The 881,950-nt window shown below is 37.2% G+C and overlaps 4 protein-coding genes and 1 long non-coding RNA gene across 16 annotated transcripts; 2 read left to right on the forward strand and 3 right to left on the reverse strand.

Annotated features, from left to right (window-relative positions):
- Positions 1-26,441: 26,441 nt before the first annotated feature.
- On the forward strand, positions 26,442-32,333 carry LOC136011132 (uncharacterized). Of its 2 annotated transcripts, none has more exons than XR_010611221.1 (3): positions 26,442-26,531; positions 29,161-29,272; positions 32,209-32,333. It is a non-coding gene; the product is annotated as an uncharacterized LOC136011132 (long non-coding RNA). The 2 variants fall into 2 exon arrangements; XR_010611222.1 differs by lacking the exon at positions 32,209-32,333 and adding an exon at positions 31,695-32,194.
- Positions 32,334-120,367: 88,034 nt separating this feature from the next.
- KCNMA1 (potassium calcium-activated channel subfamily M alpha 1) lies at positions 120,368-616,877 on the reverse strand. 6 transcript variants are annotated; one of them, XM_065670697.1, is made up of 28 exons: positions 616,025-616,653; positions 483,272-483,436; positions 382,942-383,003; positions 321,678-321,771; positions 317,633-317,744; positions 290,719-290,794; positions 286,242-286,317; positions 284,336-284,506; positions 282,600-282,691; positions 269,115-269,225; positions 267,081-267,186; positions 265,537-265,619; positions 263,562-263,631; positions 261,651-261,806; positions 249,236-249,345; positions 242,905-242,973; positions 230,054-230,140; positions 222,820-222,896; positions 185,548-185,641; positions 174,172-174,295; positions 170,898-171,122; positions 167,560-167,752; positions 144,274-144,387; positions 140,897-141,027; positions 131,979-132,173; positions 130,367-130,485; positions 128,366-128,590; positions 120,368-120,480 (listed from the first exon to the last, which is right to left on the reverse strand). In XM_065670697.1, the coding sequence occupies exons 1-28, from the start codon at positions 616,334-616,336 to the stop codon at positions 120,459-120,461; spliced, it is 3,471 nt and encodes a 1,156-aa protein (XP_065526769.1). In that variant the 5' UTR covers positions 616,337-616,653; the 3' UTR covers positions 120,368-120,458. The 6 variants fall into 6 exon arrangements, with proteins under 6 accessions (XP_065526769.1, XP_065526768.1, XP_065526770.1 ...); XM_065670696.1 differs by having other exon boundaries at positions 120,368-120,483; XM_065670698.1 differs by lacking the exon at positions 120,368-120,480 and adding an exon at positions 616,731-616,877 and having other exon boundaries at positions 126,191-128,590; positions 616,025-616,239.
- A 72,214-nt stretch (positions 616,878-689,091) lies between these two features.
- Positions 689,092-803,740, reverse strand: DLG5 (discs large MAGUK scaffold protein 5). Of its 5 annotated transcripts, none has more exons than XM_065670702.1 (33): positions 803,386-803,740; positions 762,840-762,908; positions 750,717-750,882; positions 745,700-745,843; positions 744,236-744,419; positions 740,502-740,761; positions 736,503-736,815; positions 731,220-731,450; positions 728,400-728,584; positions 727,633-727,758; positions 726,761-726,893; positions 723,764-723,891; positions 720,057-720,232; positions 719,479-719,582; positions 718,646-718,738; positions 716,751-717,770; positions 713,918-714,056; positions 711,988-712,132; positions 711,383-711,504; positions 711,089-711,178; positions 709,640-709,808; positions 705,724-705,886; positions 704,686-704,819; positions 703,889-704,053; positions 703,330-703,513; positions 702,259-702,407; positions 701,780-701,950; positions 698,714-698,910; positions 697,858-698,001; positions 697,536-697,663; positions 696,602-696,711; positions 694,688-694,797; positions 689,092-690,951 (listed from the first exon to the last, which is right to left on the reverse strand). In XM_065670702.1, exons 1-33 carry the CDS (start codon positions 803,687-803,689, stop codon positions 690,848-690,850), a joined length of 6,060 nt encoding a protein of 2,019 aa, XP_065526774.1. In that variant the 5' UTR covers positions 803,690-803,740; the 3' UTR covers positions 689,092-690,847. The 5 variants fall into 5 exon arrangements, with proteins under 5 accessions (XP_065526774.1, XP_065526773.1, XP_065526776.1 ...); XM_065670701.1 differs by having other exon boundaries at positions 711,988-712,135; XM_065670704.1 differs by lacking the exon at positions 803,386-803,740 and adding an exon at positions 763,486-763,531 and having other exon boundaries at positions 711,988-712,135.
- An 18,087-nt stretch (positions 803,741-821,827) lies between these two features.
- POLR3A (RNA polymerase III subunit A) lies at positions 821,828-860,221 on the reverse strand. The gene is made up of 31 exons (XM_065670710.1): positions 859,616-860,221; positions 858,949-859,084; positions 858,026-858,163; positions 857,335-857,506; positions 855,845-855,999; positions 854,689-854,928; positions 853,512-853,674; positions 853,196-853,332; positions 852,552-852,655; positions 851,764-851,905; positions 851,119-851,259; positions 849,821-849,890; positions 849,127-849,254; positions 847,546-847,684; positions 845,289-845,453; positions 844,801-844,973; positions 843,650-843,761; positions 842,989-843,107; positions 840,699-840,836; positions 838,869-839,039; positions 838,094-838,207; positions 833,020-833,106; positions 832,858-832,940; positions 830,556-830,726; positions 829,845-829,938; positions 829,647-829,739; positions 829,045-829,209; positions 828,201-828,365; positions 827,742-827,873; positions 826,178-826,310; positions 821,828-822,538 (listed from the first exon to the last, which is right to left on the reverse strand). Exons 1-31 carry the CDS (start codon positions 859,657-859,659, stop codon positions 822,390-822,392), a joined length of 4,173 nt encoding a protein of 1,390 aa, XP_065526782.1. The 5' UTR covers positions 859,660-860,221; the 3' UTR covers positions 821,828-822,389.
- Positions 860,222-861,074: 853 nt separating this feature from the next.
- Positions 861,075-866,677, forward strand: RPS24 (ribosomal protein S24). 2 transcript variants are annotated; one of them, XM_065670711.1, is made up of 6 exons: positions 861,075-861,197; positions 861,764-861,973; positions 862,429-862,539; positions 863,405-863,422; positions 865,560-865,595; positions 866,492-866,677. In XM_065670711.1, exons 1-4 carry the CDS (start codon positions 861,090-861,092, stop codon positions 863,408-863,410), a joined length of 435 nt encoding a protein of 144 aa, XP_065526783.1. In that variant the 5' UTR covers positions 861,075-861,089; the 3' UTR covers positions 863,411-863,422; positions 865,560-865,595; positions 866,492-866,677. The 2 variants fall into 2 exon arrangements, with proteins under 2 accessions (XP_065526783.1, XP_065526784.1); XM_065670712.1 differs by lacking the exon at positions 863,405-863,422.
- Positions 866,678-881,950: the final 15,273 nt, after the last annotated feature.

Below are 881,950 nucleotides of genomic sequence, written 5' to 3' on the forward strand. Positions count from 1 at the left end.
TAATGGGAGTTACCCTGCACTGTACAATAGATCAGTGGAAGAGCAAAGGAAGATAAGTCAGAAAACCCCTAGAGAGCAATGTTGATTTAAAATATTTCTTTTCTCCTATAATAACTTTCATCGCATCTTATACATTACGAAATGCCTGATTGAGTTAATTTCCTGCATTGTAAAATAAAGCCATAATTATCATTACTAAGTGTAATTAACTGTACATTTGATCACTGTGAAGAATAGAAGACAAATACAGCATGAAAACACTTTAATATCATAATTACTTGTCCATTTGTATTGACCTTGATAAATATATATGCTAAATAATTTGATTTAATATGTTGAACTATCTTGAACTTTGCCTATCCTATGCTGATTGCCAAGACCTAAACTTTTCTAGGAACATTTTTGGCTCAAGACCTTTTTTAATGGCAGCCTGTGGCAAGGAATGAAAACAAGCAATCATGTAAAGTTATTTGGGACCACTTAATAATGTCCACCATTTCCTAGACTTCTACTTTCTAGTATTTTTTTTTAATCAGTTTATGTTTTTAATCTTTAGATTTGGGAATTCCAGTGGTAAATCTGTTTCAACAGAAATTGAGTTGGAAGACAGTCTTTGCTGGAGAACAAGAAGGAAATTAATGCTGTGCTATGCAGCAATAAGTCACAACATTGTCAAACAGATTCTATAGGTTAATGGAGCAGCCTTAACTGCAGCCCAGAGTGGAGTTCCTAGTTTTACTGGTCTGTTGAGGACCCTTGATACCAGCACTGGTTGTTTGGCTAGTGAAAAGAAATAGAGTTCCAAAGTTTTTGTGGCCTTCAAAATGTCAGTCTTAGAAAAAGCTTTCCCCATTAAGCTTCATAAATTTAAGATGGGCCAAAGCTTGAAAGACTTCTTTATACTAGATAAAATAGATTGGATCTTTTCTTCTTTGGGGAATTAAGCATTTTTGTCTGCATTGATTAAAGAGTCTAAATTCAATGAGATTGTTTGGGAAATGAGCTAATTAATGAGAAAAGATTTCAGGATTTGGCACTTTTGTACGAATGTCATGGACTTAATGGGATTATTGACCAGGGGAGAGGTTGAGGGACCTCACCATAGGCATTTTATGTAAAAGAATCCATTTAACTTGTCTCTAGAATGAAACTGCTGTGATGATTTCTGAGATCTGCCTCTTGTTCTGGTCAGGTGCCATTTCTTTTTTCTGCAGCATGGTTATAGCAGCATTACATGTATTATTTTCTGGTTAGATCAGAATATCACTGATTCTCAGAAGCATCAAATGTCCACTTTCCCTTGAGATCTGGTAGTGATGCAGCTGAGGTTTGGGGTTCTTTGTTTTGGTTTATTTCTATAACAGTCACTCCAGTAAGTGAAAGTAGACATTACAAAAAGATTTCAATGAGAAGCATCTGGATGGACACTAGTGGGAAATCTGCCAAGAAATGGGTAAGCAACTTACTATGATGCTGGACTATTTCCCGTGCTCCCTCAAAGAGGTTGGTTACCTTCTTTAATATAATAAAGAATGAAATGGTTAAATACATCACAGTTTTGCCAATAATAGGTGTTGGTGTATAAGTCTAACTGGCAGTCAGACTGCCCAGGTTATTGATTTTACTGTCTAATGGCTGAAAGAGATGTTATCTTGATTAATTAGAAGTCAAAAACAAATGCATCTTGCTGCTGTTAGATCTCCTGGCATTTGCTTTCTTTTTTTCCTCCCTCGCCAGTGTTGTTGTACATGTTCCTTTAAAATGTTTTGAACTAAAAAGCTAGCAAGGTCAGCAGTATACAAGCCCTAGTGACTTTATTTTAGCTGTCAATGAGTCCTTAAAGCATACACTGATTTTGGTGGTGGACAGTAGTCTTTTAAAGCATAAGGTTATTAATTTAACCTCAAGAAATGAAAATCCGGTAGGCTATTATTCTTAGTGCTCTTGAAGTAACTTATCACCTGGTTATGCTAGTGTGCAGAAATGCTGACATGCTATCTGAGTATTAATATATTTACTGATGGTTTTACAGGAAAAGATAATTTTCTGTTTTGGAATATTTAGTGTTCTGCAAAGGTGTTTAGTGCTTTATGTGAACAAGCTTTATAAAGACCACTGCAACAGGGAAACAAATAAGGTAGACAGTTTTCTGTAAGCTATGCTGAATTATGATCAGAAAGAAGAAAGAAAAAATTATATCATAAGGGTAAAAAAAATCTAGGGTTAGTCAGCAATAACAAAACCTGTAGAGTTATAATATATCATGTTAATTATTACTTTCTGGTGGTTTACATGCTCTCAGAATGCCAAGAACTAAGGAAAAAAAAAAAAAAAACAGAAATCTTGCTGCATCTTTAAACAATTTACATCTCTCAGAGTTTACTTCAAGCACATGAATAGTCATTTGTTTTTACTGTAGTTTATTTGTGTTTAATATGAGCATGATCTAGACCTAAAATTACTTTACAAAGGGTACAGAAATAGAATGTATTGCAGATGCTTTATGAATCAAAATGAAAATGCCATGTTTGCATTTCATAACTTTATAAGAGATGCTTTTTGTCTGATTCCAAATATTGTATACAAGCCATGAAATGATAGAATAGTTTGGGTTGGAAGGACCCTGAAAGATCATCTAGTTCCAACCCCGTGCCACAGGCGGGGACACCTTCCACTGCACCAGGTTACTCAAACCCCATCCAGACTGGCCTTAAACACTTCCAGGGATAGGGCATACACAACGTTTCCAGGCAACCTTTTCCAGTGCCTCATCACTCTCACAGTGAAAAATTTCTTCCTTATGTCTAATGGAAATCTTCCCTACATCAGTTTAATCCCCCTTGTCCTGTCACTACATGCCCTTGTAAAAAGTCCCTTTCCAGATTTCTTGTAATATCTCCTTTATGTACAACTTAGCTTTGTTGAACTTCACGAGGTTTGCACAGGCCCACCTCACACGCCTGTCCAGGTCACTCTGGATGGCAGACCTTCCCTCCAGCATGTCAGCACAATTGGTGTTGTCAGCAAACTTGCTGAGAGTGCACTAAATCCACTGTCCATATCACTGAAAAAGGTGTTAAACAGACCAGTGCCAGTACCAACGCCTCAGTGACACCACATTGAGGCCTTGACAACAACTCTTTGAGTGTGATCATCCAGCCAGTTCCTCATCCACTGAGTGGTTCATCCATCAAATCCATACCTCTCAAATTTAGAGATAAGGATGTTGTGTGAGACAGTGTCAAAAGCTTTGCACAAATCTATGTAGATGATGTTGGTTGCTCTTCTGCTGTCCACCAATGCTGTAACCCCACTGTAGGGGGCCACCAAATTTGTCAGGCATGACTTTCCCTTAGTGAAGCCATGTCGGCTGTCACCAATCACTTCCTTATTTTCCATATTCCCTAGCAGAATTTCCAGGAGGATCTGCTCCATGAACTTGCTGGGTACAGAGGTGAGACTGACTGGTCTGTAGTTCCCTGGGTCTTCTTTTTTTTTTTTTTTTTTCCTTCAAAATACTAAGGACAGATTTCATATCTTTTCAAAAACTTGAGAATACCATAAATGCAGTAGCTTTCTGCTTACAATAGTGTGTAATATGTTATAGAAAAACGAAGAGCACTGACAAATTTTGCTTCATCATCTGCTGAGTAGATGGTTTACATGACTGTTTCTTCTTACTTTCTCCATACTATTTTAGCAAACAATTAATCTGTTTATCGGGTTCTTAATTCTCTCCTCTAGGACTTGTTGTCATGAAAGATAGTGTCTAAAGAATGATGGCCTACAGCACTGCAGAATTTATAGATGTGGAGTGGTTTAAGTAGCCAATTTGTAAAGCTTCAGGTTCAATTTATGTGCTATTTTTCTTGTGGACTTTACCTAGAAAAAGCGTAAAGTGCACAAGACTTCAGCTCAACTACATCCCCCACTTTGCTTGGTAACTTGGTGTTCACAGAAAAAAAAGCAGGATCCTGTTCATTCCAAGCAAGTAACTGCAGTTGTTTCCTGAAATAAGGACATAAGTGGACAGGATGTAAATCAAGGCAGCCCTGTGGTCATTTTAATTGACATTCTTACCGTTTATGCAAGTCCATGCCACTTCTTACCATAATATTGAATGAAATGAGAAGTTACGACAGCAGCTGTAACAACCATGGCCAGTTCTGGTTCTAGACCTGCTGGAATATTGACCTCAATTTACAGTACAATTTAAATAAATTTAGTGCTGCCGTTAGCTGTCAGATTGAAGGCATTGGTTAGCAGGTTTAGGTAATGGTAAGATTAGCTATCTTGCTATGTACTACGTGCCTTGTTTCTGACCTGAAAGAGCTTCGTCTAGGCAGGGTATTTTTTTCTTTTATTTCAAGACTACCTGTAAGAGGGTGCCTGCTAGTACCAGTTATAATGCTTAGTCCTGTTCTGTAAAAACTGGACTGAAATTCACTTTATATCCGCTTTACATAGTATATATACAGTATGCGTATGGTTGTTTCCATCCAAAAGAGATATTTAACCCTTCCCCTGTTTAGCAGCAACCACTTCCATTTCAAATTATTTGACAGACAAGAAACTGAACTGGAGGGCAAATTAATAGATATGGAGGAGTGGTGAGAGGCCAACTCTGGTCTCTGTGTGAATGGGACCCAGATCTGTTAAGAATTGTCAGATAGTGTTGCAGTATAGGTGTTCCAGAAAAAGCTGTTTAAAAACACATACACACACAAAAAGATGTAAATAAACCCCTTACAGTTACCATAAAATATTTAATATATATACTTTGTATATATATAAAATATTGAAAAATGGAAAAGAGCAACTGTGTTTGGGTTAGGTGGTGCAGAAAGCCTTATACCAGTATGGCAAGGGGACTCAGGGCCTGAACAGGTGAGCATCCAGGACACCATGCTGCTTTAACATGATCCTGAGCTCCAGTGGAGGTGAGAGTGTTGTATTGACCAGTATTTCCTTTCCTATGGCATTTTGCCTCATTTCCACAATGTCTCCCCCTTACAGCAGTGCTCCTGATTTTCTTGTTCCAAAGTTAAAAATTTTCCTGGGCAATGTCGCCTTCCATTTGTGGAATAAAGGGAAAGAAAATGTGTAAAATACTGATTTTTGGAAGTTTACATGAGGGAAAATACAAAGCCTTTCTTATGAGTCTTAGAATGGCTGTCAGAGGCTTGCCTCAGCTGTTAAGAAGGGCTCGCTAGTGCAATCGAGTTTGCTCCATCTGCCACAGCTTTGAGTGACAGCTATGGCCCAGTGCACATCCACTGAAAACTAGCATCAGGGACTGACATACAGTTTGATAACATAAGATGCTTAGGTTTTTTGGCTCAAGTGAGATGTTCAGAGCTAATAGCCCTGTGAGCAGAGTTTCAGCTGTGATCTGTACCTTGAGATATCGGTTGTGTCTGGCTCAGGAAAAAGGGGAAAGAATGAAAGCTTATTTCTAGAAAGGTTTCCGATGAGCAGCATTTGTCATTGAAGGGGAAGATGGGTATAATTAGCTTGTCAGTCTACTTTGGGCTGAGCTGGCTTTCTGTGGTAAGAAAGATGGACTAACTGCCAGAAGAGCTGACAGGCAGTCGATAATGCAGCAATTAATGTCATAAATAATTCTGGAACCAATTATATCAAAATGGACTCCAAGCTTTAAAAAGGAACAGAATTCCCTTATTCTTCCTGCTAACAGCAAGAAGCAGCTTTCATTTTTCTCTGTAATTACTTTTCATTGTATATAGCAATAAAGTAGGGCTTTTCTGTCCATATTTAAAACTTGTCTTTCTTGCCTTCCCCCCGCCTCCTAAATACTCTTTACCCCATAGGACAACGTTATTACAGCAGATCTTCACTGAGGTGAATGTATAATCTTTTCACATGGTTGTTACATGATAATTTCTGCTGTACCTTAAATGATTAAGAGCCAAGTTTTCTCAAATGTCATGGACAATGACAGCAGAAAGCACCAAACAATGGCATTTGGAAATAAAGGCATTTGTAAAATAAATTGATTTGTCTTATTATTTTAAAGGTTGCTCTGACTTGCTTACACTGAACTTATTGATTTTTCTTTTTTTCCTTCCCTTTCCTTGTACAGTTACAGCTACAGAATCTGAGCCAAGCTATTCCCTTTATACTGCAAACACAATTCAGAACAGCACTGTGAGTTAATGGGCATTCTCTTACAAAAGACACCAAGTTGCAAACACTCTCCAGAGTAATATTCTCCTTAGCTGTTTCTCCATGTGCTGTAATACAGATGTAGATAACACAAAGCCTGAGCCTGTACTGGCAAAACCCCCACAGTACTGCTTTTGCTAATGTTCTTTTCTGTAGTCTCATCCACTGCTTAAGGAAAAAAAGAAAAAAAAAGGACTGTAGAAGTAGTAAATTACTGTAGCATTCATTCACAGCTTTGTTCAGAGCCTGACAAATGTTTCCAACTTTTCAACTATGGTGGCATTTACTCCTGGGAGGTTGGAGAAAACAGTTCATGAAGTTCCCACTGTTTTAAAACTGGAAACATCTGTTGGTGTCACATGCAGTTCGTTGGCTGGGTCCAGGAGTAAAGAAATCCTGCAGCTGATCAGGTCTCTCCCTAGCAGTAGGTGTCAGTATGGTGAGTGGTAATTACAACAGAGGGTTTTAGAGGACACACAATAATTAGGCCAGCTAAGAAAAACAGAAACGCTGACATTTACCATACTTAAAACCAGAAACATGGCTGCTGTGTCTGTACATTGTTTCAGACCATGACAATAGAGCCATAATTAGTTAAGTCAAGATTTGAAGGAGCAAAGGCTTTTAGATTTTGGATATACAGCTCGCTGTTTTAGCAGAAAGAATAGGAGAAAGAGTGAGAGCGATCTGTGGTGTGCAAAGCCCAGGCGTGCAGCAGTGTAAAGCTGGGAGAGCTGGGTTCCTTTCCAAACCCTGCTGCAGCGATGCTGCTGAGTGACGGCTGGGAAATCAGCATGTCTGTCATCGCAGTTTCCTCATGCCAGAGGGACAGAGAATGCTCACCTCACGAGGGTGGTGTGCATATTAACGCCTTCAAGGTCTTTCTAAGCATTTGGAGATTGTCTGTAGGAAAGGGTGATAGAAATTCAGTATTACTGAGGGAAAAGACCGTCTGTTTCACATCTCATTAAGAACTATATCCTCTTTCCACTGTGCAGCCCAGCAAAGCCTGAAAACAAGAAGCTGTGTTTAAACAATACTACCTTAATAAAACTACAGTATATAGAAACTAAACATAGTTTTGGCCCAAATGACATATCTTTCAGAGATCACGGGGGTTGTTGCAAAAAGGTAGTGGTAAGATTTTGGTGGAATCTTTGCAGGTTAGCTCTGTAGCCCTTTAGTGGTCTTACTGTCATAATTTTCTTTGTCATGCTTCTGTATTTCTAGGGAAAGTACTTGACTATCCTAATCCTCACATAATTCAGTGCATTCTTTCTCTTCAGTAGAAAGGAGGTTTCTATACTTTCCTTGTATTCATAAGAACGATTAGAAGCATAAAGGTAAAATCAGTTTGATCTAGTCTGGAAAGAGTGGTCTAGCAGGTAATCTCACTGTTTTCTCTGCAGAACAAATCTTGACCTCCATACAGGGGAAATTCAGTTCTATGGTGAAGTGGACTTTATAAATAAGCCAAGTGACTTAGCATGAAATGGCAAATTCAGTGAGCTCAATTTACCCACCATCATCTGCAAAGCTACTCCAATAATTCTGCTTTTCTGTTCTAACTTCAAGAATTCTGCTTTTCTTTTCTAACTTCCAACATCATTGATGCTGTTGTAAGAATGTTTTGGCTAAGTGCGCAACTACTATGTTTAAAACTAAGAAATTTCCAGTTCAGAACTCACCAAGAGCAATTAATATTACCTAAGATTTCTAGTATCATCGCTTCTAATAAAAATACAGGAGTTTTTATTTTGTTCTTAAATAGTTTTAAATTACATTTCTTTATTAAGTATATTTTAATGATTCTTAAAGAAAGAAGTTAAAATACTGAGATATTTCATAGTCCTGAAAGGCAAATGCAGGGTAACCTAATGGCAGTGCATACTTATATTTTGCTGCTTCTTTATCCTCTAAATGCCTGAAAATAGCACATTGTAGAGATGAAACGCAAAATCCAATGACCCCAGAACCCTGGTTTAGCTCAAGATGGGACATATTATCTAGTTTTATTCTGTGTGTGTCAGGGTGTTGTATGTTTTCATCTGTTGCTTGAAGTTACACATTAAAATTCCAAGCTCTTACAGCTATTTACTACTGCCACCATTGAAATCATAATACTCATTATGACTTACTGAATTCACACTGATAATACAATAATGACTGGGTTTTCATTGTGAACTAGCGCAGACACCTTTTTGGATTAACCTTGGGGTATTTAAAAAAAAGATAGTGCCCTGTGTCTTAAACACAAATGCAGCAGCAGTGGTCTTAGTGGAATAACACAACACAGAGAAACAGGAAAATGGGGAAGGGCCAAGAAGTCAACTTCAGTAGGTAGATGAAAGAGGCTCACAGACATCAATATAATTGATGTGATTTTCAGCTACTGTTTTTTTTTTAGTGGCTGGCTGATTTACATGATCATGTAAATTTTTAAACATACTCCTCCTCTTTCCTTTAGGTCTAATGAGCTGCCATTCACATCAGAGTTGGGTTTCCTCTGCCTTTTACCTCAGGACCCTCTTTTGCTGCAGCACTGTTTGCATTTCTTAGATCTTGCTTGTCAGAAGGGCCCAGCACGTCCAAACAATGACAGATTTTTCTGAAGCTCAGTTCTCTATCATGCAACTAATTAAGAAACCAGGCTGATGGTGGGCAGAGGATGGAAGGGAAGGGGGATAGGGGATGATAGATGAGAAAAAGTCTTACTTTTCAGTGTATCTAGATCTTTGAAAACTGGTTGTACATATCACAGATGTTAATTCTGGGAGTTTGAAAACTTTGCCTTTGCTAGAGACTTAAATTGGAAGTGAGGGAGTAATGCTGTTTTCTTGGAGCACGAGCTCGAGGGGCAGTGCCTTCGTGTGAGCTTGTACAGCACTGTTTCTGAAGGGACATTTCTGAATGACTTTAATAAAAACAGTAAATAACACAGCATGAGTACACAGGATATGAGTTTCTCCCTAGCACTTTTGTTATTGAGAGGAGTGTTTTATCTTCTGTGTTGTCTCCAGAAGTCAGGCTAACATACATTTAGTTTTAAAGCATCTATCATACTTCATGGCTTTGGTAGATAGGCCTGCTTAAAAATATTTTGGTTCTTGGTATATATTTTCTTTACTTTTATGAATCTTTCTAGATCAGTTACTGAAATTGCAGGAAACAAATCAAAGAAAAAGAGGAACACAGAACAGGTTAATTTAGAGTGTCCTAGTTACTCACAATAGCAAAGCCTAGTATGTACCATAACATCAGCAGGTTGATGAACCTATCTGTGGCTAAAACAAGTGGGAAAATAAGTCTTGCTGAAGAAAAAGAAAAGGGAAATTGAGGCAAGTGTGTATAGTGCTGTCCACTGCAACATACAAAGACTGTTGTCTGTCAAATACCAGACTTTGTTTCAGCTAACTTATGGGGCATGACATTAGTATTTCTGTTGATGCTGATGGTATAGGCTCTTCAGAGAGCTGAGGGAATCATATTATGAAATGCTGCAATTTGTTTTCTTTTACACAATTCTTGAGTAAAGACGATGGACATTTAATTTACTCTTGCTATGAGATTACACATCCTCACCAAACTCTGCTCTTAATTTTAGGTTTGTAATTGCTTTGACTTTCTTGGTCGTTGAAGGAAAACTTAAAAATTAACCAATCTCACACCTATCCACAAGATCCCATCTAATGCTGCTAGACAACTTTTAATTTTTTATTGTTTGTTTTTGAAGAGGACTAACCACAACTTGAATTCTTGGAATCAGCAGTCCTGCATTTATCTGGATAAGAAGCAATGTCAGCTTGGATGAAAGATGAAAAGGATAGAATCTTGAGAAAATCTTAAGTCTGCTTATGGCAGAGGAATCTGTTGCTCTGAGGTAAGACCTAAGTGTGAAGCCACACTGGGACCTGGAGACCTCGTACCTTCTGGAACTGAAAAAACCCAAAGACAGTTAGCACAGTCAAAAGGTATACAAAGTGCAAGAGAGTGATGCTGAGACTGTCTTTTCTCATTAAAAGTAGAATCTGTTGATAATATAGTGCTAGCTACCTTTCTCTCAAGAGATGCAATGCTGTTCTAAATGGAAGAGTCACTACAAGAATTAGGGCACCCTGAAAATATACTGATGTTATCTTATCCAGTTCCTCTTCAGAGTGGAAGGTAGAAGGGTGTTAGGTTACTATCCAGACTATTTAAACATTTTCCTTTCAGGGACTTTTGCAGCATTAGTGCAGATATACAGTAATAAATTTGAATTTCACCCATGTTTTCTCCTGAGGTGCCTTTTTTTCTTGGCAGACTCCAGGTGAGGTTAATTGCTCCTGATTCAACATTAGCAGAATTAAGATTTCTCACCTCCTGCTGATGGGGTTCAGTTTCTTTCCTTCAGTTAATGTGTCAAACACCAATTCACCTCCCTCTCTCCTTACCCTCCCCAGTAACTAACTGTGTTGAAATGCGTAGGACAATAAGAGAATACATTGTATAATCAAGAATGAAAAATAATATTATCTACCACATTAAATCATAGCCAAACAACACAGTTATAATAGAAATACCTTTTCTATGTCTGATCCACTAACACATACTTAGTCAGATAACAAATAACTTATTCTTGGAGAGAGTGCCCTGGATTTGATTTATCTGTGAGTGTAAGTAAATATGAAAAGGCTGCCAAATCTGCCTGTATAAATCTCAGCTATCTCAAAATGTCATGTCTGGGAGAAGTGAAAAATTAAGAAGGTGTTTCTGTCCTAATAGGGTATGGAGACAAAAGGTTCTGCTTTTAATTCTTGGGGATACTGTTTCTCTGGTTGATACCTGGGAAGAATTAAAGTAGAGCTGGGAAAAAATACATATATATGCTGTGCCAAATTCTGGTATTATTTTTGCTGATGTAAATCTGGAGTAGATCCACTAAAGACTCTGGAATTAGTCTGGCTTTGTCCCAGTGTAGCTGACAGCAAACTGAGAACCATTCAAATTAATAATGGTTAAATCTCAGCATTGTTCGGAATTTTCATTTTGGTTATAGTGGCTATTGTTTGTTTGAACAAATGGAACAAAAAAAAATCATCTGAAGATACTTATATACTGCTGCACAAATGAGACTAGAAAGAAGACTGGGCCAATGTGAAAATGAAGGGTAAGAAAGTATTTTCTGTAACCATTGTTTGCATATGTGTATTCTTGTCTGGCAACACCACATCACACTTAAGGGTCCATTTAGACAGGAAAGAAAGAGGAGGCATGCAGGGCTGGATTACACCACTTTAACTCGAGTATTAAGTAGTATCACAATCTAGGCATAAATCCTGTCAGTTTCTGAATTACCACCTTTGCTATTTCAAAGTCTTTGTATTTCTCTCATTTAATTCACTGGACATCACTGGAGTTACTCCTGACTTGTACCAGGGTGGTGAATGTCAGAATTAGGCCCTGCTTGGGTTGGTGAACCGGATATTCTGTGTGACAAAGTGAGTCAATTAGCTTGAAGTACTTGCCAAGCCTCAGTTCATCTGGGATTCAAGACAGTTTGTTACCTCTGAGGTGGGTGTTTTAGTTGAAAGTGTCATCCTACTCAAATTCATTAGATGAAAAGTGAGTATCATCTTACATTACATAAGTTCAGCTGGAATGTATACAATGTCAGCAGTATGGGAGAGGAAAACATGTGTTGAATACATCTAGTGTGTCTTGGGTCTCTGAAGGTCACTCCACTAAAGTAATATATAGTGCTAGTGCTAGTGGCTCAAGGTCAAGTCAGCTTGCTTTTCATAATGCATAAACCCGAAGCTCTCTCAGACACCAATCATCTGACCTAAACCTTGGAACAAATATTTTACTAAGTAAATCAGTGAGCATGCTGGCATTTCTATTAACCTTCAATGCACTGGTGACAGAAAATGAATAATGATGAATAATAACTCAGGCCTGTAAATCAAGCTTAGCATCAGAGGAAAAAAAAATAAAAAAGAAAAAAAGAAAGAAAAAAGGAAAAGATCCGGTATACTACCATCTGCTGAGCTGGATGAGCCTGTAGGGAGAAACCCACAACAAAGGGAAATGCGCTCTCTCCCTCTCACAGGAGTTCCCTGGGCTTGAAAGTTGGGGTGAGATGGAGGGGGCTATGCAGAGACTGGTGAAGGAAACACTTGAAAGTGAAAAGCTGAATGTACACAAACTGCAGGGAGTCCATGTAAGAAGTGCATAGTTACACAAGGTGTTAGGATTGTTTGGCAAGCCTTGAAATGGATGAACTCTTTTCTTCTCCTCCTCTCGCACTATCTGACTGTCAGAGTTTGTCTGATGGTAGATAATAGACCTACAGTAATTTAGCAAGGCTGAGGAGCTGCTTGTTTTTTTTAACCCAGTACTCCTTTATTTCCTTTTCTTCTGTTTTTCCTTTCAGTTATTATGCTGCTGGTTAGGGTCACCATAGCCACACAGTGGCCTTTTAGACCATAAAGTAGAAAAAAGATGAAACTCTATCTTCTACCCCATGATGTTTTTAAATGGTTCAGCTTCATTCAGAAGTGCTCTGTTTCTCATATTGATTGGCATTTTAGTCAGTCTATCTTTAGACAATATAAATGTGATCATTAATTTATTATAGTTTTTTACAACGAGGGTTTTTCCTACCCATGTTGTTTAAATCACAAATTTGCTCAGAATACACACACACACACACACACACACACATATATATATATATATATGTATTTAAATCCTTTCCAGCTGGGAATGCATTTGTAATGGATTGTCAGGTTGGAGACCCTGAGCATACTTTGTGCCCCTGCTACAAGAGGCAATGGGAATAAATATAGGGAGCAGAAGCATAGACTGACGTTCGCTTTCTGCAAGATCACAGCAGAAGGTAAACTTAGCACTTATTATGGGTTGGTAGGAAGAATGTAACAAACTTCTGGCTAAGCTCACTTTGTGACTATGCTTCAGTCTGCTTTGGAATCACAAAAAACCCAAATCAACCAAATCTAGCCCAGATATGTGAGGAAGAGTGAAGTCTAACTCCTGCGAGGATAAATAGAATTAGGAGCTTGAGTTCACATCTCTACTTCCCTTTTTGTCAGAAATGAATGTAGAGTTTGAACTTTTCAAAGAGTAAAGGCATTCTTTGCCTTCAGGACTTCAGTCTGAAATGCAGGCAAGAGCCATCCATGACTTTCAGATTCATATCTGATTTCAGACTTGTGAGCAGTCTTTGTCAGAAAAATCCCAGGTGCTTGAATCTAGTGTTCTTTTGGATCATTTCTCTCTTGACCAAAATAAAAATGAATGTATTGTTCACCAGCTGGACTTGTGTTATTCCCAACAATTGTTTTTAAATTATGTTCCCAACTGGATAACAGTAACATGATAACACCGCTTACAATGCTGTCACCATTAACATTATAGACAAAAATTGAGCATGTCTACACTGTTCTAGAAGTACTTTGTTGGTATATGTAAAATTCTGTCTGGAAGCAGCTTCTACTAATTTGGGTTCTTTTTCTTCTACAGAATTGTAATTGTATGAATCTTGTTGCTGCATCTGACCTCCAGAAGGCTTCCTACTCAAAAAATTAATAATCAATTAATAATGCTTGTTGTAATCCTGATGCAGTAAATCCAAATTAACTTCTGTAATATGTTTTGCATTCTTAAACTAAAATGTACTTTTTGATTCAGTGCTTTCTGAGTAAATTGAAAGTACATACAAATACAAATCTTTTGTGTGACTCTTGACAAGCAGAGAGAATCAGGTTGAATTCTTTGCACTGTGAAGTCTCTTCTCTCTTTAGTTACCAGCCAATTCTCATTTGAGGTCCGATGCTTAATAGAATGTGTGAACTATTGACTTTCTGTATGGAAATTTTTAACAAATGAACAAAAGAAGGAAGAGTGAGCTGCTCCACCAGTATCAAAGACTAAATGTAATCAAAGTCAAAATCTATAGAAGTTGCAAGATACTTTACTGGTGTAATTAGAAAGACTGAATGATAGTCTTGGTATAGTAGACTACCAGGGGGAATCCTACAGTTTTACATGTCAGATGCTCACAAATAGAAGCCTTCTTAGCTGAGTCAGTAGAACTTTTCATCTGTCTTTCCTGTTCTGGTTTAGGTATGTTGCAATTCTGTATTTGCCCTTTTGCCAATAATGCAGTAAGATCTTCATTTTGAGTGGTGAACTGCAACATCAGGCCCCTAAAATGCATACATGATTTGCTAAACAGTACATATGTGTCAAAGGACATGTAAAACTATGTAAACCTAATCTGGATAATTAGTGAACCATATTATTGTCATGTTCAAGGGTAACAGGGACTGTCTACCTTGCTTCTGCACACCAGCTTTTATTTCAGATTGGCTGCCCCTTGATTTCCATTGGCAGTAAATATCTATTTCCATTACTGTCTTTCCCAACCTCCAAACATTTTTTCCTTATAACTTTGCCTGTACTTTCTTGTTCATGCCTCCTATGATACTAACCTTCATAATAGCATATTACTTTTCAGACTAAAGTCTAAAATGATATATGCACTACGATATGAGTAAAGCTGCCTTACTGAAAATGTATTAAGTAGTTCTATTTACTATCTCTTTCTGGAAACTTCCTTTGCTGTCAAATATTGCTAATAAGTTGCCAGAGATAACTCTTGCTATCAGCATTTAAAAAGTTTTATCTCTACTGCTTCTGTTTTGTAACTCAGATGTTGCCGAGTGAATGGCAAAAGTTGCTATTTACAATATTTTTTGCATCATCTGTCTGTTCCTGAAACTCTATTAACCTACACAGATGAGATAATAATATAGCCTAATTTCACATATGAATGAAAAAGTCATTCAGTCATAGACAAATTTGTTTGCTAGATGTATTTTTAGATATCTCATTTTAATTTTATTTCACCTGCAGGGGTGATAATGCATGGAGAAAACAATGAATGTGGTTATGTCAGCTTCCTTTGTTTGCTTTTGCTTCTAACTATTTTGCTATCACAATCTATTATAGGCCACCTATTTTTTGTAGATCAGTTCTGCATGTCTATAAATTTTGCATTGTAGCATTGACGTATGGTAAAACACACCACTACCACATCAGGTTACGGATGGAAGCCAGGAAAAGTTGCAGCAAAGGGAAGCAGTCACACACTAAATAATGGTGTATTCACCAATAAGGATGGACATCAGTAGTAGCTGACTGGAAGATGACTCCTGGCACGATGGAAAAGGTAAAATACTTCATAGAGAAGAACAAATATTATACAGCTCCAGTTATGCACATAGGGAAGCAAGCTGCACCAGATCCTAAGCATGCCACCTGTGAAAAGATGCAGCTTCAAAAGCAGCCTTTGTATACCTGAAGTTAAGTTGGTTTTGAAGCAGGTGCCCTATGGGTAATACCAGCTATTTATAACATAGTAGGTGAGTCAGTTTATCTCCACTGGCATAAAATCATAGAATCATAGAATAGTTAGGGTTGGAAAGGACCTCAAGATCATCTAGTTCCAACCCCCCTGTCATGGACAGGGACACCTCACACTAAACCATCCCACACAAGGCTTCATCCAGCCTGGCCTTGAACACCGCCAGGGATGGAGCACTCACAACCCCCCTGGGCAACCGATTCCAGTGTCTCACCACCCTAACAGGAAAGAATTTCCTCCTTATATCCAATCTAAACTTCCCCTGTTTAAGTTTTAACCCGTTACCCCTTGTCCTGTCACTACAGTCCCTGATGAAGAGTCCCTCCCCAGCATCCCTATAGGCCCCCTTCAGGTACTGGAAGACTGCTATGCGGTCTCCACGCAGCCGTCTCTTCTCCAGGCTGAACAGCCCCAACTTCCTCAGCCTGTCTTCATACGGGAGGTGCTCCAGTCCCCTGATCATCCTCGTGGCCCTCCTCTGGACTTGTTCCAGCAGTTCCGTGTCCTTTTTATGTTGAGGACACCAGAACTGCACACAATACTCCAAGTGAGGTCTCACAAGAGCAGAGTAGAGGGGCAGGGTCACCTCCTTCGACCTGCTGGTCACACTCCTTTTGATGCAGCCCAGGATACGGTTGGCTTTCTGGGCTGCGAGCGCACACTGCTGGCTCATGTTCATTTTCTCATCGACCAGCACCCCCAAGTCCTTCTCTGCAGGGCTGCTCTGAATCTCTTCTTTGCCCAGTCTGTAGCTGTGCCTGGGATTGCTCCGACCCAGGTGTAGGACCTTGCACTTGTCGTGGTTGAACTTCATAAGGTTGGCATCAGCCCACCTTACAAGCATGTCAAGGTCCCTCTGGATGGCATCCCTTCCCTCCAGCATATCAACTGGACCACACAGCTTGGTGTCATCGGCAAACTTGCTGAGGGCGCACTCAATCCCACTGTTCATGTCAGCGACGAAGATGTTAAACAAGACCAGTCCTAACACAAATCCCTGAGGGACACCACTTGTTACAGGTCTCCAGCCAGACATCGAGCCATTGACCACAACTCTTTGTGTGCGGCCGTCCAGCCAGTTCTTTATCCACCGAGTGGTCCATCCATCAAATTAATATCTCTCCAATTTGGAGAGAAGGATGTCGTGTGGGACAGTGTCAAACACTTTGCACAAGTCCAGGTAGATGACATCAACTGCTTTACCCTTATCCATCAATTCTGTAGCCCTATCATAGAAGGCCACCAAATTGGTCAGGCAGGATTTCCCCTTAGTGAAGCCATGCTGGCTGCCACCAAGCACCTTTTTGTTTTTCATGTGCCTTAGCATGCCATCCAGGAGAATGTGCTCCAAGATTTTGCCAGGCACAGAGGTGAGACTGACTGGTCTGTAATTCCCCGGGTCTTCCATTTTCCCCTTCTTGAAAATGGGGGTTATATTTCCCTTTTTCCAGTCGTCAGGAACTTCACCTGACTGCCATGATTTTTCAAATACGATGGCCAGTGGCTTAGCAACTTCATTCGCCAGCTCCTTCAGGACCCGCGGATGGATTCCATCAGGTTCCACGGACTTGTGCACGTTCAGATTTTGAAGATGGTCTCGATCCAGATCCTCTCCTACAGTGGGCCCAAGGTCTTCATTCTCACAGTCCCTGCGTCTGCCTTCTAAGAACTGGGTGGTGCAGTCAGAGCCTTTGCCAGTGAAGACCGAGGTGAAGAAGTTATTCAGAACCTCAGCCTTCTCCAAATCCTGCGTAGCCAGCTCTCCCGAAAGCTTCCTCAGGGGGCCTATTTTGTCCCTAGCCTGTTTTTTGTTTGCTACGTACCTGTAGAATCCCTTCCTGTTATCCTTAACATCCCTGGCTAGGTTTAATTCTAACTGGGCCTTAGCCTTCCTAACCTGGTCCCTAGCTTTCCGGACAACATCCCTGTACTCTACCCAGGCCGCTTGTCCTTGCTTCCATTTTTTATAAGCCTCTTTTTTCCTTTGAATTTTCCTCAGCAGCTCCTTATCCATGCAAGGAGGTCTCCTGGCCCTTCTGCCGCACTTCCTTCTAGTTGGGATGCAGCATTCCTGAGCTTGTAGCAGGTGATCCTTGAATATCAACCAACAGTCTTGGGCCCCCCTGCCCTCCAGGGCTATATCCCATGGAACCTTACTAAGCAGGCTCCTGAAGAGGCCAAAGTCTGCTCTTTTGAAGTCCAGGGCAGTGAGCTTGCTGCACGCTCTTCTCACTGTCCTGGGGATCTCAAATTCGACCGTCTCGTGATCACTACATCCAAGGCTGCCCTGGAGTACCACATTCTCAACAAGCCCTTCCCTGTTGGTGAGCACAAGGTCAAGCATGGCACCTCTCCTTGTCAGCTCCTCTATTACTTGCAGAAGGAAGTTGTCTTCCACACAATCGAGGAACCTCCTGGATAGGCATACCTAAACCCTTAATTGAATCTCATGACTCATAAGCTGTGGAATATAAGAGAAAGCATGGAAAGCCCAGTATTTCTGTCATTGCCAAAATACTGGATGTTTAAAACCAATTTGGGGTTGTTCAGCCTGGAGAAGAGAAGGCTCCAGGAGGACCTTATTGCAGCCTTTCAGTACATCAAAGAGGTCTATAAGAAAAATAAGAGAGACTTTTTAAAAGGCCCTGCTGTGACAGGACAAGGGGTAGTGGTTTAAACTAAAAAAGGGATGATTCACAGAATCACAGAATCACAGAATCCCAAGGGTTGGAATGGACCTAAAAAGATCATCTAGTCCAACCCCCCTGCAAGAGCAGGGTAACCTACAGTACATCACACAGGAACTTGTCCAGGCGGGCCTTGAATATCTCCAGTGTAGGAGACTCCACAACCCCCCTGGGCAACCTGTTCCAGTGCTCTGTCACTCTTACAGTAAAGAAGTTCTTCCTGATGTTAACGTGGAACTTCCTATGTTCCAGCTTACACCCATTGCCCCTTGTCCTATCACTGGATATCACTGAAAAAAGCCTAGCTCCATCATCCTGACACCTACCCTTTACATATTTGTAAACATTGATGAGGTCACCCCTCAGTCTCCTCTTTTGCAAGCTAAAGAGACCCAGCTCCCTCAGCCTCTCCTCATAAGGGAGATGTTCCACTCCCTTAATCATCTTTGTGGCTCTGCGCTGGACTCCTTCAAGCAATTCCCTGTACTTCTTGAACAGAGGGGCCCAGAACTGGACGCAATATTCCAGATGCGGCCTCACCAAGGCTGAGTAGAGGGGGAGGAGAACCTCTCTTGACCTACTAACCACTCCCTTTCTAATGCACCCTAAGATGCCATTTGCCTTCTTGGCCACAAGAGCACATTGCTGGCTCATGGTCATCCTCCTATCCACCAGGACCCCCAGGTCCCTTTCCCCTTCACTACTTTCCAGCAGGTCAACCCCCAACCTGTACTGGTACATGGAGTTGTTCTTCCCCAGATGCAAGACTCTACACTTGCCCTTGTTAAATTTCATCAAGTTTCTCCCCGCCCAACTCTCCAGCCTGTCCAGGTCTCGCTGAATGGCAGCACAGTCCTCTGGTGTGTCAGCCACTCCTCCCAGTTTTGTGTCATCAGCAAACTTGCTGAGGGTGCACTCAGTTCCCTCATCCAGGTCATTGATGAAAATATTAAACAGCACCGGTCCCAGCACCGACCCCTGAGGAACTCCACTAGTCACAGACCTCCAGCTAGATTCTGCGCCATTGACCACAACTCTCTGCCTTCTTCCTTTCAACCAGTTCTCGATCCACCTCACTACTTGATCGTCAAGCCCACACTTCCTTAGCTTATCTATGAGGATGCTGTGGGAGACAGTATCAAATGCCTTACTGAAATCAAGAAAAACTACATCTACCGCTCTACCATCATCCCTCCACCTAGTCACTTCCTCATAGAAGGCTATAAGGTTGGTCATACATGACTTCCCCCTCATAAAACCATGTTGGCTGTTCTTAATGACCCCCTCATCCTTGATATGCCTAGTGATGGAGTCAAGAATAAGTTGTTCCATCATCTTTCCAGGGATGGAGGTAAGGCTGACCGGTCTATAATTACCCGGGTCCTCCTTCTTGCCCTTCTTATAGATTGGTGTGACCTTTGCCATCTGCCAATCCTCAGGCACCTCGCCCGTTTCCCACGACTTACCAAAGATGATGGAAAGTGGCCTAGCAATGACCTCCGCCAGCTCCCTCAGCACCCGTGGGTGCATTCCATCTGGACCCATCGATTTACAGATGTCCAGTTTGCATAGCTGATCCCTAACCCAATCCTCATCTACCAAAGCAAACTCCTCCTTTGTCCTGACTCCTTCTGGGGCTATAGAAATCCGGGGCCCTCGGGGAGAGTCTGCAGGAGTAAAGACAGAGGCAAAGAAGGCATTCAGCACCTCTGCCTTCTTTATATCCTCTGTCTCCAGGGTACCCACTTCGTTCAGCAGTGGGCCTATATTGCCTCTTGTTTTAGTTTTATTTGCTATGTATTTGAAGAAGCCCTTTCTATTGTCTTTAACCCGACTAGCAAGATTGAGTTCCAAGGAGGCCGTGAGGAAGAAATTTTTTACAATGAAGGTAGTAAAATACTGGAATAGGTTTCCCAGAGAGGTGGTGAATGTGCCATCTCTGGCGATGTTCAAAGCCAAGCTGAATGTGGTTCTGGGCAACCTGATCTAGTTGAAGATGTCTCTGCTCATTGCAGTGGGCATTGGACTAGATGATTTTTGAAGGTCTCTTCCAACCCAAACTATTCTGTGATTCTGTAAGAAAATTAAGTCAAAAAGAATGCTATAAACCAACCTCCTCATGCCAAACCCCGAATGTGCAGAATGAGTAATAGTCAATTTCTAAACTTTGGCTGAAGTCTTTGTTTTATTAAAGGTCTGTTTCATGAAGAATATCACAACCTCAGAAAAAGACAGCATCAGAGTATTCCACTAAAATGGATATGTGAAGACTACTTTCAATAGAGAACTTAGTAACCTGAGAAATTTCATAGCTAGCTGTTGCATTAATATACATACATTTTGCAGGTCTCTTTAGGAAAAATTAGCCTTATCTCAAAGGGAACATCACTAAACATAATTCATTCTGTCCTTTCCTACATCATGACTTGCCTTTTGTCCTGGGTTCAGCAGTAGCAGTCATTTTTCTCCTTCTTAGTAGCTGGTGCAGTGCTGTGTTTTTGACTTTCAGCCTGGGAACAGCGCTGATAACACTGATGGTTTTGGTTGCTCCTCAGTAATGTTTACTCTGACCAAGGGCTTCCCGAGCCTCATGCTCTGCCAGGGAGGAGGGGAAGCCGGGAGGAAGCAGAGACAGGACACTTGACCCAAACTAGCCAAAGAGGTATTCCATGCCACAGCACATCATGTCCACTATATAAGCTGGGGCAGTTACCCGGAAGGGTGAGATCACTGCTCGGGTCACGCAGGGTATCGGTCAGCGGGTGGTGAGTGGTTGTATTCTCTTCCCTTGTTATTTCTGTTATCATTATCATTGGTGGTAGCAGCAGTGGTTTATGTTATACCTTAGTTACTGGACTGTTCTTATCTCAACCCATGGGAGTTACATTCTTTCGATTCTCCTCCCCATCCCTCTGGGGGGGTGGGGGGGGGGTGAGGAGTGAGGGGAGGGGAGGGGAGAGAGTGAGTGAATGGCTGCGTGATTCTGAGTTACTGGGTGGGCTTAAACCACGACACCCTTAGAGAAGGCAAATGTAAGCTTGTATATGTTAGGTGTCTGATGTTGACCATTCCCAATAAAAGCCTGACAAATTAGTTTTCAAGTCCTAACTTGATTAGTAAACCTGTAAACTATTCTTTTACTTTTCTGAACAGAATAGAAATCACTAAACAAAGACTAAATAAGCTCAGAAAAAGGTTAATAAAACAGGCTGTAAATAAGAGTTTATATTATTTTCTCTGTACTTAATTTAGCTGTCTCATGTTTCTTTCCTGAGGTTGTTCACTACTTTGGGGATTTTTAAATTTAATTTTGTGCCTGATATGAATTATGGCTGAAAATAATATTTCAATTAATATACCATCAACAATAAATAGTTTTATATTTGTCTTAATAGTAAAGAATTTAAAGTGGTTTACTCAAGGTTTCACAGTAAATCCATACCAGAACCATAAACTATTAGCTGCAAACTATAATGAAGAAATTAAAATGCTGTAAAAAGGGAATCCCAGTTTGCTTAGGTGGGAAGTACTTGGCCTGACATCTGTGGTATTTTTTTTCTTTCTGACCCAGTTTTTGCAGTTCTATGCATTTACACATGCACCCCCAAATGAAAAAAACAACAAACCAACAAACCCACATGTATTCAAGATGAAGTTATCATGCATAAATGAGCGCACTTACATGTTTTTTAAAATTTAAGGAAATTGCCCACTAACCAGCTGGAGTCAGAGAAGGGCAAAACAATCCACAGTAATTAGTATTTCCTCACTAATTTACAATGGGACTCTATCAATTTAAAAATGATGGTCTGGTGTTTGAGGGGTGATCAAGGGGTGGACTTGACCATGCACACTATCATGCAGTTTATTCATGAATGTAAAACATGTGCTGCAGTTAAGCAAACCAGGCAGTTAAAGCCTCTTTGGTATGGAGGACAATGGCTAAAATATAAGTAGGGGAGGCCTGTCAGACTGACTATATCGCATTCTCACAAACCTGCTAAGGCAAGCACCATGCACTTACAGTGGTGGAAGCAAGCGCTATGTGCTCATAGTATTGGAAGCAACCACCTGATAGTTAGAAACATATGCTGTGTCCCATGCCACTGCCCAGAACATTATCCTGGCCCTTGAAAAGCAAATCTTATGGTGACAGAAAGAAGTCAGACAACAGGACTCATTTCTGAAACAACCTCATAGATGCCTGGACAGCTGTGCTTTTTGATTTAGTGTGAGAATAATGTTGATAACACACTGACATTTTAGTTGTTGCTGAGTGGTGCTTGCTCTAAGTCAAGGACTTTTCAGTTTCCCATGCTCTGCCAGTGACAAACGTGCACAAGAACCTGCGAGGGAGCAAAGCCAGGACAGCTGACCTGAAATAGCCAAAGGGGTATTCCATACCATAGAACATCATGCCCAGTCCATAAACAGGGTGGATTTGGCTGGGAGCTGCCGGTCGCTGCTGAGGGAGTGGCTGTTTTTTTTAATGCAGATTTTCAAGCCCCCACTGTGGGATTTTTTGTGCATTGAAATGTTCAAAATATAACACACTTACAAAGAAGACAAATATTTGCTTCATAACTGAGACCTTACAGGTGGTTGGGAGTACATCTACCTCATGACTTAGATATTGAGAAAAAACATTATTTTGTTCATGTTACCTGGCATAACTCTCTTTAAAGAATCCATAAGTGTTAATGTTTGGATAATAGTTGTTGTACATAGTACCTGAAGAACCCAAAATTGATTTTTCCAATATGAGAATCATGGGCTGGCTTTAATATTAGGACAGAAGAGAAAATAAGTGTCCTGTGATGTTGTGTCTACCTAGTTTGCACATTTGAAAATTCCCATATATATTTTTTATCTTCTAGAACATCTACGTACTCTCTGAACTCTCAAAATAAAATGCAGGTACCCAGACCTCAATAAGCCCTGACCCACATAAATGGTAGCTGGAATTTTCTAAAAGTACTTTCATTAGTAAACAGTGGCTTCTTCTTTAGAACTGATTGGTCTCTGATAGATAGCCCTGCAGTTCGTGTCACAAATAAATGATTGGTTCTTCAGCTATTTCACATGTCCTTACAGACAGGCAAATGTGATATATGGCTTCCACAGACATCTCAATGAACATAATCATGATATCACAATCTATCATGTTACACTAGTATATGTTCGGGTCACATAATTTACTGTCAGTGGTGCGAGGATTAACAGGACTAAATTATATGGATGCTGCACAGAACAGTTTGGGTGCATTATGCTGATGCTTTGGACTTTAAAATGTTAATATTGCAAATGAAAGGTACACTTTGTGTACCATAAATCTAAGTGTCTATTCTTCCTGTGTGCTCAATAAATACACTTCTCATCAACTTTTAATTATGCTGTTTGCATTATTCTGTCCTGAAGAGGATAACACTGTGTAAATCATCCACTTCTATGGTACAGTACAACATAAGTTTAGTTAATTAAACCATACTTTTTATTAGTACTTGCACTTCCATTTTGTAGAACTGCTGGGAAAAAAATAATATAGAGAGATTTTTATTTATTGCAGCTGAATGTAAGATGGCATTATAAAAATTTAACAGGGTTAGATGTGCATATTGCTGTTGCCTGATAGCTTACTTTCAAATATACAGTCTCGAAAACTTACAGTCTAACTGTGGGAAAATTCTTGAACAAGTTGATTTTCCCACAAAACCACTTCAGTGTATTTTATGGGTGGTATTACTGTAACTGAATCAGGTATATGCTTATTGATTCACACAATTTCTTATATTAACTCACTAAAGAGAGATTTCTCTCACAATGAAATTCACAGTTAGCGGAATTAAGAGATCCTTTCTGCTCTTTTAAACTTTGAGTTTCTACATTTTTATTGGACCCATTGCCACCTCCTGTTTTTAAAAGTACGGTTTCCAGAGAAAAAGCATTTTACAGTCCAGTGTAGGTGCCAGTGCAGTGGGGAGTCATTTCTGTTTGAGGATCATAGGAGAGGCCATGATAAACATGAAAAATAGTAGTAAAATATTGTGTAACATAGTATAGTTTCATAAGAAGTATAAATACCATAGCAGCTATAACTCTCTTGGAATTAAAGTCAGCTTTGGGTAGAGTCCCTAGTATTTTCTGTTCAGATGTAACAAAAATTAAATAATTACTTTAAGCTTCTAAGTACAAGTGCCCAGAGAGGAGATATGACATCATGAGACTATTTCTTCTTGACACAAAGACACCATCATACTGCCAATAGTTATTCTGAACTAAACACTTTGAACTACTTAGAACTTACTGCGCCAGCTTGAAAGTCTAAATAAAAAATTTTCAGAGAGATTTTACCTGCAGAATTGTTTGAAATTAAATATATATTCAGGAGTCCCTTCCTTGAAGCCAGTTTGCACCACCTACAGTGTATACAATTACATAGTGTGCTTAGTTGAAAGTACAATAATGCTGAATAGGATGGAGAGTTACATTTTGTGCTCTATATGTTCCTTTCCTTATCTCAGAAGGGTACTAAAAAGTCTCAATAAAATAACAACTTTCTAACATCAAATTACAATAGTTTTAATTGCAAGAAAAAACATAAATTGAGAAAAGATGAGTTGCGGAGGCATATTCCTTGATATTATTTCAGAGTCTTCACTGTCTTTTTAGGTCAGACTTTGCTTTTTTCTGTATTTTTGACTTCCATACATATAAAAGGGGCTAGGTATTAGTGTAAAGTGTACTAGGACAGGGAGTTATTTCTATGCATTTTTTTTCTCCTTTGCTAGAGCTGCCTCAGCATGCTTTGCTACATGGTAGGTTACAGCCTGGCGCTATTCACAAAACCACAGTGACATTAGCTGGTTTCTTCCATGTTTGTTTGATTTTTTGCACAAAAAAATATGTGTTTTTAGTTCGTATGGTGTCATGAAAGCACAAGGACATGAAAGGAAAGGGAAAACTAAACAGCAAAAGCACTTAGAAAATTGGTGAGTTTTAGGGAAGCTTTTAGGTGCTTATAAAGAACTGAAAGTCCCTAGGAATACTGGCAGGATATATGTTTGATTCAGTCTAAAACAGCATAGAAAGGTTCTTTAGTTAAGAACAATAAAAGCTGGGGTTTTTTTCTTAACTACTCCTGAGGCAGTTAAGAACCCTGCATATTTTTTATACTCCTCAGGGTGACTCTGTTTTATTGATGGAGTGGACTCCTCTCTAACCCCAGCGTACACTGTGCTGTGGCTAACATCAGCCTGGCCTGGAGCTCTGAATCAGCATGCCTGACTTTAAACACAAACAGAAGTGCTGCAGCTTGCTGCAGCCTATGACATTTACTCACATTATTATCACTAGCCAGAAAGGGTCATAGGAGGGAGAAACTGCTCTTTCTTTTGACGGTGGGGAGGGAGGCAGTGTGCCCCCTGAGGCAGACGTTTCCTCTGTAATGGATGCCAGCTGACCAGGGCTGCTTGGTGATATTCTCCAGTCACAGAGCACCTACAGCTTTGATTTTGCGCATGTAGGGTTGGTGTGTTGGGGTCTATGATCCTGAAGCAGCGGTTGTAGGCTGAAGTAAGATGATGTAAATGAGCCTCTGCAAAGCAGCTTTACTTTCTCTCTCATCAGTATTTACAAGCCTCCATTCCATTTCAGGGGTGTTTGAAATATACGTGAAATGTATTTTCCTTCTACAGACTGCAGTTAACCGAAATGATTCAAGAAAAGTGGTTTCTTTCGTAAAGTGACTGGGATACCTTGAAATATCAGAGGTTCTCTCTGAGCAAGGACAGTCAGCAGTATCCTCGGGGGCCATGCTTGCGCCATGTTGAGGACTCGATCACCATGTACAGGGAGTGTCAGACTTCACTCTGAAAGCAAGTGCTCAGGGTTACAACTTAAGCAGTGAGATTTTCTCTCTGTCCTACACACATACATGAGCACATTCATTATTTGTATCAGCAGAGCTGGGATTTGGGGATCTGGAGAAAGTGAGACTGAGGAGTTAAATCCTAACGGGGATTGCAGGGCCTCAGCTGGAGAATCTCCACAAGCTTGGAGCAATCAAACGCAGCTGAGGCCAATTTAAAACAAAGCAACAACAGAAAAAAATAAAACCTCTCTGTTCTCATTGCAGGGGGAAATGGGGATTTGCAGAGCTCTTCTCTGAACAATAGGTCTAATGGTATAAAAGACATGCTTGGAAGTTATGCTTTTATAAGCACATTAAGGTATGTGATGTGTAGGATGTCTATGTGTGCAAGTGTGTGAAACTAAGTGCATCTGTTTGAATAAGAAACCCAGAAATAAACATGTAACATCATAAGAGTTTTTCATTGCTTAATCTGAGTGCCATCTGATACTTCTTATGGTGGCTATTTTCTGTCACTGCCATAAAATCTGAAGGACGAGTGAAAAAGGACATCAGTCCTTTTTCTTCTTTTTCTTTTCTCTTTTTCTTTAAATATGTAATTTCTTTGACAATGAAAGCCCTCTTGTTTTGTATTAGGTTTCTTCAGGATGTTAAAATTTAGATTTTCTTTTTTTAATTTTGCTATTTGAATTTCCTATAAGATTTTATGAGTAACTCATAATTGCATTTAGTAGCTTTCTTATGTAGTTACTGTATTTAAGGTTTGAGCTTTGGTAGTTTAAAATCAGTCATGTAAATCAATAGATATGCACTTTTTTTTTTTTTTCCCTCTATGAAGTGTCTCTACCAGAAGTAGCATATTTATATCAATATTTATGGCTAAGTGCCTTTTAATCCCCAGTGTTTTACTTATTTAAAGTTTGCCATTTCTGCTTGCACTAATGTCAATATACTGATTTGTTAATGAAAAGCGTGTAGTAAATCTTAACACTAAATTTTAATTGGTCATTTCAGCAGTTTGAAAGAAAAGTTTCAACTTTTTTTTTTTTGTGGGGAAGGGACTTGGGGTTTTGTTCATTTGTTTTGCTTTTTCTCTGCTTCCAGATAGGATAAGATAAGCCTCAAGCGGTTATATTACCAGCTGTATCATACCATCTTACACTATCTTAAAATGCCATGCATATATCTGGTGTCATTGTAGAAGAGAATTCAAATTTGAGTATCATGTTAATTGCACTCAATGGGAATCTACATTCCTGATAAAATTACAATTTGCATTCTAACTTTTTCTTCTTTGTTTTTTAATTATTTTTAAGGAAAACCTCATGCTACATTCATTCAAAGCTTTCTGAAGCTTTGTTTTTCCTTAGAAGATGTCCTAGATTTTATTCTTTAATGTTGTTCCTGATTTATTGAATGTCCATGTTTCCCTGGATAGTACCATCTTTTGAGTTATACATCATCGAAGTGACTCATTCCGATGATGTATTGCATTAATACATCATCAAAGCGCCTTGCTCTGCTGTTGCACTAATGATATGTTAGTATAATACATCATCAGAGTGAACTGCACTGATGATGTATTACTTAGACGGTGATGGCATTCTGTGAAGAAAAGGTTGAGGAGTAGGTTCAATACAGTCACAGGAGAAAAATTAGTCAATACAGAGTATAACTGTTTCCCTGGTAGTGATGCTGATGCTAAATTAGCACCATAGCCCCTGATCTGTACCCTTGCAGAAACACTGAGACATGCATTATCCCGGAAAGAGGAATGAATTCTGAACACTCAGCTAAAGGATTTTACAGAAGAGAGGAGAGGTGTAACTACACATATCACTGGAAAGCTAAAGGTTATACATACAGCTATAATTACTGGCTACTGAGAGATCGAATGAATCAAACAGGGCCAAAATAGGACCAAAGTCTACATATGTTCAGAAGCTACCTCTGGTGGAGAATGTGGCACACAGGAAAACGGAGATATAAAGGCTACAAATATGCTGTCTGAATTAAAATAGCTGCCAGTTAGAAACCTCTAACAGAGATACTAAAATATTCTGAGGTATCTAGGAAGTCTATGCCATAGTATTAAAAAAAAAAAAAAAAGCCAAACAAATATTTAATTGCATACTTATTTTAGTCATGTCATGTCAGAATAACAGGCAGAACTTGTCACTGCCTCAGTGCCGTTTACTCTCATGAGCTCCATGTGCACTTAGAAGTGTTGTGGTTTAACCCCAGCCAAAACCAGGACACCAAGTTAGGTGTGCACAGCTGTTATACATTGAAATTAAAATGTGTTAAAAATTCTGGTCTTTAAGTTGCTTAAAATTTTGTCAGAGGCTAGGGGGAGAAAATTCTGTATGTGTGTGTATGGCTTGGACAGACTTCTGTGAAGTCAGACTGCTATGATGGTGTCTTTCTGAAAGTGATGTTTTATATAAATCACACTTCACATGATTTTACGTGTATGTATCTATCTCTTCAGGTTTGTTTTTGTTTGTTTTATTATACAAAATTGCTTGCTGTCCTTGTTCTTTTTGTTTAACTAGGACTAACGAGTTACTTGCTTTCTTACTACTGGGGTTTTCTGACTTCAGAGAGGGCAGTTCCTTTTTTCTAATCCTGGTAGTGTTAGAAGATTCCCAAAATGATGTCTGGAAGAAGATGCCAGAGCACCTACTTTCTGAGTTCACTTTCCAGATGGAGGTGAAAATGATACTGAAATGAAGCTGTCAGGGTTGTAGAGAGTAGAGGAAAGATATTATACCTGGATTTATTTAATACAAGGGACAGGCTGTGACATACTTTTCTAAGTAAGAACAAAATATAATACAGGTACAGAAAGGGTTGTGGCATGGTGTTTACATCCCCACAGACCTTGCTTTCCCATCTTCTCCCTCATTCTCTAACTCCCTTCTTAATTTTGGGGGGTATTTTTTGGCTTCCTCCATTATTTTTTTTTTTTTTCATCTGCTTTGCAGCCAGTGCCACCTGGGCTTTGTGCCTAGTCATTCCCTGTGCCCCATTTCCCACCCTGAGCAGAGCCTGGGTAGGCCTGCCTCTGTGATGTGAGGGAGCATGCAAGGCCCATAGGTAAGAGTACCCTTCGTGGTAGGGTCTGTGCATGGTGTGGTGCAGCTCTCCTTGCTCCTAAACCTTGCTTTGGCTGGGCTAGCAACATGTTCACCTCCTGGGCTGGGTAACTTTCAGCTCTGAAACTGTGGGAGAAATTTCCCTTGTAATCACAGATTCCCCTCTATCATCATAGAGATGATTCCCATACTCACCATTGCCCTCCGTCTCCTTAATAACAGACCAAAAAAAAAAAAAAAATTAAGGGGCTAGCACTGCTTTTGTCTATGCAAGCAGCTTCAAAGAGTGGTAATGCAGCGAGGGGGGAAAAAGCATGCCATTGAGGTGAAAGGCAGTGTGTGTCCATGCCTCCTGACAGTGTGAAGGGGAACACTTCTGCTTGTCTCAGCACTCTCCTAACAGAACTCTTTGAGGACTCCTATTCTTGGCTGTTTCACATAGTGTAATATAAGCTTCCAAACCAGCCCTTCTTTCTTCCATTTCTCTCCTGATCATCTGTCTTCTAAGACTTGAAGGAAGACAGGGCAAGAGCGGTTTAGATACCCTTTTGGTCTCTCTCTCTGTCATTTTCCCTTTTATTCTCCCCTTTTCTTCTATCTCATTTGTTTCCAACTTCTGCTCCAGCTCTTTCTTTGTATAGGTGATTGCTTTAAACTTGAATTATGTGGCCAAGATACACTTTAGATATCAGTCGGCTTTAAAAAAAACACCATATTGTACCAGTTCTTAAAAAGCCACAATACTTTGTGGCAGTATTCCCAAGATATTTATCGATACAGCAAGTCATTGTTTCTCGTTACTTTCAAATATTACTAGACTCTGCTCTGAGGAGCCGAAATCACTGTTTCAAGCTTTTATTTGGAAATGAACACTTCAGAGCTACTCAATATTTCTATCACTACTGCGGCTATTTTCAGAACAGATCTGTTCTGACCCTTTACAGTCTTTTCATAAGAAACAGAAAAATAGAAAAGATTTTTTTTTAAATATCAGGAAATTAATGAATTTATTTTGTGTCCACAGATTTCTCATGTCACTCTTTGACAAAATAAATGTGATGGTGTTCCATGAAATGCAACAGAAAACTGAAATTTTTTTAAATCTATGTTTTCAGTAATATTTTCAGCATTCAGATTTAGTATCTGATTTGTCATGTTCCGTTTGTGGAGTTGCACTAAACTCAGGTGATATTGCAAACACCAAGGAATATTTAGGAAAACTGCAGATACCATGAAAAGTAACAAGGTTCACACTAGGTATTTATAAAATATTAGGAAGCTTTTTCCTGAACCTGTTTGCTTGAGTTCTGTATCCTAATTAGTGATAATGACTTTTAATTATATAAGTACTAGAAACGTACCCATTGGAACTGAACAAACTAAGCCTTAGTTTTAATGTGCTCATACATAATGTGTTTTTTATCATCTAAGACAATCTGCCATAACACAGAACAAAACAATATGTTCTAATTTTTTTTTTTTATAAATAAAGCTTGCTTTCTTTAAGATAGAAACTGCCAATTGCAGAAATACTCACATTGTTCATAATTCATAAACAATAAACACTCTTTCTGGCAGGCTGCCATGCAGTTCCTTTTCTGTTCAAGGTCTAAACTGTGAATGAGAAATGATGTGAAAGTTACAAATGGTATGGCTAAGGGACCTGGCAGGGTTTGAAGTGATATTGGTACCAATCCAAATCCATGTTAGATTAGGCTAGTTCAAAGATGTAATACAACTTACTGGAAGTGACTATATCAATGAAACGCAAAGTCAAATATATAGTAGTCTTATTGCCATGTGGTAATGACAGAAAATCATCTGAGGCTTTTCTCATTTCTGCCTTTAATATGGCTGTGGAGATGCAGATAAGCACTTGTGTGTCTGGATTTTAAACGGTTCAGTCTTCAGTCAGCTTTATTTTTATAAGGGCGATGTTGCATAAAATGAAACTTTGGGGGGAAAAATGGGGAGGGGAGGTGGAGGGAAGGGGTTAGGCACTCGACATGCCAGATCTGGCAAACTGTTGGATGCTCATTGCTTTGAACCTGCAAAACTGGTCCTTCTGAAACAATTTGCTTTCGTTCTCCAGCCTCCTCTGGCCTACCTTGCTCACAGCTGTGGCTTAGGATCACCTATGGTGTTTCCTTCTTCTTCTGCTTGCCCTGCCAGCACAAAGGGTATATCCTTTTTGAAATGAGTACCCCAGACTGCCTTATGTCATGTGAACATCATGCTCAGGCTTCTTATGTGGCTAGTAGGTTGGTTTTCCTGTGCCAGGAATCCCCACTTATTTCTTCCTGCTCTTTCATGGGTGGGGAGGTGCTAACCATTCAGGCTTTTCTATTTGGCAATATCCATGTAGAAAGTAGTCAGATTCTGGGGGAAGGACCTTCTTTTAAAAATGTTTATACTTCTGACAGGGGGTCAGCATGTCACAGTGCTCTCATAGCCTTCCTGCACCTGAGTGCTTGTGATGGTCCACTGTTAGAGGTCTGCTAAAAGAAGAACCAGCGCTCTCATTTTTTTCTGCAATGGCTTGGTTTAAGGAAGTTCTAGCAGTTTCTTTCTCACGCTGAGAGTTTTCCTTGCTATATTTTCTACAGCCTGTTGCTACACTATAGTGGTATCTTTGCTTGATCTGTTTTTCTGACGCTGCACAAAATATGTTTGTCTCCTCAGAGAGAGTACCTACAGTTTACTGAAGTTCATACACTTAGTGAATTCTTTTCAAATGAATTAAGAATCTAGATGCTATTTTTGTTCAGTTTACCATCTTTATGCAGAATTAGTACATCTCTCAGATGCAATGTCTGCTAACTCTCCCACTTCTGTAACCTAATCACCTCTTCTTGTATAATTTATATACTGAAACTGTAATTCTCCATTGATTCAAAATAAAAAAGGCCATTAATTTTTGTCATCCTGCTGTTTCAGAAATGGTTTCTTACATTGACTAAAGGCCTGAGCTGAAGTTCACTGAAGTCAGTGGAAGTCTTTCAGCTGACTCTTAACAAGCACTGTACCAAATTGTAAAATGCAACTCTTTCTATGAAATAAACAACAGCAAAAAACTTGTTCAGATCATCGGTAGAGTGCTAGGGAGAATATCGTATTTGTATCTACACTTGCATCCTCCACCAGGAATGTTCCTCTTGAACTGCAGACTGCAGTATAATGAATCAATTATCTGATTAAAACAAAAATCATTAATATGCAATTATGACAGATGTCAGGCCATTAATATGTAAATATTAATAAGCTCCCTGAAAAATTGTACATATGCAAGAAGGAATCTTTAAATATGAACATCCCACTGTGTTTGCTGAACATAAGGGCAGGATGTTTCTAATTTGGTTGGGGAAAATAGCAACATGTATTCCAAAATAATTTTTTTGGTTTACCAGATACACGCTCCCAGGAGTGAACAGTGGGCTGTGATGTGTATAAATAAATAAAGTCTTTATGTATCTCAGCATTCCAAAACTTAAAATGTTTACTTAAAATTGGCAAACTGATATAAATCTGAGAGTCCTTCAAGCTATGATAACATAACCCCCCCAAAAAACTTGTTCAGTTAAGAAGCTGCAGTTCTTCACCAACCTAACTAATTTCACTAGTTAATGACTCATTACTTAGCAACCTGGATTAACTGGTGTTCTCCCATCAATCATTATTTTTTTCATTCATTGATCACTTTGTTAATTCATTGCATAGTAGCATAACTAGACTCACACTTTAACTACTTTTAAGATAACCTATGCAAATTAATTATTTTCTGAGTTAATTACTAGTTAATTTCCTTGATAATTATTCACTAGATTATTTTCTACCTTAAAATCATTATCTATTCTTCAGCTAATAATTGTATAAACTATTTTCTCTGTTAATTTTTAACTAGACATCCCTCATTAACCATTAAATAACTCCATCATTGGCATATTTGTTTCAAACCTCAGTTTAGCTATGTCTGGGCTAATTTAACAAATTTCATAATTCTATTACTGGGGCCCCAATCCTGCTTTGAGACACACTGTGGTTATTTCCTCAGTTGGACTGATTCAATATCAAAGAATCATAGAATGGTTTCGGTTGGAAGGGACCTTAAAGATCACCTAGTTCCAACCCGCTGTCATAGGCTAGGACACCCTCCACTAGACCAGGTTGGTCAAACCCCATCCAGCCTGGCTTTAAACCCTTCCAGGGATGGGGCATCCACAACTTCTCTGAGTGACTTATTCCAGGGTCTCATCACCTTCACAGTAAAGGATTTCTTCCTAAAGTCTAGTCTAATTCTATCCTCTATCAGTTTTAAGCTATTCCCCCTTGTCCTATCCCTACATACCCTTGTAAAAAAAACTCCCTCTTCAGGTTTTTTGTAGGCCCTCTTTAGGTACTGGAAGGCTGTTCTAATGTCTCCACAGAGCCTTCTCTTCTCCAGGCTGAACAACTCCAACTCTCTCAGCCTGTCTTCACAGGAGAGTTGTTCCAGTCATCTGACCATCTCTGTGGCCCTTTGTGGACTCACCTAAGTCCATATTCCTCTTGTGTTGGGGACCCCAGAGCTGAACGTGGTACTACAGGTGAGGACTCATAAGGGCAAAGTAGAAAGAGAATCACCTTGCTCAACATGCTGCAGTACCTCTCCAAAAGAAGTTGACTCCTTAACACTAACATTGAAGAGTCATCGTGGTTATGAAACATTAGTTTATATTAAAGGGTTTTTTTGGTTTGTTTGGTTTGTTTTTGTTTTACCAGAAGAATAAGCTTTAAATGGGCTAAACATGATTTTCTAAACTCAGAAAAAGACAATGACTAAGCTGCTTGCTTTCAGAGCTGGTGGCTGATACAAGACAGAATGCAGCAGAGAATAAACTCAAACATGTTGTATGTTAAACACAATTGCTTGAAAATCGATTATTTTAATTTTTTCTGAATATTTTCATATTCCCACTACTAAGGTTTTGTAGGAAAAAGTATTATTTTAGTTGCTATCAATTTAATCTATTTATGCACATATTTGTGTATATATTAAAAAGATAAAAAATAGAAGCAAATGTATATACGTTAGAGAGAGACTAAGATGCATTTTCTTTTCCTCCACAAAACTGAAAACAGAAATGTATCCATAGTGTTTATGGCCATTTTGATATCAAATGCAACTATTGTAAAATTTAAAACTCAAATTATGACTACAACATTCTTGTTTCTTTCAGAAAGCAAAATAGGAGCATGCTGTGTATGTCATAATGGATGTTCAAAGCATAGTATTTTCTTACGGCTTCACCACTTGAATAAATTCAAGTATAATAAGCTTTTAGATTGCCTTATGACAGCAATTGGCTTTGCAAAGCAGCAATTTCATTCTTTGATTCGGGTTTACATCAGTATCTAAATCATGACGTGGACCTGATATCATCCTCTTTCATAGTATCATAGTACTTGGTCTAATAAAGAATATCTTATTTCAGTCACTAATATTACAGCAGGAAAAACAAATGAAAACATAACTCTCAGATATATCTTTGTTAACAAAAGAAAAAAAAAAAGGAAACACTAGGTGTATAAAATAGTATTCTAGAAGAGCAAACTAATTTGTTAAAAAAAAAAAAGCACATGCATCAAAGGAGCGTGACCAACAGGCTGAAGGAGGTGATCCTGCCCCTCTACTCTGCTCTCGTGAGACCTCACCTGGAGCATTGTGTGCAGTTCTGGTGTCCTCAACATAAAAAGGACACGGAACTGCTGGAACAAGTCCAGAGGAGGGCCATGAGGATGATCAGGGGACTGGAGCACCTCCCGTATGAAGACAGGCTGAGGAAGTTGGGGCTGTTCAGCCTGGAGAAGAGAAGGCTGCGTGGAGACCTAATAGCAGCCTTCCAGTACCTGAAGGGGGCCTATAGGGATGCTGGGGAGGGACTCTTCGTCAGGGACTGTAGTGACAGGACAAGGGGTAATGGGTTAAAACTTAAACAGGGGAAGTTTAAATTGGATATAAGGAGGAAATTCTTTCCTGTTAGGGTGGTGAGACACTGGAATTGGTTGCCCAGGGAGGCTGTGAGTGCTCCATCCCTGGCAGTGTTCAAGGCCAGTTGGATGAAGCCCTGGGTGGGATTGTTTAGTGTGAGGTGTCCCTGCCTATGGCAGGGGGGTTGGAACTAGATGATCTTGAGGTCCTTTCCAACCCTAACTATTCTATGATTCTATGATTGAGCATAAAGTACTCCTAGATAACATAAATACTTCAAAAAAAGTATTATTTATTACTTTTAAGTATTTTTTTATACTTATGAAGCACCATTTGCCAGTAATAAGTTGCTAACTGTTGTTATAAATGGCAAATAGTTCTACCTGGTGCTGGCCTTTCATCCCTCAACAACTGGCTGGTCTAAATATGAAGCATGGTATACACCTTCAACATTCATCAGCAGTCACATCACCTGTGATGGATCTTTTAAATGTTCAGAAAAGGAATCCTAGTATGTCTACATGTCAACTAGGGCTTCAGTGTCAGAGATATCTCTTGGCTGTGAAGAAAAAACTGTTACAAAAGCATACACATTGACACACATCTCATTAACTGCATATCTAATGCAAGATTATGCAAGAAATTACCTTCCTGCTCTTAAAGACGCTCCTTTTTGAAGGTAAAACAAACCATGAAATTAGATGATAACAAGGTTAAGATTTATACATTTAATCCCTTATAGGAAAAGCTCTGGATGCATTACAGTCAGAGGAATATGGTCTTAAGATAGCTGATATAACTAGGAGAATATTAAAAAAAAAAAGGGGGGGGGGGAGAGCTAGTAATGAAGTAGCATAAAAGGTAAAATCCTAAAACCTAAACAAGTTGGAAATTAATGAAATTACTTTAGAAAAACAGGCTTCAGTTATGAAAAAAAATCCATAAACAGCCTATTGGCAAAAAGGATCTAATTAAAGATTTTTGTAACGGGAAATAAAACTAGGGAAAGTAAATGAAAAGATGAAAATGCAAAGACAAAGTTGAATTCCATCTGTGGACAAATGCATTAAAGGGCAAATTAATTGCTAAAATTAAAACTAATTTGGTAGTTACAAAGCCAATACTTTTTTTTTTGCATTCAGGTTGTCTGCAAGCAGCTTCTTCAATCTTTTAACATGCAATGATTTTTAAGCAGAGTTTTGATTTTCTAGTAAACCCTGTTTTACTTAAGCTCCTGTGTCAAATTTTTGTGACACAATTTTGATATTGTCAAGTTATCTGACTCCATGGAAAAAGCTTAGCACTTGGACAAGAAGAGCGTACTGGATCACATGTGTCATAAAGAAAATCATATGAAACTTCTGGTAATGAATCTCCACACACCATCCTGAAATGTCATACTTTATACTAAGATACAATATTTCCAAGCAAACAAATCTCATCACAGCTTTGACATTACAGGCTGAGCGCCCATAGTGTGTTACTGTTTCTTTAAAGACTTTTCCCTTGCATGATTTATGGCATAAAATAGTTTCCCCAATACGTATTGGAAAATGTAGCCTTAATGTATTGGTCTTGCTCTCCAGGTTCAAGTAGATGGACAAAGTGGCATTTCAGTATCACCACAGTCAAGGATTATAGCTAAAATGAAGAATTAGGACTATCTAAATTTATATTATTCATACTTTTCTAAATGATGTTTCTTTCTGCTAACAGGTTTCTCTCATATGGTCTTGCACTAGATTTTCAGATGTATATAATCATCTGCAGTTAAAATATCTAGTAATATTTTCAGGTTTTCATTTTATTGTTACCTGCTAGGATTTATGTGTAACTTAGGAAGAAATTATTTGTTTATGTTGTTATTTATTGCTTCATTTAATAGTTGACAAAAGAAATACTCTATCAGACAATCCAAGCCAAATAATTTCTTAGGCCAAAATATCATGAGTCAGTACTGAATGTTGTTCTTACTGGTAATACAGAACTACTGTTATTGATACCATTACTGACTGCAGAATGCTCTTCATGAAAACTAAGATATTCACATTTTGACTTTTGAGTGCTTGATTTCACATCTGATTGATACAGCTGAAAAAAATAACATACCTGATATGTGCCTATAAAGATACCAAAGATGATAAAAATATTTCTGGACTATAAAGTTTCTCATATTCCTTTAATTTCAAGAATCAACAAGAGAAGTATTATTTACTTTGTTACAGTGAAGTTTATAGGAATAATAACGATGAGGATTTATTTTTTTGTATTATTTATGTGTATTACACAGATTTCTGTTAGCTGTAAATTGAAGCAGGTTCAGAATTATACTTTTTCATATTTGTTTTTTCTAAGCTGTTACAGCTACAATGGAATAAAGAGCAATAAACTTTGTGTGGTGTAACTGATTACATATTTCCTTGTTAATCACCTACATCTGGAATAGAGGACTTTTAGGAAACTGAGTACATTCAGCTGTTGTTAGCAAGTCTGAAAGTACTCAGCTTCTAAAATATATCACTTCAGTAAGAGTAAGAAAGGTAGGGGTCAATTAAGCTAGAAAGCTTTTGTATATCAAGCCATGGTCAGACAGGTAAAACAAAATGCCTGACATCAGCAGCTAGACATGAAAGTCTGAAAGAAAAGCCATTGTATATGAGTATTCCGATTGAAGTTTGTTGCAAACCAAAATATAGAAAAATATATTTTTTGTATTAAGTGGAATTGTTTTGATAATAAGAGTATTGTTTACTTTTTGGGCATGTCTGAGAAAACTGGACAAATATTGTTGATGATTTTTAAAAATTTGAAAAAGGTTCAGGTCAAAACTAAACATAGACATTAGTCTACAATGTATGGCTGTAAGCTGCATTTATTAAAGACTGGTAACACTACACTTTGTTATTATGAGATATGGAAATAGAAGAGACAGATAGTATGTTCCACTTTGGATTGCAAGTCTGAGAGCCACACTTGACCTAAAAGATGCTGTTAGTTGTAAATGAGTATCAGATCTTTTGGGCTTAGGAGTTCAAGGCAGACAGATATTATGCACTCTTGCTGTATCATTCCTTCATGTACTTTTGTGTTCAGTAACCAATATTTTTTTTAAATAATATCAAAGTAATACTGAAATGGCTGGGTAGCATGAAATTATATAAATTTCACAAATATTTCCCCAAAATATTTTCCTGGGGAGGAAGGGAAAAAGCCATGTTAATTGAAATTGAAATATGTTTCTGTCTTATTATTTGTAAGGTAGAATTCTGATTTACTACTTTGAAGAAATAGCAGTTTTCTTGATCTAAATTAAAAATAACCAAACTAAAATGGTCCTTGATTTTTTTTTTCTTATATTATAGAAAGCTATGGAAAATTTTATTAAAAGTAAAGAATTTATAATATAAACCAGACACCTACTTCTCAATATTCTTCTCACATGCTTTACTCCAAATTTTTATATTCTTTTTTTCTTTTTTTAGAGGGGAAAAAATATCTGTCTGGCCTAAAACAGATACTTTTGTCTCTATGGCATGTTGTGTAGACTTGATTAACACTAAACTGTTAAGTCTTTAGGGTCAGGGTAGATTGTACTAGAAGCATGACAAGTAGTTAATGAATTTGCATTGACTAATCCATACAAAGCTAAAGATTTTTCTGCCAGGATTAAAGTCTAAAAAGAGTAGAATACACTATTTGATACATTATCTTACATTGAATCATACTGTTATTGGACTTGAGAGTAAGGAACTATCTTATTTTGTCTCCTTACGTAGATATACAAGTGTTTTTTGCTATGACACTGATGTATAGTCATCGCACTAAGAATTCATTTAATCATCAGTAATGTCCTGTTGTAATCCCTTTATGTATGGTATATGTACTTGTAGTAACTGAGTAAATCCTGAGTTTTGCATTCACTTTATAATAGTTCCTGCTATGTAGCCATTGAGAACACAGTGTGGAGTCAGAGAAGCATGTTCCAAATTTTGATCTCTGCCTTCAGTTTGAACCAAACCTTCAGAAGACCTGGTGATGAAACATATTTTAAACTTTCAGATGCTGTCTAGATATATGATCGAAACAGTTGCTGCTTCTTTAAACTCCCGCAGCCTAAGTGAAATGAATACTCAGTGATTATGTGATATTTCAGGAGGTAGAATTTGGTGAAAAGAACTGTTGGAATGCTTTTTTCAGGGAAATAAGGCATGCTAGTCTTGTCAAAATGGTAAGAAGAGGTAGGGCAAGGCCTTGGTTCTAAAGAAGATAAAGGGATTAAGAAAGATTTCTTATTAAGTTTTGAATTAAATTCCAGAGACTATGCAAAATAAGCAGGTGAAGAAAAGCAGCATCCTTCCGTAAGGGGTATTCATTTAAATGCCAATAAAGAAACAACAGTTCACAACAGCAATAAATACATGAAGGGAGCACAAGAGGGGACAGATAGGTCAAGATATTATCCTTTAACAGGTTTTTGTTTATTTTTAAAAGGTGATTGATTTGCAACATAAATAGTTGACAAACTGAGGTACTCATCAGATCTAACATTGCACCTTTAAATAGTGACATATCTGCTAGTTCTGTTTCTAAGAGGAGAGTGAAAAAAAACCCATAATGAATTTGCATTGAATGTTATTTAAAAAAAATTCACACAAATTCTTAGTTGACATCTTCAGTAGATCCAGTTGTCTGTGTTATACATATGAATTTCTATGTAAATAAAGCAAAATTCCCAAGCAACGAAACAAAGTTATTTCTTTGTTTAAAAATATATCCATATTAAAAATCAAGGTGAAATACATTTCTTATAAAGGAAACAGGTGATTTCGTTGGGAGTTTTGGTTAAATTTAGAAGCTAATAGCTTGTTCATTCTTTAAGAATATTTCTTAAGGAAGAACATGAATTATATAGATTACAAGATATCGTAATATTCAGAATCAAGTCTTTGGGTTTATGGTAGTTAAATAAAAAAGTAGTGCTCAAAAAGAATAAGATATTAGGATTTGCTAGGGAAAAATTAGAAAGGAAACTGAGAAGTTATAATGCTGCTGTACAAATCCAAAGTCTGCCTGCATTTTTAGCACTGTGTGCAGTGCTGATGTTTCCACTTTAAAAAAGATGAAGTAGAATTAAAGAAACTTCAGGGGAAAAATGCAAACCACAGTCACAAAGGACGGAACAATTTTCATGTGAGATAAAACTAAACTGAGTGGGGATTTTCAACCTGGAATGAGAAAAATTAAAAGTTGTGCAGAGAGAAGAATATGAAAAAATCTTGTCAAATTGTTTCAGACTTAGAAAGATTAGTAATTATTCACTCTCCTTTCCAATATGAGACTGAAATTCCATCAAGTGAAAGAAATGGGTATAAATCAAAATTATTTCTATTCACAAAGGAAACTTAACCGGTGGAACTTCTTTGCCACAGGCTGTTGTAACTGCTTGAACTACATGTGGCTTTTAAAAGCTACCTGAGAACAAGAAAGAAAAGCTCTTCAAATTCTATGATGTCCAACAATGACAATTCTAGCTCAGGGATTTGTTGGAGGTTGGAAGAATATGATGGAAAGATATTTATGTGCTGTGCATTATTTTGAGAGAATGGTAGTAAATGTGAGTTACTTGATTATGAGTCCAGTTCTTTTTTCCTTTGACATGTAAAAGAACAGGTTCAGATTCTGTGAAAGATTATCAGTAATGTAGTCCCTTTATTTTGTCTTGTCTCCCTTTTAGAAGATAGCTACATCTTTTAGTTCAACTAGTAAAGTTTGGGAATTATTTTGTTGTCAGGCCTGAGTCTAATTTACTGCATATCCTGAAGGCACTGCACAAGTAATGTCTAGTAACATCTAAAAAGCTTCATTTGGCTCAGTATTGCTAAAATATCTAGAAAAATAATATTATAATATAAAGGCCAAACCTTAGTTCATGAATAATATTGGCCTATAAGAGAAATGGAAGGTTGTAAATTAATATTTAGGGCACATACTTCAAACATGGAGAATGCTAAGAGTGATTTACCTTACTAGTAAAGCTGTTGGCTGTGTAGATTATATTCGTTATTAGCACTTGTTATAGCTATCTCAAGATGAATCTCACAGGCTGACACCAACCATTTGGTTCCTGAGGTGAATATGATCATACAATTCTTGTAAATAATATTCACGTCTTCAGGCTTCATAATTTTTATCAACTCTCTGCTGTAAACACCAGCCACCTAATTCCATACCACATGGTACATCACAGTGCCTTTAAATACTTTCACATCTGCTGCAGCTTTTTTATCTGTGTACAGATATCTGTGACTTACATAAAGATAAATCCAATTATAATTATTTCTTCAGAGAGAACTTTACCACTCCCATCACACAAGATCCTTCTTAGCCTCTATTATATGTGTGCTCCTCAGTTTCCTATTCAAGATTGTGTAAGTCATCCATGCCAAATGTTGTCTTTCTTTATACTTCCTAAACGTTAGAGTTGGTTTTGTTTATTTTTCTTTTTTTAATTCCTACTTGTGTATATACTTTGTGAAATCATTATTTACACATTGCTTTTTTCCTCTGTTTTGTCTTTTTCTTGACTTAAAATAATTTGCAAATCTGAAATGTCAGCTAGTACAGTGTACTGGTTTAAAACTTATTTAAGTTAATTTTCCAGGTTAATGTTTGGGGGATTGCAAGGAGAATTAATTTTACCTATGGAATTTAGAAGAGGTATCATTTAGTTTCATGGGATATTCAAAATTCTTGGGTATTCTTCCTTTGCCAGGATGCCCTTCCTAAGATTCTGTAGCTATTTCTTCGAGAAGAATAGACAAATTTGTGTAAAAAGTGTTGTGCTGCATCAGAGCACTACAGATAACATTGCTATTTTCATTCTTTTAAAATATATATAAAGTTGAGGTAAATGAGGTAATGATAATGGTGCTCCATTAATCTTCTGGAAGCTCTAAAGGGAAGGAATACTCAGAAGCGTAGTGGTGGAAACAAGGGAAGTGGTGCACTACTTAGCTTTGCCATCAGATTCAGAAAGATTTCTGTGTTTAACCCATGAAATGCTGTAGTTTTTACATAAATATATATAGTAGCTAAATAATTTTTGAGCATATCTGGTTTCCAGCTATAGAAGATCTTTGGTGAATAATCGCTTAACTGGGAGATCATATCCATACCTTAGTTTAGTGTGGTATGGCATCCTCAATACTGGGACATAGAGAGAATAACTTTAAGAGCATTATATGCCCTGTTATGTTCCACATGGTGGTACTAGTGATGAAGGCTGTAGTTCCTGTGGCCTTGCATGTCCCCTTTGTGCATCCTGTGTTTAAACACTCTCTGTAGTTTAAAACATATTTACAATGTGTCAGTCAATGTCTGTTATGTGGTGCAGACTTTATGATTTTGTATTAATAAACATGCAAAAAGACTCCTACTGCTTTCATGTATGGAAAGCTATTATCACATACTTTAAAGACAAACATGCATTCACACTGCTTATAATATTATTGGTTTGGGGTTTTTTTCTGTAGTTAATCAGGCAGCAAGAAAACAGGGAATTCTGCATTAGATGCTGGGAAACTGTGAAAGTACAACCAAAAACTTCCTTTGGCATATTACTTTTCACTACCTCATATACCACTTCTACCAGTGGAAAGGAAGTCCATCTTGATTCGCAGCTCTTGTCTGTAGCTCCCTTACTTAAGGTAATCAATAGCTGTTTAGCCCCACAGATCAATGGTTATAACACAGTTGTAAACATAGGCACAGGTAAGTGTGGACATCTTAAGTTCTTATTAAATCTAATCTAAATGGGGCAAGGCAATGCAATTATATTCAAAACCGCATTTGTTCTTTAGTTTCAGTCATTACAATCACTCGTTAGCTGACCCATCACTACAGGCCATAGTAAAACTGTAGCTATGCAGAATGCAACCAGCTGGGGTTCATTAAATAAAAAGCTTCACATTATCATGTCAGATAGCTTTTCAGGTTGCTTTGTCATTAGGGAAAACATCCTTACAAGGCAGGTAGCACAGCAGTTGAACAGATGACTGGCAGAGCTTGGAGAACCTGCTTGAAGGCTTTTAGCAATTACTTAGAGCTGGTCAGCTACAGCTGACCTAATCTACTTATTTGCACCAGTCTGCTTTGCAGAGAAGTATGGCGAGTTCTTATCACGGAAGCTATAGTGTTCATCAACACAAAAATATTAGAAACCTCCCTAAAATCTTTTGGTGCTGTTCTGCCTTAGCAGTTGCACACTGGCAGGTTACTGCTGTAGAGGTTTAAGTCTGTTGTATGATGGAGGAAGCTATGTGAGAATGTGTAAAGGGTTACAAAATCAGTCATTACTGCAGTTAACCCTGAGTTACAGAGTTCTTGTGAAGTTGTTTGCGTGCATTGTACCTTTCTGGGGTGCTTTGCACAAGTATGCGTTTGGCAACAAGGACAATGTGTAAGGAAGCATGCAGGAAAAAGTTTAAAAGGTAATGGAGTTTGGTTTTTGGATCTTTTTTTTTTTTTTCGATGTTTTCAAGCATATACCAAATATATCTTGTTAAAGAATAACTGATACTGTCTTGGTGGGTACAGTAGTGAGCTCTTAAAACTTTTGCATTATAAGTGTGCACTTATGGAAGTACACACATGTTAAATGTACTGGAATTTTTTATGTTGAGATTCCCACCAGAAGAAAGGCATTAGAGGTACCACTGAATGTAAGGCTGCTCTGGATACCCTCCAGAGATCCGAAATCAGTCTCTGGATCACTCTGTGGGAAGAGATGGATACTGTCAGAGTAGAATTGATTTAAGACTTTCTTATCCTCAGAGGCAGACAATCCTGTAGGGTTTTGAACCACCCAAGCACATTAACACCCAAGCACATAACGAGCAACAGTTTACATACTAAGCATTCTTGTCTTTACTAGAGATTTATTTAGCTAATGGGTCTCCACCCTTGCAGCCAAGTGGCACTAATGAAGTAAGTGGCTATCTGCCTGTTTGAGCTTGCTTTAAAGTCATGCAATTAGGGTAGGCACTCTTGTTTATGCTTGTGTGGTCCATGTGTCTCCTAGCACTGTTATTTTGCAAATGAAAGAAACCTGCATTTACACCTATACAGAACCTTTGCAAAGCAACCTCTGTAATGCTGTGACTAAGGATCCAAGAGGAAAAAAAGTATCTTCACAGCATGATAATAAAGCTACTGAAGGTCAAATACAAGAAATTTGCTTGGTGTAAATGGGAATTGTTAAGGAATAGTTCATACATAGCTTTTGTTGTTGTTGGGTTGGTTTTTTACATTATGGGTTACCAGGTTGCTTTCAGAGTTCAGTGAAGATCTTACTTTGGAGCAAAATAGCATCATTGTCAGTACTAGTTCATTAATATTATCAGGGTGAGGTAATTTCTGTTGGCCCCAAATTCTCTTAGTCAGAAGGATTAAAAAGAAATGGTCTTAATTTTTTTTTTTTTTTTAATTTCACTTTGCTACTAGGCAGTTTTATTTCTAGTATTTATATCATGACTTACTGGGGCATGAATATGCCTTTGAATATACCACACATTCACTAGCTGTGGTGTACAGTGTAGCATGGCAGAGAAAATGCACACGGATATTGGTAGAAAATAATTATGTGGATTTTGCCACTTGACATCAAACTGTAATGAATCTAGAAAAACCTCCATTGTAGATCTTATTAGTTTTTAGATACATCATGGCATCTGTTCAAGAGAATAGAAAAGGATTTCATAACAATGCTATAAGAGGAAGCTGTATTATTAGAAGAATGAGAAATTTTAAAACAAATGTTTAATGTGTGGGCTTGCAGCATCATTTTACTTTTAAAACTAGGGGTTTTTTTTCAGACCTAACTGATTGCGTTTGCTTGCACTGTTTTGATTGTGTGCCCTTTACTTTCTTCGTGCTTTATGAAAATATGGTATTGCTAATCTAGGCTGAAATTTTTCTGCTGTATAACTCGCCATACTTAATGTGAATGAACCAATGCAAAAGAAGCTGTTTTAACTGTGTGCTCCTTTCCTGAGAGATTTCAGTTCCAGAAGTGTATCGAAGTCAGAATCCCAAATGCTTAAGTTTACTGCCTCTCACTTTGTTTACTGTTTTGGCATATAACTATAAAAAGAAAATTAAATTTTCTTTTGATTAGACTCGGGTTTTTAAATTCTAAATGACTTTGGGGAAGTTTGCAGGCATATGTACAGAATTAATGCAAACCAAGAAAAAAGTGGAAATATTTGTTTCCTAGTGGAAGTCTACATTGCCAATGTATATGTGAATTTATAGTTTTACATACAAACATGGTGAATTTGTAACTCAGATTAGTTAGTCTGGTACTTTCTGAATAGTGATTCGAAAGGGGAATGTATTTCTCTTGGTCCATCAACAAGTTTGCTGCTGCTATTCATCAGTTCACACGAACTGCCAAAACCGATGTCTGCCTTGCTCTCCTTATGTCTAATGTACTTTCTCTGTAAACTCTGGGGATTATACCAAGCTTTTATAACTGAGAGCATGGCATAGCAAGTGAAGAAAGCAAGGGGAGAAAAAAGAGATTAAAGCTTCTTACTAGGACACCAGGACCATTGCTCATCATCAGAGCTGTCCTTGTGAAACGGTGATCCTTCTAGCAGCCCTTGGAAAGTCATACTTTGCTACTAAATGGAAAACAACAATTATGCTCTGATGGATGTTCAAGATTACAACATTTTTTATTCTCAATTTTTACAGTTTCAAATAAATGTCTCCCTTGCTTCCTGCTGCCTTACTTCTCCCAAAGATTACATTCCCATGAGTGAAAGAAGCCCTTATGAATGCTCACAAATTTGCTAGACTACATATGTTATATCTTTTTCTGATATCATGAGAAGTCAATATTTCATTTACATCTCTTTCCTCTGAAAACCACATCTCCTTCATGCTCTCATTTTCTGAATTTTAGAATCAGGGTGGGTTTTTCCAGCTTGATTACTTACCTTTGAATAAACTCCTTTGTCTTATCTTGCTGGTTTTACCTTTTAAGGTTCCACTCCTACTTATCGTTTGCAGTTGATGCTTCTGCTCTTGTTTCACAACTAACATTCTTGGAAAAAGTAACATATCTCTATGATACATTCCTCATAGAGACCAATTGCTACAGCTCCACCGCTATGCACCCATAATTTTCTGTTCTCAGCCCATGCTACTGCTTTGAAATTTCTCTACCTAGAATTTACTGACTGCTCAATGAAAAATATGGTCGAGATGTAGACATCTGAATAACTTAGGTTTAGTTTTCAGGTCCTGCATATGTTTTTGATGGACTAGACTAAAATCATAGATGGGAATATGCTGTACACTATAGTTATTAATTAATTCTTAGGTGTTTCCTGCCTACACTGGTACCGAGAGCCTTAAGTAAGATCTCTAAATTCTGTATTGAATGCATGGGAAATATCAGGAGTCTCATTGCAGCATCTATAGCACACACACCCCTGAATGAGAACAGAAAAGTATAGGAAGTTCAGAAGAGAAGAGTGCCTGACTTCCACGGAGATATGAATCTCCAGAAGGAATACATATGGAGATGTCTTAAATCCTTTGGGTTACAGAGGAAGAACAACCTTTAAAATTATACGCATCCCAAATGTTGGCGACAATAGTTTCAAACCCCTTTTCCCACCTTCACAGAGTTTACCAGAATCTCCCAGTCCTTAGCCCTGCATAGGATTTCCTAGCCTGTAGGCACCCTCCTGGCCCGAAGTATACAGCACCTGTTTTGTATAATCACAGATCCGTTAGTGCACTCAGTGAACATGATCCCTCAGTCCTGAAGGCTTAATGGTCACATGTGGCAGAAGGTGTCAGGTTTCAGTTCCAGCCTCTCTACAGAGACTACCCTGTGTAGTGGGCAGGTGAAATTTTTCTTTGCTTATTGTTATAAAAAACATTCAGTAGTGCAAAACTAAAACAAAACCATGGATGGAAGCCTTGATGGTTCTCTTCTGATAATTTTTTTAATTAAACAAAACAAAGAAATTGTGATGCAACCTATGACTGTAAAAATACATTTGTTTCCCTCAAGGAAATCCCCATTGTAGGTGTGGTCTACAGAGCAATACAGCTAACAGATTTTGTGTTTTAAATATTCCATGGGTTCAGATGAATTGGCTGCAGCTGCAGTGGTGGTAGTTTGCAATTACTCTGTATGCATTTATAAAATCATAGTATATTGAAAACGATGTACTTACATATTTGAAACTTTGTCCTGTTTTGGTTTGGTTTGGGGTTTTTTTCAATTATTATTATTTTTTAATGGTCTTTGTTAACATCTCATGATAGATGTTTAAACAAGGATCAAAAAATATGACATAGAAGTAGGATCACTGTGAGAGCGGGGCATGGTTTTAAAATGTCAATGCTAATTCAGAATGAGTTTTGAGTACCATGAAGAACTGATCTCAGGACAGGAAAGACTGGTGGGATTTGCAGGTCTGATGTGTTACAGTATGGTGATAGGAAATAAGCACTATAATAAGTTAATATGAACTCTACTAATTTCCCTCAAGTAGGTAGTAATTTTTCTTTTTTGGTATTGTAACAACCTTTTACAAGTCTGGATTTGATGGTGGTGTTATCCTTTTTGTTTGCTGGTTTTACATCAGAACAAGGTTGGTTTCAATGGAGTATCTCCTGATTTATATTACTGAAAGAAAACTTGTTTCTTATGCAAAATAAAATTCATGTGCTATTTTTCACTTTCCTGATATTGCTGTTTATTCCATGTGGTATAATTTTTTCATTAATTTAAAAATTTCTCCTTCTTTTATCCTTACATGTGTATTTATTGATAGATTTTTTTTCATTTCTTCAGAGATATTGGAAAAATATCTAGAAGTCTTCTATTTCAAAAAATCCTTCAGTTTCCTTTTCCTGCAAACAGTTAAAACCACAAACAATGAGTAAGAAAGAAATACTGAAAAATGCATACAGACAGATTCTATAATGGTCTCTCAATATTTCCAAGATAATGGAGTTGTTAGTTCCACATTAGATCATGCTTCCTTATGAGAAGTCAGTACAGTCTGTCTATTGCCATGAGATCATGCATTGATAGTTCTTTTAATACAGATATTTTGAAGTCTGTGTTGCTACACAGATTTCTGTTTCTGTTCTTGCCTAGTAAGCAGCATCCATTTTCTCCTTGTTTTACAGACCCCTTTTGCTTACTTTATTGACTTCGTGCTTTTATGAGAATCAGCACAGCTTTAATGTAACTAGTAAGTCTGCCATTAGGGACTTGATGGAAGCCCTCCTCAAATTGTAAATAAATTATACTTTATGTACAGCCATTACCATCTTTCTCTAGAGGTTTCAATGGCTCCAAGCTTTTGTGGTATAGACCATATCCCTTTAGGCAAGATACTCCTTCAGGATATTTTCCTTCAGGCATGATATGCTGGTTGTAGTCATTACAATATTACTTTGATTATTCTCTAAATTACCCCTCATTACTGTACATTTTATTTGCTTTTCTCATTACAGATGTAAACACTACATGTCTGTTGTGTTTTCAGTCACCCTTCCATTCAACTCTTTAATATATAGCTTCTCTCAGTGATTTTTGATGGAAATAAAAAAATAAAAACAACCACATTTCTAGCTATGCACATTAAGGGAAATTAGAATATGGTTTGTTATTTAATTTAGCATGCTTAAGTAACTAGTTAGGCACAACAGTATATTAAAAGGCGTCTTTATGTCTTTGTTGGGAAATATTATGAAAGAGTCCTTGCTGTATATCTTGACTGTCAACTGGCCTGGTCTCTGTCAAAACGATAATAAGAGAAGTAAATTCCAGAGGTGAAGGGCTTTTGCTGAGAATTTCCCGTCAACATCCCCTGACATTTATGTTTAGGGACTCAAGTGTTGCAGCTGACCTCAGCTGTCACGGTGGAACACAAGGGGAGAAGTAGGTTACTTAATTACAGTCATTCAAAATGTTGCCAATGCTTAACAAGTTCTCTGTTATGATTCCCATTGGGTTACGCTATTTCATGGACATGAACACTATTGTCTGTTACACCACATCCTATGGGACCATATGAGGATTTATTATGGAGAGTAAAATTTGTATGACTGCATGTTAGGCTGACATATTCAGAAAGTTCTTATGACTTCATTTTTAGGTCTTTTTAATATAAGAGTTACACTCCCCATACATTCACATACCAGATACATTTCCATCAGGACCAGTCTATAATTTCTCCACTTTTTTTAACAGAACTCTTGATGATTCACAGAAATTTGACTCTCCATTTTAAAAGCTCCCCTTTCTTCAATGGTCTGAAGAACATTTATGAGTGTCAAGTGTTCCTCATCATTAATTTTTCATCATTAGTTTTTGTAAACTCATAGGTTAATCTTCATTTCCAACAATCTTTTCAATGAGTGTCCACATATAATGTTGCTTATATTCTGTTTCCACAGAAGACATTATTCCCTTGAATATGATTTAGTGCTCCAAAGAAGTAATGAAAACAGATTTTTGGGAAAGTTTGCTCTTGCTTTGGAGTACTTTGGGATTTATAAAATTCACAGGAACTATAATTTTTTTCTGTGAAGTAAAATAAATGAAATAGTTGCTCCTGTACACTTATTTTCTCTCTCTCTTTTTTTTTTTTTTTTTTTTTACTTCAGTACTTGATTGTGATGAAATTTCTCAGGAGTATTAGCCATATTAGCCATACTTTTAGGAAGAAAGAAGAAAGTACCAGAAAGCACCATGCGAAATTTCTATATAATTGTTGTAATGCTGACTGAGCCCCACTTTGGATGTCAGACCACACAGCTCATAACACTTTAAAAATAACAGCTAATTATTGAGAGAGATCATGGACAGTCAATAAGCAGCAGTGGTGGTCATGAAAATACAGTCCAAACTAATCCGCGAGATAGTACCACAGTTCTCTCTCTCACAGTTGAAGCACTTCAGTAGTTGATGGAGTTTCTCCTCTAAGCAAAGCTGGGAGCTGTGAAAGATGAAGATATACCTCCATCATCATCAGAAATTTCTGTGTGTTATCCCTTATTTTTGGTTTATTAATTTATATTAACTTTATTTGGATATACCAGGATGCTGACAAGCTAAATTATGTTGTACTAAGAATGTCAGAATAGATCAGCTATGATTTTTCCACTGTCTTTCTGTGACACAACAAATCCTTCCTTTTGAACCTTAAGGTATACCCTCCCATGACAAAGAAAATGTGTGCTTTAGCCCTTATGATTCTGAAAGACCAATTTTTGAAGTGTTTGAAGGGGCTACATATAGCATCTTACTATCTTTTATTAGGCACTGTGTTGTTAGTATGTCACTTAGGTTGAACATCAAGATGAAGAGAACATTCAGTCTCTGTTTGCCTGGTACTATCACTAGCACCTTGAGGAAATTTTGTTTGCCACATGGGCACATACTTGATAAAAATACAAGGTCACCATAAACTGGTTCTTCAAGATGCTATGGTATTTATAGTTCTTCTGCCCCCACTGTAAGGCTTTGAGGGCTTCATTAGCAAAGAGCTCTGAATTGAGACAGAACTGTGAAAAAGTAAAGAATAATAAAGGCTTTTGATACCTTCCTATGGAAACTAACAGACTTAAGCAAATGTATAGTTCTGAAGAACACTATTTGTTTTAAAAACATCCTTTTTCCTGGTCAGAACTTTTATTCTTTTTGAGTCACAATTTTCATAGAATTTTCAAGACATTTGTGAGGCTTGTAAAAATTCAGGTTATGGGACAAAAATATTCCAATGTTACTCCCGCAGGCTGAGATCTTGCTCACTGGAGAAACCTGTTATATGAGATGTGCTTAATGATTATATCATCTCATAAGAGTCTGAAATGGCTATATAAGAGAAGCAGAGCTTTTTTCTTTACTCCATAGAAACTCTAATAAGCTGCAGCCTTTCTTCCTATTTTTTCTGACTTGCCATCTCTCTATCTTCTGGTAGTCCTGAACATAATTTAATTTCCATTCCTGAAGGCTTTTCAGTCTGTGGCAGTACTTCAGGATCAATGTGACTGTTGCAGGTAGATGATGTTTGGTTTTAGCTTTCGATGGATGTATGTAGATTATTATGCTAATAATTTTAGTCTACTTCTTTGTCTTTTTAGTTTGCTCTCTTTTGCAAGCCTCACAAATGTTCTACAATTATTAAAAAAAAAAAAAGTTACGTACTTAAAATATGGTTCTTGTTGCTAAAATCTATTTGCTTTCATTATAGAGGATCTTGCTAAAGGGATTATCAAATGTTTACACACACATACACATTTATACATGTGTGTATAGAGAAAATTATTGTTTAGAGAACTTGTTTGGTGACTTCAAAGTAAAAACTGACATGCTTTTGAAACAGAACTCTAGATTTGGGGTTTCTGAAGCAAAAATATATTCAAAATTATTTTTGTTAAGAATATTTAAACCTTTAAAGTCAGTTCAAGTTTTTAAGGAAGATTGGATATCAGTCTTAAACGGTGTCGCTTTGGAGGAATTATGTACTACTGATTTTTTTACTATTATTTTCTGAATAGCAACACTGCTTGAATAAGAACTTTATATAAGCATATATAAAGTATCATGCCAAGAGACACATTGTTTGCAATATTTTTCTCCAATAGGCATTCTTTACAGCTTCATTTTTTAGTTTTTGTTTGATCTATGAGGGGATAGTTAGTAATAATTGCAAACTTTATTTATACACAAATATCAGGAAAATATATTTCTTTTCTCACTAACTCTTCTAGTTGGTGAGGGCACTATTGGAAATAAAATTAAAACATTGTCTCCTGTTAGAGACAGTAATTGTCATCACTGATTATGAACTACCCAGAAGAGTTCCTGCCTAACAATCAGGAAATGACTCAATTTTGATGTTATCTACACTTGTTAGAAACCTGAAAAAAAATGCCTCTTCACTATTGTCTTCCAAGATTCATGTGGTATCACAAATTCAAGTTTCTGTCTTGTTGGAACTAATGCTTATTGCGTTTAGTGGGAAAACACAACTTAAAGAATATCAGCTTTGTTTTTCGAGTTATTGGAATTTTAATTTGTTTGCCTTCCACCCCTCACTTTTGAGAATGCTCTACCATCATGTCAGCTTTAATTTGAAGGTAGAAATAGATTATTTTACCCCATTATTTTTTGGCTAACTTTAAGTAGAGTTTCAATCATCATATGAAATGAGAAAGCTCTTAGTCACATTTCAGAATTAATCTGTAAAATCCTGTCTTTCCCCATTTTTTTTTCTCATGAATGCATGTACTGTCAGATTAGGAAGTAATTCAAGATTAGTGAAACATGGTCAGATTGATTAACAACCAACAATTAAATCATTCCCCAGTGAAAAACCTTAATACTTTTCAGTTCTTGATATTCGGTTGTATAGCTCTGGTACCTCAGGTTGCCACCAGGGACACAGGGATTAGCATTAGCTGTACTTTGTCAAACTCCAGCAAAGCATGCTGGAACACCATGGGCAATATATCTGTAAAATCTCTCCAGAGAATCTTTAGTGCAAAATATTACTGTAAAATATATATAAATTATAATAATATATTATTATCTATTTAAATGGAAATTTTATGCTGCAATGGTAAATTTTTACTCAAATAACAAATTCTTACTTCGCATGAAAGCAATCTGCACAGGGTTACTGATGTGTATGTACTTTACCAAATTATGTAAAATAATGAGCACTTATGTGCACCTTTTTGTGCAACATAGTCATTGTAAGAGCACGACTGTCAGCTGCTGTAGAGAAACACAAAACCAAAAAATCCACAAAAATAATAAAACGTAATGGTGAAAGAATTAGAGTAAGCACTGCACATATGACTACATATGATACAGCACTAATAAGTTGTTTAGAGCACAGACTGAGAACTTCAGGAGGAATTCTAACATTCTGTATATTTCTGTTTTAAGATTTGCTTTCATTGCAAATACTACTGGGAATTCACTTAAAATGTCAGTATCTCCTATTTGAGGTTGTATGCGTGTGTAACTTTAAAATTTTCACTGCCTGTTGAATAAAACTAGAATCAAGCACTGAAATATTTAAATGTATTCTATATTTTCAAACTGGTGCATTTACAGTTCAAAGCCTGCTAGATTTGAGATATAGCAATAGAAGTCTTTTGCACATACAACACAGCTGGCATTGTGGCAGCACTGCAAACTTTGTCTGACCTGTCAACCTCTGGAGGGCATGATGCTCAGCAGCTGATAAAGTGCTGTATGCTGAAACCAAAATTATGGGTTCTAATGAACCTAAGAAATGTTGCTGTCTTTGAAATGTAACTCCCTGACCAGTGAGAATTGGGCTGTTTTCGCAATATTGAACAGCCACTGGATGATAATGACCTTCAATAGCTACAGCTTGGGGCTAGATTTGAGTTTGATACTAAGAGGTGAAAAGCTTTCAAACTCAGTACCAGTCCCTTGAGCTATTTAGTCCTTCCAATGACTTATGTCTTGGTAAATATAAATCCCCTTTGTCCTCATCATGCTTGTTACTCTGTAGCAGGTTTTGTAGTGGCGTTGTATCGTATCTTTATGGTAGATTTTCTGTAGATTTGAACCCTATTCCATCCTCATTAATATAATTTAAAAAAACCAAAACAACAAACCACAAAACTGACCGACCGACCGACCAACCAACCAACCAACCAAAGCCAGTGCTCTTGGAATGAGGATTTCTTTCAAAGTCCACCAACATCAATTAACTCTGGCTTTGCTGGGTTTTGAGCCTTCAGTGAAAAGAATTTGGGCAGCTGCATTTTTCTTCATGCGCAATCCACACCTCAAGCTCAGTGTTGCAGTGCATATTTCTCAGAAATCTAACTGGTTAAAGTCAACTCTCTTGCTGATATTGTGTATATCTTTAAAGCAATATGGGCATGAGTGGAATAAAGAAAGATAATCTCTCCATTTTACTAGGAGCTCAGATTTTCTCTGTAATATACGTAAAATATTCTGCCCAGGATTCTTCTTTCCTCATAACTTCTGTCTTCCTCTTGATTGAGTAGGTCAATAACGTAAACTGATAAACTGCTGAGAAACATGGTGTGGACATGAAAACTTTCATCAAGCTCATCAGTTTAGAATGGCCTCAGGTGAAAAGCATATATATGTACATGTTTATACGTGTTTGCTTTTTATTGACTATTCATTAAAAATTTTCATAATAAGGTACATACCCTGGTATTTTGAGGGACATAATGTGACATTAAAAGCTATAGCTTATCTTTAAAGTAATGTTCATACTGAATATATCTTTTCCTTATCTGGAGTAGAACCCACATGTGTAGGCTGGCATGTATCAAATAGTTTTTTCTTTTGAATATTTCCTTCACTTCATTTATATATATATACGTATATATATATATAAAAGCACTGGCTGATTATTACTGTATTTAGACCATACTTTATCTCTGCACATTCACTCACTTAAAATAGTGTCCTCTTACAAATAGATTCATTCAGATCCCTTCAAACATAGCATGGCTTAGAATATGTATTTACATTGTAGCTGATTGTAAAGAACCTAGTAAATTGCAAGCATTCTTAAATTAAGAATATAAACCATAAAACCTTGTGTGCCTTTGTTGTTGTGCTTTAATTCTGTTAATCGCCCTAGGTAAAGATTAGCTGCTGTTGTCAATTTAATTCAGCTTCAAACAAAGCAACAAGGTCACTTATTTTTTTTTTTTTTTTTTTTTTAAGCAAACAGGATTGAGTTGTCATGTAGTTCTAATAGGCAGCACAGGGAATCATTAGTGCACCTCAGCTCCCTGACTGATGGGCATTTCACTTCAGTCATCTGACTGAGCACTAGTGGCCCAGTACTATTGACACTGTGTCAGAGCTGAGAGAAGATGCCTTAATCGGCTCAGACACTCTCTGCATTGATTTGACAAGTTGCTGTAATGACCTTCTTGTTTTTCTGAAGGATTACTGTTTACCATGGGAGGTGGTGCTGAGCGCATGTGCTGGATTGTCATGGAAACTATTATTGTTGCATCTTGATCCCATTAATGCTGTGGTGTGTGACACGGATATGAGACACTGAAAATTTCAATGAAGTACATTCCACCTCAATAATACTAATCACTGAACATTCATTACAAAATTTGCAGCTAGTTCTGAGTAGCTTGGCCAACAGGAATTAAAGGACTATGGCTGCTTAAGGCCTCTTCCTGCCTTGTCTGGGTATTGTACAAGGCCTAGGTAGATTCTTTACTTTCAAGGCAGAATGTAATACTGTTTATTTTTTTATTTGTTTGTTTTCTTCTCTAATTTTTGCTCTCTGACTTATGCAATTTGCCAGTAATTTAGTGTACTTCTGATTGTAGAAAGCAATAACAAAATCAAGATGGGAAGAAAATAAATAAACTTTATATTTGAGACATATATATTCATCATGGAAAAACAGCATTTTGAGGAGGAGAGGGTTAGGTGATGTATTAAACATTTTCTGGATCATACTGAGAGTGTAGCTTTAAGATAATGGCAAGTGGAAGCCATATCTCACACCTTACGACTCTAAATTTTCCCTTGTTCAGTGCAAGCAATTTTTTCTTAGCCATTTCCTTCTTGTATTTGCTATATGAATGTGTAACCTTTACTACCTCTAGAAATTAGTTTCTTAGTACACCACATTTGGGAACAGGCTGAAACAAGCATGGCTCCACCCGTCATTTAGGTAAAAAGAAGTGAAAAAGAGCCACTGATATGAAGCAAATAGTTCTAACAGGTTGGTCTGTAAGACATGATATCTGATTTCTTGGAAAAGGTAGTATAGCAGCCTCCCTTGCAGGCTGGATCTAATGATTAAGCTGCAACAGAAGTGGTTGTTCTGACAAATTTGAACAATTTCCTGTACATTGATTTTTTTGATGAGAAGAAAAAAAAATCCCCAAAGTTTTTATGTGAAGAATCATCTTTCATACATGGCTTAGTAATTGGGAAATATTGTTTGAAAACATGTCGATAGAAGATGAGCTCTTAGCTAGTGGCTGTGAGCTGCGAATGAATGAATGATGCTATAGAAGTAGCACTTTAGGAAAAGGGGTTTTATTTGAAAATTAAGAATTATTTCAGTTTTAGTCTTCACTCTTCATCTTACATGTTGCAAGGCTACCCAGGCTAAGGATCTGTTACATCTTAAGATATCTGTCTGAATGAGAGGTTGAAATCAGTACCTAACTGCAGTAATACCTACCATTTCTCTCCAGTCCAATACACAATCATCCAGCCATCAGCTCATAGTTTGGCTTATTGACAGATGTGTCTTATTGACTTCCTTGTTTAACCTAATGAATAATGAAATGCCTTTCACAATATCTGAGAAAGTACTGAGTAATATTTCCCACACCATGCAATCGGTTTTCATCTGATCACACAGTCATTAATATTTCTGCCTTTATTCTACATTTTCTTGGCAAGGCATTGTCTCACTTTCTTGGCACTTCATTGCATGGTACAGTGCACCGAATGCTCTTTGTGGCATTCTCCTTTAAGAAAGATGTGCAAAAATCACAGGTTTTGAAAGATTTATTTCTCAGAACAAAAACTAGGAAGGTTTCCCAGTAACATCATCTGGAATCAAAAATACAAACAAGCCTATTCTGTCAAAATGTTTTCTCCCATTGATTAACTATTTGAAATGCTGTTATAAAGTCAAAGGCGGTTATGATTACATTTCCTTTTCTATGGAGACGAATAAATCATTCACAATTATAGGATGCCCCAAAGTCTTTTTAGAAGAGCTATTCTTGAGAGGCAGAATATGTGTACCTGTATTCACATTTATAGTTATTTCTTGGTGGTCTCTGGGGCCATTCTTAATGTGGCAAATGGGCTTTTTTACATCAAGAAAATTCTTTGGCTTACTTGAGCTAGGTTAAGTTTATAAAGTGAGTTCTGCCTTAGAAAATATTTGTCAGATTCAGATTCTGAGCTTTTGTTTGGTTGGAACTTCCCAATACTCCTTTGCAATAATGAAAAAGCTTGATAACAGTAGTGTAAACATAATTTAGCAAAGGCAGTGAGTAAGCTCTGGTACTAGTCAGGGTCTGACTGTAAGGAAGCACTGCCCTTATTGCTTGATGTTCACAGGTGCAGAAGACTGCTTGGTTCCATTACATAGAAGAAATTATCTGACTGGGACAAGAAAAGGTTCCTTTATATTCTGCATTCAGACCAATGTATGGGCAGTTGCTTGTTACATAAAACTGAAAACTGAATCCAGGAATTCTACCTTCCCTGATCCAAGCAAAACTGCAATTTTTTTTATGCCACACACACTTAATTGCTTAGTAAAACACAGCCTTATGCTGTCAACATTGAATAACCAGGCACTAAATAAATACAATTGGTAGTATTCCATATTTTAAAATTCTTTATGGGTTAATCACATGCATTTAGAAATGTATTTATGTGTAAGATATATATGTATTTAATGTACTAATTAAAATGTGTTTCTGTATAGTGAAGTCAGGAAAAGACAATATATGTACTATGCTGAAGTAAATTATGTGGAGTTCAGTTAAATATTAAATTACAGACTCCAGAAAATATTCACTGTAAAACTGCTAGTAGACAGTATGTTGTCAGCTGTATCCATATTGCATTACCTGTAATTCAAATTGAAGACTGAGTTGATGCTGAATTGTTGCATCACTTTGAATTGAAACATATTTCAAAGTGATAACTCAGCATAATTGAAGAATCATCAGAATGTTGATTTAGCAAATAAGGATACTACATGCAGCCAAAATGGCACTTAATTACATTGAAATTAGCAGTGTTATCAGCCTTTTTGTTTGTTTCCCAAGACATACTCTTGAATGAGATGCTCTAGGCTAAAATGAAATATTTAAACTTAATATTTTTTTGCTTGCCTATCTACTAAAACTTGCCTTGATCTTGCTCAGGAAGCGGATGTTTTTACATTTGGAAGCAGCTTTTCCTGCATGCTAATTTTGTGAGACTTCAAAAGTAAAGGCATTTTTGAGGCCTATTCTGTTAAGATAAATCAGTGTGCCCCTAACACTAAGTTGCTGTTTAACCACTCAGTGTGTTTGTGTTTCACTTTAATAAAAATGCAAGGCCTAACAGATATTATCAATCTTTTTTGACGCAGTCCCTTCAGAATCGCTATTAAAGTGCTAAGCATCCAATAAGATAAGACTCTTTCCTAGTCAAATCAAATTCTTAGGTTTTAGATGCCAAAAGGGAAAATCTTTGTGTGACAATTTTTTCCCTAGAATGTTGGTCTTCTGTCCTTTTTAGAAAAAACTTGATTCTTTTCAAGGATGCCTCTTTATTCTCTGTTTGTTTTGGGATTTTTTTCCTATAAGCAATATGCACAGCTGAGTTATGTAAAATAGTTTCATTTAGAGATTAATTTTAAAATCCAGATTCGAAGATCAATAAGATTATATGCTGCATCTTTAAAGTCTGCCTCAACCTTCTCCTTGTAGGCTTCCATGGTGATGCTTGGTATCGAGAGGAGAAAGTGGGTATCTTTCCAATTAAAACTGCCAGTAGTGTTGTATAACAGTCTGGCCTGAAACTACATTGGGGCGGCATGGCTCTAGTATATTAGAAGACTCTTGTAATTTAAACTCAGTTTAATAAACTAATGCATAATGAATTTCTTTACACATCGAGTCCCTTCTTGGGGAGTTGGTGTCTATGCTTGACCAGAATACAGAGATTTGGAACCACCAGATTTCTGCTGCCATTTTAAAGCCAGTATTTCTATGACCAGCGTTGTGTGGAAAGACTAGTCTGTGACCGCTAAGCACTAATCTTAGAACTCCATACCTCATAAACTATCTCTAAAAGTTAACAACTGAAACTTCAGGATGGATCTGTTAAGGAGAGGCAAGGTCTGGGAAAACCGCAAGACAAAGTTGTTCAATAAGCTTTCTTATTTATCATGGTATTTCTGCCCTTCATACAATCTTGCTGTTACCACAGTTTAAAATCATATGAAAAAAAAAAAAAAAAAAAAGCACTGGTGAAGGGTTTGGTATTCTTAGGTACAAAGTGTGAACTTTGAGGCTTGGCTTACAAAGAGATAACTTGACACTACATGCAAAGTAAGAGAAACTGCAAACAGACCAGCTGCTGCTCTGAATGTGAATGAGTGTGGAAGATGAAAAGATTATTATTCCTACAATAAAGATGTGAACTTGACTGAATGTGAATTGCAACCCTTTTTTTTTTTTTTTTTCCAAAATGTGCTAAAAGAGTTTGTGTGTTTAAAAACAAACAAACAAACAAGCCAAATTTTTTTGAGCCATGAGTCAGGTCTTGCATTGGTTGTGTTTCACTTGCCATGTCTCAGGTGTTGTAAAGGTGTGCTCTAGCTTAGAATAGTCTTAAAAGACTGTTATTATGCCTGTATTCATGGGGCTATTCCATTTCCCCTGATGCCCTTTTAAAGCATGATCAGCCATAACGTGCCAGTTTTTGTGCCACTGTAAAGATGGTAAGAACAAAAAATAGGCCACTAGATACTAAGTCATTTCTGTTTGTGATGAGATACATTAGACCATATCTGCAGTCGGACTGTTTATGCAGTTAGAATCAGATTGGAGAAAGAACTTAAAAATGTAGAATGATTAATCAGTTTTTACTGGCATGGGCAGTGGGCTACTTGTTGTAATTTCACTAGCCATTTGAAATCATTATTTTTCTCTGTAATATATAATTTCAAAGGGCCAGACTATTCAACATGAAACCACAGACAACAGAGGTTTTCCAAAATAAATCTCTCTTGGGGTATTCCAGAATTTGTGTTAACTGCAATGACTAGTCCCAGTTTGAATAACTGCTTGTTGCTAGCCAACCACTGTAACATTTTTTTTCAGGAGAGATTTCAATAGGTATTTTTTTCTAGTTTCTTCCTGAAACTGGTACCCCCACGTTTTCAGTTGGAAGTTCCAGCTGATGGTCTGGTAGCATTAAAAAATTCCTTATACAAAGATTAAAATTTTTTGCAGTATTTCACAATACATGAGATATAACGATAATTCAAGCAGAGCTGCACACAGAATATTTAATTTAATTGGTTCTGAATTTTCTTTTATGATATTTCCTCTTGTTTCTCATAGCAGGGTACCAAATAATCTCAAATTAAAATCTTACCAATTTTCATTTTGCTATTTGCTATCTAGTATCCTGCAACTATCCAACTTTTCCAAGCTGAATAACTATGAATTTTACCAGTTTTCAATGGATGTATGTTCCATCATGCTGCTTAAAAGCTCTGTTTCTGGTTTGTGAATCTTGCGATTCCATTCAGTTGTACTTCGGATGTGGCAAAACCAAACAATACTTCATATGAGGGCATCCTATATTGTGAAGTACAAACAAGCCTCAGATCTTCCAAATAATTTCTTTAGGTTTAACTATTATTTTATATTAATTGCACTTAATTTAGTAGTCATAGAAAAAAAAGAATTTCCCAAAGACATTTCTGTTGAAGGCAATTGGGAAAGTACAAATCTGTTAGCAGTCAGGTGGAGCTCTTGGAGAGTAAAAATGCAAGCAATTACTCCTCTGAATAGTTCATTGAAAATGTAACTTTTCTGTCACACTGTCCTGGGTTCAGCAGTAGCAGTCATTTTTCTCCTTCTTAGTAGCTAGTGCAGTGATATATTTTCATTTTTTTTTGGCCTGGGAACAGAGCTGATAACGCCGATGTTTTTCGTTGCTGCTCAAATGTTTGGTCTGGCCAAGGACTTTCTGAGCCTCATGCTCTGCCAGGGAGGAGGGGAGGCCGGGAGGAAGCAGAGACAGGACACCTGACCCAAACTGACCAAAGAGGTATTCCATACCACAGCACGTCATGCCCAGGATGTAACGGAGAGTTACCCGGAAGGGCTGGGACTGCAGGGTTGGAGGAGGTATCGGTCGGTGCTCTGCTGGGGGGAGTGGGGCGAGTTATCGGTCGGCTGGTGCTGAGGTGTTGTATTCTTTCCTCTTGTTATTTCCTTTATCATTGTTATTATTGGTGGTAGCAGTAGTGATTTGTGTTATACCTTAGTTACTAAACTGTTCTTATCTCAACCCGTGGGAGTTGCATTCTTTTCAATTCTCCTCTCCATCCCTCCAGGAGCAGGGGGAGGGCAAGAAGTGGGGGAGTGAGTTAACAAGCTTTGTGGTTTGGGTTTAAACCACGACACACACTTAAAGCACTTGTTTAGATAAGGGGAGCTGGACAGCGGGTTGGGGTTTTTGGTTTGTTTTTTTTTTTTTTTTGTTTGTTTGTTTGGGATTTTTTTAAGGAGATAATATAAATAAATTATTGTTTGTGGTTCTACCAGACCTGCCATAATTAACATTGCAGTAAGGCATCATTTTACGCAGCCACAGGGAACAGACCAAGGTCTCCCTGTGTCTTTTGCTACCATACAGTACAATTACATAGCAATGCATAGCACTAAAATAATGATACTCTACAGAGCTTTATTTTTGCCTTTTTTTTTTTTTTTCAAAATGATGGTCTTTTTTGTTCAAGTTTTTTTGATTCCTTCAAGGCACTTGGCATTTTTCTCTAATGCAAAGGGGCAGCACAAGCAATTTAACTGCAAAAGCTTATGTACAACTGTGCATCCACAATCTGGACTGTAGTTCAGCTTGTACCTTTATGACACAGCTTCTCAGGTTAATTTTCATATGTCATTAGGGTGAATACAGTGTTGATTTTCTTTCAGCAGGACACAACATGCCATTTTGTCTTCTAGCATTTGGTTATTTAAACCTAAGCTTTGACCATACCAACAGGTTCCAGAAAGTAAACAGGAGTGCACTCCTGAAACAGCAGTTGTGCTGTGTTAGTTGCCAGCATACATGGTAAGTGGGACATAGCTTAGGTCCCTGGGTGATAGAGGCAGGTGAGAATGTATTTGGTCTTTAGCAGACTGTCCACAGCTGTGGCTGTCACTACAGAGAAGGGAAGCACATGTGCTACCTCATGTTAAGGTAACTCTTTTGTATATGCTACCTTTGCTTCTTCAAGCAGGAGACCTCTTGGTAGAATAATCTTTCAGGTTGCCAAGGGTCTGCTGTAACTCTTTTTTAAAGCAAGAGTATCATTCTTGTGGCAGCATTCCTTGCGTGACTTTACCCTCTCATGTCAGTGTGAACTACTAATAGGTTCATCAAACTCAAGATGAAGTTTGGATTGTTTCAATCCATATTTGTGTTATTGCCTTTGCTTGCATGCTTTTGAGAAATTGGAAAATTTGTGTTGTTTTCTTATTCCATCCTTTTGCAAGATTCCTTCTCAGGTCATTCAATCATATTTTACATATGGTAAGGATTGCGTTGGTTTTTTTTTTCCCTTTAGCTATATGTTTAAATAATACTATTTGATTTATTAATTTAAATGTCTCGTTACTACATTGATCTGTTTCCTTTGCTATTTTTCCATTTTGTTTGTTGCTGTGTTTCCTATTGAATTGCCTGATCTTCATAAGTTAGCAGCTCTCTCTTTCAAAGTCTCCTTTGAGAATATTTTCAACACTTTCTAATATTCTAAATTTCTGAAGAGCAAACTGGCTTAGATTAATGTGGTATACAAGCACATTTTGGCAGGACTTTGAATTTTTTTGTGGTGAGAATAATTTTGGTGACTTTTCTTTAGATATGTCTATATACTGCACAATCTAGAGAACAGACATTGTCTTATCATTTTGTGATAGGCCTTTCACATTTTCTGTTGCGATGTAGCAGCCTTTAGAATTTTTGTATGTATTCTACAGAGCAAAGAGTAGTATACCTGTCAGCAAGGAAAAGAAAAGAGCCTTTGCTGATACTGCTGCTTGTAGTTCATCACATTGTATCACAGAAAATGTTATTCATTGATTGTGCTGACAGTGGCAGTAAATAGAGCTAAGTCTGTTTTACATTGCTGTTGAGAATGCATATCTCGTAACTCTTGATGCACACTCTTGACTCCAAATTACTTCTCCTTATCCCCTTCCCCCATTTAAACTAAACATGTTTTTCTATTTCATTATATAAACATGAATTAATACAGAGAGGCAATGAGAAGTCATTTTTATTGCATATTTTTTCAACATGCAAGTCTTCGACTTCTTAGTAAAAATTAACTACAGATTCCATTTCATCTGTGAAACCTGTTATAGATTGCATTATTCACTCAATTGATTGTAACAGTTGAAACGATTACCATCTGTGATCTAAATATATGTTTATATTGGAATGCAGAAAGTATTTCATTATTAATGACTTCTTATAAATCCAACTCTCATTTAGATGACAATCAGTTCACTTCATGACAACCAGAGTGTGTTCCAGTTCTTGGTTGTGTTTGATCATTGTGTGCAAGCTGCAGACTCATTTAAAATGTCTTTCATTAAGGCATACAGATGTGCATTAATCTTGCATTTTTCTAGGTAGATCATGTGTCCATGATAGATGTAAAATTGTACACAAAAATAATCATGGCAAGTTTTGTAAAGGGCTATGATATATTGCATTTTAATCAAGAGGGGAAGAAGCTTTTACTTTGCAGTAGTTGGAGTAACAGCTCATGAATGTGACTTCTCAAAGTTGTGGAGACCCACTGTCATTTATTCAAACAAGTATTCTGTCAAACAGAATTCTTGGAGGTTTTTTTGATAAGTAAGGACCAGTAAGTGGTCTATCTACTAGATGGATTTTATAGTACTATAATTTTTGTTTCTGGGTGTCTGCCATGCTAATATATGTTTATTCATTTTTAAAAAGTCAGGCAGAGCTGGTAAAATGTACAGGGCATTTCCTCGTCCCTTTTTCTGATACCTTTGCAGCATTGTAGAAAACTAAAGAGGCTGGGAAACTGCATATATCTTATAGCGGTTGGAAGTGTTTCCAGTTGCCAATAGGTGTTATAATGCCTTACCAACATCTTTGAAGCTGTCTGTAGTCAGAAGCGATGCAGGAAGAAAGAGGGTGCACTGATGGAATCATCATGCTCATGCTTAACTGAGTATTCCTTTTGGAGCGCAAACATCTAATAAATGTAAGGTGAGTCTTTGAGGATCCTAGGCTGTACTAAAGCTTGATACTGCACTTTCATGACTTTCAGCAATTTGTTTCTGCCATAAGTAATGAATCCATTCTTTACCATTCTTCCCTAAAAGATTTGCCAGTTCTTTATTACAACTCCTGTAATTGCTCACTGTAACTTAGGTTCAATATTGTATGTTTTATAGTAAGAAAACCTGCTGCCCCTCCCCCTCTAATGAATGCCAGAATTACCATAAAGCTATGCCCCATGAATAATGTATATAGACCAATTAAATGAAACTACTGCATTAGTTCTCCAGGGACATATCTGGTGGAAATGGCAATCTTGTAGGCAATGGCACTATGTTTTGACACCTGAAGCTAACCACATGTAGCTACTTGTAATGTTTTGAATCCTATGAATTTATACCTTTTGTCTTCAAGCAAATGTGATTATTATAATTCTAAATTATGAGTGCCTGAATTTATTTCTTTGCATTCTTTGAGGCTGTAAAATAACTTAAACTTTCAAATTTCAGTGCAAAATAGTGGGCCTCGCTCATTTTGGATTCACTTTGGAGAGAGAAGTAAAAGTCCAACTCAGTTTGACAGTGAAAAGACATGTTGACTTGATATCTCCATCTGAATAAAAACAATGCCTTGAAAACAACAGGTTCTTAAAAGTTTTACTGAAGATGACACAATCACGGTGAATCTATTCCTCTGTGAGTGTGAGTCCATCACTGGTTGTAAAATGGTACAGATGTGTAAAGCTACAGCAGCCATACAACTGTAACAGTAAAACGAGCACAAGCGCCGAGACATCCTGTTCACTGCAGCCTTGCCTGCTCTTCTCCAAAAAGGGTGCAGAAAGAAATCCGTGCTGCCATGGGACTTCCAGTCTTGAGCAGGTAAGTCTGTTCAGCATAGCCTTACTTAACTGTTCATATCCCCAAGCTTCTAAGAACCTATGTCTCTTCATAAGCTTAAAATCAATTTGTTCTCTCAAGAAGACATCTTGAGATGAAGAGCTGAAATTCAGTTTACTCATAGCTATTAAACCACATATGGTGCTTTTTAGAACAGCCAATAGACAGAATAGTCCAAGGTGTAATGTTCAAAAAGTGATTAAGGCATTTAGGAACATAACTGACACTAAAAGTCTATAGGATTTACGCTCTTATACGCCTCTGGCACTTGATTAAAAAAATCCAATTTCACCAGATAGTACTCTGGACTGTTACTGGGACTTAAGTTCTGCTGATTCAGCTATGACCTGCTATTGTGGACCTGCTGTTTCACCTCTCTCTGCAACTCTCATCCTATCTTGGCCTATATAAGCAGGAATTTTCAATGACCTCTGGAGTTACACCATGCTATGGAATGTCCATATATCCCTGGGTCTTTCTTTTGAAGAGACCAGCTTTGGATTGCACAGTTTCATAAAGTGAAGACTATGTCATAGAATAGCTTTATGATGGGTGCAGCATGGACCTGCATTTTGATTGTAGCATCTGAATAAAGTTGCAATTCAAACAACAATATTGTCTTTCTTCATGAGATTAAGATGCTTTGATTGCTCTGTGAACATGAAGACATTGATTTTATTTGGTGGGATCATTTTAATTAGAGCTAATAATTTCTTTTTATCCTTAAACTTTTTATGCTTTGTGTTCCATTACTGTGCTAGTGGTCTATAGATTCATAGTCATACAGAGGAATATATCTTACTTGAGCATTAATTCAATAATGTACACATAATGGCATATAAAGTACTTAACCTCATGGCCACTACCTTGAATTTAGCTCTGAGATTACTGACAGAACCTAATAATCATCTGACAGTTCTGTGTTGGCCTATATGAAAACTGGTGATTGAAGCCTAAGTGGTCACATCGCAAAAAAAAAAAACCCACAAAACCAAAACTGCCATCTTCTTGTGCTGCTCTGAGAATACACTTAACCTTGAACTAGAGATACGTTAATAGACTTGTTTGCATTTTTCCTTCATTCACACTCCCTGGTCTTTGCAATAGCATTTTAAACCCCAAAGCCTTAAGTCGAAGAGTTTTCTCCCTCTGCCATGTTTTCACAGCTTCTAGTGCCACAGCCACTATTCCTACCTAGTATCTGCAATAATTTGAGTAGCTGAACATGGGTCTTATCTTTCCAGCAGTGCTGTTCAAACTCACAAGTAAATACTTTGGGGCATTGTTTCTGTTGCTGCATAGCAGCTTCAGCAGTCAGCAAATGATCAACACATGTGTGACATAATATGCTCATAATGGCAATTTGAGAAGAATTAACCAGGGACTAGAGGTTGTCACCTCTTTCAGAACATTAATTGAGAACTTTGTGGAATAATTAACTGCACATAACTCAAATATTGGCTAAAAACCTTAAAAATGGAGAAGGGGGAGTAAACAAACAAACAAAAGAAGAAAACAAACAAAAAGAATCACCCCAAAACAAACAAAACCCAAACTCAAACCAGAACCAACAACAAAAACCAAAATCAAACTGCCAAACTGTATACCTTCCTAACAGAAGGTTGTCATAGGAAACTGCTCAATTTAGCTATGACCCACATACATTACATGCTCAGTTTCCTCTGCAAAGGTCTTTCATGAAACAGGGAAAATATTTGTGCATAGTTTCAGCATATTAAGATAACCAGGAATTCTTATTTTTTTTCTCAGAATAACAAGAGATGACACTACTTCACACAAATCCTAACCATCCAGAAATCATCTGAAGCCCTGATACACCTACTGTTGGGAGCATAGCTATGTCTTGTACTTAAAAACAGAAGAGTTGCATATGCAAAGTTCTTACAAGTGACTCAGAACTCTAGCTTATTTTCCTCTTCACAAGCACTGAGCCTTAAAAGCAGTTGTGTAAATACTAGCATTAGGAGAAGATTAAATATTTGAGCGTCCTTGTTAATTGCAACTTTTGATTAAGCTTTTCCTTGGCTTTGGCACCTACAAGATCAATTTTGTTTACATCCTGAGAAATTTAAAAGGTGTATATGTATATATATGCACACACATATATACACATACATATATATGTACATAAAAAGAACCAGTAACATCAATGTCATTATTAGGAGAAGCCTGATGGAATGAGCATCAGGAAAAGGGAATTTTGGAATCTCTCTTTTTGTAGATACTTTCTTAAATGAAGGAGACAAAGCAAACTATCAACATTTAGATTAGTTGCTGTGTCACTGTTGTCCTTTTAAGAAAAGGGAAGTTGAGAGAACTCAGGTGCAGAACTATATCCATTTATTCCTTCTTCATAAAGCAAAAAGACTACATTATTTCAAGGAATAGGAAGTTAACTTTATTTTCCAGTCAATGAGTTGTTATCAAATAATCAAGCTATTCTGTTGTATATTATCTTCTATTTACGACTTTTGTGTGGTTGACCATAAACCCATTTTCCCCACAGTTTTCTTTACTGGAAAGGACAGCAAAAGGCTATTTACATTCAAATTATACATCATAAAATGAAGGATATACAACCAAGCAGAAAGCACGTTTTAGTGTATAATCTGTACCATTGCACCATATACACCTTGAAAATCACATGCTGACATTACTTTCCATTCTTTACATAAATATGTACTCTTGTGTTGATAGTTCCTCTCACAGTCTATTTTGCCAGAGTTCAGGTCTGCCTATAGATTATTGTTATTGATGTTACAGCTTTGCTGATCAGAAACAGTTGGTTATTTTTTCCACCAATTAACTTTTTTCAAAACTCAGAAAAGCTAAATACAGTAATTAAATGTAATAATTAGAAAGCCTTGCATAACAAGCAAGACTTTTAAGATTATTAAATAGCTGAATGTGAGCCTGATAGCCTGCTTAATTAATCGCTAAACTGTGGAACAACTGCAATTCCTATGTCAATCTAGTCTCTTTTATGGAAGTGATTTGAGTCAATTACTAATGAAATTGAGAAATTTAGAAGCAGCTTTCTGACTTTCAAGTGACAGGGCTCATATTTAACTCAAGAAATGTGACAGTTAATGACAACATGAAAGTACTGTGAATTATTTGCCAGATCATGTGAGAATTACAGCGTCAAGCTATTGAAATAGCTCGTAGCTGATCAGTGTGAAAATAAACAGTCATAATGACATATTCAGAAATCTATGATGCCGCTTAAAATATGAGAGTCTGTCTGAAATAAAACAGGGACATAATCTAACAAGTATAACAATAATATTTCAAGAATTCTCATACTTTGCCACATAGAGAAATTTACTACTGTTCATATGGTTTTACTAAATCAATTACTTTAAACTGCCAAAGTAGGTTCATGGCTAATTCTTCTTTTTTAATGTAATTAACATGCTAACTCTTAGTCAGTTACTTGCATTTAAATGATTCTGCTGTGGAATTTGTTTCCTTAACTTTGCACTTCAAGCCACACTTTAATTAATTAAAACTTTGTGCAGATATAAAGAGACAGTTGTGTGTTAATGAAATATCAGTTGAAAGTGAGGTAATCAATGATTAATTTAATTGAGGTGCGTATGAGACAATACTGCTGTATAATTAACTGAAAACCACATAACACATGCATATTTAAATTTTCATTAATAAGTTTGTTAGGAATTTTAGATCATGTTGTTTTATGGAATTATATGAGAAGTTTAAAATTAGTGTTTGTCAGAGGGATTCTGAAATACACATTAAATGCAGTCCTGAATCATTTTGACAATTACGTAGCAAATTCAGGCAACTGGAGCCACAGTAAGAACGACTTTACCTTCTTGGAAATGAGATACAAATCTGAAGAAGATTTCTTTTAACCTCTGAGGGTCAGATATGTAAAAAACCCTGTGAGACAAAGTTACATGTGAGAAAACATGTTCTACACTTGAAAAATATGCCTTAGAAAAGGTTATGAATAATGGAAGTATTTTTGCAATTCCACAGCTAAAGCTGGATCATCCCACTAACATGCTGTTCAGGCACCCTACTTATTAAGGACTATGTTCTATTAATATTGATGAAGTTATCTCATTTGCTCATTTTGAATGATTTTTTATGAAAATTTACCAATGAATCTACTATTTAAAGGTGCTGTTAATTTGATACATTTGCTAAACTTTCAGATTCCAAATGAATAATATTCTTCCTGTTTCCTGTATGCTCAAAATTCATTATGCTTTGTGTTATTAATGATTATTTGACCTAATAGAGACTATTATTAGCAAGGTATTTCAAATCCATAAAGTTTTATAATTAAAAAGAGAGTCTCTTCTTCAGATATTCTAATCATATTCTATCTACCAAATATTCAGCACAAAATCTTGACTTTCTGAAGGACTTCTTAAATTAGGGTACAAATCTGACTCTGAGACTCAGAGTCCCTAAGTTAAAACTTAATTATTGTATATTAACAATTGCTAATTAAGAGTTTTACAAAGTTCATGAAGAAAAGTGGTGTTTTTCGTAGCAGCACCCAACCGTAATTAACAGAAGATTGAAATCATCATGAATGTCTTATACAAAGCACAGTCCCTGTTTTAGATCCATGTCAGATTTTTGAGTTAATGTGCATTTTTTTCCTTGCTTTAGGGGAAGCACATTGATAGCTATTCTGTTGGGTTTGAGGTGGTTTAGGGGTGGGGGTGGGGGGGTGGGGAGAGTTTGCTTTTTTGTTGTTTTTTTTTTAATCAGGAAATCTTGGAAAATCTTGGGAACATGTAGTCTTAAGATCATCTAGTTCCAACCCCCCTGCCATAGGCAGGGACACCTCATACTAAACCATGTCACCCAAGACACCGTCCAGCCTGGCCTTGAACACTGCCAGGGATGGAGCATTCACAACTTACCTGGGCAACCCATTCCAGTGCCTCACCACCCTTACAGTAAAGAACTTCCTCTTTATATCCAATCTAAACTTCCCCTGCTTAAGTTTTAACCTATTACCCCTTGTCCTGTCACTACAGTCCCTAATGAAGAGTCCCTCCCCAGCATCCTTATAAGCACCCTTCAGATACTGGAAGGCTGCTATGAGGTCTCCACAGAGCCCTCTCTTCTCCAGGGTGAACAGCCCCAACTTTCTCACCCTGTCTTCATGCGGTGGGTTCTCCAGTCCGCTGATCATCCTTGTGGTCTTCCTCTGGACTTGTTCCGACAGTTCCATGTCCTTTTTATGTTGAGGACACCAGAACTGCACACAATGCTCCAAGTGAGGTCTCACATGAGCAGAGTAGAGGGGCAGGATCACCTCCTTTGACTTGCTGGTCACGCTCCTGGGATAATATCTATGGAATACCAAACTTTGTTCCATCTTTTCATTGCTGATGCTATGCATGAAAACCTAATGCTAGCATAACTTTTCTTCCATATAAACTAAATTTATTCTCTGAGATAAAACAAGGCATCATACCTGGGGGAGCTTGTTTTAATGCCTTGTAGCACCAGGGGGACATACTGCTCCTGTTGACCCATGTCAGAACAGACTTTTGCACTAGTCTTAAGATCTGTGTGTATTTACCTCTTTCTCATGAAGCTCATATGGTATAACTCAAATGCTATCAAAATAGTGACTTGTAGGTGGTGTTTCTTGTTTCTGCTTTCAAAGCAGCATTCATGTTCATTTCCCTTTTTCAGGGCTTGATGGTCCACTTAGTCTCTGTTTCTAAAATTGTCCTCCTTTTGCTTCTCATCCCAGGAAGAAACTCCCTGTTTCTAAAGTATCATGCAGAAATGTGAAAAAAATGTTTAAGGGGGATGAAAAACTGAAAATTCTGTTATTCTAGTATTCTTATCTCTTTATATGATACATATTTTCTTGTATAATAACTGTAACATACCTAGAGCCTCATAAGACCTTGGTACGGTTAACTTTCTTAATGCTTATTGCGGTAATACAGTAGGGCCTTCCCAATCAGGTCAGCCCATTTGGTTAACACAAATAGACAAATGCCTTTTTTGTAGCTCTAGCACATGAGAGCATGAGGGCTATGGAGGAAAAGAAAAAAAAAAAAGAAACATTCTTCAATTTTCTTACTTTTTAAGCTTAAGGACAGAGACATGACATTAGTCCAATTTACTGGCTATAAAACTAAATTAAATCAATGCTTGAAGCTTTACTTGAATATGCCTCAAATTCAGTTCATCTACCATTATTGAAAAGTATCACATTTATGTCTTAATAATTCTTTACACTAGAGTGCTATTAATGCCACCATTATTATTATACTTCCCTATCTTCGATATATTATAGCTGTTAGAATTCAAGTACAAAAATCAACGAGAAATTTGCATTTGATGTAAAATATTCTAATCTATCACAATTAATTTCCTTCCCTGAATTATGTTAATTATCCTCTTCCCCACCTGGGAAGAAACCTCTATTGCATTCTTGCCTAGATTTAGATCTGAAGCTGGTTCCCTGGGGTGCAAATCTTTGATAGAAATTCCATACTTACTCTCTCTTTTCTTCTGTCTTTTGTACACACAGCACAGTGAGAAATATTACATGAAAGGTTTGATTTGACCAACAGTTTTTGAATACAGAAGATATCTGGTCATCTGTTAAATAAAAAAACCCACAGCTCCCTCGCTTCTTGCCCATGGGCAATTAAGCTGTACATATGCAATTTCAAGATTAAAAGCAGCACTGAAAACCCACTCGTGATTGGCTGCTCAACAGTTTATACACATCTAAAGTAATATCTGAGATGCAGTTTTGTTTCCTTTATTTCAAAAATTAACTTATGTCCTTCTTTTTCTAGCTTAAGGAAAACTCATCCCTCAAAGTCCTAGAAGCTCTTATTTATTGAGAAATTATTTTAGATAAATTATCAGTTATTGTTTGAGGATCAACACTCCTGTCAGTGAAAACTTGAATTTATCATAAGGACATTTCCTTTAACGTGTTGAGAACCAACATCATTCTAATCATTGCTGACTTTCCCAGAACTATCCCGAAATCTTAGAGTAACAGAGTTCGCACCAGTTCCACCATTTGCACTGTTATTTGTTATCTCTATTTTTTTACTTTCCCTTGTGAATTTTGCTTAAGGAGTCCCTCTTTCTGCCCTGTTCCTCACACCTGACTGATGTCATGGTCTTTTCAGTTTAAAACACACTTCCAAATTCACTGAAATCTTTATAGATAACACTTCTTCTCTCCTTCAATTTTGGTCACAGAGATGAATCTCATAGTGCATGGTCATGAACCTTGGCCAGTCTGGGACCTTGAAAGAGGTATATGTAGCAATGCAAAGAGATCCATTGAAAAGAACAGTTCAATGCCAGGTCTGTAAAAGTGGGATTTTAGTCTAAAGGTTTAGGTTGGTTATATATCTGCCTCTCTGCCCATTTTTAACAGTTTATTTTCTTGATTATATGTTAACACCGTCTGCAGACAAGAATTATTAATGCCAACATCTTCTCAAATCCAGAAGTTTCTTCTAAATTGACAGCCAGGAAATGCACATTATTTAATATTCTTTCTCACTGGCTTGTAGTCAGTATGAAAGCTTTCTAGTGTAATTTGTTATTTCCCTTTTGTACACAGGATCTGGAGAAATTTTATAAAGACTGGTGAAATGTCATCACATCTCTCACGAATCTGGTGAGTTTATGAAAGCAAAATGCAGGACAAAGTGACTCTTTTGACTGCAGCAAAAAATAAAAAGAGGAAAAATCTATTTTTTTTTTTAAATATAGTTGTACTAGAATGTGTTTTCTTGACAGTTTTGTGTTTCTTAAACTATCATTTACAGAGAGTCACAGGTTCAGAGGCTAGTTAACACAAGAACTGTTTTGCCAAGTAAGATTCTGCTAGGTTTAAAGTGGCCAAGTGTTATAGTACATAACTAGTTAGCTCATTCATTACAGTGATTATGTAGTTTTGTACACTTTCCTGACCTTATTTAGTTGGTTTGTCTGGGGGTTTTAACTTAGCAAATAGCAGATAACTACAGAATAATTAATCTTCCTCTGGGATTCATAGCAGTTGCATTTTTGAGCAAGGGAAATGATTGCTAGTAACCTACAGTGAACAGATTCTTGTGTACTTTACCTGTACTTATACACTTAATAGACAAAATATTAGACAAATAACAAAAAGACATGGCTTTCGCTTAAGTGGTTTTCCCTGGGTATCCTTGCATGTATCTGAAGTTCATTGAAATAAAAAATTCTTCTGATGGCACCTTGATACGGCTCGAACACTACTGGGGTGGGTAAGTGATATAAGGACTAGACATTTCATCCTTGTTGGAATACGTTTGCATTAAATTAAGAGTCTGGGGGACTCTGCTCTCCCTCTGTCAGAGGAGCCTCAGCCTCACTTACACACAGTGCAAAGCCCACGGCTCCACATACTTGCATTTGCAGCATTCTTCACATGCTCAGGACTATACTTTGAATGCTCGAATCACAATAGACTATATTCAAACAGTACACAATAAAGAGTATAAGAAATTGTAAGGTAAGCTGTGAAATATGAAAGTGATGGTGTGTTTCCAACTGTTTTGATGATGATTCAATTTCAAAATACATTAAAGGGCTATGAACAAAAGAAAAGGAACTCCAAGCCACAGCATACTAGCAATACTAGTAATGCCTTGTTCTTGTGCAATTTTGAACCCTTTAAAAGAATATTTTACTAGCTTAAACAGGCTTTTCATGGTCATGATACTGGTTTGACAGTGAGGCTTAGCAGCCAGCTCAGAACTGGCTTCATAATCATGCCCCCAGTAACAGATCTGGTAAGGAAGATGTTGACTGGTGATTTCAGTTGACTACTTTTTCACTTTGAAAGATATTCACTAGACACATGAAGGGAAAATTGCAGCACTTGAAGCTTTTGCATTAAAGACTTTGAAACACCAACTATATTTGCAATTCATGTTTCAAAGCATACAACTGTTGCTAACAAATAAATGTGGCTTATTTTTACATATTAATGCCTTCAATCATCTCTTTACTTTTGGGTGGAAATGAAAAATACCTGGAATTCTTTATTCCTGGAGCATCAAGAGTTGTTGTGAGAGAATGTGATAACCATGTGGGAGGTGACCAAAGATGTATTTTAATCCAAAAATAGGATCACATTCTCCAGAGAGTAATGAAATCAATTTTAATTTGTGATGGAAAAGTACCTGTGGAGATACTGTACTCTGTCGCAATTTCTTCTGTTGATACATATTACATATGGTAAAGGGCAATGCAATTGCATTGGTGCTGGTATATCACAGCACACTAGTAATTTCTTAAGCAGGTGCAATGCAAATATTAATCAGCAAGACGATGGAGAAGACATTATTGTGGCATAAAATCAGTGTTAACTGTTCCTTGTTTATGGCAGTAAGTTTATTTACAATGAATTTCTATATATGTATGATATATAGCTCATAAAAGATGTGGAAAATTTCTGTGCCAAATTGTTTAAAATGAGCTAGCTAAGACTAATGCAGCTGCTTCTGGAATATATGTTTGAACTTGATGTCAATTAAGAAGAAAACAGAAAAACTGGAGAAGGTAAAAGTTAATGCTAGACAAATGACTAAAAGATTAGAAAATACGCCTTATAGCAAAAGAGTCTTTTTAGCTTACAGGACTATGACTAAAAGACTGTCTGATATCATTTGCAACTATATCAATGGGAAATAAGTTTGGTAGGAGCTGCAATGTTCCTCAGTTTGTTAGAGTTTCAGCTCTGATCAGAACAAATTTTCCTATGCAGACTAACTGCACAAGTAGAATGAGAATCACCGAACATGAATTCTGTTTATTTATTTATTTATTTGTTTTTTTATTTAATAGTAGTCACTCAGACTGCAATACATTTTTCATACTGAAAAATTAAAATACTTTCCCAAATGTCTGAGTTCAGTCAAAAATTAGTTTAGGGAAATCTCAGGGAAGGGTCTGCAGTCAGTGTGGGAACACATGACATCACCAATGTCCAGAAGGTATAAAGGTGTCAGAAAACTGAAACTGGCAATATGCACTGTGTTTCAGAATTGCTCAGTTCGGAATTACTACTCCTCTCATTTAAAGCCAGAAGGAAACTAGTTGTGCTCTGGGATTCTTCTTCACTTCTCATGACCTTATCATCCCACATTACTTGGACGGTTGGTAAATTGTTTCTTAAGTTTTCCACTAAATTTTGGTGCATACAATTCATCCATATATCATCTCAGATACTCAGGCAGCAAAAGTGTGCCACTGTGTTCTGCACCACATGCATGTGAACCAAACTCTGTGTGATAGATCATGCTCAATGCTTGTGCTTGGTTGTCCAAACACCAGCTGGTTTTGAATTGCCAATCTTATCTTGAAGAAACATGTCTTGTTCAGTTCAGAACCAGGTAGCTTATCTATCTCACCTCTAAGACTGCATGTCAACCTGAGGTCTGAAATGAAATGATTTCGGCGCTATCAGATCAATTTGCTGTGGGCAGCCCACATCACAATACCAGCACATATAATTCAGCTGGCTTTGGCAGTTTGCTCAGGAGAGAGCTAGGCCTACATTTGCAGGAGCACTGAATTATTTCTTCTCTCTGGAGACGGAGAGTCAGAAAACATCCCTTCAGGTCAGGGTTGAGGACTCAAAAGGAAGCCAGCAATGAGGCAGCTAAATTCTACTTCAGTATGCTGGGCATTCAAGGCTAAAACAGTGAAGGTCAGGAGGCTAATCTTCTCAAAAAAACAATGATCATTGAAACTAATGTGACACATCCAGCGGTTGCGTGTGGCTTCCTGATTATCCTATGCAATGATTGCTTTCTCTTAGAGTCCTCTCCTTTTGTGGTAAAGAATAACATTTATTCTGTGAGAATCCAGAGATGTGGTTGATCAGCTCAAGAGTTTTAATTTTCCATTTAAAACACAAATATATTGCCCTTCACAAACATTTCATGCTAAGGACATGCATTAATTTTTTTTGTTGACATTTATCATGCATGTAGCAAAATAGGTAATATATCATTTTCTTTCATTACTGACAAGCTTTACTTTTCTTTCTGTAGCAATAAAAAGCAGGTTTAGCAGTACATCTGTCAAAATATTTACCTCCTAGGCCACCAAATTTAATGTCAGTATCTGCTTAGTATTTTAATTTCTATGTTATCAATACGAGAGGAAACCAGATGACAGTATGACAGTACATTATGCATCTCAAAAGTTACAATAAAATAAGTTTCTATTTGGGACACATCTTGGGGTCTCTCCTTAAATGTTTGAAACTAGTAAGTCAGATTGACAATTATCATAATGCTTACAGGACTGATGTATCCAAGTTCTACGTTTCTTTAAGGTACACATTGGTATTAGTGCAGCAATTTTCAATGACCACTTTTAATTTGAATCAGTGTTGTGGTTTATTCCTAGCCAGTAACTCAGAACCATGAAGCTGCTCACTCACATCTCCCATTTTTTCCCCCCAGTCTGGGCAGGATGGGGAGGAGAATAGAAAGAATGTAAACCCCATGGGTTGAAATAAGAACAGTCCAGTAGCTAAAGTATAATACAAACCTACTACTACGAATGGTAAGGGAAATAACAAGGGGGGAGAATATAAAACTAAATAGGGAAGGAAAAAAAAAAAGCAAGAAACACAAGTGCTGCACAACACCATTGCTCACTACCCACAATAACCAGCCTGACCCAAGCAGTGATCTGGGCATTCTGGGTGACTTGGCCCAGTTTATATAGGGGGCATGATGTGCTGTGGTATGGAATACCCCTTTGGCTAGTTTGGGTCAGGTGTCCTGTCTCTACTTCCTCCCAGCTTCTTGTGCCCCTCTTCATTGGCAGAGCATGAGAGACTTGATAAGAGTAAGCATTACTTAGCAACAACTAAAACATTGGTGTTATCAGCATTGTTCCCAGACTAAAGTCTAAGCACAGCACTGCACCAGCTACTAGGAAGGAGGAAAATAACTGTTACAGCTGAATCCAGGACAATCAGGTAAGTAGGTATGTATTGACAGTTGTCAGGTGAATTGGTTCTGTTTGGTTTTTAAACCCAGGTGCCATGAGTTGCTCTCAAACCATAAACAGGCACATAAAAAGGTTCTCAAAAATGTTAATAATTATCATTCTGTTACTCAAGTTCTGCAGAGAGATTAAGGACTGAATAACTCCAAAGAGGCTGAACTTTTTTCTGTCTCTCCTTTTTTCCAGGTAAGCCTGACAAAGCTGGTGAAGTTTGGTAGGTTAGCTGAAACTCATTTGCTAGCACCATCTCTGTCTCCTGCTGTGAACAACAGAACTGCCCTTTTGCAGGGGGATATATTTGGTGTTTTTCTACAGCTTTAAATGTAATTCACATGTGGGGTATGTCTATATGGGATGGGGGAGGAAGGATAAAAAAAAAATCACAGATTTTTTCAAGTGCCAGAGATGTTTTATGAAGGAAGCATTATGGATGCTAGATGGTTAGAATTATTTTGTTAAACCCCCATGTGTCCATCTACCCCTCCCCTGTTCTTATTATCAGCTCTGAGGTAGTGAATATCTATTCTTCTTCCACTTTCCCTCATTCTCTCTGACACCTTTCACTTATCCACATACATTGTTGTCCCCATGGAGTTTCTCATCTTGTAAAAATGACACTTTCAGGGATATGACTGTAGAGGCTGAAATGTTGATTACCTAGCATTAATCATTCCTGGAAATACCACTCTCTAAAGATGCTAGTCCTCTGGTGTTTGTGTAATACACATTGAGAGGGTCAAACTGATAGGGTGTGTGAGAGGACATGGGACAGGGGAGGAAGAAAAAATACATATTTACTCTTGGCCATTTTGACATTGATTTATCCTTTTGTGGTCACACTTTAAAAATATTGTTGACTTCCCACTACAGTTAATTAGTTAAAGGAGTCCTCATTTGGTGGTGCTCTCCACTGGTATCATTAATATGTAATGAAATTTACCCTTGTGCCTTTACTGTCAATGTTTGAAAGCACATCTGCAGGGAAAGCTTTATAACATCAGTCTGGAATTCTACTTCCCTCTCAGCTGCTTCTCTCCATATTGATGGCATACAGGATAAACAGAACAAGTTAATTTGTAATCTTAGATAGAAAATGATAGCTGCACTGTTTCTGTCATTGAGCATTCTGCCAGTTTAAACAGCTGATTAGTCAGCTTCTGTGGAATCGATCTGAATCAGTTCCACCTGCATGCACCCACCAGGAGCCACTTTATTGTAAATCAATCATTCTGAAAACATCTCACAAAGGGGCTAGTTCTCACTAACAAGCCATCAATTTAAGCTGTCTGTCTGGAGCGCTCTAGAAATTAGAAGTGCAACAAACATTTATTCTAAAATTATGGAGAAGTTGTAATTTTTTTAAACCACAACCCATAATTATTTGGTGCTAGTGGTGATTTTCTTACCCTTTTTTTTTATTTTTATTATTTTTTATTGACATGTATCAGGTCACTTTTCAGACATTCCAAAAGCGTGGGTGCTTTTTTGTAGGAAAAAAACAATAGGTTGGGAATTTTAACAACAATGGATGGAATGGATGGCCTTTATTACTAGAAGGCAACATTAACAGTAACTCAGAGACTTTATATCCTGCCCTTGTGCCCCTTGGGTGTTAAGATTGATCCCCAGAGTCAGAGAACTTCTCCTTATTCTTTGACATGATGAATTGCTAAATTTTGCCCGTGCAGAGAGTGGGTCTTTCAGTTGGCAGTGGTTGGAGAAGCTGCCCCAGGGGGGAGATACAGATATATGGCTTGGTCTCCAAACTCTTTCTTTAAGACACTTCATACTATCCTAAATAAAAGAGAGTGGAGAAGGTATATTCTACCATTTATTTATTTATTTTTTTATTGGCCTGTCTGGGCATTTCACTTATGTCAACAAAAAAGCTGTGAGGATCATGTTTTCAGGTTGAGTGCATTGTTTAGAATCTCTGGAGTCTTATTCAGCTTGAGAAAAAATATGGCAGCACTTAGTTTGCAAGGTATGGTGTAAAATACTGTGTACAACATTATTCTGTGTAATTACATGTTGCCACATGATTTCATTGTCAACACTGTGTCTGATTACAAGGTAAATTGCCTAGTTACCAGTTTTGATTCAAAGCCTCTCAGAGACTTGCATATTAAGTAAGTGTCCTGATTTTGGAAATACAGTCAAAATAAAAGTTCAGGGAGACCTCATGTGATTGTATGGAAACTAATTCTGTGCTGAGATTACGCTGGGCCTGATCTATCTTTGACTAACCTCAGCTGAACTCCTGTTACATATTCTCTCATTTATGGTAGGGAAGAAGCTGGTGAGATATCTCTTATCAAATAGTGTAGGGTATTTACAGCAAGTTGGAGCTTCAGCTTCTCTGCCTTGCAGGGTTTGAATGTGAGGGGGTTTCATGCATTTAATATGCGCGTATGTTTCCTTGTCTTTCAGTCCACATGCGTGACTTCTGCGGTTAGTCTCTCTAACCAGATTTACACATTTTAAAAAGTGATAAATATGAACAAGGCAATATCAGCTGGTAATCCATATTATATTTTGACTCATTTACTATATGGATGTCAACCAAAATGTAACATGTTACTAATGAGAAGTGAAGCATCAAGAATTTATGTAACATGTCTCTTACACGTACTTTAACACTCATTTTTGTGTCAATTGGATGTCAGTGAAGGGACAGGTTGTGCCTCCAGATTAAAGCTGCCAAAAATGGCAATGATCCCTTTCCCTTTCTGAGGAGAAATCCTGCCTTTCCTTGCTCACTGGTCTTATGGGCTTCTCTTGGGAAGTGTCTTACCTTCTCCATTGCAAGAATTCCCTTCAGAAATGTGTTAGAAGAGAGATAAGTGAAAGCTGTGCATCTGCCTTTCCCGAGTCTTGTCTCCCTTTGGCTTTTAGGCCACTGTAACCATGTTGTTAGGTAATGCACTTGAGATGCTCTGAAACTGTGTCAGGATTGATATTACTTAAATTTGGAAGCTGTGCCAGGGCTCGTCCATTTCTAATCCGAGTCATCAAACAAGAGAAACTGCTTTGGTAAGTAAGTGAGCTGCTTCCGGGCTGATGGAGTACAAGGTACAGGAGGATTCTCTTTCCTGTATAGTAAGTTCCCATGCAACTTTTTTGTTGTTAGGGCTTTCTCACCTTTCTTTAAAGGAATTTAATCTATCTTTCTGGGCTAGCTTCTTTTAAATGAGACTCCTGCTCCTCAGCAGACTTATGCTATCTTCAGGTAGAGCAGGTCCAGCTGTTGGCTGAGTCTGAAAGCAAAGTAGTCTGTATTATCTGGTGAAGCAAATATACTTACAGAAAATGTAAGTTAAATCCTACATGTGCCATAATAACTTCAAATACCTAAAAAATTATACTTACAAATAATAGAAACTTCTAATTAACAAATACTTATAATTAATAAAACCTGACTATACTACCCTGATTCTTTGTGAAAATGTCTTCAGAAGTGTCTGAGAATTATAGTGAATATTTCATTGGATACTAAAAATCACAGCTCTACAGAGGCACTGACATTCTGGCTCCTGAGATAATATCATGCTATAAACACCTGGTCTGTGTCTAGGGCTCCTAGGATTTACAATAGAAACATTAACACATTATTGCCTATGACTAAGTTTAGTTTTTCAGCTCACAAAAAAAAAAATGCTGCCAATAATCTTGTAGTAATCCCAGGGTAAAAGAAATGGTCAAAATGGAAGTCTGGGACAGTTATGCAATCCAAACAGTACAGCAGAAACATACGCAAAGCAATTTTAAGCAGTGCAATTCTGATTCTGAAAGTACAGGACAGGTTAAAGAAAGCTAAGCTATGTACATAAGCACAGGCTTAATAAAGCAAACTAGTGGGAATGCTGATGTATTGGTGAAACCTTGACACAGACTAGTTTGTCCAGCTCTGGTATCCTACTGGATATCCTGCAAGACAAGAATGTATTAATGGGCTGTTATTGGTAGTTCTGCAAATTATCTTTGGCATGGTGTGTGAATTATGTAGTGACTTTTCAGTGCTTACAAGGATCTTGTTTCTCTTTGTGCTCTTTACAATAACGCAAATGCATTTGAGTATCTCCTTAGTTATCTTCAGCTAATTAGGACTTTACTCTGTGTCCTTTGTTAGTGCTGAATGCTTTGCACTACTTTGTTAGTGTATTTTTACTACTGCCATGCTGCTAGTTAGTAAGAATGTTGTGCTCAGGGGTACAAAAAAAAGGTACAATTTTATTTTTATTTTTTTTGTAAATGACAACTTTCTAGAATGTTTAAACTGGAAGATAAGGAAAAGTGTAAGCATAGTTATTTTCAGATAATTTCATTATCATAGGAACCTGAGTTATCATAAACTACAGTTGTAATGTCTGCATTAGACTGATAATTGTAAATGCAACAGTCAAAAATATAATGAAAATTATATGTGGTAAAAATAAACTTTATTAGAAAGAGGTGTCATTAGGTTATTGAGGGAGATTGTTGGTATCTGTAGACATCTAGTTCATAGTGGCTACTTCTGAAATCTGATTTGCAAGATCTGTCTGGAGCCTGTAGTCTGACCCTAGTGATTGTCTTACTGGCTGTGTTTCACTGCATTTCAGGATTAATTGGGACAACTGAATGCAGTGTAATATGCAGAGCCATCTATCTTCCTTTCCCCATCAAATAGTTGACGCAGTATGGATATTTTTCATGCTTTTGATAGGAAACGAGTAAGGAGGTGACTAGCAAAGACAGAATAATGTGTATGATGAGGCAGTATGGTTTTATAGAGCAGAACAAGTTGCATTTTCTTTGGGACCCTGTATGCAAGATCCCACTGTAGGATGTGTATGCTGGCAGTCTGCAACACTGTGCAGATCTCTTGAGACATCAGAGATCTCTGGCGTGACATGTTGACCTATCTAACATAAAGCGAAGCTCTGGGTACATCTGCCATTCCAACAACTGCCAAACCCTTGAAAAGCTGCATTAACCAAAATAAAAAAAGCTCAGAAGTGCAAGGAATTGCATTGCAGGCACAGTGAAAAGTTATTAGCATGACGATAGCTTGTGCACAAGGGATCAAAGGACTGAAAACCAAAATCAGGTTCATCTGTTCGTGCCAAAAGGAACCAAAGTAGAAAAATCACGAATTTCTCACTGCGTTTAGTATGCAAGGTGTATGTTCCTTTGGTTGGCCTGCTCAGATTTCCAACATCTAGACTGAAATAATTTCCCTGAATGTCCCCAGACACTTAGTGAAACAGTGCAAAACTGCCATGATTTTAATCTATATTTATCCATATTTTTGCCTAGTCCATCAATGATCCAACACTTTCTGTTGTAGCTCATCCACACCCTAACTGCATATGTAATATAGCATTGAAAGTATCTCCATTATGTGCCACTTGGGGCTTTGTATTTATTAAGTTGCAGCATCAGTTGTCAGTTTGCAAGCAAAATAAACTATATTTACTTTAAACGCCAATTCTGCAAACTCAACTTGGGAACTGGGAATAAGAGTTTCTTTTTGGAATTGTATTTTGACCCAGGCAATAAATGTTGAGAACTGGCAGAAATTTCCATAGCTCTGTGCAAGCAATTCTCTGGTCCGAAGTCTAAATAGAGAAGACATGTCAAAGTCGTATGGATTATGTGTGCACTAAGAACGATTGTGCACTAGTCACCATAGCGTTTCAGAGCCAGTTGAACTACAATAATAAAAAGTGCTAAAATATACGTGTATCGGTCAAGTGAACAGATATAATTCAGGATACATGTGCAAGAAGAGATAACCCAACCCAGCTCTGTTATTTTGATTGAAGTCCTCTATTATATTCATGTGAGCAGCTGACATAATTATAAGGGGTAGTGCCAGGAGGGACGGGGGCAGATTTAAACCGGCCATCGTCGGACACTAACTGTCATTTGCAGAGGTGAGCGGCTCCAGACAGGACCCTTCAACCCCGGAGCGAGGGGAACCCCGAATGCGCAGGAACCTCAGTTCTGAGCGGCGAGAGCCCCCGCCAGGCCTTGCCTAGGAGCCGGCAGCTCCACCGAGGACAGCCGGGACTCAGAGCGGGCGGAGGCAGGAGGGACGGCCCCGGCCTGAGCGGGGAGAACCCGCCCAGGCGAGCGTGGTGAATAAGGCATGGAGCGGCGGCGAGAGCCAGCAGCGAGGAAGGTTGGGAGCGTTCTCTTCGGGGTCCGGGGCGTTTTGTGAGCTCTGCTTTGGCTGCTCCGGCCCTGGTAGCGTCGGCACCAGACAGAGCCGGTGAGAGAGGCGGCAGCGCAGAGCTCCGGGTGCAGAAAGTGCCTGCACCGGTCTCTTGAGGCGAGGGTGCGCAACGGACAGGGCTGCGCTCGGTGCGCGCTGGTGGAGGTCCTGCTGCAGCAGAGGCTGAGCTGCGGGGAGCTGTCAGTAGACTGCAAGATGTAAGGGGAGCTGGACTGCTTGCTCCAGGCCCAGACTGTGTAGGGGCCACCAAACTCTGCAGGTGTCTACCATAGCACATACAGAAAATGAGGAGGAGCCTTGGAGTTACTAACAAACAGCAAAAAACACCAAAGGAGGAAGAGGACAATTAAAAGCAAGGGGCTTCCTCCAAAATCCAGCATCCCCACCCAGAACCGCTTTGGAGTTCTGCAGGGGGGCTAATGCACCAAATAAACAACCAGCTGATGCACCAGTAAAGAGGATCTCTACTGGTGCCTCCAGGAAAAAGCAGCGAGTTATTGGAGGTGACTGCTTTAAAAGGCACAGAGGCACCCATCTGTTGGCCTGACCCAGTTTCAAGGAGGTGTGTTGCCTACCAGGGGTTTGGATCAGTGATGTAGCTGAGAGGCTGCCTGGCCTAGTAAGTCCCGCTGATGATTACGTACTCTGGTGGCCCATGTGTGTGTCACTTCTAGTGACATAGACAGCAGTAGCCTGTGAATCATTAAGAAGGACTACAGAGCCCTGGGGAGAGGTGGCTGGGGACTCAGGCTCAGTTTTTTCATCAATGCTCCAGGTCAAAGGGGAGGACCTTGGAAAGGCCATGCGGGTTTGGCAGGTTACTAAATGGTTAGAACGGTAGTGCCATAGTCAGGGGTTTGGTTATTTAGAACATGGGACTCAATTTGGGAAGGCAGGTCTACTGGATTTTGATGGAGCTGGTCTTGACAGAAATGGGAGAGAGGTTTTGGTAGGAAACTTGCCAGGCTGGTCAAGAAAGTTTTAAACTAGATGTGTTGGGGAGGGAGGCATCATTCCATCCCAACACTCCCAGTTGCCAGCACCTGTAATAAATACTTGGAGTGATGCAGAGCTGTTTCAGCTGCTCCAGCTAATGAGTCAGCTTTGTTTGGAGCTTGGCTCAGATGCCTGTATACAAATACCAGTAGTATGGGGAATAAACAAGAGGAATTAGAGGTGTGTGCATGTTTACAGGGATATCATTGGCATCACAGAAACATGGTGGGATGGCTCCTATGGCTGGAGCATTGGAATGGAAGGTTACAGGCTCTTTGGGAAATACGGGCCAGGCTGACGGGGAGAGGGAGTAGCTATTACAGCAGTCATAGGCTGGAGAATATGGACCTCTGTCTGGGAACAGGTGATCAGTCAACAGAGAGCTTGTGGGTTAGGGTGAAAGGGAGAGCAGCCGTGTGAGACATTATTGTGGGAATCTGTTACAGACCTCCTGATCAAGAGGACTCTGTGGATGAAGTGCTCTATAGATAGGTAGGAGCACCTCACGCTTGCAGGCCCTTGGGGGGACTTCAACCATCCTGGTATCTGTTGGAGGGATGATACAGCCCAGCACAAGCAATCAAGGAGGTTCCTCGATTGTGTGGAAGACAACTTCCTTCTGCAAGTAATAGAGGAGCCAACAAGGACAGGTGCTATGCTTGACCTCATGCTCACCAGCAGGAAGGGGCTGGTTGGCTACAGAGCAGCCTGGGCTGTAGCAATCATGAGATGATTGAGTTCAAGATCTGCAGGACAGTGAGAAGGGCACACAGCAAGCTCACTGCCCTCGACTTCAAGAGGGCAGACTTTGGCCTCTTCAGGAACCTGCTTAGTAAGGTTCCATGGGATAAAGCCCTGGAGGGCAGGGGGGGTCAAGACTGCTTTTTGATATTCAAGGATCACGTGCTCCAAGCTCAGGAATGTTTCGTCCTGGCTGGAAGGAAATGTGGCAGGAGGGCCAAGAGGCCTCCATGGATTCGTAAAGAGCTGTTGAGAAAATGTAGAGGGGGGAAAAAAGAAGCTTATGAAAGGTGGAAGCAAGGACAGGTGGCCAGGGAAGAATAGAGGAATGTTGTCTAGTCAGCTAGGGACCAGTTAGATTTAAATCTGGCAAGGGATATGAAAGATAATGGGAAGAGCTTCTATAAGGATGTGGCAAATAAAAGACAGACTAGGGATAATGTGTGCCCTCTCCTAAAGCTAACAGAAGAACTGGCTACTCTGGATTTGGAGAAGGCTGAGGTTCTGAATGACTTCTTTGTCTCAGTCTTCGCTGGCAAATGCTCCGACCACACCACCCAAGTCTTGGAAGGTAGTTGCAGGGACTGTGAGAATGAAGACCTTAGGCCCACTGTAGGAGAGGATCAGGCTTGAGACCATCTTAAGAACCTGGAAGTGCACAAGTCCGTGGAACCTGATGAAATCCATCCGTGGGTCCTGAAGAAGCTGGCGGATGAAGGTGCTAAGCCACTGTCCATCCTTGGAGCAGATTCTCCTGGAAAGCATGCCAAGGCGCATGAAAAACAACAAGGTGCTTGGTGACAGCGAGCATGGTTTTACTAAGGCGAAATCCTGCCTGACCAATTTGGTGGCCTTCTATGAGGGGGCTGCAGAACTGATGGATGGAACAAAGCAGTTGACATCATCTACCTGGACTTGTGCAAAGCATTTGACACTGTCCTGTCATGGCATCCTTGTCTCTGAACTGAAGAGACAAATTTGATGGATGGACCACTAGGTGGATAAAGAATTGGCTTGATGGCTGCACACAAAGAGTTGTGGTCAGTGGCTCAGTGTCCAATTGGAGACTGGTAACAAGCGGTATCCGTCAGGAGTTGGTGTTGGGACCGTTCCTGTTCAATGTCTTTGTCAGCGACATGGACAGTGGAATTGGGTGCACACTCAGCAAGTTTGCAGTTGACACCAAGCTGTGTGGTTCAGTTGATACACTAGAGGGAAGGAATGCCATCCAGAGGGACCTTGACACCCTTGAGAGGGGGGCAAGGTCCTACACCTGGGTTGAAGCAATCCCAGGCACAGCTGCAGGTTCAGCAGAGAAGAGATTCAGAGCAGCCCTGTGGAGAAGGACCTGGAGATGTTGGTTGGTGAGAAACTGAACATGAGCCAGCAGCGTTCACTCACAGCCCAGAATGCCAACCTGGGATTGCATCAAAAGGAGCGTGACTAGCATGTTGAAGGAGGCAATTCTGCCCCTCTACTCTGGTCTTGTGAGACCTCATTTGGGGTACTGTGTACAGTTCTGGTGTCCTCAACATAAGGACATGGAGCTGTTGGAGCAAGTCCAGAGGAGGGCCACAAGGATGGTCAGGGGGCTGAAGCACCTCCTGTATGAAGACAGGGTGAGAAGGTTGGGGCTGTTCATCCTGGAGAAGAGAAGGCTGCGTGGAGACCTCATAGCAGCCTTCCAGTATCTGAAGGGGGCCTACAAGGGTGATGGAGAGGGACTTTTGATAAGTGATTGTAGCAACAGGACAAGGGGTAATGGGTTCAAACTTAAGCAGGGGAAGTTTAGGTTAGATATAAGGAAGAAGTTCTTTACTGTGAGAGTGATGAGGCACTGGAAGAGGTTGCCCAAGGATGTTGTGAATGCTCCATCCCTGGCAGTGTTCAAGGCCAGGTTAGGCAGTGTCTTGAGTGACATGATTTAGTGTGTGGTGTCCCTGCCCATGACAGGGGGGTTGGAACTAGATGATCTTAAGGTTCTTTCCAACCCTAACTATTCTATGATTATGTATTGGTTTAAGCTGAATTTCTGTGACTTAGTCAGTGTAACTGTGATTGCCTTCAAGTCTGTGAAGTAAAACTCAGCATTGACATGAATGATGATCTGAATTACACTACTTGATCATTTATAATGATCATTTATAATGATCAAGTAGTGTTCAAGACCAGGTTGGACAGGGCCTTGAGCAACCTGGTCAAGTAGGAAGTATCCCTGCCAGTGGCAGGGGATTGGAATTAAATGATCTTAAGGTCCTTTCCAACCTGTCGTGGTTTAGACCTTGCTGGTAACTCAGAACCGTGCAGCCGCTTGCTCACTTGTTCCTTTTCTCCACTCCAGGCAGGATGGGGAAGAGAATTGAAAAAATATAAACTCTGCAGGTTGAGATAAGAACAATTTAATAACTAAACTAAAATAAAAATACAGTGATAATAGAAAGAATACCAATAATAATAGGAAATAACAAGAGAAAAAATGAAAGAAAACACAAGTGATGCGCAATGCAGTTGCTCACCACCCGCTGGCTGATACCCAGCCTGACCTGAGCAGTAATCTGCTTTTGTGGGTAATCCCCCCAGTTTATATACTGGGCATGGCATGCTGTGGTACAGAATTACCTACCCCTTTGGCTGGTTTGGGTTAGGTTTTGTGTCTCTGCTTCCTCCCTGTGTCTTGTCCCCCCTCTTCATTGGCAGAGCATGAGAGACTGAGAAGTCCTTGTTCAGGTAAGTGCTACTTAACAACACTAAAACATTGGTATGTTATCAGCATTGTTCTCCAGTAGACTAAAGTCTAAACACAGCAATGCACCAGCTACTAGGAAGGAGAAAGATAACGTACAGCTGAAAGCAGGACAGGACTGTAACCATTCTATGATTCTTACAGCGTCTTTTTTGATCAACCAGCACTTGATAAACTTACCAGTGCTATTCACATCCTGACACATTTTGATCTAGACTACTACTGTCTAGCATATGTAACTATTTATTACAGTCTGTATTTTAATAAATTTGACTTCACATGGACCACTTTAACATCCCTTTTGCACTGTACTCATAACAGTGTTGTGTGGTTTAACAGAACTTGGGCTTAAGGCTGAGGAATTAAAGAAGATACGATAAAGATGATAGAACAGAGAATAAGACAAAAAGACTGAAATGTTTAATTTTAAAAGGGCACCAAGTGCTGTCTTTAGAAGCTCTTCTCTCATATCCTTTGCTTATATTACAAATCTGAATGTAATAAACATCTATGATGGAGACTTTCACTGAAGAACTTCAGTTTCCTTATTTGAGAAAAGTTTGGGTTTTTCTTAGGTCTCAGCCAGTAGGGTTTTTTTATGAGATGGACTGCTCGCTGTATTAAGAAGCAAAGAAACAGAACTGATCTTGCGAAGCTTTGTATTTCTGTTATTTACTGATATAATGTTATTGGACCAAATGCAGAGTTGTGTGTGAAAAGGAATAACTGCTTAGGCATCCAGCCCAACACAGCAGTCTACAAAAGACTACTCTAGTAATTACAAAATATATTGGTCTCACTAGCAAGAACAGCAAGACTGATCAATCCTCCTCAGCAATGAAAAAATCAGTCTAAACACTAGTATGACAACAATGTATAGTTTGGGACCTAGGAAGGGCAATGACAATAACAATAAAAATCCTCATTTATGGGGCACTTTATCAAACAAACATCTCAAGGCACCACACAATAAAAAAAAACAAGAAAATGAAATAAAACAGAGCTGTGGGTTTGATTGAAGGGAAATCATTGATCCTTATTCCTAAAAGCATAATGAAAAAAAAAATAAAGCCCCTTCATCTCTTGAGGTCTAGCATAAAAGCTAGAAATCTACTTCAGATGTCTAGTACTAATATCCCGAAGACAATTTCTTTTCTTGCTGATTCTACATTTGTTCTGGCATGGCACAGAATGGGATGCCTGAAACAGTATATTGAAACTGATTTGGAGAGTGTGGTTATTCATTATTATAGAAATAATGCCTTAAATTTGAGGAACAGTGCAAGAATTTAGCTCAGATAATTTCTGAGTCTTTAGCTATTTTCTCTCCTTGTTTGATGTGCCGCTTTTTCTTTGCTTCAGATTCATGGAGGCGGCTCTACTATTATGATGTGCCAATCACAAAACTGTCCCTTTTTTCTGCTTTCCTAGTCCAAAGCTGGTCCGGTTGATATGCTGGAGGGAAGGGATGCCATCCAGAGGGACCTTGACACACTTGTGAGGTGGGCTGATGCCAACCTTATGAAGTTCAACCACGACAAGTGCAAGGTCCTACACCTGGGTTGGAGCAATCCCAGGCACAGCTACAGACTGGGCAAAGAAGAGATTCAGAGCTGCCCTGCAGAGAAGGACTTGGGGGTGCTGGTCGATGAGAAAATGAACACGAGTCGCCAGTGTGGACTTGCAGCCCAGAAAGCCAACCGTATCCTAGGCCGCATCAAAAGGAGCGTGACCAGCAGGTTGAAGGAGGTGATCCTGCCCCTCTACTCTGCTCTTGTGAGACCTCACCTGGAGTATTGTGTGCAGTTCTGGTGTCCTCAACATAAAAAGGACATGGAACTGCTGGAACAAGTCCAGAGGAGGGCCACAAGGATGATCAGGGGACTGGAGCACCTCCCGTATGAAGACAGGCTGAGGAAGTTGGGGCTGTTCAGCCTGGAGAAGAGAAGGCTGCGTGGAGACCTAATAGCAGCCTTCCAGTATCTGAAGGGGGCCTATAGGGATGCTGGGGAGGGACTCTTCGTCAGGGACTGTAGTGACAGGACAAGGGGTAACAGGTTAAAACTTAAACGGGGGAAGTTTAAATTGGATATAAGGAGAAAATTCTTTCCTGTTAGGGTGGTGAGACACTAGAATGGGTTGCCCAGGGAGGTTGTGAGTGCTCCATCCCTGGCGGTGTTCAAGGCCAGGTTGGATGACGCCTTGGGTGGGATGGTTTAGTGTGAGATGTCCCTGTCCATGGCAGGGGGGTTGGAACTAGATGATCTTGAGGTCCTTTCCAACCCTAACTATTCTATGATTCTATAAAGTTCCTTTCTGTTGATACTGGAGTTCCTGTCCTGCACCCAGCCAAGTGATGCAATTATGTCTGTGAACCCAAGTACAAACCTTTTTCTGTTCATTCTTCATATGTAGAAGTAGGCACACCAGAGCCTGTGTTAGTTTTACTCTTGGCAGATATACCAGGTGAAGATACTTAAATACAGAAAATACCACTAATGATTGATTCCACTGTCCACCAGTATATGAGTTGGGAGGAAAAAAGTTCTAGTAGTATTTCTTGTAAATTTCTTCCAATTTTGAGTGAAGCATACATTACTCAATGGGGCTTTCAAAGGTAAAATATATATATATATATATATGGAAATCAGGGGTTTGATGCTGCTTTATGTTTTGATATCACAAGCAAATTTCATTATCTAAAAAATATACAACCTTTAAGGATTTTTTTTAATCCAGGTTGTTTGTTTTTCTCCCCTGGGAAAATCTTGAATTTTGAAGCCACAGCTGCTGACATACTAGCTGTTTGCATTTATGGATACTTCTCATAAATCCAATGGGATAATAATAATAAGGATAATTTTGTGACATAAAGATAGCAATGACATTTTTTTTTAATTTTAATTTTCAGTTAGTTGTGATTTTAAACTTTAAAGCTCATGCAAATAAGCTAACAGATAGCAATAATATCTTGTAGTACTACTGGTGGTAGATTACTGTTGCAGGAATCCTATGGGTTCCCTACTGTAAGTGCTAGAAAGCGTGCACCAACATCTGTTGCGAGAACCCTGAATGGAGTTAATTGTAATTATTTTGTTGTTTGGAGTTTGAAGTAATGAATAATAAGCCTTCCCCAAATAGAGAATATAATTGTTTGCTTTTTCTCCCTCCACCCCACTATCTTAAAAGTGTAATTCCTTGCACTGGTTTTACTGGTTCCATTGATAAGGATATACTTGATCTGTAAGCTCCTGAAAAGTGTGTCAGAACCAATATTTGATACTTCTTCTGTGTGTAAGTTAGTATTTATTTTACTGCCACTGATGTCTAGGAAGAGCAATTCTGTATTCAGACAGAAAGCAAATACTGTTCCTGGACATCTAAGTCTGTCCCATTCATGCTTTTAGACAGCATGGACACTGTCTCACCAGGAGCTGACACAATGGGAGCTGCAACTGTATCCTCTGTCCATGGCTCAGAACTCTGAAATAGATATGCTGTAAGGAAAAGAGCTAGAATGAAGCTCTGATAAGTAGTACCTCCAGAATGGCAATAGGAACAATTATAGAGCTTCCTGCAATAGCAAATTGAGACCAGTGAGAAAGTAGATACTTCACAGCTGAGTTCAAGTTTCTAAATTTTACAAGAAGAGTATATGGAGTTCCTTGGCAATGACCCCAAAGGAACTTTCATCTTCTCTTCAGAAAACCAAGAGCATGTTTCCTTGACAGGTCGCAACTGCTGAGGCAGAAATTAAAGGTTTGTTGGCTCAAAGCCTGCGCTTTGTGATCTTCAGTACCACGAAGCACAAAGAGACAGACAAAATTGGCAGGATGCTGAGTCCAGGCACTGCCACAGATCTTGTACTAGATTTTATGCATCCTGATCACACAAAATCAGCCAAACCAAAATTGAGTCAAGTGCTCCCTGAGGATGAAGTTCAGCAGATGTGGCTTTATATCTCATTTGTGATACCAGTGCAGCTGGAAATGCCTGTATTCTAACCAACTGCTACAAGCTTCCCATGTGCCTGTCCCTCAGATGCAGCATGGATTGGCAACCTATGAAAACCAAACTTTCAAATTGTTCAGATGGCTGTCTCAACCCTGAGCTGATTGACAAAGAAGCTGTAGGAGTCTGCCAGTTCTTGAGGGAAAAAAAAAGAAAAAAAAAACAGCTCTCATTCCCATGCTCAGTGGGATGTCTATGTCAAATATCAGGTGCAATGAATAAGTAATAAGCTCAATAGAGCTTTCCATCAATATCCTTTTCCTCAGGTTCAGCACTCATTGACAATTCTCCCATGTTTGCTTGAACAATCTGTTATCTTCAGTTATCTTTATTTGTGTGAACCCAGACATTGTGTAAAAAAGATACCAGGTGAACAAAGGTGTCTGTAAAGTCATCACCACTGATTAGTTTTATAAAACTGATCAGTCCAAACTGCATTAACTCTGTTGTGTGAATTCTGAGCAGCACAGTTCAATCCTAGAAATTGTTCACTAGAAACAGAAGAGAGATGATTATGCAGGCAAACAGTGCTTATGCCAGATGGCGGTCTTGAAAAAAGAAGGTGGTGATCTGCACAAGAAGTACATTCTTTTGTTTAGCAATATAAAGCAAACCCTCATACAGAAAAAAACTTATAAATAGGTTTGACTTCTCCAAATTTGAAAATACCTTTTAGTTCTATAGATATTAGCCGTACTTGCAAAAGAGCAAATGTATTTTACTAAAGGTAGTAAATAAATATGAGTTTTTTTCCCCTCATCAAGACAATTTAATCTCTAAGCAATTAATTTTTCCAAAAACTTTTCTTTTTACTCAGAGCATGCTGTAAAATACTAATGCTTGTGGCTTTCAGCAAGTTTGTAATAAGCTTCTCTTAAAAAAGCAGTTGAATTTTATCTAATTTGAGCTCAGTGGAAAATCAGAAAGGAACAGATTCCTAAGTGTATTTTCCATGAGTTTCAAATATTCATTGAATTCAGTAAGCATTCATTAAATACCCTTGCTGGAATACTAGTCACCCTCAAGAAGTACTTTGCTGACTGTGTGTACCAATAGTTGGAAATTTTACCTCTAGATCCTCTTCTGATCAAAATACACTAACATGAACAAACTTCTATTAACTTCAGTAATCTGTTAAAGGAATTTTGTTGTGTTTCAGATCTCTGAAGGGGCTATTCTCTAGCTCTGCATTGCTGCAAAAGTTCCATGGAGGTTTGTTTAGAGCATGGTCAGAACCATGGCAGGTATAATAAGAAGAGGTGCTCTCAGGTTCTTGCTGAGGCAGAATGATCATGAAGGAGCAAATGCTGGTCTACCTGGATGTCTTATTTGGCTTAGCAATGGTGGAGCCAAAATACTGACAAGCAAAAATCAGCCTGCATAAGCATGAGATATCAGCTGTTTTAGAGGTGATGATTTGTTTGTGTGTTTGGGTCTTTTTTGAATTTGCACTGGGAAAAAATAACCAGCACTTCACTGAGGAAGTCTTGTATAATAAAATTCAGTTTGACAAAGTTCAGCCTGAGGCAGAAGCCTGACTCAATTTTCAGTCATACTTTACATTATTTTCTTATGTGTTTACAGTTAATATACCTTCTTGTGGCTCACAAGTTATCACCTCATAGGACCATCAGGAAAAAAGACCATTTTTGCCCCATTGGGTTTGATGGAGTTGTGTAAACATGTGGTGTTGCTTTTTACAGTCATTCACATCCTGCCGTGGTAGTCACACTAATCTGTTTGGCTGGAGAAAGCATCACAAATTTTCCCTCCCTTGAGAAACAAAACAAAAATTAATAGATCTAATATTGTTCATATTTAGTGATGGCATCGTCAAAGACCTTTTGGGCTTGAAAGAGAGCATGTGTGCATGCAACAGCTTAATCAGAAGTCCTTTCCATTAGTGATAGCTTAAATATGAAAGAGTCCAAGGGCTTTCTGGCCCAAAAGAGGGAGCTGTCTTATATATGTTTTGAGAAATCTACATTTTAATAATCCCCTACTTTGGAAGGTAGAGATCCTTTAATAAGTGATTTTAATTAAAGAAAGACTTCTACTTAAAACTTTATTAATGTCTTCCTTTAACACACCTCATTTTGCAGCATATTTTAATGACAGTGAAACATATATGCAATGTTTATGATCTGATTTAATGCCATTTTTATATGAGAAAGTTATTAAAACATTAATCATGTTGCCTGTAATGAATTTCCTGAGAAGAATCACAGGAGCAAAGACCCAGTCAGAAAGCTGTGGCTCTTTAATGTAGAAATATTTATTGTATGATGCTATTATGCTATTAAATTTATCACAGGACTAATCTTTTAATTCTTTACCAAGGCCTATATGGGAGGAATGAGATTCTGACTAGGTGCATACAATACATGGGACTCTGCATTTGCATTTGAGTCTTACATAAAAACTGTATCCCAAAATGTTTCAAGGAGTTGAATACAATTCAGCAAACTGACTACAAAGCAATGAATGTGTTTCAAATTAATAAATTGCCATTTGCATGTACAGTTGATAGAACAGTTAAAGAGAGGATATCTAAGCAGTAGTTGCTGTGATGCATGGCATACCTGTGAGAGCAGCCACTCGTAGTTTGTGGTTTAAAAGCCATGAGCACAGACTCTGGGGCATGTGGGTGTAGCAAGGAAGAGAGGAATGGAAAGCCGAAGTATCGAATTATCTAAGAGTCCTTTGATCTTTCCCCAGGGAAGTGATGTATTCCCCAACACCGGACACACTTAAGGTACTGGGATGTGTAGTCTAGGTCATGATTTGTCTAGAAAAAATTTGAACCAGGTGATCCTTGAGGTCCCTTCCAACCTGGTATTCTATGACTCTAGAAACAAACTCCCATAATTTTTGTAGCTTTAGTTAATACCAGGAAGTGTCACCACTGGCACCAGTATAGAAGAACCAATAAGGGGAAAGAAGGATGGGTGTACACCAAGAAGGAAATTTTGTATTTATTTATTTATTTTTATTTTTTTTTTAATGCATCGATCCAACAGAACCTGTCAGCCTGCAGTGATGGCAAAGATACAGAATATGATAAAGCTTGGTAACCAGCATGTGTGATTGAACAAACCAATGAAGAGATAACATTTGAAAGCTTTACAGCTTGGAAAGCTGTTAGCAAGCTGGTGTCCCCTTCATCATTTTTAATTTTACTTTTACTGCCCTTCATTTGCTTTGACGGGTTGATGTTGCCATGGTGCAGTTGAAATTCTCATAAAAGTGCTGTTACCCTTTCAAGATGGCTATTTTTTGCTAGGGTTTATACCACATTTTATAGTTATGTCAGAAGGTTTACTTGGTTTATGAATTCTCTAAGCTCTGAGACTGCTCTAAAAACTCTGGGTTGCAGTTCAGCTTTTGCCTTTTAAATTGTGAGATTTAACAACCACTACATCTATGTGTTATATCCCTACATAATTAGAAAACTCATTTTACATGTATTATTTGTTAATAAGGGTAAATAGAATTTTGGCTTGTCCCTCACCACTTTGATCTGTAGTTTCTTTAACAAAAAATAAGTCATCTTTTCTGACTAAAACTATGAGGTTCCTTTTTTATACTAATCCCCCAACTTTTAAATTATTTATCTCATCTGGGAAAATAATTTTAAAAGGTCTTTCTACTCCCTATGAAATACCATACCCAGTGTTCACAGAGATACTCTCATGCTTGCAGTGGAAGTTGATTCATGTCAGATGTGAATTGGTCCCATGGTGCTTTTTGCAATCACGATTAATTTCCCCTTTGCTTGCTCTGTAGCAATTCAGGTTAAGAATCTATGGAGTGAAATTCTTGCCAATGGTGTTGTGAGTTAAACTGTTTGCAAGATGTTTTTGAAAACCGTACACATTCTGATAAACCTGAAAGCCTGTTAATCATTAAGAACTGTGCTACATAACCCCTACTCAGTGTGAACAGCAGACCAGTTTCACAACTTGAGTGGAATTTTAGGGTGGGCAAGGAGGGGAAGGGCAAGAAGAAACTTTTTTAGACCTTACATTAAGGCCTTGATAAATTGTTTAGGAAAGATGGGCAGTTGGTGAGATTCGTTCATGAATTACCATTTCTTTTATTGTTTTGGAAGAAAAAGTTAAGTGCACTGTAGCTGGCTTTCATAGAAATACTGGTGCTAAAGGAAGGAAGGAAAGTTTCAGACACAACTCTATTGAATTGATATTTATTGCCTTCAGCGCAATTAGAAGCAGAAATCAGAAGCTCTGATTTTGCTGTCTCTTCCGAAAAGCTCTCATGTAAGGCTCTGAATACTAAACAGTGTCATTAAAGGCAACACAATCCAATCCAGAGATGAATGCAAGTTGCGCCTGGACGTAATTTTTTAGATAATTAAAGTTTGTGACCTGATAAGACCTGGTTTGGTCCAGTTGGCACTAACATCAAATTAAATGAGCAAGCACTATTTATATGTCAAATAATGGTTAACAAGCAGACTGACCCAAAATTGGCATCTCACTACTACAGGTAATATCAAGTTCATCAGTTCTTGTAAGTACCTTGCTGGAACACTGTGTTGAAGAGAAACAATTAGATATAATTTAATGACATTTTGTGAAAATTAAAAATCTCAGATAACTACACCTCAGGAGACCTACACTGTACAATGTGTAGTCCAGCTTTAACAGAAAAAAACAGCTATTATTAGTGACTTTCAAAGCTTTGCTTTTATTTTCTTCTACTTACCTATTTTACACTATAGTGTACTTACCAGTACTGGCATATACATATATTTGTATATAGTACAAGGAGTGTTTCTTCACATATGACTGTGTTATAACCTCTAAGCAATAGGAGAACTCGGCTGGGGTTTTTTTTCTGGATTTGTTACACACTGAAGTAGTTTCCCCAAAATTTGAATGATAAACTTAAAACTTTGGAACTTAAAAGAAAGCTTGTATTTGGAAGAAAACCCCAAAATAATAGAAAATTACATATAGGTGTATGAGTCATCCAGCTATAGATTTGATAAGGTCATCTGATTAAGGAACTTCTATTTGCTCCCGTTTGCACTTATAATTTAGGAAGGAGTGAAAGGGAAGTGAAGAACAAATGTACTTGATTCAAAGGTATTATTACAGCACTAAGTATTTTTTTTTTTTCCTCCCAACTTAATAGGTTTGTTCCCATAACCCTTGTCAGCATCCCCTGCAGCTCTATATTGTTATTTTATTTTAGCTGAATGACAGTTTAAATGTTGTTGTAATAATGATCTGTCTTTAAAACTGGTATCATTTTGGTTTGGTCTCTTGTTAAATACTTTCCTCCTTAATTACCTTTTCATTCAACCAGAAGACTTACAATGGCAACCACAGCACAGCTTAAAAACAGCTCATTGTATCAGTCACAGACTCTCATAATGGAGCACCTTAATAACAGCAACTTCTGTACTTCTTGAAGGCACGAGACAAATTAGGTTCAAAGTCCATTATTTGAACAAGGGTATCTGACTTATGGCAAATCTATCTGAAAGAGTATTGTAGAATTGTATTTTATCTTTAAGAAATGTGTTTTCTAAAAGTAAGATATTTACTTCTGTTGAAGTAAAGGATTTAAGCAGAAGAATTTCTCTCTAATGTTTGTTGACTCATACTAGAATGATGAGATAGAGCAGAGCCATACATCAAACAACCAATGTGAAAAACTTAGCGTTGCATTTTATTTCAGGAGGGAAGGCTGAGCACAGAATGCCCAATGGTTTTGCCAGAAGCGTACTCTCTCTTCCTTATTTACCAAGCTATATAGACACTGAAGAAGGTGACAGCACTCTTAAGCTTTTAATATAGCTGGAATTTATGGATGTACGCATTTACTTTTTCTTCCACAAAGAACATCACAATGGCAGTCCTGGAGACTGCATTTCTCTAGCTCTGTAAAAATGTATTTTTCCCAACCACAGTTTTAACTGATGTTTAGGACTGTTGCATGTCCTGGGGAGACAAATGCATCTTAGTCTGTACAAAATAGAATAAGCATTAGATTTGAAGATGGATGATCAGGAGACTGGAGCACCTCCCGTATGAAGACAGGCTGAGGAAGTTGGGGCTGTTCAGCCTGGAGAAGAGAAGGCTGCATGGAGACCTCATAGCAGCCTTCCAGTATCTGAAGGGGGCCTATAGGGATGCTGGGGAGGGGCTATTCGTCAGGGACTGTAGTGACAGGACAAGGAGTAACGGGTTAAAACTTAAGCAGGGGAAGTTTAGATTGGACATAAGGAGGAAATTCTTTCCTGTTAGGGTGGTGAGACACTGGAATCGGTTGCCCAGGGAGGTTGTGAGTGCTCCATCCCTGGCGGTGTTCAAGGCCAGGTTGGATGAAGCCTTGGGTGGGATAGTTTAGTGTGAGGTGTCCCTGCCTATGGCAGGGGGGTTGGAACTAGATGATCTTGAGGTCCTTTCCAACCCTAACTATTCTATGATTCTATGATTCTATTCTATGATTCTATGATTTAGGTGAATAATGGCTTTCTGAACAAATTAAAAATATTTTGATGTCTGTTGCGTTGGAGCATGAGGAACAAACAGGTGTAAAATGAACATGGCCATTACATATGTCATGGTCTGCAGTTACAATGAGTTAGTCTGTAAGGTACATGGTAAATTTTGTGGAGAATCGTCTAGAATATGCCAGTAAACACAATTTCCAAGTTGCAAAGATCTTCATAAAGATTACAACCTAATGTCTAGCACTTTGAAACATTCCATTAAGTTACTTTCATTAAGTTTATTTATGGTGGTAGAGGCTCTTTCCATGTTGTAGAAATGCTACCACAACAATTTTTGAGTGTTTATTGTTACTTTTTGAGTAACCCCTTTCTCAGAGAGAACTAAGAGGTCTGTTGTTTTAGCACATTTGGATACTGCCAATTTAAGTGGATCTGTGATGTTATTGGCATAAGATTACTTCAGTAACTAAATATTTTACAATACTAAAGCTTCTACTGGGATCCAATATCAATAATATAATTCAACACAAAAGAAAGTATATGGTATCATGATGAGGATAGAGGCAACATCATTGTTGGAAAAAAATATTCTCTAGGAAATATATCACTAGCGTTGATTTTCCTTAAAAAACTTCACAAACAAAGCATTATATTTGCCATATTTATGATATAGACCTCATCTTATGCTTTAAAAGCATTCTGTCAACCTCATCCATATTAACTGAATGTCTCAGTATTGTAAATGGCAAGATTAAGATCACAGCAACAGCCAAACATAGCGTCGGCTCTGCTAGATCTAGCCTTCTGTTTTATGTGCATATGGATGCTAATGTAGTAGGCCTCCGATCTGGAGATTTATACACTGGAAATAATGATGCTAGATTTGCTTGTTTCCCCAAAATATATGCTTCTCTGGGTTGGGACAGTGTTAGAGATTTTTGAGTTGATCAGAAGTACAAGTGTTTATTTTGCATGTTTTTGATAGGCTGCTGTAAACGAAGAGTAGGTTAGTCCAAACAGTAAATACAAGGAAATTGTCCTATTTAATTTTTTAATCCAAATTTGTTACATTTCTGAATCCTGGGATAGTAATTTTGTTCTCAGATTTTCCTCTCCAGCTTCTATTGTATTTTGAAGTGTCTGGTTTTATATCCAAGGTTTCTCAGGACTGGAGTTCGGGGATCCTGGGAGTGTGTTTCAGGTGAAGATCTTTTTCTTGGAGGAAATTTATCATTAATAGCTGGGTGGATTCCAGTGCAGCTGAAGTGTCTGATACCAAGGTAAATGACATTGCTTAAAAATGATGGCCATGAAATGCAAGTACATTGCAAGTCACTCAGCTGCAGAGTCTTGGAATAAGAGCACTGCAGAGCTGATGTATGGACTGATGTTGCCATTTAATGTGGTTTCCCAGCAAACCTTTCATAAAATTCATGACTGTAGCTGACCTCTGTTACTGTGTTCCTCTTAGGGGAAAAAAAAAAAAACGGCTATAACCCAGCTCTCTACAGCAGTGCGCTGAATAGTGATGTGTGATGTGAAGCAAGGTGAGGGGAATCATGTGCACTTCACCACAGACACTAGAGGTAAGCCTGTAGTCAAACAGTTGATTAAATGTCACAGCATATTCGACAGTCTTCTGGGCTGACAGGGCTCTATTCTGACCAGCTTCAAACTAGGAGACTGATTCAAATAACATTTTCAACCAGCTTAAACCAGATTTACTCCATTGCCAGTGTTGCTTTACACCTATAAAGGTAAAAGCAGAACCAGCCATCAGCTTCCAGTGGGAAACATACAGCTTCTTTATGTTATTATTTCTACAAAATACATGACAAGACACTGCTTATAGTATGTCACTTTTGTGTTAGATAGATATAGTTATTTGGCTTCTGGTTTATGCGTGGCTATGAGTGCTGATGTTTCCTGAAATCAGCAGTTCTGGCCTGTCCTATAAAATCTTAGCTTCTTGTGTAAAAACTGGTGTACTATTTTTTTCACTTCCACTATAGCTTACAGCCAAGGGACAGTTTGCTGATGTGTGTTAATGAATGCAACAGCAAGCTGAATCTGAGGCAAAAGGACTGGCTAACGTGGTGATGCCCGAGCCACCTCCAGAGAGGGCAAAACACAGTGCAGATGGTGAAAAATGTAATAGTAGAGGTGCTTAGGTACCATGAAAATGCAAAAAGAGGCAAATAGTACCTAGTCAAGACAGATGGCATATTTAAAAGTGAGGGGAGAGAGATGCTGAAGAAGCACTTGTTTTCTTCCTTCCTCTGTGTAAAATGGTATGTCAAAATCTACCTCTCATTTCTACTTCCCTGTTTTTCAATTTCTCACCATCCTCAGAATACTTTAAATTATGAGAGCTGAGAAGGTATAGTCTTTCATATATGATTCCCATGTTTTGGGAAATAGAAAATTGACAGTTACCAGTACACACCTTTGTCACTATCACCAACTAAGAATAATTTAGCCTTCTGTTCCCTCAGATCAATTAATAAACAGATGTGTACATAATACTTTCATTCACACGTGAATCTCTACCTTCCTGGTGAAAACCATTTGTGAATACGAATCAGTTGTGTGATATTGATACCCACACTATCACCAGAGCATGCCACATAGCATTTGTTTCTCTAGGAGTTTGATGTATTAGTCGCTAAAGGTCTGCAGCACAGTTGAGAGCAATTGCTTTTTTCTCCCTAACTCCACCCTGTCTCTTCCAGTGCATGTGGATGTAATGAGGAGGATAAGGCAGGAAGAAGATGTAGAAAAGAGTATGTTCCCTTTGAGCATGTTCCCTTAGAGGAAAGGAGTATCTCTTGTTCTAGTTCAGTGATAATGAGTTAATGACATAGGATTTGCCTATTGGACAACGTGCCTGAAGCTTTTTTCAGATTAGCTCCCAAAGTTCTCCCCAGTAGTGATTTGGCAATATGCCATGGTAACTGCAAGTAAGAGCTTCCACAGTTCTGTCCCATTTCTAGTCCAAACAAGCTGTATGTATAGTAATATGGTGCAATAGTGTAAAAAAATTTACAATATAATTTATTTTTTTTTTTTTATTCTAGCTCTGTCTGTGTTGTATAGTCCCTGCCTGTTTTATTTACTCCATAGCTATTCTCGTTTTGTAGCTATTTCCTTTTGCTTGTAGTTCTAAGGTCAGTCAAAGGACAAGATGCTCCTTCCAGAGATGAATTGTGAACATGAACAGGTAGACTGTGTAAATGCTTCTTTTCTTCTGTGTCATTCTGAAAACCTAGCATGGGGGAAAATAAAACCAAAAAAGTCTCCTTCAGCTCAGAATTTAGGTCCTCAGATTTTGAGGTTGACATTGTTCCTTTGATACCTCTCAGTAAATTACAACAAAATAGTTGCAAGGTGCTCCATTTCAATGCTCATAATAAGTTGTAATTCTCCAGGTTGAAATTGGGATTTTTTGCAGCCATTAGAATGTTTGGGACAGAGTAAATTTTTGTTTTCTCTCTTGCTAGATTTTTTTTCAATAATTTAATTTCATTGTTTCTATTTTTAAAATGGTGTCTTGATTCATAAACAATATTGCAGACTTTGCATCATGCTAGCATCATCTGTACTTTGCTAGGACGTTAATACAAGTGTTAATGGCTACTATTCAAAATATTTGCTCTGTAAGATCAGAGGATTTTAATATCCAGCCAGAAAAATTGATTAATAGAAAGAGTAGTAGTACTACAGTCAGGTCCTCTTTCTTTCTTCTTCCGGACAATGTAAAAGCGCTGGTGGTGCTTAATGCCTTCATTCATAAGCAGTTACAATAAGTCTTTAATTATTTCTGGCATATGTCCTTTACATTCAAAGCCTGTAAATCTCAATGGGCAAAGGGTAATATGTCTTAACAGGTTACACCTCCCAAAGGATTTGTTGACTGACATCAAAATTGTTTCCCCTCCCTCTCTTCTGAGTGACAGAATGGCAGGTGTGAAGTGATGGCAGTGTGCTGTAATAATGTGTCAAAAGACCTTAAATCAAGACTAATGTGGCTTCAATGATAAGCTCCCAAACGTTTGTATGGCAGAAAATGGAACTGTAGGGCAGATTCATCTTGGGACTATTATATCTTTGCACTTCCTAAAAGCGCTTTTTAGTTAGGGTCCTTGGATGATTACAGGGCAGAGGTTTTAGAAGTGTTTCTTCTTACAAAGTCATCAGGAGGAGAAAAACATTTCTATGCTCAGTACTGCAAAATGAAGAACTTACATCTAGTGGGTTGTTCACACAATGATCTTTTGTTATAAATGTAATCCAGAACCTGAAATAGGTAAAAATATACTTGTTTCAGCAGCTACTGGTGATCACTCCTTTGAACAAAACGCAACATTTAATGTTTGAAGAAACAGTAAAAAGGCAATTAGCATAAATAAGGGTGAATACACAGATTCATGCAAGCTGCTTCTGATGTACAGTTTGTAGAGAATTTCCTGACTACAGGGAAACTTAACTCACAGTCAGAAACATGATGTGTCATTAAATCTCCCATTTTATTCTACAAGAGTGGGTCTTCACATATATAGATATAAAAAAAAAATTAACAAAATAGCACAGAGGCTGCTGAAGTCCATTCAAATTGTGGTACAAAAGGATCCTCAAATTCTGCATAAGAAGTACAGCAGTGGTCTGAATTCTGCCCTAAGGGGCAAACAGATGTTCTCTGACCTTCCCAAGGTTTCCGATCAGGGCCTTCCTCTTCAGTTTCTGTATTTGAGGGTAATTGAGCAGAGTACCTGAGAGTACAGAGTGCAGATTTTTGTGTACAAAACTCAAAATGCTTTTGCATGTCGTTACATCTCTCAAGACAAGAAATTTTGCATTTATTATACAGGTTTAGCCAGAATGTTATGAATTTTAATGAGGAAAAAATGGCAGTCCTGTTGATTATTTCTCTTCTTTGGAAAGCAATTTTTGTGCATTAAAACTGTAGGGCATTTTAAGCTAATCATTATCCAGAGAACTTCATGCTGAAAATTTACAGAAACCCGGCAATTGGATTTTTTTTACATTGTGCATACTAGTAATAGCTTTTCTGTGCAAAAAAAAAAAAAAAAAAAAAAAAAAAGCATATATGTTATTTATATATATATAAACAAACAGGAAAATTGTTTTATGAAAGGTAAAAAACATAAATGTGGAAAACCAGGTATATTTTTTTCCTAGATTTACTACTCAGCATTTACACAGGATGCTAACAATAGATGGAACACCACCACTGTTTCACAAAAGATGCGAGAGACCATATTGAAAGGTGCTGGCCAACCCAAGCTAGTTGGAACTGAATGAATGTTATAGTAACATTGTGTCAGTGTGGGGTGCGTATGAAGGTTAAATGAGAAACTCTGAGTATAAACACCAAACAAAGGGAAATTACTGCTTTGGGCTTTGACAACGTTCACTACGGGGAAGACATGAACTATGTTGGCAGGGCAAGTGGGAGAAACTTAGGATAATTCCTTACGTGCCATTCCTGAGCTCTGAGAAAACAGAGGTTTTAGGTTATCAGGCCTCTCTAAATAAATTAAACCAAGATAAAACAATTTAAGATCTTTACTTAATGCTTAATGCCACATTAATGTGTGGCCTCTTGGTTCAGTCTCAATTTGCTCAGTGATAATTAGCTAAGACAAGAGGCACAGAAGGGCAGGTCTTTATGGAGTATTGCAAAGAATTTTGTGCTTCTCTGAAAACAGCATTGTTCAGGTGTCTTGTTTCCTTGAAGGTTTGTATGTGTATCTTTTAATTAGTTTTCAGCAATATGATGACAAGATACTGGAAAGAAAGAAGGGCTTATATGATAGTACTACATTCTGGCTCAGAAGAAAAAAAACTTATTGCCCTGTGGTTTCTGGGAGTGCCCAGAAAAGAGTTCTGTTGCAACTCCAACTGCCTGCTTTGGTAGCTATTCCTAATGAAACAGGTATGAAAAATACAGGATAGAAGGCATGCCAACTCAGGCAACAAATGAATAAAATAAAATAAAGTAACCAACCAAAAGGGAAGCTGATAGAGTCTCTTTAAATGATAATTGTAGGTCAGTTTAAGAAGAAAAATTACCCTCCCAAAATTACTGCTGACTGACAGCAAAGTAATGGTCATGGCATCTTTGGAGGAACCTGCCTTACCTACCTTTCAGTGCACAGCTAGGAGCTATTTCTGACAGAAGGGAGTCTAGGCATAGAAAGAGAAAAGAGCTGGTTCCAAATTTTATTTCACATGAGTGAAACTGGATTTCTGGGAAGGGAGGAAAGGGTCATGGGCGTAAGTTAACACCAAAAGTGAAATTAAGCACAAGCAGTATGAAAAATTAAGACTTCCTAAATTATTGCATAAATCAGTCGGCGTGAAGGTACGAGTAAGTGGAAGAACATTTCCTTTTCACCATGCAAACACTTAAACTGAAAAAAGGAGTTTGAAAACTTTTCAATTTCTCTCTTTTTCTTTCTTTACCTTTAAAACTAAGTCCTCCTTATCAGGTTTGTGAATAGCAATAATAATTGAAAAAAAAACCCAAATCCTTTGTTTTTCCTTAAGAAGCTTGTGTGTGTGTGTGTGTTTTGAGGGTGTGAGAGCTGGTAATTTCGTTTGATTGTCTATTTTTTTACATAAAATACTGCAAAAATATTCACTATGGTGAAATCTCAACCCTCCACCCAGGCAGTCTTTGCAGGAAATGTTTTCATTGGAAAAGTTGGTAAAATACAACAATATTCTTAAGCCTCATTTTTCCTCTGAAGCTTTACTTAACCCTTATGCAATAAATATAATCACTGAAGTGAGAAATGGACCCTTTTAATAAGGCTTTTACCTACACAACTTAACGAAACCTAAACAAATGGTATTCCTGCCACTATGTTGGTTGCATGTGTGTTTATGTATACTATGAAAGCAAAAGAAATACTTTTCATACTTACAGATTTATTGTTCTGTGGTAATTTCCAAACAGCACTACAATGTAAGCAGACAATTCTTTTTAAGAACTGCAATTTACTGGCTTTCTTCTTTACATGACTAATGATCACCAGGAGGGGCTTCATAGTAGCTTGATTTGTTACTAGATCCAGAAAATATGTGGATTTGCCTATGAGGACAATGTTTTCATTTTAAGCTATGTTTACTTTTATTTGACTCTTTTTTTTTTTTTTTGTTTTGTTTTGTTTCTATGAAGAAAACTTACATCTCTGACCTCTGACACTGGCTAACCCAGGCTGTAGGGACATGCAAATGGAAACTTCCTACATCCAGGTGTTAATTTAACAATAGTCAAATCCCTGCATGCTACTCTTGTCCCTCCTCTTTTCTAATTCTAGTGAATTTTGTGCTTTATAAAATCAAGCTATTTAAAATATGAATAAATCTGTATGCAAGCCCACCCTCTTCCCCACAAATACAAAACTGAATATGAATGTCAGAACTCGTGCACATGCCTACTTTCTATATGAGAGCATTCTGCCTATCTGGAGAAGTGATTTGACTTTTCTGCATTGCAGTAGACCACTGTCATTAACGACAGGGGTGTCATTTTGAAGTGATCTGTGAGGCAGTAGAAGCTTTGAAGTTGAAAGATAGAATAGACATGGATAAATTGTGCTCTGAGTATGCTGCTATTGCACCATTATTGCTGGCAATTATTTCACCAAGTGACATATCTGATAAAAAGTCATCCGCCTTGCTGTGGAAAGAAACCAGTTTGCTGAAGCACATGGTAGATCTGTCGATTTTAGAAACTGACAAAAAGCTCATTAGTTTTGGCCTGATCATTCTGCAGTAATCTTTAACTCTTCTGCATTGTTTCCCCAGCTCCTTGTGTTTTCAGTTAGTTTCCTTTTCCAAGATAGCACTTTTGGTTTTCTGTTCTAATGTTTATCCATTTGCTCTCTCTTCTCTATACCACTTTCCTCAACACATCCCTTCCAAATGATGTTTTTCATATGCTTCCACTTTCTCTCACCCCTTCCTTAACGGTCTTGAGCAATGTTTATTTCTTTGTTGGTCTCATAAAGTGGGGCTTTTACAACTTTTTTTTTTTTCTTTTAATCTGCAGAGCATATGAAATCTAACTTCTTCAAGTAAGTAACAGCAGATTCTAGGTAATTAAATTTCAGCTTTAATTTTAAGTAAAATGTGGAATACGGACTTGTTCCTTCAGCTGTGTCCCAGGGGCTGAGTTCATAAGTGGATTCATATTGTGGGGCTCCACCTTAAGTAAAGACTTTAAATAGGGAGAAGCATATACAGCTACTGCCAAAATTCCCACAGGAATTTATTTATATTGATTACTCAGATGATGATATGTCTGTGATGGAGAAAAGCGAACAGGAGCATGCAAGCAGGAATCATTTAGATAAACTATGTGATTAAGACAAAGGTAAGTGAAACTACATTTTTAAGTGTGTAGGGTAAAAGGGTGAGATAGAGGACCATAATTTATCATCAGATGTTTTTATATGACTAGCAAATAAAAAAATAAATAAATAATCCAGTGGATGTATAGCAAGAGAACAATTACATTCTTAGAGGATGAACCGTAAGTACACTAGAAAGAACTTCCTTTTCACATTAAAGGATTCTGAGAAGGTGGCTCCAAAGCATAAGTTTAGAGGAACAGAGGCATGGAAAGTATAGAGGTCTTTTAGGGTTTAGAGCTTTTTTTTTTATTTCTAAACTGAAGGACAACTGTTTTTAGGACAGAAGCTGATGTTCTGTGCTTCAGTTATTATATTTTCCTGAATAGGTGAGCTGTAAAAGAATGTGGCCTCAAGCCATCCACTTTACGAAAAGGTGTTGCATCATGATGCATTTGAACTGGTCTTCCATGAAGGGGTCACAGAGTATGTGGCATAGATTCGTGCCACCTAAACTCAAGTGTCTCAGATAGCCAGTTACATTAGGCTCCCTTCACAGACAATCAAGATTGATAATCATCCTCAAAAGGCAGTTTATGTTAAATAATGGCTGTTTGCTGGAAAGAGCATGGTCCACATACTTATTAAGCATGCTAAAGGTACTATGAAATGAAACAATGGTAGAGTTAATGGAGAGCAACCACAGCTTTTGGACAGTGCAATAGGCCTCTCTCCAACAGCATAAGCTTTACCAGGATTGTGTTACTTAGTCCGGAGGATTTGAATATTTGAAGTTTTACAGACAGTATTATTTTTTATCTAAATTAATGGCCTCAGTCTAATCCTTATAATTGTGTCTTCCCAGCACTTATAACCACAGGTTGTAAGTTATGCAGGTTATAAAGGACAGGTGATTTAATTGGCTGGAGAATCTCAGTCCCACTAGGAATATGCCTCTAGGTCAGAGGTGTATTTAATGAGAGGACTGCTGGAGGATGATGAGCTGATCCTGCAGCCTCCAGCAGCATTGACTTGATGACATGAGACTCTCTAGAAAATAATAAAATCCAGCTAATTACAATGTAAATTGTACTGCAGATTCAGCTATTATGACTGAAAGCACTTCTGCTGTTTTGGAGGGGGCCAGGCAGTTGTATCAAAGTGCAGGCCAGGTATAAACTCTCTGGTGGTTACTGTGTAGCGCACCACAAGGTTTGAAAGGGGAAATAGGCATAAAGCTTACATTCGTTTATTCTAGGACTCATATCCTGTGCCAGCTAAGGTGGAAAAGATCCTGTTTTGTAGATGGCTTCTCTGTATTCTTCAGGGGTATCCTAGTGGTAGGAAATAGTAATACAAGTATTAAAACTAGCACATGCAACTAAGCTGTCTCTTGAGAAAAATGCATTTCAAAATATGTATAATATCAAGTCTAACTAGAAGAATTTGCTGGGTAACACTTGAATGAGTGAACTGTTTACAGTTTCTCAAGACTCAGAAGAAGTTTCATATATGAAATAATATTTTACAAGTCTTTATTGTGCCTTGAATTTTAAACCTCTGTGGAGAGTCTAAAAAGACAAAGATGTTGGAAATAAGAGTTTCTTCTTCCAAGCAGGAAAAGAAGTGGAAACTTCAGAAAATAATAATAAAATGTGCTCTAGAGTGTTCATCTCTCTCCAGAACTTCCACTGGGACACTTTGAACTCACTCTCCCACTGACTGTAAGATCTTTTTGACAGAGACTGAAAGTGTCTGGTTACTGGACACTAGTGTCTAGTTGCTGGAAATAAATGGGAAAGCAAAACCAGGCAAAGTACACCCAGAGGCAGATGAAAGATTTTTGCATAATGGATGTTCTGAAAATATGTTATAATAATATATGTGTGTTTTCAGGCCTGGGGCCCAGGAGAAGGGGAATTGGAATATTTTTTAAAGAGGCCAGTCAAGTACGTATAGCCAGAAATCATGCTTAGGACCTAGCTTAGCTGCAGAAACAGTACATACTTCAATTCCTCGTGGATACCTAATTAAGTTTTCTCTTAACCAAGACTGCACAAAATCTTTGCTTATGAAATCTGCCTATGTTATTTCCCATTTTATTATGTTTGGATATTGTTTAGCTATTTGCCCCTTCCCTTCTTTCCCCAGTTTCACTCACAGCTAAAGTTTAATGTGTATTTTGAAGGCTTAGGTCTTTGTACTAGCTTATGAAACAGCGAGGCACAGTGAACTCGCTGTATAAAAGAATAAAGATCATATTGAACCATTACAGAAAACAAAGAAAGTCTGAATATTAATTCAGAAGAATGGAGTTCATAAAGGCCAGCATATGGCAGCACAGTTGCTTTTTAAGAATAAGCTCTGGCTTCAGAAATGGGGCTTCTACTTAGAAGAAAGCTATGAGACAGATGCGTGACAGAGGATAGACATGAAGCTATCACTTTCTGTATTTTCTTCTTTTGGTCCCTTGATGGGGATAGTAACAGGTTTCAATTGCCTGTCAGTCACAATTCTTGAAGAGGATGTGGAGGGAGGGAAGAGCCATGATCAAAACCTGCATAATTTTAGCAAATGCTCACCTTGAACGCACAGCTCCCTTTCTTCCTATACACTGTCAGATTTTCTCACTTGATTTCACTTACATTTGTAATTTATCTATCTCCTTGGGATACAATTACATAATGCATTCTTTCTGGTAGCAAATCCAGGCTAAGAAGATGCAGGACCCAGCCATGCAGCCTTTCCCCAGACTCTGCAGATGTAGTTTATACACAAGAGAGCAAGCCAGGTAACAAGCAGGCCTAGCAAAGGGCTGTGGATGAGAAATCATGCTGTTGAGTTGGGCCCGAAGCCTCTCTCCTTCTACGCACCCTATGACCTGAGCAAGATGCACAGGTAAGTGCCTCACATCTCGGCTTGCTTAGTATAATTCTAGGACAGACTCCTGTCTAGGAGTAACTTCTCTTTTGCACTGAAGGACAAGAGAGGTCCCATTGAATATGAGTATCAGGATTCACTCATGTTCTTTGTCTGCCTGCCACGTAGCTTTTGAGGCAGCAACATGTCATACTTTCTGAGGCTATTCAGCTACTTCACTATAAGTTATATTACAGCTCTTATATATATCCTCAAAAGAATAATGTGGCAGTACCTGATGATAAGTCCTTTATTTCAGTAGCAAGTTTCTTTACTTTTATCTTTCTCCTCATTCATTTTTTTAAACCTGTTCAGGTCATAAAGTGTCTCCGTAGTTGTTGAAGACAAATACTGTGGCAGTCACAAAATATTTGAGGCCCTCACACTCCTCAGTTACCCTGCTAGCCTGGTTCTGCATTACAGTATAGCTGCATGCCATAGTGCATGTCATCAGTGAGGTCCTCCCAGTTACCCAGCAAAGAAAGTTATGCTGTTAGAGTGAGGCTGTCTTACTGAGTCCTTCCCCTATGCTAGCTACCTTTCCAAAAGAGAAAAATTGTTTAGTCAAGTTACAGGTGTGGTAAACAGACATTTAGCTGAAAGATATATGTAGTTCTTTTTTGTATATACAGGTAGATATATATGTGTCTGTAAAAAAAAAAAAAAAAAAACCCACCACCAAAAAAACTCCAAAAACCAAGCCAGAATGACTAAATGACAAAATGCCCTTTAGATATATTTACAAAGAAGCAGAGTAGAGGTTCCGATGCCCTCTACCAAAAGTTTTTGCTACAAAAAAAATCAGTGCTGTGAGCCCCATAGTGTATTACAGAAGAAGAGTGGTCAAAATTATCCTCATGACAAGGCTTAACTACATGACTGAGAAGAACCACATTAGCTTTAGGTAACTCTAGGGCCTATAGCGCAGGTGGTGGGCTATCTGTCACCTGCTATAATGCCAACTAATATCTTTTATATCGTTATTGTTATATTCTTTGTATTTAAAGACTTTTTCAATGATATTCTTTATACTTAAGAGCTCAAGGCTGCAGGATTAAATTGATTTATGATTTTTTCAAAGAAGTTATGAAGTACATAGCTGTAGCTAGGCTATGCAAGTCAATATTGATTAAAAGCAGGGGTTTTATATCTGCACTGCCAACCCATCTGACACATACCTATTCCTCTAACAGAGTCGCACGTATCAGTGATACAGCCCACTATCAGCTTTTGCTCAACAAACATCCCACCACTAAACAAAACAAAATAAATCTACAACCCTACAAAAAACACTCAGCTCAATTTTAGCTACTGGAGTCTATATACACATATTTTTCACCTCAAGATGCCTTCTTGTTCTGTCTTTTTTTTTTATTAATTTATTTAAAATACTGTGTCTCAGTCCATTCTGCTTGTATTCAAGGTATTGGGAAAGTGAACTGATTCTACATAAATCTTAGCTTTCCAATTTTCATTGTTCCCTGATGCTCTCTGGTTTAGTGCCATCAACTAATTTCAGCACATACACTGCCCACACCTGTTTAATTGACTTTTTTTTCCTTTAAACTGTAAGACCTAGGAAGGAAGCAGAGTTCTTCCATGGTCTAGGAAAAAAAAAAAAATAAAATAAAATACTGATAACTTTTTGAAAGCAGTTCATTATGTCACAATATTGTCATCCCTACTTGTGTCATTAACTGAGTTCAGTGCTGCTGGTGAAATTTGTGAGCTTGCAAAGATGAAAGCTGGGATGGCCATAATGCATAATAACAGTTAATTGTTTAAGGACCCATGAAATCAGATCTTTGATTGCCTTTCCCTTACTACTTAGAAATAGGCCTGAACATTCTCTGCCTTTGAAGTGAGGGAAGATTTACAGTCTTTCTTAAAATAGCTTTTTTTTTTTTTTTTTCCCAGATGGGGAAACCAGGTGGGTTTGTGGTGAGGAAGGACCACAAAGAGGCTCATTTTGTGGAGAGAAAGGGGTGTTGTATTGCTATATAAATGTGGCAAATGTTTGACCTTGCCTTTGGGCTGTGAGGCAAAGGTTTGTTTCACAGTTCCTCTGCCCCTCAACGGCACTCCTTTAATGCACAAAGCTATGCTTATAAAATAACTTTCCTATCATATATTTGTAATTAAAATAAGCAACAAAATTTATGTTTATCATCATATACAGCAAAAGGCAATTGCATCTTTATTAAAGTATTGTGAAAGAATAGCAGGACTGCCTTATATTCTAGAAAATATATGAACAACCTGTTCATTCACTGCAACTGCTTGCTACCATATCATTTTGGTGGAACTGCACAGGGTGCTACTCAATCTAGCCTTTGTACTGTGAGTAACAGGGCTGTAGATACACAATAAAATAGCTTCTTATCTTAGCTGTTCTAGAGCCAGGTTTGATCTAAGTGTTTTTGACAGCAAGATGTGCCATCTAGGAGTCAAGGCCCTAAAAAAAGCGTGTAGTGACATAAATGCATAGATAAAAATATACATGTCCAAATGCACACACATATATTAATGGAAAATTATTACCTCTTTTGTGATATGGGTCTTTGTGCAGGGAACAGGCACCTGATTAAACCTGTGATGAAGAATCATCTTCTCATCTTAAAATGGGTACCTGGTCGTGGTGACTTGCATGGCTGTCATTTGCTTGTTAACATTCTCCTTCAGTAATTAGAAGTCAAGCCAACTAATTAGTGCTTGATATCACAAAGGGATGAGGTAAAGTAGTGACATCTAAAATAGACCTAGTCTCCATCTCCGTGCAGATTCACTAACATAGAGTAGTCCTTTCATTGACTTATTCTAGACAGACGTCGTGGTTCTTATGGCACATAAATTCCCTTCCCCAGTGAAAGTATCTAAGGACAGCTTTGACAGGTTTACTCCATGAGGGCTGGACTAGTTTTCTTCACTGACGTTGATGCTAAGCCAGTTTATTACACAGTTCTCCATTGTCTTGCACAAATACTGTTATACATTGATTTGGGTCCCCCTGACACCCAACACCCACCTTCGCCTGCTCTGAAACACTCTTACTTGCTTAGAAAACACCACTGTTCCCATTTTATACCAGGTTGTTTGCATCTGTTACCTCTGAGTTAGGACCAATTAACTATATATACTTTTTCGGCTTTTTGGTGCTTAACTGAGTCTCTTGCAGTGCTCGCTGTTCTGTACACAACATGAATCAGAATCAAATGAAGTTTATCATACTGTGGTTGTTTACAAGTCACTGTGGTGGTGTTGCTGCACAGAAGATTAATGTCAACTTTAATGACAAGGTTATTTCAAATAGCAGAATGCCAGCCACATGCATGCAATCTTACAGACTCCAAAAGGAGACTAAGTTTTATTTAAACTTAAAACTATACATTTACATGTAGGATTATACGTGGTTCATGCATTGCAACAGAAGCAGCATGGCCCAAATCTTGCAGATAACATTCAAATGTACTCGTGAGAGATTAGAAAAACTGGACTGCTTAGCAAAATTATCAGTCCATTATAACGTGAGCTGTCAAAGTTAAAAGTGCCATGAGATGCTCTGTTCAACTGTATAAAACATCTAAATTATACCAGATTGTAATTGTATTTGACTATATAACTGGTGTTTAGGTGATGTCTGTTGTTACTGCAGAATTGTTCACTTACAGCCCTCACAGCATCCTCCAGAGCAGCTGATATTAATTATTATTAGGAAGGAGGTGATTCTGGAGAGTGATCAAGAGAAAAAGGCAGCTGGATTAGTCTTAATTCAAAGTATTAATAGCACTGGTTTCGTGTAAAGTATTATTCATGACTTGGTGATACCTGTTGCATAACTGTATGGGACCCAGTCTGTCACAAATTAAAAAAAGAAAACACGGCAATCTCTCCTTCTTTTAGAACACAAATACATAAATTTTAATCTGAGAAAAATACAAAATGAAACCATGTACAAGTTATGTACAAACCCTTTTTACAGGACAATATATTTATCACTGGATATTACATATGACAAAGTCAGGTAGATCATTTCTGAGCACCAGCAGTTGTTCTCTCTCACCAACCCATAATAGTAAATGTAAAATGATGAAGTCATACTCCTTTTTCTTGATGAACTTATAAGTTAAGATGAATAGCTGGTTCTCAGTGTACCCGCCCTATTGCCACTCCAAAATTATAACTAAATAGACACATGTAGGCATCAAAATATATTGTATATACGTATTTGTGTGTGTGTAGTTTTTTTCCCTGAAGGCAGGAAAAAAAAAAACAACCTATCATCAGGCTTGAACTCTACGGAAATGCAAAAGTTAAAGTTATATCAACTTTCTTTTTTTGGACAGAGGTTAGATTATTTACATTGGCTAAGCGTGTGTGTCCCAAGCTATACCATGGCAGAAGCAGCATTTTTTACTGCTATTTAAGGAAAACTTAAGATAACTCCTGCTGACATTTTCATGTGGTTTCTGTTAGTTATTGTCCAGTCAACAAAGTGCTCATATGCCAGATTTTTGGTTTCTGAAATATCTGCTTTGTATTACATGTATTAAAATGCCTATATGTTGTGTTTAATATTTTTTCTTAAGTTACGAAGATCGCCTCTAAAGTGCATTGACTGAAGCAGTAAAAAGCTTTCTCTCAACCTCACTAAGGTTCTAATTAGATGCAGCATTACCATGTTTAGCGTCTTAAGTTAGATATTCTAAATTAGACCCAAAGTGATAAAAATGTATTTTATATTTTCTTCTTTCCCCCTACCCCTTCTCATTTTGACAGTTAACAGTTGTACACCATTATATAAAACAGATACATTAGACCAGCAGTCCTATCTATTAACTTCAGTGGAATTTACTTGGTTATAGAGACTACTGCACATTACAGACTATACAGTTTCAAAGTGGCTGCATGTTCTATCTCAGTGAATATCTGTGCAGAATAGATATATTACTTATATAAATATAGCTTTGATAAATGCTGGGGCAGAATTGTGAGTACTATAAGCCTACATACCATCCTTGGTAGTGGCCACAGCTGAACAGCTACTCCATTCAATTATTTCAGAAGGGGGCTGTACCCACACCTACTAGTATTGCTTAATACAAAAGTACTATGAATATTATGCTTGCTAACTGAGTATTAGGAAAACTGCTGTGTATATATAACAAATTAAAAAAAAAACAAACAAAAAAAAACTCAAACCAAAACAAACCACAAAAACTCTATCCCCTAAGACTATGAGTTTTCAAGCACCATTAGAATTAAAAAAATTAGAATTCAAAAGGTGCTTCTTCATGTTTTGGGGATATTGGTGGTTCATATGGCAGGGAGAGGAAAACAAAAGAAGGAATTCAAAGAACTTTCTCCTGAATTTTTCTATGCATCTGCCATTGACTTTTTGAGAGATATTCCCAGGCCAATCCACTGTAACACAGAGAAAAGATTTCTGTTTTTACTTTGCCTTGTTTGTCACCTTTCACACACTTGGGTATTTTGTTTAAGCTCATTTAAAACTAGAAATGAAAGGTGAGACACACACTTCTTTTGGTGCCAAAGAAATTTACAAACAAAATACCACTCACAAACACCCTGACCTCAACACATGTTCATTTCAAATGCATTGTGATTTAGAAGTTTTTACAAATCTGCTTCTTGATAAAACCATTTAAGCTCCTACTCTGTGTTTAACTTTGAGCCCATGTGAATCAGCTAGAACAGGCCAGTTGCTAACATGTTTATGAATTCACCAGTGAGCGACCAAGCAGTGGAAAGATGCATAATTGCCCATTTGTAAATTATTGCTTTTATTGTCATGCATTAATTTATGCATCCAGTTATTGCAGCAGGTGTTAGATGTACTTTACGCACACAGAAATCCCAACAAAACCAGTCCTCTGTGAATGAGAACATACTAGTACACATTCTCCTTCTACTCTACGAGGTCAAGAAATACGTATCTTCCTTACACTGGCCAAAACTTCCAACAAAATCAACAACTTTGCCCACCACCACCAAACAATCTATAATAAAAGGCTATAGACAAAATTTCTGTAGTGTCTCTTGGACATTGTATGCAAACTATTTTTCCTCCTTTCCACATTTGGCTGAGTCCAGTTAAGTCTTTTCAAACCCATGCTGCCTGAGTCATTGAGTGGTCTTTTTCTACAGAATTCAAAAGTGGGAGAATAAAATACCTTTAGTATGGCTAAACCTGACTTCTTGTACAGCCTGTAAGATGCTGAAGACTTATCAGCTCTTTCAAGACATCTGTGGGGCTTAATAAGGCTAGCTGGCATCCTAATTATCCTGAACCTCATGGCCTTCACCCTGGTGAAGCAGCACTGGCTTTCCCACCAAAGATGAACTGGAAACCGCTATGTGCTTACATTTGCTTGAGGACCTGTTGTGTTGTGTTGCTTTGCTCTCACCCCCCGTGCTTTCTCTACCCCATGTATGTTCCTGGCTTTTGGGCAAGTAGAGCTTACAAGGTTCCTTTGAGTTACAGGTAGAATAACAATGTTGTCCATGAACCTGTAACACTGTATAATTGATTATGCACTAGATGAAGGGATTCGTACTTCCCACCACATGTGCTTCCTCCTGATTTAAAAGAAGAGCTGTTAAAATGGAGGTGACAGGTTTAGAAAGTGTTTGCAAATCACAAGGAAATATTTGTGTATCTCTTTTTTTTTTTTCCATTAAATAAATGTGTTATATATGTAACATCTTAGAAGCCATAGTAAAACAGTCACATTGAGGCCTGAAAAATTGCATTTAGACTCTGAATATCTTATTTTCTTCACGCCTTTTGCTGTATTGGGCACTTGCCAAGCAAACAACATCCCATCGGAGGACAGTTTTGTCCTTTCATCTTAGTGCTCATGGGCTTCAGGAAACAAATTAAAAATAGCCATGAGACAGATAGGCAGCGGGCTTTCTGGCAGTGTGGGAGCAGGTTCATGGGTGTGAGGAAGGGGCCAGGAGCACACACCTGCTTCAGCAGTAAGAAAGGGTTCTGTAGAGTATTCTCAGTGAAACACTAACGTAGCTAACAGGAATGGAATGGCTGCTTTTTGGTCAAGCCAGGAGGAAACAGCAGATGCAATTCCTCCCTGTGCTCTCCTGTAAGTAAGTAAGAAAGACATTTTCTTTGTGTCTTTCTTCACCCGCCCCCCCACCCCAGTAAAAATAATGACCACCTTCTTATGATGACTCTGTATCAAATACATACACCCCCACACACACACTTATAGAAGCATGTTTATATCCACACATACACGTATGTGTGGATGTGTAGACATGCATATATGCAAATACAGAGACACATTTTATGCAATGCATGAGTTGCTAACAAAAATAACTGCTTAGCCTGCAATAATTGTGTATACAATTAATGAAAAAGCTGAAATTCCCCCACCACTCCCACCCCTGTTGTTTTTTGAGAAAGGAATAAGAATTATCAATAAATATCAAAAACTTACTCTACATCAGTTGTCACATGGTCTGCCAGCTGTTGCTTTGGCCACTTTCCCAGCTACTTGCCCTGGTGTAACTTCATACATTCAAAACCCAGATACTGGTGCTGGCCCTATTTTAGTCTTTAATGGCTAAACATCAAAGATCTCCAACAGGTTTTCTCCATGATCCTCCACCTAATTGCCAGAAGTCAGTCCTCTGTCTTTGATCATCAGAAAGAGGAGTAAGAAAAGATTACTGATTGCTCTTAGCTTTTCTAGAAATGGGAAATGCAGACTGTACCAGTTTCTCTCTCCCTTGCATGCTCTCTACAGGTGTTGTTCTGTCTTTCTATCATTACATACAGAACCATCTGTGCTGGGAGAAAGCATGAGTTGTATTCAAATCTTGTCCTGTATTTAAGTACAGTTGGCAGCGTGATATTTTTGAGTGTGATAGTTAAACTGGACAGAGACACACACAAACCTTAGCTAAGTAGGGGTGTTGTATTTGCTTCATTAGTATGCTTTATCCAGTGAATGCTCCCTTCTGAAAGAAGGACACAGAAATGGCACCGTATATGATTGATAAAGTGTAAGATACAATGTTTTATGTATGTCCCTACAATAAAAGACTACCAAGAAAAAAAAATAATTAAAAAATATTCACATGTGCTTGGTGAAGTTGAACACAAAGAAGTTCAAACATCCTCCTGTACTCAGGACCAGCTTTTTTCACTCTGGTTATAAGATGAATGCAGTTCATAAATGAAAAAGGAGCACTGACTTCAAAATCAAGGCTTAACATGACCCAACACAGAATCTGGATGTAGATTATAATGTGTCAGTAGCTGAAGCAGCACAGATCGGAAGAACTGACCAGAATAATCTTCTGGTTTGAGGACTGTGAAATGGGTTAAACATGGTCTAAATAATAATCAAAACCTGCTTAAATTATTTTGTTACTTTGTAGGAGAGCGAAATATTTTAAACAATCCAATTTTACAGCTATTGTATTAACAATTCTTGTATTGTCTTTAAATAGCTATTCTACAAAATATAACAACAAAGCAGTCACAGTCCAAGAAGTCACTCCAGAATAAAAAGTCTATTAGGTGTTTGTTAGTATGGTTATATTTGTACTGCAGCCAGTGAACAAACATTAAAGCTGAGATAGTTTAGCCTAAATGTTGGATTATATAGTGGACATCATTGTTTTCACAATAAATTGATCTGCTCTGTATTTGTTTGATTCACTGATATTTCTCTAATGATAATATGTTTTATTGTGGTGTTTGTTAAACAATTCTGCAAAATTACAAAGACAAAAGTTAACTTGCACAATGAAAATCTGTCTTTCCTGATGACTGTGGTTTTGGTCTAATCCTTGTTAATCCTTACCTTATTTTTTTTGTGTGTGTTGGTTTTGGGGTTTTTTTTTGGTCACACAACTGTGTTAGATGTAGCTAATTTGAGACAGAGAGAGTTAATAAATCATTTAAAACAGCAAATGCTTGGGTGGATAGATACTGCAGCACAGATATGAAACATCATATTTTTGTCTGATGGCTATAAAGCTTGTTGACAATGTTGTGAAACTGCTGACACAAAAGGCACCCATCAAAGGCCTTTTGTAAGTTATTATAATAAATACATTCATTAACTTTATTTTGATTTGGTTATTACTGTACTTTATGTGTGGTGTCCCAGCAAAGGAAAAAAATAAATTAAAAAAACAAGCAAAAACCAACTTCTAAAATAAGAAGTTACTTGGTTCAGGAATAAACTGAGAACAGCATGTTCTGAGATTAGAGAGCTGAGGCTAAACCAATTTTTAATCTTCAGCTGAACTCACCAAAAGGAGATTCAGTGTGCCTTTTACCAAGGTATGAGCTATCACCAAAGTGCAAAGATCTGGAGCTAAACATTTGTACATATCAGGAAGAATCTGAACCAATTAAATAAACATAATTGATGCAAGGCCAGCTGCACTTCTGAAGTAAGGAAGCAGCAAAAGATAGTAGATGTGAAGGTTTGTAACTTATGATTTCATGCGCTATTTATGCACTCTGGTTTAAAGCACTGTAATACATGGCAAAAGAAGAGGAATTGCCAAGCCTGACTTTTGGAAATTAGCAGCTGCTGATGGCTAATGGGAAGTGGAGTGGAATTGCCAGATTTGCCATTTATAGAAAGTGCTGCCTACGAACACATGATCTATATGGCACTCAGTTTAGAGTAGTGATGTTCACTAAGCTGGTGTTGCAGGCAGTTACTGAGGATGCTGGGCTTCTGTCTGTGTATGTGGGCACATAGTGTGGGAGCGGGGCACAGTGTGTCTGTGTGGGGTTATTGAACCTTAACATAACTGGCAATTAAGATGAGCTGTACATGGTAATAAAACAAAGGATATTTCAGAATGTTACATGTACAAAAATATGACTTTCAACTTTGAAAATAAATAAGTTCAGTTTATTAAGAGCTGGTGTCAATGCTGAACAAAATACACATCCTCCAGTAAAGAAACATTTTGGTGAACTGGTTTTTTTTTCTTTTTTTTTTTTTTTGATTTACTAAAATACAAGTTGGACCTTTTTTTTTTTTCTTCTTGTAAATATATCATTTGTCTCCCTTAATTACATGTCCTTATAACTGTGACCATCATTCTCCTTTAAGCCAAAGACCGAGGTTTGTTTTTTTAAATTCTTAGGAGTCTGGCCACATATGCAGGTTTTTATAAGGGAATATACTTGACGATGAAAAAAAAGAAAAATATATTTTTTCTAATAAATAAAAATAATTTAAAATGCTAGAGGCTATACATGACTAGTTGTGATTATGTTCATTTATAAATGAAATAGTTTCCAAAATACGTGGAAGCAATATTAAAGGCAGACAAACAATCATCTGTCTACTTTTTATTTTCCCATTAAGCTTGCCCTTCTTAACTTCTCCATCAGTTGTTCAGCATGTAAGAGGAATAAATGTCACATCACCATTCATGAAGTTTGTCAGGCTTTAAAAAAATAGTTCTGTCCTCGAAGGAGTCAACATTCATCTTCAACTTCTCTGATTGGTGGTATCAAGCTGCTTGTTGATTTATATTGATTGATCTGATTGGCCATGTGAGTGCTCATGGGCTTGATTTGAATGTTTCTGGGATAGGCATTATCCGGCTCATCTGTAAACCATTTCTTTTCTGCTAAGGAGCAAAATGGGTAGAGACAGAATAAGGAGGGAAAATTAGAGTTTTAGTTAGTGACACACATAAACACATAAACATTTGAAAAACAAAAAAAGGAGGGGGAGCAGTCAGTAAAGTTTACAGAGAAAAGGCGATCAATAGAAGGTGACTGTGACTAATTACTAGCAGTACAGTGCATTAGATTAATACATCTGAAAATGCTTTTTATGAAATGACATGTTTGCAGATTTAATAGTAGAAGCTAAAGAAAACTTCAATATGATTGTTTGTAGAATGTAAGATTTTTTTATGCTCAGGTGAACATCCTCTGATTCATTTATTGAAAGAATGATACAAATAAAGGGCTAAACTAAGAAGCCAGGGAGAGCAGATGGGATAAGGGGAATGCAGAAAAAAGCATGTGGGTCCACATACAGAGGAGCACCTGAAGAGTCACAGGCTACTCTGAACCATTTCAGCCTTGGGGTGGCCACTACCCTGGCTCAGAAATCATTCAGGAGAATGTAAAGAATCTCCTAAGCTGGTTCTAGAATAAATAGGGCTTGCATTCATGCTGCCCAATGGCAGCCTTCCTGCATGGGGTGGCCGTTATACTGCAACTCAGCAACCTGGCTGCTTGGGCACTGCTGAAATTTCCTGTTTGTGAAGTGATATGAAACATATCTGATGCTACAGATGAGGAGCTCAAGAGTAATCCAGAATGGTTTGGTTACAATATATGATAGCAAGGCAGACGAAGTAAGGTCTTAAAGGAAGACTGGAGCGGAAGCTGTTCCTTTTATATCTTTGGGCAGTGTCTTTTTCCATGAACATAGGAAGAATTTTATGGGACTGATTGAAGATGGGCTGGGAACAAAGTGGGAATGAGTGAGGATGCTGAGAAGCTGTGGCACTGCAGCCATTTCCTAGCTGCTTATCATTGTGACCACTATATTGTGTTCATATGCAGATGCAGATGCAGGACAAAAACTTCATAAAATTCACAAAAGAAAAAAAGAATTAAAATAATTTTCTTAAACCCTTTAAAAGGCAATTACTGCTGTCATTTCTTAATTACAGTTGGGAAACTTTACAAGATAGCACTATTCAGATTAGAAAGTTGAGGTCTCAGGGCAGTTTATGGCCATTAGGTGCTTGTGCTTTGACAAGCATTTGTGAACAGGGGTCTCCATTCTCACTCTCCTTCCCCATATTCAAGAGGCAAGTGGGCAGAAATGATTCTGCAGGTGGGATTCTACAGCTGGTTCATTTTCATTATCACATGCAAGGCTTATCATGTCAGAGCTGCTGCTCTTACACGTATGCACTACTACTCATGTATGCACCACTTACATGTATGCACTACTACTAATGCACTACCCAATGAGGGATCCAAAATGCTTCATAAGCTTCAGTGTCTCACATATATAATAAAACCTGCTGCTTTTGCTGACCCCTGAAATGCTGCTGTATCTGGGCTAGAATCTGGGCAGGAGTAGAAGGAATGCTCTTTTTGAATAAATAAATGAGTAAAACTAAGCAGAGCAAAATCTGCCTTGGAAACCCAAGGATCAAGCACAAAAGCTCAGGAGCTGAAGCCAAGAATAGAAACCGGAAGACTAGGAAGAATAAAGGACAAATATCCTGGCATAAATGCACAAAAATAAGCAACTAGCTTCGAAGTTAGGGCCTCTAAACAAGTGTATTTATTTCCAAAATTCCTTAACTTCTCAGTAATTTTTGTGCATATGAAATTTAACCACTTACTTGTACCTGATATGGATTTTAAGCACCTACATATAACACCCTCACTTCCCAACAACAAATCCCAAACTTGTGGGCGTTTAATACACCTTTTGTATTTTTTCAATATATGTTACCTGTGCTTATAAAAATAATAAAAAAAAACCTTTTTAAAAAATTTGAATTTAAAAAATGAATTGTATCAATTTTTAGTGGCTTATTACTGAAATTAAACAAAACTACTGTATTATTTTTCTTGTGATTTTCTAAAATGTATTTTACATCCCACTCATTTACGATCAGGGTAAATATTTCCCTGCTCCCTTAAAGTTGCCCGAGCCTGAACAATATTCATCCTGCTATCTCCCTCTCTCTCTCTCTCTCAGTCTCCTTTACCTATTATAATTAAGTTCCCTTTGATTTGAACAGATTGGACGATAGGAATTCATAATGTTACATCCTGCACACTGAAGCTAACTGATTAAGTGCTTTAAATTATTCTTCCTGACAGAATGATAAAGTTACAATCTGTTCAGAGATGATCTACAGCTTGCCAGACTCCTACTGCTTCTTTCTACATTCATTTATCTTTTTGTCAAGCAGTTAAAAAAAAAAAAGGGGTAAAAAAAAAAAGAAAAAGCAGCGCCTCAATTCCATAGATCTTTTAAAGTAATCAGAACATCTGAATTATTAATGAGACTTTAAGGGAATGGTTCCTGATGGGGGCTGGTTTAAGAAAGGTTGTGGAAAAAAAAAATAATCTGGGAATGTGTACACATCAAAATAATTTCAGCTCCATTTAGAAAACCATTTAGTTCAAGTGTGACACATGAACCATTATGCATTTGAGGAAACCAATTTTATGTGATCTACGATTAAACTAACCTTTCAGAGAGGTGTAAAGTGTGATGGTTATCATGTTTTAAAAGCCTTGCAAGATCATATAAACAATTTCAAACTAACAGTTTTCTAATGGTTTGTGTTTAAAATGATTTTTAGGCAAGTTAAGCACTGTGAACTTTTATTTCTACCTTTTTTCTTTTAACATATGGTGCACAAACTTTCCTTACAAACAGAACTTGGTGCAAGTTAATTCAATCTCATAACAAGAAAGGGAGAACGGTGTGAATGTTAAGGATCAGAACTGCCCCATTTCTCAGCAGCCAGTGTAAAAGCACTTCCATCTTCCCTGTTTTCCCTGCAATTTTCAAAACAAGGCAATTATGTATATGTTAATCTTTACAATGAAACTCATATCCAGGGAGCTGATCTTTAAAAAGACACCATTAGGTCTCTTTATGCCTTTCCCTAGCAAGTAATATAGACAAATAATAAATGCAGAAACTGGTAGATTCGAATTCATTTTGGTGGTTGAGTTTTGGGTTTGGTTTTTTTGTTGTTGTTTTGTGTTTTGGAGGTTTTTTTGGTTTTTTTAACAGTGCTGAAACCTTGATCCAGGCATTAGCATCTCCAGCATCAAATGCTTGGACCCAGCTTTACACCTTTCCTGTTCCTTTTCTGCTGTTAAAATTGTCTTTGACCACATTATGATGAATCTCCTGTGAAAGATCATTGACCTCTACACTTACCTTTGAAATCTGAGTTTGACACTCCTCATCTTTACTCTTGATCACTAAGATATTCTCTTGCCATTTACTAAATGCCCTTTGTGAATCTCTTACAGACTTCTCAGTCTTTTTTCATATGCTCACAGTCTGACTTTGACATGTCTTCCAAAGTCTTTGCATGGACTTCTATATATCTTAAACAAACTACCTACTCCTTCCTTTAAATCAGTTCAGAAAACACTTTTCCAAGTCTTTAAATATTGCTATATTCTCCAACTTTTTTTTTTTTTTTTCTCTGTCATGTTCAGTCTGTTTCTCTCCCTTTTGGCATACATGCATATGGATCCTTACCACATAAGTTTCTACATTATAGTGAGAATAGGCATAGTATCTGGTGGGTGCGGTTTTGACAGCATAATCAGAAAGATGTTGGAACGGCTAAGTAACTTAATGCATCAGAAAGAAGAAACATTTACTTTCCTCTCAAACACCTATGTTTGCAATAAGCTATCAGCATCCCAGTACGGCCATGAAGGTGCTAAAGGCTTCAAGCTCTTATTACACTTACACAATTAGCATCTTGTGTAAGACTGTTGCCTGCAGCATAAAAAGATATAAATAAATTAAACGATCGGAATACAGACTTCTTCAAGTTGCATAAGACTCTAGCAATTCTTTCCAACAGATCTGTTGTTTTGATGCTTTAAAATTTCTACCACAATTCTGGACCAAGTAATCACATTTTAATACATGACATTGTGAAACACCCTCTCTTCTGAGCAGAGGTGAAGAAAGTACTAGCTAAACATGCCACAAGGATTTTACTAAATCTGTATTCTCACCATAATACCTTACAATTGTTTTAAGCATGCATTTTTTTCTTTTGTGACACTTGCACTTTCAAATGAGTCTGTATGTGTTTGTATGCCTCCCCCTCTCCACATAGGTAGCTTGTTTATAGCTAAGCTGAAAATTCTCCTATGCAATTTCTTCCTGTATGAGAAAAAAGTAATGAAAGTTTCTCCACCACCTGCTCAGCAATTCTTTATTGCTAAATGTGTATTTTACGTGTAGCAGGCAGTAAGTAATTTGCAGGGAAAGAGAGAAGAAACTATCCTAACTTTCTGTGAAGGTCTTTATTTTGCTCCGAGGCAACTATTTTTGACTTGCTCTTGGTGATTCTTTTATTTATTTTTTTAGACTAGCAAAATTCTTTTAATAATGGAAATTTCACTGGAAAATGCCTGATTCTGCCACTTTAGTCCAGTGGCAACCCATGCCAAGAACCTTAAGTCTTTCTCGACAGAGTTTTGTGTCAACACTCAGATCAAAAAGTTACTAAGAACCTAGTTTCCATTGTTAAAACCATGCCGGGACTACTGTAAGTAGCAGCACCTCCTTTCAAAGCTCTAAAACATTATCTCTTGATGCTGCTTTTACACTTTCAAAACCTAACAAGGGTAGTTACTAGGAATGTTTGACTTGGGATAGGTTTCTGAACAAATTGGAGATTTCCTGTGACTTTTCAATATAAAAAAAAAAAAAAAAAAACAAACATAACATAGCTGATTTGATATTTGATTCTTCTACTTGTAATATCCAACCTCCCAATTTCATTAGTATATCCATATCAGGAAATCTTCATCACAGTAATTAACTATTTGATCAATTTGATGTAGTTAGCAGTGAAATTGCACATTGTATAACTAAAAAGTTACACAATTGCATATTGTATAACTAAGGATTCTGACTTCAGGACAGAAGACAGGAGAATCAGAATTTAACACGATTTTAAGAGTTAAGATTTGCATCCATATTAGATATTCCCCTTCTGTTGCTTACAAAGTAGACAAGTTGCTTCTCTAATGTACACTGTTTATATTTTTTCTGTTTGAGCTGCACAGTTATAGAAATACTATTTATTTGGATAAAATCATTACATAGTGTGTGACAAGTGGCTTTATATTATCACCCTTCCTCCTTCTGCTAAATGGAAAACAGATAAAACATTAATGGAAAAGCATTTTGGTGTCAAAGCCATTAACATTCTTCCAAAATGCATAACTGCTCTTGACTATCTTCAGTCAATATTGCCAACATAAAAAGATGCTCATGAACTTACACGGGGGACAGGGGAGTAAAGAGGGAAGGGAGGAAAGGAATTGGAATGAGGAATGGGAAATAAAAGTAATGTCTGTATGAGGGTAGGCATCTTCATTGAGCAGGAACCTGGGTGTTCACAAAAGGACACGTGCAATTAGAAACGCAAGCAGATGAGAGGGTAAAAAAATAAAACAGGGTTGAGCAACAGCAGCAGCAGCAGCAGCAGCCAGTTTTACTTCTGGTTTGGAGGGAAAAAAGAGCAAAAGAAAACCAACAAAACAAACAAACAAACAAACCAACCAATAACTGAATAAAGTTTGTAACTATTTTTTTTTAATTTCACAAGTTTTCACAAGGACAAAGTTATAGAAGGAAACCCACAGCAGTTGCTAGGTCATGCAGAACCATTAATTGTCATACCTTGGCCCATTCTATTCATCCTTGTTGCACTTTAGAAAAAGAAGTAAGCTATGTAAGTTTTACAATGCTTTTAAACTGTCATATTTCCTGTTGAGCACTTTAACTGGCACATCCTTGTAGTAATAAATATTCTTAGGGCAAAACATGATAACTTTCTTTGAGAAAAGAAATACATGAATTTGTCTTTAGGGTGAAGAGCAACTGTAGTAGACTCATTTGTGGGGGAGCATCCATAATTTGCAACGTAGTTCATTGATAGGACATACAGCTGCATTTGAATGCACATACACATATGTACTGTACTCCAATCATTATGCTTAACACTGCACAGTGGTACTCTCTGCAGCCCACTTAATATGGTTCCAGGTTTTGTCAGTAAAAGTGCTTGGCTTCATTGTCAATTCACACAGCAAGCAAATCTTCAGAATTATCATGCTTGGGAAGGGAAGGGTAGAAAACAACACTAACCATAAAAGCACCTTGCCTGGGTTGGCAGTTAAAATGCTAACCATTCCCACATCCAAGTATTTATGCCTTGTCTGCATGCTTTCTTGCTGGGTAGCCAGGGAAGGTGGCACGTGTTTCTGGCCTCCCTACCCTGTGAAACTCTTCATACCAGCTAGACGTAGTTCTGTGTTTCAGAAGGTTGGCATTTGAAATTCAAAAACCAAGCTTGAAGTATCATTTCTATGATTATCTAGAATAGGTTCCTGTTCACTACTGTATTTAATTCCCTGCCACAGTTTTTGTTTGTGATTGCTGAGAATCTGCAAGAACCAAATTCTAGCAAGTATCTAGAACATGATGCCTCAGCACAGCAAATATTTCCACCCCAGCCCACTTGGTTTGCCCATTAGCTCTCTAGAGCACAGTGATTTTTTTTCCCAAATGGGAAAGACCTTAAAGGCACTAAGTTGTCTTCCCCTGTCCTCCGTCCTGGCATGCACCTGTTGAAAAGAACCAGCTAGAACACGGAGCAGGATTTCTAGAGGTTCTTCACATATTAGGACTCTTGTTGGAAGATTTATACCACTACTCTATCTTGGAAAAGTTAAACTACCATCTGGGGAAAGGAACAAAGTCACTTGAGATCTGATACTTAAGCATAGAAAAATGCTTGCTCTTTTCTGAACATTATTTATTCTGTACATAAGGTGACTAATTCACCTTTTAAAGACGTAAAATTCCCACAAAGGCAGTTTTTAATGACTTACATCCAATATTTATGATACATATGGCTTTTTATCCCAAATGTCAAAAGTGAAAGAAAATATAGCTATTCACGTGGCAGTATAAATAGACAGAATAATAATTTAATATGCAATTAGATTCTTTCTAAACTTAAATTAAACCATTGGAGTTTTACAACTCCATGCCCAGACAATTTCAGTGTTAAAGGGAAAAGACACTATCTCCAAAAGGCTACTATTTTAGAGAAAGTCCTTAAATAAGCAGGAAAGTCCCTGATGTTGCTTTGGTATAAAGCAGGTGCGTAGCAATTATCTATACGAGTGTAAGCCCTATACAATATAAGCTTTAAGAGTGAATAATCAGTAGGGATTTTTCTTTTCCCAATGGGTTAGTTTTATAAGCTTCAAATAAATTTAGCAAGTCCTGTAAATATGAATATAAAAAACCCTACTGAAACATACATCAACACTTCTGCACTAAATTACTTTCTTTGTGTGACTCTGACATCAAGAGCAAGTGTTCATGTTAAATACACTCTATTTTCTCATATGTAGAGTAACTGCAGTGAGTTATTTATGTTTTCAGTGTGCCTATGGATTTAGAAACTTTTTTCTCCCCTAGCATCATAAATAACTTTTGGTCCGTCTGCTTTGTTGCTGTTGTGCTTAAGGGTTTTATGGTGGTGAAATAAAAATGACAATCACATGCACACTGTCATACATATGCAAAATATGTGTACAAAAAGGGGAGAACTCCATGGGAAAATGGGGAACATTACTGCTGGAAACATTAACTGGGGAGAATGGGTGGTGAATGCAAGTTTCACACACAGTGGGAGCAGGTAAATGTATCAAAGTCTATCTTCCTGCACATACTTCTGTTTTTCCCGTGAATCCCTGGTCTTGGTGCGATTCGGTCGGTTTGCTGTTGATGGGATGGAGTGAACTGATGAGCTCTTCTTGCTGGAAGAATAGGAGGAATGGGAGGAATGAGAAAGACTCGCCCGAGACTGGCCAGCATTGTGGTCAAATTGCATCAAACAGAAGATCAAGTCTGTCGGCACAAGCTCAAATTCATATGGCGGGTTTGTGATAACGTAACTGTAAAGAAAGGAAGAAAGAGAAAAAGAAAGAAAAAAAGAAAGAAAAAAGAGAGAAAACAACTTTAGATTTGTACTAAAAAAAATTCTTCTAAAGTTATCTCATGAACATTTACTCAGATTTTTGCATTTCTGTTTCCTTCAGTGTGTATCTAATTTCAGTTCACACAATACTCGTTATTATTTAGGACCTTCTTATGTCAAATATCTCTTTTTCCATGTTTTCTGTTGCACAAACATACTGTCTGAGTACGATGTTCTTTCTTCAGGTGAATCATGTCATGATTTTTCAGAGAAGACACCATACAAATCACATTCCTTTCACTAGTTGCACCATAATGCAATGACTGTAGCAAACAGATTTACATATTGACAAAAAACAGTAACATATCCATCAGCAATGGTATTTAAAAGAATGGCTGAAATGCAGGGATGCAGTTATATTTAAATACATATTTAATAGATATTCAATAAATAAATACTGACAGTAGAGCAAAGAATATAATTATTTGTTTGGATTGTGACTGTACATAAAACAAATTAAGTAAAATATATCAGAAAATTTGCGGTAAGCTTAATTTTGTTCATTCATTCAACATGTCAATTCATTACCTCAAAAAGCACTTATTAAGAGAAATCTACACATCCAAGAATCCAGCATTGTTAAGTATTGCCAAGCCTCAAATAAAAACCATCTATTTCAAGAATCCCCACCTCCAACTAACTCCCTTTGAGGGTAAGAAGGGCTTATGGACCCTGATGCTAAATTTTTTCATGCATGTGAAAAACACATTTGAGCAAGCCAATGGGCATTTTCTGTCCCAACAAGAAATGAGTAAAAATTGATCACAAAGCTCACAACTTCTCTTCAAATTAATTCAGTGCTGGTAAGAAATCTGCTTAGCTGCCTCAGGGACAGAAGTCACTTATTAATCCAACAAATAATCCCAAATATAGCAAGTAGAGTGTAAATCTAACCTGAAAATAATTTTTTCTACCCAATTTGTCCAAATACTTACAGAAGAAACTGATCTGGTAGGCTGCAGGGTTTTTTATTGCCATGTTCACCCAATAATTATGCTTTTTGTAGAGAATGAAACAGCAACAGATGGTAGGTTTGCGATAGTTCTGGTATGGGTCTGTGTGTGTATTTCTAGGGGGCACTTAATTAAGACACATTTCAAGTAAGCTGCTAAATAGCCTCCAGTCTGAAAGATGCAAATGTGTCTGCTCTATTAAAAGCACTGAGGTCAGCCTTGGTGCTACCAAAGTGAAAATACAGCCTAGCAAGAGAAAGGTTTCCATTAACTGGAAGAAATTATGATCAGATACAGATAGTACCAAGGGGAAACCCAAGGGAGTATTTTTTGAGCATTCAGAAAAAAGAAAGTCTAGCTACTAGAATCTAAACTACTATCCAGTAACTTACAGCTGATTAGATAAGCAAACTGAAGTCCTTTCATTCTATGCAAGCACTGCATAGCATCATAAATCAAACAGAGAGATAGATGTTCTGAAAATTTGCTTTAAATTTTTTTGTTAAAATTAGCTGAAAACATATGCTATGACAGCCAGCCTAAAGCTGTCTTAAGCTTAAACTGAGCTCTTAAACTCAGCTGAGGAGTCATCATTAAGTCCTCAAACAGTTAGCTTTTGTGGCAAAGTTATGTAAAAAATAGAGAAAGCTCTTTTTTAGATTTATTACAGGCACTGGGACCTTCCTCACTCAAAGACTGAAGAACAGTGAAGCAGAGATGTTCTGAAAGACAAGACTTACCGTTTGGTGCATTGGCTGGGAGTACTTAGATGTGCATCCCTTAATCGATAAATTCCAAAGCAAAGCATATTGTATGTTTTCAATGCTTTACAAAATAGATCTCCGTAACAACCTCCATCCTAGAAGAAAACAAGGAGAGGAAAAAAAAGAGAAAAACACTTGGGTTTTTTTTCATTTTTCTTTGTTAACACAATGCCAGGGAACAAGATTTTCAGTATAAGCCTGTACAAAAACGACAATGTATAGACAGTCTGTGGTTTGTAACGAACGAGAATCTTTTACTTGAGAAAAAGAGTAATCTAAAATGTTTTATTTCAAATAAACAATGATGTAAAGTGATAATTATTTTGGAGATCCTTGGTCCATGAAATGATCGTATATTGGGAAGACTGAGTGGTTTGCTTTAGGCTGGAAATACAAACTTTGGTACCAAACAATACATATTCTACACATGACATTAAATGTGGTATTAAGATTTTTAGTATTTTAGACCCTTTTTTGGTAGTAGCCATACTGTCATCTAGACAAATTTGTTGGGAAGCACAACAGAAATTAGAGTTCTGAGGGGTTAAAAGGGAAATAACATATCTCCCACTGTGAAATAATGATGAAATGTATGTCATATTTCACAAATAGCCTAAAATACTTTGATTAGAAAAAAAAATAGATTTCATAGTTTGTATATTTAAAATATTGATTCTTAAGTAGTAATAAGTGTTACTGCATTCTGCCTTCACCAATGTAGTACAACTGAGGCCCTGGCAAAACAGCATTTGAAGAACTGATATTGCTTGCTTTATTTGTGAAAACGTAACACTGCTGCCCAAGTGTTCTGATGAGCTGTTAGTCTCAGCTATGAATGGACTTCTACATGAACTGAAAGGCTATTTATTTCTGTGCATCCTCTTCACCCCCAATCCTTAAACTGGGATTTCGTGTCATTTCTATGAGGAAGGTCACTCCATTCATTTTGAACAGAAATGGTGAACACAAGGTTAATTTAAGAAATATCAAATCCTGCATCACCATCAAAGTGAAGAGAGTGCTTTGGGATTTGACTCAAGATTACAAGATTTGGTCCAGAAAACATTTCTACATACCTCTTTATGCCAATGCACTGTTTTTTAAGATGGTTTGTTTATTGGTTTGGTTTGGGATTAGGTTTGGGTTTTTTCTTTATTTCATTCTTAGGGTAATGGAGTCAAAATGCAAAAAAAAAAAAAAAAAAAAAAAGAGGATTTTGCAAGAATGCTACTTCATCCAGAAACTCAACAAAAACTTAACAAAGGTATCAATATTGTTCATGTTTACAATAGGTTACTGTTAGAATGGTTACATCATCTAAGTCATAAGATTCTATATGATTCTGTTCTAAGTCAGCTCATCTATTTCTAGCTGACAACTAAGAGCCACAGGATTTTCTGCAGGAAATATCCAGGCAAGGAGTCTGGGAACCCATATAGCTTCTAAAAAAGCATAAGAGCAAAGCTGGGCTCTATTAAATTAAATAATAGAAATTATACACTAATTAAGATAGATTCTTAATTCAGTCTGAGATAAAACAAATAGATTGCAGACCAGCCTTGGTCCTACATTTCCCTCGTGATCTTACCCCTAGGTCTGCAAACGGCCCATCATACAAAGCCAACTGAGCAACTCGACACCTGTCCCTGTTTGCAAGTGTCTGGGGCGTGCTGTAACCTCCTCTCAATGCATTTTCCTCAGCAATCAGTGCTTCCAGCTCTGGTGTGGCTCCTCCTGTTACCAATGTCCGTATCAGTGTGAGGATATTGTCATTGAAGTATGTCTGCAGAGATAAAAGAAAGCTCTTTAAGCAAACACCATTAAAGTCACAACTGAAGACATCCAAATTACAACTTTTCTGTGTTTCTGCTGTTTAAAGTTCTTGGCTGTCTCTTCAAATAATTTTATACAGAAAGTGAAAAGACAGCAGACTCCAATTACTCTATTTTCTTCTATCCCATTAGGCTCCTATACTAGGTCCTTCTTTTTAAACACCAATTCAGGCTGATTTTTATTAAAGTACAAAAATTTGAATGATTTATGTTTCCTATAATTGGTGTTAGTAGTGATGCAATGACTGCTTTCCTTCTCATTGCCTTCATGTCTAATAATGGGCTTTAGGACATGTAATTGTAAAATTCAGACCACATTTAAAGCTTACACAGACTAGATTGCCTTTTTACTCTTGTCACCAATTCGTTGGGGAGCTGCCTTTGTGCTGCGAATGTCATTACTTATTACTGTGGCTGGACTCTAGCAGTCTAACAATGTATTGTACTAAACATCTTATTACGAGACTTGACAGTGTTCAGACATAAGCATGTATCAATTAAACATCTTGAGTTCATCCCAGATACATGTACGATGAGTCTGGGATCCTGGTGGTCCTTTTAAAAAACTCTAGGGTATAGGGTAAGTGTGGTTTATTAGGGAAGATTTACTCCATACTGACATTTTGCCAGCATCTGTAGCATTGCTGGTCTGTCATGCAAACAATGGGTATTTTAAATATTAATTTAATGCCAGATGAATGACTTTCAAGTTCATTTAAAAGTATACTGGTATAGTTCAGAGACACTCAGTTAAATATCCGCAGTGTAATGTACTGGTCAAAAAATACCTTTTATTTTTGTTGTTCATTCAAAAATGAACAAAAAGAGGAGACACCATCACTTACAACATCACTAATGTCTGTTTTCAGAAGCTTTGCAAGCATGAGGGACATGTAAGAAGAAAGTGGGTTCACTGCAAAGTACACAGGATTGGTGTTCGTGGAGTTGTGGATTCCATTATTAGATTTGTGACTTTTGTTGAATTTAGGACTTGGAACAAATGTCTGTAATCCAGTCAAGTAAAAATGAATAGTGAATTCTCAAACAGCACTTGTTTTCCAAAGATAATACTTTTTAAATAATATTTTTCATTAAATTCATTCTTCTATCCATGTAAAGTAATGGTATTTAATACATGGGTAAACTAAGGTACAGGTTGAAATATTTCATCCTGAGATCAAAAAGAAGAACGGGCTTCCTATCCGTGTTACTTTGATATTCTTTCTTTGTATAATGAAACCAGTTCTATTGTTTACTTGAGATGACAGATAAAAAGGGTAACAATGTTTTTTCATTGTTACATTTAAGTTTCATAACTTCAAGCTTTTCTGCTTATTTACATATATGCCATTCACCTGTTGTCTAACTTAAAATTAGAGGAACCTACTGGTATTTTTATACATGCCCTAAAGCAAATATTTGCGTCTCATCAATTCCATTTATTTTAGCTTAGCCTCGGTAAGGCAGTACATATTTTAAATACAAAGTGTAGTGTAAAGAGTTGTCTGACATCAGCAGGTGTTCAGGAAGATTCAGTTAGTCTAAACCAACAGCTAATCTCAAATCAGCTCTTCCATTTCTGAATGCACTGTGTAACAATTCAAGTGCAATACTCAAACCTTCCTTAACATATAGAAAAATCAATGTGATCCCTTGCAGGAATGTAAGTCTGGAGTGATTACATGACGTTTAACAGGAATGGCCACAGTGAGAGAGAGAAGACATTCAGTCATGATTGTTTATTCTTCAATTACTTCTTCCTTGACATCCCTGAGGTGTGAATCAGTTGCCCTCTTTGACAACACTTCTCACTGCGCTATACTTTTCCAACATGGAACTACTCAGAATAAAAAAACAATATTGGCATTAAGTTTAGTCTCTTTTCTTAGTCTTTGTCAGCATATGCTATATACCACTCAGAACTAAAATAATTAGCACAATTCCTTTGCTCCTGCACTTAGGCAGTAATGTTGCTTCACATCAATTTCATGGATAGAAAGCCAAATTCTGCCAGATCTAGATGTTGGAGGCACTGCAACTCTAGAAACTGGAAGAGCCCTTTCAGTCAAAATGTGCTTCAACGTATTCTATATGGCACTTACTTAAAGCACACACCTTCACAAAAGCATGCTATTATATACAATAGTCTCTTTTATCATGCCTTCCCCACTCTTTTATTCAGTATTTTTGATTCTTTTTCTTCTCTGAGTAGTGATATTTACTATTATTCAAAGAAAGCTTTTTTCAGTTTTACATCTTTAAGATAGAAGAACATGAAAAAAAAGTAAAGCATATCATAGAATCATAGAATCATAGAATAGTTAGGGTTGGAAAGGACCTCAAGATCATCTAGTTCCAACCCCCCTGCCATGGACAGGGACACCTCACACTAAACCATCCCACCCAAGGCTTCATCCAACCTGGCCTTGAACACCGCCAGGGATGGAGCACTCACAACCTCCCTGGGCAACCCATTCCAGTGTCTCACCACCCTAACAGGAAAGAATTTCCTCCTTATATCCAATCTAAACTTCCCCTGTTTAAGTTTTAACCCGTTACCCCTTGTCCTGTCACTACAGTCCCTGATGAAGAGTCCCTCCCCAGCATCCCTATAGGCCCCCTTCAGGTACTGGAAGGCTGCTATTAGGTCCCCATGCAGCCTTCTCTTCTCCAGGCTGAACAGCCCCAACTTCCTCAGCCTGTCTTCATACGGGAGGTGTCCCAGTCCCCTGATCTTCACTGGTAGATTTTTCAAGACTGGTTTCAATGACTATGGCATGAAATGTTCTCCTGCTCTAAGACTGATGGATGCTGGTTCATGCAAAATAGCCTTGTTTTATAAACTGCTGACTGCTTGGCAAAACAGGCAAAAGTCTAAAATAGTGCTAAGAATTTTATTGCTCGTTAGGAGGTATCATTAGGCCAGCATTCAGTTTTCCAACTCTTTATCTTCCTCTTTATCCTGTAATTCAAATTATATCAAATATAGCCAGAATCCAAGATATAAACATATATAGTTCATCTGAATTTTGTGCTATGCAAGTTCACAACCCTTATAAATCCAGTTGTAGCTCCATAGAGCATGATCTACTAAAAAATTATACTGTGGCCATATTGCTCATTTTACTACATATCTCATATTAAACCAAGAAATGAAATCAGCAGTAAAACACTGTATCAAGTCAGGCACCTGTCACAAATTCATTAATACAAATATAATAAAATACCCCCTTCCTCAAATCCCAGTGTAATTAAGATATAATGGGCCCGATTCTGACATGTCATGTGCCAACCAGGAGTAACTCTGGGAGCCATACACTACTATAAAACTGATGCAAATGAGAAAAGAATCAGGTCTATTGTCAATGGAACAGAATGCTGTCACTGAAGAAAGGCTTCCCACTGCTAGACAAATGTTAAGGCAAAGCTGAGACAATTATTAGCAAAGGATGCAACATTTGTCTTGGAACAATGGTTTCATCTGAGTTTCACACCATGACTGATGTGAATGTCACCAGTGATGAGTAAGTGCAGCCAAATTATGGGTTTTGGGGTTTTGCCATCTATGAGTGAAAATATTCCAACTTTCAGGACAGACTGCTCTGGCATTGCAACAGATCAGAAAACATCCAACCATAAGCAAGAAAAGATGGGTGAATTAGAAAGGTGTAACTTGTCACCTTCTGCTGAATAGGGTTGCTTTCTCCTGTACTAATACACTCCCCAGAAAAAACCCAGCTATCCATAATTTCGATTGTCACAAAAATCAGACTCCTCTCATTACCTCTTGCCAGTTTGGAACTGGGGAACACTGAAAAGCAGAATTAGTTGATATCCATTTCCTTTAGAATAATAATACACTGAAATTAATTTGAGAGTGATCTTCTACTTGCTCTCTGGGATGGTACATGGCCTCGATATGCCTGTACTTGTAAGAAGCTGATCTACAGAATGTCTTTGGAAAGGGGCTGCTGTACTTAAAGTAACAAGACACTTTCCAGTGATGGTAGTAAATCCCTTTTGTTGACTGTAAAATTATAACTAAAGAAATACTTGTTCAATGCTGCCATTAACTGAGCCCAACACTGGACGTCTGTATGACATCGCTATGATCAGCATCCTGCATAAGAACGTGAAGTAAGAGTTGTCTAAACACAGAAAAAAGGAAATGCATCATAGACACTGAAACTGGGTAAATAGCAAGGAAATTCTGACATAGATATTTGAGCTAGCAGTGCCACCTAGCCCATGCTCCAGAACTGTAGCACAACTCTTTCAAATGTTTCAGGCATGCTTTCCCATTTGTTCAATCATTTCTAAAGTATAATTATCAGAGTGCTTATGTTTTGCAGTTAACGTTGTCAAGTCTTTTAAACTAATTGGTCTTTTGCAGAAAATTTAACTGAAAATTAACACATCTTTTAATAACATTGCTTTAACTTTAATAGCACTTTGACTTTCATTTAGAATTACTTTTAAATTATCATTTCCAAGTCATATCTGCCATTTTTTTCTTGTGTTTTTTGAGGTTTTTTATGGTTTTCTTTTAAGAAGACACCTCCTCCAGTACATTTGGTTTTTAACGTTGCTTTCAAACAAATACTGTGACTTGGTTTTCTTTTACAGTTGGAGGAATTCTGTTGAATGAATGATTTATATCCAAACCTGATGGACAACTGAACTAACATTGCTAGCTTATACCAATAACAAAACAACATTTGAGACAGAATCAACAGCAGAAAACAACAGCATTTCACGGCTTGAAAATCCATTGATTCTCAAGATACTGTTCAAGCTTTAAAGAAATTTGGGACACTTTAGATTACAAGATTCTGCTTGCTATGACCCTTAACCAGCTTGCATAAAAAATAGTCTTGTTTCTAAATGTCCATATCAGATATTAGAACAGTTTCTTTTACGTACAAATAAGACTGTAAGGATCCCTGAGGGCGAAGTCTTGAGTAATGGGTATACTGAAAAGTTATTTTTAACTAACTGTTTTAACTTTGTCTTCTACTCTGTGCTTCCGTTTATATGAAGAAAAAATAGCATTTAGTATTATGGAACAAAAATTAAGTCCTAAAGTTCTAGCACAAGGAAGTAAATTCTAGGATATGGGAAGCTAAATGGTATAATCCATTTCTGGAGATCCTTGCCTCTAACAGCACCACTCCAACAGTATATCAAGTTTATTATCAGCAGTATGCATGGGAGGGATGCCAACCTGCCAGAACTTCAGTGGTTCTCATAGCCTCAGTGCCAAAAGGAATAACAGAAAATCTTTGGCTCTCAGGTCAACTGTTCAAACTTTTGAAGGTACTGTTGATAAAACTGGTTCCCTTGCATGCACAGGATTTTCTTGAATACCTATCATCTCAACAAGACCCAGAAAAGGAAAAAGTACTTCTCCTCAAAAATTTGCTTCTCTTAAGCTATCCTATGTAATGTAGCTTTCTTATAGTGGAAGATAAACCTTTTACAAAACACTCACATTATCTAAAAAAAAGCTTTCAATCCCATGTTTTGTAGTCCCATTCAATTTGGTAATGAGAATGGGCTTTGCTTTTCAAGAGTGGCACCACCTGGAGACTGAAGAACTACATGTACTCTTTCCCTGTGTTTGAGTATGCTATGAGAAAACAAATATTAATATTCATGTCTCTGATGCTAGTAGACATCTCTTCAAACATATAATAATGATTAGCAGGTGCTATTTAACAATAGCCACTGCCACGCTTAAAACATGAACCGTGCCTACAGTCTTCACAGAGAGTACAATAATACACTTTAACCAAAGCCTGGAGAGGCCACTATTACCAAGTCATCAAAAAGACAATGTCATTTTTGAGTTCATTATTATCTTCAGAGCAATGATCTTTGAACTGCCATATTGTGAATCATATGCTTGCGGAATATATCGCTTTTCCCACAGAGGACAAACTGTGTGTAGATAGCAGGTAGACAGCATTTTGTAAAGTAAACCTCATAGCTTTTAATGCTTGAAATAAGAAAACGAGGCAATTTCAAATTTATACTATCTAATACTGTCATCTTACAGGAAATAATGCTAAACTGGAAGAATATAATGATCTTCAGCATTCAGTTTTGAATCAGAAAGTGACCAAGCATTTTCTAATCTGTGATTTAAAAGTAGGGTATAGTCTACTACTTCTATATTAATAAAATTATATGAAAGAAATAAATAATTCAACACTGATCAATACTGTTGAATTACTATTATTCAATAACTGAACACTTTAAAAATATTTATCATTTAATTTCTATTTAATTATAAATTTATAAATTAAACTATAAATTTATAAATTAAACTATAAATTTAATTTATACTTTTTTTTTTTTTTAATTACATCCATATGTATGTTTCAAATTACCTGCAAGTCAGAAAGACACACACTGAGTATGTGGGTATCATTCTATTTTCTAATCTTTCTTACTGCAGTTTTACTATAAAACTACACAACTGTAAGAAGAGATTCATTCTTAATGGTACAGTTCATGCATTGCATGTCTGCACAATTAATAGAATGAAAGCATGACTGTAAGTCTCACAATTTAGTTAGGATTTGGGCTTCAGTTTGCCAGTACTGCCTCTGAATGAGGTAGGATAAATAGAAGCTGGTCCCTAAAAACAAGAGTACTCTAGGGGAAAAAAAAAATAAAAAAAGAAAGAATAATAAAAAAAAGAATAATTAAAAAAAAGAGGTAATATAGTGCAAGTAGATTAGTTTGTGTGAAAAACACTCTTCCTTGGAGAAGTGAAAGGAGAATACACCATTCCCATAAGAATAGGGATAGTAAAGGGAAAACATTTCACACATCTTACACTTTCTGAAGGGTCAGGAAGAATTGTACTTTTCCAACTCTTTACTAGGCCTTTGAGGAATGAAAGAAAATAACACTGCCACCGATCAGCGAAGCGGTGAAAGAAAAGACAAAATGGTGAACAATACTAACTGACTGTACCCTTGGCTTGTCTTCTTGATTAGTACTTTCTCCAAGTTAGAATTTTCTACTCTTGTTATCACATTTAGTTCTCTGGCTTCAGGCTGCACTGCCCCTGATATATAATATGACCACTTAGATGTGAAAATGTCTGAAAAAAAGACTCTGCTGAAGAAAGGAATTGCAGATGTGGAGGGGCATGGTGTCAAAAACTAAAAGTTAACAAAAGCAAGCAAAACCTAAAAATATTGTGAGGATCATGCAATGAGCTCCAAGTAAAAATTTTTTAAGACATTTTCCAAATATTTCTTATTGCCTCACTACTGTTTACATGATATACCTTTGCACAAGAAAGGAATGGTGTCCACAACATTTTACTCTCTTTTTGTGGTGATGCCAGTGGCAATCAGAAGAATTAAGCTTACTTTTTCCAAGATTCTGGAAGTGGCCTACTGAACTATTCATTCAGGGACATTAATTTAGTTAGTAGTGTGAACAGATAAACAACTTTCATTTTAACAATTCGGAACATATTAAACTATTCCCATTTATAATGTGAAAATGCTAAATATTTTATATACAGAGATTTTAATTAGAGAAGGTACAGAGTTTAAGTGTTCTTGCTTAGGCTTCCTGAATTTGCCACGTATGCAAAATATGGCAAATAACATTATAAAAAAAGTATTTTCTGAGTTCATTGCAAATTCTAGACTGCATTAGAATAAAAATTCATCAGTGTAGGCAGATACTATTCATCTGTAGATGGAACATGTGAGTAATAAGCAGGGAATAGATGTATAAAATACAGATACATAAATATGAAATATTAGTATTAAATAATAAAGATCACTATCATTTTTTCTTAAAAGCAAAAAGCTTCATCTGAATTTAGGTGAAGGCCAGACTTTGCTCCGTCAAGGAAATCTGTTTGCTCACTTCTAATACTGTATGGGGTTTACAGCAGATGATTCCCATCACTATAGAATATTCCTTGGAGAGCCTATGCTCAGATTTTCAGAACACTATGTTCTTGCTACATCTAGCATGGCACAAGACTGGTTTGAAAACTTAACCAGTATGAAGCAAGGGAGGATGAAAAGGAGTATGACTGAGGCGTTTGCTTTGAAACTGTATTATGGCGGCAAACCGAAAAGCCTAATGTAAATGTAACCAAAGGCCACCATCTGCAGTTTCTGGCATGCACTTACGTTTTGATTCACAAGATAACTCATATCAAAACGATAGATAACTTCTCTTCACACAAGTAGAGTTCATGTGATGTGTACAATGGCTTGCATAAAGTTCTATCACTGTTCCCATACTCACAGCATTGCTCATGGCTACAGGAAATTAAAAGCTTAAAACATGGTTGACGCTGTCTGACATAAACGGTAAAAATAGGGACTAACATACTGAATTTGGGTCTGGTTCTCAAGAGGAAGAGACAACATTTTTTGGAAAATATTATACTCTAAAGCCTGACATGAGACTTTCTGATTTTAAAATTGTGGACTCATGTTCATCTTATATACCTCAGTTGTTCTAAGGTCTCTGTGTCCAACCAAAAAAAAGCCAAGTTTAGCTCTGAAATTCTCTTGACATCTAAGAGAAAAGTGTCTTTTCCCAACAATCAGTGGAATAGGGACTACACTTTCATACTCTTTCACAATAAGTCTGATGTAAGGGAATGAAAAAGGTTTTGTTTGCTTACTGCGCTCATGAGAGAGTCCAACACACTGACAGCAAATGCGGTTCCACATGCAAATGGCTGCGTGAGATACAGTTCTGTGTCTGGATCATCATCATCATCTTGGTCCAAGAACTGAACATTTGAATCATTTACTGAAAATAATAATAAAAATCAAATCATAAGGTGCTTCTGGGTCACCAGCATGTGACCTTACACATTACACAGTCAGAAAGAAAAAGAAACAGCGTATGTCTGGAAACACAGACTTGTGTCTTTGACGTCACTGAAAATGAAATCAAGATGGATGTGAAAATGTGCATTTAAAAATCTGTTGATTATTATCTTGCTCGTAAGAAGTGACTCTCTTGTTCTTAGGAAGTGACTACCTCTTTGCCGTAAAAGTAGTTTCGTGGCACCAACTGCCTGCACTCAAAATGAGATACATGATGCTCTCTTATATATTGAGACAATCTTGGTATTGGTTGAATACAGTGGCTAAGGCTGTATATATGTACAGTGAAATGTTATCACAAGATACCAAGAACCCCATTGTAAAATAAAGGCTGTGCGTAAAACTCTGATATGGCCCACAGGCACCTGTTAAATATGCTGCTGTGATTCTTACTGGGGTGGTGTTAATGCAGTTACAGCTCAAAAGAGGATAAACTGTCCTGTTAACGTGCATCTATCTGAATGAATGAGCAATACTCCAGCTATTTTCTTGCAGCACTGCCTTTTGTTCAAATATTTGTCTCCATAACTTCAGTTCCTGAGCCACAAATTCTGCATTAGCCAGTGTGAATCTACATCAGGTTGTTTTAAAGAAAAAGCCCAAATAAAGTAATATTTGTCATTTAGACTTGCTCTGGTATTTCACTGTCATAGTTAAACTCTCTGCCTTCATCTCATTCCACTGAAAACAGTTGTTTCCTTGATATCAGTGTATCAAGTGTATCATATTTCATTTAATACTTCATTTCCATATTAGTCCTCCTGAGACATGAAAGCACAGACTGCTTAGTTATGCCACTGAAATACCCTTTAACTTATTAAATGACAAATTAATTTCAGTTCCCATGCAAAGAAAGCAAATTAAAAACTTTTTCAGCATTCGAAACTGCACACATTGACTGTGTTCTGATTCCCATGTGAACACATCTCCTGAACCAGCCAGTGAGCTTTGAAAACAACATGAGAGCTGCCTTTAATTTGATCTGGTTTCAGCTCTGGACTTCTTAGGTTAGAAATCCTTTTGCCTTCTATTCAGATCTTCCTTCCTATATAGTTTAATTTTCTATCCACTCCTTTTCCAACCTTTATATATTACTGTGTTTGCAGTGCTTAGCTTAGAAAACACGAGTAACTATAGATAAAGTCTCACAAATAGCTGCCTAATGGAGATGAGAATTGTTAGTTTCCATTTAGAGCACTATTGAGACAGTACTTGGCCGTGATAATTTAGTCAGGACCTCAGCTGAAGTAGGATTTAAAATTCCTGCCTCCCCACTCCCTGATGTAACCATAAAAACATAACACTTCAGTATTGTAAATGGAGAACTGTTCTGCCCCAGAAGTCAGAAGAATTTCATCGTAGCAAACACCAATATCCATAATATTCCTTTCTTTGTACAATGGCCATCAATTTATTCTCCAAACTCTTGAGCAAAATAGTATTCAAGAGCCTGATGTACCATTTCAAAATGTACTTTTTGAAGAGCTTGTGCCTTAGTTTAATGTGCTAGTTGACAGTAAGGCACTACCGTAGCATTTGTTTTCCACTTTTATCTGGCATACCAATACCTGACTTTGACACTAGCTTGCTAGCCAAGCGTGGTGTCAGTTTCCAAGCTGCTACAAATCTAACGTGAATTCTGTATGTGTGATCTCATCCTCAGTATCTTTATCTTTCTGATGCAAGTTAGCACTCTAGGATTTCTACTTAAAATCTCTGGGTTAGGTGAGGTAGGCTCAAACATATGGTGCTGCGTCACAGGAAATGCTCATCAAACACTGCTCACAAAAGCTGGTGAGAGCTCTCTTTATTGAGAGGGAGCAACACAGAAGCTTTCTGCTTTTTTACAGCTTCAAAACTTGAGCTTCTGAGAAAAGGCCTACTTTCCACAATAAACAAACAAATAGCTTAAGGGAAAATATGATGCTTCGGGTGTGTGTTCTGATATCTTTTACTTCTTCTTGGACTTCCTGTGGAATTGCTAAGGTATGTCCACCAAACTTACAACAGGTTGAGGTAACGAAAAGAGAAAAAGAAAGAGAGAGAAAAGGAGAGAAAAATTGGTGGAGGGGGAGGGAAGGCCCAGGAGGTGGGGACCCAGGCCAAAGAAAATGAATTGGTGAGAAGGTGCTATGGAAACAGCCGGCAGGTCAGACGAGTGTGATCAAAGGTTTACTGATGCTGCGTGAAAAAAAAAATCATTAAGAAAGGCCAGAACAAGACAGTCAATTTCAACCAGAACCACAAATAAAACACATTCAAAGCAGTGCCATGAGGGTAGCCCCTCTGATACAGCCAGATAAATAAAGGAAAAGCTGATGACAGTAAAAACAACAACAGAAAATAAGACAGTGATGTGAAGGAAAAAGGCACTCTTACCCAGTTCAGTTATCATTAGAATGTGGGTTCCACTGTTTTTTTCCTGACTGATTGAAACCAAAGGCAGAAGTTTGCCAGGCTTAGCTAATAAGTAAAGTATTTAGGGGGAAAAGAAAGTACAGAAAGAGAATAAAGTAAGGGAAAAAGACAGGTAAGGCTCTAAAAAATAAAACTGAAAAAGAAAATAAAAGGACAAAGGACCACAAATCAAGTTTGTATTTGCCATGAAAAAAACAGAACAGCTTCTGCACTTCACATCACACCACTTGACAACATAAATACCCACAGCTAGAGTGGAAATCAGAGCCTGGTTACCTACCATCATCGTATTCTCAGGAGTAAAATGTCTCATGCTATTATACAGAGTTTGGTTACACATGATTAAACAGTTCTGGACCATGAAGAAATAAATAAATTGCCTCTTACTATTGATTAAATGCACAGGAAATGTCTGCTCATACTTATTGTGGTTTTTTAAATTTTCTAACCTTAGTCCAAATACCCCTGCTTATTTGTTGCACTATGTAAAAAGCATCTCTGATAGAGTGTTTATTTAGGAAAATGCAGAAAACCCAAAGGAATGAGAGAACTATATTTCATTAATTCAAACAAAAAGTGAAACAACTGTTACTAATTTTTTGTTAGAGAGAGTAATTCAAAATAGTTATCAGAAGAGAAAACAGCAGCATGAGATACAGTATAGGTAACTTTCCTGAGACTGCATAACAAGAAAAGTGGTAATAGATATCAGAATACACATGAAAGGGCAAACACTAGCTTTCCTTACCTAGCTCTGTTATAATAGGGATGTTGGCTCCTGTTGTAATGGAGGGTTGACGTAAAAGGCCATGGACTGGACTGTTGTCTGGAGATGACCTATCCATCCCAGGGGGTGTAAAGCCTAAATGAAAAAAAAAAAATAGAAAAAAGTTTACATAGGACAAATTATATTAAAAAAATCCCCGCCAACCAAGAATTCGTGAATTCTCTATCTCTATATTCCACCCTCCCCCCCCACCCCCGAAAAGTATAGAAAAAAAATTTTCATTTTAAACCAAACTTGAATTAATTTTCAACAATTATTTCTTCAAAGCATAATATTTCACAAATATGCAGGTCATTTCTACTGTGAGATATCTGGTAGCTAATGGAGAAACTAAAATTTATTTTATTATCCTAGGTAGCCTTTGTATCAAAACATGCAAAATGGAAAGAGTAATGATTACTTAAATAAAAGCAAAAAAATAAAGACTTCACTATTAGAGTGGTTTAATTTTGTCCTATTAGTATATTAAAAAATCCTGAAATAAGCACCTTTCCTTAAATCTCAATTAACATTTTAAAGAAAGAGTGTTGTTTATAAACAGTAGTATGACCACAAGGAACAGTTTGCTTTTATTGGTAGGTTTTAGGTTTAATCAACATGCAGGATTTAAAATTTTCTAACTGTTTTCCAGGAGCAATAGAAACCATACATAGTTGGTGGAGGTTTTTTTATTTTCAGGTGTACCATAATACACATTTTTATAAGGATTATGATTATAGGAATACTGGGATGGAAGGGCCCATTCTAACAGAAGGAAAAAAAAAAAGAAAAAAGAAAGGATAGGATGGAAAGAAAAAGACAGGTTTTCAAAATGTATGTAAGAGGAATGCTTGCAAAGAAACTAGAAAGAGTTTTATACCTTTGGGGATGTAAAGAAAACAGAGGTGGTAGAGGAAATATATTGGCAGGCACTCAAAGGAAAAAGAAAGATCTGGAGAGCAGCAAGGTTCATCTCTAAAAAAGACTGTGTTTTCATCTTGATTATCTACGCAGTTTGAAATGGTGTTCTTGACACCTTTTTTTTTTTTTAAGTAAAAAATATGCAGGCAAAGCCCTTTGGAGTTTGATTGTAAGTACTGAAAAATAGACAGTTACACAAAAGCCCATGCAACAGTTGGACTGGAAATTCACAGTTGAGACTAATGCATTCCATCTCCCTTGTCCATTAAAGCTGCAGAAAGCATGTTTATTTAATGTCATTATTGCAGAAGTGATGGTAAAGATAGAGTTTGACTTTAGAGTTTGACACAGATCAATGTCAAGGCAGCATTTTTAAGCAAATATTTGTCTGCTTGGAATAGCATTGAGCCAAGCTCACTGGAAAACACACATTTCTGAGAAAGTATTCTTTTTTGCCACATTATCACTGAGTTCTTTGATTTCACACCCAACATCATCCAGGGACAGACTTTTGATTCTCTGTCATTACTGGTCTGAAACAGTTTTGAATTCTCCATATACCAATTCTAAATTAATCACAGCCAAATTAACTTCTGATGTAAATTCATTATCTTCTTGCAGTATGGAAACTGTTTCATTGTGTTAAATTAATTTATGCATTCATTTGCTACTGAATTCAGAAGAAGATAATATGGTATTATCTATCTCTTTTACCTTTCTTCAGTTTAAAGACTAATTTACAAACCAGGAAATCTCTAAACTAAACTGTAGTTGTTGACATGTGGTACTGGTTTCATAATGTCTGAGAGATTTATGGTTCTTCTCCTGTTGAATTACCATCACTTTTAAACTGCCCCTCATCAAGACAAACTATAATGACCACTGGATCTGAACCTCTTGGTTTAATTTATAAGTAATAAAATTAGAAAGAACCACTGAGAAGAGAGACCCTCCAGAAGGTAGCATTATGAATTTCTTTCTGACTGTCATGTGAAAGCTAGATACAACATGAGGACTGTAAGAACAGGATAAGTAAAAAGGGAGTGAAAAGTTTGTGAAGAAATTTCTTAAGAGAAAAGAAGCGGATGTGGTATCTTCAACAGCTTGCAAGACAAAGACATCGCCATAAGTAAACCTAAGACAGCAAAGCAATTCTATTTAATATTACCAGTGCATATAAAATCTTTAGAAAGCAGAGTTTTTAGAGACAATTGGAAATGTTGTCAATTTGATGTCCATCATTTAATACTACCCCTTGTGCTGAAAATAATTGAATTAGACTGGCATGGTGATAGTGAGCTGCATTCCCAAATGGTCTAGGTTTGCAGATGTTTCCTTGTGCCTGGCACTGTGACTGATAGCTGTATTGGCTCTTTGAATGCTTACTTCTGCACGGCAGAGCCTAGGATTGCTCAGACACAGAGAGTCTAATGGAGTTCCTTCAGGCACCACATGTCATGTCTTGAGCAGTTAAAGTGGCAGGCCCAGTTGGGTCCTCTGCAGAATTACAAGTCAAAACAGCAACACTAAGACTTTTTATGTTCACTTATCTGAGAGCAAACTAATCTTTTTCTCATGTGCCCTAGGGGTTGTACTGCTGGGAGCACCCTTAGAGGCCCTGCTTCTCTCTTTTTCCTGAAGGCTTTTCTCTCCCCATCATAGGTTGCTTTCCCTAAAATATCTTTAAGTGAATCAGGCTCTTCAGATGTTAAGAACACATCAGTATTTTCCTACTAGGAAACTGAAGAAAGTTGGCATAACTGCATCTAAATGTTTAAGTCTTTCTTGCCTTCCTGCTACTGAAATGTGCACACACAGAGACGCACACACATGCATACTCTCCATCGAAGGCTATTTGTAGCCACCTCTCTCTAACCCTTCAAATATTTGTCTTTCTAGGATGGTGTTAGAAGATGGAAGTAAATGTGGCATTTCTGTTAGACACAGATTGTCAGGAGCTCTGTAATTGCACACTGCACACACAGTACATTCAGTCTGAAATGCAAGAAGCATGTTAAAGGGATTTTGTTTTCTCCTTGAATGAAAAATAGAGTCATGCCTTGATATTTTTCATCCTATGGTCTTGGAAGATGTGAGATATATTTGCTATTTTAATTTAATTTCCTTTCCTGAACTTAATTCAGACACCCCTACAAATCCACTTGTAAAAATATAAAAATCTTGGAATATTTTCAGATAAAGGAAAACAGGGGTACTTGGGGATTAATGTGCCCACATTTGGAGTCACAAAGCATCGTACACCTTCAGGCCACATTCCTGCTCCCAAGTCACAACATAAATTCTATACATAGGGACCCTTTTTTCCTCCAGGAGAGAGAGAGAAGGAAAAAAAAGTGCAGGAAAACTAACCTGCTTTATCAGAACTTTGGTTTAAAGGCATGAAAAACTACAAGTGACAGCTGTGCAGATTCAGTGAATGTGACATTTCTGAATTTCTTCAACTTGACAAGTAAACACCTTAAATCGGTAATGCTATATGCATAATACATGACCTGTATTTTGACATCCATCATCAAATGCTGACTTGAGAAAATACGGGTTTGTACGTCAAGGAATAGCACCCATAAAGCAGGGAGAAATTCAGGTCACAGGGTATTAGGAAAACTCTATTTCATTACAGAAGCTGAAACAAGCTAAGGCATCAGATTTAAGATCCATTTTCAGCTGTGAAAAGATTCAATTCTTCTGCACAGAGCATTCATTTAGAAATGACATGCTTTCCTCACAGCCTCTTTTCATTTTCCTTTTCATATTCCATTTTCTCCTTCAGTCCCCAAACCTTGTTCCATTAGCACTCATAAAAATCGTAAAACAGGGCTGATAGTTGTGATCTTATAACCACAGTGTCTCCTTGTTCAACAAACAACTGAGGGAGCTGTGGCTTCAATTGCTTAACAGGATCAACCTCAACAGTAAAATTCAAATGGCTTCTGCAAGCTTAACCACAGTTCCTGCATATGGAAATACAGTGACAGTGAGGGCCTTCTGATGAAGGGAATTCTCTTTGCAAACAAGTAGGAGGTAAGGTGCAGCAAAATCCTGTCAGCTCCTGCAGCCACTACATCCAATACTAAATTGCTGTAGTGGGCAAGCGATCGTCTTTGCATCACTTGGGGGTTTTTGTGGGTTGTTGGGATTTTTTGCCTCATCACTTATTAAACCGCCTTAAAAAAACCTTAGCCTGTGAGTTTTTTCTCACATTTGCCCTCTGCTTCTCTACCCCACCCCACTGCGGGGAAGTTCGGAAGTGACTGGGTAGGAAGGAGCATAGTTGCCAGCCAGGATCAATCCACAACCATTGGCTATAGTGATAAGCAGCACAACACAGAATCACAGAATTGTTTAGGTTGGAAAAGACCTTTAAGATCATCAAACCCAAATGTTAATGTAGCACTACCAAGTCCGCCACTAAACCATGTCCCTAAATGCCACATCTACACATCTTTTAAACACCTCCAGGAATGGTGACTCAACCACTGCCCTGGGCAGCCTGTTCCAACACTTGGCAACCCCTTCAGTGAAGAGATTATTGCTAATACCTAATCTAGACCTGGTGCTACTTGAGGTTATTTTCTCTTGTTTCTACCATTTGTTATTTGGGAGAAGAGAGGGGTACCTCACTACAACCACCTTTCAGGTAGTTGTAGAGTGGTAAGGCCTCCCTTATCAAATGACAAAGTGGCTCAGACTTAACAGGTAACAAGTACCTGTCCCTCTCTGAAACAAGATGCTGCTTAACAGTGGATTAAATATATCATAACTCTGAGAGGAATACAGGCTTTAGGCTTCTGATATGCTCAAAATCGGTGAGGACTGGCAACTGGGAGTTACTGCTTCCCTCCCAGCAGCAGCTTCCCTCTTTGAGAGGCAGGGACTTCAGTGCCCTAAGTCAGCTACCTGCTCTGAAGGAATTTGAGCCTTCTGCAGTTCTCTGCAGAAAGCAGCAGGTTCAATGCCTTGATTCTGTGCAAGGAAGTATTTCCTGGCTCCCTCTGGGATACTATTGCCCACACAAGTACGTGAAACAACCAAACAACTGCATTCCCTTCCAACCCTTGGGATTCTGTGATTCTGTGATTCTACCTCTTTAAGATGTCTCATCTTTGTGGAAGGAGAAAATTGTGGAAACTTCCTCCCCACAAGGAGGAAAGTTCTTTTGGAAGAGTTACTGGGGATCCAGATGCTGCCCATCTCAGAGCTCAGCAGGCCCATCTGGCTGTAAGCCCTCCTTGTCTCTTACAAAACACCACCTACAAAGTGATGAGCAGTACTGGGCTTTTGTGAGAGATGTGCCTCCCGTGCCTCCAGGTTGATCTGTGTTCCTCTCAGGAACTCAGGAGGACACTAACTATGGCTCAGCAGTAACATACATGTATTCTGAGAGACCCATTGGCCCTGTGATGAAGTTCAAAAGCAAGGAATGCTGCCATGGCTTAACAGGCCTTCTGTCCACTGAAAGCACTGGCAATAGTTACAGTTTGCCTTGCTCGCCTGTTGGTTGGAGTGACTGGCCTGATGGCCAAGTGATTTGCTGGTTGTGCTAGTTCACATGACTGAGTGACGTCTCATGAGACACAGGAAGGTTTGCTCTAGATAGCAATAAATATATTCTTTTATTTTGTTCAGGGGCCAAAAAAGGTTTCCTGGAGTTTTAATGCAGAGACAAATCTGGCTGTTTGATATGTACTTTCTGTTTCACTGACTTCACTAAGACAAGGCACATATTTTCAAACCAGATTTTTATGTTACATTTACAAAGTGTCTTCTTATCTAAAAGATTATAATGGATCCTCTTGATCCTCTTCACCTTCCCCTCTGCCCCTTTCCTTTTTGCCTCCCTTCCCTTTCAAAGATGCATGTTTTACTAAACCGAAACTGTTCAGGGAGAATGCATTTTCCCAAACTGAAAATCTACTTGGCAGACCTAAAGGTTGTGGCCTTGTCACTAAAGTGCCATGTAAATTGATAGTGCCCTTTAAATAGTACTGTTCTACAGAAAGGTGCCATGATATTCTCAGAGTAATGTACGCACTAAAGTCCTCAAAAATATAACTTTAAAAGCATACATACTACTAACTAGCTCTGGCTCATCTAAGAAGCATGAAACAACAATCATGTTTTGAGCATATATGAACAATACACTGGCGGTAAACTGAACACTCCCCCAAGTTATCATGCAGGAATATGGAACAAGGATTTTCATTAAGCACAGCCAACCAAAATGAAATAATTCTTTTTCTTACAAAAGGACCTCACAGCTATATCCCTTTGCTACTGTTTGCTGACAATGTCCATTAATATTCCAGTGAATTCAATTGAATGATAGACTATACTGTTATTCTCCAAAGTACAGCCACTTGGGTATACCTGGAAAGTTCAGCAGCAGTCATGCAGCTAAAGAGCTGCTGACATTCATGGGAATCTGTTACAACCATCCAATTTAGAAACAATTCTAACTTCAACGTCCCGTGTGGTCTGAAACAGAGAGTTGTAGCTTGTCTTCAGGACCTGGAAAACCTAAATTCTGGTTTCAGTTCTGACTTTTGCTGTAATTTGTGACTGAAGATCTAATAATCTCTTAGAGATTAAATCTCTGGAAAAGGAGAGGAATGTGGACAGCAGATGTGACTGGGTAAGCACCTACCTCTCTCAAGAGACCACAACATCTTCAAAGATGCTTGGCGCTCAAATACAGGCCAAGATAAATCTACAGAGAGTGGAGGGTGAAGAAGGATAGCTTTCTCAATTGTTAAAAACCCTTCAGTGCTTTGGGACTGGAACAAACCCTTGAGCAACCCCTGGAGCACTGATTGTTGACAGACAGTTACAGAGAACAAGCTGCCATCTTCCTCCCAAGAAAGCTGCCTGTGATTCTGGGGGATTTGGTATTGTGGTTTTTGCTTTGGTTTGGGGGTTAGGTGAGATTTTTTGGTTTGGTTTTGGGGGTTTTTTGTTTGTTTTTGGTTTGGTTTGGTTTTTTTTGTTTGGTTTGGGTTTGTTTGTTTTATTTTTTTGTGTTGTGCTCTGGTTTTTTTTGTTCCCACCAAATCTCATGGGGTAATTACCCAAATGATAGCTTTGCCGAAGTTCACCACAAGATTATACAATCCAAAGCTACCAAAACAAATGGGCTTTCTTTAATAAGGCTTTACAGAGCATAGCTTTGGTGTTCTCTTCTTACTGTTTGACTCACCTAAAGTGAGACAATATGCGGTTAGTAGCCACAGCACTTCTCTCATGTTTGCTGGAATAGAAAATTTATTTCTCTATATAGTAAATATTCCTGGCCAGTACTAGTCTGACGAGAACTTCCCACTCTCAGTGGAATCAAGCACAGTTATGCTGAATTTATTTTTATATTTCATAAAGGGAAAACAAAATGAAATTTTCTTTTTTTGAGTCTTCATCCTTAGTTTCTTTAGTGCTATGGTGATTTTGCAAAGCTCTAAGCAACTTTTTGCCTAGGTTGTTGATTTCTTTGGCCTCATATAAGCTATTTGTTTGTTTGTTTGTTTTCAGCCAATAAAGCCAAGGTTGAACTAGAACTGCTGTTATGCAATGCAGCCATCCTGTTTTATACACATCTGCCTTGGGAATGTAATATGTACTCTAGGAGTACATCAGTGACTTCTCATTCAGTCTCTAGTACATAAGCAAACAATTCTGAAAGTGTAAAACTACTTTTGAAAATAATTTCTTATTTTTTAAAGCACCATACGGCACAGAGAAAAGTAAATCACAGAAACCTATGCAGACAGGCATAATGGTTACAGCCAAGCAAACCAGGATAATTGCCTGAAGCTTTTAGGCTATCAAGAAGGGAAATTAAATATTAAACTGAGACACTCTGCAGGTTCTCCATTGTGCAACAAGGACAGGCCATCAAGACTTTATTGCCTGGCAGTTAGCACCACCATGTAGCTCTCTTTAAGCATCTATTTTCTGAGCCATCTCCAAAACCAGAGGAATTATTGGGTAATTCTCTAATTGAAAACACCTAGGACAACACACAGTAAAATACAAAGGACTTCTAGAATGCAGAGTACATTGGTTTCCATTCTTGCTCTAGTGGAAATTCATCTCTTGGTGACTATTCATTTATGCTGGTGGATTGCACCTCTGGGTATAGCACCTACTCCTAACACTACTGTCCAAGTGCTAGAGAGTAGTTTGGCTACTTCTCACATTTTTTTTTCTCATTCTTATTTTGTTCAGAAAGAACCACTAGAACTATAAAAATATTTGGAAAGAGAGAACAAATAGTAATGTGTTTATTCAGCAATTATTACGAACACTCTTAAATTCATAACAACATCAGCAATCATAATCCTTGTGGATTTGAGCCACTTTAATCACAAACTTCATTTCTTAACTGTCCCTACTCTTAATTTACCATTTAATAGCTTTCTACACTAGGTAATTCCAGGGCACAAAGTTGATAGCTTCTAAGTGTAGCACAGGTTTGCAGCTAAGAGAATTTAGTATAAAATGATAACAAATTCTTTTCAGTTTAATCATAAGTCAACCTTGCATATTTAGACCTCAAGCAAAAATAAATAAATATGCTGAATAAAACTTATCAATAAATTAAGCTATATTACCTAGTTCAGAGAGACAGGTATTCAATAACGACAAAAAAAAATGGAAAGCTCACCGTTAAAAATGACATATTGGCATGTTAGGCAAGACTCTACATTATGTCATTATATCCCACATTACAGTAAATAAAGTAAATTTTTCCTTAGTGAAAAAGGAAAAGGAAAGCCAGATGTCACAGTAAGTAATCAATAAAAATATTTTGATAAATAAAAGTAACAACGCTGTCCAACACATGATTGGCAACTACTGGAACATAAATTAAACAAATTTCCCATTGCTGCTTATGGAAAAATTATGTAGATTAGAATTTGATTAGGTTTATATCATGAGACTCAATTTGGACTTTTAATCTATTAAGCTCAAATAAATGAGGCATCTGAATAGCTCCCCTGAGCCGCAACAGTAATAACCACAGCAGTCATTATTTGCAACGTGTATTCCAACAATTTCTTTAGCAGACGATTCCACGTCTTTAAGTACAATTACTTTATAACTTCTACAAAAATTTCAGGTGTGTGCAGTGAGGAAATGGATACATTCAAAGTGCTTAAACAGACATTTTGTGATAATCAGCATCTGTCACTCTGTTCTAGCAATATTGTTTTTCCATCAACTTGGACTTACTTACGGTCGACTTCATGGTCTGTGTGGGCTAAACAATGCCATCAGACTTGTAAATTACTCAAGCTGGAACTGAGCTGGAAACCTATGGTAAAATGTCATTAAGTTCTCTATAGGCAGGGTCAAAACTAAAATCCCACATTCAAGGCTGTCTTGGGGATCAAAGATTTAACTGTGAAGGTTAAGGCCTCATTTTATCAAAGAAATATGAACTGGATTCCCAGACCTGAGCTCTGAGACAGGTTGGATTCAGATCAAGACCACCTCTAATTTATCTGGCAGGTATGCTCCATAGGCCTCCTGCACATTTCCTACGATCTAATCTATTTGCAAGTACCAAAAAGCTCCTCTTCCATCTTACTCCATTATTGTAGAATAGCAACTCTTGGCAAAGCCTGCCGACTAGAGGGCATATTCTGTTCATGTCCAGTCCTGCCAGATTTCACCAAATCTTGCCACAACTTCTTAATGGACAAGTTGTCATAAGAGTACAAGTGACAGAATGTAGGTTATTCCCAAAGATTAAACTTGTCATTTAAAAACTTCGGGTTTGATTAAATTCTCAAAGTAAAGGAATGCGGATTTTGCGTTCATATGTGAATATATTTTTTAAAGAGAGGTTTAATAAAGAATTTCCTTCTGGCATTAATGATTTCAACACCTCAAAGGTTCTCTGCAAGCCAACATTTTTTACCAGAACTCTAAACTGAAAACCATAAATAGGGGTGAAAAAAATCAGTCACGCTCTGTCACCCAAATACTGCCTTCTGTAACATACACAACTTCAGAGTAGCATGTTTGTTATAAACATCTTAGTAGGTATCATGTGTGAAAATGACTATCAAGTTGTTTTGAGCTATGCCAGTCTGCATAGCACTATCCCAATCAACATCAAAAAAAAAAACCATCCCAATCAAAAAAGCACAGTAAATCACTTGCACCCAGGTGCAATTACCACTGTGAGGAATGATAATTGCCTCAGGAGCATCTGTATACTTCTTCAAACAAAACCCTGCTGGTCCAGAAAGACAGCTTACTACATCCCTGCTGCAGTTTAATCTGAACCTTGCAAATAACATATGATGCCCAATTTGTAACAGGAATAAGGAAATGCCATTCTAGGGTTTGCAGTATATTTTCAAAACATATACATCATCCCATCAGCACAATTATTTGCATTTCAGAATTACTGTTATTGCTGGCCAGTATGAAAACCATCCCTGTTATGCACGATGAAGTAATAGGAAGGCAAGTATATCCAGAAAGTACTTCCATTAAGAGATGTCAACCCTCTGAATAAGCTTGTGTAGACACAATTGTATGAAGAACAGTAGCGACACTACTGGGAGCACCTAATTTGTAAATTTTGGAAACCTCTTTCGCAAGCAGTACAAAATCCAGAATCAAGAAGACAGAAAGCAACGTGATAGCTATTCCAGGGGGAAGCATATGCAAAGTATAGTCATATGTGTAAATAAATAGTTTGCTCAAAAGTATTGAGAAAAAAAGTATACATAAAACCAGTGAGATACTGCCTGTTCTTAAAAAAAGATGAACTTTCCATTGCTCAGCTTGCACTATTTTGGCTCACTGTTTTCCCTTTTTAGTGAATATCAATCTCAGAAAGAGAAAAGTAACTCACTATCATGATAGAATGACTCATTATTTTATTGGACTTTTGGCTGAAAAGGGTTTTGGTTTTTGCCTGCCTGTCATAGTTCAAATGTCTTTTTATATTTAAAGAAACACCAGCAGAAATGTCTCTACACCAGCTCCTTATTTATTTTACTTATATGGGATCCAAAACTCATTACACTAGCAGCCAAGCTGGTAAAGACAATGACAACAGTAAAATGCAACGCTGTGTTCCTTAAGTAGTGAAAATTAAGTGGTGACATAAAATAAATGCTGTGGTATCCAGTGCATAATAAAGTCATACTGAAAATGTCCAGCAAGCAGGGTTGGGTTTTTTTTCAGTTTTTCAGCATTATATTGACTACTTACTGTCATTCATGCATTTAAATATTTTTAAATGGCATAATCTCTATATATTAACACATTAACTTTTCTATCCATTATTACTTATTGGAGATTTAAATTGGTTGATAAAAAATAAAATGTTAACCTCCTTGTCTGAATTGCATGAATACCAAGATCAGTGGAAACAGCTGTCCTTTCAACTAGGGTTTTTGAATACTTCTGAGTGTCTTTAGCTCATTTCTTGTTATTTGATAGGATGCTAAGAATAAATATTCTAGATGTGGTTTTGGTTAGGGCTAATTTGAAATATAAATCTGCAGATAAATTTTAAGGCTTATTTACATTTGACACGGGAAAGCATATTGCCATAAAATAAATTAAAAAAATAAAAAATTCAAGATATATTCAAGATTTTAAGAAGCACCCTCTTTGCCTAATGCAGCCTACAGCTGTGCCGCTCCAAATGGAAGATATAGCCAGACAAACAAGAGCTTACATTGCCACTCAAAAAATGAACTGATGATTTAACTGATGAGTTAATAATAATGAAATTCTAAGATGTTGAGAAACCTGGGAAACAAAAGGTAACGTTGCACTTTTCAAGCAAATAAGTGGAGTCACTTCCCTCTCTTGCAGGGAGAGTATTTTGAAATGTACATTACAATCTATGTTGCGTAAGCACTTCCCAGCCTTTTTCTCCTGACAGACTTCCCATTGCTTATCAAAGAGTAGCTCCTGGTTTGACTCACTTGAGGATAGTTCTATGGAGAAACAAGTCAAGAGAATTACCTATGAGGAAAAGCTCAAGAAGGCACTGCTGTCCCCTGTCTCCCTTCACTGATCAGCAAGGGAGAGCAGAGAGATTGTCAATCCCCAGTCCATTCTCTCATGAAGACCTGAAGGAAACACTAGGTCCTTTCCACATTTCTAGCTATCAACTTGATCTCTATGGTTTGACAAGAAAAAAGATGAGAAGATTTCTTCCCTTTCATGAATTTTAGATGTCATACTAGGCTCATCAACACCTAATAATAAAATTTCTAAACAAAAAGCCTACAATTTTCTTTAGTTTTTAGTAAAATTACTGTAGGAGCTAGACACTAAAAATAAACAAGAGGAGTTGAGAATGGAAACATTACATGCCACATGTCTAAGAAAATGTTGCAAATAAGACTTCAAATCTCTGTTTAAAAACTCTATGAAAAACTCCTACTTCAAGGAACCTTTTCCAATATTTTGTGATAAAATTTGTTTTTTATGAACCCTAAAGAAGATTTGGTAGCAAGGAGCAGGCAATGAAATCAACTAGGATATAACTGGAAAAGGGGAACTATAAGTCTCATTTTTAAAAGAGGAGAACCCAGGGAACTACAGACCAGTCAGTATCACCTCAATGCCCAGAAAGATCATTGAGCAGATCCCCCTGGAAATTATGCTAAGGCACATGGAAAATAAGGAGGTGATTGTTGGTAGCCAACATGGCTTCCCTAAGGCAAAATTGTGCTTGACAAATTTGGTGGCCTTCTACAATGGGGTTACAGCATTTGTGGATAACAGAAGAGCAACTGAGCAACTAACATCATTGACCTAGACATCTGCAAAGTTGTTGACACTATCCTACACAACATACTTGTCACTAAATTGGAGAGGCATGGATTTGATGGATGGACCACTCAGTGGATAAGGAATTGCCTGGATGGTCACACTTAAACGGTTGTGGTCCACAGCTTGACGTCCAAATAGTGTCCAGTGATGACTGGTGTTCCTCAGGGATCAGTACCGAAACTGTCACTTTTTATCATCTTTGTTTGCAACATGGACAGTGGATTGAGTGCACCCTCAGCAAGTTTACCAACAACACTAAGCTGTGTGGTGTAGTCAACATGCTGGAGGGTAGGGATGCCATCCAGAGGGACCTTGACAGACTTGAGAGGTGGGCCTGTGCAAGCCTCATGAAGTTCAACAAGGCCAAATGCAAGGTCCTGCACCTGGATCAGGACAATCCCAAGCACAAATACAGGCTGGGAGGAGAATGGATTGAGAGTAGCCTCGAGGACAAGGACTTGGGGCTTCTGGTTGAGGAGAATCTTTACATGAGCTGGCAGTGTTCAGTTGCAGCCCATAAAGTCAACTGAATCCTTGGCTGCATCAAAAAAGGTGTGACCAGCAGGGCAAGGGAGGTGATCCTCTGCAAAAACACATTATAAGGAGCACAGCAGTACTGACTCTCAGTTTGCATGTACAGGTCAGTAGATACTGAAAAGTTTGGAAGGTTCTTGATAACCAGAAGTTACTAAGCTTTTAGAGACTGCCTAGTATGGAAAGCCTAGGCTGCCTCAAATGTAACTATGTCAAACTTTAAAATCAACAGGTCTGTCTTGATAAAAGAGTGCCAAGTATTTTGCTAGTTTTTACCTAAAGCTGTTGAAGTTCTGCAGCTCACTAGTAGATATTAGATTCTACTCTTCTATAGTGGGTATCACAGACTAGGATTTAGCTGGAAAGAATAAAGAACTAAAATCTAGTTTTCTCCTGTAACTTTATTAGACTGGTGGAATCTGCTGGATATTGATGTTTTGTATCTCTTCTACACTAATACAGAAACAGTGATATTGATCTCTGAATTCATGTATGTCTTTTTAAAAAAACAACCACCTTTATGCATATAAATAACCATTTATTAAACAAACAATGCATACTGAAGCAAAGAAAGATACCAGAATTATGCTCATGAGGCTGCCTGCTATGGTATTTAACTTTCAAACTATCTTGTAATCCTCTAATATATTATCTATATGTTCCATTTTCTTGAAGGTATCTTCATAATCAAGATGCTATCACAAGTATCGTGGGCATTGGAACTATTTTTAATTTTCATTTAAAGAGCAATTATAGAAAGACAGTGGATACACAAGATAATAAAGTAAGTGATTAGCAGCATGCAAATGACATAGGCTTAATGATAATACCCTATTCTATTCTCCAAAGGGAATGTTGAGAGAAACCCTTCCTACATGTGGTTGTGCAGCTAATGTGCCTCAGCCTACAATTACAACATTGCTGACACCATTAACCACTGAAACAACATCACTTCATGAAATCCTTGTTGTCTCATTAAAATGCAAAGGGTCAGGTAATTTACCAGCATTATGTGTCTACTTTTGTTGTGGGCAATTAGCAAGCATTACCCAGCATGGACTCCTATTGGGAAATAGTGAAACTGTGAAATATTAAAAAGGTTTTCTTATTTGATGGGAATTTGAAAGATTCACAACTATAACCTCAATATACCTTTGTATTCAAGGGACCATGAAGTACAGACCTTTTATACATTTAATGTCACCAGATTTTATGATTGGCTATTTTAGAAACTAAACTTCAAATTTTAAAAAATTTTATTGTATAATTAGATCTGGATATGTATCTCCTTCTGCAATGAAGAACTTTTAAAAAATATAGAGGCAAAAAACTGAAACACCTTACAGTTTCTTAAGGACTTAAAAACCAAATGGTTTCTTCAAAAATACGTTTTTAAAGTTAAACCAAAGAGATTGGTGTAGTACATTCCAACACCCATGTTCCCTTCCTTCATGCTAACTGAAGTCCCATATCATCATTTAAAGCAACCTTGAAAATATTCACTGTTGGCTCACATCTTGTCAGGGAGCAGAATGGTCTTTTATTCTTTAAATGGAAGTTTTGGAACATAAACCACATTCCAATAAAACTGAACAGAAAATTATGAATTCATTAAACTACTTTGGTATCTTGTGCTATATATAATATTTATATTCCAACTACTGTAAAATATGCTTTAATATCTTTAGGCAACTATAAGGACTTAAATATTTATAAAATGGCTGAAGATAAAGTATAGCTCTCTTGTTCCTACATACAGATGATGTAAGGCATGCAATCAAAGACAATAACACTTTCAACCCATTTGTCATCTTAAAGGAGCCTTTCAACTTCAGATCCCTTGTGTGCAATCTACATAAGAGTTGTTGCCTACACAGGCAACTCCAGAGGAGTTTGCTCCTTAAAAACTACCAAGAGTGCTATACTTCACATAAAACAGGGTTTTCTGAAAATGGAGACAAAACTATAAATTTGCAGGCAAAACAGCTCCAAGTGGGGCTTCAAAATACTGCTGTATTTATCTCTGGGACATCTGGGAACAGGAAGCATTTTGATTTAATATTTCATAACATAGAGGCAATTGCTTCCTTGCCTGGTGTATAATTAATGCTCATAAAAAGAGTGGGGTTTTTTTATTCCTCAGCATCAGAAATGCACAAAATAGTACACCATCATAATAGGGGGTTTGCTTTCAAGATGTCGCACAGCAAAGAATAATAAAGTAGAGCCACCATGAAATTATATCAGTCTTGGGATGGTTAAATATATTTATAGTTTAAGTGTGAAATCATGTGCTTGATGTACTGTACTATCTACCTCCTTTGCCTGGTTTTATCTTTCTCTGGCTGTAGCAGAAGGTATTATGAAAGAAGAAGAGAAAGAGACAGCTGTTAAAGCTTAAAGATATTTGGGCTAGGACCTTACAGCATTTCTCGAATACAGAGAAATTCTGTTAAAGAAATGCATCTCTCTAGCCATGCCCCAACACACTTTTAGTTTATAAGCCACAGAATTGAAAACCTCTTTAATAGTTTCTCTCTCCTCCTAGGAAAGCTTTAAGAGAGATAGGAAACTATTCTCTGTGTGTGTAAATTATGGCAGCTAATGTTAGTGTCCAGCTTCAAGAAAAATACAAGAAATGCAAATGGTGCTGCATGGGAAGTTTCCTGTCAAGGGTTTCTTATGAAGACTGGAAGGCTAGTAAGGTCCTAATGTAGATGGCTTCCATAGGACAGGAAGTGAAGTGAACAGCCTCTCTCCCATCTAGCCTCTTTAGTTTAAGCCCAAATCATACAAAGAAAGATTTACACATAATCTAACTTTACACAGGTGGACGGTTTTAGTGAAGTCAGAGAGATTTATTAACCTGTGTAACACGGAGCACGTAAGTTTTGGAACAAGCAAGGCATCAGATTGGAAACTTGCCAGGGCAAAGGCCATAGTTTATTCTTGTATATATCAGGACTATGACAAAAAGCTCTTAATCCCATCTAGAGCTACAGTGTGCTACCATAAAATAAATAACAGCTATCAGCTGATCCATCTAGTTCAGCAGAATAAGAAATTATGTGCAAGTTGAAAAAAGGCAATACTGAGTCATTTATCACAATGACCTAATCTTCAAAAATTTGATTTTTTTGTGAGCAAATGGTGATGTGGGACATGTGCTGGGAATGTAGGATACCCTTATCTCATTTTCCGGTTAACTTCATTAATCAGGATGGCCAGCCTTTGTTTAAAAAAAAATAAGAATGAAACAACTACAACAAACATTTCAGAATTCATTTAGTTAACAATCAGTCAACCAAATAATTTTTAATTGGATTATTATTTTTGGTCACTTAAAATGGCTGACGCTATCAAAAATACAAGGAGCATTCAAAACCACACAGAATAAAACTATCCTTAATCAGATGTAACCACTACACTAAACTATCAATAATGACAAACCAATGTCAATGCAAAATAGTTGCCATTTTTGTAAATGGGATTGGTAGGATTTATATTGTCTAGGAGAAAAAAAATTCTAAATATCTATATGATTTAAGAAATTCTGAGCTATCAAGTATAACAAGCATTCTACAGCCTAAATTACACTGTTTTGCAAAGGCACACAGGCATCTCAGTGTTGAAAAGATTAAAGTTAGTGTCATAACTCACTTTAGCACTTAAAAAAAAAATCCCAAGTATATGACTTTTTGCCAGCACCATTCATTTATTTATTTTTAATATTACATCTACATTTAATAGTCTACATTTACTTACATGCTTTCCTCACAGAGGTTAAGTAACTCCTTAAACTCTGAAATTTTTTAGGTGGCTTAAGTAGAGTTTGATTTTCTGTATTTGAAAGTGAGGCTCTTTATTTCTACATTTTCAGGTAATATAACAAATTAAACACAGGAAACGGTGCTGGAAGTGCCATAGAATATTGAATTCCGTAACAGTCTAAAAAGTAACTGCATTTATGATTATCAAACCCTGAAATCTTCTATATTCTGAAATCTTCACTTTAAAACTTCACCTTATGACCATAAAGTAAGAGCAGTAAGATTCAACATTCACCAACAAACCCTCCTTTGGGAATAAAACTATTGTCTTGAACTTATAACAAACATCTCCTACAACACACAGATCTCTGAAAATCACATAAAACCTTTGTTAACAAGGCATTTTAGACAATATCCTTTCCATTTGTTTAAGAATTTTCTCCATTTCCAATCCTGATACTACTATTGCTTTTACTTCTCTTTTGCTAACATTTCAGAAATAAAATGATCAAGAATTATTGATTGGTAGAGGTGAAAAAGAATATATTACCTGAAAAAAAAAAAAAAAAAGGAATGTAGATCTCAAATTTATTTTAATGAGAAATATTTTGCAGCAGATTGTGAGACTAAGTCCATCAAAAATTGTAATGAACTAAGAATTAATTAACAGATTGTGAAATAAAGCTAGTAAAACTGAGTGGCTAACTGTTCCTGTCCTTTCAACTGAAGTTTAAGCCAGCTCAAACAAAAAATAATGGTGAAGTCACAAGTGATTTTTAAAGGAACTGGATCAAATGAAACTAAACTTGTACAAGGTTATTTTAGCTTCTGTAATCTGTTACACTTTAAAGTCAGTGTGTAAAATTCTGAGTATGTTTAACTGATTTTATAGGATATTCCCCAGAAGAATCCTGCCACTGTGTAGGAGATGTATCACCGAGGAGTTCATCCCCTCTTTATTTTTTCTCTTTATTCTTTCTTGTTCGAGGAGGTATCATAAGTACTGTAAATGAAGGCCCTAAACAGATCTCTTGTGTTGAAATAGTTCCAAGGGAAAATTCTCGTAAGTTGAAGGCATTCAGAAAACAGCTGCAATTGTTACTACGCTGAAATGCATCTACCCTGCTCTACTGTGATCTGTCTTGTAATGTCCATGGAAAAAATGTTACTATAAGGCCTCCTGTTTCCGTACTTTAGACCTGCTTGGAGCAGTAAGATTGCTTTTCTTTATTGTTTAGTAAGTGTTTTTTAATGAAATGTACTGCTTTTATTATATAGGCCTCAAAGTAAGACCTAAATCACTATCCAATAAAAGAAAAGTATCAAGTTAGATGTCTGAAGTTACTACCAGAGGCTACTCTGGGACAGTATTTATAAATCTCTAAACAGTTAAGTATAATTATCTTTCTGCTTTTGGGGAAGAAAGCAAAATATGATTTTTAGTTAGAACTGAAAAAAAAATTTGTGTTGGGCTCTGTTCATCTGTAAAACAACAAGCAAAATTCCCACAGTGTATGACTGAAAGAAAATACAAGATTCATGAAAAATGAAACAGGAACAATCACTAGATGCTACTTGAAGAAGAAAGGATGGAAACATCAACAGAATGAAGGAAAAGAGAATTACTGGAGCTCTTCCAGCATAACTGCCATAACTGGTCTTTTCTCTGAAATAATTCATGATAAAATAATCTCACCTTGTATTTGAGTGGACAGAATGAGAATCAGGAATGATCAAGGGATAATAAAACAAATCTCCATTACCTAAGAGTGACCTTTTTTCTCCACCACAAACATACCTCTTTACAAACTCTTCTATGAAGACAATCATTCAACAGCTATAAGCAGAACTCCAAGATAAAAACAGGAATTCCCTTGTACAAATAGGACCTCTGACTGAGTTGACGAGTCATTTTCTGAAGAGGTAGGCCAACCTCCAACTTTAAAGCATTTTGTATCTCAGAAGCTGAGATGTCTTAATGCAAGTAATAGTTTGCTGCAGCTTCAGTGGAATGCACTTTGGCCTTTCTGTCCTTGGAATCTAGGTCTCCGAAAAGCAACAAAATGCCCCGATGACTTCCAAAAGCTCATTTTCAGGACACCAGAGTCTGCACACCAACCTCTGGCAAGTCTAAGGAGTTGCCCAGTCAGCTTTGAAATAATTCAATTCAGACAGCCATGAGAAAAAGCTTTCAAGAACACAGATCCATTTTGAAAGTTTCTTATTCTTTTTGAGTAGAAGTACACATTTTATGGAAATGAGACTACCAAATGCTTCCAGAACAGTTAGTAAGCTTTTCCTTCTAAGAAAAGCACCTTGTTTTCATTCACAGATTTGTATAGTCATGCTGTTGTCATGTATTGCTAGACATAGATTTGACAACACAGACAGTTTACTAGCATCTGCCCTGTATACTCCAGGTTCATTTATGGCTCTTGTCCAGAATTTATTCTTCTTTTTTGTGCCCTGGAACTCTTAGGGTTTTTTTTTTCATTTCTTCAGGAGATCAGGATGCAATCCTGGCAGCATCAGTTAGGATTCAAGGAGAGCAGACCAGAGTACAAAAGTGCTGTCATACTTCTTACAGAAGATCCAGATAATTAATGCTACCGGTCCAAAAGTCTGGGAATATTTTAACACTGTGAGACACTAGAAAGATTTTGCTCCTGCATGAAAACAGCTGTGTGTGTATTAAGTTCATCTTGAACTAGTAATGAGAAAATCCTTTGTTGATACAAACTAGATTAATTCAGTAGACTTTCAGCAGTTAACTTAATCCATTGGGAATTGGTGGCCATGTTGTTTTTTAATCAGGGAGCCTTGTTGTCATATGTCCACCCTCTTGCTCCTTTTACAAGGCCTTTCTTCTCAGTTCTGAGTTCAGTTGCTGGTGCAATGCTATGTCCTCGATTGGAAAAGGCATGTTTGGATGGATACAGAAGGTTCAGTGAAAGAAGACTTCAGTGTTAAAGTAGGTGACAAGGGTGAGGCTCTAGTGAAAAGGGAGTGAAATCCCAAAATCTGTGGGTTCTTTTTCTGCAACCAACTTAGAACAAAGGTGTTATAGATATGGTCGTGTACTTCAGCACTGGCCAATAATTGTGGCTTATCTGATGGTTAATACATTTGCATCCTGCTTTTTATGGTGCACTTCTTGTACTAATGTCATATTTTGTCTGATGATGGAGTGAAATAATTAAAGTAAAATCTGGAAATATACTTGTGCATTCAATAACCTATGACTTAAATGACTGTATTTTTTTCCGTTTTTCCAGAAGCATAAACCTAAATGATATATCACATTTTCATATGAGATTCCACTGCTTAATGACAATAGAATTATGCTAGCTATTTACTTAGAATAGCAAGGGTAAGATTACACTGTTAATTCACCTCACCAAAAACCTCACAGCATAGTCCATATGTTTCTCAGGCTGTTCACATACTTTGTTTTGTTTCTTCTCATTTCAACACCCTGTCAAAGGTCAACTGACATTCTTACACACACCCGGATTTTCTAATGTCAGTGTTTCCTGTGATCAGTAATAGAAGTCACATAAAAGAACAGTACAGAACACTCTTTCAAAGGATGGTGTTAGTGAGGAATGTCTTAATTCAAAATCATACATTCAGATCTAGAAAAATTCAGATTGGCAATACTTAAGGTTTGTACCAGCTGATATGTTAAGAATACTGTTATGTTAAATAAGGCAGAAACATTTAAGCAAAAGTAAAATGACAGCTTGCTCTGTAAACAAAGGTACTTAATTGCCAGTAAAGAGCTGTGAGGTGATTCTAGTATGCTGCTTCTTGACCAGCAAAAGTTGAATCACCTGATTTATACAACAGTCATGATAGCTGTGTCCACCATATGTTAAAGCTGCATTTCATAGACAAAAATGTCACACTGGATATAATTTCCAGTGAAGTTTGCGCTATCCACTGATCTAATTGCTTCTGACAGCCTAACCATTGTATTCAAGGTCTTTCAAGAAAATTTACTGTACTGAAAGCAATGCAACTAATACAGGAGTTGTGGATACTGTAAGCAGAGAATTTATTAGGAAGATAATTATCTTCTGAAGCAACTGGTTTTAGAAGAAAAAGCACTGTCCATATTCAGTGCTCACAACTAAAATTGGCGGCTGGTTTCCTGCCTTATGTTACACCCTTTTCCCCCAGAAAAGCTAAAGAAAGTGTCACCTTTTTTTTACATGCACACTGATATTTAACTGAAGAAATTTCCAAAATTTTTAAGTATGTGCTGATCTCTTGCGCCTCTTCTTCTCTGCATCAGCTACATGGAATATCACTGAAGGGATTTAGACCAAGGCCACAGTCTACACTTCATGACCTACAGGAGCTATGCTACAGCAGCAACCTGGATATTATATAAACACGGAATAATTCAGGCTGGAAGGGACATCAGAGGGTCTCTAGTCTGACTTCCTGCTCAAAGCAGGGTCAGCTATGAGGTCAGAGCAGGTTCTTCAGTGCTTTATGCAATCAGGTCTTGAATACCTCCAAGGATCAAGAATAAAAAAATGACAAGTGTTCATGTGGTGTACAAGATTCTTACCTTGCTCCCAGAAATAAAATACAACAGTTAAGTGTTGGAAATATCACTAACCTAGGAGCAAAGGGTGAACAAGGAAATTCTTTCAAACTGTTCCTCAAGAACAGGAAGGAAGGGAAGAAGGGGTGAGACAAACAGATTCTATGTCTTGGTTTTAATTACATACGTGATAGGAGACTGAGAGTAACCCACCAATAGCCTGGTAATGAAAATACACGTTTGGTTTTGAGATACAAAATTTCAAATCCAGGTCGAAATCAGCAAAACAAGAACCTCCACACTTGTCTTCCACTTGTGCAATGAATTTCCTAATCATGACTATAAGTTATTATAGGGTGAGCAAATCAGTCTCACACATTTTTAAGGGAAGAACTCTTAAAATCTGTATTACTTCCAGGCCACAGATTTGAAACTTCAAACACTCATGAGACTGAAAAACAGTTCCTTCTTCTTAATCTCTAAATCTATTTGTTATCCAAGAAACTATCCAACCTGACTTTGAAAATTTGAAACTTTTAGTTTCCTGGTACAATTTAATTCCAGTATTAAATTCCACAATTTTATTGCTAATTCTAAGAAAAAAAAAAAAATCCATCTTCAAGAAGTTTCCATACTCAAGAAGTTAACATTGCTGCCTCTGATTTTTGGCTCATAATTCCTATTTCCTGATTAGAGTGTAAAGAGGAAAAACTGAATTTAATTTTACTTCTTACAGTCCTTGCAGGGAAACTATCTCTAGATCAGGCTCACAGAGAAACTGCAGACCAAAGCACTACCCTTTCTACACCTACATTTATAGCAGGGCTTGATCCAGGGGGAATATTTACTGCAGCACCTAATAGGTTTATCAAAGGTAGGACTTCAGCTGCATAAGCTGAAAGACCCTTCAGGGATGAGAAGAAGATTGTTTTAACACTGGTGGTCTTTGCCAGGGTGCTTATGACTGCTTTGCAGCTGTTTTCAGAGGCACAGTTGGTGTAAAATGGCCTTTGGCTACCTATGAATCAGTCCCCTACTCTCAGCAAAGACTGAAGGATTTTGTTTAATGTCCTCACATGGGAGGAGTACATGTCAAACCATGGGAAAAAAAATCAGTTTTGAGTTAATTTTAATTGGCTTTTTGAGCAAGAAGACACAGGAATTGTAAACAAAACTTAAAATTCTTATTCTTTTTATTTTACTTTTTGGCTTGTACCACTGAGCTTTTTTCCTCTGTGGTTGTAATGTACATAAAGACAGAAGCTTCAGGTATTCTGAAGTGAGTATGAGTTAGCTTTGGCTATATGACAGTAACTGCCCTGGTAAGAAAGCCAAAGAGCAGGGCAGGGTGAGAAAGCAATGATTTTATGTGTGTATATATATATATATCTATATATATCTCTATCTATCTTAGGGAAATTTTTAAATGACAAAAAAAAAATCCAGTTTCACATTCATTTACTTTTCCTCTACAAGATGTGCTTTGTGATGTAGCAGAGAAACTACGTGACTGTCCCTTTAAAAGCCATCATACCAATCAGCAGGTTTAACTGTCAAGCAAGCTGATGTAGGGCTCTTTGAATTACTGAGTGAGGGATATTCTTCCTGCCAGGTCCTGTCCCCTGTAGGCACTGCAGAGAAGTATTATAGGGCAGTCCTTACCTTGGGAATTAGCCTGCAAGACCCCAATGCTGTCATCAAACTGCATAGATTTGATGTTGAGTGACGCCAAGATGCATTCCTTGTCCTGCAGCGAAGCATCATCAATATTATTCTGATTGGCTGACAGGATAACGCACATGTCGCAGAGGTTGATGTTGACAGCCCTTAAATCAGCCCGACTTAATGGCGTACCCTTCGGCACAGAGAAAAAAAAGCGGGGGGGGGGGGGGGGGGAGGAAAGGAAAAAAAGAAAAACAAATTAAAGATTGAGAAGGAGCTTTGGGAAATTATTTAACAAGTATCTTTTTTATGCTCTGACATTAAGCTGGTCTAACTATGTGCCAGGGAATAGGAGATGTGTGCTAATCTAAAGGGTAGTTGGTGCTGATGGCAGCATTTTAGGTTCATTCTCAATACTCAGTCAAGCTATTACTAACAAACAAGAAACAGGAATAATGCCAGCATTCTCCATCTCATCGGTGACTTGAAATTGTCTTGATTTAAGTTGCAACCTCTGGCTCTCTGAATATAACAAGGGGGGTGTTTTAAATGTCTATTTATCTACTACAAAGCCACAATGGTCTTGGGCAGAATAGCAATTTAAACAGAAAAGCATTATGTGTCCTACACATTTGAAATGCAATCAGTATAAAGCTATTTTTTTTCAACCTGAAGCAATACAGAGAAAAGGTTAATCCTTTTTACTGCATGTTTTTGATTCTTCTAGAAGGAAAACACACTGATCTTCGAAGTTGTGTGTCTAAACCCTTTGAAACAAAACCAAGACTTTATTTTAATGGGCACAACTCATGCAACAGTCCTTGTTTCCACAGTTCTCAATCAGAGACTGCAATAATTAAAATGTGGTAGTCTGTTTCATAGTTCATCATTAATACAACCGAAACATGACACTTAACCCATTATGTTTTGTTTAAAGATAACCCTTGCCTTTCACATCCAACATTCCACATCTCTATTTAGAGAATGTTAAGTTTATGTCAGAGGGGCTGCAAGGTCAAGGAAAAAAAAAAACACCTCTTCTTTTATGGAAGATAGATTCTGCTTGCTGCCCTACATGGTTTGGTATCCAAAGGTCCTAATGATGAGGAAGAAACTAAGCTGTCCCCTTGTCACACAGCAACTTTCATAAAACCAAGTCAAGACCCTAGTCTTCCATCTCCTGATCACTAATGGTGAACATCTCCTGAGCTCCACTGAGAGTGTTCAATGCAAAAATTAATCTAAAATGCACAAAGTGAAGGCAGAGCTCAGTTATTATTCAGTGATTGCCATCTAGTTCCAAATACCAGCCTGACTATTCCATGTTACTTTCAATAATTTGAGGCATGAAACATTGTGGAAAACAGTATATATCAAACAGATATGACTGAGTTATTAAGCACTCAAAACTTAGGATATGATTATTCCTGCCACCTTAATTCTGCCCTTTGTGTATGTACTGTGCAGCATGTGAAGGAAGATTCCTGTGGGGAAAAATAATATGCAGCCATGTAATTAATTAAAGACTTACTCCTAATGATTTTATGCAAAAGGACACAATTAAGGCTGCCTGAGGATACTTAAAACTGGCATTTGCCTACTTTTTAAGAGTTTAGTCAGCAGCTTAAATGCCATTTTTAATAGACTTTAAAAAAAAATTCCACCTTTCTTCAGAACAAATGTTTTTATATTCAGCTGTAACCACATCCCCATCAGATAGCAGCAGCAAGTTTTTCCTTATGAACCAAAGCACAGAGAAGTAGGAAATCAGTGTGTGGCCCCCCCTTTAACATGATTACTACCAGTATAAAACTTTAGTAGACTTTTAAATTAGCATAATTAGACCAGAATAATGCTGATATTTTTAACCCTATAACACCATTTTGAACCAGATAAGCTGGGGAAAAAGAAAATAAAGAAAAAGCAAGTCTGTGGTCTTCAGCCCTTGGTTACTGTGTAGGATACAATTCCTTTAATTATTCTGTATGTTTAAAGGTGCATCAACTATTTAAGCTGTTTAAGTTGAAATTAGTTCAAAACTATTCTGAATTTGCATGCAGATTCATTGGGGAATGTAAAGGTGCTGTACATTTCCTTAATGCATCTTCAGAATTCAGAATCAAAACTATACAAATACATATTATATACTTGGCAGCTTGGATTCTATTCTGCTCCACATTTCAACAGCATTATTAATTTAATTCTGATTTCTTAGTCTTTATCCTTCAAATTGACTGGAATTAAAAGGGATTGGCAGGAAGAGGAGGATATTAACTGACCAAATCTGATATTGACACCATTTTTGTGACAGCAGAGAATCTTGTGACACCATCTGTTGGATCAGTTTACAGAAAAAAGCCAAGGGCTAACACTAAAACTGCATTTACAGTAACAAAGACCTACAGCCTGAATTAATCAAAAAGTGAAGGCAGTCTTTCCATTCTATAGCTATTTTTCCACTTAATTTAGGTTACATCCATCATTGATTTATTTATTTCTAACTGCTGAAATGTAATTATGAAGAACTGGTAAATTTGTATTTTTTTCTTTCTGATAAAAACAATCTAACTTCACTCTGCAATGTACAGAGCATCCTCTTTTGTACTTATACCGTGTGCTCATTTCCCTCTTGCCTGCATCTCTGTAGATCATTTACAGCTGCAACCACCTAAGATCACGGGCTTGGAGGGCTTCATTTATTTGTCCTGGAGCCTGTCTACATTTTGGGCACATGACTGAATGATAATGATACACAGAAGAAAAAGGTCCTCTGAATTGTGGTTTTAGTGGCTGTCCCTACTAAAATCAATAGGATCTTTTCACTGATTTCAAAAGGCTCAGCTTTTTGTCATACTTCCATACTCGAGTATGGCAGTACCCTGAACTGGAATGCTATGGCAATATTCCCAATAAAACAGGCCGGCCTAAAGAAAGTTTTTATGAACATAGATAAATATTATTTAGATAGATTAACAATATTTTTTCCAAAGGTTTTGTGGGCATAAATACATAAATAATGTCATAAACAACTACTGTCACAACATCAGAACTGGCTACATGCAGTGAACTACAGTGAATGTTCAATATATAACACAGCTAATACATTTGATAGCAGCTGAAATTCATCCGAAGAGGATGACAAGGAACCAAACACTGTGGCAAATATCTTCTAACAAGGTCTCACAGGGCTCTGTTTTCACAGACACAGTAAAGGGAAAATCTAAGTCCTCAGGCCTGTAAGTAGACAAAAGTAAAAAAGCCTAAGATCAAAGTCAACACGAATCTGTCCAGTTGGTGTCCTAAATAAGAAAATATCAATAATATGGCTTTGGACTTACAGGCAAGATTGAAACCTTGGGGAAGTTATGCAGTGTTTCCCATTCCCTTCTCAGGTATTCAAGTGAACCCACAAACACAATATGCTTGAGTTCATGGTAGTGAAAGTTGCTGGCTCGTAATGGCATCACTAAATTTCTTAATCCAATCAAAGCAGACTTAACATCCCCAAATATGCAAACGACTACATGCCCACTTAAAACTGTCATCGCTGCTTCACTTCGAGTCTAAAAAAAAAACAAAAACAAAAACAAAAAGACAAGGGAAAAAATGAAACAAAGGGAAGCTTAAATCATATATTGAGTTTTAAACCAGAAAAAAACACAACTGTCAATATCATTCATGCACAAAGAAGTGGTTTAATAATAGCTGTTCATTTTACCCTTATTTATCCTTCATTAAATGTGCTCAGCAGAAGAAAATTTTGTTCTTGTTTGCAAATCCTTCAGTATTCAAGAAGATGTTGTACTGCACCAAATTCTGGTCCTATATATGTTTCTACATATGTGGATTAAGACTCTCATTGCAATTGAAGTACTCTGGATTTAGCCAGGAACAGAATTTTACCTACTATGCATTTAGCCACTAGAAGGATTACAGAAAAGAGATGCAAACCATGCCTTAGCTGATGAATCCCTGGGCTGGTTTTTTTCAGGACCAAGTTGACAAGCAAAATACGAGTGCCCAAAGATCTTTGTAGGGATTTGTGGTATTACACATATCTTGTGAATGGAGGACCATATTCTCTTAGTCAAAGTTCTTATTTTAGAACAAGCTGTGACTACCCTGAGAAGCAAAGAATGCTCAACAGTGCTCTGCTTTACAATGGAAGTCCTCCATACTGAGCTTCTCTCAGTAAGAAAAAGCTAGTGTGAAAGACTGTGATTAATACTAACTTTTCAGGTCTACTGGACTTCCTGAGTTACTGAATAGATAGAAGGAAAAAAAATATCTCATGGAGAACATTTGAATGACGCTCAGAATTATCTTCTTGTCTCAGTGACAAGAATAAATTTTGCACTAGTTTCATCAGTGGTAATGTCAGTTGAGCAGGCAAACTCAAACACCAAGGTGATGAAATAAAGTTATTCAGAAAAAATTACCTTCATTTCTGGAGCCAGTCTTAGCATTTTTGCACTCCACCAAGTAGCTGCAGATCCACTGACAGTAAATTGACAAGAAGTTGTACGCTCTGTACCATTACAAAGAAGCCTTGCCAATGAAAAAAACTAAACCAATGGTGAACTGCAAAATTTTTCCCTCACTTGTCCTCTTTCTAAATTATGGAAGCATGACAATGTGCAATAAAGATTGGAATATTCAGCAGAGGTGTTCATTATGTAAGAAGAATGGGAACTGATCAGAAGTTTTCTCATCAGTTAAAAAATACATCAGCTTTCTATTTCCCTGGGGCAATTAGTCTATCAAGAAAGTGGTCTTGGCCCTTTAAAGAGCAGAAGATGTGAGTGAATGCTCAAGTGAAGCATGTAAGTTGTCCCATGCCTCTGCCTACTGGTCTGGAATACTCACACTTTACAAGACAAAGACCAAGCCTTGAAAGAAATTATGTGAAAAAAATGTCACTCTATAGTCATTGATCTTTATGTAGCCACATACAGTTGACTGTATGTCAAAACAACTCTTACTACCTGATACTGCTGGAATCACACAGAGCCAAAATAGACTGTCAGCAGAAAAAGGAATTATTTTCAGATTGAAGCATTATCAATTATCAATTAGAAGACAACCTGGGAAATACCATAGTCTTCAAATTATGTAATAAATTGTACTTGTGTGGTCGGTAAGGACAACATTAAATTTGCATGGATATGAATGTAGACATAAATTGTGGACTGTGAATTTGTGCATAGAGGCATTTTGCTTGGCAGTGTCTTTATTGGTAATGATGCATGAAGCAGAAAGAACTTGGCCAGACTTATAGATTCATGGGCTAGGGAAAAAACTGACATAGCATCACCAAGAGATGATACATGAGGCACTCCACACCACCATTTTTTGAAAAACACTTTTCAAAGTGGGACAACACATAAAGGTTGTTGACTAAAATGTGCTTAGAGCATGAAGGCAGATATCGATCTCTGTGTGTTGCAAAGTACTGTGTAACAGGGCTGCCTCTCCTTGCCTCTTGATTACATAGAATCATAGAATGGTTTGGGTTGGAAATTACCTTAAGATCATCTAGTTCCAACCCTCCCGCCCTCCCACTAGACCAGGTTGCTCAAGGCCCTGCGCAGCCTGGCTTTGAACACTGCCAGGGATGAAGCATTCCCAAATACATATAAATGTATACTGTTTAAAGCTGTTCAGTCAAACTGTGTCACAGCTCAGTCTCTAGAATTTCAAATTTACTTGCTTGACTGTTTAAACAACAATACTGCAATTGCAGGCAATGTCACAGTTATTACAGAAATTCCTGAGGAGAAGTGGAGACAAGCTTTTAACCCCTGATTGCTAGAAAAAACTGGGGCTGTCACCATCAGCGGCTACACCATGCCACAGTGCATGAAAATCTGAGAGAGCAGGCTCAGGAAAAGCTTTATGAACTTTGACAAAGTGAAGATCCACCAGGGAGCTCATTTCAAATATCATCAGTTTTACGTATGAGATCTGGAGTGAGTTAGTTGCTACTCTTAGGTATGAGTACATGAACACAAGTGGCACAAACTTTAAGCAAGTAAAATAGGCTGTGATAGGCCTTCTAATTATTTGTAATGACTTGAGTCAGTTTGATGGTTTCCCTAGTTAAACAAATGAAACAAACATAGACTAGGCTTGCCATGCCATGCTAGAAAGGCAGAGCAGTAGTACTACTTACTCTAGCCTATTTGGGCACCTTGAAATGTTGGAAATTGAAGTTCTAAGAGAGTGAAATTCATATCAACATATAAGAGATAATGCAAAGCAACACTTGCCTATATTAGAGTGATTATTGATTTGTGTAAGGAGATAAATGGAGTATGCAAACATTTCAATATTTCCAATCTTAAACTTCTAAAGATTTAAATCAAATATGCAAATTTCAGCTTATGAAAAAGAAATTCTCTATTTTGGACCAATTTTTATTGTTGCTTTTGGCATACCGATTTATATAATCATAATTCTTTCACCAAAATGCTAGCTTTGGTTTCACCATACTGTTTCTGATTTCAATATGCTGGATTTAATGATAGTAGAGATTAATTTATTAATCCATTAGACATCAGTTCTATGGTTCAAATAACCTCTTTTCAAACACAACTTATCATTAGTACCTACCAAAATGACCTTTTCAATGTCCTTGGCTGGACACCAATGAAACATCCCTGTAGAGTCATATTTTTTCACATTGGCATCCATGTTGTCAATCTGCTCGTTGCCAGGAATTAACAAGGGGTCATGCCTGGGGAAAAACAAGTTGAGAACAACATAAGTGGAAAATATTATGAATTATGGATGGAAAGATATCCCAAGAGCTGTGTACAAAAAGGGATAAAAGTAAAAAAAATGAAATGTATTTACACTTGAATATGCTTTCAAAGAGGGTACTTTTAAACAAAAGATGAAAAGAAAATAAAAGTTAATTTTTACATTTTGGGTGCAGTTTTGAGGATTTTCTATACTCTTCCTACAGCAAAAAACATTTAAGCAGGGCTTTCTGACACCATCACAGCCATGAAAGACTTTTTTTCTTACCAGTCCCACCCCTCCGAAATATGTATCAGAGTTGCTATAGGCATCTGCAATGAAGTAGAATGGATAGGAACAGAGCCCCATGCTGACTGACTGGCATAAGTATGGAAAGCCAATTACTTGCTTTTACCACATACAACTTCTGACATGATGCTTTTCGCAGTAAAAGCTTTAACAGGCTGCACTTTAAATATTTTAGCAATTTGCCCAATCATATTTTGCTTTCCCAAACTGAAGCCCTTTAAAGATTCAACAGTATGTCATTTTAGAGCAGACTGACTAACAAATGCCCACATCTGGAATACATGATTTTAATACTAAACAACAATGTCCATTTTCTCTGACAACTCTACCTGTGATAACCTTCGAAGTGTTTTTTGCAGCAAGATTTTACAGGACAAAGCTTCTCAATGGAGAAGCAAATAAAAGACTTTTTTATCAACTTGCTCTCCAGCTATATAGTTACATCTAAGCACAGACACATACATACAGTAATTTATATGCTAAAATGTAGCATTAAGCTAAGTACTAAGTGACGCCAACACTCTCAGGTGTTACTGAGGACCCTGCAGTGACTGCATTATACAATAGCACTGGAAGAAGGGCAGTATTTACAAAGTACAGGATAAACTGACACTAAAATCTTAAAATTCAAAATGGGAAAAGACCTTTCATCTCAAAGATGAAAATATTTGCAGTGTAGGAATATACTAAGTACTCTGAAACAGGTATCCAAATTTTAAAGCAGTTTGCCTTTTAAAGCCAAAGAAAGGCATAATCTCTAATTCCATCAAGGTGATTAATTTGTGTAATTTTATAGCCACTGACTGTATATCCATCGAAATCAGTTGAAAATTCTCATTCATTTCACTGTCAACTCCACAGAAAGTGGCTTAAAAGAAGCTGAGAAACTACTAATACAATGTTCCATTTAAACCAGAACTTTGTTATGCTTTAGGAAAAAGCACTACACTACGTGGCAAAAGCATGTAATCTGGAGAAAGAAACACTGTGTTTTCAAAGTTTTTTACAGGCACTGAACATACGGTGAGTTCAGTGAGAAACAGTTCAGTGCATTTCACTATCAACCCACTGGCCACAGAAAAGCCTCAAGGGGATTATCCTAGGTTTAATAATGAAAGTCCATGTGTTTTTACTTTCCAGAAAAATATCTACATTCTGCATTCCCTTATTCTATTGATCACTAAGCTGCAGCCATGGTACTTTTGGCTGAGAGATAACTGTGATGTTCATAGGGCATTTCTTGACGCTTATGGTTGCATGCGATACAGTAAGATCTGCAACCATGGATACAAATCCATTTGAAGGTTGTACTAATAACATTCAGACAACTTTTAGTGGTGGTCTGTCGGAGCTATTTTTTCTGATGGAATGTGTTGGCTATGTGTTTCAAAATAAGAAAGATTGCCAAAAGGTCAGGAAACTTCAGGAGCTTCCACTGAAAAATGTTTTTCTTTCTGGTGTTTTTGTAGTTTTGAGGGTTTTTTCCTAAAGCTTTCACAAGACATTTCTCCACAACTGTTGTTGGCAGAGCACTGAAAAAAAAAAAAAACCAAAGTTCAGTGATCAAATCACCTCCTTTTCCTTTCAGAAATCAGATGCATCTAGGAAGCAAATTTCTCTCTTTCCATCTATAACATAGACTACATAAAAAACTGTAATACATCGATTTGTAAAAATGCCACGTTCCAATTTCTAATCATTGTTTCTTTTCTGCTGTGAGATTTAAAACTACATAGATCATCTGAAGCTTTCACACAAATGAGTATTTAGTAATACTCTAATCCTAGTCACAGAATTGATACAATTTGAATGGAGTCTTACAACAAAGGTGAGAACAGATATCTGATATCAAATTATGGTCAAGTGCCTTGAGGTCTCAGGCAACTTTTAGTGTGTGAGTGCTTAAAGTCTAGTGTAGGTCTCTTTTGGTTAAGGGCTTTGCATCCTAAAAGGGAATATTCAAAACAGCTTGTGCCAAAGATTAGAAATTTACCTCAATATTATATTTTCCAGTTATCCTAGGTTTAAATGGAAGTGTGCTATGGAAAGAATGAAGAATGTGAATCATCGGATATAACTCCCTATTGAAATTTTACGTAACAAATTATTATTTTTTTTTTTTTTTTTAAATAAATGCATGAACTGATTTGCAATATAATAACCTGGATCCTCTGCTTCACTCTTGGAATACAGCAAGTGACAGCCTTAAAAGAAGCAAACAGGATGGGTCACATAGCAAGGAAGCAAGCTAATAGATAATATTGTAGCACTTTTACTCTAGGAGAATGGATTATTGCCAGAGAAGGAAACTGTGATAAGATTAGCTATGCTTTCTGTTTCAGTCTGTTTTTTTTTTTTACATATGTTTTTGTTTACATATGTGTTTACATAGCATCTGTTTTTGTTAACATAGGTGTTTTTAAATTTAAATCTTCTGGGAAAAGCTATTATTTTAGCCTCTTTTTAATCTGTGATTTTCATTCTCAGTAAAGCGGTCCCTGAAGATGTCTATGGAGACTGAAAACTCTTTACTACTAAGGTCCAACTTTGCCCTCAAACGTTAGAAGAAATACTGGCTTATGTACTTAACTGGATTCATCTTTGGAGTTTTTAGGGTTTTTTTTTTAAACATGGTTATTTTACGAAGTAATATAGTAATAAAACAGCATTACCAGTTTGGATGCATATGCTCTCATTAATCTGACGATCTAAACCTGTTTTTCAAATACTAACAATTAATTAAGACAGACACACAGAGGCCAAGGCTGTCAAATCTGCCTAAGGGGTTTGGACACCCTCTTCCCATTAAAATTTATATTGCACAAAACATTACAGTTGTTGCCCTTAGAGCCAAATCACTGACTGAATCTTTCTAGAGCCTCTCTGGCCCCCTCCCCCTTGAAGATGGCCCTGTCAAGCCATGCTTGAGTCACATTGGCAGTTTACTGTGGAAATGCTTGTATTAGAGCTGCAGCCATTATGTTCTCCAGGGCTGTGAAGTCATATGTATGAAAAATTCAAATTATAGGAAGAAAATCACCTGCTATCAATGAAAATGCATAGTGGGTGTTTAGTTGTTTGTTTGTTTGTTTGTTTTTTAATTGAGATATTAGCTTTTATGGCTTGCAATCACCAAAGCATTTGGTTATTCCAGTTAGGGAAAGACATGCATGTATAGCATGCACGGGAGAAAAGGAGTAAAAGTTAAATTTCCTTCATCCATAACCCCAGTTTAAAAATAGCTTCTCTGGTTCTTATGGCAGATATTACATACACATGACTTGAAATGAAGAGCAAAATACAATCTTCTCTAGGTTTTGAAGAGCATATAATGCCACTTATGAGCAATTAAACTTGAAAATGATGCTAAATGCCATGCTACAGCTACAACCCCAAAAAGCCTGCCTGGAAGACAACAGCCTAAAGCAAAACCAGAAATCTCACTTCCAGCAAATCTATTGCAAGTAAGTCAACATTACATTTTAAAGAGCACTGCTTTCATAGCACACATTTATAACTACTGCAAACTTACTTGGACTTTCTGAGTCTGGAACTTCCAAATAGTGACTGGGGATAGACAGAACTGAAAAGACCATTCGGGCCAAATGCCTGCCTCATAAACGACTATTGTTTAGCATACCCTTGTATTCTGTCACCTTGTCTTCATCTTCGTTATCATTCATATGCAATTGAGCATGTCTTCATTATACCCTAACTGATGTGCAGTGGAACTGTCCCATATTCTGAACATCAGGAATAAAAATACTACATGACCAGTAGGGACCCTGGTGTTCTTTGAAAATAAACTGTAATCTCTTAGTCTTTGCACATCAGTAAAACAATGTCTTGGCTACATTTTCGTCTGCCCTCCAATAAAATTCTCCTTATATAAAATCAATGGCAAAATACCCCTGGGAACACCACAACTCTTCTTTAAGCTGTGTTCATTAAAGTCTGCCCTTATGCCTTTCTCAGGTAAGTATAATATATCTGGATTTGGCCCCAGAAAAACATGTTTAGGAGTCTCCTGCTCAAGATTCAATGTCTTTAAACTCACGTTGTGTACAGTACAGGAATTTTGAGTTTTCCTACCTGACTTTATGTGTGGATGTGTGTTTGCAAGTGTATGCACACACATACTTAATTTTAGGAGTAAGGCACGGGTTTGCTGAAGGTAAGTTAGGAATTGAAGACACACTAGAGAACGTCTTATGCCTTTGAAGTTTCTCCTACAACTACCCTAACAAATTGTGGCAATTAACATGCTGTTAGTGTTAGATGTATGCAGCCAGTGCAGGTGCTAATAATTGAAAAAGCATTTAGAGCTTTTACACCCTGGCTGAATATTTCATGATGTGCTGCATGTTTCACTATTTACTCAGTGGGCCTCTGTCACTTCAATCTTCTCTGACTGCTTTGACTGGTGCTATAAAGCTCAACCAAGATAGAGTGACGGCCTGTCACAGGCAAACTCCACTGACTCCAGCAGGGGACTAGCTGTGAAGGTTGTCACGACATTCTGATGGAATTCAGCAAATGTTTTGTGACTAATACACCCAACATTTGTCGGCTACCATTAGCCATTCCCTGTGACCCTCTGCAGTCTGTCTGGATGGCATTAAGTTGTAATGAGAATTTGTTGCCTATGTGTGTTACACTAATGACACTCTTACTGATCTTTCCTTTCACAGGTTAATCAGCAGTGAAATGTATAAGGATTCAGTGCCCAGATGAACCGAGCTTTAGAGAAGAAAATGCAGTATGACAAGAGAAAGAAAACCTGCAGTTTACTGTTATATGCTTTCATGTCATATTCAGAGGCTATCCTAATATTATCTATAATCTCACACTGTCTGACTTTTTCCCTAAATCTACAAAGAATACATCTAATGCAGTGTTTGGTACCTAGTGCCCTGTGCTAGCTTATGGGCTGAATTACACTGTTAAGAATACTAACAGTTCTCCTTCCTTCCCTCTTTATCTGCCCAGATGTCACTGGTGGTTTTTTCTAGCCTCAGAAGCCTTAGTGAAGGGTTCACATTAATTTATCCAGACTACTAAGGACATTGATCTAGAGCTGTTTACTGTAAGAATCTTGCTTGTGAAAGTATCTTGATACCTCAGGACATGCTCAGAATAAGGATCTGAAGTAAGACTACTCTCACATAGAAAAACAACAAAATAATTAACTTTGAGACTTTTATATGAGCAATTTAATGAGAGGGAGACAAGGCACACAGCCAGAGTGTCTTCTGGTTTTAATATCTCCCATTGGTATCTACTCAAGCTGCAGAACTATCAGTCTTTGAGGGGCAAGAGAATGTACCTGAAAAATACTTTTTCATTTGTAAAAACTAAAACCACAGTTAAGTGGCATCATAAAATATAGGAGGGTTTTTTTGCCTCTTGATGATGTGCCTCTAGATGAAGTGTGTAGCTTTTATACCTTATGATAAAAGCTACCACTTCTGCAAGTCAAGTTTAAATGTGGTTTAAAGCTAAAGCGTTCTTTCTTTCTAAGTGGATCTTCTGTTGCCCTGAACTTTATAAAAATACCTGTTGATTTCTACTGCTGGAAAATTCACCTTTTCTTTTCTGACACTGCTCTCTCATCTCACAAACACTTCTGCAAGATTTCACAGTGCTCTAAGAAAAACTAATACTGTTCTTATTCCCATGGTTTAAAACACAACCTCCAGTGGTAGCAACAGTCAGAGGACTATACTACCCCCTATCATTCAAACCATTCCATTCTATAACCTTGTTAAAAATCGGTCTAAGGTAACATAGCAACTACTGAGCTACTCCTGTTGCTCATGTTGGCTGCAATGAACTTGTAAAACAGAATCAGGAAGTGAAAAGTGCTACTGAATGCCTGCTGAGCTGCAGCTTAGTTATCATTGCATATTAGCACTGCATAAAATTAGTCTTGTAAATCCTCAACAAAGGATGCAAATTGTAGAGTACATCATAGAAATCACCACGGCCGAGGGACATAATTATAAACCATCATTATGGTTAATCAGTTAGCTTTCACCTCTTCAAATGTTACTTTCATGCCTGGTTTGGAGAGTCATAGAAAATCGTCAGATTGAACTTATTTTACCAGATTTTGCTTGAGAAATGTTCCCCTCTAGATCTTCCTGAAACCGAAAGCTCAGGTTCAGCTCATGAAAGGGCAGCAGTACAATGGCAGGGGCAATACAAATTCACCCTGAGTGGCACTAGCAGAAATGCGTGTATACATTTAAATGCAAGTAACTGGATGGGCAGAGGAGATAATGTGCACAGCTATTGTTCATATACTTAAAATATTATATCCAACTTGAAGAAAAAGGAAAGGAGGTTTCCCCTCAACTTCAGATAAATCTCATTAGGTTTCTGGAATCATATGCCAAAAGGGTCACTTTTTTCATGTCGCTTAGCTGGGTCTTGACAGTCTCTGAGCAACTTTTATAGTTTGGTTGGGAATTATTTTAGATCCTGGATCAAGAAAAATCCTCAGGCTTATGAAATTCTCCTTGGCAACACACTGAAAACCCAGCGTCCTCTGATGCCTCTGATTCTTATGTGATCAGGGACACTAATGATAATGACCCTTTGCTGAGTATGCTGTGTCAACTACACCACTACATTCAGAGTGGACAGGGACAAACTATGTTTGCTCTTCAGGCCCCTTGGGCCCTGTCATATGCTATTTGTTCTTGCATTAAGAGGTAGTTTGACTCAGCTGGGCTGACGTTTCCTTCAAGTCAGTGTATTCCACTCATGCAGTAGCAGCTACCAAAGCATTAAGTGCAGACTTGAGCCCCAGCAACAGTCCTTTTAAGTGGCTTTTTTGATTCATATCCAGGGCTTTTCACATGTTTACTGGTCATTCTGGAATCCAAAATGACACATTAAAAAAACCTAAACCAAAACAAAAACTAGCTTTGCTATTTGATATTCAGGCAGCATAGCCTCCTCATAGTTAACACGGCTGTTCATCAATAACATGCACCAAAACCTGTGACTGTGAGATGACGAACAGGTGACTTGATATCACTGCACAACATCAGATGCATCAAATGGTTTTAACTTTCTTCTCTGTCTCAGGAAGGAGACCTGATTTGTGATTACTCTGCTACTCACAGCTTTCCCTCATTTTCCTTCTACTTCCCATTTCAATTTTACTTTTCATTGTAATAGGATGTCCTTGTGTTCACATCACCACAGATGTACCAGTTTTTTCCTGTTGGAGTTTAAATTATTTTTAAATAATACCCATGTTCTTGTGGGTTTAATGGGACAGACTTCTGATGATGTAAACCAGATAGAAATACTAATGACAATGCAGAGCATTTTTCTAGTTAATTTGCATTTGTAGCTATAGTTGGAATTCAAAGGGTTTATTTCTGATTGCTTAGATTCTTCCACTATTGCATCAGTGTGATTCTGCTCATGTTATTTGATGTGATGCAGGATTCAGTTAGAACAGTGACTTTCTAAATGTGAATCAAGACCATCTGTGATGTATACAACAAACATTTGTATGCCTACCATCTATTTATTTCAGTTAGTAATATACTGGCATATAGAGACAATAACATCAAAAAGATTATACTGAAAAGATGTCTCCCCTCTGTCTATCTGGATGATATGTGTTACTACAGCTTTCTACTTACATGTGAGTAAACCCCCAAAACTCCCTCTTTCTGAGCAAGTCTAAATAAGCACCTGTCAGACCTCCTGTCGTGATGTCCCAGGGAATGTTTATGATATAGCTTCTGTCCTCTGTTCTACTCTGGTGATGGTAGAAGTCATAAAGTTTTATCCTATGCATAATACCCTCTTTCCTGATTTGCACCCCCACTGTGGAAAAAGAGCATTTTCAACAGTATCTTAATTGTAAGGCTGCTCAGAAAGTGATTCTAAAGTTACAACTCACATTATCATTTATAAATGAACTTTTCACATATTATTATAAATGAACTATTTCACTTTTTTATACACCCCAGACTTCTTGTCCTCCAGGCCCTCTCTAGGTCCCGGCCCATAACTGAGGAAAATCTGCAAACTAGCCAGCTGTTTCTGTGGGAGAAACAGGGGTGAAGCTCGCTTCAAAAAGGAGTTTTTAAAGTACATTTAGGAAAAATATTGTAAAGATAAATATCATCTACAGACATGACAGTGCTTGAGCTGATTTACCTCTTGTGTACCTCTTTAGCTGACGTACACTAAAGATTTTTGGGCAGGAAAGCAAGTACCTGTCACTTTAAGTAATTCACAAGGATACAAAATAGCAGATAATATAGCCCACCTTTGTTTATCAGAAAGGAGAAAATTACACACAAAGCTTAACAGAGTTCTCTTCTGATTCAATCCACTTTGTCTTATTTAGCACCTTAACCAAAGTTAAGTCAGTGTAGATAAAGTGTAAGACGAAGAGACAAGAGGCTGGGTCTGGGGAGAGGCTGAGGGTGCCAACACAGGGCTGGTGAATAAATTTAGCAGCAAGGGAGAAGAAGAAGAAAACAATGTCTGGATTTGGAAGCCTGGCAAGTTCTCCACTTGCTGCTCGGCCTGTGTTTAGCAATTCTGATGTGCTACTGAGCAGACAGCTCAGGCTCAGGACGACTACTCTCCCTCAGTCCCTCTTCAGCAGGCAATGAAAGCAGGCTCTACTTTGAAAATCTTCCCCCATCATGCAAACTGACACAGGCATGCTTTTCAAAAACCCACAGCCAATCTGTTGATCATTACTTATTTACAAAGGCCTTCAGGCAGAAAGTCCTGTAAAAACCATACTTGATACGGTATACACTAGCTTTTTCTGCTTGTGGAAAAAAGTACCCCTAAGGCTACCTCAAACCATCACTTTCTATTGCACATAAAATGTACAGTGTAACACTAAAGTATTTAATATATATGGTATAATATATCTACAGGAAAGGCATTTGTGTAGAAGTATGTTACCCTGTATTTCGTAATTTGATGTTTTGCTGAAGGCTATGACTTGAAAAAGCCTGCACCTAGTACAGAGGACCTGTCATCTCAGTACCCAAGAGCCAATAGAATAAAGAAGTACCCTTAAGCAGCAAAACTTTGACACAGCTTTGAAGCATATGAAAACAGTATAACTCCCCAGAATTATTATTACTCAAGATCAAAGAAATGAGGCATACTTTACATAGCAAACAGGGACAGCGTGTTCAGCTTGCTCTCTCTTCCCCTCTCTTTTTATTTCTTCTTCCCCAAAATTTGGATTTGGTGTGTGTGTGTATGAATCTCCCACATGTTTAAAACTTTAAATGGTTAAAACTATTAGCACTAGATAAGAAAACTGTCCAAAGGTAAGTAAATTGAAAACGAGGCTAGCATGACAACTGGCACCATAAAAATGAGAAGCTTGCCAGTATGTTCATTTTATTCTTCCTCATAAACTGTAAACAAGCATGTAAATCAGTGTCATATGGGCAAGGCTGAGCTAACAGGAAGGCAGAAAACTTTTAATGATACATTTAACAGAAGTAGATGGTCAATAGGAAAAAGAAACTAAAGCAGGGTGCATTTTCCTCTGTGAATCAATCTCACTTTTAGTTCTGTACTCTAAACAGAGATGAAGATGACTTCTAGAAGTCATGTCCTTGAATATACCTTATATTGCAGTAACAATAACCTGCAAAATGGATGCTTCTGTAACTGGCCAAAGAAAATTCTAGTCCGCTGACTGAAATACAAATAAGGGTATTACTTAGCTGTAGCCAGAATCGTTAAAGGGACAAAATAAATTTCATCAGTGATTTTATATATCGAAAGAACTATATATTCACATTATGTTTTTTTCACTTAACCTCTGTGACTACAGAGCAATTACAGGTATACATACACCCCAAATCCAAACTGCATGGATGTGTCCGTTTATGTGTATAAATAAGTTCGCATTTTTCTCTGTGAAATATATATATATATACATGTGCAGTGGAAAATATCTGCTATGGTATTTAGTTCTGGATACAACTACGGACTGAGGTTCCAGCCTAGCTATTTAGATATGCAAAACCAGAGCAGGAACGCCCTCCTTGTAGAAACTCCATGTCTACTCTCTGATCCTGCTCTGACTGACTTGAGAAGGCAAAAGGTGAAGCATCTTTTGCAAATGCTTTATTATTTTAATAGATTCCAATTCCTTGCTGCTTTTCTAGTTTTAACAAATCTCTTAGAGGTAGTTTGTCCTATGGAAGAAAACTCAATAATCATAGAAAGGCCTACTGGTAGAAAATAATACATACATAGCAACAGGGGGAAAATATCACTAACAAGATGATGTTTTCATCACCCACTTTCAGAGTATGTACTACCCTCTTAAAAATGCCTGTGTTTCATAATTAATGTGCTTTTAGCCTGACTAAAATTGCATTAGTTTTGAACTTTGCTTTGGCAAGTACATAGATTATTAGACTTTTTTATCAGTCTAAATCAATTAACAGAAATTTGATTTCAATCGACAGGATAAAAGGAAGGTAATATTCAGGTTCATTTTTGATTGTGATGATACATCTCACATATGGCCTTAAGTACAGAAAACAGTACTCAGAGGGAATCCAACAAAAAGAGAATTGCCTGAGGCAAACTAACCACATGAGTTCCCCTGATTGGTTAGTGCTATCATTAGTGCCACTGCTGTTTAAGAACTACACATGGACAGGACAGGGTGACAGCTAAGACTTTAAAGCCTATGTATTTTTCAAACAGCTTTTCAAACTGTTTTTTATGACAGAATTTTTTTCAGCTCTATCATTAACTGCTGACAAGCTGACAGAATAAATACTTCAGCCTTTCAGACACGATCTAACAATCTTTTTTTTCCATCCCCCTCCCCTTATTTTTGATGTAGGGGGAGGAGAAGAGCAAGGAAGGAAGAAAGGAGATGAAGATACAAGTTTCTTACAATCTTACCTCATCAGTTTGGGTGAGGAGTTGGGTGAATTTCGCATGCCTCCATTTCGCTGCTTTTTTTTGGGTGATAGTGTTGACGGCTGCTCATCTTCAACTGGAAATATAAGGAACTCATGAGATTAAGTACTGCTCTAAGTGCAATGTGAAATACTAGTGAAGTAGCAAAGAACACACACTCTATCTCCATTCACGCACTGATACTTCATTTTTAACATAGGCCCAACAGTAATAAAAATCAAATACATGTTAGTGAAAGAGACTGGTTTGAAGGAGAAGCAGGGAAGAATATCACGATTTTGAACACAGGCTTTCAAATTGGTTTCATACTTCAAAAACAAAGGAGAGGGGACAACATTCGAGTTATTCTTATGAGTTATTTTCAGTTAATCATCTGCACTACAGAAAAGTAGAATTAGTGCTCTGCTACAGTCCCAGAAAGACAAAGTACTAAAAGAGAAAGACAATGCTGCCAGCCTGCTTTTGCTAATGAACTAGACACCAGTTGGTTCTTGCTGCTCACATGCCAAACAATAGAGTCTTCACGAAGAGATGTAAAATATTCAATGCCTTGATGTTCAATGATTCAGTTAGTTGAGAATGTGAATGCAGCCTGCCATTGTGCAGAAATCTCCAGCACAAGTCAGACCTCATCATTCTACCCTTCTCACAAAAGGGAGTTTTAACAGGAGTGAACAGAATGAGGTTGAATGGAAGTGGGGACACAATACCTGTATAACAGAGGATGCATGTGTTATGCAATCTTTTAATGAAGATGAGGTGCATTTTCAATGACAGATCCAGATGTAAAATCACATACAGTTTTGCCAATCATAAACTACTCTTGGCTAACCTATGTCACAATACACACTGCTTAAAGAAGTGCAGTTTTGAATAACTCATCTGTAACAATTAACCATCATTTTTCCTGCTTCAAGATTTTCACTGCACTTGGTAATCTGCACATGAGGTTTGCATGTGCTATCAAACAGAATTATCTTATGCCTGCTTTCTCAAATTCATACTAACACTGAATTATTCAAATAAAAAGAAAGAAAAATACACCTCTTTTTTCATTCTATCGTTAACTGAAAACATGTACTAGAATATAATATAACTGATGCCTAGGAAGCTGTTACTTTAAAGCTAAAAGGAAAGAAATTAGTAGTAGTAGTAGTAGTAGCAGCAGCTATATTACAAGAGCTTAAGACGCATTAGCAATGCACAAGCAGAGGCTGGAAAAAAAAATAATTCTACCTGCAACAAGCTACACAGGAAGAACAACAAAACCTGTATATATGTCATCTACCCTGGACCTACATGGGAAGAAATTAGCACTATCCTTCTGCTATAACCCTCTTCTGACACTATTTTATTACAGGCTGCATTCTAGCCGTTATCTTGTCTGTTTGCCCAAGTTGGCTATGGCACTTCATTTTACCTTGTCAAGGCCAAAGGGCCGGGCTCTGAAAAAGCAGATGTGCTGACTTTTTAACCGATCTGATATCATTTAACACATCAAAATAACAGAAAATATCACAGAAGAAAAACTAAACAAAATTAAAAAAGAAAATGCCACCGACGTCCCCCAAGTGCCCCAAAGAATGGTGCAATGACTCTCTAATAATAAATTTTTTTTCACTAACTTAACTTTCTTTTCTTCTCAGGCACCATCCCCAAAGACAAAGCCATTTTCTTCACATCTGACTTTTATTTTTTTTCCAAAGTCAGGGTTCTATAGTGGAAATGCTTACTGCTGATTAGTCAAGTACCACTTTTTGTTTGTCAGAGAGATAAATAAGCCCATAGAAAATTCTCAAAAATATACAAATTGAAATTTTCTTTCTGTGACTGTTTGGATTAAGCTAAATCACTTCAGCAGTCAGCTATTTGTAATATGAAGCGATTATGCACAGAATTATTTTCTTAGTACTATTTTTCTATTTCTATTTCTACTATATTTATATTTCTATTATGATTATAACAAAGTACCAGAATACCCTCTGCAAATCACTCATTTGGAAATGGCCTAGTCTTTAAACTTGTCTATCAAAAAGTTATTTGTGTGCTATTCCACACAGACAGTATGTTGCTTTCAAGATATACACTGTTCTCTCTTGTTCTTTATAGGATATAAATATTCAGTTCCAATCTGATGAATCCACCACTTAAAAGACCAAAGAAACAAGAAACATGCAAAATGTTCCTTCCAGAAACCAGCTACAACTGATACGTTTTGCTCTCTTGGTAGTAAAAATTCTAAATTTCACTTAATTTAATCTACTTCCATGGGATTACAGAATGTTTGTTGACAGATTTAGTACTGCACCATAAGCAAAGTCTATTGTTACACCATTTTAACAGTTTAAGGAAAATATACAGCCATCAGGATTGTGTGCAAAATCTTAACACAAGTCAACTGTAGATGGTATTACAGACAGAAATATTTCCATGAACAATAGAAAACGCTGTTAAAAAAATAATTTTCCAAGTTTTCAGCTAGCTAGTCAGACTCCTGTCTGATTCTTAGATACTGCAAGTTAGTACAATAAAGATCTTTTGTACTGCATAGTCCAACATTCTTGTTCTCCAGTGTGGCCAATTGCTACCCTGCTGTCCAATTAAATACCAAAGTCTTACTAGTATCAAACAACCAGAATAACCATTTCTACAATTAGATTTCTAGCGGTCTGCATTTATTTTCATTACTGCATCTACAACAAATAAGCTCCGTCTTTTGATACATGCTTGTCATATCCAAACTATGCTATTGTCACCAGTTGCCTGGAAAAGTCCAAGGTTAATGTGTCTCATTAGTTATTATCTGTTAGCAAAGCCATCTGAGAGATCTCAATTTGTTGCTAAAGCAATGCCTTGATTAAGCAAGGAAGCCATTTATTCTCATTGCAGCAATGAAAGGTGATCTGTCTTAATCATATCACATCCAAACAATATTTTGTTTGGATGTGAAATTGGTGCATAGACTTTACAGGGCAGCTGCATATTAGAAACGCAGCTCCATAATAATGGGGGAAGGGAATCCATGCATCTGAAATATGTGAATGGTATATAATGGACACCATTACTTATGGCTTGGTTCCCAAAAGTGTTGCAATGATAACTCACAAGTGGCTTCTTAGTACTAAGTAGGATATAAAACATATTTAATTATTATCCTTCAGATACTCTTAGCAATTTCCTGCATATTTAAGGAAACAGATCTAACAGAATTTTTAGTAAAGCCATAAAAGGTCATTTTACTTGCATGGTTCTTTGTCTGCATTCATTTAAAATGGAGTCCCAAATTTGCTTGTTCATATGAAAGACAAGCATTTTTCAAAAATGATATATGACAACTCAACTCTGATGTTGTATGCTTGACCTAGTGTTTTTGTTAATAAGTCCTTGTGTTTAGTATTTTGACTTTTTATGCATGGTTTCCATTAAAATACAGTTATATCATGCAGACTTTTTTTTTTTCACCAGCTTTCATCAAAATTTCAAATAAGTTCAAGAACTGGACACAGAATTTTACAGAATCAGAACTCCAGCTTCTGAGTTCTAATAAAATTCAAGAGCTTGTTTGTGCATCCCTAAGTATAATAACACTTTATGTACTGTTGTAATAATCCACTGCTCACTTGTCTAACAAGCAAAGAATCTAACAGGTTTAAAGTTCGGGAAGACTCACTGCTAGAAAAATGTCAGGCGAGCCTAATGAGGTTTCAGATGCTTCAGTTTATACTGGAGTTTAATTTAAAAGTTACACTGATGTTTTAACATGTTTACTTATTCTTGTGTAAAGAGGATTCATAATTTCAATGACATAACATCCAGACAATGTTCTACGAATTGATTTAAGATGTGCTGGTAATTTTTACAGCCTTAATATGAAACTGAACATCTGTAACAACATATTACTTGACTTTCATCCTCATTTCATTTCTAAGGCAAAATAAAGGGAATGTCTTTCAGAAAGAGTCAACAAGTTCACAGCTTTTTTCTTTGTCATTTTGTTACTATTTTCTAAATAAATCTGTCTCCTTCACCACCTCTCCCAGGCCACCAGCAGAACATTTTACAGACGCTGTTTTTACATACCCAAAAGAGATAGGATTTGAAATAACATCTATGTTACTGAACATCTCAGGGACTGGAATACCTGGTAAACTCATTCTGCCTAGCATGTAAATGCTTCAGAGCAAATAAACCTTATGAAAGGTAAAGCACAAACCACCCAGAAACATTAGTTGACTAGCTAAATCAATTAACTTATTAATCACCACACCTGGAGAAATCCACATCTGGAAGCACTTAACAGAGCATTAGTAATGTCATAGTCACATTGAAAACAGACTGCAAGACCATGCACAAACCAATATGTATTGCTTTATGCATCCAGCTACAGGGCTACCTACGGAGATCTTGGTTCAACCCAGGCTTTTGGGAGTGGTAGCGGTATTTTACAGGCAAGCTGAGTGCCCTTTGCAATCTACAGTATGTAGATTTTCCTTGTTCAACAGAACTCAATAAGTTGTTGGGTAGGATGAGGCTCCCTTTACGGTTATTAACAAGTGGAACAGGTTCCGTGACTCCTTCAGTGGACTTGGCACCAACCAATGCATTAGCAGTTGCATTCTTGAATTGATATGAACATTTTGGGTAACTTGATCTAGCTGCATTCTTTACTTCTAAACAATAAGAAAAAGTTCAAATTAATGTCTTTGTATTAAAAATTATTTCAAACTACAAACATGAATCAGTTTTGATATTATGTGGAAATACAAACTTTAAAGCTTAAAGTATCAGCTTCTGCTCCTGAAATAAAGGCTTATTCAGCTATTTCAAGTTTTTTTTTCTAAAAATGCCTTTTTATAAAAGAATACTTATAAAAGTATTATTCCACAATATTATCATCTTTAAGCAATAATCCCATCCTAGGGTAAGTGTGTCTGAGGAAACACTTATTTCCCATGTGTTGATAAAGGCTTTGAGATTTACTAGCTGTGGAAGATGTTTATTCCTTTGAATCCACTGAAAATGACAGGGGAGGTAGAGGACTCTGCTGCTATTAAAATAAATAAAGAATCATGGAAAAAAGTAAGGCCAAGACTTCAAAATTGTGCAAGCATACTTATGGAATTAAACTGATGCTTAGAAGCCTACATAAAAGTTGTCGGGTATTCAGAAGTGCTGAATACTGTAAATTTCAGGAGTCACACATAGCACCTCTGAAAAGAAAGCTAATAAATTTAATTTCTAAATATGGATTTATCTTAAAACTGTGATTCTTAGTCTTCCATTACTAATATATCAAAGCTAATTAAACAAAGCAAGCCCACATTTTTATACCTCTAACAAATTACAAACTCCCTAAAAGACAATTACAAAATGCTTTTCTGGTAAAAATATGCAGTAATGATCTTCTAATGCTCGTTTCATTCTGAATGAGTATATTATAGAGAAGAAAGTATATTACTGATTCACTAAGACCTTATATTCTGTTATATATAATGAGGTGAGGAGGTTAGGTAGGGAGTAGTTCATGGACCGATAATCTTGCAGTATTACTTCCATGTGTTTCAATTGCCTTCAAATTTTCATGGAGAATTTTGAGTAGACAGTAGCTCCAAATTATTTGAGGAGGTTGGCATGGTTTTGGGCATCTTTATCTAATTTACCATCAGCTAGAAAGCTGTCTGGTAATGGGAAAGACACATACATAGCATCCACGTGCTTTCCATTTATGTTCAGGCACAAAATCTCTCTCACTCAAAAAAGAGTAATTTGGATGTACTTTTCGACAAGGTTCGATTATTTGGTGACAAAGTATCCATTCCCGTTCAATGATGTCTGAATTGATGGCATGCTACTGCTCTGAGTAAATACAAAAATCAGTGAAAACAGAACTAGTGTCTAACTCACAATGTTTTTCTGTTCTTTGCTAACAGTAGTAATGTTTAAAGTAGAATGATAATAATACCTATATATTAATAATAATACCTCATGAGAGTTCACATAAATTTTAAATCACTGGAGGACAGCATATATCTGATTAGCAAAATTTCCACAAAAATGCTGTGTATCATATTGGATACAATACTTGAAAATTATCAGTCTTACCTCGGAGTTACTGGGGGTTTGTCAAATCTTGAACTTCTATCTTTGATATTCCTCTAGTGAAACAATTTTCAGATGATAAAATGTCACTGCAGAAACTTACCTCCCTACATAAGTCACTGGTCAAGCATGTATTTGAACAGTTTGAAATACATCAATTTAGTTCTAGTTTTAAACTACAGACAGTAATATTTGAAATAATCTTTATAAATCTACACGCCTACATCAAAGTACTTTCACATACCATGGAAGAAGACCAAACCTATTAATAATGCTTATCCACCCTCCAATTAAGTTGTTTAAGAAACATCATAATCTTTTTACAGTCTTTTCTGGAGTACAATAAGTGATGGTTTCAGATACCAGACCTGACTATTAAGCACTAAACTTCCATAATAATGTATGGCTTATGGCATATTTCATGCAGATATAAGCAAGCTTTCCCAAGAATTTGTGCTTGCAGTGTCACAGCATGAGCCAGAACTAAAATACCTTGTCTTATAGCTTGAGCTTGGCATCATATTTAATAGCATCACATGATCTTGTTCAGCATGAAGGCAGACAGAGCTGCTTAAAATACATCCTACTTGCCTTTATTTTCAACAGTGTACATAGGTACTACCACTGAAAAGGAACACATTAAACACTGGGGATAACAGAATTGTCATTTTTGTCAAATTATTCCAAATTTAGAAGTTCTAATGACCAGTTTCACCCCAAAGAGGGTGAAATAACCTCCTGCCTTGGACAAGAGCTCAACTGCTTCAGAAGAAAATGGAAGAAGCCCCATAGTACAGGAGCATGGAGTACCCTGTTCACAGGACAAGTTTCTTTCTGACTCAAACAGTTTATGGCTTATGTCTTTTCACTGAATCTTGAAAAGCAAAGAGTACAGTATAATATCTAAATAACTTTGATAGACATAATTATCTCTTTCTCCATTCCTTTCATACAATTACATATTTTTTATCCTAGAAGAATAAAACTGGTTGTTCTAAATAGCCTGTCAATTTGTACATGAACACTGTGCCACAAACACATGCACGCCATGATACACATAAAACTACACATACCAGCACAGATGTGCAATTTTGAACACAAGAGATTACTATGCTTTCAGATTAAGCAGTATTATGCAACTCAGTGAGAAATACACCATCACTTCTGCAGATACATATTATAATATGCAGAACCTGAAACGGTTTTTATAGCACCCTGTTGTTCAGCAAAGGCAGTTTCTTTTTATTTATAATTAAAAAACTGATAGGGCGCTTGCACCACTACGTGGGCTGATTTCCACAGAAAACATATCTGGGAAACAAAGATTGCTGTTAATTTTACAGAACTAAATACATCCTTACATGCTGTCACTGCCTCACTTGGTTTGGCAACTGCCTGGACTGGGCTAATTTCTTGTACCACTATGCAATGTTAAACCACAACCTCCAAATCCACACGGATTCTCTTCCAAGTACGTGATGAGTTTAGCACCAGTAAATCCATTAAAAGAGAACTATTTTCTAGTCACAGATCAGTTTCTCTTTATCTAGTATGACAGAAACCTTTATTTTTAATGCAATTTTTTTCTGCCAAAGTTCAATAGAACTATTTGGGACACTTGTCATGTATCCATAAGGCATTATCATTGTTAACTGAGAACAGAAACAGTTACTGGTCATTTTGAGAGCAAATTTTGAATAGCTCTTTGAGCATGGCAAACAATAAGGAAGGGGATAAGAATAGAGAAAGAATAAGGGATTCCATGTTTTCACTAGTATTTCCTAATTGCACTGTGGGTGGACACTACTTACTTTTGGTAAATGCTGCACAGAACTTGCCCAAGAAATCTGTCAACATTAGACAGATAAAAAATCATATCTATAAAATGTGAAATATTAATGCAATTTATGTAAACATATTTTGAAGCTGTATGCATTCTTAATCCTTTCCCCCATGCTCAAGAACTTCCTTTCAAGCTCAATGAATATACACTTGCCTACAGTCTGTATTATGGAATCGTGTCTGTTTCTATTTCTCTACATTTTATTTATTATAATGAAGATATTTTTAAATACAATCTGCAAGTCCCTGAACATTTTTAAAACAACCAATATAGTTAATCTAATGCCTATGGCAATCTCTATTTATTCTTTGTGAGCATACACTTGCCAGAACTTTAAACTGGGCTGAGCTTTAATTTAAATGTAACAAGGCAGAATACCAGTACAGTGCTTTCAACAAAATGGCTGAAACTGGCTTCAGCATGATTTGCCTGGAAGGGAAGATGAAAATGTGTTTTAAAGGAGAAAAAAATATCCTGACCAAAACCAGACATTCTAAACAACCACCACTGATACCCACTGCTCCCTTCCTCCCCCATCTCTATCAGCTCCTAGGCTTTCAGCACCGTTTTTCGCCAGACACTAGCACAGTGTTTTCCTTCATAGTCAGCCATCAGCCAGAGCTGTCACTTGCAGATACTTCATTTTTGTTTCAGTCTAATTCATATTGCACTCCCTTAATCTCTGCAGTGAGTAATGTCATGCTGCTGTACAGATATGCCAGATCCAGCTCTAGGAGTATAGAGAGTGTTTTTAACAGTTAAGCTATCCTGGTTTGTAAAAATATTTTATTTCTCCCCCTACTTAACTGTTCTCTTTCTCCTCAGCATCTTCCCAGCTGACCTCCAAAGGAGCAATCACCATTCTGCAGTCTGGCATGTCTTCAATGAAGCTCAGCTTTCACATGGTCAGTGAAGACAAGCTGCAGCTTTGTATTACTAAATGCAAATAATCAATATGTTGATTGAGCTTTTGGCTACCAGAGTTCTTCTAATGGGAGTGACAGTGAGCATGACTTCCCTCTTTCAACGACAAGCCTGTTTAGGCTTTGCTACCTACCACTTTGTGAATCAGGCAACTGAAAATACCCACAGCAATTCCTTCAAACTGTCAGCTATTGCTGTGATTCCACCCAGCACTCCCTGTACAAGACAACAGATTAACCATTAGGCTAGATATGTTGAAAATATACAGCTTCAACCTTTCCCCAGCTAGCTCAGAGCAATATATAGATGATTATTTCAACCGTCAGCTGCCGCATAGACTTAAACCCCTGCACAATAACTCCTGGATTCATCTGCCCCTTGTCAAACTTGCACAGCTTTACTTTGAGCATACATAGTGTGGCAGTTTCACTGCGGATCTAGAATAATCCAGACGGCTGCTGTCTCTTTGTTAACAGGAAGCTAAACTGATGAGTTTGTAATGCATTTCTTATCAAAGGTAGTTTCAGGAAAGAAAATGTGGCCAATCAGTTTGGGTTGAAAATTAGCATAATCTTGAAATATAGTTTAATTGGAACATTTGTTACGAAAATAATATTATTCCTCCCCTTTAAGAATTACTTTATGCTAAAGAACTATTTCTTTAACAAATTTACTTGATTTTTTGGTGGTATCGGATGTAATGAAATCGTTGACTAGAAACTAGAATACAATGGTGCTTGATGAGACACAAGAATATTAATTTTAGAAACTGCAGAGCAGTGTTTGCTTGGTGTCTGGCAATTCAAATGAAACAAGATTGCTGGTTTTGTTTCTATGTGCATCACAAACTCAGGGAAATGCATTTAATTGTTTTTTCTTTATACAAAGAGAAACAGATATGCATCATCTCTGATACAGAAACATGTATCTCTACATATTAGCACCATTAGAAAAGCAGGTGAGGCTCACTGGCTTTTAGTTGTGGTGTGTGCCATCTGAAGCAGATAAGGAAATGGCAAAATTCAAGAATGTCAAGAAAACATCATCTCAATATTTTACAAACACCGAATGGTGCTTACATGAGACATGGTCTTTGAAAAAGTGCCACCCAAGAAACATCTTTTTCTCTTTTTTTCTCTTGTCTCAGGCTTGCACATTTTGGCTAAAAACACATGATATTGAATGACAAACGTATTGCCCTATTTATTTTTTTCTTTCTATTGGCATTCTATGCTATGCTTAATTTTTCATTGATAATACATGGTCTTTCAGTCTGAATTCTCTTCATGCATAAGGGATTGAAACTTGGCTACAGATATATACCTCACCCTTGCTTTTCCCTGAATGCTGTAAAAGGACAGTTAATAGAGCTGCTCTGATATTCTGTGAAACCATGATAAAGTTCCTGAGCTTTTAGGGTAATGTGTATATAGAATGAAAAACAGACTAGAAAGGTGTTTGGAAACCCAGTAAATTGTTAACTTGAGTCGTTGGTGAAAAAAAGTCCATTTATTTTTAGGGGTAGAGAAACCCCCTTAAACTACAGTAGAACTTAGATTATTTTTTTTTCCCATTGCTCCTTCAGTTTAATTCAAGAGCATAATTATTACAAATTATTTACAGAGATAGCAGTTGGTATTACTTTTCTATTATACTGACTTTAGCAAGATGTTGTTGATTCAAATTCCACTGAAGTCAGAGAAAACACATTGACTTCAGTGGACTTTAGATGAGGAACTGTTCATATCTCATGCTTCAGTGTGCAGAGCTGATAAAATGGAACAGGAAGAAAGTCCCACGTATACAGCATTTTACATTCAGTTGGGCAATTTAGAGAAGAAAGGCCTCAGATTTTATGGGCCTGGTTTCTTGTTCTTATACAGAAGTATATATACAATGTGACACGATTGGTATGTAACAATCACCTTTCCTTTCCTCTGACAAATGTGCACAGTAGATAAAAAGCTACTTTATTTAATTTCAAATCAAATTCTTATTTATAGACTAAGTCAAACGTACAATGAACCTTGAACCTATTTTCTGATTCAGATTTTCATATTCCCTCATACATTTTTCTTGATTTTTAGTCTCCATTCTCTATTGCTTTTTCAAGTTTATGATTCAGTCTGCAATTGTTTATTCAAGTCATTATACTGTTATCGGAAAACTGTCAAATGAAAAGTTAAGAAAAACCATCAGTAGACTTTTTTCCCCTCTGTCCATATAACTGTCCAATACAAAATACTATTTGGGTAAAGCAAAGTTTATTTTGGGAAAGAGTGAAGAAAGGGAGATGTGTCTAAATTGTAGAATTTAAAACAGAACACAGTTTGTGTTCATGGGGGTCTGTTTTCCAGACTAACATCAAAGTGAATAGAATTGACTGTCTTTTGAGAGTGCACTTTAGAGAATAAGGAAAGGCTAAGTCTCTCATTGGGTATGGTGAATGTAAATATTCTCTGAGTTAAATTTTAAATTCTGTTACTTTATTATGACAAGCTGTTCTGCTATCTGAACACTGAGGAGGAGGAACAGCAAAACACTACGCCTGTGAGTCAGAAAAGAGCTGGTCAGGTCCTGTGTACCCTACTGTGTCACATGCAGCTATGAACTCGTTTTAGAGCTCCAGCTGCTGCATCTATCAGAAGCAAAGTACAAAAGGATTGCTTAAAGCCACATGTTAACTTTTTAATAGAATACCTGATGATCCCATGGTTACAGAGGACTGGGAAATCTCTTGACTGGGATTTAGTTTTACCACTGACCTGTTATACAGCCTTGGGTTGCTCACTTGCAGTCAGTTCTCTTTTAACAGAGTTCCTCACTTACGGCTCTTGCTAAGACTCAAGCAACCAAATTAGCTGCAAATGTGGATGTTAATCACTCATTTTCTCAGATCTACCAGGTATAAGACGGTGTGGCTGCTATTACTGTTTCTAAAGTAAGTACACTTGGAACACATTCCATTAGAACATACTACATGCATATATGATGAGTAAATTATTATTATAGTGGTTTTTTGGTTTTGCTTGGTTCGTTGGTTTTTAATTTTACATGAAAATGTAGCTCTTTAACTGAAACATCTTTTTTATTTCTATGCTTCTTTTTTCTTTCCTTAAAAAAATAGGTGTCAATTTAAGAACATTGATTTCCTTATGAGTTGTCCTTTGACAGTTCCACAAGGCATGACATGTAAAGTCAAAAGGCCCATCTTTGGGGGATTCTTTAAGAGCAAGAGCAACACACAGCAAACTGTAGTGTTTCCATACCCATTGTTCTAAATTCAGTGCATTGTCATAGACCATCCTTGTCTCAATACACAGCAATCCAAAGTGTATTGCCTCAGAGAGGATTTTGACACCAACTGAAAGGCACATAAATGAAGAAGTTGCAGTGCTAGTGAGGGTAGACTGTAGTTACATCATTCTACCAAACTGTAGGGGAAATCTGTCCTGTTCTTACAAAGTAAAAGAAGTTTCCCCTGACTGAATACACTCACAATCTGATCAGTCACACTAAAACCAATGAAGTTCTCTATGTGGATTAAAAATAAGTTACTATTAAAAACATAAATTACAATAATTTGAAAGGCCACTCACCATGAACACTTTGCTGTTAACACTCACTTAGCTCCATTAAATTCAGTGGGGAAAATATATAATGCCTAGAAGTTACTAAAAGAAAAAATAAGCAGAGGAGTCCTTGGTGATTGCCCTACTCCTTGAGATTAGAAATCTTGTATTTACTGCACAGACTGTGTTCCTCAGATAAAGAGTATTTCAGTGCGTAGGGAAAGGCGTAAATATATGCCGACTTCTTTGGAACAGGACTCCACAAATTTCAGCTAGGTCTTGCTGCAGCTGTTTACTTCCTGTGAACATTGGGAAGTGTAGTTTTCATCCTACAGAAATCTAATTACAATTATTACTTTGTTTTTTGGTTCAAAGTGCCAATTTATCTCAATATCTTAAAAGTACACATTTCCAGTGTCATTCCAACCTGCATATCCTGAAACTTTAAACTGAAATAACCTTTACTCTATCTTGCTTATGACAAGTTTGAAAATAAATTTCTGATAAAAGTGTTTTCCCTTCCAAAAAAGACATACTAGGTCCCCGTGCCCATTTCCCTGTCAGTACAGCATTGTTGAGTAAAGACAAGATTTTCATAAACTTCTTATAAATCTAGGGGACTCTATTCTTAACTTCTAAGATTTTATTTTTTTAATTCTTCCTCTGCTTTGCACTGAGTTGTCATATTTCTGAAACACACAGTTTAGAAGACATCGCTCAGCATGGGGTTTTTTACTAGGTGGTTAATATGCCACCAATAAATTGGATGGGGGGGGGGGGGCTTCTGTTTGTTTGTTTGTTGTTTTTTTTTTACTTTAAAACTTCACTACCATTGAATTTCTTTTCCCTTTTGGTTCCTGTTTACCCTTATAAAAAAGGGTGTAGAAGTGTCTGTGTCTCTGAACAAGAACTGAAATCTTGACATTTAACTCTGGCTTTCTTATTGTCAGTCTTATCCAGCCTTCATCCACATCAGTGGAAAAACTTCCACTTATTAAATGTGAATAGGATGAGGCTCAGTGATCCCCAATATTCTTTCAGGTTCAGCTGTAATATTCCTCTGGGATGGAGGTCTTCACATGACTGTTACCTGTGAGGTCATAATCCCATTTTCATATGTAAAATGAAATGCTGTGCATGTTCACATACACACTGGTTTATATACAAGCGTTTGCACTGTATATACCTATTTGGAAACACTTTTATGCAATTAGAATGAGTCATCTGAAATATTATAAATATTTTTTAAATAAAAATGTTTCCTTGCAGTAGCCATACATAAAGAAGTTCTAGGAGGCTTTTCAGTCACTTATTTCCAAGCCAGCACCACCACCTGCTGGTTACACGGAGTTTCAAGCCCCAGTGCTGTGTTTGTCTTCAAATCTATACAGAAGTATATATAGAACACGGTTTTTCTGCTGCTCTTAAACGTAAATATGCTCTTGCTAGAAGACAGATTTTTAGTACACTGGTTGCAGTTTAACAATATTCTATTACCTAAAGTATGGCTTTCATAAAAGTGGGGAATGTTAATTGCTGACGAACTAATTCTCTTATGCAAAGTACAGTAAGTTAGAGGCTAGACATCCAAATTAATCAAATAGATTGAACCTGTTGTATTAAAACCCTTATTGTTACATATACTGGTTTTATCACTTAAATATACTTCACAACACTACAAAATCAGTATTTTTATTTTTATAAGTGCTCCTTACTTTAGTGAGTTCTACAATGTACTTCATTCTTGTAAAGCCCTGTTCTTCTCTGAACAAATGTATCCAAAAAAATATCACCTGGTATGTATGTTAATATAAAAACAACTGAGACATAAATAACTAATATTAAACCTATAAAACAATAGCAAAAATAGCGATAGCAACAAACGGAGATAGAACCTAATTCATTGCTATGAAAATTTAGGGAATTATAGCACATAACTTCTAAGTAAACAATGTCAAAACAGGAAGTAAACCAACACAATAATAATAATAAAAAAAAAAAAAGAAATGGAGATGTGATGTCTACGTCTATCTGAAAAAGAACCTGCAAAAGTATTAATAATCACATTGCTGCCAAAGCATGCAGCTCTTCGACTGAAATTGATTTCTATGGGGAAGCAAAGGATGGCAATATAATAAGGGTGGAAAATAAAGTGGTGATAACTAATAACAATGTTACTTACAAAAGTGTTTTGATCTCTACCAGAAGGAATACTTAAAAGGATGGATGTCTTTAGTAAAGATAATATTTTTCAAATAAAACCTAAAGAGGATCAAAACCTCCATACAAAATTAAAAAATGACTGTTATAAATTCCCTCTGATTATTTCTCCAATACTCAAAAATACTGCACTAATAACACTGAAATACATGCAAAAGTTAGGTTGAACTATTCATAATTATTTTAAGATGCAAACGCATGCCATCTCACATTCATCCTATGTGAGACTACAACAGTATAAGACTATCCAGACTAACAACTGAGAAGGAAAGCAACTACTACTTGATCTACCAAACTAAATGGATAGCCAGCTTTAAAAAAAATAAATAATTAAGTATCTTTTGTCCTTTTATTTTTCACTTTGTTACTAAAGCTACACAGAGATGTCAAGCTTGCTTAGTTCATGACAAGGACCAGGCAGATCTCATAGAGAGATCAAAACTCATGACGAGGTACAGCTTTTGAAAGAAAACTTCATCAAAGGTAAATGTATTGTGCTTCTGTTTTCATTAACCAAACCCTGATGAGAATATGGACGTTACCAGAGGAAGCAAAAGTAGCCTGACAGCAGTACCCTCACTCTTAGTAGTACACAATGCACTGAAACAAGAGGAGAGGAAACAAGGTAATGGAGCATTTTTGAGAGAGGATCTTCAAAGTGCTGAATTAGCCTCTCAGGTTGCTTAGCAATGTCCTGCAGAATGCTTGGTGTGCTCAGTGTTATACGAAGGAAATTACTTTGTGAGTATAAAATTAAATATAGATGATGCTCATTTTCAAAGCAGGTAGCATGATAAGGAGAAAGAAGACTGATTAAAAAAAATAATTTTGAAAAAAAACCCACTGAACTGTCAGCATTTCTGTTATAATGATCACACCAATTTCACAATAAAGTCCACAGTCACCTGGAAGAGGAGGAACTCTCTCCAACAAAGAGAAAATTGATATATAAGATTTCATAACATCTACAGGTCAGTTACTATCCTTTAAGTAACTATATCAAGCACAAATGCCACGGGATGTCAATATATTTAGAAATAGTGTTGCTGCCAGATGTTTTTAGAGTCAGATACTGAAAGCATCCAGAAATCTAGTGCTCAGGGGACACTGACAGCTGTCAAGAAAGTCATCTTTCAAAAGTGAACTGCTTGGAGCTTTACCTCTGAGGATTTTGTTTTGTCCTGCTTGAGGAGAAAGAAGAGGGCAGACAAAAGACTCATATGCTAAAGGCTGAGTAAAAACAAATGCATATTTTGATGTATTTTATATCCCTCACGGCCAGAACTCTAGGATACTGCTGAGGAAATCTGTGGGACCTAAGGGACAACTTCAGAATATTTCCTGAGGAGTATTTGGGGCTTGAGTATTGAGGCTGAATATATGAGCCTAGAGACACAATTCTTACAGTCCCTCAAACTACAATTTTAGATGTAAAATGAGCTTCGCTATCTATTTAGCATGAGAAATACCGGTAAAACTGTGTATGAATGAGCTGCAGCACTGAAAGATTCAATCAGCCAATCAGACCATTAAAAAAGCTTGGTCAGACAGTAGACATGATAACCCTAGAAATCCTGATTCCAAAAACAGTATGCATTTTCATTCATGTAGGAGATAGTCCTTTCAGGAATTACTAGCAAATAAAGGAAGGGAAAAAGAAGTTTCATAGACCATGCTATAATAAAAAATAAAACGGTGGTGATCAGAGGGGAGATCTAAAACAAAAATTAAAATACTCCCATGTTTGAAAAGAGGAGACAAATTTAGGTGTAGGGAGTTCTATGAACAGCAGAATTATACAATAATGGCATATTGAAGTGCACAGAGATGGTGCAAAATTCATAGCACATAAATCAATACGCAAAAGCCTCTGGTGCCAATGGGTTAAAAGAAGGCCAGTTCCTGTTCTTCCAGAATTTCAGACTGATGTAATATCAGAGAGATCTAAATTACACCATCACAGATCTTGGCTTGAATCTCCTCTGTCACTGCAATTGTGTGTTCATTTACTTCTCTTCCAAACATAACAAAAGGCTTTTGCTGAGTCATATAACTCTAAAAAGTGCATGATGCCTGTAAGTTGGACTCCAACGGGGGGATCTTGTCAAACAGCTAGGGTTACTGATTCCAGCCTCTGAAGATTCTTGCATTACAATTATCTGTGCTGAGACAGACGTCTGTCCCAAGTCTACTCCTCTCATTTCTACTATGTCTGAATGAAGAAATCAATAAATGTATCTTGTTACCCAGGGCGGTGAGACTCTTGACTAGAAACAATCAAAATATACACAGTGAAATGCTTTTTATATATCTACATTCATTTTTCCTTGGACAATTCTTCTAAGCTGTGTGAGGTGCAAAAAGTTCAGCTTTTAAGAACTATGGAAATACTTAGTATTTTACCAAATGAAAATGGATTTAATTTTCAGCAGATTGTTTGCACATAAGATGAATCAAAAATTACATTTGCATGTCTCAATTTACACATAACGTCATTCAAAATTTAATTTGAATGGCACTCTGAAAATGTGCAACCTCACACAATAAGATAAATATTTTTCCGTGGAATACCAAAAGCAGATCTTTGCTTCCAAGAGTTACTAAAATGAATTTTGCTATTTTGTTGCTCTCCCTGACATTAGAAAGCTTATTGGCTTTGTTCAGAACCAAGTGAAAAAAAACAGTATTTCATGCCAAAACCAAGACACGATGCAAGATGGCTAGGAGTCCAATTCCAGTATTAGTGAGAAATATTAGCATGTCATCTGAAAATTTGGGAAATGTTTCCCATATGTTGCAAAAGACACTATGTAGTGGAGGCCAGAAAAGTACATCCTGTTCTGTTCAGCACTGCATCTCACTTCTTTTCACCCTTCTGCTGCCTCATCATATGAATTATATTCATTTTCACACCCTGCAGTTCTAAATAAATACTGTATCACATCACTGCCACCCATCTTGTGATCTGACTGATCACAGAGAACTTGACAGTTCTTGCATGTTTTGGTAGATCAGGAATAATAGAGATAAAGCACAAATAAAATATCACTGGACAAATGCCTGTTAATGAAACATGATATCAGATTGCAAGTGTGGATTTTACCTCATGTTACTCATGGAACAGAAATAAGCATTATCACTACATTAGGCTCAAAACTTGTAATTGTTTTTATTCTTTGCTTGAAAAATCTTAGTTCTATTAGCTGATAAAACTTTCCAGCTAGGCAAACATTTATTTTGACTTCTAAACTACTGTCCATATGTCACAACTTCTGTTTTTACTGAAAGTCCAATCAGTACGTGCCATATAGGATCACGTAAGTACTGTAGAAGAGGGGCTAGTTGTAGAACAAACCATCTATATTGCTTGATGGCAAACGTGGTAGTCCATTCTGGCAGGAGTTTGCTCAAGAACAGAACTTCTATTTCTTGTTGCCATTCCTCCTCCATAGCACAGCTATGGTAATGTAAAATCTCTCTCCATATTGGCAGACATGCTGTGTCAGACAACACATAACACCACTGAGTCAGAGAGTGAAGATAATGTCAGGAACATGGCAATGGAGAAAGCAACATACTTAGTGCAAGCAGAATCTTTTATGCAAGAACAAACAAAGGAAATTTCATGACAAAGATCAAAGATGCTATAATGATTTTTTGGATTTCCTTCAGCAGCTCCCAACAGTAAACAAGGTCTACATTCTAATTAAAGTTCAGAAGCAGCTAAAAACTACAGATGATTTAAAAAATATTTTTTTCCATAAATCTAAAAAGGGATTCTTCTCTGCTGGTGCAGATGAACAGAAGCTATTCATACCCTCTTAGACAGTATCCTCTTTCAAAACTTCCCTAAATTAGACAGCGGCAAAGCAGTTTTAGTAATTTCTCCATTCCTTCTTTCGGTCATATACCCCATTTCACTTTCCTTTCCTCCTTGCTAAGTATCTATGACCTCACTCAACAAAGATCAGAAAACATGAAAATTTGCCTCTGCAGGGAAACAATATGACAAAAGGACACCCAGGATTGTATTCGGTACTTCAAAATTTAAGGAACTCAAAGCATTTCTTAGCACAAAATGTAGTATAATTGAGTATATAATTGAGTCTCTGGGACTCAACACTGGGATCTTTGCCTTGTGCCATTTTTGTTTCACATTTGCCTATATAGAATTTCTAGTCAAAATAAAACACCCAGATGAATTTTTAACCAGATGATGCTGGCCAAATCTTAGACAGCAATAACACTTTTTCCACCCTTCCTTTTCAGAATAATTGTACTATGCTAACAAGATCTGATCAGTATCAATGAAGCATGTGTGTGTGAGATAGCAGATGATAGGTTTCCTAAAATTATTGATAATAAGTGAATCACAACATTATAGCATACAGTAATATGTAAAATATCACAAGGAAATATATCATTGTATTATAAAAAGGAATGCTAACAGAAGCTGGTGAATAGTCTCAAACAGTAAAACTGAACTTTAACCTATTTTGAAGCATATTATCAACATATTTGAGAACTTACATACTAAAATAAATATATGCATGACTTCTTAAAATAAAACTTCCTCATCTGTTTGACTCCCTCCTGTCTACTTCAACATCAGTCAAAGAAAGTATACAGAACAGGTGCTTGTTTTGTGCCACTTCAAGTACCGTATATGGAGTTATGCGACAACAATTTCCTCTTTTCATGTAGCACATAAAAAAATCATAAGGTTATGTATCCTGGCATATACAAATACTTGTAAAGGTTCTAGGTACTCAGTAGAAAATATGATGACCTAGAAATATGCTTTGCAGGTTGCTTCTGGCTAAAAAAGCTGAGGGCTGGACCACTCTGCTGGACCTACACTGAACTTGACAAAAGCTGAAGACGTTTGGTTCTAATACAATGGACTCTCCTAGGTTAGGTCAGCTAAGCTGGTTGCTTCTGGCTAAAGTTCCAGAAGTACATGAATCATGTAATATGTACATTACTGGTGACACTAGCTAAGGTGATTATTTGCCTGATTAAAGGTATGAATATATTAAATATGCTAGGGGTCTCAATGGAATAATCAGAGGGTGGAGACAATGTGCTTGATTTTTTCCTTATTTTTCCTGTTTTAACACTGAAGGACACCAAAATCAATAACTCTCCCATACACAGAATCATAGAATCAAATGGGAAGGAAAAGACCTTTAAGATCATCAAGTCCAACCATTCCCCCAGAATTGCCAAGTCTACCACTAAACCATGTCACTGAAAGCCAAGCACATTTTAACTTGGTTTGAAGGGCTTTTATTGTAGTTTTTATAATATACTGTATTCCACTTTATATGTTTATACTATATTGTGGTCTGTTGATATTTCACTAAGCACCACCTTCTATACATTACAGTAACTTCCGTTTACATAAAATGTAGAGGATCTAGACCAGAGGACTTATTTTTCCATGAATTTGAAAGACAACATTCCAAGTCAGTGAACACATTTTTCCCTGAATTATGAAAGGATCCAACCACTAAGGATACCAACTGAAAAAAAAAAAAAAAGAAGAAAAAATTTATAGTATGAGAAGTACAGGCTTTATGAATCAACTGCTCATTTCAGTTTGGAATAAATTTGAAACAAACATGAATTACACATCAAAGTGTATCTGTGATTAGCATGAGGTGATAGCTTTCTGCTGCTATTGGTTCAATATTAAATTGAGACATTGCCCAATAACATAATTGCAAATTAGCTAAGACTCAAAATGGCAATCAAATTGGGGGACCTATCCTGAAAAGTGGTACTAACAACTTCCCAGCATCAATATGCTTCTCAATCCTGCAGCTGTTTTTAAAAGCTTCCTCCCAAAGGCACATTTAGAACTGAGTTAAATGCAACTTTGACTTAATTAACGTTTTAAATGATAATGAATACAATGTAGATTCATAGAAGGCATTTACATTGTGTTATAAAAATGATAAAAATTTAATAACTCTTTGTTAATAAGTTATGTCTCTCCAGACCTATAAAGCCTAAGGCAGTCAGCGCTGCAGTCTAGGATCTAATCCAGGTTCCTAATGCAGGTGGTATAAGGAGGCAGGAGACTGACTTGACATTTGACATTTGCTCTAAGCCTGCTCTGGATCAAGCCACTGCTTGTTCATAAATACTTTATTTCATATAGTAAAGGTCAGAATTTGGGCTCAAGGCAGAGCTATGACAGAAATGCTCAACCTGAAACTGAGCCAGCTCTGGCATCTGTCGCTTGAAATAGCTCAAAAACAGTAGAGAAGGAGACCTAACCGGCTAGCATCTATCCCACACCAAGAAGGTAACAGGAAGAATCTGCTGCCTGGTGGTAAGAAACTGTCATGGCGAGTTTCATGACAACCAGCCACACTCAGGAACTAAAAATGCAAACATAATTTCCATGTCACCTTGCATAAGACCCTCTGCTAAATTCACTCCACAGGATGCAGACAGCATCTTTTCTAGCTTGTCCCCATCAAAGCAAGCCACTCACCAGTCTCTTCCCTGTGACCCTGGTAAGAATCTCTACTCAACATAAAAGCCTAAAGGAATTAAATGCAGACTTCTTGATCTCTCCCTCCTCCACCTTCCCAATTCTTTAAAAGATTTGCTGCTAAACTTAGCAGTGCCTCCATCCCATGGTGATGTGAGTGTTCATCTTGTTACAGAAATCACAAATTGGGCAGAGCTCCCTCTCAGAAGTCTAGTAGAATATTCTACATCACAAAACTCACTGGAAAAGGTGTGTGCATCATTATTCATATTTTATGGTCATGAGTAATGAGTCAGATTATCTCATTTTTACCTTACTACTATCTGAAAAGGAGCAGCTTGATTTGCGGGGGCTGTTTTGGTTTTTTTCTATTCCTGCATTTCTACAACTATATACATCTATATGTTCATATTATATCCAAAAGAAAGTTAAATAATTTAGCAGCACTCAGGTTTTATTAAGATATAGAACAATATAAGGGATTCATTTTTTGAGTGTTGAGTCAAACTGCATACTAGAAGTCACCTGTTGTAAAATACCTATTGTAAAATACCTGTTGTTCCATGTTACATTCCCAGTGCCCCTCTAATTAATATTTATTCAGTGCCTGAAAAGGAAATAAAAATGTCCCAGTGCACTTATACATATGAAAAAATGATGGAATAAATACTTGGACTCTTAGAGGGAATATACCAACACAATTTGATCACTGCTTCTATGTCTACGCTAGCAGTGTAGAAAAAACATACAGTTGCACCAACGAAAGGATCACCTGAAGGTCTGCATATCAAGAGTGTGAGATAAGGCAGACAAATCAAAGGGCTGGTTCAGTGAAACCACTGTTCCACCAAGCAGTTCTTGAATGCTAGTTAAGAATGTGATCACATATATCGAATCAATTCATCCTATCGTCTTTAGTGGAAACACCTGCATACATCTTTGCACAATTGCCACAAGAAGAAGATGAGGCGAAGAAAGTAGGTTAGGTAGAATTGCAAATAGAAACTAAGCTTGAAAGTGGAAGAGTTAATTAGGAGATTTTCATTCTCAGAAAAGCAGATCTCATGGTATCTGGTGTCTGATTTGCCACAGGCTATGGAACCTCTATAGAACAGCACAGGCACCTCCTACATTGGGATTTTACTTTCCAATTGTTCCATTGCCTGATTTTATATGCTTCAAAACCCCACTGGTCAGGTTTGGTAGCAGCAGCTTTCTTAACAGTAGTGTATTCTGAGAAGATGGCTAAGGAAGGCAAGTTGGTTTTCTTCATTACCCACAACACCACAAACTACATTAAGATGTATTTCCAGCTGTACTTACTTGTATCGTAACTGAGTTATCTTAAATAGTATTTTCCCTGCAAAACTAAACATTAAAATATACACAGGTGTCCATTTTTACACTATTTTCGGTAGTTTGAAAGGGGACACATGCAGTCTTGTATAGTTATTTACAATAAACATCACAGCCATATCAATTCTCAGGAACACAACCCTGAAAAAATGGGAACTGATGTAAATGAATTAAAAATCTGTCATCTGAAAAGAATGAACAATATTTGGGACTAGCTTTACATAAATCATCATCCACAGAGTGTTTCACAGGCTTTTTATATTTTCTGTGGCTTTCAATTAAAAGGAACTTATTTGGTACTATGTCTCATTCTAATGTCCCACTTTCATTAACCTCATTAAAAAAAATCCAATCAAAACAAAAAAAAAAAAACCACCCCAATACCCTCCCAAAAAAATAAAAAAAACCCCAACAAACAAACAAACCAGCCTACACAGCATAATGCTGTACCATTTTCCAGTATACAGAGGTATACTTCTATAGTCATTCCATAGATGTAAACTGCAAAAAACATAATCTGATTATAATCACTTGTTTATGACCTTATCATGCCATCCCTAAGAGGTAACATCTGTCTTTCCTTTCCAAGCAGACCTGATCACTTAATTTACTCCTTCAACTTCTTCTTCCTCAAAACATTAAAGGTTTGCTCCTGGCTTTTTGTGCAGGACAAAGACAAGACAATATGACCACAGAGGGATCAGTGAGTTATATTAAAGAGAAAGGTGTTTATGCAGCATATGTGAAAGCAAGAATTTCAGAGCAAACGAGCATTTATCCCACTTGTGGCCACAACAGAATTCTCACAGCTCATAGAAATTGCGTAGTAGAAGAGAGTTAGTACCCCACCTTTCCCTATTCACAGTATTATAAATATAATGTAAATGGGATCATATTTATAGCTGGTTTGATAATCTCAAAGTCTCTAGCCACCACAAAATCCTGTAAAAGGGAAACCTCTGTTGCTAATGAGTAAAAATAAAATTCTAGCACTGAAAGTTATAGCTTGACAGGACACATATAGGCCCTTCCTGTATCTTAGCTCATCCATTAAAGCTAGTATTTCTTGTTGTCTTTGCTACTTCAGCAGAACTACAGAACTAGTAGGTCAGTTTTGTTCTGTAGGAAACCGAGGATATGGCTCTTGCATTCTAGAAGAAACAGAATGTAGGCTGTCTTTTCAGTCAACCAGGACTTAATAGCTTATCTAGAAAAGCCCAAGCATAATTATACAACTGATGAGCTTTAGATACACTGACCAATGTGTCTGTGTGTTGTGTTATGCATTCTTCTTTCTGGCTATATCAGTAAGTGTCATGTAATTTCAACTCTCATTATAGAATTTGTGGTTTTAATTTATAAACACATACAGGCAGAATCTACATTGCCTTGACCTAACTTGTTAAACCACATTGCCAGATATAGCTTCAGCACAGTGAACTTTAGTTCAACAGCAATCCTTATTCAAGATACCCAAAATGTTCATCTAATCCTGCAAAAAAATTTAGGTCCTTTGTGAAAGACTCAGCAGCTAACTTGCTTGCTCAGTATAAACCATGTGATGGCACTAGAAGACCAGATGGAATATATGGTTCTATACTGGGCCTGGCACACAGGTAGGTACATGCTTTGATTACTTCACCAACATCAAGATCTTCACATAAAGCTTCTTGGGACTATCAAAGCATGCCAAGGCATGTTTTTTCACAATCTGATTTAGATATCCCTGGACCTAGTATCAAGTATATCCTTGGAAGTTTAGATTCCCATGGCAGTGGGCACAGCAACAAGTTTAGAAAAGGTTTCCTTTTGAAATGTGAAATTTTGATGTTCGTGAGAAGCACAGCCATATGGTGATACAGAAACACAGAAATTAAATGGTTCAGGTTAAGATTCTGTCTGTATCAATTAATCATTTGAATGGCACTCCCCAAGACTCGGCACAGACATAAGCAGAAACATCACACTTATTAGTAACATAACTTCATTGTATAAACCACCCCAGGATTTTCAGTGGCTAAGTGTCTCTCATCACTGTAATTCACTCAAGACTCTGATGCAAAAAATGCTTGGATCATTTGACTCCCGTTCACGTAGCAATCTAATAAAAGCACCTAAATACTAAAAATTCTAGATACACAAAAAAAATTTCTATTTCCTTACATTTATAACGATCCTTTTTTTTTTTTTTTTCTCCAGACAACTGCCTATAAATACAAAAGCTATTTAATGTAATTATATTTATTCAAAATACGATTTTCATTTCCTGGAAGTGCAGACAACAATAAAATACAGAGAAACTTACCCATGGTAGAAAACACAATGCAAGTGTTACTTTCTCTACATGTTATACAATTAGTACACTAAATTCTGTGTACAACATTGAATATATAAATTGATATTTTCTACTTGACATCAGATTCTTATAAACAGCATTAATTCTTACAAAAGCCACTCATTGTTTCAAGAAGTTTCCTACAATGGTCTGTGATTTAATTTACCTTGAAAAAAAAAGCCTGCTTTTATAACCAAAAGTTAAAAAAAGAAAAAAAAAAAAAAAGAAGAAAAAAAAAAAAAAAAGGAGAAAAGAAGGAAATGCATTAAGCAATTGTAGAAGCAAGACAGCCCAACTGGGGCACCACGACCAAAGCAAGCCCTGTAATAGTATAATGACCTTTAATGAGTGTCTGGGGAAACAATACAGTCCTAGAATAAAAGACAAAGGGCAAAACCCATCATGGCTCCACTGACACTAATTCAAAATGATTTTCAGAACAACTAAAGAATGTAAGAGAGGTAATCTGATCCACCAATCTGACCTCACTTTGATTCTGGGGCCCTGCTGCTGCCATTTCTAATTGTCAAACACTCTACATTTCACATCTGCTCATATTTAATGAAAAGCTGACTCTCACCACCATTCTTTTGAGTTAACTAGCTCTGTCAAGATGGGCATCATAAGACCCCTGTACAATGCAAAGAAAACACACTGATTTCTATTGAAGCCCTGCCAGTGAAACGTTGCATGTGTGTATATATATTTTTTTTTAATTGGAAAAGAAAGGCTTATGCTGCTTTGCAAAGAGTGTGAATTGGTATTGATTTTCGTGCTTATTATTAACAGTCAAAGGTGACTAGTCTCACAAGGGGAAGAGTGAGATCTATTTTGATCTGATGAAGTGATGAAGGGGGGGAAAGGCCCTTGAAAGATAGCATGCTAAAAATCCTCAAGGCTGTCAATATCACTTATCCTTCAAAATACAACATAGATCTAACGTGTTTCCCCAAAGCATTGTTCTTTGGTGGAAATTAATACATTACTGTGGAGGTTTCTGGCTCAGCAGGCAACACAATCAAAAATGTTTACTTTATCTGCCTCTGAAGAGTCTTAAGTGAACTTGAAAGCTATGGTAAACCTACAAATTACGGTTTTCTTTCCTTGCCAAACAGTGCTAATGGCAGAAATTTTACCCATTTGTAGGGGACATATTCATTTAGCCCGGTCTGGTTGCTGTTAACACCAGTGCTGGGATCCAAGAACATACTCTCTGTACTAGTCTGTATTAATGCAAACTATACCAGGCACTGTGTTACTGAGGCTGTTAGGCTGTGTAAGTAACACTGCCTGCAGTAACTCTTAATCCAGGAAGGTTTCTTATCCACTTTTCTTAACAAAATGTGTTTTGCTATATTTTACTCTGATAAAGGCGATTCTAAAGGATAAAAACTCCTGTAACTCAAAATAGGACTTAAACTGGGAACAATCTGCCCTGAGGTGATGATACATGAGTTGCAACCAAGTGGATAGAAAGGACATTCAGAATGCTTATACACTTAGAAGATTTCTGGTAAAATTTCTAAGAAATCCTATTACAAGGAGCTTAATAGACACAGTCTTCAGATAAAAAATGCTAACAAGAATCATAGTATTGTTACATACTCCAAATTTGTGTCTGGAAAAATAGTTCAAATTTCAAAATAGCAAAGCAAAGTCCTTCACCCCTTGAACTATATGCTGCAGGACACATGGTATCAAAAGGCAACCAGATGCATAATCTACTAACTACATTATACTCTTAGTAGTGGAGGGCATTTTTATCTGCAATGACTTGTAATCTAAAGTGGACATGCTTCCTTATAAAATTGCCTAATATTCTTTATAGATGTATCTGAATAATGTTACAGGCTTTTTGTCATTTGGGTAGGGAAAGGAAAACAGCTCCTGTCCCAAGACATAGTTTTGCCTATTCTGAATATCTAAAGATGACAATAAAATAAAATAATAATAAAAAAATAAGCATTTTAATTAACAATGTTCCTCAATTGTTGACATCACACTGACAAATTAAACTTTGGGATCCCTAACATTTGCCCAAATGGTTACACAGAGTTTATCCAAGTTTTCTTCCTCTCAACTCTGATCTTTCAGAATAGGTTTTAGGGCATATTCCAGAATGGTACTGTCCTATGGGACAGATTCTACAGTTAATTTCAAAAAGTTTGCATCAGGAAGTTTGTATCGGACTAGCCCTTTTAAAAAGATACTATAAAAAGTACAACCATTTATGCAATGATTTCTGTGTTTTCAGTGTCAGATGGAAGGTCTTGCCTTATTGAGAATAAAGGGTTACAAACAAAACTGAAGATAACGGTAGCAGTCTAGAATAGAACTCCAGATACTACAATTCAGCTATGTTGTATCCTGTATATTTATTCACTGCCTATTGTATGCCATTCTAGTGCCAGCACTATTATAGCTGTTCACTTAGCACTCATCACAGATTTAGATACAGGCCTGTTCCACCACAGCAGCACTTATTATATAATTAATGACAATTTATATTGTATGAATTAAATAAAAAAGATGTCACCAGATTGCACTACTATGGTCCTGCATGCTATTGCAACAGCATGCTTCATAAAGAGCACACAAAGCAAAATAATAAATTACAGTTTTGTATTAATAATAAAACAGAAATATGAACACAGAGTTATATTAAAATTTGGGTTTGACTCTTTTAACAAGCATCAGCCCGGTAAAACTCACAGAACTATGATGCACGACACAAGACGGGGATGATATCACAGACACCACAGACATGGAACAGCATGTGTTGGTGTTGAACTTACAGGCACGTAAACTGGTGGAGCAATCATTAACAGAGACAGAAGAAAGTGGGAAGGCTCTCTCAAGGGTGTCCATGTTACTATGTACACTGCCTGACATGCAAGAGCAGTCACGCTCAGAGCGTCCGCAATCAAAACAACATGCCAGTTTCATTCTCTTGTAGATGGACATCTTGGCTATAACCATGTGTTGGATGGGAGGAGAGGAAGAGCAGCAGGTTAATGGCAAGGTTATATATATAACAAGGCAGCTGGAAGGTAATTTAAGGGATTTAATACAGGCCTTAGTTTTTGTTAACAGTCTTGACCCAGGAAAAAAAAATGCAATGAGATTATTGATAACACTTTGGCTGTACATTAAAAGTAGGGCAAAAGATAAATTGCTCTTTATTTCTGTTCAGTCTTATAAGGTGACCGCAGACATGGGGAAGAATAACTGTTTACAGTCAAGCGTTTGGATCAAAAAAGAACATAATAAGAGCAGAGAATCCTAAGGACATATTTTTCCCTTGGCACAATTAATACTACTGGGCTAAAAATGAAAGCAAAATTCTGAAGTTGCTTATCCATTAGATATTTTTGACCTATCCTGCTTCCTGTAAAATTAAACTGTATATATATATATATATGTATGTATGTATTTACATACAAAAGCACACATACACATATATTCTTACATACACACACTCACACACACATATACATTACACACATAGATACATATATATAAATATATTTATTCTTAAGCATATGCTAATAATTTTTTCTGTATTAAACTGTGCCAGGGAACTCCTTCATTGCAACAAATTACACATTACGAAAGAGTTACAAAACGTTCATAAATTTCTCTGAAAAATACATTGTATCTTCAGGAATTCAAATTAACTGATGACAGAGTACTAAAATTTGCCCATATAAGAGACACAACTAATAAATGATAAATATGCTTGACATTAAAATCAGTTCACAAATAAGGCATCACCAAAAGCACATAGAGCATTGGTCCACTGAAACACGCTGAACCAATCATTGGCATGTTTTCTGCTCTGGATGCAAAGGTAGATTAAAAACCAAATAACTGAATACAGCATTATGCCTAATTCCAAAAGGAGTGCCAGTTTAGAACAGAAGAGAATATTTTTATCCTTCGTCATCTGAATGTCCTTTTTAGAAATGTACAGCATCCTAGTTTATAAATGCATGTATAACTACCATCATGCAATTTTGTGTGTTACCTGAATCACAGGTATGTTTAGTCTGAAGAAGTGCAAAGGCCACTTAGATTGTTTCACTTGTTGCACTGAACCAACACTTTTGGTAATGGTTTAGATTGAACTGACTCAGTTGTACTAAAAACAAAACAACACTGACAGGCAAAAACAAAACCTTAAAAGCAAATGTAGAACAAAGGTAATGTTTCTCTGGCCTGTACCTTCAGTTTAGGTTGTCTTTCTGCATTATGGTAATGACATAAAATTTAAAATAATTTCTCTTTTTTTTTTTCTCTTTTTTTTTTTTTTTTTTCCAGTTTCTTAATGCCACAGTCACCAGGGAAGGAGGATTGAAATCTCTCAAATGGGTCAAGTCCTGTTGTTCTAAGGCCTTGATGACTTGCCATACAGTATATTTGTCAAGCAAGGGTAACATTATGATTGTGAAAAACAGGCATTGAGGGAGATGAATGAGTGATCTCTTCAGCAGCGACTCCATTCCTCTAAAACTTTGCTCACATGACTAATGCCATGTTCTTTTAGCATCTTAGTAGAGTTATCTTACAGCTGTTCAGAAACTCATCATGCAGCATCAGGCTTGTTCATTGCATGGTACATCATTCCTCAGAGCTTGGCTTTTAGAAAGAAGGTTTCCACTGCAGCTTTTGATGCATACACATTCAAACTACACAGAAAATTCAAAACAGCATTTGTTTTCCCATGTTTTCCCTCTGTCTAACTCTTCCCAACACATTCTTTAAAATTGAAAAGTTGGGTAGAAAAAGAAAAGTGAAATATGTTACCAAAAAGTGGAAGTCTTTCCGTTATGACTATTTCATTAGTTTCACATTAAGGAAATGAAAGAAAAATAACAGGCATTTGTGAGACAAGGTAACAGTAGGTGAGGTAAAAGGCAGGCCCATTTTGTTTTAATTATAGCTGTTTTGAAGGACTTTTTCCAATCAAATGCTGTAGCAAAACACACTGCTCAGAAATTCTCAACTATGTCATTGGTTAGTAACAGTCCCTGTTTTTCATTACTTGTAGCCATATCTTGTCAACAGTCAATAATAGGATAGGACGCATTTACAAAAATTAGAAGAAATTATCCTTAAAGGAAAAGAGGGTTGGGAAGAAAACTTTTAGTACCATTTTCATCAGACTTAAACCAATGAAGTGGGAAATTTAAGCCCTTCTTTTCAACAGGGGAAGGACTCCATAGCACTTCTCAAAAGCAATGCCCTTTCAGGGACTGTTTATAACTATTATTATCAGTTGTTCTGGAAATCATGCATCATTTTAATATTTCACATCATTAACATGCACGAAACAGGCTTGGACCTGGAAATATAATTAGCAGAAAGGACTTTCTATAACGGTTTCAACCAGTATATAAGCAACTGCATATCAGAGCAATACATTTAAAAAAAAAAAAAAAAAAAAATCCAAAAACAAAAACATGCTGTTACTATTCATTCCTTTTATACAGTCATTTTAACATTCATACCAAATACAATACTTATTTACTTTTAAATAAAACAAAACATGGATTATTAGTAGGGATGACTAGTGACAAGATCAAAGACAAGACAGAAATGATTTTAAATGGTTCAGCCACACACATACCATTCCCTACAAAAGTTCCATAAACACTAACAAAAAAATGGGAATCATCAGACAGACGGAGGACCTTAAGAACAGCCTCAGGATGGGTATTAAACTTATTTGACATCTGTAGCACCTGTATAAGAATCAACTCATTTCTATTCCTAGACATGTTGTGGATGTTAAACAAAACTGTTACTTGCAACTACTGAAAATGTAAGTTGGGACATAAAGAAAATTACTTCCCTATTTTTAAAGGAATGATAAATGATAAAAAAAAAAATAAAAAAGGAAGATTAGATCCTCCTACTTAGTATGGTGACAATCCAACAACATCTGTAAAATGCATTACTAAAAATATCAGGGGAAGTTATCAGTGATACAGAAATCAGACTACTTAGATAATTTGCTGACAAAACAAGGCCTATATGAACTAGTCTGATTTGCTAAAAGCAAAAGGAAAGCAAAATTTCTGTTAATTTTAAATAAATACTTTTAAAAACTTTTTTTTTCTTAGAAGGCAATAGCCTTCTAATGGGGAAGGAATGTGCTTTACAGGCCTAAGCTTCTGGCAGTACCCTGCTTTCTGATCTCAAAAATGTCAAAAAAGTCCAGTCAAAATTTCTAGATTGTCTGGATCAGAAGTGTTACTTAGAGTTCATAAACAGAAACAGGAAATATTTCCAGCTGCAAAAATAAGCAAAGGAAACTGCAGATTATTCTCTACCTAAGATGTCAAGGAACAGCTCCTTTTGTTTCTACAGCAAGCAGAACAAAGTATCCTTTAATCTCTGCTGTTTGGTTGGGGTTTGGTGTGGTGGTTTTTTTTTTTGTTTGTTTGTCTTATTGTTTTAGTTGTTGTTGTTTGGGGGTTTTTGGTGTGGGTTTTTTGTTTGTTTTTGTTTGTTTCTTCCTGTTTTTTGTTTTGTTTTGTTTTTTTGTTGTTGTTGTTTTTTCCTAACCATAGAGTCTACCCAATTCTCGTATTCCACCCATGACTACAGCAGTTTTCCTTGCGACCTCGACGGGAAGAAAAAGTAGATCTCCGAGGACATCTAGTGGATCTCTATGAGATAACAGGTGGTTAACAAGATGAACTGGAAGTTTCTTGACCAGCAGATGGTAAAAAAGGTCCCGCTACACTTAAAAATTGAAATGCATACAGTCTCATTTCAGTGCATTGAGTTCTCATGATACACACTATGAGTAAAATATCAGCAGCATTAAAGGACGACCAGACCATTCTGATCATCTCTTAGCAATGCTGATTAGCATCATGAGACTGAAATACCAAAATACTGAAAGGCCTTTCGCCAGCACAATTTCAGTTTCCTGAAACACACAGCAGCATGCTTTACCATGTTTGTGAGAAGTTAATTTCTGTTAGCACAACAGGCAAAGGTATCTCTCCATAATTTAATTTTTATGGACAACTTCAAGACCACCAAGTCACCTTGTCCAATATCTTGCAGTTTTTGCAAACAAAGACAATTCGTTACTTGCTTTCTATAATTAATATAAGTGCTGTTCTTTGTCAGAACTGTAGAAACAGCAGGTGACTTGAGTGGACATTTTGCCCTATTTTAGTAACTATAAGAATTACTCACACATTTTGATGTAATGGCACGTTTATAGACCAGTTCATTTTAATTTTAAAATCTGATCATGACCTTTCCTTCATTATCTTACAGAAGACTCTCAGTCAGTGTACTCTCAAAGGTAACTGCATTGCCGAACAAACTGAGGCTATTGGGGAAATGGAAAAAAAAAGTCAAAGCTACATGACCTTTTCTTTTTTAATGCTCTCTTAGCATTAAGTGTTCTTCTCTTTCTTTATTTAATACTATTTTAAGTAATGTCTCTGGTCCAGAAAGGCCTCGACATAGAAGCATATTTTAAATAAATATATTGCTCCAAATAAATCCAAATTATTTCCAGTATTTTGCCTCAAAGTCAATAGAAGTCATCATTTTATCCATACGGATTAGTTTCTTTCTGGTTTATTATTGATTCCTATAATGCTGACCTGTTTCACAACCTGCTTTTCTGTGCTGCCCCATATTTCTGCTTTGTCATTCTATTGGCTGAAAATAGATCTTTGGAGAAATTTCTGAATGCTTCCTACCACAAGAGGGTCTCAACCCTGTAGTGCAGTTCGCAGGCACCACAATAAGATAAATGGTAAATAATCATAATGAAGGCCATTTCAATTCCAAGATGGTTAGCACTTTATCATGCAGCTCCAGGAATATGAAGTTTTCCTTGATTCTTTGCAAGATCCTATGGTGTGTAGCTGAGAAGGAAAAATATCTCAACCCTGATTAAGACCTGAAGTGTTATCACATAGTAAGTTTAGAGTATCTGCTGAAAAGTTCAACAAACTTCATAACCTCACTTATTTAGAACAGCTGCAGTTATACAGTATGGTTAGCAGCCTCAATGTGGTTACAGTAATGCCTCACTGCAGGTATGAAATATTTGATCCCTCTGGCTCTTTGAAGGAACAAGCTCATGAAATCCCAACACTACCCTATAACCAGCACATCTTTGCAGTGCTTATATTTCTAAGTAGCAAATACTTTCCATGTCCCAAATGTTGTGTTTATTTAAATTATCATGACTGTATGCACAAGAAGTGGCTGATGAGAGCCTTCACAGATTCCGTACACTTTAAAGTGGTATCACTTAGATTGCCATGAAGTGGTCTATAAAGTTTATATTCTATATATAATAATGTAAAACTTTACATCATAAGTCCTGAAAAGTCAGTGTGGCTCTACTCATGTAATTAATTTCAAAACAAGCATGCTGGGGAAAACAGTCCTCGTAGCTTGTTTCCTATTGAAGATAGCTATAAGGTTTTTACATTAAAAGCTGGCCACACATTTGAATCATTGCCTGGCTTTCCCCCCATCCATTTTTTTTTTTTTTTTTTTTTTTTTTTGCCAATGGGGAGAAAGAGGTTAGATAAGGAAAGTAAAAGGCTGCTGTGTTGCTTTTTGTGTCAGCTATGCAGTGGAAAAGACAAAGTACAAAAAGAATTGAACACAGGTCTGACAAGGAGTTGCACTTAACCCAGCAAACAGTGCTGTAGTGTTAATTACTCCAGCCTAACTGATATCTCTAAAAATTCATGAGACATTGCTGGAATAATGTCAAGGAAATACTATTGCCAAGATCTCATTTTCAAACAGTGATAAAAAAATAAGTCTGTGGAAAAAGGGGGCAAAAAGGTGGAAGAGGGGAAAACTGCTGTATTTTCTTCAACGTCACCCTAATCTCCATTGGTGTAAACGATGAGAAACTTGTGGGTATGACGTCACTGCTACATGCAACATAAATAAAGAAAAGAACCAAAATACTGAACAAAAATACTCTCTGCTAGAAAGACAGGTTGGACCGCACTCTGGGCTACAGGGAACCCATTTTTACTCACAATAGATCACTATCAGTGTGAAGTTAAAATATAGTAGGGGCCGTGTTCCAAGGCAGCAAGAGGAAAAATAAATCAAAAGTTTGTCAATGATCATAGATTACAAGAAATTCCTTCAAACACATCAACGTACACTTGATATATGTTCCCTGCGGGGTTCAACACCCACGGATCACAGCAAGCACTGTCACTGGAAAAAATATATAGAGAATTAGACCATAACTGTTGCACAAAATGAAAGAAACAGGAAGAGTAGGTCATCCAGTTTAGAGGTTTCATCCCAAAGTGGCTGCATTTTATATAAATATATACATGTATTTGGCCCCTTGCTGCAAAAACTACAGTTAAATGGAATAGGAAAGAGATTGAAAACATTACAAAAAATCTTAACAATCTGTGAATAAAATTTCCACACAAGCACTTCTCTGGACAATGTGACATCAGCATTCATATTCATATTCAGGGGGTGGCATGGGTAAGGAGAAATGAATGGCAGAGAAACTGCAAAAGGAAACAAGGTTACTTTAATTTTCCCTGGCCTTGTAAAAATGCACTGATCTACCCTGTATTATTAATATTAGGCTGAACAGGTTTGGACAAACGGCTATGTAGGTCAGACTCAGATTTAGACCCCAACAATACCACAAGCTAATGTTCAAACAGTATCTAAACTGATGTGCAAGCTCAGATGCATTATTAAAGAATGTGTTTTTCAAGTGTCACAGGAAGCTGCATTAATGCCACCATAATTAAGTTTTCTTTCACATTTACTTTACCTGAGTGTGTCAATATATTTACATACAAACTTTCATTTCATCTCACACATTTTCCACATTCAGCTGCCTCTAATTGCTATGTTACTCACTAATTAAAATATATATTTATCATATAGGACTACATATACACACGTATGACTATTTGCAGTGTCTTTGAAGATAGCACTAACATACTAGCTGTTGACAGATCAGTTGACAGTTTCCTAATTCAGCAGCAAAAGAGTTTCTCAATTTATGCTTTATTTTGGTTAGACTGCATTTTTAAGACCAATGGTTTGTGTAGCTTTCAGAAGGATAACATAGTTAAGATTTTTCAAAAGTGATTAGTGATTTGAAAGCTAAAGCTAAGACATTTTATGTGAATAATAGACTGCACAAAGACTTACCTTAAAAAAAAAACAAACAAAAAAAAAAATCAGTCCAAGGAAAGGGATCTCAAGACTGTCATCAAAATTTGAGAGACAAAAATCACTAATTACTGTTGAAATTTTTCTTTTTTTTTTTTTTTTTGACAGAACTTTTAAAGCAAAACAATTGTATTATTGCTAATACAATTATTCCTACTAGCTGTGAGCATGCTTCTAAGTGGGAGCCTTTCTCGGCCACAATGACTGCTGCCAGCCATCATGGTATCTGTGACCACGTGTGTATGTAGGAAAGGAGAGGGGCGAATGCAGATGGGGGAGAGGGACGGGAGACAGTGAAAGGGAAATTTAAGATTTTACTCCTCCCACTTTTTTCCATTTTTCACCTGACTTGGAGGATTCCCTTCTTAGTGCTCAGTGCTCAGTGCTCACTGCAGCAGCTTTGAGAGCCGCCTCCTTCTTCTGCCTCACTAATTCCATCATTTTGTTTCTTATCTTTCCAACACCCTTTCATTTTTTTTGGACTAATACATGTGATCATGCTGTTTGGAACATTTCCAAACCCAAAAGTTGTCACTCTCACCTCTGCATGGCCTTACTGCTGGTAATATATCCATTGTGTTCACTGAGTCACAGGATACTATTTTCTCCCTGGTTTCCTAGTACTGAGGAGGTTTCATTGATTCGCATTAATGTACAATAAAGGGCTCTTACTCTTTATACTGTGAATTTCTGAATCCTATCTTATAATAGATTTCAATTAAAAGTGTAGATCTTGTATTAAAACCACAGATCTTTGGGAATTATTATTTTTTTATATATTTTTTTAAGCAGCACATGTGAAAAGCATATACTATGTGAAGGAGGAGAAAATACAAGTAAAAATTGTTGGGTTTTTTTTCTAGAATCTGATATGTTACCTGTATAAATTTATTGCTTTTTAATTGTTGGGTAATTTGGAAAAATAATTGGGTTTGAGAGTTTCAGGCACTCTAAGGAATCTGTAACTGGCTTTACCAGAACTTACTCAGCAGCCCTATTGGCTTTGCAGCAGTTCAAAGGTCACATTCTCACAGTGATAGACTGTTCCTCAACAATTTTTTCCAATATATTAGGCAATGCATACATTCCTTCCACATCAGGCATGCTTTCCATGTGCTTTGCTCTCGTTGAGGCTACTGGGAGAATAAAAACCATTTTCTGTCACTGGTTTAGCTGCTTTCTCTCAACTGTACTACTTTGATCCACACTCATGTTTTTCTGGGTGAGAGGAATTTGTTTAAAACCTCCAGTGACATATTCTTTTCTTTTTAAAATAATCTTCAAGAATTCATCAATTTCTGGGATTCCTTAAAGGCAGAGAATGTCTGCTTTAGGCTTGCTTTCATTCTCTAAGACAGTACAGTGATAACACTATGACTGGATCTATAAATAAGAGATTTCTCTTTTAAAAGTAATGGTAAAATACACATGATCAAACTCCTCTGAGATCTTTCAATTTACCTGATCAGCACTTTTGAACTGAATAAGCTTTTTCATGGCAGAATACCATGGAATGCCCATAAATATTCAGAAATATTAAGAAATGGATCCCTACATCCTTTTGATATCAGTATTACAAATACTCATAAGTCAAACACATCTTCGGACAAAACATGGTTGTGATAGTTCCTGCAAAAAGTCCTTTCAAGTATAGATAAATAAAATGCTAATTTCTATACATTTATAAATATACAAATGGGATGTCTGATCTCAATTCCAAAACTCAATTATTTCTTCATGCAAACCTTTCCAAACAATTTAAAAAGCTGCCCTGAGAACTTAATCATATTCAGCAAGACAGAAGTTTTGCACTAAATAGGAAACTACTGAAATTAATGGATTTCTGCCACTGGTAGAATGAGCACTGGTATGAATGAGAACAGAACTTCGCTGTTACATCACTCTTAACCCAGAAACCTCCACAATCTAGCTTGATTTACTTCTTCAGGTTTTGTTAGCTTTGGAATCTAATGGACTTTTAAATGAAAAAACAGGTGAATGTTGAAAAATACAATAAAAGTTTATGTACTTCAGAAATGCAAATGGAATTTATTATGTTGCTGTGCATTTACTTCTTAGCTTTTCTGTATCATGGTTTAAACATGTAAAGATAGATTCTTCAAAGCTGATCAGTTCATGAAAAGGAGAGGAAGGGAGCGATAGAAATATTACTTACGCCGTTTGCAGCCACATTTTTTTATCCTTTTGGGATCCGTGATGTCATCATGACAGGCCTTGCAATAAAAAAATGCCCTAGAGAGACAGAATGAAAATACTGACACATTTCTTAATCCATATAAATGAAATTAGTCCCACGTTTCCTCTTGCTGCAGTGCCAAATTAATGAAACATGCCAGCACTAATTTCCTTAATCTTTGAAAAGGTTTAGACATGTAAAGTAGGAAATATTTGCTACAAGACCATTAATTTCAAGCAAAAGACTCCAAATTAGTGTTTCTTTTAATATACTTCTATTTGAAAAGTAACTTGGAGAAGAGATGATAATTATGACACAGTGTATCAGTTCATTTGTCTTTCATCTTAGGAAAAAGAGCAATGAATTTAATCACTAACATATAAATATACATATATATTGAATGAATACACCAAAATAGGTATACCAGATGTTTTTTTCTTTTTTTAAAGACTGTCTAGCACCCTGGGCCAATTGTTCAGCCTGGCAACAAGTAGAATTTCATTTTGGATAAGAGAAGAGGTTGCAACAATATCAATGTGACAGTAACACATATGCTACTTCAAAAAAAAAAAAAAAAAAAAAAGGCCAAACAAAACCATAAAGGGAAAATCTACTCAAAACAAGTTCATAAAGCAACATCAAAATGAAACTGGAATAATCTTGATTCAAGCTATCTTTTCAGCCTTCATATCTGAATACAGCAGAACCGTTTAAATTCTGAACAGACAAAAGCCAAAATTTCAAACAAAAATATACAACTAACAAGGTGAGCCACCTAGGTTTCCATTTATTATTTTTGCTTATGAACTTCTCAGCCTCTCCTCATAAGGGAGATGTTCCACTCCCTTAATCATCTTTGTGGCTCTGCGCTGGACTCCTTCAAGCAATTCCCTGTCCTTCTTGAATTGAGGGGCCCAGAACTGGACACAATATTCCAGATGCGGCCTCACCAAGGCTGAGTAGAGGGGGAGGAGAACCTCTCTTGACCTACTAACCACTCCCTTTCTAATGCACCCTAAGATGCCATTTGCCTTCTTGGCCACAAGAGCACATTGCTGGCTCATGGTCATCCTCCTATCCACCAGGACCCCCAGGTCCCTTTCCCCTTCACTACTTTCCAGCAGGTCAACCCCCAACCTGTACTGGTACATGGGGTTGTTCTTCCCCAGATGCAAGACTCTACACTTGCCCTTGTTAAATTTCATCAAGTTTCTCCCCGCCCAACTCTCCAGCCTGTCCAGGTCTCGCTGAATGGCAGCACAGTCCTCTGGTGTGTCAGCCACTCCTCCCAGTTTTGTGTCATCAGCAAACTTGCTGAGGGTGCACTCAGTTCCCTCATCCAGGTCATTGATGAAAATATTAAACAGCACCGGTCCCAGCACCGACCCCTGAGGAACTCCACTAGTCACAGACCTCCAGCTAGATTCTGCGCCATTGACCACAACTCTCTGCCTTCTTCCTTTCAACCAGTTCTCGATCCACCTCACTACTTGATCGTCAAGCCCACACTTCCTTAGCTTATCTATGAGGATGCTGTGGGAGACAGTATCAAATGCCTTACTGAAATCAAGAAAAACTACATCTACCGCTCTACCATCATCCCTCCACCTAGTCACTTCCTCATAGAAGGCTATAAGGTTGGTCATACATGACTTCCCCCTCATAAAACCATGTTGGCTGTTCTTAATGACCCCCTCATCCTTGATATGCCTAGTGATGGAGTCAAGAATAAGTTGTTCCATCACCTTTCCAGGGATGGAGGTAAGGCTGACCGGTCTATAATTACCCGGGTCCTCCTTCTTGCCCTTCTTATAGATTGGTGTGACCTTTGCCATCCGCCAATCCTCAGGCACCTCGCCCGTTTCCCACGACTTACCAAAGATGATGGAGAGTGGCCTAGCAATGACCTCCGCCAGCTCCCTCAGCACCCGTGGGTGCATTCCATCCGGACCCATCGATTTACAGATGTCCAGATTGCATAGCTGATCCCTAACCCAATCCTCATCTACCAAAGCAAACTCCTCCTTTGTCCTGACTCCTTCTGGGGCTATAGAAATCCGGGGCCCTCGGGGAGAGTCTGCAGGAGTAAAGACAGAGGCAAAGAAGGCATTCAGCACCTCTGCCTTCTTTATATCCTCTGTCTCCAGGGTACCCACTTCGTTCAGCAGTGGGCCTATATTGCCTCTTGTGTTAGTTTTATTTGCTATGTATTTGAAGAAGCCCTTTCTATTGTCTTTAACCCGACTAGCAAGATTGAGTTCCAAGGAGGCCTTAGCTGTCCTAATTGCCTCCCTACATCCTCTAACAACTGTCCTATATTCCTCCCAAGCGGCCAGCCCCTCCTTCCATAATCCATAGATTCTCCTTTTCCACTTGAGTTTGCCCAGCAGCTCCTTGTTTAACCACGCCGGTCTCCTAGATCCCTTACTTGACTTCCTACTTATTGGGACGCTCCGATCCTGAGCTTGGAAGAAGCGGTCCTTGAATGCTAACCAACTATCTTGAGCCCCTTTACCGCCTAGTACACTTTCCCATGAGACTTCCCTTAGCAGTTGACTGAAGAGGCCAAAGTTGGCCCTTCGGAAATCCAGAACTGTGGCTTTGCTAGGTATTCTATTCCTCCCACACAGGATCCTAAACTCCACCATCTCATGGTCACTGCAGCCAAGGCTGCCATTGACCGTCACCACTTCGACCAAACCCTCCTTGTTGGCGAGTACTAAGGAGACTGAGGGGTGACCTCATCAATGTTTACAAATATGTAAAGGGTAGGTGTCAGGATGATGGAGCTAGGCTTTTTTCAGTGATATCCAGTGATAGGACAAGGGGCAATGGGTGTAAGCTGGAGCATAGGAAGTTCCACGTTAACATCAGGAAGAACTTCTTTACTGTAAGAGTGACAGAGCACTGGAACAGGTTGCCCAGGGGGGTTGTGGAGTCTCCTACACTGGAGATATTCAAGGCCCGCCTGGACAAGTTCCTGTGTGATGTACTGTAGGTTACCCTGCTCTTGCAGGGGGGTTGGACTAGATGATCTTTTTAGGTCCCTTCCAACCCTTGGGATTCTGTGATTCTGTGATTCTGTGAACTTCTAATCTTGTATCAAATGCCTCACCACTAGATGAAGCATAAGGAGAAATAAGGAAGTGAGAAAGGGTAAACATTTGACTGTATATAAGATTAAAACAAAATTCCAAAATAATAAATATGCATCAGACTGCTCATAGGAGAGTTTAATCACGCCTGTAAAATCAACATGTCATGTAAGGCTGCTATGACACACTTCATGAGGATCACACAGCTGGCCTCCAGCTGGACAGTTAAAGTTTACCAGGATTACTGGCATAATGAATTAAACATACTTTTTAACCTGCTGAAATTTCCCTCTACTTATTCATATTCAGGTTATGTCAGCTCCATGACTATCTTCCCAACCCCTTCTTACTGGCAGGAAGTGTTTCGCAATAAAAATTGTCAGTAAGAACCAACCACTGCAACCACCAATGAATTTTGCTGACAGTACTGGATGATTAAATTGCTACAGCAGTAGGGAGGTCATTGGAACAGAACAATCTACAGTCCAAAATATAAAAAGAAAAATAAACAATATTAATACACATCCTCTGAATAAACACAGCATTTGGCAGTTCAGTTAGGACAACCACTACTAATTCTTTTTAGATTAATAAGACAGCGTTCGCCACAGATGTAACTTTGTTAAAGGAAATCTTCAGATGTGTGAACTAGATACCCAACTCAAATAGTTACAAATTTATTCAAGTTATTTGACAGTTCTGCATAATGACCCTGGTAGTTAAGTGGCCCATCAGAAGAAAGGTAGCAGGTCTAGAATACAAGATACGGACCAGAAAATACAAAGTTAAATTTGCAGTAAGACCTGATTGAATGTCATTAATGTTTCTAAAACCAAGATAGAATGCAAGCTACTGAAGGAAGACTTAAGTCCTAAATGTAGCAGACATAATTTTCTAAGAAATTTCCCAAAACATTACTCTTTCAGACTGTGAAATTGTCTTAGGATTTCCAAGAAACAAAATGTAAAATGAAAAAGCCTTCTCTGAGCATTTATATACTTTGCTGCAGAAAGTTTCTGGTCTTTGTCTTGGGTTCAGCTGTAATATTTTGTCCTTCCTAGTAGCTGATGCAGTGCTGTGTTCCGATTTTAGTCTGGGAACAATGTTGATAACATACCAATGTTTTAGTTGTTGCTAAGTAATGCTTACTCTCATCAAGGACTGTTCAGTCTCATGCTCTGCGAGTGAGGAGGGGCACAAGAAGCTGTGAAGAAGCAGAGACAGGACACCTGACCTGAACTAGCCAAAGCGGTATTCCATACCACAGCACATCATGCTCAGTATATAAACTGAGGTGAATTACCCAGAGGGGCCAGATCGCTGCTCAGGTCGGGCTGGTTATTAGTCGGTGGGTGGTAAGCAATCGTATTGTGCATCAACTTGTGTTTATTGGGTTTTTTTCCTCTCCCCTTTTTTGGTTTCATATTCTCTCCCCTTGTTATTTCCCTTATCATTATTATTATTAGCAGTAGTGGTAGTTTTGTATTATGCTTTAATTATTGGACTGCTTTTATCTCAACCCATGGGGTTTACATTCTTTCAGTTCTCCTCCCCATCCTCTTGGAGCAGGGGAGAAGAAGGGAAGGGAGTGAGCAAGCGGCTGTGTGGTTCTGAGTTACTGGCTGGCTTAAACCACCTTCTAAAAATTCACCTTCCAGCAAAAAGAACACAAACCATCTCCAAGGAAATGAGAACAAAATATTTTTCAAACCATGAGCTGATGTCACAACATAAACAAGGAGAAGAAAACTGCCTCCAAGTTTTACAATTTCTCCCCAGTCCAACTGTGTTGAACATTAATCCACTATCACAAATATTCCTTCAGAACACTTCGTGACACAAATTAGACATAGGTTTCCTGTACAGATCACATTTTTGAAGTCCACTGCAGAACAAATGTCTTAAGGAATACGTTCCATCTCTTATGCAAAGTAGTCAAGACCAAACACCCGCAAGTGACTGCTGTAGTAAAATGATCCTTCAATATAATTGTGTTTAATATGCGGATTTGTAGCATATGAATTTCTGATGTTAGTATTAACATGTAAATTAATAAAGATAACATTCATAACTTTGCATTATATTTTAACACTACATTTTACATGAAGCTATTTAGCTAGACATAATTGTTTCTAGGTATAATTGTTTCTAATGCGAAATTACTGTTCTAAAAATGCAAAAGTAATTCTAGCAGGAAGAGTAATTGAACATTGCATGCTATATTTCATTATGGAATATGTATTTGATAAATAGTTTAAGCTTAAAGGAGCTGAAGTTTCTCTATTAGTATGTAACAAAAAAACCAGAAAAAAATAAATTCCTGGTATATAACATGTTTAATTGGCTTTATTTCCACAAACACCCCTCCCCATCCAAAAGACCTCAACTTCAGAACATTTTTTTGACTCTGATTCATAGCTCGAGGATGAAATCAACATTTTTCATACTGGTTTTGCTAGCTGAAACACATCTGATAATCACTTGTTTTGCACACAACAGCTAAGAAATGTGTTAAGGGAGTCAGCAAGTTTCTAAACAAAGCCTTCTGCAGAAAGCAGAGGAGAACTGGGAATTTTGTTTCAGCTTGATATTAGATAAAATATGCCAGATCAGTGATGTATAAAATTTCTCCAAACATATTAACTGGCTTTGAGCAACCTGGTCTAGAGGAAGGGGTCCCTGACTACGGCAGGGGGTTGGAACTGAATGATCTTTACGTTCCCTTCCAACACAAACCATTCTATTGAATTCTTGATTCTATGAACTTCTCTCTGTTAAAAATGCTGTGCTGGGTAATTTTTATTTACAGTCTGAAATAATTTCGTAGAAAGTGTAAAATGCCTTAGAAATGGGAAAAAAAAAAAAAAAAAACCCAAAAGAAAACCAAAAAACGGATAGCATCTCAGTAAAGGATTTTGAAGACAGCTCTCTATATTCAACTGGAGAAAAGCACCAGAGAGGAAAAGAGCTCTGTGCTGAAAGGCAGCATACTTGAGACAATGCTGGTTGCAAATACTCCAAAGATGGTGCTAGAAATATGAGAGTTCAGGAGCACTCCTGTGTTTTCCTGTATGTTTCACCTACCCCAAAACTACCTTAGCTCTTACAATAAAAATAGAATTCAAGTTCTCAGCAATTTCACTGTTTTGATGTTTTGAATTTCTTCAAATATTCATTGAAAACATGCATTGCTTAAATATTATTTTCACTGCAATTTAACTATAAGAACCTTAGGACTTTGTAAAGGTTAACATCTGAATATTTTATCATGCTAAGTAAAGGATTTAGTTAAACTATCAAGCTCAAGGAGAACAAGTAAAAATCAGATTCTTGATATCATAACATACAACAAAATTACAAATTATGAGGAAGCACTCAGCTGCAAGTATTCCTTTTTCTTAATCTTACAGATGTTGAATAATTATTTATTTTAAAAATTATTTTCTCACATTGTTCTTTTATTCCTATCATAATTCTAATAAACAAGAGTAAACACATTTGGTCCTAAATAGAATAGCATAAAACCCCCTTTCATTCAACCCAAATCTAACACAGCCAAGCACAATGAACCTCTGAAGTTGTCTGCAACAGTTGAGATATACTGCATGGTTGTAGTTTGATTTATTATGATGATTTATTGTTATAGAATATGTAGTTCCAGTAAAGAAAAATGACAAAAGCATAAATATTATTCTACTAATGAAGTTATGGAATGAGTAGTTTGCTCACATCAAATATTTGCTTAAGTCTATGTAAATAAAAAGTACTCTAAACCTGAAACTTGGACAAAACTGTAATCCCTGTCCTCTCTCAAAGTAATTCAATTAAGAAAAATTAATTATAGAGAAGTCAGATCAAAATATTTTCTAGAAAGACTCAGGAAAAAAAGCTTCTTCATTTCTTTTCATATCCACTGCAAAATTATTTCATTTCCTTGATATTTAGAGCTGTTAAGAAAACGGGTGGCACACATGGTTGCTTCACTAGAGTAGCAGCTCAATTCCCCCTGAGAATCTTTAAACAGATACTAATGAAAATCAGGTGTTTACATGCAAAGAAACAAAACCAGAAATTAAATACTATATGTTTAAATTTAAAAATTTAAATATATTAATTACCTTTTTACTTCTTTGGCATCACTTGCAATGAAGAATCCTAAAGTACCTTCTTGAATCTTGACATGGTTTCCAGGATTGATTAATATACTGCTCAGTGAAACAAGAAGAAAAACAACAAAACCATAAATTTAAATTACTTTTAACTGAATGTTCCAAAATAGCTTTATTTATAGGGGACCCACTAGATAGGAAAGGCTGTAAGGAAATTTTAAGCCATTCTTCCTTGAAATTTCCAATCGAATAACAGTTTCATATGCTTTTTACAAAAACTTAAGCTTGAGACAGTTGCATGTCTTCACCTATTATCACATCATTTAACTGTGTGCATACATTTTCTTATGCTTTTGCTTTAAATATAGACTATATAAAATAACTAAGCCTCTCAGAAATATGATGTGTGAAGCTGAGCATTTCAGCTTTCTTGCTCTGTCATGCAAAGTGGTGAAAAATTCACATTATGGTGAAAAGAGAAGAACCAGCAACCACCACTCAATAACAATACAAGATACCATTTATGAAGGTAAACCCATTGATGTAAACTTTTGCCAAATTCTAGTGAAGAAGAATGTTAATGGGACCCCTATATGGACACAAAATGTTATTGTTTAAAATAATAAATACACACATACACTCAAGGGGAATGGTACAAGACAACCAGTCACGACAGCTGAAAAAACATAAAATGAATAGAAAATTTTTAAATCAGCCATGGAGGAACAAAAATAACCCAACCACACTGACAGAACAGCCTCGGCTATATTCAATGATTGAAATTATAAACTGCTTCCAAGAAGTGAGGTACGGCATGCCTCTCTACGAATATCTTTTTTATTTTTATAATTGTTTAACACTAGATTTTAAGTAAGGTACTTTGCAAAGTACCAAGCTAAGTATGAATATACAGGTACAGATGTAAATATATTCTCTGATAATTTTCATTAATGTGTAAGACAACTAAGTTTTTTACTTGTTAAAAGTTAAAATTTGCCAAAATTTCTGTCATTTGCCTTTTATTAAGGCTTAGCCTTTGTAAGTCAAAATGACAAACATTCAATTTACAGTAAATAAAGCCTAACAGCAATTTAAACACTTGTGGATTTAGCAAAAATTGATTTTGGGGAAGAACATACATATAGAAATAAATAAAAATAAATAAAGCACATTTCTGAAGAGATACACATTATTAAAATGTGAAGGCAAAAAACCCTACAATGTTACTGTTAGGAGAGAAAATGGGTCTCAGCAGATCTCTTATTCAAGATGTTATTTATTACCTATACATAATAAATTAGTGTGACAAAAAAATATACCTGACACCTTTATAATAAGCAAATTGCTTTGTGTGATTCTATATGCTCACAGGGCCCTATGAAAAGAATATGCAGGCTGCAAAATAAAGTGCTCTTGAGTTAAGAACTTAAAGGTTGGTCATTGCAGATATAATTCATTATATAGACTTTATAATATGATTCTTAATTTAATAGCCACAAACTACTTTTTCTCACATTCTGGAACTTCATTCACTGGTGTTTTAATGCCATTACTCCAGCCATGGCTTCATGTAGCTTGTCTTTCTTTAAAATCAGCATCATATTTTTCTTATGTGTTTTTCTGCAGTGTTCATCACTATAGCATGCGAAAGATTCACAAATACATTATTTTACAAGAAGAATGAAGATATAGTATTAGCCCATTTTACAGATGAGAGATTAAGTCACTATGAGATATAGCAGCTATTACTTTGGGATGCCTACAGGCGACTTTTTGCAAGTATTTAGTATTGCACCTCTCCACATACATCTTCTAGGGACTTTTGTGTTAAGTAAGAATGCTTAGCCTTTCCAAAAGCCCAGCCTCTGGTTCCCAAAATAATAAACACTTAATCAGAGGTCATCTGTAAAAGGTTTGGATTAAATTATTAGCTCATTCTCACAGAGATATTCTGTGGCAGAGGCTGGAACAAAAAGAAAGCATTTACCCAGACATCCTTCCTTTTTCCTTCATTCACAGTTTCAAGCTTTGCAACAAAAAGGAGAGGAGAACTACAGAAAATGGAAGTCATCACCACAGAAAGCAGGTTCATCTAAACAGCTCACTTAAGTAGTATGTGATGGTGTAAATAACACCTACATTATGCACGCAGATAAATGGGATGAATGAAAGTTGCACAATTAAACTTCACATCTGGCATTTCTTTTCTTAGTCTACTGGGCTTAATAGTTGCACTTGCAACCAAAACATTTACCTAATGCACTTTTAAAATGCATTTTCACAGGTTTTAAAATGGAAAAAAACAGACAGGAAAAAAAAAAAAAAACCAACCAACCAAAAAAACCAAAAAAAACCCCACAAGAATTTCTTCATATGAAATCAATCATTCAAGTCACAAAGAGGTTGGAAAATTCAGAATCCCTGCACAATCTTTTGTCACTAGAGCCAATGCAGCACTTACTAGCTGCTGCAGAGATACCTTAACATCACTAAGGGAGATGAGACATACACTCTACCAGTATATTCAGAGAAAAAAGTTAAGAATGGCCTACGTAAGCCTAGATAAGACACTTCTCAAGAACCAGGAGAGAATCCTTCTGCCACTAACTCTCCAAAGTCTTTCTGCCAAAACTTTCTGTCATGTCTGTAACTTCAGCCATGTTTCAGTTTTCACTTTCCCCTTTCACTGTCTGCTAGTCCTTAGGCTGCATTATGCTGAGAATTTAGCTATTAAGCTTCTATAGATGTTAGTCTCATTTCTACTATGCTGTTCCTTCTAAAATATGCAAAGACTTGTAATATGGTTAGGGCTGGCTATTTTTCTTAGGTACAAATAGGTACTGCTCTGCCAGAAAAATACTTTCTTTGCCCTTATTTTGCTCTTTGCCCTTAATCACAGAAGTATTACAACTTTTCAGTGTAAACAGAATAACAGATTTCCTTACATGGACTCACCTCTTTTTTCCCCCTCATCCCATTCTTGGAGATAGATAAACTATACCAAAACAGTAAAAAAATACTACCTAAAGCTCAACAACCTAAATTTCACAAACTGAGGTAATCACTAGATATGCAAACATTCACCACCTCCTCAAATTTAAAATTTGACAGAATAATGAGCAAATTAAGCAGTTCTTTTAAGAGGCAGTGAACACAATCCTAAATCAGGAGTAACTGGCTCCATTTAGGATGTACGGTATCGTGACAACTATTTTGTATCTCAGGGGGTTCTGAGACACATTAAATCAATTCAGATGGGTCAGTGAATAGACTTTATTTTTGTCATATCTAATACTTCATTCACATATACTTATTTTCACAAATGCAATGTAGTGATAGCCACAAAATATAGATGTCATGGCAGCTAATGCAGTACGACCCTAGCAGCAGTCTTCTTTTGGGAATAAAAATGAATTTGCCCCATCATTGCTATTGGCAAAGAACTACAGCAAAAGCTCATAAAGCTTTAGGTTTACACACTGATATTTAACCAGAGAAAAATCACCAGCAATTTCTACTGGGTCTATATGGATTTATTACATATGCTGCTTATTAAAGCAGTAATTGAATTATTCCTTATGAGATGTGTAGTGTCATTAGCTAAAGTTATGCTTCAGTAAGCACTCACTCAAATATGTACAGCAAGGGAAATGTTTTGAGTTAAAAGAATAGAATATAGAGAACAAAGAGAAAAATATAGCAGCCTTATGAGCATTCCAAGAATAACGCATCCATCAGATACTGAGAATGCATATATCTGTTTTAGCAGCTCATGAAAATAATCAAATATATCCCCACAGTTGAGGCGATAAGTACATGGCAAAGTAAACTGGAGTTCTGAGTGAGAATGTTTCAGCTAATGTCTCATTTTTATGTATCTCCAAGGCTAGGGAGTTTTGCAGATAAAGGAAGATGCAGGAAAAGGGAAAAAAAGACAGAAATGCTTTAAATTTAATATTAATCTATATAGCTAATCCATACAAATTTTGTGACACACAATGGGAAAATGCTGTATTTTTTTATCATAAAGCATAATTTTATTTTTTTTTTCTTTTTAAGCTCCTAATTTAGCTCATGAAATTAAGCAAGGAATGCCAAATATTTTAAAAGTTTCTAAGTTTTTGAGCAAATTTTATAACATTTCTAGTTTAAGGTTACCTCAGAAACTAATCAGGTAATAGTAAGCCAAAAAAACTTTTAGTTATAATTTCCTTAAAAATTCCAGCTCCAGAAATATGCTCCTCAGGACAAAGCTTTTCATGACAAGTGTCACATTTCAAGATTAGCTTGCTTGCTTGCCCCTTCAAGCATGAACAGCTAGAACACATAGCAATTAAAGCCATCTAATTTGAATATGTGTAAATTAAATAGGATTTAATGTGTTTAATAGGAATTTAATGTACTTTACCAGCATAAACTTAGAAGTCAGTTCCAATACTCTATGTTAATACAACAACTTCTAAGCCAGCTGTGGAACGGAAAGCAGTTTGGAAACCTCTGCTTTACAGTTACCTGACAACTAGCAAAAGTTAGTTCATTTGTTCAGTAAGATCACACATCTAAGAGCAATGAAAATGTCACACATCAAAAATGTGAAAATCACCCTTGATTTCAATTGTACTCTCAGCAATCACAGAATGAATTGCAGAATGGCTTGGGTTGGAAGGGGCCTTTAAAGATAGCATGGTTTCAACTGCCCTGTCATGATCAGGGATATTTTTCAATAGAACAGACTGCTCAAAGCCCCGCCCAACCTGACACTGAACACTTAAACGCTCCAAAAGAATCAGAAAGAATAATATCTATACAGTTGAGACTGATTTTCCAGACTGACTGAAATATAAGCAGAAGAAGCACAAATGGGAATTAGTACACATTTGAGAGTTTTTAAGAAAATGAAAAATCCAAATGTGGTTAGAAAAATTCTAGACAAATGCTTATGGATCTCTTTAAATAGATTATTCAAATAAAAATTAAGATAGGACATAATGACTTTTCCATATGTCAGTGGACAATAGATATCTCTGACAGTGGGTTAATTTTGATCAATTTGCTTAATTGCTCGATTATATCTTTCTGATGCTTAAAGTATATATGCTACCTTCAGTAAAGTACAGATATATGTAACTATCTGTTCATCCATTCATATTTACCTGAAACTATCAGTGAACATGAGCATTGCTCAATACCTTTTTGATACTGCATGCATGGTTGGCTGCACAATACAACAATATTGTGACCTAGATAAAGAATACCATATTACATCTTCCCTTAAAGCATTAAGTGAGCGAAAGTTTTGATTACTAGTTGCAGGTCCATGTTTTGCTGCACTTCAAGATATTTGATGGAGAACCTGGTAGCTGGAGGTTTGAACTGTGGGCTGACACTTTGGGGCAGGACTATTCCCCCCCAACTAATGTTTTTGTACTCATTTCTGCTGTTGGGTAATTTTTATTTGCCTCCTGCTTCCAAGCATCATACATGTTAGACTCCAATTGTATTTCATGGGTTGAAAGAGCATTAGAAAGTTTGATGGCTGCTATATTTTCAAGTTATTAGAATATATAAAACATTATTTCTAATAAATTTTCAGTATACAAAAATCTCAGTAGGAGATGAAAAAAAAAAATCCTGTAGCTTTCGACAATATTCAACTATCTTCTATCTGAACTACATGGAGAAACAACCTATCAGAGTTAGTCTGAACCACCATGACACTGTATGTATTTACTGCTAGCCCTCTTGCTAAGTAACATGGCTTCACGGTTTGCTTTGCACAGCTTGAAACTGAGCAGGCTTCCATTACTACTGAAGTTTGTAAATGGACATAACTTTGAACTCTTAATTGTACAGTAGCTGACTCGCAGATTTGTATAACTGTCTGTATTCTCTGAAAAAAAAGAGGGATGTTATTAATATGGAAGGCTGCTTAAAGGTCTTAAAACTGTGCTGACAAAGGCATGTGGAAATGCTTAGCAAGTACAGAACAGACAATAGGCAAGGATAACATTTTAATAGCACTATGTGAAGACTAAAAACTGGAAGATACAGAAAATTAATTTAAGAATTTTCGTTGTCAGCAGCCTCAGTTATGTACTATTCTCATTTGTTCTTACTTTCAAGGTTACATTTTAGACAGCAGTAAAGGTGGGATTCATCTTATCTGACTTAGAATGGAAACTGCTTTCAAAACCTGCTTCTCTCTTCCCTTGCAATCATGCACTAAGTCTGGATAACTGAAAAGAGACTAGACATCTAACATTTAGATGGATAAAGTTAGGTAATATGAATCCCATTATCAATGAGCAATTGAACAGTTCATCCCTGCATCAAGGAAACTTGTCTGATTCAGTAATAATCCCTTTTTCTTTTATTTATATTTCCTTTCAGATCTACGGCTACCCTTATAACTGCCATCATCCTTGTCTAAAAAAAAATCAATTGCTGAATTAAATTAATAAAAAACAGCAAAATTTTTACTAAAGAAATTACAAAAGCCATAACAACTCCATTTTAAACCTTGTGGTAGATGTACTGTACCATTCCCCATGTGACTGAAACAGTAGCAATATCATCTAGTAATCAGGAAGATATAATATTGTTTAAGTACTATTAATACATTATCTAAACAAGACTGTGTGGCATTACTAACATAGCTACCACATTTTTAAATAAACCCAGCTATTATACTTGATTGTTTCATGCCATGCCCAGATGAAATCCACCACTATTAGCATAACAGCCTTTTAAAATGTATCATTTCATTTACACAACTATAGAATCAGAACTACAAAAATAGTTTGAGACAATATTTTTTGTTTCAGGGTATGTTTTGAAGTGGAGTGTGATGGTAGGTGCACAATCCCACAGTGGGAATTGCGTGCATACCAGCTTCACACTGAATTTAAGTCATAAGTATTGCTTCTTTCTTCTGGGCTCAATCATTGACATTAATTCAGATCCATATTGCTCTACACAGAAAAATCCAGTAAGACACTAAAAAGAATACAAGGCAAAAGACACAGTGCACATTACATGCTACAGTATTTTAAAGCTTAATTACTACAAGCATATAAAAGGTTGCTCCCAGGAGTTCTTTACAATAGAAACTACTAAGTCATGGTCTACAGGATATGCATGAGGTATTTTATTGGGGCATAGTCCAAACTACTTCAACGGTGCTGATAAATTCAATACAAATTATTCGTTCTGGTTCCAGAAGTGATTGATTATCAGTACAATGAAGGAGCACAATATACTTTATTCTGGGAGCAAGCAACTTCACTTGGTACAACACTTCTTCAAGTTGCTCATCATGCCAGCAGTAACATGCCTTCACCACAAGATAATATATACTTAAAGCAAGAAGCGAAGTAGAGGTGCAACAACTGCATATCCTTGAAGATGCTAAGTGTTGCAGTAACTTCTCTGCAGTTGGATCATCTCAATAATGCCAAACTGACAGGAAGCCACCTCTCTTTTCACACATCTACTCAGAAACCACAGGAAAATAAGACTAAAAAATAAATAAACATAACACATACAACACACTGAACAGAATAGACATGGAAATTAAAGTTTGGGGAGTATAATGAAGAAGGAAATTGAAATGTCTGGACAATGAAAACAGTCAGACAGTCTTCTATAAGTCAGTCACTGACAGTCAGACAGACTTCTATAAGCAGGTAGAAAAACAAAGCTGGTAGGGGTAAGAGAATTGAGGAGAGAAGAGGATATGTAAGAGCATGCCTTATTTACTTCATCCAAACCAACAGCAGCAAGATAGAATGTAGACTAAAGAGTGGCTCACAGCATGGTATACTAAAACAAAATGCAAAACATGCCCTCCCAAATTAAAACCAAAACTGAGAAACAAATACACTCAGTAACATCTTCATAAATGAGCTTAGTAAATGTCATAAAAATGTATGTGACACATATTAGAGACTATCCATGGCACTTTCACTGGAACAGTACAATAGCTTTAATGAGTACTGTGTTATGAGTAATTGGGCTCAAAACAGGACCAGTGACGCAAAGAATCAGGTCTTTGTTGCTAATGGAAGGTGAGACAAGAAAACATTAACTACTGTATTGTAAGACATGTTTTGAAGGAAGACTCGGGGAAAAGAAGGACATCAATGAAGGTGTGAATATGGAGACAAAATGGCAGCACAAGGGCTGGTAAAGACGAAATACACATCGTCACGATAACAGTACAAATGAGAAAAGAGATAAGGAGACGTTAACAGTAAAGTCTGCTTTTAAAATGCAACAATCTGATACACCAATGACTCCACAAAAAGGAGAAGATGAAAAGAAAAAAAAGCCTACAAAGCTACTGTTTTATTTTGTACTTCCTGCAAAGAAGTTAGTGCGTGAGTCACAAGAACCAATGGAGAGACAAAACGCTATTTTCTCTCCTCTTTGAGATTGGGGGCTCATATATAAATATACACACAGATATATATATATACACACACACATAGACAGATGAATATATATCTATATGCATATATGTGTGTGTATATACAGAGAAAGATAGACAAAGATGTTATCTTCCTGTGTTCTTGGCAAGGAATTAGTCCTGAAGTTAGAAGGAGTGGAGGTAGGATTGAGGTTGGAAGGAAAGGTAACGAAGAGGGCATACCGCTTTCGGCTTCTGCAAACGACAAGAAAAAAATTGCAAATCAAACACTTTGATAAGAAATCAACTGACACCAAAGCAAAAGCAAAAAAACCCCTTTATTTACAAGTCTTCAAGGCTCAAAGGTTTTTCTGCTGAGAATGAGAACAAATATATGGATAGACAAAGAGCAAATTTAACAAGAGGAGTAAACATGGGGTGCAGGAGGGAAGAATCCTGGTTAGGCTTTCCTTTTTGTTTACTCATGTGGAGGAAAAAAAAAGGGGGGGGGGGAAGGAAGGCAAAAATATTTCTAAAAGGAATTTCAGATAAAGAGTTTGAATGTCTGCATTTTGAACTGATTTTGTTTTTGCTATCTATTTAGTAAGTTTTGTTGGGACATTTTCAGGTTGATGTTCTCCATGTTCCTTTAGCATTTTTTCTACATAAGAAACAAAAAACACTCTACAAATGAACCAAGAAAGACCATTTTTTTAAGCTAAAGTAGTCTCAGAGAAACAAAAATGTATTTGAGAAGTGCTTCCTGGTCTTAATAACTGCTTATAATATTCCCAGATACTAATTAGATATCAAGGAATGGCTAACTCACACTGTGATCTGGAATTAACTGAAGTGCAGACCTCCATAGCTCATTAGAAACCCATTAAATTCAGTAATGCTTTCTAAACTCAAAGTTTTGTTTGATAAGTGAGCAGTAATTTAACCATTATTAAATATACAAATGTAAAGGTAGTAGAAAAGCTAATCATGGCTATTTTAATTAATCTTTAAGATAACTTGATGAGAAAGAGTTGCCTAAAAAGATAAGCATACTGTAGGTACTTCACCAATTATTTGAAAATGAGTTTGTATTTATCATATATACATCACCTATATTTAGGCTTGAAAACATTTAAACAATCTTGTAAAATCATAAATTGTTTATAATTACTGATCTAATACTGTGCAAAGTTGTTATCAAGGTCTGCTTACTGTTTTGTGTAGCTTTATTAGAAATCAGGAAAAAAAGAAGAAAACCCAGCTGCAAGCAGGAAACTCGGCTACTGCTAACTTATACATTAATATTAGCTTGGGTAGCATTCTGATGATATATAACTACTATTAAGCTCAAATTCCCTATGGCATTTTTAACAGCAATTGGCTGAAAATCAGAAAGCTTTAGAAAACTGGCATCTGGGAGACTGCCTGGGTGGAAAAATAAAAGAAAAAAAAAGAAAAAAGGTGCATAGGTAAAAGTATTTATGCTATTCTACATGTAAAGAAGACATTAACAAAGTCAATGAAAAATCTGCCATTGACTCAAAATGGTATTAGTATTTATCCTTAGCACCAAGATGAAAATTTGAAGAGGGGATTAGGAAACCTACAATGCCCTCACATTACTACTTTTGAGAGCTGCACACACTCCTGAAATCACTTCGTGCTGCTTTAGGTCTGAGTGCAAAGTGATGAAGGAAGATGAAGCTAAACTTAAAAGGCAACTCCTTGTGCAAGTGAAAAAAATCAGATACATAATTTACTTACATAGATATTCTGACTAGTACCAAAAATTAAACTGGTGGGAGAAAGATCTTCTTACCCCTTAGACAAAAACAATGCTTTGAAAATTTCCTCTGCTCCTGAAAATACTGGCCCTAGACCTGTCTCAGCTATTTCAGAAAATACTAGCTTTTAATAAAAGGGTCCCACCTAGATAATATTCTAAATTTGTATTTATATATATCATTGTTGCTCTAAATTGTAAACGATGTAAAACCTCCAAAAAGTTTTACAAAATATGAGTCTAAGCTATAATAAATAAATTAGCACATATCTACTGTTGGTCACACTCACAACACAAAAGCTAAAAGGGTACTCTCATCAGTTCTCCTTTCAGCTTTATGAAGAATTACCAATGAAGAACTTAAAATATGAAGTAGAATAAAATATTTCCAAAGTCAACACCAATATATATAATTGGCAAGTGAGATATTTATCTTTTTTGAAGACAGCTTGCACCTGTATACCATACTATTCCAAATTTTATCTTAGTTCCCCATCTTCTAATTTAATAAAGTGCACGGAAATGTGAGCATACCTAAGAAGTGAGAAAGTGAAGGTTTGTTCCATTACCTCTCTATTTAGACTAAAAGGCTCCACCTCAGAAAACCACAAATATGTAATTAAGATATTTGGGTTGAAGTGCACAGGAACAGGTAGAACAGCAAAGGTATGCTACAAGTAGCTCAGTGATACACCAGTGACTGTGAAATTATCACCGGTTAATAAAGCCAGAAGACATTACTGTGGATCAGGCTTATGAAAAATGTGAATATCTAGCTTACATGTTCTCCTCTTGTTACATTGTATTCACAAATCCAGCTGTTAACATCCCTTTTTTAATATTGTTTTCTGCAATTCTTAGGCTCTTTTTTTTCTACAAATTAATTAGTTGTGAACTGTTACCTGCGTAGCTTTAAGTAAGAAGTAATATAAGATTGTATCACATTGTGTTACTTTTTGTGGGATCCTCTGCATCACCTTGTGATTAAGAACTCAATCCAACTTCCACTGAAGTTAGTGCAAAGAATGATATGGAAGCCATGAATTATCTGTTATTACTGAAAAAGACTGTAATATTAGCACTTATGCAAGTAAATGACGATTGAAGTAATGACAACCTAAAGTTGGGCAATACTTCTTAGGAAAAAAATACAAAACAGAAAACAAATATTTTCTAATATTGGAAATACAAAATCTGACAAATAGTTCAACTGTTGTCACTATTCTATTTTAATTTTCTAGGAAGATATGAAACTGTTCAGAGACAGAAGAATAAATAATTTGCTTTACATTAGCTAATGTGGAGTGAGATCAGTAAATGGAAAAGTGTTTTAAGAGCGCCTGAGAGCTGGAAAAGTAAAAAAACCCAAATCCTTATATTTAAAAAAACCAAAACAAAACAAACCCCCAAAAAGATTTCTTAATCAGCATACTGTGGACAAAAATAATATGCAATAGGACATACACCACTTCACATATCACTTTAACATAGGAAAGAATCAAGCAAAACCAATGACAAGGTGTGGAAATACTCTTGTAAGTAGTTGTAACATGGTATTGCATTGCAATGCATGTCCCACATTGGTTTTATATATATATATTTAAAAAAGAAAAAATATAACATTTAATAATAAATATTAAAATGAACTTTCAAAACCTCAGAAATTGTGGCATGAGCTCAAATGACAGAATTGGTTCTCCTATGATGAGAAACAATTGCGAGAAACAAATTTCAGGTAATTTCTGGCCAAAAATAAGATGAACTAATATGTATAGATCCAGACTTACTAGAGTAGTACAGAATATAATTTTTGAAAAAAAAAAAAAAAAAAATTCAGTTAAGAGACAGCATTATCACATTTTTATTATATGTCCCTCTATATTTTGAAGATCAAATTTATAACTTTTTTTTTAATACAGAAGTCAATGTTGTATAAAGCACCAATGAACAAGCTGACAGAAGACTGACTACAGTGTTCATGTGGATTTTTATGCATCTTTATATAAAAAACCTGTAAAAAATACTTCTTTTCTTGTCTGTGAATCAGTACTACTAATAATGATTTTTTTTTCTACTTGGTTGAGGAAAGGGGTCAGCCAGTTGCTAATTTCAAGCTAATTTAATCATTTCTGGTTTCATGATGTTATTAAAATACGCACATTTTTGTCAAAACATACCATATACTGTTTATCTGATACGCTTTTTTTATCTTGTATCCTATCTAAATTGATTCTTTCAAACTCATTTCAATGAAATTATTATTTTGAGAATACACATAGCCATAACAAGTTTTGATCTCACATCTATTTTCCACTTCTTGATTTTCATCAAAATAAATAATTGGACCTCCAATTAAAACTGATACACTAGGAACAAAAACATTGAAGATTTTGTTTAAGTAAAAATGAATTGCACTTCTGGAGATGGGACTATCACTGTTCCCCCACCTTCTACTGAATGTTCTGACTTGAATTAAATTTAAAGAGGAATAGGGAAGAAACAAAAGCTTTTCAGTGCTATGTGAAATGGTATAACATGATGGCATGCTAATTATACTCTAAAATGTTTCAAAGGTATAAGTATAGCCATGTACATTCTGAAAAAAAAAAAAAAAAGCAGGCACAATTCTTGACAGTGCATTCCAGAAACATTTGTAGGCATTTGACATACCTGCTTTCTCGTTTTTCCGACTTATATTCTATGGCTATCATTAACAGCTTCAGTTTCGCAAACACCAGTCTGCAGGAAAAGAAGCAGCCAAAAGTCAGTCCTTTTTCACAACAAACATAACATACGTAGAGATCACTGCAGGATACATATTTTCTCTGGGAACTTACACTACAATATTTCCCATTTTTTTCATTTAGGTATACACAGAACATATATTAAGGTCTTTCTACTTTGAGGATATTGAACACATTATTTTCCTAAAAATATAAACTGATGAGTGTTGTAGTGTCAGACATAAGAACCAACACACTATGTTACTAAGTCCAGCCAATAATAACAAAAGTCATAATACACAACATAAAATTGCACTTGGCTATAGCTTTGGACATGTTGAGGAATATTTTCAAATCTTTGCTGGAATTCAGCCATATGTTGATTGTAGTGTGCACTCCTTAGAAAACAGGTACTTACTGAAGTAAAATGAGAGTACTATATTAGTAAGTCAATAATGCCCACTACTGTCACAGATGAAGAGCATGACTGGAAGCAATCTCTGACCAATATACGGAAAATATATTCTGATACTGTAATAAACACTTTGCAGTTGCAGAAGTCTGTACAAGTGACTATTTATTAAAAGAATTCAAGGGTGATACTCACAGACTTGCAGAACTGTGAAGTAGCACACCACCATTTGCTTCAAGCTAACAGACAATGTGAGAATAAACAAGAAACTAACCACCTTTTTTTAAACAACTAGAAACCACTTTCCAATTTTGTCATTGAATTGTATGCAAATTCAGTGCTTCCTGTTCCATTTATTTGTCACAAATTACTCTAGGGATCACATTTCTATAGATGGCATCTTTATATCATACACTAACTTATCCAGTGTTAAGTGCTTCTTTATGAACTTCCTTGTTTCAGCGTTATTAATATTTTTGTATAGATTTCAACAATATTTATATTTTTAATGCAAATTAAGCAATATCCTGCATACTCTGCATCAAGCATGCTTTGCAGAAAATAAGGAAATGGCTGCTGAATTCAGTTTCTATATCAGATTTCAGAAATCACTGTGATCAAGTAATTTCTGCTATTTCTTCAGAATATTTCTTCAGGACTTCTGCAAAGCATCTGACACCATCCAACACAACATCTTTGTCTCTAAACTGTAGAGGCATAAAGTTGATGGATGGACCACCAGGTGGATAAAGAATTAGCTGGATAGCAGCACAGAGAGTTGTGGTCAACAGCACAACATCCAACTGGAGACGGGTAACAACTGGTGTCCCTCAGGGGCTGGTATTGGGACTGATCCCATTCAACACTTTTGTTGGCAACATGGACAGTTGGATTGGGTGCGCCCTCAGCAAGTTTGCAAGTGACACCAAGCTGTGTGGCTCAGTTGATGCACTGGAGGGAAGAGATGCCATCAGAGGGACCTTGACACACTTGAGAGGTGGGCCAATTCCAGCTTTATGAAGCTCAACCAAGCCAAGCGCAAGGTCCTACACCTGGGTCAGGGCAAGCCCATGCACATCTACAGCCTGGGTAGAAAAATGATTCACAGCAGCTATGTGGAAAAGACTTGGGGGTGTTGGTTGATGAGAAACCTGAGCCAGCAGTGTGAGCTCGCAGCCCAGAAAGCCAACCCCATCCTGGGCTGTATCAAAAGAAGCGTGACAAACAGGTCGAAGGAGGTGATCCTGCCCCTTCTACTCTCCTCTTGTGAGACCTCACTTGGAGTATTGTGTGCAGTTCTGGTGTCCTCAACGTAAGAAGAACAGGGAACTGTTGGAACAAGTCTAGAGGAGGGCCATGAGAGTACCTCCAGAACTCCAGCCAATGTCAGAAACGGGCAGAAAAATTCCTGATAGTTACTGAATTCTCAATTAGCCCATCATATCCTACAAATGTCAGGCTCAGCTAACTTCCAGTCACACAAAACTGGCAATTATATGGACACCTTCTGTTTTCAACCTACAGATGCTGAGCACTCATGTATTGCTCAGGCACGAAAAATATTAAATACTCCAATAGTAGAATTCCATAGAATTATTACAAAAAAAAAAAAAAAAAAAAAGCTGTGATGCAAGTGGTTATCTGATCAAGTATAAAATGAGAAGTTTGTTAGCAAGATTCTGGGGAGTCTTGTTAAAATATTTGAGATGTACTTTACAGGTGTCTTTCTATATCATTACAAGCACTTCTACAATTGCATTAGAATTGCTGGATCTGAAGTATGCTACAGAAAAGCAGATGACAACAGAAATCAAGGGGATCAGAAACTGGAGATGCTAAGCAATGGAAAGCCAGTGGCCAAAATCTATCACATACATAATACAGAAGGCACTGACGGTATTGCTAAAAGTACTGGAAAATGTGCTCAAAAAGAGTACTTAACTACTATTACAGTTATTTCCACTTATGATATTGTTTATATTGGATGACTGTTGACTTATTATTTACAGCTCAGAAAGACAGTAAAAACTTTCATCATTCTTTGAAAGGATAAGACCCTAACAGGCCAGCTCAGAAATAACAGAAGAATGAAAAAAGTGCAGCTATGCCATGTGTGTGTAATCATGCAGATGTTTCTAGATCTGTGATTACTGTTTATCTTACATTGATGCAGAGCAGAAGTAACTCCACTAAAATCATGGAATCATTAACTTAATGGAAAGTGAACAATACCAATGAGGAGTTTAATTTACTAGATAGGATTTAATTAAGCAGGCAGTTCAATGTCAGTTTAGAATTTGAACCATAATCTCAGCTGTGAAGACACACAGAGTAGTACATAGTCAAGGTATGTTTTCCGGTCTATTCCCATCTGGCCAGTAAACTGAAACACAATTAAAATTTGTATTTTGTATGTTATGAATCACTGGCTACAAATTAATACTCATGGCGAGTCTCAGTGCATGAAAAATATTGTTCATGCTTACTGCCAAAACACTGAAGAATGCACTTTTTAATGTCTTAAGTCAGTCAGGAACCAACAAATATATTGGGGAGATACTTGAAACTGATGAAAAGCACTACATATAAACAGTGCCTGAAGCACCTGCATAGCAACACTTTCAGTGCACTTTAGTACTTCAGTAAACATTCCCCCTGATGTATCTGAATGCAATATACAAGTTTTGATCTCTTTTCTTTTGCTTTGCTAAATCACGATATGAGGCTATTTATTCTTTGAAGGCTCATCATGGGAAAAAAGCTCTTGTCCCCCAGGCTTTAATGATCTTCTGGCTGAAGGTTAAAATATACTAGCTTCCTGTCTCCAACAGGGTAACAGATGATGGAGGCGGGGGGATGGAAGCTGGCAGCCCTGTCATGTGCAGAAGCTGAGAATGTGGCATGGGTCTTCTAAGCACTTACTCTATAGATCTAACAAAGTTTTTGGCAATAATTTTCTTGTGAATGCCCACACAGGTGTGTAGCTGATCACACTAAGTTTGTCCACCAATTTCCCCTTCACAAACCAGTGCAGAAGATTTTTTGCTGTTCTTCAGGTCTTCTGGAAATCGAATAGCCAGTTTTTACAGTAATTAAAATACCTATGAACCAAACTCATTAATACACAACATCACATTACAATTTCCAATGTGCTTTAATTAATCTGAATTTAATAGAGTTATTAAACTGTTGGGAAATTTGAGATATTTTCTTTAATTTAAACTAGGAAACACAGTTAAGCCTCCAAATAATCAAATGCTTAAGGAGAGTTCCAAAGTTTAGAAATGCTTCTAGATGTCAATAAAACCCCTCTCTTTATCAATTATTTTATCTCAGCTCTACCAGCACAGTTAAATATATGTCAGCTATATGACAGAGTCTCAGTTGCATGTTTCCAAGAACTTTTATAGAAGCTTAGCTATGTTTGATAATGGTTTTGCATGAAGATTTAGTTTTCACGATTGTAGTTAGCATAAGCAGCACAAATTACCATTTTTCTGAATATAATTCAAATTTATAGAATGCATTATGACATTTTCTGTTTTAAGCTATTCAGACAAAGTTTTGTACTTACAGTAATGAACATTTTCCCTCAATAACCTACTCACAGTCTGGTTAACATGGTGGAGGGATGGATTGTGAGCATGTTGGTTTTACTAGCAAATTAAGACTGGGCTCTGTCATAGGTACATCCCAGAAAAAGATTTTTGAATGGGTAATATTTGTCTAACAGTTGTCTGTCCCTCATTCTTGTGCCTCATATGTTTCTGCTACTGTACATATCAGAAAAGGTGAGAGAAGTGTGAGGAGTTAAAGCAAAATCATTCTTTACAAAAGAGATATCTTACTTCTTCCTCTATTTCCTCCTCTAAGAATGAACTCTGCATAAGTGTTTCTATTAGTTAGTTAGGCAGCAATCACTTCAGAGTTGGTCTGTTTCTTTTTAAGCATTTGAACAGTCTTTAAGCAAAAGCTGTTCAAAAATCCTTCCTGTGTCCTTTTGATACAGCTGTAAAGCCTTAGACATTGTCTATTTAGATCTTAGAAAAGCATTTGATACTGTCCCCCATATCATTCTCCTGGAGAAACTGGCTGCTCATGGCCTGGATGGGTGCATTCTTCAGTGGGTAAAAAACATGGCTGGATGGCCAAGCCCAAAGACTGGTGGTAAACGATGTCACATCTAGTTGGGAACTGGTCACTAGTGGTGTTCCTCAGGGGCCAGTCTTAATACATTTACTGACAATCTAGACAAGGGGGTCAAGTGTACTCTCAGTAAATTTGCAGACAACACGAAGTTGGCTGGGAGCGTTGATCTGCTGAAGGACAGGAAGGCTCTGCAGAGCAATCTGGACAGGCTGGATCAATGGGCTGTGGCCAGCGGTATGAGGTTCAACAAGGCCAAGTGTCAGGTCCTGCCCTTGGGCCACAGCAACCCCATGCAACGCTCCAGGCTTAGGAAAGAGTGGCTGGAAACCTGCTTGGCTGAAAAGGACCTGGGGTTGCTGACTGTTGGCTGCTGAACATGAGCCAGCTTGTGCCCAGGCAGCCAAGTAGGTCAATGGCATCCTGGCCCTTATCAGAAATAGTGTGGCCAGCAGGACCACAAGAAGTAATAATCCTCCTGTACTCAACACTGGTAAGGCCGCAACTTGAATACTGTTCAGTTCTGGGACCCTCACTACAAGAGAGATATTGAGATACTGGAGCAGCTCCAGAGAAGGCAAACGAAGCTGGTGAAGGATCTAGAGCACAAGACTTGTGAGGAACGGCTGAAGGAATTGGGGTTGTTTAGCCTGAAGAAGAGAAGGCTCAGAGGTGACCATATTGCTCTCTACAACTACCTGAAAGGAGGACGGAGGGAGGATGTGGCTCTCTTCCCAAGTAACAAGTGATAGGACAAGAGGTAATGGCCTCAAGCTGCACCAGGGAAGATTTAAACTGGATATCAGGAAAAATTTCTTCACCAGGAGGGTGATCAGGAATTGGAACAGGCTGCCCAGGGAAGTGGTGGAATCACTATCCCTGGAAGTGTTCAAAAACCATGAAGATGAGCCCTTCAGTGACATAGTTTAGTGGTAGCCCTGGGGTAATGGTTGGACTTGGTCTGAAAAGTCTTTTCAAACCTAGCTGATTCTATGATTCTGTGAAATATGACTGTGTTAAACTATCTTGGACCACGCTTGTGGCCCCACAGAAATTATCATAGAAATCTTGTGCATACATATCTCTTATTCACAGAATCATTCTAGGACAAATATAAGGATTTTCAGTCTCTAGAAAAAAAGTTGTAGCACAGCTTATGCCATGCTTACATATGCTTATATGCTATATCCTTCAAAAACTCCTTTCTCATTACAGAATAGATTTATTCTTTCTGACATATTTCACTTGTTAGAAGTGGTTTGTAAGCAGTCCCACAGAGCTCTGGATGCCAGACTACTTATATGACTCTACTACATCTGTTTCAATTAATGAATAGTTTCCTTAAAATGGGACAAAAGCCAGGACGGTGACACTGACAACCACTATTCAAAAATGGGAATCATTAGAAGAAATGATAGGACAGAACTTATGAGTAAATAACTCAATTTAAATGGATTGCTGATGAATTTGTTCAATTTTTTCACTGAAAACATTTATGCTTTCATTTTCAATCACTTAATTTTAAATCTCTTTTGAAAACAGGCATTACAATGTTTGGAATACTTCCAAGCAGTGATTGCTTTAATGTTTATTTTATTGGATCCCATCTGATGTAGCAACATTAGGACTGCAGCAAAGTGAAAAGGCATCCTGCAGAAACCTTACATTTCACTTGAAAGAAGGCAAATACTTATGTATATTAATACGCATTTGTACTTACTCACACACTGCAGGGAAGGACAAACCCACAAAGGCACTAGACAGATATTCTGTATACATTTCATTTGCAACTCCTTCCAGGTAGTATTTCTGCCATGTATCCTCCTCAATCTAAAACAAAAAAAACAAACACAGATGCAGACTTCTGAGTAAAACCAAAAGCCTTCTTTAAAATTTACGAACAACTGCTTAAACATGAATCATTAGATTTTAATAATTAAGTCAGTAGACTGTTATGGCAATCAATATTGTTTTTTTACAGGATTTCCTGGAATGCCAGGAAAAAAAACAGTCTATGTAGTCAATAAACTAAGTATCCTATTTAAAAATAATACACTCCATTCTTGTCAAGCATATTCAGCATGAGGTGAAATAAGGTTGGAGACAGCTTGAGGAAAAAAGTTTCTCAATCTTCTCTTTCTGAAAATTCTCTGGTGCAATTGTTGCATTATGAAGTTATTTACATTTAAAACTATTTTTTTTCTTCTCTGCAACTATAACTATCAAAGAAATATGAGAAAAAATATTGAAAGAATTTCTTCAATGGTCATTAGTGCTTTAGGACAGATCATGAAAACATTTATCTTGTAATTTAACCATTTCTAATAGCTACACTTAATTCTTTGGGGGAAAAAAAAAAACCCAACAAAAAAACCCCAAACCCAACAAAACAACAAACTATTAGTTCCGCTGTTTAGGTAGCCCCATTATGGTCTTCATCATACAGAGCAGAAAATGAGACAGCATTGAGTTTAGACAGAATGAAAAAAGTATATTTTTAAAAACTATTGGTAGGGTTTTGCAAGCTACCTGAAGGGCTGAAGTACCAAATACCAACTGATTTCAGAAGGACTTAGATAAATATATGTATCTTAAACATTTCACAACTTCTCTTTTTCTGATATCCCCAGCTTTTCCCAAAGCTCAGCTTACATTGTGTAAAGAGATGACGATACTAATCCTGGAGGAAACAGCTGTAGCTAGGTCCAGTGAAGTGGCAAAAAGGATGCTTCAGGAACATCCATCCTCATAAATTACTGTAGGTGAGGCTCAAGTGCTTTAATCTACACTGCTGATCTTTCTTGTCTAAAGTCCTAGAGCCAGTGTAACGGCAACCAGTTAAGTATGAGCCACGTTATTTTTTTTCCATTAGACAGAAAACTCAGCATTTTAGAAATTCTTATCAAACAATTCAGTCCAGTAAGATAAACAACTCATTACATTAACATTTATTTTAAAATTAAAAAAAAAAAATTACGTTAAAGTAATAAGCGTGCTTCCTCCCGGCTTCCCGTGCCCCTCCTCAGTGGCAGAGCATGAGACTGAAAAGTCTTTGATAGGAGTAAGCATTACGTAGCAACAACTAAAAACATCAGTGTGTTATCAGCACTGTTCTCAGAGTAAAGTTGAAAACAGAGCACTGCACCAGCTACCAGGAAGGAAAAAAATAACTGCTACACCTGAACCCAGGACAATCCCCTATGTCAAATGCCTCTGATAATATTCAGTCAGTGATTTTAATGGTATGAAATGCCTTACAGTAACAAAACTTAGGCCTGTATATTTTTTCTGGTAAAAGTATTATGGTATGTTAGGAGGGGTGTGGGGTTTGTTGTGAATGTATATTCCAAAAACCAGTGTAACTGTACGTCTGTGTCAGTATTCAAGAAAATAAATCAATACATGCGATGTAAGTGCCCTGGGTAAAAGTGTCCAAAATCGTTTTTCAGATATTCAGCAATAAATTGAGAAAAGCATCTCTGAGCAAGAATTTATCTTTGCCTGTTGTGTCAAACCACAGCTGGTTTAAAACAGTATTAAACCAGCTGTAGTTTAAAACAGTATTAAAGCAACAGGTTCTTGCATAACAAAGAAATCTCATTATGTAAATTCAAAAAAGGATAAAAATTTAAGATGGGAAAAACAAAGCACATATGCTAATCACCAGGTCTGTGACCAACAATATACACTATGCATTTATAATGTATCCAGCAACTGGCTTCTGCCTCTTATATTTAAAAAAGAACCCAAGCCTACATAGATACCATTCAAGACTTTCTTATGGATACTAATTCTATTTTTCCTTTAATTGTTTTGTTTATATTGTTGTTTCAGTATTTGTACTTATTCTACTCTAAATTATGCTTCTAAACAAGGTATAATCAGATGAAAACGTTAATGTTTAACAAAACTTTCAAGCTAAATAATTGATATTTTTTAATTTTAAATTACATCTTTAGGAGCTTTTAAAATCTTATATGATTTACGAAATAACGTTATATGAGTACAAGCTGTAAAAGTAAACTACATTTTAAAAACAAAAGCTGTAACAGTTACAGAGTCCAATTAATTCCCCAAGGGTCTAGAATATATTTTTCTTGTTCCTTCTTAGACATTTTTATTAAACACTTTATATTTTCTAAAAATTTTAAGTTATAGTTCTGTATTCTATATTCCTACTCCAGGTCCACATCATGAAGCTCAGAAAATGTCATTAAATAAGGATTCTATAGAAATGCAGTGATGTTGCTCTTCTAATCCTTTTCCTCTTGGAGAGCTGCTTTCATTCCCACTTCCCCTGTCTGCAGTTCCATAAGTCTCTGCCCTTGACTCTGCCTCTTTATTTCTCTTCTCTACCATATCATCACCTAACATCACTCAAAATACCAACAGAACTGTTTCTCTAGGCTAATGTCCTGTATATCTTCCTATTTCCTTCTTAACTCTTTTATCCAAAAGGAAATATTAGCCTGCCTTGCTGACGTGTACCAGAGGATGTAGAGCCACCAACTGACAGTGCCTTCACTGATAAGAGTTCTTTTTCTTACTTCCCCATCAGCAGTGTTTCCACCTCCTCTTTCAGGCTCATAATGTGGTTATCTTCTTTGCCTGCTTCAACCCTGTAATTTATTCTATACTCAAATTGTACAGACCCCTTGTCTTCCTGCTAATCAGGATAAGCTGGGAAAAAAAAAAAAAAAAAAAGAAGTCTAAATCATGTTAGAAGAAAATCCACCTTTAAAAGCTTTAATAGACAGCAAGACCAGTTCCATGTCTAAGTAGCATTTTATGGACAGCCAGTACCAAAAAAGTGAGGGATGCAGTACCTACCAAGCCCACTGAGCAAAGCCAGAATTATATTATCCATTACCAAGAAATAAAGCAACAGCCACATTAAAAGGCTTCAAAAAGGGAATTAGAGCTTAGCCTTTACAGTGGCAGAAGCACATTGTCCTACCAGCATACACAAACGCTACAGCTCTGCTGATTGCCTAATTGAAAGAAGCATTTTCATACCACATCCATACACGGCTTGTATTAATCATAATAATGCTGAGCTTTCTGAATTCTTTAAAAACTCAAAACTACCTCCTCCCTGTCCGGTCCGCAGGTTGTTTAAATCACTCAAACTGCCTCTACCAATTCTGACATGTTTAGATCATTGTCTGGACAGCACAAAGTAGAAAGAAACGACAGTGTATTTTGAAATAATGAGTTCAGTTAGAAAAAATAATAAATAAATAAATTTCAGATCGTATCATTCACATGATAAATGTTATATTAAAATAAAATTAATATTGCTATACCACAGTATTAAATATCAATATTTCTTTTAGATGTTATGTTATAGCATAACATAACTTTCATTGGTATTTGGTGTGACACAAATCTCTCTGGGGAAAAAGGAATCCAGTTTTAAAAAATCTGAATTCCACAGCTACTTTTACAGGTCTTGCATAGTATTTTATGTAAGTCTGCATTGTTATACTACAGCCTGAGTATTAATTTGGGATTCAGCAATCTTTTCCCCACATTAAACTAGTCAAAAGGCACCCTTTCAAAAGAATGTTCTAAAGAACACAGGAATTGGAAACTTTTTAAGAAACCGGTGAAATATAAATTATAATGAATTTATTTTTTATACATTTCCTTCTCCTGTTGATAGGCTGCCAAGTAAGCAGTTGCTTTAGTTCTGAAGAAGTAAACAACTGCAAGAATAAACTGCAATATGGCGATGTTCCAAATCATACACTCCCTGACAAGTGGGCTGTAAACAATCAAGAGAAATTTCTTCCATAGAAATTGTTTCACCATTCAGAGATCATGTGGGATGCTAAAAGGGATTTGCATTGTGTTATTCTCCACCACACACAGAGAAGTCATATCACATTTTTTATAAACCTCTTATTTATGTGAACCTTGCAAATGTTGCTGATCAGCAACTCTTTATATACAGAAAACAGACAAAGTGCAGGCTTGGTAACAAATAAGCGTAATGATAGCAAGGACATGTCTGTAACTGATGGTCTATTTTGTGGAGTTTTCTTAGATTGACACCACCTGAAATATACAAATACATTATGTCTTTCTCCTTTCTATTTTCTTCTGTTGTTTTCTTTTCTTTTGGCAGATGGGGTTTATTTGGAGGAAGGAACTGCAGATCAGACCTATAGTTAAGTACCCACCGTTAGTCAAGGACCAAGAAAGAACTGGAAAAAACCAGTCATTCAGTAAGCAGTGATCAAGCTTCATAGATAATGGTTAATGTTAAATTAACCCTAATTAAGTTTTTGAAATGTTTAAGATCTATTATAGGATACCATGAAATGCTGATTAATGAATTTAAAGAATTGCTGATATATGGGATGCTATAAAATGTTATTATAAGATAACAATGAAAATAATGAGCTAAAGATGATCTTTGCATTTATCTCCATTTGAACGATGACATTTTCTCTGTGATTTCAAAGAAAGAGATGATCACCTGCCTGGTAGCTTTTGAAAGGGAATACCTGCTGGTCTCCTAGAAATGAAAAGATCATTAGGAACCTCTGGTGTTCAGTATTTCTTTTCCTTGAGTCTTGCAGTTTCCCCGGGTTTTAACAGACTAAGGTTTCACAGATAAACATATCCAGTTTCCCCCATCATACATGTCAGAAAAGTACTAGTTTCAAAATCCTTAAAGTGAGAAAAAAATGCTATAGGACTTACTGTGTTCTTGACTACTTGAAGCCTTTTTGATGATATTATAAACTCTGCTGCTGCAGCTAACCTCAAAAACTGAACCCCTAAACAGATCTGATTATTTTCCTTTAAAATAGTTAACCTTTACTTGGAGTGATTGTTGTCTGGATTTACTGATATTTATCTATATATTAAGAGCAAGTTGCCAAAACTTTTTAACTAACTGTTAACATAAACATTAAATACATTTACAAAATGGATGTTTCACATGTCAGTTGCCTGAAAACAATGGGGAAGAGTTAAATGTTATGTAAACTTTATAGAAGCAAAAAAGATCTAAATTTGGGTGAGTTTGGTTCAAGATGCTACTAATCAAGTTTATCACAAACATCATTCACTAGAACTATGAACATTATTTATCTGGTTAGTGACATCTATACCTTGCTTTTAGTCTACCTGAAAATATTACTGTGCTTACAAAGATGAAAACAACCTTGATTTAAGTTGAATAATGAAGAAAAAACACAATAGTTTCAATTTTATCTTTATAAAGACAAAGAACAATAAAAATTTAAGTTACACAAATCACAGCTTGGAAGAAAGGTAAAGAGAGTTTAGGTAACTTCCAAGTTCCTCTCCAGTACTATAAGACCATTGTTATCTTTTACTGACTATGTTGTGATAAGAGGAAAACAAGGGAAAATGTAGGCCTTCTATGTGAGGAAAACAAGCTCTGACTACCCCGGACAAGGAGAAAACTGAGGTACTCAACTGTTTTTGACTTGGTCTCCACCATCGAGTGCTCCAGCCACACTGTCCGAGTCACAGAAGACAAAGGCAGGGACTGAGAATAAAGAACCACCCACTGTAGTAAAAGATCAGGTTCGGGACCATCTAAGAAACCTGAAGATACACAGGTCCATGGAAACTGATAAGATGCATCCGCAGGTCGTGAAGGAACTGGTGGATGAAATTGCCAAGACATTATCCATCATATTTGAGAAGTTGTGGCAGTTCAGTGAAGTCCCTACTGACTTGAAAACGGGAAACATAGCTCATTTTTGAAAAGGGAAGAAAGGAAAACCTGGGGAACTACAGACCAGTCAGTATCACCTCAATGCCCAGCAAGATCATGGAGCAGATCCTCCTGGAAATTATGCTAGGGCCCATGGAAAATAAGAAGGAGACTAGTGACAGCCAACATGGCTTCACTAAGGGAAAATTGTGCCTGAAAAAATCTGTGGCCTTCTACAATGGGGTTATAGCATTTGTGGATAACAGAAGAACAACTCACATCATCTAGCTGGACTTGTGCCAAGTATTTGACACTGCCCTGCACAACATCCTTGTCTCTAAACTGGAGAGACATGGGTTTGATGGATGGACCACTTGGTGGATAAGGAATTGCCTGGATGGTCGCACTCAAACAGCTGTGGTCAACAGCTCGATGTCCAAGTGGAATCCAGTGACAACTGGCGTTCCTCAGGATCAGGTATTGAGGCCGCCACTGTTTATCATCTTTGCTGGCAACATGGACAGTGGACTGAGTGCACCCTCATCAAGTTTGCAATGACACCAAGCTGTGTGATGTGGTCAACATGCCAGAGAGAAGGGATGCCAACCAGAGGGACCTTGACAGCTTTGAGAGGGGGGCCTATTCAAACCTCATGAAGTTCAACAAGGCCAAGTACAAGGTCCTGCACTTGGATCACAGCAACCCATGTACAGATACAGTTTTGGAGGAGAATGGATTGACAGCCATGAAGATGGTTAAATAGGCTGAGAGCGCTGGGGCTGTTCAGCCCGGAGGAAGCTCCAGACATTATAGCAGCCTTCCAGTACCTAAAGGGGGCCTACAAGAAATCAGGAGAGGGATTTTTTTTACAAGGGCATGTAGAGATAGGGCAAGCAGTTATGGCTTTAAATTAGAAAAGGTAGATTTACATTAGATTTTAGGAAGAAGTTCTTAAGTGTGAGGGTGGTGAGACACTGGAACAGATTTCTAGTAGAAGCTGTGGATGACCCATCCCTGGAAATATTCAAGACCAGGCTGGATTAGGGCTTTGAGCAACCTGGTCTAGTAGAAGGTGTCCCTGCTCACGACACAGGGGATAGAACTAGATGATCTTTGTAGTCCCTTATAACCCAAACCATTCTAAGATTCTACATTATACTGCAATTGTGTCTCCTGGATAGTCATAAAACAAATTACCCACTGATTCAATAGCCTATGTGAAGAACAGATGGAAAATGACATAGTGTATCCCAAGAGAAGAAATATAATTTTCATCTGTATATTTTTTTTTAAGCCACAGTGCTCCTCTACTCTCCTCTATCAGTATATAGATAGAATGTTATTATCAGAAAATATATTTACATAATATAATAATTTCCTAGTGAGACATGGTAAAAGAGATACGAAAAAATGACGTACATCTTGCATGCACAACCATTAGTATTGCCAGAAAATACCTAAACCCTTAATGTACCCACCCCTATCCCCTGGCAGTATAATTATCAGGAGTAACATGAAAGAGATTGAGTATATCTGAACCTGATAGTGCTATATAATCTTTTCTGTCAAGATCTAAGTCTCACTATCAAGATAGAGAACTAATGCTAGAGCTGTAGTGTGACCTGGGAGCTTTTACTATATTTTGTAAGGTAAAACAGGGAAAGGATGATGGGATGTCTTTATAAATATTGAGGAAGTGGCAGAATGAAAATTCTTTTAAAGCACAATGAAAGCAGATATAAAGTCTGCTGCCTAGCATTGAATAAGCTCAGTTCATCACCACAAAGCAAAGAAAAAAGAACAGTAGAAATTCTTTGAGAATAATTTCAGATGCTTGGAAGATCATCCATTTGATTTTTTAGACATATATTTACTTTCGTAAACAACTCTAACTGAATAATAACCCCCCCAGAAAAAACTTACAGTAAATTAATGAGTTAATTCTATTGATTATCCCTCTAGAATAGTACTTGAACATTTTAGTTCTGTTGTTAAAGTGATCCTGCTTTATTCTAATGTCCTACATTTTTTCTTTTGCTCACCATGTGCATCCCATTATGCAGTATTTTGTCTAAGTGCATGCAATTCGGAAATTCTGAACAGTCTTCCCAAAATTATAAGGTTTGTACCAAAAAAATTAAATAAAGTGTTGTGTAAACAACATGAAAGTTGTTACATAGTTCCTTTCTAAAATACAGATAAAACTTACTCTTTAAAGATGCCCATAGGGCCTTGTAGAGAAATGTTTTACAAAAAAATACCTAGAAAATAACATCTTCACTGAAGAAATTTTCTTGAGCCCTTGCCAATCTGTTTTCATCTACTTCCAGATAACGCAGAGACTCCTGCCTCCCCCTAGGCTAAGAATGGTTCCAGGGGTTCCTCACGTTTAATCTTGCAATTCTCTACAGCATTGTGTGTATATTTCTACAAACACAGATGCAGATAAAAAGTACAGACAGAACATTCTTCGCTGGTGTTTGAAGAGAAGTTGTACATTGAAAGCAATATATTTTAAACATTTCCACATATTCACCTATAATGTCCTGTCAGTCCACCCAAATTTCTTGTGTGAATGTCTGGTTTTATTATGCATTTAGATACAGATACCAAATCTGACAGATAAGTAATTGGCTGAAAGCAGTTCACACATTCCTAACAGAGTGAAGCTTCTTAGATTTACATTCTTAATTAAATTTTCTTAAGTATTACAAATTATCAACTATCTCTTCACTCAGTTCCATCGTCTGCTTAAAGCATTATATAAAATTTTTTGCTCAGCAAACTATTCCCACAGTTCTCTCTGCAAGAATGTTTTTTTTTTTAAATTGGCATGAAAAGACCATGTTTTATAAGTAGGTAAGCACCTGACTGATCTAAATCTGTATGGCTTTATTGTGTCTCTCTTTCAGCCTGGACTGGAAAACGATGTAGTGGGAAAAGCGGGCATTGCCTATGTATGGGTGTGAGCAACAGCTGCCAAAAAAGCCCACAGAACATTCCAGCTCTCAAATTAGCTTAGAGGAGAATTGAGACTGCTCTAGATTATTTTTCAGATCTAGAATGAGGTGTACTGTCTTACCAACAGAGCAAAGACAAAACTAATTTGCCTGTGGACTTGTGTTACACTTGAGGATCACATTCCGCATTTTATTAATTTACACAACAATACTAACTCATATTGGCTTGCATGTTTGTACACAGGGACAATTCGACCACCTCTGCCTTTTAGTCCATTTACTTACTTTTTGCAATGTTTTTCATATGGACAGACTTCTGGTATACATCTACTAATCCAAACAATACAAAATTGCAGCATGGTATTGTATTTCCATCTTTTTCTAAGACTATGTAAATAATGAGTTCCAATTCTTTTATTAATAAAATAACTGTGCTATAAAAAGACTGGACTATTGAAATACAGTTTACAAGTGTAAAGGTTTTTTTTCCTTAACGTATCATTTGTTGTGCAATCTACCTTTCTTCCTTTAAGTATTTACAGAACCTCAGTCTTTTCGAGCTGATTTCCTTTTTGTCCAGTTTGGTGCCAAAGAGAACATAAAAGATTCCGTATGAGACTACATCACTAAAACCAAAAGGAAAATATTAGGAACAAATATAATATTTTGAGGTTTCTTAGTTTGTTTTACCCCTAATACTGGGCAGACTGTTTACATAAATCATTTTTGCCATAAAGTAACACATAATGAGTTAAATGTGTGCAATGTCACCATCAATCATGTTCATTTGTGTTTGACTGACCAAACATTTATGGCATGTTAAATCACTTTCTAATCACACTATGAAGGAGGAGTAACAAACACACATTTCAAGCTTTCTTCAAAAAATAAAGAAGTTTCAGTACATTTTCCTGGCAATCCCCTAACTTATGGGAGACTCCACTAATAATGTTTGCCCAAGGTGCTTATAAAGGCCTAACAACACTTAAATTCAGTACTATAAATGATAAGGAGTGGAAGTTCTTTTAGGGAATGGATAACTTTCTTTTCAATAGCACCCTCCTTAGCAATTCCAATCAATGTAGTTGCCCTCCTGCAATACGCTGCCAATACATACCAACTGCTCAGTAATACTTTTCTTTCAAGTACAGTTTTTTAGAGTGAGACAGCTTGGAGAAAGAATATCCTTTCAGCTAAATAATGAAAAAAGCCTTTTGTTGTTGCCAATTGAGTTGGGAGTCTCACGAATAAATATATCTCAGTTCTCATACATTTATTTTGCTTTAAGTTTAAATATACACAGAGATCTTTGGTAATTATGATACACATTTTTTTACTTGCCTGAACAATTCATTCTTAGTTAAGTGGAAGACATCTTTTTAACCTGTAGTAATAGAGTCTTGCAGTCTTTCAATGAACTATTTTATGGTACTTCATCTCCCTGAAGATGACATCTGAAGTAACACAAGTCAAGGTATATCTGCACACTGTCCTGTTTATAACTATATAGAATCATAGATACAAGAGCAAAACTGATATTGATAGCTTCCTCCAAATCAAATTCATTGCTATTTTTATGCTTACTCTGTGCGTATAGAAAGAATCAGATGTAATCTGAGTACAGCCTTGCAAAGTTGAGCTTTCATCTTAAAACTGTTAATTGCTGAGATAGTACAATCTGTCACTGTCCTGAAATTATTATAAGAATATCTTATACAATAAGAAAATACAGGAGAGAAGGTGGGTAAGATAATGATGTAAGTGGTTAGATATATTTTCTAGAAAGATGCTACCTTTACATTTGCAGTTTTTGACCTGTGTAAACATTTTACTTACAGATCTAGCCATAAATGTGTGCAGCTCTACTACAGTTCCTCTATAGCCAGACATTTGTACACTTTATCACTTTTTGAATCTCTTCATTTTCTCGCTGCAAGTTTAAAGAACTTGAATTATGACTGGGGCTTATGAAGATACCTATATATTTGGATGTCCTTGAGAGAAAACTGATCGCTTCTGATTTTGGAAAGATGGAAACTGAACAAAAGTTTCATGCCTACTTCTGATGTCAAGACCAAGTTCACAGAATAGGCTGCTTCAGTAATTCAGATACATAAGTGTGACTGTTACAAATGTTTGAGACTCCTGACAGTCTTGGGTTACTACATTAAGCAAGAGTGAGGGAGACCAAAATGAAGAGCAAGAATGAAGTTCGTAAGACATATAGTCTTCTTCTGGTGTACAAGCAGAAAGGATTAATGTCAAAATGATTGTATGATGATGAGTCATTGACAGCTCCCAAGTTTGGCTTTAATGAGCAAACCACTTTTTGTTGTTTTAGGTTTTGTTTTTTTTTTTTTTGTAGGTTTGGGTGTTGGTTGCTTGGGGTTTTTTTAGAACACGAAGATGTAAGCATCATGATTGCAGACAGTTACAATGAAATAATGGAAGTGCAGAGCCCAGGCTTGTTTCCATATTGAGAATTGACATTTTTTTTTACTATAATAGTCTGAAATATTTTTGACACACAGGAGTCTGCAGTCTCCAAAGGATACCTTAATAAGAATTCCAGGACTTCCTAAGAAGTAAATAGTCAGTGTCCTGCAATGACATGTGCGCTTCTATGAGAACAGTCTTGGCTTTCTCATCTGATGACATTAGGCTTTTTTTTTTTTTTCTTGCCTAATGCAAGAAAAGTCCATTTTTCCTTGCATGATGGAGTTAAAGTGGACCATGGCCTACCTTGTACTCCAGTGTTTCTCATCCCACTAACAACACTCATGGGATTGGAAACTTTATGTTTGGAATCAGTGTCGCAGAAAGGCCTGAGGAAGAAGGAAGTACTGACTCCTGCAATCAAAGCCTTGGTCCATTGAACTAGTACAGCTGTCACAGAGGTCTAGATTTAACTGGGCTAAAATGTTGCCATGTAAGTCCAAACAAATACACAAAAAAGAGAAACAAATACAGGAATGATGTTGTAGGAAGTTCAGGCTTCAGTTCCAACACATGTTCCTTTATTTACTCTCACAGTAAGAGGTCCACTAGCTACCTGATATGAAAGACCAAAATGATCAGTCCATTTTTCTGCGTACTTTGTTCCTATATGGGACATATATAAATCATATTTTTGTTTTAGCAGCAGGGTTTTTCTCATAGATAAACATGTGGTTTGTCTAAAATGAAGCAAAACACAAAACACCAGAAACATCTACCTAGAAATGGATGATGCTTTGAAAAGTCATATAAAAGCCAAACACTTGCTGAATAAAAATGAAAACATTAACTTGACAGAACCTGGCATAGTGCCCAATGTGCAGGAAAGAACTTTTGTATGGAAGCATGCACTGTATTTTTTTGTCTTACAAATTCTGTTAATGTGTTCCTATCTGTTCCATATTTGGTTCACATTCTTTACTTGACTCTCTGACAAACTGAATTGCAGACGAATACATTTTAATGAGACAAGACATTACCTTTATGAATGACCTCATAGAGAAGAGGTTGGCTAGCATTGTTGAAAGGCCTGGTGCCAGGCAGCTCTGGGCTATGAAACCAAGCTTAAGCTCAGCAAGACAGATTGCATCATCCCCTTCTTTCCAGTTCCAGCTTGGGATATTTAGCAGATGGGCCTGAAAAACAAGCAAACAAAATACCCCATAGATGAAGAACCAGAAATACTTCCTCAAATACAGCACAGTATTGAAGGACATATAAAGAGAATTATTTTCTTTGTTACTGTCTTGACTTTTTCTAAGGGGGCAGAATTCTATGCAAAAACGTGTTCCAATCTTACCTACTACAGACAAAATGTTGTAATTTTCAAGCCATATTCTGGCTGTGACACTCTGCCAGGCCCATCCTCACACCTGAATGAACCACAGAATGCTATGAAGTTTTCTTTCCTTTTGTATGTTCCTTTTACAGTACTTGGAGCTACTCTGACTGATAAGGCACATATGTAGTACACAGGAATCTAATATAACTTAGATTACAACTCATGTGAAGCTGCAAAACCTTTATAAGATATTGCTGCTTAATAAGGTACACATCATCCGCTGTCTTTCCTATTGTATTTCTGCCACCCTGAAGGACAGCACTTGACTTTATGAAAATCCAGACCTTTTCCTGAGACTGCTGTTTACAAGGATAGAATAAAGAAAACAGCTGATCAAGATACACCTCCAGTATTGACACTGGTCAGTTAGATAGCTATTAATATTGTTTGGTTATTGGCATAACTCTATCAGATTCTCTTTTCCATCTACCTTGTACATTTTTATAGACATAAGGAAACACAGAGGCCTTCATACTTGCTTCCCTTCATAAATGAACATCACAGTTGAGCACTTTGATAACAGCTATTCTTGAAGATGATTTCACTGGAAATACAAATGAAAAAATGCAGTATTTGAAATATCTTCCCTTCTGAACCTGTTTAAAGGACAGAAACACTTTGCTTTTATGCTATAAAGAGACAGGCTCCTTCTATTCATGTACAGAAAGAGGACAGCGCAAGCAACACCGATTTCTCTTGCTCTAGCCAAAGTTTACAGGTATAAGGAATTGTTAGCATTCAAACCTTCTAAGTCAAACCACGATCATTGTGTTTTTCACTGAATGAAGGGCTACTCAGTCAAGCTTTTTCTCCAGCACTGGGCAATGGTTGATGCTTTTAGAAATAACAAGAAGCAGGTCACATATGAGTAGTCTGCCCTCTGAGATATTCCTCCTAGCCTTATTAACCAGCAGTTTATGGGCTTTCTCACCTCAGGACTACATGAATTGACTTCATTGTGTTTAAAGACAACAGATTTACCATCAAAAATTTTGCCAAATTCCTTTCCAAATTGGATTTATAATTCTGATCTCAATAATATTTTTAGCAACAACTTCCACAATTTAATTATGTTTTATATGAAAAAACAAGTAATTGTATTTATTTTGCATCTGCTACTTGGCAAATTCAGGTCTACATTGTCGTGTTGCAAGAAACTAAAAAAAAATTGCCAAGAGTTATTATCTCAATGGAGTTTTACTGTGATTTTTTAAGTATCCACAAAAAAATTACTTCAGGTTACTTCTCTAGATGCCACCAATTCATCTTGGGTAGCTCTAGTATAATAAGCTGAGGAAAACTTAGAGAAGCTGAGATTTATCTGGATTCAACAGCAACTATGCACAGTGTAGTTTGAGAATTAGAGCCTAGACAATTAATTAATGCCTGGATTTTTATGAGGTATTTAGATTTATAAATAAAACTGAATTAATTTGTAAGTGGATTACATAACAAGGCTTATTATGATGGGATTTTTTTGAAAAATTGTGTATGAGTGAATGCAATGGAGCAAAAAACTCTGGGGAGAGACACTTGGTTATCAGCTTACCTTATTGTGATACTGCAACATCTGAGTGATAATTCTTATCTTCGGATGATAATTCTTTATGGAAATTACTCTAAAAATAAAAGAAGAAACAATTAAAATAACTTTGGTTAGTAAGATATTTGGATAATGTATTCCAATACCTCTACTTTACTGTATTTTCAAGTCCCACAATTAAAACTGTACCCTCTTATTCACCTGGCTGTTAAGCATACTGATTGAAGTCAGACTTATGCAATATTTACTCCTATACTAATTCAGTTAATAATCATTGGCTAATGCTAGAGAACATCAAACTTCAGGATTTATTCAGTTGAATGCTTGCTCTTATGGAATTTGCAGAAGACTTGTTTTAGCAATTCATTTATTTATAGTTACTGGACATTCATCATCATCAAAGAACTTAAATAATATTTTTTTTGTCATAAATCCACATGAAAATTATATGAATTTTTATGGGCTATTCCAGAGCTCAATACTGAAACTGATATCTGAACACTGAATTTATAGCATATGGGGCTACTTTCATAATCAGTAGCTTGCCTGCTTGCATTCGTAATTATTTAAACTAAGATATACTCAACTGTGTTCCTATTAAAAGTGGCTGTAAAGAAAAATGAGAAACTAGTGAATTGATAATGTGTTATGAAGAAAGGAATATGCATTTTTAAACTTAAAAAAAATTAAGAAAAATTAAAGACTGAAACGGGTCAAAATCAGCTCTGTATACAGAAACTAAAGATATACAAAGAAGATAAAAACAATCAAAACAAAAAATAATCTTAATTATTACGAAATCATCAGTCTCATAAGATGTGGAATGCCATAACTGTTTACACTGGTGTTTTGTAGGAATTATCTTGCAAACTCTCGTCTGGTTCATGCTTCAAAGTATATCAAAGCTAGAGCATAAAACAGATGAGAAAAGTTGTATGCATGTTTTTAATTGATATTATCTTTTGGAAGAGAAAAAAGTCTTCCTTCTAATTTTTCATTTCTTGCCAAATTAGTTAATTAAGCATTCAATTTTGTTTAATTAAATTAATTTAAATGTGAGAAAACACAAGAGAATTACACTTTTACATTTTATGACATTAAATATATCTATTAAGAATGCACTAATCTGCAACTAGAGTATTTTTAATGCATTTATATAATTAATGTCAAAATAAAGTTTCTTGCATCTCAATTTAATGTCATGTTTGGAAAATTAAATTAGGCATATTTAAGGCCTATCTCTTCCACAGACAGCCACGTCTCCTGTGCACTGTGAACTTTTTCCAGAGGAGCAATTTTATTATTTTTTTTTTCTTATTTCTCCCCTTCTTTCAATTCACAGCATGCAAACATCTAACAGGCCAGTAAAATTGGTTTATAGCACTGGCCATTTCTATATTAGAGATTTTTTAACAGTTAATTGACATTTTAATTCTAAAAAAGGAGAAACTGGTCCAATTAAAGCTAAGGGTTTAATACACGAAATAGAATGGCTTATGTATACTGTAACTAACTGCTGTCTATTGACAGACTCTTTAATTTCCTTCCTTCAAAGAGCATAAGGAGGAAAGCAGGACAGGATCTGGTGGCTCCAAATGTGTAAGTGCCTTGTCAATCAAAATAAGAATACTTGATCCTCAGTGTAAAAAAGGAGGCTGAAGCTAGGATACCACTGTATATTTGCCACCATGAAGAGTACACCTGTTCCCCAAGCTGCACAACTACTTGTAAGGGCAGATATATCACGGAGCAATGAGGTATGAACTGATTAAGGGTCATTCTGTCCCATTATTAACAGCAGCCCATGCAGCACATGGCATATTTGTGCAAGAACATAAACACATTCCCGTTCCCCTCATTTCTATGGGGATTGCATTCAGCTATGAATACTCAAACCCTAGATCCTGCAAAATGACTAACAGTACCAAGACAGCTAATCAGAGTTAAGAACCAAAAACCTACTAAAAACTAATGAGTTTACCTCATAATATTGGAGGCATCTTCAGCATCTGGGTCAGCGCAGTATTTATTGGCAAGGATTAGGCACGCATCTGCTGACTCTATCTGAGACACCAAAGAAAAGGCAAATATAAATAGCAACATCTCTTTCTAGCTCTTCCTTCATCATAAAGAACTAGGGAATTCAACATTGCCATCATAATTGCAAATGTTAGTTCTTAATACTGCTGATTAAAAATATTACAATGTGAGTTAATGTGAGTGATTATAACAGCTCTCATATACACATCATAATTTCTTGAAACTTGTTTATGATGTTCAGACCAGGTCAATAGTTCAGTTGTTAATGGACATATCTTTTGTAACCAGATACTGAAATTTAGACCCCCAAATCCATAGGAAGTTCCTGTTACATCAGTACAGTACTCCAAGTCCTGCAGCTTTGGGAATTTCAGTATCTTCCCATTAAAGACAGGAAGAGGTGGCTGAACTGATGATTTGGAATCTGAGCATCAGTTTTAGAAAGCGTGAGGAAGAGAACCGATCTGTTCACAGGACCTCTATGTCCTCACAAACCTTAGCTCTATTTAAACAAAGCAGATGACAAAAGTATTTTTCAGTGTATACAACTAAATACCAACACAAAAAAGGGTGCAATACAGAACACAAAATACCAACACACATGTTGGTAATTATGGCAAAACACTAATTATGACATTTATGGTTATAATTCAAACATTTTGCTCTGACAAAATGAAACAGTGTGTGTTGGATTACAAAAGGTTAAGCAATTTCTGCAGCCAAAACAGACAAAAGACATGATTTGTACTTCAGAAAGTGTTAACATTGGACTAAAATATTCTTGGCTAAGTAACCAGTTTACATTCGGGGTGTGTGTGTGTGTGTGGCGGGGGGGGGGCAAAGGGGAGGAGCCCTTAAAAGATAATGCTGTATCTGACAGCTTACTACCTTTTTTTTTTCTTTTAAGTTTCATGCTCTTCTTTAAGGGTACAAAATAATTTACCATAGAGAATTACAGAGAATAAAACAATCTCATGTAGCTACCAAAAATTTTAAATTGTTTTTGTTGGGGTTTGGGAAATTTTTTGCTTTGGTTTGGTTGGGGGTTTTTTTGGTTGGTTTTGTTTTGCTTTTTTTTCCCTCCCAGGATTCTAGACAATAGAAAAAGGGTTTGACAGGTAAAAAATTATTTTCTAATCATTCTGATGAAGGTAAGACAAAAACTTTTAAGCAATTACAGTGCTCTATTACATCAAATATTAATATAATGGACTCTTGAACTAAACCCAATTAAAAATTCACAAAGAATTCAATGACGTGGCAGACAATGTACAGTGATACTGTAGCTTTGAAGATCTCAGGATATAGGGAAAACAAAATTTATAAGGATACATATTATAATTTATTAGGTAAGCTAACAGAAATGGAAAAAGTGTCTTCTGGTGTTATAGTAAGAGGAAGTTTAGTGGAGTTTTTTTCCAAATAATGCAATGAATACTTCTTAAAAAGTCAATTAGCAGGAGAACAGAACAACAGAGCTGTTACCTTCACTCTTGCCAGGTCATGGGGATTAAGGACCGAACCCTGATAAAATTCCACCTGAGTGAAGTGTCGTTTAAAAAGAGCTTCCAGCTCAAGGTTAGGGGAGATACTGCATTGGGAAGATGAAAAAACAAAAGAGCAAGTGAGAAGTCAGTTTCCATATTTCCTTATTTATAAATTTCCTTAATTTATAAATCAACCTCTTAATTTATTTTAGGTATTCAGACTTCTGCTGATGCTTCTCCTGTGGTGTGAAACAGCATGCAGTACTCAAAAGACACACTATAACTGCTTTTACTTCCTTACTTCTGTCTACAGCACTTCTGGCCCACTTCATTGTGCTACTCTGCATGTTCCTCGTGTCAGTTTCTCACAGACATGGATTCAGAAGAACTGGTGCGACCACTGGGAAACATCCGCACACACCACTCACTCTCCACAGAAAGTCTCTAATAAGGCACGCATCCTCTGTATGTCCCCACCATTCTCAAAACAGCTAATTACATAAAACAACAGAGCTCAGTGCAAAATCACTGAAAGCTGGAAAATGAACAGTATAGGGATCCTGTGGGCTACATGAGCTACAATCAAAACAAACATAATTATGCTATGACTTTCTGTCTCATTGCATTTTGCCACGAACAAAGAGATTTCAATGGATCATGATCTATTACCCAATGTGGCACCAATCATGTAAATACCTTTTCTTATGCCACACATTAAATCAGAAGGAATTTGTTAGATATATAGTACGTGCATGAGATCTTTGTCATGCCAGATGCTAAATTTAGTAAGAAAATGAAACAAATAAATAAAGCAAATATTTGTCTGTGAAGGCACAGAAGAAAGCAAGCACAAACAAGCTGCCAGGTGATAAACTCTCTTCATGTTAATATGCAGTTTCCTGATGCCTACTGCCATGCATTTTCACTGCATAAATATGGATCTCTGCTTTCCTCTCAGTTCTTGTTATTATTTCGAGAGGGGAAAGAAGCTAACAGTGTTGTTACTTGAGGATATCTCTAGTTCAACTTGAAAGAACTAGGTAAAAAAATTGTGCAAGTGCTGCTGATTCTTAGTTTTTCAGCTTCCTTTGTTGAATCACCCAAAAATGATTTTTGAACTTTTTAATAATTTTCTTTGACAAGAAGTGGAGAACTTGCTGCCTAATGCAAAAATATTACTCATTTATAGCTTTCAACACTTCCAACCAGATGCTATTCCAGACCAGAAAAGACCTTTCATACCGTCTCTCTGACACATGGCTATTTCTAGAAGCTTCTCCCAGAGGCACACCTATTTGATGTTGTATTTCATGTAATGCAGAGCATACAAAAAACAGCAATCACCTTACAAAACCTTTCCAAATCCAACATCAGAAAAATGCAAAAGACCATGTGTGTGTAGCTATGCATACAGGGGTAAAAGAGCAAAACCAATTATCAGCATGAAAACAATTCCTACCATCACTGTATCTGTAATGTTATTTACATTAAAACTAAATGTGCACCTACATCTTTCATTTTATAAATATTCTGCTATATGAAATAAGCTTTTTTTTCCTAGGGAAACCAAAGATGAGAACATGTTTTCAGATAGCATAAATTCACAGGACATACAGTATTTTTCACTAATCTTACAGATTTTAACAATTTTGGTACTTTCACTAGAAATATTTCCCACTAAAGAAATTCTCACATATATTTCTTAGTATTTCCCTATTTTTTATTTCATAACACCATTCCCACTTCAAGTACATGTTTAGATATCTACCTTGCAATTGACATGACTGAGTCTGAAGTCTGCTTGAAACACCTATATTTAGCAATGGGTTATTAAAAAAAAAAAAAAAAAAAGGGCAGAAAACAACACTTTTTGTCAAAATATATTATAACAAAAGTAACCACAAACTTTAAGTTTATGGTAAGTCAAAGCTGGAAAGATTCTCTCTCTTAAAAAAAAATAATAAAAATAATCTGGTTTAATTTACTGAGTTTCAGAAACAGATGGTAAGACTAATCTCGAAAGTTTACTCACTTATGCAGAAAGACGATTTCTACGTTGACATCATCCCTATCCTTGTGCAGGAAGTCCTTCAGGAAGTTGGACACGCTTTCAAGTGTTATGTGACCACAGACAACTATGTGCCTGTTGCAGAAAAATCAGAGTTAATCTTGCAAAGAAGGTAAAACAAGCAAGCAAGAAAGCAGAGAAGGCAACTATAATTTATGTGCCAAACCAGAGTATTAGTCTCTTCTTGATGTTTCTCTAGATCCTATTCCAGAAGTCAGAGGAGGAAAATATCAGTTACAAAAAAATCATTTTGCCATTGCAAATACACATACACTCTCACCTGCAAAGACTACTATTAAACCATTTGCCCAAGCTATATTATACATTTAACAATAAGTGGCATCATTTATATATATGTTTATACACTGTATTAACCAGTCTCTTTCAAAATCATATTCTTCCGTTTTACACATCTTTCTCCACATCTTCAACTCCCCTAATGAGTTTCACTGTTTAAATTTTTGGTTTATGACATAATGAGAGAGCAAAGCTCCCTAAAATGATTTGATATTTGCCATGGTTGAAAGCAGACATTTATGCCAAGGAAGGCAGTACAAGGCTTGCCAATTATTGGCCAATTATAGGCCAATGATCTTAAATTTGGAGAGGCTGAAGATAAGGCCTACGAAATTGCACTCTTCTTGACTTAAGGGATCCTTGCACCTTTATTATTGTAAAGCAAAGTCCAAAAATCTGTGGTTAGAGTATCTTCCATTGTCTCACAATTTCCTTCACAGAATAAACTCAACCCCAGCTTCCATTAATGTCACGTGTTTAAGAAGGATGGTGATTTTGATACACCTGTTGCTAACAATTCCAATAACCACATAGCTCACAGAAGCTGGGAAAAGGGACAAAGAGGTATAGATACAATTCCTAAGAACTAATAAAAAGTCAGCTTCATTAGCCATACAAATTACTTCATATTACGTCATTTAAAGTGCAGAAATGCTACAAACACACAATTTCAGAATTTCATAAAATTATTTAAAACTTGAACAGCCAAGTGCAAAAGAAAGTAATTCCAAGGGCAAAAGCAGAGCATTCATGTCTCACCTACCCTGTAATTTTTCTTTAGAAAACTTGGTAACACAGAAAACTCATTGGGTGAAAACAACAAATAATATGTGGCAGCAATAATTACTTATGTAATGGGCTATAACAGGGGACCGTTCTTGCTTGATAATTTGATCCTTGATGAAGTGTGTGTGAAAAGTGCATAGAGCTCATTGGAGAAGGGATAATTATGCAGAATAAAGAATAAATCAGTAATACGCATCATGCAGTGTAAAATATCACCATCGCAAACTGTTACTTTTGCAGTGGTTCAGATGATGACTAGAAAAGCAAAACACAGTAAACTATTATACCAGTCCAGCACGTTATGAAATTAGTCTACTATTATCACTTTTATAAATACTCTAACCCATGATTTTAAAACTTTATTTAGTAATATGATAAACTCAAACACTCCTTTTGCATGAGTTCTTAGCCACATCACCAGGACTTAAATGATATTTCAGATATAGCAGCAGTCAAAAACTTTCATGATTTCATTTTTTTTAACAGGCAAGGAATATATGGTTATATGAGACTCTGATCATGCTGGTTTGTATTTAACATGGGACTTAATACTATGAACTTTTATTGCTAAACTGGCTAGCCAGAGAGTCTGCTTTGGCTTCAGTAAGGTTTTTCTCAATTTTAATGAGAGTTTTTGGTGCAGTAAGGGTACAGAGGATTGAATCCTTGTACTGCAAACATGTTTTCTAAAATGACTGATTTTAAGCTATGGGTATTATTTTAAAATGCTTTCATCTAACAAATCAAACTTTCCATTTGCGTAGTTGATGTGTTATTTTTAATACCAGAAATAATTTGTTCTTGTAGGCAATTCCTTTGTATGGAGCCTATGTTGTTAGCTTTAGTGGGGTCTCTTCCTGAATGCTCTTGTACTACACTTCATACTTTGTGCAGAAAATGTGCTTCTTTCCAGGGATATTTCATTTCACACGGGTTCTCTTCTGTCATGAATTAAGAGTTCACATTTTAAAAATATGGGTAAGCTGAAGAGAAAGACTACAAGCCAGACAGAGTGTGCAACCCAAATTACTCTATTGCAGAAGAAATTTTCACAGGATCATAAGATAACTCTTGTTGGAAAAAACCTCCAGAAGTTATTTATTCCAAAAGCCTCCACTAAAATCAGCTGCATTTGGTACAACTATTCAATCCTGTTATGATTCTTATTCAGTAGGGTTTCACAGCAATCTGCTCTAGTGAAAATAAAACACTTGGCTGTCAAATACTCTTGGCATTTCAGCACCAGAACTTATTCTTTTGGAAGTGTCAGAAGGCATCTGCACCATGGTTTCATTTTAGTGTTCTGATTTGGGGCTGTACATGTTCTATTCTTCTCTTTGCTGTTCTTATAAAGTACAAAAGCATCCTGAGCAGTGACTGCAACAAAACCTCCTGGTTTTCAAACAACGTTTTCCGATCAGATACTTACATTAATTTTGGGTTGAAAACTCCCACCAAAAAAAAAAAAAAAAAAAGTAAAAAAATCTCCATTTAACATAAATTATACTTTTGCTTAGAAGTAGAAGAAATTGAAAACAGATTTCCTACTTGCCCAGAGAGAGTTATTAGGTACATTATTTAAGAAAACTTGGAGAGCTTATACTGTTCCAATCTGTCCTGTATATGATTTGAAGATTTATTACTTCCTCTGTTTGTTCCAATAACCATCCCTCCACCATGTACCAGTCATCTTTTTTCCATGCACCAAAAGCTTAAATAAAGCCAACATACTGGATATCTTTTGCTAGATATTTTCTAGAGCTGGATTGTAGGAAAATATTCTATTATTAATTTTGGGTCAACAGTAATGTTTAACCCCTGCATTAAGCTTATATTTATGAAAAAACTCAAAAGCAGCACAATATTCAGCTAAATTGTTATTATCCACTTTTTTTTTCCTTTAAAAACAAAATCAAGAAATTCCCATACAATACTGAAAATCACAATCCAGGAATTTTGATATTATTGTTGATAGGCATTCAGGAGGACTAAGTTTTCTGTTAACTAATACTTGTCATTGGTAACATGTATAAGAGGTGAAACTGGTTCAATATACTAATGAGAATCCATCTTATGTGTTTGTGATACTTCAAAAAGAATCTTTACAGAGAATAAAAAGCTTAGCAGGAGCCATATGGCTTCAATCAATAAAGCCAGACCAATCCATTCTCTCACATGCATATTTATCATTCTTAAAATTAATTACACTGACCAAGTATGAAAAATTATTACAGTTCTACACAGTTGATTTCAATTGTGATTCTATGCAGTTGAATTTTTCTACAGTACATTTTTTCACTTAAGCACTGACATAATGATACATTTGCTAAAAACACACTAGCTTCTTATAAAGTAAACAAAAATGGTGATAAAAGGTCTAAAGCTACCACAGATACAAGCAATTTCAGGATAAAAAAATGAAATAAGCAAAACCTTAAACATCTAGAATTCTGACATGAAGTAATTAAGAACATACACTTAATCCATGTAAATAGCACTGTAAATGAAAACAGATCCACTGTGAATAGGATTCTTCAAAAAATGGTCTTTGCGTGGTTCTTCCTTCAGAGGACACAATACGAAAGGCAAATCTTTTGCCTGTTTATTTTGAAAGAAATTATAACCATTTTATTGGAACAAGTATAAAGAACTTGAAAAAAATTCATTCTAACTAATCTGTCATAATAAATCAAAGATAATAAATACAAAATTCTCTTCAGCATTCAGTTGAATACATGGTGTTCACTTGTCAAGTAACTAAATGATGTGTTGTGCATATTGATCTAGATGTCTCCATAAAACTATAATATTTATATCAAATACATATGCTCAGATCTCTTTATGGTCTTTCTGCTTAGTGTTCTGATAATGCCTTCATCTATCAACCATCTAAATTCTTTCTTTGTATACCAGTAGCAGGCTGCTGTGGTTGAAGTAAACAGGTTCTTGTAAAGTTTAACTGGTTTTCCTCAACAAAGGATGGATCTCAATCACTTTTTCTTATGAAGAAAAGTCAATAAACATCAACAGAGACTGTACATATGGTCTTCTTGTTTATCTGTTAGTGGTATGCATTTTTTAAATATACCAGTTTACAGTTTCTAGTTGTTCATGCTTTTCACGACTTACCTAACATTGCTTAATGTTCAATTAATTCAGTTCATTTAAGTTAAAACTTTATGCATGTGCTTCTGTCTCTCAATCGCTTAAACAGATGCCTTATTTCAATATAAACTCTGCTCTAATATTAATGCAGATAGAGTAATAGGTGCTATACAGTCGTGATTTCACATTTTTCTCTTTTTTCACAGAAGACCTGAACCAAATGATTGTCCTCTAAAGACCATTTATTTAGCCAATGTGTATAGTGATCCAGAAGAGTAAGTTATAATATTTTAACCATTAAATAAAACTTGCCTATGTATTGCATGTATGACAAAATCAAAGACCAAGAACATCTCATCTAGAATGGTCACTTCTGGACAAAAAAAAAAAAGACACATCAGTTGGTTTTCAAGATATAACTCTAGGAAGTATTAAATTAAAAAGTATTACTCCCAAAGTTGCCTTTTTGCATTAGTCATTCATATCTGTGAAGACAGAGCATAAAATACTCTAAATCAAGGCATGATATTTTTTAAAAAATTCAACTGTAAGCTATTTTCTCACTCTGATTTTCAAATCAGGCTCTAAAAATATAACTTAAAGGAGACAAATCAAATAAATTCAAGTGCATTGTAAATTGTCTGACATGTGTGCAATGCCCCAGTAATTTTATTTTAACATTTCTCTCTTTTTTGAGTTTTTTCATTATTCACTTTACTCCTGAATGATTAAGAATTTCAAGTTTTGAAGTTGCAGAGAAGCCAAAAGCACTGACTTTTAAACCTGTATTAACATTAAACGTATAAAAGAATAAGACTACACTGTGACTGGAGATGTGATTGCAGTATATGAGAACATGTCGGAGGTACTTTTAATTTCTGTAAACTGGACCTGACAGCACTATCTGTGCTAAGTTTCCACATTCTTTAGAATCTCTCTTATATTGTGAGTGAAGAAAAAGGAATTAGTTAATACCAGAAAACACACAAAGAGCTACAAAATCCAGCTAGATGAGGCCCTTAGTGACATGGTTTAGTGGTGGACTTGGCAGTCCTGGGGGAACAGTTGGACTTGATGATCTTAAAGGTCTTTTCCAACCTTGTTGATTCTATGATTCAGTAAATGGGAAATCATTAATATTAGACATTTTAAAGTTATCTCAATGCAGATATTAATTTGTGGCCAATATAAGTATGTTAAATAATAAAGGAGGAATCATTTCAAATTCTCTTAAACATTAAATTGACATATAAAAAAAAATACAGTCACATACAAGACCCTAATTAGTGAATAATTGCAGCTATGAAACTATCAAGTGCATCTATACAAATCCACGGTTTAGTCTTTCTCAGTGAATATTGGTGGCATGTCACTGGCAACCTTTAAATGTTAGAAATTGTTTCTGAAGTGAATAGAAACAGTACAGAGGAATTCACCTGCACAGGTCCTCAGTTTATGCCCATCTGTGGGAGGTTTCTACTACAGAACAAGCTGACAGAGTGCATTTCACATACTTGAATTCTGGATAAATAGCACACTCCTTTGTTTCAACTGTACATTAGAGCTTGCATCTGTTTGCAATAGCATGCTGTAAGTGATTCACTGTGAGTTGTTTTGTTTATTTCAACTTCCTTGCTCATTTACAGCTGAATGAATTTATCTTACATTTTTATAATCTAAGGAATTGTGCAACACTTGTCTATAAAGCAAGTTAAGAAATAAAAGTTAGCATTATTTGCTTAATGCATACCTCTGAAACTGCAATAATAATAAGAAAGCACAGTGATTTGTTTCTATCAGGGTCTGGATTATTTAAGAGGCTTCCACCATAGCTTAAAGGATGAATATTCATCCTTTCATTCAGTCTTGAATTCAGTGATATTATCTAGAGTAGTTCTACTTTCATAAAAATACCAAAACATTTACACATAACGCAGCTATATCACCATTTGAAATAAGTGAATCATTTAGTATAAATAAGAGTAAAACCTATTAAATGCTATGACATGCACATGCAGTCCATACTAGAAAGCTTACAGTAAAATGCAGGAGTAAACCACAGCTCCAGCATTAGGATCTCAGTTGCAAACAGACCTTAATCTACTGTTCTGATCCCTTCAAACCCTGGGCTTCCTTCTTGTAACATTTTGTGCAGCAGATATCACACACAAGGCATTAAATTGCTCTCTATGTTCCTACCATTACTCATTTTTAAATTGTCTTATGCATTTTTTAAATGCTCAATGAGTAAAAAAAAAAAAAAAAAAAAAGAAAAAATTTCAGCAATGCAGGATTTAGCAAAGGCTTTAAGATTTTTGAGCATTTTATTCATGACCTGAGCCAGGGCATTTCTTTCCAGAGAAATCACTCTAAAATGTCATGACTAATTTTCTGCACCAGAACCTGAGTATAAACTAAAAGTCTTAATTCACTAAAACTTGCTGATCAATTCACCCCTTCTGCCAAATCACACTGCACTTCCTGGAATGTCTATACATAAAGTCATGGCCTGTGTATTTTGCATATTTATAAGCTAGATTTACTCTTTCTTGGGTAAAAAACTGGAAAGCAACAACTGCTATTTCAATGACAAACCCAAAAGCTTGTTTAAAGTTTAGGCGGAGATAAAGAAAAGTTGAAAAGTTTGCAATTTTAACTAGAAATATAAAATTAGTGCTGTTACTGTAGGAATATGATATGAGACCTGGAATACAATTATTTATTTATATTTTAAAGTCATAATCTTGTTAGATATTACTTCCCACATTTCTTTTCTTGCTTTCATAAGAATGGATATAGTTTAATAGGCATGCAATATTGAAAAAAAAAAAAAGTTTTGTCCTTTTAGCTCTGTCAGTCTATTTAACACTCATCAGATTTTCTTTATTACTAAGTGAGACTTCATTTGAAACAGTGGGATTAGAAGAATGGCTAGCAGATGGGAAATAGAGACACCCCTGGGGATCATAATGCAATCCATGTCACATTCTCTTATTACATTCTCATCCCACTGGAAAATAATATCTTACATATTGTATCAAATTATTTAATATAATAATCTAATGTCACTTTCTTTGGAGCTATGCCTCTCATTACTGCAGCAAATGAACCTTTGCCAAAGTATCTGGATAAGCCTTAAATTTTCTTTTTCAAATTTTTAATCAAATTCAAATGTCTAATGAGTCCAAGATGGCCTGTCAACTTAAATTATCTGTTTGTCTTTCTGTTTACCATATCTATCTGTCTACAGTTTTTATTTTTCTCTGTGAAGTTTAGTTATTGAATCCCATGTTTCCTTCTGGAAGGAATCTCTAGCAGATGATTATTCCTGTTGATATGTTGATGATTTGCTAATTTATGGCTTCTAAATTTAAGAAATCTTAAGAAATCTCTGTGAAGCAGAGCAGATCACGAGAGATGAGAAACAAGAGAGTTTAATAGCTTATACAGTAAAGAATATTATTTCATTAAAGACAATTTTTAATCTTAACATATTAAGTAATGCCTGTGGATCTTTTTTTCTCTTTCTTTTTTAACTTTTGAAAATCTAACAAAGTTTATCATAACTATTTACTATTGGGACCAGGTAAGCAGTTTACATACAGACATAGATGTATATAACATAATAATCATCCCTCTCTCTGTCACTATCTATTCATGTGAAGCTGTGTTCTGCTAGCAGCTCTCGTAAAGAGTTTCCACTGGATATGACAGCAATTTCTTATGAAAAAAAAAAAAAAAAAAGCAAAAAGAATTTAGTCTGTGGAATTAAGTCAATAATTCAATGTAAAGTCTGAAAAAAAAACAACATTAAGTTATCCAAACTCTCCTTCAGTTCATCAGTTTACAAATGTTCTTTCCATATGCCTTCTAAAGCTTTGTGCAGGATGATTTACAATAAGCTAATGTCTTCAAGTGGAAAATATTTCATAGAATTAAAACCCAGTCTGACCGTATTAATACATGAATATAGAAATAAAACAATTGAACAAGAATAACCTTGATTCTCAAGTAAACTAGTAAATGCAGAATAAAAGGCTAATTATAAATTAGTAGAGGTAAAATAAATATGTACCTTTAACCAAATCTCAAACCAGACCTGAGTAATACGAATTTTATAAATAATGAACCTTGATTTTTTTAATTTTTTTTTTTTTTTTTTTTTGCTTAAAAGGAATAACAGAGATGATCTTCTAAGTCCTGCTTTGGTTAGGACTGACTGTGTAAGTTCCAAATATCACAAAAAGACTGCAACAGCAGAATTCTACTTATCCAAACCCAAGAATTTCTTGAAGAAACCCCCTAAGATTTAAAGCATTAACTTTATCGTTAGGAGGTTAGTGTGAACACTTCATAAAATCGTCCAAAGCTATATTGGTCAATGAATCTTCAAACGTTCCAGAGTTATGTATGCATGAACTAACCTGTAGACTAACTGCTACATTCTAAAAATTATAGTCTATCAGATACGGTGATACAGTGGCACATACCTTTTCATTCTTCTATGTACTTCACTTTAAAAATATCAACTCATAGGTTCTACAGATAAGTCATGGAAAGAGCCTAATCAGATTAAGTTAAATTGAAAGCTTTAAGAAGAAAAGAGTTAAATGTAGATAGGGTGTACAGAACCAGCTGCTTGTCTCAAAATTATTAAGAAAAATTAGAATGGATAAGATGAAATAACTATGTAACACTCAGCTATATACCATTTCATTTTGTAACTGAAGAAAAAATGTCAAACAAAAAAACGTAGCACTTTTCCTGCCTTATATATATAAAATTGTACATTATTTTCTAAAGACTATAGACTTTTTATGATAACAAAATAAAAAGTCAGATTTTCCCTTCACCCAGCTACGCTACATCTAGCTTTATCTCCAGTATTTGTACCCAGTATTTATCTGTTCATAATGCTACTTGTTTGTCATTACTTTATGAAATTACCTGAATATAACTTCTTTTAAGTATATGCTTTCATTGGTTATTTCATAGTGATCTAGCAAGCTTCACAATGTTTTAGTAAGATATATAAGATATATAAGATATCTTACTAAAGATATAAAACTGCAGATCCTTTTCAGTGTGATGACATAGTGCTTGGTGAAGAAGCAGCTAATAAGAGTTAACCTTCATTATAAATTTGTCTACTTTGCATTTTATAAATATTTCTCATCTTCAGAAAACATAAGCTTGACTTCATCAAATCTCACAAAAACTCTGTAAGGTAGTTACTAGTCTATTAATAATGAAAATATGCCAAATATTCAAAAGTAAATTACATTGTTACCTAATTGTACAGAAATCAGCAGAACATTGTCTAGTATGTAAGAATACTATGTGCAATAACTGCTTTGCAAAAGGTATTTCCCAAAACATAAAATCATGTACTACAGAATTGAAATGCACAGGAAGGACAAACAGTAGTGACTGAATTGCTCATGGGAAAGAACAGAAAAACCACACAGAACTCAATGTGAAAAACACTGGAAGCCACATCACTGTTAAGAAACCTCTCAGCAGTATTAGAAAAAGAATATTTGTTACAGTTCTAGTTGCTTCTCATGCATGAATTTTATTTCATAGTTACAACATAGTTACATATTTAGTATAAACTCTTTCCTGTCTGTAACTCATCTGGTTTTCTATGTATCGTTTGTATTTAGTGATGACTATAGGAAAAAGCAGTTTCTTTGTTCTGAGAATAACTAAACTAAGGCGGCCAAGGTTTTTCTTTGTCTAGTGAACACCTGATTCTGGTGTGTCAGGACACATACCAAAAACATTACAGAGTCTTCTGATTAGCTGATCTGTAAACAGCAGCAAAATGGCTGTTTAGCAGTAATCTCGCTACCTATAGAGATCTTATTGTTTACGAATCTGAAATTCAAGGCAAGGATTGTTTTTAATAACATCTTGAATTTTTTTTGCACTAGGTTGTAATTGCGCCAAACTCATTAACCTAGTTGTCGTTAAATGTGCAAATTTGGACTAGGTCACATATTTTATAGATATATTCGTATGTATTTTGGTATATAAGCAACAGTGAGTACTGTTGTTTATTTAACAGGTGAAACTTCCATCACAGACTATAATAAAATTCCTGCTTTGTGTTCTATGAGACTTTAGAAGTCTCATTTCAGGAATATATTACCAAGGGGAGATTATAAATTAAATTTAGAATTCCCCCTGGACTTTTCTAAGTAGCTAGTATCTAGTAAAGGTAACTAGAGATAAATGCACACTGCCTACAAACTACTTCACTTCCAAACTCTTGTGTATGTGTCTCACCTAAGACAGAAGTCAGCTTTTTTATTGTGCACAAATGATTCTTACATAGTGTGAGTCCTTTGAGGATTGTCTGAAAATCAAAATTAAATGTGAGATCAAACTTGCTGGCATGTTGATTGCTTCTCTTCTTTAGTAAGTGGAATTAGTAGAAATAATTTTTATGCATACATTCCAGCTGCTTTGACAGTTACAGTTCCATAGCAAGGCTCTCTTTAGTACTAAAGCAATGCAGTGCAATCTTCAAAACATACATAATCATATATTAATTTTAACTTCCCACCTAAATGTTTAATAATCATATAGATGCATGTTATTCCACATGGTTCAGGGGGCAACATGTATAAACACATATATAAATGCTACAAAGCATGTATTTATCTATTTTGGAGAAAGTTAAAAAGTATACACATTTGCTATTTTAAGAGCTGAAACTATATCTTAAAAAAAAAAAAAAAAAAAAAAAAACCAAACACAAAACCATTATATCTGGAAACTTTCTGATGTTAGGAATAGAACAACTGTAGTTTTTCATTATGTTTGCTGCCAGAATCTATGCTTGGTTGCTCAACTAAAGACCTTATATTGCTAATTACTACCACATGCCCATATCCCAAGCAAAGGAAAACTTATTGGTTCTGACAATCCATTCTCTCAACACTGAATTCCAAATGAAAACTTAAATTTTGGCCAAACATAACATTTCATCAATCTTGTTCTACTGACTGCAACAGCAACATCAAACAAGGGGTGATAATGGCTTTTTTCTGTGCAGTTCCCAAGCTTAGATTCTCTGATGAAAGACCCATGTGAGCAAAGGACATCTTTAAACTACTTCATAATTAATAATTGAACCAGAAAACAATGCATAAAGTAAATTGAACAGTTTGCATTCTGATGACAGAGCTGAGTTTCAAAGAAGTTAATCAGCAGTAAAGTTCAGCAGAGAAAGCACTGACAACAGAGCGATCTAAAAACAGATAGTGCATATAAATAAAGACAAAAAGAAAAGGTGAAAAAATAAAATCCAGCACGCCCCAAAGCTAGCAGAAGCCTGTAATCTGGAGTTGAGCTTTTCAGGGTGTGGGGTTCTGACTGAAGATCAGGTCCAAATTTTGAGACATCTGAGCAATGCTGGGTACTAGTGACAATGTAGAAGGGGAGAGACTAAAACTCCATGTAAAATAGTTTTTAACCACATTCTTCTCTGCTATAACTCCTCTGGAGCCTCGGAAACAGAAGTTTAAACTTTTCAGACACAGGAAGTTCTGTGTTTGAAAAACTTCACTCTTCAAGAAACCAAGTATGAATACAAACATGAAACTGAGTAGGCCTCTGTCACAAATAAACATTTTTGGAAATTAAAGATACTACCCTATCTCAGAAATAAGTTATGACATTCTGTTAATTTGCATAAGTCAATTATGATAAAAGTTTCCAACATTAGTGTTTACAGTAAAAAAGCTTTAGACATTTGAGGATATCTCAAAAAAATGGAAGTACTGAAGTATCTGCAATTGTATCATCTAATTGCTTGAGTATTATTGGACACACAATAGTATAAGATCTAACTAATGAAAAAAACTTTAATGTATCTAGCCAGTGATGTAAAGTAGTACTCTAGAATTAGTTCTGTGGGACATGTATACTCTTTGTGCTCCACAGAGAGGAGAAACAACTTGATAAAACCATAATCCACATTCATAAAATTATGCATGGGTAATTTGAAAAGAATTAAGTGAAAAACATATCTTTAAGTAAGGAGAAAGACAATTAACTAGATGTGCTCCTTGTAGTCCCCTCTTTAAGTTATTTTGAAAGGATTGTATACAACTAGTCTTTTAGGGTGAATATATCTTTACCAGTGAAAATCACAATAATATGCAATTAAACAAAAGATGGCAACAGTAAAGGTGATAAGGAAGAGAAACTACTATATTGCCAAGCACATCGAGTACCTTAACGGCTTTATCCTGGCATGTCTAGATGCTGGGAATGCCAGAAAGAGCTGGTTTTAACTTGGTCAAGGAAACAAGGAGGCTTTCAATAAAAATGTAATGAGCTAATGTGGTCCAATAAAATTTAACTTTTGCTACCAGGTAAACATAGTATTTTTTATGGGTTTGGTTTCTTTTCCAAACTATATTGATACTAAGCTATTACTTGCTCTTCTTAGGTTAGGTTTTATATGAAGTGTGGAAGAGAATCACACTAAAAATCCTGGTCATAGAGCCTACAATTACAAGTGTTTGCAATATTAAAAGTCAAAAAGAGCTGCATGAGAGCTAATATGCTGTTTGAACAAGAAACAGCACTATCAGTTTTCTGACATAATCAGTCTAATGGAATAACTCGATCAACACAAATCTCAGATTTTGCACCCCAGTAAACCCAAGTTTTCTAAAGAACTATGCTGGTTGAAAATCATGTGAATTATCATTGTCACTTAGTTAAGAGATTAAAATTAATGAGATATGATAATGTGATCCCCAAAATGTGAAGTGACAAGTCAACCTTTCTCCAGAAGCTACGTGCATACGTAATAGCAGCATTTTTTCGCAAGATACATAGGTGTAGTCTTAGCGGTATCCAGGTTCTCTTGAAGTAGGGACAAAACGTTGTGACTTGCACCATAGCATAGCCCAGGTCTCTAATTATAGTGTGACAACTCTCCAGTGGTAACATCTGAAATCAAGGCATACAGCCTTATAAGCTGTGAGTCAGCTATTACCACCTTCAGGGGCTCTAAAGTCACACAACCACACCTGGTCTTTTTTGACTTACTTTCTGCCTCGGGTTGAGTTAAAAGTCCCGCCGTATTTCTTCCGATTAAGGATGAGAGCAGCAATTTCTGGCACGTAGCGAGCAAACATTGCCTACATGCATGAAACAAAAACAAAAAAAAAAAAAGAAAATGGCATGCAGAGAGTGTTCTACTGCAGCAGAGGCAGCAGAGCCTCTTGGGATACTTACTTTCTTCCACTAACCGCACTATAGGAACCACCATATTTCTTGCGGTTTCCTATTAACTCTATGATTTCAGGGACGTAGCTGGCAAACATGGCCTAAGAAGAAGATAGGAGACAGAAGAAAAGACTAAAAAGAGAGGCCAAAGAAAGGGGGATGATGAATATTTTCAGAAGATATATATCATTAAGATCTGAAAATGCAAAAGAATTAGATCTATGTAGTTGTTTAAAAAGAAAATTTAAAAAACATAGAAGTTCTTATCAAATAAAACAAGAGGACTCAATATAAAAGTTTGTCTTGGAGAAGGTGCATACCTTATAAATCAAGAAAATGGTCAAAAGACAAAAAATAGGTACACAAAACAAAACAAGAACAAAAATAATTCAAACTGGTATCTAATCATAAAAACCAGTTATATCGAAGTCTTCCTGAAGAGGGGAGGGGAAAAAACTATCCAAGCTCTATTGCAGAAAAACAAAACCAGATATTATCATTACCATTTCTATTTTAAAGACAGTCTTATTTCCCCCATTATTAGGATTCAAGAGAAGAAAACAAAATGAAATCAGGGGTGATTCCCCTTGTTAAGAAAAAAAGGGCAACCCCCGCCTGAAAAAAAAAACAACAACTTTTCCAAAAGTTCATGTTTTTAAAAGGTTTGGAATAACATGTGAGAGAAAAAAAGGTTTTGAGGAGAAAATAAAAACTATTCTGCCATGTTTAGTCCAACAAACATCTTCCTTGTGGCTGGATACTTCGAAGAGCTACTGCCAGTTGACATGGTCTTTGTCTTCATATGGCAATAAACATAGATGGGAATGCATATATTTATGCCCATATATATGTATCTTTGTGTCTCTCATATATGGCATTCGAAACATTAGATACATACATATCACCTCTAAGATGTATGTATATGTGAAATCAATATATGAGAGTAAGGTAACAATATACATATGCATGTATGTGCACAATATATATTTTAAAATATCCATAATGCACTTACCTTGCACAGTGTAAATATGAAAATAAACTTTGCTGGTTTAGAAAATAACATTGCAATAGTCCTATATTACTAAGACTGCTAAATAGAAAAGTTGACATCAGACAATTAGTAACTGGTGCTATGTACATGCAGGACAAAGAACACAAGAACTTGCTGAAAAGGATACTGTTTATGGCCATGTGATAAATTGTGAGTTAAAATTGTGCTACATGACATGAAAGGATGTTTGAAATTAAAGAGAATGTGGTTTGCCATCATCTGGATCAGGCAAGCTGCTCTCTAAGGCAGTCCAAAGCCACAGTGTTTGTTGGAATTCTGGGAAGGAACACAGAAGGGTGGGTGGGTAGGACTTCTGAAACCGCAAAGTGCCTTTAACTATTATTAACAGCAGCTTCAAAAAAATGCACTAGTCAATCACTAAAAAGTAAAGGACTACAAATAGCATTATAAGTTTAAATATTAAGGCACTTCATGTATTCACATGTATTACTCATTCATATAGATTAGAAAAATTCTGACTCTACTAAACTGGACTAATTTGACAAGCTTTTCCAAAATATTTATCTACAGGAAAAAAAAAGGGGGGGGGGTGTATTTTAAACATATTTAAATGTTTTCTAATTAATTTTAATTCACTAATTCAGATATTATTACGTTCATTACAACATCGAGATATACAGGATTGAGTATTAAGGTAACTGAAATAATAATAATTGTAAAAAAGAGTTTTTACCAATCCCCCAAGGATGAAGAAGACCATGAAAAGGCGCCCAAGAGTTGTTTTTGCATAAACATCTCCATAGCCAACAGTGGACATTGTAACCATCAGTAAGTAAACACATTCCCAATATGTTAGCGGTTGCTTATTTTGGAAATTTTCCCATGGATCCCCTGAGTTCTCCACCTAAAATGTACAAGAAAATGTACAATGAATTAATAGAGTTATACCGCAAATTAGCTCTACTGATATATGCGTGTGCATACGCTTATATATATAATGTAATTTGGCATACAATATAAATTCTGGATCCTTTCCTGTGATTTATTTTGAACAAAACATAAAACCTAACTTGTCCCAGTTATAGCATTACAGCTCTTTTGCCAATACGCATAGCCTTGCCACTCATACTGTTTATGGAAAGCATTTTTTCATTCAGCACTAAATAATATTAATGCAGTTAGGTAAGTTCACTTTATAGCAATCGGTTAGAATATTTTCAGAGAAAATATTACATGTATTTCTGAATGTTTTTTGGTTTAAAGCATTATCATAGAATCATAGAATGGTTAGGGTTGAAAAGGACCTTAAGATCTAGTACTAACCCCTATTAAAGGCATTAGTGACATGTCTAGTGATACACTATTGCTATTTCAAGAAGCCAGCTACTGTATCTCACAAAGTTATAAATTTATCATCTGGAAAGGAGTGTGCCCTCTAAAGTTCATTCCACAGTAGAGCTTGACCCCTGAGAATTCCTACAATAGCGGAACTTAAACTGAACAGCAAAATAAACCCCAAAACAAAATCCAGGTCCTAGAAAATAACATCCTTTTCCGCCACTGTAATTTTAAAATGTCTTTTTTTTTTTTTCTTCAGAAATATAAAAAGCTAATGTTTCTTAAAAAAATGCTATGTTTGCTAAGAGGAATATAAAAATATGGTCATAAGTGATTAAGAAGTATATAATAAATTAAAACATTAAAAATTTTGGTGCATCTTCATAAGAGTGAAAACTAAATTACTATTTGGTAAAACAAGAAGCTGAACATTCTGAATTTAATCTTATATAGTTGGATGCAACTCAAGGTGGTTCAAGTGAAGTCAATTAAATTGCTCTGGACTAACACTGATATTATGAAATTTTAGTATTAGTCCAAAACAATTCCTGACTAACTTATTATTTCTAGCAGATTGAAATATTCATGGTTCTAAAGAAAATCATAAAACGTACTTAAAGAACACTTAACAATATCCAATTATGTTTACTAAACAAATCAGTAAAAGCTATTACTTTAAAATGTTTAAAATACACAATTGACATATATCTATCCTATATACGCATATTAACATTTATGAACTCATATGTACCTCTGTACTATCTATCTTCCATTTTTCAGGTATCATTAAGTGCAGAATTAAAAAAAAAAAATCTATTACAAAACTCTGTATTATCAGTGACTGAAATTTACACCAAAAAAAATTGAAATAAAAAATAAAAAGCCATTTGAACTGTTAGCAATCCCACTGCTTCTCGTGGAAATACAGAACTGCTTTCTCCTGGCACAACCATTGATTTCCCAGGACCTCAGTATCGTTTCAGTTTCGCCAACCCCTTCCAGGAAGCACTCCGGGTAGTTAGTTAGGAAACGCTGCCACCTACTGGTAAACTGTAATCATTCAAGAAGTTGCAGCAGTCCAAGTCCCATTTTATTTCTGAGGCTAATGATGTATTACTTACTATTCAGAATTAGTTTTGAGTAGAAGCCTAAAACTGGGAAGCTGTGATGTCTCTGTTTATCTTATGCTAGAAGATGCATTAAGGGATCAGTCAGAGCAAGGCAATTTCAGGTAATAAGGTAGCTCAGAGAGCAGAAGATCCATGAGGAAAAGTCAAACAAGTATTTTCAAATATACTTACCAAATGTATGAACCCAGCTGCTGTCAGCCACGTGCTGATAAATATAGAGCACAGATTCACTAGCTTGATGGAATTACTGAAAATAAACAAAACCCAAAAACAAATGGGAACTCAGACTGGAATTTATCACACATTTTCAATATGTATTTGTATAGAACTGCATACTTTAGAATGAAAGAGTCCGATGAGAAGCAGGCCCCTAAAAAACTTAATCAAAACCCTATGCAAAATAGCTTTTTTTTTTTTTATTTGCAAAGCCACGTTTGCATAATTTAGATAGCTTGAAAGAAAAATTACCATGCATTTCAGAAACCTTAGCTACAGCTGTAGTCATAACCAAACAAACAGAAATAACACTTTTTCACAAAAGAAAATTGGTTGCCTTTCAAAACACTCACCTTATCATTTTTCATTGCTACACACATCAGATTTATTTGCATGTAAATACCCTGGTACCCTGGAATACATCTATGCAGGGCCAGTAAATTAATCTGAGCAATACCAATTAGCATTAGCTGCTGAACACTGCATTCATACAAACAATTGACTGATTTTTAAAAAATATATTTAATTTTTTATATTGTTCTATATATTCATTATGCTTTTGACCCCACGCCTGTGAAGGCTCTAAAAATTAACAAGAGAATGTTTTTCGTTGTATACTCACCACATGTTAACACTTATATACGTGACCACAGGGAAAGACTATTTTCCTACAGTTATAGTAAACAAATCATGAACTACTGCAGCCAATCCGTAAATGTCAGGATGCTGTAATTGTCATCACGGATTCACAAATTAAAAAACTTAGGTATTTTACAGTCCCTGTGTAAACTCCCAAGTAATTTCCATATTATTCTGCTTGCATAACTCCAATTGACCACTTTGTGCCAAAAAAACCCAAAACAAAACAAAAAAAAAACAAACCCACAAAAATAAACAAACAGAAAACCCCACCAAACCACAACCAACCAAAAAAAAAAAAAAAAAAAAAAACAACCAAAAGACTGAAACTTCACGGTAAAACACAACAAACTCTTTTCAGTCCCACTGAGTAGTATGTTACCCTATTGTAGCCAGAAGAGATACTGAAGCAAGGATCTCACTCAATTCACCAGGAAAATGCCATTCTTAAAAACTTGCGTAAGAAATGTAAGTGAAGCCTGCTCCCTTTTTTCTTACAAAATTCGTCATGATTCAAAAACCTAAGAAGGATATTCATTATCTATACAAGGAACTCAAGTCCATGTATTGCTATCTCCAAATAATCTTATCCATTCATGGAACTGTATTGGAAATAGCTCTCTTATGTTTTTGAAAACATTTCTGAGAATTAATAATGGCTCAAAAAATCACTATTATTCCTAAAGCAATACATCCTGAAAGAATAAAAATCAAGAAAAATTCACTATCAGTCTTAGCAGTAGTAGTTTTGAAGTAGAATTAAATAATTTTTCTAACTAATACAAGGACAACAAAAATGCATTATTTTTTAAACAAAGTTGAGACATGAACCAGCTCCATTGAAATATTTTAGAGTTATAGTTAGTGAAGAGGGCATCTGTGGGTACAAGGGAAGAAACACAACTGGGTAATATGATGGATACTGTATTTAATGCTGTACTCAAAAAAAAGATAACGTACCAGCATTCTGCAATTACTTAGTGTTCACCTACATTAACACATATTCCCGATTTCTGTCTTTCGTTACATATGGTTAAGATTCATATTCTGTTGATGATAACATTCAGTCATAGCATAGGACCCTAACCAATTGGTTTCTAGGTTAAACAAAATCATAGAAATCATGCTGATTCAAAACTCTGTTACAAAAAGCTAAATATTATCCTTCACCTCAACTTAGAACAGGCTCCTGATACAAAAATGGGCCAGTTGGTCTCCGCATATTGCTCTATACAAGTAAATGACAGCACTTAAGAATAACTCTTACATGACTTGTTTGGTACGTTTTATTTCTGCAGACTTATTAAACATTTTACCTTAGCTCTCCTCTATGAAATACTCCCTGGGTTTCTGCCAGAATCTAAATATAGATGAAGGATTAGTCACAAATATTTTCCTCCTCTTTAAGCTCTTTCCAACATCTGTGCAAAATCCCTTACTGTGAGCTCTGCCCAAGCCTCTACAGTTTTGTTGAAAAATATTAGAAAACAGTGGAGAGAAATTTTCAACTGAACACCACACAATTCATTCTATTTCATAAAACACAGGAACAAAAAACATTGAATAAAATTAATTTAATTTCAAATTAGGAAACAAAGAGGTCCTTGGCGGAGTACGATCTTTTAATATGTAAAAACTTTTCTTCACCCTATGGGTTCATTTAAAATATAATTAATAATTAATAATTTTTCATATACTCTAATAACTGTCTAACACGCCCACATGACTTTGCAAGTCTTCTCACTGACTCTGTTTTTGCATTGTTTACTTCTTACTTTGGATTCCAGAGTTTGGAATGGCCATTCTATTTAATTAAATATAAATTTATTGAGACTACCAGTTTAGCTGCTCTAACCCTTGCAAAATTACTAAAGGTTGTCCATTAACCAACAGTGCTCAGCACACTGCCTTTTTTTTTTTTTTTGCTTTTTTGTTCATTTGTTTGTTTGCTTTTTGCTTTGGTTTGTTTTTTGTGCTTTTTTTTTTTTTTTTGTGGTTACTTTTTTTTGTTTTGTTTGTTTAAGAAAGATTGATAATGTAGAAATCAAAACTCTCAATTAAAAAGTATGTAATTACTGTAACAGAAAAACTGTACCAACCACAAGAAGCAGAGTTCTTGTTTGTGAAGGTACTTAAGGACACACAAATATCAAATTTTTTCACTGAGCAGCTAAATTCACGCAAGACAATAATAAAACCCACTCATATGGTCACATTTATGTTAGGTAGAACTAAAACTTTTCTAAAATAAATGGCATTCTGCTAATTTGTTTTAATTTGACTCATCCATTTTACAAAAAAGATGTTTTATGGGCAACGATACAAAAGAGAACAGGCATGTCTTTCTATTGAAGAACGAGGAACGGGGAGAGAAATAAAGAACTGGTTTGAGGCACTGACAGATTTTAAGTTAAATGGTGTTAGTGATGAACTGTTGGGGATTAATCATCTGAGGAAACTGAAACAGTCATATAAGGAAGCTTTGCTTTACAGACTTTCTAATAATCAACATTTTGGTTTTACAGATATTTGGACATTCATATAAATAACCACAGAGTTAATGATATCTAATCTAAGAGCAAATTTCGCACTAAACAAATACTATTTAAATGAACAGGCCAATCTTGAACAAGCTAGCTCTGAATACACTGAATGTGATTAATGCAACACTCCTTTATTTATGGATCTGGAAGCTTGCAAATCCACCACTCCTGAAGGGACTTTTAGCTTTTATCCAACATCTTTTGAGTTTATGGGGCTTCTCTATTGACTACCATTTCTTTTGGTGAAGTTGTTCTGTGTTTTCAATGCAAAGCCATTGGGTATCCTGAGCTCCTACAAAAATTACTCTCCTTTATCATACTCTCAGCTACTGGACTACAGCTTTGCTGCGTATTTTTTGATTTCTTTATTTGACAGGAACTGAATTCCTTACAGTTACACGTCTTAAGTCAATGCAAGAGTTTTACAGCAAAAAAAGAATAGCTTCAAGATTATGGGTTGAAGACATGGCTATGTACAAATTTTAAGCATATATTTCTCAATCATTACTATTAGTAGCAATTAAATTGAGCCAAATGCATATAAAGCCCTCACACATGCATGATCAACTGGTAGAAAAAGCATAGCATTTTGGAATATGTCATCCAACTGTGAGGCATGGGAAAGATCCTTTTTATTTCCTTTAATCTTTTGTTCAAAGTTGTGCTGCTTCTGCACAACTTTCATGTATTGATAGCCCAAAACATCGGCGGAAGCCAGAAAATTAGTTGGAGTATTTTAATTATTCTTTGAAAGAAATGCTAACGCCGATGAACACAACATAAAGATATCTCAGTGTAAAATTCATTTTTGTTTTTGTTGTGAAAAAGGTTAGGTTAAAAAAATAAAAAAAGAAAGAGCAACAATAATTATTTCTCAAAATACTTTTAAACTGTATTCTGTTGAATGAATTTTGATTTCTGTTTTTTCAAGGCAGCAGAGCATGGACTGCTATGTGGAAAGAAGCAACATTTAATCACTGAGTAGCTCTGTAATTCATTCTGCTTTTCATTTATCAGCACAGTCTTGTTCAGATCTTTCAAATATAACAACACGCCAAGTAAAATCTACTGATCACATTGGAAAAGATTATGACACTGATAAATCATTCGTAAGCAGAAAAAGGTTTAGAGAACAGGTAACAAGAGTTTTACTCCAGAAAAGAAAATCATATATTACTAGAACAATAAATCTAAGCCATTTATGTTCTGTCACTAATGCAACTAACTCAATATGTAAGAAAAGGTCTTACCTTGTTTTAAGGATATTCAGAAACTGCAAAATTTCTGAAAACTGTATCAGTCTAAGGGCTCTTAAAAATCTTAAACCTGTAGTAAAGGAAAAAAAAAGTAAAAGACCTAGTAAAGAATAATTCAAATTATAGCATTTCATTTACAATGACAGCAATCATTTAAATCAACATAGGTAGCATACAAAATGCCAAATACCTTTGAAATGCTCCTCCATATTTAATGATGCCAAAATCCTTTCCAGGTCTTTTTCAAGTTGTTTTAAACTTACTTCCTTAATAGCTGAAGTATCCTACCAGAAAGCCTTAGTTTATGTAGGGCGCCATGGGAGAAGACATGGAGACTAAAAGCTAAGGGCAAAAAAACCTCACTGAGGTTTTGTTGGTATTTTCTAGTGTCCTTCTTTTCCAAGCTGCCAAAGACACATACAGATCTGAAACTCCTCAGTCCTCCAAGCTCCCACATTGCTTAGTGAAAAATAAGAGATTATTGGCAAGAGATCTGATAACCTGGATAAAGTAGACTGTGTATATGCCTGATTAAATTGGTAAATCTTAATGACGTTAAGTCTTTTATTGTAATAATACTCCTTATGTACACCCTAATTCCAAAAAACTCAAGCAGGAGAAGAGAGAAACTACACATTCACTCTTAAAAATTACAAACCTACTATAATTCTTTCTATCAGGCCATAACTATAGGAATAGATGACACTTTGGCTATTAAACAACTATTTTTACAAACAAATAGCATTTTTGTGCTGCTATCAGGTTGCATGAATAACAATTCCCAGATAACCAGAAAGCCACCAAAACATACAGTGAGTGTGCGCAAAAGAAAATACTGTAGAAGATTAAGGGCTTAAATTATTAAAAGAGACTTATGCTGATACTAAAAAATTTGGCTGCAGATCTTTGGCATATGAATAAAAGTACATTGTGTATTATACACATGCAGAGCTTATAAAATTAAAATACTGCTTTAAGGATAATTTTTACTAGACAGTGCAGCCAGGAGTTACATAAAGGTTGTGTAACATGGTATTGCAACTGTTACAGTTAGGTCCAGGGCAGCATCTTATACATCCTCTTTACTGACATTTATTTTACACACTTCCAGTGCTATAAACTACTTTTTATTTCTAGAATCTGAAGGAAAGACTGATCCTGGCAAATATATAAACATGGTCAAAATTTTCATCATCTCATTTAAGTTGAGAGGTTCCCCTCAAGAGCAAAGATGCACATGGCAAGATGTGTTTAAATCAAGGCTTTATTTCCACAGTATACTTGGAGAGTTGTTAAATAAAATCTTTAATCATGCTAAGACTCATAAGTAGTGTTATTAAGTAGCTTTAACAAAGTAGAAATTCACACCTTTCTATTACATGGATATAAAGTTTCTTTTTAATTACTAACTGTAGGGAACTCTAATTGTAAGTTAAAAAGTGGATTTGGGGATCTAGACAAAAAGCAGTAAAATTATGCTTAATAAACTTCAGAGCCATTTGCAATTAAAGGATGATCATTTTGGATCATAGTGCTGAAACCATGAGACATGTTCCTCTGCTCCACTTGCAGCAGTTTTCACAGTTGCTATTTCTGTCCAAAGACTTCTGGCAGACAAGGATGGAGAGTACCTTTACTAGCAACCCTAAACTTACCATCCAGCTACCTTCCTTACTCCACTCCCTATGAACTTTCTGAAAAATTACTTCCTTTCTAACGCGTCGCATCACATCCAAAGTTAATAAGATGGTCAAGTTACCCACTGCAATGTTTCAAAAAGAAGCCTGAGAAACATAAAAGCTAGCAATAAAACCCCTATCTCCAAACTCTTAAAATGCTTAAGATACATTTTAGTTGCTGAGACATCAAATGATAGAACAGAAAGACTACAGGTTCAATATCTTTTTTGTGAAAGAAGAAAATAATTTGGATTAAGTTCTGCATTTACTACAGCCTACACTATTTTAAAGAAATCCTTTCAGAGAACAGAATTAAAAAAAAAAAGAGAGAGAGAAAAATAATAAAAAAAATAAATAAAGAAACCAAACTGTAGAGTTTGCCTGAACAGTTTACTTGAACTACAAATAGAAGTGGTTTGCAATTGTAAAAACTTACAATTACCTTGTCTAGGACATGACTTGTGGGGCCGTGTTTTATATCTAAAGGAATTATTATGCAGAAAGGATAAAATTTTTATCTTCAGAAACCTCGGTGTATTACCTGCTTTGTGTGGGTTCAAATATGACGAACAAAAATGAAACTAAAATCAGTTTTCTTTGTCATGATGGCAAATGAATAAAGAATTAAGTATTCAACACTTTTCAAGACCCAAAGAGATCTGTTATTAGATTTCTATCATGTCATTTTATATGGTTTACATAGGATCATAGAATAGTTTGGGGTGGAAGGGATCTTTAAGGGTCATCTAGACCAGCCCCCGCCGTATTGCAAATTAGTGTAAAAAAGAGAAAAAGTGAAAAGTGATCTGAACAAAACACATAAAAGTACTGGACAATGTCAGGGCTGCAGCTGGTAGGTTTAAGTAACTTTATTTCCAGGCACTTAAAAGTATCTTGGTGTCAGGGGCTGAACATACAAGCATCAGTTACTTCAGTGTCTGCAAGTGAAACTCATTATGCCTGCAGCATTTACTCCCTGTAACACTATTAACGTGAAGAGTCAGTCAGCCGAAACAACTCCGCATAGTAGGGACAAAATATAACTTGCAATGCAGCATTGCACACACCTGCCCGGTAGAACTTTGTGCACTCTACTGGCAACATCCACTAATACTAGCTGAACCCAAACAAGTGAGAAAGGGAAATTCCCATTCTTGAACGGTTATTTCTATGGCTTGACTGTGAAGGAGTTAAGCGGTTCTGTCTTTGAATTAATCTGTTTGTCACTCTAAAACATTTAAAGAATCGTCTGCTTGACCATCTAGAATATCATGTGCATTTTGGAAGACTGCATCTAATTTAGAGCTTTCAGCCTTATTCTTCAAATAGACTACAAAAAGATGCTGCTGAGAATAAACTGTAAGCATAAAACTCAGATGACATGAGTTTGCACCTAAATGCATCATTTTTTGTACCACCTTAAACTTACCAAGGGAATGATGAATCAACTGAATAATTCCCAGAGGAAAAGTCCACAGAGCACTTCAACCTAGTACTAGCATTAATGACACACAGAAGTGTGCTTGCAAACATACACGGACCTGTAAACTGATGACACAGTAATCCTCACAGCAATAACCTTGTTGTAATGACACTGTTATCAAACTAAAAATGGCTTAGATACATTTATTTGTATCAAACTAAAAATAGCTTAGATAGCTTACTATGAATCCATATAAGATCGAATTAAACTAAGTTAAATAGAAAATATTTTGAGGGGTATAAATCAGGAGTAATTATTGACAAAGTGTCTGTAAAAAATAGCCTGTCTGAAAATTAATCAAAAATAATCAGTAATACAATGCCCTCTGCTATGCTCTCTCATTGTTTTCAAATCAAACATAACTAGCATGACTCACAAGTAGGAAGATTATTATCTCTTTCAGGCTCAACAACTCACCAAGAGCAGAAATTTTTGATGATTGTTTGTGCATCAAGAATAGTAAGCAAAATTCTGTAATAGGACTACTAACAAAAATTCTCATTTTCCTAAAGCTGTCTCAGCTACATATACAAATATGCATGTTTCTTTCCGTAGCAATATTTGGCAATATATTTTTTATATATGGTGGGAAATAATTTCTTTAATATGAAATAACCATAAAACTGTTTTTCATTTAAATTCTATAATTTACAGTTTAGATAGGGTTTCTCATGCATTACAGGAAAGTTTGTTCTAATTTTGCACATATCATAGGACCCAGCCTGCTAAAGCTATTTAGACATTTTTGAATGGAATGCTCAAGAAGTGCTTGTTGCTTTGTCTCCATAATATCACCCATTTTTTTTCTTGGCAAGAAGTTTTATATTGGAATTTTTCTATGGAATCTGACTGGAATGTGATATAATCTATATTACAATTTATTAAAAAAAGTATCAAAAGATTCAATTTACCTAGGAAATCTATCTAATCATAGGAAAAATACAGAGATATAACAAAGGGCCTCTTCAGTTTTGTCAGTCTTCTGTTTCTAAATGGATGACTAAAGTATGCTTCTGAGCTGGAGTTTATTTCAGCTACCATGTCCAGGAAAAAGCTATTTGATTCATAGATTTCTATACCAGAAAAAAAATTCTATGATTATCAAAGCAAATTCTTTTAACAATATGAGACAAGGAATGTCAGTCAACAGTTTCTGCCTCTAATAGAATCATTTGAGTTGTAGGTATGATGATTCAAATGAATCTCCAAGCATACCCCAGGATTACTTTTTTACTGTGAAAATATTTGTTTAGCTATCTGTGTTGCCTGTAGGGTTAACAGACTATTTTCAAAGTACACTGAAAAGAATGTAAGATATGTGTGTAATATGTTCCATTCATTTTACTAGGTAATTTCCTGGATAACATGCAGGGTGCAATATTATTTGAGATTCTGAGTGTTCAACCTGGAATTTAAAAAAACAAACTGAAAACAAATTCAAAACCCAAACAAACACCAACCCTCCCTCCCCCCAAGAAATGCACCTGATTTTAGGTGGAGAACAAATGCCTACCTCTTGAAAGTCTAAACACTGAATTTAGATATGAAAATTTGACATACCCACTTCTCGCAGGCCAGTTTTGAAAGGTCACTGAGAGAGACCAAATACTGCTCAAAAACATGAAATCAGCCTTAAACATTGCAGAAATTATCTCTGCAATAGGAAACATATACTATGCTGAAATACTGACCTAGAATACAACAGAAGCATTTCTATTCATTTCACTACGTACTTGTTCAGTTCTGTGAGGTGCAAATATTCTCCAGCTATTGCTTCCTGACTCTTTACTAAGGACTCAGTAAAAGGGATACTCTAGACAAGAACAGTGATATAAACATGACTGATAAACTACGTGCCAGTAACAATGCGACTACAGTAGAAAATTATTTTCTCTATAGAGTTTACAGAAAACCCCCCAAACATTATTTCAAGCTTTATTTGACTTTACAGTCTTAAATGTGCTGAAACATGGTATCTTCCTGTATCAGTTTTTCAGTCTCTCTGCTAAACTGATGCTTTCTACTGGATTAATATACAGTGGGAATCCGAATTACCCATAGGTTAACACCCATCCCTCTCACAAAAAATAAAAATTTTTTAAAAAATGGAGAAATCACAACTAAACATATTTGTCTTTAACAAGATTTCAAAAACAGAAACAGGAATTGTGATAATTCTTCATTCAACATGAGATCAATCTACCAGAATAGCATCGATCATTACATTATGGTAAACATAAACCCTTTATTATTGCCATGATTCTGCTTCTTGCTTATTGACAATAGCATATCCAAAATACTGTAGAAGGATTCAATACACAGAGATACTGTATTCAATTTCTATTACTGACAAAACATTCACCCACTCATCAGAATAGTATCTTCATCAAACCTACCAATGGCTACTTCTAGCCTCTATTTCAGTAAGACTGTATGATTTACTGAAGACTGAACAAGCCAGAATCCATATTTAGGAGATCAGAACCTCTTCTGAGTCACATACAATGGAGGAGACATTTTTAGGATGCAAAATAATCATATCCTGAATGTCTTTACACAGGGCAGCAGAGCAACCTGAGATTCCATTCCTTATAGATAGGTTTGAAAATGAAAGCTCAAAGAACAAAACAGGAAGAAATAGCACAGGAGGAAAAGAAATCTGCCATGCCTTGGAAGCAACACAGCCAGAGTATTCTGATACATTTTTGTGCCTCAGTTATGCAAATGTACAAGCAGGGAAACCAGCCCACAGCATGAAAACATCAATACCCTATGAACCAGGACAGTAAAACTGCATGAAGTGCCAAATCTACCTAGATTGTTTACTAGTTACTTTCAAACAATGCTGTACCAAAGACTTGCTAATAAATCTCTCCACTGCACATTTCTTTAACTTACTTTTACATCTGTGAATAATCACATCAGTTCTTAAAAAGAAATAATTCTTAATAATTCCATCAATTGATTCTTGGTGAACAGTAAATCCCTTTGATAAGGGAGAAATGAGCACACTGCAGAGGATCTTTTCAAAATCATGATGTAGCATTATCTTGAAGTTGAAAAATTAAATATATTTTTAGAAAAGAATAACACAAGCACTAGAGACAGAATTCACAAACTACAATTTTGAAGAACAATTTAGAGTTGGACCTTACCCCAGTATGAGCCGACCCTATAGCATGACACCAAGGAGTTTCGAAAAGTATGTTGTTCTTCCTTTTCAGGGATATTATGCCCAGCTTTGACACGATATCCATTTTGGAATAATTCTCCAAGAGATTTTTTACGCCTTCTAGTACTTTTATAAGTTTCAGTACGAGTGCCCCCAGAAGGGTTGTGGTAGACTAAAATCTTGCTGGAAATCATGACTATTTATCTTCAGCTTCAGGAGCACTGCACGTAAGTATTGCGTTCCACTCTTCAGTCACAGCATCCACTAATAACGAAGACAGTCATACATTTACCCTTCTTTTCACTAATTCAGTATCAACATGGAGAGACAGCTGAGAGTTCTTTCTTTAACAGAACTTCTCTTTGGAAGCAGACTTATTTAACTGAACACAGGATAATGCAAAGTTCACCTTTACATGTTGTTATCAAATGATAATTCAGTATAATCTAGTCCATTTCTGTTAGCATAAAGCAAAGAGAATTAATTCAAATACAAAACTCAGCCTCACAAAACAGACTGAGTATTATAAACTGGATGGGCAAAACAAATTACAGAAGCAGGCGGGCAGTGCAGATGCTCCTCTGATCTGTGATGTATTAGAGCTTAAAAGCCATCTTCTATCCGGATATTACCACATAAGCTTCTTTCAGATACACCAAAGAACCACACCCATCGATCCAAAACTCACGAACATGATGCTGTTCACTTGGAATGAAGAGGTACTCCATAAAGAATATAGTTCTTGTACTTCATGTACATGTTCGCTGTGTATTATTTTCTTTGGCAGCTTTACATATCTGTCTTTTAGCTAAAGCTAGCATGCAGAAGGCAGAGGTCACATAATCAGCCAACTCTTTCAGGACTTATCCCAGATGAAATAAACAGAAAAAAACCTTACACACGCACAACAACCCTTCACCTAATCCCAGTTAATGACAGCTATATTACCGAAGGAAGAAAAAAACACCAACAAACCAAACAAAAAAAAAAAAAACAAAACCAAAAAAACCCAAAACATTTAGCCATCAAGCAAGAGCACAAAGAGTAAAGTGCATTAGTTCCCTCAAACAGACATGCTCTGCAAATATTCACAAAACTTGATTTTTGTTCAGTGAATTACCATCGCATTCAATTAGAAAAAGCTCTTTAAAATAAAATGGAAATGTGAGCTATTATCTTCCATGATATATGATATGCTTTCTTAGTGAACTTTCCTGCTTTAACATACAAACTTCATCTTGAATAGCTATCTTCATTTCGAGGAATATGCCCATCATTCTTATTTGTTGTCTCCAGAGGAGCCATAAAGACATATATGCCAAATATATATCAATGCCATCTGGAGTACAATGCAAAGCAGAAACAAAAATAGCACCATGTGCTTATAGGAAATGCACAGAATCTCAAAGTATTTTGGAAATGTTATTAAAGGGTGATAATGCCAAATACAGAAATGTGGAGAACAGTACACACAAATTTCAAGTAATATGCAGTGAGTGATTCAGAGGCAAACCACTTCTGTGACTCCTTTACATTGTAACATTTACACTAGGTTCTTACAAACAACCTGCTTGTGTTCCTAAAAGTCAAAAGAGTAAAATTCCACCAAGTCTAGTAGGAATAGTTTTGGATTATTTACATATGCATGGAGACATGTATCTAATGTATCTGTGAGCACTTGAATAATTCCTCTCAAAGATCTGAACAAGGTAGTACTCCTCTGTGTTACTAACCACATCTTGTACAGCTCAAACTGAAAGAATGTTCTACTTCTTTTCTAACATATAAGGTACACTTTTTCCTTCTTTTTGTATTTTATCTTGAATAGTATTATAATCTTGTGACTATCCAATTTTAAACCTACCATTAGTGTCCTTTGTACTTAATAGAGCAAATGTTAGGGCGCAGAGTCCATTTACCTTGCAAGCCTGCAACATCTAAAGAAAAACAGTGCCCATGAGCAAGAGCCGAGCTGTTTAGCTTACATAACCTACATTTAGGGTTTAGTAATTTGACAGTATTCCTTTAACTATCTCAACTCCCTGACACAGCCAGATTTTTATCAATTTTCTCCTTTTTTTCTCAGTGCACTGCTAAATCTGTTGCATCCATCAAAATCTGAAAACATTAAATAAATGCTAAAATGGGAAATAAATCTAAAATAAACCTGTTCCACAAGCTAAAGAATATGAATCTAAATTACAGCAGCAACAGTATGATGACATATTTTCCTGAGAAGCACTATTCAGCATCATAGAGCCACACAAAGTTGTTGCTATTACTTCCTTGTGTAGATGTTTCTGCTTTCCAATTGAATGTCTTTCTTAACATTTTGTTCTACAACCTGATTACACAAGACAGCTTGTTGCTTTTAGTGAGAGTACAATTCACCACCATCTACACTATCTATTACATGGCCAAATGTTTCATATTAGATATAAAATTAATTACAGAAAGTTGCTCTCCGTTAGATGCAGCTCAAGGTGGTTCAGTTGTCAAGAAAACTTTCTTTCAGATATCACATCATCTAGCTCAGATAAGTGCCTGAGTGGAAAGCTGAAGTCCAATTAAGCAGATGAATATGATGCCATTAGAAAAACGGCACTGTTTCCATGGTTTCTGTACTTTTTCCTACCCCTGTGAAGGACACAGTTGACAGTCTCCTGGTCTGAAGTGGTGTTAAAAGTCCTAAAACCTGTGATACCAGAAACACTGGGGATGTGTGCAGTCTGCTCCAAGGTATTTACTCCAAACTAATCAACATTCACTCTGTTCTAAAGAGCTCTATGATTTGTTAAACCCTACTGTACCTCCAATGAACCCAAGCTATTTAAAGTATGTTACAAGTGAAGTTTTCCATATTCTCAAGAGGATTGTATCCTTGGAGCATATCCCTCCATGACCCTCCCTGAATGTGCCATACAAAATGGACTGATATACTTATGGATGTATTGAAACAATTAAATGACAGCTTCCTTTTAAAATTCTTCCAAATATGAAACTAGCAATCTCAAATATGCAGGAGAAGAAAGCAAGGCTTTTCATCAGCTGAGCTCCGCTTTACCTTTGGCTACGCAGGAGCTAGGTGCTTCCCATATCATCTTGCAAGAGTGCAAGATCTTTGGCATAGACAACCAATGTGTTGGTTAGAGGCAGGTGTCAAATTATTGCCCTCTAAAGCACAGGTTAGTCAGGGATGATTGATTTGGTCTGCTTTTGTGCATATAATCTGCTTACATTTCTGCCCAAAAGCATAATCTAGAAAATACATGAAATACAAGGAAACCTGCCAAGGAGAAACTCACTGCAGAGAAAAATAACTTCTTTATATGCAGTGACCATTCTCTCCTTGAAAATTACTTCTAATTTTATTTTACAGTATGGCAACACAGAATATTCTATGTGTTATCTTCCCTCTCTTTCAGGTTGCTATGTCTGAAACTACAGTGTAAAAGCCATTGTTTCTTTGAGAAATTGCCAATAAAATTTTCATTGGTCCTGTTTCAGAAAGGGTAAAAAAATTATTCATTAAAAAAACCCAAAACCTCCAAACCTGGTGTGTCTGAATAGAAAAACTATGCAGGTTGACCAATAACTACTTTTTGGTAAAGCTCTATAGCAGTAGCTATGGCTTATGACAAAAATTAATGTGCATTTTTCCAAGGATTTACTACTCACTAATTTCACTAAATTGTTTAGAAGGCAAATTTACAAACAAAACTTGAATTTCTGAAGAAAAGTATGTAGTTACATTACCTCTTTTTTTTTTTTTATCTCCTAGCATCAAAGTCTTAAGAAATTAAGCCAGATATTCAGAAAACTTGGCACTAGCAATGTAACAAAACCAGTCACTAGATATGCAAACATTAACTTTGCCACTTTATATCACTTCAAACAAAAACAGTCACTAGATATGCAAACATTAACTTTGCCACTTCATACCACTTCAGGCAATGACTTTGTTGTATTCCGTAAGACAAACAGAAATATACCCAGTAGTGAATGAATAGCAGATCTTTACATAAAATCAGACTGTATTATACTGCAAACATCATATTTTACAAAGTAAGTATTAACGCACCGAACTGATGGCAGTGCCTTTTTGTAACAAAAGGCTGAAAGCATGAATGGAAAGATAAATGATATTCATACATACTTCATGGAAAAAAAGAGCTAGAGAGAAAAGGAATGTATTCATCTATTGTTGTTCTATGTTTTTATTCTTACAGTTGGGTAATCCATTCTAGATACAAAACCCCATGCTTAAAAAGCGTGCAAAATATGTCTTTCTTTAATTGAGTTTTGAAGAATATTTAGACACTATACTGCTGATGCTACTAAAACCAAGATGAAATAAGTGATCTCTGAAATAAGTGGTTATGCCTCAGCCAGCTAACCTTGCAGAGAGCTGCAACTGAAGGTTGAAAACTTGGGGCTTGTTTTCTAAAGTGCCCATTACAACTCAATAACAAAAAGTTTTGCCTTCTGAAGAATGACTTAGTATCTTGTATAATTTTCCGTGGCGTTCATCAGAAACAAACTGCACTAAAATCAGGAATATGCAATTCTGAGAGGCTGTAACCATGGAACAGAACAAATGATAAAGACAAAGGCAAAGGAAGGACAAAAGTCAGATATAAAGCCTGACTCATGCTGCAGGATGCTGGTATAAAAAAAGACTTTCAATTCTGCCTGTCTTTGCTCCTCTGAGTCACAAGACACAGGCCACAACTGCTGAAGAAACAATGAGCATACTATGAAATAAGACTTGAAAAGGAGTCAAATATTTAATTTTGATCAACTGGTGTGATATAATGCATCCTAGCCATTGAATCTTCCTTAGCCCTTGTATTGCACTAAGAAAATATTTAAATGATATAAGTAGATATATATATAGATGTATTAATTACGGAAAAAAATGGTTATGAAAATGACACACCACAATATGATACTAGTGGAAAAAAAGAAAAAAAAAAATCTGTTTTCTGATCATTCTCTAGTCAGTGTAGAGAATGATTCTTTGCACACAGTGTAAATTTATAATGTAATAACAACAAACAGAATATTTCATACCAGCTGTCAGATTAAGAATTAAGGCACAAAATTTCACAGAATTCAAAGATCATGATGTTTTAACTGCTTTTCAGAAACATAGCTGTCATGAGGTTCATATGCTACTTATCAGTATCCCTTATTTCACCCTATGCCAGTACTAAAAAATAATCTTCACCTACTCAGCTTTATATCTTGTTTAAATACGAAGTTCAAGAACTGAAGTGTCAATTCAGCACTAACGCTGAATCAAGAACAGATCCAGTAAAGGAAGTAACATTGTAGCACTTGAAACTTCTCTCTTAAAATTCATGTCAGACAGAGAATCTGTTTGTGATGCACCTACTGTAAAGCAAATTCTCATGGAGTTTCAAGTGCACACAAACGCTTGTACTAAATAGGCCAATGTTACCAAATGACTAAGAATGGATAAAGAAATTTTCCAAACGCTATCAGAATAGATTCGAACCAGTGCCTAGAAAAGCAGGTGTCTGATGTTTTCCTAGATGTTATTTCTCTAAATCTATGTATTATTTGTTATTTTTCACTGTATTTCTCATGCAATTGCTCATACAATCTGTATTTCAAGAGAAAAAGAGGATCTATCTTGGTTTGTTTTTATTTTCCAGATGGCTCTGCTTCTACAATGCTGTTATCTACACTTTCCCCACAGTAAGAAGGAAAGTGAAACAACACAGAAGTAACCAAACTCCGTGTTACTATACAAATTAATAGAAAATAAAAGCTGGGGTCACACTATTTTCTTTACAAATTATCCCATCTCATTTGAATATATACTTGCAATATTTTACATGTAGAGATTCAGATGCTCATTGACTGCCATACCATCATGATATATATAGCCTGCAAACTAATTACTATAAAAAATCATGGTTCTTTTAAGAGTTAGCATTGTCCTAACTGCATACCTAGCCATTGCTAAGCACTTCATTAACTGTGATTTAAGAAGTATTTACATTTTATATAATTAGATTATATAAAGGTATATATAATTTATATCTACAACAGAAAATTTTATACTTAATAATAATAAATATTTTCATTACATACATAATTAATCCCTTATGTACATAATTAAAAAGTGTACTTCTAAGTAATGTATCTATTACTTACAACAGCCTTTACATAACAGAACATTGGTAAGAATCCTTATGGAGTTTAGATGTTGAATACGAAAGGGTTGCAAAGGTTGAATTTTGAAAAAAGACCAATAAATATGAAGGTTGTGAAAGGCATTCAGATCATTAGAATTTTACATTTATCCCACTGTGATTATTTCTTCCTCCATCATAAGGCTGAAGAGTTATTATATTCTTGAACTTCACTGACTCACTTGAGCTACCTCAGAGATAAACATCCCAGGTCAGAATTTAGTAAAAGTGAGCAAACTGATAGAATATGAAAATACTATTCACTCTGACATTAGCACACAGTATCGATGACATACTTAGCCACTAACATTACAGCTAGTTCACAGCAATGAAAGACCTTTCTGCTAGGCTATGGAGGTATGCATCCACATCCTCTATATCCAGTACAACTGAAAAATTCAACATCAAGCACATGACACTTTGAATGACCAAGGGGCTGGTATGAATGAATGAGATTTGCATTACTGGCAGGATGCGCAGTGTCTGAAAAGGAACCAGTGTATCTCTGTAGTGCATATGCACACGAGCACACCCAAACACAAAAACTCCTACAGTTCCAAATGAAAATGTTCCACACAGTAAGGAGTTGGACAAAGAAAGACAAAACCAGCAATTAGGAAGACAATAAAGATAATGGCTAATTTAAACTGAGCAGCAGATTAACTAGGTGATAAAGGAGAAATAACTATTGGAAAGTTTTGAGTACCTTGTAAATCTCATACTGCAGTAGACTAAACTCTTTTGCCTTCAGTCATCTTTGCTTATGAAAGACTACAACAATTTCCTTTTGATTATGCAGATTATCATCTCCAAATACCCTGATGTGAATGCATACTTCTTTAAATTGAACTTGACCCTACTACAGGGTCAATTCTTTCCTGCTAAGCATCCCCAGTGATGCTACAATACTATTATTTTTAATAAAAATAGCACTTCTTGCAGGATAATGCTGAACAAAATGCTGTGTACTAAACCTGCCCCTGTACAGCATGCTTCCATCTGCCTTACTTCTAGAAGCTGATTTAAAAAGACGGCAAAATAATTTCCCTGCAACTGAAATAATAAAATAGCTTTAAGATAAAAAATAAAAAAAAAAAAAAAAAAAAAGGTTTATATACTAGAAGCTTTGGTTATGTAGAAAACCACAAACCACATTTTTCTACTCTTAAACGCTACTTTTAAATTAAAAGATCTATTCTGTTTTGATCTTTATCTGCCATCTGCTATATTTTTACTAGCCACAAACAAAAGAGATGACAAAGTCAAATAGGCTGCTTTTCCAATATTTCAGCACAAGATAAGGTCTGATAGTTGGAACCTAAATAACAAGAAAACTCAAATTCTTAGGCTTCATATACCTAACATATCGAAGATCAGTAGATAGATTTAAAATGAAATGTTTTACAACTAACATAAGACTATATAAAATCTGTATTTTTAAAAAAAATTAAAAAAGTCAGAATTAAAGACTAAATGCCTGAGCAAAAGAAAGTGTATTCCAAAGTTTAGCAGCAGCTTATTTAACACTGCTCCAGATTAAAAAGTTCTCTGAACAGAAGAAACTGGGGAAAGCCGCAGAAAGATCCACAGCCTGTACTGACAAAGAACAAGCAAACAGTGACCTCTGAGCATCATTAGCTTTACTGGCAAAGACTTTCTGGCAATCCATCAGGTACACCACTGCAGTGCAAGTAGTAAATTCAGAGATGCTTCTGTAATACAGAGAAATGTCCTTCCATTTATGGACTAGATTTTCTCTGCCATTGTTCTATTTTTATTTTATTATTTAGAATTTGAGACAGCATGAAATTAAATACTACTGAAGGTGATAACAAGGTTAATGAATGATACATGTCTAGAGTAAGAAGGGAATCAAGAATAAGCCCTGCATAATGTAAGCATAGACACTATAAACACAGTAGTAGAGAACCTTAGGCATACAAAAATTAATGTGAAACAAGCAGCTAAAAGTAGAAAACCATGAAAGATACTGCTTTCTTAACTTAAGTCAATATTGTATGAAACTCTGCCAGATGGTATAAATATTCTGTGGTCCAAATCCTCAGAAGTATCCTTAAATACTTTAGCTGAAAGAACACTTCTCTCTATATCCCAAATTTTCCTTCTCTACATGTCACCTGATTTTGCATGGTAAATTACTGCAATTGCAAAAATTTAACTGGATCAAGCAACAAACTGAAGAGGGATGTGGCACGGTTATAATACTATTACCCATCCACTGCAAAAAGGTCAGAATTTTGCTCATATTCATACCAGAAGCATAGAAGCACAGGAATAATCTTGCCTAATCACAACAGGGTTTGGGCCTGTCAGGTGATGGTCAAGCAGTGCATCAGAGTAAATCTGTTAATGAAATCTTCCCTTTTGAGTTCAGAATTATAAGAGTGAAAATCTTACATATATAAAGTTGAGTGAAGGAATTGGCAAAATATTATTGAAAGGATATGAATGGTCTTGTTACGTAAACTTCCAGTGTCAGTTCAGTACTTAAGTTCATCCACAGCTCTCTGATATTTGGTAAAAACAGCCATTATATGAACTTTCTAAAGTCTCATACGGAATTCCTAACTTCTAATATTTCTAGTGAAATCCCAATTATCTTTGCATCAGTTTGTATCAGTTTCAGTCTCAACAGGATATATTTCACTAATTCAGTTTTATAGAAAGGTCAGGAGGAACATGGCTAGGTTGGGTGTTTTTCTAATCACTTTAACTGCATCTCTTAATTCCACATAAACCAAGCCTCATTCACCACAGAACAAATGAGAAAAAACAGTGCTGAATTAATGAGAGCTACATGGACATTTGAGTATAATTACACCAGAAGATAAGAGATGCTTTAAGCTGTGTTACAGAAGTCAGATGCTTAGAAATACAAAATTAACTAATGTCCAAAAACAGTCATCAGAAATCATATCATTTATGTTAAAATTACCAGTATATGAACTCTCATGTTTAAGTATAAGGACTTCTGATTTGGGGCTTATGCAGCTATTAACTAGATTGCTTACAAAGTATAAAATAATGTAAGCAGCAAGCACTGAAAAGACAAAGTTGAGAAGATCAGAATGCAGCAACATTATTCAGACTAAATGTGTTTAAAAAAACAGCTACCAAGAAATCAGTGAAAGAAGATTATCAGGAGGAAAAGTTACCGGATAACGTATAATGAATAGATTGAATGCCTACAAAGTACAAGTTAACACACTATGTTGAAGCCAAGCCACAGAATTATATATTCAACTGGTCTTTCAGCTGACTTTTAAAGATAAGGAACAAATAGTTAAATAAAAAAAATAATCTTATCTCTCATATTACCATTCAGGAAAGTATGGAGGTTAGTTATGCACTGTAGGTAGCTCAGGAAAACATGGACTAATGCTAAAGCAATGATCTTTTTGGACGCTACAAGTAGCATTTTTAAATGTCCCTTCTGCAAAGGAATACAAATGCCAGAAGACAGCATAAGTTAATTATGGGTTCCTTAAGCAGCTTGAGAGAAAGGGTTTTTTTTTTTCTTTTAGAACATTATTCTACATTCTATTAAAGATAAAACTGTAGAGTTTGGGTAGTCTTCGTTTGAGCATCCCTGGTAGTGTCCAACGCCAGGCTGGATCAGAGCTTTGAGCAACCTGGTCTAGTGGAAGGTGTCCCTGCACAGGGATTGGAACCAAATGATCTTTAAGGCTCCTTCCAACCCAAACCAGTCTATGATTCTATGATGCTATGTTCCCTGAGAATCTTGTCAGGGATATGTTCTTGATCTTAAATTATTTATTTTATTAGTAGTCTGGAAGAAAAGTAAAATCCACATTAATAAAGCTAAGCAGTGATACTAGAGGATGTAACGCTTGATAATGAAGAGAATAAGCTAGAGACAAGCAAGATGTGCATGTGTAGAACAGGATGGAACAAACATTTATTCATACGTAACTATAAACATAAGCCTTTTTTTCCCACCAAAGATGTATACCTGCTCAACCAAGTTTTTCTGCTCTGAAGGAGACAAGAGGAGAAAAGATGCAAGAGCTCAAAGTTATCCATCCAGATAAATTAAGAAGCACTTTAATTTAAAGCAGTGTAACTGGTAGCAGCTACGATATTAACTTGCAAGAGCTCCTCAACATTCACACAGTATGACTACTTTTGGGCTAAACCTGCCACTCATTCACAAAGGAGAAGTCAAGGTACACCCCTACCTATGCCCCTCCCAATCAGAGTAGAATAGAAAACAGAATAAATCTAGGGTCAATTTTCTATTCAGCATTCAGTATCACTCACACACAGTGATGGACTGGGAACAGAAAATGATTTATGTTTTCCAGTTTAGTTTGAATTCAGAGTTGCAGGGAAGCGAGTACACAGTTTCTACAAATGTCAGCTAGATGTCAGGAACTCATGACATTGAGAGTAGTACTGTCCTTGTGCTCCCGTGCTCCAATGCCCTCATTTGACTTATCAGTGGAGAAGAGAGAAACAGCATATTTCCACAACTGCATGCAACATTATTCCCAAGAATTCATTGCAGATGTTATGACAAATACGTATTCATCACAAAGTTACCTTTTGCTATCAACATTGTAACAACTCAAAAGCCTGTTGTGAAGTACCACTTTAACTGGTACGCTGACAAAACATAAGTACTCTGTGAAAACTGAACTGATAAGCGTATTGAGAAGAAAGCAAAAACTTCTTGTCTTCAATATAATAAAAATGTGATACAGTCCATTCAATAGCATATTACTGACAAATCACCACTCAGATTGAGTATTCAGAACTATACTCATTAAATTCATTCACTTATTTGAAGGTATTTGAAATTAACAAAGAAATGCTAATGCACACAGAATTACTGCGTCACACATACATAAAATACAATTCACCTATGAAATCTTACAGAAATTGGCGTCCACTATATAGAAAACAACTTATAACGTAAGTAAAATGACACAAAATGCATGAAAGCTGTATAAAATAAACTTTGTAAGAAAATATTGTAGAATTTGAATGTGTATGCAAATTTTTTGCCAATAGATGGCAGAAATGCACAATATTTCACCAACAAAATAATTGCAAATGATTACAAATTTAAGGTGCTAAGAAAGTGACAGTTTTGAGAGCTGTGAATGCATCAAAAGCCAGTAAATTATTATAAAGTTCTGGAGTTCATATTTCCTCGCTCACATTGCTATCCTTACAATTTAATCACCAGACCACTGCTCTGTGTCAGTATAACTTAGGTATTCCATTAAAATGCATGTTTTCCAAAAGGAATAGTGTTTTGCTGATTCAAATATGGTTTCAAGCTGAGCTGTTCTATATTTTTTTCTGTATCAAAAAAGGTCTGCAGGGTATTGAAACTAATGTTTTCACATCACAGATTTTTAACTAAAGCTTCATCTTGAAGCACACTTGCTGAATGGCCAGGAGGGAATCACACCATCAGCTTAACTATCTTAAAACACAACTTTTTTTCTCTAAAGCTATCTATCTCTTTTCACAGAGGTAAAGCAATTTCACTCTCCAACTCGCAAAAATAGCTGAATGACGACCAGAGATGTTGGAAACAGTCTTCTGAGACCAGGAATTGATAGTGAGACCACAAGCTTCATCCAAAATTAATCAAGATGTCTGTAAAGGGACCTGGACAGAATTTGAGCAAGACCTGGAAAAAACTATCTCTTCTTTTCCATAAGTGTGCTAATCACCATACACACAGAGATTTGTTCTCTGTGCTGTGCATGTGTCTATATTTGCATCTGTTGTCTGTGCTCTTTCCCCACTGTAAATCTTGAACTATTTTCTGAAGAAAAAATAATAATATAAAAAAAAAAGCACAGCTTCAGAGGCAACCTAGATTAAAGGGGATGTCAGGGAAGGATGATGAAAACTTCTTCATGACAATGAAATGTATTAAGAATCAAACTGTTTCTCTCACTCGATATTTTGTACAGTAGAACTGATGAATCACATGATCGGGAAAAGGAAATTAATCTTTAACTTCTCTGATTCACTAATATGAGACACTATCAAACCCATATATTAGGCTTTATTTAATCTCTGTAGTTCAAAGGCTAATTGTTCCATGTTTGCATGTCCTTGTAAATGTGAAGCCAAGATCATATTTTACATGTTTAATCTTCCTCTAACAATACCATCCTGCCAAGGCAATTTATTCCAATACAGTCTGCTCATAAAATCAGTATTTCCTTTTTAATAAGCATAAAAGAACATGATAAAAGGCATTTCAGCTATTTGAATTGCTTTAGCTATCACAAAAGATAGCATAATAGTTTTAAGAGATGTGTAGAATGTTTGTAAATCATTACTGAATACAGCTGGAAGACACTCATTTCTTGCAGGGCTCTCCAGCTTGGCAGACTGCAAGCTATTCAAAGGAACAAAGTAATTAGGTAGAAATTAACTGTCAAAATTACCTGTAAAATCTCAAGAGCCAGAAATTCCATCCTTTCTGTTATCATTTTTCCCTTTGGAAGATTATCTCCATTCCACAAAAGCCTGCACTTGAAGAAGGACAATAAGGAGAACCTTCCTCCTATCACTATCAGAAATTTTTTTGTATAGTGTTGTGCAAGAAATATTTATAATTTTATAAAGCATAGCTTTATGTGTAAGCATGTACACAAATGTTACTGTTCGCAAAACAGTGCTGGGAAAATGTCAAGGGGATTTAAACGAAAATGAACATCAGGAAACACACCAATGTTTGTAACTGTACAATTTTAAGTCAGTGAGTGAGAAATTTTCATACTGACTGCAAAGCAACGAAATAACGTATATCACTGAATTACAGATTCATTAAAATTTTCTTCCCTTTCTCTACTACCCCCCAATCTTTCAATAATATGTAGATCATTCCATGTGCCAGCTGTATTCTACTCATGTACTTCCCTTTCTCACACTACCCTATGCTAGCAAAAATTATACCCTAGAAATCTCTTCTGAAGGATTTATTAAATCTCAAAATTTGATATTTTACAGGTTTAAGGTACTATTGGTTCTTTAACTGTACATTAGATAGTGAACATCTGAGCATTCCTAGAAACATTTCAATGGAAAAGCATAATCTGGCCCGTTTTGCACATTGAATTTTGATTGTATACTGAAATCTAGGCGTAAGATTTATGAATACTGATAGATTTTTTTTTTATATACAGCATTTAAGACACAAAAATACATTTTATGAACACAAAAGGGTAGCAGGGAAAGTGGAAGGCCTTGCATACTTAGAATCACATAATAGATGAATGGTGGCATTTTTCAACTAGCATAAGAAAAGAAAAAAACCCCCAACTTTCCCCTGTAGCACATTAAAAGATGGTATGTTCAGACCACATGTGCTATGCTATACTTCACATCTTTCTATAAGCATCTAGTGCTCTGAAGACAAAGTTTATTTTTGAGTTAGTATAGCTTGGGTTTTTTTAAATACTGTTTAAACTGTGTGTTTGTACTTTATTGTCAGTTAGGTAAACCAGGACAGTTCTTATGAACTCTTGAATTCAGGCAGCCACATTCTGGTGACATTCCTTCTGTCTATTAGTTAGATGAACTTATTACAGCTGAACTAACGTGAATCAATAGTGAAATAAACTGGAAAGATTTTGATGTACAATACATTCCAGACAATGCATTCTATTTGGGCTCCCAAATAATTTTTAAATTTAAGGCATATAAAGGAATCCTCCTTAAACGGTAATAAATTCTTAAAGCATTTAAAAAATTATTGGGATACACGGAATTCCAAACCTGTTAGATGGGTTTTGCATTGCCTAACATTAAGCACTCCCTATTTATTTGGCTTGCTAAAAAGATAAGCTCCTTATGAATCCTATTTCCACAGCAACACTTGGTGCAGGAACCAGAAATTACATGTTCTGAATCACCCTCTGCACAAGGATACATCATTAATTGCAAAAAAATATAAATAAATACATATACATATAAAAGGTGTTGTGGTTTAAGCCCAGCCGGTAACTCAGAACCACACAGCTGCTCTCTCACTCCCCCTTAACACTCCTCCCTTCTTTCTTCCCCCCAGCTCCTGGAGGGATGGGGAGGAGAATTGAAAGAATGTAACTCCCACGGGTTGAGATAAGAACAGCCCAGTAACTAAGGTATAACACAAACCACTACTGCTACCACCAATAGTAATAATGATAAGGGAAATAACAAGGGAAGAGAATACAACTGCTCACCACCCACCAACCAATACCCAGCCCAACCTGAGCAGTTGGGCTGAGCATGAGACTCACAAAGTCCTTGGTCAGTCTAAACATTTGAGCAGTAATTAAGGTATAACACAAATCACTACTGCTACCACCAATAATAATAATGATAAGAGAAATAACAAGGGAAGAGAATATGATACCACCCACCGAAACAAGCCCAACCGAGAAGAGAGTGCCCTTCCGGGTAACTCCCAGTTACACCCTGGGCATGATGTGCTGTGGTATGGAATACCTCTTGGGCTAGTTTGGGTTAGGTGCCCTGTCTCTGCTTCTACCCGGCTTCCTTCCTCCCTCTGTTTTTCAGTTGGGGTATAGCTGGCCTCAGATCCTCTGTATCCCCGACTCCAAAAGCTGAGGGGACAACCTCAGGTCTCCCCTGGAGCTTTCTGCCAGAGACTCCAGGTAGGACCACTCTCCCTGGCTGCGGTGTACAGTACATTTTTTACATCTGGCCAAGTCTGGACTGGTCCAAGGGCCACTGCATGAACTATCATATAATTTGATCAAAGGCTTGCTGTTGCTCAGGGCCCCATTTAAAATTATTTTTCTTCTGGGTCACATGATAAAGAGGGCTTACAATCAAACTGTAATTTGGGATGTGCATTCTCCAGAACCACACAATAACCCAAGAAAGCTTGTGTTTCTTTCTTATTAGTTGGTGGAGACATTGCTGTTATTTTGTTGATCATTTTATGGCAAAACCAGCTTTCAACAGGATTTGGATTATTTTCCTCCCTTTCTCAAAGACTTCTTCCCCTGTATCACCCCACACAATAATGTCATCAGTGTACTGCAGGTGTTCTGGAGCTTGCCCCTGTTACAGTGCAGTCTGGATTAGTCCATGGCAGATGGTAGGGTGTGCTTCCACCCCTGAGGTAGTCTGTTCCAAGTGTAGCGGACACCCCTCCAAGTAAAAGCAAACTGCAGCCTGCACTCTGCTGCCAAAGGAATTGAGAAAAATTCATTGGCAATATCAATGGTGGCATACTACTTGGCTGCCTTTGATTACAGTTCATACTGAAGTTCTACCACGTCCGGTACAGCAGGTACTCAGTGGTGTGACTTCAGGCCACGATATTCTACTGTTAGTCTCCACTCTCCATTAGACTTTCACACTGGCCATATGGGGCTATTAAAGGGTGAGTGGGTCCTACTGATCACTCCTTGACTCTCCAGTCTACAGATCAGCTTATGGATGGGAGTCAGGGAGTCCTGGTTGGCACTGTAATGCCGCCGGTGCACTGTTGTGGTTGCAATTGGCACTTCTTGATCTTCGACTTTCAGCAACCCCACAACAGAAGGATCCTCTGAGAGACCAGGCAAGGTGGAGAGCTGCTCAATTTCCTCAGTCTCCAAAGCAGCAATACCAAAAGCCCATCGGTACCCTTTTGGGTCTTTGAAGTACCCTCTCCTGAGGTCGTCTATGCCGAGGATGCATGGAGCCTCTGGACCAGTCACAATGGGGTGCTTTTGCCATTTCCTCCCACTTAGGCTGATTTCAGCCTCCAGTACAGTCAACTCTTGGGATCCTCCTGTCACTCCAGAAATATAGATGGGTTCCACCCCTTGACAGCTTGATGGCATCAGGGTACACTGTGCACCAGTATATACTAGAGTCTTATACTTCTGTGGGACTGATGTGCCAGGCCATCTGATCCACACAGTCCAGTAAATCCAATTGTCCCCTACCTCCACCTGGCTGGAGGCAGGGCCCCCCTAATAGTCATCACAATGTTGGACACTTAAGTCTTGTAGAAAGGGATTATTCTTCTTAATCACGGGAGCTGGAGTAAAAACAGCTCTTCCACTCCATCTGGGAATCTGCTCACCAGAGACTGAAGCCACAGCTTTCATGGGATGATCAGCCTTGACCTTTGTTCTCCAATTCAAGCACCCGTTCCTCCAGAGATGAGGTAGGTTTTCCATCCCACTTCGTCATGTCTTCCCTGTGATCCCACAGGTAAAACCATAGGGTGGCCCGTGGCATATGTCTTCTTTATCTTCTCTCTCAAGCAGTAGGATGCCTTTTGTTAATAGCTGAGATGTGTGTTCGTACACATGAGGAGCTGGATAGATCAGATAGATCATCTCTCAATTGTCTGAGATCCTGGGACAGTTTTTCCACAGCTGAGATGATGGAAGGGGTGAGGTTGTCTTCGAACTCTCGGAGTTTATGAATCATTTAATCCACTGTTAGTGGTACTATGTCATCCCAGGTTACTGTTGCCAATGAATGGGCATATGATGACAGGCATTACGTATAAATTTCCACCACATGGGTCGTGTGCATTCTACTTCATCTGGATCTATGGGTGCATCCCCGGCATTCAGCTTGATGTGATAGATCATCTCTACAATGGCCGGTTCCCTCAGAGACTGGATGCGTTTCTCTAGAGTAGCCTACTTGGCTGAACAACTCATAACATTGTCCTTGTATGGAAACTTTTCTTTCACAGCTGTCAAGAGCAGCCTCCAAAGAGTGAAGGACTTTTTCTCTCTTGCAATTGCTTTGTCAATTCCCCCTTCCCTAGCAAGTGATCCCAGCTGCTTGGCTTCTCTACCTTCTAGTTCGTGACCGTCGGCCCCATTATCCCAGCATCAGAGCAACCAGGTGATGATGTGCTCCCCTGGTTGACAGGTAAAATCTTTTTGCATATTCCACAGCTCGGTTGAGGTCTGAGGTCAAGAAGCCACCTCTTCTTCTTCTTCCTCTGATTCATGTGATGGTGACTTCTGATCAGATGCTGTCCCGGGTAGTAAGTGCATTGCTATTGCTTCTTCACCTTGTTTCTTCATCTTTCTTGTCTTTTCTTGCTTTTCCCCTTGTATACATGGGCAGCTGATATTTGCACGAATTGGTCCTCTGCTTTAGCTGCAGTGATCATCACTGTGGTTGGAGTATCTGCAGTATCTGTTGTCGGGGTTTGGGTAGCTGCTGTACTTGTCGTTGGGGTTGGCATAGCTGCTGTGCTTGGAGCTGGAGTAGCTGCGCTGTCTGCTGCTTTGCCTTCAGATCCAGGGACATTTTTTTTCCTTTTGAAGGTGCTGGATAGTGTTGAACAAGGCCCTGTAAGCATAGGCCAAGCCCCAGCATGTTGCCATGATTTGTTCGTCTCTGGTATGGCCAGAATGACAACACACCTCATTTAAGTGTTTTACTAATTTTTCTGGATTTTGCACTTGTTCGGTGGTGAAATTCCAAAGCACTGGAGGGGCCCACTGGCCTAGATACTTGCCCATACTATCCCACACACCCTGCCACTCATGACTGTCCAGCCTCAGGGAAAATCTCTTGGTCCTCCTATATCATCGTCTAACCCTAGACAAGACCTAAACCCAACTCTGCTTAACTCTCGATATCAGATGAAATGGTCGTGGGTAAAACACACTCTGTATGCATGCCAACATGGTGATCCCCATCACAATCAGCGGGCAGGTCTCAAGGGTACCTAAAGGCCATTCAAAACTTTCAGAACTCTCAAATGATGCTGTAAACGGGCTGGTGGGGGGTGCTGAAAACGTAAGGGAATGTCCCCTTCACGGGTTGACTACCCAAGGAGGGGAAAAAAGATGTGTAATTGCTAAACACTTCTATTGTATATCTCCCAAAGTATATAGGTGGTGACCACACTGGGAATGCAAGCCAGATCAGTTTCATGATCAATGATTCTATTGTATTACAAGTCACTACTATAAAGTACAACAAAACAAGAACCTTAGCCCAAGGCCCCCAGCCGAAAAACACTAACACAGCAAATACCTGCTGTAAGTAAGGTATGACATGCTGAAACTGTGAGATCAGAAGCAACAAGTTTGAGAGCCAATAAATCAGCATTGTGACGAGTGACTATTAATACGAAACAATGAATGCTTATCACAAATACAATTAGACACACTCTGGTCAGATCTGTTGTTATCTCAACCCTTCATGCCCCTGCTGGGCTTAAACCACGACAAAGGAAAAGTAGGCATCAAGCCTGAAGCTGTAAATGTGGTCTGAATACCCTCTTTTCACCTCCACTCACCCAGTTCTGCCACTGTATTACCTACATTATGTTCAAAGTATATGAGCTCCACAGGCAGAGTAATTTTTGCCATCTCTTTAGATGGTGTAAAGGAAAAGACAATCTTCATTAACACAATTCAGTGTATTTGCTTAAAAAAATCTTTCATTACAGCATATGAAAATTATAACTTGCTGATCTAAATTACAGCTATGTTAGAGACCCCAGTAATTCACATTTTTTAATTACTGAATTATTTCACTAAGGATGATTTTAACTAAGGTGAAAACTCCTTTGGAATATACACAGTGGAAGTAGGTGCAAAACTCAAACATTGTAAATAAGCTGACTACATTAAAAAAATTCTGCGGCTCAGCCAGTGATAAATGTCTCAGGGTGATTCAGTTAAAAAAAAACGAGAAGAGGTACTATAAACAAGAAATCAAGAAAAAGTGACATTGGTGTAATTAAGAGAGATGGAAATCCTTTCAACCATATGAATAAATGTAAGTATGCTTAACTCCGCCTGCAAAATGACATAAGTCTTGTAAAACTATCCATCAGAAACTGCTAAATGGGCAAACTCATTATTCCTGTTGGTACTGTTAAATTGCTGTGTCACCATGAGTCAGTCAATTATGCAGTCACTTTCACAAAGGGCGTTCATCTCAAATAATTATCTCTTTACCTCATTTCCCAAATTTTGCGGGTTTGCTATTTTCTCATCTCACAATGCTTTTCTATGGATCCTGTGATTCTAATACTTGCTCTTAGATATCTTTCATCGCCAATGATTTCAATCTCAAAGTTCTGGGAAACTCTGATATGCATTCAAGTGTGAAAATATATCCCTTGAATTCATATAATACAAAGAATCTGGGATTGAGTTATAGCTAGTAAAATCAACAATTTTCTTTTAAACATAAGCTTGTTATTTATTTACATACCTTCTTTTTTTTATTTGATTTTCTATCATAATATGGAACTATATAGCTTTTTCTACTTCAGAAAGCATTACTTAGTTTTACATACACAAAGGAAGTATGTGATAAAGACAGTAATCGTACAAGGATGTGTAGGGATCTTTTTTGGCTGTTTTACTGCTTTCTTCTTTGGCATATTAAAAACCACTGATGCATATAGTATGAACTCAAACATAGTTATACATTTATTAATCTCTTTTTGTACAAGAGCAATTCATTAATAATTTTAGCATCTTTGCACTTATGTACCAAGTTGAAAATATTGTAATACTATAAAAGATCTTCTGTTTTATTTTTCTTTCCATATCAAACATTGAGCATGACCACTCTCTTCATTTTTCAGGAACAATGAGTGCCTGTATTTCTGAAGAAATGGATTGTTAAATTGTGAGATTTCATATGTTATCTAATTTTAGGAAGTTTTCCCTGAATAAAAACTTCCAAGTTTTGACCTTCACTTTAAGTAACTGGAAAGGATATACAATTTGTACGAGAAACTTCCTATGCCACATTACGGGTGTTGTTTAATTGATTTATTTTGTCTGCTCTGCTTAATTTTGTATTTCCTTTTATACATGGCATATTCTTTTCTAATGTATTCCTGGCAGTCATACACAAATGTTAAGCTCAGTAAGTATCTGAACAAATCTTCCAAACCTGTTGTTTCAGTGGATTTAAAATTTAACAAATGTGAAGAACATTTGTTGATTTCACTGTTAACAATGATTCATGGCAATCCAGTTCAGTGAATAAATAAATGATCTGGATCACCTGTTCAGGTTGTAAGCTGAGACACTTGCATCAAATGCCCACTTTTATAAAAACAGCCTGATGTTACACAGTATTTCCAAGCTGGAGTTCACCACCACTTAGTGTAGGATATTATATTAATGATTAACAAGAAAACTGACCTAATAAGTGCTTTTTCTGATCTAACCCAGCCATCTGCTGAAACGTGAAATTCATTGCAAAAACAACTTGATAACATTCTTCTGCTTACACAATGCCACAAGATGAAATTCTCCATCAACATGTGCAAAGTTTCAGTATTTTTGTAACATCTATTAAAAGGAAAAGCTATTTTACTTACCAAGCCAACTTCTGTTCAAATATACTGACACAAACACTGGAGGGACTGTGAAGAAATCTACTACTGAGTTAACTTCTAGCCAAAACCATAGCTTGTCATTGGCTGCTATGAACTGAAAAAAAAAAAAAAAAGAGGGGGAGGGATGAAAGAATCAGATTATGCTCATGGCACCTGCAAGCATGGGCAGTATTTTTTATTCTAAAATATCAAACGCCAACAGTTAGTGGTGCAGCAACTGATGTTTTAATTCAGTCCAGACAAAATGACATATCTCACTAGAAAGAAGTTTGTACTGTGCATTGCTTATAACCACATTATGATTAAAATCAAAGACAGAAAACTTAAGTAAGAAGATCATTTATATGATGAGTTGTAATAGCTATACTTAAAAAAAAATTATTTATTAGCAATGTACCAGTAATACTACAAAGCGTAGGTAAGTGTAAAATACTTCAGTCTATCACCTTTGCTCTGGCACACCAAACATGTTGGTAATACTCTCATCACATACCATAGTTTACAAACAGTCCCATTATCATCCTACCAAGAGGTAATCACCAGGATAACTCCTATAGAGCATAATTCAGGGCTGCAGCAGGATTTTAGTCCTTTGAATCTTGCCATGGATAAGGTCATTTCTCTCTCCTGACTACAAAATCAGCCTAGGAAATCTGGGAAACTTAGATGCCAAGGATTACCATAGTTTGAACTTACCTGTTCATCTATGTGCTTAAACAAGGTCAAACTACTATTCATATGCAAGTAATAAGTAAAACATATGCTTTCTATAATTATGAAATATAGATATACAAATAAATATAAAAATCTAGTGCATCATGAAGACATTTAATGGAGCAGTTTTACACATGCAAATCTTAAATCCTGTACTATTTCAAAACTAAAACATATTTCAAAACAGTGCTTTTATTTTCTGAACTACAGACAATATCCATTGTCTTTCTTCCAAAGCAAACACTGATATTCTCTTAATCTCCTAGCCTTAGAATTACTTTAAAACTTTAACAGAAAATGTTCATACCAAATTTTCTGGAATCACAGCTATAGTATTGGAAGGGGGAATCTACTGATGTCAAGAGCATTGAAATCATACTTAAACAAAAGACAGACAACATGAGCAGCATCTGCCTCAGTGAAGACCCAAAGGTAAAACTTAATTGACATTTTGTTAGTCTGTATTACTTTGTACTAACTCACCAGCATGAAAACTGAAGAAAAACACGCAGAAGCTTTTGTTTCCCTTCTGCTGAATTTAGTACTTACAATATTTGGAACTAAAACCTTTCTAAGAAGTCAGATCAACACATTCATAACCTGCAAATATGTGCACTAATCAGCATTTTATCTTTCTATAAGGCACAACCTTTAGGCTTTCAAAAAGGTTAAAGTGTGCTATTCAACAATGAAAATAAAATCTGTTGAATGTAAAGGCCACTTATACTTTTCTGCGGAAGTATTTGAACAGTTACTCATTTAGGTAATTAGCAACTAATAAAAGCCTATTTCATTACAGAACAAAGCACTAGCACAATTCTGTCACTTCCAAACAAGGATTACTTCCATATGTGCCATATCTCTGCCTGACTAATGCTTGATTATGTGCTAAATCCTGCAATTTGGACTTAGTCTTCATCAGCTTGCAGACTTGACATCTGAGTTCTCATATAGCTGGATACCAGTCAATAAAGATTTTTAAATGGATATATGTGCGTTTGAACACAATCATCTTCCAGAACTGAAAATAAGGTAATATTTATATGATTTTAGTTGCAACATCATTTCAGGGAGAACAGGCGGAGAAGGATGAGATTTCAAAATATTTCTTAAAATCTTTATTTTGCAAGTGAGTCCTCACAGGAGATATTTATCAGAGGAAAAAAAAAAAGTAAAATGTAAAATAGCTAATGGTAGGGACGCTTATTACATGCCTAGCAAATTCATTATTGATCCAGTTATTCCATCCACACAACCAAGTACCAACTTTTCCTTATGAAATCCTGTTTGTTTCAGCAGGACTTCTTGGAGAACTGAAGTAACATGTATATTAGCACTTTAATTTAAAGAGTACTAATCTGAAATTAATCCTTATCATCCCCACTTATCACACTTCAGTTTGAATCACAAAGTGGTTTTGGGTAACACAAAGATTTGTTTTGGTTAAACCTAAAACTGAAAAAGGAGTTCTGGCAGTGCATCTCACCTACTGTAACTGGTAAAGTGAGTTCAGTCCACAGTTCCCAAGTGGACTTTACATCACCCTCTCCGCCCTTCCAAAAAAAAATACAGTGCGGGCATCACAGTATTAGCATCCACTTCCTGTATATTCTCTCTTATTGTGCTCTGCTTCTTAATAATGTAGCCTAAGTTACTGCCTTGAGTAAGTAAGAGTGGCCAGCATGTAATAGCTTGGAGAAGAGGAGACTGAGGGGTGACCTCATCAGTGTTTACAAATATGTAAAGGGTAGGTGTCAGGATGATGGAGCTAGGCTTTTTTCAGTGATATCCAGTGATAGGACAAGGGGCAATGGGTGTAAACTGGAGCATAGGAAGTTCCACGTTAACATCAGGAAGAACTTCTTTACTGTAAGAGTGACAGAGCACTGGAACAGGTTGCCCAGGGGGGTTGTGGAGTCTCCTACACTGGAGATATTCAAGGCCCGCCTGGACAAGTTCCTGTGTGATGTACTGTAGGTTACCCTGCTCTTGCAGGGGGGTTGGACTAGATGATCTTTTGAGGTCCCTTCCAACCCTTGGGATTCTGTAATTTTAACTCTCTTGGTAAGAACATACAACCTTATCACTAGCACAAAATTTCCCGAGCATTTGGATACTTCTAAAATAAGGGTTCTTGGAAGTTCACAAGTACCATGCATTGAACCTGTGATGCCAAAAAGTTAACCTATATTGCAGGCCTAGTGGACACTACAAAAGACCCACAAATCCTTAAGCATTAGGGTTTATTACACTGTATGGTTTTAAAATACATCTTAGAATGCATACATAGTAGAGCAAATACTGTGGGAATTTATATATTTAGCCAAAGACTGCACCTAGACTAGGCAATGAAATAACTTAGATTTGCAACAAAATTCCTCATTGGATCATCAGAAAAGGCTGGTTAAGTTGGTTGGAAGTGAAATAGGAGGAACTCAACTACCATTGTGACATAGGAGCTCCTATGATTCAGGAGCAAAATGGACAATGTTCAGGAGGCAGTACTTGTACCAAATTTAAAGAAAGTCTGCCACTGTGGCAGACTTTCTGCTCAAATGAGGTTTTCCTGCTAGTTCTGTTATGTTTCAGGTTTGTTTTTTTTTTTCCCTGATTTTCCAATTAACAACAAGCAAAGTTAGTTTTCAAAATGTTTTTTAAAATAAAACAACAAAACAACCACAAACAAATAAAATTCCCCAAACCCAACAGCTTGAAATCCAAGTGTTACTGGCCCAAACTTTTAACAGTGCCTACTTTTTTCAGATGTGCCAACTTTTAGATCCTAGAACAGCATTACTTAGTTTTCAGAAAGTGTTAATTTCAAGGATAAACACTTCAGTATATTGGCTAATATTTCAAGTTCCTCAAAACATTCATGACCAGTCTGGGAAAGTAGATGTGCGTAAAACTGAATACAGCAGCTCTACCAGCTGTTATCTCAAACTTCAACTGCCAAAGACATATCTAGCAGTAGAGGAATAAATCGAGTATTCACTAGGCTTGCTGAGGTAGCTATCACTCTATCGAGAACACTGAAACTAGCTACAACATCACTGAATTATAATAGTTTTCCCTTTCTGCCGCACAATAATATTCTGGAACAGACAGCTTAGCTTATAAACTGCTGGTCTCCTTAGTGACCTTAGATGCTTATTACTATTACCTAAATGCCCTCAAGCAAATTCTTCACTCATGAGTTTCAGAAATCAGCTTAATTTTGTCCAGCCATTGTAAAGCCAGGCTGTTTCGAAATACTCCTGTCTAATAGCTATATTCACTCCCTGACCCATGACATCAAAGACATACTACTTACACGCAAGCCGAAGTAGAGTAGGAAGAACACATTGAAAGCCATGTCGATCTGTAATGTGAAATCTTTGTAGAAATTCTGGCAGGATTCTATTGGACTATTTGAAAGAAAAAGAAACCAGAGTAAATTGTCAATATACAAGTTCCTACTCTCATGAGATTTTCCTTCATTTCATTAAAGACCTTGATTCAGAAATCACATTTCTGTTTTCCAGTCTTTTACAAGATACAAGCAAGCATTTCAAATGAATTATTTCATTCATTCTGTTAGTCATTCATACAGTCTTTATATTCACCTGTTTGGGTAATATTGGAGAATTAACATGCAGGTACCTTTAAGAAAGGACAAGCGGGATAATACCTCAGGATTCCTTAACCTCTCATTAACCCTTAAAGAACTGACTTCTTTCTACAGGAGACATCCCTATGATACATTAGGAGAAAACCTAACAAGCCTCAGCTAAACATTACGTGGTTTTAATTCATGTCATAATACAACACCTTAAAAAAAGTAGTTGCTTAGGAATACATTACCCATTAGCAACCTGTGGTATTTAGTCTTGTAGGATCCCTTGTTTATAAGAAGTTGGTTTTGGGTGGGGTTTTATTCTCCTTTTTCTCACTTCTTTTTTGTGTGTGGCTATTTATTGTACTTTATTTGCAATACTATGAACTGAGTAGAAAAGCAGCATAGCCCACTGGTAAAATTAAATAAAATAAATTGAGGTATTTGAAGCAGTACTCTAAGGGTTAATTTCTGCATGCAGATTAATTAAAATACCTTTGTGTATGTCAGGCAGCCATTGCAAATTCTAGCTTATTATATTATGCTTTATTTAACAGTGGGACATGTCCAAAGCATACTCTATACAAACTGGTACTTTATAGTTTTATCTAAGAAAAGAGATAACTTTCATGAGTATGGTTAGTGATTTATTTGTGAGATCTCTAAAGTAGGTTGATGAAGCCACAGAACAATGTTGGAGTCACAGACCAAAGTGAAAATCATGTTCCAATATATGCTGATGCATATACTATATATACATAATGTCCCACCATATATACATATATACAGATACATATATTGCAAATGATCATGTATTAATCATGACTGTAATAAAGTGAAAAACCAGAACCTAGATCATTTGGAGCCCCAGAAAACATCCTTTGAAGAAAGAATTTTTTTGGCTTCTCAGGTCAAATAAATCACTGAATGTGACATCATACCAGTTAGTATAGTGGTAGCTCTGAAAAATATAATGCTAGACTGCTCAACAAGCAAGATTCTATGCATTATGAATATTGGTTACCTAATTTAAGGCATAAGGGAAATTACCTGACTACCAGGTCATTACACATGCAGCCAAATTTTCCATTCCTTGTATACATTACAGGTCAAACAAGTTAAGTACAGCATGCCCTTTCCTGCCTTTAGATGCATGAATGTATACAGCAAAATTCTCCTTGATGTACAATAGCTTTATCTTTTAAGAAGTTTCAATGCTATAGGAAATTATATTTAAATGTTTTTTAAAAAACTATTTGCAAAGACATTGAAGTTATGAAACATTTCTGCTATAGTTCAAATAAAATTTCACAAAAACAGGCAGAAGGGAAGAGAAGCATATGTTAGCACATGAGGACGGAAGACAGCACCTCATACTTTACAAATACAGCTTTAGCTATAAAAACAGTGGCTGTAGTCTAAAACCACAACAGGATCATTTTCTGTAAGGCATTATTGAGAGAAAAGAACTTTGTCAAAATAAGGTAGGCTGCACACTGAGTCACTATGCACCCTACCGACAGAAATCACAAGAAGTAAAGCAGAACCAGAATGAACAACCCTGCACCAACACAGAGACTTGGACACTTAATTCCAGGTTAGGTTTCTGTAAAAGCAGAAGAAATTCACTGCAGCTAACGGAACTGGCACAGATTTCTAGCTAGGATAGACAGCGCTTCATTACCTTCCTTTCCATGGTGTTTGTCATGATTGTTAGATAAGGTTAGCAAAGGTTGTAGCTAGCAACTGTACTTTTGTGCCATTGTCCTTTATAAAAGCCTAAAAATCTGACAAATTAGTTAATACATAATACATCTTCATCTTGTTTGTGAAACACTTAGCACAGTAGACCACAATCCTGATTTAGACTTTTGTTTACTTAATACCAGAACTTCTGCTGATCATACCCCTAAAGCATCCTTCATTTCAGATATCTCTCTTTTCATTTCTTAGTTATCTATTTCAAAGACAAACACTATGTCCTTTCCTTTTTATTATAAATGACTATTTTGGCAGAAAAGCATGTCACTGACGCTAAAGAAATTATTATTTATTCATCCCACCATGCTTCTGTAATGACAACTATGTTATAGTTTTCCCACTGCCCAATGGCTTCTAGCTCCTCCTGTTTGTTGCCTCTTTGTCCTGGTTGGGTAGTCCCCGTGGTGAAGACTCCCACAGTGACATCTGCCTACCCCTTGATTCTTACCCATAAACATTCAACTCTATCATCACCATCATTAAGCTCTAGACAATTAAAACACTCCCTAGCACACTGGGCTACCCCACCACCTTTTCTTCATTGCCTATCCCTTCTGAAGAGTTTATAGCCATTCATTGCAGAACTCTAGTTGTGCTTAATGATCACATCAGGACAAAGAGGCAAACAAAATATTCTGTAAGCAGCTGAGCAAAGCTAGCTCTTGTTCTCATGGGGGACTTAACTTAGCAGATATCCACGGGAAATACAACACAGCAGAGAAGAAACAATCTAGGAGGTTCCTGAAATGTGTGAAAGAAAACTTCCTGACACTGCTGGTGAGGGAGGGTGCCCAGCTAGACCTGTTGTTTGTCAACAAGAGAAGGACTTCCAGAGAGCAGAGTTTGGCCTGTTTAGGAGAGTGGTTGACAGAGCCCCTTCCTTAGGAGGTAGTCCTGAAGGACAAAGAAATTCAGGAAGGCTGGACATTCTTAAAGAAGGAAATCTTAAAGACACAGGAGCCTTGCGCCAAAAGGTGAGCCAGCAGGGAGGAAGACTAGACTGGCTGAAATGATAAGTTTCGCTGGAACTCAGGAGAAAAAAGGAATTTATGAACTTTGGAAGAAGGGTCAGGCAACTAGAAGCACCAAAACCCAACTAGAACTTAATCTGGCTACTGCTGTAAAAGACAAAAAGATTGCTATAAATAAATTAGCAACAAAAGGAGGGCTAAAGGAGAATTCTTTTTTGGATGCAGGAGGAAACATTTATGAAGACTGAGGAAAAGGCTAAGGTATTTAATAGTTTAAGACTCAGTCTTTAATCGTAAGACTAGTTGTTCTCAGGGTCCCCTGCCCCCTCAACTGAAAGACAGGGACAGGGAGCAGAATGAAGCTCCCATAATCCAAGGGCAAATGGTCTGTGACCTGCTATACCTCTTAGAATCATAGAATAGTTAGGGTTGGAAAGGACCTTAAGATCAACTAGTTCCAACCCCCCTGCCATGGGCAGGGACACTTCGCACTAAACCATGCCACCAAAGACTCCATCCAGCGTGACCTTGAACACTGCAAAAGATGAAGAATTCACAATTTCCTTGGGCAACCCATTCCAGTACCTCACCACCCTCACAGTAAAGAACTTCTTCCTTATATCTAACTTGAACTTCTCCTGTTTAAGTTTTAACCCTTTACCCCTTGTCCTGTCACTACTGTCCCTGATGAAGAGTCCCTCCCCAGCATCCTTACAGGCCCCCTTCAGATACTGGAAGGCTGCTGTGAGGTCTCCATGCAGCCTTCTCTTCTCCAGGCTGAATGGCCCCAACTTTCTCATCCTATCTTCATACGGGAGGGGCTCCAGCCCCCTGATCATCCTCGTGGCCTCCTCTGGGCTTGCTCCAAAAGCTCCATGTCTTTTTTACATTGAGGACACCAGAACTGCACACAATACTCCAAGTGAGATCTCACGAGAGCAGAGCAGAGGGGCAGGATCACTTCCTTCAACCTGCTGGACACACTCCTTTTGATGCAGCCCAGGATACGGTTGGCTTTCTGGACTGTGAGTGCACACTGCCGGCTCATGTTAAGTTTCTCATCAACCAACACCCCCAGGTCCTTCTCTGCAGGGCAAGACACACACAAGCCTATAGGACCAAATACAATCCACCTAGGTACTGACAGAGCTGGTGGAAGTGCTCACTGAGCCACTTTCGAGCATTTATCTGCAGTCCTGGCTAAACAGGCAGGTTCCAGTTGACTAGAAGTTAGCAAATGCGACTCCTATCTACAAAAAGGGCCAGAAGGAGAATCTAGGGAACTACGGCTCTGTTAGTCTGACCTCAGTGCTAGGAAGGTTATGGAGCAGATCATCTTGAGTGCAATCACATGGCACATACAGATCAACCAGGTTATCAGGCCCAGTCAGCATGAGTTTATGAAAGGCAGGTTCTGTTTGACCAACCTGATCTCATTCTGTGATAAGGTGACACACTTAGTGGACAAGGGAAAAGCTGTGGCTGTTGTCTACCTAGACTTTAGTGAAGGCTTTGACACTGTTTGCCACAGCATTGTCCTGGAGAAACTGGCTGCTCATGGCTTAGACAGGCGTGCTCTTTACCGTGTAAAAAAAAACTGGCTGGATGGCCAACAGCCAAAAGTGGTGTTCCCCTGGGCACAGCAGTGCAGTCAGTTCTGTTTAATATCTTTATCAATGATCTGGACAAGGGGATTGAGTAAGTTTGCAGGCAACACCAAGCTGGGTGGGAGTGCTGATCTGTTGGAGGGCAGGAAGGATCTGCAGAGGGATCTGGACAGGCTGGATTGGTGGGTGAGGCCAATTGTATGAGGTTCAACAAGGCAAAGTGCCAGGTCCTGCACTTAGCCACAACCCCATGCAATGCTCCAAACTTGGGGAAGAGTGGCTGTAAAGCTGTGTGGCTGAAAAAGACCTGGGGGTATTGGCTGACAGTATCTAAATATGAGCCAGCAGTGTGTCTAGGTGGCCAAGAAGGCAAATAGCATCCTAGGTTTCAGTAGAAATGCTGTGGCACAGAGGACTAGGGAAGTGGTTGTCCACATGTACTCAGCACTGGTGAGACATCAGCTCAAATGCTATGTTCAGTTTTGGGCCCCTCACTACAAGAGAGACACTGAGCATGTCCAAAGAAGGGCAATGAAGCAAGTGTCTGGAAAAAAAGTCTCACAAGGAGCAGCTGAGGGAGCTAGGCTTTGGTCTGCAGAAAAAGAGGCTCAGGGGAGACCTTATCACTCTCTGCACTACCTGAAATGAGGTTGTAGCAAGGCAGGTCAGTTTCCCAAGTAACAGGTGATAGGACAAGAAGAAATAGCCCCAAGCTGTTGCCAGAAGTTTAGACTGGATATTAGGAAAAAATTCTTCAGTTAGAGAGTGGTCAAGCATTGGAACAGGCATCCCAGGGAATGGTTGGCCTCGACCATTTTTAAGGTCTTTTCCAACCTAAATGATTCTACAATTCTATAATGTTTATCTGCACTTTGAAAGAGAATCTTTAATTTGCTACACAAAAATTAAAACCAGTCACTGTAGTCATGACTTCTTGTATTTTGAAAAGTAAAACTCATAGCACCAAATTTATTTAACTTAATGTAGAGATATTGTGCTGATAATCTATCAAGGACTATAACTCCCCTTTGCCCTGCCATCTATGTTATGTAATAAAACTACATAAAATGCTACAAACAGTGCCAAGGCTACACAAGCAAGGTATGGGAGACTGACAGTTTTTTTTCAGGTCAATATTTATATCAGGTGTTGTGGTTTAAGATTATAATTTAAAAAGTTAATCATTTGCTTCATTTTTATTAAACTGTGCTACAGTTTAATACAAAAGTTACATCTGAAGAAGTAACAGCGGACGTAGCCTACTCTGCAGTAAAGACAGAACCATATCTGATTTTTCAGGCATGGACTGCACTCTCTTAATTCTCTTCTTCACTCTCCTGTTCTTTAAAAACTACTATTCATTTCAGTTTCCCATTACTTCTATTTACTTGTTCTGTTTATTATTACAACATTTATATAGCAATACTAGTAGCTATAAAGCCCAGTTACACACATATCATAGGCATAAACTAGATCAGTGAGCAAGAGCAACTACAAGAGAAACAACAAAATTACTCCAGTTTAACTTTACACAGATGGGGAAAAATTTTGACAAGGTGTTCCCAGGATACTTAAATCTTTTTTGAAATCAACACTCAAGACAGCTCTTCATATGACGCTTTCACTCCAGCTGTACAAAAGAACAAACCCCTTGTTGCTTAATTCAAAAGAATTTACTGCTGTTTAAATAACTATTTTTGTCACAAGTTTATTTTGTGTATTTATTATTCTTACATATATCTGGTTCATTTGAAATGCTTTTAATGCCTTTGAAATGGTTTTACTAGGATTATTCTTTGAATAGTCATAAAATGAGTGGGAGAGGGCAAAAAATAGTATGAATTTTAATGTTTACTGAAATTACTTGTTTCTATGAGTATATTAATATGAAACTTCCCAAAGAAGAAGCTTTCACTGAATATTTCCAGGATTCTGCAACTGCAACAGAGTTGAAAACATCTTGAATGTTTTTTCCTTTATCATTTCACCTCTTGATAGGAGCTGTAAAGTCCATTTCTAACTTCAGATCAAAGCCTTGGCATCACATATCAATCTATGTCACAGTGAAATCACTGTCATGACTACACAGAAGTAAGGAGACAAAATTTTATGTTCGTTCAGACTTTAGGCCAGCTTTGCAATCATAGTGATGTCTATCTGGATGATTTTACATAAGATGTTCCCCACAATAATGGGAAAGGTTGTGCACACCCAATTTCATTCTTGAAATAACTATCCAATAAGCAATTTACAGTTCTCTATTCCTTCTGTGTAAGGAAGTGGAGTCCTGTACTCCTGGCACATGTCATGACAATCTGCTCCTAACGTTTCTGCCCTTTTTCTTTTTAATGACAAGGACTGCAAGGGCTAAGATGGATGCCAATTTTTACCTATGTATAATTATATACCAAAATGTAAAAGGTTGATTTTAAGACATTTTAGTTACTTCTTGCCAAGTGTTTTGAAGATAAGTTCTGTGTAAAGCATTCATGAACTGCCACAAAAGAAAACTACCTCTAGTGTAACTTCAGGAAAGTACCGATGCTAATATCATACCACTGTTGCTACATCTTTGGATCTTTAAGAAATTATTGAAACTTTCAGAAATTCAGAGTATTTTCCTAATTTATAACTCTAATTTTTGGAAAGTAGCAAATTTGTCCTCTGACTGGTGGAGTAAAAGCTAAATCTACTATTGAAATTAGATAAAATACATGTGAATTCTTAATATTAATTAAATCAAATTGAAAATTGAAAAATTAGGAACCTCAAAAAATTGTTTCAAAATTAATGTGTCAGAGACAACCTGATCAGAAGTTTTTAATTTCCTTTGCTCATAACAGTATTTAGATTGCACAATAGTGTATTATATGAAAAACACTAAAATGTGCATTTTCTATCAGAAGGAATGTCCATTGATACGAATGCATTTTAAAATAAAATTATAATTATGCATAGAAATACAAGTAGAAGCTTCTAAAATATATAATATAAATTAGAAAACACTCTATTCACTTCTCAATTTTGAACTTTATTTGAATGCAATTGATATGTATCAATAATCTTTGTTCATAAAACTGTGCGGTCTTTTTATTTTTTTCCAAAGTATTTTGTTTAATGGGAGCTCCTCTGTAATACTGAATTCCCTCAAGCTTATTTCTAGATCAAACCAAATTTTACGAAGTTTAGAGTAAAAAACAAGTTTAACACAAATTTGATATGACACTGTCCATCAATACTCCTTTAATACACATTTTTAATAGTACAACAAAAAAAATTAGGGGGGTTATGGTTAGGCTTTTTAATTGTGTTTAAGTGATATAGTACTAAAGTAAAACTAAGGGAAAAGCCAGATGTATCACTTAGTAAAAGCAACGTTTATTCAATGCAGAATACTTTCTGTTTCTTTAACTATAGTTTAGATGTACAGTTTAGAAGGGAATCAGCAATCAAAATCTTCTTTACTGAAACAGGCATGAACATACAGCAAAATTATAAACACGGATGCCTATCAAGTGTCAACTTCATGAAACAAACACTGTTATTAAAAAAAAACCAGCAAGACTAAATAAGAATCAAAGGTGTCAAACAACTCAGAGAGTGATAAGGCATAACTTTTTTTTTTTCTTATTTCAACTGCCTTTCATTCATTAACCAAGCTAGCCCCACAATAAGAAAACAAAAAATATTTTCTTGCAGTATGTGTACTGATCTTCAAAACGGAAGAGGCCTTGGCAATTAACTCAATTTAGAAAGCCTCTGTGTCATAACATTAATAACCTCATTAATTTTTTGATGGCAAATGTCTTCTAAATTACTTCACCCTCCCCTAACGTTAAATGGTTCACCACAAGGGAAGTTTTGTAACTAGCATTTTCAGCCAGCACTGAAGGACATGCAGGAAAAGTTGGTTTCCTTCAAAAAACAGGAAGCGCAGCTAGCTGGATCAGAATAGTGCTTTACTGAAGTCAAGAGGAAGACCCACTTTGCCAATAGTAGAAGTACACTTTAATGTGCCATCATAGTCCTAAATTTCTGGATCCACAAAACTGCATGGGAGTTAGATATTTTCTGAGATTTTGTGCACTTGGAGCTAGTGAGTGAAGGAGGAACAATCCTTTTCTCACTGGGTTTTGCAGATAGTTATGACCTGATAGCCAAAGATGTTGTGACTATTTCCTGAATCTTTTCACCTTGTCATAGATAAAGATACATTTAAATCCTTTTTGACCACTCAACCTCCTATGCCTAAATACTTAACTAACCCTTTCTCCTACACACCAACACATATACGCACAAAGAGTTTTCTACTCCCAACACAAGTTCTTTTATACTTATAGATAAGGCGTGCCCATGCCTTCTTGTCTGTCCCTCACCTTTCTTTATTGTACCTTCCTCCTCTATGGAATCCATATTGCCTATTAGTTTATCCTCCTTTTCATTAAGAAAGGCATCAGATATATATTCCTGCACAATTCCTTAGGATTTTGATAAGTACCCTTTTTAATTCCCTATTCTGACTCTCTTTTGCTTAATGAACTAAACTGTATTTGCCTTTCCAGTCACAAATATTCCTCAACTTCAGTATGCGATGAATTTGTTTCAGATTACTCTATCTTATTGTCTTTTGTTTCCATCTCCATTCCTGCCTTGTGTACATACGGAATGGCCTTCCTTCTTCATTTCAACATGCAACTTTCTTATTTGCATTCCTTTTGAAAATGCATTGATGGTCTTAGGCTCATACACACTAAGGTATCTTTAAAATACATTATCAGTATTCTCTTTGTTCAATTATAAAGTAAATAAAGAAAATATAAAACTGATCAAAATAAAAGATAGAACTGCCAAATAACGTGAAATAAAGCTACCTTCCAAGATTTCTTAGACTATCGCTTAATCTAAATCTTATAAATTGCAAGCACCTCATAGGAACTGCTTTTCAGAAAAAAAGCAGGAACAATGCAAGTGCCTGTCCTTATTTCCTTTTCCTAATTTCTGTCACAACATCATCTGCTATTCTTCAGACTCTGACAGATCATAAGCAGGCATTAGATTATTACCCTTCTATTTCTAACCTAACTAAAAAATGCACCATGACTCATCTGTTCTACAGATGCTTTCTACAACTAGGTACTTCTATACTGTCTCCCTAGCACACTGGCAAAACTTGACAAGCTTTTAGACTAATTTGGGGTAAAATTAACAGGTTTCTCAGCCTCCTTCAATAAAAAGAAAGCACTGCCAGAAGAACTAAGCAACAACAAAACCAGATTAATCATTACAACATTACAACAACAGCATCATATAGTAAAGATGTTTCTAAGAATAAGACATACTGGTTTTCCTTATGATTAATTCACATTTCTAGATCATGTGCAAAAGAACAGGAATAAAAAAAATTGATGTTTTAGTTGTTGTTTTCTGGTGTGGGTTTTTTTTTTTTCTCTAAATGTTAACTTATTTTAAATTTAAGGATACATTTAAGTGATGTGACTTGATAGTTTTCAGTGCAAAATTAATTCATTTAGAAAGTGAGATAGAGAATGCCTTCCAGTGAGAAAGAGATACTCTTAATTTTAGTTTCTGTGATAGCCATCTATGAAATTAAGAGCCAAATCAAGTTGGTACAACTGCGGAAGAAAGGCATACTTTTCTGATGCCCATCTCAGATGCATAAGATTTTGCCTGGCATAAATCTACAGACTTTTACAGAGCTATTTTCAACTGAGAAAATACCAAGTGACAGTCATATAACATCATTAGTACTTATTTTATCTAAATAACTAATTTTATCTAATACAACTTTGTAAAAATCTGTATAGTGTTAGGTTTCTTTTCATTTTGAAGTTTTTCATGAATTTTAAGTACATCATAGTTCAGCCCAAACACAAAATTGTACACAAGTATGATAACAACAAACTTTTACATACATTTTTACACTGAATTGCTGGAATATGCAGAAAATACACACATTAAAATTGCTTATACTGAAGACAGCATATTTCTTGATTTCACCAGGGTGCACGTATGCTCACTACTGCCTGCAGCATGTCTTCTCTAATTACTGATTTCACAAACAAAAGCTAAAGGAAGATTCCTGCAGAACTGCTAAACAACCAGGAATTTAATGTTACAACAGGCATAAATTAATTGCCCAGAGTCCATCTCCATAAGTCTAAGTTATTTCAGTACTGTACAGAAGACAGAGTATGCACTTTCTTTCAAAATACACCATTAAGATCTTCATCCTACTTCGACAACTGCATTTGAAAAGGTTTAATGAGAACCACATGGGTAAGTAGGAAGAGACTATTACTTTATTTTGCATAAGATTTGCTAATTGCTTACCATAAACTGGGAACACACTTGCAACTGTAAAGAGTATTACATTACCTTGAAAAATCAATCGCCATGATGACAAGTCAATTCTAAGAGAACGATAGAGCTACAATGCCAGAGTTCATATTTTTAATCAAAGGGGTTCGTGTGCAACTATTATTATATTAAAGAAAGAAAACCAGTATACAGTTTCAACCAATATATTACATTTTTAATAACATTTAATAAGCCACCTCAGTTGTATCTCGTATGCTGATTGCATTACAGAAAGATTCTGTTAAACTGCATTGCCTGTTTACTAAAGTTGACAATCTTGCATGTATCACTTCATAATGACACCTTTTTATTAGTTCTTATTTATTTTTTTTATTTTCTTATTTATTTAGTCATTATTTAATATAATTGCTCTTGAATATTCTTTATCAAATTGTATCAAGGAGTAATAAATTGTTCTGTTTACTCTAGATAACAGAAAATAATTGGTGACATGAAAATGCAAACATGTCATATAATTCTGAAAAAGAATAATTAATACCTTTCCCATGTTGACACTGAATTAGGAAAATGAAATGGATCAAGTTAGTTAGGAGTATGCCAGAAAAATAAAACTTCCTAAATTACAATATAGTTAAACACTGGAATAGGTTTTTTATGGAGAATGTCAAATCTCAGATTTTTAAAACAGTGGTAAATGCTTTTAAGTACAGAAGATATGGACCGCTTATAGTCTTTGCATTTGTATATGCCAACAGAACGATTGACACACATGGCGCTTCTGAAAAATATCCTCCTTCTGTAGGAAAGGGCCTACAAACCATTGATGCTAGTTAAGCGTCTGAATAAATTTATGTATGGCCACTCTTACCTTGCAGAAGAACGAAGAGTGGCTTCCTGAGATTCCTTCTTGCTCTATTTTATGTGATTCTATTTTGCAGCTACTCTCTTTTAGAATCACCTAAAGGTGCTTTTTGCACATTTGCTATCCTCTTTCCTCAGGTTTCAACAGCCCACCATTATAATCAGTTGCCAACTCCAACTACTCCTCCATCTCAGTGTTTTATTATCCTTCTATTGATACTGTTTTCCAACTTTAAAAATTTTCCCTCGTATGACTGCACTCTGAAAAAAAACATATACAGTCTTAAAAATGAGTCCTATTTGACTCTGAATTAAGATTATTAAGAATTTTGCTTTTGCATATCATCCTAAAGTTGAGCTCTAATATTCTGCTTGGTATTTATAACAAATTGCTCTAGGTGAATTTGAGTATTTTTTCCATCTGTATCTTGCTTTCTTACATGCTGTAATTAAAAACCTAATCTTGTCCCATGAAATGTAGTCAACTATCAACTATCCTAACTGAAAATTTCATGAACATGAGATAAATTGGAGTGTTAAAATATTTCCATTTCATTAAGCTGACTGTTTTTTTCTGGAATTCCCTCCTGCAATACTTAATGAAAATATCTGGCTACTACCTAGTTTTACTGAGTAGTAATAAATTAGTCTATTATTTGACTTTAATGTCAGTAAATAACTAAGCAATAAAAGCCAGAAGTACTGCAAATGGGTAGAAACTTGACATTACATTACTGGATCAGCTTTTTTAGTCAGGCTTTTTTTGTGCATGCATCCAAATCTCGTCAACCATAAAAAAGCTATCCATATTGTGTTGATGGTAATTCTAAAGCAGTCCCAATATATATTGTTTCATATTTCCAAAGAAAGCATAACTGTAAACTTGAACCATGTACATTCATTCCTTCAAACGATCCGCATAAAACTAGGAAATATATTAGTCCTGAGCAAATTTTTATAATTTCAGATTCTCTCTTATTCCTTCTGAGGACATTATAGCACCATGTATCCCATCAGCTTCTGATGCATCCTTTCAAGCACTTTAGTCGTTAAATATAAATGATGCATTTATGGTGCACAGGTCACGCAACTCAGCTACCCCCAATCCAAACTATTATGCAGCTAGCTCCCCTGTAAATTATCACAAGCCTTATTTTTAAACTTGTTCCACTTTAGTAGGAATAATAGGACAAGGGAGTTGAAGTAAAAAACACCTTGCAAGGGAGCTGAAGTAAAAAACACCTTGCAACTACCAAGAGTAACCATCTGAGATGTTTGACTATATCCTGAGCATCACAGTATATGTGTTTGACTTCCTCCATGTGTCCTGGGTTCACCAGTAGCCGTTTTCTCCTTCTTAGTAGCTGGTGCAAGCTCTGTGTTTTGACTTCCAGCCTGGGAACAGAGCTGATAACACCGATTGTTTTTAATGGTTGCTAAGTAATGTTTATTCTGGTTAAGGACTCCGTAAGTCTCATGCTCTACTGGGGATGAGGGGAGGCTGGGAGGAAGCAGAGACAGGACACGTGACCCAAGCTAGCCAAAGAGGTATTCCATACCACAGCACATTGTGCCCAGGGAGGTAACTGGGAGTTACCCGGAAGGGCACGGTCTCTCTTCGGGGGGGGGGGGGGGGGGGGGTCAGACTCGTTCTGTTCTCTTGCTATTTTCTCTTATCATTATTATCATTGGTGGTAGCAGCAGTGATTTGTGTTATACCTTAGTTACTGGGCTGCTCTTATCTCAACCCGTGGGAGTTACATTCCCTCAATTCTCCTCCCCATCCCTCCGAGAGCGGGGAGGGGGGCGGGGAGGAAAGAAAGAGGGAGGAAAAAAAAAAAAGGGGGGGGGGGTGGGAGTGAGTGAACAAGCTGTGCGGATCGGTTTAAACCACGACACCATGTTAAACCAACTACAAGCACGATCCAGGTAACACTCACTCCCAGTATCTATAAACACGGCAGTTTTTTCTATCAGTTTCCCTTTTTCTTTCCTGGGACTCCTGAAACGTCCTTATTGCACCTACCTTTTTAAAGTAAAAAAGCACACGTACACATTTCTCTACCCATACACTCCTTTGGTGCACCTTACTTTCCACATGCATATAACTGCAATCTAGTAATTTCCCTACTTAGAAATTTTCATGTCACAGCTGCTCCAACTGTGGGGCATGATTATTTATTAGGTCTGTCTTAATGACAAATTACCATTTTCTCAAGGCAAAATGCTGATACTATGAAAGACTCACTGTATAACCACATTTACTTTGCAGAAGAATAGAAACAGTTTAAATAGACAAAGAAGAAATTAAAGAAATACTTCAACTTTCCTAGTTCAACTTTTCAGACAAGAAAACTAGCCTGGAGCCTCAGTGACAGTCTCAATCACAGTGGCATTTCTAAATGGGAAAGGCAAAGCCCTTTTAGCAGATTAGTGACACTATGCCTTTCTTTTTGAGCAGTCACTTCATCTCTATTAACAAATGGAATAAGGTATTGCCAACACCTGCAACAGTTGCTCAAATTATCCAAGCCTGATATCAAACTACGTCAATGTAAGGAAAGGATTATAATGATATTAAAAATTAATATATCGTGGCCTTGTTTTTCTAACACCATCTCAAAATGGCTTGCATTGTGTCATCCAACACCTTTTTATCCTGGACGCTGTGCATGTAAAAATGTATGTGTAAATTATCTTACACACTGAGCAACTGGAAAGTCAAAAGGACTGGTGAAGTAATCCATTTTGCACTGATTTCAGGAGGAATGACTTCATGTTGTCATATAGGTAGACATCTGATCAGTTTTACAATCCCTAAAAGATTTTTACTTTATAAGAAAAAAAAAATAGTAACTGTCATTATGTGGAATATAGGAATAACATGAAAAAAATAAAACATTTTCAAGGCAGCACAGTATTAGCATGTGAGTGGCATGACAACAGTTGTAGAAATTACTTGCTTTATTGTTTTGAATATAGCGCACATTTTCAGTTACCTGCTTAAAAATACACACTAAGAGCATCTCTTGGCTTTATATATAGGTATATATATATCTGTATTAATTTGCAATCTGTAAATAAATTTTTAACCCCCCAATAAGCATGAAATGTAACATCTGAACACATACATGTAACATTCGTACTGATCAACAGCACTACAAAATTGTGTTTGGATATAGTGTTTCAACTCACTTTCCAAAGTGCTGTTTCATCAGGAAACGATAGGATTAGCATTTAATCATATCTTCTAAAGTGGCAATGAAAGATCTATTTGAATACATTCAAGAACATGTAAATAACAGGTTGCTTAGGATGGTCACAGTGTCATTTATAAAAGAAATCTAGAGCAGAGCTAGAATTCTTCATATGAAATTTTATTTTGTTTTGCAAATCAATGCATTTTAAATTATTTTGCAGGCTATTTAATAATTTAGTAGAAAAGCTGTCACACTTCAAAATTCTTCACAAATTTTGACTTTTAATAAATAGTTATGTGTAATCTTTTCACTACTACCTGCTGCCAAAATTGGCAGAAGGGAAAGGCTTATCTTTATGAACACTACTGGCATCATTCAGCCGTTGTCACAACAGAATAATTAGTACACTCTTTCCCACATCTTGACCACACTGCAATTGTCTATCTGGTCAGTAAACTACTGTAATACTCTGTAAATTTTAAATATATAGGCCTGATACATACGTCCTATTCATTCTATAAAATGATAAGCATAATTTACATTTGCTCAAACTTTCTGATTTTATGGCTTTTTAAAATTCCAGTTCATGCACTTAATGCTCTAGACTGCATTCAGTGTATACACCATTATGGTAAGCACATTGGCATGCACAGGCAATACAAGAATAGATTATCATTAATCCCATTGACAACCAAAAAAGGTGAAGTTGCATCATGCAATGAAACCACAGCTTGGCCTGGGCTGCCATGCAGAAAAAAACCTACATCAATGAGTCTGCTGTACGGCTCCTAGGTAAGAGTTGATATGAAAGAGGTGAGTTATTTCAGCAATGAGGTCACAGGCTGAAAATGTTTATACTACTGCAAACAAAATACTGTACATAGCACCAGTATTACTCAGGAGGGATGGGAGAAGGGGAACAGTGAGGGACTAGAAGGGGGAGATATGCTTGTAGAGGAGGACAAAAGGATCAGGAAGAGAAGGGGGAAGAGGAATTACAGATTACAGTAACAAGTCTGAAATCCAATCGGTCCTTTTTCAATAAGCATTTTGTTACTTCATTCAAAATAATCTCATTTGAGCTTTTAAAGCAAACCTGAATTTCAATGTATTTTGCAAAAAAAAAAAAACAAAACAAAAAAAAAAAAACAACAATGGATGTAATAATGAGATACTGGGTCACTTCAAAATGTCCATAGTATTCAGTAACTGATGAGTAAATGAAGACAATAAACACACAGATGTCGAGGTGATTTTTTCAATGCAGTGCACAGGAACTAAACCACACAGCTTTCACTGATTTGAATGCACAGTGCATTGGACTGAATGAACATGGGCAATATAAGGGATGAGTGATTTATTCAGCCATCTACTGCTGCTTTTCTAGTAAAAGACATCTTTCTACAGAATAAAGCAGGAGGTGTGGTCTTTTTGCAGAAATTGTGGTAATTCTGAACTGCCTTTACTTTACTCACCTTCATAGTTGTTCTGAATGTAAAACTATGCCATGAATAATGCAGTGACCACCTAGCCTGTTGTAGGTCATGCACATTAGGCCCAGTACTTCATAGCCTGATTCCAGTAAGCTCAGAAAGAAGCAGTTGACCAGGTAATTTATTTTAATGCAACGCTCACATAAGACATCAACAAGATAACAACATACACACCAATTACTAAGAAAGAAACACAAGCTTTCTTAGGTATTGTGGGGTTTTGGCAAATGCACATCCCAAATTACAGCCTGATTGTAAGCCCTCTCTTTTACATGGCTCAGAAGAAGAACAATTAAAAAAGTATGATTCTGTAACTCTATAACACATTATTATATGTGTTCCATTACAAAAATGTTTGTCTCATGTTTTTCAACAGCTGTGCTGGTTTTTAGCAATTTTTCCTAATTACATTTAATTGTAAGTGGCCATGTTATTTTTAGCATTGCTTCCAAATATATAAACTAATTATGCAGGATGGCAATTCAGGGAACACCCAAAACAGAAGAAAACTAAAATTTCACTTACTGCATAAAGTTTAATAGAATCTATTTTTATTTCAGTTGCAGAACTATTGCTTTCAGTATTTTGGCATTTATATGCTGATAGCTTTTTGAAATACTAATATTTTTATTTTGCAAATTGCCACAAAAATTCACATCAAAATAAAACCAGTTAAATTGACAGTAGAAATTATTTTCTGACCTCTTGAAATATCTCAGAAGATTTGTAGAAAAACCTGTCAGAACTTTTTGAATTTGACAGGTAAACAAAAATAATATATTCCAGTTATAGAACCTCCAGCTGTACTAAAACAGTAAAATACGCATTCTTTTCCCAGCCAAACAATTCCATCCTTTTCACAAGGGCAGAACTTACAGCCATGACTCATACCACTTTTGGCCACTACATGCTATTTAACAAGGATGGTAGGATGTTTCAGGTGAAAGAACAGATTCAGTCTTCTGTTTTCAGATTATTGCTACAAACCAACCTCACATTAGAAAAGTTATTCTGCTTCAGCTGAAGAGAAGCTATCAAACTCATTAATTTCCAAACAAACAAAAATGGTCAAAGTTTCTCCTTTCTGGTTTAGCCAAAAGCCATTAATTTTAACAAACTTTACGCAGTTTGTACAAGTCTGTTGCAAATTATAAATTCTAATCACTATGAAGCATACTGTACTGTTGAAACTAAATGACCAGAGCTACCAAATTTAACTAAATTGCTGGAATATTTTGCCCTGGAGTTTAGTTCTTCCCAATCCCTGAATAAGAAATTCCATTCAGTAAACCAACTACTGGCAAAGTTCTATCTGGCAAAACAGGGCATCTGATTCTAGCGTTCTGTTTCTCTTAAGCGTACTATGATGCACAGCAAAGAAATGAGATGGGTAAACCTATAATCTCAGTATTGTAAATATTTCTGCTCATATACTCCATGGATTTCAGCTAGATATTCACATACAGAATTAAGCATATAGGATGTAGCCTCACATAAACAGTGACCAAAAAAACACCATAAAAACTTACAACTGGTAGGAATATAATAAAATTCAGTGATCTAACTTACTAAAGAAAGCTCACTTGTATTCAAAACTTTTCTGGCCAACCTGCTCTGAAAAATTGCATGAACAATGATTTCACATCTGTAGATCGCTTGTTTAAATGCTTCATAGCTCTTACAAATACAGAAAAGCCTAAACATCATTAGTGTTGATAATTAACCTTTAGTCTTTATTATTGTTATTGTGCATTTGTATTGAAGAAAATGTTTATGGCAACAAGAATTTTCGCCTCTGACTTGAGTAAAGTTTCTAACACGCTGATGACCTGGCCTGCAATTAAGTTCAGTACATCTAAGCTTCCAGAATCTGAAGAGAACACTGCATTAGTGAGCTGCTGTCTTTTTTCATTTGTTTGGGGATTTTTTTGCTTAAGTTTGCTAAAACTAAAAGTTGAGCTTTTTTAAGACATCCTGATTGCTGTTGAAAAAAAGAATTCATTGCATAGTCCATACCCTATGAAATGTATACATTGCCTTTTTCTATGCATATTGTACTGACATTTCAGAAATTCAGTTCCTTGTTCTTCGTCAGATATGCTGTTAAAGTGAAACTGCAATCCAACAAAGGTACAAAGATATAATTAAAAATTCACCCTTATTTTCCTAAACCTAGAAGGAACAGTCAAAACATTAAAGCTCACTGCATTTAAAACTAAAGATTTATATCAATGAGACTGAGAAATATATGCTATGCAAGGTGGCACATACTGCTTCAAGAAGGAGTTCGAAAAACCACACCTATACTTCTAATGAAAAGTATAAATTGCCAAAAAAAATAGTCAAGAGATAATTTCATTTATATTTACTGAAAATTTGCTTACTGATAAAGCGATGTTACAAAAAATAGCAGACTATGGATAATCCATTTTCCCTATGGTGGAAGCACTTAAGCCTGACAATTATAATGAAGATTTGCAACCATTCTAATATTAAAAACATGTATCAACCACTGTTATTACATTTACATTTACATTTACATCATGTGGTATAATAGTAATAAAATTACTGTAAAACATTGTTGTCACAGGAGTTTTTGCTTTGAAAAATAAGTAGCCAACATAGGAGCTCACTATCAGTTATCTCTATATTCTATAATACAGAAAATTCAATTAGAACCTATCAAATCATTTTAACTGTTTAATGGAAAGCTAAAATTATTAAAAAAATATTAACGCACTTTAAAAAGAAGACACTCTGGAAAGCCAGAAGAATTAGTATTTTGAATACTAAAGAAAATCATCTCCAAACTCCATTACTCAGAATCATCAGCCTATCAGTGTCATAAACCTTGGCACTAGCTGATTAGAATTATACTGCCCTTATAAATCCACAGGGGCTTCCTTCTCCTCTAGCTGCTTTTTTGAAATGAAACACAGTCTACCTGGAACCAATGTTCTGTAATTCATTCAGCCTCTTCTAGCAGCTTGCATTTATCCCTGAGGCCTTAAAATGGGTTATATTTATTATACACAATGGCAGGAACATACTGGAGGTTATAAACGACAGGCATGCCTTTACACTCACCCTATCTGACAGTGAATTATGGCCTCAGGAAACACAAGATGAAACACAAGTAGATGTATTCCACTTCTGCCAAGTTGCAGAACACAACGATATGAACTGGGGAAATGAAGAACTGCCCACTGTAGGAGAAGATCAGGTTCAAGATCATTTAAGGAATCTGAAGGTGCACAAGACTGTGGGACCTGGCGAGATGCATCCAATGTAGCTGCCAAGACATTATCTACCATATTTGAGAAGTCATGCCAGTCTGGTGAAGTTCCTGTTGCAGACCTGAGGAAAAGGACTTGGGGGTGTTGACTGACGAGAAGCTCAACATGAGCCAGCAGTGTGAGTTTGCAGCTCAGAAAACCAACCATAGGCTGGGCTGCATCAGACAGAACATGACCAGCAGGTTGTGCGAGGTGATTCTCCTCCTCTGCTCCCCCTCTCTTGAGCCTCCACATGCAGTACTGCATTCAGCTCTGAGTCCCCCTATGTAAGAGGGACATGGACCTGTTGGAGTGAGTCCAGAGGAGGGACACAAAGATGATCAGAGGGCTGAAGTACCTCTCCTATGAAGACAGGCTGAGATAGTTGGGCTTGTTCAGCCTCGAGAAAAGACTTACTGGAGACTTTGTAACAGTCTTCCAATATCTAAAGGAGGCCTACAAAAAAAGCTGGAAGGGACTTTTTACAATGGCATGTAGTGATAAGACAAGGGAAATAGTTTTAAACTGAAAGAGGGTAGATTTAGATTAGACATTAGAAAAAAATTCTTTACTATGAGGGTGGTGAGACGCTGGAACAGGTTGCCCAGAGAAGTTCTAGATGCCCCAAGCCGAGAAATGTTTGAGGCCAGGTTGGACAGGTCTTTGAGCAATCCGGTCTAGCGGAAGATGTCTCTGTGGCAGGAGGTTTGGAACTAGGTCCCTACCAACCCAAGCCATTCTATGATACATGTTCTCCAGCTGATTGTGAAATTACTTCAGATCCATATCAGTAAATAAACAAATAGATATGGAACAACATTTGTGCTTCCGTAGGGATCAAGTTTTGCAGTTTCATGTACTTTAAAAAGCTATACTAGCTCTATTCAAGTAATATTTTTGTTTTGCACGTATTTACTCCCTTTCCCAAAATGCGTTAGTATTACTAATGTAGCTCTGGACAAAAGTCAAAAATAAGAGAAAATAAAATATCTTAAATCCCCTCCTCTAATCAATTTGACAAAAACTGAGAAAAGTTTTCATGACAGCATTACTATGCTGTACATGCACCAAGGAACATTCCAGTTAAAAAATGTCTAAGAATTTAATGCTATGGAAATGCATAACTGAAGAGTGATAGATATTTAAAAGACATTCACAGCTAAAATAACCTGTGCACTTGAAAAGTATGAAAAATTTTTAAGTTACTAAGAGTGGCATAATGATTTTGGTCTCACATAGGCTATTTGCTGTAATTGTTTATGCCTTTCTCTCCTACTAGTAACAAGCAGTTATAATGAGCAACATGATAATTTTACGTTAAAATGGATATTGTGCAATAATTAGGAATCAAAAAATTTTGGATTTTCATACAGATGTGTTACACTAATTCTGGATGAATAGATAAACACTCCATTTTAAAAAGTGTCTTTTTTCACTGTAAAGGTGTCTCTGTCTTCAGGATCATGCATATTTAAAAATCTTTTATTTTTCTGGCTAGATATTTTACACTACATATTCTGAATGTACAGGGACAGATATAAACATTGTTTTAAGATGAACAAATGAAAGACTTAAAGCAAATATATTTAGCTGAAGAATAAAAGAGCCTATGATGTATTTAAAATTACTTAAAATAGTTTCAACTTTTTTATATTAACTACATTTTACTAACAATTTTAATTATATTACTATAAATTACATGATAGAAATATATATCACCCATGCTCTAAGTTCTGCATTACCTGCCAGTTTACTGTAAGAGAAACTATACAAAAGGTTTATGAGGTACTAATGGACTGACATTTTTGGTATTATGTTACTACAACATTATCGGTTACTGATTAAGATGAGTAGCAATCTTCATGGTCAGTATTTTCTATGAGGGATTTCACATTTTCTTCAATCAACTTGACAAAGTTAAAATCTGTTGAGCTCAAGTTACTCAATTTTCTTTCTTTTTTTTTTTTTTTACTTTACGAGAAGGCAGATGGAAGTGCATGGAAGGTAATGTGATAGCCTGTTGTAATTTTATTGATGAGTAGGTTGACTTGTATATAGAAATTTCATGTTAAGATCATAAACACAGATACTATTACTTGTGAAAACAAATGCATGAACAGTTAATGCATCTGAAGACTTGCAAAATAAAAATTCTACATATGATTGAAAATGGTAATTACTTTACCTAAAATATTCAAATAAATTTGAGCTACATTGGAATACTGACCAGTTTTGTCCTGCCTATATGCATTATCCTTGCATGATGTGTACTTGCCATACAATAGACACTTCAGAAACTAGAGGAAAAGCATTTTAGAAGCTAAAACAGAACAGGAACAAAACATTATCTTAGCTCTACATTTACGAGTTACCCTAGATATGCAAACGAGCAGAGCTGGTAAGGCATTTCCCCTCTGATTTTTATTAGTAGAATAAAAAAATAAAATATTTTTAGAAGGCACAAGCTCCACTTCTCTACAGTTCCTGCCTCTAGATATTCTATCCTGAAAGGGGAAGGGATCTTGGATATTTGAGTTCCACACAGATGTTTCCATGACATACAGATTGTCATTATTATTTACACAGGCGTATTAAGAAAAGACAGTAGGATCCGAAGGTAAGCTTCCTACTGGAAATTCTTAACGAATTTAGCTGGATGTCTGTACCACAAGCCACTGAACTTCACCAGCTTACTTCTGAAGGAAGTATTGGCATTTTAACTGAAGAATAATTTATGTTTTAATAAAGTACATCTTTCAAGAAAAAAAACAATCATTCCCAACATGAAAAACACAGAGATTAGAAGTCATCATTTTCTCTTGATAGGATATTTCAGTGGGCAGTCGCTCACACTAACATTTTACACCTTATTTTCGATTTCAGTTTGTCCAGAATCAGCTTGATCCTTGTCAAGCCTTTATTACATTAAACAGCCTTTTACTTTCTTCCACAAAGATACTTACAACAGTATAATCAAATCACACATCAATCCTATTCTAGATAAACCAAAGTGATTAAGCTCTTTAAATCTGCTCCTCTAAGGATTTTTTTCCAGCCACCAAGTTTTCTTTGCTCTCCACCATTCATTTTTTGTGTGAATACTCACTACACTGTATCTGCAATCTTCAGTATAAGTTTCCACAGAACTGAGATGATAAACTGAGTCTCACAGAGCTTTGGGTATTTAGAGCTATAAAGCTCTATACTACAAATGTTGTTTGATGGAAGTTACTTTTTCAGTGGAATACTGCTATCAAACCTGATGTCAAAAGCATGCTTTACACAATGTGCACCTCATGTTCTCATATGTTACAGGAAGCTATAATTATTAGAAAATACCGTTGCAGTCCCTTAGACATACATTTCAAATCATGTGCTCCCAAGCCTTCTAAAGAATCTTCCAGATACCTATGCAACTTGAAACATTGCAGATTTCACACCCTGAAGCTTTCCTTTTCCTCAAAAAGGAAGACATTCTTAAAACAACAACCAAACAAAAAAAAAAAAAGAAAAAAAAAAAAACAAACCAAAACCAAACCAAACCAAAACCATGCATTCACTTACCTAGTATAAATATACTCAAGGTCATGACAGCTTCAACATTTGATAGAATGCTGCACGCAATAAATCTCTTGTATAATTAGACTGCTTACCTACTTCAATTCCCTGGCAGAAACTACACTGAAACTATTTGCTGCATTTTCCCCTTTTATGTCAGTAATGGCACAAGTAGCTACAAATATCATCATTTGCTCCGTGAAAAAAAAAAAAAACAACCAACAAAAAACAACCCTTACATTTTCCTCTTTTGTTATTTCAAATTCAGATCAGCTATTCTTCTCTGTACTGAAGTATGTGTGAAAATATGGATATAATACCCAGTTATACGCAGGTGGCACTTTCTCTATAGATGTGTGTGAAAGTTCTCTGTGGGAGTATGACTAGCACTTCATTAGCAGAATAGAGCTCGTTCTGTTTTACTCTTTGATTCCATAAGACTGACTGTAGTGTTTACATTTAGAATTAAATCTAAGTTTACAGGCAAATAATACCTGTATGATATTAAAATTTCAAAATATGGGAAGGCATTTAATCTTTTGTCTTGCAGTGAGAAATTTGTGTCTAACATTGCACTTTTTGAACACTGAAAGCAGTAATAAAGCCTTTCTTCCTTTGGAAGGAAGCTTCCTAACAGAGCTAAAACCCTTATTGCTGCCACCAATTGTAAGTTTTTAATAAAGGAAGACTGACTGGGTTTAATATTTGGTAACTGATTTGACAACAGCGATCCTGGCAAATTATAGTCAATAAAAAAATCCAGAAGAGAATCAACGAGGCCAGGACGGTGCAGCAGTTTGCTGCCATCATCACGCTGCCTTAACCTACAATTTACATAAAGGCTGATGCCCAGCAGGAACTGGGCACCTAAAAGCTGACTCCAACATTTACCTTGTCAATTCTTTCAGAAATTTAATATCCACAACAAAATGTAATAACAATTTGTCACATATTATTTCTGAAAAAGACACTGACATAGAAAATAACATGTAAACTCCATCACCCACATTTGGTGTTTTACTTTCTCTAAGCGATTGAAATGATGCAAAGGAACAGAAATTATTATAGAGTTCATCAAGAGATAGTCTGCACTCATTTGATAATATTAAAAACCTCTGAAAAATATGAGTAAAATATCCCAATAAAATCTTTACTCTAATATATTTTATAATGAAAAACTCTTTGGTCACTTTTCTGAGTAGGCAGAAAGCTCTCTTTATAGGCTAATTCTTCTCACTTCTTCTCCCATCACCATCTCGATTTGTTATAGTTGCAACAACTTCAGCTAAGAATAGGTTGTTTCTAAAGCTGTCTCTCTTCACTTTGAATTCCTTCTCTATAGAGCTAAGGGACAAAATTTTGTCAGTCATTTATGTGTTGCAAATCACTATTAGATTTATTTCATTCTAGGCTAGTCCTTGGAGGGAAAATGAATGTCAGGAAGTTGGAAGGAAAATTAGGCTGTACAAAAAGTCCTGATAGCTTTAAGGCCCTTACAGATGTGCTTATTAAAGTTAATAAAACCCTAGAAACAGTTAAAAGAAATATTAAATCTTGTAAGGGCTGAACATCTAGATGTCCTCTTTTTATTTTATTTTATTTTTTATTTGACTTTGGAGATAGCATAAGGATATTTGCTTCAATCATTTTTCCAGATAGTTTAAACTTATCCTAAGAAGCTTAAATTCTTTTATATGATTTTTGCTATGTAAGTTATAAATAGATAAGGCTGGTTGGTAGTCACATCAAGTCCTATACTGGTCCAAACATAAAGCAGACTTCCATCTTAGATGACTCTTCAATTAAACATGACCCTCATTTCCAAACAAGTTAACAAGGCAGTTTAGGAAGATAAGTCTTTCTTAACAAAGGCACTAAGGACATCCCCAAATCTTACACACTTCCATTGCTACATCCCCACACTATTTCCTTCCTTTCCTTCACATACACATGTTTCAGCCAGCAGTTTGACAAATTCACAGCTGGACTACCAGCTTCCTTGTATTCACTGGGAATTAAGACCAAGCTGCATATGAACTTCGTAAGACTGCTAGTTGTACTGAGATGGCAGCATAGACAGTGAGAAAAACTAGTTCTGTGCTCTCTTAATCAGAAAGCTGCTTTCCCCATCACTCAAACCAAATTGCTGGGGAGTAGCCAAGCTATCTAAAGTCAGAAGAGGCAGAAATAATGAGAGTACAACAGACTCCTTCCCTCTCTAAACAATGTTTTCAAGGAATCTAGCGTGTAGCTAGAGATGCAAAAGAGCTCAATTCCTTTCCCCGTTTTGCCAGACAACATCCTACTCAGAGAGTCGGTGGCATGCTCTCCACAGTGACAGCATGATACTGCAAGGGTAATACTTCCCTCGTCCCCCTCAGCAGAGCAACAACCCTTTAGAAAACAGGGAGGTGCCGAAAGGGGCAGTCTATTAATAGTTCTGCTTAAGCTAGGAAGACTCCAAGTTTTCAAAACTCATTTTGTGATCTCCTGATCAATGTATCATGATGGTGGTGCCAGCAATTAGTATTTCCCAACTCCAGGTTCCCATCCACTGTTTTTCATTTCATTATGAGCTTCAGTTCTTCACCCAAATCAGTAGTTTGAAAAAAATTAAAGCTTGTTTTATTTATTTTAGCAAACCACCATTGAACTTCTCTCCTCCTCTACTAAAATATCTTTTCAAGAATTCATTAGGATCAAGATGAAGATTTTTATAAATAGTTATGCACCTGCATGGAATTTTACTAGCCACCTGCTGTGAAGTTAATGCTCAGAGTATTAATTTGCTTAGCAGGGCTACTGTCATGCTAACATCTATTTTCATTGTGGGCTACCACATTTTGTTGCATGGAAGTGTTTCCTTGCATAATTTTGTTTCTATGCAACTAACTGCTCCATTGGGAAAGGCTTTTTTAAGTACTATACATACATTTATATGTACTTCACAGATTTTTCTTCATACTCTACTGCCTTCTTGCTACCCTCTCTGGATGCCAAGAAGAATATAAATCCAAAGACTGCTTTTGAAAAATATATTTTGAAAAAGCAATCTTCAGTGTAATGTCTGGTAATTTTAAGATCTAAAACTCAACAAATGAAAAATCTGGCTTTAAATAAATGTTGTCCACCTGCCAAATATACTATTCCACCCCCCACCCCACCCCCCACTCCCCTACACACACACACTTTTTTGTGGTATTTCTTTACCACTAACCTGTAGCTGTCTGCTTGTTCACTAAAATTTTAGACTTAATTTTCTGTTCTTTTTCCTGTCCTCTTTGTGGTTTGGAGGCATTCAGCCTTGGAGGGTTTTTTTTTTTTTGTTTGTTTGCACACAGAAAAAAAAGGAAAGATCCAGATATTCATCACTTAGTAGCCTTTGAGTGAGACACTTCTGATATTAGGCTAGGCTCAACAGATTTTATTCTTCTGCAGGCAAGTCATTTATTTTCATTTATCTCCTGCCTGAGAGGTTATTCCACTGATTAATCTACACAGGCAGGTTCATTTTCATCTCTCCAAACCTGGTAAAACTGTTAGTGACACTCCCAATCAATACAAAGAATTCTGATTTACTTTTCACTGTTAGTCACTTACATAAAAAACTCTATCTCTCCATGAACCCAAGTTTTATCTATGTTGTAAGCAGTCAGAAAACTTATTTGTGGAGTATTAATAAAAGTCATTCACCCATTATTGAGCTTTGGTGCAAAAATTCCAGAAGGCTGTCCCTATCATGTTCATTCTTGTACCACCAGGTGTCATCATCCCACCCCAACACCTTGTTTTTCCTTTACTGACAGATTGTGTAGTTGACAAGCACAAACTTTCATCTAAAATGCAAAAACTTTTTGTGCTTGACAGCTGTATTAATTATAATGACTAAGGACAAAAAAAAATAAGACAATCATCTCAACAATTCTTTTAATGCAGCTTGCCCCTGTCAATGAGAAAAATTCCTAGCAATTGGTCCAGATTGCTGTGTTTTGTGAATTTTCTTCTGATTTTTCAACATATATTTGAGAAAGACAATATTTAGAAGAGTAGACATCACTGGTCTTCAGCAAACTTTATAAAATACTCAATACTTAAATGTGAATTTTGCCTGACTTCTATGACAGTACCAGGAATTCACCCCATCACTTCAATCCAACTAACAGTTTGCTAAATTGTGCAGGTAAGGCCATGGGGGTTTGGGTCAGGGAAGATGAGATAGGAGGTAGGTGCCACCTTCTGAACAAGAAAGATATATGAAGAAACTCTTGTGAGCAGAAGCAGAAAAAATAAACCTATACAACTCTTTATTATCAGTGAAGAAAAACAGTCAAATAATTAAAGTCTCAAAGGAAAAAGATAATGGTTTTAATTATTTCTCAGCCTTCCTCACAATTTGAGAGAATTTTTCAAGAGAAAGTACAATAAAGGAAGACACACTGAAATCACCCTTGTTAATGTATTAAGTCCAGCTGCCACACTCTTAACTCTACAGATTTAATGTTTCTTAAAAAGTTCTTTTGAAACTCATCTTCATAAAATGGAAGAAGGAGGGAATAAACATGTCCACTGCTCTGTGTGACTAGGATACAGAAGTATAACATTCAATATAAGCACCACAAACAATATTTTTACAGTTAAAACAATCTTCTTTCACCCCCAACAGGCTCCATAATAGTTACAGGGTAGGTCTAACATTTAAGAATTAGGAGAGGCTCAGCCAAGTTAAACACTACCATTTTCTTTAAACTTATTATAAATGTGGTTAAATGTATTTTTAACACCAATTATAAGCTTTGTGAGGGAACATATCTATGTGGTGAAAGAAGCTGTTGACCAGTCTGCTGCCAAATTTGTTCATCTTTCCATCCCACAACATGATGCCTCCCCTTCCCAAAATATTGGAAGATTATTGTTTTAACTGGTACTAAACAGCCATGGCAGTGTTCTGTTGGCAGAGAAAATCATCATTCTTCTGCCAGCTCGCAGAACAGTATGCTTGTTTTTCACTTACTGTTGCCAAAAGGGGTTCTTTTTGAAGCTTTCACTCCTATTGCCACAGATGTGCCCAACTGGCACAATTTCTTCATAGCCAAATTGCCTATGACCTCTACTTGTAAACTAACTGCTTAAGCAAGTACTAAAGACGAAAAATAAATATTCGGTAAGCTAAAGGTTACAGCCTGGGTTAGAAGATTCTGAGGTCCCAATGGGACACTAGAGAGACTAGTCTGGCCTTTGGTCAGGATTTGCAGATCATAGCCTGATGTCTTTAATGGAGTTAGCTTCTGAGCAAAATTCTTAACCTCATATGGACCAATGAAAATTGCATTTGTTGGTTTGCTTTGGTTTTTGGTTTTTGTGGGGTTGCTTTTTGTTTTGTTTTTTTTTTTTTTTCAAAATCCAAAATATTACTGTGAATGCCAAGGAATTAGTTTCAATTATCATCTAAAGTAATTAATATATCACCATTAACTTTATGATGATTTTCAGTTGGGTATGAACATTAGTTTTGCTAGTTCAAGGAAAAGCAAGAGCAGAACAAAAGCATCACCAAAGGACACCTTAAAAAAATTCAAACGCTGCTCTTCCTTAGTCTGTTTTCAAAATTCTGATTCCAACACTGACACCCCCACTTTCATCATTACAAATCATGCATGATATCTTTTTCTAACCTGCTCCTCTGTCCTTCCCAACTCTCCTGTTGGCAAAAGTAGGTGAAAAGACCAAAGAGAAAAACAAACTAAGTCTTCTAGCAGATCCTAGTTCAATTTTGGGGGAAGAACACTAGTGATGTCACTCCACCGTTTGATGGTCCCTATGGTCCCTTCTGCCTTTGCTATGCTAACCCTAATTGTTCTCTTGGAGAACTCCAATTTGTCTTTCTCTTTCGAGGAGGAAAAAAGAAAAATAAAATTAAGAGGAAACGGAATGAGTTGGTGAGTTGCTATCAGGAAATATAAAACATGAGAACAGACACTTATGTTGGTGACAGGTGAGGTGTGCAACCCAAAATTACCAGCTGGAGCTTCAACTGTGATCTCACAAGAAAATCAGCCAGAAATTCCTGGGCTAACAGCAGCTGTTCAAGAGATTATGAGCTGCTGCCAAAAAGTGACAGAAAGTCATGGGAGTACCAAATATTTTGATAGTCTGGCAAGTAAGACAATAATCATTACATGTTAAACCGGAGCTCTCAATCCAAAAAGGTGTGGCATATTCCCAAAACGAATAAACGTAATGATCTTAATTTATTTTGCATGGGTTACCTGTTTACATCATTTGAGGAAGTGGTAAAGAGGCACATTATATTTTTTTCAATTATTTTCTTTCCCCTTTCTGCTTGTCTGTCCTGTACACCCATATATGTTTTGACACCACTTCTGGGTTTGCAAGAGAGATTACTTTCTCTTTCTCTTTTTCTTTTTTTTTTTTTTTTTTTTTATGTAGTACAATCACAGAGAATCTTTAGAGAGGTTCTAAAGATTAAGATGCATAGGTCCCAGGCTTACCATTAACAATGACAATCTTAAAATCCATTAAGTAAATTTTATAATCACACCGTCACTGGAATAATCAACATGCTGCAAGGACACTGAAAATTTACTGTCTTTTCTACCAGAGATTGTTTTTCCAAACACCACTAGGAAAAATTAGCTTGCAGTACTGCTGCTGTATTGGTGCCATCATACAAAAGATTACATTTCCTATGTTTAGCGTTCAAAACCAATTCTTACACATACATAATCAAAACTTGAACCATGAAGAATTATCTGAGCTACAATATTCAACCAAAACTGTAGTTTTGCTATGGGACAGGTTAAACCACCAGGCATAGCACACTTGAATATGCCTAGTACTAAATAAAAAAATGTAAAGTGAGGCTATGAAACCTTAAGACAGAACATTGATTCTGCATGTAAGACATATGATTAAAAAGCAAATTAATATAGTTGGTTCTCCTCAAATCATTCTGCTTGTGCCTCTTCCCTCCAGCTAAAAAATTGGGTTTATAGATTTGGGTGTTGGTCTAGTTTGTTTTTTGGGGTTTTTGTTCATTTGCTGTTCATCTTACCCTACACTCATATTATATTGTGCACTTTACCTTGGATTTACTTAACAACCAATGTGTTAGAACCTTGATCTTGTGGACATAGTGCTCATAGCAACATAAATACAGCACAGCAGGAAAACTATCAGTTTCCCCCTGGATGACCTAGAAAACTTTGGGTGTGTTTTGGTGTACAAGCCCAGAATTTCCTGAATTCACAATCTCAGCTTTTCCAATATAAATGCTGTCATAGTGCTGAAGCAAACTGTAGCTGACCAAAGCTTATTTGTACAATTAATGATACTGCACTACATGCTGCTGAAAGTCTGAATTACTGTATTTTGAACATCTTTGTCAGTGACACGGAGAGTATACTGAGTGCACCCTCAGCAAGTTTGCCAACAACAGCAAGCTGTGTGGTGTGGTTCACACACTGGAAGGAAGCAATGCAATCCAAATGGACCTTGACAGGCTTGAGAGGCGGGCCAGCACAAACATCATGAAGTTCAACAAGGCCAAGTGCAAGGTCCTGCACCTGGGTTGGGGCAATCCCAAGCGCAAGTATTTGTGGGATTATCTGGGAAGAGAATAGATTGAGAGCATCCCTGAGGAGAAAGATTTGGGGCACCTGGTTGATGAAAAGCTCAATGTTACCCAGCAACGTATGCTTGCAGCCCAGAAAGCCAACTCTATCTAGACTGCATTAAACCAGCAGGTCGGGGGAGGTGATTCTCCTCTGCTCTGGTGAGACCTTTCCTGCAGTACTGCATTCAGCTCTGGGGCCCCAATCATAAGAGGGACATGGACCTGTTGGAGTGAGTCCAGAGGAGGGTCATGAATATGATCAAAGGACTGAAGCACCTCTCCTGTGAAGACAGGCTGAGAGAATTGGGCTTGTTCAGCCTGGAGAAAGGAAGGCTTACTGGAGACTTATAACAGTCTTCCAGTACCTAAAGGGGGCCCACAAGAGAGCTGGAGAGGGATTTTTCACTACGGCATGTAGTGATAAGACAAGGGGGAATGGCTTTAAACCATTCCCTTCCAAATGAAGCAATTAATTTTTAAATTTGAGATCTCCTTGACTTGTGGATATTCCTAAAATTCATTTTATCTGATTTAAGCAATCAAGTCCCCACAGACTCTCTAGCAAATTTCAGGGAAAGCACTCTGTTACCTCTTCACATGTTCAGCTTTAAACTGATCACCAGATTTTGAAACAGAAGGGTGGGTTTGGTTTTTTTTTCCTGTTTCCTTTCTCAGCTAAGATGACTAGAATCATTGCCAAGCTCTCTGGTTAGTCCCTGCAACTGCCTGGGAATTTAATTTTTATTTTATTTCATTTTAATTATTATTGAAAAGTGCCTCAACATTCAAAACATGTTTGTATCACCAGCATGTCTCACAAAAGCAGATGAATGGCTTGCCTTCATACTGGTCTGAGGGCACCAGTATGCCTTCACAGGCTAGGCCAGCTTTGTGGGGCACCTTGCCTGGGCATTGCAGGAGCCCCATTCTGCACTGATCATTGGGGATGAGTGAAGGTGGCTGCTCGCTGGGAGGACCCTCACGCACAGTAGAGGCCTTCTGCAGTGCCACTGGTCCATTCTAGTGAGCAAGGTGCTGCCAGAAATGCGTCCCACTAACAGTCCTGATCCTCAGGAGATATGGGCAAGCCAGGGAGGAGGTCTGGGTGGACCCAGGAAATCTCAATTAAAGTTGGGAACCAGGCTGGGCAGCACCTCTACAGCCTGGTCAGCGCTGAGTTTAAGCAGCCTCTGAGCTATGTGCAGGGGAAGTCCCTGGGCAGCCTGTCAAGGCCATTAAAGCCTGTTGATGCCAGAATAAAATTTCTGTTAGGCCAAAACCTAGCGAGTGAATATTTAACCTTATGGAAAATTTTAATGGATGAGATGCAGAGGAATTTTTTGATGGAAATATTATATCAGGCTTATATATAGGAAGCTGGCCAGAAGCTGCAAGATTATAAATTGCTGGTTTTACTTTTAAGTAAAAGATGCCAAGTAGTATTTGTGAAATTGATTTCTTAATCTGCCCTCTCCAGTAAGTGATCTCAAAATTGCCTTCTGCACTAAAAATTAATTTACAGGGATTTAAGCAGTGAAAAACGAAGCCAAGAAAAATACAGTCTTATGACTGCTATGCTAAGGACATAAATGAGATGGAACAAAGTTAAAATGAGTATCTATCTGTATTATTTTATTTTGTAATCATTACCTAATGTTGTTTTTCCATGAAAGAAGAAAAGTAATTACAAAAATGTGTATAATGAAGAAAACGCCTTTCCTATATCTTATGCATTCTGAAGACAAACATAAGAGTTGTAGTTTGCACATCAAAATTAATAGAAAAGAGGGACTGCTTTTTCCTGATCTACCTTGAAGAGGAAGTCCAAAATTATAGCAATGTAATTCTCCTGTGATTTAGATATGAGTGCACTTTTGCATAAAACATTTGTACAAATATTATCAAATGTTATTCTAATATTAAAAGACAACAATACTATGAAAGAAAGGAAAGTCAAGGAAAAGTGCTTTGATAACACAGAAAAGGAACATGAATACATGTAGGAAGAAAATATTCTGAATTTAGTTTACAAAAGTCCTGGATTGACAACTAGGCTGCAGAAATCATGTCACAGTTTTCTTTGGAAATAATTGACAGAAGATCATAGGTCCACTGTCTGCTGCACAGAAAAGACTGGTATTTTATAGCAATGCTGTCTCTACAGATGTAAATACTAGAGTTAAACTTGCGAAAATTAAAATCTAATGGCAATATTATCATAGGTGTAATATTAACATAGGTGCATAAAGACATATAGCTGTCTAGCTTTTTTTTTTCTTCCTAACATCTTAATTTATGAATCTTTATAGAATCTTATCTAAATTTAAACTCTAAATGGCAAGCATTGAAATTAAACCTACAGAAACCAACTCCTTGGCTGTGTTTCTTGAAATACCCACAATTTTTAGCCCTCCAAATAGTCTGGCCTTCAACTTCCAATTTTCAGTATCATACTCCTTTTAAGATCAAACACATCATTATCAACATGTGCTAACAGATATCAATTACAAAGAAATCAGCCAATGGTTGGGGCATCTTTCCTTCTCTGTCAGTGTTTTACATATTAGTATTGCCCGGATGCTTAGAGGGTGATATACCATCACAGTGACAGCTTACTGAACTTGGGGAATAACTCAGTTCTCTTGATAACAATGTTCTTGGTCCTAGCCAGTGAACTAATGGAAGCCTGGAAGGTTCCCCAAGAATGAAAGACACATATCACCATTAATAGTAAACAGCTTTGCTGTAAGTCTGTAGTTTTGAAGTTCTCACTGTAAAATAACTGCCATTAATTCAGCAGTCAAAAACTCTTCAGCTCTCTACCCACAAACTTCTCAGCCAGCCTTGTCAAGTTACCTACATTTTGACACCCTACAGGGTCTAATGGAGATTTCCAAGACTGCCATGTAATACAATCTGAATTGCTGGCAGCCACAACTGCCTTCACATGCCATGTCTTTCTGGTTTTTGCTGTTAACAATACTTTCAGTGTCAACAGATGTCATCTTGCGTAATGCATCAAGAAGAGCCAACACATGTGTTCTACAGTTGACAGATTTCCCTCCAAAGATATATAGCATGTACTTATGCAGGCAGGTCCGTTACAGCCATTCTGACACTTTAAGTGCACTAGCTGCTTTGGAAGTTTGCTTCAGTATTCACTTTTAAAGTGAACTGATTCAACTTGCCTTTAGGAAAGTGGTTTGATTGGAAAAAAACAAAACCAAAACCAATCAAATGAACAAACAAAACCCACAAAACAAAACAAACAAGCCAAACAAAAAAACTCAGACAACCCACTAAAACAGACCACTGACAGTTCCTTCCTACATGTCCATGAACATATCACAATGGCACCTGGAGATGGTGACCTATTACTTCCCTGGCTAGACTCTGGCAGTTTAACTGTAGCGTTAATGTGAAACCATCAAAGCTCACAGTAAACTGAAATCCACCATGTGCTACAACATAGCACATGCACACATAAGAAAATGTTCTAGTGTGATTTCCAGACCACAGACATTGAACTTCAAGAGATATTGGGTGTTTGCAGATCAGAAACATCTGTGTGCACTACCCATATATCTATCAAATGCACGGAAATTCTGTTTCATTTAAACAAATGTGTTCATCTAATCCTTTTATAAATGGAACCAATAACTTCCAATCTATTTAATAATTTTTCTGAATATACTTGGTAGTAAATTTGCATATATGCCAGACCTTCAAGTGATCAACAATACAATAACATAAGTGATCACAGTCTAAGACACTCCAGTTATAAGCAAATTCATTTAACACATCTAAAAATTTAAGAGGCCTTAGCTGGTATTGTTTTGAAATATACACAGCTATTTGGTCAGCTGCATTCAAGTAACTTAATAGCTCTCCTATTTTTTTTTTTCTTTTCAGAAAGTAGCAGTCGTCTGAAAATATTTTATTCACATAAAAGAAAAATATTCCCACCAGAGCAGAATTATTCACTACTGCCCCAGTTAAAAATTATTCCACTCTCCATACAATGAAAAGATTCAATTTTTAGAGGCTGTCAGTCAAAAAGAATAGTTCACAAATAAGCTCTACAGTGTGATACACAATTATGTGATATAATTTGTCAAAGGCTAACAGTTTTGAAAAGCTGAAGAATGGTGTTTAGTTTACAATGGTAACCTTTTGACAAATACTTACGCAGGTAAATTTTCAGTCTTAAATTGACTGATCAATATTATGAATTATTTAACAACAGATGTTTTTATTTTAAATGATACACACTTTACACAAAGAATGACACTGCACTACACTCAAATAAAAGGACTTAAAGAAACGATTACTATGTTAACAATGATTTATTAATGTGCAGTTTAAAGGACTCATGTTTCCACCAGTGTTGCTTAAAGCACTGAAGCAAGAACAAAGTCTATGAAAACACAGATTTTTTTATTATTTTTTCTTTTTACACACTGGATGAGATTGCAGAACTCTACAGTTGAGTTAACCTGTAAGGCACTTCAAGGGATAAAATGTATTCTTTGCTGAAAAGAATAATTACAAATTGACATCATCTATCTATCTATCTATCTATCTATCTACCTACCTACCTACCTACCTACCTACCTACCTACCTATCTAAGACATAATACACATATGGAGGACCACTGTGAATTAAAAATAATGAAAAGAACATGCACTTTACTGAAAAAACAGGAGATCAGCATTTGGCCAAATACTGTTAATATTTGGAGGCCATTTGGTGATCTCTTTGAAGCTAATCAAGAAATACCAGTGTTTCTAAAGAAAAGATACCCAGCAACTTCAGCAGTCCTTTGACAGTATTGTAAATAAAATAAATGACTGGCTAGGTCATTATGGTGCTTCTATCTTACACTAGGGATTTGGCTAGTAAGTCTGTCTCTGTAAGCTGGAATGCATAACGTACTTCTGCTATAGTCATTCTGGCACTTCTCAAAAATGGCAGAGAAACACAAGTATTTTCAATGACTAAAATTATTACAAAATAACTGCATTAATACATGGATATAAGTCAACAGCTCTTTCAAAGATTAAATAGAGAAAATTTAAAAAATTAGACACAGTCCTATAAAAATGGAAGTTACTTGCACACGTGTATGTGAATTCTCATTTCCTGCATCCATAAAAAATTAATACTATTTAAATACTTTCGAAAAAGGGACATTAAGCTCAGTCTGTCAGCTACCATCTTAAAAAGAACTAGCAAAGCATTGTAAGTAGAACACTTGAAAATACACAGCCTATAAAATAACATTAAAAATTAAAACGAACTCACATAATACTTTTGCCAGCAAACAGATCCGTAGTACCATGTTCTCAGTATGAATCTTTTATTATAGATATATATAATTCCCTACACTGACAGCTATAAAAACTGTTGTGAAAAGTGCCTAATTACATCAGATTTGACTCCCAACTCTATTGCTATGCTATTTATACTAGGAAGAGAGAGTTAAAAAGTACTGCCATGAACTTTGAGGTCTTAGAGCTCTGAAGAATTTCGCTTCGATTCTCACTAAACACGCTTTCACTTAAATTGTTATTCCCAAAAAGAATGCATGTTTTTACTAAATAGTTTTAAAGCAGGAATCATAAAAAAAAATCTCACACATGGACCAGAGTTCACTTAAGGTTCCCATTCTTTCTGGAAATGACTACATCAAAGCTTTTATCTATAAGTAGGTTTTGATACTCTGAAGTGGTAAATATTCTTCAATATTAAGATGAGCTTAACAGAACTAATTTGATTACTAATGCATGTATATATTCTAGTCACCGGTCAGGTATCTTTCAAAATTTATCAATTTCTTTGTAAAGCTGCAGACAGCTTTAAACTAAAACTGACTAGGAGACGTGGATAACTTCCCTTCAGGCACAAAGTGGTTGGGAATGGTAGGACATGCTGGGAATTCCAAAAGAAATATCAGAGTGTAAGATCAGGGAAGTGGTCTGGGAGAAGCAATTTTGGAATAGGAACTCTGTACTGGAAAACACTGGTAGTTGCTGGACATTTGGGGCCATACGATATCCAGCCTTGGCCACTGCAGCCTGGTTCTCTTATAACACTTTGATTCCTCCACTCTGTTTTTCATTTTTCTTTCCTTTTTTTTTTCTGTTAGAAAATATGTAGCCTTTGAAAACAGGATAAAACTGAAAGGTGAAAGATACAGAATAAAAACTAGTGCATTTCTGTTAAAGTTCTTTTTCCTCACTCACATCCTGATAGTGTATCCTTCATAATTCTAATGAGGAAAGTGAACATTATGTATTACTTAGTATGGTGGTTTTTTTAGGGTGACAAGGACTACCACATTAGAAAGAGAAACAGAAGGAAAAAGAGGATCTTCTTTAAGTAAGAAACAGGTCAAGTTTATTGAAATGTGAAAGCACAACTTAATAATCTGAATTGGCAAAAACCTTCAAAGTCTTGTAATAGTCTAACAGCTTAAGGAAAAGAAATACACAAACTTTAATTGTTTTTTGATGTAAAGCCTCAAAGGAAATAAAATGTTAAGTACTATTAAATCTCATGTAAGACTAGAACAAAATGAACTTTTTTAATAAGTCTACATTCCCTTCACAAACTCTAAGCTAATTCTTTTCCCATAGGATGTTTTAAAAGGTCTAACCTTATAATTAATGCAGACTACCAAGCGGGGAAGCTATTTATCAAGCACTTCCGCAAAATTTGAGCAAAGATATTGTGAAAAAAACAAAAAGGAATCAATTAATTAATTCAGCAAACCTAGTTATTATAACCAGCCTTACAAAGTCTAGTCTATGTATTATACAGGTTAGATTTCCCAAAAAGGAAAGAAATCTCTGCACTTAGAAGGTTTTGAATCATATTACGTATCACCTGGTTAAAAAAAAATAAAATTGTAATCCTTTGTAAACATGGAACAAAATATTCCCCTAAAATACCTACAGATCCTTAGGGTCTGAACATAGCTCTACAAACCAAAGACTGCAGATCAGACTTTCTCCCCTCCTTTTGATGTTTGATGCTCCTTCCTACAACAACCTCTTTGCTTTGTGTTGCTACTGACCCTATTGTGCCTGATGTCAGGTTCCATCAGTTTTGTTAGAGCACTCCAATCACTAAAGATGAGCCATAACCACACTTCTGCATCTGGATACTCAAAATCCATCAAGCAAATGTATTGAGATCCATGAGGATGACAAGTGAATTATTATTACACTTTTATGAATACTTATTTAGCATTTTTATAGCAGCAGCACACTGTGGCTGACTAAGTAGCCCCAAGGGGCATGATAACAACTCCAGGTAGTGAAAGAAAATTCCCATAGCTCACTTATCAAGGCTTATATAAACATTGTAGGTCTGGCTAGATAATTTTTTCTTGTCTTCTGGTGCTACTACTAACATACATCAGTTTTGTGTGGGTTTCCTATACTGTACATTCAGCATTCAGATTACTAAAGATAAGGATAACACTGAAGAGAGTAATACAAAAATGTTTACATCTTAAAATGATTATTTTTAGTTCTCTTTAAAGTCACTTGTGTTAGGAAAATAAGCACCACGCATGTTGGCTTTATACTGGGGTCAACTGACTAGGGAAAAACTCAAAATGCTGGTTAACATCCTTTATAAGATTTTATAACTTATATATCTATATAACTTAAGAAAATACTTTGTATCTCTATAAGAAATACCTTAAAAGTGTTTCTAAACCCCTGCTGAGGTAAATCATAGCTGTAATTCCCTGAAAAGCTCTTTTCTCTGTTCATAGAGTTTATGAAAAACATTTGGTTGCTAGATTGAGCCAAGTCCTCTAACGCTTTAATGTGTAGAACAGGTACAGCATGACTGTAACATCAACAGTGTCTCCTAGAAATAAGTCAAAGGATTCTCTAGAGAATTGCAGTAACTGTAATGAATACTATAATTGTACCACAGAAAATATTCTTCAGGAAAAAGCTTACAGAAATGTATCTAATGAGCTCACTTTTATATTCTAATGAATTTGCATTTATATATTAGTGTGGCAAATACCACTGACTTCCTCCCCAGTCATCATAATGAGCTGCAAGTTGTAGGTTGACCTCTTTGTTTATATATAAAATTCACACACCTAGTGGAAAGACTGAGAGCTGGTGGGGAGGGGTTGCTATTCTTTTTAGGTTACTGCAAAGAGGTAAAAGGATCCCCATTTCACGCTACTGTCAATACATAAATTAACAGCCAATATACAATCAACACTAAGTAACCACTTACTCTTCTTAAACCATGGGATTAATAATATATATATGCATCCCCTTTTGAAGCATCTTTTCTTCTCTGACTTTCTGGTTAAATTGTCAGTATATGTGAATGTAGGGGCCTGAATTTCTCATTTTCCTCTCTCTGTTTCTGTTGGCCTCTCATAGCTTTGTATGTCTCATACAGAATGTATTAGGGCTTATCTTGTTTCTGTTGCATCTATAAAATTTCTCTGTCAAACCTTCACCTCTCCTTGTAATGCCTTTTCAGGCACATGGATTTAAAGAATTTATTTCTCCCTTTAATGTGCTTCTACATTAGTTCCTTTTAACTGACTCTGTGTTTATGTTAGACAATCCCTTGTGCGTTACATCATGATCACATCATGATTCTTTCCTCATGTTGTATGGAATCTATTTCAGACTCCACAATTTGAGGCTATCTCCCTTTGAATCAGATTAAGGTCCACATAGAGTATATTCTGTTCTATCAGGATTTGAGATAAAAAAACCTACATCAGATGCCAAGTGGGGGTTGGAAAAGATGCGGCAGCTGGCATGAGTGGGAGTAAGCAGCCTAAGGACAGTGTGCAAAATGCAGCAATGAATGACACTTCCATTTTTATCAGAAACTGAGCCTGGGTTTGCTAAAGCATCTGATGTGCTGCTTAAAATTATATTTATAACCTGCAATGCTTTCTTACTGCTACTTCCATCACTGATGTTAACTGAAATTTAGTACAAATGGGGATCATTAATATCTGAAAAGGAGGGAAAGTTATCATCCTGAAGAGTTTTATTGTTCCTCTCCTTTTTGATTAAGGCCTGAATCTGATTTAGAGCTGAGTGACTGTGAATCTTCTTTACTTGTGTTCAGTGGTTCCTACAGAATACATAAGATCTTAAAACATACACACATGTATGCGTAAACACACATACTACAGAAAACACACTAGAGAACTAGAGAAAAAACTCTATTACATGCTGAAAATCTTAGTATTTTGTTGTTTGTTTGTTTTGGGTTTTTTTAAGAATAGAAACATTAATATATATTTTGTACTCCTATAAACCAATACTTTAGGTAGCATAACATATATATGGATATTAAGGACCCATTAAATGAACTTGTTGTAGGGGGAAAATTCCTACAGAGCAAAGATCTGTTTATGCAGTATATAGCATCTAAGCCTCTAAGGTCCCAATAAGCTTCTATTCCTATTGATCTGAATAAAATCAGAACCATAAAATATTCCTTTTGTATAATTGAGGGAGTGTTTGCAGAGAAAATGCTTGGTTCTGTGTCTATTATTAACACAGATAACTAATTAAGGGAATAATACTTTATAATTCAAAACATTAACACTGCATTATGATGGGCAGACATCAAAATTATTTGCCTATTACTATAGGGTACTGCTGGTTCCATTTCATTTAGGCTTAAAAGGATCTTTAGTTATTTTTTATTTTAAAGCATGAAGAAATAAATATATTTGTGAAATGCCTAACCGTAACTGAGTGCACATCGTGGTTTTGTTCACAGATCTTTTCTGAAAAATTTCCAGCTATATTTATTGTGCTCTCGTTACCTTTTTTATGTAGCAGTCTCCTTAGCTGTTAAAATACATATTTCAGGACAGCCCTGTTGCAGTTTCATATTTAAAGTAATTTCTTAGTATGAAAATAATTTATCAAATGTGCCCCATCTGAAATAATGCAATTTCTACCACTGCTAGGAGGAAAAGTGGTAAAAGACAGGTAATCTACAACATGACCACTGGGGGTCATTCATTTTACACAAATACTCCAGTAAAGTATTTACGGGTTTTGAGTAGGAATAATATTTTAACATAGTTATTTCTAAATAGAAATACATTCAGAGGTTAATATCCAGAGATATTTTCCACCTGTGTTGTATAATTTTAAATAGCAAGTGAGAAAAAATGAATAATACATTGTACAAAGAGCTAGCCAGAGTAATATCAAGAAAGAAAATAACAGGCACATCAGTTATATATTATACCTATATATTATCCTATATATATGTATCTATCGATAGATTATACCTATATAGAATGGAATGCCTATATAGAATATACCTATATAGAATGGAATACCTATTAATCATCTATATACCTATAAAATAAAAATTAAAAAAATGCACACCCCAAAAAGAGCCCACCATGTTTCCCATGACTCTGTATTAAGTTTCAAAGGAGAAAAACAAGAAATTGTAAATGCTCTGACATGAATTTCAAAAATTAAACACTGCTTTTATCAAATTGTTTGCAGTCAGTCTAAGCACTATATAGAAGTCTAAATGAAAATAAAGCTGAATGCTAACATTAAGAGAAAAAAAGCACTCAACTGATAAAATTGTATGTGCTCAATAAAACCCAATATAATCCTTAGAAGCGTAACTCCTATATACTTACTCGCCAGTCAACTTTAAATATGACTTAAAAATCAAAATGCGCTTTAAAACAAATTTAACATGGTCAGCAAAGGTTCAAAAAAAATCAAAGCAAGGAAATAAATAGTAGGTACCTGCACCCAACAACACAAATCAAATGTTTTAGAACTTCAGGACGTAGCTCATTTTATCTCATAGATAAGCTTTATTTACAAACATATTTATATTTACTTAAGAAAATTAAACACAAAATCTTTGAGGTTTTTTTTTCAGTAAAATTATACCAATCATGCATTGAAAATTAATTACATTGATTTAATTTTTAAACTTAGTTACGTACTTTTATAAACAGTAGCGGTACATGAAAACAGATTACCAGACATACATATCAAACTTCTAATACTTGAAAATTCTGTCCAGTGTAAAACTAACACTAGATATTTTGGCTGCTAATTTCTGATCAAGAAACCATGCACTTACAGAGAAAATTCCAGGCCCCCACTTCAATATATATTCTGACTCATTTTTAGTTCAAATTTATTACTCCTTATTGTCACCCAAGCACGCCTTTCTTTTCTATAGGCAAACTATTATTACTATTAAGAGGGCATAAACAAATTCACCATTACGATAATACCATTAAGATAACAATTATAGAGCCCAGAAACTATTCTAACAGATTTATTACCACTGAAGCACAATAAACCTAAGAAACAGTGACACGAACCCAAACCCCGTCCCAATCAACTATATACATCCCACACCTTTAAGACTCTCCCACTTACTCTAGTGTTCCAAAATGACTTTTGCTACAGTTTGGTGGTTTGCTGGAGATTTCTGGGGTTTTTGGGGTTTAGTTGAGTGATCTGCAAACCGTGAAATCTCATCAGGCATTTTAGACTGGGCAAGGTAACCTTTTCTTTTGCCAAAAGAGGAGGAAGCTCATGTGGTAATGCACCTAGTAATTAAATATGAACATTGTACAGTGGGATGAATCACTCCCTGACTTTCCGTATATCTCTTAGTGTGTTCATTTTCATTTTATTTTTTAGTCAATTGAGTTTCTCATTTTAGAAATGATTATACCTTTTTTCCTTTAGGAGCAAATAATTGTCATTGGGGAAAAAAAAGTAAAATAAATCAACCTATATCTTCTGTATAAAATATCCTCAACAACAGAAATCATCCCAACAACACAAATGCCTCTTATGTTCTTTCTTTAGTGATTACAATAAGTGCTTCAGCAACATTAAATCTTCCAACATTTTTTATGTGAATGTACTAGAATCTCATAATAAAATGTGATGCACCACCAAATTATTGCTAAGCCTTCTAAAGCATTTGAATTCTTGTCCTAAAACTGTACCGTGATCTGCCAATTTATTTATTTATTTAAAAATGTAGGTCATGAGGGACATTAATATGAACTGTACTGAGAACAAGTGAAAAAGAAGCAATCTCCATAAAAAGAAATTGTACCTTCCAGGATATTCCTTATAAAATAGACTACCTGAAGTTTGATAAAGCAATTAGAAAGGAAGAGCATTAGATTGTTTAGTCTCAGTTTTTAAATGAAATACACAACTTGCCCCAAAGTTTATCATAGTGCAAATCTGGTTACATTTACAATGCTTCAGAAAGAAATGGAGCAGCCTCAGATTTCAGACATCTTCAGACCATTTTGCTGTGTGTGGTGCCAGTTGACCACAGTTCAGAATTGAGTGGAAAACTATTTCATGCAATAAGGACCTAACTATATACTGTTGGAGTAGCTAGCTAAATGAGGCCTACTATTGTGGGACCTACTCAGTATACTGAATTGGCCTAGCCAATTCTATTTGTCAACTAACCTAAGAAGTTCATCTTCGATAAATAGCATCTTCATTCCTTTTTTCCACAGACCATTGTGTCAGTCAGTGACAGCAGCAGAAATTTTATTACGAAAGTTTTGAGTTTTGTGAAGTTGTAAGAAAATAAAAGATGAGTTCTATCACTTCAGAAGCATGGAGTTTAGATCAACAATTAAATCTAATAATCCAGCTCTTGCACCAGCTTTAACGTGACCATAATCATAATCACACATCACAATATGAGACAAATCATCTGAGTCTCAGTGCCATCACATGCCACCTTGATGGTACCTTGTTGCCGGTTCAAACAAGGATTTGCATTGCAGAGAAAAAGAAGCAGGAAAACATCACACCAAGGCAATAAAATAACGTGCTATGAACTTTCTGAATACTGTATTTAAAAATGAATTGTTTCCTATAAAACGTCAGCCTAAGGTGGCTAGATTCTGCTGTGACAAGCAACAGTTTCCCTGAACCTAACACCAGAATGGGAACCCTGAGAAACACACAACTAGGGAACAGAACATTCCAGCGCTTTTCTCAAAATCACCAGTTTTTGGTCAATGCACAGCAATATATTGCGTCTTAATACTGATTTACATAGAAACAAGTCTACAGTCAGGTAAAGCTCACATGATGCCTGATATAGTAGGGAAACTGGATCCTGAACTCTTGGAGACAGAAAGAAGCACCATTATGAGCAGAGGCAGGGGCTAGCTAAATTGCTAATGGGTTAGTGTATACCTCTAAAATAGCACCACCAGAGTTCCCTATGCCATACTTACTAAAACTTAAATCTGACTTTCCACAAGAAAACCTCCTGGGAAACACAGATGTGTAAGCAACATCTGTCTCACCTCTGGAGTAAATCCAAGCTCCTGCAGACTCTTTTGCTGCCACGAATCTGCAACTAGCACCACAGGGATGTAAAGAGTAAATGAAACCAATTTTTCTTAAAGTATTTGCATGATTACATATCTCAGTGCAAATGCAACATTTTGGTAAGCAAAATATTTTGCCTTAACGAAACATAATAAATTTGCTATTTTTCCCATTCTTTTCAACCTGCACAATTTAGTGTCTTAATACATGAGATTATACATTACACTTAGACTTGAGCACACGGAAGAAAACCAACTCAATAAAGATATTATATAAAGCATGCTATAGGTTGCTTTATGTGACATACTGGCACCATGTTAAAAATTATGCATTCTTTTATAGATGAACAGTTTTCTAGGCTTTGAACTACAAAGAGAAGTTTCACATTTCTGCAAAATCAGGCATGAAGCACTCAGTGTGGTAAAGTCTCCTCTTACTAAGCTGATCTAGCAAATGTGGTTAACTGCTTCATTTCTGATAAAGAGTTCATGAAGTTGTGGACGCCCCATCCCTGGAACTGTTCAAGGCCAGGCTAGATGGGACTTAAAGCAGCCTGGTCTAGTGGAAGGCAGGCATGGCAGGGGGATTTCTTGCAACCATAACCATACTATGATTATATGAATGTAAGATGTCTAAACTTATAAATACTTAATTTTCATGTCTTCACTGATGCTGAGAATGCTTATAAAATATTTGTCATTGATATTACATATGTCTGTAAATAAGATAAAACTACATACAAATACATAAATGATAGCTGTATTTGGGATAAAGTTTTGATGAGATTCTTATTCACTCGTCTCATTAACGCATCTGATGTAAGTTAGTCATAGTTGCATAGAAAATCAATCTGTTGTAGATTACTTACTTGAATTTTGATTTTACCTAAATGAATTTTGCATGTGACATATATCTGACATTGCTGGACCATGGAAAGTTTAAGTCCCTTGCTACTTTATAGAAAAAAAAAAAAAAAAAGAAAGTATCCACTATTCTTTTTCCAAAAAAAAAAAAAAATAGAATCATTAGATTATCAAGGTCACATACTTATGTGATGAATTCTAAAGTATCCGGTGAGGCAGAAAATAGAGGGTCATTAAGAAAAAGGAAATATCAGTAGGAAAAAAAATCCTATGAAAATTGTGTTTGAACACCCATTTTTGACAAGGAAATACAAGATTCACCCATATGGTTGAATAAAGGGGAAAAAGGTGATTCAGCAGAACATCTGGCAGACACCAATAAACGTCTATGTTTTTGAAGACATATACATGCTTGTCACAGATATTTCTCACAAGTCAGTCTTCTAGAGAGTATAAACCTTTTGTTTCTGTCCCCCTTCCTACTGTATCATTACTCTTTATTATGTAATATTTCAGGTGACAATATAGCAAGATCTTAAATACTTTTATACTCTTCTATGTATTAACTGTCTCAGAGACTGAAAAAAAGGGAAGTTTTATTTCACTACAAAAAAGGAAAAGGAAGCCACAACAGATACACATGCAGAGTCACAATGAGGAGCACAAAACAGATGCCCTTCAGTTCTTTGGGAAGTCCCAACATTAGTAGTGGCTGAGCAACTAGAAGAAAGGGAACTTAGGCTTTTGGAAAGAATGCTAACTCAACATCAAAATGTTCCAGCAATTTTTTTTTTTTTGTTCTCATTTTTAATCTAAACATTATTAAAAAAAATAAATAAATTATTTCTGTATTGATATAAATTTATTTCCTAATTACAATTTCCTAAATGCTGGATACCTTTTTCCATGTTATGTCTCTCACTCAGCAGCATCAAACTGTATGAATGAGTAATTCTCACTTTAAGCTCTCACTGTATTATAGAAAATAAGACACAGAAACCAGGTTTTCTTCTTTTATACCAGTCATCACCAAACATAATATGGGATGTAGACCAGTGAACATAAGGAAAAGTACTGCAGCAGAATTTGTGTGCTATGGGGGTTGCTTTTTTTTTTTTTTTTTTTTTAGTCTCTGGGGGTTTTTTGGGTTTTGGTGGTTTTTATTTTTTGTTCTCCAAACACTGTTGCTAAGTCACAGGGTTGTGAACACTGAGAGAATATATTTTCCAGGACATAAATGGAAATGAGTCTATATTCCACTTAAACTACTGAATTCCTTAAGCAGGAGGGAGGCACTTGTTTCTGTTTTCTGTCAACCTAATATTTTAAACAAAGATGGGTAGGATTAACTGGCTATGAAACGAAGTTGAAGGGTTTTCTTAATGTAGTGATGCTGTTATTAGGTGCGTATGGTGGCACTGAAACGCACTAATAAAATGCAGACAGAATAAATATTTCTCAGAACAGATTAGAAAGTGAAATTATTTAGAAAAATTTGATGTTATATGCATTTCTGTAATGGACTTCAACCCCCAAATTTGTTGGTTTGGGGTTTTTTTTCAAAGATAAAGTGTACATTCTCTGGCTGTAGTGTGCATTACTATTTTGCTCCTTTCTTTTTCTAGGCTTTTGCAAGCAGTCACAAACTACTGCAGTGAAAATGTCCAGAGAAAATAGAAACACAGTTTTTTTTATTCATTAAAAGCTTTGTACCTTTTTCTTCATATTCTGTACATCACAGGAGTTGAGACACGAACAGGGAGAACAAAGAGAATATGTGAGCAGCTGCTGCAAAGTACTGTGCTGATCTATGCACACAGACTACTCAGATCAATTCAAGTTTTAAGAGCATATTTTCAGAAATGGGATTTCCACACATACACACAAAAATAAAGTATTATGTAATATGTGCTAACCTACACATATAATACATGAGCATGACTAGAGCTATCCCTGAAGAAAGGTTTCACCAGTTTGAAAGTAACCAAATATTGTGCTTCAGTTCAAATAATACACAAATAATACAACGTAAACTAAAGGAATTTTTTTTCTTCAGGACTAATAGCATGATATTGTTTTTCTTTTGGCTAAGTAGGAAACAGTAAAAATGGAGAACACTATATTAACTTCATCTTTCATAAATGCCTATTATGCTTTTCATAAATAACCAGAGAATAAGAAAATACAAGGTTTTCATCAAAATTAAGTACTTGAAAATCACTGAAATATTGATGCCCAACAGTATCCAATTGGGAGTGTAAAATGCATGAACTAAAATGTTAGAAATACAATGGAAATGTGAAAGAGTTCAGGAAAAAAAAGCTGTGACAATGAATTGCTCTAAAATCTAGTACTATTTCAAGAAACTGAAAATGAGGCTAGTAAAGTCAATTAATATAAAAAGGGGGATTATAATGTGATTTAAACATGTTGAGATAGCTCTACAAAATATTACAGTAGAAACACTGCTAACAGGAAAAACGGGGGTAAGTAGAAAATGAAGCCAAATGTTTGCATTGAAATGTATCCTGCATTTTTTAACAGCAAGGCCAGTTACCTACTGCAATTAGTTCTCTAGGTAACTGGAAGTCTTTGTACCAGATCACATTTTTAAAATGAAGTTTTAATATCTTTCTGTTAAGAAGATACTATAAAGAAAATGCTGTTGGAACTGCTGCATTAAGATATGTGATGAAATGATCACAATAGGCCCTTTGGCTTAAATTCCCAAACCAGTGGTATTTTACAATCTCAGTCTCATTGGTATTTTACAATCTCAATCTCATTTAGCCTTTTTACTGGTCTACAACCACAGCAATTAAAAAAATCAGGCAAAGTGCTCATGAAATGGTTGAATTTTCAGTCCTTGGAGAAGTCAGGAAGAAGGTCAGTAAAACCTCTACCTTTGACTCTTAGACTTCCGGAGGGCTGACTCTGGCCTCTTTGGGATACTGGTTGGAAGAATTCTACTTTTTTAGGTGCTGGACTGGGTCCAGAAAACAGAAACAAAGCTGGTGAAGGGTCTGGAGAATACGTGAGAATAAGTCTGATGAGGAAAGGCTGGGAAACTGGGGTTGTTTAGTTCAGAGAAGGGAAGGCTCAGAGGGGATCTTATAGCTCTCTACAACTACCTGAAAGGTTATAGTGAGGTGGGGGTCAGTCTTTTCTCCTAAATAACAAGCGACAGGGCAAGAGGAAACGGACTCAAGGTGTGCCAGGAGAGGCTGGATTACTGGGAGAAATTTCTTCACAGAGAGGGTAATCAGGTATTGGAACAGGCTGCCAGGAAAATGGTGGAATCACTGTCCCTTGAAGTGTTCAGAAACGGTGTGAATGAGGCCCTTAGTGACATGGTTTAGTGGTGGTCTTGTCAGACCTGAGGTAATGTGTGGACTTGATGTTCTCAAAGGTCTTTTCCAACCTAGCTGATTCTATGTTTCTATGAAAACAAAAAAAAAAAAAAACCAAACTATTTAAGAAATCCTTAACCTAAAATATCACAATGCATTTTAAGCATGAAATGAAGAATGTTAAAAATCCCGTAACTGATCACCAATAGTGATCAGGAGGAACTTAGTTTTATTTCTTCTTTGTAAAATTTAATAGTCTGAAAGAAAAACAGCTCTATCCTATATGAAATCAGGATGACAAATCCATTTCAACTGATGTTTCCTCCTGTTAGGGTTCACAGTTCAATGAATTTCCCTGGTACCATGTTGCAAAATAATTTTAATAAAGCAAGCCAAGATAACTCTGATGTTATTTTCACTCTCCCACTCCTTTTTTCTAGTCTTTTTCTTAATTTTACACAAAACGTTTGCAACATTTCAAATCCACAGTAAAAATGTAATAGTGTAAAAGTTTTATAGGGGTTTATACAGAGTGACTGATAATCCAATATTCAGAATAGAATTATTTTTTTTTTAACTCTAATACAAGTTTATGGATCTTAATTATTTTGCACTTGAACTTTATGATAACATCATAATGCATGTCACTGAAAAATCTCAAATATAAGGTGAGAAAAAGTAAGGTATCAAAGAGCTTTAAAAGAAATTTTTTTTAAGCACTAGTGTGCTTCAAAGATTACAGGCAGCAAAGAATGGATTTTCTTTAAATAATAGCATACCAACTACCATACTGCCTTCTATTTTTCAAAATCTAAGTCACCTAAGAGTGTTTTGACTAATATGCCTGTGAATAGCAAAACTACTTATCTGAGTTTTGTTCCATTAAGTAGACTTTTAGTCAGAATGAATACTGTTTAGTAAAATAAAAATATCAAAACTTACTTCATATACTCAATATAATTTTATTCTTATAATTCCATTTTATCAGGGGAATAGATAAAACCTGAGCCATCTTTGTTGAAAAATGTTAATCTTTTTCAGGAGACATGAAGTATAATTATATATATTTAAACAATTATACACTAATAGAAAAATTATTTGTTTTGAGAAAACATTAAATTCAAAATGTTAAGGAAAACAACAGATATGGCTAATGCAGTATGTCTTAGGACTATGAGCATCAGACTAATTGTCTAATGAATCTTACATATATCACATTGTCTCTAGCAAACTTCTGCAATTTTCTAAATTATAAGAATTATTTTATGGATGTTGTAAAGAAATCAGCTTGCCTAGAATCCACTATTTGTAATGCTTATCCTAGTGCAGATCCTGTGAAAAAATCAAGTATGCAGTTGATATGGATTTATGTGCCATCAGATAGTTCCAAAGAAGTGGCTGACCCTCATTTTTGAGGCCAAATAATTCCCATTAGTACCAGGTGAATAAACATGCCATGAGCTATCAGTTTTGCTAAAGAACAGAGGCTGCCCCACACCCTCTAATTGCTCTAGGTCTGATAAGAGTAATAAAAACCTTATGAGCGTTAAAGTGAGCAAGATCTACTACAATGACACAAATTGCCATTTTTAATATTAGACATTTGTACTTTATCATCTGTATCTTATTGAGGTTTGTACAGGGTATCCTATCACATGTATTTTATGCTGAATATAGGCAATCATTTCACCACTGTTCTCTTGAAGCACTCTTCCTGTGCGCATTTCAAGGGCCTCACAAATAAAAGGATAACAATTTTGTAATGGTCCATTACAGCTTTCCTTCTGTACACACTAATCAGGTCTTACAAATCCCTTTGAGAAGCTGGTTTTCTGTCAGGTCTCAGAGTGGTTTAAAAAAGGCAGGGAGGAGGGGAATGGTAAGAAAGGTGGGATAATGATGTTCATTAAATTGTACCAGTTATCTAAAAAAACCCTCAAAATGCCAGCAAAGCAGGGGAAGGATGGGGAGCATGCAGGTGTTCATGTTCACTTACATAGTATTTCCTTTTTCTTTTTTTCTAGTGTTGTTGGATTCCAGCTCTGGTATTTACTTAAGAGACAGCTGCTTTTTTTTTTTTTTTTAGTCTAGTTTCTTTATTAACATGGCATAGTTGGCCCTACGACTCTGTCAGAAACAACATATGAGTCAAAAGGGGAAAGGGTGTCCTTGCTGCAAGGAATTCTAATTTAAGCAGAAATGACTCATCAACTACTGGGGTGTCCCAAAAGCTACAATTTGTCAAGCTGTCAGGAGAAAAGGGAGGAAAAAAAGGAAAAGAGCTCACATCTTTATTTGTAACTACAGCATAAGAGGCAGAGGGTAAGACACTGTACCTTAAACTCCACTCTGAAAGGCCATCTTCTATGCAAACCATGTTTTGATAATGGCTATATGGTATCTGGTATCTTAAAAATCTCCTCTGAGTTATTGCCTCTTTTACTAGATAGACTGTAAATTCATCCAGTGGTAAGCAAGAATGCTGTTAATTCAGTGTGCACAAATGATCTGTCTAAAGGGAAAGAAAGTATTTGCAGATGCATTGTCAGATGCTTTGGGATAGCACAAAAACTGCAGAGATTAATTTGAAAAGAGGAAAAGGGTGAAAACTAAAGTAAGGTTCTAACCTGTGTATCAATTATATACTGGTGTGGTTTTTAAAAGAATTTAGAAGTAATTTAAGAATACGATCTCACAGCAATACTGGAAACACATCGACCAACATAGTATGAGTTTGTAAAAACAGAGAAGTGAACTGAGCAAGCCATAAATGTGACCTATAGAGTTTCATTACACAAACCAACCTCCAAATTACTGCATACAGTAGGTGGTGAAAATAAACACAGGACAGATTTCCTGAGAAATCTCTCTTGAGAAATACCACTTGTTTCCAGTGAGAGCTACTGGAATTTAAGCCACAATTAAACGCTAGTACAATTTTTTTAATCCATATTCCTTAATTGAGATCCAAGTCACTATCAAAAGAATTTGTATGTAAGTGTAATAATGTCAATGAAAATTTATTTTTAGGTATATCTATGTATAAATATATATTTTATATATTATTACATAATGGTGCTAAAACTTTATTCTTGCAGTATAGACAGTAATAATTAGTAAATTGTAACATAAACCACCATGTAACAATTTACTCTTCAAATTCAGCATGACAAGTAGCACACAAGTATCAAATACATTTCAAAAATAATTTTATGAGACTAGCAAACCACAGGAATGTGAAACTGAGAAGATCTATTTTAGTAATTTTTTCATCTCATGGAGACACCACACAATTGCTCCATGAAGCGCATTTTTAATTCTACTTTCAAGTGACCAAGGGAGGAACATCTTATATTACTATTTATGGAAGGCAAGGAAAAAACTAGCAGTAGCCTCAGTCCCTGCCTTCAATCAGAAAAGAAATGAATAGACATGGATAGAAATTTAAAAGGACATTGATTCTGGGGTTTTGAGATAATAGAGATCCTTTTACCACTCTGATTTATCTGGCTTCACAGACTTATGAGTTCACGCAGAAACATAAATTGAGTATGGTATAAAAACTAATGCAAGATTTATGCAAGCAGGGCAGCAGAGGATAAACTACAGAACTTCAAACATGTTTTAGAAGTATATATTTTCTAGATATGCCTAATTATGCCTGACATCTCTGTACCTTCAGGTGAAAGACTTTTACTCTTGCACAAATCAAACTTTGAGATCCTGCCCTAACAAAAACTAATGGAATTTAGAGCAGATAGGGACAGTCTTCCCAAAACAGAGCAAGAAAGCAATAAAGACTGCCAGGTACCAACTACAAGGCAGCTGTTAACTTGCAATTGTTTTTCAACCCATGGCTTTTGATTTCTCAGTACACAAAAGTAGAAGTAATGCATTGGGAAAGAAAAATGCAGTTTGGCATCTAGGAATGTTGAACGTCAGCTAGTGGTATTCAAATGCCCTCTATCAAAGGGCACCTGTTTGGAGAAAAATTGCCAGGTGAGGCAACAATCTGCTATAGTCTCTGTCAAGCCACTGTCTTACCACCACCACTTGAGGGGTCAGGTATCCCACATAAAGCATAACAGCATCCAAAACCAAACCAGCAGAGACAAAAGAATTTGACTCAAAAGTAGATTATAACACAGATGTGCAAAGCTATGCTTTTAAATTCATTTCTTACAAACAGCCCCAGAACCACCGATATAAACTTTCTTGCCATGAATACCACTTGTCATGACAGAACTGACTTAGGACACAGTAAGGGAACAAATGAATTTTGTTCATTTTGCTCATACTTGTTGCATTCGTTACTCATTTTCAGACAATCTATAAAATGCTAACATCTAACATTAAATCCTCAGAAGCACTTCAGTGTGCCTACCTGTGGCCTCTTGATTAGTTAAAAAAAGATAAGATTTTAAAAAACCCCAACCAACCAAAACACAAACTAACAAACAAAAAAAATAAAAAATAAAAAAATCTCACTGATCAGCTACACTAAAAGACCAAAGTCTTATCTGAGTAATTGTGACCTTGAGCTGCAGAGCAGCATTTTGTAAAATGAGTCTGCCTTGGGCCAGAAAGGGTCACAGATCTTTCTTGTGCTTGGATCCATCTCAGTCTTTTGAGAATCTCTGAGTTTATCATCATAAATAATGGTGCTGTCTGCCCTCCCTACATAACAAGGTGGAGGGGCTTTCCTTCCCCAGGCTAAACAAATCCTTTTCTAACAACCACTCCTCATTACTTTATTTGTTACAAGGAAGTTTTCATAACTCTTGTTTTTCTCCAGACCCTCTCATTAGTTTGTCTACATATTTCTGACAAAACAGTGTCGAAAAAGCAGCGCACTTTGAGGCCTTACCAAGGCTTATATTATTCTACTGGTGTTAGCTGAGAAATTTTACCCCTGTGAAGTTTTTGTTTTCCTTTCCACAAAAAATATGAAGCCAGGTTTTAGAGTAAAATCTGGCTTCTTTGCAAAGCGCTGTTACATAAATATAGCTAACAGGCTATTCAAATTAGACAACACTATTCACAGATGAATTTCCTCCATACATCCTTTAAACAGAGAAACTAGAGAGCAATATGTTGTGCTCTCTGCAAACATGCCAGTAATTCAGATTTGTGTCCATATGAAAAGCAAATTTCTGACTATTCAGTAGAAACTGGGGAAGAGAAAACTAACAGAAAAAAAAAAAATGGAAATTTAGCTATCCCTTAAAAAAAAAAAAAATCTCAGATTCTTGAAAAACAATACTCTTATTTGTCCAGCTAATATTCTAACAGATACTGGAAAAATTAAACCATGTAAGAACTGGCTCATGAAAAATGAGGACTCAGCTTCTTGAAGATCAAACTCTTAAGCCTGCTACGGTCAGTATAAACACTATTAATTCAAGTGACAGGTATTTACATAAAGGCCTATCTGGCAATATTTTAATACAAATAAAGTCACTAAATATCACCGTGTGTAAAAAGTTTTGTTATTTAAAATTACTGACTTATTATTGGAAAAGCAAAATTACACAAGCTTCAGTCATTCCTTAGCATAAAACTGGCTGCAGCTGGAAAGCAGCTTTGCAGAAAAGGACCTGAGGGGCCTGGTATACAAGTTCACTGTAAGCCTTTGTAGAAATGAAGGTCAGCAGCATCCCAGGCTGCATGAGGAAATGCGTCTCCAGCATGAAGACGTAGTCATACAGGACTGAGATTAGTGAAGGGCCACAAAGATGATCCAAGGTACTGGAACACTGTCATATGGGGAGGGCTGAGAAAGCTAAGACTGTTTTGCCTGGAAAACAGAAGGCTCAGGATCTTATCAAGATGTATACATACCTGATGAAGCCTCCTTTAAGAGTAAAGAAAACAGCCAGACTCCTCTCAGTGATAACCAATGACAGGACAAGAATAAATTACATCAGCTGAAATACATGGAGTTCCAATTAAACATAATTAACCCCCACACACACATTTTACTGGAGGGTGATCAAACACAAGAACAGGTTGCCCAGAAAGACTGTGGACTGTTCTTTATGATATTCAAAACCCTACTGAACACAATCCCGGCAACCTGGCCTAGGTAACCCTGCTGGAAGCAGGAGGACTGGACTAAGAAAAAAATCTCTTGAGGTCCCTTCCAATCTCAGTAATTCAGAGATTCTGCATCAAGACTGCTGAAATAGTTACATGTTGAAATATAAGATGACTAGTACAATACTGAAAAAAAACACACACAAAAGATAATGGCTTGTTTCCAGAACTGCATGTAGAAACCAGATGTGATTTATGCCACAGATTAATTCATTATTTTTTCATCTTTTAGATGTTTTCCAGAAATTTTGACTTTACTGAAATCTTTTACAAGGTCTAACACTTAAGAAAATTCATCCCATTACAATTTCTCACTTCATCAAGGTTATGTATCATGCTTGATAAGAATTTCTGCATAATACCAAGGAGCAAAAAACAGTAACCAAAAATTTCCCCTGAGCTTGAGTTGCCAATTATTATAGAAGAAAACTTTTTTGCTATTTTTTCTGAAACTCATTCACAGTATTTCTCATGCAATTAATTTGCGACAATTAATTTTGACCATTAAGCAAACACAATTTACTGGCATTGATTAATATAAACTTCATTGCATTGTTTTGTCTGAAGAAAACAGGATATTTCCATATTGCCTACTTAGTGATTATGTACAACTAATGAAAACAATTTTAATCCAATGTTGCTTCATCAATATCATAAATACAGAGGAATTATCTTTATTTATGATTATAATCTAGCTGAAGAATACTAGAAAGTTTCATTAAGGAGTCTTACAATATTCTTCAATGACTTAGTAAATTGGAAGTTATTCAGGTAGTGTTTTACAAATTTTATCCACGTGTAATTTGCGAACTTGAGCTCTGAGCATGTCAGATCAAAACCAGAAACACTGAGTTGAGATGGATAGCACATAAAAAATTCATATAATTTATACAAGTATGCCCCACTATATCCAGCTTTTTTAAAAAGTCAAGATAGATAACACTTAAACGATTGCTTGCTGTACCTTAAGGGACAGATGTCTACCAAAACACATAGAAAGCATGCAATTATGCTTAATCTCTTTGTCCTAGACAGCTAAATGCATACTAACACATGGAGGATAATAATCTAATTCCCTCACCCACTCCTTTGCATCTTGTTTCTTTTGCAATCCTGTTGTTGCTGGATTTCAGCGATCATTAACACCATCTGTACCTAACAAAGGCCCTCTACTGCTATTCAATTGCCTGGAGAGGCCATACATTGTACTGCATACCCACCTGGCTTCAACAGCAGCATGCTACAAAAGCAATGAATCTTAGGTATGGACATTTTCCTACGAAACTTCACAGAGCAACGAAGAAAATTAAAGTTCATTGCCACAAAACAGACATCTTCTGCAAATTGCTTTTCAATTAAACCAACAATTGTGTGCACTCGATTATCTATTACAAACACAGTGAAGATAAAATTAACCCTTACTTATGACTGAAAATCTTATTTAACACTGTATCAGTTTAAAGGGTGCTGACAGGGTCTTTATTAACCACACATTTTTTCATTTGCTGAGAATCAGCAGCAGGAACAACTTAAGTTATATTTCTGTTATAATAGTAAAACCCAAATGATTTGAAAAAAACTACTCGAGACATTTGTTCATGTATTTAACCTGAATTTTCTTTAAATTGGAAAAGGGCACCTATCACTCTGTTTGACTACTGAGCAGTTAAAACCAAGATTTGTTTTTTGGAATTAACTCTATTTTTCCTTCTTTTTGTTTAGGAGAGGTGGAGAGAACAAATTCAACTAGATTTACCTCAGCCTGGGACAAGGTTTATCAGCTCACAGAAATGGCAGGAAAATTAAAATTAACAAAAATAAAAAATAAAATCAAAACTGACAAGCAGTCTGGCTCTACAGAGTACCATGGTGGATTTGAATACTCTGTATGAGACTGCCTGTATTATTTCCTTAGAATTCTCATTATGGAGGGAATGATACTTTTTTAATCTACTTCCCAAGATAGATACTATTGTAATTTCAGCAATGGTAAATATCTTCTAACAACATATCCTTGAACCAGGTCCAGGAATTTAACGTCAGCTGCTTCATCTCTATTCATGCATCATAAAAAGAAGTATATACATTAACTCAAATGTGTACTTAAAGTATGAAGGAATGCTCCTGTGGCCACTTAGTGTAGGTTAATGAGTGTAATAATACAAAGAAGAGCTTTATAATCATAATACTTTTGCATGAGTAAATTTCACTATAAGTAGGAAGGGTTGACACAAAGCTTAGCGCTATTTAAGTCCTACTTACTTAATTCCTCAAACATGAAGACTGAAATGCTACGTGCAATCTGTACACACTTAAAATACTGGTAAATACATACAATACTTAGAGCATAGGAGTCTGAACTGCGAAATGATACAGTATAGTTCTGAAACTGTTTACTGGAGCAGAAACTCAAATTGGTTTAAAACTGCACAACATATAAATGTAAAATAAAAATAGATTCACAATACTTAAAAAAAAAAAAAAAAAAAACACACCAAACCCCCAAAAACCACCAAACCCTACAACCAAAAAAAACCCTACAACCTGAAGCTTATAATAAAATTTGCTATACTATTGGGGGAGGAGGGTAGGGAGGAGGATAAAACCACTGAACTATCTCTAAGAACTGCATTTCTTATCATCTTAGACAGATTTTAATTTTTTTTTACACATCAGGCCAATGGGATTTACTCAAAATTCAGACGTAGCAGCATTGAATTTTTTGATTTACAACTGAAATTTCAATTGCTTTTTCCCTTAAGGGCTGTGAAACTGAGAAAGACTCATCAAAATGTTCTGCAGATTAGTTCAGGTGATGTGGAAAAGCTGGCTGATTTGTAATGAAAATATGACACTGGTATCTAAAAATACTTGATTTTTGGTGTTTACACAGTCTTACTGAAGTACTCAGTTAAACATCCTATCTCAGACCTATCTGTAAAAGGGCTAACATAGCCTAAACATGTGAGAAATATGTGAATTCTCTTGGGCACTGACAGTCTGGATCTGCAACAAGATTCAAATAAATAATCCTCATCAGTCTTGTAGTATTTCTATAGATCATTTTGCTGCACTAAATCTAATGTCTTTCACAAGATAAAGCAGCAGCAGTATCAAACAAGCAGTAAAGCCAAACATTCCAAGAGAACTTGCTAATGACACTTTCTCTCCTTGTGCTGTCACACAGCAAATTTCTCAAGAGTATTTGTTTCCAATGCATCCTTCCTCATATATTCTCATACAGTGGCAAAAACCAGTGTGAATTCTACAGAACAAGAAACAAGACTTTTCATTTTACCTTGTTTTGCTATGCCATTTCTTGTATAGCATCTCTGAAATCTGTGTTTCCAGCTAATACTACTACTAATCAAAGAAATCACTTAGGTTCAAAAAGACATTTCAGATCAAGTCCAACCATTAAAGTAGGTAACAAAACCTTCTTTCCCTCCAAAAGACAATGCCAAAAAACTGAATGGAAAGGCACCACATGAGGCACATGAAGCTCAAGAAAACTCTATTCCAGGAGGGAATGACAATCCTTTCTAAAAGTCATCCACATACAGAATGGAACACAAGAATATAATAAATGAGACATGAAGTCAGAGTGCATTTCTATGCAGTCAAATATGTGTGTGGATACTTTACATATATTTAACAAAAGCAAGACAAAAGAATGAGTAATGATGCACTAGTTGGAATACCAGAAGTCAAGCTGCAGACATGACAAAGGAGCTTAACAATTGAAGATGTTTTCTGCTTTTTTATAAAATTATTTGATTAATTTTTGATATCAACTTTGTGGTTCACTGTCAAATAACACTACCTCAATAAACTATATTCTGGAACAGAACTGTAAATACAATTAATCTGATTAAGTAAAACTGTATTTTAAAATGCATTATCATATATTCCTCAGGGATTAATTAACAATCCAATCCCTAATGGGCCAAGCTCTTACACTAACACAGAGTAGAGCATGATCAGTGTCAATCAAACCTTAGTTTGTGGTGGCTAAAACTAAATTTTTTGTGCTCTCTTTCCTACCACAGTATTAATGAGAGGGGTATGGAGATGAGGATACATAGGGTATATTCTGATAGTTTTAGAAACTTGGAAAGCTTTAAGGAAGGTCTAGACTAGACATATTTGAAAAGCACAAAGCTCATGTTAAACAATTAGTTTAGAAATCAAGCTAAGAATCAAAATAAGGGCATTTTATTTATGGTATATTCAAGAAAAACTTGGTAGTTTTACATTTGGTCACGTTCCCTGGATATCAGATCTAGACAAACAGAATTTATAAAATCATGATTTGGAAGGAGCAAGTATGTCTGAAATCTTCTCAGATATACAAAGATATAAAGAACATAAAAAGTAGAGTTCTCTGTATGCTTAACTTTTTTCCACATATAAAAAGAAATAAAACTGTCAGATTAAGAAGGCAACAGTTGAGAACAAGCTCAAGGCTCAGCATGAACCTATATGTCTATGTGCATAGTTGTATAAATCTTCCTATTCACAGTGCCACTTTTGTTCTTAGATCCAGCTGTTTTACAGTCATTGCCAGATGGCACATTTTTGTACAATTCTAATCAAGTATAATATGTGACACAGTAAACTGGAAAAAATTAGCTATTCAGAAATAACTACACGGGTGCCTCTGTAAATGCAACTCCAATATGAAAACAATATGAAAACCACATGTGAGTAGAACATATTAAGCAAGTTGTGAGAGTTTTCATGTTTTCCCCTTGCCACTGATGGGCTCCATTATTTCTACACTGATGTCAGTTCTTATTGAAGGGACTAAAGTAACTGCAATCTTCAAGACACAGGGCAGTAGTAACTGGTCATGAGAAATCAATTTCTTTAACAAAGAAAAACAAATAAATCTGTGCCTGAAATGCATAGGTTATGTCTATGATTGCATAGTAGATTGTATCATACCCAGAAGATATAACAGAAGAGTAGAAAAGAATATTCAGATCATAAACAATTTATATGACACTGCCATTACAAGAAGTAGAAAAAGGGGAGCCCTGAGTTACCAGTTGAGCAGGAAACTGAGTTCTCTCCTAGTGCTTTTACTGACCATGCCTAAAGATGGTCATGGCAAGCAAATGTTACTCTCTACTCTACTCAAGTCACTAGTTCAGCACGATATACAGAGCTCAGGATGACAGACGAAAAGATGTTGGCCATCCAGAAGCTTTGCCATTGTGCTTTAAGAAGTTTTTAAAAAGATCTCCAGAAAAACACCACGCTATATGTTTCAGTGGTGACACACTGAAGAAAAATTTTCTGAAATCACTGAGAACATTCACTGCAATGTTAAGAAGGGAAAATTAATGTCTTCACTTCAAGAGAGCTCAAACAGAACTTGAATTTTCCCACCACTTGGCTCCTCTCCACAAAGAAAATCTTCTCTACCTTAGTTATTTCTGTTACGCTTAACACGTCTAGGCTACAGTGGTACGGCTTAAAACTCACATGATACACAGCTGACATCCACGTATTCAATAATGCCTTTTGCTGCTGCTGCTACCTACCTAAATGTCAGTATGCGCAGATGTCAACAGTGAAATGTCTGATTTTCTGATTCACACAGAGATTGGTTTAGGACATAACCACTACCATTAGAGACAGCTAGGCTGGCTCAATCCAACACACTATATTAACCATTGCACTAATGGCAAGCCTAAACCTAGTCTGGAGAAAAGCAGCAAATACATAGCTTTAAAATGCTATAGATATGTCAGAATATCATCCTCCCAAAATAACTGGATTCAGCAGAACAACATTATATTGAATCCCTTTTCTTAGAGTCTTCTGTGTTAGGCTACCCCTTTGCCTGTTACACCACACTAACACTCCCCAGCTTGATATGAAAACAAGTGTGAAGTATGAATGATAACAAAGAGAAGATACTCATAGTTACACCAGCTTGTATCAAACCATTACATATCTCAAAAGGTAAGGAAGAAAGTTTCTATTGCCTGGCCAAAACTATTATACTGTATGATAAAGTTGGTGCAAATCTAAAAAAAAAAAATAAAAAAAATATTAGTGAGATGCTTTGCAGATTTTTACTGACTTACCTTATCTTGGGAGAAATCTATCAAACCCAGGAGTTGGAAATCTGAACAGATATGCGATACAATGCTCATAGTGTCTAATTACATTCAGAGTTTTTCAGAAGTGTTCTTGTCAGTGTCCTAAGACACTTTTTTCTCTGGCAAATATTCTTCCTCTGTATTGCTTATCCTAGTCTTGAATTTTAAAGATTCCACATATGCACAATGAACATAAAACCAATAATTTTGTAACAGTAGCTATATTTTCAACAAACGAAAGTAGTGTTTCTCTCTATTCATTCTATAGATCCAATGACTATGTTCAATCCATTTTATAGATTTTTCCCATTCTCAAGTTATTTGGTAGACCATGCACTGTTATAAAATTCTTCGCACTCAGGTGACAACACCAAGCACTGATTTGATGTAGATGAATGGAGCAATTTAAAGATGTATAATTGCTGCAGGAAAGGAGGGAAAGGAAAATGTACTAGAATACTCACTTTGATGAATCTATGAAGTATATTACAAGAGCACCAATACTAAGAGCGAAGACTAAGACAACCTACAAAAGAAAAAGAGAGTCATTATTTAATAGTGTTAAAGTGAAACATTTATTCTTTTACACTATAAAAAAGAGAAAATATATAATAGACTTTTTTTTTTTCATTTCAGCTGTCATTTTCCTTAGAAAGCTACTCCTACTTGAATTTCAAATGCTATATATTATCATAAATCGCTGTCTTGCATTGAAAAAGAAACACAAATTTAATCCTAAATCAGGGAAACACAGTATAGAATTAGGTCCTAAATCCCGAACTCTTCTAAACTATATTATTCCATTTCAAACAACAAGCAGTCTTACTACATGGCATGCAAATCAAACCACAGCTTTATCAGACCTATCCTTCAGGACTGCAGTAAGTTCCTCCTTATTGGTACATAAACCGAGAGAGATGATGGATTAGACTGAATTACCATTTATATACATGACCGTGAAATCCGCAAGTGTAAGGCTCTGTAAAAATTACATATTTACTCTGCACTCCTGTCTACTGAGACTATAGTTAACTTTCAAACAGGTTAAAACAATAGCTTGATGCAGCATGTCTTGATACAATGAATGCATGCCTCGGGCACCTTGTAGTCCCAGCATTTCCACCCACTGAATCCAGTTTTCAAACCAAGTAATTTTGTTAGGGCTGGCATCCAACACTCATTAGCAAGACAGAACTTGCCTTTCTGGCTAGTGCAGCAGAAGCTGGACTAATGACATCTCCGTCTGTCTCTTCTTTCTTTTTTCTGAACATAAAGCCAAAACAATCATCTCTTCTACTTGATCCCAAAGATTTTCCAACACAGTGGGAAGATTTAGTTTCATATCCTATCCAAAGGAGGTCTGCATCTACACAGGACAGCATAACTGAAATTTCTGCCATCAATTTTTGGCTTGAGGAATCGTGAAGTACACAACACTTTCTGTATCCATTGTAACTTAGATTTCTGATATCTTACTTGTGATTTCTCTCTCTTGAATAATGCCAACCACCGGGTAATTTGTAATCTGAAAACATGAACCCAATAAGCTATTTTTGTGTCTTAGAATGCAATTGTGCTGGAAGAAATCAGAAGAGATTCCTGTCTGCTGCACTGAGGACAGGAAACAGACGGAAAATTGTCTCCTGCAACTCATCTGATCTGCTGGTCCACAGAATCAAAACAAAATGTCCCTTAGTCTTTTGGAAGGAACATCTCAAGTAGCTGCTTATAAGTAATGACCCTTAAAATAAACCCAGAGAATTGATCACTTAAGATAGGGTTAACCAGGGTACTAAGGGGACATGCAGCTCCTCAAACTGCCAGTTGAAATATAACATTAGATGTTATCGAAACAACGGCATGTGTAAAATAAACTTGTGGTGCCATCCCAGTTCTGAAATGAGCAGATTTATTAATCTGTATGAACACCACAACTAATGCATACTACCACCACTACTGCTACTTTTCTTGACACTCTCAACTGTTCAAACAACAGCTAAGCAATTAAAAAAAAAAAAAAATTAATTATTCTTCATTCAATACAGGCTTTAGAGTTTTTTCTGAAGCTGCTGTATTACGAAGGAGCCTGACAGTTATAGCACAAGTGCAATGTGTTAATTCTAAGTAGACTTCCTGAAACAATAATGTAGACGTTTCTTTACTCTCAGCTATCACTCAATGCTGTAATGGCAGTATCTGAAGCAAGGTATAATTATAATTATATAACCAAATTCTGGAGCTCTGCAGGGCCAAAATCAAACAGGCACAGGTTTTCCAATAAAAGAAACTAATTTAGTTTTTAACATTATTTTTAATGTGATCACTAGAACTTGTTAAAAAAATTGTATTCAACCGAAAGTTTTAATTAATTTTTCATTCCTTTTAAATCTTTCTGACCATAAGTTTTTGCTTTGTGAAATGTCTGAGAAAGAGTATTTTGCCTGAGTACAAGCATCAATTATCTTATATGATGTATTATCATCCAAATAAGTGAGATCTGTCAGTCAGACTGTCAGGACTGAAGCATGAAGTTCTTCAAATGACAGTTTTACTACCCAAGTCTAAAATAATGCTAACATCTACAGTCTGAATCTTCTTTCACAAAACTACATTATTGATCAGATGTGTACGGGTGGTGCAAGGTGAAAGCTATTATCCTGGGTTTAGCAGTAGCAGTCACTTTTTCTCCTTCTTAGCAGCCAGTGCAGCATAAATCCATATCAACCATTAGGAGACTCACCATCTCATAACAAACTCATTTGGTGAACTAGCACTTGTGAATTATCACGTGGCATTATAATCAAATTGTGATTAGTAGTCATCCCAAGGCCTGTTTTTCTCTGAATTAAGTTACTGGGAATTAAATTGATTGTGCACACCCCATCCCATTCATTATAGTATTCCAAGCCACAAACAACCACAGTTTGAATATGAATCAAATCTGTTCCGCTGCCTAGCTCTAGATATATTTATTATCAATACACTTTAAATGTAGTCTTCATATATATTTAAAGAAATAAAATAAAAAGTTAGACAAGGTGCTGTGAGCTCTGGGAATATAGAGCTTATATTTTTGGTGAAAATTCTGATTTGACCCAAACCAATTTTAAATACAGCTATTCAGTCTTGCACAGTTTAAAGTCAAACATTAATGGTTCTTTTTTTACCCTACATTTTGTGGAATCATTTATATACTGAACTGAAGAATGCTGAAATGACCATTTAATGGTGAAAATTAAATTTGAGAAAGTTTATGTCATCTGTTTGGGACTCTATGACACTCTCACTCTTTCAAATTTTGAGAAGTACACAAGTAAATCTAGACTTCATTTTCCATTTCACATGACAAGGCTAATGTTACAGCATCTAGGAGTATCCTAGAACAAAACCAGCATAACTGTAAATCAGCCTTGCATTTTAATTATATCCAATCCCTTAATCATCACTGCGCTTGTGCTGCTTAAATAATGTTACATAGACTTTGGATAAGATCTTCCAAGACACTTAAGGAATTATAATGTTCTATAACAATTCATATAACTACCACTAAAATGGAAATATCTAAATTTTGCAAGAAACTCCAGATTCCCATGCTACATCAAAGAGTGAGACAGGTATGCAAAACTACACCATATAATATATACTATAATAATATCTGATTCTAAATCAAGGCTTTATTTCCTCTTCTATCACCCCAAAATACATATCTAACATCACAAGTCATAACATCTCCAAAAATCACAGAAAGGATACCAGAAGAGAATAGAATCCTAAACTCAATTTTTATCCTGCTTGCAGAGAAACCTACTTTTCTTTTTCTAAGGGACAAAGGTATTGAGCTGAACGTCAATACATCAAGTGTGTGGAAAAAGCAAGGCCTGAACCAATCAGGTTAGAGTAAAATTTTAAAAATGAAAACTAACACCCTTCCATGCGATATAAACACATTTGATAGAGTCTCAGATTCAAGCTATTTGCTGTATTACCGTCTAAAAAAGCTGAATACATCCTGGTTATTCAGACCACAGGGGAGAATAAATTATTCTAGATTGAGATTAAAGTCCTTGCTAGACTGTCATGGGAGTTAACATCTATTTTGTGAAATTGACTATGCTTGAAGACATATGGACAAAGTCACAGCAACTAGAATCTAAGAGATGAAAAAAACCCCGTATGGATGTGAATTGCTGCCTTTCTTGTTAATCAGGCCATGGAGAGAAGCTTGCTTGCTCTGTTTATAATTCCAACGCATTTGGCACAACATTGCAATTGCTACACATCTATTATAATTTTTCTTCTTCTGGAAGGAAAGAATCTTTTAATTCTAAAAGAATAATAACTTACTGTTTGTTTAAGATTGAGAAATGTGAAGTCATGTGCTAACAGCTATGCTGACTAAGCACTTAGTATCAAGTTTAAAATAAACACCAATCTAATTAAAGGACATAGGGGGAAAAGCCTGGAATAGTTGCTGCACATTCTTAAATCTTTCAAAAAATACCAAAAGCCCAAACAAACAAACAGGAAAACCCCAAATAACAACAACAACAACAACAAAAAAACAAACATACCCAGCCACATATTTCAACAAAAGTGTACACAGCTTTTTTGAGGTAAGAGCCAGAGAAATTGCATATAAAATCTGCTTAAAGAAAACTGTAAAAATGTTTTGCTCTCCACTGTTGGCAGGATGCTCCAGACGAGCTTTGACTGCTCTGTTGCAGTCAAACTGCAGTCAAACTTTATGCATCCATATTAAGGAGAGAAAAAAAAAAAAAAAAGGAGGGGGAAAGGAAGAAGAAAAAAAAAATAAAAACAAACTGCAGGGAAAGTACAGGTATTGAGAAAATACTCTCAAAAATAAGCCACTCTAACCGAAAAGCGGATGAGACCACCTCCGGGGATCGAGCCTATGTAGTCAAACACTGCCCGTGACAGACCAAGAGGTGGCGCTATTTCCCCTAGCACAGCACGGAGGCGCTGTCCGGCCGGGGCTTAGAAGGCGCGGGGCGAGATAAGGCTGCTCCCGTCACAGAGGGGAGCTACAGTTAATACATCCTTAACGAGTAATGCGAGGACTCTAGAGCAGGAACTTCAACCTCTGGTTATTCTGTAACGTCTGAACGAAACAGAACTCGCTTTAGCTTCAAAGGCAAATTCTGGAAAAACTGAACTATCTAAACATTAATACAAAGTAGCACAGATCTCAAGAGGTAAAGCCAGAAATAAAAAATTAATAAGTGCCTATTGTTATTTTTCTCTCAACATTAATTATTAAAATAAGAAGTACACAATGAAAAGAAAAACCTTCCAGGAATTCCATAACCCCTAACACTTAATAGCACCAGGGAATCCTTACTCTGTCATCTGATGACAATCTGTTGTTATGTAGAACCCTTCAGAAATGTGTGACTGAAACTCTAATTATTCTCAGTTTAAATTTTTCAGCCCTAGGGCTACTGTACTTAGAATGTATTAAGTTGTTCATTATTAATATTTTCAGAATTTAACTTAATTTTAGTTTCTACATCCATACAGCAAATTTTGTTAATGACCTACTCAAGTTTTTCATGTGATGCTTTAAAATAAAGCTCTATTAACTTTTATATTTCAGATTACTGAAGAAGAATACAAATTATTTCTTATGACATGAAGCTACATCCTCCGGGATCCACTTATTTCAGAACACTAAAGTCTGCATTTGCATAAAGAACATTAAAGTTTGCACTAAAGTTTGCACTAAATTTTGCATTAGTTTGCATTAGTAAGATGTCAAAAGCTTGAGGTTTCGATCGAATCTGAATGAAAATTTATCTGGTTTAAATATTAAACAAAACAAACAAAAAAAAAACCCACAACCTTCCTTAAACCCTAAAAATATAAATCAATTGTATTTCTTTTACAGACAATTTAGTTGTCTGGACTTCTTAAGAATGAAAACCTGCATTTTTGAGGACACACCAGCTGAAATTACATTTCAGAAGTAGGAATTTCTTAATCCTTGCTGGGCAATCTCAGCGTTAATTTGCAGACTCTAGGATATGCACCAGCATCTGTGCACTTACTTAGGCTTAACAAAAGTAAAACTTGCTCAAGTCTAGACCACAGAAGAGCCAAAATGGCTTACTTAAACTGATGCCTCATTAGCTGATACCCTATATGCAAACAACAAAATTCCAGCATTCCACATAGGCAAAGCAATAAGTGGTAAGAAATTATGCACTACAACTGATATAAACAGCTGAGCAATTAATATCTCTTAGGTTACTATAAATACAAATATTTACTATAATGCAATATAGATTCTTGCTCTAAAACCAGAGTTATACACCGGGGTTTTTGGTAGCAGTTCATTCAGATATTTTTATTACCATTAGCTTTGGACATATTGCAGTGACCTAAAGGAGCTGTATGACATGAAACTATGCAATTCATTAGTTGATCCAACAAAATGGTCTTCAGAACATTGTGATTTGTTAAGACAAATATAATGTTATAAATACTTTCATAACAATCGATAGCAAGTTTCTGCTTGAAGACTTCTTTCCTACTCTACCCTGCCTGATACCAAGGAGTAAAGCAGGAGTGAGGATGTTTAAAATCCACCAGCAAGAGCAGGAACTATACTCTGGATGGAGCTGTACACACACTTTTCTCTGGGCTTAAATACATTGCCCTGTCTCCAGTCTTTCTGCCTCTGCTTCTTTACCGGGTCCCTCCCAGGCCAATGAATAAATCCATAAAGGCGAAAGTACAGAAGATCCACCACCTACCCTATGAGGTCATGGATTCCCAGGGGCTCTTAGAAGGTCACTCTAACTCCTTCAGGTTTGCAAGATCATAGAATCAGAGAATAGTTAGGGCTGGAAAGTAACTGAGTATCCCATAGTTCCAAGTCCCCTGCCACGGGCAGGGACACCTCACACTAGACCACATCACCCAAGATTCCATCCAGCCTGGCTTTGAATCATTTCTTATTGATTAAATCCTCTCTTAGCACCTTTCAGAATAACTGTATACAACACCAGCTTCTCTCTGAAGAAACCTATCTAACCATGCACCACTAGTCATGAGTGGCCTTTCAAGAGCAAATCAGGAAATGCAAGCAAATGAGGGCTGAAGTGGGTGAATAGGAGAAGATAAAGCGATAAAATAATAAAAAGATAAAAGAAGATTCTGTCTTGTTGCTACCAGTAATAAATAATAGATGAAAATTTCAAACAAGGATTCTAATAACCTGCAAATTTTTTCTGTTTGTTTACCTTTTATTCACAAATATAGGGAAATAGATTTTGCAGTTAATATATTCCCTATATAAGCAGCAGTGATGTATGTATTGGTTCTTATGCAAGTACAGGCAAAGAACAAATTCTACAGCCAGTACCTGCTGTTAACAACAGAATACATACTGATAGGTATGAATCCTAAGGGTTGTGCCTGATGGTTACTAAAAAGCTGTCTCAGTGACTTATTGATCCTGCCATTTTGCACACAGAAAGGCAGGTGGTGCCAGGGTGACTTAAAAAAACCCTAAAAAACAAAGAAAAACCCACCTAAAACCACCCTCAAAACCACATTTCTACTATTTCTGTCACACTTTGAATGTCAGCTAGGATTTAACATCCAGTTCTAGAAGGAACTAAGCACCTCCAAGCTAGGCAGTGAGCAACCCCATCTTTCAGGGAAATCAAGAGCACACAACTCTGAAAACCCTTTACTTAGTTTTGACCCTGAAGTGATTAAATTACTAAATCCAAATTTTGCAACTTTGATAGCCACATTGAAAAAATTCTCAGAAATCCAGACTTGAAAATGTTTGCATGCAAGATATTTCCTTTCATTTACATTTTCTACTTTTTGATTTTGTTTACCTTTGTTACACTATAAGGAGTTAACTGAAAAGTTAACTGGCTATTAAATTCTATAGTAACTAAATTAGGTACCCCACATGTGTTAAAAAGAGTACAGAAAACTTTGGCAGCTTTAAGAGACTCTGCTGTATAAATTTTTCCCTTTGGCAAAGCTCATATAGACTTACCATTTACCAAGAAAATCTAAAGTTTGTCCAAAAAAGGAGGTGCAGGGAAGCGACAAATGACTATTTGATAAACCAATATGCAGTAAAGTCTCAGTGAAGTTCTCTAGGAAGATTCATAGCACAGAGGTCATTTTAAAAACAAAAGGTAGCACTAAAGTAGGTCAGCATGAGCTCCAGGTGATGATCATGAGTAATAAGAAGACTTGGTTATTGTCCCTAGTTCTGCCCCTCACATGGTGTGTGACCTAAAGAGTGTTACTTTACCTCTCGGGGCTTCCAGTTCTCCCTCTTGTTCTCATTTGTCAAAGATACTGCATGTCAACTCATAAGGGCAACAGTTATCTTTCATTACAGGTGATTGCAATGGATGTAGCACAGCTGAAACCTCTTGTGCTGCCTCAATAATAGTATTAAGCCACATATTCAGTTCCCATATATTGAACTTAGGCATCAGAAGAGTAATTTGATTGTTACCTGGAAGGTACTGGTAAGATGCATGGTAAAGCCCTGAATCATTGTGAGCTTACCTAACTATATAACCTTAGTAAGCAATTAACATGACGGGTCACTGGAGTAGCATATGTGACATCTCTGAGTAAACCCACAGTGAGCTGAATTAGCAAATTCAGCCTCTCTGCCACCACCTGTATTTTATTCTCTCTCCAATAAGAGATTCAACTCCCTTATATACACTTTAAAGGACTACCTCTGGTTTGGGCAGACTGCTTGAAATTAAGAAGAGTCTTTCTTATTAAAGGGGTACGGTGGGATCAAAATTCAGGAACCACCAGAGTAGACATCAAACTCAGGAATATGAAAAATCAAAGCAGAAAATAAACCAAAGAAAACTAGCATCTTAATGCACTTTTGTTTTCCACACTTTTCCAATCTCATTTGAGGAAGAATTTTAAAAAAGGAAGTATCTTTGCTATGTTCGTTTCTGCACATGCTTGTAATATACATTAATATTTCAGCCCTATTTTTCTTTATACAAAGTGGTATTTTTTCCCCTCGACTTTCCACTGACATATTGACAATAAAATGAAAATTTCTTTTCAATCAATAAAAAGACTGAGATTTTCTAATTAGTGAAAAAATACAAGACAAAAAGTACCATCTGTTAATGGCACTCTGTAGCTTGAAGTTAATTAGGTTTGCTGGGAGAGTGCCTGGAAATATGATCAACTGAAGTGTGTGCAACTTTTCCAATTCAGTATTTAATTTCATTATTAAAAAAAAAAAAAAAAAACAAAACCAAACCTGCAGTACTTTCTATCACAATGTGCTCTCTTTCACAGCTCTAGAGCATGGTCTTCCTGTCATATACAACACAGCAGGAGAGTAGCACTCATAATGCTGGTTGATTAATCACAATCCCACCCCCAGTGCTAGGCCTGGGGAAAGCCTCTGCTTATAGTGTCATGCCCTGAAATGCAGTATATGATAATTAATTTTTTGTTTCATTGTTTCCATGTTTCAGTTATGAGAGAAGGCTTTTTATCTCCAGATGAATAATTGTAAATAAATAACTTCAGGTGGAACTATTTGTTATAATAATACCTCTTCCCGCCTCTGGATAAAGAACGTGATAGAGGTGAGATAAAGAAGCAAGCAAAGACTTTAGCATTTTCTTGTATAGTGCCTACACAAAAAAATATCAACCTCTGCAGAAAACACTGAAAAGCACAAAAGTGCACTAATTTATGGAAAGAATAAAAGTGACAAGATATTAAAAAAATAATAAACAAAATATGCATAATTAAATTAGAAGATAATCTAATTACAATAGCTCAACATCAGGGAAATTAATCATCAGCCAAAAAAAAAAAAAAAGGGAGTTGGGCTTGGTCAGTCTGGAGAAGAGAATGCTCTGGGAAGACCTTACAACAGTCTTCTGATACCTAAAGGCGGACTACAAAAAAACTGGAGAGGGACTTTCTACAAGGGCTTGTAGTGACAGGACAAAGGGCTTTAAACTGAAAGAGGGGAGATTTAGATTAGACATTAGGAAAAATTTACTATGAGGGTGGTGAGACCCTGGAACACCTGTTCCAGGAACACCCAGAGAAGCTGCGGCTGCCCCATCCCCAGGGCTTTGAGCACCCTGTCTAGTAGAAGGCGTCCCTTCCCGTGACAGGGGAGTTGGAACTAGATCATTAAAGGTACCTTCAAAACCATTCTGCGATTCTATGATGATTCTATGTAGTCTTTTTAAATTAGGTATTTTCTATCTCTTAATTAGTATTTGTTTAAGACAAAAAAAATTCCCAAACCCGAGCAAACTAATGTCACTGCTGCTCTTCTCTTTACCTCAATACACTGTACTCTCATGAGCAATTTGTTAAATGAACAACATATGAGAACATCAAAATAAAAAAACAAGACAGAAACCAAAGAATGGTGGCAAAAGCGCCAGAAAATAATAATATAATAGGATAAAGAAAATTATGTGCTTTATAAACATCGAAACCAGAAATGTATTTCTGTACGTTTTGGAGTAAAACAAGAGTAGCAAGTGGTGTCAGGAAAGAATAAAGTTGCAAATGTGGACTTTTGGAGAATTTAGGCTTTATCCTGCGATCCATAGTTTTTGTTACAATATTATATATATATATTAACACTGCTAAAAGAACTTTCAAGCTTTATCGCCATGTCACAAGAAATAACTAAATGGAACTATATTTCTTTATGAATGGATCACTTCAATAATTACATTTAATGGAATTATTTGCCTTGAACATTCAAACTGATGCTAGATCATATGGCAGGCAAAAGGAATCACCACATTCCTCAGTCATTTGACTTTAGAGTCTGACATGCAGCCTATATGACAGACAGTTATGTCAATAGATTTTGGAAGAGGAATTAGAGAAGGACTAATAAAAAGGTGCTACACTTCCTCTTCTTGTGGTTTTCTGATTGAATGTGTTTGGTACGTTTGTTTACTCAGATTTGCTGTTACTATTCCTAAATCTTCAAATAGCAGAACTCCACAAACACAGAAAAAATTACCTCCCTTTTCAATTGTTTAGGCTCTTAGTCACATGAACTCATACAGCAAAGGAGGATGCAGCTGTGGAATTATTCTCTGAAACAAAAACAAAAGCTCCTGGCTTCAGCAAAGCCTCATAAAATTTCATTTAAGAAAAAGACTGAATGAAGAAGAGATGGTCAAATCATTCAGCATAAAAAATCAAGCATTCGAATGCTTGTCAAGAAATGTACTTTGAAACAGTATGAAAACAAGACACTCTTCAGAAAGGAAAAGAATCACTGCTAAATGCATCTAATTGCAAAAATGGTTTTCTGCTGTAGTACTCAACACTACAACCCTCATCTTCCATTTAACATTACCTTAATTTTTTTGAATATAAAGATCATTTCCAGAATTGTAGTATTTCTACTTCCTTTTCCAGAACAAACAGAGTATATCAATTGCTGATATGTGGCAGTGAATGAAGCCTTCTATTCATCGGTCTAATTCTACTGTAAGTCTAGGAAAATCCATAACTGTTCCAGAGAGTTCTAAAGAGAGGTAACCTTCAAGGACATGACTTTATTTAATAGGGACCACTATACCTTCAGAGATTTGCATAACAATTTGCAGAAGCTCACTGTACCTCAAGTCACACTGTCTACTCAGTGATTAGGTACAGCTTACTCTTAACTATATCAGAAGCTTTTTTGTGGCAATTGAACAAAATTTCAAACCCTGGACATCAATGAACAAAATAAATGCTAGGAACCCATGCTAAATAGGAAGGGAAGTAACTATTGTTGATGAAGTTAAACAACATAGTATTTTTGAAAGTCACTTTTGTAAACTTGTTTTTTCTCCCTTTTCTCTGGTATTGTTTGTCCTTCAGTGATTTTGCCAAAATTGATAGCTTTGACTGATAGCCAGAGGAAAACATCTCTCATAGCAATCTGCTTTGGAGGCTGAAAGATCGACTTTTTTGATCATTAGAAATAAATCTAAACCTACGTAATCACCCAGCTTTATATGAGAATTTGTGAATACAAAAAAGCTGCCTTTAATTAGCGTACCAAAGGAAACTACAGAAAGAGCAAGTCTAAGCAGTGACTGTAAATTGTAGCGCTGACTAAATTTTAGTCGTTGTACAGACTTAAGTTGCTTGATAATTCTATACAGGAGCATATACCTCAGCTTACCTGAAAACAGAAAATAAGACCATCATAATACTTTTCCAGTGGCTACTTGAAAATATAATTCCAATCAGAATTCTCAATTTCCCACAGCAACATAGACGATGTGAGCTCTTTGGATTTTAGACTAATTTGAACTGAAAAGCCTGCCAATTAGTTCTTTGACACAGTCATTAATCATGAGATACAAGATCACTACATAATTAGGTAATAAAATTTAGCAATTTCACTGGAGCAGATAAAACTGAAGCAGGCAAGTGTTCAGGGTTGTGGCAGTCTTGGTTTATGGGGAAGCATTCACTTATGTTAAGACTGACAGGCTTTGGAAGTAAGCTGAACAAATGTTCATATAGTTGTTTCTGCTCCGTTTAAAAATAAGTGCATAAGTTTTCCTTTTATCTTACGTAAAATCTGTGTAAACAGTTAAATGCTATAAGTATATTTACTACAGGTTAAATCTTGAATCACAATTTGCTACAAGGCTGTACTGCTACATGAAGGTTTCTTCACACTATTATTTCAGAGAAAGGCACAGAAGCCTTTGATACCATTAATTACAAGCACTGGTGATTTCCATACCGTAATCATAAAGAAAATGTGGATGGTATGAGTATTGTTAATCTGGAATTATGATTCAATATCATGTGCCAAGTGATGAGAAATTCATGTGACGTATGAAATGGGATCAAAGATTTGCAACTATCACCAAAGACCAACGCAGAAAACAAATCCTGTAGCAAGCAGTGACGTAGACAATGATGTAGCAAGTAAAGGTAGACAGTTATTTTTACACAACAAACCTTTACTTGTGGTTTTTTTTTTTTTTCTATTTTTTTGAGGGGTATGATGGAAAGAGCAGTTTCTCTGTAAGGGTTCAAAGACTGATTTATTCAGCAAACATGGATTTTTTTCTGTGTTGGTGTGTGGCTATAATTCTAACACTGAAAGCATTTTTATGAGCTTTTTTAATATGGTTTGAAGATAAAAATCATATAATCGTATGATTAAAGGCTTGCAGAACCAACTTCCAGTGTTACATTCTCTAATAGTCTTGTTTACTGCCCTTGCTTTTAAAAAAGATACAGCAGTAACCACTAAAGCTATCCTTGAAACCAGCTGTTACCTCACCTGGCCTTTTCTTTTGCTATGTCAGGTCCTTGTTATTTTTACAGACTTCTTCCAAGACTTTTGAAAGTCACCCCTTCCTCTGGGTCCATACTCTTTGCTTCTTTACCTGGCTTTGCTAGCCAGTGGTATCTCCCATCAGCATTCTCATGCTTCTTAAAGACACATTCTTGAGGATGGAGACCTAGAGAACTGCCTGTCTTCCTGCATGCTTTACATGGTCCCTTGTGAAGGTGTAAGACTGTAAAGGCTACTGAGCTTCATTCTGGAATGGTCTTATTCACAGTCATAAAAATCAGAGGGTGGAGAATGAGGAATATATAACTTCAGCTTATGTTCTGCCTCATAACTGTCAGGTGGTACATATTTTTTCCCTTTTTCTGCATGCTTGAGTCAGCCTGGCTATATTCTCTTTCTGAGGAACTACAAGTGCGTTTATTCAGCAAACACCAAAAAACAAAATCGGACTGATCTTCTATACAGATTCCATCCTATGTTGCTTTATTCAAAAAATGTTTTATTTTAAAATAGGTCACCTTTATGGAATCTATTCTAGAGCAGAAAATCTGAAAGCAAGATACAGGGAAATTATCTTTTTAACACATGCTTTTTAGATGTAACAACAGTTTAAGTCTGGGATGAAAAGTGTCACTCTCACAGCTGTAGGCCCAACAGACCCACTTACACTTCTGGGGTAGGCAACACCAGACCCACTTCCTTGATGATCAGCCTCCCCTAAAGACACTGTTGTTGTTCTGTTTTAGTGAGTGAAGGAAAATGTGTCAGATGGAGAGGAGTACCAGCAGTTGGTGGGCTATCTGGTTTTGCATCAAACCAAGATCCCATCAACCCCAGGCTCGGCCAATGAGCTCCCACCTCCACTGAACCAGCTCACTGTATATACATACACCCGCTGCACCAGACCAAAAAGTGGAAAAACACAAGAAGAAAATAAAATGTAACCCAGTATCACTTGACAAATGCTTATACCAAATCTGCAGATGAAGAGTATTTATATTCTAGTGATGACACTGCACAAGAAAAAACAGTATCAAGCACTAATAAATTGTTTTCTCAACAGATTCGTTAACATGCTTCCTATCTGACTCCCAGACAGAGCTGGAAGAAAAAGGTTTCAGCATTCATAATCTCAAACATTAAACTAAGTTAAAATTCCTTTTGCTGACTGCCTAAAAACTCAGAGTGCCTCTCTGATCAAAACAATCCTATGACAAAGACCTATGTAAAAGTGTGCCAAAGCAACTGAACACTGCTGACTCAGAAAGGAAGTCCACCTACTGATTCATTAACATGACTGCCAGCGGCACCGATATATTCCTTGGAGATCTCTTGTTTAAGGAATTTCTCAATTCATAGTTTGGTTTCTTACCATTATTCCAGGTATATTAAATACCAGGAAGATGAAACATCCATATCTGCTTACATACCTGACTTGAAAGCTGCAGCTTTTTCCTAACTTCTAGAGCCACAGTAGGATGTCACTAATAACAAATACGTGCTGCAGGGCTACTCCATGGCCGGGAGGACAGGCTTTTCTGAATGAGCAAAGCCTTTGAGTAGGTGACACAGAGACAAGGCAACCCTGAGATAGGTGCTTTGACACTGGCAGTGGAGCCGCAAACTGTACATTAACAGAGCAAGCTGTTTTATTTTTGTTCCAGTTCCTTGGTGGATTAGAAGCAAATGACTACTGTGCTGAATATGTAGAGCACTTGTTTGGACCATGTTAACTCTGTTTTACGTATTTTCCCAGAACAGAGCATTTTGTGTGATTCAACAGAATTTAAGCACAGCCCCTTTATTTGCTACAGGCTTCTGAACAGGGGTAATCCCAGGCCCCTCTGCCCACATGAGACTCTACTTGGAGTACTGTGTGCAGTTCTGGTGTCCTCAACATAAAAAGGACGTGGAACTGCTGGAACAAGTCCAGAGGAGGGCCACGAGGATGATCAGGGGACTGGAGCACCTCCCGTATGAAGACAGGCTGAGAAAGTTGGGGCTGTTCAGCCTGGAGAAGAGAAGGCTGCGTGGAGACCTCATAGCAGCCTTCCAGTATCTGAGGGAGCCTACAGGGATGCCAGAGAGGGACTCTTCATCAGGGACTCTAGCTATAGGACAAGGGGGAATGGGTTTAAACTTAAACAGGGGAAGTTCAGGCTAGATATAAGGAAGAAGCTCTTTACTGTGAGGGTGGTGATGCACTGGAACAGGCAGCCCACCCAAGTGGTAAATGCTCCATCCCTGGCACTGTTAAAGGCCAGGCTGGACAGAGCCTTGGGTGACATGGTCTAGTGTAAGGCAACCCTGCCCATGTCAGCGAGGCTGGACCTAGATGATCTTCAGGTCCTTTCCAATCCTAACCATTTCATGATTCTATGAAAAAGCATGAAGTCTGAAAAAAATCAAGTCCTCCAGTGCCCTTCAAGAATTTAACATTTTAGAGAAATCTTACACTTTCTAAGCAAAAACTTTCTTATATATATATATATGTAACAGAAATCAGATCAAAACTTCCTCGACTGCTTCAGAATTCTGAATTTATGCCTTACCCTTCATTTAAGATTGTAACAATTTTAACTTTCCATTAAACATTTTCTGCTTCCCTGCAAGCAACAGGGGTCAGTACATTCACTTATGCAGAGTTCATGTTTTCAAAGGTTTCTTCCAAAACTTAGAGGCTAGAACTTACTGTGTTAAAATTAGAGTTTAAGGAATGAATTCTGATACCTGGGGGGGGAAGAATAAAAAATAAATAAATAAATAAATAAAAGTAAAAAATTACAGTGCATGTTTTTAAAAGGGCTTTTTTTCCTCTCTTATCTAATGGGGGGGAGGGGGAAACAACCTATATATATAATCCTGCCTTTTTTTTGCTTGTTACTGCAATCCAAGAGGTACCAAGTAATAAAAAGGTCAAATACCATTCTAAATTATAAAATTCTCAGTCCACTAGCTTGAGAAAATTACTATTTTTATATTTAGGCCCCAAGACTCCTGAAGAAGCTATTCTAGCACTTGTAAAAGCAGCTGAGTGTGGCAGAGTTATTATTTTTGAGAGCACCATAAATTGTTTATAAACAGAGGTATCTGGGAACTACTGCCTTTACAAAAACGGATTAAATGCAGATGAGAAGTATTTGAGCTAAGCTCTTACTGAGACTCTTGATGGACTTATAGAAACTTTGCCTCATCCATAAACTGCTAGGAATGCTATAGCTGAACAACAGCATCGTAATTATATTCAGTGAGACAAGTATTATTATGAAAGAGAACTAAACAAATCAAACTAATATCTTCTGTATTATTTGTAGTTCACCCTTCAAAGTACCCCCTTAAGGGTAGCTTATCATGAGTCCTGACAAGTTCTATCAGCTTGGTCTGTCATTTCAGCTTATGTCCCCGTTTCCAGAGACATGATAATATGAACATTTTTATTTCATAAAATAAAATAAAATCACCACCATAATTTTTTTCACCCCATCCAGTTATAAATTAGAAAGCAATAAAATCTGACCAAATTAAACATTTTAATGGTTTAGACATGAGTTTAGCATGAAGAAATCTCACTGGTGTTAAAATGTGTTAAAATGTTTTAAAATGTTACATTTGAATATAGATTTAGGCCTGGTAAATGCTTTTGAATCTGTGTTATTGACAATAGTGGTTATTACATGTTACAAAGCTGGTGGTCTTGAACATCATTGCCTACTTTCACAGGATTGTTTAGTTTTTATAGTGCAGTCTATACAGTAATTTAAACACAAAAAAGAAATTATAAAACTATAAAAACCTCTAGAGAAGTTACTACATTCAAAATCTACCAGGTGTACTGTATGCTAAATTTATAGCAATAATCCTTCCACCACTTTTTTTACCACAGTAAATTACTGGCTGTAGTTTTTTGCCATGCTTAAATAAAGAACAACAACATATACTATACTAGTAAGGTACAATGGTACTTAGAATCAAACTCTTCAGGAGAAGAACAGCTGTCAATACATATTGCTTCACATAATCCATACCTTTCTAAAGATGCATATGACCCAAAAAATGGAGGAGAATAGCACAAAGATATTTCAGATTGCAATAATAAGTTTGTATGTTTCTTAACAGAAATACCAAGAAATAAAGAATGCTGTAATATATATGATTATATATGATGACTGAATCAACTTGTCTTCCTCAAAATTTTCAGGCAAAACAGTTTTGTTTATGTGTAGTAGTATTATATTTTAAAGCAAAAAAAACCCACAAAAAAACCCATAAAAAAAAAAACATAAAAAACCCCACAAAAAACAAACAAACAAAAAAAAATCCCTATTAATTAAACACTTCAGTGGAAGCATACATGTAGAGGGATAAGAATTTTATCAGAGATGGGAAGTCCATTTCAGAACAATGGTCAGTATAAAGGGTATTTACATAAGACACATGAGTTTTTTTTTTTTTTTTATCTTTATTAAATCAGATTAGGGTGTTACATCTGTTTTTGAAGATATGAACCTCCACTGCATCTCCCTCAATTCCTCTCATTTAAGATGTTCTATTTTGTGTAAATAATTAAATATCCTTCAGACAGAGCAACATGCTACATCTCCCACAACCAAGTTAAGTGCTATAATTAGTCTGCTCCTGAGAGTTCTTACAGTCTCCTTTCTCCCCTCTCAGTCTCTCCTTCTTCTAATTTTGAATGATTACTCTCAAGTAATATCATTTAACCTAAAGCGTATTGAAATTTTGCACAAGTGCTCAACTCTTCACTACTGAGATTCTAGCTTCTAACCTTTCAGGTTTTGGGTTATTTTTTTGGTTAAGACTGCATAGTCAGCATTTAGACTGGGACATTTTTTACTTTACTACTGTTTAGAGTTACTATGAAATTGACCTATGGAATGATGTATCCTTAGGGACAGTGCAAAGGTACCTCATTACAATTAGACCCTCTATGGTTTGACTGGAGATTTGCATAATTCAGGTGCAAACATAAGTAGGGACTCCTGTGAATTTTATGGGTTGCAAGGCTTTTACAAGATATGACATGTATCTAGTCATTTATAACTTTCACCAAAAATGTCTGAAGATACTTGAGTATCCCTACTTCAAGGACTCAAGCTGGATTCTGTGACAATTCCGTATCAGGGAAGCAAACGCTGAGCAGTAAGTGTTCTGACTTTCAGGCCAAATCCCACATTTTCAAACACCTCCACAAAAGGAAAGAGGTTGCTTCTCTGAGATCACCAAACAAACACTAGTTTGCTTAAATTCAATTTTTAAATATATATGAATGTGTACATATTTTGTTCTTTTATAAATTTAGATCTTTATGCAAACTGTTGTTTCAAATTAGGTAATAACTAGCAAAGCATAAATTGTGGGCACTACGTAAAAGGTGACAGGAAGAAACAGTTTATTTCTTTTTTTATAGTTGACAGTTCTGCTCATTTATCTGTTTTTGGCAATGAACTATATTGCATTTTCTCTGGCACAAATTAAGCACTGACATTGTGCTGAGCCTAGCAAATTATATAGAACTTGATTTCATCAAAGCAAATTGCAACAAAACTGCCAAAAACCAAGTCATCCATTACACATCAAAAGACAGGAAGCTTAAGCCCAACTCCATTTACTATGCAACAAACTGAAAAGTCTAATGCCTTCAGCACAAAGCTTTGATAAGCAGTTGTCTATTTTAATCAGATTTGTGCAAACTGTATTATTTGGGTGGTTACAGGGGTTTAATTTTTGTGTTTCCTTTACATTGTCACATTTATTTTATGCTGTATCTTTTCAATCAAAAAAAATCAAATTGCTCCAGAAAAAATTCTCAAGTTTATCATTTAAAAAGTAATATTAAATTTTATAATTCAGAAAATAGCATAGTACCTTCACTGTTAAATAGCCTGTTTTTCTGACAGCCCAAGAGTTTCTACAAGGAGATAAAAAAAAAAAAAAGCTAAAAGGGAACCTGTAGTGATAGGACAAGGAGTAATGGTTCTGAACTGAAATAGGGTAGATTACATTATACATTAGGAAGAAATTCTTTACTATTATAGTGGTTCAGCAATGGAACAGGTTTCCCCATCCCTAGAAGTATTCAAAGTTAGGTTGGATGAGGCTCTGATCAACCCGATCTAATGAAAGATGTACCTACAGCAGGGAGGTTGGAAATATATTTTTAAAGTTTCCTTCCAACACAAACAATTCTGTGATTCTAAATTTCATTATTTTTCATTCATCAGCACGTTGGGTTTGGGGTTTTGGTTGTTTGCTGTGTTTGGGGTTTTTTTTGGGGGGGTGGTGGTGGTTTTATTTGTTTTTTTTTTTTTTAATTACTCTCTTCAAGGACAGTATCTATGCCTTTCTATGGAGAAGCAGAAGCACATCACAGAATTTACTCCTCTCTCATTTTTCTTTATCTGTACCCAGCCAACTGCTGAACACCATGGCTTTCTGTCAAGCTTCAGTGTAATATAGATTTTCCAGTTTCACTATACTGCATTACTGACAGCAACGGACTTTTCCAGAACACAATAAATCACATTAATAACTAACACTTACATTATAAATAAATGAAGTAAATAATACGGTATAAAAATAAGCAAAGGAAAATAGAAGCTGACTGTCAGCTAAATAATGAGTTCTGTTAATCTGTACATAGAATCTAAAAGGAAGCGATGATACTACCATCACAAATAACTGCAGTTTGAAATAAACTGACTTTTGCATATGTAAATGAAATGCTTGTAGTCTAAAGGGTAGGACAAGGGGTAACAGGTTAAAACTTAAACAGGGGAAGTTTAGATTAGATATAAGGGAGAAGTTCCTTACTGTGAGGGTGGTGAGGCACTGGAATAGTTTGCCCAAGGAAGCTGTGAATGCTCCATCCCTGGCGGTGTTTAAGTCCAGGTTGGACAGAGCCTTGGGTGACATGGTTTAGTGTGAGATGTCTGCCCATGGCAGGGGGGATGGAACTTGATCTTAGGGTCCTTTCCAACCCTAACCATTCTATAATTCTATGATTCGAAATACTCTGTGGGAGTAGGAACATGATTAGCAAAAGCACGACTGAGACCTGGCTAACAGGTTTCCCTTCAACGGCCAAACAAATTAAAGATTCACCAAGCTACTGCTCATTAATTCATGTGTCCTCCAGTAATACTGGATTTTACATAGAACTTATGCTCTTTATTATATTTGGGCTTGTTTTTAATTTAATTAATTAAAATATTATGGATATTTTTATCTAGAAAGAATATTTAACAAACTATAAGCTGAATTTTAAAATATATACAATTAAAGCTGGCTCAACAAAGCACCTGAAAATAATATGCTATCAGTCCTGCAGTAATAGAAAGGTAGACTAGAACAACCACTTTCTCTCTCTCTGGTGCCATAAGGCCAGATGTTTAATGTTAGTGACAAATTCCACCTTTTTAAAAGTCTTATTTCCTTTTTTAAAAAAGGGAGTAAGATTTTCATATGAATCAGCTTCCATTTAATAATTCTGACACTAAAAAATGCTGGGCAGTTAGTATCTGAGCACTTATTAAAATCTAGTCTTTAACAGCAATGATTCAGTTACAGGATTTTCTCATTTTGTCCAGAAGCTTTTAAACTCTGTGTCCAGATCAATGTCTGTGTATTTGATGCTCACTCTGTAGTCTCCTAATGCACGCACAAACTAGAATAAGACATTACACAAGTGCATTGCTATCTGTTTGACAGAGAAAAAAAAAAAAAGAGAAACTGTTATTACTCTATGACACTAAAGTGTTTTCAGTAGATTAATAGCATTTTCTCATGTTGACATAGGTCGAAAGGATTTCATAATCCTAGTTTTGTTTATTCTGTGTTTGTTCATAGCCTCAACATACTGTCTCTGTGTCCTGGGTTCAGCAGTAGCAATCATTTTTTCTCTTAGTAGCTGGTGCAGTGCTGTGGTTTTTACTTTCAGCCTGGGAACAGCGCTGATAACACCGATGTTTTTAGTTGCTGCTCAGTAATGTTTACTCTGACCAAGGACTTTGTGAGTCTCATGCTCTGCCAGGGAGGAGGGGAAGCCAGGAGGAAGCAGAGACAGGACACCTGACCCAAACTAACCAAAGAGGTATTCCATACCACAGCACGTCAGGCGCACTATATAAACCGGGGGCAGTTACCCAGAAGGGCAAGATTACTGCTCGGTTGGGCTGGGTATCACTCAGCAGGTGGTGAGTGGTTGTATTCTCTCCCCTTGTTATTTCCCTTATCATTATTATTATTGGTGTCAGCAGTAGTGATTTGTGTTATACCTTAGTTACTGGACTGTTCTTATCTCAACCCATGGGAGTTACATTCTTTCAATTCTCCTTCACATCCCTCTGGGAGCAGGGGGAGGAAGGGGTGGGAGTGAGAGAGTGGCTGCGTGGTTCTGGGTTGCCAACCGGCCGTAAACCACAACACTCTAGCATAGTGATGAAAAGCCTAAGCTTCCATCTTTTTTACTACAATAGAAAATATTTAAATGGGCAAAAGCTTTTGCCTTCAACTTAAGCAACTGAAGCTGTCTGACTCTGAGGCAGCATTCAAAGGACTACTTTCAAGGATGTTCTGACATGGCAGTGGAAAACACTGGAATTTTGCAGGTTTTTAAGCTCAGACTGTATGTGGTAGTTCAGAATCCAGAGCACTATAGAACTGTATTGGGTTTGCATGGCAAGGTTTTGGTAGCGGTGGGGGCTACAAAGATGGCTTCTGTAAGAAGCTGCTAGAAGCTTCCCCTGTGTTCAACAGAGCCACTGGCCAAGGCTGAGCAATCAGTGATGGTGGTAGCACCTCTGTGGTAACATGTTTAATAAGGGAGAAAAACTGCTGCACAAGAGTAGCCAGGAGAGAAGAGTAATTATGTGTGAGAGAAACAGCTCTGCAGACACCAAGGTCAGTGAAGGAGGAGGGAAGGAGGTGGTCCAAGCACTGGAGCAGAGATTCTCCATCAGCATGTGGCACAGGCCATGGTGAAGCAGGCTGTGCCTCTGCAGCCCATGGAGGTCCACGGTGGAGCAGATCTCCAGCTGCAGCTCATGGAGGACCCTCCTGAAGGAGGCTGTGACCCCATGGGAAGCCTGTACTGGAGCAGTCTGTTCCTGAAGGGCTGCACCCCGTGGAAGGGACCCACGCTGGAGCAGGGAAGAGTGTGAGGAGTCCTCCCCCTGAGGTGGAAGGAGTAGCAGAGACAACGTGTGATGAACTGACCACAACCCCCATTCCCCATGTTCCTATGCCATTCAAGGAAGGGAGGAGCAGAGAAAATCAGGAGTGCAGCTGAGCCCAGGAAGAAAGGAAGGTAGGAGGAAAATGTTTTCAGATTTACATTTTATTTCTCATTATCCTACTCTGATTAGATTGGCAATAAATTAATTTGCCCAAGTTAAGCCTGTTTTGCCATGACAGTAATTGTTGAGTGATCTCTCCCTGTCCTTATTAACAACCCACAAGCCTTTCATTATACTTACTCTCTCCTGTCCAGTTGAGGAGAGAGAGCGATAAAGCAGTTTGGTGAGCAGCTAGCATCCAGCCAAGATCAACCTACCACAAAAACGAAGCAACTGCATTCGCTTGTGTTTGCATCCATTTCTGTGAGATGATGACCTTCCAGTATCTAGATCTCAGAATTCTCCAAGATGCTTTCTTGCAATTTCGTTCTGGATGTCTTTTCTCTAGCACAAGGCAGAACATTCTCTCTAATGTATTATTCAGTTCTCCACAAATTACAATTCTATTTAAACATTAGAGGTACTAGAGCTTCAGTATCACAAGTGACTCCAGAGTTTTGAGGCTGAATTTCTAACTGCGTAGTTGGGTGAGCCTATTGGAAGAAGGTAGATTACTTAGTACTTTATATCCACTACCCTCTCTGTGGTACAGAAGGGAGAAGGCTGTGTCTGGGGAAAGGCAGGAAGGAAAGCACAGACAGAGCTAAACCAGATGCAATATGCCCAGTGTATACACGAACTTCTCACACACCTCAATTTTTTCTGTTTATAGCATGCACATTTTCTTCCCACTATTTCTTTCACACCATGTGGGCTGACACAGTTGAAAAGTAGGCCATACAAGTGCTGCATGACTTCTATACTTTAAAATTTTTTCTGGCACTTTGTTGAAAGGGCCAGGTTGTTTTCTGCTGGTCCTGGTACAGTAAGATGTATTTTGAATCTGTTTCCTCTTGGAAGACCACAAGTAACACTGATTGTGTGAAAACTGAGCTTGTTTTAAAAACTTACGAATATTTTCAAAAAATATTAGCTTTATGTTTATTTTTAATTTCTTCTGCCCGTCGTGTTTTCGGCTAAAATTCACACCAATTTTAAATTTCCACTTCAAATAATAAACTTAAGAGAACCCAAATTATGTTTCTCCCTGTATGAAACCAAACTCCAATTTGAACCAACAACTCACACTCATCCAGCTTCATTATCCTGTTTTTCAGTGGCCTGACAACTTCAAGATCTTTAATGACCAACAGCATAGCAGCATGCATTAGTCAGTTTTTAATGTCACTACAATAAAGTTGCGTTATCCATGAGCTCAAGAGCTCCCTTAGCTGCAATTTCATGGACTTGATAATATATCCATGTATATTTTCTACACTATATGGAAACAACTTGTCACTCATTAACAGACAATCAAAAGTGAACTTCTTAATCATATCCCTTCTTTTCAGTTAAACTATATTGCATGCTTTCATTTATAATTTTGAATGATTTCTTGGAGTTATAATTTGGAGAGGCTTGCACAGTTCAGTGATATGACAGTAACAAACACAAAACAAAGTGGTTTAAGTTTGAACGCCGAAGATGATGGAAACTGTGCATGTTCAGCACAAATGAGACACTTGCTCAGATAAATTAACATATTAAGCTCCCAAATATCTAAAAAGCACAAGCAGGTAGAGAGCAGAACATTCAACACAACAACACTTTAAATCCTTGAAAAATTAATTCAAATATATTAATACTTATATGCTATTTGTCCAGTTAGGAATACAAATTAGACAGACTTCAGTTCAGAATGCTTATTTTAACCATGGTTTAAAGTAAATCTCACAGCATAAAGTATTGTCCTTCTCCATTCATCAACTGGATAAACTGTTTTTATCCAATATCGTTTTTCTTTAAAGAATACATATTTAGTGCAACCAAAGTCATGAAAACCTTATGTATTTTTCTGTATTATTTGGAGTAAAAAAGACAAAGTATTATTTCAACCATTTAAAAAAACATATTTGTGGTTTATTTTTATTTCAGAAATTATTGTATTCAAAGATAAATTTTAAATTTATAAGAAAATTACTACTTTTTGCAAAATCTAAAATAGTATCAAATGTAACTTTAATTGCACCAACTTGTCACAAAAATAACCTGGCCTGTTATCTACTTCCATCAGTCTAATTATTCTTTTATAGCCTCTGCTTTGTTTCAAAGTGCAGCTGCTTATTGCTGTTAAGGTATTGTCCATCTGAAATTAAATCTTCCTCTCAAGAGCCTTGCTGATTTACTAACTAGCTATAACTAACCTCCTCACTGAGTTTCCACTTTGCAAAGACACTCATTAAAATTCATGTTTTTGAAGGCTTACTCCTTTGTTCCCAAAGTAAACACTGGAAAGTACTGCTAGTAGTAGGAAAATAAACCTTACAATGAATCTTTTGAATAAGTAACAAAATAAAAAACACATCATGTTTGGCTCATTGTTCTTAGTTCCAATATGGTGTCACAGCATAACAAGATAATTAATGTATAATGCATTAGTAGCAGAAGCATCACATTCCATTATGTGAATAAAACTGTATCTGCATTCTGTCTCTGCGTGGCTTTTTATTAACTGCATAGCTGGTACAGGGGCAAAGAGAAAATAACTGATTTTTTTATGTTTGGAGTGATATTAAAGTGTCAGTCCCCCTGAGAGATCCAACTTGAATTTAGACTGAATAGTCAACTTTCTTCCAATGTAATGACCCTCTTAAGCAGTATCTAACTTAAGCATACACTAAAAAAATACCTTCTAAAAATTTATAAAACTTTAAACAGAAAAAATATTTACAGAATTTTACCCCATACCAACATAATTTACTTTTAGCAACTTTCTTGTCATCTTAAATTACATTCCATGAGCTAGATGGAAGGGACAGCCTACTCTCTATTGTCTCCCCCATTGATACTTTTTCTATCAGATTCTGTTCTCCTTTCTTTTATTGCCTTACATTCTCCAAAGTTTTTCTACAGACATTTTCTTCTTCATGAAGGATGTTCTTCAGACTTTTAGGTAAGAAAGTTTTGTTCTCCATGTATACAGATCACTCTAAACAGGCATGCCTGGGCTGCTCATCAGGACTAGGGACAGCATTTGACTCTCCCAGTTTGGAGATTCTTACCTGGCTTTGTACTTCCCCACAGTTTACTGGCCATAACTACTTGTGGCAAATGTGCTTGTTCTGCCTTTCACAAAAGAGATCAAACACCTCCTATCCACAGTATTTATTTGGGTACACATACCTATCTGAGCCATGGATCAGTGACTGTACACAGATAGATACTAGCCCTGAACTGAGAAGTGGTATATTTCTGCAGCACATGCATGGCTACTCCCAAGTCTGCCTTTCTGTGGTCCGGAAGGCTAGGTAAACAGTTATGAAAGTAAGGACCTGAATGCACAGACATAGCGCCATAGGGAAGGTAAGGAAGGAAATCCAGGTGTGCTTTGGGTGAATAGCCTAGGGTCCTAACTTGAGGATGTGGAGGTGTGCAGTAAGATGAGGAAGAAAACAGGGTCCCACTTATAGTTTGTTGGAGAAGTGTGCGTAAGAGAATGAGATTTTCCCTGCGGATGACATTTGCTAATCCTTATTTGAAACTATTCTGAAATTCATTAAATCAAGCTGTCAAGTCTCCTGCTCTTCAGCCATCATTTGCTATGCTAAAATGGCCTCATATGAACTGCTTTGTTTCATAGAATCATGGAATGGTTAGGGTTGGAAAGGACCTTAAAGATCATCTAGGTCCAGCCCCTCTGCCACGGGCAGGGAAACCTCACACTAGCCCATGAAGCCCAAGGCTTGGTCTTGAACACTGTGGGGAATGGAGCATTTACCACTTCTTTAGACAACCTCTTCCAATGCTTTATCACCCTCACAGTAAAGAACATCCTATCATGTTAAAATGCTTCCCAACAGAGCTTCCTAACAGAGAGTCTGCAAACTTACTGAAAAAAATAAAATAAAATAGAGCCTAAGGAAGCAAACAAGCTAAAACACAATGGAATAACTAATAAATGCATTGGGAAAGTGGAGTAATAAGTACCTAGCATTTGGAATAGGACATATCACACTAGATTTTGAGGCCTGAATGTAGTTATTCACCCCTAAAATATATGGGTTACCATGGATATATCGTGACCTCAGAACAGTAACAGAACTTCACCTTTTAAAAAAGTCAGCAGCTGGCAGCCTTCTCAAAGGAAAGGTCTTTACAACAATCTCAGCACAGTCTCTTCTACTTCATCCAATGCAAACAAGCTAAGCACTCACTACTCAGTTTCAGTCTCTGTGCAAGCTGAATATATAGAAATTGGCATTCTACTATTACACACAATACTGGAGGATAAGGATTATTTTATTGAACATACTCAAGATAAAAAGGTAACTTTAAATGAAAGAAGCAGAGAGGATATTTCCATTAAGTTTTAAAAAGGTAAAACAGGCTGTGGACTTTGACTGACAAATACTTATTTTGCAATTTTTATTTTCATTAAGGAAAATTTTATCTGAAGACCTGGTTTAATTGATTATGAAACAGAAAGGAGGCATTTCAATTTCTTTTACAGTGGACACTGCACAAGAACTTAATTAAATGAAAGGTGGTTTTCGGTTTTGGCACACAGAGATCCAGTTGCCTTAAAAGAATGTTCATGTAAGTGAGGGCATCAGTATAATCTCCTTGGAGCATGTCTAAGCCTCCCAAGCACCCTGATATTTCAGCCTGAAAACTGGCAGAGACAAGAACCTTACCATCATCTTTGTGTCAAAACATCTTCAAGTGCGTTGCCAAATCAGGTGAGTGCTTCTTTGACTAGTCTGAAATTACTGGTAAAGAAAACTATAATATACCTTTTTTTGGTTACTGTTGATTAGCAGTAGACTAATTAGGAGTTCATTTCAGATGTGCTCTAATATCAACCTTTATAAAATAAGATCCTAATTAGCAACACCTAAGTAGGACATGTCAGTTTTCAGGATATGTAAATAATCTAGACCCTAAGTCTATATCCAAGCCAATTTCATATAGCTAAATTGCTTTAGATGACAGCAGCTCCATAACAGCATGATAAACAACACAAAAACTTCCCAAGAAGCTAAATAGCCAGACACCTAATGTATTTTAAGCTCCATGTGCTCTTTCTCTACTGCCATAACTACCTCACCTGGTTTTCATAAAATTAGCTTTGATACCTTAAAACTACCAATTTTAAAGAACAGATCTGATTCATTCTGCCTTGTAAATAACATCTGAGCTGTGCTAATGGACATATAACATAGATGTACAACTCTATTGGTGTTACTCAAACTGAATAATGGCAGTGTGTCTCAGTGGGCATACAGAATAAATTAAAAGCAACAAAGGTATTTCCTCAAACAACTGCTGATGACTGTCACCCTACTTATTACCACTGTTTTACATACCAAATTTCTCACTGAAACAGAAAGAATTATTTGAAAGATGCTGCATAAGACTTAGACAGGGGTAGGTATGTATGTAATTTTTTCAGCACAACATGCCTGAAGTTCACATGTATAGCTACTCAACATACATGAACATTCACCGCAAAGTTTAATGCTTTTATCACTCAAAACACATTAAAAATAATACAAATGTGATAGTGAAAAATAAGATTGTTTCAGAAAAATTAAGATGCCACAGTATTTACAAATTCGTATTAGCATGCCCTGATACATATCTGTACCTAAGCACTGTACAATGAGTATTTCTTTCAAAACCTCAGTTCTAACCACACACTTGCCTCCATCATTTCTGTTCTCTTGAATTCTTCTGTTGAAGAAGGGAGTATTTTCATTTATTAATGGAAAAAATGTCTGCCAAAACATAAACTCACTAACATATCCACAGGCTTCTTGAGTGTCATTACTTTGATTTCAATTTAAATCCGCTTTAGTAATCCATTTTACAGCTTTTAGGGTGAGCTGTGGATATTCTGATTCAATGTGATCTAATGACTTCCAGAGCAGAAAGAAAACAATTTTGATTCCAGAGATGATAATACAATTGATGACATACATCTTTGAGTCATGGTTCATCATACAATATTTATACTGAGTAGAAGAAATTTTAAAGAAATCTTTTTTTTTTTTTATTTATTGTACAGTATTCTACAGCATAAAGAAGGGCATGCTCAGAATCAGATCACATGGTGATTAAAAGTAAGAAATCAACTAGCTAATGGCATTAACTATGTGATTTGCAGCCTTTCACTTAGAAGACAAAAGTTTGATGAGAAACAAAGTTATTGCACCAGAGATGTTCAACAAAGTATAACGTATTTCTTAGTGAAAACACATCCCTCATCTATTTACAGGCAAATATTACCTTCTCCTTTGTCAAGCTAAATATGAGGATGGAGATAGAAATATCTCTCCTGAAAAAGCATTTCTCCCATATATCCAGAGAAGCAGAAAATAACACATCAGAAGTTACCTCCTCAGTTTCCAGGTGCTTCAAGCTATTTCAATTTAGGGGCCTTAGAAGAACAATTGACAAGACCAAACTCCCAAATATATTTACAAGTATTTAGACGTAAAGATATTCAAAACAAAACAGTAAAATTTATTTCTCCATGTATTTTAAGAAAATGTACTCTTACAGACTGCTACAGATTGGTGAAAGCAATTGGGATTTCTAAGCCTTTGCTTCTCACCTTTATTGATTTATTTTTTGTTGAGTTTCAGGCAATTAAAATTGTGCTTTCTTAATTGAGGTGAAGCTTGTGGTTTTATTCCTTTTTAGAGAGAAAGAAGTAGTTTAAAAAGTATGTCCTTATACACAATATGATGTTGATTCTGTGTTCACTTTAATTGGCCTCTCTTTCCTTCTGTGTTCTTTTTTCAAAATCTCATGTGGCTCTTTTCCATTCACCCTATTCTGTTTTTCACTGTGTTTTTATTTTCCTCTGCCTCCAACCCACACTTCAATTTCAACTTCTAACAAGAGAATTTTAAGCAGCTAATTGCTGAGTCAGATTTCCATACTCACAACATTTAACTGAATTCAACAACCATTCATCCATATTACAGTAAAATACACGAAGGGGGAAAAAAAAATAAGACTACTTCAAAACAATAGAACACCTTAGCTTTCTAGATTTTGATAATGCCATTTGGTACATATACATACTGAAGGTAGCTTTCTAGAGTTTGATAATGTCAGTACATATACATACTGAAGAAATAAACATGCATCAATCAGAACAGGAATTCCCTTCTAATCATGACATTTGTCAGTTTTTTAGACATTTACATTTAGAGGATCAGAATACATACAAAAGAATGATTCAAGAGTGATTAGGCACTTGCTGCACTTACTTTTCAAACACTGAAATACTGTTTGAAATGGAAAGGAAGCTGATTCAGGAAGCTGAATACCATTCTAACATGGCCACTGCGGGTCATTAAGAAAAAAATTTTCATAAGAAGTCAGTGCAGCACTGGATCAGTTTTCCCAGAAAGATTATGGAATCTCTGTCCTTGAAGGCTTTCAAGACTCAGCTAAATCCACAGCTGACTTCATCTCTTTGGTAGTTCACCACTGCGAGGATTCATGCAAAAATTCTCAAAACTCGAAGTTATGCATTAAAATAACCTGCCACTAAGTGAAGGGTTATGAACAGCTTACAGTGATCAAAGTTAACCAGGAGAGTGAATTGAAGCTTATTTTATTACACAGTTGCAGTCTGCATCTCATTTATATCAGAAGTATGACACGATCGTGTTTTAGCAAAATGAATAAAAAGCAAAAAAAACAAAACAACAAAAACAAACATAATAAGCCAAATTTCATAGTCAGTTCAAAAACAGCATACATTTTACAATATAAACTTGAAACTTGAGATCAAGAGAATTTGGTATCAACAAGACATAAGTAGAAACTGAAATGACTGTAAAGTAAAACAGAGTACGTTCAATTTACTACCCTACAGATGGACTACAGAGTGAAACGAAAAGATAATGGCCAAAAATTAAGATTTAATTAGGGTGGGGTTTTTTTAAGTGTTTTATTATATCCCTTTCAAGGTAATGACAGTAATGTGGGTAGTTTCATATTTTCAAATTGTATTATGTAGCTTTGCATAGTAATATTCCTGTAAAATCAAGGTTTTTGGTACTTACAAGTAATCACAACCTTAAATTATTTTAATTTTAAATAGTCTTTTCAGCTGGTAGCCCCAATGTCTTTGTTACAGTTCTTATAAATAGACCTTGACCTATATAACCTGAGATTAGGTGAGCCCTTAAAGAGGTACAGTTAAAAGCATTACCTGCAGAGGATTAGAGTAGACAAGTAGTCACATTTTATACCAAGCTATGACCTTCATCTAACACCAATGTCATGTTCACTTAGGAAAGGTATACATACAAGGAAAATACCACTCCTCTCAACCAGCTTCCTCTGGTTGAAACCACGTGGCTCAGCATATTTGATTTCATTCAGTAAGTGCCATACATAATAAAGACATCTATTATGAAACTTTGCTATGCTCCATTCCACTGAATAGGAAAGCTAGACAAATATTCAGGACTGTATTCTCCCCTTAATGCATATGTAACTTCTGTCACTGTTAATGAAGCCTAATTACACTCATTAGTCCTATTCAACACTTCTTATTCAACTTAATGATTGCAATAGTGCTTGTGCTTTAGTGTGCAGCACCAACTAAAGCCCACAGAAAACAATTGCCTTATCTCCATATTATTAGATTTTTGTTCATCTTTTATTTATTTTGGAGAATGTCAAATGTAATCTAATCTAAAGAAATCAGAAAACAGAATTAAATTTAATAATAATTATTTAAATTTATTAATTCCCCCCCTTTTGTTGCCTACTGCATCATGGTAAGCAGAGTCAGTAAAATGCCACATTATTTTTCCACGGATTAACTGCATCATTTTAGAGCATCAATCTGCTGGAAACAGACACAGAAGAGAAGCAACATAATCACCTTGCTTCAAACCACGTTAATTTGTCATGAATACGTGCCGAAAACAAAGAAATCCTTTCATGGATAGCAAGTTAAATAGGGCACAGGGGTAAATAACATACAATGCAAAACACTGGCAAAATATGGAGGAAGAGGAGAAAATAACATGATGAGAAATTACTAAGCTTTAGCTAGGCTACAGGAGCCCCAGCTGCATTACGGAAAGAAAAGCTACTACTACTATGAAATCACTTTGAAAATGAAATTGTTTTTCAAAATAAGGCTGTTGAGGACTTGGGTATTTAAATACAGACTGTTAAACCTATTTTTTTACTTGTAGGTCATTCTACTTTATATTAATGAGAACACAGCATTGAAAATACTTGCAAATTTATCAACTCTAACTAGGGCCTGAGCATTTCATGGCTTCCTAGCATCACCATTTGTGATTGAACCAGGATCCAAAAATCTGAGCTTTGATTTGTTTAACTATCGTTGCCATTTACTCCAGAAAGTTGTATTAGTACTGGATTATCTGTCACTGCGAACTGCCAAAACTACTTATGAGCTTGTAAGCACTTTTATTCTGTAAATATAGGATTATGTTTTGTTGTTTTTTTGTTTTATTAGAAGTCAATAACTCAGATTATGATGAAGCCAAATCCATCTTTGTTTGCTTGTTTGTTTGTTTGTTTCTTCTATTTCATCCAACTCTAACTTGCTGATAATCACACACAAGTTCATACTTCTGGCATTAGCTCTTAGAGGTCAACAGGAGGTTGTCAACAAGATACAGTAACAGAGATGAGAGCCAGAAGAATAATTTATCTAAAATAATAAATTTAGTTGCTTAGGAAATAATGTGGTCACTTAAGCAAAAAGCGACAAAGTGAAGTAATAGAACACAACTATAAACTCCCTTCCCTTCTCCCTTTATTCTAAGTGGAGATCAAGGATAGCACTGCAAGAACTGAGGAATGGCAGGCTGATGAGCAGAGCTGAGATCCTCCAGAACTATTCTCCTATATACATTTTATTCTCCTATATACATTATTATAACATGCATTACAGATAAAGACTCTATATCACAATAAAACAAACTAAAATAAACAGATAAATTAGGGGCAACTAGCAAATTCACCTTCTTAAACAATCACGGTTGTAATTTGTATATTACAAGATCATAGAAAATATTTGAGATCTCAACATTTTCATAAAGTTGAAAAGAAAAATGTGTAATTATTCAATAGCCTTTTCTGACTCAAGTTCTTTCCAACTTCAAACACCTCTATACACTTATAATACATTCTAGGCTTGTTAAAGATTCTACCAGTGTCCCGTGGTCATGGAAAATAACTAAAGGGGAATACACACAAAACCCAGAGCTGGCATGAGCAGAAGCACCTCCATTAACACCAGTTACACTGTGCCTACTTTCACCTTTAGGGATCAGCTATAATGAAAAGCTCTTACAACATTTTGATAGATTACCAGCATAGTTTAATATTTGAATAGCAAGAAATGCTACACCTAACCATTTATCTTCTCCTCAGAACTCCAAGAAGACTACAGTAAAGGTATTCTGAGAAAGAATTTACTCCATGTATCACATATACACCAGCACCATCAGCCTATTTGTTTCTTGCTTTGTCAGGTGGTCTTCCTGCCAGAAGTTCTACAAATTGCCTGAATTTAGAATATTTCAAAAAATCTTTTCTTTGTATTAACATATATTTTTGCTATAATATAGATATTTTTATAGTATATGTATGATGTAAAGCTATTATTTTACTTAGTCTAAAATATCACATATAGACTCGCAAGAGGTTAGAAAACCAGCTTGGTGTGAGAGTTTTTTCAATCAGTGGTTATGAATAGCAGATAATTCTCAGTCCTGCTTCAGGAACGAAATTTAAAGCAACACAGCAACGTTGCATGGACAGCTGACTATTACACATACCTCCTTCATCTCAGCTTTTTTTTTGTTTTGTTTTTTTGTTAAGACTCAGAGAACCTTAGTCTTGAGCAAAACAGAAAACTCATACCATTAATCTCACAACAATGGTTGTTTTGAAACAAATTCATTAAGTAAAAAGCACCAATTATTATAATTAGCTTGAGGGAAACGATAAATGCAAAGTAATGCCTAATTCTGTTAAAATGCCAAAATCAATCTGGAGGAGTTGGATTACTTGGCCGTTAAAAAAACAAAAAAGCAAAGAAACATAAAAAAAACCAACAACAACAAAAAAAAACCCCAACACCACCACAGCAATGAGAGAGGAAAAAAACAAAGAAGCAAGCAAACTAAAACCAGGAGCACCACCACTGTTTTCTAATAGAGTGAACTTTACTTTTTTCTCAAAAATTCAGGCTAATTTTTATTGTGGCCTCCAGAAACACTACTCACAGGTTACACTCCTAGGCTGTTAAAGACAGTATTATTAGCCTATCAGGTTTAGGACAGCAAATGATTAAGAGTGTACTGCATTTTCCATAATTCTTTTCATATCAAATGCACATATCCTACTGTGGTCTGTTCCCACAGTCCACTGCAGCTGAGCCTGTGCCTGGCTACGTACCTCATGGACCCAGACCCTGATCCTGACCTTGCTGATCTGGCTTTTCCCAGCTTCAGCTCAGACCTGTTTCATAGCTTGGTTTGGGAATATGAACTCTTGGCTGAACACGGTTATGGTTGCCAAACCTATTCTGTTCTTGTTGGGGTACTGTAGGATGATGACCCGGTTGGTGACAGCATGGCCCTGCCTGCCTGTCACCCCCAGCTCACTTTCTCTAAGGGGCAACCAGACCTGCTGCTCCCTGACACAAGCTATTGAGGTGTAACAGACAAAATGGAAGGCAAAAGTTCTCCACTTCACAGGCACATACAGGGGGAAAAAAACTCCAAAACAGAGACATGCCTCTAATAATCCACAGCCCAATCTGATTCTGACAGCTAAAAACCTAACTGAACATTAGACTTAACAACACTCTAGAAAGTCATATCTATGATTCCCAACTTCAGTGATCAGGCTAAATGTGCATATGAAGGTATTTGTTCCTTCCTATCTGTAATGCAGATCACTGAAAACTTTTTCTTGATCAATAGTTATGATTCTAATCTGCAAAAAGAGTCATGACACATGGGCCTTCAAATTATTCTATTTTTTTAAAAAAGGAAGCATTTCTATCAGTGATGTCTTACAGGATGTTGTTGTACATGTAAGCATGCGTGCCATTTGCACAGAGAACAGTGAACACTCTAGTTTGCCTCCTCAGTCCTTTTTACTCTCTTTTATATGAGTGAATACAGAAACAAGTTACTTTGCAGCCATATGCTGAAAATTTTTAAAGTCTAATCATAGTAAATACTCAAGATAAATAAATATACCTTAAAACTTTTAACAAAAAATACCTGTATTTTACACAGTATAAAATTATTCTTCTTCAGGACACAGCCTCTTGGGCACAGATATCCTTTGTTCCTTTTATATTTTCTTTTACCTTTGAGTTACTGAATATGCATTTTGACTTCTAAAATGTCACAAGACAGCCTATAAGTTTACTACATGATCACGTGACATGGTCAGCATTAAAAACTTACTCATTTTACAAATGTTGTGTATGGCAAACAATATTGAGCATTTTAAGATTACCTTTTCCAAATGTACTAGCCTCTCAAGTCTATAATTAAAATCAATTAATCTATAACTAAAAGACCTTGTTTTAAAATCTAATTCACTGTTCTTTTTAGTCATCTTCTGGTGAATTACCTAAAGACCATGTTTCTAGGCTTGACCCTAAGATTCTTTAATACACCTTAAATTCCCTTTACTGTCTTGAAAAGAAAAAAAATATTCATAGGCACATGATAAAATTGTCATATTTGTAAAACAGTTGTGGATGGCTTTTCCACAAATATGTATTTAAGTAAAGCCTTCTTTAGTGAAGCGTAGAATCATAGAATCATAGAATAGTTAGGGTTGGAAAGGACCTTAAGATCATCTAGTTCCAACCCCCCTGCCATGTAGAGGGACACCTCCCACTAAACCATAGCACCCAAGGTGCATTCTGAGATTAAAACAATCCATCATTCATATATCCTTAAAACTCAGGTTTTGAAAGGTGAATACAATTCTTGACTCTCATCAAAGATGACTTAAGGATGACATGTAAAGCTCTAAAATGTAGGGAGATCATTAGAGGCCAGTAAAGATGGATGAACTGACACATTCAATTTTTGGAGCCAACAGAGGAGACAAATAGCAGAGGAATTTTAATATTAGTTAATAAAAAAAAATTGAATAATCTGTATTTTTGCTGCCAGCAGTCACCAAAACCCTTAACACATTATTTTTGTAATTTTTTTAGCAGTAAACTAGTGAACAAATATGTGATGTTTTGCAGTGGGTTGACCTTGCCAGGATGCCAGCAGATCAACCAAGCCACTCCATAACTCCCCTCCTCAGCAAGGAGTACATAAGATGGAAAACACCCTTGTGGGTCAAGGTAAAGGCAGTTTAATAAAGCAAATGCAAAGGCTGCATATGGAGGCAAAGGAAAAAGAAAGGTTTACCCTCTATTCCCCATCAGCAGCCAATGTCCAGCCACTTCCCAGGAAGTAGGGCTTCAGTACACAGCGATTGCTCCAAAAGACAAAATAATGAATGCCCCTCTTCCTTGCTTCTCCTTTCTCTTAACTTTTATTGATGAGAAGTCATATGGAGTGGAATATCCCTTTGGCCAGTTTGGGTCTGCTGTCCTGGCTGTGTTCCTCCTAAGGTCTTGAGCACCCCCAGCCTAATGATGAAGGGGCAATGTTGGAGAGAGAGCCTTGATGCTGTGGGAACACACTGATCAGCAGCAGCCAAAGCACTGCTGTTTTATCGACACTTCTCAGATTACCAATACAAAGCACAGTAATATGAGGGCTGCTATGGGAAAAATTAACTCCATCTCAGCCAAACCCAATGCATGTGTCCTCCATTTTAAAGGGTATATTTTATAATACTATTTTATTTTGAAACAGAATTTATGAATTCATTAGCCCAGTTTTATTGTGTAAATTATCACCTTTTACTCTACCTGTTCATAAACACATAGAGATCAGGAACATGGTTTATAAAAAAAATCATATCAAAACAAAATGCAACAAGCTAGCCCAAGTGTCATGCTCCCAACACTGCAAATTGTAAGACTATAGAGAAAATATTTAAAGGGAAACACAGTTTTGAGTGTAGAAAAATAAATTACTATGGAATATAGATAGAAAGAGATTTCATTTCTTTTTTTTTCAGTAGATCATTCTCATTACTTGGAAGCTATTCAGTTATTTCACAAGTATCTATAGGACTGTTTGAAATCTCAATATCTAGACTGAAAGAAAGGATTCTTGTGATAGTACCTATTCACTCATCTAATCTTTTTAGACAGTTGCAATAAGAAATCACAAGCTCCGCAGATAAAGGTCCAATTTTTTATGGTATGGTTATAAATTGTCTTATGCAAAATGTGCAAAGCATAAACTATTATTGTGTTTTACATAATAAAGAATAGTGACAAAGACTTGCAGTGATATGTAAATTTTCTCCGTATAACATTCCTGCCTTACAAAGTGTTTGGGCTTCTCGCAAGGTATCTTCCACTGCACTGCCTATTTGTGATGAAATACTACCTTACTTTTTTCCATTGTTGATGTTTCCTTTCCCCAGTGAACCTAGGCTCATTACAATCCATTCAGTACTTCTGCTATAACATTCATAAGGTGATTTGTCAACACTGTGACATGACTATACAAAAGAAACAGATGCAAGGTCCCAGACACCAGCCTGATTAATGAGGAGAATGAAGTGTAATGAGAATTACTAGTGGCTAATGTAGCAGCAAGAAAGAATCAAAAATAAAGACTCGTGGAACAGAGTACTTCATATTAGAACTGTGTGAAGTATGACAGTACTTGTCTAGATCTGTGAACCTCTTTACATCAATAACAGTGAAATATATCTAAAGCATGTTGAAGTTACACAATTCAAAAAACAAAACAAAATAAACATAAACATGTACTTTGAACAGGGCTAAAATAGTGCCAAACATTCACAACTGTCCACTCAGAGCTTACACAGACGCTTGGGGTTTCACGGTTCATTTGTTTTTTCCTTCCCAGGAGAATGAGGTTGTGACCAGAAAAATCATTAAGCAGCTAACTGGCATTTTTTTACTAGGAGGAAACTTAGGATACATGTTGTCTAATTTTAAGAGATGATGAAGCACAATGCATACTCAAAATGTTGGCATGAAATGAGACACTCAGGAGTTAAAACAAATTCACTGCTTGTCTCAGGTTGTTTCCTCCCTCTGTCACACCAGCAGCAACTACCTTGCATATCCCACTAGATAAACAAGAAAAGTCAACCTACATTACTTCATGTACTGGAGTGAAAAAAACACTGAAAATTGAAGACTATTTTGGGAAGTCTGCACGCTGCATACGTAGTCACAGAGGGCAGAATGCAAAAGTACAGAAAAAGTACAGTGAAAAGGTAAGTAGCTCAATAGCAAAACTTACTAACTGTACTTTAATGCTCAGTAGAAGTCACTGATAATTAAATAGGAATAAGTGCACTTTCAGCAGATTCTGACCTTCAGATTGCTTCTTCATTACAGGGTATGTTGTTCCTGAGAGGCATAGCATATGTCTAGCTCAATATTTTGAAGGAAAAATGTAATGATCTGCAACATACATTAATTTCACTAAAGCTGTTTGTTTTGGTTTGTTTTTTTTATCACCTGACTTACTGGCTAAGTTCAATGCTCAAGTTACTGGCATATTTCAATGTTCCGAACTAGGAAAAAAAGCATTAAAAAATCATATATAGCCCAAAGATACATATTTCTGTCTTTACTAAGATGTTATATCCCATTTGATTGTGGCCAAAAGGTAAGCATTTGATGCTGCTCTCACTTTGAACTAAAGGTTTCAAAACTTTTAACTTAGGCACCTCTTTTGCTAAAGTTAGCAATATATTTATGTTTTTTCAAATGCTTTCATTTAAGGTTTACATTTTTAAGGTGTCTTGGGACAAATCAGGACATATAAACCAGGCTCTGACTCTTAAATGACCACTGGAGTGAGAAACTCACTCCTGCTTTCTCCTTTTCTTCTTACACCCTCCCAAATGTCATGGTATTAAAAGGAACAGTTTATCTGTCTCCCTGAAGGTTTCTCTTAGGATTATGTAAACTAGGCACTGTTTTACCTATCTCCTTTAAAAATTCCATCCAAATATATTAAGTATTCATTAGGACTATAGTCTTATTGATTGTTTTGGAAATTCTGGATAATAAGCATAACCCAAGCTTACATTCCTTCCCAATCTTATTTTCAGTCCCATTATCAGTTAAATAAAACATTATGCTGACTATAGTAGTGCCAGCCTACACGCTTCCAAAACTTCTTCTTGTGTTTCAAGGTTCAACCAAATTTGACAAAACAGTTAAGATGTCAAAATTATTAATGTCTTGTATTCTTGATACTCAACATCTAGAGACAGTAGAAATCCTGTAAGTGCTCCTTCTGAGGGAACAGCAGAAAGCTGACCTCTTAACTGTTTTTATTCATAGGGCAATAGGCAGTAACTAATTAGGCCATTAGCATACATTTAATTCCAGACCATCACAATATATGTCATCTATGATCATCTTGATAGGCTACACAACTGAATGAAACAAATTTGAGATAGATTTTGGGACATGGGGGAAAGAGGGATGGGACAGCACTGAGACTATTATATGGAATAGGTAATACACAGAAGAGATAACTTCTGGGATAGTTTCACTGATATGCTAAAAATTGAGTGTAAGTTTGGGGTCAAAAGGGGAGCAGTGAGGTCCAGAGGATATTGCAGTGAGAAGGGTGTTACAGATGCAGCATAGGAAACATGTTTCACTATATCCATTAGTTGCACAACAAATAATAATGAAATAGCACTTTGAATGAATAACAAGAACCCTTGTAATGCACACATAACTCCGAGAAGCTCATCATTTGGTCACACACTGAGGTCTCACAGGTGTGCTGGTTAATTAGATGGATGAAAGGAGTTGGGAGCTCTTTCTAGAGCAAAGTCAGTGCTAATGAGAAAATTTTTGTGGGGGGAACCAAAGGGGAAGAAAACTTTAGTTTTGCTATTCCCAAACTGTAAGTATACAGAGATATATGAAAGGGGTTTCAAACTACATCTCCTTCAGGACTGAGAAAGCAAACAGAAAATTAGGTGGATTCAACATGTGAGTGTCACAGACAACAAATAGGTGATCTTGAGAGGCACTGATAACCTGGAACTTATGCCTGTGCTTTTAATAATCTAGGATGGAAATCTCCACTCTGAGTATGGCATCAGTTAACTATTTTTTTATTTTTTTTTAGCTTTAATATTATTTAATAGCACAGATGTAGACATTTTTGCTTATCATCCTATTTAAAAAAATAAATTGGGATAGTTGCAGAAATATGTCTTGATACTGTGCCTAACATCACATTTCACAGATTCCTCACGGCACACAAGAACAGGTTGCCCTACCGGGACTCAGACATCTTTTGAATCATACCTGCTATTATAAATTGGCTTCAAGAGCATCTTTGCCGGTTATTTTTTGTACTTCTGGAATTAATAGCCATTGCTGCTTTCAAATTCCAGCCCTCTATCTTAAGTAAACTAAACCAAAACATGTTACACTGGAACAGTTACAGTGTTCCATACATATGGAGATATGCTTTCTCTATGCATACATGGATATATTTTCACATTTGAGAAAAATCAACTGAAGAAAACTCAAATTTAAGGAGAAGAGCAAAACATAATGGAAGAGTTTAAAACAGTTCCCTCTCAAGGTAACTCTCATAAATGAAAGAAGCAGAAAATTCAAAAGCCTATCACTGGCAATAAACTGAATATCCATATATTATATATAAGCCCAAGTAAACAGGTGCATATGACTGGTTTTAATAAAAACACAGTTGGGTTGTTATTTCAGTCATTTAGCTGCTCTTCATTACAGAATAACTTCATGTATACACCACTGATACAGAATTACACAGAACTAACAGTACAGTCTACGTAAAAAGTAGTATTAATAGAGGTCCCTTAATGGTAAACATACTATTGATTTTAAGATAGTATTTTAAATACATTGAAGTCTTTTGATTTTATTCTCTGAAAGTGGTCTAGAAGCAATTAGCAACCATTTTTACAACTGAACCATGTATATGTATATGCACCTGCAAAAGGAAAACAGCGAGGTAAAATACTTGCTGATATACAATCCTTTTCTGTTCATATTTCTTTGCTACACAACCAGAATTTGAACTATTGAAAGCGATGTGGTTGCCAGAAACATAATTCTGTTTTTCTCAGAGCTCATCTGTCTTATCGTGCCTTTTTTTTTTTTTTTTTTTTGGAACTATCTTAGTGCCACGAAATTCTTACTTCCTCTCATTGATGCAGCATATGTACCGCCCCTCTTACATATCTTACTGATCTACCTTGGAAGTTCTGAGGTACAGTCAGACAATGTGTTCCAGAGATAGCAAAAACTTTGTAAAGCCTGAAAATACAGTATAAACTACACTCTTCCCTCCCCAGAAGATTCTCCTTGCATCATGCAACACCTGGATTGGCTAACACACTGTTTACATTTAAAAATTAAAGACTTAAGAGCCCAATGACCTCAATAGAAGTCTTTCCACTGATGTCACTTGGCCATGGATCAGATCCTAAACCAACAGAGGTCAATACTTGTTCTCATTCCTTGCTTTTTCTCTGCCAATCACTTCACTATGCTGCCATACTACCTAACACAGAAAACAGACCGACTTCTCAGTCACATTAACAATCCCTGATAGCCAACAGAAATATTCAAGTGTATAGATATTAATTTTTCAGTACATTCCAGTTTGTGCTACATCTTGGTTTAGTCAGTGTCCTGGTTTTGAGCAGCAGCAGTCATTTTTCTCCTTCTTAGGAGCTAGTACAGTGCTGTGTTTTGATCTTTTGGCCTTGGAGCAGTGGTGATAACGCCGATGTTTTCAGTTGCTGCTCGAATGTTTGGTGTGGCCAAGGACTTTCTGAGCCTCACGCTCTGCCAGGGAGGAGGGGAGGCTGGGAGGGAGCAGAGACAGGACACCTGACCCAAACTGACCAAAGAGGTATTCCATACCACAGCACGTCATGCCCAGGAGGTAACTTGGAGTTACCCGGGAAGGGAGGGACTGCAGGGTTGGAGGAGGTATCGGTCGGTGCTCGGCTGGGGGGAGTGGGGCGAGTTATTGGTCGGCTGGTGTTAAGGTGTTGTATTCTTTCCTCTTGTTATTTCCTTTATCATTATTATTATTGGTGGTAGCAGTAGTGATCTATGTTATACCTTAGTTACTAATCTGTTCTTATCTCAACCCGTGGGAGTTGCATTCTTTTTGATTCTCCTCTCCGTCCCTCCAGGAGCAGGGGGAGGGCAAGAAGGGGGGGAGTGAGTAAAAGAGGTTTGTGGTTGGGTTTAAACCACGACAGTCAGCTAGCAGCAGTGAGATAATTTTTGGCTCTACAGTTGCAATTTAGTGTTTGGGGATTAACAGTTTTGAACTCCGTTCATAATTTCAAGCCTAGAATGAGACAGTTTGCAATATCCCTTACCCATTCCAAACATCTCTTAAATCCTAGTCATAAACGTCAAGTTTTATAATGCATAGGTCTATTTACATGGGAATCATGAAAAGGGTGAATTCTTGAATTTTATTTAATTTCCTCTAGAGAATTTCCTTCCTTTATGATTTTGCTCTTATCTTTATGTGGTGGTTTTGTTCTTGCCTATCACACCCCATTTATCTGGGTGCTCAGGAACAAAGTAACAGCAACAAAGTACTTCAGAGAACTTGGGAACTGCACTCCAACTGACCCTCAAAAAGAAAGGTAACTTGAAAGTATATTTTAACTGGGAACAGGAATTATATAATGCCTTTAACAGTAGTGATAACGTCTGAAAAGTTTCTAAAATCTATTCCACAAAAAAGGAACTTGGTGATACTGGAGGTTTGAACAAACCACAAGCAATTAAAACTGGGTGTGAGGCAGACTGTAGATATGTTTCTATTTCAAACCCCTGTAAGATCAGCACTGGTCCTTCGAAGACTCTTTACATGGTCCAGAAATAAATCCTGCTACACGGGTTAGAATGAAACATGACTGCACAGTGGAAAAGAAACACTGCTTTGTGGAAAAGAAAAGCTCAGAAGAGCTTCAAGGCTTTAAAGAACTAAAATATCTGGCCTCCTGCAGATGCTGTTCTACTAGCTTACCATTTCTTCCTTTAATGCATCTGTTTGGTTCACTATATACCATGAAATGTGTTAGGAAGTTCATTATGTCTGGCTAGCTAAGCTAATGCTGGTGGCAAATATCACCAGCTAAAAAAATAATAAGAATGGAGGAAGGAAGCTCCTGATTCTCTTTAAAGTATATTATAATTCAAGTCGTTTCAGATAATGTTTCTATTTCTATTTGTCTTAGAGGTGATAAGAATATAGTTATTATTGAGGGAAGTGAGACACTGGAACATGTGGCCCAGAGTAGTTGTGGATGCCCCACCCCTGGAACTGTTCAAGCCAGGCTGGATGGGACTTTGAGCAACCTCATCTAGCTGAAGGTGTCCCTGCCCATGGCAGAGGGGCTGGAACAAGATTATCTTAAAGGTCCCTTCCAACCCAAGCTGCTCCACGGTTCTATGATTATCAGAATACTTTCAAGATTTCAAAGAATTAAGTATGCAATTGGACTCTAACACAACAGCAGCTGTTGGTTTTTCCATGTCCTAGAGACACAGCAATAACCCCCCGATACTTCTTTTGAGTGACTGTGTGACTAAATATTCAAGTTGCTATGAAAGCAGTGAAGCTACTTGAAAGCAAAAAGAAAAAAAAATATTTAAGTCTTTCAGGAAGATTTGTGGGCATCACTGCAAAGTAAATCAGTCAACAAACAATTCAATCGCAAAACAATGAAAAGATCACCCCATATGCCTGCACATATGACACTGGCCTGATGCTTGTATTGTAAGTACAGTAATGAAAAGTCTTATTTTGGGGAAGCTATTATACTGAATAATGTGTATCTTCAGAAAGGACATATATGTTTACTTTATTAAGAATATTGATTACAGACCAATGAGATCTCTAAACTTAAAGAAAAAAAACAAGTAAATAATAGTGGCTAGATTCCATTTTAACATCTAGCACAAGCTCAGGGTGGATTCTCCTTCCAGTCAGTTGTGTCTTGCAGGCTCCATGGAGTAAGACTGATATAGGCTGCTACAACGAGCAATGCAGGAAAATATATAGAATCATAGACTAGTTAGGGTTGGACAGGGCCTTAAGATCATCTAGCTTCAACCATTCTGCCATGGGCAGGGACACCTCACACTAAACCATGTCACCCAAGACTCCCTACAACCTGACCTCGAACATTGCCAAGAATGGAGCATTTGCAGGTTCCCTGGGCAACCTGTTCCAGTGCCTCACCACCCTTACAGTAAATATCTTCCTTATATCTAACCGGAACTTCCCCTGTTTAAGTTTGAACCCATTACCCCTTGTCTTATCACTACAGTCCCTGATGAAGAGTCCCTCCCCAGCATCCTTACAGGCCCCCTTCAGATACTGGAAGGCTGCTATGAGTTCTCCATGCAGCCTTCTCTTCTCCAGGCTAAACAGCCCCAACTTTCTCAGCCTGTCTTCATATTGGAGGTGCTCCAGTCCCCTGATCATCCTTGTGGCTCTCCTCTGGACTTGTTCCAACAGTTCCATGTCCTTTTTATGTTGAGGACACCAGAACTGCACACAATACTGCAAGTGAGGTCTCACAAGAGCAGAGCAGAGGGGCAGGATCACCTCCTTCAACCTGCTGGTCACACTCCTTTGGATGCAGCCCAGGATACGGTTGGCTTTCTGGGCTGTGAGCACACACTGCTGGCTCATGTTAAGTTTCTCATCGACCAACACTCCCAGGTCCTTCTCTGCAGGGCATGTATTTAATGACAATCTATTTTCCCAAAATAAAAGTGCCAAAAACTACATAAAATAGAGGTTTTTAAAGTCCAAGGAGAATGACATTTATAATTAGATTATCCCCAACATGTATTGAGCCTTGCAGTAAAAAAAAAAAAAATCACAGGAAAACCAAAGAACAAGGCTGAGTCCCAAAGTACTAAGTTCTACAGAAAGTGCTTGATGATTCTCTTAATTAAAACAGCATTAGCAGAATCTGAAGAAAAAGGGAGGGAGAGAGCTGCAAATGCTAATCACATGCATACTTGCTTAAGAAAGAATTTCAGTATTTCAGCAAGTTAGAATAAAGACTCCCTAATTATTATTTTCAGGTTTAAATTTTTTAAAATTCCTTAGATGTTTTTTCTGATATTTATAAGAAGGCTGGCCTTCCCGAAGGTGGTAACACCACTGCTCCCAGCTCAAGGATTTTTAAAGCTCAAGGCAAGCTGAAATATGTCTGTCTAGCACAGCCTGAAAATCATTCACACAATAAAAAGTCCGATAAACATTTCATTGCCTCTAGCAACCACCTGCTCTGCCCATATGTGGTCACTGAAAATCTAGTATAAACCTTACCTTCTTCACTAGTCATTATTCATACATGAAAGCAGTCTAAATTGCAATTAAATTGTAAATATCCATCATATATGGAGAAAAAGCAAATTACATTAAATTTCATTGACTAAACTCATATTCTTGCCTTCACTTGAGGCAGTGCTTTACCCTTTGGAGCATATTGTAGAAATATTAGTATTACATTGGATGTATCTTTATTCTATAATCTGGATTCAAAAGTCCAAGAAACCTATTGCCAGTTTAAAGCAGAATGGAATGAAGGTGGGAGGAGAATGGAGAAATTACAAAGAGAAATGTTTCTTCACTTTCATTATATTATAACAACACAAAGAATTTACTTTACAGTGCTGGCTCAAGCATCTCATGATTCCAGGCACCACAAGCTCTGACATGCAAATAATGACTTAGTGCGGAGTTCAAGAGGATAATGGCTAATTCAAATTATATGCATTCAATGGACGCCTAATCCCTTAAACATCACCTTAAAATTCTAATCTGGTATTAGTCCACATATCCAACTACAAAGTTTATTTACACCAAGTTTTTGCCACTTCATACTAGGCAGTAGAATAAATTCTGTGGCTCATTACCTTCATCTCCTTACCACTGTGGCATATCATCAAATATTTTAGGTTCCCCATTATATTAAGATAGTTTTTCAAGCATCAGGAACTTGGATTTAGTTTAAAAAAAAAATGCTATAACATTACAGAGCTATTCAATCCTCAAGTGTAATAAAATCTAAGAAACAAAATTAAGACAGAGAGGGACAAACAGAATTAATGCAAAAAGTTAATTGATCCAGTGTTTAAAGGCACTGATCATTCCAAACATCCAGTTACAAAGCTGAAGCATATAGAACAAATTTAAATACATAACTTTATTAACCAGGTATTATAAAAGAAAAATTTGGGAAACTTCCCAAATTCTTCACTCAGTTCTTAAGAATGAAGGAAATGAATGATGACAAATTAAGCTTTTCTGGTAAAACACACTGCCCATCTGAATGTAATCTTTGATTAAGTATTAGTGCTCTACCTTTTCACTAGCATCCTCACAAATCATGAAAATTAGCCAGAGCTGGCTGGGAGCAGTTACTGAGCAGCATACACTGCCAATGTCCTTATTATATTTGTATTGTGATATGAGGCCTTCATTCTTCTCAGTTGTCAATCTTATGCTCTACTCTAGAAGAACATTCACTTAAGAGCGAAGAAAAATGATGTAAAATAGTATGATGACTGCATCTAACTTCCTCACATCAAATCCGTACTTAATCACACACATCACTAAAGATCTTTGTCAATGCAACACTGCTAATCAAAGTAGGTATCTGTGAAGATTTCCTTTGTCACACATTGAAATAAAAACTCCATACTGTCCATGTGAGAACAGAACAAGCAGCTCAGACTTATTCATGTGTTTTGAATGCCAAGTGCCTCTTTTCACATCATACAAAGAACATCAGACCTATATAATGAAATGCACAATGTCAGCTGCTGTGTCTGGATGCTGTAAAAGGATGCAAAACATCCTGATACTGTATTTAAATTGACAGGGCTTACTATATTGGGAGGTTTTGCTGTCTCAGTGGGAGCCTAGGGACATTGCTGTCAAACCAGGAAATGAAGCTTGCCCTGCGAAGGAAGCCCTGTCAACTTCTTTTGCATCTTTCACAGTAGCTTTTTCTCCACTATGCTGTTCATATATGAAAAGTCCACGAGCTTACTTCAGTTCCAGATGCACATCTTCATCAGTCATTTCAAACAAGTTCCCCTTACTATTCCTTTCCATCAAATCAAAGTGAAGCCACATAGTAATGGAATCATGTAAGTGTTACTGTTTCTGAGTAGAATTGGCACCATCACACCACTTGCTATTTACAGAAACCAAACACAAGGAGTAGTCTCTGCTTCCTCAACATCAGTGAAACTGCTGACCAATCCACCTTAAACGTAGCTGCACGTTTGTTCTTAGTATATGATTCTGCTTATCAAAAACTTGCTGATCTCATGCAAATCAGATTACAATACATCATACAAGAAAAACTATATATTCAGTACTGCAAACAAACCTGTTCTGAACCAGAAAAGATAATGCTGCTTGTGGCATATCTCTAGATTTCACAAAATCCACTTACCATCTTAGTTTGGGTCAAGTACATGGGGAAGGAAGGGAAATCAACACGGAAATCAAGATTTCTCTGAGGCTGGTATTCAGGTGTCTGACTTTACAAGCATTCATTAACCTGGCTTACCTGAATCCAGCAGAAATAGAAGGAAAAGTAGACTGCCCTCCAGATTCACAAGAATCAAATGCAAAAAACGGCACAAATAAAGACTGGTATCTTCAACTGAATCCTTAGCCTCTGAACATAAGGTTATTCACACACGATAAAGAATGCCATAACATTTTTTAGTATTTGCTATCCTAGCAAGTGTTTTGAGATATTTGGATAAACAGACATTTTACAGCCATACACATTTTGGGGGTTATTTTATTGCATGCATTGCAATCCCAGTCCTTATTAGTTTTACAGACCAAGAAACTAATGAAATCATATTAAGGGTATTTTTCTAAGTAAGAATTTCAGAAGTAGATCCATTAGGACAGACAACTACTATTCTGTATAAATATTCCCTGCTATAGGTCTCTAACAGCCAGAACTCTATTTCTGGTTTTATTATTCTTAGATATTGGTTGTACTGCAGTATAAACACAGAAATTGATGGATATTTTCTCTTGTAAACATAACACAATCTGAATACTCATAAGGAGATTTAGAAATCACTCTAACATTTAAATTATGTATTTCTGTATGGGGAAAACAGGTTTGTCAATTGGCTACTGCAGGTGCTCTGCTTTACTAACATCTAACAAAGAAAAATTGTAACTTATATCACAACTGTAATCAGAACAAGAGGGTCAGTGTTGTTTGGGAGTTCTGGATCCTTGGAAAATTAAGCATCTGAGATCAAGCTGAGTAAAGGAAAACCGATGTTATCAAATGCTTTTAGTCTTTGACATGATTTGTATACCACAAAATAGACTATAACTAACTGCACTTCATTTAATTCACATTTTTGAGAGTTTCCAGTTAGGTACTGAAAGCTCCTCTCAAGCAGTAAAAGTTAAAGTCTTGGGGGAAAGTTTCTGACAGGAACAGTCCTGTCAGCTTGTCTTCAGCATGCTTAATGCTTGTAAACCACTTTCAATGTATCTGACTACTCTTACTTACCAAAAAGCTAGGAGTTCATTTCCCTTTCAAAATCATTAAAATACCATAATTTTCCATTTCTCACCTACTATTTAAGTAAAAATAATTAGGCATTTAAGCAAGCTCTATTAAAAATGATGTATTTGAAAAATACCTAATATAAGCAATATAAAATGCATAGCTAGCCAGCTTTCAACGTACAGAGGAAAATCATGACATCTCTGTGTAACTGACTTCTAAGAAAACAAATTTGTCTGACAGATGGATAGGTGACACTGTAATGTTGCTTTCCCTTTCAGTGTTGTGACAAGATGAAAATAACTTAGATTTATGGTAACAAATCTAATTTGATGCCAAACATTCAAGCTGAAAAACAAAGACAGACATACTCATCCTGTGGATGAGTTCCTATGGACTCATTCATTTGGCAATTCTGGAAATATCAATTACAGATACTTCAGTTATGTTTAATTTATTAAGCAACATTAATCTAAAGATTAGACTTCACATTAATCAATACCTGTAGACAGAGCTTGTTCATGCACCCAAGTATATTTCCAGGTACAATCATACACCTGGTGATTAAGAATAAGTGTAGAGTGACACTAGCTCCCAGTAGAATAGAAGCTTCATTAAAGAAAAGCAAAAAAGGTTTGGGGAAAGAAAAGTGACCATAAAAGTATCTAAAGTCCTAAGTAATCCTAAACACTGGAAAAATCTGAAAAAAAACTGAAAGCATATTGCAGAAAAGAAAGAGGCTATTTGTTTGGAAAGGCTGTGAGAATATTCTTCACAAGCCAAAACCACATACTAATGACAAAGAATATGACTTGATTTTGACAGTGAGGTTTTGTAAATGCAAATTGTCAGAATAGGCTACTTGGAAAAATCTTTTGTGCATTTAATATGGGAATATATTAAACATGGAATTACCAGGACATCACAGAATCAATTTGGAAGAGATTAATAAGGATCATCTAGTTCAAGTCCCTGCTCCTCACAGGACTATATGATATGATTTAAGAGTGTTGTCCCGATGCTTCTTGTGGGCTGTGCCCACTTCTCTGGAAACCCTGTTTCTGTGACCAACCAACCACCTTCTCAGTGAAGAACCTTTTCCTAATGTCTAATCTGAACTTTCTCTGACACAGCTTCATTCCATTTCCTCATGCCCTGCTGCTGGTCATGATAGACAGGAGAACAGCACCTCCCCTTCTGTCACTCACCCCAAGGAAGTTGTAGACTGCCATGAGCTTACCCTTCAGCCTTCTTTTTCTCCAAGCTGAACAAACCAGGTGACCTCAACCACTCCTAAGTCCTGGCCTTGACAGCTTTAACCCTTTTGGTCACCTTCCTCTGAACACACTCTAATAGTTGATGTCCCTATATTAAGGTGCTCAGAATTGCACACCGTACTCAAGGTGAGGACACACCAGTGGAGTACAGACCAGGACAATCACCTCCCATGACCAGCTAGCAATGCTGTGCCTGATACATTGCAGGACATGGCTGCAAGTGCACACTGTGGATTCATATTCAACTTGCCATCAACCCAAACCCTCAGATCTCTTTTGTGGTGGCTGCTCTCCAGCCCCTCATTCCACAGTCTGTATGTATAACCAGGATTACCCTGTCCCAGGTGGAGAATCCAGCACTTGTTTTTGTGAAATTTCATACAGTTGGTGATAGGCCAGGTCTCTAGTCTACCCATATACCTCTCTGTAAGGCCTCTCCACCCTAGAGGGAGTTCACAGCTCCTCCCAGTTTTGTATTATTGGCAAACTTACATAATGTACATCCAGTTCCTGTGTCCAGATAATGTACGAAAACATTAAAAAGCACTGGCCCTAAAACTGAGCCCAGGGGAACCAGGCCACTGGCGACTGCCTGCCAGCCTGATGTAACCACATTTACTATAAATGCTTTGAGGATGACCCATCAGCCAGTTCTTCACCCAATGTATTATGGACTTGTCTAGCTGTATGCTGGACATTTTGTTCTGAAGAATACTGTGAGGGACAGTACCAAAAGATTTACTAAAATCCAAAAAAATCAACTTTGAAAATCAATGTCAACTTTAATAAATAAAATCACTTCCACACACACTTCTTCCACATTTCAAGCTATAATATTATTCTCCAAACAGAGTAACAAGATACAGCCTATCAAGGCACTCTTAGAGTTTTTTCTAAGTATATGGAAAGCAAATCATGAACCACAGTTTTGGCTTCCCCACCCAAACAAATATCACTTCTGAGTAGGGAACAAGCTTGAGACCACTGATCTGATTACAGAGCAAGTTAAACACATTAGCAAAATCCATCTGCAAGGAGATCCAAGAAGAAGATACTCTCAAAATAATTTGATGCATTAAACATTTAAAGTACTTCTCATATAGTATTCAATAAATAGAAAGGTGAAATGTGTTTTCTTTTTACGCTGTCCTTTTGTTTCTCAGCATATTAACTCTACTTTTCAATGCAAGCAAACCAAGAGTAAAATAGACAACTCATTTCTGTGTGAGTCATTACAGATCAAAACCCAGCAAAGAATAGTGAAAGTAACTGCATAAAAGATATTGTTACATTTCAAAGGCATGACTGTGTAACACTTGCAAAACAAGTGATGATAAATAGATTTCAATTTCTAAAAGCTACACATGCTATCATGAAAAAGTTTTGAAACAGAGATGGAAAAGAGAAACCATGAAGAATTTAACAATTCTGAAATATATCTCTGACTTCAAATTAAGACTTTAAGCAAACAATAAAAATCTTTGAGTGCTTTTTAAACATACTTAAATGCCACTACTGAAAACCTAAAATGAAACAGAAGCCTAAATTTAAAATGAGCTTTTATTTAATTGTGTTACCTATCAAATCAGTATAATTCTAAGGTTTTTTACTTATATGAACAGACCGTATTTTTTAGCTATTACAAAACATAAGAACAACAGCAAAGGAACTACCCATACCTTACAGGGTCTACACAATGAGAGAAAATAACAGTAAAAAATTGAGGAAAAGTAAATTTTAGCTAATTAGCTATCTGAAATTATTTCCTAATACCAAGTTCCAGCAAGGCTGCAAAAATCAGGGCAATTCCCAATCTCTTATAGAGAAGTACTAAAAGATGTAGGGTGATGAACTGCTCTTAGTGCTTACAAGACTGCATCCCTTCTAGTTGTAGACATAAAATTCGTAAGAATAAACAGGGAACTAAATTTATGAATTTCTGATGCACTTCATGGAAAATGGTTCTGTTGCCTAAAACTTCATAAAGGGAGAAGTGACAAAAAAATCTTTTTATCCATATCAAGATGGCATTGATAGCCCATTAAGACATGTTCTGGATTCTTTCTACACCCAGAATGTGAAAACCAAGCTCTACTAAAATTTATATATGTTGGTACAGACAACCAGCAAATTAACTGGAAAAGTCATTTAATACATCAATAACATATATCACATTGACATGTAGTTGACAAAAGGAGAATGTTGTCAAGTAGAGTCTCTCCCTGACTTGGGTATCTTGAGATTGCAGATTATCCACATTCCTACTTTTAGGCAACACAGTTTCTTTCCCAAAAATATTACATTATACCCACAAAATATATGGTACATCAGAAATATATGATACACCAGAAGATAGTAGAATAGCATAGAGTGCACAGCTAATTAAATAATTTGATAAAAAGTGAATGTATTTTTAAAAGCTGCCCAATCCAGCAGATTTATTGTATGCAGCTACTCCACCATGATTAGTAAGTGGGTTTAAAAAAACTTTTAATAATTCAATGCAAAACTACCTTTTCAAAAATATTGTTATTCTCTTTTTCCCCTGTGTTTTCTAGACAGGCAGATTTACTTCTATTAAAGGAAATTTTAAAATTGTTTCCAGAATTGTTCATTGGATTTGTCACTAAAGTACAAATAGCCCTTCCCCATTCAAAAGAAAAATCCTTCATTCTGCTAAACTTTGAAGGCAGGTCCTTTCTTTCTGGAAAATACTGTATAAAATATTTTGGTTTATTAGAAAATTATTCAAAACCTGTCTGCTAACAGGAACACTAAATCACTATAATACACACAAAAAATTAACCCAACAGTATACCCGTTTGTGTTTGTGATGGAGGGCACACGCTCGCAAATCTAAACTCAACCAGTTCCCCACAGTGTAGGTAGTATTATTATATTGAAATCTCTACTGAAGAGCATTTTCTTTTGAATTGAACACAACCCTGACTGCTTGTTGTCATGAAAAAGCTATTGCCATTTTCATGCAAATCAAGGTGCTGACACGGATGTCCTGAGAAATTTTCAGTGTGACTAACTATATTCTCTCTCTTCTCATCTTTGACAGACACTTAGTATAGCCTTATGGACTTAGTAGCTGCAAATCACTGACAATCTGAACATTAAGGGGATTCTGTACATGCAAATATTGTAATATTCATGAAACTGAGACACCAGGACTTTTTTTAATTATAAAATCATTATTAATGATCATAGATAAATTAAAACACTACAAATTACATCTTTGCTATAGCTTCCTAGTTAACTTCCTGTTAATATCTACTTTTGGAAGAACTCCGTCCCCCAACAGAGGAAAAACTACATTCTACAAACATGGCTGTCATTTTTTGAGTGTCATTCAAGCCTGCTAGGTTAATTATTGTTTAGAAGTCACTCAGTCATGTAAAATTCCAAACCAACTGAAGAATCAAATAAGCGATAGGACCACCATTATATGACACTTCAGGTTAGACTGAAACAAAAGTGTAGGAAGTGACCTAATACCTTTCAGTCTAGTGAATTCACCTAACTGCTTTACAGGGGCAATTTTTTATTATCTTGATTTTATTTAGTGCTGCTTGCAAACTTGACTTGAATTTAACTAGCACATACCACTGAAAATATGTAAGAAAATGTAAGTAAGTGAAGTCCTTGGTTTAAAAAAAAAGGCAAATGATGAGTTTATAATACAAAACTTGATTGAAGTAGATACCTTCCTTTCCCAAAGCAAAATTTGATAACACAATTTAGCATATTCAAAGATATTTAGATTTCACTTTATTAAAAACCTAGAATAGTAAGATACCAGTATGCAGATTAGATAAAAATCAGCTGGATATTTTAGACTGCAAATGTCATTGTAATTTACAGACAATTTCAAAAGGGTTGGTTTTCACCAGTAAAATTAGCTAAGACCAAGGACAGATTTCAGTGAAACCTACAAAGTCATTCCAGCCAAGTTTATCATGCAATCAAGTATTTCTAAGTGTCTGTAAGTTTTCCACCCAACATTTACACAAGGGTGGATGTTCTTGTATTTGATCATTTGTCTGGTATTTTAGATGTGCAGATAAAACAGAAAGCACCTACTCTGTCCACTCCTACTACATGATCAGATCAATGATTTGCCCTGGGCTTTGAGCATGAGCAGGAACAAAAAGTGAGTCACACAAAAAGGTGTGGGCTTGGAACACAGCAGGCTGCCAGACTGCAGACAGCTCTGCCTCCACCAGCTGCATTAGCTTCTTGAAGCTGCAGAACATTTGTCCAGATTGCCCCCACTGAAAACGCTTTTCTTCCATGAACCAAGTTACTAGAGTGAATGTTCAGTTGTTATTCAGTCTCAAAATAGAACATCCATCTGCTTAAACAAGTGTACAATTAAAAGATTTATTGTTACCTAAGCTAATATTCCATACTGTTCCCTTGTCAACTTTGGAAGGTGTTAAGCCAAATTCTCTTCTGGGCCTTCCCTTCAGTATTATTTAGATCAACTCACTATTCAGCCCACTATTTGGCTATTAACAAGCATCAGATACTGAAGGGATGCATCTAACCTATCACAGAGAAAGAATTCAGCTGCAAAAGGGCCCAGTTATTATTATTTCCTTAACCATTCAATTGTACAATTCCTCACACAACTCCAACCTACACTGCAACTCAGCTTCTGTATTTGCATCTTCAAAAAGGGTCTGTGGTTCAGGGCAAGTCTAAAACGCTCAGTCCAGTTGCCAAACTCCCCTCTGTATCAGGCTTCAACACCACTGTTTTTAGCTTCCCAGTTCTTGCTGTGAATGAACAAGGTGCTCTTCCTCCAACTTTTTTTTTTTTTCCTGTCAGAAATATGGTAGTCAGTCAGAACTGGGACTATACAGTTTCAAAAAGTCCTTTTATGAACCTTTAAACTCACTTGATGGTTTATACTTAAATTTCAAGTTCATTATATGATTTTTTCATCATTAACTGGAGGTCAGCACCCTGGAATCATTGTGCTTCCTAGCACCAGTTGCACACACACATTCATAGATTGCTGCTTGCCCTCTTTCCAGTTCTTAATCGTGTGCTGAGGTAATTGCACAACTCAATCATGCTCTCCAGGCAATACAAAACACCCCAAAAGTGCTAAGAGAAGCCATCTCGGAGATGAGGAACAAAGTAATTTACAATGGGTGGATGCTTATACTTTCTTTGAATTCTAGGCACATATAATGATGTTGACTTCATACACAATCTTGTTCTGCTGCAGCACAGCTAAAACGTTAATCAGAAGAAAAAAAAAAGATTTTATGAAGGTAGCAGAAACTGCAATATAGGATCCAGAAAAACATTCAAGATATGAACTTGTCAATTACAAAATTCTGAAAAAAACAGATTTTCATAATCCGGAAAGTACAAATTAAAAAAAAAAAAAAAAAAAAAAGGGAGCTAGTAATATGCTTTTTTTTTGGTAAAATTATAGATTTTTAACTACAAAATGTTCATTACATCAATGACGTTAGTTAATGTCTGATTTCACCTGCAATTTTCAAAACAGTGTACTTCAAAGAAGTAGCTGGTTCAGGAAAAGGATCTTGTGGAAGCTTCTAGTGCCCATACTAAGTCTTCAGTACATGACTAGCCAACCAAGAGTTTGTTCTGAGGACATGAAGCTGTTATCTTGGGCTTTCACTGGATTACAGGGTTGCAGCTGAATAGCCTGTGGGATAGCAATATTAACTCTACAAGAGTACATCCAACGCAACACTTATATCCTTATGTTGTTTCAAATTTTTAAGCCATCTCAGACCTTTGACTTACTTCTCTTTGAAACACAAAAGAATTTATAAAGAACTGTTAGACTGAAACATAATGAAATATAGTGTAATGTTTGTATCTTTGCCAACAACAGACTGTAACAATGAATTCATTAATTTTCCCTGTTATCACTGATCACTAGAACAACATGCATTCAAAACACTTCTTTGTAGATTTCATAGCTCATGCTTATGTTGGCCACAGGATAAAACTTACTATGTTTGCACTAAAACTGGTTTTAGAGAATGAGAATTACGCAATTATTTAATAATATTTATGGTTGCTTATGTTCTAGGAATAGCTACACATTTTGATGACGAGCTACTAATGTAACATAGAAGACTACATGGACTGAAATCTTCTAAACAGTGGAATAGTTCACATGATATTTCTTCAAGAGTATGTATTTGCCTAAGGGTTTTCAATAATGACAACCACTGACATACCTAATGAAGCAAAATTCTAAAAATCAGAAGTCTATCATTTTTCCTGACTTCATTACCATTTGACGTCTATAAAGAACAGTACGCTTTACAAAGTAAGGTAAGCTTATTCTTGAATCTAAATTTACCAAGGGCAAAAGTAGAAATCCAACAAGAATGTTCCTTTCCCCAGGTAAGAAAAGTGTTTCTATGACGTGACAGGATTAACATTCATTTATATTGCTCATGACACTATACATTATTAATCAGCTTTTCACAGTCAAACCCTCTGCCTTACATAAATGTGATGCATAACACTTTTCCCCAGAGAAGCTGCTGTTCTCAATAAACAAAGAATGCCAGGAAGTCTGTAGCATTTTATAAATACAAAATATTACTATAAAATATATGTAACTTTATTTTGAGACTTTTGGGTACAGTCACCAGATGAGGGTGGTTTTATTAACACAATTATATTATGCAAAAAATATAAAAATCTGTAGGTCAACTTAAGAATTTTCTCTTTAAGATTTAACTGAGAAATGATTAGCAGTTTCTTGGTACTAATTCCTTGATTGACATAATGGCTGAGGTAAGAATTTCATGTTATCACCACTTACTATCATATCAAAGGATATCAATTAATATGTTAGTATAGCATAACTGGGCTGGAAGGGGTTTTTCCCAAAAATAAATTGATACAATAGTAGATGCTATGGATTAAAATTCTATAGATTTTGTTTAACTCAACTCCTTCACTCTGAAATGAGAAGATGCAACTATTTTTGTTCTTCTGCTGTCACACAGAAGGTATTATGCCAAACTGTCTTCAGAATTGAGGCATTAATACATACATTTCCTAGGACTGGAACCAATGGCTAGCTCTTAACCACCACAAGAAAATACCTCTTTCCAAACATACATACAGTCCTCTCATTAATATAACTTTTTACCCTTACCTATGCTTTCCAGCAGAACCATGTGTGCAAAAGTGTTAAAACAGTTCCTGTATCTAATTCAAAAATGTTTAGTCAAGTATGTATGCTCTAAATCCAAAAGCAGCAGTATAATCCATGCAAGCCTCATCCATCACACATTCCTGAATAGAGCTCCATAACTTGTAGTTGAGTTAGACTAGTGATATGCACTACAGGAATAATCCTGTATAGGATCTAGATACATCTACAATGAATGCCCTAAACACTTCAGTAAAACTAATCCAAAAAGCTACAATATTTGTGTTCTTTAGCTTCAAACACTCTGGAGTCTCATCTGTTATTAAGACTCCTCAGTCTCTGCAGCAGTTCTACTCTGTATGAGAAATTAAGCAAAATACATTCAGGTGATTATATAAAAATACTTATGAAGGCATCACTCCTCTTGTGTCTCAGATGGACAAAAGGTGTTAAGAAAAAGGCCTTAATTTTTGTGTCGTATGGATATTAACTATATTAGAGTGATGATGCTGTTGTTATAAACCTAAAACTGAAAAATCCATCTTTTTTTTAACACTCTATCACAGTGATGTTAGGAAGGTGAGGTTGGGGTGTGTGTGTCTAGTTAAGTATATCTTTGAATGAACAAGTATATTTAGTTTTCAGGTTTCTTCTACAGTTAAGATCATCACTTTACACAGAGCATTTGAAGCATCTGGAAGAACAAATTAAAAATAGAGCACAAACCAGAGCAAAATAGCATGAAAACCAGAGAGAAATATTTCAGGACAGATATTAAATTGCACTCTAGACTTGGGTTACCAGGGAAATAATAAAGCCTCTGGGAAAATTTCACATAATCAACAGGCGGAGTTTGTCAAGGGAAAAAGAAAAAAATAAAAAAAATGTTAGGTAAGGGAGGGAGAGAGCACCCCAGGAATCATCTATAGCCTCTTCTGACACATCTTCCTTTCAGTCCTACAGCTTTGCCTTTGCAAAAGCAATCCCATATTAAATTTAAGTATCCTACTTACTTTATATAGCCCCTGTTGCCATAGTATCTAAGCACCAGTTATGTGAAACAGCAGGTTTCACAAGGTAAGGAAATGCCATAACATACATCTGGGAGGAGGGAAAAGACACAGAGTGGTTAAGTGTCTTGCCCAAGGTCATTTACAAAGTTCACTGAAAAGGAAGAAAAAAAATGTGCCTCACAAATTTCACACTATTGTATTAAGTGTGTTTAACATTATTATACTAAACGAAACAGTACCAATTTAAGGTGGAAGGTCTACATACAGACACTGCTCAGAAGGAATTTAAGGACAGATTTCTTTGTATACAGGCTATCAAGATGCTATCAGTCAAGAAAAGTGTAGAGTCTCAAAGGTTGATCAGAGACTATATAGCAAAACATTTATATCATGTTTTCCTTGACAATTCTCCAAATGGAACATATTCCTCAAACAGAACACTGAGATGATGCTTGAAGTTCGGACATTTAACACGCAAGTGTATGGAAGAAACTAATTAGAAAAAAGTATATCCAAACCCCACACTAACACCACATTCAGTAGCTCATAAAAAAAGAACAAGTGGTTGCCATCTAAAGTAGTTTTCTTTTTGATCTGATGTGCAGAAATGCTAATACTAGAAGTTAACTACCAACATTAAAAAAAAAAAAAAAAGTGTGGGGAAAGCTATTTGGCAGATTTTTTGAGCAATCATAGAATCATAGAATAGTTAGGGTTGGACAGGGCCTTAAGATCATCTAGTTCCAACCCCCCTGCCATGGGCAGGGACACCTCACACTAAACCATGTCACCCAAGACTCCCTACAACCTGGCCTTGAACGCTGTCAGTGATGGAGTGTTCACAACTTCCTTGGGCAACCCATTCCAGTGTCTCACCACCCTCACAGTAAAGAATATCTTCCTTATATCCAATCTAAACTTCCCCTGTTTAAGTTTGAACCCATTACCCCTTGTCCTATTACTACACCCCTGATGAAGAGTCCATCCCCAGCATCCTTACAGGCCCCTTTCAGATACTGGAAGGCTGCTATGAGGTCTCCATGCAGCCTTCTCTTCTCCAGGCTGAACAGCCCCAACTTTCTCAGCCTATCTTCATACGGGAGGTGCTCCAGTCCCCTGATCATCCTCGGGGCCCTCCTCTGGACTTATTCCAACAGTTCCATGTCCTTTTTATGTTGAGGACACCAGAACTGCACACAATACTGCAAGTGAGGTCTCATGAGGCAGAGTAGAGGAGCAGGATCACCTCCTTCGACCTGCTGGTCACTCTCCTTTTGATGCAGCCCAGGATATGGCTGGCTTTCTGGGCTGCAAGTGCACACTGACGGCTCATGTCAAGTTTCTCATAGACCAATAACACAGCATGGCCCACACAGGGAAGATTTCTCCCTCACTGCTTACAAATGAAGGAACAGTGAAAAGAGGAAACATCTCATACCAGGTCAACACAGACATCTTTCAATGGGTTTGGGAAAAATGTCAGAAATACCTGAATTACTGTTCTGTCTGAATTTGCTGCAAGACATTCTTACCAGCACAGCATTTCAGCCTTCTGCATTTCTATTTCTTTCAAACATCCAACCGTTTTGTATATTTAGATATAATGCATTTCAGAGCAGAGATAGTTCCTTATTATTACATTTTTCTGAAGCTTCTACCGGGCACCAGTCTCTGGTGTGGCTTTTGAGCAGCAACATAGTGTCAATGCAGGAGTTAATTGTAACACATCAGCAAGTTATTTAAATGTGCCAGTGATTTGCCTTCAAAGTACCTATTTATCACCAAATGAACCAACACACTGAATCAATCCAATATGACCAGCAATACAAACCATTAGGTTTTTCTGTTTGTATTTGATACATGGTATTTATTGATATGCACTGATCAGAATTTTTTTCTTTTTCCTCAGGTAAAAGTTAGCTCCGACACTTACAAAATTTATGCATATGAGTGACGCTTTCAGACATGAACCTCTTCTGACTAGGCAAAAGAAATAAAAAACCAGCTAAAGGAGTAGGTGCTGGAGCAGATAGAAACAAACTTGCTCTGTTCAGTAGGCAGATGTTACCACTGGAGTCAATTGCTATGTCCTACCCCCTTGAAATGGTGTGAATGAGAAGCAAATTGAAACAAACTGAGAAATGACCAAACCATCTGTAATTAAAGTTATTAAAGGAAGGATCATGCGGCACAAATAGGAATAGCACAGGTAAGGCTTGAATAAAAACGTGTTTGGATATAGATGTTCCAATGACAGTACATCTGGTAGAAGTATCTGAACAAACACAACTCCTCTTGCCTGCCAGCTGATATTTTTTTAAGTGCTTCCTTAATGGAAAAAATCTTGCTGTCATATCCCTGACCCACATGATTTCTTTTGACAGAGAGCAGACAAAAGACTAATCAAACTTAAAAGGTAAGTTGAAAAAATTGATGATGCAGATCACACACTACAAGAAACATAAAGAGCATTCATATAAAATATCCACAGAAAGTGCTTCTGCAAATCTTAAAAAAAATTAGCAAGCTAATAAAGCATTAATCCTTTTCAAACTTACATACCTTTTATTTTTAAGCATTAATTTGGCTGCAAATGTTTGTCATCTCTAATCTAAAGACTTGCCTTCGAACAGATGTTGCTATAATAAAGTGATCTGTGCTAGAGATGTTTATTAAACTGCAAATATTTACTGTTCCAATGCTCATCGTCTTTTAATTCAGCTTCTTCTCCTCTCACTGGAAACTTTCTATCAGGTTGGCAAAAGCAAATTTCAAAACACAGTGCAACAGGTTTTAACAGACCACTGAGAAAGTAATTTAAAGGATAAAGTAGTATGAGGCATGGACATCATAACAGGTAGGATCCCCAAGGCAGCTAGAATATATTGCTTTCAACATCTACTTTGAGAAAGTTGTTTAGCTATCATGTCAATTACCAAGGATTAGCAAACGTATTTTGGAACACTCCTAATAAACATATTCACATTAATTGAAATTAATCAATAATTCCAGTGACACAGCGGATGGGAGAACATCTTAATTCTTTTCTTCAACCACCAGCTGTGATCGTCAGTTATATAACTAGCAGGAGGGGTGGAAAGCATGTTTCACAGCTGCAAGAGACCTAAGGACACAATAAGGTTACATAGACTGTGCACAAGGAAAACCCAGTACCTGTTCCTGGACAACTCAACCTCTGCTCTGATCCTCTGAAAAGGTTTTAATCTAATTGTAAAATTACATAAAATATTACCTTTACAAAAAGTGCAGACTAATTACTGTTAGATCATGAGTCAATTTACAGATTCAACTCCTGATCATGTTGCTGCCTCCTAACACGACCCAGCAAATACTTAGTTTGTTGCATTGCACTTTGAATTTTCTCCCGCTACTGTTGAGGAGGTTTCAGTATTCTGTGCAGATACAAGTTCTGAAATGGAAGCTCATTCTAGTGATTTTTGGATAAGTGCCTTAAAACACATTATTTGACACCTGCAAAACCAAAACCTCCCCAGATTTTATAAATAAATATCAGAAAAGACATTGCACTTACAAGTGGTTGCCATCTAAAGTAGTTTTCTTTTTGATCTGATGTGCAGAAATGCTAATACTGGAAGTTAACTACCAACATTAAAAAACAAAACAAACAAACAAAACACATACTTCCTGCTGAGATTGCTTTTAATAGTTGAAAATGGACTCGCATAATTCAAAACAGATTGGGACTTTTTGATTTAGATTTAATCTCCTTTAATCATTATCACTGATTAAAAGAGCAAGAAAGCTGAAGTGGGAGATTTATTTCTTCCCTTTAGTATATAAACACATAAGTACACCAAAACAGATAAGGCATGACTACAAAAAAATTAAGTTAATAATTTAGAGATTGTAGAATTATTACTTATTTGGAATTCCTGCATACTGTCTTTCCTTTCCATCATTCCAGCTGTTGTCCTCGTTCTCAAAACTAAGGTACAAATGAAGATTTTTTTTTCTCTCAAAAAAAAGGCCTCAGCAAACATGAAAATCTGTGTAACAGAACTGGCTCTATTCCACGTTAGCAATATAAACATAATCGGTGTTGAAGTTAGAACTGTTTAAATGAAAATGATTCAGCTGAATCTCAACTGAGTGACAGAAGTTGGACTTCTTGCATATTCAGATACAATTCTAGAGATGACAACTATTCCTGTGCTACTGTCACTGACAACTTCTTCAAGAGGAGTTTTGTGACGGTGAGTCACTAGACATCAGTCCTTGTAGGCCTCTAATCCAGTTCATGCAACTACAACAAAGCTTAAAGGAAAAAAAATGTCTACACAAAGCACATCTAGAATTTACATTAAATATCTTATTAACTGCTAACTTGGAAGAAACTAAATGTGTCTGCTTACTAGAACACAGTGGCAGTATTTGCTCTTTATGATACTATTACTTTCAAGTCAGCTGCTGGGCTCTGGAGAAGCACTTTCATTATTGCCCCTAAATCATAAATTTCTTCTTCTTTGACTGCCCAACTACAATTCACACCACCTAAACACTTTCATAAATATTTATGCAGACATTTGCAAAACTGAAGCCCTAAATGTAAGACTGGGGTAAAGACGGTCAATAAAGATAGTAAATAGGATTTAACAGTTAATGCACAAGCTCTGCAGGGACCCTTGAGAAACAACCTGCTGTATTTCCAAAAGGAAAGTGAAACTGAGGTTAGGACCAAGTTATTAAAAACAGCACCAACACATTCTTTCATTTGAGCCAATGTGTAAAGGTGAAAGAAAGACACCGTTAAGAAGTTTTGACATTCTGTTGGACAGATTTCAGTACATGAGCACTGAAATAAGTGATCTGTGTTCAGTTAACTGGTTTTGTTACCTAAACCTCACTAAAGGAAACGCCTGAAAGATCAGCTATTTCTATACTTCATTCAAGTTCTAGTAGCTATGGAGTAACTTCTTACAACAACATTCTGCATAGGGTTGAGCAGTCACAGGTCATTCCTCAATTCCAACTGCTAAGCTGCACTGTAAACAGACTAATACCAAAATACAATCTTTCCTTTTAATATTGTTGGATATATCATGGATGGCTAATGGAAAGAGAAGTTCCACAGTCATTTGTAAGAGATTAGATGGATATACAGGATAACCTATTCAAAAGTGATCCATTCTAGGAAGTCTGAAAAATCCTAATCTAAATGGATTTAATTTTCCAAACAGCAAATTTCAGCATCTGCATGAACTGTATTCCCTTCTATAGAATCAATGACAGTGTATAATTCCAATTAAGCGCTGTCTTTCACATTCTAAACCAATGCTCCACTCGCCACACTGTAAGAAAAATACAAACGGTCTCTATCTTGCCAGCCAAAACCTTTCCCAAAGCAAGTATATGTTCACAAGTACTCATGCATCGTACAAAATGTTCTGATCAGCTCTATCTAACATATCAATAGCATGCCACTTTTTCGTGCCTCTAATTTCTACCCTTAAAGAAATCTTATAAAAATGTTAGAGAAGCTTGTTCCTTCCATTAGAAAGGGTCTGTTTCTTGAAGAGTTCTCCAAGTGATTTATCATTTGTATGAACCAGTATCTGTATTTTCTTTAGTACCACTTTGTTGTTGTTGTTGTTGTTGTTTTGTGGGTTTTGGTTTGGTTGGGGTATTTGGCTGGGTTTTTTGTTTGAAATTACTGGAATCTCAACCATGTGGAAATCAAAATATACTTAACATTTTTTTCCTTGCTAATTATCCCATAGCCCGTTTTTCACATTTGGTTCTATGGCTATTCAGAAACTATTCTAAAAACAAACAAACACCACGCTAAAAAAATATTTTAAAAATACCACAATTTTCACTTTAGTCATGGTCACTGACACGCACTGGTTGAAATACGGACCTTTCTAGCAGTTCTGCTTGCTAGTTAGAAAATAACTTAATTTTTTGGTATAAACCCACACAGGGTTCACAGAGAAAATACACCTTCTTACCCAGTTTTATGCGAGCATAACAATTACCTCAGAGGTAAACTGGTTTTTGTAGATAGACTGATTTGCATTCTAACTGGAGAATCCAAAATTTAAACAGGTCTTTCTCCACTTTTAGAAGGCTATTCAGCGCAACAGACACATGGCAAAAACCTATTTGATAGGCTGCCTGGTTTGGGGTTTTTTTTTTAAGAACTGACAATTTATTACTTGAGACTTAAATTTCATCCACAAAAAAAGAATTCAGCATGATTTTTTTTTTTTTTTTTTTTTTTTTAGGCAACTGTAGTGTTTGCACATATTCTTAACTTAGGAAAACAGGGCAGATTATCACCAGCACCACTCGTCACAAAACCTGGGCAGGCAACCACATAACTTCCTGTTCGTTCACAGTTAGATTAAAGTTGTTCACATTTGAAGAAACATTTCAGTAACAGAATATGCAAACTCTGAAAGATTTTCCTAATCTGGATATTGCTAAGAGGAATGGAACAATAGTCAAGCCTTTCATGTTTTCAAACACTAACCACTGCAATGAGACTAATTATTTCTGCAATCTTTAATGCAGTTTGCCTTCATATTTGAAAACAGGATTGAAACTACTAAATCTATTCTATATGAACTTCAGAATGATCAGGACAGAGGACATACACCAAGTTGGTGACTCAGGAAAAAAAAGTAAAAAGCAGGATGTGAAGAACTGCCACTGCAAGTTTCCTAGGTTATGTAGTTTGACTAGACAATCATGCAATTGAACCCATTTTAAAAACTGAACACTTGTAGTTCCTAAATCTACTACATATTTTGGAAATGCATTTCATAGATTTGGCAAAGACAGGATGAGGTGACATTCTTACTGGTTGTGAAGTCCAAGCTATCTATTCACTGAACACTCTGAAAGAGCTCTGAAAATTGGATGCTTACATACAAGCTAAAATTAATAATTTCTTCAATATTGCGTCTTTTAAACCCAACAAAAACATAAACAGCCAAGTTTGCACAAATATCCAAATTTTGCTCAACTTTCTATAGAATCTTGGGGAAAAAGAACTGAAGAACTGAAGTGTATTATACCTCACAGTTACTTAGGAAGAACGCTTGCAATCAATACTGAAAATCAGTCTCACCTGACATTTAAATTGAATTTCTGTGAGCACAACCCACAACTCTCAGTGAAAATTGAGCTATTAAAAAATCTATGCATAAGATACACTTAGAATCCTATTTTAATAATAATAATAATAAAATTCTAAGTTTCGGAGGGCTGACATTTTTTAAGCTTAACCAATTTTACAGCATTTAAGAGATTATATAGAATTCACAGCAATTGCAGCTATAATTTCCCTTCAATATAGTAGTACCACAAGAGAGAAAAGAGGAAGCAAAGATGTGAACTGGCAGACAGGAAATAAATTAACTCTCAAACCCCAAAATTTCTCCCTTATAAATACTACCTAGTTTCTAATAATAATTTGATACAACAGCTCAGTTTGCCTCAGAATTCACGTAATAAAATCCTCTATTTCACATGTCTATTTGAAGGTTCAGTGCCATCTTGTCAACCCGGAACTGAATTGGGTGGTGCAATAATATCTAAAAATGCTGATTTGATTCTCCACCATCAAAACTGTATTATTACATTGGCTCTCAAAATTGCAAAAGCTCAGCAGTATCCTTTGATTTGCTAATCCCTTCTCTGTAAATTTTTAAGCTCTTTTAAAGTGACAAGCTAACTACCTGAAATCGTATCTGGTTTTGGTTTTGTTGGGGTTTTTTTGGTGGGGTTTCTTTTGTTTGTTTGTTTGTTGTCTTTTTTTTTTCTGACACCCTCTCTTTCTAGATTTCACAAAATATTTAAAATATTTAGAATCACAGAATCAACTAGATTGGAAAAGACCTTTAAGATCATCAAGTCCAACCATTACCCTGGGACTGCCAAGACCACAACCAAACCATGTCACTAAGGGCCTCATCAACATAGTTTCTGAACACTTTCAGGGATGGTGATTCCACCCCTTTCCTGGGCAGCCTATTCCAATGCTTGATTACCCTCTCAGTAAAGAAATTTTTCCTAATATCCAGTCTAAACCTCTCCTGGCACAGCTTGAGACCATTACCTCTTGCCCTATCACTTGTTACTTGGGAGAAAGAGGCCGACCCCCACCTCACTACCTTTCAGGTAGATGTAGAGAGCAATAAGGTCCCTTCTGAGCCTTTTCTTCTCCAGACTAAACAACTCCAGTTCCCTCATCTGTTCCCTGTAAGACTAATCTCCAGACCCTACACCAGCTTTGTTGCCCTTTTCTGGACCCACTCCAGAACCTCAATGTCTTTCTTGTAGTGAAGGGCCCAGAACTGATTCGAGGTGCAACCTCACCAGTGCCAAGTACAGGGGGATGATCACTGCCCTAGCCCTGCTGGCCACACTGTTTCTGATAAGGGCCAGGATGCTGTTGGCCGTCTTGGCTGCCTAGGCACAAGCTGGCTCATGTCCAGTGGCCATCAGTCAGCACCCCCAGGTCCTTTTCAGCCGAGCTGCTTTACAGCCACTCCTCCCCAAGCCTGGAGCACTGCATGGGGTTACTGTGACCCAGATGCATGACCCGGCACTTTGCCTTACTGGACCTCATACCATTGGCTACTGCCCATTGATCCAGCCTGTCCAGATCCCCCTGCAGAGCCTTCCAATCCTTCAGCAGATTTCATACATAACACATCACATTATCAAACCTATTATGTTGATGGTTTCTCCACTCCTAAATAAAAATGCATACATATGTAACTGTTTTCTCACTATTTTTCCTGTTGCTTTGTAACCTCAGAGATTCCCAATTTTCAAGAGTAATGACTCCCTGAGATTGCATGCTATTATTTAATTGTTTATTTCTGTCTATGGAAAAGATCTCTCCATCAAACTGACATCTCCAAAAGAAATAAAAGCCCTTACTTTTCCTTCTGTCTACAGTTAAAAATTACTTTCTCTGGAAAGAGAACCTCATTATTTTTTATCCAATTATGCTTATAGGCATCTTCTAGCAGAAATATTATACCTCAGCAAAGCATCCTTAACCGCATCTCTGTTAGAAGCTACCACAATGTATCTGAAGTAAAGCATATGTAAAGGGAAACAAACAGTATTGTCATGACTAACTCAGATGTCACCGGTTTTAAAAGTCCTTTTTTTTTTAATTTTCCCACTCACAATTTAGAAGATCCAATGAACTATTTTAAAATAGTATACATTTAACCATTCAGGAAAAAAAGCTAGTGAGAAGTTTGTTAGTTTTTGTAGGCTGACTAAAAATCTCATGTTTTCAGAATTTATTCTGAGAAGTGTGGCTCAAGCAGTAAGTTTATAATTAAATAGTAAAAATCATGTCAGCAACTTCCTCCTACAAGGATACTGAAATTTATAATTTCCTCTTCCTATGATGAACATGCTGACAGGTCATCTAGAGGTACTTCTTTCTTTCCTGAAGATTTTTTCCAGTTTTGCCACCCTGTTGTGTGCTGCATTGCAGTTGCTCAGTAACCAGTAATATAAAAAGACATTATTATAAAGTACAATCTAAAACAACAGGATTCCTGAGATGGCCTACAAAAAATTGAACTTTTCAAAAATGTCATAACAAATGTTTCTTCTTCCATGTAAATAACATCTTTCAGAAAGCAGTAACATCACCTTTCAAAAACTTCTAGAGAAGGTCAGATTTATTCCAAAATATATGTGAAGGGCAGAATTAGAAATTAAAAGATAGAGGTAAAAGAGACACTAAAAGATCTTCTCTGTTTACGTAATGTATGTGATGGTCAACAAAGTTATCTTGTATTCATATGTTTTTGAAACTAAATGCACAAAAGTGATAGTCTCCCTGGCCAATTAATCTGTTATTCTGAATCTCTCTCTCTATGACTGACACTGGTTCTCACACGATTTTCCTCCTCTTCCTGCAATATCTGAGGCTTTTATCCTTTCAGTGTTGTTCTCTAGCTTAACTTCTGGGATCATCCATGGCTTTTACCTTTACATCTTCAGGTGTCCAACCACATAAGGGTTCAACAAAGCTTTCCACGTCTCAGTAAGTGTAAACCACCATATACATTCACTTAATTAAGTCAGGAATGTCCACTCTGGATATTCAGGAAGAACTTCAATCAGAATTCAGATATGTGTACTAAAACTAAAAAGTAAGAAGGACATCCACAATTGAATTACAATATGCTGAAAAAAAAAAAAAACCCCAAACAAAAAAAAAAAAAAAAACCCAAAAAAACCCATAAGTTTCATTACTTTGAACTTATGAAGATTTATCTGGTGGTATGAGGGGAAAAAAGAGATTGATTTCAAAGGTCAAATATGTGCCCAGTTTAAGAACTAAGTCCAAGATAATTAATTCTCAATAGGAATTCATTACAGTTTGTAAATGAATTCACCTATTCCCTATCTTTTCAGTGACAAATGTTCTGGATACATTAATCTATGTATTAGATCTATGTATTAAGAGTTTAATCTAACTCTTAATTCAACCTCAGTTCAATCACCTCATACTCTCACCTCTCCTCAAATTGAAAATAAGAATCATTCATTTGGAAAACCTATTAGCTCCCTATTAATAGACGATGACCTTCTAGTCAAAATGACTGTCTTCCTATTCAGTAAAAACTTTTGTTCACTTGAATTTATAGCAGTGCACTGCCACAGTTACCTCTTTGCTGATGCTTTTATTATTATTAAACTATAATAACTTTACATATGCTTCACACAATCCACATTTACTATTACATTGGTTTAACTAGCACGTAAAATCAGATATTTTACATAAAAAAAGGAACATGTCATTAATCACATTAGGTTACTGATCAGTTTCATATCTCACCTAGTTATTATTTTATGTCTGACAACATCAAAGCCTTCAGGAGAGGTTCTACAAACGACAGAGGAATATCTAACCTGTAAAAATATTTTTTTTCCTCAAGCTGCTGGCACTTGTTTTCTATGTATGTTCTTTTTTTTTTTTTTTTTTTTTTTTTCTACATGCTTTATATTTCTGCTAAATCTTTTTTTCAGGTAGCGCAATCAGAACTATTCATAGTATACTAAGGGCACACCACTGATATGTATAGGCTCCAGTCTGGTACATTTAGCTAAGCTTTGGAAGAAGCTCTCACTTATGTTATACACAGGAAAGATTTTTGAAGGCTTCTTGATGCAATTGCTGTATTTTAAACTGAGTAATGCCTTCTACATTGAAAACAGTGCAGAAGAGGTTACATATTCAAAACAAAACTCATTCCATGGGCTCTAATCTTCATGCGATTAGAGATAGGAGTTCAAAACCCAACCCAGTTTCTGAGAACTTTCATACACAAAAGCCTTCTTATCAAAGGTGGTTCTAAGCTGTATGTGTCACTACTCATTTTATTTTTTTGACATTTATGTTTCATAAGAGGTTTTATCTAAAATTCCCAGCTCTGATTAACAGGACATTGCATCAACAGACTCTACGGGTAAGGAAATGCTGCCCTGCAGCTAGGTAAGAATTCATTACCATGTTACATAATACCAAGAGGCTTGTTATCATGCAGCATAATGAAGGTACTTCGCTTATACGTCTCTCTGCAAGGAATGCCACTCTTCTTTAAATCAATGAAGACAGAAGGGAAAGACTGAATATTTGAGGATGCCTGCTTTAGTATCACAGAGTTTTTGACAAATCTTGTCCTACCAGTACATTCAACGCTGTCCAGCACAGTTCCAAAGCATTCTCTCCTAACAAGACTTTTCAGCAATTAAAATTTTCTTCCCCTGCTGAAGATCTTCAGAAAGAATAGCAGTATTAGCACTGCCTAGCCTTCCCCAAGTTAACTTATGTCTGATGATTTGCACACATATATATGTGTGCAATGTATAGCAGTGTGTCAAGAGTGGAACGCTCTTCCCTTAGAAATAATGTAGCCATAATGCTGGATTAAATAAAATTACTTGTGATCAGTGACAGTAACCAAGGACTAAGGAGGTGCAAACTAAATTGTGGCACTCATTCAATAACAACTGATCTTGTCCTAACATACTGACATACAGCTAATGAAAGATGAATACCACTTCAAATTACCATTTATGCTGTGAGATTTTAATGCCATATTTGGCATATTACCCTATGGATTAGTATAGGCTCTCTAACATGCTCCTGGTTGGATGATATTAGAAGACATCCTCACATTTTAACAAGCAATGAGGGACATTTTCAGATCATATAGAAGCAACAGATTTATTCTGAGAGATATTCAAAGTGCTGGTGCTTTAAATTATCAAAACAAAACAAACAATCAACAGTACTTGATCATATAAGCCAAAAAATCTTTAAATCATAAGAAATTGCTTATTTTGTAAGCAATCCAAAAATGAAAACAGAGCAGCTTTTGTGCTCTTAGGAAAGCTTGCACAAGTTGCAAAACATCAATTCCTAGCGTTGAGTCTTAGGAGTTAGGTATTTTCAACCAGCTATTACAGCTAGACGCTTCCTGGTTTAAAATACAAAAAATACACAGACTTAGCAACACTATTGGACAGTCCCCAAAAACTGGTTTGAATCACTCTGAACAGGTTCTACAAACAACTAATCTTTCACCCCCAAAAACCATGAAGCCCTACAACAGTAGTGATTTACACTGCTATCCACTGGTGGCTTTAAAACTTTAATTGGTGGGCTTTTTTCTGGTTTTCATTTAAAAGCACAATTTTAGATGAGACATCTGTCAAAATATCCCTCTCAGTTGGATGCTATCGTATGTTCCTCTAGTCTTGGGCATGCCAAGGCAAAAGTTACACTATGAATAGAAAGGTCTACTAGAACACACCCAAGTAAAAAAAGAGCACTATTCGCCCTGAATTTTTTTAATTTTTCTTTAAGAGGTGGCCAAGGGTGGGGCCAATGAACCGTTATGTGTCCCGGTTTCATTTTGTTGTGTCTGTTTTCATTTTTCAAATAGGAATGTGGGATAGATAAAAATTACCTATTACATTCCCTTCATCTAAGTTTTGTACATGACTCAACTTATGTTAACACATTCAAAATTTAGGTGCATAAGCATAACAAGGAGTACTTTTACTCATCCCTTACAAGAACCCTTACATGTGTACACATAAACCAAGCTCTCTGCTGACAGTGTATGACTTTGTATACATGTGATCCCACATTAAATTTATCAACAATGTAAGTACTGACTGAGAGAAGTCACAGCCAATATTCCTATACTCAAACCCATCAGAAAACATCAGCAAGTTTTTATTTCCTATAAACACAGGGCTAAAACATGCTGTGTATGTCCTAACTCAGGCAGAAGTCACCTCTAAAGACCTTTGCAATACCTTAATAAAAGCAGAGAATCACAATGCTAACGCTGAAGTAAGGAAAAGATAAAATAAACGTTTCTGTAATTTCTGTTACTGGCATGACAGGCATTAGAAAAAAAACACAGTTCTTAAGTAAGACATAAAAGGCCAAAGAAGAAGAGGTGGGGTTCGGGGAATTGAGAAGGAAGATTCCTGAAATGAATGATGATGTAAACTGACGCTTTGCAAAATGGTGCTAATTTACATGTTTCTTTTTCTTTAATTGAAAATTCACTCCCTTTTCAAGACATTTTATTTGCTTCGAATTTTTCCTTTTCTAAGTTTATACACTTACACACAGTGAGTAGAATCAGATGCTTGGCAACTGTGAATAAAAAATAACCATGAGACTATTCTGTAGGCACAAGTGAGTATATCTGGGCACTACTCTGGGCATGATATGATCAAATTCTGTCTGTGATGATGACATACTAGGAACGATATTCCTTTTAGTAGCAAAACTATAATGTTGTAGAGAATGGAATTAATTTTCTTTGTCAAGATTGGTTAGAGAGGTTTTCTCCCCTTTCAGTGTCTTCAAACTTGTTTTACAGTCTTACAAAAATTACACAGGTATGTCAACAGCATACAGTTATACAATATATCCAGGCATTTTCAAGCTTAGAGATTTACTAAATATCAGCACCATGGCTCTGATGTATAAATTACAAAATATTGTGAGGGTTAGAAAGTGGTGGTAGGGGCACATAACTCAAAAGTTTAAGGTTCTTAGATCTTAATCATGCCATTTACTTCTGTTTTGTTACCCACCACGTTATATGTCTACATTAGTTATCTGTCATTCTCTCTAAAGAAAGATTGCTTTGAGGCTGTATTTACAGAAGCAATGGATTTTGCATCTCCTATAAAGAGGCTCTTGAAGCTTCTGAAAATAAATGAAAATGTTTAGCAGAATACAGAGATGTAATTATTGCTCTTAAAAGAACTGAAATTCTAGCACTTAATATTAGAAGATATATAAAAAGACAACTATGCAAACTAGACTGGTTTCTAGTCTGATTTCTAGAAGGTGAAAATAGTTTAAAATTTCAGATTTTTGGAAGATAGATACATATATTTTCGTAGTCTTAGATAATGCGCAGGCAATGCATTTTCCTCATGATACTAATACAAGACTGAAAAGAGCCAGTAAGAATAAAATGTAGTTACTGTACATGTCCTATCTAGTTACCCTTTGCAGTATCAGCTGTTCTTCTTAAGATAATTGAGAGCTTACAATGACAAAAAAAAAAAAAAAAAAAAGCTATCATATTCAGGATATTCAGAACTTTAAAATTTATTTTTTTTCCACACTATTTGCAACTAGAAGTTGCAAAATATTGTAGTTACAGGATCTTCTCATTGAATATCAACTTATTGCTGTTGAAAACAAGAGAACTATGAAATCCTTTAATTTCCTGAACTCCCAGCTGCCAGAAACAGACAGGATGCAGTGCCTTTAAAGACCACAAAAGGGCCACAAAACTGCATTCTGTGACTATCATGCTCACATGCATTCTTCTGGAATGTAGTCCATTTCAGATCATCATGAAAGAAATCAGGCAAGATCTAGGATTTCCTGTCTTTTCAAACATTCCACGGTTTAATGCCCAATATAAATGTAAAATGAGAAGTTGTTCGCATTTTGGTGTGTTTGTTTGGTTTAGGGTTATTTGCTGGTTTGATTGGTTTTCTTTTGGGGGGAGGGAGTATAGGAAGGAGCGCCATATTAAATTGAAATTCATATTTGGGAAATGTATATGAAAAATTTTTTTCTGTTTTCCTGCAAATATTATAGTAAACCACAGCAGATGAAATGCATTCTTACCAAAAGACAAGCAAACCCCTCTAAAACCCCCAAAACCCACCAAAAGTGTCTGGAAGACAATATCAATTTTCTGCCACAGTCCACAATCACATCCTGATTTGCTATAAAGTTTGGTCTCACCTATTTGCAACGGTTTCTTTTTTTTTTTCATTTGTTTTCTACCACCTATCCCTCTATATACTGGCCAATTGTAATTAGGGTTATGTATCTTAGGACTACAAAAGCAATTACTGATACCATGATATCTATACATGACTACCTGTGACAGATATTCAACCGTCAGCACTAAAATTCCAAACTGGTCTCCAGCTGCACCATTAGATTTCTTAATTATTATAAAAAACATTCAATAAAAACACAATACTATCAATTTTGTGTAAGCTTTCAGTCTTAGCTTCCAAAATGAAAATTAATGTTGTTATCTGCAAAATTTCTTGGTCTGACTCATCTCATATGAGATATCTACTCTAGATTAAGCCTAGTTCAATATATTCAAGACAGGGCTAAAGCAAATGAGGTGCCATTCTGGTCGGCAAAGTAAGCAGCTTCAGTTCCTCCAAACCAAACTGCTAAACATCCTCAGTTTTTGAAATTTCACATGTGAATTCAAGCTGCAAACTCTTCATTCACATGTGCTGCATATATTGCATTTCTCTATACATATGGGTCTCATTTTGTTATCACAGTCATATTCTAATATTGACCTGGTTTTAAATAACTGGAACTCCACTGAAATCAATTAAATTAAGTCAGATTTATAGTACCACAAGATGTGAGGAAAAGCATACCCTCAGCTTTTGAAGGGATCATGAAATTAAAAATATCCATCTTAATACAGTAAATAACGTCTGTGTGATATGTGTCTGTAGCAAGCACTGAGGTTTGAATGCCTTTAATTGTTCTATAACGATGTGGTACTACTACCTGCTTGAAAACCAGAGGATTTTTTAATAACCCTTATCATTTACCTCATGAAAGACTTTTGTAAAATTTAGCTGCAATAACTGGAAACCCAAATTATTGTATCAGTAGAACACCTCTCTCTGTCTCTGTTTAGGCAGTTTATGAGTCACCCTGAAATACCAGGCAACATCATCCAAATATTGAAAAGTTTTGTTCTGTGTCACAAACCAACAGATAATATAGGAATGCAGCAGTTAAACTAGGCTACCAGCAACTTATAGAGGTACACAAGCACAGATTTCTCATATGGGGACTAATGCAGCATTAGCTTTTTCATTAGCTACAGCTTTCTGTTCCCACATCATGCCACCCACACGTGGCTGCTGCACAGTTCTGCTGCTTCCCCATGGAACTTTAAAGCACTGGGATTTAATGACATCCAAAAAAAGTTCAAATGCTGTTTTATACATTACACGAAAATGGCAGATTCCAGGATGTTATTTCTAGAAATCATTATTTCAGAAGAATTTAAGGTGAGACTTCCAACTCAAAACCAAAACAATATATCCCAGCTATGCTGAAGTCATACTATAAAGTAGCTTAATTTCACTGGCTTTTCTCAGCATTGACAAGAAAACATTAAGATATTTCTTCCTTCTGGAAAAATCATTGCAGAATTATTTAATACCATTTTCCCCGAGGGCCAGGAGTAAACAAACATCAAGAAAATGAGCAAACAGAAATGATACAACAGCCACATACTATCAGAGCAAGATAATGAGGCAACCATGTACACTCTCTGATCATTACCATGACAGACTTCCCCAAATTAAATTAAACTAAATATCAAGTAAGTTACATGAACTTACTTGATCCAGGGATATAAACAATTAAAATTTATTTCTTTTTCATATCATTCATAATGTTTTGTGGAAAGGAAAGCAGTGAATGTGGCATTAGAAATATAAACAAGACTAATAAGACTAAAGTCAAAATTAATTTAATAGGGCTCCTGTAGAAATCACAGTACAAGTTGCATGGCTGGCTATACTTGCCCATGCATCTTTGTTTCGTCTGACAAGGATTACAAAGAACAGCATCTTCCTTGTAACATTTTTTCATAAAATGGACAAAAAAAGGATTTTCATTGAACAGAAAAACTTCTTGGGTTTCTTCCTCTTACTTAATTTGCCAGCTAAGTCTGAAATGGTTAAACAAATTGAGCTAAACTACAGTTTAGTTGGAGTCATCCAACATGATAAATGATACTTAATATGAACCTTATGTATTGAAGTCGAAAGATAAGGGATATAAGCAGTTACATCACAAACCAAAGTCTATTCTCTTCACATCGTCACATTTTAAATTTTGTTTGGAGTGAAATTAGGTGGTGCTCCTTCTGATTTATAGAAAAAAATCTAAAATGCTGGGGAGGGACTCTTCGTCAGGGACTGTAGTGACAGGACAAGGGGTAACGGGTTAAAACTTAAACAGGGGAAGTTTAGATTGGATATAAGGAGGAAATTCTCTCCTGTTAGGGTGGTGAGGCACTGGAATAGGCTGCCCAGGGAGGTTGTGAGTGCTCCATCACTGGAGGTGTTCAAGGACAGGTTGGATGAAGCCTTGTGCGGGATGGTTTAGTGTGAAGTGTCCCTGCCCATGGCACGGGGGTTGGAACTAGATGATTGTGAGGTCCTTTCCAACCCTAACTATTCTATGATTCTATGATTCTAAGATTCTAAAATTATTTATATAGTTTTGACAAGCTGAGATTCTTCTGAACATTTAGGTATATGCAGACATGACTGCAGGTGCAAATGGGCTTTGCCATGACTGTCTGTACTTCAAGGCACATCATCTTCAAAGATTTTAGACATATTTTTAGACACATGATTACAATAATAAATTCTTCTAGGTTGAACTTATTTAAGAGGAAATAGGAAAATGTCTAGTTCCTATGTGACATCATGTGCAAACAGTAAAATAGACTTTCAGACACTAAATATCATCTTTTATATGGGAGATACTTATTTTTTATTCCTATCCAAGTATGTTCAGCTATCCACTTCTACCTACAGCAGCGGATACCCTTCTTTTTTTGGCAGGGAGTTTCTTAGCATGTGCTGTATTACATAAATCGTGTGGAATCCATACCGTTCTAGGTCCCACATTATGTCAGCCTTTCCTCCTAAATATTTTACAGTGTAGAGGAGCAAGAAAACAAAGGTGAAGATGGAAGTCAGCAATAATTTCTACTTACAAATGGGAAACTAAGGCCAAGCAAGATCAGACTTTGATGTTGCATAGCACACCAGTGGCAGAGTCAACCCCAGTTTGTAGCCTTAGGCCAGATATTTTCTCTGTATATGTAATATATACATATACACAGATATTCTAATACGTTTACAATACATAAACGCATGCATTCAGATGCCCTCAGTGAGCCTCTAACACATCCTGTCTTGATGTTGTCATTTCCGACTCGAGAATTCCAGAACAGTACCTATTACTTGCATTTCCATCTTCAAGTGGTTATGTCAGCTTTGATAATCAAAAGAATCAAGCCGAATTTAGTTTCACCAGAGCAAGTAGCAAGATCCAGACAGCATAATGGGAAAATTTTCTGCCAACTCAGAGACATAATAATTTTTAATGCTAATCAGGAATTGAAAACACAATGTGACAGCATAAACTTTTAATTGTAAGAATCTCATTAAGGACTTAATTCTAATTCTGCCTTCCTCCTCTAATATTACAGGCTGAAAAAGTTTAAAATTTTTTTGAGCTAGAAGAAAGATGAAATACAGGAGCTGGAACTGATAAAATGCTCCAGCTTTTTGCAAACAAGAAAATAAAGAAGCTGTAATACCAGAATTAGTTCCACTGAAGATGTGAAATCATACTAGAAAGGAAATAAAGCAGTGTATTCTAGAAATTGCACAAGATTCCCTAAATTGTCCCAAACAGGAAGAAATGCATGTGTGTATTACAGGCTTCCAGTATCACCTACATGCAGTCCAAAGAAATCATAATGGAATTAGAAAAGAGATTACATTTGTATTTTTTAATGAATTCTTTTCAGTTGGGAGGATCAATCCCCTTTTCCTTACCTTTGAGAAGTGGATGGTTTCAAAAAGCAATAAGGGCCAAACATGACAAGTTTTACTGTGTAACTGGCCACAAGCATTGCAAAGGTCTCTCAGGGTCAGTGCAGCTCAGTGATGTGGCTGGTGGCTCTGTCAGCAGAGCACAATGAATAGGCACATGATCCAGACCAGAGAAATAAGGTTAGACTTTTCCTCCTAGAACCATTACTTATTATTCTTTTGCCAGGACTCTGGCTAGTCCAAACCACTACCTTTCTTCATGAAATTTTCCCCAGGTCCATACCCACTCAAGACAAAGAACAGGATCTCAAATGTTTAAAAGTATTCAAGCTTCATTAAACCTTCTTTTTCAGTCTAAACATTGGACAAGAAGTTTTAAAGTCAGCCAGCTTCAGAGCTAGCACTTTTTAGCACATTTTAATCCAGAAGATACTACCAGCAATTAAAAAAAAAAAACAAAAAAAACCCAAAAAAGAAAGATAATTTTTTAAGGGAAAAAAAAAATAAATATATCAGTCATAAAAGAGAATCAACATAAAAACTGTGTTACGCAGCTTAAACATAACACCAAAGAAGATAAAATGTAACAAAGATGAGGACTCACAGTAAAATGTAATGGAAATTATAATGGTCAGAAACAAAAGAATTTAATGTTAGAATTATTTCAGCAAAGTAAAGTTGATGCTGGAAAACTTGGAAAGTATGTCCAAGGATTACTGTCATTACATATTTGGCGGGTAGTTAGATTAGTAAAGAGGGAATAACAGTGCTAATGGAAGGCAGTAGGACTTGATGATTCAAGAACTTGTCTTGAGCACAACTCAGCAATAATTCCATAATTTCTGTTTAAGTTTAGATCATTTTGCTTGTAGATATTCTAGCATAACTCTCTATATACAATGAAGTATTTGAATGTATGGTTAAAGAAGAAAGCAAATAGTATTATCACAGTACCAGGTGCCATCATTAATGTCCTTAATGTATAGGACTTAACAATAGAGGGATTCTTCTCATTTCAGCTATCTCAATGGACTACCAACTAAATCAAATGTTGAAAAAAGATGTAAAAACATAAGGGGTTATTAAATATCTAACTTTATTATAAAAATAATTTAAAAATTATGTGCTTTATGCCCTGTTGACCAAAATTAATTCTGTACAATTGAAAATAACAGAACTCAAATCAAATAAACCTTAGTGTAGGCAGACAGTTTTTTCTAATTAGGGGTTGTCCTAAATATACTGCCAAAATTATTTAATTACTTAACTGGAATGCAAATACTATAGTTAAAATCGATTCTTTCAAATTTCTTCTTATTGAAGACTATAGGACGTTTAGTATTTGCATGTAAATTATAAGCTTGAAATATATTTCATTGTAATTTTTAGTCACTGAAATGTGGTAGGAAGTTTTTTTGTTCTCGGTGTATGAGAGTACATTAGGCACCTGTATTCAATTTCTGAGCACTAGTCACTTTGCCTCACCACTCTAGGCAGAGAGCTACCCAGAAGCACCTCTGATAACCTCTATAAAATGAAGCTACTCATATTAAAAAATACCTTGACTTGGCCCCTCCTTATAAAACTAGGAGATTCCTCCTAGTTGTTTTGTCAGTGTTTCAGACTACGCAGATGGGATATCCTTCACAGATAATATTAGACTGCTGAAAAATTAAAGTGACAAGTTGCCATGGTTTTTGGAAATTTCTGTTACTTATTTAGAATAGACACCTTGTCAAAGATTTCTGCAAATTGAACAAATTATCATCCTGCCACACAGAATGATAATGGAGCTATAGTTGAACATCAGTTGAACATTAAACACAGTAAAAAAAAAATCAAACCAACACATAAATCTAGTGGTCCATAACATTTACTATTATATTATTGGATTTACATCTTTGTCTTTTTTGCACTTATGCCTTAAAACATTTTACTTGATTAGAAAATTAGATATTGACTTTTCTGAATTCTCTTTGAGCTCAGGAGATGAGATAAATTGTATGCTGCTACTTCACCGAGACTATGTAATGAAAGTCATTCTAAAGACTGCATTCATGCTTCATCTGTTACTAAAACTTTAAAGATGGGTAGTAAACACAGCAGATGTTTTGCACAGAAAAACTCAGTTCAAACTGTCAGTGCCCCCAGATTTTTAAAAGATTCCAAGTTACTTTTATTTCAAAAAGTGTTATTAGAAGTTACAACAATGTAAAGACTCTTAGGATATTTTTGCTCACATACAATTTGTGATGCAGTCAATGCTTTAGCTCTATGTTGCTGTTAAACATGATAGAAGAAATGCAAAGATGAAAAGATACAAACCCACTAAGTCTTTTAATTAAAAAGTTACAGGTAACTTATACATTTCTTAGCTAGCATATAAAATTTAGATTTTGAGGATTACATGGCCATCCTTCCGCTGGAGACTATTAAATTACAGAATTACATCCCTAAAGAAATACAGACATTTACTGGGTAATTTAAACTGGACTCGACAAGCCAGTGTCTAATCAGTATAGAGCATATGACAGCATAGAGTGTCATACTGTATATCTATATGAAAGAGGCAAATAAATGAGTTAAGTGCCCTAAACAATCTCTGTCTTGTAGGGATTTTTTGTGTTTCATTTTACATGCTGCACTGTTTGAACTGTGTCCAGTATTAAATCTGGTATAATCTGTGTACCATTCCAAAACAGGATGTAAAAGGTAAAAAAAGACATTAAAAGTGACTTTTTATGATGTCACTTAACAGTTCTCCAACTTAAACTTTCATATGTGAAGGGAAAAAAACAAAAACAAAAACAAAAACAAAAAACAACAAAAACCAAACCATACAATCCTCCTGCAATAAATGTCAAGAAACTGGATACCTGAATGAAGTCAAAACCCTGCCAAGGTACAAATGAATAATTAAACATCTGAATAACAGAGTTCTGTTACAATGCTAACCACTAGACTGCAGAAATAGATCACTTTGTTTAATGATGAGATCAGTAAAAAGATTCTTCTGTAGAAAGAAGAGACTAACTGAAGAAATCTACTTCACAAATTAGCATGAAACTTTTCCAAGAAGGCCAGGATTTCTCACAAGGAAATCAAAGTTATATCCACACTTTTCAGGAATTACTTGTTGTTGCCCTAAGTATTTAGAGATGTCTAAACAAAACAACTTTATATATGAACAGATATAAAAAGCTACTTAGTAACTCCATGTTCAGATGTAGAGTTCACAGAAAAAAACATTTTCAGACAACAAGTCATTACTGAAGTTGGTAAGTGGTTCCAACAGACAGAAAAGACCACTAATATTTCTGTCATTATCTTCAATCACAGTATTTCATGTCTTCAATCACAGTATGTCAGCTAAATAAGAACAGAAACACCAGGCAGAACGTCTTAAATTCTCTTATTTACCAGGTCAAGAGAAGAAACATCCCTAGATCTTCTTTGATTCAGTTTTCCTTATAAGTACAGAGAGCAGAAGTCAAATAACACTGTTTTCACCCTTCTTCAAAACACGCCTTGCAAGCTTGCTAGTAAAGGGGCATTTTAATTTAGTAATTTGTAGCTATTGAAGAGTGCTAATTTATCAAAAGATCTCACATTAAAATGAGATTGGAACATGAAATCCAGAACCTGAAAACCTGAAGTTTCCTGTTCTGGAATTCTAGGCAAGAGCAGGGTCAGGACCACAGCCTCCCTATTAACATACATAAAACACAGAAGGTGGCAGTTATTTCTTTCCACTTCCACTGTGTTTAATTCAGCATTAAAATACAATCTTCTAAAAAGAAGCACCCAGTAAGATAAATAAGGGACTGTTACTATTACAAAAACTAGGGGAACAAAACCAAGCTTGAAGAGTATCACAAAGCAAACATTACAAAGTTCCCATTCTCCCATCATCCCGCTCAAACTAATTGTACACTCCCCATCCTATCATTGCTTTTCCACAACACAGCACAAAATCACTTGTGCAGTTGGTATGAAAACCTGACAGTCTTGGAATTTCTGCACTTCCTGGTCATAACAACCACTGCTTAAAACCCTTTACCAAAGAGCTACATTATTTACAAGCAGTGCTAAGTTCATTTCAACATCTCAAGAATGCAGGCATAGACAGAGAATAAAATTCTTAAAGCAGACAGGTCAGCTATGAAAGTTCACTTATGGATTCGCTTAAATGGCTCATATTCCAAAGTTTTTTGAAAGTTTTTGGTTTGGTACTGGGAATTTTGGTGGTTGCTGGGTTTTTTTCTTTCCTTTGGTTTTGTTTTTGGGTGGGTTTTTTTCATTTGACAACATTTTAGCACAGAATTCATTTTTATATTTTAAAGTCTAAGAAATTACTTAAGCAGTTAGAATAACAATATTTTTTGTTTATTCTAACCTATTAGGTTTTTTTTCACACACACAAGAAAGGAACCATATCCACTCTTATGCAATAATATCACTTTTCCAAACAAAGGTCAAACAAGAGTTTCTTGATACCTTTTCTGAAAGGGCTAGGAAAAAATAACCTTTAGGATGTTATTTCTCAGCTATAGATCCTGAGATCTATATCCTGAGATCCTATTTCCCCCTATCCAAGTCATTTTCACACCAAGCCAATCATAAAGTAGCCACCTGAGATCTGAACTGAGAGAATAGTAACTACTCCCAAGTTCTACTGCTGCCACACAAAGCTGGAAAGGGGGTATCACAGATTTCATTTTTTTCTGCAAGGTCTCATTCAAAAATAAAGGAATTTATAACTCCTTTTTCCTTAGTATTACAAAACAAACAAAATGTGATGTTTCTTCTGATTAGCACAATTTGGCTAAGCAGTTTTACCAGCTGATTCTGTCCCTTAGTAGGGACTAAATGACTAAATACACACTCATGAGCTTCTGAAACAGGAGCAGTAAAAGATCATTAAAAGGGGAAATTTAACTTTTTTAAACTATCAGGTAGAGTAGTTAATAAATATTCACTTCTGAATGCTGATATTAACTTACTAGGTAAGTTTTCAGCATAGAATTTGAGTTCGGGTCTCATATCCTCTTTCAATCTTAATCAAACTAAAAGCTCTCTAGGAAAGCATGTTTATGTGCGTGTGTATTTGCAGTGCTTAACAAAGCATAGCTCTGATTTATGAGACATCATGAAGACCTTATAAATTTTTTATATATTTATTTCCTAAGCCTAGATAAAGTTTCTTTTCCTGTCCTTTTTTGCTCATGGGTCATTAGTGAACCATTAAGAGCTTAAAAATTTCTGTTGCATTAGAACAGCAACAGTTCAATGTTTGTTAAGTAAGACTGATATGACAAATTAGTAGCTATATAATACATAAATAAAAAATACGCAGAAAAAATATAAATAAGAAATGAAGCCTTTACATTCTGAGCCCATACTTAGAAGGAAGATCTATGGGGGAAGAAATTATTTTATTGAGAACCATTAGTTGTTGGTGTTTTTTCTTCTTTCTTCCTTCTGCTGGTAAATATTTCTGCTTCTTATATGAACTTTCAGCCTGTATATGATGATTCTGATACCAGCCTTATGTTCAGGAAAAAGAAAAAGGATTTTATTTTTGCTTTTGTTGAACATTCTACACTCCCCCAAACTAAAATCTGACATGAGCATGTGTCAAAATGAAGAATGCAAGAAAACTTTATCACTTGTTAATATCTGGAAGGTAAGTAATGTACCATTCTTACCATAATGAACAAGTCTTACATTAGCATACCTTGCCAGTTAAAAAATATAACGCATTTGTACCAGGCTTTGCTATTAGAAATAGACTCTCCTGGGAAGAGACAACTATTGTCAAAGTTACTGCCCATCTAGGAGGATGTCTGGAAGTACAGACATTTTAGCCATCGCACTCTTGATTCCTGTATTTGGGGATGCAGAAGGAAACAAATAACAAAGTCAGTGATTCCAAAGTGATGGCTCAGTGTGCTGTCATCAACCAGCTGAACTAGATACAGTGGATTACTATGTTCCATAAATGCTGTATAACAAAATATAGCAAAATATAACAAAATATATTGGAATATAACAAAAGACAAATGTTGCTGTCTCAGTCTAGAAACAATTTCCCAGGTTGTGTCTTAGATACACGAACTCAAAGTAGTGTTGCATAACTGTCAGAATATTAAGTTATGCCACTTTTCTTCTGTAGCATTTTACATCAGTGCAAGTTAAATTTCCAATCACAGTTAATTGAAATCATTATGTTGTCAAGATATTTCATAATATTAACAGTGAATTGATAGTCTTTTCATGTTACTATTTCAAAATACTTCTCAAAAGAAATGTTTTGCAATTTACTAAGTTAATTAATACATTACCAGTTCTATTGATTTAAAAAGAAAACATTGATACTAATATAATGCTTTCCTTATAAAGTGTATTACCTTTTCCAGGAGATTGGTTTAACCTGGTTAAGTCTGGGGGACTCACATAGCACAAAAGGATGAGAAACAAAACATCATTTTAATTTTTCTTTTCCAACTACCATTAATAAAGCCAAAACATGCCTCCCACTCAAGAAAGTCTTTTTACTTCTAACTTATGCCTCTATCCAGTGAAGTACTAGACTTCATTGCTGCAGCAGTCACATTAAAAGCAATGTTTTGTATAACTACAAAAAGAAAGTATTTTGAGGAAAGGACAAAAAACAAGCATTAACCTTTACATTACAACTTCCTTTGGCATTGATTTATTAGACAGCAGCACTGAAGTTTTTAAATGGCTGTGTCAAAAAGTTTTCTGGAAAAATCTTATCTATAGACCAATAGATAATATGCTGTGCACTAGCAGGAAAGTAGGCAATATTTCATGCAAAAACGGCATTTTTTTAAAATGCAAGTTCTCATGGGATATTAGACTTAATAACTTTTTGTCATTTAAACTGTAAAACAAAAACACATCTTTGTTCATTTATTATCTAATATTCATTTATCCATGCCAGTTTAATGGTAACCAGTATGGCAATAAAGAAAAAAATCCTTACTGTCCTATACCGACTCTTACAGGATATGCAACATAAAAATTATGCGCAAGATGTAAATCACTAAAGCCATTCCAAAAGTACTTCCTTCCTGTGATTTCATGTCAATGCCTTTAACAGCTGTAAATGAAAAGCAACACCCTGCCTTCAACCTATTATTCAAAAATAGAGAAAGAATTACTTTAAAATTCAATTATCACCTACAAAGTTTTCTAAAATTCAACCTCAAAGTAACTTTTATTCATCCAAGTAAATTTGCTGTTGAGTATTTTATTATCAAACTAGTATGTGCATTACAGAAATGCAGAAGTATCATAATCTCTGCATTATACATATATAATTGGAAAATTAAGAAATCTAGCAATGTGTAACAAGTAAAAAAACAAATTAAGTTATCAGATTCTGCATTAAAAGCAGGTATCTTTGTCTCAATGTAAATGAGCAAGTACCATTTCAGAATACTAACCAAACTGAATCCTTATACTTTAAAATGTATACATACAGTTCAGATAATATTATGTCTAAACCCTGCTCCCATGGAAATCAAAAGAATCACAGCATCATAGAAGACATACAGGAGTTTGTGTTTCCTTTGCTATATTTTGATAATATGCTTACTGAAGTACTACCTGTGTCCTTGGGAATAACTACCACATAAGCAGATTTGTACATTTAATGGACCTTCAGTACAGCAGCCTCTAGGCAGAAAGCACATAGTTAGATAACTGTATGAGAAACAGTATTTTTCTGAAACTTCCTGGTTCACATTACCTTTCTACAAAACTGGGAAAAGGAATACTTCACTATTTATTTCATGACATTTACCAGGGAAAAAAAAAAAAAAAAAGAAATATGGCAGGACTTCCAGAATGAGACAGAATTAAAGCTTGGGAATGAAAATGTAATTCTGTAGTGACACACATGAGAAAATAATTCACTGATAAGTTTGAAATTTTTTACTGAAGTTTCCAGCATCAGTTTCCCATCTTGAAACTCATACAGACTCAGTGTGCAAATAAAAAGCATGGCATTCCGAAACTGAAAAGATGTCTGGAGAACTGGAAGTGCAATAGAGAACCATATAAAAACAATGTCTCCAAACACGTAAGTTGCTTCAGCCAAATTTCTGCACAACCTGTAACTGTTGCTACTATTACATATAAATTGTCTGTGCACATCTAGTCCTTCCAAGGGGAAATCTTGACAGGAAGTTTTGACAGGGTTTCATTTCTATTCAACAGCATCTGACCTTGAGCCCAGAAAATTCTCCAGAGGACTGTGGAAAGCAAGCTTTCTTGCTTTGTTTTGGTTTAATTCTAAAGCCTTTAAGAAAGATCCCATAAATAGTTTTACATGAACAACATGCCTGCACATATATTAGTCTTTAAATTTCTTGTAATAAGGCAGGTGTCTATAGTTCTAATAAAGTTTCATTTGGCAACCTGACAGGACAGGGTCTTCCAAATATGCTACCTCATCCTTGAAAATAGCAGGCTACATCTGTCCTCAATTAAACCACTGTAAATGTGCACTGACTGCACTAAGTTCAATTAAATTACACTGATATGGATGACACCAAAATTTGACCCAGAAGCTATAAATAAATTTAACTTTGTGTTTTAAAATGCTTTCAGTCTTACAGCTCCTTAATTTTATTTTTTTTTCCTTCTGACCTAGTTTTTGATATTTCCATAATGAACCACGCTATGCATTTTTTAACCCAAACCAGTAAGCACTGGTAAGGAAAGGTAATTCAAATAATACATCTGTCATCAGTTCTGTAAGCTAAATTAAGTTAAAATTACATTCTGGCTTTGTTGTTTGGGGTTTGGGTATCTTTGGTTGGTTGGGTGGGTGGGGGGCTAGAAAATAAAGATTTGCATTTTGTTTGTGCAATACCTGACTGTGTTTCAATGGCATTTTGAAAACTAACTGCTTGTCATAGCAGACATACTCCTGTCATCTTTTTCTACATGAAGAGTTTAAATTATAACTGGTTACTTTGAAATAAGGGGGAAACAAAAAAAGAGCACCAAAAAAGTAAGTTTTTTATTTACATTGAGCAAAATAGCCTTTCTCCTATTCCTCTAGTTTAAGAAGTAGAAACATCCCAAAAGACAGAAAATAAACAGTCAATAATATTTTGCTAATAGTACAGGATGAAAGATAAAGCAGAACTACTAAGTATACACCTTCATGTTTAATGAAGGTTTCCCAAGTGAAGCTAATGTTTTATCTGGATTCTTTCTAGCCAGTTATTCACATTTATGAAGTGTTAAACCATCTTTTCACACTTCTCAGGCTGAAACTAATCCAGCATCTAAGACCAATAAAAGAAGATCAGAAGGCACTTAACTGTCTTCCTTTGTTATCACTTCTTTTAATGTCTAAACCGGAATTCTTGGACTTTGTACTTGGTTAGATAAATTGAAGGACTTTTCATCATCCACAAGGATAAATCTGTAGAAAATTCACTGTATTAGGAAATAATAGGCATGCACAAATTTTTCTGAAGGTGCAAGACAAGCAAAGGTGCGCCACTTTCTTTCTAACCCAAGAGATGAAAGCAATCACAGTTTCTCCAAGCTTTTATTGATGGTTTCTTAATAAATCTCATAAATTAACTGCACCTTTAAGGCTAGTAGTACCTTTTGTTGTCCTTACATAGAGTCTGCCAGTGTTTAAGACAATATGCAGGACAACAGGCTTACTTCTTTGCCAGCCTCCAACACCACCACAGCTGAAGGCTTGGAAACAGTAAAATAGTCACTATCCAGCTATTGCCTTTGAGTTAAAAACAACTTTGATTTTCTACTTTAGTGGATTAGAATCCCCTACAAAAGTTTCCTTGACAAGCAGATCCCTTTCTCATCTCTCAGCCTGCTCTCCTAAAGCAGAAATATCCCAACATTTATAGGAATCATACCTTTGCGGAGTAGTGTTTAAAACAACAATCCCTGCTGCTAATTTACTCATCCATTACAAATTTAAGATGAGAAAAACTAGTAAGTTAAAAGGCCAGTTTTCACAATAAAAGTGAAGTAGTTAACCTGACATAAGCAAACTTGGTTGAAATATTCATTAAGGGTAATGTACAAGTCTAGAGAAATATAGTGTCAATACCAACCTCCCATATGGTAAACACAGGGCTTTCTATATGGCTAACAAAATTCTCTTGTAGGTTATTTTAGTGGCAATTACATATTAAATCCTCAAGCTGCCATTATTTGCTGAAGAAAGCTTGGGAATTTTGGAGTCTGAAGTCAACAATATCAAATGGTGATGCCCAATTTAAAGTTTACTAACTAACACCACCACCACAACCCACACTTCCCCCCATCCCCCAAAACAAACAAATAAACAAACAAAAACCCCACAAAAAAAACACCAAACAAACAAAAAAACAATTAAACAAACAAACAGGCAAAACCCCAAACAATAACAAACAAAACCCACACCACTTGCAACGGGCTACAGTATATATTTTTAAAATACTTCCCCTCCATTTTTCTTCTGGGAGAGCAAGGCAGTGTTAAGAAGCCTTCCACTGTAGTACATAACACTATGGAAAGTGTTGAAAACTGATCAGTTTAGCTCTCAATGGTTTCAAAATTCTATTGGTCAAACAAATATGTATTTCATCAATGTCTTAAACTGTCTTTTCTATGCTTTCTCTGTTACTGATTAAACCAGTGGAACTTCCTGACCATAATACCATAATTGTTTAATAAAAGCCTGCTATTCTTGATATCCTAACCTCGTAAACCACATCAAATTGTGATGCCTAATTTGCAGTGAACACACTTTATACTAATTGTAGAATATTGTATTTTTACCTTCTAGAAAGGTAAATTTATAAATACCTAAATAAAAATGAAATGCCAATATTCATGCTGAGCCAGATGTTGCTGTAATCTTTATTTAAAAAAAACTTTAAAATTTTAAAAATTGTTGAAATTTTTATTTAAATCTTTTATTTAAAAGAAAATGGGAAGGATTCCTATACACTCATCACTGTACCTGTAAATGAGATCTAACAGCAAGTAATAAAGCTGGTTATAATTAGCATACAAATTCAAAAGTACGACAAAAATGAGTATTTATATTTGAAACTTGTCACAAATTCTCATTCTCCAAATAATCAAAAAGACAATAGAGAATTCCCTTATATGTGCAAGAATCTAATGTCAATATTCTTAACTAACCAAGCTGAAGTCTCTCTCAGTCCAATGCTTACTTGTTTGCAAACCAAAAGCTTTTAGACTTCAGTTTCTGTTTATCCCAGTAATTCCATATCAGTGAGTTAACTCTTGTGATTAATTCTTAACTAGTAATACAACTTAAGTTTTATAAACCAGATTCAAGACTTTTTTTATTTTTTTTTTTTTTAACCACAAGATACATTCTCTTAAAAGAAATAAGAAAAGATCTCACATAGGCAGGCTTTTCCTTTGTAGAAGAAAAACAGTGGTTTTGGATATGGAATAGAAGTGCATCATTAAAAAATAGGTCTTTCCTATCAAGAGCCATCAGCTATAAAGAGACCGTGAACAACTAGTGTTGATGCCCAAGGCTTTTTCCAAGAGAATTCATAATGATTCTAATGGACTGAATGGCAAGGAAAAATTCACATTGATTATCTGTCTGCACCTCTCAGGCCCAAGACAGAAAAAAGCTGAAGTGCATAATAAAACCACTAAGGAAAACAGCCTGTATAGTAAAAAAGTATTTGATAGATATACCACCTTTGACTGCAAAATATAGAAGTAAAAATAATTCATATATATATATACATACAAATATGTGTGTATGTATATACATATTTATGTAAATAGGACGTAATATATTTTTCATAATACTAGATGGATTTATCTATGTAGGACAGAAATGCACTCTGGACCAGAAAAAGTGCATTGAAAGAGTTAGAAGAAAATTTAGCTAAATAAATTCTTTATTTCAGTACTTTCTAAAAGCTGATTTCAGTAATACTTACAAGCATGGGTAATTATTTTCAATCATAGCTTGCACAGAAACAAAGTGAGAATAGCAAGTCTAGTTACATGTTCAAAATTGCCTAAGTTGCTGCTATACCTGAGGACAGAAACCATGTCAAACTTCCAGTCCTGTGCTCAATTTACTGAATCACATTTCTCACATTATTTTTCCATGGTGACAGAAAATGCTTAGAAAATTAAGAGCTACTATTGTGGACTGTACCATCTATTGTACATCCTCTAGCTGACGTCTTCATAAAGAAGACAGTTTTCTGCCCAACTAACTCCTCCAATGGATTAAGTCAGTGGCTGACAATCTTTTCCAGTCTGGAGACCCGTAAAAAATTGCTGTTGTAGTTACAAGCACCAAATATGCACTGTAAACCTACAAACTGCTGGGTTGGTTTTCTTACTTGCTTTTCACAGCCTTCTACAACACCAAATTGAAAATGATCAAACTACTCTGTTTACATATACGCAGTTGCTAAACTGTAGCATGGAGCAAAAATGGTAGCTTGCAACACTGTCCAGTCTAATGACATGCAAATCATATACAGATCATCTGCTGTCCTCTGTTGATTCTTTCAGTTCAAAATTCTCTATGAAAGCTTTAACCTTACATTATTTGGGTAGGATAGAGTTAAAAATCAAAACCAAGGTAACCAAAGCCACAAGGTCATAATTCATTCCTTTCCCTGAAGAACAGATTTAAAAGGACAAATTATAAAATTTGACAGCTCAAAAAGATTATGCAAGCATTTTGCATTTACACAGGAATGCAGACAATATATTCTCGCTTTTTACCAAGATACTGGGCTATACTTTCTCAGTGCCTTCAGAATGCATGTTATGGGATGAAATATAATGGCTGACAATAACAAAGAAAACAGTGCATCTCCATGCAAAAGCTTAGCATTCTGCTATCCTCTGCAGCAGGCTTATGACAGTATAACATTTTGTGTATCACAACGATCAGATGCCTTACTAAATCTACTCATCTCTACAGAACTAATTTTTGCTAAATTTTACCCTGACAGGCATAAATTGTTTTTTTAACATTACGTAGGAGTTGCATGTTTTTCAGTGAGAGGACTGTGGGCATCTGACAGAACTGGTAGGCTTAGTTTCCACGCAGTGAAGAGTATCTGTCTATGCAAGGCAGGATAAGGTTCCACTTTTCACCTTAGATCCTAATGTGGCATTCTTATTCTAAGCAGTAAAAAATACACTGTTTGAAATGAGATTTTCTTGAAGTTTGGACTAGAAATAGAGAAAGATTAAGATTATGTTTCCTCTTCATTCTATACCTACACTGCCTCAATTAAGGAAGTTTTGTGAGCCCCTCTCTCTATGGCCATAGTCAGTAGTTCTACAGCTCATCAGAAGGCACGGACAAATTATTAATTGCAGAGAAGCACAAACAGTTGTTCAGACTTATCTTCAAAAATATTCATTATCATATCAGTGATTTGACTATGAGCACAAATACTCTAAATGAAATGAGAAAAAAATATTAAACAAACAATATTACCAACTGCATCATCAGAGCAGCCCTTTACATGGGAACAAACTAAATGCCTTAAGGGGAAACCATCTGTCTCTGGTGAGTTTTGCAAATATGCCCTATTTGCAACAGTTGTGTCCACATTTTTTGTTTGATATCTGACCATTGTCAGCAGCCTAGGTGGAAGGCAAACTTCCTCTGCACCACACTCTCGTCATGAGGATGCAACATAGCATTGCCAGAAAGAATGCTCCTGTGTTTACATATTTTCCTTCCAGCTGTATCTAATAAAGAAGTAATAAGGACTTTTTGTAACTTATGTTTTACATTCATATAGCAATACAGTCTTACAAATATTTTTCAACCAAAAAGACTTGCATAACAAAAGTCACCCCCTACAATAGCAGTTTCCCTAAGCAAGTTTTGCTGTAACTGTCTGAATACTAGCCATGCTCTTGACTTCCTCCAAATAATCATACCATTCAAAGCTTGACATAACACGATTTTTAAATGTGCTTGCTATTCATTTTAATGATAGAATGCCACAGATACCTTAATTAAAAAAAAAAAAAAAAAAGAAAGAAAAAGAAAAAAGGAAGTGGTAGATGTTAAAGGTGTTAGCAGTGTATGTTTATTCCCACTGTAGAAAAAGTTGCATGCTTTATTGTAATATCAGAATGTACTCTACGTGCATGGCCATCTACCTGGAGCTCACAGAAGTCACTGCAGCACAATTTCTAAAGATATCTTTACAGCAGGCAACTCCCACCAACAGCAGCTATAAAATGAGTGAAACATGACATAAACTGCATACATTAGACTACACTGAGATCTGATTTACAAAAAGAAGGCTTTCAAAAAGTAGCAATTTAACTAAGGTTAAATATGCATTACTTGTGTGCGTGATGAATACACTTAATTTTCTGTCTCACCACTTCTTGAGCTAATTAAGTCAAATTAAGTCCAGTTCTCAGTATAGTTCATATCATTCTTTTATGAAACATACTTTTTATCCTTTTCTTGGTTTTATTTTAGCATGTACATCTATCTTATGCTCACTTTACACACTTCCACTTAGCAGTATTTAAACCTGGTAAAATTGAAGAGAAAAAATACTGTTAATGTTTGATTAAACATATACTTCATGGGAGTCTGAACAGAAAAGAAGGTTTAAGATTAGTATATATTAACACTAAAAGCAAGTTGATGACACCTTTCTTGACACAGCTCAATCTCATAGCTGATAATAAAGTAATTTCTTGGTCTTAGATATTGCCTTATACTGAGAAATCAGCATGTCATTTTTTATTATTATTATTATTTTAACCACTATGTTTTCTTTTTTCTTTAAGATTTACTGAAATTACAGCAGTGTCACCAAATGCAAGGTGGCTATCCTAAAGGTGTAGTGACAACCAGAAAGGCTACAGCTACATCACAGAACTGAATAGATCAGTGCTAAAGAAACACATACACTAAAAGAATTTTTCACAGGACTTTAGGCAGAAGCCCACTCTGCAAAACAATCCTTGCTATTGTCAATAATAGATATTCTGAATAAATATTCTGAAAAAGAAAATGCATAAATGGAACTTAAACTAACTGCAGTTACCATAGAAACCAGCAAGATTTACCCAACACTTCCTACTCTATTCCATTATCATTATCTCATGAACTCAAAGGGAGAAGCATTGTTCCCATTCCTATGGAAACCTTGGAAATAGCCCACATCACTGTCACAAGAGATTAAAGCAATCTAGAACACATCTCTTGGATTCATTTATGTGCTGCCAAGGCCAATGAAAGATTAAAAAAAACTTTAAAGAGTCCATTTCTCAATAGAGAGGAGAGAACTCCAAACTAGTCCCCATGAACAGTATGTAAATAAAAAAACATTAGCAGTTTATAATCTTTGAAAAATTGCAATGAATGGGTCTGAACAGTTACACTAACACACTGAAAGGTACATTCTCAACAGCTGTATGTCTTATATAAATGTCCTAACTTGAGAAGACTATGCCACTTAGTCTTTACATTTCTCTTCTTTGTTGACCAGGGTGAGGAAAGGTGAACTTTTATATAGATGTAATAATATATAAAATGCATATGCAGCTCTTTCCATCTCAGAATACTCTGGGGAAAAAAAAAATATATATATATATAGAAAAAAAATGAAAAGAAACCACCAAAAAAAATGTGCTACACATAGATTTGAAAATGCATATACTGATAAATAAACAAGACCCATGAGACTATGCATTAAAGGTAAGATGCTTCCCATCACTCCCTTCAGACTAGACAGATGTCTCCTTTCTCTATTAATCTAATCAACTTTTGATCTAGCAGTTAGAAGGTATGACTGCAAGCCATTAAAAATGCCCTTCAGAGTCAGTTTAATTGTCTGTCTAGCACAGAGGCAAACCTCTGACCATGTTAATAAAATATGCTTTTTAGGAATAACAGGAAAGAATAGTAACTTTCTGCAGCCCATTCTACTCATACAGTCTTTGGAATAGGTGTTTTGGGAGACTACCCCTTTCCATACTCCGTAATAGCTGTTTGGTATCTGTTGCACATTTGGCCAATGCAGTTTACCTGTTGACATGACCTACACAGTCTCCCTGTATAAAAACTAAATTAAATTAATTAAAACATCCAGACATTGACTGATGCTCATGTAAAATAAATAAAAAAAAAAAAAAAAAAAAGAAGAAAAAATCGCCTTAAAAAAAAAAAGACAAAAAAAAAAAAGACAAAACCTCCCATAACTTGATCTCCAGCAACTTTCATAAGTCACCCTTACTTTTTGCATCTGGCTAATAAGTTCAGCACAGATTATCCACCAACTTCTTGTGTGAATGCTGACCATATCCCACACCAGCCTTTTCTCCAAAATGAGAACTCTGGCAATTTTTCACTTAAGGTAGCTGTTTTGTATCCTTATTGCTTTTGTTGCCTTTCTTTGCCCTTTATTATTTCACTCAAGTTATAAAAAAAGGACTTCACACAGTACTTAAGATGTGGGTATATACAGATTTAAGTAGTAAAATTGTCAAACACATAACCCAAACCACTGAGGACGTGGAACACGCTTGTGGTTCCGGCCTGTGCAGTCAAACCTGGAGGCTGAGAAAGCCTCCCTTCTCTTGTTCAGAAACCTAGAGAACAATGCAAGGGAAAATACGGCAGTAGTTATTTTTGCCTCACTAGAGAAGTTTATAGGCCACACTAAACTTTCCTTAAATATACAAGAAAAATTATGTCATAACCAGTACTCTACAAAACAAATCCTCTTCTCCAATAATGCACATGCTTTACTGCTGAAAAAACAGTATCAGGTTTAATGTGTAAAAGATTTGGGATATTTTGAGTATGAAAGACTAAATCACTGAAGAAAACATTCAGTTTCTATTGTCAATTAATACATTTTAGTCTAAATAAAATCTTATTCAGATTAACTGCATCCTAAGAACAGAAATAGGTAGGTTGATTCCACGAGAGGATTGGTTGCAAGACATCACCAGGATGACAGGGTCCCACAAGGGAAAGAAAAAGAAAATCTATGAGCTCTGTTTATCCTTGAGAAAGCTTGTTAAACTCCATATTCAAATTCTCAGATGTTGCATACTCAAGGTTGCTCACGATTTGCAAATCTAGTAAAATAGCTGATATTGTCAAGAACACTGCTGAAAAAAATCTGTATGTATAACAAATGTACCTGTCCTCTCCAAATTCATATCTGTCAAGTGTACCAAATTATCCTTTGAGCACCTATTCTCATTAAAGTCATAAGAGAACTGCCTTTGGAAGCAGGGAGAAACCCCACATAATTCCCGTGCTGCTAAATTTCACTTTGGCTGCTAGGCAACTGTAACTTATTGCAAGAGGTGGCGGAGTTTTTTTCCCTCCCCTCAGTGTTACAAGAATGTGAAACCTCTCCTTCACAAAAAAAAGAAAAAAAAAAAAAAAACACCAAACACCGACAAAAAACCCACCACACAGTATATATAGCACACTTGATTTTTTCCCAGGAAAATCTATAATTATGTATATATTTAAAACTCCAATTGTTTTCCTTACTTGTATTTTTTCAAAACACTCCACCAGCTCTCAAGCAATTCACTTGAATGCAATTTTTTTTTAAAAATCCAAACAAATGAACAAAAACATGCAAAAGAACATCCAACAACCAGTACTTTTAATACCATTGCTTCATGTATGTTTGTTTTCCCTGTAGGGTACTCTTAATTGATACTGTTTTTAATGAATCTCCTCTTTATGACATACTTACGGATGAGTCCTGTCTCATCTAAGTAAAAATAACTGACTTGCACTTAAGAATGTTTGAACAAGAGTTCTGCAAATTAGTTGCCTTTCAGTACCACATGTACTTAAATCAAACTGTGATCATTATAGGCAGATTAGAAAACCTGAAGGCTTATATTTTCATAGAGTCAGAAAGATGTCACCCTTCTCTTTCCCTGAATGAGCAGGGAGGCTTTCCAGCATTTTCAACAGTTGTTCAGAAGTCAAAGCTCTAAATCTTTCCACAGTAAACATCTAATGCACTCTCTATTCACTGGATGGTTCTAAAGTTCTGACACCGATTTCTCAGAACCTGTAATGTGTAGACCCTGGAAAATAAGATCAATTGTCAAGCAGGGTCACAAATCCCAAGCTAGCCCTAGGTTTTATTACTAGCTTCAAAACTCTGTTCTATCTTGCCAAAACATTTGTAAGACTTGCATTTTTCAGCCTTTAAACATGTGGACAGTCAGAACTGTGGAAAAAAAAGAATAACTGCTATATTTTTTTTATAAATGAAGATAATGTAGCAATAATTACACATTCCAACCAAATGATCTTACAGAAAATTTCTACTTCATTTTTAATGTATACTGGGAAACATACAGTAACTGTTAGTTTAAGAAAGCACCTTCGTATACCGCTTTCTCATCTTCAGATTTTTTCAATGTAATGAGTGTTAAGAACATTAAGAAAGGAATCTAAATAATCTTCTAATTAAATAACATGGCAATAAATTAATGTACTACAGCCACTAATTGCCTTCCCCTCTTTTCTTCTAATTGCCCTAACCCCCCAAAATGGCTTTTCTTCTCTTTCTAATTTGCTCCATCATTTTATCTCCTGGATTTGCAATTGAAATTTTGATTTTTCTTTGTCAGTTTAAAGGACTGTCCACAGATTGAATTGTGGTAACTTCAACAACATGTGTGTGTATATATATATGTGTATATAAATATATATATATACACATATGACTTCCTCATATATTAAACACTGCACCTAATTAAGGAAGTCTCTTCTTACTAAAATACTTTAAAAAAGTTATTTCAGGAAGCAAAATCAGTTCATAAACACCTTTAATTTCCTGCTTCTTCAGATTTATTGTGAATGCATCTGTTCTTTAAGAAACTCAGCTTACAAATTTCCACCATCTACAGCATTATATAACACTTAAGATTTGTTCAGTGAAATACAGATTTCCTTTGAAATACATTGTTTCCTTTTATTATTATTATATTTATGCCACTCAACATCAGCTGCAAACAGAGCTGCATAAGTCCAATTAGCATGCTCTTAAATCATGTGCTTATGCAATTTAATATGGACACATTTTTTAAAAGTATGTAAAATCTTCATCTACATTCTTTAAAAGCAAATGTCACATTTTCAAATGTTGTGCCACCAACAGCATTAAGTTCCAGTCGTGCTTTTAAAACTTAAAGAACGTGGAGAAAAGGATATTCTGACTACACAACTGTATGCACCATGCCTAGCCAACTCAGTTTTCTGCCCTACTTCAGTAAACCAAAAGGGTTTCTAACTGAATGACATTCTGGATCACACTGCAAACATCTTCCTCCAAAGCCTGCCCTTCAGACAGAACTGAGTAGTATGACTATTCCTTTGTGCATAAACCAATTCTGAAATGTCAAGTATGGAATTTAGCTCCTAAAGCAGTAAGAATGCAATATTAGCACAGTTTCATGTGCATGACATTTTAACACCTATTCGATCTCATCGTGCTGCCATTAACAGAAAAGAATTACATGCTATGAGACACTCATCTGACATCACAATAAAATAACTGGTGGTCAAATGTTTTGAAAAAAAAATCCAAAATTGGTTTCAAAATAGTTTAATTATTTAGCAAGTAAATTTCCCATTCTTGTTTCTCATGATGCTCCTTCCCCAGAAACAAATTTAAATTACTCCTAGAGACTGAAAAAAAAAATGGAAATCTGCTTCCTAGTGGTTCTCTGTTAGAACTAATACAGAAATACTCTAAGGAGCTGAAACTGGCAGCACTAACTTTTCTGTGCTCCAAAAAAATATAAACAGCAGGTGCAAACAAGTACAGAGTTTTACACAAGAGCACCAGTATGGGGAAGCTCTTGTGCCAGAGAGACAGGTGATTCTTCCAGTGTTCAGAACCACTTCCACAGAGAATGTGTGAGACTTTTTTCTATATACAGAGATTAATTTGCACAACACCCTTACCATTGGCTTCACCTAGTTAGCTCTAACATGTGTATGTAAAAATTACTGCCAAGATTTAAACGACAAGCCTGGGGTTCTTTTCCACAGCTCACAGCAAATACTGTTGGCATGCTCAGACATCATTCACAAGTTTTACAGAAAGCTTCAGACATTTAAATTGGTTGATTCATTTTTATTTGAAACAGAACATTTAATTGAAGTCAAAGGCAAAATATTTCAAGGTTTGAGAAAGTTTTAATTTCTCCTCTCTTTGTTTAGACTTTAAACTTAATTCTTTCTCTTTTATCAATGGAATGGGAGAGGAGACTGAGATGATTATGTCAGTTACAGAACACTTCCCTCTCCTACAACCACCAATGAATTAAATGTTTTTAAGAAAACTAGTGTGGAGGGGAATCATCTGTTTCAAAGATTTTGGAGCCTCTATTGTTCTTGAGAATGGGTTTAATAATTTCACTAACTATCCCTAGTGAGTTGAACGATCAGATCTTCAATAACAAGCAAATTCCCTTTCTTTCCAGCAGATGCAATGAAATACATGATTTGAAAAATATCTTTTCCAAAATTATTTTCAAAGTTTCAAAGTAAAAAAAAACAAACCATTTTTTTTTACATTTTGAATTAGTTCTACAGCTACAATGTTCAAGATGGCCTTCCAGTCTGCATTTTAAAGGCTGCCTACTGATTTGCATCTATTGTCTGAAGAAGAAATGTTTGATTTCACAACAGAATCAGGCAAATGTTCCTATATTAATGGAAAAGTCCAATTTTGTTCTACAACTACACAGATGTGAAGCTGTGACCTGTAAAAATAAATTTTGTCCTGTATTTTCCATACTGTTGGCTTTTAATTGCTTTACCTGTGGGTAGCTATGAAGTTTAAATATTAAAGAGGTAACCAGAGGAGCAGCAACTATATAAAATATTTGTTCCAACACTTACAAAGCACCTGGACAAACTGATCTGATAAACTAGGAACTTGTTTTGTAAGGTTACTGGGGAAGAAATAAAAGCTTGACCAGACATGTCAAAGATATGGTGACAGACTTCAGTAGAGAGGGGTCTAAAAAATATTTCGTTTCAGTTCCACAAACAACAATTGACATTCCACTAATATTCTCTTTGGAGCAAATTACTGTCCAGGTAGAAATAATGAGAGGTTTTTCCATGAGCAGAAAACACAAATAAAATTCTACTTTACACTGATATCTGCTCAACACTTAGGTAATTTGTCTCTTGCACTTGTCAAATAAACCCAGGCAGCAGTTACACAAAAGCCTTCAGGTAACTACGCTGAAATGAAGGTCAATTACAACTCTTTTCCCAAGAGTTCACCATTTTCAGTAGACCATTTTTAAAACTTCTTTTGTAAACACTGGATGTATAAGATTGATTTTATTTTAAATTCTCAGAGTGTAAATAACTATCGTTTCTTTAGCTGCAGGTATCTCACACTGAAATTTTTATTTCATACCCCTGTAAAGCCACCAGTTCATTCTTCTTCATGGAAAGAAAAAAAAAAAAAAAAAGAAAAAAGAAAAATCTCAACACTGATTCAGAAAGCTAATAGCTGGCAGGAACAGGCTGTGTTACATTAGTAGGAATTATGAGTAAGTCAGAGTATTTTCAAAAAACATATTTTGACAAAAATATTACTTAGCTACATTTTATATCTTCAAATTATGTGAATATTCTCTGTAGCCAAATGTTCATTGAAGTAGTTATCCCTTAGCAAATATAACCATAAAGTAAAATTAAAATGAACAGTCAAGGTTCACACTGGAAATGGTCCTCCAAAAATTACATCCTATCAATTCAAACCCTGAAACTGATGAGTGCTATATTAAAATAAATGTACCTCCTTTTCTAAACTGAATAAAATTAACTGACTGCATACACTACTTATTTCTCAGATGGTTACTCATACTATTGAGCCCAGATGTGTACAATGCCTGCTATTATACCTTGAAAAGAATATAAATATACTCTCAGAAATAATCTGACTGATGATGTTGCCCAACTCTCTACAAAAACTCTGGGAAAAAAATAGTCCCTTATACAATGCAAGAAACCAACAAACCAACCAACCAACAAACCTAAACAAAAACCACACCCAAAAGTAATAATCAGATCATCAAATGGAATTGTGTAAGTTCTCCCACTATCATACACAGTAAAATGTCTTCAATATTTTAGGATTTGACCTTGATTGTTTGCATTTGTGCTCACATACAACTCAGTAAAAACAACACAGGCCAATTTCTGATTGTAAAGCTGGTAGCATAGGACTATGGGTTTGGGTGATTTCTAGCCTTCATACCTTAAATTGGAATAAGAAGTGTGGCTTTAGGATTGTCATTTTAGTGCTGAAGATGTCAGGCAAACATGCAAAAGATCAATATGTTGCTTTTCATAAGATGATGAATATGTCGGTTTCACTTAGAAGTCATACAGTTGTTAACAATGGAGAATGCTTCCAAGCTATTGATAAAACAACATTTAACAGTAGGAAATGGGCAAAAGGCATTTTTAGGAAAAAAATTATCAAAATAATATTCTTGCAGAATTAAACTAGACAGTAGCAATAGAGCTACCTCAACTTTTCACTGTAAAGGATTAGACTGGGAGGTGCATATTCTTTTGTTTTCCCTCCTTTGCCTCCCTCTGCCCAAATAATTACTGTAGAGACCAGAAATTACCAACACTAAAATATCTCCTCACCAAAGCAAACAATCAAGGACAAAAATTCTGCTTTCAGTTTAACCCAAACTAGTTCCAAAGTCCCACTGGGATTCTTAGGAGTTTTAAACTGGATTTAAATCACTTTAGCTGTTAGTTTGTAACTACATGCATTTTAACAAGAAAACTAATCAAAACCACACAGGAGACACCATTTAATGCAGTGAACTCCAGAGAAAACACTTGAAAATTAAGTATGATTTGACAATGCTATAAAATAATCACATTCAAATTAAGTGAAAACTATAAAGTTTTTTCAGTGGAAATTTAAACCACAATATGCAGCTTCTGACTCTATTTAATACATAACTGTTCACATGTTTGTAGGACTTCCTAAGTCATTTAAGAAAAAATAAAGAGCACATAAAATCATTACTTATCTATTGAAAGTACCACAAATCCCACTGCATAGCCAATTCAAGCTTGTCTTCATTTTATAGTTCTGACAACTACCTACATTCCAAACGCTGTGCCTATTTTCCAAGTTGGCTTCCATTTTTGCTAGCACAATTTTGCTTCTGGACAAAATAGGCCTATAGTTTTGCGACATGATACGAAATTACTAAACTCAGTGTTTGTAGCACAGCTCAAAATCATGGTGCCAGAATACTGAAATAGTCTGGGGGTTGGGCTGGAAGTCAGTTTTTCTTACTTTCTGTCTCTGCTTCTCTCCTGCAGTGGGAATTAGTCGGCTATTTTACTTCCAAAAGAGAAAATTGGGATTGACTTAGCACTGAGGAAACAAACCAATCAAAAATCAAACCAATCCATATCTGCTGGGATATGATGTTTGTTAAAAAGAGGTTCTTTAAAATAATAATGTAGAAAAAATCATAGAAAACTTACAAGTACTCTGCCAGTTAATGTCTGGGCAGATATCATGACTCCTGCCCAATCCTTCACGGAGGTCATCCATCCCACTTCTGCTGCCACATTCTCCTCTTTTTCATCTGTTGGTTTGCAGGCCCCATCTGCCTGTGTATCTCCACCACCATTGATCTTCTGGGCCTCCTGCAAAGTAAGTATTTGGGTTAGTTAATTTTAAGCAATTTGACAGTGACAGTCAGTGTACAGCTGTGGTTATCAAATATTCTGAAAAAAGCAAATCACCCTTCCCGGATTACTGCTACATGAAATTAAGCACCTATTTAGCCACATTTCTTTAGAAATAATAGAAACAGAAATGTTCTATCAGCTTCCATACTGACTACTAGATAATAATACTCTTCTTAACATTATGCCTTAAAAACATATATTTGCATCACGTATGCTATACTTTTCTTCCGTATAAGGAGCATATTTGCCAAGAGAATCACAGAATCATAGACTAGTTGGGGTTGGAAAGGACCTGAAGATCAACATGTTCCAACCCCCTGCCATGGGCAGGGATACCTCACACTAAACCATGTCACCCAAGGCTCTGTCCAACCCGGCCTTCAACACTGCCAGGGATGGAGCATTCACAGCTTCCTTGGGCAACCCATTCCAGTTCCTCACCACTCTCACAGTAATGAACTTCTTCATGATATCTAACCTAAACTTCCCCTGTTTAAATTTGAACCTGTTATCCCTTGTCTTATAACTACAGTCCCTGTGTATGCAATCCCTGTGTATATAGCCCCTATGTATGTAAGAGCTATGTAGGCAATTTTAGAGCTATATATAAATGAGTTTTTCACACACACACTGAAGGACCTTTTGATGTGTTAGTTCAAACCAATTCATACTAGATATCAACATAATCTATCTACAACTTTAATTTACTATCACTAGAATTAATTATCTGAGCAAACCTTCACTGAGAAGTACAATGTAACAAGACAATAATTATTGAGCGTGAAGGGAACAAAATACACCATAGAGAATCTGCAGGGAGCTTCCACACTATCCGTGAACCAACGTTTCAATGAAAGTGTTTAATATATCACAGGAATTCTTCTGTCAGTAAGTGACTCTTGTAGAATGGAGAGCTAGAAATTAAAAAGAAGCCCCAGCTGCACTAAGCTAACTGATGAGTCACATGCACTGGAATCCGCATCAGTCTCACATGGATGCTGCAGCAAGTATGTTGTGCTCTCTAACTGCCTGCTATGTCCTACAGTCATGGATGCTGCACAAAAAGCCAGCCTAGATTGTACAGTGTTTAAAACATATCATAAGAAAAGTATCAGACTGTGCCATAACCATGCCTTCAGTAACAGCATAATAGTAATGACTTACTGAATACTTGATGAGTTATGCAAACAAGCATAGGGGAGGCAGCAAAATTCGGTGCTGAGGCAAATACTAAGCACTTGAACTGCACCCATAGATTTACATTAGTGCTTCAAGCACTCTGTAAGGACCAACAGCTTGAAACATCTTGTTTATAGATTATTTGCCTATAAGCCACTAAGCAGGAAATTAATTGCCATTAATTCCCTTTGAGATAGCCATTATACAAGCAATGGATGTTTGACACAGGTTCAGTGATTGTTACTAACATCAAGGTCAAAACACATAGCTGTGAGACTGTCTAGAGGATGCAAATGGACATAAATGTAAGGGCATTTCCTGAGAGCAGTACTGAACTAATAAAGCAGTCGCACTGAATCTGTCAGCAAGGGATAGCAGAGTAACACCAAAAATGTAACATGGAGACCAACAGTTGTTTTTAGAGAATCTCAGTATTGCAACTCAATTAGCTTATCAGATTATTCTCTGTTAGACTCTGTGTGGGCTCTATCTTCTTACTAGCAATCACAGCACAGTGCATGATGTGGCTATATCAACAGCAACAAATTATTCAGAGTTGCAACAGTAATTCAGTACTTCCTAAGCAAATAACCAGAGAGAGGATAAAAGCTACTTTGTATTTGCATAACTGGACCTCATTCCTTGGCAAATTTAGCTACAGTGAATCAGATGTTTTGCAGGCAGCATCAAAAGATGAGCACTGCATTGCACCCTTAAAGAAACCAGCTCAACACTTAGGACAGTGATGTTTCCAGGAGAATAATGCTTAAATAGGGATAATTTGTGACCCATTTCATGGAGCTATTCAGATCAGCCCCAAAGAAATCCCTTGACCATCACCAGTGTTTCAAATATAAACAAGGAAGGAGAAACCTAACCTAGATTTTTCCTAGACACATCTCCAAGGCCCTGAGGACACCCACAGGCCTCACTGGCGCTCACCGCTCTCACCAGTCTCCCCACACCCTTCCTGTTGCCCAGGATGCCATTTAAGCCAAGCCCAGGGCCACCAGCTCCCCACAGCCCTGTCCTACCAGCCACAGGCCCTGCTGAGCCGGGACCCATCAGCCCAGCCAACACGCGGCTGGCTCCCCTGACTGGGCCTGACTCTTGTCCTTACCCACAGGCTGACGTCCCTGGCTGGCCCAGCCCAGCCCGAAGGAGTTTCCTGAGGCCCAAGCTGCCCCACTCCTTAGCTGGGGCAGTGGGAGAAGGCTCCCAGCCAGCCTCGCCATCCCCAGCCTGCAGAGAGCCCCTAAGCTCCACAAAGGCCTGACAGCTACTGACATGGCATTTATTTCTCTCTTCCCACCACTGTCTGCCTTTTGTAACTGTTAGAGCTTGTCTTTCATACTGTAAGCTCTACATGCCAGATTTTATTGCAAGGTCCTCAGCATAACACAGTGGGCTTTTATAGAAGGCCTGGAGAAGAGAAGGCTGCATGGAGACCTCATAGCAGCCTTCCAAGTATCTGAAGGGGGGCTACAGGGATGCCAGAGAGGGACTCTTCATTAGGGACTGTAGTGACAGGACAAGGGGTAATGGGTTTAAACAGGGGAAGTTGAGGTTAGATATAAGAAGAAATTCTTTACTGTGAGAGTTGTGAGAGACTGAAACAGGTTGCCCAGAGGAGCTGTGGCTGCTCCATCCCTGGAAGTGTTCAAAACCAGGCTGAATGGGCCTTGAGCACCTTGGTCTAGTGGGACATGTCCCTGCTCGTGCAGGGAGCTTGGAACTAGATGATCTTCAAGGTCCCTTCCAACCCAAACCATTCTAAGATACTATTGATGTGGTTTTCATAGTAAAGGAGATGCAATTATTTCTTACCCTCAGATAAGAAACTGAGATGGTGATGAAGTGACTCACTCAGTCATCAGAGAAGTCATTGCCAGAGCAAGGATGAAACCACAGCCCTAGATTTTTGCACCCAGAACCCCTATTTAAAATGTCAGGGATGCATACCTTTCTAAAAACATTCATAGTCATGGATTTTGGTACAGGAAGTCACAGAACTAATGATCGTTAAACGAAGAGCTGAACGGAAAAGTTTGTTTTATGGTAGTGAACTTTTAAGTATGAAAGTTGGAAAATTCTGCTACTGTTTACATACTCCTTACTTACCCCCCAACCTTTTTGTCAAGATAACAAACTGAATTTTAAATACATGATTATTCATAATTATACGAATAAAATTTCTCGGTAGACAACTGACTTGGTTGAAAACTAGCTTCTGTATTTTAAAAAGGTTCTAATACCACAGAGTTCTTTTTGCTATATTGACTTTCGGTTGCCAATAGAATAGAGCAGTAAGATGTAACAGATCTATTCAATATTTGATTCTCTGAAGGTATTAAAGTCTGTAATACATTTGTACAGTTGTATTTCTGCATTTATATCACTTAGTTAACTCCATTAAAATCTCCCATCCATATTATTTCTTAATTAAAATATAACTAGAACAATCATCCCCTGCCAAGTATCATTTGGAGCAGACTCACATCATCGGCTACATTTCAAGCCTAACTCTTGCCATTTCTGTACCTGTAATTAATATGCAGATTAATTGCTGTTATATAATATTTGTAGTCAGTTGGGATACTTTATATTTTTCATCTACACGGCTAGCTTCTGAGCTTACTTAATAGGCAGTTAAATATTCAGAAAAGTTTATTCCCAAGTCATTATGCAATTGTGCAGGTATCACTAAAGGAGATTCAAAAAGGCTGTTTTCATTCACACTGTGTACAAATCAGTCCTATTATTAACTCTGTAGTCCCATTCCATTGCTATTTCTTCACCTCAAAGCACTGAGTAACCAACACCAAAACCTTGAAAAAATAACATGACAGTGACAGTAATTGTTTAATTATTTATAAGCTCAGCTGCTACAAGTAAGGCAATACTGTCTTTATCTACTCTGCCTACCTGTTGCTTCACAAAGTGATTTTAATTACTTGATGACAAGAATGTTCAGGTATATGAAGTGAGAAGCAGTGTATTTTGCAAAATACATATTTCCTGAACTTAATGACAAAATGGAGGAGAAGGCATAATAAGAAGGGGTGTACAGGAATCAGGAGCTCACTGTTCTATGAATGGCTTGATATGGACCTGGACCAGAAACTTCAGTGTTGTGTCTTGTATTTTCAACAATAATTATTGATTTAGATTACACAAGTGCTGGGATGCTTAAACACAGTTACCTTAGGAAAGCAGATTTCAAAAAGGGAAAAGACAGCTCAAAAGAAGTTCATTTTTTGAAAATGTAGTCCTGCCTGCTTCACTTTATCTCTTTCTAGAATACCTGTGCAAACATAGAACTAATGCACAGATACTCTATTCAACACAGGGCAGAACGAAATAAAATAGGGTAATTATTATGAAAACTTAAAACATCTGACAATAATTTGCCTTTTTACATGCCCTTAAAAAAATAAATAAATAAAAGGACAGTATGAAGACAACCTGGTAAGCACTCTCTAAATATGGTACTAAAAAACAATTCGTCTCTGGTTAAGACATGTTAGAAAACATAATAAACAAGGAGTTAACGTGGGGGAAAAGAACCGAGTTAACATCTGGTGAAACAAAGAAAATTACTTCTGATATTCCTGCTTAGCTAACCTTTAGGTAGTTAAGAATAGCTAAAAATCATGAAATATCAATTCTAATAACAGGGCATCAGTCATACCCACACCATACAAGAGAAAGCAGTGTGCTTGATTTAAGCAGATGTTTAAAAACAGTAATACCAACGGAGCAAGCCCAGTACCAGCCTAGAGAACATGAGATGAGACAAGAAAGGGCCTGCCAGAACAGCAGTTGCACCTGTTCTGAAGCAGTAATAATACAGTAATCAAATATAGCTTGGAGAAGTTAGGGAAGGACTACTTTAGATGATGATGCCAGCAACTTGAAATTTTATCTCTGTTAACTGCCTCTCAATTAATAGCATTGCATTCCTAGACCTTGCATTTTAAGAATTTTTTTGTATCAGATCAGTAACACTTTCGTACTGGCCAGTCTTATACCCTGGAAATCTCTGGTTATGTTCCTTTCCTTTTCATCCATCTGCTTCCCCAAGGCCACCAACAGATGATGTGAAGAGGAATAGTTTTGCATATGTTTCTGTTAAGACCTCGAAAACATTGAGTTTAAAATTATTAGATTTCTACCAGCAATTCAATTACATGCGCTTGATACATTCTATCACCATTCTGATAACTCTGAACAGCAGTCTTAAATTCGTATAAAACCATAATACTATGCTGCAATCTTAGCAGCTTGGCAATGTACAGTGTATGTCAAGACAGCAGGTAACTGGATGTTGACCGGGAAGCTAGGGACCAGGTTAGGAAGGCTAAGGCCCAGTTAGAATTAAACATAGCCAGGGATGTTAAGGATAACAGGAAGGGATTCTACAGGTACGTAGCAGACAAAAAACAGACTAGGAACAACACAGGCCCCCTGAGGAAGCTTTCAGGAGAACTGGCTACACAGGATTTGGAGAAGGCTGAGGTTCTGAATAACTTCTTTGCCTCGGTCTTCACTGGCAAAGGCTCTGACTGCACCACCCAGGTCTTAGAAGGCAGACGCAGGGACTGTGAGAATGAAGACCTTGGGCCCACTGTAGGAGAGGATCTGGTTCGAGACCATCTTCAAAATCTGAACGTGCACAAGTCCGTGGGACCTGATGGAATCCATCCGCGGGTCCTGAAGGAGCTGGCAAATGAAGTTGCTAAGCCACTGGCCATTATATTTGAAAAATCATGGCAGTCAGGTGAAGTTCCCAACGACTGGAAAAAGGGAAATATAACCCCCATTTTCAAGAAGGGGAAAATGGAAGACCCGGGGAATTACAGACCAGTCAGTCTCACCTCTGTGCCTGGTAAAATCTTGGAGCACATTCTCCTGGAAGCCATGCTAAGGCACATGAAAAACAACAAGGTGCTTGGTGACAGCCAGCATGGCTTCATTAAGGGGAAATCCTGCCTGACCAATTTGGTGGTCTCCTATGAGGGGGCTACAGACTTGATGGACAAGGGTAAAGCAGTTGATGTCATCTACCTGGACTTGTGCAAAGCGTTCAACACTGTCCCACACGACATCCTTCTCTCTAAATTGGAGAGATACCAATTTGATGGATGGACCACTCGGTGGATAAAGAACTGGCTGGACGGCCGCACACAAAGAGTTGTGGTCAATGGCTCGATGTCCGGCTGGAGACCAGTAACGAGTGGTGTCCCTCAGGGATCGGTGTTGGGACCGGTCTTGTTTAACATCTTCATCACTGACATGGACAGTGGGATTGAGTGCGCCCTCAGCAAGTTTGCCGATGACACTAAGCTGTGTGGTCCGGTTGATATGCTGGAGGGAAGGAATGCCATCCAGAGGGACCATGACACGCTTGTAAGGTGGGCCGATGCCAACCTTATGAAATTCAACCATGACAAGTGCAAGGTCCTACACCTGGGTCAGAGCAATCCCAGGCACAGCTACAGATTGGGCAAAGAGATTCAGAGCGGCCCTGCAGAGAAGGACTTGGGGGTGCTGGTCGATCAGAAAATTAACATGAGCTGGCTTCAGTGTGTGCTCGCAGCCCAGAAAGCCAACCGTATCCTGGGCTGCATCAAAAGGAGCGTGACCAGCAGGTCGAAGGAGGTGATCCTGCACCTCTACTCTGCTCTTGTGAGACCTCACCTGGCGTATTGTGTGCAGTTCTGGTGTCCTCAACATAAAAAGGACATGGAACTGTTGGAACAAGTCCAGAGGAGGGCCACGAGGATGATCAGGGACTGGAGCACCTCCCGTATGAAGACAGGCTGAGGAAGTTGGGGCTGTTCAGCCTGGAGAAGAGAAGGCTGTGTGGAGACCTCATAGCAGCCTTCTGGTATCTGAAGGGGGCCTATTGGGATGCTGGGGAGGGACTCTTCGTCAGGGACTGTAGTGACAGGACAAGGGGTAACGGGTTAAAACTTAAACAGGGGAAGTTTAGATTGGATATAAGGAGGAAATTCTTTCCTGTTAGGGTGGTGAGGCACTGGAATGGGTTGCCCAGGGAGGTTGTGAGTGCTCCATCCCTGGCGATGTTCAAGGCCAGGTTGGATGAAGCCTTGTGTGGGATGCTTTAGTGTGAGGTGTCCCTGCCCATGGCAGGGGGGTTGGAACTAGATGATCTTGAGGTCCTTTCCAACCCTAACTATTCTATTCTATGATTCTGTAACTGAATACATTGCCACAGCAGATGCTCTCCATCAGGTGAAGTTAATATCTGTAGCCTTCCTCTTAATAATTACTAACTACCAGTTCATCCAGTGTTAAAAACAAGCAAAACAAGGAAACCTGAAGCAGTTCACCTGTTCTACCACACTGTAGAAAACACAGGATTTGACTAGAATAATAGTAAACAAAACAGATGAGAATGTGAGAAATAAACAGTTGTATGGAGATCTACAAACCCCTTTGAAAAGAGTCAGTCTTACAGGAAAGAGAAAGCAAAAGCTAAGAGAACTAAATGTGAACTAAGAACTACTCCCTCTAAACCGGCCTATCCACAATATTTCTTCGAATATTAGGTCTTAGTCAATATTAGGTTACATTGATGTCAACTATTACATTGTAGCTATGGTTTGGCTTGTTCAAAGCGTTAATTATTGATACCCAGAAAAACATTATTCCTCTCACTAAATAAAAGGAAACAGAATGATCTGTGGAAAACATGGCTGATGAGATAGCCAAGCATTTTGCTTTCATAAAAAATTCACAACTTATGCAATTTGGTGTTTGCAAATTTGGCAGGTTAAGACAAATTAAGTCCAAAATAGATTACAAAAGTTTTCTTATTAGCTTAAGACTGAGATGGTAAACTCTTGTGACACGACTATTCTTGTTTTCTGCATTCCTGCAGAAATTCTGAGAAGCTCCTTGCCAGTCCTTACAAGCAGAACCTTACTTTCTGTGCTGATTGGAAAAAAACAAATACTTCATTGCAAAGAATCTAGGTTCCAAGACTTCCCTTTTTACAGTCCCTTTTACATTCCCTTTTTTTATCAGTGACCAGCTTCTCTGTTGCATTTGTACATAACTCCAGTAATCCTGGCAGATACTCTTTTTTTCCTGTGCCCTTCACATTTCTGGTATGGGTCACTTGTATAAAATCTCCTTTTCATGTCATTGTTTGACTGACAAAAACTGCTACAATAGAGGAATTAATTCTAAAACCTTGACCTGAGAGCCAAGGGAAACTAGATTAGTAAAATACTGTCCTCCAGTCATGATCCCACAAACAACACAAAATATGTTAAATTAAGGAAGGGTTCCTGGGTATGGTTCTCACTTAATAATACAGAACAGAGATACCCACATCATCCAAAATCAAAATAAGATGACTCAGTTCAAAGTTTAAAAATGTATGCATGCTAGTGGAGGTATTACAATGTAACACCTCCATTGATGTAAAGCAATTTCTGAATAACTGGAAAGCTGGCTGAGTGATTTCCATGCTAGAAGTGGGAGACATGCTGAAGCCCCTATTCTGCCACCAGATTTTTAAAGTCCTCAGACACACTCACTACTCTCTTCATGTTTTCACCCCACAGCTACAGAATAACAGTTGATTCTGTTGCATAGGGACCTTATAAAGATAAATACATTTAGGATTTTAAGTGTTTCAGTATTACACAAATGGCAGATGATGCAGGTATAGCGTAAGGAATCATAAAACAAGGCACAAAAAATACTGGTAAAGATTGTTAGACCAGTTATACAAAATAAGTAAACTTACAAGACGGAAGCATAAAAGGGAAGCAATGAGGAACTCCAAGCATTATAGTGGAATGAAAAAGCTTAGTCTTAATAATGATACCAGACAAGTAAAAACAGAAGATAAAAAGTCATTACAACCATGTATGCATTCAAGTGGACAAACAAGGTGTTTTTTTCAATAACTTATGATTCCTCATTCAAGTTAACATCAGTTTACAGAAATAGTTGCATAAGATTTGACTAAATGTTCAGAAGTTTTTATCAATAATTTCATTTACATTTATTCATAGAAATAAATACTTCAGTCTTCCTTTGTTACTTCCTATTTTATATCAGACCACATTTATAGAAATACCCAGTGAACTTGTCATAAAACTATACAGCAAGTTAACTCACTGTCTGCAATACATAAAAAACTAAAACAGGGCAAGTCAGTGATGTACAGTATTCACTGAAAATATTTCACAAATTGTCCAGCTAACATCTATCCATAAATTTATTTTCCTTTTCTACATTCAGAGCATTATTTATTAATTTCCTATACAAATACCAAATTATCACATTTAAATAGTCCTTGAATACTTTGTTCAATTATAAGGTAGCAGATAAAAGGGCAAACAAGGTGGTGAGGGACTGGCATAGGCTACTGAAGGAAGTTGTGAAGCTCTGTCCGCTGGCGTGTTCAAGGCCAGGTTGGATAGAGCCTTGAGCGACATGGTCTAGTGTGAGGTCTCCCTGCCCATGGCAGTGGGGTTGGAACTAGATGATCTTAAAGTCCTTTCCAACCCTAACTATTCTATGATTCTATGACTTCATTTTATTAATGCAGACACTAAGTTTAAATGAAAGCAGACATGTCATTGATCAGTGGTCCCTATATAATGTAGAAATAGGTACGTCAGGCAGATCCAGTATCTGAAGGGGGCTTGCAAGGAGGCTGAAGAGGGACTCCTCATTAGGGTGTAGTGATAGGACAGGGGGCAATGGGCTTAAACTTAAACAGGGAAAGTTTAGGTTAGATATAATGACGAAGTTCACTACTGTAAGGGTGGTGAGGCACTGGAATGGGCTGCCCAAGGAAGTTGTGAATGCTCCATCCCTGGCAGTGTCCAAGGCCAGGCTGGATGGAGTCTTGGGTGACATAGTTTAGTGTGTGGAGTCCCTGCCCATGGGTGCATGGGTGGAGCTAGATGATCTTAAGGTCCCTTCCAACCCTAACTAGTCTCTGATTTTACGATTAGACAATTAGTACGTAAGACAGAATATTATTCTTTACATGTCTTCTCTGTGGTTCAAGTATTATAGTGAATTCTTTCACTACATATTTTAAAAAGAAATTTAGAGTAGCCATACGAGGTCACTAATCTTAAATATAATAGAAACTAAACCACTTAAAAAAAAAAACAAACAAAACAAAACGAAGCATATGAGTTATCAAAACTATAGAAAGGGAAGGGATCCTTAATGGAAAAGGGCAGAGAAGGGTAGAAAGGTGCATGCATTTTGTTTCTTCCCACTGAATAGAAGATAAATAAAAGAAAGCATACAATTGAAAATAAAATTGACATTATCATGAAATGAACACTGCCGTATTACCTACAACCTATTGACTGATTAATCCACGAGAAATTGCTGTCACAGATGACAAAGCATTTTAAATACATATATTCAATAAAAAACTTTAACAAGAAATAAAAACAATATTTCACCTACTGTCTTCATACTGCACTCATTTTTGTGATGCTATATGATTCACTACAATCCAAAAGGCTCAAAGTGCATCATGAATGTGAGAAAAAGGTCTTAAAAATTAAGGTGGGAAAAAAAAAAAAGTCAACAGTGGGGAAATTACCTAACTTATTTATTTTGATTACAGGAAGTACTTTAGATGATTGCTTATAATTTTGTTGTTGTTAACGTTAAGTAAAACCCAACTCCAATTTAAGTTTTTCAATCATCACCTCTTGGGACTATTTTTACTACTGTGAAGAATGAAAAATACACTGAAAAATAATGCATTTGATTTTGCCCAATTTTAAAAGAAGAATCATCAGCAAATATTTTGTGATCTATATGATTTAAACTATGTGAGTAGCTTTGCAAAATAATTACATGGTAAAATCTTAATAAGAAAACTACTGCAAAAACTATTCTTTGCCAGGAATATTCAACATCATACAAAGGTTCCAAAGTGGAAGGTTTATTTCACTATAATATATATACAAATAGAATTTATAAAAAAAAAAAGTATCAAACTGCTTTGTCAATAAAATTAAATTTTGAAAAATCTTCAGTAGCATACTTTTCTCCATCCCGCTCAATTACAAAAGAGAAGGCTTTCCTCTCCTAGCAAACAGTACGCTTTCTTTCATTATAGTAGCTCCATGATACATTCTTGCTTGTTAGTATCAGAGGTATCCTAAAGAAATGCAGACTAGATTGTTGAAAGGAAGTTCTTCCCCTCTTCTGTTTATTACAGAACAGCAATTCAGCTAGCACCAGTGACTAAAACTCCTGCTCAAAATCACCTCTCTGATGCCCCAAGATCACAAAAAGACTCCACGGATTAGGAAAAGCATTGTATAGCTTAAGGACAGAGACTCTAAGCACAAGGTGTAACTACTCCAAAACTGGATTTAGGTCCTTGCATAAAGGAATTAACTACTCACCTTCTTGAAGTGCAGAACTCCTTAGAAAACTTGGTGACAGGAATTTCAGGTTTGATTAAAATCAAATATTTTCACATGGGAGGAATAGACTTAAGCAGTTGTGGTTTCTATTTTATGCTAAATAGCATATTATTAATATTGTGTAGGAATTGTTAACCTTCCTCAGCTCTGAGCCTGCCAAATAGAATTTATTTGCAATTATATCTTTATAAAGAGATTAATGATTTTTTAGAATGTTTTATAGTCAACAGGATAAAAGATGAAGGAGGGAGACAGCAGAACAAAAATAACTGAGCGATTTACAAATATTAGCTATTTGTGATATCACAAAACACATGGATCGATGATGATTTAAAGAATGCTAGAGAATCATTCTGTTACCTGTCAGATTGGACAAACCAGTCGTCTCTAAGGCCTTTTTTGATTTAAGGGTAGTATATAATGTTTACTGTTATAGTATTAAAATTATAAAGGAAATCACAATGAGTTAAAGGCAGCTTTCTGTACGACATAAAGTCATATCTAAGCCTTTACTGACGTAGGAAATTAAATTCTAGTATGCAGCAGATAAATATTTGAGGAATAGCAGGTCAGCCAATAAGTAATTAAAAATATTTAATAACATACAATGCTTCTCACCACAGAGATTACAGAGTCTAATGCAGCTTTCAGGCTGGAAGAACTTTGCGGTGGGAGAGATTCAGAGAGCACACAAATGTGCAGGAACCTGGAGGAAATATATACAGCTCTAATTTTTAAAAATATTGAAAATGCAGATTTAACTGCAAAGTAACAGTTTTAGTGAATACTTTGAAATAATTCTATTAAACTAAACATTTTCCCCTAAAGGACCAGTCATGTCACACTGTAAGAAATTCTATTTAATCAAGTTGCTAAAACCTCATTCATTACTTAATGCTATGGAAAAATTGTGTGTAATCTGAACCTCATTACTTCCTTGCATAATTGATTACATACAGAAAGGTTTTCAACCTAAGAAAAATTCCTTGTAGATAAATTCATTTTAGATAACATAGCTTTGTGTCACTTCTCAAACAGTTAATATTGGCATCCAAATAATCCAAAGTCAGTACTTGCAGACTACAAATACAGCAGCTGATACATTTTTGATGCAAAGAAACATACCCAGTTCCTGCAAATTTATAGATACGGACTGAAATCTAAGGCAGAGAAGAGAGGAAAGCTAAATTTTTGTTTGACTTTCATACTATAGTTTCATTAATTTTTTCTTATTATTTTTTAGGCCATAGAGAATGAGAACAAGCCCAGTGAATTCTCTTTGACTTAACCTCAGCATCTTATGCAACAGGAATAACTGTCACAGAGATCATTTCCTCCTTTTCTGTGAGTACCAGTGATGCACTGCTAGGAACTGATGCATGACTATGACATTGAACATAGTCTTTACAAGCAATCAGAAGTTGGACTACTAGGAAATAAAGATACATTGTGTCCATTCTTGGCTCTCATAACACAAAGAATTATATCTAAGTCTTTATGCTCCTGGCAGGATCGAGTCTGCCTGTACCAAAACTTATAGATGAAGGTCTACTCTGACAGGTCATTTCCTAAATGAGAACAGAAGCTCCTTGAGTTTCCTCAGAGGCCTGAATTATTAGAAGGCCTTGCAGAGTTGCACTAGTTGCACAGGTGAAGTGCTTAAAAGGCAGACACTGTTCCATCTCAGGAATTTGCTGTTTGGGGATTTCAGATTTATCCAACCAACAAATACTGCATATGTCACACAAATATGCTACCTATGAATAGTCACTCTCTCTATAATTTATGCATGATACAGCAAGCAGTTACTGTCCACTGATCAGGACAGATAAAGAATAGAAGTGAAAGGATAGTTCAATTAAACCTTTTAGCTCTTAAACTTTTTAGCTCTTTTTCTAAAATTAAATAATAGTAAGAACCAAATTAAAGGATAAAAATTGTTAAAATCATCAGAGTATTGAGTTTTACTTCGCATAACCTTCAGGGGAGCAGAAGTTGGCAATGATCAATAATAAAGTTAATGCTAATATGGAAATTTCAGTCTCAAAAAGAGGTGGAAATCAACCATACCTTTTGCTTATATCTTGCAACTTTATAATAACCTGGCAACTTTATTAGAGGGCCCAGAACTCCAGTATTTTTCTTCTAAATTTTACATAAATTATTCCAGTTAAAAGTTTGAAGCAGCATAAAGATCAAACAGCTCATCAAAGCAGGTTGTCACACTTTACACTATTCACAAGCTGTGTTTTACAGAACCTACTCATCAGCTTGAAGCTTTAGTCTTTCTTCATTTCAGGGCAAGTAATTATCTCATGCAGCTTCCAAAGATGCAGGTGTCTCCCATAATTTAAATTTGAATGATATTCATTGACAAACACATCCAAGTATTACATGAAGTTAAAAATTTTACCTCTACTATTTCTTACAAGAAAAGAGGGCTTGATTAAGCCCTAGTAAAGAAAAAAACAAGGAATGATTCATGTATCAGTAATTGACATCTTCCAAATATCTGACTCTAGTTTATTCGGTAACAAGACATTGAAGTAATAAATATACTTAGAGGATGCATTTGAGAAATGCAATTTGAGAAATAAATATATCTCTGTATTTCAGATTCAGTTTATGGAAATCAGAAGAAAAAAAAAGGCATGAACTGTAAGATCAGCTTTATTTCTTTGATTAAAAGTATAGGTTTTATCTTCATAGACTAGTCTATCAAGGAAAATGCAATCTACAGGTTAAAAAGGCAGAAGTCATGTGCAACATGATTCCCAGTTTTTCTGCAGATAACTCTAAGAAGAGTATTCAGGGATATTTTTCTTCCTGGTCACTTTCTAAATCCTGTCATAATGGAATGAACTGTGAACAATCCAAGTGCTTGATTTTATTACCGCCTGTAAAGTGTTCAATATACTAAAAGTGATGTGTAATACTTAAGTGGCCTTGCTTTTGATTACTATTGATTCCCATATTGGCACCCGTTACTGCCTTGTTTTACCAGCTAAAAGCATCTAGTGGTCCTCACCACAGGTTGCAAAAGACTTCCATTCAATAAAATTAACTTCCCTTGAAGAAGGAAGCTTTTACCTAAACCCAAGTCATATATCATATTTTTGTACTGTGCTGTTTTAATAAAATTTGACTTCAAATCTATTTTAAAGGGTACTCTGTAGAAACAAAGTCTCCTTATTACAGATTGTATCGACAGAAAGAGCTATAAAAATCCAAACGAAAAAATGTTAATTTAATTCAGGGTTGGTTTTTTTTTTTTTCCCCCCAGGATTCAAAAACAGTAAAACAACCTATTTCCTCTAAAACCCTACCACTATTGCTAAATGAATTTAAATTTGAATCACTCAGTTACACGGAAATATTTTCCTGTACTGATTTCTGCTCATGCAGATAACCACAAGAAACAAAGTTATACAAAAAACAAGCTTTCCAAACTCCACCTCCATTTTTATAAAGCAAAAAATGTTTTACATGAAGTTCCAAGCAACTACCCAAACCAGAAACTAGTGTTAATAGAAAAGAAAAAGACACAGCAGATCTGTAATTGAGCTATCTTCCTTTTTATCAGATTTTTAGCTAAAGCTATTAGCTTTGTCCATCACATGCACCAACAAACCTACAAATCTATAGTGCCTCTCCAGGTCCGAAAGTGATCTTTGTGAGCAGTTATTTAAGTACACACCACCTCATTAAGTCTCCTGCTCTATGATCTCCACCAGCATCTGTGCCGCAACGGTGCTAAATGCAGTTTCCCTCTTGCCACTAAACAACTTTCTGAAAACAGATACTATTCAAAGAGAAAGGGGAGGGAGAATAACTAGACCCTCACACTCCCACCTCCCACAACTCTACTCTCACCAGAAAGGTCCTGGGTGTGTTTCCTGTAATAATCAGCGATAGCGCCTGACAGCATATGAAAGCAAACCCCGTGAAGTCTGTAATGTCTTTTTTAAGCACAGCACCAGCCAGAAGTGGGGGGAAAAAAAAAAAAAAAAAAAAAAGCGCAAATTTCACTACTAGCCCCCTCTCTGGATACTACCATCTCAAAGGTTTATAACCTCAAAAGAGAGATTGTAAGCCTGGTAAAGCTCCAAGTGAAATGAAATTCACAGTGATACCACATTTTCCCAAACTATGGAAGCACAGGGTTTGGATTAATGTCAAGTTGAACAAAAATCAACAGCGTGCCTTTGCGGCCAAAGAGCCAACCAATATGCTACAATGCATCAAGAACAGTATTGCTAGCTGGTCAAGGGAAGTGACTATCCCACTCTACACAGCACTGGCACAGCCCCACCTCAAGTACGGTGTGCAGAGTTTTTGGGCGCCTTAGTACAAGGACATCAACTATCAGAATGTGTTCAGAGGAAGGTGACCAAAAGGGTGAAAGCTCTCAAGGGCAGGTTTTATAAGGAACAGCTGATTCCTGTGAGGAGCAGGAAGTTGGACTCAGTGATCCTTATGGGTCCCTTCCAACTTGAGATTTTCAAGGAGTCTATGATTCAATTACTAATCTAATCTTCAGCCTAAACCAGCCTTTTTTTAAACCAAACACTTCATACACCTTTCTAATCCTACTCTCCTTATATACCCTGGACCTCTCACCCTGTTAAGATGTTTATCTTAACATAGTAGTGATTGAGAAAGAAGCCTCTGAACTTTCAATTAGTTCAGTAGAAAGTATCTTGGAACAAAGAAAAATATGCTGAGACACAATTTTTCATCTAAGCCATTTATTCAGGAGATGGGAAGGTATCATCCTTAATCCCATACTTTCTATTTGCTTATTTTGGGGTGGGGTTTTTTCCTGAGGGTTTTTTTTTTTTTTTTTTTTTTTGAGGTTTTCAATACATACATAACAGTTTGTCATTTGGTGTTTGGCTCAGAGCCTCCACTTGCTTTTTGAGCATCTTCTATTATTGCCATTGATTGTGGTGGCACTGGGTACTGAAAATATGATCAACAGCAACACACATGCTCCTGGATGAAATTTCACCAGCCTCTAGGGGTGACAGAAGGTGTTTTTGTTATTTCTCCTACCTTGTAGGAACTAATACACAGGGAAGGAGCCAAAAGCTGAAAGCAAGAATGACAGCAGGAATAATATTATGGTCCAATGGGCACTAAAGTCACTAAAGTCATATTTAAATAAGTCTTTCATGGGAGGATACGGATTCTGTGATTCTGTACAAGGGGCAATGGGTGTAAACTGGAACATAGGAAGTTCCACGTTAACACGTTAACATCAAATTACCAAAAAGGTTACAGAGCCTTTCAGCTTGATGAAAAGATTTCTTTACTTTTTCTTTTTTCTTTGGTAGGAAAAACAAAAAAAACCCAATTGTAATATAAAGAATTATGACTAGAAAGAGTCTAAAACCTAGTGGTGCATTCAGCAGGTGTACTGCAACTGGGACACTGGAATAATAAAATCTACCAGATACAGTAACCAGACGTCTGAATGACAATGAAAGTTGCATTGTTTTGACTGTTTAACTGGAAAGGCAAACGTATGGGAATTCCTGAAACAAATACTCAGACACAGTGTGCTGATGTAGAGTTAACAGGAATTAGGGAGAAAACTGAACTTCTGAAAATTCTGTAAAATCAAATTTAAATAAATTCAAATTTATAAGATTTGAAGTCTGCTTAATTTCTACTTCTGGAAAAAAAATGTTTTGCTTAGTAAATTTAGACTTAAAATATAAGAATTTCATAGTAAACTCAGGCCTCATTTTGACAGGCAAGATTTCTTCTCAGTTAGTGAGGCCAGCATTCAAATTCTGTCATAATAGGAAACTTGAACTAAAACCATGTGCCATGTGAGGATTCCTTTAGTGTTCATGTGGTGAAGTTACATTTTTCTTAAGACACATTTCATGTTAGCACTGAACTTGATTTTTTAAATATATTTTGAAATAATGGCAATTTCAGGAAGAAATTAAACTTTAAACTGTCATCTTTTACATACACTCGATATAGCCACTATTTTCAATGCTATTGAAAATAAACATTTTCTTAGTGATTCTAAGGGATAAATTGAGGAGAGACTCATACACTGCCATTTTTTCAAGCCACAAAGACTCCTATGCAAGCAAGTTTCTAACAGATAATCAGTATTATTCTAAAACCAAACTGTAGCATATCTATGCTTGTTTTGGGTTCGTTGGGTTTTTTTAAGTTACATACAGACTTCATTTTCATATGGTGCTTTCCAAACAGTCTATTCAGTTCGGCTTGACCTTCATTTTCAAAGATACTTAAAAAAAATCTTTAAGACAGGCTCAAAAATGGCTAGAAGAATTGAGGGCAATAGAATAATCAGTCCCCACAAACTTATCTTAGAAGTGGCGTGAGCTTCCCAACACAAGCAAGATTCCTATCTACATTACACAATTAATTCACTTTGTAGGAGAAGTATCAGAGGTGTGAATACAAACTTTCTTCCTGGTTATTGACTTAGTACACAGCCCATAGTAACAATTAACTTACATAAACTAAGGGCCAATTTCTCGCAAAAAGTTTACAGACCTTGTAACAGTTAATTCTAGGTTATTAGACTACAGCTTTGAGTCTGCTTCCTGATGTTTTGAACACCCAGCATCCCAGTGATGGTGGCATGACTGGCTTGCTGTCCTCCAGGCGCTGAAGCTCAAAACAATGCCTTGATCACTCAGAAACCCAGCAACAGTGATATTTAGTAAAATCATCATCAGTCACCAAAAAAACCCACATTTTTAAAAATGCATGATTTTCTGCTGTGCTCTGAACTCCTTGTAATCAGCAAGTTCTGCTGGAATCAAGTGGGGCAAATTTTTTACCAATATAGCCATATTAATTATGATAATGTCAGCCTTGTTGGAAGCCCGACTCAAACTGTTGTTAGGTAAGCTGTTCACGAGATGTTGAACAGTGGAAAAAAAAGAAAAACAAAATGACTACCTCACAGGAAAAAGTAAGGCTAGAATTATGTATGCGTTTTTACTTCTTCCACTGCAACCCAGAACTATGTATTCTGCTGACTGCTTTGCTCTTTTTATGGGATAAAAGGAACTGTCATAAAATCATATAGAAAGTTCACACGGTTTCATTTTTTTTAGTTTTAATACTTCACAAAAGAATTGGCATATTCTTTCTCTGGTGTTTTCAGAACTAAAATAATTCAGATTAGTAAGTGCCCACCAGTTTATAGACACAGATCAACCATTAAGCTCACTTAGTTCTATGAATTCAGTCTGGGAAAAGAAACGTATATACTAATTACAAAAGTAATAACTGTAGTGCTGTTAACTAATGCTATGCAATGGCCACTAACCTATGTTACTCCTGTAGGACGAAAGTAAATGAAGTGTCTTTTGTTTTGTATACACGTATTTAAAAGTTCTGTGACTAAATCCAGAGATTTCAGTTCCAAAGGAGACAGAAAGATTACTAAAGACAGCTACTTATTACACACAACACCTATTTAAAATACTTAGATAATAATTTTATTACAACTGTTTGGAAGACATTCACAAGTTTCATGACCAATTTTCGTTAAGCATAACTTGGCAGCTTCATTGTTTCTCAACTTAAGAGTTGGTAGATTGCTATCAGTGCAAACAAGAACAGATAATGCAGCTAACACACGGAGGGAAGAGTCGCTGCACTTTCTTAGGACAGTCATAGGAAGGATTTCACTTTAAATAAATAACGGCCTTTACATAGATCATGAATAAAGCTATAGCAAGTCCAACACTAGTTACCACCTGTAACTAGTGAAACAAGACTTAAAAAAACCCACAAGCAAACAAACAAAAAAAAGCCCACAAAACCTGAAAACGTTTAAATATATGTAATGCAGAAAGGTATTTCCAGTTTCATAGAATGCAAGCTACTTGGAAAGTGAAGCCTTTACGACACACTACTTTGTATAAACACTCTTGTTGCCTAATGTTCTAAATTTTAAGAATATTCTAAAATTTAGATATAGGATAAGTTGTTGAGTACAGTATCTCTTTGCTCTTTCAAAATGACAAATAAACACTAATGCATGAGATCTAACTTGAAGATGGTGCTCTGAACTGGACTTCCTTCAGGGAAGTCCATTTGTTTTAAAGCTGGAAATTACAAAATTAAAATGCATAATTTAAGCCTGACTTTCAGTCAAATTTATTCATTTGATAATAGCCATAACAGCCTTAAGAACCAACTGAACACTTTGTGAAAGGGTAAGGGCTAAAAACTGTTGTACTCATAATTTCTCAATGTAAGTTCTGAGTTAGTTGCATGACTTCATTTTTGCCTGCGTGTTCATCGCTACTTCACCCATCATGCATCAAGTTAGCCTCAGGGGAAAAATAATGGAGTAAACTGAAAGAAAGTTGTCTACTTTTTTTGGCCCTTGAATTTTGCTGCCTATGTCAGTCTTCAAACACATTAACAGGGAAAGCCAGGAAAAATAACTTATTCAGTGTGGTATTGCTTTTTCTGGGTATAAACCAAGAACTTTATTCCACAAAGATGTTAATTCATCATTTAAGTACTAAAAGGGAGCCTAAAAGTAATAGCAAACCTTTATAAACAATAACTTGACTCTCACAGAATTCCTTGTGACATGGAGTAAGTGAACATTACTTCTTGTATACCATCTACGCTCAAGTGAACCAAAGTTATTTTTGAAGTCAGTATTATTCTTTTACATAGCAAGTTTAGATTTCAGGGAATCTTTATAACAGCTTCAGCAAGTATCAAGATCTCTCCTGCAGTGAGGGTTTTTTGGGTTTGCATCAGTTCAAGCTAATACATGTGGAAGGAAACATTCACTTAAGTAGGTAGCACTACCTGTTTAAAGTGTTACTCAGGTTTGAAATATTTACCTCAGTGCCTTCTAACAGAACTCTTAGATGGCATATAACCAGGCAAAATTCAGCTACTTATAAATATTGAAGAAAAAAAAAAGGTTTTGCAATTGCAAGGAAGTCAAGCACACTACCATGGTCAAATTCAAATGCAGAAAATTTTATTTTGCCTATTAAAATGCACTCAGCAATAAAGTGAGTTGCCTATTCTCCAGAGCTATTGTGTCTTACAAATATAAATGTACTGATGTCTTAACTTGTAGGCTTCAAGTCACTGGGGCTATTCTTTTAAGTATTGTCTTTCTCTAGTAGATTTTATAGGTTTTTGAGAGTCTAAATATACTTAACAGAGAAATATCTACTGCTTTTGGGACTGCAGAAGTCTGTGCACTGCAATAATAGTATAAATTGGAGGTTATTTTCTGATTCAAAATACTAACAAGTGGTTTTGCACATTTTGTGACATCTGTAACACAATCATTTTGAATGTGAGTACTACAGATAACATTAATTTTCACTGTTATCAGTATGCTGTATTTGCTGCTGGGTGCAAGTTAAAAATATTGTAGTACATATGCCAATAATGTTTAATTGATGTTGTCTGGATTTTCCACTAATAGTTTAGTTTTTGCTTTGGGGTTGTGTTTTTTGTTTTTGTTGTTGTTTGTTTGGTTGGTTGGGGTTTTTTAAGTCAGTAAAGTACAGTGAAAGGATAAAATGTTTATTGTAGAGCATGCTTTCCAGGTGCAAACACACTGAAAAAAAAAAAGAATATCAGCATCCTTAGGAGTTAAAGAAAAGATAATTTAAGAATGGGTACCTCTCCTCTTTCTGTATAGCAGAGTAAAAGGAAACTTCCTTAGCTTGGGTAAATCTACTTCTCAGCTCCAGCCCCTGCGACTCCTCCTGTATCTCTATTATTGTGCTGTAACTTCTCCAATTGCCAATAATCTAAAACTACATGCTATGGTTCATTTATTATACCAAAAGTATTGCTAATTCACACTCCAGTACCTAACAGACATTTTTAACATGCAAAACCACCATATCCTGAAAGGTCTCATAATCTTCTATTTAGTAATGATCTATTATTAACAAGATTTGCTTGTTTTATCAACAAGTTACTACTGACAATAGGACAATAGCAGGACTGTAAATAGGATAACTGGTTTTACTTTTTTTTTTGAGAACACTGGGAAAATAACAATGGATTTGTTTCTTGCATGGAAATACAGCGGGTTTATATTTAAACAAATGATGAACAAGTTATCTCAGGAGAGAAATGATGGTGCAATCAAATAACGATGTAAGACTTAAGTTTCATTCAAGTAGTCACAAGCAGAGCAAACAAATCAGCCAGCAACAGCCCAAAACTCATATCCAAAGAAAAAGTTACTTGGAGCCATTAGCAAAATTTAGTTATAACAATGATTTAAAAATACTGAATCAATTACCTCTGGGCTTGGACAGCTGTAAAACCTCTCTTGCTATTGGTATGCAGATATGTAAAAAAAAAGAATGATCAGATTTTCACTTACATGTCTGAGTTAAAGGGAGTTAATAAAATTAACTAGCTACCAGAAGTTCATCCAGAAGCATTATTCGTGATATATTTTCTGAATATTCTCTTAAGATTGCTAGCATATACCATACCAGTACACACAGCATATCATAAGCACAAAAAATACCTAGCCAATCAACATGCACAAAAATACTCAAACACAGATCAGGAACCCTTTTTTTCCTTCTTCTCCAAACTGCCCATGCTTAAAAAGAAAGAAAAGAAAAGTCAGCCATAGCTACCTGTGACCTAAAACATCCACAGAAACTCTTACATGAATTCTGTGTGGTTGATTTGAGTGGGATTTGAGTTAGTTTGTTTTGTTCAAGATGCAAAGGAAGAGCTTTAAAAAACTGTATCAAAACGTAGAAGTCTTGATAGAGGCAATGGGGATTTTTTTTTCTTTCATAACAAATAAAAGTTTTACTACATGATACTTTGTATTTCTGGTTTTAAAGAAAGGTCAGATGCTAAAACCTATTTAAGAATAAGGGAAACCTTTCTAGTTTTTAGCAGTCTTTCATTTCATTCTGTATTATGTATAACTCACTTCATTTGCCAGGAACAGGCAACCAGAAGAACTGGACACTTCATTGTGATGACCTGATCTTTTGGAATATGGGAGAGAGCTCATTCTTTCTCCTGGTAGCATCAATGGACACTTGAAAATGCTAACGGAAGATCAATACTATACACTGTTACAGTACCGTCCACCCAACCACAATTGATGTCATCAGCTAATGTATGATCAATATTAGGGGAAGGATTTTATGTCCAGGGTAAAAAGCTGTCAAGAAACTGACACTTTTTAAACAGTTACAACAAACTCAAATCAGCATAAGCAATATGATCTTCTGTGCAGGATGGATGAGAAAACACAGGATTCTGAGGATTCTGTAATTTTGGTAACAGGAATGGGAACAGTAGTCTTGGGATCCAGGAAAAATACATATTAACTAATGTGCAGACTACTTTCCTCAGCCTCTTAAGACAGTTTATTCTGTTCTGAGCTGCCTAGCTTTGTATGCACTCAATTAATTTCACTTTTCTAAAAATAGAAGACAAAGCATATCTGGAGCCAAAATAAGCTTCAAGACATACTCTTGCATTTCAACTAAATATTTGGGGTTTGCATGTGGGAAGTTGAATTCAGTCTCTGTCAGGAGATCAAATCAAACTAGTGAAGTTTGCTAACCCATCACAGGTCACATACCTCTACAAAGGAAGTATCATTGCAGTTTAGATATTTTTTCCTACAAAGGAAAACCAAGAAATGATAACATGAAAAATACTTTGGATCCTGGTTTTATTTTCTCAGTACATAAATATGTATATATTCAAGCTCACCCTTACATAGGAATAAAAAAAAGGTATTAGAAGTATTTCCTTGACACGCACAAAAATCCAAATTATAACATCATGCTCCAAAGCAGAAAACAGTACTGAAACTACCAGAAAAATAGAAATAAAACTGACAATCTCCTTGTACATACAAGGCAAAAATATATAAGAAAAAATAGTGTTAGATTTTTAAAAACATGTTTTACTCTTGCTACTATGTATGTCATCATACTACTTCTAGTAAAGAAGTACCTTAATGTTACTAACCACACCACTTTGAAACTAACACTAGTAGACTTCACAGACTTCAGGATTTACTTAGAACACTGACAGCCTTGAAATATTTGCCTTCAGAATATTTAGAAAAAAACAGGTAAGTGCTATTTGACCCAGTTTGCCAATTTAAGAAAGCAGGTACAGAGAAATTGAAAGACACGCAAGAAGCCTGTAAGAAAATGCGGATTTGAAATCAGGCGCTGTGTTTTAAGCTAGAGCACTAATGAATGGACTAACCTTCCTCTTTCACGTGGTATGTGCAAGCAGAATCCTTTTCTTTGCTAAATAAACCATATATAAACTTGAACTTACTTCTGAGAAATCTTTGGTGTCCTTGAGGCTACCTTTTTTAAATAACCTCATGTTACTTATATTCATAAAATGCATTCCTCATAGCCTGGGTCCTTTGACAATTTCCTAATTAGTTTCCCCTGGGCTAGAAAACATAGTACTTCCCTGGGCTGTAAATTTAGCCCATGTCCTCATATCTCCCCCCTCCTTAAAGAGAACAGGTCATCATAAAATTCAAGCTACTTCTAGCCAAGTTTTGGCAGTGTTTTTGTAAGACATTGTCTCATCGTAAGAATCCCTGCAGCAAACTTGCCATTTAGAAAACAGATTACCAATTTAATTCTTTGATTACTTTCTTGTGTCTGCTAGCAGCATTTCAATCTTTGAACATAATAATATTAGAGTGGATGGACAACTCCCAGATACAGCAAAAACTTCTCAAAGCCATGACACACACTAATCCTAGACTAGTAGCCCCAAGAAAAAGTTGTCCTTGCTATGAGGAGATCTATTTTCACATGAGTAACATATTCTGGGGATAAGTGTATCTAAAAGTATTCTCAGTCGAAAAAACATAACTGCTACTCCAGTTCATGCTCAAGAAACTCCTGCATATAGGAATACAATGCATCTACATCAGATTGAAATACAGATGCTGAGATTTAGTTCACTGAACTCAAATAGCACTCAACATGTAGAAAGTTAATGAACAAAAGGATTTTATTGGGGGAGAGTTTACTGCTGGTTTTGTTGCTTGGTTTCTCCCACCCCCCCCCCCCCCGCACAAACCCCCCAGCAGCTAGCATTGATGCTCCACTTAATGATGGCTACTTTGTAAAAATTAAACAAACAAACAAACTAGGGTCTGTGAGAAGTCAATAAAGAATGTCTTAATAGGGAAAAATACTGAGGAACCATTTCAATGCATTTTTTCAATAGAAATCAAAACGCTGTAAAATGACCCTACAGGCTTCCAAAGCATAGAGAACTTTCCTAGATTTGTTTTATGTTCTTTTAGCATTTTCAAAACACACTTCTATTCATATCTGTATTCATTAGTCATAAAGGCAACGTGTGGCTTAGATCATAAAAAACAGAATATTAACCCTTTAGTCTTCTTTGTTCCTTATTAAAAAACCAACCAAAACCCAAACCAAATATAAAAACCTATTTGGAATCTATGAAGTAGATAGAACACTGACAGTAATTCTAGTTCATTTTCTCTCTGATGAGCAACTCAGGGACCTATTACGAAACAAACAAAAGAAACCCCACCCAAGTGCATCTATTCTTGAAAGTTCCCTCTTCTATAATTAGCTGTACCTTGCCTTCTTTCTGAATATATTTCCACATCAAGGAACATTTTTAGGGAAAAATATGTACATATAAAATTTCTGTTAACAGTTTTAAATTTTCCCAACAACTGTGACAGATACTATATAATACAACGTAGTTACAGTTGTCAAGCTATCACTTACTTAAGTGCTTAAAAATTTACCAGAACAATTCTAATTTTTATTAATAAAGCATGCCCAGAATCCATATCAAAAGGAACATAAGCTAATGGTGATAGGAGCTTTACTTGAAAAACAGAAATTTTAAGTGAAAAGTATGCTACAGTACATGATAAATCCGTTAACACATACCTGTTTACGGGAAGAAATGCATTTCATTTTATTTGGGTTTACATAAATAGTGAAACAGTCCTTCATATAGTATGAGTAAAACCCCCAAAACTAGAGCAAGTTGGATTTTATTGATCAAGCAATACCATCCCATCCAGTTTTAATTTGCATAGATAACAGATGTTCTGTAATAACTACATAGAGATACATGTGTAGAAAGGGGCAGGAAGAAAGTAATTTCCTACTTAGTCTGATTGCACCCTTGGGGATTTGGTTTGTGTAGTAAAGAAAATATTGATCTTAAAGTCTTAAACAGTTGCATACCACAGATAAATCTTATGCATCTCCGCACCCTGAACAAGAGAAAATAAAAAATTTCTCCTCTCACACATGGAAATCCAAGTGTCTATTAATCACCTACAAATTACATGTATTTTTTTAAACCACCTTAAATTCTCAATGTTTAAACTTTGTGTTCAGGAATGTTAATACCAGTTATCTTTGCCCTGATTTTTTAATTTTTTTAATTGTATCAGACTTTACACCTAACATAGTAGATCAGTTACAAATAGGAGGCTTTTTTGGTCACAGCAATCCACTCGATTAAAAAAAAATAAAAATGAAGCTTGATGCTGTAGTTGCTATGAATTTCTTTGGATTCAACAAGAAACTGAACAAACTTATAGAAGAGATATCAACCATGAGTTGTTTAATGTACAGCAACTTGATTAGACTCAGAAAAATCACTAAAGTTGCAAACAACTGAAGTCTTGGAGAGGAATAGAAAGAATGATTACATACACCAGTCTTGTGTAAATTTCTTGTATAGACATCCAGTTTTGGATATTATTTGAAAAAGAATATTTGGCTATGTGGATCTTTGATACAAACCTTTTTGTTATGTTCTTAATCAATAAAAGGGAGTTACTTAGACAACTAAAAATGTTTTGGTTAAGCTAAATTTGAAACAAAGAAAGCAGGCGAACAAACCCTCATAAAGAAGTTAAATGCTAGGAATCGGCAAAGCTAAAAGGATTACAGTCACCACCACAAAACACACATACAGGGATTGTGTCAAAAATTGCAAGTTACACACATGGCTGTGCCAAAGAATACACTCATTTTACTATCTAGCTTACACTTAGAAGCAAGAGCTAAAGAAAAGACGACAGACAGAATGTTGAAGAAATCCAGTGGCTTAAAGCCTATGAACAAAATCTAGCATATACACATTTGTGTTTTCATTATCTTAACATTTGCTTTGCTGTTCATCCTGGGATAAAAGTTACAGAATGGAAATGTCTATGCCTGATTACTTTAAAAAAGAAACACATGAAACATTTGCATTGAATCTGGTGCTCTTGGTTTTCTTTTTATTTGCCATTCTTAATAGGCTCCTTTTTAAAGCTGTCCTTAGACAAACACTAGGGGAAACATGCTAATTAATTTTGTTTTAGAAAGGCTGAAATACAAAATGTCATCCTGTAATTGAGGGACAGCTGGCTGTTACTGTGGTAATCATATACCAAATTAAGATCTTTTCCTTTGGAATACATTGCTACCCCTGATTATAGGTTAAATTCCCAGAATTAAAACCCCATTCATAAGGATTTGGAAGCCCGAGCTTAAGACTTGTGTTCCGTATGTGCCTGTTCCCACACAATGGTGGATGCTAAAGTATAACAGCCCAGAAGAGCAAACAAACATAACAAAAACATGGCTACAGGGAACATCTTCATAAATGGTTATTAACTGAGATACAGTGCATGCTGTGCACCTTATTACAGTCTAGCAAAATGACTATGACTGGAAAAATGCCAAAAGCCTTAGGATCTTCTTACTTAATATATAAGATTGCAGCAATAGAATGATTTCTTAGGCAGTTTTTATGCCAGTGGCCATCATATATTTATTTTTCACAAGTATTACTGTATAACAGTGTTTCTGCAATCAAAAGTAAGCGTTTTCTTTACCCATCACTACAATTTTATACTGGTTTAATTTTAGCAGAAGGCATAGGAAGGAGAATGGAATCAAACCTGGTCTTTTAACATATTTTGATACTTTGTAAAATCCTACAGTGGTTAAGAAGAGTATATTTATAGTTCACAGTGTAAATTATCATAAGCTATACTTTTGCTACATCTAAAAAGGAGTAAATTCCAATCCTGACCTAAATGCAGTTCACACCAAGTAACTGAAGACCACAAGACAGCGCTCATGAGCTTTAGTTTCAAACACAGACTCAAATTTCTGAATGGTTTTCTCTAACACAATCACAAATGAAAATCCATGTTGGAGTACAAGTTCCAACCGATTTTAACAGGAGTTCATGTATTTTAGTCTGCAATATACAAACACCACATGTTTACCATTCACTACAGATGCTATATGCATCATATTGCCCACTAAATTTACAAGGCTGAGTTGCTGCTGCAGGCTAGAATAGTGCTTATTTTTCAGCACATGAATGTTGTTTACTGTCTTTACTGCTCAGTGTGTGAAAAACCATCAAGTCTGGAGCTGAAAATGCAATAGAATCAGTAGATAAATTCTGTGGCTCCATGCAGCTAATTGTTTTGCTTTTGGCTATAGCATATGTATTACTTGACTAGCTAATTTCATGCTTGGATACTGCTTTTTTATAGCAGCAGATGAAATTGAAGCTCTAGCATCCCGTTCAAATAGGCTGATAAAAATGTATTCCATCCCTTGCAATGTTTGACACAGTCCTCACCTACTGTTACGTTTCCCTTTTATGAAGTCTAAACAAGTCCTCTATTTTAGCTCTTATTCTTGCCATTGTTGAACCAAATTTATATATCATCCTGGCTTATTCAGTAAGCAAAAGGGAACTGTAATTTCTCTGTTTATAGAAATCCTCTTATTAGTTGTGTCTGTAGAGGATATAGGTTTGAGGTGGGGGTACACACTGCTGTACACTTACAAAAAAATTCAAGGGGATAACAGCAGCACGTTTCTCTGCAGATGGACAAATAAACACTGAAGAAATCACACTTTTTCGTGTGCATGAGTAAACAGAGGTTCAGATTCCTTCTAGGAACAGCAAGTATTGCTACTGTAGTTAATTCAGTCATACCTGACTCTAAGAACTGAGATGAAGATATAGTATTGTAGGACTGCCTAAGAGGATGGCTGAAAAAAATAAAGCTTGGTTGGTCCCAGAATTATCTGGACACCATGAACTGAGAGCAACATTTCTAATCTCACCTTAAAAAAGAGCAAAGGAGACAAAGAGTACTGAAATCTATCTAATCCAAGGTAATTACACAATAGGGGATCATATGAGAATGATGATAAAAATGAATGGTTGTGAAATCAAAAATAAATGGGACGAAACAAAAAAGAAAATTTAAGGAGATTGCTGGTCCAACTCAAATACATATTTATTTCAACTGAGACACTACAGCAAGGTTATATGTTCTTACACCACAGATATACCAGAAACAGCCTATAGTATTTTAGCTGTGAAAGAACCTGTAACTGTTGCATTCCTAAATTTAAGTGCAATGACTCTCCTCCACAACCCCCTCGCCTCTAATTTTTATTTTGTTAAACAAGAAGTATAGATGGAAAATGAGGAACAAAATTAAAACTGAGGTACTCGAGACACGTCAAGAATGACAGGACATGGAATAAGTCAGTCTTGGTATATTCACATATCAAATCCAAGAATTGCAAAAAATGCCCTAGCTTACGCAGACTTTCAAGTTTACCCTTATTCATGGATTTATTAAATGTATAAATACACATATGCATTTACATACATAAAAGTAAACACACACAAAAGGCAGACAATTTTAGATCTTGGGCAACACAAATCTGGTTTCCTATAGAGCAAATCATCATTGCCTAGCAACCAGAGCTATTTTTATGTCAAACCATAATAATTTAACATTTCAGCTGTCTTTACTGAGATTTGGGAGTGGGGGAGATCATTTAAATCTCATCTCTTCCCATTTGTCCCTCCCATACTCCTGACATTTGAACTTTTCAAAACCAAAAATCATTCCTTCATATAGCCAAGTTAGGAAAAATTCAGCATATAAACTGCAAGTCTGAGGAAAATTCTAAGTGACAGAAAAGGACACTATTCAGCAAACACTCCTCTCATTCCATGTATGGGTATGGTTTACTGCAATTTATGTTCCCTATTTTAAGAACCTTCTGTAGGTTCTGATGCAATAACAAAAGGTCTGTGCAGCTAAAGCTGAGTTATGGTGCATAGCATAGCCGTTTTTTTATTTTAAGGGCTAAGTCATAACAGTACAGTCTTGGACATAAAAGACATTTTATTGCACATTATAAAACTTTTGTATTGCATTTTAATTACAAAATTCACTAGAAGAAATTAATGAATACTAGTATCCTGAGATTTTTCACAGTTAACTGAAACTGAAATTCCCTTAACAAGAATTATAACACAACCATGATGGAGGAGCAGATTGGAGTTCAGAGCCAAAAAACATGTATATTGCTTTATCAAATCCAAAGCCTGTTTCTGTCAACAGAAAAGACCAGATACATGAGAATAACATCCCTGCAAGTATCTAAGGAAGATAAGAGAGACGAGGTATTTAAAAACTTGGTCCTGCTTGTGGTATCTTGAAGATAATCTTCCGTATCTCCTTGCACATATCAAATCAGAACTGATTTAACAGTTTCTGTGGGGTTTTTTGTTGTTTTCTATTTTTTTTTTAAATCAGAATCGAAAAGACTAGGAACACATGTTTTAAGTGAAAGATGAAATTCTGATGCATCCACATATCACCAGGAGGTAAAAAGATGTCTCTATGGCAATTCTCATGATGAAAAATAGTAAGAGCTGTTGACATTATATAACCTGAAAACGCACAAGACTGAAATCCCTGATAGATGAACCAAAATACAGTCCTTACCAATGATTTTCCACAGACAATACATAGAGGCAAGAAATATACAGAAACTTACAGCAAAGCACTCTCCTGGCAAGTTTATCACTTTCCCAGCCAAACAATATGCTTTGGTTACAGTGTACAACCATCTTCTCTACTGTTTTCAGGTAAGAATAGGAAACCTAACACAATAAAAACTCAGAGGTTCCTCTCAGGTAAGCATTATTCCTGTTTTAGAAACAAAGAAACTGGAACACAAGGATCTTCAGACACTTCCCAATGACACTGACTCTCAGGTAACTGAGTTTTAGTTGTTGGATTCCAGGACTGGAAACAGATCTAACAGCCTTAAGCTACACTACATTTCAAAAATGTGGGTGGTTAGAAGACTGCACAAAATCAAATCAGAAGTTGGTTAATACTAATTTCACAACTTTTTTGAAAAAATAAAAGGGAAAAGGAAAAATTACTTTCCTTTTTTTTTTGAAAGTAATTTCCATATATTAGTGAATAATTAAGAAGGCAGATGCAATTGTTTCTTAACGATGACATGTACAAAGTATGCATGACATAAAAACTGACCAACTTTTCTTTGTTAAATACTATAAAAGCCTATAAAGTTGCTTAGCTCTGTAGAGGTTTTCCCAGAAACAGATTAAGGCTAGGTAGGTTTTATCAGCTGTTCCTTTCTGAATTTTAGTTCTTTCTATGACACTTAAAGGAAAATGCTGTTTGATAGAAAACACCACTGAAGAACTAAGAACCATGTTAAGTCATTCTCTGGGAAATAAATTAAAATTCCTTAGAAAAATCAATGAATCTCCATAGAAGCAAATAATGAGATTGTAATTTGATCCTTTTAAAGTTTATTTTTGTCCTCAAATATGGTGGGTCAGCGCTAGCAGTACTTTTCCTAAATATTAACACATCATTCTCTAAAATAAGTAAAGGGTATTAAGATAACATATCACCCGTTAAAAACAGCATAGAAATACAATTTGGAGACTAGAACAAGGAGCCAAAACAAACACAGACAAATAAATTCTAATTAGAATTTCAGCTGACAAACGCAAGCCAGACTCTCTATGCTACACAACAGGCAGTAGTCAATTTTCTTCCCTAAACTGAAGACATATTAGTGAACAAATCCTAAAACTCTTATTGACAGATCTTATTCTTTTGTAAGTTCTCCTGATGGAAAGTTTTGACTATGAAGATGTGGCAATTTACCCCTGATGTTGTAATGTTAGCTGCACAGTGGTGAGACATGTACTCTAGTCTTTCTTAGAATCCTTCATTTTTTTTTCCATGGGGAGAATGCTAAGTAGAACCTTGTATTTTTACTCTTATTCTCATTCAGAAATGCCTATTTACTACAATTTGTGTCTGCTGAGCTTAAGTTGGCTTGTACTTAAGCCAGTCATAGAGACTTAAAAAAAATATCAGACTGCATCATTCTGATTTCTTCCTTGAAGTTTCCTTGGGCTGATGCCACAAAAGAATGAAAACTGAGTGGAAAGAGAAAGCCAGAATTACATGAATGAAATTACATGGCCTGACCTAGTTTTCATGGACTGTACAGGCTTGAATGACTGAGGTATCAGCTTTTGTAAAAATTACAGTAGAGTGTAGATGTTCTTTGTTTGTTTTTTATTGTTTTCTTTTTATACAAAAGATATCAAACTAAATACTCAAATAATGTTGCTCAGTTTATTATATGTTGAAGCTTTAACTTTTAAGATACGATTTATCAAATAGACCTCTGTTAGTTCACTGAAGAACATCTGTGTTCTTTTTATAGCCAGATATAAGAATGACATGCGACTATATCTATTGGTCAACACTAATGTAAGGGACTTTATGCTCTTTGACATTACAGTGAAGAATTATCATTTCATTGCCTAGTGAGACTGGAATAGACAGTACTCTAAATCAGAAAATAGCAGTAAAACAAGCAAAGAGCAAAGAAACAAACCCCAAACAACTAGAAACCACCAAACATAACAAACCCCAAACAATTGGTGCAGTTACTCCTTATCATTGATATTATGAGATTATTTTTTTAATTAAGATTCCTCTGGCCAGAAGATTTATAGACTTGTTGGAACTTATTTTAACCACTTCACTTGTAAAGACACCGGTGCTTATTGTTTTATTTACTCCAAAATGTTATCAGTATTACTCCTCACATTCATCACTACACTGAAGAACAAAAACAAACAAAAAAAAGGCAAACTAAACTTTACTATAATGGTAAGTTACAGCAAGCATCCTCTTCTATAGTTAATTTTGCCCATGTTCTTCTATTTCCATGATTTCTGTCTACTGACCAAATAAAGATCCTGAAATAAATGTAAACTATTATGTCCATAGCACTGTAACTGCAGCTTATTTTACAGAACACAGCAGAAACTAAAAGATTTTTAATCATAGTTCTAACAGATTTAAATACCACTCAATTCAGAAATGTAGCATGCAAATCTCTTATTTCACAAGGCTTAACTAATGAATATTTATTGCATCCTCAAATAAATAGTGCAACTAGAGACAAACCACATAACATTATATAGGTCCTCCACCACAAAATAAAAGCTGCACTGAAGATTTCATTGCTTCTCAAATTTGGTAGCTTAAAAGATGGTGTCTGAAATGATTTATAAACAAAATCCTCTGAAAGGCATTTGAATGCTGATGCTAGACTGACCAAAAAAAACACCAACCTAACAAACAAACCACTCACAACCAGCTTCCACTATGTGTTCTCTCAGACTACTATTTTATTTAGAATACCTTTGATTTTGATAATTATCCTCAAAATGATCAACATGACGCGCGTTTTTCTTAATACTTCACGAAACAATTAATAGAAGACTTTCCATTTTGGACCAGAAGTCCAGTGCAAAGTGTAGAATACTACAGACGTGGAGTATTACAACAATTTTTTCATGAGATCATTATTTTGGGTCTTTTGGGTTTGGTTTGGGGTATTCCCCCCCCCCCCCCCCTTCTGATTTTCTCTAACATAGGCTTTTTAACCAATGAAAGAAAAAGAAAACCTTTCTTCAAGATTTCTAATAATCAGTAGAACCCCCTCAAACAATGTCTTCTGTAGTTTTAAAATTAATTACCAAGAAAAGATTTAACATAATCTTTGCCTTAAATTTATAACACATTTAAACTCAATCAACTGCACTATCTTCATTAGAATTTCAATCTACATGCGTTAACACATCAGCTTACACAAGCCAAGAATACATCTTTTTCACAACAAAACTATGTCTAAGGAGTCTTCCAGTTTCTAGACTATCAACACTTAACTCAGCACTGTAATAAAAGGACCTGGTGTAGGGCATTTCACAGCCACTTCCTTCAGAATAGCACCGAAGAAATTACACTTCAAAGGTGTAATTATTTTATTGCCAAGTAAAACTGACACTGTGTAAATCATTAATGTAACTTACAAGAATCTCAGTACTAACACTGGATGAAATACAGTCAAGTGTATTACAGTCAGTGTCATTAGTGCTTCATCACTTCCAATAGAAATTAAAACTTGATTTTCTTTAGCTCACTAAGATTACCTTATTATCAGCTAAAACTTCAGGACAGCATAACTAACTTTGGCTTATTTCAAAGATAATAGACTTGGACAATTACAGAGTTCTGCTCCTACAATGGGAAACAAAAACAAACAAAAAAGCCAAAAAAAAAACCCGAACAGAAAACCCACAAAACCCCAAACCCCCCTATTAGCTAAGATTTTCAAAGTACTAACCATTAGCGGTACACTAAAGTTGAGGTTTTAGTCTGTAATGTTGTAAATGGCCTTGTTTTTCAGAAATGGAAATAGCTACGCATATACCTTTCAGGGGGAAGGAAGAGAGGAATCAAGCATCTTAAAATTGTTAATTATTTTTAAGCCTGCTTTTTCTGTCTTTTTAGGTTTCAGATGTTTTGCCTCTCTTGCGTGTTTCCTACACTGGGACAAAAGAGAAAGGATCTTCAGAGAAAAAAATTCAAAACCATCAATTGGTGGAAAAAATTACTTAAAAACTACTTAAGAAGCAAGATTAAAAAACTGCCTATTTGTACTTGTAGTTGATTACTAAGAAAGATCAAGGTAATTGTCTCAAGTATCTAAGACTGCTGATTATCTAAACAGAAGTAACAAGGCAAAAGTAATAATGACAGTAGTCATCTAGCTATTGTGGCAGATTTCTGACAGCGTGATACACTTCGTGACGGAGTGGAAATTAGTCTTTTAAAACTAGCCCAACAGAATGTTAAAAAAAATACATCAAAATAGAGAAAGAAACTTCCATACATTTTTGTAGGATGACGAAGATGGAAAACCTTATTCTTAGCTATGTCACAAAGAAGAAAATACTACAAGGGTTCTGCAGAATAAGTGTGCCTGTTATACCTGTTGAATAGCTAGAAATGTAATTGAGCTTTCTAAAATCTTATCAAGCCTATACCATGATAAATGAAAGGCACAGCTGAATTTCTAAGCATGGGCATTAACCTAGAATTGTAGGTTAATTTCATACATTAAAAGTCACAGAAGAAATTATTAGCAGCAGTAAGAATGTATATGCAATCACAAATTGCATGAAAGTTAATTTCTGGTCTCCGTAGTCTGCTACTTTTAACTACAGAATGAATTATATATGTTCCCCAATAAATAAAATACCAGCACTTATTCACCAAGCAGCATGTGTATCTGTATTGTCCATATAAACAAGGGCAAATGGCAAACAGGAAAGCCAGTCAGGACAGATTTAATTGGCATCCCACTGAGATATTGGCTTCTGTGATTCAGAGGCTCTAAAAAACATTTTTTCTTTCACATAAATATTTCAATGGAGACAGGATTAAAGCCCCTTCCATTTTGCAGGTATCTCATAGCTTTCATCCTAACTAAACATAAAAATAGTTCAAAATCATATTCTGAAATGACAGCCAGAATAACTCTTCCTCTGAAAAAGGCTAGGAGTGGAATCATCTAATCCAATTAGAGACACCTGGTGATATGACTGGCAAGCTCCAGAGAATCAAACCCAAAGTGGCAAACATCCAGCAGCGACAAATTAGGGCACAGGACAGAAATGTGAATTTTTAGAGACTCAGATGTTGAATACCTCCAATGGAAAATGCTCAGAATCTGAGCGTTGTCTCCTTCCCTGCCCCCTCAGCCTAAACACCTAATCTAGGAATTAAATGAAAAAAGATTTTTGCAAGAGTCCTGCCTTTCTTACACAGAAACAAGAAAGGATGTGGAATACTGGCTTTCCACAGAGCATACCATGTAGACATATCCATGGACTATATCCATTTTCTGTGTCCCTTAGTTCATTAGGAACTCAGGTGTTCTATTTGTAGGTAATTCTTAGCCAAATATGGACTGCTTCTGTGGTATATTGTCTGCCTGCTTAACAAGTAGCTTCACTTACTAATCACAGCTGATGTCATCGTCAGACTTGCTGAGGGTGCACACAATCCATTGTCCATGTCACCGACAAAGATCCTGAACAGCACTGGTCCCAGTACCAACCCCTGAAGAATACTTATCACTGGTTTCCAGTTGGACAATCAAGCCATTGACTGCAACTCTCCAAGTGTGACCATCCAGCCAATTCCTTATCCACCAAGTGGTCCATCCATCAAATCCATGCCTCTCCAACTTAGAGACAAGGATACTATGCAGGCCAGTGTCAAATGCCTTGCGCAAATCCAGGTAGATGATGTCAGTTGCTCTTCCCTTACCCAGAAGGCCCTATTGTAGGCATCTGCCAAATTTACCCAGCACAATTTGCCCTTAGTGAAGTCATGCTGGCTAACCACCCCTTTATTGATCACATGCCTTAGCACAGCTTCCAGGAGGATCTGCTCCATGATTATGTAGGACACTGAGATGAGTGACCGACCTGTAGTTTCCCAGGTCTTCCTTGTTTCCCTTTTTTAAAAATGGGGGTTATGTTTCTCCTTTTCTAGTTAGCAGGAAGTTCACCAGACTGCCAAAACTTCTCAATTATGATAGATAATGGCTTAGCAACTATATCCATCACTTCCCTCAGCACTCTCAGGTGTATCTCACCAGGTCCTATGGACCCTTGTGCACCTTCAGGTTTCTATGAGGCCCAAACATTTCTGTGCCTTAGAAAGGTGGTTAGGACCATGCATACCTGACTTCTCCCCCGCATTTCTTGTGTTGCTAGCACAGGTAGACAAATACAGAACACTGGGAAGCACTACTTTGTGATGAGGGAATAACTCTATGGATATTTCAGAACTACTTGTCTGTGCTATGGCTGCCTTTGGAATCATAAAAACCTTGTCTTTTGTCTGCTATATTTTGGGGGGCTTTTATATTAGAATGATTAAATTGATTACATACAAGAAAACAGGTGTTTTAATTTCCTCAACTCAATAAAATTCAGATGGAACTGAGAAAAACTTGCTAAATCTGACTAAATTAGTAGGAATAATTTATTACTAGAGAAAGGGGCAAATGCAAGCATTAAACTCACAGTAATAGGAGGCTTAACAGGTTTTCATGTCATGTCCTATTAGTGCTAGCATGATCTGCATCATTTACTTATGCAGATCAGCTGTACCTAATTAGAAAGGTAATAATTATGCATTAATTTTGAAAAATTACTTTTTAAGTCAGTGAGCACAGAGGTAGTATATAAGTGTACATTTTATGAGCACTGAAGAAAGCAATGAACGTTATAAACTAGAATAACAAAATAAAGTATCTATAGGAACAGGACGAGATCCCTGCTGAGTCTCTCTAAATGCAACAATATTTGAAATTAATTCTACTGTAAATAAGTACTGTTACATTCATAATTGTCATTTACATTGCCACAGCACTCTCACTTTGCATCTAAAACGAGATTTATTTTATGGCATCTCCATGCAGGAATTGAAATGTTACACAACTTCATAATGGCTCATGCTTCTAAAACAACTTCCAAGAAAGATCCAAACCCCTCTAATTATGTATATGTTCAGATCTTTCCTGTTGAGCCATTTATGGCCAGAAGAAAAGTAAAATGTTCTCCAGCAACAATCAGTAATTTCAGACAACAGCACTTAAAGACTAGTGATGCTTAATAACTCCAAATAAACTTAAATGGCAATTTTGAATTGCAGGAAGAAAATCATGCAAAGTAAATGGAACCAAGGTTACTTTTAGAGTTCAGAAATCACTTCCATTACCAAACTGAAAAGCATAGGGAAGTAATCTTGTTCAAAAAGGTTAGTCATATCAAAGTGTTGAAGGATAAGCACTAAGAATCCCTTACAGTGGCAACCTTAAATTGCCAAGTTCAGCTTATCTTTCCTACTGCCCATGTCCCATTAAACACTGTTTTTTCATGTAAAATATGTCCAGAGGGACATCTGGGGATACCTTTTGAGTATTGGGTCACTTCATCCCCGAAGAAGTGTGGATAAAGTAGGACTTGTGGACAAGTGGGACAAGTCCTCTTGTAAGGGAGTTGTCCTCTTGTGGAGCACTTAAAACTGTGTGATAACAAAAAAAATATCAGATTGTATAATAGAAAAAAACACTAGCATTGTCTATGCATTTTAGTAAAGACAGACATATTTACCAGGAATAAAACTAGAATTTGGGGTTTGATTCTTATGCCAAATCTAAGATTATATTTTTCCTTTCTGTTGTATATGAAATTAAAGTAACCACAAAATAACATATACTGACTGATCAATATTTGTCCCCTATTACCATGGCTCTAAGTTTTCAGAAACTTCTCTGCATTTGAGGATTTCAGAAACACTCATCATACTTGGTTTTGATTACAGCAAAGGAATTTAAAAATGCAAGGAAAATAAACTAACTTTACATGTTATTTACACCGTTTTCATTATTTTCAGGCTGATTAGGAACAAAATACACCCTAGGTTTTTTTATTTTTTTATTTTTTAAGTCTATTTAGCTCTGTTCAGATTTGGTCACAGTGAATGACTGAGTGAATTGTGTTCCTTCCTCAGTTCTGTCTTCCGAAAACCAAAGCAACCATAACATCCTTACTGCCAGCCAATCAGTATCTTTCCCGTCAATCTTATCTTTAGCTGCCTGTCAAGGAAAGAATAGGGATAAAGCATTGCTTTGAGAAACCTAGATAAAGCTTGTCAGTGACTTAAATTTTACATGTGTGTGCGCACACACAAGAAAAGCCAAGGAAAAAAAAACACCTAACCACCTAAACAAACCACACAGGGAGATAAGTCTACTTCAAGGGGCCTTTTGGTGATAATTACTATCTTGTCACCTTATCAAAATCATTCCATACAGATTTCCAGAGGAGAGTCTACTGTTACAAGTAGATAGTTTTATTCAAGTTTACATTTCACATCAAGGATATAAAAATTCTCCTGCACTCATACCAATCATGCAGTCTACAGTATATGCAAATTAACTTGTTCTAAGGAGTTGTTATCAGATGACTATTTGCAGGAGCAAATTGGAAGCAATGTTTCCACTATCAATTACTTGTCCAAATATCTGATACAGATTCTATTCACTTGGGGCATTAGGAAGGCCTCCATTATGGTATGACTCTACAGTTCTTCATAAATGTCTGTCTTTTTACAAAACTGCAAGATCATCACTCAATTGCAAATGAGTCACTGACCCATACAGATCTCCCCAGTATCAACCACAAGCCTGTGACATAACAGAGATTCTAACTGAGGGCTCCCGTGTCCAACACTATACTGTAAGTACGAGGCTTCCCTCATCTTTCATATTTTGCTTTCAACAAGAATAAAATTAAAAAATACTAAATGGGGAATAAACACTTAAGTTGTGTAAGTAATAGATACATGATGATTATGTAAAAAGAATACTTTCTTACTCCACAGATAATAAGTAGCAGGGACTATTTCAAACACAATTCCCTCTCAAACTGCATAGACCATTAAAGTGTGCCCACTCTGCAAACTCTAGCAAGTAGGAAAAAAAAATCAAACAAGCAGGAAATACTGTAGTCATGTTTCAAGCAAACCATATGCAGGCTGCATATAGACACCGTCATTTTTCCAGGTAAAATGCTGCTCAGTATAACCCAATTTCCTCATTCTGGTGTTCCATTCATTTCTACCTCTTTGCTCAATGGCCTCAAAGGTTTTTAAGTAATTCAGGATAAGTCTCCTAGAACTACTTGAAATTAGTTTAACTCAGTAAATACAGAATTTAATGTCTGTTTTATTGCTGACATCATTTTGAATTCAACCAGCAGTAAGCTGTTCTGAAAATTCAGTTTCCTGCAGGTAAACTTCTCATCCTCACCCTTTAAGATCCCTACGTGCAGGTCTTCAGCATTGTTTTTCTAATAATAGAACAATAAATTAAGCTTTCATCCTTCTGTATTTTTATTAATTTTACCAAGTTTACTCAATGATTCACTTACAAGGAGAAGCCGTAGAACACAGAGTTCCAGGAATGAGCTCTATCAGCACTTCTCTGCACAAACTACACAGCACAAGGGGTTTGATGACAATAACTTTTTCCACATACAATCCAGAACCCAACTGTGTTCTGTCCTTCATCTTTCTACATATATTTATATAGAAACATATATTAACATACACACCAAAGATCTCCACATCTTTTAATGTGCTGAAGTTCCTTTTTCATAGTCAAAATACACAACAAGCATACCACCCTCATACAAGATGCAGAACTCCAAAATCTGAACTGCTAGGACCCCATGGGAAATATTGCAGCAGCATGAACATTCATTCATTATAAAAACTGATTAAACTTTTCCTTCTGAAAGCCTTAAGGTTATTTGTAGATTCTCCCTACCCAGAACTGGGTCACCTTCACTTCCCATCCTCCCCACCCCACACCAAATACATCATTTACTAGAATTAACTGCCTTAATTTAAAATAAATTTAAATAAGCAGAGCAAGAGGAAAAGTATTCCAGGAATACAAGGACTGCTTCTGGAAACATCCAGGGGATCAGAATCCAGCAGAAGAGAAAATGAAAAAACATTTCCTCTTAAATACCAAACAAAAACCCATATGTACTTCCAGGATGGAAAACACAATGCTGAATGTTATCTATACTCACTACTTTCTTGTCAAGTGCTTTATTGATAAACTTTGGCAAAAATAATCTCCAATATCAACTGTCATTAACCTCCATGGGAGGGAATTTCCTTTTGGTCCATTCTGCACCCTAGTCTCCATCAGAACTGTGACATTTCATGTATACAAGTCAGTATAAAATACCTGTGTAGATGCAGATTTTGAAATGGTCCTTGTCTTGAAGTGCATATATTCTAACAAGGGTGAAAATCAGCAGTGTAGCTGTCCAACCCAGAAAGACATAGCCTAATAACTAGTATTGCCTCCTCAACCTGTAATAACTACACAGTTGCCACTTCTAAAACACCGAGAAATGTTCCAGGCAGCATGCCACACATTTAGAGGATATATTTTGTTTGGGCATAGTTTGACAGTACACAAGGCAATAGTATACAGTGAACAAAAGATACTGTGAAAACAAGCTGTTACGTTTTAGGCATAGCTTTTGAAGCAGAAAGTGAATAGGAGCACATCCTATAGATCTCCTGGGATGACCAAGAATTACAAAGGAAAAAGGCAGGACTATCTGAAGCAAAATAACACACAGGTGTGGGGCAACAGGAGAAAGTTTGTTTCACCTATGCAGGCACCGTGGCAAGAACCATCATTTCCATTTGCCCGCAACCTCTGAGAGGGTAGCTGTTGTAGATGGAGGGGGAAGAGAAAAGCAGGAAAATAACAGTATTAGGGACTACGGAAAAATGGAGTCAGTTCTGCCAGTGATAAGCAATTAATAGAACAAGGGAATGCAATCACACTAAAACTATTTCCTAATTAAAATAATTATATTCACTGGCCTTTAAGGAGATATATTTATAGCAACTGTGACAAGCTATTAAGAATTCAATTTAGATCAGAAGTCTCGAATTATGTCTTTATGTATGGGGCAAAGTGAGCTGCTGGCAAGCACAATAACTCAACTCATGTTAATTTGTCTCTGGCAAGGGACACAACTGGAATTATTCTACTAAAATGAGAATTCAAATAACTTCTGTGTATGTGGATACATGCAAATTGCAAAGCATGATACATTCAAACAAACTACTGAAGTAGTTGTCAAATGGCACTTGGTAGTATGTCATAAGTTTTCTTATACAATCTTTGAAAAATCTTATATTTTTTATTTGTTCATTTTTTAATAAATATCTATCCAGTTATACACTAAATCCTACAAGGTTCTCATGGTTGCATTTTTGCTATGTTTAAATATTGCTAGACATCTGGAGTCTCCCACCTCTGAGAAATTTATGCAGATCCTATGGGCTGTCAAAGTATTCAGAACAAGCATATTAAGACTGAAACTTTCACACTGGTCTATGTAAAATGCATTGAGTTTTAGAGGTGAGAAAGGAATACAGGCACAAACAAAAGAAAAAAAAATTAACCCTAAGAAAATTACCTTGATTGTTTCCAAGTTCTTAATTTGCATCACCAACAGCAGAACTGTCATTTAGAGTGTCAGGTCAAGATCAAACAATGGACTTCCAAAGTACCTTGGACTTGGTCTTTCTAAACAAGATATTTTTAGTTCAAAATCCTTTTTCTGCCACGCAAGTTGCTCAACACGTTAGTCTTAAAGGATAAATACACTTTGCATTCTACAGAAAGGTCTCTTGGAAGTACATCAAAGATATTGAAGGTACACCAAGAGCTTATTGCCAGCAATATTCAGCAGAAAAGCCATTTTATGTCACTCAGAGCTTGTAGACTAGACATGTACACTGTAATTACTGCAATCTACAGAAGTTGACATCAAAACTTTTTAATCACGAGTTTAATCACATGTCAAAAGGTACAGCAATACGTAGAAAAAAATGGGTATTATGAATGCAAAGTAACTTGACTACTATTTTTAAAACTCAGCTGTTGGCATCAGCATTTCCCATCCAGCAAACACTTCTTCTCATTAGACTTCCAATGCTTGTCTGCTCCCTAATCCTAAACCCTTGCCTCCACACTGCTGAAGGTCATCTGATTCACATCTTGTTGATTTCATTTCATTCCCCAGACACTGCTATTTCACAGGAGTAAGCTTTTCCTCTGTAAGCACTGATTGTCATTCCATTGCAAGCGCTGATATACATTTTTGGTCCAGAATTATTGTTATCTACTGCGATTTATTGACAAAATTAATTTTGTCCTCTGAACACAGTACCATATTACTAATCCAGAGATTACTTTAGGATGTCGGGGTTCGCATCAGCAGTGTGGGGAAACTTATTTGCTACCATTGACAAAAAACAAACAAACAAAAAGGAAAAAAAAGACAAGAAAAAAAAAGTTCTGCTAACAGCAGGACAAAATGGGATAATCTAGAATACTGAACTTGTTGGTTTCAATTGGAGTGAAACACACTAAACTGGCAATTAATAGATATCCTTCTAAGGTGAACAGACCCTAAAGTCTAAAAGAATCAAGAGTCTGCTTTGCAATTCAGCATGGAAAGGCAACGTAGTCCTACAAGAATGTTTTCCTTCCTTTTTAATAGAAGCAATAAGCATTCAGAAATTCTCAGATTTAGAAAAGGAAAACAAGAATGGACAGAGTTGGTAATACACCCGGGAACCTGTATGTTTCTTTGTGATCTTTATCAAAAAAGGCTAAAAAAACAAGCAAACAAACAAACAAAACAAAACAAAACAAAAAAAAAAAACCAACTAAAACCCAGAAACAACCATAATTTCACTTAACTATTAAGTGGATGGAATTGACAACTAGACATATATGACAAATTCAGGCAGTAGGAAAAGGTACAGCAGGCTGCTTCAAAGAGCCCTGTTTCATGTTCTTTCAATGGTCTGTGTCACCTGTTCTTAAAACATTACTATCTTAATACCATCTACTACCTCCTTTTAAAGCAACTGTATATGTTACCTTGATCTCTTAAGCCTTTGCTTCTTATCACTTCTATGAGGCAAGAAATTTCAGTGATAAAACATGCCAGACAACAGGGTTGTCACTAACAAAGCCAGCACTAACTTTTAGTCTATTTTCTTTGTATTATCTCCAGAACAGTTCTCTAATAAGCCTATGGGCAGCCTAGGTCAGCAATTTTCCAATGTACCTTAGCATATGAAAAATACAGACAGAAAGAGAGAGAGAAAATAATTTCTACTTCATCCCATTTTAGTGACTTTTTGGGGAGAATACAAAGACTAGGATAGCTGTGCTTCTGTTGGCTGTAATATGGAATTTCATACACTATGAACTCACTGGACAGCACCAAATCATTCCATACCAGTCATATCAAAAACACATGATAGGTTATATATTCTTTGAAGGTATATCTGATAGATTGAAATTAACGATGAAATCACTTAACATGACACTTTCAAAATACCTACTTTTAGCTGTTTAAATTCATTATAAAGCAATTATCATTTTAAAGTGTACATATAATCAGCCTTATCCTTCCATGGCACTTTTAAGTTTTAAAGGCTTCACTATGCACTTGATACAGCTATTAGTCCACCACTGTCACGAAATGACCTCCACTTAAATCAGTGGCTTGCTAACGAAATAGCAAACACACATGCAGCAGTGTAAGAAACTGCATCATAGGACCTTGGATTTCAAAGTATTGAATAATTCAGTAGCATATATTCCAAAACTAAAATACTCTTAAATTGCAATAACTTTCCCCAAGTAATGTAATTTAAACATTTTTCATTTTGCCTTTGAATACAGTATCGAAAACAAGAATATTTCAGCTCTACTTCAGATGGATCTGATCTAAGAATGAGAGGAAGAACATGCATGTCTTCCATACACTCACGACAGAAAGACTGAGAGCTCTGAGGTAATTATGACAGTCCAAAAGCACTTTATTCTACAGTACTGGAATGAATTCTTAAGTCCCTCCACTTTATTTAATCTAAGCAAAGAATTCATTTTATATTTGCACAGTTCATTCATCAGACTGAATTAAATTTTTTATAAGCTATAGTTAAATTTTTCATAACATAATCATCTGCAGTATAATATCTCTTTCACTTCCTTGTCCTATGCCTTCCCAATTTCCATGCCATGAGCCAGACTGAAGGGCCTGAACAGCGACAAAAAAGAAATACCAGCTACTTTATAATACTGAGTATCAGGACATTCGCAAAGCTTCAGTTTGAGCATGAGTATTCACAAAGTAGTCTGTTGGCATATTCTGTATTCTTATTAGAACCAATAAAGTGGAATCCAGGAATCAAAACTTCTTAACAGAATATCCAGATTTAATTTTGAGGGTTGAAATTTCTCATATATTCCAGGTGCAAAAAAATTAAATCTCTTACCTAGAATCATACCAGAGACAGACCCAGAAGATCACAAGAACACCTTTTTACAGACATTTTTGGTCAGACATTTTTGGATAAAGTGCTTATTCCGTCAAGATTAACCATTTACAAAAACTATTTTGGATTTACTGAACTTGACGCAACACAAGCGTCTAACCTTCGCATTTCACTGTTTCAGCTGTTTACCTCCTGAAAAAGTTGTGGCGTCTTGCTCCGGAGACACCCTTGGTCACACAAACTGCATTAGAACGAAGAGTTCCTGCTACGAAGACCTGCTACAAAGTTTATGACTCACAGCAGCCCTATCAATCAAATCCCTACCATCTACAAAGTCAACACTGCTTTAATTTATTACAAATTAGTTAATATGGTATGCAAAAATGCAATTTTACTGATTGAGTGAATATGGATAAAAAATAAAAAGAAAGAAAAAGCAGTCTCCCAACTCAGTCAAATTTCTTTTCTTGCATGTGGTATTTATTGAAGCTACTCCCAAAATAGACTTCTTATTTGGTGTCAGGAAGAGGAAGCAGAGGTAAATGTGTCTGATTCTTCTGACAAGCTCCCAGTTTCACTAGTCTCCATTCAGCATTTATCTAATTAATTTGCCCAAATGATAAAAAAGTTGTTGGGTTTTGGGGGGTTTGTGGTTTGGTTTTGTTTGGGGTTTTGGGGTTTTTTGAGGTTTTTTGGGTTGTTTTGTGTGTGGTTTTTTGGTTTTTTTTTTTTTTTTGTGGTTTTGCTTGTTTGGCTTTGGTTTGTTTTTTTTTTTTTTTGTTCACTTTGGTTTTTTGTTTGCTCATTTGTTTGGGGTTTTTTTTAATTCACACAGCAGAGATTTGCATTTTATGTTGTTTTAAACTAAACACTGTGTTAATGATGCATCAAAAGCATCTTTGAAGTGCCAGCTCTTCCAAAATCTTTCACAGAATCATTCAAGCTGGCAGGCATTTCAGAAGGTCACCTCCTCCTAATTCCCACTCTAAACAAGGAAAATACTGAATCCCTGGATGGTGCTCCCTCTCTGTTTCTCCATAAACTCATCAGAATATATAGCAGACTATGCAAGTAGCTGCTGACTGCTTTATGAAGTAGACAAGTAAACACAATCATTTTTTACTGTCTCAATTTATCACAAAGCTAATAAGAGTATCCATCTACATCTTCAGTTCATACACCTCTGGATTCATTTTAGTATTTGATAAGAAAAACAGAATTTCATTGGCTTGTGCTGCTAATAGAATTTAAAATGTAGCCTCCTCATGGTCTCCTCACTAAACTAGCAATTAGTTTTTCTACTCTTTTTAGTCCATAATAAAGCTAAAGAACCAAAGAATTTTACATGTCTGAATCTGAGCAATTAGGGACTGTGTCAGGTTTCCCAGTACCACAAAGAGATACCATGCTGGTTCCCAATACATAGGGCCTGCCATACTGGAGCATTATTTGTATCTGAATATAGACAGACTACACTCAACAGACGTAAAATTAAACCATTACCACAGACAACTAAAGAGTGACTTCGGCTCTGCTATTTCCTCAGTATCACCAGCAAATTGGTACACATGCAACTAGCATTCTCAGAAAAGATTCAGTCTATCTTGTATTATACAAGTACACATTTCATGCATTTTTGTGCAAACTTTCAAAAAGGTGATATTTACACATAGCAGAATTAATTTCCATTAGCTGTAAACCAAAACCAGCCACAGGTCAGCTATTTCTGCAAATTCTTGCACCATGCAACAAAGTAGGAAGGAAGACTTATCCTGTAACAGGGTTTTTTTGGTGGTGGTAGTGGTGGCTTTTCTTTGTTTTGGTTTTGTTTGTTTGGGGTTTTTTTTAAGATATCCTGTAAAGGAATCTTACTATTTGCTATACACAGCATTTTTGCATATAATATTTCAACAGCAGGTGTATATATAAACAACATCCTTCTTAATGCTGCCTGCATCCATTGAAAGTATCCTAGCAAATCTTTCCCCATACTCTCAAGGCGGGACTAAAAAAGCATCCTCAGGCGCTGATGGAGCCGTTAACCTTGGAACTGCAGTTGAAATTACACAGCAAGACTTGGTAGAATTTCCACTGGAGCAATACAGTCTGCGGTTTACATATCAGTGCCAGATAAGGCTGATACTGACTGGTACATCCAGAATAAAAAAAAAACAGATCATAGCAATGGCTCAGATTTACACAGTTTTAATCCCATATAATTCCACAATAGGGGCCATGACTGTTGGTTCTTATTGGTTGGCTCTGGGCTTCCAAAGGCATGTGGCCAGTAGGAAACATTAGACAAAAGGACTTAGGTAGAATTAGGTGGCATTTAAGCTGGGCAAATCTGGGTCATACTACACTATCCCGTTTCTGAAAGCCCTGAGCAGTGCCAGTATATTTTGAACAACAAAAAGTCACAGATGGATTACTGGAAAAGAACTGCGTAATGAGTGATGTGTCATACCAACATCTTAGCACATACAATCAATGTCTAGTTTTGATATACATCTTTGATTCAGTTTCTCCAACAGCATTGGGCTTAAAGAATTTCATGCTTCTCTGATTCTTAGGCAGGTTACAATGTATAGTAATACAGAGATACCAATTTATCTTCAGATATGCCCACGCATAAACCCAACTCCTAAACATGAAACTAATTTTTTTCACAATATTAGTAATTGCTGGAAAACAATTCAAAAAATTCTTCTGAAACTCTAACTCAAAACAAAGCATTTCTCTTGATCATTCACTCAAAGTGTGATGAACCTGTCTTTTGCAACTTGCATGAAGGAAGGCTGGACATCCAACAGTAAATGCTCTAGGCTCAGCGGTCTCCAAAGTGGAGTGTCTAAGACAATCCACTGGAGTGTAGGAAGAAAAATATTAGCACTTCAGGAGTACATGTATATAATCTATAAACTCAGTATGTATGTATTTGGGATGCATGATTAGAAAATTTCTACTGATATGGGTGCATAACCAAAGAAGTTTGGAGATCAGTATCCTAGCTGATTCTCAAAGTGATTTTGGATCACAATATTCAGATGTTCTTCTCCAAAAGAAAACTGAGTAAAAACGTAATAATCTGCTTTCACACCAGGTGTGTGCAGACCTCCTAAGCTTGTTGTGCAAAAACATTTCTCTAAAAAAAAAAAAATGAGGCAACTATTCTCAATCAGGTTACAAGCAAATTTCCATTAAAATGCTTTCTATTACTAGGAAGTAGGTAGTAATTCAAGCATCCACACTACCTTTTTTCTTCTTCTTCTAAGGTAACAGGTCCATTTGACAAATCTGAAAGCCATCCAGGTTTACCAAATTCAATAATTAATTTGTTTTGATCATATGTTTTGGTGGGTTTCTTGCTAAGTCAAGCCAGGTCCTTAAACATCACAGACCTTAACATTTTCTTAGATATACACTGAAGTAAAAACTCAATAAAACAGTACATGATTATCATTCTTCTAATAAATTTAGAAATATTAATCTAAATGATAAAAGCTTCCACAATTTTAACACGATTCACTTAATTTCAATTAAGTATGTACCCCCTTCAATTAAATGACCAGATCTGAAGAAGTGCTGTGTGTACAAGGAGTGACTTTTAAATTAAAGTCTATGCAGTAAGATAGATGACCACTGACAGTAATGAGTCCTTGAAAGACTTAGCAGAGGTATCACTGAGAAATGTAAATTCTTATAAAAACGCCTTACCAATACTTTATAGTATAAATGCTAGTGTTTTGCACAGCATTTAATATCAACTGAACTACAGCAAAAGGGCTTAGAATTGTAAGACTGAGAAATCACACAGACGGATGAAATATTTTCTGGGTATTTTACTGTGTTACTTGCAGAGAAAATATCAGTAGCAATTTTAATCCACTGCAACACTGTTTAGGATTAGAATTATTTAAATCAGAGCACATATTAATGGGCATTGTTACCATTGCATGTGTATCATTTTGTGCTTTTGCAGAGATTTATTTTCAAGGCAGAGAGAAGTTATCTGTTGTTTTCCCCTATGAAGATTGACCAGTTTAAAAGTCAAGAACAGAAACAGATTAAATTCCTTTAAGGTTCACTAAAATGACACTAAAAACAAACCATATGGCTCAGAATACACAGTACAACTATAAGAATTTTTCCTTAACTTACCTGTCTTTGATCCACCGGAAGAAACATCAAAGCAGCATTAGGGCTATTGAATAATCCTTCTAACTACTCCATATGTATCAACACCATGCTTAAATCTTTACATGATAGAGCAATTTTTACTCCTTGAGATAAATCCAAAAAGAGGAAATTTTACCATATGACAAAACATCAATCCTTAGGTCTTAAAACTTTAGTGCTTGCTTAAATACAGTGCATTAAAAACCGTGAAATACAATTAAAATAAATACACATTTTGAAGACACATGTATTCCACCAGTCTCCCTACTACTAACTTCTTGAAAATAGCTTGAGTTTTAACAAGTTAAGAATACTCTCTCTCCTTTGCCCAAACTTTTCCACTCTTTCCAAAGTGGAAAAGCAGATGAAGCTCCAAAAACAAAAGGACAGTTTGTAAATGAAAGAACATGAGCCCTGTGCAAGATACCTCATCAAAAACCTAGGGATTCAGAGTATAGTTAGAATTACAAATGAAGGGAAAGCTTGTTTACTCATGGAAGCTTGTTCAGCTGCAGGTAAATTACCTGTCTTTACTATTTCTAAATTCTGTTTTTTTTTCAGTTAGTACTTTCAAGCAACAATGCATTCTAAAGAAAAGCATGATGCAACTAAACACCATTCAAACCCCGGAGACTGGATTTTTAACCGGGTTTTTGTTTTACCATTCTCTTAACACACAGAACAATGTTGGCTCATACTAAATCCTCAATTTTACCATGATTACCATGATAATAAAATAAAAATTAAAAAAAAATTATAGTAGTATAGAAGAAATATTCTAAATGGAATCCAAAAACATACTATGTACTGAAAATTGTGCCTGATGGCACATTACAACATGATCAACATTTTGCAGGCTATGGTTCTCTGCTGCCAGCTAGATATAACTCTGACAAATGTATGCTCAGTCTTAGATGTACTGCCTTGGGCTAAAAGAGAGGTAGGTTAACACACAGCAAATTTAAGCAGCCAAGCAGAAATCATTCCAGAAGTTAAAATGAATCAGTAATTAAGTGACACTTTGCAGAAATATAATTTTAGTTCTCATTTTCTTTTTTCTAAACACTTTGCTGGCTGTTATTTTGAGATGGCTATTAACCACTATGTTATTTTTACTGTCCTGCATGTGACAGAAGTCTCTGAAATAAAAGGCAGCTGAAGGACAGCAGACTCATTCAGGATGGGTTTTATGTCCAGTGCTAGTGTGAAGATTGACCACAAATATCCTCTAATAAACTCAGAAGTCACACAATGACTTTCATAGTAATAGCTGTTTAAAAAGACTACTGGTACTCCTCTTACTAAAGCAAGCCTCTATTTGCAGGACATCTATATCTTAGAGAAGGAATCCTGGATAACTAGGCTGGAAATGCACTAGAAGTGGGATCTTAATTGAAACTGAGACAGGGGATACGGAAATTGGAGTTAAAGGGTATCCTACAGACAGAAACCTGTAATTGGTTTTGGTGTTAATGTCATTAAAATAACGAGAGGGACCAGTATACAGGCTCTCAAGTCAGCAATGTCCCGAGCAAGTTGCCAGATAGCAAGTAACTGCCATGGAAAAAGTGATGAAAAGGAAGAAGACAGAAAAGCAGATAAAAAATCTCTATAGGAAAAGATACCCTTAAAAGAGTAGTAAATGAGATATTTATTACAGTCTAGATCACTGTAAGAATTAAAACCTCTTCCATAACACAGTATCAAACAGGGTCTGCAAAGTCCTACATGTTTCTGAAGATACCAGAAAAATTTAGCATTGAAATGATGTGATCAGACAGGAACAATGCAGCTCCTGTCTCTTTGATCCAGAGAAAATGCAAAAAACTTCAGGCCAATCATGATTATATAGTGGATTCATTACTGAAATGCTTAAAACAGAAGTATAAAATAGCATGTGGGGTTGAGATGGAAGATCCCTTTCTGAGTCAATATTTGGGCCTAGGACTAACTACAGTTTGAAATCTTCCATTACATACTAAGGAGTATGTTTGCCCAACCATGAGGAAGTTCATCCTTCTCTGAAAAGTTCTTCCCTGCGCTGGCACTGTTACACTGGTACCACAGCTTTAGTCACATTTGGGTCGCAATGAAAGGGTAGCTTAGACGTGATGAAAAACACAGCCCATTACTTTTTTTCAAGTAGGTTACATCAGTCCTTTTGGACGTTGCTGAGGCAGAATGTGTACCAACAGGTGCCAGAGAAATCCATCTGTACTCCCTGGCAGTGCCAAAACACACAGAACTGGAAAATGCTGCAGACACTCAGGTCAAAAATGACCACAGAAGACAAAGCAAACCACCAGCCAAGAAATCTAGTAATTTATGGCGGCACGTTCTGTTCTTGTCACAGTTACAAATAAAAGCCAAAGTTTCATAATATCAGTACTTAGTTGCCTGGCATTCGTTATTATACCAGCATTTAAAAGATACAAGCTAGGTATTATTACAGTAGTTTTGCTTATGGATCTAGCACACGAAGTCAGAGTAGAGTAGACAGACAAGATGGACAAAGTTCCAAATTTCACTTGGATCCATACATGCTAAAGAGATCAGAGACATAAACATGACTGGGCAAATGCTTCCTTAGAAACTGCTACTGCTTTCAATTCTGATCAAATTAAAACTAATTCAGTGCTAGTTTCCTGTGGATCACTTTCAGTTATCTGACTGTGACATAATGTGGATTTCAAAATCAGAATATTTATGTATCTCAACCACAAAAGATTGGAAACACTCCTGCTGAACATACTGAGGAAAATGTAGGAACAGTTTACTGAGCCTTCAAGTTAAGAGTTGCCATTGGTCAGCTCAACTGAATAGCAATTATTAGAAATTTAGGCCACTTACTGAGAGTTTAGTGACTGATTTCACCACTCACTTATTGGCCCTGATTCTTGTGGGCTTTACACAGTAATCTTCCTTAACAGATTTTTCAAAGCAATTATCTTTAGTGCACTGTCTTTTACTCATTCATTCATAATAAATGTCCCAACAAGAGTTGCTCAACTGCAGCATATCAGCTTACACTGCAACAGGAATACGGCTGTATTTTACAATGCCCTCAACTTCCAGAAAACAGTAAAAACAAGAACACATTAACAGACGCGTTCCTAATATCACAAAATGACAGTAATGACTTTGCTGTTATTCAATAGAAACCCACTTTGATTTATTTAATGGGTTATAAAAATTGGCAAATATAAAACTGGAACTAGAAGTTGTCTTGATCAAAGATTAAGAAGACTCAGCAGCTGCGTACAGTATCTACAAAAATGTTTTTGTCTGTATTAATACGAAAACTTGAAAGCGGCAGCCTCTACATATTTCATCAACATACCACATAAACAATCTTACATAAACAATCTTACATGTACCCTAAAATATAACAAGACAGCCACACAGAAGGCTGAGATGTGTTGAATAGCTTTCTGGAAATACTAGAATTATATTTTTGCCTCAAGCAGATTACCTTAATTTTTCAGCACTTAAATGTTCCATCTATTGCTTTCTAGTGATGAGCAAATTATAAATTCTGTGTGCAATTTCACCTTAGTTTTGAAACCTCTACCTAGGATGCCAGTTATAGATGCAAGAACATGATCTAAATACTAATGACACCTTGGTTAAGAACTATACTGTAAGGAGGTCTGAAAACCCTCTCATTCATGGACAATAAAATACAAATACTGTTTTTTGACATCATTGTCTCATTCGACATGGAAGAGAGAAATGAACATGCAACCACACATGGAGAATTTCTCAATTTCACTCCAGTCTGACATGATGTCCTTTAGTAAACTTCTATATTTTAATAAACAAAACACTTTTGGGGGGTTGGGTTTTGGGTTGTTGGGGTTTTTTTGTTGCTGTTGTTGCTTGTTTTCTTGGGTTTCTTAACAAAGATTGACCCTGTTGAACTAAAAGATCATAAATCACTGGTGAGCAAACACGAATTCTCCATTTACATAATGCTTTGAAGAAAGAAATGGTAACTTGTCCTCAGAGTATAGCTTTAACACGACTGAGAAATAGCTTTCCTTGTAAGGATGTTCAAGTGATGTAAAACTGCACAAGAGTCACAATCCATAATGACTTACATTCCACCTTTTTTATTTTGGGACATCCTCGAGGATATAGCAAAAAAATTAAGCTATTAGCTATTTCTAGTTTGTTCCTCACATACCTATTCTTTCTTCCTCCTGGTGAAAGAGTATGAAGTTAATTGCTGACACAATTTTGATCTAGTAGGATTTATATCTTTAGTTCAGCAGAACCTAAATATTATTTCTAGACCTCAGAATACTATAAATAGTTCTTGCTATTTCTTAACTGTCATGTGAGACTATGGAGAACTCTCAAAAGGTTTGTGGAGCTGTGCCTGCAGTCACTTCTCACTGTTTCCAAAGTCCCACAGTAATGGCTGTTCATACAGCAAAGCTTAGGAGAGTCTGAAATTTTACATTTTCTTTTCTAGCTGAGTTTCTTCTCACTCCAGCAGCCCTTTCTCTGACTTCAGTAGCTCCTTAGGCCTTTCTTCTTTATTCCTGCACTTTCAATGTAATTTGACTCTGTTAGATATGCGGATCAACACAGAAGCTTTCCACTATTGGCAAAAACTCAATAGAGTCCAAGATTGTTCCCAAAGTCCTGAAGCTGAAATTTCCTGCAGTTTAAGTTCCTTCCAAAACAAGACAGAGATTACATTCAATAATATATCAAGCAAGTACAAACTACTTTTCCTATGTACATACTTGTTGATTTTCCTCACATAATACCATTAAATAATTTCATTTTTAACACCAACTTTGTGCAAGAGAAAGCTGCCTTATGATGCTTTAAGCTTTTTCTTAAAAAAAAAAAAAAAGTTAAAGTACTCATTTGCTAATATGAATTAACTCCTTATATTTTTCCATGGTATCTCAATTTCCAATAAACACAGGACAATTAAATAGAATACCAAGGTGAGTGTCCTTCAGGAAAAGAATACTACTCTGAAAAAGCCCTGAAAGGACCTCATCTCAGTATTTGCATCCATTAGCATTCACGCTTGTGTTTCACTTTCGAACTGTGCTCTTGGTTTTGGGGTCAGGGCAGCATTTTATTTTACAGGACAAGGGAGGTAAGACAAATGTAAAATTATCTAAGGCGTTAAAGCAGCTTAAATGCATCTAATGCCATAAGCTGCTTTTAATGCCTCCAATCTGTTTAAAGGAGAGAAGGTAAGGAAAAAAAACCCACCACATGCACACACACAAGAAAATAAATTATGAAGGAAAACAAGAAGTCTTTGTGACACAGTAAATGAGGAGGCATATTTGATATAAGTTTTTGAAGGGGACATTTGTAACATTTAGTGGCAAAGATATGAAAACTCAAGATTTGCTTTAAGGAAGATACACACACGTGATTTGGAGTTGATCTTACCAAGTGCGTAATTTCCTCTTGGTGATGGACTGCTACAGCCCTGGACTAGGTTTGGACAGTTGTTTGTGATAGTGTAGCTAAAAAGTGAGAGGTGACAGGGGAATTATACAAGGCAACCAAATACAATAATAGAGTGGCTGCAAACACAAGGCTGTAGAGCAAGGCACCTCAAAGCACAAATACAGAAACAATGCTGGCCCCCAGACCTTTCAATGTAAGACCTTTCCATATTGACATAAATTGGGGTTTTTTAACCATAATGTTAGTGAGCTTCCAAATGTAGTATTAAGCATAGATGAAGTTGCCCTTGGAAAGGCGTTTGCTTTAATTATCACATTTATGCTGAACTGCCTTAAATAACATTCTCAGTCGTACTGTTATTTTTCTAATATCTAGATAAATGTGGTAAATCTTGGCAAAAATATCAAACAATAGTAATACTCGTAAGAGTTTATTTAAGATTAGGAATAAACGCAACTTGTGCTTATCATTTTCTACACAATAAGGAGACTCCAGCCTTAGGAATCTACTGGAGGAGCTAGTATTGCACACTGCATGTTATAACAGAACTGAAATGATAGCTTCTCCCTTCTTAGGGTAACAATGGAAGATTAAAACATTGAACAAATATTCTTAAGGTTTTACAGAACAGGATTTTCTTTAGACCTTTGGTGGGAAAAAAAAATAAAATAAGGCAACTTTTTTTTTTAATATCATCTTTAATCAAATGTATTTCTTGGGAACATTCTGTTGTGCTGGTAGACCTGAGCAGACCTTCATTACTGAAGAAAAAAACTACCTTCTGATCCAGTCTAATATGATATTCCATGCTGATCATCATTCAAAATTTACTACATGCACCAAAATGAATGCTGGAAATTTTCTACTAGCAATTCAGATTGAAGAACTTTTGACATCTTTTAAATTTGGGCCTTTAAATGCTCTCAAATATCTGTTCACTACTCACCCTGTATCTTGCATTATTGACAAGATTCTGGAGCCGAAGTACCCAGTTCTCTGTACTGCCTACTTATTTATCAAATAAACCACATCATACCTCAGGAATGTGGTTTGATGCACCAGTATTTCTGATGCATGCAGCTGAATAAATGGTGGACATTAGTTTGTGTAGACAGTTACAAACACAAATTACCTATCACGGGACAAAAAGGAAGCTTGAGATATCAGGGGAACCAAGGCAACTGTTCAGGCTAAGCTGTGCTCTTAAATGGCTTGAAATTAAAATTAAGCCAGAACTACAGCAGATGTTTAGAAGATCCTCCACAAGATTAGGATCAATATGATTGACTGAAGTAGATCAAATGCTCCCTCTTTCTCTGTGCACTATTTCATTACAATCACTTTAAGTGAATATGTCATGGTTATTTCCACGGGATTGCAGGACTGAAATTCACACTTCCCCTGCCCCAGCTCTGCTCACAAGGATTTGTGTATTTATTAGGTGCCTATGTAAAAGCCAAATGCCCTATAATCACCTTAGATTTAAAACCATAGCACCTGTATATTGCCCAACATATACCTCAGCTGCATAAGACAGGCATCTTTCAGAACAAAACTCAAACTGATGTTTAAATCTCTTAGTTCAATGGAAAAAAAAAATTGTATTTCAGATGTTTTTCTGTATCACTCTTACAGTTAGTTTAAATAAAGTCAAAGTGCTACTGCATAATCCCCATGAGTAAGCAACATCTAAGTGATACAGAACTGATAAGTCTATTGTCCACTTAGTAGCCATAATCTATTCTAGTCTAACAGAATTTCATAAAATCTTTTTGGAATTTCAGCAGAGCCAGCATAGAAAGAGCTAATTTTAACAAACGCCCCCACCACAAAAAAAAACCAAAAAAAACAAACCCCCCCCCCCAAAAAAAAACCAACCAAACAAAAAAAAAACACAAAAAAAAACCCTACCCAACTATAAAATCATGCTGGAATGCTTTACTAGTTAAGTAAAACATCATCTTTTCCCTGTTACTTCTGAAGTTATTGTATATTATTCATTGGCTAGCTCCACAGTGACCTTTCTTACTTAAAAGATTTCCAGAATCAAAGCACTTCAGGATTATTTCAAAGTCAAACCCGTGAAATGTAAAAAGTTATTTTTATGCCTGTATTGCATTGTTCATTACCTATCTGACATTCTGAGAATAATTAAGGACACAGCTGAAGTAATTTTTCCTAATTAGAACAATATCTATACAGTTTGTGAGGGCTTCTTGCAACCTTGAAACAAAAAATTGCTTCTCCAATGAAAAAGCTGTTCTCCCTACCTGAAACTAACAGACAAAATATAGTACTTTGCTTGACTGCTGGAATTGAATGAATTTATATTGATAAAACCAGCATGAAAGCATTTCTAAGTGAAAAGGTACTTTGATGACTCAGAAAAAGATGCTAGAAGAAAGGGTACACATAAATTAGACAAGGTCAATGCTGGACAACCTTCTTTTTAACACTCTGGACACCAATATTTACATACCTCAACAATCAGAACTAAAATTATTATCCATTATGATAAAATTACTATGAAGAATTGCCATTATTTCCACAATTAACATTTGTTTGAGGAAGGCTATATTCAATATATTCAATTCAAATAAACCATTTCAACTCATCTTTGAGCTGAGGAACATGGAAAAATATATTCTGTTTATAGGAATACAGAAAGCTCTGTTGAAATTCTTGACAGTGGCATGACATTCACTGGATAGGTCTCAAGTTAGAAAAGTAAACTAATTTTACTCTTTTGAAAAACCATCACAGCTTTACCTTTTTTCATTATTTTAAGGTGAAAAGTATGGAAAAAAATGCACCTTCTTATTTATCCACTTTCCATTTCAAATAACACTAAACTGCCACTATTTAAGGGTTATGCTTTTCCCAGCAATTCTTAATTTTCCTCATTAGATACTACCACCTTCCAATGCTACCCACTGATAAGTAATGTAGTAACATGGAATTCAGTAAGCAACACTCACTGAAGCTGTGAGGGTTTCACGTGGATTTTACCATAGATAAACACTGTGCCCTAGATAAGAGAAACCTTACCATCACTGCAACTACTCAACAATTTCTTCCATTCTACCGTAATAGTTTCCAGGAAGTATTATTTGTTGTGAAGGCCCAGTTCACACCAGTGCTGAAAGCTCACAGCACCAGCCATTCTGGATGCCATGTTCTCATACAGAAATAATTTCCGATTTGTTTGTGTCACCTCACCTATTGTCTGGAAAGCTCTCTTTCAGAAAACCCAAGATTTGAGAAAATGGCTGCAATTATAATATAAAATTATCTATTAAAAAAACCCAGAGCTTTTAGCCTCATGTTTTTTTCCCCACTCTGTACTGCTCAATCATTAGCATATTCATATTTTCTGGATCGTGCTATCAAAATCTACATAACAGAGATGAACTCCCTCACACAGCAAATACGTGTGAACATCTCTTAGCAACAACCGGTCATGAGCCAGTAAGGAAACTTAACAGTGATCCCACTTAAAACATCCCACTTATGCATACCAAATGATAATGCCATCAGTAAAAATCCAAACTGTTCACTAAAGCAGCATGCTCTTGAATGCTTGAAATTGAATTTTCCCCACAGAAGCCAGACACCAGAAGGAGCTGTGCTTTGTCCTTGACAGCTATTCCAAGAACACTTGCAAGGGAACAGTAATGTGTGCTCCTGTCCCCAAATGTTTCATTTCCAAATCTTTCACATTTAAAATTGCTTAAAATTCACTATGCACATAATGTGCCTATATTACCATCACCAGAGAAATAAAGGTAGAGAAAGAGGGAAACCATTAAGTGTCTTCTATGCCACTCAACCACGTGGAAAATTTTGCCGGTCTAATATAGGTACCAACTATTGCAGCATTAAAAATCGTATTTCCCAACTGGCCTCTAAAAAGATGCCTCAAAAATAAGAGGAAGCTTGATGTCGGCGGCCTGCTAATTGCATGTGTAATAGCAAAGGTAACCATAACAATGATACTAACATTTTTAAGCAGTCAACTTGCATTCCTCCAACTGAATGGAGAGCTTCAGAAAAAAATGCCTGATCTCCCAGTAAGCAGTCTTCTCTTTTTCTTCTCTCACCCTTTTCTGCCCAATAGGTAATCAGAGGAATATTTACAGGTTTAACTCCTCTGCTATCATGATGAGTTAATCACTATAATGGACACTCATACTTCAAGGAAGGCTATCCTCTCAAAAGTCTGGCCACATTTACATGCCTACAGGTTTGGGTGAAATATTTTATGTACACACTTTGTTTCCTGGTATTTATCCTAGACAGAGCTTGGCTGCTTATGGCATTTAAGTTTCACTTACTGGAGTTGCATGGAATTTGAGAGAAACAATTATTAAATTTTTCCCCCCTTTTCTTCATTTTACTGTAGGTTATAGAACATGCTTAGCTTTATACAGTATGCTTACATAGTTCTCAACAGGCTGCTATATATTAGGGTCAAAGGGAATTAAGTATTCACAAATATATTTGGGTAGCTGGGAAAAGAACACTGCCAATTTAAGCATAAATCAAGAGACAAGCGAACTAGTTCAGAAAGTTGGATAAAAATAAATCCTGACCTGACTCTTTGTGAAATATACAGAACCAGACACACGAGGAAAGGAACAAAAATTAATTTTATAGGAGTTCACTTTCCCTAAGCAAGGTAATAAATAAGACAAATGCTACAGATGCTCTGTAAGGAATGAAGAGATGTAAATGTAATGGGAAATACAGCAAAAAGACAAGCAATGCCTCCATTAAATCCATTTCAAGAAATTGGGCTAACTCTTTAACACAGGCAGAGAGTTTCCATTGACTGGAATGTATGAAAGAGGGATATTAGCTGCTTGTTAGTAAAACTGAGGCATAGAGAAAGATATTGAAAAATACTTTTGAAGTACTTTTTGAATAGAACTTTCAATTCAAAGAAACAGAGCTACACATTCCCAGGAGATATGGACAACTTTACTCCAAATATCTGTTAATAGTTTTTAGGGAAAACTACCAACTTCCTTTAACACAGCAGTTAGTGCTTACATGAAGTGGAAAAATTAAAACCATCTCAGCTCATTACATTTTCTATAACATGTAACGTCTTCTAAAGTATTCCCTTCTCCTCATGTTTCTGCCATCTTTTATTTGACCTTACATCAAAAAAAAGATACACATTTTTCATTTTGAATTCTTCAATACACACAGCTTGTTTGAATTACAATAGTTTCACTGAAAATTATATTGCCATTCAGCTAGCGGTGACAGAAATAACTGTCTGAATTACTATCTAGGGGAAGCAGCCCCCCACTAAAGTCAAGGCCATTATCTCTGCCAGATACTTTATTCAAAATCATCCAGCTTCGGTGTGGGTTGTATAGCTTCATCACTTTTTTTGTACTAGCATATCTCATATTGAATAAAAAGGAAATTATTCTTAAATAGTCAGCAGAAAATGATCAAAATGTTTCATAGCTTATCAGTTCAATCCTTTCATATTCATTTTAAGCATATAGCATAAAAAGTCTATGAAATTGTCAAGACTAGTTCTGAAACTGTGATTTAGTAGGTTTTGATACCTGTTATCAGGCACTGGAGTATTCAGAGAAGTTATAAACCATTCTCTTCCATATATTCAAAGACCACTTGTACATTTCTCACACCTCAAGAACTCAGAAGCCCTTCGCAGATTTTCCATTGAAGGCAGAATTATTTGTTTGCTGGCTAGCTGAACGGGACGGTAATTTGTCCAGATGTGATTCCATGAAGCTGTATATCAATAACCAGGGAGCAGTCTCAATGAAGTGCTCGAAGTAATAAATTTAGGGGTATTAATGAGCTGTGTACAGTCTCTGTGAATAATTTGGTAGATGAGGATTGGGTTAGGGATCAGCTATGCAATCTGGACATCTGTAAATCGATGGGTCCGGATGGAATGCACCCACGGGTGCTGAGGGAGCTGGCGGAGGTCATTGCTAGGCCACTTTCCATCATCTTTGGTAAGTCGTGGGAAACGGGCGAGGTGCCTGAGGATTGGCGGATGGCAAAGGTCACACCAATCTATAAGAAGGGCAAGAAGGAGGACCCGGGTAATTATAGACCGGTCAGCCTTACCTCCATCCCTGGAAAGATGATGGAACAACTTATTCTTGACTCCATCACTAGGCATATCAAGGATGAGGGGGTCATTAAGAACAGCCAACATGGTTTTATGAGGGGGAAGTCATGTATGACCAACCTTATAGCCTTCTATGAGGAAGTGACTAGGTGGAGGGATGATGGTAGAGCGGTAGATGTAGTTTTTCTTGATTTCAGTAAGGCATTTGATACTGTCTCCCACAGCATCCTCATAGATAAGCTAAAGAAGTGTGGGCTTGACGATCAAGTAGTGAGGTGGATCGAGAACTGGTTGAAAGGAAGAAGGCAGAGAGTTGTGGTCAATGGCGCAGAATCTAGCTGGAGGTCTGTGACTAGTGGAGTTCCTCAGGGGTCGGTGCTGGGACCGGTGCTGTTTAATATTTTCATCAATGACCTGGATGAGGGAACTGAGTGCACCCTCAGCAAGTTCGCTGATGACACAAAACTGGGAGGAGTGGCTGACACACCAGAGGACTGTGCTGCCATTCAGCGAGACCTGGACAGGCTGGAGAGTTGGGCGGGGAGAAACTTGATGAAATTTAACAAGGGCAAGTGTAGAGTCTTGCATCTGGGGAAGAACAACCCCATGTACCAGTACAGGTTGGGGGTTGACCTGCTGGAAAGTAGTGAACGGGAAAGGGACCTGGGGGTCCTGGTGGATAGGAGGATGACCATGAGTCAGCAATGTGCTCTTGTGGCCAAGAAGGCAAATGGCATCTTAGGGTGCATTAGAAAGGGAGTGGTTAGTAGGTCAAGAGAGGTTCTCCTCCCCCTCTACTCAGCCTTGGTGAGGCCGCATCTGGAATATTGCGTCCAGTTCTGGGCCCCTCTGTTCAAGAAGGACAGGGAATTGCTTGAAGGAGTCCAGCGCAGAGCCACAAAGATGATTAAGGGAGTGGAACATCTCCCTTATGAGGAGAGGCTGAGGGAGCTGGGTCTCTTTAGCTTGCAAAAGAGGAGACTGAGGGGTGACCTCATCAATGTTTACAAATATGTGAAGGGTAGGTGTCAGGATGATGGAGCTAGGCTTTTTTCAGTGATATCCAGTGATAGGACAAGGGGCAATGGGTGTAAACTGGAACACAGGAAGTTCCACGTTAACATCAGGAAGAACTTCTTTACTGTAAGAGTGACAGAGCACTGGAACAGGTTGCCCAGGGGGCTTGTGGAGTCTCCTACACTGGAGATATTCAAGGCCCGCCTGGACAAGTTCCTGTGTGATGTGCTGTAGGTTACCCTGCTCTTGCAGGGGGGTTGGACTAGATGATCTTTTTAGGTCCCTTCCAACCCTTGGGATTCTGTGATTCTGTGATTCTGTGATAAAGTAACTTCATGTTGAATAGGGAGAAAGTACAACTGTTTAAGCCCAGCCGGTAACTCAGAATCATGCAGTTCCCCTCTCACTTTCTCCCTTCTTCCCCTCTGCTCCCTGTAGGATGGGGAGGAGAATCTAAAGAATGTAAACCCCATAGGTTGAGGTAAGAACAGTTCAGTAACTATAACATGAAACTACTACTGCTACCACTAATAATAATAAGGGAAATAGCAAGGGGAGGGATTATAAAACTAAAAAGGAAGGAAATAAAAGAACAAAAATAAATACAAGTGATGCACAATACCATTGTTCACCACCTGCTGATCACACCCAGCCTGACCCTAGCAGTGATGGGGGCTTTCCAGGTCACTTCCCACAGTTTGTATACTGGGCATGATGTGCTATGGTATGGAATACCTCTTTGGCTACTTTGGGTCAGCGTCCTGTCTCTGCTTCCTCCCAGCTTCTTCTGCCCCTCCTCACCAACAGAGCATAACAGACTGAAGTCCTTGACCAGGGTAAGCATTACTTTGCAACAGCTAGAACATTATCAGCATTGTTGCCAGACTAAAGCCAAAACACAACTCTGTACCAGCTACTGGGAAGAAGAAAAACTAAGTCTTACAGCTGAACCCAGGACAACAATGTACAGCTACATCTAAGATAAAGAACTACTTCAATCACCTAAAAATATTTTTAAATGGCATATAAAGAAAAAGGAATTTAAATATATTTCTTTCTGATCCAGTTTAAAAGATTTACTTCTCAGAAATAGCATTTTGCTGTCATGTCATTCTATCAGTTTCCAAAATTCCTAACAATTACAAAAACAGAGACAAGCTACAGCATGAGGCTGCATTTTACTGTAATCCCAATTTCTACTTCATACACCCTGCATGCAACTTTGCAAATTAAATCTTTTGCTTTACTAAAGCAGAATTGCATTTTTACCTTTAAGCGTGTCTAAGTCTGAGAGTGGCTTAAGTGAAGCGAGCATATAAAGCACACTACCAATGTTTCCAAGTGATAATGAAACCATTTGAAGTGTGGTGTTGGGGAACCCGGGTAATTATAGACCGGTCAGCCTTACCTCCATCCCTGGAAAGATGATGGAACAACTTATTCTTGACTCCATCACTAGGCATATCAAGGATGAGGGGGTCATTAAGAACAGCCAACATGGTTTTATGAGGGGGAAGTCATGTATGACCAACCTTATAGCCTTCTATGAGGAAGTGACTAGGTGGAGGGATGATGGTAGAGCGGTAGATGTAGTTTTTCTTGATTTCAGTAAGGCATTTGACACTGTCTCCCACAGCATCCTCGTAGATAAGCTAAGGAAGTGTGGGCTTGACGATCAAGTAGTGAGGTGGATCGAGAACTGGTTGAAAGGAAGAAGGCAGAGAGTTGTGGTCAATGGCGCAGAATCTAGCTGGAGGTCTGTGACTAGTGGAGTTCCTCAGGGGTCGGTGCTGGGACCGGTGCTGTTTAATATTTTCATCAATGACCTGGATGAGGGAACTGAGTGCACCCTCAGCAAGTTCGCTGATGACACAAAACTGGGAGGAGTGGCTGACACACCAGAGGACTGTGCTGCCATTCAGCGAGACCTGGACAGGCTGGAGAGTTGGGCGGGGAGAAACTTGATGAAATTTAACAAGGGCAAGTGTAGAGTCTTGCATCTGGGGAAGAACAACCCCATGTACCAGTACAGGTTGGGGGTTGACCTGCTGGAAAGTAGTGAACGGGAAAGGGACCTGGGGGTCCTGGTGGATAGGAGGATGACCATGAGTCAGCAATGTGCTCTTGTGGCCAAGAAGGCAAATGGCATCTTAGGGTGCATTAGAAAGGGAGTGGTTAGTAGGTCAAGAGAGGTTCTCCTCCCCCTCTACTCAGCCTTGGTGAGGCTGCATCTGGAATATTGCGTCCAGTTCTGGGCCCCTCTGTTCAAGAAGGACAGGGAATTGCTTGAAGGAGTCCAGCGCAGAGCCACAAAGATGATTAAGGGAGTGGAACATCTCCCTTATGAGGAGAGGCTGAGGGAGCTGGGTCTCTTTAGCTTGCAAAAGAGGAGACTGAGGGGTGACCTCATCAATGTTTACAAATATGTAAAGGGTAGGTGTCAGGATGATGGAGCTAGGCTTTTTTCAGTGATATCCAGTGATAGGACAAGGGGCAATGGGTGTAAACTGGAACACAGGAAGTTCCACGTTAACATCAGGAAGAACTTCTTTATTGTAAGAGTGACAGAGCACTGGAACAGGTTGCCCAGGGGGCTTGTGGAGTCTCCTACACTGGAGATATTCAAGGCCCGCCTGGACAAGTTCCTGTGTGATGTGCTGTAGGTTACCCTGCTCTTGCAGGGGGGTTGGACTAGATGATCTTTTTAGGTCCCTTCCAACCCTTGGGATTCTGTGATTCTGTGATTCTGTGAACCAACAACGCAAATCGGGTTTTAAGATTTCAGGAGGCATATGCCTCATACCAAGCTGCAAGAGCAAATTAAGAGGTTTTGTGTCACTAGGTCCTGGTTTCTGGGAAGACGGAGACCCTGACAAGGGCTCAGCAGTGCAGAAGGTTCGTAGTTCCAAACATCACCCAGATCATCCCACAGTGAAACTGGGACAACTGTTGTGAGAGAGGTCAATACTGAATAAACAAGGTGAATTAGGATCTCTCAAAATAAATACGTAAATAAAATTAACAAACACTGCAGAATGTCACTGGGAATTTTCCATCTACATTACATCCTATGCTCTATTTCATGTCCATACAAAATGGAGAAAATAAGAATGTTCTTTTTCTGAATTATAATGGTCCATTTTTGTAACATGAAGCTATATTGTTAGCAATCCCATGAAGAAATAAATTTACATATAAGGCTGAGAGGGCTTACTAACAGTGAATCACCTATTTGCTAATCAGGTATTTTGTGGACCACTGGAAGGAAACTAAAGATAGTAAATGAAAGCACAGTCGCAGGCTGGCCACCACCACAGTATTCTATAAGACTTCGAAGAGCTCCTACCTGGAGATTGTCATAATGCCAAGAGCACTAAATGTTCACAAATTGGAAGAGAAAGTATACAGAAAGAAATTAGGTTAAATCCAGAGGGATACTTTCAAATCAAAATCCCTTACCAATATTCTTAATTAACAAAATTTTGCAATTAATATATTCTGGTTTAGACATTTTAAAAAATTGAAGATGTCAAAGAACAAAGCAAAAGCCACTCTCTTCTAATAGAACTAGTAATTATATCTACCATTTGTTTTCACACAGTTGAACTGACTCAAAAGTTCTGCATTAGCCCTCATATTGCAGTCCCTTTTCCATACAAAATTGCCAGCTTGTGCATACTCCCACATTGCAATGAGCATGCCATGAAATGGCTGTGAATCCCAGATGGTGCCAGCAGAGATCTATCCATTCTCATCTTTAGTCATTCCGCAGGCAGGGAAATGCATTGGCGGCAGCATACCCACCTCCTGCAGCTTCAGCAGCAGCTCTACTCTAGATCTGTTCTGCCACAGACAGCTTACCTACCTGTGTCTGCCTCTAGTCAGAAGATGCATTCACTACAAATAAAATCCTTCATGTGTTGCTGACACTGCAGCACTTCTTAAAAGCTGCATATTAAGGCACTTATCCCCTGCCTCGGTCTTCAAGCCAGCCACAGACGAGCTCTCTGCAGACATCAAGGCCAAAGTATGACTCTAATACTGCTCTAAACCTGGTAAAACTTCAAGTTTTCTACCATGTAACTATTTCTGTAGGTTGTATCTTTGTGGAACACAGAAAATACTATATACAAATCTGAACTGGAAGTTTAATTTTCTGGAAGTGGCAGAATGAAATATTTCAGCCTAACTTTCTACATTTTTAAAGTAGCCATCTGACAATATGGAAACAGAAACTACTAACCACACTTGATAGCATTAGCATATGGTTCCATCTCTAATTATAAACTTTAGTATCCCCCAAAAGTTTGAAGTTATATTATGCTGGAGAAACAGAATTTATTGGTGTCCCAGCTGGCACCATTTTAATAAACATGCTGTCCTTCCTTCCTTTTCATTAACTCCCTACATTTCCAGAGAAAGTCAGAAGCATTAGCCTAGCCAACTAGAAACACCATGTATCTTTAACAGTAACCAGGAAAAATACTCCCATTGCACTAAGCAGAGGAAAGCACTAGGTTAATGCAGTGGCTACACAGGTCAGAAACACCAAAGTACTTAACTAGTTCAGTATAAAAGAGGCCTGGGACGCATTGCTGAGACAACAGCAAGATCTGTATCACAGTATAGTACAGTACTGTGCAGTACAACTGTACCTGCTTTCTGATTGCTTTGCCAGTAAAACATACCAACATCCTATAAGGCTACAGCATTTCTGTTATAGATGTGACCTAATGTACAGAAATCGCATCTTGCAGATCTTGTCAAAAGACTGATATACATTAATAGGAGCACTACCAAGTTTCCTAGTGTTCTCAAAAAATTCAGTATAAGCTAAGCTATGGCTATCTGTCTCCTCTCTTCGCTTAAGCAAAACCACTGTTTACCCACGTTAAATGCTATCAAGGGGCTAGTACATATCCACAAAGAACAAACTAAATTTAGTACAAATTCAAAAGCACAGTTCTCCTACACTTATCACTTAACACTACAAAAATAACACTTGCTCTTCCAAGGAAAAAACAGTGGGTTCAGAGAAAAGAATGGGTTTGCTCACAAATTCTGCCTGCCTTGCTTGAAAATGGGAAAAATCACCCTCCACTATTACCCATCTCTATCCCTTAACTGTCAATGTTGTCACATGGCTGTGATGTTCAGCAGTGACAGGCAATGGTTTTCTGAATTGTGTATCTGAAATCTCCATGATTTTTGCCCAAGTTGGGAGTCTGAATTTTGAATTTCGCTTCATACATAGAAGAGAGATATAGTGACAGGACAAGGGGTAACGGGCTCAAACTTAAACAGGGGAAGTTTAGATTGGATATAAGGAGGAAGTTCTTTCCTGTTATGGTGGCAAGGCACTGGAATGGGATGCCCATGGAGGTTGTGAATGCTCCATCCCTGGCAGCGTTCAGCGTCAGGTTAGACGAAGCCTTGGGTGACATGGTTTAATGTGAGGTGTCCCCACCCACAGCAGGGAGGGGTGGAACTAGATGATCTTAAGGTCCTTTCCAACCCTAACTATTCTATGATTCTATAATATAGCATGTATATGTATGCACACATACGCAAATACGGTAAAGAAAACTCAATTGCTCTGAAGGAACAGTTGCTTAACGACTGGAAACAGTAATCCAAGGTTATCTGGAATGTGTTATCTAAGTTAGAAACTGCAGAGTTTCTAACAGATACCATGAACTGCCATGCCTACTTCACCCTTACCTTCTTTCCACCTCATCTTGAAGTATCTTAAGCTTCAGTGAGAAAAGTCATGGCAGATTAGAAATGCTATAGTTCTAACATCTTGAACTCTGTAAGTCTTCATTATCAAGAAATGCACTTACACTTCTCTATTTATAAGAATTAAACATTTTTAGAACCATCTCTAATACAGAAATATAAAAAAGGAAGAATTATTATCTTGTCAACAGCAGAAGTATAAAAAACTCAACTATATGACACCAACTTGCTATCTTTTGAAAGCTTGTCTACCAGCCATCATTACTGCTTCTAACCATTTTTCATCTTTTCAATAATTCTAACAGACATTGGTTTTAACATTTATGATCTGAAAAACAATTCCAAACAACTAAAAATGTATTGCTTACATTAAAGACAAGCAAATACTCAGATCAGCAGGAAAAAAAAAAAAAGGCAGAACTCTCTTCTGTTTATACTTTTCTGAAAAGTTTGACGCTTAGAGATCCTGTTTTTCCTCATTAGTCACTTTCAATTTCAGTAGCTTTTTATTTCTGAATAATCTAAAATACTGGCCATTGTTACTGAACACTATTTTGTCACCAAACAAAGAAAACAAAACAGCAATAGAAAATTATAGAGCTACATTCAGAAAGCAGTCTGCACAAAAAGCTCTTCAAAAGGATATTTTGATCAGGGGTGCTCACATTTATCACTTGGAAAACAGAGTTTTACATGTTTATATTATAATGACTCTGTAGTTTGCATTTATAAATAAATTAAATCACTAACTCTAAGTATGAAGAAAAACTCCTACTTATTGCAACCAGGAGTCCCAAGCTGAAATTTCATGTACAAAGGTCTTGCTGTGCAACATGCAGTATCATACCAGAAGGCATCATGTCCATGACTGCCTTCCCTAAAGCCAAGCTTAAATTGTAATTCACTTGTAAATTCTACATGAACCTAACCTGCAATAACAGTTGTTTTTCTTCCTTGATAAACCATAAATAAAAGAAACTTGAAAACAAAGTTAGAATAAAGTAAATATTTTGTCTGGCTTCCCTTGCCCAACAGAGAAACCATCAGATAATTTACACACAAACACAATTGTGGGATTACAATTAGAGCAGCTCCTCTTTTTTCCAACTAGTGTGCATATCGCATAAAACCACTTATGCAGTCATCAAGCCTAAAATTTAAGAATGAGCTAAAAGTGACCTCTTGTTTTTCTTTCCAGTCTCTTTAATCACAACCTACACTGAATGAGGTGAAGTCATCAGTGTACATTATTGCACCCACTGCATCCCCCAAGCAGTTTGTTCTACGGTACACAAAGAGACAGAAAAAGAAAGGTGAGAGAAAGACTAGCATAGGGAGGCAGTAACTCAACATCAAGAGATATGTGCTATGGTGCCATAAAAACCAGAGAGTGAAATTCATTGCTGAAGTAGGCTCATTACTGTCCATGACTACTGTCTGCAAAGCTCACAGACAGCTTATAACTGGCATCTATTCTCAGCCACAGAGCAAACACCAAGTTATTTTGAGATAGTTAAAACAAAAGTCAACAACCAAAAAGCTTTCACTATTAAACATTTTCCTATAAAACTTGGGATAATAAAATAGTTTATAACTTTTTTCTCCCTGTTTATTTCCTTCCCTTGACTAAGTATTTCAATAAATCCTCAGGCAAGGTCTATGCCTATTCAAGATACTAGACACGCAGGTTATTCCTTGTACTCTCTCCTGTTTTGTGACCTAGATTGAGAAATATTTTTTTGGGCTGCTCTCCCTAAACCCAGCAAAACCACTGCTGGAGGCAGAAATATGCCACCATCTGCAGGAGCTGGTGTGTACAACACACTGAGCAGCCAGAATGCTTAGTGAAAAAACACTACCAAATGGATTTGGAGGGAATTCAGCATTTAACTATTGATGTCATAATCTTAAATATTTTGCATTGGGGGAATGCAAAATAAGGGAAAGGATGAAACACAAAATATCGTATACACTTCTATCTGATAAAAGGGACAAGCCAGGAAAAAATCCCTCCTTCAACAGAATAGAAAGAGAACTTCTCACACTTCTTAAATCAAAATTAGGCTCTTATCCTAGAGCTTTCACATTCTTACTCAGTGTTTTAGAGTTTTGTTGCATCACAAAAAGGAATGCAAACACAATATAGGAAAAACCAGAAGATGCCATGAAAAAACCGTCAGCCGCAGTCCACTCAATTTGTAATTGACAGAGTGCTAAGTGAAAAAAAAAAAAAAAAACAAAAAAACAAAAAAACAAAAAAAAAACAAAAAAAAAAAAACAAAACCAACAGTGGTTCATACAAGCCTCAGTCTTCAAGCTACTCTGAAGAATAACTGAGATGAAACATATAAGGCAAAAATCAGAGTAGAATTTACATCTCTGAGCAGCATGAAAGTTATGCAGCCCAGCAGTCCACATCATTCATTTGGACATGTGAAATACCCTGTGGAGAGGTTTGAATCTTAAGGAGTTCTTTCAAAGCAAAGGATTAAATAGTGCATGATAAACCAACTTGTGAGAAATCCTATTACAGCTATTCCAACTGGAAATAAGCAGCATTCTCAAGAAATAGCAAAAGAAAAATAGTTGTCTGATATGCTTTGTCTCGAAGCCAGAAGAAACTAGTCTGAAAACCCTATTTACAATCTTTAAGAGAAATATTAATACAAGGGGACAGAGAAAGATTCCTCTTAACTGCTAGGAACTAACTACACAGGAAACAAAAAGAGATTACCATTTACAGGAGAAAATGAAAGGCCAACATATAACTGACATTCTTAATTGCCCAAAGGGAGATGATACTTCATCTTTTCTTAAAGGGGTTTCAGAGCATCCTATAGAATAAAACAAAAATAAAAATGTTGACACCTATACTTTATGGAACAAAATACAGTCTAAAATTAATATGAACCTGAGAAAGCTTTTTTGTGCAGCCCATAGCCTGTTCTCTCTCTTATGTGAATAATCCATGGCTCAGCATTTCTTAACTAGCCTTTCCTGTAAAATACAACATTTTGATGTGTTTCCTGTTCCAGTTAAATTCAGCAGAATTACCCAAGTGAGGAATGATGGCTCAGTCAATGACTAAGGTTTTGACAAATGGTTTTTGTTGATAATAATAACAAAAGAATAAGCACTAGCAAGGAACTGAACATTTTAGCAAATTACTATACTTACTATACACAAGAGCAGTCAAAAAGACAACTGCTGGCCTTGGGTATATACAAGACTCTGAAATCTGTATAAGCCACCTTGATGTATTTAAGGTAAAATACATAGCTGGCAGGAAACAACCCTTTGAGCTATCATGCATTTCTGTGAAACCTGCTGTGAAACTTAGGAATACTCAAGGTTAGAGCAGTTTGATAAATTAAGATACAGCTATAAGCAAGACTAAAGACTCCTCTTAGTAACACCATAATTGTATTTGACTATGAGGTTAACACCACTCTGCCCTCTTAAGATTCGTTTCATTGGAGGAGTTGGGAGAGAGTGAAAAGAGGACACTGAGCACGAAGCTCAGACACTAGTTCTCATTCAATCCCCCCTGCCAAATTGTTCACGCAAGGCCCAAGCCACAAACCTGGTGCACCCCTGCATAGGTAGCATTGGCAGTTTTGTCAGACCATGCTGGTCTGACTCCCAGCTCTAAAATCTGTAACCGCCCTTTCTCTGAACACTCAGCAGTGTCTAATTTGAAAGGAAAAATTATGGCTTTCCCCCTTTTTATTTTGAGCTAACCTCTGCCTGCCTTGGTTATACTAAATCATGCTGGACTTCTAATTAGCAACATCTTGAGTGCTGTCCCTCACACAATCTGTGTATCTTTAAACATTTTCTAAATCCTTTAGTTTTGCAGAGTACTTTTGTTACACATTAAACATGCATCACATCTTATCAGCAATACCTTCTGTAGCCATCTCTTGTTTCCAGAGGAATAGGAGAGGGAGGAAAATATCAGACACCAGCTAAAGCTGTGCAGACACAGTACAAATCCAAGTTAGATTTTTCTTCTTACCAATTAAAAGTGATTAAATAATAGATGCTTACTATATTAAGAAACCTCTTCTTCCATCAAGACATTGACAAGCAAGGTACAGAATTCTTGGAAATGTTAAGCAAAAGGCTTCCTCAGAAAAAGAAATAGTTAATAGCTGATGGAGCTGCTGTCAATAGACCAGACAGTGTGTAGGAAAATATATGGTGCGGTAATTATACATATTAAAATGTTCATCATGGTTAGAAGCTGAGAAACAAATATTCTTCAAATATGAAAGATAAAGAGGATTTCATCCTTGTTCTTAGAAGCTTTCAGTATTAGTTAAAGAACTTGATAAAAAACTCTGGAAATCCTAATTGCTGTGAATTAATCTGAACTTATACAGATACAGTACAAAGGAAGAAATCTCACAATGTTAGTTTCTACTGTTAGATACAGAGAAGGTCAGTCATACATTAACATACAAAGTTCCTCTCTTAGCCAACAAATCGAAGGTTCTGTAAACACAAAGACTTTTTTTAAGCTTTACTATTAATAGATTTCTCTTCATTGTGCTCTTCACAACTCAAAAGAGCAGAAAATTCTCCAAATGGTCATACAGCCCAAGGTGAGGAAAAGACTTCTGAAGTAACCAGGGCTCAAGTTACTTTATTGCACTGAAATAGTCCTCCCCTGTTTTTAATGCAGGCTTTTAGCTACACATAGGAAACCAAACAAAGAACTCGTAGATTTGCTGGGGGGTTTCCATCAAGTAAAAACGACCTTTCTGTATAAATTCCCCTTACTTCACCCTATTCTGGCCTGCCTACAATTTCTTCCATCCCTTTCTTTACACCATCCTATTTCTTCTTTCTTTCTACATCCCCCCCTTTCCCTTTCAGTAATTTACATTTTAGAGGATCAACACAGCAGTTGCATTTTTCAGTCTCTTCCCTTCCTCCTTCTCACCTTCCTGACAGCAACACTGCATTTTAGTATTATAATTTAATGTACGGCATGTTTTACTGAAACACAACTATGATTTTACTGTAATTGAGGGCTAAGGTGTACTTACACCTTTAACATAGAGCCCACACCTCTACAACTGCATTACTTGTCACTTAAACCTGGTCTATGAGCTGTAGGACCAAAGAAAAAGGAGGGAGAAGAACATAAAATATTATTTCATGCAGATATCTGCAATACATCTTAAAGTACACAACAGATAACAATAAAACCTGTTGCATAAGACTTAGCAAAACAAAAACTGATTCTGCAAAAAATTTGTCTAGTAACCTATACACCCAAAAATAAATTAGATGCTGTATTTAAAAGAAAATTCATTTAAATTCAGGCATTTGACTGGAGATCTCACAATTTCACTACACAGACACACAAGTTGTATGGAAGACATCAGAATGACCTACAATGTGAAAAGAACATTTTTTTAGGGTTTGATGACAGTGCTCATCTAGTTTAAAAACAGGCCACCCTCTACCACCTGTATACATCAACCAACAAGCCAGAAAGAGTGCAGCTCAGAGCAATCTGACAGTCTTTAGATTTTTTTATTAATTTAATTTGACATTAAATAGCTACAGCAGGAGAGATTCACAATTCTTTGTGGCACCTACTCCACCAGGCACTTTGAGTGCTGTTTACCAAGATTCCAACAATTCCTATTTATTTACTCTTTACTAATCTTTCCTGTACCTCTCAACTTATCTTAATGTAGTCCATTACTACACAGAGACATCTGGCAGGAGAGCCAAACTGGCATAAAGTTTATTTCTCTGTGGCAAGCCTGTAATTTACTAAAGGAGCATGCTAAGTGTCCAGGAGGTTTGAAAGGACAAAACCATTCTTATTCCCCAAATGGCATTACTGGACAGCTATGTTTTCTCCACTTGCCTTGTATCTAAAATTGCTAAGTCTACAAAACCTTTCTTAATAACTTTCTAGTTAGCTAGGAAGTTTTAGTAATGGCTGAAAGAACACAGACAAAAACTACATCAAAGATGAAAACTAATGTGCCATAGCATAGCAACTGAAATGCAGAACAAAAAACGTCAAACAAAAAACACTAGTATGCTGACTACTAAGGAGTGAAGCTATCTCAAAGATTTAGAAACAACTCAGAATCTGGGCAGTACCTATCCAGACGAGGTAACAAAAGCAGTTCAAAATTAGCTTTTTCCCAGAATCATTAAGTAAAATAGTGCTGAAACTGCAATCACAAGTGGAAACTTTTATTAATGCCATCTTCAGAGCACCCCAAGTTTGAATAACCACGTAAATTGTTCAGAATTTTAAAATACAAACTTTGAAGAGCATAAAGACATGTATGAATGTGAAAAAAGATTACAACTTAACAGACCTGGTCAGGTCTCCAAGACTGCCAAAACTGGTTCATTGGCAAAGTAATAAATTGACTTTAAAAGGGACAAAATAAACTCAGTCTATCAGCATTTAATATAACTTGCAGCACCAAAATGGAGTACTACATGAAAGATAAAGTAGCTCATAAAATCCTGTGGAGAAACATCACCAGCTATTGCTCAGCAACTCTTTATACAGTGGGAGGGCCTTCTTTCTTTTGAGAGAAAAATATATTTAATGGGGATAAATTTAAGCACTATTTTTCCTGTAGCAATAGCAACAGGGGGGGTCAAAATAATTCCTTGCTTATTAATTGGGAGCTTACTGAAAATACACCCTTCAAAACTGCACATACCCAGTAAGAAACTGGAGATAGGAAGAAAGGAAGCAAAACAACATCCTCATGAGTCTACATTAACATATATGTATGCTGGCATTTCCTAAACAAGCTTCTTTCCGCAGCACTAAAAAATGCAAATGAAAAACAGGTTTCCCAGAAGGCTCTGAATAGTAGCAAGTGAAAGGGAAGTACAAGCCTAAAAATAAATTTATCAACAACTTTTCTTGTCATTTTTAATGCAGAAATCAAAAATCTCTGAAAGATCTGGTTTTATGCTAGAGAAAAATAGTGTTGTCTTGGGTTCTTCACGAAAACTTTCTTTAAGAAAACAATGTTTTGCTAAAAATAAGTATTTTTTTATTAAACTGATAATTAATATGATGTAAGTAGCAATCCAAGTAGCTGTAACTTTTAAATTTTTTGTATCTTCTCACAAAAAAAGAATTGATATAATTGCAAAAACACATAATTAACATTTTGTGTCTGCCAAATAGCATGTTATTTGTGTCTCTCATTGGTTAATAGCATAGTTCGTGACACAACCATGACATTCCACTGCAATTACTAATTTCATTTTATGACCAATCATTGCTACTATTTTAATTGAAGCTTCAAAGTCAGATCAACATTTACAGAAGAATCTCGAGTTTAACTGGGTCTTTGACAACATTGACGAATAATGCCATTTAATTATAGTAGGATTCCTTCCAGATATTTTAAACAAAAGCTATTTTGTGGTTTCTAATGTTAGTTACATATTATGCAGGCTTCTGTTGCCACCGCAACATCTGTCAAGATCTTAAAAACGTGTAACTGCTGATATGGTTGCAGCAGCAGAATTCTGAATTACTGATGTTTTTATTTCTGGTTCTCTTGTAATCCACACAATGTGCAATAAATACTGTGCTGCATTACACTGAAATTTTTTTCCTCTGAGTTTTTTCTTTTTTTGTTCTTTTGGGTTGGGTTTTTTTCATTTTGGGTTTTGTTTTTTTGTTTTTTGTTTTTTTTTTTTTTTTTTTTAAACTCCCACTTTTTAAGAACTCAGTTTCTGTACCCAGAGATGACTCTGTGAAATAGGTCAGCCTTATCTCCATTTTGCCAGGAAACACAATGAAACACAAAGGTTTCACAGCAGTTCTCACAGAAATACTTTGGAATGAAATAAGGAGGCATAACTCATGTTTCTTAAATCACCTCTAACATTTTCCCTGTATCTGCTTCAAAACTTCATATGAAAAGTTTAACATTAATAGGTTCCACTGAAAAATGTTGCTGCTTCCCAGGAGTTGTAGGATGTGTTGTTCTAATAGAGGAGCCTAGAGAGGAATTTTAACTCTTTTAGATCCTCTCTTTCCACATATACCCATATAAATAATCATTTTTAAAAGTAACTTCTTTTCCTTTTACAGACATTCAGTATCTTTTACAAACATACTCCAATCAATCACTGTTTTATGCTACACTTCTCTTTTCATGGAACTCAAACTAGTATTCTATTTGCATAATAAATGCTTCCATTTTCATAAGTTTATAACACTAATCAGAAGATGCACTGGATTTTCTCCTGGGTTCAGCTGAACCCAGGACAGATTTGTTTTCAAATGGAAATTTTTTATGCAATTTCAAAGCATTTCTGGAGGGAATTTTGTTTATTGGGAAGATGGTGGGTTTTGTTGTTGGGATTCTCTGGATTTCAATCACTCTGTTTAATGAAATAATGATACCTAGACAGAAAAGCCAACCTTGGAAGTATACTGTTTAGATGTGCAAGCCTCAAAGACAATTCTATTCTGTTATACAGACAAGCTATTGTTTCTTTACATATACGTGCATGCACAAAAACATGGTTAAAACTAACCAAAACTCAAGTCTGACATCTATCAGGTCTGAATAATAGCTGTTGTCAGGATGAACTTTAGACCTTTAGACACATTTCTCCGCCCTACTGTTATGTGGGTTTTTTCACTGGTGGGTTGTACTTTTTTCTCTGGTGGTGGTGTGTGTGTGTGTGTGGGGGGGGGGGGGGGAGTTTATTTTGGCATTTGATGGGATTTTTTCCGTTTCATCCTGGGCCCTTTCCTCAAGCCAATAAATGTCATTTAAACAACCAGTCAAATGTGTTGAGGAAAACGAATGTATATAGTGCTTATGATGAAGTAAATCATCATCTCTCCAAGAAACAACTAGCTTCTCACAGAAAATTAAAGTATCTGTTTTACTAACTGTTACTTATTATAAACCACACCACACACACCCCAGACTTTACAGGCACAATGTATTTTAATGATCACCATGCAATACTGAAATAGTATATATTTATTGCCAGCATACTATTACATGCGACAAAATAATGTTGCCTCTGAGGGAAAAGTCATCTTTGAAGGGTTAACAGTTTTGTGATGTGTCCACTGAAATTTGTATGTAGCTGTTCTGTGATTACACTACAGAAGTCTTGATAGTGTTTTAGAGCTTTCCAATAAAAAAAATAAAACACATTCTAAAACCTATGAAACTTTATCATGTACCACAGAGCTAGAGTAAAAGCTATGTTTACTGCCACTTCAGGACTTCATCTACCAGAAACACTAGGGAAGCTTCTGCCCTCTACAGCTAATCCCCAAACTCCTCTACATCAGGGGTACAAAAGGGAGGACTTTAAGAGGGACAAATTATTTCACTGTAAACCAGATTTCTTCTTCCTTTGCCTTTAAGATTGGCACATTTGGGATCCCAAAGTCACAATGACAGTGACCTGCTAGACAGGGACTGTAAAAATCAGGACTGGGAACAAAGATGAAGAAGAATATCAATTATAAAATGCTTGAAATGAAATTTCTGTAGAAGTGGGACTCTCAAGGGATTCAGCTTTGACCCAGTTCTGTTACCTTTTACCTTTGATTCAGGAAAAAACAAGTGAGGTCAATTCTGTAGAATCTGAAGTGTCAACATGGACATTTGTTCTACTAAACATCTTCACTTTTTACCTTTTAAAATTTCCATATTTTAATTCTTTTCTCTATACTCCTGACATATTACTGCTACCTCCTTCTTTTAGTAAATTAGCGCAATTCTAGTGATGACAGAGCAAGTTATCTGGCAGTTGCAACACACATTCTCAACACTGATCAAATAATAACACAGGTCATACCCTTTCCCTCAACAGTATTGAGACATAGCTACCAAACCACTTGGTTTTGTACTGGCACCACACTGTTAACTTTACAGTCTCCTCTCTTACATTTGCTTTTTCGATTCCATACTGGTATTTTCCAAGCACCTCAGAAGTAAAAACAAAACAATACACTATATACCCTCATCATTTTGCAGTGGGTACGCTAAAGCCACTATGAACTGAGGCTGAACTCCCTAGAGCCTCTAGGAATGCTCTCAGAGCCTGGTCAAGAACATGTACTGAAGGGTCTGGTCTCTAACCGCAACAGCAGTGAGAACTCATTTTATCGACATCAAGACAACTCTGAGGTATGATCTGATGTATAGCCTGCTCTTTACTCCAAATGTGCGTGTTTTCAGTTCTAACACATTATTTATAACAGAATGAGATTTTGTTTTCTTCAGTTGACATTATTTGCCTCTTGCAAGTTTTCCTTGATGACATTTACTCATTTTTAATTAGGTACATAAATGTTTGTCTGTCTGGCACCAGCACTGATAGTAAAGACTGCCCTTGTTTTTCAACCTCATTTCAACTATGTTTCCATAATGCTTTTCAATTAAAGAGTCAAACAGGAGCACTAACCCTGAGCTAACTCACTGTACAGGTCCAAGTGCTGCTCCTCACAGTGACATTTACAATTGTTAAGGGAATGCCGTCTTTTGGGGATTATTTTTTTTTCTTTTTGTTTTTAACCAACTTGTTCAGACAAAATAAAAGGCTAAATTTCTCCAGCTTCGCAGGCCTCTTCCAGAAATCACTAACAACTGCTAACAGAAAGCATTATCCAAGTTCAGGAGACTGCTCTAACAGATTTAAAAACCTGAACATAAATAAGCTTTGCAGTCAAATAAAGATTTGCTGCTTGACCCAGACATCCATTTGTGCAACTTTATTTCTGCAAGACAAATTTTTTTCTTATTATGAAATATATGTCTCATTGTCTACTTCTCAACAGAGACTGCTTTTGTCAAGATGCTTAAAACAGCATAGGAAGAGTGAAGTTAATTACAAAACCATTGTGCTTTTATGCACCTAAAGTAATGGTTTATTATTGTAGATGATAGTTAACCACCTACTTGGATATGTTTTCAGAATTTCCATTCTAACTTCTTTCATTCTGTCACAACTCAAACATTTCTAGTAGCCTTTTAGTTAACACCTTCAGAGGGTAAGAGGTATTGCTTAAGGCTATAATTTTGGTTTCCTGAAAGACAAAGACAGGTTTAGATCCCATGTAAAATTTCTCACTCCAAGATGAAGACTAGTTCTTGGTTTCTAGCCTTTTTCCTAGCATATACATTTTTGCAAAATCCATCTTAAAATTATTTCACTGGTGATCACTAGAACTGCATTCCTGACATTATTTCAATCAAGTCACTACTATTATTATGTTTATTCCTTTCTTCTTCACATGCATGTGACACTGACTCTCAATTGTTCAAAAGATCCTCCATTCCAATAGTCTGTTCAACAGCTGGAATCAAAGAAAATTCAACTAATACTAAGTTTCTTAGAAACACTTAAGTAAACATAAAATGAACACTAATGTCAGCTTCTGACTGTGTAACAGAAAGGAAAATGTTTTCAACAAGCACAAAAAAAACCCAAAAGGCCCAGGCTGGAACTATTATCTTTATCAACTTGTCTACAATATCCACAAATTGTTAACTTGGCCAGATAGATGGGGCTTTTATATTTCAATATAAAATATAAAATATAATTATATATATAAATAAATGCAGGGCCATAATTCACAAGATGGCTTCATCTTACCACTGTATCGGTTCATCCAGTTCTCAGGTTTGTAAATTATACAAAATTATTAAATGAGGGTCTTTACATCCCTTCATACAAACCTACACCTCAGTTTGTATTCACAAATTGTAGTCTTCCATGGAAATGGAACTGGATCATGCTGCTAAAGGAGGTACTGCTTCGCTTTTCAAGTAAGATCTTGAACTTTACACAGCACATTCTTTATTCCCATTTAACATAAGGAATTGCTAATCTCAGGGGAAAAAAAAAAAACCAAAAAATTTTATATTAGACAAAAGTTAGTTTCAGTATGATTCTTGAAAACATACAACAGACAGGATATTACAGAGATTATGAAAGAAAGATTATGAATATTGGGTAAATATCAGGTATATACTTTGATGTTACAAATAGAGGGGTAGTAGGTATTCCAAATCACACTGATGCCCATCAGAAATACACTGTTAGTATCTAATAAGTTAAAGTGTGGATGAACATGCACAAAATGCATCTTATGCCCACTGTTTTGTCACTGAATTAGTCACCAGCAATTCCTCCTGCAATGCTCCTGAAGTTTCCCACACTGTGGTATATTTTCAGAGCCTTCTGAGTCATTGGGCCAGGAAGAGATGCTCCTGGGTACATTATCTCCCTGAAAAAATGTCAAGTCACACTAAACAGTATTTACCATCATAAAGTACATACTTCCCACTGGAACCCAAATACAGTTTCAGAGGGAGAAGCCAAGAGGAGGAGGGAAAAAGAAGGGGAAAAGCAGTCCCTCAACTCCAACCATAACAAATTTAAATATGTCAGCACAGATACTTGTCTTACTATTTTGAATGCAGTTCAATCCACCCCTCTCTGTAGCATATTTTCATCGAATCCCAAAAGTACCAATTAAGCTATTTCATTTTTATTCTTCAGCGGATACAAACTGGAAACTGGCATTTGGGCTAGACTGTACCACCTTTAGCCATGCTAAGTAATATTTCATCCCTGAACAGTTTCATTTAACATAATTTGACAATGTGAGCTTAGCAAAAGTTAACAAGTATCATTCAGTGAAACTAAGAATATGAAATGAAATTTCTAATTTTTTTATGCTATTTTTGTGTGGCATTTCTAAATCTGCTACTGCTACAAGTCACGTGAAAGTAGCTTTATGCTTCTCAAGGAAAGAAAGTACTCCAGTAAGATGGCTAACTAGGTAGAGGTGCAACCTCAAGAGGAAAGAAGTGATGACCATAAGTGTGCAGTGGAAGGTGCACAGGAGTTTCCATCACTTGATACCATATTCCTTTTATTCACTACAGACAAGTTATTTGGTATTCTGCAAACAGGTAAGAAAAGCTGAAGTAAGGCAGAGTTAATCACACATGCCGTGGAAGCCAACCAGAGATTCACAGAGAAAGCAGCTTCTGCATCCACCTGGACAACATTTTACATTTGTATACAATATATACACAAAGTGAAAAAAGGCATATCTGCAAAACTGTTTATTCAAAACCTTGAAGTATGTCTTACCAATCTGTCCTGGGCTCAGCAGTAGCAGTCATTTTTTTCTCCTTCTTAGTAGATGGTGCAGTGCTGTGTTTTTGACTTTCAGACTGAGAACAGCGCTGATAACACCGATGTTTTTAGTTGCTGCTCCATAATGTTTCCTCTGACCAAGGACTTTCTGAGCCTCATGCTCTGCCAGGGAGGAGAGGAAGCCGGGAGGAAGCAGAGACAGGACACCTGACCCAAACTAACCAAAGAGGTATTCCATACCACAGCACGTCATGCCCACTTTATAAACTGGGGGCAGTTATCCAGAAGGGTTAGACCACTGCTCGGTTGGGCTGGGTATCGGTCAGCTGGTGGTGAGCAGTTGTATTCTCTTCCCTTGTTATTTCCCTTATCATTATTATTATTGGTGGTAGCAGTTGTGGTTTTGTGTTACGCCTTATTTACTGGACTGTTCTTATCTCAACCTGTGGGAGTTACACTCTTTTGATTCTCCTCCCCATCCCTCCAGGAGTCGGGGGAAGGAAGGAGGGGAGTAAGAGAGCAGCTGCGTGGTTCTGAGTTACGACTGGGCTTAAACCACTACACATTCCCAAATGAAATTCTGTAAGTTTAGTTGCAATTTTACTTTATTCACTTGTTGGGTTTTTTTTGGTTGTGTTTTTTGTTGGGGCTCCCCCATCCCAGCTGTTTTATAGATACCGTTTTTATTATTTACCGTATTTAAAAACACCATTCTTTTACTCCCAGGAAGAAACTGCAAGCTGATTGTTTATAGAAGTGGAATATGTCAGTGTTTAAGACAAAGGTGATTCAATGTTCTTGCTTTCATAAATATTAACTTCGTGTAGCATCAGAAAAAAATATTATTCAGGCAATATTCAAGAACAAATTTAAGTTTCAGTATTCTATAAGACAAAATACCTTCTGAAAAGTCAGCATTAATTTTCCTCGCAGCACCATTACTCCCACCAATCTACCTTTCAAATACCAATCGAGTCTAAAACCAAAGACTTTTAAAGAACTAAGTATCACTACAAATCTATCGCTAAAGCACATCATTTAATCAAAGAAAAAAAAAAACAGAATCTCTCCAGTTACTGTTCTTCAGAGAGAAGCGGTCATAGCAATAATGAGTCATGCTGGTTTATGAAAGATGTTCCAGATCAGGCCATCTGACTTTTGGTAGGGCTTAAAGGATTTTGAGTAGACCTTGGAATACTTTATAGCAAATATGTTAACCTAAACTAGCTTAAATTGACATAATTGATATAAGTAAAAGTTAAGTTTTCACACTACAAGAAAACAAACAGCAAAAAGTGATAAAAAATATGAAAGAGTTCTCTATTAGTAGGTCAGCAAGACTAAAGAATAGAAAAAAATAGATATTAACAGCATGCTTACTAGTTTATGATAAAAAGAAATCTTTAGGCTTTTGAACTTAGCTATAAGATTCAGAAAAACTGTACCATATAGCTATACTTTCTTTATACATCATTTATATCAACTTTTCCTATATAGGCTTTCATTAACAAGCTTTAACATTTAATTATTTGGGAGGAAGGGTGAGTTCCCTGGATTTTTCCTTTGTGTTTGAGGATCAAAACTGGAAATAAAAATAAGATTTTCCTCATGACATAATGACAATGTAAAACAAAACTAAGAAGTTGCCAACATTAAAAAAACCAACCAAACAAAAGCCCAATCAGCAAGTGCAGCTCAGCAAGAGTTAGGATGACTCCAGGTCCCTTTCCACAACTAATTTCCTTTGACTATGATTCCTATTTTTCTTTCCTCCTTATGACTCATTTACCTGGATTAGTCTATGGGCTAAATAAGGCTTTGCTACTCTGTGTGTTCATCTCCTCCTTTCTAGAATTCTGCATATATTGTTATGGTTTCTGCTCTACTTCCCACAAGTATAAGTCACACATGTTTCTAGCACTGTGATTTTTTAGGTAATGCCATATACAGCATTGGTAGGATTCTAGGCAGAGACAAATGTCTTCTCATAGTATGTACTAAAGAAGTAGACTATCCAAAGCTTTATGTTAAGATAGATAACTCCAGCAAAATAATAGCTATTTTCTCTGCTGTACACTGCAACTTCTTTATTAAAATTAACAGCCCAAACCACATGAAGACAAAAGGAAGCCTTGCTTTGCACATTACTGTGTAGTCAAGGGAGCAGCGGCAGTAACAATCTGGAAATGAGAAAACACATGGATGACAGCCTCCCAAGAAAACCAGCACTGACCTTTGGAATGCTTGTACCTTTGTAGCACTGTGAGCCTTTGAAAGGCTCCATAAAGCTTATAAGCTCCTTGAGAAGGAGTAAATTCATACTCATACTGTTGGAAGTGTAGACACATGCATCTGGAATACTTCCTAGCAAAGTGCTACAAGTTGGTCTGTACATACATCAGCCAAATAATTTAGACTTGAACAATCCTCCTGTTTATCAACCCCAGTTACTGGCGTCTTCCTGCAACATGTGTATCAGTGAGAGGGGAAAACAAAAGAGTCTGCTGATGACATGATGAATAACAAGTGGCACACAAAGCTCAGCAGGTTTTTTAAAACCACATTCCATAGGTCTCATCAGCCTATGGAAAACACTGCAGAACAGGCAACACAATCCTAATTATTTTTAAGGATTGCCTCCCATGCCTTTCTACCTTATAACCATGATTTCTTGCTCAAGCTGTATGTTTTTATATTAATATAAACTACACAAACCGATTTTATTTTGATAAAGGAAGTAACAGAGCTGTACACCACAAGGGGATCAGCATCAGAGGTAAATGCTTCCACAGGTAAATGAGGAAAACAAACTTCAGTAACAAATTTGCACAGACAGTGGGAGCAAAATCCTCATTATTGTATTCTCAGCAGCTGTCAATCCTTGTCAGTGATACAGTTTAACCATACAAAAGAGATTTCAAAACAATGTATTCTGCTGACTATCACAGCATTAATCAAGCAGAGACAGTACAGCTTTAGACATATTGATTGTGATTATAGACTGATAAAAGGTGGTAAAAGCAAAGTAAGACGGTGGCTCACGCAGTGTATAGGCAAAACTGATCCCAGAAGCTAGAAATGCATCCTTCCAGGCCTCACATTTTCTATAAAGTTTATTAGACTAATTAATAATTCAATACCTGTATATTCTTTACCTCTATCATTAAAAGAACTCTTCTCCATACTTAAACGGTATTATCTGCATGACTGATCTCTTCTTACGAGCTGCTAACTTAAATTATCTTAGCCATTTTCTTGTGTGCCTTTTCTTTTTAATGCACAAATGTACTAAAGATAACAATCACACACTGTGTGGGAAATAGGAAATCTTTTCCCATTGCAGTATGGTGTCATTTCAACACCATTAAGCTTCAAGATGTTCACAGAAAAATCTGTGTTTTCTTGATGCTTGTAGAAAGTAATGCCTATATGACCAGTGCAATACAGGAACATCAAAAGCTTGCTTTGGAAAATATAGCCTCTGTTAATCTACAGATCAAGTACAAAATAATGCCTACAGAGTAAATATTCTTCCACACAACATCCTAATAAAAGGTATCTGCCCTGCACTACAGGGAACAACTGTCCAGATGCTTTTTAATTTGTTTTCCTTCCCATGTCTACGTAATGCCTTTGTAGCAACTAAGTCACATTAGGCGACCATTTGTTTCAATAGTTCCTAAATGCAAAATACTCAAACCAAAATATCAACTCTTCAACACAGGCATTCAACTCTTCAAACCATACAGCCTCTTGCTGTATTGCAATTCCCTCAAACACCATATATTCCGCATCAATCAAAAACTTACTATATGCAGCGATCTGAAACTCAGACTTGATTCTGTGGAAGGTTCTACATACAGTGTTGGTTTGGGTTTGTTTTGGTTTTTAATAAGATTATGGTTTATATCAAGTGTGGGCTAGAAGCTAAGGCAAAGCTAGAAAGTATACCTTGAAGTATACCTTAGAGCCAGGCGTATTATTGGGTTCCCAGTGCTGCAGCTCTCAGCCCAGAGCTGCAGGTGCTAGAAAATTCAAAACCTTCAGAGCCCTGACAATCTGACAAGAAAGAAGGCATGTGTTTTCTGAAGTCATCCTGTCTTTCAGGGGATGCTGGCCAAGACAGACATTTCAGTTTTGACAAAATGGTGCTCTGTGTCAAAGCATTTCATTGGAGCACTCCTGATGAGCTCTTATCAAGTTAAGATCTATCTGAAGTAGCTTAAAAAGAACCAACTACCATATTAATTGCAAAGGGTAGGGGTAGCACCTAGCTTATTCAGGTCCAGAAATACCAGTCATGTGAGTTTACTTTTAGTAATAAGCGCAAGACAGTCAGAAAAATCTGTGCATGCCAGCCAGTTGACAGAAACGCTGCTTATTAGATGAAGACCATGATTACTCCTATTGAAGTCACCATCACCCCTCCCTGAAGTGACCAGGTGCTTCACTGGCTCACTCAAAAGCACTATGCAAAGGTCCTTATGGCCTTCCATGGATTTCATTTGCTATGCTTCACACAAATACCACTGCTTAACTTGCTGGGAGGTTAACCACCACTTCTGTTGCTGCACCTCAATGAGTCAGACTGCCTGGCATAGGACTTGCAATGACAAAAAAATATATTTCTTTTTGTTGTGGGTTTGTTGGGATTTTTTTGAGGGAGGGGATTAATAAAAATGTAAGTAAGGTATCATTTACCATGCTTTTACATTCCTCTAGATCAGTCAGCTTCAACAAATTATTCCTGACTTCACACTAAAATTAGGCTTAAACCAGAACCTAGTATCTACCAGACACCAAATAAACCTCCCTGACAGTTTTTCCACCAATTTTCCTACAGCAGTGGCCTGCAGATGTCAAATCATTTTAAGTTGTTACTAACCAATTTAAAAACATGATGCTGCAAAATAAAGCAAATATCTTTTCTAATGATTTCCATAAATTCAAGATGACTCCCTTGCCTTTTCTTACTTTTCAGACCAATGGCTTTTTTTTGCTCTGTCAGCCAAGATTTTATTCTGGGACAAGCAGTAATAGATATTTTAAATAAATTTAAATATATTTTATTATAAAATGTATTTTATATACTTCAATATTTCCCTTCCTGATTACACTGCATGTCCTATGTTGACCTCATCCTTCCCCTCTTGTTGCAGCTTTATGAGAAAAAAATAACTTCTCATATTAAATTTGTTGGGTTTTTTTAATACACACCCTTGCTAAGTAAACCCTCACATATTTCTCACCTGAAATGCAAGGTGTTGTGTTCTATCGCCTTCCTTTGCCACCTGCACCTTAGCCAGTGATTTACGTTATTTATCATGCTCAAAAAAATTCCTTATTGCAATACAAGAATTAAGCTTCTCTGTAAGTTGCAAGAGCTGATAACTACTGGGTTCTGAAATCTTAATGATCATAAATAAACAGGCCTTTTTAACGTACTAACAAGTATCAAAAATCATAAGATTTCCACAATATGACAGGGAAAAAAAAAAATCAGGAGTAGTCCAGAAGGGTGACCCCACTATTCTGGCATTACCAGAGCAGGGGAACGCCACCACTTCGTATCATCTTCATATCACCAATCTTGCATTCACTTGCCCTTGCTCTACAGCAGACAGGCAGAAGCCAACAGAGCCCTCTAATTTCATTTCTGCACAAATTCTTTGCCAACTATATATGAAAATTTGATTTAAGTAATTTCAAATCCCATAGGGATGGGGGGGGGGGGGGAATGTATGTAGAGTATAACATATTCAAGTTGCAACCATAGAAATGCACTTGTTTGACAGTAGTAAGACTAGGTTTAATGGCTGAGGGGACATCACACTAGTCCCCTTTGTGAAAACTAATTAGTTAATAAACTGCCTTAACACTTGACTTCAAAATGTTGCCCAAGATGCACCTTTGGTTGCTTTTCATTATGTTTTGTTGGGGGAGAGGGGGTGTAAGGGAGTTGTGCTTTATTTGGGGTGGGAGGGGGGGTGGGTTTGTGTTTTTTTAACCAGGTATTAATGTCTGTTCTCTGCAGAACCCACTCTGTTTAGAGTATGTCAGTGCTTTGAATTTGTTGAAGAGAATTTAGACTTCTGCGATAAACCCCTCATTTTTTAAACCTGAGGTACTACACTAAAAATATATCTATATACACAGTATGTATACATGTGCAGTTCATGAACATATGATTCCTTAAGAAAAAAAAAAAATCTAGGTTAATTTCACTGACTTTACCTTCATTTAGACAGGCAATACAGAGGCTAACCTAACCTCTTCTGACCCGTTAATAAGACCTTAAGACCTCCTTTTTTCCACACACATTACATATTCCACCTAATTAAGAAAGTTAAGCTGCATTCTCTGTAAGGCAGTCTGCCTTGCTTGAGAATAGGAGCTGCACTTCATCTCCTCTCCAATCAATCAATAATCCATAAACTGGGGTTGAACGTGCAGGCTGTTTGCCAGCCAACTGTAGCCAAGATCTCGTCTTCTCTAAGCCTTCCCTTTTTTTTCATGGTTCAGATCTGCCTAAAGGAGGTATTTCAGACAAATAAAACAAAACCCCATGCATTTTATCACTCTAGTTTGTCAGTTATTCCCTTGCAGACCACTATTTTTCACACATAGCGAATCGGGATTTTTATGATGCCTGGGAAAAAACTGTATCAAGATGGACATTTTCCAGTCTTCCACTAGAAACTAACAGGTTCACTGTGAAAATGCAGTAATACACATAACAGCTTGTGTGAAGTTATAGGCTTTAGTTTCAAAACTATTATATATATATATATATATATATAAAATATATATATATACTTATATATAGAGAGATAGATATAGAGATAGATATAGAGAGAGAGATTAATGTATTTGCAAGCTTTCAACTTTACATGCATTTGTTAGGTATACAATGTATACACAGTGTTGTATACAAATTTCTGTGCCTCCAACTTCAGCTTGTTTGTATTTAATTTATCACTGTACAGGTAAATTTTGAAAGTTTTTTTTTAAAGCATTGCTTCAGCATGCTTAACTTTGAAACCCTGGTAACCCTGAACCAGCTATAACTCAGGCTAGTGAAGCCTTTTCCAGTGACCTCAAGTTTTAAAACCAGATATGCAGAAGCAGTATTTTTCAATAAAGACCCTAAAAAACCACAAAAGGAATGGTATGATAATGATGCCTACAACCAAGAACAGAAGAGTGCAGGCAACTGGTATAGCAGGTTATACAATATCAAGCATATAGTATTTTGTTTCATGTAAATAATTCTTTCTTGTGCTTATTCTGTTAATGCACTACAATCATTCGTCTGAATTAACATATTTATGTGCATCAATTATGGACACATGTTGCCATGTATTTATTTTAAGTTTCTCAGGAATTCTATTTTTTTTTTCCCCGGAAGGTAAAAAAAAAAATAAAAAAAAATCACAATCTTTAATAAAAAAAGATACCTAGGACAGATTTGTGTTCTGTCCTTGCTATTTGGTACAGACATAACTGGAAAGAAATCACTAAATTGTACTATCAAAAGTGTAAGGACCCATAAAGTCAACACATCTATCTATATCTCCTATATAAACAAATCTCTTTAATACAAGATTTCTTAGGGAGATGGAAGTGTAAGCGTACACACAATGCATTAGCTACTGATAGCCTGAATTGTAATTGATAATTGATCTTATCAATTTACTCTAAGATAAGAAAAGGAAAGGTGGGGCAGGAAGCAGTCTTACAAGACTTAGTTTTAAATTTTTAATTTAAAAAAGTGTTATTTCAGCTGCAGTAACAAAACTAAAGCTACCTTTCCATTTAAATTATTTGCCAGCTCCTGTGCTATGCAAACATTACATCTGAAAAAGAAAAGATTCATTTCAAGGTTATAAATTCCCTCTGAGCATTTCAATGAATAGCATTTTCATTAAAAAGATGGTTTTGGGGGGGTTTCTTGCTTTCAGTTAAATAACAACATGGTGTAATTTAAAATTTTTTAACACTCAAATCAAATTAAAATTTAAAAGAAAATACAAAAAGGGCGTGAAAGGGGAGAGTATAGGTGTTCTTGTGCTTTTTGGTATGCGGTACCAACTGCATTTAAGAAACTTACCTTTTGCATTAATCTGCCTCCTGGTTTAGCATTACTGCCTCTTTAACAATTTTAGCCTATCTGTCATTACTCAAATTGTAACTTTGGAAAGTGTCATTTAGTAAATAAGTGTAGATTATCATGCCTGTTTCTGTAAAAGTCCTGCCATGGATTGTTGTTTGGTTTGGGTCCCCCCTTACCCCCTCCAGCCACAACCTGAAACATGGAACTCTGAAGAAAGACAGAGGACATCTAGTACTTCCATCACCTTGCACTGTTTCCCAGTAACTGTCAACTTTCTACAAATATTTGGACTCAGCCATTAGTCTAATGAGGGATGCAGAGGTTGTAATACACTTGGAGAGCAGCATTATTGGCTTTCCATCCATATCAAGTCAGATGACCCCCAAAATGGCACTGTGAATTCTTTTTGGTTTTTCTGTTTGTGGGTTGGTTTATGGGTTGTTTTGTTGTTGTTGTTGTTGTTGGTTGGTTGGTTGGTTGGGGGGGTGGTTGGGGGGGTTTTTTTGTTTGTTTTGTTTTTGTTTGGTTTAGTTTGGGTTTTTGTTATTTGTTTTGGGGTTTTTTAATTGATTTTTATCTTTTAAAAAAAGTTTATAATAACTAAAATGAAAAAAATTAATTTTCAGTTAAAGTAAGTTTCATACAAGATACAGTATACACAAAAAAAAAAACCTTTTTCTTCCCTCTTCCCCCTCCCCCTTACCTCCCACTACCCCTCCCCCCCCAAGAGAAACATCCTACAAGAAAAGCCACACATTCCAAGTCACCTTCCATCTGTCACAAGCTTTACCTGTGTCAATGTTTCCATTTTCAGTGGCAGTACTGGTGGGGACAGGGGAACTAGGGATCTCCCCATTTTCACAGATCTCAAGACAACCAACTGGTATTTAAAGCTGCACTGAGAATAGTATCCTAAAAGGACGGTTTGTATCATAATATAAATGCATAGCAGGATGCACATCTCCACGGGGCAAAATACTAAGTCTGTCAACATCTGCTGCAGAAAACTTGACTTTGGGTAGGAAGCTCCAGAGATGCCCTTACCACAGGATGTGAATTAAAGCCATTAAAATTCATAGAGCACAATACAAGAATGAAAGTAAAGGAAGAAGAACAGGGTTGAAGCTAGGAGAAGAGATCAGTTTTACATTTTTCCAATTGAGTTCATGCTCACAATTCTAAAACACTTGCCACCAAACAAGTCATACATACTGCTGGCAGACAGACACTGCCTTCAGGATACTACTTCTATTTTTAATTTCTAGGGCATTGCTCTATCTAGTGTGCAGGCAAGGAGGGAGAAATTCCTTAGATGAAAACCTAGTGAAGACTAAAGCCATTTAGCATTAAAATGATTTCTGGTTGTAGCAAGGAGGAGATGATACATTTTGTTGAAAAATAACTCAACTGCCTGCATAAGAGCTGGAAGTAATCATCCGCTTTTACAAACATCCCCATCACATGAAACTAACTGGCTATATTTGACACAGGAACATCATGATGTAATTTTACTGCTGCAGTTGCACAGCGTGTAATGAAAGCTGAACTGTAATTATTCATGATTCAGCACCTATTTAGATAACATGGCCACAGTACTGAGTGATGAAATACTGCACTACCTCTTCAAGATTACTCAAAACATACTTGGCACAAACATTCCTGGCAGGAGGGAGATCAATTCTCCTGTAAACTGGAGCAGACCCATGGAGAACAATTGCTCAGAAAATTTCATTCGCTGACCAACAAATTATTTTGAAAGTGACCATTAACGGGCTCTATACTGGGACAGCAAAATGTACGCTCTTTTCTCCCTCCCCAGCTCTAAGCTTACTGCTCTCCCAGCAATCATCTGTACTTTGAAAGAGATGCTGAAATGCAGTGCAAATGGAAAAATCCAAACACTTAAAGTGAGTTTTATTGGAAAAGAAACATTTGGCCTCTCACCACCTGTCTCTTTACGCATACAGAGACTTTTTGGTTCTCTCATGGGGGCACGTACAGCCCCCTGCCTGGGTGAAGGACAGTTAAAGGTATGCAGCGGACAGGTAACAGCAGCAGGGTTCAAAAACCACTCACTCCATGAAAGCCAGGTGCTGCTTCTAGTATCAGCAAGGGCAGCTTCACCTTACATGAAAACTCCTGTCAGATCCTTCAGCCCAGTGATCTGAAAAGTTCATGCGGTGAGAGATGCACTTCTCGCCAGAAGAAAGCTGTGAAATACTTTCAAAGTTTCCAGTTCCAAGTGGCATTTCTGGAGCAGCCAGCTGCTGCGAGGAAAGCAACTAAACCTGAGACACAGATACAGCCAGAGTCTAGTGCAACTCCAAGCATTTTTTTCATCCTGTTTTTACAGTTAATACATCTCTTAAATTAATAAATAACCAAATAAATAAATCTTAATTTCTTTACAAAGTAGACAAAGCCTTTTTTTTTTTTTTTTACTTTTTTAATTTATTGGGAGAGTATTTTTTCCTCTACCAACTTACAGACTGATTGTAACAAAGCTTCAAATAAAATCAGAGTAATGTTTCATTATCTGCTGTAAATAACAAATGATCTACTACCTCAGAGCCTTCACTGAACACTGGTCTACTAAAATCTCAGGCAAAGAGCCAAATTCTGGATTTGTGAATATGCATGTGCCTCTCACAGACTTCAGTGTGAGCCACGTGAATGAATCCGAAAGCTGAAGTTGGCTCTAATTCATGTTTTAAGCCTAATGAACTGGCAATAATCAAAAGAAATAGAACACAAATGAATTCCCAACACACAGCTCACTGATCTTACACACCTCTGGTAAAGTCAAACGACTAGATAAATTTTGGATAAAATAAATTAGAATGTAGTTTCTTGCTTTTTATTTCATATTTTCTGTTCTGTGCTGGATATAATTTAAAATGCATATTTACTGTACATAAGGTAAGTAATATAAACCAATTCACTTGGCTTCAGTTGAGTTTAGTTTTACTTACTGTGTAGAACCATCAATTTATTAAAAGGAGAGGCCCACCAGTCAAAATGACAGACCCAGGCAGAACAGCGTGAGTGATTGACAGACAGCAAAAATAGCAGGGATAATAGAGAAACACATGAGGGTCAGACGGAACAAGAGCAACTTGTCCAGTAAAAGGGAGAGGCAAAATAGAAGGTACCAGATACAACTCAATTCCCTGAACCTAGGCCATTAAGCTGCATTTCTCGTATTGTTGTTATATGTCAAAATTGGCTCCATTAAGTGTGCTTTAGGTCCTTCATAGAAACACTCATCTAACAGGACAACTACACTGCTAAAAACTGCCACAGAAACCAGATATAAGTATGGGATTGGGATTCCTGTGATACCAGCTGTGGTCTGAATTAGGACTGCGTGCTCTGTGTCCCAGAAGGCAAAAAAGGCACTCATTTATGTTTTAATGCAAATATCATACCTGTATTTCATTAGTTTCAGCAAGAGTCAATATTGCACTTTATTAGACCTACCACAGTTGTTATTTGCCTGTTGTTTGTTAGGCTAGATTAATAACATTTGATTTATTGCAACTTTTGTAATAAATCTGACAGTGCTGCACTACTGCCATCCACATTTATCTCAATGAGTAGCTTCAAATCACTACCATTGATTTCTAAGTTAATATCTTTTAAATCACCTGCCATTTAACGTCCTCTTGAGAAAGTTTTGACCCATAAAAACACAATTATTCCTGATTAATTTACAGAAACTAATTTAATTGAATAAGTAATGAGAGTTTCTTTTCCCAGTTGGCTAGGAAAAGTAAAACAGAATATGCATATGCCCCTTGAGACAATGCAATAAAAATATTTTTAAGCTTGGGATTTCCCATTTTGCTGTATACAGTGGAAATTAATATTTTGAAAACTGCTGCTCCTTTGCATTTCTTGCGTAATACTAGAACAACCCTGGAGATGACATTACTATTACAAGAAAATATTTAAGTGAAGACCAGTAGGATTAGATCTGAAAATAGTCCAACCACTGAGACAGAATGGCACCTTTTCTTGAAGGCAAAACAATAGTGTAAGATGGACCAAATGGCATTTATCTTCCTCACCAGCACCAAAGGCACCTAGGTTTCCTATCGCTGATCCAAAGCTCTCAAGTAATTACAAATAGCTTTTTCAACATTGATCATACTCAGTCTCTTCCTTGCTTTTAACAGTACTTCAGAGCAGAGGCAAATATAACTGAACTGAGATTGGCTGCTTCCATGGATTCTGCTTCATGACTATATTTACAAAAGTGAACTTGTGGAAGATGCTTAAAACTACTAAAAGCAGTGTTCGATATAACTGAAACAAATTGGAAAAAGGTAACCCCTTTAAGATGATAACTTGACATGTGCTGCACAAGATAGGGAAAAAGGATGCAAACTATTTGCTAACCTTGTTTTCCAACTGATCCACTCCTGGCCATTTCTCAAGTTGAACCAAGCCTCTGGATTCCAACTACAGCATGTTATAATTGCTTCTTATGGAAAGACAAGGTCCCTCTTTACTACAACTTTTACCAATTTGCCTTCCTGCTGTTGGCATCTATAATTCCTACCTCTGCAGCTGTCCTACCTGTCTTTCTGCTTCCCCCTTGTACTTCTGAAGCTTTTCCTACCTGAACAAGCTCACTGCGCCCAGGGAAAAACAGTCTCCCCTTGCCTCAAAGGGCCAAGCTATCCAAACTACCCAAAGTCCCACCGGCTGGACTGCACAAAATAGCTGCCTGCCTCCTTTCCAGCCATACCCTTTCCAACAACTCATAAAATACAAGTAGTAAATTGTAAACAGATATAATCAGTATTTCTACCATCTATTACCAAAGATACAGACATTTCTACAGTCAAATGTCCTAATTCAACTTAGAATGACCTGTGTAGTTCCAGCTTACCTTAATTCTTCATGTATTAAGAGTGATTGAGAATCTACTCCCCATTACCAATGAGAACATTTTTCTTCCTTTGACTTTTGCATTTTTATAAAAAATAAAGTTTAATAACTAAAGCCAAATATTTTGGCCTGAAAAAAAGAATACTCATTTTTAAAGAAATAGCTAAGAAATATATCCAGAAGTAACCATTTACAGTGTTCCCCACCCCCTTTTCCCTCTTCCAGCCTGGGGAGTGGTTTAATGATAATGGGTCCTCTCTCTGAGCAAGCCTAATTGCTCCCAAATGTATGAAGATCATTCCCTGCTCCCTGTCTCAGGTTTTAGCTACCCCTCAGGTGGATATGCAACTAGTTAGCTTAAAATCATCTCTTCCAGCTACTGATGGGAACATAACTGTGACAGCCTGGAGTTCAACATGGGCTCCAAAACTTGCCTAAAATAAGTGGCTAATCCAAGCAGAGCTGTGTGTTGCCATAGCTACACTGTTATTACTCAAACTATCTGGTTTAAAGTTAGCAACAGTGTCCCCACTAGCTCCAGTCCCACCTATGGCTGCTGTGGTGACACACAGTCTAATTACTCAAAACACACAGGTCTCCCACAAGGAGTAATTTTCGTAAGATCTACAGAAACACACAGCTCAGTTCCTCCTTTCCTCCCCACCCAGCTGCCAAAGCAGCAGTCATTTCCTTAAAAACACCCTACTGAATTTCTAAAGATGGTGTGCATGTATAAATAGAAGTGGTATGGCATGATGAGATCCCAGGGAGTAAATTGGCTAACTTCAACTTGCAAGCAGAAGAATGATAGTCAAACTGAAGAGAAGGACAGAGATCTATACTCAAACTTACTTCCAAATTATGGAGGAGATATGCAAGAATGACAAACTCAAATAATTAGAAATCATGAGAGATTTTATTTTTCGAAAGCAGAGTGAGGCAGTTCGTTCCCAAGGGTCAAAAGAAGCTAGCTGCCCATCTTCTTTCTACAATGGAAAACTATCCCAGGGCTGCCTTTTCTGCAGGTGTTAATAATATTAAAGGACTTTCCTTATTTTGAATTATCCTAAATTTATACTGAATCTTCAGGATAAAGATTACTAGCAATCACTTCATGAATAAGTATGTAGTGGCACAAACAGAATTGATTAGATCCACATGTTCAAAGGCACCACTTTCTCTACCACTGCAACACCTGAACTGCAGAGACCCAGAGAGCAACTAGCACTGTTCAGAAACAGTATCCCCAACACCGCAAAACCTATTAGAAGAACCAAATAAGAGGCAAGGACACTGCTGAAACATTAAGTTCCCAGTTCACTGAACAGTAATTTTATCTCTGATCCAACAGCTATCCATAAGCCCAAGTCCTCCTTACAAGCTTCTTTATGGCAAGTAATCACACTCTCTACAGGAGGACGATAATACTTTTAGAAAGCGAGGGGAGAATTATTGCTGAAAACACAGAGCTGAACCCACTGATCATTAGAAACTTTGGAACCTACATAAAAACTGTCCAGCACAAACAGTACACGGTGAAGAGCGGGCACCATGTTGCACTAGTGGTGATGGCTGCACCTCCCAGCTGGTACTCTTGCAGAGATGTGCCTCTTCCCTTAGTCCTTTTGTGTTTTAATGTATGAGCCCCTATTCATTTTCCCTGTACATACTTGTAATACATGGCTTGTAATACAGGATGTTGAAACATAGCCAATATTTACACAGTTTTTATTTCTGCCTCTGCAGAACAGCAGCTGATAAGCTACTTTTTATTTCAGGTTTTGTTACTTTTAATTTCACACAGTGCAGATAAAACTAATCTATATGCCATGCAAGAAGCTAGGTCAGATAACAAGAAGAAACCCTTAGCTATTACACTGGCAGCATTATGTAAGTATCCAGTGATGCATTTCATTGGCTAAGCTGGTCTCCTGCCAGAACGGTAATATTCTTTTTTCAGGTGATCTACATAAAAGGTACTAAATCCTTAGAGATGGCTGTGCACAAGAAATTATCAAGTAATCACTACAGTAAGTTTGCAGTATAATGTGCATTCTTACCTTTTTAGTCAAGGGCACTTCTTCCTCAACAGGTACACGTGATGCAGCTGAGAAACTGGGAGCAGAGAATGCAATACAACCTCTTCTCCAGAATCTCATACAAATTCAAGTAAAAGAAGGTACAGTCACCACATTCTCAGTTCAAGTTCACTATGTCACACTCAGTGTCACAAAGCAGGTCTTGAGTTGACAGGAAATAAATCACTGCTTTTCACTCACCAAGCCTGGATGTTCTAGCATTGCCTCAAGAGAATTTTCTAGCTTGTCATGAAAGTCTGAAAGTGGCATACTATCAGAGAGTTTGATATCCAAGCTATCCCATTTCTGCCTTTTACAGTACCTTTGACATTGACTTCAAGACATCTGCACTTACAAGTCACATTCTTAATCCTTCTTAATACTTTTTAAATATTCATGTCTTTTTAGTCACACTGTCATCAGCACTCTACGCTCAAAATTCCAGCACCAGCAACTACACATCAAACACACTGAACACTGCCATCATTTTTTACAAGCAGATTTCCAAGTTTTATTTGTTTATGGTTTCTGAAAACAAAGGGTCACTACTCTTTCAAACAGACCTCAATCTTATATTATCAGTGAGCCTCTGGTAGTCTCTAAGTTCATCTGGGCATCAACCTCCTCCAAGAGAGAGTCAATTCTAGACAGCGACATTGCAGACAAACTGCACTGAACAGCACACACACAGGAGAAGGGAAACAGTCATGACTGACTGGTTGACCCTGTATAACCAGGCTGCTACTGCCATCTATTACTGTGACAGAGGTTCAAGTACAGAGAATAGCAGATATTGCTAAGAGACAAGAAACAGGAGCCACTGCTTAACCCTGCTCTTTTGCCAGCAACAGCGCTAGCCCACTCTCACACACCCTTTCCACCTCTTTCCTCTCCTAATCCCCAGCTCAAACCACCAAGCCCTGGCCCATCTCTGGCCTTTCATCCCTGGGATAGCTCAATCACAGTATCAGAGTGCCAGCATTCAGGTATTGCCTCTCTTCCTCATCCTGGTGCCTCAGACCTTTTATTTTTATCCTTTCTTTATGCCCTTTAGCTTGTACTCTTCTAAACAAGTTCTCCCCAAAACTCAAAGTGGCAGTAACACACCACTTGCCTGCAATACCATTCTCCATTCCACTGATCTTTTCCTTTATGCTGCGCTTGCCTATTCCAATTGGTCTATAAGCCACTTGAGACAGACTGACATATAACATGAAGGATTTGTGCACTGATTAGATTATCACTTCATAATTCCACAAAAATGCTGCCACTATTAGATTTTATATAAGTATTCATATACATATATGCATATTTATTTTACCTTAAGTGGAATGAGACAATATAAGTAGAAATGTTTTTAAGCCTATTTTCTGAATAGCAGCAATTTTGGTTTTCTAAATTATGCTCTTTTCTTTATTCACAGACCAACTTTTCCCATTTTCCCATAAACATGATCTAACCTTGAGATAAAGTGATGATGCTTCCTAAAATGCACTAGGAACAGGCCACTGCACATAATCTTGAAGACTATTATTTCTAACTTCATTAATAGTGTCCTGATATTCAGGCATTAGCATTTGTTTAAGCATTCTTGTGCTAGAGGTTGCTGGTGGTTGTCAGCAAAGGCTGGCACTGCTGCTATGATAGGCTTATGCTAAAGCTGGCTCCACTTTTTTGACAAGTCTTTGTTATTTCCAAACACTCCCACTACAATGTATCAGCCAAAATCAAGCCCAGAGTAGTGCTCTAACACTTTTTTATTGACGAGGTACATTTCTGTAACAATATCATTTCAGACTACCTGTGTGTTTCTGTCCTGTCATACATTACATGCAGGATTGATAATGCTAGGTTAATTGCCTAATGGTGCCTGATCAGGAAAGAGCAAAGGCTGCCAAAGCAGCTTTCAGCTGGCAGACAGCTATATGAGGGAACTGAGCACAGAGCAAGCATCAATTACTGCTCTTTAATCAATCCTGATCTTCTCATCAATGCAAGAGCTAGGCAAAATCCATTGTCAAAATACGCCTGCTATCAGCAGTAATACAGAAGAGAAGCTTCAGACAGATCACCTGTCCTATTCTCAATAAAATGCTTTAGAAATAACCCACAATAACAATTCAGATCACAGTATGCCTCCCGTGTTAGTTGCTAAGGCATAGTCTTTCAGAAATTACCTAGTTAGCCTTTTGCTGATCAGAGATATCCACTTTCAGAGTAATCATAATAGTAAAGAAAAGCTATATTCTTCAGAACAAACTGAAGGCAACCAGAACACCACAAAGATTCTTCTATAGCCGCTATGCTAGGGAGTAACTTCACTTCCACAGCCCCTCCACTAGTGATACTGGACTTAATATTCCTTTGCAGTAACTGGAGAAAGTCAGAAGTTGTGATGCAGCACTTTGGTTTTTATACTTACGTGTTACAATCTAGAGAGGCTTAATGATCCAGAGCATCCAGTCTGGCCACGTCACCTTACTGCATTGGTGATATCTGGGTAAATTTTCTTCAATTTCCTTAAAAAGTCATGATTACATGAATCTCTACTTTAAATAAATCAATAAATATTTATGTCTTCAGGGAAAAAGCCTAAAAGGCTTTAACACATGAAATATTAACCAAAAAAACTAAAACATATTTTGGAGAAGGAGCTGTCAGCATTTCCAAACTATGCTTCCCAAAGTAACCAGCCGCAAGTAAGTCAAGTAATATTAGCAAAATCCTATCCAAAGGTTTAAATAAATTAACCAGCAAGTTTTACAGTCCTCTTTTCAAAGGCTGGCAGTGAGCAAGGCTACCCTCATCCATGACCAGTTCTTTGACAGAACAGCCATTAAACGGTCAGTACTTCATTCTCTCTGAAGGTGCAACCTGCTTATTTCTGATTAAAATTTAGATATTTTTTATTTTTTTTCGAGGCGGTGAAACCCTGATCAAGGCTGGTTTACAAACCTTCATTCCTTTTTCTCACATTTACACCTGGTTTTTCATAAGCATCCCACAATTGTTTGTGTATTTTGTACTACACAATATTACAAGTCTACTACAACACATGCTCTTGACAACAGGGATACAGCCTGTTGCATTGTGCTGTTTATATTAAGTGCATTCAACCCAGACAACTTCTTAGATCTATTAATTCTTTAAATCTTTAAAGGACATATTATATGCATGACAGTTACACTGTGTAATTTCCTCCTCCTTAAACAGAGCCACATGCCAGTGTGGCTATCAACTTTACTGTGTGGGGTTATTTTGTTGGCTTAGTGAGGGGTTTACTCATTCTGAATCATTATTTCATTCTTTTTTCACTGTTTTCATTAGACTTCATGCTGAAATGCTAGCTGGACTAACACCAGTGACCTGCACAAATACCTCCAAAAGCATTCTTGAGGTAGCTTAAATAAGTACATTACAGCTAAGGATGAAGAGATATCACAGAAGCATTGGTAAAGGAATTTAGATTCTTGACTTACAGTCCAGTACCAAGATGTACCAAGAGAAACAGCATCACAAGTGAAAAAGGGCCCCGTTACACAGACTTCTCTAACACCAAAACAGTATCCAGAGGGCAACCAGTTTGATCTGATATATGGGCTCAGAGCAACCTAAAAAAAACAGTGAAATTAAGAGCAACTCATCTGTTTACTCAGCTCTTCCAGACAGGGCATGCTGAACTATTTAAGTAGTTTCTTTTTAAAGGGGCTTTTTTGTTTTTTGCAGAGTGCTTTCACTAAGACTTGAGGATAACTTTAGTATCACCGATTCCATCTGTCACCGGCAGGAAACAAAAAATACCAGGGACTACAGAGAAGCTCCTGTGTCCCAACTTACACTGTACCCTCAAGAACTATGTTAACGGAGTGAAAAGGACAGAGATGGTATTTGCACTGGTGGCAAACATTTTTAGCATCTTCAATTAGGATATAGGGAATATAATCAGTTAAGTTGCATTTTGAATAAAACTAAACTACTGAGTTAAAAGGATAAAAATAAAAATTGCTGATTGAGATAAATTTCAAATTAACATTAGACTCTACATTTTACCTGAGAGTGCTAGGTAAATTTATTCTTCTGAATTCATAAAATCCTTCCCACCTCTAGCATCACTCACTTTTTCAGATCTGCAGCACTAATAAAAAAGCACTCACGCTTTGTAAAAATGTGATTTGGCACTTTCTAAATATGGTCATTTTGAACTACAGCAGCAAGTGAAAATTATTATCTGGCATCTGCCACTTAGTAGCCTGTGATATACACCAGTCATTTTACTGTGGTCTTATAGGAAAATGTACCCACGAAGCAAATGCATCAGAAATGGTGATACCTTTTGTCTTCCAGTACTCTGGTCTAGTACCTGTGTTGAAGCCCAAGAAAGGTTTATATGCATGTGCATACATATAAAAATGCCTGTCGTAGTTTGTGGGTTTTAACTAGTTTATGCAATAAGAATGTAAATGTGAACTCACCAGTTGGTCATGATGACCTTCACCCTGCACTAGCTTTCAAAAAAGCTTTCCTATCATCTTACCCAGGCACAAGAAAAAAACCCTAAAAGATTGTATGATTTAATCACAATTTCCTGCACAGGAGAGGGGAGGGGAATCACTAAAAAAAATTGTGCTCTGCTTGTCAATTTGAAAGTGTAAAGAAATCACCTCCATTATTTGACTCTATCTTGTCTGCTCTCAAATAAAGTTTCATTAGAAATAATACTTCCTCTCCAGCAATACATATGTATAGGTGACAGAAAGAGAAGGTGATCTCTCACATACTCACACCGCCCCATGCTTTTCTTTTTCTTCTATTTCCAGAAAATAAATCATTCTGGTACGTAAAGCTAGGAATGTACAATGCCAGTCATTCAAAAAGGCAGCAGTCTTTTAAACAATTTATTATTATTTTTTTTTTTAATTCAAAAAAAGTTGAGCTGTGATCATTGGAAAACAGGGTCAAAAGGAAAAGTCTTTGTGACTTTGCTCTTTTGCTTGTTGGGTTTGGTTTGGTTTCTCTTTTTAAAAAAAAAAAAAAAAAGAAATTGTCTTTATTCTGTACAACTATGCTTAAAAAAAGAAAATAGAAAGCATATTTTTCTTCAGCTTCCTTTTCCCAAAAACCTTCAAAAGACATTTAAGCACGGTGTCACAAAGCCCCACTTCAGAAGAAACTAAGCTATCTCTTAGGATTAGCTCTTGTCTTTATAGAAATGAATACCCCACACATTACTTTATATAAGTATAGTGTATATATATATATATAACTTGCACACACGCATTATATATATATATATAAAGTCAGCATATATACATGAATATAAAGTGTGTGCGTGCAGCTATGCTCATATCCCCATGCTCATAAACACACCTAAGAATCATTACTCAAATATTAAGAGCAGCTGAAACAAAAGTTCCACATTTGCAGAATCACCTTAAGGAGGTGTCCTGTAAAGGAATTTTGTTCATCTCCCATTCCCTCATTTTGCTACAAACAATTGTTGTAACAGGAGAGCAGGTCCACTTGTTCTGAAGTATAATCCACTTGCCAAACATGAGAAGAGCCAGAAACTGTCTACTAATTAGTTTGGCTAAATGTTCAAACCAGAATCAGCTTACAGAAGCTCATAGGTGATGAAAGAGCTGGAAGCATTATCCAGCTGCCTCTGAAACAGGTGACTGTTAAGATGAAAAAAGCTTCCATGCAAGTGATGCAAAGCAGTATTTGGCACATTGCACACACACACGCACACACAGACACACACACAAAGAGAATTACCACCACTGTCACCTAGATTTTGAGATCACTTTCATTAGAACATATGCTACATGTCTAGCTAAAACGCAGCACACTTCATGAGTGCATCTTCTCAGTTCCCTGCAGCTAAAAATTCAACAGCCTGCACTCACGACAGCCTTCGCAGAAAAGCTCAAAGATCATCACACTGAACTTCCCTTTGAACAGGGCATAACATAGCTCTAATTGTCCAGACATCACACTACGAAACCCCTAAGATTATCAGAAACCTTTCTGTGTAAAAACAGAGTCCTCACTAGCAGAGTCACATGTCTTAAAATGCACATTGGTGAGTCTTCCATTTCATAATCCTTCCTTCTTGGTTTTCTAGATATTCATAAAGTCCTTGCATCCCCCACTGTGCTCTAAGAACAATCCCAAAATTTCCAAGATAAAAAAAAAAAATATATATCTTTTATAATGAGCACATTGCTCTTGAAATGAGATTCATTCAGGTCATGTTGCAGCTGTTCCTTTTCTTCTTTTCTTGTTTGGTTGGTTTTGTTTTTAATTTAAAAACAGTAGACATAAAGCATAGCTTTATCTGAATTCATGTTTTGCTGGAAAAGGTCTGTTACTTAAAAAAATCTTTATGTTAAGGACAGTACCTCCTCATGAAACAAATACTGTATAGCATGCACAATTTTTGTAATAATTTCTAATCATATAATCTAATTTAATAAGGCCTACTGAATTTTAGCAATAAGTAATAGACATAGTTGGTATTTCACACATCCAAGACCTTCTATCTCACCATAAGGAAAAAAAAAAGAAAAATCAAAACTCTGTTTCTCTGACCTGAAGGGGCTACCTTCCACCAGCATCCCATTTAACAAGCTATAGGGAAGCTCATTGGACAATTGAAAAAAACATCAATATCGCCACATTAAGAGGCAAGTCCAACACACTCTTCAGACAGCTCTTCTAGAAGTGTATCATGTGAATGTCACTATAGTTTGTAGATATGTCTACAAATTAAGAATTTGGAAAACAACATGTATAACGATTGTACAGAGCCAGAAAGCAATCCTCCTACAGATCCAACCCTTGTTAAGAACAAAGATTCCCACTGAATGAAGAAACAGCATTATTAGAGAAGCAACAGTGCTGCCCTATGAAGTAGAAAGGACAAATGAGGAAGTTGGGGGCATGTATTTATCTGACCAATTCTCTCTTTGCTTAGGAAATTCTTGTACCCAAGTCTGATTTTGAATTTCACACAGATTCATAAGTGTGTTACATCATCCTTTATATTTATCACCATTTATGTATTTTTCACAATCTTAGACCAAAAATCTAAATATCATTTCAATCTCACCGCTGAATAAACAGAACATAGAACTTGGCATTTTTTTTTTCTCCTCTTCAGAAAGTCAGTAACTCAACCTCTTACATTTCCACAGCACCTTACACACCAGAAATCTCAAATTCTTCACAAAATTCAAATACCACCCATCTTGCAGAGAAGCCTTCTACAGGCAGGAACCTGGCCAGATAGTTACTACACCTCTTAAAAAAAAAAAAAAAAAAGAAAATAGAGTTAAAGAACAAAACACTTTGCCTCTTACATTTTCTTGCAGCCAGACAGAACAAGCTATTCAAGTACCAAACACTGGCGCAGAACCTTACAGTCTCTTCTATAGAGGTGTTTATTTTTACTAGCTGAGGTTTTCATTACCAATACTTATCATTCCACAGACATTAAGACAGGCACACACAGACTTCTGGTGGAGTTCTTGGTGATTCACCACCACACATACACACTTTCCACTCAGAAACGCTTGTTGGTGGGGCTCTTGTGACTCACTTCCAACGCACTTTCTTCCCCATCATCACTGTCCCTTGGTGGAGGGTTGGTGATTCATTAATGCCCATCTTAAGCAGTTTGCCAGATGACTATACAGTTACTTCTGCTTGCTGAATGGAAGTGCTCTTCCACACGAGTTTGTGTCTCTAGTATATAAGCTCTGAAGACAAAGCTGTTCCATTACTATTGCCACGAGTTAGTTCCTTCCTAGTTTTGCCTTGTCCTACTATTTTCTGGGGGCCAATGAAACATTTCCTTGGTATTTAATTCTTCATTTTCCATATCATCAGGTAAACACAGGCTACTAACAAAATGAACACTTCAGAAAACTTAAGATCACTGTGAAGCCACTTTCACACAGCCCATTAGGCTGAATCCCAGAGCCAGAACAGATTATCTTAGCTACAACATTACAAAGTTAATGATGCTAACCAGAAGTTCAGCAGCTTGGGCTCTGTGATGAGAGACTTATTCCTACCTAGCACAGATTATTCGTAGTTGTCTATTAGGGAATGATTACTGTTAAACAATAGGAAAGAAACTTGATTTATGTGCCACAACTTTAAAAGAAACAACAACAAACCAAACAAAGACCACCAAAACAAACAAAAAACCAAACACAACCACAACCCAACACACACACACACACCCCACACACAAACCCCACAGACAAAAAAAAAAACTCCTAGGAAGTTATGCAAAAAATCGTCCTGGGAGAAAACCAGAAGTAACTCAAGAAGCAGAAGCAAACGACACACCTGCAGACACTCAAAAACATTAAAATCCAGAAAGTGCTGCCCATAAACCACACCATACATATAACAAGAATTACGCTGTTTGTAGCCAATATTGCTGCTGTTACAGAAGATGTTCCTTACTACCCCACTTTGTAGCCCAAGATCCAAGATTTGTAATTTTTCTTATTTTGGCCAATCAACTGAAGATATATAAAAGGTGCTGAAAACTCCAGAAAGGAAAGGAAAAATAGGCCTGTAGCCATTTCTTTATATGTACAGGAAAGATTTTCTGGACTCCAAATTATTAGCAGAGATCACTTTCCCCCAGTACCCTGTCACAAGCTTTCCCCTTGCCCTGTGTTGCATATACAATATGAAAAATGACCTTCATATACAATAAATAAGTTAAACACACAGCTATTAGTTATGCAAGTCCTATCAAAAAATGCTTTTGTTTATGATTATCTGTGATATACTGTTTATTTTAATCTCGGTTGTAAAAGTGAGACTACAAATCAAATCTTTAACACCCTATTCTAATTCTGTCATACTTGACGTTTCAACCTCATCAGTAACCAGTGCTCTCCTTGCTCATTTATGTTATGAAAAGAAGCCTAATCAGGTAGCATGTCTTCTGCTGCTGTCCGTGGCAAAGATGTACAGCCCAGGTATGGATTTAATAAAAATCAAAAATAATAGTTACATCATATCACCTTGGATGTGGTCCTCAGGTGTGGAGAAATTGATGCTATTTAAGTAACTTAATACCTATGTCTTTTCCATCATCTACCAATTACTCATGGCTTAGATTATCAATTACACACATACGTATAAAGAGATTTCCTCTACAGCTCTGAAATGCTACAACTCTCAAAAACTTCTAGTTTGTTTCCAAAAAGTAGACCAGCCTACAGCAGCAGATACAAATGCATGCTGCCTGAAAAAAGTTCAGCATCTGTTACTTCATTGACTTCAGGAAAGGTAATTTATTTAGAAGTAGCTTGCACTTTTCCTATTACTGGTAATTTATTTTCTCATTAAGTTTGCACCTATATATTCTAAATTACTGATCTATCAGGGAGGCAAAAAAGCCTAGCAACACAAACGATTATGCTGTATTCTGCAAATTAACTTATCACTTTGAAACAGGGAAATGCATAGGCATACAGGAAAAGGGGGCTTCTGTGTGTGTGGTTTTACATGTGTTTTGTGTTGTGATCACACTGGTTTCTAATGTGTATAAAGCCTTATTATCTAGAGACTAGCATCCCTGTAAACAAGTTGCTCTTCCAAATCACTAGAGCCAGCCACTACACCTTGGAGGGTAAACGTATCAGTGACTGCAGACAGCAAAAGAGTTGTCAGCCGTGTAGCTACTGGAGTGGGGGGAAACACCTCACACACCCCTCTAACTACAAAACTACATAGGAAGCTGCACAGGTTACAACTGGAAATATATGCTAAAATAAATAGTCCATAGGAAATCAATGAAGAATTTGTGCTGCCCAGTGTCTCAATAGAAAAAAAAAATATCATCATAGCCAGCATTCTGTGCACACCCTCTGACTCAAACGGGTATCTAATGGAAAAGCATGAACAAAAGCAGTACTCACCTCAAGCGTAATAAGGAAGCAGGCTATGAATTCTTGATTAATTACTCAAACCTCACCAGGATGTGAGCCCACAGCCTCTCCAAACTCATGCCAGAGTGGATGTGGTTTTCCCATTGCATAGATGAATAAAACCCACACTTTTAGTCTGTCCTGTACAGATACATTATTTTATTTTTTTTTCCATTTGGATTCAAGGAGTAAGACTCAAGAGGCTGCATTAATACAGAAAACATTTGTGACAATTTAACACAGAGTTAGAAGCAGCATGGCTTTACCTTCAAACCTCCTGAAAGAGCTCCTACCCTTCTGCAACTAGCAGCCACACTTAATCCACAGCAAGCGAAAGCGAGTGAAGCCTTCTAACACAAGGGTGAGTACTTGCAACCCAGTGGTAACATTAACAGTACACCTGAAACCTGGCTGCTAGTGCCATTTTAGATGCTGTAGGTTACAATTTTCAGCATGCAACCACTGCCTGATCATCAAAAGATCTAGGGCTCTGCAAGTAAAATATGTGCAACACAGCATATAATCAAATGCAAAAGCATGACAGAAAAACAAGAGCACCCTTAAAACACCATTAATTTCTTCCTAGATGGGACTAAGAAAGCTGTGCTTCATCAGCATACATTCTAGTGCCAAATACCTACAGAAAAAGACAAAAAAATCTGCCTGTAATACCTGTATACTTACAGAAAAAGCTTACTACAGACATAACCATATACTGTGGCACACATATATCCTACAAAGCAACAAGTCCAAGATTGTACAGCATGTTTTTCCTTTTTAAACCTTCTACCCAATTAACTCAACTTCCAGTCATAGATCATGTATGAAACCCTTTGCTTCTGCAACTTTTATACAGTTACAGTTATTTTCTATTACATTCTGAAAGCAAAAATGAAATACAAGTAAGAATATACTCAAGGAAATATTAACTAATGCTATTTTCACACATTAATAATCAAATGCGGCCAAATACTGTTACTCATGATTTAGTGTATATAAATTAAGGTTCTAGACAATTTTGACTTTTTTCCTAACTACATAATAACAAAAGCTGGAGCACTTATATGCTTTGTAAATGTCCCTTCCCCTGCATAAAACAGTAAACATTTCTAAATTACTTTTATTCAACCTATTTATTTCATATTTTGCACCTAGGGAAATATTTTAGGCCAGAATTCCTTAGCCTGAATTACACAAGAACCTCCATGAAGCATATGAGACTTTACCACTTGGTACACGTAGAACCAGGCTACACAGGCAGCCCTGTATCACCCATTACTTTGTTTTCATAGCTTTACCCAGCATATCTGTTGTTATGACAGCTGCAAACTCACCCCATTACTCAGCCCTCTTCTCCCTGCTTAGCATTACAGTCCTGTTTGCCTTTTGCATACATCCATTCACACATGTCCTGCTACACTGGCAACTCTGAAGATCCATACTTGGATTATTTATGTTCTCCTCCCTTCCCTCAGACTCAGGTTCATATCAGTCCACCGCTTTCCTCTTCAGTATTACCAGTGCTAGTCTGCATGCTTTAATATCATTCTTGCTTCAGCTACCAGACTTCTCACAGCTGGCTTTCACCATCAAATCTAACCTGTGTCACTAAAAAGTGTCTTCTCCTGCACTGGCAGATGTCTGGGGTTGATCACACTCCCCTTACTATATATCCATACATTGCCTTCACACAGGTTGCTCCCCCTGCAATTGCCCTTAGCTGTTGGGTAGTTTAAGTCATGAAGAGTTATTAAAAGAACTGGCAACAGCATCACATATACCCTCTCATGACAGAGTGGAACCAGTGCTAGTATATTTTCTGAGTTTGGGATTTAGCAAAAGAAGAAATTAAATTCTTTCAAAAGATGGAAGATAAAATGGGAAAAGTTTTAGAGTAGAAAACAGTGTGTAACTAAAAAAGGGGACAGGGTAAGGCCAGGAACCTTCACGTGAATAGTAATTACCCACACCCTTTAGGCAGAGGCTCAGAGGGTAACATGCTAATTCGACTGAGAAACACAGCTTTCAGTATTGTTTAACCTGCACTGCAGGCTGTTATATTTACTTCCTCAAGTGCATAAGCTAAATGGGGAATTTCAGAGCCACAGTTTAAAATAACTTAAAATGTTTTAGAATATTCATCAGGCAGCTGCTGAAAGCCTGTCTCCTGCCCTTCTTCTGATCACTCCAACAGGAAATGCCACTCTCTGTTAGCTGACACTTCTGCAAAGTTAATGTGAAATTTTATCGACAGCAGACTAGTCAGTGCAAACCTCTGACTCAGTGCTCTTCCGCAGTTTCAACAGCTGCCTCAGGAGCAGGGCGGCAAGCAATCAAACCAAAGGTGAAAATCATGACTTCCTTTCCCTGCTGCTATGAAAATCTGATTCCAGCAAAACCAAGACTTTATCCTAAGATTTTTCAAAGACGATCCAATACACTTTGCTGCCTAGAAAAGTGAGATCTTCACATGGATGCATGTATATCCAACACCATCATAAGTGCAAGGACCAAAGAAGGATTCTCTTCCAAAACAAACATGCACACTTAATGTGTTTGCCTGCAAGAATTGCACACTCCTCAATACATGGATTCTCTTTTTCCATGCCATTAGGCTTATCTTTTTTATTATTTGAGTTACTCTTTTGTCATATTACACAAATTTTTCCTCTAACATAACTTAAAAAAAAAATTAAAAAAGATGTTGGAACCTCAAGATGTATGCCAGAGAAAACTTAGTTTTGTATTTACCCTTATATTGCATTGATTAATTAATTTCAGCCCTACTAGGCAATATAAATATTTACTGCACCTACCCTAAAGGTTGAGCCTCTATGGTCGTAAGCATCTTTCTTGAACGTAAGAGATAGTGAGAACTACAGTAGTCCTTAAACTTACCCATCTGTTGTACTTGGTCAATTTTAATTTCTCTGAAACACCTCCATAAAAGTCACTTTCAGTTTACTTTAGTAATACTAAACAATATACAGAAACATCTGGGTGAAAGGATAAAACCTTAAATGGGAAAAAAGACTCAAGAAGGATGTTCACACACCACAGTCAATTATGCAGTCAACATGTACAACAGCAGTTTCTCCTTGAACAGTAGCAAAGTCATTACTTCGCAGTGACACTATACAAGTGCATAAGATTAAAATAAATGGAAAGGGGGTATTTTACTCATTTAAAGTAAGTCTTTTCAAGAAAACTTGGTAAACATACACTGTGAACTATGTCCCAGTGCTGGACAGACCTTCAAAAAATATAACTCACTTGCTAAAGGCTAACAGAGGCAGCTTTAAGACTTGAAAAATTTAGCCAACAAAATCTGTAAAGCTGAGTTTTCACTTTCCTCTAAGTAAAACTTATTAGACAAGTATGCATATAGCATATAAACATCTAGAAGATCTGGAAGCAGAGAGAGTCATGAGCCTGCAGGCTGCAAGTGTTTCACACTGGAATTGGTATGAACTTAAAACACAATGCAAGTCATTATATCGAAATGGCAAATCACAAACAAGCCAGCTTTTCACATCCCCTCTTGACATTCACCAATTGCACTTCATCCCTGTTGTTAGTTACGGTGAGTAGAGAATGTGCACGTGGTTCAGAGCCAAAGAACATCCTTCTAAGTTCCTGCAGGGAAGTTATCACCTTGGGTTTCTGGTACTATAAAAGCTAAGAAACATCACCAGCACCACAGTTCATTTACTGACATTATCTGTCATAAATTGTTATATTCCTACATAAAGCTGGCAAAAAGCCCAAATAAGTTGCTATTAAAGATTAAGAAAGGCATAGTCAACAATGCCAATAAGAGATCACACTCTACAAAACTTGTTAATCTTGTTTGTGAAAGGTTACACTTCTATGTCTCTTCTATGACTTTTGAAAGCCAGAAAGAAGCTCTCCTTTATAGCCAAGTTTACCAAAGTAAAATGACAATATTTAACATATTTTGTGGAATTTTGTAGAAATTTTAAAGACATCTTCCTCAGGAAATAGAAACTCTGAGGAAGTTAGAAAATTACTTAAAAAAAAAATTAAGATAAGACAAAATAAACACAACAGCAATTATAACACCAGAATTGTTTGGATTCTATTTCAAAACCAGAAAGAATTCAAAATATGACCGGTAAACCATAAGATCCATGCTTACCTTAGATCAGCAAATACAGTCCCAAGTAAATTTAAATTTTTAGATTACCAAGCATCCTTGTGCAAAATAAACCAGATAATCCAAGAATTTCTGCATTATAGCTGCATCTACATCCTGAAAACCTTGAACACCAAGACTGCACTTTCCCAGCTACGGGTCCAAGCTGTTTTCCTTTCATCCATGCTGGACCATGTGGGATCATTACAGTAGTCACCGAATTTCATTTAGGCAGTGCCAGTTGTCACACAGGCAGCATTACAGGACAACTCCCCGAGCTGGACACAGCTACAGCAGAACCCGCTGCCCAACACAACACATTTAAAGAGGGGGTGAAAAACAACAAAAACACCCTACCTCTACCTTTAGGCTTTTTATTGTTAAGATATTATTGCAGAGTGGAAATTTCCTGCAATGATGAATGTTGCTTAGTAGCAGATTGTGGTCAATCAGTGCTTACCATACTGAGCCAAACTCATATTTGAGGTAATTGAATTTTGAACAAATTAAAGACCAGTCCAGGTACTCAAACCTCAGATTTCTTGTTTTCTCAATAAAGTGAGTGTGAGCTTCACTCATTTAAATTATTAAATTATTAAATCCTTGTCAACTCATTAAGTCAGGAGATGGGGGGGGGGATGGGCAAATGTCTCAAGACAACTTCTCAATTTGATCATATTCAGCTACTTAATACCCCCCACCTTCTTTAAGACTGCACTTTTCCCCCACTTAAGCAACTTTAGTTTTCCACTGCACTATCATCTCAGCCTGACTGAATGCAGAAAAACCTATCTGAAATTTTTCAACATAGTTTGAATTATACAAGTGCCACAACTCCGCCTCAGACTTGGGTGTGGGTTTTGCATGACTCAATAAATGAACTATTAGAAATAACAACTTAAAAGCTGATAATATCTCAATAAAAGAAACAATAATGCCATTTTATTGTCCCACTAAAACTAGTGCTAAGAGCTGTAACTGTTCATCCATGAAGACATATAGTGCTGTGAAAGATCTTCATGGGAGCACACATTTTCATGTTCTTTTGTACACACAAAAACTTTGTTACATGGGGCTACAGATGACAGAAGCACCAGTATTTTATCTTTTGGTCTCCACAAAACAGCAGATGCCACCACACCAGAAGTATTCCTATGAGAAACAGGGGAGGAATTACATTAGTCAGCTGTTTTAGTTGCATAGCTATACTGAATAGCACAGTTCCTAATTGCTAAGGACACTTGCAGATCTACAGTTAAAGCTCCAGTTTCCATGCTCAAGGCCTTAAACAGAGCTGGCAGTGCTTCTGCCACCTGTGATTCTCTCAGGAAAAAGTGCTCTATATTAGCATAAATCTCATCTGTATACCTTTCATCCTTCTACAGCTGCAGCATCTGCCTCTGCGTTGTGACCCAACAATTTCCATATAGTAAGGCAGGATTTGTAATCGCCACTCTCTTTTACTTAAGATTTCCTCATGGCATCAGAGTGAGGTTTGTTTGTGAATAAGGATTTCTTTGTGTGTGTTTTTGTTTGTTTGGTGTTGTTTTGTTTCCTTTGTTTTACTGTATCATCTACCTTTCATCTCTTAGACCACAATGCTTTAAAGACTATGTAGGCCTGTGCCTACATAGGAGTGAAGGATTGATTTTCATTCACTCTGTGTTTATTTTGTCTAAATGATACTGGTGGTAAACTCACAGAGTAAGATGGAAATCTCAGATGGAAAAGTCTTTTATGCAGCTCTCCAACATACCAATGCCAGAAAATGTGATATTTGAATCAAAAGGCAGACCAGACTTCCCAATTACCTTACTTCAAAGTAAAAGCAAGTAAGGCACCGACATTTATGATTAATAAAGAAAAAAAGATACTGTGATACTTGTATTTCAGTGGGGGATCACAGTTGTGCCAAGCTTTTTCTAACAGAATTCCAATCAACTACTAAAGTTGAGATAGCTGCAAGTAGAAGCATCAACGTACTCTGGCATTCTACAGGCTTCTCTTTTTTCCATTATATACTATATTCTTACATTCTTTCCTAAAGCTTGAATAAAAATAAGCAATTTTCTTCATGCTTTTATCCTGGAATATACATAGGTCATTTGTATTTAGAAAGCCTGGAAAACAAGCTGAAAAAATATCCTCCTTGTACTTCTGGCCTTTCAAAGTCTATAAAAGTGTCATTTAAAAAGCTGTGTTTCCAAGGGACATACAATGATTACATTATTTCAGCTTCCATTTTTATGAAGTAAACTTCTGGTTCCTCTGGTGGTCTTCAATTACCCTCATTTTACTACATATAATAGTTGTTTCCTTTAGTATTCCAGGCCTGTCTTAAAAAGAGGAACTTTCACAGCAGTCCACTAGCCTTCAAATGCTCTAAAGAAACATAAATGGCAATCTATTTAAGGAATTGTTTTTCTAACACCAGAGAGAAGTATTTGGGCTTTGGATAGAATGCAAAATTACCACTCAAGTCAGTGAAAGAAGTGTTTGGATGATAAACCAAGACCAATAGTGACATACCACAATCTTTTCCTATTTACACTGGATAAAAACAGGGCACTGGACACTGACCAAGCAAATTTATAAAGAGTTCTTTTTTTCTACCAACAAGCTTCCTACAGTCTATCCAAGTCTCCCACCCTCTATAATGCAATTAATCATCCTGAATGATGTGGTACCGGCTAGATTTTTTCCCCTCTTCACTCCTCATCCTTCAGGACAAGCTCCTTTAATGAAAACACTCCACCCCATGAAGGTTCATAGCTGTTCTTCACTACTTTTCCACTGAAGTTTTGATGCAATTCTAGCAGGAAGAAGAAAAGCTGCTGAATTTCTCTGTATACTGCAGTTTATCTTTCTATCAATCGGACCTGTGACTAGTATTTCTGATATTTTTGCATTTACTGAAACCTGAAGAATATTTCCAGGCCATTCCTTGTTCCATACAGTATTTTGCTTTCCCCTTTCAAAGCTACAGCATTCTCCACCCCCCTACACAACTACTGTATTCCTCCATTTTCTGGGATGTTGGATAGGAGCACATTTGCCTGGATGATTTTCATACCCTGCTGCTAAAGCATAAGCCCTGGATCTCAGTTTTCTGTAAGCATGTTTTTGTTATTCTTGCTCCTCTTGCGCATTGCACAATACAGATGTTCAGAAGAGCAGACACAGGAAGAGTAAAGAAATGTGATCTTACTTGTGTAATATAGACAAAGAAAGCCTCCAGAGAAGCTGAAGGGGCAGAGTTTATGGGATACAAAGAGGGTGAGAAATAGATACAGGGTGGAGAAGCAAAGACTGTTTTGTAGGCTCTTACATGATTTGACATTTCTCTTCAGTTTACTATCCAAAACCCAACTTCTCATCAAAATACCAAAATGGCTTACTTTCTAGGTTTCATTTACAACTCTAAATAATTATGTGTGTGCATTTATGTATGAGATTATTTTAATTTTGAGCTTCTTGACAAATTTCATTTTGGGTAAACACCCTTGAATACCTGAAGCCAAATTTGTGTTAACTATAATATTCCTTACTGTTCTTTCTTTCCAGTAAGGCTTCATATGTTCTTAGACAGCTGCTATGCTCCACTTAACTGATGACTGATGTTTTTCACACTCTCAAACATTTCACCCTCTTACACAAAATTGACAGCAAGTCTATTGTTGCCCAGCTCTAACTTCCTATTAACACACTGAAATTTTGGCAACTGCTGTAGCATTACATGTGGGTGGTTTAGATCTGTATTTTATAGTGATCCTAGAACTAATTAAACATGTTCTGTTTGACATTATTTAGCAGGGACTCCCTCAAACTGAAAAAAAAAGAATAAAAATATAGCTACTCAAAATTTGAGACATCTCTCCTAAGCTTACGGGACCCATTTTGTTGTTTCAAATAGACTGTTAAAGGAAAATGGGTTAAAAAAAAGTTAGAGATAAAAAAAACCCAAACTCAACAACACCACAAAATAAAATAAATCAATAAACACCACACATACACACCCCCAAACAAACAACTATTCCAACATCATATACATCTCCATTACCCTCCAGGATCTGTAGGTAGCTAAAAATAAGATACTGAGTTACAGTATTTCTGGTACTACTAGAATGCCAGTTCCTGTAAGGCGTATTTAGGACTACTGTTTGTGGTTTGGTTTAGGTTTTGTTTGGAGGTTGGGTTCTGGGGTTTGTTTTCTTCTTTTTTTCCTTCTTTCATTATTCATCTCTGTGGAAACTTTCTATTTGCCCAAGATTCTCTTTAAAATGAAGAGAAGATTTCATCTCTGGAAACAGTCTACTCAGAAGACCACAAAATCCCTGCCATTCTTGGGGCTTTAAACTCTTTATCCTCCTTACTACTGTTATCGGAGGACTTTCAATACTTAAATCTAAACATCTAACACTTTCAAACACTGGAATGTAACCAATGACAATGACAACGAATGGCTTTGGACCTGAGTGCTGGAAAGCTTCCTTTTCTGGCCAAGGATTTGCTGAATTTACATTGAATACTTGGACTGGATTCTAAAACCCTGTATTTGGATTTCAGGTTTTGGCACTGACCTATCTGTATCCCTAACAGTAATAAATTACATACTTAAGAATTTCATACCGATTAAAGGACCTCAGTTGACAGTGTCTTCAATATGAACTGAAAGTTATTAGAACGTCACAGAACAAGTGCTTCAGTCCTAATCAGTACAAGTTCGATTTGATTTGACTAAGAATACTTGCTAGATGAAATAAAAAAAATAAGTGAACAACATAGCACTTCTGAACCTACAGAAAGTTATTTTTCTCCAGGAACAAGGAAGATACCTCTATTTACCACCTCCAGTTCCCAAGAAAGACCTTCAGTCAGCACAACATAGAGGGTCTCTGCAAGATTCCTCTACTGAAGCCTGCACAAAGATGAACTTCCACCTGCGAACTGTTGGGAAGTTATTATTATAGTAACAAGACTTAAGTCACCATTATAAGAAGACTTCATACCAAACTGTCAAATTAGTAAGTAATGACTGAAGAAATTAAAAGAATTAGAAACCCTACAACTCTCTAGGCAAACTAATACACAGGCTGCCAAGGAGGATGCACCCAAGGCTAAACAGATCTCCATAGCCAAACCTTTATGTCCTGCAGGCAGATATCCCTTTATTCCAATTCCTATACACTGCATGCAATACCTGGAACTTATCATTTACCCATAGGGTACCAACACCATCAGAAGAATATCAGAGGGACTTATACACAAGCATGTGCTGGCACTAAGCATCATATTACAGAATCACAGAATAGTTCGGTTTGGAAGGGACCCTCAAAGGTCATCAAGTCCAACTCTCCTGCCACAGGAAGGGAGGTTCCTTCCACCTGACCAGGTTGCTCAGAACCCCATCCAACTTGGCCCTGAATATCCCCAGGGAGAATATATTACTTCGAGAATGCACAGCTTTGTGTGATAATCATTCAGTATGGTCCAAAAACAACATACTAGAAGAAGGTACTTGTACAAAGCCACAGAATGGCTCTTATTTGCAAAAGGAAGAGAGCAGAGGGGAAAAGGGTGGGTAACCAAATTGATAATTGCCTGCACAAATAGTGGGGATTTTAAGTCTATGATGAAATAAGTATGTCACTGGAAAATTACTCAGACAAAGAAAGAAGTGTTCAGCCACTGCAACAGAAAAATAAAAATACTAGGAAGTGGTGAACACAATCAATACAGCACAGTTTTTTATACCATGTCTCTTACTGCACTATACCACAGTACTGTAATTTCAATGAAGGATAAAAACAAACTAAAAAGAAATACTAGATCATCAATAAAACCCTCTGAATGGTTTTGGCTGTAAATTTGCTAGTTATGTTTGTATAAATGCCACACACAAAGATCCCAACTAAAACAGTACTAGGCACTGAGGACTAAAATCTCAGTAAGTGCGCAAGAATAAAAGTCATTCCAGGTAATGCTATCAAAAGTTGCGTTTTTCACCAGCACATGACTATGTGGGTATTCGTTAAATTTCACTCTGGAATGAGCGAAACAGCCATTTCGAAGAAGCACTTACACAGTTCCTCTCTAAGTAGTACCATTAGTGGGTGGTGATAAAATAGTAAACTACTTTTTCTTCCATGTAACCATATTGAAAAGTTAAGAAATTATATCACTGTTTTGTTTGAAATTACCAAAATCTATTAGTTGATAACTTTTAAAATCAAGTTCTACCAGTAACTGCATTGAGAGAGAAAGCATTAGCTTTTTTTTAATCTCTGCTGTTACTATCAGTGTGTAAAATTTATTATAGGAACTTGGTTAGCCTCGATTTTTTACCAGAAAAGGTTAATATAGAAAACTTCTGGTTTTAACCATTATCTGGTCCCTGAGCTATATTTTAAGTACCTATACAATGAATGTTTACTTCTTAAGTTCTATACTAACAGAGTTTCTTTCAAACAGGATAAAAAGATCACATTGTACAGCACCAAAGTAATCAGAAAGCCATCTGGATAAACTAAAAAGCAGGTAAGACGTAATTTCTCACTAAAAGCGAGCACTCACAGCTTCAGCTGAAGTCAGACTGCACAGATCTCAGCATTCTTAGAAGTCAAAGACTTCAGAGTTCCTTTACACCACAGGGCACTGCCAATTTCTGCTACACTGATCAACCAGATCCAACCTGTAAGCCTCCTTTCTTAGCCTAAATCCGTTTCTGGTCTAGCTCAGACTTACCTCTTTGACATACTCATGAGGCTTATAAAGAAGGCAACAAAGGAAGAAAGTGAGATATTTCCCCCTTTTTGTGGGCAAAAAAACTGAAGGCACCTATTGTTAAAGTAAGACTGCTACATTATAGCACAACTTAATGTATCCTGCATTTTCCAAATCAACTGACCAACACCATGGAGTAGCAAAGTTCTGAGTAACATTAACCATTACCCTGCCATAGATAGTGCAAGTAACTACTTAAGAGCTCTCTTTGCAAAGTAGAATAGCCTGGGATATCATCAATTTATCTCTCATGTAAGCATACAGAAACAGCATCAAACCTTCTCTGACTTCTGGCACTCAGCCTTGACAAGATTCTGCCACTAACCAGGAACTATGAATTACACTTGATATAGCAACAGGCTCCCATGTTCTAACATTCACCTTGGGGGGGGATTAAAAAATAGTAATTTCCAATCACGCAAGGATAGCCTCATGTAATTTACTGCCATTTATACTTCATTCTGTGTTGACAGAATGGACTTCAGTTTGTTTAATGCTGTTTTCTTTCATCTAAGTCCAAAAACAATGCACTGAAGGCAAGTGTAGGAGTGGCCTAGAAAAGCATGAATGCACCAAGCAGTTGGGGAGGGAAAAAAAAGAGGGTGGGGAGGAAGGAAGAAAAAAAGAAAAAAGCCCACCCCTATGTAATAGTCAACATTTTATTTTCACTGCCTTCTTACAGACCAGCTACTTCTATGATGTATATTGCTCTCATCTTGACACTTTATTTCATTCCAGCCTCGAAATCCTCTGCTAAATTTCCCAGAGGCTCATCATTCAATAAGCATGTCTGTTAGAACGTACTTATGCATCTCTGCTATAATAGTTATTTCAACAAGTAAGCCACATAAAATTCTTAACAAATCTACAATTATACAAATAAACCACATAAAATTCTTAACAAATCTACAGTTATGTGAAAACAGAAGAATTATTAAAAGCCAAGGCAACATATTAAATGGCTGACCACAGCATTTATAGTCTGAGGTGTTAAATCCTTCCTTATTGTCACCTAATCAATTGATTTGAGGTGGTTTGTAGAATTTATCCTATTCCTACCAGATAGAAACATATTTAATTGCCTATTCTTGCATGCTTTCCACCACCTATTATGGCATTAAAACGAGCATAACACACGTAGTCTAAAAAAAACAGCACATTGTAAAAACATCTAGCTTTCATTTAATTGTTCATAAAAGATTTGGTCAAATTTGTATGTATAAAAGCATGCAGTTTACACATACATATTTATATAGCCATACCCTAGGAGCAGAAACATTCAGAGAATACAGCTAGGCAGAGCTGAGAATTGATGCATTGCACAGAAATTTAAGATCAACAAATTAAGTTCTAATATGGAGAACTCCCAAAAACTATAAAGACTTGTTAAAATAATATTCCTGAAAGAATATGAGTCAAGCTATTAATCGGCTTTGGTTTTGACTTTACAATATGAAATAAAATATGAGACTAAATTCAAGTATTTGATTTCCTGTCAAAAAAGAAAAATAAAGGGAGTTTCAGAATCATGTTCTCCCTTCCCCCAGTAAATAAAACCCGGTTAAACTGACAGTTTTGTCAGCATTCCAATTTTGGCAGAACTACATTTTCCTGAAAACTATTAAAAATTGAATTCAGTCCTCAACCAATATTTATGCAATCTTACCAATCACCAAGAATCTTTCACTTGAGAAGTGGAGATTCAAGTGAGACATGAGACTAGCTCCTTCCAACCTTTATATATATTCTTGTCGTGGTTTGTTTGCTTTGTTGGCCTTTTTTAAAATTACAAGTAAAAGCACAGAGGATGATGAAAACACTGATAGATGACAATGGAATTTGACTTCAAGGCAGATAATGAGATTGGTTTATTTTTTTTTTAAGCTGGATAAAGATCTAACTACTAAGCTCTTAAGTTCACAAAAAGCTCTATGGCCTACTTTCTCCACTTATTTTAAAGTCATGCCAAAAGGTCCAGGCATCTGCTCTGCCCTCATGAACTATATTTCCCCAGAAATCGCGCTTTAGAAGTCTTCTATCAGACAAATGCTCTGCAACACAGACAATGACACAGAAATCATGTCTAACTGGTACCATAATAAAAAGGGAATGTGTGCTAAGGGGCCCTGCCAAACTATAAACCCTGCGCTGCACACAGACACCATCTTTTAATCCCTTCATTGCCATTTCTTTTCTAATCTAATTCACTTCTTCCCAGCATTTATATTGTTTACCTTCTGCATGCCTCCCAAATCAGGTAATACAATTCAATTTTTACAGTCAGTTTTTACATTCCTATTCCCAGTGATGCAATGACTACATCGCAAGTATTGCAGAGAACTTAAAGAAGGAGGCAATTCTGGCAACAAAAAAATCGCATAGAGATCTTATATTCTTCTTACACAAACATAATTTGGGGGCAAAACCAGACATAATTTGGGGGCAAAACCAGACCTGGCAGCATGCCTTTCACAAGTTTCAGTTTGGATAATAGCTTTCCAAATTTTAAACAGGTATGCTATTTTTCTGCAATAGTGACTTGTTTTCATTTTGTTTCACACAGTGTCAACCCATTTATTCTCAAATAAACCCATACAGGATATTTTACGTTGTTTAAAGGACGGATTAAACACATTTGTCTTGTTAACACTGAAAAAAAAGTAAATAAAAAATTTAGCTTTTTAGCAGTACACCAGAAAAAAGCATTTCGAACTACCACATTAACCCTCTGACTTAAAAAACAACATTATACAAATAGCAAATAGTCTAACTCCAGGATTAGCCTTCTGAGGTGTTACAAAGTACACCACATGCCATATAATGCCCTATATGTTTATTCTGGCTTAGGTTCTTTCACCTGTTCTCCCCTGGCACTGCTAGCACTACCAGATGGGTCCATTTTAGATTTAATTAATATACCCTCATCTCCTAGGATTTCAAAGTAGTAAAGCTCTGACAGGAACCCCGATTCTTTCCTTTCTTGGATACAGAAAAAGAATCTAGACACAGAGAGATTTTCCTTTTAAGAGCAGAATACAACATTCACAAATAAGTATCTAGGGCAAACACGTGCTGTTCAAAGAAGCTAAAAATAGTACAACGAACAAGCATATATTTAACTGGTAACTTTCCTAGATTATAAAAGTAACATTATTCTTTGAATCCAGTGTGGATATGTGTATTCAAGCTGATGGGGTTTTTTAAATGGCAATGGAGCAAGCATATGAAGTGAATCCCGTACACTGCCTACTGAACTAGACAGATGACCTTGTCATCAGTCTTCATTCCTTCTACCACTCTGTTTTTCTCTTCTTACAAATTCCTCAACACACTACAAGTAATATTTCATTTCATCCAAAATTAAAATTTTTGTTGTTGTTCCTTTTATTTTCTGCTTGTGTAAAAAATAAATCTTTAAGGAGGGAACTTAGTATAGCACAACAAGTTTTAACCACCTGTAGTTCTTTAAAAATAGTAACTGCTCTAATGGACTCACAAACCACGTTCCCTTCATAAATTTAACAAATGGGGTGAGTGGATGTACATTCATGAAATCATCTGCTTATCTTGATCACTAGGTTCCTTTATATGGACTGGGGCAAACCAGTTCTTTCACAACCCTTCCCCTCTCCTGGCTTCTTCCTTATTATCTGCTTTCAGATCGTAAGATGCATGAGGCAGAGAATCACTCCTTTGTCAAAGCCGGTAATAGGATCTGGCATAACTAAGCCTGCAAAACCGTCTGGCCTCTGAATACAACGATAATAAAAATAGTGCAGATAGACCTTTTAAGTTGCTAAGTCCAATTTTGAATATACAATGCTCCCTGCATAGAGCAGAACACTTTTAAAACAGTATCACATATATTCATAGTAATGAAATCTCCTACTTGCAGAAAACACAACAAAACCCACAAGCCTTTCATCCCTCAAAATGGAACTTAAATGGTGCAGAAGCATTGACACTGTACAGAATTGAATTTTACTTTAAACATATCAATATGAAACACAAAACAGGTTAACAATGAGTGCTGCCACCTCTCTAAAGCCTGTTTCCATATCAGGTACACAGCATTTCTCTTGATATTAAAACATTCCCAAAGTTTTAGCTCCAGTACAGAAGAATCTGAGGTTTTCGCCTTTAGAAGTCTGGTGAAACGGTTAAAGAGTGTGAGCTCAAGACTACCTATCCCAATCAGAAACCTGAGGCCAGAAGACAATAGAAGCAACCACTAATTAAGTTCTGAAGAATCTAATTTTTTTTTAACTACTTTACATCAATGAAGCATCTTCTACATGTTCTGCACTGATTTAAACCAGTATTTTAAAATCTTTTTTCTTTAAGAAAAGTATGATCTAATACTTCAGTTTTTTGCAGATTATTCTTTTAAATTGTTAGAAACAAGCCCAAACAAGTCAAATTAAATTGACTGTGTTAAAAAAAAAAAAGTCCAGGAACCAACAACAGTTTAATTACAGAAGAACACTCTACCTCCACTGATATTAACAGGCAAAACACTGCTATGGTATTAAGACACGTAATTTGTTCTGAAACTAAGTGAACCATCATTTACTTCAGCTCTCATAGCACATGCTCATTTGCCTATAACTGTTTGAAGCTCCAATTTTAAAAGTCAAAGGGTTTACGTTATTGCTACTGGAGTTACACAGTAGCCTACATTTCCATACCACTTAGAATCCAAAGAGTATTTTACAAACCAGCAGAAGATACAATCTTACATGCACTGTTAAAAATGACCCACTTCCACAATGAAAACTTTTTCCCAAGAAAAAGACAATTCAATTTGAGAAACACAGTCATGAAAAAAGCTCCCACTTAAAATAGTTCCTCTACTTCTTGATCATAAACATTTTTTATCGAGCTAAGAGAATATAACAACCCAAGACAAAATCCTTAGAATTTTATTTTATTGCCAGAAGTTTCTCTAGAACTTTTACCTTTAGTTGTAGTTATCATTAATTTTCTCCTCACTTCTAATAAATACTTTTGAAATAAAAAGCTCCAGAGCTCAAGTTCTCTGCGATAGGAAAAGCACTCTGAAAACAACCTGCACACCTGTTATGTCAGGCCAAATCATATAGGAAACAACTTCTTTAAACAACCTATCCCAAACTCATTTTCCTCCCTTTCAGCTGAGACAAGTAATAATACCTTTATCCATATAAACATTCAGACACTTGCCAAGATTCTCAGAAAATCAATAAAAATAAAAAAAAAAGGTCATTTTGCATTGGTCACACTGAAATTAATCAATACTTCTATCACAGCCCCACACCTGTTACATTTTAAGGCAATAAGATGTAATTCACAGTTACAACCCTACCATCATCCTTGCCAGCCTGCTGGGTCACCGTCCATCCTCAGCAGCCAGCCAGCCAGCCAGGCCAAGCCAGCCAGCCTGCCAAGGGCACAAACAGAAAGCCTGCAAACACAAGCTTAACACTGAAGTCAGAGTTATAGCATAATAAAAGAAAGAGCTCTCTAGAAGGGCAATTACAGGAAGCTGTACACACATTGTACAATGGTTTTAAAAGCAAACAAAAAAAAAAAAGAAGCTTACAAAAAAACTCATCCAAGATTCTTCCCTAAAAACATGGGTAACTTCACATTTACAAGAAGTGAGATACAATGCAATAGCATAAGGGCTCCAAGTGTTCTGTACTTCCACTTTTATACCCTCAAGACTAATCTAGCCCAGCTGTGGTGACTGTATGCCCATTACCTGGTGGAGTAGATCAGGTGTGCTCCTGGAGCTCCTCTTCCTACACAGTTACACCTGAAGGGAATCCACTTAAACACACTGGAAAAGCTAGAGCTTACTTTAAACACTGTATTCATCATCCAGCTAAAATGACGAACAAAGCCATATTCACCAAATGACATAACAAAACACACTCATTTAAAAAACTTTTCAGTATTCAGCCTTTACCTCTGAAATCTTTTCTGTTCAGTAAAAATGCCTAAAAACACTTCTAATGGTTTATGTTCTGAAGAGACTAGCACCTGTCAGTCACAGGCTGTCTCAACACAGCTCAGATAACCTCACAGTAAGTTTGGATTTATTAGTACTGTCAAACCGTCACCTCAGGGTGATGTCCAGCCTTTGAAGACTAAAGAAAATTACTGCTGCCTCAAAACACTTAACTCACTCTGATAGATAAAACTTGATTTTTAAAAAGTGGTTAAGTGATGCAAACTAGCTTCAACAGGCATTTGGTCAGATCAGGTATGGCTTACACCACCTTCACTTCATACCAAGTCATAAAGTAGATATGAACACTACATAATGTGGCTCAGACCGTCACAGACATAATCATGCAGTCAGGTATGTTCTAAACCAAACTGGTATTCCCCTGCACACAGGTGCAGCTAGGTAAGTACTGAATGACAGCCTGGAGCTATACCCCATCCCCTTCCAACACTCCCACCCACAGCCCGTAAACCAACTCACTGTGTGATGTGACCCACCTCCTTAAGAGACTCAGCCATACCCTGGCTGATCATTAGTGAAGGATTTTAGCGATTAGTAATGCAGCAGGTTTACTCTCTTACTGTGCGTGACACAAGTCTGTCAAGTCTTTTCTGCAGTAGCCTTCAGCCATTGCAGGCAGAAATGCTTGCTGTTTCAAAACTGAATATTTTTTTAATGTACAAAAAGCAAACAGATAAGCCTATGAAATAGTTAAAAAAGTAAGTTAACATCTTACCCTAGAGGTTGACCTATTTTCCCCCTCTACAGATTATGAATATCCGTTCTGCCATTCAACCACTCTTTAATAAGACAGGAAAGTTTCTAAATATAGTTTCTGTAATCAATTGTAAGAATACATTTTACTTTTGTACACAGCTGGTATAGAAGCAAGATTAAGATTTATTAACTGTAAGCCATTAGCATTTCTCACTTTAAAGAACATAAAGACAAATAATCGCATGGACAGTCAATGAAAACAAAAGTTTATATACAGCTTTATTAGAGCAACTGTAGCCATAGAAATTGTAACATATTCTGATTACCCCACAATTTCAATATGGGAGCATGAAGAATTTAATTTTTATTAAAGTTATTTCTAAGAGCAATCAGCTTGAAATACATACTTCGATTGGAGGGGTGGGAGGGGTCAACCTTTTAGGTAAAGGAAAATTAAGAGTATTCGCTGCAAGAGACACTGCTGCTTTAAAGACCTTTAAAATGGTATGTAATTTTCCAAACACTGAAGTACCTTCTCCTATGTTTATATACACAGAGAAGAGAAGCCAGGGGATTAGGTAAACCCTACTCAAGTCCAGAATATGATGTGTAAGGTCAACATTAAAGAAGAGTAATAGGTTCCTGGATTTTAGCTGTTCACTGTTCATTAACCTAAACAACTATGTGAGTTTTCTTTAAATATTATGCATAACTTCATAAAAACATAATGCCATCAATTGGAAATAAAAAAAAATAAAAATCTCATAATGTTTTTTCTTCCATTCCTGGAATCACATCTTATCATTCAGTTGGCAACTGAATACCAAGGTTTTCCTACAGTACATAACATTTAAGTTGACATTAAAATTTTATCACTTAAATCTTACAGGCAGAGTCAAAGCCCCACACTTTGGACAGCATTTTCCACTTTTAGTAAATTAAAACTTTATTATAAACACAGGACACATTCCAGCAAAGCAACTAAAATTATTTTTGCAAATATCAGATCTGTGAAGTTTTTAGCATCGTTTTCTTTTAGGAACAACAGATCTGTAATATGAAGTCTCCTCTTCTGATTCATGAAAAGCCAACACTGTAACTTGCGCATATCAGGCAGGGCAAGAGGAGGAAAACCAGCATTCAGTGAGCTAAAATTTTGTATAGCTTTAAACCAAAAACCAGACCCTCTCTCAAAAGAAGACGTCATTCCTTAAGCATGTAATCCATGTCTCTCTAGAAAAAGCACAATATTAACAAATGGTGACTATCAACTTATCCTGCAGACAGCGGAAAAATAACATTACCGTAAAGGATGCAAGGAAATGAGTATGCATTATAGCTGAGAGCCTTAAGTGATATGAAAATGATGCAAACATAAAAACAGCAGTCCACTGTTTCTGATGCTAAAGCAATTAGCAGCCTTTGGATATAAATGTATTGGGAATGAAGAAAACTAACATAAAAAGTTGGAAAAACTTCCCACATAACAAAATCAATTTAAAAGAAGTGTATACATATATAATCAAAGCATTTAAAAAAATCCCTCAGGGGACAGACCCTGAGATATTTTCTCCTAACTAGGCTCTTCTTGTGACTAAAAGGAAAAGGAAAAAGGAGGGGCTTTTCCTTCAGTTCTTAAGACCCAAGCAGGGTTTATCAGCTTTCTTATGAAACAATATTTACAGTACAATAACCTAGAAACTGTAAAAACATCACACAACATGTGCCTGTTGATCAGCAAACTCACTTTCAAAAAAGTAATGTCAAATCACTTGCAGCAAGAGGATTCACTATATCTGAAAGCATGTGAAGTGCTGCTACACACCAGCTATGACCATTATAGGTTGAAGAAGCTAATAACCTCTTTCAAGTAACTTCTGCCTAGGAGAATACCCATGCATAATCACAACTAAAGTGAGTTTAACAGAGTTCATACTAGAAAAAAATGTAAGATCCTTAAACAAAGAAACATTCCAATATATTTCACTTTATTTTTGCAATATTAAAGTCACCATTTGCAAACAGGGTTTTTGGGGGTTTTTTAAGACATTATCTGGAATAATACAAAAAATAAAAGTTTCCCCTATATTTAAAATACAAAATTAATCCAGCACCAGTAGTGCTAATCTCATTAATGACAGCAAATTTAAAGTGAGTCACCTTTTTAGTCTAACAAGAGCTAAACCATCACATAAAAATGTAAAAGATATAATGAAAAATGAATTAAATGTAACAAGAAAGAAAATGCCAAATATTTATTCAACATTTGCTTGGACAAAAGGGAACAAAACTGTATTATAAATGTAGGTATATGAAGTGCAAAAAAAAAAAAATGCAACACAGCATTACTGGTGTCTAACAGTTACAGCGATAAGCCACTCAAATTCTGGCCATCTTGTGTTATGCTACAATTGTTGATGATGTTACAGTACTTTCCAATACTCTTCTGGTCTGGTGATGAGATTTAGGTCTTTTCTCCATTAGATGTTAGCAGTTCCGATATTTAAATTAGGTAGTGAAGCTAAGGACATGCAAAAGGATTTCCAGAACTTAGGGCTGCACATGCATCTCTGTCCTGCAGGTGATCCATGTAGCAAGGGACCTTTGCCAGTTCCACTAAATGTGCACTTACTGCAGTTCTAAAAAAAGAGCCAATATTTACCGCTACACATCAGCTTGCAGGAGAGATGCCATGGTAGGGTATTTATTATCAGCATTTCAAGCACTAAGATTTTGATTTCCAAGGGGGGCCTGGCAGAAGGTGTAAGTCTTGACTGGAATGGAAACACACCTTGTGTGATTTTTAAATATTATGCTTATAATGTTGAAATCCCAGACATAGTGGCCACAAGCCAAGCCAATACAATAAAAGCAAAAAAAGCTTTTAAAAGCTCAAATGTTAACATAAGAATCATTTTTAAAAAAATATCTGATTCATCTAGAACACTCTGAATATCTAGGCCTGAGTCCAAAACCTGCCTCCCTCTATTTCAACAGGCTCTGGATAACGCTCTCCATTTCTGTAACTCTCAAACAGACAAATACATGCAATATATCATTTCAAAGCAAACTGAACTCAACACATTTCAGTGGCAGCACATTCATTTAAACAGAACCATGCATACTATATATGGGAATAAAGTGTTCCTCTGAAAGATGCAAACCCGATGTATTCTCAGGCTATAAATACCATCAGAATTCAAAATGGGCCCTTTCTGACCAATGCATCTTTGAGAGGCATGGAAGATCTTTCTTTCTCATTTATTCATCCAGCTGTATTACTAGTAGAAGTGCTAACAAACTTCTGCTGTATTTCCACCTTCCACTGCCATCTAAGGTGACCTAACTGCCTTAGAGAAAGTGCTCACACTTACAAACCACGAGGTCTAAAGTGGAATTCGTGTATTCAGCCCTGTGTAAAGTTGGCATAAGCGCCAGTCAAGCCTTGTGATCCAATAGTTTTGCATTCAGTTCATAGGCTGAGGGGAAGAGTCAGGCTCCTGATAAAAAGCAAGTAGATGAACTCATTGATTCTCATAGGTCCCTCCCAACTTGAGATATTCTGTGATTCCATGCTTCTAAGCCTTCAACCATTAGCTTTTGAACTCATTACAAGAAATACACATTTTATGACAGCTTTTTAAAATGTAGTCTCCTTCCTTTTGTCACTGAAATGATATGTGGGGAAAAAAAATATTTCTAAACCATTAACACCCACACATAATGTTTCAGCAATCTTGCCCTTAGAAAACCTCCATAAGGTGTATGCACTGTGTCCTGCTCAGACTTCCAATAACTCACAAATTTTCGTACATGCAAAATACATAATTTTATGCAATGTGACTAGGTATGCTTAAGAGAACCAAAAGGATACCCCATCCCCTAATTTCACCTGGAGTTATGTTTACATCTCGCCAGGTTCTGTGGAACTGGTGCCCTGCAATTTCACACTACAGAATGCCTTACTGCTGCTGAACAACAGCCTCATCTTTTCAAGCAATTATTACCAGCCAACCCTGAAATTCACATAAACTTTGTAATTCTGAGTTGGAATCCACAGAATAGTAGTGTCAACACTGAACAAACACTGACCATTTCTCTGTAACTTGCCTGCTGACTAGAGATTACTGCTTCTTTTTTAGGATCTGTCCCAGGAAGGATGCTCAGTGACTAAGATTTGCGGTCTACTTTCTTGCAGTAGTACAAGACCATCATTGAATAGAAATGGACCATCATAGCTTTTTTAATTATAATCATGAGATCCTGTCCCTGCAGAGATTATATTTAGGACTAGCATGCTCTAAATGTTCAGTGTTTCAAATCTCTGGGGCTGTAAAATGCATTCAGAAATCCCACCATATCAAAACTGAGTACATCTATCATTGTTATTTAAAAGCTTTGCGTTCCCTATTACAGACATTTCTTCTATTGAGTTAAACTGGAAAATATTGTGAAATCTAATGGTTTCCAACCAGCATTTACAGATTTGCAAACATGTGAGAGTTGCAAATTCTTTCTGAATGCAGGTTTTCTCCTTAAATGTATGCATTGCAAAGCCTTGAAAGTGTGCATGATACTGTATCAAAATAACATTTTGGTTTACAGCTTAAATCCTTGTCCATATATTTTCTTTTCGGCATGCATAACCGATTTTATCGTGTGCTTATAAAATGTGAAATCCATTATGAGCTCCAGACAGCAGAAAGTGTCTTCCTTCTCACAGGATGGAAAACAGCAGCACACACCTCTCCATACCATGCCTTTTTCTGCTTGCAGAAGCAGCATCCGCAAAGAGCTACGAGTACCTTTTCTTTCAGTCCTTGACCTCTCCACCATGTCCATGTCTCAACTGGCAACCTGTCCAGTGGGAAGCTCACAGAGTAATTATGCACAGACCACCTGATAGCCATGAGACAGGAACGATTCAGTGCCTTGAGCCAGGCTGCACATGTGACTAACAAGCAAAATGCATTGCAGTCCACTGCTAATCCCTTGAGCCTTCCAGTTGTTCATATGCTTCTGCTTGGTACATCTTCTAGAGAGTCAAGGTGAGGCTGCCACATAACACATTTAAATGAAAGGGTCTCCTGTGTTACGTGTCCACGCATGCCTTCCAATGTACTCTTAGGGACTTTTTTCAATAAGCAGTGCCTTTCTTTTGAGTTTGTTTCTTTAGTTTTATTTGGAGAGGATGTTTACACAGGTATTGCTAGGAAACCAACAAACCTAGTTATGTAAGAGCCAGTTTGGTAGAAATGCTCCTTCTTTTAGGGAAAATTTATATTTTTCCACTTACAAATTTTCTCAGGCCTTTGAGATTTGAGTGAAAATTCTTAACTTTTGAAAGAAGGCGCCTGCAAATACTGTACTTCCAGTAAAAAAAGAAAAACAAAAAAAAAAAAAAGAATTTTATTTAAAAAAAAAGGGAATGTTGCTTGGTTTCCACTGACCAAATCTAGCAGTGTATAATTTATTAAACGTCCCAAAAACGTAGTCCAACATCAAAGAAAGACAAATATTATGGCTTGTAATTTCATGCTGTCACCTGCTATCTATAATCATACTGAAATTTCATTTTATACATATATGAGTTGCAGGGAGCTGTTCAAAACACTTAAAACATTCCAACGGGAGCACAGTGATAAAGATATATTCTACCTACTAGAGCCCTGAAAGCATAAGGTACACAGGGGTACCACTGTTTGGGAACCAAGGAGAAGTGATATATGGTCCAGTATCACATTCTTCATACCGATTTTACTTCATTCAGCACCAGCTAGCTTCAGCAGCCAGCTGTGCCCCAAACTTGCGCTCTCTCATTTCGCTGCTTCAAGGCCAGGTTGGATGGGGCTTTGAACAACCTGGTCTAGTGGAAGGTGTCGCTGCTCATGACAGGGGGTTGGAACTAGATGATCTTTAAGGTCCCTTCAAACCCAAACCATTCTATGTTTAAGAGTTTGTTCAAAGCCAAAATATGTATCAGATAATAGCTGTAGAAAATTACCTTTAGGAGCATAGAAAATGCAGCAGCAAATCCATACAATCAAAAGCATTGCAGATTGTAAAATACACATTTAGCCACTATGTGTACTGTGTACTTCACCATGCATATTTGTTCTATTTTTCCTGTTATTTCCAGAAACAAGAACAATTAACGGTGTCAGAATCCAGCCTACTGAATTTCAATCTCACATTCCACTTTTCATACAGCAAGAGAAATGAGTTGGTCAAGGGACAAATAAAAACCAAAGAGAAGACAAGTTCTTTAACGATCCCTAAATATGTAGGTGTAAACATTGAAGAGAAAAACAGCATTTGTTAAGTCTCTGCAATATGACTGTAGCTAATTTTGGAAATTTGCATCTAAAATTGCATACCATATTAAACAAAGGAATACAAGGACTTCAATTGTAATGACTCTTACATTACACAAAAGACCGACAACACAGGTCAAGACTTACATATTTCTTTTTGACAGATTTCTTAAAATGCCATCTCACAAAGCAAGCATGGAGCATAAAAATCCTAAAACTACAGCAATCATTTTGGATACATTATTCAAACTCATGTTCTATTCATATACAGTGACATAAATTGGATATGGAATTTTAAGCAGCAATGTTTATCGTTCTGTTACCAGAAGATTTCATATTCCTGAGTTACAGTATCTTGATTTTCTTATCTCCACAGAAAAAGAAAAAAAAAGGTGACATTTTATAAGTGTTAAACTGTTTATATCATGTTTTCCAATTCAAACCTTAAATTTAATGAAGGCGGGGGGGACAACAACAACATGTAAATAGACAATATTGGATAACACAACTGCTACAACCTGTGGAGCAGCAGAAGAGGCAGCACAAGGAAGGAAAGATCCTAACATGCAGAAAACTTAATCAGTCCCACAGTAGGAGGAGCTACTTCTTGTAAAATTGCTTTTGCTATGAGGTCCAGTATAGTCAGCATAGCATATATATGCATTCACATTTTCCACCTGCAGCCTCAGCTACCTTTCCCAAGTTACCATGCAGCTCAAAGCATGTGTTTGGTAAGAGCAAAGTTTAAGACATTTCCAGTTGTTACTTCAGTTAGCCTTTACACCCTAAATTCTAGACAACTGTTTTACAGTAACTAGTTACTCCTTACACACACAGAATTCCTTCCAATTCCCTGTTTTAGCAGGTAAGGAACACATGATCAGCCCTTGAAAGTTCTTCACCAGAGCCTTGAAACGCCTTACAAGTGGAACAAATACAACCTAAAAAGAGATGTATACCTCCCCCTACCTGCAGAGGCCTTTATCCTCCTGCCCCAGGGAATCATATTCATGGACACAGCTACTTCAGGTCTCAAACATGAAATAAACTCGTGTCTTACAATCCAACATAGCTGCAGTATAGCAAATCATTCAGACTGGAAATGTTGTAACCCCTCAATGATCCCTGCTATTTAGCAGACTGATACACTTAGCCAAAGAGGTTTTAAAGACAATTTGGATCTACCTTTCCATATTGGTTAAGAAATGAATGATTTGTTTTAACTATGTTCCAATAATGGACTATCAAACCAACAACAGCCACCACGACAGCATGCACATGCAGTCTGTGTGCAAGCCTCTAACTTTTCATTCTCTCAAGGAAAGAAGCACGAGGTGATAACCTGTGGGATTTTCTTTTTCCATCAAGATCCCTTGCAGATTTGTCTCATTGTGTGGAGAGAAAAATGCTAAATACACACAGAAGAAACTGAAGATAAGTCTTAACTATCCACTCATTCTTGAAAATCACCTTTTACTGTTGTAGGAAATGGTATTTTACAAGACATGCTTGCTTATTATCACAAATTAATTTGAGCTTTGTCACCATACCTGCCTAACATCTCTCTAGAAAAAGTTCAGGCTTGGTTTTGAACAAAAGTGCCTGTAGAGAAGTGATGCTGCCTGGTAGGTTTCCTGAAGCTTAAGTGTGAGTTAAAAGATTTTATTTATTCCTTATCTCTATCAATCACTTCTTCCATAGACAGGCCAAGTTCACTGAAACTGTTCTACTCCCAACTGGAATGTGGAGATTCATTCAGGCAATCCGAACTGGACGCCTACCTTGTGGAGCCCAAATACACAAACAAACAAGTACCATAACTTTTCACACTCCAACTTTTGTTTCTGGTTTCCCGTAAGTGTTAGATCCTTCATACAGCTGGGTTATGCGCTGTATCAAGTGTGTTAAGGGGGGGAGGGGACAGGAGAAAGGGGAAGACAGCTCACTGTACGTCAAAGCAAGCCAGCAACCTAGCAACCATATATTAAAAGGTGTGTGTGTTTTTGTGGGTGTCTGTGTGCCAGGAATAACTGAAGCAGATATTATTCCATTTGTAATCCAAAAAATGTGAAAAGGGAAGGGGAGAAACTCCAGCTGCTGGTCTATTTTGGGGTCTGTCAAAATCCACTTTCATAAATACAGAGTCTTAACACTTTCTATCCCATTTGTCTCAAACAAAAATGAAGTCTGGACCCGGGCAAGTTCTTACCTTTGGTTTGAAAAGTGACCCTTCAAACCAAGAGCCAACCTTACTTCACATACTACACTTTCTTCCAGCTGGCAACATACAAAAATCAAAGGGGCAAAGAGGTTGACTCACAGATTTTGCACTTAGGTTAAAGGAATTCTCTAGTGTGTTACTTTCCAATGCACTGAATATTTCCAGGTCTTTACATTTAATTTATCAAACCGAAGTGTCAAAGATTCTCAGGGAGTTGAACTAGCTTTAAAAAGATTTACTGGAGAAGTTTACCTTCTCAATTTTGCCAAAGTTTGTCATTCCACAAGAGAATTGAGAGTTTCGATCAGCGAATACCCACTCCCATCCCGCATCATACACAGTCCTGGGGGTGCATATCAACTTCTGAACCACACTGTCCCACCATGCCAGCATGTGCCTCTCTGCAGGGACAAGCCGACACTAGGTATAATTTTCATGCCACCAGATGAAAGCCAGTGTGTCCCCTCGAGGTGGGGGGGGGGGGGGCGACAGGGAGGCAGTCTCAAGGCTGCACCCAACACCTCACTCCCCCCAGCTACGCTCCCCCCAGTTGAGGCTCCCAACAGCCCATGGCGATCCTACCACAACAGCAGACAGCACACCACCACCCAAGAGGAGCTCACAGTGTCTCTGCTAGTGCTACCTCTCCCAGGTGTCCTGGTTTACCAGCCTGGGCTTCAACTACTCCACCACCATCACCATCACCGCACCAAACCATCACCGGCAGCAGGACGGGAAGCGAAGGGGGAGTTACCTTGTTTTTGACCCCGCAGTGGCAGCAGACAGTCCACAGGTACTTGAGGGTCCTCCAGAGCAGGATGATAAACAGTCCCCCAAAGAAAGTGACCATGGATGAGGCGAGGAAAGCCCACCACATGCGCTGTCCGCGGCTATCGCAGGGCACCTCCATGGTCACCGGGATGATGAGCGCATCCATCTTGGGCACATTGACGGGGGAGGAGGACGAGTCTGTGTTGAGATTGTTGGCGTTGATATTGTTACTCATTCTAATGCCGCCGCCGCCGCTGCCGCCCGGGTAGGAGCCGCCGCCGCTGCCATTTGCCATAGCTAACAGCGAGCCGGGCGCGCAGGGGCTTCCGAGAGCTCCTCCCGCCGCCAGCGCCCCCCAAAAAACCCATCACCAGCCATATTGCTGCTGCCGCCGCTGCTCAGCGGAGAAAGAAAAATAATTGTAATAGAAATGAAAAGCCCCAAATCAAAAGAAACAAACCAACCAACCAAACCAACAAAAACAGAAGAAAAGCGCCCGCACAACCCCCGGGTCCCTCTCGGGAGCAGCCAGGCCGGTGAATTCCGAGCGTCCTCCTTGCACGGCGAAAATAATGGTTAAAAAAATTAATTATAAAAAGGTAGTCTCCTCCTCAGATTCCCACCCCTTCCTTCTCCCGCATACACAGCCCCCACCCCGCCCACCCCTAAAAAAGATCATCCACCACCACCACAAACTGATGCCTCGGAGCGTCTCTCCAAGATACCCAGCGCTGCAACCCCGCTGGCCTCCGCGGGGATCTCTCAGCCTTCGCCGCGGACCTTCCCGGAGGTGATCTGTTATTATTGTTATTAGTCTTTAACTTGTTATTAGCGATACTCAGTCCCCCCCGCGCACCCTCCTCCTCCTCCTCCTCCTCCTCTTCCAAGTCCAGCCTCTTCCTCTCCTCTTCCCCCCTCGATGCCGGCAGCAGCCTCCTGTGGCTCCTAATTCATCCTCCGCTGGCCCATCTGTGCGTGCGCTGCCGCTGCCGCCGCCTCCTCGCCCATCCTTCGGGAGCTCCCTCCAGGGCCCAGGCTGTCGCTCAGGCTGTTGCTCCCACTCGCGCAGAGGCGCCGCTGCCGCCGGTTCCCGCCCCTCCCTATCTGCCACCGGGGGACGCCACGGCCCCGCAGTCGCGGCCCTGCCAGGGGTACTGAAGAGCTCCGCGCAGACGGGTCGCTGGCCCGGCCCGGGACGCCGCTGCCGCCGCTGTGGGTGGGGGGGTGCCGGCTCAGGCGGGCTCCCGGCCCCCCATGGGCAGCCCCGTGCGGCGCCGCCGCCGCCGCGCTTCCCCGCCCCGCGGCCGCCCGACTCCGCTCGCTGTGCCGCCGAGGCACCGAGCGACAGCTCCGGATGGTCAGCGAGGGGGATTACGTGAAGGGGAGGGGGGATGCCGAGGCCCTTCACAGGTGGCGGCGAGGCGGTGCCCTGCCGCGCCGGGGAGCTGCCGGTCCAACAAGTCCCGCCGGCCCCGGCGGGTCCATCGCAGCCGCGCAGCGCTCTCCCGCAGCCGCGGTGGGGCGGAAGCAGGATGCAGCGGTCTCCCCCACCCCCCCGTGCACGGCCGTACGCGCGGCTGGTTTGGCGGATGTCATGACGCAGCGGCTAACGCACGGCACTGTCACGGCCCCGGCCCCCGCCGCCCCGGCGCTTCCCCCCCGGTGCGCATCTTCCCCATCCCGCACCCACACCGCGGGAGGGGGGGGGAGGCGCCGGGACGCCGAGGGCACCTTCGGGGGCGGCCGGGCTGGACGGGGGCTCGCACATGGGGGGCAGATGGGAAGGAAGGAGAGAGGAAGGGGGGGCGCGCTCGGGGCTTGCAGGAGGCGGCTGAGTTGCAGCAGCAGGTGCCTGGGGATGCGGGGAGGGGGGAGGGAGGGAGGAGGGATGGAGAGGGGAGCCTGGTTTGGAAATGCGGTGAGGGGGGCTGAAATAAATATGGGAGAACCGTGGCGTGGGTCTTTCCCTCTTCAGGCATTCTTGGTTTGTTTTTAATTGACACGGGGAAATACAGAAAATGCTCTTCAAACGCACAGCAAACTGCTGCACATCCGAAGAACATTCCTGAAATTAACCCTTAGAAATATAAATAGCAAGTTACAATGACATCAGGAAAATCTAGATAGCTGCCTCCTGCCTTTTTTTTTTTTTTTCCCAGATTCCCATTGAAAAGCATAGGAATTTATGTATCTATATGAATCAAAGTTTCCATTTGGCACATGGTCTGCTCACTCAATTGTCTGCATGAAGTATTATGTGGATCTCTTGACATCTTTCCAAGGGTAAAATACAGCATCCTTTGTGAGCATGACATTTCCCCATCTGATCTAGTCACTACACATGCACAGAGCCACCATTGTGAAACAGTAATCTCTTAACCTTTACTGGTACTAGTTACTGTTTCTGCATCTGCTATGGGTTTATTTTTGTTTTCTACTCAAGTGGTGGTAATGAGTTCTCAAACTTCTTATGGGGCTCTCTGGCGCTCTCGCCTCTACTTTCTTGTGCAGTAACACCACCATTTGTCGAACTCCATGAGTTTATCATGATGTCTCACTCCAGTCTGTTCCTTCGAGAGAGTGCTTCCTTTTTCAAGAAGGGATTAATAGGCACCTCTGAATAGAGAAAGCACTAGATGATAATATGGAGGTATACGCAAGTGAGAAAATACTACATTTAGTGTATCTCAGAGGAAAACAGTCAGTTAGTGCACCTGAAGCAGCCCGTTCACAGGAGGCCGTTGTAAGAGGGTGCAGAGGGGTGGAGGATTTCTAGGCGCAGAAACCAAGTCAGGTTGAAAAGATGTTGCATGTCACAGCTGCCACATGACACCCCAGACTGCACTGCCATGGCTGCTACACCCTCCCATGTCTTCCATTACAGATCCTCCCCACAGCTAGAAAACTACCTGGGCCACAAAGTGGTGTCATGACAGGATCACACACCTTGGCACCTGGGCTTTGAACCTGGTCCTGATAGTCATTTGTGCTGCATTCCTGGGTTGGTGTTCAAGGAGCACCCTTTACACAGCTGCGCACAACCTAATGGACCCTTTTATCCATTAGCAAACACCAGGAGGGGAACAAGGGCAGGAGCATAACAACACAGCCGCTTGGTGTCTGATCTTCGGAAGTGTCAGGTACTTACAGGTGCTCTTACAGCTAAAGGAAGCCACAAGCCCTGTGCACCTTGAAAGACCTGGCAATGAACAGCAGTAGCACAGCATGTCCCAGGGAAGGCTTTTGCATGGTGAAGCTTCTTCTGTATTCTGGTCAAATAGGTAACAAGGCTAGGTCTCTGAAGCCACAGATACAGCTTATATCTTCTCTTCCTGTTGAGAAAGCTCAGAAGACTTGACAGAGAGGGCACAGTCTGGAAATTGTTTTCTCACATTATACATTCAGAAGTTATGGGTTAAAAAGTATTTACTTGACCCCAGGTACCGTTACAGCTGGATGCCGCAGACATTGGTTTCACAAGCACTCCAGGTGCAAACAGGATCATTAGGTACTTCTAAAGTAGCAAGCCCATAATACTGTACCCACAAATACAAAGGATGGTCCTAAAGAAAGGTTCGGATTAAAGCAAACCAAGTGCACCACTGGATATAGTCTGTACTTGAAAATAATTTTATTTGAATGTGTTTACACAACATTTACATGCAGATTTTGACAGCGGTAGGAGGTTTATTTGTGATCACTTGTTAAATGCCTAACCTCCACTACAACTTGTAAAAAGTTGATAAAGTTCTGCTGCTCAGATCCTGTTCATAAACCAACCAACACATACATTAGGAGGTTCTAGTTTATACATTCCACACTATATATCCAGGGAAAAGCCTTTCCTGTTATCTGTATAAACAAAGCTCTTATTTATACAAATAGGTCTCAGTTCTGCAAATATTTATGATGAAACTCATATACAAAGGTAAACTCATTGCTATCAACTGGTGAAACATTACCAGTGGAAATTTTGCTTAGTAGGAGTTACCAGCTAAAGACAAAGGATATATAAAGTAGGTAACTTTGTATTTTGTTCATCAATTTGTAGACATTCATAGAGATACAAATGATACTTGTATGAGTATTACTCAAGTGCCATTTGAGCTTACTCTTTATGAATAAAGGCCTGCTTTCTAGTACAGTTTTTATAAAGTGGAGTTTGAAAAAGCAAACTGGGGCTGCAAGCTTCATTTACTGAGGCAGCAACTGCATTTCATGTTGCCTTGAGACCAAATAAGGTTTTCCAGCTGTTTTCTGAGAGATCTATTCCCAGTAAACACAAAACTTAATGTAGATTAGTTTTCAGATTAGTTTTCTATTTAATATCTCAACACGAGAGCTCAAAATTTACTTATTTAAATAAATACTATTTACAGAGTATAACACTATGTTTACCTGTGTTTTTCCTGTTGCTACCATATAGCATATCCTGGGACACAGTCATGCCAGCTGAACATAAATCCAGAGAGTTTGGTTCCAGAAAGCAGTATTTTAGCAGCAAGAGAATGACTCCTCTTTATGTAAAACAGTTCCCTCTTGTGGATATTCAGTGTACAGTATCACAGACAAAGTATTTAAAATAATTCATCAAACCTGGATATTTGCAATTAAAAAAAGAAAACCTCCATTCAGCAATGATCTCAACACACAGGATAATCTTGGGTTTAGCAAGTAAATATACAAGTAAAGAAGAATGAGCTATTGCATTTAATCAGATATAATTTACCTGCGGGATTACTCATTATTGATAACAAATTATTAAAGTGCAGTAAACACAACAAAGCTAAGTTGCATAAATCAAGTATAAATCACAATGGTATTTTTTATTTTGCTGCTATAAGAAAACCTTCTGCACATTCCAGTGAAGAAAACCATGACTGAAAAAAAAAAAAAGGAAAACACACCATATAAGGAAAATAGACAATTACAGCAAAATGGTCAGGATTTTCAAGGGTTCATGCACTAAGTACTGAAGAGAGATTATAAATCTTTCAATTAAAACTAAAAAGCCCAAGCAAGGAAGTGGCACAGCTTTTCTGGTGATACATTGTTGTACCAGGGATTATTTTGGCATTACGGTTAAAAAAAGAAAAAAAGCATGACTGGAGTAACAGCATAAGATTTATGTGGTCTCTAAATTATGACTACATTATACAAAGATTTATTTTTTTTAAGGAATGAAAAGTGAGAGAGTAGCCATGTGCTCCCCAGTATTGCCAGAAGGCATTTGGGCTGAGCCTGGGGAAATCATTGAAAATATATGCATGTTATTATCTTGAGGAAAATTATATTTTAAAAAGGCTAAAAGCCTTTATATTACCAATAGACCATAAACTTGTTTGCCACAACTTATTTGTTTAATGGTGTCGTGGTTTAAACAAAGTCAGCCATAAATCACGCAGACGCTCTCTCACTGCCCCCCTTCTTGCCCTCCCCCTACTCCCAGAGGGACGGAGAGGAGAATAGAACATAATGCAACTCCCACTGGTTGAGATAAGAACAGTTTAGTAACTAAGGTATAACACAAATCACTACTGCTACCACCAGTAATAATAAAGATAAGGGAAATAACAAGGGAAGAGAATACAACACCTCACCACCAGCTGAGCAGTAACTCCACCACCCCACCCGACCAAGCACCAACTGATACCTAGTCCAACTCCGCAGTCTCCTAGCCCTTCTGGGTAACTCTTAGTTACATCCTGGGCATGACGTGCTGTGGTATGGAATACCCCTTTGGTTAGTTTGGATCAGGTGTCCTGTCTCTGCTTCCTCCTGGCCCCCCCTCTTCCCTGGCAGAGCATGAGACTCACAGAGTCCTTAGTCAGGGTAAACATTACTTAGCAACAACTAAAAACATCGGTGTTATCAGCTCTGTTCCCAGGCTAAAAGTCAAAACACAGCACTGCACCAGCTACTAAGAAGGAGAAAAATGACTGCTACTGCTAAACCCAGGACAAATGATTATATATAGAACCTTTGTATTTGATTGAAGATACAGAGTACATGTTGAGCAAGCAGTTTTCTAAAGGTAAATACTTTTCCAAAGCAAAAAAGTCAAGGTTCCGCCACTTAGGTACGTTTTTACTCCCTGCAAACACCAGGCTTCAGGTTACCAGCACCTGACAGGAATCTTTTGTTGCCTTTCATGGTTTAAGCCAATCCATTCCAGACAAAAACAGGACATTACCTTGTGTGATAGTGTAACCAGCATTAATAACCACTATTTGTGACCAGCAGCCTCTTTCTTTACACTTTGTTGTCCCTGTAGAATGTTCTCTCCATATCAGTAGCTGTGGCAAAGCAAGAACTTACACACAGCTGTACAATAAAATAATAACAATATTGTTTCCTAGTCAAGGAGCTAGATCTGTCTTCTTGAGGTCAGTGGAGCATTTGGTCTTGACTTCAAATGATGGAAACAAAATAGGAACCGCATTTCACATGTAATTGCAGATGCCTTGCATAATTACCTCAAAGCCTCACTTCAATATTATTGTTATTCCTACTTTGACCTGGGAGAAGGGTGAAAAATAATGCATTAGTAGTGATTAGATGGATACTGGAAACAGAATTATATCATGATATAATTCTGAGAGATTTTTATTGTAATGCAAAATGTTTGCTCTCTGAGATGCTGAGGAAGATCCCATGCTGATATAAAACACATGGAAGCATTGATCTGCTGTCCTTGTCTTAAAGATTCTAAAGAGGAAATATTCGCAGGAGGTTATACTAGTGTGCATATAAGAGTAGCATGGCTGCATGTAACTGTGTATTTGCATATGACAATTTGTCTTCAGCGTTTGTCCTTTTCATAGAATTTAATCAAACTATTTCAGTGCATATTAACTGAAAATCGTGTTTAACTTATTTTGCAGCTACCCAATACTTGTTCAAAGACTAGAATACATATTTAGTATGATAATATATTGCACTTCATGACACCTTCTTATCAAAGTGCAAAGCACTTTGCAAATATGAATACATTCAACTTCATCACATCTCTAACCATATACATGAACACTATTCTTGGCAGTGAGGTTACATAACAATTCCCTTGAATTAGTTAAAACTTTCATATTGAGATCTATTCTGGCACTTAACCCTGGCAAAATCCTCCAGCTGGCAGGAGAAAGACATACCTCAGCAGAATGCCTTAATGGGTCACCTAGTCATTCAGAGTGATCATCTCCAGAGTACTGGAACCTTTGCACTCAATCCAGCCAAATGAAATATTAAAGGAAATCCCTTGTTCATATTAATCCATATGGTATGAATATAAATTTAATACAAATTAATATTGCAAACACAGAGTATTTTCTTTGGACTTTATTTTTAAATAAGGCAATTCTTGGATATCCTTGTATTTTGTTTAATAGTTAGACCTAACCATGTTTCCTTGTCCTCATTTTCCTCTTACTAAATGTCCTCAATCACACAGTATTTCGTTAGCTGTGATATTTCTTGCCAGTAGGACCATTTCTTATTGGAAAATAAGAACAATTTGTGCATTACTGGAATGTTAAGAAGACATGGCTAGCATCTGAAAAAAGATAACAGCAGAAATGATGACTTCAGGAGCAATATTAATTAAGCCATATTATACCCTCTGAGGTCTGTAAGTGCATTTAATAAATATCAGTCCACATACTTAAAAGCACTGTTGAATCCTGAGAATCAGAGGCTTTTATTACCATTTGTACTAATGATTTTTCCTTCCAGTCAGGGATTTTGCCACAGAAGAGATTAGGAAAATATCAGCTGATATTCTGAAGACAGAGTAGTTAAAACACAGGTAAGCTAACAAAAGAGATAGATAGAGAAATAGCAGTTAAATAATGTGTCAAAACAACACCCAGATCAAATCAAATACAGAAAAATACCTTTAAAATGTCTCTCTAAAATTATTAATACACCTCTTTCTGATTGGGCCCTGACATCTGCCTAAACTATAGACAGAAGCAGCAAACCCCTCACTGTGTAATGAATAATAATGAGAGTAATACAGCAAATATTTAAGTAGTACAGAAAATACTTAAGACCTTAGGTATCACCATCATGAAAACACAAAGCAGTATGTCTCCCATACATTACTGTAGTTTCCAACAGCAGTGTTCCACTGTGGCTATAGCTACTAGTTACAAACAAAGCATTCCAGAGCTACTCAGATGTTGTTGTAGTGATTGCAAGGACCAATGCTAATTTTTCTCAGAAATGTAATTAATTTGGAGGACTAAATGGTTATTGTCTCATCTTTTAGTATTTTCCTATTAATTTTACTTGATATCTTGCATACTGGAAGTTTGTAGGCCAGGTAGCTTTATTTAATTACTTCTAGAAACCATTTGACCTTGACTCTAGATCCTTCTAAGACATGACTAAAAGGGAAAGGAGGGAAAAGAAGTTTAACTGTAAAATATGATATGGCTAAAGATGCCTGTTTGCATTGGGCCATTCTCTTTTAAGCGCAGCAGCCAACTTTGCCATGTGGCACTTGCAGAGAAGTGTTGCTGTCAGAATCAGAACCCCTACAATGGAAGCACTGCCAGTCATTCCTGAAGCCAGCTGAGAGCCTGAACGGGACTGTAGGGCTCCAAAGTGTGTGTGCTGTACAATTTAGAAAAATGACTTGGGAAGCAAAGTCATAGTAGCAGAACTGCCCTGCTGCTCTACACTAGTTAGGCCAACAGAAATTTTCATAAAAGCCAGCTAGTTGTGAAAAACAAAGAAAAATGAGATGTGTCTGGACTGAAACCAACCACTGAGAAAAACAGCTCTGAACACTAACAAATTTAATGTCCACCAGGTGTAAATCTGCTTAATGCTGAAAAATCAGACATCAGGCATACTAAAACTATTAAGGGGAGACCATATGTTTACAAGCAGCCACTCCATTATTTGCACCTCATTGTGACACTTACACTTTGTTCTCCTCAGGACATATTCACATTTAGGAACTTGATGTTTATATTTGACAATAACCTCAACATAATTTCAGGAAAAGCAGTATTTGCAATGATCTGCTTTGCTCTTTTGTCTCTCATGCTTGGCTAGAACTGAACAGCTGAGAACAGGAAATTTTCAACCTAAAATAAATTAGAACATAAATAAATCAGGACCACTTCCATCATTACACTGTAAGGTTTGAAAGGCCAAATGTCAACCTAATCACAAGACACTTTTTCTCATCCCACTGCGTAAGCATATATCCACCGAAGAGTTTTTCCAATAGGAGGAAGAGACAAAATCCAGTTAACGTACAATCCTGCAAAATACTGGTCATTCCTGCTTTGATCCAGCAAAGTGTTTAAACAGATGTCTAATGTTATGCACAAGTAATCTCACAGAATCCTGTAACCAAGTCACAAGTTTAAAATTAAGCATGTGTTTTAGGTCCAGGGTGACAAGGCTCAGCACCTTGTATGATTAAGTGACTAGTAAGCTGAAGAGGTTGTGTAGGAGTCATGTCCTTAATTGCTTGCTGACTTCATCAGCGCTTATATCTTACTGAGGTTGTATTTGCTAGTGTGCAAAATAAAGGTGACCTTTAATTCCAGAAGGAATATAGCTTTCCTGTTTGAAACTGTATGTTCTTCAATTAACAAAATAATGAAAACCTAATACCCAGCTTAGTCACAATTTTGGAAGGATCAGTAATTAGCTGATGTTATTTTTTTATTCCTGATAAAAGATGAATCCCTGGAATAACATTCTAAACACATAATATTCTATTTTCTCACTGATAGATCCAAATATGTCCTCTCACAAGTCAATGGTGCTGCTAAGGATCAAATATATATCAGTAGTCACAGATACGTGTCAAATGTCGGGGCTTTGCTAATGCAGTCTTATATGCAGTACTAAGCCTGCAGCAGGCTATAAACCAAAATACCCTCAGGCTGAGTTCAAGCTAATTGAAGTCAAGGCCATAATGAATGGCTGGTTTTAAAAGGCAGTATTTTCCAAGACAGATTTTTTTTTAATTTTTTTTATGCTAAATTCAGTGGGATGTTGGGATATTTAATGGCAACCAACAAAATGAAACTGTCTTTGTGACCTTCAGATGCAGCCTCCTGGCAACATAATAATGGTGGAATGAAGCTGCATTAACTGAATAGTTTCATATGCTGCATCTACACGTATTCATGCCTTTAATTTAATCTGATCTGCAGGCAGATGTTAATTTCTGTTTCCTGACATAAGATAAATGAATTCATCTTATATATAAGTTACTTGGATTGTTTGTGTCTTGTGCAGTAAGTACAGTTTTGCCTTCAAATACAACTGTGTAGTGCCATCAATGAAAGGTACATGTGGATATCTAATAATAATTACATGTGCATATCTAATAATAGTTAGACACAGGCTAATTTGTAATCAGTGTAGCAATATCTTTAGGGCAAAGCAAAATAAACCATTTATTTTCATAAATGTTCACAGGTGGATATCTTTAGATTATTTTAATTACTAATTAACAAGCAGGTTTAGGGAATAGAATACTAAATTATATTTAAATGTAAGACATAGTAGTCACAAAATGTCCACCTAGTCACCATCTCAGTCAATCTCATGCAGTCTCTGAAAATAAACTCTTGTGCATTATATTACCTTATCTCACACAACAGGTTTCCCCAGTGTCTCCTTTAGTAGAAGGAAGTTCGCTTCTATACATGTCATCATGCATTACTGCTTATCTAACCTTAGTATGTGAGAAACAGATTACACAGTCTATTGATAACTGCAGTGGTTAGAATATTTTTAATTTTTACATAGGGGTTTTTTGTAAGTTTTATGGTAGTTGAACATGATCTTTTTTTCCATAAATTATGGCTATTGTTAGGTGTGTATTATAAAGTATTACTTATCATTAAGAACATTTACTAAGCTTGTAATCGAGACTCTTTTTTTTCCCCCTCTGAATCTCCACAATGTCATATTTCAGATGTTTTCTTTTTGTATTAAAAAATGGGTAACCTATAATTTTTTAAGGCCTGTAAACTGAGGAACCTCTATAAGCATCTACATCTCCTAGGATCAAGACAGATGAATTGCAAAGATGTGTAAGGTGTTTATCAGGCAAAATTAAAAAGGCAGCATTTTAAGTCTTAGAGAACCATACAGCCATATTATGATTCTATAATATAGAATCATCAGTATTTCAGTGGTCTGAATGTGAGACTGGAGGAGCTCTAGTAGTGTGGTATTCATTTTAATTTAAAAAAAGAAAAAAATAAATTAGAATTTCAAGGATGCTTATACTCACTCCCATAGACAAAACAGGGTCACTACTAACTTTCTTAGAAGGAAGTTCGCCTGCCTTATCTAAAGAAGAACTTAATAAAACACTTTCTTCTTTGTTTGCGGAAAGATTCAGTTATTTAGAGACAGGTAATCATGGGCAAATTATCTACTAACTGCAACGGAGCAATAGGACCATGAAAGTCTGTCAAGGGCAGGTTAACGTTAATATAAATAAATACTGTTTTAATAGACAATATTTAGACAATACACTTTGTTCATTGTGCATCAGATTAGTGCCCTTTCAGTGACAGGCACTGCCAACTAATTAGAATGTATTTAAATCCTGACTGATGTGTCAACGCAACATACTTCTGTGTGCATTGCAAGAATAACAAAGTAATAGATTTAACCAGTTTTTTATCACTAAGTGAAAGACATAACCTAGATGATGTTAAACTTTCTTTTTAAACGAGAGGGTTTACACAGCCTTTTTTCCCAGATGGTACAGTAACTGCTTTCTAACACCAACTAAAACATTCAGCCAACTTCTTCAGTTGGTTTACCTTTCCTTTTGCAAAAGAATTCCTACCTTCCAGACTCTAATAAATTCAGAATTAGCCATTTCAAAACATGGAGTGTCATCTCTCCTGTCTTCTCTGGACTAATATCAGGGTTCAGAAATACTAAAGGTACAGCTATTTCTTCTTTCCACAATCAGGTCAGATTTGCTTTACTTTCTTCAGATTGCTTCAACTTCTTCAAAACTCCTGTGGTAACACATCAGGAGTTGTGATTCTCTAATTCATCCTAGTTCTCATCTTAGACTGATACTTCTGCAGTGCAAAAACATCTTTTCTTATCATCTACATCTAAGCATAATAAAAATATCCCAGTTCTGTAGCTAGGTAAACCCTACTAGATGATGGATGAGATCCTTATGAACTCAAGATACTGAGGATAGAATATCCCATACTGAGGATAAGCTGTATGTTAGGAGGCAGTGCTTTTCAAAGCTTCTACAGTGTGACAGAAGACTATCCTATGCTTGACCCTTACTGAGCAGGAACATACCAGGCAACATCCAAACAGAGGCTCCACAATGGAAACAGAGACTGAAGGCAAAAAGATATTCAAGTCTGAGATAAGTTTTTAAAATAGATGGTTACAAAGGAAGTACATGGTGCAGGTTCAGTTATATCCACGTATCTTTTTTTCCAGTTAATGGTTTGAATATTCAGACTGACTTCCTATTAAACTTAGACCCATTGGATGTGGGTCAATGCACACACATTTTCCGTTATATTTTCCTCATGATGCCCAGTATCTCTTGTATAATGCCTATGTGTTCTTGAAAACTAGACAGAGGCGTTTAAATCTCTTCTAAACCAGGCAATGTAACTATTACTAGAAAGTACTACAGATGGCTGACTAATTGAACCACGGAAAGCATTATCACACCATTTCTCAATTTAGAGTTCATTATTTGAGTTCAGTCTCTTTTCATTACTGTTATAATTCCATATGAAATTAAAGTGAATTTCAAATCTACACACATGCATGAGGTTATTTTGCAGTCTTCTTCTGAACTACACCTCATTTCCAGCCAGTCCTACCAGACCACTGAAAAGGATTATTTGCTTATTTTCTGAGGGTTTGGGATTGTAGCTTAGTTATTTGAGCAGAAGCCCTGAAGCCAGGATGTGCATAGAGCCTTGGCTGTGTTACCTTGAGCAAGTCTCATGTATTCCATGGGTTTCGTGTTCACTTCTGTGCAAACGGTATTATGTGGGTTAATATTTCCACAGCACTTTTAGCGCTTTAGATGAAAGGCACTGTGAAAGCTCAAAGTATGACTTATTAATAATATGCATACACATGTATTTCCAGTTTATGTCTCAAGTATCCAGTGTGGGGATTTGTGTTTGTACAGAGCTGCGAGTCTTCTCCAATAAAACAGACTGTAGCAGCTACTTATTTAAAGTTCTTTTGCACCAGATTAACTGAATGCCTGAGAGAATGATACTAGGTCACCTTCTTAAAATGGCCTGAATACCATCAGAAGATTAAGAAATGGTGGGAGCAACTATATTTTGTTACACTGAAAACATTACAAGCGAAGTGTATATGAGCAGTGACATTCAGTGACAGATTGAATTGCATTATGATAAACTAAAAATGGCCGAGAGACTCAGTCCTTTGGAATAATAACTCTTGAAGATTTTCCATTTTGATAATCAGTTGATTGACGGGGGGTTACGATAAGAAAATGGCTATGACTTTTAGTTTAGAAAAAACAGCCTTGAGATCTAACATAGTTTCACCCTTACGAAAATGGTGTTATGATCTGCAGCTCTGCTGGTTTTCATGGATCCTGGATCATTCTTTAAAAAATTACCTAATCCTTAACTTTCCCAGTAGTAGCACAACAACAGCTGTAACCAAATACTCATCGTACCAGGTCGTACGTGATATAGGAACATGAGCTACCTTTCATCTGGCCAGGATACGTACAGTGCCACCCTATGATTAACTGTTGCTTTATTTAAGGTGTTAAATAAATAAATTACTTTATTTAAGATCATGTGTGTTAAAAAATATTTGGAGTTCTGAAGTTCTCAAGACCTTAATACCACCTATTTATGCGGCTTGTCTTGTCTTCTGGAGTATCGCAATGCAGAACCTAAGTGTGTGGGTTACTTTAATAGCATTTATAGAAACATGCATCAGAGACAAGTCTTTCGTGCTGTATGTATATAGGTGGAACAAGGAGACAAGTAGAAAATACTATTTTCTAGAAAATGCCAGGAGCAGACAAAGCTGCTACTGGCAGCTTTAGAAGTAGAGAAACAAACATGAGACAATATAGTCCAAAGAAGATAGGCTGAAATGACAAAAACTTCACTGAGTTTTTATGTTGGTACAGCAGGTTACTTTTCCTCATTTTTTGGCTGGTTTCCTACATAAAGAGGTTTGCAAAGTACAGTCTCAAGGGTTTCTCTAGTCAAGATTCAGCAACTATCAGGTTTTTAATAACGTAGCATTTTATTTGAGTGATTTGTCTAACTGATACAGCATAAGTGATATTATCAGACTATTAAGCATGAGAATTTGCACTCTATGTACATTTCTAATACACCTATGTGTGTCTATTTAGTGGTTGTTTTTTTTTTAATGAAGGATATGAATGCAATTAAATCTTCATTTAATGTGTTGCAGTCTTGATATATTACAGGACCAATTTCCAGCACTATTTTTCACACTGAATGGCAGCTTTTTCTTTTCTTTTCTTTTTTTTTTTTTTTATTTGGCTTTTCTAAAAGAAGGGCAATGGGTGAGTATAAACTTCTTAACTGGCCAATATCAGTGTAGAAAAGGAAATATTTTTTCTCTAGGCCTAGTAACATCCAGCTGAGAAGGAAATCTTTATCAGTATACCATGAGCTAAGTCAGACAGTCACTAGCAGCTAGAAACCAGGTCACAGTGGTCTACGGTGATCCTGCTGCTAGATAGTATTCTCTAGCAGAGAACATATATGGACAAAGGTACAATTGCATCAGCAGCAACAGCTGGGTGAAATAAGATTTAACTGCTTATTGGAACCAGATGGCGGACTATTAGAAATAGTCTAAAGCTGCCCTGGAGGAGCAGGAATAGGCTTGAGAGATGCTGCAGCAGGCAGGAACTGAAAGCATTAGTGTAAAGACTTTGTAAGATGAACATGTTGAGGCACTCATTGCTAATGTCTCCCTACCACTATTATAAATTTTAAAGGCCTTGAGCAGAGGAGAAAGATACAAATTATAGAAACAGATGGAGAGTCAGTGAGGCATAGAGATACAGGTGCTATACGAACAGATGGAATGAGGGGAAAAAAAGGAAAGGAAAAGCGCTAAGTCTTGAGAGTCAGTTGACTCTGCCTATCTCTGGATGCACAAAATTCGGCAGGTGTATAACAGTTCAGTCTTGGAGGGGGATACAGAAATTAATTACACCACTTGTTTTTCAGATAGCTCACTCCTTCCCCTAGGGACACTAGTTTCTTCCCTCCCCCACATGCATTGAAACAAGTTAACTTGGATTTAAATACATCTGACTGCCAGAAGTTTTTAAAGTTAACTTGTGGCAGGGCAGAACTTAATATCACTGACTAAGAGCTCTTATCTTCTTGATATCATGGCAATGCCTTTTACCAACTCTAGACCACATTAGTTTACAGATCGACGTTAAACACTATGGCAAAATTGGGATTGTGCCACTTTCAATCTGAAGGCTGATAGTATCACTGTCTCAGAAGATGGTGCCAGTAGAGGTATTCAGTTTGATTAACCATCTGATAAACTTAGACTGCATTCACCAAATGCCAAATCCAGCATCACCTTCTCATTACACAGCAAAGTATAATCTCAGTGGCTGACATTTATTTAAATCAATTTCCCTTTTGTAGTAAAAGAATGGCTGTTATTTGTCGCCAAAAGAATTGTTTGATGATTTAGAAAACTGTGAGGTAACTCTTAAATTCAAAATTGCAGTACATTTCCTCTCTACCTTTGCTGATCCAGCACAGGGAAATGTCATTATGAATAACAACATTCAAATGGCATTCAGAACTGCCTAGGTGAAACCTGCAAGGTTCAGCCTAACAGAGCCCTCTCTGGTAGTAGTCTGGAGTTGTGAACTAGGTTGGCCGGAAATCTAATGATGCAGTGCTGAGTCTTTTAATGTCTGAGAACCAGTTCTGTGATTAACCATTTGACTCTGATTAAAATGCACACACACCTGCCATCCTGAGGGCTCACTTTTGAAACGCCCTGTTTGGGGGAATTTACGTTTGTAAGTGAGGCATGGTATTTCCTTCCATTTATCATTATGCTTTCTTCCATTACCTTTTGGAAAACATAGACCTAGTATTCCAGGCATTACTTGCTGGATATCATTGATCACAAAGCTCTCAGCTTCTCTATTTTTGAAGGGACTCTTTGTTTCTTTCCTGCAGCAGCATGTCAATTTGAAAAATAGGATTGGTAGGAAAGATTATTTATCATTTTCTCATTAAGTCCAGAAGTAACAAGGAAAAATATCTGTTAGGTCAACTAGTCTGTCCTCTTTCAAGAACAAGACTTCTCCCTTTTACACTTTTAACAATGTAAGATTTGAAGAACATACATACTTGGGTTTGGTTGAGAGGATCCTCTGTGGGAGTAATGGGTTCCATTTTGAAAGCTGGCTTCTAGAGTTCCAACAGAGACATTGGATTCAGGGCTCAATAATTTCAACTTCAATGTGTTGTCCACAGCAGCAGTTTCATGCAAAACCCAGATACCACCCTAAACACTGATATTAAACAATGCTAGTGCTCAAGCCTTTTCTGGCACATGATCAGAATGAACATAAATGTACACAAATTCAGCAGATTTGACTGGGATCCCAAAGTGATATCTTCATGAGTGCCATCACATACATTTTTCTCCATGGTTTTGGGGTCATTCTCTATAATCATTTGCTTGGCTTTTGGTTCCTTGATTCAGTTTTGTTATCTCAGTTCAGTTAGCATTAGTTATCACTGATTTACGTTAATGTTTCATCATAAAATCACAATGATATCACAAAGGTCTGCCAGCTGGCTGAGGAAGAAAGTTGGATGCTTATTAGATTTTGAAGGCAATAAGCAATAGACTACAATTTTAGTAGATTTATGCCAGTCAGGTAGCCCTACTACAAAGAGATGTCTCATAAACTATTAACTTTGGGAACACTGCAGGATAAGTCATACATTAAGCAGATTAAAAGCAAATAGAAGGTGGCAAAAGACAATAGCAGCCATTAAAGGAAGGATCACAAGATCTGTTGGACAGAGTCAACAATCTTAATGTGGAATCACTCTTGCGCAAAATTGAGCATTTGAGCCTGCTGCAGTGATACTCAGAGCAGTCACAAGAAGAAAACTGTCACTGACTACCTTGAGAACCAGTGAATAATTCAATGCAAGCAACCACCAGTGCCACAGAGAACTCCTGTCCTGAAGAAGCCTTTCTAGCAAAGTAGCTGAAAGACATTTATATACTGAAAAAAGAACAGGTCCTGACAATCTGCATAATTATTGTTCTTGCATTTGAAAATTCATTTTTTGCTTGATTAATATATTTAAAGGAATTTATTGTTTGATTTATCCAATACATGCAAGAGCTGAAGTCTCTGTAATGAAAAAATTACTTTCAATATTAACTTAGTTATGAGAAAAAGCTCTTGTAGGTAGAAGAAAAAAGACTTTAACATCAAACCTGTTTTTAAAAAAGTGTTTTGGCCTGATTCCAGATGCTTGTTCTTATATGATCCAAGAAGCAAAGGGAATAAACTTGCAGGAGAAAAATTGTTCAGAAACTTTTTGCACTCGTGCACAAACACACGCAAGAAAATGTATCAAGTCTGCAGTCACTAGCATGACAGATGCACCCAAGGTCTTGCTGACATTGGCAGCCTTAGAGGGGCAATCTGTATATAAGGACAACATGTTCTTGAGCAATTCCTTCTAATGAGGTAGGCGTACAGATTAGTTCCTTTAATATCTCTGGCATGAAGTCTTGTCTTTTTTGCGTATGAACTGAGCACTGCAGAATCATTGGAGGGCAATACTGAATAATAACAATAATACAGTTTGTTTGCAGGTTGATGACAGGCCCTGAAATAGATCTCTGGAATCTTCCTATCCATATAGTCTACATTACTTTTAATTCTGCAACTAGAAACAAAGTGGCTTAATAGAAGGCTCAGAAAAGCCTGTATCATAAGTATTTCACCATTTTCCATGAGCGTGAACTTACAAAGGGAAAATCATACAGACTGTGAAAAGTAGTCAAAAAACTATTATAACTATAAAACTATATACGAAACATTGAAATATGCATCTACTACTTTTAGGAAGGTTTGCTCACTAGAAAACCTATTTCAGGCCTGCCCATTCTTTACAAATTTAATCCAAGAAAATTGTGGGTTCATTTTAGTCAGTAAAATTAATAATATATTGTAATAAATGAAAACAAGGACACACTAAGCATCCTTCATTTACTTAGGAACTGGGTGAACACATCAAAGCGAATACATCATCAGAAACGATGCAATCCTGTAGTAAAGAATGTGGGGCAAATAGCCTCTGCTATGATGCTGTGGCAGTAATGTGAACTGTAAGTCCTGTTGAATAATACCAAGAGGAAGAGCCATGCAATATGAAAGAAATGATTTCCAAATACCTCTTACCCTGCTTACAGTGGTAGAATGAGCCAGCCTCATGGGAACCCTGATTACAAACTCAAGGAAAGGTGGGGCAATATTTTTTCCATTATAAAAGACTTACAATGCTTTCTGGGTCATGATTAACCTATCCTTCATCCCTAGTAGGGTTCTTACACATGCTTCTTATCTCTGTGAATGGAACAATTACCCAAGAAAATGACAGCTCCTTCCATTCCCCTCAAAAGCTCTTACTAGCCTTAGCAATTCTTTATCCTACCAACATACAGGAGAAATCGTTCCATTGCATTCTTCTAGCTATAGTTTTAAGAACAAGCATGACACTTTTCTGGCCAAGTGAACTCATGAAGTGTGAATTGCTGGCTTGGAAGGTGCTGTTTCATACTTAATTGTAGCATTTTCATTTAAAATAAGGAGGTTTGGTTTTTTTAAAAGTTATTTAATACTTTAGCCTCTGTCTGAGTGTGTACATCCCTGACACACAAGTATATAAGTGAGGATTTCTTTCTAGAATCTTGATTGAAAAGATACATTAAACATACCTATATAAATAGTATATCTAGATATGTTATCTATTTGTATTATTATGGGACTTGGGTGTCCTAATCAGGATCAGTCACATTGAACTGGGTGCTGTAATGTTTTATAAGCATCCAAAAAGCTCTATTTTGCATTTGCTATTCTTTTTACAAGTTTACTTAATAAAGCGATACATTGAAAATAAAGCCTGATGGACCTGGTGAAGTAAAGAAATGAAAGTTGGTAACTGTAACATTTTCTATTATGTTTGTCATTGTGGTATCTGAGTCTTTCACAAGCAGTTAAGGCACAGGCTCTAATTTGTCTGCAGTTTTTGTAGTCATTTATATACCAACAATGTACAGTTTAAAATGAACCTGATATGGTAGCATTATTTTCACTAGTAACAATAAAAGTGACAGCTGAAAAGGCGGTTCTGCTTCATCTAGCCTTCTAAATAATTAATTGAATATGGAAAAATAACCATCCTCATTGTACAGGCTGAGAACCCAGCCGAAGAGATGATGTTACATGTCCAAAGCCTCCCTTCCAAGGCAAAATTAAAACCAGAAACAGAACAAATGAGCCTACATACAACTGCAATGCCTGTGCAATTCTGTTCAAACAGATTCTAGTCTGAAGATCAGCTGAAGAAGGAAAAGACTGGCAGGAGTATGCTTGCCCCAAAACTTTCTCGTTATCAATTCCACCTAACAAATACATACCATAGTGATGCAGTGGACCTTCTCTGTTTTGGCACCAAAACAGCATGAGGAGACCTCAGGTCAGCCTTTCCATTTTCAAGCATTCTGTTTAGACCTGGAAAAATACAGCTCAATTGTGAGTGAATCGATAGACAAATTTAAAATTTCTTTTTTAATTTGGGTAATTTTACATGCTAAGAACAGTGATGACAATTATCATCTTTCAGCAGGATAGAGTAAAACTCGGCATTTCTTTTCATAATGTCCAGGAGAATCAGCTCAGCTGTATTAAGATTATTCTTTCCACAACTCATGAATCAGCTATTCATACTTTCATAATGTCATATGAATTAAAAGATCATAATTTTATTCATTATTTTTAGCAGTTATTTCTTTTTCAATACCCATTGCATCCAGTTCAAAACTTCACTATGTTACAGTTTCTTTGAAGACAATTCTTCCCTGTGTGTCTCCTTCCACTTAATAATAACTATTGGTTTAGTCTGATCCTTCAACCACATTTCTCAGTGCATGGGAGAGACCCCATTGGGATAATCCATGTTAACACTACAGTGACTTAAATTGTTTTATTCATCATACATTTCTTGGTATTAAGAAAGGCATTACCACGTGCTTGGGGCTGTCATATGGGTAACAAGATCGACTAGTTATGTCAATCTATCTGACATGAATAAGCTCCACAAAAATGAGAGAAATGCCAAAGTTATAAAAGGCAGAGCATAGATGTCATGTTTATTTTGTGCTTCAGGCTCATTAGCTCTAATTAGCTGTCAAGCCAATTAGTCTGAACAGACATGCCAAAATCCTCCCTATAAGACCAGCTCAAGCATGTGAGCCAGGGACTGGGGAACTCCATGGCCATGCAGTGCTGCCTCATCTTTTCATCTCCTTAGTGCAGCAGCAGGAACAGTAACCTGAACACCCACTTTTGCAAATGGGTGAGGAAAGGATGCAGCAGCTATCAATGACAACTTGAACTTCATGTAATACAGAAAAGCCCTTGCTGAGTCAGCCTCAATGATCTGCAAATTGCTATATATTGCATTGCCTTTTAGTACTTCCTATTTATTGCAAGACATCCCTGTAGCTAAAGGGAAGGGACAGAATTTGCCCTGCATTTATTCTTCAGCTGAGAACCAGCACAGGGTTTATGTTTCCCTTAAATTCTCAAAACAAGGATTATGTGTGACTTGACTGCTGCTGGCCTCACCAGTTCTTTTACAGAGAGATGTGAAAGTCTTCTAGTCTAATCACAGCAAATATATTTTAGTCTCCTTTTCCAACTTCTGCAGAATGAACTTTTTGCAGGAACCACTGCAGCAGCAGTAGGTTGGGAGACAGGAGAAGGAGCCTTGATTGTTACAAGCTGGTTTAAACTCTCCTGAGGCTTAGAACTGGTTTAGGGTGATTGTGTTTGCCCAATTTTTAAAGCTGCTGTGGTTTTTGGCCTTTAGATGTTTGTATTGTGCATTTTGTTGAATTTTTATGTATTATGAGTATATTTCAATTAAATTCCCCTTCCTGAAAAAAACTAAAATTCTGAAATTAAAATTAGCCCTGTACTATTACGTGAAGTATAACATCTTTCTAAATAAGACTGTTGTATTCAGTTATTTATCATATCATAGTAGAAGCAGCTAGTCCTATCGTTTGCAGGGTATAGGCATCCAAATATGCCTTTTTAGATGGGGCTCGTTTGTTCACTAAAGGTAAGTAAGCAAAGTTGGAGGCTAGGTCTTGAAGTCTTCATTTAATATTTCAGGTAAAATCAGAGCAGTAACACAGAAACCCCTGAAGATGAAAAGTAACCACCTGAAGATGACTCAAGGGAAAGTTGCTATGACAATGGCTTCCGAACAGAGTGAAAAATTCAAAAACCCCACTTGCTTATCAGAAGGAAAGTATGACACAGGAGTTAAGGTCATTCTGAAATTAGATCCCCTACATCAAAGCTTTCATTCAGAGCCTCTGCATTAGAGCTTTCAGTAAAGCTCCAACAGGACTTGTGTCTGTATCCAAGCCTCACTGTGATCCCAACATCTGTACAAAAGTATGAGAAGTATTCTCTTGCTCACAGTTGGAAAATAATGAGAGAGTTAGCTAACTTACACAAAATGACAGAATTGAGTGTGAGCTAAGCAGTTAAGAACACCAATTCTCAATTCCATTTGTAGATTACCCATTTGAACATTTTTCTATGTGCTGTATTAGCATGTTTTTCTGTTCTACACCCATTACTGAGGCAAGTCAACTTTCCATGTGAGGGCTCATCGAACATCTCACCAGCATGACACGCTTGGTATGCATCACTCAAAATATGTGAGCTAATTGCCACAGCACAAGATTTCCCTTGGAGGAGAATTCCCATGGTGAGATTTTTCTGCAGAGCCTATTCTGTGTTACTTAAGAGACAGCTGTTACGGCAGATGAAAAAATCTGAAAACAAACTGACACAGGCATGGCCTTGATATGTGGAACTGCTGTTTTAGAAATGTCAAGAGGTTTACATTACAGCATGGCTTTAGGTGTGGAGTCCTTACAAGACTTCAAGGTCTGCATTTGGCACACACAGTGTACATTAATTCAAGCAGATATAGGTGGGAGGAAGTGCTTGTTTGCATGTAAAGCTTATACACCATGTATGTTTTTAACAAAGGTAAGTAGTGTCATCGAAAATATCAGTTTATGAAGATATAAACAAAATTATGTTTTTGGGCACCATCTGAAATGCAAAGACTTTAAAGATTTAACATTAAAGATTACCTTAATGTTCCCCAGAGTGACTGGATGCCTTCACTTCAGGATGCCAAACCTGAGGCACTGTTAGAGACAACTGCTCCTCCAGTAAACTCCTCTGAAATCAGTTCATGGGATCTTGTACTAAATTCCCAAAAATAAGAAGCAGCCCAGTTGATTGGTTGTGTCTAGATTTCTTGACTTTTATCTTTACTGATTGATGCATTTTCATTTGGGGGCAAAGTTAAGTCAACACATTTCTACTAGAAAGAATATCCTGTTGAGTCACTGGGCCACCAACATGTTCCCTACAGGCAAGATCTTCTGTCTGCTGCAGCCATACAGAATTAGATTTTGTAATAATAAGTATAAAGACGGTGATATATCTTAGCTCATTGAGTTGAAAAGAAAAAAAAAGGTTTTGAAATGACATATTATTCCAAGAGAGTACGAAATTACAGCCTGTCTTTGAAAAGTATAAACTCCTGTAGGGAAAGATAATATAGTCTACCACATGAAAATAACTTAAAACTGTTAAGTTATGACATGATGTTTTTTAAGACATTGTGCTTATGCTTAGTTTGTCATCAATTCTTTGTTGCAACTTATATTTAAATTTTGATGTAGAAGTTCAAATTAAGCTTAATATAAAATTAAGGTAAGTATTCATATATCTTGAATATGTCAACACCATTTTTACCACCTTTCAAAGAAATTTAAAATAATACATGGTGAATATTAACTTCTACCAAGTATCTTCTAACAAATAGATAATTTTTCAGACTTTTTAGTAACAAAACATAACATTTGTTGTTTATTTATAGCATATTTTAGTCACAAATGCAGCAAAGCATATACCAGTATTACTAACATAAGAAGGAAAATAAATTAACAATTAACAAATACGTTAGCTCTCATTTCTTTAAGCACTGCAAAACTGTCCTTTTTCATGAGAAGAGGGAGTATTTTTCATTACTCATAAGTATTCACATTTACAAGTGAAACACAGACATCTATTTCTTTTTAAACGTTCAGTTTTGATATGAACTCTAAGCTTACCAAAACTAAAAAGAAATAGAAAACCTCTTTAAACTCTTGGCCTAATGAACTTTTTTGCAGATTTAGATTGAAACAAATGTAAAAAGAAAATAAAACCTTATTTTGCATTTAAAAGGTAACTGTCTTTGTGGAACCATCCATCTGACTTGAATCAGCTTGTGCCAAATGAAATGCTGAAAAAGGTTTGCCATGTCCAGAGAAAAGGATAAAATGCAGTCCAAACAGGTGTCCTTAATAAGCTCACCGTGGTCTTACTAGCCTACACATTAAAATGCTTTTGCTTATTTTAGACGTTTTCAGATTTTGATCCATTTATTTAATTTCCTTTAAACATTGATTAGTTCCACTGTTAAATGGGAACGGAAATCACATCCTGGCAGCTTCTGGCTTTCAAGTTTTGCCAGCATAACACTCCAGCTCTTTGCTAAAAGATGGTTTTCACTGTTGACTCAGCCTGTGCTGTTTCTCAGTCAAGACAAAAAAAGCTTTTGATTAATTATACCTTGTGTATAACAAATTTAGTCCATGCAGGTCTATAGATTATATTTCTCTGCTAGTCCTTGTGTGTTAAGTAGTAGGTGATAGACCAGCTGTTGACACAGGTGTAAGCAGTGGTGACAGGTCTGTTTGTAACAGAGAATGGGGATGGTCAACAAACTTTTGATCCATTAACTCTCTACTTGTGCATCACTGTCCTGTGAGCAAGGCTCTGAATAGGAACAGCAGGCGTCCTCACTTCCTCTCATCATTTATTCTCTCTTCAGCTACTACACTTAGAAAAAAACATAGCTGTAGCACTAGCACATGATACAACTGTGAGGGATAAAGAAAAGGCAGCTGCAGCCTGGCTTTGGCTGGCCAGAGTCACCCCACGCTTTCAGGTGAAGATCTTGCCCCTGGCTACATTATCTCTGACTCTTTGCAGTCTGTTTCCTCCTCCCTGCATGCCTCTAACCAAAGAAGAGAAAATATTTCTTTGCCAGGCATGCAATTACTGCTTTCAGCCATGTGGCTTTCTCCCAGCTGTCGACGGCATTACCTTCAAAAGAGGATAGTGTCAGAAAATTTATGTACTGAGTTTAGGCTCAGTCTTCTGTTCACAACGTAACCCATACCAGAGCATGACTCAGGTTAATGACAAAGAGTTCCATTTAGCACAATTGCTCAAAATATGCTCCTGAGGACTTTATCTGACAGCCTATATCACAAAATTAGAGTATTTGTCTTAATCACTGCCTAGAATCATAGGCTCATAGAATCAACTAGGTTGGAAAAGATTTTTAAGATCATCAAATCCAGCCATTACGCAAGGACAAGAATGGCTCCCTGTTGTAAACATAAAGCATTTCCCTATTCCTTCAAGAGGATTTGTGAATTAATCCTCCCTTCCCTCCATTACGTCTGTAATCAATGTAAGAAGTAGTATCTGAAGCAGACAAATTATAATTTTTGTGTTAATTTGCTCAACTGATAGTCAAGACAAGTTGTTCTCAGCTGGTAATGTAAGGAAAATATTACTGAATCTAGAAGACAGAAAATATGACCAGATAGCAGACAGAAGTTATTCCTTTTTAAAGGCTCCTGTTCCTCAAAAGACATTTCAACAGTTTAATGCTTTAAAAATCTCAGTAATGCATTGATGTCTGACCTATGTGGTTCCCATTACCTGACATACCACTGTGGAAAATATAACAACAAATGACGAAGTATAGTGCTAAGCAGAAAAGACAACTCATGTGCTGTAGGAAGAGTCTGGAGCATTTTGTCTGACTCTGTTAACTCCATCCTATTACAAGCTTTTTATGCAGGGACCAGTTGTTACAAATGCAAAACGTGCATGGATTCTGATGGCTACCTTCTACTAACTGACCAAAACCCCAAACTTACAGGCTTGAAGTGATTTCACATATAATAATTTCTCTTCTTGATCTCAGTAGTGGTAATGTCTTAACACACAGATTTTTTAACTTTGCAAGTTACTTGCTTTATTGGTATGAATGTTTTAATTTCTGCCTTATTATTTTAAATACTACTACAGTGTTGGAAAAACTTTCGAAATACAGTTTTCAAGCACATTTCTTTCTCAAGTAACTTGCAACAAATGTAAATATGATGTTTGATATCTATAGTAAATGAGCTCTTTTGTCCAACTACTGAAAAGATGCAGCAAAGGAAGCCCTGGAGGGATATTCCCTACAAAAGATGCAGTCCTTTAAGACCATTTCACTCAAGGTCCTCTTTTGAGGTAAGGAACAAAGACTTTTTTTTTGTTTTTATTTTTATTAGGAAATAAGCTTTACCCACAGCATCATCTCACAGAGCACCTCAGACTTTAAACTATTGAGTCAGTGATGTCAAATCTTCAGAAATAACCATTAGACCAGAGCTGAAGAAATGATTGAGAGTGACAGTTTGCACGTCCCATTACCAAATCCCTTCAGGTTAGCAATGCAGGCTTATGGTCTAACCATCTGCTGCAGGAGAAAACCTTACTCACAAGCTTCGCTTATTGTCCCACTCCAAAGGGAGGGTTTCAGCAGCCAGCACTGCACTTCTCAGGAAAAGCCACAGAAAACTCCATGTTCATGTAAGAGGTGATGAGAGAGTAAAGCTGCCAGTGCAACTGCAGCAGCAGGAACCACGTGCCACTGTCGTACCCACACAGTCTTGAATTTTTACTGCATACTTGCAGAGGACAGTTCAGCTCTGGTGCACTGCCTGTTCTTCCAGAATGGAAGGCTTTAATCCTATTATCTAGTGGAGCCAGCTACTTTCTGGCAAGAGTCATTACAGTGTTATCTGTGATTAGCAATCTCCTTCTCCACTAAGCCTGCATACTCTCCCTAAGGCAAAACAAAGACTTTCTCTCTCAGGGTTTCCTGTGTCATAAAAAATAGAGCTGAAAACACCATACTCAGTCATTTTGTACATTCGGGTAGTGTTCTGTGCAGCATGTCTGAGCTCTTTGCACAATGCAATTTCAAACTCTGAGGCATCTGTTCCTTCAAGTAATGGATCTAATTGAAAAAAAGTTTCTCCTTTAATCTTTACAATGACATAGGAGTGCATTCCTCTTCTAGAAAATAAAAGTTAATGGCTCTCTATTTTCAGAGGTACATTTGATTATTCATTTGATATGCTTGAAAAGGGTTGTGTGCATAGTCTGAGATGTATTATTTGATTTCTAGGCCCCTGTCAGAAATAGCAGTTAAGATCATTACACATTTTCATTCAATAAAGAAGGCTAAAAAGGGATAGCCCTAATGGATACACTGTCACATCTTATCCATCTTAAGAAAAAAATATGACTCTCATGGTAAACACAGACCCTCTAAAATCTGACAAGATGCCTTGCTACACCTAGCTTCCCTTTCCCCTGAGCAAAATGAAGTCATTCAGATTCCACAAACGTTATTCCCAGTACCTTAAAAAGCAAAATCTCAGCCTCAGAACACCTGCCAAGAGAAGAGAACAAAATAATATAAGGAAAGCCCGTGTAAAGGGATTCAAAAGCTTCGAATCCCTGAGAGAGTTGTTATTAGCTGGCAGATTTAGATTTCATTTCTGCTAGAAAAATTTCAGACATTAGGGACACTTCATCATTAGCAACAGAGAAGAAAACAAAATGTAGTGACTTTTACCATATATCCTATTTGAAACAAAACAAATACTTTAACCAAAAGCTGTTCTCAAATTAGAAGTACAAATCAATATACTCAAGACAGATTACTGGAGAGTTTGCCAATTTATGTCTCAGAGGAAAAGTAAAAATTTTAACCTTTCCTAATAATAGTCATTTCTCATGAATAAGCTGGGTTGGCCAAGCAGGTCTTCCAAAATTAAATAGGTTGAACCATGCAAGGAGTCAGACCATGGTATGACTAAAGGTTCTTCTATAAATGACTGGAACATTTTGGGGGAGGGAACATTTCAACGAAAATGGCAGAAAGTAATAAATTACCTTTGGGGTTTTTTCTGTTGCTTTTCACCTTTTTTATATATTTAATTTTTCCCCTTATAGAAAAGAGGCTTGGAGAAAAAGAAATAAAGCAGCTTTAAAACCTTAAGTGCCTAGTATGAGTTCTAAATAGCTGAAAACAGTTCCATGAAATAATAGTGGTAATAATAATACAAAATCAAGGTTTGAGAAAAATTTTGTCCCCTCTGTAGGTCTGCTTATATGGAATCCAGCAACATTTTCTAACAATTATACTGACTGCTCACGTGAAAAGCACCTACATCATGGGGCTTCCTTTCTCACTAGTAAACCACCTGAGGGGGGTTAATGGGAATAACAGGTGAGGCTAGGGGTGTAGTTCTATGGGTAGCAGAACTAATAAATCTTTATCCTGTGTCTCTGCATCAGCCAGAGCACTTGCAGGGTCTCCCTTCTGTTTTTTGCCCTATATTTTTACTTGTAGAAATTAAATTTTTTCCACTTTTGTCAAATGAGGGTGAAATCAGACAACTGTTTTCAAACTGATTTGAGAGAGACAGCAATTGAAGGAAGCAGACATGAACAGCATAGTAAGTAATGTTCCTTTAGGAAAACAGACTATAAAACCAGTGGATGACTGTACATTTTCTGCAAACCAGAAGTCTGTGAGACACCAATAACTGCTTGTATTTGGAGCTTTGAAATAAAAATGCACAAGGAAACGTTTGAAGGCCAGTGAAACATTTTCCAAAATACATGCATAGACATTTTATAAAAGAAGTTCACATTATTCCGACACTCCGTCTTGCTTCTTTCTCTGTCCCCTTAACCTTCCTGATCATTTAGACTGTAAAGTCATACGATGCTGAAGTTACAGGCATACTTCAGGATTTGTGCTCTATTTGATGTCTCTCTCAGTTTCTTTTATTTAGGTAAGGTTTTTAACTGAGTTACAGCTCTGTAAATCTTAAAGTCCTTCATAGATTTCTATGATTTAGTGGAAAAAAAAAAACAAAACCCAAGGCTTAAAGACTTTACAAATAGTTATTTTACATGAAAGTAAAAGCGATGAACAATTCAAAACCAGAATTCAAGCAGTGTCATACTCTTGTTCCACTTAGTAACAGATAGGAATAACAGTAATCAGAAAGGGTATAAGGTTTTTCTCCTTCAACTTGCATGCATATTTTATTTTCTATTCTATGCATTTCACTTCTTTTTCACGTGCGTCATTATACAACAAAAATCTATAAGAGATTTCTGACTTCTTTTCCCTCTTCCACTTAGAAATATGACAAAATAAGGAAAAGGAATTGGGTTTTTTTATTTATTTAATTTTATTTTTTACTTATTTTGTGATTCGACCAGAATGTGTTTCTCTGGCCTTCTGCTTGGTGGTGAATCTTAAGGAAATAACAGGATCATCTTGTTCTTATTCTTCATATTTTCATTTGCAAGGTATTCCTCAAGTTTTACCTGCTATCGTATTTTTCTGTCTAGCACTTTGCTCCCTTCTGTGCCCTTCTCATAGAGAGAAGGAAAGATGCTGATTTATTCCAGAACAGTTATAAAACAGGTCCAAACCTAAGCATCAGAATGGTGAAGCTGAATTAAAAAAAAAGCTGTAGCATACTTTAAAAGGGAGGCATTAGCTTAAAGGTAATGAAGAATACCTGTTTGATAAGAAGAAACCCACTCCTGGGACCTCATAAATCTAGCAAAAGAACAGCTAGAGTGCCCCATAACTAATGGATATATAGGACAGGACTACACTGAGCATAGCTCAGTCCCTGATGTGTCACTTTCATGAAACCTGACTTAAGCAAGTAAAGTGATTAAATGCCTGCACGAATATTGCTAGCATCGTGGAATAAAGAGAGGAGAGGGTTTGAAAATAGAGGCTATAGAAGCAGCTGGTTGAATAAAACAGCCAGTCCACAGGAATTCAAGGCAGGATGCCAAGCTGGGATAAGACCCTTCCTTACAAAGCTTTATACCTGTTGTATCACCAGTTGTTTAAAAAAAGAACCCCAGCAAAACAAGAAGAACAAAACCACAAAAATAGAGAGAGAAAGGGGCAGGTTTTACAATATCAGTTATTTCTGTGGCTAAGGTTCTCTATAACATACTGCTTTTCATCTGCCTTTCAGCTTGATTTGCTAAATAAATGAATAATTGGTTTGTGAAACATGGCAGAAGGATATTAAAGGCTATTAGTATGTGAAATGAGCTGTCTGCTGGTGTCATTCTAACCCTGTGTAGTGAAAATCTATGTAATTCATATGGGACTGATGGATAATTAGTCCTCAGTGCTGCCAGAAGTCTCTGATGCATGAGAAATTAGACAAACTTTCAATAAGCTTCTTTCTGCCACTTCCTTCACAGTAACATCAATATGTTGCAAGGTTAAAAGCTAGTCCAAAGGCAGACATAAGTAAGGCAGCAACCTAAACAGCTTCCCGTACTGGTGGTTATTAGCCTGGATCTGGCCTGAGCTCCACTTTACACATTCTGATGGGAAAAGCTCTGGAGACCTGCTGCACATGGCTTATTGAGATCAAACAGAGAGAAGTTTAAGTTCTCACAAAGGCACCAAACAGGAATGAATGTTGTCATTGAGGACTCTCTGCTGCCTGGTGTAAGTCTAGCAAAACTCACCCTTTCACACTACCACTGCAGCTGAGTTTAATTCTGAGATCAAGCTAAGACTCACACAATGACGTATAAGAAACATACTGGTGGAGCTCTATGATTCCCCTTTCACAGCTCTGAATGTGGCAAGGCATGGGAGCTGTGCTTGGACCAAGGGTATGTAGACTCAAAATCTCCATCCTGACTTGGTTCCTGGTTACCAGGTTCCCCTTTTCTTCCTTTCATACTGAGGCCAAGGCAGGCAGACAGCCAACAGCGCTCCATAAAACCTGGATAGCACTTTGCACTTTTTTGTAGCAACTGTTTTAGTGCTTCATAAATTTCTGTACAGATTAAAACCAAAAAACCATATTATTGAATAAAATGGCATTTTTTCCACAGCAATATTTTCTTTCTACCTTTTTTTAGCCTGATGAATTGCTCTTTGCCAGACACTCGCTCTTAAACTCCAGTTCTGTACTGCCATTCAGGCTAAAATGAAAGTTTATATTTTTTAGACTGTGGCAAAATCTATGTGAGAAATGTTCCTGCTGATAGATTCTGTTGCTATGCCAGCAAAGGAAACCACACTACAGTTCTTCTCATTCTACCATCTACCAACAGTACTTTACTCTATGGCCTTATTGCAATAGACAAAGATCTTGGGCCCCTACAGAATAGAGTCAATAAAAAGCCATCAAGATATACACGTTGTTCCAAAACTTTCCATTTGCCCTGAAGTCCAAATATATAATCTAGCACTCCCTGAAGCTCCTTGGAATCCCTAAACTGCTCACTGTATAGACCGCACTGATTTACCTTTTTCTGGGTAGTATTTGGCATTCTACCTAAATCTTAGAGAATTCAGTGTGTAAAAGCATCAAAACAAACTGCTTACAGGGAAAACAGGGTGATAAATTGAAACTACAGATTTATATGGAGCAAAAGCACCTTACAAAATCTTAATTGAGCAAGAAGGAGTCCATGGTGAATTACTAAAGTTCTAGAAAAGCTAAAAATCAAGGAGGAAGGCAATTTACTCTGTGAAGTCACCTAAAAAGCCAGCAATACAGCCTGTTTTGCACTGACCTCTCTGGTTTCCATTTGACACTCTTTTTGTTAATATGTGTGTGTATATGTACATACATACACATAGACACATTGGTGAAGCAGCTGAGATTTTCCAGATCCAGCTGGATGATGTTTATCTATTTTATCATTCTAATCTTGCACTGTGTAAACATTTGCTATTGGAATATCTGGAAGGAAAATTTCCAAAAAGACAGTAATGTGCCAGAGTGACATATGTTAACAAAATCTTGTAATTCCTAACATTGGTATACATTTTGTGCAATATCTAAGGAGCAAAAGGCACCAGAAAGGGTTTTATCTTGTCTTGCATGAACTTTTTACTTCCATGAGTTTGAAGAAAATGAGAAGAAATAAGAGCACAACTGAGGAAAGAGGGAGATTGGTACTGAATTTGCAGCCCATTGGAGATCCTAATTGCCCCAAAGGCTGCTTTGTCCCTTTCTCTTGGCATCAGTAATCAAATAGCTGCATGGGTCAGGTCTTGCATGGTGGTTTTTATAACTACCCAGCACTGTACTGCTACTATGTTGTAAGATTTATGGAGTTTACCACCATCTACAAGCTGCCCATTCATGTATTTCACTTGCTTATCCCTTTCCTTTTTATTAGGGTGGACTGGTGTTTTTTTTTTCATTAGAGATAATATATGTTAACAATTGTGATTTCAAGGCCAGGTCGGACAGAGCCTTGGGTGACATGGTTTAGTGTGAGATGTCCCTGCCCATAGCAGAGGGGTTGGAATTAGATGACCATAAGGTCCTTTCCAACCCTAACTATTCTATGTGATAGTAGTAGGTAATGATATAATTCTTTCCTCCCTTTTCCTGGAATATAGCTGGCTTTTGGAATTAGTTCCTTTGCTTGAAGTAGCAAGATTTAGTATGATTCACATTCCCAACATTTTGTTAGGGATATAAGCTGTGAATCTTATCCTGTACATGACAGAAATACAGATTTGCTGAGCTGCAGAATCATCAGAGTAAATCAAAAGTTGCATCTTTCCATCAATATATCACATTCCTTTTAGTCCCCTTACTTTCATTGAAAGCTTTTCCTTCTAACTCTTAAAGCTAGCATATGCAGTAATTTACTGGAGAACACCTTACAGGAGGGATCATCCAAGAGCATCCAATACTTGTGTTCATGCCAGTCATCTCTGTTCTACATTCCCTGCAGCTCATTTGCAAGCATTAAGCTTGTACTGTAGGTTAATGCAAGCATTCACCCTGCTAAGTTCAGCTTCTGCTAGCCATGTGCTGCTGCAGACCGAATCAGCTAGAAAACTCACTCAGGAAGCTAAATAAATATTCAGGCAGCAAGCCCACACTAAGCTCCAGTCTGCCACTGCTGATAGCAGTATTTCATTCGTCTAGTTTAAAGCTAGTTCTTCTCCTGTGTGTTAGATCCAGTCACAGCAGTGTTGATAATGTTCTTGGGGACACACAGAGCGTAGAAGTACAGACCATAGGGCAGCATGTGCATGACACAAACCAGGACACCCAGTCTCAAGCAGCCATACAATAGATGCCTGTCTAGTTCAGAAAGAGTCACACATCTATTCCATGCCTATGACATAGGTCACGGAACAGCACCATAAAGGTACCATAGTAAAAGACAGTCTCAATCATAATGTGACTCATGAAGGGAACAGGAGGGGTTAAGGGAAATCACACCTAGAGTACAATAAATAAAACTTGTAAATGACTTGAAGTAGTGATTGTGCAGAGAGGGAGGTGGAAGCCTACAGTGAAACTTAACAGCCTGACCCAGGCCCTCCCCACCTTGATTGAAGAAAATTACTTGAAATAAAGAATGGGGTCTTACCTACAAATGAGAATACAGATTACTATGGAAGATATTTCAGTTTGGTGTCCAGCTTATTAGTTCCTGGGTCTGAAAGTGACAATTTTGGGGGAAGTTGCGTCCATATCTATCTGCTAAGATGATCTGGGATGGAACAAAACCTTGATGACTGTCAGAACCCCATTTATTTCAATTTCGAGTGCAGTTATATTTAGCATAGATTTTTTAAAGATAGCTATCTTACAAATAATAATTATTTAAAAAAAATCTCGAAGCTACTTACCAAAGAAAGTTTGTGCCCCCATATATGTAATCCTGTGTCATAACAGCTCAGGCTGTGCTCTGAGTCTTAATGAACCTCATGTGATATCAGTTATAAATGGGAACTTTGCGGAGCAAGTGACATACTGTATCTGAGAAGGAGTTATAAAAAAATATGCTAATTCTGAAAATAAGATTCTTGGAAGGAAATTTGAATATGTTGATGGAACTCTACAGAAGGCAACATATTCCTCCACAAAGACCTTGCTGTTGCCAGGAACCTCTTTTTACCCATCTCAAATGGTTACTTTATATAAACGCAGAACTGGTATGTGCTTTTACAAAAGAAAGAAAATTCTCTCTTAGCAGTGTTCACATGCTCTTGGGGATGCAGAATTTTTAATCAGCCATTATGTTATACAGCTTTTCAGATGTCTCTTAATCTCTCAAATTCTGATGACTGAAACATGTTTAGAACAAGAACAGCTATAATTGTAAAGACTTGTGCCTTTTTGAAAAGTCATGGCTAATGATAGATTTTTAAAATGAGCTTCTCGGTACTCTGTATCCTCTAGAGGGCTGGTGGGAGGAAGGGATTACATACATCCCTGGTTGCTCCCTTTAGTCCCTCATTCTACTTCTGAAATTTCTGTACCTTTCTGAACTAGCCATTGTTAAAACAAAACAAAACAAAAGCCACCAAAAAAGCCCACAATGGAGAACTGAAGCCCTTTCTGCATTTATCAGATGCATCTTAATCCTTTTGCAAAAATAGCGTATTTTGGAAACTAGTCAACCAAATAGTTCCTGTGAACACAAGTTCTGTCCATTTTATTTTTTATTTTTTATTTTTTGCCTTTTTGTTTTTCTCCAGTCTCTATCTTGATTGAAAAGAAAGGAATGGCTGAATTAGTTCAATTCAAACAATCCTGTTCAGGAAAATATAGCTAATCAGTTAAACAGATTTTTTTCAAGACTGATGATTGATTTGAAAATATATATGAAAATGGGATACCTTTCATTATTCATTTGAAGGTCTTTCTAAATCATTGCTCTAGGGTTTCATACTACCTATAGTTTGTGTTCTTCAATTTCATTTCTCCTTAAGGTCCCTTCCTACCTGGTATTCTATGATTCTATGATTACACGAGCTAGGATTGCTCACTGAACTATGTCTTTATGCAATGGCCAAGACCTCCTATTGAGAAAAGACTCTGATGTGCAACCACAGATTTAATTTATCCAATACCAGCTGTACAAAAGGCGCACAAATTCATTTCAAGTTGGAAGTAGAGCCGTTTTCATTCAAAACATTACATGGGTTACTTCCTGCGGTTTTCATTAGTGCAATCTAAGTTTTCTCATTGTTCCTATGACAATTGAGATGTAGTGTGATAAACTTACTCAATATGGATGCTGCAATATGTAACCTAATTTATATGATTTAATTTCAGTTATTTCATAGACAAGTACAAACCTTTAAACAAACTGAAATCAATGACTAATAACTTTCAATGAACTAAAGCACAGGTCTAATGGATGTAGTTGTAAAAATTACAGTAGCAGATAATTTCTCTCTATCCTAGGGCTTCCAGATTTGCAAATTTAACTAGTATTGGTACTGTTGCCCCTAGATACATTATGTTACATAGTGCTGCGAAAGTGAAATATAAAATTATTTTTAAAATCCAGAAATCAATACCAAACCCAACAATCTTGTTAATTTCTTCATTTGCTTTAGCAGCTAACATACTTCTGCCAGAAACAAAGCCTCCCCCGCTTTTTCCTCGTGAAGATACTGATAATTAATGTCAGAGTGATAAAGAGAACATGCATTTCTATTACATAAAATATTTGACCAGAAGTACTTCCTGCTCCTTTTTAACTCAACAAATAGCAGAAAAAGAAAATGTACTGGATTTCTTTTCTTTATCCTATTCAAGTTAAGATGACGAATAATATCCACTGCAAACACGGAGTGGGGAATAATCCCCAATTAAATTGATAGTGTATGCAAAAATGCTAGCGAATTCACTGTGCATTTCATTTTACAACTTTCATCTTAAAGAGGGTATCTGGGAAAGCTTCTTATGTCTACAAGAGGTTTTTCCAGAAGGGAACATCTATTATAGTTGTCTTGGCAACGTGAGCTCTGTGGAAATATAAATCAGAGCTTAAAAAGGTTTTGTTTTGAAACTCTGAAATAAAGTAGAGGAGAAATAAGACAACTGGGTGAGCAGAACTTTATGATCTGCTCTCTGTTGAATGAATTAAAATGACCAGATTCATTACACGATAAAATACTCTGCCTTGCTTCATGCTGATGAAGCTCTGAGTGGAGTACAGTCTTAAACAGGAGCCAGGAGCAATGCACTGAGAAAGACGTGAGCAAGGTGCATGGAGTCCACATTAAAAGATCAGATAACAGACTTACTTAGAGGAACAGGACCCTTGACAAACTTAGAATTCAGTGTAAAAACTGAAAGACCGAAAGGAACTCATGATTGTCATTTTTCAAAACCTTAAATGTTGTAATAAAAAGAACAGTTATTAGACAGTTGTAACACTTAAAAAAAGAACAGTTCCACATGGCAATCATCAGGATCCCAGCATTGAGAAGACATGCAGTGAAAGACTAAAAAATTCAGCTTAAGCAGAGCAAAATTTTAAGCTGTTAATTAATAAATGTCTTTAAATAATGTAACAAGCTATCTAGAAAAAGTCCCAATATTATTAGTAGCTTTCAAGCGCAGACGAGATTTTGATTATTTGTTCTGGTATACTTGGAAAGAAATTGCTTCAAAGGTTAAAAAAAACGTGAAACATTTTATCCCATCACACTTCTTTTACTACAAAAAACAGCAATCCCATCCTCTCATGCATTGGCTGAGCATAAAGCTGGGTATTTACAGAGATGCTACATGTGACAGATGAGCCTGGACACAGCTCCGCCTGAGCAGGCACACAGACTGTACTAAAGAAGTTGCCGCTGCCTTCATTACCTTCATATTAACATTTATTGAGAATCAAGAGCTTCAAACTCGGAATCAAAGTCTAATAGCCTTTCTTCTGTTATTTCAACTAAAAGCCTTATCTAGTGGCAATTGCAAAGGGAGAGCAGAGATGATGTGTGATCCTGAAGAAATAGTTTAGCTTTCAGGAGCTGCCCCATGGTTTGGTCCAACACCACACAGGAAATATGTTGTGAAATTCAAAGCTAAACAGCATGTAAACCTAATTTCAACAGGAGACAGAGAAAGGACAGGAGACTGAACCAGCTGAAAGACGAATTCACTAACTATTGATTTCAGCCTGGATCCAGATTTCAAGTAAATTTTGTCTGCACTTTCCAAGGCCCCAGCCATGTAAATATCTGTTTTTCTGTTCATCTTTCTGGACAGCAGCAGTAGTACATGTCTAGCTTGGTACCAGTCTAGCAAGGGCAAATATGTTTATTTCTTCGATCAGCAATTGCTACTAAAATGTCAGAGGAAATAATCAATTAAAACTAACTTGACACTAACCAGAAATCAACCAGACTGAACACGATCAACATCTTTGTGATCTTACTTTCAAATGTAACAGGATCAATTGTAATTTAAAAGGAATAAAAAGTGCAGTCAAAGGCTGATGTTGCTCTCAGTGTGAATTTCAGACATTTCACTAGCACTTTTTTGTTTTAGAACTTTTGTCCTTTCTTAATCTCAGAAACTAATATCATTATCTTAATGTTCTCAAAACACTCCCAGGGACATACGAAACTTAACGCAGAAGCAGCATGTCTGGATAGAAATCGCTCAATGTCTCAGCAAGACATTTCTGTTTTGTCTCAAAGAAAGGCTCAAAACCTTCTGATCTTCAGAAACTCTGAACTTATTTCTATAAAGGTAATAAAAAAAAAAGAAAAAAAAAATCATTGTCTCCCTGCCCTTTCTTTATTGTTCTTTCTGCTTTACCACATGTAATAAATCACCTCTGTGCAGCAGGGCAGACATACAATGCACACCACTGATCCTTGTGATCTTGAAACTTGCTCTTGTCTTCATTTCAGATGTAATGGGTGATGGTAAAAACAGCTACAGGAAATGTTTTGAGTTTTCACTTGCGCTACATATCACACAGTATTGCTGTGTAAAGAGAAAACTGCTCCCAAATACAGCCCACTTGGCAGAACAAAGTCAAAGTATAAAGACACAAACAACATAAGGGCACTTACTAAAGCTCTGTAAGGCAAGAAAGGGTTCTCCTTCTTCAAAATATTTTTTCAGGAAGCTGATATACTGTAAAATCATCTACTGATCCAAGTCTTACTGTTGTCTGCTTGTGATTAAGAATTTGCCTTGGCTAAACTTGTTAAATTTCATCTTTTTTGAGGTAGCTGTTGTCTTTCTTTCTTCTGTGCTGCCCATTACTAAAGTAACTGTGGAACTTAAAATCTGTGATGCACTTATCATTGATACATCCCAGTGAAACAAGCAAACAAACAAACACAATTTTCCCCATTTTAATCATAGAATTTTTGGTTTGGAAGGGACCTTCAAAGGTCATTTAGTTCAACCCCCTTGCAATGAGCAGGGACATCATCAACTAGATCAGGTTGCCCAGGGCCTGGCCCTTAATGTCTCCAGGGATGAGGCATCCACTGCCTCTCTGGGCAACCTGTTCCAGTATTTTACCACCATCATTTTAAAGAACTTTTCCCTCACACCAAGCCTGAATCTCACCTCTTTTAGTTTAAAAGCATTACCCTGCACCCTATTGCAACAGGCCCTGCTAAAATTTCTCTCCCCATCTTTCTTAGAGGCCCCTTGTAAGAACTGAAAGGCTGCAATAAGGTCTTCATGGAGTCTTCTCCAGGCTGAACAACCCCAACCAGCCTTTGGGCCTTTTCTTCATAGGAGAGGTGCTCCAGCCCTCCGACAATTTCTGTGGCCTCCTCTGGACCCCCTCCAATAGGTCCATATCTTTGCTGTACTGAAAACTACAGAGCTGGACACAGTACTGCAAGTGAGGTCTCACCAGAGCGGAGAAGAATAGCAGGATCACCTCTCTTGAAGTGCTGGCCATGCTCCTTTGGATGCAGCCATGATATGACTATCCTATTGATAGGTAATAGAGAGAAAAGACACCTAATGCTGTACCTAGGAGCTCAGGAAAACTGGCAGAGTGAGGAGGAGAGCTTCACTCTGCCAAATTTCAATCTGCCATGTGAAACACTGGTGCATAAAAAGCTTTTTCTCTCTCTCTTCCCCTCCTGCCCCCCTGTCTGCCCCAATCTGTGAGTGACTTTTGATAACAATAGTAAAAGAGCAGGAGAAATGAAGCCTAGGATATGTTTAGAGCCTCCTGATATAGGAGAACCTTCCTCTTTCTTTGAATGGAGATGGTTCTTATTGTCAGCAAAGTTTTATTATATTATATTAAATCGAATTGGATTGTGTTTTGACTACTTTCAGTACCTTATCCAGTGTGATTCTGTCCATCTCTGGGATGATCCTATTTGACTCCCAACAAAGAACAGATTGGCTACTTATGGCTGGATCATGCAGATATTCTCAGACAAGCTGCAAGGCTTTGTTTTGTTTCTCATTTCAAAGGTGGAAGAGCATACACCTATATGATGCAAGTGAGAAGGAAAATTATGTTTAACATTTAATTGGAGAAGACAGAGGCTGAATTTTCACAATCAGGAGCAATAATGTGTGTTCAAAAGATTCCAGTCTAAAAGCTGCTCTTTCACTTGCCATATTGTCCTCAGAGACAGGTTTTGTTCATTCCAAGGCTGAGTGATCTCAATATCTGAAGTGGCAGCATGATGACAAGCACAGAGGAGAATGAGAAATAAAAGTACTCAGTCTCTATTTCAATCTTTTTTCATTTGATGCTTGCTGCTGATGCCCCTGTGGCTGACAGTACTGTATTTCTGATGCAGAACCTCTAGCTGGAGACTCAGAGATGGTAGGTTTAAGAAAAAAAAAAGTGCTGGTGTTTGCTATTCTTCTGATTGTCAAGCGATACTTCTGCTTCACTAGTGGAATCCAGTGTGAGTTTGTTGAAGATAGGGTAACTATTAAAAGAACTTTAACTTTCTTTCCTCCAAACTTTAGTCTAGATGTTAAAAAGATGTGCAGAATGTGTATGCATTCTGGAGCATCACAACAGCTGCAGGCATAAGAGACCACATCCTATACTGATACTAAGTTTGGGAAGTAAGCATCAGCTAGCTATAAGAATATCTGAAAATAAGAGGTAGAAGAAGAAACCAGCTGTTGTAACAAGATGGTTAAAAACACTCTCTTCTTTGGCTGGCTGGGGTCTCTCTCCAATTATTACACCTCTTTTTCCCCTCCCCCCCAAGCCCCATTTGAACATCACGGTATATAATACATGACATAAAAACTTGTGTCTCACAGCTTGAAAATGTCACTGAAGTGCTATTTCCATACTGCTGATTTGTATGATCAGAGGCAGAATAAGGATGTATTAGTTACTATTTAGGGTTAGTGCAAACACATTAGTTTTGTGATTAGTGTTTCCTAAATGTTTTGTATTTTTACCAAATGGAAACATATTCCTGAAGGCATTCACAAAGTATAGAGATAATGTGGTATGACGATGATAATCCATTGGAATTAAAGTGTGAAAGTATGATGCTAAAGCCCAGCTGGGGAAACAGGTGTTTAAGTGATTTCTTCATTCTTTCTTTTTCTGATTTTTCTCTATTAAGTTCTTTCCTTAGGCCTAAGATTCAAAGTGCAGGCATATTAAGAGATGTTTTTTTATTCTTTACATGCTGACTGACCTTCTCTCCAAGTGACTGCTTTAAAAGCAGGGGCTATTTTCATCTAGTATTTAACGTGTTGTGACCTAAAATTCAGATTTTGTTTGCTATGTCAAACCCTGAAATGCTACATAACATCAAGTGCTATGAAAAAACCCTCTATTTCTATATATATAAAACCAGATTGTCAAAACTAAGGGATAGCTTTAGTACAAATAACTACTTTCCTTGTGTTTTCATCAATAAGTTATGAATTATAAGCATCCATTTTATTTCATAATGACAGTAGTAAGCCAAATTAATATTAAAACATAGTCGAGATATTTTAAGGATAGGATGAGTCCATAGCAAACACCATGAGGTATGTGGCTACTTCACCATCACAATAATGTAATGGTAAAGGTGCAGTAAATTTTGTGAGAAAAAAAAAAATATCCTAAACAATCTTTCATTATTGCTTGTCTGTTGGGGAAAGTCGCCATGAAATAAGCAATTTCTATTATAGGCTTACTTTGGACTGGTCCGTTGGCTGACCTTTCTCAACACAAATATTAAGACTCCACAGAATGGAAGTGAGACAACAACATTCCCCTGCCCTGTCTGGCTGCAGCCTGTTCTTAAGAACTACACCGTTAGCAAATTTAGGCATAAGGAAGTCACACTGAACTTTTGCTGAAAAGCGCCAAAGTAGGAGTGGGCTCCAGTGAAGAATGAGTAGAATTAATTAATAAAACAAGAGTAGACCATATTGAGGTTAACACGAAACCTTGTTTCCCTATGCATCCATGCTGAGCTGGCACATCAATGCAGCCTGTCAAATATTTTGTCAAAATAAGTTATGCTATTACAGCTGTACTATACATTTGTGCAGAAGAGGATTTCAAGAAGTGTTCTGCTTAAGCCACTTCTTGTGGCTTAAAACTAAATTCTTCAAACCTATTAAAGGTACTACTTCTCAACGTGGTTAATTTAAGCACAGTGGGAGAAATCTAACTTTTTACCGTCAGTCATTTTGGCTGCAAAGAAAGACATCCATAAAAAATATCACAGAAATTATATTTAATGATAGGATACCCCTCTACCCCTTCCTCCTGCCTTTTCCCCTAAAACATATTAGAATTGATGTTGTTCCACCTAGTTTATGGAGTCAATACAGATCGTAGCCCTGACAAACAGCTCAACAGTTGAGAGCATTATTATGAAAAGCTGAAAAACATTAGCTATCATTGTTCTGGATCCTTCAGGAGTGGCATCTAATTATCTGTTAACGAGATTTTTGAAATCTCTTTGTTTCAAAAGAACGCAGGATCACACCTACTAGGAATAATGCTTTCATATTAATTATACTATGCTTTACGTAGCATGAAATGATGAATTAAGAGCTTGTTAATGCTCTCTAAAACAGTGTCATAGAATCATAGAATCATAGAATCATAGAATAGTTAGGGTTGGAAAGGACCTCAAGGTGTCATCTTTAGTGTGAAATGAACTCAAAATTAAAAATAAAATATTCAGATCTTACTAGCATTCCAAACTAATAAATGCTAAAGATATTGTAAACTATGTAACATTTACCCATATGTTCTAATATATACTATATGCTGATACGTTCTAAATACAATTAAGACATTTCTAAAGCTCATAATGGGAAATTTTGCTCACCAGATATAATTCTGTCTTGATAAAAACACATATGCTACTATGCATAGAAACCTCTTGTTAAAATGCTGTTGGAATAATAATATACACAAAACCCCATTAGCATTAGTGCTTTTCTCATTATAGCTAATGGCAAAACCTCATTGATTACAACAGCAGCTCATTTCACTGAGCATTTCTGCTTACTTTTACTGCAGGCCAAATTATACCTCTGTAATCTCTGGAACCCTTAGTATTTTCCATTGCCACATCAACAGCTGCTAGCAAGTGCTCAGCCTTTTTTCAAGTGCATGAGTCTCTGCTGATGTCCCCGGCCAGCTCACTCCACAAGGTCACATCTGAAATACACACGTTCCACTGTTTGAATTGTTGTTTCTCTCCCATCTAAACACTAACTTCAGCACAGATTTATACCAACTCAAATGAAAAATGCATATAGCATGGATATTCAGATGTAAATCTCTCTGCATATGCTCATTTTGGGGGTAGCAGAATTTTAGCTAAATCAAGAACAAAAATCCTGATCTACAACTACAAAATAGAAATATAGTCACCAGTTTAAACTAAAGAATGTTTTAAACTATGCTTTCTGTTAATTTGATACAAATCTGTTTTGATTAGGTGTCATGTAAGGGCATGGAAAGACAGCAGGTGACTCTTTTCTACATATAGATAAATAGAGCATGTTTTTTGCCATTTTATCATATTTTTTAAGTAAAGCTGCTTAAATTATTGCTTATTATTCTTGCTTTCTATGAGTATGAAGAATCAGATTCTGGGTTGGTTCATATGTAGACATTGAACTCCAAAACCTCCCATCTGTCAGCATCAGTTGCTTTCCAAAAGTGCAAATTTTCCCATTTTCATGGTTACTTGCTCAGGGAAGATCACCCACAACATTATAGTTCCTGTAACCAAACACAGGTATACACAAAACAGCATAAAGTTTAAAAATTGTAATAGAACCTGGAGTTAAAAAGTAAAAAGATTTTTTAAATCACTCCCCTTAAGTGCTTCCCAAATCGAAAAAACACCTAAGCTTCTAAATAAAAACATGTAATAAGGATTTACATAAGTTTACAGGGGATCTGCCATTTGGGATCTCATCCAAACTGCCATCTGATTGATATAGATGTACACACACATCCTGTTTCGGGCTGCACTCTGGTTAACTGCTTTAAAGGAAGATGCAAGGAGCTATATACATACATGGGAAGCTGCGAGGAAAAAACTGCCTATAAAGCTAATTACAGGCTCTGACAAAATCCTGGCCATGACGATGAGTATTTTTCATGTAGTTATCCCTGTCACAGAAAGGCACTGATTAAGGCTAATTCCTCCTGTTCTCAGCCAAGTTATTTTTTCCATTTCTGTTCCAAAGTTTCTGTACTCTTTGGATTTGTTATCCTGAGTGAAAGAGCCAAAATTTTGCCTTTTGCTGGCACTTCAGGTTCTTCTGTTTCTCTGTTGATGAAGACCACAATAAGTTCATTATTACAACAAAGATACAAAGTGTATGGTCCTTCTTCATCAGCCTATGCCATTTGCAGATGTGGGTCATCATTTACAATGATGCCAGCTGGAGATGCCAAATTAATCAAAGAGGGGGAAAACAGCAAACCTGCAAAAGGCAACCATAAAGTTACATTCATTTTTGTTATTCAGTCTCCTTTAATAAGGTATGTGTTCAGTGTGCCAAGACAGAACAAGTAATATCAACAAACTTTAGCTACCTTGGAAAGAATCTATTATCATTAACAAAGATGGTCACAGCTATACCAATGAAGCCTATAACGACAATGAACCTTGTGCAAAGATTTTTTTATGTCATAACCAGAAAAAGAGTCAAAGCTGCTATCAAACTGACAAGGCTGCTGACATAAAATATGCAGGCAAGTATTTTAATACATGGATGGGTATATTTCTCACATACAGTATTTAAACATGATTGCTGCTCTTTTCTTTTTGATGCCCATGTGTTATTCTCATTAGTAGTATTATTAACTATGCAGAGCAGCGTGTAAACTTGTTGGATTCAGTTTGCAAAGGGTTGGCTCACAGTGTTTTGTTATTACTAAGGGATATACTGTGTACAAACTCATATTTACCTGCCTTATTTTCTTCCCATTCCATCAGGTGTTTCTGCAGAACACAGGAAACTCTGCTCAGTTATCTGCTGTCTCATTGAAATAAGAGCAAGAAGCCTTGGGGATACATGATACAGGAAACCCACTTGTGGAGTTTACTAGGTCCACAGGGATGGCAGTAAAGTTAGCACATACTGACACGTACGTGTATGAAATTGGTAGAAGAATCCTGTGACCAGAACCAGTGGGATGAAAGTTTATCACAGAAGTAATTCTCCTGTCAGGTGCATTGATAAGTGCTTAATGAGTTAAACACAGACCAGGTCCTGACAGAAAACAAAGTTGAAGAACTAAATTACTCCAGGAAATAATGGTTAACATCTTGTTTCACAAGGAATTAAATTTTTAATGGTTGTAGGACTTCATGTTATTTCATTACATTTGTTGCAGAAGTATTAACATGAGAATGGCTATACCGGACAACAGCAGTAACCAGACTCTCTAGACAGTATCCTCCCTCCCATACAGGCAAGTAGGTGCTTATGAAAGAGCACTGCCCAGAAAGGGCCTTCCTACATTTTTTCCTGAGAACTAATAGTTTAAGATCTTGATTTGGAGGTGCATGCAGTTCACATTCAACAATCACTGATGAACTCCTGCTCCAAAGATCTACTTGCAAAACCAAGCACATTCTTCATCTCCATATATTCTGTAACAATGAACACATAACTTTTTTGCTGTATAAAAGAAATATTTCCTTGTGTTTTCTTGAAACACAAAAATATCTTAGGATGGCTCTTAACTCTTATTTTGAGACATAGGACAATTTACTTCTATTCAGATTCTCTACATCATTCATGAATTTGGGGCACTCAGTATTCCCCTACGGATTCCTCTTGTCTGTTGTGTCTCAGTAGTTACACATCTCTGATCATCCTTGTTAGAGCTAGAAAACTTACATATCCTTTCATAAAGCTGAGGACATCTGACAAGGCACACAGTGCTGAAGACTGTGTTCCATGGATTTGTACAGTAAATATTTTCTATTTTATTTCCTTATTTACCATTTTAACTACAATAAACATTACACTGAATGTTCAAAAGTATTCAGAAAGGTAGTGACAGCTAATAGTTTACACACACACAGAGTTAATCTGTTAATCACATTAGCTACACACACACATTCCTTTCTCTTTTATATATTGCTTTGCATTTTCCATTCCACAACTCCATGTACTGAGTTTTTGAGTCAGTCAGCTCTTTGGTTACCCCATTTTTTCTCTGTTACAGATAACATAGGAGTATGCTACTGGCAACATCCTTGTGGTGGAAAACCAAGTGCTTAGTCCTCCTCTTTATTTTCTGTTATTTGGCTTTTAATTGGGAAGGGGACTACTCCTCTCATCCCAGGGTTACTAAACTTCCCTTATAGACCTCACAAAGGACCTTTTTAGACGCTTTCTGTAAATATGTTAATAATATAGCATCCTTTCCTCATGATGTCTGTGACAGTGCTAACAAACAGAGGTTGGAGGTACCGACATCCCTTTTAAAAAGGTTCTCACTTCTTCTCTGGTATATTATAACTACCTGTGTGTCTACTAATTGTTCTATTACAATTTTTATTGATATACATAGTATGCATGTCAGACTTAAAACTCAATCCGCTGTCATCCTGTATCCAAGCTGTAGACATCCCAGCCTCTGTGCATCTGGCAACATCTTGAGAAAAAGGTAATATACCACACTGCTACACAGGCAGTTTCAAGTTTAACACCTTTTTGAACATGAAGGTATATAATCACAGATCCTAGCACTTTTTACTACCAAGACTGGCAGTTTTCTGTAAAAAGCACCTCTTTTACGGCTTCTTCAGATTCAGACTTCTCTGATTAATGTCTGGTTAAAGAAAAAAAAAAAGTACTGCTGGACAGACATCTTTGATCACCTACTCCCTGAATAGTGACAAAACCAATACATTTATCTTTTCAGCAGCAGCTTTTCTCTTTCCTGACTGCTCCTTTTACACATGGATCAACAGCTCCAAAATCTTCCTTGGTTCTGATGTGATAAAACCAGGTTTTCCTAGTTTTCAGATCTTAAACAGGAGGCTCCAGTTTTATCTTTAACTAGCAAAAAGTTTGGCTTATTCGTGGTTGCTTGCTTGGAAATAATTTCTACTATGAAACGTATTTTTTTAAGCTCTTAATTACTTCCTTTCCACTGCTGTGCGAGCATGTTGGCTTTTGAAGGTCATTAAAGCAAAATAAAATTCTATTGCAGTGGATTTGCTTCAACATTTGTTCTTGAAAGAAGTGCTGTTCCTTATAGAATACCTCTGCTACCATTAGATCTTGAGCTAGTACATCTCACTACTAAATGGCAAGTCACTGCATAGCATGGAATGGCATAGGCTGCATTATGCTAACCATGTCATTTATGTAAAATGTCATAATATAGCATGAAATACTGCACTGTTTCATTTTTAATACATAAAATGATTTGTTTTATTTTATTATGTGGTACAGGTTGACATCCCACCTGATTTATTGGATAGGTTGCGATACAAGTAAACACCAAATACACTGAAACCATTTAACACTAGGAAGAAGAAAACCAGATAAGCACCCAGCATACAAATTAGGAGAGCAGCTATTTTCTGGATATGTCTCTTAGCCTGGAATCATTTTTCTAGGATATTGAAAACAGATGCTCTTTTAATTAGAAGCAGAAAATATGAGTTTCAGTTAGCAACACCCAAGAGTGCGCTTGACTGTATTGGAGATAAAACACAAACTTTACATGAGTTCTACCACCTTCTGTTATGTAAATGTCTGCTTATGTATATACATCTGCCAGATGGCATCAGATCCGTTAAAACATGTGCATCTCCATGTGGCTGTGACAGTGTCCCCTTAATAGAAGAGGGACTACTAGTCAATAAAATAACATGAGCTGTTCTTTAACATCAGTGGTGGAGACCTGCAGATTTTTAAACAGAGGATCCTAGATTCTATCCCCAGTGCTGACTATATGCAATTTAGTCTGCTGTTGCCATCTATGACTATATATAGAATCAGATTTATTACTATGGGTGTGTTACCAAGAGAGCAGATCCTGCCTGATAGAAGGAAAAATACTAATTCCGTTGAGTTCAAAAACATCTCCTGTAGTCTGCTTATCCTCCTCTCTCTTTTGTAGTCATGACAGCAGTGATAGATGCCTAAAAAATACCTAAGCCAGAAAAAATCTCAGCAGAGAACACAAAATGAAACATGACCTCTCAAAAATTTTATTTTTACACCAACAAAAACACAATAGCACCGTATTGCAAATGACAACTTCATACACACAAAGAAACCAAACCCATATGATCACTACAGGTCATTCCATGTCTAAATGCGGACAGCAAGAATGAGAAGGGAAAAGCACAGCCTTGTTTCCAATACTGTCTCTTGAATTTTGGGCAGCATCCCAAAAATAATAGCCAGCAAGTCACAATAAAAAGCATGGCCTAGACCTTAACTCCTTTTGGCTCTACATAAGGTGAAAGTATTGCAGTTTTATTTCTTCACAGTGCAGGCTTGTCCATGACAAAACACTCAAGACAATTCTTATTTTCTACATTGTTTTGACTGCCCAAAGTTACATCCTGTTCACTGAGCATTTCTAAAAGCAGAAATATCCTAATATTTTAATTTTTCCCTTTTTAAAGTCTTGGTTGAAGATGGGAGATAAATGTGCAAGAGAGACCTTGTTGGCTTAAGATGACACAGTTAAGGCACAATTAGAATTAAACTTGGCTAGTGATGTGTGAAAGATTAACAGGGAGGGATTCTATAGGTACATTGCGAATAAAAGACAGACTAGGGACAACATGGGCCCTCTCCAGAAGCTATCAGGAGAACTGGCTGCCTTGGATTTGGAGAAGGCTGAGGTTCTTTATGACTTCTTTGCCTCAGTCTTCACTGGCAAAAGCTCTGACCACACCACCCAAGTCTTAGAAGGCAGATGCAGGGACTGTGAGAATGAAGACCTTGGGCCCACTGTAGGAGAGGATCTGGTTCAAGACCATCTTAAGAACCTGAACATGCACAAGTCCATGGGACCCAATGAAATCCATCCATATGGGTCCTGAAGGAGCTGGCAGAAAAAGTTGCTAAGCCACTGGCCATTATATTTGAAAAATCATGGCAGTCAGGTGAAGTTCTTGAAGACGGGAAAAAGGGAAATGTAACCCCCATTTTCAAGAAGAGGAAAATGGAAGACCTGGGGAATTACAGACCAGTCAGTCTCACCTCTGTGCCTGGCAAAATCTTGGAGCATATTCTCCAGGAAGGCATGCTAAGGCACATGAAAAACAACAAGGTGCTTGGTGACAGCCAGCATGGCTTCATTAAGGGGAAATCCTGCCTGACGAAGCTGGTGGCCTTCTATGACAGGGCTACAGAACTGATGGACAAGGGTAAAGCAGTTGATGTCATCTACCTGGACTTGTGCAAAGCGTTTGACACTGTCCCACACAACATCCTTCTCTCTAAATTGGAGAGATATCAATTTGATAGGTGGACCACACGGTGGATAAAGAACTGGCTGGATGGCTGCACATGAAGAGCTGTGGTCAATGGCTCAATGTCCGGCTGGAGACCAGTAACGAGTGGTGTCCCTCAGGGCTCAGTGTTGGAACTGGTCTTGTTCAACATCTTTGTCACTGACATGGACAGTGGGATTGAGTGCGCCCTCAGCAAGTTTGCTGATGACACCAAGCTGTGTGGTTCGGTTGATACGCTGGAGGGAAGGGATGCCATCCAGAGGGACCTTGACATGCTTGTGAGGTGGGCTGATGCCAACCTTATGAAGTTCAACCATGACAAGTGCAAGGTCCTACACCTGGGTCAGAGCAATCCCAGGCACAGCTACAGATTGGGCAGAGAAGAGATTCAGAGCGGCCCTGCAGAGAAGGACTTGGGGGTGCTGGTCAGTGAGAAACTTAACATGAGCCGGCAGTGTGCACTCGCAGCCCAGAAAGCCAACCATATCCTGAGCTGCATCAAAATGAGTGTGACCAGCACTCAGAAGGAGGTGATCCTGCTCCTCTACTCTGCTCTCGTGAGACCTCACCTGGAGTATTGTGTGCAGTTCTGGTGTCCTCAACATAAAAAGGACATGGAACTGTTAAGTCTAGAGGAGGGCCACGAGGATGATCAGGGGCACCTCCCGTATGAAGATAGGCTGAGGAAGTTGGGGCTGTTCAGCCTGGAGAAGAGAAGGCTGCGTGGAGACCTCATAGCAGTATATGAAGGGGGCCTATAAGGATGCTGGGGAGGGTCTCTTCATTAGGGACTGTAGTGACAAGACAAGGGGTAATGGGTTAAAACTTAAACAGGGGAAGTTTAGATTGGATATAAGGAGGAAATTCTTTCCTGTTAGGGTGGTGAGACACTGGAATGGGTTCCCCAGGGAGGTTGTGAATGCTCCATCCCTGGCAGTGTTTAAGGCCAGGTTGGACAAAGCCTTGGGTGACATGGTTTAATGTGAGGCGTCCCTGCCCATGGCAGGGGGGTTGGAACTAGATGATCTTGAGGTCCTTTCCAACCCTAACTGTTCTATGATTCTATGATTCTATTGTAATTGATCACGAGGCTTGCCTAAGCTGAGCAAACGAGCTTATATCAGAAAGGCTCTGAAAGCCCAAAGATCACTGATGTCTATCAAAGACTGGTTAGCTCTGATAAAAGGGAAAAGCAACTTCTTAAGCTTTTTTAGTTCCTTTAAAAAATAAGAATAGGAAAAAGAGCTAATGCAATAAAGCTTTGACTGGCTCACCGGTGCCAATGACACCTGCAATTATTAGCTTACCCAGTACACTCTCACTGGATTTGAATAAAAAGGTTGGGGCATTTAGACTGTACCGCTGTATTATACACAGGTACTATATCCAGACTACCTTGCAGACTACCTTGGCCCTAAGCAGATCAGAGGACATTTAAATGCAGACTGTAGCTGCTTGTTAGTATAGAGAGGACAGTGTAGGAGGCAAGCTGTAGAGCTTTAAATAGGCTTTAAGACCTGGAAAAAAAAGCCTGAGTCAACTGCAGAGAATAGGGAGAGTGAAGGGAAAGAAAACTGATATAGTGAGATGCATAAGCAGATTGGCAAGACTTGTGACAGTTGGTGTTTTCCTTAGAGCCTCAGCTTTTAGAATTGAGGAACTAAGAAGAGAGACTGATTTAATATTTTAAGATTTCTAGCACTTGACCAGGTCATTTCAACACTGAATTTGTAACAGACTCCCTGAATTTACACATCAGTTTAACGAAAATAGTGACTCCTTTAGAAACGGAGAAAAACTTCAGGAGACATTTCATTTATACAGTTCAGCTATTGAAAGCTAAAACTTTCTTATTGTGAACATGGTCTGGTTTTGAAAGTCAGTACTATCATCTCGACAGAATCCCATGGAATAATAAAGGGAACCATCAAGACTGTGGATAGCAGAAGTCTAAATGAGAGTAAGAGAAGAAAATACTGTGTTTTTCTTCCACTGTAGATGCCTTGGTACACAGTATTTAAAAGCTAGCTTCAAATTACATAGTGTTGTCCAAAATTAATCTAGAAATCATAATAGTTGGCATTAGAGATTGGAGACTGAATTGTAGCTGTGTCTTGATTTTGTATGCCAAGACAAAGATGTGTTCATCCCAAAGAATGATTTGAGCTTTTCTAATGCAAGAAATATTTTTCTTTTAAAATTCAGAAAAAATGAGTAGCAAATATATCTGTGGCCTCCTGCTGATCACTACTACAGCTCTAAGGATCCTCAAGAACCCTGCAAATATGAATTCTTTCATGTACACCCAGGACTTGCAAAACCAGCCTTATACTTGCATTATAGAAGAATACATGGTGGTTTGTGGATACCATGTGACAAGCTCAAGGTCACACAGCAAAGGAGGAACAGATCTTGGAATAAACCAGGACAAGCCTATAATTCCTGGTCCCTCTTGGCTGGCATTCTTTCCTATTCCTATGCTCGAGTCTGATGACTGTACAGCACTGTAAATACCAGCCAGTCCTTCAGCACAGAAGGACATGGTTTGCTTTAATGCTATTTTTAGTTAAGCAGATCCCACTCTTAAATCTGCAACGCCTTCATTTTCAATATCGTGATTATGTTTAATGTTCCATAGGAAGATGAGGAGATTAGTATGAATCAGAAGGCACAATGCAGCGTAGGCAGTACCACTCTGCCTTCTGAAACACCAGCACAGAGCAAGCAGGAGCTTCGGTGGGGGCTTTACATTGGGAGGAAGCATTAGGCAGCTGGACGAGTCAGCTGGGTGCCTCATCAGGCAGCTGGTGCAAGTGGAAGGTCAAGAGCACATTTACTGTTTACCGAATTTGTAAATTACTAATTATTCAGCTCACTAAGCAAGGCAGGCTCACTGCCTGCGCATGATACACCCATCAAGTCTAAGTGCATGTAGAAGAGTAGGAATTCTCAGCTATATTTTGATAGATGGAAGTCATTAAAGTGCCGTAATAAAGGGCATAAAGAACTATAATGGTTAGGTCACTAATAAGTCTAAGCGCACTTCCATGTTTGTCAGAGAACAGGTGCAGAAGATAAAAGTCCTGCTGTGCACGGAAAAAAAAGCAGCACTGTCTCTGCAAACAGCTTGATGATAGCCTTGCTAACCAGGAAGTGGTAAGATGTGCTATCGGTGTACATGTGAAGCAGTGGCCTAAGAGAAGTCAAAGATGGAGAGGCCTTCATTCAAATTCACAGCTTTCAGCTATGGAAGACAAGGACAGTAATGAGATGCCATCTCTTAGCTAGGGAGATGTCAGAGGTACTGGCCAACAGAAACTATGGGACCTACAGCACAAGAAAGGAGACTGCCAGGAAAGCAAGCAAGGAAACAGTCTGCAACATGAGGGTCAGGGAAAAAAAATAAGTATATATACTGGGCATTGAACTAAGAGAGTTGTTCTTCCTGTCCTGTGTCTGTCAGCAGCAGAGATGGTTTTGGAAAGAAGCTATCCAAGAATTAGTAAGAAAGAGACCTGAGATGAAGTATAGTGTCATGGTGACTTAGGAAATGACTGGGTTGTTTTTTTTCCCCCATGTATGCCTTTTTGTCTACCTAGATTGGGACAGGCATAAACAAGATTGATCAACTGTCAAAGAGGGCTGACATAAGGATGCTTCACTGTCGAGGGTGGGAAAGTGGTAGCTTCAACTGAATAAACCCAGATTAAAAGAAAATTTGGGGAGAACATAATCAGCTTTTAGCTTGCAGTCACTTAGGGTAGCTAAGTGCCACATATGCATGTCTTCCTCTCTGAAAGTATATCCTTGTATAGGGAAATATCTACCACAAGAAGAATCAAAACACGATACTTCTGGATTGAACAGGGGTAAAGCGCAACTACACTCTCTACCCCTTCTTTGGTTGCTGCAATATCTACCAAGCCCCTTTGGGAAAAGGGAAAAAAGATTAACCCCTCCCTTTACTTGACTGCTCAGACAACAATAGGAGCAAAGTTTAACAAACTAGCAGATCTCCCCAGGATAAAGACAATGAAGGCTGTACAGAAAGCTCAAGAAAAGATAAATTATATGTAAAGTTAGTGTTCATCATGGAAAGATGGAAATAAGGGTCAACTGTAGCAGACAAATGACAGTGTGTTTTCCGGAACACTGACAAAAACCAGAAGCAAACACTCCAGGTGGGAAGGATGGACTTTGGAACAAACAAAAGCCCAAAAAATTAAAATGCTTACCTCAGTGGAAAAAAACACAAAGCAAAGAAAATTAACCATTAAATCCAACAGAGAAACTACGAATAAACTCTCTTGTTTCAGAAAAAGTTCTACACCAAGACACTTCCAAACAAGTCAATCTACACATATCACTAGGAGATTTAGAGATAGACACTGGAAGCTGGGGAAGAGAAGTGATGCATTGGGGAGAGGGAAGTGAAGAGTATTCTGCTACATATGGCAAAAAAGATCTGGGTTCTGAGATGGCAAGTTTCATTTTTTGATTCTGGCTGTGCATCAGAAAGAGGACATAGACCTGAGATGAGGAGGCTTTGAAATTAAAACACTTTGTAGCTTTTTCCTGGTTTTTTGTTTGTTTTATTGGTTATTTTTTTGGTGGTTGCTCTTTGTTGTTTAGGGTTGGGGTTTTTTCCCCCCTTATTTTTAGAGTTGGAATACTTTAATACAGACTTCCATGGAAAGAGGCAGTTCAAGACTTTTTCAATCACGATTTGATTTGTAGACCTGCATTACCCTAAAAGGCATGAAATAGGACCTGACATTTTAAAAGATCTGTTCCTTACTTTCACACTTGCATTCTCAGCTTCTCAAAGCATTTCATGCAGCTCAGGACCCAGTGGATAGATCCTTACGCCAAGGCTCAGCCAAAGAGCATTTCAGTCTTGCTGCATATATATAACGCATAGACATATACTGTTATAGAGTATATGTGAAGCTGTTCCCCTAAGCTTTCTCAATATAATTTACGGCATTCATGTGCATCTCAGATTTTTTCATAGGTGTTGTTGCAAGTTATGATTCTATGTCAATGCCTGGTTTCTTACCATGACTCTATTGTAGGTACCTTCCGTGGAGTCTGAACAGTTCTGGAGGACTGCAATTTTTAAGAACACTTAAAAACTCCATCAGTCATGCTGACATGCTGAGCAGCACATACACAGTACTTTGAGACTGTTGTTCATACTAAATGATAGTATAGTCCTGGTGTAGCTACACACAGATCAGTGGTGAATTAACTCAGTATGGGAGCTGACTTTTAAGTGACTTGAAGAAAGAGGAGGGACAGCAGTGGCTCACATTGTCTAATTAGAGAGAAATTTGTAACTGTTACTTTAAAAGCTGTCAGGTTATAAAAGAAATAACATTCCCATGAAATGACTGAGGAGAAGTATGGGACAAATTAAACTGGCTGAGCTACACAGAATCACAGAATCACAGAATCCCAAGGGTTGGAAGGGACCTAAAAAGATCATCTAGTCCAACCCCCCTGCAAGAGCAGGGTAACCTACAGTACATCACACAGGAACTTGTCCAGGCGGGCCTTGAATATCTCCAGTGTAGGAGACTCCACAACCCCCCTGGGCAACCTGTTCCAGTGCTCTGTCACTCTTACAGTAAAGAAGTTCTTCCTGATGTTAACGTGGAACTTCCTATGCTCCAGTTTACACCCATTGCCCCTTGTCCTATCACTGGATATCACTGAAAAAAGCCTAGCTCCATCATCCTGACACCTACCCTTTACATATTTGTAAACATTGATGAGGTCACCCCTCAGTCTCCTCTTTTGCAAGCTAAAGAGACCCAGCTCCCTCAGCCTCTCCTCATAAGGGAGATGTTCCACTCCCCTAATCATCTTTGTGGCTCTGCGCTGGACTCCTTCAAGCAATTCCCTGTCCTTCTTGAACAGAGGGGCCCAGAACTGGACGCAATATTCCAGATGCGGCCTCACCAAGGCTGAGTAGAGGGGGAGGAGAACCTCTCTTGACCTACTAACCACTCCCTTTCTAATGCACCCTAAGATGCCATTTGCCTTCTTGGCCACAAGAGCACATTGCTGGCTCATGGTCATCCTCCTATCCACCAGGACCCCCAGGTCCCTTTCCCCTTTGCTACTTTCCAGCAGGTCAACCCCCAACCTGTACTGATACATGGGGTTGTTCTTCCCCAGATGCAAGACTCTACACTTGCCCTTGTTAAATTTCATCAAGTTTCTCCCCGCCCAACTCTCCAGCCTGTCCAGGTCTCGCTGAATGGCAGCACAGTCCTCTGGTGTGTCAGCCACTCCTCCCAGTTTTGTGTCATCAGCAAACTTGCTGAGGGTGCACTCAGTTCCCTCATCCAGGTCATTGATGAAAATATTAAACAGCACCGGTCCCAGCACCGACCCCTGAGGAACTCCACTAGTCACAGACCTCCAGCTAGATTCTGCGCCATTGACCACAACTCTCTGCCTTCTTCCTTTCAACCAGTTCTCGATCCACCTCACTACTTGATCGTCAAGCCCACACTTCCTTAGCTTATCTATGAGGATGCTGTGGGAGACAGTATCAAATGCCTTACTGAAATCAAGAAAAACCACATCTACCGCTCTACCATCATCCCTCCACCTAGTCACTTCCTCATAGAAGGCTATAAGGTTGGTCATACATGACTTCCCCCTCATAAAACCATGTTGGCTGTTCTTAATGACCCCCTCATCCTTGATATGCCTAGTGATGGAGTCAAGAATAAGTTGTTCCATCATCTTTCCAGGGATGGAGGTAAGGCTGACCGGTCTATAATTACCCAGGTCCTCCTTCTTGCCCTTCTTATAGATTGGTGTGACCTTTGCCATCCGCCAATCCTCAGGCACCTCTCCCGTTTCCCACGACTTACCAAAGATGATGGAGAGTGGCCTAGCAATGACCTCCGCCAGCTCCCTCAGCACCCGTGGGTGCATTCCATCCGGACCCATCGATTTACAGATGTCCAGTTTGCATAGCTGATCCCTAACCCAATCCTCATCTACCAAAGCAAACTCCTCCTTTGTCCTGACTCCTTCTGCCCTGGAATATAATGCAAACAGCAGAGTCAGAAAGGCAGGCAACTCCATCTTATATGCAAGTATGGTTAGAAACTCCTTTTTTGTTTTCATCTTCTCCCAGTCAGAGATCCAGGGAAAAAATCATAGATAAATATCACACCATGCAGTTTGATATACTCCTGCTCCAAGTTTTAGCAGTACCTTGACTCCCTTGTGCATTTCACCTTTGATCTTTTCTGAAATAAATCTCATCTCAGTTTCCCTTTTGAGCTTAATAGCATTATCAAGAAGTGACACTTTAAAAAGCAGATTCAGAGATCCTCACGCTGTTGAATAACATGATTGTGGATCTTCAATTGTTGGAAAAAGCAGCAAAACATGACGGATTAAGTTGCAATGATTTTAGCACATCTTTTCAGCAAACTATATACATGCTATAGTTTACTCTGTTCTCTACAGAGGAACATCAGTCACTCAGACTGGAAGCTTCCATTGGAAAACAAGGGCAAAAGTGAAATTTGATGTTTGCACAAACTGCTAGAGACCTCCTTTGCCATTTTGTCCGTGTGTCGGCTGCACTGCCTCCGAGCCTCACCCATTCCCATACTGAGCTTTCAAAGGTCCATTAGAAATCAACTGCAAAATAATTACCACAGCGCTTGGCTCTGGATCTAACTTGGAAAGTGCTAAGTCATCAGCTCTACAAGCCATAAATTATCAGTTCTGGTCAGCCTCAATGAAAAAATATGAAACCCACAGCTTCTTGAAAGCACATCTAGACATAGCTTAAATCCAGTCCAATTAAAATAAAAACACATGATGAAAATGTGAAATGCTCTCTCAGTGGTTTGTGGTACCTTTAGCACAAAGGGAGAAGCAGATAAGGATGGCTTTGAGGATGTGCAGTGCTCATGCCATCCTGGGTATGTTGGTTGTGGTCTAAACCTGGTCTGAAAAGTGGGGAAGACTTTTATTGTGGAACTTTGCCATACTCTTAAGGTAAAATAATCTTGAACACCTTTTTTTCAGAGTTCTATTCCCTGCCTCTTTGTGCCTGACTACAAGGAAAAAGTAGCCTTTAGACATAGCACAACGACCTAGGAGATAAAGGTACTAGAAAAAATACTTTGTTTATGAATTGCCATTAAACATTTACTAATATTCTCTAAGTAATTTTAGCAGTGAGCTTTTGGCCTAAAGACTGTGCAATTTAGATTTTTTTGAAACCCTAGCCTTGCAGAGCTTGATAAATAGCTCATGCGAGCTGTTTCCATTACTTTGAGTGAAACCAGGCTCCTTTTGCAAATAGTTATGTCTTAGAGTTCAACATTTGCCTTCTTTAAATACTTTACTTTTATTTGTCTAAGATTAGCTGTTTCACAAACATTCTTTGCACAGATTTATTCAAACCTCTTTGCTAAAATACTCTGTTAGGATGAGAATACTGCACATAGATAAAATTCTCCATTTTCTTAAAACAGAGACAAAATGTTATTTGTCCAGCTGTATTAATAGGATATTAATCAAGAAGCATCTGTCCCATTATTGTGCAGACTCTGGTACTGCTATATTTAAGTGCCTCACAATCTTATCCAGAAAATGTTTCTACAGATAAAGGATGTACTGATGCTCCAATTTTGCAGCAAGGTCTGGACATGTTATACAGCCTTCTAGGGGTAGCCCACAGCTTTTGACAGAATGGAAAACACAACCAAGGAGTCCACCAGAACCTCTCTTCTTTCCTGAGGAAAGATGAAAACTATTTTAACTGACTGATCCTCTCCAAGCAGCACCACTCAACAGCTACTTTTCTTCTTTTGTCAAAAAATGACCATATAAACAGAGTGCAAATGGCAAACTACCAGTTGCGAGGCTGATGTGGTATTCCAAGAACCGCAGATGAACAGGAAGCATACAATTCAAGTACTAAGTAGGGACCCAGACAGACCAAAATCTTTGGTCAAAATCATCAAAATGGAAGCAAATGAAAAATGAAAAAAAAAAAAAAAACCAAAAAAACAGATTACTGTGGCATATTCTGTGTTTAAAAGTTGGGTCAAAACTGTTAAACACAGACTGTAGTGTCCTGCATTTAGTATATACAAATACTTCAGTGGACTAATAGGAGCCAGGAACACCGTCCTGACACTTTGGAAGTTCTGATGGTTAGATGTAATCAGGCACAGATGCTCTGGACCTCTGGGTGACAACTGCCCAGAATGCAAACCAAAACCTGGATAGGACACAGTACTTTAGGAAAGGCAGATGCTTCAAAAGGGGATTTCAAATGTGAGAAAGGGAGCTGTTTAAAGATAGTAAAAAAGAAAAAATGTCGAATGTCTGGGCGACTCCTTGAACTAAACTCCCTACTGGAGTTAAGTTTTTCCGGTTTGCTGGGTCCTGCTCACTCAGCTTCAGCACAATCCACAGTAAACTCTCACTGTCCTCTGAAAGAACTGAGCTGTTTTCCCTTTAAATCAAGGCTGCTAAGGTAGAAGTGGAGTTCATGCTTCCTGTGCCACTGCAATGAAGGACTCTCATCTTGAAAATGGGAACCCTAGGTCCTATAAGGATCCAGTGGGAGAGGTGGGGGTCACACCTGCATCTTCCATTCCCTGGAAGTTTAAAGGATAATAGCTGAGAGGGGTCTGCAGAAAGTAGTGGACATGCAACAGCACTCTGAATGGCACTCAGAGAGCACTGATGGTGTCATGAGACTTAGGAACATTCCAGGCACAAGTCTTTGTTTTAGTGTCTCTGACACTTTGTCTAGTTTCTGAATCCCTGTGGTATTGAGATAGGATGTATTTTGGCACACCATGAAACATCCCAAACTACTGCAAAAGATTTACTGAGTTAACTTTCCATTAAAAATGCAAGAGTCTTTACAAGTATCCCATTTACTTCTAACTTTGAAGTTAAAAAAATCACAAATGCTTTAACTAGCTAAATATTTATAATAGCTTGTCTTATGCATGCAATGCATAATGCCTTCCAAGTACTTTAACAAGCTAGAAATAGAGAAACATTCAAAGCTGAAAGAGCCATATTTGGGGTGAAAAATGGAAATTGTTTAAAACCACCACCATCAGTTAGAAGAGAAATGACATATTTTAATGTATGGGCTATTTTAAGTCAAGCAGGCTGTAAGGATTATAGTTAGAATTTGGTGTGAATAGCAGGCCAGGATATCATACTTGCAGAAGAGAACAGCTGTCAGTAATACAAGTAAATAAGCAATAGGAGGCTTCCGAAGAAAGAGATGTCTACATCTACAGGGAGCATGGAGCCTGAGTTCAGGGCCGGTGTACAGCACTTTGGGTGCTCTTTCCTGCCATGTCCTGGGTTTCCTGGTGAGGAAGCATCCCCTGAAATAAATACCTACTATCCAAAATTACATGCAAGATGTCCAACGTGTGCAGTCTAATTGTTTTGTCTTACAAAGTTCTTGTAACATGGATGGTCTTCACTTACTGTATTTTGTTCCTCACTTAAGCAGCAATGCTCACTTTTCTACCACTTGGATTTCTTCCCTTTTGGACCACCAGAGCCCTTTGACAGCCAGCACAATAGCAAGGTCAACAGGTGAAAGCCCTGGGCTCTTTTCAGCACACGCCTACATCCTCTGCAGATATGAAACATCTTTGTGAGAAGTTCACGATGCTGGCAGAAACAGCCAAAAGATGTGCATTCCAGTGATGCTACAGCTGTCGATACTGCCACTTCACAGCAGCTGGCAGGAAAACTTACCACTGCAGACCTGACCTCTGCCTTCACTGCTTTAGGTACTCTTCAAAAATCAACTCCCACTTTCTCCCATGTCACATAACGCTATGTTCTTCACTGGGAAAGACTGAAGAAGCATGCCTTTCTGCAAGCAATAAATTTCCAAAGCAGAACTTTGGGAAGACTGACACGCAGCTAATTACCCTAAGTGCTTGAAAATTTGCACTAAATACATTTATATATATTCCATTAGACAATTTTCTGCAGCTTAGCTCTTTGAAATTGTTATATGCATCTGCAAATTGCAAAGTTTTATTCCTTATAAATCAGAAATTGCATTGTGGCACTTGCATCCTTTGTTCTTGCCCTGCTTTTAAAGTCTGTTTGCCAAATGCAGTATTTTTATTCACTGAAATTTTGTAACAGATGGTGGGTGCAGACTGATAGTAAGGCATTTTTACAAGTAATAAAATGAAAATGCATTTGACCATTCTTACAGGCTATCAAAGAACTGAAACCAGCAAGGCAGGGCAGGGAGGAAAGCAGGGGGAACTCCTGCTTCTCCCATGTCACTTTACCCGGAGCCTCAGCTGTGTACTGCGAAGCACTGAACATTCTGTGACCAACAAGTAACTCTCTATTTTGTCTGGATTGCTGTTTCAGCAGCTCCAGACCACCCCCTTTCACCAGAGAGACATTCTATCTAAAACTTGTTATATTAATGTTTTCTTCCATGTACGGCAAGCAGTTTTATAAATTTTCCTATTTGGGCTGCACAGGGGCCACAAATGAGATCACAGCCTCTTTCTTCAAAGTGCCACACAACATTATAAATCAAAAGCTACAGCCTGAAGTCAACAAGACTGGCAGGGAAATGTAAGTAGTATTATTCTTCACCCAAGTGAGACAGAGAGTGTCACTCCTTTGGGATAAGTCTAGATAGTCTAGACAGCCCAGAAAGAAAATGCAGTAAAGAAGGTAGAAGATATATGCAACTTAGGGCAAAATTTCTCAGATCGGAGGAGATTTACCCCCGTTCAGGGATATTATGGCTGAAATATTTTCCTCCTTCCCCTTCAAGTCTCCCGAGATTGTCATGGGACACCTAATGACAAGCCAAACTGACTTGCCTAGGATTATAGAAGTGTCACCATTTCCCAGAAACTGGAGGTAATTTTCTGTGTCCCCACCTAGTAGCGTATCATCGCTTCCTTCCTTATTTCTGCATCTTCCAACACCACAGTACATTGAATGCAACCTCAGCTTTGAATAAGTGTATCAGCAGTTATATACAGAGGAACAGCAGGCTATAACCTTCTATCTTTCCTCCTAGTCCTGATACCTGTCAAAAGCTTCAAAAAGGATGGAAGAAAAGTAACTATTTCAAAATCACATGGCTGATAAGAGTATCTCCCCTTATATAAATAAGATATACCCACTATGCACACTGTACAGCTATAGGTGAGCATTACTTTGGAAGCATACGCATGACATCCCTCGCAATCTTCATCCTAAGCTAGTGTAGCTTCAGATGTACTTAAGTCTCAATACATACACTGAATCTCAGTTAAAATATAAAGGCAGTTACTACGCCTAAAGGAGATGTTCTGAACTGTTCTCAGCTGGGAGTCTCATTTTGTGCAACTTACAGAAAGGCTTCTGAAGAGCAGCATATTAACACAAAACACAAATGGTAACTGAACAGGGTACAACGAGACAGTTCTCACAAATGTCTCATCAATAAACATCATAAAAGGCTTGCGTCAAGAAATACTACTCCATCAACTGGTATATGTAAACCACAGTAAATAATGAAAACATAAATACAAGAGCAATAAGGAAGGCAGGCAGGGAGTACAAATGATATCACTGAAGCACAAATAAAGCAGCAAGGTTACTGGTGAAAGCAGAGGGTATTTTCTATAAGGGAAATTGTGCATATCTTCCTGCAACAAGACAGACTAGTTCTGAGGTGAAGAGTCAAGTGCATAGACTCATTCTTTTATCAAGATGCTAGAGTTAAAAGGACCAAGTCCTCTGTGTTTGCAAAGAGTCACTTGGGAAAAATAATTTGAATTTATCTTTAATTGAAGTACTTGCACATTTCACATTACAAAGTGAACGCTCTCATCAGAATTCAAGGAGTTTTTTCTTCTGCAGTGTAACTAACTCACTTCAAAATGCCTCTATTCTTGAATGCGTCTATCCATACTGTCCATTTTGGTTCGAGCAATGAACGCTGAATTCACCTGACTAGATTAACTGTCTGAAGCACCTCCATTCAGACAGGCAGTAAATGAGAAAGGGAAAAGAGATGCAGCAAAGATGAAGAAAACAGTAAGAAAACACTATAAGGCTCATTTTATCCTGTGCTGCAGGCAAGGCTTGTCTCTAAAGGTATCAGGCAAGTACAAATGCAATCTTAAATTCATCCAATAAATGCATAAACCACATTTGCACAGAAAATGAATAAGCTAGCACTCACATGAAAAGGGTATTAAGAAATTAAGTTAAAAATTGGATTCTATTTATTCTTGAGTTGTTAAAGCACATGCATTTTCTGTAATTAGAAGCAAGCAACCACATAAGAAATGCAACCTTGTAACTTTTAATAGCTGAGGCATAAGCATAATCAGTTGTGATGGAAACTCCAGATTACATGCTCTCCTCTCTTGACCTTGGAGTCACAGTGTTTCTCACTAGCTGTAATAAATATCCTTGTCTTAGAGGGGGCAATGACTTTGTACGGTATATCCATAAATGCAGGCACCCTAATATCCTTCTATTTGTCACAAGTGCCACAGACTGAGTCTGTGTTTAAGGCTGCTGCACACCAGCAGCTGAGCAGCCAGCAAGCACGTCTCATTTCTAGACACAAAGGACTGACTACAGAAGCTTAATTTGGAGAACACCCCGTTTACCAGCACAGTGAGGAGAGCACTGGAGAGCTGACCCTATAGTGTCTGCATAACAAAGACTAATCTTTGGTGTGGTAAATCAGCACGAACTATTGACAAACTAAGCACTCTCTAAGCACTAGTGTGGTTCAGACCTTTGTCCTTCAAACCACTCCCTTTGTTTACAAGTTTCATGAAAAGAAAAAAACAAGCAGTCTAAAAGAAAAACGTTTACATCTTGTTTGAGAGGGGGATCTATGTCCAGCTCTGACCTTCATCAGATTAAATCTGACTGATGACTCCTCCAATTCCGGCTGAGGCCATAGCAATATCCATTATGGGGACTGCCCAGGTATAAACTCAGCTTTATCTCAAAAGAAGAAAAAGCAAAGCGCCCCCCCCCCCCCCAACTAAGAGCGCCCAATTTATCTTTCATCAGTCTCTCTTCATTAAAAAATAAAAATTAAAAAAATATGTTTGTGCCCCTACCCCCCTTCCTCAAAGATGAGAATTATCAGGCTAATAAACAACAATGAAAGGTAGCAAGAAGTTTTGCCTCTGCACTGCAGGAGAAACTCTATTGTCAGTGGCACTAGAGCAAGAGCTCAAGTCCATTCTGGAAGACCAGAAGAAATGGATACAGAATGATGTGCAGAGTGAACTCTGAGAAATGCTGACTGTGAGATACTGAAATGTTATTTCCTGGAGTAATTATCTGCCTCAACGAGTGCACTGACATCAGCAGCACTAAGGTAGTTTGAAACTTCACACTGCATTGTGTAGCTCAGTTCTCCTGTTATGCTACATACTTAAGAGTAGCATGCCTCTCCTCTTTACAGCATCAGTTTGAGTATTATATTAGTATTTTTAAGAAAATTAGTCTATTTGCCTTTTAACTTCCTAAGTGTAGAACAGGATAGTTTCTTACCCGTAAGACATCTGTAAAAAGATGTTAAGCTGCATATAAAGGACTTTCTAATCTGGGATAAAACACAGGCTCTTCCAAGAACCACTGTCCCTGCAATATCATCCAGTAATGTGGTGCTCAGCCTCTCACAGATCACTGTGTTTTCATTATCTTCCTGTTTGAAGTAATAGCTAACCATTCACTGAACTTCCTGTTTCATTCCCTCCCTATACTGACAGATTTTGTACAAATACATATAGGTAACCCACCTGTAAAACCCTGGTAATAACAGTTTTACAATACAACCATGGTCTCAAAGGAAATTAAAATACAAAGGTTAGCAAACAGGTGCTTTGAGGCCTCCAGTGGGGTGAGAAGAGATGTAAGAAACAAAGCCAGCACCTCAGCCCTTAAAAAACAGCAAGCCAGAAAGTACAGAGCAAGCACACAGCAGGCAGAGCTGGACTGCAGCCATGCTCCTGCTCACGCCAGAGTGAGACTGTTTCTTGTGCCCTTTGATGGTAGAGGTTAGCACTGTCAACAGGGTGCAGAACGCTTCAAAACCTGTACACAGAGGTGCCTGTAACTTGAATAAAGACATTTAGAAGAGAAAGGTCATGGCCCAATGCATGGATCGCAAAAGGAAAGACATGTAGCAACTTCTCGTGGGCACTGCCCACTGGGACAATTTGCATATGCTGCATACAAGACAGCAACACATGGCAGAGAAGTTTGTTGACAAGTTAATGACTGTATTACTTACATTGGTGCCTAAACAAATAAAAAGATGCAAATCTGTATTTTTTTTTCAAGTAAGAAGAAGTTCTGTAAGTCTAACTTTGGAAACTGGTACCTAAAAATGTGCATCTGTCTGTGGGAAAAAATACTGTTATCACTGAATACTGATATTTAAAGCTCAAAGTCAACATAACTAAGACACTGCTATTTCAAATAGCTGTTTCTTAGAGGGTTTCCTCCACAAATTCATATATGAATATACCTTGAAGGATTGTAGAGAGCTCCGAATGTGTCACAAAAGGAAAAGGCTGTACATATGTTTCTATAATGAGAAAAGTGTTGTATCTGTGAATGCTTGTACAACACTGACTTCTGCTGTGAAAGGCTTGTCAAACCAGCAATATCAGTTATTAAGGCTGAAACTTTCTGGTATTGCTCCAATTACTCAAAACACTTAATATGCTTCAAACAGGACTTTATGTGTCCGGCAGAAGCATTTATAATGTGAGACGACTCAGTTCCTGTTCTGGTTCCTACAGCAAAGGGAAAAGTGTCTATTTTAGTGGGCCAAGGATAGAGACAAAAATCATTGTTCATTAGTCCCAAAACAAAACTTTTTCATTATCAGTAAATTCTGAACACAGGTGGATTCAAATGAGTTTTCAGGACTTACACCTGACATTTTGATCTGGTGCCATTGCATCTTATCAGAGTTAAAAGCAGAGAGAGTTTTAGTGAACTTCCATTATGCCTGCATCCTACAAACACTTAAGGATTTTCTTTATTGGGAAGACTGCAATAGCACATTTAACAGCCTGTGCCTCTCAGAGAAAACTGACTATAATAATGGGCTTTGAAAAAAAAGTCACTTTGGTTTTTCATTAAAAAAAAAAAAAATAGAAAAAAGTGGTTTCAACAAAGAGCTTTACCTACAATAAAAGAGCCCATGAATCCTCACAAATTTTAATACAGTTATCTTCTGGAAAAACAATTACTAATGAAGAAAAAAACATCTGTTGCCCATAAATTAGAACTAGTTAAACATCCCATCGGAAAATATTTATTTGACTAAACAAAAGAACTGTCTGCACCCCACTGTTTAAAGCCAATTTTCTTGCGTGTGTGTTCATGAATAGGTGGAAAATAACTCCCTGCACAGGCTATACACATTGAGTTAGTCAGCATAAACTGTCACAAAGGCTTTCCATTTTAAGTCATACCTTTTATAAGTAGGACTTGACACTGAGCCAGTCAGCCTGATGCTCTCTCATGCTTTTTGCATACTTTAGAGACTAGATTATTATTGTCTGGTCTCAACTAAAGATCTGTGGCCATACAAGGCTTAGTATGCCTCCATCAATTCAGTCATTGTTACAAAATAGCCCGTAATAGGTGTTGGGATTTAACACACCAGAAATGTTGGATTTAGAGATATGAAATATGCAATACTTTTCAATCCCTTCAAAACTACCATTATTTGAACTCCCATTAACTGCGCATTATAGACTGAAGCATACATTATTTTAATACTCAGTCACTTCAGTTTTGCATGCCACAGGTAGCAGCTGTTGATTTACAATCATCACTAAGGCTGCAAGTTCTCATCATTCATTTTGCTAATACTTCTGTCTTATGGAAGAAATCACCATAGAATTCATGTTCTTTTATTTTCTTAAACCTAAGTTTTTTGGTTACTGAGGTAATGAATGATTTACAAAAAAACGAGAAGAATTTTCTGCCATGCTTGTGACCTTGAGGATGACAGTTTAAAACTCTGCTCTTAATCTTGCAAGAAAAAACAATCAGTGCTTAAAAATGACTGTAAATGAGACACTGCAACTATAAAAATAAACCGAGTGCCAGAGATAATGTTTGATGTGTCCGTTGCATCAAGGGAGAGTTTCTTAAATTTTCAAAGAACAATCTGGTAAATGCAAGCCATCTTCCATGTATTATTGTTCCTGCTGAAGAAATGATTTTTAATGTCTTCCTTTCATCTATTGTAGCTTTTGTACTGGCCATATTAATATACTGGGAAAAGAAAGATTTACTCTGTCTCATATACCAGAAATATTTTTTCCCCTCCAATCATTACATTACGTACTACACACAAAAAAAATCCCCAGCAAACTTTTAATGATGAGCAATTACATAGTATAATTCCTGTTTTGAGTAGCTGGCTTGAGATACTTTTTAAAGGGTACTTTTCCAGAAACTACTAAACATTTTCCTGAAAACAGAGAATACCAAGAAATTTGATAAAACATGCCAACAGCCATCCTTTTGCAGAAACTTAATGCCTCATTTCAATGTTTATCAAATTAAATATTCCATTCTAATTTATTTTCCAAATATAATTTTCAGGCTCAAAACACCTTTTTAAGGTAGGTATGTTGAAAATCAAACAGAAGGCTAAATAATTGCAAACCAGAACATCAGTTTTTTAGGGTTTTTATCAGCTTCATTCTAAACAATTTGCCATATTTCTGTTTCACACTGACTAACATATATTGGTCATTTACTTATCTGTAGTGCCACTAATTTTCAGTAAGTGTTCTTGGTGTGCGTGTTATTTGCAGAATCAGAATTATTTTTAAAAACCAGAAAAAGAACAAAAAAAAAAAAAAAACCAAACAAACAAAAAAAAAAACAAACCACCACAGTCAGAAAGCAAAGGAACATATATATTCAAGGGGAAATCCCACACTGCGTAGGTTAGCTGACCTAACTTCCTTCCCCCCACTCCCACCTTGAGGAATAGGGTAGTTCAGTTTGGAGTGACTACAGAACAATTAATTCACACCATGAAGTAGGAAAACTCAATGGATTACGATGGAACAAACCCTTATTTAAACAAAAAACACATCTGATAAGTAGCAGGGGATAACAAAAAGCCACAAAAAACAAATTACTGAAAGAAACCAGGCTTATAGCTGGCATACTTGAAAGCTGTCTCTGGATTAAAGACCTCCTTCAAAAATTCAATGGAAAAATAACAAACCATCTTGTTTTAAAGGGCAAGATAAGATTGTGGTAAACCTACAAACTTTCTGTAAATTGATTCTTCCTTGATCCAATAAATTTAATTGTTCTGTGCCAGGAGAAAGAAACCCTGTTCCTCTGCCAACATCACTTTTAATGTCTGAAAAGCAACATTTCCATTTGTTCATGTGGTAGTAAACCTTGGCTATTCAAAGTAGCTTTATTCAATCTAGAAAAGTTGCAGAGAAGAGGTTTCAGAAATGGAGAACCTACCATTTAAGAGTCTAAGAGGCAAGCTTGTTTAGCCTAGTAAAACAGAAGCTGAAAGTACATATTCTACATCATGTGGTACATCTACTGAGGCAAAGAAAACACTATTTTCACAAGAACAAGTATTATGGTGCCACAGATGCATTTGGTCTGGGCATCAGAAGATTTCTAAAAATCAGGAGTTAGATTTTAAAAGTCTCATTGTCAGAGCACTGAAAACAAGAAAGAAAATTCCTTTCAAACTTTGGCTTAACTGTTTCACAAAAGGATTTCTGTTTCTAAGTAGCTCTTGCTGCAGTTAAGAGAACTGAAAAGCATTTTAAGGGTCCCTGACCTGTAACATCCAACACTGATTTGTTGCTGTTCCTGTTTTTTCCATCATATTATGCATTAAAGACTGCCTACATCTTCAAATGACTGACAGTAGAGAGAGTGTAAAATAAAAATAAGGATTTGGTGCGAGAGTAGGTTGGGAAAGAAAGAAGAAAAATATGGCTACTTCTGGTGAGTTCCAGCATTTCAGAACTCTTTTTATAAACTGACCTCTTATAACTTCAGTAACATCCTAAGTTATAGCAAAAATGCTTATAATTAGAACAGTGGCAGTTTATTTCTAGTGAAGGTCAAGCACCATTTGTGGATTTCAGTAATTTGTAGCAAGGCAGTTCAGCTATATTTCTGCATACCTTACCAGTGCTGTGTTATCACAGAATCAGAACAGTGCACAGAAGGAAATCCAAATTAACTCAGAGATTGCAGCTTCTGTAACCCAGCAGAGGTCATAAAATCCTAAAACAGGTGTATGGACTTTCTCAAGTCATCTTCTTATGCTTACCAAGTAGGTTCTTTTACAAATGTACCGCTGACACTGCTGGAAACATAGTAAGGCATCGCTTTCAGAAACTGCAGACATGGAATCCTTGTTAAAGCATTATGTGAAACAACAAGCTGCTGAATGCTGGAGTGGATAAGCCACTGCTGTTTACAAGATCATCAACATTGAATATAACAAGTGTCTAGAATCAAATCAGTAACTAATGCACAAAAACAGTAAAAAAAGGGGGAGTCTTGTGATGTATCCATAATATAGTTCTCACATGAACTAGAGTTCACTCCTATTCTGAGAAAAATTTCATGGAGCATTTGCCAAACTATACACCTGTGTATGGCTACCCAGCAGAAAAATTTCAACTGTAAAGAAAAATGCAGCAGCAATTGTTGATCAGAAACCCCATTTCAGCTCCAGAAGGCACAGAACCACAAATGCAGAGCCAGGACTGGAAGCATACTGGTAGGGTTAGCTTATACAAAGACTGAAGCACTATGAAATACACCACGAAGAAGCACAGCTGTGGACTGAAAGCCAGTGCAGACCCAACACGTCCTTACTCTACGCTGTCAGGAGACAGCTCTGCTCATGTCCCGTGTAGAACAACAGAGGAGTGTCAGAATCAGATAAGAATTCAAGTGTCTCTTGGAGTTCAAACCATGCTACTCTGAGGGAAACTCTGCCATGTAAGTCCAGGAGGAGGGGGAGGATATGTGATAGATTTTTACAACTTCATTTGAATTATTCTGCAGTTGTAAAATAGTAATTCTGGCACAAAATATGTGGTAACACCCTGAAAAATTAGTTCTAAATAACTGATCCGCAAATCAGTCAGAGCAGGTCTTAACAGATCACACTATAATTGCAGCTATTAACCAAACATTTTTTACTACAGTACAAGACAGGGTATAAAATATGAGTATTCATTTGAACGTTAGAAACACATTTGCAGCCAGAAGGCCACACAGTTCATCAAACCTCATATATAAGTGATAAATTTGCCACTGTGGGACCAACCTTAAGGGTTGTTGAGGACAAGCAGCTTGTATCACTGTCTTGGAATTCAGCTCTGTGTGTTTGGTTGCTTCCATAACTGCACTTACTCGATTTTGCATCACAAACCTACTTGTTACTGTAATAATGTGAGCAATTGCTAGCAGTCTCAAATCAAATCTTAAAAAAAGGGAACAAGTTTCTGTCTCTTACCTTAGGATCTTTTGGTTGACTCCACTAGAATTATCATCTCAAAATGCTATAATGAACAGTTCATCACAGAACTATAAGACTTAAAATTGCATTTAGACCCCTTGCAGGTACTTAGAATGCATTTTCAGCCTTTTATTGCTTATACTAGCCAGTCATCAGACAGGCTCGAAATTTAAAACCTTTGGTTTGTGACAGATGGGCCACAAATATGGTCCTAACACTTAGATGATTCGAACATCTAAATGTTATGGTTAAATGCTAAGCATTTGTGGTGCAGGCAGATTTGGTAAATGAAGGAATGATGATGATTTTAATAGATAAGGTTGATGATACGGTAAGATGAACCTGCAGCAAAACCAGATGCAAAAGTTGTGGGAAAATGATCGCTTCCTCTGAAGATCAAAGTCACTGTCTTCAGAAAGCAAATCATCCTCTACCTTCCAAGGAAGAACATAGAGAAGATTACATAAAAAATGTCATTTACATTTGCATTGAAGAATTTAAAAGAAAAAAGCCATTGCCAGTATAAATGAAACTTCATCAAGGAACAGAGGATATCTTTCCCCCCAGGCTCTTGAACATATTTAATGTTTTGACAGATTTGTTTCCCATTTTTGAGGCATTAGTGTAACGTTATACATGCAGTATATATGTGGATTAAGTTAAGAGTAAACTGCTGCCTGAAATTCTAATAGATCTTTAGGAAGATGGAAAGAACCTAAAATCCTACAAAAGGCCAAACTGGACACTTAGGAAGTAAGGTTTGGGGGGAAGGGAATTGTTTTGTTTTGTGCATTGGGTTTGAGGGGGCAGGGTGTTGTTTTCAGTTTAGGTTGGTTGTTTGAGAAGTAATATTCTAGCTCTTGGACATGATCTTTGTACTGTGAACAAGCAAAGGAAAGGGTCACCAATCAAGACACCACATCTCTGAAAGCTTTCTCACCCACTGGTATTATTTCCTTCGATATGATGTATACAGAAACTAACCTAGTGAACACACACATTTAGCATATAATATATTCCTAATAAAACATAGCAATGACAGATAATTCATCATAATATGAAGTGACTAAGTTACATTGTACAAAGATTTTGGTAATTTGCTTCTTAAGATGATTAAATCTCCGTCATTTTCCCTCCAACTTTTTTAGAAAAAAGACTCATCTTTTAAAAACTTCTAAAAGCTTTTAAAAATGTGAGATAAAAAAAAAAATATCTGGAATCTCATATTTTACACATGTGGAAAAACACTGCACTTTGATTAGGTGCATTTTGTAGAGGGAAATTAATTACAAATTAAGATATATTAAAATCACTATACCTTTAACAACTCTTTTTATACTAAGTTACAAGATGAAATAAAAATAAAACAAAAAAAGGTTAAAAGCATTTTCCATACTGGAGGTCTACAAGATAAATTCTAGTATGGAAAATGTTTTTAGGTGTTTTTTTTGTCCAGTATGCTTTTAATGCACAGATTACTTGAAGAAAAGGATCCAGTGAGACAACTTTAAAGTTATGACATTCATTTAAAATTATTTATACTGTAATAAACCATTTTTATAAAACCCTGGAAATAATTCTTTGTTAAAATGGAACTGAACAATCCCCAGTAAAGCTAGCATGTTTACCTTTAAGTAATAGGATCTCCTATTCACCTGGGTTTTGGATTTACACTCATATCATTTGGGCTGTGCTAGCAAAAACATTTCTGAATACTAACATAGAAAGAAGTCAAATTGAATAGACAATTTGCTACAAAATGTTCAATGAAAAGTTACTTTTTCAATAAAGAACACTGTTTTCTAAGCAGAAAGACACAGAATTTAAGCTAAAAATAATAAATAAAAATACCCAACAAAAACCCCTCCCCACCAAAGCAACCAAGTTAATAAGAAACTCTAACACTGGCACAGCAGCCATAAGAAAATTTACTGGAAGAGGCCAAGCAACCTTTTTTTATACAGTTCTGGTTTCTACTACAGATCTGTGACCTTGACTACTTGTTGCAGAAGACCTAAGTCTGCCTTTTTGGGTAGAGAAGATAACAAGACTGTCCTTCAACTATGAATACATCCATCTGAAATGCATCTAGGAAAGCTGTTCACGACTCCTTAAGGCAATGTTTGTGTTCATTGAAAGGGATTATGATATGGCCTCCAAATTTATCAGACACTGAAAAAGGACCCTTGTCTGAGGTGGGGAGCTTGGCAGCTGTTGGAGCACAATTCTGGCTCTGGCTAACACTTGCCCTGCAATCAGATCAACGTGGAATGAATGTAAACGTTTGAAAGCAAGTAGATGCTTGTCAACATATGAACAACAGATCATACATACAGGCTTCAGTATCTTAAGCAATGTTATGTCAGTTCAGCTATAGAAAAATAAAGTTGAAAGATACTGATTTCTAGCTAACTCCTTACCTGCAGGTATTTATGGTGGCTTATAAGCATCAGAGTGACACTTTCAAACTTTTGTTGCCTAGCTATTTTAAGAGTTTTTTTTTTTTTTTTTAAATACCCACAGAACTATATTCTTTATTCAAACACCTAGACAAAGTTGGTCTTTTTGGAACAAAGGCCAAATCTAGCTCCAGCATGTAGTAGTATAAAATAAAATGGTGTATTAGGAAACTCTTGAACTGAAGGTATCTATCTTTCTAGTATTTAAGCAAGACTTCAACTCTACTTCCTTGAGATCAGAAGATATGCAAGGACCTGCTGGAAAGTAGTGAAGGGGAAAGGGACCTGGGGGTCCTGGTGGATAGGAGGATGACCATGAGCCAGCAATGTGCTCTTGTGGCCAAGAAGGCAAATGGCATCTTAGGGTGCATTAGAAAGGGAGTGGTTAGTAGGTCAAGAGAGGTTCTCCTCCCCCTCTACTCAGCCTTGGTGAGGCCGCATCTGGAATATTGCGTCCAGTTCTGGGCCCCTCTGTTCAAGAAGGACAGGGAATTGCTTGAAGGAGTCCAGCGCAGAGCCACAAAGATGATTAAGGGAGTGGAACATCTCCCTTATGAGGAGAGGCTGAGGGAGCTGGGTCTCTTTAGCTTGCAAAAGAGGAGACTGAGGGGTGACCTCATCAATGTTTACAAATATGTGAAGGGTAGGTGTCAGGATGATGGAGCTAGGCTTTTTTCAGTGATATCCAGTGATAGGACAAGGGGCAATGGGTGTAAACTGGAACATAGGAAGTTCCACGTTAACATCAGGAAGAACTTCTTAACTGTAAGAGTGACAGAGCACTGGAACAGGTTGCCCAGGGGGGTTGTGGAGTCTCCTACACTGGAGATATTCAAGGCCCGCCTGGACAAGTTCCTGTGTGATGTACTGTAGGTTACCCTGCTCTTGCAGGGGGGTTGGACTAGATGATCTTTTTAGGTCCCTTCCAACCCTTGGGATTCTGTGATTCTGTGATTCTGTATGGTTGTTACTAACCTGCCAGAACCTGCCTGTTCTCATTTGCTTCTTCCTCTATTAGAAGATGGAACAATGGAAAAGCAGATTGGTGCAAGTCCTGTCTTATGACTGAAGGCTGTTATTAGGTATGACAACTGCCCATCTACCAACCCAGTTCCTGCTGAAGCTATTTGGCATCCGAGAGAAACCAGCAAGTGATGAAGCAGGAAAGTTAATACAAAATAACTAGCTTCCCTAAGCTTTCAGGTAACTCTATGAACAGAAAAGGCTGGTCTGTCCGCAGTGTAAAACTGAGACATAGAATTCTACAATGGGCCTTTAAGCTAATAATTCACATTTTTGTTTTCCCCGTTTTCCAGTGACACTCGCACAGAACCAATAGTGATAGACTAGTTCTCCAGTTAAAGCCTTAATCCAATCAATTGTATTTCCACTTGAAATCCTTAACACCACTGGGTCAGAATCTTAAAAAACTGTTAACACAAACCCAACATCTCAGTCTTATTTCTTGTGTCCTGTGGCTTTTGAACGCTTTTGGTATTTATGTATGCAAGGCTGGGCAAAACCATAAAACTGAAACTTGTTCCTGTCAAGGAACTGAACCTATACGTGACAGTTTTAGTCAGAAAGCAGAACCTTATATGAAGACTCAACTAAACAGTCAAAGAGAGAACATTAGCTATATGCACCTCTTATACACAAGTCAAGTTACAGAAATTGACCTTTATTTAGTTATCAGTTTCTTTTAACTTTTTTTTTGATACAAAGTGACATTTTCATTTTAGTACAGAAAATCCATGTCAGAACAGTACCTGTCTGTTTCAGTTGTACCACTGGAGTCTACGCTGACCTCAAACTTTAAAAAACAAACAAAAAATGAGATAAACAAAAAAACAACTTCTGTCCCTCACCATGAAAAGTACTTTGACTAGTAATTCATCCATACAATTTTCTATTTTTAATTTATATATATACAGTATTATAATAGTATGGCATTACTATATAAAATACTATATATATATACATAGTATGTATTATAGTTCAAAATACTCTATATAGGATATAACTATATAGACACTATATAAAGTATTTTGAACAATAAAACAGCATCTGTAAAACAGAATTTAAAGTTAAGACCAGATCTTTCTTTTGAAGAACTGTGCAAGAAGAATCCCTTTTTTTTCAATTAAAAAAAGCTGCGAACAGAAGCAAAACTACAGCCTGTAGTGTAAAACTAGAAACCTACATACTGAAATGTTAGGAACAGTGACCAAGAAACAGTTCTACTCATATGACATTTTAAAAACAACTAAAATACAGTACCCAAGAAACATGGCACAAGAGACAGAAGAGACAGGTACAAAACCTGTGTTAGGAACACAGAGTCAGAAGTGCAAAAAACAAAAAAGGAACTGATACAATGGAGTTTGTACAATATGTAAGTCGGTATTGCAACCAAAACTAAACAATCACTTATTTTTTGACAGTGAGAACACTAACAATTTAGTACCTTACTAAAGGCTTTTAATCAAAGCCCTAAATCTGCGGCTGCTCTTAAATAAAAACAATCTATGTGAATGCTATACACTGAAGTACAAAGCTTAAGAATTACCCTGCAAAATTGCACCAACATAAGCTTTCCATATTTACAGTATCTAAAAAGTGACAGAACACAGCATGCTAGGCCTAGCTTATGACTCTTCCCCACCAGTACTTAACCCAGGCCCAACAACCAAAAATTATTATTTTTCAACACACATTAAGCGTGGATTGTTCAGAGATATTATGACGTTTAAATATTAAATTCATGCATAAAACAAGAAATGATATCTTTGACAGACAAGAGCTGAGTGGATACAAACAGTGGTCTGCCCTGTAAAGGAGTGTACTTCCTTCTGAGCTTACTCCCAAGACGTACCGATTCAATCCCATGTTATTACCTGTTTGTCAAGTCAACAACATGCTTAGAAATGGTCAACATGGTAACTAAGATCCATGTTGTGCATAAACCATTCATTCATATTCAGAAATTTCACTCTGTGTTGGAGAGTTACCTCATTAAATGAAAGGACACAGTTAAAAAACAAAACAAAAAACAAAACAAGACATTCAAGTAAACAGCAACAACCAAATACTTCGAAAAGGTTTTTGTAAACTTGCCATTCTACAGGGTTTTGCAGCATTGTTAAATTCTTTACTTATGGACAAGCACATGCAGGTCACAACCCCTCATGGCAACCTGTCATGTGTACACGTATGATGTAAGAGACAAGCTCGGTGAAGTGATCTACTCCTTCTCACGTGCCTCATTGGGTCCTTGTGTTCAGTGTTATCATTCCTCTTCATGAAACAGAAATCACTTATGGGTATCTTTATAAAGACAGAAATGGACTGAGTCCGTTGAATAGAAAGTTAGTTGGTTATTTATATCTGAAAAGTAGTTTCACAGCAAAATAAATCTACAGCGGGCCAGCTGGGATCCACAGGACTTTGTTTTGTTCTTGATCAACAGTTGTCATAATCTGAGTGCAAATGCTTGAAAGGGCTCCTCCCTGGACGATGCCTGAAGAAAAAGAACCCCCCCACACACACAAATGAGACTGAACCAAACTGTTGTGACTAATTATAAGAGCAGTCTTCTGCATTTTTGTGCAAAATGTTTATCAACAGATGAGAACTCATCTACCCAATTCAGTATTTGCCAGATGCATGATTCTATTAAAATAAGGAAAAGAATAAATAGAAGAAAGAGGTTAAGCATTCATTATACAATTTCTTCTGCTAGTTCTTAAAACAGGCCAGGGAAGTCACAGAACTGATGGCTATATAATCAGCTAGGGCAACTGTTTTGTTAAAGGCCTTCATGTACTATTTTCGGAGGCATCAGGTGGCAAAGTTTAAGTCTAAAGATGGTCAGAACCTGCTATAATAAACCTTCTCTGTTTAGCATGTGGTATTAGGAGTTTCATATTTATGTGGTAATATACATAGAGACTATAGCTGTAGCAACTAGAAACTATTTACAAATATTAGAAGTAAATTATGAGGCCGCTCACAGATTGCTTTGCTAAATAAAGCAGCAGCGGTTCCTACTCCGATTCTTACTGTCAACTACATTCAAGGAATAAAAGCCCAACAACATGCAACTCCCTGAAAATCAATTCAGAAGATAAAGGAACACTTTGCATTCTACCCTTGCTAAACGTAACAGTCATAAAAAGTAAAATACCAGTGCTGAGACAGAAGAGGAAACTGTATTAGCTTTAAGGCTTAAAAAGTGAGGAACTTCATGACTCCAGAAATATGTCAGCAAAGCCTCTGGCCTCAGCTACCACGAACAATGGAAAAAATATAGAAAAACTTACAAGGCTTAAGGTATTACTTAGTTTTTTGAAAAGAAGCAATTTGATCTTAACCATGTCAGATGAGTTTGGATGCAGAATGCAGTAACCAACAAGGTCTATGAAAGGTGACAAATGACAGTGGGGAAGTGATTCAGATGACGCAACAAGCTCACAACTTGGTGCAGGAAACAAAGCAACTTGATAGGGTCATGAGTCAAAAAATGAGTAGTCACAGAACTCAGGTCTGAAAGAGTGTCATACAGCTTCATGAGAAAGCTGCCGTGTCAGAATTAATTAGCCTGACAGAACTAAATCTGGCCAGGGACATTAAGGGCAACAAGAAAAGCTTCTGTAAGTACACAGGGTATAAAAGCAAGACTAGGGAAAATGTGGGCCACCTTCAGTAGGAAACAGGAGACCTGGCTACCAAGGACATGAAGAAAGCTGAGGTACTCAGTGACTTTTTTGCTTCAGTCTTCACTGGAAAGAGCTCCAGCCACACCACCCAAGTCACAGAAGGAAAAGGCAGGAACTGGGAGAAAGAAGAACTGCCCTTTGCAGGAAATCTGGTTTTAGATCATCTAACGAACCCGGGGGTGTGCAAGTTCATGGAACCTGACGAGATGCATCAGCAGGTCCTGAGAGAACTGGCAGATGAAGTGGCTAAGCTACTATCCATGGTATTTGAAAAGCTGTAGCAGTCCACTGAAGTTCCCACTGAATAGAAATGGGGAAACACAACTTTCATTTTTACAAAGGGAAAAAAGAAAAACTTGGGGAACTACAGGCTGGTCAGTCTCACCTTGGTGCCTGGCAAGATCATGGGGCAGATCCTCCTGGAAACTATGCTAGGGCACATGGACAGTAAGAGCATGACTGGTGACGGCCAACATGGCTTCACTAAAGGCAAATTGTGCCTGACAAATCTGAGGCCTTCTATAGCAGGGCTACAATGCTGGTGGATAAGGGAAGAGCAACAGATATCGTCTGCTTAGGCTTGTGCAGGACAGTGTCAAATGCCTTGAACAGCCTTGTCTCTCAATTGGAGAGGCATGGATCTGATGGATGGACCACTCAGTGGATAAGGAATTGGCTCGATGATCACACTCAAACAGTCGTGGGCAGCAGCTCAGTGCCTAAGTTGACATCAGTAACAAGAGGTGTTCCTCAGGGGTCAGTACTGGGACCAGTGCTGTGCAGTATCTTTGTCAGAGACATGGACAGTGGGATTGAATGCATCTTCAGTAAATTTGCTGAAGATACAAAGCTATGTGGTATGGTTAACATGCTAGAGGGTAGGGATGCCATCCAGAGGGACCCTGACAGGCTTGAGAGGTGTGCCTGTGCAGTCCTCATGAAGTTCAACAAGGCCAAGTACAAAGTCCAGCAGCTGGGTCGGGGCAATCCCAAGCACAAATACAAACTAGGTGGAGAAGAGATTCAGAGCAGCCCTGAGGAGAAGGACTTGGGCACGTTGATTGACAAGAAACTGAACATGAGCTGGCAGTGTGTGCTCGCAGCCTAGAAAGCCAACCATATGCTGGGCTGCATAAGAAGGATCATGACTAGCAGGTTGAGAGAGGTGACTCTCCATCTCTACTCCCTCTCTCCTGAGACCCCAACCTGGAGTACTGCACTCAGTGCTGGGGTCCCTACTACAAGAAGGACATGGACCTATTGTAGAGAGTCCAGAGGAGGGCCTCAAAGATGATCAGAGGGCTGGAGCAACTCTCCTATGAAGACAAAGAAGAGTTGGGCTTGTTCAGCCTGGAGAAGGGAAGGCTCCAGGGAGACCTCAGAGCAGCCTTCTAGCACCCTAAAGGGGGCCTACAAGAAATCTGGAGAGGGATTTTTTACAAGGACATGTAGGGATAAGACAAAGGGGAACAGAAATTGAAAGAGGGTAGATTTAGATTAGATATTAGGAAGGAATTATTTACTGTGAGGGTGGTGAAGTCCTGAAATAGGTTGCCTAAAGATGTTGTCAATGCCTCATCCCTCGAAGTGTTCAAGGCCAGGCTGGGCAGCGCTTTAATTAACCTGATCTAATGGCAGGTATCCATGCCTGCAGCAGGGGTGTTGGAACTTCCAACCCAAATCCTTCTATGATTCTGTCCAACATACCTATCTACACGCTTATTTTATGCACAACATTATAATTTCAACAAGCTTAAATGTCAGTGCAGTTTGAACACCAATCCTCTCTGACTACCAGCATCTGGAAATGTTGCTGAGAGGTGGAGTCCACTGTACTTGGCACTAACAGAGGGAGGCCCTTGCCATAGAGCATGTGAGAAGATACACATAGGACTCTCTTGGACTGAGTGCTACTTTCATTATGAGGGTGAAATTAAAATGCAACAAATGACTTAACAAGGGGCAGAAGATAACATGTGGTGATGGCCATGCATACTGTCTGTGAAGGTTTAGTACATGACATTTAAGCAAGCATTTGTATGGCTATTAGATACCACATAACTGATTTTGTTGAGAATGTGCAGCTTCCCTAAGTATGTGCTGAGGTAACTCTATACTAAATACACCCCCCTTTTCTCTCTTATACTTGGCTGGTATGCCTCAAAATATTTCTGTAAAAATCCCATTGTTCAGGGGGATGAAAAGTTGGGATTTGGCTGGTTTAGTGGTGGGGTTTTTTAACTTTATTTAATTTTTTCCTTTTAAGTTTTGCTGCCATTAACATCAAGGTGGCTAGAATTTTGTCCCCATTCTTTTGAATGTATCTGGAACCACGTGGTAATACATTCTGAAATAAGCAAAGACAATCTTCAAAACAGTTATGTTCCTCTAGTAAAAATAATAGTTTTAACTACAATCCAAGATTCATATATTTTATAACGTTAAAAAGCCCTCTAAAACTGAATTTAATTATTCCGAATAACAAGGCAGGCTCAAATTGCCACTGTATTCCTAGTGAAATACTCATCAAATACTAACCTGTAAAGTACTTGCTATACTCCTGTTCAATTTTTTGAGCTGTCTCAAACTGTTCTTTGGAATGTTTCTGTGTAACTTTGTCCCTCAGGAAGATTGGGTCTTTTTGCTCTCTGCAAAAAAGAAAGAAAAAAAGAAACACCTCATGTAAGAGTTTTTTGGTTTGTTTTTTTTTTTTTTTTCTTTAAATGAACTTGAAATTATTACCTCCAGTTGGGTGAATGTGAAAGGCTAATTTGCAAGTGTAACACTATGCATAGAGTGCCACCTACTGTATTTCAGCAGTATCAACATAATCAACAATCATTTCGGTGCTAACAAATATATCTGCTTTCAGATCAAGGCAGTATTCTCCTTTAAAGTCTCGGAGATTGGGAGAGGATTAAGGGAGAAAGAGTACTTTTCCCAGTTCATGTGAATCAGATCATTATCTCATGTACACTCCAGTACTTCCCACACAAAGTTAGGCTCAAGTACTGCTCTTTTATGGGTTTGAAGTATTGAGCATCAAGCAAATAGAATATTTCCATGTCGTCTTATATATGGCACTTCTTTGGATTACTTTTTCTATTACTAAAATAAAAAAAAAGCAAAATGCAAATGGGAAAGAAAAAAAGAAACCAATAAACATTTTAATTCCTATCAAGGCTTGTAACAGTCTCCTCCAATTCTGACTTGGGGTTCCCAGAAAAGGATTCTGTTTGAAAGGAATTGGAATTTATAATCAACTAGTAGGGCCATACATATAGGTACTGAAACAATAAAAACATAGTTTATTACAGCAGTGAGAGAAGCAGCACAGATTTTATTTAAAAAAAAAAAAAAAAAAAAAAAAATCACCACTAACCAATCACTGCTGAGTAGCATTTCAGAGAATGCCAACAGGACCTGTGATATATCAAAAAGGCTGTTTGGAAAAACCTTTGGTGCTCATAACAGGCAGAGACAATGTGCCACTGCATCTTACTCTGATGACTGCTAGAAATCTTTGTGTGCCTAGTTCACTCACTCTTGGTCACTTTCCAAAAAAGAAAAAAAAAAAAAAAAAGAAATAGCTGTAATGGTCATCATTCCATTTCCAAAGGGGCACAAGACATGACAGTTCCATTTGTCATTCAAGTGCACGATCCTACTGTGGTAATGAAATATACTACACTGCCTTATGTCTTGCTTCTACTTTAAAGTGGTGATACTTATCTTCTTTATTAAATAGACAGTAATCAAATTTACCTACAGATAATATAAGAATATCAGAAGTCTTCAACTTGCAAAATGAAGATAGCATAAGAGCTCTCAACAAAACTTTCTTAATACTTCTGTTGAGAGATTATGTCACTTCTTCCCGAATCAATCTATCAAAACATGTGAAGGCTTACTTAAACATTAGGGTAAAGACTGTGGTTTGGAACTCTCAATGTTCTCCTCCTGGCTTTCTTTGAGCAGGAAATTCTCAATTACTGAAAGAGCACAGCCTGAGTAGACCACAGTATATGAACTCCATGGCAAAATGAACCTTCCCTTTGCTTTCACTAAAGAATGAAGGTGGGAAAGCTGAGGTTACAAATCAATAGGCACTGCATCCACACACACTTGGACCCACTGAGAGGATTAATGGCTCATTGCATGGTCACCACTTAACTGTATTACAGCTTCATACAAAGGTGAGCAGGAAAGATCTGAGTGCCGCTTGGAGTACATTCAGTTGGTGTACATTGTTTTGATTTCTTTGAAAGCTTCTCTTAATTGTCATGCAACAAAAACGAAGTTAAGACCATTTACCTCTCAGCAGTTTCTATGGTTAATTTCCACATGATTTTTAAAGGATTTAAGATGAGTAGGATGAAAGAAATAATAAAGGTAACAAGTTTATTTTAAGCTAAAATACACATCCCTGAACTATACCCCTCAAAGACTTACTTGATTTGTTTAGCATTTTTGTAGCGAATAAAAATTACAATAGGGTAGATATGAACACTGTGGAGCCGTTCGATGGCATGAGGAGCGATGTCAAGCAGACAATGACAATCCTAAGATCAAATGTAAATGCAAAACACTCATTCAGTTAAAGAGCACAAGCACACATGCAAATCCCCCATTTCTTCCCCTACTTAAATCACAGAAACCCAATGGAATTTCGCTACATCTTTAGCATTTGGGGCTACTTCAGTTACAAATTGCTACCTGAGCAATTTGTAACTGAAGGATTTATAACAGAAGACAAAAGATGGAAAACCTGCAAGAAATTCTATTCATAGTATCAAAAGCATGCACTGATAGAAATAAAAGTATTTGAAAAACTAATGAAGTGAAAACTCGGATTGAAATATATGCAATGCTATTTTTTAAAATTAAATATTCATATTAATTTTATCTTTCAGAAACTGTAATCAAAAACAACTGCCAAAGTAATAAGACTTTCTGTGTGGTTTGAGAGAAAACTATAAGCAATGAACAGACTTTAATTAACATCTATCTCCAGGATTATTATGATGTTTATGTTCTGTATTAAATGGAATGGTTAGAAAACCTAAATCCTGATTTAGGAGGTAGGGGATAGAATCTATGAAAAACATACTTTATTTAATGAGAAAATGATTTCTAACTTTATTTGGTAATACTGTGAAAGAATATGCACATTCCTGGTTTCTACGTGGTGAGGTTGCATAATATTTAAATCTTTAAGCAGTTACATGCCAAAGTGAGGTAAATTTTATTTTACTCAGTGGCCTAGAGACTGATTCTCTGAATGTCTTAAAGAAGGATAATACTAACATAATTTCCACCCCTGCCAACATAGTATGACCACATATTGCAAACTGTACAAAGAACTACAGCAATAAAATTGACTCACCTTTTCTGTTATCTCTTTTATTGAAGCTACAGTTGTCACATCAAAATGTCCACTCCTCCGTTTATAATCAATAAACAGACAATCCTTCACACCCCGTTCAATGGCTTGTTGGGAAGCTTTCATAACCTCTATTTCATAGAATCAGAGAGATCCACTTTTATTACTATTCCTTAGGCACAGACCAAGGTTAATGAAACGACGTTTGCAAACTTAAATTCTTGGGGTTTTTTTCCACGTTTGTGCTGCCGTTTAGTTCATGTATATAGATGTTACTATCTATGTACTCTAAGCAAGGATAAATCGGTTGTATTTGCACACTTACCAAGAGGACACCTGCAAAATTTTCCAGGTGATTCTTTGACCAACATGTCTTTCACAGCATCAAGTAAAGGTCCTAGAATAAGGACAGGCCTAGGAGAGGTACAGTCCACTTTCTGTACACGCTGATATGCCAGACTTGCAGAATCTACAGGCACAGAAGATTTACTTATAAAAGTATAAATTATTTTCCCAACATTCGTCAGATCAGGAGAAGCACGGAGAAGCACTCTTACAGTAATTATGAAAACAAATCTCTTGCAAGGGATAAGGGTCATGACAAGAACAAAAAATGTTCACTAGCCATTATTGCAATTTTCTCCACTCAGCATTTTAAAATAGATGTTCTTCTAATTGAACCTGGTGCTTCCCACACACTTTAAACCAGTCATTCCTATTTTTTCCTTGTGTAAGGGTTTGTTGAGCTTTTCCAAGGAAGTAAGCATTGCAACCAACTCTGATTTTTGCAGAGCAGTAATGAAACAGAATTGAAGATTTGAGTGGTCCCCAGGCTTTCTGTCTAGTCTAACCAACCTGGACAGAAATTAAACAGTTGAAAGGAAGACCAAAACCATTCATCAAATTGCAATCTCCCTCTGCAAATGAAACATTACTGTTAATAGATCTAGGTATAAACTTCAAAAAACCAAAAAAGCAAACCAAACTTGAAACACTCTGGCCTGTTATTTAAATTTAAAAAATAATAATTGCTATTAAAAGTAATGTACACGGGACATATGATCAATATTTGTATTCAGACCAACCAGAAAGCAACATTATTTGTTGTGACATGCTGCTACTGCTTAAAAATAAAAGAGAAGGAAAGGCAACCCCCTGCAAAGTATAACAAAGGTACTTGCCATCCAGGAAAGGAATTGAATCTGTACTGATTGTATCAAGAGCCAGTAGATCCTTTCCATCTTTGGAACCACTTCGCTTGTGTTTATGCTTTCTTCTGAAGAATGACCTCCGTGCTGCTGCTGACAATGTCTTAGATGAGCTGTTTTCATCTTTAGTCTCAGACATGCTGTGTCTCCTGTAGAATTCCTGATCCATCCTATAATGAAACAGACTAAAGAGTTGGTATTTAAACTTAACTTTTTAAATTTTTTTGACAAACAGTATCACTGCTGCTTCTGGAACACACTAGAAATTACCATCTCAAGCCTTAGTCTGAATATCTTCATCATACAAAGTTAATCAGAAAAAAACATTAACATAAATAGCAAGCATCTGAAACATCACACTAACATAATTACCTCAGGATTCTTATAATATAAATAGCGGCATGGCACGGAGGGTGACCACTCTGACAGTCAAGGCAAAAACAGCAATAGGTACTTGCCAGCAAAGTCAGCCTTGCTCAGAAGATCCAATTCTTTCTATAAAGTTACAGGTTATACTAATGCTTACAAATAAATTATTAGCAATCCAAAACAGTAATTTTGAAATGAGCACAAATATTTTGGCCACATAACACATGCCAAGTGTGGGTGGTTTTACTGTCCACCTTCATTAAGAAGCCTATCAATGATATGTATGGGTCTGTACGTATATACTTGTCCTCGGTTCAGCAGTAGCAGTCATTTTTTCTCCTTCTTAGTAGCTGGTTGCAGTGCTGTGTTTTTGACTTTCAGCCTGGGAACAGTGCTGATAACACCGATGTTCTTAGCTGCTACTCAGTAATGTTTACTCTGACCAAGGACTTTGTGAGTCTCATGCTCTGCCAGGGAGGAGGGGAACCTGGGAGGAAGCAGAGACAGGACACCTGACCCAATCTAGACAAAGAGGTATTCCATACCACAGCACATCATGCCCAGGATGTAAACTGGGAGTTACCCAGAAGGGCTAGTTCACTGCTCGGTTGGGCTGGGTATCGGCGGGTGGTATTGTATTCTCTTCCCCTGTTATTTCCCTTATCATTATTATTATTGGTGGTAGCAGTAGTGGTTTTGTTATACCTTGGTTAATGGACTGTTTTTATCTCAACCTGTGTGAGTCACATTCTTTCTATTCTCCTTCCCGTCCCTCCAAGAGTTGGGGTGGGGGGAGAAAGGGGGGGAGTGAGCAAGCAGGCTGCAGGGGTCTGAGTTACTGACTGCACTTAAACCACAACAGTTCTTTTTGGCGCCCAACATGGGGCACAAGGGGTTGAGATAACGACAGATCTGACCAGAGTGTGTCTAATTGTATTTGTGATAAGCATTCATTATTTCAGATTAACAGTCACTCGTCACAATGCTGATTTATTTGCTCTCAAACTTGTTGCTTCTGATCTTACAGTTTCAGCATATTGTACCTTACTTACAGCCGGTATTTGCTGTGTTAGTGATTATCAGGTGGGGGGCTTGGGCTAAGGTTCTTGTCTCATTGTACTTTATGGTAATGACTTGTAATACAATAGACTCATTGATCATGAAACTGATCTGGCTTATGTTCCCAGTGTGGTCAGCACCTTTATACTTTGGGAGGTATATAATAGAGGTGCTTAGCAATTTGTCGTGGTTTAAACCGATCCACACAGCTCGTCCACTCACCGCCCCCCCCCCCCTTCTTGCCCTCCACCTGCTCCCAGAGGGATGGAGAGGAGAATTGAAAAGGAAAAAACAAGAGGAAAGAATACAACACCTCAACACCAGCCGACCAATAACTCGCCCCACTCCCCCCAGCCAAGCACTGGCTGATACCTCCTCCAACCCTGCAGTCCACTAGCCCTTCCGTGTAACTCCCCGTTACATCCCGGGCATGACGTGCTGTGGTATGGAATACCTCTTTGGCTAGTTTGGGTCAGGTGTCCTGTCTCTGCTTCCTCCCGGCCTCCCCTCCTCCTTGGCAGAGCATGAGACTCACAAAGTCCTTGGCCAGAATAAACATTACTTAACAACAATTAAAAACAATCGGTGTTATCAGCTCTCTGCCCAGGCTGGAAGTCAAAACACAGAGCTTGCACCAGCTACTAAGAAGGAGCAAAACGGCTCCTGGTAAACCCAGGACACATTACACATCTTCTTTCTCCTTCTCAGGTTGTCAACCTGTGAAGGAGACATTCTCTTACCCTCCCAGCCCCGTGCCACACACACACACACACACACCCGGACCATTTACAGCATTGTTTGAGAGTTTTGAAGGGTTTTGAATGGCCTTTAAGTACTCTTGAGACCTGTCTGCTGATTGTGATGGGGATCACCATGTTGGCATGCCTATAGAGTATGTTTTGCCCACGACCATTTCATCTGGTCTTGAGAGTTAAGCAGAGTTGGGTTTGGGCCTTGTCTGAGGTTAGATGATGATATAGGAGGACCAAGAGATTTTCCCCAAGGCTGAACCCAGGAAAATACTGTATTCCATACATTCCACACAGTACCACTGTCCCACTGTCAGGATGGATTTTGAGTTATGACAGGGAGAGAAGACTAACAGAAGAAAAAGAAAACAGCAAACAAATAATCTTAAAAACAGTTAAAATCACGTAGTAGTAACTAATGTGATTTCAGTTACAATGGAAAATTTTAGTTCCTGCATACTCCTCTAAAGTGCCCTACCAACTTTAAGAGATCGTGGAGAATACAGTCTTACAATAATGTTGCTGTCCACAGGTAACTTAATATCATGATACTTCCGAAGAATAATTGTGATAACCTTGGAGTATAATATATTTTTTACTGTGGTTACCCTCACTTTTGTTATTGAATTATCTATCACAACACTAGTTATGTGTAATTTCCATTTCTAGTTTACTATTTAGTAACATTAAAACCAACTTGATAGAACAGTATTTTTAACCCAATGCTACTAAAATATGACATCCCTAAAATATCATGCCTAAGAATTAGTATCTCCCAGAAAGAATAGAAGCAAACAAGACTTTTATGCCACATCTCACAAGTCAGACTTTTAAAGACTGTAAGATAAGTGAGGTCACTCACATATATTTACTTGGAATCTGTCCTCTTTCCAGCTTCTGAGCATTCTCATCTAGCTGCCAAGCCATCCAGCAACCAAAGTTTCCCTGTGGTAGAGTGTCATCAACATACAAAATGTCATCCTTCTTAAAGCTTAAATCCTGTTCCACCTCTGCCAGACGGTCATAAAGTGCTCTAGAAAGGAAGACATAAAGAGCCTCTACAACTGATCTCCATCAGCTCAAGGGAAGAACATGCATATTATACTGAAAAAAAGCTAACATATAAGCAGCACATGCTACATTTCAAAAGCATACAAGCTTACAGTGAAACATGCAGACTCACTATGCTACAGATTGTGTATTCACTGTTAAAGACTACCTGGGATAAATGAGTAAATTTTTAATTTTAAAAATGTGGTAAAACTGATGTAATATCTTTCTCATAACGGTCAGCATATTATCCTAAGTCTTATGTTGTCATTACCAGTCTTACTCAAATACCTGATATAGAATCCATCTCCAGGAAGATCTTTTATCTTACTAAACTCTTCTATTCTGTATTGAGTCTTTATTTTTATGTTTTCTCCAGGCTTCAACATTTCAAGATAAGCTTCCTCAGCTGTTTTATTTCGCATATCTATGGACCCATACTACAAAACACAAAATGCGGAAACCCTTTAGTGTGAAATTGTATCTTAACAGGCAACAGAATCAGGTGAGCTTGAAAAACATGCAAAATAAGTTTGTTTTTACCACTGGCATGCTAAATCTTGTTACTTAACTCTAGCACAGTTTGCACCTTAAGATGTCTAGCAGGAGACTGAGACATGGGGGTGGAAAACAAACTACAGTGAACACAGCAGACATGCACCATGACAGTCTGCAATTCTTTAAATAGTTTCCAAGGTGTAAGCTGAGAATCATAAAATTCACACTTGAAAGAATTTAGTATTTTTTTTTTTTTTTGAAAGCAAATGGTCTGAGAATTACAAAGCACAATTACAAAGCACAGTCTCCATCTGGATACTACAGGCACAATGGGAGAGTCTCAGTGCTCAGACAGTATCAATTCTCAGTTTTGTCTGGAAAGGTCATAAAAACAAATGTGTTTATAACCTTAACAGTCCTGCCAAGTAGATAAATATTCTCATTTCAGATACAGAAATCACAGTCAAAGACATATTGCAAAGACGTATTTCCCAAAACTCGTGTTAGAATTTCTCTGTTTTGTGGTATCTTTCATATCCTTGCCTTTATCTTATGTACAGCAAGAGGTTCAAGGCTTCCTATTTAGATGAAGACAGTAGGTGTTCATGATTCCAAGTGGATATACATTAGTCCTTCAAACCTGTGGGCAACTTGTGGTCTCAACAGTGTAGTTCTCCAGGTCCACATCATCCAGCTCTTCATGTATCACAGCATTTTCACCATTCTTACCCACATTTTGTGACAGGAATTTGAGATTCATAGAACATGTCCCACTGTGAGACAACATGATTTTTTGTACAAATCCCTCTTTATACCACCCTAGACATTTTATCAGTACACTGCAGATTTTTCATAATAGCTTACCTCAAGTATCATGTCACCCAACACAAGTCCATCAGGTCCTTTGGCTGGGCTATCATCATCTACATCTGAGACAAATATTCCATACAGGTTTCCACCACATATCTGGATCCCAAGATCAACTTGGGATTTTTTAACAACAACAGTTCTAGGTTCAGGGGTCCTTTTGTTTGTGTCCACAGGGCCCCTTTAGACAGGAAGAAATGGCACATGTACTCAAATTTAAAACCTTGCACTGCATACAATCAACTAGTCATCTGAATATATATTTACATAATTTTTCAAAATAAGTCACCTACAAATACAGTCTTGAAGACAAACATCACGTTCCTTGCAGACTTTCTTAACTAAACCAATCCTGCAGTAAAACTGTCTTCGTTCCTTGCACACCCGTTCAAAAACAGTCTCAAAACATGCATCCTGGGGTCTACTTAACTTATCTGCTGACTTATTTCAACCACAGCATTCACAGAAGTAGACTTTGTTTTTTAATACCCTTCACATCCCACATCCACCCTGACCATATTTTTTTTTCCCTTAAGGCAAAAATTTTACTCTCGACCTTAAAGAATTCCGGGGACTTGTAGTTGGTGTGGTTTGTTTGGATGGGGGTGTCATCGTTCCTTCATCCTGTTCACTCACAGTATCGATTACGGAATGATTGTCAGGCGTTGCAGCTCCACTACCTTGAGGGGTGGAATGATTACTCACAGGTTCTAGGCGAGAACTAAGGAGGAGGTGCAGGGGAAAAGAAGAATAAAAGACTGGAGGGTTAGTATTTCACCAATGCCAAATATTTTCCAAGCAGTCAAAGATTTAACTTGGTCATAAATTGCAGGGGGTGTGGGTGGGACACGACACAAAATGAAACAAAAAGCAAACACTCCCCCTCCCCCCCCCTAAAAAAAAAGCCCCCCCCCAAAAAAAACCACCCTAAACCCACCCCACAAAGCTCAAACCAGCATGCCAAATAACCTATCTTCACCCTAAGTCTAACAGAAAGATAAGGCTCATATGCCTTTTCCAATTAGTTTTTGGAAACTCCAAGTATAAAAAAACCCCAACCTAAACCAAACCCAAAAACCAATCAGAAGTACCAGAATCTCATAATCCTAGGAAGAAGTAATCTTTGGTTTTAGTTTAATGTATCTAAAGATTATGCCCAAATAAGAAAGAAAAACTAGCAGGTGCATCAAGCATTTTTACTTTCTTTTTGACAAGCAGGTATTCACACCTTAATTTTCTAAGCAATCACACTACAAATGTGCTGATGTTTGCAAACACTATACAGAAGTTACCTACTAGCTAAATAACAGCATGGACCAGAGTAGTTTTTTTTCAAAGTCTAGCCAACTTTACCTTGATCGTGAATGATTGCCAAGCTGATACATATGTGGGTTATACTGAGCCAGAATAGTAATTGTGTCACACTGCTGTCCAATGATTAGTCGAGCCTGTTGCTCTGTAGCATTTCTCAAATTTATTCCATTAAACTAAGGAAAAAAAAAAATGCGCAAACCAGGATGTCAAGTTTTTAGATGCAAACCAACAAAACTGTTCTTTCACTCTCCTAATTAGTTTCTTGTCTATATGCTGACTTATTTCCACTGGGGTAAATAGGAAGATGAAAATGCTGCTATACAATGATTCCTAGGGTTTACTCATTGGAAGGAAATCACTGTAATTTCAAAACATTGGCAACCTGACCGTGAGTTTAAAAATCTTTTTACTACTTAAAGACATAAATATTCAGAGCTGTGCTATATCTTATATCGCTGATTAAACACAAGTTTGTTCAGATCACTGATCTTAATAAATTCAGGATTTAAAGACAAATTCAGACCCATAATCCATTCAGGTCCATTGTAATATCGTCCACACACTGGAAACAGATGATGTTTTAGCATACGTAAGCATGAACAGACCTAACATTTACAAAGCAGCTCTGTACTTTTAAAAATGCCTCTCCACGTTTAATACTGTAAGCAGAAACATGACTAATTCCTAGGTGAATATTTTTTAAACCAGGTATCTCAGGTAAGGATATGGCACAGCAACAGCAGCATGAAACCTGGTACAAGCAAGTCACAGGAATATTTAATCACATTATCAGGCAGAGTATGATGTTGTGACTATATTGTTTACAGGCTTAAAATTTAATTATATCTATATAATATGCAATGCTGATCTACCACCAAAAGACATTATTTTATGATAAAGCCTGACAAAACATCACAACAATCACAATTACTGGAATATTACAATATAGAGTACCCTTTGCTACATCTCACAATACACAAGCTTTCACAAGATACTCTTTTAGGGAATGTTGTTACGGCTGGATTCATTTGAACTGATTCAACTAAGCCATAGGAATAGTAGTAAGCAAACAATTACCTCTAGTAACTGATCACCATACTCAAGGCCAGCTTGATGGGCAATGCTCCCACCTGTTACTTTAGAGACAAATATTCCACCATTTTCTCCGCTCACAATGGAAATCCCTAGTGGCTCAGAACCCTTCTGCACTTTAACATGACGTGGCTCTTCCATGTAGGGCCTTTTAGAGGAGACAGTTAAAACTGATTTGGACAAAATCGCACTTGAACCATCACGTCAAAGTTACATGCAATACTTTATGTCTGTCTAAAATGTAATAATAAAATAGGTTTACACAGTTACTTTTAAAAAATTTACTGTTAACTGTCTTAAATGCATTCCTTTGAAATCATGCAATGTATTGGCAGAAGTAAATGTATACCAGGTACATGACTGCTCTAAAACATTCTGGTATATATATGAATTATAAATATTATGGTTGTGAAGTTGGTAGGAAGAAGCTTCCAGATGCATATTATATAAAAGTAATTGAACCACTGTATATAATATGTCATTTACAAACCATAGTCCAGAAAGGTATTTTACAAATACAAATGCTGGGAGTATTTATTGCCAGTGAAAATAAACATCATAAATAATAAGGTGGTAAACCAAAGGACAACAATGCACAAATATCAGATTTTATATTTGTAAGTGGAGAAACATAAATTAGTAATGAAAATTAAGCAGCTGCAAACTCAAGCCATTAAGATAGCAGTTTGCATGGTAGCATTACAATTACCATGCAAATTCTCCTCAGGGCAATTATCCAAACATGTAAAATAGCACAAAGTGTGCAATAATGCTCAAGAAGGACAACCTTAGATCAGGCCAACCTCAAACTCCTTAGTGATGAGAACCTAGGCCTAGGAGCCACAGGGATTCTCAGAAAAGACCTATTACGGAACAGATATCTGAAAGATGTAGAAGATTTGAGAAGAACACTTAGAAAAAGACACACGGTAGTAAGACACAAGTAAGTATAACAAGAGAATGGCTTACACAAAAGAAAATCCTGACAGATTCCACTTTACTCCCCCCATAGTTAGGATGCACCCACCTGTACAAATAGGGCTGGTCCCCCCCTGGTGTGTGTAAGCATACAGTAGCCTACTAAAAAGTGCTGGTTCCTATTACTATGCACTTAATGGCAACATAGGAAAAGGCATCACCAAATACTAACAGTTGAGCTTGTTATGAATGAAGCAGCTTGTATACGAGGTGTGCTGTATTTTTTTTATTTTAATAACGTTATACTACATTTTTCATATACTAATCTGAATGTTTTCTTTCCTAACCCTTCATTATACCACAGGATATTCTCTAAATTGTGCCAAATGCTGAAACTATTTAATTGTGCTGTTCAGAGACCAGATTAATTAACTGGGCTTTACTCAGTGCTACTAATGTGAGCTAGGCTGAGGAGAAATATTTTTTGAAAGAGCAGGATTTAGGGTTGGGGACAGAGGGAAAAGGACATGGTTTCATAAATTCATAAATACTTATTGCCACAGTCTTTGAAGGCAGCTATTTAGCAGCCTTCTGAAGCAGGAGCATAATATTTTACCATCTTATAAATGCATTAAAGATAAAAACTGGTTGCTGATATGAATGTAACTCTGGAACTCAGTAATCTTGTAACATCAACATCACTGTTAGGCATGACACCTTTAGAGCTTGTCTATTGATGTAATGAATACAAGGTAAGTTTATTACCAGCCCATCTTTATTTGTACGTTGCATTTTGTAACTAAACTTCCTGAAGACTGATTTTATGAATTAAAACTACATCTTTCTGATTTTTCTTTATTGTAACCCTTCTGCTTTTCCATCTACCACATGCATTTTTAAATTTGGTTGGTTTGCTTGTTTGTGATTGGAATAAAAATCAAATCCATACAAACTGCACAGGATCATATCTTAGAATTCTAGTAAACACAAAATGAGAGATAATTAGCAATGCATGTAGTAGAGTCAATAAAAAAGTAAAACAGAATGATAACATGTAAAAGGTGTCGTACTTGATAAGCAGTGTTATTAAAATCAAGTGGAGTGCACTCTTCTAATAACATTCAGACTGCCTACCAGAACCACTAAACACTAATTAGAAAAAAAGTCTTACTTGATCAGATCTTTTAATTTAAATTAAAATCAGCAGAACAAACAGAAACACTGATTTTTAATATTTTTTTTTAACCTGTAATGTTATTACTTTTCTCTGAAAGAAAGCCAAGCAATTTATTTACTTGTATTTTACGGGGAACAGAAAGAATTGTAAGACTAAATAACCACTGAAAATGCTATCCAGGTATCTTGAAACATTCTCTTAGAAGAGACTTAAATTAGCTACTTTCCTAAATTAAGAACTGTTTGTATTTGTCAGTTTTTTTGCTTTAGTTTTCAAAAAGCCAAACAGAACAAAACTTCTAATTATGTTTGAGAAAGTCAGTCCAGACTACACTTGATACACATGCACAGCAAGAGTTAAGGGGGCAGAACCTGACTGTACTTCCATTGTCTGATCAACATTAAGAGAAGTTTTTACTTCCCAGAGATCAGAACACATATTTTGTGCTCAGAGATACCACGTTATAGAGGTGTCAAAACCCTACCTTTTTCAGCTGAACATTATACATCATTAGTCACGTGAAAGAGAAAAGAAATTCAGACTTTGAATTTGCAAGTGACAATTAGAGGAACATTTATACAAGAACACAAATTGAGTACATGTAGTACAAAAGTCACACTGACGTAAGAAAGAATGAAAATTCACAAAAAGCTCTTTATATTCCCTTTCAAAGTAACACTGGCCTTTGTACACAATATATATTCTAGAGTTACTACAATAACTTAGTTATGGATTCTTTAAACGAGACAAGTTTTATATAACATTTTATGAATAACTTTTTATTACTAGCAGAAAACTTGGAATACAGAATATCCTCATTACTTTATCATTCACATTTTTTACAGTCAGTCCTTTTACATAAATCAAGCAACACAAAGAGGTCTGAAATCCACATAAATGTAATCTATTCCAACACATCATAGCTCCTTTACATTCCCACAATGGCATTCAGCTGCTTTACTGTAAACAAAAGCCTGATTCAGTTTTCTGCCTTACTGTTCAATGCTTTGAATTAATTCAAACTTTTTATATATTCAGTCTAGCCAGATCAGGATAAAATGAAATCAGATGTCCAGAACTCATACCATAAGCAACATACCTTGAAAATATTCATTATGAGATATAGAAAGTTTCTAAAACACAAAGCTCATGTTTTTAAGAAAGCTATCATGCCAGGTTCAAATTCTGCAAGCAGATACACATATACTTAATGCTACTGCTAGCAGTGGTCTAAGTGCAGCCAAAGGGATTGGTCACAGTAGTAAATTTGCAACTGTACATACAAATATATTCTTGCATGGATATGCCCTCAATTTTCCATGTTACCTGGCTAAACTGAATTAAGGCACAGTGGTTAGAGCACATATTCTGTAACAGTAAGGCACCTGATATTTAGGTATCAAATGCTACTAGGTCTTCACTTGATTAGTTCTCCAGAGTAGAAAACAAGCCTATCACAAACAAGCATCTGAGGTACTTCAGCTAAAAGACTGTATTCCAATTCAGACCACTCTTTCTTTGTGTGGCCATTAATCTAATATGAAAGAAATAAAACCCTTATGAAATTCCTCAATTTTCTGAATTCAAGAATTTAGTTCTCAATCTTGAAGAAAAAATTCACACAAAGATCTCTTACATATTTTGTAAAGAAAATGAAAACATTAAGTAACAGGATCCAAGATGCACCTCTGTGTCTACATATTTGTTATTTAAATTAAAAGTTCACATTCCTTCAGCCTAATAAAGAAAGGCAGAATATTACTTCAAATACATTTGTATTTAAAACAAATAATGTGGAGACCTTACCTATCTTTTCTACGTTCTCCCATAGATACTGGGCTAATGGAAATCCTAGGTAATGTAGAAAGGGAGTTCTGAGATTGGCTGCTGGCGAAGGAAGACGTTTCCAAGTTGAGAGGTGACTGTGGAGGAGTTATCAAGCTGGGACTGCTACATTCAGAGTGTGACAAGGAGCCTATGGAAAATCAACAGCTGAGCTTTAGTATCCTGCATCTGTCATAGTCTGGAGACCTACACAGACATCGTGAAAGACACCATACCCATCTGAGACGAAAAAGAGGACCGACTGTTCACTAGCACTCCATTAACCATGCAAGGACCTTAGGGAGATGAGGTAACTGATTTCAGACACTGAAAACTTACTGTCCTTAATGATTACATGTCAAATCTGTCCTCTCTAAGTGTGCATAAAACTACTGCCATTCTCAACAAGCAGAGAAGTTTATAAACCAGCTACACCATGAGCATGTCTGGAAACAGTTAACAATGCAAAACTGAAAAAAAGAATAGAAACCAGGAAAGGAGAAGTAAAATAAAAATTTAATATGTAGGTTTATTTTCAAATAAAGTATTTATGTAGAGCCCTTTCCTTCGGGTAGGAGATATATTATGAAACACCTGAGAACACCAATAAAACAGCAGCATGAATCATACACATAAACAGGAAAGCACTGCAATTTCAAACAAGTTTGACATAACTCTGCGGCTCTTCTGTGGTTGTATCCTCTCTGAGTAATTTACTGAACAAGCGCCCTGACAGAAACATTCAGTTTGCTTCCCCTGGAAAAAAGCTAGAGAAAGTAATTCTCAAATTACTAATTACAAATGAAAGCCATTTGTAAGAACTGTATTTGCCCACATAGGAAAACCACTGGATGCGGTCCATTAAGGCTACAGAACATTTATCAACAATGGCAGCAAAAAGTTGCCATTTATTGTCAAACTCTGAATTCCACAGCTATCTGCCACTCCTAACTGGTATTCGTATCATGACTTCAAATATCCTGCATCACCAAGCAATTTTGAGTGAAGTACTAAAATAATTTCACTGCATTTCAAAATATAATTTTCAACCAATAATACAAAAATATGCAAAACAATATAGTTAAAGAATAAAAAAAAATAATGGCAGTCATCTCACTGTTAAAACTTTTAAGAGGTCATTGTGGAAGAAAACTACAACTTTAAGTGTACAAGATTGTAAACATAACATTGCTGTGTGTTTTATCGTGCCATATCCAAGAGTCAACTAACAGAAAAATCAACTTTCATTAGAAAGTTTCTTTTTTTTTTTTTTATCTTTCTGTGGTGAAATACAAATTTTGTAGCCTTAATAAAAAGCCTCTGTAGCCTTTTGTAGTCATATTTAGAATTTGGCACAACCTGATTTAAGAACTGCAAAGGCTTTGGATTAGTGATACTGAAAACAGTACAATTACTTATGAAATAATTCACCTCTGTCAGAGCCCATCATGGACCTTGGATATCTTGGTGTTAAAGGGATCTTAATTCGTTCTGTTCTGTATTGCAAGTTACTTGAAGAACCTATTTTTACAACAAGAAAACATTACAATGATAAAAGTAAAAGCAACCACATCGAACAAAAAAGTACATTTAGATTCTACTTCTTCAATGGGCATTAAAACAGGCTCTGAATTTATGCACAAGTTTTCATGATTGCTTTTGTACACATTGTATTGCTGCAATGTATAGAAGCCCCACAGGAAATAGATCAGAAAGGCTAATTACCAAGTCTTGCACTGGATGGTAATGAATTTGAGCCATGAGATGCTCTTGTACGTGTATTTTCAGAGTAGTCATTGGAGTGTTTATGACTGAGGTCCAAACTCAGGCGACCTTGATGCTGGGAACTGTGTAAAAAGAATAGGAGAAGAGAACAAAACTCAGCAAAGCACCTCAGCAAATTGTAAACTGGCCAGCAAAAAATTTTGGTTATCCCAGAGTTACTGAATAAATTGAATGTGCCCCTACTTCACAGTTTTTCTATCATTTTATGAGTTAAGAGAAGTCAGAGGAGAAATAGCCTGAAGTGCTATAAGAAAAAGGGAAAGGTTTTATTCGCTTTGGCAAGGATAAGAAAAAAAAACCATTAGAAATTAGTTAAATTTCTTTGTTAGTATCAGCCAGTGGAGCAGAAGGAACTCTAATCCATCAGTTACTGAAAGACATGAAAGCAACTGGCACATCACTTCTACTTAATAATGGTTTTGAGAACCCTGGGTCAAAAATAACACACAACAGTGTGTTACACTCTGCACTGTGTAAAGTAACTACCAGAAGCAATTCCATCCTAATGAAAACAAAAATTTAAGGTGCTATAAATTTCAAGACACCTGGGATGCAGATGCTGATGACATATTTGGCTGGCGACTGATGGGCAATTGCTGGTGTGAACTCTATGGCTCCAGGCAGTATAGATTGGATTTCTCATGACAGCAGTTACTGCAGGGCACGGTGCTAAGCTTCTTGGTACTGTACCTGCTTAAGATGATAAAAATACATTCTTATCAACATTATTACAATATAAACTACATATTTTAAACCTATTTATTAACACAAATATGTATTATAGCATTTTCATGTACGACATCAAAATGACAAACAGGTTAAGCACCATTTGACACCTTTTAAGTAGTACATACATATTTTAAATCTGCTTTATAATTTTGTACTAAGGCAAGAAAAGCAGATTATATTAGCAAAAATGAAGTCATACTTAGTACATCATTTTAACATGCAGTGGTAAGTAGAAGATTTTCTCTGTTTTCCAGTAGCAAATTTTTTTTTTTTACAGCAACAGAAATTCTACATTTCTCTTCAAACAGTCATCTAATAGGAACGCAAGATTTTAGTTGGTACTTGAACTGACTGCAGCTAAAATGATTCTTTTTCTTCTGTTGCCTCAGAATATTCCCACTTCTAGTGCGTCCTACAATTTTAAATTACAGTATTTCAATATTTATTTACAAAACTTACTATGGAAGCTGTTCTTTTAAGTACACTCATCCTTCAGTATTCAACCAAAGTCTGGCCTACCATTTTCTCTTAAATGAGTCAGTAGTATAGAATACAGGAGCAAAAACTTGTTCACATTTCAAGACCTACAGTCATACTGTCTAATGCAAGTTTGACTTGATTGGGTTATTATGCAAAGGTATCATAAGATAAAGCTTTTAGCTAGAAATAATGCCTTTTAATTCTTTTTCTACTATTATTAAAGGAGAGAGAAAGAGAGAAAAGAGTAAAAGAAATCAAAGAGGAGCAAAAGCTTCTTTGATCTGAGCTACTCTTGAGCACCTCTTTACATTCCAAAAATTGACTGGGGCAACAGGGTTTGAAGCTGTCCATTATTTCAGATTTAAGTCATTACCTCCTTTGTGGTCTCCAGTAAGAAGAAAGTCTTACGTAATTTCTAAAATATACAGGAGTTGAAGGCTTTCCAAAGAATTGAGGGTAAACTCAAAAATCAGTATTTTCCGAAAGTCAAGTTTCATATGCAACTGCCAAAGGTAGCTACGCTAAAGACTGGACAATCCACCTGGCAATAGGTTTACTAAATGCTTTTCAACTAGTTCAAAGCAAAAATAGCCTAATTAACTCCTGAAGCACTTCATTTAGTCAGTGCCAATTTAAAACCTGCTAACATGAATTTCAACAGTACCAACTATATGGGTCAACTGAGACAACATGCTGTTTCCTGTTCTACCTGATCATACTGATTTCTGTTTGAGCTGCTTGTGAGTACCCTCTTCAGCAGCTTAGCATCTTAAACACACTGGCATTTAATCTATGATTTAGATTAAGATCACAAACAGCTTGGCCACTCAACTTCAGATATTCCAAGTATCTGATTTCCAATAGGCAGAACTTAATAGGTTGCACTTCCTGAATATGAGATCATTCTCCTTTGAAGTATTCAGAAATCAAGCCGCTAAAGTTTGGGATGTCCCCGCTTACTGCCTGCTTTCAAAAACATTGGAAATCTTACTTGTCTCCCTAATGGATAAGCTGCGCCGCTAACGTATTCAAAACTCCTCTGCACAGAAACTGAGGAAACACAAACCCTTCAGCCAGGAATTTCTCAGTTTCTTTAATGGTTCTTAAACTGTAAAGGTTTCACCATGTTCAGATTTACAACAGACCATGGAAATAAGTTTTGTGAGTCATGTTTGTTCTGCTCTTATGACTAAACCCCAATATTATCCAAGATGGACAAATTCCCTGGGACATTCCCAGAAAGTAACTATGACTTCTGTAACTTACCTGCTGACATGCTGCCAGCATATAATGCAGCAGGCACAAAGCCATCACTGTGCCTAGCAGATCGTTTGGGTGAATATGGTGCCCATTCCTGTAGCTCTGGAGACAGATGCTCCTCACTAGCTGGAGCATACTTCTGTACCTACAAAAATACAGAAATTGGATTAGAGGAAAATGCAGAAGAAAAAAATAAAATAGCCAAACTTCATAGGCAGTAAGCTACCTCAATCTTTCTAGTATGGGTTCCAGAATGCACTCACCATCAGTGTTTGGTGTGCCTTTGTCTTTCAAAGATGCTATTGATTTCTGCCCTTTCTTCTTCCACCCTGCTCCATTATACTTTTTTATTATTTTGTAATCTTTTTAGGCCAATGTTTGCAACTTAAATGATATACTTTCCTTCACAATAAAACACCCAGTGTTTAGCTGTGTTTCTCATTTAAAATACTACTTTAACAGCACATTTTAACTGTTATTTCAGCCACTACTGCAAGTGTTTCTTAAAGAAGACCTAGCTAACTAGCCAGAAAGTGCTGTCCTCTAAGCCTGTATTTTCAGATATGTGTGGAGCAACTTCCCTTTAACAGAGCAATTAAGGTTTTGGAACCATCACAACTTTTGTACATAATGAGTAGGCACTGATGCGATAAACAAACAGGAGAACAGCTCAGATACTGACAGTGATGCTAGAGAGCTCAGCACACAGAATTTACACATCTGAAATGCACAACACAAAAGACTGAAGTACACAGTAAGTGAAAAATAATTACTGAAAAGGTATTTAAGAGTTTTTATGATGGCAGTATTTTAATTAAATGAAGAGTTACTGAGAGTACAAAGACTCTAAAATGCAGAGGTACCTTGTCAGAACCAGTATTTGGTCACTACCACAGGTGTATTAGAAATTGTACCACCAACCACTTTGGGATGAAAGTTCTCTTAAGTTGATCAACTTATCAAAGTACAAAAGCTTAACTATTTATATACACAACTAAGGAAATTGGTAACACCCAATAAGGCTACAAATTCAACTACACTGCATGTTCTCTATACATTTTTTATATTAAAAACACTATTTCAGGAACAAATGCATTGCAGACTGAATGTTACTGTATGTAGGTGTAATGCACAAAGATATTCCACCAGAGAGAAATTTTCAGACTCAATGGTGTCCACATTTTGAGGCACAATTATGACTTCTGCTCTCTGGTCAACAACTTTAGAGTGACAAACTCTGACCATTTTCCTGAAGAATGGGGGCAAAATTAAGGGATCAAGAAAAAAGAATCACAGAACCTAGTCCTAATTTAACCAAAGAAATGTAAATTAATACATCAACCAAAAATTACAATCTTATAATTACATTATACGATTTTCTTCTTCACCTTGAACCAACACATGGGTTGCATTAAGGGACAAGCTGGGCATCAGTCAGTTGGTAGTGAGCAATTCTTATTGTTTGTGTCATTTGTCTTTCTTGGATTTTATTTCTCTTATTATATTCCTTTTCATAATTATTTTCACTATTATTACTTCAATTATCAAGACTATTCAATTGTTATCATTATTATTTCCATTAAACTGTTTTTAACTCAACCTATGAGTTAAACAACCCTTCTGTTTCTCTTTCCAAATCACACAAGGGGAGTGAGCAAGCAGCTGTGTGGTGTTCAGTTGCCAGCTGGAGTTAAAACACAACAATAATGTAGAATTAGCTGGACATGGCTATAAAAAAAGGATTAAAGCTCTCCATAACTATTTTTCCCACAAAGCGTAATGAACGGAATGTGGAAGAAATACAATGGGAGCAGCCAAAAAAAAAGACAAAATTGACAGTTGTTCTCTTACACCAGTATTTGTGCAGAGTAAGGCTCCAAAACTTGTACTACTTCCAATTCAGCTCTGCTGTCTGTATTGCTTCTAAAAATTCCTGAAGAAGGTGGGATTATTCAGGTATAAACACGTACAGGTAAAGAATACGATATGTTAAGTCATTATATACAAGCAAAAATAACACTTTTTGGAATTTCAGATTGTAGTTGGGAGGAGATAGAAAAAAAATAAAATCTACCTGCCAACTGGACAGATCTGGGGCAGTAGACCTGAAACTACATTACTGATTATGCCACTTTATATAACATAGTCACCTAAACAGCTAGTTCTTCCTAGATCACATAAAATCTTTCTTCCACCCACTCTGTTAAGACAGGACCCACAATCTCCCCAGCAAGGTTTTTATTCTAATAAATTATTTTCTCATTTTTAACAGTATTACTAAATCAGATTCTCAAAAACTTCTCATCTTTACAGTGTAATGTGACTAACATCCTATGAATTTCAGATTAGATGTACAAAATTATTTAGACACATAGAAGCTTACAAAAAAGCCACTGTGAATGGTTTTTTCATTACTTAGTATGGTGACCTGAGCAACCAATATGGCTTCTGTAAAACTTAGGAGGCTCTGTTTTCAGTTTTTGTGAAGCTGCCTCTTTGCACTTTTATTTAACTTTTTTCAAATTGTCAAAAGCATACAAGAGCGAGCCCAGATCTTCCAACGAGCAGCTTTATAACCCAAGATGTGGCTGCTAAGCAGAACTTTATCAGTCTGTTTGGCGGCCACCACTTCCTGTTAAATACTGAAACCCCATGAACTGGTTCTGTATTTTGTAGTATTGCAAAGTGCAACATAAATCTGGAGCAGCTGCTCAGGGGATCTGGATTTTGAGAATGGGCCATGCTTCTCCTGTTATGGTATGTAAATGGGCATCCAAAACCACACTGAAAATACACTTTAAGGTTTATAGTTTTGTGCTTCAATATACCAAGCTTCTACCTGAAGTGCAGGATTAGGAATGGGCATAGGGGTCATTTTATGCCTCAGAGCAGGAGCTGATTTTGGCCTTGGTCTTTTAATCTCTGGCTCTTCAACTCTTTGAAAGCCAATGTCATCTTCACAGGATTTTCTTGAAGAGAGATGAGTGCAGTCAACTCCCTCCTCCCGGTAATAATGCCCAGCGTTCCTGCCACGCCCCTTGAGAGTAGCAGAGTCCTGTTTAAGTGCCAAGGAAACTGGAGCTTGGGCCGTGGCTGGGCTCGTGGGTGGTGATCCAGTTGTTACCGTCGACTCTGATGCAGAGCTGGCCTGCTGTTTATGTTTAAATTTGATAGAGTCACTCCTCTTAGGAGGAGTTGGAGGAGTTGAAGCCATTTCAGCTTTTGATGGCTGAGGTGAATGGCCTGTCACCTGATTAGGGGAAAGGTATTCCAGTTTAGGAGGAGTCGGTGGTCTTTTGAACGTATCAGGGTCAAAGATAGATTTCCTTTGTTTTGGCTTTCTGTACACAGAGAACTTTTCTGTTTCTGTTGCTGAGATATTAACCATGACTTTTGGCCAGGTACCACCACTATGCTTAGTTCCATGTCCTTTGTCAAACGCTGCCTCTACCATCATACAGTCAGCTCCTGTAGGTTCATAAGGCAGCCTTGTGTTGTCCAAGTCAACATCTCCGTAGCCTCGGTCCCCATATGTCTCTGGGCTGAAGGAGCTGAGACTGTGTTCTGAATTACTGTGGCAGCTGTGCACTGTGCTCCTGTGAGAGTCTACTCGCAATGTGTTATTAGGGAAAGGTTTGTGATCACAAAATGAACTGGTGCCCTGATCACTCTGGTCCTTCTTGCCATCCATGATACCTGGATTGAAAATGTCAGTTTGGGTTGAGCTGTTGAGTTTTAGATTTCTTTTATTTTGGGCTTGTATGTCTGATGCATGAACCCTACAGTTGGATATTTTTTCTGAATCCTTCAGGTTTTCAAATATATTTTGACCACTCCAAGATGAACTTTGAGGAAAAACCTGAAACAAAAATAACATGTGATCACCTCATTATTACAGCTGATTTCTCTTTGGCATGAGGCATATTCCAGCCTTCTTGATTTACCTATGCCTGTATATACACCACAATATGTATAGATACAGTAAGGAAAGGTTTAATAAAATTTTACATATTCATACATATACATATACATACAGAACATGAGATAAAACAAAGCTAGATATTTTTGAAACATATTTAGAACAATTCCAAAAGGGCAACTACATGTGGCAGAAGTACTGAACTAACACTAAAAGGAACCTGCAATCTTATTTTACCTGTTAAGTGACGCTAAAAGGTCTTCATTGCCCGTTTCCCCTCAAACATTTCATATTTTTACTTTCTTAAAACCTCAAGCTCTCTAGAACTGGAATTATCACTCGCAAAGCCCATGTGACAGGCCGAGCATAATGGGATTCTAAACTCAATAATCCTGAAAAGAAAACCTTGTATTTCATCCTCATGATAGCCAGACTTCAGTTTTCAGCGCAACTCCCTCCTGACTAAAAGCACACCTTTCTGTGCTCTGCAGGCATCTTTCATGTACAAAACTGCTGCAGCTCTGAAACAGAAACTAAGAAAGGAGCAATTGTGCTAGGAATCATTTCATGTAGCCAGCAAACAAATTGAAAAGAAGTTAAGAGTAATAAAGGAGTTTAATTTCCTACCAGATGCCACAATAGCTTTACTTTAGAAATAACTGTTGAGTGAACGTACCATGCATCCAGATGGTCTTATTGTTAGCAGCTACTTCCCCATGATGATACATAATTATTTTTTCATATACTCTTCCCTTAAGAACTAAACCAGTTTTCTATAAATTAAAGAAAATTCTGAAAATTTAGCTTCTACTCACCTTCATCAGTGATAGGGTAAGGGAATCCCTACAGTTTCGTAGCAAAGCTTCACACTCAGTAAGCGACTTATTATCTAGTGCAATGCCATTGATCTACACACCAAAAAAAAACCAAAACACAACAGACATCTGTAAATCAAAGGCAGCAGGTGGGAAGCATCTCAGTCAGGGAAAACACTAGTTTTTTATGTATAGCTGACTGAAGTCTCATTGACCTTGTCCTGTCTTTTTTCATTCTCCACTAAAAACCAACGCACCTGACTGCAATTCCTCTATTCCTCCTAGAGATACAGTGTAACAACACTTGTTTCACTACATAAGCCTCCATGCATTTGCACATCAACAGTAACCACCTTCTGTTTCACAGGAGTTCCTAAATCACATGGGAGTTTAAGGCTGCAAATGCACACAGGGAAAACTTCTCCAGGAGGATGACATCTGTGATACTGTAATTTAAAAGACACGAAACTTTCCATCCAATCAAGGGATGTCTTTTTGGAAGTTACCTTTCCTATTCAGTATAAAAATCACAAGTATCATTATATATAAAGCCAAGTGTGAAGAGTAAGCAAGTGACTCTGTCAAAAATTCTCATATGAGAAAAGTGTGGCCAATATCCTGCACATTATATTTATCACTCAGTCTACAAACACATTAATTTATAATAAATATTTAGTAATATACAAAAAGAGTATAATACAGTAAAATTAAAAAATAAATTGGAAAGTTTGGCATCTTAAAGAGTAGCAGCAATTGTACTACTTTAAAAGGAATAATAATTAAAAAAAAAAACCCACCAAAAAGAAAGAGAAGAATGCATTCTTAACACTTACAGCAATTATTCTATCTCCCACACTAAGGGAACCCTCTTTGGAAGCTGGACTTCCAGGCACAACAGCAGCAACAAATACTCCATTTTCTAGATTGACCCCACTATCTGAAATAAACACACACACAAAAATGTAATTTACTCCTGCAAATCAGATACCTTGCTCAAACAACATGTTTGACCCGGCACAAGAAAGAAATGTAACTACCAAACCAACTGAATTTCAAATTCTGAAGCCCTTTTGAAGAAACAAGAACAAAGTGAGGGAAAATACTAGAACTAAGTATTAAAATTACATATAAAAGCAAAATGAAAACCAACAAAACCCACTGAAGAACAAAAAAAAAAAAAGACCAAACAAAACAAACAAACAAACAAAAGAAAAGGCAAAAGCCAGTACTTGTAGAATAAAGCTACCATTAATATTAGCATTCTTACTTAACAATTAATGAAAATCCCTATCTAGAAGAAAGTAACAGTTTAAGGAGGATTTAATCAGAGGCTCAGAACATGTACCTTTATGGCAACCATTTCTGGCCAAACAAACATATACTATTTATATACATCATTTACAGCCATTACCTTTATGTCCGGAAACATTGATGTGAAGAGGTGTTATCACTCGCCCACCTAAGGACTTCCTTCTTCGAACCACCATGTTAATAACACCTCCTCCATTTAGAACAGCTTTTATAACTTGCTTTTTATCCTTATTAGTAAGATCCACATCGTTTATCTTCAGCAACCAATCATTCACTCTGGTAGATAAACAGAAATCAGCAGGTCAGTGTTACAAGCACACTTTGCTGGACACAGAACATAGGTAACATTCACTAGAAGGGATGCAACAGAGCTCATGCCAATGCACTAATTTTTAATTATTTGGAGTTCTCCATTCCTGAAAAAGCATTACAGAATCACAGAATCCCAAGGGTTGGAAGGGACCTAAAAAGATCATCTAGTCCAACCCCCCTGCAAGAGCAGGGTAACCTACAGCACATCACACAGGAACTTGTCCAGGCAGGCCTTGAATATCTTCAGTGTAGGAGACTCCACAACCCCCCTGGGCAACCTGTTCCAGTGCTCTGTCACTCTTACAGTAAAGAAGTTCTTCCTGATGTTAACGTGGAACTTCCTATGTTCCAGTTTACACCCATTGCCCCTTGTCCTATCACTGGATATCACTGAAAAAAGCCTAGCTCCATCATCCTGACACCTACCCTTTACATATTTGTAAACATTGATGAGGTCACCCCTCAGTCTCCTCTTCTCCAAGCTAAAGAGACCCAGCTCCCTCAGCCTCTCCTCATAAGGGAGATGTTCCACTCCCTTAATCATCTTTGTGGCTCTGCGCTGGACTCCTTCAAGCAATTCCCTGTCCTTCTTGAACAGAGGGGCCCAGAACTGGACGCAATATTCCAGATGCGGCCTCACCAAGGCTGAGTAGAGGGGGAGGAGAACCTCTCTTGACCTACTAACCACTCCCTTTCTAATGCACCCTAAGATGCCATTTGCCTTCTTGGCCGCAAGAGCACATTGCTGGCTCATGGTCATCCTCCTATCCACCAGGACCCCCAGGTCCCTTTCCCCTTCGCTACTTTCCAGCAGGTCAATCCCCAACCTGTACTGGTACATGGGGTTGTTCTTCCCCAGATGCAAGACTCTACACTTGCCCTTGTTAAATTTCATCAAGTTTCTCCCCGCCCAACTCTCCAGCCTGTCCAGGTCTCGCTGAATGGCAGCACAGCCTTCTGGTGTGTCAGCCACTCCTCCCAGTTTTGTGTCATCAGCAAACTTGCTGAGGGTGCACTCAGTTCCCTCATCCAGGTCATTGATGAAAATATTAAACAGCACCGGTCCCAGCACCCACCCCTGAGGGACTCCACTAGTCACAGACCTCCAGCTAGATTCTGCGCCATTGACCACAACTCTCTGCCTTCTTCCTTTCAACCAGTTCTCGAACCACCTCACTACTTGATCGTCAAGCCCACACTTCCTTAGCTTATCTATGAGGATGCTGTGGGAGACAGTATCAAATGCCTTACTGAAATCAAGAAAAACTACATCTACCGCTCTACCATCATCCCTCCACCTAGTCACTTCCTCATAGAAGGCTATAAGGTTGGTCATACATGACTTCCCCCTCATAAAACCATGTTGGCTGTTCTTAATGACCCCCTCATCCTTGATATGCCTAGTGATGGAGTCAAGAATAAGTTGTTCCATCACCTTTCCAGGGATGGAGGTAAGGCTGACCGGTCTATAATTACCCGGGTCCTCCTTCTTGCCCTTCTTATAGATTGGTGTGACCTTTGCCATCCGCCAATCCTCAGGCACCTCGCCCGTTTCCCACGACTTACCAAAGATGATGGAAAGTGGCCTAGCAATGACCTCCGCCAGCTCCCTCAGCACCCGTGGGTGCATTCCATCCGGACCCATCGATTTACAGATGTCCAGATTGCATAGCTGATCCCTAAACCCAATCCTCATCTACCAAAGCAAACTCCTTTGTCCTGACTCCTTCTGGGGCTATAGAAATCCGGGGCCCTCGGGGAGAGTCTGCAGGAGTAAAGACAGAGGCAAAGAAGGCATTCAGCACCTCTGCCTTCTTTATATCCTCTGTCTCCAGGGCACCCACTTCGTTCAGCAGTGGGCCTATATTGCCTCTTGTGTTAGTTTTATTTGCTATGTATTTGAAGAAGCCCTTTCTATTGTCTTTAACCCGACTAGCAAGATTGAGTTCCAAGGAGGCCTTAGCTGTCCTAATTGCCTCCCTACATCCTCTAACAACTGTCCTATATTCCTCCCAAGCGGCCAGCCCCTCCTTACATAATCCATAGATTCTCCTTTTCCACTTGAGTTTGCTCAGCAGCTCCTTGTTTAACCACGCCGGTCTCCTAGATCCCTTACTTGATTTCCTACTCATTGGGACGCTCCGATCCTGAGCTTGGAAGAAGCAGTCCTTGAATGCTAACCAACTATCTTGAGCCCCTTTACCGCCTAGTACACTTTCCCATGAGACATCCCTTAGCAGTTGACTGAAGACGCCAAAGTTGGCCCTTCGGAAATCCAGAACTGTGGCTTTGCTAGGTATTCTATTCCTCCCACACAGGATCCTAAACTCCACCATCTCATGGTCACTGCAGCCAAGGCTGCCATTGACCGTCACCACTTCGACCAAACCCTCCTTGTTGGCGAGTACTAAATCTAGCAGCGCTGCTCTCCTAGTTGGTATGTCCACCATTTGCATTAAGAAATTATCATCAATGCACTCGAGGAACCTCCTAGACTGTGAATGACAGGCTGTGTGAGTCTTCCAGCAAATATCGGGGTAGTTAAAATCCCCCACGACGACTAAGGCATGTAGTCGCGAGGCTACTTCCAGTTGCCTGTAGAAAGCCTCATCAACTCCTTCGTCCTGATCAGGAGGTCTATAATAGACCCCCACAATTGTATCACCCGTGCCAGTCTGTCCCTTAATTCGTACCCACAGACATTCCACTTGCTCCTCATCCGACCCCGGACAGAACTCAATACATTCCAGTTGCTCTCTCACGTAAAGAGCAACTCCACCACCTCGCTTCGCTGACCTATCTTTCCTAAAAAGGACATAGCCATCCATGACCACATTCCAGTCATGTGAACTGTCCCACCATGTCTCTGTAATTGCCACTAGATCATAACCTTTAGCCCGCACACAGACCTCTAACTCCTCCTGTTTATTCCCCATGCTGCATGCATTGGTGTACAGGCATTAAATAGCAGCTAAATGAAAACCAGGACTCCCAGTCTGCACTTCACTAAACAAAGTATATCTTCAAATCACTTATGCCTGCACCTGATTTAAAAGCAATGCGTTGGACAGAGGGGAGTTATTAAAAATCTTCTATTGGCACTAAGAACAGGAACAGTTGTACAAATTATCCTGCACTCTACTCTCCTTTCTGCTCGTCCTCCCCGCTTAGCTCACCCTCATGTCTTTACCAAAATTTAAATAAATAGATGAAAGTTTAAGAAGATAATAAACTAAGAAGATAAGACACAGAGAAACAAAACCATTTGCAAATTGTGGTGAGTTTTAAGGGATAAGTCAAATAGTGTCTAGTTTCTGCAGTGCTTTTGGGCATCAGCCTTCTCAGTGTGATTTCCCAACCAACATTAATAACATTATACACGACTAATGGTAAAAAAACAACTTTAAAAAAGTGAAAAAATACAATTTACAATATGCTCATATTTAGTTTGTTATGATCAACAAAAGACAAGTATCTTCCAAAGTCACACTCTACCTTAATCGACCATCAGCAATGCTTCCTTTGTCTACTTTGGTAACGAAGATCCCACAGTCTCCAGGGAGGTATGGTTCATTCACACCTTCTGCCACATCAAAACCAAGTGCCTTCAAGTCCATATCGTCCTAATAAATATTATTAACAAGTGACTTAACTGCACTGGCAACCATTGTGCTGCTGTTTGCTGCTAACTCTGTTAGCAAGAGGCATTACTGCATATTTGTATTGTGCACTTACATGTACAGGGTACCTGTTCTAGCCATGTTTTTATATTTTGTCCTTCAATATATAAGATAGCAATTCCATTAGTTATTAGGTGTTCTCTGGCATTAGAATTATCCTTCTCTCTCTGATTAAGGCTGAAATAATGCAGAAGGGGAACTTCACCAAAGAGGCGTAGGAAAGCAGAAAAGCATGTAAGAAAGCATTTTCAGATTCATATAATACCTTTTAAGGTATGATGCTGAATGTGTAAAATGAGAGAACAAGGTATGGGCATTAGCTGGGAAAACAAAACAACTCTAAATGTAAGATAATAGCATTGTGTCTTAGTGCTGAACTCAGAAATATGTCCACTTTGATATAGCTAGAGACCACAAGTAAACAGGAAAGAAAGCTCTAACATTATGAGGGAACACAGATGAGAGACAATATTCTACCCTGGCCCCAAACAGATCATCCTCAATGTGAAAAGTGCTAAACTTCTTTAACAAATCAGTCATTGAACCAAACAATTTAAGGAAATTTAGTGTTTGCTTTGGTAAATGGCAAGAAGGAAACTCCGAGCAACTGATCACAAACTGATTATTGCTATTTTCACAATTAAATAATACACTTATAAAAATTAGAGAACTCTACCAACCAGACTGAAGGGAGGTGATAACTTGAAATTTAAAAACATACAAAAAATTAAATTGAACTTAAATAAGACATGTGAGTCATGGTTCTAGATATGGTTTGATGACTAATCCCCTTAAAATCAGCAGAGCATGAGATTTGCAGGGAGTGCAAGAGATGCCTCATAGAAGCCGAAGATAAAACATTCAAATACATTAATAGACACCAGAAATTCAATTGATCTAAACCTGCCAGAAATATACTAAACCCTTTGATTCTTCCAAATGTTCTATGTAAGAAAAAGTTTCATAGGGAAGAGCACGGGGCTGACATAAAAATAAAGACCAAGCAGAGATCACGGACCCATTGCACAGCCTCAGAGCTGGAAAGTGAATTTTATTTCTCTAAGCTTTGAGCTGAGCAATTACGTAGAATATGAGCTTAAGCAGACAGACAAAGTAAAAATAAAAGGATTTAAATGTTTTCAACTCTAGAACCTCCATCCTGGACTTCAAATGCTGGTAGGCCAGCAAGGATTTTCCCACGTATGTAATCAAGGTTAGCACAATATTATTACAGTAACTTGATAGCAGCAAGTATAATCCCCATGTTCAGGAAAGAGAAACCTATTGAAATTACAAAGTTTATGCATTTGATCTCAGTAATACAAACATTTAGAACAATCTCTGAAATACAGAATACCTAAATAACTGTACATGAATGGAAAATTCATCAGGCTGAAATGTTGTTTACCACAGTTAGACTGGCCAACTAATTTTACAGATAATGGAAAAGCAAAATTATTAGTTCTCCATTAAAATGGAGAAGATGGCTATGGACAAAATCTGATGTCGAAAGACCTGATCAAAAATAGTGAAAAAGCATGGCAAAAGGGAAATTGTTATCCCAGAAAGAATTTAGAGATGGTGGTCTTATTGATCAGCATTGGTACTCAGTTCATACAGTCTTTTCAATCTATATATTTCAACATATAATACTACTAATAATATTTTTAGTGCCAGAAAAGGAACGTATTAGATATTTTGTTTGGATGCACTGTCAGAACACAGACAGATTGGAAGAGCATAAAAACACATGACCCCAAATACTGCAGTAAAATAAAAGGGATTTAATTAGATAGCATGGAAATGACAAGCTTTGTCATTCAGAAATGACAAAGAAATTCTGGTATATGCCGAAGCTGTTATAAGTGAAACACAATCTGGAAGACTATGCATAAGTTCTATGTGGTCAAAAAGATGTTAAGCAAATAATGTACCAGCCAAAAACTTCAAATAGAACAGCATCCAAGACTTGCACACAAAGCAACTGAAATAAAAATTCTAGCCTATAATGAAGAAAAATAAAATTAAATGGAGAAAAGTACTACCAGGATAATGAAAGGATGTGGAAGTTATCTTGAAAGCTAAATTTAAGGACTTTATTTTATCAGCCAAAATGGAAAAGGGATTTAACTTCCTCTACAGAAAAGCATGAGAGATTAGCACCTCCTTTCATCCCAGATCTTTAAGATGAAGTGCAGTCTTGCCCTGAAACGTATGTTTATCATTAATAAATACTTCAAATACTTTTAAATTGCTCACCATCAAATATGAAGAAAAGTAGAAGAAATAACTTCATGTAAAAGCTTAACTATATATATGTGGTATACATATGTGGCATATATGTGGTGTTGAATGTCAGAGGACTGAGCTCTCTGACATCAGTGTTTCCATCCATCCTAAGTTTTGACTGTTTCAGCACTGCCATTTCTGCAATGAATCATTAACTTCAAGAATACTAAATGTTTAACTTGAAACATTATTTTCTAGCACATTGACCTGGGTACCCTGCAAGATCAGATGGAGGAGCTATTTTTATTTATAATTCACATTAAGAAAAATACAAAGCTTGCGTATAACAGCTTGATTTTGCCAACTACTTTCATCTAGACGTTACCCACTTGCTACATATGTGTGTGGCTCCTCACAAAAAAAAAAAAACAAAAACACCCCCCCCAAAAAAAAAACACCACAAAAAAACCAAAAAACAAACCACCCAAAAAACAGATTAATTTTTAATCATACCTACTATCAAAATAATTTATTTCAAAGTTATCAGATATGTAAAACAATGCAGTTTGTGGCTTTGACTTACTCTGTCTTTTTCAAATTCTACCACTTCTGTTTCCCATTCCAGAGAATCTGTGTCTATGGCTGAGTCATGGGAACTATGGGCCATCAATTGACGGAATCGGGCCTCCTTTTCCAACTGATTCTCCATCTTCTCCCTAGGCAAAGAACATAATCATTTAAAGACACAGATAACCCTCTGAAATAATTTGAGACATAATGTTATTGTTGTGAGATTCCTAATATTTTGCTTTGTAAATCAAAAAAACTAAGCTGTGACAAAAATCCATCTCATGCTTCCAACTTTCCGATGTTCTTGGGCTGTTATCAAATGGACTTGCCTTTTCTATACATTGTCCTAACATAGTCTTACAATTTTTGCATTATTTTTACATGACTGAAATGCACAACTAGGGTCTCTACCATTTCCTAAAATGCATTTAATTTACCCTCAGATGAGCTACATCATTATGCTCAGGACAAGTGAGGCATGATAAATACTGACAGCAAAACCTATTCTATAACCCACTTAGATGATGTCTGATGCATATCCTCCTTGCACTCATAAACCAGTGAAATACAGCTGGGAGGAACTAAATTGCAGTTAATCCAACTCCAGCAAAAGAATCCCATATTGTTTAAGTGTATCTCCACAGTTCAAAGCTTAGAATATGTGTCTCATTAATAAAATAAAAGGTTAAGACAGCAAGACTTAGAATTGTGCTCACCAGAATAATTTCTACAGTAACTAAAAATAAAGGTAATGTTTCCACACACTTTATCATGAATACCTGCTGTCCACAGCTATAACAACGTAGGGTTCACTTGCAAACACAGCTAACAAAGCAAAGTTTTTATCACTAGCTTCCATACAATTTTATCATTTCTCTAACATACTTCAGTTCCTTCAGTTCACGAACAGCATCATTTTTCTGCTTTCGCATGTCATCCAGATTGCGAAGAGCTTCAGCCAAGTCACTCACAGCCCGGTCTCTCTCCCTTCGTAAGTTGTCACACAAAGTCCTTCAAAAGCAAAGAAGTTTCAGGTTCATTACTTAAAAACCTAGCAAAGGTTTTTCCACACTGTATAGTTAATGCAAAATTCAAAAAAGCAGTTTCAAAACATCTCTGTAAAACCCAAAAGTATATGAAAGAAAAAATTACACTAGCTAGGTCTTAAGGGAAACCTTGTCATAATAACAAACTTTCTTCATTCCCTTCAAAACTTTGTTTCTACTAATCTTCTTTAAACAATCAAGAAAAAAAAAAATCTGATTATGTTCCCTTAGTTTCTTACATATGTTTAGTAGCAAAGATACTGAGTACCTTTTGCAAAATGTCCCCTACAGGACTATAGCTATAGCAGGATTAGTTGTATTATGTCTAAAAGAATATGCAATTTCTTGTTCCTACATACCAGTGCTGTTAGGCTCAACAGTATTTACTAGAGACATATTACGGGTATGAAAGCACAGACAAAGCAAAAGTATCCTGCAAGGTGCCCTCAACTTGGGGAAAAAAAGAAAAAAATATTAAAATCACCCTGTGAAAGCTAATGCAGAACTTGAAGCAAGTGCCAGCAAAACCCAGCAAGTCCCAGAATTGCATCAACTGCACACAAGATGTTAAAAAGTTCACTCATGTGCCATCTAGCATTCCTTTACCGTATACTTTCCCTTTCTGCAACAATCTTATCCCGCTCTTGAAAGGCCCAATCTCTCCTACACTTGGCTACTTCTGCTTCCTGGACAGCTTCCTTTAGTTCTTGTGACATTGCCTCATATTGTTTCCGAAGCATTTCAATTTCTTTGTTTGCTCTTTCTATGTCAAGGGTAGCAGAGTCTTGTATCTAGGAATTAAGGAACATAGATAAGTATTCTAGGCATGACTTTCAGGTAAGTATGCACAAACAGCTTTTACTCTATGTGTGTCACCTGATATATTCAATTCTCGTATTTTCATGAAAAATGTTAATTTATCTTAACAGCAGCTCTGGGGGATTAAAAAAAAGGATAAAAACAGCTGCAATATTTTCCATCCAGTGACACATAAAATTCCTCTGAATATAATCTACATGAATAAGAATCTTCGCTTTGAAATAACATCAGTGAGCATTTTGTATTTCAGAGAGGACATTCCATGCTTTTATCTTGTTCTGTTTAGTAGACAGAAAAAAACCTTCAAGAATATTTAGATATCAGATACAACACAGATTTCCTGCATTAATGTCTGCATTATTTGAGGATGCTGGGAAGGTACTATTCATTAGGGACTGTAGTGATAGGACAAGACATAATGGGTTAAAACTTAAACAGGGGAAGTTTAGGTTAGATATAAGGAAGAAGTTCTTTACTGTAAGGGTGGTGAGGCACTGGAGTGGGTTGCCCAAGGAAGTTGTGAATGCTCCATCCCTGACAGTGTTGAAGGCCAGGCTGGACGGAGCCTTGGGTGAGATGGTTTAGTGTGAGGTATCCCTGCCCACGACAGGGGGGCTGGAACTAGATGATCCTGAGGTCGTTTCCAACCCTAACTATTCTATGATTCTATGATTTACCCTGGGACAACCAAACATACATGTTCACAACACAGACCTGTGATCCACACAGGCCCTTTAACTGCAAAACAGAGCAAAGGAATTCCAAAAAAGTTTTCTTCAATGTTTCTTGATTTAGGTAAGAATTAGTTTCTTCTTAAATTAACTTGTTCCTCTAATATTCTCTATTTTGAACATGAGAGATAGTTACAATAGTTAAGACATACAGAGAGAACACTCTAAGCTTGCAGCACAATAAACAGAAGGCAACTAGAGCAGTACAGCCCATCACAAGCATTGAATGCCATGGGCTTGAAACAACTGTGTGTGATTAATGTTAAGAATATAAAAAAAATTATGAATTTGATTAGACTTGTCATTTGATTAAACTTTGGAGGAATGCTTTTAAGACCTGAATGCATATATATCAGAGACTATGAAGTCACATTAATACACTTCAAGGGCTCTTTTTTTTCCCCCTCTACATTAGTTATAATTATATTAAAAAATGAGAGAGCCCTGAACCTTAAACCTCAGGTTACATTCTCACCTCGACGTGAAAACATTAAAATTGCAACAAACAAGACCAAACCAAGGCTAGTAAGAGTCATGTCTGGCCTATTGACTGTCTCTTTCATTTCCAAGGACCATTTTCTTCTCCTCTGGTCCACTGGCACGAAGTAAGACAATCAAAAAACCCACACAAACAGAAGATCAAAAGATCAAACAGACATTTATATTTGAAACGTCAATTCTGATTTGCAATCTGCCAAAGGTGAGCGTCTGAGCAGGTCCACTGCTAAGTCAAAGCAAAACTCACCCAAACTTAATCAGCTTCCTTGAGAAAACACCAGGTTTCCAAAATCCCACTGGATGGCCATGAAGAACCAAAACCAATGAAAGATCTATTTCATAGAATCATAGAGCAGTTTGGGTTGGAAGGGACCTAGTTACAACCCCTTTGGAATAAGCAGGGACACCTTCCACTAGACCAAGTTACTCAAAGGCCCATCCAGTCTAGCCCTGAGCACTCCAAGGGATGGGGCAGCCACAGCTTCTCTGGGCAACCTGTTCCAGTGTCTCACTGCTTCAGTGAAGGATTTCTTCCTAATATCTAATTTACATCTACCCTCTTTCAGTTTCTAGCTTCAATTTCTAGTACAACTGAAAGCATAGTTGAATTGCTTCCCCACACATTCATTTGGAACTTGCAAATCAGTATGGCAGGCAATACTAAAAAACTCTTTTTTGTACTGGTAAAGGGTTGGTATTCAATAAAGGAGAATACAAGTTTTATGAAAACTATCCTAACTCTCTAGATTAATATTAAATATTTTTGTATTATTTCATGAGCAAGAGTTCATGAGAGTTCTGATACTTTGCACTTTCATACTACATTATATGTAAGCATTTACAGTTGTAAGTGGATTCATGCTTAGTATTGTACACACGACAAGCATCAATAAGTGTGCAGAATTGTAAGAATGTTACTACTCATACTGACACATAAATTGTCAGAACAGCGTATGTATACCAAGAACATGTATAGAATAGAAAATTTACAATCACACTTCAATTAACTTCATTTATGAACTATCATAAAGGAAGAAACAGCTAACATCCTGAGCAGGTCACAGGCGTGAATAACACATTACAGACAGCAACAGGCCTACCAGCAGGTAACAAACTGCTTAGCCACCTGCTTGAACACAGTATTTTATCTGCCATTTATTTTTACAATCAGAAAATTAATATGAAGCATGACTGTATTTCTTACAAACAAGTTCTGTCACTATGTCTTGAAGAACGTACATGCATTTACATGTAGGTAGAGTGACTTAGGAAAAAGGAGGAAGACACCCAATGTGCCCAGATCCTTAATGTATCTCTTGAAAATTACTGACCCTTTTAAGCTAGCAAAGAAAAAGGCATTTAAGAAGACTTGCAATACCTGACGGGCCTGATAATATTCCCTTAGTAGATGGTCTCTCTGGATGATAGCTTCTGTTCTCTCTTTCCTGGCAACATCTCTTTCTTCCTTCACTGTCTCTATATCCTTACAAGCTTGGTCAAGTTCCTTCTGGGCCTCAGCTTTGTCCTTCACTTCATGACAGTATTTTTCCAGCAACTCATTCCTCTCACAGATTGCTCGATCTCTTTCTACTAGAGCTGAGTTTAGCTCCTAAAACAAGATCCATTGTTGCAGGAGGTTAAGTACAGAAGAAAACAGATCATTCTTTCCAACTGGATATACACTGACACCTTAAAACCCTAGAGCGTTTACCACTAATGTTCTGAAAAATGGGAGCAGAACAGGACTGTGCTCACATTACATACGAGTTAAGTACTAGTAAAGAATATTAAATCTGTTATTAAAGATATCACAACATCACATTAGCACAGTGCTAAGTCAAAAGTAAGTAAGGACCTGGGAGCACTCAGTTTTGTGGAAACTGAATAAGGGAAGGTTATTAACCAGTCAAGACGTGGTGTTTTAACAAAAGGATGCAAGTATGACAACAGATAAGAATACATTGCAAATATTTTTAAGCAACTGCCTCAGTTTTATATGACTGAAATCATGCAGACAGCCCAGCTATGTAAGTATCTTATACCTCCCTCAGAAGTTTTAAAAAGTATCCTGGTTTCAGCAGGGATAGAGTTAATTTTCTTCTTAGTAGCTCATACAGTGTTGTGTTTTGGATTTAGTTAGAGAACAACATTCATAACATACTGATGTTTCAGTTGTTGCTAAGTAGTGCTTATGCTAAGTCAAGGACTTCACAATTTTCCATGCTCTGCCAATGAGGAGGGGCACAAGAAGCTGGGAGGGAGCATAACCAGGACACCTAACTCAAACTAACCAAAGTGGTATTCTATACCACAGCATGTCATGCCCAATACATAAACTGGGAGGAGTCACCCAGAAGGGACCAATCAGTGCTCAGGTCAGGCTGGGTATCAGTCAGCAGATGGTGAGCAATTGTGCTGTCCATCACTTGTGTTTCCTGAATTTTATTCCTCTTTCTCTCTTTTTACTATTAGTATTGTTATATTATTATTGTTAATTTTACTTGGTTTAAATTTTTTAACTGTCTTTACCTCAACTTTTGGGTTTTACTTTTTTTTTACTTTTTTCTGATTCTCCTCCCCATCCTACGGGTGGTGTGGGGGAAGAAGAGTGAGCAAGCAGGTGCTTGGCACTTTGTTGCCGGCTGGGGTTAAACCATGACAAAGGGACATTCAAGTCATATGCCAGTAAACACTAATGTGCAAACCACAGCATGTTCAGTATGTTGTTCAGTAGTTTGCCATAAACCAGAATGACAGTACATCTTATTAAATGTGGAATTTAACTGCATCATGATAAAAAAGAAGAGGAAAATGTAGCTCTAAAATACAATCTATCCTTTTGAAATAGTTTAGACTTCCTATTGGAAAAATGAGGTATTGAAACAGCTGAAGTTCACACCACTAGATTTTTCAATGGTCCAACTCTCTAGAAGCATTCAGCCAACGCCTACAAAAAAGTCCTTCAGCATATAGGCACTCCTAGCTGGAAATTATTGATATTTTAATCTCAAAAAGATTGCCAGACACAGCTGACATCTCAAAAGCAAAAGAAAGAAAAGGTCCAAATACTTTAAGATAGTAAAAAATTTCATAAACTGATTTACATTCTATTTTCCTCTACAATTTGCAAAGAGTATTTAAAACACAGATGGCAATTGCATTTTGCTGTACTAACATAACTGGTTTTGCAATCAGCATCTTACTAAGGCTACGCAGGCTGTTAAAACAGTTCTGCGATGATATTGCTATTTTTGCTGTAGAGTAACAGAAAGGCACTAGGATTAACAACTCACTTGATGAACTTTAAACATATCACTGATTGTCAATTAGCAGAGCACTCAAACTCCTTCAACATCAGTAAGAGCTTCCATTGCTCAGTACCTCTGAAGAGAGAAATCCCTGACCCATCTTTTGGTGCAGGCAAGTTTTAGTATTGGAAGCAACATTTTGCACAGCTTAACTATAGTATGTATTAAATATGCATTCAAATGTGTGTATAAAATTTACACAAATATATTAAACTCTTTTCTCACATGCAGCTGAGATGAAAGTCATGAAGTATCAAGGCAGAGGGAAAGTTCTCAGCAAGCCCTTCATTAAACAAGAATTTACATTACTTTAAGGTGACTGGAAAAAATATGTATTGCCACCGTTTATTCCAGCATGCTCAATTAAAAACTACCTGAATAAGAGCAGCCATTGCCTCCAGTGGTCAGTAGTAAAATTTCACCTCTTTCTCCTGTGACATTTGCACAAAATTACAACATGACAACACAGGGCAATATGCCATTTGGCACTGACTAGAACAGCTTCTGTTTGGAAACATTAGAGTGGTTTGGTTTGAAGAACAATTCTGAATTTGTGAAGAATTCTTACGTTTTAAAGAAGTTCTTGCATCTGAGTATAATGCAATAAGGATAAAATAAAATAGGTTTATTAAACAGAGGAGAAAGCTGATTATCACTAAGATGAAACATGACATTCTAAGCAATTGCTGGAGCAAAAGATTATGCCAAACAAAAACACCACTGAGGAAAGTAGAGAGGGAAATCTCCATGTTTGAGTGGCCAAACTCCTGAGAACTTAATCCAAAATTATCCATAGTGCAACATCCTGAGATTCCTTCTACCATCCGTAAATGCCAGGCACTTAGTATATTTTGGATGTAAATTAATCCATTATGTTTGGGCACGTGTGACCAATAAAGCTGAAATAAATAGGAAATTGACTGACCTCATCAGTAACTGCTCACAACATAATGCTTAAAAAAAAAAATCAACTATTCCCCCATTTCACCCATTTCAGTTGCTTTTACATTTCTTTGGGACACAAAAGGTATGCTAGCAAACATAAGCTTCAGAGAAGAAGTTAACATTTTTAAATGACCTGAATAGATTCAGTGCTGTTTCAATGAGTCAATGGACTATAAGGGCACTTAAAGCTGCTATACATCACAAGGAAAGCAAAAACCATTAAGTTACATTTTAGCAAGCACCAGACCAGCTCTTCACCAACAGGATCACTCCCACTTAAGTAAGGGCACCTTTCAGTGTACTATTTCAAGTGATTGCATCACTTGATCAGTATTTTTTTTAAATCTTTCTAACATTTGCCTTGCCAGAGCTATGAAATCTCTGACGCACTGAATGCAGCTGCTAAGAGTCAGTACTACGCAACACAGGAACATACCTGCTCACATGCAGAAGAGTCATAGTAACAGGAAAAGAAAATAGGAACAAAATTTACACTATTTTACATCTTTTAGTACATTACAGAAAAGATCATTTCTACTTTCTGATGTGCCAGTCCTCGGTGATGAAAAATGCATATCTGTGCCCTGCAAGCACCTCACTGATGAGGTCCTAGCCTCTTACTGGTTCCTATTCAAGCGCTCCTTCAAATCATATATGTAGGAAGAATTCCCCATGTATTTAATATTTTAATTTCCTGCCCCATAAAATATTTTGTCAAATTACTCATAATGCCACAATGACAGATCTAATAAACTGGAGCAAGAACAACTAATTGTGTTCCATCAGTATTCCTTATTAGCTACACTGTTTCCACTGAAATCAACAGTGAATTAACGGCTCTGATGAAAGCAGAACAGGTATGAAAAAAGGCATTAAGATCTCACTCGCTGAAGACCTAAATTACTTAGCTGACAAATATGCAGGGTTGCAAACTATTGTCCTGGGTTCAGCAGTAGCAGTCATTTTTCTCCTTCTTAGTAGCTAGTGCAGTGCTATGTTTTCATTTTTTGGCCTGGGAAGAGAGCTGATAATGCTGATGTTTTTAGTTGCTGCTCAAATGTTTGGTCTGGCCAAGGACTTTCTGAGCCTCATGCTCTGCCAGGGAGGAGGGGAGGCCGGGAGGAAGCAGAGACAGGACACCTGACCCAAACTGACCAAAGAGGTATTCCATACCACAGCACATCATGCCCAGGATGTAACAGGGAGTTACCCGGAAGGGCTGGGACTGCGGGTTGGACGAGGTATCGGTCGGGGCTCGGCTGGGGGGAGTGGGGCAAGTTATCTGTTGGCTGGTGCTGAGGTGCTGTATTCTCTACCCTTATTATTTCCTTTATCATTATTATTACTGGTGGTAGCAGTAGTGATTTGTGTTATACCTTAGTTACTAAACTGTTCTTATCCCAACCAGTGGGAGTTGCACTCTTTTCGATTCTCCTCTCCATCCCTCCAGGAGCAGGGGGAGGGCAAGAAGGGGGGTGCGTGAGTGAACGAGGTTTGTGGTTGGGTTTAAACCACGACAACTATGAATGCTTAAATCCAGAAATTAGTTATTTTTAATGTGTCACAATCCACATTACGTCCATCAATCATAGGGTTATTTAGAAAAAGCTTCACACCTTAACTTTTCATAAAAGGGCACTTTGTTCAGATGTAATGCTGTGAAAAAGGTAAAATGAGATTTATAGGCAATGGGATACGTTTGCTTGTATCTATTTCATGCTAAAGTAAGTATTTGTAAACCAAAGGGTCAAATGAATGCATGTCAGCTGAAATGAAACCGAGAAGCAAATTGTGTTTTGGAAATCTTAACAGCATCATTATAACAAGGTTGCGAGACGAGCATTTCAAGAACATATTGCTGAAAAAGACAAAGTTCTGGTTTCACACACTTTAAGGCATGCCTGAGTCCTAGTGAAATATCTTCAAAATATCCTCTTTAACTCAAAGGCAGAAGGAGGGCAATTGAGTAAGAACATGCATGTCAGCACAGGCTTTGCACAAATATTTGAGACTACTTTATTATATACCGTCTTAAGTCATAGTAGATAGTATCCAGTGGTTCCTGTAGAGGTTAGAAGTTAAAAAAAAAAAAGAATATTTAGAGCTGTATTGTTACAAAAAGCATTACATGAGAAGGCATAGAAGACTAACACAGTAAAGGAAGGATTTATAATCAGAAAAACAGGCTTAAATCAAGGGAATAGCAAATTTCAGCTGACAGGTACACTACTCAAACATAGAAGCTTACTAGATTGACAGTGAAAAGGACTGCTGTAGGAAAACATAGGTATAGAATTTCCTCTTTGCAGTGCATTTCTGTTAGCCATTAACCATTAGTCATACATTTCTGATTCTAGTGTCAACAATGTATACTCATTTCCCTTCCCCACTGAAAAATAGATTAGTACCTGTCTTAAAGCTTCCATCTCTTCACTAGCCACTCGCTTCTCAGAAGAAGTGTTCTTCAGTTTGGATTCTGCAAGCTCCAGCTCTGTTTGAAGCTTATCTACCTCTTTGATTACTTGATCTCTTTCACTCATTATAAGGCGGTATTCATTGAAAACTGAATCCCTTTCTTCCTTGTATTTTTCTGCATCCTTTGCTGCTTTCAGCTGCATTGTTTTGAACCTTGTCACCTCTGACTGTAATCGCTCCATTTCTCTTTGCAACTCTTTGTTTTGTGCTGTGGCATTGTTTAGTTCCTGCTGTACTGATTCAAATCTAAAACCAAACAGAAATGCCAGTAAGATACTTTTTCCTCATTTTCCTTTTTCATACATTAAGGATTTGGCTGGATAACCAAATGTATCCATTGGTAAAATAAAAATGGAGAGGACTTCTTAGACAATGTATCCTCAGTGCTGCAAAACAGAAGTTGAGACTAGTTATTGCTTCAGGAATATTAGTAAGCCTTCATGAATATTAGAGAACCTCTTTAAGGAACTGAAATAGAAAAACTGTTAGGAATAATTTAGAATTAGTTTAATTGTAAAACGTAAATGCTGAATAAGTTACTCTAAAAAGAACACAAAACGTTGCTATTATTTAACAGCACGAGTTTAACTTCATTCATGGTGTTCAGCTCTGCTCATCATAGAATTTAACTCCTTCTCCCAGCATACATTCTCAGGCATGTGGAAGAAGGGAAACAAATGCAGAAACTGGAAAACAAACAGAACAACTTAAACAAGCTCAAATATGCCACAAGATTGGTAATGGATAGGTTAGAGGAGAAAAAAAAATGTGATTACAGTAAAAATGCAGACAATGGAACTAAAAACCAGGTAATTCAGACATTACTCTTCGTTTTCATCAGTAGCTTAATCCAGTAAAACTGAAATGCAAAGTATCTTCACATTTTTAAAAACTATTTGACAGTTAACACAGATGAAAACACATGTATTTTATAACTACAATCTACTGAAGTATGGCACAATCAAAAAAGGACCTGAAAAGTTTAATTTGTAAGTAGTAACTTTAGTGTTTATATTGACCAAGCATTCTTAAAAGTGGAAATATAATTCCACACACAAATTCAGGATTATGTCTGAAAAAGAACTTCGCCTGAGAGCAGTGTTTAGCTTCCACAACTGGAAGCTAAAATTTCCCTGAATGCTTTTTCCAAAATCTCGCAGGTAAATGCCATTGAGAGAAACACTGTACCTAAGCTGATGGACTTTTAGGGTTATCCAAATTTCGCACATACCCCTCATGCTGTTTAAAGTCACATTTCTTGTCTAATCCAGCATGTTGCCTAACCTTTCCCAAGGGAGAGTTGTAAACTCAATTTCAAATACTTCCTTGAAAGCCTCAGTGTATTCAAAGCATTGCCATAGCTTTACTGAAGCATGTGCCAGTAATTTCAAGACTATCACCTTGCTCCTTTTGGGGAATTCTTCAATTTAAGAGATCATCTGTCTGACAGTACAGAAGATCTAACACGTTACAATACGGATTTATGTTTTTCTTTTCAGAACAGAGAGCATGAAGGCAAGATTATACTATCGGAGAAATACACAAGGATTTATCAGAAATCTAAAAAGACTATGCCAAAGAACCTCATAGCCACAGTACATTCACAAATTTTTTGGAGTTCAAAGTCAAGGACAAGACCAGGAAGATAAAAGGGAGAGGGGAGGAGCAAAGACTTAATGCAATGTTTGCCAAGAAAAAAAAAAAAAACAAACCCAAAAAACTATCATCAGTAAGGAAGAACATGGGAAAAGAAAATAAAAAAAAACCCCAACATAACAAGCATATTGCATGGGGAAGTAACCAGAGAGAGAAAGGGAAGTGTTTGTCTATAGAAGTATGTATCAAGTACTGATAATTGTGAAAACCTGACAGCTGAAATACCTTGGTCCTGCTTGACCTTGCATTGCTTCCTAGGGAGGAATTACAAGCAAATGGATCACATTTTTGCAGATGCCTTCTGTAGAGAAGGCCCACTTATAACAAGTGTAGAATACAGGATAGCATGAGTAGCAAAGTTGGATGGATCTGTAGCAGCAAGCATAGTTTAACAAAAAGTTCTGAAAAGAACCCTACCAAGACTACCTGCTTTGTCTTCACCACAATTGCAAACTACTGGCAGATCTATGCAAGTGCCGCAGCCCACATGCAATATGCCGCAGCACACACGTAGCGTAAGGTTTAGCACATAGGAATTAGATAACTGACACAGCTAATTTGTAATCTGCAAACAAATCACTACCTAAATCGTCCTCGCAGTATTCATATGCTGTGCATTACAGTGACAACATTATAGACAAAATTAAAAAGACCGAACACTTCTCCAATATTTTTTAGGGACAAAGATTAACTCAAATGAGACCCAGACCACCACGGGAGTCTTACTCCTCCTGCCCACTTTAAAACCTATTTTGACTGTTTAAACTTTGTATTAATTAAAAAATTAGCGTGGCGATTTATGACCCATTAATCCTCAAACTGCGAGTTTATTAACTCACATTCTGAAAAGTATACATACCTGAAAAGCATTTTAAAAATTCCTCATCAGTCACCCAGAGAAATATGGCTTTGGTTATAAGGAAAGGGTAAAAACGTATGACAAATAAAGGCTTCTATAAATACAAGCAAGTTAAAAGCAGTCCAGACCCAAAGCCAACTGAATAGAATGCAAAAGTTCCTTATGTTCAGTTATGTTTTAGTTGGATCATGGATGCACAGGAACATGAGTATCTTCCATGAAATTCTTAAAACCAACTTCTAATCATTATCAAACCACACCTTCCTCTCAAGAAGAAGACCTAAGTCACAATTCAATACACAAATACGCTAAGCTTCTGTACGTATTAGAAGGTTGCAGTGTTTCCTGTAGTATACGTTAGGCTTTCCCTCACTCCGGGAAATCCATGGCAGTTTAACTTACGTAACTTATTCTCTTATTACTCATATTCTCCTATAACTTAATCAGATGTATCATAACTAGGTACATACTTTTTGTGTATACATTACTATCTATGTACAATCTCATCTTTTTTAATTACTACAAGTCTATGAATGTGTTTTAAAAAAACATCTTTTGGCTTAGGTCTGTGGGAGTTGTGTATTATCCTTAACTTATATCAGTAAAAACATTCTCAACATGCCCACAGATGCTCTTTGGAGTCCTTGCATACATTAGCATTCTTCCTACTCCATATGGGTAACTGTATAGGCTTAATATCAAGGAGAGAGATGGTGTGACATAGTCTCTGTGCCCTTCTGTTTTGGCACTTACGCTACTTGTAGAAGCAGTGCCTTCTCAATGAAGCAAGACTTCCAGACATCTACATCCACTGAACTCTGCTGCCAGCCCAAAGCTCTGTCTCAGAGTCCCACACAGTCTGCAATTCCAGTATCATGAGAAGGTAACTTATGCTTGATAACATTTTCATTTCCTAAATGCCTTTTAGACATTATATTCTCTTACTGACTTTCTTTAATACCTAAATAAAGACATATATGTTGCTGCGGTCACCACCTATTAAGGTGTTTGTTTGGAACACGAAGTCTGACATTCAACAAAACTTATGCTGTATTTGACTCCTGTGTCTAAACCTAAGAATAAATGTATCTTGAAAGGCAGACTATCCCTTTCTCACATCAACTAAACAGTGGTTAAAATTCCTTATACAATTCCAAACCCTAACTGGAAGATCCTTTTCTCAAGAAAAAATTATTGTTTTTTCAAATAAAACATTCCAATCACACATTCTAGGTCCTTCCAAAAAAATCTTACATAGAAATGCATACTTACTCATTGCACCACGATAACACACACCAGAGAAAACTTTAAGGAAAAAAGGTTAGAAAAGTATCTCTAATTCTACAATGGAGAAAGTAAAATGCTACATTAGAATTGACACTGCCTTCACAGAATCCCTCAAAAAACCTGATTATACCTTCTAAGAGAGGACGAATATTGCTGCTGAAAATGTATTGCTGTGTCCCTTTGCTTCATTAACATGTCAATTTGTTTCTGAAGACGTCTGTTCTCCTCCTCGGCCTGTTCTAGACGGCTCAGATCCGTATTGTGACTTGCGATCTTCTCATTGTACCGTTTCCTTAGAGCATCATAATCCTTCTTCACACCCTCTAGTTTGTCCATTGCTGTATCATAAAGTTTATTTAATATCTCTGAGGATCCATTTTGCTTCATAACCTAAAAAAAATGCCCAAAATGTTATAATAAACTCTGGTTTTAATCAGTCCAATAAATTTGATTTTAAATACATGTAAGAAACAACATCAGAGCAAAAATATATTAATGCATTTTAATGATCATTCTTTTCAACGACTGAAGAAACACTGAGCCTTTTCTAAGCACTATGTTACTCTAAGCACACTACATCTACTTAACGTTAACTGGATTAAAAAACATCTGCTCCACCACAACTTAGAGTGCACAAGTTTATTAAAATATCTCTCTAATGGTAATTGCTAACAGCAGCTATTAAACTCACGTTGTTTTCAAAGTACTTGGCAGTTTCAGCAAAAAGGGGATCGTTATTTGATGACCAAAATGATAGCGGTAATTTAGGACGTGACCACGAGGTGGCATTCATGACAGGTTGCCTGCATTCTCGATGAACGAATTAAATAATTTAAAACTTCAGGAGAATAAAATCTACGCTAAATATGTCATACACGCAGGCATATATTTTAATATTCATACAATATTTCATCTGAGAACTACCCACAGAGGTTTGTGTCTCAAAAGCTATCCATAAAATATGAACAGGAAGAGGAAAATTCATTTAATCATTAATAAATTTTGACCTGAATCTCTGTTACAAACTAATTTCCATCGGCATACAAATCTTATTGTAAATAGCAGCATTGATCATGAATGACCAGCAATAACAACAGAAACCCCTAATGAGCTTCAACAAATCTCTCCCTTCTTCCTTCTTAAAGGCAAAAAAAAGTACCTGAAATGAGGCTTTACCTTTTCTTGCTCCCACCCTTTAATGCTAATGCTCATTTTTTCCTGTTTCTGTTTTCTAAATTAAAATTTGGCCTTGATAGAGTGCCAGGAAAAAAACAGGAATGCTCTGTGCAAAGATGTGACAAGAATTTATATAATCTTAACATCAGCCTACAAAGTTACGTCTCCAACTAGCTGAAAATAAACAGCATTAAAAGATTTGGAAGAATAGGACAGAAACCATAAGCTCTATAAAATGTTGAAACCGAACACATAGCAACAACCCTGTGGGTACAGATCAGCTCCTCATCTTCTTCTATACCTTAAATTCAAAGTAAGAACCAGTTCCTGAACATGGAAGAACATGGATGCCTGCAGACCAGAAGGAAAGAAGACTGAACGAGACCGCCTGCTTGCCTTCAGGAAAATACTTCTCTACACAGGCAATGTGAGAGAGAGAAAGTTCTTCCACCTAACAGTGGTCTCCTTTAACTAACCAAGACACATAAAACGGGCGCGTTACTGTTCATAACACTGTCCTGGAACAAGGCTGCACTTTGGCTAGTCTCATGGGCATGGCAATTTCCGCATACATCCCTATCCTCAGTGGACTCAGCAGCATAACCCGCACAGAGTAGGGACCCACGATTAGCTGGCATGCTTCACTGAACCATTTCAGATAGGCTAAACGTGATAACTGTAGGCATATGTGAAGTGTAAACAGACGCTGTTTTAAACCAGGTCAAGAGAGCAGTTTTCCTGAAGACTATTTCCCAAAGCAATTTGAGAACAGGTTTGAGAACCAAGATTTGAGAATCCAAACACAAACAAGCCACTTCTCACTGCCTGAAGCAGTGGAATGTTTTTGGCTTTGTTTTTTTTTTTTTTTTCTTAAACCACACAAAATAATTAAAGAAAAAAAACCCCAATGAATATATGAGAAATTGGATGAAATTCAGCATAAGCTTGCTAACAGAGGTTTGACGGAGGAAGACAAAAACACCATAAACAGGAAGCAGTGCAATAATGAAGGTGTCCCATTCAAAATCCCAGTCTGAGAAAAAGCAAATAGTCCCAGCTGGACCAAGGAAGACAGCCATGGCAACAAGAAACTTCATACACAAGCAGAGAAACTAATGGCTGGTCAGCTGCTTCCTAGCAAATCCATGACAATCCCACATGAAGAATAACCCGATTAAGCGTTTTTGCTCTCTGAAGCCACCGAGATGTTGTGTTTTGCTACAGCCTTAAAACGAAACAACTCGTCAGAGGGATCAACACAGAGTTAGATTAATACAGATGAGAAATGACACAGACAAGATAAAGACTCTTGGCGCCCCTTCAAGACACTATGATTCACTGTGACATGCTGAGAACTGGAGTTAGACAACTTTCTCACCAAGTGGCATGTACAAGTCTTCTTTAAAAGTTTAATCATGATGTTGACACGAGACTGAATTTCTTTAAATAAATACTGACAATGACACTTCAGCCTCCTTCCATGCTGCCAGATAGTTTCAAACTTCAGACCGGAACCTCAAAATATAACAGAATTCTCTTAGAGGTTTTACATTCCTGCTTTACAGACCCAGAAACTGAGGCACAGAAGAATGAATGCCCAGGTTTACACAGCAAACCATTTCTGCCATCTTCTAAACCAAGCCACTAAATCATTTTACAGCAGAATTCTCAAGGTAAGTGTTAGATGAAGGGATCAAAAGGAAATACAAATCTTCACTCCTCTTTGCACTGCCCTCAAGCACCTCCGAAAGTGTCACTCAGCATATTCAGCTTGCTATGACCTTTGCCCTTCCTACCCTAGCAAATAATTATTTTTGTTTTGTTTCTGAAGCCTAATGTTTGACTTGCAAGTTTGACCTGTAAATCAGCCTACACAGTTAACCAAGATATTCTGTTTAACCATTCCACGTTACTGTGACTATTCTAACTAAATTACCAGACTTTTCAGTAGGTGAACCATGATATGACCAGTTGCTCCTTACTATTGATCATCTTTCTTAAGAACATGTGACAACGCTGGCCTGGAGACAGCTTGTTATGTAGTTCTGATATGTCCACCTCTTCCAGTCCTGAAAAGTTTGTCTTTTCTTGTCTGAAGTTCAAAAACATTCATTAACCTGTAGCTTTGTTCTAACTGAATAGTGTCTGTAAGTCTAAATAACCAAACTTAGCTCAGTCATTCCCCTAACCTTTACAATGTCACTAGAATAATGATTTAAAAACAAGTCTCTATCACTCTTTTTCTAATTGTGATTCTTTAAAAAAAAAACAAAAACAATAGCATGCAAGTTTAAAGCTAGCCCTGTCCCACAAAACACTCTACGGAAATAGTCACCTTTCAATCACTTTGCAACTTCAAGCTAGGTTTTTGATGCCTCTCCACCCACTTAAAATGCCATCATGCATACACAAACTCCCTTGTGCAGAGTTTTTTCATCTCTGCATCAAAATTGTTTAATACCATCTAATATGCTATATCTCTTGCCCTCTTTCCCAGCTAGACACAGAAAATAAATTCGTATGCAAGATCTTATTTTCTCCCCTAGTGCTGTAAAATTTAAGGCAGATGTTTCAGAATCAGTAATACACAGAAGGCAGCGACACCGTGCATTTGATTTTACCGAGTTATTTATCAGAGGGAACAGTTCATGATCTCTTCTAGCATGTACACTACAAGCTATAGCTTACCTGCTGCTGCTGGCTGCGCAAGTCCATTATCTCCTTCTGATCCTCATCGTGAAGTCTCTTCATTTCCTCACACGACTGCTGGAGATGATTATGTTCTCGTACCAACTGTGTGTTTTTCCTCTTCAAGGTATCCATGTCCTCCTTCAGCTGCGACTGGTCACTCAGCAGCCGACTGTGCAATGTGCTGTCACGGCACACAAAAGAATGGTCTTAGGGGCCAACTTGCAGAGACAAAGTCCTGGACTAAGTACTTTCAAGCATGTGTTTCATACCTAGAAAGCAGGTCAAACTAACTCAATTTTGCATATTTAAGTACACCAAACACCAGGTGAAAATATACATCAGAAACTAACAGGAACATAAGTATGAAAATATACATAAGTACACCGCACTCTTACACTGTGTTAGAAGAGATGATGGATTTATGCTACCCATCAATGCCATTTCATAGCCATTAAAAAAGCAAGCAGATGAACAAACAGAAATGGTGTAATGCAAGTGCAATATGATCATGGAGACAATAGGAATTATCCCATTAATCACCTCCACTTTCCCTTGGGCCCCTTGGCTGAGCAGCAACTAGCCAAATTACAGATGAAAACTACAAGAATCTCCTTGTATGCTACTGGGTTTTTTAAGAAAAAAACCAAAACACAAACAAAAAACCCCACAAGCAACAAAAACACACTAGGTATGTTTCAACTACATCCAGGCAGGTAAAAAGCTATCAAAGGTTGTCTACAACCTTTAATACTATTTTCAGGTTTTGGAAGAAGACCGTAAGGAAACAGTGCCTATCTTGGCAGGCTTGAAAAGTTGTGGGCATAAGCACTGTGTAAGAGCTAGCAGCACCCCCACGAAAACATATGCTGTCATTAAATACTAGTCGTACTTTATAGTGTAGATTTAAGTGAAATAAACTTCTTACTAAAAATTTATCGGCATTTCAATTTCAGAGCTGTCTTCCTTTAAGGAGAAACATGTTCCTACTTGCATCAACAACTGATTTTTAAACAGAAACACATTCTAGAAGTATTCACCATTTCCTCTCTATTTTATTGCATTTTCATAAATGCTTACTATTGATCTAAAGCTGTATTAAAATTTACACAAATCAGCATGAGAGCTATCACAAAAGAGTTGTGTACATTAAGTAAGACATTACATTATCTTTCCTGACAGTAAAACTATTGGACTGTAATTGCAAGACAGTAAGTAAGCTTTCCTTGTTGATCCCATCGAGACATCAGGGATTTCTTATCTCAAATTCCTAAAAGTAAAACAAGCAATCCATACTTTATAATTTCAAATAGCCCAGGAATATATTATCTGATTCGGGCAAACATTAATCTTGCAATTAAAGTGGAAAAACCTAAACAAAATACTTGATTACCGTGCTCTAATACTTTATGACCTAGCACAGACTGGTAAATTCTTACCTTGTACAGCTTTACGCATACTTACTGATAAAAATCTGCCTCTTTTGCTGCTTCTTCACACCTTTTAAGTGTCTTGGTGTGTTGATTCTGCAGAGACTGTAGGTCTGACATGGCCTTCATGCATTGTATCTTCAGCCTTTCATAATCATGATTTGGTTTTGGACTAGGCCTAGCATGGAAAAAGAATATAAAGTCAAACATCAGTTCCTAAAGAGAATGAAAAGTCTAGGAAATTAATATCCAATAAAAAAATAATATCACACAACTGTTGATACATGGTTATATTATGTTTTAATTTAAATACTGTTTCACATTAAGATGAAACCACATTAAGATGCAACCACGAAAACTGCTTTGCCAGAATTATCTTATTAGATGATACATTTCAGTATAAAGCTAACATAATACATGTTAGCTTCATGCATATTCACACCATTAGCTTCAGTTTTTATACTGAAACATACCATCTAATAATGAGACAATTTTGTCTATCTCCAAAACTGCAAAAAGAAGTAATGAGCATGCATGTACCTCTCTTCTGAGCAGGACGGTTACCACAGAGCAGAACTGTCACTTGATATAAGTCAATCGCAAATTTTGTTCAAATAATTATTAATCAAATATAAACTCCAGTAAGGAATTTTCAGTAAGATGAACAAACTGAAAGACAAAATCATTCAAAAGAAAATTCCTGACTCTTGTTTTATTTTTTTAGCGTATTGTAATGATTGGGAGAAGAGAAGTTTTCTAAAATAATCTACCTTGTCTAACAATTGACCAACAGAGATTATATATAGTACACACGGTCCTTGCACATGATACCTTCATGTATTTATTAGGGAAAAAAAACCCTCACAAATCATGCAGGAAACAATTTGCAGGATCATGCCTTCTTATTTTGAAGTACTAAGCTTCTAAGACTCTAAATCGAACTGTTCCTCTCCTACACAGTCACGCAATCTTTGCGCCATTGAACCTTGTATTTTCAAAATGAAGCTTCTGACAGCTGTCCCTGCGTCATCTCCTAGGTGTCTCGTAAGTCCACAGGCAATGAAAAAAAAACACAACAAACACAACCAAACCCAAAGAAAAACAACTGCTTTTTCATTTAACTCTGTTTATTCTCATATCAGATTTGCTCAGGTACTGCACAGATCACCCTTCTCTCTCCCCACCTCATCCTCTCCCAAACAGCTTCACTGTAAGCACAGCTTGCAAATCAATCAGAATTCTTGCTTCAAAAACAGCAACACAGATGCTGGAACTGAAATGCAGCTGGCAAGTGAAACAAACTGAAAATGGTTTCACACTACTGCAGTGGTGAGGGTTGTTAAAAAAAAAATTAAAAAGAAATGCCAGCCACTTCTGATTCAGAGACTTTTAGGCAGTGCGTGTATAATATGAAGGTGGTTTTTAGCAATCCAATTACATGTGGGCTGCTGAGTGATAAGGACTTCAATTTTAATTCCTATTTTTCTCCTTTCTCCAGAGAAGTACTCCTGGGGAAAACAAAACCAGAAAAAACTTTACTTGACCGAGAGACTTTTACAACAATCAAAAGCCAGATTCCTACGATGTAAACAAATATTCAAGTCACACCTGCAGGGATGTCTTTTAAGTTTTTTTTAATTCACTGCTTTAGGGTGCTGCAAGTAGTACACCATTAATACCGTGTTACAGGCATATTACCACCAGTGTTACTCTTTTAAAATACAACCTTAGTTAGCTTCACTAAAACTCAATTTGAAATGTCCACATCCTTAACAGAAACTCTAAACCCCCAAGTATTGATTTAATTAGACTTTAGGATGAAATTATTGAAAGTAGACACCATCTGTCCACCACAGTCATTAAAATGACATTAGCTTGAAGCGCAGTTTAACTCTCAGTTGAAGTGTTACACTTACGAGACCCATTAACACACGTTCATATTGAGCCTGTAATCATAAATTCATATTCATGCAAAACGTTCAGTGTATGAATTTATACTAAAGGATAACTATTAGGTCAGTCTCAAAGCTATGGTGAGAATTTGTTCTACAAGTCTAACATCAATCACATATATTGCTGAAGTAGTACTAGCATTATTAAAAAAAAAAATCCTATAAACATATGTATACCCTGTAGGTAACCACAGAAATTAAGCTACCTATTCAATGAGGAATGAACAACAACCCTGCATTCTAGTTCATCTACATGAAATAAAAAACATCTGGATAGCCAAGGCCATATATTCCACAGCACTGGTTCCAAGGCTTTATGTCTCTGCGAGAAAAACAGGGATACACACAGGAGAAATACTGATCAAAAATAAATAATCAAAACTGTTGCAACAAAAAAGTCCATTCAAATGCATGCAGTGGCTGAGTCTTGTTTAAGTAAGAACACTGGTTTTATGCTAAAATACCTCACAAAATACAGAATTATTTCAATAAAGGAGAGGCGTCAGTTACTATTTTGGAAGCAGTGATTGAAATGTTAACAAATTTAAAATGGTAATGTCGAAGGTCCAAGAGCGTTTCTGATATTCCTATACCAACTTTAAAAACCCTTTACATTCCAGTGCAATTACCCTGAGCATAAATCAAGGCCACAGTGAGACTGACATTTACATGTATCTGATGCTGACGTAAAAACTAATCCCAGCGGCAGATCCAACTTTGTGGGCAATCCCTATCCAACAACTTAAAACACGTTATCACGTACTATTGCAACTGCACCACCAGCAACAATTACAGACTACACATAAAACAGTCTCTTCTCCCAGGCAGTTTTCAGGGATTTCATTTGTATTGCAGTTCTCTTCTACTACTACGTAAGTAATAAGGATACTTAGGTCTATAAAACGCACCTTGAGCACACTAAATGATGTGCTCAAATCTTTGCTTAAATCACCACATGTAGACACAGTCATCATCAAGTGACACGAGCACAGCATGAACAATCTTACTCCTGTCCCACAGGATGACACATGTTCATCTGATTCAGCACATCACAATCCACTGCTGTGGCTCCTCTTCCACTGCTTCAGACTTAGTCAACACTTGCTTTTGGAAAACAACGCTTGGTTTTGCAACTGCCAGTCTTCACAGCCAGCAGAGACCAGCCAACGAATGTGTTGTGAGCTGCAAATGTTTTGAAGCACACCATCATGATGTGCATGTCAAGATTTGCCTGTACACCACCTGTGTTTGGTATGGCCATGGTTAAAGCAGCATACAAAGCCAGGAAAGCAAAAGCCCTTTTTGGGTAGTAAATGTCACCACCTAAACAGCAGTGATCTTGCCACTAATAGTTCAGCATAATAGTTTGTAATATCCAGGCTTTGACTCCTGGAAGGTTGAAGATTTTACATGAGGAAAGAAGGCAAAGCAAACTCAAACAGAAAAACCCCACCAAAAGCTTTCAAAAACCATAGATGTGTACGTGGATGGGAGTAGTAGTTGCTTTTACACTGAAGGAAAAAACCATCAACTAATAATCTTCCTACATTTCCCACTCTTCAAATATTTAATTGCTCGGAGGACAGCATCCTCCATCTAACACATATTGTGCAAGCACTGCCCAAATACAGTGTTTATTTTGATGAGTTTTTCTTTAAACTGTAAACACATTTTCCACAACATACAAATCCTTCACTGGCAGCAGAAGATTGATTTGACTATTAAAGAGAAAAAACTAGGGCAGTCTAGAGGACAGCTCATCAGAACTTTATTAATAGCATCCTGGATTATGCAGAAGATTACTGTAAGCTATAAAATCCTCAATGCCTAAACTCTAGTGACTTCAAGTAAGAAATCCCTCTGTATAAGTAAGTAACTGGAAGCTATGCAAAAGATGTTGACATTTGGCAACCTTTTCCTCTCCTGTCCCCACAACACTTGGAGACCCTCATATAGAACACAATGCTCTTGAAAGCAGCCTTCAGAACTCATGGTGGAGAGGAAAGGGGCATTAAGATGAGCATCTCAGAAGTGAGTAAAATGCCCAGATTCTCTTAATTCTAGCTCAATGGCTCAAATCTTGACCTTATCTCATAGGAACAAAAGGCTTAATTAACCACCTGACCACACAACAGATAGAAATTATGAAGTTAGATACAAACAAAACATTGAAATTCAGAGAAATTATGCATCATGGGAACACCTCCCATAAAATCTGTGCTTTGTTTTTATTTCAGATTCAGTGACAATTTTTTCCAAGGTTCAAAAAATTTGATTTTGCATGTGCTTACTGCAGGCAAAAAGTATCTGCTCAGTGTGCCCAAAATCACATTTATAAACACTAGCAGATCTTTAACCCTCTAAAATAAACCAATTCTGCTTACTACCCAATAAAACCCTTATCTACAGTTAACCCATACTCTCCCTGAGTACTATCTTCCTCATAACTTAATAACCCCCAAATCAGAATGAGCTGCATAAGGCTGCTGGCCCTTAACTGACTTTGAACAGATGTTATTTTAATTCGGCATCACCCATAACTTCTCAGTGAAGGGTATTTCTTTACTCTCAAAATGTTAATGCTACACAGTCCCCCAATACATGTATAACAGAAAGCTTAGCTCCTAGAAATCATGTATTCCCCTCAATGGAATTCCAAACCTCTCTCTTTGCAGAGGCACAGTCATAGCTGAATTTTTTTTTCCTCTCTTAATTTCTGTCCTCCAGCCAAGTACTCAGAGCTATTTCCCTTTCTTCTCCTTGCTTTCAAAACAGCAAATGCTTCAGCCACTCTCATCTTTGTCTTCCCACAACACAGCCTAAGAGGCCTGAACATTTTGCTTTCTTCTCTCCACACAGAGATAAGCCTGACTCCCTTCGTTCCCACAGTAAAATTGTGTAGAAAGTGGGAACAGGCATCCAACAGGCAGCTCTTAAACCTGGATGTGGCCACCTACATACACACACACACCACCAGGATACTAGTTAACAAGCAACATACATGAATTACAATATCCTTGCTGCTTTACAGGCAAGCAGCAGACAGGACACTTGAAAATACTACTGAGGACTAAATTGTTACATTTCCTTTATTTTTACCTGCAGTCATCAAAAGTTGATCCAGGAGATGAAAGTGCAAGTCGCTTGCGCAGCTCATCCCTCTCTCGAGTTACCTGACGGAGCTGATACAATATCGTCTCTAGCTTCTCACTCATCTGTCTCGTATCTATTACAGGCGGTGGAGACGATGCTTTACCAGTCGTACCTGACCAAGAGACAAATAACTGCCAGTCAGCGACTCCTCAAAAGAATACAACTTCACTAAAGAAGTTAATGCTAATTTAAAAAATCCTGTTAAAAAATGAAACATCATCAGTGAGTTGATACAAAAATAAATCCAGTCAGACACCATGCTGGCAGAAAGGCCCCATCTGTGTTGTAAGTTAGGCTTGCATGAGTAGCTTACTCGCTTACTCAAAAACTCGTAAGTTGCCTAAAAGGCAAGGCAAGGCCAGTTTGCAGTCACAACTGTAAAGACCTCAGAAACTGTCATAGTGACAGAAGCCATAGGTACAAATTTATTTCCAATAAAGAATCACGTCTTATTTCTGAAAAAAACAAAAAAAAAAAAAAAAACCCAAAACCAAAACTAAAAAAAAACCCCAGTGAATTTCACAAACATCAACCTACCCCTGCAACTGCAGAGAAACTGCAACACGGCTCTATTCTGCTATGTGCTACTGCTAACATTTCTTTTTAATGCAATTCTATGCCTTCACATAATTGTAATTCAATTTGTCCAGTATATGAAGTTAAAGATTTGACTTGTCAACACATCATGAGAAATGGGCTTCATGTTTAACAACATTCGCTAAAACAAGCACATTACAATCACTGCAACTGGACTACATATCAAATTTCCCCTAAGAGGCAGTCATACATTAAAGAGTTTTGTAGGATCTTGTAGTCCTCACCTTTCTTAGTACCAGAGATGAACGATGATGCCTACTGTCTTCTCATACAGCTATACCAATACAAAGAGGTCTTATTCCACCTGAGAGATGAGAGTCTGGTATGTTGTTTCACAACATGTAGACAATTAATCCAACTGTAATTTTAGTTCTGCTTATTTTAATCCCAGACACATAGAATCATAGAATAGTTAGGGTTGGAAAGGACCTTAAGATCATCTAGTTCCAACCCCCTGCCATTGGCAGGGATGCCTCATACTAGACCATGAGAGCAAACTTGAAGATATAGGTAACAGGTGTGAAAGTTAAAGGCCTAAATGTATACAGGAGACTACTATTTTATTCTTGAAATAGTCTGCATAATTATACAATTGAAACAAGTTGCTGGCATATGTGTTGTTTGGATGCACCTGTATTATGCCTTTTTCTATACAAAGAAACAAAAAATATAATCACAGTCTTCTCAGAGAAAGAATTTTAAACAAAGATATTTCACCTGACCAAATACTAATGAGCTGCAAGGACTGGCTTTTTATCTTTAAACCCAGTTCAGGAAGGTATTGCAAAATGCAAAAAACTTCCTCCAACTTTTAAGTAGAACTACCTGTGCTTTAAAGTTCCCACACCAAATAACTTCAAGGTCATACATACAGCTTCTAAAATAATAGGATCCCAGTTCTTACTCATTTCAATTGTTACCGTAATTCTGTAATGAGACTTTATGAGCACAGACTGTTCTTTTAACCTAACTATTGCATAATAATGTATGTTAATGCACTAATAGCTAACTGAAGAAATAAAAAATTGCAGGAACAGAATGCATCCTCTAGAAAGACACAAGCTCACATCTCTCAAAATAATTCTCGACAAAGGCTGCATTTGGGCTTTCTCCTACTACTTTGTTTTATTCCTCCATCCAGATGGAGCCACTTCATCCATAAGAACTAAAGATCTCACACTTTCAAAATACAGTTATCTTTTCTTTTTCCAACATAAGAACCATTCTACATAATTTTCAAGGCAAGATTATACAAAATCCAGTAATAATGCAAATATGCTACCCTAGGCTCATGATACAGGAGGGAATAAATAGGAAAAAAACCCTAAATGGACAGATAAAGTAAGTCAGAATGCATATCCATTTGGAATAGAATAATAGAATCATAAAATCATAGAATAGTTTGGGTTGGAAGGGACCTTCAAAGGTCATCTAGTTCAAACCCCCTGAAGTGAGCAGGGACATCTTCAACTAGGTTAAGTTGCTCAGAACCTGGCCTTTAATGTCTCCAGGAATGAAGCACCTACCACCTCTCTAGGCAACCTGTTCCAGTATTTTAACATCATTGTAAAGAACTTTTTCCTCACATCCAGCCTGAATCTTCCCTTGTAGTTTAAAACCATTACCCTGCATCCTATTGCAACAGGCCCTCCTAAAATTTCTCTCCACATCTTTCTTAGAGGCCCCTTGTAAGAACTGAAAGGCCGCAATAACATCTCCCCAGAGTATTCTCTTCCCCAGGCTGAACAACCCCAACTCCCTCAGCCTTTTCTCATAGGAGAGGTGCTCCAGCCCCCTGCTCATTTTTGTGCCCCTGTCCAAAAGGTCCATTATCTTTCCTGTACTGAGGACTCCAGTCCTCAGGTATCAGGTGGACTCAGGCCAGTACTGCAGGTAAAGTCTCACAAGAGCAAAGGAAAGGGGCAAAATCACCTCCCTCAACCTGCTGGCCACACTTTTTTGGATGCAGCCAAGATGTAATTGGCCTTACATCAGTGAGTGTGGAATTTCATAAACACACACACAAAAAAAAAAAAAAAAGGGTAAAGGCAGACAAACCTAACTGAGGTACTGATAGGCTGCATGGTCTTGGGTAAATTCAGTGGTAACCTGCACATCTTCTCACTTGAACTGATTAATCAGAATATGACTAACACTGAAAAGGTCCCCTTCTCATCCTTACAGAGATGTTCAAAAGCTTGTATGTCATCCTGGGGTTGTTTGTGAGCCCAGTTAAACAGGATGTGAGGGGCACAAGAGGAAGAAGAAAGGTGCTGGATTAATAACAGACCATTATTAACATCACTGCTAACTATACTACCAGTTCCACGGACAGTATGTCTGCTCCTGTCTGCTGCGTAAGTCCTATACAAGCACACAATGGCTGCTCTGGGAATCTAAAACACAGTAGAAGGAGGCAAGAATTATACCCCTCTCCTCCTCCACCTCTCCTCCCCCCCAGCTTTGACAACATCAATCTTCTTCAGGCAAGGAGAAGGCTTGTGCACAGTCTCTAAACTGCCAAGCAAGACAAAACTGCTTTAGACAGACAGGCTAATTAGCCTTATGAAAGAAGCCTTCTTAACTAATGTGAAGAACTAACGTGAAGTAACAGAAAAGGTTATTTTAGACACTTTTTACAAGTACATCAACAAATATTTTCACCTCAAGTGCAATGGTAATTGTTGTCAACGCATAATAAAAGCAAAAAGATGTACGCCCTGCAAGTGCTATAAAAACACAGATCAGTATGATCCAAATATTTCCCTCTAATACTTCTCAAGAAGTTTATCTCTACTTGGTTTACTAACAGTCTTGCATTTTCAATAGTTGTACGAAAGGTCTCATAATGTTAAATCAGATTTGTGGATGCCCATTAAAAAAAAAAAAAAAACTAAAAGAGAAAAGAACAACTTCAGTAAACTCCTGTTTCATCAGAAAAATTCAATACTCTTCATTTCCTTTAAAGGGGCTTTTATAGCTGAATGCTAAAAGAGCCTTCTTTTGCATCTGGCATCCTGATGCAGCAGAAGAAAAGTGACCTGTGCTTCCAAGCTTTGTAGTCTTCTCCATCTGACTATTTTACACAACAGTATTTCCTTTCTGCCCTTTTACCAGTGAAACTGTCTCAAAACGTACAAGCTGAAAGGCTGAATCTCCATTATCCTAATTACACCACCTTCCTCAGACAACCTGGAATTCTGAAAATATATATTCAGCATGTCCTGCCAGGTGCAACTCATTCATCTGCTTCAGTGAGCCTCAGAACTCATTTTTCACATAAGCTGCGTTTGGACTCCAAGAAGATGACCATATGGAAGTCACATCTCTGGCCAGCCTCCAGGGAAGCAGCACACCACCAACTACTGAAAGAGGAGACAGCAGGATTGGTCATGTAGGCAAAACACATTTTGCCCATCACGGAGTACAAACATTAAGTCCTGAGTAAGCACTGATTTAGTCCAAAGCAAGATTTTGCAGAATTTGCATCATACATTTATAAAAGAAAAGCCTCAAAAACAGAAGCTGGAGAAAGCATATCTTCCGTAATTATAGTCCAAATGCTGGACTTCACAGAAACCACAAAGATTTATTATTCCAGTACATACCTAATACAATTCTTACTGCTTCTCTGATCATCAATGACTGAAGAGATAGTACAGCCACACAGAAACCACTGCTCAGTTAATTTCATGGTTTTTTTTAAGGAAATAAAAAACCAAAGAGAACATTTTAAGAGAAACAGAGCTGGGAAAGTTGTTAAGCAGATGAAGGTGTACCATAATGTTGAATTAATAGAATGTTAAGGTGGAAAAATGGGTAACAAAGCATAAACAGCTACTTTTAAGAAATGCCATTAATATATTTTGAATTATAATAAACTCATTACCTTTTGTGAAATGCACTTGGATGACAGGTTCAAATTAATTCAAAAGGCAATCTGTTACAAACTAACAGAATGCCTGAATTTTACGGTGATTTTTTTTAAACTCATTGTATGAATTGTGCCAATTCTTGCATGCAAACAGGAGGCTATTCATTGTATAATCAAGCCTTTTTCACTACTTTCATTGATTACAAAATAAAATCAACAGGGATGCTCAGAGTATTATTTCTTTATGGCCTTGTAAATCGTGACAGAAACCGCTGAAAAAGACTTGGGAGATGTATTGCAAAGTATGACCAGCAGGATTTCTCGCAAAGCTCAGGAAGCAATAGGAAATAAAGACTTATGCCGCTATAGGAAAACGTGTACTGAAATATTTACTTTCTTTTAACAATTTATGAGGACTAGAACAGTATTACATATCAGAAGTTATCATTTAGATACATTTATTTGGATATATCTTTAGAAGTGGTCTTGAAATAGTGGAGAGCACAGAATGGAACTGCAAGCAGGTGAAATAAAACATTAGTAAGAACAAGCAGCAGTACACTGAGGAAAAGAAATTGAGAAAGGTAAAATACTTAACTGTGGAAACAGTTTCATGTGAGAGACAGAAAACCTAGTAGGTTATGAAAGCAGTGAGGATCATGTAACATGCAAGGACAAAAGAATGGGTAGGACTTCAGTATTTGTTTTAATGCAGAATATAACAAGATAAACACACCTAACAGCATGTGAAACAAACTTTCAAGCTCAGTAAGGTTGAGATTTTAGAAAGAACTGAACAGTGGTTCCAGAAAGATTAACATGAAAGAGAAATCTACAACCTAATACTGAAAAACAGCAAAGGCGGGGGGGGGGGGGGGGGAGAGGGAGGGAAAGGGGCACATATGTCAATTCAAAAAGTCTTTGCAGAACTTTGCTGAGCTGAAATACAAGAGAGTAAAATCTGTTACCATGACCAAGGAAAACACAGCTGAAGCTCTACAGAGCTGCCAAATGCTAAGGTATTACAGCAACAAAATACCATGAAGTGGTCAGCTATGCATTAGTGGTTCTCAAGCCCTTTATACGCAGAAGACTTCAGAGACCAAGAAGTCAAACTGAATCATTACAGGAAATGTTAAAAAACTCCTTCTTTATCAGTACACATCAGCAAAGTTAACTTTTTTGGTTCTTACTGTTGTGTTTAAATGAGGGCATCACAGCCACTGAATAATTAATTCTTGGGTACCTCCTAAGTAACAAGGGTTGAGAGAACACTGCATGACTACCTGTCAACTCACAACTGCCTAGAAATGGACACCATAGAAGTTAGTGATAATATTTTAAAGTTACTTAGAGTGCTTATTACTTAAGATGGCTAATTAACAAACACACTAAAAATTACATACAGAAATTAAGGATCAGTCATAGAGACATCTATGTGATTCATGAACAGAATAAAATAGAAAGAGAGTGAAATTCCTTTAAGTTTGTGGAAGGTGTTTATTTCCTAATTTAAAAGTCTTACTTCCAGCAAATCAAAGAGGTATTATTCAGGTCAGATGACAAGAAAATTACATAGGAAATAAACGTATTTTAGAAAGGTTTAATTCAATCATTAAGGCCAAATTTTATAAGAAAATTACTACTGAATAGAGACACTGATTGGCAAGAAGGCAGAACATTGAAGGCAATCACTGCAGTACAGAACTTTGATGTGGTGTACCAGTAGTGTTCCTAGTACCTTTTTTCATTTGTGGCCTTTCAGCAGGTGTAATATTGTTACTTGTTCCTTTGTCCTGTGTGTTAACTGGTGAGGTATCTTTACTAAGTATAGATTTTATGTTAGTTTTAAAAGGCAAAAAATACAACAAGAGATTCCTAGAGGCTGTCAGGAGGAAAAGAATAAAATCACTCTTTCAGACAAAGAAAAGAGTGTTTATCTCTGAAAGGCTGTCATAAACCACACCTGCAACTGAGCACTTCCTATTAACAGTGGAAACAATTACTTTAGTATACACAGATGTAGAAAGTGTGAAGCAATAAACTGAAATCACAACAACATAAAAGGCCAGTTGTCAAAACAGTCAACATGACAATGGGGAATGAAAGACTTCATAGTGCTGGGAAGGAATTATTATCTGATGAGAGGGCAATGTTTTGCTCCAGATTAAGAATTAAGGCTCCCAGACTGAGTTACTTGAATTGCAGTTAGTGGAAAAACTACTTGTAAATAGTCTGTCAAGCTGATAAACTAAGTTTAAGCAAGGAAATACTGTCAGTTCAAGTCAAAGTTGGACAAACCTGGTGGGGATAGATACCTCACCACCTCAGACTGCAGTGTCATAAAACTGTAGTGACGACTGTTGTGTTTGTTACAGACTGGTATGTAAATTCCATAGGAAAAGGCAGTACTGGGATATGAATAGTGAAGAGGAAGAAAAAACACTTATGAATGAAAAAGTGATACCATTTGCAAAGAACTAAACAGCTGGAACAATAATAGACTCTTAAAAGGTAAAGGTGGTGATATGCAATGTAGAGTGAAGAAGTTACAAGACTGATAGCTGTAATCAAAACAATGCAAAGAGATCTGGCTATGGAAAGAAGGAAATTATACATGTGGAAAAAAAGAAGGCCTCTTTCATTACAAAATCTCTCATTAGGATCTCAGTACATTTTCAAAGAACGAAAGCGTATGCAACGCCTTTCTGTTAAAAACTCATCACGAAAAAACGTAACAGAGGCTATTCCTCAGAGCCATAGCCTCACTCCTGCATGCAAGTTGCTGGTTTCTATTAAACAACATCTCTGTCCCCCAAGGAAAAATAAAGAAAAAAAAAAAGAAGAAAAAAGAAGGTGTATTCAACAGGGGAGGAAGAATCACATTTTTAAAGCACTGAAGGAAAACTAAATTTTCATTATGGTACTAGGGTAGGTAAAAAATAGCTCAATTCTAGAAACTATAATAATCCTGTCATGGCACCATACATCTTAGGTCAGTAATGCCTTACTGAAAGCTGTAAAAGTATTATTGGGTATCACAAGTCTTGAAACATACCCTTTAAAGTCAATTGACAGAGGCTTTTTTTTATGTGACATGGGCCAGAATAATAATTTACACAGCTACTGTGAAAAGGATGGAAGAAGACTTATTTTGGAAGAAAAGAGAAAGTATAAACATAAGAGATGGAAACTGGAAGTAGACAATCAAGAAATGCACAGAAACTAACAGGGATCCTCTGTTACTACTCTCCATAGCAAAGAAATTTGATCTCAGGCTGAAGTATTGCATAAGTAAGGTGATACTTGGTTGATATATAATTTTCTGCAGATAATCTTTCAAACACAGGCCTTCCATCTTTCCTTACAAGTCCAGCAAATTATCTGCTAGCATTCAGAAAGAACATCTGGTCCAACCCTCCTGTTCAAGCAGGACCACCTAGGGCCACTTGTCCACGACTATGTCATTTAAGTTCAGTGCACTGCTCGGTGAACATTTATCTTCAAAATGATAAACATCAGATGACTGAGTGCACTATACAAACTGGCACCCCCTTTTTTTTTTTTTTCATTTTTTTTTCAAAGAGGGTCTTTTTCATTTTTTTTCAGAGAGGGTCTTTATTCTGCATTCTTTTCCTTTCTGTTATCAGGACCAGTCAAGTGGGAGACTAGCCAGTGACTATCAAATACAGCTGTGTTACTGGTTTCTATCCTAAGTGACACTGTTGTTCCACGCTTGGCACACCAGGCACTGAATCTCCATCAATAATTATTCTGATGTCACAGACGTGGGATTGTAGCTCCATTCAAAGAGTCTGTTGGGCACTGGGAGAGGGAAGATGTAGGATGCTTCTATTTACACACAAAAATCTTTGTCATTACTCAAGAGCAAAGAGAAAGGAAATACAGAGAGCGCATGACGATTTAATGAGCATTTGTTTTCCTTTGGAGGGAAGAAGGTGGAGCTGAAGGACAATGGTGGGATTACAGCAGTTTATATTGTACCTCTTTCGGAAATAACTGATTATTTGCCCTCAGTACCATCAAAGCTACCTATTTATCATACACAGCATGACTTTTATTAATACATGGGAAATGAAAAGGAAGAAAGCATTGGGGGAAGAAAGAAAATATTCCCATCTAAACCAATTTTGAATAGTGAGGAAAATACACAAGAAAAACCTAAAAGAGCAATAACTGTATTTTTATTTACATACAGACTCAGAAGAAAAAAAGCAGATACACCTATGGTCAAGACAGATAAACCTATGAAGTGGAGTTTCTTCTCCAAGGCTGCTACATAGCTAGGAAAACTGGCTTCCACTCAACTGCTTATCCTATCACATGCAGATGAGGCTGGAAGTTCATTCTTGTTGCATCCCTTACGCCCTGTGAGTCCATCTAAGCAAGGAAAGAGAAAAAAAGCTTGAATGACAATACCCAGGATAGACTAGCCCTAAACTCTCCTATGAGTCATGTTACACAAGTTACATCACTCCTTGTTCTCTTCTTATATTAGGACTATGACATTACTGAAGACTGAGATAACCCCAGCATATCCAGTTGTTCCTGTACAGAAGCTGCTTCATAACTGTTCATCCATGCCACTGTTCTCCACGCTTGCTGCCCTCTTCTCTTTCAATGAGAGAATCAGAACTACAAATACTGGGGCACACCATAGGTTAAGACAATGTTAAAATTATGTTCTCTCACCTTTCCCTCTGTCTTTCCAAATCCTAACACCATGTTTTATTTATTTGACTGAGATTGAGCCCATATTTCCTTAGAACTACATTTTAAAAAACAGTTGCCTTTGTACTATTCAACGCTTAGTTCTTAGACCAGGGTCTGGACAAAAAGCACACTTACATTCATCAGCTTCATAAATTAACTCAGAAACCAGGATAGCTTAGGTCATATACAGTCATTTCAATTTAACAACATCCTGGCTTACTTGGAAGCATTTCAGAAAAAGCTCATTTATTTAACAATGCAGGTAGCAGAAGTCATCTCCAACAGCAGCTAGGGTGATTAAGGTTCGGAATATGAAGCACATGAACATACCCATCTCTAGTTACTTCTGTGACCAAAGTCCAAAGACTCCATAGTTTATACAAATGAAAGACTGTATTATCTATCTCTCCTAATTAGAAGATGCTAAGATTCACTTTTTGCTTCTTTATCTGGGCTTAATTAGTGGCCCCAATACCTTTCTCATTTCTTCTGAAAGGTCAAATGTGCGTAATGCGAACCTGAGCTACTTGACAAACAAAGGCAAGGTAAACCAGAAATAAAAATGTGTTAAATATTAATGAAAAACAGTGTTTAGAACTCAGGAATAATAAAATAGATCCCTTATCTGGCCCATGCGGAAGGTCTGTGTGAGTGGGGAAATGAAAGTATTCCTTTATATATATGTGTACATAGAAATATCAATGTCAAACTCAACATATTCCAAAGCTTACAATGCCTCCAAATCATGAGCTGTTTTTTTTTTTTCACTGATACATTCATTTCACAGGCTAAATTTGCCATTTCCACTGCACAGAATTACCCTTGTGAAAATGCATTCCAATGAGATGGGGATGGAGCAGGGGCAAGATGCATGCGAAATTCCTGAAACGCTATAGCAACTCAGTATTTGTTGGGATTCCATTCAAAGAAGTCATACGAAGCCTTCGGGGAGCTGGCATGCAAACAGTTTCAGTTATGATGGTTTGTCATTCAACAAAATCAGACAGCATTAAAATAATCTGACTGCAACTTTGAAGTGACTTGCAAACATGTCTATTAGGATATGTTCATTATTAGGCCAAGAAATTTTGTTGTTGATACTAGATCCAATTAAAAATATTATCTCTTGCAAAACAAGATGTGAGGGAGAGAAAACTGTCAGGGGAAAAAAATTATATTCATTAATAACAAATTTATAACCAGACTATAAAACAAACATGTCAACTCCAAACAAAGAATTCCTCTGGCTGTTAATGTATTAAATATTAAATACCTAACTCACTTTAATCATCAATAAAACAAAACTATGGAGAATACTAGATTGCAAGTTTTGTTTAATAGCTGATCACTTTTTAGGTTATAAATAACTTTGATCTACACTGAAGACATAAACACTTCCAAGGACAGCCCTTCAGGTAAAATACACAGATCAGAATTCAATATGCACTTCAGCATTTTAAAACACGAACAGAACATTGTTTAGAAAAAATTCAGTTCTGACTCATCTGTAATGTTGGGAATAATGGATGTCTCGGAAGTAACATACCAAATTCTCAATAAAAGTGTTCAGAAAGAGGGATCCCGCACTTGCATAAGGCACTATGCTACAAGAAATCAATACAATAGAGGCCATGTATCTATAGCTTGCAAGTGGTCACTGTTAAAGCAGAATTCCTCTTTGTGATGTCAAACACTAGCTGTTCATCTACCTACCTCTACTTAGAAAATTATAAAAGGTCAGGCATAATGCATTCAAAAAGTTAGAAACACTGGGAAGGGGGAGGGGAGGATATGGGGTGTTAAGCGTACCTTTCCTTTTTAAAATAAGTAACATGGAACTTGAAAGGACCACCTAGATCATCTCCTGCCTCAGCTATCACTTCATCCAATTATTCCACAAACTTACTGGATTTCATCTTGGAACAACTTCCTTCTTTGGAAGGTTACTTTTTGAGTCTGACTGTCCTAAAAATTTAGGACCTTTTTTCTTCCTATTACCAGCCCCAATTTATTCATAGCAAATTAAACCATACTCTTCCTTCAGGTAATAGCATACAACCGTGATCTTGATAAAAATCAAGCTAACATGTCACAGCTTCCCATATTTCCAGCAAATAGTTCAGTCAATCCTAAAATCTTGTTCCTGCATGCTGGAGTTAAAAGTTCAACTCTATGACTGCAACAGATGTCTACCCACATCCTTAGATAACTGACTTGCCTGGTGCTGTCAGGGAAGTCTACAGATGCCTGACGCAACACTGGAACTTTAAATATGCAAGAGCCTACATACCCAAGTATCCAAGGCAAATTACTTTTACATGGATTCCACAGTAGAAGTTAATTAAATGGTTAAGTAAATTAAATGTTTAACTACGGAAGAGAAAAGCTGATAGCTAATGCAGCTTATTCTTAGAGGTGTTTTGTCCACGTTTCTTTTACTTTCAGTTTTTGTTAGAGTATTTTGTCTTTCACAATGACTTTAAAAACAGAAAAGATAGAACAATTCACTGCATGCAGTGGAAAAAAAAGGGTTGAAGCTTGCAGGAACGTCCTAAAGTTTAAAGTTTAAAAGGCTATGACCTTAGCTAGTAATATTTTTAATTTCTATGATGTTTTTGACTCTGACTACTATTTTCACATCTGTAACGGATTTTATTGGCAACAACTACGTACATCCATGAAACGGGTTAACTAGCACCACACAAAATGGGTACTCTTTCCCGATGAAGACGCATGGTTACACCTTATACCTTAACTTCTTTTATTTTATGACCAGAATCTGTTTAACGCAGCCTTAAAATCTGGTTCTCCCAGCTACGAAAAGACACACTCATGAATTAATCAAAGATTAATACTTTACTCACCAATGCTGCTCAGAGAACTGCTGCTTTCAGAATCAGAAGGCATTATGGACAGCACACTGTAAGTTGACCCTAAAATTAGAAAAATAAAGACTTTATTATTTTTCCCTCTCCCAAAAACAAGCTAACAATTTATTTTCCTGATATTACAAACACACTAAATTAGAGAGAACACACGTCACTAATGCACAAAAATCTAGTAGAAAAAGTATAATTTGCAAATTAACATTGCACTGTGTGCTAACTAGGAAATAATTTTGGATGAAATGCTAAAAACGAGTTCAGGAAAATACTGAAATAATACAATGGTTATTTCAGATACACTAAGAAGATTATGAGTAATACCTGTGACAGTAGTCAGAATCTGTTTATTTGTTTATCTCATAACATGTATCAGCTCCTATTTCATTCTGTAACTGATTAGTATTCTTATCCTAAAACTTCCTTCAGACTTAGAAATTTCACTTCATTACTGAAAAAAATTTGCTTCCATCCATTTTCAACTTCCAGCATCCGACCTTAAAAGAAAGGACCTACAAAGCTATCTGCCATTACTAACAATAGCAAATTTTTTTTACATATTAATAAATCAATAGACAGAGGCGCCTTTTATTTTAGTTATTTTAGAAGTATGCTAGATATAACTCACCAGAAGAACTAGAAAAACAGGTCCTACTTCAAAACATTGCAAACTACAGAGCTCCACCATCCCTCACAACTAGGAAAAAAAAACACAGTAAAGAAAGGGAGTGATTATGTGCAAAACTGATTTGGAATCCGGTCTGTTTTCAGCACTAGCAAGGATGTGAAGTCTGTCTTCAGAGAAGCTCAAAAACTGTTTCAATAGTATCAGGAGTTGCCTTTCCTATAGTTCTCCTTCTTATGTTTCAATATTTGTTTCCTAAAGTCTCTTTGAAATAAAGAAATGAAAGCTGAAAAGCAGCATAAGATTGAGTGAATTGATCCTATTGATCAGTTAAATTGACCAGTTAAAGGACAGAATGCAAAATAAGAAAATGTCCTATAGCTCACCTCCTCTGCTGCTTACCAGAAAAGACATGACATCTGTAATGACCATGGTGATAGATGAAGGAAAGACAACATGTGGCAAAGTAAATTTACTAACAACACAGGCTGTAACAGCAAAGTGAATCAAAAAAAAAAAGAAACACACTTGGGGTCCCATCTTCTACTAGTAAAAGTGCCATGGCCCCAGCTTTAATGGGGTGTTTATTTATCCTGGCGAAGAATAAGGGTCCCACATTTGATAAAAGGAGTTATGTCTAGGCAAAACCAAACTTCAACAAGTATTTGAAAATAAGGAAAACGCCCTTCAAGCAAATTCGCTGGTTTTATCAGCAGACAGACATAGCAGAAAGTACCAAACAGGAACTGGATGTTGAAGTATACTGTTCAACCAGCAAATTCCCTGTGAAAAATTGTTCAAAATATATTGGTTACAAATAATTCTAATTATTGTATCTGATGTAAGTTTTTTGTTTTGTTCTGATTTTTAATAATACATACAATAAGCATGTCACTGACACACTGGATTCAAGAAAAAAAGATCTACTGTGAAGCAAACTTCATCAATGGAAACATGACTCCCCAGCAATGTTCTTAAACATTAGCTTAGATTTGTAAACACGAGATCGGGTAGGCACAGCATGCTATCACAAGAAAACATACAACTGTAAAGAGAGGAGGAATCATCTGACCCACTCATAATTCCTTACTTTTACAAATAAAACATAATAAGCATAAGGATAAGATCATCTAGTAGCATTTGTCTGGCTTCCAAGGCTGTTTGTGGATATGTTTGGGTTTGGTCTGTTTTCAAACTAACAGGATGTGATTCCATTATCTGTAACACATGCCACCTTTGTCATCAGAAGCAGCATCAATAAACATCAGAATCAATAATCAGAGGACTCTACACAGCTCCCACAGTATTAACATTCATCTTTAGGTACTAAACTGATAGACATCCATGGAATTCAACTCAGGCTAAAGCAGCATCATACTTTACATATCCTGCTCGATCAAACTAGCAATACTTAAAAATGCTCCAAGACAGCATTTCCCCACTCTGTAAGATGACTCCTTACATAAATGAAAAAGGAAGGAAAAAGGCACAAGCTAGTTTCTATAACCAAAGGCAGTAGAACACCCTGTTCATTCACGAGCTACACAACCACGGTATTTTAATAAACCTGTTGTAAAACCACCACCCCCCCTTGCTAAGAAATCTTCCACTTTATCTCAAATTTTTAAAACTTGCTGACAAGATTACTGAGCAATCTTGTCAAATTGTACAAAAAAAGACAGTAATAAAAACCAGAACATAAAACCCAAGGGGAAGCCATGACTACTTTTTCAGGTTAATGTTTTAAGTGTTTCACACCTAAGGGTTCACGTCTTTCAACATACTTTCACAAATATTTGTCTTTCATTATTTTGTACTAGTACTCACCTTGCATGCCAAAGACCCCGGGTTTAAAAACCTGCTACATTTGATTTCAATTCATTGACTTGTAAAAATTGCTGACATACATTTTAAGTTCAAAATTAAAACCTGAAATTACATTACAGAATCTATGATTCTATAAATTCTGAGAAACACAGTAGATACTACTTATACTTAATTTAAAAAGAAGTGACCTGGGTTTTTTTTTTTTTTTTTATAGATACACACTTTTACACAGAGGAAAAAGAGCATAAGCATCCTATCTTTGCATTGCAGACTTGCTTTTGGGGCATTTTTTTGTTCATCCTGATTTAAACTTTGGATCAGTTCCTGGTTGTATTAAACAGCTTTGGCAGAGCAGAGGGATTTAGAACCTGCTACACTATATATTTCAGAATCTTAAGAATCCCATTTCCTTCTACTTTCAACAATTAGAGCAAGTCAAATTTCCTTAAGTTACTACTGTATTTATTAGTCAGATGACAGGAAGGCCACTTAAAACCTCACAGATTAAGGAAAGGTACTAGCTGCTTAACCATGGAAGCCACCTCCAGGGACAGCAGAGGAACTGGATTCTAGTTTGCTCCATCTTTCACACAGCGTCCACAGAGACAGTGATATTTATTTTCCTTTTTAAGACAGACAACGACAGGGATTGAAGGGGGTTGAGATAAGAGTTACATATCATCTAAGAAGACATCAACTGTCTAACCACACAATTTCCTCATCAGCAATACCAAATCCAGATTGATGGAATTAAATTATTAGCACAAAATTAAAACAGAACATTTCCCTCATCTGTCTTTCTAACCTTTGCATTGTGAAACACCTCGTAACACTGGGTATCACCTGTACTTCAAGGAGAGACTAAAAGAGAAAAGCCGGTTAATCTCAATGTAAAGTCTCCAAAACAAGCTTGTATTTGGTACCTTCTGTAAGAAAGCAGCACAAAGAGCCAAGTAAAATATCTTCTAGGACTAAATGCTAAATTATTGAATGACTTCTGAGAAAAAACACATTGTGATCAAGTTTCATTATGTGGAGATAAGCTGAATGTCACGATCACCATGGCTACATATAATAACCTCATCCTCTTCCATACAAATACGTGTACGTATGCAGGCTCTGCTCATGGCTCCGAAGGAGTGTATTCAGTGGCAAAATAAGACACAGGAACTCGTCTTTCCAAAATTCATTGCACATATGCTTTCAATTCACAAATTTATTTTGGTTTTCCCCAAAATGCATATTTTACTCTCAAATATTTAAAAATAAAATAAAATTGTATCATTCAAGCAAAAGAAGGCTACTTCATTTTTCCAGTATTTGTTATAGTAACTAAATTACTTTGCAGAAATAAGAATAATTGCTCCTTCAGATACACACCTTCAGCACAGGGCCAAAGAGGTAGATACTTTGCACACTGAAAACGAACCTGTTTCAGTGTGTGAAGTACCAGGGCTTAATTCAGGGAGCATTAGTTTCATCTCACTAGGGGACTGCTCTGATCTTAGCTACACAGCTCTCAGCACATCACCTATCTTCAAGGGTTGTGTTAGGACCTGCAGTATGGCTGACTCCTAAACTAAGCCCATTTCCTAACTAGGACCATGTAGGTCATGCCTAGAAGGCATGACTCAGCCTAGAAGGAGCAATTGCCTGCACAAATTTTTTTCACTATACCTGTGCTTTTAAGGATGACATTAAATAACTCTCCATGCTCTCCTGCTGTGAATTTCCATTGCTGCTTAAATGCTGCTCTTCCTCCCACCTCCCTTCCCAGAGCAATGACTGCTAGCTGTTTCAACTTCTTTTCAGCAAACGGTTTTTCTGACAGAGGTCCAGCACACCGGATGAGAGGGCAGCATGACAAACATTTGTTTATCCATATCTCCATGCAAACTGACTTTGACATGACTCCTACTTGCTCTGGGGGAGCGAAAAAGTTTGATTAAAACTGGAAATGACCCAGGTTACAATTTTCCCATTGCCTTTACAATAAATAAAACTGCCCAAGGACCTTAAGATCACATGGATTTGCCATGCTCTATCTCAGAAGCTATTCTTTTCTTGGCAGCCTGTGCAGCCAGGTTTGTCAGAAACCATAAGACATAGTAATTTCTACCAAGTTGTGCTAAATTCTGACTTCATACAAAACCTTTAATTGGGTATTTGCTTCCATCCATGTCATATTTATTTCAGATGTTTCAGCCATTTAACCTTTAAGGATATATACTCTATATGAGTAACTCCAAGAACAAACGTACAAACTTCGCAGTAAAACAGTGTCATATCAGCAAAAACTTGCTGTCTCTTACTCTGCTGCTTTTAAACACGGCTTCATAACTATTCTGTACACCTACAGTTAATACTGTGCCCTGCAGCATAAACCCGTTTTACTTTAAGGACACATGAAAACCGAATTAACACTAAACATCTTTTTAAATAATCAAGCAGCTAAAAATTTAGAATTTTTATTTCCAAAATGCCTCAGTCTATAACAATCTCACAGAGATAGTGTCAAAAATTTTATTTTCCTTTTACCATGCAGAAAATGTTTTACAACATTTATATTATAAATTTATATATATTTATAAAATATTAATATATTAATATTAAAAGTGTGGGTTTGGAAAATATAGGTACTTTAGTGCTTAAGCCATCTTTAAATTCTAAGCAAGTAGGAATATATTCTTGTCATGGACAGAGAGCTTCACACATGAACAAGGACCTCAGCACCTTTCTCCATAACATTTAGTAAAAAACAGTACTGGTGACATAATTACAATAAGACTGATTTTGAATAAATATAACAATCTCTTTGCAGGATTAGATTCAGAAAAGTTAAGTAACCTGCTGGAGACCAGAGACATCAGTAAAGAAGACCTGAGGTCAGATGCTTAAGTTCCTAGCTGTCATTCATACACTGAAGTAACAGCATTTGATCTTCAGCTGTTAAAAATGCTAAACAAATACATGTGAAAACCTATTTTCTTAGCAACATCTGTTTAAAATAATTCAGAGTAGAATAAACCCACAGATTAATATTCCTAAATACAAATTCCTAAGTGTACCCTCTCTAGCAACTTCTACACTCATTGCTATAGATATTTATATTTATTTTTTCTTTAGCCAGAAAGCAATACAGTTAATTATACTGAAAGAATTTACAACCTATCTGTAAGAGAAATCTAAGTCACTGGCCTACTGTTGTGCATCTTGCTGCAACGTGAATTATGCAAGGAGGACGGCAGTGGTGCCTTCACTAAAAAAAGCAGAAAAGCACCAGAGAGAAAGGTAAGAGGAAAGGGCAAGAGATAAGAAAATGAGGTAGTTCATTTTTCTCAATAATCACTTTACCATTGGGATGCACTTGGTGCCGTCCACATACTTAATTGTGTGTTCTTGTTTATTATTTGTTCTTGTTTACTGCATTTTGAGCATTGGGTCAAATCATCCTCTTATCAAAAAGCAGCATAGAAAAGTTTAAGAAAATCTTTACAGATCTGAATTTGCATTTGATTCACAAAACACATGATGACAGTGCTTCAGTTGACAGCATTCAAACTATTTTGGCCACGGATACGATGATCTAATGCCTTAAAGAGGTGGGACAGAAGCAATTTTTAAGAGCCAAATTATCATGAAGTTCTATTAGCAGGATAGCACCTATTACCAACTAGAATGGGCAGCAAAGAGGTACAAAAACTTACAACTCCTTAAAAAAAAAAAAAAAAAAAAAAGAACAAACCCACACCCAAGTGTATCAGGTCAGCAAGAAATAATGCCCTTTGCTACCTTCCAATCCTTCACTTGTCTTTGTCATTTGTAAAATGACTACTTTAACTCTTGCATTCTGTGAAACCACATCAGAAGTGATTAAACATATCTGCTGGAGCAGAAGGACCAAAGATGCAATCATAATTACTGCTGCTATTTGCTTACTCAAAAAGTCCTGCAGCAATTCAGGTTCTGAACTAGAAACAACTGCTTTACTTTTGTCTTCTTGCTTTTTGACTGGCATGGCTGTTAACTCTACTTTAGTGAGTGCATTTTGTCCTGACACGTCATTTGTCTCCAACACTCCATTTCAGCCGAGGAGAACTGCAAAAACAAATGACCGTACCCTCCCCTTACAGCCCTGAATTTCCATTAGGTAGTGCAGCGAGATGGGTGATCATTTTTCCACAGTTATTTTAAGGCTAACAGCAACATACCTAGCTACTGTGAAAATATCGGCATGCAAACTTGTATTACTCAGGTTCTGGCAAAGGAACAACTTTCAGTTTATAACAGAATGCACAGACTGCCTTCACTGCTGACTTTCTTACAAGAGAAAGGCATACTCTTGTAGGCTGACACTCAAAAGGCAGAGAAAAGAATAAGTGGCTTCGGATTCTTTAACCTCAGCATTCAGTGAAGATAGGAAAAAGCTGCATTCAAAGCCAAGCCTTAGCAAAACTGCAATGCAGGTAGATGAAACAGATTATCACATATTTAGATCATATGGATTATAAAGCTCGTCCCCGTGTTATTATCAATACGGCACTGTCACCTTCTGTTCTACATGATGTGATATTACAGCTGACTACCTTTTCAAACAAATGCAGAAATAATTTTTATGAATTATTTTTAATATAGCTCCTTTAATAATGCCCCTTAACCTGGGAAAAGCTATTGTTTCATTGGTAAAATGCCCAGTGTATCCATTAATTTTTTCTCACTTCTGGCCATCAGGAACATTACATTTGTTTGCTGCATTATCTATGATAAGCCAGAGGGGAAAAAAAAAAAAAAAACCCAAAACATAACAGCACTTAAACAAGCTTCCTGCAATCTCAAACTCTTTCTCGCAAAGTTATCTTCTTAATCTACATTACTCACTAAATTACACATAAAATGATATAATTACTTTTGTTTATTAAGGTAGAGAGATGTAAATTTTCATTAAACCTCCCAGGTGACTAAAACGCCTTAGAGGATGTTCACCAATCCCTTTCCCTTTCCTAGAGGAAGAGAAATCTAGGGCCTAAATCCACTTAGCAGGCATATGCTCTGTCAGTACTCCATGTGCATGGTGTTCAGGAAAATGGCATTCTGACCATTCACTGGATATTCCAGGTATGGCTGAAAGGCCCAAGGCCTGTCCAGCGGGGCAGTCACCATCAAGCAGCAGGCCTTCATGGACACATATAATCTTTGTCCCTACAGTAATCAATGAGATGCCATCTCCAACAGATAGCAGCTACAGATTGTTCTTCCTTACATGCATGGCAGTAAGAGGCATTGGCACATCACCTATCTACCCCACCCAGGGAGCAGCTGTAAACTTCACTTCTTGTTCTCTGTATCCGTGCTCAATGTTTGTCCCAATTCTGCCTGCTCTTAACACCTAGCTTGGTCCTAGCTGCCTATTCATCAGCACTGTCCAAATAGATTGTGGTAACTGAGGCCTTTTGAGTTCTAAAAGTGTTCTAATCTGCCCTATATCTGAAGATACTGGTTTTGATCTGCCAGACATTTTAAAAATGTTGTTTTCAAGGCCTCTACTCAGTCTTTCTGGTCTATTTTCTGAGTTTTATTGCCTATTATAGTGGGGATAACAAGTTAAAACATCTTGGCACGTATGTTAAGGAGCTGTCCAAGTACATTTCTCTTGCTATGAATGGTCTCTGTCCACAGGAACTCACACTTCAAACCCACTGAACCTGACACCAACAACTACAGCTCTTCTAGGCTGTAAATGTATGGTATGTGAAGAGCTAGGCCAGGTAGCTTGATGCACTGCCACTGAAGAAGCTGAGATACAATCTGAACTCCTCCTAGGCCATGACTGAAGGGCGGTATTGCTCACTACTACTGGAGGTAAAAGCTGAATTGGGAAATATGATACTTTATCCAGAAAAGTCTACCCAAACCCCCTTTAATGCTGGGGTACAAAATATTTCAGAAATAGTATTCTGGAATACCTTAAAATCTCCTTACTAGCTTCTTTCAACCCCAGATAATAATATATTCGCTTCTATCTTTCCCATCATGCTAGCCAGTTCTTAAAGTCTGGAGAAAGACTTGTTGGTTGTCCATTTTGTTACACAGCCCTTCTTCCAGGGAAAGCTTACTTTGTAACATTATTTCTATATCTGGGGACAATTCTTTACACCAAGCTGTATATTCCAGAAGCTTTGCAAGTAATCTGACTGACATTTCTGGAGGATGACAATGTCTGCCATTTGCAACTAACCCTAGAAGATTCAAGTGAAAGGAAATTATGTTCATAAGAAAACCCACAAGCTAAGCAATCAAAAGAACGAAACTGTTGTAGGATGAAAGTGTTACATACTAGATCTCAACAAATGCATTCTCAATCAGCAACAGTTGCCTTACTAAATCTGCAATGGTGACAATTAAGAAATTTTAACATCATTTAGTTTGCACAGATATACATAGAAGTCTGTAGCATATTATTTCACCCAATAATTGTATAGTCAGGTAATATAAATGGCAAAATAAAATTTGAAAACTAGCATTTACTTCACAACTAAGTGCTATATTTAAAATTTAATTTAAATTTTGGAATGATATCAAAGTAACCACCTAATTATGTTTGTAAAGAGGCCACGCCATAAAAAAACCTACATGGAAGAACAAAGGGAAAAGCAACTACAGGTATTTAAAACCGCAGACATTCAAAAGGCTTGAAATCTACCAGGTAACAAGGAAAGCAAGCAGCAGCTCCTCAAGATTAGCCTCTTAGCGCACCCAGTCCTTTCATTAATTCCCTGTATCTTGCAATCAGGTATTTCCTCTGCAGGAGCAGCTGGGGGCACTCCTGGAACCATAGGGGACAAGAGCATCCATCACGTGCCTAACCAGAGCTTTTTCTTAGCAATCCAAACTTCACCCATAACAAACAAGCATTATGTTTCAAACTGTTTTTTAGGACAAGTCATCAAGAGCATACATGTAGCTATATCCATCCATAAACATAGTCTAAATATAAGAACTGATTGGCTTCAATGATAATGGTACGGTTAAAGCCACATAGCCTTCCTACTCTGCAGAGACTTTTAAACAAGGACAAAGTGGCTTAACACACTGTTAGCTTACCCTTGCACAGCAGCAGAACTAGGCACACAAGGAAGAAAGCATCTCAACACAAACACAACCACAATCACACCAAGGGGTTGTGCTGTTTACAGTTCAGGAAAAAAACAAAACAAAACAAACCAGACATGTTTAGGCCAGTCCTTTGTGACTCCAAGCAGACAAGTAACGTATCAAAGTCCAAAGGCTTTTTTCCCTCTCCCTGTACTATCTGCCTTATCTAAACTTGCCCACATACAATATAATCTTGTGAAGCTATCTTTTCAATTTCTACTGCCCTAGAATATTGACAGGAACCAAACTTCTTTTTGTAACAAGAAATAGAACAAAGTAGTTATAATAATCTTCTCAAAAAGCAGCCCCTGTTATGAGTCAAGAACTAAACCAGCAACTGACTGAAAAAGTTAAGGTTACATAGTATCTCCTTATATACTGTTCTCTATATGAAACGCTATAAATAATGAAATTATCAGCCTGTTATTTCTAGCCTGAATTGCCACTTTTCCTACAAATTACAAACCATATCACATCTACTGCTCATAAGTACTGCAAGAGATGTATCAACACAATAATTTCAACTTGAACTATGGGGGAGTCAATAACTCAATACACCTTTGAAATTCAAGTGGTGTTACGAGATTTGACTTCTTCAAACAATGCACCTCTAGGTAAAGTGATTCACTTGGCATGAACCACAGATTAATGCTCAAGAAACCTCCTTTCAACCTTGAAGGGAGATGCATACTCCCCAGCTAAGCCCTAAAAGATGAATTCTCCTTATGCTGCTTTTCATAGGGTGCTTCAATACCCAGACTCTAAGCAAGACCATTCAGGAAAAAGAACAGGGAGGGGGGGGAGGGACCCAAAAAGCATCCTGAGATGGTTTTACTAAGGTATGTCACAGAAAGGCTTTAAATCCAACTTTGTTGTTTTGTCACAATAGAAAAAACTACATGCACTTTCATACAGAACACAGCTCATATCCAAGCCTCTTTCTGTTTACACTAATGATTATTACTTGAAATGGTAATAGGAAAGAAGTATTTAAGCTAAACCACCAAATCTCAGATTTCCTGCCTCTTTGGCAGGTTTACTTTTTTTCCCCAACACTCTATTTGTGAAAGCAAAAGTAAAGAAGAATAAAACATATAGCTTCCCTGCCCCCCCCAAGTGGTGTAGGGCAGGAAACCCTGCTGCCAGCAGTAATTCCATATTAAATACATATATATTTATTCAGGTAAATCCCTTATAAAAGGTAAGTCCCTGTTACCTACAGACTTCAGGCTTGAGTTCTCTTCAGGACATCTGCAATTACATGAAGGTCATCAAAACTGTGAATCCTACCAGCACACAGCAAGTGCCACAGACAAAAGAAATGTTGAATCCACAACAAAGAGACTGAGACCCCTCTCTAAACCTGGACAAATTGAGGCTAATATTCTGGGTGCATCTAACCAGGATCTTTCTAGAAACATACAAGTTTTCACAAAGGTAATAACCCGACAAGTTCTGAAAGTTCCAAGCACTGATACGGCCTCAGAAAACAGGGTGGAGAAGGTAACAATATCAATTAAAATATATTTGAGCCATAGACTGTACTTTTTCAGAAGACAGAGATATAAAGAAGAAACCACACCTATGCCCTCATTTAAAAAACGCAATTAAGTATGTCCTTAAGTGCTCTGCTTTACTGAGTGATTATTCCAGAAGTCTATTACCTATGAACTATTTACAAAAATAATCCCCAGGGGTAACCTTCATGCCTCTTCTGGTTACAGCTGCACCACCCACAGGAATTTTTCATCCCTCACCAGAGTAAACCTTCAGCTGTGATGATGGCAGAAACAGGCTGATAACCACCTCCCCTTGCCAAAGTGTGTGTGAGCAGACTGCTCCCTGGCACACACAAGGAATAAGTTGCTTAAGCTTCCTAATGGCAACATAAGTAACTAAATACAACAAAAAGACATATTCCCCATGTACCAGGATGCTCATGCATACAAATGTTCACTCCACCTGGAGCTAAAAGCAGAGAATGCTGGAAAAAAAAAGAAAATAATCTGGAAGCAATTACGGCATGCGTTTTTCTTCCCCTCCTGTTTGCCCTTCTCTGCAGGACATGAATGCTGCTACTTTTCCTTCTTTCATGGACAGGGCAAGGAGAAGACAGCATCAGCTTCCACTGCGGCTCGACAAGAGTGGTGAGGCAGTCCTGCATAGTGCTTTGCAGCGCTGAAGGCGTTTGCCCTCTTAGCACAGGTATTCCTAGAGCCTTCCTCCTTCCTCCTTCTACCTTGAATTCCTTGATGACAGACCCTGTTTGGAAACTACATCTATTTCAGAGTCTAGAAAGACTTTTTTCCTACACAGAAAGAGTATCAATATGCTATATGGACTTTCTAGACTTTTTGAAGGTTATTATTTTGGGAGAAAGCAACTACTACAACTCTAGCAAGTGACAGAGTGGCTAATGGCTTTAAAAAATGGCTTAGCTATGACCTTCTAAGCCAAGCAAGCAACTGCAGCAAGCATACAAAGAATAAACGGGAACTTGAGGTACTATTGACAGTCGGGCAGCTCTTAGTAAGGGAGGATTTTTATAAGCCAAATATTCACCATAGGATCAATTATAAGGAGGAAAAAAACATCTGCAATACAGGCAGCAAATGGCATCAGCTCCATCAATTCTGGAAAAAGCTTTAAAGCTCACTGCACTGACGATATATCTACAAAAGACTCAAATCACACTCTTATCACGAAGCGGTAGCATTAGCATTACATGACAGTACATATTCAGCTTAATGGAGTGCAGCAGACATCCATGAGTGTGCAGAAGAGACACAGGCTAAAGATTCAGCAAATGCACTAGATGTCTAGCATGCTACTCCAAATGCAAATACAATGCCCTAGTCCACGAAGTGACAGGAGAGAAGACAAAATAATCAAGACTACAACACTCAAGAAGTAGAACACGGCATATTGAACAGCACAAGCGAGGGCTGTTGAGGAAAGAGTGGCCTCCCACCTGAGAAGGGTGACTATGCCAATACAAGTCAAGACCTGTCCTGCTTGGAAAGTCACCTGCCTGTCAGAGTTGTGATTTTCCCTTAACTTTCTCTCATCTAAAACTGGGAGTAGAAGAGCATATGAGAATGCTGCCTCCCCATCAGCTCCACTTCTCAGGCATGAAGGCTGAGTGAGGACAACTTTAACATTCAGGTTCAGCCACTCGTGCCAGCAGAGATGTGCCTTAAATAAGCATGCCAGGTGTTCCAGAGAAGCAGACAGACTGTGTAACACTTTGCAACCTCCTCATTTAACCATGTAAACATCCACATTTTACTCTTCCCACATCAGCAACAGAAGAGGCAGTAAAAATTGTGCCTCTGTATGTAGCCTTGACACTGGCTTTGTTGTGCAGGCTTAATGGCAGGCTTTCACACCTCTTCACCACTTCCAGACTCCGGTGAGTAAGTCTTCCTCCTTGAGCACGTTCTGAAGATACCACAGATGTTCCTAAAGGAGATGGTGTTACCAAGAGCAGCTGCCATCAAGATCAAATGTTTCATCTTATGTCCCATTTCAGGAGTAGCCATAAGAGCAAAAGTGAGGTCAAAGTTGTGCAGGGGACAGAAAAAGCATCAGAACAGCGACGGATTTAAAACAAAAACAAAAAAAAGGGGGGCAGAGCGTGGAGAAGACACATCACATCCACTCGCATGGATGTGATGCATGTTTTCCTCGCACATACATGTCTTTCAGTATGAAACACTGACATACAGTTAAGCATTGATTAAACTATAATCAAAACCATGCAATTCTTGTACAGTCAGAAAAGGCTTTCCCTCAAATAAAACCAGAAGACCAAAACTGAGATGAACAAGCATGCTACTGTACCCATAACCACCAAATGTTTGCAGCACTTTACAATAAAGACAAAATTCAACTGTGCTCTAATATGAAAAGTGCTTATCAAATGACTGTATAAACAAAGGTTGAGATGGATCACTGTTTAGAAGCTCAAGATTAAAATCTACTGTCACAAATTACAGCAATCTTTGATACTGCAACTCTTTTTTATAAAAGATTTTCAGCATTTTATTTATTGTTATATAGCACTGTATCATCTCTTGTCAGAGATATTCAAGATACTTAAATTACAACCAACCAGGTTAGATTCAATTACAATTTTGCCACATCCATCTGTTCTTATGTTGCTGTGGAATTTTAATGTTAAGAAGACATGAGTTAAAAAAAAAAAAAAAAAAAAAGGACATTTAATTGCATAAACTGAAATATGGGAAATGGACCTCAAATCAACAGCTCTGTCTCTTCTAATCATGCTTAATCATGCTATAAACCACAAGTTCCTCAAGCAAAATACTGCATCTTCTCTCTGCTTTGGTAGCATCTTCCAAAACCTGGTATTTTTAATACATTAGAAGGTTTGTCAGAAACAAGAGTGAAGACTAGTTTTGATCTATTAGAAAGTGGTTCACATTTCAAAATGCACAATGCAACAAATCCAAAAAGGGTTTTAATTTGTATGAAAACATATAACCATCTCTTTTCTTTCGTAAATAACATCAAGGGAAAACTTCAGAGAAAAATTTAAATTCTTTGACTGAAAAGAAGGCTGATAGCATGTAGCTCCTTTTATCGTGGCTTTCCCTTCCTATGCTATACTTTATCCTGCTGGGAAAACTAATCCTGCAACTTTTCACTTGAAGGGCTGAATTTGCTTTATAATTAGTGATGCTTATGCTAATTCTGTTTTCCTTAAAATGGAGAAACTTCCATAAATATTTAATAAAATCAGCACTTAAATGCAAAGAAAGGAGCTAATTGGGAAAGAAAAAAAAAAAAAAAAAAACCACTTGTTTCCAACCAGAGGAAATATTTAAGTACTTACAGACCATACAAACGGGTCCAGCCCTTTTTGTTCAAGGACAAATTCAGACCTTCATGGTACTATCCTCAGTATAAGGATAATGAGATAAACCAGCAAAATTTAATCCAGAAAGCACTCTTTATTTTTTAGCACATTCTCTGTATCTAGCAATGTATCATGGACAGGTGTGAGTTTGGAAGTTGGTCATATTAATTTATAAGTTTCATAAAGTATGCTCTTCTCCATTCCCTAGATAAATTATCAGAGGGAAGGAACTCAATCCACAAATGTAAATTAACACTTGGGAAAACAAACAAAACCCCACACAAATCCTCTCCACCCACCCGAGTTGCATATCACAGTCCCCTGTCCTAAAAACAAGTAAAAGCATCAGTTGATATGCTGGAGGGAAGGAATGCCATCCAGAGGGACCATGACATACTTGTGAGGTGGGCTGATGCCAACCTTATGAAGTTCAACCATGACAAGTGCAAGGTCCTACACCTGGGTTGGAGCAATCCCAGGCACAGCTACAGGTTGGGCAGAGAAGAGATTCAGAGTGGCCCTGCAGAGAAGGACTTGGGGGTGTTGGTCGATGAGAAAATGAACATGAGCTGGCTTCAGTGTGCGCTCGCAGCCCAGAAAGCAAACTGTATCCTGGGCTGCATCAAAAAGAACGTGACCAGCAGGCCAAAGGAGGTGATCCTGCCCCTCTACTCTGCTCACGAGACCTCACTTGGAGTATTGTGTGCAATTCTGGTGTCCTCAACATAAAAAGGACATAGAACTGCTGGAACAAGTCCAGAGGAGGGCCATGAGGATGATCACGGGACTGGAGCACCTCCTGTATGAAGACAGGCTGAGAAAGTTGGGGCTGTTCAGCCTGGAGAAGAGAAGGCTGCGTGGAGACCTCATAGCAGCCTTCCAGTATCTGAAAGGGGCCTACAGGGATGCTAAGGATGGACTCTTCGTGAGGGACTGTAGTGACAGGACAAGGGGTAACAGGTTCAAACTTAAACAGGGGAAGTTTAGATGGGAAATAAGGAAGAAATTCTTTACTGTAAGGGTGGTGAGGCACTGGAATGGGTTGCCCAGGGAGGTTGTGAATGCTCCATCCCTGGTGGTGTTCAAGGCCAGGTTGGACAGAGCCTTGGGCGACATGGTTTAGTGTGAGGTGTCCCTGCCCACAGCAGGGGGACTGGAACTAGATGATCTTAAGGTCCTTTCCAACCCTAACTATTCCATGATTCTATGATTCTATCAGAGTCCTACAATACAATAAATGATACAATACAATTGTTACCTTCAGGTAGCTTATTAGGAGAAAGAAGAGCGTAAATTAAGTGAGAGTTGCTAATTTCACCACCCTGCCTTTGCAGACTCCCTGTGCTACCCAACCTCTTTACCGAAGCTGGACTTGCCACCAGCTCCACACATATTACACAGGAGCTGATTGTTCAGTCTTTTCAACTATCCAAGATAAAGTGAGCAGAAGCATCCTCCCAGGCATACAGGAGAGGCTCTACAATTCAAAACCGAGCTCAAGTTGTGCCCAAAAAGATCTGGAACCTGTTTCATTTTAAAAACATCAGAAGTTTCCCTATCGAAAAGCACAGCCTCAAGTGCTTTTTGGTGAGGACATCCAGAAGCAAGTATGATGTGGAAACGGAAGCCATCAGGAAGGTTCTGAAAAATTAAGTCTTGGGTATCTGCACTACTGTGGCCCTTCGGGTATGTGAGCAACATCGCCGTACTAGAAACATTTATTAGGGAACTATGTTTTATTAAACAAGACAAAAAAGGTGTCCTGTCTAGTTACAGCACTTAGCTCCCTCCTGCTACTTTTATGCTGAACACCATAAGCATTCCTAAAAGTGAAAATAGTAACCACTACTATTAATGGCATCATGTTTGGACACAGTAGATCGGCATCATTTTGTTTTCAAGAGGAGAGGATTCAAGTCACAACTTATAAGCTTTCAAAATGGAATCTCCTTTGCTCCTCAGCTCAACATAAAAAGGGAAAATATTTGCACAGATGAAATTATCATCCACTGATATGTGCCTGCATGGCAACTAAGTGCCCTGTGGGCAACGAGGTTCAGAAATCATCAGAAATATGTTGACAGATTTGGACTTGGGCTGATTTCTCGCACATAAGTAATCACACATTAATCGCCTCCACAAAGTAACAGCAAATATAAATAAGAGCAACATACAGCGAGTAAGTAGAAGTGATAATGGGCAAATAAAGAGCACAGAAGACTCAACATTTCAAAGAAATGCTGTAGATAAACATTCAAATAGAAAGACTATAGATTAAACAACTGGGCCATCATGTTTTACTAGCACATTTAGAGAGGCACTGGAAGTTGCCCCTTTGAGTTCTTAGAAGTACAGTGGACCTTACAAAGCATTCCCCTCCCATCACATAGGGAAGAAAAACAATTAATGGCATTAGTAAAAACAGGGTAAGGAAATCCAGACTGGCATCAGCAAAGTTATTCTTGGTCCATTAGGATACTGGAAAACAATGGAAAGAGGCAACCACGCTCCTTATTCCCCCAGTATGAGAAAATCCTGTGACATGATAGGAAATTCTCACCTGTTGAGGGGCAACGTCAATGTCAACACATTCTTTAATGTTGTGCTCCTTATGCCAAACTTCCAGGGCACTTGAAGGAGCCTTTTGTGTCGCTGTGACTAGAAGGTATAAACACAGATAGCCTCAACTGTTGTGAACTTTGTGCAAGGAAGGAGAGTAGGAGGGATAAGTGGGGAAGTTTTCTCAACCATGCACTCTGAACTGTGTTACAGTACAAGAGCTCTCCTGCCACTGTAACTGCTGATCTCATCATGACAGCTCAGCCTGAAACAGTTCTCAGTTTCACATATCCACAAGAAGAAGCAGGTACAGTACTAGAAAAATACAGAAAATATATCACGGACATGTAAGACAATAAATCTCTAAATGGGTGACATTTTTTCTGTGCATTTTGTTATTATGCTGACACATACTAAGTTAAAACTTAGACAGTAAAACACCAATTTGAAACCCAGAAATTAATGTTGGCGCATGGTCTTCATCCCACTAAAAAAAAAATTCGGCAACCTCAAAGCAAAAACTACCTGGATAGTACAGTCTACAATTACAATTTAGCATGCCTATACTTTTCACAGGTGTAGTCAAGCGACATCGAAGCTGTTACAGCATGTTTTAAGAGGAATAAGATGCATGAATCAGAAATCCTAAAGAACAAACCACAACTTTTGTTTTAAAATGTACTGCTGCTTCTGTGTTCAGCTGTGAATGGCAGGAAAGCTGTCAGCATAGCTTGTATACACACACAGAAAACTGGAATACAAAAGCCTGCTATTCTACCTAGACAGAAGCTCCTGTATGGCACTATTTTGGCTGTTAAAAAAGCAGGCCTAGGTAATTGAGCTTACTGTCTGAATAAAAATACTACAGATGAATGGGTGTAGCAAAAATTTTCTAAGGAGCACTGAGAGTGCTTTTAGACTGCTGGAGAAAGGGACGAAACTGAGAATCTGGAGGAACCTGAGCTACAGCTGAAGCCAAAGTTTGTTTGTCTTGATATTCCTGTCTGCTCAGACAGCAAATGGTGCCACCCAAGGGGGTGCAATTGAAATTTACTAGACTGAAAAACAGATGTATCTTTTAACATTTCATCTTTTACCAAATCCATGAACAGCATATACCAAACCATAGCAAAGGCTAAGTTTATCCTCCCTATAAGATGCACGTCTCACAATTTAAGTGCCATGTTGGTGAAGCAAATAGTAAAGGCAGGCATTCGTCACACTCTCCGAGGACTCTGTCCCTACCTTTGCCTGTGGACTGAAAAAGAAGTTGCTGACTGTTCAAATCTTAGTCTTCACAAAGAGGTGACTGTGGTCCCCATTCTACTTATTTTCCCTCAAAACAACCACAAGATTTCCTTATGACCTGCAGGAGGCATACTGCCATATCAGCAAAGCCCCAGCAGAAGACAACCTTCTGTGCACCACCTAACTCTTATTTTCATCCTCAGTAACTGTGTGTGTGTGTGTGTGTGTGTGTGTGTAATAGGAAGCTGATATATAGGGTTAAACACAATTTGTCTTTTCAAAACTTAGAACCATGTTAATTTATTGCTATTTGCTCATTCTGAAATCCTTTGTCACTACTGAAATATTACACTAACTACTGCAGAAGGACCTAGAATGGGTAGTATTTAGGTTTCATATCTTCATTAAATAATGCTTAAACATAATCTCCATATGAAGGTCCTGCAGTGCTATTCGTTACAGATGTACCTAACAATCCACGTCTGCAAGCAGGTACAAAAAAGCTCTGGAAAATGTTTCAACATCAGCCAAACATCTCACTTTTCTCATTAAAAATATTTTTTAAAATAAGCTTAATTATAAACAAGGGTTTCATAAAAACCAAAAGCTCCAAATTACAGCCGCACTTATGCCTTCAATCAGGTCTTCTAGACCTGGTAAATTTCAGAATTTATGCTTTCAGCTGTGCCCCCTTTGACACACACTGTGCAGACCCAACACTGTGACAGTAAATTAACTTCTACAGGAAAAACTATGCATTAATGCCCCTCACTCCATCCAAAATATAAGATGTAGCATGCCCAAAAACCAGCAGTTTCCACTGATTCTACAGCAGCAAACTCAAGACTTCACTACAAACAAGAAAAACTACCAACACAAACCCTCCAGTGGGCTCTCCAGTTAAAGTTACAAGACCTTTAAAACAAAGAATGAAAAAAAAGGGGGGGGGGGCGGTGCAGTGGAGGGAAAGGGGAGATACAGAAATTAAAACATCATGTGTGAGGATGGTGACCAGCAAGACTTCCCTTTACACAGAAGTCACTTGTAGAAAGCCCTACTTATCAAAAGTCAGGTTTGTAACGCCTTGTTTTTTTCCAGTCTCAGCTGCTAGGAAGACTTTATAATCCTCTATACATGACTATCAGTGGAGAAGAGTATAAATTGATACATCACACTTGTACATCCAGAACCTTACCAGGACACTTAGGAGGACCTTTTCCTTCTATCAAACTATGATTTTGGTATGAGAGACATTCATACCAATGATGTTCTTGAGTTTTTTTCAACAAGAAGTTTTAATTATTGCCAATCTGCCACCAGAAACCATTTAACAGTTTGTCTCTAGAAAAGCTGACTCTGTAGAAACCAATATAAGATCTGAAAAGATATGTAACAGGATTGCCTGCTGCAGTTTCTGTACAAAGGTAAAAAAGCAGTATGGCTCAGGAAGAAATTACTCTATAGAACATATATGGGAGGGAGCGGGGGGACACATGAAAAAACAAACAGAAGAATTCTTGTGGCTTTTTAACTAGTCTTCAAATACCCACAGGAAGTTTGGTGGTTGGGACTTCAGCTGAAGAGCTTCCCATGCTACTGAACACTGAAAGAGGGAAGTGGGTTAAGCCACTGCCACATTCAAACCACAAGAAAACCCCAATTTTGGTCTCAGAATGTTTCGCTTCTCCACGCTGCACAATTCTCACTAGGAACCATACAAGGTAATGGCTGGATTGGACATAAGATGCCTTGATTTGCCAATAAAAATGCTTCTTCTCTTTGACAGAACTTCGGCAATTTATTTCAACTGGGTTTTGCATGTAAACAGAAACTGTCTCTATTTAAGAGCCTAACTACTGTAAAGAAAGGCTGAAATCCATCAGTCCACTGCTCAAGATTCATATCTATACTATAATCAGATCCCTCGGAGAGTAGCATGAATGAAATATAAAAGGAAAGAAGAAAAACAAAGCAAAACAAAACAAACTACTACAAATTTCTAAGGTTCTTTTTCAGTTTCTTTTCCAAAACTAAGCAGAAACAAGAAAGAACAGCCAACAAAGAGCCCACAAAGCTACTCAGCACCAACGCAACCACTCAACTTTTCAATACCTTTCAGTGCAGCTTTACAGTAATACATTTCTGCTTCTGCTCTCTTCCAGAAACTCATCTTCTGTCTCGACACCAAAGAGTCCAGGCTGATCATAGAGATGGTATCTCATATATGCTGCTCCCAAGCCCTCCCAACCCAGCAAAGCTTTGTCATTATCACGTTGCTATTGTCTTCCTCACCAAGTCTGTGGTCCACAAACAGGTCTCTGATTAAAGCCAAACAAGTGTGCTTCATAACCATAGTCATTATCACCTGGTTTTAAATGCTGCCTGATTAACATTTCATTCTCTTTTTTTTTTCTTTTACTATGTTATAGCAATAATATATTTGTTACACTCCAGCATAGTTTTTGGAACGGGTAAGACCAGCAAGCAAGTGATCATAGAATGGAATAAGCCTTTAGTTTGGGTTAATGCAAGCTTGGGGAGGGGGGCAGGGAATGAGAATAACAAACTATCAAAAAACATAAGGAAATGTTGCAAGCAATCATACCTCTTTTTCAAACACTGCACATGGACCAACACGTATTCTTTGTATCAAACTGCTGAGCTTAGTCCCTGTGATCTGAAATTATAAGTTAATGCTGCAGGGTGGCAGGGAGGCTGAAGAAATTATAGTTATGTACACTGAACAACCAAGTATTACTGGTACTGCATTAGTCAAACTGCAGAATGTATTTATATTAAAAGTGGGAAGAAGATATAAAATCAGCACTAATCCTAACACCAGTGTTTGAATAAATGCATCATGTATTTATGTTGACTCGCCAAGCCAGAATCACTATAGATGCTAAACAGTTAAATAGCACCTAAATACTTTTTCAAGGGGCTGTTTATAAATGTTTCAGTTGCACTTTTAAATGAGGTCAAATCCATCTCAAGAGAACTGGGAGTTGTCATGCAAAGATTACCTTATACCTGTTGTACTTTCTTGAATGCAGGGTTTGTTACAATATGTCACTTTTGTTTCCTCAACTTTATTCTTGCTATGAGGCCCTTCGTGACATGGTTTTGTGGTAGTAATGGCTGGCCTTGATCTTACAGATCTTTTCCAAACTAGTTGATTCTATAATTCTGTGTCTTTCATGCGAATCAGTTTACATACAGTTTCAAAATACTCCATAAGGTTCCTGGCATGGCAATAGTCTCATAAAGCAACATCTACGTAACAACCCAAATTACCGGTTTTCCAAATCCTTGGAATCATAAGAGAATGTGCATTTATCAAAATCTTTTTAGCATTTTATTCTTGATACCAGGACATTTATCCACAAAGGTCTGGAGAAGGCATCCTAAAATTAGTTTTAACTATAAATGAGTAGAAGCCTTCTTTGTCCAAGGGTTGCTGAAAAGAACAAGTTAAAAAAAAAAAAAAAAAAAAGGAAAACAAAAGAGAAAAAAACCATCACTAATATAAGCTAAAACATAAGCAGAATACCTGCGAGAAGAAAGACTGAAAAGTCTAAGGCTGCTAACCCACCCAGGTACCCAGGAAATACTGCCACACTTCAGGCACTACAAGCTGTGCATATAGCACAGAGCAGACACCTTCACAGCGAAAACCAAACAAAACACACCATAGATATCCCCTGGACTTTGTGCTACTAGTGGAAACATAACCCAAGCTGCACGCTTTACTGAAGCACAAGTCACCAGCCGGCTGGCCGGCAGGTTCCCCAGTTCTGAAGCAGCACAACCAGCCCAGCACACTACAAAAGGCTGTTGTTCTAAGCCAGCAGAAGGGCTGCAGCTGAACCAGTTGGCCCGGTACCCACCCTACCATGATCTGTGGGACATCAAAGGCTGGCTGTGACCTGAGCAGACAATTAGGATGTGCGGGTGTAGAGCTCTAAGACATCACTCACAAATGAATTTTTACTGCAGTACAACCTCTCAATAAAGCAGTATTATCGGCTTTGAGGTTTTCCCCAAAACATAGAGAAATAACTGCAACACTGTTTTGGGTTTTTTTGTTTGTATGTTTTTTGTTGTTGGGGTTTTTTTTCCTCTGTAAAGGTTACTGCAAAATTAAAGTGCAATTCCTAAGACGAGCTAAGAAGCTTTAAGACGGGTATAATGTAATTTTAGTCTGTAAAGGACAGATACCATGGTTCTTTCCCTTAAATATCCAGGCACCCATGTTAACTGAGACACTAATGAGAGGTGGGGGAAGCTGCTGTGGAGTCATTAGCAAAGCCAAAAATCACACCCTGTTGCTGAAGACATTCAAGCTGTCCCAGTAAAGTACCACATTCCCTACAAAAAGTATAAACAGCACAAAATAAAGCTTCTCAGTTTTGTACAAACACTACAGAGAACAATTCAAGATGTACTTCCGTAAAAACAAACACAGTTGTGCTTTCTTCTCTGTTAAAGAGATCACTAGTGTCAACACCATCCATCCCACCACACAGCACTGCCCTTCCCATCAGCCCATATCCCATAGTGCTGTCCCAGAAGGTTTATTTCCTCTCTCGGTAACGCTGCTCCACAAAACACTACTTAATCTTTTAACCACCAGTTCCAAATGCATGTGCAAAACTATTGAAGACAGACCTGAAGCATGCAAAAATAGGGCCGAGATGTCAAGACACCTCTATACCACACCAGTTTTTTCATTAACTAAAGATAAAACGTTCTTTGATGATCCAGAAGTAAAAAATCAGATCAGATTTCTTACTTCTTCAGTAACATTTAGCATGGCTCCAAGTAAGGCTAAAGATCACTCACTAATCAGAGATGACTCTGAGTCCCCTACTCTGAACAGTCACAGAATCAACTCACACAGTCTTAGGGCAGAACTTAATGCAATCCTGTACTGGGGAGTTCACAGTGACCGCCTCTGGCCAGCTGTAAAACACCCAAAACATCAATGTTAATTGGCTTTATTTTGATTTCGTGGCAAAATGCAGACCTTGTGTAGATAGCCACCGAATGGCAAAAAGCATGAGAACCTGGTGTTATGAATGACATTAATAAATAAATCAATAGGAAAACAAAGCTTTTAACACAATCGGTATACAAAGCCGCATGTTTTCATTTTCAAAATCTACATTGTGCCTTGGATATAAAGCAACTTCATTTTCCTAATTTTTAAGGGAACTTTAGAAATGATGTCATGATTCAGGTGCTTAATAAAGAGCTTCAAAGGAAAATACAGAAACCCACAGGTTCTTAAGTTATTTTCATGCTTTTACTTCAGTTCAGACCATTCCCCTGTAGTACCTTCAGTAGGAGGAAGGAAGCACCAAGCTACGGCATTTAACTTTCAAACGCTGCCAAACTGAAACACAACTGACAACATGGAAAGCAAATTTTGCTTGCAAATTAGCATATCAGGAACTCAGGCACCAGTTTAACAACATTAGGGCCATGCTTAATCATCTTAACTCACGCAACCATCAATATCACTATAAAACCCAGGACAGGAAGTGCTCCCTTTTTAAAAGGAGCATATATGCTCACGCACCTTGTTTAACTGAAATGAACCTTTTAAGTAATGCTGCTTAGGAAGATCCTTAGGACTTTTTCCCTTCCCCTTCCCACCTTCCCCCTTTTATTAAAAAGAAACACCCCCCCTCCCCCCCCCCCAAAAAAAAAAAGAAAAAAGCCCATAAGAGTTTATCTTACTGAAACTCACTTCATTTGAAGAAAATCTCTTCAGCCCAGAACACTGGTTTTACAGAATTTTAAAACAAAAAATGAAACCTTCTAAAAGTTACATTGTAGCATTTGAGATTAAACTAACTCAGATAAAAGTGTGTATTTTCCTTCTGTTTCTATTCTTACCCAAATCATTAGAGCAGACAGAACTCACCAGTCTTCACAAGACTGCATCCTGAGAGCTCCCAGGATACAGTAAATGTTAGCTCCTGCACATTTAATTAAGTATTTCCAAATAGAGCTTTTAAAACCAGATCCATTTCAGACAGGATATGATGAAAACATGAGAATTAAATGCAACAACCTCACTATCACAGCTCTACGTTAGCATTGTAGTTCAAGAACTGAAATACTTCTGAAAAACATTTTATGTTCCTGAAAAAAAGCTATTAACTATAAAGAAAATATTATATAACTGACTCAAAAGGATTTAGTATATCGTATCAAATCAGAGCTATGTTCAACAGCAGTAAATCTTAAAACATCAAAAAGCACTATTTTTTATAGCATTCAATTATCTTGGAAATGTTACTATGGTCACACAAAAGTAAATTCTACTTGCTTTTTCCTACTAATTAAAAAGGCAACGAGCAATAAGCAAGATGACTGAAGCCTAGGGTAAGATGAAGAGAGAAATAAACCAGATGGCATGGGAATACATACATAGATATTTAAGTTATTTCCAAATCATGTAAAAAGAAAGGTCAAAATGTCTGCATTTGCCCTATAATCAGTGTTCTTTTAGGAAAGAGTTTTCACATATTTTTATGTAAAGTACATTGGGAATTCTAATTAAGATACAGCTGTAAGCCAGGATCCACCATCATACAATTAATCTTAAATCCAACCTCTAGCCAGGCAGGATACAGATATATACATATAATTACAAAGTCCATCAGCAGTAAGTCACTGGGAGAGGTTGCAAGCTTTCCTGTATTTCTTTTTTGTACTGAGTGGTAGGCTATTTTTGTCAAAATATACCAGGATACAATGACATGACTTAAATATTAGCCCTGGGCAACTTGTTCCACTGTCTCCCCACCCTCACAGTGAAGAACTTCTTCCCTGTATCTAAATCTACCCTCTTTCAGTTTAGAGCCATTCCCCCTTGTCCTAGCCCTACATGGCCTTCTAAAAAGTCCCTCTCCAGATTTCTTGTAGGCACCCTCTGGGCACCAGAAACTGCTCTAAGGTCTCCTCTGAGCCTTCTCTTCTACAGGCTGAACAACTCCAACTCTCTCAGTCTGTCTTCACAGGAGAGGTGCTCCAGCCTTCTGATCATCTTTATGGCACTCTTCTGGACTCACTCCTGGTCCTTCTTATATTGGGGGCCCCAGAGCTGAACAGAGCACAGCAGGCGGGGTCTCACAAGAGCAGCAGGGGAGAATCATTTATATTAGAGAGCAAGAACCATTTATAATGTTTTCATAATGCATGATCTGCTCTGCCATAATGTTCACATTCATATATTCATTTCCTCTGCATGACAGAAACCCTCTCCAAAAGTCTTCAATTCAGTACAGTTGCTATAACCCATGCATAGATGGAAATTTGCCAGTTTTGAGGAGAGGCAAAAATAACATGTTCCACCTCAGAATCAACTTTTCACATTAAAGTGAACTGACATCTTTATACTCAGACAACACAATTTGCAATCCCAGGTCTGAACATGGCATAGCAACAGCTACTCAACTATACTTCTATAATTTCCTATTTATTTTACAGTATCAGCATTGAAGAGGAATATCCAGCAGCAAGACATATGACATCTAGTTTGACATTTTCGACTAACTGCAAACCCATGAACATACTTTCTGCTTTATGTCTGACAGTGGTATTAAGGATGCTCATGTTAAATGTTAATATTTCCATTTCAGATCTGCAAGTGCCATTTGAGCACAGCAAAAAAAAAGTATGTCTTCATATAATGCAGACAATTCACATTCCAGATTACCAATCCAAAAATTACCAGTAAATTTGCACTAACCATTTTACCATGGTTATCCCACCCAAGCTGGGGAAATCAAATTAATCTCCCATGAAGTGCAAAGGGCTTCCTGTATGAGTTTTACACAGTAGTTGAAAATGCAATCACTAATTAGCCATATGTAATAGAAGTTGTCCTGGGTTCAGCAGTAGCAGCAGTCATTTTTATCCTTCTTAGTAGCTGGTGCAGTGCTGTGGTTTTGACTTTCAGCCTGGGAACAGCGCTGATAACACCGATGTTCTTAGCTGCTGCTCAGTAATGTTGACTCTGACCAAGGACTTTCTGAGTCTCATGCTCTGCCAGGGAGGAGGGGAAGCTGGGAGGAAGCAGAGACAGGACACCTGACCCAAACTAGCCAAATTGGTATTCTGTACGTCATGCCCACTATATAAACTGGGGCAGTAACCTGGAAGGGCTAGACCACTGCTCGGGTCAGGCTGCGTATTGGTCGGTGGGGGGTGAGCAGTTGTATTCTCTTCCTTTGTTATTTCTCTTATCATTATTTCTGTTGGTGGTAGCAGTAGTGGTTTTGTGTTATGCCGTAGTTACTGGACTGCTCTTATCTCAAGCTGTGGGAGTTACATTCTTTTGATTCTCCTCCCCATCTCTCTGGGAGTAGGAGTGGAGGGGAGGAAGGGGGAGGAGTGAGCGAGCGGCTGCATGGTTCTGAGTTACTGTCTGGCTTAAACCATGACAGAAGTCTAATCTGGTAAAACGTTCAGAGATAAATTCTTAGCTTTAGGGTCATGACCTGATAAATTTCAGAACACAACAGAGTTATGGTATTTGTACACCTTTTCAGTTACGGATCATGGTATATCTGGCCATGCCCAAGTCCATGACTTAGGCTCAACAAGCATCTTGACCTTTATTTTTTGTGTTCAAACTGATATGCCAAAACCAAATACATTTTATGACAGCAGCAATATTACTGCAACTGTACTGGTACAAAAAAAAAAAAAAAAAAAAAACAGAACTTTTTTAGCCATTTCTTGTATGTGTCAGGGAATTCTTCATGCAAAGTCTAACTGGCAGTGAGGATCATCTTAGCTAATTTAATTGACTTTGTACCAAAGCAAACAGGGAATGCTGACAACCACCACTACAGAAAAAGTTAAAATAGTTAGATTTCACTTCCCTCAGCCACCCAACTCCACCCCTCGGCCATACACCTCTGCAAAGCTCATGATCACTACAAAGCAGAGAGCCCAAGCCCAAACTGGCTGGAATGGTCTCCTCGGACGGACCCAGAGCTCCCGGAACACTTGAGTTTGCATGGCAGGTTGAAAAAAATGTCAAATTCTAACCCCAACTCATGCCTGTGGAAGATCACCTACCTCTGCAAACAAGCTCAGGACTTAAGCAAGCACATATAATTGCCCATGATCTACTTTTTTTCCCCTTACAGAACTCCACCTGATTTTCATCACAAAGCGAGTCCTTGCAATGAGTTGCCTCATACCCTTTCAATAATACATTATTCACATTCTGCTCTGAATACACATCATTTTCCCCTCTTCTCCATGGCACAAGTCCCTAAGCCCTTCAGACATGATCACTAAAAGCATTCCCATACTTACCTCCACAATGTTTATTCCCAATTTTTGCACTAAGAAACTGAGACAGAGCAATTAACATCAGTAATTATCCTGGTTTTGGCATTTAAACCATGACAGTAATGCTGCATATTCAGCTTTGACATCCACAACATGGCCAAAAAGAAATTATACAGAAGGCAGTTGGCAATGAAAACACCTCTCTCAAAGGTTGTGTTTTCAGAGCATTACTTGAAGCAGAGACTGCTTTTTACACTAGCATGAAATGAGCATTTTTAAACATTAGTAGGTTCATTCAAAAAAAATTCTTAATGAGCAGAAATCTGCCTAGAAGACTCAGAATAGCAGCTTTTCCCTGTGATGTCACTTCCAGCCAAAAATGCAGATACACACTATATGCAAGAGACAAGAGAATGAAACTTTCAAGTACTCAAAGTTACTTTATTTAAACCCTATTCTTGATCTGATAAAAGTTATAGGGAAAATTATATATATTTTTCATTATTTTCATCATGATAATTAATCCATGCTTAATGAAAACTAGTCTTCGGGTACTTCCTGTTTAGAAATAATTCCGTAAATTTCTCTAGGCTAATACAAAATTAAGATAGAAAAACCCCAAAGCATTTGATTTGAAATATATTTTAAAGAGAAAAAGCAAATCATAAGTTCAGCAAGACCTGTGATGTGAATAAGCATTCTGACAAGCCCAAATTTTATGTTCAGAAGGCTACAGATATACAGATTTGAGATGCAGTTATTAGAACACCCACAAACCACAAAAGAAACTGTGGTGTAGAAAGACTAACTTCCCTAAGTCACTTTTGTCCCGCATAACAATTCAAGAACAACTTCATTTCTTGAAAAACTGTCAAAAATCCTAACTACTGGTATACCTTGCAGTCCAACAGCCAGAAAAAAATGATTCATTACAATCTCTCAACATGCCACACCTATTTATTACCTTTATTTACAAGTGCTCAGAACAGCTTTGTTGTAAGTTGGTAATAATGCTCATAACAAACATAAGTTCATAACAAACACTAGCTCATAACAAACACTGGACATCCAGGGTTTATGTCATTTCTTTAGATCAGAATTTATTTAATTTTGAAAAAAATGCAATCTTTATTTTTCTTTTTGAGTCTTACTGAAAAGGTTGTTCTTAACATAATATCTCTTAAGGGAACACATAGCTATTTTTCCTGTTTAGCACTTTCTTATGCATTTATCTTCTACAAAGCCAAAGAGGGGATCAAAGAAGTGGCTCCTATGTTCTTTAGTTTACAGTGTTGTATGATATTTTATAATATATAAACCCTATTTAAGACCACACTGCTAAGAGGGGTGGGCAGACCAAAACAAAAATATATTTAGATAAAAATTCTGTAGCGTTAAACAATATTAAAGAAATTACTTAAAAAGGGATGTTCATTTTATTGCCTGTTAAGATGTACAAATCTAGTGCATGAATAGTGAACACAGACAACAGATCCCCTCACACCACTATCAAGAAAGGCTACCTAGTGCTCAGCTGGGAAAGCCAAGAAGCTACTTCACAATACACCGCATTTGAACTGAAAAACACATCAGGACAGCAGAAAATAGAGAACAAAGATTAGGCAGCCAAATGAGACTCCCCTCCAAAAGCTAACAAAGTTGTGTTGAAATCATTAAGAAAATTAAGCACACTTCAGTGATTTTCTGAAGGAGAGCTAGAAAAGAAACCATTTTTAATATTAAGAATTCTACCTAAATGCAGATACTATACAACATCTGATACTAGCTAGACTTAAATCCAAAGCTGAGATCTCAATCTAATCTGCAAGGTCAGAAATCCTAAAGCATCAATGACCCAAAGTCTCTTTCTCTCACTGACATAAAACCAGCGAAGTATTCCCCAAAAATTGTAACGCTCTAACCATGGCACATTTAATATCTTGCACAAACTATTATTTCACCATAACATACTATAAAATGGGTTTAGTGATTATGGCAGGTTCACATCTTGCACAATAATGATAATAATGTATGCAATCATATTTCAGCAAAACCTTTATTTTGGGTTAGGTTTTTTCTTGTTTTCTTAAATGCATTATAGGAATAAGCCAAATTATCTTGATAAGAGAGAACTGGTCTTTAAAAGTCTCATCTATTTTCAATATTACGGCGGGTTTTTTTCATGGAAAAGAAAAAAAAAAAAAGGCATTTATCATTAAAAATGCAGTATGTATTAAAAATTTCCATGCATAGTACACCTACAAATGCATCTGATAAGATGAATTCACTCAGCGTTTAATGTGGATTCCCTAGATCAGCTACTAAAACCCTCAGATACAATCTGGCTCATGTGCTCGTGAGAAAACTAAACAGATTCAGAGCAAAACCAATAAACTTGACACTATTGTTGCAATGCAAACTTGCAGACAAAGGAATAAAGAACTTGAGTTTGCAGAGATGCTGAGCAACACAGTGTAGCCACTGAAATTCCTTACACAGAAATTGCTCATCAACATAGGCAGGTAACAGCCTTGCTGCTAGCCTTCCATTTTCACCAGTCTGCCTTTACCTCCTGGTTATCCTGGAAAGGAGGAAATCACGGGCCCCCAAAAAAGTAAAAATTCAGTACCAAAACCATGGTAACCACCTGGCTTTTTGCAGCACTTAATGAATTTGCTATAGTTGGCTCTAAAATTAAATTGAGATTTGACATCCTAGACAATATAATGGGATACTCCCTGGCAAATGAAATTTTATGCAAGTTATGTATGCACAGGATATCACTGAAGATCAACTCAGACAGAGACAGAGACACAGCTCAGCATTTACACATTGTGTTTTCTTCCAGTCCATCACACATTATACACAGGTTCAGCCAAACAAGGCTGTACAGAACAGGACTGCAACCAGCCTTGCCAAAGATTTCCTTCATATATTTACAAATTTTCAATTAATACCAATACTGCTGATATCCTACCATGCTGTAAAAACCTGAGGCAGAAATTATCTGACCTCCGTATCTGAAACTGCTTCTCAGCATTATCAAGGAACATTTTCCTGCTCAATCTACACACTGCTCTGCCTATGAAATACTCCTGACTAGTGCAAAGATGTCAGAAAAACAAGAAAGGCTCATGAACCAGGATAACAAATTAATATATTTGAATTATTAGCTAGTATAGTGTAGTGTAAAACACTGGCCTACACATTTTCAAGGCCAGTGATTTTTAGAAAAATAACTCATTAAACATCTCAAAGTTCACATCTGCAGTCTATACCTAAATCAGCTTCATGTTACTGAATGAGGGAGGCAAGGGCTAACCCATTAAGGCAAACTAATCAGACCTTTAGCCTAAAGAAGTAGCCCATTTGTCTTACAGAAAGTCTCCTAATATGCCCTAATGGCAACTAGAAGCTTTGGAAACTTAAATTTCTCCAGAAAAAAAAAGAAAAAGCAAAGGCTGCCAGCGCACTGGCAGAGCAGCAAAGCAAAGCTGTTGCAGCATATCTAAATAGAAAACAAATCAGACAGACAGCATTCCAAGGATGATGGCCACAGAACGTGGTGAAGGAGACGAACAGGAAAGTTGTATTTTTAATACTCCTTTCTCGTAAAAGGGGAAAAATACTACCAACACTGTAAGATGAAAACAATATAACTAAATTCCCTCTTGAGAATAGCTCTTTTGTGATTTGGAAGGGGTTTAGTACTGCTTTTTGTGATTTTCTTATTTGTAAAATTCAGGTTATACCTACATAGCTCATTCCAAGTCCAGCCCAAGCCAAGAACTATATGATGGACCAGCAAAAGACAACAGGCCAGTCGATCAATTACAAGGAAAAGCCTACTGTTCTTTAAGGCCTCCTTGGGGGGAACAGGGGAAGGTGTGGGTGGTGCTGGTTTTAAGACTTAAACTTTTTATATTACTTTTAACCATGCCTACTTATGTCAAATGGCCTTTAACAAGCTAAAAGAGCAAATCTGTTAAAAATACAACACACCCTATCTTCAATTGAAGGTTACGTGAGCTCTCAAATAATATCACTCTTTCTCATAAAGGCATTCAAAAGGGAAAAAACAGACATCGATGATTATTTTAAAGATTAAGAAGTGAAGTTAATACCGGAGTATTTTCATTATGGTGATGCTTAGAGCCTCAAAAATAACCCCTTTTAGATAACCTTATTTCATCACCATTAAACACTCACTTGCACACCACCTGAAAAACAGAACATCATGATCTAAATGCAAAGTAGGTCTCAAAAATCACTGATGTTCAGAAGATACTGTATGAAGTGTTTAAGATAACATTAAAACTGCATAACAAGAAGCTTTCCTGGAAGAAAGAATTGCTAAAACCACATCTATCAATCTTCTGTCGATTTCTAGTTGAAGAGTTCCCAACAACTCAACCAACCCCTCTTTCCACAGGATCATAAATGAGGAAGATGACCTCAAATTATGTAAGTGCTCCTAAAGAGCAAGATCACATGGTTACCCAAGCCTAATAACTATCTCTTCCTAGAGTTATTTTTCCACAAAAGCATGCATCAGGAGAAAGCTATCCACAAGAAAAACAAATAGAAACGAGAAACAGAAGCAATAAAGGAGATAAATATGCTTATTAAAATAACACGTCAAGATCTATGCAGCAACTTAACAGCTGTATTTGGTAACTTTTATATTTAGTAAACCAGCTTTATTTCCCCAGTCCAAAAGTTCTGATGTTTTTAAAGAAAGCCACACATGCGCACATCTGACAGGTTGACTATCACAGGAAAAAAAAGAATATACTTTTCAGCAAGGCTGGTGCACTAACATCAACAGGACATAGCTCACCCGCAGCAAATTCATCCACAATTCCAACTACATTTTACACCATTTTATCCAGGGAAAACACCTTTTCCTACACTACAGCTACATTTACCCACACAAACTGCATTTTGAACACTAACAAGAAGCAAACAGCCACCAGCCTCACTTTCTGAGGCCCAAGCATACAAGTGGTACTTTACTTAAGACATTGTCTAATCCAAAGTGCTTAGTATGCAAGGTCTGGATCCTGCCAACACTTGCACACGCCTAACTTGATGCATATAAACTGGATTACTCACATGCTGGAAGGTAAATACATGAGTAATAAGCATGTTCGTGAATCAGCAATTATGTGCAGGTAGAATAAAAAGCTAAGGTGGAAGGAGAGGAGGCATGGTACAAGAGGCAAGAAAGTTGTCACAAGCCATTAATGGGCATAAAAGTCAATGCTTCCAACTGGGTATTTAGGAAAGCTAACTTAGAAGTAAATTTAAAGAATGTTAGCTTTGAGGGAGGTAGGGAGGAGGAGACTTTCTTTCAGATACACAATAAAATGTCAACTATGTAAAAAGTCTACTAAGAAATAACCCTGATACTACTCCTCTATACACACACACACCCTGCAACTCTCCAGCTGAAACACTTATTAGCTTTTGATTCTCATTTTCTTTCTTTCTCCAGCTTCACACCATCATACGTAGAAAGCTTCTGAACCAGGGTGATATGTGATAAGGCCTATTCAAAATTACTTTATCAGCCAACTCAAATAAAAAAAAAAAAAGGAAAAAAAAAAATCTAAAAAACAAATAGCAGCTCTCCAGAACAAACTTATTAGTGTTGTGAACAAGCAAACTGCTAAGCCACTAGACTGAAGAATTGTGAAATTAGAGGCTTTGGAAGTTGTGAGGAAGGAGGAGACAGGCTCCTGAACTGAGCCTGCTCGACTTCTCTGACACCAGTTTGGGTAACAAGCATCTTCCAGTTGTAGTAAGTTACTCTGTATTGCCCAGTAATCATACATTGTCATGAAAAATATCCTTAAATGTTCACCCGAAACGGCCAAGTTCTTCCATCAGCTTCAAGATGCATCAATTCTAGGTAACCTGTCTGCTATCACCAGCTTTTTTAGCCTGCAAAGGGTGCTCTGTGGAGATAAGACTCCTCTTGCACAACAGCTTCCAACAGGAGATCCCAGTTTCAACCTTTTTTGTTAGCTACAACAACAAGAGATGCTGGTACTACCCCATCACCAACAACATACCTGATGATGCATCACAAACTATGGCACACATACAAATATACTAATTATACAGCAAACACTGTGTGCTAGGTATTTTGAACTGGTTTCTAAGCTAAAGTACTATGAGCTTCCTTCAACATTTTAGTACTTCTGTCTTGCATTGACAAGAATTAATATACCAGAGTAACACTGAGAACTCCAAAATATGGCCCTTTTGGAAAAGCCAGGTTCCAACATTTAAGAGCAGCGCTCATCTCTTTAGGGGACAGCACCCTTTTCTTATGTTTTCATTAGAAAAGCATTGGCTAGCCTCAAGCCAAAGCTCAGATGGTACAAAATTTCCAACTCCTACATCAGAATTATTAAGCTTTAAATTACCACTATTCACAAAAAAAAAGAAAGCAGCCAATTACTTGTATCTTGAAGGTCTAATGCTTCGGTGTTGACTTCTCAATATAATTTGGAATGACATAGAAGCCTTATGTCTCATCTTCATTACTACAGCTCTTTTCTAACAATGTTATACGTACTAACAATTTTTTCCCTCTCGATCAATACTACAAACACTTTACATAAGGAAATGTTCTTGCTTTTTAATAAATTTTAATAAAACAAAAAACAACAACAAAAACACACATCACCAACACACAACAGGAGGCAACTGCCTCAGACTTTAACACCCAAAATGTGCTAGGGACTCAACAACTCTGAAAGAGGAAACCTCTGCTCTTGTAATTTTAGAGCATATGAAATTGTTAGGAAAACCGTGAAAAGTAGAATGAATTTGTCAAGACTTACTGGTATCTTTCTAATAGCGAGGGTTCTGAATAAGGAACTGTAATGCTATAAAATAACAACTGAAATAACAATTAGGACTAAAGGAAAAAAGATTGTTAACAAGAGCAAAGGAAGTTAGGAAGCCAACTGAGAGAAACAAGTAAGTTAAAAAAAAAAAGAAATCGGTAAAAGCAAGTAGTAAAGAAAAAAAAAAGAAGTCACTACCCATGTGGTGGCTATGGTCTTCACTACCTAGACCAGAGATCCAAAATACTCGCTGCAGCCAACACTAGTTAAGACACTGAGAACAGTCATTAAATCAAGCTAACAATCTGCAACCTCGGAGACAAACAACCTTTAGCTTAAATAAATAAGGAGCAATGGCTTTCCTTACTTATCATGACTGAAAGTGAAATTTATGCTTCTATTTCAGGATATTCATTCACAGCAGTAAAAAGCTAAAAGAACCCTTCAAATATGTGTCAGTTTCTTTTCAGTAATTTTGTAAGACACCAAGTTCTGTGCATGTCCAAAGCAACTTGACAGTTGTAGGCACCGATACCACAGAAATTATTATTATTCTTTTTACACTGACAAAAAGTGTGTCCCCATGAGTTTACTGTGGGCAGCTCCCCCCTCCCCCTGCCCAAGCACAGCAAAAATGTAATTGAGAACTACCACCCTTGGGATCTGTGAACTACTAAAACATGCATTTCCTTCTTTGGGATTGAGAGCCTGCTTCCATTCACTTATTAGACATTTCATTAGGAATACCCCTCCAGACACTTGATGAAAACTTCCTGCATGTTTTTACCCTGGCACTTCCAAAAGATACCGCAAATCTGAGATCATGAGAAGACACGGGTACTCAAAAACTAGCACTTGGTATATTATCAACTTTAATTACTGCTCAGTGCTGCTGAAGACCTGTACTTCTCTTAATGTGACTTCTGGATGCTGCCTGCTTTTTCATCTGCACAGTTTAAGTAATCCTGTAACAAGGCTTGTGAAGCTACCCTGGGAACTAATAACAGGTCTGGAAAACCCAGACATACTGCTCTACTTCCCCCATTCTTCAATTTTCAGTGACGGAAGGGAGTATAAATTGTACTTAATTGCAAAATTGTCGGTTTGGTCCCTGAGTCAGTAAATTATGATTTTACAACTTCTCCTCATTCTCCCCTCTCTGCTTCTCGGGGAATGTATACTTCCAGCATTATTTCTCATCTCCCAGCACCTCACCATACGGCCTTCTGAGCCCTGCTTTCTTCTCACTTACTCCTACAGGACACCACATCCCACCTCCACATCTCGCACCCTTCTTCCATACCATTTCGCAGCTCCTCACTAGCTCAGGTGCTCACTCCCACCAGTCACCAATTAAGCGTTTCTGGGGACCAGTCAACACTCTAGAAAACAGGGAAGAGGGGGCACAATGTGGAAGTCCCAGCATCAGCCCTGAGCAGCCATTGCTCTGGTTCCTCAGGACCAGCCTTGGAATTACTGTGTTTCTTACGGATTTCCTCAGTGCTGCTAGCAAGAAGTGGATCTCAGCTCTCCATCTCCTAAATTCATAAACACAGAGCTTGCCTTTTGCATTTGTTTTTAAATACGTCAAAAGACTTTGCAATATTCAGAACTTCGTGATTTCAAATCCAAACCCAAGACTTTTTTTTCTTATAAAGCAGAGGAAGGAAGTTAATATAATCCCTCTAAAATGCTAAAAATGTTTGAATTCTGTTTTTTCCCTTCTCCTATATATGCCCAAATTTACTTTTGGAATGGAAATGAACACTTGACCTCTGATCCGACACCATTAGAAAAATAAGCCTTATTAAATAATAGAAGAAAAACTTTAAAAATTAATCTTCAGTCATCTACTTTCTTTGCTTCCTGTCTCTTTAAAGACATTTAAAAATGCAATCAATTTGAAATTTCAGATTTTGAAGTTTTAAAACTTTAACTTCCGTCTTGAAGCTGCTAAATAAAACACCTCTGAAGCCTAACACGCTCTGCTTTTAAGATCCAAAATGGTGTTAAATCCTTAAAGACGGCATTATGTTATGGTTCAGCTTACAGATGCACATTCACTAATTGTTGCTGCATGGGTACAGGAAAAAAGGAGACCAACTGCTAATATAAAAGAAAACTGAACCTAAAAGTTTAATAGCTGTGAAACCAGCAGCGAAGCTTTTGAACTCCAATAGTCCACTCAGCTTGAGGAGAAAACACTAGGAGCACTTTTGCAGTCCCACAAGTTCATCTCAAAAACAAATTCCAAGCTTGACAAGCAAACCGGCCTTCCTCCCACTTTTTTAATACCACAAAAATTTAGTACAAAGCTCTACATTATCTGAAGCAGTCTAAAGACTACACAGTTTCATTAGATTTCTGTTCTAGCCCTTTAATTACATTCAAAATAAAATACACCTTAATAGTACTTGCCACAGTGAAGTAACTTCCACTGTATTCTTGTATTGGACATAGGTCACAAAATTTACATTATATCAACTATAAGAATGAAACATTATCGGCTTAGAAAGATATCTAAGAGATAACTGAATGCTCAAAAGTCATTCATTTCCACATTAGAAGGGATACATTTTTCTATCAAGATACAGGATTTCTCATATGTATGATAGAAGAAATTTGCCATATCAAGTAATTAACACTAATCCCTCAGTTCAGTCCAAAATAAATAAATAAAAGCACTTGGCATACTACTTAAAGAATTAGTCCCTGTGCAAAGCACTGGGAGATTTTAAATCAGCCCAACAGTCACTTTCACAAAGAGCTAATTTCTCAGTGAGAATTTTAAACTGAAGTGCAATGTAGTAATCAAAGGTCTTCCTTAAGGAAGAAGAAAAATCTCTGAACATGACTTAAGTGAAACAGAGCTAACTGCACTTTGTTTAGTTTTTGCTTTGACAGAGGGCAGTTTCCTGATAGATTTTGCACTGTTCACTAACACTCTTAGGCATACTACTCTCAAATTAGAAGCAAAACTAGCTTAAAAATACACATTTTACTGGAGAAACTAACCACTCTACAGGTTTAGACTCAAAACAAGCAATGAGAAGCTACCATAGCAAGACAAATATATTTAAATGGAGACTGAACTGGAGTTCATTGTACAAAGAAAGCTGCAGTTCTTTTCCTTCTGCAGTCAGGCAAGCTGTTTACTTCCCTCTGTGTTGTATGGATAAATACTTATAAAAGTGTCAGCTCTACATTGTCCAGCCACCCACAAGAACTGTTCAGACAAGTAACAGTTTGAGTTTCCATCCCGGTTTAAGTACTACCTTTAAAGTCCAATAGGAGGTAATATTTAAAATATGAAGGAAGAAAACACAAAGTAAGGGTACACACTGCATACATTAAAATGGAAGGAAACACACTCTTCCCACTATAGTGAGCATATGCTCACTAAAATAGTAACTGTATGCTGAATTCTGCAACTTTAAACAACAATATGTTTCTGATTACCTTCCCATTTCCCTCACAACAGCAGTACACTGGAAAAATAAATTAACACTACTACCAGAACTTATCAGTTATAAACAATTTTCGTCTCCAACAAGCACTGCAGGGATGTGCTTCATATCAGCCTCCTCTTATAAACAATACCAAAATTAAGTGTACCACTGTAAATTGTCATTTTTCATATACTAATAGTAATTTTAAAAATTAATTCAGCTGGGTATGTTCAATTAAATGGGTGTTTATTTTTTTTTTTTTTTTTGTCTTCAAGACCTGATGCATTTCACCTAATATACACTGAGGACTGTTTCACTTAGTATTTTAAATACAGAACCCAAGAGTTCTCCTTGCTACTGTGCTTCCAGCTTGCTATTACACCCAAAGCACAAAAAGCGACTTGACTCATCTGCCTTCAACATCCCCGGTGAAAAGGAGTAAAACTCCTAACTGGCATGAGAAGAGCAGGCGGGTGGTCAGACTTCCTAGAGGGAGTAAAACCCAACTACATGGGAACACAAGCTTGTACAAGAAGCTTTCTACTGCAGTTACCCTTAAACATTAACCCTTTGCACAACACATCCAGGACAAACTCATACACCAGTTTTCAGGGGTATTCAGTGGGCACACAAGCAGCCTCACCACTAGTTACCATGAGACTTCCTCAGTGAAGTTGGAATATATACAACAGTGTTTGAACGCTCAGGTTCTTTACCTTCTTCTCAGCATGATGGTTTATTCCTAAACTCAGTGTTAGCTATCTCATCTCCTGTGTACTTGTAAACATGTTTATCACAAGGGAAACAAAGCTGCCTAACTCTCAAAGTTAGCTTTTTACTATATTGATAAATGAAAGCAATAAAATTTTAAAGCCCATCTAGTCAGGGGAACATCTTTCCCCAGACAGATATTAATTTAACTCAGATTAACCTCATGAATGCATTCAGTCTAGGAGGATATAGTTCATTTTGCCAATCAAACTATTTTTTCTTTGAGAGCTGTCGCGAGACATTTTGCAATTCCAATTTTGTGTTTTAAAAATAGACAGTACTACTATATCCAACTTCTACTTCACTTTTTCCTGACATTCATGTTTTACACTTCTGTTTTTAAGGCTGGGGAATGTGAGTGCCCCAGTACCATTAACGTATCTTCTCGACAAGACAAGATGAAGCACTAACCTAATCATGCAAAAACATCATGGGTACCATTCTGAAAGGCAGTGAGTGCCCTCATCTCCCATTGATGTCAGACCACATAATGTTAGAAGTGTTGAGGTCTATTGTTCAGTCCATTTTTCCCCATCCTGGGAGGTCCTGACATATATTCATTAGGAAAGGCTATACACTATAATACAGTGGTATGAAACAAAACATAAGACCCTCAAGCATTTTTTTTTTTTTGTTTACCAAACTCATAGCACCAACAGCATAACTCAAATAAGTGCGGAGTACATGGTGCAACTGCACATGAAGCACTATTTTCCAAATGGAAACAGCTCTTAAAGGGTTTTATTTTCTTAAAGAAATTGTATAGTTTTTAAGAGCCAGGAAGCCCTCCCAACGCAGTTCCTCACATAAACAGGTAGTCACCCTGCAATTCCCAAATCTGGTTAACAAAACCAAAAAGTGACCCCACATTTCTGAATGGGTCTTGGACACACATTGGAATAGAATATCTACACATCACTTGGTCAACTACATATTCTTTATCTGTAATCTAGAATGCAGAATTACCATTGACTTCAATTGAATTATTACTCATCCAGAAACACAACTGCACTTACAAGGCCTCATGTACTACCACCAAATGGTTATTACTATTTTAAAGCTGGCAGTGTCCACATAAAAATGGACTGTGCCTAGCTCTGGAAGAAGAACGGGAAGATTTATAAGTCAAAGCCCAACTTAGTTAAGAAGGCGATTTAGACTAAAATTCTTCTCGTCTGCATTTGCAGTTTAATCAATGTTTTGCCTGTTCCAACCACGACGAAGAGTTACAATAACACAACCTCAAACATACGTCTGTCCGGAGGAAAACAGTTACAATATTTATTCAAACACACATCTGCTGAGGTCCTGCCAGCCACCTATTCCAGCAGGCTGGCTGCAAGGCGGTTTCAGTTTTGCCCGGCCAAGAACAGACTACTGAACACCGCCGGCAGCTCCGGGGAGCTCAAGGAAGGAAGACCCCTGCGGGCACGGCTTTCCTTAGCCCCCAGCCAGCACCCTTCTGCTGAAGGTGGGAGCAGCAGCAAGAACAGGGCTGGGGTGGCTTCTCCTTAAGGCACTTCCACAGCATCCACACACCTATCGGGAACCAGGACCCGCGCGCCCGCCAGAAGAGAAAGACTCGAGAGCACAAAACACAAGTCGAGAACCCAACTGCAGACACCGGTGAATATCCCCTCCACACCACCACGAATGAGCAGAATACCGGACCACCGCCCGCTCGCTGCCCACCTCCAGGAGGGGGGCCCCCGAGGGGCCCGCGCTGCCGGCCGCTCCCCTACCCCAGGCCCAGTGGGGATGGGCGGGGGCAGCCGCTGCCCTCCTCCTCCTCCCCACCACCACTCTCCCCGGGCCCCGCGCCCCTGACCCCACTCACCGGCTGTCTCGGCCGCCGCCGCCGGCGCCCCTGCCACGCCGTTCAGGTAGAGGATGGAGAGCAGGTGGGGCTGTGTCTTCTCCAGGGCCACCCGCAGGTCTTGGAAGTGGTCCCGCTCCTTGGCCAGCAGCAAGGCGATGAGCAGCTCGGCCTTCCCGCCGCCCGCCGCCTCCAGGTCGCGCAGGTCGCGGGGGCCGAGGGCGCCGGCGGCCTCCAGCAGCTCCACCACCTTGTCCACCTCGGTCATGGCCTGCGCCAGGCTCTGGCGGCACTGGGCGAGCAGCTCCTTGTGCTTCGGCTCCATGGCCGCTACAGGCCGCCGGCGGCCAAACTTCGCCCGCCGGGGCTGCGCACCGCCGCCGCCCCCCGGCCCCGCAGCTCCGCCACCGCCGCCCCTGGGGAGGCGCGGGCCGAGGCGGAGCGCTACCGGCCGCCCTCCTCCGGCAGCCGGCGCCCCCGCGGTGGCCCCCGGCGAAACTTCGTCCCGGGGAGGAGGCGCGGAGCTCGGGCAGGACCTGGGCCGAGGACGGCTTTGCCTCTTCCTCCTCCTCCTCCGGACTGGGAGCCGCCGCCGCGTTCCCCCTCAGGCAGACGGGGGGCAAGCCGCCGTGAGGGGCTGCCGCTGCTCTTCTTTCTCCAGTTGGCGCCCCTCTCGCCGCTTTTCCGCCCCCCGGGCGGTGAAACAACTTCTCTCCCCTATGCCCGGGAGGGGGACAGCCCGGAGCAGGAGCCGAGGGCAGGGCCACAACCTCCCCGGCACCCCCCACCCCCCGTGGGGCAGCCCAGACAACTTCTTTCCTCCGCTCGCTACAGGCCACACGGCCGCGGAGGGGGTGGGGGGAGACGGCTTCAGCTCCAAGCGCCTCCTTTCATTCGCGGGCGCACGCAGCCATATTGGTTGCACAAGGCTGCCGCCTGCGCCGAGACGGAGCTGTAGCAACACATTGCCCGCCCGTTCCGCTCCTCTACTGTCCTCTCCTCGCCTCCCGCCGACAAGCCGCAGCCTCCCCCACGGCCGGCCGGCAGCAGCCGCCGCCCGCCTCCCGGCCGTCAGTCAGGGGCTCCCCACCGGCGGCTGTGGGGCGCGGAGGCGGGGCGCCGGCTCCCGGCCGGGGCGGGCTGGTGGGGGAGAACCCGCTGTCCCCTTCGTTAGCGGGGCGGCCGCCGGGAGGTTTGCCGTGTTCTTGCCGCCGGCGAATGGGGTCTGCGCCGCGGAACGAACGAGTAACTAGCCGCGGGTGTCTCGGCCGTGAGACAAAGGCTCCGCCGGGGCGGGCGGGGCGGTGCTCCTCCATGGCGGCGGGGACGGGGTCTGACGGCCTCCCCCCGAGCGGGCCGCGGCGGATCGGAGTGCGGCCATAGCCTGCTGGGGCGTGCCACTGCCCGCTCCCGCAGAGAGGGAGCGGGTAGTGCAGCTGCAGGGGCCGGGGTCTGCGCCGGGCTGCAGCTTCCGAGGCCGGGGTTTATTTCATCCTAAGCCGGAAAAAGCAAAACATTGAAATAATAAATAATAACAGAGCGTTTGGGGCTTTGCCCATCAGAATTTTTTTGGGGAAAAAAAGTTTTCAAACGAGATCTAAACATTTGTAGTATCTGTCGGCTCGTCTTCCCCCCCCCCCCCCCCAAATGTAGTTTTGTCAGTGTTTCATGAATAACCGGAAAGCAAGTAATTTACCCGTGGAGTATGTATGTGTCTGTACCCAACAGCAGCAGGATGTAATTGTTCAGCGAAGAATATCAACTTTCCTGTCTGAAGGTAAACAGCCTGTCAACATCACTTGCACCCACTGGTACCTTTATTTGCAAACACCTAGGGGAACAGACTGCAGAATTACGATCTTAAAGTCACCTTTTGTATGAAAGACTTGTAGGTGTGTTTCTGTTACCCTGCAAAACTCACAATGCCTGTCATGGCACAGAAAGAGCATTATTGGTCTTTGTGATCACTCGTTACACCTCTTAGCAACTGAAATTGTCTGAAAGCCTGCAGTCCAGGCACTTGTGTGCTTTTGTTAGCGTCCAGAGAGGAGGTATAAGGGGAAGCAATTGTTCCCTAAAATTTTCTGTTAACACACCCATTTGGAGAATTCAGGTGCTGAAGTGAGTTTCAAGTCACATTATGTAGCTGTACAGATGATGATGATGATGTCTCTCATATGTGAAAATGGCCTTAGGTTACATGCGTAATCATAGCGTGCATTTTACTGCTATTAGTGGAGGCAGAAGCAAAGGAACTGAGGGGTTTTTCTCAATCTTAAAAGTCATTATTTAAAATAATTCCTGAAAGTATGGCATGATTTTGAAACATGTTTGATCCATTGTTACTTACTCTTTTGTAGCTTAATTTCTTCTAATTTTGCATCCACAGTTTTCTTAGCAACTTTCTTTCCTACAAAAAAATGCACAGAGATTAGCTTTGTTGGCTAGAGACTAATAGTGTAAATCCCTGCAAACTGATTTTTTTGTGTTTTTCTAGACAAATGTATCAGAAAATCTGCCTATTTCTCTCTAGTAAGCTGGGCAAAGTTTAGCCAGTAAAGTGATTGTACATTCCAGCAGTACTGGTTAACACCAGTATGCATTCATTGTTTTCTTCAACTCAGCAATACTGAGTTGAAGCAGAACAGAATGCAAAACTACAGGAAAGAAGTGAAACATGCCTCTTGTCACCTAGTGCGCAGCCAAAGCAGGCACCACTCTAGGCTGCCATCAAGGCAGTTGTCCCTATCTGTGCCTGCTACAGAATGTAGGGCAAGTAATCACACAACTGAAAGTTTTTGTAAGGCAAATGCAAAAGAATCATAGAATCATAGAATAGTTAGGGTTGGAAAGGACCTCAAGATCATCTAGTTCCAACCCCCCCCCGCCATGGGCAGGGACACCTCGCACTAAACCATCCCACCCAAGGCTTCGTCCAACCTGGCCTTGAACACTGCCAGGGATGGAGCACTCACAACCTCCTGGGCAACAGAAGACTGAACAAAGATTGCACAAAGTATATCCTCATTTTTAAGACTTTCTAATCTCAGTAGTCCTTTAGCAATATTGTTTTAGTGTGTGTGTGCCTAGATAGTTACCTCTTAAGGAAACACACAACCGAATTTCTTTACAGAGCATTAGAAGAGTTGTAGTTCAGATCTGTGCAGCAGTCCTCTGCTGCTTGAAATAATAAAGAACATTGGTTTTTACCTTCTGCCTGATAACGTGCTCTTCACCAGAGGCTGCAGTAACACAGGAATGGCATCTTTTGGGCAGGGCATAACTCGGGTATCCTGAGTCCCATTCCAAAATCTAGAGGGAGGTGTGCCTTGACAAGTGTTTGCTCTGGACTCAATTTCCTCCTGCCTTTCCCAAAGGTGTGTCATAATCCTTTGCCTTCTCTTCCAAATAAAACATCAGTCATCTCATCCTGCAGTGCCTGCCTTGCCTTTTGCTTGCAGATCCACATCTTCCATTGTCATTACTCAGAATAGTATCAGGTAGCTGGTAAATCCATGTCACATCATGTTTCTTTCTTTCCAGAAATGCAGTTCCTATCTTTTTCTCACATCTCTGTCTTTTACACTCAGTTTTTCTTGAAAATGACAAGTCTTCTTTGCTCTTAGATAGATTTCTCATTGCACAGATAAATTTCTCTTTCACAGGTCCATCTGGCAGGCAATTACCTGCATGAGAGAGGGACCTTGCTGTTACCTCAGCTGCTTAACTCAGTATAGACCGTCCTCAGCAAGTGCAGGGGAAGTCTTCAGAAGACTTGAGCATATATGTTACCTTTGAAGACTCAAATGATGAAACATACTCAAATTTATTATGCCAAAATTTTATGAAGTGACCAAGTTTCAAATCATCATAGTACCCAGAAGCTACAACCATACTGTCAAAATAAGAAGCAGAACCAATTCTCAATAAATTCCCCATACCCCCAGAAGAAAACAAATAAATAAATAGGCAAACCCCTTTGGTTCTCTTGCCAAGTTTCAGAAAAAGAATGTGTCTGTGGAGTGCATTTTCAGAATGAAAGATGTAAGTTAATCAACGACGGATCCCCAAAATGAATTAAAGTTTGTGAGCTGTGCAAGAATCAAACCGGTATTTATCACAGTATCAAAAAGAAGGCAGGTTTTTTGTCTGTTTAAAATAAAAGGAAGGATTTTTTAAAGGTAAATGCAGAGCTCTGACACAGGATGTCATGGGTACTTTTAGAAGACTGATTTCAAACCACAACTTGACTAAATTACGGAATTCTAAGCTTTGGAAAAGTTTTCCAAATCTTTTTTTTTTTTTTTTTTTTTTTGAGGGGTGAGGGGGGTTGGTTGATTGAGGTTTTTTAATAAGATTTGAAAACTTGGCTACTGAGAATGTATGCTGAAGGCATTAGAAAAAAAACCACTGACTTTCTAAGAGAGCATATTAAGCTTGCAATACCTATGCCTTTGAAGTCTAAGAAAGATTTGAGGAAGAAGGTGGGTACATGCAGGCAGAAACTGAGGGTTATTTTTATTCAATTCTGTACCCTCTTTTCAGAAAAGAAAGCAGGAACACTAGTATTGCCATGCAGGAACAAAGTCTTTCAAATACAGATAAACTATTCAAGGCTTGAAAGTGTATCAGACCTTGGGAATGATTTTCAAAAGCAGAAATCAGACTTTGAAAAATCTAGTTGTTCTCTGTTTGATGTATCTAACCCTGAAAAGCCTCCCTTTTTAGATTTGAGATGGGATCAGCGAAGTACTTACAAAGTCCTTGTCTTGCAGAATTTTGAGAGACAGGATCATTCTCAGCACAAGCATTAGGTTTCAGCAAACCACAGTTGTGCACCTGAAGACTGTTAGAAGTCCATGTAAGTGTGCGGTATATGAAATCCCAGCAAATTCTACAATATTAAACATGGAAGCCTTTGAAAACAGGAAGATCATAACAGCTGCAAAAGCAGGATTTGACCTTTACTATGTGAAGATTTTGTTCTCGTGATTGCCAATACACCTTTCTTATTGTTCAGTAATCATGCTTGTGTATGCAAACTCAACACGTCCTGCGATATGTTTTGTCATACTTTCACATTAAAAACTAAAGAGCTTGAAATTCACATAATCCAGCACAAAGATCTCACAATAGAAATCTACCTTCTGTACAGATCAGAAAACTTCTGTTTGAAACCAGGAAGAATCTGAATATCATGACAGTTGTGACAAGCAGAAAAAAGAAAGCAAAGGAGGGGAGCAGAGGAAAGAGGAAGAAATGCAAAAGGAAGCAGCGGAAGAAAAACAGAAAAGAAAAGCCTACCTGCTTTCCAGATGGATTTCCATAAAGCAGTATAAAACATTGCACCTGCAATGGCAGGGACTGCACTTAGTGACTGTTCCTCTGTCCTGCAAAATCTTTGCTTCCAAAAGCCGTTAGGTGATGAGATTTATATTCTACATCAGCCATCCACCTACTGAGTGACACTATCGTGTTATTTTAGCTTGGTATTTTATGATAAGGCACCCTTTAGCAACATCTGGGCTTTTAAAGAGATTTCTAATGCTCACTTTGCATAGGACAGTTAATAGGACAATAGTCTTTGCAAAAAATACCTGCCACTGCTTCTCAAATACTTGTTCCTTCTCAACACCTACATGCTTACTGCTGCCCGAGTCACAGCAGCAGCTTGGCTGCTCTAGTTTTACTGGTAAATCCCCTCTTCAATATCATCAGTTCTAACAGGCAAAAGCAGAGGATTTTCTTTAGGATTGGGAGTTTTTCTGTTATTTTTAAATATATGGGAGTCATTTTGTTTGCTTCTTTTTGTTTTGGAGCCCTTAGGATACAGATCTTCAAGCTTCATTGGCAGCCATGTATGCTAGAAACGGTTTTGTAATGAAAGCTAAGCTTCTCATGTAATCATATGATTCAAGCAACTAAGGGTTTAGAGAAGAATATTGAGATTTATAGTAAGCTAATGGAAGCTGACAACACCGCATGGATCTGGGGAAGGAAGATTATACAGTCTCCAAAACAGGTATAGGAAAAAGCACAAGTTATTGTCAAGTTAGATCAGAGCTGTGTAGATAAAAGCAAACACCATAGAGATTTTGTAATAGGTGTTATATGAAACTCTAGCAGCTAAGCAGTTCTCAACAGCAGCTTATTTTTTCAGGTTGATGTAACTGATAGACCATTAATTGGCATTTTCGGAATAGGAAGGTGCTGGTCTAATGGGCCAGCAGATGAAAGGATCTCATTTACCCATAAAAAAGAAAGAAATCCTCAAACATAACTTGAGTAGCCTTGGCACTGCCAAAGCAAAATAGCTCAGCTGGCAGTATCACCTCCAGTAACGGGCTATGCCTATAAATCCTGAGGTCCTCAGCCCTCCTGCTGAAGCTGTGGTCCAAGGGAGCTACTGTCAGACTCTCACAGAAGCACAAGGATCATTTATTTTCCTAAAAACGTGTAACTGTGAACTCCAGGAAATGGTTTAGCTCTTTCTTAAGTGAGCTCCTGTGACATAGAGTACGAAAGAAAACAGACCAGAGAATTATATTGCTTTTTTTTCCTGTAGCCTTAAACCCTATCAGTCATTTCAACCTGCACTGCAGTAGGCGGTTTTCAGATATTAATTATTTTGGCCCATTCCTACTCTGGGCAAATTAAAATCAAGACCATCAGACAATTATTTCAGTCAGCTTCAGCAGAAAGAAAACACCCTGTCTGCGGAAGGTTTTAAATTCCCTGGGGCTGTTGAAAAAGCAAATTAAAAAGTATTGGTTTATTTCAGCAACTAAAGATTTGCCTTCTAAAAGAGGAAGAAAAGGCCTTCCTGTAGGGTAGAACACTTGGCAGCAAGGGTGTTTGTTTGTTTTTGGGGTTGGGGGGAGAGATAAAAGGGAAGGTAGATTGGCTCCTCCTGGGGCTGTGAATACACACGATCACTTCTGTTTCTCAGACAACTAACTGCTTCCAAAAACAGGCAGCAAAAGAAAATGAGCAATGCAAAAGAGGCACATTAGTGGTGATCCTACAGGGCTGTAAGAATATCAGCTTTCATAGGGAAGGCACCCAGCAAGCACATCCCGGGGTGACATTGGGGGTGTTGGTCAATGAGAAAATGTACATGAACCGGCAGTGTGCGCTAGCAGCCCAGAAAGCCAACCGTATCCTGGGCTGCATCAAAAGGAGCGTGACCAACAGGTCGAAGGAGGTGATCCTGCCCCTCTACTCTGCTCTTGTGAGACCTCACCTGGAGTATTGTGTGCAGTTCTGGTGTCCTCAGCATAAAAAGGACATGGAACTGTTGGAACAAGTCCAGAGGAGGGCCACGAGGATGATCAGGGGACTGGAGCACCTCCTGTATGAAGACAGGCTGAGGAAGTTGGGGCTGTTCAGCCTGGAGAAGAGAAGGCTGCATGGAGACCTCATAGCAGCCTGCCAGTATCTGAAGGGGGCCTGTAGGGATGCTGGGGAGGGACTCTTCATTAGGGACTGTAGTGATAAGACAAGGGGTAATGGGTTAAAGCTTAAACAGGGGAGGTTTAGATTGGATATAAGGAAGAAGTTCTCTACTGTAAGGGTGGTGAGGCACTGGAATGGGTTGCCCAGGAAGGTTGTGAATGCTCCATCCGTGAAGATGTTCGAGAACAGGTTGGACAGAGCCTTGCGTGGCATGCTTTAGTGTGAGGTGTTCCTGCCCATGCAGGTGGGTTGGAACTAGATGATCTTGAGGTCCTTTCCAACCCTAACTATTCTATGATTCTATAGTCCCAAGTACCCCTCTGTTTAGAACAGAACTGGGGGCAACTTAATTTTCTTTGGTAGACTGGGCTGGCTTGTGATGTGGTTAGTTTCTATATGCAAGCAGATGTTAAAGAGCCCCTTTAAAAGCTGTTACTTGCAGTTTGTTATTCATGTAGTTTCTAGGTCAGTTTTCAATTCAAGCCAAGAGAGACTATTTATACCAATCATTTGCTTTTACTTCTTTTAGTGCTAATGAGGAGATAAAAGCAAATGGGTGCCCTAAGCATTCCCGGGTAGCTTCTATAAACAACTGCAGCTGACTGAGGTTGACAAATGTAAGGGTAAGAACTCCAGCGTAAGCCTTGACACAGTTCCACCATCTTCGTTGTTTTTCTACCAGCAATGAGTGTTTTCAAAATGGATTTGAATCCAAAGGCTCTTGAAGAAGTAAAGATACTTTCTTATGTTCTACTCCCTATTTGCAGCCTCAGATCTGCTAAGAATTACCTATGTACTTATAATAGCAAGTCGTTCCCCTGGTCACTGACAGGCATGGGTTTAAGAGTTGAATACATGTCAATTACAAGACAAATTTTTCAGGGTCTCCAAGTCAATGAAAGGACCTAAGGAGTAATCCAAGACTCTGCAGATGATAGCAATCCTTTGTTGATTTTAAATGGCTTTGTTTCAGATGTCTTGTTCATTATCTACCAAAATATACGCATTCTATTCTGTTAGAAAATGTATCGGGTTAAGAAAAGAAAACCTGCAGCCAGAGAGAAAGGGAGGTTGTTTTGATAGAATATCATTCCTGTCAGATGGGATATAGATGGATATAGAAAGAGCAAAAAACTATCTCATCATGCCTAGCAGGCAGAAATGACAAAGCACAGCTTTAGAAAGGCTTAGGGGCAGAATGTTTGCAGAGCCACAGGAAACACTGAGACGCACAACCACACACTTTCCCAGATGATGAGCATGGGGCAGTGCTTTAATTGTGGGACAGCTAGACTTGATGAAAAAGGGTTCTGGTGGTACATAGAGTAAGTAATCTTTGAAAGTTCCAGAGCAGTCCAAGGCCAAAGAGCCCCCTGAGGATATGGAGACAGATATTTACGTGACTGTGGGCCTCTGTGTTTCTCTAGATACCGTGCAGTGCTGTCTTTTCACTCACCTGAAAAGCTAGTCCCACAGTTCATCCATTTTGCAATGTGTAAACTAAGGGAGGAACAGAGGTGGCAGCCCAGCTCCTGAAGAAACTCAGTACCCAGCAGATCTGCATATGGGAATAGGCCAATGCTCGGGTTGGACTCCAGAAGCTTATCATGTATGGCAGCAGATGAGCAGGGTTGTGGGGAGCATCTAGCTGGAGGGGATTATTACTGCTTCATAATTAAGTGCACTAGCATTCTGAACTCATCTGTTTCACGACACAGGAGAAACATTTCTAGTGTTCTTTCATTAGGTCTGTGAAATTTTACATGTCTGTGAAAACTGGACAAACGTAGATGGTCAGGAAATTGAACAACATGCTGGTCTTTAGGAGATCCTGTGCATCATATTCTTACCTAAGACTTTAACTGCTATTTGACAGTGCTGCGTTGATTTCTGGTTACATAAATACTGCATGAATTCTATGTCCTTCTGATTTGAGAAGACATTTTTACTTTTACTATTGCAGGATATTCCTTGAGTGGGAGAGGGGAATTCTTTTAGTAGGAGGTAAACAGAAGACAGGGATTACAATGATAATAAAATCAAAGAGAAACACTTGTGCAACTTCCTGTAGTCTGCTCAGGCAAAGCAGACTATGGGCCAAGATACAACTAAAGACTGAGAGTGTTTAACGTGACAAAAATACTGGACTTAATTAAAATTGATTCTGAAAACAGTAACTAACATGAAATAAAGTTAACTCCTAAGTTACACTCTAATTTAGAAGGCAAAAAGAACACAGTCTCTGCACCAGTCTGCATGCCTTGGCAGGGGTAGGAAAGCCACCAGAGACTTCCAGGATTAAATAATGTCTCAGCTTGGCACAATGGCAGCTCCCTTACCAGCTTCCACAAGGTTTGGTCATCCAGTTTAAACTGAGCTACAAATCTTCAACACATCTGTATATTTTCCCCCTCATAACACAAATGTAAAATAACATTCAACAGTTCAAGCTCATTAGGTTTCTTAAAAATGCCATAAAAGTAATTTAGAACTTATATTGGTGTAAATGCCAAGATTTGTCAGAATTGAACAACAAACAAGCAAAACCCCTCCCAAAACAAACAAAATCCCCAACTCAATACTAAGTGGAAAAGAACATACACAGCATGGCCCAGAATAAGCATAAACATCCGAGACAAAGTCCCAAGCAGCATGAAAGCCTTAAAAAAGATTGTGGTTAAAATGATTCTTTCTGGATCAAGTCTGCAGCAATGATGTTTAGAGAAGTGGTGCAACTCTTCGAAACTTACAAAGATGCATTAACTGGTGGCAATTTGACAGATAGAAATATGTAATATAATGCATATATCAAAGCTTATTCAGTTCCACTGAGTTAGATTTCTCTAATTGGTTTCCAAGGGACTTGGATTAAGTCCCAATTTGGTAATAAGAATACTGTGCAAAAGAATAACTGAAATAAAAAGTCTCCAAGTCTGCTAGGGATATTTCATGAAGGATAAACACACTGCATCAGTAAGGCAAGCTAAATATTATCCTCTTACCATGGGCTACTTGTACTGTTAGAATTTTTTTCCCTTAACTCATCTTCAGAGCTGATACCCTCCCCCTCCAAGAATATTAATGGCAGCAAAGAGCTTCAGTGCTTTCCCCTCTCCTTTTCCTGCTGAAGTCAGTGTCTGTCTTGCAGCTGACTTCACGAGCAGCAAACCTGTAGCCTTTTTCCCCTTTCTTTGGAAGATGAAAGAATAAAAAGAACTATACATGGCAGATGCTAATCTACACATTGTGGCAATAAAAACCTAGGAAGACAAGTGCATGCCATTTACTACTCCTTCCATACAGCATTTAAATTTTCACAGGCACAGTCCCTCCACTCACCTTGGTGATTCTGTCATCTCTTGTCACAACCATGCTGCTAAGGAGAGACTATTAAATTTCATAGTTTTTAATAGACTGGATCTAAAGTACAGAGAGCCTAAAAATTCCTACAAGTCACACAAGCGTGTGGCAGCAATAGGTAACAATTCCCTGTGTGCCAGCTCCCCACCAAGCTGCTGCACTGTTCATCGCTTCTCATTTTTATTCTTGACAGGATAGAAATATAAGCAAGGGAAACAACATCAGGTGTCAGGTAGGTGGGAAGGACCAGAAGCAGACTAAAGAGAAAAGTAAGTGGAAAATTAAACAGCTGAACACTGTTTTCAGTGCTGACAAAGAGCCACATGAAGCAGGGATGCCTTTCGGTTTAGAGTATGAATACATTCGCTTATATAATGTCTGTTTTTCCAAAGTTATTTGACCATAATTGTAATTTTGATGGCAGTAAATTTCCACATCCAGATGTGCTGAGGAGATGTTTTTTCCTTGAGTGGTTAAATTACCCTCCAGGCAAAGGATCACAGTACCCTTGCACAGCCTAGTTGAAGCCAGACAGTGGCACAGTATGGTTGACACAGAACTGCTGCGGGGAAGTGGTGTCACCAGCAGTGACAATCACTGCAGGCCCAGGAGGGAGAAATCTGTGTTAGAAACAAGGACAAGGAGAAAGAAATAAATGTAAAAGGAAACTAGAAAAGGCACAGCAGTGGCATAAGTCAGAAGTACTAAATATCTTCTTAGAAATGGAAGTTTAAAATAAGCTTCTGATGTAGCTGGAAAATAGCTCCATGAGCTGAAAATCTGGAAGAATGGCATATGGGAAAGGGAATGAGTTGTTCTGTTGGCTTGTCAAGGTACCTACACATACAGCAAGCACTTTAACATCACTGCATCAGAAAAGTGCAGGGGTCAGGGTAGAGTAAGGAGCGAGGTGTGTCCATCCATGCTTCCTTCCAGCGCGTGCATGAAAGAGATGCCCTATCCCTACCCACTGTGCCCTTCAGCAATAGGTCACACAATGTCACTGCTGGTGCGTCAAGACTGCACCATGATGTGGCTAAGGCCTTCCTCATCTCTCCAAAGACAGTCAGCAGTTTACAACAGAGATGCTGTGAATCAGCCTGAGTCAAAGGATCCTCTATTTGTGACTGTGTATTGCTCAGGCTGAAGACCTTAATTCTGTAGAAAAGAGGACTTTAGAGAGTAACTCCTATATGAAGTAACGGAAGAGAAAATAATGTCACAGGAATACAAATAGGGATGAATCACACCACTGCTAACTAATTTTTTTCCAGAAACTAACAAAAATCTGAATAATAAACCAAGTCAAATATTTTTTATTCTAACACCTAATTCTGGCTTTTTCTGGGACTCCTAAAGTTCACCAGCACCGTCTCACTACTGTTTTTTAATTTTCTTAGCTATTGATTTTCTCTATTTTACCTTAAAAAATTCATACAATTTAACATTTAAAAAGGGTGCATGCAGGTGAATTTGCCATACATATCAAAAGACTAGCCAACCAACACCCAGTTTCACAAAAAGGAGATGAAAATGCTTGTGGTCAATAATCCAGATAGCTGCTGCTTTCATAAGAGCTTAATTTCTAGACAAAAAATGTCTCTAACTGACAGAACCTAGCCATCATGGAGGAGAAACAAACTTGAAATGAATTCCCATGGGGTACCCCAGCCACTGTCACAGAAGCACCTGCATATGGTCTTTTTATCCATAGAATGAAATTCCTCTGCACTATCTGGGTTTGAGATCAAGATCATAGCACTATGGCAGTAGACATTCATTCCAAATAGTCTTCTTTCTTTGACAACAGCAACAAACAAATCTAGAAAGAACAGCTTTCCTTTTCAAACTTCAGTTAATTATCCATCTGACCTCCAAATTGCAGCCTGTCTTCTAGTGGAACACAGAACACCAGCAATTTAATTGCTGTAATTTCTGTACCTTGGCCTAGTAGCAGGACTCACGTGTTGTTAAAAACACCTCAGAGAAGGATTTTCCAGGAACAGTTCTGATCTAACTGCAGGTATCAACACTAAGAGACAAATTCTTATTTGCCCCCCAATTAAAGATATGATCTGCCACATTGACTGGACCAGAACCCAGCATTCACAGCAGTTTTAGCTATAGCATATCACTGTAGTTAAGGATCTGTAATTTTGTACAGTTGGTTGAAAGACTATTATAATCAGATACAGTAACTGAAAGAAAGCATTCAGTTATTACTATTTATAGTCATCTTGTGGATGAATGATGATTTAACTATCAGTTGTCACAGCCAGTAACAGTAATCGCCAGTACAAATGACAAAATCTCAGTTCTCCTTTTTCCAGCTACTTCCATCACTTCAGCTGGATTTCTGCAGAGATTACAAATGCCTATGCATCATTTTACCCAGCTGGCACCTTTCTGTTTTCTGTCCTGATCTTGTAAACTTGGACTCACACGACAGATTCTTTGGATTAAGAAGTATCTTTGACCACCTAATGCATGTAGTGGCTTTACGCATAACTAGAAGAAACTGGTGGTGAAGATGATGTAGTATTCAAAGAAGCTTGTGACCAACAGAATTTCTAAGCACAGCAAGTTAAAAGGCCACTGTGAACTAAGTTGCACAAATGATAAGAACTAATAAAGCTACAGGCATCCCTGTGTATTTCAGACATTAAAGTGGAAATAGTCTTTCATAAATCATGCTGTTTTCAGCAGTCTGTACACAGAGACTACTTGTTTCATGTTATTTTCAGTCCTAAACATTGGTCTCATGCATCTCAAAGCATTACCTTCAAGTGTTTTCAATACAGCTGTGCTTTGGGGTTCTGCAACACCTGAAGAATGTGAGATGCTACCCAGCAAGCTGCCAGAACTTCTTGCTTCCATAATGCTCTTGGAGCTACGGTTAAGTACTTACTATAGAGAGTGAATGCAGATTTTAACAATCACATCTGTGTAGAAACGTTGCAACAAAAGACGTCTCCTTTCACTGTACAGATACGCTGTTCCCCCACTCGTCAAGAGTCACTCAGTATGTTCCTGTGGGAATTACTACAGCCTTCTACTTCAGTGCTAGTTTGGTTAGTTAGTTTGGGTTGTTTTGAGACATAGGGAAAAAGATGGGCAAGTCCTTACTGATTCATGAAAAAGAATATCTGGACTCCTGTTTTCTCCTTTTTAGGAAAATTAATTCCCCTTATAACCTCCTTCCTCGTGTATAATTTTAACAGGTAACCTTCTTTCTTGTAGTTGTTTCAGCCCTGATATTTCAAAAACCATTTTTAATAGAAAAACAAATTGCTACCCAAACACTTCTTTTCCCAAAACAAAACGCTGCTCTCTAGTGGAAGATGATGATGTGATCTCATTTGAAAAAATGTTTGAAAAATCTTCATTTTCATTTGAACAGTTACAGGAAACCTTAATTTTCACAAGCACTGGCATATAAGAGTAGCGGGGCTGGTTTGCTCTATTTCAGTTTTTCAGATAGTCCTGTGACATATTGGTATTTATTCCTCAAGATAAATTTGCTATGTGTTTGTATCATTAACACAATTGCATCCAAATAACCTGCTAAGTATTTGTACATTAAAATGAAAACATGTTTTCTAATTCGATCCTTTTTAGTTTTTCTGTTCTTAGACAATAAAAAAAAAAAAGGGGGGGCTATTTTTTCTAATTTTCTTACTTTGTTTCCCACGTATTTAATTACTGACAGACTTTCTTCAGTCTGGACACATAGCTTCAGCTAGCCCTTTCTGAAGACATAACATTGATCAGTAACAGTCACAGAAAAAATTACTATGAAAATCTTTACCCTGTTGCTGTGGGTTTCTACAGCCATTCCTGTCTGCAACACAGTGCTAGAAAACTGAGGAATGCAGTTGCAATCATTCCTTCAGCTTATACTGAAACAGTGACAAGTATCAAATTACTGTTAAAAAACTCCAATCAAGGAGTATTTGTCCTGGAGGACAAAATCTAATCCTGCCTGTAGTTAATTTATAAAATGTAGCTTTCATTTGCTTTCCTATTTTTTTAAAGTGCAGTTAAGGCAAAAAAAAACCAAAATAGCCCTCCATACTAAATTTCTTCAAGTTACAGACCAAAGAGGCACAATTCTAGATTTATTCTCAGCTTCCCATGTTCGTAACAGGAAACCTACCTAGCATGTGCTTGTTTTCTTATCTCTCTGCAGATAAGAGACATGTGTAAAGTAGTTTCCTCATAAACGTACTAAGAAAGTACTCTATTACTTTTTCTTTTTTTTTTTTTTTTTAATTAAGTACCTTTGAAAAAATTGGTTTCTACGTCTACTAATTAATTTTGAACTACAGTTTTTGCCTGCATACTTCTCCCACTTTAAGTACTCTTCCCATCAAATCCAAATACTATGGGGAGAGAACAGTAATTTGTCAAAGGATAGAGGTTAAGCAGTTGCTTAATTAGACTACTAATTAATGTAAACCTCTTCTGTAAAAATGACAACCCTGTCAGGTCTGTTTCAAGTCTTCTGTCAAAATCATGTAGGTTACATACACTGTAGAGTAATATTATACAGGCTTGGAAAAGCACTCCAGCTTACCTTCATCCACTAGCAATTGATGCTGCACACCCTTCCCAGACAGCCCTACCCAGCTCTGCTGGGGTTGGGGAAGTTAACAGCACGTGGATGTGTGCTTGTCCTTCCTGAACGTTCTTAGCTGCATCTTGCCGTCCACAGGGCTGCTCCAGAAGTCTGATTCACAGCAAATACATCACCCTCCTGCAATAGCCTGAAGAAGCAGATCTTCATGTAGCTTCTCCATTTGATTTCTTCATTGGCCTCCCCGGTGTCACGTACACTTCTACTCATGTTCTGCTCTTCTTCCATTGCTGGGAAGATGCTGCCCTCACCACCAATCCCAGTTTCCTTGCTCTGAACAGTGAACTTTAGCCATAACTACAGCCTTCTACCTATTGCAAGGCCTCTGGGCTTTTCCATCCAAGTTGACACCCAACTAGCAGGTCGTTTTCTGTGTTCCAGTCTGAGGGACCGAAGGTGGGTTTTCATTTGTTTGTTTTGGGGGCAAAGAGAGACATACAAAAGCTGCCCCAACTCTGAGGATCTACTAAAGTATTTTTAGTAGTAATTATTTAGCCATTCCTGATGTTACACAGAAATGTAGGGGTGGAAAGGTTTTTTTAACCCACTCCACATAAAAATCCGGAACTACTGATCTTGAAAGAATAGGAATGAATAATGTATCTGCTTTGTCATTTACTTGAGATTGAGGCAGAAAACTGTTTTAGTGCAAGTCACACAGTAAAGCAGTATTTTCAGTAGATCTCATGGAGGAAGGAAAAAAATAAATCCAGGATCAGTTTGTAAATAATGACCCATGGAGGAGTTTCAAAGCCTGACAATTAAGGAGAAGTTCACATTTGTTTTAAAACGGATGAAAAATATGGAGAAAATGAGAAAGCACGATACAGATATTCACAACTAACTTCATGAATTTTGGTAGCCAGTTCTTGCTTACTTCAACACATGACACCAGCAGCAGCAATCTGAACCAGAGTTCCCATCTGAGGCACCCACTTGCAGCTGGTGTTGCTGCCTGCCTGCTGCACCATTCATGGCCTACGGGGTTAGTTCATGTTCATACTTGAGATTCTTCAGCAAGCCAACTATTCCAAGTTCAGTGCTGATGCTCTACAGGAGCTGGAGGTGTACAATTTTAAGGGCATCTAGTGATCAATTACAATGATAGTACCTAATTGTTCCCATAACCCAAGGGCTAGAGATTTTAGCATTAACTTCGTGAGTATTTTTACTGCAGTAAGTCAACAAACACTTTTGAGACATCATAAATGAATCTGTGACGCTTTTCCACACAAAGACGTGTTGGCTGTCTGGGATATTCTGCTCCCTAGTGATTTTTCAGAAATTAAATTATTGCTTCAAAATTTACATGTAACTTAGGAGTTAATTTCACTCAGCATAAGAGAGGAAAATGTGCAAAACAGTATTTGTTTCTTAAAAATGAAACCTACAGTAAAGCTAAGAAAATAAATGAAATTGTAAGAAATATTCCGAAATGTCAGTTCTTTGACCATTAAAACTGACCCTTAAAACAAGCAGCTTATGAGTGAAAGCCAACACCTAACTTGTTTACTGACTGTACAGAAAGCCCTAACAATAATTACTAATTGGGAGTGCTCTTGTAAACAATCTATGTTTGGCTGAAATACTTACGAAGCACAGAGCCAGCTCAGAGGGCAGCAGGTGTTGATGTTTACCTTAAGCAAGAAAGTTTTTATATTACATATGATTTAAGTTGTTAATACCCGAGACTTAATTCTCAATAATTCTGAACGATCTTCATAAGCAAGCAAATGAGGAAATGGAGGTTAGGTCATCTGTATATTAATTACGTACGAAGAGAATGCATCAATAAACAAATACAAGGTTTACATTTATTATATTTGCCTCTTTTTATTGTCATATTCAAGACCATGATAACAGATGTAATTTACTGAATACTTTTAGCACATACAAGAGAGTAAACCAACCATTTAAATAGCTTCATGCTATTAAAAAAAAAAAAGAAGGAAAAAAAAGAGATGGTTACTCATTTCAGTACAAACTCAACCCATTTCAGAAAAGCCAGACCTCTAAACAGACAATTCAGCAAGTGGCAATCTCACTGAGATCAAAATAAAATAATATATGCTGAAATTTCTATTGTTAAAATGGAGACAACAAAATATCTATGGCTTTTACAGCAGATGATAAATGCATTACATTCTCAGTCATTACCCTGCCAAAATCTAGGCAAAAGTGTGCCTTAGCATCTCACTGAAAATACAAAATAATTTGAGTATAGCTATGTTGAATTTCACATTAGATTTTCTGAGCAGGAAGGAAGACTTAGAAAATAAACACAGTGGCACCTTAAGACTTAAAACAACAGATTACATTCTCTGAATGTAACCTTGCCCTTTTCTTTTGGTTGCTACATAAAGATGAATGGCAGCACAAACTCATTCATTTTCACATGGAAATCACATGAGCACTCAGCAGCCTGCTTTTACTACATGAGTGCACTACTTCATCTTTTCGCTCTGTGTTTTGTTTCTCTCTAACCTTGACCTATGCTATGAGCACACTGAATGTCTGAACAGTGCTGAGAAGAAAACACTAAGATACTTCCCCTCTACAGCATCACAGCAAATTTAAACATACTATATTGCAATAATTTAAGATCTGTATTCATTCTGAAAACTGCTCTACTAGGATAAAGATTAAAATAATTTAAAATTATTTCATGGCACTGCATGAAGACAGCTTCTCTTTCTATTTCTACTTTATATATTAAAAGAAAACCTTGTTGTTCAGCTGATCCTGCGCAATTGTAAAACTCTGCAAAACTAGGACTGTTGTAAATGACAGATTCCAGCAGTTCAACAGCTGCTATAATATGAGAAGCTATTTATTGTTTCCAATGTTATTTTAACAGCCTTCTCAGAGTTTAGTAGCAGCTTTACAATCTGCAGCTTCCTGCAGGTATGTCTCAAAGCATAATTCCTGGAGAGGAAGACCACTTACTGGATAAAGATGTGGGATAAAAGAAGAAGCAATTAAAAAAAAAAAAAACACAACAAAAAACACCAAAAAAAACCCACAAAAAAAAACCCCAAACGACAAGCAGAGAACAAGTATTTCCAACACTTTCAACAGAACTCCTTAAGTTTAACTCAGTAAGAATTAATCAGACACACAGTTCAGCTTCCTGCAGTTTCTAACAGCCTCAGATTTACCTCCGCAGCTCCTGCTATAGGCCATTTCCACATTACACTCTGTGCAAGCTCACTCAACAGTCTTGCTATTTCGCGTTTGTTTGTTTGGGTTGTTGTTTTTTTTTAACCAACTCTGAATACACATGTCTAATACTGAGTCAAAACCAATTTCCACCCATTAACGCAGAGATCCAATTCTAGCACTTGAAAGAATTTCATCAGTTGAAATCCACTTGAAATTTATTTCCACTCTCTGGTGCAGAGAAGCTTCCCCTTTCAGGGTCTGTACTAACAACAGGTGGTAAACTGTGCTGTTATTTTGAGAGTGTTTCGCTTACCAATTCACAGTTAGAGACACACAGAACTGATAATACACGTTTCTTAATGTATGTTTTCTGACTATTTCTTGTTTTGCTATCTTCTATTATGTCCAACTGCTATGTAACAATGGGAATATGAAAATCACTATTATCAAATATCAGTGGCCTCCTGGGAGGGGTTGATTCTTTGTCCGCTTTGTGCAACAGCTTAAAAAGTCCCGTTCCAATATTCATTGGTATTCCCATGATGATACACTCAGAAACACCTAGGAAAAAACAACAAACACGGTGAACATCCAAAGATCAGGGATTTACAGAACTATTTTCATTTGCCTTTTCTGTATACCTTGCCTATTAAATCTCCTTGAACCTCATATGTAAACTCCAAGGGCTCTTTACCAGATAAATGTTACAGTCAGATCAGTATGTTATTTACTTTTTAGACAGAAAAAATTCAATGGAAACTAAACACCTGATCTAGCAATAGAAGAACTTCAGAAGATCTAGTTTTGGAGAAGACACATTCCCCTTAGTGCAAACAGCAGAATATGTAAGGCAAAGTTACTTCATGCTCATTCTCTGACCCAGTGCTAAGAACCACAGAATCAGTCACATCTGGCCAAGTGCCCTTGAAAGCCCTACACCTTCCCAGTGACAGAGGCATACCCCGATTTACCTATACTGCTTTTTTTATCTTCATGATTATAAAAGTTCTTGTTTTGAAGTTAAAGATCTAGTGTGTCCCAGCTATTTCTGACAGCTATACCATTTTCACAGCAAGATGCTGACACATTAATATTCCTGACCGACTGATGTACACAACTTTTTTAAAGGATGTTCCACATTAAAAGAAAATGATCAGATACCACTGGATTTTTTTTCCTCAGTGTACTGTTAAAATCCAAATGACACTATGACAGATCCTCAGGAGTACAAGAACATTTGTCTTTCACACGTCTTTGTAACAAAGGTAGTAACAAAGGTTAAAAATAAATTTGCTTAAAATTCTGGTAAGATTTGATTGGTTATTTTAGTATGTATGAACAAAGATTCTTTACTTTTGCTCTTAGACAACTGCTGCATGTCTACTATGTATTTACCAACACCGTACACTTAAAAACCTTGTGCAAAATAAAATTCTTAGGACTTAATGTATATTTCAATCCACTACTTTGTACAACTCCTATAGCACACAAGTTACAATTGATAAAAGAAATAACCTTTCTAACACCCAGCAGAGTAAAACTTAGGTCGTTTTGCACAATAACTTTTCAACCTGAGCCAATCACTGAACCATGGAAACTGCATTTAGTTTTGGGAATCCTTCTCCTCTTACAGTACTTCCACATGTATAACCAGAAGCCTTCCTCTCATCTCCCTCTTGCCTCATGGGCAAAGTACTAGATTGCAGCATCTGACAGCAGTTATGTATAGCAGGAAACATTCAAGCAGAACATGCCACTAACAACCAAGTGTACGTTACATATCTGCTGAGACTATACTAGAGACCAAGGACAATAATATCAGATGGGTGAAGATAACGATGTAATTGATGGCAGAAGAAGTACACATAACACTACACTCCGTTCTAATGACCATCCAAGCCTCCTCCAGTGCACAGTCTTGTAATGCTACCAGTTGTAATCTACTGCAGATTTAAGCATCTGGCTGGCAGCTACAAACTGCTCCTCTCACTTTCAGTTGGAAGCAGCTACATAGACATGAAGCCAGTCATACCGCTCTTACTGCAGAATTTTTGGCACTTCCCTTCCAGACCACCTACTCATAAATGAACATCACAGCAGTGATCTGTAGCCCTCAGTTACCACTCAAGTTTGAATAAGAGTTCTGTTGGCTGCTTTCTGGAGAGGGGACAGGCAAGTAAACTGACTGTATCTCTAAGCACTGGCTTGCACACAGTAGCACTTCCTGCAGATGCTGCTTCCAGAATCCAGTGGATGCTGCTGAAACTGGATGTACTCCTCTAGTTTAAATCCACTCCACCCACTGAAAGGTGGCATCAGCAATTCTCAACAGAAAATGTTCATCTTTATGTAGGTAAAGCAGGAAAGAGCTGTTCCCCATTCTCGCCTGATGGGGGAACGCATCTTTCAAGACAAAAGGGATTCAAAGGCTACACAGTCTAAAACTACACCCACACATTCAGGAGAAGCATTGATTTGAGATGCCATTCAGTGCAGCACCTAAAGTAGTTGATCTTGGGTACATACTCATCTTTCTTGGCAACGTTCATAATTTTTTCCTGCTCTTGAGATGCTAAGCCATGAGCGTGTACAAGACTTTTTATAGCAGTTCAAAGAGATAACTAGCAATGGCCAGGTCAGGCAGCTGCACAGCACTTTTTCATATAAGCAAGCCAGTATTATCTCTTCAGTTTTGGAAGACAGGCAATAATTTTCTGTTTTGTCCATTTCCTCATTTGAACTAAAATATTTATATAGAAGGCAACAAGAAAAGATCTTGGCTTTCCACATTATTCAAAACCAGATTTTACCAGCTCAGAGGGGACTTTGAAAGAACATTTTCTTTTCCTTAGCGCCTCCTATAGGATCTTTGCTTTAATCATGGACAAATAATACTAAAATAAAGGAAATCCCACTAATGTGGAATGCTGGACAGCCAGAAAACGGCAGAGTTCTTAAAATACAAGCTAGTAATACAAACATTCTAACAGATTCCAGCAATTCATTAAATATAAGGTCCACAAGGCACATTTTGAAATTGACTACACTCTCTAAGATAACCCAGAAATACATACAAACTAGTAAACCTTAGCATAATACATTCATATTTTTATACTTCATTAGCACCCAGAATCTCCAAATGAGCAGTTACAGCTCCAGGATGGTAGGTCTCACATAAACAGATGAAGAAGAGTGTGCAACCTGCTGAAGTTCTCCTTTTCTCTGCTTAACCTACTAGATAGAGACTTTTTACAAAATCATTCCAAAATGTATGTAGCTTAAAGGAGAATGAAATCTGGGAAGAATGGGTGCAAAAGTGTTTAATATTTGGAATTGAAATTATGTTTCTTGTTTTAGAGTACATGGCAAAAATGCAAAATTAAGAGACAATGTCAAAACCCATTATCTGAATTTTCAGTCTGGTTATACATACATGTGTGTGCATGCACTGTGTGCACATATGCATGTACTTTTAAACTCTGATCAGATTCTCACATGAATTCAGTGAGATGATTCAGTGCATGTTAAAACTTAACTTTAAAACTGAAGAACGGATACCTTTAAAAATAAATTTCTCCAAACAGGGATCTTTGCTGTTATGTTAATGAACGGAGTACTGAAACAAAGCTTCTAATTAAGAAATAAATGAACCCAAACACAATTTTGATCTATTTAGATTAGAACCAACTGAAGAAGTCAAGAATTTTGCCTGTTTATTTCTAGGTACAACTGCCAAATCACGTAGGCAATCACTGCGCACAGTACACCACCTACGACAGCTGAGACCTAAGTCTTCTTACTTCTGAGTAGGAATGAAAATGAAACCTGAATACTGAATGGGGTACTAAATTCCTTAATCAGCTCTAGGTGTTGGAAGATACACCAACTTCTACAGCTGAAAACCAACATAACTACTGATAGTGAGACAAATTCCCTGGTATTTCACTGAGCTATGTGATGAGAAGTAAAACCAACTTACTGAAAGTCTGCTTTAAGAAACATACAACCTATGTCCAATTGATAGCAAGATCCCTGACTGAGATTAGAAATAAATAAAGATCCACCAAACTTCAAAGATCAAAAAGTTTTTGACCTGTATACTGAACAGAAAGCTTAAAAAGGACATAATATCAATGTTTTGAAGATCTTAATAAGTGCTGGGTAGGGATCACAAACTGCAAAAGGATTTGCAATACCTACCACAAACAGAATCCTTCTGTCCAAAGTAGGCAGCATCAAACAGATGGTCTGCAGTCTTTTCAAATGAAGCCAGCATCAACACACTTTCCTTCATTTTTGCCAGCCCAAATCTAGTAATACCCAGCACTTCACCCTTGATTGATGAAAAAAAAACCCAAAGACAGACTATCAAGCACAACAATAGCTGGAAATTAGTTATGTTTGCTAAAGAAGCAAATCAAGTGATCAACAGAAATACAGCTTTTATTCTAACACAAGAACCTAGTAGTAAGTAAAAGGTTATTATCTACACTATAGCATTGTCATAATATGCTGCTTCACAGTTACACATCCTGAAGTCAATAGTTGGGTTGCAAGTAAATAAAACAAATGAATATTCACACAAAACAAAAGCTGTTACACATGGTTAATAGCTTTGTATTTTCTCTAAAACAAGAATATTGGAAAGATTGAAAGAAACAGCATGTGGAGAACCGCCCCCCCATCAATTCTTAAGTAGCTGCTGAGTTAAAAATTTCAGAGGCGTCTGACAGCATTATGCTGAAGCCACTGCCTATTGTCTATTGATTAAGACTGACTTAAGCTGCCAGGACATTATAGAAGATGCTAAATCTTCGTTTTTCCACTCTCAAAAAACCAAACCAAACCAAAACCAAAAAACAAACCCAAAACTAATCAAACAAATGAACAAACAAAATTAGCTTTTTAAACTAACTATTTCTGCCTCTGTTTCTAACAGACAACCTGATTGTAACAGACTGTGCACAGAAGCCCAAGTCAGAAGTACAGACAAAAGTAAACACGCTAGGAGCCCAACAACTGTAAAACACTGCACACTGATGCCCTTTTTCACTATTGTGTCACAGCTATACACGGCCAGCCCTGGGGACTGCTGCAACTCAGTACAACAAAGCCCTACAGTCTGGGGTGAAGTCAGAACTCCCTCATCCATTTTACCCAAATTAAAGCCTTGCACTCTAGCAGGCAAAGTGGAAAATATGACTTCACTAAGTACGATCAAATCTAAAAACCATACTGAATGTAAATAATGTATTTATGTAAATAAAAAAAAAAGAAAGCAAATTGATAAAGAACAGATATATTTTTCTACTAAGAATTCTGGAAGACTGTTCATACTCTACATGTAATCTGATTCTATTTCTAATTTCTGTATCTTTTGACTCTTACATACAACACAGCTGCTATGAACCACACCCCATGTGGTTTTCTGCACAGCAAGCCTTAAATTGCATGTATGGTTATCCAAACAGTTGATTTTCATACCACAATTTTTAGTGTTCATTGTTCAAAATCAAAATTATGAGTCCTTACTCATTATATCAACTTGTTTTCAGCCAAAACAGGCCTTCTCCCCTCCATCCCCAAGAACTAATTAAGCGTTTTGTTTGATATGCGAACAGCAGTATTTGATCAATATAACTTACAATTCTTTAAACTTAAAACTAATTTCCATCCCCATAGCTCACTCATTCTTCTCAAACATGGTGAAATAAGTTTGTATAAACAGGACACATAAGATATATAAAAAACCCACAGAACAAACCTTGTAAGTCATTAGATCAGACAGCAACATAACATGTCTCCTGTCAATGCTCATACCATGGTTCACCATTGTATACTGAATCTCATTGATAATGGTTGTCCGAGCAGCTTCAATTCCTAGTGTCTTCTCTACCTACACAAAAGATTATGTTCGATTAATGAAGAATTGAATGCTTGGAGCAAATATATTCCTGGAATACATCCCATTTGATGTCAGATTAATACTTCATTTCCATTACTATCCCTCTGCATTTCTCTGTTACAAAAATATTCATAAAAAAGCTTTTTTCAAGTGAACAGTGCTGCCAGTCAAACTGTTCTCTTGTGTTAATGCATTCTGACAACTATTAATGAAATCAGGCTTAATTAGGTATCAACCACAGCATCTGAGCACAAACAAGCACTTGTAATAAAGATGCTAAAGGGAAAAAAAAACCCACAGAATCCATTTAAACATTACCTCATAAGTGTTGTTAGAGGACGTTTTTGTTCCTTTCACTCCATGAGTAGCCATAACAGCTCGCAGATTATCACCTTCAACCAGAAGTTTGTATTTTTCCTTTCCACTTTGTTCATCAATATGAATGACAGCTCTGGAAACCTCGGGTATGCCTTGCACTACAACCTTCACAAACAAAAAAAAATGCTAGTAACTTTGATGTATACAGTAATGTAGTATTAAAAGGGTAACCCTTATCAGCATTCAAACCTATTTAGAAGCTCCAGTCTTTGGAGTAAATGCTGCATTAAAATACTTCTGAAATAAGATTTTCCACTCTTAAATACACTAATGCAGATGTGACATTCACACTGTACTATAAACCCTACTCACTGGCTGCATTTTATATTTGATGCCAGATCACCTCACACTCAGACACGGGTCTCTGAATGGTGATAGTTCCACACAAATGAAAAGGCATCCTGCCAGTAACAGAGATTCTCTTATCACTGTTTTTAAAACCCAAAGTAGATAGTCTTTTTGGAGAGAGCTGCAAAAATTGCAGATACTGTCATGTGGCTGACAATTCTAGATGCAGCTGGAAGAATAACTAACTATTTCATGTAACTGCTGCATTTGGAATGCTTCAGTAAACACTGTAAAGAAAGTATCAACACTTAAATTTGATTTATTAAGACTAGCAACAGGGGCTTCATCTGTAAAGTAGCAGCATAGCAATCTAAGAGTTACAAACTCAGCCTATTTCACTGTCAATACTAACACGAATTAATTTAGTCCTCCACCACAGAACCCAAATTATTACTGATTACCTCCCACAGAAGCATGAGACAACCTTTGTTTTTACCTTTGGTAGTTCTTCCTTCAGGGACTGCAATACATAATACATTGAACTCTTGCTATTTTCACGAGGGGTCACACATACAACTGCTTCTCCATGGACAGCAACATCCCCAGGCTTTACTCTGAGCTTAGATATGCAAATAGAGTAGCGCACAGTCTCTGCATTCACCTGTGGAAAAAGTAGGCCGGCAAACATCAGGGTCTCTCTCTTCACATATACAAATCTGCTCACATAGATGCAGCAGTCTTCCAACAGAATATAAAAATACAAAAGGTAGAAAAATAAGCAAAAATTGTTACTCTTATATGTTGGTGAGGGTACCAGCCCATACATTAATTAATGGACGGAAGTGGCATCCTTGTATTTAGCAAGACACTAATAAAGGAATGTATGTTCTCTTGTTTCCAAATAAAAGTAAACTTATCCACTTGACAATGAAAAAAAAGGACAGGGGTGTAAAATCTAGATATAATGTAGGCACAGGACATCCTCTGTTCAGTTTCTTTTTTAACTTACACTGGTCTGATTAGTGTTTCTGAGACAGGAATAAGAGACACTTTGGATCTTACCCAAGTACCATTCTGCACAAGAACTGAACAACTCACCTCTAATCTCAGTAGCCTAATGCGCTCTAAAGACAGCTTCACAAGGATGAAACAATCATCTGGAAGAAATACTTCCTCAATATATTCTGAAATCTTTAAGAGATAAGGATGAAATAGTTAGCATGTGAAAATTATTAAAATGCCCCATAGCAATTGGCTAATGTTTACATTACATTACAATACTACAATTTTTCCTACCTCTCCTAATAAAGTTTTCTCAATTCTTCCTTTAACTAGACGGGCAAAATCGGGATCATCAGATTTGTCCAACTGTGCTGTTATAATAGGGGTGCTACAAAGAATAAACACACATAAACAAAAAGAAAACCCAGTTAGGAAATGGCTCAACTAGATGACAGACAACAATTTGAACTACAGTCTGCCTTATGGTATGTAATTCTTATCTAGAGCAGCATTTTGTAAGATAAAGAGACCTTCAGCTTCTTCAGGTACATCTAAGAAAATGCAATGAACATGTATTTACCAGCTTCAGGCTGGTAAAAACAAGCAAACACACATGAGATTATAACACAACTAGTGACTATTTTCATGACATATACTTATAGCTTCATGGATACTTCAGAATAGAATCATAGAATGGTTAGGGTATACCTCAACTACTGCTCAACACCAGAAAGTTTCATAATATTTAAGAAACACCTAATGGAATATTAAACTTAATAAATAACTACCTCATTTGAGTTTCAGAAAAATAAAACTTGTCTGTTCTCTGGCCTTAAGTATCACTTAGCTGCACAGACATGAGATTTTTCTTGTTTGGGTATTCCATGCATTGTGTTGTCTAATACACTACTGGGAACTAGGAAATGCTATATTTTTTTTCCCCAACACATTTCACATAGGCAAAGGGGTAAAAAAACCCCAAACAAACGGAAACAATGTTAGTACCTAATAGCTTTTGAAGCATTAATGATTTCTTTGATTCTTGGCACACCCAAAGTAATGTTCATTGAAGCAACACCAGCAAAATGGAAAGTCTTCAGAGTCATCTGTGTGCCAGGCTCACCAATGCTCTGTGCACAAAGAGCTCCTACTGCAGAACCAGGCTCCATCTGTGCCCTGATGAAGAAATTCTCTCATTAGAAAATAAAGAAAGACATAGAGCTCAGTAAGGTATAAAATCCTAAGAAAGCAAAGACAAACTATTCTGGTAAGTAGGTGAGAAGTTTGTTATTTAAAAAAAAATATTTTATTTTTAAATAAACAAACAAGAGAAAGTTTAAGAGGTTGCCAATACTCAAGACTGATCTCATGCAAGGCAAGCAGATACCCTGTCACAAAGGTATTACACAGATCCAGAGATCCAGTATAACATCCATAATAGAAACAAACTGCTTGTCCTCTTCCTCCAAAGTATCAAGCATTCAATTCAGGATTCTCCATTCAGGGAAATCCCATATGCTAACATTTCCAAAACTCTCCTTCACATGTTTAAGCACTAGAGACCGTTATTAAATCTTCTTTAAAAAATTATGCAGATTGCTTTTCAATCAGAGCAAAATCCAGATATCAATGCCTTCTTGTTCTCATCTTATTCAAAAGCCCTATACTGATGACCTACTTTCCCTTCAAGTTATGCATGTAATGTGCTCATTCCCACATTTTGTTTTTTTCTAAAATTCACAGCCTCAAAGAACTGGTGGTTCTTACAGGACAAAACTCAAAGACCACGACACTATAGCATGTGATTTCACAATGAGAATGTGAGGGACGGTATACATTCTCCCCTAGAATTTTGTTCAGATCATACAGTTAGTATTCTAAAACTTGCACAGAGTGAAATATGATCTGCTCTTCTAGAGCAAATGAAACCTCTGAACTTAAGGCACAATACCACTTTCTAAATGATTGTAACTTAGAGCAGTTTCTTGCATCTTCCATGATGAACTCCTACCAAGTAAAATGGCTGTCTGACAGCGATTTAGTGTGTAATGTCTAAGGAATTAATTCTGGGTAACTGTAAAAAAATGAATTTAAGTAGAAGTTATTGCTCTCACTATCACAACAAAAACATCACAGCAATTAGTTCCTTTCCAAAGGTATCATCTTTCAGCTATCAGATCAGCATAATATAGTATGCTAAAGCAACTCACTACAGTAAAATAGGCAACTAATGTTTAAGAACGCTTAAGACAAACATAAGCAAATAATGCTAGTAACAAAGCAAAACACCTGGTAATTGTTTTAAAGTAGTTCTGTTAAGAATTTAAAATAGACACGAATTTTCTAGAAAAAGAAAAAATATTAGGAAACAGTCAATGTAGGTGAGAGGGAGGCCATAAAGCAGGTGTCATGAATGGCTTCATGCCAATTATGAAATCCAAGGAGTCTAAAGAAATGAAAGAACTCTCAATGGATAAAGGGATGAAAGTATCCATACTATTACTACTTTGTTAGAGGCCAAGAATTACAAACAAGAAGCTCCAACAAGTGCATAGCAAATTAAAGAATATGTTGGCATGAAATGTGACATAACTCTTCACAGACTGTATAGATCAAGTGTAACTATAACGATTCATATAGATTTAAAACTGATCTATTGAGACATTATTTTGCATGGACTCTTTAGAGATTAAGAACAATCTCCTGCAAGAGGGAGAGGAAGGGAACATGTGTGCCAGTGGGTGTAAAAAAGTGTTTAAACAATATCCTCTTTCACCTCACTCTGAATCCTATCACTTACAGTTCTTACCAGACTCTGTGTGGCTCTAAGTAGTAAACAGCCACAGAAGAAAACTGCATTTACTACTGTTTCAGAAGAAAGGTGCCTAAAACCAAGCAGATAGCTTTTCATTGTCAGGAAATATAAAATGAAATATAAAGGATTTTTTTTTTCTAAAATATAAAAGGGAACAAAAAAAAAATTATTAAGAGTCTTCTAATGAAAGAATCTGATAATGATTCAAAACAGAAAGGTAAAAACCTTAGCTCTGTCAGACCTCTACAACTGTTATATGAGGCTCAACTCTGCCTTAACAAGCCCACCTGTACAAGGCAATGCTGCTTTTTTTGTGTCATTGTTTGTGTCACTGAGAGAAACTATTTCTTATTCTATATTTGTACTTCACTCACAACAGAGCCAACCTTCATATAGTCAAATTAGTACAATATACTCCTAGATTGCAAACAAAGTGAGCAAACACTAAACTGGGGGGGAATAAATTAAGAAAATAACAGCCTAAACACTTACCTCATGTATTTGTCCCTACAAGTCTCCAGAAACTTCTCTACTTGTGTTGGAGTAATCCTATCCAACTGATATAAAACTCTTGGCTGAAAAGAGAACAGTTGAAAAAGCAACAGCTTTCAAAGACTGAAAAGAACTACATAATTACCTCCTTAAGCTATTTACCTCTGTTGTGCCATTGTCATTAATGCCATACTTGTCCCTAGTCTTTTTTATCTTCTCAGAAACACCTTTGATGAATTTTTTGATTTCCTGAAATCACATTAAAACAGTAAGTAAAAACATTGTCTTCATACTGAAGTCTTCAGCAGTAAGTTATTGACTTAGAGGTCCAAATGGAATGCTTACAATAATAAATTAACAATACACATTATGAAGAGAGGAAGACAAAAACTTAGACACACACATACACTAGAATTCAGCAAACCAGAGTAACTCTTGTATAACCACAAATTAGTAGCAGGAATACTGTCCATGCTGAATAAATGCATTGTTCCTGAGCACACGCTGAAAAATTAAGGTATTTGACTTGGTTGATCCTGACTCTACCATAAGGGAAAAAACATAATTAAAAATAAAATAGTATTTTCTGAGTATAGCAACACATTCTCACTCATTTCTCAGTATTCAAAATAAGTTCAAGAGGAAAGACTGTGGCAAGAGAGGAAGTACATAAAGGATGCCTGCTGAATAGATTTCAGAGGTTCAAGATGTACTTTATTTAGGAGGAAAAATCTCTCAAAATTTTTATATATCTGTCAGTCTCTACCTAAGGTAGTTCAAGTAACGTCTCTATACTGTGTAAGGGTCTTGTAGATAACTGCATTTAACATGTAATACTGGATAAGCCTTTCACTCTCTTTGAGTGAAATCTCTCAGAGATTTACTCAGAACTACTTCTAGCAATATTTATTGGAAAATAAATTGAAACAATATTGTTAAAAAACATCCAACATTTCTATGAAAAATCATTTGGGCATTATGGTTTGGATATAGATAGGTACACTAGATATCACAAAATATGAGGTCCAAGATTAAATTTCCATAAGAGTGGACTCAGTGCAACTCATTACCATAACACAAGGTTATCAAAAACAAAATACAAACAAGAAAACAAGAAGGAAGAGGAAATCCTTCCCATCTACTTGAACAATGACTTTATAAAGCCTCCACAGAGAAGTGAATAGCTTGATTTTTTGAGTCCTTTTAAACCCCTTCCACTCCATTATTTCTGCGTAACAACCAGGATGATTGTCGGAGCAATCCCAGGCACAGCTACAGATTGGGCAAAGAAGAGATTCAGAGCGGCCCTGTGGAGAAGGACGTGGGGGTGCTGGTCGATGAAAAAATGAACATGAGCTGGCTTCAGTGTGTGCTTGCAGCCCAGAAAGCAAACTGTATCCTGGGCTGCATCAAAAGGAGCGTGACCAGCAGGTCGAAGGAGGTGATCCTGCCCCTCTACTCTGCTCTTGTGAGACCTCGCTTGCAGTATTGTATGCAGTTCTGGTGTCCTCAACATGAAAAGGACATGGAACTGTTGGAACAAGTCCAGAGGAGGGCCACGAGGATGATCAGGGGACTGGAGCACCTCCCGTATGAAGACAGGCTGAGGAAGTTGGGGCTGTTCAGCCTGGAGAAGAGAAGGCTGCGTGGAGACCTCATAGCAGCCTTCCAGTACCTGAAGGGGGCCTATAGGGATGCTGGGGAGGGACTCTTCATCAGGGACTGTAGTGACAGGACAAGGGGTAACGGGTTAAAACTTAACCAGGGGAAGTTTAGATTGGATATAAGGAGGAAGTTTAGATTGCATATAAGGAGGAAGTTCTTTCCTGTTAGGGTGGTGAGGCACTGGAATTGGTTGCCCAGGGAGGTTGTGAGTGTTCCATCCCTGGCAGTGTTCAAGGCCTTGGGTGACATGCTTTAGTGTGAGGTGTCCCTGCCCATGGTAGGGGGGTTGGAGCTAGATGATCTTGAGGTCCTTTCCAACCCTAACTATTCTATGATTCTATGATGATCATATATATCATCTCTTCTTCAGTCAGTATTGGACTCCTTTCAACCACTACAGTAGCCCAGCGCTGAATACTACTCAGAAAATCGAGTAAATATTTGAGTGACAGGCTTTTTTTAAAAAAAAAAAAAAAAACCTGAATTCATAAATCATTATCAAAATACTTCCTTTACATCCTAAAAGAACCCTCAGATTCTCCTAATATCAACATTCCTACTGGTATTCAATGTGTTTTCAGACAGTATGTTATATTCTGTGACCACCAGAACAAAGCTCAAACAAAAGAATCAACAACAGAAGTATGCTGCTGGAATGGATGCTTCAAGTTGTTTCCCCGCTTGGATGACAACAGGATGCATTCATATATTTCTGCCCCTGTGGCCTACAGTAAGCCATATTAATTCATGAATGAAGTATTTTGCTATTTGAAAGGGGTTTGACCCTGAAATCTTGGCACAAAATTGGTGATTTATTTCCTAAAATATGTTTTAAGAAATAATGTGGTATTAGAAAAATGAAAAAGTCTAGAAGCCTCCAACATAATAAATTGTTATATAACATTCTGAAATGTAAAAATAAAGAGGCATTATTTCCACATGCTACAGCCAAAGAAAGGTGAGAAACAAATTTCTGAAGACCTTACTTTTCATTGTCGAAAGTTTTATTCATGCTCAAGAACTAAAAGAGGAAATTACCTATTCCTCTCAACTTTCAACTATGTGTTGGCAGTTTATCTAAACTATGGATTAATTTATGCTGCAAACAGAATGAAAATATAGCTCACTCTTTGCTGAGCCTGTCTGAGTCTATTGACTGATCTTCAGTGCAACACTGTCCTTTGTGAGCACAGGAATATAATTTGCAGAGCAAACTCAAGAAACCATCACTTGTTTCACATTGTTTAAACCATGGAGTCTTTTAGTCTGGACCTGTTTCACAAAAAGGCATCAAACTGCCTCAGTAAGATCTGACTCACTATGGGCCTTGTCAGCTATTGCAGAACCAGTGATTAGTCAAAGCAGCAAGCAGTCCAAGGTATGAAGCCTACTCAGCTGCGTGTTTGCATCGCATTTCCCAGCACTTAAGCTAGTGTGATCATTTATACACATGAAGAGAATCCTCACAGTTAAGCAGAGTGGTACAGACAATCCCACAAGATTCAGTAATAATGGCCTGAAGTTCAGGTAGACCCATTAGGTCATTTCCACATATGCCAGCACTAGCCCTTTTCCATGTTTGTACCACCCTGCCTAGCATTCATATTCTATCATCTCAAAAAACAATCCACAGAAAAATGATAGGTTTGAGGTTGGTTTTTTTTAATTATGAGGGTTTCTAAAGATTTTCTCAACTTCAATAAGAAAAAAATATCCCTTAACTTCTATCTTAGTATACTCAAATATGTTCAAATATTAACACAGTTGAAACTGTGCCAACCGACAATCTGCTTTTTCATCAGTTGAGTTCATTACAGTGAGGGCAGAGTGCAGGCATAATGAATGCCAGTCTGTTTGGAAGAGGCTATTTAGACATACTGTTTTCTGGATAAGAGTGGATAAGCCCATTATAGGAGCCTCATGGTAAAATAACAGCAACAAGAAATATTTCTGTTCTGGAAGGGAAAGTGGAAGAAGAGATAGGGAGACATCAGAAAAATGTGCTAATATCCCTAAAGGTTGAAAGAATGAGTTTTGGAAAAGAACATCATGTACTAAAAGAAAGCTTCCTCAAATCCTCAAAATCTTCAAATTGAATTCTGAAGATTCATTCACGTGTCACAGTTTTCACCATTAAAAAGGAATTGGGTAAATTCTCGTGATGAGCAACTACATTATAATTTAACAAGCAGTAACATATATATGCTAATCAGTTACTTCAGCACTATGCATACATCTTTAGCTAAAAAGCACTAACATTAATGCTCACACAGTGCACACACATGCTACAATTACCTCATTATATTTTTCATAACCTGTCTCAGTTAATGTCTTCAAGGGTGAACAGAAAAAAAAAAAAAAGGAAAGAAGAAAATGTAGTAATATCTAAAACTTAGAAATCTTAAGTTAAACTGATTACCACCAAGGTGATGTAGCCATATCTGTGCTTCTGAAATTAATAGCAATTATTTCCCCAATATGTTTAAAAATATGTGAATCTCAAAGAACAACTTCAGTTCCAAACTTTGATACAAGTATATTGCCATTTTTTTTTCTTCTATTTTTTCCCTTCAGAGATGCTGTTAGAAGTCAGAGCATATTTCAAGCATGGATATAATTACTTTTTCAACTCTGCTCTGGCAATGGAATTGCAAATCAGATTTATAAACAGTGGCTTATTATTTCTGTCACCTTCTGCTCCAAAGCACTCTGATCTACTAAAAAGAAACCCTTCAAAAGCAGGTCACTAAACTCACATTATTCTCATCACTGCCAGTAATCAGAAGGTTCATTGCAATAACAACTTTACATGTCCCATGGCAGGTTAATTCTACAGTTTTTATTCCTGTCCTCCAAAGCAGTCTGAAGTGTGGCTGCTCTCAAATACTAAAATTGCTTTATGTTCTTTCAAACAAATTGACTTCCACAATTCAAAGGGTAAGCAGTCATGTGACTGTTTACTCATCCTTAAAAAGCTCAAGTTCTCCTCTGAAGATAAGCCCTGTCCAGCAAAGCTCTTTCATACGATACAAGTGTTTTGCTGGTTTAGTATCATAAGCAAGGTAAGTAGGTCTAATTGCATAGCTCCATTACAGGAAAACCAGCAAATGAGTAAAAACAGACATTCAGAAAGTTGGTAATATCAAAAAACATGTATAATAATAGAGTATGAGACTTGGTGCTAGTGGTTCCTTTATACGTAGAGTCATAACCACCTTGTTTCTGACATCCTGGGGAAAGCACATAATTACTGTACCATCTTGCTATGGAGAAATTCCAGCAAGATATCTCAGAGCAGCAGCACTTTCTCATAAAATCACTAGATTTTTCTCTCTTTTCTGATGTTCCTGTGGCAAACATGAACAACTACCGTAATAAGAATTAAAATAACTAGCCCTACCTCTCCACCTCCCAAAGGTGCACAAATGCACTACTTAACTAACTACTCCTCCTACTTCTAACACATGAAGTTCAGCCACTGCTCCTACAGATTGATCAGACCATTTCATTTAATTTCCTTAATTTATAAGGGAAAGTTAATCACTGTGTGATGAGGAAATGAGGTAATTACCTGCAGGAAACTGTCTCGGCAACAAAGAAATTCATTCTTCTTCATGATGGCCTCAGATGTTAACACCAATGCATTTTTACTAAGGGCTGGTTCACTATGGCATGGATATACAGCCTTATGAAGAAAAACATTTAATTCTTTACATAAACCATATGCACAAAAACTTCATTGATTAACAGCATTTGTCAGTTTCGGTTCGGTTTTAGTTTGGGGTTTTCTTTCTATATAATACTAGACTAATGGGAAGAGATGGTCCACATACACTTCTATTTACATGCATAAATCTGAAGGTATACACACACACATTTCTATCAACTTATTACACTCACATTACAGAAATCTGAATACTTCTTTCAGCAAAAGGTAATTAGCAACAAAACCAACTACAAAACCAAATAATACTGGCCTTTAAACATCACAACACATCTGGAATTATTTAACACATCAAGCCTCCAACTTAAACAGCTCAAAGAACATGAATGTCTTCATTTAATCAGGAATTACTTGGTGTAATATCAGTCCAATCTAGTACTCAACTAAGTAGTAAGTTATCTAGTGAGTTAGATATTAAGTCATAGAACTATGTCTATGCACAGAAGAAAATTCTGTTTTCAAAGCTTATACACGGTTCAGTCCTATTATACACATGCTGAATGACTGACCAGGCAATTTAAAAATAAATACTTCAATTGAAACAATTCTCCCCATAACTTACTACTTGGCCTACATGCTTAATAGTCTTTTCAAACTTACAACAGATTTCAGTAAGCCTTACCCTGATATTGTCTAGAACTCGCTTGAATTCTAGCGGTTCATCCTTCCCTTCCATGGCTGCAGGATCCAAGCCATCTCCTCCATAAATAAACTGAATAATGTCACCAGTAGAACTTCTGACTGTCAAATCATACTGTGAGCAAAGATCTTCAAGGGATTTTACCAGCCGCCTCTGAAGGAAAGAGGAAGGGAAAAAAAATTACAAGGCAAGTATATGGGAACTTTTCAAAAATAGCTATTGTTTTGGATTACAAAAGTATAGAAACTGAACTCAGGAAATAAATTTGATACAGTGATCAGCAAGCAAGCAGGCATGAAAACCTCCTTTAAGTCATACATTATCTTTAGGGATGTACTTTACATTCCCCAGAACATGAAAGCCAACAATAACAAAATTCAAAGCAACAACACAATTCTCCACATTTAGAAATCAGAACATATATGAAAGCTAATGCTAAACTGCAAGAACCTACCACAGTCCAAGGAATTTGCAGGGGGCTGGGGGGCGGGTGTGGGTGTGTGTGTGCGTGTGAGAATTTGACAGAATATTTGCATTCTTCCAATGAGGTTTATTTCTCAAGGGTTACAATACTTTTTTCATATTGAAGCAAAAACAGTCAACGGTTATTTCCACTGAAAGAAAGCAAAGAGCTCTTCTGTCAAAGCCCGTAGGTACTATTTTTTACCAGTGTTAGCTACTTCTCTTACAGTAATTCCTAGTATCGGGAAATCTGTTTATTAGCATCTTCCTTCATCTGCCTCCCAAAAAGAAGGCATGCTATGAAGCAACAGTGGTAAAAACAGTTTCACTTCAAGCATGTACTTCATTGCTGCATAACAGTAAAACAGCTCAGCAAAGAATAGAAATGGGTAATTTATTCTTTTTTTTACTGAGGAGAAAAAAGGTAAAATAAAATAAATCTCATTTGATTTTGTTTTGAAATTCCAAAGTCCAAGTGCTACAATTTATTCATGTAGGGTGAAAGTTGATAAGGAAAAAAAAGTTTTGAAGACTGCTTATTTTTTTGTACATACTTACACATACACAAACATTATTCTGTTAGCCTGAGAAACAAATGGTCTAATTAGTTACCCACCCCAAAAAGGATTAATTTCAGTCTTTGCAGATTTACTTGTCTATCTCTGACTGTGTGCCCAGTCCCAAATTATCTTGGCTTTTCCACTGCCTGTTACACTGGGAAGAGAACTATACTTAAAACTACTGAAATATCTTTACTGAAGTCTTAAAACTGCTCATAATACAAAAAGCTTTGTTGGAGAGGCATTTATTTCCACAAAAGATACAGCCAAAGACACTAACATCTTACAGAACTTTAAGTCTATATGCCAAGTCAGATACTAGAAGGGAGCTTTAGCCGTATTTCTGTCTTATTTTAAATAACCCAAACACAAAAGGATTTGTGTTCTCTGCTTCTCATTGTTGAAATACTGTATCTGAAAAAGCACTCACAACTCAAATCTATGTTACAATGTATGGACAAACTTCCATCATTCACCTGGGTTTTAGGAACACATGCTACAATAGCATAGTAGTCCTCAATAATTCCATAGAACAAGGGCTTATCACCCATATTCAAGAGGAATCAGCTTAATAGAAGCATGTACCACTGCCTGAGGCCTGGTTTACAAACCTCATTCCTATTGGAGAATAGAGCAAAATCATGTATTTCACAGTATAAATTACACTGTTACATTAAACACACACACATACCCAATGTATGCACTTCTTCCCCACCCCTCACCTCAACATACACATAAGAAATACCCTCTTTTGCAAGGCTGACAAATCCCCTACTCCACTGACAGTTACCTGCATATATCCAGTTTCGGCTGTTTTTACAGCTGTGTCAACCAGACCTTCTCGACCGGCCATTGTATGAAAAAAAAATTCAGTGGGAGTCAACCCAGAATAGAAGCTATTAGCAACAAAGCCTTTTGCTGCTGGAAGCTACAGAGAAGAGTGGGGAAAAAAGGTTGAAATGAAATGAACATTTTGTATATGCATGTTACAGAAAAACATGTAAGTCATCTAAATTCCTTCAGTGCATACACAAACAAAGAGAAGTCATCTCAGGTGCATTTAGTTTTGAAATTAAACTTTTATATACCGATCCAAATAAAGGCTTCAAAACCCTTGCCTATTTCTTCCAAACCAATGTAACAGACTTTCTTCCTCCACCTGCAGACCTTGTCATGCTTCTAGCCATTCCTTGAAAACACTGCAGCCGCTTCCATCATTTTGGCCTCCCTTAAAAGTCGCAAAAATTGTAAAGGCAATAAGAATGGTCACTTTGCAACAGTATAGCTAATGTATTTGCAGTGCTGAAGACTACACACTAGAGACATATAAGTAACTAATTCTTTTGAATGGTTTATTGTCACCTCTGAGAAGAGTTCTTGCCAAATGGACTTTATGCAGGCCTCCCTTCATGTCAGGTAATACCAACCTGTCTCCATGATCACATAAACCAACATATAGGCTACAGAGGTTCATCTTAAATCACTTTTTGTTGTTATTTAACAAAGACTGCTTTCTAAATCAGTAAAAAAGCTAGAGTTAAATTTAACTTTTACCTTCTCATCTAATCCATTAAGTATTTCTTCTTTAATTTATTCAGAAAAGAAAATATTTCACATTACAGAAGTTGAAATTTGGATGCTTAGTGATGATATCACGGACATCACCCAACACTTGAGTTGAGTTATATGACTAACCAAGACTGATTGAAAAGGAATCTCACTAGTTAACAAGTGCATGAGACTCATTATTGCTTCATGTATAACAGACCTCAAACATGAACGTTCAAAGCAGCCCATGATACCAGTCTTAGTGGAAAAAAAAAGAAAAAGCAGCAGCCTCCAGAGTGGTTGTTGTGATTTAAGCCCAGCCAGTAACCCAGAACAACACAGCCGCTCACTCTTTCCCCCTACTTCTTCCTCCCCCCACTCCCAGAGGGATGGGAAGGAGAATCGAAAGAATGTCACTCCCATGGGCTGAGATAAGAACAGCTCAGTAACTACGGTATAACACAAACCACTGCTGCTTCAACCACTAATAATAATGATAAGGGAAATAACAAGGGGAGAGAATACAACCACTCACCACCCGCTGACTGATACCCAGCCCAACCTGAGCAGTGACCTGGGCCTTCCAGATAACTACCCCAGTTTATATAGTCAGCATGACACTCTGTGGTATGGAATACCCCGTTGGCTAGTTTGGGTCAGGTGTCCTATCTCCACTTCCTCCTGGCTTCACCTCCTCCCTGGCAGAGCATGAGACTCACTAAGTCCTTGGTCAGACTAAACATTACTGAGCAGCAACTAAAACCATCGGTGTTATCAGCTTTGTCCCCAGGCTGAAAGTCTGCACAGCAGACACAGCACTGCACCAGCTAAGAAGGAGAAAAAATGGCTGCTACTGCTGAGCCCAGGACAATGGTTTACCTGGCATGTTTCACCTGTCTAAAGATACCAACACACACCAAAAAAATTCCCTGAAAAGTCTTAGTGCAGTCAATCATAATGCAAGAAAAACTACAATATCTTCAGAACTCTCAAGAGAATAAAAAATGTATCATCTGAGTTACTTTAATTTTACTAAATTAGAAAGGTCTAAGGAAGGCTTAGCTGTAAAAATTCAAGCTATCTAGACATCCTATACCAATTCATAACACTACTGTTAACTCCCAAATCACCATACATGATCCTTTTCCTTCACCATATCCCCCATGTCTGCGGAGGGACTCTTCATTAAGGACAAGCGGTAACAGGTTCAAACTTAATCAGGGGAAGTTTGGATATAAGGAAGAAGTTCTTTCCTGTGAGGGTGGTGAGGCACTGGAATGGGCTGCCCAAGGAAGTTGTGAATGCTGCATCCCTGGCAGTGTTCAAGGCCGGGCTGGACAGAGCCTTGGGTGACATATTTCGTGTGAGGTGCCCCTGCCCATGGCACCAGGGGTTGGAACTTGATGATCTTAATGTCCTTTCCAACCCTAAGTATTCTATAACAACACATACTATTGTCCATCCTCCTTAAAATGGTTTAAGTCAACTTCTTTCTCTTTTCTTTACAGTGTATTGTAAACACACAGAATTACCTTGGAATGCTTCTCAAAGTGAGGCAAGGATCTGTTCTCAAATCCATCAGGAACTCGGGACCCACTGATAGCCTGTTGACCTACACAAGCAATCATCTGGGATATATTAATGAAGGAGCCTGAAAACAAAAAACACCTTGCTCACAATGGAGGAATATCACTGCTCCTTTTGTAAGCTGTCTTCACTTCTACGAAGATCTGTTATTTAGCTTCATAATTTGTCAAAAATGCACTTAGAATTGCAACAGTTAAAGAAAGTTTTCTGTTACTTGGTCTGTGCATTTCAGCATTTTCACAGTGACTGACAACTAAGTCTACGATATAGCTAATGACTCCTTCTAAATGATTTTTCTTTGGGTCATAGACATTCATACCACCACTATTTAACTGGAGTCCTTATACTATCCTGTCTTGTATTAAGGATTGTGCTTTATACAACCCATGATCCTAACCTATATATATTTTGCTTCACAGTTTCTTTAACTTATTTGAATTAACTTTTAACTACCTGTACCCAACATGTACTTACTGAAAAGGGTCACTTGAAACCTATGCATGAATTTAATGCTGACTGTATGAAACAACCTATAAAGACAGAGTATGTAATTGTGAGAACAGTGATGAAGCAAGCAATCCACTCCCAAAGTTTAGCTATCCCTACCTTTAGAACCACACAGTGCCATGATAAGGGGACTGTTGCTCTTGTCCAGTTCTCTGAGACAGGCACTGCCAGCATGATCTCTGATAACAGACAGTTCTTTGAGGATTAAGGCCTGAAATCCAAGATTGCAGAGATTCAGCTTTCGTTAAAAATACCATACACAAATAGTACTCTACCACTCCCAGCAACACTTTCATTAGTCAAAGCGAATTCAAAATATAATAAAAGAAGAAAACTACATGTTGCTTTGGGAAAAACAAGTTTAACTTTTAACTTGCTTTATTTTCCAATTTGCTGCAACAAGACAAGGGTAACCAGGAACATCACAATCTCTTTTGTCAGCAGCATCAACTTCAGCTAAACTAAGCCCTTACATAAGCCCTATGTCTTACTGTACAAGAGATTACCTCCAAAAATTGTTACATCCAATTGTTAAGAACTTAACAACTGTATCAAAAAAAACATTCTAGGATATACACAGGTGTCCAAAAAGAGGAAGAATGGAAAAGACTAAACCACTTCTTTCAACCAGAGTACCACTTCAAACTGAACAGCTGTGACAGTACTTCATCACAGGGTGGGGTTTTCTAGTCATTTGGGGGTGGTGGTGGTTTTTCTGTTTGTTTTGGGGGTTTTGTTTTTGTTTGATTGGCTTTTTATTTTTTTAACAGTAAAAACTAGACATCAGATGATCAACATATCAAACTAGCCAAGATGATCAATGTATAAAGCAATTAAAGACAATGAAAGGTGGTGTTCTGCTGAATTAAGTCCACGCCTGTCAGCTTTTGACAACATTCACTGATCTTCATCAAAATTTCTACAGAAAGAAGAAAGAAAGCTCAGCATAACCAAATTCCACCTAACCTTTGACCATTGATAAATGTAATTAATCCTATTCCAACCACCTACGTGATTTCATTCCCTTGTATATCACCCCAATACATCCAGCCAAGAGGAAGGGAGGATCTCAGTTGTAGAGTATTTAGCTAACATTTTTAGAAGCATACAAGCATCTAAATGTTAAGACAGACTAGCCTAAAGCTGCATACCTATTTGCCTGTATGTTCAGGTTTTGAAAGACAACTTAGACCTTCACAGTTTCCATGAATGTATTAATGAAGTCTCTAGTCTAAATATATAAATTTTACCTCTAGTGTCTCTTCTGCAGTACAACCAGGCTGCTGCTGTAGCTTGCCAGTGTTCAGAGCTTCAATATACTCATCACATTTCTTATAGCCAGCATTCAGAAGCTCATACTTAGCTTTTAGCAGGCCATGCCCAGGGGTTACATCACCAATTCCAATTGAAAATCCACGATTAGCTATTATTAAAAAAAAAAAAAAAAATTAAAAAATTATATTAATGATTATATTAATAGGTTAATCTCATATACAGAAAACAGATTAAACCCAGGAAATATTATCATTTGGAACTTAATTTTTCCTCCCATCATAAGCACAATAGAATGTTTACTGTTACTGTCAGCTTCACAACTAGTGTGAGGGTTGTTTTTTTATTCTGGTGGGGTTTTTCTGTTTGTTTTTGTTTAACACTGTACACCATATTTGAAGCTGAATTATTGTTCAATTGCTCTGTTTCTGATTTAAGATACTATTTTTCCAGGAAATGTACTTACAAAGATAGACAGGAGCAAGCCTGGCTAGTCGTGACATGGCATCTGCAGCTTCTACCTGCCCCCAGTCTCTCAGCAAAATGTAGAAGATGTTGTTCTTGGATCCTGAACCCAAGGTTCCTTTGTCCATACTACCACTCATTAACTCACTGTTTTGAATTGTGACATCTAGAAATAAAAGGCAACAAAAATGCATTGGTTTTCTGAAACATTACCTAAACTCTAGTATTGTTTATGAAACAGGTTTTTAAATAAAAGTTCTTTCCATTAGAAGAACACACATTTAATGTATCCATAGAAACGCATGAGCAAATTTGCAAGGGGAACAGCCTATAACCTGACTGTACAAACTCAAAATTTTTCACTGTCTCCTTAGAAAAGCACCTGTATCCAATTTAAGACTTGTGAGAAACATTGTGAATAATCCTACTTGTAAAAAAAAACCAACAAAAAAAACCACAAAAAACCCCAACAAAAAACCCCCAAACAACAACAACAACAAAAAAAAAACAAAACAACAAAACCCCAACAAAACAGACCAAAGAAAAACAAACAAACCTTGGCTTCATTAATCAGAATAAAGTCTTCAATCAATCTTATCTGTCCAGAAATGGTGTCCTCACTCATGCATAATAAACCAATGTTACTTATTTATAAGTAAACCAGTATTATTTATATATAAATGAAGTAGAGCAACAAAATTTCAGAACCAAAGTTACAGTTCTCTTATTCAAAGATTCTGACATTTAGTTCAACTCTGTCACCTCTGGAGGCACAGCGTGAATTTAGAAGACATGCTAGACTCAAATGTTTCTTGAATAACAGCCATATAGTAATGACATCCACCTCCCCTGTGGGCCTGTACTCGCTGCCTCTCCTAGATGACTTCCTTTTGCTTCATCAGTAACCTTCCATTTCAGGCACTGAATCTTCATAAGCTTTAGCCTTTAACTAATTAAAAAACGTCTTCTAGTCATGAACTTCATGTATATTTTTTCTGAGAGTAGTACAATACATGCTCATCCTGAACTTCATTATGCACCTTTCGAAGAACTGGCGTATGAAGATGGATCCAATTTAAGTAATTTTATGCAGAACGCTGTAGATGTCTGCACAGTGTACTCTATGCTCAGTATTTTCAATGTGAATTTAAGTATTCATCATCTTGAACCAGAAGTCATTGTTCTTCCACTTACTAAATACAATCAAAATACAACGCCAGGACTTCTTAAGACTTCGGAGAATTCACAGAGAACTTACTAAAGAGAGTAAGTGTTGCTTCAGAAATTAAGGATGTTTTTCAGAACAGAACAGAGCCATCAATGAAATCCAGAAGTTTTCCACGTCAAACTCAAAATGTGGAAATTCTTCCCATACTTGCTAAGATGAAAAGACTAAAGAAGATGGCCTATGTTCATACAAGTGTGAACAGGATTGCTTTGCTGCCTTTGACTCCACATTACTTACAGAAAAAAAAAAAACCCATAAATTGTGCCACCATGTTTGTAACTAAATACACAATCACAGAGCTGTGCTATAATCTAAAGAAATGGCTCAGTTTCCACTGGCACAGTGGATTCGAGCCTTGTTTGTTAAATTCTTTCTGACATCAACACTGCATGACAGAATTGCTATACATCAATGGTTCCTCCCTAACTCTCACTTCTGAGCAACAAGGAACCAAACTAACCCTGCCTGCTGAAGTTCTTTTAGAGCTGTTACCACATGAATGTTAAACTAACAACAAGTAAAGCCTTGCTCATCTCCTATAGCCTTTTCAAACCTGATGCTTTGCATTCCACCTGCCACTCTGACTTCCCTAACTGGAAGGATACAGGTGGTTTGATATTTTAGGTATAACCTATAAGTCCTTTCATTGTTTGACTTGTAATTAACAGTAATACTAACCCCCCTTAAGTTATTAAATTTTTCCATTTGTCCTCTGTGTAGCCACTTTATAAGCTTTGATCTCTCTCCCACCTTCAAATACTACATATCATGACAAGCCCAGCATCACTCAAAAGAGATTTTATTACAAGAAGACATCCAAGACATCTCTTTAGTGTGCATCATGACTTCAACTTTTGAGAAAAAAAAAAAAAAAACAAACACACCGCATAATTCAATTTCTCATTTCAAGATTACTTATGCGAAGCACTGCTTTAATTCCTACATTGAGCTCAACGGGAACAAATTCAACAAAACAGTAGCTACATTTCTCTGAAGATGTCCAAAACACAGCTTTAGAAATGTCACTCACAAGAATCATTGTAACACAGGTCTTCCCCTCTGCCACAATACTGTTTGCCCTTGGTTCGTAGGTTGGCTTTTACAGGACAATCATCACTGGGCTTGAGAATGAGGCTGAACACCTGTTTTCCTGTCCAGAGTGTTACAGGCTTAGAGAAACAAAAAGACAAGAATAAGGATTACAGTGGTTACACTACAACTACAGTAAAACAGCAAGCAAAAATTGTAAAATTGTTTTCTGTAACAGAACCTTTCTGTACTGAAGCATACTTGTAGAAGTCCATAGTAGCATTGCCTGGAATAGGAAAATATTATGCACTTTTATACACAGAAAACCACTGACTGCTGAGTGGTTATCCTTTACATAAAGGTATGTGCATAGACTTAGTAAGAGGGAGCAATAGACCACGTTTCTCTGCCACGTTTCCCTTTCTGATTAGAAATTAAAAAAAAAAAGAAAGAAAAAAAAGAGTGCCTTTGGTTTAATTTTTTTGAGATTTAATTCATATGATTATGTACTCCCCTCAGCTGTAGTTAAATGTAAGTAACTGTCACAGCTTGTGCTAGAATTATTCATTTGGAGTGACAGAAGCAAAGAATCACCGCTCTTGGCTATTGGCAAAATTTCACATTAGCTTATGAAATTCACATTAGATACTGCCTGTAAATGCTCTGACCTTGTTTTAAATTAATATTAATCCCTAGTATTTCAGTTTCACTTTCTGAATTTCCCTATTATACTTATTTTGAAATTAAATAAAAGGTATAAAAATGTATATACCAATATGAAGTATTTAATACATTTAAAAATGTACCAAACTCTTTCCAAAGAATACTGTTTGCCTTAAATACAAAATAAATCAAATACAAACACCCTAAAACATATGTGAATTAAGGTTTAACAGACCCTAATCGACTAAGTGATACTACAGCTCTCTTCAAAGTTCGTGAGAAATACTCAAATATTCTCATTCAAAATACATATTTCGTCTACATGATGTAACAAACAAACAAAAAAAACCCAACACCAAACAGGAAAGAAAAAAACAAAACACATCACATAACACTCATCATCTTTAACACATTGCCAGATTAACAACTAAAGCATATTATTTCACAGGCTTAACATCTCCTAAATTTGGGATATTGAAACCTGGTACTGTTGAGCATTTCAGGACATTACAGGCACCCAAGGAATAAGGTAGTTTCTTCAGCACGAGTCTGCACAAACCCCCATTATTTTGAGCAGCCAGTAAAGTGAAGTTACTGAGAATAATATATCTTCTTCTCCTAAAAGCCAACTGCTCTAACTCACTGCACATGGATAGTGAGTGGCAAGGCTGTGTTTGAACCCTGAAGGAACTGTGCACCTGGACTGCACCCATGCAAGTTTGACTTTGCTCAGCAACATGAACCATCAAAAGACTTCTGCATAGATTTCACCCTGAATTCTGATCCTTGCACTTTACAAAGTTCTCATGCAAAACTAATGTCAAAGAACACAAGAACTGTCTCTGCTCAGAACATCACCATGGGTCAAGAACACAAGGGAGAAGGTCTTAGTAACATAAGAAAACATAGTTTGACACACCTTCAGAATTGCTGGAGGTGGAAGACGAACTTTAATCTTTTCATCCTTGCCAACCAGGATAGAAGCAATAATTTGGCAGGCTTTGGCTCGATCAAAAAAGGTATCTTTTAATGTAAGGAGATAGGCACCTAGAATGTAAAAAATTATTAATCTGATGAACTAAAGTAAGACTAGATTTAAAAGCTATTGCATATTCAGTATCAATTTCATTCTAACAATAGTTACCTACTTTCTATGCAAAATGATAATAATTTAGACAGCTTCAGTTGCAAAGGCTTACCAGAGTTGCCTTTTTTTTTTCTTATTGCTCCATACAAATTTCTAAAACCTGAAACAAGTGCATTTCTACAACCTATTGTCTCTCTCAGACTCTATCCCACAGGTAAAAATAAGGCCCTGGCATTAATTTTTGTACACTTTCTTCCTTGTATTCCCAAACATCCATTTTCTGTCACAGAAACACTGTAAAAAATACACAAAGGTAGTAATAATAGCAGATACCAAGGTAAACAGTATCAGGAGAGATTCTAAGTACATCATATTTTAGACTAACAATGGCCTTACTTTCATAATGTCACTTTGACTTGTGAATAAAGTTTTGTAATTAATGTAGAAAAATTCTGGAAAAGAGGCAAGTGATTTTGAAGGATCTACTTTTAAATCACACAGTTCTAGAATAAACTTATATACACACCTGTGAGGAAATCTTGAATAGCAGCGATAAGAGGTTCTCCATTTCTTGGTGTTACCAAGTTTGCTTTAGTCTATGATATACAAGAAACAAACAAAATACTCATTTGAAGACACTGATATTCCATTTCAGAAGGAAGCTTACAATTTAACACAGACATTTTAGCAAAAATGGTCCAAGCTTATTCAAAATCAAAGTAGAGCTGTCTTCAAAAAGACAGGAAAAGTAAACTAGAAGTTTGAGTTCACTACAGTCCATAAATATGTATTGACAGTTAAGGAGTAATTCCAGAATAGTTACTGGATATTACATGTTCTACTTCCAAAGCAGAAGTTGCAAATCAACTTCATGTGTTTGGTAGGTCACCATTCAAGCGTGACAGGGAAAGGAAAGAAGCTAGCTCGGAGAACCAGAGAAGCAACAAAAGAGGTTACGCTCTCTCAAGGGAGCCACTGAAATATTGCATGTTGTGTGGTCCCTACTGATAACAAAATAATTAAGCTAGCTTCTTCTACCAGCCCCATTTTCTTGTATTTTTCTCATACTACTCCAATTAATCAACCTCACCTATGCAGCACAGATTTCCTGAACTGTTCACAGGCCCGCAGAAACTCAAATCACAGTTGGTGGTAGGGGGTGGAGTGGGGATGGATTCTTTTTTTAAGCTTGCAAATCAGGTCAGCAAGCCAAAACTGCTGCTTCCAGTAGCTGTGTTGGTACGTATGAAGTAGCAGTGGCATTCAGTCTCCCTAAAGGAGCAATGTACTGGAAAATCCTCATATTGATGCTACCGGCCCTACTTTCATACTACAGATCCCTCTTTATCTACCCTCCCTTCTCCCATTTTCCCCTGCCCTAAAAATGTACTGTCTCCTACGTTCTCTGGCAAACTGCTTTTTCCTGGTATAAGCACGCTATTGCTTCACCATTTCCAGTTGGTCTGACCACCTGCAATTGCTGGGCTGTCAGACCTGAAAGTAGAGTATGTATCTGTTTGGTAACAAAGTCATGTGGTAGCAATCACCAAGGACAGACAAGCAGAAACATACTAGTGCCATTACTTATTTAAAACCCACTGTTTTTTCTACAGATGCTAAATGTAAGTCTATTAGACTGACCTTATGTAACAGTCCTAATTTATGATAAATTTCCCTTTGCAAAGCTTTTAGGCAGCTTCACAGTCACACGAGCCATACCCAGAAATCTTGATAATGTTTCGTATTTCACATGCAAGTTCAGAAATACGGGGCTCAGCCCACCTGTCACTAGCAAAATCCCAACCCCAACATTATCTATCTTACCCCCATTAAAACAAGTGCTTCTGCTTTTGCTTCTTCTGTCTGAGGAAGATGAAGGTTCATCTCATCTCCATCAAAATCTGCATTATACGGTGTACAGACGCATTCATTAAATCTGAATGTCCTATGAGGTTTTACTCTAGCCTGAAAAAACACAAACGTGATGCACAAGCAGTCAAGTGTGCTAAAAGATGCAAAGCCATACCCAAATGCTTCCTTATAGGCTTTATCCTTTCTTTTTATTAGACATGACTCAAAATTTCCTATTATAGATTTTAATTCAACCAAGAACTGACAGAAAAAATGTACTCAGGTTCTGTTATAAAAGTGTAGCGAATAACTTTGAACATGAAGAATTTATACAAAGCATAGAACACAACACGCTTTCTGGACATCGCATCAACTATACAAAAATGATATGTTTATGCAAGAACACACAAAATTACAGCTTATAAACAGAACTGTCCAGACACACCACCGAGTTAAGCACTAATTCTCAGGGAAAAAGCACAATTGCACTATACTCATGCTCACTGCCACAAAATGTTGCAGAAGAAGCTGTTTATTTTCATGCATTTAAGAGAAACAATAGCAAATGGAAACCACCTCACATTTGGGGAAGAACCACCTGTATGTGTGTGCACTTACAATGTGAGCCATGATGCTCAGCTTATGAAGAGAGGGCTGCCGGTTGAACAGAACTATGTCACCATCTATAAGGTGTCGCTCCACAATATCACCAAACTTCAGCTCCTGGGCCATCTTTCCTCGGTTTCCATATTTCAAAAATCTTACATAGTAACACGTAATAATGGAGTTGGAAGAAATAATGTCAGAAAGACAAAGACAATTGAAAAGAAATTCTATGCTCACAGTGCAAGATCTTCCATTAAATGTTGGAGTATTTATATTGCAATAACTAGAAGACAAAACTGGTGTAGGTTGCATCATTAAACATCAGCCCTGCTGCTATTTTAAATAATGAATGCATTTATGACATTAGTTAACAAAGCTACAGTTATAAGTACTAGTAAGAAAAAAGTCTATTTATACAATCAAAGAACTTATTTCAATTGTATCAGGGAGTATAGGAAATTTAAATCATACACTGACTACAGATAAGCTCCCCTATGAATACAGACAGCATAATGTGCCCCTAACTACCCATTTTCTTTTATGTCTATACTACACCCTGTCATAAAAAAAACCCCAAAACAATCTAATTGCAGTTCACTATAAATACTAGGTATACTTTTGTCCAAATACTACCTAAAAAGGAACAGTATACTAAACCAGATATAATTTTTTTTGTTCATACTCTTTATCAAAGATTGTAAATATAAATTTTAATCCTTGCAGACACAACTTTCACACAGCAATAAGAACAAGATTATGTGGAGAAATAAAAAGCAAATCATTGCAGATAAACACGATACCTTTTCATCTGTGTGTGCCTCTGCTGTATAAAGTTGGCTCCGGGATGAACATCAGGACCATTACAGACAAGTTTCCTCATAAAATTAATATTTGCTTTGTTCACCTGTTGCATAAAGATTTTAATCAGAAACAAAAAAAACATGGTTCAGGACCTTTTGTTTTTGCTGGTGGCTTTTGCATTTCCAAATTTTAGGCTCAACTGACAATTCCCCTCAGAGCCTCCAGCTGCTGAAGGGAACATGCAGAAGTGAATAAAGAAGAAAATGTAAGCCAATCTCAGAGCTAAACATCAGTGTGAAATTATATTAAAAATCTTGGAAGTAAGTGCAGAAATAAATATATCCAACCATTCCTCAGACAGGTACACCAAAGACGTGAAGCTATATGCAAGTTCAAAAAGCAACAAGCAAAATTCTTTTCTTTACATTACACCATATGCCTTCACAGCACCCACATATATTCATTTAGCAGCAGCAACTGAACTAGCTAAGTGTCACTGAGGGACATTTTGAACATAATGCAATACATTCATTCCCATTTCATTCATTCCTTTTCATAGTAAGGCTATAAAGCAGGACAACACTAAAGTCTGGCTAAAATTAAAAAAAGGCGGCATATAAAGTTTTGGTTCTATACTACTTACCTTTTCAGGAAAGGTTAGTATTTTAGCAACATGAATAGGCACGGCTACTTCATCTATTCTTAAGTTAGGATCAGGTGAAATGACTGTTCTGCCAGAGAAATCTACTCGCTTTCCAGACAGATTGCCTCTAAACCGACCTAACAAAATAAGCAAGTGAAAAATCTTGGTTAAAAATTTTGTTTCAAAATGTTATCTGTTAAGACAGCACATTAAAATATCTTTCAAGGTACATCACTGAAGCGCAGTACAGTAGTAGCGGAGAGATGCATTGCATATATGTGGCTTTATTAAATTTAAAACAACTTCCTGGACTCACCTTGCTTTCCCTTAAGTCTCTGAACAAAACCTCTGGTCCATTTTTTAGGTGCCATGTTAAGAGGAATTCCTGAGAGCTCACTATTAATGTACAGGGCACATTGTAGTTGAAGAAAATCCCAGTCTTCCATAATCATCTGTGTTTTGGCTCCTGATATCCTATGCTAAATAAAATAGCCAGTTAGAAAACAAACATTACAACGCATATTAAACTAGCAAAGAATTTTTCTGATATAACTGTTACTTTAAAAATAACATTAAAGAAACATTCATACAGTGGAATGAACAAGGCAAGAACTTGGTAATAGAATGCATATGCTACAGCATAAGGCCATTCACAAGAGAACCCAACAAAAAAATTTCTTTTGAGCAGCACAGGCTTGAGACAAATGCTCACAAAAATACATGTTTGTTTAAATTGTATTTTTCCCACATCACTGAAGTTAAGCTAATGTAACTTCACAGCCAGGAAAATCACTAGCAGATAATTTCTCAGTCATGTAAAAGTTAGTACTTTCCTGACTTTGTTTGCCTGACAAAAGACCAGTTTTTGAAGAGCCTGAAAACAGTTAGTCTGGCAGAACCACTCTTCTAAACAAGAGATAAATTGTCAAATTTACTTCTAGTCTCAATTTGAAAACCATGCTAACAGAAACCCGATTTCTTCGGAACAGATAGTGGAATAAAGAAAGGAAAAAGAATTTACAGATTAGTAAAAGAGGAGGAAGGGCTACATGAAAAAACAAACAAAAACCCAAACAAAAGCAAATAGGTATAATGTCTTCATGTAAGTGACCACTCAAAGTGTCATTGTTATGGAAGGGAAAAAAGAAAAGAGATAGTAATAGAGAAAGTAAGAAAACAAACAAACAAACAAAACCCACCAAAACAACCCCATCCACCCCCAAGCCAACCAACCAAACAAGAAACAAGAGATACTTTTACAGATCAGAACTCATACAATAAAACATTTCCCATAATCCACCAGCAGATCTCTAGCTGATCCTATACTGCAAGCAGCCAGTCAGCCTGCTCCATTTGAAGCAAGTTTCTTTCAGCAAAATACCAAATGACAGAGTACAGACCGCTTGCTAGTTTGTAAACGGTAAGAGAACTAAAACCACTTGCTATATTCAATTCTAAAGCAACAGTCTCTGAGAGCTTGAAGAATGGCTCACCTTTTTTATTACATCATTGAGAAAAATTATCTCTGTCAGTTTCATTGTCAAGTCATCTTCATTGGTGCCAGACTTCAAGTCACTCACAACAGAGGGTCTGATACACAGTGGAGGCACTAAGAGTCTTGTGAGGATCAAATCTGAAGGTTTACCAGCTTCTGGGTTCATTAGAAGCAGAGGGATGTCTTCTGCTGGGATTCTTTTAAAGAGGTTCAACACTACTAAAGGATTCAAGTTTTCCTGTAAAAATCAATTGGAGAAAGGGGAGAACAAGCCATCACATAACAGTTTCAGTGCTTCCCTCCTCATTTACTGCTGTCCAGAAACAAAATATCTTAAAAAGACAAATAGGTAAGAACTATTCATGCAAACAAAACATAGTTTTGGTCTATTTATTTCAAATCAGTACTTTTAGTGTCTCAGACAATAACTTGCTTTACCATTTCCTTCCTTTTTTTGCTTATACATCAGTGTTTACTTCTCATCATGTTACTATCTCTAAAGAGATTATTTCATACTTATTCGAAAGAGCATCTCAAAACTTCTTACAACTTAAAGTATATTGTAATAATTTTATTTGTACAAACTCACACTCATTACAGTACTTTCTAGACTTTTTTTCAAAACTTAATTTCTTGCTTAGTACAGCTACTACTGTAATATAAGAAACTGCAGATATTCACTACTTTTCTGTCAAATATATATCCTGAGATTTTCCCAGCTTGCAAAGAGCAGAAGGAAATAAACTGCACAGTGCAAAGTTGAACGAGACAAAAGAGTTAGATAATTAAATCTCGTCTCTCCTTTTCAACATCAAGTACTTCTGAAGGAAAAAAACCACAACGTAACATGTATTTTAATCATACTGAAGTGACAGTAAACCTGTATGTACACGCTTTCCTAGTTTTGAAGCGTAACACATGAAGAACACCCCTTTCTTTACGCCATAAAGATAAGTATTATTACATGCTAAAACTAAATTTTTCATTTTAGCAAGATTAACATTATTGCCATAAACACAAACATTCTTCAAGTGTCTTTCGGTATATGAAAATCCTGGACCACCACAAGCTTAAGATGCTACATGGAAAACCTTTGAGGAGTTATATTTCGCACACAAAAACCATCAGACAAATTAAGTCATAATAAAATTCACCTGAGCTCTTCCCAATAAGGGTTCTACTTCTTTATTATGTTCTATGGCAGTTTCAAAGGACTGTAGAAAAGTAGATAGGACTGGATCTACAACTTTCTTATTGGTCTTGTACTTTTCATGTATTATTTTCAACAAACCACACTTCTTCACAGTTCCTGAAAGCAAATAAAAATGGGTTGCTTTGTTGTTTGGTTGCTTAGATTTTTTTAACAACCCAAAACAAAACAAAAATACCCAAACAAATGAAACCCCCAGAAATTAAATAAGCTACAGTTCCAAAACTAGTTAAACCTTCAACAAAGAGAATAAAATAAAACTTCATCAGCTTTATTAATCAGTTTCCTAAATTCAGAAAAGAAGAGGACAATCAGATCATGTCTCCTTGTATAATCGACTTGGTGTGCCTAGATTGTAATGGGGCTTCTGAAGCTGAACACAGGTAGTTTTGCTTACACTAATTCAGCTTTATCTCAATTACAGCCGGTATTTTTGTTAAAGTAGAAGTTCCCACACTAAACCAAAGACTTAAGATGTGCCATTTTACATCATCCCACTGTCTTCTAAGGTAATTTTGGAAGTGAATTGCCAGAAAAATCTGAGAAATATTTTCATGTCATGCATGTAACTTTATTCATAGAACTTTCACAGACTAGTACACGTGCTTTCCAACCTCTATTTTTACTGAAGTATGTTGACTTACCACATAATTTTGTAAATGCCTATTGTTTGTGCCTCCTGCACGTACCAGTGGCACTTAAAATGAAGCAGCTCGTTCTCTATTCAGGCTGTTGATCATCACAAACAACACCAATTTTTCATGAGTTAAACCCAAAGTTTTAAATTATAAATTAACTATCTACTATGAAACTGCAACACTGTAAGTCCTTCAACAGCAGGATAACTTGATCAGTGTACACGAGTGAACAAAATTAAAATATTTGGAAAAACAAAGGTGATTTTTTTTGTTAAGTTACTCTGCCGTGAAGAACAAATTCCAGCATAATCCACGATCATCACAGATCAAACACTGCCAAATTGCAGAACATAGCTTCCTAGAGGATGACAAGCACAGCTAATGTTATGAAAGGTAATTTTATACAATGATGAAAAATTAAGTTTACTCAAAATTATAAACTCTATGAATGCTCCTATGTTAAGGCATTGATTACTGACAATAGCTCCCAAGATATTAAAAAACATTTAAAATGGGTATTTTTGCCATTACTCAAGTTTCAAATATTGGCTACTGCCATGAAACTAAACAAGCAACTAGGACAAGGTCTATATCCACATAAATGAGATGCAAACAAACATAACCTGACATTAAGAATGCCATTACCTGTTTCTTAATGAAAGCCAGAGAAAATATCCACTAGCTGTGGAATGAATAAGCACATTCAAGAACATTTAATAAGCACATCATTTTGATGCTGCCAAGGTAAAGACCATCACAGTAGGCAACTTTACTAGCTGCTAATGTCAGCACTCACCATTAAAGGCACCACAGTAAGGACAAGTGTTCTTCTTCCGGCACTTTTCAGACACTTTCTTTTTTAGTCCTCTCTTCTGAAGATATGTAAGGCCAGGTCGCTTGAGGTAATCTAAAAACTGCTTCTTTTCTTCCACTGACAGCATGATACGGCAACAGGTTTTGCAAATCATCTTAAATGTAAACACACATAAACACAGTTGTTTAACAGGCACATTTGCTTCTTCTACTGTAACTTAAGTTCTTCAGCGGAGCGCAGCTTTGTAAAATGAAATACTATTGTATGGTTGAAAGACCAATTCTTATACTTTAACATGCAGAAAAGTACATGGGAAAAAGAAAAATATAGTCTATGAGAAAAATCCTTACTTAACTTCTGCATGATCTTAAAAATCCATACAAAGAAAACAGCTTTGATTGACTGTAATGTCCTAAAAGGCAAGTTACACTGCATACATTGAATTCAAAGTACTAATGAAAAAGAATAACCAGTCTGATATTACATTAAAAAAATCGATGTGTTTACCTCACTGATATTTAAAAACATTTATTTCATAAAATACAAGGTATGTAAATATAAAGTTTATAACACAACCTTAATTTGGTCTCCTCAATTACCCTTTGAAGTACCATTTTTGACAATTTCCTTTTTCTAGACTAGAAACTGACAACAAATCATAATTCACACTTACCTGTAAGATGCCTATCACAGCTTTGAAATATCCAACATGAAAACATGGCAGTTCCAAGTCAATGTACCCATAATGACCTAAACAATCAGCTAGATTTTTTCCACAGGTTTCACAGGGACGGTCTTTTTCACTGGTTCCCTTTGTGAGAAGAGGAATGCATACACAGAAAAACAAAACCAAAACACATTAGCAGTAACCAACTGAACACAAAAAATACACGAGTTTTTAAGCTAGTCAAGCATCCTCACAGCAGACCCACTCCTTTTTCCCTAGTATCAGAATCATAGAATCATAGAATAGTTAGGGCTAGAAAGGACCTTAAGATCATCTAGTTCCAACCCCCCTGCCATGGGCAGGGACACCTCACACTAAACCAGGTCACCCAAGGCTCCATTCAACCTGGCCTTGAACACTGCCAGGGATGAAGCAATCACAACTTTCTCGTGCAACGCATTTCAGTACCTCACCACCCTCAGACTAAAGAACTTCTTCCTTATATCCAATCTAAACTTCCCCTGTTTAAGTTTGAACTCATTACCCCTTGACGGTAGCATTACACTCATTCCAATGCAAGGACGCCTTCCACACACAGCCCCTATTGGTGTCAGAGAAGTTATATAGCCCTTGCAACTGATCTACAGCCCACTAGTCTATAATATGGCACTTTGTAGATGGATGTCCCTGACTCTCCCAATAACCTAGTAGGAAGAACTTATCACCTGCCTCAAAAGGATGCTTTCCTGAACTCTCCAAAAGCATGAAGAAAGTAGCTGCCACTGCAACTAACACTCTGCGCAAATCAAGCAAAGACACGTTGGCACCTATGTTGGATGAGCAGTAAATTTCAGCCATCCCAATTTGTTTATAATAATTTAAAGCAACTCTACAAAGAAGGTATGAAAAAACCCCAAAACATTTCTCACCATGCGATGGTCAAGTACTCCATACTGCAGTGGAGAGTGGTGGTTGTCCTGACTATATAGGTTTTTGCTAACCACTTGTATATGAGCTTGCTGACGCATCTCTTCTGGAGATTTCATGCCAAAACAGATGTGGCTTCTAGAACGAGAAATTTCACAAGTATGTATGTGCACATATATGTGCAGAAATACTTATGGCTACGGACATACACACACATATGTATTTAAAAACAATGCAGAGGTGGCTAAACTGATTTACAATACTGCCGAAGCAGGTTATTCCGGAATTACTTTAAAAAATAGTGCTGTTTGCAGCCAGTTCGTGGTTCTTATCTGGGGTATTTTGGGCAGTCCTACGGTTGTGTCCGTGCATCCGTCGCCCACTTCACCCCTCCCCTCCCACCCTGGCCAGCAGCCCGAACCAAGCCCAACAAGCAGCGCTTGTATCACTAGAAGCCGTAACGCCACTCACGCTCCGCTCCCCTGCACACTGAACTTCTTCCCAGGACCTTCCGCAGCGGCTGGGGCTCAGCACCACAGCCACCCGGCCCAACCCACGAGAGCACAAGCTCCCCCAGCGCCGTACAGCCCCCCAGGTTGCCGGCCGGCAGAGGAGCGGCCGCCCATCAGCCTCCCACCGCGCAGAAACCCCACGAGCAGCCCGACTCACATCTTCTTGGCCACGTCCGTCTCCCGGAACTGCTCCTTCACCATGGTGGCGACAGCCAGGGCGCTGCGCGGCCGCGGACACAGGCAATCACCCCCCGGCGGGCGACACGCGGCGGCGCAAAGACGGCCCGCCCCGCAGCGCAGAGCGTCACACGGGCAGTGTTGTCTCTACCTGCAGCGCCGCCTGCTGGGCCACGACTAGGGTCCGCCCGGTTCCTTCCCTGCGGGAGGCTGCCCGCAGCGCCGCCTGCTCCGGGCCGCCCCTCACGGCAGGCTCACACGTTGACCTGCAGCAGAGCCCGTGGGCGCTTTGCTGCGCACCATGGTACTGATAAAGCCCGGCCGCCACCACTCTGTCAGCGCTACTGCCGCCTAGTTCACTTCAGGGCTCTACACTGGGTTTCTTCTACCGCGGTCCTGCCCCTGACCTCAGCCAACAGCAGCAGAGCGAAGGAGGGAGCGGCGGGACAGGACAACAAACCCAAGCCCTCAGCAGCCCCAGGACGCAGCGGGGTAGCTCGCCTCGCTACAGTGTGACACCCGTCTAGAGACAGCTGTCTATCACCTTGGTGCCAGTCAGAAACACAACCGCTAACCCAACCACTCATTTCCGGGTCTGGCTTTGAAACAAACACCCCCATGCAAAGCCCCGCCCCAAGCTGAAGGACCCCGCACTGCCTTATGATTGGCCGTAGCAAGACCTGCCTTCCTTTTCTCGCTCGCTGGCCGGGAAGCCGCCATCGAGATGGTGAGTGTCTGAGGGGGATGTGGGGCAATCCCTCCGGTACTGCTGCCATCCTGCCCCCAAGGGGCTCCCCAGTTGTTGGGCACTGCCCCGCCGCTTTCCCCGTAGCGGGCTGCGGGGATATGGTGAACACTCAGTGGTGGCTTGATCCACTGCTTTGAGCCAGGACTCCCGCGGCCTGGCTGAGGCGCGCTGGGGCTGGGCTGCAGGGGTGAGCTGCGGGGTGTGGGCCGGGACGCATGATAGGTCTGCTGTGTGTTTATGCTGCTGAGCGGTAGGAGCAGTCCTAGGCTTTGACAGGAGCGTAATACTGTGTTTCTCTTTCAGCGTTAAAAGTACTCGTGTATTTTTATGTACTTATCATAGTTGACTTAATTTTATGCCTATTGTCTGAAAGCATTAAGGAAACAGTAACTTACAAGGGTTTTTTAAGGAAATTCATGCATTAAGAAAATAGTAGCACATAGGTTTGTTAAGGAAACTTCTGTATGGTAGTGTGTTGCTTGGGCTGGAAATCTATATGTTTCGTTAACAGCTGCTTCAGATTTTCACCATGGTAGAAATATGTTGTTGTGTTTCCTGGAAAGTGGAGGTGAGTTTGTCAGGTTTTCAGTGTATAGGTGTTTTTGGTAGCCCAGGATCAGTCCACCTTTGGTTGTTGGTTTACTGTCAGTATCTATTCTGAGAGACTACTGGCTGTTGCTGTACCTCTTTACTAAGTTTGGATTGCATGTGTAACTGTTGCTTTGTTTTGCTTTATCATCTTTTGCAGAATGACACGGTGACTATCAGAACCAGGAAGTTCATGACAAACAGGCTTCTTCAGCGCAAGCAGATGGTAAAATAATACAGAAATTTGGCTTTAATTATATGTCTGTTGATTTTGGGCTGCAAGTGGGTTTTAGCCATTTTAAGTAAGAGGCCCTTAAAACCTCCAGAATTCTTGTTAGAGCTTATAGGTTTAAATATGTGGATACATATTGAGGGTAAGTCTTGATGATCTAAAGACCTGTATTGTCATTTGAATTTGTGCCAGGGAAGCTGTAAACTGGATATTAGGAAAAATTTCTTGACTGAAAGGGTTGTCAAGAATTGGAACTGGCTACCCAGGGAAGTGATGGAGTCACCATCTGTGGAGTTATTTAAAATACATGCAGATACAGCACTTAAGGACATGGTTTAGTGGTGGACTTGGCAGTGCCTGGTTGGATGTTCTTAAAGGCCTTTTCCAGTTTAAATTATCCTATGAAGCAGGAATCTTAAGAATACTTTTGTATCAAACTAATAATACTTTCTGCTCCTAAGGTAGAATAGTTTAAGTGTTAAGCTTTTGGTGGGGCTGTAGCATGTGGCTGTTGTACTGGATAGTGACCTTTTATGCAACTTGTAAAACTTTCTTCTTAGGTGATTGATGTTCTTCATCCTGGGAAGGCCACAGTCCCCAAAACAGAAATCAGGGAAAAGCTGGCAAAAATGTACAAGACAACCCCTGATGTAATTTTCGTCTTTGGCTTCAGAACTCACTTTGGTGGTGGCAAGACAACCGGCTTTGGCATGATCTATGATTCCCTGGACTATGCAAAGAAAAATGAACCAAAGCACAGGCTTGCCAGGGTAGGTTCTTTTCTGGTAACTTGAAAACAGGATGGATTTGAAGTCTTCAGTCATGATGTACTGATGTAAAAGCTGAAGCTTTATGAAAGTACTGTTGGTGCATTTGAGTTATATAGGAATTCTTAAGGTAGCATAGGTTAGTTTCGTTTGGAAAAAGGCTGTTTATTATATATTATAGGGGAATTGGGAAGGCAAACTTGATGTTACCAATGATGTTTAGTAGTAATAAATAACTGACCACTGTTAAGGGTTTTGAAGAAGGATGAGAGATGGGGCTGATCCATGTGCTACTTCAGTGCTTCTATTCTGTCGAGTAGCTCATTATGTTAATGAATTTGCCTCACTATTTAGTTGAAATTTTAAATTTGAAAAGTATTTGAAGAGTCCAGAAGTGGAATTTAAATTCAGTATCAGTGAAGTAATGTTAAATGCAACTTTAAACTGTTTTTTAATAGCATGGCTTGTATGAAAAGAAGAAGACTTCCAGGAAGCAGCGAAAGGAGCGTAAGAACAGAATGAAGAAAGTGAGGGGCACAGCCAAGGCAAATGTTGGTGCTGGCAAGAAGGTAGGATGAGAATATCTTTAAGCTAGAGTGGTTGTGTTGCCTGTGAAATGTTGATCAGAAATTCAACACATTAACATAATTTTTCTTCCATTTCTTTTACCTGTTCTACTGGATAACAGAAGGTAATCTGTACGGTGTCATATAGTTTATCAGCTCAGTAGCTTAGTTTTGCTGCTCACTGCTGCAAGCTTAGTTAATATAACACACAACAGTGGTTAAGTGATTTTTCTTACGTGTCACTTGAGCTAAACTTTCATAAATCTAACAGTATTACTCTAATCACATAACTTAGTCTTGCAATATACAAATTAGATAATCTTAACACTAGTTAGTCAGACTACGTAGATAAATAATGCTTATTCCACCAAGTTACTCCACTGCAAGTTACTCTAATGCTTATTCCACCACTGCTATTTCTGGTGTTACAGGTAAGATTCTGTTAAAGATTATGTGGTGATGTGGGCAGTGAGGACTATATATAGACAGAAAAAGGTAAATGCCACCTTTATCCTGGGTTTAAGTGACCAATTCCCGAGATAGTGGAGTTAGCCTCTGGTGGGAACTTCCTGTGCTGTGGCTGGAACTTGATACAAGTAGCTTGGAGGAAAGCAGAGTTCCTCTATCATTAGACAAAAAGCCCACCCAAAGTAGCCTGGCTGTGGAGACAGTCATTTTCCTTAGCACCTATTGTTGTCTGAAAAATAGTAAGCTGTGCAGCCAAGTGGTTTTTTAAAAATGTTTTAATGAGGGGAGAGAGTGATGAGTTTTGATGCTTATTTCTGTAGCTGCTTAAGTGCGTTGACATCTTGAATTTTCATAATCCTCACTTTTGCTTTTTCTCTACTTTCTTGGAATTCTCCATCAGAAATGAAGTATCTAGCAGGTACTGAAAAAGAGCATGAATGTGGTGACTGAACTGTACATCAGTGAAATGTGTGTCCATCCTTTTGATCAAAGCACTGTACTGCCTTGCATACATGCATGTTTGCTTTAAGCTTGCTTCTGTCCTGAAAGAGTTGAGATAACCACATATGAGCTTTATTCTGTGCAACCTAGAAATAAGATTTGGCTTGCAGTGAACAAGACTTTATTAAACTAGTGAAGCAACATTAAAATAAGGAATTCTCAGAAGAAATACAGGAAACTCAAAGCTACTGATTTGAGGCAATTGGTTTAGAATGCCCCAGGTTCTGATTCAGAGTAGTACAGTGCAGTTGCATGTGTAATTTGACCTTTGTGTGAAAGTAGATGTGCATTGTTATGAGAACTAATTCACGTAACAGTTTAGTGCATTTGAGATGATGATTGGAAACAAGACTATTGTCAGCATTAAATTTATTCAACTATTGCCCTGCAGTATTCCAAGATAAGACAAATTACAGTGAAACTGGAAGTCTCTGAAATTGGATTCTTAAGGTCTAAGTGAAATTCTTGCCATCACTGGATGGAAGTAAACCAGTGCAAACTACGAGATGAGAGAACTTCTATGCTAGTTAAGATTTTGAGACTTTTTATTTTCTACTTTAATAGTGTTTTGAAGTTATACAGGTGCTTACAGTATAACAGCAGAAATTAGCACTTAGTATAGTAGTAACACTAATACACACCCTCTTGTCAATGTCAAGCGAGTAGTTTAATCTTGCACTGATACTGATAGTATGGAGGAGCTTCCACACTTTGAAACTTTTGCATTTGAATGTAGCTGTTCTTGAGTGTTAACGAAAAATGGTTAAACAACTGTCCAGTTCATCGAAATTCTCTTAAACCTTATAAACACTTCAGAAATTTAAGGTCAGGATTGCAATAATTATAGAGCAGATGCGGCTTCTGTATCAAGTGCTTCTGAAACTAGCATGGAATCTCAGTAGTGAGTTGTGTTTTTGATTAGAGGCTTTTTTAAATGTCTTTGAAAATCATCTTTTAGTTGATAAGCATGCGTGGCTTAGATCTTGTTTACAGATTTTGATAGTCTTCGTGTCCTTACATTAAATTAAAAATAATTTGTGTGCTTTCTGGAAGTTTTATGCAGTATCACAGAAAAAAACTTGTGCAATCCACTTGCATGTTAAAGCTTTGTCTCGGAAAGATGCATGCTTAAACAAAATGGTGTGACCTTCTTTATCACGGCCATGTGGAGGAATTTTTAATAGGAGTCCAGGAGTGTGTTTTGGACTCCATCTATACAGTCTGAAAACTATTTCTCTTGGAAATGTGTAGGCACTTGTTTATGAGATGTCTTCAGCTAAGACTGTGTTCTTGTAAGAGTTAAGTACCACATAGACATGAAAACTATTGAAATGGTGATTTGTATTTTAATAGTTTTTCTTGAACTTTTAAGTCAAACGTCAACTGTGCTGATGTCTGACTGTTCAAGATTTGCTTTGGTGTCTCCTTCCACTTACTACTTCAGAATTCCTATTCCCCTGTAGTTTCAAGAGAAGTATTTTAAAGTAGCTCATGTTAGTTAAAATGTTACGTAGCTCTAGGGTTTGCAGAAATTGCATAAAAGTTTGCAGCAAGTAGATGTGAATGTTCCTGATGTAGCATTTGTATTCAGATCAGTGACCCATATACTCTGGAATATTAAAATGCAATAAACCTCAAACCCTTCCCTACCTTTTAATGTCACTACTGTAGTTAAGACTGCCTGTGACATGAGAGCCTCCCAGTCAGAAATGTTTTTTTGAAAAAAAGACAGCTTGGTCAAACAGAAGTGTGGATAGATAGGCATCTTAAGCTGTTGCAGCCTGTAGGTGTAATTGAACATGCAGTTGCATTGTGAGCATTATTTAAGCTCTAAACACTATTGTTAGGCCCTATCTTGAGTTTGGGGGAGTGTGTGAAATCTAAGTCTTCAGCCTCTCTACATTGTCAAAACTCTGAGGTTTTCCTGTCACACTTAACTGTAATAATTGAAAAAATCAAACTGTTAGTGTCCATAAAAAGCCTCAAAGTTCCATCTTCTGCAGTAGTAGGATCTAGATTAAACTGTTCTCTAATTAATGTAATTTCTTTTTCAGTAAATGAACATCCTTCAGATGGAAAATGGATAACAGGTATGACTTTAGAATGCTTTGTAAGGGTAGACATTGAGTAGTCTGTAGCCATTACAGTGACATAGGTCTAATTGATTTCTGCAGAGACCATGGTACTTGTGCTGATAGAGAACAGTGTAAGAGTTAAAAGACTAAGAAAGACTTGCGTATTTACAAATCACTTACTACATAAGTACAGTAAGCACAGTAAGTACTCACTGTGCTTACTACAGAGTTGATACTTTTATGTGGCTTCCACTTACATGAAATAACTGATAAGTATAAAGACTGAAATAATAATATGGGCAGTTTAGATATACTGTTGCTAAAACTGTTGATTATTTTATTTTAAACAAGGCTTACATTTTTCCTACGTAGATGCAGCTATGCTAAGGAAAGGATAGTACACCTTGGTTTTTATTATCTCAAATAGATTGAAGTAGTATGATTTCTATTTTGAGCATAAATTTCTTACAGATACTTAAGTAAATTCCCTATTTAAAAAAACATACTTGTAGACAAGTCTTAGACTATATTTTTATGTCTTTTCTGCGGAAGCTTAAGTGAGTTGGACATGTTGAGGGCAGTAATTATTAAAGACAAAACTCTGGGGTTTACTACAAATGGTCTGAGTGACTCAGTTTAAATCAGATTAAACTGGGAGCTGATACAGTGAGTATAATGTCTCAAACATAAAGTTGCCAAAGCAATTGCAGCTTGTTGAGCTCTTCCGCAGAAATGCTGTAATACAGGCTCTCATTTATTTTCACAACAGTACTGTGAAATTTTGAGCCTTGTGTTCTTTTAAGAAAGGCAGTGTGGTTCACTTGGCTTGTTTGGGAGCCAGGTTTTGTAAAGGTATGACTGTAACATTTGTTTTAATTATGTGGCACTGATAAACATCCTTTTCTTTACAGACTACATTATTCTGTGAAGAACTACTCTGGAAAGAATATGTTCATCTGGCTTTAACATCAAATAAACTGTCAATATAATGCTGGTTTGCCATTTAATTTTGATTTGGAAGCTACTGTTTTGTAAAGGTTGAGAAATTCAAGATTGGTGCACTGCTGGCACTATATTAAAACCTTTTCATAATCAAATGACTCCTGTTTTGAGTATCAATTTTAAGTGAATCAGAGCTTTCTGAAGGTATAACCTAATTCTAAGCAGGCAGTGTAGGTTCATGGAGATAGGTATACTTTTGTCGCCTGGTGTTCAAACTGTGGTTTGGAAAGACCTTTAAGTTCTGCTTGTTTCACTATCTATATTATTTAGACCTGTAGAAGGTAGCTGAAGGGAGGGCAAAACATGTAGACAGATATTCAGAGCTGCGTACTTCCACAGTTAAGATTTTTGCTAACGAGGGAGTCAGTCAGTCATGTCTCTTGTTCCTGAGTTGTCAGGACAGGCTCTAGGGTCTGCCTCTAAATACAGTATTTACTCTTGTACTGAGGTAGCGTATTGTAACAGAGGTCATTTCTAGTGTTTTTGGTAAAACCAAAAAAGCCTGAGAAGTTGAAGTGTTTGGAAGGGGACTACAGCCTGAGTCTTGGACTAGTGAGGTTGCTGTATTCTACATTCAGCACCATCACACTTTTATCTGTGCAGTAAATTATCAGTACCTTCTGCTGTGGTGTTTCTGCCTTCACTGAAGTTCATAACTGGAATCAATAAGCAGTTGCTCTTGTGAAAGGGTAGGTACTTCAGTTTCTTTTTAAGCTTATGTGAACTAGTGGTGTTAGACTAGGAACGGTGAAAAGCAGTAATTTCTTCTAAAATAATAGTTAGATTCTGAAGTCCTGTGGAAGTTAAAAGGCTTTTTTACTTGGCAGACCTTCAAAGATAGGTACCTCTTGGATGTTCTTCCCAAAGTTTCTAAGTATATTAATTTCTGAAGAATTGCTAGATGGGTATTAAAAGTGGGATTTGTGTACTTAGAAACAGGATGTGCACTGAACTGTTGAGTCTGAAGATGTGTTTGGAGTAGTTGACTAAATTTCTGAAAACTGAGAAGATAGGAAGGGATGTGAGACAAACATAATGCTTGTAAGGCATAGAGTTAGAAACTGGATCTGCTTTAAAGATACTACCTTCAGCAGACCCTTTCTGTACATGATGTCCAACATCAAATGAGAGGAGTTATGCTATTAAATGTAATTGAACAATCACTAGAGGGTGATACGAACACAGCAATACAAATACAACTAGGACTTGGATAGCATTTGTTCATAAAATAGGCTGAAAGAAAGCCAAATTGTCCTCTGCCAAAGAGGTCAACTCCTTTGAAAATATGAGTCAAAAATAGTTGTGTTTAGGATCTGAGACTTTAAATGATATTTTTATTTTTATGGTTCTTTTTTGAATTTAATGGAAACCATCTGTTTCATTGAAGACTGTACAGTTAGCGTTTTCCAAATGTTTGCTGCTTTAGAGTGCTGGCACAGATTCTAGTTGCTCTTTTCAGAAACCTCCTTACCTTAGTTTTGAGCATTCAACAAGGGATCTATAAATAAGTGCTCACATAAAGGTATAGGCCTTGCATAGTCTTGATGTTTTGACTTTACACAGTAAAAGATACTGTTATAAGGGGCCACGTACCTCTTCAAACAGAACTTAGTTCTGGAGTTGCAGTAATAAAGGTTGCTTTCTTCAATTGCGTAATGTCTTGCATGCTATTCATTAAAGGCTCATTTATGAGGTACAGGAACTTTTTGAAGCAGATGGAATGAAATAGGCTGTCTTACGGCTTGGTGCTGTGATATGGTATTTGATGGCCTGTTTTGGTGCTAAGATTGACAGCAAAAAATACCTAGTGAATCCAAAGAACAATTGACTTGTTCCTTGACGCAGGGTTCAGCTATAACCATGTATCCATAAGCTGTACTCTTCTCATGCAGTATGAGGCACTAAATACAGAAAAACGGGGGGGGGGGGGCAAAATAACATTAAGTGATCTAGAAATAACTGATCAAATTGGATTACCCAATACTGATTTTTTTTTTTCCCACTGTTCTGGAATGTTGTATATTTGTGTCTATTTTGTCCTATAATTCCACCTGGAAAATGGCAAGCAATTGAGTAGTTGTCATCTGAAATCTTGGTGCTTCAACAGTCTGAAGACATGAAGAGCTCTCTGTGTGAGTTTCTGTTCTGTCAACATTTTGCCTTCATACACTACAAATTTAAGCAATGTGTAGCAGGTGTTCCGTAATTCACAAGGTAAATGCACATGTCATACTGTGAAGACTCTAGGTTAATCCGCTTTGCTGTGGGAGCTAAACCAATCAAGTGGAAAGCATTGATGAACGGGAATTTTCACTTTTTTCCCTACTGTGTGTTGAAGGTACCCTTTTATTTCCTGCTAATCTTGGCACATCCCATCATCTATAGGTAATAGTTTTCGTCACTGTTGTGTGCTTTTAGACTTTGGCCTGGCCCTCTTATTTCAATATCCCAGGTATTTTATTTATTTGATGACAAGTTTGGAGCCCAAATTAGGCTGTGAAGGCTTTTAGGAGATGGAACTTCTAAATTAAATCAGTGAGTAATTTCAAATTGCTATATATGGAAAGACTTCTATTTACTTTTAATAGCTAGAAATTGAGTTGTATGGGATTTTTATGCTGTTATAATTACTATGGAAGATGTTGGGTTGGTTGGTTGGGTTTTTTTTTTTTTCCCCCTATAGGAAGGACTGAAACTCGTGTAGCTAGACTAGTATAGTTTGCCTTTGAAATGCTTAAAAAGCTGTGCAGAAGCCTTATCTGGATCAAGCAGTCCACCTTCTTCCTGAGGTTCCACCTCTGCGTTCAGGTCGATGTATAAGGCACAACCAGATATTGGTGGCTTCTGTCTGGAGGTGGCTGTAGTTGATAAGGCAAAAGAAACTACAGAAAAGAAAGATTTACCAGGGAAACAGAGTCTGATTGGAGGAGCAGAGATTAGTGTCTTGGCGTCATGGAAAACGATTACAACTGAGATACAGATGAAAGATGCTAAAATTTGGCATCACCTGGGCAATGAGGTGGTTTTAACAGGCTTCAGAACAACTGTTTAGGGAAAGAAATGATGCTGATGTAGTCAGTGGCTTGAAATAAGCGAGGCATAGTATACCATGAGAAAACTGCTGCGCTCATAGGCAGAGGGAAGAAAGATAAGTGTAGCTTCTCATTGCTCATAGAAAATGAGGGCTGACTGGCACGGGTGATACAGTTGTGGGGGTCTATTACAGACCTCCTGATCAGGACGAAGGAGTTGATGAGGCTTTCTACAGGCAACTGGAAGTAGCCTCGCGACTACATGCCTTAGTCGTCGTGGGGGACTTTAACTACCCCGGTATTTGCTGGAAGACTCACACAGCCAGTCATTCACAGTCTAGGAGGTTCCTCGAGTGCATTGATGATAATTTCTTAATGCAAATGGTGGACGTACCAACTAGGGGAGCAGCACTGCTAGATTTAGTACTCGCCAACAAGGAGGGTTTGGTCGAAGTGGTGACGGTCAATGGCAGCCTTGGCTGCAGTGACCATGAGATGGTGGAGTTTAGGATCCTGTGTGGGAGGAATAGAATACCTAGCAAAGCCACAGTTCTGGATTTCCGAAGGGCCAACTTTGGCCTCTTCAGTCAACTGCTAAGGGAAGTCTCATGGGAAAGTGTACTAGGCGGTAAAGGGGCTCAAGATAGTTGGTTAGCATTCAAGGACCGCTTCTTCCAAGCTCAGGATCGGAGCGTCCCAATGAGTAGGAAGTCAAGTAAGGGATCTAGGAGACCGGCGTGGTTAAACAAGGAGCTGCTGGGCAAACTCAAGTGGAAAAGGAGAATCTATGGATTATGGAAGGAGGGGCTGGCCGCTTGGGAGGAATATCGGACAGTTGTTAGAGGATGTAGGGAGGCAATTAGGACAGCTAAGGCCTCCTTGGAACTCAATCTTGCTAGTCGGGTTAAAGACAATAGAAAGGGCTTCTTCAAACACATAGCAAATAAAAATAAAACAAGAGGCAATATAGGCCCACTGCTAAACGAAGTGGGTACCCTGGAGACAGAGGATATAAAGAAGGCAGAGGTGCTGAATGCCTTCTTTGCCTCTGTCTTTACTCCTGCAGACTCTCCCCTAGGGCCCCGGATTTCTATAGCCCCAGAAGGAGTCAGGACAAAGGAGGAGTTTGCTTTGGTAGATGAGGATTGGGTTAGGGATCAGCTATGCAAACTGGACATCTGTAAATCGATGGGTCCGGATGGAATGCACCCACGGGTGCTGAGGGAGCTGGCGGAGGTCATTGCTAGGCCACTTTCCATCATCTTTGGTAAGTCGTGGGAAACGGGCGAGGTGCCTGAGGATTGGCGGATGGCAAAGGTCACACCAATCCATTAGAAGGGCAAGAAGGAGGACCCGGGTAATTATAGACCGGTCAGCCTTACCTCCATCCCTGGAAAGGTGATGGAACAACTTATTCTTGACTCCATCACTAGGCATATCAAGGATGAGGGGGTCATTAAGAATAGCCAACATGGTTTTATGAGGGGGAAGTCATGTATGACCAACCTTATAGCCTTCTATGAGGAAGTGACTAGGTGGAGGGATGATGGTAGAGCGGTAGATGTAGTTTTTCTTGATTTCAGTAAGGCATTTGATACTGTCTCCCACAGCATCCTCATAGATAAGCTAAGGAAGTGTGGGCTTGATGATCAAGTAGTGAGGTGGATCGAGAACTGGTTGAAAGGAAGAAGGCAGAGAGTTGTGGTCAATGGCGCAGAATCTAGCTGGAGGTCTGTGACTAGTGGAGTCCCTCAGGGGTGGGTGCTGGGACCGGTGCTGTTTAATGTTTTCATCAATGACCTGGATGAGGGAACTGAGTGCACCCTCAGCAAGTTTGCTGATGACACAAAACTGGGAGGAGTGGCTGACACACCAGAGGACTGTGCTGCCATTCAGCGAGACCTGGACAGGCTGGAGAGTTGGGCGGGGAGAAACTTGATGAAATTTAACAAGGGCAAGTGTAGAGTCTTGCATCTGGGGAAGAACAACCCCATGTACCAGTACAGGTTGGGGATTGACCTGCTGGAAAGTAGCGAAGGGGAAAGGGACCTGGGGGTCCTGGTGGATAGGAGGATGACCATGAGCCAGCAATGTGCTCTTGCGGCCAAGAAGGCAAATGGCATCTTAGGGTGCATTAGAAAGGGAGTGGTTAGTAGGTCAAGAGAGGTTCTCCTCCCCCTCTACTCAGCCTTGGTGAGGCCGCATCTGGAATATTGCGTCCAGTTCTGGGCCCCTCTGTTCAAGAAGGACAGGGAATTGCTTGAAGGAGTCCAGCGCAGAGCCACAAAGATGATTAAGGGAGTGGAACATCTCCCTTATGAGGAGAGGCTGAGGGAGCTGGGTCTCTTTAGCTTGGAGAAGAGGAGACTGAGGGGTGACCTCATCAATGTTTACAAATATGTAAAGGGTAGGTGTCAGGATGATGGAGCTAGGCTTTTTTCAGTGATATCCAGTGATAGGACAAGGGGCAATGGGTGTAAACTAGAGCATAGGAAGTTCCACGTTAACATCAGGAAGAACTTCTTTACTGTAAGAGTGACAGAGCACTGGAACAGGTTGCCCAGGGGGGTTGTGGAGTCTCCTACACTGGAGATATTCAAGGCCCGCCTGGACAAGTTCCTGTGTGATGTACTGTAGGTTACCCTGCTCTTGCAGGGGGGTTGAACTAGATGGTCTTTTGAGGTCCCTTCCAACCCTTGGGATTCTGTGATTCTGTAAGGAATTAAGTATGCAGGTCACTAGCAAATCTATTTGCAGCAGTCAAAAGAAATTAACTTGACCGTAATATTCTGGTCAGTTCTTGTACAAAATTGATTTTAATGTCAGTGGTTTCCTACACAGAGGAAGTAGAACATTGTCCTGTAGCAGCTGTTGATACTAGATTTGTGTAGCAAGTTGGAATTTCTAGTTGTGAACGCTTCCTGTTCATGTGCTTCTGTTTGAGTGAAAATAGATACAGAGAGCCTTTCTATAAATGGATATTTTGGTGGTGCTAAGAGACCAGATGAAAGTAGTTAATGTTTTTGCTCTGAATGGTGGCAAAGTTTCATATGAGCAGGAGAACTTTTCAGTATCAGTGGCAAATGTTTCTTTTGTTAATCATGTTCCTAACACAACAGCAAAAAGACCAAGTTACTTCTATGAACACATTTGTAACAATGCCTGTAAGACATAAAGCGGAAAGGTTTAAGTAAGCTTTGACAAGTCAGTGTCAGGAGTAGGTGCATCCCGGAACATTAATGCTTTGGACTTCCTTGCTTTAAAGGGATTAAGTGGAAATTTAGTCTTTCGTTTGTTAATATTTGTGAATGATAGTTACGTGTTAAAAAATAAAATCCCCTGTGGATTTTTATCCTCATCTGGAATTCGTAAGTTTCCTCCTTTGCTCTCTGCAAAGGCTGTGGCTAATGACACAGCTGCAGAAGTGGCTTAAAGGCATCCTGTGAGCTAGAAGATAATTGTATTTTTTCTAAGAGCTGACCATCATCAGCCGGTACTACTAATAAAGCTCCATCTTCTTTTCCAGTTACTGCTGTTTATACATGGAGATCCTAAATAAGGTCAAGTAGAGTGCTGAGGCAGAAGGACATTCAGATCATCTGTGTCTTCTCTTAACAGAGTAGTTGTTATACAGCCAGCAAAAACTGTGAGTGTGATGCTTCACTGGGGCAGATTAGAAGTCTGTACTTGTGTTCATTGGGTTAAAATACAGCTTGTTATCTAATGAAGCTGGCCAGACTGCAAACTGACCTGCATTAGGAGAAACATGCTTCACTGCCTTTCATGATGATCTGATTTGATTGTAGTGGAGCTGCTACCCTGCTATCATTTTCTGTCAATTTTTGCTAGCCTGTTTGTTAAGCCAGGCATCATTTGGGTTGATTTGATAACAGGTTTCAATCACTAATAATAAAACTTTTCTGCGACAGATGACCCCAGATCCGTATCTGCTGCACAGTGTTGGCTGCAAGTAGAAAATTGGGATTGTCACTTTCCTTTTTTGGTGTTTTCTGTCTCGTTTAATAGACAATGTAAAAACCACAACAGGAGTGGCTTTATATTTTTAAATTAAAAGGAGGAAAAAGCCGCATTTAAAAATGTTGGCCAATAGTTCTTGCATTGCTTGTTTCACTTTTTGCTCTATAGTTTGGATCCTACTACAGCCAGAATTTAAATTAGGCCTTTTTTGGGGTTTGTTTGTTTGTTTGTTTGTTTGTTTGTAAAGCAAGTAGAGGTGCATTATAAAATGTAAGAGATGTCAGAATTGATGTTTTAAGTATTTATTTTAATAGATCAGTTCTGGTTATTGAAGAAAGTCAGGTTGATCTAGACCCTACTTCAGGGCGTTACAAAAGTGAAGACTAATACAAAGACCTAGGATTGAATTTTTTTCATATTCACACACAAATATTAAACTTTTATGGTTTTGAGGAGTTAATGAAAATTACAGTATATTTTGCCTAGCATTTAACTCCATAGTGTTTGTTTAAACATACTCTGAAGCACTGTACAAATTCATAAACCAGACAACACATGGTAAAATTGGATTGTCCAGACTCAAAAAAACCTGAAAAGCAGACATCTGGCATTAAACACAGAGTAAGTACAATGTGCATCAAAATTTTGTCTTAATAATTTTGTACTTATTTGTGACTTGTGCTTTAAAAAAACCCTAAGCTTTCAGTGTAGTAAATGATTGCTTTAAAACATTTTCTTTAGTTTAACAGTAATCTCTTGGTTCATAGCAATACTTAATTAGCATGGCATATCTGGTGACTTGGGTTCAAGTCTCACTGTAGGAAGCTTTACATGAAGCTTACAGAAGCTCTAATGCAGTGCTGGACGGACCAAACCTTGGGGGGTCTCCTGAGAAAAACTTGTGCTGGTATTGAAGACTCATATGTTCCCAGCAGGATATTATCAGGCAGTGTTACAAAACCCTATGAGGCTGGAATTCTACATTATTCCCACTTCACAGATGAAACACAGACAGGTAAAGTACAAAGATATTTTAGTACCTGAGTGTTTTAAAAGTAAGTAGAAATGTACTTCTGTACCAATAAATAGAATAGACTTATTTCAGTTGGAAGGGACTTTGAATGATCATCTAGCCCGAGTGCCTGAGCAATTCAAGGCTGATAAAGTATGTTATTAAGGGCACGTCCAAATGCCTTATAGACACCGTCAGGTTTAGGCATTAGCCACCGGTACGAAGCCTGGTCTGGTGTTCGACCACCTCCTTGGTAAAGAAATGCTTCCTAACATCCAGTCTAAACCTCCCTTGATGCAGCTTTGAACCTCCAATAACAATACCTCCTGCAATAGTGGCTTTTCCCCAGGTCAGAAAACAAGCAAATGTTGAGCTGAGGAATTGAACCTCAGTGCCAAGGTAAGACTCCTGCTAACTGCTGGACCAGCTTTCTTGTCAGCAAAGGGACTTTATTCTGTGGAAATAGTTTCAGTGAGGGGCTCAAGGCACACAAAGCGCTGAATTCAACCAAGCCTCAACCAACTCTGCTCTGCCTTAATGGTTTTCTGTCAGTCAGTCCTTGGCTTAATAGCTGTGCAACCCTTAAACTTTAGCGCAGCAACCAGTCCATGTTTGGTAACATTTGGCTGATGCAGTGCCCCTACATAGGAGCAGGTAATTCTTTCTGCTGGGTTCAAATAGTTCATGAGATGACTTCTCTTCTTTTAAAAGCTCTCTTCAGAGGTGATGAGGCTATTTGGCAGTATTTTAGTAATTTCTGCTACAGAAAAACATACATCCTGTTCATCAGATGCCTTAAAAACAGATTACTGTGTCTCAAAAATACATTTCTAAAGGCTCATGTGAGAATTAACTTTCATTTTTGTCAGTGATGACAGCTTAACATAATTTGGTACCGTTTTAGTATCACAACTCAGCTGTGCCGTTCAGGTGGTATGTCCTTACATTCATTAGAAAAGTTCATTACTCCAAAACAACTTGTACTTCAAAGGAAATACTCTGTGCAATCACTGTTGTTATTAATGTCTTAAAAGTTGGGGAAGGTAGTTCAATGTTGCATCTTTTGCTGTCCCCTTAAAGAAGCCTGGAGTTTTGTTTAACCCACAAATCTCTGTGTAGCCAAGAGGATACCTTGTCTTCATTCAAGCTGCCTGGTGCATATGGACTGTGCTTTTTTTGTGAAACCTCTGTTAGCCCTTTTCACAAACCTTTTATTTCTTTCACTGGTACATTCTTTCACTTTCCACAAACTTTCACTGATACATACCTGTCCTGGGTTCAGCAGTAGCAGTCATTTTTCTCCTTCTTAGGAGCTGGTGCAGTGCTGTGCTTTTGACTTTCAGCCTGGGAACAGCACTGATAACACCGATGGTTTTAGTTGCTGCTCAGTAATGTTGACTCTGACCAAGGACTTTGTGAGTCTCATGCTCTGCCAGGGAGGAGGGGAAGCTGGGAGGAAGCAGAGACAGGACACCTGACCCAAACTAGCCAAAGAGGTATTCCATGCCACAGCACGTCATGCCCACTATATAAACTGGGGCAGTAACCTGCAAGGGCTAGACCACTGCTTGGGTCAGGCTGCGTATTGGTCGGTGGGTGGTGAGCATTTGTATTCTCTTCCTTTGTTATTTCTCTTACCATTATTTCTGTTGGTGGTAGCAGTAGTGGTTTTGTGTTATGCCTTAGTTACTGGACTGTTCTTATCTCAACCCATGGGAGTTACATTCTTTCGATTCTCCTCCCCATCTCTCTGGGAGTAGGGGGAGGAAGAGAGGGGGAGTGAGTGAGTGGCTGTGTGGTTCTGGGTTGCCGGCTGGGCTTAAACCACGAGAGTATCTCAAGGCATATATCCTTGGTGGTATATCTCCATGTATTTCTACTTTACAGCCTCTCCCATTCCATCTCAATGGTGCTCTTTGTTTCTTAGTGTGTTCTGCTTGAGGATGCTTTTTCTAGCTTTACTTTCTCATAGACTGTGAAGGAATGAACAATAATCATATAGCTTGTATAAAGCAATTTATCAGTCTCTTCCTAGTGGTTGACCTAGGAAGTACCAGTACCTCCACTGGTACCTTTGTGGGTGCAAGTGCCAGAAGAAAAAAATAATAAAAAAGCGGAGGTATGTCAAGTTGCTGTCTCCAGAGTTGAGGAAAGATTATATCCCATTTTGTATTATTGCTGTTCTGTGGATGAAAGTAAACACACTTCCTAGGTATATCAAGATGCCAGACTTCTTCAGTCCTACATTAACACTGTTTAGTAAAGATCAAAAATGATAAAGAAATGAACAAAGAAAAAAAAGAAATGAAAAAAGAAATTAAAAGATAAAGAATGGTTGTTGTGGTTTAAGCCCAGCCAGTAACTCAGAACCACACAGCCACTCGCTCTCTCCCCCCACTTCTTCCTCCCCCCACTCCCGGAGGGATGGGAAGGAGAACTGAAAGAATGTAACTCCCATGGGTTGAGATAAGAACAGCTCAGTAACTAAGGTATAACACAAACCACTACTGCTGCCACCACCAATAATAATGGTAGGGGAAATAACAAGGGGAGAGAATGCAACTGCTCACCACCCACCATCCAGTACCCAGCCCACCCCAAGCAGTGGTCCAGCCCTTCCAGGTTACTGCTCCAGTTTATATAGTGGGCATGATGTACTGTCGTATGGAATACCTCTATGACTAGTTTGGGTCAGGTGTTCTGTCTCTGCTTCCTCCTGGCTTCCCCTCCTCCCTGGCAGAGCATGAGACTCACAAAGTCCTTGGTCAGAGTAAACATTACTGAGCAGCAACTAAAGCCATCGGTGTTATCAGCGCTGTTCCCAGCACTGCACCAGCTCCTAAGAAGGAGAAAAATGACTGCTACTGCTGAACCTAGGACAGACACCTACCAAGTAAACACTATATACAAGGTACTTCTGAGGTCCATTCCTCAGTTGCTACTTCTCTGTAACTTTAGTAAAAGTTACTGGAACGGTGTAGTGAGAAAGGATTCTTCCGCCTCAGATGTGGTGGTGCTTCTGTCTTGCGTTTCAGCTTAGTTCTCCAAGTATTTAAGTACTTACTACTCCCAGCTTTTTTTTTTTTCCCACTTATATTTTTTTGGTTTACCTCTTAAATAGCTGTCTTGGGATGTGAAATGCAGGAGCATGTGTAAAATACCTTACTTGGAGCTTGCTGAATAATAGTTTTTTTCTAGCTGTTTTCAATCCACACATGTTAAGAGCAAGTATCTTGCTTTTCAGTGAAGGTACCTGCAAGAAAACAGCGTAGATTCTCAAAGAGATAGTGCAAAGCCATCCTCTAGCCAGCAGAGGACTGTAGAACCATGTAACACAGAGTTACTGATGCAAAAGTGTTGAATCACAGAGGGTAAAGGGAAATCTGTGTACCAAACTATGTAGGTGAGACAGTCTCTTAAACATGGTAAGATCCAAAAAGGGATGGCTCTTTTCTTTGTTTTTCATTAAAGAATTTAATTTGCCCCAGGTTCCCTTTGTCAGTGAATATCTATGGGAATTTTGTTTACATTTTGAAGCACATTGCCAAGAATACTTCATATGGCAAGTATACTGAACCTTTTGGGGGAATGACACCACTACAGAAATGGTGATGCATTCCCTAAAGGAAAACATACTTCATTTGTAATGAACATTATGTCTGCAGAAACTAATGGCACAACCTCCTATTCAGTTTATGTAAAATAAAACAGGCCCATATGTTGCTGCTTTTAGAGTTTGGGTGTTTAAATTAAATGTTGTTTAATGAATATTCAAGCCCATTTGCTCAAAAGTTGTGTTCAGTGTGGCATCTTTTTCCTCCGTCTTTGAGCTTACCTAGAGTATTAAGCCATTACAAGAGGGTGCTAAAGCTGAGGCATCTGTTTCCAGCTAAAACTTAGATATTAAAATGCCAGAGCAGATGAGAGGGTAAATAAAGACATACAGTAAGAGGATCATACTATTTTTTGTTTTGTAATTAAGACTGAGAAAAGTTTGATATGCATGACATCCTTTAAGAAACAGGAAGGTTCACAGTGTTATTGCAGCAGCTGCAGCTTAAGTATATTATAGTGGCATATTCGCTCCGCATTTCCTCTAGGAGTTAATTCAGTTTTTTCAGTACGTGTGGGTCAGATGCCTGTGCTGGGATGCCTTAGCAGACTGCTTTCTAGAGACATTTCCATCTGCATGGGACTATAGCCAGCTTCTAGATCTTCATGCCTGGGTGTGGGCAGGTTGACCAGAGGCATTCCATAAGAGCTGGGATTCACATACTGCTGGTAACAAGGTTTTATGTTGTTTTATCATCTGTCCCAAGGTGAAAGTCAAGTAGAAATATTAGTAGGCTGGAGGAAATCCTCTGGAGGTTGGATCTGTCCTGTTGACTGCCCTGTTTAATGGTCTAGACTGTTCAGACCTGAAAAACATTGGATATTCTTCATCCAAGGTCAGTATCTGCAATCTGAGAGGTTATCTGAGTTGGAAAGGAACCCACGGCTACAAATAGGTGGTTGAATTCAGTCTCATTGTGCATTGATTTGCGTCTCTTAAGTTTTTAATTTATGAAGGCACTCATGCATATGTTTAAACGTGTGTGATTTGTATTAAGAAAATCTCTTGACAAGACAAAACCTGAAATATGTACCTAAATGTTTTCATGAACTTATCTCAGAGTCCAGAAATTCACAGCACTAGCCTCTCTTTTTTTAATGGTATGGAAAAAAAATCTCCTTAGAAGACAGCTGGAATGTAAACACAAATCACAATAATTGGCTTTTACGTATTTTCATGAGGGTTCTTCAGATGCTTGTTTTTACTGCTCAAGTGCAATATTGTAAATATACAGTGAAGCCCTCTTCAGAGAATAATTGATACGTGGATAAAATACTTAAAACCATCCCCTAATGCTGTAAATTTGAATGAAGGCCAAGACAACTACATGAGAAAAACAAATGTACAAACCCTCAAATCCTTTAAAGTTCTGTTATTTGCTAGAGCTTACGCAGCTGAACTAATTCCACTGTCTCTACGGTGCTGGGTTGTTAAGCATCCATTAGTGCAGAAACAGAACAAGAAATTGCCTGCCCAACCAGGCACCACCTGAAGAGTATTAACCTGTTCTGGGCATGTCTGTATACATAAAAATTTACCATTTATCTGTTTCTTTTAGAGTACTTGTTAGGAATTTCCAATTAGGAAAAGAAACCTCTACATAGATAAAAAAAATTAATTAGGTTAACAATAGCATCAATTTTCTACAACGTGAACTTCTGGCATGAACCACACTTTAATTTCTTCTTGTACTTCAACAGGGCATTACACTCTCGTGGCTGCTGTGCAATATGCAGTGGGAGACAGTCCTACCCTGAAATATTGATTTTATTTAACATCATAATTGTGAGCTCCTAACATTTGCAATACTTAGTAAAATATTTTTCCTTGTAAAAATTTGATATGGTTGAGAGAGTTGGTAGGATAATTATTTTTAAAATGTAGCTCTGTTAAACTCATTTCTTATGCAATCCTCTGTTTATATTCAGTGAGTACCTCTACTCATTGTAGTGAACAATTCTTTCTGATTTTAGCATTAATTATTCCTATGGAGCCAACCCAGATGACAAAGGGAAATGACCTGTCTATTGTTTGTCATCAGTGGGACTGTTCAGTGGTTGCCATCAGCTACTGTTTTCTAAACCCTCTGTGTGCACAAGGGTAACAGATACCCCAAAATGTTGGAATATTTTTGGATTCAAACTGCACTGCAAGTGAGTCTGTGTGTGTATGTGTGTGCTGAATTTGGAGATAATTTGCTCCTTTTAGCTATAGGATAAACACTGCCTGAGCAATTTTATGTTGTGTTGATAGAATGACTTAGAGTTAGCTTGAAATCACTAGCACATGGCTCTCCTAATCTCCAGCGTGTGTCTGACTTCAAGTTTGAAGAGCCTTCTGTCAGAAAGCATCCTGGCCAGTTCAGCATTCAGAATTTAGCCTACAATTCCTATTATGTTTCCCTATATCCTTCCTTTTGAAGGACTTTCACCCTTCCACAGTATCGTGGTTTAAACCAATCCACACAGGTCGTCCACTCACCCCCCCCCCGACCCTCCCCACTCCCGGAGGGATGGGGAGGAAAATCAGGAGAATGTAACTCCCACGGGTTGAGATAAGAACAGCCCAGTAGCTAAGGTATAACACAAACCACTGCTGCTACCACAAATGATAATATTGATAAGAGAAAATAACAAGAGAATACGATACCACCGCCGAACGAGTTCGACCCCCCCGAAGAGCCAGAGCCTGCCCCTCCCGGGTCACTTCCAGTTCCCCCTCCGGGCATGACGTGCTATGGTATGGAATACCTCTTTGGCTAGTTTGGGTCAGGTGTCCTGTCTCTGCTTCCTCCCGGCCTCCCTCGTCCCCAGCAGAGCATGAGACTCACAGAGTCCTTGGCCAGAATAAACATTACTTAGCAACAATTAAAAACAATCGGTATTATCAGCTCTCTGCCCAGGCTGGAAGTCAAAACACAGAGCTTGCACCAGTTACTAAGAAGGAGCAAAACGGCTCCTGGTAAACCCAGGACACACAGTTACAACCTGTTTAAATTGCAGAGAGCAAACTACTCTCCAAGCAACAAGAAAATATAAAAGACAGTTTTTTTTCTTTTTTCCCATCATACTTTAAAACACACCAGCTCTTTCTTCCTCGTCTTACTTCTTGTCAGCTACAACAAACACAAACTGTCCCTAAGGAGAAAACAAACACTTGCTGTGGTATGCAAACACTCTATGACTTCATGACATCAGTGCTAACATGGCTTGTTTCAGCACCAATTCACAACCCGTTCTCCTGCACCGTATGTCATCTCTTCCTGGCTATCTATTCTGTTTCTTCCAGGTTTGTCATTAATCTGGCCTCCACCCTTTTGAATGCTAAAATATGTTATCCCCTGTTTCTACAGTAGTGTGCATGTAAAAACATAGAAATATTTTTGCATCCCCCTTTATGCTATACAGGAGAGATGAAAGAGGCTGTGAAGAACAATTGTACATCATGGATCTAGCCCTCAGGATAGGAATGGTACTGATGACAACCTGTCCAAATGCTGAACTTGTGTTGTTGTTTGGATGAAAGAGAGAATGCAAATGAGGGATAGGAAGAAAACAAAAGCTTTGGGATGGGCAAGGGGGATTTTCCAGCGACAGAATAGCAAACATTGTCAGATCACTTGTGATTACAAGTCATATAGTCCTCCATTGTTGGGAGCCAGAAATGTCTCTACCTCATTTACACTCCTTCCCAAAGATATTATGATGTCTGAAAAAAGTTAAAGATATAGAAA

The sequence above is a fragment of the Lathamus discolor genome, chromosome 3 (genome assembly GCF_037157495.1).
Source record: "Lathamus discolor isolate bLatDis1 chromosome 3, bLatDis1.hap1, whole genome shotgun sequence".
In the NCBI taxonomy this organism is placed as follows: Eukaryota; Metazoa; Chordata; class Aves; order Psittaciformes; family Psittacidae; genus Lathamus; species Lathamus discolor.

What these genes read in the sequence shown, in the direction of transcription:
- KCNMA1 (XM_065670696.1), bottom strand. Translation starts at nt 616,336, where the DNA reads ATGGCAAATGGCAGCGGCGGCGGCTCCTACCCGGGCGGCAGCGGCGGC. An exon ending in ACTGCGGGGTCAAAAACAAG is followed by an intron (nt 483,437 to 616,024) that starts GTAACTCCCCCT and finishes CTTACTTTGCAG; the next exon opens with GAGGCCCAGAAGATCAATGG. An exon ending in GATGCCTCCAATATTATGAG is followed by an intron (nt 263,632 to 265,536) that starts GTAAACTCATTA and finishes TTTTATTTTTAG; the next exon opens with AGTAATTTCCATAAAGAATT.
- DLG5 (XM_065670701.1), bottom strand. Translation starts at nt 803,689, where the DNA reads ATGGAGCCGAAGCACAAGGAGCTGCTCGCCCAGTGCCGCCAGAGCCTG. An exon ending in ACCATCCAGTGCAAGACTTG is followed by an intron (nt 711,179 to 711,382) that starts GTAATTAGCCTT and finishes TTGTAAAAATAG; the next exon opens with GTTCTTCAAGTAACTTGCAA. An exon ending in AAAAATGCTAAACAAATCAA is followed by an intron (nt 694,798 to 696,601) that starts GTAAGTCTTTGA and finishes TCTTTTTTGCAG; the next exon opens with AGAGCAAAAAGACCCAATCT.
- POLR3A (XM_065670710.1), bottom strand. Translation starts at nt 859,659, where the DNA reads ATGGTGAAGGAGCAGTTCCGGGAGACGGACGTGGCCAAGAAGAT. An exon ending in AAGCACTTGTTTTAATGGGG is followed by an intron (nt 849,891 to 851,118) that starts GTAAGATAGATA and finishes TGTATATCATAG; the next exon opens with ACTAAAGCAAACTTGGTAAC. An exon ending in CTGCAGAAGAGACACTAGAG is followed by an intron (nt 843,762 to 844,800) that starts GTAAAATTTATA and finishes CTTGGATTTCAG; the next exon opens with GCCTTAATCCTCAAAGAACT.
- RPS24 (XM_065670711.1), top strand. Translation starts at nt 861,090, where the DNA reads ATGTGTAACTGTTGCTTTGTTTTGCTTTATCATCTTTTGCAGAATGAC. An exon ending in TTCTTCAGCGCAAGCAGATG is followed by an intron (nt 861,198 to 861,763) that starts GTAAAATAATAC and finishes CTTTCTTCTTAG; the next exon opens with GTGATTGATGTTCTTCATCC. An exon ending in CAAAGCACAGGCTTGCCAGG is followed by an intron (nt 861,974 to 862,428) that starts GTAGGTTCTTTT and finishes GTTTTTTAATAG; the next exon opens with CATGGCTTGTATGAAAAGAA.